We start from the raw sequence: 1153433 nt of genomic DNA, 5'->3' as shown, positions 1-1153433 counted from the left end.
AGCAAGACGACCCACTACAATCACTACCAGTCAATCAGATTACAGGCAGTTCTTCAATTGCAGCGACAGTCGAGGCTGGTGAAGCAAGTAAGTGGGATCTCCTCACCAGCGCAAGTCAGACAGACCCTAGCATGGGTAATGGAGCATAGCTTTTTCTTTTCTGCCTGGGATGCCCTCTGTGTAACAAAGAGTGCCCAAGCTGTAGGTAGCACACACCTCCTTCGCCTGATTTTCCTGCTCCTCTTATGCTGCCTGGCCCCCTGTGTTCATTCAGCTCCACACCTTGTTATCTCAGACTCCAGCTTCAGCAGTTCCTACCACCTCCTCTCCTGAGTTTCCTTTCAGGCTGCCAGAATAATAATTGACCATTTGAGAGACTCAATCGCTCCGAGGTGCGCCAGCAATCAGAACCCTGCCCCCGGCTCCAAGCTGCTGGTAATACTCCAGTGAAGGCATGTAGTTTAAAGGCTCACAAATGCCGTTTCCTGTCTGATTCTATGCGTGATGTCTCTGATTGTGTTTTTGGGATCCTTAAGGGGGAGGGGGAGCAGCCCCAATTCGTGGTCCACATTGGCACCAATAACATAGGTAGGAAGAGAGATGGGGATTTAAGGCAGAAATTCAGGGAGCTAGGATGGAAGCTGAGAGCTAGGACGAACAGAGTTGTTGTCTCTGGTTTGTTGCCCGTGCCACGTGCTAGTGAGGCGAGGAATAGGGAGAAAGAGGAGTTGAACACGTGGCTACAGGGATGGTGCAGGAGGGAGGGTTTTGGATTCTTGGATAATTGGGGCTCTTTATGGGGTAGTTGGGACCTCTACAAGCAGGATGGTCTTCACCTGAACCAGAGGGGTACCGATATCCTGGGGGGGAAATTTGCTAAGGCTATTCGGGTGGGTTTAAACTAATTCAACAGGGGGATGGGAACCAAAATTGTAGTTAGAGTACAGAAAAGGTTGAGAGTAGGGTGGTCCAAAATAAAGTTAGAGGGACGCAAGATGGCACCGGCAAGCAAGAAGTTGGTTTGAAGTGTGTCTACTTCAATGCCAGGAGAGTCCGGAATAAGGTGGGTGAACTCGCAGCATGGGTTAGTACCTGGGACTTCGATGTTGTGGCCATTTCGGAGACCTGGATAGAGCAGGGACAAGAACGGTTGCTGCGGGTTCCAGGATTTAGATGTTTCAGTAAGAACAGAGAAGATGGTAAAAGGGGGGGAGGTGTGGCACTGTTGGTCAAGGACAGTATTACAGTTGCAGAAAGGATGTTTGGGGACTCGTCAACTGAGGTAGTATGGGCTGAGGTTAGAAACAGGAAAGGAGAGGTCACCCTGTTGGGAGTTTTCTATAGGCCTTCGAATAGTTCCAGAGATGTAGAGGAAAGGATAGCAAAGATGATTCTCGATAGGAGTGAGAGAGACAGGGTAGTTGTCATGGGGGACTTCAACTTTCCAAATATTGACTGGGAACACCATAGTTTGAGTAATATAGATGGGTCAGTTTTTGTCCAGTGTGTCCAGGAGGGCTTCCTGACACAGTATGTAGATAGACCAACAAGGGGTGAAGCCAAATTAGATTTGGTACTGGGTAATGAGCCTGGCCAGGTGTTAGATTTGGAAGTAGGTGAGCACTTTGGTGATAGCGATCACAATTCTGTTGTTTACTTTAGTGATGGGAAGGGATAGGTGTATACCACTGGACAAGAGTTATAGCTGGGGGAAAGGCAATTACGATGAGATTAGGCAAGATTTAGGGAGCAAAGGATGGGGAAGGAAACTGCAGGGGATGGGCACATTAGAAATGTAGAGCTTATTCAAGGAAAAGCTCCTGTGTGTCCTAGATAAGTATGTACCTGTCAGGCAGGGAGGAAGTTGTAGAGTGCGGGAGCTGTGGTTTACTAAGGAGGTGGAATCTCTGGTCAAGAGGAAGAAGGCGGCTTATGTTAGGATGAGATGTGAAGGCTCAGTTAGGGCACTTGAGGGCTACGAGGTAGCCAGGAAAGACCTAAAGAGAGAGCTCAGAAGAGCCAGGAGACATGAGAAGTTGTTGGCGGATAGGATCAGGGTAAATCCTAGGGCTTTCTATAGGTATTTAAGGAATAAAAGAATGACGAAAGTAAGATTAGGCCCAATCAAGGATAGTAGTGGTAAGTTGTGTGTGGAGTCAGATGAGATGGGGAAGCGCTAAATGAATATTTTTCAACAGTATTCACTCTAGAAAATGACAATGTTGTTGAGGAGAATACTGAGATACAGGCTATTAGACTAGGTGGGATTGAGGTTCACACGGAAGAGGTATTAGAAATCCTACAGAGGGTAAAGATAGATAAGACCCCTGGGCCGGATGGGATTTATCCTAGGATCCTCTGGGAAGTCAGGGAGGAGATTGCCGAGCCTTTGGCATTGATCTTTAACTCGTCATTGTCTACAGGAATAGTGCCAGATGACTGGAAGATAGCAAATGTGGTTCCCCTGTTCAAGAAGGGGAGTAGAGACAACCCTGGTAATTATCGACCAGTGAGCCTTACTTCAGTTCTTGGTAAAATGTTGAAAAAGGTTATAAGGGACAGGATTTATAATCATCTAGAAAAGAATAAATTGATGAGGGATAGTCAGCACGGTTTTGTGAAGGGAAGGTCGTGCCTCACAAGCCTTATTGAGTTCTTTGAGAAGGTGACCAAACAGGTAGATGAGAGTAAACTGGTTGATGTGGTGTATATGGATTTCAGGAAGGCGTTCGATAAGGTTCCCCACAATAGGCTATTGTACAAAATGCGGAGGAATGGAATTGCAGGAGATATAGCAGTTTGGACAGAAATTGGCTTGCTGAAAGAAGACAGAGGGTGGTAGTTGATGGGAAATGTTCATCCTGGAGACCAGTTACTAGTGGTGTCCCACAAGGGTCGGTGTTGGGTCCACTGCTGTTTGTCATTTTTATAAATGACCTGGATGAGGGCGTAGAAGGATGGGTTAGTAAATTTGCAGACGACACTAAGGTCGGTGAAGTTGTGGGTAGTGACGAAGGATGCTGTAGGTTGCAGAGAGACATAGATAAGCTGCAGAGCTGGGCTGAGAGGTGGCAAATGGAGTTTATTGCAGACAAGTGTGAGGTGATGCACTTGGTAGGAGTAACCAGAAGGCAAAGTACAGGGCTAATGGTAAGATTCTTAGTTGTGTAGATGAGCAGAGAGATCTCGGTGTCCATGTACACAGATCCTTGAAAGTTGCCACCCAGGTTGACAGGGCTGTTAAGAAGGCATACAGTGTTTTAGCTTTTATTACTAGAGGGATTGAGTTCCGGAACCAAGAGGTTATGGTGAAGCTGTACAAAACTCTCGTGCGGCTGCACTTGGAATATTGTGTACAGTTCTGGTCACTGCATTATAAGAAGGATGTGGAAGCTTTGGAAAGGGTGCAGAGGAGATTTACTAGGATGTTGCCTGGTATGGAGGGAAGGTCTTACGAGGAAAGGCTGAGGGACTTGAGGCTGTTTTCGTTAGAGAGAAGAAGGTTGAGAGGTGACTTAATTGAAACGTATAAAATAATCAGAGGGTTAGATAGGGTGGATGGAGAGAGCCTTTTTCCTAGGATGGTGATGGCGAGCACGAGGCGGCATAGCTTTAAATTGAGGGGTGAAAGATATAGGACAGATGTCAGAGGTGGTTTCTTTACTCAGAGAGTAGTAAGGGAACGGAACGCTTTGCCTGCAACAGTAGTAGATTTGCCAACTTTAGGTACATTTAATTCGTCATTGGACAAGCATATGGACGTACGTGGAATAGTGTTGGTTAGATGGGCTTGAGATCGGTATGACAGGTCGGCACAACATCGAGGGCCGAAGGGCCTGTACTGTGCTGTAATGTTCTATGTTCTATGTTCTTGTTTGCCTGCATGCATGCAGGCTGCTCACAGACTGTAGAATGGGAGCTATAGTAGGTTTGCATGTGCTGTGGGGGGTGGGACGGCGGGGGGGGGGGTGCATGTAAAATTCTGGCGATGTTTCAAAAATGTGACTAATCTGACTTGAACATAGTAATGTACTAACTTTTACACTTGGCTGTACACTTGCCCATAGCAAATTTCTTAGATGACAGCGAAATCTTGTTAAATAAAGGCTCTGGCATTAACTTGCATTGTACTTGCTCAACACAACCTTAGAAAATTGGATGCTAACTTGTCAATTGTGATTTTGTTTTAAGATTTGCCTTAATGTATATGGCCTTAAGTTTGATTAGCAACCATTTGATAATTCAAAATGATTCAGTGTTCAAAATAAGGACTTACATTCAGGTGGTTACAAAAAAATTCAGAGTTCCAATATCCAAATGCCATAGCTAATTCCAGTAAAGAAATTCCAGTATTCCATCCATTTTAGGGTAGCAGAGAACAGGCTATCACAGTTCATGCCTTGAAAAATGCCAGGAACTTAAAGTTAGTTGCCATGCCTACTAAACTATTAACAGGAGTGGGGCCCAGGGTTCATTTTGCTAAGGCCATAGGAAGTTCCTTGTGACCTTTTCCATGCATCCAAGCTGTTTAAAAATCGAGCTTTGACAACTTTGAACTCTTGTTTGTCAATGTAGTTTAAAAAGAACGAAGTATTAGTTTTTTGATTGATATCTTGCAAATAATAAAATAAATTACGTTCGATTTTAATTCAAATACGCAAAATATTCTTTGACTGGAGCTTGTCTTTATACATCAATTTACAATTGCACATCCAGATTGCATACAGCATGAATTTCCAGTCATACGCCTCTGATAAAATGGAAAGATGTTTAAAGTGAGAGATAAGTTATGTCCAGACTGCATTTGTAAAACTGAGATATTTCTTGCACATCTGACCTGGGGAAAAAGTGACTTTGAAATTGAGGTTTTTGTTCCAAGGTGGCCAAGTTCTATGGGGGTGATTCAGACATTCCAAAATGACTGCAGAAGTTATGAGGTATGGGGGCAGACTCGGTGGAGACAGTGCATCTATACTCCAGCACTATTTCCAATTTTTACAGAATACAGGAAGAAACAAAACTCCTTTTCCACCCTCTCCTCTCACTTATCCTCAACATGGACACATTCCTCAGTTCCCATCAATTTGTGGACGACAAAAATCTGAAATAAAGAGAAAAAGTACATTAAAAAAATTCAACAGTTTTGGCAGTGTCAATGGAAAGAGTGTTAAAGTTTCAAGTCAAATATGACTTCTTCAGAATTGAGCCTCAAAGCAGAATTACATCAGATTCAAAATGTTCACTCTACAACTCTCCCAACAAATGCTGCCAGGCATGCTGAATTTCTCCAGCACTTACATTTTAATACCACCTCATGCCTCCCCACGAAGCCAAATAATCCCTCATATTCTCCATGTTAATTTTTGATTATACACATTCACACCCAGTATCATCCATCACCTCCAAGCCAACTTATGTTTCTGCACCCACCATCCATTACTGCTCATAATCTCTATGATCGTTTATGTCCAACTATCATCATTATTGGCAATCTCTTGCAAAAGGGGATGATTCTTCCACTCTCAGGATGAGTCCATAGGTGGTTGTACAAACTGATGTGGCTTCTGCTGGGTCTGTTATTGTTGGGGCAGAAAATGGTCGTGGGAAGGGGCAGGCGGGACTTTGGTGTAGCAGTGCGCTCTGTTTTCTGTTTTCGCCTGGCTTCTGCTATTTCCCGACAGCACGTCTCGAGATACTCAGTGCCTTACCAGATGCTCCTCCTCCACTTTAGACAGTCTTGGGCCAGCGATTCCCAGATATCGGTGGGAGTGCTGCATTTCACCAATGAGGCTTCAAAGGCTATCACTTAAGTGCTTTCTCTGTTCACCTGCGGCTTGCCTGTCATTTTGAAGTTGGGAGTAGAGCACCCACTAGGGGAGCTTCATATTAGTTATGTTGACAATGTGTTCATATCTAACATCTGCACCATAACCCCTCATATTGTCTGTGCCAGCCTGTGCCCCACCAACCCAAATAACCCTTTATTGCCTCCATTCTAACTTAGTTCCAACATGCACAAGCCCATGCCTTTCACTCATCATCCATTACCCTTACACATACTATGCCAATATTGCCCAGCAAGGCCTGACCTTAGAATGCACACAGATATTAAATAAAATAAAGCTATACTGCAAAAAAAACACTGTATTTCATGAAAATTTTAAAAAAATTCACTTCCTTCCACTACATAATCCATTATAAATGCAAGCATTGGAATTCATATTTCCACTTGAAAGAGGCTACATTTACTTGAAGCTGTGAATCAAATTGTAAAATAGAAGACATCCTACTGTGATAATGGAGGATTGTGAAAACAGTCATAAAGCACTAATTCAGTAATGGTAATTCACAGGCCTACGGCAACATACAGAGTGAAATTGCAAGGTATGACTTCTTTTAGCATTCCAGACATTTCTTTCAAATATTGAAGTCAGTTGCTTTAAACTCTTTCAATCTTTAACAATTAATTTTGAAAGCTTCTTTTGACTCTTTTCACAGTTGTTTTCGACAGATTTGTTGTTAATTCTAATAAACTTAACCATTAATGCAGCTGTATACTTTTTATGCACATTTACAATTCCAAAAGTCAGCATACCAGTCCCAAAACTGACACAACCAAAATGCCACTTCACCTCTGCAAAAGTGTATTCAAACTATCCAAACAAATGCACAAATTTCAGATCTGCTGCTGCCAAGTCTACTTTGTACATGTCACATTTCATACAGCCACATCACCAAAATCAGAAATGCCTTAGACAGCTGTTATTTTATGCAGTCATTTGTCTAGCAAATTGCACCTGAGTGAAACGCAACCCACATTGCAAATGCAACCTGGCTTACACAAAAATGAGTACCACGCTCATAGGTGAAACTTTCAATTTTCAGCCTTTATCTCCATTTTTTAGCAATAGGGAGATTTCTTGTTGTTGAAAAAATATAGTGTGTAGTTTCTGGCTTTGTCACTGTATTATGAATGATGACACTACCTCGTAAAATTTGTCTAATGAAATTTTCAGTAAATCTAGTCTGTAAGTCAAATAGGAAGCTGAGGGGATGAATTTCCTTCAATTTCACTCCACAACAAATTACTCCTGCAATTTCCACAGTTCCACCCAAAAATGAGTTCCATTATAACATCACAGCAGCAGAGCAAGATGAGTTTAGAGGAAATTTATTTCGGAAGTCTATCAAAGAGAACTCAGTTAATCTCACTTGCAAAATCCATAGATAACAATTATCTCATGTATCATATCATGAAGTTTCAACCAGAGATGAGGTTTTCACAGAGCAGCATTTTCACAATACATAACGGGTTCAGATATCATTGAAGTGATCATAATAGGAAAAAGCTTTAATTTAAAAATTACTTACAAAAAGTATTAAAATGTTGGAAATTCTTTATTGGATCTCTTACAAAATAGAGCCAAATAGGGAAATACTTATTCCTGATGGGATTAATGAAGATCAATTTCATGAGTTATGCTCCGTACATTAAGAGTTCCAGAAATACATCAGATTCTGTCTTCCAATTCCCTGGCCCCCAACACCTCATTTTCACCATGGTTGTCCAGTCCCTATACACCTGTATTCCGCAAGCAGATGGCCTCAAGGCCCTCCGCTTCTTCCTGTCCCGCAGGCCCGACCAGTCCCCCTCCACCGACACCCTCATCCGCCTAGCCGAACTCGTCCTCACCCTCAACAACTTCTCTTTCAATTCCTCCCACCTCCTACAGACAAAGGGGGTGGCCATGGGCACCCGCATGGGCCCCAGCTATGCCTGCCTCTTTGTAGGTTACGTGGAACAGTCCCTCTTCCGCACCTACACAGGCCCCAAACCCCACCTCTTCCTCCGTTACATTGATGACTGTATCAGCGCCGCCTCTTCCTCCCCAGAGGAGCTCGAACAGTTCATCCACTTCACCAACACCTTCCACCCCAACCTTCAGTTCACCTGGGCCATCTCCAACACATCCCTCACCTTCCTGGAACTCTCAGTCTCCATCTCAGGCAACCAGCTTGTAACTGATGTCCATTTCAAGCCCACCGACTCCCACAGCTACCAAGAATACACCTCCTCCCACCCACCCTCCTGCAAAAATTCCATCCACATTCCCAATTCCTCCGCCTCCGCTGCCTCTGCTCTCACGATGAGGCATTCCACTCCCGCACATCCCAGATGTCCAAGTTCTTCAAGGACCGCAACTTTCCCCCCACAGTGGTCGAGAACGCCCTTGACCGCAATTCCCGCATTTCCTGCAACACATCCCTCACACGCCGCCCCCGCCACAGCCGCCCAAAGAGGATCCCCCTCATTCTCACACACCACCCTACCAACCTCCAGATACAACGCATCATCCTCCGACACTTCCGCCATTTACAATCCGACCCCACCACCCAAGACTTTTTTCCATCCCCTCCCCTGTCTGCTTTCTGGAGAGACCACTCTCTCCGTGACTCCCTTGTTCGCTCCACACTGCCCTCCAACCCCATCACGCCCGGCACCTTCCCCTGCAACCGCAGGAAATGCTACACTTGCCCCCACAGCTCCTCCCTCACCCCTATCCCAGGCCCCAAGATGACTTTCCATACTAAGCAGAGGTTCACCTGCACATCTGCCAATGTGGTATACTGCATCCATCGTACCCGATTTGGCTTCCTCTACATTGGGGAAACCAAGCGGAGGCTTGGGGACCGCTTTCCAGAACACTGCCGCTCAGTTCGCAATAAACAACTGCACCTCCCAGTCGCAAACCATTTCCACTCCCCCTCCCATTCTTTAGATGACATGTCCATCATGGGCCTCCTGCAGTGCCACAATGATGCCACCCGAAGGTTGCAGGAACAGCAACTCATATTCCGCTTGGGAACCCTGCAGCCCAATGGTGTCAATGTGGGCTTCACGAGCTTCAAAATCTCCCCTTCCCCCACCGCATCCCAAAACCTGCCCAGATCGTCCCCTCCCCCCACTGCACCACACAACCAGACCAGCTCTTCCCCTCCACCCACTGCATCCCAAAACCAGTCCAACCTGTCTCTGCCTCCCTAACCTGTTCTTCCTCTCACCCATCCCTTCCTCCCACCCCAAGCCGCACCTCCATCTCCTACCTACTAACCTCATCCCACCTCCTTGACCTGTCCGTCTTCCCTGGACTGACCTATCCTCTCCCTACCTCCCCACCTATACTCTCCTCTCCACCTATCTTCTTTTCTCTCCATCTTCAGTCCGCCTCCCCCTCTCGCTATTTATTCCAGAATCCTCACCCCATCCCCCTCTCTGATGAAGGTTCTAGGCCCGAAACATCAGCTTTTGTGCTCCTGAGATGCTGCTGGGCCTGCTGTGTTCGCCCAGCCTCACATTTTATTATCTTGGATTCTCCAGCATCTGCAGCTCCCATTATCACAGATTCTGTATTGGATTGGGCAATTTGTTAGGCATTTTTGGCATAAGCCTACAACAGGAGTGATGTACCACATATATGTTAATGAAGATGTCTAACAGATTTTAGGAGCTGTAACCTGAAATTGAGCTTTCCTGAGTAGAACAGCCAGTGACCCTGCTCTAGAACTCTTTCTAAGCAAGCGGCTGTGAATATAACATACATCACTACTGGGGGCTGCTTCCAATTATGACAGAACTCCTTTTCATTGTCCCCTCAATGACTTTCCCCCCTACCCAGGAATATCTGAGGACTGCGGTCAACACTGCAGTGCGTCTAATGTGACCTCTGATTCACCAGTGAGTTACCAGGGAGATGTTGATCGCTTACCAGAGCTTTTCAAGTGAGGGGCAAGGAGCAGTACCAATCGGGCAATCTCAGGAAGAAATCTACCTTATAGAATTTAACAGCACACAAGGAAGTTATTCTGTCCATCATGCCTGGATCATTTTTCTGAATGAGATATTTGGTTACTAAATGCATTCCCCAATTTTTTTCTATTTACGAACAACACAATTAATTAACGATTACAGCTTACATTTTCTATTTTTAACAACATAACATTATTTTCTAAACTTTTTGCCTGTTTTTTTGTAAATGGCCACCAACTAAAATATCAATGATATTCCTGAACTGATATTTTGGAATCATTTGAATTGACATGTATTAATGTTTTAATTTCAATAGCAAAAAGAGAAATTCCACCAAAAAGCACAAAAGAATATCTGCTTCTTATTAATGGCCACTTTCCATATTTTGTATAGGAAAAACCTGTCATCATTGTAAAGATACTATGAATGAACTCATGAGTTCAATGCAGCTGATTTTAATAGTGTGGTCTATGTTTTAGAAGCATAGCTAAAGGTTACCAGCTGAAGTACATCAGTGTAAAGGACACTTTTACTACACATAAACAATTGCTTGAGAAAATGATGGGAGTGAGTTTCTTTGGTTATTTTCCTGCTAGTGTCCTGCAGCTTTTACAGAAGAAGATCGAAAAAATTGCTTTTCAGCGATTCTGCAATACTTTTGCTGACGGTGTGGTGAAATAAAACAGAGAATCCCACGGAAATTCACCCACTATGCGCTGGTGTTTCACCAAAGCTTTTTACTTCAATTCAATTTTGAGAGATCAAAATGGCATCGAATGATTTGTCCTGACATATCATAAATAAGGGAGGAAGATCAAATCTGTGAACTAATAATCCAATTTGTAGAGCAGAAACTTTGTTTGTAAAAATTTGTAGGCCCACCTCACCCACCTAATTCTTTGAAAATTTCCATTTGGAAGAGATCACAAAAGAGAATATTCATACGGATATCCTTACTTCAGAAGGGAATAAAATAAGGAAAAAAACAATCTTTGTTTTAAATTTTGTTGATCAAATGAACCTGCATTGTTTAAAATTTTTTAACTTAGTAGCATTTTTGATTTAGAAATCAGTTTTATTGTTACGTGCACTCATGTACGGGGCACAAGAGTACAGTGAGGAGCATGCAATGACACCATACAATCTTAGGTACAAAATACCTAGGGACAAAAACTTAGATGCAAAAGTAGAAAAATAAAGATATAAGTGAAAACATTCAACATTTCACTCTTCTTAATATAAAAGTTAAAAAGCCAAACATTACAGTTCTTTCTTAAGCCATGGGTCTGCAGACACCCATTTCCACAATAATTCAATGTATTGATACAGCAGCATATCACACATGCATAGTTCTGCTTCTTTGCTCCTTAGTTCTGATTTTTCCATCCCAGCCAAATAATGGTCAGACTCCCAACAAAACCTTCCATTTTACATATTATCGCATGTATATCATTTCACATTGTATTGTGACAAATCAAAGACTGTAACACTTTTGTCATATGGTCTGAAAATAACATATTAAAATGGACATCGTCTTCCTTGCTCCGATTTTACAATGGGCAGTATAGAAATGGATAGTTTTTGGAAATAAGCGATGTTGCTTGAAATCTAAATTGGTCAGTATTTGGAAGTTCCACCTTAGCTGTAAACCATGTACTAGAAGAAAGAAAAAGGTGGAAAAGATGAGGGGAAAGGGCAAGGAAATCGGATTAAGTGAACAGTCACCAGTGCAATAGATGAAATGGCCCCCTTCTGTGTTGTAAGATAATATAATACAAAATGCCTTACATCTTAGATAAATAGAGTATATACAAACACCTGGCCATCAGTCATCTGTGGAGTTGTATGCTCCTTTTTGCCCCTTTTCCTGGTTGTTTAATAGCCAATTCGTGAAAGACCATTGATCTTAAAATAAATCAGCGATTTCTCTTGATTTATTTGTTCCTACCTCGAGGTTGAAACTCCATGGCCTGATTAACGCTATCATTCATGTGTCAATTTATATTGGACATTCTACTTGCAGTTCATGAAGCTATGACCAAATACATTATGAAATAGGTGAATTACCTACCTGTGGAATGGATATTATTGTACTTTAAGCTAATTGTTGTGCCTAACTACTTCAAGGTAAGCAGTTACCTGTCCGTCCATCCAAAAATGTATTTAGCGGTAAACAGTTATTTAATTCTGGTTAGTGAATATGTTTCATGAGTTGGCTGCACATGTGCAAGTTTAGTCTCAGAAACATCAGATATTGGGCATCTTATATTGTAAAATTATTTTTCTTTTTTCCTCCTTACACTAGGTGCAATCAAATCCAGTGCTCAGTCTCAAGATGTATCTTCAGTATGTTTGTTCTAAGATAAAATACCAAATGTTGTTTTGAAAATGACATAAAGCCAGGTATTTACTTTTTAGTCCATTATGTGTTTTCTTGCTATTATGAGTTACCAGTGCCTTATAAACACCAACATATGAAATACATTAGAAAATAAGCAGCAAATCAGTGCAAACTGCTAAATACGATGAATGTGCCAACTTTGTATTTTAGAGTGCTACTTTTATGCACATCTAAGCACAAAAAATTGATTTGTATCTCTACAAGCATGATAATGTTAGAAGAAAGTTATGTTGGATTGTAAATTATATACTATACCAAAAATTTCTGCATATGTAAACCATCATTAATGATTTATGAAATTTTATTTGTTAACATAATATTTTGTGCTATATATGAAGGTGCAAATTATTGAGCCTGCTTCATATTTACTAGTAAAACTCAAAAAAACACACATGCCCTCCAAATGATAGAAGAATAAATTAAGCAAAAACTGGAAAGGTATTTTTAAATAAGTAAATTGAAAAAAGATGGGGTATCCAAAAAAAGCATCGTCCTAATAGCAACTCAAAAATCTTTCAGATGGAATTTGTAAAAAATATTATTGAAGCTTCTCATGATGCACAGGAATGCAGAAGTTTCGATGGGTCTATGACAAAAACACCAAATCACCCAAAAATCTTCTTTTACTGTGAAGCTGACTAATTAAACTGCTTAAGTGTGGTGCCTTTTCCTAATTAAAAAACCAGAAGAATTGCAGATGACGTAAATCAGGAACAAAAACAAAGTTGCTGGAAAAGCTCAGCAGTTCTGGCATCATCTATGAAGGGAAAAGCAGAGTTAATGTTTCGGGTCCACTGACCATTCCTCAGAACTGAGCAGTTCTGAGGAAGGGTAACCAGACCCAAAACGATAACTCTGTTTTTTCCTTCATAGATACTGCCAGACCTGCTGAGATTTTCCAACAACTTTGTTTTTTTGTGCCATTTCCTACAGCTGTTCTGGACTAGATCTAATTCTATTTTGCCCAGTTAATAACATTTGTAAATTTGCTGTTGCACATTTTTTGAATCACTTGAGATTCAACTTGGTTTAATGCTAAAAGACACATAGGTTTCACTGCTAATTTCCCATTACTGCATGTGGCACTACAGCCATAGAAAGAACCCATGTTGTAAGGAAGCAAATGTGGAATCCCATGCTCTCCTCCCTGACAATATTGGTGGTGAAGAAATATTTAATCAGGGAGAATAATTGTGTGTAGTGACCCTGCCATCTTCCCATCGACCGCAATTAAATCTGGAAGTAGTCCATTACTGCCAATTGTGCTTTATGGACAGCTTGTCCAGTGGGGAACATGACTAACAAACTATAGATTGATCATAGGTTCCCCATAAGTCATGCCTTATTCAAAGGCACTCAGTACTTGGTCAACAGATCTGGCATCAGGAAAAGTCTGTCCAGTGAAAACCATACCCCAGCCTGTGATGTCGACTCTCATCCATAACCCCTTCTTGCAATCACTTGCCTCAGCAACAGTCCTAGCAGTTTCAAATTTTGGAGGTAAGATACAAGCTGCAGAAGCACCAAGAGGGGAGGTTGGCAAGATGAATGGTAGGTGAGTAGGAGGTCAGAACAAACCAGGGGTTGGCAAAAGGAAAATTGTCAGGCATTCTGCTCCACACCTCCCCCCCACCCGAAACCTTGCACTCTCATCCATCAGCTGATGTGGTAGCAGTATTCCATGTGAAACACCGCTGGAAGAAAGCACTGAGGATGACAAGAATGTATTTCAGGTGGGGGACTTCAAAATCAGTTCTTTAATGGTTCATTAGCATCACTAATGACTGAGCTGGCCAAGTCCAAAACAACGAAATTATTAGACTGGGTCTGCGATGGGAGTAAAAGGAACCAAGAGAGGGAAAAATCAACTCGATATTATCATCACCAATCTGCACGTCGCAGATACATTCGTTGATGACAGTATCGGTACTGTGTTGTTTACCACCACTGCTATGCTAAATGCGACAAACTTTGAGCCGATCTCCAACTTCAATCTGGACATACATGAGGCACTGTGGATCAACAGCAGAAATTGGGGAGTTGTATTCAATGACAATTTGTATCCTCATAACTTAGCTCAAGACCCACTCTGTCTTTACCATCCAGCCAAGCAATCAACATGGCTCAATGAAAAGCCCAAGACGGGATGCCAGGAACAGCAACAAGCTTGCTGTAACGTAGGACTATTTTCATGACAAACAACAGAGTTGCATGTTAAGGTAATTCCACAATCAGTGGACCAGGTCTGAGTTCTGCAATCATCCTGCATTGACTTATGAATAGTGATGGGTAACCAACAGGAGGTGGAGGCTGCACAAATATTTTCATCTTCAATGGTGAGGTAGCCTAACACATCAGTGCAAAATATGTTAAAATGTGAGGCTGGATGAACACAGCAGGCCCAGCAGCATCTCAGGAGCACAAAAGCTGACGTTTCGGGCCTAGACCCTTCATCAGAGAGGGGGATGGGGTGAGGGTTCTGGAATAAATAGGGAGAGAGGGGGAGGCGGACCGAAGATGGAGAGAAAAGAAGATAGGTGGAGAGGAGAGTATAGGTGGGGAGGTGGGGAGGGGATAGGTCAGTTCAGGGAAGACGGACAGGTCAAGGAGGTGGGATGAGGTTAGTAGGTAGGGGATGGAGGTGTGGCTTGGGGTGGGAGGAAGGGATGGGTGAGAGGAAGAACAGGTTAGGGGGGCAGAGACAGGTTGGACTAGTTTTGGGATGCAGTGGGTGGAGGGGAAGAGCTGGTCTGGTTGTGTGGTGCAGTGGGGGGAGGGGACGAACTGGGCTGGTTTTGGGATGCGGTGGGGGAAGGGGAGATTTTGAAGCTGGTGAAGTCCACATTGATACCATTGGGCTGCAGGGTTCCCAAGCGGAATATGAGTTGCTGTTCTTGCAACCTTCGGGTGGCATCATTGTGGCACTGCAGGAGGCCCATGATGGACATGTCATCTAAAGAATGGGAGGGGGAGTGGAAATGGTTTGCGACTGGGAGGTGCAGTTGTTTATTGCGAACCAAGTGGAGGTGTTCTGCAAAGCGGTCCCCAAGCCTCCGCTTGGTTTCCCCAATGTGGAGGAAGCCACACCGGGTACAGTGGATGCAGTATACCACATTGGCAGATGTGCAGGTGACCCTCTGCTTAATAATGGAAAGTGCATATTAAGCAGAGGTTCACCTGCACATCTGCCAATGTGGTATACTGCATCCACTGTACCCGGTGTGGCTTCCTCTACATTGGGGAAACCAAGCGGAGGCTTGGGGGCCGCTTTGCAGAACACCTCCGCTCTCCCTATTTATTCCAGAACCCTCACCCCATCCCCCTCTCTGATGAAGGGTCTAGGCCCGAAACGTCAGCTTTTGTGCTCCTGAGATGCTGCTTGGCCTGCTGTGTTCATCCAGCCTCACATTTTATTATCTTGAATTCTCCAGCATCTGCAGTTCCCATTATCACAGTGCAAAAGATGTGCTGAAGTACTTGCATCTATCTTTAACCAGAAGTATCAAATAGATGACTTACTTCAGCGTTTTCCTGAGGTCCCCAGCATCACAGATGCCAGTCTACAACCAATTTGATTCACTCCACATGAAGTCAACACTCAGCTGCAGACCCTGGATTATTGCAAAGGCTATCAGCTGTGACAACATTCCAGCAATAGCTCTGAAGGTTTGTACTCAGAATATAGCCACACACCTAGCCTAGTTGTTCCAATACAGATGCAACAATTGTATATCCCTGACAATAGGGAAAATTGACCAAGTATGTCCTGTGCACAAACAGCCAAATTCTACATAACGTGTTACCTTCCCATCAAGATATTCTTAGTCATCAGCAAAGTAATGGAAGGGTTGTCTACTGTCAAATGGTACTTAAAATAAAAAAACCTGTTGACTGATGCACGGTTTGGGATCCCCCAGGGCCACCTGACTCCTTATCTCATTAAAGCCTTGGTCCAAACATGGACAGAAGAGCTGGACTCCAAAGTAAAGTGAAAGTGGCCGCTCTTAATGTCAAGGATGTATTTATCTGAGTTTGGCGTTAAAGAGCCCCAGCAAAACTGGAGTCAACGGCAGTCAAGGAAAAACTCTCTGCTGGTTGAAGTCATACCTGGCACAAAAGAAGTTCTTTGTGTTTTTTGGATATCGGTTATCTCAATTTCAGGAGATTTCTGCAAACTTTTCTCAGGGTAGTGATTTTCTAATCAAACTATCAGAGGTGTCATGACACAGACCTCCTAGCCCAGAGGTAGAGACACCATCCCACTGCACCACAAGAGCCCTTGTTCCATCTTCAGCTGCTTCATTAACGACCTTCCCTCCATGATAAGGTCAGAGGTAGGGATATTTGTGAGGATTGCACAATTTTCAGCAACATTCACAACTTCTCAGATGTAGCAAAACCTAAACCGTATCCAGGTTTGGATTGATAAATTACAGATTACATTTGCACCAGGCAATGACAATCTCTCATGGGGGAGAATCTAATGATGATCCTTTGATATTCAAAGATATTACCATTGCTGATTCCCACACAGTCAACAGCCTGGGGAATACCATTGACTCGAAACTGAACTGTGTTTTTTATTCGTTCACGGGATAAGGGCAGGATTGGCTGGGCAACATTTATTGCCCATCCCTAATTGCCCAGAGGGCATATTGCTGTGGGTCTGGAGTCACATATAGGGCAGACCAGGTAAGAATGGCAGTTTCCTTCCCTAAAGGACATTAGTGAACCAGATGGGTTTCTGACAATCAGCAATAGATTCATGGTCATCAGTAGACTCTTAATTCCAGGTATTTATTGAATTCAAATTCCACCATCTGACAAGGCGGGATTTGAACCCAGGTCCCAAGAACATTATCTGGATCTCTGAATTAACAGCCCAGTGATAATACCACTCGGCCATCACCTCCCCATGAGGTCATGTAAATACTATGGCTGCAGGAGAAGGTCAGAGGCTGGGAATTCTGCAGCAAATCACCTCCTGATGCCTCATAGCCAGTCTACCATCAACAAAGTTCAACTGAGGTTTATGATGGTATACTCTCCACTGCCTGGGTCAGTACATCTCTAATAACACTCAGGAAACTTGATTTCATCCACCATTCATTAATGAATTTGAATGGCAGTCCCATCTACCATTTTTGTTACCCTCACCAGTAATGCAGCATGGAAGCAATGTGCATCATTGGCAAACACACTCACCAAGGCACCTTCAATAGCATCTTCCAAACCTGAGACTTCATTTGCCTGGAAGGACCTGGGCAGCAAAGGTTTGGAAACATCACCAACTTCAAGCTGCACACCATCCTCACTTGGAGCTATATTGCTTTTGCTTCACTATCATTCATTCAAAATCCAGGGACTCCTTCTAACAGCACTATGGCTTCTATACCCCAAAGCCTGCAGCTCTTCAAGAAACAAGCTCACCAACACCTTCTTAAGGACGATTAGGGGTGGGCAATATATGGTGGCCCAGCCAGTGATGCTCAAGTACCATGAATTAATAGACAAGACAGGGTCAGCAAGGACCAAAAGAGACAGCAAGAGGGAAAGTCAGCAGTGACCAAAGGGTCAGCAAACAAGAAGCTTCACAGTGACTGGCAGGGTCAGTGCAAGAGAGAGTCCGCAGGGACAACAGGATGGATGATTGCTGAATGGAGTGGATTGCTGCGGCTTGTTGAGGGTCAGGTCAAAGTGAACCAGACTGTCAAGGAGACAGAAGGTTAGCAAGAACTAGGAGGATTGATGTGGTGGAAATTTAAAATTGAGTGGTAAAGCAACAGTGACCAACACCTTAGAGGATGATAGCTGTTTCTGCACATCACTGAGAGTTTTGCCTTGGCAATGTGACCATTTTGAAGGCTGACCCTTTTTTAGGAGTTGATGCAAAGGTGCCAGGATGGATTAATTTACTAGCCAAAGAAATGACCTATGTTCAGACATTGGAGCCAGCGTACCTCTGATTATCTTCAGTATTTCTTCCAACCGGTTTAATCCATTCTTGTCGACACTGTAGCCCAAGTAGTTCAGTTGGGGTGGGCGGGACACACATTTTCCCCTTATTAGACGTATACTTGCCTCAGAAAAAAACATCTAATACATTCTGTAAGTGCTCCTTTTTGGTCTCCCTTGTTATTAGCATGTTTTCCAAATAAATGGTGAACCGAGGTAGACCTTGCAAAACGTTCTCCATCGTCCGCTGAAAAATTTACCTGGCTGACAATACCCCAAATAGCAGTCTCACATATTGGTACAAACCCTTATGGGTATTAATTGGAGCATACTACTAGGAACCTTCATCTAAGAGTATTTGCAAGTAAATGTAGCTCATATCCAGCTTCATGAAAGACAGCACACCTTGTACCTAAGTCCTCTATGCAAGGGATTGTGCATTTATCCAGCTGTGAAAAGCAGTTTACTGTTCGTTTAAAATCCCCCCATAGGCAAACTGGCCCATCTGGCTTCAAAATCAATATGACGTGTGATACCCATTCTGCAAATTGGACTGATTTGATGGTTCTTTCACTTTCTTTTACTGATTCCTGGCTCTGCTTTTGTCCGTACAGCAAATGGCACTGGGGTGGGCCTTTCAGAACCATGAAATTACATCCTGGCCAACATGCAAGATAGCCTTGGCTCTTCTGATAGTCCTGAGACCTTCCTAGAACACCTCTGGGTATTAAATTAGGACTTCAATTAGACAGAAATTTTCTAATTGTCAATCGAGGCGAATCTCTCTCAACCAATTTCGCCTCATCACGATTGGACCCAAGATTTTTACTACAAACAGTGGTAACCAAACCAGCTGCTTCTCATAAGAGACCAGGGCCAAAGTTGTGCCCTTAACCTGTAAAGGTTTGTCAGTATAGGTTCTCAGTCTAACCAAAGTCTTACGCAAAATTATGGATTGGAGCCCAGAGCGAATTTTGTTACAAACTGGTTCTGTGATCACTGATATATCAGTGCGGGTATTGATTTCCATTAGAACTAGCTGATCATGTAACCTGATGTTTATTTTGATTGTTTCTGATATGGATATTGCTAAGCAATTTAACGGTTCTAACTCAGATGGGGGTAGCAATATCAGGGTACACACTCTCCTGGACACCAGCCTAAGAATTATCTTACCCAATTTAAATCTAGTAGAACTCCTTTGCTGTCTTGAGTCTGCAAACCGGCAGCAACTACAATAACTTGCCAGCCTGGATCCTAAAAAAAATTCACCATGTGACCAAGGCTTGGCTTTGCTTTGGGATTTTTGCTGTCAGCTCACCTAGAGTCCCTCTGTTCAGGATTTGTCCTGTGAGGTTATGCGATTGCTTTCACTCAAGTGGTGTTTCCCACGCTTAGTCAGATTGGTGAAGGTGTCCACTTCCATCAGAATGCTCTACAACTCGTGTACTCTAATTGCCACATCTTCTAATGATAAAGTCAGTTGTAGCACCTGAAGCAAGGGCTATGGGAATAAAGCAAGATTTGAAGATTATAGGATCAGATCTCATTGAATGATGGAGTAAATTCAATGAGCTGAATGACAAACTTCTGCTGTTACAATTTATTGTTCTTAGCGTAAATCAATGAGTGATACTGAGTTGTTGACTGCAGTGCCAAGCTCAGAGCTCACTATTGAGCCAATGGCCTCTCTTAGCTTTACATGGTTGAACAGCCGAACAAGCAGCTGAGAATAACCTGCTCATGCTATGGAGGAGGATCATCAATTATTTATTAGTTGGTTGTAGGCTAATTTCATCAGGCTGATTTTATGATATTACAAGTGTTTGCTGCTTTTTATAGTTGTTTCAAGTTGTTCATGCTTTTTGAGAGTAGTACTGTGGATGTTGAACAGGTGTTCGGTAACTTCAAGCAGTTCAAGCAATTTGTTTTCAGATACTATTTTTCAGAATGCTTTCAAGGGATGTGGACTCAATTGGCACAGCCAGCATTTCCAACCCATCCCTAATTGACCTGGAACTGAGTGGCTCTCCAGGCCATTGCGGAGAGCTGTTCAATATCAACCACCGTGTTGTGGGTCATATTCGTCCAGACCAGATGATGATGGTGGATTTCCTTGTTTACAGGACAATTATGAACCTGATGGATTTTTATAAAATTAACTACAATTTCATCAAACAAAAGATGCTGGAAATATGAAACCAAAACAGAAATTGCTGGAGAATGTCAGCAGGTCTGACAACATCTGTGGAGACAAGGCAGAGTCAATGTTTCAGGCCCAGTGAGCTTTCTTCGGTTCTGAAGCAATTTCTGTTTTCAAACTATAGTTCCATGGTTACTGTTACTCAAGCTAGTTTTCAAATATCACCAGCTGCCTTGTTAAGATCAGTATCCATGCCTTAGCTTAGATCTCTGGATTAACATTTCAATGATATTTACCATTATATAACGACCTCTCAGTAACAGACATGCCTTTAAAGCTTGACATGGCTGAGAGAATGTTTATGCAATGCATGACAAGCTGCTTGGCAGTAGGATGGCTCTCACAGAAGGTGGTCATATTTGCACAAGGAATGCTCTTCTGTCTGAATCACAGTCAGGAGCAATGTGTGAGACATCTATACTTCAGTCAAAACATGGTCATTGAAATCTACTTCATGTTGCAGCACAAACAGCATATTACAAGACTGTTGTGACATTCTGTAAATTCTTTGGCACACTGCATTCTACAATTAGGATGGCTGCAGTCTGCTCTACTGTTGTATATCAACAACTTGTACTACAGTGGAATTTCCAGACCTCAGCTAACAGATGCTGCATTTTGAGCATGTAAGATTGTGACAGGAGCTTGCCACACCGTCCATGCTTGAAAGAAAGCGTTCCAAACTCTTGTGCAAAACCCTATGCCAAGTTTGAGCTGCATTCCACCATCCTCCTTGAAATTGACAGTAGATGAAATAGAATATAGCAAGCATTCATTGCGCATAATTGCAAACTTTCTTCTGCTTGCGACTACATCCACGCACTTATCTGATGAGTCCTCTGCAATGACAATTACGTGTGCCCTTGCCCTCCATTTCACCAATTCATCAGTGTCAGCACTGTTTCATGATGGGCAAATCATGCTTGACAAACCTGCTGGACTTCTTTGAGGATGTAACCAGCAAGGTAGATTAAGGGAATCCAGTGGATGTGGTATATGTAGACTCAAAGTTTTTGAGAAGATTTGTAGCTTCAGTTGTGGATGAGGTTGTAGACATGCTTCCTGAGCCAGTGTGTTCATCACCCTGCTAGGTAACATTGTCAGTGCACCAATTCAACTGGGACGACACATCCATAATAGCACAAGCCAAACTGAGAGATGCCAGGGAATTCCTGGAGGCCTGGCATTCCTACCAGAACTCCATCAACAAACACATTGAACTGGATCCAGTATACAAACTTTGAAAAACAAACCAGAATTGATGCCAACTACTGCAGCCAACTGAGGCATATAAATAACAAGCGGGACAGAATACCAATGCTTCACCAGAGGCACGATGACAATGTTACTAAGCAGGGCGACAAAATGTCTGCAACCAAACACACCGGCTCAACAAGCAAGTCAACAATAACATCTTGACTTCCAGAAGGCATTTGACAAGGTGCCGCATAAAAGACTAATCCAGAACATTAGCCCTCAAAGGGTTAAGCCTTGAGTGTTAGCTTGATGAGAGGACTCACTGGCTGATAGAAAGCAGATGATTGGAATAAATGGGTCCTACTCTGGATGGTGAAATTTCATTTCTCAGGCCTCAACTTTTTATAGTTTATAGAAATTATCTGCAAGCAGGGATAGGGCGTAATGTAGCAGATTTCATGGATGATACTGGGAAAGCAGGCAGTGATGAGGAGTTTACAGATTCATATTTATAGGCTTGGAAGATGGGCCAGAATCTGGCGGATAGAGTTTAATGTGGATACATGTGAGGTTGTCCATTTTGGTTGGAGAAACAAAAGGGCAAACTATTATTTAAATGGGAAGCAGATTCAAAATATGTCAATGCAGAGGGATCTGTGTTTTTGTACATAAATCACAGAAAATGGGTATGCAGATGCAGCATATAATAAGAAAGCAAATTGAATCCTGGAAATTATTGCAAAACCTTTGGATTACAGACGTAAAAGAAGTGTTGTTACAATTATATAAGGCATTAGTGAAACCACATGTGGAATATTGTGTCCAGTTCTGGTCTCCTTACTTGAGGAAATACGCGATGGCACTGGAAGCAGGTCAGAGAATGTTCACAGGATCAAAGGTTTGTTGAACAAGGAGTGGTTGAATAACTTGGCCTTGTACTTGCTGGAATTCTGAAGAAAGAGAGGGGATGTTAAATGCTAAAGGGGATTGATACGGTGGCTGTTGAACAGATAATCCCGCTTGTGGGAAAGTCCAGAGCAAGAGGTTACAGAGTGAGGCGGTACATTCAAAACTGAGATGAGGAGAAACTGCTTCTCTTAGAATGTTGTGAATCTGTGCAGATCGCTTCAAGGAAGAAATAGATATGCTTCTGATGAAAAGCAGGTTAAAGGGCTATGGAGAGCAAGTAGGAAATTGGAGTTGAAACCAGGTTAAGATTAGAATTAGATTACAGACCAGTTAGTCTTACTTCAGTGGTGGGCAAATTATTGGAAAGAGCTCTGACAGATAAGATTTATGATCACTTGAATAGGCACAGTTTGATTTGTGATAGTCAGCATGGATTTGTGAGTTTATAGATCATGCCTCACAAACCTTATTGAATTCTTTGAAGAGGTGACCATACACGTAGATGAACATAGAGCCATGGATGTGGTATACATGGTTTTAAGAAAGGCATTTGATAAGGTTTCCCATGTTAGGCCCATGCAGAAGGTAAGGAGGCATGGGATAGGGGGAAATGTGGCAGATTGTATTCAAAATTGGCTGACTCTCAGAAGACAAAGGGTGGTAGTGGACGGAAAATATTCTACATGGTGCTCAGTTACGAGTGGCGTACCACAAGTTTCAGTTCTGGGTCCTCTTCTATTTGTTATTTTTGTGAATGATTTGGATGAAGGAATGGAAGAGTGCATTAGTAAGTTTGCGGACGATACAAAGGTGGGTCAAGTTGTGGATAGTGTGGGGGGCTGTTCTAGGTTACAAAGGGACATTTATAGGATGCAGAGCTGGGCTGAGAAGTATCAAATGGAGCTTAACCCTGAAAAGTGAGAGGTTATTCATTTTAGAAGGACAGACTTGAAAGCAGAATACAGGGTTAATGGAAAGATTCTTGGCAGTGTGGAGGAGCAGAGGAATCTTGGGGTTCATGTCCACAGTTCCCTGAAAGCTGCCACCCAGGTGGATAAAGTTGTTAAGAAGGCATAAGGTGTGTTAGCTTTCATTAATAGAGGGATTGAGTTCAAGAGCCGTGAAGCTATGCTCCAGCTATACAAAAGCCTGGTTCGGCCACATCTGGAGTACTCTGTCCAGTTCTGGACACCTTCAGTGCAGAAAGATGTGGAAGCATTGGAAAAGGTGCAGAGGAGGTTTACCAGGATGTTGCCTGGAATGGAGGGAAGGTCTTACAAGGAAAGGTTGAGAGGTCTAAGGATTTTCTCTTTAGAATGATGAAGGACGAGAGATGACTTGATGGAAGTGTACAAAACGATCAGAAGTATCAATAGAGTGGACAGCCAGACATTTTCCTAGGGTGGAGGTAGCTATTATGAGGGGGCATAGTTTTAAAGCAAGTGGAGGTCGATATAGGAGAGACATCAGAGGTAGGCTCTTTACTCAGAGAGTCGTAGGGGTGTGGAATGCATTGCCAGAGAGGGTAGTGGAGTCGGGACATTTAAGCGGCTATTAGATAGGCATTTGGATGATTGTATAAGGTAAGGGTGGAGGTTAGATAGACCTTAGGTTTAGGGTAAAAGTTCAGCACAAATTCGTGGGCTGAAGTGCCTGTACTGTGCTGTACTGTTCTATGTTCTACGTTCTATGTCCTGAGATTAGCATAATCATGTTGAATGGCAGAGTGGGCACAAAGGCCTGACTTAACAACTCCTGCACCTAATTCTAAATTCCTATGTTCTATTGAGCTCGTACCCGTGTAGCCCTTTCCCCAGCTGGACTGCAGCTCTTTCATACAGATGTCTCACCACATGAAGATTATACCTCTAAGCTATCCTCTTTGGTATACACAGTGTCAGTGTATGAGTTGGTGGTCATGATTGTAATATCAAACTGAGGTGCTGTGTCTTCATCTTCACGGTATTCTTGTTATTCCTACATTGCCTGGACAGATTACTGTTCTTGGGTATGCAAAAGTGAAAAGGCAAAGGTTAAAATTGTGGAGAGAGGCTCTGGCCACTGGTTTAGTAATGATTTTCCAAATAATGGCCAGCACAGCCTCCTTCATAGGAGTAAGACATCATGCCAGTTGTCCTGTGGTTACATTCCGCTGTTTCCCATTGCCTATCAGTTTGTCCTCCGAGAGAGCGATATGTATCAATAAGTGCTGGGGAATCTATTGCTTGATGTGGCTATCATGGTGGAGTAACTACTAGTGTGTACAGTTTGCAATACATGGATGTGAGACTTGCCACAATGTGAAATGTGTGATGATGATGTGAAACATATGGATGTTAGGTATGAGCTTAATTTGTGGAGATTGTTGGTGGGTGAGTGACAGAGTTATGGTGATTTGAGCAGTGACTGAGGCACCAGATGGTAGGATATATTTTTGAAGATACATTCATTGAGTATGATCACTCATGTGAAGTCATTGAATTCATTTCAGTATTGAATCCAAATTCTTAGGCTTATCTCTGGGATTTGACCACCATTACTATCTGTCTTTGACAGTGTGACTGGAGGGTTTCCTTTCCATTCAAACTTCCACCCCCTAAAGCATGGACATCTGTCATTTCCATCTTTTCAACCAAGTTCTTCAGTACAGTGTTGATAAACCTTGAAGCCTATTTTCCCACCTGTTATGCTATAACTCAGTCTTTTTCAAGTCAGATTATCTTCAACTACAACTTCCAACATCTGCTCAAGATACAATGCACCTTTCCTTTGAAAGGTGCGGAGTACTTTTAAACAGAACAGGTTAGCTTTAAGTGACATTTGTCAAGTATGATACCAGTCCTTTGCAGATGAGTTCATTCAATGAAGAAGTGCAGTCAACAATGGACTGGACTGAGACAATGTTCAAGTGTACAAGTAGCACGAAGTTGGTGTGTTGCCTGCATTGCAATTGACGGCTTAGTTTAAGTGTGCATTGCGATACTTGTGTCAGTTACTGGAAACAATCCAGTGTATTTCCCCTTTGTTATGAAAAGTGTTATACAAATGGTAGACTTTTCTTCTCTCTTTGACCTCAGCATCCAAGATGGCATCACACAAAAAAAATTAATCGACTGGTTTATTGATCACAAAGTGTTACACTAAATCTAACAGGATCAAAATTTCAGATTACTAATTGCATTGAAGACTTTAAAAATGTTTATATATTATCTGCTTACATGATACAATTTACTCAATTAATTGAAGTACTGAAGGTTTGAAGTGTTGTAAGGCCATGATCACATGAAAGAACTGTATGTTGCCACCCTGCAGGAAGACAAAGAACTTGCAGCATCTAAGGAGTTAATTGAAAGCCTGTTGAGCTGCATTATAGGTGACAGTCAGCTGTCGTTCATTGTTTATTGCCCTGATGGCTGCAGCTATTCAACCATCACTTGCTTGCTTATTTGGGCGGTGGTGTCCTGAGTGGGGGAGGGGTGTGTGGTTTGGGGGCAGGGGGATGGGCGAGCATCTGAGAAGTTTCAGGGCTGAATAGACTTTTGTCTTGCTCTTTCTTTTCCTTCTGACTGTGTCAAATGTACTGTGTCTCTAATGCAGTTGTGTTCTTTAGAGGATCCCAGTCTGCTGAAGTTAGTTAGTATGCAAAAACAAGCCGAAGCAAATGGAAGTCTTGCCTTTTGCTTGCTGAGACTGCAAATAAGTGATCTGTCTGGAAAAAAAACAAAGGTTGCAGAGCCGAAAAGGAACTCTTACCAGCTGAGCCTACCCCTTGAGTGGCTTTTTGCACATACATGAGTTCTCTTCTCTCACTATCGCACAGAAAAAAAGCAAAACTTCCTTTCCCTTAATAAAGGAGATGCAGCACTTTGCGGTTTTGCTGAACTTATCATACTCTTTCTTGCAGTTTGTACCGATGTGTAAATTGTGGGGATGATTTGACCGATTTATTCATTGGTATAGAAGTATGCACAAATTTGAAACAGTACATCTGCTGCAAAAAAAATGTTCAGCAAACTGGTAAAATATTTCGCCTTGAGGAATACAATATTATGATTTTTTGGAGTAAGAATGTCTATTGAGTTACTCTAGTGCCGTTCCAATGTGCCAAATTCCAGTATTCAGTGCAATAGTTTCATTCAGTTCAGTGGTTTAGTTCTGTATTGTGGCCAACTTTTAACACTTTATCTATTAATTCAGTCCCAAATTCTCAAGTCTCAACTTACCATATTGATTTGGACCATTTACCTGAGATCAATAAACTTACTGGTGATGTTGTGACTAAAATGGTCCAATATTATCAAATCAACAATGTTTTAATAATGATGTGTTCTTCTAATTATTCACTTAGATCAATCGAATTATGTATAGAATTAATGCAGTTTATTGCTATATCACACTCTCTTCCCCCACCTGCACTGTTACCTCCAGAAACCACCAAGGATCTCTCCTTGGCTCTCTCCTGTTTCCCTGCATGCAACCTCATGTTAGTAGCAAGCAGAATGTCATGTTATTTTTGGCAGAGTCAGATTTAGTTGAGAAGGTTTTTTGAGGCATTCTCACCATGAGGGCTAGCGAGGTCTCTTGCTGTATTTTACCGAACTCACCATTAATTACCTGCTCTGTCATACACCATTCCTGAAACAACTCACTACTCAGCAGCTATCTGCTGGAAGACCAGCATCCCTGATGCGTGTGATATTTAAAAGACCACCATCCACCTGAATGAGCAACGGCATTCTAAAGCTGCCCTTCTTAGTGATGGATGTTCGGTAAGCTGTTGGAGGAAGGGAAATTGTGCACAGACTCTCCCACAGGGACCTGTCCTCGTGCTGCATGGGGTGGGCCAGAGAAGGGCTGTTCTCTTCCTGGAGAACCGGCAGAGGATGCCAGAGCCTGGTAGCTTGGTCATGACTAAGATTAATTCTGTCTCCATGGTTTGGAGGAGCTGCCAGTGATCGTCAATGATTTTCTCTGCTCACCACACACTTATCTCTACTGCCCCATGCTTACTCTGTCTCTGTTACAGCATCCAGCTCCCACCAAGGTACGCGGTCTGCCTGTCTCACTATTTTTTGCAATATCTTTCTTTATTTGTTCTCACTCCTCCTTATCCTCCCACTTCATTACCTCTGCACTGCCTACTTACTAGCTTCTGATACCCTCTGACTACATACATCAGGACTAATAGCAGTGCCATCTACTTTCATCACACTCAATTCCTTTCTCTGTAATTTCAAGAAAAGACAGCCCACTACAGGGTAGAAAGCACCTGGATGGGTGAAGCGGTACCCGAGACCAGGTTTCCTACCCACTACAAGGACAGAGTCTTAGTCCTTGCAGGAGATGACTGGCATTACTCCTGTAGGGATGCCTAGACATCCATAACCATTTATCATTTCAGTGCAACTCTCACATTAACCTTGCTGTCAGTATCATTTATTGCATGCCACTTCTAAACAGTGGTCCCGTTGCCTTATGTCACTGTGCCTTGCAGGTACCAACAGGGTGCCACTTTGGTGGGAATGTCATTCTTGAGCATGAATATCCTTCTTTTTTGCTTGGCTTCTTTGTACAAATGTTGCTGTGAATAAAGTGGTCAGAGGTGTCGGTACAGGGAGCTGAATAGCATAATGCATTAGGATCGCCAAGGATTAGGGGCCTGCAGGTCTGTATCCTTGCCCTTTAGAAGACCTCAAATCATTAGATTTGAAGACCCCTCATTCATAGGTCAAGACTCATAGACCACCCACCCCAGCATTGGTGGCAGCAATGTTCTGCTTCCCCATTGTGCACATTTGATTTCCAGTACAATGAAAAGTAACAGTGGTGTTCCTCGGCCATAGGGATTCCAGTTTCTGCCTCTGTGTTGGTGAGACTGTGAAAATTACTAACCCTTCCTAAGTATCTTTCCCATAAATCCCGTAGACTTCATACCTCCGCAAATCCCACCCAGCCAATGTAAGTAAGCCTGCTTCTGCCAACCTCACCCCTCCACAGTTGTCTCCAACCATGACCCCTTAACCTTATGTCCCTAATCCCCATGAACAGATTTCCACGTCTCTTCCCACAATAGCAGCAATTGTTGTCACACTCCAACCCCTTTCCATTCAGTTTCTCTGGATAGAGTTGAGAAACTGACTGTTGAGTATGGCCTTGTGGAACCTCAGCAGACAGCCTGGATGAGAATTGCACAAGCCCTGACTGATACCTGTCCATCTTCCTGACTGCATTTACCCTTCTGCCCATTATGAGGCCACAGGATAGATTATGACCTGATACCAGCCTGCAGAGGTACAGAGCCCCGACTGAAAACATCAAACCAGACATCTGACCATGACCTCCAATCTCCTCGACTGTTATGAGAGACTGCCCTTGACTTACAGTGCCAGGAGCCTCTTAGTGGTGGGTGCCTCCATTGACTTTGGTGAGAATGGCTTTGAGAATGTGGCCATTTGCTTGCTGCATGTGCACTGTGTTTGCCTGTAAGCTGCTGACACATGGTGCAGGTCTAAGATTGACATTACACACTGCCATACTACACAAAGTACTCCTGCTTGGCTGAGGCACTGCTGACCTGTAAGACAAGTGACCACGCTGTGTGATTGTGTAAATTGGCACAGCAAAAGAAGCCAATGATCTGGGATCATGTAGGAAGGTGCTCTGGCCAGCAGAAGTGAGATGGAAAATTTGTTCATTGCATGAACTGGGTGCCCTCCTTCTGAGTATAAAGGGTTCTTGCAGCAGCCTTTCAATAGCAGTTACTGGTGCACCCTGCAATGCAAGTCTGTGTTTCCTAAGAGTTCTGCAGATGATTAAAGGGGTGGCACGAGGATCATGAGAGATTGGCAGATATCAGATGACAACATATGCAGATAGGGACTGGCTGCTGAAGCCCTTATGTACTGAACTCCTGTTTTGTGTTGACGAGCTGTAGTCAGCAAGTACCAGCTCTGACCCCTGTACGAGAATTCTTGGCTTCTAGTTTGCCCAGTTCGATGAGATAGGAAGCTGCATATTAATTAGCTGAAATGTGCAATTTAAAAACTGGTTAGCAAACAATAATCCCCCTTGAGAGACCAATTGAAAGCTCCCTTGTGAGAATTTCACCTTGATGCCAAGAACCTAGCAACAAAGATGTGGCAAATTGCTCCCGTCATCAAATTAGGCCTCACTAGACTCTGCAGGTGATTCTGCCACATATCTCATGAATGCTTACATCATTTAAGCTCCAGCCATAGATTCTACCCATAGTCTGAATCACAACAACAGATTCTGTATAGCCATAGAGTCACACAGCAATGAAACACACCCTTCAGTCCAACACATCCGCACCAACCAGATATCCTAAACTGTCTAGTCCCATTTGCCAACATTTGGCCCATATCCCTCAAAAGCCTTCATATTCATTTATGCTTACAGATACATTTTAAATGTTGTAATTGTATATAAACTGATCATGTCCAGCTTTACCTCATTGCTTCATCTGTCTTCCCCAACACTGGTCTGATTTGCCAAATTGTTTACCCAACATTGAGTATCATGTGGACAGAAATTTCTTAGTTAAATATTGGGAAGAATAATATTACTGTTTTCAGTCCCTGCCACCAATGCTATTGTCTTGCTGTCTCCATCTGTCACCCCTTTGGCTGCTGTTCAAAGCTGAAGCAGTTTGTTTGCAAACGTGGATTTGACCCTGAGCTGAGATTTCAACCAGAAATCTGTGCTGTCACCAACGGTGCCTGTTTTACATGGTCGGGTCCCAATCAAAATGACTGCATTTACATTTATTGTTGAGCTTCTTGAATGTTGTTGGAGGTGCACACATACAGGCAAGTGGACAGCATTCAATCCCATTCTGACTTGCGCCCCTATGTGCCAGGTTCAACACCAAGTAGCAGAGAGTTTTCTCCCTGATTCCCATTGATTCATGTTTTGCTAGGACTCCATGATGCCAAACTCAGTCAAATGCTGCCTTGATGTCATTGGCAGTCACTTTCACTTCACATATGGAATTCAGCTCTTTTTGCCTCTGCCTAGACCAAGACTGTCATGAGATCAGGAGTTGAGTGGCCCTGGCAGAACCCAAACCAGCCATCAGTGAGTTGGTTTTACTGATTAAGTGCAGCTTGATAGCACCGTCAATTAACCTTTCCATCACTTTGCTCCTGATTGACAGATGGGGCAGTTGGATTCAACAGATTTTATTTATCTTGTTTTTCGTGGACAGGGCAGACCTGGATAATATTCCACATTGGCAGTTAGATACTAGTGTTATTGTTGCACTACATTGTACAGCACGGCCAAGGAGGCAACATGTTCTGGAGCACAAATCTTCAGGACTATTGCTGAAATCTGGTCAGGGCCCATAGCCATCACAGTATCCAATGCCTTCAGCCTTTCCTTGATATCATTTGGAGAGAATTAACTTGGCTTGATACTGGTACCTATGATGCCGGGGACCTCAGGGGGAGGCTGAAATGAATCAGCAACTTGTTCTTTCTACCTGAAGATTGCTAAATCTGCTTTAGCTTAGACATGAAATTCCAGGGTCCTCATTATTTTTGTCTATCCTGATCTTATTTGCTGGTGCACTCATATGTTTATACAGTGTGTCCCTTCCTGCACTTTCTGATTATCATTGTTCACAATTCCACCCCGGGTAATTGCCTTGTCCTTTCTCATTAACTTTCCAAACCTCTACTCATGGAAACCCTCCCACATCAGCCCCACAAAACTATTTAATTTAAAATTCTCTCTAGTGCCCGAGTTACGAAACTTACCAAACCTCTGGTCCCTGCGTGGGCCAGGTAAAGACTGCTCCCCATTTCCCCACGACTGGTGATATCATGTCATGAGATAATACATGAGTGAATATGAAGAGAAGGTGGTTCATAGTTGTCTACCATTCCATCACGAAACAGTTGCTGTGCAGCCGTGCCTGCAAACTATGATATTGTCAAATGCCAAATGTGCCAGTATCAGTCACCATACCACCATCCTGGGCAATTTGCTTTTCCTGCTGGCTTTGTGTTCCAAGCAAGCAGGAGTACTTTGTGTAGTATGGCAGTGTGTAATGTCAATCTCAGACCTGCACCATGTGTCAGCAGCTTACAGGCAAACACAGTGCACATGCAGCAAGCAAATGACCACATTCTCAAAGCCATTCTGTTGCAAACATCCCTGGTTCTGACCTTGAGAAAGAGGGAAGATTATTGATGAAGGTGCTGAAGATAATTGGGCCATTTCAGATGAATCTTCACAGACTCTTTACAGACCATGTGCATTTCTCCCCAGTGTGGATGCTGCTTTACACACCTGGCTCACTGCCCCCAGCCACCATCTCACCAGGGCCATATTGACAAAAGCCTCATAGCCAACAGCAACATTGTGGAGCTAACCATAAACATGACCAAACAATGGTTCCTGGACCACTTGAGGATGGTCCTGTAGCACTCACCAGAGCATGTTTCTAAATGGTTATCTATTCATTGCTCCACAACTTCACAATCATGAGCCTGCAGCCCTTACCACGAGGCATTCAGCAAGATTAAGCTAGGAGAAAGCAGCCTGGCTGCCTTCACTTTCTGGCTTGTTCGAGAGTGCCTGCATCGACTTGGCTTCCATTATAAAAAATTTTTCATCTGCGGGATTTCACCATCTCCTGCCCCATCTCAGTGTTCCTTTGACCAAAGTCCTACAATGAAAGCAAATGGCAATAACATTTGTAACATCATTTCTATTCAAAAAGATATCTATTTCTACAAACAAAAATTAACTATTCATCCTTGGACATTCCCTGAGCTCTCGTTTCATGGCATGTTTGCATGTCTTAACATTCCTACACAGTGCTATTGCAATGTTTTAGAATATGACCGCTGGTGGACTCACAGTAGAGGTGATTGCAGCTGGCCTTCGAGGATGCCAGTCCTGGAGCTAAACAATCCAGCTTTGGACTTCACCACTTAGAACATAGAACATTGAATAGTATAGCTCAGGGCAGTCCCTTCGGCCCACAATATTGTGGCACCCTACTTTCTTACCAAGATCAATCTACCCTACATATCCAGCATTTTACGGTCCTCCATGTGCCTATCCAAGAGTAGCTTAAAAGTCTCTAAAGTATCTGACTCCATTAACCACTGCCAGCAGCGCATTCCACACGCCCAACACTGTCTGTGTGAAGAACCTACCACTGATATCTCCCCTATACCTTCGTCCAATCACCTTAAAATTATGCCCCCTCATAATTGTCATTTCTGCCCTGGGAAAAAATCTCTGACTATCCACTCTATCTATGCCTCATCATCTTGAACACCTCTATCAAGTCACCTATCATCCTTCTTTGCTCCAATGAAAAAAGCCCTAGCTCCCCCAATCTTTCCTCATCAGACCTGCCCTCCAGTTCAGGCAGCATCCTGGTAAATCTCCTCTGCACCTTCTCTAAAGCTTTCTCATCCTTCCTGTAATGAGGTGACCAGAAGTGAACACATTATTCCAAGTGTGGTCTAACCAGAGTTTTATAGAGCTGCAGCATAACCTCACAGCTCTTAAACTCAATTCTCTGTCAATGAAAGCCAACACACCATACACCTTCTACCCTATCAACTTGGGTAGCAACTTTGAGGGATCAATGGATGTGGACCCCAAGACACCTCTGTTCCTCCACACATGTTTTGCAGTAGCCAAGGCAGCCTGGCTGAGAGACAAAAGTTACCGCATTAGTGGAGTGGTAGTAGTGGGAGCATGTGTTCTGTAAAACAGAGTGAAGACAGCAGGTTTGTGGCCTAACTTGGTCAGTACCACTCTTCAAGTCAGCAAGGAACAAATTTTAGTCATCAATCAGAACAGAATTCTGGTGTACTGACAACAAGCATGGTTTTCCTGACCTCAGGCTGAACTTCCACATCAACAGTGAGATGTTCCATAGCTTCTGGTCTGTGAGAGAGGAAGCCAAAGCTTTAGCCTCTGAATATTTCATCCTGGCTGGATGTACTCTTATGGAGGTGTTCACCACTTCAGTGATGAAATTTCATTTTGCTAGCTAGTAGGTAGATACGTGAAACCTTTTCTACGAATGGTTGAACAATCGAACATTTGGTGAATCCTGCTTCACACTGATGGGATCAGCCAACATTGATGGATCAAAATGTGGCATGACTATGAATATTTGGCTGCCGTGAGGCAGTTATCCTTGTGGTAACGTTTATGCTGCCTCCTGCTAAAAGCCCAAAAATTCAGAAAAACGATGAGACCCTACTTTCATGATTTACGTACATAATGAAAATCAAGATCAAGCAAGGTTTGCCTAACTGCACAGCAAGGAATTTCGACCCTCCCTGAGTTTGCCTTAGAATACCAGAATTATACTATTCCAAGTATACCATTACAGCAAAACTCCCCACCTGCCATTGTTCCATCACAGGTTGGGCCTCGCCATCTGCGCTCTTCTGCCAGGAGTGAGAGCTCCTTGGGGACTCACCTCTCTGCCTCCGCAGGTAAGTGAGAGAGCAATAAGAACATTTGAGATGGAGGAGTAATAAGGTCATGAACTGGCAAGTGAGTGGTTCAGGCTAATATTCTGGGGATATAGGTTCAAATCCCACTATAACAGTTGGTACATTTCCACTTAGATGGAAAAAATCTGGAATATAAAGGTAATGTCAGTGACAATAGTTATCACTTTTGTTAGAAATCCCTCTAATTCACTAATGTCCTTTGTGGGGGGTGGAAATCTGCCATTCTTATCTGATCTAGTCTATATGTGACTCCAGACTCACAACAGTATGTTTGGCCTTAAACTGCTCTCTGAGATGGCCTCATAAGTCATTCAGTTCAAAGGCAATTAAGGATGTACAACAAACTCTGCAAGTGAAACCCAACACTCATGAAATAACAGAACAAATGTTCTGAGAGACTTTTGAAGCTCCTAACATCTTTGCATGCATGTTCATTAGTTCAACTGCTCTATATCTCCCCATCAACCTCCTCATCTGGGTTCCCTGTAGCAGATCCAATGCGTAACCAAAAACTTTTAGTGAGCTTGAACATAAGCTATTGTTTCCTTAAGCCAGGTTGCAGCCCACTCTTGCCAAGTGAATCGGCACATGCAGATCTCAACTCTACTCTTTAAAGCATATGCAGTGGCACATGGAAGTGAGTGTGCTTATTCATAGGCCAGGGAAAGCTGTCATCTTTCATCCTCCAGCTGCTGTGGCTGGCCAGATAGCACATCTTTAGTTATTTAAAATTAGGAAATCAAAGGTTTGGATTTGGGAGAGAAAAGGTAGGTTGGGTTTCGACAAGAATATTAAGGCAAAAACATATTCTCAAAAATGTCAGATACAATGGGTTCTGCTGAAACTGACCCCATGGTGCAAAACACCACCTTCATTCTCAGATTTAAGCAATGCCTGTGTCTCTGCTGCTTTTCCTTAGCGCTCTTCTGTTGTGTGCCACATTCTGTAAGACAGAAGAAAGAATTTCGGTACAGGTCTGTACTTGGTTTGTGTGCCTACCATAACTGAACGTTTCTGGAGGTTGTGAAGTTGCATTCATTGGAAGGGCAATGTGGAGAATCTGAAGATTAGAGCTTAATCTGAACTGCTAGGGTCTGCTGATTGGTAAATATATGGGGATGTGATGCTTTTAAGAGCATCAAAGGCACTTCATGCAGTGTGCCTGGAATGTCACATCAAAATACAGTCATCGACTTTTACCAACGAATGAAAACTTTAAACTTCTGACACTGCTGCTAAGTCCTTGGGAACAGATTGCAGGAAATGATCTTCCTGGCCACCGGTTCTATTTCCTTTTCTGAGGTTTCCTTGTGAATCTCCTGGCTCCCATGCCAACATTGTTTCTCCCCTCTAGTTTACCTCTCTGACACTAAAGCTTCCAGCACCATTTTTGTGAACCCAACAGTTGTCTTTCTGCCCTGATGCCTCATTTATTACATCTTGTAGTCAATTAAAGTACTCAGTCAGGGCAGCTCTCCTTTAAAAGGGCTAGAACTGAAGGCTGAAGGCTGGCTGGAACACATGAAAGTGTCACATGCTGGGCCATGCTCAGCTATATCCTACAATCAGGAAAATGAGAAAACAGTCCAAAGTTTCCAGGACTATTTATGTCAATGGGCCAGACATAAGTAGAACATACATTCTGATTCCTATTTGCCCGAAAATGGCTTCAAATGGATTTTTGAATCATTGAATTTCTGTCTTTAAGCCCCAACGCCACTCAGTTCTTCTATATATGTAAGATTATCTACTCCTATTTCAGTGTTTCCAGGATATGTTACTTACCACTGATCATCTACTCTGCGTTAAGGCCACTCATCAGCTGAGAGGCAAATTACAGATATTTGTTCTCAAATTCTCCACCAAATGGCAGCACCAGTATCTTATAACCAGCCACAGTGTAATTCCCTTTTGTGATCAGACTCAACCTCAGAATTCCTTCAGTGACCACTGTCTGTACCAGTCTACAGTCAGTGCTAGTTGCCAAGTCACAGCTTCTCTAAGATTCAACACAGGCAAGGTGTAATTAATAACAAATGGAAGTTATAGATTAAATTGAATGTCGATGGATTTCCTCTAAAATGTGAATGTACAATTTTCTGTTCCTCAGGGATTCTTCTGTAGGAGGATAAACATTTAAGTTATTTCTGTATAAAATAAGAAGTAATGCAAACAATGCCAAATATGCACTGGCAAAATAAGAATGGATTGATTCATTTGTGTTAGGCATTGAGCAGACATTTTCTGAATTTTTGTTCATTTATTTATATTGCAAATCAAGCAGGGATAATGGTGATTTTTGTTCGTCATAACTGCTAATGGACAATATTTTCAAAGTGCTTTTGGTTAGGCTGAAGAAATTTTTTTTAAAAACTGACACATGAATCAAAACATCCATTGGCCTCAACATTATAGAAACTTTGAAATGCAATAAAATATTCTCTTAAGAACAACAAAGAAGCACATATAAATTATTTGGTTGCTGCACTTATCAAAACTGATTAATTGAGGAAATAATGTAGACATACTAAAACATAACCAATATTAATGCTGCCTGCCTTGGGAAACTGGGTAGTCCCAGGGCTGGATGTTAGGAATTCTCGGCATTGATCCCCTGTGGGTTCTGATTTTAACCTACATTTCAAGCAAGTGACATAAACACCCACTGCAGCTGGCAGAATTCCTTTTAACAATGCAACTAAGGTCTGATAGAAACATAGAAGCTAGGAACAGAAATCTGTCATTTGGCCCTTCAAGCCTTTCTGCCATTCAATATGCTCATGACTGATCTCAATGCCATATTCATGCTTTTTCCCCATACCGCTTGATGCCTGTAATTTTTTTTAAAAAATCTCTTCCTTGAATATATTCAATGACTTGGTCTCCACAACCTTCTGAATGACAGAACTCAATAGGTTCACTACCCACTACCCTTTCGAGTGAAGATATTTTTCCCTATCTCAGTCCCCTAAATGGTCTACTTGAGCCTGTGACAGCCTGTGCCCCAGCGGTGGAGTTAAACAGGTCAAACACTTTGGCTGGCTGGTTTGAGACAAAGGTTTGGTCTCACAAAGACCCCATATAACTGCAGACATCCCTACTTCTGAGCCCAAACCCTCTTGCAATGAAGGCCAATGGACCATTTTCCTTCCTAATTGCTTGCTAAAATTGTTTGTCTATTTTTATTGAATGGTATACAAGGATACCGTTTGTATTTCTACACTTCCCAATATATTACCATTAAAATAATACCCTTCTGTTCTGTTTTTCATGCAAAAATATATAACTTCATATTCTGCTATATTGTATGCCCACTCGCTTAAATTGTCTGAAGACAGTGTTGGTCTCTGTAAACCACATTGACTAAATTCTGTCTGGACCCTGGCTGGGTAAAGATTAATCTCTTTCATTCTGCTTCAACTAAGATCAATGAAAGGAGTCCTCATAGGCTAGTGAGCAATCAAAACAGAAAGGTAACTTATAGCTTATATTGCATTCCTGAGGAAATAGTGCGAAGTCAAGTACATGGCCCATAAACCTGGGTGTTTCTGAGGAAACGATGAAGGCACTAAGCAAGTTTCTTTCTCAATTATTCCGTAAGTGATCCTTGACCAAGGACTGTTCCATTACAATTGAATGTTACAAGTATGTTCACAAAATGCAAAAGGAATTAGACAGCAAAAATCATCCAGTTCGGGCTATGCCAGTTTTAACGCAGGCTAAAAAAGATTGTAAGGGATTTTCAATGTGACGCTGCTCATTACATCTTCAAACAAGTTGGGCTGAATTTGACCAAGGTGCAACTAAGAGTCAACTTTGGATAGTTTCAGGAGGTTGCTTCTCTCCGTGAGCTCTAGCGAGTTATCTCATACAATTCTTTGCTGCTTACCTTATTATGTATGCATCATGTCTCTACTTCAAAACACTCGTGTCATTGTACACTCACCATCAGCAAGAATATTATCCATTGCTGGGACTTTCTGGGATTTTTGCTGCCACAGACATTTATAAAACCCAAATGTAACTGGGTCAGTCGTGGCTAACCACAAATACCCCTACACAGTCAAGTTAGCAAAAGGAGAATTAAAAGTAAGAGGTTCTGAGAGCTCATAACTGGCACATGTGATAATTCAATATAAGTAGAAACTCACGTTTATAAATGCATTGCTATTCTATGCCAGCACCTGTCTCATCGACAGACATAGTAACTAAAGCTACTGGAGTTAAGCTGTACAGACTACCTATACTTAGCACCAAACCCCTGTCTAAGGGAGTGTTAGTCTTTTTGTAATGCTTAGCAGAACAAAATATGTTGCCTTTGTTCAATGTGGGAGCAGCAAACACTAGAAAGCCTTCAAACAGTTCAAAACATTAACTTTTGTGAACGACAGCAACATTGATGAAAAGAAACAAAAAATCTGTATTTGCTTCTGGGATTAAAAATGATCCATTTGTCTTTCAAGCAATAAATTTACAGTCAATGAATGATCACTTCACCCAATGTACATTGATTGGAACCAAATGTCAATTCAGTCTTATCTGGTTTGTTGTACTCTATACTACATTGTTTTATCAAGCTGAAGGTGATGGTCTTCCTGCTCAATATTTTCATGTTCCTGCTTGGAAGACTGGCACAAGTCTCCCAGATGTTCAGAGTCCATTTCATCCACTCTTTGCATGGTCTAGTTGCGCAGCACACAGCTTCATGAATTTAGTGGCACACATGATCTGTACTCTATTGCAAAGCCCCCAATTAATTGATCTGAGCTTTAGGACTTCCACCTTCAGGGGCTCAATTACCTGCTCCACAATGGCCTTGGTGGAAGAATGAGTAGCTTTAGCTTCAGTCAATGATTGGCATAATGGAGTCTCAGCCATGGATGCCAAGGGTGGCTCATGTCTCCTAGTAACAATCATTGTAAATCTCCAGCCCTTGATTTGGAAGTCATTCAGGCTGATAAAGGAGGGGCACCAGGTAAGCATCCAAAGACTGTTTTGAGGAAGGACAGAAAGTGGAAACTCACAGAATGCCTACGTGAGTCCAGGGTACAGACATAGAAATATAATCCTACAGTCCAGCTAGGAGTAGTGCGTGTCTACATTAATGCAATGGACCTCACAGGGATTTGTTACCTGGTGCAATCCAATCACAGGTCACACATATTTTTAGAGATAATGGGAACTGCAGATGCTGGAGAATTCCAAGATAATAAAATGTGAGGCTGGATGAACACAGCAGGCCAAGCAGCATCTCAGGAGCACAAAAACTGACGTTTCGGGCCTGGACCCTTCATCAGAGAGGGGGATGGGGAGAGGGAGCTGGAATAAATAGGGAGAGAGGGGGAGGCGGACCGAAGATGGAGAGTAAAGAAGATAGGTGGAGAGAGTATAGGTGGGGAGGTAGGGAGGGGATAGGTCAGTCCAGGGAAGGCGGACAGGTCAAGGAGGTGGGATGAGGTTAGTAGGTAGCTGGGGGTGCGGCTTGGGGTGGGAGGAAGGGATGGGTGAGAGGAAGATCCGGTTAGGGAGGCAGAGACAGGTTGGACTGGTATTGGGATGCAGTGGGTGGGGGGGAAGAGCTGGGCTGGTTATGTGGTGCAGTGGGGGGAGGGGACGAACTGGGCTGGTTTTGGGATGCAGTAGGGGAAGGGGAGATTTTGAAACTGGTGAAGTCCACATTGATACCATTAGGCTGCAGGGTTCCCAGGCGGAATATGAGTTGCTGTTCCTGCAACCTTCGGGTGGCATCATTGTGGCAGTGCAGGAGGCCCATGATGGACATGTCATCTAGAGAATGGGAGGGGGAGTGGAAATGGTTTGCGACTGGGAGGTGCAGTTGTTTGTTGCGAACTGAGCGGAGGTGTTCTGCAAAGCGGTCTTCAAGCCTCCGCTTGGTTTCCCCAATGTAGAGGAAGCGGAGGCTTGAAGACCGCTTTGCAGAACACCTCCGCTCAGTTCGCAACAAACAACTGCACCTCCCAGTCGCAAACCATTTCCACTCCCCCTCCCATTCTCTAGATGACATGTCCATCATGGGCCTCCTGCACTGCCACAATGATGCCACCCGAAGGTTGCAGGAACAGCAACTCATATTCCGCCTGGGAACCCTGCAGCCTAATGGTATCAATGTGGACTTCACCAGTTTCAAAATCTCCCCTTCTCCTACTGCATCCCTAAACCAGCCCAGTTCGTCCCCTCCCCCCACTGCACCACACAACCAGCCCAGCTCTTCCCCCCACCCACTGCATCCCAATACCAGTCCAACCTGTCTCTGCCTCCCTAACCGGTTCTTCCTCTCACCCATCCCTTCCTCCCACCCCAAGCCGCACCCCCAGCTACCTACTAACCTCATCCCACCTCCTTGACCTGTCCGTCTTCCCTGGACTGACCTATCCCCTCCCTACCTCCCCACCTATACTCTCTCCACCTATCTTCTTTACTCTCCATCTTCAGTCCGCCTCCCCCTCTCTCCCTATTTATTCCAGTTCCCTCTCCCCATCCCCCTCTCTGATGAAGGGTCCAGGCCCGAAACGTCAGCTTTTGTGCTCCTGAGATGCTGCTTGGCCTGCTGTGTTCATCCAGCCTCACATTTTATTATCACACATATTTTTGTTTGTTTCTCTAATAGTAGTCCTAAATGTATTCTCTTCAGTCATTGCAAGATACAAATAACAATCTGTCATATTAATCATTAATTCTTACATAAAATAGGTGACAAATGCACTGTTTACCAAAATCATTCACTTAATCTCGTTCCTGACAGCAGAGTCTTCAAGGTAAAAAGGAAGGACTATGGGCTCACTGAAGAGAACAGATGTGTACACTGTAGTATCAATAAAACATATAATGTTTAATACTGTAATGCTATGAAAAAGTAAAGTCGCTATACTCCAAAGGGCCTTAGGGCTGCTGTCTCATTAGCGAGAGAGAGAGAGAGGTGACAGGTGGTGAGTTTAACATGAGAGTCATCACACCTCAGGCAAGGTTAAAATTGAGAAAGCAAAACTTTCACGGTGACCGCAGCCCGTGTCAGAATTGAGGCCCATATTGTTGACATCAATCTGCCGGCCATCCAGCTAACTGAAGCCTTTGTTTGAACAATTAATGTCCATTAAAATGCATTAGGGAGGCAGTAGCCTCAGGTAATGTCACTAGTCTGATATTCCAGAACCCAAGGATAATATACTAGGGGCAGCAGGTCAAATCCCACCCTGGCACATGAAATTTGAGTTTACTAAAAATTAATAACAATCTGAATTTAAAAAAAACCTAGCCTTAATGGAGACGACATGGCTACTGTCTAACAATGTAAAAACCCATCTAGTTCGCTTATACTCTTTAAGGAAGTAAATCTACCATCCTTACTGGGTCTGGCCTACAAATGACCTCAGATCCACAACAATGTGATAGATCCCTAGCTGGCTTCTGAGTAAATTAACAATGGGCAATAAATGCTGGCCCAGCTTGTGATGCCTATGGGTCATGAATGAATAAAAACAAATTGAGTGACTCATTTGGCTGCTTATGGCATAGTCCCTCTGGTGGGGGATGACCATGTCATCCAAGAAACCCAACAGCCTTAGTTATTGGCCAATTGGAGGCACCGCCATCCCCTGCAATATCATCCTCCTCTACTTTAACTTTAGCCTCAAACCCCAGCCTCTTGAGCCACTCCACCAAAGCCTCACACTTGGACTCCCAACGCTGGATTAAACTAGGCTTCTGGAGTACTGGGACTACCAGCAAACCCTGCAATTGCAATTGTGTTCACTGGCGGGGCCACAGAACTGTCAGGCAATAAGATTGACTAGCTGCCCTTTAAGGCAGGACAGCTTCCTGAGTTAACGGAGAAGCCTTCCCTGGTGTCAGAGCTAAATTTCTATGAGGCAGCTGTTAGAATCATGGTTGACTCACCATTCATTTTAGCCAAACAGGTCAGGGGCATGGCACCTTTTGAAATCCAACATAATGTCTCGAGGTTGTAGGGTGCCAGTTTCACAGCTCATCCATGCTGCATCACTGACACCAACTCGACAAATTGGAAAATTGCCCAAGTACGTCCTGTACACAAAAAAGGCAGGACAAATCCTGCCCAGACAATTACTGTTTTTAGGGCAACTTAGTGGTCATTGCTGCCTCACAGCCCAGGCAACTGAGTTCAATTCCACTCTCAGGCGACTGTCTGTGTGGAGTTTGCACATTCTCCCCGTGTCTGCGTGGGTTTCCTCTGGGTGCTCTGGTTTCCTCCCACAGTCCAAAGATGTGCAGGCTAGGTGGATTGGCTGTGTTCAAGGATGTGTAGCTTAAGTGGATAAAGGGGATGGGTCTGGGTGAGAAGCTCCAAGGGTTGGTGTGGAGTTGTTGGGCTGGAGGACCTGTTTCCATGCTGTAGGGATTCTATGATCTTTGATCTAGTTTGCTCTTCATCATTAGTAAAGTGATGGAAGGTGTCATCAACAGTGCCATCAAGCAGCACCTGCTCAGCAATAACCTGCTCAGTGATGTCCACTTTGGGTTCCAACAAGACCACTCTACCCCTAACCTCATTATAGCCTGCTTTCAAACATGGACAAAACAGCTGATTTCCAGAGATGAGGTGAGAGTAACAATCCTTGACATCGAGGCTATATTCAATCAAATACCATGAGAACACTGCCATTTGTAATTTTCCTTCAAGCCACTCACTATCCTGACTTGGAGATATATCACAATTCCTTCAGTGTCACTACAGATTGAATGATTTGGGTAGTTCCATGTGATCAGATAAAAATTGGTAAGATAGCCAAGGCCATGGTGGCATGTTTTCCCCGTCTCAGCGTTTGCTGCTGCTCTGACCCACTCTCTGCCAAATATATCCACAGCATCACTAATGCTGCCATATCTTGAAGAGGTGCAGTGCTTCTTGCAATGAAGTCCTCTTTTTAGCTCAACATGTGATAAGAGGAAAGGGAATTTATCGCTCATCCAGGTGGTTGTGAATAAGTGTGAATGAAGCTAGAATCAGTTTGTATGCGGCAATGAAGAAGCCAGTCATTGGAATGTTATGCCCTTTCCCGTGGTAAATTTGGTGACCAGATATTTAATCAGACGGAAGAGTTCTGGATGGGAAGCCTACCACTTTGCCGTCTCAACAATGAATAAGAATGTGACATGAAGGACCCAATTTGAGACTCATGAAGGGGATGGTGATGCTCTCTTAAAAAGTTAATCTTGCCACCCACTAGCATTAGCCCCATAGAATGTGGGAAGAGGTGCACATTCTCCATAGTGCACCACCAATAAACCCTATAGAGGCTGCTTGCAAGCTCCTGGGGTGAGAGTCACTTGTTCAAAGGCACTCAGTTCCTGTTGGACCTAGGGTGGTGAAGTTGTGGGGCTTTGAGGTTAAGCAGAATATCTGCAGAGAGCTGCCACCCCCATCTTTGATTTGATTAGTCGGCAGCTCTCAGAGGGCAGGACTTGTGAGACCAATGTCCATTATCCAGGGGCAGACTTACTGTTGGTGTGTCAAGTGCTGAAGTGGAGCAAGATGCAGTGGAGCCTTCACAGAAAGCAATGGGTGTATATTTCGCCAGGTCTAATGCTGGCAGCCAAAATGTCATGCCAATCTCACGCTGGCTCCACAGATTCCATCTGTGGTGCACGAGCTTGCACTTCAAATATCACCTCTTTGTTTTATCATTCTCTCAAAGGTCATGAGTAAAGTTCAAAATTTAGGATAATGAACCGAAAGGGGCTTTCAAAAGTTGCTTTCACAGCCAATCAAAAATCTACATTTAGAGAAACAGGAAATAGCAACATAATGAGCAAACTCACCAGCAACTGGAGGATTAGTCGTACATATGGAGGCGGAAAGGATAATCTTGCTAATTCCATATGGCGAAATTTTCAGTCATTAGTAGCTTCAAATCTATAACACATTTTCAAGTACAAGGCTATGAAGGATATTGTAATAGCATAGAAATATTAATGCACCCTTATGTACTTTAAACAATTCCTCAGAACACCGGCTCATATAGACATTTAGCCCATTAGCTGCTCAGTGTGCAAGGGAAATTTTTTAATGTTTCAATTATTTTATGCTTAAATTTTAATGTTAGGTTCCTTGTTTATGTTTGGCTATAACTTTTTGAAGTTTTTTTTAAAGCGTCTGGTTTCAATGTGCTTCATTTATTTCATTCCAATTGTACAAAAAGGTTATTGCTCACGCAAGAGCCATTATGACGTCTTGCTTGTGAGTTCAAAAGTGAATGCAATCAATCACTCCTGTATTTACTGTGTGGAAAACCTTCTTTAATCAACAAAATATGCTGTATTTGTGCTAGTCTGTTAAAAAAAAACCTGTATGATGTAGTCATAGTTTCAATAGTGTGCATACTGTGGAATGTGCATTGTCCCCCTCTCCATAATGCAGACAGGGCAGCAATTTGTATATTTAATAGTAAATGGAATGATCTACAAATTCAATACAAAGATTTTCATATTTCTCCTCCAACAAGTTGTCAAATTGAACTCCGATGGATTGTTGATTTAATCGGTTACCGTTCTCAAAAGTGGCACACTTGTTTCCAGTATTGTCCCCTGCTGCAAATACAATACAAGTACCATGAGGGATTGTTGTAGTAAATGCTCATGGGCTGGTTCAAAAGCCTGCAACAGCAAAGCATTGGCAATCCTGGAGGAGCTGAAATTTATATGATTTCAGTGTTTTGCGTTAAGCCTACTGGGATTATGTATTTTCAAAGAGACATCAGCTGTAAAGAGAGATTTTGATAACACAGACCAGGATGACTTTATTAGATGTGGTTGTTAGATATTGCTGTTGAGCTCACTGTGCACTCAAAAAATTTATATGATTAGTTAACAGGAAATTCATTAGAGTACCTAAGAGTTAAAACTTAAATTATAGCATAGATGTTGTTGAGGTTGTGCGTTAATGCATTGACTTCAGTTTCTCGTCAGGTTTTTATTGGTGAGGCGTAAAATGTTTCAAAGTGAGATATTCATTCTTATAATAGAGTTAAAGAGCTGGCTTGTCATCGTCTGTGTTTGAGATGCCTTTATCTTGGTGCTATCTTCATGCACGTTTGCAAAGAAGGAATTCTTTGGGCCCTCAGCCATGTCTGCTCTGAGGTTATTGGGTGTCCGATGTCAGGGCTCAGACCAGATCTGTCAGGGACAAAAGAATGCACAGAAATGATGAATAACTCCACAGCCAAAAGCAAAAGCTTCACTGTAATGCCCACAGCCTCTGTGAGCAATCCTTACTCATAGCTCTCAAGGTCAACAGACGTTCCTACATGTGCAAACAAAGCATCACATTGACCTACGAGCATTAAATAAAAGATTAGACAGTTAAGCTGTGTTTGAAATTTTAATTGCATAACTGTGTAATTGCTTTGTGTACCATATTACAAAAACTATTGCTTTCCTCTGCTTGCCATCCAGTAAAGTTTTAAACCCCAGTGACAGGAATATTAATGTGCTCACAGTGTCATATCTGTTTCAGCTCATGCATATTCAGTGGCCTCTCTCTCAAAGATTTATGTCAGACTTTGCTGAAGTGTAGTTTTCACCCATTTTAGATAATAGCGTGCAAAATTGATGTTATCAGCTATATTCAACACTCAACAGCAAATGAAACACAGAGAAGATACTCTTAACATGCCCGAATTCTCAGAATCAGAGGATTCGCTCTTGTGTTTGAAGTAAAAGCCTTTCAGGGGGAAAATCATATATTTTGGAAACAGATTTTCGTCGATCTCATGGATTATCTTTTAATTAAGAATGGTTGATTTGAGCCCACTCTACTGCAACAAACGCCTGGCTGCTAATGAAGTTTAAACAGACTTACTTTATTTAATTACAGCTAATCACTAGGGTAAAATGTGAAATTGTCTTTGATCCACATGGAGAATTGTAATCTTTGTGGCAGATAACATCTCCTATTCCCTCAGATGCCTTTCAGAGTCTCCAGGAGGTCCAAGATTAACGAAGGGTTAATTGAGACTGCTGAACAATATGATTGATGTATTTTTGCCCTGTGAAGCCATCACCCCTTTTGAAAACCTGGGGTTTCCATGTGCTTGTTTACATCAGTCACCTTAAGGGCATGTAATGCAGTGCAGGCCTCGCCATTTGAGGTAAGGGACTTGAAGGGTCCAAAAAGCCTTACAGAATCAGTGAGAGGGGGCACTGCAAGGGGACCAACAGGGATTAGCAGAGGGCAGCAGAGAGCAGCTCAAAGCAGACAAGGGCATAAAGAAATTGACCTGGCTTAATGGTACTATAAGGCCTGCAGAGCACTGAGATACTTTCTTGAATGGCAGTTAATATTTGAAACTGTCTATCAATATACAGAGGTCACCTGGTGGCAAGGGCAAATGGTTTACATAGGATTTTATGTTGCCTTCAGCAATGACCTTCAACAAATTCAAAATTGAAAAAGTTCACGTTTGAAGCAATGGTATGGTTGGGACTAATATTTCCCGACTCCATATGTCAGTTTTGTAACAATTAGATTATGCAAGGAAATTTATTTTAAAAATGCCCAGAGATGTAGTTCCATGATAATATGTTTAACATCTGCAATTTTGTCTCTGTTGGGAGGTAAAGCTTTAGGGAACCACTGTTTGATAACATCTGTACGGTTTTTTCCACTTTTCCCCCTCATTCATCCATATTTTCAGCTGATGAGATATTTTCCATGTCCCCAGCCTTCCGCTCCAATGAACCATTAAAACATTTTATTTTTAAGACTTCTATTAACAAAGGTCTGACAATTAAATGGCAGAGTCCATGCAATGAAAGATAGAAAGAGCTGGACAGAGAGCTAATTCTGATTTTTTTTTCCTCGTCTCCCTGCAGCAGCTCTATGTACTTCAGGAAAAAGGCAGCAAGTCCAACAGCTTGTTTAACAGCATGTTACACTGAACGTGCTGATTATTGTAAAGGTCAGGTATTGACAAGCACTGAGCTGCTTATGTTTCGTTAATGACACTAATTACACCGTTACCCAGTAAGCGGTCAATAAACAAAAATTAACATATGTAGAAAAACTGTTTATTTTAAATTTCCAAGACAATTGCTGATCCCGTGGTTGTCCTCCTTATGCTGAGCTTGACGATGAGCTGTGATTGATGAGGTGATCAAGACAACTGGATGTTAGAGACCAGGCTTTTGCTGAAAAACCTCAACCTCCTTGCAAGCTAATTCACTTGAAGCAGACAATAAAGATTTTTAAGTTAGGTCATACGTTTGAACAATGAGCTTTCTTCTACATGCCAAATTTCTAACAAAGTCAGTTTTCTTTGTTTCCATGAACCTTTGATAATTTAATGATCTGTTCCTAATTAAGCTGCTAGCATTTTGATAATAAAAAAATAAAAACAGGTCAGTGCAATTAAACCTAATTAGATTGTGTGAAGATTTGAACCAGAAAATTACTTTTACTCGAACATCTGAATCAAGTTATTTCATTTCCGAATGCAGTTATGTGCATTTGATGCTGGTTTTCTTTTTATGTGGTTCATTTTTTCTATAGCATTAAGTGAGTAAAAAATATAGACCATTTAAAAGAGGGGCAATTATTGAAAAATTTCCAAAGTTCCATACATTATGTCATTTAATGATTACCCTCTGCTATAAATTATCATCAAATGAATAACTACGTCACAGCAGAATGTTTACAAATCTTTCAGAAGGATGAATTTGATCAGCCTTCAATCAGCTGGAGGTAAAGTAACATGTACTCCTATGGGAAGAGCATACAAGACCTAGGTCAGATAATGCAGGCATACTGCAAATCTTACAGGTCACTATCACAGAAGTTCCACTTTACATCATCCATACGTACTCTCATACAGCAACACACTAAAATGTTGCCATCCTGTCCTAAGAATAGATTTCAGTTGAAACAAGAAAAATTTTGTAAACTGTGGGCCAAAACCAGGCAAAGTTCATCATGTTCACACAAAACATTACACCGCAGTACCATCCAATGTTTATCCATCTTTACGCTGATTAACAACTTATTATCAGCAGGGTGGTGCCAAAGTCCCAACAGTTGTCAAATAGCTGACTCTTATTAGTGCTAACTATAACATTTGGAGATTGCATATTATTCTTAAAGATAGTTCTCAGGCTGCAAGTGGCATTGTTCAACCTTATTTTCTGAACAATATCATAGGTATTCCTACATCTATGTAATTTGCTAATAGCACAAAACCACATTTACCCTCCATTGTAAAGTACAGTCTTTAAAGCTAGCATTGATTTATAAAGGACTAAAGTGGTCATTTTTGACTTGAATTGTATGTAAAAAGTAATATTAACTACAACTGTTTTTAAATACTTGAGGATTCTATTTAGCAGTAAATTTATGAAGTAAACTATGCACAAGACCAGGTTTGCGTAAACAGTTAATAGAAGAATTCATAAGAATACCAATGTAAAGAAAACATTACATTTATACCAAATAAGACAAAATTGTTAATTAGTTGGTAAATGGACCCCAATGGGTAGAGGCAGAGTAATGGAAAACGCATCAATTTGATGATGACTCACTACTAATAACCAAACTTTGTTTAAATTTTAAACTAGGAAAGCTGAGTCTTTGGTCAAGACATTGCCATGAAGAATGAACCAGAGAATGGCCCCTATTTTGTTAAGTTGAAATTGAGCAATCTGTGTCCATATTCCTTCTGTCAGCAAAGAACAGGCCCCTGTGTATTAATAAATGTAGTTTCCAATATGTGCAAGTACTGTTGCTCGTGGCGACTGACAATCCTGAATTGGTTATCAGCTTAATGTTTTCCACATTCAAAATAAAATTCAACAATGTCCAACATTAGAGATAATGGGAACTGCAGATGCTGGAGAATTCCAAGATAATAAAATGTGAGGCTGGATGAACACAGCAGGCCAAGCAGCATCTCAGGAGCATTGCTGCTTGGCCTGCTGTGTTCATCCAGCCTCACATTTTAATATCTTGGAATGTCCAACATTAGTTGTGATTCCACAACTGGGTAACATTTTCTGAATCGTCCTGACTATAAGAGCTTTGACAAATGTATGTTTTGTCAGCAGTACTCAAATTTTGCACTGCCAAATGACTATTTGTTAGAGTTAATGAATAAAATGTTCAAAAGATTAGCCTCACGACATTTTACAACTTAAAAATAACCAATAATAAATGAATAGAATTTCTTCAAAGGATTAAGATTACAAAGTAAACATCATGTATTCAATTTGATAGTACAGATAACATACAAATAAACTGCAAAGCTTATTTAAGAAGCAACACCAGTATACATTAGTTGTGGCCCTTATAGGGTAATGCTGTAGATACTGACTAAAAACACAAAATTGTTGTATACTTTTTACTCCTGAGTCCAGGGTGAGTACACACTGAGTATTCTGCCCAAAAAATTAAACAACAGCTTTTTATGCCAATTTAGCCATGACTATAATTCTAAAAGTATGCCAATCAAATTGTTAAAATTGCATTCTTTATATTCAGCACTTACTACCTTGAATTGTTTGTTTCTTTTTTTACATAATGAGATTAATGCATGTGTTGCTTAATCCTATTTCAAATCTAGTTTTGTTAGGACATTAAGAGAGCATGGAGTAATGAGTTCACCATCTGTGGAAAGTGGTGCTTGCTGAACTGTGTGGCCTTTGAGCAGTTCTGTAATTTGTGAAAGAGTAGGGGGTGGCAAATTTAGCCATCACATTACCCAGGTGGCCGCCATAAGAGCACTAGGGTATGAAGGTCATGCACAAAGTCATGCTCTACTGTGCATTTATTTGTAAAATCCTCTCTAGTTACAATACATGACCATGTACCGCTGGGGTGCCATGCAACTCACAATGTCATTGAAACACCAATTTCATTAAGGTAGTTGAATCTTATCAGGTTACGTCTGAAGTAGTGACCAGCTCATTTAAAACAAAGACAATTTGACCTCTCCCTCTATCTAAGAACATGGAACAGATGGGCCTCAACTGACTCACTTCCAACCACTGACAAAATTCTTAAATATTTTTATTGCAATTCTGCAGATAAACATCACATTCATACTATAAAGATTATCCTATGTCACCAAAACATGTCTCTAAAAGTTTTAGAAGTTTTATGCTAGCTTATTATTTTAGTTGTTGTAAATTTTGCTTTCATCCCTTTAACCCACAATATAAGAATAATCTCCTTTCAGCAACTAAGTCTGACAAGGTTAAAATTTTGTAGTTTATTCTACAAATACTATTAACCTTCTGGGGTTTCAATACCATTTCTTTAGCATTACATTTCCATACGTGTCAAGGTTATCTAAATTAAGTCCATTCACACCACTATTATTTATTCACATGAATAATATCTGTACATTACAACTATATTTTCAAATTATAGATTCATTAATGTTGGTTTCTTTAGTCACTTCTTATGGATAAAAGTATCAAAAACATTTCACTTTAAAGCAAGACTGAAAAGTGAATGTTTAGCGCAGAGGCAAGCTGTAATCACCAAACATAATGTAAAGCACTACAATATTCCAGACTGTACAATTTCCCCTCTTTATTTCCCTGCAAGCTGCAACACATGCTGGGATATGCTTCCATAGATGATGGCAATCTATGAGTATCTTTCCCATTCTTCACGTGTGGGCCTGGAGAGTGAATGTCAGCAAACCGTTTGGCAGTGGAAAAGAAATGATAGTGTCACTCAGTCACAATTTTAGCTGATGTCACACATGCATTTTCCAACAGTAGCTACTGGGCAGTCAGAAATGAGAATCTTGGGCAATCTAATTTGTCTCCTCATTCTTCATAATCTACAGTCAGACAACCGTACTGACCAAATTACACAAAATTGTTAGGAATCACAACAGTAAAACAGTTCCTCTTGATGTCTTGAAATGGCATTAACTGTTCATTTAAAAATGTAAATTGGCCCATTTCAATGCAGGTTACTGTAGTAATTATACTGAGGTCAGCGGGGTGGACATCATAGAAAAAGGTTCTCTCATTAAGGCTACTAATCTGGTCTAATCAGGGAGTCTTGGCTGACAGATAAAGAGGAGCATCAGACAGCCTGACAGCTGGTTCTGAGGGAGCTGGATCAGTGTCAAGGACTTTCTGCATATAAGTAAAGGGTGACTTGGTAGCAGGATACCAGCCTCTGGAGTTATTTCAGTTACCCAATACTGCTGTTGCTGCTGATATAATTGTGGTAGGAGACAGTGGGCAGGTAACATACCAAACTTAGTGACCACCCCAAACACTGCCTTCAAACCCACTGACAAGCTACATAAACTCTTGCATTATGTTCTGCAGCAATCTGAGTGACAGTGACGGGCTTGGCCTAGTTCGGCAATCAAGCCTGGAACTATGGTCTGCACAGTTGATGTTACATGATGCAGTGCACACATAGCCCATTTGTGAATTGATTTTACATTACAGAATCAGTGTGATAGGCTCATCAATTATTTATACTATGTTACAGATTCACCGAAATTTGGGACAGAATCTTATTTTATTTCTCAAGTCGAGTTGAGTGTTTTCTTGCAGGGTTTTTCACTGAGGGGTTGCAAATTCCCTCATTGTATCTGACCAAACTCATTGTATTAATTAGTTCTCCTGCCTCATGTCTGATTCTGACTTCAGCTTAACACATGCTGTTCCCTGAGCAATTCACCAGTCAGCAGATATTGTGGTATCCGCAAGCTTCCTTTATGTCCATGCCGCCTTTAAGCCCACTGTGCACTCAGACAAGCACTGTCAGTCCAGAGCTGTCCTGACACATGCTCAGCAATGGCAGTCTGGGATAATTGGTATCTTGCTTTGCAGTCAGGGACCTGGACGTCCTGTTCAATGGGTTGGTGCAAATATGGATCTTTCTCTTTCCTGAATACTAGGAATGTTGGCCAAGACACCAGACCATGCTGTGTGGCTATGTAGGATGGAAGTCAGTTTCCACTCCACCAGCCTACATAGCACTGTGTTTTCTCTGACACCTCAAACTCACCCTATCTCCACTGCTGCACCCATTTCCCATGAACGTTCATGCTCTGCCACTGTCCCTAATGCTCACAACATCTGCTGTCACATTATGACCCCACTCAAGCCCCATGTGCTCTCTCCAATACCTCATCACTTGCTCGGGGCATCGCCCCACTTGCAGCAAAAGTAACAGCTGTGCCACCCATTTTCATATCCTTTAATAGCTGCCGCTCTCTTGTTTCAAGAGGAGAACTTTCTATAATAATATGGTGACGGACTGTACAACATTTGGCTCCTTCTCGCTTATGTGGAGCCCATCCTGACTCTGATCACCCTGAGTGACTGACAGATCATTTCAAGCCTCTGGTCTGATATCAGAGGCTGCCCTTGACTTGCTGTGCTAGGATTCCCAGGTGAAGACTATCCCTCTTGACATGACCGAGGCTTGCTGACTATCAATGACAAGCTTCATGGTTTGGTGACTGTGCTAAATAACATGACAAGCCCGAAGTAATGAGTCTGGAACCTTTGGCTGATGGGGAGAAGTGCAAAAGGGCAAGGTAAGGTAGGAATACTGTGAATATCCAGGTCAACTCAGAATGAGTGAGTATGATGACAGCAAGCAAAGACCTTGGAGAAGCAGAGATAATGGGAATTGCAGATGCTGAATAATCCGAGATAACAAAATGTGGAGCTGGATGAACACAGCAGGCCAAGCAGCATCTTAGGAGCACAAAAGCTGACGTTTTCAGCCCAGACCCTTCACTGGAAAAACTATTTAGGATTGATCTGTGCTCCTAAGATGCTGTTTGGCCTGCTGTGTTCATCCAGCTCCACACTTTGTTACCTTAGAGAAGCAGCTTGGTCCAGACCATGAACTTACCACATGTCCTTCAGCACACAGTGGCCTTGCTGCAATATTACAATAACTGTTGCCAGTGCAACCCAAGGTGAAGTGCAGAAGCATCCTGTAAGTAGAGTGGAGATATGTCATGAGGATTATTGGCTGCTGGTATGTATCTGATGCCAACATTTGTGGACTTGGGGTGCACGTGACTGGTGCCGATAATGTGTGACCTGAGAATTTAGTGCTCATCGTCCAACATAGATGTAATTTGGAGCGAGTGGTGAGCTGAACCCCCCAGATGCTACAATTTTTTTACTGTTCACATGAAAACTTGCATGTGAAAAGTTCAGGAGAATCAGAACTTACCACAATTAACTTTCCAACAGGCCAACTTCCTGTCCAAAATTAAACATGCACTTTTCATACTCAACTGATCATTATTTTCCAGTGATGGAATTAAGAGTCAGTTTTTTGGGTTGTGCAGTCACTTACTTATACTATCAATTTATTCTAAACCATATTTGTTGAAAACAAATTGTGGTTTCTGAATTAAGGAAGTATTCTTAGAGTAAATTTAGATTTTTCTGTTCTTTCTTGGCACGTAAGCATGCCAAACTCAGCCTACTTTTACTGGCCACCCTCAACTCTCCTTGAGAAGGTGGTCATGAGCTGCCTTCTTGAATATCTGGAGTCCTTGTGGTGTGGGTAGTCCCTACAGCACTCGGAGGGCAATTTGCAGGTAGTCGTATTCCCGTGTATCTGTTGCCTTTATTCTTTTTAGGTGATGGAGGTTCTGGGTTCGTAAATTGGAAGACTTTTTTTAAACTAAAGTGTAACTGGTTGAAATTAGTGAAAGAAAAAATTCAGAAATGAAAAATCAATGGGTGGACTTTAGTTTTGTAAATCAAAAGAGTTCTGTCTGCTCAGTGGAAGAACAATTGAGTTTAACTAAATTATGATACATGAATAATATCATGAAACAATGAAGGAAGACTTCCTGTGCACTACATGTAGCAACATTTTAAACTGGCTCATTATGAACATGCTTACACCAAGCACACAGAAGAAATCTAATTGCAATACATCTGGAGCAGATATTAAATATAATTTTAACTAAATGTGCTGGATAGTAGATCAGTCACAAAATAACTATTTCAGATTAACTAACATAATGAATTGTTAGGAAACTTATTCCTGAAAAAAAAATACAGCATTTTCTGCTTTACAGTGTAAAACCTGAATTCAGAAATGTAAATAACATCCTACCTGCTGTGGGTGGATACACTTTGAGCACATTAACAGGTCCAGCTGCAAATTGTACCTTTGGCATCTCAGGGTAACTGAAGCTGACCACCCACCATGTCTCCCCTTCCACATCTCCTCTTCCATCCACCACATCCTAATTCCAATTTTCTACTGCCAGTTGCCTGTTTTTACAATGGTGGTAACGAAAGTCATCTCAAGAGTAACCTTACACAGACTATGAAAGGTAATAGTTCTGATGCCAATTACCCCACTATGACTACATATGCTTGTGAAAGGAGATTATTGCACAGAAAGCATTGTGACAACCAGAATTTGTTTGTGTCACAAGTTCAGATATGCACAGATGGCAAGCATTATTTTACACATGTACAGATTCAGGCCAAAGAACACTTCTCAATTGACTAAGCAGTTACCAAGCAGGATTTTTTCTTTGATGTTTTGACACCTGTTGACTATGGTATATTTGAAATTTAAGACACTAGGTGATACAAATTTGGTTCTGGAGCTGGATCAATGATCATTTAGTTTCACTGAGCTGAACTGTAAATCAAGCAATTTTGCTATACTTTGTAAGGTGTGCTTTCTATTTTTAAAAAAAAGACATTAATGGACTCCACATATTGGATGGAATTTTTTTAGCCCAGCATGGACTCTGGCCATAGGCAGATAGGGCTATGTGGGGTCACTCATTTATCTGATTAGGAGGACCCATTGCCCAGACCTGGAGAGCACATAGGGATGCCAATATGGTTTACTGGGTGGTCTCCCCATGGGGCCTAGGACCCAATTTTAGTTGGTAAAGTAGCAGGACAGTGGGAAGGTGATCCTTCCCTTGTAATTTTATGGGTACAGCACCCTGCCCCTTAGCCCAGCCCTGGACAGCCAGCAAAATCCAGCACACTGCTTCAAATTTTCATAAACAATCTTTTAAGAGGGAAGGCCTCATAGTTTCACATGACTGGAAAAAAAACTTAAGATCTCCCAGGCACTGCAAACACTAGTCTTCCAACGATATGAAAGAGTATTGGCTCCATACGCTAATCCACAGTGATAGTTCTTTTAGAGTGCCACATTTGCAGTTCGAGTTTAAGACCGTTCTATTGTGTAGGCAGTGTAATGATCATTCACATGTAATTCCCCAATATCAAACGATGGTAAAGTACTCTAGAACAGTGTATTACAATTTAGATCAAGACAAATAAGATCAGGTAATCACAATGCCATCTGAAATGCTATGAAACAGACCAGTGAAGCGAATAGTCACCTCAAACGCTCTGATATCCATATTTATAAAATATCCTGGGTGTCCCACAAAGTTTCAATTGCAATTATTTCATTTTAAATTATTTTTAAAGCTTTTTCTTTCAAAACCATATGTAAAGCATTCAAGAGTATTTTGACTCAAATCAAGTTTGATTTCATTCAGTTTGAATTGGTTTGAGCAAATCAATCACAAGCTCACAAATCAAATTGTACATCAAGCAAATTTAGGGTCTCTAACTAACGAACCAGGAGCTTAAAATCAGCATTCAAATATATACCTTGCCACACACATTCCTACTTTATAACAGAGACTGTCCTTCAAAGGGTTTACCACTAGCTGTAAAATGTTTTGTGACATCCGGTGATTATGAAAGGCACCAATGTGAATACAAATCTTCCTTTTTACATAGACTCGATTCTGATAATAACATGTGTTTCTTCAACGCGAATTTTTTTTACGCGATTGAAGAATTGTAGAACGCGAACTTTCCCTACCTGTATTGGCTATAATGTGATTTTGTTCCCATCACTTTAAATGTCGCGGTTATTGCGCGATTTTCTTATAATGTAGGATTGCCCAAGGACGGCTCTAACGTTTATATCAGAACCGACTGTATCTTGTATACACAAACACATACATGTATAGCCATCAGCTGTGGCTTTTATGTCTGTCATGGCTCATTCCCTCTCCTCTGAATCACATTCTGGATTTAGGTCTGACTCCAGGACTTGAGAACAAAAATCAAAGCTGACGTTCCAGTGCAGCGCTGAATGAGTACAGAATTGTCAGCAGTGTCGCTTCTTAGATGAAAAAGATAAGCCGAAGCCTGCTTTATCTGTTCAGGTAGGTAGCAATATTTTGGAAAGGACCAGGGGAGTTGATCGTCTTATACTGACTAATGTTTTACCCTCAATGATCACAAAAGTACAAATTACTGGTCATTATCTCATTGATGTTTGTGGCAATTTGCAATGTGCTTGTTGGTTGTTGCAGTTCCGGCGATATTATAGTGATTAAATATAAAGACTGAGAGTCCAATGCTCATGAAACTCATCATACGAATGCAAGTCTAATTTTATTTCTTTTGAATACTTTCAAATATACAAACACATTAGACATATTTACCCTCATCTGTGGCTCAAATAAGTGAAAAAAAACTCAAACCTTCAAGAGCTTCAAAACAAACCCAGAGAAAGAGCAAAAATGGCATCTTTAGTCATTCATTCAAGCTATTTCTTCAGCAACTCAATAGAATTCCTGGAGTCCAGCTGAATACCTTGCAGTAATTCACAAGTATGGTTAGAGTGATGAGCATAATGTTCGAAAGTTTGTTCGTCATATATTATTTTCTGCATAGTGTATTAAAAGCAGTCCCATAGCTGATTAATTATGTTCTCCAAAAATCTAAGCTTTAAAATTAGGAATTCATTTCAACAGTAAATATCTGATTAAAAATAAATAAATTTATACAGTATAAAGCACTTCCCAGCGCAAGACAGTAATTTCTCCTTCACTACAGCTTCAAATGTGCACTAGACATTTTCCATTCAACTGCCTCCCAGTTCTATGCTTCACTGGAAACTTCCTTGGCAATAAGTGACCATGCCACCTCTCCCCATATCTACACTTGGCAATTTTCCCACATGCCAGTGCTGAAATTCATAACTCTTTTTGCAGGAAGTAAAAGATTTGGCATGCTACAACTTCAATATTTCACAAATCTGTCTGAGCAATTCCACTTTTTGTTGGAACAATGCAAAATAATACACTCTTCCAACTATAAAAAATTAAGTTGAGTAATGTTAAGGTTATTTTTGAAGCTGTCATCAAGTTTTTTTCTTTCACTGTAAGCTGGAGACAGGATTCTTTACAGTGAGGGTGTCAAGTGCTATGCTTAACTTTGTTTCTGTTTTGTTCTGATAATATCAGCATGAGAAAATTGCAAATGGGAGGTCCATACTGAGATGTTTATTTCTTTTGGTGATTACAAATACATGTCAAAGGTGAGAAAGAGAACCTAGGAAGCATGTCCAGAATCTCTAATAGAAACTGGAATGTATGTTATTACTGCACAGTAAAATAAAACATTACAAACATACAGCCACTGTTATTTGCCCAAACATTCGCCAATCCACACATTAGAGTTTGTTTGTACTGCTCGTTGTTATTCTGCAGCTACAATTTGGTGGATGTTCCTGTGCTGTGAGGGCACTCCATGCGCTTTGCTGTGCATGAAAAAAATCATGTAGAATTATAGTACATCTCCTGTTAAAATGGGCCCCGAGGGCAATAGATTCATATCTGAACAATGTTAGCAAGTAAAATGGCGATTGCAATTCTATTCAAAACTATGGCTAAATATTCCCTGCAGCCCTGTGCATCCAATTTGATCACACTGCTAATTTTTTTCCCTCAGCCCTTTTTTTTGACATTGTACATGAAGTTGTAGTTTAGAGCTTTGTATCCATGAGAATTATCAAAAAGCTAAATATAGAATACTTATTCTTTCATTTGCAGTTTTGTTAACAAATTATTATTGAGGGTGTCTTTCCATAAAGCTTTGTTAAGAACAAATAATAAAGATGGTAACCTTTCACCAGTCAGACATTGCATTCAGGTTTTAACCAAATGCCTTCTCTCCAGTACAACATACATATCAGCCTGCATGACAGTCACCTCCTTTTAACTGCTAAATGAAATGCTGCATATGTGACATTTACAAATGAAATAGACAATCAAATCCTAACATAACTGCCATGGTAAGAGCTTTTCAATAAACACAATGGGTTGGTGATAGCATTAAAAAAAAGTGCATTGCTTTCTGGATATTGCAAAAGAGCATGGTACCATCTCACAAAATAGCAATCTGAACACTTACAATGGGATCAAGCATTTGACAAAAAGTTGACTTATGATTTTACATTTCTCTTAAAGTCCTTCACAATTATACTTAATCAAGAAGAAATTGAACTGGTTGATCAAAGGCATAAAATAGTTTGAAATCATAATAAAAACTCAGCACTAACTAACATCTATGAAAGGTATAGATATCTGAATGAAAAGGTTTTAGGATAGGAAATTGTTGTAAGTGAAGAAATTGAAGGAAGAGAGAGACTCAAGAAAGTTACAATTTCCAGGGAAGTGGTACTAACCAAATTCTCAGAGCTATGAGCTGATGAGCGCCATGGTCTTCATCCTAGGGTCTGAAAGGAAGTGGCTAATGTGATAGTCAATGCGGTGGTGATAATTTTACAAAGTTCCCTACATTTCAAGAACGTTCCCTTGGATTTGAAAATAGTGAAAGCAACTCCATCATTCTGTTATAATGCCAGATGATGATAATACTGGACTAGTCTGATCACCAAGTAAAACATTGCTTGAAAGTTTTATCTTTGTCATTTTGTTAATGTAATGCTTAGTCACTGAGAATATTCACACAAGGCCGCCGATGTTCTTTCAGCCAAAAGCCACAAGTTTATTACACAAAAGTTTAAAAAAATCAAAGCCACATATATATGATAATTTGGAAAGATCTCAAAATAAATAACAAAAATTGATTCAACCTTTTACCTCGCAATAACCTTAATAGTTACTCAATCCAGTTCAGTATCATGCTGATCATAACTCTTTAATATCTTACAAAAATGACTTTTTCAGCCTTTCTCGTTGGACTAATGAAGCAACTTAAGATTTATTTTAACCTCTGAGAACATCTTTCCAGCTCTAATGACCGAGATACTACTCTCGAGTTCTGACATCCTTTAGATATCTATCAACTTTCACAGCCTGGACCTTTAAAAACCAAAATCTCAGTCTGGAGATTTCGATAGACTCAAAAATTTGTTCTTCTGCTTGGATAACTTGTCTTCTACTGAAATCAGACTGCTTATTTGGCACCCCATTAAACACCATTAAGCATTCATTGCTTCCACAAACAGTGTTCAGTGTCAAAAGTGTATACCATCTAGAAGAAACATTGCAATAAGTTGTGACATTCCTTCTAATAGTATCTTTTAATACACAACCTCTACCACTGAGGAACATAGAACATAGAACAATACAGCACAGAACAGGCCCTTTGGCCCTTGATGTTGTGCCAACCTGTGAACCAATCTAAGCTCATCCTCCTACACGATCCCATCATCATCCATATGCTTATCTAAGGACTGTTTAAACGCCTCTAATGTGGCTGAGTTAACTACATTGGCAGGCAGGGCGTTCCATGCCCTTACCACTTTTTGACTAAAGAACTTGCCTCTGACACCTGTCTTAAATCTATCACCCCTGAATTTGAAGCTATGCTCCCTTGTACAAGCTGAAGTCATCATCCCCAGAAAAAGATACTCACTGTCCACCCTTTCTAATATTCTGATCATCTTGTATGTCTCTACTAAATCCCCTCTTAGCCTCCTTCTGTCCAATGAGAGCAGACCCAAGTCCTTCAGCCTTTCTTCATAGGGCCTGTGCTCCAGACCAGGCAACATCCCGGTAAATCTCCTCTACACCTTTTCCAATGCTTCCACATCCTTCCTGTAATGGGGCGACCAGAACTGCACACAATATTCCAAATGAGGCCGCACTAGCATTTTGTACAGTTGCAGCATGACATCACAGCTCTGGAACTCAATCCCTCTACCAATAAAACCTAACACGCCGTAAGCCTTCTGAACAGCACTATCAACCTGGGTGGCAACTTTCAGGGATCTATGTACATGGACACCAAGATCCCTCTGCACATCCACACTACGAAGAATCTTTCATTGACCCAGTATTCTGCCTTCCTATTATTCTTCCCAAAGTGAATTACCTCACATTTATCTGCATTGAATTCCATTTGCCACCTTTCAGCCCAGTTCTGCAGTTTATCCAAGTCTCCCTGCAACCTGCAACATTCGTCCACACTGTCCACCGCTCCACCGACTTTAGTGTCATCTGCAAACTTACTAACCCATCCACCTATGCCTGCGTCCAAGTCATTTATAAAAATGACAAACAGCAGTGGTCCCAAAACAGATCGTTGAGGCACAGCACTAGTGATCTGGCTCCAGGCTGAATATTTTCCATCAACCACCACTTGTTGCTTTCTTACAGAAAACCAGTTTCTAATCCAAACTGCTAAATTTCCCTCAATCCCATGCCTCTGTATTTTCTCCAATAGTGGAACCTTATCAAAGGCTTTACTGGAGTCCATGTAACCACGTCAACTGCCCTTCCCTCATCCACATGCTTAGTCACCTTCTCAAAAAACTCAATGAGGTTTGTGAGACATGACCTGCGTTTGATGAATCCATGCTGACTATCTCTTATAATCCTTTCCAAACTTTTCCTACAACAGACGTAAGGCTCACAGGTGTGCAATTACCTGGGTCATCCCTACTGCCCTTCTTGAATGAAGTCAACTTGCATTGTGAGCACAACTAACTCAATTTTCCAAATAGTTACGTACAATACTGAATCACACAGGCTTAAAAAAGCAGACACAATAACATTTTGATAGGTATAAACCCCACAGAATGCTTGCAACAGGTTGAGAAATACTTTGGCAGGATGTTTTGCTGATGTGTTACTGCTTCTAATGATAGCACAGACAACTTTGATTTTCCAGTGGCAGGCAATTTCAGTGGTCACTAGCTACTAAGCTTGCACCCTGTTCCTCAATGGAGACTTCCAATTGAGCCAATAAAGGGTCTACTTCAATGCTGTACATCTCTATGACTCTATGGCTCTAAATGGTATCTCATGGTTCTGCTTGTCCTCAGGGAATGGATGGAATTATAGGTAGTGTCACAATGAATAACAATAAAGAATGTTACAAAAGTGGTGTGAGCATATTTCCCACCCTTTAAGTTCAGTATTTAAAATAGTTAATGTTAATCAGTTGAGTAAACAATAGCTAGATTTTCAATTTGATGATGGGGGATTAACTGGCGCTGAACATTATAGGAATCATCAAATTTACATTTCTTGGGTGGCAGGTTGGAAATCCAACCCTGCATTCCTTTGCAGATCATTGAATCCTGATAAATACGTAGCTGCTTAATGAGATAAATCTGTAAATTGCAAATGAAACAAGCAATTTGCAATCTGTATATGACAGTTTATTTAATCATTCATTCAGCTATGTAATGCAGCACAGAAGACATTTAACGAAAACATAAAATTATTAGATTTCGAAAACGCACTGCTGTTACTAGATGATAGCATATTGACCATATTTACTGTGTTGAGAATCTCAAACATAAAACAGGCATGTTAGGAGCAGGAATAAATCATTCTGCCCCCAGACCTGGTTCAACTCATACTTACAAAATATGCTTTTCAAAAGAGGGCTGATGCAGTCAACAGTGGCAGAGGATGACAACTGACTGGTCTATCTGGAGTGAGACCCATGGAATATCATATCCACAGATGAGAAGGGAACATCAAAAAACAGCCTTTCAAAGGCAGAAAGGAGCAAGTCAAACCAGACTGGACAGTGATCTCTTGTAACTACAAAGATAATGGGAGACTGATGACCCCATTTCTCAACTGCAAACCATCCCCCTGAAGATTATCTTGAACTCCAGAAACACTTTGAAGAATACTCAAGTAAAGGGATTTAAAAGCCTGTTTTAACACTGCTGGAGTGTGCTGGTGAGGCTGAATACTCCTGTGTGTACACTTATAGGTTTGAGTGTTAGCATACTTTGACAGTCACATTTGAAGGACAAACCCTAGTTAAAAGTACATAGCAGGTCAAGACATTCTCCTCCTCCAAATATTGACAAGTCAAGGAAATAATACAGCAAAAAAAATCTATCACCCTGAATACTGGAATTTAATCTCAGTTGAAAGAAATTAGAGCTATAGAATCTCAACCAATCTATACAACAAAGGATAGTGAAATTAATTGTTCAACATCTAACATCGATGCTACGTTCAATTACATGTTTTTCACAATTTTATAGAATGATCCGTGTATTTTTTTTCACACCACGTCATTTTGGTCTCCCCTCTTACTACGAATCCCTGTGTTGTATTAACATTTCTTCACGTGTAGCAATTAAGAGACTGTCTTTTTGTTTGCTTAAACCAATTCCTTTTAAAACATAAGTTCATCTGGGTCCAGGAAGAAGATAAAGGAAGCAATCTTCTTGTAAATTAACATGTTTGCAATCAGCTGAAGAGGCTGGTGAATAAAGGAGGGGAGCTAATTTATCCTTCCCCACCAAGGAACTTAACAGTTTGGGGTATCTCATCTGGAAGTATAACAAAATAGGAAAACTCATCTGAGTCTGATTGTAACATATTTGATAATATGATAACTTGATAACTGATCTAATTGCAGCCTCTGTTACCCATTCTCCCCTTGACTCCCTTGTTAGTCAAGATCCTGTCTATTGCTGCTTAAAAATTTAATCATCCTGCTTATACGACTGCAAGAAAAGATTTCTCCTCACCTTAGTGTTCAGTGGGTCCCAAGTCTCCCACAATTAGAAATATTCTTTCAGTATCCACCCTTCCAAGTCCCGGCAGGATCTTATAAGTTTCAATAACACGTCATTCTTCTAAACTTCAATAGATATAGTTCAAAGCTTTCCAAACTTTCATTATAAGAATTTTAGAGCTTTAGACCTTAACAGCAGGAGCAACCAACCATACAGCTAGTTGATCGTTCAACCTAAATGGAGGTTACAGATATAAAGAGTGGAGAGACCATAGAGAAATTTGAAAACAAGATGAGAATTTTAAAATCAATGTGTTGTTTAACTAAGAGCCAATGCCAGTCAGTGAGCAGCAAGATGAAAGGTAAATGGGAATTGGTGTGGGTAAGGATTTGGACAACAGAATTCCAAATGTGCTTAACTATATCTAGGATGGTAGATGGGAGAAGTATTTTGAAATGTTTGCCTAGAGATAACAAATTGATTGTTCGGAGCTTTAGTCACCACTAAGCTGAGGGAGGGAAGTAATAGGCACAATTGAAAAAATGGAAATAGATTTACTGATGGTGCAGATATATGTTCGGATGCCTCTCTTAGGGACAAATGCAGCGCTTAGATTTTGAGCAATTGAAACAGTTTCATTGTTGCCAAGAAGAGGAATGAGTTGGTGACTAGACAGCTGAGGCAAGACCCAGTACCCAAGCTTCAGGTTGACTCCACAGTGCTGATTCTAGGAGTCTGAATGCATCATTGTAGGAGAAGGATTCCTCAATCAATTCAACAGGTGCCACTGTAAATGTTGCACTCAGGTGTTATGCCTTTAGCTTATAGTATGCAATCCACTGAGGCTGCCTTTTGTAGTGTGGTGGTGGCATCCCTGTCTTGAAGCTAGGAGGTCTAGGTTCAGGTCCCAACTGCTCCAGATGGACGTAATGACAGCTCTGATCAGATTATTTAGAAATATCAACAATTTAGTTTGGCTAGCATCCAATCACAAATGCCTAGAACAGGAAAGTTGGCGCATCTTTCAATTTTATACTGCATTTTTCCTTTTAATGTTGAAGAAATGACCACGTGACAATTTTCAATAAATGTTAAAAAAAATTAGTTGTAACATAGAACTGGCAAAATAAAAGGCCGAATCTTACCAAAACTTAGCTAAGCGTCATAATTGGCACTTTGATGGAAGATTTTTCTCTATAAGGCTTAATGAGCTTTCTTGCACCTTCTTCCTAAACTTACTTCATTATCTGTGCACTGTAAGTCCATGATGTTCTGGCCATTATATTCTCCTGCTTCTCACTGTGGACAAATTGGCCTCTGCTGAGATTTCTCATAATGCCTAGTGCTTGCATCATTTTTAAAGCCAATAGGTGTACCTGGTCAAAGGCTGACAATCTGCAAATGTCCTATACTGTTCTTTTTGTTTGTTCCAAACATGTTGCACAGACGGTAATTAGTGGACAGCTTCACCCATGGAGATGGGGCAATATTGCTGGTGTAGTGTGTATGGTCACTGCCACTGCCCATGGAGCATGCCTTGATCTTGGTCACTAATGGAGGACTAGAAGTGCAAGCAGTGAACTGGAGTTACCAGGTAACCACTGTGACTTTAATGTTTCGAATTGCCAGTATTTTTAGCTAGGCAGTGGGAAAAATACAAATCCCATTTAAACAAGGTGAGCTGACATAATTCTGATGTTAATGGATGGTAATAGGTCTCTTACTACTCACTGGTGAGAATCTCATCTCGTCATTCATTCATCATGGTTGAAAAATCCGACGTTTTGCTTCCAATGGCAAACAGCTCCTCATTGCTAATCTCATGTGATTTTCCTAACTTTCTCATCAATGCCATTCATTGCTTGGGAACTTTCTGCCCAAAGTTTTATACCAGACGTGGTGAAGCAGTAAGAGCTTCTAATTATCAGGATAATAGTGTATCTAATCTGCATCACTTTCCTGCCTTCACTGAAATTAGATTTAAGGCAAGATGATCCATATTTGACTTGCCTACCCCAGTACCAATTGGGGCATTTAATTTACCCAACAAGGACCATATACGCTGTCTTGAATGAGGATTTTATTTCATTCATTCATGTGTTGTGTGCGTCACCAACTATGTCAACTTTTATTGCCTATTTCTGGAGAAGGTGGTGATGAACTACTTTCTTGAACCATTTGGGGTGGAAGGACACCCATGTGATGTTACGGGGATTCTTTCTGGATTTTGACCCAGCAACAAAGAAGGAAAAGCAATATACTTGCAAGTCAGGATGATGTGTGACTTGGAGAGGACTTGCAGGTGATGGTGTCCCCAAATGTCTGCTGTCCTTGTACGTGGTATACAGGCTGTGGGTTTGGAGGGTGCTGTCAGAGGAACATTGATAAGCTACTGCAAAGCATCTGGCAGATAGTACACACTACTACCACTATGTATCAGTGGTGGAGGTTGTGAATGCTGAAGGCAGTGGATGTGATGCCTGGCATGGGGCTGCTTTAACCTGGACGGCATTAAACATTGTTAGTGTTGTTCGACCTGCACTCATCCAGGCAAGTTGAGAGTATTCTATTATATTGCTGATTTGAGTCTTGTAGTTGATGTATAGCCATTGGATGTCAGGGAGTGAATTGCTCACCTCATGGTTCCTAGCCCCTGGTTTGCTCTTATAGCCGCAATATTTATATGGTTAGTCCAGTGCAGTTTCTGTGTAATGGTAACTTCCACGATGTTGATAGAGGGGATTTGGTATTTGCAATGCATGAGGGAATGTTGAGGAGTAATGGTCACATTTCCTACTGCTCTCTTTATTGCCTGACACTTTTAGGGTATGAATATTACTTGCCAATTCTCAGTCTCAGCTTGGGTGTTTCCAGATTTGCTGCATACGGAATGGACTGTTTCAATATCTAAAGAGTCACAAGTACTGCTCAGCAGCATGCAAGCATCAGTAAATATCCCTACTTCTGAAACAGATATTGACCCCACGTGTCACTTCTGTAAGAAAAATAAAGGGTAGGCTGCTACTCAGCTGAAGGTACTTTGATTAAAGAAACTTAAAGCCTAATCAAAGCACATGGGCAAAGGTGTGCCAGTTGTTTTCAACCCCTTCTCTCCCCATTGACGCCTTGCCATTATCCCCAATCCCTGGAAGCAATTCCCTCCTTTTATCCCTTATTGATCACTTACCTTGCTCCTGGATCCTTGGATTTCAGCATTTTTCTTCCAGCTGCTGCTATAGTTTTCTTTGTAGAACTGCCATACTCTGACTGACAACTTATGTCAGGCAGGACTTCTGTTCGGGGGCCTAATTCCTCAGAATTGTCACTGAAAGTCTGATGATCCCACGAAGCAACTGAACAAGCGTTCCCAGATTTAAGAACATCTGACTTACTTATGCTCCAATTTATGAACACAATCCTCTGAATAGTTCTAAAAATTTAAAATTAAATATTTATAGACCTGAAAAGATAGCATGACCTAGCAGTATTATCACTAGACTACTAATCGAGAGACTCAGTTAATGTTCTGGGGACTCAGGTTTGAACCCCATCACAACAAATGATGCAATTTGCAATCAATTTTAAAAAATCAGCTGGAATTAAGGATCTACTGATGACCATGAAGCCATTGCCAATTATTAGGAAAAACCCATCTGCCCCATTAATGTCCTTCAGGGAAGCAAACTGACATCCTCAACTGGTCTGGCCTACTTGTGACTCCAGACCCATAGCAATGTAGTTGAATCCCCAAACTGCCCTCTGAAATGGCCTGATAAGCCACTCAATTCAAGGTCAGCTAGGGACAGGCAATAAATACTAGCTAACCAGTGGTGCCCACATCCTACGAGAGAATTAAAAAAAAACACATTCTGTACTTACGAATGCTTGTGTTCCAATTTGCAAACGGACTCCAGAACAGAGCCCATTCACGACCCAAGGTTCCTCGTATTGTCTCCAGGCAGCAGGCACGACCCACAGCCTCTACAGGAAATTCAATGCATGATTTGTACAATCAGGCTACCTGTTGCAACAGGTCATATTCTTATTTAAGCCTTACTCTATGCCTGTCACTAACCCTAGCTTTAGCAATGTTATTGCAATCTTAAAAGAATTCAGTACTTTCACAGTCTGCCTATTCCTGAGGCACCAGAAGCAAATATAAATGTTGACGACCACCATTTTCTCTGACTCTGGACAGGCTGAATTTGCAATGAGCTTGTAAAAGTCAGTAGTGGGAATTCCTAGTTGTTGGCCTGTGCAGATGTCAGGGAAATTTTGCTTTCAGAAATTAGAGTCATGATATGCAATTTTCAAACATGTATGTAAGTAAGTGTGCAGTATTTCTGTCTTGTAGCTGGCTGGTATTCTGCAATGTATTGTGCAATAAAAAAAGGCAGATTCCAATACAGGAAGAGCTCCAGCAAATCTAAAGGATACTATTGCAATCTTCTGTCGCAATTCTAGATTACACAGCTCTTTTAAAAAATGTGATGATAAGGTGAAGGTGTTTGCAAGTTGTTTTCTGATAATGGTGTTTGAAAGTTGTTTCATGCTAAATTCGTTCTTCCAATGTAACATTTATTCAAAAACCAACAAAATCACCCAGGAAGCAGATCCTGCAGCAGTAGTTGTACCCCAGGCAAAATAGAAAAGGACGACAGCAAAGACCAATTCATTACTCTTGCCTGTATATTCAAGGAGATTCTGAAATATGATTGGCCAATTCATAAATCAATCAGATAAAAATCAGCTCCATGGTGAAAAGACACATTAGTCACGGTTTTGGAATGTATTTTGTTTTAGTTAGTGATTATTGATGAACAAATCCCACTGGTGCATGCACACATTAACTTGATGGTTTGATGTAGCAACAGTAAACCAACCAAAAACACTCCGTCCCATAATGGGGAAGTTTCAGAATTCTAAATATTTAAAGGTGGTGCTTAAAAGTAAGCAATAACATTAGGTAGAATCAATTATTTGAAAAAAATCATATTAAGGCAAAAGCATGAGGCAGTGAATACCTCCTTTGGCATGTTGATTAAAAATATTTATATTAGCTAATACTTCTTTGAAAGACGGTGAGATTCAGTTGAGTAGATCCCTGATGTCCTATGGAACATGTTGATAGCTGTCTTTGTTAGCTTGTTTTAGTTAAAGCAGCAGAGATGTTTTCAAAGATAATGGGAACTGCAGATGCTGGAGATTCCAAGATAATAAAATGTGAGGCTGGATGAACACAGCAGGCCAAGCAGCATCTCAGGAGCACAAAAGCTGACGTTTCGGGCCTAGACCCTTCATCAGAGAGGGGGATGGGGGAGGGAACTGGAATAAATGTGGAATGTCTGCTTTCCGGAGAGACCACTCTCTCCGTGACTCCCTTGTTCGCTCCACACTGCCCTCCAACCCCACCACACCCGGCACCTTCCCCTGCAACCGCAGGAAATGCAGTTGATTTTTTTCTTGTGCTTCAAAATATGACAAATATAGTTCTTAGCATGTGCTGACCTTATGATGCATAGGAGGAGCAAGACTTTTTCTTTCTTTAACACCTACACACTGAGACCATACCCTTATGTCTCTCAATACTTTGGGCCCCAGTCCTAAAATGGAATGTGAATCATAACCTGATTTGAAAACATCTCTAAGATAATAAAATGTGTCCCCACACCTCCTCCCTCACCCCCATCCCAGGCCCCAAGATGACATCCCACATTAAGCAGAGGTTCACCTGCACATCTGCCAATGTGGTATACTGCATCCACTGTACCCGGTGCGGCTTCCTCTACATTGGGGAAACCAAGCGGAGGCTTGGGGACCGCTTTGCAGAACACCTCCGCTCAGTTCGCAACAAACAACTGCACCTCTCAGTCGCAAACCATTTCCACTCCCCCTCCCATTCTCTTGATGACATGTCCATCATGGGCCTCCTGCACTGCCACAATGATGCCACCCGAAGGTTGCAGGAACAGCAACTCATATTCCGCCTGGGAACCCTGCAGCCATACGGTATCAATGTGGACTTCACCAGTTTCAAAATCTCCCCTTCCCCCACTGCATCCCTAAACCAGCCCAGTTCATCCCCTCCCCCCACTGCACCACACAACCAGCCCAGCTCTTCCCCCCCACCCACTGCATCCCAATACCAGTCCAACCTGTCTCTGCCTCCCTAACCGGTTCTTCCTCTCACCCATCCCTTCCTCCCACCCCAAGCCTCACCCCCAGCTACCTACTAACCTCATCCCACCTCCTTGACCTGTCCGTCTTCCCTGGACTGACCTATCCCCTCCCTACCTCCCCACCTACACTCTCTCCACCTATTTTCTTTACTCTCCATCTTCGGTCCGCCTCCCCCTCTCTCCCTATTTATTCCAGTTCCCTCCCCCCATCCCCCTCTCTGATGAAGGGTCTAGGCCTGAAACGTCAGCTTTTGTGCTCCTGAGATGCTGCTTGGCCTGCTGTGTTCATCCAGCCTCACATTTTATTATCTTAGAGATGTTTTCAAATCAGGTTATGATTCACATTCCATTTTAGGACTGGGGCCCAAAGTATTGAGAGACATAAGGGTATGGTCTCAGTGTGTAGGTGTTAAAGAAAGAAAAAGTCTTGCTCCTCCTATGCATCATAAGGTCAGCACATGCTAAGAACTATATTTGTCATATTTTGAAGCACAAGAAAAAAATCATTTTAGTTTTCTTGGAATTATTCTCCCCTAAACCTTACCTTTACCAAAAAATGGTTTTTGACATCCTGCTCAGTGCAAAATGTATTTTTTGACGTATCAAAATATACTGTTTATCAACTATTTAGAAATTTGCTGAGATATCACTAAGATTTGATGTGGTATCAAAAAAAATCTTTATTTTATTAAAGCTGAATTAAATTCTGTAATTTTTGATCACACCTATAATTTGTGAAAGAAAGATCTGGAAATTTCTATTATCATCCTGGAACCACCCGCCACCCATCCCCCACTCACACCACCACCACCATTTTTCCCTCTGCACTACACTTAAATGATAGTTAGAGGCCAAATGAAAAATAAATACATCCCTGTGCACAACCTGTACCTGACTTCAGACTGGCAAGATAGCCTTGATCTGTCCATTGCTACCCAACCTGCTGATGAAAGTTTCACCCATCTGAGGTTATGTCAATGCTTGCGTCACACTACATGGGAGATGTTCACAACATGTGTCAATGCAAATTCAAATGACCCGACTCTTAGATTAGTTCCAACCATGGGAATAAAGTGTCCTCTCCAGGATGCTGCTCTGTACAAAATACTCCCACAGATTTCTAGGGCTGTCATTAATTGTTTAGACCAAATGATCTTGCACATATTTTGATTTTAAATCAATGTAATCCTGCAAAGTATTAGAGGATATGAGTTTCAGCATATCCCTTGAGCTTTAGATTTTGAATTAATAAATCACATCTATATGGGGAAAAAGATTGCATGAGACAGAAGAAGAAACCTGGGAATTATAGGCCAGTCATTCTACAGTCAGTCATGGGCCAACTCTTCAAATCCATAATCTGTGATAAAATACTGATCCTACAAAGCAGCATAGTATCCTCCAGGAGAGTCAGCTTGGATTTGCTGTAGACAGGGTCATTTTGAAAAGATCAGTTGAATTGTAATTTTTAACTAGTCATAATCACACAGATAAAGGACATGCAGTTGTGTGGATAGGTATTTTCAGGAAGATTCAATAAAATGTTTGGGCTGGATTTTCATCTCCAAAGAAAGTTGCAGAAAACAGAAAAGTTCCCAGTTTGGCCCACTTACCTTAGGAGAAACGACCTGCCCAAACAGACTTTCCACACCAGGGATGGGTACCAGTTGTATTCAAGCCAAACAACCAGGGAAAGAGCTCAGAGGCAGCCACAGTGGTTCTGGGTGCAAAAGAAGTAGTTTATGGACTTCACACCAATTATAATAATAAGTGTAAGCCCTCTTTACTAAGCACCCACAGCCCACTATTTCACTGCCCAGATGCTGCCTATGTCCCATCCGCACCAGCTCATTCCCTTATTATACCAATATTGCCTGTCAGACCCCCTGTGCTAAGTCATGCCACCACTCACACCCTATGGCCTCTCGTACCTTTCATGCAAAGAAAATTTTGAGGTATTGACTGGTCTATGTTTACCATTGTCATTTCTGGTGCCTGAATTTACCTATTCAGTTTCATTCCTTCCTTTGGATATTGTAGCAGTTTGCTACAACTAAGTGGATTGCAAAGCCACTTCTGTGTGTATTTAAGAGTCAACCACGTTGCTGTCAGTCTGGAGTCACAAGTCCAGGTGAGAAGTGCAGATTTTCTTCCGTAAAAAGCATTAGTAAATGAACTGAATTCGCTGGCACCAGATACAGTGTAGATGTCGGAAGGAACCATTGAGTTAAAAAGGACACATTGCCCCAGAATATGAGTAAGGATTTAAATAGCTGAAGTTATAATTGCAGTGATGTCTCAGAAACATTTTTAAATGATTGCCATCAAATTCTTTTGGCTGTTTATCTATGAAAGTCAATATATCATAATCAGTGTTGATGCAATGAAAAGCTTTGTGTTCATATTTTGACTAATCTTCGCTCAGCTATTCACAAACAATTGAGCCCAAACAGAAATGTTTTCGATACATTGTTAAAAATATGAGGAACTTTCTTGTTTGTGCAAAGAAGGATAAAAGAAGGCCTGAACATTTTAAAATTGTGAATAGATCATTTATTTCTATGGAGACAACTTAATTTTGGACAATACTGAAGACAATATTTTAGTATTAACATTCTAAAATTAATGTTCTGCATTTCACTTTACATTTCGCAAGTATTATGGTCTTTCAGATATAAATGGCACAGTTTAGCAAAGCTATACAAATTCAGGATTGTCTCATTCGTTACATTATTCCAAAATAAACAACTTCTCAGCTGACAAAATCATGAGGTTGAGAGAAAATCATAAAACTCAAATCAAAGGCATGTTTTTAAACCATTTCATGCATTACCCCATCTCTTTTAAAGGTGAAACATATTTCCGTATTGATTATGATATTTTGACTCACATATATGGATGATTTCAGACTAATGTCATCCTAGGATGACTAGTAAGAATCTCCAACATCCAAGCAAACTGCAGCAAATACATCTGGTGCAAAATAACCAGTGGCAGATGAAACGGTTGCTACTTATGTTATCTTGCTATGCAGTTTCAACAATCATATATTTTGCCATGAGATCTATTGCACAGGACTAAATTCTGACAACTATGCAACTGGCAGAAAAAAATTATTCTTTTTTTTGAAGTGACAAATGCATACTGAAAGTGTTTTTCTTTTGGCATAAGTTGTTGATGAGGCATCATCCCAGGAATCTGAGCAGAGCAAGCCTGATCCCAAAAGAGGCATTTGATCCCTCTCAGAATAAGCCTATTTAAAGCAGTCTTTCTGTATCTCTAAAAACTGACCCAAACCAATTACAGATCAAATGTTTTTCAGACTCTCTTTAACCTGAAACTGATAACAGTTACTTACAACGTGCGTTAATGATCATTTATATCACCTCATGAAAAATCCACATCAGAATAATGAAATGCTTGTTGGGCTTTGGTCAATGAACACACAATCACGGGAAGTTGACTTTCACACCAAAGATTGATATCTATCCCAATACCCTTTGAAAAGCAACCTGCAGTACTGCCACCTTTCTCAGGTAGAAGGATTTTTCTACATGAAAACCAGAAGTCACAGCATTTGTTGCTGGTGATGAAGCCATCTGAGACTTTAAGGAATAATGAAATATGCAAATAGACTCCTTTCAGGGATCACTTATCAGTGCTCGCTATATAGCTGCACTTGATCACTATTCAAGGTTAACTATCAAGACTGTCTCGCTAACTAACAGAAAGGGAGTAGGTACCAATCACTGCATGACAACCACAGGCTATTGCTCACAGGCGAGTGAACAAGGATCAGTGACAGATGCTCTGCTTAATTTTAAATCACCCTTTTCATATTGTTTTCCGCTTTTGGTTTCATGTTCAATGATCCCTTATAGCTGTTAAGCCAAATAGATTGTTTAATCACATAAATGGTTTAAATATGAAAACCCTTCCCCATGGTTTTTTTGCAAAATTTACAAGAGTTGAAAAGCGAACGGCTCACACATGTATCCATGAAAAATGTGAAATATCACAGCAAAATGATACAAAATAACACCCTTTACACAGCATGCTAAACTGCAAACGGAAGAAAATGATGCTTCTAATATTGATGGCAGTGAAACCTCTGGATTAGGGAAGGTGTACATCAATGGGAACAGAATTGTTGACAGAGCAATGTTATGTCACTGAGGTGCTCAAGCTTATGTTCTGTTCGGCTTCAGAGCATGCTGAAGAAGCAACAATATCCTGGTATTCTGGCAGGATACCATAACCATGTGGCTCAGAGGCTACAGAATTCCCAAATGAGTCATGTCTGACACAACAAACCAAACAACCACAAAAAACTACAGCAATTTAAGAAAAGCAGACTTTACATCAACAATTCAGGAGATTAATTTCAAGTATTTAATTGACTTGTCGCCACGTACATTCTTTGTTACCGGCCTGGACTCCTGGCAGCGGTAGGCCCAGAGATTGTACTCCTGGCAGTGGCAGTGCCTGTAGCGAGCACTCCACATGGAGATAGGCTCAGAATGTCGACTCTTGGGAGTGGCTGTGCCCAAAGTGGGGAGTCCTGGTGGTGGTAGGCCCAAAGCCTGGACTCTTGGCGGTATCAGCAAGACAGTAGCAGCAGAGACAAGCTCACCTGGGGTATTAGTGATATTGTTGCTGTTCCTGGAGTAGGACGCCTTGAGGACTGGAACAGACACCTTGCAGATGCATAGAAGCCATGCTTGAGACCTTAGTATGAACAGAAAATAAACTTTTACTTAAGTTATTACCTTTTATCTTTATTGTACCTCAAAAAGGTGCCGAATTATGATGAAAAAACGCTTTTCACTGTATTTTCAAGATATATGTGACAATAAAGAAATCATTCACCATTCATTCAACTTTTCCCTACCTTATTATAACATGTGTACCAGTGGAGAACCTAGACCCTAAGATGGAACTGGCTGCTGCAGAATATGAGTTCAATTTCAGCTCTATTTTATCCTAGACTCACAGTGTCATAGAGCTGTACAACACGGAAATAGACCCTTTGGTCCAACTCATCCATCCTGGCCAGGTATCTCAAGTTAATCTTGTCCCATCTGCCAGCATTCAGCCTCTAAACCTTTCCTATTCATATACCCCTCCATATGCCTTTTAAATGTTGTAATTGTACCAGCTTTCACTGCTCCCACTGGCAGCTCAGTCCAAAAAAGTACAATTCTATGTGTGAAGATGTTGCCCCTCAGGTCCATTTTAAATCTTCTCCCTCTCACTTTAAACCTATGCTCTCTAGTTTTGAAGGGAAAAGACCTTGGCTATTTACCCCATCCTTGCCATTCATGATTTTACAAATCTCAGGAAAGTCATCCCTCAGCCTTTGATGTTCCAGGGGAAGTACCCTCAGCCTATAGCTCAAACTCTTCAAGCATGAACCTTTTCTGCACCCTTTCAAGTTTCACGACATCTGTTCTACCGCAGGGAAACCAGAATTGATGGCAGTAGTTCCAAAGTGGCCTAACCAATGTACTGTACGGCCGCAACGTAACATTCCAACTGCTGTACTCAATGTACTGACCTATAAAGGCAACAATACTAAATGCCTTTTTCACTGTACTGTCACCTGTGATTCCACCTTCAAGGGAGGTGGACATCTTAATCACACACTTTGTGGACCTTTTGAAAGGAAAGTGGTAGCTGGTGAAGAGATTGAGGAATAAATGAAAATATTCAATTTTTAAAAAGATGTACAAACTCAAGACTTCTATGAAGTCACAGAGATGCATAAAGATCAGACCAGACCTGAACTAATTATTGTGTTTGCTTCTTTATTATGTGTTATTAAATATCAGATGTTAACATACAGTTCCCAAATAGCTTGGCATTCCCTGACATTGTGGGCTATGCTGCCCTGAAGAAGGGATACATGGTATTAATTGTCTGTTATAGTCTCCAGGTCCCTTGCTCACAATGAGGCAGGATTAGTGGAATGGATGGTACCAATAATAGCCATTCAAGGATAGAAACCTAGGATGAGAGATAACAAAGTGTAGAGCTAGATTAACATAGCAGGCCAAGCAGCATCAGACTAGCAGGAAAGCTGACGTTTCAGGCTTAGACCCTTCTTCAGAAAATCTCCCTCATTTCTGAAGAAGGGTCTAGGCCTAAAATGTCAGCTTTCCTGCTCCTCTGATGCTGTTTGGCCTGCTGTGTTCATCCACCTCTACACCTTGTTATCTCAGATTCTCCAGCATCTGCAATTCCTACTATCTCAGAAACTTAGGATGACTTGTTTTGTGCAAGCATGCATAATGGGTTGTGAGACAGCTGTCGTGATTATTGGCAAATTTCTGAGGTAAAAAGTATGGAAGCCATAGGTAAAAAGACGCATGTGGTATTAACCATCATTAACACATAGCTTACAGAGTGGATTGGAGAGGTAGCTCTGCATTGTAGAGCAAGAAACAATGAATTATTTGGAACATGGTGGGAAGGAAATCATTGGGGTGGAAATCAGGTCAGCTGACAAATTCAGCAACATCTTACTTTTGCTTGCGCAGTAATTCCAAGTATAGAACTCAGAATTACTTTTACTGCTTTTTAAGGTGGATTATACCTGCACTCCTGCAATCCATACCCTTACAACAGGTGTATCTAAAGAATTTTACAGTAATGAAGGAAGTATTTCAGCACACCATATTTATGCTGGACCTTTGGAAGAACTATTCATTCATTCTCATTCTTTTTAAAAACTTTGTGTTAAATATTAACCAAGCTCCCTTTAATCTTCTTACATCCATACTCCCATCACTGTATTTGATGAGGCTCTCTGTCTTAGAACAATCTTCTGCACAATAAAGACAAAACTCCTAATCTCTTTCTTCATTCAACTAAAGGCAAAATATTTTGTATGCTGGAAAACTGAAACAAGCACTGAGAATGCTGGAGAAGCTCAGCAAGTCTGCCTGTGTTTGTTAATGTTTTGAGTTCAATGTGACGTCTTCAGTACTGAACAGATGCTTTCAGATCTTCTGAGTTTCTCAGCATTCTCTGTGCTTGTCTCTCTCTCTCTTCACTCCTTAGCTGATGGTCAGAAACTTATGCATTCCAATTACTTTATAAATGTTTTCCCCTACTAACAGCTCATCATACAGAAGATCTACATTGGCTTGCCTCAGTGTTGCTGTAATGCTTCGACTAGACATTGACCATGCAACAATTGTATAAATTTGGAAAATTACAAATAGTTGCTGCACAATTTTACCCACAACTGGTTTCAACCTTTGATCCTTTGGAGCTCATCACATTTTAAGTACTTTTTCCTTGCTTTACCTGAAGAGACATGCTATTTCAATAGCATTATTCCGGAATAAGCCCATCCCAACTGCCTAAAGCAAAGGGTTCTTGTCTTTCAGTGTAGATGCTGCAGAAGCTAATTTATACATTCTGCTCATGGTACTTAAATCAATCATTTCACCAATAACGTTTAGAGTGCACAGTAATGTAGGAGATGTATCTTTAAGTTTAGTTAGGATGTAAAAGCAAGATGATTGCTAATGATTTGAGTATAGAGCAAGTGGAATCATTTTGTTATCATGCTGATGGACAACCGTATGAGAGAACACAAAGGCACACTTTATAATTGGCTGCTCCTTTGGGAATCCTGCCACTCATTAAAAATTGCAAGCCTCTCTCATAGCGTTGAAATGTCACCTTAGGAATAAACAGAGCAGAGTGAGAATCTTACTTCCCATATCTACCAACACATTGATTTGATTCCCTACAGTGTGGAAACAGGCCCTTCGTCCCAACAAGTCCACACTGCCCCTTGAAGCATCCCACCCAGACCCAAACCCCTATAACCCACATACCCCTGAACACTACAGGCAATTTAGCATGGCCGATCCACCTAGTCTGCACATCTTTGGACGGTGGGACGAAACCGGAGCACCCGGAGAAAACCCTCGCAGGCACGGGGAGAACATGTAAACTCCACACAGACAGTCATCTGAGGCTGGAATTGAAACCGGGTGCCTGGTGTTGTGAGGCTGCAGTGCTAACCACTGAGCCACCGTGCTGCCCTAAAATGATAATCTTATTTTTTTAAGATTTATATTTGGCACATCAGAATGCTTCTGAAGCACAACTTATTAAAGGTGAAGTTAGTACGAAGTCAACACGCAATGTATGTTGAAGGGCTAGACTACAGTTGATGACAGTGCAATTACAACATTTAGTATAAATCTGTAACTCCACTCGTGGCAAGTTATCTTATCTGTAGGTGCTACTTCTTTGACAAATGCAGGTGTCTTTATCCTAATATAAATATTGCCAAGGCTGCTGCAGTCATGTCTGCGCTGGAGAGGTTGAATGTAAACCGATAGCAAACAAAAGCCAAAAATGGAAACCTTGCTGTTTATGAGGATTGTGTTTTCATCATCATCATTTGCGGTCGTAAGGCCCGATCAAATTATGCTAGCCAAGTAGCAGGTGAACAGTTTCATCTCTGCTTCCTGGACAAATCTTGGCTATGTCTTGGTCAGACAAAGCACCAGGTATGGATATACCAGCATGGTTCCTTATTTGAATGATTCATTTGGTGGTAACATATGAGTTGAATGGATGATAGATTTCCAAGTCAGGATGGTGAGTGGTTTGCAGAGGAACTTGCAGGTGGTGTATTACCGTGAATTTGGTATTCCCGTCCTTCTAGATGGTAGTGATTGTGGGTTTGGAAAGTGCTTCCGCAGGAGCTTTGATGCATTTCTGCAGTGCATCTTGCAGATGTTACAGACTGCTATTACTGAGTGTCGGTGGTGGAGGGAGTAAATTTTTGTGGATATGGTGCCAACCATGTGAGCTGCTTTACCCTGGATGGTGTCAAGTTTCTTGAGTGTTGTGGGAGCTGCAGTAAAAAGTAAACCAGGAGTATTCCATCATTGTCCTGACTTGTGCCTTGCAGATGATGGTGGACAAGCTTTGGGGTCTCAGTGCATGAATCACTCACAGCAAGGTCCTAAGCCTCTGGCATGCTCTTGTCTTCTAGCCACTGTATTTATATGGCTAGTCCTGCCAGTTTCTGGTCGATTGTAGATCCCAGGATGTCAACCAGAGCACTGGGCAACAAGCAAATCAGAATGCAAATGAAACAAATAAAAGAGAAAAGAAATGACCAAATGCAGAAAGATAGCCCTTTGGAAGGAAAACACTAACAAACTCAGGACAACACTATTCATCTGTGCCATTTGCTGAAGAGACTGCCGCTTATGAATGAGCAACTACAGACACCATAAACGAGACAGATAAATGTCAGGAAGCATCAATAGATATGACAATGGAGAGCGCAATAACTGCGGATTCTGGAGTCAGAGACAACACAGTTGGAACTGGAGGAACACAGCAGGTCAGGCAGCATCAGAGGAGGAGGAAAGTTGACACTTCAGGTCAGGACTCTTCTTTGGAAGGATTCTGACACAAAACATCAACTTTCCTGCTCGTTTGATGCTGCCTTACCTACTGTGTTACTGTAGCTCCAACTGTGTTATCTATAGATATGACAACATCAGTAGGAAATGTAGAGTGCTTCTGGTTATCCTTTGCTGTCTTGTTTTTCATCTAGAAAGCTTAACGACAGAGAGATTCAAGTGGAAAAACCCAATATCATTCTCTTGGACTTGTTGAGAAAGCAGCAGCACAACCATTCAAACAAAAGCTCACTTGATTATGCACTTATCTGGTAAATTTTCTAATTGAAAACAGAGAGACAGACAACTAAAATGGTCAAGAAATGAGCTGACAAATTGTACGATGTCCTTACAGGAGTACTTTATTCAGTTCAATGCTACCTGTAAAGAAAGCAGTAACAGAAATGATGGGAAATTGAATTCTTTCTGCTAAAACATTTTAGCTGCATTACACACATCGATCTACAAAATAGCAAGTGTTTCCTTTATCCTTTACAATTTGCTTCACTAAGTCAAATGGCCGCAAAAAGGTGAAGAACCAGCTTAACATACGTCCAACTGAATTTTGATCAGTAATACCCATTTTACACCTGATTGATGATTAGAAAACATGCAGATAATAAGTAGATATTTATGTATACTTTTTTTGCAAACTATCACGTAGTTGTGAATGGAAAACATCTTTAGCAAAATAATTGTCAAATCCATACCTATGACAGTATAAGAGAAATGTTAAAAAGATTGTTTGTTACAATATTAACATTGGTATTCTCTTTGTTTTAAACTCACAATTAATGTAGTTTACTGCAGTTCAACCATTTTTATGACGGGATAGTAAATAAACAAAATATATATATCATGTTTATATCTATATATGTCAAACACTCCATAGGTCTGCTTTTCTGTATGAACAAAACGAGGATGGTATTTTGAAGATTTATAATCAGTAGCCAGTCTGGTTGACTTTTTTTCATGCATGTGGGCTGACATAAAATGTGAAGCAATGTCGGTGAAGCCTATCAATTCCAAGTTATTGTGTTTACTGTTCAGTTCTATCATAGACTTTAAAACAGTTACTGAATAAAATAGGTGTCAATTAACATAAAGTGTAAACAATCATCAATCGCAAAGTGCCAGCAGCTTTACAAATATATCGAAGTAGATAAGGTACAGTGTCAATACCTAAAACAGAATGTCAATAGCTGTTAAAATACTCTTTAAAGTGAGTTAGGTTTTGTCAATGGCTGTATTTAAGTGACAATAACTGTAAATAGATATCGATATTTGTTTAAATGCTCTTCAGATTGAGTTATTCAGAATGACAGCTGCTGAAGAAAAATATCAGGAGCTTTTAAAATCAAAACTGTTCAAAATTAGATTCTGAGATACATTTGTGTGACCCTATCGTAATGTAATTCTCAATGTGTGAGTCCTGAAATTCAATAAAGTGATATTCAAAATGATAGGGAATTCATTGTCAATATATATTCAATTAATGGCATAGCTGAAATATGAACACAGTGATGAGGGATATACTTATTCAAAGTTGTTATTGGGGAGGGAACAGCTTAGTGGCATTATCAGTGGACTATTGATCCAGAGCTCCAGGTAACATTCTGGGCACCTGGGTTCAAATCCTGGCATAGCAGATGGTGGAATTTCAATTTAATAAAAATTTGGACTCACATGAAACTATTGCTGAGTGTCAGGGGAAAAACCCATCTGATTCACTACTATCCTTTCAGGAAGGAAACTGTCATCCTTAACTGATCTGCTCATATGTGACTCCTGATCCATAGCAATGTCTTTGAATCTGAACTGCCCATTCGGATGGACAATAAAATGCTGGCCCAGCCAGTGATGCCCTCATTCTGGTGTGCAATTGCCAATTTTAAATTCACACTGAAGTTGGAAATTAGTTGCTCTGTAAAATACAAGTACATAAGTGGTGTTAAGACAACCATAAGAAATGCATTACATCGTTGAAGCATTTGAAAATTATTAAAACAATCTAATTGAATGTGTTTTTTATTTTAATTATATCTTTCAGTATTATCAACCCAAGGCTTTATATGATAGTTATGTTTTAAAAAGTTTTTTTTATATACAAGGTAAAATATCACAATGAAAAGGGGTTGTTGGCCTGCTATTAATTCTACCTGTGTGGCTTTGTTGCCATGACAACGGGGCGTCCAAGTCAACTGCCAAATTTAATACTTTAACACAAAGTGCAGGGAAAATGGTTTTGCTATGAATAGGCTTACAGTTGTCAGACACTTCAGATTTTTGAAAAGTCCTGTATAGAATAAGAAAGAAAATAGACAGACTGGAAAACACCAGCCTAAGGAAGCAGCAGGTACCCACTGTTCTTTGCTGGCTACTGGGCAGAATGCTTGTGGGAGCTGGTCCTCTGGTCAAAAAGGATTGAGCCTACAGTGATTTAAGGACAAAAAGATTTATCTTGGCAAGGCCAGAAAATTAATCATATGGAGAAATTCCTTGCTTCAGGAAGTTAGTTCAGGGACTTCTCAGAAGACTAAAGGAAATAACCCTTGTTTTGTAACTTGGACAAGTGAGGAAAAATTAGCACAGCGGAAAGCTGGAAGTAACTTTGGACTAGTACATATAAAAATGTTGGCTGCAAGTTTCCCTTCCTCAGACAACATGGAGGCTAAGACATCACCCCAGCCCCTCCATTGCTGAGAGAACACATCATGTATCAGTCAGCTTATTTAATCCTGACTTTGGCTAATTTCTCAGCCTACCAAAGCCTTCACACTGGTATTCAATACTGCCAGAAACTGGCAGCCAATCAAATAGCAGCAGCTTCAGGGCCCTGAAGACCATTCATCAGTGCCTATCCCTCAGGAAATCTAATGGTAAAAAGGTAATTTTTTATTTTGTCTCTGGTTGGGAGACACAGTGGGTTCATGAGTCAAGGGCAGTGAAGCAGTTTTCAAAGGCCACCCTTTTACTGTCCAACTGTGTCACCACTTTCGTGCAAATTGACAACCTTTCCTCAGCAGTCAGGAAGGTAGCTGTTTGGGGAATGGTGAGATGAGGCTCTAAGGTAGCCATTAACTAACGACTTACGGACCTTGGTGGATTGAGTGGGTTTACAATGGTCCTCCATGCCCAGAACTCAATTGATAAGGGGTCAAGAAGGCATTTGCTATCTCTCCAGGGCTAACTCACTCAATTACTTCTCTTTTTCACCACCTTCAAACAGGGTAAACTCATCTCTAAATATATTAACATGCTGTGAGGTTATCAGTAGTGTTAATAAACAAACATGGGAACTTTATTTTCTGTAGTTAAGAGTCTTAGTTGCTTCATTAGTAGCATTTGGCCAGTGTTTACTTTGGTTTTATCTGGTTAAAGCCTTAAAACTCAAAAGTCTTGTTGCCGGTTCTTTTATACCGTAAACTGGAATTCAAGTCACTTTTTAACAATTGTTGGTCTTTATAACGATTCTAACACATATATATACAAGGAATTTCTGTATCATATTAACATGATGCGGAATACTGATACAACATAGTGACCTTCACCATGAATTCCCACATGGTGAGTTCCTGATTTCTTCCAACTTAGTTGGGGAGGGGAAATTTTAGTCAATTTTCAAAAAGGAAAATGAGAGCATTAGAATACTTCTGCACAATCCAGCAACTGAGTTAAATAAGAAGTCTTGAGAAAATAATTTGCATAATTGTGAGAAGGTGAACATCTGGTTTTGATCAGAATTGCCCTGCATGGTCAGGTAAATAAAGCTAAAATGTCAGACTGTAGCACCAGAGATCTCCTTGGAGTTAGGAAATGTAGAGTTTCCAAATGGAGTTCAAATGTTTTTAATGGCATATTATCACTTTTAATTTATGTTATAGTATGTGTTCACAGTCTCTCATGAAGTCCATTAACAATTATATCAAAGTAATTGTGTCAAAAAGCGGCTTTATGTCAACTCTATGTACCTCCGAAAGACAAAGTTTCATTTTATTTAAAGGTTTCCTGCCTTAATACACAAAATAGCATTTACCTTCTGCAGAGGGGATCCCTAATCATCTGTCAAAGTTATAGAGGAAATATTATTGGAAATTCTACCCTGATATTCCTGACCAAAGGCAAACAGATTTATCATCTTATGCCTGTTTATGGATCTCACTGCTTTAAATATGACTGCCATATTTGTTTCCATAACAGTAATCATTGCTGCAAAAATGATTGAGGTTTTCTCCCCAGGGGGCATGATCAAGATGCAAGAACTTTGCCACATCTTCCAGATTGACAATCCTTCTGAAATCATTGGTCTTTCACCTCTAGTCTCTTCTACTTTTCATTACTCTGTCATTGGCAGCGGAGTCTTCAGAGTCTAGGCTCTGGAATTCACTCCCTAAGTCTACTCTCATCTTTGCCTCTCACCAGTCCTTTGAGGTGCTCCTTAAGAACAATCTCATTGATCATAGTCCTGTCCTATCTCTCGTTGTACAGTTCAGCGTCAAATTTTGTTTCACAATTGTCCTGAAAAGCACGTTTTAATAACTTGAAATACTATAAATGTAATAGGTGTAAATTAAGAGAAAAAGAAGTGGGTGTTAAACGAAAAAGATGGAAAAATTATGCTAAGGTCAAAAACAAACAAATTTAAGTGAAAAACAAATCGGTGTTGCAGGGTATACCCAGGTAGTAATTGGATACGTTAAGGAAAAATGAATGATTTCACTTCTCAATCTTCTATGTTCTAAAAAATATACAGCAACTTATTTAGCCACTCAACACAGGATAATACTGTGATGCAAGGAACTAATTGATTAATTTTTGTCATACTACCTCCAATGCAAAATACCAATACCTTTTAATAATTGAATGTCTTAGTGGTGTTGTCAATTCTGGCTGGACATATTCTAGGAAATGTTATCACATGACCACCTTCCCTACAGTTGTGAATCAAAGTTTCAATGGTCATTTTGTCTGCCCAGATCCAGCATTAAATATATCTCCCTGCAGCTGGAGAAAGCTTGGAAATTGACTACAAAGAATAAGGGAAGTTATATGCTAATACAGCAAGCATAGAAAGACTAACAGCATGTTGACCTTTATTGCAAGGAGATTGAAATACAAAATTAAAAATGTCTTGCTACTATTGTACAAGATTTCATAAGCCCACAGCTGGAATACCACACACAGTTTTCGTCTCTGTATCTACAGAAAGACATTTCGCATTGGAGGTTGTATGAAAAAGATTCATTGATTAGTTCCTTGCACTAGAGAATTATCCTGTGATGTGTAGCTAAGTAGATTGCTCTATATTCTTTAGAATGTAGAAGAATGAGAAGTGATCTCATTTAAAATAGACATGATTCTGAAGGGGCTTACCAAAGTCAAATCAGAGACATTGGGGAAATTAAAATACAGGGCACAGTCTCAGCATAAGGGGTTAATCACTTAGAACTGAGGACAAATTTCTTTACTCCGAGGATTATGAATCTTTAAAATTTCCTGCCCAGAGGGTTGTGCATGTTCCAACATTGAGTATATGCAAGACTGAGTTAGAAATAGATTTGGCCTGGAATTTTCTCATCTTTGATTGGATGGGATGGGAGGTGGGATAACAGACATATGGCCTCCAAGCAACTTGACTGAAATCCTGCCTCCTTTCCCATTGAGTGCCATTTTCCTTAGGAATTATGCACGAGTTGGAGGGGCAGGGTCGTGCTCCAAACATTCTGGAACCGAATAGTGAATACATCATGAGAAAGCCTGTCTCCAGAAACTTTTGAGGTTTTCATCAAGGTACTCAGTGTCCACCAATAGTTGGGATTTACACAGCCACCATAGACCATGTACTAGAGGCAGAAAGAATTTTAAAAGGTAAGTAAAATAGTTTTTGTCTCCTTCACAGTGCATTAGGAACTTATGAGTACTGTAACATGATTTGTATTTGTGTTCATTAAGGTGAGTTATGAAAATACTGTGAATGGAAGATTTAACTATTCATTACAAGGCATTACACTTTCACACATGTCGTAGGAACTATTAGCTTCATATGTGAAGAGGAAAGCAACGAAGAAAGGCCAATCACAGATGCTGGATGGCTGCAGAGCAACACCAAGTCAGTTGATTGTACCTGATGAAGAAATACGAATAGCAACATTTTTCACCTATAAAATGGGGGAGATTTTCTCATAAAAGTGAAAATTAAACCAGGTTCTTGCTGCCAATTATTCTGAATTCTAGCAAGCTGACAGGATCAACATTTTAAATGTGGGAATGGGTATCTCACGCAATTGACCAAATGATTGCCAATTACAAGATACCTTTTCTCCTTACAAGTTTGGTGTGCAGCTTTGCACCATGATTATGTTTGCTGAAGTTTGACACCTGTGACCCTGAACAGTAACTGAGTTTCTACCCGAGTATAGGCCCTTTAACCTACCCATCACAGTGTGGACCAGCCCATGTTCCTGTCCCGGCTCTGCCCTTTTTAAGTAAAGTGCTGTATCAAATGAAATCTATTGTTCTGATCTTTCATGTTCCATTGTGACTTTTCTCACACTATCTTCATGCATAATAATGCAACTTATCATTACAGCGGCCATCTTGTGGATACAGAAGCAGTTGCCACTGCCAGGTCCTGGCAACATGTGTGCTAATGCTGCCATGTTCAAACCCCAGCTCCAAAGCATGACAGATGTGGCAAGCCAAGAGCTGCCTTCACACTGTGGTGCTGCACTGCTGTCTTCATGGAAATGGCTAAAGGATACAATCTAGCTCTTTAATTCGCTGACAGGGACCTGAAAGAGCTGGTGAATGGAGCGGTTTCAAGAACAGCAGCTTAGTTTCCTATCACAGGCAACGGAGCCACCTTTCAGACACAGCCAACCTTATTCAAGATAGTGGATCCAGAAAGTGAAGTGTCCTGGGTGAAACAGAAGAAGGTGAATTATCTTTGGCACCGCCCGAGGGTAAATGTCACTATATTCTCTCTGCTACCTCATACTTAAACTCTGCCACTGTACACACATCTCACCAAGGCTCAATACATCTCTGTTGCATGTATTGAGTCCATTCAATGTTTTTTGATCACCTCATCCTCCCAAACTACTCACCCTTCCTGCCCTCTGCCTTTTCTACTCAGTCATTGGGGATTCCTCACTAGATGTCCTGCCTCTTTTATCACCACTAACTGCTCTTCCATCCGATTCTATTATACTCAGGCTCTCACATTATTTCACTGTAGGAAAAATTGACTCACCTCCTAAACGGATGTTTTCACTGCACTGCCAGTGGACTACCTATAAACCCTGAACTATGTGTATTTGACCTGCAGGACACACCACAGCCCCAATCCCTGCATTGCAAAATCCTGGCTCCCTGGACTCTTGTGGGACCAAACACCTGACTGACCATGGTCAACCCACTGGACTGGACTAAAATCAGTTCCTTGACGGGTTGTTGGATGTGAATTTGCTCGCTGAGCTGGAAGGTTAGTTTTCAGACGTTTCGTCACCATTCTAGGTAACACCATCAGTGAGCCTCCAATGAAGCGCTGGTGTTATGTCCCGCTTTCTATTTATAAATAAATAAATAAATAGAAAGCGGGACATAACACCAGCGCTTCGTCGGAGGCTCACTGATGATGTTACCTAGAATGGTGAGGAAACGTCTGAAAACTAACCTTCCAGCTCAGCGAGCAAACTCACATCCAGAACCTCAACCTGAGCTACAAATCTTCTCAAAACTCGCTTGACCAGTTGTGGCAATACCCCGTGAATGACCGTCTGCTCGCATGACCATATCATGGAATGATCCCCTTTGACGTTCAGACATGGATATTTCATTGAATCATTTATAGTGTGTTTTCTGCAATAGAATTTCTTCCTGCTTCTCTTTTCAATCACTTCTTAATGTGTACCTTTTATTTGCCCTATCTCCATATGTGGTTCAGTGTCAATTTTTATTCTCATGATGCTTCTGTGAAGAATTTTGAAATGTTTCTTCATCTTAGAAGTCACTGTGTTAATACAAAGTTTTGTCACTGTGTAATCGAAAATCATTGTTTTTAAATCAATTGGTCACTTGAAACTGCAAGATTTCTCATTAACGTCACTTTTATAACTAGTGATGAACATTTGCTTTGGAAGGATGAACTTATCTTTGCTTCAAATAACATTGATGTCCACAGTTTCAATAGTTGTGTTTTGGAAATGTAGAAAAGAATTGTGCGTAGAAAAAGTCATAATTTCCACCGATTGCGAATCGATCTATAATAAGGTGACACTGGTATTATCTCTATAATTTTGGTTGGCCATCTCTTGAAAATAATCTCCTGTGCCCAGTAGAAGATTCCATGAAGAGGTCTTGGTAGTGAGGCACCATTTTCTTCAAATGCAGATAAATATGCATCTTAACAAAACTGAAATAATCTAACAGAAAAACTATAAATTTGAGAATTTGCTAGGCCCAAATTCACTGATCATAGTAATAAATATGTTGTCATCTCATTTTTATGCTACCATTCAAGAAGAAACAAATGTTACTGCACACTTTAAGTGCTTTCAAATGCAAATGGAAAGTGAGTTATGCTGGATTCCTTGACTTACAAAGAAATGTCAAATGATGCTGTCTGTCTATGAAACTTTGATTAATTACCTAAATGGCCTTTGTTCTAACTTGTTAGGTGTTCTACAAGTGATGCATTCATTCTCATTTTGAGCAGCTAAAGGTCCAATGGATTAAAGGTTTGGTTAGGCCTTTGAAAGTGAAAAAAAAAAATCCCCTAATGAAACATAATACAACAAGAATTGCATGAAGAACGATTCCTAGGCTTTCAGCTGAGTGGCCTCTCTGACAGCCAGGCTGAGTATAAGCAGATGTTGTTGTTATATAAACAATGTAGGCCTCTGTCCATGTAGGCCTCAAGAGCTTAGAGTCTAATGGACCAGGGATGGCCTTTATTTACACAAATCCATGAATGTGGTTGAAATGCCTTTTTTTATAACAACACAGATAATAATCTACTGACAGTTAAGCATTACTGATCACTTTATTGGCTGCAACGCAATAAGAATTTTCTGGTCTGGGATCAGAGTCTTTCTCAAGGCTTTCCCCCCCACCCCCAACATGTGTATATTTTACTACAAATGCACTATAGCTGTCATCTTGATATTTTCTATTTTCCTTACATGTCTTATTATGCAGTTTGAAGGGAAATCTTTCAAATGTTCATTACAACTACCCTTAAATTATTTTATAATAATTTTAATATGCCTGGTGGTTATTTTGATTTTTAATGCATTTAACACCTCAATATTTGAATAGTTTGCTGCAGGCTGTTGGGTGATAGTCACCCTGGTGTGTCCTTGTCAATCAATAAAACTAAAAGGTTTGACCTGCTGCCTTGTTCTTGTTCACTGTTTATAATTTGAGAAACAGGAATAGGGGCTTTGGTCTCATTCTCCCATCTCCTAAATCAACGTCTTTCAGCAGTGATGATCCATATTAAGTGGTGTTACAAACAGACCTCTTGTGGTAGCCTCAAAAAGTTATTACTTAACATAGACAAATGGTGGTCCAATTTCTCTTTCTTCAAAGAATGTTACACTAAAGGATAATTAGATGGATATTTCAGAAAACATAATGGTTGCATAAAATAAAAGAACGCAGAGGTCAGACTAAAATATCAATTTGTCATTTGAGTAAAGTGCAATGTTATCATGATTTACTTGAAACATTGGCAAATATAATTTAAAGCCCACTGCAATATAATACTTACTTCAGTCCCAAGGCAACTCAAATACAATCTATGCGTGCTTTAAAACAATATTATAAAATGATTAGTGAAAAAGTTTTCGATACTAAGGTTTATTCCTGAGCTTCACAAATAGTATTTAACATTTTAGGGAGGGATTTTGTCTGCACTGATATGTTTTCTCATAAATTCAGGTTTTCAAAAGCCAGCATGTGACCAGCTTTAGATTGGCAGGTTTTTTTTAGTGGCGTTTTCCTTGGCTGCTGCAATCCGTCCTGTTGTCAGGATACTTCCCAATGAGATATTACACAAAACAACTATTCCACAGAACAGTTCTGTAACCAGTCACAATTGTGAGGGATTATTTCTAGCCCATACAACTGCGAGTGCTGGACTGAACAAATTCATTCAAAGCAGGACTTAACACATATGCTTGCTGCAACTCACCAGAGCTTGTTGAGGAAGCTTGAATGAAATTACATTAAATGTTAAAATTAAGGAAATATTTTTTGTAAAGTAAAAGAACACATAATGAATTATATGAAAAGTTTTTATTCTAGTTTTGCAGCGAACCCTAAATCTTGCAGCATTTTGAGTGTGCATTGATTTAGACCCATGGCTGGGTTTTAACAAAGATCTGTTGCTTGAATTGTGGTTGGAGTTGTTGGTTAGTTTGCCGAGCTGACTGGTTTTTGTGCAAATGTTTCGTCTCCCTTCAAGGTGATACATTCAGTGCTGTCTAGCCTCTGTTGAAGTGCTGTTGTTCTGTCCCACTGTGAAATTGTTTGATCTAGTCTGTCATGGTGGGTAGTCTTGTTTCTGGTTTTGTACCATTATGGTATGTAGGTGGGGTCTATTTCAACTTGTTTGTTAATTGCATCAATGGCTGAAAATCTGGCCTCCAGGAATTCTCTGCATGATTTTGTTTTGCTTGTCCTAGAACTGTAACTTTGTCCCAGCTAAACTGATACCCTTCTATGTTGGAGTGTGTTGAAATGAGGTCTTGTCTCCTATGACCTCTTGGAATAGGGATAGTACCCAAACCATCAGCCATGCTTCACCAGTTACTCTCAAAGACAAAAGACCCCATACCCACAATGAGCAGGACAAATGTGATACACAAAGTACCATGCAGCAACCGCGATAAACACAACATAGTACAGACAGGAAGGAGACTCACCGCCATGGTAAATGAACACCAACTCGCAGCAAAACAGCATGACCATCTCTCCCACATTTCAATACACTCTGACATAGAAGGGCATCAGTTTAACTGGGACAAAGTTTCAGTACTAGGACAAGCAAAATAAAGACAAGTTTGAAAATTCTTGCAGGCCTCTCTATCAACCACCAATGCAATTAATAGACATGTTGAAACAGACTCCATCTACATACCACTATGATACAAAACCAGAATCGAGACCACCCACCATGACAGACTGGACCATATAAATTCAGAGTGGAAAAGAACAACAGCGCTTCAGCCAAGGCAAGACAGCATTGAAGATGTCACCTAGGAAGGGAGATGAAATGTTTGTACAAAAACCTGTCAGCTCAGTAAATCAACCAACAACTCCAGTTAAAAATCATTTTCAGGAAATTCTGGTGATGTCTTTTGTCATATAAACTATATGATGACATAGTTTGAACACATAAAAGCAAGCATGCCTGCAATCCAACTCTTGCTATAATTGCTGAAACAGATTACTGACAGCAAGGTGACAATGTTCATTTGGCAATAATTTTGAAGGCCAGCCTTAAAAGATTATAGTCAACAACTGAAGTTGCAAATTAACTATGCAGATCATATTTCTCTTCTCGTGCATTTCTCCCCACCCCCAAAAAAGATGACTAACACGATTTACTGTCTTCATAAATATTTAGTTCTTTGATTGTTCCACTTTTGCAGAGAAATCAAAAAAACCTCTGTTAAAATTTTGTTTCTGTTATTGTAGTAGCATGAATTCAATAAATTAGGGGCACAAAGTTTGACAGTGCCAATTCACCGTTTCATGGAAGAATGGAAGGTGATTTCTTTTTCATTGAGTTCCCACTCCAGCCATGATGGAATGAGGCAGTGCAGAGGAAGATTGTGTGGGACAGCAATTCAAGATACGTCCATCACCACTGGTAGAAAGTGTGAACGAATAGCTGAGCAGTGAGGAATTGTATGGGGTCACTACTGAAGAATGAAATCAGAGAATAATAACTGTCTTAGCAACATAGAAGTGGATTTCCAACTTGATGCCTGCTAATAAAATTGGCATGCTTTTTTGTGTTCTTTAATGGGATTATGAGTGTCACTAGCAAGGTTGCTCATCACTAATTGTCATTGAACTCAAGGCGTACTAGGCAATTTCGAAGTAAAGCCCATGTGTGGGATGTGGAATCACATGTAGGCCAGGCCAGGAAAGGATGGTGGATTTCTTTCCCTAAAGGGCCACAGTGGGTCAGATGCCCTGTATAACAATCGCTGAGAGATTCATAATCATTAACTTGCAATTCTAGATTTTATGAACTGAATTTAAGATTGTAGACCTGCTCGCTGAGCCAGTGGGTTTGGTTGGAAACATTTCATCACCCTGCTAGATAACATTGTCAGTGCTTCACTGGAGGCGCACTGATGATATTGTCTGGCAGGGTGGTGAAAAGGTTGCAACCAAACTCACTGGCTCAGTGAGCAAGTCTACAACCTCAGTCACACCCTGACCAAAACTTCATGAAAAGTTTACCTGAATTTAAGTTCTAACAGCTGCCACCTTAAATCAGGTCACCAAAATATTAGCTTAGCTGTTTGAATTATTATTCCAGTGATATTACTAGTTCAAAAGCAAAAAGCTTTATTCACCAGATATGTGAAGTTAGCAGGGATTATTTTAGAGTCCAAGAATTTTTCTTATGTAGTTAAACACACTCCCAGTGCCTGATTGAAAGTCACCTTTGAAATATCTTGTTCAACAATGGGTAGCTGGTTACATCAATCAGCAAGGTCAAGTTGGTAGAAATATTTTGTACCTTTGAGAACTTGCAGTGCTTCCTCAATCCTAACTAAAGGGTTAACATCCTTGTGAGTCTTTACATTGGGTGCATGGAAATTGACACAGATCCTCAAGTTTCCTCCTGCCTTTCTTCCTCACAAGGAGTGTGAGGATGTTGTATGGGCATGGTGATTCTTGGGAGATACTTCACCTTAGAGACTTCTGCAGATAATCCTGGACTTGCTTCTAGTGATGGGCTGGTATTCAGTAGCAGGGAATCTTTACTGAAGTGTCATCTTTAGCCTTAGTCCTGTGGTTTAGCAGGTAACAATACCCAATGTCATTGTCGTAATATTAACTGATACTTGTTCCATGTTTGATGAGAGCAGAAACAAGCTGCTTCCTTTTGCTCTTCTCCAAGTTGTGAATGTCTAATTTTGAAATGAGATTAGTGACTTCTCCTCCAGTCAACCAACTTTCCACTACAATGGTGGCAGAAATGGATAATATGGGAGGTAAACATCTTTGGTATTGAAATCAATAACCTGCATAGATACTGCCCTTTACTCCCACCAGTGACAAGAATAGTTCCCAGAGATACACCATGCAGGAGCTCTGCTACATGTGACACATGAGGCTCTCAAAAGATCTGATATCGATCAGTTGGAGACAGCTAGCAGGAATCTTCAGGAGCACTCATAGTACCAGCAAGTAACAGAACAGAATGATTCCCTCCGACTCAAACAGTCCATGGGTCCCACAGAGGGTGATGATCCTTGAGTACAAGGAGCAAGGTCAGGAACCCTGGTGTTCCATCTGTTGACCTTCAAATGTGCTGCCCACAGAAGCCACTATGCGCATTTTCGAACATGCCTGGATATCTGTTGCCACATGGACTTTAACACTATGGCTATCTTCAACCAGTGGATGTGGAGCCGAACACCACTGAGGAGTGTCCAACATTATCAGCAATGCAACAGCATACAGGGGACACCAAGGAGCATAAGATGGCTCCTTCACATCAGTTTTTCATGAAAATCTTTTCTGGGCCTTTGTATTGGTACCGTCCTGACAGGGGGTGCTACATGATCTTCAGAATCTCTGCCACAGGATGCACGATGGCAGTAGGATAGACAATATTTATCCATGAGAGCTATAGCATTGTGTCAAGTAAAAACATGAGTGAAGAAACAACAACAACTTCAGCATCCTGAAGCTCAGCAGTGTTGACTAAAGTAACAGAGTTAACTCCTCTTTGTGAACCTCATTCAATAAAACTGAGCTACGTGAAACCATCTCACTGTATATCTTTGTTTTGATGCTACTGATGACAACATCCTTGTATAGTCCCTTTGTTCTATCTATGCTGTTTGTGTTGTTTAATGAAAGTTAAGTTTACAAATGGATGGAAGTCCTCACAACATCTGATGCTCCCTCATTCAATCCTGACCAAGTTTCATATTAGATTGTGCAATTTGGAAAGGATTGCTATCACTCTAAAGTATTGAAACATTCTGAGGACCCTTTCATTCTTGTAGTTTCAACTAAAAAGCTTACAGTGCTGATGATGAAAAGTGGGCATGTATTTTCAAATGTGGCAATGTAATTTCAATGAAGTAAGCACCACCCCCCCCCCCCCCCACCATACCACCTATGAGTTTTCATAAAATTCTCTTTCACTGCCATTATGACTTGGTGCAAGTCTAGTGTCTGCAGCTTAGGTGGGATAAGCCTGCCCTATAATGGAAATGTTCACCTTGGAGTTTCGGATGGGCAATCCCAGGGGTATATTGTTAGAAGACCTAGAAATCCTGAAGACATGCAGGTTCTCTTCTCCTCCTCAGATTAGACTTCCAGAGTTTTGGGCATTGCAGGCAGGGTGCAGGTGGATGGCAAAAGCATCCCTAAGTGTCCTGAGAGTAAACCTCTGGGGGAACTGTATCTGGTTCCTCCTCCAGCTGTGATGAGGTGGAAAAAATTCTATCTCCTTGTGAGGAAGAGTCACCAGGAGTGAAATCAGGGTCCATGTGCCTCTGTTGCCTTGCTGCATGCCAGTGACCGAAGTAATGGAGTGCAGGTCTGTGCAAGCTTCCAGTGAACAGTGAGTGGGCTAAACCTGGTTGTCCATTGACCGATCCACTAAGCTAGCCGGATGCTCACAAACAAGACCCAGCATGGTACTGCTAGCATGAGTGGAGTCCTCCAACTTTTGAGTCAGTTTGCCAAGTGCCTCCAAATAGCCTGTCTGCTAATCCTGAGTCTGCTTGTGCAGTGGATGAAGTTATACATGGCTGACAACATGGGGTCCTCTTCTTCCTGAGGCTAAGCAGGTGCGTGGTATCCTGCAGCCCAGTGGGCTTGGGCATTTCTTTCTCAACCAGTTATGGAGACGTGGCAGAGATGTGCTTACCAGAATGTGCTACTGTTGGTACTTTAGCTAGTATACCATCAAGGTATCAGTGTGTGAGCTGGTGGAGATTGCAGGAGGCATCCATGCAGGCACATCCTCTAATGGACCTGTAGCTTCTTATTCAGAGGCAGATGAGAAAGTGATGTTTTCTGAGACTGCTTTCCTGATAATGGAGATTATGCAGGTGCCACAAATGCCTGCAGGAGACAAAAAAGCAAATGAGTTGCAAAATAGGGGTAGATATTTGGGAATGTTAACAAGGAATTCACGGGGTGGTAATGGGAGAGCATAATTTGACAATATATCTTAGCTGATTGCTGAGATATGGGTGAGGTCACAGGATCACCACATGAATGGTCCATATCCTTTCCCACTAAGATGAAGATGTTATCTTCATTGGGAATGAGGAGATGTATGTCAGACTACTCAGCTGAGCTCTATCTATCCTATTGCAGGCTGTTTTCTCCTGGAAATAATCAAAGGTGGTTTTGTGTGAGATGAAACTTGGTTGCATAGCTGTCACTGCTGGTGAAAGGGAGACAAGGTGGTGGGGTGTCTTAGCTGAGTAAAGAGCACTGCAAAGGGTATGCATGATTATGGTCTGGGGGGTTGCAGTTGGATTGAATGAGTGAGGGAAGGTAGATTCAGACAGCACGAAAGTAGACCCTTCAGCCCAACATGTCCAGGCCAACTGAGTTTCCCAGGCCAGACTAGTTCCATTTGTCTCCATTTCACTCATATCCTTCTCAACCTTTCCTTAACTATGTAACTGTCCAAATGTCTTCCTCTGGAAGTGCATTCCACACATGAACCACCCTCTCTGTGAAAACTTTGCCCCTCAGGTCTCTTTTCAATCTTTCTCCTCTCAAATTCAAAACATATCCTCTGGGTTTGAGCTCCCCTACCCTGGGAAAAAGACCTCTGATTCACCCTATCCATGCCCCTGATGATTTTATAAACCTCTATAAAATCACCCCTCAGCCTTCTACAGTCCAATCATAGAACTATACAGCATCGAAACAGACCCTTTTGTCCAACCAGTCCATGCCAAACATAATCCCAAACTAAGCTGGTCCCACCTGCCTGAACCTGGCCCGTTCCTCCAGACTGCAGACACTGCACTGACCCAGGCAGCAACTTCAGTCCAGGTTGGCAGGCTCTAGTGCCATGGTTTCCTCTGGCAGTCCTGAAGAAAGAGGAAAGCTGTTGTTTGCACTATCCCATCCACCAGGGTGTCCAGATTACTGTTGACAAAGCAGGGAATTAATTTAAAATAAAACAAAGAACTGCGGATGCTGGAAATCTGAAACAGAAACAGAAATTATGGGAGAAACTCATCAGATGCGGCAGCATCTGTGGAGAGAAAGCAGAGTTATTGTTTTGAGTACAGTAACTTTCTAGTTAATTGGCCTCTGTTGGTCATTTGCAAGGCAATACTTTCCAACACTGCAATCATGAGAAACAACTCCTAGCTGGTAAAGCTTAACCTAGTGCATGGCTGTGGTTTAAAAATGGCACCAGGAATCTCAAGGCATCCCAACAGTGCCAAGGGCTTCATGTTATACTGGCATGATAATGCGAGCAGGGCCCCATAGAGGTATGGCGCATAGTTGTTGAGGCAAGCTGCAGAGAATTGGGTCAAAAAATGCAGGAGAGCTCATGGACCCCCATGAAACTCCAGCAAATTGACACTTAGCCAACTTTTGGTAAAATTCAGCCCTTTGTATATTTTAATTAGACACTGATAGATTTCTGATTACTCTTGGCATAAAAGGCCATGGGGATAATGTGGGCAAATGGCAATGAAATATTCGATCTGTTATGATCATATCAAATACTGGAGCAGAGTCAACAGGCTGAACAACCTACTCCTGTTCCAATGTTCCTATAGTTTCTTCCCTTGGGCCGGCATTCAAATTCCCTCTTCCTACCTGTCCCAAACATTTTCAATATTCCTTTTTGTCAAGCAACTGTAATTTCACATTTGCATGGACCCTTACTGTTGCAAAAAATGATATTTATTGAAGACTTCAGTATTTTCCAGAAGACCTTATAATAAGGAGCTGGACATGAACCTCACATAGAAGGACGAACAATTCTTGAAGATGAGATCTTTGCAGGTTCCAGATTGAGCAAAATTGCAAATCTTAAACGTGAGGTTAAGCATGTGAACCGAATTTTTTGTTCAGTGGTCACAGAAAGCAAGAACAATTCAACAAATTTAGCAAATGTTGCATGAAATGAAATAGAGTAGGTTAAAATACAGATGTGACAGATGTAGATTTTCAGAAGTATGTGGGGTTTGCATCATATTTCACTTTAATTCCCACTTAGAGCACGTCTCTGTGTTAGTTGTTTGTTTTGTATCTCATGACCAAGTTTCCAGACAAAACAAGGTCAAACCCTAAATAGCCATACCAGATCTGTTAGAGCAAAGGTCAATGGTTTCTAATGCTTGGCGTTAAAGGTTATAGGTCATTGTTCACTCATGTCAGTTATAAGTCAAGTTAGGAAAATAATAATAAAAACAGTTAGCTTTAAAAATAGGAAGTATTCAGTAGACTAGAAATGAACATTTTCATCCATAAGTTGAGTTTTCACAGTCAAATGTAGAAAAAAAATGTCTGGACAAAACATTTACTGCAAAAAGCAAGTAATACCATAGCAACAGACCCTTGACGTCAGAATCACAGCAGACGTACAAAGGTCATTAGTCTCATCCCAAGGGAATGTGTGTACTTAGTTCTAATTAGACCGGGTGTGAGTTTGCTAGAAATTAAATTACTTTTAAATAAAGTTAGGAGATGCACTCAGCAATATTCTTCCGATGCCTTATATCAGGCAGGATTCCCGTGAGAACAGAAAGTGGGTAAAGAGAGCTTAGATGGACAGTCAAACATATTTACCCCTGGGTGGAAGGTACAAATTAAATTAGCCTGGCACAAAAGGGAGATGTTTTCTCCTTCTGTTGAGATGTCATGGTAGTGAGGAAACATAGTCTGGGGCCAAGTAAAATGGCACAAATGCATTCATCTTAGCTACCATTCATCGTCCTCCAAGATCTAAACTCGGTGCATAAAGGAGCAGCACTTTGAAACTCTCCTATTGCCCTAGTTACAGTGTAGACCATGCAAAAGAGACTAGTAGCATTTAGCTGGCAATGAGCTGTGCATGAAGTGTCAACATACTGTAGTCAGTTAGGAGACTGATTCTTTAATTCTAATCACTCATTCAGGCATCTACTTTCCTTAGAACAAATCTATCAGTTCATGAATTGGTATCCTATTGTGGGTTATGGCCATTTTGAAACAGTGCTGTAGTTACAAGGCTTGGATATTATAAAAATGGGAACTGCTGTAATTTACAACAGAAGCAGTAAACTAATGTGTATCATTATTTCCAAAATACAGTGTGTTTTTTGTAAGGAGAGTAAACTTCTTGTTTTTTTCTTAAATTAATCACTGGGCCACAAGAACTTTCCATTTCAGTTATCCCACCTAATAATACATTCCTCTTTTCTGAACAGTTTGACAGCATCACGATTGACTGAAATAGCCAGCGAGTATCTGTAATTACAGAGATAAATGTCAGTGTTCAAAATAATGTAGATTTTGTTTAATATTATTCCACATTAAAGTGTACACTAAAGGGTATCATTAAAACCACTATGTCAAAAACAGAAGAAGGTAAATCATCATAAAACAAGGGGCTGGATTTAGTGCAGTCTGCAACAGTGAGGTCCACTGGTAGTCAGGTTCATTTAATCACAGCGTAACATCAGTTGCCCAGCAGCAGCTAAACCAATCCCAACTGGAGGGAAAGATGGAAGGAGCAGACCCAGGATTCCCAGACAGATGTCAGTTAGGCTCATTAATGGATCAACTGACACCCATTAAACACTGAGCTCAGAACAATACAGAACACTCGGAACAATGGCGGCCTCCAGGTTTTCTGGCAGGTTTGCTAGCACCTCCAGGCATCATGAAAGGCATGGCACAAGAAATCACCCTCTGCTCCCCCTTTCATAAACCGTATTGTGTGATCCCATCCCTCACTTTTGGTTGTGGTCCCCCAGTGATCCTGGGCCTCAAGTGGGTGTTTCACTGGCAGTTACCATCAGTCCTAATAGTGTTAGTTGGCTGCAAGAGATTGGTTCTTACACTGCTGGAGATCCCGAGTCCGGTGGAAGGTCCAACAATGGCTATTTAACTGCTTGAAGCACCCTGAATGCCACCAAGCCACAGTTAGAATTGGGAGGGGTTCTGGTTTCCAACCTGTGGATGAGGCCCTGTCAGGCATACTGCGTCCAACTTAAGGTGTCAAAGATGGAACCTGTTGGAAGGGTCAAGTATGGGTTGGGAAGACTGGAAATGTGGGATATTGCCTTTGGGGCAAAATGCCAAAGGGCATTAGATGTACAAACTGGATCTTACAGTTTCTGCTCAGCTTGCACAATCAGTCTTCTCAAATTAGGTGCCATGACTCTTCCACCTATCCTCTTTGTGTTTCATTACCAAATTATGAACTACTATGTATTTAACTTTCAAAGGTTTTTGAGGGGAGCTTTCTCAGGTATATCTGGGAAATCTGCCGACCATCTCAGATGATATTTTTACTGGGCTGACTTCTTCACTTAAACAGGGCCTTGAGCCCAGTATGTCAGATGCCTAGATGTCAGCCCAGTTTTGTCCCACCTCATCAGTTGGAGACTTCTGTTGCACTTTATCCTGTCCTGAATATTGACCTGCCCCCATTTGTCTGATCACATAGCAGACAGACCTTGCATTGGCAAGGCATAGTGGTGTATCCTTTGTCACTTAGTCAATTATTTTCTTACATAGGTTTTCAATATATTTAGCTCTGCAAAGAGCAGACATATGTTCCTCAGACAGATATTAGGCAGTTAAAATACATGGGCTGAATTTTACCAGAAATTGCCTAATATCAATTTAAGGGAGTTTCATGGAAGTTTCTCTCTCTGAGTTCAACAAAGTTTTCTCACACTATCTCCACAGCTTGTCTCATTAACAATACACCATTCCCAATGACACCCACTCAATGATTTCTGGGATTACTACCAGAGGTGCCATATGTAAAATGTAGCTGTGAAGCAGGTCGAGTACAGTAAGCCTGGGGTTGCTCTGTGGAGTATTTGTGTGTAAAGAATTGGCCCAGAAATAGCTAAGAAAGGAAAGCTAGTATCCTATTTCACAAAGAGGGATGTGGAGCTCCTCATTGATGGGACAGTATGGAGGAGCTTTAAGACAGAGATCTGGAGTTCTTGGTGACTTAGGTGGTGCAGTGGAGAACTATTGTCTTCAGGAATACCACAGCACCACAAGTTGATCTCAAGGTACTACCCAGATAAGTGGAATGATCATGGTATGGGTGAACACTCAGCAATGTTGCGAAAAAATGAATGACTTTTTCTACATTCTGTGAGGCTAAGTTCCATCAACTTCTCTCTGTTAACCCACCCTCATTCTAGGTCTACTGCTGCATCTGCCTCCAATCAAGTCTAATAGGCTTGTTATTGTGAACTGTACCTTAGATCATGCACTCCCACTGCCTCTAATGCCCCTGAAAATACAACCCTGCATAATCTCTGCACTGCCCACACACTCTCTCAGGACACCTCACCACACTTTCCTCACCTGCACCAGCACCAATAGCTGTACAACCCACTTTCATTTCACTGAATCATTGACAAATGCTGTGCTGCTTTCCCATTCCTAACATACTCAAACTTGTGTACCTTTTTCATACCTCACTCTCTCTCTCGTCTCTTGCAGATACCAGTTGTACCTGCATAGTGTGTCTCCTTAAGACTGCAGCCTGGTGTCATCTCTTCTTCCACCTCTGAGGAAGAAGCCACAGATCCCTCAGAGAATACACCAGAAAGGCTGCTTCTGCATCCTCCGTCGGCTCAAATACTGGCACCTCAATGGGTATGTTGCCTAATTTAGAGCCAGGAGCCCATTCTGGTGAGGACACTACTGCCATGTATCTGCAGCTGGTTGAGGAAGAAATGCCCAAATTGTTGGCACTGAGAGAACTGCCAGGGACAAGGCATCTTCCCAGCCCAAGATCGGCGCAAGGTCCAAAAACACAGGCAGCTGAGTTAGTGTGTGCACTGTGGAAAGGATAGTTATGTAGACAGGATTGGGATATTTTTGTGACTCTAAAGATAGTTGGTTTCTCTCCCTTAATTTTTGTTGTTGCAGTTAGAATGATAAAAAATGAATACTACATTTACAAATGTGATTATGTATTTACAATAAAATGTCCCAATACCACCTACATCAGCCTTTCCCGCCCATCTATGTCTAAGTGCAGTCTGCAAATCTGTAGCTGGGTAGAGAGAGCCTGCCCTATGGTAGAGCTTGTTGACCGTTGAATTTTGAATAAGTGACCCAGGGGCAATTGTGCCTTGAGACCCTAGACATGCTAAGTGAGTATTTCCCAGATGCAGGTTTATGCTCCTCAGCTTGAACTCTCACAGAGATGAGGGTGGTACACATGGTGGAGGTCCTTGGTACCTCTGACGTATCCTGAGAGGAGACTTGTTGGGGTCTGTATGTATTTCCTTCTCCAGCTAGGTGTCTTTTGGCACTGCCCTGTCTTCCTGAGAGGAAGGGACATCTGGAATGTGGTCAAGGTCCCTCGTTGTTCAGTTGCCTTACTATTGGTGCTGAGCATGCTGGGAGGAGCATGGTAGACATATTTTTTGCGGGGCAGGTCTCCCGCAAGTCAGTTTGCCCAGTACCTCCGATGAGCCTGCCGGCTGGCCCTTATTGGTCCTAGTGGGAGACGATGTAGCAGCATCACTTGGCATTCTGACCTTTACCATTGGTGATAGCACAGCATGCTTGTTCATAGCTCATCTGTGCAGAATTCATTGACTGACAAGTGACTGTGGATTTCATGTGTGTTTGTCACATTATGAGGGCACCTGTCACTGGAAGAGCTGATGTAGTGATCTGGTCCACGTCTGCTGAAGTCTGATATTAGCCTTGAGATTGCAGATGCGTGTGTTTCTGAACCAATTGTTTGGTAGCCCTTAATGCAGTGGCCACAATAGCGACCACACTTTCCATGGCTAGCTCTACTGGGGTTCCAAGGAGCAAATGTGGCTCCTATCAGAAGAATTGAAACTGTACAGCAATGTGATCATTCAAGAGCACACTCAAGCAGAATTTTAACAGTGTCTTCCAAACACTGGAACATGTAAGTCCCTGGTGTGGGAGCCAGTGTGATGTCATCTTGTGGACACCGCACATAGTCGCCTTGATTTGGATGTTTGTTGCTCAAAATGTTTGGCATATATGCATTCACAAATTGCACATGCTCGGCAAAAATGACAACCAGTCCTCTCACCCTCGTCCCTCGAGTGCCCAAGAAAGGCAGCCTTTCATTAAAGATAAGGGTGTGGATGTTTTATGGTTCAAGGTGTAAAGTGAGCAGCTCCCAAACCATGTGCAGGCCATGGAACAATGAAATGTGTTATTACTTTGACAATTAGAGTCAATGTTTTCAGCCCACAAGGCATACCACGTTACACTTTGAGCACCAAGTACGTAGTGTAGCCATGTCAAATCTAATGATGTTAGCAGCCTTTCCATAGCAGCGAGCCGTGTAAATGGAGTCCATGGATGGAAGGTTGCCTTCCGTGATGGTCTGGGCTGTGCACACCACCTTCTGTAGTTTCTCATGGTTCTTGGCAGAGCAGTTTCCAAACTAGGTCATAATGCACCCAGACAGTATGCTTTCAATGGTACATGTGTCGAAGTTGGTGAAGGTCCTTATGGACATGCCAGATTTTCTGAGCTGCCTGAGGAAGAAGAAGCATTGTTACACCATCTTGACTGTTGCATCTACACGAGAAGACCAGGACAGGTTGTCGGCCATCGTAGCTCTGAGCAACTTGACACATTCAACCCTCTCAACCACCATTCTATTGATGTAACTGGGGGCATCACAGTCATGGATGTACATGGAGTACGGTAGGGAGCTGAAGACACATCCCTGGGTGGCTCCTGTGTGAAGTGTTACTGTGGAGGAGGTGCACTTACATATCCTCACTGATTGTGCTCTTTGGGTCAGAAAGCTATGGTTCCAGTTTCAGATGGTGGAGTCAAGGCCCAGGTCAGGCAGCTTTGAGATCAGTCTGGAGGGGATAATGGTGTTGAAGGCAGAGCCATAATCAATGAGCAGGAGTCTGATGTAGGTGTCTTTGCTGTCCAGATGTTCCAGGGATGAGTGCAAGGCTAGAGATACGGCATCCGCTGCGGACCTGTTACATCGGTAGTTAAATTGTACAGGATCAAGGCAGGTGGAAGACTGGAGTTGATGTGGACCATGACCAGCCTCTCAAAGCACTTCATGGTTATTAAGGTAAGAGTCACTGGGCTTTACTCATTAAGGCATGTTGCATGTGCTTTCTTAGATACGGGGATGATGGTTGTCTTCTTGAAGCAGGTGGGGACTTCGGCTTGTAGGAGGGAAAGGTTGAAGACATCGGTGAATACCTCCAGTGATAATGGGAACTGCAGATGCTGGAGAATTCAAGATAACAAAGTGTGGAGCTGGATGAACACAGCAGGTCAAGCAGCATCTCAGGAGCACAAAAGCTGACGTTTCGGGCCTAGACCCTTCATCAGAGAGGGGGATGGGGAGAGGGAACGGGAATAAATAGGGAGAGAGGGGGAGGCGGACCAAAGATGGAGAGAAAACAAGGTAGGTAGACAGGAGAGTATAGGTGGGGAGGTAGGGAGGGTATAGGTCAGTCCAGGGAAGATGGACAGGTCAAGGAGGCAGGATGAGGTGGTAGGTAGGAAATGGAGGTGCGGCTTGAGGTGGGAGGAAGGGATGGGTGAGAGGCAGAACAGGTTAGGGAAGCAGAGACAGGCTGGTCTGGTTTTGGGATGCAGTGGGGGGAGGGGAAGAGCTGGGCTGGTTGTGTGATGCAGTGGGGGGAGGGGAAGAACTGGGCTGGTTTTGGGATGCAGTAGGGGAAGGGGAGATTTTGAAGCTGGTGAAGTCCATGTTGATACCATTGGGGTGCAGGGTTCCCAAGCGGAATATGAGTTGCTGTTCCAGCAACCTACGGGTGGCATCATTGTGGCACTGCAGGCAGCCCATGTCATCTGAGGAGTGGGAGGGGGAGTTGAAATGGTTCGCGACTGGGAGGTGCAGTTGTTTGTTGCAAACCGAGCGGAGGTCCCCAAGCCTCCGCTTGGTTTCCCCAATGTAGAGGAAGCCACACCGGGTGCAATGGATACAATATATCACATTGGCAGATGTGCAGGTGAACATCTTTTTGATATGGAAGGTCATCCTGGGGCCTGGGATTGGGGTGAGGGAGGAGGTGTGGGGGCAAGTGTAGCACTTCCTGCAGTTTCAGGGGAAGGTGCCCGGTGTGGTGGGGTTGGGGGGCAGTGTGGAGTGGACAAGGGAGTCGCAGAGAGAGTGGTCTCTCCAGAAGGCAGACAATGGTGGGGATGGAAAAATGGCTTGGGTGGTGGGGTCGGATTGTAGATGGCGGAAGTGTTGGAGGAATACTTCCGCCAGTTGGTCCTCTCAGGATCTGATTGCTCAGATGGGGACACCATCCGGGCTCGTCGCTTTCCTTGGGTTAACTCCCAGGAAGACTGCTCTGACTTCTGCAGCAGTGACAGAGGGAGCAAGTGTGGCCAGGGCTGTAGGGGCAGATGTCACTGTGCCACTGGCATTCTGCTCAAACTGAGAAAATTCTGAGCATGCTGCCTCATTACCACAATTGAGTTCTCCAGCATCCCTAGCACAGCAGCGGGTCCTGATAACACCCTTCGGCGTTCAATCGGCAGACCTCAAGCACTGACCATGTTGCACCCCATGACAGATTTTGAGACGTAGCCCTGACTGGTGAATTAACAGACCCCGGACTGATATTTGTGAAGGCCCCTGACTGGGTGCATGTGTTAAATCAGGCTAGTTGACTTGGTCCAGTAGGACTGATGTGGCCCAATCCCCTGACTGTAAAGGTACACTTGATACCTAGATGCCCCCAGATAGGTGACTCACTGTGTCCAAGAATGGACTGTAATCAGATGCTACCCTTACCTTTCTATGTCATGACCCTTGGCTGAAACCTATCTCCCTTAACCTGGCCAAGGAGTACTCCCTTTAGACTTTGAGGCATGGCCACTTAGTTGAAACAGATAAAATGTGTTTACCACATATGTTGCTGGTACATGGCTCTCTTGTAACGTTGGTACGGCATGGTGTTGTACAGCAACATGTTCATCCCTCAGACTGATCACTGCTGGTAACCAAGCTGCCTTGCTTTGTTTCAGTATTAAACAGCAAGGTGTGGCAGAAGTACTGTGGGCCTTAAAGTTCTAAATGAAGCAGCAAAACACAAAAAGGAAAGGCAATGCAGAAATACTGTGAGCATCAAATCGACCATACAATCATAAGACATAGGAGCAGAAGTAGGTCATTCAGTGAGGTCATATTTGATCTGACTCTCAAATCATTTTCTAACCTTATCACCATAACCTTTGATTCCCTTACTGATTAAACATAAGTCTATCTGACCTTGAATATAATCAACAACCGAGTACATCCACCCAGCTCATGCCCTATCATCATTTCTGACTTATTTGGACAACACTGACGTTGAGACAATTCCATCTGGCTCTAGACTGTCAAACAGGGAGAAACAATCTTTCCACCTCTACCCTGTCAATCACCTGAAAACACTTACGTGTTTCAATAAGATTTCCTTTCCTTCTTCTAAATACCAAGAACAACTCCAGCCCACTCAATCTCTCCTCATAAGACAGTCCCTCCAATGCTTGAATCAGCCTAGTGATCCTTCTCTGAAATGCCTTCAATGCCAATCTAACATTCCTTCTAAAAGTAGATCAAACTTTCCACAGTGTCAGATGTGGTATGACAAGTATCTTGTATAGGTCTAGCAAAACCTCTCAATTTTTATACTTCATGCACCTTGAAGTAAAAGCAAATCTTGCATTTGCTTTTCCTGTTACTTGCTGAACTGGTATATTGGCTTTCTAAAAAAAACCCAAATCCCTCTGTGCAACCTTTCCCTATTTAACCAATTATTATTTCTCCAGTTTCCTTGTATAAAGGACGTTCAAGCTGGCCTCTTTCTTCCTTTTTACACATTTAAAGAAGCTGGGTCAGTTAGCTTAGTTGGCTAGGTGGCGGGTTTGCAGAGTACAGTCACACTAACAGTATGGGTTCTATTCTGGCAGATGTTACTGTGAAGGACTCTCTTGTTCAACCTTTCTATTGCGTGAGGTGTGGTGATCCTAAAGTTAAATCACCAGTTGTTTTTCTCTAATCAGGGAGTAAGACTGGTGACTATCTTTTTTTCATAAAAACCTTTAAAGAAGCTTTCTCTGTCCATTTACATATTATTGCTTATGTGTCCTATTTTATTTTCTAACTTGTCTTTTGTTTTGGTCATCTTCTGTTGACTTTTAAAACTTTCCCAATTCTCTTGGCTTTCCGCTAATATTTGCCACGTAATAGATTTTATTCTTCTTACAATGTATACAATCCTCAACTTCCTTGGTTTGTCATAGTTGTTTTATGCCCTTCCTAGAAGCTTACCTCATCGCCGGGATGTATTTTTGCTATGAGTCATGAACTATTTTCTGAAATGCCTGCTATTGTTCCTCAACCAAACTCTCAGGTAAACTCCTTTTCCCAGTCCACGCAGCCAACTTCCTATGTAATTCCCTTTAATTAATTTTAGCACAGTTGTTTCCAACCCAGGCTTCTCACTCTTAATTCTACCATGTTATGGTCACTGTTTCTTAGGGAATCTTTTACTCAGAGGTCATTTATTAAATCTGCCTCATTATGCATTTTTGATCCAAAATAGCCTGATTCTTGCATCCAAACCTATTGTTCTGGGAAACTGTCCCAAATACACTCTATGAATTCTTCCTCTTGGTTACCTTTAACAATTTGATTTTTCCAATCTACATGAAGAATAGGTGTAAAACGAGTGAGCACTGAAAGGGCAAGTGAGGATCCTGACCCACACTGATCCAATGTGAGATGAATATTTGTCCCTGCACACAAAGTGTTCTGATGCCAATGCCCATGGGCGATAGTTTAAGACGTTGGTGACTGCTGTCCAATATGAATGCCAGTAAGAGCAAAAAGCAAATTGGATCCTCCAGGTGCGTGCTCTGACTTCCATGTTGGGAATTGGTGTTGTCTAATTTCTATCCAATGCACAGGAGGATTGAAAAACATGAAAATGAAGTTAGATTGGGCACTAATAGGCTGTTCAAAAACTGATTGCAGAATCAACCCCTTTGTTTTCTACTTTAAGAATCTCATTTCTTCTGATCTCACCATATTTTCCCACTGACCCTCTATTGTCCATGTCACTCGGGGTATTGGAAGATTCTACCTTATATTTCTTTCCCCGAATATTTTGTCACAGGAGTCATGACTAAACAAATTTTCACAGATGAAACTTTTAGTAACACTGTCATTGGTACAGCGAATGATTAAACAACATTAAATGAGGGAAGTTGCATAATATACATAATGTTGATGTGAACTGACATCACACATTGCTTCTTTGTGAAATGCAAATACCCTTGTTCAAGTAACTTTCCATGACTCATAAGAGGGCTTAGTGTGAAGAATGCATTTTTAGTTATAATGTCATTGCAGATTCGGTCCTTTCCCATCTTTGGACTTGCATAGAAGAAGTTTCTTCTCAGTAATGGGACATATTATGTCCTTTTGTCTATTCAACTCATCACATCCCTGTCAGCGCCAATAAAAGTGCTTACCTGAATTATGCAAATTAGCTTTTTGTTGAGTCCAGCTCCTGGTATTGTTCATCTCCACTATGGCTGAAATTTGTAGTTATCCTCTCACTTATACTGTCTGATCTTAGCACTCCTGAGGTCATGACCTTTCAACCTCAGGGCTTGACTTATGCCACATCCATTTGACAAATCACCCAGGCCTGCACAAAGGCTGGTTGAGCTCCAAAGTGACTGTTCACCATACATCACTGTTTCAGTGTTTTGACATTTCCTTCTCACTTTTCCTCTCAGTAATTGGACAAAGGGAACGAAAGACATTTGTGTCCAAAGAATGCTTTCATTTGGGACGATGATAAATGGCTGCCCTTTCCAAGAATCTACAATCCCACTGCCTGCTAAAAGTTTCTTCACAAGAGGCCTTTTGAGTGGGAGCTGCTCACCAATTCGCTCTTTGTATTGCTTCAGTCTACTCTTAACTTCAGTTCCCTCACTTTAATCAAGTAACCGACAATAGAAGATTGAAGTTAGCAATGTGGTTTCTCAAACATGTTTTACATGAGCTAAGTGCCTCACAGGGAAATTTCCATCACTAACATTTGTGTGTGAGAGAATTTCTGGAGCTGGCAACAGGAATTGCAATGTGGTCAGTTACATAAACGCAAAAGACTTTACTTAAAAATCATCCTAAACTTCTCCTTTACACTGAATCAAGGGGAAGCTAATGCTTTAAAAACTTCCACCTGAAATGGTGAATTACACAGGATGAAGTTTTTTTTAAAATCAGCTTCAAACATAACTAATAGTGAAAGTAAACAAAAATATTCAAGAGAAGTATACCTGCAATTTATAATGATGTGTTTTATGTATTTGCTGTACAAAAAGAGTCCTCAGCTCTTTCACGATTCCAGAAAAATATTAAAAATTCAACTTTGAGTTTATTTAAGCAATACTGTACATGACTTTGTCTTCACATATGGCATTTTTAAATATTGTTTTGCTTTATCCTTAAGTGTTTTTAAAAAATGATCTTCCATACTCAAAGTAAAATGGCATAATTTTAAATACTGAAATATATTTACTTCATGCTTTAATGTTTGCTAATCCTTTTAGGTATTCATAATGGGAGTAATAACAAACAAAACATTGCAAAAAGATTTTGATGTCAAAATGGTTGACTACTGTAGGGCAAAGGGATTAAGCAGCTCATGCATGCAGAATGATATGTTGTATCAAACTGCAATTGTTTGTCAGGCTACTAATAGCAGATGAGGAGAATTGCAGCTTTGAAATCAGGTCAAAATGTGTGTTTTTACAAATTACTGTAATTTGAAGTCACACCTGGATGTAAATCCATAGAAACATAAATATTTTCATTCACTATTTTCATCAGATTAGTGGCCTTTGTCATTTAATTAGACCGATAATATTACTCATAGGAAATGCCATTACATACAGCTGTCATGCTCAACAAACACTTTGAGACAGATTTTGTTTTTCTCAAAATTTGATTGATCTTGTACAAAGATAATACAAAGAACAAAGAAAATTTCAGCACAGGAACAGGCCCTTCAGCTCTCCAAGCCTGCACCGATCCAGATCCTCTATCTAAACCTGTCACCTATTTTCCAAGGATCTATATCACTCTGCTCCCTGCCCATTCATGTATCTGTCTAGATACATCTTAAATGATGCTATCGTGCCTGCATCTACCACCTCCACTGGCAATGCATTCCAGGCACTCACCACCCTCTGTGTAGAGAACTTTCCACGCATATCTCCCTTAAAAACTTTTCCCCTCTCACCTTGAAATCATGACCCCTAGTAATTGAGTCCCCCATTCTGGGAAAGAGCTTCTTGCTATCCACTCTGTCTATACCCCTCATGATTTTGTAGACTTCAACCAGGTCCCCACTCAAACTCTGTCTTTTTAATGTAAATAATCCTAATCTACTCAACTTCTCTTCATAGCTACTGCCCTCCATACCAGGCAACATCCTGGTGGACCTCCTCTGCACCCTCTTCAAAGCATCCACACCTTTTTGGTAACGTGGCGACCAGAACTGTACACAGTATTTGATATATCGTTTAGTTTTCAAACACTAATTGTCATTTTTGTTTCATGGATTTCTTGGTAGGTTACTTAGAATATGTGCTAATGATAACAATAAATTGTGCAATGCTGTGAGGTTTGTCATTTGTTACATGTGGTGTAGGAATTGAACATTTAAAGCTGATTTTTTTCTCAAAAAGCACCATGACAATCATGCAAGGCAGGTAATTTTTTTTTTCCTTTTTGGCATTTTAATTGGGCATGGATCAATAATAAAATGTATTCATAAAATAAATTAACAAAAAGATTCTGTGAAAACATTTTATGGATACCCTTCGTGTTATTCTTGCTATATGCCCTGAAAATAGGATCATGAATGCATTAAATATGATGTAATTATATTTAAATTGTACCTTAATCCTAATTTTTTCCTCTTTCCATCCAGTCAGTGACTTCTGCTGGTGCACATTTTTCTGAGTACTACACCATTCACCATCCCAGCAAATGAAACATTATTCAAATGTTTAGCTGGTCAATGAGTGTCGGTGGGTTATTTGCTCACACAGGGCTCCAAGTACTTCCACACAAGAATATTTCCACTTGAGTCATGGATGAACAGGAGCGCTGACTGAATTTTCCTTTCACTGGTCAAGGAGTGCTATGACCAATTGTAGGTATCAACCATTCCTTTTGCTGTTTCAGCATAACCGAGGGATCAATTCTAATACTTTGAGATTGGTACAGTCCAGTCTTGCGCTTGATGTTTACCTTCAAAGCTACTTGGATAGCTTTCTTTCAATGAGTCAATGATAACTGCAGTGCTAAATAGTGTCAATTTTTAATTCTGTGTGTGTAATTTCATGTCAGATTTGTCAGTTGACATGAATCTTAATTATTACACTGCTTTCTTAGGATGTAAAAGAATAGAATTTCAGGATATTTTCTTTCAAATAAGGCATATTTTCCTATTTCATTAAAATCCAAAACAATTTTATCTGATTTTCAGACATATTCTAAACAAGAAGATGTCTCATTCACAGAAGACGTTACAAATAGTTAAAAACATTGTTAGACCATAAGAAACAGAACAAGAGTAGGCTGTTTGGTCCCTTGAGCCTGCTCCACCGATCAATAGGGTCATGGCTGTTCGTACACTCCTCATGTCTACTTTCCAGTCCTATTAACCCTTGATTCTCCTACTGATCAAGAATCTGTCTGTCTTAAATATACACAAGGACTTCTGACTCAGTAGTTCTCTGTGGCAAGGAGTTTCAAAGATGCACAACTGACCAAGAAAAGAAATTCCTCCTAATCTCAGTCTTAAATCGGCACCCCTTTTTTTAAAGACTATGTTCTCTTTTCCTAGGCTTTCCCATGAGGGAAAACATCCACTTAGCATTTACTCTGTCGAATTCCTTCAGAAAATTAGATACTTCTTGATGTACACCTATTAGAGAATTTCTCAAATGATTGCAACAAATTTGTAAAGCTATTTGGTGCAAAGATGCTTTGCAGACAGTAAATTAGGTTAACATTTCATACAAGATTTGTTACAATTTAATGTTGTGTGAAGCGAAATAAAAATGTGAGATTTTTATGATTTGTCCTATGACAGGAAATATATGTCAGGGCAAGGTGAGGCAAGTTTCTACTGGGCTTTCAAAGGACAACACACTATGCTTTTAGAACTGACAATTGGAACTGTTTGAGTAAGTGAAAAAATACTCTTATGCATCTGTTTTTTTTGTTCAAATACTTCTTATTGTAGTTCCATCCATTATCAGACTACATTCAAATGTGACTAGGAAACATTAATAGGGGCAAAATGCATCAAAATTTTCCCATGGAGAAGCAACAGAACACGTGTGTTGATGAACTGAAAAATCATGGCCTGAGGCTAATGCCCGGATGTGTTCCACTTCATAGTTTCTCATTCAGTGCATGTGAATGCTCTGAGAGCTGGGAAACCATGGGAATTTAGTTAACAGGATTTCAGCCAAAATTGTTTTCATTTAAACTGTCTTTTTACAGAACACCCACAAATAGGCTGTAATCTCTCTCTTTCGTCCTTCCAAAAGCCTTTCAATCCTACTTTATGACAGTTACTGATCAACTGAGAATATGTATTGTGTGACTTTTTGAAGACAGCCACCCTTTTATCATTTTATTATACTTAACAGGATTACACTTTTAAGGGTACAGATGTGCTTTATCCACTAATTATGGAATACTTATTGCAATTAAATAATAGCATGATTTTTAGATTTGTGGGGAATGTGCAAATGACTTAATTCAGTGGGCGGCCTCTTTGAATCTTTTTGCACTGGCACAATAATTTATAAATCTGGCTCATGTACAGCCTCAATGGCAACTTTCAGGTTATGCGCATGTTAGAGGGAATATTGCTGACGACTCTTGCTTTTGGAACTCATTCCCAGATTATTCATTGTCTGGAACCCTGTCTGCTAAGAATTTAAGGCTGGCTGGAGCTAAGCAACATTTGAGGATGAGAATTGTACATAGATCACAGTGCATGAGGTCTGTGACTTCCTTCTTGCTGTCTTCAGTTCAAATTTTGAAGTTGACTGTACTCTTAGCAACCTTTGAGGCTATCTTCAAACACATGATGCATTCAATCATAATAGAAAAGGGAATAAAATGGCTGTTACCAAATATAATTGATAGCTATCCTAAGGGTTAACACAAAATTAAATTATTTACATTGGATTAATGCCAACACAACCTTGTTCATTTGGAGAAACATACACTGTGCCAAGTAAAAAACAGTGGAGTAAGAAGAAATACAACATGGGAAACAACATTTCATTGTGAAGGAAATAGAAGAACAGTTTTTTTTCCCCCATTTTCTCACCTGAGTAAGTCTAAAGAACAGCATAGCTACTTGTCAGTGCAATAAATGACCAAAATAATTTTTAAAATATCACTCATTCTGAAAATATAAGCATAATAAATTTTAGATTTGGAGGATCCATTAAGCAGGAGCCAAATTTTCAATTTAAAGACAAAGATGTTGATATGAGAATGAATATCGCTGTTCTGATTCACGGAGGTTTTCATACAATTACTTTTAGGTCTGCAGGGGCACTTTTCAACTTTCACCAAAATTTCATACTGTAGCTCCAGCCCAGAAGCAATAGGTACATTAAATGAAAAAGCAACCAATCCATCTAAAACAAAGCAAACCTACAGTCAAAATAGTTATGAAACCAATCTAACATCAACTGGAAAAGACTTTTAAATTTATAGCTCGAAACAACCGTGGACACATTGCCAGATTAAATCTTAACATGTTTGAATACCATTTTGCTCTTTGTCATCTGAATGAAGGTATCAACTCATTTATTTTAAGTAGAGGAATATCAAAAAATGTTAAAATCAGCAGCATTAATTTTACCATACATTTATGCATTTGCTAGGTGATATAGAACTTGACTGCTGCTGTAAAAAGAAACAAGCTGTCCAAGTAGTTTATTTTCCATTCATCAGGACAGATGCAAAAAAAAAATCAAATTTCAAAGGTTGCAACTATTTAGGCTGCATGAGGCAAGGGTGCTGACTGATTGGCAAGTCAACGCTGATTAGTGAAGCACAGTGCTTTCCAATTGCACCTTACTAAAATTCAACCTGTTGTTTAAATATTTGAGATAACTGCAAAAGGAAAGAGGAACAATTCCAGGCGTTGCACCCCTTTTTTGAATTAAACAAAAAAATGGAGGTAATAGCTCCCTGGCTATTCTCCACGCCAGTGTCTCAGTCAGAGTATTTGCACCCTTTCCTCAAGCAGTATAATTTGTTGCCCTCTTTGAAGTTTGGTGTTTTTATGCCTTTTCTGACAAGCGCAAGTTGAAAACCTTTAACAATATGTCTCTTTATTCTGCAGTATTTATTAATTTGTTTTTATTATATATATTGTTAACTTTTTCTATCATAATTTTGGAGGTGATCTTCAGAGCTCCAAATTAGTGTCTGTGGTACATGTACACAAAATTAGGCTGATTTACACAATATTGATGCAGACATCCGGATCATTATGTCAATTAGTGTGCAATATTGATCTGATGCCAACAGTACCATTTTGGAGGTCCACGTTCCAGCCAACTCTATCCCTTAACCTTGCTTTCAGCAGTAGAAAGAACATGCCACTGGCTCTATTTTTTTAAAAAAATCTTTAACTACCAACAAAATATTTGTTCTGGCTGCTCAATGAATCTACAAATGTTCAGATCTGTAAAAAGTTTAGGTTTCTGAAAGTATACAGGGACTGGTGTGGCAGGTATTCCCTAACTTCAAAGTATTTGTGCGTGTCAGTTGTTCTCAGGAATGGGTACACTGGTATGCAATGTAATTGAAAGAATTATTAGAGTACAGGAAGTTGATGAAATGAGAAGAAAAGGGCTCTTAACAGGAAACTATATCAATCTAAGATATTTAGAAACATTTCTCCCACCTGAGCCTTTGAAAAGAACAATATATAAAACATCGGTGTTTCAAGAAAGACATCCATCCCCACAAAAATCTGCCACTTGCCACTGCTGTGTCTAACTTCAGAGCAGGGTAAGAACCACATTACCAGCGGCTGCGAACGTGACCAAGTCAATGAACCTTTATGCATCTGGCTTCTTTCAAGCTGGAGGTGGAAATATTTGCAAATACTCAGTTTGTCAACAACTGTTGTTTAAGGGAATCATTAACACTCTCAATGCAATGAGAGCTAATTACATTTCATCCCATTTAGCCAGAGAGAAAAACAGGTGGAGCAAGTCATGCAGGGCAGATTTGACCTCCACCTATACAGAAGTAGTTGATGGACAGACACATGAGGAAGAGACAAGGTACTTGCCTAGACACTCCATGAAGAATGCATCCAAGTGGGATATTAGCAATTACAGTCCCAATTCTCTTTTTATTGATGGTCCCTTATCTTACCTTCACTTCATCACTGACCACCACATTGGCTGGGTGGCCTCAAGGCAAATGTAAAAGTCATCACAAAAAAACTCACAAACCAATTTGGAAATTACATTATGCCACGTTGTAAAAAAAGATGTCAACTAATCACTCTTTTACATTTTTTTAGTGTCTGCCTTCATTGAACCTTGGCCTGCCTTTGTTCTCAGAAGCAGAATAACTCTAGTGACGAAAGTTTGGCTGATAGAAAGCTGCTGACTCAATGAAGGAAACTATGAAATAACTCGGAGGATGACCTCACACAGCTCTGGCTACAGAATACCAGGCTGTGCATTGCACCATTACAGCCTGGGCGTCAGCAGTCTGGGCTGACTGGATAATTAGCAATAGCAAGGAAACTGGCAGAGCAGCAGTGGTGGGAGATCGAAATTCTTCCTAAGACAGCACAGATCATTGTTGCTATTTGGAGCTGCTGACATTCCTCCAATGAGTGGCCTCAACAATTTGATGAGAGACAAATTGCTGGACTGCTGTAATGCCCACAACCCATTTTGCACACGGTACTTTGCAGCCATCGTGCCAGTAGTCTGAGCTTCCATTGTAGATTTAAGATACTGGGTGAAAACTGATTATGTTGCAATGCAAGCTTTCTTTAATCCATAAGCGTCCATCAGAATTGGCGACAACTTCCATACTGGAGGGAATGATCTTCAAGCTCTGGCAGGCTTCCCAAGGCACTAAGCATCATAAAAATCCTCAACAAAGACCCCTGCAGCTGAACTGTTGTGGAACTTAATCTTCTGGCAAGCTGGCACTTGTGCTATCCTTGCCTGCCTTGGCTACAGTAGATTTGTGTCGAGTGTCTCATAACCCCGTTCTGCAATTATCAGGCATGGGGAGCGTACAATTTATGCACTTGTTTGTGAAGCTGTTCACATGATTTGGATATATCTTGTCTTTGTTTCTCTATGGCCTAAAATACTTCTGTGACAGCTGTCCGGCAAAGCATTATTGAAGATTGATGTTACTTACATGAGAAAGAATGGTTCCAGCTCAGCATATATTGATGAAATGGAACTTTGTTGAAAAACAGGCCCTTACTTTAATATACATTTACTACTTGTCACAAGAACACTTCATCTCATCCAGAACTGGAACGGGTATCAATGCTGCACATTTACAGCTTCAAAGCTTCCAATCTGTCTTGAAATGTTTGTTTCCCTCCACTGGCATTGTTATTATAATGTTCCATCCAAAGTTGTCATCTAAAAATCACAATTCTTTCACACCCAATGCACAAAGACTAATTCTAAATGGCAGTACTTGAACAAATATATTATGGTAATTCTTACTTCCATTTAAAAAAATGATAATACTCCAATGCAAGCAAATGCCTTTAATTTTAGGGTGAACTATGTCCTTTTGTTTAACGGCTAATCACGAGACTGAGACCATGTTTAAATATATAGACGGTGTTTAATCACCATATTCAAGGTCAGGGTTTCCAGCTGTCAGTTTACATTTGCAAGTAATCTTCCATACATGCTCCCAGTTTTCTTTCTCGTCTCCTCCCATTTGTGTCTCTGTCTTATTACTTTCGCCATGAGCAACCCCCAATACACACACACACCACAAACCATCCTTCCTGACCCCCTTCATTTTTAATGAATTGCCATTTGCTCTACATCTGCTGTCTGGGCCACCTCATTGCTCTGTAAAAATCATTCTACTTTATTTCTTGCTTTTGGTAGGTTTTTTTGTCGTTTGGTACAACCAGCGACATCAAATGCAGCAGGTTGCAGAGTTCAAGTGCTCCGAAACGTGAAGCGAAACAGCTGCCCTTAATCACTTGCACAAGTGAAGTTTCAGGCTTCGATTTCACCTCTCATCTGCTTGGAATCCTGCATTTCCTGCCTGTGGATCAAATGGCAGACATTGTCATTCAGGACTATGATGTATAGAAAAGCACTTTGGATGCTACACATTATATTTCACATTAATAGCCTGCTTCAATTTTATACAAATTTCGACACTTTAATTGACATTCTAACACCAATAAAAAGGCAATCTTTACAAATACAGGGTATTTTTATACCTCTCATTTCAATTCACTCTTGCCATTATATATTTTTCATAGATTCAGAGGCACAAATCTAAACTCATTAAAACATTGTTACTTTGTTGAAATTGTTGGTGAGCTGTTGTGGTAGGTTTGTGTTGTTTTAAAAAAGACAAGTATCTATTACTTTTTTAATGAAAAACTTAAAAGTCATTTAGAAACACAATCTTGCCTTTTCTACTCTCTCTTTTCTCAGTGATGACTCTTGTTGATGTATAATTCCAAGGCTGTACATAAATTTGCATAACTGTTTCAAGTAGTAAATCATTCTTTGTACTTTGTTCAGATTTTCACACCTGAGATGGTATACATGATGCAGAGAGTTTTTGGCTCACCACACCCACTTCAGGAAAAGTGCCTCAAGTAATAAGATCTTTGTTTACAGGGCAGGGGCAGATGCATGCTGGAATCATGCCACCCTCAGATATGAATAAAGCTCAGCAGGTCTCGCAGGACCTGTGAAGAAAAATCAGAGTTAACGTTTCAGGTCCAGTGACCTTTCCTCAGAACAATTCCTCTGACTTTTCTTCACAGATGCTACCAGACCTACTGAGCTTTTCCAGCAATTTCTGCTTTTGTTCCTGATTTACAGCATCTGCAATTCTTTCGATCTTTTTTTAGTCACCCTCAGGTATGGTTTGGAGGTGGCCGTAGGTGCTGCCTAGTGCCAAGGTGAGCTGGGTAACAGGTCTACGTTGGTATTCTGGGACTTGATCTCAGTTGTGTGTTTGAAAATAAGGCTCTTGAAACCACACAGCCCCTAATCTGTTAACTTATTCTCCATTTCTCAGTCATGTCAACTCATACCAAATCATGACCCCATTTAGCCACTCAGCTACTCTTCTCCTCCCGGCCAACTAATGCCTTCCACATTATATCACCATGTTCACTTAAAGAATTATGATAGCAAAGTGCTAGCACACATCCCCCATTGAACATCACGGCTCGTTTTAGCCCCATGTCAACTAGAGGTCAACTCCTGCCAACCAAAGTTCTTCAATGACCATTTTGTTCCCTTGTATTCTCCATTCCAACTAACCCAGTATCGACAATGGATAGAGGCCAGAAGCCCAGGTCAGATGAAATCAAATGCATTTCTAAGCATGTAAATATTATAGGTTTCACTCTTTACAAACCTGACCGAGAACTATTTGTCTGCATTTGGCCCATTCGCCTTCCTACTCATATGCCCATCCAAATGCCTTTTAAATGTAATTGTACCTACCTGCACCACTTCCTCTGGCAGCTCGTTCCGTACATGCATAACCCCCTGTGTGAAAAAGTTAGACCTCAGGTCCTATTTAAAGCTTTCCCCTCTCACTTTAAACCAGTAGGCTTTAGTTTTGGGCTCCCCCACTCTAAGAAATTGATCTTGGCTATTCACCCTATGACCCTCATGATTTTAGAAACCTCATTAAGGTTACACATCAGCCTCCGATGCTTCAGGGAGAGAAAACCAGCAGGCTATTCACCCTCTCCCTATAACTCAAATCCTCCGGTCCTGGCAACACCCTTGTAAATATTTTCTGCACCCTCTCTCAAGTTTGACAGCATCCTTCCTATTGAAGAGCAACCAGAATTGTATGCAGTGTTCTCAAGAGGCCGCATCAATGTCCTGAACAGTCGTTACATGATGCCCCAACTCCTTTACTCAATATTGTAGCAATGAAGGCAAGTGTGCCAAACATCACCTTCACCACCCCGTCTACCTGGAAGATGGACAGGTTGTATCAGGTCAAAGGAGTGGGGATGAGAGAGAGGCTTTGGCATGGGATGAAGCTGGATGTAGGGAAATTTTAAAACTGTTGAATTCTATGTTCAGGCCATCAGGCTGTAGGCTCCCAAGGCAGTCGTTGAGGGCTGAATGGCCTGTCTGTACTGTTTTTTTTTGTTCTTTGTTTCCTTTACCTGGGTGTACAGCACAGTCCACAGCAGCAAAGAGATGAAGATTTAAGAACCCGACAGAAGAAACATCCATGGCAGTAATCAAAAGTAGGTACAAACCAGTGATTGGTAAAAGCATTTCAGACCTGGTAAGAGACATGTTTCTTTTTTACTCAAGGCATCACTGGCTGGCCAGAGTTCATTGCCTGTCCCGAGGTGCCCTTGAGAAGGTGTGATGAGCTGCCTTCTTGAACCATTGCAGTCTATATGCTGTAGGTTGATCCACAATGCAGTTAGGGAAGGAATTCGAGAATTTTGACCCAGTGACAGTGAAGGAGTGGTGATATATTTCCAAATCAGGATGGTGAGTCAGTCAGGATGCTGCAACAGCAAAGTTAGAAACTCCCTGAAGAAGGAGAATTAGTAACTCCAAACATGGCACAAGCTACATCATGAGGTAGTAGACTGTGGGACCAGTCCCAAATCAAACTTCGGTCATGAACAAACAGACATTGGAATATCCACAAGCACTATTTAGAATTCCTGGAGGGACAAGCAAGACTTTAAAAATAACACAGTAATCCAGACTGATAAAGGGAGAAGTTTAAAAAAATACCCATAGCTCAGATTCAGCATTAGTGTCATAGTAAGCATGCGTGATAAGGCAGAAAAACAGAATTAAAGGGACATGAAAGAAATGTTAATCTGATGTCATAGACCTGGGGAACAATGCAAAGGCAATAATTAAATGATAACTTTAGGCAGATTAAACCTAATCAGACTTGGATGATCAAGGATAGAAAGTTTTGGGATATTTCATTCAGACCCCATAAAAGGTGTGAGATACTTCTTAAAAGCTGTGATGAAGACAGAATTCATTTAGTAAAACCTCAAGGAACAGACATTATTCAGCAAAACCATTAATAAAGCAGACATTATTTATTCATACTCAATTACTAGGGCTCATATTGCAAAACTTTGAAAACAATGGAATTTCAAAATGTTACAGATTTCCCCTCTTGCAATACTAACATAGTAAGCTGCCAATCCAACATACCACATGTGCAGTTTCAGAAGCAGCCAATGGGCATTGATGTGAATGATATTTCTACACCACTGGAAAAGTCTTCACCAATGACAGGAATGTCAAATTTGAAAACAATGAACACACAGCTCCCACATGCCCGTCAGTGAAAATACAGAGAGTGTACTTTGCTATCATTGGTGCTTTATCTGTTGGCTCCAGACACTAGTTTTTCAAACGGGAAAGCATATCTTAAAGTGGCACAAAAACAAAGTTGATGGAAAAGCTCAGCAGGTCTGGCAGGATCTGTGAAGTTGAAAACAGAGTTAATGTTTCAGATCCGGTGACCCCAAGAGTCTTTGTTTTTATTTCTGATTTACAGCATCCGCAGTTCTTTTGGCTTTTTAAAAAAAGTGGCATGTTCATTTGCAGGGCAATACTCAGGGTAAAGCATGACAAGCAAATACATTAAACATTTTCAGAATCATGCTGCAAACTCAGCAAAATTAATTCATTTCTAATAAACACTGTGGTCCTTAATTCTTCCCATCCTTAGAAAATTCAAGTTTTTGACTTTGTTGAGATCCCCATGTAGAAGGTTCCTGCAGCACAAAAGTTGAAGGTAACAATGACCTTCATGCTTGTGATAATATTTGGAAAGTGGTTAATTGTTTGTAGAGGTCTTCATGGATCAGATAGCATAATTCAGACACAGCTGCCTGGCTGAATTTAACCTTCCTTATAAAATGCCTGCCTGTCATGCCAGATAGAGGAGAAGAGGAGTTCACGATTATATAATGCTTTTCACGACATCAGGAAGTCCATTGCATTTCGTAGACAATTAAGTGCTTTTGAAATGTAGGCAATGCTTAAAAAAAAGGGAAATATGGCAGACAATCTGCTCACAGTAAGGTCCCACAAGCAGCAATGAGATGACCAAATAATTTGTTTTAATGGTGTAAGCTGAAGATAAATATTTACAAAAATACTGGGAGAAATCTCTGACGTAGTGCCACATGATCTTCTACAGTCTCCTCAGTTGGAAGCCAGCTCCTCAGTTTCATGCCTTATACAAAAAATAAGCACCTCCAACAATACTGTTCTCACTCAGTTCTGCACTGAATTGACAGTGTAGATTGTGAGCTCAGGTCTCAACGGGGTTTGAAACCACAACTTTTGATTCAAAATTAATCAGAGTCAGTTAGGACTTAAGTGCCTGATTATTTTGCAATGCACACTTCATTTCCAAATAACACTAGTGCCCAATTATCATTTTGAAAGAAGCTACATGGAATTTCCAGTGATAGATGTCTGTACCATTTTGCATCTTTCAATTTTACTGTCACAGTGGTATCTTGCCTCTGTCATGGAATCTAGCCAGTTCTTGTTCCATTGCGAAATATCAGACATATTAAAGGAGATAATTTACAATAAAACTTTATTGTAAGTTTTATTATGTTACACAATGCGTAACATAATAAAAAGTATTGTCTTTTAATTTTAAAGACATTAAAATGCACCGGGATCACTTCTTTGCAACTAAGAAGCTCATATGGGAAACAAAACCATGCTTGGCATTAGTCTTTGCATGCTCACTGTTGCCTTGAATTGCCAAAGTGACATTCATATCATTTCTGATTAACCATAAGCCATAATATGTTTCTGAGTAGATAGATTCTATCTGTGTATCTATTTTATCTTATTTTCCCAACTATGAATGGTTTTAAGATTGTTATCTGAAGTATTGTTATCTCGATGGATTTGAAAGCTGTGTATCCTAATGAATTAGAAAACGAAGATGAGAAATAGTTAGGTACAGGATTTCTGTATTGCCGCTCACTCATCAACATAATTGAAAATTATGATTCCTTAAAGGCACATTAAAATGACTGCTGTTTTAATACTCTCGCAAGAGACAGAGTTGTAAGATATTTTATATTTTAATTCATGTTTAAACTCTCTTTGTTATAACTGAATTACTATTACTGTTACATTTTTGTTGGTCTGATTATTTTACCTTTATTTCTCTCCCACCCTAATGACAGTGATTCCTGCAGGGTATGACTTCATCAGGAGGCCTTATCCCACTAGCTACTTTCCAGTAGTGAGCGTTGACAGTGAATATGAATTGTCCACTTGATTTTGTGCACAGCACAAGTTAACTCCTTCTGGTTTGCCTCCAATATCCACAGACATGCACTTTCCAGCCAAGGCCAATTGAAGCACCTTTACAGTTTCTGCTGCTAAAATCTGTTAACAATACACAGCAAGGATCAAAATAGGAACTTCCTGGTCTGTGTAAGCTCAATACCACACTAGGTGGTAAATTTACAACAAAACCATGGCTAAACATAATGGAGTGTGGAGCTGGATGAACACAGCAGGCCAAGCAGCATCTCAGGAGCACAAAAGCTGACATTTCGGGCCTAGACCCTTCATCAGAGAGGGGGATGGGGAGAGGGAACTGGAATAAATAGGGAGAGAGGGGGAGGCAGACCGAAGATGGAGAGAAAACAAGATAGGTAGAGAGGAGAGTATAGGTGAGGAGGTAGGGAGGGGATAGGTCAGTCCAGGGAAGATGGACAGGACAAGCTAAATATAATGGAACTGTTTTGTGCAGTGACTGTTTTCAAACAGTAAAACTTTCAGTGTTCTCATCAACAGTTAATTGAATCAAGAACTCTGCTGTTTATGACAATCTCAGGATGTTGCTGGGGGCAAATTTTTTTAAATTAATTTTTTTCTGTTAAAAAGAGTTCAAGTTACAGACTGGAAAAATATTTTTCTTACATTCTACCATCAATTATCTTTCCTGTCAAACTTCTTCTGTAATATTTGGGAAATAAAATTTCCTCCTTCCTGCTACTGCCTGGTCATTCCAAGTTTGGTGAGATCTGGCACTACATGAACTGCATTTAATATTTTGATCTGTTTAAAGATCTGTTTTACCTTAAGATTTAATTGAGTGTCATCTACAGTTATAGAGTCATAGAGTTGTACAGCACAGAAATAGACTCTTCAATCCAACTTGTCCATGCCACCCAGGTTTCCCAAATTAACCTAATCCCATTTGCCAGCATTTGACACATATCCCTCTAAACACTTCCCATTCATATACCCATCCACATGCCTTTTAAAATGCTGTAATTGTACCAACCTCCACCACTTCGTCTGCCATCACATTCCATACACACACCACCCTCTGTGTGAAAACATTGTCCCTTAAGGCCCTTTCAAGTCTTTTCCTTCTCACCTTAAACTTATGCACTCTAGATTTCAACTCTCATACCCAAGGAAAAAGACCTTGGCTATTCACCCTATCCATGCCCCTCATATTTTATAAACCTCTATTAGGTCAACCCTCAGCCCCTAACAGCCCAGGAAAAATATTATTTTCAGCCTATTTAGCCTCTCCCTATAGCTCAAACTTCCTAGTCCCAGCAACATCCTTTTAAATCTTTTTTTCACTCTTTCAAATTTAACATCTTTCCTAATGCAGTATTCCAAAAGTGATCTACCAAATTCCTATACATTCGCAACATGACATCCGAACTCCTATAATCAAGCACTGACCAAAAAAGGCAGCCAACTACGTGTCTCTTATTTTTAATTTTAATGTGGCTATTTTGAGGCCAGTATATGATCCCAAATTATCAGCTGGTCGTTTTGGAAATCTTCTTCTAGCACTTTAAAAGTCCTTCATTGGTAACTGTTAGCTCAATGGCAGAAGAACCTCATCCTTATATCCCTTTGTATGCTATGGAGAATATTTTTATTCCAGTCCTTCTCAGGTCCCCTTTGAGAACTCATTTGCATACCTCGGAAACCTTGTCTGTGCTACTTCCTGCTCTCATATGGAATTGGAAAATTTCATCACCTTTTCTTTCAATTTTCATCCTTCTCTCATTTCAACCTGGTCTATCTCTAACTCTCTCCTTCTCTTCCCTGAGTTCACGGTTTCCATTTCTGGCTGTCCACCAATATTCATTACAAACCCATTGATTCCTACAGTTAAGTCAACTGCATTCTCTCACATCCTGTTTTCTGCAAGTACTCCATTCCATTCTCCCAGTTAGCCATCTCTGTCATTTGTTCTGATGGGTCTTCTGACAAGAGTTCTCGCAGCATGTCAACTTTTTTCTTCAATTGAGAATTCTCCCTCCACCCTGGTTGACTGGGCCTCATTAATATTTGACCAGCTTCCAAAAATTCTGTCCTGATCTCTTGTCCTCCTTCCCAGAAAAACAATATGATTTTAATTGTTTTCACCTTCTGTCCAGTCCTTGTATTTAGAGTATCATCCTCTGTAATTTCCACAAGCTCCAGCAAGCTGCCTTATCTAGATTAGATTCCCTACAGTGTGGAAACAGGCCCTTCGGTCCAACAAGTCCACACCACCCCTTGGAGCATCCCACCCAGACCTATCCCCCTATAACCCACAAACCCTTGAACACTACGGGCAATTTAGCATAGCCAAGCCACCTAGCCTGCACATCTTTGGACTGTGGGAAGAAACCGGAGCACCGAAAGGAAACCCACACAGACATGGGGAGAATGTGCAAACTCCGCACAAACAGTTACCCGAGGCAGGAATCAAACCCGGGTCCCTGGGGCTGTGAGGCTGCAGTGCTAACCACTAAGACACCGTGCCACCCCCAAACCCTCCCTTTCCTTGTCAGCATTCCGCAGGGACTGTTCTCTCAGGGAATATTCCACAACATTTTTGTCTACTGCTATGTCATTACAAAGACTTTTTCATTTCTGCTCCGAGCCCATCCCATGGCACATTTCAATGCAATTGCACAAGGTGAAACATTTGCATATTTACCTCCTCCTTCCTCACTGGTCAAAACCATAATTCTCGGCATAATTTCCAGCAATTTACTTGTACTTCTTCCAGTCTGGTCTACTTAATTCATTCCTCACATTGCAGTCTTTTTTATATTGTTGCCACCAAACACTGACAGGAGGATTGCTTTATCGAACACTTCCATTTTGTACTTAAGAATAACCTTTACCTTCAAATCACTTGCTCTCATGCTGATGTTTCTGTGCTAAGGCTGCCACTATATTCCAGTGAAGGTACAGGAACACCAAGATGGTCAGCACCATTTGTGACACCTCAGATACTGAAGCAATTCGTGTTCAAACACAACAAATTCTGGACAACATCTAGGCTTGGGCTCAGATGCTAACTCACAATGCCAGGCAATGATCATCTGAAATAAGAGACAATCTAACCATTGTCCCCCACCCCCACCACTCCCATGACATTCAATGATGTTACCATCACTGAATCTCACACTATCAACGTCATGGAGGTTATCATGGATGAGAAACTCAACTGGACTCACCATATAAATGCAGTGGCTGCAAAAGCAGGTCAGAGGCTGGGAATACTGCGATGAGTAACTCACCTCCTGACTCCCTAGAGCCTGTCCACCATCTACAAGGCACAAGTCAGGAGTGTGATGGAATATGCCCCACTTGCCTGGATGGGTGCAGCTCCAACAACACTCAAGAAGCTTGATGCCATCCAGGACAAAGCAGCCTTTGATTGGTACAATATCCACAAACATCCAATCCCTCCACCATGTACACTCAGTAGCAACATTATATACTATCCAAAAGATGCACTGCAGAAATTCGACAAAGACAGCACCTTCTAAACCCACACTCACTTCCACCTGCAAGGTCAAGGACAGCATATATATGAGAACACCATCCTCTGCAAGTTCCCTTCAAATCCACAGAGCAACCTAACATGGAAATGTATGGTCTTTCCTCCAACGTTTCAAAGTCAAAATCCTAGAATTTCCTCCCAAATGGAATTGGGGGCCTACCTACTGCACATGGACTACAGCAGTTCAGGAAGGCAACTCACCACCAGGAATGGGTAACAAATGCAGGACAGCCAGCAACACGTACATACCATGAGTAAATAAAAAGAAAGCATTTCATTTAATTTTGAGCAACTTCACAGACTTATGAACAATAGTCCTTCAGACCATGAACATTGTCCTCCATTTTGATTACACTATCTTCACCCCTCCCCTCAATGTTTTGCTTACATAGGTTTTCTCTCTGCAAACCTACTTTCTGCTACTAATGCCTACATCTAAATTAACATCTATATCTCACCTCTACTACAATTAGTATTCATTTTGCCTTTTCCTCAATGCACCTTGATAATTTGTTCCACTTGCTTTTTGAAAATAGATACCCTATAACACAGAAGCAGGCCATGTAGAGCCATTGAGCCCATACCAACGCTCTGAAAAGCATCCCAACCAGATTCACTCCCATACCCTATACCTGTAACCCTGTATCTCCCATAGCTAATCAACCTAGCTTGCACATCTCTGGACACCATGGACAATTTAGCATGGCCAATCCACCTAAACTGCACATCTTTAGACAGTGGAAGGAAACCAGAGAAAACCCACACAGACACAGGAAGAACGTGCAAACTTCATACAGAGTAACCTATGAGTGGAATCAATCCTGGTTCTCTAGCACTGTAAGGCATTGGTGCAAACCACTGAGCCACCATGCCGCCCTTTCCTCTTTGTCAACAGCATAAAAACCAACATATTTTAGCCGCTTCAGTTCTAAAAGAAAGGGTCATATTGCACTCAAAACATTAACTCTCTCCACAGATGCTGCCAGATTTATCAGTTTCTGTAGCACTTCCTGTTTATGTTATAGAAAATAAATGGTCCTAGTCTCAAGGGCGTGCAGGAACAGAGAGATTTAGGTGTACATGTGTACAATTCATTAATGGTGGCAGGAGCTCTATTAATAAAGTATGCAGTATTTCAGTCTTCATTAGTGAGTCATAGAACACATGAGCAAGGAGGTTATGCTGAACTTATATTGGGCACTAGTTAGATGTATGTACAGCTCTGGGTTCCATACTTCAAAGGGCGTGAATGCTTTGGACAGAGTGCAGAACAGGTTTATGAGAATGGCTTGAGGGATGAGAGACTTAAGTTTTGAGCAAAGTTGAAACTAGTTTCCTTGGATAAGAGACAGTGTTTAATAGAAGTATTCAAAATCGTGAAGAATCCGGAGAGAGTAGATAGGGAGAAACATTTCCCACTCAAGAAGCAGAAGAAGAAACACAAATTTAAAGTGTTTTACAAAGAAGCAAATGCAAGGTGAGAAAAACAAACTTTTCACACAGCATGTGATTAGAGTCTTGAAAAGCATCACTAAGTATAAAAGTGAATATGAAACAACATAATTAAGTAGTTTGCTAGAACTAAGGATGGGAGGGTGTGTGGTGTGTCACAGTCACAGCTCATGAGCATTCCTGGGTGTCACTTTGGTCTAGAGCAAACATGTCTGTGGCAAGTGCTTGAAGTTTGAGCAAGGTTGGCTGAGAGACTATGGTGCCATTTGTGCAGAAAGCCATTCATTATGGGGAAGTAAGGAGGAATGTAATGGTAGTAGGAGACCGTATGTTATTGACACTGACATCATTTTCTCCAGCACAGAGTGCTCGGTTGTCTGCTAAGGGATTGGGGTATATATGTTCAGGGCTAGAGATGAAATTGCAGTGGCAGGGGAGAAGCATCCAGTGGGTCGTACCAAGTAGGTACCGGAGTCATTGGCAGGACAGAGAAGAAGATTCTGCATATGCAGAATGAAACGTTAGACACCAAAATAGGCAGAGCCTCAAAGGTCACAATCTCTGATTTATTACCTGAACTACATACAAATTGGAAAAGGACAAATCAGATTATAGAGATGAATGTGTTGCTTAAAGTCTAGTATGGGAGTAGTGGGTTTTGGTTCATATGACACTGACGCTAGTACTGAGGTATGTGAGATCTGAATCTATGGAATGGTCTCCATCTTTACAAAGCAGAGGCCAGTATTTAATCAACTGCATAACTAGAAAAGTGGAGAGTATTTTCAACTAAGTAGTGTGGGATAGGCATCAAATGTGGGAAGAAGTGGTAATTTAATGTTTAAAATCAAAGCCAAAATGATTAGTATGAATATAGAAAATGATCAATAGGCAAAGGCAGGGAGGGATAGAGAGTACAAATCTAAACATGAACCAACCAACAAAACTAGAATTTACGAGGAGAATAAAAGAGGTGATATTAGAAGTATAATGTTATTTGTTTTGCAACTTAATATATGTGGTATTCAAAATAAAACAGCTGAGCTGAGATCAAAAATAAGAATGATCTCATAGCCATTACAGAGATATGGTTGCAGGATGTCATAGATTGGAACTTGAATTTGGAACAGCCAATTTACCAATGACAAAGTGGAGGTGTGACTTTGTTTATTAATTGTGAAATAAGCCAAATAGAGAGAGTGAGCCAAGTTTAGTAAATAAAGATGTGTAAACAGTTTGGGTAGAAATGAGAAATTAAAGTGGAAAGAAATCACCTGTGCAAGTGATGAGTAGATTAAAATCTCCCATGATTACCACCATGCCTTTCTGACAATCTCTCATTATTTCTTCCTAAATTGTTCCTCTGTTGCATGTAAGATTGTGAATTGTCTTGAAAGGGTTATTGTGCAGAGGATGTTTCCTCTTCAGGGAGAATCTAGAACAAGGAGTCACTATTTGAAAATCAGGTAAAGTGAATTGTTTTCTCTCAGATGGTCACGAACCTCTTGGAACTCTTCTGAAAAGTTCAAGAAAGGAGCATGTAGTGATCGTAATGAGGTCATCCAGGTGGACCTCATAGATTATGAGTTCTCTGATTGGGGCTGTTAATCTGGTCCAATCAGGGAGCCTTGGTTGACAGATACAAACAGGAGTGTCAGACATCCTGTTCACCTCAAGAGCTGGATCAGCAAAGATTTTCTACATGTAAATAAAGGAAGACTTGGTGACAGGATACCGGCCTCTATGGAGTTATTTCAGTTACATTGACAGAAGAGCATGCTCCTGAAGAAACTCACTTGCAACAGTTGTCTTTGAGTTGGGGTAAGCATTTCTGGCATCATGCCATTATTTGGGAAGCTTGATTCATTTGATACTGCCATCAAAGAATTGCCTCAGTATGTGGAAGGAATGTATTTGTTCGGCAAACGACATTGGGGCAGATGAAAAACAATGAGTAATTCTCCTAAAAGTTTGTGGACCCACAGTTTTATTGGTTATTACAGCCTAACTTTCCCTGATTGACCAGATACTAAAACGTTTCCAGAGTTAACAGATTTAGTTAAGGAGTATTACAATCCTAATCCTCTAATTCTGAGATGCCACAGGTTTTACTTGGCATTTCGAGAACCAAGGGAATGTCTGTCAGGATTTTTGGCGAGGTTAAGATGGCTGGCACAGGCATGTAACTTTGGTTTAACCCTTAATGAGATGCTGAGAGACCTTGTTGCATGTGCGATTAATAATGTAACCATGCAAAAACACTTACTAGCTGAAGCCGAACTGGACTTCAAACTGGCGTTATAATTAGAAAATGTGGCAAGTGGAGAATAGGAGCTCCAGGGTATTCTGATGGAAGTGGACACCCTTGCCAGTCTAACTGAGCTTGGTAACACTACTTGTGTCAAAGCAATTGCATAGCCTCACTCAGGACAAGTCCTGAACAGACGGTGTCTTAGTCAGCCCACAGCAAAAATCCCAAAACAAAGCCAAGCCTCGGCCAAACAGTTAAAACTTTCTTCAGGTTCTGGGCAGGTAAGCCATTGTAATTGCTGCCAGTATGTGAACTCCAGACAGTAAAAGAATCACACTAGGTCTAAAGTGAATAAGAGAACTCTCAGTCTGGTATCCACTGCATGCCCTGGAAAGCCCACCTACATCTAGTTTGGAACAGTTTTCAATGGCTCCGCAACATCCAAATTAGAACCAATCAAAATAAATATCTGTTTAAATGGGCATCCAGTTCAAATGGAGGTTGATTTGGGCACAGCAATTTAGGTGATCACAGAACCAGTCTACCAATATACTCTCTGGACTCCACAATCTTAAGTTTGCACAACAGATTGGTTAGATTGAGAACCTTCACAAGACACTATTACAGATTAAAGGTACACCTTCAGTTCCAGTCTCTTATGAGAAGCAGCTGGTTCAGTTACCACTGATTGTAGTAAAAGGCTCGGGTTTGATGGGGCAAAATTGATTGAGAAAGATTCACCTGAATTGGCTCAATATTTTTCGACGAGAAAATGGCTGAGTGATGTCCTAATTAAACACCTGGAATCTTCTTAGTGAGGTCTAGTGACTATCCAAGGAGCCAAGGTCATGTTCAGTGATTATGTAAGGCCCGCCCATTGCCATTTGCTTTACAGGCAAAAATAGGGGCAGATATCAGGTGGCTGGAATGCAAAGGAGTTACTAAACCAGTCCAATTTGCTGAATGGGCAACACCAGTCATACCAACCCTAAGCCCAGCAGTTCGGCTCATTTTTGTGGAGATTTTAAACAAATGGTTATCCGCTTTTCGCAGCTGGCCAAAACCCAATCTCTTGCGTAGAGGGTTTATCCACAAAGCTGGCGGGGGGTGCTATCATTCACAAAGGTGGACATAAATCATGTGTACTTGCAATTCTGGTTAAATGAGGATTCCCAGAATATGCCACAATTTATTTGTGCCAATGTATAGGAATGCATATAATAATGTACAAGTGCCAATGCATCATCAGCCTGTGAAGTTTTTCAGTGGACGATGGAGGGCATTTTACAATCTCTGCCCCAGGTCGCCATTTCTCTGGATGACATGCCCATAATGGGGAAGACCAAAAACAATGCTTAGAGAACTTTTACATAATCCTTAGACATTTCTCCAAGGCACACATATGCCTTAGAAGGGAAAAATTGTGTGATCCAGGCATCCTAAGTGAACTACTTGAGCTACAGAGTCGACAAGACTGGGCCACACCAGTGGAAGATAAAGTGAGGAAGATCAAATTGCTCCAGTTCCCACGTCTGTACTCAAGCTTAGGTCTTTCATTGGGCTGGTGAATTATTACAGAAAGTTCATACCAAACTTGGCCTCCACCCTGACACCTTCGCATCAACTTGAAAAAAAGGACCAACCTTTGAAATGGTCGCATAGCCAAGCCATAATTTTCAAGGAAGTGAAGAAGCTGCTATCATCCTCTAAAGCAATCCCAAGCAAGATTTGGTATTGACATGTGATGCCTCACCGTATGGCATTTGGATACTATTAGCTCATAGGTCACCCAATAGAGAAGAATGCCCAATCATGAATGCATCCAGGACTTTGGCTAATGCAGAGGGTAAATACTCGCAGATAGAGAAGGAAGGTTTGGTGGTCATTTTTGGAGTCACAGACATGTAAATTTATAATATAATAACAGACTACGAATCCCTTCTAGGGCTACTTGAAGAGGACAAGGACATGCTGCCCATAATTTCAGACTAACTTCAGCAATGGCACCTAATACTAAGTCTGTATAATTACAAGATAGAACACCATCCAGGAGGTCAAGGAGCAAATGTGGGCGCATTGAGCCTCATCCCACTGGGAGCTATATCCTCAGTAGTAAAACCACTGGAAGAGTCCATAATGGTTTTAAATTTTCTGCACACACTTCAGTCACAGCTGACAACATCAATCTTTGGATGCAGAAAGATCTGGTCCTCTAAAAACTGAAACAGCTGGTATTAATGGTGGAAATCAAAGGGCTGTTATAACCAGAACTGAAACCTTTTTGGACTCAGAGGGACCAGAATTTTATTATGAGGAGCCAAAAATGATTGTCCTGAGCAAAGGTTGCTGCAAGGTATTGGCTGAACTCCACCAGGGCCATCCAAAGATTTCAAAATGAAGATGTTGGCGAAAAGTTATGTCTGGTGACCAGGACTGAAAGCAGATATCATCATGTTGGTGGGGCAGTGCCCAGAGTGCCAACAAAAATAAAAATTACGGCCAGCAGCTCTCTCTCATTTCTGGGAATGACCGGGTAACTCCTGGACTCAGTTACCCTTCGACTATGCAGGTTCTTTCATGGACTCAATGTTCTTGGTCATTGTGGATGCCCATTCAGAGTGGCTGGGCATGCATAGAGTTTATTCTTTAAACAGGGGGACAACAATAGAAAAATGAACTCATCTTTCACACTACAAGACTCATGGAAGTGCTGGCCACAGATAATGGGCCATAGTTTACCAGCAGGGAGTTTAAGTAATTCCTAAAGTCTAAGGTATTCTTCATTCCATACTATTCCTAATCCCATGTTCTGGTGGAAAGAACCGTCCAATGGCAGTCCAAACTTTGAAGGCAGGCTTAAAGAAACAGCCTCCAGCTGTGGGTTTTCCTTTCTGTCAAGTGTTGAAGATACCTCAGAATCTGAGATGGACACAGCAGATGTTACCAACACCTTTGCTGCCAGAAGAGGAGAATTAATTTTGTCCGTGATACTCCAGGTGCAAGAAGTGAGTTACTGTGCATTACATACCATGCGTATCAGAGGCAGAGATGGAGGAGCCTGGCCTGCTGCTAAAACACCCCAAGGGGAGCTTGAAAAAAAAAGAACCACACTGTGCTAAGTCTCAGAGGTGGAGGAATGTAGTGATTATAACGAGGTCAACCATATGTCGAGTACATGTTCCCTGATTGGACCAGATTAACCGCTCCAATCAGGAAGCCCTGACTGACAGCTGTAAATATGAGTGTCAGAGCTTCTGTTCACTTTGAGAGCTAGCTCTGAGGAAACTGGATCTGTGTCAAGGACTCTCCACATGTCAACAAAGTGTGAGTTGGAAATGGGGTACCAGCCTCAGTGCAGTTATTTCACAGAGGTTTGAATGTTTTTAAGATAGATGTGGATACATTCTCATTAAGCAGGGGTGTGAAATAATATCGGGATAGGCAGGAATGCAGATATGAGGTCACAACCAAATCAGTCATGATCTTATTGGATGGTAGAACAGGATCATGGGACCACATGACCTACTTGTGCTCCTAATTCATGTACCCATACGTATATTTCTAGATAAATTTGAACCATCACTTAATGCCCCTTTGTACACGGCTTCATAATGAACAAACGCTGGCTTGAATGGTTCTGTGGAAACTGAAGATGGCAGGTTAGGATCATAATCCAATGCACATGCTATTTCTCAGCAGGATCAGCAGCATGGGTTAAGAGGATATTCTTTTTTCCAAAGGGCTAGCCACACAAACAGCTGGAATTTGACCTGGTGTGACAATGTAAACAGACTAAAGCAGGTGGGCAGCCACATTTCTCTCAGACGGTATTTATATTGTAAGGGGTAAAATATCCTTGCTCATGTCAAAGGCCAACTAGTTGCAAGTCTAACACTCAATGCAGGTGAGGAAAAAAATGATTTAGGAGCTTTTAGTAACTCCACTAATTTCTTTTGTAAGTTTCTTCAGGCTGCAGGCTCCAAAGGAAAGAATTTCCATTCAGATGATACTGGCAACAGGAATACTTCTTTTAACTCATCTTTAATTACCAATGGTGCAATGGGAGCACAAATCATGGGATTTGGGGACTTCAATGCCATTGGCGCTGATTTTAATTTATGGTAATGAGCTCCCAGTAGCATCAGTGAGTGCGTACATAGAGGGCCTCAGATTGGGTCAAGAATGCAACACAGCAATTACAGCTAGAAAACTCGGTAGAAATCCAGAATGCACTACGATTGACAGTACACTGAATTAATGCTAGATAATCATCAACATGTTTCTGAGAAACCCAAAGACACAATAAACATGATGGCTTTATCAGAGAGTTGCCTTGCTATGAGGGCAACATATAAATATTGAGGACAACCCAACAACACTGAGGAAAATTGAGTACAACAAAATGTGTTTCAACACACCCTAAATAAAACAACAACAAACAAAACGTGCTTTCACCCATTGTTTGTTCTCCTTGTACAATCCATATCTCTTGGATCCCAATGTGCAAATTATGACGGGTGAAACTGGTAGTACAGGCAAGACTTTGCCTGACGTCATTAAATATTGGGCCAGTGGGATTTCAACATTAAAGTAACCGTGTATTTGGCACTGTGGTCTTATTCCCAAGTCCACAGCAAATGCCATTTCTCTAGCCCTACACTTATTCCTAGAATATCTGGACAACAAAGACATCTATGTCACTCTCCTACTAGTTTACTACAACTCCACTTTTAATGCCATAGTCCCGACTGGACTAATTCCAAAATTCTTTTTCCTAGGTCTTGGCTCCACCCTCTGCAACTTGATCCTCAGCTTCCTGACACACACCACAATCAATAAAAAGAGACAACAGTACCTCCTTCAAGACAATTGTCAAAACTGGCCTCCCACAAGGATGCCTACTGAGCCCCTTACTCTACTCCCTGTACACTGACGACTGTGTAGCCAAATTCCATATGAACGCCATCTACAAGTTTGCCGACCACAGCGCTGTTGTAGGCTGATCTCAAACAATGATCAGTCAGAATACAGGAAGGCAATACAGTGCTTGGTGTCATGGTGCAATGATTACAATCTGTTTCTCAACATCAGCAAAAGAAAATTGATTTTCATCTTCAGGAAGAAAGAAGGAGGATACGTCCCAATAGACATCAATGGAGCTGAATTGGAAAGGGTCAAGACCGTCAACTTTTTTTTAGAATCTCTACAGTGTGGAAACAGGCCCTCTGGCCCAACAAGTCCACACCAACCTTCAGAGCATCCCACCCAGACCCATCCCCCTATAACCCACCTAATCTACACATCCGTGAACACTATGAGCAATTCAGCATGACCAATCCATCTAGCCTGCATATCTTTGGACTGTGGGAGGAAACCCACGCAGACACAGGGAGAATGTGCAAACTCCACACAGACAGGCGCCCGAGTGTGGAATTGAACCTGAGTCCCTGGCGCTGTGAGGCAGCAGTGCTAACCACTGAGCCACCATGTACCCATAAAAGCTTGGATCCTCCCCAGCAGGAAATTGAACGCCAGTCTTCTGCGTGAAAGAACGGGATACTGACCATTATATTACAGAAGACCACTTCTTACGAGTGATGATAACCAACACTCTGTCCTGGGTTTCCGTGGAGGGCAAGAAGGCCTCTTCTTTTTCAGGATGCTTAGGAAATTCATCACACCTACAAGGATCCTCACCCATGTTTGTGGATGCACCACAACAGACGGATACAGATCCTTGGAAAATAGGTGACAGTTTTAGATAGACGATCTGCATCAGCGCAGGCATGGAGGGCTGAAGGACCTGTTCCTGTGCTGTAATTTTCTTTGTTCTTTGTTAGAAAGCATTCCATGTGGGTGCTTAACAGATTGGTATGGCAACTGCTCTGCCACTCTAAGAAACTACAGAAAGTTGTGTTAACAGCCCAGACCATCACACAAGCCAAATTCCCATCTATGGATGCCATCTACAGTTCTCATTGCAGTGGAAAGGCTGCCAATGTCATCAAAGACACCTCTTGCCCTGGTAATGCTCTCTTCCAACCTCTTCTGTGGGCCAGAAGACACAGAAGCCTGAACACACGCACCAACAGGTTCAAGAACAGCTTCTTCCCTGCTGTTAACAGACTGCTGAATGGACCTCTCTAATTTCAAATCTCATGTTGACCTTGCTTTTGTGCACCTCCTGTGCGGTTGTAACCTTGTATGCCTCATTCTATTAAAACACACTATGATTATATGCTGTTGTTTGCTATGATCTACCTGTATTACTCACAAAACAAAATTTTTCACTGTACTTAGATAACTGTGACAACAATAAATCAAATCAAATTATGGCACCCATTGAAAGGCCAAGGAAACAAGTCGTCAAGGTCAACCAGTAAATTTTCTAAACCAAACCCACTGAGAGCTGGATCTTGCAAAATCTACCCTGATATCATGGAAAAGAAGATTTCAATAATTTATTTGCTTAACTAAAGCTTGTTATTACATTTGAATCATTTTGATTTTGGAATATCTCAACTATGCCATATTGAAGTTGTATGATGGCATTAAAATGTCAGTAGTGCAAATATACAGAGGCATAATTTAAAATTAATTGCTAACAATTCAAAAGATTGGACACATTAAGTCAGATTGATTTTTAATGGAGATGATTAAAAGCATAAATTTTAGAAATGGTGGATAAGTATCAATTAATCAAATATCTGTGGTGACAATCATTCATAACTTGGTCATTTGATAGTATAGATTTTGAATATTGGTGAAAAGAGACACAGAGCTGGTCATTGACTTCAGGAAGCACCAATGGTGCTGAGGTGCACAGTATCAATTTCCTGGGAGTGACAATCATCAACAATCTGTTCTAGTTCATCTGCATCCATGACGCGATGATCAAGAAAGCACAAAAATGTCTCTACTCCTCAGGAGGCTAAGGAAACTCAGCATGTCCAAAAAGACTATTACCAATTTTTATAGATGAGCCATAGAAGGTATCCTATCTGGATGTATCGTACGGCAACAGCTATTCCCAAGACCGCAAGAAATTACAGAGGATTCCATACACAGCCTAGTCCATCATGCAAACCAGCCTTCTATCCATACTTCCCACTGCCTTGGGAAAACAGCAAATATAATCAAAAATCTCCCACCCTGGTTATACTCTCTAACCCCCCTCTTTCATTGGGCAGAAGATATAAAGGTTTTAATACATGTATGTACAGATTCAAGAGCAGTTTCTTCCCCACTGATATCAGACTTTTGAATGATCCTCTCAAATGTTAATATTGATCTCTCTCGCTGCATCTTCTCTGCAGCTGTAACACTGTTTTCTACACTTTGTTCTGCTGCCGTGATACACTTTGTGTGTCTGTAGAAGACGCAAAACATCACTTTTCACTGTATGTCACTACATGTGACAACAATAAATCAAGTCCAAGTTTGTCAAAGTTTTAATCTTGCGCTCATTCAAGACATTCACAAGCGTGATTTGTCCTTCATAAATCCATGTTAAATCCAATCAATTATTTTCTCATCTTCAGTCATCATATCCTTTATAATAGATTCTAGAATTTTCCATTCTACCAATTTTAGGCTAACAGGTTTGTAGTTGCTAATTTTCTCTCTCCTTTTCTTAAACTGTAGGATTACGTTTGCAACCTTCCAATCTGCAGGCACCATTGCGGAATTAATAACAAATTAAAACACGATAATTAAAGCATCCAAAATCTCTGCAGCTATCTGTAGCTACAGGAGAAATGCAAAGAAAAGAACCTACCTTTGCATATGGCCCACTTTGACCTTACAAAGGCCTTTGATACCATCAATTAAGAAACATTATGGAGTTTTGGTTACACCATGAAATTTATCACCAATCTTTTTGCCTGCTCCATGATGACATTGAAATTATTGTAATGAAAATTGGCATTCCCCTCACTCAGACAGGTGTCAAGCAGGGCTGATTCATTGCTCCAACACTGTTTTTGATCTACTTTGCTGCAATGTTTTACCTCACTACCAACAAGCTCCCCGCTGGTGTGGAGCTAGCTTGCAGAACCTGAGAGAAGTTATTGAACCTCTGCCACCTTCAAGCCAAAACCAAAGTCACCCCAACCAGGGTCATTGAGCTGCAGTATGCAGATTATGCTTGTGTGTGTGCAATCTCAGAGAATGTACTCCAGACCATCGTCACCACGTTTACGGAGGCATATGAGAGCATAGGTCTCTCTCTGAGCCTCTTGAAGACAAAGGTCATCCACCAAACTGGCCTGGCATTGTGGAGAAAATCCTCAATCATCAATGTCCACAGGGAGGCCTTAGACAATGTTGACCACTCCCAACACCTTGGGAGTGTCCTGTTGGCCAAAGCAGTTATTGATGAAGACATCCAGCACCACCTCCAGCGTGCTCGCATAGCCTTCGGCCACCTGGTGCTCGAGGATTGCAACAATAGATCTGACACCAAGATCTTGGTTTAGAGAGCCGTGGTGGTTCCCACCCTTCTATAGGGATCTGAGATGTGGACTGTATTCAGTAGACATCTCAAGGCACTGGAGCAATACCACCAACGTTGCCTGTGTAAGATCCTGCAGATCCACTGGGAAGAAAATTGGCAAGTTCATAAGCCTCCTCCTTTGATTCAATACTATTTTCTACCTGTCTTGTTAAGCACTGCTCTCTTGGTTATTTTTGCCTTTGTAGGACTGTATGTTTTGTTTTGTGAAAACTAAGCACAGATTCTTTAAATGTTAACCATTGCCTATCTGCCAAACTTTTTAATGTGTATTTTCCAATCCATCATATTTTCCCAACTCCCCTGTAAATGTTGATATTTGCCCAACAATGAGGCATGTCAGTACATTTCACTCTGAGTGACCTAATGTGTACAATTAACGATATCACACTTATGAAATTTTTTTTAAAAGTTTTAAAAATATCTACACCATATTGTCATGTACACCAATGTTGTAAAAGAATGGTCACTTTAAGGACATGCTCAACAGAACATGGAGACTCGCTGATGGTCACTAAAGCACACATTTAAAAGTTGGTTTACACCAGTAAACAGTGTTGATTAGGATGTGGAAAAGAGGAGAGTGATGTTTGTATAGAACAAAGAAATTCAAATGAACAGCTGAAGATGATAGGCAGGCTCCCTCTCCCACTCCTGTAAATGGGGGAGTTGCAGTAAAGCAATACAATTGGGCAGAAAAGTCATAGCCATGTTGCAAATACTCTCTCTTTGACCAGAAAAGTATTTTAAGAGGGCACCAGTAAAGGCACCAAGTGCCAGGTTTCACCAATGAGAAACTTCCCCAGTGAGTAAATGTTATTTTCTACTGAAGTCACGGGGATGTGGATGTCACTGTCTGTGCCAGCACTTATTGTCCATTCCCAGTTGCCCTTGAGAAGTTGACGGCGAGTGTGTTTTTCATGTATGCCTCTGGCACTTAGAATTTTAATTATAACCACATAGGAAAAGACAAAAATAGAGAAAACAGAAGCAGTGCTGAGTTCTGGTTGATATGTTCGGAATGACATGCTGTTGACAAAATCCTGGATAATAATTTCCCTACAGCACAAATTGTCCTTTATACGTATCATATTAAACAACCATTTGATAAACAATTCAAAAGGCAGCTTCACAAAAAAGAAAATGCTGGCAACACTTTGAAAGACAAGTGGAAACGAGAGTTAATATTTCAAGTATAGTGTTCTGAGGAGGCTTTCTGGGCTCAAAACATTAACTCTGTTTTCCTGCCACAGATCCTGCCAGAATTTCTCCAGCAATTTCTGTTATTGTTTGTTAACTGTAGCTGAGCTGGTAATAGTCTTGCTTCTCCGTTGGAAGGTTTTGGCTTAAAGTCCCACTGAAGCACTTAACACTAGTCAAGATAATTTTTTCAGAGAAAAGTAGGGGAGTTATCCCCACTTTCTTGGCAAAATATTCATTCTTCAGTCAGCACTATAAAAAATACGCAGTCACTACCATGTTGATGTTTGTGAGAGCTTGCGGTGTCAAAACTAACTGCTTCGACTCCTCACAGTGATGGCAGTTTCAATAAGTACTTCATTGACTAAAATGCTTTGCTAAGTCCTGTGGTCATGAAAGGTTTTATATCAATGGAAGTCTTTGTCTCTTCGGTCATTCTTTTAGATTTCATAAGCTCCTACTGAATTTTTTCAACATATTCTGAATTTATTTCATATTTGCAGCTTCGGTGTTTCATTTTGCGTTACATTACATAAGACTGTTTACATCGAAAGAAAGCTGCTAAGCATCACTTTGAAGAATATTATCTAATTTATGTTAAAACAAGGGATTTAGCTCAAGTTCTTTACACTATTTCCAAAAATGTGAAATTATGCAAATTCACCTAATCCTTCAAAGCTATACGCTGTAAATTGGAAGATAAGTGTATAAATGCTTATTAGAATACAGATTACATGACATCTGTAGCACTGTTAAGCACCTTTACAATATATCCTTAAAGAAGCAACATTGCTTTCTCTTGCTGCTGTTCCTTGGTCCATGTACTTCCTGCAGATGCAAAGAAAAAAGAGCACTCTAATATTTATATTGAAAAAGGATATATTAGTAAGGTATTAACAGAATATTGACTGAAATGCAACTATTATGCCAGTTCACTTTAATTTTTATTGTAATGCTTTGTTTGATTTTAAAATGCAAGTAACAAAGTGGAATGGGAATGCATTAAATCCTTAGATGATTTGTTTATGGATATGAATTATAGTTATAATGTAAACTTGTTGTAACAATTCAGATACAAATACTACCCTACTCTTTTGTACCAATATTGTTAAATTTTGGGGTGAGATGTTATAAAGGTGTTATAATCTGTCCAGAAGATGCAGGCAAGGTGCGATCTTTGATGTATTGTTAAACCTCATCATCTTCCAGCATCATTGTAAGTTTATGTATTTGTCTTATGGTTTATTAAGATAGCGAAAATTTGCACTGGTTACACTAATTTGTTTAACCAAATATTTCATGAGTTTGAAATACTGTGTGTATAAAGATTAAACAGTTAGTGTAGAAATAATAATCAAATATGTGGTCCAGTAACAGTAATAATGTTAATGTGTTGAAATAAAGTGGATAATATATTTTCATGAAATTCTTTGTGTCACTAGTTAATCAAACGTGTGAACTTCTTTAATTTAAATGAGTTGATGTCCTTCAGCAAGATGAAGAATTTCACAGAAGCATATTCACAGAATGATGTAATTTCACCTCAAGTAACTCCAGGATATATTGCATTGCAAAACAAAGTCAGTATCAATATTCAGTTTTCAGGGTTCATTTGGTGAAATCATGTACGCACAAGGCTAACACTGTGTAGTAAAGTCCTGCATTACATTAACCTACATTTCTTTTTGCAATGTTGTCACCTTTCAATTATGTAAACAAGAACATTTCGCAAAGCTGTGACACAAATCTTTGAAACAGAGGCTATTCATTAAAATTGTGTAAATGTCAAATTGCAGCAAAGCAACATTTCTGCCAATTGCATGTTGGCCAGACCCCATCATGTTCCAATAAGAGTTTACTTGCATCAAGGCAATGAACATATGAAGTGATCAATCTTATCAATGAGAACTATTTTATTTATTAGCACAAAGAAATTCATAACAAGAAACTTTTCAATCAAATTTTTAAACATCATGAAGGAAATTTTAACTCTCAAATGAAAAACCAACCAAGCTAAAGCCCAGTCCATCCAGGAGTGACAGCAATAAGTTCAGTTCATGTTTGGGCTTTATAACGTATGGTGAGCATCTTCCCGAGCAAAACAACCTTGAAGTATGGGGGAAGGGGTTACCATAAAAATTCAGCCATATTGAAAGCTAAGCCAAGATCATGGTGAATGAAGAGAAGGTGTGGCAAGGAAAGGAGTGCAGAACAGTCAGTGGTTTCAAAGGGAGTGGAGTTCTGGGCATCGGGTTTTTGACATTCCTTGTGGAGACCAGAGTGCCCTGGCCACACAGGTTAAGGCGTCTTTTCCCAACTATCCTTCTCTCCAAAGTTATAGTGTGTTGGCTTAAAACAATCATTGGGGAAAACATGTTGGGAAAACAACTAAACCTAAAGCCTGACACATCCTCAGAGCCAGATGGTATCCTTGGATTTTAAGGGGAGTGCTTGCTAAATTCATAGATGCAAAGTTTATAATCTTCTACAATTCCTCAGGTTTTAGAAGGTTCCTTCTGTAATTTTTTTTGTTTATCCCATTTTTTAAAATCAGCTTGTACATAGATGTTATTACACACATCTGGAGCAGGTGGCACTTGAACCCAGGCATCCCAGTCCAGGGGTAGGGATACTTCCACTGTGCACAAGAGAGCCCTTTTCGGAAGTGTTCAGGCCCTGGTTAGAGGCCAGCAGTATTGGCCAGTATGGGAACTAAACCTATTAGCCCTGTGCTCTAACCGTCTAGGGTAACTGGCCTTTGGCTGGTTTCCAGTGGACTTGAAAATAGTTAACATGTAATACCTTTCTTCAAGAAAGGAAACAATAAAAACCAGGCAACTACAGGCCAATTAGCCCAACATTGATCATTGAGAAATTCTAGAATTGACTATTAAAGAGGTTATAGCAGGATACTTAGAAAATTATAGTGATCAAGTAGATACACCTGGCATTGTGAATGGAAAATCATGCTTAAATAATTTATTAGAATATCTGACAACGTAACAAATAAGGAAGTTAAAAGGGAACTTGTAGATGTGGTATACTTGGATTTGCAAAAGACACCAGATAACGTCTCATGTCAAGTAAAAGATAGAATAGGGACCATAAGGAACAAGCAATGTAGGCTGCTCACTGAAGGAAAGGATGTGGCAGAGATATTATATGAGGTACTATTGGTTTCTGTCTTTACCAACTTAGAAAATGGTGACAAAGGCCTTATTGAAAATGTGAGTGTTGACTACTGCAGTATAGAGATAAAGAAGAAGTGCTAAAAGTGTTGGCAGCACTCCAGGTAAAGAAGTTATTAGACCCAAATGGAACAAATCCTAGATTGCTGAGAGAGATATAGAGCAAATTGTGGAGGTGTAGGCAGAAATTTTCCAGGCCTCTCTGAACACAAGACTAGTCGCAAGGGATGGGAGTATTGTAAATGTGATACTATTGTTTATGAAAGAGACAAAGGAAAACCCAGGAAATTACGCACATGTCCGCATTGCATCAATGGTGGGAAAACTGATGGAGGCAATAATATAGGATAAGGTAAATATTCACATTAAGAAAAATACATTTATACTAGACAGTTAACATTGGTTTGCCAAAGGCAGGTCATGTCTGACAAATTCAATCGAGTTCTTTGGCAAGGTCACACAGGCAGTGAATGAGTACAGTGCTGTGGATGTTGTATACTTGTACCTTCGGAAGGCTTTTGATGTGGTGCCATGTGAACAGGTTAGTTAACAAATTTGAAATGTTTTGGATTGATAGATCTTTAGCATGGATTAGAAGTTTGCTAAAAGATAGGAAACACAGGTTTGGGATGGATGGGAGATGAGGTGAAAGTGGTATTGCCAAGGCATTGGTGTTGTGAGCCTTGCTTTTTCTGATTTATATAAATGACTTGGAGAAGGGTGTTGAGGGCAGAATCTCTAAATTTGCAGATGATACCAAGCTATGATAAATTGTGAGGATGTAGCTGGGAAAATTCAGAGAGATGTTGACAAGTTGGCCCAATAGGCAGACATGTGGCATGTAAATATCAATGCAGAAAATTGAGAAGTAATGCATTTTGGTGGAAGATACATGAAGAAATGATACAAGTTCAATGGTATAACTTGGAGGGAGTACAGGAGCAAAGGCACCTCAGGGTTCATGTAGATCACTCTCTAAAGATCACCAGGCAAGTTGAAACTGTTGTTAAGAAGCCTCATAGGATCCTTGGGCCTATAAAGACAGACATTATGTAAAAGCAAGAAGGTAATGCTACATCTCTTGAAATCATTGGTCAGACCACATTGGAGTACAAGGCTATTTCTGGGCACTTACTTTTAGAATGAAAGAATCCCTACAGTGTAGAAGCAGTCCATTCAGCCCAGCTAGTCAATACTGACCCTTTGAAGAGCACAACAGCCAAACCTACCCTAAATCTGTAACCCTGCATTTTCTATGGCACATCCTTGGTCACAACAGGCAATTCAGCGTGGCCAATCCACCTAACCAACACATCTTTGGACTGTGGGAGGAAACCAGAGCAGCCGGAGGAAACTCCACACAAACATGGGGAGAATATGCAAACTCCACATAGACAGTTGCGCAAGGCTAGAATCAAACCTGAGTCCCTCGCACTGTGAGGCAGCAGTACTAACCACTGAATCACCATGCTGCCCCTTTTTTTAAGGAAACAAAATTTAAGGAAGGATGTTAAAGCCCTGGAGAGAGTGCAAAGACTATTTACTAGAATAATACCAGGAATGAGGGATTTTAGATAGAAGGAAAGATAGAGAAATTGGACTTATTCTCCTTGGAGCAGAGAAGATTAAGAGGTGACCTTATTGAAATGTTCAAAATCATGAACAATTTTGACAGGGTAAAGAAGGATATGCTGCTTCCAACAGTCTGTACATCAGTTAAGGAGGTTTGTAATTTCAAGATTGTCAGCAAGAGAGCCAGGAATGTAATGAGGAGATGAGGGCAAACTTCTTTGGTAGTACTGTATGGGCTGGGGGAACAGTGGAGGTGACTTCCATGTGAGATTTCAAAAGAGAGCTGGTGTATATTTTAAAGTGACAAATTAGAAGGTTACAGAGGTAGGGCCAGAGAATGGGACTAGTTGGGTGGCTCTTTCAGGAGCTGGTACAGACCTACTGGGTTGAAAGACCTCCTTCTGTCCTGTAAAATTCTATGATTCCATAAATGTTACTGCACATGGTGCAGGTGATAGCATATTTGCATGGATAGTTGGTTAGCAAACAGAAAACAAGGAAGGGATCAATGAGTCATATTCATGTTAGCAAGCCGTAACAAGGGTGTTTCTTAGTCATTACTGCTGGGGTCTCAACTATTTACAATCTCAAATAGTGATTGGGATGAAAGGGCCAAATATATGGCAATTAAATTTGATGACACCGAGGTAGTTAGAAATGTAAGTTGTCAAAAGGAGGTGGCGTTGTCAAAAAGAATGCTGCAAAGAGGTATAGCGGGTGATGAGTGGGAAAATGTGGATAGATGGAGTATACTGTGGGAAGAAGTTAATTTGTCCACTTGGGATGGTAAGGATACAAGAGTAGTGCATTACTTAACTGAAAACAGATTGCAGAACTTGGTAGTAACGAGGGACTTGGTACATAAATCCCAAAAGCTTACCGAGAAGGTACAGCAAATTATTCTGAAGACAAATAGAATGTTGGTGTTTATCGTAAGGAGAATGAAATATTAAGGTAGTGAAGTTTTACTGTGGCTGCCCAGGGCCTTGGTGAGACCACATCTGGAATACTGTGAACAGTTTTGATCTATTTACTTTGAAAAAAATATAATTTCAGGAGAAGCAGTTCAAAGAAGGTTCACTTGACAAAATTTTGCAACGAAGTGCTTAACTTGTATAAGTTGGAGTTTAGAATGAAGAATGAAAGTTGACCTTAATGAAAGATGTAAGGTCCTGAAGGATTTTGATAGGGCAGAAACCTGAAAGACATTTCCTTTGATGGGGAAGACTGTGTATGGAGGATCCAGTTGAAAATTATAAAGTTTCCCCATTAAGATGAAGATGAGAGTTCTTTTTTCGCAGTCTGTCATTAGTTTGTGAAATTTTCTTCCTAAGAAAGCAGTAGAGACTGGGTCATAGAGTCATAGATTCGCACAGCACAGAAAAGGCCCTTTGGCCTGTCCAGTCTGCCCCAACATAACTACCCCTAAAGGTGTGCTAATTCCAATTGCCTGTACTTGTCTCATATTCTTGAACATTACAATATCTCAAGTGTTCATCCAAATATTTTTTAAAGATTGTAAGATTTCCAGCTTCCATTACCTTCCCAGGCAGCACATTCCAGATTCTCGCCACTCTCTGAGTGAAAAAAGATGCAAAATCCCCTCTGAATCTTCTTCCCCTTACCCAGAAACTGTACTCTTGCATGGTCGACCCCTCAACCATGGGAAACAGTTGTTCTCTATTCACCCAATCCATACCTCTGAGAATTTCACATACCTCAATAATGTCCTTTATTAGACTTTGCTTCTCTAAAAAAAATCCAAGCCCATCTAGTCTCTTCTTAGCTCAATTTCATCGCAGGCAACATCCAGGTGAACCTCGTCTGTACCCCCTCGAGTGCTATCATATCCTTCCTGTAGTGAAGTGACCTGAACAGCAGCTATGGCCTGACTAATACTCTGTACAATTCCAGCATTACCTCCTTGCTCTTATATTCTATGCCATGACTAATGAAAGCAAGTGTCCCATTTGTTTTGTTAATGATCCTCTTCATGTGCTCTGCTGCCTTCAGGGATCTGTGAATAATTGCCCCAAGATCCCTTTGTTCCTCTAAGCTACCTGGTGTCCTGCCATTCATTACATACTCCCTTATTGTGTGGTTTCTTCCGAAGTGTTTCACTTCATACTTATCAGGGTGAAATGCCAAATGCGACAGCTCTGCCCATCTGACGAACCCATCCATATCTTCCTGCAATCTACAACCATCTTCTTCACTATTAACCCCACCAAAAATCTCTGTATCATCTGCAGATGTGCTCAACATTCCCCCTGCATTTTCATCTGTATCATTTATGTGTATAACAAACAGGAAGGGCTGTACTGTGGTACACTGATGGACACCAATCTTCAGTCACCCAAACAGCCTTCTACCACTACCCTTTGTGTCCTATTACTAAGCCAGTTTCTGAGCTATTATGCCAAGACTCCCTGAATTCCATGTGCTTTAACTTTCTTGATCAGTTTCATGCTGGACCTTGTCAAAAGCTTTGCTAAAATCCATATAAACAACATCGAATGAACTTCCCTCATCCACACTTTGTTATTGAATTTATTCAAGGTACAATTAGATAAATCTTTGATAGGCAAGGAAATCAACGGTTATTGGAAGGCAGACCAGAAAATGGAGTTGAAACAACAAACAGATCAGCCCTGATCTCAATGAATGGAACAGCAGGATCAAAGGGTCAAATGCCCTACTGCTGCTCCTAAGTTCTATGTTTCTACATTTCTTTGCACCTATTGTTTAAAATTGCAGTCAGCTGGACTAGATTGGAAAGTTGCAAGTTTACTGCACCATTTTAGCTGTTAGCTTCTACTGGATAAAGAAGTTAACATTCAACCACACTCAAAGTGTAATTCAGACAACAAAACAATCACCACAAAGATGATAATATGTGTAAATATAAAAGGAATATTGACTCACTTGATTTATTTACTTCAAAACGCTCAACTCAGTATCCAGCCAGCAAGACTTTTGTATCTTTGATGTTACAATGTTGTTAACAGAATCAATAGTGTATTGACAACAGAATATTGGGATTTTCACCAGATGGAATTCGGCATCATTGATGGGAAACAGCAACTTAATTGACAAGACTAAGAGACAATAATGGAGAATGAACTTGAATGACAAATTCCAGATGTGATGTCACAGCCTCAGAAAATACAGATCAAGCCTAACAGTAATGACAGTGGATTTGAAAAAAAGTCCAGGATTTAACAGAACAGTGATATTGCTATTTACAGGCCAGAAATTCAGGTGCAATCCCGCCTCAACTAGTCACAGTTGCCCTGGCTAGAATTTACAGTTCTCAGGCAATAATCTCTCCAGTCAGGATTTGCATTCATTAAAGGAAGTCCACTCTCAAAAGTTGACAGCCAATTAGAGAGGGGGCCAGTAGCTCATTTGTCCGAGCATCATCACGTAGAGAGGGAGCGGTGGTCACTACTAGCATTGTAGCAGACCTAGAGCAACCACACCAAAATTGCTGTGATTGTGAGGCTCACCAGACCCAGCTAGACAAGTTCCACTGAGGACGTATAGGGGATGGTGGCTGATCATAAGGCGACGTCACATTTTCTTTCAGTGCGGGTGCATATGTGCACAGAACACAAAAGCTGGCAGGACAAGAGGAGAACAACAAATATGGGGGCATAGAATACAAGGGCAATCGGATAATGCTGAAATTGTGCAAGATCCTTGTCAAACCTCAGTTGGAGTAATATTTTAAGTTCTGGTTTACATTATATGAAGGATTTGAAGGCATTGGAGAGAGTGTAGAAGCAATTTATAAGATTGGTTCAAGGGATGAGAAACTTCCAGGAAGAAGACAGATTGGAGAGGTTGAGACTGTTTACCTTGGAAAGAAGTTTGAGCAAAGATCTGAAAGATGTTTCCACAATCAAGAACAAGTTGGAAATTGTAAAGGAGAAACTGTTCCAGCTTGTAAGACAAAGAAGAGCAAGAGGGCAGAGATTTAAAGTGATTTGCAAAAGGACCATGGCTGATATGAGAAGAAATATTTTCACTCAGTGAGCAGTTAGGGAGTGGAATGCAATGCAATGCTTGGAAGTGTTGTGCAGCCAGGTTCAATTAAGGTACTTAACAGGACATTGATAATTATTTGGTTAAAAATGCTTTGCAAGGTTATGGGGAAAGAAGGAGGTAATTAGCACTAGATAATGATCCTCTTTTGAAGAGACAGCACAGGCATGATGGGCCAAGAATAGCATTCTTCTGCACCATGAAAATTCTATAATTCTGTGGGTGACCAGGCAGCCCTCCACAAGGTTTGTAATCAGGAGGATCCCTTTCTCAAAATAACAGGGAGGCTTTCAGGGTATTACTATGGCAAATTGCCCATGCTCTGTTCGTTAAAGATCAATGGCACAGGAAGTTGACAAGCATGCAACAGACCCCCTCATCCAATTTTGTACAACTGCAGCTTCCCAACCCATTCCCTGGGCCCCCAACTGCATGATGGTAAAAGTGCGTACACAATTACATTTTAGATATTGCAACTTCAAACCCTTACTCTGAGAAGTAAATCAATGGACATTTGATCTACTTTCATGAATCCCTGAAATGCTCAATTAGGATTTCACACTATCAATAAATTAAAACCAAGGTAGGAATATTCTCTGTGAAATATTGCAGCTTACAGAATGTGTTAGGTACTGTAACAAGCTTGTTACAAATAGTGGTGACAAAATCCAGTATCAATGATAGGAGGTATAAACCAGGAAAAAAATCTAAAGGGCTTGAAATTGATCACTGCAGATAACCCAAAACTGTCTGATGGGGAATGAGCAGACAACTTTTCTATCTTCAACAGTATAAAACATTCTTTATCCGTACTTGAAATGGTACTCGGCCTTTCCACCAGTAAATAAGTGCCCGAATGCCTGTTTGAGGCATCTATTCCAAAGTTAACTTCCCCTGAGGATACTTGAGCTGTCATGGACTGCAGTCAGGGAAACTATCACTGGTTCACTTGCTGTAACTAGATAATCCAATATTTGATCTTGTGAGGAGCAGGGTAACTTACTTTCTTCACTGCTGCAGGAACAGTAATAATTCCCATATTTTGAACAACTCTTCATCGATGGGCACTAATGTATCATTAGTTTCATTTCAATGAGACTCAGACCTACTATCTTTGGTGTTTCAGTCCTTACCATGCTGACACAGGGAATAAAACTTCCACCCTACCCCAAGGATGGGCATTCCTGCTTGCATCTACAATTAAAGAAATTCATGGAATAGTTTTATAGGTTGTAATAGCATCTCAGTTTTGATAACATCATAATTTGCTTCCACTGGCTATGTTATCCTATCAAAACAATGAGAGGTTGGTATAATGTTACACACAAAATAAGTCATATTATTGATTTTCATCAGTCAAATGTTCGAATAACTAAGCTCATCTTGTATAACAGTTCTGAAAACACCACCAAGACACAGACTGGCTCCATTCATATTATACAGGAATCAATGTTTGCTATTTGTAAGCACTTCTCTTTTCAAGGTGAAATCTTACTTGATTAATGCGCAGTAAAATATTTCTGGTTATGTCTCTGGGACATGTAAACCATCCAGCGGATTTTCTATAAACACAGTTTATACATGTTCTATATTTAATGCTTTGAAAAGCCTACTTGTCAGCCAATCTAATGACACTTCCATTTAAATGGTTTTCCTGCATTGAGAGGCAAAGATATATCAACTTCAAAGTAAAGTCAACATATCCCAACCATGCACATTTGGTATATGACAATTGTCTGACTTCTGAAAAATTGATACTATGTTAAATTTTAGATATTACAGATTCAGAGCTTTACTCTTGACAAGTAAATCAATGGATTCCACCCTCCTCCATTTTCATTAATCTTTGTAAGGCTAAAGTATCATTTTACTCTACATCAATAAATTAAAAGCAAGATTACAAATGTTCTTTGTTCAATGTTGTAACTTATAAAATGACATATGCATTATAACAAGCTTCATTAATGAAGACAATTAAAATAATTATCTCCAACCTGCTTTTCAACGTGTTCCCTTTCTTCTGAAGATGCTAATTTGTTCTGAGCGCAGGTAACCCATTGCACAACATCTAAAACGACCATGACTCATGTACTAGCACTAACAGCATATGTCAGATTTTCAACTTCCCAGTTGAACATAAAACTGGGCGTTGGGGTTGTCATCCATCGTACTCCTCCCATAACAGGTATCTTTTAAACCTGGCTGCTAAGTTTAAAATCTACCTCTAAGTGTCAGCGGGTTACTGTATCATGAGAGACATCATGGACACGCTCCATCCTACTCTCACACTATATGTTTTCAGCAGGAAATTGTCTGAACATTTATGATATTGTTGAAGCTGTAACTTGCTATGATAAAAGCAAGTAACCCAGTAAGAATGAATTGTGCTGAATTTTAATGCACTGCACAAAATTGTAAACTTTTTTGAATACAAGTAACTTAGTTTACTGAAATTATTTTGTTTAATTTACTCAGATAGGATATTTCAGCTTCAGCGGAATTTAAACTGCGATAAATTGGCCTATATGTTTGTGTGTGAAAGTGAACTCATCACACTTGGATGCTGGAAATATATAATCTGAATTTGCATGGTAAATCACTTCAAGACATAGCCACAAGAGATTTCAGAGAGGGCAATTGCAATTTATTTTCAGGATAGATTATGACCCAGTGAAGAAGGGGCACTGCGGTATGTTTTAAGGTCTCCTTAACCTGTCTGTCCAAATTGCATAAATCACAGCTATAAAGTGTGCTTATTCACCATACTGGGGTTGAAGTGCTGTGACCAGATTTTGACCTTTTTCTGGGCTCCAAATGACCTGAACTTCGAAGTTCAAGCAGTCAATTGCAGGTCATAGAGGCCAATTACAGAATTTTATTAATTCAGACCAAATAGTTTAAAAATGCATGAAGCTGCAGACTTTCACTCCATGTTGCACCTGCTAGATTTGTGAGTTATATTGATATATTACAAAACATGCCTGCGCTCTGCATAGGAAACTTTTAGGCCCACTTAAGCCCCATCCACTTATGGTTACACCCACGAGTTGTTTATCGGTATAATAGGAGAATATAGATAAGTCTAAACAGCTGCCAAACATTCTTTTAAGAGCAATTAGTTTTTCTGCTCATATGTATCTGTTTTGTACATTTACCGAGTTCCTCACTTGTCATTAAACAGGTTCTGCTAAGCCAAGGAGAAGTCTGATAAGTTTGCAGAGAGCTAGAAGCTCCAAGAGTTCAACTGGGTCATGTAGAAGATTTATGGAGCCTAAAACACAATTATCTGATAGAAATTGTGAGTCTTGGAGAAAGCTAACACCCACACACAAAGTCCAACAAATCTGCCCTTTACATTCTTTATTATTATTTCCTGCCAGAAAGCCAGAGAAATTGATGACTTACACAGATACCGAACCGGACATTGAGGAAAAGAGATGGACACAAACCAGCAAAGTGGCATGCTTAAAAAGGTTAAAACAACACAGGAAAGTTATTTATGTTAGCTTCAAGGACAGTGAGTTTGTCAACGTTTTCCCAAAGTTGAACTCTGATCACTGTCTTTCTTTCCATTAGTTCATTGATAATAAGTTTGTGTTCAGATTGTTTGCTTTGATAAGTAGTGAAAAACATTGAATACAACTGACCTATTTTCAAGAAATCAAACTTTTCCTTTGCCTTTACTTTACATTTTAAAGTTCATAAAGGTCAAGCACACAGCCTCTATTTATCTAAATCTGGTTAAGAATTCATCTTCTCAAACAAATGCAAAGATAATGAAATGGATTGTTGAACATGTTCCAACAACCAAAAACTGTGGGGCGACTTTAACTGCTCCCTTGCACGTGTAAAATGGACAGTCTTTTTCAGCTCTCTGCCAGGCCCAAGTCACGTTGCTTACAATCTCTACAAACAGGGCAAGGGGGCAAGTCCTGAATTCAGTCGTGGAACAAGATTCAAATGTTGTATTGCTGGCGCTAATCTGATCCACTGAGGCAAATGAGTTAACCTTGTGTAAGGTTTGCTCACAAGAACCATAGAGACGATCAACTTGTATTTACATACTGAGGTGACCTGAATAGAGGCTAATAAGTTAAAACTATCTATAACATTACATTATACTAATCTATTCCAAGTGGAGATTGGTTACAGCAGTTTCTCTTTTATGCATTAAGTCATGTACAACTGCCTTGTGAATAATTAGCAACTCTTGTTATTAGGGCAAAGATCTGGGCAAGGACTTTCTTTCAACACACCTGGGCCCTATCAGTTAAATGAAACTGAGCGCTTTCACAAAACAAAATAGTCTATTGATATTTGGTTTCTGGTGAGTCACATTAATTGGTATTTTACTGATGGAACTTCATCCATTTTGAAGGGAATTCTAGATGGTGTTATAACTGAGATTAGAAGAGAGTTCTGTCTTTCCCTAATCCCGCTACTCCATTGGTGGCAATTTAAATGTAATTGTTTCACCCACTTCCCAAATGGCTAACTGCATGTTTCCTCCATATTAAACTTAGGTTTCTTTAATAAACACAAAAATTTTTTTTTTAAGAAGTAAAACTTATTTCACAAAAAGCAGAATTGGTTAATACAGACAGTTTGTAATATGAAAATATATATAGGGTTTAACCCTCAAAATACTCCATATACTCACACAAATTTGTACATATTCACACACTAAAAAGAAGAACTAACAGATTTCTCTCTGAAGAGATTCATTTTGAGAAAAGTACTTCGGCCAACCAGGCCTGGTTCATGAGGGTGAAAAAGACAAGGTTTAGAAAGTTCAAATGGCTTTCATTCTGACAAATGTAGACAGATGTCCCCAAATATAAGTTTGTTGCCTCTGGGCTTTTGGCAGTCATAGCATACTCAGAAAACAAAGTATTGAGATGTCTTCTAGTCACATTTTAAGAAGACAATCAGGTTTTACAATGGATTCATCACAAAGGCACTGCAGAAACAGGGGAGTTGAGGCGAGCAGCCTCTTCTTTTTTCAGCAAGCTTTTCCACTTGAAAATTCATAATTATCTCCAAGAATGCAAAAATCTATTCAAATTAAACAGCTATAAAAACAAGTTGTAAAAACAGTCAGGTGTTTTCCTTTAAGTGAGTCAAGCATCCAAGGTCAGCAATCTTTTGGAACTAAGGATCTTCCAAGAAATACATTGTTTAAAAAATGGATCCAAGGTTTCGTTCATGTTTTAATAAATCCCAATTTGGTATCTCCTCAATCATTCAAACTCAAGGCAATACAATTATTATGAATTTATGCTAAGAACGACATCCCTTTTTTACTTAAATCTTGTTGCAAGGAAATTTAAGTCAATATCTTCCTTTCTTGAATCTGATAGTCAAGTTGCCATAACCCCATAGGGCTATTTTCTCATTAGAAAGAGGTGATTGGTGGTGAGATTAACCCCAGCACACCAAGGTTGAAGGTGGAAACTTCATGAAAACCTCAACCGTTATGGGAATCGAACCTTTTTGTTGGCATCACTCTGCATTGCTTCAGATATTCTTAGCATTTTTGAACTCAACACTTCAATTATGGTCATTTCCAAGATACTATCCCCTCCACTGGGCTTAATATTAAGGCATGCCTATCTCCTGCCATTTGACTTTCATTCCTTCGTTTAAGAGCAATCAAGCCTTGCAAGAAAAAGGATGTAATATCAGTGATTGTATCGTACTGTTTATAGCTGATATGCCTTTTATAGTTGAACACCAGGAGGCAGGGGCAGGAACAGAAATCACAGGCTGCTCCAGCCCCAGGCCCTTGTCTACCCTGTCCCGAGCACAGTAAACACCCTGGAGTCCAGGTCCCTGGCTCCTGGACCTGGAGTTCCTGACCGAAAATTGGTATGATAATCAGATTCACCATTTGCATCACCCACTTGCATCCATTCCCCCCGTTACATTGGTACTATTTCTCCCCCTTCCATTGATTTCATTTCAGTTATCATTCACTCACAACCTATGGAGCAGGGAAGTGTCCTGCTCTTTGCTATCAATAATAGCACTCTTTACCTTGCACCAAAACTTTCCCAAGTTGTCAGAGACCAATATTTAGGGTTGAAACCGTGAGCAGATGTGTGTGATTAGTTAAGAGGTCAAATGGATCTTGGGTCCTCTGAACCTTATTTGTTTGAGGTGGGGAAAAAACAATGTGCCCTCTTCAGCACTCCTCATTATGATCACTGTCTCCCTTCTTTCTGCCCTTTCACTTCTTTCTCTTACTTTTCCACCCTACTTATTCTATCAGCTACCTCTGTCTTTCTGATTTTCACTTTCACACATTAAGCAAGCATCCGAGGAGCTCATTGTATGTTGTACCTCAGCAGCCTACAGTACAATAATCTCTGACCCTGAGAAAATTTAATCATTGTCATAAAAATAATGCCTCTCCTCTGATTGAGAACCATTGAAAAACTATTTTCACTTGAAAATCCATTGAGGACAAATGCAAAGTTCTTCTCTAGCCAAAGAAACTCTCAAATATTAACTGAGTAACCTCCAAACTTGCAAGGATTTGGCAGGCTGCTGTCAGAATCTGCACCTCCTGTTAAAAATATGAAGCCAGTTCTGTGTATCTACGTGCTTGCATCATGGTACTATTTAACATTTTATTTAGCCATACAACTAGTCTACACCAGTCCCAGGCCTTGCTGTACATGGTGGAATTAATGGGACACAGAGTCAATTCCAGTGAATCAGCGAGAGTGAACACAGAACTCAACTCAAAATATCATTAAACAGAAAGAAAATCCTCATTACACAGACTCCCCTAGACAAACAATGCACTGACATGAGTATGCTCTGTTGACTTTATTGGAAGAGACAAGAAGCAAGCATAGCAAAAAAAACCTGCAAGACATAAGTTAACCATTTTCTCCCCAGCAAATTGATGCTGTTTCTTTTCAACAAATAATTAATAGCATGGAGTTGCATATCTCATTCAGGCAAACTACAAAACTAAATCAATGAAATCACAAATAAAAATCACAAAGAATAGGATGGGACTTTGCAGCTTCAGACTCTGTCTTCCCACCGCCCCCCCTCCTACATCCTGCTTTCTCCCCTATTGATACATAAATGCTTCAAAATTGAAAATATCCACAAGCATGAATCTATGTTTAGAAACCAACCATGAGCTGGCAAAACTCTAGAATGTAGAGTTTGTTCAGATAGTGAGCCAAATATTCAAATCATCAAATATAAAGTGACCTTTATTACAAAAGGCTCTTTTCCCAACACTGAAAAATAAGTAGCAGTGTTTACAGTGTAAGCAGCACAAGATTACTTGTAAGCAGTGTTCAACCGCTCCAAGAAATCCGCTTGATACGCCTTTTTAACATCCTTCCTGGCACTGCTTTGGATTTACAGTCCACGTATTTTGAGGCCAAATGAGTGGGAGGCTACCTGGTTTCAAGGGTTTTGCTTCCCTGCAAACACAGATCATGCCCTGAGTCCATATTTACACAACAGTTTCAGTATCAGTGCAATGTGGTTTCTCTTCAACTTAATGCTAAACTTATGTAAGGACCAAAAAAGTTGATTGTGTCAGAGTGGTTGCTGTGACACTCTTGGGCACTGTTGTTTGCCCTGGGATCCCAATTTAAATGCAAAATGGCCCAAAGACTTTCACTAACTCTGTGTAAGTATATTCCCATAAGGAAGGTGATTGCACGAACATCAGGATTTAATTTATAGCCCAGGGAGCTGTGTGCCTCGGTACCTTCACTGCAGCAAGTCAGCAGAACTCGTTAAAGTGCCACTAATTTGTGCATTGCCTTCTATCAGTCCTGCATTACCATTGATCACCTCCCAGTCGAGAAATGCTAATTGTTAAAGAGAAACAGTTGCATTCTTTTAGGCACCTCCACACCTTTCCCTTAGATTTCTACTTAATTGCTCTTACTGTGTTAATATATAGAGAACTGTGGTTACTGAATAAACAAAGTGTAACATATCAAGGGCTTAACAATTAATTTGTAAGTGGGGAGAAACATAAACGCACATTAAGTATCTGATGAAACTCTGGTACTGGTGGTATCTGGCATTGTGCCAGTGACAGATAAATAGAGAGTGAACAGAAGAGCGTACTTGTCTTTACTGTTGTCTTGGCAGTTTTCCCATTTGAATTCCACTGATAGGAGTTTAATCTGCTTATCACTCTTGGGATGTTGATCAGTCTAAAGTGCCTGACATAATGCAGGGGCCATCAGTCCACGGCCACTTTAAAGTTTGAGGTGAAATAGTGGGACTTAGATAATCTAATTTGTTTATGTAAACTGTGTGGAGAGAGGCTGGGGCCCATCACACTGTCATCAAATTCACCTGATAAAACTTATGGATTAAGCATGCTTTATATTTCTGATCAAGACCATCTTGTCTGAGTTGAAATATTTATTTTACAACTATTTGCTTCTGTTGACAGCACTTTTGCTCTCCTCTAATGAAAAGGTCATGATTTTCATTCCTATTTTGGACTTCAGCACATAAACTAGGCTGATGATTCACTATAACACAGTGGGAGTGCTACCCTGTTAGAGCTGCCACTTATTTCAGTTGAAATGCTAATTTGAGATTCTGCTGCATATTCAAATTGCGTGAAAGGCCCCATGATAGCATTATTTAAAGAGTAGAAAGTTCTGCCAGTATTTGGGCCAACATTTCTGCTTTAATTAATACCATCAGAAACACATTATGATAACTCGTTGATTTGTACTCATGGAACCATGATAACTGCAGATTGGCATTTTTCTATTTGCCAGATAACAATGTGGCTGTTCTTTGAACATAATCAATTGGCTGTAAAGTGTTTTTGAGGATTTGATAAGGTGTTCCACTCACAATATTTTCTAAAATTTTTTGATGCCAGGATGAATGTAGCTGAGAAACAAATTATTTGGACATCTCTAAGGTGTTTGGAAGATCTTTTAAGTATGAATGATAATTTATACAACAGAAAGAAAAGCTGGCCAGAGAAAAGAATTGTCAACACTGAATAGATCATACTTCACATATTTATCATTTGAAAATTCACAAAATATATATTATTTTGGTACTGAATAATGGAGAAGATGAACTGCTGAAACTTCAATGATTCTGAATTATGGATAGTGAAGACAAGTGTTCAGCCACATTTCTATTTCAATTGATCCTAGATGCTGCACTTTTGGAATCAGAAACGCTTCCAACTGGTCCAAGTCTCTCTTCACAAAGATGCAGCATTACAACCTCAATACTTCATCAGCTAAGTGGAAAAATGATTTTTAGCCTCCATTAAAGTTACCATCTGCTTAGCATTCTCTGTATGCCACAGAATTAACTTTACAATGATACATGTGATGTTACTGTCCAATCTACACTTTAGGAAATTTACTTGTATCCCCACTAACTGCGTTAATTTTCAATGGAGCCAATATACCTGGTGTGAAGTAAATGTTTTCCTTCAAAACAGAACACCAGATGAACTGTTCTCCTTGCCTGGTACCTGAAGATAATTGTTAAAGAGATCAGTAAGAAATCAGAAAAATCTTCAGAATCTAAAGCTTTAATTAGAAAAAATTGAACCATGTTTGGTCTGAATTCTAGGGACTCAAAACCATTATGGAAACCATGCCTCGTGCACCTCAGCAAAGCCAGAGGAATGTGTTATTGTCTGCTTTCTATTCAGACTGAATTTACTCACCGTTAACTTCAATGATAGACCCAAAGCCACCCGACAAATTAGGTTACAGTCAGCTTAGATTACTACCTCCCAACCCAAATGTCAATAAACTACAAAAAATTAGCAACAGAATAGCATGAACTGCCATTAATCCAGCAGGGAGCCCAATAATTTGCAGATGAACTTCTTGTGATTTCAAGAAGAAAATAGAGCCCATCAACAGGATAAAACACTCAGCTGACTGTTAATTTATTACCTAATTAATTGCCTTTACTCTATTCCAGCAGATATCCTACACATTCAGACACCAAGATGCATCTGTGTGCACAACTGCCAACTGCCAAACATATGATAAAAAAAAGCATTACTTTATCTGGCACCCATCCTGCCTCTTAGAAATATATCAAATTACTTCAAGTGAATTACTGCGAAATGCAGTGTCTGTTAATGTCTGCTTAACTGTGCAGTTTTATGGACTGAGGGAAAAATATTGCCAGAGCATCAAGGAAGCATCCTCTAATACGACGGAGTCTTTACCATTGATTCCAATCACCCAGAATTCTGTTTAACAATTCACTTGATGACAGCGCTGCGGACAATGAGGTACACCCTCAGTTAGGTTCATGCGTTCAAAAAAATTTTTTAAAAATGCAAAGTGAGAACTCAAATTTATTGAATCCAGAAGTGATGAGTTTGGTAACAGTTTCTTATATTTAATAAAATGGGGTACAGATTAGCAAGATTTAAAGCTCAGTTCTTGGACCAAAGCCACAGCCCTTTCAATAATGCATCCTGCCTCTTTGGGTGTTGCAGCAACATCTTGTTTTATGAATGGACTACAGATACACTGCTGTTTGCTAATGAAGATCTCACCAGTAGTATACACAGATAGCAATTGGTCCTATGCTTTCGGCCTGATACCTCCCTCTGTAGATTGGCAAACATTTTTTGTTTAAATTATACCTCTGTGAAACACCTTAGGCTGTTTCATCTACATTAAAGGTGCTATATAACTTAAAGTTATTGTTATTGCATCTTGTTTTATTCAATCTAATTGCTTTCCTTAGCAAGGAATTTCCATAGTCAGGACAATTAAACAGCAATAATATTCCATACAGCATTCAATCATCCCTACCCAGACATAAACTTGTCATCCCAGTTAAACACTTCTACTTTGTTATGAAGATGCTTTATATTTAATATTTCTTGGAGGACTTAAATCCATTTTCCATAATCCTTCAAAAATTATTTCAAGTTTTATAAAAAGTACCTGGCATGTTTTTATTTAAGAAAGGTTATTGATAGTTTGCTGCGGACATTTTCAATTAACTGAAGCTTCCTGTAAATTACATAATTAGTAATAATTGTTCATTTTGCTGTAGACCCCAGCTGGGGTTGTTTTGAACAGTGATTGGTTTGGAAAGATGTTTATTTTATCAGATTCAGCTACAGCAAAGCCCGTTAAAACAAAACTTCCTGAGTACAAGTAAGAATCACAGAATCCCTACAGAGTGGAAGCAGGCCATTTGGCCCATTGAGTATCACCAACACTCTGAAGAGCATCCCACCAAAACCCTACTCCTTGTTCCCATTAGCCTGCATTTATATCATGGCTAACACACTGAAACTACACATCCATGGCTAAACCACCTAACCTTCATATCTTTGGACTTTACAATTTCTGAGAAAAGTTTGAAACCTATTCGTTTGTTTGAAAGTGTGATTGAGTAAACATCTTGAGATCAATTTCCTCAGTAAACTCTGTCTGCAATACTTCAGAGACAATTGTGTGTGATTAGTGCCCTGACCACATCAGCTAACCAATCAGAGCAACAGATTCCAGAACAGTTTATGCTTTATCCTTCTATCTTCAAGAACAAAACATTGGCCAAGTGCCTTTCTTTTCAAAAAGCTAATCCTTGGGGAAAAATCTATTTCTCTTCTCACTTCCCTGATGAGTACATGTGTGTGTGGGATGTTTAGAGGAATAACTAGTTTTACTTCCATAAAGGGAATTTGGTTGGCATGGATATGTTGGACCAAAGTGTCTGTTTCCATGCTGTATAACTCTATTATTTATTGTGTATGTGAGTCATTATTAAATATCTTTATTGAATAAGTTTTATTTTAATAGTAAGCAAATAATTCTGTTTATCAAGAAACCTGGCTGACTAGTTACTTAAGACGTGATATAGAAAAGGGATTTTATCTGGTCATCTTGGTAGCTGGAACAAGTATTTTTATTCTTATGACATGATTTGTTGAATAGTAAGACTAGACCAACAGTGCATTCCTCCAAACTCAGTCATAACAACTTGCACATCTACTTATGGCTATGACTATGTGCAACTCATTTACGGCATACTAATGAGGCCTCCATCCCTGAACCATATTTGACCACTTCATGCCGCTGTTGGCAAATCTCACTGCTGGATATCATCTTCTTCCGTATCCTTTCCTTCCTCCTTTCTGACCTGGTGTACCTCCACTGAGCTGTCTTGCCGGAGGCCCTCACTATCCTGAAGGTCCATACCTGTCTGGGAGCTATCTGATGCAAACCAGAGCAGACAACAGTGACTGAGAGACCCTTGTGTATTAGGGGCTTATTAGAATAGAAAAATACAAAAGCACTTTATCTGAAGCCCAATGGCCTGCGCAATGATTTTCCTAGTGAGTAGGTGACACCGGTTGTATCAGCTCTGTGCCTCCATTTGGAACTTCCTTCGAAGAGTCATTAGCCATTTCTTCAAGAGATATCTCTTGTCCTCTAAGATCCATCGATACATTTCTGAGTGTTGGAGCAATAACCTGATGGAGTGTGGACTACTGAGTGATGAAAGAGACAGAGCAGCTGCCAGGAAGGTGAAAACACATGGTGGGGGGAGGGTGGGTGAGGTGGAGGTTACAAGGTGGACATTGAGGGAGAGAGAGAAAGCTCTTTCTGTTGAAGAATTTTACTGACTCTCAGTCAGTACCTGAAATGACTACATGAGTGTAATGGATGATCCCTTGCAGCTAGGGAATGTAATGATACTGGAAAACCCGCACTGGTCTCTCCTGCATGTGTCTTGAAATAAACGTACTGTGCAACTCTAGCACAGAGACCATTAGTGGGATGCTGTGTTCTAAAATCATTTCTGGAGATGTCTCTGATGTCTGCAGCTGACCGTTGAAATGAGCCAAAAGTGAAAATATTTCTGTCCACGGCGACGTTGACAGCCACAGGCTGGGCATAGCAGCCAGTCCTGTACAATGCAAAGATTTCAGTGATGAGGGCACAACATCTGTGATCATTGTCCGAAAGATTCATAATCATCTGTGGCACTGGATCTTGGCCATCTCCAGATGTGACTTCTGCTACAATTTTGCAACGTTTCTTTAGCGCTTCTCATGCAGTCTTCGCTTCCTGCAGTCTGTCCCTCGTTGTCATCAAGCGCAAAATCCAAAAACCATTCCACCATTTCCAGCAGCAGCCTTCCTGTTAGATAGGTTACCATCCTATAGGGGCTGGCAGTCTTGTGCTCTGCTTTCCTACCCCTTGATGTATAGGGGTGACAAACCCTTTCAGTGCCCAGCGTTAGCTATCCATTTTCCCCAACACCTATTCAATTCCAAAGGCTTTTCTTCCCAAATCTCTCAGCTGTAATTCCCTGTTGCCAACCAAGACTGGCTCCTAGCTCTGCGCATGCCTCCCTTCAGCTGATCAGGCCCTGACAGGGTGGGTAACCAATGTATCCTGCTAAAAATTTCAACCTCCACTTTGACAAACTCATAATAAGCTCTTCAGCAAGCTGAAATAGCCTGAATTGGGGTCACTTTCCTGCCCTTTCACCATCCTGCTGAACAATGTCAACACGGAGAACATCTCAAGAGTGACATGCCAGCCAGTGCTGATATTTTCTGCCCATACCCCACCTTGCCTTGCTTCATAACTCACTCGGGTGTTAGCATTTAGCCCATAGTGGGAGATTTGTCAGACAACTCTTTCAAAAAGCCAGCAGAGAAGAACAGGCTAAATGGTTTTGGCATAACACAGTGGCTCAGTGGTAGGCAAAGCTGCCTCATAGCACCCGGTTTTGATTCAACCCTCAGGTGAGTGTGTTTGTATGCTCTTCCTGTGTCTGCATGGACTTGCCGCAGGTGCTGTGGTTTCATCCCACAGTCCAAAGACGTGCAGGTTAGATAGGTGGGTTAGCTATGAGAAACTTGGGGTTACGCGGGTGGGAGGAGGTTGTTCAGAGGATTGGTACAGACTTGATGGGATGAATAGCCTCTGTTTGCACAGTCAGGACTCTATAAATGCCTCCTTTTGCTTTGTAAGATCTAAATCATAAATCATAATTGGAGAAAATGGCCAGGAAAAACTTTAGAATTATTTTCTCCTGCTAATGCTGCAACATGACTAATTCTAGTTTCTTTTCTGTATCAATCCATAAACTACTTGATTTTTAAAAATCACACATTCTACCATGCTGATTGATTAGTCACCATTTAAGTTACCCATTCAGCACTGTAAATAGAAGAGAAGCCACATGGTGTTGAGATTTGTTATTAATTTTTTAACAAGGTTAAAATTTTATGGTTAAAATTTTAAAAGGATCTATCACTGGACAACAAAAGTGCCTCCTTGCTTCAGATGGCCTGGGGTTTGGTTTACTATTTGAGGTTGACACTGGTCAAATTATGCTCAATGGATACTCTTTCATTTTATGATCAATTTTAACATACTTGAGTGGCAAAGTGAAATTTGTCCTTTTTCATTCTGTGCCTAATCGTGGCACAAAGGCAGGGTGAGAAATGGATAGAGAGCCAATAAAAGCTGAAATACTACTCAGAACAGCTTTTACCTGCTGTTATCAAATTTATGAACAGACCTCTCACATATTAGAGTTGATCTTTCTCTGCATCTTCTCTTTAGCTGTAACACTACATTCTCGAACAGCTCATCCACTTCACCAGCACATTCCACTACTACCTTAAGTTCACCTGGACCATCTCTGATACCGCTCTCTCCTTCCTGGATCTCTCTGTTTCCATCACTGGCAACCACCTGGAAACCGATATCCATTTCAAGCCAACCGACTCCTACAGCTACCTAGAATACACGTCCTCCCACCCACCTTCCTGCAAAAATGTCATCCCCTATTCCCAATTCGTTCACCTCCGCCGCATCTGCTCCCAGGATGAGGCATTCCACTCCTGAACATCTCAGATGTCCTCGTTTTTCAAGGACCGCAACTTCCCCACATAAGTGGTCGAGAATGCCCTTGATCGTGTCTCCCGCATTTCCCGCAACTCATCCCTCACACACCCTCCCCGCAATAACAACCAAAACAGCATCCCCCTCGTCCTCACGTACCATCCCAGCAACCTCCAGATCCAGCACATCATCATCTGACACTTCAGACATCTGCAATCTGACCCCACCACCAAAGACAGTTTTCCCTCCCCACCCTTATCTGCTTTCCGGAGGGACGACTCTCTCCGTGACTCCCTTGTCCGCCCCACACTCCCCTCCAACCCCACCATACCCGGCACTTATCCCTGCGACCGCATGAAGTGCTAAATCTGCCCCTATACCTCCTCCCTCACCCCCATCCCAGGCCCCATGAAGACCTTCCACATCAAGCAGTTGTTCACCTGCACAGCTGCTAATGTGGTATACTGTATCCACTGTTCCAGATGTGGCCTCCTGTACATGAGGGAAACCAAGCAGAGGTTTGGGGACTGCTTTGTGGAAAACCTATGCTCGGTTCACAACAAGCAATTGCACCTCCCAGTCGCGAACCATTTCAACTCCTCATCCCACTCCTTAGACGACATGTCCATCCTGAGCCTCCTGCAGTGCCACAACGATGCCACCCAATGGTTACAGGAACAACACCTCATTTTTCGCTTGGGAACCCTGCAGCCCTGTCATGATGTAAACTTCACAAGCTTCAAAATCTCCCCTCCCCCTACTGCATCCTAAAACCAGCCCGGCTCGTCCCCGCCTCTCTAACCTGTCCTTCCTCCCACCGATCCCCTCCTCCCACCTCAAGCTCCACCCCCATCTCCTACCTACTAACCTTTATCCCACCCCTTTAACCTGTCTATCCTCCCTGGACTGACCTATCCCCTCCCTATCTCCCCATCTACACTCACCACTACCAGCTCCACCTCTGCCTCTCTGACCTGTCTGTCTCCTCTCCACCTATCTTCTCCTTTATCCATCTTCTATCCGCCTCCCCCTCTCTCTCTATTTCAGAATCCCCTTCCCCTCCCCCATTTCTGTAGGAAGAGTCAAGTCCTGAAATGCCAGCTTTCCTGCTCCTCTGATGCTGTTTGGCCTGCTGTGTTCATCTACCTCTACAATTTGTTACCACTACACTATATTCTGTATTCGTTCTACTACCCTGATGTACTTAAGTAAGGTATGATTTATCAGGTTAGCATGCAAAACATTACTTTTCACTCGTACATGTGACAATAATAATTCAAACCAAATCAAATCAGACTGTTAGAACTGGCTGGATTTAAACCAGAAAGTCAGTAAGATTAGTTTTGACTTTATAGCTCTCAAGTGGCAAAGAGTGCCACTTCCACTCTCCTGTGATTTTGAGGCCTTGATCTCATTTGCATATATCTAGTGAGTTGTAAGATACTAAAACTGGAATCCCAATGTATCTTGCTGACTGAGTAAAGCAAGGGAATTACAGGTTTGGGGAGGACAATGGGTAATAATTCATCTGGGTGTGGGTGTGGGAATGCAATGGGTTATGTATAGGAGTTTGAAGGATTTGTCTGGGTTGGGGTTGACAGGTGTAGGTGTGTCAGAATTACCAATTCTGAATGTGTTGTCTCACTGGCCTGTGGAGCTAACCTAAACTATCACTACACATATTCCAACTATTTTCATGCTAAAGTAACATTCAGAACCTGAGGGCCCCAATTTATATATTCAAAGATATGTACCAACTGAAATAGGCACTTCTCATAGAATCACAGAAACCTTTCAGCGCAGAAGTAGGCCGTTCAGCCCATCGAGTTTACACTGACTCTCCAAAGAGTATCCCGCCCAGACTCACCAGCCTACAATGTAATTTCCATGGCTAATCCAACTAGCCTGCACATCTTTTGACTATGGGAGGAAATCAGAGCACCAGGAGGAAACCCAGACAGACACAGAGAATGTGCAGACTCTACACAGATAGTTGCCAGTGGTAGGTTTGTCAAAATGGTGCTTGTTCCATTATCAAATGCAACAAGTTAATAAGGATACTGGCTCTAATTTGAAGTAATTAAAACTTCATGAATGCAGTTTAAAATAGGTTAAAATCACCACAGCTTGTCAAAACCTGTCAGTGACATAGATTATGGAAGTAATTGTTTCAAAACTTGCAGCTGTTTGACTTTGTATTTATGCTTCCTTTTCTCTGATACATTCTTATTAAACAATGCAAATTCTATCAGTGCCCTGTTTGTTAACAAATGACAGCCTGTCACATTTAATATTTTCTGCACCCAACAATGTCTTCATTAGCCAGCATTTCTCCACATAAATACAAAGAGCTGCCTTCCTAATCACAACTGTATTGAGCTAAAACTTCTTATAAAATAGCATATCTTCTGACATTTTAATTCAATTCATTTCAAAACACTAACTAATATTGTTTCATACCAGCAGCCAGTATTTATTTTGGGGCAATCACTATTCCACTAACTTCGGCTCTGATATATTCACTACAATATCTGTGTAAACAAACTCAATCCATCACTAACACTGGTCCAGATTATCCTCCGCACAGTAAATGTGAGCATAGAATTTGGGAGCAATTCTATCATGTGTTTCAGCAGAAAAGGTTCATTAACTCAGTGGTAACAAACCATTAAATAGACAGTACTGTTATGTAATGGAATAGCTCTGTAAATGCAATAATCTTGGATGAATTTAGTTGCACACATTAAAAAGAAAAATAGCATAATATGTTGGTTAAATTGCACAAAACAAGAATAGAATTTTGATTTCAACAAAGAAAATACATAAAACAAATAACATGAAGAATGAGCTGGTTAGGATTGGGATTTTTCCAGGTGGGTTATTTAAATAGTAATGTGGAAGCTGGTGTGTGAGTTAATGCCCTTATGGGTTGGTACTGTCATCTTTCTTTGACATCTTCAGCCTTTGCCAGGCACTTCAACTGACTGGCAGAGAACATTATATGAAGGCATCCCTTCCAAAGATCCCTGTTCCACCACTGGCCTGTTCCATGCTACACAATATTTCATGTATCCTGTGGAATCTTTTATGCATGGTGTCAGGTAACTCCAACAGTTGGGAGCACATATACTACTGCTGTTCTGTGTTCAATGGTCTTTCCAAATATTCCTGATGTCCTGCACCACCTATGTTCACCCGTTCTCCATCCTCCAAAAGAGGAACAGGTGCAGTTACCTCAGCCTCAAGTGTCTCCTTTAACCTACTTGTGGTATGGTCATCACCCTATGCTATTCTGCCTCCAAGCATTTGGGGATGGACAGAGGTGAGAGTATCTGTTTTGATGGACTATGCGCTTGGTAGGTATGACAGTAAGTCTTCATCTCCTTCTTGCTGATCTGAACCCACAGAAAGAGGGGGCAAGCTGCTGTGAGTTTAACAACTGCACCTGAGGGAGGCTCAAGAAGAAATGAGAGCTAGCTAAGGGGATTAGAAATTGTTGTACTGCTGACACAATTAATGTTGTCAATGTGCAACACGCTACTGGACAGGATGGAGTGCTCTGCATCCCCTTACTGATGACCTTACTCTCTGAAACAGCCACTTTCACCAATAGCTCCTATTCACCCACATCTAACTGCGTCCTCTGCCACTATCCTAGCAATCTTCATTGTCATGTGTTCCATAGGTGGGATGCAATGGAAGAAATAAACCCCTCCTCCCATCAGTACCCTCTTCTAGACAGTGTGTGTCCCTTTCTCCTGCAAGGACGAAGAAAGTGAGGTAAGGTCCTGGTGTCCTCTGTGGCCAATATAATCTGCCCCTATCTATTAGAAGCTGCACATTTCATTTTTGGCAGGTCTCATTTGAATTACAACTGGCAGCCATTTTGAATGTTCAGTAAGTGCCAAGGGCATGGTCTTGCCATGTTCAGAAACAGTATAAGACCTGGGACCCCTCAGCTGGTTCTGATGCCAATCAATTAGACAGTAAAACATATCTGACCTCATCCTCACCAATCTGCCTGCTACATATATGTCTGTCTGTAACAGTATTACTAAGAATGACCACTGCACAGTATTTGTGGAGACAAGGTCCCATTTTAACACTGAGAATATCCCCCATCATGTCATTTTACTAAATGGGATAGACTTCAAATTGATCTCACGACAAAAGACTGAACATCTATGAGGTGCTATAGGAAGTAGCAGGATTGTACACCAACACAATCTGCAACCTCATGGTAATAAAGTGTGAAGCTGGATGAAAACAGCAGGCCAAGCAGTATTTTAGGAGCACAAAGGCTGATGTTTCGGGCCTAGTTCACAATTTTTGCCTCACTGCGAAGCCTGTTCCCGGATGCCTAACCTGAAGAAGTTACCCTTCTCTCTCCAGAGCTCTCTGGTGAGGGATCTAGGCCCGAAACGTCAGCTTTTGTGCTCCTAAGATGCTGCTTGGCCTGTTGTGTTCATCCAGCTTCATACTTTGTTATCTTGGATTTTCCAGCATCATTATGTCTGCAACCTCATTGCCCTGAATATCCCCCACACCACCATTACCATTTAGATTGGGGATCAACATTGGTTTAATGAAAAGTGTAGGAGGCAATGTCAGCAGCAATCCCAGGCACACTTAAAACTGATCTCAACCTGGTGAAGCTGTAAAACATGACAACTTGAATGCCAAACAGCATAAGCAGCAAGTGATAGACAGAGCTAAGCAATTCTACAACTAACAGATCAGTTTTAAGCTTTAAAATCCTGCCACATCTTGTCATAATGGTCTTGGACAATTAAAGAACTCAGTGAAGGAGGAAGCTCTACTGATATCTCCAGCCTAAATAAAGGGGAAGCCAAGTATAACAGTGCAAAAGATAAGGATAATGCATTTGCAACAATATTCAGCCAGAAGTACAAAATGGATGATCCATCTGAGTCTCTTGCAGTGGTTCCAAGCATCATAGATGCCAGTCTTCAGCCAATTCAATTCACTCCACCTGATATCAAGTGTGTGTGTGTGATAGACCCTGACAGAATTCTGATAATATTTCTGAAAACATGCTCCAGGTTTAGTTGTGCCCTTAGTCAGGCTTATCCAGCACAGCTACAGCTCTGACATCCATCCACAAATGTGGAAAATTTCTCAGGTCTGTCCTGTGCACAGAAAGTAAGACAAATCAAACCCTACCAAATATTACTCTCAATCAGCAGTAAAATGATACAAAGAGTCAACAACAGTGCTATCAAGCACCATTTCCTCAACAATAATCTGCTCACTGAAACCCAGCTTCAGTTCCACCAAGACCACCCAGACCCTGACTTTGGGATAGATTTAATTCAAATATGAACAAAAGAGATGAATTCAAATGATGAGGTAAGAGACAGCCCTTGACATCAAAGCTGTATTTATTTAAATTAATTATTTAATAGGATGAGGTCATCACTGGCTCAGTCAGCATTTATTGCTCATTCCCAATTGCCCAGAGGGCAGTCGAGAGTCAACCACATTGCTGTGGGTCTGAGTCATATGTAGGCCAGACCAGATAAAGATGGCAGTTTCCTTCCCCAAAGGACATTAGTGAACCAGATGGGTTTTAATCATTCAATCAGCAATCAATTCACAGTCATAATCTTAATTCAAATTTTAATTCAATTCAAATTCCATCATCTGTGGTGTTATGATTTGAATCTGAGTTCCCTGAGCATTACCTGGATCACTAGATTGATAGTCAAGTGATAATACCAATAGGCAATTGTCTCCCCTATCTGACAGGGTGTGGCATCATGTAGTCCAAGAAAAACTGGAGTCAATAGGTCAACTTCCTTTCTAAGAGCATTGGTTTTACTGACAGCAAATCAACTGCAGTGGTTCAAAAAGGGACCACTATCTTCCCAAGGGCAATTCGGGACAGGCAATAAATGCTGGCCTAGCCAGTGATGTTCGCATCCTATGAGAGAATGAAAGTAATTGTGTGAAAACAATCAGTATGCAGGGCTACGCAGAGAAAGCGGCGAGTGATGCAATGTAAATTACTCCTTTAGTGATTAAATGTAGACATAACAGGTTGTACTGTAATCATTCTGTGATTCCAATAAATAACATTCTTTAAAGAGCAAGGGGGAAGTAGACATTGGCTGTAATGCTAGAGACATGTAATTTCCTCAATTGCAAATCAATAAACTAATGAAAATTTAGGCACTATATATAATAAGGGGAAGGGCAGAACTGTAAATGTTAAATATTGTACACTATGATGAAGAATTGAGAGAATGTACAAATTCTGCAAAGATGGCCAGTCTGTGTGGATTTGTAGGGAGGGTAAGAGAATCAGCAGATTACAGTATAATTACTTCACAGTAGAGCAATTCTTCTTCATTGGTGAACTTAGACTCTATGGCAGGTGAAATTCAGTCTAATAAAAAGGGGATGAACTTCTTAATCAGTCATATGAAATGGGCAATCATGAATTAGAAGCTTTACATCAGCCATGTTGAAATTTGGACTGGCAGGGAGTAAAACAGGCTTGTTTGTGTGATTTTGCCCCCTCTCCCTTTCCCTACCTCATCATCACTTTAGAACAGAATAGAATATCCTTTATTGTCACGTGTACTCCAGTCCAGAAGTATGGTGAAGTGTTTTTTTTAAACAATCGTTCCCTTCTAATGGCACCATCTTAGGAACAAGTACCTAGGTACAAATCTTGGATACAAAAGAGGACTGAAAGGAAAAGTAGTAGCATTACTTAAGTACCTAAGTAAAAATGAGCCAGTTATACCAAAAAGCATTACAGACCAGAAAAGAATTTCAAAGTGACATTATATTGCAGCAGCGCATGGCCTGACTGCCTGTGCCAGGCCTAGTCCAAGCCTCCCTTCTGCTCTGCACTGGCAGTCAGATGCACCAAAGTAAGTTTTACTGCTCAGGGACATGGGCTTCCCCTCGCATTGCTCAGGGATGTCTGAAAAGAGAGAAAAGAAGAAAAGAAAACAAACAAGTAGATCAGAGGAGCGCTGGGTGGAGTATCTTGTTTTGCTGGTTTGCATTGCCCTTTAAAGACTTTACATGTGAATTAGCAATTGGAAAATGCAGTGATTTACTAGTGGTAGTTAATGGATGGAAAAAAATACCATGGGTGATTTGGTGACTGGAATAAATAACCAGTCAGTTGTCAGTAAGAGCAGTTCTGGATAATAAAAATAGGCTTTTGATTTGACATCAAACACTTTGTGCCACTTTTACTTCTAAAATATGCTTGCTAAATCTATCCCTGCTAATTTTCATGACAAACTAATGTAACTGTTTTGAAAAAGCAACACAAAGCTCTTGATATTCAGCAAATGAGTCAATCTTCTAATGCAACCAGTTACATTGGCCAGAATATTATGGAGCTCACCCACCCACCCTCCCCAAGAGGTGGGATAGTTGCTGGAAAGGGACCACATAAAATAGAGAGCCATTGCCATGGTGCAGTACCTGATACCGACACATTTCAACTTTACCAGTAGCAGGGGAGGTTTCAGTTTAAACTTAGCTGATTAAAAATTGAGAACCTTAAGTGGTCTATTAATGACACTAATGGGCCTCCTCCCACTACTGCAGGGATTTTTTCTGAAGTGGGAGAGACTAGAATGGAATATCTAGCCTGCCTGGTGAGACCAATCAAACAGGGGGCTGGCCAAGGAAGAGATGCAGTTTTTTTTTGAGGCCACTGGGCTCATTGGAGTATCTGGCACTAACCCTTCCACCAAACTATTTTTCTTGCTACCTTCCCCACACCAGGGCTTGTCACTCTGTCCCTGATGAAGACTCTAATCTTTTATTTTCACCAAGGATCCATCACAGAACGCCTTCCTCAGGACATTTGCTGTCCCAGCAGTGCCTGCCACCTGGTGCTGCTGCTGGGACAAAAGAGCAGGCAACCATTTGAATATGTATTCATTCACAACTCTTCAATAAATTACAACCTGTTATTGTTATAAAATTAGATACACTTCAATTTCTAGAATTGAAAAGAAAATATGCAAATGCTGAAATCTTAAATGAAAAGCTCAAATGCTTAAGTGTTGCACTGGGTTAAATGATATTCTGTAGAGAACTGATGTTTAATCGTGCTGGCTGAATCCATCATAGCTTCACAAGAAGTTGGTTGCCAAGCAAATTTGCTTTGAAAACAGTGTTCATTTGAGTAGTTTTTCAGTATTACAGCAAAACAGCTGTTAAGATACTTCCCCTCTGTTCTTATTTTCTACACTACCAAAGCTGTATTCCCAGCACATTACCTGGACCTGTCCTTCCAAGAGGGAATAACTGGTCTAATTGTATTATCTAATAAATCGGATGTTGTGGTTTAAATACTTTAATTATATAAAGCTGTGGTTAACTGTTTTTTAGCTGGAGCTGAGGGGCCCAGTGATTGCAGGATTAGAATCTGCTGAGCAATGCAGATAGCATCAAAATGTTTCAGTTTTTGTTACATTTGTATGGAGAATGTTGTAAGTGAGAGAAAAATAAAACTGAATGAGAGGGATGAATGTTGTCTGTAAGAGAAATCTATCTTCTCTTACCTCGGATTTTTTTTTGTAGCCTTGAGATCACTATTAGACAGCAAAGAGAGCAATTTTACTGGTTGACAAATAAAAGCTTTTGAATCATTTGACAGTCCTGGTGTCAGAGCAGTGAGTGATTGTCAAACAATACTGCCTCACTCACACCCACTTCATGCTTATATGACCCTCCAGTTTTGAGGTTGGAATCAGACTTCACCCTTTTTTGCTGGTTATTTAAAGTGAAATTCAACTTTATTAACGGCCAAAATAAAAGTTGTTTACAGGAAGAGACTTTTGCTGCCGGACCAGGTTATATTCTTCTTGTGTAAAGCTGCATGAGGCATGAGTAAGTCTGTTACATATTACATTGAATGCATAGAATCCCTGCCGTGTAGAAACAGACCAAATGACCCATTAAGTCCACACCGACTGTCCGAAGAGCATCCCACCCTGATCCACCACATTCCTGCAATTCCCATGGCTAACCCACCTAGCCCACATATCCCTGGACACTGTGGGTTGTTTAGCATAGCCAATCCACCTAACTTGTACATCTTTGGACCGCAAAAGGAAACTGGAGCAGCTGGATGAAACCCATGCAGACACGGGGAGAATATGCAAACTCTACACTGACGGTCACCCAGAAGTGAAAGCAAACCTGGGTCACTGGCGCTGGGGAAAAGGCTGCAATGTGTTGGCATCAGGAACTGAACCATGGCGAAGGCTCTCTATTCTGCATGCCCTCAAGGCCGTGCATCTATTAGGCAGTGCCAACCATTGAGCCATGTGCTGTCCAAATCAGATGGGCAAGTGTCTTGTGAATTCCATGATAGTTCACATGAAAATGGCTCACAATGGAAAAAGTGTAATCAGTCCACCAGTTGGATTTTAACACTTGTTCCAAAGTCTAAATTAGGCTGGGCAAAGTGCATTAAAATCCTTCCACTAATATGCCTGTTCTCTTCACAGATGCTTACTTAAAGGCAAAAAATGTTTCCATCATTTTCTGTGTTTCCACTTGATGAGTACTTAAGAAGTGAAGTAGCTTTCAATAATCAATCAATGGCCCAACAAAGACTACATCTTGGATTTTCACATCATGTAATGTATCGACAGTAGACTGGCGGAGTGGATCATTATCCTGACCTAGAATTCGATAGATTTTCATTCACTGAAATCAAGGGAATGATAATTGTTTGTCCTACCATAGGAGGACAAAACTCCACCAGATAATGTCCCATTCCAATGAAGGCAAAATATACTGCTATTTTTTCCAATGACTTTATAAACAATTTTCATATTTAATGCAAAGGTGAATCACCAGTCAAATAAATCCTTTACATTAGTTTACATTAGTTACTGTAGCTCTCTGTCTGTGGTGTTACCTCTTTCCTCTTGTACTAAAGATAAAAATGAGTCATACACCAAGTTCATAAACCACAAACCAGAGTTGCACATAAATGCCTTATATTTAATGTTCTTCTCAGGCTTTCAAGTTGGAATCCTCAGATTATGTAGAATCTCGGGGGACAGTGAATCATTCTGACTTCCATTAATCTGTTATTACATCTTTATATTAATTGGCTTCACAGCATTTATTAGTCCAGTTGCTATAAGCCAGTATAAAACAATCTTTGTTACATGACATTCCTAGGGGTTGCTTGTGCAGTTTTCGGAAATTAAGACAGGAGCCTAGAAATCTGTGAATATTTACAGGAATGTACCACACTGAAAAGTTTAAAGGCAAGAATTACATTAAACAAAAAAAGTACAGGAATAGAGAATATTTTCCATGAAATGGAAGACTGAGGGGTAATCTAATAAAGGTAAATAACATGATGACATGGTTTAAATAGAGCAGTCACTTATGACCTGGCCCCAGTGGTAATGCCAAATTTGTCACCATTCCTGAAAGGATATTTCAAACTGTGAAGCTCCTTGGTGGGGAGGGATGAACCAACTATCTCTAGTTACACTTCCACTCCCTTAGTTAATTGCAACATGGTTCATTTTTCGATCCTTTTTTTGTGGAGACGTTTCTCTCAGAATAAAATCAGCCTGTGTTTTAAAAGGAGCCAATTTAATTAGGATTCCTTGAATGAATGAAGGGTGCATCGAATAATTACTGAACATGAAAAGAATTAGTAACACAACACAGGATGGCATGGTGGCACAGTGGTTAGCACTGCTGCCTCACAGCGCCAGGGACCCAGGTTTGATTCCACCCTTGGGTGACTCAGTGTGGAGCTTGCACATTTGCCCTGTGTCTGTGTGGATTTCTGCCAGGCACTCCAGTTTCCTCCTACAGTCGAAAAATGTGCAAATTAGGTGGATTGGCCATGCTAAATTGCTCATAGTGTTCAGGGATGTGCAGGTTAGGTGCATTAGCCATGGGAAATGCGGGGTTACAGGGTGGGATGATCTTCGGAGGGTTGTTTTGGGCTTGTTGGGCTAAACGGTCTGTTTCTCCACTGTAGGGATTCTAAGGACAACACACATGTAAGCAGATTAGGGGAAAAAAAACTGGTGAGTCAAAACAGATAAACGTTGAAAATAAATGGATCAATCTCCAAATTGTTCTTGAAGATCTGATAGCTGAATGTTGCAGTGGTAGCAGTGAACTTTACTAGTAATGATGGCATTGATGTTTGAACTGCCAATTTCGAGACTCTTGGCTTAGTAGTTTGATTGAAACCCTTGTCTTCCGATTTCCTTTGGCAATGGCTGACCAACGAGCAGAGTGAGAGAGAATATTTTCTATCTTTCCTTTGCTTATGGTGCAGGAATGTTTAAATGGTTGTTCTCAGAGTAGTGATGCTCATTGCAGGCTAGACCACACACTAGGATTTCATGCACGAACACACACAACAACTCATGTTGCTGTCAGCTTTTAAATTTTCATGTTACATATTCCTGCAAAGGCAAAACCTGAATGTTCTGCAAAAGGTGGTTTTCTGCAGAAAGAGAGTGATAGTCAATCAACTCATATATTTTCCTTTAGCTTTCCTCAATCTGAACTTTCCTTGACACCTCACTGGTGCAGCATTCCATGGCCCACCCATAGGGCGTTGTCAGGCAGCAACAGAATTTATGTCTGCAGCAGACTTTTTTACAAATACATTTGGAGGAAAAAGTTGACAATGTCCATGTTTCTTCAAGCTTCTGATATATCTTCAGAACAACATGGAAAAGATATTCATACTCATAGGTATGACAAAATCTAAAGTTTAAACATAATACAGTCAAGTTATAAAATCAAATTCAAAATTTAGGAGAAACCTCTTTCACCAGACAGTGGTGAGAATATGGAATTTGTGATCATATGAAATAATTGGGGTGAATGAGTGACGATGGATGCCTTTGAGGGGTAGGGGATAAGTTCATGAAAGAGAAAGGAATGTTGATTGTATCTGATGAAAAGAATGGGCTTATAATTTTGTGGAGTATAAATGCCCAAACACTTTGGACAACATTGCCTATTTCTGTGCTGTAGCTTTCATTTAATCTTGTCATTTGAAAAGATGAGGATTATTTCATACAGTATTACATGCCACGAGAGAGAATGGAAAGTCAATTTTGATTGGGCAAACAGAATCAGAGAGGAGATTAAGGATCCCCGAACCAAGCTGATGTAATGGTGAGGTGATGGTACATCAACTGTGTTTAAAAACAGTGAAATCTTTTGCAAATTCACAGGGAACCAAGAATCATGCAAATACCATTTTCACACTATTTTCCTAGGACCAAGTTCAGAAGTGCACTGTCAGTTCCAAAATATGGCGCTCCCACTCATTAGAATACATAAATAAACAAACATGCTAGCTGTGTATTTAAGGGTGGCTTTGTCCTCCTGCATGGAAACAGTCCAATATGCATGTGGTTGTCAGTTCAAATTAAAAGGGAGTGCACACTTAAAATGAGGTATAGATGAGACAAATGTTTAATTCTACAAAGCTTTAGAATCTATTTCATATTTTGTAAGTTGGATTGAAAGAAAAGAAATATCAAGCGTAAATAAAGTGAAAGGTACAAAACTGATTCTGTGAGCAGCTACAATTATCATATAGAAAATGGTAACACTGTGGTTATGTTACTGGAACATAATCTCGAGGTAGAGATTAATGATCTGGAATTAAGAGTTCAATGCCTACTTTGGCAGAAATAAATAAATCTGAAAAAAAACTCGGTAATGGTAAATATGAAACTACAAGAATTTCATAAAAATCCATCTAGCTTACTATGTATGTTAAATAAAGAAATCTTTCCTTAGCCAGCTGGCCTATTTTTATGACTCCAGAATCAGGGCATTATGGTTGACTGAAATGCTGCAGCAAGTCATTCAAATAAAACTCATATTTGATTTCAATCATTAACTATGATTCTTTCTTCATAGATATTACCAAAGTTGCTGAGTTTCTCCAGGATTTTCTGCTTCTTTTTAATTATAGCAAGTCATTCAATTGTATTAAAGAAAATGTTAGCTCTCTCATGGCCCTTAAATCAATTTTAAAAGGTGACTTCTTTCCTGATTCAGGAATAAATAAATGGATAGATGGGTACATGAGATAAATCCCAAGTGAGTTCCTGATTTTGCATTCCAGGAACAACACATGGGAACCATGTGTGAAGGCAGGTGTCAGGTAAGTTAAGGTATCTCAGGTCTAGGTTGCGATGTATTTGGTGGATAGTCCTGAAGGTGCTGATGCAAAGTGTTGCCTTTTCCACAGTTTTTATTCTCCCGTGCCATGCTCTCACATAAATCTATAGCTTATTCTTTGCCATTCAGACATTTCAATGCCACACCTTCAAGATTCAATGTGGAATCAAATGTTTTATCCCAGTCACATTTTAAAAGTACCTCAGGAACAAACTCATTGTGGAAGTCTAGCTGCTTTATGCGTAGTTGCTAGCATCTGGATCAGTCTGAATATTGTTTCCATATCTGTCATTGTTTACATTCTCATCCAATCACCAACCCTTTGAGACTACTTTTATATGGGGGAAGTCTGATTGCTCTTTAGATATTTCATCATCGACCCTCCTGTGACATGTCCAAGAAGATCTAGTCAGATCTGAGACTGGTTTATATGGGTAGTGATGGGCCTCTGCCATCTCAGGTGCAGCCTGACTGCAAGTATCTGTAAGTTGAATCCTCTGGAAATTCTTCTTGTCCAGCTTCCAGAGAAGATAAATGAAAAAATAATGACCTTATTAATGGCAGGGGCTTGGCCCATGTTCGCAAAACACCTTAGAATTGGAAGACTGATCAAGTAAAGATTAAAAAATCAATGCTACAAAATTAACCTAACTTAAGGCTGTTACAAGTGAACACGAAGTCCCAAAAATCTAGTTTACCGTTTCAAAAGTGGTACTGCTTTAAGAAGTGCAGAAAAGCATTTCCTGTGTCTACATACTGAAGTCTGTTTTCTACTCCCATTTTCTTTTCAACGTGCTTGACTGAAATCACTACACTGCTAACAATAATTTAGAGGAGACAAGCAAGATGTTCAAAAGTATATATGACTGTCAAATCATGCTATCAGATGGACTAAAGCCTGAGTTCAAAAGCAGGAATAAAATGTATATTTGGATATATGCTCCTGTTGAGGATTTCCAATCATGTGCTGTAACTTGAGCAGAAGATGCTGCAGAGCAAGGGAAATGGGGCAAATGGTGTTCTTTATATCCTTAAGATGTCCTTGGCTCCTTTAGCAAAGTTTGATCAGATGACTTGGGGAATACCCAAAGAAATTCAATCACTTGGTTGGAGGGGCCATTGAACAACAATCCTCTAGCTAGCCTAGAAGTAATTTTCTTGGCAAAATGTCAACATTCCCTGAGACTATTCAGTTAAGAGAGCTCCTCCTCATTTGTTTGGTGTTAAACAGGCAGATTCTACATATAATTCAAATAGCATAACTCACTATTCACTCCACACATGTAAGCCAAATGACATTTTTTCCCTGAGGTTCTGTGATCTGGATTGCCAGTTGATAAAAAACACTGACTTTTGTAGATCTGGGGCTTTCTTCCTGGAATAAGCTGGTTAATTGATGTTCTTATAGAAATATCAACAAATGCTTTGTTCTCAACTAAATGCTGACTGAGTAAATTAAGAACATTGTATGAACATAAAATATGTAAAATTTATACAAGTGCATAAATCATATTGAGATACATTTATTCACACTGCAATATACAAATATGCATATTCACGCAGGCAACAATGCCTCCCAGTAATTTAAATTACAGATGAACAATAGCAGAATTCTAATGTTATTCCTTTCAGTCTTTGCTATACAACTACTTCAGATTGATCCAGAAGAAAAAGTAGAACAATTGAAATTCAGATGAAAACTCAGCTTTGAACAGTAACTTTGAGAACCAGGATTTGAATTATCCCATATGTTTCATTACTGCAAAAACATATCACTGACTGCATTTCTCTGCTTTATGTCCAGGAGCCTGATATGCCTATCTTCATCCAATCAAATAAATGCTGCCAGTTTCTTACTCACCTGTTGGTTTCATTAGAAGTCACATAAAAAAGAACCTCCAACCATACGAGTTTTTTTTTCCCCCGATGAAGGGTCAAGACCCGAAATGCTAGCTTTCCTGTTCATCTATGCTGGCTGGCCTGATGTATTCGTCCAGCTCTACACCTTGTTATCTCCAACAATATGGATTGAAGTCTCATCTTTAAAATTGCATATATTAAGCATTGCCATTTTCAGAAGAAAAAATTGGCTGGAAAAGATCAAACACTTGCATAATTTTACCTCATTTTAGTGGAAAGAAATTTAGACTGGGTCTGTTACAGTTTTGTGATCCATCCCCTCCAGGGTCAAAAGGGTAGATACAGAGGAGGAATGTCCTCCTCCCCGACACTGCAGAGAAGACCACATCAGGATGCCCTGCTGGCCCAGCACGAGGTTGCTACCCATGTCAGTGTAATCTCCACAGTTTGAAGGAACACCGAAAAATGCCCGAAAATGAGTTGCTTCTCAACTGAACCACATTAATTGCCAATGTCGTCTCTCTGTTATCCCACATTTAGCCTATCCCAGTTATTACACCTACCTCCAACCAAGGCTTATAATCTACCAGGCTCACTGTTGCATGCAACAATGTTCATCACTTGCTGACACACATCTACCCTACTAACACTGCATGGCCTCTGCACTGACTCCTCCATTGTTTGGGAGGCATCACAGCACATCTCCTAGCTACACCAACACCAGAAGCATAGAATCAGCATCCCTACAGTATGAAGCGGACCATTCGGTCCATCAAGTCTGCACCAACCTCTGCAGAACATCACACCCAGACCAAAGCAGGGATACAATGAGCGTGAAGGAATGTGTTAAGTGACTGAGCAGAAAGAAAGTCAGCAAGCAGTTCTGAGACACAGCCTGGTCCAACCAATGAGCCGGATGCATGATCCTGCACGCACAGTCTTCCTGCTGCAACCTTTTAATGACTGTTGCAACATACTCCAAAGTGGAGTACTAAAGTACAACGGCATTGTGCAAGTCAGAGAGGTGCCCTGGTCACATTGAGAGGGTGGCATGTGTCAGGTGCCAGGGTCGGATGATGCAGGGTGTGTGCAGCTGCTACATATGAGCAAACCTTGTAACGTTGGAGGCAGATATCCAAGATGGCATTATAGAGTGGCAAGTGGAATTGCCAGGAAGCTGCTGTGATGCTCATGTTGAGAAATCTCAGCATCTAGGTTCCTTGCTGCTGGTGGCAAAATGGAGGCTGCATATTAATGAAGAAAGTTGAGATGTTAATGGTGCTGACAATAGCAATAATCCCCCTTAATACACACCTCACCGCTGCCTGCGAGAATCTCACCTCAATGCCCAGAAATCTGTTGGCAAATGCAGCTAGTAGCTCCTTGCACTGAGGAAAAGCCTCAAGAAAATTCTCTCCTGATTTTCTCAGATTTCTCCTCTTGTTCCACATTGTTCAGGGCTTGTTAAGATTCTGCCTTTAGATTTATTTTAAATTAGATTTTAAATCCCTCTTTTTAATTTGATTCTGCTTCTACCTGCCTTGCACAACATTTGAAAAAAAAATGAGTTTGCATGTGCTAGTTAAGAATTTCTTTGATTTTACATCTGGTTTGTGGAGGATAACACAAAATCAAAAACTTGTTTAAGGTGCAATAACATACTACACTTAGTCATACCTCTGAAAGGCAATTTCACACATTCAGAAAATAAAATGAGACAGCAAAGTTCCAAAGTATAAATGTGCCTATTTTTAACTTTTTTTTGCACAACATTTTTATTTTGCTTGGTAATCTGACAGGTTGTCAGTAAACAGTATCTTTGCCTCAAACTAGATTTTTACAGGAAAAGTTCCCAGAGGCATAAAAACACTTTCTAGACCACAGTTTGTTATATTTAAATTTGGATTTCTCTCCCTGACTACTATCAGAAAAAAAAGTTGCAACATCATGCTTTAAACATGAAACTTTTTAGAAGTTTCTGAGCTTGGAACAAACTGCTTCTGTGCAGTGCAGAACTGGGCAGTTCACTAAATTATGTTACACTAAAATATAGCAGCATTGTTTATCAATAATATCTTGCTGGTAATCACATACCTGTGAGAAATGTTTATTTTACTCTGTCAATCAGCAATCTTTCATGTTTGCCATATCAGGAATTGATCAGATTGTGCCTGTGCTCATTCTCCTAGGGCTTGCTTTTAACTCACCAAACAAAGTTTGGAATAGTGGGAGACAAGAATTGGAATCAAAGCGAAAAAGGATTTACAAGTTAGGTTTTAAAAACAAAATTGAAAATACAAAATTTAGGTAAAAACATGTAAAATTACAGTTGTAAAGGGTCCATAGAAAAGTAAGAGTGGGCAAAAAGAAAATACAAGAACATTTAGAATTTTCAATTTGTGGTGCATTTTCAAATATTTTGTTTCCATAGTTTTGGATGTTAGAGAAAAGATTTGCACAACTATTTGTTGTGAATTGAAATGTGAAAGGGTGGCGCAAGCAGATTCAATAATAACTTTCAAAAGGAAACTAAATAAATGAAGCGAAGATATTTTTAAAAAGGGGAAGGCTACAGGGAAAGAGCAGGGAGTGGGGCTTATTGAAAAACTGCTCTAAAGAAACTGCAAAGGCATAGTGGCTCACATGACCTTATATGAATTTATCTGATCACTACTTGTCTTGTTTGATGTCCTTTATTTAAATTTGCTAGAAACCATTACAGCTTCATTTTATACAAATTAAAAACTTAGAAAGTCAACCACCCCACTTTGGAGATAACAAGGTGTACAGGTGGAGGAACACAGCAGGACAAGCGGCATCAGAGGAGCAGGAATGCTGAAGTTTCAGGCCCAGACCCTTCCTCAGAAGTGGGTTCTGAAGTAAATAGGGAGAGAGGGGGAGGTGGATAGAAGATGGATAGAGGAGAAGATAGCTGGAGAGGAGACAACATCAGCCTTCCTGCTCCTCTGAAGCTGCTTGGCCTGCGGTGTTCATCCAGCTCTACACCTTGTTATCTCAGATTCTCCAGCACCTGCAGTTCCTACTATCTCTAAAACAAATTTCACCCCACTTTGGAGTTGCCTTAATGGTAGTCAGTTTGAAGGTAAAGTGCTCACCACAATTATCTCAAGGATAAATGCATCATATAGATCTCCAGACATCACAGGGTACAAGGCGTTTGACTCCTTATTTGTAATAAATCAGCTGATCCCAACTGGAACTGTTCAAATGAACATTAGACTCTCTCAGTAAACTCTATCTTTGAGAATTCCCTTTATTGGTCATTGTCCTGTAATGGAAAGAGTTTCTACCTGCACATTGAGTGAAAGTTTCCTCGCTGTCACAGCATAATTGATCAATCTATTGATCAGACATCATCCAATTTTAAAAATTATCCATCAGCGAGATTTATCAGAAGCAGGCCATTGCATTGTATGTGCATTAAATATGTTGCCATTAATTCTTAGAGAGAATGAAAGGTGAAAAGGTAAGGTATTGAATAACATTGCTAAACCTGCAGTGGATTTTCATAATTTTAATGTTTCAGTGTGGATTTAATCTCATATCAATGATCTAAAAACCCATAATAGCTGCTGTCAGCAAGAATACCCAGAATTAAATAAAATCACCCCATTGCCTTCATGGAACTTAGTGAAATAAGATATATACATGGGAGCGATTAAGGTAGTAATTTCATCTTGGGGTACAGATGCTCCTTACAAGCAATTCAGCTTTTTCTTCAACAGATTATGACATCATCTGCAATGTGTGTGTACTACCTTATAATTATTTCCAGGTACCCACTGCTCTCTACTCAGTTATCCATTTGTTGAATACAGAAATGGCAATGTCAATTCTTATTGATTTTTGTACCTCACTGAATATTATTTATTAATTCACCACTAATGAGGTACTTGTTTTTTACAAGAGCATCAACATTTTAAGCTATTCTGTGAACAAACTTTCTTCAAGGACTCTTTGTATCATAGATTTTCTTTAAAAAAAACCATAATTTTCAATCTATGGGTTTCTAAATACATTTTTTTTTAAAATGGAAAAAGTAGAAATTAGATGACATCCAACTTCTTTACTAAAAAGTGCTACAACAAGACTTACTCATTTAAAGATTCAATTTAAATAATCATACAAGTTCAAATTCAGAACTACCTTTAAATATGATTAATGATAGTTTCATAATTCAGATTTTGTTTCAGAATTCTACCACCTACATTTACTGTCCAAGCTTTGTTTGAAATGCCTTTTTTTAAAAGATTCAGGATCTCTGATAATTTAGAATACATTGTAAATTATAAACATAAGAAATTTGAAAGGCGATAGGGTAAGATGATGAAGCTGTATCCTCCCCTTTCATTTTCTACCACATTTTGCCCCTTACTCTCTCTCTCCACCCTGCTCCCCACTGCCTTCTTATTCCTATCATCTGCATTGTCAATTCATTTGCTGCTCCGTCATTTCTTGCAGTCTTGTCTTTCTCTCAACAATCTCTTCTATCACTGCCATTCATCTGTCCTTGCTACCCAAGAACACCATCGCCCTACCACAATTATAGTTGGCAATTTGTTTCCATGGTATCTTTGAAGACTACAAGTGGATTATATACTATGAACATTTCGAAAAACTCACAATACTGCTGGTTAATCTATGTAATATTAGCCAGGATTCCATACAGCGTAACTTCAACATCTGTCTGATATTTGACATTACAATAAGACCTAGTGAGAAGAACATATAAGACAATATGGCATTGCTGGGTTTCCCAAAGGACCAGATATAGGCAGTACCTACAAACTTCTAAAACTTACTTCCTCCACATACTGATTGAGAAACACTATTGCTTGCTCAATGTCCTGATTTTTATGCCAATATGCAACAAACTCTCTGCATGAGATTTGCTGGAAGTTGCCATGGTGTATTCACCCTCAGCAATTCTACAATCCTTTTAAGGAACATAACCATGTCAATGGATGGCACCATGGATATTGACCACTGTCAAAACATAACTGTCGAAAAGCTACAACAGAGTTCATGATTCCACAAAAATAATAGAGGTCTTTAAAGAATAATTTTATTGTCTTAAATTATCAGGACAGACCGAGCAGCGTGGTTTGATTGAACGCTGCCCATTTCTAACACTTATTTTGCCATTTGCTACACTTTGCCATTGCAAATGAGCATGGTCATTCTCAGAGGGGTATGCAGCTATTTTACAGGCAGGAGAATATGTAGGTAAAGGTCAGGATGGCAGTCACTCAGAATCCAGCTCAAAGGGCTTATCAAAAAAAAGAGTTCTCATCTGGTTAACATCATCAATCTTTGTCACAACTGTCAAACCGACTTCTGCCCCATCTTCAAATAAACAACAGTAAATCCAGTAACTGACCTAAAATGTCACATCAAACTTCTTTGGCTCTACAAGATTAGGCAGGTTTTAATCGTCTGATTGAATGAGTCAGCAGGAAATAAATGCACTCTGTCATGCATGACTCTGATCTCCAACAAGAACAAAGCATGACTAATGCTTCCTCTTTAGATGCATTGAAGTTGAATGTCATCATTGGCTTCCTTCACTCCAAAGATGATGTCTACCATGGGTTTCTGCCGTGGATCTTCTTTTGATTAAACAGACTAATTCTCAATCAAAACAGATCTTTGAGCACATGAAACAGGATGTCCCACAGAATAGTGGGATCCAGAGTGCAGGATTGACACTAATTACCCCCATGAAGGCCTCAACTGGTGGCAGGTCAGGAAGGATATCATGTGCATTGGGTTTAATTTGGCTAGATTTAAGAGACAATAGAGTCCCTATTCAGCACCCACTTATCAAATTAAATGATCATCTCACAGCCTTCCTTCAGGGAAGAGAACTGAGGTCCAGACAAAGGTGAAAGTCTTCTGTTCTGAGTCTATTAAATCTATTTTCAAACTATTAATGCCTTGAATTTTAAGATGGGAATCACAGTCAGTCAACGCACTCCACAACAGATGCAACAGATGTTCGACAGACTCCAGGCTTCAATCCTAAATACTTCATTTCTAGCTCTGAAGTCAATTGAGTCTGGCTCCACAGGTTCATCAAACTGACTGCCAGAATGCCTGCTTCATACTGCCATTGCCCCTTTGAACACCAACAAGTTTTAGAGATGTGAAGCAGGTGGAACTTGAGCCCAGGCCTTTTGGCACAGGGCTATGGACATGACCACTGTGCCACACGAGCCCCTCAACGATTCTCAGTCAAATTGTTAGTTTTTGAGGTTGGTTGGCTTGTTGAGCTGGTTTGTTCTTCCGCAGGTGTATCGTTACTGTGCTTGGTGACATTCACTGCAAAACTGCATCCACTCCAAAAACTTTGAAATTGTTGAGTTATTTCATGACTCTTCTGAGGCAGATGTGACTTGAATACATTCCTTCTGACCTAGGGATGATGACACTACCACACTGGCAGAAAGGCTGTAAGAAATTGTATGTGAGAGAGACAGTAGGAACAGCCGATGCTGGAGAATCTGAGATAACAAGACGTAGAGCTGGATGAAAAAACAACATCAGAGGAGCAGGAAAGCTGACATTTCAGGCCTAGACCATTCCCAAAATGTCAGCTTTCCTGCCCCTCTGAGGCTGCTTGGCCTGCTGTGTTCATCCAGCTCAACACCTTGTTATCTAAGAAATTGTATGTTACATGTATTCAAGTCTTTGCATGTCTCCCAAATATCTTTTATTATCTAATTCCCATCTCTTTCAAAACCCCACCATTCCATTCATCTCCAACTCATTACAGGCTCCATTTAGATAGTAAGCATTACTATTTGCATTTTTACATCAATTAATTCTACAATTTGCATTGGTTGAGACAATTACCTTAAGGCTATTACAGAATTCCTCTGCTGGGCTGTGAACTAAAGCAAGTTGTTGAAACGAAGGCCAAAAAAGTTGAAGTAAATATCAATTTCAACATAACAAAGCACATAGACCAGTACAGCACAGAAGAAGGGCCTTTGGCCTATCATGTCTGCACTGATAACTTTAAACTGATCCCATCTGCCCGAACATAGTCCTTATCCCTCTACTGCCTGCCTGTTCATGTGCCTGCCTTGATGCATTGTAAATATTGCTATCATATCTGCTTCTACCACACCCCTAGCACTGCGTTCCAGGCACTTACGACATGCTATGTAAAAGGACTTGCCTCTCACAATTTTATATACTTCAATCAAGTTGTCCTCAACCTCTAACAGTGTAGTGAAAACAATCCAAGTTTGTCTAACCTCTTCTGATAGCTAATATACTCTAATCCAGGCAACATCCTGGTAAACCTCTTTTGTAGATGGGGCCAACATAGGAAAACTTCTTGCGAGCTCGTTGTGCAGATCTTATTCTCACATTGCTTATAATCTTTTTGCACTTTGAAAACTCAATTCTAAGCCTGTAAAAATTACCAACAACATTCTCTTAAATCTATTTGCATGTCTGAAGATTTTATGAAAACCTAGACCTGGGTTTATGCTAATCTTGCTTTTAGTGTACCATCTCTGTAGCCATAAATTTGTAATCTTCGCTCGGTTCAATCACCCTATGATCTTTGTATGTTATGATGTGCCTGTGTTGCATGCATTACAAACTTTTCACTGTACTTACATTCATATGACAATAATAAATCAAATCAAATCAAACCAAAGTCTCTGAATGTGGCCTAAGTTTTATACACTTGCACCGTGACTTACCAAATTTCAAACTCAATGCCCCAACCAATGAAGGCAAACACCCTGTACACTTTCTTTGTACTATATCCACTTGTGTTGCTATTTTCAGGGAGCTATGGACTTGCAGCCCAAGATCCCTCCGTATATCAATATTCTTAAGGGTCCTGGTATTTACTACGTTCTTTCCTCTTGCATTTGACCTCCTAAAATGCATCACCTCACACTTGTCCAGATTAAAATCCATCTGCTGTTTCTTCAACTTTTCAACTGATTTATATCCTGCCATATCCTTTGAGAATCAACATTATCCACAACTTCACCAATTTCCATGTTATCTGTAAATGTACTAATCAGGCCATCTACATTTTCATCCAAATCATTTTTTTTACATACATGCATAATTACAAACAAGAGAGACTCCAGCACTAATCCTTGCAGAACACCAGTGGTACAGAATTCCAGTCAGAAAAACACCTGTCCACAACTACCTTCCGTCATCTATGACCAAACCAATTCTGTATTCAACTTACCAATGCACCATGGATCCCATTTTCTGGATCCCAATGAGGGACCTTGTCAACTGCTTTAGTAAAGTCTATGTAGACAACATTCATTGACCCACCCTCTTCAATTATGCAAAAAGTTCGATCAAATTTGAGAGACATGACCTACCCCGCACAGGTCCATTCTGACTAGCCTGAATAAGTCCATTCTTTTCCAAATGCAAGTGAATTCACCAGGAGGCTTTCCCTTCTACTAAACTTCAGTGAAATTGTAATGAAAAATTGTTACTTGAGAGGTCAACGAGTCAAATGTGATGAAACTTGGATTATTGCCATAATTGGTATTACTTAGCTAATTTTCTGACATTTCTTCCGCATTATCTAATGTAATTTGCATTGAGACTCACATTCAGCATAGGCATCCATGTTTTTGGTTAAAGCAAAAAGAATCAGTAAACCTTTTACTGATTACTTCTCCAGCTCTGTCACTGATGTGATTGCCCAGAGTAGTTGAAAGGTTAAACAAAGTACCACAACTGTCAAAACTGACTGAAACCAACTGGTAATCAGTGGTAATAGGTACATAATGATGAACACTGGCTCTACTTGAACATAGATAGATGAATCACAGCAGACATAATACAGCCTAGGTTACAAACTAATTTATGGAAATGTAAGATACTCCATTCAAACCGTGGTTGAAGAACAATTGGCAAACTAATGTCAGATTAAAGCATTTGTATTTATTTTTCTGAAGAACCAATAAGCCATGAACACCGTACAGTTTAATCAAGTTAGTTAGAGTAATGATGTGGATATAAACAAGTGAGCTTCAGTTCAGGCCAAATTGCAGAGCTGGAAATTTTGCTTAAATCTACAAGTGTCTTGCTTTGATCCTGTAAGATCAGTTAACAGTTGAAAATCCAGGGTTTAAGCCCCACAGACCTGAAGGCGTTGCAGAGCATGTCCAAACAGGTTTTTTTTTAAATCCCAAGTTTCTGCAAGAAATGTTTTTTTCACACAAAATGGTCTTCAGAATTTAGAGATTTCAATTGTAGTCTATTCCATGCATTCTAGTGATTTTATGGAAATTCTAGAAAATACCCAATATTATCTGCATCAGAGAATATTGAGTTTTATGAGTGAGTTCCTCAAAGTATATAACCAGACTTGTGTGTTTGCTTAATACAGTATCAACAACCATGCCCAGAGAAGGATTGACCTATTCTCAAATCATGAAACTGAAGGCTAGACTATTTCATCAATAGAAGTGGATCAGGGTAAGACTTTTTGAAAGTGTGCAGAAACTTTCTGACCCCAAACTCACTCATAATTCAGGACTCTCTATGGACGAAGGGCAGGTTCCCACCAGCACTTCCTGATAGGTGAGGGTCCATTACTGCAAAGGAGTAAAACTCATGTCACTGCACATCCAAAAAGAGTTGAAGTCTACATTGGAGGCAGCAGAACCTCATGGTTCTATTTATTTTGAAATATGGGAGAGGAGTATTCACAGAATGGTCAGCTTGACAACATTGAAAGGCCATTATTTAGTCCCTAATTACAACAGGTTTTCTTACTGCCATTTAATTCACAGTACTAGCAAGCTATTTTTGCTCATTATAGGTCAATGGTTACTCTGTTTCAAGGGAGGATCGTTGAGCTGTTGAAATGAATGCTATCCATTGTGGAGATAAAATATTTAAAATATTATTTAAACTAATTAAGTGGTTGTGAAACCTGAATAATCATCAGTAATTAAGAATTACTCAGATATCCAACATTGACATCATTGCAAATAGAAAACAGGGGTTTCTAATATAGGAGGATATTAGCATTCATTAATGCAAAGATAGGTATTTGAACAAGCAAAAAGGTAAAAGTGGCAAGGATATTTAATTGAGTTCACTTCACCCAAGTAAAGGAATGAACAGTAATTCATTTAGTTAGAGTGAAGAATACATTGCCTTTTGGTATAATGCTTTTGGCAGATTCACCCACAGTTTTCAAAAAGGGAATTGGATAAGCAGATGAAGGGAAAACATTTACGTTGCTAAGGAGAAAGACAAGAGAGTAGGGAAAGCTGAACGACTCTTGCAGAAAGTCAGCATCGGCCTGGTAGGCCAAATAGCCTCTGTCTGTGTTCTTTCCGTTCTATGGTTCTGTCTGACTTATACACACTCACGTAACATAAAGAACACTCACTCTTTAATGTGATGGAGCTTATTAACAAATTGAAATTCTTCTTTGATCAAATTTTCTTAAAACTGTGATTGTTGTAATAATTTGATTTCAATTCCAACCGAGATCAGCAAAGTATATTGTTGTACCATTTTGTTGATCCTGAAGCCCGATGGGAAGCTGGTGACCACCAGCAGCCTACCTGGTAGTTTGAGTTGGAATTTAACTACCATTCAGCTGCTCGCCTACTTCAGTTGGAAAGAAAATGATGTCTGTGAGGAGGAGGATGTTGGAAGTGTGTCGAGGCTACCCACAAGTTTCAGAAAAGGCTGCCAGCAACAAGGTAAGTCAGGGATTTCTGTAGTGCTGCTGTGATCAGAGGAGATGGGAGACGAAGCAAATAGTGCTCCAGACACTTCTTGAGAGGTGCAGAAAAGTTCATGATCTAATATGGTTAATCAACATACCCTCAGTGTACTTTTTGGATAACTGACTGCTTCACTGAGCTGAGCAGTCAGCACAAAACTCAGCAGGAAATAGACAAATACATATGACTTTGTGAATACTATTGTAAATCTGTTGTTTGACTAATCTGTGGGAAAACTCCCCAGTTTGGTGTGAGACATCCCAGGGTTGAAGGGCTTGTCATATAAGGAGTGGTTGAGGACTCTGGGTCTATACTTCATGGCGTTTGGAAGGATGGGAGGGATGGGGGTGTGTTGTGGGGAATCTAATTGAATCTTATATAATTCTCAGAGGTCTAAATAGAGTGGATGTTTCCACTGATAGGAGAGACCAGAACCTGGAAGCACAGCCTCAGAGTGAAGGGATGACCCTTTAGAACTGAGATGAAGAGGAATTTCTTCAGCCAGAGAGTGGTGACTCTGTAGAACTCAATGCTACATCAGGCTGTGAAGGCCAAGTAATTAAATATATTTAAAATAGATCACTTATTTTCATTTATATTGAAATGCAAGATTAGTTTTCTGCTCATAATTATTTCTTTACTCCCTTCATATTGCAGCAAAGGACAGTACCAATTTGAATTATGTACAGCAAGCTATTTAAAGTAATTAGCAGGACACCTCTAGTTAACAACAACCATTCATTATACATGCTATTTTATGGTTACTCTTATTCCACAATTTGAAATTTTTCTTCAATTCAGCCATTCTTTTGGATACTGTCTCTAGCTTCTATGGGCACTTCATTCTTATCACTTTGTAACTGAATCAAGGAACATAAGGTTCAGAAGCAGAAGTGGGCTGTTCATTCACTTGGTCCAATCTTCAGTTCTGTAAGAGCATGGTTGATCAGATCATGGCCTTAACACCACTTTGCTGCTTATTCAAACATAACCCTCGACTCTCTTGCCAATCAAAAAACCGTCAAATTCAGTCTCCACAGCTTGCTGTGGAGAAATCCAAACACGAATGACACTTTGGGAGATGGAATTCTATGTCATCTCCATCTCAAATTGGAGACCTCTTTTTTGTAACTTTGCCCCAGTTTAAAGATCTCCTTGAGGAGAAACATCCTCTTGGCATCTAACTTGTCAGGCTATCTTTGTTTTTCAATAGATCACCTCACATTCCTTTAAATTTCAATGAATATAGACACAATTTGCTGAACATTTTCTTGTAAGACAAATCTTTCATCCTAGGATCAGCCAAGTGAACATTCTCTGACCTAATTCCAATCCAAATGGAGGTTCCTCCAACATCTTCAGCAATGGTGAGAGCAGGGGAGATCAAGCCAGGTAAGGAAAGCTTGCCAAAGCAGGGAAGATTGAGCCCTTGTAGGAAGAATGACCAGCATTACTAACCAGTAAAGAAAGACTGCAATGTTTGAACTTTTGGCTTTATTCCTTTATTTTTTGACTTAATACTAAGAAGGACTGTAATGTTTAATTTTTATCTTAGTTCCTCATTTTTTTCTACCTTGTTAAGTTTTTGTACCTAACGTGGCACTGTGTGGGACGTCTTGGAAAATTTCATTGTACTCCAGTACTTGAGTACACATGACATTAAAGTCTAAACCTAAATCTTAACATGTGTTTCCCTAAATAAAGAGAACAAAACTGTATATGACTATATCAGGGCTAGCTAATATGGATCCCTTCCAGGCTGGTTAAAAGGCAAGAAGGAAGGGAGAGCGGAATTATGCCCCTTGCACATGGGGTGGCCCTTGCCCTCCCAACAATATCCCAAGATGATAAATCTCCATTTGTCACTTCCCACCTGACCAAGAGACTCATTTTCCATTACCCCCCCCACCCCCGCCGACTCCACTCATATTGCCACCATCTCTAAGCTCCTAGTCCTTTGCCTGTCTCTGGACACTGTGACAGTTTTCTACCTGAGGTCTAGTTGCTGTCCCAGCAGCATTAATGAGTTTTGATGATTCTGAGGCTACACAAACTGTGAGCCAATCAGATTGGTTGACAGCATTTGAGGGTAGGGTATCCTCCCAGTGAGAGGCACAACTCTCACTCTCACTGCCTTAAGGTCACCCAAAGTGTGTTATTGCTGCGTGGCAACCTTGCTTAATGTGGAATAGTTAGCATCTGTCATTTCTTCTTGGGAGGACAAACAGTGTGCTTCATTCATAAAATTCTACTAGGAGCAGTCATACTGATGTTTTGCACTGGTTTGTTACACTAAGTCTTCCGAATTCTTTTTACTCCAAACCCCCGCAATGAAGGTACATATTCCACTTGCTTTCAAATACTTGTTCCACCTGTGTGCAAGCTTCTTTTGTGATTCATGTGCAATTTACCACAGAATTCTGCAGTCTCTCTGTCTGAAAATTATTCTGGAACTTAAGAAAAAAGGATGCCAATTTCAAAAAACAAAGCAAAGTTGATTTTTTTAATTGGTCATTTAAAAGACATTTTTAGTCTTTTTATTTTCTTTCTATCTGCCAAAATGCCAAAAGTTTTCCAAATATCACACCTTCTCCAAATTTTTGCCCACTCACTAAACTGTCTGCATCCATTTTGCTGACACTTGGCATTGCCTTCAAGTTTATGTTAGTTTGTAGAGGTGGCTACAGTACATTTAGTCCCTTCAGCCTAGTCATTACTATAGAACATAAATTGTTGAGACCTCAGTGTTGATCCTTGTTGCATACCACTAATTACAATTAGCCCTCCTAAATCTTATCTTGTCTCTGAGTTTCCATTTAGGTGGTCCTTTGCCTATTCTATTCTAATGTACAACCCAAATACCATAAGATAACAAGCTTTTATCTAGTAAACATTTATGTTCCACCTTATCGTGTGTCTTTTATTTCCAAATACATTATGTCTACTGATTCCTCTTTATCCACCCTTCTTGTTCCATCTTAAACTTTAAGGCCAGAAGACATACGAACAGAAATTAGGCCATTCGGCCCATCGAGTCTTCTCCGCCATCCAAGCATGGCTGGTAAGTTTCTCAACCCCATTCTCCCACTTTCTCCCCATAATCCTTGAACACTTGATAATCAAAAACCTATCTATCTTCATCTTAAATATATTCAATGATTTGGCCTCTATTGCCTTCTGTGGCAGTGAATTCCATAGCTTCACCACACTCTGGCTGAGAAAGTTTCTCCTCATCTCCAATCTAAAAGATCTTCCCATTACTCTAAGGCTGTGCCCTTGGGTCCTAGCATCTCCTACCAATGGAAACATCTTCCTAACATTTACTCTATCCAGGCCATTCAGTATTCTGTAAGTTTCAATTAGATCCACCCACATCCTTCTAAACTCCAATGAGTATAGTCCCAGAGTCCTCAAACGTTCCTCATATGTTAAGCTTTTCATTCCTGGGACAATTCTGCTGAACATCCCCTGAACCCGCTCCAAAACCAGTACCTCGTTCCTGAGATATGGGGCCCAAAACTGTGCACAATACTCCAAATGTGGCCTGACCAGAGCCTTTTAGAGTCTCAGAAGTACATCTCCGCTTTTATATTCAAGTCTTCCCAAAATAAATGCCATTTACCTTCCTAACTACTGACTCAACCTGCAAGTTTACCTTGAGAGGATCCTGGACTAGAACTCTTCAAAGAAATTTGGTCAATGGTGAACTGTCAGATTTGCTTGGGTCATCTGATCACAGGCAGTGTGACCTCCAGTAAAAGAGAAGTTCAACCTGAGTGTTACTACATTTCAGGTAAGAGGAGAGGTCAAGTTGGGACTTTCATAGTGACCTCAGCTGGTGTAGGAATTAAACCTGTGCTGTTGGCATTACATTACATTGCAAACCAGCTGTGCAGCCAACTGAGAAAACTGACTCCCAGCTTTTGGATTAGTTAAATAGTTATTGAATTACCTTTACAATTCATGATGTATCTGATCTTTGTATTGAGTAAAGTTCTATGATTTTGCAAGTACACTCAGTAAAAACTAAAAATGAATTCCCAGGTGATGTATTATCTGTTTACCAAAAGGAACTTGAACATTATGAAGGTCTCCTAGGAAGGTCCTTAGCAAAATGCTAATAAGAGCCTCTGCTATAAAAGAATAATTAAAATGCAAAGGTTATCTGGACACTAGAGCTGTTTTGAAAATCTATGATTTATCTCATTGAATCTTTTTGGTTTCTTTTGATTTGGAAATACTTTTTTTTTCTTAGCCTCCCTGTGAAGTGTCTATTGAATAAGAAACAAGCCTATAAAATTTATTAACAATGGGTGATATCTACTTGGATAGTAAAATATACAAAAAAGATTTATAACATTAAACAATCATGATTGGAAAGCTGAGGTTTAATATTAATCCATATCTGTTTTCTTCATCAAAAATAAAATGATTAAAATCCCTGCCTGTGCTGTATCTCAAACTTACTTCCCTGGATTCCAGCTCTACTATCAGAAATACTGTCCTTGTAGCTTTACTGTATTTCTTTAAAGAACTGACTTCTCTCCCAGCCAAAATATGGACTCACCATCTCGGCATTTATTGTCCCATCATCAGTGGTAGTCATTGGCTGCCTCTCAATTTGAGGATGACATCTACTCAGGGGTACCGATTTTCTGCTACAAGACTTCATCGAATCATGCAGTAGAGAAGTGGCCCTTTGGTTTATCAAGACTGTCCAAAATTCTCCAATTCCACACAAACGTTTTACGTAAGAAATACACCAACATCTGTTTGATGGTCTTCTCATCAAATTTGGAGGATATGGTATAGGGTTCGCTGGTAGAATTTTTCCAGCATATTTATGACATACACTCAAAGTCTGACTGTAGTACAGAAGTGTGGTGATGTCAACAATACTGTAAACTAGGACTTTTTGCTGACAAACACTCACTACTGTAGTCCATTGAATGTTGAGCTGGCACAGTTGATATGGTGTCAGATATTTCCATCTGTGACCTTTTGAGAGAGGTGGCTGCCAATGTGTCGGATGTATTCAACATATTCCTGAGTCTCCTCTTCATTATATGGAAGATGGAATATGTGGTTGACTAGGGATGGGTTTTGGTAAGTTTGTGAATCTGATGTAAAGTAGACACTGACACTGCAGTTGTCTGTAAACTGTTGATCCGTGGTGGTCTGTTTAGGTTTGAAACAGAGATGGCTAAGGTTATCCAGGCACTGATAAGTGGACAGAATAGTGTAGAAGGTGTTTGGCACACTTGCCTTCATTGGTCAGCACATTGAGTATACAATATAGGATGTCGTGTTGTGGCTGTACAGGACATTTGTGAGGCCACTTTTAGGGTATCGCATACAATTCTGGTCATCTTCTATAGGAACGATGTTGTTAAACTTGAGGGTGCAGAAAAGATGTACATAGATCATGGTAATAAAATGTGAGGCTGGATGAACACAGCAGGCCAAGCAGCATCTCAGGAGCACAAAAGCTGACGTTTCGGGCCTAGACCCTTCATCAGAGAGGGGGATGGGGAGAGGGAACTGGAATAAATAGGGAGAGAGGGGGAGGCGGACTGAAGATGGAGAGTAAAGAAGATAGGTGGAGAGAGTATAGGTAGGGAGGGGATAGGTCAGTCCAGGGAAGACGGACAGGTCAAGGAGGTGGGATGAGGTTAGTAGGTAGATGGGGGTGCGGCTTGGGGTGGGAGGAAGGGATGGGTGAGGGGAAGAACCGGTTAGGGAGGCAGAGACAGGTTGGACTGGTTTTGGGATGCAGTGGGTGGAGGGGAAGAGCTGGGCTGGTTGTGTGGTGCAGTGGGGGGAGGGGACGAACTGGGCTGGTTTAGGGATGCAGTAGGGGAAGGGGAGATTTTGAAACTGGTGAAGTCCACATTGATACCATTAGGCTGCAGGGTTGCCAGGCGGAATATGCGTTGCTGTTCCTGCAACCTTCGGGTGGCATCATTGTGGCAGTGCAGGAGGCCCATGATGGACATGTCATCTAGAGAATGGGAGGGGGAGTGGAAATGGTTTGCGACTGGGAGGTGCAGATGTTTGTTGCGAACTGAGCGGAGGTGTTGTGCAAAGCGGTCTCCAAGCCTCCGCTTGGTTTCCCCAATGTAGAGGAAGCCACACCGGGTACAGTGGATGCAGTATACCACATTGGCAGATGTGCAGGTGAACCTCTGCTTAATGTGGAATGTCATCTTGAGGCCTGGGATAGGGGTGAGGGAGGAGGTGTGGGGGCAAGTGTAGCATTTCCTGCGGTTGCAGGGGAAGGTGCCGGGTGTGGTGGGGTTGGAGGGCAGTGTGGAGCGAACAAGGGAGTCGCGGAGAGAGTGGTCTCTCCGGAAAGCAGACAGGGGTGGGGATGGAAAAATGTCTTGGGTGGTGGGGTCGGATTGTAAATGGCGGAAGTGTCGGAGGATGATGCGTTGTATCTGGAGGTTGGTAGGGTGGTGTGTGAGAACGAGGGGGATCCTCTTTGGGCGGTTGTGGCGGGGGCGGGGTGTGAGGGATGTGTTGCGGGAAATACGGGAGACGCGGTCAAGGGCGTTCTCGATCACTGTGGGGGGAAAGTTGCGGTCCTTGAAGAACTTGGACATCTGGGATGTGCGGGACTGGAATGTCTTATCGTGGGAGCAGATGCGGCGGAGGCGGAGGAATTGGGAATAGGGGATGGAATTTTTGCAGGAGGGTGGGTGGGAGGAGGTGTATTCTAGGTAGCTGTGGGAGTCGGTGGGCTTGAAATGGACATCAGTTACAAGCTGGTTGCCTGAGAGGTCCAGGAAGGTGAGGGATGTGCTGGAGATGGCCCAGGTGAACTGAAGGTTGGGGTGGAAGGTGTTGGTGAAGTGGATGAACTGTTCGAGCTCCTCTGGGGAGCAAGAGGCGGCGCCGATACAGTCATCAATGTACCGGAGGAAGAGGTGGGGTTTGGGGCCTGTGTAGGTGCGGAAGAGGGACTGTACATAGATCATGCCAGGACTGGAGGGTTTGAGTTATAGGGAAGAGGCTGAATAGGCTGCTTTTCATCCTGGAGCTTTGGAGGCTGAGGGTGACTAATAGAGCTTTATAAAATCATGAGAGAAATCATGAGAGCATAAAGTGAATAGCCAAAGTATGTTTCCTAGGGTGGGGAATCCAAAACTAGAGGGCATAGTTTTAAGGTGAGGGGGGGGGAAAAGATTTAAAAAGGGCCTGAGTGGTATCTTTTTCACTCAGAGGGTGGTGCGTGTATGAAACAAGTTGCCAGAGGAAGTGGTGGAAGTGCATACAATTTCAGCATTTAAAAGGCAGCTGGATGGATACATGGATAGGAAGAGTTTCGAGGGATATGGGCCAAGTGCTGGGAAATGGAACTAGGCCAGATTGGAATGTTTGTTTGTCGCACCAGGGTTGGACTGAAGGGTATGTTTCTGTGCTGTAGGACCCTATAAATGCATACCAGACTGCAGCTGATTTTTGATAATTTGAATAGCCACTCTCAGGCTCATTGTAAGTAATATTTGGGGCTATTACATAGCCTTGCTTGACATCAGTCTGCATTTTGAAGGTCCCTGATATGAAACCCCACTCATGACTAGTGCTGTCACATCTTCAGGAAGTAGTGGCAGGGTTGTGAAATGTACTGGAGATCCTTTGGCTGCTCCTCCTAAGGAAGCATGTCTCACTGAGGGTGGCAATGATGATCTGGAATCTTGATATTTCACTTCATAAAAGTTCAGTTCTTCTTTCTGGATGATCATTCTTGAATCATCCATGAGTGCTGCAACATTCCAAGTTGTATGTCTTTTCTTTCTTTGATCACACAGAGTTATGATTCTACATGGTGTAGTTCCCCAGCCAAGAGAATATCTGACAGCCTACAACATATTTCCGAGCCACATGTGGGGTGAGCAGAGAGTATTGGGAAGAGGATGTTGTTACCAAGGCCACCACTTACTAAAAACACAGATATGAATGGCATTAAATACATCTGTCACGCGCATGCAGGTTCTTGACTGGGAATATACAGGTTTACAGCCCTGCTCACATCTCCAATCATCAATAACACCAGGACTTCCCAAATGGATCCTGGCAGAAGCCTGCATGTGACTTTGTTTGACATGAGGATCTTGGAGTACCCTGAGTATCTACATGACATGGATGGACTGATGATGAGTAGATTTTGGTGATATGTCAAACCATGATCATTCTCACTTGCCTTTGCAGCTTCCGTCCTCTTTTACAGCTGTTGAGACATACAGTCTTCTTTCATCTGTATGGCCAACCTTTTTATGACTGCATTTTTTCAACCTCATCTCCATGGTTGGCCCTACTGGGAAAGAAAGCTCTTCTAATGGTTTTAATTAATGGATCATCAGAGCTCATAAGCCCCTCAACCTCATCAAGGTGGGGATCCACAATGTACATGGTATGGCACACTGGCAGATTAAGGTTTCCCTGCTCAGCTACCTTCCCTTTATGTCATGAAAAGTCCTATGATCTGAAATACCAGGAAATGAAGGATCCATATTGTTTTTTTTATGAGCCTTACCCCTTGACTTCTAAAGCTATTCAAAGAGCTCTCTTTGATTCATCTAAATTACAAATGTTTAGTGAACCAGCAGAGATTTTCCAACACTAAATTCATCTTAAAATGTAGACATGATTTCCACCCACAAGGTAAAGACATTCACAAAAGTTACTTAAAGAAAAACATAGTTACGCTGTAATGCTAAAATATAAAATAGCCAAGGAAATAATTTTAAAAATCCGATTTGTGGTGCATACATAACTTCCCTCCCTGTGGGGGAGCAGAAAGGTCAAAAGCTCATGAGTTGTGCAGTGCAGCTGCACTTTTTAACATTGCTTTCAAATAATTTACATTGTCAGGAATGAATGTGTTTGTTAATCCAACCTTTTAATTACATGATTGGGGAGGGGGTTGTTATGGGGGGTAGTTTGCATTCAAGACAGTTTTAAAGAGACAGAGTTTTTTGTTTAAATGGGATGAACTCTTTAAAAAAAACTCAAATAATTCAACCAGTATTCTGTTTCAAATCAGTTTTAGCATTATCATAAAGCAAAGGTTATTTTACTGAAGATGACTTTAATAGTATGCAGCATGACCTCCCAACTTTGTAAATCTTCAATCTTGTTTCAATTAAAACTTCATGTAGAAAAGTTTACTTGCATGCTGTCTTCTTCGGGATTAGCTATCTCAAAGCATATCATGAACAGTTGTTTTTATTGGCAAATGAGATGGACACTGAAACATGTAAAAGAATATTTTGTGCCCAGCAAAATAGTCAAGATTCATTACAGGATGTTAAAGAATGACAACTGCACATCTTCTCCACATATAAAAATAGGTAAGTTTGCACAATAACTAGAGGCATTTTAGGGTACAATAGAAGGCATTAAAACTGCAGTAGTGTAAAAATAGAATATTGTTTTTGTTTCAAAGTTCTTAAGCTTCCTTGAAAGTATCAAGTAAATATCTGCTCCAGACATAATTCAGAGTTTATGTCAAATCTCTTATTGTCAGTTGGAGTGCTGATTAAAACCCTGGGTTTGCATGCACACCTTACCTGTCTATGCTTGTGTGAGTTTACAGCATAAGACCTCAATCTTTTCTTTATGTTAGACATTGTAATACAAAGAAAATGATTCATAGAGCTCTTTCATGATTAAAAGAAGATTGAGTAATTGACAATCTTCAAAATATCTTCCATAACCTGATATCCATAGAGATAGATTATTGTTCCATATGAAATGGAGATGTTAGTAAAGCAGACAAGAAACTCAAAGACATCAATCTTCTTGTATTTGGTTGATTATTGTTCAAATATTCTTTTATTATGCAAAAGGTTATGAAATATTCCAATAAACCCCTGTCCTCATCAACTTAAGGGCTAAATTATGTTAGCTCACTGCTGCATTCTATTCCTGTTCACTTAAGTGAGATGATTGTTTCTTAACGTTATATTTAATTTCCTATACTTTGTCAATGCTAAATATGAACAGACTGAAGAACAATATTAATTTTCACTAAAAGTCATTATAAACTTTAAGGATAATCTGGAAACTTTATTGATTGTTAATTTTTACAGAAAGAAAGTTTAAAGAGATTTCAATTAAATTTAATCAACATAGTTAATAATAATAATGCAAGGAAATCACTGTTCAACTGTGACCTAGTAGCAAGAGGTAAAAAACATTTGCTTCCCAAGCAGATGGTCGAAGGGTTGAAATCAGAGGGCAGCCTGTCACTTCAATCCGCCTGCCACTGCTCAGATGAGGTTCAGCAGCTCTTGTCTGGCGAAGTGAAACATCTCATGACATAAGGGGAGGACCTAGCATTGTCAAGACTACGGGCTAAAGGACCTCCTGCGCTCTATAAGGATTTATCACAAGAACAATGTCACCATTAATGTGGTGCCTGACAGTGGACAGAGTTTTGTTAGATCACTTAAGCCTTCACAAAGTCTTATTTACGTTCCATCCATACGTTAGATTTTCTGCATTATTTAACTCAGTTCTCGGCTATTCCTTACATTGGTGCTTATTGTTTCACTAGTACCAAATCCCAACGTGGCAAGGTGTAAAAAGGAATTGACTATGATAATGGCTAAAGTAACACCAAAAAATGACTTTGAAAATCACCAGAATGTCATTAAAACCCGAGATGATGATCCTTTGGGAAAGGGAACCAAGCCCGACATTCCTTTCTGGCCTATACAAGACACGAATCTCTGACTAAATGATTGACTCTGATTGCTCTCGTGGTAACTAGAGATGGGTAATAGGTAGTCCTTGCTAGTATTGTCGACATGATAAAAATAACTAAAAGATATAAAAATCCTTAGGACCCTTGTCTTAAAGGACATATATTGTGAAACAAAAAGCAGTCTATATTTTGTATATATTCAGGAAACAATTTTTTAGTGAAATCTGGCAAACTGCTGCCATTTCAGATATGAAATTTTTAGCACTTTAGAAAGAGGTAATCCTGCTCTCCAATGCAGAATCCATGACAACATACTACTGTTTTAATAATTCAGTAGTTTGCATGTAGCCCTGCTGTGCTCACTTAACTGTTACTTCACCACAAAACACGAGCTCTGCACATTTGGTACAACAGATACCAAGGAACATTTACAAGCTTCTACTTGAGACAGCTACAGCCTTGGCATCACAGCTCTAATGTAACTGAGTCAGAGCTAATGCCTCGAGCAGAAAGGAATACCTCAAGATGTTTTTACTGCACGCTACTGGAGATACAATATCGCTGGAGAGAATGCAGATGGATGTCTTGCATTCCACCATTTATGTTGTTAGACTTAGGCAGGGAACTCAGTCCTCTAATACAGAGTAACAATGAAATTCATTGCTGCTCTCTACAGAAGTGTAAAAATGTGTCTGAAAAACTATTATTTGAGGAGGAGGAAGAATCATATCATTCATGTTATAGTCATGCATTTCAAAAGCAATTTTCTTACTTCTGAACAAAAATGCATCTTTGCATAAAACAGCGCCCTTTTAAAATAACATTCAACTTTTTTTTTCTCACAATTGTGTACTTTTTTTGTGAGTGTATTGCAGTGCGTTTCAAGATTCCATATGCATTTTCCACAGGTAGAAAGTTATTCCAGCACAAAACAGCCTTCAGATTTTTTTATGTTCAAAAGGAGAATATCTGATATGCAAAAGAAATTGTAGATTTCAATTTCAGAATAATTTAATCCTAAGCATTTTAAGGTAGAAGCAATAGCAAAAGAACTAAAAATCACAACCAATAAAACTGTAACCTTGAAAGGGTGCCCCTTGGCATAAATTGTAGTGCACTGATCCACTACACTGCAGAGTGATCACACACATGGGTACTCCCCCGTGATTAACCACATGCAGAGTTCCCAGTCTCCACTGGGATTTTGAAGGAGGTCATAACAAAGGTGCAGTCCCCTGCCAGAAAACACGACAGAAGAGGAGGGTGTGAAAAAGGAATACATTGAGTAATGCCATGCCACCCTGGTTCCGCTCATCCGAGAGTGGCGTAAACAAGGAAAAAGCCCAGAAACTAGTCACCTGTCTGTTCTATTGCTATGTACCACAAGATGACCTAAATAATTGACGGAGACAATATACAAAATAGAGAAAATAAAATATCATTAATGAAAATTTCTTTCAGCTTCAAATGGATCCTTAAGGGTTAAACTTGTTTCATAAAAAATAACTGTGCCACATTAAATTTGTACAATCAGAATAAGACGACAAATACACAAGTCATTTTATGACAGGTTTCTTTGTATGCCACCTCCCTTCAAGTTAACTGTTCAGGGTAGAGAGGAAAATAATTAGATGTATTGCCTACAAATTCTCATCTACAAAAACCTTAGTGAATGAGTTTTTTTTTAAATTATTGACACAACATTCCAAGCATTATGTCAGAAGCAGCACAGGAAAATATACAAAACATAATGCCTTTATTTTCAGTTGTCTATTTGAAAATTTCACACAGAATTTAATACATCTTGTTTTGATATTGTGCCAGAATGCACCAAGCCTACCCTTGGTTTAGTTTAATAGGGTCAAAATATTTCCACACTGGGAACATGCACATTAATCATATGTCCAGTGGATTTTCAAAATTGAAAGAGACAAGGCCAAGCAAAATTTTAAATTAATTGGGCCTACCCCAGCCTTCAGGGTCACCTTGTGTCAGTTGTCCCACATTTTCCAGGTCATGGAGTTCCCATTTACCGTACAGCTGGCACGAAGAGAGATAGACGCTTTGGGCAAAGAAAGGTGAAAGAACTCCACTCCAAAAGTGTGAATTTTCCTACAGGCAGTAACAACAATTGCTGCTGCAGATTGTCGCCAGACACCAACCACTTAAATAATGCATGCTCTGCTGAGGACTCAGTTTGGTGCACGTTCTAACAGAGTAGTCAGGCAATTTTGTAAACACCCTGTCGTTTACCATAAATTCACTGGGCTGGTTCTGACTTTCGAGTAATTAGTGCAGCTGCTGCTCACAATTATTAATGCTAGGTGAGAAACTGCCCCCAAAATAACCTTTACTTTAATGTGGAAAGTCCTGTGAAATTTACACAGTTTAGCCATCACTTTAATCAAAAATGCAATACATTAAATTATCTCTGAAGAATTTGCTTATGTTTACATTTTTCTGCCATGAATACACTACATTTTCATCGCAAAGGCAGCTATTTGAAATGAAGATCTTGTGTGGAGAGCAAAAGGTTAATGTAAATTCAAAGTTTGTCGCTTAGATCTTAAATGATTTCTGCAATTCCCATGAGCAAGACTGAACAGTCCTTTGTATTACTTTAAATTTACTGAACTTGAAAACCCAACAACGAAATAATATAATTCTTGCCAAAATTTAAAGAACATGTTCACTGGTGCTAAAAAGGATGATCACTCTTATATGGTTGACCTTTACTCTATACTAATGTAATGGTTAAATCTAGTCAGACAGATTGAGCTGAATAACTGTCAGGATAATCCAACTTGTCTTTAGCTACATACCTCAGCTGCAAAAGGACAAAGTATTTCGCCACTAGGATCATTACCCTCACCTGCCCTCCACCAATAGAAGAAACATGTTGACTGTTGGTATTCTTAATCTACCTATTCAGACATGTTATAACACACTGCTGGAGCAAGTAGGACTTGACCCCAGGCCTTTTAGCCCAAAGGTAAAGACATTACCACTCTGCCAACTGTAAACTGATGGTCAGCCACAATTCACCAGAAAAGCTATTTTGTAATACTTGAACGTGCAAATAAAAATAGACAGATTTAGAATCCACCTGAACACTCCTGCTTAATCGCAACGAGGCTCTTTACATTCATATCTGCTTTTGTTTAGATCATATGAAACTGCACCATTTTCATTTATTAATGGCCACAAGCGAGATGAATACAACGATAACCAAATGCTGTGCACTCTCAGGTGGAAGGCCCAACTATTTGGGGATGCTTCAAGGCCCTATAATTCCAGAATTTCCCTCTCTAAACCTACCAATCCCGCTCTCTCATGTAAGATAAAAATGAAAAGCCACCTCTTTAACCAAACATTTAATTACTTCTGATTCTAATTTTGTTGATAACATTCCTGTGGAATGCTCTAAGTTTTAATGCAATAAAAGGCACCATCTAAATACAAGTTAGTGCTATTAAACTTTGAACTTTAAACTGATCAGAACACAAAATAGGAAATTGCTTCTCACAAGAAATTTCATTTTTCTTTGTTCTGGTATCAGGTCAAACTTTGGCTTCACAGGGAGGCTGTATTCACAAAACTGATTTATTACAGATCAATAACAAGGTTAAAAGATACAAAAAATACATACCCTTTTCAAGGCACTCTTGCTATAAGTCTGGTAGAAGTATGCCAGAAGATCAGTATAATAAAAGGTCAAAAATTTGAGGCCTGAAATACATGACTTTTCATGAGCTATTATATTTCCCCAACCGTGGCAAGCATGGTGCCTTCCAACAGTCTGGGTATGATAGTGTAGAGAACTCCCAGGCTCAGAATTTCCTCAGCTTGGAAGCTATGAATTATGTGATGTATTTGGAGAAATGTATTTATACATGGCATTCTGATACCTTGCTGCAGTTATGTCACCTATATCTTCACAGTAAATAATTTCATCTTGGTTTGTTGCAGTTACTAAATGATTATTGTATCATAGGGAAATTACACATTCAGCAGAAATATCATATCAGAAGAAGTGTGAAGCTCATATTGAGTCAATGTTCAGTTTTGTAAGAGAGCCAACTATTGTTATAAAAAAAGGAATCAGTTAAACCGCTGTCTGCAACTTTGAATTACTGGGTGAGTCAGAATGGCTATGAACTTTTCCACTATCAATGAAAAGTCTATGAGAATTGAACACAAGTACCAAGCAAATAAGAGTGAGGATTACAAACAAATGATTTTGAAGGCATTGTAAACATGCTATTGATGTCAGCTTTGAATGCTGTATGCTCAACAATAGATTTCGGTAGAAAAGTGCAATGTTATTGATTATATGTGGCACTGACACATCCATGGGATTCCTGTTAGCTTGAAGATCATCTTTTAGTTACATCAACGATAGGGTTGTCTTCAATATAAGTGACCCTGCCATGACAGCACAGCTGCTGAGAAAAGGGAACACTACTGCCAGGAAAGCTATTGACATGTACAAAAGTTCTGATGCTGTCAATCATCAGATGAAGGGTATTAATGGAAAAACAGACAAGGCTTTGCATTATGTTGAGAGACATTCCAAACTAAATGTGCACAACGTATTAGAAGAAATATTTGTGTGAGAATCAACAGAAAGGTCAAGACCAGTAAGCTGTATGCAATTATTGAAGACGGCATTATGTGAAAACAGATCCAAGCCAGTCAGGAAGACAGAAACTAAGATACCCTTCCTTAGAGTGGTATACTGCATCCATTGTACCCGGTGTGGCTTCCTCTACATTGGGGAAACCAAGCGGAGGCTTGGGGACCGCTTTGCAGAACACCTCCACTTGGTTCGCAATAAACAACTGCACCTCCCAGTCGCAAACCATTTCCACTCCTCCTCCCATTTTTAGACGACATGTCCATCATGGGCCTCCTGCACTGCCACAATGATGCCACCTGAAGGTTGCAGGAACAGCAACTCATATTCCGCTTGGGATCCCTGCAGCCCAATGGTATCAATGTGGACTTCACCAGCTTCAAAATCTCCCCTTCCCCCACTGCATCCCAAAACCAGCCCAGTTCGTCCCCTCCCCCCACTGCACCACACAACCAGCCCAGCTCTTCCCCTCCACCCACTGCATCCCAAAACCAGTCCAACCTGTCTCTGCCTCGCTAACCTGTTCTTCCTCTACCCATCCATTCCTCCCACACCAAGCCGCACCTCCATCTCCTACCTACTAACCTCATCCCACCTCCTTGACCTGTCCGTCTTCCCCGGACTGACTATCCCCTCCCTACCTCCCCAGCTATACTCTCCTCTCCACCTATCTTCTTTTCTCTCCATCTTCGGTCCGCCTCCCCCTCTCTCCCTATTTATTCCAGAACCCTCACCCCATCCCCCTCTCTGATGAAGGGTCTAGGCCCAAAACGTCAGCTTTTGTGCTCCTGAGATGCTGCTTGGCCTGCTGTGTTCATCCAGCCTCACATTTTATTACCCTTCCTTAGATATCCTTTAGTACATTGTATAGAAACAGCTTGTACAAGAAACAATGTTTCAATACAAATGGTATTTTTAAAGTACCAATTTCATTTTTTTACTTCCGAACAGCATCTAATATTCTTTGCCCCATAAGAATATCTTAAACTCGACCACACTCAAATAACCACCTGGAAGATCAACATGGGAAAAGTGTAGGTTTATGATATATTATTATCTTTATTTATAAACATGCTTTCTAAAGGGTACAGACCATGTTAGGCTTTAAGTTTAATTTTTAATTCTATATTGTATGGGTTAAGGAGAAAAGGACATAGTTAATGTTTCATTTGAAAGTCATCTGAGTGTTACTAGGCTACCTGAAAATACATTTACATGCATCTAGAGGTAAATAGTTTCAGTGCTTTAGAAAACAAGGGTAGAAGAGAGGAAATTTTTGGCTAGCAATCAGTTGTTTACTGGTGTGGGAGACTGAAGTAGGAACAAGTTTCTCCTTAGGAAGAGAAACAGAAGCATTCAGAAGTATGCAGGTTCTTTCGAGAAAGAAGTCAGTCATTGAAGGAAAAATGCATGTAACATTAGCAGTACAGTTTGCAGGTGCCAAAGCAGTAAGAACAGAAGAAAAGAAGTTCTGAGTGACTTTGACATTAATAAGAAAGAAACTCAAAATTCAGAAGGCTTTACGATGTTGAAGAGGAAAACAGTCGATAAAATTTGAATGCATGAGTTTTAAGCAACAAATGTTGAAGAGTAAATGAGATGGGTTAAAGTTTGTTTAAGGGCTTCAGGAAGAAACATTGACTAAAGAATTTTTATTTGTTAGTTAAATATACATTTGTTGAGAAGAAACTGATTACAGCTGTGCCCAGTGAACAGGGAAATTTAAAATGCAAACAAGGTGTCAGTCAATTCACTGAGATTTGAGTATCTGCATGCTTGAGAAAGCTTACAGTTGTGTGTAAAGGGCTGAATTTTCATTTCTGTTATTTATAAACAAAAATCATTTCAAAAGTTCTTACATTGTAGATAATAACTTCAAGTTTCTTTTGTTAAAAGTATATTGGCACCATCTTGTGAATATATTGCGTGACTAACCACTACAGTAAACAAATTTCAAAAATAAAACTCAAAGTCTACCAAACCAGGTTTTACTCTGACATCTACTTGGCCAGTATTATCATAAATTGGGATCATGACATATTTTTTGAAAATTCAATTTCTTTAGTCTCTACTTTCTCTTCAGATTTCCTCAAGTTGGACGTGTTTCATCACAGTACTCAATGCTAATATGTCAGAATTGGCGTTAGGCCTAATCATTTTGACTGTCCAGTTAAACTTCTTAACTGGTAGGTACCTTCCCTGGATGTAAAGTTATCTCTCTCTCTCTCTGTCTCTCTCTCTCACTCTCACTCTCTCTGTCTGAAAGCCTGGTCTGACCTGGATGTGATTAACGTTTTCTAAACAAGGCCTTTGATCCAATTTCACTCCTGACTTGATGTCTAACCTGATATATTTAAAGACTCCCACCTACTCATACAGCCACAAGCTTGACTTACAGTCTTAAATTCCCTTTTATTCTTTGAGTGGTTTCAAAACTACTTTCCTAAGAAACTTGTCACCCTGCAAATACAGCTTTTATGTTGACTGATTTACATTCCCAAGGAGTATATTGACAAAAGAGCTAAATGGTTCTTCAAGATCACTTTTCCTGCAGTCAGGGAATCTATACTTACATCTTGATCACCAGGTTTCTCTTCAAAACCCCATGAAAGTAGCTTGGCTTCCAATCAATCACATTGTTCTTCATTCCTGTCTTGTCGGTAAACTCCACAGTTTGAACATTTGCTTGTATGTCCTAAAACAATCAAATCAATAGTATAATCAAGTAGAATAGTTGTTTAGAATGCTGTTCTGAAAATGTTTAAAAACACACCTGAGAAAATCACATTATATGTTAATGCTGCCATTCAACAAATTTCCCCGGTAAGTTTTACACCAAACTTAAAAAAAAGCTCCTTGCTTAGTTGGGTCATTTTTACATGGCGTAGAGTTTGACAGCATCATGAGAAATAGACAAACAAAATACTGCAGTTGCTGGAAATCTGAAAAATAAAAAAAGAAAGTGCTGCAGACATCCAACATATCAGGAAATATCTATGAAGAAGGGAACAGAATTGATGTTTCAGGTTAAGGTCCTTTCAAGACCTGGATTAATAATTGAAAACATACAAATATATGAACAAAACAGAAGAATAGGTCTCCTGACCCTTTGAGCATGCTCCACCATTCAATAAAGGCCATGGCTGATCTGATTTTAACCACAACTTTACTTTCTTGCATATCCCTGATAATCTTTCATTCCACTGGTATTCAAGAATCTATCTAGCTCTATGTTAAAATTACTTAAGCATTCTGTATTCACTGCCTTTTAATCTTTTGAGAGAGAGAAAAAAGTTTCCTCATCTCTGTCTTAAATGGATAACACCTTATCTTTAAACTATGACCCCTAGTTTTGGTTTATCTCACAAGAGGACTTACACTTTCACAATCCACTAGATCAAGTGTCATCAGGATTTTGTACACTTAGTTATGGTACAGGCTAAATGTATCTAGCTGCTCCTCATAAAGCAATCCAATCACTGCTGGTATGAGTCTGGTGGACTTTCTCTGCAATACTTCCAAAGCATTAAAATCCACCATAATTACAGTGACCATTAGTGTAAATTATACTTTAAAAGTTTCACCATTGCCTTGTATAACCAAAGCAGAACCTCCTTATTCTTGCATTCAATTCCTTCACAAAAAAACATTAAATCTTATTAGAGATAATGGGAACTGCAGATGTTGGAGTCAGTGATAACATAATGCGTGGTTGGAGGAACACAGCAGCCCAGGCAGCATCGGAGGAGCAGGAAAGTTGACATTGAGAGAAACATCAACTTTCCTGTTCCTCTGATGCTGCCTGGCTTGCTGTGTTCCTCCAGCTCCATGCCATGAAATTTCCTCAGCTTTCCTAATAACATGGTGTACTAGCATACTAACCTTCTGTGATTCACACATTAAAACACCCAAATCTCTCAGCAAATCAGAGTTCTGCTAGCTCTCACTATTTAAATAATATGCTTCAATTTTTATTCTTTCTGCCAAAATGAATAATTTCTTACCTTTCCCACATTATACTCCACTTGCTCACTCATTTAACCTATCTATATCCATTTATAGGCTCGTTATGCCTGCTTCACAATTCACTTTCTTACCTGTTTATGTGTCATTAGCAAATTTAGCTGCCATCAGCTTTGATCCCGTCAGCTGAATCGTTTTTATAAATTGTCAACAATTGAGGTCCCAGCATTGACCCCTGTGGCATACCACTTATAACATCCTGCCAGGCTGAAAAAGACGCATTTATTTTGATACTGTTCTTCCTGCTAGATAGCCAGTCTTTTACCCATGACAATGTGTTTCCCCAAAACCATGGGCTTTTATTTCCTACAATAACATTTGTTGTGACCGTTTATTAAAAGAATTGAATTGAACTAGGTTTATTGACACGTGTACTCAATGAGTACAGTGAAAAGTTTCCAAATTGTCACTTACAGTGTCATACAAAGGTGCCTAAGTACAGAGCCTTGGTACAAAGCAGAAAAGTGAAGAAAACCAAGTTAAAAAGTTAAACATTACAGTCTTTCTAACTAAAATTAGAAGAACAAAGAAACACATTTAACAGTTCAGTGTCACAGTCCATAAGCACTTGGCCATGCTGGGCTCACACATCTTCCAAGGGCTTGACATCCCAACACCCCACCCCGCCACACACAACACCCCCAACCCCACACACATCACCATCCACCACCTCCCCTCCACCAGCGCCCCCCCAGCAAAAGGCTGCCTGCTCTCGGCACCTTGCAGCCTGTTCCTTCGCCCACTTTTGCCACCAGCTGCCCTTGGCTGCCTGTAAGTCAAGAGCAGCTGCCGCCCGCATCGAGCTGCCTAATTCCATTCTTGCCACCAGCCACCTCAGGCTGCCTCCAAGTCTGGAGCAGATGGCTGCTCTCATCACCAGTCTGGAAGACTCTACCTGACATGCTGACCAATTCCAGCATTTTCTATTTTTATATCATTTGAAATAATGTTGAAGCCACAGACATGGAATTATAGAATCCCCACAGTGTGGAAACAGGCTATTTAGTCCACTAAGTCCACACCAATTCTCCAAAGAGCACCCCAATGAGACCCATCCCCATAATTCAATGGACTATGGGCAATTTAGCACAGCCAATCCACCTCAGTAGCACATCTTTGGATTGTAGGATGTAATTGGAGCCCCCAGAGGAAAGCCTGACAGAAACATTACAGAATTTCTAAGGTGTAGAAACAGGCCCTTCAACCTAACAAGTCCACACCGACCCTCAGAGCATCTCGGCCAGACCCATCACCCTATAACACACCTAACCTACATATCCCTGGACAATATGGGCAACTTAACATGACCAATCCACCTAACCTGCACCTCTGGACTATGGGAGGAAACTGGAGCACCCGGAGGAAACCCACACAGACATGGGGAGAAACGTGCAAACTTCACACAGTCACCTGAGGGTGGAATCGAACCTCAGTCTCTGGTATTGTAAGGTAGCAGCGCTAATCACTGAGCCACCATGCCACGCACTGAGCCACTGTGCTGCCCACAATACAAATAGTAAAGCAAACCTCATGCGAATAGTAAAAATTGTTTAAAATGGAGATAATGTTGAATTTTAGATGCCGCTGAACAAACACAAATTAATATCAAAACTAAATGTGAAAAACATACTACGTTGATACAGAAAACAAGAATCAAGGAATATAACTGGGAAAGGATTAATTTTGTAAGTTAGTGCATAGGCGTTACATGCTTCTTCCCACTATATTCTACCAAATGCACTGTAACAGCTAATCAGGTTTCAAATCAGTGAAGTCAGTAATGGAGAACGAGTATTTTGTCTTGGTCACAAAATGCTACAAAACTGTTTTGAAATATTTAAGATTTCATGCAACATTTTTGCTAAGAATCTGTTGCTCCAGTATTATTAAATAATATCCATTCTGATTGATTAGAAGCACAGTGCTTCTGAAAAAGAAAACAAGAGTTGTGGAGTTCACTATCAAATCTAGACTGGTATCCAAATCCACTTTTGATAATTCAGGTAATTCATGATGTAAACACTTATAGTGGGTTCAAATACCTGCAAAGTTTTGAGGTTTAATCTCTTAGGTGAATTTCCAAGGCTGCCTGTTGAATTTAGAAGGGCAGGCAGGGAAACTTAATTGACCAAGAGGCAAAATTTCAGTTTCCTGGTGTCAGGATAAACGCTTGCTACTAAAATACTCAGAACTTTTCAGGTGGGTCATTTTCACATCCAACATAGGCAGCAATCTGTTTTTCATTCATTAGCATGTCATAAATATTCATTAACATCCCATACCACTAGAATTATTTTCAGGGTCACAAAGGATTAGCTAAAACTACAAAATATGCCTATTCACAAAGGTCACTACAGAGATGAGGCATGAATCTGGCAGGGTAGATATCTTGGGTGGTACGGTGGCTCAGTGGTTAACACTGCTGCCTCACAGCACCAGGGACCCGGGCCGAGGTTTGATTCCACCTTTAGGTCACTGCCTGAGTTGAATTTGCACATTCTCCTCATGGCCCCGTGGGTTTCCTCCCAGTGCTCCGGTTTCCTCCCACAGTCCAAAGATTTACAGGTTGGGTGGATTGGCCATGCTTAAATTGCCCATACTATTCAGGGAGGTGTAGATTATGTGGGTTAGAGGGGGTTCGGTCTGGGTGGGATTCTCTGAGGGTTGGTGTGGACTTGTTGGGCCAAAGGGCCTGTTTCCACACTGTTGGGATTCTATGAAAATCTTCCTTTAAGATATACTGAGTATAACACTGAACAAAAAAAACAAAAGAACTGCAGATGCTGGAAATCAATAACAAAAACAGAAACAACTGCGAAAAACTCAGCACGTCTGGTAGCATCTGTGCAGAGAAAACAGAGTAACGTTTTAGGTCCAGTGACTCTTGATCCAGTGAGTTCCGATTGAGGAAGCTTATTGTCCACCATTTGAACATTTCACTTTGTGGCTTGCTTGCTCCCTAAGCAGCAAAGTGGCACATAAGGGAGGAAGGAATTGGACATTCCAGTCCAAAACAACAAGAAAAGGGGCTTACACCAATTCAAATTGCTCTCAAAGACACAATTAAAATAGGAAACTTGTTGTCTCTGATATGAAGAAGGATTGCATTCAGAATGCCTTCACTAAATTGGTACCTTTGGAAAATGGCTGCTCTTTGCACAAAACTTTACAGTATTAGCGTTGAAGCCTCTCAAGTTGGTCAGCTCAAGAGAAATATCAGTTGTCTGCAGCTATGTTGTTGTTAAACGATTACAGTATTAGTGTTGAAACTTATCTGGGCCAATAAGCCTGCGTAAGTGAGAAAGCACTTGCTGACACAGTGAACCTGATTGGGACAATGAAGCAAGGCTGAACTCTAAGTGGGGCTTACTTCAAAAGGCCCTCTTTTTCAGTCATGCCTTTAGCCCATGCAAGCTTTTGATGAGAGTAAAGTTAGGTCACATGGCATTCAGGCCAATTGGATACGCAACTGGCTTAACAGCAGGGGACAGAGAGTGGTGGTGGAGGGTTGCCTTTTGGATTGGAAGCCTGTCACCGGTAGTGTTCTACAGAAATCAGTTCTGGGTCCTCTTTTTTTTGTCGTTTATATAAATGATTTGGATTAGAATATAAAAAGCATGGTTAGTAAGTTTGCAGATGACACCAAAAGTGGTGGCATAGTAGACAGTGAAAGAAGATTTTCTAAGATTACAAAGAGACCATGATCAAGTGGGCCAATGGTCTGAAAAATGGCAGATCAAGTTCAATCAGGATAAATGCAAGGTATTGCATTTTGGTACAACAGGGGTGAGGCTTCTACAATTAATCGTAGGGCCTTGGGTAGTGTTGTAGAACAGAGGGACCTCGGGGTGCAGGTACATAATTCTTTGAAGTTTGTGCCCAATATAGTCAGGGTCATTAGAATATGTTTGGCACACTTGCCTTCATTGCTCAGTCCTTTGACTATAGGAGTTGAGAAGTCATGTTGAAGTTGTACAGAATATCGAAAAGGCCACTTCTGGAATATTGTGTCTAGTTCTAGTCACCCAGTTGTAGGAAGGATATTATTAAGCTGGAGAAGGTTCAGAAGAGATTTAGCAGGATGTTGCTGGGTATGGAGAGTTTGAATTAAAAGGAAAGGCTGGATAGACTGGGACTATTTTCACTGGAAAATAGGAGGTTGATAGATCACCTAACAAAAGTTTATAAAACAATGAGGGGCAGAGATAGAGTTAATGATAGTTGTCTTTTCCCTAGGATGGAGGATTTCAGGACTAAGGGACACATTTTTAAGGTGAGAGGAGAGAGATTTAAAAAGACATGAGGGGCAGTTTCTTTACACTGAGGGTGGTTTGTCAGTTGAATGAACTTCCTGAGAAAGTGATGGGTGTGGGTACATTTACAAGATTTAAAAGATGTTTAGATAAATACATGGACAGGAATGGTTTAGAGGGATATGGGCCATGAGCAGGCAGGCAGGAGGGATTAGTTTCGTTTGGGATTATGGTCGGCATGGACTCATTGGACCGGAGGGTCTTTTTTCTTGCTGTATGATATATTCTCCTTGTTTTGATGAAAGGAAAGTGATCTGATGGTGTGAGAGCTGCTAACCTTTTCAGTTCCATTTATATTTCAAGTGTAAACCCTGGAAGATGAATGGGAGCCCGTACTACTGTGGTGCCAATAGTGCTACTTTGGCAGGTGCAATTAAGTGACAAACATTGAATGCATATGGAACATTTTTAGCACCTAATCTTGTATGTGACAGTCTTCTGCAGTGGTAACCTTACAATGCTAACTCACACAGAACAAGAAGCCCTGAGTAAACAATAGTACATACCATGGCAAGGAGCAGCTGATTATTCATCCTCTTGTAGCTCTGGATCCAGGGTCTCCAGAGCTGTCCACATACAGTATAACTCTTTCCTTATTTGAACTATATTTGCTACCTTTTGATCTTACTAGTACTTCCAGCAAGTAGATGGAAATTGGCAATTGTTCCTGGTAAAGAGAACACCTTATGCTGACATGGTTTGACATTAGTTAATCCATGCTTGACAGCAATCTGATTAAATCTTAATCAACAAAGATAGCATTACAGTCCTCAGAATTTCATGAGGTGATTTATACTATAAAGGCCATTCATTAACTATGGTGATAGCTATTTGATAGACAAACTCAAGTAACTAATTTGGCAGTTCTGAAGCCAAGGGTCACTGGACCAAAAACACTAGGTCTGCTTTCTCTATGCAGATGCTGCCAAATCTATTGAGATTTCCCAGTGTTTTCTGTTTTTGCTTCTGATTTCCAGCATCTGCAGGTCTTTATATATTTTTAAAACTATTTTAGTATATAGTTTAAATGGACCAGACCAAAGTGCCTCAGAATATATTAAGAAAGCAGCCAGACTCTAACTATTTTTTATTTTAAAGATAAATGTAAGGTGCTGTATCCCAGATGCAATTTGATTAGCCAAACTAGTCAACATTAAGCAATTAAATAAATAATTTATCTAAACACAAACAAAATACAACAAAACAAAGAGCAACTTGGAATAACGTAACACTATTGGAAAATTTAGTAGAATAACTGATACATTAACGATCACTGATTAACTGTTCCAATAAAGTCATATTGCATAAACACACCCTTGACAAAAGGTAAATTCAGAGCACAGATTGTCTCACATGCAAACCTATCAGTAAGTAAGAGATACGTGCAACAGCTCCCCAGAGAGGCAGATTTTTTTCTTTCCAAAATCTCAGTTCACACCCACTAACCAATTAAAGCAAAATCCTAGGTCTGTTTCTGTCTCCAACCACTCATGCTTCTACTGTTCCAACTTTAAAACAAAACACTCCAAGCTTCACAAGTTATTTATCTTCTCATAGTCTGCTCAGTACCTGGCTCCGGAAACACTGTCTTAACAAAAATGGACAAAATAACTTCTTAAAGCCAAACTATCAGTACAACAGCAAGCTCCCACAGACATAAAAGAAGACTAGAAGGCAGTGGCTAAAAGAGAGTAACCAAAGTTGCCGCACTTTGTGCTCTTCTTTAAATAATGTTTTTGGAGAGCCCAACAGGCAAATAACCTTTTGTTTTACATTTCATGACACAAATCGTCTGACAGAGTAGTATTCCATTAATATTCCCATCACTGTGTTTTAACTTTATTGATTAATTTGTGGTCAGATCATGACCAACTGTACCTAACTTACAATGAATGGAGATATTTCTCTTCAAATGAACTTAATTTTGGAGAACTATTAAAACAGATTTGACCTTTTGCTTTGCGCCCCGTTCCAATACTCAAGGATAGGAAGGATATCAGGAATGCAATAATTTAGTGCAAAAGGAAGTGGCAGAAGGATATTGTATGATCAGAGCCCCCAGCCAGTTTTAATATGTATTACCAGCGGCTTTCAAAGCATAGACATAGTTATTTTTGTTTTAACAAATGTATTAATTGTTTTTTCCCCAGATGTTCATTAACACCACAAACAGACATTCTTGAAAGACATAATTCATCAAGGAGCTGATATGTACTGCTAAAACAATTTTGTTCAAAGCTTCTCACAGTGCTTGGTGAGTAAATTTATGTGTTTACTGTGTGTACTTTAGCATCAGAATTGCTCGGGTTCTTTGGAATGCTGCATGCCTGTTTCATTTACAATCCAGTGAGGCAGCTACTGTCATTAAAAGCTGTGGATGAAAATGTATTCACACAGCATTGGTACAGTGTGTTTCAAAACATTAACTGTACAGTACTTTACTGCCGCCTTACCACACCAAGTACTCCATGTCACATTTCTACACAGAAGATGGAGATAAGAGAAAAGTGCAAAACACTGATGAGGGCAAGGTTACTGTTGTGGCGTACATGGACTTCCAAAAGCTGTTTGATACAGTGCAATACGACAAACTTGTGAGGAAAGTGATAGGTCATGGAATAAAAGGGATAGCTGCAACATGGATACAATATTGGCTGAGTGACAGCAAACAGATAGAAATGGTTAATGAGTATTTTGCAGATCGGTGGAAGGTTTGCAGTGGAGTTCCTCAAGGGTCAACATTATGGCCTTAAACGTTTCCTCATATATATATAAATGTTGCTGTACAGGAGACAATTTCAAGGTTTTCAGATGATTTGAAACTTGGAGTTATTATAGACTGTGAGGAGAACTGTGGAGAACTTCAAAAAGACATAGACAAATTGATGGAGAAGACAGATAGATGACAGATGATGTTCAATGTGGAAACATGAGAGGTAGTATACGTTGGTAGAAAGAATGTGAAGAAACAGTAGAAAATGAAGGATGCAGTTGTAAAGGAAATACAGGAACAGAGAGACCTTGTATGTATGTGCATGTTGTTAAAAGGTGGCAGGACTGGTAGAGATTTGTAATTAAATCTAAGTGGCATGGAATACAAGAACATGGAGGTTTGCCGAACCTAAACAGGAGAATTTTTAGACCTTAGCTGGAGTGTGTGTACAGTTCTGGACACCATGCTTTGGGGAAGATTTGGATGCATTGCAAGGAATGCAGAAGAGATTTTCAAGATTGGTTCTAGGGATGAAAAATCATAGTCTAAAGATAGTTTGGAGAAGGTGGAACTGTTATTCATGGAGAGAATGCAACTGATGGGAGATTCAATGTAAATTTTCAAAATCATGAGGAATCTAATAGACAGGAAGAAACTATTACAGTTTCTAAAAAGGATCAAAAACCAGATAGCATAGTTTTGAAGTGTGCACAGAAGAAACAAATGCAATGCGAGAAAACAAAAACCTTTCCATTGTTTAAAAATGTGGTGGAGGTAAATTCATTTGTGGCATTGGATGATGATTTAAATGGAAATAAGGTGCAGGGTTATAAAGAAAAGGTAGGAGTTTAGCACTAATTCAGAATGCTCAGAAAATTGGTGCAGACAAAATGAGCCATATGACCTGCACTATAACACACCTGCGATTCTACATCATCTTAGGAGCAGTCATATCACAGCATCTTATAATACCAACAGAATGATTAAAATAACAGTTCAGCATAGCTCTGACTTGTTTTGTGTGTCAATTTCTTCAATTTATTGGGAGAAACTGATACATGTTTCTGGAAATCATAAGTCCTACAAAATCAGTTAATTTGGAGTAATGGCAATTCAATATTTTCTTCTCCCCACCACACAACAAAATACCCTGGCACTTGCACAAAAACATATTAAATTTATTAGGAATGTATGCCATTGAACAAAGTGGATTTTTGGCTGCAAAATAATTTTATAATCAGCTTTGCTGCTAATATTTACTCAAGTAAAATCCAGCCCTTGTGTGTTTTCATGGAAAAAAGTGGTTATTACTAGTTGGTATAGTTCGTCAACTGCTCATAATTCTCAATCTCTTTCTTATAAGTTGGCTGTTAAGCTTTAACAAATTTTATGGTGTTAGCTTGATTCAGCCACACTGAAGCTTCAGAACTATGCTAATGCAATGGTAGGGTGTTGGATTTGCCAGCGTGATTATCCATGAACTTACCTTGCCATTAATCATATGCCAAAGAGACACTCAAGGTACAGGTCAGCTATTTTTTATTGGGAGAATATTTCAATAAGACATCACAGCAGGATGCAACTTGGATTTCTTGAATGCTTTTAGTGCATAAATGGAAATCTCAGGAGTGGTCAACAGGCCGGTGCTCAATGAGCATCATTCTACAGCTGTAAAATTGGAAGAAGTGCAGTTTAACAGAAGCTAAAGCACAGTCTGAGGGAAGACGTCTTTATGAGCCTATCAAAAGTCGCAGAGCAGGAGAGAAGGCAGAAATATTGAGTGTGATAGCTAAAGTCTAGGGAGGAGCTATTATAGAACATAGAACATTACAGCACAGTACAGGCCCTTCGGCCCTCGATGTTGTGCCGAGCTGTCATGCCGATCTCAAGCCCATCTAACCTACGCTATTCCACGTATGCCCATATGCTTATCCAATGACGACTTAAATGTAGCTAAAGTTGGTGAATCTACTACCGTTGCAGGCAAAGCGTTCCATTCCCTTACTACTGTCTGAGTAAAGAAACTACCTCTGACATCGGTCCTATACCTTTCACCCCTCAAATTAAAGCTATGCCCCCTCGTGCTCGCCGTCACCATCCTAGGAAAAAGGCTCTCTATCCACCCTATCTAACCCTCTGATTATTTTATATGTATTAGAAAGAAACACAAAATGGAAGGACTAAGCAACAAGACGGAACTGATGGGCGATGGGCTGAGAGAGCAGGCAGGAACATGTGACTGCACATAAGACAAAGGCACACACATTTGCAAAGGAATTTGCAGTTAAGGCTGAGAATCCTTAAGTAAATTCTCTAGGGCATGGTTTCAGAAATGAGGATGAGAAGTATCAGCCTAACTGTCAAAATGAGCTGCCGTGTTCTGGATAACTTGTAGGTCATAAAGAGCAAAGTGAGCCAACTAGTAAGAGCATTGAAGAAACGTAGCCTTGCGTATTAAAAATGTGGATTAACATTTTAAATAATGAATGTAATGCTGGTATGTTAGTGAAAAAAATCTGCACTTCACAAAATTTCTACACCTCAATACAAAGGAGGTAGCTGGGAAGTCTGATGGAGTCAAGGCAAATGATTTAAAAATGTCCAAAAGGGACTAAAATAGAGCCATGAAAGAAAAGTGAAATGTATTTTCCTTTCCCAAATTCTTCATTATAGTCTAAATTTCTGGCATTATTGATATAAAATCACACTGCAACACTCTTTGGACTGAGCGATAGGAGCTTTCAGCTGAGAAGGAAATGTTTTGATATGTGTGCCAGAGCCCCACTTAAGTAATCCAAAATGAATTGCAGTTGCCTGATATCTTCCCCATAGCCCCGCAGTTTCTCCTGTTCCAATATTTATCGCTTTCCCCCTAAAGGATTCAGTAGCTTTTGTCTTAACTGCTTTGATTTGACAGAATCAGAAAATATTAAGAACTTTTGAAGCCAGAAACAAATTCAAAAAGTTTACAAAAAAAATGGACAGTGAATTCTTCAGCAGTTAACACATTTCTGTTCTGGTCTGTTTTCTTTGAATACATGCGCAGAAGAATTAGAGACTGAAATGAGCAGAGACACACTCATTTTGTTTTAAGAAGTCTTGGTTTAACTGTGCACTTTTGTCACATTATTTTGGTTGGTTCTGAAAGGTGGTTAAATATGTTGAGTTAGTTTTGAAGCAATCTTATGCCCCTCTGTTACTGAAAAGTGCACTATAATTTGACAGAAAACTGAATCCCTGATCTGTAGTATGTGGTTTATTTAGCTCCAAGCATCTGTGTTTGGATTTGAGAATACTGATTGGGTCCCTGCCAGGGGCATGGAAAGGTCAAGTCGTTCTTTTACAAGAATTTTTTTTTCCCTGAGAGTTCAGGCCATTAATCAGGGTGAGAAAGAGTGTCTCGTAATCATTTGGTTTCTTTTGAGGGATCTTTTTAAGCAAGGATTGTAGCTTAGTGTTAGAGTTTCAGTAAGTGTTTATTAGGATCACACTGTCATGGTAATGACAGGTGACTTGATACTCCTTAAACTGACATTAGTTGTTATGGAGATGGATAGCTTAGTAGCCTTGACAAGTGTTTTGATGACATTTTAATTTTTCATCCTTCCATCAGAAAATAAGACAAACTTGTTGAAAAATTCTTGCCATATGCTTCAGGAGAAATCATGGTTGCTGCAGCTGACTGGTTTATCATTGCTGCAAAAAGATCACAAACAGCAATGAGAAAAGACGATACCTTTGCCAGTTTGAAATAATTATTTTTCAACACAGAGTGGTTTGTGTTTACAAATATGACTAGGCTTTTTCATGGAAAAAGGCATGCTTGCAGATGGGCCAGATAAAGCAGACAATTACCTGATGGTAAGTTAGCTATTTTTAGCTGGGGAATTGCATTTGGGGCCAAAATTTCAATGCAGGATTGGAAGACCAACATTAGAATTAATTCCTGCCCCTAAACTGCCTCACACTTATGATGCAATGTTTAAATGTATGGGTCCTAATTGGCTGGGAGTTGAGCCCAGCACTCACATAGAGGTGCTGAGCCCTTTCAGTTGACACTGTCTACCTGCCTGGAGCAGATAGTAGGGCAGGCTGTAGTCATGACTGAGGCTGTTGCTGCCTTGGTGATTACAACAGGCAGCTTTGTCGGGGCAATGTAGGTGGAATGAGGTGTACTTGGCTTTGCACAATAAAAAAATGACCAACTCCCATGCCCATGCTGGTTCGGCCCAGAGATTTGGTTCCAATATAACTGCAGAAAAATTTATTTGGACTCCACTGCAAATCCAACAGCTGTGCACTGTGCACAAAACTGTTTGAACTTGGCAAGAAACCAATGCAAATGCATTCAGGAAAATATAGGACCCTTAACAAGTTCCTTAAGGACCTTAAGTGACCATTAATTGGCAGAAAGCACATACCCGGCTCTTACTCCTCCCTTTCAAAATTTGAAGGTATCCCAGAGGCATCAGGGTCATGTTCAAACTCCAGAATCATGGTTTTCAAACCCTCTTGGACTGGGCCTAACCCTGTGTTCCTTTGAAAATCCCAGCATGGTCTCAGTGTCCCATGCTATGGATCAGCATAAAAATCCACCAGCATTGCTGTTATAAAATGTGCATGCAAATGGTCGTTATTTGAGGTTAGGATTAGGCTGAATTGTAATGCTCTTATGGCCAAATGGCTTACCAACTCATTTTCTAATATAATTGCACAAAAACAATGATTAGATGGGTGTGGTATTGACGCATATCCAGTAAAAGAGGATGCACCTCAGTGTGCAAGCATTTCTTCCTAGACTGAGGTCCTCGACAAGTCTCATCACTCACTGATATATAAGCTACTTCTGTATCCATCACATGGTATCAGGGGTGAGCTGGCAAGATGGATACAGAACTGGCTTAGTCATATAAGACAGTAGCAGTGGAAGAACGCTTTTCAGAATGAAGCTTTGTGACTCGTGGTGTTCCATAGGGACCTGTGCTAGGACCTCTGCTGTTCATGCTTTACATAAATGATTTGGAAGAAACATAGCTGGTTGAATTAGTAAGTTTGCAGATGATACAATAGTTGGTGGAGTTGGGGATAATGAGGAGGATTGAGAGAGGATACAGCAGATTATAGATTAGTTGAAGGCATGGGCAGAGAAATGGCAAATGGAATTTAGTTCAGACAATTGTGAGGAGATGTGTTTTGGAAGGTCGAGTACAGATGTAAATTATACAGTGGATGGCAGAATCCTTAAGAGAATTGATATGCAGAGGGATCTGAGTGCAGGTCAACAGATCACTAAAGGTGGTAATGCAGTTAGAGCAGGTTGTAAAAAGGGCTTATGGCATGCTTGCCTTCATTGGAAGGGGCATTGAGTATAAGGATAGACAAGTTATGTTGCAGATTTATAGACCATTAGTTAGGCCATACTTGGAATATTGTATACAGTTCTGGTCAGCACACTACTAGAAGGATGTGGATGCTTTGGACATGGTTCAGAAAAGGTTTACCAGAGGAGGTGGTCGAAGCAGGCACAACAGCAGCAATCAAGAAACACTTGAGTAGGAAGGGAATGGAGGGATATGGATCCTGTAAATAAATATAATTTTACTATGGAAGAGCAAAATGTGCTGGGGCAGCTTTGGAGGGCTGAAGGGCCTGTTCCTGTGCTATATTGTTCTTTGTTCCTCTGATAATCTAATGGTACTGTGATCGGCAGTCATGGTTCAGCTCACAGTCAACTCACTTAGAGAGAAAATGCTTGACCTTAGTATGATTTCAAAGGAAGCAAAACAAAAGATAATCAAACAAGTAAAGACATGGTGTTTAATATTATGAAATAATTTAATAATGCAGACTAAATGTAGTCTTGTGGAATTTGCAAATGATGATTATGTTACTCTGATATCAACAGGGCAGAGAATAGAGCAGAAGAGAGAAGAGTATTCAAGAAAGGGACATAGAGGCAACACTATAGAGCGGATCAGTATTCTGTAAATATATAAATGAGACTAAAAGTGTTTTAATACTGACAAAAGTGAGGAAACCTAACAGTAGGCTAAGTACAAAACGAGGTTCTGGAGATCAGGAAGAATGATAACCAAGAGAAAAGAGTGTGTATGTGAAGACACCTAATGCCCAAAATCACTGAAAAACTGACAAGACCTCTGGGAGTGAAATGTGATTAAAGCATAACATTAAGCAGGAGAGAGAAGATGCTTGGACATGTAGATTGAGTTAGAACTTCGAGTCATTAATATTAGATAGTTACCATTAAATCTATTGAGAAACTCAACAGAAATGTCTTTATTCAGAGACTGGCTGAGAATGTGGAACCCACTATAACCAGGAGTAGTTGGAAAAAATATCATAGATACATTTAAGAGACAGTTAAATAAACACATGAATGAGAAATTAAAAGAATTACAAATTGTTGGCATTAGATAAAGAAAGTTGGTCAGAAACTTGTTTGGAACATGAACACTGGTATGAACCAAACAGTCTTTAAATTTCCATGTATCCTGGTTCTGATTTTCATCTTTACTTGCTTTTTCACCTGCCACGCATTCTGAGCTTATCTTGTCCTGTTCCCACGACCCCATTTCCATTCAACTACTGACCATTCAACTTCCCCTGGTTCCCATGTAAACTGATGTTGTGAACCATTCTCTCCCTTCAAGTGTTGATTCGCCTCTCCCTTAAATCAACCATTATGAAAAAAATCACTGACTCCACTACCTTTACAAACCATCACACCTCCTCCAATCTCCTTTCCAACTCCAAAACATCTTCCCACCTTCCAAACCATGACACATTGGAATATGGAATTCTGGGAACAATCAGATTTCTGCTCCTACCACGGTACTAAAATGAATCTCAAAGAAATAATACCGTATGTGACAGTGACAAATATAAACTATTTCCCATCATCATACTTCTCCCGCCTGTAGCCTTCAGTGCAGTTGACTACACCATCCTCCTTCAAAGCCTCTCTACGTCATCCAACTGGATGGGACTGCCCTCGCCTGATTCCATTTTTCTCTACAGCCTTGCAAGTATCACTTGCAATGCAACCAGTTCCTACATGCTTCCCTCAAGGATGTAGAGCTTTTTCCTTTCCTATTTTTCACTTAGATGCTTCCCGTCAGTGAGATCATCTGGTAACATAATGTATTTTCAAGTGTGTACTGGTTCAGCCAGTTCTATCTCATCACAATGCCAATTTTCTCTTCCATTAGTGCTAGATTGTTGGACAGATTACCCAATGCCAAGTATTAGTTGAACAGAAATTTCTTCTGGTTTAATATTGGGCAGACTGAAATCATTGGTTGTGGTCCCAGGTTCAATCTCATTTCTCTTGGCACCACCTTCTCCTCCTGCCCTCACAACACTCTGAGATTAAGCCAATCAATCCACAAGCTTGATGTCATATTTGATTCAAGATTAACTTTGCTCCATTCCAACACTTCCAAACTCATCAGGACAGAGCATAAATGACTCATTAAATACTAGCTTTAAAAAGCATACATATTTTAACTTTTATATTGTGGAAAGAAGTGATTATGTCTTGTAATCAGATCTTTCAGAACAGTCACCGTCCTGTGTGTGATAATAACGGAGTTAGCTACAGTTCACATTTAAAACAGAACTGTAGATTCGCTCCTTTTCAGAAAAATAGTATCAAGATTCAGACAACTTTACTTTCACCCCAACAGAATTTTAAATTTACAGGTTCCATTTTCAGTGAATACCTAGAAATTTCTCTAAAACAAATTTGATTCCAAGTATATTGATTTTTGAAGAGGCTGATTTTCTAATTTCCTCCGTAGCTTATGGTGTGAAGGCATGAAATAAGAGGAATTTCAATTCACTTCAATCAGAGAGGTGACCTGAAGGAAGTTTATAAAAGAATGACAGGTATAGACAGAGTTAATGGAAGTTGTCTTTTTCCTAGAATGGTGTATTTCAAGACTAAGGTGAGAGGATAGAGATTTAAAAAAGACATGAGAAGCAATTTCTTTTTACATGGAGAGTGGTTTGAGTGTGGAACTTCCTGAGGAAGTGGTGGATGTGGGTACAATTATAACATTCAAAAGACGTTCGGTTAAAACATGAATAGGAGAGGTTTGGAGGGATATGGGCCCTGAGCAGGCAGGTGGGAATAGTTTAGTTTCGGATTATGTTTGGCATGTTATGGTTAGACCGAAAAGTCTGTTTCTGTGCTGTATGACTTGATAATTAGAAAAGTTAACATCTAAACATGATTCCACACTTGATGTCCATCTGTGTGGCTACAAATCTAGTTTGGGATTTCCACAAAATGCCAAGAATGGGTTCGATATTAAAATAAGGTTTTGGATGATGCCTGTGATCTCTAAAATAAATATATTGGGATGCACTATATCTTTGTTATTTAGTGGCATGATGGTGACAGAATTACTTGATTAAAAAGTTGAAGGCACTTATGATATGGGGCTGTATCATAAACTTTTATTCCCCAATCATGTTAGAAAATCAGTACTGATAGGGTAAGTGGACCCAGTAATGTAACAGCATTGAATGTTTTATGTTTGAACTCAGGCATGCTTCCCATTTTGGTAAGTATGAAATCAAAGGTTTTCCTCAACTCTACATTTAGTAATGCTCATAGCACTTTTAAATCATATAAACTAAAAATGAAAATAAATGCTAAAAATTGTATATGGATGCAATGTGACAACTGCACTAACGTGATGATAAGTGATGGCAGACATGTTTTCTTTTGCCTGAGGAATTTCAATGAATTTCTACAAACATATAAAGGAGCTAAATGTCTCTGAAATAACATACCGGGCATCTGGCTCATTTTCTTTTCAGTGTATGAATAGTAAATTTCTACTTGCAACAATCCTATAAAAAGAGGGAGAATAAATGGAAAGTAAGGCCCCAGAGGGAGTTTTGACAGACACCGAGAAATACGGGAGTTTAGAGTTTCCTCAACTCTATAAATAAGTTCTACCTCTATTCCTAGGTAATGGTGAAGAAGTTGAGTTATTGTGGATAATATGGTACTAAATAACAAAGGAAAATACAAAACCTAAAAAGGGAAACTGTTAAAGACAAAAGAGCTGGATATTTGATTTTGCCACTTGAGCAAAAAGCGTTGCCTGGTGATATATGTAGAGGACACGGGTACAAGGATTGACAACTTATGCTCCAGTTATACAAAACCTGGCTAGACCCCACTTGGAATACTGAAAGCAGATCTAGACAGTACCTCTTAGAAAGGATATATTGGTCTTGGAGGGAATACAATGTAGGTTTATAAGAATGATACCTGGATTTCAGGGGTTAAGGTATGAGAAGAGATTATACAAATTAGGCCGTATTTTGTCTCAAACTTAGTCGGTTAAAGAAAGATCTTATTAAAGTATTCAAGCTATTAACAGGAAGACAAGTGGTAGATAAAGATAAACTATTTCCACTGGTTGGGAATTCTAAAACCAAGGAGCACAGGTCAATTTTAAGACCAGATTGTTCAGGAGAGACGTTAGGAAGCACTTCCTCACAAAAAAAATTGAACTCTCTTCCATAAATGACAGCGGATGCAGTATCAGTTTTTAATTTTAGATCTGAGATACATTTTTGCTAAGCAGAGGTATTATGGGATATGGGTCAAAGGCAGGTACATGGACTTAGGCCATGGATCAACCATTACCTCACTGAATAGTAGAACAGCCTTGTTGGGCTGAATGGCTTAATCCTGTTCCCAAGTTCTTATATTTCCAAGACATACTGAGAGGTGGATTTGAATGGGTTTGGCAGTTAAAGGTTTACGAGAGGATTTCAAGCCCATAGCAGATTGCCTGATTTTCCTTTTATTTATTGAAAAAAAAATCAAGCAACCTCCAACATAGCAGCGTAATCTTTGTTTGATTTTCCTTAGTGCTCTCTGTCCTCTATTACAGGTAAACCTCAGTTACAATAGAACTGTTAGGCTTTCCACACACACCAACAAGATCATTTTATCATATCTTCCTATATTATAATCGTGATTCCCAATTGTAATATAGCAAAGTTATGATAAAATGCCTTAAAACCAAAAAATTCACAGTATCCAAAGTGCCATGAAAGTGATTTGTCATACTCAGTTGATAAATCAGTGTTCTTATGTGCCAATGTAATAGCATTTAATTATATCGTGGTCGAATATCATTATGGCAGTTCACTGGCTGTTGTTCAAAACAAAACATGATAGGGCTTAAGAACCACTGACAATAATGATATAATATGGACATATAAATATTACACATTATATATTGTATATATTTTACTCCTCCATATACTCTGAGTAATGATGTTTATCATATCAATGTAATGTGCAACTCATTGTTAATAAGTAACAAGTTACTTATTGTACAATATAAGAGCATCTTCTACTTCGGCCAATAAATGTTTTTACACTACTACACTAGACCAAGTAATGTTCTGACACTTAAGGAGGATGGTGGCAACAAACCCACCACAATGATAAGTATAGACTCAATCTGTGCATACAACAGTTCTGAAGCATATTGATATGGCAGTAGGACATGATAAAGTGTGATATCAATGCACATTCTTTCTTTACTATATGAAGCTAACCAGAAGCATAATTAAATCAGTAGTTAAGTATGATGGCAACAGATCATTTTCTCAAAATATGTACAGACATATTGAACTTTCAAAAGAAACAGGATGTTTATATCTTTAAAAAGAGACATACAAACTAGAGATAATGGGAACTGCAGATGCTGGAGAATTCCAAGATAATAAAATGTGAGGCTGGATGAACACAGCAGGCCAAGCAGCATCTCAGGAGCACAAAAGCTGACGTTTCGGGCCTAGACCCTTCATCAGAGAGGGGGATGGGGAAAGGGAACTGGAATAAATAGGGAGAGAGGGGGAGGCGGACCGAAGATGGAGAGTAAAGAAGATAGGTGGAGAGGAGAGTATAGGTGGGGAGGTAGGGAGGGGATAGGTCAGTCCAGGGAAGACGGACAGGTCAAGGAGGTGGGATGAGGTTAGTAGGTAGATGGGGGTGCGGCTTTGGGTGGGAGGAAGGGATGGGTGAGAGGAAGAACCGGTTAGGGAGGCAGAGACAGGTTGGACTGGTATTGGGATGCAGTGGGTGGGGGGGAAGAGCTGGGCTGGTTGTGTGGTGCACTAAGGGGAGGGGACGAACTGGGCTGGTTTAGGGATGCAGTAGGGGAAGGGGAGATTTTGAAACTGGTGAGGTCCACATTGATACCATTAGGCTGCAGGGTTCCCAGGCGGAATATGAGTTGCTGTTCCTGCAACCTTCGGGTGGCATCATTGTGGCAGTGCAGGAGGCCCATGATGGACGTGTCATCTAGAGAATGGGAGGGGGAGTGGAAATGGTTTGCGACTGGGAGGTGCAGTTGTTTGTTGCGAACTGAGCGGAGGTGTTCTGCAAAGCGGTCCCCAAGCCTCCGCTTGGTTTCCCCAATGTAGAGGAAGCCGCACCGGGTACAGTGAATGCAGTATACCACATTGGCAGAAGTGCAGGTGAACCTCTGCTTAATGTGGAATGTCGTTCTCTTCACGTTCTCTTCCACGTTCCTCTTCCGAACCTACACAGGCCCCAAACCCCACCTCTTCCTCCGGTACATTGATGACTGTATCGGCGCCGCCTCTTGCTCCCCAGAGGAGCTCGAACAGTTCATCCACTTCACCAACACCTTCCACCCCAAACTTCAGTTCACCTGGGCCATCTCCAGCACATCCCTCACCTTCCTGGACCTCTCAGTCTCCATCTCAGGCAACCAGCTTGTAACTGATGTCCATTTCAAGCCCACCGACTCCCACAGCTACCTAGAATACACCTCCACCCACCCACCCTCCTGCAAAAATTCCATCCCCTATTCCCAATTCCTCCGCCTCTGCCGCATCTGCTCCCACGATAAGACATTCCACTCCCGCACATTCAAGATGTCCAAGTTCTTTAAGGACCGCAACTTCCCCCCACAGTGATCAAGAACGCCCTTGACCGCGTCTCCCGTATTTTCCGCAACACATTCCTCACACCCCGCCCCCGCCACAACCGCCCTAAGAGGATCCCCCTCATTCTCACACACCACCCTACCTACCTCCGGATACAACGCATCATCCTCCGACACTTCCGCCATTTACAATCCGACCCCACCACCCAAGACATTTTTCCATCCCCACCCCTGTCTGCTTTCCGGAGAGACCACTCTCTCAGTGACTCCCTTGTTCGCTCCACACTGCCTTCCAACCCCACCACACCCGGCACCTTCCCCTGCAACCGCAGGAAATGCTACACTTGCCCCCACACCTCCTCCCTCACCCCTATCCCAGGCCCCAAGATGACATTCCACATTAAGCAGACGTTCACCTGCACATCTGCCAATGTGGTATACTGCATCCACTGTACCCGGTGCGGCTTCCTCTACATTGGGGAAACCAAGCGGAGGCTTGGGGACCGCTTTGCAGAACACCTCCGCTCAGTTCGCAACAAACAACTGCACCTCCCAGTCGCAAACCATTTCCACTCCCCCTCCCATTCTCTAGATGACATGTCCATCATGGGCCTCCTGCACTGCCACAATGATGCCACCCGAAGGTTGCAGGAACAGCAACTCATATTCCGCCTGGGAACCCTGCAGCCATATGGTATCAATGTGGACTTCACCAGTTTCAAAATCTCCCCTTCCCCTACTGCATCCCTAAACCAGCCCAGTTCGTCCCCTCCCCCCACTGCACCACACAACCAGCCCAGCTCTTCCCCCCCACACACTGCATCCCAAAACCAGTCCAACCTGTCTCTGCCTCCCTAACCGGTTCTTCCTCTCACCCATCCCTTCCTCCCACACCAAGCCGCACCCCCAGCTACCTACTAACCTCATCCCACCTCCTTGACCTGTCCGTCTTCCCTGGACTGACCTATCCCCTCCCTACCTCCCCACCTATACTCTCCTCTCCACCGATCTTCTTTTCTCTCCATCTTCGGTCCGCCTCCCCCTCTCTCCTTATTTATTCCAGAACCCTCACCCCATCCCCCTCTCTGATGAAGGGTCTAGGCCCGAAACGTCAGCTTTTGTGCTCCTGAGATGCTGCTTGGCCTGCTGTGTTCATCCAGCCTCACATTTTATTATCATACAAACTAGAGTTGTTTAAGAATACAGTTTAATGACTGCCTGAAAATATCATCTGTAGGTTACACCCACCCTCCAGTGAGACCATGGAATGTTACACCTGGAAGTGTGCCAAAGAATTTCAGAGAAACACTTCAAAGTAAGCATTCTAATGTGCTACTTTGGTGTTTTTGTGCTACTGAGCAAGTGTGCGCTAAGGAGATTAGAGTTGACAACACCCAATAGATACCTCATGCAAGTGAAAAAGAGAGAAAAAGAGGGAAATTCTCTCTGTTTGCTGGAAATAAGTCATCAGTCAAAAACCTCAGCCCCCATGGAAACCAGACAACTCTTCTCAGTGTGTCTGAAAAATCCAGAATCTCCAGATCAACTTCTCAACTGCCAAAGTCAATACATCTAGAATCACCAAGCTTTGTGGCTATAACATTTCACTATTTATGTTGCATTGACAAACCAAAGACTGATTTGGATATCTTTTAAAATTGTTGGATTTTTACTCACTTCTCATTTCTAATCTATATGTAATGTAGAATTTTATTTATCCTAGATGTTTTAGTAACTAATAAACTCACTTTTCCATTAACTGAAGAAAGCATAATTAAACTGGCTCCTTTTAAAACATGAGTGCATAAGAAACCAGAAAAGCATCCAACAAGGGGAAGAATCCTTTGTTCTAACCTTGTTAACCTTGTTGTAACCAGCTTGGGGTGGGTTGTTTTTGAATAAAGAAGGCAAGGCAGTTCCTCTTTCCTCACTCGGGATCATAACAAATTGGGGGCCCTTACCACACGACCACTCATGTGGTGTGTCTAATTACAACATTTACAATTCTGAGAATCTTATATCCTGTTAAAGATATTTTTACATGAGCTGATTTTTATATAAGCACATGCCTATCTGTTCAGAAAGTCTTGTTGCAGTGATTTGTATGAGGAAAATTATTACTATATATGCATCTGTTATTTTTTGTAATGTAAAGAAACCTCCAAGAAAATAGGCATATCAAACTAACATCAAATAGACAGAACTTATCGTAAATGTGGCCCCATTTTGTGACCACCAGGCATCAACTAAGTTAACAGAAATGTTAACAGCATATATCCACCTACTAACCCTGCAAACTCCTCCTTATTAATATCTTGGGGTGTGTGCCAAACTGGAAGAGCTGTCCAACAGATTAGTCAAGAAACACAGTCACTGTCACTGAATCATACCAACAAGAAAGACTCAGCTGAGATAGCAATGCAGGATGTACAATCAGGTGTGGCTCTGGGAACCCACAACATTGACTATGGATCACATGATGTCTCCTGGAATCAAACCAAATATGAACAAGGAAAACCCCTGCTGGCTACTATTTACTGCAGCAACCTTAGCTGATGAATCAATGCTCCATCATGTTGAACATTACGTTTAGAATCACTAAGTGGCAAAGGCAAAGAATGTGCTCTCGACAAGGGATTTCTGGGTTCATCACTGAGACTGGCTCAGTAACATAAACGCTGAATGAACTGTCCAAGTCTTAAAAGACATGGTTACTAGACTGGGTCTGTGGCAGGTTGTGAGGGAACCAACAGAGAGAAAATATTTGACCTCATCCTCACTAAATAAGCTATAGTAGATGGATCTATCCATGGGCGTATTGGTAGGAGTAACCAGTGCACAGTCCTTATGTAAATTAAATTCCATCTTCACATTGAAGATATGCTCCATTGTGTTATAGGGTGCTCCCAATATGCCAAGTGGGGTAGTTCTTAAACAAACCTCCTAACTCAAGGCTGGTCATCCATGAGGTGCTTTGGCCTATCCCTGATAGCAGAATTGGAGTCAAACACAAACTGTGCTGTCACAATTAGGCATTTCTGCTGCTTTCCAATTACCACCAAATGGGAGAACAACCCAATGAACCCAGTTCGATGAAGAGTGCAGGAGGGCACACCAGGAGCAGTACCAGGCAAACACAAAAATGAGATGTTAACCTGGTAAAACTACAACATGGGAGTGCTTGAATATTAAGCAGTTTATTTAGCATGCAATAGGCGGAGCTAATCAATCCCATAACCAATGCTTTAGATCTAAGCTTTGCAGCCTACCACATCAAATTGTGTATGATTGTGGTCAATGAAGCAACTCATAGGAGGGTAAGCTCCACAAATATCCTTATTCTCAATCATGGGGGAGACTTGAACATCAATACAGAAGGCAGCACTGAAACATTTGCCTTAATCTTCGACCAGAAGTGCCAGTGGAAGATTTATCGTTTGGTCCTCCTGAAATCCCCAGCATCACAGATGTCAGTCTTCAACCAGTTTGATTAATTCCACGTGATATCAAGAAATGGTAGGAGAGTAGGACTAGCCAAGTTGCTTTTGCAGAGGGCTGTCACAAACGTGATAGCTGAATGGCTTTCTCTGTACCAAAATCATGTTATGATTCTAAATCAGTTTATATCATGAAATTCAAAATTCTAACAGTGCGCAATAAACTGGTATGATCTTCAACTGGCTTAGCTGACCTATTTACACAATGAATAATTGTTTGACTGACAATCCTTACTTACCAGCAGTGGCAAATCTCCATTTGGACTAAAAATAGCACCGCCATCAGCCCGAAATAATGTTTATAAATCTGATCTAAAACCTGGTCGCATTTACATCATGCTAGGCCTGACCCCACTCTTTATAGAGAACACAGCACTGCAGTAATCAAATGTTTTAATTAAAAAATGATGACTTTCACAGTGCCTTTGCCACTAGTCCCTTACAGGGAAATCTTTGTGGTAGGTATTCCCTTTTTTCTTGGGTTGTCATGTCTGTGATTGAAAGGACAGTTTGGGCTATGGATTTCTTACATACAATGTGCTGAATAGTCACACTGTAATCACAAAGGTTCAGCATGTGATCTTATGTGATGCATAGATAAAGATAAAGCAATTGCTTTTAATTTAGAAGTTCAGTAGATTCTGTAAAGTGTTCAGGATGGATGCATGGGTGCTACCTGAATGTTTGATACAGCAGTACTTACCTGCTTATATATCTCACTGTAATTAGCTTCAACAAATTGGCAACTTCAAAGAATCATAATCAGTCAAAAGCTGCTCTACAGAGCTTGTGGGAGAAATGGAACTAAACACATGCCCTTGAAGTCAGGAAGGGGATGCTTATGATAAAAGATGAAAAGGAAAACTTTGAATGTTGAAAACCTGAAATAAGACAGAAAATACTGGAAGCACGCAGCAGGTTAATCAACATCTAACAGATGAATGTAGGTTAGTGTTCTGACTATCATCCTTCATTAGAAGTTTAACTCCTACTAGATTTCCCTAGTTGGACCTGCTGTGCACATCCAGCAATTTTGATTTCAGGTGTCAATGAGTGTCAGATAGTTTGTTAAGAAACAGTCAGGATTGCATTGCACACTTTAAAACAGCCAGGCTGAGCTTTACTCTGTTTTGATATGATGCTTCTTTCTAACGGAATGATTCAAATACAAGAGTCCAGATCCTATTTCACAACAGTTTTGGGCCCCACGCCTGAGGAAGGACATACTGGCACTGGAGCGTGTCCAGCGGAGATTCACACGGATGATCCCTGGAATGGTAGGTTTAACATACGATGAACGGCTGAGGATCCTGGGATTATATTCATTAGAGCTTAGAAGGTTGAGGGGAGATCTAATAGAAACCTACAAGATAATGCATGGCTTAGAAAGGGTGGACGCTGGGAAGTTATTTCCTTTAGGCGGGGAGAGTAGGACCCGTGGGCACAGCCTTAGAGCTAGAGGGGGTAAACTTAAAACGGAAATGAGGAGACATTTCTTCAGCCAGAGAGTGGTGGGCCTGTGGAATTCATTGCCATGGAGCGCCGTGGAGGCCAGGATGTAAAATGTTTTCAAGGCGGAGATTGATAAATTCTTGATCCCACAAGGAATCAAGGGCTATGGGGAGAGTGCAGGGAAGTGGAGTTGAAATGCCCATCAGCCATGATTAAATGGCGGAGTGGACTCGATGGGCCGAATGGCCTTAGTTCCACTCCTATGTCTTATGTTCTTATGGTCTTATTATCCAAGTAATGAACATTTTCTGTGTAGCACTGCTATGAAGAGATGCTTTACAAAGGCATTTTTAGTCTCAGATTTTCTGTTCATGTTTTGACCAAGGCTTTGGTGAAATCTGAGGCTGACTGGTGCTGTTAAAATCCAAACTGTACACTGGTGAACAGGCTATTTCTGAGCAAGTGTCTCTTGCCAGCATTGTCATTGACACCCTACTTCACTTTGCTGATGAATGCAAGAACACTGTTGTGTCAGTAATATGCTGGTTTGAATTCATCCTGCATTTTGTGGACAAAGTATACCTTGATCGTTTTCAACTTTGCTAGTTTGAAGCCAGTGTTGGAACTGCACTGCACTGGAACAGGCTAGAGAAACAACTAATTCTGGATCACATGTTTTCAGAGTTCAGCTTTTTCAGTATGTAGCGTACCAAGCCATTTTTTGATACCATGTGGTGGAATCATGTAAGTTGAATACTGGCACATGTGATGGTAGGGGTCACAAAAGGAAGCCAAGACTGATCATCCACTTAGTACATCAGGCTGCAAGTGAGTCAGCCTTGTCTTTTGTACACACGCATATACTGGGTCTGCAAACACTGAGAATGGAGCTGTGTTCATGGAACCTCCTTCTCTCGTTTGTTGTTAAATCTCCACAATTACTTACAACTGGACCTGTGGATCAGGGCTGCAGTGCTTTGATCTGATATGTTGATTGAGGAACTACTTAGCTCTGTCAAAATATGTTGCTTCCATTATCTGGCATGTGTACAACCCTATCAAGGGTTCATTAGATTGGCAATACATTCTGGTTATGCATGCTGTTGCTTCTGGCAGGTCTCATCAACACTCTTTGTTGAAACAGGATTGATGTTAACAGAGAATTGACCTACACTCCCATCTCAAGTGGAATATTTCTCTCCATAGAAGTGGCAGTGAGAGGTAGAGCAGATAATCAAGTGGATTGGCCCATCCCTTTTCCCATCACTTCAGCAAATTATGTTATAGACAGGAATGTGCATGGTCAATCTTCTAGGCCCACAAGCAATTAAGGCCCTTAAGCGGTTCAGCTGATGATCACTGAATATCAACACACCACTGGCAACCCACACCCCTCCCCCCACTATGTTGGAGTCGGGGTGGGAGAAGTTAATGCCCATTTTGGGAAAACATGACACCCAGTATTGTAATCTGCACATGTCCCCCCCACCCCTCAACCTGAAACAAATCTTACAAAATACGGTTCCAAATTCCATCTTCAGGCAGGCAGAAATTTTCAGTCACAGACCCAAAAGGTCAAGATGTTGACTGGTTAGCAGTTAACAGCCCTATCTGGCTGGTCATTTTGCTAATGGAGGTGTCAAAAGTTCAGTAATATAAAATCATCAGAAATAGGAACAGAAGGAGGCCATTCAGCCCCAAAGCCTACTCTGCCATTCAAGAGGATCATGGCTGATGCAACATTCCTCACGTTGACCTTCCTGCATCTTTGCTATAACTCTCAATTCCCCTTCATTTTGTGCATCTTCATTTTCCCACACTTCACTTTCTGACCCCATGACATTTGGCTATTTCCAAAATACAGACATCAAATTCTAATCCAACCCACTGTTTGCCATAGAATGGAAGACAAACAGATTTCCTACAGAGCTTCATTAGCCTACCAACATAAATGGAAAATAAATTTGTACCCTTACGTTGAGCTGCCAGGGATTGGATCCCTCGTTAGACCAGCAGCTAATTAAAAGCACTTAATTGAATTAAATTAAAAAATAGACTACAGAAAACACCTTTGTTGCTGTGGCTCCATCAGTAGGCAGCAGCTGATTAGCCACAGTCCACCATGGTAATAAAGAAGTTTTCAGTGTTTTGAGGCTGTCATTTTATTAAAAGTGACAGGTCAATGTGTCGAGATAGGAACTGGGAAAAATGGTTGGCACATTGTGCTTTGACTTATCCTCCTGGAACTTGGGTTTGAATCCTATGTACAGCGAAGATAGATTTTGTCTATGAGATGTGACATTAGTTTAGGCAAATGTCTCTATTCCTCATGGACATGGTCCCCAGCAGAAAAGTGGTCATATTTCAGATGACTCACAGTAAGTATGCCATGGGAATGAACAGTATGGGATTTCAGGAGTAGTAAGACTGACACAATTTCAATATCAGGTGCTATGCTCAGATTGGATCTATGTTAATATATCCTAGCAAAATATAACAACTTAGATTCTGCATTCTGTAATGCCTGGTCTGACGGCAGGCACTGAAAGCAAAACAGTTGTTTTACTCCCCAAAATAAATATGTGCCCATGTGAGCCATAAAAATGAATGGAAACTTTGAAATGTTTAACTTTAGACAAAAAGCATTTATGGAGTTATTCAAAGTAGGCCAACTGAACGTGCTGTTAACATTTGCTGTTCTTTGATTTTTCAAATATAAGTATGGACATTAAAAATATTTTAAAATTATTATGTTTTGTCCTTTTAAACAGAAAGTGCAGTGTAAATGAACGTTTCCCTGTAATTTAGGGAAAGCATTTGTGAGATATTATTGGTGCAACCTTACACCGGAAACCAGCTCAATGCAGCTCACAGGCATCAGTGAACTCAGTTACCCACAAAAGTTTTCATGCAACAAATGTGCGTCAGTGTCCTTGTTGGCTCTGAATGCTGTTTTGGAAGCATATGGGATGTAAACATCAGTGCACGTCAAGGACTTCTTTGGTATCATCAAAGGATGATTCCAGGCATGACTTAACTCAGAGTTCTAATGAGAGGGGTAATAAAGTAACCCACTTTATCATTGAGTCAGGCATTTTGCCCTTTCCTTTAGGTAATGTATCATCACGTTGCTGGCTCAAACACCAGCAAAATGCCAGAAGAGTTGCCATTTCTAAACTTCAGTATTTTGCACCACAAATCATGGTCCTCAGCATCAGCAAGTAGCTTTACTATTGACCAATTGTCTATTATCAGATGAAAGTTCAAACATCATATATGCATGTTGATGCCTGATATATCCACATTTCTGCAATATTTTAGATATCTTGGCAGTCTGGAAAGATAGAGCAACAGGTTGGGACCGTCAAGAAGGAGACAGAAAAGATGACAAAGCAGCACAGGATAATTATGGAGCAGACTGGGAGGATTGTGAAGCAATTTGGGTTCATTGTGAAACAGATTCAGGATGATTGCACAGCTGATCATAACCAGCATGATGCAGACTGGGAGGATTGAGAAGCAGGCCAGGATCACTGTTATGCGGAAAGGGAGGGGTATTTAACAGCATGGATCACTGTCAAACAGGCTAGGAGGTGAGCTGAACAGGTTGGAATCACTGTGAAGCAGAATGGAAGCACTGCCATCCAAGTTGGAAATGCTTAACACATCATATCCACCATAATGCAAACTGCTATATAAGCAATCCACACCAGCGAGTACCCTGTGAGATATTGCTATCCAAGTGTTAGATTTACTGCCGCAGTCCTGTTTTAGAGTAGGGATTGACAGGGCTCTCCCAGTATGGTGTGGTAGAGAAATAGAAAAGGGTCTTGTATTAAACAAGACTTAATTGTTAACATGTTAAAAAATAAGTAAGTACCAAGTCACAATGATATGACATACACTGCTACAGAGACTATGAGGAAGACTGAGATGGTAGGTCTTAATTCTTCAGAATGCTAAGCCACTCTCCTACTGAGTCTGTACAATGTCAAAATGGGTTATGCTTAAGGCACTCCTCAGCATTAACCATTTCAGACCATTTGACCTTATACAAAGACCAGACAGAGTGTGAAGCAGCTTGGATCACTGTGAAGCGGATAAGAAGAAGGAGTGTGCAATAGGTTGGAATCGCTGTGAAGCAGACCAGGAAGCATGTGTAGTTGGTCAGGATCACTGAATGAAGACAGAAAAGTCACACAGTAAAACTTTGGCTGATGAGTAATGATGCTTCATTTCCACTTTCTTCAAAATTAGGTAGCTTGTCTAAAGAGCTGGGAAATTAAATAATTTAATGCTGTTATTGCTAATAAGAATTTGACTTTACATTGTCCCTCCCTGAAGTAACAGCAGAAGAAAAATAAGGAGCTAGGATGTCTTCATTTTTAAATATTAAGCACTAATCGAGAAAGAAATGTCAGAGCACATTGAACACCTGGGGTGCTCATCTTGATGGGGAGGAGCCCGTATGAGCCAGATGGGTTACACCAAAACAGAGCTATGATTAATTTCCTAGTGAACTGGACTGAACAACAGACTTTGATTCTGGAGAACACTTGGGGTCACCAGCCTAGTCATAGCCAGCACTACTGTTACTAGGTCTATAGAACTCTGGCCAGTCTGATTAGTAGGCAGAGGTAGAACATAGTCCCAAGTGAAGGGCAGAGGTCATGCCTCCAGCCAATTAATGCTCCTTCGAGTGTTAAATGACTCTGGGGCAGCCAGTGTTAGAGGGGATTTGTTCCCTGCAGATTCTACAGATGGCAGGCAGGAATGTCTGTCATAACTTCAGTAATGTCTTTACTAAGATTGGCCAAGCAGCAGCCAATAGATAGGTTGAAGTGATCCCACAATTAACAAATCAAAGATCTAAGTCCTGTCATATCCATTCATAAATACAGTGGGCAATTAAATAATTCACCAATGGAAGAGGCTCCGCAAATATTTGCATCGACAATGGAGGGGGTAACTAGCATATCACTGCAAAAGAAAAGGATGAAGCATTTGCTTCTACCCTCAGACAAAAGTGCTGTGTGGATAACTTATCTTGGTCTCCTTCTTCGGTTCCCAACATCACAGATATTGGTCTCAAACCAATGTGATTCACTCCACATTATATCAATAATTGTCTGGAAGCAATGAATTCTGAAAAGGCTATAGACACTTAAAACATACCAGCCATAACACTGAAGACATGGGCTGGAGAAATTGTTGCCAAGCTGTTCTAGTATAGATACAAAGCTAGTATTTATGTAGCAATATGGAAAATAGCTTAACTATGTCTTGCATAGAAAAGGACAAATCCAGCCTAAGCAATTACTGTGTCATCAGTCCACTCCCGATCATCATGTCTTCAAGTAGCACTGCCATTCAAGTTGGCAACAATAGCCTGCTCATTGATGCACAGTACAGGGTCCTCAGGTCCACTCTGCTCCCGACCTCATATCTAGCCTTGGTCCAGAATTATTATGGTGCAAATGAAGGTCATTTAGCCCATAGTGCCTGCACTGGCTTTGTTACCTAGTGCCATCCCCTGCCTTTTTGGCTCCTAGAAGAACAGTCCCAACATTTCCATTCAGTCCTCATAACTGAAGTTTCTCGTATCTGGAACCATTCTTGTAAATCCCTTCCGCACTCTCTCCAGTGCAGTCACATTTTTCTTATAATAGGGCACACACACCTGCATACAATACACCAGCAAAGGCCTAACAAGTGACTTGTACAAGTTCAACCTCACTCCCTGTTCTTGTACTCTATTGATCCAAATATGGACAAAAGAGCTGAACATGAGACAGGAAGTAAGGTTGACTGCCCTTGACATCAAGATAGTATTTGAACAAGTATGGCTTTAAAGGAAGTGTAGCAAAGATGGAATCAATAGAAATCAGAAGAAAATTGTTCATTGTTTGAAATTATAAAATAATATGGATATGGATGACATTGTTGGAAGCTACGGCAGTTCTTCGGGGTAGTATCCTGGGCCTAATCATCTTCAGCTGCTTCATCAGTGACCTTTCTTCCATCATTAGGTCAAAGATGGACATATTTGTTGGGGTTTACACAATATACAGCAGCACCCATCATTTCTCAGATACTGAAGCAGTCTGTATGAAAATGCAGCAAGACTTGGGCAGCAGCAGGACCTGGGCTGACAAGTTGCAAGTAGCATTTGTGCCACACAAGTGCCAGGCAATGACCACTTTGAAAAACAGAGAATCCAACTGTTGCTCTTTGATATCCAATGCCTTTACTGTTATTGAATCCTCCACTAGCAGCATGCTACAGGTTACCAATGATCAAAAACTGAACTGAACCAGCTACAGCAATAACAAAAACAGGAATAGCTGGAGAAACTCGGTAGGTCTGGCAGCAACCGTGCAGAGAAAACAGAGTTAACATTTTGAGTCTAGTGAAGGGTTTGAGGTGACTGAAGAAGGACCACTAAATTTGGAGTGTTAACTCTGCTTTTTGTGTTTTGGATTTCTAGCATTTACAATTCCTAGTTTTACTTCAGCATCTAAATACATTGACTATTAAAGCAGATCAGAAGTTCTGCACCCCTTGACAGCTCAAAGCCTGCCTACCATCTACAAGACACATGTCAGGATTGTGATGGAATACTCTCCAATTGTCAAAAACACTCAAGAAACTGAACATCATCCAGGACTAAGCAGCCTGCCTGATTGGCACCCTGTTAACATCTTCAACATTTAATAACTGTTGACACACAGTTAAAGCAGTGCATACCACCTACAAGATCCACTGCAACAACTCACCATCTCCTTAGACTGTACCTTCGAAACCTGAAACCTCTACCAACTTGAAGAACGAGGGAATCATATGCATGATTCTACCTCCACATCCCCCTCCAAACCACACACCCTCTTGTTTTAGATATTACAGTTTCTTCACTGCAGCTGGGTCATTGCCTTGTATCCCAAATTGCACTGTGGGTATCTTTACACCCCAAAGGTTGTAGTGATTTAAAAAGATAGCTTATTGCTGCCTTCTCAAGGGAAATTAGAGATTGGCAAGAAGAAACTAGCCTAGTCAGTGATGCCCACATTCTACCCAAGAATTTTTTAAAAAAGTACTATTCTTGGAGAAAGTTGAGAGGAATTTGAGAGAGGCATTCCACATCATGAGGGCTGTGGACAAAACTGCCTTCCTTTGATGAAGAATACAGATTAAAGGTAATAAAATGTGAGGCTGGATGAACACAGCAGGCCAAGCAGCATCTCAGGAGCACAAAAGCTGACGTTTCGGGCCTAGACCCTTCATCATAGAGGGGGATGGGGAGAGGGAACTGGAATAAACAGGGTGAGAGGGGGAGGCGGACCGAAGATGGAGAGTAAAGAAGATAGGTGGAGAGAGTGTAGGTGGGGAGGTAGGGAGGGGATAGGTCAATCCAGGGAAGACGGGCAGGTCAAGGAGGTGGGATGAGGTTAGTAGGTAGATGGGGGTGCGGCTTAGGGTGGGAGGAAGGGATGGGTGAGAGGAAGAACCGGTTAGGGAGGCAGAGACAGGTTGGACTGGTTTTGGGATGCAGTGGGTGGGGGGGAAGAGCTGGGCTGGTTGTGTGGTGCAGTGGGGGGAGGGGACGAACTGGGCTGGTTTAGGGATGCAGTAGGGGAAAGGGAGATTTTGAAACTGGTGAAGTCCACATTGATACCATATGGCTGCAGGGTTCCCAGGCGGAATATGAGTTGCTGTTCCTGCAACCTTCGGGTGGCATCATTGTGGCAGTGCAGGAGGCCCATGATGGACATGTCATCTAGAGAATGGGAGGGGGAGTGGAAATGGTTTGCGACTGGGAGGTGCAGCTGTTTTCCACATTAAGCAGAGGTTCACCTGCACATCTGCCAATGTGGTATACTGCATCCACTGTACCCGGTGCGGCTTCCTCTACATTGGGGAAACCAAGCGGAGGCTTGGGGACCGCTTTGCAGAACACCTCCGCTCAGTTCGCAACAAACAACTGCACCTCCCAGTCGCAAACCATTTCCACTCCCCCTCCCATTCTCTAGATGACATGTCCATCATGGGCCTCCTGCACTGCCACAATGATGCCACCCGAAGGTTGCAGGAACAGCAACTCATATTCCGCCTGGGAACCCTGCAGCCATATGGTATCAATGTGGACTTCACCAGTTTCAAAATCTCCCCTTCCCCTACTGCATCCCTAAACCAGCCCAGTTCGTCCCCTCCCCCCACTGCACCACACAACCAGCCCAGCTCTTCCCCCCCCACCCACTGCATCCCAAAACCAGTCCAACCTGTCTCTGCCTCCCTAACCGGTTCTTCCTCTCAACCATCCCTTCCTCCCACCCCAAGCCGCACCCCCAGCTACCTACTAAACTCATCCCACCTCCTTGACCTGTCCGTCTTCCCTGGACTGTCCTATCCCCTCCCTACCTCCCCACCTACACTCTCTCCACCTATCTTCTTTACTCTCCATCTTCGGTCCGCCTCCCCCTCTCTCCCTGTTTATTCCAGTTCCCTCTCCCCATCCCCCTCTCTGATGAAGGGTCTAGGCCCGAAACGTCAGCTTTTGTGCTCCTGAGATGCTGCTTGGCCTGCTGTGTTCATCCAGCCTCACATTTTATTATCTTGGAATTCTCCAGCATCTGCAGTTCCCATTATCACAGATTAAAGGTAATTGTCATTAGAAATCATGACAGCACTAGTTGCAATGAGTAGTCAGGATTGATAAAGTATTGCCTGACGTTATGGTGGAGGTAGGGCCAACTGAGCCTTTCAAAAAGGATTTGGATAATTATCTGAAAGTCAAAACTTTGCAGGGTTATATGGAAAAGGCAGGGCAGCGGCACAAGGTGAACATCTCCTTTAGAGCGCCATAACAGATACAACAAGCCAAATAACCTTTTCCTTTGCTGTAACCATTCTTTGCATTTTTTTTAGTCTATAAATCCCTATGTATCTTGTATCCTTCAGCAATCTGCTACACTATCACTTCCTTTCTGCAGCTGTTTTTGAGTTTATACACTTTAATGTCAATCTCTGTTTTACAGGGTGGGGAAATAATGAGGACAATTCTGAAAACATATCTAGGAGGAAATGTGACTCGAGCTAACTGTTTCCAGATTCAGATCCATTCAGCTTCTGCTTTCAGACACATCACAACAGTAAGAAGTTGCAACATTTCAATTTTGAAATTACAATACAAATTGCGATAATGTGAAAGAAATTTGAACCAAGTCTTAATTCTGTATAGAATTGGTTCACGTGTATGATCAGAAGACTGGTCTGTAATGTTCGAGTGAAAACTGCTGCTGATAACGTCATCATTTGATAGCATAAGGCATTTAGATGACCATAGAGTGCAATCTGGAAAGAAACAAAAGTAAAGTTGCTTCTGATTATTATGTAACCTAAAGAAATGTCGCATAGCCTCAACTCACTCAGCACAAATAATGTTTGTAAAATTTACTTGGATAATATTTTAAGAAGAATTCCTTTTTCTATTGTACTGTATTTTTCCAGTTTAGATTCACATCCACAATGTTAAGAACCCCTTTCATCAACAAAACAAGCAGGTAATTTGCTTAAAGCATAACCTGGTCACCACAGAGTAGTCATTTCCCCGTCATTTTGTTTTTCTTCAATTTATCTCAAGTGGATTGGAAACCTGTGTGTTAAGGAAATTTGTCACAGCAATTGTATGAATTCAGGGTGCAATATTCTTAGCAGGAGCATTTTTAATTATGAATTACATAATTATTTTCTGATCTGAAGTGCATCGTTTGTTGCCGGTATAGTAATAGACAATAATATAGCTCAGAGCATTGGAAACTGCAAAAGACATACAACGGCTTCTTGACCTTGTTTAGTCAATTGATTATTTTGTGTGTTTTTATGCTCCCAGCTGTCCTACATTTACCTGTTAGTTTTACATGCCCTAGTCAAAGTTGACCAGGACAAGTTGGATGAATAGTAATTCAGTACTTTTGGGAAATGTTGCAAGTGTATCAATTAGTTATTCAATTATTATTATGCCCAGCAAATGATTTTAGACTTTTGAGGTTCTACTGCTTTCTCTTTATCTCAAAACACAATATTTTAATTCATTAGTGTTCATAGTAAAACTGAGAGCACGTTGACATGCAGAAAACATAATTATATTCTTGAATTTTTGAGCATGATAAGCTAATTAAAAGCTGTGCATCTTGTTCTAGCTGTACTTTCCTCTTGAATGCCACTTCAGTAGATTACTTGAAACCTTCTGGCTTTAACCAATGAGCTTCTGAAATGTTTACCTGAATGTATTGCTGTATTTTTCCAGCAATTCTCAGAACAATCTATACTTTTACCATTTTTAAAAATTACAGCCTTCTCACTGGCATGATCTCCCAAGTGACACTGCAAGATGACATGATTAACAGTTAGATATTTTTAAATCAACATGTTCAGACATATGTCTGGAGCAGGTGGGATTTGAACCCAGATTACCTATTTTAAATGTAGGGAAATTACTACTATACCACAAGAGTCCATTATTTACGCTCATAACATTTAGGAAATAACAAAGATATTTTTCATATGCAATTAAACAATTTGCGAGATTAGGTGATAACTATGCTCAGTTCAGGAACAATCAACCCTGCAAAAAGCAGAAAGAAGCCTATGACAACTACTTGGCTGCTACGTGACTTTAGAAAAACTGGTAGACAGTGTTGTTAAGAATGCTTTTAGCATGCTTGCCTTCATAGTTCAGATCTTTGAGCATAGGAGGTGGGGCCTCATGTTGAGGTTGTACAGGACATTGGTGAGGCCTCTTCCTGAGAACTGAGTCTAGTTCTGGTCTATTACTAAATTCCAGAGGATTCAGAAAAGATTTACCTGGATATTGCCAGGAATGGAAGGTATGAGTTATGGAAGTAGGCTAGGTAAGCTAAGACTTTTTATATTGGAGCACAAGAGGTTGAGGGGTTGAGGGGTCACATAAACCTTGAGAGGTTTATAAAATCATGAGGAGCATAGATAAGGTGAATAGCAAGTGTATTTTCCGTATGATGTGGGAGTTCAAACTAGGGGGCATATTTTTAAAGGTGAGAGGAGAAATTTTTAAAAAGGACGCGAGGGGCATTTTTTTTAACATAGAGTGGTTCATGTGTGGGATGAACTTCCAGAGGAAATAGTAGATCTGGGTACAGTTACAACATTTAAAAGGCATTTAGATAATATGTAAAGATTCAACTTCAACCAGTCTTTGTGGAAGAGTTTCAAAGACTTATGGCCTTCTGTAAGACAATGCTTCTCCTGATCTCTGTCTGAAATGCATGACCCCATATTTTTGAGTCGGGGCCCTAATTCTATATTGTCTCGCAAGTGTAACTATCTTTTCCATTTGGTCTCTATCAAAATCCCTCAGCACATTATATATTTCAGTCAAGTCAGCTTTTACTCTCCTAAACTCCAGCTGATACATACTAGTTTGTCCAACCTTTCCTCCTAAGCCAAACCACCGATTCGAGGTATTAGTCTGGTAAACCTTCTCTGAACTGCTTTCAACTCATTTAATTCCTTCCTTAAATAAAATGACAAATACTGTACAATTTACACAAGATGAGGTCTTACCACTGCCCTTCATCACTGAAGCATTATCTCCTTATTTCCTTTGTATTCAATTTTCCTCACAATAAACAATAAAATTCTGTTAGACTTCCTCCAAAAGCAGAGCATTCTAAAACTATTACTTGTTTAGTATTATTTTGGCTATGTGACAGTTGGGAAAATTGATATAAACATTTCCACTTGAGTTAATAACTCAACAAATGCCTCTCATATCTTATGAAACTTGGGTGGTATATTCATTGTGCTAATAGGGATAACATAGGAAGCAAATTAGGACAATTAGATCTAATTTACGTATGTAAAGTAGGTTAGTCCACAAATAGCTTTTCCCCTGAAGTCAAACATCCGTGTCTTTTATATTTATGAAATGTAGAAGCTATATTTATTCAGCTAAAAAGAAGAATAAATTAAATATTCCAAATTAAATCTTGTATACAACTGATGCCTGTAAATTGGGGCAACCCATTGGGAATTTGTAAATGCTGATTAGTTTCATGACTAAATAGACTTACGTCAGTACTTGAAATGCAGCAAAAATTGTTGCGTTTGCTTTAATGTGTAACATGTAAACTGGATGTGAATGATAAGTCCTCACTGGCATTCCACATCAGCGGCAGTTGGAAATAACATCCATCTAGGATGAAACCTTCTTTTCTTACGTACAAATCTATTCTCATAAACATACACCACTGACAGATTTTGTTGAAGTATAAGTCTTTTTTCTTCAAGCATTTTACACAAAGCAGCATAATGTTCCGGCTGCAAACAGCTGTAATCTATCCAACACCTGCTCTCAATCACTATTTTACAAGCCACCCCGCCTGTGTTGTGTTTTCAAAAACCACAAACACATTACACTCCTAGTGGTAAATGAAATGAACAAATATATTTTATACCAAAGAGAAAGGCCCATTAGAATGGGGTGAATCTTTTAAAATTAGATTTTAAATCTTTATTGTCATCATCAAATGTCTATTGCACATGACAAGTCTGCAACAAAATCTGAATAAATATCACATCTGTGAATACATTAAGCTTTAATTAATGCTACATTAAATTACAGTGGCAATTAAGAGCCAATGATCTTAATGTTCTCTGCACTAACCACTAAAATAATTGATAGGTTAGAATAAGTTACGAACCCACAGAGAGATGAATATCTACCGAGACTGTAAAGCACTGTCAAGCTCTGCTGCTTAAGTCGCAAACTCTAGAATTTTCTCCCGAAACCTCTCTCCTTTCTACCATTCTTTATAAGCTGTTAAAGCACATTGCAGACTGCAGATCTGAAAAATATTCAAAATGTTCAGCATGTCAGACAGCCTCAATGAAGAGAGAAACAGAATTAATATTTTAGGGCTGATGGCCTTCTAGCCTGAAGGAACATATACTGTGAAACCTTCGGAAATAATTATTGAAAGTAATACAAAAGACAGTTTGTTTTGTGCAGCAGTAATGTTCACAGCTGTTGGTTCATACCTTTCTCCTGCAAAACACTGTCTAAATTTATAAGTGGGACTTGATTTTCAAGAGTAACATGAATCAGTGACCTTTGTTCATTGGTTTCTCATTAAGGTCACCCTATCTGACTTTTTCTGTCGCTGTCAGCAACATTCTGTTATGTTATTGCCACAAACAATTAGGAGAAAGGCAAAACTCACAAAATATCTAGTTCACAGCAAGCAGACCCGAAGAATAATATAATTAACATCGTAAGTAAGAACCTGGATCAGAATATTAAGCTACCTTTTTCTTTTAAATACTGATTGCCAATGATTTTCCTACTTTTTCTTACATTGTGAGCACACATTACAGAGTGCGTTAAGGAACAATTGCACATAAACGGTTAAGCTGATGCCACAAACTGGGCAAATAAAGTTTGAGTAGATTTTCAATATCACTTTATTTTAGTTAGCATAGCTGCTCCAAAGTGTGTTAAATCTTCAAAATATTTTTGAAAATAAAAATGTTGCAAAATTCAGTGACACGGTGGGGTTGGTCTCTAATTAGTGAGAGTTCAGAGATTAAAAATGTGGCGGGCGAGGTGGGGGCTGGCTGCTATTTCGAACAATTTCCAGTGCAGCCAGCAATGATTGCCAAGTTGAGAAAGACAATAAGACAAGCATCCAATGCATACTTAAGCTGGCTGGTAACAGCCACAACATTAATTTGTCATCTTGCTTCTGTTTTGGACCCTGTAATGTTAATACCCTATCTTAAGCTGACAAGTTAAGTACACCTTCAGTTCCATGGTAAAGTCCTCACAGCCATCATTCGAAACAACGCTCCAGCCCCATCATCACAAGCATTAAAGGCATCATCCTGTAACTTTAACTGAGATGATTTCTTTTGCTGCTGCGCTGTTACTATTCAAGCTAGATATGATATTATTGATGAGGTACACGCAGATTCTTTCAGAGGAGAGTTATATGAGAAGTTTGGACATTTGAAAAGGTTTCAAGGGAGGCATAGGGACAATAGTTGCAGTTTCATTTGGGTTACAGCCTGAGGTTCAATGGCTTTAGCATAACTGAACCTTCCACTGTAATAATTGTATCTTATTATACTGAAAGAGAAATGGAAAAGAAATGGCAGAGAGGAAAAGTTTTTCACAGAGGCAGGAGAAGATGGACTCTCAACAAAGGGCAATTTCCAGATTTTTTAGGAAGTATTCCTCCTACTGTCTGCAGTAATTACCTTACTCTAAGAAGGTTCTCCATGAAATGTAAACTTTCAGTAGGGTTGGCTGAGGATGCTCTTGCAGTATAGCTCTAAGCTCTGAAGTTCCAGTTTTAGACTATACCAGTTCAATATGGGTGACAACAGAGGGACCTAGCTCACTGACAGACGATAGCAAAGGTAATGTTGGTAGGGCAATGGTGGAAGCGCTATAAGCTACCATCCTGCAGGAGCACAGATTGTTAGATTGCTGTGAGACTGAGCAAGCCCCTTTCAGTAATGATATCTACAGCCACAACCAGAGCCTTGATATTGAATTTGATGGTTATCTCCTCTCATTCTCTTCCATATGCATGTCTGGTAGACTTTCTGGCCCTGTGTAGAAATATGACTCACCGATTTGTTTCCATGTCCTGCATAAGTACTGCATCTGGAAAACTGCTGGGACCCCTTCCTCACGTGCCTTCTGCCCAGTTGCTTTTGTTTCTTTCTTTTGAGAAATGCTCTCAGAGAATCTTCAAGTGGTTGCTGCAGCTGGAATATACCATTCATTTAAGAAGTTCAGATTTGCTTTAATTGATGCTACTCTCCAAAGGAAATGCATCTGTTCAGCAGCACAAACCCTGCCCCAATCATGAAGGTGAGCAGGTACCACAAAGTTAGCATGTTGCCTGCGTCAATCCCATTGAGTGCATCTGACCATAAATCAGAACATCAATGAACTACTTAACTGTTTACATTCTTAACTTTTAATTTCAAAATGTGTAATCTAAAATACTGTGACATAAATTCAATGCTGCTTTATCTATAGAGCCATATAAGTACCATGGCTACTGCTTGTTGGACTGTCAATCAAGTCTTGTCCTGAACGGTATTGGATATTGCTGGAGTTGTACTAAGCCAGAAAAATTGAGACTTTTCATTCCCACTCCTGACCTGTGCCCTGTAGAGGTTTGACAAGCTTTGAGAAGTTAGGAGGTGCAGAATTTCTAGCATTGACCAGTTATTATTGGCACAGTATTTAAATAGCTGGTACATTTCAGTTTCTGGTCAATGGGAAACCCCAGGATGTTGATAGTGGAGGATTCAGCTATAATAATGCTATGGAATGTCAAGGGTGGTAGCTAGATTCTCTCCTGCTGGAGATGGTCATTGCCTGGTACTTATGTTGTGTGAATGTTACTTGCTACATATCAGTCCAAGGCTGAATATTGTCCAGCTCTTGTTGCAATTGGAAACAAACTGATTCAATGTCTGGAAGTTGCAGTTGATGCTGAACATTGTGCAATCATTTGTGAATATCTCCATCTCTGACTCGGTAATGGAGGAAATGTCACTGATGAAGCAGTGGAAGATGGTCAGGTCGAGGATACTATCCTGAAGAAATCCTGCAGTGATGTGCTGGGGCAGACATGAGTATTTTTTAACAATCATCTTTCATTTTGTTAGGTATGATTTCAACCAGTGGTGAGTTTTACCCTTGATTCCCATTGATTGTCACAAATCTCTATCCAGTTTACTGAAGTCCTTGCAGGAAGCAAAATCTGCTAGCCTTATCTGTTTTACACACAACAATGTGGTTGGCTTTAATTGCACTTTGAAGCGGATCCACAAACTGTTCATTTCAAGAACACTGGGAACAGGCAATAAATAACAGCAATACCTACTTCCATGGAACAAATGGCTATTAAGGGTCTTGTGCTGGCTTGTGGTCTTCTGTTATGGAGTAGCATAGATGCAGTAAAATCCGTGTTATGGGTGAGACCCTTGAGGTGCTAAGTGACAGCAAAGTGCAACAAAATGTTGGAGATATTTCACAAAACTTTAAGGAGCCTGGCAGTACAAGGCTGATCTCTACAAAGAAATAGAATCAAACATGCTACAAAATGTATGAGTTGAAAAAGATCACCCTGCACAACGTTTGGAGAAGGCATCTGAAAGGAACACTTTGATTTAAGTGTAATGATGAGTCTATTAGCAACCCAGACAGTCACATTTTAGAAATATTATTTAATGAAATAGGAGAAGCAAGCCAGGGTGATCAGGGTTCCTTGATAATGAAGGAGAAGCAGAGGGGATGATAATTAGGAAGACAGTTGACAGGAAATGTAAGTCCAATTTTAAAATTGAGTCGCTTCAGAATACAAGACAACAAAATGTGAGGCTGGATGAACACAGCAGGCCAAGCAGCATCTCAGGAGCACAAAAGCTGACGTTTCGAAGGGTCTAGGCCCGAAACGTCAGCTTTTGTGCTCCTGAGATGCTGCTTGGCCTGCTGTGTTCATCCAGCCTCACATTTTGTTGTCTTAGATTCTCCAGCATCTGCAGTTCCCATTATCTCTGCTTCAGAATACATTTGCTTGGTTTGTTGGAACACATGAACTGTGTTCAGAGGACACTTGGCTCCATCTATAAAACAATGCAAGGGATGGACAGTTATTAGTTTGCATGGCAAATTACCAGTAATATTTCTATCTTACTGAAAGCAGCAGTTCTAGAAAAGCAGACTCAACAGTTGGAACATCTCTCACAATGCTCCCAGTGCCTCTGTCAATGTTTTAACGTTGTCCAAGAAGTAACAAAGACCAGCTTTGAATTATCTGAACAATACTGACATTCAGGAAACATTTCAAAAGCTTTGCGGAGCCCCTGAATTCCACAATCTAATTGAGCTTTAAACCTTTTAACAGATAGCCTTCTCAAGTTATATGCGAAGCCATGCAGGAACAGTGAAGTGTCAACAATATCAGCATCGTACCTGAGCAAAAGGTTGAAAGCCCAGTTTCATAAGGCAATAAGTTTTAAACACTTTATGGTCCACTCATGGCATTGTTACAGATAGATTAGTGTTTGTCCTAGATGCAGGTAATCGGCCTCCTAAATCTGCAGCAGCTTGCCAATTGGCTAAGCAATCAACCACAGCTGTTGGGCACATGAAAAGCAATTGCATGATGTTTACTATTCACAAATAAAACCCTGAAGATTCACAATGCACACATGCTAACACATTTCCACCGTAGCGCCAGCCATACTTAATTACCAAATAAAATTGTCATTTATAATACATATCTGCGTCATTTGAGCTTTCAAGAAATACTTCCAATATTTGGAAGAGTCAGGGAGGAACAGAATGTCACATAATTTGCCTCCTCAATGTGGGCAAAATTTGATGAATATTTCAAGACACTGCACAGATCTTTTTACTTTCTATCCCTCTCTCCAGGATCCTTTCAGCTGCCTCAGTGAATTTCTTCTTTCAATATGGTAAATGGTATTTGCTGCTCACAATGTGGTCTCCTCTACATTGAGAAACCAAGCCCCATAGAATTAGATGAATATTTTACAGAACACCACTGTTCAATTGACAATCATAACTCCAAATTCCAGTTGTCCGTGATTTCAATTGTCTATCTCAATTTCATTCTGTGCTCAGCCTCCTACTATCCCAATGGAACTCCATGCAAGCACAATAAATGGCCCCTCACATTTCAATTGGACACTGTAGTCCTCTAATCTTTACAGGGAGATGGTGTTATAATGGCACTAGATATTGATCGCCAATCCCCAATTGTCCAGAGATAAACTGAGAGCGAACCACATTATTAGGGGTTTGGAGTCATATGAAGACCAGAGCAGGTAAGGATGGCAGATTTCCTACCCTAATGGACATTAGTGAATCAGATGAAATTTTGCAACAACTGGCAGTGATGATCACCATGAGGCTAGCATTCAATTCAAGATTTTTCTTGCATTCAAATTTCACTACAGTGTGATTTAAACCTATGTCCTGATTATGCTACTATCATCCTACAGTGACAATGGATGGAATTTAAATTCAATTAAATCAGTTATAATTCATTAATAAAATCTGGAATTGAAAGCTATTCACCATGATTTGAATTCCCAATTATGAACTAGGAGAATAAAATCACAATCTACTTAAAACAAGTAGAAGAAAATGTATGAGTTAACAAGCAAACAGTCAAAACAATTTATCTTTTATTCCAAAATTCAGAATTAACATGAGGTAAACCTGAATTAATAGACATCATTAATTAATTTAATAATTAACAGTCACTACAAACTGTACATTAAATGGCAGATATTGCCAAGGATTATATCACGAACTTCCTCAGGAACTCACTGGGCTTCAATGGATCTCAGAAATTCTTCGATGTATATTTTCCTCACAAGGAATTTTAACTTCATCCTCCCAAAAGCTAGTCTCATCCCCACCCAGCACCTCTACTCAAAGAGACATTCACATATAAAGTTACAAAAATGGCACAATATTTCAAATACCTGTTAGATCTGCTTCCAGGTCTAACTTTCTTGGTCTTCCTTTCCAGCTGAGATGGCCTGCTACTTATATTGCATTATGAACCACCACTTCGCCCCTCATCATGGGTCCACACTCCCCTCTAAGCCCACCGCATCCGGCACTTTCCCCTTCAACCGCGGGAAGTGCTACACCTGCCCCGACACCTCCTCCCTCACCCCATCCCAGGCCCCAAGATGACTTTCCTCACCTGCACATCTGCCAATGTGGTATACTGCATCCGCTGTACACGGTGTGGCTTCCTCTACATTGGGGAAACCAAGCGGAGGCTTGGGGACCGCTTTGCAGAATACCTACGCTCGATTCACAGTAGACAACTGCTCCTCCCAATTCCGAACCATTTCAACTCCCCCCTCCCATTCCTTAGACGATGTGTCCCTCCTGGGCCTCCTGCAGTGCCATAATGATGCCACCCGTAGGTTGCCGGAACAGCAACTCATATTCTGCTTGGGAAACCTACAGCCCAATGGTATCAATGTGGATTTCACCAGCTTCAAAATCTCCCCTCCCCCCACTGCATCCCAAAACCAGGCCAGCTCGTCTCCACCTGCCTAACCCGTTCTTCCTCTCACCTACCCCCTCCTCCCACCTCAAGCCACATCTCCATTTCCTGCCTACTAACCTCATCCCGCCCCTTTGACCTGTCCGTCCTCTCCGGACTGACCTATCCCCTCCCTACCTCCCCACTCATACTCTCCTCTCCACCTATCTCCTCCTCTATCCATCTTCAGTCCACCTTCCTCTCTCTCCCTATTTATTTCAGAATCGTCTCCCCATCCCTCTTTTCTGATGAAGGGTCTAGGCCCGAAATGTCAGCTTTGTGCTCCTAAGATCCTGCTTGGCTTGCTGTGTTCATCCAGCCCCACACTTTGTTATCTTAGGTTACAATGTCTCATGTCTACACACAGTCATGGTCCCAGCATCTCAGTCACACTGTTGCCAACACTGCTTCTGGGCTTTGCCAAGACTCAGCTTTCCATGCTGCAGCAAGTAAGTACTGTTACAGGGTTCCCAAGTCTCACATTTTAACAGCGAAGAACCACCAATGCTTCCCAGAGCCCCTTAACGACACACAATCAATGACAATGCTCTCACAGGAAACCAACTGTCCTCTTTGAAGGCTGCTGTTAACTTAATTACCCTCTGAACCCTCACTTCTGCTAATTTGAAAAAGGCCAGTTTCTTTGGAAGTCCCAAATTAAAGCTGTTACATATCACCTTATGAATTAATTCAATCATCTACATTTACAAATTCTTCCCTTATTTTAGGTTGTGGTCTTCCAAGTTAGACCATACCCCAATAGAACACAATTTATGTATTTCTTCACCATCATCATTTCCCTGAAGCTGTCAAATACATCTGATAAGCAAAATTCACATATGAACTAATGAATTAGGCGCAGGAACAGTTCATTGAGCCCCCTTGAACTTACTACTATTCAATTGGATGATGGCTAATGTAATTGTGGCCTCAACTTGACTTCCCTGAATAACTGTCCTGTATTTTGATTCTCTCATTAGTCAAGAATCTCCCTAACACAACCTTTATAATATTCAATGAAACTGCCTCCACTGCTTTCTAGGGAAGATAATTCCACAGGCATGTATCTGTCTAAGATAAAATATTCTCACTAATTTTGTCTTAAATAGTAATTGCCTTATTTTTATGCTGTGTACACTAGTTCCAGATCTTGTTTCAATATCACAAAATAACCTCTCATCATCCATCCTGTCAAGTGTCCTCAGAATACTATTTGCATCTGTCAGTTCACTTTTCCTTGAGGAACTCCTCCTGGGAACAAACCCAACTTTTGCTCAAATTAAAGTTCCTACCATCACCACCACTTCCTCCCAATCCTCCACGCCACCCACCATTTCAACCTGCTGAATGAACTTCCTCTGAACTATTTCCAATACAATTATTTCCTTTCATAAAAAGGGGGATCAAAACTGAACACAGTGCACTAATAATGGTCTCACTAATGCCCTGTAAAACTGTAGCAAGCCTTTCCTACACTTATATTCTATCCCTCTTAGAATAAATACAACATCCCATTTGCTTTTTGGAACAACTGACTGCCTGCATGTTAATTTTTTTGTGAATTATCTATCACGGCATTGAAATCCCTTGAAGAATTCTGCAATTTCTCCCATTTAGCTTATATACTGCTTTTCTATTCTTCCTGCCAAAGCAGACAAGTTCACATTTTCCCATATTATGTTCTATCTGCCAAATTAATCCCCATTCACTTAAGCTACCTATATTCCTTTGCAGACTCTTTACTTGCTCATCATAACTTGTTCTCCTATAATGAAAACAAAAACACATTGTTGAAGAAATTCTGCAGTTCTGGCAGCATCTGGGGTGGGAAAACAGAGTTAAGTTTTCGAGTTGTAACTATCTTTCTGTCATCAAAAAAATTAACAACTGCACATTTACACCCACAGCCAAGTAATTTCCTCAGTAAAATCTATATAGGTATTCTAGTTCTGTTTTTCAAAACATAGAGGCATAGAAAATAGGAATAGGAGTAGGTCATTTGGTCCTTTGGCCCTACTCCACCATTCAATTTGATCATGGCTGAATATCCCACTTTTCCCCATATCCTTTGTCCAAAGATGTGCAGGCTAGGTGGATTGGCCATGCTAAATTGCCCGTAGTGTTCAGGGATGCGTAGATTAGGAAGGTTATCGGCAGATGGGTCCAGGTGAGAAACTCTGAGGGTCAGTGTGGACTTGTTGGGTCAAAGGACCTGTTTCCATACTGTAGCGATTCTATGATACTATGATTCTTTAGCCCCAAGTGCAATGTTCAACTTCTTGAAATCATACAATGTTTTGACCTCGACTACTTTTTGTCATAGCCAATTCCACAGGTTCACTGCTCTCTGGGTGAAGAAATTTCTCCTCAATGCAATCTTAAACAGTTTACTCCATATCCTGAGCATGTGAGCTCTGGCTCTGAACTCCCCTGCCCTTGGTCACATCCTTCCAGCATCTAGCCCTGTTAGAGTTTTATAGATTTCTAAGAGATTCACCCCTTATTCTTCTGAACTCCAGCAAATACAATTACAATCAGTTCAACTCTTCTCATGCATCAAGTCCTGCCAGGAATCAGTCTGGTAAACCTTCGCTGCGTTCTTCCTATAGCAAAAACATACTTCCTCAAATAAGGACACCAAAGCTGCACACAATATTTCAAATGGTCTCACCGAGGCCCTGTATAATAGCAGCAAGATATTTTGTTCCTGTACTTGAACACTCTCACTATGAAGACCACATACCATTTACCTTACTTACTGCCTGCTACACCTACATGTCTACCTTCAGTAACTGGTGCACAAGGACTGCCGGGTCTCCTTGTACATTCTCCCTTCTCAATTTACAGCCATTCAGACAATAGCACAAAAATAGGATGGCAGATTAAAGTGGATAACCTCACATTCACCCATATTATACTGCATCTGATGAAGGGTCTAGGCCCGAAACGTCAGCTTTTGTGCTCCTGAGATGCTGCTTGGCCTGCTGTGTTCATCTAGTTTCATGCTTTGTTATCTTGGATTCTCCAGCATCTGCAGTTCCCATTATCTCTTATACCGCATCTACCATGCATTTGCCCACTCAAAAGGCTTATCCAAACTATACTGAAGCATCTCTGCATCCTTCAGAGCTCACCTTCCCACATAACTCTGTGTTTTCCTTGTCATCAAATGTGGAAATATTTGCTTTATAGTTCCTTCACCTAAACTGTTAATAAATGTTGTGACTAGCTGGGGTCCCAGCACAGATCTCTGTGGTATCTTACTATTCACAGCCTACCACTCAGAAGACCTGTTCATTCCTATTCTGTTTCCTGTCTGTCAAGCAGTTTTCTATTCATCTTAGTATATTTGCACCAATCTCATACGCGAACCTATTATGTGGGACTTTTTGAGAGCTTTCTGAAAGTCTCTAAAAACCACATCCACTGGCTCTTCCTCATCAACTCTACTAGTTATGTTCTTAAAGAATTCCAATAGATTTGTCAAGAATGGCTTACCTTCTGTAATGCATGTTGAATATGTAATCCTGCCACTGTCTTCCAAGTGTAAATTTCTAAACTTTAGCCTGTAGGTCACAGGAATAAATTAATAAGTATTGAGTTCTGGATGTGAGTTTGCTCGCTGAGCTGGAAGGTTCGTTTTCAGACGTTTCATCACCATTCTAGGTAACATCATCAGTGAGCCTCCGACAAAGCGCTGGTGTTATGTCCTGCTTTCTATTTATCTGGTTAGGTTTCCTTGGGTTGGTGATGCCATTTCCTGCGTTGGTGATGTCATTTCCTGTTCTTTTTCTCAGGGGATGGTAGATTGGTTCCAAATCAATGTGTTTGTTGATGGAGTTCCGGTTGGAATGCCATGCTTCTAGGAATTCTCGTGTGTGTCTCTGTTTGGCTTCTCCTAGGATGGATGTGTTGTCCCAATCAAAGTGGTGTCCTTCCTCATCTGTATGTAAGGATACGAGTGATAGTGGGTCATATCGTTTTGTGGCTAGTTGATGTTCACGTATCCTGGTGGCTAGCTTTTGTATTGAGTGCAGTGGACATGACATAGAATCATAGAATCTCTACAGTGCAGATAGAGGCCATTCAGCCCACTGAATTTGTGCTAACCCTCTAAAGAGCATGCAACCAGACCCAATACCCCACTCTATTCCCACATTTCCCATGACCAATCCAACTGCCCTGCGGACCTTTGAATAGTGAGACAACACTGGTGAAGCACCACTCGTGAGAACCTGACGGAAACCCACACACGCACAGGGAGAATGTTCAAACTCCACACAGATTGGCACCCAAAGTTGGAATTGAACCTGGGTCCCTGGCATTGTGAGACACCACTGTGCCACCTTGCCACCTTTGGAAGTACATAAGAGCTTTGTTGAATGAATTGAGCACAACTCCAAACTCTTCGCTGTCAAGCTATTTAGTGGGAGTATAGCCCATTGTGCTTTCAGATAATCAGATATGAAGCAATTTTCTCAAAGTTTGCAAAGTCTCTATATCTCAACTCCCTCACAAGATGCTGGTACAAATTGACGAATTTCTGCCAAATCAAACCTAAACGTAGTTCTTTCTGAGTCAGCTTCACATTTCATCAACTCAATCTTCTGAACTCAGATTTCACCCGCCCCCACCCCGCACGCCCACACAACCCCCACCTCCCACCCCGGTCAAGACTTTTCGTTGTTTCTCTTTCTCAGCCTCTTCCTTATCATTAATTTCTCTCTAAGCAAATTTTCAAAGTTATATTTTTCATCAATTCTAGTGAGTTGTCTTTGTTAACTAACGGAAATATTCGTTTATTTCTAGAGCCCAATACCAAATCAATTCTTCAAGGATTCACTTCCTCTTAGTTCAGGATGTTATGTTAGTACCCATATGCTCTGCTGCAGTCTGTTGTCTTTTGCAACTGTTTCAAGTTTCTGACAGTTAGATTGTCTCTTTCTACAGAAGTCTAAGTTTTAAATGTACTCATGTTAATTTCTCAGTAAATTTCTCAGAAAAGTGAATATGAAATCTTATTTGTTTATATGCTGGAAAATTCTAGTGAATACATTTCACAGTGTTCAGATGAATTTTGGAATTGAACCTTCAATTTTGAGAGTTTCTCAACAGAAAAGCTATTACTCAAAAATAACCAAATTTTCCTGTATGACTTTAAAATGAAGAAACTGCTGAGAAAATTCCACTTTTTGTCATTTTTAGGTTAAATTTTCATCTATGCCTGTTTAAATTTTTTAGAAAGCTATTAATACATTGAATAAGAAGGTGAATTTTAATTAGCTAGTACAACAAAGATACATCTTACTCAACAACAAATATTCCCAGTTCCACAAAATATTTATTATTCATGCAGAGGATCCTATTCAACAGCAGCTTTCATTCAAGCTCAATTCTCATCAACACGGCACACTTCTATGAACCCTTTCACCCTCAGGTCATTACAGTTCTGATGCTGTAGCTCTCTAGATTTCCTTTTCAGCCGACTATTGAATGACTCCCCAGTGTGATGAATTCTGGTGAAAACCCCAGCTCTTCAGCATCTCTAATCAAAATTTTTGCAGTTTTAGCCATTTCGTGCAATATCTCCAAGTGTGTATCTCTCCTCTTTGGCCAAACAGAAAGAAAACAACTTCTTCCTGAGAGGGATCAATGTCTTCTCCGCACGAGAATTATGGGTCTTCCTCATTTCTCTATCTGTTTACTTTCTTTTCATGTCTACATCTGTCTGCTGATCATCTCCAGCCTTCAGCTCTCCTTTTGCTTCTCAAGCTCCTTTCTGTTTGACCACACATCTTTGTTAATCCGCCATTTACAATCCGACCCCACCACCCAAGACATTTTTCCATCCCCACCCCTGTCTGCTTTCCGGAGAGACCACTCTCTCCGTGACTCCCTTGTTCGCTCCACACTGCCTTCCAACCCCACCACACCCGGCACCTTCCCCTGCAACCGCAGGAAATGCTACACTTGTCCCCACACCTCCTCCCTCACCCCCATCCCAGGCCCCAAGATGACATTCCACATTAAGCAGAGGTTCACCTGCACATCTGCCAATGTGGTATACTGCATCCACTGTACCCGGTGCGGCTTTCTCTACATTGGGGAAACCAAGCGGAGGCTTGGGGACCGCTTTGCAGAACACCTCCGCTCAGTTCGCAACAAACAACTGCACCTCCCAGTCGCAAACCATTTCCACTCCCCCTCCCATTCTCTAGATGACATGTCCATCATGGGCCTCCTGCACTGCCACAATGATGCCACCCGAAGGTTGCAGGAACAGCAACTCATATTCCGCCTGGGAACCCTGCAGCCATATGGTATCAATGTGGACTTCACCAGTTTCAAAATCTCCCCTTCCCCCACTGCATCCCTAAACCAGCCCAGTTCATCCCCTCCCCCCACTGCACCACACAACCAGCCCAGCTCTTCCCCCCCACCCACTGCATCCCAAAACCAGTCCAACCTGTCTCTGCCTCCCTAACCGGTTCTTCCTCTCACCCATCCCTTCCTCCCACCCCAAGCCGCACCCCCAGCTACCTACTAACCTCATCCCACCTCCTTGACCTGTCCGTCTTCCCTGGACTGACCTATCCCCTCCCTACCTCCCCACCTACACCCTCTCCACCTATCTTCTTTACTCTCCATCTTCGGTCCGCCTCCCCCTCTCTCCCTATTTATTCCAGTTCCCTCCCCCCATCCCCCTCTCTGATGAAGGGTCTAGGCCCGAAACGTCAGCTTTTGTGCTCCTGAGATGCTGCTTGGCCTGCTGTGTTCATCCAGCCCCACATTTTATTGTCTTGGAGTCTCCAGCATCTGCAGTTCCCATTATCTTTGTTAATTCCCTTCCTGATGGCACTGCTTCCAGACTAAATGTTACCAAGACACAAGGTCTAGAATTTCTTAGCATCCAAGAAAATTACACTGATTCCTTTACACTGATGCAAATTCTTAAAACATCTTTATAATCATTATTTAAAATATATGTACATTCACCAGAAATTGCTAATTTTTCACTCTGTATTATTTTGCCTCAAATATAGTTGGAAAACAATATTTCAGTGGCAATGCTGAAGAATTGTGCAACAGATTAAATATCCCTATACAGTCCGTTCTGATATAATGTATTTTCTTCAATGCAAATTTGTTTTAACGCAATTGAAGAATTATAGAACACTGTTTATAGAACACTAACTTTTCCTGTCTGTACTAGCTACAAAGTGAGTCCGTCTCCTTAACTACAAATGTCGTTGCTATTGTGCAATGTTTTTATAACACAAGATTGCACAAGAATGGAACTATCGTGTTATATCAGAACCAGCTATACCACTTTACACAAATTACATCTGGCGCAGTTATGAAATTAATGCCTATCTTCTCTCTGGAGATATGATTTACCCTCAAAACAGGATACATTTTAACTCTTCTGTAGCAATTACAAATAAACTGTAGATTGATGTTTGATGTTCATGCCCTGGCAGATTCATTCATTTTTGGACCTTATGACAATTTTGATTCAGATATACATACCAAAAATGAATACCAGAAAAGTGGCGAGACTGATGGCCAGATTTATCACCCAGGTTGAGCCACAGAGTTGTAAGAATTCCTGGGTTTAAAAACCTGACCCTTAGAAATGGCTGCCAGCAAGTTGTATTTCTGATCCAAGAAGTGGGCCAGATTAGACGCTGGGGTGGCCAATACCAGAAGAACTGAACAGGCCACTGGCAGCTGGACAGGGAGATCGGGCACGAAGGCTTGCCTTGGGGATCCCAAACTTTGTTCAAAATGGAACATACATCTAGTCCTCATCCAGTACACAGACCTCATTCCTCACATTTCCTTCATGTCCCATCTACACCAACAAATTCCACCCCTCGCCCCATTCCCACAGCCCCACGTACTCATGATGTCAACCCATTCCCACTGCCTACCACCCTTACCTTCTTTAGCTGTCATGCCAATGCTGGTAATATTTACCATGGGCAAAAAATGAATTGAAACAAAGCAAAGTTTTATGGAATTAAGTTTTGATTGCCATTAGCTGACTTCACTGTATTGATAAAAATGAGCCATAAGTAAATCAACTACATTTCCAGTCTTTCAAAAAATTAAGGCTTTACATCAACAAGCATTTAATTCAAGTGCCCAATCCTTTTCAATAATAAGCATTGGAATTCATAATCCCATATCAAAGAGCCTATAAACATGTAGCTGTCAATCTAACTGCTAAATGGCAGGTACCCTACTGCGATAATGGATGGTTGTGAAATTGAACCTCCATCTTTAATCCAGAGTGGAAACCTTCAAAGTAATGTCAACCAACAGCAAGGAACAATTTTATTAACACACTGGACCCCACCACCCAAGCTATTTTTCCATCCCCACCCTTGTCTGCCTTCCAGAGAGACCGCTCTCTCCATGACTCCCTTGTCCACTCCACACTCCCCTCCAACCCCACCACACCCGGCACCTTCCCCTGCAACCGCAGGAAGTGCTACACTTGCCCCCACACCTCCTCCCTCACCCCTATCCCAGGCCCCAAGATGACCTTCCATATCAAGCAGATGTTCACCGGCACATCTGCCAATGTGGTATATTGTATCCATTGCACCCGGTGTGGCTTCCTCTACATTGGGGAAACCAAGCAGAGGCTTGGGGACCGCTTTGCAGAACACCTCCACTCGGTTCACAACAAACAACTGCACCTCCCAGTCGCGAACCATTTCCGCTCCCCCTCCCATTCCTCAGACGACATGTCCATCATGGGCCTCCTGCAGTGCCACAATGATGCCACCCGAAGGTTGCAGGAACAGCAACTCATATTTCACTTGGGAACCCTGTAGCCCAACGGTATCAATGTGGACTTCACAAGCTTCAAAATCTCCCCTTCCCCCACTGCATCCCAAAACCAGCCCAGCTCGTCCCCTCCCCCCACTGCATCCCAAAACCAGCCCAGCCTGTCTCTGCTTCCCTAACCTGTTCTTCCTTTCACCCATCCCTTCCTCCCACCTCAAGCCGCACCTCCATTTCCTACCTACCACCTCATCCCGCCTCCTTGACCTGTCCATCTTCCCTGGACTGACCTATCGCCTCCCTATCTCCTCACCTATACTCTCCTCTCTCCCTATCTTGTTTTCTCTCCATCTTCGGTCCGCCCCCCCCCCTCCCTATTTATTCCAGTTCCCTCTTCCCATCCCCCTCTCTGATGAAGGGTCTAGGCCCGAAACATCAGCTTTTGTCCTCCTGAGATCCTGCTTGGCCTGCTGTGTTCATCCAGCTCCAAACTTTTGTTATCTTGGATTCTCCAGCATCTGCAGTTCCCATTATCAATGAAACACACCATGTCCAGCAACACTATGATTTTCTGCCATTTTAACACAACAAAGAGGCTCTCTGTCAGAATAAAAACTGACCTGAATTTGTCACCAAGGAATCGGAACTAAAATAAGAGCTTTAGGACGAAAGTTAAAAATCTGAGTGGTCAGGCTCATACTTAACGCATGAGAATCAAGCTAAAATTTTTCTCGGTCCCTAGTCACTGTCCTAGTTCCTCAGGAGAGTGTGCCATTAATCCAAGAATCTACAGCTCCTTGCTCAACGATATTCCCTCAATTTCCCTCAATTATAATGCCATAGATTTGCTGATGGCCACACTAAGTTCAGGTCTGTTTGCAACTCTTCCAAGAATTAAGTTACCCCAACTGCAGAACTTGGGCAACACCTTGGTTAAGATAGAAAATGGCAGAATAACGCATGTCATATATTATCAGATAATGACCATCTTTTTGGCATATTTTTCTTTTTGCTGTTGTCATGTTGCTTCGGGTTATCTGCAGAGGATGCCAGCTTGGATCCCAGAATTAATGAAAAGCTAAAGTAAAATCAAAAACTGCGGATGCTGGAAGTCTGAAACAAAAACAGAGATTGTTGGAGCAACTCAACAGATGTGGCAGTATTAGCGGAGAGAAAGTATTGCCAATGTTTTGTATCCAGTGATCCTCTTTAGAACTCATGAAAAACTGTTCAGCCTTGTTTGCATGAGATCCAAGACAAAAGTATGCCAAGCCTTCATCAGAGATTTGTTTGACATTGATTCTGTCACACCAACATTCCATACCTAGGAACACATTCTGCAATAAATAGAAGCTCACATCTATGTAGAATTTTGTTGCATGATCAACATCAGGAAGCTATGTGCCATGGTCCAAGATGTTGCCACACAGCACGAGATCAACTTTACAATATACTGGAAATTGTTGATAAATTCACATATCTGCACTATACGATCACAAACCATCTATCAATGGATACTGAATTGAACATATACTTGCAAAAGCTGCAGCTGTTACATAAAGGATATGTAAGAATGTAGGAGAGCAGCAACATGACTGAGAAAACCAAACTGAGAGTCTACCAAGCCTACATTCTCTATGCACTCCTTTACAGTGATGAGGCATGAACAACATATGCTTGGCAGAAGAAAGATGATGAAAATTTTGCATTATGTGTTTAGCTGCACTGAACATTTAGGCCACAGACTTTCATCAAAGAAACTACAGTTCCTTTTATTGTGTATATGGAGTCAACATGACTACATTATTGATCATTGTTTTCAAACTATTTACCCAAGGACACAAATATAAATATTATTTTGATTCAGCAATACAGATTTATCAGACTTAAAATGGTTTTTGTGTAAATCAGCTACAGAGTAAAAATAAAATTAGGCAGCTTTGTTTTAAATTGACAGCTTTTAGCCATTTTAAATATTACGATTATACTTTACATTGCATCTGTGAGCTGCAGCAAGATATATTTTTGACTGTTAACATAAATTGTACTTTCTAAAAGTGATATAATGAAATTGACGTAAAAGTGTTACAAAGATATTGATGAAGAATGGGTTACGATGGACTTTTTTGGATTGATGGCACTCTCTAAATACCTTTAAAATATGCTTGGCTTGTCATTTTAGTGATGTGGTGAATAAATGCTCCAGTAGGCCTTCCAAGGTTAATGCCTGTCCTTGGAGTTGCTGTGAAATCTGGTGCCAGAATGCTATTCATCTGGCTTAGCTATAAAAGTAGCTGAAATTGCTTAGGTGTTACTAGCTGTTACTTGTATCAGTTCATTTATCAAGCTAAAATGAATTATTCTTCTAATCGCAACAAGGAAATGACCACGATATATGGTGTCTTCCAGCTTTGAAAGCTGTATTCTTCAAATTACAAGATGTTCAGTTAACTAATATACAATGCCACAAATTAATACATAAATCCATTTGGTGGACAGTTTAGAATGGTTGCTCAATTTTTGTCAAGGGCTTCAATTCCAAGCAGTGTTTTGCTTGAGGGGCATTCTGAAAAAGCTTCAAATTGTCACACTACAGAGTAATCACATCCACAGTTCCTCATACAGTGGAACTGCAATTTTAATCGTGATGAAGTATGGAGTGGCTATCTGTCTATTTCACTGATGCTAATGGCTGCTGGGATAGACTTTCTTCCTAAATTGATTCTTCTGTTTTCATTGAAGTACAAGACTTTCAACTCTGACAACATCCAAATGCTAAAAGCATATGAACAAAAAAAAACACAGACAGTAAGTGCATCTAAGGCAAAGGGTGAGGAGGAGGTGAGCTCCTGATTACTTCCATATTATGAGTGCTATAAGTTTAGAGACACGTACTGAAGCATGATAGGAACATTAAAACAACTTCTGAGAGACTGTGATCCATCCATTTCTGGTTAACAAGGATAGACTTTCTTGCGTGATACAAGAATGCATATGAACATACAGGTTAAGGACAGACATAGGCCCAGTTGCTTCCCAAGCCTGCTTCACCATACAATATAAGCACAGCTGATCTAATGACTACACAATCTTGCATAATCCAAAAAGCATTCATCTCCTTAACTTGTCAAGAATCTATCCACCACCACCTTAAAAGAATCAAAGCCACTGCTTCCATTAACTTTTGAGAGAGTTTCAAAGTTTCACAACCACCAGTGAGAAAAAGAAATCCCCTTCTCCCCATTTTAAATGGACAATCCTTGATTTTTAAACAGTGGTATCTAGTTACAGATTCTCCAATAAGAACAAACATCCTCTCGACATCTACCCTGACAAGATCCTTACAATCTTATGATTTAATCAATCCACCTCTTACTCTTCTGAACGTCAGTGGGCACACACCTAGCCTGTTAAAACTTTTCTCATGAGACAACACTCCCATTCCAAGTATAAATCTAGTAATGAACTGTTTTAGATGCATTTATATACTTCTTGAAATTAGGAGACCAATGCTACACCAGTCTGTTAACGCCATTGGCCTGTTTAAATGAAGCACAACTTCTACACTTTTGTATTCAACCCCACTCTTTGTAAATGGTAACATTTAACTGCTTTTCTAATTACTGCTGTATCTGCGTAATGTCATTCGATCACAGTTAAATTTCTCTGTATCTCAGAGCTCTGTAATCACTTACCATTTAAATAATATATTTATCCTTTATTCTTCCTGCAAAAATGGACAATTCAAATCCTCCCACATTGTACATCATTGATAGCTCTTTGCCAACTCAGTTAACATATCTGTATCCCTTTGCAACCCCACGTCATCCTCACAACTTATTTTCCCACCTAGCTTTGCATCTTTGACAAATTTATCAACCATATCTTTAGTCTGTTCATCCAAGTCATTTATTTAAAAATTGTAGAGGTTTGAGACTTCAGCATTGATCCCTATAGCACACTGCTTGTTACATGCTACCAACCAGAAAAAGATCCATTAGTGCCTAGTTTCTACTTCCTAATATCCTATTTCATGCCAATGTGTTACCATCTATACCATGAGATTTGATTTTCCCAAAATAACCTTTGATGTGGCATCCTATCAAATGCCTTTTAGAAATCTAAGTACAGTGCATTCATTAGTTCCTACCATCCACAGCACGTTATATCCTTAAATAATTCCAACAAATTTGTTGTTTGTAACTTCCCTTTCACAGGGCCACATTGACTCTGCCTGATTACCTTTTTTTTACAAGCCTGTGTTTTTTTCATCAGCTTTTATAACAGCTTCAAAATCTTCCCTATGACAGATGTGAAGGCAACTGGCATTATAGGCCCGAAACATCAGCTTTTGTGCTCCTAGGATGCTGCTTGGCCTGCTGTGTTCTTCCAGCTCCACACTTTGTTATCTCGGATTCTACAGCATCTGCAGTTCCCATTATCTCTGATTGAATCTCTTGTCTTCTATCTCCCTCCCTTTTGAATAAAGGAGTTACATTCACTATGTCCCAATCTAATGGAAACTTCACCAAGTTTGAGGAATATTGGAAAATTAAAATCAATGCGTCAACTATGTCAATAATTTTGGTTTACAGCTCCTAGCATTTAGCTCAGTATCGGCTCTCTGGCAATTGAAATTTTTGAGTTCCTCCTTCCTTTTCAGCTTCTGATTTACATCTGTTTCTAGAATGTTATGTTTCACAAAACCGATGCAAAACACTGTTCAATTCATCTGCCATCTCCTTATTTTCAATTATTATGCACCCTGACTCTTCGTATCTCACAAGTGTCCTGTTAACTTTATACATTTAAAAAATATTTATAGAAACTCCAAGTAGCCATTTCTTTATTTCTAGCTAACATATTCATATACACAAGGTTTTTGTTCCTTATTAATCTTTTAGTCCCTTTTTTAATAAGCTGCACAACCTTCTGATCGTCCCCCATTTTTGAACATTTATAAAATTTCCCTCGAAGCTTGATGTGACTTTGAACTTTGTTGGTTAACCATAGATGGTGGGTCCTCCCGTTGGATTTTTTTCTTTCTGATTGGAATGTATCAATTTTGCATGTTCTGATATATGTCTTAAGCTGCATCTCTATTGATCTATTCCTTAACCCAAAATGCCAGTTCACTTTGGCTAATACTGGTTTCAAGCCCTCATAACTATCCTCACTCAAATTTTAATTATTAATTCTTGGATTCATCCTTCTCTCCTTTAAACTGAATATAATATTCATTATTATTATGACCACTACTAAGAGGTGCTTTCACCATGGGATCATTACCTAATCCTATCTCATTTTGCAATGCGAGGCCCAGTGTAATCTGATCACTGGTTGGTTCCAGAATGTGTTTTTGGGATAGTTTCTTCAAACAACATTCTATACACTCTTTATCCAAGCCTTCTTTTGTTCATCTGATTTTTCCAGTCTTATGTAGATTAAAATTCATGGTGATTATCATGATACCTTTCTGGCAAGTTCTCATTATTTCTTCTTTAATATTCTATCTACCATGTGAGTATTATTAGGGGTACCGTAAACCATTTCCACTAGCAACTTCTTGCTTTTATCATGTCTCATCTCTCCCCAAGTTACTCCTACATCCTGCTTTACTGAACTTAGGTCAACATCTTTATTGTGCTAATATTATAATTAATTAGCAGAAATATTCTTCATTCTCCCTCGCTTCCTATCCTTAAGAAATGTATCCTTCAATGTTAAGGACCCAATCTACATTATTCCATAGCCATGTTTCTGGAGGGGTGACAATGATACCCTTGGTATCATTGCTTTCAGATAGAATGATGCATTAACTTGCTAAATAAAATGTGTCATTTTGTGTCACCATCTAAACAAATTAGAGGCCTCAGTGTGTCTGTACAAATCAGCCAAATTGCAGCTGCAAACACAACCCAAGTCAACCACTGAACAAATGATTATTCAGCATTTTAGCATATATGGAAATGTGTGTTCTGGAGACTTCTAAGACACTACTTTGCTGTCTTGGTTTTATTTCCTTACCAGGCTTGGTGTACTTCTGTTCTGTGATCGGTGTAGGTCAGGCTCAGCAATGTCCATTGTGTGACCAGACTGTCCTAGAACCCAAACAGCAGCATAAGCCCAAGCTTGCTTTGCGTATCTCAATATAAAGTTAACTTAAGAAAATTTATGCTCTCAGCTCAAGTCTCATTCACTGAGGAATTGCGTAATCCCACAATTTTCCTCTCGTTAAATTCAATGGCTTGGAAATCTTTGGGGACTTTGCGTGTAAAATCCTGAGTTTAAACTTTGGAGTAAAAATTTGTAAAGTTATTCCTTATGCTCAATTATCAATGAGATAGAAATGCCATATGGGCTTAGTACGCAACGCAAAAGAAATTATTGAAATGTATAAAATTTTTACGAATTGCACCAACTGTCTTGACATCTTTATATGTACACGTTTTGCACTAAATGATAAACTGATTATTGTCCAGTAAACAGGAAATGACTTTTATTATTTAAATCTGGTGATTTTGTCCATATTTCCATGTTTTACTATTGACATCTGCTGTGAATAAAAGTTGTAGACTGTAGGTGGATATTGTCTGACAAAAATGCAGATTTACTGCTGTTGCTGTTTTGTGCTGAAACATGCAGAATGTTGTGAAACCAAAACCAGGGTTTAATTGAGGCAACACAAAAAAGTGGTGGAATTCAAGAAAATGTAATTTGTAAATGTAGATTTTTCACATGACAGAAAAGAAGCTTCAATTAGGTAACAGCTGCAGCCACACAGAGCAGATACTTTTCAGTAACTGAACTTCGGAAACAAACCAGAAAAATAGAAAAATATGGGACAAATAAATCAACTACACATTCAATTTCAAATTGAAGTATGTAGGATAAAGTGCAGCTTACAAGTGGAAATGATCAGAAAAGTAAACACCCACAAACCTTTAGACAACGAATCAAAAGCCTGATGGGAGCTCACAAGAAGTTTGCAAGTCTGCATCTTTGGCCACAACTGATGTATGACTCAGCAATGAATGATGAGTTGGATGAAAAACAATCTTGTTTCAAATGCATCCAGACCACACATTCCCACCAAGGAATGAATGATCAAAAATTGATTTCATAGCATTTATCACCTTGATCAGAATACAAAATTCATTCTCATCAAACTGCAAACAAAACATTAAACTTCTCAATTTGTGGAACCCCCAAGGTAAGGGCAGCAATATTATTGCTACGAGTATGGAGAAGAGCGGTATTTACTTTACACCCAAAAAATGTAGTAAGATTCGCATTGAACTCAAGGCATTCAAGCAAACTATCTTCAGGTTCACAGCTGGCCAGGCAGCATAAGAGGAGCAGAAAAGCTGATGTTTCGGGTCAGGACCCTTCTTCAGAAGGGGTGAAGGGGAAGTGAGCTTGTTTCCAGGAAACACCAAATCCCCTGCTCAGCTGATGCTGCCTGGCCTGCTCCGTTCCTCCAGCTCCACACTGTTATCTCTGATTCCAGCATCGGCAGTTCTTACTATCTCTATGTTCAGATTCAATTCTGCTTTAAATTTTAACAGTGAGTTGAATGCCAAACAGGACAGCTAAACGTCTGTAATTCTCAAGATGGAGTTAGAATCAGAGAATCCTGACAGTGTGGAAGCAGGCCACTTGGTCCTTCGAGTCCACATTGACATCCTGAAGAGCATTCCACCCAGGCCAAAAGCCCTGTCCTATCCTGGTAACCCTGCACTTCTCATATCTATTCCACCCAGCCTACACATCCCTGGATACAATGGCCAATTTAGCATGGCCAATCCACCTAATCTGCACATCTTTGGAGGTCATAAATTAGTTTGTGAATCTCAGATTGTCAACTGTTATTCTGATAAACAATACCTTAGACACTCCCACAGAGCTACATCTTTACAAACATATAAACAACCAGAGTTGGCCACTTTACCCTCTGAGTATGTTCTACCTTTCAATAAAAGCACAGCTGATCTGATTTTAACCTCAACTCTATATTCCCAGAAACCCTGATGATCTTCAATTACCTTGCGAATCTTATATGGGCCTGACTGACTTTGGCCGGGGTAAGATGAGTGACACGCTCAAATAACAAGCTAGGTAAGGCTCATCTCAACCTCGAGATCATCTCACACTATTATTTCTGCTTTTCACAAGTGGGGTGGTAAGATTTTCACTACACAGCATCAAGATACCAATCGATGCCTAATATTGCTTGATAAATGCCTTGCTAATGCCACAAGTCTCCTCATTGATACACAGACTCCTATCTTCAAAACTCACTAAGCAAGACAGGCATTAGCCAAATTCAATGAGGAAACAAGCTTGCTGCTGGCTCTGAACCAACTCCATGTTGTAAAGTGGCCAACACTATCTCAGAGCACGATCCTTGGGCACCAACAAAACACACTCTCTTTTCGAGACTTTGGCATTTTCTGTCTGCCAATTGTCATGACCATTCTGGAAATTCTACTATTTCCTGGCAAATCACTCTGGAAACACAGACTTTCATTGCAGGATGCAACACAACCTTGTATCAAAGATAATAGGAACTGCAGATGCTGGAGAATCTGAGATAACAAGGTGTAGAGCTGAATGAACACAGCAGGCCAAGCAGCATCATAGGAGCAGAAAGGCAGATGATGAATTTCTGATGAAGGGTCTAGGCCCGAAACGTCAGCCTTCGTGCTCCTGTGATGAAGCTTGGCCTGCTGTGTTCATCCAGCTCTACACATTATAATCTTGGATTTTCTAGCATCTGCAGTTCCTATTATCTCTGAAGAATCTAACTATCTATCTATATCAATCTTATTCACAGACTTTTGAAAAAAGGTGTTCCATTATCACCTAACCTTCAGAGAATTTATTTTTCCCTCATCTGTCTTAAATGGATGATCCATTATTATCAATCTCTGACCCTTGTTCTAGGTTCCCCCACAAGCAGAAATATGTTTTTGTCATCCACTTGATCAAGACCCCTCAGGACATTATAAAGTTTCAATTAAGTCACTTCGGACTCTTCATGAACTCCGGAGGATAGTCTGTCTAGATTTTCCTCAAAAGACATTTAGTCATTCTAGGTACTAATCTAATAAGGCGTCTCTGGACTGCTTGCAATGTATTAATATGTTTTGTAAGTTCCATGACCAGTTCTGTACACTGTTCTCCAGATGTGGTCTCACTAATGCCCTGTGTAATTGAAGCATAACCTCCTCACTCTTGCATTTTAATGCCCCTCACAATAAAACATAACTCTCTAGGCCCGAAACATCAGCTTTTGTGCTCCTAAAATGCGCTTGGCCTGCTGTGTTCATCCAGCTCACTGGTAGAGAAGTCAAGCAGAAAAGAAAGGCAACATGTCCTTAAGAAAAATAAAGAGGAAAAGGGTCCAAACAAGCAATCTACTGTGGTGATGTCATACAAACCGTGTAGTTACATCTTAAATCAAGAGTAGCACGATCAGGATTTCAGTTCCCGTGTTGTATCACATGGTTATCACAACATGCTGAGGGTATTGCTTTAGGTTGGAGAGAGAACATATTCACGGAGAGGCCATGGGTACCTGAATAGGCCCAAGCTATGCCTGCCCCTTTGTAGGATATGTGGAACAATCCCTCTTCCGAAGCTCCACTGGCCCTATCCCCCACTGCTTCCTCCGTTATATCAATGACTGTATCAACGCCGCCTTGTGCTTCCATGAGGAGCTTGATCAGTTCATCCACTTCACCAACATCTTCCACCCCAACCTTAATTCACCTGGACCATCTCCGATACCTCCCTCTCCTTCCTGGACCTCTCTGTTTCCATCTCTGGCAACCATCGAGAATCCAATATCCATTTCAAGCCTATCAACTCCCACAGCTACCTAGAATACATCTCCTCTCACCCAGCTTCCTGCAAAAATGCAATCCCTATTCCCAATTCCTTCGCCTCCATCGCATCTGCTCCTGAGTTGAGACATTCCACTCCCAGACATCCCAGATGTCCTTGTTTTTCAAGGACCACAACTTCCCCTCCACAATGGTCGAAAACACACTTGACTGTGTCTCCCGCATTTCCCGCAACTCATCCCTCACACCCCCTCCCTGCAATAACAATCAAAACAGAATCCCCCTCATCCTCACATATCACCCCACCAAACTCCAGATCCAACGCATCATTCTCTGGCACTTCCGCCATCTGTAATCTGACCGCAATAGCAAAGACAGTATTCCCTCTCCACTCATGTCTGCCTTCCGGAGGGACCACTCGCTCCATGACTCCCTTGTCCCCTCCACACTCCCTACCAGTCCCACCACCTCTGGCACATTTCCCTGCAACCACAGGAAGTGCTAAACCTGCCCCTACACCTTCCCTCTCACCCCCATCCCAGGCCCCAAGGAGACCTTCCACATCAAACAGATGTTCATCTGCACATCTGCTAATGTAGTATGCTGTATCCACTGTTCCCCTTGTGGCCTCCTCTACATTGGGGAAATCAAGCAGAGGCTTGGAGATTGCTTTATGGAACACCAACACTCAGTTTGCAACAAACGACTGCACCTTCCAGTCGCGAACCATTTCAACTCTCCCATGCACTCCTTGGATGACATATCCATCCTGGGCCTCCTCCAGTGCCATGACAACGCCACCCGAAGGTTGCTGAAACAATACCTCATATTTCACTTGGGAAACCTGCAGCCTAATGGTATCAATGTTGGCCTCACAATCTTCAAAATCTCCCCTCCTCTGAACGCATCCCAAAACCATCCCAGCTCGTCTCCACCTCCCAAACCTGTCAGTTCTCCCAACTATTCACTCCACGCACCTCAAGCCCCACTCCCACCTCCTACCGACCAGACTCAACCCACCTCCTTGACTTGTCCATCCTCCCTGGTCTGACCTATCCCCACCCTAATTCCCCACCTACACACACTTTTACTGGCTCCACCCCTGCCTCTTTGACCTGTCTGTCTCCTTTCCACCTATCAGCTCCTTTATCCATCTTTTATCCACCTCCCCTCTCTCTCTATTTATTTCAGAATCCCCTACCCCCATTTCTGAAGAAAGATCCAGACACAAAACGTCAGCTTTCCTGCTCTTCTGATGCTGCTTGGCCTGTTGTCTTCATCCAGCTCTACACCTTGTTCTTTCAGTCTCATACTAATGCTTTTGGTCCAATATATTATGTCACAATTTTCAACACACGATAGCCCAGATTTAAACTATATCAATTGAATAATTCCCATATTCCTTTTATGTTTTCAAATTCCCTTAGTTCCAATTTTTCTCTTTTCCTTCTTTGTAGGCCTCATTATTATAAATTTTCGTTCAACTGTCAGTGTCATCGTATGAATTGGAAATAGCCAATGTAATCACTCTCAGTCAAAGTCAGACACCAACATACAATGTCATTCCATCCTGACCATTTCTCTGTCCAAGATAGAAACCTTCTATTGTGTTTGCCATTTTAACACCAGAAATGTATAAGTCATTTGCATGGTTTAAGCACAAATTTGTACTGGGGAGAGAAGCTGTCAGCTATCTTTTTGGTAGTGTTACAGACTTCTTTTATTTGTGGCACCCATAATATGTCCTCTCGTAACAATAGTAATTACTTCAATTTCAGAAAATATGAACTGAGAGTATTCGGACATACACACACACACACACACACACACACACACAGTTGCATTAACTGTAACTATGAGATATAATTTAGCTTTCACAAACCAGGCAGACAAAGAGAAACTGACTTAAACAGTAAGTTCCAATGCACACGACTTCCACTAAACTTCTATCAGTATGCTCAATAGCAACAGTCGATCAAATGAATTCAGTTCAGATATTGATTCTGAGCTATCCTGGTTGCTTCAGCCATCTGAACCTCTTTCTATGACCAGCTACTCTCAAAATTGTTTACCCACAGATTCTTTAGTCAACTTCTTGGTCTATGTGCCTCAATATACAGGATCATGAAAAGCCTTAGTCATTTCCATTCTTGAATTATGCACAAACGATCAAAGTTAAATTTATTTGACATTCTGAATGTGTTGTTTCTTATCTAATCCATGTTTTTAGTTTTATGTTTTGATGTAATAAATTCAAATCCAAAAGTCAAGTGATAGTGTCCTCATTTGCTGAGATTAAAATGATTCATCTACCACTTGGTCTATACGGTGGTAACCCCTCAGTAATATGCGCCATTCATTGTGTCTTGTCACGAGTGCATAAAAGATTTGTACTGAGGCCTCAATACAGAGGTAGGTTGTGCAGGGGCTCTGGCCTGTCCTGAACCTATTTGACAAGGACTACTCATTCCTTGGTAGTTTAAAGCCTACCATTTGACAGATGTGGTTTATCACAAACAACTTGCTAGTGACTTCTGGTTTTCTCATTCTTTCATTGTTAAGTACTTATTGTAACATACTTATTCTATCATGCATATTAGTTATGGCCTAGCGATAATTTTCTTGCCTCTGATTCAAAAGGTTTAGAGTCCCAGTTAAGGACATGATCACAAAAGTTAAAGCTGGCACTCCTGTAGTTACCTTCAGGGTGTGCTGCACTGTTGCAGATGCTGTCTTTCAGATGAAATGTTGAACCATCTTCCTCCTCTGGTAGATGTAAAGGATCCCATAGAACTATTTCAAAGAAGAGCAGGGCAGTTGTTACTGGTGTCCATGGTCAAGCCTCTCCCTCATTTGGTGTCACATAAAATAGATTATCTGTTCATTATTATAATCCTACTTGTGTGCAAAATTGACTGCTGCATTTCCTACATTGCAAGAATGACTACCCTTTCAATCTACTTAATAAGCTGTGATGTTCTATAAGATGCCCAGTGATTATAAAAAGTAGTTTTGAGATACAAGCTTTTCTTCCATCCCTAATTACTTCCCTCCTTGATACTCCTGGTAATCCTTCTCGACCAACTATGTCAACTATTAATAATAGCCAACAACCTTTTTTCATGTTCTAGTATTTAAAGTCTTTTATTAATACGGGGATAACTGCCACTTTGAATTCCCTTCACCTTTCTTTCGACTGAAATATCTTTCTCCTTCCATGTCCTACTTAATCTCAAAAGATAGCAGAAGTCTGGAATTTGAAAATTGCAAATTTATTGAAGGCTAATATCACTGAGTGCATTGATGTATCTGCAGAAAAATGTTGTTCATGGTATGGTGCTGAACCCTACACAGAAGTCCTCAAATGTAATCAATGGTCTGATTTTGACTTTACCAACATTATTTAGGGTGCTAACAGCAGCAAAATACATCAAATGCCATTGAATGTTGTTGGCTTCAGGATCCCCAGGATCAGAAGGGAAACAATTAGTTGCTGATCACATGTGGATACAACTGAGAGCAGATCAACTTGTAACTTGAAGTGAAATAATTAAGCGATAAAGAAACATGACTAAGACTGCAGTTAATTTCCACAGGACCACATATGTGCGAAAAGATGAAAAAGATTGTATCTAAGTTGAACTACGTTACATTTCTAAATTCCTATGTTGATAAACAAAGCAAGTTTAAACACAAAAAAAGTTATTTGCTACTTACTATAAATACCCTTTTCTCACAAATAATCACAATTTTTATTCATTCACAGGATAAGGGTGTCACTGGCTACACCAGCATCTATTGCCTATTGCTAATTGCCCAGAGGGCAGTTAAGAGTCAACCACATTGCTGTTGGTCTGGAGTTACATGTAGACCTGTCTGCAAAGGTACTCAGTTTCCTTCCCTAAAGGACATTAGTGAGCCAGAAGGGTTTGTCCTGACAATGGATTCATGGTCATTACTAGACTCTTAATTCCAGATTTGTATTGGATTTTCATTCCGCCATCTGCCAACATGGGATTTGAACCCAGGCCTCTGGGACATTATGTTGGTCTCTGGATTAACTGTCCAGTGATAATACCATTAGGCCTTTGCCTCCCCAAATCAGATGTCTCTCTCCCTATACTTCTGGTCACTGCAGGCCCTTCCCATTCCTTGACTGTCCAAGTTTCAATCTCTTTCCCATTCCCTGGCCTGCAAACTTTACAATATTTCCATTATTTTTCCTTAATTTCTCTTCACATTGAGTTATTGAAGCCACAGCTCTTCTCTGCCATCAGACCTCACACGTCCATAACACCAGAGATACAGCTTAGGATTGACTCTTGACTGTGAATGGGAACACAGATCTAAAGGAGGGAAGTAGTGAATGGGTGAGCCAGGAACGGGGGAAGGAGGCTGAAACTCAATGGTCCGGGAGGAGGAAAGGCTACGTGTCAGAGATTGAGACTAGCAGACGTCATGTCGGAAACAGTGTCAAAAGAAAACTTGCTCAATGAGTTTATTATAATTGATCAATATTGAAGCAACTCAGCGTTAATCTAGACTGAAATGTATCTTGCTGATGTACAGTGCATGCAGAAATTCTCATGAAAGTAGGAGTTTCTGTCTATCACGAGCAGCAACTTAATCCCTGTTAGCGGTTACAACACTCAGTTGGAAGAGAGAGAAAAGAAATGGCATTGAAGGGATGCATGAGAATGATTGACAATGAAGGTGATAAGTAAGGGAGATCCTGGTGACCACGAAGGATTACAGGGAGCTAAACTAACCTGGCAATCAATGTTTTAAGCAGAATAGGAAAAGCCATTATGAAACAATTTGTCTGGTTAGCACCCATAGATGGCTGTGATTAAGAATAAACACTGAAATGACGATGAAAACCACTTTTGAAGAAAACTAAATACAGATATTGATGTGAAATGAAGTATTCTTAAAATCAATAAAAATGTTTTATTTTGTCATTTTTTTTCTTCTGAACAGATTACCTACCACATGCTGGGTCCTAGTTCAAATTCTAGTGAAACTGGTTTGTAGTCTGGGAATCACATCATATGAAAAAATTAATTCAATTCACTTCTGAAACAATGTGGTAAAACTGTCATTTAGAGCAGTCAACAGCATGTAGGAGGGTCCCGAACTAAAAAGTCAGCTTTCCTGCTCCTCTGATGCTGCCTGGCCTGCTGTGTTCATCCAACTCCACACTGTGTTGTCAACAGCATGTACAAGCTATACACATATATGCATACCAACTTGTATTTCATTCAAGTCACATGCTTTCAGCAGTCAGACCCAGGTTGCTTAATCATTGAGGTTTGATTCAGAATGTACAACCAAATCTGTTACTGGCTTGATAAAATCAAAGCATTTTAATTAATAGATGATGGAATTCACCTCCTGAAGATGGGAAATTGACTAATTGAGATCAATATGTGCCTAATTACTATTTTTAGAAAAAACATGAGAAAATATATTTTGAAGTTGGCAATTGTCAAAGCTGAATTGAATTACAAAGTAATGATGATTGTAACAGTAGGTTCTTGCAAACAAAATAATTATAAGATGAAATTTTACAATTCCATCTGCACAACTAATACCCTACAGAAATTTTTGGTAACATGTTCTCAAATATGTATTTTCAAAGTCCAATCATACTAGTATAATCACTAAATATACTTTTTCTTCATTCTGACAATTCCATGTTGTCCATATTAGAGATAGTATGAGATTTATGGCCTGCTTTACAAAATGTTAATAGAAATATTTCTTCTCACCTGTCCTTCACATGTATATGTTTCCTGATTTAAGGATTTGGAGAAGACAAAGTGCTAAATGTTGATTCAAATTCCATAACTCATTCAGAAAAACATCTGAGGGCAAGGAAAGTGCAATGACTTAAACCACTTATCCACAGTGGAATTTGCTAAGTAATAGGATTAATGTCTGAAAAGGAGACAGGTGGAGAGAGAATACTAAAATATCATCCAGTTGTATTCTTATTAAAATGCGTGTGAAAAAAATTGATTATCTCTAATGATCATCTCTTGACAATTCAGTCCTTTTCTCTATTGCATTCAAGAAGAAAGATTTTGGTGTAGAATTATGATTTTGTCTGTTTTATGAAATCAACCCTATTCATGAAACAAATTTGAATATTTTCTTAACACTACTTCTGCACACTGTTTTGATAAATGGGTTAAAGTCTTACCGAAAACTGGCGAGTGTAAACTTGACTAGATTTATGGAAGGGGTCTCTCTGGAAATCCAAGTATATTATCTCATGCTCGCTTCCTAAAGTTTTCTCATTATTTATGCACCATGCTCTAATGCATCATATTCTCCCACACATCACAGATGTAAACATTGGCCACTGCCAGGAACCTCTAGGTTTCTGAGCATTGTCACCATCCTTTAAGTCAGGCATCCAATCAAGTGCTGGCAGCCTGCAGCTGACTTGCATGGTTCCTGTCATCTGCCCAGAGCATGTCAAACAGAGGATAATTGACATCCTACTTTGCCAGCGGAGATTAGAATAGATGGTTTGATAACTAGTGCAGATAAATAGGCCAAAAGGCTTATTACCATGCTGTAAAAACTATCTGCCTCCATGACCTGAAGGTCCTACTTGGTACGGGGATAGGAGTTGGTGGAGTGCAGAGGTGGAGCAAATTCACCAACTGACTTGCACACCACAAGATCTTGTACAGAACAATGAAATAAATGATCAGTTAATCTGTGCCTGATGAATTAATAAGCGTTGTTCAGGACAGCAAGACATCCTTCCAGTTTGTAAGAAAACACATTTGGATCTTTTGCATTCTTATGAGCAAATAGATGAACTCTATCATCTATTAATTCAAATGTTTTGATTTCATCAAACCAGTAACATACCTCTAAGGTGCCATATCTAAGATCATAGGGTCTCCTCATCAGTGTTGGGGTCTTGGATATTAAATATATGAACATGTAAATTAGAAGTAGGAGTAGCCCAAATTGTCAATAAGATCGTGTCTGATTAGATTACATTCCCAACTAGTCCCAATAAACATTCACCCCAATGTTTGACAAGAATCCATTTACCTCTGCCTTCAGAATATTCAAAAACACTGCTTCCACGAACTTTCAAGAAAGTTAGATTTAAAGACTTCAACCAAGCTGCCTGTTACCGACACCTTAGTAGATGCAAGCTCAATCTGTTCAATCTTTCCTCAGAAGTTAGATCCTCATCTCCAGGTATTAGCCTAGTAAATCATTTCTGAACTGCTTTTGATGTACTAATATACCTTCTGATATCAGAAAAACAAAACAGTGCACACTTATCCAGATGTGGTATCCTGCTTAACTGAAGTATAACCACCCTACTATTATATACCACTCTCCTCACAATAAACTGCAATATTCAAATACCTCACAGTGCCATATCTGCAAATCAAACCTGGGACATCAGGATCCCTTTACATCTCGGATCTCCTCAGTCTCTAACCACTTGGCTAATTTTTTTTCCCCTTCTTTCTGCCAAAATGGACAATGTCTTTTTTGACTCATTATAGGCATTTGGCAAATTTTTGCCCACCAATGTAGCCTACCTGTACCCATTTCTAACTTCCATATGGCTTCCTCTCATCCTACTATTTTTTGTCTGGATTCATTGGAGTTTAGGAAGTTGAGAGTAGATTTGATTGAAATGTATAAAAACTCTAACAGAGCTGGACAGACTAGATGCAGAGAGGATGATTTTCTTACCTAGGGAATTTAGATCCAGGGTACAAAGTCTCAGGATATGGGATAGACCATTTTAGGAATAAGATGAGGAAAAATTCCTTCACTCAAAAGGGAATTCAACCTGGTGAATTTTCTAACACAGAAGGTTATAGAGGCCCAGCCCCTGAATATATTTTTAAAAAGAGAGAGATTGAAAGGTATTTAAGAGTACCGGGGGAAAAGTGTGATTATAACATTGAAATAGAGGATCAGACATGATCATGTTGAATTGCAGACCTGGCACAAAGGGTGGAATGACCTATTCCTGCTCTAGTTTCTATGTTTATGATCCTTGTGTCATCAATAAATTAAACAACTGTAGCTTTGGTCCCTTGATCCAAGTCTTCCACAGAAATTGTAAAAAGTCATGATCCCTGTGGCCCATTATTTGATGCATTTTTCCAACCTGAAAATGATAGTTTACCTACCCCATCTCCTTTCTATGCCAATATATTACCCTGTACAACATGAACTTTTATTTTCCAATATAACTTTTAACATGGCACCTTGTCAAATATCTTTTGGAAACATAAGTACCTCCACTAGCTGTCCTTTATCCATACATTGTTACTTCATCCAAGAATAACTTGAATACATTGAATCGGCACATTTCTGTGAAAGGAAAACTAATTGCCTCTGTCAGATTATAACATGGAGGTGTCAGTGTTGGCCTGGGGTGGTCAAGGTCAAAAATCACATGACACCAGGTTATGATCCACCCAGGACATTTTTCCATCCCCGCCCCTGTCTGCTTTCCGGAGAGACCACTCTCTCCACGACTCCTTTGTTCGCTCCACACTGCCCTCCAACCCCACCACACCCGGCACCTTCCCCTGCAACCGCAGGAAATGCTACACTTGCCCCCACACTTCCTCCCTCACCCCTATCCCAGGCCCCAAGATGACTTTCCACATTAAGCAGAGGTTCACCTGCACATCTGCCAATGTGGTATACTGCATCCACTGTACCCGGTGTGGCTTCCTCTACATTGGGGAAACCAAGCGGAGGCTTGGCGACCGCTTTGCAGAACACCTCCGCTCGGTTCGCAATAAACAACTGCACCTCCCAGTCGCAAACCATTTCCACTCCCCCTCCCATTCTTTAGATGACATGTCCATCATGGGCCTCCTGCAGTGCCACAATGATGCCACCCGAAGGTTGCAGGAACAGCAACTCATATTCCGCTTGGGAACCCTGCAGCCCAATGGTATCAATGTTGACTTCACCAGTTTCAAAATCTCCCCTTCCCCCACCGCATCCCTAAACCAGCCCAGTTCGTCCCCTCCCCCCACTGCACCACACAACCAGCCCAGCTCTTACCCTCCACCCACTGCATCCCAAAACCAGTCCAACCTGTCTCTGCCTCCCTAACCTGTTCTTCCTCTCACCCATCCCTTCCTCCCACCCCAAGCCGCACCTCCAACTCCTACCTACTAACCTCATCCCACCTCCTTGACCTGTCCGTCTTCCCTGGTCTGACCTATCCCCTCCCTACCTCCCCACCTCCCCAGCTATACTCTCCTCTCCACCTATCTTCTTTTCTCTCCATCTTCGGTCCACCTCCCCCTCTCTCCCTATTTATTCCAGAACCCTCACCCCATCCCCCTCTCTGATGAAGGGTCTAGGCCCGAAACGTCAGCTTTTGTGCACCTAAGATGCTGCTGGGCCTGCTGTGTTCATCCAGCCTCACATTTTATTATCTATGATCCAACTGGTTTATTTGAAGACACTAGCTTTTAGAGTTCTTGAAAGCTTGTGTTTTCAAATAAACCTGTTAGACTATAACCTGGTGTCTTGTGATTTTTGATTCTGTCTGATTACTTTGAGCTTTTTTTGAAAGCCCCACTAAAACATTTATTTCACGAAAGCTTCTAGCATCTTCCTTGCTACAGATGTCAAGCTAACTGGCCTATGATTTCCAGTTTTCTGTCTCCTTTCCTTTAGAATAAACAAGTTACATTCAGACTTTTCCATTTTAATGGATTGTTTACTAAATCAAGGAAATTTTGGAAAATTAATATGTGAGGTATGTCACTAGCCAATTTTTAAGCCGCTAGGACAAAGGCATCATCCTATGGCTACAACAATTTTCACAGTACCACTTCTCTGGAGAGTACAATTTTCTTGAGCTTCTCCCTTTCTTCCATTTCCTGAATTGCAACTATGTTTGATTTTTTTTTTGTATGCTGTATAGTGAGACCCAATGCAAAATACTTGTCTAATTCATCAGCCTTCTCCTTATTTTCTATCACTAGTTCTCTGGACTCACTTTCTATAGGACCAAATGTTGACTTCATTGACTCTTTTACCCTTCCAAATAGGTATAAGAAATCCATCTAGTCATTATTCTATTTCCAGCTAGCTTTCACTCATACTCCAGTCTTTTACTTATACTTTGTTTTTTTTTAATATTCTGTTTAATCTTCTGACCTGACGAATTTTCCACAATTGTATGCCTTCACTTTAACATTTTGAATTAACCATGGATGGTGAATTGTCCCCTTGGATTTTCTCTTTCTCATTTGAACATATCTATATTGTGTACTCTAAGATCTGCTCTTTAACACCTGCCAATGCATCTCTATTGACCTGTTAACCTAATTTGCCAGTTCACTTTAGCAACTGAATCAGGGGTGAGAGTCCACCAGTTATGCAGACTTAATTGCTTTTTTTAAATTGAAAAAGCACAAAGTTTTCTCATTAAATACAAAAAGAAAAGGTGCGTTGGACTTTTATTGTTAGCACAATGATTAAAGCACCTGTACAAAATTTCCATTTGTACAATTTTAACAAAATTATTCACCCATTTATTTCAAACAGTTTAATTACTGTTGCAATATTACACAGAGAATCTTTTCTGAATCAAATTAATCAGTGTGCCAAAACGAATGCTCAAAGGAATTTCCACTCCCATAAACATAAATAGTACATGCACACACACATTTTATATATATTATACATACACACACATATATATACACACACATACCCACACACAATTTTTTTAAACATTAAACTATTTATTTAGACAGAATTGCACATTTGGATACCTTACATTGGTGAATCATTATCTGGAATGTTGAGGGAGTTCCTTCCTATTACAAACAGATCCAGTGACCAAGGAAATTTGAGAATTATGGGAAAGGGGGAAGTGCTCGAAACATCAATGAGAAGAGCAAATGGGACATCTGTGAAAAGGTGGAAGGCTGAAGAGATTAAATGATGTCCATGATGATGAGGCAAGACAAAAAGGAGCTGGTAAAGAAATAACAAACAAGGAATGGATGTCCACTATTACTCAGATATGTTATTTGGATCCCACAGCTCACTGTCACATTTGATATTAAAGAGAGATATGTGTATTTATTTTTATCTAGAGCCTTATGTCAAGCTTATTAGGACCATTTAGGTGAAGTTAAGTCTCATATAGAAGCATGTTTTCATCAAATTTAAAAACAGACCATTCCACTTCATAAGTGGGTTATAGAGGGATGGGTCTGGGTGGGATGCTCCAAGGGGCGGTGTGGACTTGTTGGGCTGAAGGGCCTGTTTCCACACCATAGGGAATCTAATCTAATCTAATAAATAGTTATAAGTTCCTCAAGACCGAGACCCACATTAAACTTGATTACCCTCTAAACACAACTGTAGCAAACAAAGTGGAAATAATTTTCTAAGGGAGGGATTGAGACTTTAGCCCAGCTTGGTTAATTTTAAGTATGGCATTTAATTGTTAGACTACATCTGTGGAATTAAAAAGAGACGGCAACAGTGTGTACAGGAAATTAGCTTAGGATAGTAAACAGCAGCCATACTGCTTTTTACCATTGCTCTGAGAAAGTTACACAGTGGTATACCGCAGGTTTTGGTATTGAGACTATTGTTCTTTTTTAGTATGCATGAATGCCTTGGACTTCAGTGTACATGACATTGTTTCAATGCTTGTAAATTGAATGGAAATGCAGTAAACTAGGAGGAGGATAACAACTGACTATAAGTGAACAGACTTATGAAATGGACAGCGCAAGCCAGATGAAATTTAACACAACGTGTGAAATGATACATTAGCCTAACCTGCATCAGATTTTCTAATTCCAAACAACATCAGCCCAAAGGTTACCACCTTATCTTCTCAGGACTTTTCTTCCAATGCAGAATCCATCACAACAGATGCATTCCAGCAAACAAGCAGACATTATTGAAGTGTATCATTGCAGAAACTGTGGCAAGAGATGTCCACAACTGGCACTAGATGTGATAAGTTCTCCTGTGGATAGATATGCTGCCACCAGCCTTCTTGTAATACTAATTTATACACCTTGTGAGTATTAAAAAGTGCAAGATTAACCACTAATAAGCCTTTAGCAGAAGAAGCAAAGACATAAGTGACAAGAAGGTGATTACATAATGTTAAGATAATAGGTTACATTGGCTTAAGATTGGTAAACTACATTAACACTAGGGAAGAGACATTTCTCTTAATGATAACCAGTTATTACAATTGCACCCAAAGTTGTTTGGGGAATATAAACAATTATAGTACTTTTTGGAGGATACCAGATGCTGACGAATTGCCATTGGATATTTAAGCTTCCTGGAGAGCTAGAGTTGTGTGTTAAAGTTCTAACTGCTGGTAGAAATGTGGTTGGCTTCAAGAACTGTTACCTATCCACTTGATGCTAAGTTTGTGGGTGCATTGAATGAGCAATGAAACATGATAAATCATTATTAAGACTTAGCAAGAAGCACGTGGCTTACGGAGCAATATGTCAGTTATTGCATGAAAACAGTGGGTATATTACATTATCTAGTTAAGGACCATTAGAAAGGCAAATGCAATCAGGTACAAATGACGATATATCTGTCTCTATAGAGTCCTCACATTAGACTTTTCCATCCAAAGCCTGTATGAAATCATCAGATTGGTTGAAGCTCAATTGGTTTCTACAATATCTTCCCCAAGCTATATTCCCATACTTGAAATTTGTATATTGGGTTGTATAACTAGTTTTACATTTACTTCGACTCTTTCTCCACTAAGGTCTCTGACTTCAGAAACTCAAGTAGTGTGGAGGTTTATCATAATTTTACTAGAACACATTTTCTTCAGAAATGGATGATTGTCAAGTCTTTGGCGTGAGAACTGTTGATTTTGAATTTAAGTCATTTCTCCACTAGACGATCTTATCTCTCAGGTGTCCTTCAGCGAGAATATTGGTCTCATTGATTGCCATACTTGTTCCATTATCTTGGAGGATGATAATCGTATAAATTCTCTTTGCAGAGAAATTCTTCCCTATTTACTGAGATAGTTGCCCCATAATATCATCAGGGAGACTTTTAGTTTCATAAATCTCTACCATGAGAAATGCTCTTTTGAAACAAATTCCTTTTTTGCTATATCCTGGAGTTTCAGCATAGGTAATACATTCTTCTTAGAAGTCTGAGTTGTCGACTACACAGTTTCTTGCTTTGACCATGCCCCAAGGCTGCACATCAGTTTTTCTCCCATGGAGTTATATGCAGCTCATTTATATTTTGTTTAACTAAATGTTTACTCTCAATCTGCCAATGCTTCTGTGCTGAAGTGCTCAAGCTGTTTATTTCAATTTGTTGGGAAAGTTGGACATCTTTACTTTCCCTTTGTAGATTTCATCTTAATCAACTGCAACTTAACATCTCCATAAAACTGGAGGACAACTACTCAGAATTTTCTCCGTCAATGCCATTAATAATTTTTTGAAAGACAAAGGATCAAACTGTTGCTCTTGAGTTGAGGCCGCTAGTCATCCTGCAAAGTTAACTCTTCATCTGAGGAGCAGGGAAGACAATGTTTCAGGCTGGAACCCTTCACCAAGAGTCCTGATGAAGGGTTTCAGCCCAAAACTCTGACTTCCCTGCTCCTCAGATGGTGTCTGACCCACTATGCTTTTCCAGCTCCACATTTATTGACTGTAGCTTCAGCATCTGCAGTCCCTTCTGTCTCCAAAGTTAAACCCACCGTTTTGCATTGTTTGGCTATGTGAATATCCTTGCTAATAGATTTGTTAATGAGATCAAGTAGACAACAGAGTCTTAGAGTCATAGAGCTGCACAGCATGGAAACAGATTTTTAGATCCAACTCATTCATGATGATCAGATACCCTGAATTTAATCTAGTCCCATTTGTCAGCATTTAGCCCATATCCCTCTAAACCCTTCCTGTTCATGTACCTGACCAGATACCTTTTAAATTTTGGAACTGTACCTGCCTCCACCACTTCCTCTGGTAGTTTATTCCATACACACAGAACCCTCTGTGTGAAAACCTTGCCCCTTATGTCGCTTTTAAATCTTTCCCCTCTTAGCTTAAACCTATGTCTTCTAGTTTTGAACTCCAGCAAACCAGGAAAAAGACCTTGCATATTCACACTATCCATACCCATCATGATTTTATAAACTTTCATACAGTCACCCTTCAGCCTCCAATGCTCCATGGATAATAGCCTCCCCTATTCAGACTTTCCATACAGCTTAAACACTCCAACTCTGGCAATGTCCTTGTAAACCTTTTCATAACATCCTTCCTATAGCAGGGAAAACAGAATTCAATGCAGTATTCCAAAAGTGGCCTAACCAAAATCCTGAATAGCTGCAACATGACCTCCCAACTCTTATACTCAATGCATTGACTAATAAAGGCAAGCATACCTAAATATCTTCTTCACTACTCCTCAGTCCTTTCCTAGTACTTGCTTTTTTCTGGAAAAACTTGCTGGTTCTTACCTTCTAAAAGTTTTTCAGAGATTATAGAAATGGGAAATATTTCCACAATCCCTGTAAAGTCTGCAATTTCCTTTTTTTTGACAGTGTGAAACAATTCTCTTAAGCCAACAGAGGTAATCTCAATAGATTCCTTCTTCTTCTTGGGTTCTGCTATAAGTTGGGGAAGCCCAATGATTTTTCTCTAGTTGCCACTCAACCAATTAGTCGACAATGCCTTCATTCTGAACCATTTGAACGTCTTCTGCTACTGAAAGGGTTTTGAAGTCAAGGCATGCATGCAAGCTCAAAAGTAGAAAGGAGAAACATTGATTGTGAAATGCATGCATGTTTTAGAACATAAAACATAGAACATAGAACAATACAGCACAGAACAGGCCATTCAGCCCTCACTGTTGCACCTGTGAACTAATCTAAACCCATCTCCCTACATTATCCCATCATCATCCAACCTCTTAAACCTTTTGTTGCAGTGTTGTTTGCAGCAAAACTTTGCTTTTTAAAGTTATTGCATCTGGATTATGCAGCTACATCTCTCTAGGCTGTAACTTTTGCCTCTTCAACTGTGATATATGATCTGATAGGACAGTGACAATGGTTTCTATAGCAAACTGAAAATTAATGGGATGCCTATTGGCATGATAGGTTCTGTCAAATGTGATTTGTATTTCCCATGGAATGTCTCTAGTATCTTTATCAGTGATGATTGTACCACTCTATTGAACACTTTGTGTAACCCCTCATTACTTTTGCCACTCTGAAACTGAGCCCTATTTCAGCACATCTTGCAGAAGCAGCATATCTTACAAAAGCAGCATTCTTTTGCCATAGCTGAACAATGCTTGTGCCTGTGAAGTATTTTTGACCTACTGCTCTGACGGAGTCTTTGTATCTGTTGATTTACCTCCTCTTCATGTTAGCTTATCAAGTGTAGCTGTGGAGGGTTTTCACATTATAAAGTTAGGTAGGTTTTGATAATTTCGCATTAGATAAGATTGCACTCCTCTCAGGGTCTGTTGATGTCTCTTCCTGGGTAAAACTGTCTGTTCAGAGTTTGCACATTTTCCCTGTGTCTGTGTGGGTTTCCTTAGGCTGTACCAGTTTCCTTCCAGAGTCTAAAGATGTGCAGGTCAAGTGGATTAGCCACGGGAAATTCAGCATTACAGGGATAGGGTAAGTATGGATTCAATGGACCAAATGGCCTACTTCCACACTGTAGTAATTCAATGACTAAATTTGTAACGTCAATGTTCTACTTACCCCAAATGTTCAATAACTTTGGAATATACAAATTTGGCTTTACATGTTTCAATATTAAACTAAGACAATACTGTTTTAATTCTCTCAACTTTTCAACTCGAATATATTCTCTCTTCAAATAAAGTTTTGAATTCTGTTTAGTTGCCCTACTGTAGTGTGTTATTTCTTTTAAAGTATCACATTCTGCTAAGTAGCGATATTATATCTCTCTGTTTGCTGAGGGTTTGCTGCTTTTAAATGATTAAATGGTTGATTTCCCTCCTTCAGGAGGCTTCCCCATCTTCTGTAGCCAAGATGTTCCCAATCTTTCACAGTCTAAAACACAATGCACGCCCCCTCTCCACAATTTTAAAATAAACTTTGGTGAATGTAGGCTTAATAAAGTCTTCCTGCTGAGATTGCAATCTTATAAGAACTCGGACATGAATAGGCAATTCAGCCTCATGAGTTTGCTACTGCATTTAACACAATTGTGGCTGATCTCTTCTTGACCTCAAATCCACTTTCTTGCCCATTGTCTATAACCTTTCAACCCATTACTAATTGACCTGAGGAAATTTAAGGAGGAGATAGACATTGTTCTGACGTCTACTGCACTTCAGGGTCATGAACACCACAGATTCATAACCTTTAGACAGAAATAATTTCTTCTCATCTGCTTCAAATCTGCTGCCCTGTATTGGGGTCAGTTAGCTCATTTGGTTGGTCAGTTGGTTTGGCATGCAGAGTGATGCCAGCAGAGTGACTTCAAATCCTGCACTGGCTGAGATATGGATGAGGGATTCTCTTTCTCAATTTCTCCCTACCCAAGGTGTAGTGACTGTCAGGTTAAATCGCCACCTGTTCTCTCTCACTAATAAGAGAGCTGCCCTGTGTTTTGGTAGGACTATAATAATTTGACCTTTACCCCATATCCTGAAATTTTAACTATCATCTTCTTTTAGTTTTTGCTCAAAATCTGTCAAATGTCCCTTTGTCACCTGAAATATATTCTGTATCTTTTTCCATACTGTGGCCTCAATATAAATTAATGTTTTTATTTATTCACAGCATGTAGGCATCACTGCCAGGCCACATTTATTGCCCATCCCTAATTGCCCAGAGGGCAGTTAAGTTAACCATGTTGCTGTAGGCCTGGAGTCACATGTAGTCCTGACCAGGTAAGGATGGCAGTTTCATTCCCTGAAGGACATGAGTGAACTAGATGAGATTTTAACCAACCATCAACAGTGGATTTGAATTCGGGCTCCCAGAACATTACCAGGATCTCCGGATTAATAACCTAACAATAATACCACCAGGACATTGCTTCCTTAATTTGCTGGCCCAGGTTCAGTCTCCTGTCGCCATTGCTCAAGGAGATTGTTCACAATGATGACAATGCTCTTTTTGAAGTGAGAACTTCTATACAGTTCCATCCTTCCAGTTTGATCCTTTGTACCATTATTTTAAAGCTTTACCCCTCTGCTCACAATGGTTCCTAATGCTCCTCATGAAGCTACAAACTACACTCAGATATCCAGTAAAGACTCTACCACTAGCACGACTCGCTTTTGTGCTGTTCTTAGTTCAAGCTGTTTTCCTGTACTTCTTGCCAGCTAAGAAGGGAAGATATTCTTCTGGTGTGCTGTTTTGCTTTGCTGCTGCTTCCATCTGTGTTGTTGAATGCTTGATTTCAGCTACCATCTCTGACTTCTCAAAGCGATTATATTTTTAAAGTGGTGAACTGACCTTCCTTCTGAATTGGTTTATTTTCTCCTGCTTCAAATAGATTTTATTCACTGCAGTTACTGTCAGATATTTATGCAACAATCCCTCTGCTGATCACCATGTCATCTGCCAACCACTGGTAGCTTGGTGATTTACGTACAGTATTGCCATCCAATCCTCCTTTCTACTCTTTTAAACAAAACTGTAATGAAATTAAACAGCTTCTATGCTAAGTCCAAGGGCCTACCTATTTAGCAATGGTAGAGGATAAACCATAACTGGATATTTAGTAGATGTGTTTGTCTTACACAACAAGATGCAGATCATTGCATGATATTAATAGGTACGTTACATTAACTAGTTAGGCATAACTACAAAAAAGACGAGCAGAACCCAGAAATGACTTGTCTGTACCCACCAGGAGATTATGCTAGATTGCCTCTTCTCCAGCCAAAGATTCTGTGTAACATCATTAGATTGATTGGAGTTCAATGCATCTCTAACACTAACCCTTTCAAAACCATTCTGCTGCATAACAGTCATGCTTTGGGACTTCAGAGTTTCCAAAACTCAGTTTTCAGAGTGTATATGGTGTCTAACTATCAGAAAGCAGAAGATGTTGACCTGTAAAGAATAAGACAACTTAACAAAAATTAAACTTTAAAGATATAGCAGGAACATTGGGAACTGAGAATGAATGTACGCAAACCTTTGGATATTGTAAGTCAAATTCAAAAGGTTAAGAATTGTATGGGATCTTTGACATTATTAGTACAGGTAAAAAATCCAACAGCAAGGGATTATGCTAATCTTTTGTGAAACATTCATCAGCCTAAATTGGAGTATTCTGTTCTATGAAAATTGAAATAGGTCATGCCAGGAGGAGCATCTGACATTTCTAAAAGTGAGCTATCGAATCTGTGAGACAACAATTTAGACTGATTCCATAATCAATGGATCGGATCTACGTTCTGCCACATCCGTTTGTGAATGGTGGTAGACAATTGAACAACCAACACAGATGGAATCTCCACAAGTATTCCAAACCTCAATGTGGAGGAAGCAAGCACATCAGTGCAAAAGATAAGGCATTTGCATTTGAAGTATAAAGTAAATAATACATCTCAGGCTCCTCCTGAGGTTTCTAGCATCACAGAAGCCAGGCTTCAACTAATTCAATTCACTCTATGATATCAAAAACTACAGATGGTACTGAATACTGAAAAGGCTATGAATGACAATATTCCTGTAATATGACTGAAGGCTTGCTCCATAACAAGATATACCTTTGCCAAGCTCTTCTAGTGAAATTGCAACACCTAGATCTGCATGATATTGTGGAAATTTTTCCCAAACAAGTCCTCTGCACAAAGAGCAGGAAATGTCCATATGGTCAATTACTGCTCTACCTGTCTATACCCAATCATCAGTAAATTGATGGAAGGTATCATCAAAAGTGTTATCAAGCAACGCTTGTAAATGAATAATTTGCTTTGTGTGGTTTCTGCATTGACTTTTTTCTAGCCTCAGTGCAAATATGAACAGAAGAGCTGAATTTCAGATGTTAGTTAAGAATGACTGCCCTTAACATGAAGACAACATTTCACTGAGTCTGGCATCAAGGAGCCCGATCAAAATTGGACACAATAAGAACTGAGGCAAAAATTCTCCGCTGCTTGGGCTCATACTAAGCACTAAGGAAGACAGTTCTCATTGCTGAGAGTCATCCTTTCACTTGTTATTCTGCTGTTGACACTTTACACACACCATTTGATATTTTCTTGGTCATCTGCAGAGACTTGTCATTCAACAGTTCATTCACACCAGTTGTATGATCTTAAGATCTCTCTGCCCTTGATCTCGCTACCTATAAATTCTGTGACTGTGTGCCCTTCTCTCTCAGTTCACCTGAAGAGGGAATTGTGCTTCAAATGCTTGTGATTTCAAATAAACCTGTTGGACTGTCACCTGGAGTCATGTGACTTCTTCCTTTTGTATTTGGACAATGTTTGCTTCAGTACCTGAGGAATGGCAAATGATGTTGAACATTGATGATTGCACAATGAACATCACCACTTCTGACCTTATAATGGAGAAAGTTATTGATGAAGAAACTTAAGATCACCAGGTCACTACCCTGAGGAATCCAGGAGAAGCATCCAACCTACGTCCACCCTGTCATGCTCTATAAGTTAACAAAGTGTGAAGCTGGATGAACACAGCAGGCCAAGCAGCATCTTAGGAGCACAGATGCCGCTTGGCCTGCTGTGTTCATCCAGCTCCACACTTTGTTATCTCGGATTCTCCAGCATTTGCAGTTCCCATTATCTCTCATGCTCTATAAGATGTTTGCTAGTGCCAATGACATCATCTTTCATTTGTCAAAGATAAACTTTCAGTTTCCTCAATCTGTCTGCATAAAGACAATCCTTCTACCACATGTATAAGTCTGATGAATCTCCACCACACACTTCCTATGCCAAGTATTGGCCTCCTTAGATAAAGAGTTCAAAACTATATACAACATTCACCAAGGCTCCAGACAATTAAACGACATTTTTTACCTCTGTTTCTAACTCCCTTGTATTAGAAAGCAATATAACCACATGTTTTCAAGTCACCGAAAATAGAAAAGAAGTAGGTAGATTACTAGACAGTCAAAGACATCAAAGGGTATGGGAAGAGAGCAGTGTTAGGTTTTATCGGTAGAGGGATTGAGTTTCGGAGGCATGAGGTCATTTTGCAGCTGTGCAAAACTCTAGTGCAGCTGCACTTGGAGTTCTGCGTGCAGTTCTGGTCGCCACATTATAAGAAGGATGTGGAAGCATTGGAAAGGGTGCAGAGGAGATCTACCAGGATGTTTCCTGTTATGGAGGGAAGATCTTATGAGGAAAGGCTGAGGGACTTGAGGCTGTTTTCATTACAGAGAAGAAGGTTAAGAGGTGACTTAATAGTGACATACAAGATGATCAGAGAATTAGATAGGGTGGAGAGTGAGAGCCCTTTTCCTCGGATGGTGATGGCTAGCACGAGGGGACATAGCTTTAAATTGAGGGGTGAAAGATATAGGTCTGATGTCAGAGGTCAGATCTTTACTCAGAGAGTAGTAAGGGCGTGGAATGCCCTGCCTGCAACAGCAGTAGACTCGCCAACTTTAAGGGCATTTAAATGGTCATTGGATAAACATATGGATGATAATGGAATAGTGTAGGTTAGATGGGCTTCAGATTGGTTTCACATATTGGTGCAACATTGAGGGCCGAAGGGCCCATACTGCAATGTTATGTTCTATGTTTTATGTTCCATGTTCCATGTTCCATGTTCCATGTTCCATGTTCTATTGCATTGAGGTAGAGGTTCCTGTTCCTACTTTCAATGTTTCAGTTTACTTTTTGATTGTTGCACTTGCACGATAACTTTTAGTGACTCATGAACAAGGTGATTTTGGACACCAACGCGTTCCAACCTATCACCATTTAAGAAATCTTCTGTTTTTCTACAAAAAATGGAGAATTTTGCTTGAAGTCTTCTTTCATCTTCCTCACAATTTATATTTTGACAAAGTAAAAGGTAAAATCGCAGTAGTCCTATCGGATCATAGAACAGTTCGCTCATTAGAAAGATACAACTGGTGTTGGGTTAACCTGAGGGTGACCATGTCTCAAACAAGGGAAAGAGGTTGAGAAGGCAAGTCCTGTGTGGTAAGCTGTGTGGAAAATGAATCCATGCTGCTAGTATCACTTTACTTTGCAAACCAACCATCCAGCCAATTGAGTTAATTGACACCATTACTTAGTTTTGTGGCATCAGTTAAATTCCCTTTATTGAATCAAAGGTATGGGATGTGTTTAATGGGGAAGAAGGAAATTAGAGAAATTCTTTACAGCTTTCAGTATTTCTGAAGTAGGTTTTAAAATGGTGGTTAGTGATGTGCTAGGAGCAGCAGATGAATTGGTGTATTTTATTCATGTGGAAAGGATTGTTACACAGCTCATTCATTACCTGCCAGTGTAAAAATAGTCAGTAGCAGAAAACAAATTCAGGGCTCGGAGATCACATCTTAGCATCATTGCTTTAATTAGCTTGGAATAATTGACTTTGGGATATTTGTCTCCATACATAAATTATTGTCAAATATTTTGCATAGTGTTATTTCAACTGAAGAAAGCCGATTCAGTAAAGTATGATTCTCTAATGCTGTTACTTATAAATCTCATCGAGCAAATCTATGCAGCCATTCAGGTGTTAATTATTCATGTGGATGTGGAGTACGGATGTGTGCTGTGCCATTCTTCACTGAATCGCTTTCATTTTGCAAGAAACATTCAGATAATTAAATCATTGAAGAATTATGGATAGCTAGATATGATTATAAAATAATAACTTCTTCAAGAAGTTCAGAAAATATCGTGATCCTAGATGAGACCACAGCCTAAAAATTACTCCCATGGTATCTCATCGACTAATAGACAGTGAACATAATTACACTGTTTGTATTTCGTTATCAAGCCTTTATAGTAATCATTGACGATCAGTGTGCCTTAACTGTATTAATAAACAGTTCTCTATTGGATTAAACAGATAAAGCATTTGTTAATATTGTACTGCTATCTAATATTTTAAAAGAAGGGACATGTATTGTGGCACAGCAGGTACTCTCACAGTCTCTGAGTCAAGTCCTCTGAGTTTAGCCACAGCCCAGAACTATTGGCCAAGTAAAATGCATTCATAATGTAGCCAAGCAGATTGATTTTCAACCTGCAAATTCTTCCAAAACGTGCCAGCACCAGCTGATAACAGCGAGAGAAATTTTGGGTCAGCTATGTGATGGAAAGAAAGTTAAAGCCTTGAACTTCACTATCCATAGCCCCAGACTACAACATTCCTGCAACAATACACTTCCACAGCAATGTGGACTCATGAATAATCTGCACACACCACTACCTATGTTATACAAACAGACAATATGCCAAAAATAGTGGATCACGTGATATGAGATTGTGCAGTATCTGTGGGGTTTTTGTAATACGTGGTTATTTTGAAGTTGGGCAGTCAGCCTAGGTTACAGGACAATTAAATGTTCAGTGGATTACAAAGGAAAGATTTTTGTCCACTTGGGCCCTGTTGAAATGGTGAGGCCGTTTGTGGGTGGAAACCAATTTTGATGATAGAACGGCTTTGACATAGCGCAACAGAATTGGCATTCCAGCTCCAGGCTCCATGATCAATTAGAAGGCACAGGGGAATGCATATCCAACTGTCTAATGAGTATTTCCAATTAAAGAGACTGTAAAACAAGTTAAAGTGTCTCCTCAGCACTTGGAATTTTACAGTAAATACATGAATGGAGAAGAAGCCCACAGCAGCTGCTGCAGGATTCCATGCTGTGGAATCTGACAGAATGGACTGAGGTGAATTTCCCAAAGGACAAAAGGACCAGGACAACTCTTCAACCAAGTTGGCCGAGGTGGAAGTGACCAAGAAACACAGTACGTCACCCCTAACTTGGAAACAATGCACCAAGAGGTTCTAGGACTTTAGGCAGGCTAAAAAGGCAAGAGGCACAATACTTTCAAAATTAACCCCCACTCTGATGTTTCCACATCACTCTTCAGGCTCACATACATTGCAACATCAATCATTCCTTTCTCTGCAGGACTTCAGATTCCCATTTAGAAAGTCAACACATGGAGCTGCAGCTTTCAATGCTCACTTGTACCTTTTACAACTGACGCCCTTCCCTCTTTTCTACACAAACCATTAGGAACACTTACATTTCTGTTTTCTCTCCTTTATAGGAGAAGATTGCACCTTATTTATTTAAGGGAAGTGTTCCATGGTGGGGGAGTGTACCTTCAGTATCAAGCATATTATTGGCCATCAACATTCTACGCCCACTTGCTTCTCTGGGAAGGCAGATGTGATCCACGAAGCTACAGATGTAACCTGTGAACTCCAGTATGAGCCTGAGGTGCTGGTGCTCAGACATGTTGAGCGTAACAAGGTCAGTGTCAAGGAATTCTGCAGTGAGTTTCTCACTTCTGACTGACCAAAGCCTGTCCACCATGTACAAGGCACATGCCAGGAGCATGATGGAATATTTCACATTTGCCTGAATGAATGCAACTCCAACAACATTCAAGAAGCTTGACAGTATTCAGGATAAAGCAGCCCACCGATTACCACCACATCCACAAACATTCATTCTGTCCTCCACCAACGTTCAGTAGCTGCAGTGTTTACCTTCTACAAGACAGACTGCAGAAATTCACCAAGACTCCTTAGCATCCTTCTAAGGCAAAATCACTATCTTCTAGAAAGATAAGGATATCAGATAAATAGGAACATCACCACCTGCAAGTTCCCTCCAAGATAATCGCCAACCTGATTTGGAAATATATCACCTTCCCTTAACTATTATAGAGTCAAAATTCTAGGACTCCCTCCCTAACAACTGCATTGTGGGTTGACCTACACATACCAAACTGCAGCAGTTCAAGAAGGCAGCTCACCACCACCAGCACCTTCTCAAAGACAATGAGGAATGTGCAATAAATGTTGGCCAGCCAGCAACAGCCACATACTATGAATGAATAAACAATATCTCAAATATGAGTGTTGAGAATTTTCCTGTTCTTTTACAATTTTGCAGATTTACTTTTACCTACAAATATTGCAAAAATAAACCTCATCATTCTTTGAGCTTCAAAGATTCCAATTTGGAGTCACAGGCGTTAGAACTAGAGATGTGCAAAATCATTCTTCAATCAAATTGATTGAAACTTCATGGCAGTCTAGCTTGTAATTATTCCCCTGTAACAGCCTCTTCCTATTAGGGACCATTGTAAGAGTTACCCAAGCAGTTCTGTCACTCAGAAGTGAATTGATGGAATGCACTCTCAGTGTGGAGGTAAATAATCCTGGTGCCATTATGAATGCAAATCTTAAATCAAATTGTGCAGCAAATTGATCATTGAGCAGGGATTTTTAAACAAACACCTCTCATTTAATGAACAATTTACTGAGCAAACTGAACAAGCAATTTTACTGTTCAGAAAGCTGGATGATCTTTGTATCTGTAATAAAGCAATGGTCTGTTTTGTGTCTGAAAAGAATTTGTAACAGAGTACCAAGACAGGGTCATAGCTAAAATTTCCACACGTATTTATGATTTATTCATTGTTTATTTGAATAAAGTAAATTGCAACCTTGACTTTCAAACATGGTGATAATAAATTATGTTAAATACACCAGCTTAAAAAAAACTAGCAATAAGCAGCTTATGAGACTTAAGAAAGTACTATATATTTAATTGACCTTGTAACTTACCTTAACAGTCCCCAGATATTACTTTTGGGAACCAGTCCAGATTAATATCACTGTTAGAAATTGAAGCTTGTCACAGGAACAAAGCAAAGCAGTCTGTGGTTGAGAGCATGCAGTACAAGCCTTTCCCACTGATTGAATGTTAATTCAAGTCAACCACAGCACTTCTGATTGGTCACTGGTATTGCAATCTCTTAGGATCAGCATCCCATGGTCATGCATGGCAAGCTGTAAATTATAGAGCCCAGGCCATATTTTCAGTTCTATCATTAATGTTAATTAGTTGTAAAGATTTGGTATTATTAATCTTGCACAAGTACTGAACTTAAATTATCACAGCTTTTTCACCTTGGGATGGAGTTGCACCAAAGTTGAAGTCCTCATAAAACTTCTTTTAATAGGCTACTACATAGATTTAAGCTGCTCAAGAAATGTTGCAAAATTATCGTACATGTTATTATAACTTTTACAGAAGCCCAATATGCAAAACACAGGCACATCACTTTTGATTCTTTACTGCATAAATGATAACGTTTTTGTCTACCCTGCAGTTAAGCTGCAATGTGAGATGATGCTTGTGGCCAACAGGTAATGCTTCATCCTTACAGTCATGCAACACCTTCATGCAGTGTTATGTAAAGCATGACATGCTGTGTTTGGAAAGCTTGAGAAGAACTTTCCACCAAAATGGCTAGGGGCGCTTTCACATCTCACAAAAATCCACAGGCAGGTCTGCCAACACCGCCATCATTGAAATATGAGCTTTACTAATAATGTCTAGCAAAGTGCCAAAACAGAATGGACGGGAGAATCCACAGTAACCTCAGGCAGCCTGACTGATCACGTTTCTTTCTACTTATCCTCTTTTCCTTGAGAAACGTTCGCACAATGACAATAAACCACATTGTGACAATACTTGGAATTTGAAGAAAATTAAATAAATTATGCATTTGCAGTAAATCTCTTGAAAACTAAAATGCCAACTAGAAACAAAGAATACTCAAAAGGTCTCCATAAGGATTAATATCTTAATTACTTACAGGCGCAGTTTCTGGAAAGTGTACGTGATACTCGTCCTGCACACCTCCTCCTCCAGGTTTCACTGGCATATGGATGTTGGCATGTCTATGGGTGCCAAAAATGAAATGGAACCCATCGTCCATCCCTTTTTAGTGCATTGATGAAGCTCCCGCCTTAATCCAGTAGGACTTTAAGACACCCGATGTGACCAACTCAAGTATCAAACAAAATCATTATGGAGTGGGATTTTGATGTAACCTCCATTCTGCCATATTTCAGTTCTTCATTAGGAGCGTAGAAACAGGTGATCATTCAGCCTGTTCAACCTGTCCTAACATTCAATATGATCATGACCAATCTAGCACTTCAATGCTCTTTACCCACCTCATCCCTATATATGTGCTTGCACTATTCTGCCCCGTCTTCAACCCCCAACCCCCTAATCAATTTCTTATGAGATGATCATGTCAGGTTGCTCATACACCACCACGACTCCTGAAGCCAGGGTGTTGCTTATTGTGGATGGACCCACCTCTTCCACATGACCCCACTGTTATCCAAACTTTAATGCAAACCATCTTTACATGCACCATAGCTCCACTTTGCAATTGTCATTCCCTTGTCCACCGGGCTGCAGTCCCCAGTGCCCACAAACGGGTTCACTAATCTCCTTCCTGCAGTAGCAGCTCCTTTTCTCTCCATCCCTTTTCCCCCTTGCCATAATTGGACAGTCTCCATAACATGTAGCACAATGGCAGCCTCAGAAGAGAAATGCCCATACTCCTGACTAATACCTGTACATCTCCCTACATTAGCACTAATCCCAGTAGGGATGCAGAGATGAGTGTGAGCTGCTTACCGAGTGCAGGGGCACAGACTTCCTGTCTGAGAGCAGTATGCTAGACCGTGCCAAGCCCCTGTACTGGTACTAGAGAATTTCCTTGATCTACTGACCTAAAGGTGCCTCTATTCACTTTAATGAGGGCTACATCCCATTAACCTTGAAACACAACTATTTATTGAACCACATGCAGTGTATTTGTCATGTAACGCATTGATATCACAATGAACCATTTAGAAAGATGTCTGCCCACTTGACCAAGGGCAGCTGACCAGCGAAACAAACCAACTCTCTTGGTGACTGCACTATGAGGCAAGGCAAGGATGCTGTAAATATATAGGTCGGCACTGAGTGAGTGAGGTTTAAGAGAGCAAGCAAGCAGCCCACAGACTGAATTGATTTGAATTGAAATAGCTTCATTGTCACGTGTATTCAAATTAGTGCAGTGAAAATTTTACAATCGCCACTAAGGCACCATCTTAGGTACAAGGTACCTCAGTACAGATTCTTCAGTTCAAGTTCTCAGGAAAAAAAATTGAAAAATATGGAAAGAAAAAGCCCAGAGTTGCAGATCATAGGAATACATGAGAAAATAGAGCAGTAAAAAGTCCAGTATGGTCCTTCTAACCCACTCCATGCTGGCACCAAGCCTTCAGTCCACAAGGGGCCTTGACTCGAAACTACAGCGGGCTTAGGTTTGAGGCTAGCAAACACTTCGAAGTCTATGCTGGGACCATGCTGAGCTAAAAGACCACCATGGGCTGCCAAAAGACTTTGAATGAGAAAGACACGTCAGAATAATTTCCAAGTTGTGAGAGGGCATGAACTGTGAAGGAGCGAAAGATTTAGACGTCCGCAAACACAAATCACAAGTACAAAACTAATTCCAATCTTTACCTGTAGGATTCAGGCAGCATCTAAGGAGGGAGATACAGTGTTAACATTTCAGGCTAAAATGGTACTACTGTTTCCCTCTCATTGATTTTGCCTGAAATGCAGAATGTTTCCAACATTTACTATTTGTTTTTACTTCAGAGTTTGAGTTCATAGTATTTTGAAGTTGTTTATTTCAAAGGCATGGGAATTCGTAATTGGTAAAATCATGCTTTAGTTACATGGTGTTTTGGTCAGACCTCATGTGGAGTATTGTGTTAAACTTTAGGAACTGTACCTTAAAAAAGAACACTAGGCTTGGAAACTACAATGCAGATTCAGCAGAATGATTTCAGGATCTAGAATAATAAATTATGAAGTAAAATTACTTAAATTTACTCATTTTTATTCTTTTGAATTTAGTAGGTTAAGGAGTGCTCCAAACAAAGACTATAAATGATATGGCATTCAACAGTTTTTCTAAATTAATTCCATTTCCTCTGGTCAAAGAATCCAAAACAAGAGAACCACATTTTAAACGTAGAGTTAAGCTATTTAGTAATACAATCAGGTAGCATTTTTAATGCAGAGAGTAGCTGAAATCTGGAACTCCCCCGGAGAAGGCTGTAGTTGCATGGTCATTTCAAATTGTCAAGACAGCAATCAATTTTTTTTTGTGGAGCAAGGTATTAAGAGAAAGGGGACAAAGGCAAGTAAACAGAGTTGATGTACAGATTAATTAATGTATAATTATTGAAGCTATGATGGAACTGAATGATGGCATAGACTTCAGAGGCCTAATACCCTCCTCCTGTTCCTGTGTTAACTGTTAATTCTTGGGTCATGCAGCACTGTAGAAACAGATTACATTTGAAGTACAGCATCTGCAGCATAGGGGACAAGGTTCATTTCAGGGAACTGCTGTGAAGCTGTTTTGAAAGAAAACAGTTCTATACCATTGATGAAATGCAAAAGAAAATGCCATTTTTGTTGTATGCCTCTGCAGTTTGAATAGTCTCTGGTGTCTGTATTGTGAGCCAAAAATCTCAGAATGCATATCAGGAGAAATAATATTACAGCAAATACAGCAACACAGTTCAAGTCTGTTTATAGCTGGGTTAAAAAAAACCAAGCGTTAGCAAGTCAGGCAGTAGAGCCCATGAAAAATGTCAAATAAGTGTGAAATGAGGTGAAATTACTAGGGAGAAATTTCTCCTCAGCTTTAAAGTGGAAAACGGAGAAATCACTGCTGACACTCCACTAAGCTGCACTTCTAATTTTAAGCCAAATTCATCTCTGACATGCAGTAGCCTATGTGAAGGTAGAACCAAGCAGCTTTCCACTTTTTTTTCTGCCAGTCAAATTATGTCATCAGTGAAGGATCACTGGTTTTTAATGATATGGCAGCCTCCGACCTAAGTTGTAGGTCCCAAGCAGAGCGTTACATGCCAGCAATAAACTGCCCATCACCAAATTACAATTGACATCTAACATCACTAAATCTGAAATGTAATTCTTTATGACAGGACTGGTTATATTGGAAGAAAATAATTTACTTCAAGACTAGGGCTTTGCAGTGTATACCTGAAACATTCTTATCCACATACGAGTCATGTCAAATTTACTGTAGTTGAAATCGACATATATATAGATCAACCATAATTTATCCAAATTATACAGGTAATAGATATCATTGCACTGCATATAATTAACACCATTGATTGCTCAAGCTATCTAGCATTTCAGATACACACTACTGTTCACTATGTTGCAGTTTTAATGACTTGTTTATTGTCTGTGACACTCAAGTTATGGCTGTGTTGTGTAAAACAGCCATTTGTTATTTAAGAAGCCAATGAAGAAGGTATCACTGAAAAATACAAGTATGGTAATAGTTTGATTTAAATATGATTCCAAGGTAACAAGGTCAATTTTCATTCCTCCATCAACAACAGTTGATGTTACATTTTATACAATGCACAGGATGCTGCAGTAAAAAAAACTCAGGCTGCATAAATTTCTCTGTCGGCAATGTCTTTCTTTGGCACCTTGTAAACCTATCCCTGTTTTTATTTCAGATTTCCAGCCTCTGTGGTACTTTACTTTTCATTGCTTTCAAAACTGAAAAGCATTTAGACTATCTAATTACACTCTAAAATTCTGCAGGCAGTGGTAATTCAAGATTAAAAGTTATTTAGCAGTTACTTCTTATACAGATAAGTCCAATAATTAAAACCAGCAAATCTGGTTTCAATCAGCACTAAGTATAGAATATGAAGGGTTTGCTTGTCTGCAATAATTCATGAAATATCCATGGGTTATGTTTCATTTATTTTACAAAGGGATTTTTTTTCAGAATTAGCTTATAGATTCTTAAAAAGAGCTAATTATTCTTAAACCAGGTTCTCATATGATTTGCTATACATAATTGTAATTTAAATAAATCAGCATAAAGATCACAGATTTGCTTTACTTTCCCAAACACAGCACTAAATGCCATCATTGTTTGCTTGACTGAAATCATTTTAAATATGGATGCAAATTACAGTCTTCTGATATAGAAATGTCAAAGCTATGGATTAAAAGGTAATCTCAAAGTTGAGCAATGGTGATTTTCAGAATGGCAACTGAGTGTTTTTGGCTGCACTTTCATAGTTAAGGCTTACATTTCGTTGTTTACTATTATTCAACAATTGGACACAGTGTCTGATATGGAGTCAGAGGTGTTAGATTACGAGACTAATTCCAAACTAGCCGACATTGGTGGTTAGCATTTTTGCACCTCAGCTAACAGCATGACAAATTCGAATTGTAACTGCAAATAATCACTGAGGAAGATTTTAAACTTTATTCATCTCAAAGGTTTTATGATTTTATGAATGTCACAAAAGTGCAACTGGAAGGTAATCAGCAAGAGGTGACATTCCAGTCCTGTATAGGGGAATTTAGAAATCAAACAGCTTAGCTTCCTTGAGCCTGTGGATTGTAGTCTTGCTAATCACAGTGCTAAGAGTGAATTGGTGACAGCTAATACATGCACACGTTCCAGCCTGCATATTAGAGGACACTTAATACTGACATGTTCTAATAAGTCTTGCAGGTAAGTAGCATTCCCTACGAGTCTGCGAATCGATGAGAAATTATAAAGCTGACTACAAGCAATGAGAATTTTTTGAATAATGCAACTCCATATTGGTCCCTTATTTATGTTTCATTATCTATAAAATAAAGAATGTATTTGTTTGATTAAGAACTCTGGCTATAAATGATTTTGCCTGATATTTTTGCATGATAACAGCTCTGGGTTGATTATTTTGCAACTGGTAAACCTTTTTTTATAATGCAAAACAGACTATGGATTGCAATTACACAAAATGAAGATTTTGGCTTGTTTTATACATTACCTAAATACTTGTGTTTTTCTTTAATTCTACTAATTTGAGTCACAGATAGGTATGAACTGAGCAGGCCTACAAATTCTTGAAGCTTTGTAATACACAACATTTACAAATTAATTATTTGTTGATTTTTCAAACCTTGATTTTTGAACAAGGAAGGCAAATGATTGTCCTTTTACCAAGGGAAAAGAAGTCAGCATTTAAAGATTAAAGAGATCAGTACAAATGAGTATTACGTACCATTCACAGAATATTTGCTCTCTAAACAAATTCCACCATTTGGTGGATTGAATATGGCTGCTTGTGACTGTAAACATAACAGACAAATTCTTTATCAGTATGAGAAAATTGCTTCGGCTTTCTAATTTAGTAAGGAAATTGTTGAGCTAAGAGTTATAATACATAAGTACTGTCAGTTGCTAGTCTCTGAATTTTATTGGTTTATCAAAGATTGGCATTTAAAGTATTGCGCTATGCCAATCTTAGAGTCAGCCACTCCAAACCTACAGAAGGAGCCACCAACAGTACTTATAAACATATATAACTGTGACAGAGCTAAAAGTGCAAAGTCTTTAAGGAGCTGCGCTCTTCAGAATTATGTGGTTTGACTGCCTTGTGAAATGGGACTGCAAAAAATTCATTTCAACTTTGTCTGCAGGCAATTCACCTTTGGCCTACAGATGATATGAGTCTCTTTGCTGATGGGTAAAGTATAATAAGTCAGGTCAGGCAGTCTGTGGATGGCGAAGGCCTATTTATTAGTTGAATGAGGCAGGTGTAGTATTCAGCGTGAGATTAGCTCATCTCAGCATGATAATTACCTTACAGGAAGCCCTGAAGGTTACATATCAGATAGCACCAATCCAGCTGAACCACAGAGCCCATTCCCGAAAATGGAGTCTGTAATATAATCATATTTTCCAACTCAAAACTGACAAAATACTCCAGGAAATAATCAGTGTTCCGATTTGGACTGCTAATGCAGTGTTAAATAGCAATTGTTCTGTAATTTTTTTTTAAACAGCTCGGAATGGAACACTCTAGATGTAAAAAGAATAGCTTTATTCATTGACAAAGATTTGCTGCTAAGCATGTCACCTTAACTAAGAATCAGAAAAGCAAAGTATATTATAATGCATGAAATTTATTTTTTATATTGCTGCTTCAAAAAATTCTTTCAAAATAAGTGCAGTTGCTGCAATGTGGCAGTCTTTTGTGATTGAAAGGAAGATTATTTTGACTTTTTGCTACCAAATGTGATTTTAAAATGTAAATGGAATCTAACTGTTCCATTTTGTTGCAATGATTGTGTAGTGTGTTATCAAAGTGTGCAGGGAAACTGCCAAAAGCCATCTTGTACAAGTTTAAGTAAATACTTAAAAACCCCAGCGCTTTAATCTACAAAGGAACTACCTGAGTTATGTTGCATCACATTAATTTTCACTGCTTCTTCAGACTATTATGTCGTTTTATCAATTTTACTGTTGAACAGAAAGCAACTTCTGGCAATCTATTGTCTAATGAAGACATTCACCTGTGAAGATGGTAAATGCTTCAGAATTTATTTGTTTAAAATCATAATCTACAGATTTTCATGCAAAGACACCAGATAGGAAACATTGCAGTTTATGCCAACACACTTGGCACTAAAACTACTTATCTTGATCTAATTCACTGGCTTTTTCAATAATTATATCATTATTTAAATTTTTTTACAGCTAAAGCAGTTTTTGGACGTGGCTTTAACAAATTGAAGGTTGCCGGAGTGAAATGTTTTCTGTATAACTAATTTGGCTCTTTTGTAAGGAAGCTGGCAGAATTATTGAAGCCTGGGGAACATTGCCAAAGCATGTTGCAGCCCCTTACCATGTATGGCAAAATCTTTTTTGCATTTGTTCTGGATTTGCCCCTGCACTTACTTTGCAACAGCTTAGACCTGGAGATAAATGTCCAAAACTCTTTATTTGGGTTTGCCTTTCAGTTACATTTTACTCTATAATTGACTTAACCCCTCACCCCAAACCCTCTGCTCACTTCATCCCAGACTAAAATATCTTTGGCCCATATGAAACCAGAAGTTCCTACAGTTTATGAAAATAATTTCCTGTGAATTTTTAATCTTGATTATTTCAAATTAAATTAAATAAATATGTCAAAATAATGTTTATTTGTAATAAAGGGTTAATATATTTCTACACATTTTGAACAAACTAATCATTTTTTGTTATAATGCTACAAAATAATCAAAAATGAGGAAACATTAACTTGCAAATTACTATTAGTGAAATCAGGGGATTAACATTTAGTGTGTTTGCAAATATTCCTCTGACCATTATCTTGATACAAACGTTGGTCCGTTTATTTTAAAGGAGTGAAACCTTTTGCCAAGACAGCAGACTGAGGAATGTGATACACATTACACATTTAGCCACAAATGTCATCTATTGTAATTTGTTTGTTGTTAAGTCAATGTTTAGAAATTGCAGATTGAGAAAACCTATTAAATCACTCAAACTTTTCTCATATGGTAATTGTAGTAGACAATTACATTTTTTTAAAAATTGCATGTTATCATTAAAATAATATTTGCTCAATTAATTTAAGTTTTCACTTTGCAGCCCAACAAGCTGACATTGTATTATAATACAGAATCTGCATCAGTTTTACATAATATTTGAACAAGGTATCCCAAAACAATTTGAAGTTCACATTATCATTTAAGTAGTATGGCACCACTTTTGGATTTAAAAATTTCCAGTTTAATCAAATTTATATGAAAATAATTTTACTTCAAATGAATTCTTTCATTTTTTTAACACAACTGGACTAAACATTTTACATTTCACGAGATACTTCAATTTCCTAACTTATACAGACCTAAAAAAAGCAGTACATTTTAGTGAATGTTTTGGCAGAGTTTTATTTGGAGCCAGTAAGAAACTTCCCGTTTTGAAATATCTCCGCATATAAACTGGCAGTTGTTACAGATTTTTATCAAACTCTTCAGAATTTGCCACTGTTAAATCATATGAATTGGATAGTATGGTGCATCATGAATGCAGGGATTATCATTTTTTTGTACTTTTTTGAACAATCACAGCCTATTAGCTAGTTCAGATCGCAGGCATAGCAAGAACAGTGGTACTACATGACTGTTGTTCCTTAACCGGCTCCAAGGAATATTAAAACAAAATATTCCATGAGCACAACTTGTTTTGTTCAAAGCTTTAAGTGATATGGTCGATGTTTTCAAGTCCATAGATGGCAGCAGCATTTCAGGTAACTACAATGTTTAGACACCATTTTAACTGATACAGGAATCAATATATGGATGAAGTAGAACTTATTCCAGTGCAGAATGTAGTTGTAAATTCATGCAAGTATTGCTAATATTAAACTCTTAAGTACTTAGGTTTCTCACTATTGAGTTTTCAATGTGCCTTCATGAAGACTTAACCGATCCAATGCAGTTCCATACCAGCTCTGGAGAAATAAATTGAGTTTCCATATCTAGTCATGTATTTCCCAAATATAAAATTAAAATTACGACATAACAGTAGATCATGCAAATAGAAAGTAAAATCTTCTACCTTTGATCATTGCAAAATGACCCGTAATGTTGGGACATTAAAGCATAGGCATTATTATTACTTACAATGTAAAAACTGGCAGTACTGTATTCTGTTAACAAATCAGGTAAGGGGTTAAGTTCTGAATTCACAAACCTTTACATATATTATTGTAGAGAACTAGTTGTTTGCATTATGGAGCTGAATTGATTGGATTAAAAACAAAACTATTCTTGCTACTGTAAGTACAAGTCAGATATTATGTATACTGAAGCTTGTGCACTGATAAAATCTGGTGTAGCTCCAGGTTCATGAAAGCTCAAAGAGTTTGTGTTAGATGTTCAGTTATTCATTCAAAGAATCAGAACTGATATTAAATCCATGCACTCAGACATTTGCATTGTTAACTGTAGTACAAAACAAGCTGTGTTCTCTTCAGGTGGTAAGATGGTTTTATTAGAGATGACTGTGGATCTGGGCCAAAGAATGAAGGTAATCTGCATTTGACTGGTTCAATCAACTCGGACAAAATTGAATTCTGCTGAGAGAGCCTCAAATTATTGTTATTATTTTTTAAATGATATCTCTTTGCAAACTGGGCAGCAATTTGCTGTTCCCTCAAGCAAGCCATTGAAAGAACACTGTAACGGGCTCTGTATTTTAATCAGGTGGCCTCAGCTTGTAACATGTACGAGGTCACATGATAGAGATGACATCATCATTTGGAGTTTTGCCCTTGATAGAGACAGCACTGTGTATCGTGCTTTGTGCAATTACAATAATGATTCAAAATGACCTCTGATCCAACTTTGAAACATCGTTTTACACGTTTTAGATCAGTAGTTAATGCCAAATAGCAGAAGTTGAGCAGATCAATCAAAGTAATAAAAAATGGTGGTGATGCTAACTCATAAGTGTTGATTTGCTCAAAACCATTCAGCAAGCTCATTTTGAAATGAACTCTGCATGAACATTTAGCTTTGTGCATAATTTTGTGGCCACAAATCAACAGCCAGTGTGTCTATCAGTAGACATAGTAGACGCTGAATTGGTTTCACTGTTCAGTGAAGGTCATAAGCATGCCAACTGCTTTCAGAATGAAAAGATGATGCCAACACATGATCCGATGAAGGAATGATTACAAGATGCATATCTGTTTTTTTCTCAGACACAATGCAGGAAAGCAACATATTCTTTGACAAAACTTTGTAAATTCAGTGGCTGTTTAGTATAAGCTAGGGTCTATTTTAAGGATGTGACAAGTAGCAGGCATGGTAAGCAATTTACTTAGATCTAACTATGGCCTTTAATAACCTACACTTTTATTTTCATCCTTATCACCTTGTAATAAATACGATTGGAGCCCAGAACAGGAAACATTGTTTGGTAGGTTTCTTGCCAATCCCTTCCAGATAGTTTCCTAACCAACTTGTTTAGAAATGTTACTGGACACCTCTAGAACAGCTAGGACTTGAATTTAGGTCTCTTGCTCTAGAGGTATGGTCACTACCGCTACACATCCAGAGACCGCCAACAACCCCACCACCATTGATTTCCTTCCTTTCAACACTACGGAAGAAAGACAAATTGGTATTTTGTAATCATGTGATCTACATCATGAGTGTTTCATTGTTGTACCAGTAACAAGGGAACCTAACATCTGTAGGGATAAAGGAACAAGAGTAGGCCATTCAACGATCAACTCCATTCCACTATCTTGTTTAGTCACAGCTGATCTGTGGCTGTACCTCACTCTCATTTGTCTGTTCTTTTTTCTCTGTTCCTTGATGCCAAAACTGAACACAAAACTATCAATCTCAGTCTTGAAACTTTAAATTGACCAGATAATGCATGGCTTCAGGTAGTGAAGCTGGTATTTCTACCAGCCTGTGTGTGAAGAAATGCTTCTCAATTTCATCTGTGAAGCTCTAATTTTAAAACTTGCCTCCTTGTTATGGATTTCAGGGTTTTAGACATGTTGATTATACTCAACAGAATGTTGCTCACCCAGAACCATGCTGTGAGGCAGAGAAATTCATATAATCGGCTGGAAGATGTGGGGTAGAGATCCCAGCAGCTACCTATAAGGATGTGGTCAACCTCAACATCTTTAAGGTCCTATGAGAAAAGGATGTGGTTGATCCTGTTGGAAGGTTCCCTGAGCAGAATATCAAAATCAATTTGACAGAATGTTTCATCACCAGAACTTTCAAATAAACACCAAGATGTAACTTGGTAGATGGTGAGAAGGGCACTCCACAACAAATAGTTCAAACACACTCAGGACTTTCTGCACTATCACATGTTGTGCTCGAGGCGCCCGCTGTGATGAAGAGAGTGCCACACTACCTTTTCTGAACGTCTATGAAGGTCCAGTGGAAGATGCAGTGACTTTTATTTATTGAACTTCATCCTGAGCAACCTCATGACACAGCAGCCTGCATACTATGAGCTATTACCAGGGAAGCACACTGAGACAAATATCAAAAGTGCCAAGACAACAAATAACTCTGCAAAAGATGCTGTTAGTCTGCCCAAAACTTATTGGTTTTCCAGTGCACAGAGTTGTCCTTAACACTGAATGTGTTTAGTAGCTGTCACAAATATTACAACTGAATTGAGGAACCAAAGAATGCATCATGCTGAAATTGTATTTTCCTTACAATGCCCAATTCAGAATGCTCGGGATGCACTTTTAATTGATATGTTATGAATAAATTCTATTCTTTGCAAGGAAAGCCACCTTCCCACCTGACAGGAAAGAGCCTCAAGGGCGTTTTTCTGCCCAAAAGCCAACTGAAGCCATTAAGTAACAGCACAAAGCCCACTTTAGGTTCTGAATAAGTTGTCACTGGTATTTAGTGCCAGGAATCAGAATTATCAGTCAGGTAGACCGCTGGCTTTCTGTGGGTGTCCTTATAATTTGGGTAGCCGTTGCCAAATGGAAATAGCCAGGTGGGCCACCAATAAATGAAAATCCCTGTTTGCCCTCTCTTTCCTACCCCTCTTGAGGGCATCCCCACCTAATCCCATGAACCTGCCCAACTACCAAGACATCGTGATCCGACAACAACCCTGCAAACATTTTCTCTAAATTGTCAAACTGCTTATCCAATATCTAGTATGTATGGAATAAGAAGAAATATCCTCCAATTAAATATTGTGAAGGCTGAAGCCATTGTTATCAGGCTCCAATCCATAGCCACCAGTGCCATTCCTCAACTTGTCAACAGTGGGAGATTAAACATTAATGTATAAGTGAGAAAGGGACAGACTTTGTGTAATATTTCTAATGCAGCAATTGCATTTGGGGGATGTGGATTTGGACTGTTTTGCAATCTCCCATAAGTTACTGCTAATGGTAGTCATGCCTATAGAATGCAGAAAGTACAAAGATGATAACAGGACTGCAGCAATTTGCAGCAGTAATATTTAGGATATGTGTGGCTAGTTATCCTTAGGTTTGGATATACAAAATTTCAGCTCATTTATAATTTGATACATTGAATTACTATCAGTATTAAATTAGAAATGTGTAATTGGATAATTGCTAGCAGGTAAATGGACATGTTTGCAGCTCCCATTTAGCATAACGGGCACCGTAAAGTCTGCTCAGCGGAGAAAAAAAATAATGTTAGTAGTTCAGCTTCTGTGCTTTTGGATAGTTTACATTGAAATCGAAATCTGAATAAAGTCTCTTCAGCCATTTCTGAGGCTTGTATCTTTTTGACACCTCAATTCCCCTCTGTGCATGAATGTACCTTTTCAAAATCACATGATTTGTGGAGAAACTGAGGTAAATCTTCAAAGTATTCTTTAACCATTAAACGAAACTGATTTCCTGTTCTGGGTCACCATCACAGTGAATTGTAAAAGCTGTATTACTCTCAGTACAGTAACAGGAGTAAAATCAAATGCAGTTTTCCTTGCCAAACAAGCCTTTATTTGGAGAAAATATCTATTTAGGAAACTTGGAAACAAGGTAGCAGGCACACAGGATTATGGTACTACTTGAGCATTCGCTTACGAGTGGATAAATAAACATGAGGGATTTGAGGGATAAAAGACTAAGTCAACATTCCACTGCTTAGAGGACTCATTCTAAAACTCTGCTACAGCACTGAGTTCCAGTTTAATATTGAGATGGCAAATAAGAAGCACTAAAGCTTTTCTATTGTCATCTGAATTGTGCATGTTTCACTTTCAAAATACTGCAAAATTGTGAAATTTGATTTACACCCTAGGTAGCAAAGTATCAGTCCACACTAAAAGACACTGTTACAGATAGCAGGTAACTGAACATGACTATTTCAAAGGTCTCTGACAAAATAGTTGGCTTCTCTCATGCTAATAAAATGAAGTTGAATAAAAAAAAAGTAGGCCTCTAAAACTGTGGTCAAGAATGTACAATAGAAAATGACGGTAAGATTGCAAGGAATATAAGATATGGTCTGAAAGGCTGAAATATTGAGAAAGCATGAAACTGCTGTCCTGTTTTTCAATAAAGCATCCAAAAGTAAGGCCTGAATTTTGTAGGGCCTGAATGACATGGCTATGATAGGAAACGTGGCAGAATCAAATGTGAAATCCAATGCAAGATTCTCACTCAGCAGCGGCAAATTGCCTATAGAGGGAATTATTGCTTGTTAATGACTTTATCAACTGCAGATCTCACCTCATTGATACCCAGCTCCCTAACCATCACTCACCACAAGCAAACAGGACAGTGAGCATTCTCAACATAAAAGTCAGAGCAGGACCATAAAAGTGAAAAAGCAGAAAGATAATTCTTGCACAGGACTGCTCTTGGGTGACATTTCTGTCATGACTGAACTTTGGAGATATACTCGGGCGGATAAAGGTGAGCGAGAAGCAGCATTGCTAGGTGCATGAGAGTCATTGGAGTACTTGGATGATGGAGTGTGAAGTACCAGAGAGTGCTGGGGGTTGAGTGGTGGACCCATTGTACATTGAAGACCATAACTAAAGCAAATGTGTTCCGCACAGAGGAAGACGATAGTGCATTTAAAAAGAAGTAGCATGATACCCTCTCAGCTACATGTTACAATCATGAAGTTGGGGGGGGTTACAATTTGCGTGCTGCTCACTTTGATCAGGACGAGTGTGAGGAGTATATAAGTCACAGCTCTCAAGCTCAAAAAAGGGACATATGAATTCTGTACATATTCTATTATCTTCCTCAGAAGAATAGATTCAAAAAGTAAACATTAGACCATAAAGGATAATAATCTGAGAGGTTGTAGATTTAAGCCCTAAGAAAATGTTCTCCCTTGAATAAAGATGCCATCCCTTGGGAAGGCAGCACAGGCTGCTGGACATTTTGGTTATTTCCTCAGTTCACCACACAAGTGGCATTTAATCCTCAAGATCAGGCTGGCCCAGCAGAAACTCCAGAGATGCAGCCAGTAATACATAGAACATTACAGCACAGTACAGGCCCTTCGGCCCTCGATGTTGTGCCGACCTGTCATACCGATCTCAAGCCCATCTAACCTACACTATTCCATGTACATCCATATGCTTGTCCAATGACGACTTAAATGTACCTAAAGTTGGCGAATCTACAACCGTTGCAGGCAAAGCGTTCCATTCCCTTACTACTCTCTGAGTAAAGAAACTACCTCTGACATCTGTCCTATACCTTTCACCCCTCAATTTAAAGCTACGCCCCCTCGTGCTCGCCGTCACCATCCTAGGAAAAAGGCTCTCCCTATCCACCCTATCTAACCCTCTGATTATTTTATATGTTTCAATTAAGTCACCTCTCAACCTTCTTCTCTCTAATGAAAACAGCCTCAAGTCCCTCAGCCTTTCCTCGTAAGACCTTCCCTCCATACCAGGCAACATCCTAGTAAATCTCCTCTGCACCCTTTCCAAAGCTTCCACATCCTTCTTATAATGCGGTGAGCAGAACTGTACACAATACTCCAAGTGCGGCCGCACCAGAGTTTTGCACAGCTTCGCCATAACCTCTTGGTTCCGGAACTCGATCCCTCTATTAATAAAAGTTAAAACACTGTGCGCCTTCTTAACAGCCCTGTCAACCTGGGTGGCAACTTTCAAGGATCTGTGTACATGGACACCGAGATCTCTCAGCTCATCTACACTGCTAAGAATCTTATCATTAGCCCTGTACTTTCGGTTACTCCTACCAAAGTGCATCACCTCACACTTCTCTACATTAAACTCCATTTGCCACCTCTCAGCCCAGCTCTGCAGCTTATCTATGTCTCTCTGCAACCTACAGCGCCCTTCGTCACTATCCACAACTCCACTGACCTTAGTGTCGTCTGCAAGTTTACTAACCCATCCTTCTACGCCCTCATCCAGGTCTTTTATAAAAATGACAAACAGCAGTGGACCCAACACCGACCCTTGCGGTACACCACTAGTAACTGGTCTCCAGGATAAACATTTCCCATCAACTACCACCATCTGTCTTCTTTCAGCAAGCCAACTGCTATATCTCCCGCAATTCCATTCCTCCGCATTTTGTACAATAGCCTATTGTGGGGAACCTTATCGAACGCCTTGCTGAAATCCATATACACCACATCAACCAGTTTACTCTCATCTACCTGTTTGGTCACCTTCTCAAAGAACTCAATAAGGTTTGTGAGGCACGGCCTTCCCTTCACAAAACCATGCTGATTATCCCTAATCAATTTATTCTTTTCTAGATGATTATAAATCCTATCCCTTATAACCTTTTCCAACACTTTACCAACAACTGAGGTAAGGCTCACTGGTCTATAATTACCAGGGTTGTCTCTACTCCCCTTCTTGAACAGAGGAACCACATTTGCTATCCTCCAGTCATCTGGCACTATTCCTGTAGACAATGACGAGTTAAAGATCAATGCCAAAGGCTCAGCAATGTCCTCCCTGGCTTCCCAGAGGATCCTAGGATAAATCCCCTCTGGCCCAGGGACTTATCTATCTCCACCTTCTGAAGGAATTCTAATACTCTTCCGTGTGAACCTCAATCCCACCTAGTATAGTAGCCTGTATCTCAGTATTCTCCTCGACAACATTGTCGTTTTCTAGAGTAAATACTGTTGAAAAAATACGTTTTCTTCAGGGTCAAGAAAGGAGTTGTAAGAAAAGAGATACTTTTGTCCTAGGAGCTTTTGCACCACAACAGTAATCACCTTGTGAAACTGATTCTCAGGATGCAACAAGGTATTAATATAAGAAGAAGAAAGGTTCTTTAGTTACCTAAGGGAAGCGTGGAGATGAAGTAGTAGTAGAATAGATATAGGTAATTTATTTTCTGTAGTCATAATAAAAAGTCCCTTCACTTAATTTGTGCTCAATTATACATGATGTGTGTTAGGAATTGTATGGTCTAGTAAGGTTTAATGTTATAGAACATAGAACAATACAGCACAGAACAGGCCCTTTGGCCCTCGATGTTGTGCCGACCTGTGAACGAATCTAAGCCCATCCCTCCACACGATCCCATCATTATCCATATGCTTATCCAAGGACTGTTTAAATGCCCCTAATGTGGCTGAGTTAACTACATTGGCAGGCAGGACATTCCATGCCCTTACCACTCTCTGAGTAAAGAACCTGCCTCTGACATCTGTCTTAAATCTATCACCCTTCAATTTGCAGCTATGCCCCTTCTTACAAGGCGACGTCATCATCCCACGAAAAAGACTCTCACTGTCCACCCTACCTAATCCTCTGATGATCTTGTACGTCTCTATTAAGTCCCCTCTTAGCCTTCTTCTCTCCAATGAGAACAGACCCAAATCCCTCAGCATTTCCTCATAAGATCCTCGCTCCAGGCCTGGCAACATCCTGATAAATCTCCTCTGCACCTTTTCCAATGCTTCCTCATCCTTCCTACAATGGGGTGACCAGAACTGAAAACAATATTCCAAGTGAGGCCGCACTGGCATTTTGTACAGTTGTAGCATGACATCACGACTCCGAAACTCAATTCCTCTACCAATAAAACCTAACACACCATAAGCTTCTTAACAGCACTATCAACCTGGGTGGCAACTTTCAGGGATCTATGTACATGGACACCAAGATCCCTCTGCACATCCACACTACCAAGAATCTTTCCATTGACCCAGTATTCTGCCTTCTTATTATTCTTCCCAAAGTGACTCACCTCACTTTTATCTGCATTGAACTCCATTTGCCACCTTTCTATGTGAGCTTTCAAAATGCACTTTGAATACATAGATTTGTATTAAGTAGAAGTGGAGATACTGGAATATTATCAGTGATATTAAAGCAAACCATTCAATCATTGTTTAATTAATAATTGTTAATTAATTATTTGAGATGTGTGATTGCTGCGATTACTGAGCTTTCCTTTAAATGATGTCATCCTGATGTTCCTCGTAATGCTTCAATGACTCCAAAACTAACTTTGACCACATCGCTAGGCATCCTCACGTGCAAACTATTTTGAAAGATTACACTTCAGTGCATAATAGCCATTCCAGGAAGTGAAAATATCATTTTAACATTAGATACAGGTTTCTCATCTGCAATTCTTGCATAAGTATTTTTGAGGTGGTGTCACAGGTCACACTGAGAGTTCAAATTATTGCGGCAACCTGCACATCTTTAGGTGCGTGTTGCAACCTGAAATTATTGATCATGATCGTAGAGTCTTCAGATTTCCTTGGGCATCAAGTCTTGGGATGGTCAATAAGCTCAGGGCATTTGGATCAGAGGCAGGAATGCTACCACTCCTACACAAGACCAGTACAAACATGTATCTTGTGTCAATGCTCCTTGGGTGCTTCATCTATCAAGCTTGTTAGAGAATTATGATCTGTGGTGGCAAATTGCTCATGAGCCACCTAATTACATGAAATTCATCCTGCAAAACAGTCCATTGAGCGGATTTCTCAAAGACAATAATGTCATGGCAACCCCCAGCAAACTTGCCATAGTCATGCAGAATTCTTCATACTTCATCATAAAGAGCCTGTGCATTAAATCAGTAGAAGACCTTTCTGTTGAGAAATTTGAACAGGTTTTGTTATAGGAGACAGATTGTGACCTGAGATAACAAGGTGTAGAGCTGGATGAACACAGCGGGCCAAGCAGCATCATAGGAGCAGGAAAGCTAACGTTTTGGGCCTAGACCCTTCTTCAGAAATGGACCTGAGTATTTTTTTAATCTATGCTGGCCAAGTCAACAACTCGATATACTTGGATGATTCTATCAAACTGATTCATATCAAACTGCATGATTTCCCATTTCCAATAACTGACAAGTCAACACACTGAAATCACCCAGATGATATCAAGATGATATTAGGTCCCCGTAGCTGCTTAAAATAAACCAGTGGCATAAAAATACTATGTTAAGGTGGTGATATATGCAGGTCTTCACCCAGGAGGTGCCACTGCTATCTCTATCCTTCTTGAAAAAGTGCATTCTTCCAACTTCTGAGGTATCTCATTCACATAGATACATGAAACGCAGAAGGAGGCCATTCACCCTATCATGCCTACACGAGTCAACAAAAATCTGAATACACTAATTACCTGACAACTCAAGTGAATACTTAGGTACTGCTTAAATGTTACAAGTATTTCAGGCAGTGAGTTCTAGACCCCCATCACCTTGAGTGAAAAGCATTTATCCTCATCTCTCCTTTTATCCTTCTATCTCTTCCCTTGTATATGTGCCCCCAAGTTATTGAACCATATACAGGTGGGAGAAGTGCCTTCCTACTATATCTATATCTTTTGTAATCATAGACATCTCTATCAAGCCCCCATCAACCATTGTTGCTCCAAGGAAAACAATCTCTGCCTCCCATTCTTCCCTCATTACTCAGAACACTCCAATCCAGGCACCATCAAACCCGCAGACAAGGGTGGCGCAGTGGTAGTATGGCGCACTGACCTCCACATCGCCGAGGCCAGACGGCAACACTCCGACACCACCTCCTACCGCCCCCTCGATCATGACCCCACACCCGAGCACCAAACCATCATCTCCAACACCATTCATGACCTCATCACCTCAGGGGACCTCCCACCCACAGCCTCCAACCTCATTGTTCCCCAACCCCGCACGGCCCGTTTCTATCTCCTTCCCAAAACCCACAAACCTGCCTGCCCTGGTCGACCCATCGTCTCAGCCTGCTCCTGCCCCACCGAACTCATCTCCACCTATCTGGACTCCATTTTCTCCCCTTTGGTCCAGGAACTCCCTACCTACGTCCGTGACACCACCCACGCCCTCCACCTCCTCCAGGACTTCCAATTCCCTGACCCCCAACACCTCATTTTCACCATGGACGTCCAGTCCCTATACACCTGCATTCCGCATGCAGATGGCCTCAAGGCCCTCCACTTCTTCCTGTCCCGCAGGCCCGACAAGTCCCCCTCCACCGACACCCTCATCTGCCTAGCCGAACTCGTCCTCACCCTCAACAACTTCTCTTTCGACTCCTCCCACTTCCTACAGACTAAGGGGGTGGCCATGGGCACCCGCATGGGCCCCAGCTATGCCTGCCTCTTTGTAGGTTACGTGGAACAGTCCCTCTTCCGCACCTACACAGGCCCCAAACCCAACTCTTCCTCCGTTATATTGATGACTGTATCGGCGCCGCCTCTTGCTCCCCAGAGGAGCTCGAACAGTTCATCCACTTCACCAACACCTTCCACCCCAACCTTCAGTTCACCTGGGCCATCTCCAGCACATCCCTCACCTTCCTGAACCTCTCAGTCTCCATCTCAGGCAATCAGCTTGTAACTGATGTCCATTTCAAGCCCACTGACTCCCACAGCTACCTAGAATACACCTCCTCCCACCCACCCTCCTGCAAAAATTCCATCCCCTATTCCCAATACCTCCGCCTCCGCCGCATCTGCTCCCACAATAAGACATTCCACTCCCGCACATCCCAGATGTCCAAGTTCTTCAAGGACCGCAACTTTCCCCCCACAGTGATCGAGAATGCCCTTGACCGCGTCTCCCGCATTTCCTGCAACACAACCCTCACACCCCGCCCCCGCCACAACCAGCCCAAGAGGATTCCCCTCGTTCTCACACACCATCCCACCAACCTCCAGATACAACGCATCATCCTCCGACACTTCCGCCATCTACAATCGGACCCCACCACCCAAGACATTTTTCCATCCCCACCACTGTCTGCTTTCCAGAGAGACCACTCTCTCCGTGACTCCCTTGTTCGCTCCACACTGCCCTCCAACTTCACCACACCCGGCACCTTCCCCTGCAACCGCAGGAAATGCTACACTTGCCCCCACACCTCCTCCCTCACTCCTATCCCAGGCCCCAAGATGACATTCCACATTAAGCAGAGGTTCACCTGCACACCTGCCAATGTGGTATACTGCATCCACTGTACCCGGTATGGCTTCCTCTACATTGGGAAAACCAAGCGGAGGCTTGGGGACTGCTTTGCAGAACACCTTAGCTCTGTTTGCAACAACCAACTGCACCTCCCAGTCGCAAACCATTTCCACTCCCCCTCCCATTCTTTAGATGACATGTCCATCATGGGCCTCCTGCAGTGCCACAATGATGCCACCCGAAGGTTGCAGGAACAGCAACTCATATTCCGCCTGAAAACCCTGCAGCCTAATGGTATCAATGTGGACTTCTCGAGCTTCAAAATCTCCCGTTCCCCCACCGCATCCCTAAACCAGCCCAGCTCTTCCCCTCTACCCACTGCATCCCCAAACCAGTCCAACCTGTCTCTGCCTCCCTAACCTGTTCTTCCTCCCACCCAAAGCCGCACCCCCATCTCCTACCTACTAACCTCATCCCACCTCCTTGACCTGTCCATCTTCCCTGGACTGACCTATCCCCTCCCCAACTCCCCACCTGTACTCTCTCCACCTATCTTCTTTTCTCTCCATCTTCGGTCCGCCTCCCCCTCTCTCCCTATTTATTCCAGAACCCTCACCCCATCCCCCTCTCTGATGAAGGGTCTAGGCCCGAAACGTCAGCTTTTGTGCTCCTGAGATGCTGCTTGGCCTGCTGTGTTCATCCAGCCTCACATTTTATTATCTAGCATCCTGGTAAATCTCTTCTGCACCATCTCTAAAACTAGGACATGCAGGCACTGATGTTATCATCAGAACTGCAGACAGGATTCTCAGTTGTGGCCTAACCAACATTTTATTTAATTTTAGCAATAAGACCATAAGACACAGGAGTAGAAATTATGCCATTAGACCCATCAAGTCTGTTCCACCATTCAATCATGGCTGATAAGTTCCTCAAACCCATTCTCCTGCTTTCTCCCCATAAGCCTTGATCCCCTTCATAATAAAGAACCAATCTATCTTGGTCTTAAAATATTCAATGACCTGGCCTCCTCAGACTTCTCTGGTAATTAATTCCATAGATTCACCACTCTCTGGCTGAACAATTTTCTCCTTATCTCCGTTCTAAAATGTCTCCCCTTTACTTTAATGCTGTGCCTTCGGGTCCTAGTCTCTCCTACCAATGGAAGCATCTTCCCAACATCATGTTATCTCGGCCATTCAATATTCTGAAAGTTTCAATTAGATCCATCCACCACCCTACATCCTTCTAAACTCCAAAAAGTATAGGCCCAGAGTCCTCAAACTTTCCTCATATGTTAAGCTTTCCATTCCTGGGACCATTCTCGTGAACCTCCTCTGAGCCTGCTCCAGGGCCAGTACATCCTTCATGAGATATGGGACCCAAAACTGCACACAGTACTCCAAATGTGGCCTGACCGGAATCTTATAAAGCCTCAGTGGTACATGCCTGCTTTTATATTCAAGTCCTCTCAAAATAAATGCCAACATTGCATTTGCTTTCCTGACTACTGACTCAACCTGCAAGTTTAGCTTGAGAGAATCCTGGACTAGAATGCTAAAGTCTCTTTGTACTTCAGATTTCTCAACTTTCTCCCCATTCAGAAAATAGTCCATGCTCTTATTCTTCTTCCCAAAGTGCATGACCTGACATTTTCCCACGTTGTACTCTGTCTGCCACTTCTTTGCCCACTCTCCTAACCTCTCCAAATCCTTCTGAAGCCTTGCCACCTCCTCAATACTACCTTTCTCTCCACCTACTTTTGTATCATCTGCAAACTTAGCTAGAATTCCATAGTTACTTCTTCAAGATCATTAATGTACAAAGTGAAAAGTTGTGGTCCCAGCACTGACCCTTGCGGGACATCACTTCTCACCTGCTGCCATTCTGAGAAAGACCTATTTATCCCCACTCTCTGCTTTCTGCCAGACAGCCAATCTTCTATCCATGCTAGTACCTTGCCTCTAACACCATGGGGGCCCTTATCTTACTCAGCAGCTTCTTGTGCGGCTCCTTGTCAAAGGCCTTCTTGAAGCCGGATAGATCACACCCATTGGCTGTCCTTGGTCTGACCTGCTCGTTATTTCCACAAAGAGTTCTAGCAGATTTGTCAGGCATGACCGCCCATTTATGAAGCCATGCTGACTTTGCTCCATTTTACTATACATTTCCAAATATTCAGAAATTTCATCCTTTACAATGGACTCCAAAATCTTACCTACGAGTGAGGTTAGGCTAATCAGCCTGTAATTTTCCATCTTTTGTCCTACTCCCTTTTTAAAGAGGGGCGTCATGTTCACAATTTTCTAGTCCTCCGGGAGTCTCCCTTACTCTAGCAATTCCTGAAAGATCACCACTAATTCCTCCACTATCTCTTCAGCTATCTCCTTTAGACTCTGAGGTATTGTCCATCTGGTCCAGGTTATTTGTCCACCTTTAGGCCAATCAGTTTTACTAGCACCTTTTCCTTGGTGATGGCCACCATACTCATCTCTGCCCCCTGACTGTTTTGAATCTTTGGGATTTTACTCATGTCTTCCACTGTGAAGACTGACATGAAGTCATTATTCAGTTCCTTAGCTACTTCCTTGTTCCCTACTACTATCTCTCCATCGTCATTTTCCAGTGGCCCAATGTCCACTTTCACCTCTCTTTTGCCCTTTATATACCTTAAGAAGCTCTTACAGCCTTCATTTATATTACTGGCTATCTTACCCTATATTTAATCTTCTCCCTCCTTATTTCTTTTTTTGTTGCCCTCTTTTGGTCTTTCTAAGCTTCCCAATCCTCTGGTTTTCCAGTACCCTTCGCCACATTATATGCTTTCTCTTTTGTTTTTATGCTATGCCTGACTTCCCTAGGCAGCCATGATTGCCTCATTCTCTCTGTACCATGCTTCTTTTTCCTAGGGATGAATTTTTGCTGCGTCTCCTGAATTACTCCCAGAAACGCCTGCTATTGCTGTTCTACTGTCTTTTCTGCTAGGCTCCTCTCCGAGTCAATTCTGCCCAGTTCCTCGCTCATACCTCTGTAGTCACCTTTAATTCAGTTGTAATACCTTTACCTCTGATTCTATCTTCTCCCTCGCAAATTGCAGAGCAAATTAATTATAGTATGATCACTGCCTTTTAAGGGTCCCTTTACCTTAAGCTCCCTTATCAAGTCTGCAAACATCTATACTCTTTGATTTTATGGCCCAACTAATAAAAGCAAGAATTCCATATTGTTTCCAAACCATTTTATTGTCTCCAGTTTTTCCTCCTTATTTGCGGAAGGATGTGGTGGCACTGGAGGCAGTTCAGAAGGGGTTCACCAGATTGATTCCAGCAACAATGGGCTCCACTGCAGAACAGGCTCACTCCATCCAGTTATGAGGCAGGGAATATTCTAAGATATAGCGGGAGGGAGAGGGTAAAAGTAAAATTATTAACAGCACTTTGATAGCACAGATGACAATGTATTATACCCTGTTTGGTGCATTTTTACAAATGACACAGCTTTGACCTTACATCTTATTGTTTATCTCCGTATAGTAACTGTAACCTGAATGTAACTGTTCCAGCATGAGTTATAACTTCACGGCCAAACAGGATATACAATAGGTCAATGTTTGTGTTGACAGTCTGCTGCAGCATCTGGAAGCAAGAGTAACAATATGCAGATAGGGCAATGGATACCACTCACACTATTGTCCCAGGTCACCGTCAATACTATTCTTTCCCTGGTCTCTTCGTCAAAACATGTCAGTGGTAATGAGTTGGCCAGCTAGAGAGCTGCATCACAAACAAGGGAAGAATGCATTGGGATAACAAGGTGTGGAGCTGGATGAGCACAGCAGGCCAAACAGCATCAGAGGAGCAGGAAAGCTGATGCTTCGGGCCTAATCCCCTGAAACATCAGCCTTCCTGCTCCTCTGATGCTGCTTGGCCTGCTGTGCTCATCCAGCTCCACACCTTGTTATCTCAGATTCTCCAGAATCTGCAGTTCCTACTATCTCAGGAATGTATTGGGATGGTCAGCAGTGAGGGACTTTGCAGGTCAAGCTCCTGTGAAGTGCCTGGTCGATTTTTAATGTTATTTCCCTTTAATGCTTTTGTGCCATTGAGTTTTGCATTTCACTTCCTCATAAGCTGAGTCAGTTGCCCCACACATGCAGAATGTGGTCACAGCAATTTTCTATCCTATTGAAAACTTTTGTTTTCCACCTTGATGGAAGGTGACAGTGAATACTCCTCAGTCATTGCTTCAAGAAAACACCCGTACTAGCTCCCAGGTATCAGAAACCCCTTCCCAATAGCTCTTTATATAAATCCCATCAACTTCACACCTCCCTAGATCCCCACCCAAACTGTCTACAGGAGTTCATACCTGCCCAAACATCCACCACAACTCCAGGCATGAGGTGATCATGCCAAGTGTTGGTCATATATTGTCCTCCCTTTGAAACCTGACCATGGAGCGAACACGCCTCTCACATGACTCTCTTCTCATTCATGCTTTACTGTATCCTCACTTTGCAGATACTGTTGCCCTCCTTCTCAAATGTCATCCTCCCTTCTAACATGTCTGGAGACCCCTGTTCCAAAAACTAAATGTGGTTCTAGACTTGCTGGCCATTGGAAACATCCTTCCTGCATTTACTTTGTCTAGCCTTGTTTGAAATTCATATGAGATTTGCCCCACCTCATTCTTCTAAACTTCAGTGAATATAATCTCAACAGATCCAGTCTTTCTTCATACATCAGTTGTAACATCTCTGAAATCAGACTGTTACGCTTGCATCGCACTCCCTCCACAGCCAATACATCCTTTCTCAGATAAGGAGGCACAAACAGCACACAATATTCTAGGAGTGGTCTCACCAAGGTGCTATATAATTGCAGCAAGATATCCCTGTTTTGTGCTCAAAACCCCTCGCTATGAAGTCTCTTTGCCTTCTGCATCGCTTGCTCCACCTGCATGATTACCTTCAGTGATTGATGCATAAGAATACCCAGATCTCACTGCACTTCCCCTTTCCCAAACTATTAATATTCAAATAGAAATCTGCTGCATTCATTGTTTGTCATGCATTTGCCCATTCACTCAAATTATTCAAATTCCACTAAAGCATCTCTGCATCTTTTTCAAAGCTCCCCTCTCACCCAGCTTTGTAGTATTTCTAAATTTTCAATGCCCTCAGCTATATCATTAACCTGTATTATGAATAGCTGGGGTCTAAGCACTCATCTCTGCATTACCCACTGGTCACTACCAACCATACAGAAAGAAAAAGTTTATTTCTTCTTTTTGTTTCCTTTCTGCCAACCAGTTCTCAATCCACGTCTATCCCATGCACTTTAATTTATTGTGTGAGGTGTTATCAAAAGCTTTTTGAATGTCCAAGTAAGCCATATCCACTAGTACCCCATTATCAGCTCTTCAGTTTACATCTTAAAAAGACTCTTGTAGATGTGTCAAACATGATTTCCCTTTTGTAAATCCATGTTGATTCGATCTGATCCCAACACTGTTTCCAAGTGCTCTGCTATTCAATCTTTTTCATTGGAACAAGGAGTGGTGAGATTATGGAACTTGCTACTGCAAGGAGTGGTTGAAGTGACTAAAACGGATGAATTCACATGAACAATAAAACACACATATGAGGGCTAAGGGAACAGAGGTTACAATTATAAACTTAAATGTGTGAAAGTGGAAGAATATTCAAATGAAGCACAAACACTGGCCTGAGAAAGTTTGGACAAATGGCCTTTTTCTGTGCTGTGTATCCAGAATTATCCTTTGTGGTTTTCTGCCATATAACCATCATTAATCTTTATGTATAAAATGGGTACATATACTGGTAGGAACTGGATATTTATTTCAACTTGACATGATTATATTTCTTCATACTGATGTTTGAAATTTGTCAATTTTCTTTTACATATTCATATTGTGCTTCCATACAGCCTAAAGGCAATGTTTACATAGGTTAACATAAAACTGCACCTGCTGCGTTAATACAAACAGCACCATCCTGGAGTTCCACTTGAAGAGGTCCTGACTTGATTGCTGGGGAGGAATGACAGCCTGAACAGCTGTATATCATTGTCATTGTGATGACATTACAAACAGACAGCACATTTTGCACAGTGCATTGTGATGCAAATTGTATCATCTCAACACAGGATTTGGTGAGCGCGAGAAAAAGACTTGCCAACTATGTTTCGATAAAAATCAGAGTGCTGATGTTTAATAAAAAGCTGCTAATTTTAGTGAAAATGATTTGTTTAGAATAACATGTTGGGGGATAACATGAAATGAATTAATATACAAGATTTTTGTTTGTTGCAAAAGTAGAAATGTGTTCATAAAATTCAATTATTTGGATTGAATCTACTGAATTTATACACTTACGAATTTATCCTATTATTTTCATAGCTCTTATTTCATATTCTGAATGTAACACCCGAAAACGTGATTACTTTACAGTGGGATTAGCTTGTGAAATTTACTTGTTCGAAACCTGTGTACACTTGAAGTCTACATTTAAAAATTTCCTTCATTAAAGTTTGATTGTTTATATAATACATAGTAATACAAAATTAGCTACACAGAAACCAAAGTTCAAGATTATCTTAGTGAAAATTTGTGTTGTGGTTTCTCTTTTGTATTTGATAGAGATCGGGAAAACAGGATTTAAACCTTGAAAAACATATTGTAAATTGCCTAATCACTGTTTTGAAAGCACAATATTAACTTTTTTTCCTCTTTATGAATACTTGCAGTTAACCTTACAATTACACTGGGGCTGATAAAGGCAGTTAGATGACAGCAGGTGGAACCCAATCTGTAGGCCTCAATGTGCTGCCGGTCAGGTCACGTCAGCTTTACTTACTCACCTAGATGGGCTTGACAAAAGCACATAACCTTATTGCATTATTATCTACCTCATTTGATTTTTTTTTAAAAGCACAGTTCAAAGTCACCGTACCACAACATTGGATATAAGAAGCCCTCACCCAACAGCAGCAACACCAGAAATTATTGTCCTATTGGTTATGTGATTTCAGGTTTATTTTTATCAAATTTTATCTTGTCTGTACGTTTGTGTGTAATTATCACGGCAATGTTCCTGTCACCAAAGGACTAGGAAATTTCAGGTGTGATGTTATTAACATGAAGACTGTAAGATTTATCCTGCCCTTTGTCAGTAAAACTTTTCATTACTACAGTGGCTCAGGTTTTATTGTCACGGAGGTAAGTCCTGACTATTTGATCCCTGGCCTGATTTCAGTGTGTTTTTGTGCAGAAAATTTAAACCCTTGATTATTGCAATTACTGTTTGTTCACATTTTCTCACCTTGAAGTATAAGGGCCAAAGGCAATTCCCAGATCATATTACAGGCTTTAAGAAGGAACATGCATATGGGAAAAAAAATCTTATTCACCTAAATTAGCAGCTTTCAGGGATGTGGAGTTCTTTTGAATAATCGGTTATCCTGCCTTTTATTGTGCTCTGATATCCTCCATGTAAAATAACTTTTAAATTATTAGCAAGGTAAAACCTTTCAGGGCACTTTGCAGTAATGCTGTCAAATAAAATTTACATACAAACATAAGAATTAGGTGGAGAATAGGCTGTACAGCCCCTTGAGCCTGTTCCTCCATCCAATAAGAGCATGGCTGATTCGCTTTGTGCTTTGATTCCATCTGTTCCTGATAATGTTAAGATCCCTTGCCTGACAAGAATTTATTTAATACAATCCGTCATAAAAATATGCAATGACCCTACACCCACCACTTCTGATGCAGAGTTCTAAGAATGTATTACAGTCAGGAAAGAAATTCTCATCTTTGTACAAACAGGATGACCCTTAATTTTTACAATAATATCTTAGTTCTGGGCTCGCTGACACAAGGAAATATCCTTTCCACTTCTATAGTGTCAGGACTGTTCAGAATCATATGTACTTCAATGAAATCTCTCCTCATTTTAAAGTACAATGGAAGTAAACCTAGTCCGCCCAAACTTTCCTCACATGACTACCGGCTCATTCTAGGGGTCAACCTAATAAAATTCATCTGAATAACTTTCCAGTGCATTTACACCTTTCCTTTACTAACGAGACCACAAGTGCACACAGGATTTGAGAGTATCATAAGTGCCCTGACATTTGAAGCATAATTTCCTAATTTTAATGATTAATTCCTCTTTCAATTAAGGATAGAATTCTATTAGCCTTCTTACTCATGTGCTGTGAACATTCATTGAACAAGGTAAGTTTTAAGAAGTATCTTGCCTGGATTGGGGTTGTGGTTGGATGGTAGAAGAGAGAAGTAAAAAGACAAATGGTTTAAAATAGTTAATGTTGGAGAGTACCTCAAGCACTGTTGATGTCTTGTGGGCTTGGTGGGAGAACAGCTAAGGATCTTGAAGATTAAGACCCACCATCTGAGCCTTCTTCATAAACATTTTTACAGAAATTATCATGTCAGTGTAACTTTTACATTTATGGTATCATGCAATAAACTACATTTTGTTTCAGCCAAGAGCTTATTCTCATTGAACTACAAAATGATTTTCCTCTACCAGTCAGCCACCCTGAAAGACAATGGTGGAACAAATCTACCTTATCGTGAGCAATAGTGCAAAGAGTTTGTACAACATGATGAGCTCCAGAACACATTTCTCATACACCACCAATAGCAAGGGACAACTGATTTGGAAAGAAAGTTGTATGAAATCTAGTCAAATTTGTCCATAGTATTTCTGTTAAAGATTTCTCTTGCTGAATTTTTAATGCACAATTAGGAAGACATATATTGTAACATATTCATTGTCAAGTTAGTAAGTTTGTGTACTAGATTATTAAAAAAAAGGACAGAATGTAACCAGATGTTTTCTTGAAAAAATATTGAAAAAGGATTTTATCTGCAACAAAAGAGGATACAGTAAATGGCAGTGGTAACGGAAACACAGACTGGGCGACTGCATTGCGGAACACCTACATTCTGAACACAAAACTTACCCAGAGCTTCCATTGCCTGCCACCGCATCACACATCATGTTCCCTGGTCAATATCTATGTCTCAGGCTCACTGCAGTGCTCCAGCAAGGGTCAACATGAACTAGAAGAACAACATCTCATTTTCTGGTTGGGGACCCTGCAGCCTTCTGGACTCAGTATCAAGTTCAATAGTTTTAGGACCTAAACACCTCCTTCAATTCTGTAGAGTCTAAACACCTCCTTTCACTTTGTCTGACCTTATACCTCTGTCCCTCTCATATATGGACTGTTCCATCAGAGCCATCCCATTTTCATCTATTAATGATCTCTGCTATAGAGTTTCATTGTCTTTGGCTCACCATTATTCATCCTTTTGTCTGCCTAACTGCTGTTTTCTCTCTCTCTCTCTCTCTCTCTCTCTCTCTGAGTTTCATCTCCATCTATTATTGAACACTTCAGCATGAAAGTAAGCTTATCTATTTACAGTTACTCGTCCAAGATCAGTTCTGAAATATACAATTAGTCCTGAAACAGATTGTTAGAAGACAGTAACATTTTGCTGTACTGACCCATGCTTATTCTCAATGGAAAAAGCAGGGTTACTGAGTTCCAGAACAATTGAAAATTACCCAGACTGCCAAGATCTTTTGTACCAATAGTACATTAAAGTGAAGCAAGCCAGTCAAATAAGATAATGTGCAATAAATTTTTTAAAAATGTTCAAAGATTGACCATGAAAAACTATGACCCTGTGACAAAGATTCAGGTTCTCATGTAAGCAGTTGATATGTTATCTCAATTAGGTAAATAAAAGGCCTTGCAGAACATCACTGCCCACAAGAGAATCAAAGTTAAAAACCCACTAACTCAGAAAAACAGCATTTCTTCTACTTATCAATCCAGGTTCACAGAAACTGAAGTAATTTTAAAGCTTTGTCAACAGAACCAGTCACTTTGTTGTTGATTGCCACTTATCTCCCAGACAAATAGACTGTGAACTGCAATGGTTTCATCCGTCATTTTCTCCAGCGTACCTAGCTATCTTTTGTTTATGCTAATTAGTTAGACCTTGGGGTACAGGGCACAATTTCAAAATTTATTTGTGATATGAAACTGAGAAGCATCAAAAGCCAAGAAGATGTAGTATGGAGAAGTGGACTGATACATGACCAATAAGGTTGAATGCAGAGAAATGCAAGTTGCTACATTTTGGTAGCAAGACCATGTAGAATCATGATAAAATAAATGGTACGACTAGTACGTGAGTGCAGGAGCAGAAGGATCTGGGTGTATACATGTACAAGTCTTTAAACTCAGTAGGGCATGTTGAGAACACTTTTAATAAGGGACACACTATCCAAGGCTTAATTAGAATGGGGGTGGAGCACAAGAGCAAGGAGATTATAATGAACTCATGTAAGATACTAGCTTGGCCTCAACCAGACTATTGTGTCTCATTCTGGGCACAACACTTCAGCAAGCCATTGGTGAGAGTTTAAAAAGAGTTTTATGAGAACAGTTCCAGGGATCAGGAAATTCTATTTTGAAGATAAATTGGTGAAGCTGAGACAGTTCTCCTTGGAGATGAGCAAACTGGGAGGAGAATCATGAGATAGTAAAATGTGAGGCTGGATGAACACAGCAGACCAAGCAGCATTTCAGGAGCACAAAAGCTGACGTTTCGGGCCTAGACCCTCTGATGAAGGGTCTAGGCCCGAAACATCAGCTTTTGTGCTCCTGAGATGCTGCTTGGCCTGCTGTGTTCATCCAGCCTCACATTTTACTATCTTGGATTCTCCAGCATCTGCAGTTCCCATTATCTCTGGAGAATCATGAGATGTCTGGACAGAGTCAATTGGGAGAAAATATTCACATTCCTGACATGATTGAGAACAAGGGGTCAGATATTGAAATAAACAGCAATAGAAGAAAAAAGTGACATGAGGGGAAATCTTTTTCAGGCAGTGAGTAGTTATGGTATGGACTACTGCACTGACAGTGTGGTAGATGCAGGTTCAATCAAGACATTTGAAAGGGAATTTCATGGTTATTTGAAAAGGAAGCATGGGCACAGTTACAGGAAGAAGGTGGAAGAATGGTACCTAGTGAGATGTCAAGAGGAGAGCTGGAATAGACATGATGGGCTGAATGGCTTCCTTCTGTAGCATAACAATTCCATGATTCTGCGACTAAGCATGAAGAAATCTGCCAAAGTTTGGTTTCTCACCCACTCCAAGATTGTGACTGGTACAGTACCTAAAGAATTACAAGCACTAAATATAAGCTTAAATCTGTTTAAACTCTATAAATCTGTAAGAAAGCTGACAATCTCACTGGTATCCATATACAATGGCATTTCACCTCATTTTTATGTTCATTTTTGATATAAATGCATTTCTTTTTCTTAGTTGTCATCTTAGCCTTTAACTGGCTAAATAAGCAGTAAATAAATGAATCAATTTTTCAAATGGACTTGATTATAACACTGATTGGGTGTTTACATGATTAGCTCACTGTAATATAATGCTAGAGGTATTGGTTGTAAAATCAGTACAGAACAGAAACTTGTTCATATTGAAAAATTCTAGAAAGAAAATTGAATTATTCATTCAGATCTATTGACAGAAAAGGCCTTGTCCATCACATTGAACTTGACAAGTAAATTAATTAACTAAATTTGTTTGAAGCTGGTATTATACATGAAGTTTTCTGGCTTTGTATCAAGAAATTCTAGAACTACCTGTTCTTTCTGTAACTTTGACAATCTGTTAATAGTAAAGCAAGTTAAACAGTTTGTTGCTCGACCATGCTGGAGTAACAACTAGATCCAACCTAAGAACAAATAGTATCATACAAGCAACCATATGGCAAAATGAGACATGAATAGAAGCTTTCCTTGATGTTACTGTCCATACTATTTAGCATTATTGCATGTATACCAATGGAGTCAAATAGTATCATACAATAGTAACTTAGAAATAAAGATGTTTCACAGGTTAACAGATTCAATAAAGTAGACAGCACATGTTTGTCATTGAAGTGCATTAATGTTTTCATATACCAATGTTACATTTCAAAATTTCACTCAACAAGAGAAAACTGTCAATTTTCCATCTTGCCAGTGCTATTCTTGATTTGTTATTTTAAGTATGAATGTTAACAAATGGAAAACAATCTTGTACTTTTGGCTCTATGTGTCAGTATTATGTGATCTGTGTTCACATGCAACAATAGTTGGATAAAAATTAAAATCACCCTCTTCAGGAATCATGGATTCTCGGAATTGTTACAGCGCAGAAGGAGGCCATTCAGCACATTGTGCCTCAAACTGCATATGACATAGTGATAATCTCTAGCCTTTTCCACATATCCCTGCACACCATTTCTAGTCAAATAATATTTAATTGAGGCACTCAAAAGGATCTTGTTTCCACCACAGTTCCAGGTAGTGCAGTCCTAACTGTATGAGCAAGTTTTTTTTCCTCACGTTACCCTTGTTTCTTTTGTATAGTACTTTAACTCAATGCCCTCTCATTCTTTTTTCTTCTTTTACGAGCAGGAACATTTTCCACTCTTTCAGCCCACTCATAATTTTGAAAACCTCTATCAAATCTCCTCTCGGCCTTCTTTTCTCCAAAGAGAACACTCCAACTTCTTCTTTACTACATCAGAAGTTGCTCAATTCTTGGAACTACACTTATAAATTGCTTCTGCACTCTCTCCAATGCATTCAAATCTTTCCTACAATGTGGCACCCACAACTGTACACAGTACTCGAGCTGAGGTCTAAAAAGTGTCTTGTACAAGTTTAACATCATCTCCTTGCTCCTGTACCCTCTGTCTCTCTTAATAAAGCCAAGGAGACTGTATGGCTTATTAACTACTCTTGCACCTATTCTACCACGTTCAGTGATCTGTGCACATTCACACCCAGGTCCTTCTGCGTCTGCACCCCTTAAAGAATGGTATCCTTAATTTATATTGTCTTTCAACATTCTTTCTACCAGAGTGCATTGTTTCACACTTCTCTGCATTAAACCTTATCTACAATCAATCTGACAACTCCAACTTTTCCACGTCTTTTTGGAGCTCCAATATCCTCCTCACAGTTTATAATTTTTCTAAACTTAGTGTCATCTATAAATTTTCAAATTGTACCCTACACACTTCGCTACATTTGCTTGTATTGCGCTTGCCTGCGACAGTACTAGAAATTAATCCCAATTTGAAAAATTGCTAATTTGTATTTTTCCATTTCCTAGTTTTAGCTCCTTTCTAAATAAGACTTCCAAATTATAGTTTTCACTGGTGTAAGCTTATGCCTTTATGTTTAGGCTGATCAAACATGATTCATGTGGGTGCTGGATAGCCAGAGAGAACAACGTGTGTTAATTTCAAATTGAGAAGTGAATGGGTAGCGTGCTAAACTACTGTACCATTCATTCTCCTTTTCACTGTTAATCTGTAGCCTACATTCTGTTGAGCAAGTGAACAGTACAATAAAAATTAATCACAGGTGAAGAATTATAGGTAACAGGATTGACAAAAATGTCAGGCAACTTTAATGATTAAAGGAGAAAGAATGGTGATGAATAGCAGAAAGGGTAGAAGACAGCAGATGATGTTAAAAAGGTATCAAAGCAAAGCTTACGACATTAAAGGTTGCAGTAAGAGATTTGTTTAAGAATGACAAGAGGATAATAACTGAAGGGTGGATGCCATGGTAAAACAAAAGGAGGAAAGAAAAGTTTAACGCTTGTACAGAGAATGCCAAATGTGACGACAGATGGCTGGACGAGATGACTGACTAGGGTGAAATAAAACCATGGAGGAATTCGTAAGTGAGTGCAAACACCTATTGCTGTAAGCCATGTTTTCCTCTATTAAATTCACATTCTGAGTTTCTTTCCAAATCCCATTTTCAATTGCCTATGTTGGGGTGTGCAGGGGGCAATGTTGTCATTGTGGTTGCACTTTTAAAATAGTATTTTTGAATGGACTTTCATTCTTTACACTTTCAGGGTGTGCTGCAAGTTTCAAAGTGAGGAAGGGGGATGGTTGAGGTACTGGCAAGCAACATGCCTCCCATTAAGTAGCTGTTAGCTAATTGAAGAGCTTATTAACATGATGGGGAGGTACAGGGTCAAATTTTCAAAGGTAAGAACAGGAAGAGTGAATGGGCTGAGGTATATTTTTGCATAGATGTCCAGACCACAGCATGGAGACATTAGCAATTGTTGCTTCTGCTATCTAGAATTAAAAAGTAGTGAGTGAAACTGAGGCATTCCAAGTGATGGCCATAGCGTCCAATCCTTGAGCAGAATAGATTAAGCACCTGATGAGTGAGCATTTAGGCACACGTTTCGACTGTGAAACAGTTAGGCCCAATCGTCTCCTGCTGCACCATTATGTAAGGCGATGGGAAACCCAGCCATGGCTGCTGTTTGCTTTTGAGAATCACTCTCCAGAGCCATTTCCCAGCTCTATTCAGTGCCTGATGCCACTAATGGGGTACCAAACTTGTCTCTGGTCTAATTAGGCCTTTGTGTAACCCAGCTAAGGTCAAAAGCCAGACATGATCCAGACAGTGGGTTCCTGATCCCGCATTGAAAGTCGCCAAAGTGTCTTCATCTCATTTTTTAAAAAAGAAATCCTCCTTAGATACCACTTATTTGACCAATATTCCAATTGTCCCTCCTAATCTCACCTTTGACTTTTTGCCTGTGCTTTTTGTGCTCTTTGTCTGCAGGCCATAACATTGTATTCTCCATTCAATGCTATTACTCTAATGCACTTTGTATGGTATGAAATGCCTGTACTCTATACAAGCAGAACTTTTCCCTGTACCTTGGTACATGTGACAACAATAAATCAAATCAAATCAGATCAACCTGGAATTTGCTTCCAATCTACCTTACTAATGTTTGTACATGACTAACATAAGAGACAGTTTATGTGAACGCAGGAAGATGGGAAACAACAGCAGAAAGCGATGATCCTTGCTGTCCTATTTTCCCTGATGTTATTGCTAGTACCCCAACCAATTTAGGGAAATGAATGTAGATTAAAACCCCAGCTCATAATCTTAAGAAATCTCATCCTATTCTGGTCTTATGTCAGGTTAAAAAGGAATCTTTCTACAGAAATCATAGAAAAAGAATTTCCAGGCTCAACTTGTGTTTCACTCAGAGGCCAGGATTTTCTGTTTGAAAAAAGATGAAATGAATGTCAGAGACACTCACTACAAACAATGATTGCAGTCAGGCATACCATCTGGCCAAGTGGAAAGTTAATATCTTGCATCCCAGCCTACCTCTAAAGACATAGTGAAAATGCACTTTTTATGAAAAAGCTTTTGGTACACTACTTTTCTTTTTGGCAGAAAGAAGATTTACAGGTTATCGCATTTACAATATCGTTCTGCAGAAGTGAAATAGAATTGACTAGTTTTAAATCATGCATGTTTGAGAGTTCATGTAAATGGCTATTCCAATCATATTTCCATGAAGATAACATCGCTTTAAATCGAAACTATTCCCGATTCCTGCAGAACCCATAACAAAGAAATTCTAGTGTGAGGGCTGCATTCACAATTTGGGATTATTTTTGACAAGGCCTTCATTGAAACAGTTATGGAACGTGCAATCATTTGCCATAGAGTTTTGAGATAATGGGGAAGGAAAACTTAGGGAATAAAAAGGAATATGATTTTCAGTGAGATCAAGAGCGCTTGAAACATTAATGTAGAGCTCCACAAGTTTGAGCTCTTGGTGTGTTCACAGCACAGCGTGTGAATATACACATTCCACGGGAACTCCGACATGGCAGAGAGACAGGTGGCTCAATTAGAGGAAGCTTATCTGCCTGGGTGGGCAGATCATTATTTTAAACTTACTTTTATCGAACTTATCTGTCATAAGTATGTAATAATCATTTCCATTACATCATATCACTCCAGTCTGGTGTCAGAGTGTGCATATTGCTGCTCCTGTGGTCTTGCTATTTGGGGGAGGGGAGATTGTTTGAAATCCTTCCTCTAACCCTCAAGTAGCTAAAGGCTTGCCTTCATTCTCAGCTTGAATGTTTAGAAACCATCGCTGTTAAATACCTCACTGCACTACTTAAACACCAACAACAGCATTAAGGGGCCTTGCCAACCTTAAACACGTCTTTGTGTTGTGAATATTGTATTCTGCCACAATTCTGTAGTGCAGCCCAGGCTCACTTACTGCATCAGCTTTCTCTTCTCCTTCTCTTGGTCTCCTTTTTTTTAACGTTTACTGAATTGAATCAAGTCTCTTTTTGTTTTTTTGTCTTCACTTCACCCCTGAGTGGCCGATGCAGCCATTCTTCCAGCGGAGCGTGTTTAAAAGCAACCAGAAAAGAAAACCAAAAGGTGCAGCTTAGGCCCATAATTAGCCTTGATCCTTGGAGTCTAAAATATTTTAATGCCAGGTTTCTGATTGCACTAGGATTTAGGAATGCAGCAAGTAATTAGGTCTGTGCATTGAAGTGTGGAGAGCTTTTAAAAATGAATGGGTAGTTACTACATTCTTTTCAGACTTTTTTTTATCTTTCATGCTTTGCTGTTGTTGTATGTGATGGGTTTATTGCAGTTTTCACACTTCGGAGGTGCACACGACATTATTTCTAAAAGTTAGCTCTTGCCAGTTTATTCAATTGGAAAGCCAAGTATGCTGACAGAGAAGGAGCTTTTACAACAATAGTAGAAAGAACACACTAACTTTGATCATTATAGATTTTTTTAAATTTAAGGAACCCCTATTTTAAATTGCAACTTTTCTTTTACCATGATATTCCCAGGTTCCCCTCAACAATTCTCAGCCTCGAGCAATTGCAGGTGCTCCTCCACAAGTGTCAGTCTTGTACATGCAACTAAAATGTATGGAAGAGCGAACTTAGCTGTGTTTGCCCACTGAGATGTGCTTTGTCTCACTTGGAAATCCAACCCTACTGGGAACTGCTGTGTGGGAACAGCAATCAATAATCTGTGTATTTGTAATGCCTTAAAACAACTGACAGGGTAGGGGCTGGTAGTTCGGTAAAAGTCATTTTCAACTGTAACACAGATGGGCAACAGTGCATTAGCACCCTATTTTACAATCCACCCAACCATTTTATTTTTTAACTTTAATGGAAAACAATATTGATGAGTGTAAATCAGGCAGCTGATGCATTGTCACTTGTTTTCCATTACTGTCTGTCACTAGCAACTACCCAGTTTTCTTTTCTTAACATTTTTTTACATCCAATTACATAACTGGTGTGGTGTGCCTGGAGGGTAAAATGTAAGGGGTCAGGCAGGTTCTGCAGCCCTGAGAAACATGTATCACACAGGTGGACTCTAGCCATTACCCTTCTATTGAGGCCATACATTATACTACTCAACAATGAAGCAAAACAGGCCTTGTGAAACTCTCCCATCAACAATGGATTTGCTGCATGTTCATCATCACACATGGATGGAAGGATGCTGAAGATGGATTTCTGCAGAATAGCTGGACTAAAGGCATCTTTCTTTCTGTCTTCACAGGTACTGCCAGACATGCTGAATATCTCCAGCATTTCCTGTTTTTATTTCAGATAACCAGCATACACAGCATTTTGCTTTTATATGATGAAGACTTAGCTGTGCAGACATCAAGATGGTGAAATGTGTGCTCACAGTAAGCAAGAAAATAAAGTATCCAGTGCATTGGCTTACTTTCCTTATGATGTAATTTTACCTTTAGAGTACTGCTCAGTAATTTACAGAGTGAGGGAATTATAATTCTGCCCTGCACCATATCTTGATAAGTGGCATAGTTCACATTTACGAGTCTGTTATTCTGTCCATTACTTTCCTCAAATATTGCTTGGAAGCCTGAAGCCAAGAGATTCTGATTTTGAGTCCATTTCTTGTTTGAAAATGCTGCCTTCTTGATCCAAATGTTAATTCCATAAACATAATGCTGGAAATGTATGGTAAAACGACTGATGATGAATGCAGTTAAATAAACAGACAGTCACATGAAAGAACTGAGAACTGTTCCTTATTTACAGCATTTTCCTTTGTACTGCTGTATTGGTTAGGATGAACCATCTTTTTAAATACTGCACTGTAGTGTCCATGTACTATAATGGCTCCGACCCATTTTACAGAGGACTGGCTGAGACAGCATGCCAGGTGTGGTGGGGTTGGAGGGGAGTGTGGAGTGGACAAGGGAGTCGCAGAGACAATAACCGCCCCAAGAGAATCCCCCTCGTCCCCACCCCACCAACCTCCGGATACAACGCATCATCCTTCAACGCTTCCGCCAACTACAATCCAACCCCAACACCCAAGACATTTTTCCATCCCCACCCTTGTCTGCCTTCCGGAGAGACCACTCTCTATGCGACTCCCTTGTTCGCCCCACACTCCCCTCCAACCCCACCACACCCTGCACCTTCCCGTGCAACCACAGGAAGTGCTACACTTGCCCCCACACCTCCTCCCTCACCCCCATCCCAGGCTCTAAGATGATTTTCCATATCAAGCAGATGTTCACCTGCACATCTGCCAATGTAGTATACTGTATCCACCGTACCCGGTGTGGCTTCCTCTACGTTGGGGAAACCAAGCGGAGGCTTGGGGTCCACTTTGCAGAACACCTCAGCTCGTTTCGCAATAAACAACTACACCTCCCTGTCGCGAACCATTTCCACTCCCCCTCCCATTCCTTAGATGACATGTCCATCATGGGCCTCCTGCAGTGCCACAATGATGCCACCCGAAGGTTGCAGGAACAGTAACTCATATTCCACTTGGGAACCCTGCAGCCCAATGGTATCAATGTGGACTTCACAAGCTTCAAAATCTCCCCCTCCCCCACTGCACCCCAAAACCAGCCCAGCTCGTCCCTTCCCCCCACTGCATCACAAAACCAGCCCAGCTCGTCCCCGCTTCCCTAACCTGTTCGTCCTTTCACCTATCCCTTCCTCCCACCTCAAGCCACAGCTCCATTTCCCACCTACCAACCTCATCCCACCTCCTTGACCTGTCCGTTCTCCCCTGACTGACCTATCCCCTCCCCACCTCCCCACCTATACTCTCCTCTCCACCTATCTTCTCCTCTATCCATCTTTGGTCCGCCACCCCTTCTCTCCCTATTTATTTCAGAACCCCCTCCCCATCCCCCTCTCTGATGAAGGGTCTAGGCCCGAAACATCAGCTTTTGTGTTCCTGAGATGCTGCTTGGCCTGCTGTGTTCATCCAGCTTCACACTTTGTTATCTTATAGCTCGGTGTAGAGCTGGATGAATGCAGCATCAGAGGAGCAGGAATGCTGACATTTTGGGCCGAGAACCTTTTTCAGAAAATCTGAAGAAGGTTCTAGGCCCAAAAAGTCAGCCTTCGTGCTGTGTTCATCCAGCTCTACACCTTGTTATCTTTAGTTCACTGATGTCCTTTAGGGAAGGAAACTGCCATCCATACCTGATCTGGCCTACATGTGACTCCAGACCCTCAGCAATGTGGTTGACTCTTAAATGCCCGCTGGGCAATTAGGGATGCACAATAAATCCTGCCTGACCAGTGGCACCCTCACCCTGTGAATGAATAAAGGAAAAAATAAGGGTGGTCAGTGTTTGGAAGTTTCTTCTACAAATAAAGTGATTATAGGATCAGTTGTTAGTTTTAAATCTGAGATATATATATTTCTATTAAACAAAGGTATTAAGGGATATGAGACAAAGGCAGGTATATGGAATCAGGCCAAAGATCAGCCATGATATCAGTGAATGTGCAGCAGGCTTGAAAGGCTGAATGGCCTACTCCTATTGTGATGTAACATGTAGGATCAGCAAGCAATCAGGAAGGATAATGGAATGGCAGCCCTTATTGCAAGAGAATTTTAGCAGAGTAGTAGTGAAGTCTGGCTTCAAATGCATAGGTGTTATAGTTAGATAATATCTGGAGTACCATCTGCAGTTATGGTCTCCTTATCTCAGGTAAGATATTATTCCCTTTCAGTGACTGCAATGAATGTTCACTACACTGGCTGTCAGGATGGCAAGATTGTCATGTGAAGAGAGATTGGGCAAACTGAGCCTGTATTCTCTAAAGTTGTGGATGAAGTTGTTGACTTGCTCACTGAACTGGCTTGTTTTTGTTCAGCCGTTTCATCACCATGTTGTTATCTTAGAATATTTTAGATTAAGGAATATCTTGGTATCTTAAATTGCATGATGAACTCTCCTTAATATCTGTACATTGAGACAATGACGGCCATCAGTTTACCTGGGACAAAGTAACCGTAGTAGCCCAAGCCAAACGTAGACACACAAGGGAATTCCTAGAGGCATGGTTCTCTACCCATACTTTAATCAATAAGCATATAGAATTGGATCCCATATATAAACTCATACAGACCAAAACTGGAAATGACAGTACTCACCATAGCGGACTGGACAGTACAAATTCCAAGTGAGTAGAATATCATCACTTCATCGGAGGCTCCACTGATGATGTCACTTAGCATGGTGATGAAATGTCTGAACAAAGACAAGCCAGTTCGGCAAACAAGTCAACCATCTCATTTGGAATACCCTTCCACAAATAGCAGTTGATGCAAGATCAGTTATTCGTTTTAAACCTAAGATCGATAAGATTTGGTTAAGCACAGGTATTGAAGGATATAGGCCAAAGGCAGGTACGTGGAGTTAACACACAGATCAGCCATGATCTGACTAAATGATAGAACAGGCTTGAGAGACTGAATGGCCTATACCTCTTTCAATTTAAGATCATTCTTCTGTTTAATGAGATTACTAGCAGGAGACGCAATTCAAAAACGAGGGGGATGGCATTGAGGTTCAAGATAATGGAGAAATCTCTTTACTTAACAGAGTTGCTCAACCACACACTACCCTCCCCAAACCTCTCCCACCCCCAGAGTATAATTAAACTCGAGATAAGTCAATTTTTTTTATTTCTACCTGTGCACAGGATTACAGAGATGGAGTGGGTAAAAGGTATTGAAGTGTTTGATCAACCTTCATCATAATGAATGACGGGGCAGGTTCAATGGGCTGAATGGTCTACCCATGTTCCCATGTTCATTGACAATTCATTTTCATTTTCTCGCTTTTTCAAGAAACTATGAAAAAATATCTGAAATTGACTTTTTAAAATAATTGTTTAATAAGTGAGGAAAAACATACTGCCAAAAATGTCAGTTAATAGAATAAACCCGAACAAAATTATCATTATAGAGTCTCAATTCGCTATGGGCCATTTCCTTTGCATGTTATTTTTAACAAAATTATAAGCACATTTATAAAAAGTAGCTTTGTGATTCTGTTACAAATGGCATGGAGGAAAACATCCCCCAATGTTTGTATTGTGCATCTTCAGAGTTTCGATTTTGCAAACAAACCAGGCAAAAAAGTATTCAATGCTCCGTTAATTAGATTGTGGAATCATAGAAACACAGGTCTATGAAGCAAGATTAGCTAATCATTTCTTCAAGCCAGCTTTGTCATTTAATATGTTCCTGATTGATCCAGTTTCCATTACTTGCTGTGGATGAGAGTTCCACATCCTAAACACCCTCAGAGAGAAAAAATAATTCTCATCTCTGTCTTAAAAAGGAGAAATTGTATTCTTAAACAATGTCCCGAGTTCCAAATTCCCCATTACAGGAAACCTCATCTAGGTATTCACCTTGTCAAGTCCCCTTCGGATCTGAAATGTTTCAATAAGATCACTTCTCCTTAAAAACTGCATAGGATAAAGGACCTACCTATTCAATCTTTTTCCATAAAACGATCCAGGAATGGGTTGAGTGAATCTTCTCTGAACTTCTTCAAATGCAGTAATTTTTTTTCAACTGAGTGATTGAAATTGTACAAATTGGTACAATCTCCAAATTGGTTTAATCACGGCCCTGTACAATTCCTGAAATCCTTTCCTACATTTACATTCAATTGTCCCCAGAATGATATCATTCAATTTGCCTTCTTAATCACTTGCTGAAAGCATTCTAACTTTGTGTGATTTGTGGACTTAGATGCCTCTGTATCTCAGTACACTGCTTTTCTGTTCTTCCTTCCAAAGTGGAAAAGTTCACATTTACACATTTTACCACGTTTTGGGTAATCAATTAACCTGTTATATCTCATTGCAGAATCTTTACCTTCCCTTTACAAGTTGCTTTCCTACCTATCTTGATGTCATTAGCAAATGTAGCTACCATACTCAAAACACAATGGCACTGCACTGCTTGAGGAACTTCTCAGTATTTTTTTATTCATTCATGGGATAAGGGTGTCACTGGTTAAGCTAGCATTTGGTGCCACCATCACTAATTAAGAGCCGACCAAATTGCTGTGAGTCTGGAGTAACAAGTAGGCTATAATGTCCTTCCCTTAAGGACATTAGTGAACCAGATGGATTTTTCTAACAATCAACAAGGGATTCATGGTCATCATTAGACTTTTAATTCCAGATTCTTTTCATTAAATCAAAATTACATCATCTGTCATGGCAGGATTCAAACCCAGGTGCCCAAAGCAATACCTGGGTCACTGGACTAACAGTCCCAAGAAAATACTATTGAGCTGTCACCTCCCCTGAAAGGCACAAGTAAAATATAACGTGTAAAATACAGTAGAATTACAGACTTTTTCTGAGTTGGTTGGAAACTGTAGGAGCAATGAAATATATCTTCATTACTCCTTAAAACATTTTACTTGCTTCAACTTCTTAATCAACAATTCTAAATAGTTCAATTTTATTTAAAGTAGTTTAGTAGTTTAATTAATAATTCATTCAAAGTAAATGCAAACATCTCCATGGAAAGTTGATCATGTACTGTGATTTCTTAATGAGATTTGACATTTTGTTGACTTAAACCTTGATTGACTATTTAAATATAATTTCTCAAGCTAGGAATTCTGCTCATGAATCCCATTGCTGTTTCTTGTGGCACTCATGCTAATCCTATGATAATCTGTGTCATTTTGAACTTTTCACTTTTATTCCTCCTACGAATATATATTTTTTCACACTTTTCTTTCTCCTTGTATCTCAACTGTGTAGAAATCAAAGCTTATGGTCTCCTGTGCTAATTATTGTTTCCCAAAAACTGAAATTGTGAAAAGCCTTAACTCCATCATCTTTTAAAATCTTCAGTCTATTAAAACCCAACCTTTTGTTAACTAATCACAACTTCCAGATTGCGATCTGAACAGTAACAAGAACAGAAACAAAAACAAAAACAACAACATGTGTTTATATTTACTTCAGTTCCAATCTCCACAGAGACTGAAATTTAAACTTTCAGTTAATAGCTCAAAGTGTGCCCCATTATGATATTATGTTTTAAAACTTTTCATGTAAGAAATGATCAAAAGTACAATTGACAAAATTTTTTGCAGGTAACTAATTGTTCAGCTTACAGAAAGTGATATTCACCTGCCATACTTTCTCAAAATTACAGCCCTTCTAAAAAAAAAGTACACATTTGCTCCTTGCTTCCATTGAGTTTCTTTATCTCCATTTTGCTGAATAGTAACTTCTGGATGCAATCTCCAGGCACTTTCCTTAGTTTTCAGGAAGTTCTTTAAATTCACCAGCAGCAATAAAGCCTACTTCAACTACTTCCCCACCCCCCCACCCCAAGCTATGCCAGAATAATGCGTAAAGGCTGCAAGATACGTCTCTTGTCTAGGAACTGTTGACCTTATGCAGACAATTATAATAGCACAACAAGTCAAGTCACCTTTTCTTTCCGCCAGCCACAGGGAAGCTCTGTTGTTCTTTTGTGGTGTTCATGTATAATGACGCTTAGGTGCAAGCCCAAAATCCTATAAAAGGATTAATTTTTTTGACTTGATTGCTAAGATTGAAAATTTCTCTTGTTTGATAGTATGTGCTATAATGATAAATTACTTATTCAGTGATCTCTGTTATCATAGCCTCAATGTTTATCTGCACGAGCTAAAGAGGTATCAACTGCTTATAATTTCTTTTATTGATATTTTAAAGGTGGATTGCTTGACACTTTTAAATGGTTGTAGCAACAGAAATTCTTTTTAAAGAAAATAAGGAGTGTTTTTAAGATGTTCCGTACGTATCATGTTTGTTATATTGTCCATTGTTTCTGTACACAGTATACACTTGATGAATGGGCACAGAAGATGAAGGATATGATGGGCTGTTTGAGATAGGTGATGGATAAGGAGTTGTTATGGAGGATGTGAGGGCTGTTGGAAGTATGTAGGGGTATGAGTTGACATGACCAGCATATTTATTCATTGGTGTGGATGGAGAACTTGAATTTGCATAGAGGATATGAAGGGCATGAAGATCTGAAGTGTTAGAGAGCCTAAAATATAAATCAGGAAGGACCTGTAAGCATTCGGACTCACTCAGTAACTACAGTGGCCACCTCCAGATCAGTTTCAAGGGCGTTGGTTCCAATTCAAACCCATTCCACAACCCCCAATCCTCACCCCACACTCCGCAGTCTATATACTTTATACTGAGACAGGTCTGTCCAGTTGGACATTTTCCCAACTCAGACCATTTGCCTTGACAGTGAAAATCCAGCCCACGTTCATGCTGGTCTGACCATCTCTAAGTTATATTTTGTGACTTCTTTATCCTTCAGGAAATCACTACCTTCATAAACTTAATGCTGAAGTCTGCTGGCAAGCACAGGCAGACTTCTTAAATGCAATTACTTCCCTCCCCCCATCCCCCTCTCTGATGAAGGGTCTAGGCCCGAAACGTCAGCTTTTGTGCTCCTGAGATGCTGCTTGGCCTGCTGTGTTCGTCCAACCTCACATTTTATTATCTTGGAATCTCCAGCATCTGCAGTTCCCATCATCTCTGATAATATAAAGTAAATTTAGTTGTAGTGTGAAACACAGTCAGACTAGCCCCTGAAGTTAAAATTGTGTTCTCACCACACTCCCCTTAATAACTGAGTAACATCCAAACTGAAGAACGGTCTAGACCCGAAACATCAGCCTTCCTTCTCCTCTGATGCTGCTTGGCCTGTTGTGTTCATTCAGCTCTACACCTTGTTATCTCTGTACTCAACCCATACCCAGTATCATTACCCCAACTACAGTGGGCCTATCTTATCAGAGGAAGATTAATGGTCCAGAGTCAAGTATCTTAAAATCTAAGCTGTCAAGTGAAGAGTTACCATTTGAGCATAATATATCGCTACTCCACAGCAGAGACAGTAATTAAGTTTGAAGTTATATTTTCTCAGAAGGTATTCACAGGCATCAGTGTCTGCAGAGGTTTCAACGTCTTCACTTCAGAATGTTCAAAATTCTAGCAAATGAAAATGTAAAAGGAATTCATAAACATTACCTAAGACTTCTTGAACTTTCTTTTTTGCCACATGGCCCATGTTTTTTCCCTTCTTCATACTTGGAATAAAATTTTGCCTTCTTGAAAATGCCAAAATACATCTTCAGTTTGCTGAATAGAACAATTACCTCTTAGGACACGCCACAAATTGACTTTTTGAGTATACACAATCATCATGTCAAGTTTAGATGGAGCTTGTCATAGAAGGTATTTGTTTCTGCGTTCTCATGGAAAAATTATGAATCCATGCAAACCAGATGGAAATGGTGGCCACCCAGTGAAAAGTTTTTTGTGCAGGAAGCTGAACTCTACTGTGCCACACTTCTGTATGTCGTTCAGCAATTGCAAAGCAATGGTATTCGAAGAGCACCCTAATATCAACCAAAATAGTTCCTAATAGGAGTGCAATGATAACATATTTTTATTATGCTTTTCCCTTATGATTGATATTTGAACTAGCAAAACATTAAGGAAGCTCATGTTTTCCAGTACATTCCCTGCTCGTAGTGGTTGATAAATGTGGAAATGTTCATATTTTATTTAAGTCATAATATTTACATTAAAGGAGACCCTTAAATATTAGACCATCCAGAATGTCACTTACTTCGACATTATATATGTGATGACATCTTCCTTTATTAATTTTCTCAGAGCACATCATACAAGACATATTCCAGAAGGAATTTCTGAAAGCTAATCTATGTTGACATTATTTAACACCTATGTACTAACAGAATGCAAAGGCATTTCTTCTTGTTGTCTCAGTGGATAGAGGCACTATTATACTGAAGAAGGTCTCAAGCTCATTCTTTACTCTTAGTTTCTTTGACAGTCTCTCGTAAACCTAGAGGAACAAAGCTGTTAGATGCATGGGAACACCATCACTTTCAAATGACTTTCCAATTTGTACATCATTTTAATTTGGACATGTATTCTATTGAATTCATTATTGCATCAAAATGTGTTCTGTTAATCTGCTTTTAATCCACATCACTTGTCAACTTTAAATAACAAAAGTCGATTTAGACCATAAGACATAGGAGAGGAAATAAGGCCATTCGACCCATCAAGACCACTCCGTCATTTAAATCATGGCTGATGGGCATTTCAACTCCACTTCCCTGCACTCTCCCTGTAGCCCTTGATTCCTTCTGAGATCAAGAATTTGCCAATGTCTGCCTTGAAGGCATCCACTGCACTCCGTGGCAATGAATTCCACAAGCCCACCACTCTCTGGCTGAAGAAATGTCGTCTCATTTCAGTTTTAAATTTAGCCCCGCTAATTTTAAGGCTGTGCCCACGGGTCCTAGTCTCCCCGCTTAACGGAAACAACTTCCTAGCATCCACCCCTTCTAAACCATACATTATCTTGTAAGTTTCTATTAGATCTCCCCTCAACCTTCTAAACTCTAATGAGTACAATCCCAGGATCCTTAGCTGTTCATCATACATTAAACCTACCATTCCAGGGACATCAGTGTGAATCTCCACTGGACATGCTCCAGGGCTAGTATGTCCTTCCTGAGGTGTGGGGCCCAAAATTGGACACAGTATTCTAAATGGGGCCTAACTAGAACTTTATAAAGCCTCAGAAGCACATCGCTGCTTTTATATTCCAACCCTCTTGAGATAAACGACAACATTACATTCGCTTTCTTAATTACAGACTCTACCTGCAAGTTAACCTTGAGAGAATCCTGGACCAACACTCCCAGATCCCTTTGCACTTCTGCTTTGCGAATTTTCTCACCATTTAGAAAATAGTCCATGCCTGTATTCTTTTTTTCCAAAGTGCAAAACCTCACATTTACTCACATTGAATTTCATCAGCCATTTTCTGGACCACTCTCCTAAACTGTCTAAATCTTTCTGCATAATAATAAAATGTGAGGCTGGATGAACACAGCAGGCCCAGCAGCATCTCTTTCTGCAGCTTCCCCACCTCTTCAGTACTACCTGCCTGTCCACCTATCTTTGTATCATTGGCAAACTTCACCAGAATGCCCCCAGTCCCTTCATCCAGATCATTAATGTATAAGGTGAACAGCTGTGGCCCCAACACTGAACCCTGCGGGACACTACTCGTCACCGGTTGCCATTCCGAAAAAGAGCCTTTTATCCCAACTCTCTGCCTTCTGTCAGACAGCCAATCCTCAATCCAGGCCAGTAGCTCACCTCAAACACCATGGGCCCTCACCTTGCTCAGCTGCCTCCCGTGAGGCACCGTATCAAAGGCCTTTTGGAAGTCTAGATAGATAACATCTACTGGGCTTCCCTAGTCTAACATACTTGCTACCTCTTCAAAGAATTCTAACAGGTTTCTCAGGCATGACCTCCCCTTACAAAATCCATGCTGACTTGTTCTAATCTGGCCCTGCACTTCCAGGAATTTAGAAATCTCATCCTTGACAATGGATTCTAGAATTTTACCAACTACCGAGGTTAGGCTAATTGGCCTATAATTTTCCATCTTTTGCCTTGATCCTTTCTTAAACAAGGGGGTTACAACAGCAATTTTCCAATCATCTGGGATTTCCCTGACTCCACTGACTTTTGAAAGATCATGACCAAAGCCTCCGCTATTTCCTCAGCCACCTCCCTCAGAACTCTAGGATGTAGCCCCTCGGGGCCAGGAGATTTATCAATTTTTAGACCTTTTAGCTTTTCTAGCACTTTCTCTTTTGTAATGCCTACCATACTCAACTATGTCCCCTGGATCTCCTCAATTGTTGGCATACTACTCACATCTTCCACTGTGAAGACTGATGCAAAGTACTTATTAAGTTCTTCAGCTATATCCTTATCTCCCATCAATAGCCATCCAGCATCAATTTGGAACGGCCCAATATCTACTTTTGCCTCTCGTTTGTTTCTTATGTATTGAAAGAAACTTTTACTATCATTTCTAATATTACTAGCTAGCCTACCTTCACATTTGATCCTCTCCTTCCTTATTGCTCTCTTTGTTATCCTCTGTTTGTTTTTGTAGCCTTCCCAATCTTCTGATTTCCCAGTTCTCTTGGCCACTTTAGAGGCTGTCTCTTTTTCTTTGATATATTTCCTGACTTCCTTTGTCAGCCATGGCTGTCTAATCCCAACCCGGATAATCTTTCTTTTCTTTGGGATGAACCTCTGTACTGTGTCCTCAATTACACCCAGAAACTCCTGCCATTGTTGGTCTACTGTCTTCCCCGCTAGGTTCTGCTTCCGGTCGATTTTTATCAATTCCTCTCTCATGCCCCTGTAATTACCTTTATTTAACTGTAACACCATTACATCCGATTTTGCCTTCTCTCTTGCAAACTGCAGGCTGAACTCTACCTTATTATGATCACTGCCTCCTAAGTGGTCCCTTACTTTAAGGTCTTTTATAAAATCTGGCTCATTACATAGCACTAAGTCCAGAAAAGCCTGCTCCCTTGTGGGCTCCATCACAAGCTGTTCCAAAAAGCCATCCTGCAAACATTCCATGAATTCCTTTTCTTTGGATCCACCGGCAACATTATTCACCCAATCCACCTGCATATTGAAGTCCCCCATGATCACCGTGACCTTGCCTTTCTGACATGACCTATCTATTTCTCGGTGCATCTTGCGCCCCTGGTCCTGATCACTGTTAGGAGGTCTGTACATAAATTCCATTATAGTTTTTTTGCCTTTGTGGTTCCTCAATTCCACCCACACAGACTCCACATCTTCTGACCCTATGTCATTCAGTGCGGTAGATTTAATTTCATTCTTATCTAACAAGGCAACCCCACCCCTTCTGCCCACCTCCCTGTCTTTTCGATATGTTTTGAATCCTTGGATGTTTAACTGCCAGTCCTGAACTCCCTGCAACCATGTATCTGTGAAGCCTACCACATCATAATCATTCAAGAGGATTTGTGCTGTTAATTCATCTACTTTGTTGCAAATACTACGAGCATTTAGATAAAGTGCCTTAATGCTAACTTTCTATTTCACTCAATCCTAAAAATTTTATTCTTTTCCAGCAACCATAGCCTTTGGAGAAGAGCAATCTAAATGTCTACTAACTTTTCTATGAAAAAGTATTTCTTCAATTTCATGATCTAGTGTTAAACACCAACACAAGCAAATACATTCTTTTTATTTATCATATCAATTGGAATTCCTTGTCATTTCAATGGCTTAATTAGATCACTCTTTACTTTCTAAATATACAAAAATAAAAATTAGTTTGTAAAATCCATTGTCATCATGGAATCCTTTAAGACCTATTATCATTCTCATCAATTTGCTCATAACCACTCCAAGCCTCGTATATCTGTCCTGAGGCTCAGGGTTCAAAACTGAATGCTTTAGTCCTGATGGAGTCTGACCAAGCCTCTGTACAATTGAAGCATCAGTTCCTCCCTATTGTAAAATGAACAAAGCATTCGCTTTTCATTCATTGATTTCAGGTGAATGAAAATCAGGTGGGTTTTACTGTTCAACTGATCTGGTCTGACAGTTTACCACACAAGCAGTGAAGGTGAAAATTAAGATTCATTGTCCACAGTTTTCTGATGCAAAGAGTGGGCCAGCATCATAGACAGATGAACCATTGCATTATCTGACTCCTAGATCTCAATACAAATCCTTAAAATTATGTCAAAAAATTTATTTTTAATGTAATCGTGAAACACGTAAAAATAAATGTTTATTTGTGTTGCGATCATAAACAGTCCAATGTGAATAGTGATGTATTTTTCTTAAAGTACCAATGTCCACTGCATTCTAGACCGCAATTATGCATTTGTAATAAAATAAACAAGCCTATTTTCAGAATGCCTTGGATCCACAATTAAACTGATCTTCAGATACTTTTCATAAGTTAGGGAATGTCAGGCTTGCAATCAACTTTACCTCTTACTTTTCATGTAATGTTGGATTGTCCTCCCATCCCCAACATGCTAACATGGGATCGTTGAATGTTTTGGTTTTTTGGCGTCATGCTCTAATGGAGTGTACTTTGTTGCCAAGAGCTAAATGCATTAAGATTATCAGCTCAAAAATTGTACAGATACAGATTCCTGCACAGTCGAAGGAATCATCCTTTGGAACATTTATAGTGAAACAAATGCTTGGGCAAACAAAGCCTGCAAAAATATTCCACTTGGCAGCTGAGGAGAGATGTGAACTGCCCTGGGGCAGCTCCAGTGTAAAATTACAAGCAACTCAGCCTATCTTCTGTTTATTCAGAAAGCCTTTTTTCTCTCAGAGATAGTCTTACAACAATCTCAAGTGTTTACCTCATAATAACAAAATAGACAAGATAAAAATTTCATGTATGCATACATGAGGATCCTAAACTCTCACCTGGCATGACAATCGGGATCTTTACCAGATAAATCACACGCAACTTTGCACATCAGATGGAGATAGTGTTGCCTGATATAACAATTATCATCATCAATGAACATCCAATAGCTGCTAATTCCAAAAAAGAATGTCTAAACTACAACTTTAGTGACAGAAGATATGTTAAAGAAACATTTTTACCAAGAAATGTAGAAATTCTAGTTATCTAATTTCTTTTGAATTTCTCTGAAAGCTCACAGTTGGCAAGGCCTGATATTCAGTTACATCAAAGTGCACTGCCTTTCAGATACCTATACATAGTTCTTTAGAACAAAAAGTTGTGATTAGTTGGTATGTGTTGCAAGCCAAATGCATGCATAAGATGTCTTTTTTTTTCCAAATGGAGACCAAAACTAAAAGGCAAAGATGGAAAGAAATATGATTGCCAACATCTGTAAGCAAAGATTCCAGAAGCAAGTGTAGCAAACTATCACCATCCCATTTATCATTTCTTCACTATCTTTATCATAAATCAAAGGAAAGCAAAGAACAATAAAAGATATAGAAAAGAATAAAATGATATGTACTAAGCGGGAAGTGTTACTGCAGATTACATTCCACATGGCATTAGGTTTATACTAGCTATTTGTCAATGTCTGTTCTGTATGTGGGTATCACAAACCTATGTTTGTATTCCTCTTTCCATGTCTATACTGTGGCTTTGTCTGCAGTCTCTTGAATTGGAGTGATTGTGTGCTGTGTTAATGTTTCATTCTGTTTGTCATTCTCTCTTTGTCTCTCTCTCTCTCTCTCTCTCTCGCTGTCTCACACACACACACACACACATGCGCTGTCTGTGAAAATACCCATATGATCTACGTACTCTCTTTTATCTGATTAATTTACTTACTAGGACAATCTTCTGAATATAAATGTACATTTTTGACTTTATGATCCAATTTTACACCTGAACCTTAGGCTCCCCTGAATTTAACCTTGCATCTCATTTCACTCTTATTGCCAGTCTGCAGGAATTGGCATCCTCAGAGAAAACTCGCTGATTTGAAAATTTTGCAAACAAGCCAACTGCCTCGTCAGCAATGGTTTTATCAAAATTGTTTTTAAAATCCAAAATGCATGACATCTGCCAGATCTCCCTGATCTACCACACCAATGGCCGCTTCAAAAACTTGTTCTTGTCAATCACGCTCACTGGTTTTCTGCAGCATATTTGTACTCCCTATATTAGCCCTAGCATTCTAATTGATTATGAATGGAATCCTTGATGATGTTTTCTACTTGTGTTTGCATTGCCAAGGTTGCTGGTAGATATTCACATTTCAAAGAAAATGGACAATACAGGGCAGTGAACAAACAGGTAGGGAGAGATGGAGTAAATAGCAGCATGGCAGTAAATTAGCCTTCGATATTAGCAAGGACCTTAGATTGTAAATGTTTTAAAATTAACAGGCAGTGACACGGCATTGGTGAAGACAAGGCACAGTACTGAGTAGAAACACAAGCAAGGAGTAGCAAGGCTCACAGGAAACAAATCTTTGAGCAGCAGAATGTGTAAATTTAAATCTAAGTTAAATAAACTTCAAATATAAATGACCTTCAATGGCTTGCAGTATTTTCCTAATGACCGCTGCTGGTACTTGTGGTATTTACCATTTCAGCTAGTGTGTGGTGAGGGTTGTTTGACATAGTTAACTGACTCCAGTCCTCCTTTGTCGTTGCTTTATCTTTGGCCTATCTAGGGATTAGTGGCAGATGATACACTGAAGTAGAAAATCTGCAGAAGAAGCCCTATTCTTAGATTAAAAAAAAGTTTGTTGCATGAGAGCGAGCACAACTGCATGTAGTCAAATGTAATTAGTAGGACCTGAGAGAACTGCTACAGATGTATCTGTTTTCTCTGAAAGCTAATGCAGAACTCCTGTGGTTGACATCTGTAAGATGTGTGGAGTCTTTGTAAAACAAACATTAACCCTTTCAAAACCATTACACTCTACAATAATAATAAGAGGGAACAGAACAAGACAAACTAAGGGTCTAGGCCCGAAACGTCAGCTTTTGTGCTCCTGAGATGCTGCTTGGCCGGCTGTGTTCATCCAGCTTCACACTTTGTTATCTAAAAACCAACTGCCTCTCTTTTAATATCCAAAACAGATCTGAGAGATAGAATTCAAAAGAATTGCAGTGTTGCCTATAGCTGGAAGGACTGAAAGTTAAATACAATTGTAGGTATGATTATGATTATTATCAGTTATGATACAATAAATCGAAAACTTTAGTTTGGTTCGATAATTTCACATAAATACTAACTTATGCCACTTACAAATGCAAGGAAGGAATAGACCTTTGTACAACCCTATCCTAAGCTGCCCCTAGGATAGCATCAAGTTATAAACATAGGAACTACAATGAACCATTCAGTCCATCAAGCCTGCTATGCCAGATAACATCAGCATAGCTGATCAAACACTTGAATGCCTTGTTACCACAACATTCCCATAATCTTTTATGTCACTGGTAATCAGAAATCTATCAGTCTTTGCCTAAGATATACTCAAAGACTGAGTTTCCACAACTGACTAGGATAGAGAATTCAAAGACAACAATCCTCGGAGTTGAATGATTCTTCCTTATATCAGAGCAAAGTTGCGTCCCCCTATTTTTAAATAGTTTTAGACACCCTAATCAAGGAAACAGCTTGCCTATATCAATTCTCTCTATCTTTTAAGCATTTTAGAAGTTTCAACAAGCATGAGAAAATGGATTATTCTTACATAAGCAGGCTATGATATTTGGGATACCATAGGTAGCAGTATTTCAGCCCCAGTTGTTCACAATATACAACATATTGATTTGGATGTTTGGACCAAAGTGAATATTTCCAAACTTATGAATGATACAAAGCAAAGCAGGAATCTGTTTTGTGACCAAAATGTAAAGCATTTTCAGGAGGATTTGGATGGGCTTAGGGAGTGAACAAGAACATGGCAGAATATAATGTAGAAAAATGTGAAGTTATTCACTTTGATAGGAGGAACAGATGTGTGGAGCATTTTTAAATGTTAAGAGTTCGAAAGTGTGGAAGTACAAAGGGCCCTACGTGGCCTTGTAAATAAGGCTAACATGCTGCTGCAGCAAGCTATTAGGCAGGAAAATTGAATACATGCCTTTATTGCATGACAATTGTGTATATGAATACACAGGTAGCTTGAGTTGTTTAAGAGATTGGTTAGACCATACCTGGAGTACTATGTGAAGTTATAATTTCCTTACCTCAGGAAGGATATTATTGTCATTCAGGAAATGCAGCAAAAGCTCACCAGACTTGTTCCAAGGATGTCAGGACTGTTGTTTGAAGAGAGATTGGACAAATTGGGCCTGTATTCTTAGGAATTTTGAAGAATGAAAGGTGATCTCCGTGTGAATCTCCGCTGGACTCGCTCCAGTGCCAGTATGTCCTTCCTGAGGTGTGGGGCCCAAAACTGGACACAGTATTCTAAATGGGGCCCAACTAGAGCCTTATAAAGTCTCAGAAGCACATCATTTCCTTTTCTAATAGTAGGGTGATCCTCCAATCAGTTGAAATCATTCCAGGTTTTTGGAAGATGGTCACCAATGCATCTCTCATCTCTGTAGCAAGTTCCTTCAACACTCTAACATTTGGAATGTTAGAGTAGATTACCTACAGTGTAGAAACAGGCCATTCAGCCCAACAAATCCACATTGCCCCTTGGAGCATCCCACCCTGACCCATCCCCCTATAACCCACACACTCCTGAACACTATGGGCAATTTAGCACAGCTGATCCACCCAGCCTGCACATCTTTGGACTGTGGGAGAAAACCCACACTGACATGGGGAGACTGTGCAAACTCCGCACAGATAGTTACCGAGGCTGGAATCAAACCTGGGTCCCTGGTGCTGTGAGGCTGCAGTGTTAACCACTGAGCCACTGTGCTACCCCAAAGGTGCCCACATGCCTGGGATATTAGCTTCTGCCCCATTAATTTCTCCAGTACAATCTTCTTACTCCTTCAACTCCTCATTCTCCCTCGTCACTTGGTTCTCTCATTCTGGGAGAAATTTTTGTAGGAGAATATGTAGGATTGGCTGCATTCTGCTTACACTTGCAACCTAAAACAATAGCTTACATCCTTTTTTTTACTGTTTCATAAAATACAAGCATTCAGTTATGTTTTGCAGTCTGTCAATGACAGTTGAACAAGGCACGGTGGATCAGTAGTTAGCATTGCTGCCTGACAGTGCAAGGGACCTGAGTTTGATTCTCGCCCCTGAGTGACTGTCTGCGTGGAGTTTACATGTTCTCCCTGCATCTGCATATGTTTCCATTGGATGCACTGGTTTCCTCACACAGTCCACAAGATGTACAGGCTCGGTGGAGTGGCCATGCTCAGTTATCCACGCTAGATCACCTATGGAGTTTGGTGACCAGCTAAGTGGATTAGCCACGATAAATGCAGGTCTGTGGGGATAGGTTAGGGGTCTGGGTCAGTGCAGACTCGATGGGCGAATGGTACCTTTCTGCTCTGAAGTGATTCTAAATTTTGTTAAAATACTCAGAAACCTAAACTTTTTTTAGAAAGCTATCTTTATAGATACAGCACAGAAATCTTGAGAAGCTGCAAAAATTCTAAAAATTCTAGGGTCAATTTCACACAGCCATCAGCAAATTGGGAAGCCACCAACTCCATGGAAGTCACCTCCAAGGGCTATCAGATTGAAGTCTGCACTTGCCAAGGATGAAGCCAGGAAAGAAAAGACGTGCATTTTGGTCTCAAAATCAATTAGAAAGGTTTCCTCTCTGATCTGATGAACTAAAAGCCTTCCCCTGTTTAAAACAACTGTGTTACTATTCTTAAATGTCTCCATTTTAAGGGGCACTCACATTCTCAAATCTGCTTCAGCAGCTTCAAGTTCTCTCAGTGGAAATACTGAGGGTCTAGAACTGCCATTACTGTGAGTGGACTGTAGTATTAGGAACATACTTTCTGTAAGTAATAGCACAATAAGCATGTAGGTAGGATTATGTTTGTGATTCACTACCGTAAATATGGTATACAGAGGGCAAACTTGAACAGGGAATACTTTATTGTCGGTCTGTCAGTTCCACAACTGGTTTTAGATTGCCATCCCTAGCTCTTGCCTCTGGGTCACCTGACTCACTCTCCTCAAGGGGCAGTACACAGCCAATTACATACACATAACACTCCTACCCCTTTATTTCACTGCTCACATCAACAACATATATACATAAGAATTAAAGCTATTATACAAGCAGTGTGGCTAACATATGTACCTTGCCAGGAATAGTTCCAAAAATGAAAAACCTTGACAAAAAAATACGACTTTTCCATAATAACCAAAAGTACTGCAGATGCTGTAAATCAGGAACAAAAACATGGTTGCTGGAAAAGCTAAGGCGGTCTGGCAGCACCTGTGAAGGAGAAAACAGAGTTAACGTTTCAGGTCTGGTGACCCTTTCACAGAATAGACTTTTCCATAGTCTACTTGACATAATCGGTCTGTTGGTAGGATAACGATACCCAGAAAACCCTTTACTTGTCTCAGGAACCTTTTCCAGTGCGATCACCTGGGCTTCCTGAAGCTCCTGTTATTCTGCAGGTATGTCCCTCTCTGACTGGCTGCTGTTGCCCCCTGATGCTGCTGTTGTCTCCTCCCTGTCTATGACCAACTCTGCCTCAGAGACACATGACTTAGTCGAGATCAATGGACCCATCTGGACCAGCTCAGTATTCTGAGGGACATCCTCCCATTGGCGAGGTGTGGTGAGCAGCTGGTCCACATATCTCCTCCAGACCAGTTCATCCCTAGGCTGTACTGTATGTTACAGCGGTCATATTTGAGCCACCACCACTGCTGGGATGGATTTTTTCCCCAGAGGTATAATCCTGGGCCAACAAACTCTCTCCTCTTTGGAATACCCTCCACTTTGAGATTCCCAAGCTTTTGACTATTTATTGTTATTGCTTTCACTCTCTTCTGGGTGCAGTCAAACATGGTTCTCAGCTGTCGCTTGAACATTAAGGACGCCAGCAAGCAATGGGTCATCTTGTGTCGTGGTAGCCTTGACGTAGCTTCTGCATTGTTATGCTTCTCTGCCTGTTGCTATTTAATTTCACATGAGTAGGCTGACAGAGCCAGTACCTATCTCTGCAGGTGTACTGCTGCCAAAGTATCCCTGTATTCAGACCAAAAATGGATGTTAACAGCCTGTGGTCTGTCAGCAACATGAAGATCCTGCCATAAAGGAAATGGGTAAACTTCTTAACACTGAACACAATGTCCCAAGCCTTCTTTTTCCACTTGGGCATACTTCTCCTCTGTCTTCATTAGTGATCACAGTGTGAAGACAATGGCCTTTCCTCTCTATTTGGTAAGATGTGCAACAGTATATGCCAGCTCCATAAAATGAAGTATTGCAGGCCAACCAACAGTGGTATCTTGAGGACAAAATAAGTTAACACTTCTGACCTTTTCTGGGCTTCCTTCATCTCTTGGCAAGCCTTCTAGCATTCTTGGTTCCATTTCCATGACCACCCATTTCCCAGAAACCTATACAGGGGTTTTAACATGGTTGCCAGATCGGACACAAACTTGTCATAGTAATTTGGAAGTCTCAAGAATGATCTCAAATGAGATACACTCTCTAGCCTTGGGGCCTCCATGACAGCCTCCATCTTCTTGGGCATCTTGTGTAGTCCCTCACCCATTGATTACATAGCCAAAGTACTTAGAGTCACAGAATCATTGAACTGTACAGCATAGAACTAAACCCTTCAATCCAACACATTTATACCAACCAGTTATCTGAAAAAATCTGTCCCATTTGCTAGTATTTGGCCCATAACCCTCTAAACCCTTCCTATTTCTACACACATCCAAGTCCAAATATAATTCTGCCATCCTCCAATTCTTCCTCTGCCAGTTCATTTCATACAAGCGCTACCCACTGCATGAAAACGTTGCCCCTTAGGTCTCTTTTTAAATATTGGCTCTCTCACCTAAACCTATACCTTCCAGTTTTGGACTCCGCTACCCTGGGAAAAAAGACTTTAATGGAATCTTTTAAAAACTTGCATTTTTCCTTCTTTACCTATATGCCATGTTCCTGCAACTTTTTTCGTGCTTCTTCTAGGTTTTTCAAATGCACCTCTTCAGAGGATCCTGTAAACAAAATCTTGTATAACACTGGACACCTGGCAATTCACTCAATATTTGATCTGGAACATCATGCTGATGTGATGCCAAAAGGAAATTGCTTAAATTAGAACAGTCTCTTGTGTGTCACTGTCGACAGTGGAAGCTGGGACTCCTTCACGAACCCTATTGCAAACGGCCTGCAACAGATCCATTTTTGAGAATTTGTCTCCCCCAGCCAGTTCACTGAACAGGTCCTCAATGAGTGGAAGTGAGTATTGATCCACACACAGGGCTGAGTTGACTGTGGCCTTAAAGTCACCACAAATCCTCACAGTGCTATCTGCTTTTATTGTTTGGAGTGGCCCATTCACTAGTGATTAATAGTTCCAACACTCCTAGATTCACTAGCCATTCAAGTTCCACCTCCACTTTAGGCTGTGTAGTGTACAGGTATTGAACACATGTTCATATTCCCTGGACAAGCCTTCCGTTTCAACCAAAGTTTAATTTCTACTCCTTTCATTTCCCCAGGATTTGCTTGAAGGTATCTTTATACCTGTCCAAAATCTCTTACACAATCATTTTTAAATCCACCAGCCTATTAACTATGCCCAAACTTAATGTTAATTTCACTATGCTTGGAAGTAGTTTGGCACAATGGTCCTTTAGCAGTACTTTTGCCAGGACACAGACTTTCAGTGGCACGATTTGCCCCATGTATTCCCATAGGCTTCAATGTCAGGCTTCAATAGCCCTACATATTGATGCAGGAATTAGGAACATTGCTGGACTCATATCCACTTTCATCTTTACTGTCTTCTCTAATTTGGGAAGAACCCAGAAACGAACTTCACCCCCTACCAACAGAATGTTTGATCAAAAATCTGCTGACTCTGGAGCTTCTCTGCTTTTTACAGACATAGCTACCTCCTGATCTACTAAATGGCTGGCAGCATATGCCTCATTTCTTGTCCTCTGAATTGTCTCCTTTAGACATCTCTTCTCATGCTTGAATTGTACTCGGCAATTATGGGCAACATGACTCAAATCCTCACTTCCTTACTTGCAACACTGAGCTTCTTGAGTCCAGCACATTGACTCCTTGTGACAACTCTTGCCATATCAACAGCTTCTATTGTTGGTAACACACTCTGCTGAGAATCTGCTACTATCAAACTGGGTATTGTCACTCAACTATGTCGCTTTGCTGGTGGTCAATAGCATCAAGGTAGCAATTTCAAAAGCTGCCTTGAAATCCAGGTCTCTCTTTGTTAAATGTTTCCATTGGATGGCTTCATGTTGGAGTCACAAACTAAATGGTCCCACAAGGCATCTTGGAGGAACCTTCTGAATTCACAATATACTACTAACCTGTTTAAGGCAGCCCACAAATTGAGCAATGGATTCTTCTTCGTGCTGTACCCATTTATAAAAACATAAGCATTCTAAGATAATCAGTGGCTTTGGTGCAAAACAACTTCCCAACATTTTGTATAGTTCTTAGAATGTCTCCTCGGTGGGTTTCTCTGGTCATACCTTAGAATCACAAAGTTCTTACTATCAATGGTACTCAAAAAAACCAGCATCATTATGTCTTCAGCCACTTTGTTTGCTTTTAAGTATACATTAAAACACTCAGTGTGCAGAATCTAATTTTCTGTCTTTTCATTGAACAGTCCCACCACTCCAAATTGGTCTGCCATTTTGTTTTCCCACTGGTGGGAGCTTTTTCTGCCACTGGACCTTAGTAGGCACTCACAGCCTGAGTCCCCTCAGTGAGTGTTCTCTGCGTCAACCACTTCCTCAACAATTGTGTCAGAGCACTCTTCTTCTCTGGTGTCAATGGCAGGCTAATCCCCCTCCCTACTGGAACTGTTAACATTACCTCCACAATCCTGCACTGTTTTCAAAGTTCCAGGCAATGTTCTTCCTACAGACAAAAAAAAATGATGTTTACACACAATGTGTGGCTGGATCCCACTCTCGTTACCAGTTATTAGGTTTTTAGTTCAATGGAACCATAAATAGATGATGTGGTAGACGGAGGGTAATCTTGAAAACAGAATGTTTTAATGTTGATGGCTCAGCACCACAGTTTGTCTTAGACTGCCTCCCCTAGCCCCTACCTCTGGATAACCTAACCTACTCTCTCAAAGGGATAACACACACCCAACAGGTGGCAATTGAGAGATCACTGAAATACCTCCACAGAGACCAGTACCCTGTCACTAGATCATCCTTTACTTACATATGGAGAGTCCTAGATAGTGATCCAGCTGCCTCAGAACTAGCACTCAGGGTGGACAAGATTTCTGACACTCCTGTTCTTACCTGTCAGCCACGGCTCCCTGATTGGACCAGATTAACAACCCCAGTCAGGGAGCTCGTATTCTATGCAGTCCACCTAGCTGACCTCATTGTATTTGCTCCAGCCACTACCAAAAAGATTGCACTGCTGATCTGTTCTCAGCCAGCACATGCTTGGGATGCCATTTTGATTCTGATGAACATGTTCATATATCCTTGGGAAATGCATGTCTAATGTCCTGGTTATAATGTTAAAATAATAGGAAAGTATGTGTACAGCTATATGAATGAGTAAAAAAAAACAGTGTCAATGCCATAAGTCACAAAGTGTAATTAGGTCACCAAGATGCATACAGACTACAGAGTAGGACAAAACAAGGTACAGAGAAAGTTACACTGATCAAATAAAATCTGACTTAGAGGAGGAGTAAAAAAAAAGTCACATAGAAATACTCAACAGGTGAAATTACATCCTCTTTAGTCCTATAATTCCTTGAATGTCTTTGTCTGTTCATTGTCCATGAATGGCTTTACTCTCGGAAAGTCTAGGAACAGTTCCCGTACTAAAGACCATTTACACATTGGGATGGACACTCAAGAAATGCAATGTGTTTTCACATGTATCTATCCACAGCAAACTGTTAAATGAGAAAGCTAACGCATTCTTCAAGGCTGGAGTCTCTGCCAAAAAAGCTATTTCCAAACAAGCCCTGTTAGAGCATGCTGGGAAATATCCTTCATTTGTAAAAAATATTGCCAAGTGCTCCAATAAACAAAACAATGTAAGATTGCATTGGATTTATTCAAGCATTTAGCATACCCTATTTTCCCCTATTCAGTGAATGAATGTAGATGATGGCCCAACAAGTCCCGTGGCTAACTGAAGAAAGAAATAGTGAGGTAGAACCACAGTAGAGAAGGAAACAACTTCCATTAAATAGCACATTACTGCGCTGCTACATTTTTGAGTTTTTATGCTCAATTAATCCTTGGCTTCAGTCACTCCAAGGTTGACTTATAACCTCTACAATCTTAGGTCGACCTATTTATAAGTAAATGATAACAAATTCAACAGACAGGCTATAATCTGTGCAACATATACTAGAATGTGTCATGTGCCACAGCATGATCTTCCAATCTCGGAGAACAGACCAAATATTACTCTGACAAAACCGAAACTCAGACTCCAAATCATTTGGCTTCATTTACATATGGCAGGTGAATTAACATTAAATAGTACAACATAGTGAATCGCAAATTTCTCTCTTCCGTACATTGAGAAACAAAAATTCCATCACCTTCTGTCTAAGCATTGACAATTAAACATCAACTCCTTCCTTAAGCTATGAAATAAATTAACAAGTGAAACCAGCTAATCTTTTCCAAATCAAGAATAAAAACTATCAGATGCTTTCAAAGCTGACATTTGCTCGCCATCCCGAGTTGCCCTTGAACTGATTGGCATTCTAGGCCATTTCAGAGGGCAGACCGTATTTGAAGTGAAAACATGATAAGGGAGGGGCAGTGGTGAGGGAGAGGGAAAAGGTGGGAGAAATTGAGAAATATGTGTTTCAACACGTATAGCTTGTATGTTAAGAAAGAAGTGGAATAAAAGGAGGGAAATTAAGTATACGCTTATCATTGATACCTCTAGACCTGGCAGTGGCCACAGATTGTATCTATTCTCCTGATGGCTAAAACATCTATTTCCACAGGGTTTAATGGGCAATGATGGATTTGTCCGTCCTTGCCTACTGCCTCCTGCTATCTTGCCTTGTTTTCCTCTTAGAAAAAGAGATATGCATCAATGGGTATCCTGCAAAATGTTCAGGTGATCTAGTTGTCATTGTTGAATAGTTGTTAGTTCATGTGAGTTGTGGGTGGAGGCAAGTAGATATAGTTAAAGATTGAAAACTGATTACAGATTTGTATCAGGGGTGTAGGGAATTGACAGCAAATATTGGTAGCGAAACAAGGGAAGGATATGACATTTTTTCATTGAACACATCACCTTAACACCCTGTAACAGATTTATAAACTTCTTCCTGCACCACTCCCATGTTCTTGGCGTTATCATAAGCTTCTAGATCTTCACTGTTCCCCCAAGCTTATGGGGCCCATCCCCCACTGGAGGAACAGAATGAGCTGAATTTTCCCATTTTTCAGTTTACAAATTTTGATGTGTGAGATTTATGGCATACAGATCACCATGGAGAAACTTTGGGGGTCACACAATCTTCTACACTTTACCTCATAAGCACCCGTCCCATGGAATCACGCAGCAGTAGAGGTGGACATACTAATTACTGCTGGAAATTTGCAGCAGTCACCCCAGTATGTGCGGACTTAGCAGCGTAGCAGTAACATCACTGGATTAGTAATCCTGAGCCCCTAATGTTCTGGGGACATGGATTCAAAAACTTACATGGCAAATGGTGAAATTTGAATTCAATAAAGCTTTGAACCAAACAAAAGGTTGTTTACTGTTGATTGTCATAAATATCCATATTTTTGCTAATGTCCTTTAGGAAAGGAAATCTGCCATACTGACCTGGTCTAGCATATATATGACTCCAGCCCCACAGCAAAATGACGCCACCCAGAAACTGGAGGAGCAGTACCCCATATTTCACCTTGGAAGTCTACAACCCAGTGGCCTAAACATGGACTTTACTAGTTTCAAAATCTTCCCATCCCCAGCCTCATCCCATGATCAACCCTCTCTCTCATCCCCGTCTCCTTGACCTGACACAATCTGTCCATCTTCTCTCCCACTTATCTGCCCCTCCCATCTCACTGACCAATCCCGACCACTGCCTACCTGCACTCACCTATCACCATCCCACCTACCTTCCCTAGCTCCACTCCTCCTCTCTTTGTTTATTTCTGAGTTTGCCTTCCCTTCCCCAATTTTAAAGAAGGGTCCCAACCTGAAAGGTCAGCTTTCCTGTTCCTCTGAAGCAGCCAGGCCTGCTGTGTTCCTCCACCTCCACACTTTGTTATAATGTCTTCAATCTGTTTGAAGAGAAAATGCTCAGTTTGTTTGGAGAACAACCACCCAATTGAAAATCGAGACACCTCAATGACCTTTATAGAGAGAAAATGATACACGCAGGACTCCCTAAATGTTCTTCTTAGGATTATACAGATTTTCCCAACCCCTTCAACTCCCCCTGCCTTTTATGCCAAAACCTCAAGTTCAAGTGGACGAGGATGAGCCTGTTTTTGGGCAAGATACTGTCAGCAGGACTGGGCTCTCTAGATCCAAAGAGCCCTAGGAATGGCTCCTAAGTCTTCCAAACAAACTGGGCCTTGATCGGGTTCCACCACCTCAGCCGTGGAAAGTGGACCTGCATGTAGGCATTGTGAGAGAGAGAAAGAGAAAAATCTACTAAGAGTGCATAGATAGCACATATAACACATAGTATTAAAAAATCCTGCACTTTAGCAAATGTGTACTCACTGACACTCTTAAAATGATTGTTCTGATAATATTTTTACTGTTGCACCTGCAAGTTGCACCATGTGAGAGAATGAGCAGCCTCTTCAGACATCCCAAGGATGAACAAAGTTGTAACACCCAAGCGTTGCTCATCTCTCACAAACAATTAACTTCTTGGCCTCAGACAGCCTCAGATGTCATGGATCCATGAAATGTCACAACCGCCAAGATGTTGTTGTTTAGTGCGGATAACACTGAGGGTAAATAGAGTGTGCAGGGATTATGCTAAGGCCAAGCCTGTACATGTAATTTCACGGTTATATCGTTGTGAATGAAACAGTAGAATCAGTTGTGATTCTACACAACACAGAGTTTAGGAGCTGTTCAAGGACATGCACTGCCATTCAAGACTAAGAGAAATACAATGATCAGCTCATATAACCACCCTCCCTCATGAACAGCAGACTGTCAAGAAAAGTTTGTCAAAGCTTTGCTTCTCACAGCTTCAACATTATCCTACAGGTTGGAGGGTGATTGATAATGAAAGGGTCAAAAGGGAATTCTTCAGGGATCCTGTCAACCTGGTGCCTATGAACAGAGATTTCCCAGCAAACCACTTTGACATTGATATCCTGAGGGCAGTTTTTGCATCTACATGACCTTAGCTCCAAGCAATGTTAATTCTGATCTCACTGACTGCTGTTTCTTTCCAACTAGCTAGAAATACTTAGGTTACTCACTGTGTTATGAAAAAATCTTACACAATTAAATGAAGTCCAAACCCAGCTCATTCTTCCTAAAGTTAGCTTCACCAAGGTTTTCACTGGCTTCTTGCTCCTGATTATCCATTTGTCTGCTTTGCTGCATTGGATGGGCCTCTTCGTTAATGTCTTGACCCTTACTCTCTGAAGGTTGCTACTGAGCACCATTTCTTTTGCATCCAGGATATCACATTCGGTTCTCTTCAGTTGTGAAGGACATGGTATGCCACAGTGTTGCAGCACACTCTTTCTGGGACATACTGTTGAGGCATAAGGACACAGGTAACGAAGCCTCATCCTAAGGAGAACTATGGTCTGTTCCACAAAGGCTATGGTGGAGAGCATGAATCCTCATTCTGAGGATTTAACAAAGGTGTCATCAGTCTTCTCTCCCAGCACTCATCTCTTACATGGCACAAAGACTTGGAAGAGGCAGGAACCAGTGAGTTCTCTGGTATGTAAGAATCATAAGACCATCAGAAATAAGAACAGGAATAGGCTGTTGATCCTCTCAAACCTGCTCCACCATTCAATAGGATCATCTCTGATATGATATTCTTCACATCCACTTTCCCACATTTTCCCCATGCCCTTTGATTTCCCCTGATGTTGTAGAACTTTTCTCAGCTTTAAATAAACTCTAAAACTTTGCTACATGAACTCTCTTTGGCAAGCAGCTCCAAAGAATTTCAACCCTCAGAGAAGAAATTCCTCCACATCTCACTGATAAATTGGCACCTCTTTATTCGAAGACTATGCCCTCTGGTCCTAGACACTCTCATGAGGAGAAATAGACTGTCAGCATTTACCCTGCCAAGCCCCTTAAGAATCCTGTACATTTCAATAGTCATCATAATGAACCTTCTCTGAACTGCTTTCAATGAAATAATATATTTTCTAAATAAGGGAACCAAAACTGCTCACAGTACACCAGATGTGATCTCACAGTAGCTTGTACAGTCACAGTAAAATTTCCCTACTCGTATACTCTGACCTCCTTGAAGTAATAGGCAATATTCCATTAGCCTTTCTGATGCACCTATACACAAGCTTTCCACATTCACTGCAAATCCCTTTATGTTACAGCTTTCTGTAGCTTTTCTCCATTTAAATACTGTTCTGTTCTTTTGTTCTCCCTTTGAACAACTTTGCATTTGCCCACATTATACTCCATTTGCCAACTTTATTTTGCCCATTTAGTTAATCTAGTGATATCTCTCTCTGTAACTGTTTGTGCCCCTCTCACAACTGACATTTTTGTTTATTTTTGTTTTGTCTACAAATTTAGCTAAAGTACATTCTCTTCCTTCCTCATAGTAAACAGTTGTGGTCCCAGTAGTAATCCATGTGGAACCTCACTGGTCACAGGATCCCAACCTGAAAAAAGGCGCTGAGCCCCACCCACTGTTTCCTTCCCAATCGCCATTTCTTGATCCATGCCAATATAATCCCTCTAAAAGTTCGAGCCTTTATTTTATGGCTTAACTTTTTGTGAGATACATTGTTGAATGACAGGTCCCAGGATATCTGGTGCAGACTTTAATGATTTGACATTGACAGTGTGGTGATGAACACTTGCAGGTCAGTGAAAGGATGCTCTCAAAGCAACATGGGCGCACCTGGGAGAAGACAGCAATCGTGGAAAGACCCATAACTCAAGCTACTTGACTCCTGTCTTCATGGGAGAAGAATATACGCTAGTGTAATCTGAAAAAGAATGGCTTCTGTGCCACCTTAGATGCATTCTTGATTGTGAATTGGGAGATGCCACACTGGTAATGTTTCTTGAAATGAGTCACTAGCATAGAAAATCAGTGCAGCTATGACGTTGAAAGTGACCAGAATTCAAATGCAACACTGTGCTTCTGACTGCAAGTTGTGTACCAGAAAATGATACCGTTTAGTATCATAAAATAAGAAAAGGTATAGGAGTGGGTAAGGATAGCCTTAATCAATGTCTGTACAGTCTTTCAGATAGTTGAAAATGACAGTGAGTTCTCAGCCTCATCTTTCTCTAACTCCTTTGTAGATCATCGCCTGCTGCTTCTCATCCAGGATGCTGTGTGCCAGCTGCTGGAGGTTACTGTTCCTGGTAGGCTTTCTGATGAAGAAGAAACTACTTTCCCCTTCTACACAGTTTTGTTTTTAGAATTGAAGCACAGCTAGAAGGATTCCAGCCATATCTGGAAGTTAACTCAATTTTGTTGATGGAACTCCTGACTTCTCACATCCATCACACTGAAGCCTCATGTTATGACCTCGTAGAGTGTGGCATGAGAGAATTCCCAAGGAGGCACATGCCAGTTCTCCACAAGGATCTCTAATGTACATCACTTTATCCAACTGTATGCTGCGCAACCAAAGTTTTCACACTGAGTTGGGCAAATAGAATTCTGCCAGGAAGCCAATAGGACAGCCACTCACAGCTTTGGAGGCCATCTCCTTAGGGATAAGGCTGGAATACTTCACTTTGAAGACCAGTTCCTGACTTGCAGTGCCTGAAATGAAGCTATGTTTAAACGCAGGACAAGCAGTCATGACGTCCCAGCAGTGGCAGATATGATTTAACAATTTCTTGCAAAATTGTAACAAGATTTCCTTATTCTTGTACTCCAACCATATTGCCAGTGATTATTGACTTTTATAAATTTGGCTCCTATCATAGTAGAACTGGAGATAATTTCAGAATCTCACTGCCTGAAATGGCATTCATTCATTCTCTATGTAGATGAAAGTAGCATTCAATCCACTGTTGGTGATGTTGACTGGGCTAAGAATATTACTCAGGATAATACTTCATATGCATAAGACAGCTTTCTAAAAAGGTAAGAGTTTAACATTTCATCTAATGTACAGATCTTCAACAGTGAAGTATTGAAGTCTTTGTTGAAATTAAGTATTCAAACAGATATTGAAACCACAATCTTCTAATCCATAGGCAATCATCCAAGTAATTGAGCCACATGGAATCTTGTGTACAAAGTCAATATATAACACTACTCAGATGTAGGAGTTTACCACTTTAATATGCCAACTAAGAAAATGAACAAAATTGGCTGGATCAAAAATTAAAATAGTACATTATTAAATATAAGAAATTAAAAATCGAAGAAAGTTCAGATCAAGAAACTTGGATGGAGAAGTCTCATTAACCTTATATTTAAATTAGATGATTTAATGAATTGGAGAAGCGACTTTGTGGTTTTTCACCTAGTAGATAATTGTTTTAATCCCTTCTCCCTTTTAATTTGGCTTTCCTTTTCAATCAGCACACTGAACCTATGCTCAGTGCTTTCCATTCGAACTGAACAAATATGTTTAGGACTGTCTGGGATAGCTTTGGGTGATAAATTTGTTGATTGGTTTTACTAATAAATTTATTTGGTAATTTTCAAAAGTCATAGCCTCCACAAAGACTCTGAACTGGTCCGACTTTCGGTCTTTAAGCATCCACAGGGGCTTTGGCTCCACTTACACATTCAATGACAATGAGCTGAATCTCACAATATTTTGATCATTTTCTTCAGGTTTCATGGACGTTTTCTCTCAATGAGGCCTCATGAGTTTTTATCATGCGATTGTCCCAAATCTGCCTCATTAACTACCTACCACACCCCTAAGGTGTACTTCTCATCCAATGCTGGCTCAATTCCACCAATAACAATATTCAGAAGAACACACCACTGCTTGGGTTTCCCATCATATGCTGGCATCCCAGGTGTTAGCTACATATTTAAAATGCCACTGTGTACCTAGTTGATTACTGGTAGCCCAGAGCAGCCCTACATGGTCCCACATACCTTTTGTGGACATAAAAGACAAAGGAAAAATTGGCAGTGCAAAAGTGGATCAAATATGGTGTGGAGGAGCTAGTATGTGGCAGGTGCTAACATCTGTGAACATGAGATTCATGTGATCACTACCTATGGAACATACCCTGAGGCGTTAGTGTCGAGAGTTCAAGCTGAAAGTCTGGAGTGCAAGTGCAGAATACCTGCTCTGGCTCTCATGTTGAGAATTCTCAGTGTCTAATTCATATTGAGCAAGTGGTAGCATATGAGCCTGCAAATCAATGAGACAAGGTTTGGGAGTAATGAGGGTGATAATGAATGATAATGCCTGTTATTAGGCCAGTTGCCATTCACATGTGAGAATTCCATCTTGAAGCCGGAAACTCTATTGGAAGATACAACTTGTTGCTCCCAACATCGAGAAAGGCCTTGCTTGAACTCTCAGGCAATTGTCCCACATTTCTCACCATAAACCACATCATTCAACAGCTTGGAAACTTCCACCCGAAGTGACCTGTTCCACTGGAGCTCACATCTTGAGCAATTTAGCGTGGCCAACCACCTAGCTTGAAGGAAACCCACACAGACACGGGGAGAATGTGCAAATCCCACACAGACAGTTGCCCAAAGGTGGAATCAAACCCGGGTCCCTGGCGCTGTGAGGCAGCAGTGCTAACCACTGAGCCACTGTGCCACTGTAATCCAAAATGTTAGATGGTATGAATAAAGTGTCAACAGCTGATTAACAAGCGAACGGATATCCTGTAATATGATTAAATGATAAACCTGGATCAGTATCTCTGCCTCCCCCATCATGCTTCTGAAACATAAAACCTCAGTTTTTGATTTGTCCTCAAAGCCATTTGGTCATTAAGCACTGATCACACAGAAAATTGAGGAAAGAAATCCAAGGTAAGTGCTTCAGAATTCAGTATATGACTGTAAACTCAATACCTTCTTACCTTAGTTTTAAAAGAAGTGAATGCTTTGTTAAATCTGATATGAGTCAACCCGGCTAAAAGTTCGTTGGACATGATCCCAGAAATTTCAGTCACAGCACATCTGCAAATAGTGATTGAGCCTTGGGTAAGTGATGGTGCCTCATTTGCTTAAGGTTTTACCTCTACAGTCATTATGATGATAGCTGCTTGCCCGACACTGCTAGCTCTCATAGCCACTAGCTGCCCCTTCTATCTCCCTTTCTACCATCTCAACTCTCTATCTTTCTATTGATAACCAAACTGTTGAAAATAAAGATTGACCGGTTTAAAAAGCTCAAGTGAATTCTGTTGCCTGTCCTCCACCCGCTCCCAGCGTGACAATGTTGACCTGCTTTGTTTACATTTGTGATGGCTTAGTAAGGCAGATGTCTGTTGTTCTTCCTACCTTCTGAAGATAGGAGCTTGAGAATTTTGACCCAGTGAGACTAAAGTATTTGTGAAGTCAGGGTTGTGTATGTCTTGGAGGGCTTCTTGAAAGTGATGTAGTTCCCTGGAGTGTTTGACTCTTCAGCTGCTTTTTGTTTGATTTTTTTTGTGTCTGTTGACTGCGTTCTATGTATGATTGGTTAAGTCTAGATGAGATCACTTGGGGGCATGCACTGGGAAAAACTGCTGCAAGCAGACATTTTGGAGCATGGTAAATACAGCTTCTCCATGCATGGTCCACCTTCTCTGAAGCACAAACATCATCAGATGTAGGCATTGCTGGCCAGGCCATCATTTATTCCCCCTCCCAAATTGCCCAGTAAGGAATTGATCCTATTCTTGTGGATTCAGAGCCATAAGTAGGCCATAACAAGTAAGGATGTCTTTGACTAAAGAATATTAGTAAGCTAGATGGGTTTTTACGACAATCAACTGTGGTTACATTGTCATCATTGGCTAGCTATTTGCTATTCTAGTTTTTATTGAGTTCAGATTTAATTAGCTGTTATGGTAAAGTTCAAACCCATGCTCCTGGACATGGGGTTGCTAGTCCAGTGGCATTACCTTTATATCACTGCCTCCTCCACGCTTGGACTCCTAAGTAGTAGAGGTCATGAGTTTAGAAGGCACTGTTGGTTGTGCTGCTACTTTCTGTTGGTGGTGAAGAAAGTACACATTGAAGATGGTGAATGGAGGTTTAATCAATGAAGCTGTATTTACCTGGATGGTCTTGAACTTATCGCGTGTTGTCAGAGCTGCACTCATCCAGGAAAGTGAAAAGTATCCCATCACATTCCTGACTTATGCTTTGTATGTGGTGAATAGGTTTTGAGGAGGCAGCAGTTATTTGCTGCAGGTTTCCTTCCTCTGACCTGTTCTTGCAGCTGTAGTATTTGTACAGCTGACCCAGTTCGGTTTCTGATCCCCCACACCTCAGGACCACCAGTGAGGTGAATTAGAACTCCTCCAGAGGTCCTTAGAATCACAGATGCCAAGCTTCAGCCAATTTGATTCACTCTACGTTGTTAACAAGAAGTAGATAAGGTACTGGATACCACAAGGTTATAGACTCTGTCAAGAATTCAGCAACAAAGCTTATGTTCCAGGAATTGCAAGGCCCTGGCCAAGGTGTCTCTGTACAATGACAATGCTCACATGTAATTTGATAATATGGAAAATTTCCCAGGTGTGTTCTACACGTAAAAAGCAGGGCAAATTCAATCTCACCTATTACTGCCCCTTCAGGCTATTCTCAATCATCAACAGTGCTGTCATGCAGCGCTTGCTTAGCAATAACCTGTTCTCTGGTGATAAGAGCAGCTCCATCTGAGCCACTCAGTACAAGCTTAGCTCCAATACAGACAAAAGAGTTGAATTTCTTGGGTGACGGGAGAGTGGCTGCCCTTGACATCAAGGTTGCAGTTGACCAGTGTGGCATCAAGAAGCCAATGATTATACAATGTTCAAAGTCAGAAGTCAGATGACACCAGGTTATCTTCCAACAGATTTATTTGAAAACACAAGCTTTCAGAGCCTCAGTCCTTCTTCAGGTGTTAGGGATACCACCTCTCTCATTAATACCCCAGTCCAACACCAGCACCTCCACATCATGGTTATACAATGTGCAGCACCATTTGTTACTCCTCAGATGCTAAAGCAGTTCATGTTCAAATCCAGCAATATCTGGATAACACCAAGAAATGGGCCAAAAGGTGGTTAGTAAAGCTCATACCAAACAAATGCCAGGAAATCCATCACCAATAAGAGAAAACTTTACCACTGTCTCTTGACATTCAATTGTATTTTATTGTATTACATCACTGAATGTTCCACTATCAACTTTATGATGTTATTATTGACCAGAAACTGAACTGGACCAGTCATAAATATACACTGCCTACCAGAGCAAATCAGAACCTAGGACTGTTGAAGTGAGTAATTCACCTCCGAATAAATATTCCCGCTAACTTTGGTACCACTGCATGACTTCTGACATCCGTGCAACACATTGGCTTCTGAAACTGGAAGCCAATGCATCAGAATGCAAATCGGTGAAACTTCCCAGCAGCTGCATGGCTGTGCAGTTTAGAGGGAACATTTCTCCTGACTCTCCGAAGTCCGTCCACCACGTACAAGTTATAAGTTCAATTGAAGAGTGTGATGGAATACTCCAAACTTGATTAGATGAATGCAGCTATTAGCACACAGTAGCAGTAGTGTGCCCCATTTACAAGAGGCAATGAGTCTTATTCAACAGAACCTTCCAAATTCATGTTCATTTCCTTTGGAATGGTAAGGGCATGGAAGCACCACCACCAGCAAGTTTTCTCCAAGCCACTTATCATCCTGACTTGAAAATATACTGCCGTTCCTCCAGTGTTGTTGAGTCAAACTCCCAGAACTCCCTTCCTAATGGTATTGTGGCTCTATCTCTAATGGACTGCTGCAGTTCAAGATTGCAGGTCACCAACACCTTTTCAGGGGAAGTTAGGGATAGACAATTAGTGCTGGGCCAGCCAACAACACCCAAATCTTAGGAATGAAAAAAAAATCAAGCGAAGGTAAAGTCGTTGAATGTTAAGCAGCTGATGATTAGTTTCTCGCTTGATGGAAATGGGCACCCCATGCAGCACATATTATACTTCTCACTCATCCGCCAAGCCTGAATATTGTCTCAATCTTATTGCACGTGGATGCAGATTGACTTGTATCTGACTTAGCATTGTGTCATCTAACTCGGTGTGATATTTTCAGCTTTATGCTGAAACCTTTATGCCCCGGAGAAGTGAAAATCCTCAAAAAGGAGAATGCCACTGCATTCCCTTTCAGACATTGTCGGTTTCAAATGGGATAAGGTCTTACAATCAAATGAAAAAAATTGAAATGAGGTTTGGCTGACCATATCCAAGTCTTTTGAACAAATTGCCAGAACTACTGCAGGGCACCAGCAGAATTCAGGAAGAAGGACCTGTCTGGCTGAAGTGATTTAGTTACGTTATGGTAGGGAAAAAAAAAGTTATGTAATTTTAAATTTTTTAGGATCTAAATAGTATAGCCTATAGAACTAAATCAGTGCTTTGTGACCCCCAGTTGTGATTTAGAAAAGATTGATGGACAACAAAGCCAGTCTAAAGAGAATAGAACAGGGGAATTAAATCCCAAAGAGTCTTAGAACTGTTTGAGCTCATAGACTTGCTTGCTGAGCTGGTGTGTTCAGTTGTAGATATTTTGTCACCCAGCTAGGTAACATCATCAACGCACCTCTGGTGAAAGTAATGTGTCTGGCCTTGTTTTGTCTTCTTGTCGTGGTCTGAGCAGAGGGAACGGCAGATTGTATGTTTTTGGGTATCCCTTTCTTTTAAAAACTTTGTATATGTGCTTCTGTTCTGATCTGCACAACAAGAAAACACAACGGGGCCAGACACACTAGTCATCTTACCATAAATCAGAGACATATCAGAGATGGCCACAAGACTACTCAGACCCATAGGTATCAGGGTAACCAACAGCCACCTGCGACAGCTACTGATGAACGTAAAGGATCCCATACCCACAACCAACAAAACTGACACAATGTACAAAATAGCATGCAATGACTGTAAAAATCATTACAAAGGCTAAACCAGAAGAAAACTGACAATAAGGATACATGAATACCAACTAGCCATCAAGAGACACGACCAATTCTCACTGGTCTCAGTACACACAGACAAAGAAGGACATGTATTTGACAGGGACAACACATTGATAATAGGGCAAGTCAGACAGAGACACGCCAGGAAATTCCTGGAGGTCTGGCATCCAACCGGAACTCCATCAACAAACAGATTGAACTGGGCCCGATGTACAAACCACTGAGAAACAGAAACAGAAGTGATACCAACCACTGCAGCTAACCGAGGTATATGAATAGCAAGCGGGGCAGAACAGCAATGCTTCACCAGATGTGGACTGACGATGTTACCTAGCAGAGTGACTAAATGTATGCAAACAAACACACCAGCTCAGGGAGCAAGCAAGCCTACAACCTCATCCACAGTCTTAGCTGCAAATCTTCTCAAAAACTTTAGTCAGCAGATCTGGTAGCCTCTGTGGAGACAGAGTAGAATTAACATTCCAGGTCCGGTGACTCTTCTTCACTTGTCCAGCAATTTCTGGTTTTCTTTCAGACTTCCAGCATCTGCAGATATTTAGTTTTGTTAGAATTAGTTTGTTACCTCAATTTCACTCAAGCTTTCTTCAAGTTAGCCTGTGAAATAAAATATATTTTATCTGCAAGTCTAGTTTTACTTTGTTCAAATGTTTTTGGTTAATGATACACTATTAATTTTAAATGTGGGAAGGAGGAAATTGCCCTGATGGATAAACTGGTTCATTTTCTTCCACATTTTTATCTTCATTGCCTGAATTACTTAATGAAATTCAGCCAGGTTAAGTAGTGCTTCTGAGGAAGCGGTTAAGAGTGACTGACCCATTCATTAACACTTTGGAACTTTATTCAGCAAGAAGACATGTATGACATCCTGGTGGAGTGCAGTTTATCCTCAACACTTCTATAAGCCACTCCATCATCGAGTGAACAAGTTGCCTCTGGTACCTTCACACACATTTCTGTGAACGATTATTTGTCCATAACAATGTTTCCAAGTGAAATAAAACGAAGAGCTACGGATCTCGAAAATCTGAAACAAAGACAGAAAATGTTGTAGAAACTCAGCAAGACTGGCAGCACTCTCTCTACCGATTTGTGTTTTTGTTTCAATATCTCCAAGTATTTGTTTCCAAACTCAGAAAATAAGTGTTTCAATGCAGCAAAGTGTTATGTATTTAGTGATTTTAATCAGATGCTACTTGATGAACTGAAGGCTCATGAGGCTGTGTACTTTTACTGATTTTGTTTAATTGCATTTTTATTTGTTACATGCTGCTTGATATAGCTTTGTTATTTGACAATTTCAGTGTAATGGGGTTTGAGGTAGAGGGAAATTCTTTGGAAAGTTTATCTTGATTTTCTACATGGGCCTTAAAGTCTCTTGGAAAAATTCCACTTTGATCATAGAATCCTTACAGTGTGGAAACAGGCCCTTTCGCCCAACAAGTCCACACTGACCCTTGGAGCATCCCACCCAGACCCATTCTCCTATAACCCACCTAATCTACACATCCCTGAATGCTATGGGCAACATAGCATGGCCACCCCACCTAACTTCAACACCTTTAGGCTGTGGTAAGAAACTGGAGCACCCAGAGGAAACCCACACAGACACAGGGAGAATGTGCCAACTCCACACAGATAGGCACCTGAGGGTGGAATTGAACCCCAAGTCCCTGTTGCTGCAAGGCAACAGTGTTAACCACTGAGCCACCATACCACCCCACAATTTCACAATTTTTAAAAATTCTTTCACAAGATGTGGGCCAGCATTCATTCTTCATTACTAACTGCCCAAGATAATATGCTAGTGAGCAGCCTCCTTAAACTGTTGCAAACCTTGGGATGTAGGTACTCTCTCACAATGCTGTGAGGGATGGAGTTCCAAGATTTTCATCTAGTGAGATGGAAGGAACAGCAAAATAGTTCCAATTAAAGTGGTGAATGACTTGGAGGGGAAGTTACAGTTGGTAACGTTCTTGTGCTGCCTTTGTCCTTCTAGCTGGAACGGGTTCTGTTTTTTGAAGTGCTGTCTAATGTGCCTTACTGAATTTTTGTAGCACATCTGCTGCTACTGAGTGATGGTGGTAGAGGGATTGAATACTTGTGGGTGCAATGCCAATTACATGGGCTGCTTTATCCCAGATGGTGTCAAGCTTCTTGGGTGTTTTTAAAGCTGTATTCATCCAAGCAAGTGAGAAATATTTGATCACACTCCTGAATTGTGCCTTGTAGAGATTGTACAAGCTTTGGGGAGTCAGGAGGTGAGTTATTTGCTGCAGGATGCCGAGTCACTGACCTGCTCTTGTATTAATAGTGGGTAAATGGCTAATCCCATTCACTTTAAGCTCAACGATTATCCCAAGATGTTGACAGTGGGGTATTGAGCAATGTTATTAAATTGAATGTCAAGGACGATGGTTAGATTCTCCCTAACTGGAGAGAATTAAGATGGTTATTGCCTGATGTTTGTGTGACACCAATATTATTTGTCACTTGTCAGCCAAAACCTGAATATTGTTCAGGTCTCGTTGCATTTCAACATGGACTGCTTCAGCACTTGAGAAGTCACAAATTTGTCTGAGCATTGTGCAATCATCAATAAACAGGACAAATTCTGACCTTATGACATAGGGATGGTCATTAATGCATTTACTGAAGATGGTTGGACCAAGGACACAAAACAAATATCCTTCCTAAACCAAATTATTTTCCAAATTAAGTTATAGTTTCACGCTGTATTGCCAACTGAAATTGATAAGGATAAAATTCAGAAAGGTGAAAATAGTTTGTGAATAAATGATCCCAGATAATAATGGGGGCAATTTTCATTTTATACTTGGCACAATTGGAGCGATAGCAGGATGGGAATCACACTAAATATAGTCACTGTTATACTACCAGAAAACCTTTTGTAACTTCAAATCATTTCAGTTCAGGCAACCAACAATTTCTCCTGAAGTCACTGGAGACATAAAAAATGTTAAAGTAAGAGTACTATATCATTATTCATACCGTAGTACTTGTTTTATGTGAATCAGCAATTTTGCTGCTGCTTCCTTAACCTGCTTACAAATTATGGAAAGTACAGTGAGGCAGCCATTTGCAGTCTTAGTTAGAGGCATGATAACGTGCAGTTAGGGAAGCTTTAAGTGAGCCTAGCAATGATTTTTTTCTTCATTAGCTTTGGAGCTTAAGTTCAGCCTTAGCTCAGCAGTAGCCTTCTCAGCTCAAAGTCAGAAGGTCACAAGTTCAAGCCTCACTTCAGGAGTTTAAGTACATAATCTGGGCTGACAGTCCAGTGCTGTCTTAGGGGAGTTTTGCCCCTTTGGGTGGGGGTTGCTATTTTTCAGATGTCAAATCTGCCCTTTCAGGTAGATGTAAATGATTTCAAAGAAGATTAGAGAAGCTTGCTCAGTTTACCGACCAATATTTATCCCTCAACCAATGAATTGTCCATGGCTATTATCTCATTGTTATTTGTGGGACCTGGTTGTGTGAAATTTAACTCCTGCATTGATGAAAACGACTACCATTAAAGTGTGATTCAATGGCAGAAATTCTTTGAGTTAAGCTGAGATTGTGAAATTAACTAAATAAACTCATGATCTTTGATTTTCTTTTATTTTTAACCCTTTAAGATGCCCTTATGGTAAATTCCTTGTTGTTTAGTTTGTATTTTATGTTTCATTGTCAAATAAATCACCCACAAGCTGGTGTTTACAACTCTCTCCTTAAAGTGCTGAAGCAGGCCCATGTATTCTCGACCAGATTTCAGACATTCCACCACCAACCCAAATGGTGAGCTGTCTGAACACTCTAAATTATCTGTGGCCTGATTACAAAATATACTAGAACTCCAATCGTGGTGCTAAGATGAACAGGGTAGGTTCATTATGTATCATTGCCTGGTTAGGGAATGAGGACAACTCCATTGTGTCCCAACTGTGCAGTAATAAGCTGTGAGAGAAATAGTACTTTTCTGCAAGTGCTAAACATTGTTATTGTACTGATTTGCTTAAAATTAATTTGATCCTTTGTGTGACACAGTCAGCTCCTACATCCATGTGAATCTTTGCCACAGCATCATCCTTAAGTCTATCCAATCAGGTTTTTGCCTCGCAAAAGTAATCTGTTTGTAACTTTGGTACAAACCCTTTATCATCCTTCTTGACCTCTTTTCAACCTTTGATAGGGTCAACAATGTCAATTTCTTCCAACATTTCCTCCATTGTCTATCTCAATGGGTCTGGCAAACCTCTATTCCAACCTTACCTATCCCTTATAACCAGATCTTTTGCATAAATTGCTTCTCCTCTTTCCCCACACATTCAAATCCTCCAAGGTTCGATTATTGGCTCACTCTTCTTCTTAAGTTACATGCTTCCCTCTTTGTTGACATCTTCCAAAGCCTTCAGCTCCAACTTGTACACTAACAACATCCAACTCCACCGCCTGTCTCAAATATTTGCATCTCTGTTGTCAGGCTGACTGTCCAAAATCTAGCCCTTAAAGAGCTACAGTTTATATATTAGGAAATCCAAAATTATTATTTTCATTCCCTGCTGCAAACTGCATACATTCCCCGGGGATTGATCTCCCTGCCGGTAATTGTCACTGTTAAAAACACTTTTTGCAAGATTTGATGCCATATTTGCCTTCAAGGTGAGCATTCAAACTTATGTACTATTCTTCACAAAGATCAACAACTTCAACTTCCATTTTTACCTTCATGTGAGATGTCTTGAGAGACTTTACATGATAAAAACATTATTAATTTCAGGTTGTTACTTTTGTTGTTGGTCAACAATCTGCCCCAAAATCTACAATATGACTGCAATAAAAAAATTCGAACAAGAAATGTTCAACTTGGTTCGACCAAACAATTCTACTTTAAATACCTCAGCTTCCGAAAGCAGAAATTTAAATGGCTGAATAAATATGAGTATAACCAAAAGCTTCTAATTCTGCATTCAAAGGGTAACAGATGTGGTTCAGTGTTCCTAAGAACAGCAAAGGCCCAAAACACTGGGGGAACCCCATATATGGAAGAAGCTGGTATTATCTCGATTCAAAATGAGTGTTTTCTTAAAAATTGGCCTTCTCCCCAATAATTTGTAGAATAACAGAATTCCTACAGTGTGGAAGCAGGCAAATCAGCCCCTATAGTCGACACCAACCTTCTGAAAAGCATTCCAGCCAGACCCACTTCCCTACCCGATCCCTGTAACCCTGCATTTTCCCATGGCTAATCAACCTAATCTGAACATCCCTGAACACTATGGGCAATTAAGTGTAACCAATCCACCTAACCTTCATAGCTTTGGATTGTGGGAGGAAACCAGAGCATCTGAAGGAGACCCATGCAGACACAGGGAAACTGTGCATTTTATACCTTATTAATGTGCTATTAATCAGAAATGCTGCATTGGTTCAAAGAGTTCCTACGTTTCACACAATTATATTGTACTTGCTACAAATAATGCAATGGGGTTATAAAAGTAAACGTCCAAGTAGTGAAACTCCAGAAAGTCACAAAGATGAGAGCGCATGTTGTTGAAGGAGAGTTGGTGCAGATCCAGCAGAGTCTGGTTTACATCCTTCTGCACCTGCAAATCTCTCTGCATTGCATCCAGACCATCGCTTCACTCTTCCTCCTCTACAATATCACCCTTATAAACCATCCTCTCAATTTATCTATCACTTGTACAAATACATGGAATTCGAAACATGATGTAAAATCATACCATCATGAATACATGCAACACACAGAAACTAGTTTCAGAGATAATGGGAACTGCAGATGCTGGAGATTCCAAGATAATAAAATGTGAGGCTGGATGAACACAGCAGGCCAAGCAGCATCTCAGGAGCACAAAAGCTGACGTTTCGGGCCTAGACCCTTCATCAGAGAGGGGGATGGGGGGAGGGAACTGGAATAAATAGGGAGAGAGGGGGAGGCGGACCGAAGATGGAGAGTAAAGAAGATAGGTGGAGAGGGTGTAGGTGGGGAGGTAGGGAGGGGATAGGTCAGTCCAGGGAAGACGGACAGGTCAAGGAGGTGGGATGAGGTTAGTAGGTAGCTGGGGGTGCGGCTTGGGGTGGGAGGAAGGGATGGGTGAGAGGAAGAACCGGTTAGGGAGGCAGAGACAGGTTGGACTGGTTTTGGGATGCAGTGGGTGGGGGGGAAGAGCTGGGCTGGTTGTGTGGTGCAGTGGGGGGAGGGGATGAACTGGGCTGGTTTAGGGATGCAGTGGGGGAAGGGGAGATTTTGAAACTGGTGAAGTCCACATTGATACCATATGGCTGCAGGGTTCCCAGGCGGAATATGAGTTGCTGTTCCTGCAACCTTCGGGTGGCATCATTGTGGCAGTGCAGGAGGCCCATGGTGGACATGTCATCAAGAGAATGGGAGGGGGAGTGGAAATGGTTTGCGACTGGGAGGTGCAGTTGTTTGTTGCGAACTGAGCGGAGGTGTTCTGCAAAGCGGTCCCCAAGCCTCCGCTTGGTTTCCCCAATGTAGAGAAAGCCGCACCGGGTACAGTGGATGCAGTATACCACATTGGCAGATGTGCAGGTGAACCTCTGCTTAATGTGGAATGTCATCTTGGGGCCTGGGATGGGGGTGAGGGAGGAGGTGTGGGGACAAGTGTAGCATTTCCTGCGGTTGCAGGGGAAGGTGCCGGGTGTGGTGGGGTTGGAGGGCAGTGTGGAGCGAACAAGGGAGTCACGGAGAGAGTGGTCTCTCCGGAAAGCAGACAGGGGTGGGGATGGAAAAATGTCTTGGGTGGTGGGGTCGGATTGTAAATGGCGGAAGTGTCGGAGGATAATGCGTTGTATCCGGAGGTTGGTAGGGTGGTGTGTGAGAACGAGGGGGATCCTCTTGGGGCGGTTGTGGCGGGGGCGGGGTGTGAGGGATGTGTCGCGGGAAATGCGGGAGACGCGGTCAAGGGCGTTCTCAATCACCGTGGGGGGGAAGTTGCGGTCCTTAAAGAACTTGGACATCTGGGATGTGCGGGAGTGGAATGTCTTATCGTGGGAGCAGATGCGGCGGAGGCGGAGGAATTGGGAATAGGGGATGGAATTTTTGCAGGAGGGTGGGTGGGAGGAGGTGTATTCTAGGTAGCTGTGGGAGTCGGTGGGCTTGAAATGGACATCAGTTACAAGCTGGTTGCCTGAGATGGAGACTGAGAGGTCCAGGAAGGTGAGGGATGTGCTGGAGATGGCCCAGGTGAACTGAAGGTTGGGGTGGAAGGTGTTGGTGAAGTGGATGAACTGTTCGAGCTCCTCTGGGGAGCAAGAGGCGGCGCCGATACAGTCATCAATGTACCGGAGGAAGAGGTGGGGTTTGGGGCCTGTGTAGGTGCGGAAGATGGACTGTTCCACATAACCTACAAAGAGGCAGGCATAGCTGGGGCCCATGCGGGTGCCCATGGCCACCCCCTTAGTCTGTAGGAAGTGGGAGGAGTCAAAAGAGAAGTTGTTGAGTGTGAGGACGAGTTCCGCTAGGCGGATGAGAGTGTCGGTGGAGGGGGCCTGGTCGGGCCTGCGGGACAGGAAGAAGCGGAGGGCCTTGAGGCCACACAGAAACTAGTTAAGGTCTTTTGTGATATATCTATTATGGGAGTGCCTCGCAAGGCTATTTTACTCTGGCTAATCTGCTTTGACCATTCATGATCACTATTTCTGGGCATCCACTAAATCTCGCTTCCTGTACTAGTTACGGTAGGTTTATATACTTACAATAGAAATGTCTATTTTAGCATTTCTGAAGTCATTAAACAATATGACACAAACTTAAAACTTTACAATCCTGAAATCTGCTGAAAGTTTCTCACAACTGCAATGTGGGTACTTTGTTCTCTTTTTGTATAACTGATTCATGATCGTTTTATATGAAGCTCATAAGAGACAATCAAGATTTGATATACAATGTTGATATACAATATGTTGTGTGGATTCAGTGCTAGTAATGTCAGGTATAGAGACCATACATCCCAAAGACCACATCAATCAGTGTATCCGTTTAGCTGTTTCGAAACATGTAAGATACTGACTTACCCAACCAGGCTGTGCTTGACATACTTGCAACACAGTAGCCAACATTCAGTGTAGTTTTGCAATTGGGATGACATTTGTTGGATAATCCTGAATGTGCAAAGAATTATGCTGTCAACCAAATTAAGGTTGTCAATCAGGTTTGCAGTATGGTATATTTGCATTTACTGGAAGTTACATGTATTAATATGTTCTGTACTGTACTTTGCAGACAGAAAGAAAATGTAAACATATTGCTCCTGATTCAATTCAGCAAAATTAATGAGACATTTGTTGATCCATTTTTTGGGGTAATGGCCTTACTAATTAGAGTCAAGCTACTTTGATTAAAATTTAAATATGTCTGATTGTTAAACATCAATCATCATTAACTGGTACATTCTCCATGGCAAAGCCTCAACCAAACAGAGTACATTGTCCAAGCAATGAACACTCATCTCACACTCAGTATAGCTGTTTGGTTTTTCTCTTGTCTAGACACTAGATGTTCACAGAATTGAGATTTTTACACATTGAAAATTTCAGAGACTTAACTAAACAATTACCAATTTTTCAGTTCATTGGAAGTTTTGGGGAATTTCAGAAAGAAGTTAAAATAGTTTCTGAAAATATACACACCACACTTCACAATAATAGAAGAGGATCAGCAGAAGTGAGAGGCTCGATGATCTGCCATATGCATAAACTGTTCCCATTGTGGAGAGATCAAAAACCGGAGAGAACTGATTTTAATTGATTGGCAAAAGAACCAATGGTGGCTCAAGAAAGAAAACAAATTGACACATCAAATGGTTAGTATCTAGTCAGCACTAGCCGAAAGAAGAATGAGGCAGATTCAGCTGTGTCTTTCAAAGTGCAATCAGGAAACACCTAATGGGAAAACATTTGTAGGCTAACGAAGAAAGGGCTGAAAACTGGAAAATAGAGTTACTATTTGACACATCCATTATAAACACAACAGACCAACTTCAATGTAACAACTCAATGGCACAATGACATTTGGAATTCCATTGTTAAAGGCATAAAACAAAAGTATTAGGTTGTGATATTTTGTCATTCATTGAACACATCAAGTCAATGTGAAGCTGTTACTTTCAAGGCTAATCAAAATTTGAATATAATTTGTAAAACCAGCTTTTAAATGTCAAGTTATGTTGCTGAAAGATCATATTTGGTGGATACAACATGCCTTTGAAAATAAACACTGAATATAACTAGTGGAAACCACCAAAGATTACTCTAGAAGTGTACTTACTTGAATTATGAGAGGAATATCATGTATTTTTTCTTAAGCTTCAATTATGCAATCAGTGGTTTATCATAAAGTAGCAATAATTGGGGAAGTGGGAGGTTTGATTCAGGCTACAGAAAAGGAGGATTGATTCAGCAAAATAGAAATCAGTGGAAAAAGTGTTTGGTGGATTAAGTGGAGGACTCAATGTTTCCTTTATTATTAATGTAGATATGCTTTACTCTGGGTTTTATATGAACTATAGTATGTATGAAAGACCAAAGTATTTTCCATATTAATGCCTTAAATTCTACCCTCCAGACTTGATTAGTCTATGTGCAACAGTAATATCAAACTCACAGGACTTGAATGGATTATGGTGACATTCTGTTTAACATGCAAAAGCATAGATGAGTAAATCAATAAACTCAGGATGCAAGAAAGAATGAACTGGATAGCAGAGTGAGTGAACATATAGAGTCAGTAATAGGTATACAGTTGTAGCTGCCATTGGCAAACTCAATCACTGTTACCTGATTATTATGACAGAGTGGAAGTGAAACATCTCATGGTCACCAGCAGTAACAGCATGTTTATGAGGCACAACATCAAAAGCACCAAGAAAATTTGGCTTTTACTTACTTGCCTTGTGCCATTAGTACACTAAACATTATGTTTCTCAACCTTTTTAACACTGTCAATGTCAGACCTGTCAAAATCCCTCAGCAGTGATGTGTGTTGTTTCAGTATAGGTTAACACACTCACATACAAATACACACACACAGGTAGGAATAGATTTGACCCTGAGAAGAAATTCTTCACTCAGACAGTGGTGAGCCGATAGAATTTTCTGCCCCAAAAAAACAGTTGAAGCCAAATCATTGAGTGAAGTCAAGAAGGAGATAGGTATAGTTCTTATGACTAAATGAATCACAGGGTTTGAGGCGAAAGCAGGAGCAGGGTAGCTTGTAAGATGATCAACCATAATCATATTGAATGGTGGAGCCGGATCAAAGGACTGAATGGCCCACTTTTGTTCCTGTTTTGTCTAGGTTTCTATGACCCCCTCAAGATTATGGAACTGTAAATTATTTGGTTCAGGTCAATGGTGAGCAGGGTATGGGCAAGCCACGCATCATATTTTATCATACTATCAAGCAAAACTGTGAGCAACAGGGAACAGTAGATTCAAGATCATGGAATCTTGTAGCCATTTGGGTATCATACCAATGTCAAGTCTTTGAAAAAGCTTTCTACTCTCCTGTTCTACCCCATGCGTCTATGACTTCTCCTCTTCCAGGATTTATCTTATTCTTTTGTGAATGTTGGTTTGAATCTGTTTCAAAATCTTTTCAGTTTTGTATTCGAGATCATAATTTTTCATTATGTTAAGAAAAAGTCTCATCTCATTGAGGTTCCTTTGCCTTAGTTTGTTTAAATTTGTGTCCTTTGGTTATTGACACCCATGTTATTGAAAACTATTTCTTTCTTCTGATCCTATCAAAATCCTTCATCATTTTGCACCTCCTTTAACCTTCATTAATCCGAACAGAACAATCCCCAATTCTCAATTCTCACCATGTAAGAGGTTTTCCTCCTTCCTGTTATCATTTTTGTGAACCTTCTCTGTACGCTTCCCCAAAACTTATTCATTTAATTCTTACATACCTTTATCATTTACACTTTTAATACCCAACTTGTCACATAGCCTAAATAAATTATGAGATTATGGAATATCACGCATAACTCTCCCTGGATACTGACCGGAGCTTTAATATTTGATATTCTCAAGACATTCTCAAGACAACCATCTTTCCATAGACTGCATAACTCCTTGGTAGATATTAAATACTGTATATGAAATGAAAACTATAGCCGTTAAATTACAATGAGTTAAAATAAGTAGTGATTTTCTGTTATAGAAATGAAATTGTAATACATTTACATCTGGAAGACCTGTACAGTAATTCTGTTACATGAAATATAAAAGTTAAAATGTTGTGATAGACATTAATCATATCTAGAATAAAACATTTATAATTTAAAAGTTTAGAAAAGGTATATTAGACGTATTTAAAGTAAAAATAATTACTGTTAGAATACGTAGCAGCTGAGTATAGACATACCACTTACAATACGATTTTTTTCTTTAGCCTATTACGTGACAGCCTCTAAGTACCAGTTAAAGACCTTTGATTTGTGTTTGATAATGTGTCTTAATGCCACTAAGTATTCAGAATATAGTATCTCATTTTAGGAATTTCATGCTGCCTTGGTTCACATGCTTTACCCTAAAATATTTACTTGACAGTCAATTTGAGTTTAAGTAAACTTCTGGCTGTCAGAGAAACATAATGTGCTCCATAACCTGAGTTTGTCATATCTGGGGAAAGATTTACATGAAATCATTGACATAATTTATGTTTTGGTGTTGACCCCAGAGTTGCAAAGCAGCAGGTATGAGTCATTCAATATTTGTCTGCGTGTGGTGAAAAAGAGGGTAAGATGTGATCACAGAATGCTTTTCGTTTCCTTGTTGATGTCCCATTTGACCTTACGAAGTGTGTGAAACCAAATCCTTGGTTCAAATTTGTTCTGAGCTTAAAAATCTTTAACAAGATCAGTTACAGGTCAGTAAAAGGGAAGCATTTTTCTTGTCCTGTTTGTTAAAGAAAATATAGTTTACAGCTAGTTCAAGCAGGCAAATTATTTTTTGTTGAGCATTTTTAATAAACTATGCTAAGTTGTCTGAGTGGTAATGAAAAGCCGAACAGGAAACAGAAGCACTCTGCTAAGACATTGCAACCTTAACTGAGAGGAGGAAAAAGAACACTTGGATGGAAAATATTCAAATATGTTGTTATCCATCACATTCTAGAATTAAGAGCATTTTAGAATGTATACTTGGAAAGCAAATCTAATAATTGTTATTTGCACAGAAACAATAATTTAGCCATTGAACACGTATTGTATGTGAGATTTTCTGTTAATCAGCTGTGGATTGATTAAAATGGATTATAAGTTGTTCATCAATCATATCACCACCAATCATTAGTAGCACTTAAAGTTAACTGAGAAACCACTATAGTTATGCTTTATATTTTACACCATTACAAGAATCCAATCATTTCTAGATATTGCATAATTGAGTGGTAGGGAATTCAGTCCTCAAACAACTAGTGAAAGGAAGAGAAAGGGTTTGATACGCATTTCCAATAGGAAAGGAGAAATCATTGGAGAAATCTGTCCGACACATGGAATCCCCTTAAATAGAGTGACTGTTCAGTATGTTATCTATATGCATTTATTAAAGTAATCATTGCAAATCACTCCAGCTGAACTTACTTTCATTTTAACTGTAATAAAACTGTATAGTAACATAGCTCAGAATATGCTTTTATTAATCAGACTGTGCATATAAGATGTACAAAAATAAATCTTCCTTTACTGTGACATTAGCTCAAAATGTTCATTACGTTTAAAAGCTGAGCTGGCTCACAGAAAGTAACTGACTACTTGAACAATGTTTTGCAATCTACATATTTTATGATTCATAAAGTTTGGAAAAACAATTGAATTTTCTTAGCAATGGTTGACTTGAATAATTAAAATAGCAACAGCCACTCAAATGATGATAATATTTAGCATGCTAACAGAAAATATTTATTTCTTAATTTAAATAATTTCAAATAGATGCTAGATTTTTTCAGCTCCTCTGTCTCCCATTTCAGCAGCTTTTTCCTTTACTTATTTGCACATTATTTTCCTTGGCTGTGATCTTTTTTTCCATTATGACGTGTTTGTGTTTCAAACAATCCCTGCTTCCTACTTGTCACAGTAGGCTCATTGACATTTCCGATCCCAGCACCCTCTGCCCTCTCTATACCCTGAGTATTCTTCATTTAATTAGCAATACCCTGAACTTCAGAACTCACTATTTTTCAGAATTAAGGAATTTCCTATCTCATTTCCCTTCACTGAAGACATTTTTGGACAGACTCTTGAAAAAAATTTTTAGCATTAAATTGTGCCCAGTCCAGCATAGAGTTCCAACTGGGCACAGGTCCAGCTGTGTTTCATCAATCCAGCCTTTCTGCCTGTGCTAGAGGAGTACAGTTGGCTTTGTAAATCATGTTCATTACTCACTTAACATTCGTATCGGGCCAGGGCAGTGATGACATAGTTGGTGGTGCTTGTCCCCCGTGGCGACAGCTCTGAGCTTCATGTTTTCAAACATGTTGTGAGAGGTTGCAGTGCTCTGAAGTGAAACTTAGAACATCCCCTAAATTACAAGTCAAAAAGGCTGCACTGGCGTCAAGAAGAAAGTGCTGTGACTCAGCATGCTTTCTGCCAGCAAGGTCAAACTTTTCAGCCGTTTTGAAGTCTTACCTTCCAATTTCCTAATGCCCTCTTACTTCCATTTTCCAACAGGTTTGGTTGAAATAAGCAATATGATCTCATCTGATATTGAGTGTTGTGGTACTAGCAGACTCCTGTGAGATTTTGTGCTTTGTTTAATAAGGGCAAAACAAATATTGTACATGATGAACATTTTGATCAACCATTGTCAGAGTTGGGGTTCTTAACCCATTAATACCACCATGTGACCAGCATTATGAAAGAAAATTATTGTTAAACCATTTATAATAATGTTAGTTGCTGCAGCAAACAACATTATGTGAGGAGTTTGACTGTAACCGGATCCAGCTCATTGCATTTTATTTACTGGCATTTTAATGAAATAAAGAAAGCACAGAGTTCAAGTTCAGTTACAGTAAATGGTCAGCTTAACATGACATTACTGCATTCTTGGCAGTAATTCAAAGAATGATTCAATGAATGTTATTCAAAGAAACTGCAGCATTCTCTTTTTCAACTTTTCAATCTGCCCCTGAAACTAGTTAGATATTTCATTAAACTGTTAGCAATTTTGAAACTGACGATTTCCCCGTCACTTACCCATCACCTTTCTTTGTGCTGTTATAAACTATGAAAACTCTAATTTCTTTCACATCTGATAGAAGGTCATTGATTTGAAACATTAACTGATTCTCTCTCCATTGGCTCTACCTGGCTGCTGAGTGTTTTGAAAATGTTCGGGTTTGAATGACTGCTTTACACCAGCAAATTAAAAGCATGCATTAATTATATACTTTCTAATGATGTACAATTATTATTCAGTAACTCACTATAAGTGGTGATAATTCTATAATAATAGGAGTATCATGTGCTGATTTTACTCATTTATTTACATGCCTTCAGGGGTTGTGGGTATTTATTGTTATACACAAAAATTAACAATATAAAAAATAATAAGAGAAGTTGCTAGAGATATTTGGCAGGGGAGCTAAAATTTGTGGAGAGAGAGGGCATGCTGGTGGCAGTGGTCCTCTGCATTTGGTGGAAATTTTAGGCAATACCTCCATGTCCATTGTGTACATTTCCAACCCTATTTAGTGTCAGTACTAACCAGTTAATTTGTGGGTCCTCATTCAAGTCAAAGTGCATATCTCACCTCCAAGAGCTGACAGCCAATCAGAGATTACCAGCTCTACAATACCAGCAGCCCCACCTGAAGTTGGCACTGTAAAGGGCCAAAGCTGTGGGATCTTCTGACTCACCAAAGCCAGAAGGCAACTTCCAATGATGGTGGGAGGGGAATAATGTTAAAAGGGAAGCAGGAGCCTTCACTCGTGGGAGATGGGCATGGCATGCCCAAGTAAGAGAACACACTCATGAGGTGACAGGCATATCACCAGAGTTTAGAAAGATAGGAGCATGAGTAGGCCATTCACCCCATGGAAACTGCCCAGCCATTCTAGATCACGAGTCATCATTAGCTCAGTGTCAATTTGCTGCAATATCTCTATATCCTTTAGTAGCATTTTTGTTCAGAAGCTGACCAATTTCTGTCTTGAACCTGCTCAATGAGTAATCTTCCATAGCTCTCTGAAGTTGAGAATTCTAAAATTTACCAGACAGGTTGCTCACCTTATGTGGCACCCATTTCTAATTGGTTAATGACCAGCAGCAGTGGCATGAGGCATATAATTGATCCTTAATAACCTCATGTAGAGCTGAAGGAATACAGGCGGCCAGGAAACATAAGAGGAGCAGGAATGCTGATGTTTCGGGTTGGGAATGGGTCCCAACTTGAAACATCAGTTTTCCTGCACCTCTGATGCTACCTGGCCTGCTGTGTTCCTCTAGACCCACACCGTGGTATGTCTGACTCCAGCATCAGCAGTTCTTACCATCTGTAATAATCTCAGTTGGCTTTCACAAGGGAAGGCCACCATCAATCCTTCACGTACTGGGCTCAAAAAAGGGAAGGTTGGAAACCAACAGGGTTGTCATCCAATCTTTCCTGTTCACTTATATAGGCCCTTCTGCTTAACAATTCTCCTCTCGGGGAGAATTAAGTTCTCTCCAGAAGTAACATTTCAACTCACTGAATTTTCATTGGTATTTCCCATATTTTCTGTTTTTATTCTGTATTTCAGGTCAGATGAAGAGAGCAGTTTATAAAGCATACCATATCCTGAGATTTATTAATAGGGGCATAGAGTATGAGAGCAAAGAGGTGACATTGAACTTGTACATTAGATCTCACCTGGATAATTATGAACAGTTTTGGGTGCTAAACTTTAGACCATAGACCTTGAGACATAGGAATGAATTAGGCCATTCAACCAACCAATTCTTCCCCACGATTTGATCATGACTGGTATATTTCTCAATCCCATTCTCTTGCCTTCTCATCATAGCTTTTGATTCCCTTACAATCAAGATCCTATTTATCGCTGTCTTAAATATATTCAATGACTTGGCCTTTACAGCCCTCTGTGCAACAAGCTCTACAGATTAGCCACCTACTGCCTGAAGAAATTCATCCTCACCTCAGTTCTAAATGGTTGTCCCTTCACTCTAAGACTATGCCCTCAGGTCCTAGTCTCTCCCAGTTTCTGAGTGAAAACATCTTCTCCATGTCCACTCTATCCAGGCCTTTCAGCATTCTGAAAATTTCAATCAGATCACCCTGCCCCCACTTAACTAAACTCCATCAACTACAGAGCCAGAGTCTTCATCTGCTTCTCATATGACAAGCCCTTCATCCCCAGGATCATTCTTGTAAACCTCGTCTGAACCTGCTCCAATGCCAGCAGATCCTTCCTTAGATAAAGGACCCAAAATTGCTCACAATATTCCAAATAAGGTCTGACCAGAGCCTTATACAGCCTCGGCAGTTCATGTCTGCTCTTGTATTCTAACTCTTGAAATGAATGCTAATATTGCATTTGCCTTCCCCACTTCCAACCAAACCTACATGTTAACCTTAAGTCTCTTTGTGCTTCAGATTTTGAAAGTCTTTCCTCATTTAAAAAAGGTCTATATCTCTACTCTTCCTACCTTACACTTTCCCACATTATATTCCATCTGCCACTTCTTTGTCCACTCTCCTAACCTGTCCAAATCTTTCTGCATAGTGCCCATCTTCTCAATTCTGCCAGTCCTTCCACCTACTTTTGTGTCATCTGCAAACTTAGCAACCACACCCTCAGTTCCTTCATCCAGATTGTTAATGTCTAATATAAATAGTTGTGACCTCAACACGGACCCCTGCAAAATTCTACTAGTCACTAGCTGCCATCCTATAAAAATCCTTTCATTCCACTGTTTGCCTTCTGCCAGTAACAGAATCTGTGCTAGAGCCTCAATTATTCACATATTTATTAATGACTTGAATAAGGGAATAGAAAGTCATTTGTCTAAATTTGCTGATGATGGAAATTTGGTTAGCATTGTAGACAGTGTAGATGATAGCCTAACAAGTAAATAGGCAAAACTGTGGAAGATAGAGTTCAGTATAAGCAAATGTGAGGTTATCCAATTTGAACAGAAAAAGATTAGAGTAGGGTACTTTAGATGATATGAAGTTAAATGCCAAGTGACTTGGGGGTTCAGACACATAGCCTGAATATTTACAGGATAATAATCAAAAAAGCTAATGGAATGCTGGCCTTTGTATCTAGAGGACTGGGGTACAAGTATGCAGTAGTTATGTTCCTGTCATTCAAAGCCCTGGTTAGATCACCATCTGGAGTACTATGAGCAGATATAGGCACTACGCATTAGGAAGGATATGTTGGCCTTAGGGCGAGGACAATGTCAATTTATAACAATGATTCCTGGACTTCAGAGGTTATTTTATGAGGAAAAGTTATACAAATTAGGTCTGTTTACTATAGAGTTTAGAAGGTTAAGCGATGATCTAATCACAATCTTCAACACATTAACAGAAAAAGACAGACTAATTAAAGGTAAGCTATTTCCAGATGTTGAGGATTCTAGAATAAGGGGGCATAATGTGAAAATTAGGGCCAGACTATTCAGGGGAGATGTTTGGAAGCACCTCTACAAACAAACGGTGGTAGATTTTTGGAACTCTCTTCCAAAAATGACAACAGATGTTCCATAAGTTGATAATTTTAAATGAGATAGATACATTCTTGTTAAGCAAAGATATTAATGGATATGGGACAAAAGCAGATAAATGGAATTAGGCTACAGATCAGCCATGTTCTCATTACATAGTGGAACAGGCTCAATGGGCTGAATGGCCTACTCCTATTCCTGTGTTCCTGTGCTCCTACGAATGGCAGTAAGCTATGATGCTCATTGGAGAGTTAGTACAGATGTGATGGACCAAATAGCCTTTTCTGTGTTGAAACACTTCTGATAATCTAGCAACTGCAGTTGTTTTTGTATTAGAATAATATAAGAAGTTGGTAATATCAATTTTTTTTGATATTTTGTTTATAAAATAACAAGGTAAATATTGTATTATGATCCATAAAAGATTTAGTAGCTGCTTGTATAATGCTTATTCTAGACAGTTAACATGTGTAGTTTGAGATTGAACGAGAATTTGCCTCTATTCCTTTAGATAACTGAAATAATTGCATCTTAAATATTAGTGAATGGAAGCAGAAAGATGCATCAAAATGCATCTATGAGATAGGTCTTAAGTTCACAATCAGAGGCCAGATATTTGCCACAGGAAGGAAATTTGTATTCCTCCACTCATGTAAATCTCTTTGTGATCTACTTGACAGCAATATTGATGATACCCTGAATGCATGTCACCGTCCATTTCATTATTTCAGTGCATAAAGAAATACTGCCAGACCTGTTGAGTTTCTCCAGCACCTTCTGTTTTATTCAAATCTCCAGCATCAAGAGTTCTTTGTTTTCCTTTATTCAAACATATGGCCCTCTGATTGTGAAGTTCTTCAGCTGGGCTCACTACATGAACATTGGAATGATAGAATAACCTATAATTTTCTAACCTTTTTTCTAGGGTGACAAGTACACCAAACCACAGTTGATGCAATTAATTTAGGATTAAGGAATAAAACTACTCTGCTTGTCAAAGTGTTGTATAATAATTATAGTATACAATACCACATTCAACATATTTTTAATGAAACAAACCTGCGTCTGCACCAATAAACATGAAGGCATGGTACAATAGGTTATGTCTCACCATGTTCTTATTCTATTTGCTGTTAAGAAACAAGGGTTTTCCTGTTTTGAACAGTATGCAACAAGATTAACATTTGACTTTGAGTTTAAACAAAGGATCTAGCACCATTATGTTCTGCCATTTATTATTCTGCGATTCACGTTACCTGGTTTCATGTGAATGTGAAGACATCATATGCTGGACTTTTAGTCAAATTCTTACAAAACTAGTCGCAAACAATCCCTTAAAATGGTTGTTTCAGATCATGTGACCTGTGGAGCTATGCAGACTACTAATTCAGAAGCAAATGCCTAACTAAATATGGACATTCACAACCACCTGGGGAATTCATACATTTTGTTTAAGGGTAGTTCAACACAGAAAAAAAATGTTAAGTCCCCAGTGAGAATGTATTTTGTGGGACAGATATGGCATAAGTCAGATGGCTACCCCACAAGCTTCCCACAGCCCCCCGAGCTTACCTGTATAATGCAAAAGGTAGCCAGGTGAGGAAATTGGTAGCCATCACACCATAGACTAAGAAGTAATTAAGGTTCAATTGAGCTTAGTTAACAATATTCAATTCCCCACCCCATGAAATGGTCGTGTGGGCTAGTGGATGGAAGTGAAATTCTTTTCTTTTGAAAGATGTTTAAAACAGTGGGAAGGAGGGAAGCACCACCTTTTGGAAGGAAAGCCTTTTGCCTCTCAGGGACACTGTCTCTGAAAAGATAGTAGCCCCTTCCTTCCGACCAGCACAAACTTTAAAACCCACCCCGTAAGCTCCATCCATAAATTGCAAATTAAACCCCACTCAAACCCCTAACCTTGCACTGGAACGATCAAAGATAACAAAGTGTGCGTTTCGGAAACGTCAGCTTTTGTGCTCCTAAGATGCTGCTTGGCCTGCTGTGTTCATCCAGCTCCACACTTTGTTGTCTCGGATTCTCCAGCACCTGCAGTTCCCATTATCACTGGATCGATCAGGCATCCTTCAAGGGCCTGCCTGCAGTTCTAGCAGTACCCACTACAGAGGTCTGGCGCTGCTGAGACTGCTAGTTGGCAGTGCCAGAGAGAGAAGCTTTATCCAACTGACGGACTGAAGTCTCACTATCCTTTAATTTCACCTTCCATGGTTGTGCAGACTTTCTCTGTTAGCCTACCAGCTTGTCGTTTCTCCTAGAGGGTGAGTTGCCCACTCCTGTTAATTTCTGCCCTGTAGATTATGCAAACTGCCAGACTCCTTGCTTCACGTTTGAAAACAATGGGAATGCTGAAACACAATTCGCAACAGAGAAAAGTAAATGGACACTATCAACATTCCATTGATTTATGATAGACTTCCTCGAGTGTGAGTGAATGTCAAAAGTGTGAATTTGCAGAACAAACTGGAGATTAAACAGAGATAGACAAAATGTGGAGCTGGATGAACACAGCAAGCCAAGCAGCATCTGAGGAGAACAAAAACTGACGTTTCGGGCCTACGCCTTCATCTGATGAAGGGTCTAGGCCTGAAACATCAGCTTTTGTGCTCCTAAGATGCTGCTTGACCTGCTGTGTTCATCCAACTCCATGCTTTGTTATCTCGGATTCTCCAGCATTTACAGTTCCCATTATCTCTGGAGATTAAACATGACCACCCAGTGCCTTTATATGGAAAGGACCCTATATCTATTAAAAGCCACATATTTTTTGTTGGTTTAAAATACAACTAAGAGTCATTTACATACAGAAGCACTGAAACTGTCGAGACCATCAGTTCCATCGTTCCGTGACTCGGATTTAAAAACAAGATCTTCTAGAAATTCAACTATAATGAACCTCACAGACTGCTGAGAACCTCTCACTTCAGGAGATCATCATTTCAATTTTAAAGTGTCATCTTCACTTAAGCAACCAGGCCTGCTGCAGAAAAAACCAAAGATCATAAATCAGGACAAAGTTACATAATTTGTAAAAGTGTTTTACTTTTATCAGTAACCAGTCCACGTGTGTATATCTATGTGATCAAGTTGATACTGTTGCATAATTTTCAGCATAGGTAAGTAAGAATAAATAACCATCTTTTTTTAAAAGCACCCTATGAAAGCTTGCTGCAGATTGAAATGTAACGAGGCCACACACTCCAAGGGTAAAAGCACATACATCTCTTTCACAGGATGTGGGAGAAGGTATTAAGTCTGCCCGTGATGTTTATTTCATTTGTTAAAACCAATTGCATTTCTAACATTGCCCCATTCTGACCTAAAGGGCAATTATTTCTCTCTGCATGATTGGTGCTTGATCCATTGTATATTTCCAGAATGTTCTGTTCTCATTTCAAATTTCAGCATCCACAGTATATGTGGTTTTTACATGTATTTGCTGTCCTGTTGAAGTGTATCTGTTAATCGTTAGAGAGGCCTAGAGTAAATTCTTTTCCAGAATACATATTTGTGGGAATATAATGCTTATTCATCCGGGCTGCACAGTATATAGTCACATTTTAGTAACGTTGGCTGGCCTGTTGAAGAAAATTTCACCATGCACTACAGGAATTTTGAGAGCTCCCCAATTGTAACAGATTTAATTACTGTAGTAACATTGTGAACTGTTTTTAGCTAATGATAGCATGTTGTTTAGCCACAAGAACGGCATAGTGCTTTTAAATCACAGAGCAAGTAAATAATTATAGCAACCAAAATCGTTCCAAAAATTTAATTTTGTCTAATATTTACAAAGCATTCCTGTAATTGGACTGGTGTGTACAGTTTGACTGCACTGGAAATAAAGAACACATGAATAATCATTTTCAGTTTATGCATTTGTAATAACCAAGTAACTTGGTTAATAGTTTATTTAAAACTCACACACACCCTAGTGAATGATGTTCTTGCTTCACACTGTGATTTATGTGGCTAGTGCAATGCTTAGTAATGTGCCAAAACAATTATTTGACAGATTAATCGTATAGATCCTAGAGGTGAACCATTTGCTGTTGTGCCAAATAACCTTTTTTAAAAAAGGATTGTAGATGCCAAAACTCTTACTGCTAGCAAGTTTTGAGAAGATTTGTAGCTCAGGTTGAGGTTCTGGATGTGAGTTTGCTCGCTGAGCTAGAAGGTTAGTTCTCAGACGTTTCGACACCATTCTAGGTAACATCATCAGTGAGCCTCCGACGAAGCGCTGGTGTTATGTCCCGCTTTCTATTTATCTGGTTAGGTTTCCTTGGGTTGGTGATGTCATTTCCTGTTCTTTTTCTCAGGGGATGGTAGATTGGCTGCAAGTCAATGTGTTTGTTGATGGAATTCCGGTTGGAATGCCATGCTTCTAGGAATTCTAGTGCATGTCTCTGTTTGGCTTGTCCCAGGATGGATGTGTTGTCCCAATCAAAGTGGTGTCCTTCCTTATCTGTATGTAAGGATACGAGTGATAGTGGGTCATGTCATTTTGTGGCTAGTTGATGTTCATGTATCCTGGTGGCTAGCTTCCTGCCAGTTTGTCCAATGTAGTGTTTGTCACAGTTCTTGCAAGGTATTTTGTAGAAGAACTGTGACAAACACTACATTGGACAAACTGGCAGGAAGCTAGCCACCAGGATACATGAACATCAACTAGCCACAAAACGACATGACCCACTATCACTCGTATCCTTACTTACAGATAAGGAAGGACACCACTTTGATTGGGACAACACATCCATCCTGGGACAAGCCAAACAGAGACATGCACTAGAATTCCTAGAAGCATGGCATTACAACCGGAACTCCATCAACAAACACATTGACTTGGAGCCAATCTACCACCACCTGAGAAAAAGAACAGGAAATGACATCACCAACCCAAGGAAATCTAACCAGATAAATAGAAAGCGGGACATAACACCAGCGCTTCGTCGGAGGCTCACTGATGATGTTACCTAGAATGGTGACGAAACGTCTGAAAACTAACCTTCCAGCTCAGCGAGCAAACTCACATCCAGAACTCTTACTGTATTGGTGAACAGAAATGTTACAGCCTATATAATCCATTCCTGTATTTATTATATATTTTGTGGCTTAAATTTGTTATCTATGGCACAATAAATAGATGTAGTTGACCATGCCTTCTCCCACAAAGCCACAGGCTCCTTTGTCAAACTTACCCCATTAATTACTTGGTAATGTAACTCCAATCAGTCAGCATCTGTAAAGCACTCTTCTATGAAGCTAAGAACATAATGTGGGACTATTGAGCACAGTGAACGAATCCACAGCCGATGTGCTTGCCCTCATGAGTCGATAGTAAACAAAAGGTTTTTGTTTGATAAACATGTTCTACATGTTAATTTGGGGTCTACCCAATAATGCAGATGAATTTCCTTTGTGATACTCCAAATGCCCTCATTTAACTTCAGACAATGTAGCATTATGAGGAAAAACCATAAGAACTGAGGTTGCTATAAATCAGAAACATTCACAGAAGTTTCCGGAAATGCTCAGCAGGCCTGGTAGCATCTGTGAAGAGAAATCAGTATTAATGTTTTGGGTCCAGTACCCCTTCCTCAGAAGTGATGGTAGCTAAGAAAATGTTGGCTTATCTGCAGAAGATATATGTAGAATATATATGTAGAATGCACATATTCTCCTCCCCTCCCTTGCCTACCTTCCGTTGGAACCATTCCCTCTGTGACACTTTAGTCTACGCTTCCTTCAATTCCAACACCTCACCACAGTCCCATGACATGCTTTTCTGCAACTGCCAAAGAAATAACACCCACTCATTTACCTCCTCCCTCCTCAGTATCCAATGGCCCAAACATATCTTCCAAGTGAAGCAGCACTTTAACTGCACCTCACACAATTGAATCAACTACATTCGCAATGTGGTCTTTTCTACTTTGGGGAAACCAAGCATAAACTGTGTGTCTGCTTTGCAAACCATCTATGTTCTGCCTGCAAAAAAGACCCTGAGCTTCCAGTTGCCTGCCACTTTTCCACACCGCCCTTCTCCCTGGCCAATATCTCTATCTCAAGCTTGCTGCAGTGTTTCAGCAAAGATCAAAGTTTCAGCAAGCTGGAAGAACAACACCTCATTTTCCACTTGGGGACTCTTCAGCCCTCTGGAATCAATAGTGAGTTCAATAATTTTAGAGCCTGAACTCTCCAATGTCCTAGCTCCCTACCCCACACACCAGGCTGCATTATCACATGGTCTGTCATTACACACTACCTGTTGATAGCTACTAACAGTCTCCTTTAACAGCTATTCTCTCTCCTGGCCAGATCATTACCTACTCCTTTGACTGTCTAACTGTTCTTGCCTCTCTTTGGGCACTATCCCCACCTATCATCCCCATACCCTACCTTCTGCATATAAACCAACATTTTCGTAGTATTGTGAATGATACTTTCCGTTGTACTCCTGCCATCCTTCAGAATTGCAACTGTCGTAGCCTAGATTTCAAAAGGGCATTCATCAAAAAGGTGTTCCACTCCTAGCCTGTTGTTTTCTCAACAATAATGGTGGTATTGTAGGTATAACCAGCAGGCCTTCCCTGGCTACTAAAATGTTACGATGTAGCTCCCAACTGCATGGTGCTCCAAATGAATCATGTGCTATCCCAAGTCTCAGAAGTGCAACATTGCACTTAGAAATGATGATCTTGTATTATTGTATGAGGTCAATAATGCAAGCATAGGCTGCTGAATAAGATCAGATGAGACAGAGTGGTCAACAATGCCTCATTGTAAGTTCATAGTTATCACCTAACTCTCAGATTTGGTTCAATGGTAGCCCTCTCATCTCTGAGCCAGATAGTTGTAATTTCAAACCTTACACAAGAGACCTGAGTACACAATTATGGTGGCAATTCAGCGTACTTCTTCAGGAATTTTACATGATTTCTGGTCCTGATGAGACATTAAATCAAGGCCCTGCATGCCCTTTCAGATGCATATAAGAAGATCATACAGCACTATTTTAAGAACAATCAGAAAGTTCTCCAGTCTTGTGGCTAATATCTATCCTTTAATCACAAACACAAACAATTTTTCTGGTCTTTGTTTCATTGTTCTTGCGGTCCTTTCTTTACGTAGTTGGCTTCCTAATTTCCTCCATTAAAACAATTACAACACACAAAAAGCACTTTTCTGAAGAAGATTCCAGACCCGAAATGTCTGCTTTCCTGCTCCTCTGATGCTGCTTGGCCTGCTGTGTTCATCCAGCTCTACACCTTGCTGTCTCATTTGGCATGAACTGTTCTGAGGTGCTCTAAGACCATACAAAGTCCTGCATAAATTCAATTCTACTTCCTTTAAATGTTACTGTTAACAGTGATGTATTGTATTCTATTTTAAGAATGTATCATGTATCTGCTATTACCACAATATTTACTGAACTATAGAATATGTCTATTAAAAATGAAGTAATGGTAGAATAAAATGATGATTCACCTGCATACTATGACCATTTATTTGAGCCTTACTGATTATTATGTGATTGCATTGTTCTTGTATATACAGAGAATTCACTTATGCTACATTAAATTGTGTCCTCCTTATAAACATGGGAACGAAATATTGATGTTACCTATTTCAATCAACATTTTGATTCCCAAAAATATGTCACATAATCTCAATGATTTTTTTGACAGCCATTTTATTGATGGGTTGAGTGGTATAAACCGCAAGCATGGTACCGAAGCAGTTCATAACTGTCATCTAAACTACGAAATGAGATAAGATTACAGCCTTGTGATCTCACTAGAGTATCAATTTTTTGATGGGATGCATTGTGAAGAATACAGGACATGTTTAATGCTGTTTTGGACTACAATTTTGAATGACGTCAGGTGCTAATTATGAAATCACCTTGTGCCAATTCCTTGAGTGAGATGCACAAAAGACGAGTGAGTGACCCCTGTGATACAATTTACTGCAAATTATGAGAAACATTAGATGCCTAGAAACAATGAGGTCAAAATACAATAAGAATTGTTACTGATGCCATGAATATTATGAATGTTCTGCACTCATCTTATCATCGCAGGCTGACTTTCAACTTAGAGCCCACTTCTGTTCTTATTTGAAAATGTAGAAGGTGTATTTTGTACTTTGCGGCAGGATACAGTAATGGCACCCATTGGCCCTACTTTGATGTGAAAGATGCTCCAAAATCTAGTTCAAAACTCTTTTATCCTGAATATTGTCGAGTTCAAGTCTGATCTCTCTGAGGGAGTTGACCAATTTTGACCTGCAGAGTGTGTGGTAAACAACAGCAGAACACCTGCTTGACACTGATCATACCAAGTGTTGGGGAAGAGTGCTGCTGCCAATTCAAATCCCTCTGATGTCTAAGCGCTTGACTGATGAGTTGTGGTGGAGAACAAGCTGCTATTGTTTCTTAACAAGAAGTACTTGCATTACACAACAGGGGACAACTTACTGCATGATAGCATTTGCCAAATTATGTTGACCCATTAGGATCTTTTATATCTTGATTTCCTTCTTGGGGCTGTTATTCCCACTAAACCGAATAATTCATCCATTATCTTTTCCGGAGGATCTTTAGTCCCTGAAATAGCATCCCTGGTGAACTCTTCCTGCTAAGTCCAGAGCATCACCTGTGAGAGATATAATCTTATAAATGCCCATCATGAAAGGTAGCTGCTCTGTCGAAACAAATCCTTTTTTCTTTACAGTACCCCTGATTTTCAGACTATGTAATTTCTTCTTTTTGACTACATCCTGAATTTGTGAACATTGGTCTGGTTTATGTGAAGTTACCTGCCACTTATCTGTGTTCTTCAAGGAAATCTGTACTAGTCATCTGCTGATGCATTGTGTTGAAGCATGTAAGCTTTTACTTTGACATGTTGAGTAGTTTGGACATACTCATTTGACCTCTGTAGATGTCTTCCCAATGGGCTAGAAATTTTCATACCTCCACTTGTGTTACTGGAGTATTGCTGCTTACTTAGCATTGCCATAATATTATATCTCCATAGTGGCTAATGTGGGTTTTCCTACTTTTTGACAATCTGAATGGTGGTATAGGACCTTCGGCAAGCAAAATAAGAACATTGGCACATAAATTACTTTCCAACATAAAACTCCATCTGCCAAATGTTTGTCCACTTGCAGATTTCTTATGTCCTTGTTACAATATGTCCTCCTACATACTATTGATTCATTAACAAATTTAGATGTATTACATCCCAACCCTCCTCTAAGTCACTAATATATATTAAAAAAAACTGCAACCACAAGGACTGATTCTTTCAGTACTCCACTAGTTGTGTCTTTCCTACTTGAAAAACCCTCCAATCCCAAACCTCTGTCTTCCATGTGTTAACCATTTTTCAATTCATGGTAACCCTCAATTCCATGACTTCGAACTAGTGCAATACTTTCTGTGTGGCACTTTATCAAATGTCATCTGAAAAGCCAAATACACAATATCTACCAGTTCTTCTTTATCCATTCTGTTTGCTATATCCTCAAAGAGTTCTAGAAAATTTGTCAAATATGATTTAGCCTTCACAGACCCATGTTGATTCTTCCATTCGGAGGAGTCGTCACCTGTCCCGAAATATTGACTCTGATTTTTTTCTTCACAGACGCTGATTGTCCTGCTGAGCTTTTCCAGCAACTTCTATTTGTGTTCCTGATTTACAGCATCTGCAGTTCTTTCTGGTTTTATTAATCATGTTGATTCCGTTTGATTGCATTAAACATTTCTAAATGTTCTGCCATTTCTTCTTTACTATAGGAGATTTGTCCCACATTTTTATAGTCTAAGTAGATCTTTCTCATTTCTTCATTAGCAAAATTGAATAATTTCTGCATTTCAAGGCTTGATAGATAATGAATGTTCCTTTGAACAATTTGTTTGAAGTAAATATCTAGCGCTGTGACCTTGTTAAGTTTTCTTAATGAAATCACGGTTCTAGTTCTGAGTTTCGTTGTTTTATGAGAGGCTATATTTATTTTGGCTTCTTCTGTTTAACTCTGTATTCAAAATATTGTAAGTTGTCCTTTGGTTGCCCTAAGTATACTTTGCAACTTTTCCAAAACCCCAGTTTCAGTTCAAATTGGTTCTCTGTCCTTTCTTCTGTCTATGGAAGCCTTGTCTCATGGAGCTTGCTACGATGAGAATGACACTCACTTTGAAGGGTTACCACCCCTTTTTACTTCTATCCTTGACAGCCTGATCTTTTGAAACCTTATTTTGAAGATTATTGACGTACCCATGGAGATTTCTAATTTTACTCAAGAAGATCCAAACTGCTCCTACAAATCCTTTTTCCGTAAGGGCTCTACCACTTCCCAGTGTGACGTTTTCTGACTCTCTTTCTAGCCTGCACTATTAACAATATGTCTTACCAGCTCTGAGGTGAAAGTATTCTTCTGGAGCACTGTCTCACTTTGTTGCTACTTTCATGAGTGTTGCTGCCTGCTTGGCCATTTACATTATTTCAGTTGCTAACTAACGATCTTCTTAAAACAATAATGTTCATGTAATGATAACTCATTTGTCTTCTAAAACTTTTTCTTGTGGGAAAAATTAACTTTTCACAATTTTCACTTCAGAATATATTTATGCAGCCATCCCACCACTGATCACCATGTCTATTGTTGTGGTACCAGCCACTGGTGGCTTGTGATTTTGGTAGAGTGCTGCCACCAAACCTATCTTCTCAGCTGAATCTAAGGTACTATGCAATTCACAGTGGGGGAAGATAAACCACTATTGAGTCTTAACAAGAAGAGGTACGTGTTTCACTTAACAATTTGCAGTTTATTGAATGTTAGCAACAGGTTAAAGCAACATTGATTCATTAGACACAATTATAAAGACTGTCTGGAGCCAGAGATAACACATTTGTCTCCATCAAAACCTTATTCCAGAATGCTTCTTCTTCAATCAAAAATTGTATGACATCATCAGAATTGGCAAAGCACTAACATTTTTACACCCTCACTTCATACAACAGGCATTGCCATCTCACTGCCAACACCCAAATAAGATTCAAACCTATGGAATGTACAGATCTCTCACTTTTCGCTTTTGGTGAATGGACTGGCCATACCAATGAATTAATGTTCATTTTGGGCCCATGTTTAAATTAATCTTTCCTAAAATGTGTAAATATATGCATATGTGGTTATTTTGCAACTCTGGTGCAAAACACACGTGCACAATGATATTTTTCCCGGCCCATATTTGTTATTAAAATAGGTATTACTTCTTACTCCCATTCCTAGTTCTTATTTTACTTGTTTTAAATGCAATGCGTTGAATCTGTTACTAGAAATATTGGCTCACAAAAATTCTTGTTCCTACTCAGAAACCAAATATATAAATAAATCTGAATTCTATAGATGATTTATCGTCAATTTCCTCTTATATTTATCATTCTCCGGATTAATGAGTGAGGAAAAAGTTACGTTGGTTTCCTAATATCAACCAGTGTGTTTTTACATTCCATGCGCTTTGAGAAATTAGTTAAAACGGTAACAAGTATACTAAAAGTAGAATAAACACAGCCACTTTAATAAAGTAAATTCAGGGCCTGGACTTTACTCATATTTGGTTTATGTATAGATAGCTGTTGGGGGGCTGGAGGCCACTCAGGAAGAGAGTTTACTTTACAGACTAAAGCCCAGGAAAGCAAATTGTCTTTGAAGAATAAGAAAGATGGTAAGAGGGATGACCTTCCTAATTGCAGGTCTGTGGTGCAGACTGTGGAAGACGAATCTCCATTGACAAGAGTTTAGGGAATAAGGATGTTGGTGAGTATCACATTGTGCTCTGGGCATGCCCTGCATCCAAGATGAGGTGGCCCTTGCAAATCATACACCCTGACATTGACTGACCATGAATGCATGCAGTCTCAATAATAATATCCTCATGACCAACCAACTTTCTGCTAACTAATTGGTTTCTTGCCCTTGTCTCATCTTTTTTTTATAGCAGAGATGCTCTGGTTGTTTCCTCACTTCTAGCAATTTAACCTCTGACCTTCACCCCATTGATATTTGAGAGTAGAAATTCAACCCTGTATCTCCCAGTAAAAAAATTATAACTGTGAGCTTGAATTGATTTCTTCTTGTATTTGGTACTCATGAATTAGCTTAGAGAGAAAAGTTCAAGCAGATTAGTCAAAGAACAAAGAAGACTCAGGCACCTAGTCAACAAGCCACCCCAATCCATCCAATTAGCCCAAGAATTCCTCAACTCCATCAAAGACATAAAGATGGAGAGACCATGATATTGTTTGATGTCACTGCCCTATTCATATCAATAGACATACCACTAGCAAGGGAAACAATGACAAGATTACTTGAACAAGAGGATGACTCCCAAGAATTCCTCAACTCCATCAAAGACATACAGATAGAGGATGAAGAGACCATGATATTGTTTGATGTCACTGCCACATTACTTGAACAAGAGGATGACTCTCATGAAACTATCTCCAAAGACAACATACTCAAACTATTGGACCTATACCTGACCACCCACTTCACTTTCAATGGCCAAATATGTGAGCAAATCAACGGGACAGCCAAGGGATCACCTATCTCTGGACTCATAGCAGAAGCAGTGATGCAAAGACTGGAAAGGAGTGCCCTTCCGCAAATCCAAACAAAACTGTGGATACGTGACGGAGACAACACATTTGTCATCATTAAGAAGACTAAATTAGAAGAGACTCACAAATTTCTAAACAATACCCTCACCAGAATAAAATTCACCAGAGAGGAGGAGAAGAACAAACAGCTCCCATTCCTGGATGTCATGGTCGAGCGCAAGACAAATGGGGAACAGCAAATGAAAGTATACTGAAAAACCATGCACACAGACCAGGTACTGAACTTCAATAGTAACCATCCCAGCACACACAAACGAAGCTGTGTGCGAACACTATTTAAAAGGGCAACAACACACTGCAGCAGCATGGAACTACACCAAGAGGAAGAAGAATACCTATTCCAGGCTTTCAAGGATAATGGATATCCAAAGAATTGGGTCAGAAGATGCCTACACGAAGAGCATCAGAAAGAGACTACACACCCTGATACACTCATCACACTATCCTATATCAGAAACACTTCGGAACTCACCACACGACTCCTACAACCACTGGACATCAGAGTAGCAGAGAAGCCCATGTCAACCCCACGACAACTGCTTATCCGAACTAAAGACGCATTCCCTGCCATGGACAGGACCAATGTCATCTACAAGATCGCCTGCAGAGACTGTGAGAAACACTACATCTGACAAACAGGAAGGAAGCTAACAACAAGAGTACTTGAACACCAACTGGCTACAAAAAGTCTCAACCAAGACTCACTCATCTCAATCCACATGGGCAAGGAGAACCATCACTTCGACTGGGACAACACCAAGATCCTGGGACAGGCTAGGCAGAGGCAGGCATGAGAATTCCTAGAAGCATGGCACAGCACGAAGCATGCTATTAATAAACACATTGAACTCAACCCCATATATATTCCACTATGAAGAAAACCCGGAAGTGAGGCAATCCATCGCGACAGATCCCAGAGTTTAAAAACCAGGTGGGAAAACACACTAACGCTTCATTGGAGGCCACACTGAGGATGTTACCAAGCAGGGTACTGAAACATCTGTGAAACAAGAAAACAGCTTGGCAAGCCAACCAACTTCAACAACCTCAACACCCACAACCCAAACTATAAATCTACTCCAAAACCTTCAAGCATTTTAGTTTATTCAGAAAATATAATTTTCTTTCTTGTAAAGGCTATGAAGAAACCATTCTATTAGTCCTAAGTGCAGAATTGAGAAATGTTTTGAAGACATTGTTGCATCTAATACTGTTTCGGTGGAGTAAGACTCAAATCCATTTAATCGCAATGAGTTGCTACAATCACAAAAGTTGCTGGAAAAGCTCAGCAGGCCTGGCAGCATCTGTGAAGAGAAATCAGAGGTAATGTTTCAGAATGGGTTCTGGGGAAAGCTCACTGGATCCAAAACATTAATTCTGATTTCTGTTCACAGATGCTGCCAGAACTGCTGAGCTTTTCCAGTAATTTCTGTGTTTGTTTCTGATTTACAGCATCCGCAGTTCTTTTGGTTTTTACTCAGTGACTTGACATTTGACTCAGAAAGCCCAATCAACATGCACAAATATGAATTTGGATTAGAATATGAAGGTTTGCACCACTCACAGTTGAACTTGTAGTTGATGTTTGGAGTTCCAGTACAAACACATGCCTCATATAAAGTAGCTTCTGTAACAATGCAAGATGATTTCTGCTCTTTTTTCCTTTCATCTAACAGTTTTAAAAGAAGCATTTAATGTATATCCATGACTCATTAAAACAGAGTATAATTCTATGCAAACAAAAGATATTGTAATATCTAAGTGCAGAAGTACGTCATTCAGCCCATTGAGTCTTCTCTGCCATCCAATTAAATCATGGCTGATCTGATAATCCTCAACTCCACTTCTCAGACTTTTACCCATAAGTCTTGATTTCCTTGCTGATTAGGAATCTACCCACCTCAGCTTTGAATATTTTAAAGAACCAGACTTTACAGTTCTTTGTCCTAAGAATTCCACAGATTCCTTTTGAGAGAAGAAATTCCTCTTCACTTCTGTCCTCACTTAGCATCCTCTTATTCTGAGATTATGCTGCCTCGTCCTAGACTCTTCTACAAAGGGGTAACAACCTCAACACTTAACCTATTAAGCCCCCATATGTTTCAATAAAGTTACCTATCATTGTTCAAAACTCCAATGAGAACAGACTCAACCTACTCAACATCTCCTCATAAGAAAACCTCTTCATACCTGGCATCAACCATGTCTAGACTGCTTTCTCTTTCCTTAAAGAAGTGTATCAAAACTCATTCAAAATATTCTAGCTGTAGTCTAATTCCTACCTTGTATAGTTTTTTGGAAGACTTCCCTATATTTATACTCTATCCCTTTGAAATAAAAGTTAATAGATACCCTGATCTGCAATGCAGCAGTGTGTTTGGCTCTTGATTAGTGAAACTAACATGAAATTAACAAGGAGCTCATTGGCTAAGGAACTACACAGCTTTAAGCTAACTAATTGGCATGTTGTTAATGACAACATTAAAGAGAACCTATGTGCTATTTCCATGACAATTAGAAGATTGGAAACAAATATGGAAGCTTCAATTTGCATTTCCAAAAATATTTTGATTAATCATTGATTAAAACATTACATTTTTTTTCTGTCAATGATTAGATTTGTTCCTAAATCCCCAATGCAATGAAATTCTGATGGATATCATGAAAAATGTATTCTACTGTGCTTAACATAGCTTCGCGATCATTTTATATTTTTGTGCAAAATACTCATATTTCAATTTTTTAAAATGTTTTTTCAATAACTCGAATGAATATGTGTTCCTCCTTTTTTATGATAAAGAAACGTGGCTTGGTTTTCTATGAGATTACACAATCTGTTTCATTCCAACCTGCATTTCTGGGTCACTGGAGACATTTAAACTGCAGATATAATTAACAGCTATTTTTAAACAGCGAAAAATGGAGCACTGGTGAGGTACAAAAGCATTAGAATTGCCCCAGATTCACTATTCAATAGGACACATCAGAGCAATATGCTGTAAGATCAAAGTCTGCACAGAAAAAAGAGACAGGCCGATCAGTGGGGATAAATTGTTCCCATTATAATGGTGTAAGAATAGAGTTCTTTCAATTGAAACAATTTAATAACTGCATTCATTATTGTGGTGTCCATTCGTTTTCTGAGCGGTTTTGCATAACTGTGGAGCAGGTTCAATTGAGCTTATTCTCTTGAAATTAAGATGTGCAGTCTTTGACATTCAAAAATTAACTAGTAATAGGAAGCAATGTCATCGTCTTCAGAGCCCCTTGGAAGCAGTTTGGTTTTCATGTTGCTAATTATATTAGATGCAAACGTTGTTCCTTCTTTGCAAAAAAAATCTTATAGCTTAGATATTTTGAGCACAAGATTCATACTGCTCATACGTTTTATCAAGAAAAATGATTTGAAGTGTTTTTTAAAAATATTACATATACAATTGAACCTCAGGCAATTTGAATTAAGTATTTGATTGGTCTACTAAAAGAGGGTAACATCACTGATAATTCTGTGTGTACGTTCACAGGGGAAAATGTGTAGTTAAACTGTGTGAAATGCTCTTGTTTTAAATTTATTTTGGAACTACACTTCAATCTTATTTAGCTATCCCTCACAGGCGTTCCCCAACTGAAATTTTCAACATACCCCTACTTTGTGGGGATACCAATGGGACTTTGCAGCTCGCCGTTAGGAGGTGCACAAGAGCACCACTGCTAGTCTGGATGTAGGATTTCTTTCTCAGAACATTTTCTTCCCTTTTGGTTAATAACCCTTCACTTGGTCATTTTTCACAACCATCAATTGTAACGATGGGTGAAAATAGTTTTGTTCCATGTGATTTTGTGCAACAGAAGTCTGGTGAATCATGGCACATTAATGCTCCCTTCACACTTCTTAAACAGCTAACGAGCCACTTAACTTGTTTAAGTATCAAAATTCTCATCCTTCAAACTGGGGAGTGTGTAAAACTTTTCAGTAATGCTTCAATGACAATGTTAAAAAGGACTGTGTGAGTGACCATACCATAGATGCAGCCTTCAGAGACAGGATGACCTTTTTGCTCCTGTGGCCACGTCTGTGACTACAATGTCATAGATGGTTTCAACTTGCCAGGAGAATGACAACCATGAAGGACACCCCACTGATGCCTAGTACTTCATGCTCACACAAATCAGTAGACCTCATGAGGACATGCTCCTTTGCAGTGACATACACTAAGAACCATAGGCTACTATTGATGTTAGTGGCAGTTCTGTACCATCAAACAGATTTGCATGAGCGAGTGCAAATTCTGATTTTAAAGGTAGTGAGCCTATAGTGACCTCAGCAAAGAGAAATGTGATGCTAATGTCAATGTACCAGGGTTCATTACACATACAGGTTGTCAGTCTTGTGTATCCTGTGCACTTCCTAGTTGGCTGAGCAGGCATCCAACACTGCAGCTTCTTTCAGCTTAGGGAGTGTTGAGACAAACATGTTGAAATAACTCCACAGAGGCCAGTCTCCCATCACAATTTATTTACACATGCGTAGTGGTTGACACTGGTCCACTTTTCCCAGAGCCAGTTCTCAGGGTGAACGGAGTCTCTGACACTGTTATTTATATCCAGGCTCCCTGATTGGACAAGGTTTACAGCCCAAATCAGAGAACTCATATTCCATGAGGTCCATCTGGCTGACCTCCTTAGAATCACTATATCCCCCCCCAAGTCCGGGGATGTAGGCCTGTCCTTTCTCTTGTAGTCTTTCCTAGGGTGCTTTTGCACCAGGTCTGGTTCTTCCAACTCAGCCTCGGTCACGCCTCTTGCACCGAGCATCTCGGAAGAAATTTATCCTCTCCTTCAGGCAGTAAAGGCATCAAATCTGCAAGATTCACTGTGTTGATCTTAGGCTACGAGACTTCTTCAACGCTAGATGCAGAGGGAGAAACATGGGTTCTGACAGCCTTTCAGGCTGTCCTGAGGGCCGGTATGTTTTACTCTTACCCCAATTTATGAGTTTGAAATTTTCATGTGGCCTACATACTTGTTTAAGACTGTCACACCTACCCAAACTTGATACCTCACGGGACCTGACCTCATGTCAGCCATGCCTCTTACCCATTCAGAACCATTTCCAAGGCCTTGGCACCAAACTTTGTCTCCTGTTGTAAGCTGTCTCTCTCGCTTAGCGGTGTCTTGTGTGCACCATTGGTATTGCTGATGCCATTTCCCCCACCCCCCAAGGCCCAGGAAGATCAGATTTAGCCTTGTGCAGAGTCTTCTCCCCATTAGCAGCTTTCCCTGTAGTTGCATGAGAGGTGGTCCTGTAATCAAACAGAAATTGGGACAGTTTAGAATTGAGTGAAGCTGTAGGCTATTTCTTTAAGTCTGTCTTCAAATTTTGGACAGCTTTTTCCACCAGACCATTGGACAATGGATGGTATGAAGCTGTTCTGATTTTAAGAAAGACTCAAAGAACCTGTTGGTAAATGATGGTCCATTGCCTGTGACCATTACTTCCAGGAGCCCATGCATATCAAAAGATGTTCGCAGCTTTTCAATCGTCATCCCCATGTTTGATGATTGAACTCTATGTATATCCACTCACTCTGAGTGAGTGTCTACAATGACCAAGAACACTGAATCCACGAAAGAGCTGACATAGTCGAGTCCAGGTTACAAGCCCATTCCTGCTAATATTGGGGAACTGTTTGCTGTAATTTTTGTCTTGATTGGCACTCTAGACATTGCCTCACCAACTCAGCTATGTCTGCATCTAACCCTGGCCACCAGACATAAATTCTCACCAATATCTTCATTTTGGGAGTCCCTGGATCACCCTGGTGGGATTCAGCCAGTATCTTGCAGCGACCTTGGCTCAGAACAACCACTGTTGCTCCCCACAATAAAATACCATCTTCTATGGTGATCTGGCCTTGTTGGATGCAGAAAGGATTCAATTCTGGTTGTGATGACTCTTTTGTCTCCTCCATCAACATCAGCTGTTTTAGTTTTGCCAAGAAAAGATCTTTTTGTGTCCACACTCTGATATTGTCAGCAGTGATCAGCACAGTGTCGAGAAAGTGTGAAGCCAGAAGGAATACTTCCAGTGGTGGCACCGTCAGTGATGTACCTGCCTGCAGGAGGTGGCTCACGGCATCTACATTTGCTACTTGGCCTCCTGAACAGTGTTCCAACATATAGTTGTGCACACTTAGAATGAGAGACCACTGCTGAATTCGACCTGAAGCTATAGGCAGCACAGGTTTGTCCTCATGGATTAGCCCTAGTCCGTAACTACTACAAATTATAAAGGTATTGGTGGAACTGGCGCACACCAAAGATGACCACAGAAACTTCCTTCGCTACCTGGGCATATTTGCACTCTGCAACATCCACAGTCCAGGAAACATATGCTATTGGCTGTTCCTCTCTATTGGGCCACCCATGAGCTAAGATTACCCTGACGCCATACTGAGAGACATCGCATGTCAGCAGCAGATCTCGTTGAGGATCACAATGTGCCAATACCTTAGACAATGACTGCTGCTTCTTCACATCTCTAAAGGCCATGTCTTGGCTATGAGACAATTTCTAAGGTTGACACTTTCTCAATCACATATGTCAGAGTGCCAGGATGGAGGCCAGGTTATGCATGAACTTCCTATAATAATTCACCAAACCAAGGAAAGACCTCAACTCCAGTACAGATGTGGGAACTGAGGCATCATTCATTCCCCTCACTTTATCTTCCACTGGGGGTATAACCAGGTCTTCGTGACTGTGTAGCCCAACTTGATCACTTGAATGCCTGGAACACACATTTTTCCCTTCAAAGGCATTTGCCTGCCTTGGAGGAATGTCTAAAGATTATGTCCAAGTTCTCTAAGTGCTCTTTAGTGGTCTTGCCTGCTATTAGCACGTTATCCGCTGAAAAATGGCAAAGCTGACAATATCCCAAATGGCAGTCTCATATATTGGTACAAATCCTGATGGGTATTAATGGTAGCATACTTCTGAGAATCATCATCTATACACAATTGCAGGTTCGCATGGCTCGTATCCACTTTTTTGATGGACAGAACCCCAGTAGCTTTGCAAATAAGTCCGGCATGAGAGGGAGTGGGTCTTTATCCAGCTATGAGATATGGCTTACCATTTGTTTAAAATCCCCACAAAGGCGAACAGACCCATCAGGATTCAAAATTCGTTATGACTGCTGCCCATTCTACAAACTGTACTGGTTTGATTTTTCCTTCGCTTTCTAGCCTCCTGATCTCTGCTTCTAATTTTGCACGTAAGGCAAATGGCACTGGGCGGAACTTGCAAAATCGCAAAATTGCTTCCTGGTCAACATGCAAGGTGGCCTTGGCTCCTTTGATAGTACCTAGACCTTCCTGAAAATCATCTGGTATTTAATTAGGACTTCACTCAGGCAGCCATTCCCTTGTCGAAAAATGTTGAGCCCATCTAGGTGAATCTTTCTCAAACAGTTTCACCCCACCAACCTTGGGCCCAAGACTTTTACTAAAATCAGTGGCAACTGAACCAGCTGCTTCTCTTACGAGACCTGAATGAGGTAGTACCCCTAATCTGTAAAGATTCTCTGGTATAGGTTCTCAGTCTAGTCAAGTTCTTACACAGACTAAAGGAATGGAGTCCAGAGCAAATTTTGTTTCATACTCAATACAGTGTGGAGCTGGAGGAACACAGCAGGTCAGGTAGTATCAGAGGAGCAGGAAAGCCATGTTTTGGCTCTACACCCTTCATCGGGACTGGGGACGAGGAAGGGAGCTGGGAAATAAATTGACGGAGGAGGTTTGGGCGTGGGTGAAAGTAGATGGGCTGGTGATAGGTGGATGCAGTTTGGGGTAGTGGAATAGGTCGGTGGGAAGGGTGGGACGGATAGGTGGGGAAAGAATGGACAATTTGTGTCCAGTCAGGGAGGCAGGGAGGAGAGGATGTGTTGAAAATGGGGTGAGATCAGGAGTGAGGAGATTTTGAAACTGGCAAATTCTATATTCAGGCTATCGGCTGTAGAATCCTGAGGTGGAATATGAGGTGTTGTCCCTCTAGTTTACGTGTGGCAACATTGTGGCACTGGAGAAGGCCCAGGATGGACATGTTACCAAGGGATTAGGAAGTAGGGTTAAAATGGTTGGCAACAGGGAGGTATTGCTGAGTATAGCACATTAGGTACAAATGTCCACAAAACAGTCCCTGAGTCTGCACTTGGTCTCACCAATGTAGAGAAGGCCCCATTAAGAGCAACGGATACAGCTATCCAGGCTGGAGAATGTACAGGTGAAATACGGACAGATATGGAAAGTTTGCCTTGGGCCTTGAATGGAGGTGAGTGGGGAGTTAGGTGTAGCACTTCCTGTGGTTGCAGAGAGCAGATGATGGAGTCGCAGAGTGAGCAGTCCCTATGAAAGGCAGATGGGGTGGGGAGGGAACTATCTCTTTTGTGGGGGGAGTCAGATTGTAGGTGGAGGAAATGGCGGATTGTGGAGGTTGATGGGGTGATATGTCACATACACCCCACCAACCTTCGTGTCCGGCAAATCATCCCCCGCCACCAACAATCTAACATCCCCCCACCAGAAATATTCCCTCCCCACCCCATTTGCCTTTCATAGGGACTGCTCACTCCGCGGCTCCCTCATCTGCTCCATACTCCCCACCAAGCCCCTCAAATCCGGCACGTTTCCCTGCAACCACAGGAAGTGCTACACCTGCTCCTACTCCTCCCCTTAACTCCATACAAGGCCCAAGACAAACTTTCCATATCTGACCATATTTCACCTGTACATTCTCCAGCCTGGTCTGCTGTATCCGTTGCTCCTGATGTGGCCTCCTCTACATCGGTGAGACCAAGTGCACACTCGGGGACTATTTCGTCAAGCACCTGTGCTGTGTACGCTATAATCAACAACACCTTCTGGTTGCTAACCATTTTAACTTTCCCTCCCACTCCCTTGGTGACATATCCATCTTGGGCCTCTACCAGCGCCACAATGATGCCAGACGCAAACTAAAGGAATAACATATTCTGCCTTGGGAGCTGACAGCCAATGACCTGAACATAAAATTCACCCGTTTCAAAATCTCCCTAATCCCAGCCTCAACCCTCACTCTCATCCCCACCTCCTTGACCTGACACTACTTGACCATCTTCTTCTCCATCTATCCGTCCCACCCTTCCCACTGGCCAATCCTCATTACCCCTACCTATATCCACCCATCGCCACCTCACCCACCTAACCACAGCTCCACACCTCCTCTCTCTATTTATTTCCCAGCTCCCAACACCCTCCACAGTCCTGATGAAGGATCCTGACCCGAAACATGAGTCTCCTCCTCCGCTAATGCTGCCTGACCTGCTGTGTTCCTCTAGCTCCACACTGTATTGACTCTGACTCCAGCATCTGCAGTTCTTGCTACATCCTTTGTTAAAGATTAATTCTGTAATCACTGATACAGCCAATCTCATATCAATCTCCATTAGAAACAGGTAACAATTTGACCAGACATGTATTTTGATTGGCTCTGATTTGGATGTTGTTAAGGAATTTAATTGTTCCAAGCCAGATGTAGTTGGGCTTTCAAGGATATACACTCTCCTGGGTACCAGCCTAACATTGTCGTCCTCAAGGTGGGCCTGGTGGGATTCTTTTGCTGTTTCAAGACTACATACCGGCAGCAATGACAACGATTTTCTGGCCCAGATCCTGAAGGAAATGTTAACAGTTTGTCTGAGGCTTGGCTTTGTTTTGGGTTTTTCTATTGCGCTGACCTAGAGACCCTCTTTTCAGGATATGATGTGAGTGAGGCTATGAAGTTGCCTTCATTCAATTGGTGTCCCAGTTGTCCTGGCGAGGATGTCCACTTCCATTTGCATACCCTGTAACTCATATGCTCCACTTGCCTCATCTTCTAATAACAAAGCCAGTTGTCATGCAGGTTTGAAGCCCAATCGGTGCTTCAGCTAGTAGATATCTTTCCATGGTTACATTGTTAATCCCACATAGCAAACAGTCTCTCAGCATCTCTTGAAGAGTTAAATCAAAGCCACATGCCTCTGCCAGTCATTTTAACCTTGTCAAATCCTGAAACAGATTCCCTTGGTTCTCGAACCACCAAGTAAAACCAATAGCATCTCAGAATTGGAGAATGCTTAGGCTGATAACATTCCTCAATTAAATCCATCACATCTTGAAAGGTTTTAGTATCTGGTGCCTCAGGAAGCATTCTTAATGACGTCTTCTCAGCACAGTAGGTAGCATGTCAGTCTTACTAATCTTGTATGCCTCTGTCTGTCTGAGCATTCTATGATCTGGATGTCCCTGTTTGCTATAATCTGCTTGCACTGCTCATAAAACAGAGCTTTTCACTGTACTTAAATACATGTAACTACAACCAATCAAATCAAATTGAATCAAAGACTCGCAATAATCAAAAAAGCTGCAGGTCCATACGTTGTCTGGAGAATTACTCGTAGCTTTTCATCTGTCCTAATGTCATCTACCCATAAAAAATAACACGTCCTTTGCACATACTGGGCCCAGTCTTCGAAAGCAGGATCAAATGAGCCAAGCTTCCCAAATAACGGCACGATTCCAGAAATGCTTAACCAAACTCAAAGAAGACCCTTCTGAGCAAATTTCTTCAGGAGCTCAATTTTTGCCTCTTGTTGACTGAAATAACTCCACAAAGGCTGGTGTCCAGTCAACAAGTCACCTTTTATTGATTTTTTGAGTGGCAGGGTTTCCTTCCCCACCATGCAAAGGATCACCGGGGATGATAGCAGCAGACTTATAGCTATTTAACATTCTGAGAATTAGGAGTGTATGATGTGGAATGGGGTTCCGGATGGAAGTATCCCACTTTGACTCATGGGGTCTGAACAGGATGAGTCATCTGGCCCTGAACCCCTCTAGCCAGCCTCAAAAATGACACATTTCTGTAGGTTGAGAGTGACATGCAGGTTAGATCAAATAAGGACCTCAGATTTCTTTCCTCTGAGGACATTAGCAAGCCAGATGAGCTGCATTGGTGCAACGTTAATTTTGTTATAATTACCAAGGCTCGTTTTCAATTCCAGATTTTGTTGAATTCAAATCCCATCAGTTACTGTGACAGGATTTGAACCCAAAACATTAGTCTGGGCTATTGGATTAGTCGTCCACTGACGTTACCAATATGTCACCATTTCTCCCTCAATGTGCAAAATTATAGGTTTGAAATCACATACCAAAGTATTGCAATTATTGCTATCTACATATTATTCTCACTTTAAGGCCTAATTTCTAATAAGACTATTTTGAAGTCTGGCCTAAAACTCTGCCCTCCAAATTGTGTCACTGCAAAAAAAATGCATAATATAGGTCATTATTTCAGGGTGACACTCCTTGCATGCGTGTAAATCACAACACACACCCACTCTAAAAACTGAAGACAGCCGCATTGCCTCCTATTACTAGTTAATTTTCGAATGTCAAATTCTGTTAATGTGCTGACAACATTGGCATTTAAAACTGTTCAAATTGAGCTGTTGAACCAAAAGCTCAGCTCTGCTTAATCGACAAGATGTAAATGAGTCATTTCAAAGAACCCTGGCAGTTTTACTTGCATTTGAAAATTGTACATGGGAAGATGTTGCACATCAGCTATCTTAAGCTGGTACATTTCATTCAATTATTACATAGACAAATTTAATACAGCTGAACATGATTTTGAATCAGGTCCAGCATGTCTGAGTGATACTACACTTAATTATATTGTATTAGCAAGATTATTTTCAACCTATAATTATAACGTTTAACCATTTAATAACCATAAATCTACAAGCCTCGCTTAGCAGACTTGAACACACAATCTAGGCTAACACTTCAATGCAATATTGAAAGCTTGGTGTACTGCCAGAGCTGCTGTCTTTGGTTGATTCATTAAAATCAGGCATTTTCCATCCTCTCAGATGCATACTAAAGATGCCACAAGATCATTTGAAAGAGAGCAGGGGAGTTTTGCCAGTGTTGTGGCCAAAATTCCTCAAACAATATCCAAAGTAGGTAATCTTGTCATTTCATCAATTGCATTTTATGAAGCTTTTCAGTGTGCAAATAGATGCCACATTGTTTAAATCACACCTGTCCCCGCAATTCAAAAATACTTGATTGTCCTAAGATCACCAAATATGCTGAAAAAAACGTTCATTTTACTTCAACAGAGCCAACTTTTCTTTATGATTGAGGGTAGCTCACTGATACAGATGGGATTTGGAAACTCTTTAGTATTACGTAAATTTGATTTTTAATTCATTATTACTCCAAGGCCGCTAACAAGTATATTTTATTTTGCAAAGCCCTTTTTGGTTATTACATATATTAATGTTAAAAATATCTAACAATTCAACTATCTTGATGGAAACTAATACATTAATGTTGTAATTGAATTCTTTTATTGCTTGAGATGTCATGATGCAGCCAAGCCAATATTAAGATACTTCAGTCATTGAAAATCCAGCTTTTGGAATTTGTTCCCACATCCAAAGTTGACAGTGGGAGTCACAGAGGGAAAACAATTTTAAAAATTCAAAAAATGTTTTAAATGGATTAAGGAAGGTAAGCAAATCACATTATTTTCCTTAAAAATGGTCAAAGTTGACATAATAGGGAATAAAAGAGCTGAAGAAATAAATAGTGAGCATTTTCACAATTTATTTTGAATTAAAAGTTATTGTTGCATATTTTTGTGGTTTAGGGTTAATCATGTATAATGTTTTGTATATATTATTGAGTGTAACATTAGCTTTTTAAAATTCAAAGTGTACCATTGGGGACTTTTTATCAGTCAGAAGTCTAAGAGTTAAAATTAATACAATCTGTAGTTTACCACATTAAAATAAAAACTGCAGTTGTTGAAACACATTTTTGAATGGTAAAGATCCTCCTTGCCCTATCTCAAAAAAAACTGGGAAAAAAATTGAAAAATTGCTGTGGGACGTATCAGAGAAATAAAGTCATCTTTAAGTGATCTCAGTTAAAATAACCATCTGTAGTTGTCATTTTTTTCACTTAAGTATAAAAAGCATGATTTTAGCTTTTTACTCTGTACTCATGTGAAAAGATGACAATTATAGATAAGCCTAGAGGGTCATTCATAATTGCCAGTATCATTATGCTGACATAAAATCACCTGAGGTGCAAAAGGAAGTAATGTACAAAATTTTGTACAGCTTGTCACAGTAAAGGTCACAAGATTTTGAGTCCCCAGCTCATTTTGGAATTCCAACTTATTTTTTCTGACCAAAGCACTGTATTTATGACGAACTTGACAACCGAGTGGATTTGTGCCAGTTCAGTATCTCAATGCTAACAAGATATGCACAAAAATATGGTATGGAAGATGGAAAAATAAATAATACAAAAATAAGAGAACACATGAAGAAATATGAGAGTATGAGAAATATTGAGAGTACAAAAGAAAGCAGAAAAGCTTCAATAGTAGTTCATTCATCTGAATATTCATGTGAAATATCTGGAAAACAATTTACGCTAGCCATGCTGGATTCTCATAAATTCTGGCACATCCAGCGACATCTAGATATAATTATCAGCAGCATTCTCCCAGAGACCACCAGTCATACCTTAATTGGCTCAATTTGTAATGCCATTGCAGAAATTGTTGTCAATATTCTCTCATAAGTACCTTACAAAGATATTCATGTTTGTCTCCACGACTAACCTTTATCTTTACCATCCTAAAACCGGTCAATTGTCCCTAACAAATTACCCTTTGCAAAGATTTTTATTGCCACCCTCCCAGAACCAGTAATGTTCATCACTTGAAAGCATTTCATATAATGCTGGTGACTAAATAAAACAGGGCTGCAAGAGTTAACTTGCAAACTTTGATAATTAGCGCTGTCACTTTTAGAGATAATTATTTCATTCTCTATATGGATTTGTCTGATTTATCCAGGAGAATTTCCCCATGACTAATGTGGTGAGATTATCAAGTCATAGCTATAATTACAAATGTATTACAGTAGTTTTTTTTCCTTTGGAGCACATCAGCCTTTAAACCGTTTTCAGATCACATAGCAGCATGAAAGTCTGCTCAGAATTCCCTCGTTATGGCCTCTGACCACACATTGTAAAATAAGAACATGTCACTTTCAAGGCTTTAAAGAAAGATTGTACTAATGAGATACAACTAAAATAAGGGTCATTGACATTAGAGTTGGGAATTTAACCCCTTTGGGGCACAGCTCCAGGCCTTTGGCTCCTATGCTTACTTTCTGTTGATTTGAAGTTATGCCATTATTCTCTGCCAGAAAATCTCGAAAACTGTGCATTTTCTCAGACATGGATTTATTGTTTTAAAACCTACTTTATGAAAATAATTATCAGCTCCAGCATTGATTTTTGAAATGTGGGTTGTTCATAGATTAGCAACTCATTGCATTTTCCACCATGATTATGCATTGCACTGAAACAAGAGCTTTTGATATTTCAATGTCTATCTCTCACTTTCTCCTTCCCCCTCGTTAACAATATCTGGAACACCCTGTATCTAAAACCAATAATAAATTCTATCAGTTTAATTACCTTATAAGTGCAAATCGTCATTTTATGAGTGAATGACGTGTCATCAATGGCAATCACTTGCAATGAGTATGTTGATCCACCGAAGGAATTCCACGTCACTGGGCATGAGTGTGCGGGTCCTTGTGCAACTAATGAGACCAATCTTAGATCCACATTTCCCACCACAAATCTGGCAGGTGTTTCCTTGGCCTTGAAATTGCTGGCATTCCTTTCTCTGGTTTGTTTTCCATACTTCTTCTTGCTGGTATTCGCAAAGAGTTATGTCCCTTCATGAAGGAGTTCCCTTCAAGTCAGTTTCTTCTGAAAAAGGGTCTCCCGCATGTTGACATCTATGTTGCATTTCTTGAGGGAAGACCATTCAACTGGATCTAAATTAATACAGGGCAACAGATGATTTGTCTTTTTCCAATTCTATTTTAATTGAGCAAGACTTGCTCTTTTTCTTCTCATGATATGGGTAATAATGTTATCACTGCATTTATCATTCATTCCCATTTACTTTTAGGAAGTGCTGGTGGACTGTCTCTCCTTAATCATCAGAAGCTTATAGCGATGACATTAAAGAAGGAATTCTATGATCTATATCCACTGCTGAAGGAGGTATGAAGATATATGTTCACGTCGGGATTGTGAGCGATCTGTAAATGATGATTCTCCGATGATGTTGTTACTGACCTTCTCAGTGGTAGAACTTTAGGATTCAAGGATGCTATTGAAATAACATTGACAAGCTGAACCCATTAAATGCATCCTAAAGATAGGTCATGCTGCTGCCAAAATGCACCATTCACGGATAATGTGTTCGGTGACAAGGGCATCCTGCATAATGTTATGTTTCTGGACTATTATTATGAACATTCAGACAATCATTCATCACACTTGATTTAAATCATGTTGATGTGACACGGGAATGACACTGAGATGTCAAGAATACCCAGCTGCTGCTTATGTCGTCACGGTGTTTAAATTGCTGGTGCTTTCAAGTTTCTGATCAGTACTGGCAAAAAGATGACAGAGTTGAAGTTTGGTGTTCATTATTAATGGTGTCTTTGAATATCTTGGGTAGGTAAATATGTGGTTATTCACCGGTACATATGGGGTGCAAATGTTACCTGCTAATTTTCAGTCCAAACTTAGATGCCGTCCAGCTTATTCTGAAGGCTGCCACTACCTGCACCATTTTCAGAGTTCTTGGGCCAATCACTATTAATTTATCAGCAAAAAACCACACTCCTGATGTTAGAGGGGCAGTATTAATCAAACAGGTTTAGATGATTGGGAGAAATATGTAGCCATGGAGAATTCTAGCAGTGATATGCTAGGATTGTAAATGAATGGCATTCAAACTGTATCACCATCTTCATATGTTCCAGGCTTTTCATCCTCTGATGACTTTTCTGGTGACCTTATTGAAGATCCAGGTTCATAATATAAAGTGAGTTAAACTGGTAGTCACATTGACACTGAAGAAATATGAAGCCGTTACTATTTATAATATATATTTTCTAAGGATGAAATGTTGATAGATGAGCAATTTTATTTAAGGAGGGTAGTAAACTACAAGGGAGTTGTGTGAGTGCCCTTATAGTGGTTTATGAAGTCATGATGGGCATGGATAGGGTGAATAACTAAAGTCTGTTTCCTATGGTGGCGGAATCCAAAACTAAAAGGCATTGGTTTAAGGTGAGAGGGAAATGATTTTAAGAAGAACCTTGGGGGTAACTTTTTCATGCAGAGAATGGTGAATGTGTGGAACAAGCTGCCAGAAGAAATGTTGGAGATGGGTATAATTTCAACATTTAAAAGGCATCTGGATGGGTATATGAATGGGAAGGGTTTAGGGGGATAATGGCAAAATACTGGAAAATGATACAAGGTCAGATTGGGATGTCTGGTCAGTGTGGGTGAGTTAGACCAAAGGGCCTGTTTCCGTGCTGTCTGACTCTAGGACTATGACTTTGTTTGTATAACAATATAAACAAATGACAAAGCTTTGAGGAAGGGTCACTGGGCTCAAGCATTAACTCTGCTTTCTCTCCACACATCCTGCACAACTCATTGAGTTTCTCTATCAATTCTGATTTTTTTATGACAATGTTTGGATAGTTTGGGCTGATACTTAACATTTTGGATTAGATTAAGAGGATAAATTTTATTGTGAGATGTCTATTTTTATGTAGAATATTTATAAGTTTGTAAATGTTATTGAAAATGCTTTTCTTTATTTTTGGAGCTGCATTTCTAATGTGAAGGTGAAAGCCATGTCATGATAAAATACAAGGAGCAATTTTGCTACTGTTACTTGTATTAGATTTCTTATAAACAGCATAGAGGTATGTTAATCTTACGAAGGAGTAGCAATGAATGCTTCTCATCACTAAGTGACATTCTTCTAACTATACGCAAATTTTTACTTTTTAATATTTCTAACAGAGCCAATTTATAAGTTGAGATTCTTATTTTCTGTTGGCAAATGTCATGTAAAAACTGAGTGTTAAAATGGAATAAAGGTATTGTAATGTTGTGGTCCACCAGTGCCAGCATATTGTAACTGTAGTTCCTGTCAGAACCACCTGGAATATGTTCAGCAGATTCACCACCAAAAGCTGACCTTGCTGATGTTAACTGGTTACATGCTGGTAAGGATGACTATGTAATGCTGTGTACAGAAAACAGGCTCTAATTTGATATGATTAAACAAAAAAAGTTATTGCTTATTACTTAGCAGCTAGATATATTACATCTAACACATGATTGTCTTTTTTGAGATATCAGCTCAATGTAAGAGTAAATATACAATTCTATTTTATCTAAATGCTATTAACACTGAGGACAATCACTTGAGAACCCTCTGCAACTCTGGTGAACACATGGAGAACTGTAAGAGGACCTACAGAGATCTGGTTAGGTCCCCTCAGGAACAATCTTAAACATCCTAAAAGACAGAGCTTATCTTGTGAATTTTGTTGATCCATCATGTATTAACTGTCTTATACAGTATTGCCCCTCTAACATAAGAACATAAGAACTAAGAACAGGAGTAGGCAATTCAGCCGCTTGAACCTGCTTTGCCATTCAGTACCATCACGGTAGCACAATGGTTTAGTGTTTAGCACTGCTGCCTCATAGCAGCAGGGACGTGGTTTTGACTCCACCCTTGGATGACTTGTCTGTGTAGAGTTTGCACATTCTCTCCGTTTCTGCATGAGTTTGTCTGCGTGCTCTGGTTTTCTCACATAATCCAAAGATGTGCAAGTTAGGTGGATTAACTGTGCTAAAATGCCCATAGGTCCAAGAATGTGTAGGATGGATGGATTAACAGGTTAGGTGGATGAACCATGGTAAATGAGGTTATGGGTCTGGGAAGGATTCTCTCTAGAGGGGCAGTGTTGACATGATGGGCCAAATGGCCCTCTTTCACAGTGTGGAGATTCTTTGATTCTGGATGCTGATCTCACCTCAGCCTCAACTCCAATTTCCCGCCCACTTGCCATAACCCTTCAATCCATGATTAATTAAAAATCTGTCTCCAGAAAGACCATGCACATGTACTTTGCCTGTTTGAAGTCGTTTACTGTTCATTTTTCATGGCAATGCCTTGATGAATCATTGCTATGTTGCCTGGTTTCAAATTTGAGCAAAGCCTCACAGCCTCACAGTTAACTATCAATCAGCATTCATGGGTGCATTCTCAATAGCAACAAGTCTACCAATCAGAATTCAGTTCCAACCAATCAGCACTCTCTTATGCAATGTAAATGTTAGCTTTCCCCGTAGATTGATATTTTTGCAAATTGTTCTCATGATTGCAAGACGAAAAGCTTTAAGAAAAATGTGTCTTTTACCAGTCATACTACAAGACTGTTAAATATATGAGTCCAGTTAAGTGCCCAGCTATAATCAGTTCAATGAATGAATTTAACACTTTCCCCACGGCAGATGTCAAGCCACCTGGCCTATAATTTCCTGTCTTTCACGTCCCTCCCTCTTTGATTAGAATAGTTATGTTTGTTACTTTACAGTGTGCTGGAAATTTTCCTGCATTTCGGGAATTTTGGAAAATTTACACCAATGCATCTACTCCCTAATTAACATCCTCTTTTCAGGCACTAGGAGGTAGTCCGTCTGGAAGACGAAACCCTGAAACTTGTCAGCCCTCAGCACTATTGTTTGCTCAGTACTGCTTCCCTTGCAGTTCTAATTTCACTAACCTTTACTCTCCCTTCCACCTCCCAATTAACCATTATTACTGGAAAGTTTTTACGTATCCTGTGTAGGATAGACAGAAGTTTATATTTCTTCATTTCATCTGCCACTTCCTTATTATTGAGTACTAACTCCCTGTTCTCGCTCCTTAGAACACTGAAACTCATTTTACTTACCCTCTGCCATTTTAAATACCTGTTGAAACTCTTGCTATGCACTTTTATATTCCTTGTTAACTTTCTTTCATAATTTAATATCCTCCTCCTGATTAACCTTTTAGTCATTCTCTGCCATTCTTCATATTCTGGCCAATCATCTTAACTACCACTTCTCATTAGCTTGGACCATAACATTAGATGATGGAAACATGATATCTACAACTTAATCAGTCTGTGTAAGAGAGGATGTGGATTTGGAGGTGGTTTAGAATGGACAAAGTAAGAGATTACACAACACCAGGTTATGATCTGAGGAAGGGTCACCAAACCCAAAACGATAACTCTGATTTTCTCTTCATAGATGCTGTCAGACCTGCTGATCTTTTCCAACAGCTCCTTTTTTTGTTCCAGGTTATTATCCTACCAAGTTATTTGAAATCACAAGTTTTCACACTGATTCTCTTCAACTGAGAAGTAGTAGATTCGCCAACTTTAGGTACATTTAAGTCATCATTTGACAAGCATATGGACGTACATGGAATAGTGTAGGTTAGATGGGCTTGAGATCGGTATGGCAGGTCGGCACAACATCGAGGGCCAAAGGGCCTGTACTGTGCTGTAATATTCTATGTTCTATGTTCTATGACAAAGGAGCAGAGCTCCAAAAGCTTGTGACTTCAAATAAACCTGTTGGACTATAACCTGGTGTCCTGTAACTTCCAACATTATGTAAGGCATGTCTAGGGTGATGGATTTTTTTAGTGGAGACATGTATGTCAGTCATTTTGAACATAAAAATTCTTACTGACTATTGCTTTGCATCACGTTAAAATCAAGTGGTGTTGAGGAAATTAGTACTTTCCTCGTGTATTGTCACATTAAGTTTAATGGAGGCTTGATAAGACACTCCATAAATCAATTCAAACGTACAAGATTTTAAAACTGAGTTTACAATGCACTTTGCAAACAGAAAAATAGAGCACACAAACCCGTATGAAAGAATTTGATCCCATTGTGGCTATGGTTTACAGTTCTTGGCACCAAATGAACAGAATTGTTTTATGGGGGTTCAGAAGTGATTTCCTAGAACACCTCCAGGGATAAGGCATTACAGAGACAATAAAGTTGTCCAAAGATTTAAGAAGCCTCGCAGTTTCATTGGAGGCATATAAAATTACAAAGGGTTTAGGTGGAATAAATAGGACATGTTTTCAATGGCTGTAGAATTGATAATCGAGGATCCCAGATTTAGCTTCCTTAAAACTAAAAAAAAACAAGTTTAACACAAGAAAAAAACCTTGACACAAATAGTAGATAGGAATTGGAATGCACGCTTTCCCAGATATTGAGGTGAACAGATATTCAAATTGGATTTCAAAAGGAAATTGGATATATACTTGGAAACATAGATTCAGGAAATGCCATGTTTAAGAAAGGCAATGATAGGATTGACTGGATCTCTTTTCAAGAGAAATGGCAGAGACTTGATGGGCTGAATGTCCTCCTTCCATGCTGCTTTATTCTATTAAACACAAAATGCTTCACAAAGGCATAGGAGCTATCATAGGTTACAAGCTGGTGGGGAAAAGAGATAAGGGCATATTAACAGACAAAGCACCAGGGACCATGATTTTGTTTTCTCTGGCCTTAGTGATCACTAGTGCTCAATTTTTAAACCTACGTCTCCTAAGTTAGGTTTTAGAGACTTGTTAAGTTTTAGATCCAGTTGATTTCCTAACGCTTTTTCCCTGGCGATGTTGTTTGTTTCAAGTTTATCCCTCTCTGTCATTTCCTGATTTGCATTTGTCTTTGGGAAGTTTTCTAAGTGAAGACAGGTACAAAAAAGTCTTATTCAAGATTTTTGTTATTGCTTTGCTTTCCATGATCAATTCCACAGATTCACTCTCTAGAGGACGCACACGAGCTTCAGTTATTCTTTTCTTATTCAAATACTTATAGAAATATTACAGTCTGTTTTTATATTACCAGTTAGTTTTATCTCATACTTTGTTTTCTGCCTCATTATTTTCTTTTTAGTCATTCTTTGCTGTGTGTTAAAGTCTGTCCGATCCTCAGACCTACCACTTGGCTTTGCAGATTTATATGGTGTTTCTTTCAATTTAAACCTATGTTTAACATCCTTATTTAACCACAAGTAATGCATCTTTCTCATAAAAAGCCTTTCTTTCTCACTGAAATGATTCTTTGCTGAGGGCCACTAAATATTTCCTTGAAAATCTGTCAATGCAACTCCACTGAAACTTCCTTTTAACCTAATTCCCAAGTCCACCTTAGCCAGCTTAACCTCATGCCCTCATAGCTACCTTTTTATGGTTTAAAACACTAATCATGAACTCACACTCCTTTACAAACATGTTATGGTCGCAGTCACTTTGAGTCTGCTTTACCTGGTGGATATGATTAATTTTGCCTGATTGGTCAGCAATTGGTCTGGAATTACTTGTGCCCTGGTAGGCTGGAGAAAATATTCCCGTATGATTTGTTCTGAAGGCAAATTTTCCAGGATATATGGTTATGAACCAGTTAAAACACCCTCCAAATATATTAAGAAAATCGCCTAAACCCAACAGTTTCTTATTTTTATAAGCAAGTGTGAGGTGTTCCAAATGCAATTCAACTGGTCAAACTACCAGGCTTGAAACAAACACACTTTATTCTTTCAATGCAGTTAAAATACAAACAACAGATGAATAAACAAAAAGCTTAACTGTAAATCTATTGAAATATCTAACCACAATATATGTTGGTTTACTATTACTGATTAGCTGTTCCAAGATAGTAATATCCCATAAATACATTCTCGGCAGAGACAAATTCAAGAAGATAGGCGGTCTCACATGCAATATTTCTCCAGTCCAGGAGGAAAGAATATCAAGACAAAACTGTGAGAGAGAGAGAGCTCAAGCATTTTGCTATAGCAGCTTTCAAACCCAACCAGCTACTGAGAGCTAAACTAAAATCCTGGTTCTGTAGGAGCTTGATCCCGACTACTCATGCTTATTTTTTACCTGCTTATAAAACAAAAGCTACATTGCCAGGATCAGAGCAGTCAGCTTGGCTCAAGTTTACAACAGTTGCTTTCAAATGAAAAAGGACAGACCAAATCCTCCTTAAAGGCATATCTCACAGCATTATTTGTCAATCTGCTTCTCCCAATCTACATATAGATTAAAGCTACCCACAATTACTTTGGTATATTTATGTCATGCTGTGTTTATTTGTTCCTCTGTGCTTTGCCCTTCATTGCAACTGCTGTTAGGATGCCAATAAACAAGAAGTCACCTAATACATCTACTATTTCTTATCTCTACCCAAACTGATTCTGCGCTTTGATATTCTAAGTTATGATCATCTCTCAACTGAACTAATGCCATTCCTAATTAACAATGCTAAGCCACCATTTTATCCTCGCTTTCTGTAATTTTCGTATGTCAAATGCCCTTCAACATTCAGCTCCCAGTCTTGGCCACCTTTCAACAATGTCCCTGAAATTCCTATCAAGTAATACATGTTCATCTTTATCTATGCTTACGATTCATATCTGTTGTGAGAAATGTAGTGTGTATTGAGAATTAGAGCCTTAAGTTGTATTTCTTTCATATTTTTACAATCTCAGGCCTTATCTGCCGATGCACTCATGCTTGTGTATTCCGTCCCTTCTTGCCACGCCCTAGTAAACATCACCCAAAGTGCTGCCCTGCTCTATTACTTTGTTGTTACCTTTCACAATATTTCCACCAACTAGCTTCATTTCGTTCAAAGTCCTCTCTATCACCCGAGTTAGAAAATTCACTAGAATACTGTTCACAGCATGCTTCAGGTGTGTGCCACACATTCAATAAAGGTCCCTTTTTTTACTTATCTATGGGATGTGGGTTTCAATGGCTAAGCCAGCTTTTATTGTCCATCCCTAATTGCTCATGTAGGCCAGGCTGGATGATGCCAGCAGATTTCCTTCCCTAAACGACATCGGAGAATAGATGAGTTTTTATGATAATTAGCAGTAATTATGTAGTCATCATTGGTGATATTTAACAAACAAGATGAGATAATGGAGGAGTAAGATGTTGTCTTAAGGGAAACTAAAGGCTCTAAGGATCTTTTCTAAATGGTTAAAGTAATCATCAGAATGTTCAATATTCCTTTACTGTTTAGTGTTTAAAGATGGTATCAGCATTGGTTGAACTATAATGAAATTTAACTTCTGTATTATAAAGAATCAAAACAACTGTGGCAAAAACAAAATAAAAAATTATTATTTTAAGGAATAGGGCATGTACAGGGTTGGTATCAGACAGAATGAATGATTCCCAAGAAAAAAAAAATTTTGTTTGCAATTGGCAATAAAGTTTTGTCAATATTTAGGGATAGGGTAACAAATAATGGGATGTATAAACTAAATGGGAATGAGTGAGTGAGGATAGGAGATATATATAAAGAAAACATGTGATTATGAACTGGGATTGAAAATTATGGGAATATCTTATATCAAAGTAAGTTTAGAGAGAATCAGGAAATGTTTATGAAATACTGTGAGCAGTTTTGGCATCCTTATCAAAGGAAAGACGTGCTGGATTTGGAAGAGGTCCAGAGAAGGTTCACAAGAATGTCACAAGAATGAAAGGATGTTCAAAGAACTGAACTGTAATTGACATACTGACCATCCCAGGGCATTGCAGCTATGAAAGGGGAGGTAAGCAACCGAGTATAACCAAATAGCAGTAACCTATGGAATTTTCTACCTCCAGAAGTAATCAAGGCCAAATCATTTCAAGAAGTAGTTCAGTATCAAACTTGGAGTTAAATGAGTCAAGGTATATCAGGGAAAAGCAGGAACAGGCTATTGAATTGGATAATCTGCTGTGATCAGAATGAATGGCAGAACAGAAACTAAGGGCCAAATGGCCTAATGCTGCTCCTCTCGCACCAAAAACATGCGAAAGGAGCAATACTTGAGTATACAACTTGACGTTTTCTGTAAAATCTGTCAAAACATACTTGTAGTTAAACCCGTCTTGTAACTAATCAGAGTTAACGTTTCATGTTTGGTGAAATGTTAAATCTGATTTTTTCTTCACAGATGCTGCCAGACCTGCTGAGCTTTTCCAGCAACTTTGTTTCTGTTCCTGATTTACAGCATCCGCAGTTCTTTCAGTTTTTATTTTGTAACTAGTCAAGACTATTTCAGTTTCACTTCAGTTATTCTGGGTATTGGTGAGACCTACATTTTTAATGTTGTGTTCACTTACGGTCTCTTATTTAAGGAAGAATGCAAGTATCTTGATGACAGTTCAGAAGAGGTTTTCTAGAAAAAATGAACAGGTTGTCTAATGAGGATGGGTAGAATGGTCTAGGTTTGTATTGTGCAGAAAATGGCCCTTTCTGAAGAAAGGCCTGAAACGTCAGCTTTCCTCCGCCTATGATGCTGCTTGGCCTGCTGTGTTCATCCAGCTCTACACCTTGTTATCATAGTGTGGGTGTTTTCCCTGGTAAGTGAGTGCAGAATTAAAAGACATTAAAATTATTGGAAGGAGATTACCCTGGAATTCTATTTTTGAATTTGGAGCTTTATACATTTGATTGGGAGAATATGGTGAATCACACAGTATTTCTAGGATTATGTGAGGATCAAACATGAAGGTATTTTTCAAACTCACCCTTTTAGGCTAGTGAAGTGAAAAAGTTTTTCTCTCAGATGGTTGTACAATTTTGGAACTTTCTGCCTCAGAAGGCAAAGGAAGCGGGGCCATTTGAATATTTTGAAAGCATAGGTAGATGGATTATTGTTAAGCAGAATATCAAAAGTTGCCAGTGATACATGGGAATGTAGAATTCAAAATGTGAACATTCAGCTGTCAGCTGAACTGGCTTGAGGGGCCAAACTACTTCTGTTCCTATTTCACATGGCATATGTTCATAATTCCAGACAATGTCAGGACTGGGACCTGAGACCAAAATTCATCTCATTCATTTTAGTTGCCACTACAATTTCGTTCTGTAGTCCACCGAGTGCATTTCGTCCCTGGCTCAAGCTAAATGAGACTGCTCACAGCTTTGGTCTCATATTTACTTCTGAGATAAGACTCTGACCAGTTGCCTGCCTTATCGCTACGACTGCTGCATCCCACCTTGGAAAGCCACCTCACTTTTCATGCTTCTCTCAGATGTTGCTGAAATTTTCATGCAAGCTTTCGTTAACTCCAGACATGACTACTCAAGTGTCATCTGGGCTACTCCAACATTCTATCCTCTGAGGCCTCGAATTCATCCAAAATTCTGTGCTGGTGTTCTAACTGACCAAGTCCCATTCCCCTATTATCCATGTGTTCACTAGTTTGCATCAACTGCTGGTTAAACAGTACTTAATTTAAAAACAACATCTTTGTTTTCCTTAGGATCTGTAATCTCTTCCAGTTGCATAACCCCCAAAAGATATTTATGCTCCCCTAATTCTGTCTTCTTGAGTATTCCAATTTTGAGCGCTCCATCATTGAGGTCTGTACCTTCAGTTGCCAAGGCCATAAACTTTGAGATAGCCTCCCTGACGTTTTACCATTCTCTTCACTTTACAATTGTCCTTAAAACCTACCTTCTTGAATAGTGTGTTGATCATCTGCTCCTTGTGTGACTTGTCACCATACGTTGCTTTATGTTGTTACTGTTTTATTACTGGGTGCTACAAAAAGGCAAAGAGTTGTTGGTGTTTCAGTTAATAAAATTTAACTATCCAAAAAAATACTACACTGGCTCATTCCTCCTTCCTACCACCTGGGTAAAATCTGCACTCCCAGTGCCTTGCCTCATAATCCAGGTCATAATGTCAATCCATTTCCTGAATCCACTAAATTATAAGCATCCACAGAAATAAGCAGCAAACCCATGTAACTGAAGAATGTTTCTTTCATTGAATAACAAAATTCAACAAAATTTTCTAAAATCATGTAGTTTTTCTGCAACTTTGTTTTACTTCGAAGCAGCTAAGAAGGAAGAAGAAGAAACTGCTGTTTAAATATAACTTTTTACAATCTTGGGATATGTCAAAGCACTTCATACTCGAATAAATAATTTTGAAGTGTAGTTACTCTTGCAGGGCAACACAGCAAACCCATGTTCATAGAGCAAATTTCCAAACAGGAATGTGGTAAATAACTGCATTATTTGCTATTGGTGACACTGGTTGAGGCATAAATATTTCCACAATTACAAGGAATTTTTCTCTGCTCCCCTTGAACACTGCGATTGAATCTTTAACATCATCCTGAGAGAGTAGACAAGACCTCGGTTTATTGTGTGATCTGAATGATGGCTTTTTCTCAGCACTCCAGTGGAGTCACAGTCCAGATTTGTCCTCCAGGCCCCAGAGTAGGGCTTGGATCCAAGGTATTTTGACTCAGACTCAAAAACAAGGCTGAAGCTTAAGAACACAATTGCTGACATTTTATTGCATTCAAGAACTTGAAACATCCGTGGAATATTCTAGCAGAGAGTCAGGAAATGGTACTGAAAAAATAGGTAGAATCTAAAGTCAGAAAGGTACAGGATCCCAATCGCATATATTTTTTAAAACACAGAGTGAAAAAGGTGAGAGGAATAGTTGATCTTTATGATTCTAAAATTCGCAGCATGCTAATCCATTAGTGTTCTGATACTTTGAAAATTAAAAGTGGATCATGGATCTACTGCAAAAGTTGCAATTTTTGTGCTCAGCATATAATATGGTTAAATGGTCACTTCATCTTCATATCAGTAAGTTAAGTGTAGCAGAACAATGTTGTGATCCCAGAATATTAGCTGAAATTTTATGCCCCTCCTTAACCAGATGCTCCCACTTCTCAAGGGTAGGCTGTCAGGTGGGACAGGGGAGTCTTTAAATTGGCTGACATGTTAGGGAGGCTCCATCATCATCATCAATTCTCCTTGATTGGCATTATACCAGCGGTGGAGGGGGCGTTGATCAATGTGTCAACTCTGCTCTAAATAAGGCACATAAGTGGCCAATTAATGCCCTCTTAAGTGTCTCTTCCTGCCAGCAGCAGCATTGTCCATATCATGTGGTGAGGCTGCTAGATGAACTTTGATGGATTATTGAGGGCTGGGGCTGTCCCTTCTGTTCTCAGATTTTGTGCGGAATGGAAGCCCAAGCCGATGGTACTCTCCATACCGAGGTATTAGCCCCACCCTCACAAACGTGCCTCTCCAGTATTACTGGAAGCTGCCAGAATGGCACCACGAAAACCGTCAGAGAGTCCTTGTTACCTGAATCCAATGTTGACCCTTCACAGAAGGCCCAGCACTGGCCACAATTCCTGGTGGTGCTGCTGGGACTTGAAGAGTTGTTGCAAATGATATTGATCTACAACCGTCAAAGCTGGATTTGTTCTCAGACAAGGGTCAGGATCAAGCCTCTGCCTGAGCTAGTTAGTAATTGATATGCAGAGTTATACCATTTCAACAATTCTCATGATTTTTCTTTTGTTTTATGAACAGTTTTTTTTGTTAGAAATACATTGGTAGCCCCTTATAAATAAATATATTCAGTTGCTGACTTCATGGCAAACAAAAAAAAACAGAAAAATTAAGTTCTAAAGAGCCCTAGAGAAATTAATAAGACTTAGAGTGGGTGAATCCCTTGGAGATGATCATTTACATCCCAGAACATTGTAAGAGGTGTTACAGAGATACTCAATGCATTGGTTGTCATCTTGGTGATCAGCCTCTTGAACTACAGTTGTCTTTTTGGTTTCATTGGACCCACAATGCCAATGGGGAATGAGATCCAAGATTTTGACCCAGTGACACTGAAGGATTGGCAATATATTTTCAAGTCAAGATGCTGAGTGGCTTGGAGGAAAACATACTGGTGATAGTGTTCCCATGTATCTGATGCCCTTGTCCTTCTACACGGTAATTGTCAAGGGTTTAAAACAAGCCATCCAAAGTGCCTTGGAGAATTTCTGCTTTGCATCTTATAGATGGTGCACACTGTTTCCTCTATTGGCTCTGTTAGACTGCTTGGCAGCTCTGTCTTAAAACCTCTCTTCAAAATATTCCAGGATAAAATAACCTCATCAAACCATAGTATCGTCACATTATCTTATGTTGTCAAGGGTTCCAGAGTGATAATGTTCTCTGTCTACCATGCTGAAGTCCTCATTCTCATCAGCACTCAATGCTTTGCCTAATAACAACTCTTTAAACTCATGAACTACTTTCCCTAGTTAATATGAAAACATAAGAACTGGGAGCAGAATTAGGCAGTTGAGCCCATTAAGGCTGTAGCAACATTCAACAAGATCATAGCTGATCTTTTCCTTCAACAGAATTTTCCTGCACTATCCCCATATCCCTCAATCTTTTTATTGTGTAGATTAGATTAGATTCCCTACAGTGTGGAAACAGGCCTTTTATAGCCCAACAAGTCCACACTGCCCCTTGCAGCATCCCACCCAGACCCATCCCCCTAAAACCCACACACCCCTGAACACTACAGGCAATTTAGCATAGCCAATCCACCTAACCTGCACATCTTTGGACTGTGGGAGGAAACAAGAGCACCCAGAGGAAACCCATGCAGACACAGGGAGAATGTGCAAACTCTGCACAGACAGTCGCCTGAGGCTGGAATTGAACCAGGGTCCCTGGTGCCGTGACGCTGCAGTGCTAACCACTGAGCCACCGTGCCACCCCATAGGAACATTATCAACCTCAGCCTGTAACATGCCAAGCCTCCACAACCCTCTGGGGCAGAGAATTCAAATAATCACCACATTCTGAGTGAAGAGATTTCTCTTGTTCTCAGACTTAACTGTCTGTCATTATTCTGAGATTATATCCCTTGGTTCAAGACCATCTCACTCATGCCCCCCACAAGCTCAAGGGAGACATCCTTCCTGCATCCACCCCGTCAATCATGTGAGAATCTACTAGGTTCAAACGAAATCAGCTCTCATTGTTTTTTAAATTCCAGGGATAGAGGCCCAATCTGTTTAACTTTTCCTGGTAGAACAATCCATCCATCACATGGATTATTTGGTGAACTTTGGTTGCACACACACTATGACCAGTATATCTTTTTGTAGGTTAAGAGATCAAACTGCATGCAGTACCCCAAATGTGATCACACCAAAGCTTTACAAAATTTCAGTAAGCTATCTTTGCTCCTATTCTCAAATCCTCTCCGTATAAAGGTCAACACGCCATTTGGTACAATTGCATGTTAACTTTTAGTGAGAAGAAGAAGGATACCATGTCTCTTTGAGATTTAACATTTCCCAGACTCTCACAATTTATGAAGTACTCAATATTTTCCAACCAAAGTGGATACCTCATATTTCTCCACATTGTATTAAATCTGCCAAGTTTTTTTCCCACTGATTTAACTTCTCCAAATCTCATTGAAGTATTTTGCACAAGCCATACTCCCACCCAATTTTGTGAACCCTAAAAACTTGGAAGTAGTAAATTTAATACCCACATCCAAATTTTTGACATGGATTGTAAATATTTGGAGCCCAAGAACTGATCCTTTCATTCCACCAGAAACATTCAAGAGTTTATAAAATTTGGAAAGACGACAATTAATTCATTGAGAACCTCTGTAACACCTCTTCTAATGCTCTGGGATGTAGATTATCATCCCCAGGGGAATTCTTCCACTGTTAGCACTATTAATCATTCGAGATCTAGCTTTTTTTAACTAGTATTAATATTTTGCATTTCCTCAATATCACCAGTTTTTAGATTCTCCATTATTTCTTAGAGTATTTTTATATTTGCTTTTATGAAGACAGATACTTTAAGTAGTTGAAACAAAAACAGAGAGTGCTGGAGAAACACAGCAAGTGTGAGAATATCTGTGGAGGGAAAACAGAATTAATATTTTAAGCCCAGTGATCCCTTTCATTTTACTCTAAGTAATTTTTTGTTTGCTCTGTTGGTTATTAATTCCCCATTATTATAAACTGCGCTGTATCTGCGTATAATGGGCATACATTTGTTTCAAGAATTATTTAATTTTTATATACTTTCAGAAGCTTTTACACTCTATTTTTAAGTTTCTCACTAGTTTTCTCTCATATTCTGTTTGCCACAGCTTAATCATTTTCTTGGTACTTCTCTAAAATCTTCCCAATCTTCAGACGTTTCATTTTATCAGCAATTTTATTGTCCTTTCCTTTTGATCTAATACAATCCTTGACTTATTTTGTTAGCTGCAATCAAAATTATTTCTTTGTCATTTTTCTTTCCATTATAAGAATATATATTCATTGAAAAGCTAAGTATTAGTTAGTTCCTGCTATTCATTGCCTGTGTATCATCATACTTTTTAATATAATTTTCAATTCAACATAGCCAATTTGCCCCTCATATCTTCATCATTTCCTTTGCCATCTCCACAATATTAGTATTAGATTTACCCTGTTCTATATGTAGGTTGAAATCCCTCTGCTTACTACAATACCCTTGTTACAAATACCTTGTATTTCCTGATTTATAATAACAATTTATGTTATCCCTGTTTTTTGGTGGCCTATAAAGAAGCCCCACAAAATCTTCTGTCCTGCTGTTATGTGGTTGCGCCTAAACTGATTCTACATCTCTCCTTGCAGTAATGATGGCTTATTTAAAGAACAGAGCTGCCCCACCACCTATTTCCAACTTCCTGCCTTTTGCTAAATGTCACAAACCCTCGGATATTCAGATCTCAGTTTTAGTTTTCTTGTACCAATGCCTTTGTAGTGGCTAATAGGTCATACATATGAGTTTTTATTTGAGATAACAATTCATAATTTTATTTTAGCTAATGCTGCAGACATTTATATACACAGCCCTTAACTCAGATTTTTTTTTACTGTTTTAGCAAGTTCTGTCCCTAATTACCGGCATGCTGTTAAGTTTGCAATCATTGTTACTTCCTGCCATTTTCTGATTATCTTATTGCTACCTTGAGCTACTGCCTTGCAAAATCCCTTCGATTTACTCAATCTTACCCTTCATGGCCCCTATTACCTACTATTTAATTTAAATTCTTCATTACTTCCCTCATGAGTCAACTCACTAGAACATCAATTCCAGCATAGCTCAAGTGAAGTCCACTGCAATGGTACAGCTCCCACTTTCTTGGTGCCAAATTGGTATTAGCTTCCTCACTCTAGTCTTTGAACTATGGAATCATCAATCTAATCTTCTTTACCCTTTACTCATTTGCATGAGGTTCAGTAATAGTCCAGGGATTGTTACCTTTGAGGCTCTTTTTTTATTCAGGGCCTAACTTTGTATATTGTCTATTCAAAGCTCATTCCAAGCCTTAGCCATGCCCCGTTGCCTCACCGTAACTGAATCATTCTCCTGATTCCAGTTTTCTTGGGGAAATAACACAGCCTTCTGAATTCTCAGTCTTTGCTGCAGAGAAAGTTATTCTAACTATATTATCCTCCAATAATATGACCATTTTTTTCAATTCCCCTGAATTACAATGTTGTCATAGTTAGTCACCTCACAAACTGCAGTCCTCATTCTCACAAGCTGAAAGAACATTGAGTCTGTTGGACTCTACTCTTATCTTTATGATTCCCCTACTTTAATAACTGATAGCTACATTTTCCTGCCCCTGTCCACTCAGCACACTTCAAGATAACAGCTTCCGTCCCTAAAGGATATTAGTGAACCAGATAGTTTTTTTTTATTTCTGACAATTGAAAATGGATTCATGGTAATGGCTAGAAACCTTATTTCCAGATTCTAATCGATTTCAAATATCACGATCTGTCAAGGCAGGATTTGAAGTCAGGTTCTTAGGACATTACCTGGCTCTCTGGATTGATAGTCCAGCAATAATACCACTACGTCATTGCCTCCCCATATCAGGAAGTTTCCGCTTCCTGATCTGTCACTCCTGATAGGTCTTCACTCAGCTTCCAGCTCAAAAACTTTGGGTACAATTTTCAGCTCCATGGAATTGGTGAGGAAAATGGCATAAAGGGTAAATAATTGGGTGGGTTAGCTTGGGATAAAGACTTGAACACTTCCCATGAGCTCACCAATTAAGTCCTACATGGGAAGATTCATGGGCAATCTTTTCAACAAGCCACCAACTAAGGCCTTTAGTTGATCAAGCAATGGCCTCTGAAGGGCTTCAAACCACCACCACCACTAATAACTGCCTTTCTGCAAGCGAGATAAGTGGCTGTTTTCCTGATAAGGAAACCAGGGTGACCTGCTTGCTGGTGGGCTAAGTTATTGAACCGTTGCGGTCCATCTGGAAATGATGGAGTTAGTGAGGATGATAAAAGGCTTAGGGATCCCAATGACTCTCTCTGTTACTATCAGTGAACAATTCCTTCTTCCAAGAAAAGGAGGCCAGAAAATTTTTTCTCTTCAGATTCTCATCCAAAAACATTTTCAAAAGCACAAAGGTTTGACAAGCTGTCTAATAACCACTCACATGACACCACAGCCTCGAAGTAACACAGACTTTTCAAGCAATGTGAAGGCTACCATTGACCAGAAACTGCACTGGACTAAACTGTACTAAATACTGTGGTTCCGAGAACAGATCAGAGCCTACGAATTTTGCAGAATGTAACTCATTTCCCATGCTCCCAAAGTGTGTCCACAACCTACAAGGCACAAGTCAGGAGTTTAGTAGAATATTTCCCATTTGCCGGATAGGTGCAACTCCAACAACACTCAAGGAGCTTGCCACCACATAGGACAAAGTAGTGTGCTTGATTGTCACTTCATCCACAAACATCAACATTGATTCTCTTCACTACTGACACAAACACAGCAATGTGTACCATCTACAAGAGGAACTGCAGAAATTTGGCATTGGTCTTCCAACAACAACTTCCTAACCCAAGTTCTCTGTCACCAAAAAAGGACAAGGGCAACAAATACATGGAAATAGCACAGTCTGCATATTCCCCTCTGAGATGCCTGATTTGGAATTGTATGGTGGTTACTTTGCTGTTGCTGGGTCAATGTCATGGAATTCCCTTCCTAACAACATTGTTTGAGACTCTATACCTAAGTACTACCACTGTTCAAGAAAGCTGCTCACCACTGCATTCTCCAGAGCAATTAGGAGTTGGGATCTAAATTCTGTCCCAGCCAACAATGTGAAAAGTGACACATGTATGTCCTGTACATGAAAAATAGGAGAAATCCTATTTACCTAAAATTGCTCCATCAGTGTGCTCTCAATCATCAGCAAAATGATGGAAAGTATCATCAACAGTGCTGTCAAGCTGCATTTGCTGAGCAATAGCCTGCTCACTGATACACGGTTTGGATTCCAACAGAGCCACGCAGTTACTGGCATTATTACATCCTTTGCTCAATCATGGAAAAGCATGAGTTGAAATCAAGAGAGGAGCAGAGAATGACTGCCTTGATATTTGACTAAGTGATACCAAGAAGCCCTAGCTAAACTAGAGTCAATATGAATCAGGGAAAACTCTTTGCTAGTTGAAGTCATATCTAATGCAAAGGGGAGTGGTCAGAGATAATGGGAACTGCAGGTGCTGGAGAATCTGAGATAACAATGTGTGGAGCTGGATGAACACAGCAGGCCAAGCAGCATCTTAAGAGCACAAAAGCTGATGTTTTGGGACTAGATCTTTCATCAGAGAGGGGAATGGGGAGAGGGTTCTGAAATAAATAGGGAGAGAGGGGGAGGCAGACCGAAGATGGATAGAGGAGAAGATAGGTGGAGAGGAGAGTGTAGGTGGGGATAGGTCAGTGTGGGGAGGACGGACAGGTCAACGAGGTGGGATGAGGTTAGTAGGTGGGAAATGGAGGTGCGGCTTGAGGTGGGAGGAGGGGATGGGTGAGAGGAAGAACAGGTTAGGGAAGCGGGGACGAGCTGGGCTAGTTTTGGGATGCAGTGGGGGAAGGGGAGATTTTGAAGCTTGTGAAGTCCACATTGATACCATTGGGCTGCAGGGTTCCCAAGCAGAGTATGAGTTGCTGTTCCTGCCACCTTCGGGTGGCATCATTTGGCACTGCAGGAGGCCCAGGATGGATATGTGGACTAAGGAATGGGAGGGGGAGTTAAAATGGTTCGTGACTGGGAGGTGCAGTTGTTTAATGCAAACCGAGCGGAAGTGTTCTGCAAAGCCTGGGATGGGGGTGAGGGAGGAGGTGTGGGGGCAAGTGTAGCACTTCCTGCGGTTGCAGGGGAAAGTGCCGGGTGTGGTGGGGTTGGAGGGGAGTGTGGGGTGGACAAGGGAGTTCCGGAGAGAGTGGTCTCTCCGGAAGGCAGACAAGGGTGGGGATGGATAAATGTCTTGGGTGGTGGGGTCGGATTGTAGATGGCAAAGGAAAGTGGTCATGGTTATTGGAGGTCAGTTACATCAGTTCCAGGTGATCTCTACAGAAGTTTCTTATAGACATGCTTAGGCCCAACCATTATGACCTGCCCTCCTTTTAGCTTCTTATCTACCACCCTTTTAAGGTTTGCTTATAATTGCACATGTACAGCACTATTTGTGACCCATCAGTTACTGAAACAGTCCATGCTCAAATGCAGCGAACCAGGGCAATGTAAACATTTGGGCAGACAAGCCCAAGTAATGTTTACACTACACAAGTGCCAGGCAATGACCATCTTGAAGAAGAGAGAACCTAACCATCACCTGTTGCCATTCAATGCAATGCCATCTTTGAATTCCTAACTTTCATCATTGTTGACAGAAACTGAAATGAACTAATCATATACAAATAAAGGTAGTAGATGCAAGAGCAGGTCAGAGTTCATGCATCTTGCAGTGTGTAACTCACCTTTTTATCCCTGAAAACCTGGCCACCATCTTCAGGGCTTAATACAGAAGTGTTATAGAATATTCCCCACTTGCCTGGATGGGTGCACCTCCAACAACACTTAAGGAGCTTTACACCATCCAAGCCAAAGCAGCCCACATGGATGGCATCACATTGACAAATATTCAGTCCTTAATGATGCTCAGTAGCTTCAGTGTGTACCAGGTGCAAGTTGCACCAAGGCTACTTAGTCAGTGCCATACAAACCCACGAATCACAACCATCCAGAAGGACAAGGACAGCAGATACGTAGAAACACAATCATCTGCAAGTTTCATTTAGATAAATGTGAGGTGTTGCATTTTGGTAAGGCAAACCAGAGCAGGACTTATTGAGTAAATGGTAAGGCCCTGGGGGAGCATTGCCAAACAAAGAGATATTGTGGTGCATGTGATCTTTGAAAGTGGAGTCGGAGGTAGACAGGGTAAAGGTAAAGAAGGATTTTGGCATGCTTGCCTTCATTTGTCAGTGCATTGAATATAAGAGTTGGGACATCATTTTGTGGTTGTACAGGACATTGGTGAGGACATTTTTGGGATACTGCCTTCAATTCTTGTCTTCCTGCTATAGGAAAGATGTCAAAATTGAAAGGGTGCAGAAAAGATTTACAAGAATGTTGCTAAGAACGGAGGGTTTGACCTACAGGGAGAGTCTCAATAGGCTGGGAGCTTTTCTCCCTGGAACATTGGAGGCTGAGGGGTGACCTTGTGGAGGTTTATAAAATCATGAAAAGCATGGATGGGGTGAATAGTCACAGTGTTTTCCCCAGGTTAGAGGAGTCCAAAACTAGAGAGCCGAGGTTTAAGGTGAGAGGGAAAAGATTTAAAAGGGAAAGGGTGATGCATGGGTGGAATGAGCTGCCAGAGGAAGTAGTGGAGACAGGTACAAATACAACACTTAAAAGGCATCTGGATGGGTATTTGAATAAGAGAGCTTTAGAGGGTTATGGGCCAAATGGTGGCAATTGGGATTAGATTAATTTAGGAAATCTAGTCAGTGCAAACAAGTTGACCTGTTTCCATGCTATATAACTCTATGACTGATTGACCATCCGGCATTGGAAATATATCACTACTCCTTCAGCATTGTTGGGTCAAAATCCTTGAATTCCTTCCTTAACAGATTTGAGTGTATCACATGGACTGGAGTGGGTCAACAAGGTGGCTCATCATCATTTTTACAAAGTCAACAAGCATGGGCAGTAAGTGTTGATCCTACCTCTGATGCCCAAATCTCATTAATGAATAAAAAGGGATGGCATCTGCTTCCCATGCATGAATTTAAATAAAAACACTGAGTTAATCTGGTTCATCTGAAGAATTAGATTCCAAAATGAATACCATTTCTTTCTCGCATCACCTCAGCAGATTTTCTATGGCATTTCTCAACTAAAAGTGGGATCCAACTAAGTCAGCAAATAATAACAAATATAAATTACATGCTACAGTTTTAACAAATCTTGACTAGATTAAAGGTATGTCAAGCAGATTTTGTCTTTCAAAATGAACGGAACAATGTGATCGTCCGACATTTTGAAAGTAACTCAGGATAAATTATTGTTTTTTAAATGTTACTAACAAAAGTTAGCCATTGGTTAAATTGAACCAAAATAAATGTTCCTTGCTTAAAGGGGAAGACTAAATTTAATTTTAGAGCTTCTAATATAAACAAGAATGAACGTAAGGTTGTTTACTATCTTCCTAGTGAATATGCAAATTTTCACTTTATTAACTCATGGCAAAGACATTCTAGCAGCTGCTAAGCCCAAGAGAAGAACAAAGCTATATTCTCAAACTTTTACCTCTTCTCCAATTCCTAACATTAACATTACAAGTTTCTTGCTGCTCACACGTACCATACCATGAACCAAACAATGCGGAACTAGAGAAACTCCTAATTGAAAAAAATGTTAAATATTGGATAATCATAGCACATCTGGTAATTGTTGCACAGTATAATTATTTGTGCTCATAAGGCTGTTAAGTAATTAAATGGCTTGAATTGCAGCAGTCATTAAAAAGTTGAGATTAGCCACAGCATAGTAAGATAATGTCATTCCTGTTGGACATATAAATCACTCACCCTGGCTTTGAGCAGGATGAAGAAATAGAAACTGTTTACTTATGTAATTATTGAAGTAATGTGAGTTTACACAAGCACTTCCAATCAGTTCATCAAATATTTAACAGACCATCTAAACTAGTTCATGTATTATTTTAATTATCATCTTTGGTCTAAAAGAAATTTCCAGCATTTGATTAACACAGATGCAAAAATGATGATATGCCTAATTGTATAATGTTCATCAATCAGAACAAGAGGATATGAACATCTCCAATTCTGAATATTGCCTCCACTTTAATACTTTGCGCAATCATAAATTCTTCATCTGTATATCCAGCACTGAACAGCACACAATTGTTGGGGTGGTGGGAGGAGATTGAGGCCATGGCAAGCAAGCTGAAACATAATTTGAGCAACGTCCATGTGAGCACTTTGCTGTAAGATGCATGATATAGTTATTTGGAACAGAATTCACACTCAATTTTCCCTTAGCTTCATAGCTCGGAAACATTAAAATCAATTGTGGCTACTACACTCACGAAGCATAAGTGTGCATAACCTTGGTTTTTGTTTGCCCTTGATCTGAACTTCAAACCCTATCACCATGACTACATTTCATTGCAGCAATATCAGCTACTTCTGTGCTTACCACCTTCGCCATTACTGAAACATTTTTGCTTCCTTACCTATAGATTCACATTTCCCAATATGCATGTTGATGACCTCTCACACCACCAACACAGATGTCAAATATCCCAGAAGTCTACTACACATGTCTTATCCCAAGTTAACCACCATTGAGCTATTTAACCATCATTGAGTTATCATCCCGGTTATAAGCAAAGCAACCTCTCTCTTCTCATGTATCATTTTCAAAAGATTTTACAAATGTTTTTATGGCTTCGTTCAATTATCTAATGATAACCTTCACCAATGTTTATCCTCTGCTCTCTTGAGTTTGAACATAACTACCCACTCTTCATTTGTAACCCCATTAGTGAAAAAAAAGTCAGCTACCATAGCCTTATGCTTTGAAAAAACTCTCCTGAATCCCAAATTAATTCATTTTGTTTCATCTTCACAAATCACTTCAATAATTTAAAAATTTGAGTTCAGCTTCCCTTTGCCACCTTCCTTTTGTCCTGATTTATGCTTGAAACTGATTATTACATGGTCTTGTGAAACACTTTGAGATAGTTTGTAAGTTGAGACATCCAGGTTAGTTCAGGCTGAACAGCTAGCATGTAGCTTGGAATAATGCCAACAGCATAACGTTCACCCATAATTCTGGGTAAGGTAGATTTGGAGCATGTCGCATAGTAAAATCATGACATTGTTTGGCAATCTTCAAATGAACAATAGTGACACCTGGAAAAGAATGAAACAAAACTAAAACATAAAAATTCAATACATAATATTTGTGGAAAGAAAAACAGAATTAAGGTGAGTAATTTTAACACCCAACAAATAGATGGGTTTAGGTGAGGTTCTAACATTTTAAAAATTTCAAGCCAACCAGAAACGCCTGCCAAACCATCAAAGGTGAAAAGGGAAGTAAGAAATAAACCAGTGGTGGAAGGTTGTGAAAAGGTGTGTTAGTTATGGTATAATAATGAGGCAGAGTTTCTCATAGTTAATCTCTCTTTCAGGCACTGCTTGCAGGCCAAGAGGAGCTGGAGCAATTTCCAAAATTGCTTGCCATCTCATCAAACTTGCTTGCTTCAAATTAGACGTTCCAAGATCAGAAATTTGGTTACCCATGGAAAGATGCTCCTGGATTTTCTCTAGCCATTCTGATAAAAACACTACTGTATTTTATCATCGAACTTGCAATGTTTTATTTTGTTTTTCTTTTATTACCATTGTTCAGTAGATAGTAAGGCTATACCTCAGTCTTGCATGCTGTTGATCATAGGAGTCAAGTGAATGATGCTAGTATTTTATTGAGTCACTGAAGTGGTTTCATAGGCAGAATGTTTAGAAAATAAGTACCTTTAGAAAATCAAATATAAAAATATTTTGTCTGACTTGTATTGCATCTAAAGCAAAAAAAGTAAATTACGGATTTTGACTTTAACCAAAAATTTATCCTTCAATGTAAACAAAGCTTAGTTATTAATACATTCCCTCATATTTAAGGGCATACATGTAACATGCTTTAAGTGAAAACATTGTAGAAATTATTTTTTCCAAAAGTTTCTTAACAAGACTGACCTCATCACTGTAGCTGAATATGCGTTCCGTCCCATCTGTTTATGATACATCTTTCACAGTGTGGCCAGAATGTATAAAATTCAAAAAAATGTTAAACTGTCAGGAAATGTCAGAATTTCTTTTCACAAGTGCACAGTAGGACAATTCTTTTAGAATTTTCCATGGTCATATAAGTCTTTTGTCCAATGCTTGCTTGTAAACATTTTTCAGATATATGTAAATAAAGTAACTGCACTTAATCGAACAAATGTAAATTTAATATTAATATTTATAAAGATTGGTGGCAAAATATTAGGCGGGCAGCGTTCTAAGCATCATGTAAGTAACAGATATATTTTCTTAAAACATCATTGAAGATGAGAACCCATACAGATTTAATAATCAGATTGATACCTCTTTTACATCACATAAGGTAAGGTGGTGCCTTGTTGTATTATCACAAGACTTTAATCCAGGTAATGATTTGCGATCCCGTGTTCAATAAAAACCTGGAATTAAGAGTCTTGTGATGATCATGAAACCATTGCTGACTTTTTTCAAAAGACCCATTCAGTTCACTACTGTCCTTCAGGGAAGAAAGCTGTTACCTGATCTGGCCTACATGAGACTCCAGATCCACAGCAATGTGGTTGACTCTTAAAAGACTTCTGGGCAATAAATACTGGCCTAGCCCGTGACACCCACATTTTGTGAGTGAAAGAAAACACATTGCTAATATTCGAAGTCCAAAATGAAAAGCCAGGCTTTCTGCTGGGTTTTTTTTCTGATAACTATTGTTCCTGAGACTGGAGATTACTCTTGTGTTTATTCTCTGCAATACTTCTAGATTCTTATTCAAGAAGATGTCTGACTAGAGCCTTTATGGTTTGTCAATTACTTCCTGGAAGTGGTATTCTCTTGCTTTGGATATGTTCAACATCCTTTTGATATTTTTGATCAATGCTATCTGTGAGTTGAACACCTTTGATGTAGAGTCCATTAGGATTTCTGGGTTTCCATCAACTTCATGCATAGATATTTGCAGTAATCGGCATGTAGTGCGTGCATTTTTTTTTCCTTTGCAGAACTTTACATTCATCTTTAGTGCCCTGGAAAAGTGTTCAACTCATTTTTGAAGAAACCTCTTTAATTTATGAACCCTGCCTAATCTGCTTTCATCTATGAAAGTGATCCCTGTGAAGTGGGTTTGTGACTTTTGCTCATTTATGTAAATTAGAAACAGTGGTGGTCACAAAATTTAACCCCAAGGCACCTTGCTCAGACATGGCTCATTTAACAAATAGGCAGCATCTTCTACCTTAAAAATGTTTTTATTTTAATTAATTCTTACCATGTGGCAAGGTCAAAATATAATTCCCATCCCTAACTGTCGTTGAGAAGTGGATGTTGAGCTAAATTCTTGAATGCAACTGTATGTTTTGTTGGACAAGCTCGGATGGCAGTTAAGAGACAATCACATTGCTGTGGGTCTGGAGTCAAACTAGGGAAGACTATATACTGATAGCAAATTTCCCTGAAGGACATTAGAAAACTTCGTACATTATTTGAGCAAATCATTTTCTGGTCACTATTACTGAGGAAAACATTTTGTTTTTGTAATTCCAACTGAATTATTGATTAAATTGAAACATCAAATCCTGCCAAGATTGGATTTGCAGACATGTTTCTGGAGCATTAAAATTGAAACACAATCTCTATGCTACCATTTGATGATTAATAGATTATACAATAAGATTGTGCTAAACAATACTACAGTTAATTGGTTTCATCATTTTCTATGAAGTGCTATAAGACCAATGGAACTGGAAATGGCTGGTGCAGTTTTGTCCCCAAGAACCCAGCTGTTTCCCAAATATCCTTTATAGGGACAGTCAATACTTCACAAATCTCTTCAGCAGTATCTTTCAACACCTTAAGATAAATATATCTATTCCCATAAATTTACTAATTTTATGCTTGGTTACCTCTAGTATTTCTATTTAATTTAAAACAAAGTCAAATTTATGTGTTTCTTTTTGGAAAAGGCATATTGCTCATGCATTTAAAGGAAGTATTCTTTTGGAATATTTACTATTTCATGCTTATCCTCAGTTTCAGCTTCATTTACATCTTTATGGTTTTCACCTTTTCTCTGACTCTCGCTGATAAAACATTTCACTGTTCCAGTTATTCGCAATGAAAATGCTTTTGAGCAGGTGTTCTTTTTCTCCCTTTAATTGCTTAAGTGTTTACAACACATAAACAAGCCACTGCACCTAATTGACCTATGCTAGTGTTTATAATCCATCGAAGTTCCCTCCTATTCTAATTGGTCTTCCATCTCGTAATAATGGTTTATGGTGTAGTTGTCAACTGTTGGGCTCAAGGAGCTCAGCTCTGGCACGGCAATCATAGAAATATAACATGGAAAATAGGAGCAGAAGTTGGCCATTTGGCTCTTCAAGGCTGTTCTCTGATTTAGTATGATCCAACTCAGTACTGTGTTCCCAATTGCTCCACATACCTTTTGATTCCTTTTATCTGAATAATTATATCAGACCTCTCCTTGAAAACGTTCAATATTTGGGCCTCCGTTGCTTTTTGTGACAAAGAATTCCACAGGCTCACCACACTCTGGATGAAGAAATTTTTCCTCACATCAATCCTTATAAACTACCCCGTATCCTGAAACTGTAACTTCTGGTTCTGGACGTCCCATTCATCAGGAACATCCTTCTTGCATTCACCCTGTTTAGTCCTGTTAGAATTTTGTAGGTTTCGATGATATCTTTCGTCATTCTTAATGAATAAGGCAGAAGATGCTTACTGAGGTAACAAGGTGTAGAGCTGGATGAACACAGCAGGGTCTAGGTCTGAAATGTCAGCTTTCCTGTTCCTCTGATGCTGCTTGGCTGTTGTGTTCATCCAGCTCTACACCTTGTTACCCCAGAAGATGATTACTATTTGTTTTTTGAGTCATGTCTGAGTGGAGTGCCTTGGGGTTTAATAAGACCATAAGGCCATAAGACATAGGGGTGGAAGTAAGGCCATTTGGCCCATCTAGTCCGCTCCACCATTTAATCATGGATGATGGGCATTTCAACTCCACTTACCCGCACACTCCCCATAGCCCTTAATTCATTGTGAGATTGAATATTGAGACCATGACTGTTTCTAATTTACGTAAATAACTGAAATTCATAAACTCAATTCAAAAGGGCGGAGTCAAGCAGCCTCTGCCATCTTTGCTGTGGAGGAAGGCAATGGTTTGAAAATGTTTACAATTAAATGGTTTTGTTCTCTGGACCCTCTTCTTGATCAGCTGAACTTTCTTCTGCTAATCCTTTTAAAGATCCCTCCAGACAGTAAGTCTCCAGCTTCATCCTCCAATGGTGATCAGTGAATATATCGCAGTTGCCAGTGACAGCGTCTGCCATCTGTGTATTTCACTTTCAAGTACTTGCTGGCAAAGCCATGGACAGCCAGATAATCATGACCCTTAAGCAAATTCACTCTATGGAAGGTCTTGGGAAATACGGCCATTAACTATCTGATGAAATGGCCATACTTTGCAGTCATCATTGGAATAATAGTAAACATATGCTGACGGAATTGATTACCTTATCCTGATAAGTGAAGCTAAAGGATCTGAGGCTGTGCAATTAGAAACTTTTCAGCCTTTTTCCAGCCTAGCACATGTTGTTCAGCTTTCACCACTGTGGAAGAATGGATGTGATTTTCTCATATTGTTTTGAAGCATGGGAGTGATTGAGTTAGGTGGCGCGACACACTGCCTCCACCAGTGAGTACACACATTTGATCATTCATTAAGAGCTGTCACCTGAGCAATAGCATGCAACTCACCCTAGCACAGATATAAACACCGATGCCCAGGTCACCAGGAGCTGCTGGCCATTGGGCAATTAGTAGTTTCTAGGTCCTAAAGCCAGTTGATTCCTAACCCAGCTACAAAATGGTAGGATGTTTTTCTTCTTCTCAAAGGTTAAAGGTCATTGGAAAAGGGGACTTGGTGGATCAGAGGCAGGGGTAAAGATGTAGCTTTCAGAGGCCACCTGTTTGCCCATCATCTGTGCCTCCAATTGACTTTTGACTGGGGCAATTGTAAGGTCCTCCCTGTAACTTGAAAGACAGGTTGCTGTGGTTTCCTAATCAGGAAAAGAGCTACCCTATTACCTTCAGGAGAGGCAAGTGATCAGGAAGGTAGTCAGTTAGGGTTTTTGAGTGGCCAAGAAAGGGCCTTATGTCCAGAAAAGTCAAGGAAGTTTTCTATGGAGATTTTCACCCAGCACTTAAAGGTAAAGATGTAAAGAGCGGCTGAGTTTCTCTCCAGGGAAACTATTTTTTCCCTATCCTGCTACCTCTCTCGCCACCTCCACTGAGGGGGACATCTGTCTATAGTGCTGAGGCCACAGGCTTTGTAGATTCACAGTTTGACAGCCTCAGCCAGGTTGCTGATGTTTCATAGTTTCTTACTTAGCTTGAATGTAACAGCTGCAGCATTTGCAATGTTTGCGTTGAGTTCAACATCAAGTGACAGATTGTGTTTGTGGAGCCTGTATATGGAAAACTCGCAATAATCCCCAATGTCAAATTGCCAATGCCGATAGAAGACGCATAGCAACATCCCGTACATGGACGTACATGGAATAGTGTAGGTTAGATGGACTTCAGATTGGTATGACAGGTCGGCACAACATCGAGGGCCGAAGGGCCTGTACTGTGCTGTAATGTTCTATGTTCTATGTTCTATCCCAGAAAATAACATCCTGATGTTGATGGTCTGTGACAGGGCAAAAGGCAGGAGGGATTGTACAACAGAAGGTTTGGTCTTCCAGGATCAAAGGAAATCGTGACGAGGCAATAAAAGAAACAAAGAAATGAAAGATGTGTCTAGAGAAAGTGCGTTGCTGAGAAAGACCAATACAATCGGAGAAAAAAACAAAATCCGTAAAAGAGAGAAGGGGCAAAGATTATGATCTGAAATTTCTGAACTCATGATTAAGTCCAGAAGGCTTTTAATTACCTAATTGAAAGATAAGGTGCTGTTCTTCAAACTTATTTTGAGCTTCATTGACAGAGTGCAACAGGCTGTTTTCAGAGATATCAGCATGATAGCAGGATAAAGAATTAAATTGACAGGACAGTGGAACACAAGGCCATGCTTCTGGACTGAACAGAAGTGTTCTGTCATTCACTTGTTGAATTTGTCTTTAGTTTCCCGAATGAAAGAAAAACGAGGAGCCACTGAGAACAGTAAGTACAATAGATAACATTGAAAGAAGTACACGTGAATCATTGCTTCAGCTGGAAGAATTATTTGGGCACTGAACAGTGAAAAGACATGAAGTAAAACAGTAATTATTACATCCCCTATGTTCTCATAGAAAGGTGCATTGGAAGGGGTCAAGGTGTTGGAGATAAGTAAGAAATGGATCAAAGTAACACAGAATGAATGGTCTCATTGGAATGTTGACAAGGGATGCAAAATATGGTTGGTGAAGGCTCACTATGGCAGAAGTGGTAGAAAATGATCCATTACCCACTTAATCTGGTAGAGTGCAAGTTTAGCATGATGGAAAAAGCATTGTGGCTGTGGGAGGGAAGGCAAGGGATGAAATGTAGGTAATGTGATAGACACTGGTGTAGGCTCTGTCAACATAATAAGGTGAAAATATGTCGTTTCAAAAGCACTGTAGAAATGTCCTGGAACTGAAATAACTGACCTCCAAGAAGAAAAATCCTCCTTTTTCATATCAGGTATGACAAACTAGCGGGGAGCTTACCCCCTTGTTCCCATTGACTCTAGTTTTATTGGGGCTCCTTGGCGCCATACTCTGGCAAATGTTGCCTTGATGTCAAGGGCCTTCATTCTCACCTTATCCTTGGATTTCAGCTATTTGAGGACTTTCCCCCTCCTTTTAACTGCATTATTTTCCACCAGTAATTACAATGGGATGTGGTATGACTGCATATTTTAGATCTGATCCATTAGTTATGGGATTGTTTAAACCTGTCTATTACATACTATTTCTGCTGTTTAACATGCAAGTAGTTCTCATATTTGAATATGCTCAGTGCTACCACTGGCGTGCTCTCCCACACTCTTCACTGAACCAGACTTGATCTCCCAACAAGATAGTAATCAAAGAGTGGGGAGAATGTCAGCACAAGAAGTTACAGAATATGCTTGAATACAATTCTGCTGTTCTGATGACACGCACTAGCACATGGATGCCTAGTTGTGAGTCACTAGGTCTGTTCGAGCGTGTTCCATTGAGGGCAGTGATAGAACCACATAACATGATAGAGGGTATCCTCAATGTGAAGATTGGACTTTGTTTCCACAAGAACTGTGCAATACTTACTCTTACTGATACTGTCGTGGATGAATGTATGTGCAGCAAGTAGCCTGGTGAAGACAAAATGAATTAAGTTATTTTCCCTCTTGATGGGGTTACTGATTTGTTCACTGAACTGGTAAGGTTTTTTTAGACATGTTGTCACTGTACTAGGTAACATCTTCAGTGCGCCTCCAATAAAGTGTTGTTGGCCTGTCCCACTTATTATTTACGCGGTCCAGTTTGATGTGGTCGTTGGCCTCATTTCCAGTTCTACTTCGTAGTGGTTGGTATATGGTGTCTATTTCCACATGTTTGTTGATGGAGTTGAGTACCAGGCCTCCAGGAATTCCCAAGCATGTCTTTGGTTGGCTTGTCCTAGGATGGTTAAGGTGTCCCAGTTGAATTGGTGGCCTTCTTTGTCTGAGTGTATGGAAACATGTGGAAACAGACCCCATCTACCAATCACCACGAAGCAGAACCAGAAATGAGGCCAACCACCACATCAAACCTGACCACATAAATAACAAGTGGGACAGATAAACAATTCTTCATCAGAGGCACACTGATGATGTTACCTAGAATGGTGACAAGCCAAACTATCAGCTCAGCGAACAAATCAACAATCCCACCCACAATCCAAGTTACAAGTATTCCCTCTTGACGGTTCCATTACCATTTCATGCAGACCCAATCTACTATCTATAGGGATAATGGGAACTGCAGATGCTGGAGAATCCAAGATAACAAAGTGTGTAGCTGGATGAACACAGCAGGCCAAGCAGCATCCCAGGAGCACTCCTGAAATGCTGCTTGGCCTGCTGTGTTCATCCAGCTGCACACTTTGTTATCTACCATCTGTAGGACTTGATCAGCTATTGTGCTGCCAAGCTACTCTTGATATTGGACATTGAAGTCCCTCAACAAGAATACGTTTTATGCCATTTCCACACTCAGTGGTTGTCAATATGAATACGTATTCATTCATTGGCCAAAGGGGAACACTAAGTGGTAATCAGCAGGCGATTTCTTTGCCCATGTTTGACCCCACTTCATTGGGTTGGAGTCAATGATGAGGACTCTCAGTATCCCAACTCTATACCATTTACATACTTTACATATTCCAAGCTGAAAAACAACCATTCATTATTCTGTTTGCTGCCACTCATGCATCCAAACATTTTTGCCATTGTCCCTTTTAAACTGATTTATCACCAATAATTTGGTGATATGTGACACCCTTATCAAATGCCTTTTTTCTATCTTGACAACTGGACAAAACTCCAATCCTCTCTGTTTCCTCACCAAAACACTCAATCAAACTAGTTACACTTAATTTTCCCTTAGCAAATCTATGTTTGCTCTCCTTAATTCATCAACATTTGTCTGAACATTGGTAATTTTATCCCAAATTATCGTTTCTGAAAGCTTGCACATCACTGAGGTTAAAATGATGGGCCTGCAGTTGCTGGACTTAACCTTAATCCATTTCCAATTATAAGTTGCAAAGGTCCAGACACAAATGTTTGAAAAGCACTGGCTAATGTGTGTACAATGTTTGTCAAAAAGAAGAGAAATGGACTGTGTGTGTCCTCATATAGTTGGAGAAAGGTAATCTTATTTAAATCAAATACATTGATTTGTTGCTGAATGAATCATCGAAGGCTGAGGGGTGACATTAAAGAAGTTTATAAAATCATGAGGGGCATGGGTAGGGTGAATAGCCAAGGCCTTCTTCCTAGGGTGGGTGAGTCCAAACCTAGAGGGCATAGGTTTAAGGTGAGAGGGGTAAGGTTTAAAAGGGACCTGAAGAGTAGCTTTCATTTGCAGAGGGTGGTGCATGTATGGAATGAGCTGCCAGAGGTAATGGTGGAGGCTGGAACAATTATATTATTTAAAAGGCAATTGGATGGACATATGAATTGGAAGAGTTTAGAGGTGTATTTTCCAGATATCCTGGTGAATGGGACTAAGTCAGATTGCAAAGTATGTTCAGGGCAGACAAGTTGGACCAAAACATCTGATTCCAGACTGTGTGATTTTATGACCCTATGAATTACTTATTAATTAAACAAGGGACAGAATCATCCCAGTCTCTGAACAACATGGGTCTTGATGAAAAAGTTGGAAAGGTAGTGTAAGATAGCAAGCAAGGAGCTTCTCAATATCATAACAAAAAATCCCATTTTCCAATCATATATTGAAGAGCAAGACAGGTTTCTCACTAGTAAGCAGGTAGAGGCCTATTTGCATGGATCTGCATGCATTAACAACTTATTCTTACCCATTCTCACCTCATTAATATGTAGTTTCCCATTTTCCGAGCCATTGGATAGAAACTAGATAGAAACAATTACAGGCATGAAATTCAGTGCTGTTGCCTGTTGATTGCAGTGCATCACCTGTTCCTCCAACCTCAACCTTGAATGCCAGGTACCACTTAGGAGTGACAAAAGGCACTTCCATCAACAACTGTAATCTGTATCTATAACATTGTGAATGTGAAATACATGCAGTATCTAACTATGTAGAGTGCACATGCTGGTCGCAAGCACTCTTGGCCATGTTATTGGTCATTGCAAATTGATGATAATTATATCTAGGAAAAAAAGTAATCACAGACCACCTTAAGGGCTGCACACGAGGGCCACAAAGTGTAGCATTACATAAGGTGCAGTGGGTCATGGTACTGATTTCCTCTTACTTCGAACTTTAAGTACTCTGCAACATGCTCTTATGTGAAATGATGCCTTTCTTGGTGCTTGGACGGCAAGGTCTCAGTCCTAATGCAGCAGCTAAATCTCCTGCAATCTCTGTAACTTGGCCAGTGCTGGGTTGTTGGATTAAAGTCCAGTGTCAAAGTGTCACACCAAGGGGATTCTATGGCCATCCTTCTTGGAGTACATCATGTCCCATTGCACAGAGGATTATGTTAAACCACCATTTGTGAGTGATACAAATGCTGACGCACACTTTACTAAGAATCTGCTCTGTTTCTTGAGATCCCCCCACACAGGTTCATTGTAAATGATATTAATGAATCCAGCCAAAGCAGGGTTATCATCACAGTTGCTGTTGTGTAACAAAGCTGCAGAGAAAGGAAGGAGGAACACAAGATTTGTCAGCTATCCCAGAACCAGTAGCTTCTGGGCAGCTTCCACATGAAAAGGTCACAACTGTAAGTCCCCTCAGTCTGCAAAGGAGGTACAGAGGGCCAGAGATTTTCATCTTCAATGCCAGTCTTTCTGGATATCTGAGGCACAATATCAGTGCAGTCTGAGGATGTCCTGGGACACTGTCACAGAACTGTGCCAACTGGTGGAGCAGGTCCTGTGACCTGAAGGAGTAGGTGGCCATCCTATCCCAGTGGTCATCAACCTAACAGATGTGGTAAACTTTTATGTAATTGGTTCCTTCTAAGGGGTCCCTCGATTATCCACCTATATGTGGGATCCCTCAAACATCCACCCACAAATTTATTAAGGCTGTTACCTATGTCAGATCATGCTGTTTCATCTAATTCCCATGTGAAAGGTCAGTACTGCATCCAGAACAATAGGCTTTGCAAAGATAGTGGGCTTTCCTTTGATGCAGGACATTATAGACTGGGCACATTACACTGAGAGACTAATGTCATAATGTCGCTGAGTTCATCAACAGGAGGGGTTTCCATTCCATCAGTGTGCAAGTATTCAGCAATCATTAGTAGCACATCTTAGAAGTCTGCACCATATTCCAGCTGCCATGATGCTTATCTCTTTGAGAATTCTCATGTTCCTACTTTCCAGGGGCCAGATGTCTTGCAAGATGGTTATTGGGGCACCAGGGCTACCCACTGCAATGACAGTTGATGACTCTCCTATGTAAACACCTGACTAAAGTGGAGCATAGATACAATGCAATCCATTCTTCGACAAGGTTCATGGTGGAGGGAACAAAAGGCTACTGAAGATCAGGTTCTGCTGCTTGGATGGGTCTGGGTCTTTACAGAACAGTCCAGCAAAAAAGTGTGCCAAATAATATAAGAATCTTTGCACAACCAGGACTGGAAAAGAAAGAATATGATTGAAGCTGATGAGCTGGGAGAGTAGGATCAGACTTCCAAAGAGAAAAAAGAAAAAGATAAGGCCACTGAGCAGGAGGGACATCAACTTCTGCATGGTAGAGAGCAATAGTGTTGGTGATATAAGCCTAGCAGGATTTAATTGACACCCACTTCCAATGGATAAGAGCTGGTTGCAGTGATCACATAGAACATAGAACATTGAACGTACAACAGTACAGCACAGTACAGGCCCTTCGGCCCACAATGTTATGCCAAACATTTACCCCAATTCTGAGGTCTATCTAACCTCCAACCCTAACTTATATTATTATCCATATACCTATCTAATAGCTGCTTAAATGTCCCTAATGAGGCTGACTCTACTACCCGCTCTGGCAATGCATTCCACGCCCTGACCACTCTCTGAGTAAGGAACCTACCTCGGACGTCTCCCTGATAGCTACCTACACTCACTTTAAAATTATGCCCCCTCATAAATAAAAAGTCTCTGGCCGTCTACCCTACCTATACCTCTGATCATTTTGTACACCTCTATCAAGTCACCTCTCATCCTTCATCGTTCTAAAGAGAAAAGCCCTAGCTCTCTCAACCTTACTTCATTATACCTTCCCTCCATTCCAGGCAACATCCTGGTAAATCTCCTCTGCACCTTTTCCAACGGTCTCATATCTTTCCTGTAATGAAGCGACCAGAACTGGACACAATATTCCAAATGTGGCCAAAACAGGCTTTTGTATAGCTGGAGCATAACTTCATGGCTCTTGAACTCAATCCCTCTATTAATGAAAGCTAACACACCGTACACCTTCCTTACAACTCTATCCACCTGGGTGTCAGCTTTCAGGAAACTGTGGACATGAACCCCAAGACCCCTGTCCTCCTCCACACTTCCAAAAATTTTTCTGTTAACCCTATATTCTGCTTTCAAGTTTTTCCTTGCAGAATGAATCATCCCACACTTTTCAGGGTTAAACTCCATCTGCCACTTCTCGGCCCAGCTCTGCATCCGATCAATGTCCCTTGTAACTCAGAAGACCTCTCCACACTTTCCACAACACAACCCACCTTTGTTTCATCCATGAACTTACTAATCCACCCTTCCACTCCTTCATCCAAATCATGTTGACTCTAAAAAGCAGTCTGCTTTTGCTGTTGGTATTTATTTTGAAGAATTTAAAAGCTTTCCCATATGTGATAGCTCCACATCCAACAAGGATAAGATGCTCGGCTATAGTGGGCATTGAGGAGGCAGTAGCAGACACAGGGTTGTCAGGTGGGGTGTGATTCATGACATAAGCTATCTAACATGACAAAGAATTTTCCCAAATTCAGAATATTTCTGGTACATTCGACATATCTGGCCAAATTAACCCAAGTATTGAAAATATTTTCACAATAAGAAACCTAATCTGCTCATAGAAAATGAGTAAATAACTAAAGGTTGATGAATATTTAGGACTGCATGATATCTGAAAGGTTATTTCAGTGACCATTTTGAAATAATCTGCAAATGGATGGAGTTCTGAAATGGCTTGCAGCTGAACTATTGGTTTAACCATAAGTTAATCACTTCAGTCACAGCCTCTTCAGTAAATGGCAGTTATTTCTTAGAAGTATGTGCTTTGCAGTGGAGAAAACAATCAATTTCACAAGAATTTATGAATTAATAGTCAAATAATATGCTACAGTGTCATTGAACAAGACCCCTACTTATTAAAAAGGGTAAAAAGATTGCTATAATTTTGTTCAACCCTCAATGAATTTCCACAATTTGTAAAACATTTCTATTGAATAATTATTGTTCTAATAATTCCTGCAAGTGCTCTCAAGAGTGCTTTAAAACGAGCATCACAGCAGAGGCTCTGATTATTTTTTTTTTGTAGCCCCTTTAAATGGCAGTGAACCATTTTCTTATTCCACTTGAATAATCTTTGTTCAATGGATTTTGGGTGCATAGTATCTTCCTAGCAGTGAAGTATGTAAAATAGTTTCTCCTGATAGAAAGTGTTGTAAACATTACCATAGCTAATTTCAAATGTGAACCTCATGAAAAATAACTTGTATGTGCTGGGGAAGAGCTAGAAACTAAATTCAGGTATTCTGTGGCCCCATAACGCTGGCCAAAGCCCACATCCTTAAGAAGTTGAACCTGAGAGAAACTGCTTCAAACTGAAAGATAGATACATATTTCTCTTTTTTTGGACAATAAAGATATTGCTGAATTATTTACAGGGGTGCTGATTAACATGGCCAATAGGCCAAGGTCCTACTGGCAACTGTTATAGTCTTACCAAAGCCAAAAAGCACAATGTACCTCCTTATAGCACTTTTGGGCTATACATCTGTGTGTGAAATGTGAACATTTTGACATTCCTTTATTACTCAGTTGCTGAGGCCTTTGTTAGGTATAAACTGTTTTCCAGGCTCGCAGTCAACCTTTATGAGGAACAGTATAAAGCAAAGCAGGAAAGCTGTCAGTACATTTTGCTACTTTCTAGAACAATGATGAAGTAAGGGTTTTCTCTATTGTATAAAATTCATACAGTCAGGTGGTTTGAATTACTAAGTTAAGTTTGGTTGCAAAAAATACAATAATTTGTATTTACATAGCTCCTGAAATATGATAAAATGTAATAAAACTATTAAAAAAGAATGAGCAGTCTTTATGAATATGTTTGCAACATTGTATGAAGCCATGCCTTATAAATAAAAACTTGGATTTACTCGCTGAAAACCCCTGAAAGTGTTTAAAAGACTAAAAGCCGTAACCCAGCAACTTATGATCCACAGTCAAAGTTGGGTGAACATTTGCAACGCTGTACTTTTTAATTCAAATCACATTCAAATAGAGACAACCTGTCTTCAAAACGTCACAAAAAATTATCTCATAGCAGTATGAAGGGGGACCATCTCCTACACTACTGGCAAAACATCAGGGTAAACACCTGAATGCTCAATTGAGGGGAGTCAGATAATTAAGCATAATTGTTTGGACAATGGGGCAAATGAATGTGCTTAGACATGATTTTAACATGTTGGCAAACTGAAATACGTTAGCATATTTGTGTTGTTAACCAGTTGGAGAGGGAAAGTCATGTGACAAACAATAGTGATGCCAAAGGAGTAAGACCCAACATGATTTTTTTCTCTTTATCTCTGTTACGCCCTCTCTCACACACTCTCACTCTTTCTTGCTTTCTCTCTCTCTCTCTCTCTCTCTCTCTGTCCAGACAATGAGATATTTCTGAATCTTATCTGCTAATTTAGTCTTCCAGGTAACACAAGCAATTTGTTTATATCATACAGAAGAACAGATAAGTCATCCAACTACATCTTTAAAACACTTCAAAACTAAAGGTTGAAGGCCTCTAAAGTTCAGCATGAAGCAAGCCAAATCATCAAACTTCAAGACCCATATGTATCTTTACTTCGACTGGATGCCTGTATCAGTTAACCTCTTCTGCACCTCTTTAAACTATTTTTCTGAGTGTGATCTTCAAGTATGCACCTGTGTGAAAGTCTGAATACTGGTTATAACATTTTACTTAAATTGGGTTAAGTACAATAAAATTACTCTTTTTTTGTAAAAATTAAAGAACATCTGTCATGCTTTTTTCTTATGATCATAGCATTTAAGCAGTTAAATACTCATTGAATTATCCTGTTCTCAATAAAACTGTTGCAGTCAAAATGAGGTGTGGAAAAGAGCTGAGACTGCCAGCCCTTTCTCACATGATCATAATAAAAACTGAATATTTAGATAGTGCATTTAATGAAATAAGACACTTCTTAGAAGCATTATAAAACATAATATGTATTTGACATGTCTGCCTCCTGTGATTTCCACCCTTCTTCTAAGCTGGAACAGAAGGTTTGCTCTTATAGATACTCCTAGATCCTCCCAACCTTATCACATAAAGACCATTTACAAAGCAAACAGCTTACAGTGCAGTCCAGTAAGACTCAGAAATTCATTACTTTTCCATCGGGCACAAAATATAGAGTAACAGTGAACCAAAAACAACTGAGCAAAAATCTATGCATCTTTAGAAAAGAAAAACCCAGCTAAAAGCAAGAAGTGATCCATACAGTTTGCATCTATTATGAAAACTGAGATTAGAGAACCGTTGAGGTACTTTAAGTGTATCATAATCACCTTGTCTAATTTACATTAAATTGACAACTCTAATGAGCCTACCAAGCATCAGGCATGCTGGTGCCAGATTCCTCAAGCGCTTGTGGATTAAGTTATTATGAAATCTGTGTTTGGATACTTGGGCCTTAGGTCTTATAGTCAATAATACATAGACAGCAAGTGGCATGCAATATATGCACATTTTCCATTGTTCTGTCTTTTATTAAGTTCAAGACAGATTAGATAGATATGGCGATAGCACAAGAATAAGGTACGTATGAGTGTTCAGTCATGATATAGAACGGTGGAGCAGCCTCAAGGGGATGAATGGCCTCCGCCAGTTCCTATATTCCTGGGAAAAACAAATAACTATAAGCAAGTATCATCATGCCCATAATGTCAATAAAAGCAGAAAATAAATTATTTCTGCCAACAAGCCCACCGTAGTCTTCTCTGTAAATCAGTAGCTTATGCTGAATCAGCTTTAAAAGTTTAACACGCAGCAGAAGCAATTTTTCAGATTCTAAAATGAACATTTGTTATATAATGCACCATCAACCAGCAAGCCTGATCATGAATATGATAACGTCTTTCTGCTCAAATCTCTTTATTAAACTTCCCAAAGTACCTCAAAGTCTTCTAATATGTAACAGTCCTTTAAAAAAGTACTTTTCTCCTGTATTAATTGTCAACACATTCCTTTTGAAAATCCAACAGGCTCAAAAAAAATTTAAAAAGTCAAACTTTGAGAATGGTAAAATCTAATCGTCATGGAGTAGTATTGTAGAAATTAACTTTATGGCAGCTTCATGGATATTAACACTGGGCCTATAATCCTCTCTATGAAATGATACTCCTGAAGGCTTTTTCATTTTCTTTTCCCTGAGGCATTTGTCAGCTCTTGTACATTTAAGAACTAGACTAGCATTTAGTATTGTTTTTATACACTTAGACAGTGTTTTAGGCGTCCACTTTCATTGCACTCGATTGCCTTTCCAGGCAGTTTAATCCTGTGAGAACTGTGTATTACAGCTTACAGCAAAACATAGGGTTCTCATTAGGAAACAGTTGCCAACAAACACACCTGGCTACTTTTATTGTACTGCACAAGTACTTTAGCATAGCCAGTTATTGAAATAGTTTAATCCTTTTTATCGTGATGGTTATGTGGCAATGCACATTTAAACTCGCCCTCTTGGTGGGACATCATAGTTCTTACTGTCAACCTACAAATGAAATTTGTTATATTCTTCTGGCAACAGAACAAGAAACATTTTGGCCATCGTAGGTGATGTCTTCATGCTGAGGCATGTAGAAACACTAACCAGCTCTGGTAAAATACGTTCTCTATTGCAACAAATGATTGTATGTAAATTGTGCAACGAAAATATTTTGATAAAGGATAGAAATTGCTAATCTACTAGCAAACTATTTCTGTCAGTCTTAACAGATTCTATGGACTACAGGGAAATTCTGCTCAGCATATAATAATGACAAAAATGTAGGAATTGTAGAATAGATGACCTGACCTTCTCACCTAAAAGGATTCTGACTGTTATTTAAGTCAGAGCAGGCTCTGCCAGTGACTTTCATGTTATTTGATTCTACCAGCTGGCAAGTTATTCACAATGCATGCCTGATTAGTCTGGTGAAACAGAACAAGATTTTTAAAAATGTCCACAAGTTCTCTTCAAAACTAGGCAATTTGGCAGAATTCTGTAGTTCATCCAAAATATTTGGGGCAGATTTTTTTTTTCAAATGCAGTTTCTCTCATACAGCATTTTGTACATTGCCCTTTTGAGACTTTGAGCATGACAAACTCAAGGGGGCTTTATAATGCCTGCAGTTGAGTCAATATTCCTGAATTCATTTATCAAGTGAAAGAATTGCTGTATTTGTCAATGTGAGTTCTGATCTACATTGACAAATTAATTGACAAGAGCCTATTTAAAGTGACTGTTAGCGTGTCTTTCCACCAGAGTTCCAAAGGACTGCAAACAAACAGATCAGTTTCCCTGATGCAACACAAATAATCCATTAATTACTTCCTGTTAAGGAAAAATATGTTGAGAATTATTTTTGTTAAATGAACTTCTTAGTCAGGTGAGTTTACTTAGATTTAAAGACATTATAAGCCAGACCAAACCCCCTCAAAATATTCTGAAGATAATCCAGACGCTTACTTTTTCTTATTTTAAAGTGTTTGCATCATAGATGCAATTTGATTAGTCAAACTATTTGATTTAAAACAAAACACACTTTACTCATGAACTGTAGTTAAAATACAATGAAAGAAAGGAATTGGAATAGCACCTCCATTGGAAAACTTAATAGAATAATAAATACAGTAACTATATGGTAACATGCCAAAAACATATCCTTGGGCAAAAGGCAAATTCATTGAACAGATTGTCTCACATGCAACTCCAGTAGCAGGAAGAGAACGTCCAGCTTTTGGCTGAAACAAAGAGGGAAAAAGTAGCTTTCACTTGCGGGTTTTGAGGAGCTTTCACTTCTTCAAGACCCCAACAGCAACTGTTAAAGTTAAAGCCAAAAATCGTGGTTTTGTGAGAGCTTGACCACATCCATTCAGGCTGCTTCTATTGTTCTAACTTAAAAACAAAATCCCCAAGGCCTCACAAGCTGTTTGCTCTGGTGGCTCTGACAGGCTGCTTGATACCTCTGCCTTAAAACCTTTCTTTTAAAAAAAAGGATAAAATAGACATCTTAAAGCCATAGCATCATCTCAAAAATTCATATTTCAAATTGCTTGAGTGGATTTATCTTGACATTTCCCATTTTTTTCATCTATATTTGCGATAATAGAGCCCAAGATATAGCAGCTGAGTACTTGAACAGTATTCATCCAATTTGTGCATGAATTGGACCAGCCACTAAATTTAAGAGGTTCTTTATTAGATGTCCTGGTGGAAACTGAGGTTTAACATGCCACTAAGATGGAGACATCACTACCAGAGCCCCAACACTTTATTTATATAATCCCTACCTAAACATTATTTATCTTAGTATTGCAGTAACAGGTTTTAGATGGTATGGCAATCTATAACATCCAGCTGCCTCTCATGAAGGATGTAATTTAAATGACAGTTATTTCTTCCTTTAACCGCTACTCTGGCAGTAGAAGTGTGGGCTAGTGCATCATGGCTTCTTCCAATAAAGTAAGGCTGTTTCTGTTGGCCCACTACAGCAACAGATTTTGATGAGAAGTACCAGCCTTGTTGGATTTACTGTCAGGCTCCTGCCAAATTCCCACCCACTCACCTATCACTAGTGCCACTAGACAGCTGAACACTTTCCTTCAAATTCTTTACACACAAGCATTGATGTGTGAGGCAGATCTCTCCTGCCAAAATGCATGATTGCACATAATAATAAAAACAAGCATTAACAACTGGTGGAGTTTTCAGAATAGATTTCCGAGAAATGCCAGTTGACGATAATTTTTCCTGCAAATCAAAGGCAAAAAGTAGAAATAATGCATGCTACAGATTCAAGAGGTGCCATTGGGAGTATTGTAATGATCATGTGTTTCACAAGAGTGCTTAGAATCATCATTTACTGACTTCCACAAACATACACCAAATTTACTAAGTAATTAAATTGGTACAAATGTCCAAGTATATAAGAGTGCCCAGGTGGAACTGATTCCTTACAGTGAAAAGTGTTTATCTGTTAGATCTTTAGATCTGCTCCATATTTTCTGTTTTAAAATGTCTGCTGCCTTCCCTAGAGAATTTATTTAGTGTTGGTGAGTCTGCATTTTGTTTCTGAGTCGCTGGAATGATGGCTTTGTGGAGGAGGATTGCCAAGGATCTGTACCTCTGTGTTAATGCTGACTGGAGGCTGTTCCTTGCCTTGCAGCATTTTGTATCAGTTTTACTCTTGGTTTCACTGACAGAACAGCGTCTGGCATAGCTTTAAAAAGCCACAGAGCCTGAAGCTTACATGAATTGGCATATATTTTATACTGCGTTTGGACCTACTTTAAAAAAAACTCATTCCCAGTCCCCATGTATTCTCTACATTCTTGTCAAAAATGTTGATAATTATGAAGCACCAAACATGCAGTCCATTCCCCTGCCGACAATAGCTTGTCATGCAATACCACCTCCTAATTGGATTACTGGCATAAAAAGAATTTGTGAAATAAATGTTTTTGGTACATACAGTAGACAGACATTTGATGTGCTTTTAGTTCTCACATGAAGATTTATAAACTAAAAACTGCAGATACGCAACTTGGAGCAAACTATTATTTGTTTATTTTAAGCCCTGCTCTTTCAGAAAACAAATATAGTTTCCTTCTATAGATCCTTCCCCGACTTAACACAAAATTATTCAGATGATGGAAGCAAAAGGGCAAGTGACCTACTCCAGCCTTCTGCCAATTTCACCACAAACCTATTATGACCATGTTTCCTTTGTCAAAGCCAAAACTCCATTCTAGGCACCAAGAAAGCTTTAACAGCAAAAGAATGGGTTCTCCTAATAAAATAGTCATTGTATTACTTGCCATGAGTCTATAATGATGAGAATTGATTAACTGTACTTTTTATAGCTCAGTGTATTTTAATAATCAAAGGAAAGTACTGCAGCAACTGTCTAGGACCCTTATAGAATCGCTCACCATTTCCATGAAATAATCACGACAAAGTTTCTTTGGGTGTGATCCCAAATGATGACTGTAACTTCAGTAGAAGTTAAACAGAAACCTGAATAATCTGCATAAACCGGGTTCTACAATCTACAGCTGAAATTGCTGTGGATCAGCTGACATCCCCCCCATGGAAATACCTGACATATGTCCATATGAACTCAGAATATCTTCCTCCTGTGCTGTATCTGCTCTATGATCATTATTTGATCAAATTATTTTGTGCCAAAGCTGAAAAGGCCCAGTCACCTTTTGTATTATGGGTATTGCCGTGATTTTGATAATATATTGTAGGTTTCTGAATAAACCTAATGGCCTAGCAATTTGATAATACCACATCGGTTTCACAAGATCTAAACAGAATCCTTCAACTCTCAAAATGGTAGCGAGGAAATGCATGTTTACTGCAAACCAGAAGTGCAACTTCTAACATATTGGAATGTACAAAAAAGGTGCTCTTTCAGACTTCTTGTATAACCATAGATTCTTTTCTTACTTTCTCGACTTTTCTCTCTAACTTCAGCAATTGAAACCATGAATTCCATAACATTATTTGTTCTCTTGCAAATTCTACACATGCCTAATTAAGTTTATTTCTTATACTCCTACTCTTTAATTAATAAGGTTTCGAGACAAGCTCATAAGCAGTTTCACTGTCTTCTCATTGTTCCTGTCACAAATTGGCATACACAGTCATTGCTCAACCTGTATCAAAACATCGTAACATTAAGGCCCAAATAAATATCCTCTGGCCACTCCATGTTTTGAGTTATCTTTAAAAATGAAGTGAAATATCTTTCCATTCCAACCTCTGTAAATTTGGCCACTAAATGTAAATTTCTAGTTAAATCAAATCTCTCACTGAAATCAGAATAATCCTGTAGTCTACTACCCCTTCTTGTCTCCTTTATTCTAATATTTTCCACTCTCTAAGTAATATTGTCTGATATTCCTCTCTTTGAAATTCAAATTTCATAAATTCAAGATAATAAGGTGTAGAGCTGGATGCACACAGTGGGCCAAGCAGCATCAGATGAGCAGGAAAACTGACATTTCGGGTCTGGACCCTTCTTCAGAAATGACGTCATCCAGCCCTACACCTGGTTATCTCAAATTCTCCAAGATCAACAGTTCCTACTATCTCTATTCATAAATTCAATATTGTTCGTTGCTGTCATTGTCTTTTTTCAATTCAATTTTTTTCCATTTCTCAATGAATGTCAGCTATTTCTTGTGATGACATCCCTATTTCAGCTTTTCCTCCCCTTAATTTGGAATAATGGGTAATTACTTCAAGTATCTCATCCTTATGACATCATGCATCTATGTCTACCTTCAACTAATCTCTTAATTCACTCTGCACAGCCTTAGTCAAATATTTCAAAAAATACACTGTTATGTCTTCTATTCCCAGAAACTCTGATCAATGCACAACCATTTTGAAAGCACAAACTGTGCAATATACTTCACAGCAACAGGCCTGTTTTATGTACAGCATCTCGATGTTCTTGCTCCTTTAAAACCAAATGTGGATCCCTCTTATATTCCATGAATTCGTATCCTGCCAAGAGGCTCCACTTCATTACAAACTCAACTGATGGTAATACTGGACAAGTTAGATCCCAGAGTGAAACCTGGCTTGATGGATCATGAGATTAATTTTTGCAGCTAAGTAGAATGGTGACTAATCACTGAATGCATTCACATTGAGTTGCCAATGTTCTTTAAAACAAGAAGTTTATATTACAAAAGAAAAACAAAAGCAAAACTATAAAGAGGACAGTTTAAAATATTCTTATTGCATTCAGCAAAATAAAGTTTCAAACTTTTTCTCAGCAATATCCTTCAAAGATATATAAACCCAGAAAACAATATCACTTCTAACAAGTTTTTAATTTCTTATAATAATGGATTCTTCCCAGTTTTCCTTCATGGGCTGCTGAGACCATCTTATAACTTCTTCTGGTTCATTTGGCCTGAACCTCTTTCCAGTTCTAACTGACATACTAAGAGAGGACATCTTGAAGGACTCACCCATCAAGACAATATTGGTAGACCTAAGGAAATAAAAACCAAAAGAACTGCGGATGCTGTAAATCAGGGACAAAAACAAAGTTGCTGGAAAAGCTCAGCAGGTCTGGCAGCATCTGTGGACGAGAAAACAGGGTTAACGCTTTGCATCTGGTCATCCTTCCTCAGAAGGTACTGAGTTCTGAGGAAGGGTCACCAGACCCGAAACGTTAACTCTGTTTTCTCCTCCACAGATGCTGCCAGACCTGCTGAGCTTTTCCAGCAACTTTGTTTCTGCTCCTAAAGAAAGAAGTTGCAATAACTATGATGAGGTTACACTATAGAACTTTCAATAGCCAGTGGGAATGAAGATACAGAAATGTAAGTGATTCACAGAAAAATATAAAAACAGGATGTAGTAGTGGGTGATTTTAATTTCCCCAATATTCATTGTGGATTCTCCTGGCCCCAGGGAATTATATGAGTCAGAATTTGATAGGCAATCCAGGAGGGATTCTTGGAACAATATGTAGATAGTCTAACTAGGGAAGATGATTGAAGTTTCAGTGAAAGGGTATTTTGGGAACAGTGATCATAATTACATACGTTTTAAGATGGTTATGGAATAGGATAAAACAGGACCTCAGCTGCAAATGCTTAACTGGGGGAATGCCAGTTACAAAGATATTAGGCAAGAACTGCAAAAATCAAACTGGTGGCAACTGTTTGATGTTAAATCCACATCTGACATGTGGGAGTCATTTAACACCCAGCTGATTCGAGTTCAGGACCCGAATGTTCCTGTTCGGATGAAAGATAAGGATGGCAAGATTCAGTAACCCTGGATGATGAGAGATGTTTTATGATTAATTAACAAGAAAAAGGAACTATATATAAGGTTTAGGAAACAGAAATCAAAAAGGATTTTGAGAAATATTAAAAAAGCAGAAATGAGCTTGAAAAATAAATTAAAAGGTCCAGAAATATCCTTGGCAAGTAAGATTCAGGAGATTCCCAAGTCATTTTAAATGTAGAGATAGCAAGGTGTAGAGCTGGATGAACACAGGAGGCCAAGCAGCATCATAGGAACAGGAAAGCTGACGTTTCTAGCCTAGACCCTTCTTAAATGTATAATAGGAGCAGGACAGTAACTCGGGAAAGCATAGTACCATGCAAGGACAAAGAACGGAATTTATACACGAAGCCAGGGTAAGTGAATGAGGTCCTTAATGAGTATTTTCATCAATATTCACCAATGATAAAGACATGGATGATGCTAAGTTTAGAAAGTGCTTTTGATACTCTAAGGCATGTTGATGTTAAGAAGGAGGAGGTGTTGGGTGTCTTGAACCGCATTAAGGTAGATATGTCCCCAAAGCATGATGGGATCTATTCCAATATAGTGAAGGAGGCAAGGGAGGTGATTGCAGAGCATTGACATACATCTTTTGCATCTTCTTTAGCCACAGGTAAAGTCCCAAAAGACTGGAAAATAGCCAGTGTTGTTCCTTTGTTCAAGAAGGGCAACAGGGATAATCAGGTAATTATAGGCTGGTGAGCCTTATATCAGTGGTATGGAAATTATTGGAGAATATTCTTAGGAACAGGGTATACTTGAATTTGGAGAAGAATGAACTTATTAGGGATTGTCAACATGGCTTTATGCAAGGGAGGTCTTGTCTCACAAACTTGATTGAGTTTTTTGAGGAAGTGACAAAGATGGTCAATGAGGGTAAGGCAGTAGATGTTGTCCACATGGGCTTGAGCAAGGCCTTTGACAAGATCCTTCATGGTAGGCTTGTCCAGAAGACCAAATCACATGGAACCCATGGTGAATTAACAAGTTGTATACAAAATTGGCTTGGCCAAAGAAGACAGGGGTTATTGTGGACTGGTGTTTTTCTGACTGAAGACCTATCACCAGTGGTGTTCCACAAGGATCAGTGCCAGGACCTCTGTTGTTTGGAATACATAAAAATGATTTGGACGAAAATGTCGGTGGTCTGATTAAAAAAATTTGCACATGACACGAAAATTGGTGGAGTTGTGGATAGTGTGGAAGGATGTCAAAAGATGAAACAGGATACAGATTAACTGGAACGTTTGCCAAAGAAATGTGAGCCGATGCATTTTGGGGGATTAAATGGAATGGCAAAGTACACTGTAAATGGATGGAGCCTGAGGAGCATTGATATATAGATGAACTTGAGGTTTAAGTCGTAGCTCCCTGAAAATGGCAACGAAATTGAATAAGGTGATAATGAAGACATACAGCATGCTTGCCTTCCTCAATTAGGGCCTTGAGTATAAAAGTTGGAAAATCATATTGCAACTATATAACACTTTGGGCAGTCCACATTTGGAGTGTTGTGTGCAGTTCTGCTTGCTGCACTATAGGAAGGACATGGAAGCTTTGGAGAGAGAGCAGAAGAGGCTTGCCAGGATGTTGGATTGGAGTGTATTAGCTATGAGGAGAGGTTGGACAAACTTGGATTGTTTTCGCCAGAGCATTCTAGGCTGAGGGGCGACGTGATAGAAGTGTATAAAAACATGAGGGGCTTAGATGGGTGGACAATCAGGGGCTCTTTCCCAGCATGGAAATGTCAAATACTAGGGAGCATAAATTTAAGGTGAGAGTGGGAACAAGTTAAAGGGATGTGACAGTCAGTTTTTTACACAAAGTGTAGCACTGATCTGGAATAAGCTGCTGGGGAGGTGGTAGAAGCACAATAGCAAAGTTTAAGAGCCATTTAGACAGGCACATGAACAGGTAGAGATTAGAGGGATACAGACCAAATGCAGGTAGATGGAATTAGGTTAGAATAGCATCGTGGTCAGCCCACAGGGCCTGTTCCTGTGCTGTATTGTTCTGTGTTCTACGTCTAGCAACTTGAAAACTTCTACACAAACTCTCACAGCCTGAAGACTTTATAATCTAAAACACATCTTCTGGGAGATTGCTCTTCTGAAAAGAAAATTTGATCTTTCTGCCAAAAAGAAGTTTTTCTCCTGAACTGATGCCCTGATTATCATGAACTGAGGTCAGAACGAAACAAGTGTCCCTGGTATGTTTTCTCTGTCTATTCTAAACTGAATGGCATAAATGTGCAATTATTTAAAATAATATTTATCCTGTTAGGCACATAACCAAATTATATACTTTCTTAAAAATGATATAAACAGAAGCCACCTGCTAAGAATTGAAACCAAAATCCGTTTGTAACTATTTTAAGAATCAAAATGACAATTATATTTTCAGAAGTACCTATATCACACAGCACATATTTCTAAGCTTTGTCACTAGTGAGCACCCAAGGCCGAGTTGCTGTCTACAGCTCATTGGTCACATTTAATTAAAATCTGAGGAACAATTGTTCAACCATGTTCCAGTCGAGGCAGCAAGGCAACTTATATGGACTCAGTCTGGGGGACCATGCCATGATCCTGTCACAAATGCTGCTGGAACTTTTAATAGTAGTTTTTAATCCGCCACCGGTGAACAGAGAGGCCCTGAGACTCAGCATAGCAAAGAGGATTGATGGCAGCTTTCCACCCCAACCACAAACCAAAAAGGATTCACACCACAACATAAGACAGCAATTAGTCTAACTGTCACACTCAAATAGATAGATACACTCTCAAGAAAAAATTGTGGTTACATTAAAAACAAGCATTGAGATCTGAGAATTTTAAGTGCCTTCTGTTATACTTGTCTTTCCCTGGATTGCAGACTTTGCATGATACAGGTCTGTGATTGTTTCATGCACTGAAGATAAAAGGCTGGTGCTTTAGAAAATGGTTTTGATATTATTTATGTTCGCAGTAGAAGATTTCTGCTCTTTCATTGCTATCAAGGTGCAATTTTATTTAATTGCAGACCTTGTGATATAAACATTAGTTTGAATCACCCAAACTGTAAATTGGAAAACTTCCCTTTTCAAACAAACAGTTAGCAGACATGCCCTTTTGGAGCCAAATGCAGGTTCCTTTGATGACTGCTAAGCACATACATTGGGTGGACTAACATGATCCCAGTGTGGAATTCATGTGTTGATTCAAATGAAGTTATAGCTTGACACACAGTCTGACTAGTTGGGATGCCTATACCCAGCAGTCCTCGGTAAGTACTCTTCACAGCTTGTGGTCAGTTAACTAGCCTATGGGAACCCTGCAGCCCAATGGCATCAATGTGGATTTCACAAGCTTCAAAATTGCCCCTCCCCCACCGCATCCCAAAACAAGCTCAACTCATCCCCGCCTCCCTAACATGTTCTTCCTCTCACCTATCCCCTCCTCCCACCTCAAGCCGTACCCCTATTTCCTTCCTACTAACCTCATCCTGCCCCTTTGCCTGTCCGTCCTCCCCAGACTGACCTATCCCCTCCCTACCTTCCCACCTACACTCACCTCTACTGGCTCCATCCCCTCCTCTTTAACTGGTCTGTCTCTTCTCTACCTATCTTCGCCTCTATCCATCTTCGATCCGCCTCCCCCTCTCTCCCTATTTATTTCAGAACCCTCTCCCCCTCCCCCTTTTCTGATGAAGGGATAAGGCCCGAAGCGTCAGCTTTTGTGCTCCTAAGATGCTGCTTGACCTGCTGTGTTCGTCCAGCTCCACACTTTGTTCACTACCCTATGCATTGCTTCATCCGTGGGCATCCTGTAAAACTGAAGTGACTAACTTTCAAGACTTTTACTCCCTTTTGGTAAGGATCAGCTCTTTCAACTGGGCTGGCTGGTAGCATATTAATTAAGAAACCATTGTGTCCACTCATTCAGTGGTAATATGCAATAAAAAACTGTCCAGCCTGTCATTGTTCTACTACAAAGCAGTGAGAGGCAATATGTTGGAAAGTAATCAAGAGATTACAGCCTATGGCATTTTTTCAGAACATCATAATATTTACCATGACAAAAAAAGCATGGAAATGGTGCAGTAAGTATTGGCACAATGTTTTTATACCTTCTGGTTTGGATCAAGTATTTAAGGTAAACAGTTTGTGAGCAACATCTTGTTCAATAATATCAAGAAATTTCACCATCTCAGAATTCACAGTTTTGTAATGATATGAGTGAAACATTTTAATGTATCAGGAGCAGAAACATTGGGCTGAATTTAACACATCATCTGCAGGAAGGAGAGCAGGAGGGTATCATTTGAGGCAGTGTGTCATTAACAGTATCAGTCCCATATCATTTCCCCAACCCTGGCCCTGCCATAGATTTATAGGCCTTAATGTCCAGCTAAAGGCCTCATCCTGCCATTGTTCTGATGTAACAAGTGGTAGGAGAGGCCAACATGAAGTCCTGTAAGTTTAATTTTACAGGGTGCTGGCCAGTGACTCCATTCCAGGCCTCGGGAGCCGATTGGAAGCTCTCACCAAACAGTGAAAACAACATGCACCCAGAGAAAGTCAGCATGATCCAGAGGAGTAGGTGAAAGCAAACACCAGAAATGGTCAAAGTGTGCAGCTAGATGAACACAGCAGGCCAAGCAGCATCTCAGGAGCACGAAAGCTGACGTTTCGGGCCTAGAACCTTCAGGCCCGAAACATCAGCTTTTGGTCTCCTGAGATGCTGCTTGGCCTGCTGTGTTCATCCAGCTCCACACTTTGTTATCTTGGATTCTCCAGCATCTGCAGTTCCCATTATCTCTGACCAGAAATGGTCAGATCATTAAGAATAATGAATGAAGGGAGCAGCCAGAGACAGTCAGCATCATTTAGAATATGTGGAAACAAAACATAATACCATTGTATAAAGTCACTGGGTAGCTAATGAAAATTAAAGATTGGCAGAGTAGGTGATACATCATAACTTCAGCATGTGGGAACAGCTGGATACGATTTTTATCCAGGAAAAATGTGTCTGCGATAAGTGTTTGAAATTCAAGCAGCTTCAGCTTAGAGTTTATGAACTGGAGGCTGAAATAGAGACATAGCAACACATCACACCTCATTTGAACTATGAGGCACAAACCACTTACGATAGGGTCTTCAATTTTGTCAGAGTTTCATGACTGCAAGTGAAGCAGGAAAGAGGGCTGAGAGTAGGAGTGCCTTTTACCCTTAACCTTTATGATTGTCCGACAAATTTGAAGTCCTTTTCACTTGACAGCAACAGCTATCATAGAATCAGAAGAATCCTTACAGAATGGGAGCAGGTCATTCAGCCCATTGAGTCCACACTGCCTGTCGGAAGAGCACGCCACCCAGACTGACACCCTACCCTATCCCTGTCACCCTGCATTTCCCATGCCTAATCTATCTAGCCTACACATCTCTGGATACTATGGACAATTTAGTATGGCCAATCTGCACGTCTTTGGACTGTGGGAGGAAACTGAATCACCTGGAGGAAACCCATGCAGGCACAAGGAGAGCGTGCAAACTGCACACAGACAGTCACCTAAAAGTTGGAATTGAACTCAAGTCCCTGGTGCTGTGAGGCAGCAGTACTAACCACTGAGCCACCATGCTATTGTGTGTTAACTGGCTGTGGCACCATGGTGCACGGAGCTATTCAAATGACAAGAGTGAAAAGGTAAGTGCAGGGATAGCAGGATGTGGTATGTCAGAGAGATTGTCACTATTCTCTATAGCAAAGACTGTGGCGCCGGCCAGTTACTTTACCTGTTCAGTGCTAGAGCTCTTGGATTCCTAACAGGGCTGAGGAAACAGTACAATGGGAAAAGGAGGATCTATGCAGGCAACATAAGCAGGATAAAGAAAGGAGGTCCTGAAAACCAGAGAAATTATTATGAAGCAGAACTTCAACAATCATAAACAATTGCCAATTGGTGGAGATTGTTGCTTGTTAACTGTCTTGTTAATGGACCAACTCATTAAAGTTTATCCTCCCATCTTACCAAATTGGCCAAACAAACTTGAAGTTGAGAAAATTTGACAAGAAAACCAGAACGGGGTACCTGGCAGATTCAGCTCTGGGTGACCTGCATACTGGACGTTGAGCAAAAACATCTTAGAGCACTGTACACAGATACTGGCCATAATCCACCTTTGTCCATGAACATTAGCATTCAGTGGCTGCCAACCCATCACAACAGTCATGGCACTTCTCAAACATACTGTCGGGGCAACGTAACAAAGTGTGAAGTTGGATGAACACAGCAGGCCAAGCAGCATCTCAGGAGCACAAAAGCTGACGTTTCGGGCCTAGACCCTTCATCAGAGTGGGGGATGGGGGGAGGGAACTGGAATAAATAGGGAGAGAGGGGGAGGCGGACCGAAAATGGATAGAGGAGATGATAGGTGGAGAGGAGAGTATGGGTGGGGAGGAGGGGAGGGGATAGGTCAGTCCGGGGAGGACGGACAGGTCAAGGAGGCGGGATGAGGTTGGTAGGTGGGAAATGGAGGTGCAGCTTGAGGTGGGAGGAGGGGATAGGTGAGAGGAAGAACAGGTTAGGGAGGTGGGGACGAGCTGGGCTGGTTTTGGGATGCAGTGGGGGGGGAGCCCAGGCCCCAAGATGACTTTCTATATTAAGCAGATGTTCACCTGCACATCTGCCAATGTGGTAGACTGTATCCACTGTACCCGGTGTGGCTTTCTCTACATTGGGGAAACCAAGCGGAGGCTTGGGGACCACTTTGCAGAACACCTCCACCCGGTTCGCAATAAACAACTACACCTCCCAGTCGTGAACTATTTTAACTCCCCCTCCCATTCCTTAGATGACATGTCCATCATGGGCCTCCTGCAGTGTCACAATGATGCCACCCGAAGGTTGCAGGAACAGCAACTCATATTCCGCTTTGGAACCCTGCAGCCCAATGGTATCAATGTGGACTTGACAAGCTTCAAAATCTCCCCCTCCCCCACTGCATCCCAAAACCAGCCCAGCTCGTCCCCGCCTCCCTAACCTGTTCTTCCTCTCACCTATCCCCTCCTCCCACCTCAAGCCACACCTCCATTTGGGAGTGAGGGGATGTGGTGTTGGTGGAGGCACTGTTGGTCAGGGGTCCCTGTGCTAGGCACTGTGCGCACACAGTCTAGAAGCTTCAATGCGGTCAGTCATCCACTTGAGATGCTCACAGTCAGGGGATCAATCCTAATATAGTCCAGGGAGACTTCAATGGTCAATCCTGCAATGCCAGCACAAGCAGTCAGGGGGATCATGTACTGTCAGCCATGGAGTTGTCAAGACAATGATTAGGGTTCTGATTAATAAAGTATAGGGGCTTTTTGCCAAAATTGCTCAAGGGTCCATGGTGTATTCAGTCCATCCATTGAGTCTTTCAGCATTCAGTTGTGGTGCAGGGAGTCTGTCAGGGCAGCGGGGGGCTTACTGCCAGAAGGGGATCATTCTGGGTCGGGGTGAAATAGGGGTAAGGACAGCGATAGAGGGAAACTCAAGGTAGATGGGAGATTGAAGTACAGCATCTGAGTTCATGGTAGGTTATAGGGAGGAGTGTTATTGACTGTGACCACTCCTGCGCCCTGAATAGGGGAGTAGAGTGAGCATCATTAAGGTATAACGCCAGGGTTCAGGGGCAGGAAGAATAGTAGTAGCCGAAGTTCAATATGGTCAGTCTCCCTACTGGGGGAATGTTGGCAAAGAGCTGTTAGTGCTCATCAACGTGAAATGGGACATGGAACATCAGAGGTGAAGGAACTACTTAATGATTAGGCAGGCCCAGCAGTGATGGTGTCCACACCCAGCTACCATTTTCCCTTCATTAGAGGCAAATTACTACAAGAAAATGTCTGGAACAATGGCCAGGATGGGGGGGATATGCTTCAGTTTGATGGGTGGATGCATTAGATCCACATTTTTGAAACACCACAATGTAGGATACCTGCTTTTATTGGTGAAGACATTGAATATAAGAACAAGGAAATTTTGACAAAGCAATATATAATGTTAGTTAGGCCTAGGAAGGATGCAATTGGATGAGAGAGTGGGCAGCGGAGATTCATCAAGATGTTATCTGGGCTGGAGCAATTCAGCTATGAAGCAAGACTATAATGGCAGAGATTATTTTCCTTCAAGTAGAAATGGCTAAGGGGGTATCTGACTCAGGTGTACATGTTCAGAGGGACACAGAACGGATAGGTTAGGAGAAAAATTTCCATTAATGGACAGTCAATAACCAAGAGAACACTTTAAGGAAAGGAGCAGAAGGTTTCCAGAAAACCTTTTTCAATCAGAAAGCTGTGGCTATCTGAAAGTTGCTGCTTTAAAATCCCTCAAGACATTTAAAGCTGTTTAGATGAACACGTGAAACAAAGCTATGGGACAAGTGCTGGAAATTGAGATTAGAATAAATAGATATTTGTTGACTGGCATGTACATTATGGGCTGCCTGTAAAAACTCTATCACTCTAACATCAAACACATGAAGCAGTGGCTACTGTCAATTTGTGATCATTTCGTTTCCCTCTTGCTTTGCATGCAGAGTGAGAGTTCTTTACTAAGGTTCCTAAGATAGCACCTTTCAAAACCATGACCATTTCTTTCAAGAAGGGCAGTAGCAGCAGATACTTTGGAACACAACCACCCGCAAGTTCCCCTTCAAGCATATATTCCCTATATATGTGTTTATATGGGAAAACATATAATACAAGAGAAAGCTTGCCATAAATATAAAAACCGACAGTAAGAGTTTCCGTAAATGTTTTAGAAAGAAATTAGTTTACCATCGAGGTGTTTGTTCTATAGAAAGTGAATGTAAAGAATTGTTAATGGAAAATAAAGCAATGACAGATGAATTGACCAGGTATTTTGTATCAGTCTTCAGTATAGACGATATTTGGATCATCCCAGAAGCAGAAAATAATCAGGAAATGGCTGGGAGCCCAAGTTCCATGATGTGCACCTCACCCTGGAAAAATGGTCACAAGTCATACTTCATGCTAGTCAAAGAGTTGTCATTCAAAAATGCGATGAACCAGCTAAGTGGAGGAAAGGTCATCTCTAAAATGTACACGAGAGTGCAGAAGCAGTCTTCTTCAGGAAAAAAAACACAGCCTATTAAAAAACACATCTGTTTTAAAACTACATTTTATTGATCTGTCTAGTGGCAGTTCTCTAAACAGTGGCCCTTTCAAAAATTTAATAGAGAAGCATTACCCTGGCAAAGTGGTTGGAAGATGTTTCCTTCTGATTGCTGTAACCAACATGGTGTTTTGTAAATAGGAACTTATGTTTCTTGCACTGGAGTAGTGACTACAGAAATGATCCTGCTTTTTTAGGTTTTCTATATAGAAAAAAAAATGTTAATTATTTTATTTCCTTAAACACCAACCTCCCACTTTTCCCCATATAACTTATTGACAGATCTAAATAGCTCAGCCTCTGAAAACATTAAGTATGCATCAGACAGAACTGCTAATCAACATTGGTTTTTCTCCCTCGATAAATTTCAGTTTACCAATATAAAAAGTAGGTGTTAATGGCTTGTCTGCCCATTATATACCAGTTTAAATGTTCCGTTCTGTTGAATTTGATAGAAAGAAACGTTAGGTTTATAAGGGGTGAGTGACCCGTTACTTACTGTTTTACACTCTATCAAAGCTGAATTTCAGTCTCAGTTAATTTAGATTGCCAGGATCATCTTTACTATATGTGCAGTTCTGCAGCATAGAAACAGGCTCTTCAGCCCTCCATGTCTGTGCCAACCATGATGCCATTCTAAACTAATCCCATCTGTCAACATATGGTCAGTATCCATCCATTCCCTGTTTGTTCATATGCCTGTCTAAATCCCTCTTAAACATTGTTATCATAACTTTAGCATTATATACATTGCATCTGTACTGAAAAATGGTGCAAATTTAAGGTTCAAAACCCAAACAATGTAAACTGTGCAATTAGAAATGAATATCAAAATGTCACATGATGTGGAGTACACTTGCTTTTATTTTCTGCTGAACTATTTGATATAAATAGTATGGTCCATTTACTTAAACTTATGAAATTGCCACATATTTGCACTGTTTCGACAGTGAAATACCTGGATTTTGAAGTCATAATATCAGCAAAATTAACAGAGAATTTCCTTAATTACACCTCTGAAATTGACAACAACTTTTGGAGCCTGCACATGCATAGTGAATGTGGAAAATCAGATATTATTGTCAATGATTCTACTCTTATCCATAGCATGCATTGTTGATATTCCTCATGCTGCAAGATCATTATACTGAACGAAGTTTCTCTCCTACTTTCTTAATCTAGCTGTGTTAATCTTAATCTAAATATTTCTAGCCTGTTGCCTGGCTGTATACTTAATCGCTGTTTACTTGCTTCATGATGTCACTTTCACTGGATGGCTAAAGATCTCATTGAGTAGGTAGCAGGTTTAAATGAATATCAGGAAAGAGGACATTTTCCCCACAGAGGATGTGCAATCTTTGTGGTGAGCTTTATTAAAGGCTATCTGTAAATTGTACAAATATTCCCAATTTTGAGTATGGTGCTGTACATTTTTATACAAAGAATTGATTGGTTGGAATAGATTGATGTTTCGAATATGACTGTTTTTGATTAGATTTGATTTTAAAACAGCTGTGATGTGAAAGAACAAAATTATTCATCCAGAAAACAGACAAATTTGCCAAGATTCTAATTGTTTTGCAGAGATCTGCAAGCCTTTAAAAATGTCAGGCAGGATTAGATCTGGAAATGCCACCACAATTTCCAACTGGTGTTATTGTTCTTGGGAGTAGGGGATAGTGGTGAATCGGCACAGGACATGGCTCACATATGAAGGAAAGTTATGGTTAACAGGGCTATTTTAAATGAGCACTGAGAAAAAAATTCTTCCTGGTAGAGGGCGGAAGAGATCAGTGGAAATGTCAAGCTTCCAGCTTATATAACTAACCTTTAGAAATTGGGGAAATGGGGTGGGTGAAGAAAACTGCCTCCCTGTGTCTTTAAGTTGAATACAATCTGTTCTAATAGTTTCAGTAGTTGTCTGTTGAATAGCACTAACAGTTCTGCAAAGGATGTGAGATTATAAATTTAAATGCTTGTTATGCTCAGGCATTAAACACTTGATGATGTTTAACTGTATTGAATAGGCTTTTGTAAATGAGAAATTTTTAAATAATGCAAGCTATAATCAATATTTAGAAGTTTATCTTGTTTCACTTCAGCATGGTTCCTGAGGTTTGAATATACGTATTTTGTAAAAAGATGGTGGGTGGAGCTGTAGGCTTGCATTTTGTTAGCATATGGGCTACCAGTGAACCCTGCAGTAGGTGGAGGCATGACTTGGAATGAATTGGCTCTAAGTTGGTAGATGGGGCTATAAGGAGCCACTGGAGGTGGATGGGGAGGCATATGTTGGCATGTGGGTGTGAGGAGGTGAACGTATATGAGGCCTGGAATGCCTAATGTTTTAGCAAAGAAACCGGGACAAAGTCCCAGAGAACTGAGGTGCTTCTTTTTAAATAGGTCACCTTGGCTTTCAGCTGTTCCTATGGCCTGACTCCTTCCCACACTCAGATCCAGAATGATAGCAAAAGAATACACTTCATTGGAGTTATCTCTTTTTGACACTTTTATTCTTGATATTCTATATAATTCCTGGTGACATAAAACTATCTGGTGAACAATTAGCTCTCGAGCAATTAATACTCAATGCCTGGAATACTACCAACCCTTTGAAGATGGAATGGGAGACAGGAAGGCAAATAAAATAGCAGCGAAAGTTGACAGTAAGGAACATAGATAAAGTGTATTGCCCTGAACTACATATTACATTTTCACAAGAAAGAATGAGTTTAGAATAGAATAACTTCCATGAAGTTTATCATTTGTCCAGGGAAGAAAATATTTTCTTCTTTAAAAGAACCTGCATGTATGTAGCAACTTTTTTGGACATAGCCAATGAAATAGTTTTGAAGTATAGTCATAACTGGAATGTAGGGCATGGTGTGATCAATTTACCCACAGTAAGGTCTCCCAAACCGTAATATGATTATGACCAGAAAGGCTGTCTTTGTGATTTAATGCAAGAATAAATATTGATCCATATCAAGATGTAACACCTTTTCTCTTCTTCAATAAAGCACAATTTATAGACATGATCTGCATTTAATTTTTTGTCTGAAAGATGGCGCATCTAATCGTGTAGCACTCCCTAAATAATGCCTTGGAATGTCAGCCTCAAATTTTACTCTAAAGTCCTGAAGTAGGACTTGAACCCAGAAGCTTGCGACTCAGAGGTGAGAATGTATTAATAGTTGACAGTAGTGGATAATATTCCAAAATAATTGGAACAATAACTACAAAAGCTCAAATATTGACAGAAAATGTTTTTATTTGTTTTCATATCATCATGACACACATTAGAAGGGGAATAACAGGACTTTAATTTGATATGCTTTCCCAGCAGTCTATGGTAATTTGTTTCAAAAACACAAATGTATACCAATTAAACATCGTCTCACTGGATGTGTTGAAAATTCAGGATAGCGAAGGATTCTGAATTATTCAGTAGCTTGTTATATCACCAGGTCTGATTGGTTCGTTCTAAGATATTTCCCATAAAAATAAATTCCCATGGTAGCTAAGGAGCTGGGGTTTTTATGACGTCCATAAAATGGAAGAGCAGGGCTTTACTTGAACTAATAATATCATGGTTGCGTCGAGTGATTGATGATCTTTAAAAAGGGTTGGATTGGTTTCATCTTTCTTCACATTTTATCACTGACTTGTTTCCAGTCATGTGCAATCACAAAGGCCAAGAGAGGTAACAAGTGTTTGATGTATGATACTTGAGACACTTTTGTCAGAACTGCATTTATTTTAAACTAGACTCATGTTTGATATTTAACTTCAACACATATAGATTGTTTCGCTTTTATTTCAACCAATGGGAATATGTACTGTTGCAGGGCAGGTCATTGGGTGAGTTAAGCTCACCACTGAGTTATACCAAGAAAGTAAAAATTTGGAGACAAATAAAAGGAGCAGACACATTTTTAAAGGTGAAGTTTTCTTTTCGATGTGTTACAGAATAGATTTTTAATGTTTGCATGAAATCACTGCAAATTAGCTCTAAATTGAGTTGGGAAGATAGAAAATAGGGTGTTTTGTCAAAACAGAATGGAAACAAATGAGGAGACACTGAGAGTTAGTTTTGAGTAACCTTGCTGGAATCAGTCCTATTCAAAAAAACGACAATAAACCAACAGCTGGGCTGGTGGATGCTTTGTGTCGCCCTTCACATTAACTGCCTTCATGTGGTTTTATTTGCCTCCACTCCAGCCCACAAAAATGTTAATATATCTTTCTATTTTGACATTTGAAGCACTGTCGCAATGTTGTTTAACAAAAACAACTGGGGCGCCTGCAATTAATTTCTGCAGCGGACTGGCATTCTTGGACTGGCGACTCCCTTTGGAAGGGGAGTCACGCCGGAAAAGATTTTGATTGAAAGAGAGACAATTCATTATACAATTCAGCAGCAACTAAAAGTGGCTCAGGGTGTCAGCCCTAGCTCCACCGCTTCAATGCTAATGAGAGTCATTGCATATTCATAACCCTAAGTACAGTCAGCTTCTTGTAAAAACTTTTGTCACCCAGGCTTCACGGCGTGAGCAAAGCAGCACACTGTTCATGTTGTGGCACTTCCGCCATCCGAGCACAAGAACAAGATTGATTGTGTTTCAACGCAGTTTGACAGGGAGCTAAGAGATGCTGCCCCAGGGATATGGAAGCTGAGCTTAGTTTGATTAAGAGGCTCTCTATAATCAAAAAGAGAGGAACAAAAAGGAAAGAAAATCTCTTTGGTAAGGTAAAGCAATGTCTAAAAGATGAGGTGTGATTTCTCCACACAGTGCCAAGGGTAATTAGCTTAGAGCAGTGCAACTTACTTATTGTCAAGTTAACTGTGGAAAAAGGTATGTTAAAGATGGAAGTTGTGTCAGTTGTGGAAAACTGTTCTTCCAATTTCACTTGGTATTAACTTGTAAACCTTTGAATAACTTTGGCAGAAAATATATTAATGTCTTGTAAAGTTGGTAAGGTTTCATCCATGAAGAGGCAATGTAATTTGAGGGAAGAGAAAGAACAATTAGAAGCACAACAGAAGATGTTTCAACATTATAGATATCTACTAATTCTACAAATCCATTTCGGAAAACTCCAGCAGCATAATTAATACCCGCTTGCAGTCATTATCTTTTGCAAGCAAATCTTAAATGTCAATGTTTGAACTTGGAGTGCATCTGCTCCTTTGACCTGCTGATCAGTTTTCCCCTTCAATGATCTTTAATTTGACTTATTTCTGCAGGAGGATGCAAACAGAAACAACAATGCCTCATAAAATGACATGGTTAATTGGAATTACAGCCTTTCAAATTTTTTCACAATGTTCAATTTGTAACTCTAAATATACAAAGGAAATTTGCACAACCTTTTAATCATGAAGAGAAGTTTGAAACTCCATGAAGTCAGAAAATATTTTGTTTTGTCACAGTGTGGACAGTTAGTTCTCCAAAATGACTGCACATTCATTTTTTGGTAAGATTTTCACTGATGTGTACAGTTAGAGTGTACTAAATGACAGTGGAACTGTTGGTCATTTTTCTGCAAAAAGCATTGTATTAAATAATGGATATCATAGACTTGTACCTTGTAAAAAATACATTATATAATGAATACAGGAACATTATACTTCTGTTGAGTGTATTACTGTACAATTTCTACATAGTGGTGTGAAAATACTGTTACTCTATACATTCAACTTCGATGACATTTATTGTGATATGCACTGAACTGCAGTGAACCTTTTAACTCTACTTGTACTGGGCTCCCAACAACCTTAGACCAGATGCTATGTACTATTAAAATTGTCATTTACTTAACTATTTAGCATGTTCCAGTACAAGCTATCACTTAACTGTTCAAGCACTAATATTTGTGAAAGTGCTGTACCTACTTAAGTCTTACTGTTTACATTAGATATAAGTAAAATTTAATGTATTTTTCTGGACACAGACATGTTTAATATGTCACTTTTGTTGGTTGCCACAGCTGCCTTCTTGTCTCCAGGCTCTGAACTCCCACATTGTACTCATTCTTTGTTTAAGAGATCACTTTCTCAGAAGTTTTCTTCATTGTACCATCTTCATCCAACGATGACTTGAATCCAAAATTCTGAGGGAGAGGTCAATTCCATATACATTTTGGAAACCATCACCCCTTTATTTCCTGACTCCATTTGTTCCCAATGTCCTAACACATAAACCATAAGCTTATTCATCTTGATTTCAAATCTATTTCCGGCTTTGTTCCACCCTAATTTGTAAATTGGATACATTGTGGCTCAGCAAGCAGCAACATTGTCTCTCAAGCCAGAAACCCCAGATTCTGGTCTCACTCCAATGTTGTTGGCAACAGAAGTGTCCTTGACCATTAGGTCATAAGACGTGGCTGCAGAATTACGCCATTTGACCCAATGAATCTGCTCCACCATTCTATGATGGCTAATATGACATCATACAGACAGATTAATAATCAACCTACAACCCTTCCAACACTTTGCTACTATTCCCCAAAAAAGATTGTGTGCGAAGATGCAATCAAATTTGAAAAGGATAGGGTAGTAAGACTTTTTCCACATGAAGACATATGGAATACATTCTTGTGAGTGACTGTTAAACTGCTTCAATTTCTGGGCTGCATTTTCTGAGGAGTCACAATCTCATGCCGATTGGCATTTCATTCCTCCCTTTACAAAACAACAGAGCTCCTCATTTCTAACAGAAGCTCCTTCAGAAATGCAGAGCCATATTTCCATTTTGACGTGTCCCTCATGGTATTCAACAGTTGGGAGAAGACAGGTTGGGACAGGGCATTGGGCAATTCTGGCTCTGGCGGGGAGAGCAGAATGGGTTGGTGTCAAATCTTGGGGGCATCAGATCCTTGTGTGTATAAGGTTCCTCAGGGTCGAGGGCTGTCAGATCTGAGAACAAAGCATCAGACTTGAGGGCATTAGCCAGCTGTGGGGTTCAGGTCTGACAGCAGGAGAAGTGGGCATTGGTCTGGAGCAGAAGAAGGAGGGGTTGAGTTCAGCGGTGGGTTAAGTGGTGTCAGAATTAGCAGTGTGGCTATAGTTTCAGTTCAAGGGAATGAGGTTTGTCAGGTTCCAGAGATAAAGGGGGTGTCTGGACAGGGTCACGGGTTTGTTGAGAATTTATGGGAGATATAATTTAGGGCAGGAACAGTAAATTGAGAGTCGGTTGTATAGTTGTTTGGGATCAGCATAGGTATTTACTAATCTAACTTTATCTGTGTAACTATTCAGTGAAACCTTCCCAATTCTGTGATTTAAGTGGATACTTTTAAATATTTCAAATGTGGGGATATTGCCAAATAGAAAATTCAATTTCTTTGGAGCCTGCTGTAATGGAGATTCTGGATCCTGTTGAATCCCCATAATGGTGAGGAGGCCAGAAGGCAATGTTAAAGAAATCTTCACGGAAAATTTTTAAAGCTGTAAGCAATGGGAAAGGTAACAAAGTGTGGAGCTGGATGAACACAGCAGGTCAAGCAGCATCTTAGGAGCACAGAAGCTGATGTTTCAGGCCTAGACCCTTCATCAGAGAGGGGGATGGGGAGAGGGTTCTGAAATAAATAGGGAGAGAGGGGGAGGCGGACCGAAGATGGATAGAGAGAAGATAGCCGGAGAAGAGAGTATAGATGGAGAGGTAAGGAGGGGATAGGCTGGTCCAGGGGGGACGGACAGGTCAAGGAGGCAGGATGAGGTTAGTAGGTGGGAAATTGAGGTGCGGCTTGAGGTGGGAGGAGGGGATAGGTGAGAGGAAGAACAGGCCAGGGAGGTGGATGAGCTGGGCTGGTTTTGGATGCAGTGGGGAAAGGGGAGATCTTGAAGCTTGTGAAGTCCACATTGATACCATTGAGCTGCAGGGTTCCCAAGCGGAATATGAGTTGCTGTTCCTGCAACCTTCGGGTGGCACCATTGTGGCACTGCAGGAGGCCCAGGATGGGCATGTCGTCTAAGGAATGGGAGGGGGAGTTGAAATGGTTCGCAATGGGAGGTGCAGTTGTTTATTGCGAACCAAGCGGAGGTGTTCTGCAAGTGGTCCCCAAGCCTCCGCTTGGTTGCCTCAATGTAGAGAAAGCCACAATGGGTTCAGTGGATACAGTATACCACATTGGTAGATGTGCAGGTCAACATCTGCTTGATATAGAAAGTCAAATGAGGTGTTGGGGGCCAGGGAATTGGAAGTTCTGGAGGAGGGCGTGGGTAGTGTCCCGGACATAGGTGGGGAGTTCCTGGACCAAGGGGGGTGGGTGCCTGGACCAAGGTCCCCAACACCTCATTTTCACCATGGACGTCCAGTTCCTGTACACCTGCATTCCTCATGCAGATGGCCTCAAGGCCCTCTGCTTCTTCCTGTCCCGCAGGCCCAACTAGTCCCCCTCCACCGACACCCTCATCCGCCTCGCCCTCACCCTCAACAACTTCTCTTTCAATTCCTCCCACTTCCTACAGACAAAGGGGGTGGCCATGGGTACCCGCATGGGCCCAAGCTATGCCTGCCTCTTTGTAGGGTATGTGGAACAGCCCCTCTTCCGTGCCTACACTGGCCCCAAACTCCAACTCTTCCTCCATTACATTGATGACTGTATCGGCACCGCCTCTTGCACCCAAGAGGAGCTCAAACAGTTCATCCACTTCGCCAGCACCTTCCACCCCAACCTTAAGTTCACCTGGGCCATCTCCAACATATCCCTCACCTTCCTGGACCTCTCTGTCTCCATCTTAGGCAACCAGCTAGAAACTGATGTCTATTTCAAGCCCACTGACTCCCACAGCTACCTAGACTACACCTCCTCCCACCCACCCTCCTGCAAAAATTCCATCCCCTGTTCCCAATTCCTTCGCCTCCACCGCACCTGCTCCCAGGATGAGGCATTCCACTCCCGCACATCCCAGATGTCCACGTTCTTCAAGGACTGCAACATCCCCCCTCCCCCCCCCCCCCGCTGCAGTGGTCGAGAACGCCCTCAACCGTGTCTCCCGCATTTCCTGCAACACATCCCTCATACCCCACCCCTCCAATACTGGCCAAAAGAGAATCCCCCTCGTTCTCACACACCACCCCATCAACCTCAGGATACAACGCATCATCCTCCGACACTTACGACATCTACACTCCGACCCCACCACCCAAGACATTTTTCCATCCCCACCCTCGTCCGCTTTCTGGAGAGACCAGTCTCTCTGGGACACCCTTGTCTGCTCCACACTCCCCTCCAACCACACCACACCCGGCACCTTCCTCTGCAACCGCAGGAAGTGCTACACTTGCTCCCACACCTCCTCCCTCACCCCCATCCCAGGCCCCAAGATGACTTTCCATATTCGGCAGATGTTCACCTGCACATCTACCAATATGGTATACAGTACCCACTGTACCCACTGTGGCTTCCTCTACATTGGGGAAACCAAGCAGAGGCTTGGGAACCGCTTTGCAGAACACCTCCGCTCGGATCGCAATAAACAACTGCACCTCCCAGTCACAAACCATTTCAACTCCCCCTCCCATTCCTTAGACGACATGCCCATCCTGGGCCTCCTGCAGTGCCACAATGATGCCACCCGAAGTTTGCAGGAACAGCAACTCATATTCCGCTTGGGAACCGTGCAGCCCAATGGTGTCAATGTTGGCTTCACAAGCTTCAAAATCTCCCCTCCCCCCACTGCATCCCAAAACCAGCCCAGCTTATCCCCACCTCCCTAACCTGTTCTTCCTCTCACCTATCCCCTCCTCCCACCTCAAGCCGCACCTCCATTTCCCACCTACTAACCTCATCCCGCCTCCTTGACCTGTCTGTCCTCCCCGGACTGACTTATCCCCTCCCCACCTCCCCACCTATACTCTCCTCTCCACCTATCTTCTCCTCTATCCATCTTCGGTTCGCCTCCCCCTCTCTCCCTATTTATTTCAGAACCTTCTCCCCATCCCCCTCTCTGATGAAGGGTCTAGGCCCGAAACATCAGCTTTTGTGCTCCTAAGATGCTGCTTGGCCTGCTGTATTCATCCAGCTCCACACTTTGTTATCTTGGATTCTCCAGCATCTGCAGTTCCCATTATCTCTGACAGCAATGGGAAAGGTAATTCGGTTTAGGCAAGAATACGCTCAATATCAAACCGTATGACAAATAAAATCACTTCCTTCTGAACTGAGCTCTCTGTGGTACCATAATGGCAGGGAGATGAGAGGTGAGTAGGCAAAAATGAATCCCAATCACACATGAAAGTGTTGCAAGTGTAGGGGCAAGGTGGAGAGTGGGGAGGATGCTTCTCAGCATCATTCAATGACACAGAATTCTCAACATCAGCTCAAGCAGGGTGAAAATTCCTTTTAAAAGGATAAAAGGGTTAAAGGGTTTTTTTGGGTAAAATTTCCGCACTACATCTTGGGCCAAAGGGCCTGTACTGTTCTACGTTCTATGCCCTATAAAGCCATACTCCACCCTCACTTGACACTACATCACTGTTCCTTCATTATTGCTGAATCGAAATCATGGAACTCAATTCCTTTCAGCATTCACACGAGATGGAATACTCACAACCACCAAGGGCAACTGGTTGGCAAATGTTGGCCTTGGCAATGAAGCCCCACAAGAAAGATTTTTTTAAAGAGCTCAAAACAAATCTACATCAAGCCTTTAGCAATAGTGTGTGCAGGCAGTTAAAGATTAGGAGCAGTTGTACAGCTCATAACTAGTCCTAAAGTTGCATCATTCTCTTGCAACAATTGATGGCTCAGGTTTAGCACTGTTCTAATCCATGGGAGCTGACATCAGACCAGAGCCGATAATAAATGTCAATAAAAAGTTTAAAGAACTTTAAAAGCAAAGTTAAAGGTTGAAGTAATTATGACTATCTATTGCTCACTGATTTCGGTGAACTCATTTTCTATTCATTTACTGCCTGCTTTGCTGTCTCTCACTTGCTTAGTGATATTATGTGGTACCCTAAAGCTTATATGAATCTTGCCCGTTAAGTTGTTCCAATAAAAAGTATTATATATTGCACTTGGAGAATATGTACCTATAAAATCTCCTTTAAATGGAATCCTGTAACTTTAAATAAGAGCATGGTGAGATTTTATATAGTTTATTTACCTGTGCTGTGTTGTGGGAAGTTGCAGCTGTTCCTATGTGCACTTTTCAATCCCTTCTTAAAAAAACGTATTGACAATGTCAACTGCTGCTTTATTCTGTGGGCATCGTATGTACTGAAATCACAAATCCTTTGATAAAGAATAGGTGTACAATTCAGGAGCAGACGTACCATATAAACAAAATACTCCCCAGGCTTCCACTTGTCCTTTATCACTAAACTCAGTCACAACATATTGGCTTACACCACAGGTGTTTTTGCAGGCATAGTGTCAACTCTTTAGCTCAGTGCAACTGGAAGTTCATTGGAAGGTAGGTTCAACCTGAGTGATAAAATTCAGAGCTAATACATCCAGAGATAGTGTAAAGGAATAACCTAGTATTAATTAATACAAAAATCACTGTTCAGATTTTCCCCTTTCTGCCCTGAGTATAGATAGCTCCTGGCAACTCAGAACCCAAATTGACATTCAACCCAAACATTCCCTGTCTGAATGATTCAGCACCCAGATAAGTGAAGAAAAATCATTATTCCTGAATGGTATGTTTAATATTATAATAATGAACATATTAATAATGTTAAAACTAAATATTTGTATTTAGACATGTGACATATCCTACTCTCTAATCAGATTGAAAGAAAATAACCCGAAGGCTCAGTTGGTAGACACCATGAGGATAATAGAAGGCTCCTGAAATGTCTGGTCATAGTAGAGGGTTTCATAATGGCCTTAACAACTCTGAACTGGGGAAGGGAAGGTCAGGTAGGTTTTATCATTCTAAATTATATCAAGTAATTCCTAAAGGACTATGTATATGCATGTCCACAAGTCTGTGTCACATTCTGACATTGTCCTTGCCCATTATAAACTGCCAGCATCTGGAAAAATCATAAATGTGCAAACTAATAGCCTAGCAAGACTCAATGTTTTCAGGACAGGAAGAGAAAAGGGAAATAAAAGTAAACACCAAAACTCAAAATTTTAATCTTTAATCTGTTTAATTTTCCTTGTCCATTACTCTTCTGGTGCTTTTTTTTCTCATTCAGAAAGTTAAGCATGTTCTAGCCCATAAACATTAAGTTTGGATCCAGTCAACTCACCTCAATCCACAATTATATTCGTGTATAAGAAAGCCTCAAACTGAACTTTTCCAAAAATTGGCTAAGCATCAATTTTGAAGAGTTTCATTGATGGTTTCCATTTGTCAGCCCTTGTATTTTTTCTCATGCAATTTTGCGCTACCACCTCATTAAGTGCGCACCACCCCTCTACAACACCACCCTCGCACTATTTTGCTTTCTGTAGCAGCAAAATGCACACCCATGCCAAGACCTACCAGGATCAGACCACAGGTGCCATATTTAAACCCCCGTTGTGCACTGAGTCGAAGTCTATCAGCTTGGCCTGAAGTAGACACCCAGGTCAGTGTAGTGTCCACAATCATGAGTAATATGCAATACTTTTGCAAAAAAGTCAAGGCACTATTGTGTTCTGCAACAGTCCCATCTTCTCTTTGCTTCCTCCCACTCACTCTACTCCACTGTACACACCTCCCACCAAGGCTCACCGCTCCCCACCCCCAGTACCCCAAACCATTTCAAAATTCCTAGTTAGTGTACTTCTCTTCTTAGAACAGCCTGTTGAAGACTTGAAAAACATATCTGATTTGGGTAACCCAATGTAATGTTTTCATTCTCTAACTTTACTAAAATAACCTATAGAAATGAAATTTAGAATGGTCTGATGTGCTGAAACTATATTTAATCAATTATAAAATAGACTGAACAGAAAGCAGAAAAAATATTACTTGTGAAAAAGGGGAGAAATTCAACAGTAGCTAAGTCGGTGAGATTCATACACAATTCTATTCATTACAAGCTGGTGTTGAATTGTAAATTGCCCAAATATATATGATTTCCATTTTTAAAACAGGTGTATTGAATCTGCATATTTCTTTATTCACAATGGTATGTGATCTGCCACAATAAGTGGCGTGGTAACAGTTTTCATCTCAAATTGCCACTACTTTACTCACTCAAAAGATGATCTTAGTAAAGCCATATTCAATGAAATATCCTGACCTAATTTTGTTTTTACATATATAATGCACAGCAGGGATGATTTGTCTTCAGAGCATTCTTTTTAAAATGAAGGCACAATACTGCAGATGCTGCAAGTCAGAATCAAACACAAAAAATAATAGCAAGTACTCAAGGAGATCTGGCAGTATCTATGAAGAGATTCCAGAAGCCAATGTGCAGGTATTTTGTTAAGCCTGGACGATAGCATCAATATCTATTGGCGTGACTAATGGATCACAATCCTAAATAAAAACTGAAAGATCTGCGGATGCTGTATATCAGAAACAAAAGCAGAAATTGCTGGAAAAACTGAGAAGATCTGGCAGCTTCTGTGGAGAGAAATTAGAATTAACATTTTTTTGTCCGAACGCTGAGGAAGCATCACCAGACCCAAAACAATAATTCTGATTTTTCTTCATGGATCACAACCCTAGATCACTATGAACACACTACACTCTAAATTACAGCATACAATTTTTGATAAAAGGGAGACACAGCTAAGAGATAACTATAGTTTCAGCGGTTGTTTGGAAAGAAAACCTGGAGTCAATGAGAATGAGGAGGAATAATTTTTGCTGTTTGGATTCATAATTAGCTAAAAAGAAGATGATTGTGATTGTTGCGTCAGTCACCTCAGCTTCAGGACATCTCAGCAGGAGTTCCTGGGAAATTATTTGTGACTCCTCAGATTTTATGCCAAAATGCAGCAATGCCTGCACAACCTGTGGTTGTATGTTAGCAGCTTGACGTCTGAATGTGTAGACTCGTGTGCTGTGAAAGTCACAGATTGGAGACAGCCATTAACCACCCCTATACGGCAGGTAAAAATGAGAGAACATTTCATAATTTGAGTGCTACCAGCTTGTCATTGTCAAAAGGAACCAAGGCAAGAATTTCAGTCAATCTACACATAAGCCCAGAATTTCAAAATTGACTGTCCGACTACAAACATCAATACTACTGGTAACGGCATATGTATAAGAAGCAATATTGTAGTATCTATTCTTCAGGAACGACTAAGACACTATTCTGTATTTTTAAAAAAACTTTCCGTTTCAGACTAATTCCTAATCGGTTTATATCTGTGTTATGTTACAATTTATTTGTGGAGTTAGTAACTACTAATCTCATTCATTGCTAACTTAATGGGGCCTGTTTAAGTTGGCTCCTTAAAATCCTAATTTATTTTGGTCTGGGAGTGAAATAATCCACAAGGGAAAGGATCCAGCTTAAATTAATCTTGTTGTGACCAGACAGGGGGCCAAATGAATAAAGAAGGGGAGCCAGTTCATCCCTCCACACTCAGGTGCTCAACAACTTGGGGTATCCCATCTGGAACAATATCAAATCAGGAACCTTGACTAATGACTGTAACACTATCAGTTTTTTTTTTCATCTCTTTTCTCCATGGAAACTTCCTGATTTGAAATCTGCACTGTTTTTGATTATTCTTGCAAAATGGAATGGAAGTTTTTTCAAAAGCTTGCTTGGATCTGACCATTCTTCCACAGCACATGAAACCAAGAGTAACTGTGGTGTACAAGTGAAAACAAGTATAGATTAAGGTTTACTCAGATAAATGCAGTATAGAATGCAGGACGCCATCAAAAAGACATGCCTCCAATGGCCATCAAAATTTGGCCATTGTGTTAATGAAATGGTATTCTTCTTTTCTCATTGTCCTAAACTCCTCAAGAGTATTAAGGAACAAATTGACAAAATGTTTTAAAGAGTTCATCTAAGTTAACCTTTTAAGTATTGTGTAATCTTTCAAAATGTAGAAATACATCTCAAATTTTATACATTGTCCGCTGGAGTGAATTTCTGCTTGTGGCTGAATGTTATGAACACCTGAAAACAAGTTCAATGTACAGTTCATAATGAAAAGAAAAATCAGAAGCAAAATTTTAAATATCTGAGTTTGCTTTTGCTTTTTCAACAGTTGCTAGATGTGCTGTCTCAGTCCTCAAAGGGTTAGAACTTCCAGAAAGAGAAATAAGGCAGAGAAAAGCAGGTGGGTGGGCAGAAGGAGAGAAAGAAGACAGTGGAAAAGGCTCTTGTATATGAATAATTGCAGAGTATGTGTAAAATAGAAAGCCATCAAACAGAAGGAAGGAAAGCTTCTATAAGTCTGTTTTGCATCTTTATGACCTGTTAGTGGTTAGCCAGGTGGTGCAGGGGAGTCATTTGGATAAATGTGTGGACAAAATCCTCTCCCATACATCTGTCATTATGCAGGCTTCTTCTATTAAGTGGAGACGAAATAATTTCCTGTATGGTGCTGCATGTTACAAACAAAGGGAGAGGGAGAATACTTTAAATGCTTCCTGATATTATAGGTTTTAAATAGCCTGAAGCAGAAGTCTATATTTGGATGATTTATTATGGTTATTTTAATTTCTGGTAGATTATTAAACTGTTGTGACATTAAATTTTCAGCTACATCAGCTCTATTGAAGTAGAAAGGTTAAAAACAATGACTGTTTTGTGGTTAGAGAAATTTACTTCTCCCTACATGACAATTATTGCAGTAGAAGTCAGGCACTTTGCCAACAGTTGTGATTCAACCAAATACAAACATAATTTCTACTGTGTCTTTACAGTTGCAACATTGATTAGTTTTAATTGTCCCATGTTGAAACATTTTGTGCAGCACTCAATATCATTTCTGTGTACACAGAGAATATAGAATACCTGAATGCATGCACATTTATATAAATTTGCATGTTAGTATAAACCAGCTAATAACAAGCTACATTCAGAACATCATTTAATAGTGAGGAATCTCAACTCATCTACAGGGCTCCAATTATAGCAATTCTGATTTTAGGTATTCATAGTGTTCCCTTAAAGGTGTTACAAGCTCTGCCTCTCTTTTGTTTACAAGAACATCTGGGACAGTGTCCAAGAATAAAGTTCCTTACAAAACCATATTGTGCATCCATTCAGTAACTGTGCTCAACAGATAGCAGTTGGAGGTTGCTAGAATTTTGCGCTTTCTGGCATGTTACAGTGTAATTTTTAGGATATTAGCACTTTATCTCCTACAGACGATAACAAATAACCATGATTTAAGATTGTCTAATATTCAGATATCAAACTTTATGCATAGAGTTTTGTTTAAAAACTCCTTCAATATTTCAGCGAATTGTATTTGAGAAGCAATCCCAAGAAATACAAGCTTTTTATATTCAAACCTAAGTTTCCTCTATACAGTTATTGGCCTTTCCATGCCACTTCTCAAATATTAAAATTTATCCAGATCAGAATGAAAGTGTTGAATGCTGAATCTTAACGACTGCATTTTAGCAGAGCCAGCAATATTTTGTTTTATAATATCCTGTTGTTTTAACAAACCATCTAGATCCAATATCTTCTCAACTATTATGGTATATCCTGTGGTGCTGAATGAATTGCTGCCGGGGCAAGTGCTGTGATGCACTGCCTGCAATCCTACAACATCCCCATTATCGTCTTCCCACCCACATGTCCAACACTACAATACCAGTTCATTGTGTCAATATTATTGACAGCATAATTAAAATCTCTCATTCCATTGTAAAACATATTGAAACTGCTCTCAGCTGGCTCTACACTTTACAATCTGACAAAACTGAACATCTCCCAACAGTATTTTGCAGGGTATTGTAACATGTGGTTATTTTACTGGGATAGTAATTTAGGATCATGAGTTCATGTCCCCGTTAGAAACTGTAGAATTCAAGTATGATTTATTAAATGTCAATTAAAAAACTATAATCAATAATATTGACCATGTAAACTAACATGAAATCATTTTTAAAAATCACATGAATCACTCACATTTAAGAAAGGAAATCTGCCAACATTACCTTGTCTGGCCTATTTATGAATGTCTTTGCACTGACTCTTAACTGCCTTCTGTAGTGAACTCAAAAGCTACGCAGTCGTAACAAACTGCCATATTAAAGCATAATCACTATTAGGGCTGCAAGTTTTAAAAAAGTGTCCGATCACATTCTCAATGACTATGAGAATGGATAATAAATGCTTATATTGCCAATGATTACTGCATCTGATAATTAAATCAATGTTTTTTAAAAAGACACTTCCAAGAACATTACTACTGGAGTTCTTCAAGGAACTATAATTGGCTTCCCCCTTTTTCTCATTCACATGGTGCACATTTGGTGACATCTTTAACAAATATTACATTTAATTCTACATATACATCCAGCTCTCTCTCTCCACTGTCCCTGTATTTCTCCACCCAAACTCCTCTAGTTAAACAATGGGATAACAAAACCAACATGTTCAGCAACAAGAAACCGTGTCTCCATACCATTGATTTTGTTCCCTTCTCTAGTAACTACTTTATGTTGAATCAAATGATTCACAGTGATAGTAACCTGTTTACTGCCAAATTGAACAGCTGATCACTTATCCTCTCCATCACTACCTCTAACTCTATAAAATTATCCACCTTCAGGCAATCTGCCACTGAACCTTTTATCAATGCTTTTGTCACATCTAGTTAACTATTCCAATGTTCCCCCAGCCACCATTCCATCTGCCATCGTCTGTAAACTTCAACTTATCCAAGTCTCATTCCTGTATTTTTCTATAGCAGGTCCTATTCATACAATATCTAGCCCCACGAATTTACTTCTAACAAGATTGGTTGTACTGCAGTGGCACAGTGAGTAAAGATTTATCTATTGTTTTCTATAATATGGCTAATGCCCAGTTTTGGAGTGTACACCTTACTCTGCCAGAATCAGCTCTTCATTTCTCACATTAGTCTGTTTCATTTCTGTTTTCAGCAGCAGGAAGAGCAGGGGCATGGACCAGCGGCCTGTCAGGAAAGGGTGAGTCAGTGATTTAATCTTTAAAAGCTTACCTCGAGCATCAGAGCACTCCATTTCTGTTTTCAGCAGCAGGAAGAGCAGGAGCTTGGACCAGGGACCTGTCGGGAAAGGGTGAGTCAGTGATTTAAATCTTTAAGCAGCAGCAGCACCTCGGAGAGCAGAGGTTTCTGGGAAAGGAGGGGCTTTTTCTCCCCCTCAGCTATATAAGTGACTGTTTTCCCACTCATCCAGCTCCTCTAACCTTATACACCAGGGACAAATCAGGTAAGCTTCTCTTTTTTTTAACTTTCTGATCGGGGACTAGCAGGAATGGCAGTGCAGGGAGAGGAATGTTCCTCCTGCATAATGTTTGAGGTGAGGGACGCCATTAGTGTCCCATCCAAGTACATCTGCAGGAAGTGCACCCAACTCTTGCTCCTCCAAGACCGCGTTGGGGAACTGGAATGGGAGCTGGATGAACTTCGGATCATTCAGAAGGCAGAGTCTGTGATAGATAAGAGTTACAGGGAAGTACTTACTCCTCAGCACGAAGAAAGCTGGGTAACTGTTAGAAGGGGGAGAAAACAGTCAGTGCAGGGATCCCCTGTGGCCATTCCCCAGAAAAACAATTATACCGTTTTGGATACTGTTGAGGGGAAGGACTTACCAGGGGCATGCACTGGGATGCAGGTCTCTGGCACAGAGTCTGTCCCTCTTGCGCAGAAGGGAAGGGGGGATAGGAGGACAGTGTTAGTCATCGGAAACTCAACAGTTAGAGGGACAGATAGAAGGTTTGTGGGGAACAAAAGAGACTCACGGTTGGTGTGTTGCCTCCCAGGTGCCAGGGTCCATGATGTCTCAGATCGTGTCTTTGGGGTTCTGAAGGGAGAGGGTGATCAACCCCAAGTCATGGTCTACATAGGCACCAATGGCATCGGTAGAAAGAGGGATAGGAATGTCCGGCAGGATTTCAGGGAGCTAGGGTGGAAGTTGAGATCTCGAACAAACAGCGTGGTTATCTCTGGTTTGTTACCCTTGGCACGTGATGGCGAGGCAAAGAACAGGGAGAGATTTCAGCTGAACATCCGGCTGCAGAGATGGTGCAGGACGGAGGGTTTCAGGTACATGGATAATTGGGGCTCATTCTGGGAAAGTTGGGACATCTACAAACAGGTCAGTCTCCACTTGATCCAGAGAGGTACTAATATCCTAGGCTGGAAACTGGCTAGTGCTATTCAGGTGGATTGAAAGTAGCTCAGCAGGGGGATGGGAGACTGTAGTGTAGTTCCAGTACACAGGAGGATGAGAGTAGGGAGGACATGGACAGGATTTCACTGTCAGAGGAGTGCGCTGGCAGACAGGAAGCTGGTTTGAAGTGTGTTTACTTCAATGCCAGGAGTATCCGGAATAAGGTAGGTGAGCTTGCAGCATGGATAGGTACCTGGGACTTCGATGTTGTGGCCATTTTGAAGACATGGATAGAACAGGGTCAGGAATGGATGTTGCAGGTTCCAGGGTTTAGGTCTTTCATTAAGATCAGGGAATGTGGCAAAAGAGGTGGAGGTGTGGCTTTGTTAGTCAAGGGCAGTATAACGGTAGCTGAAAGAACTTTTGATGAGGACTCGTCTACTGAAGTGGTATGGGCTGAGGTCAGAAACAGGAGAGGGGAGGTCACACTGCTGGGAGGTTTTTATAGGCCTCCGCAAAGTTCCAGGGATGTGGAGGAGAGGATTGGCAAAACGATTCTGGGCAGACGTGAAAGGAATAGGGTGATCATGACCGGAGATTTTAACTTCCCCAACATAGACTGGAAATGCTATAACTCTAGTACGTCGGATGGATCAGTTTTTATCCAATGTGTGCCGGAGGGTTTCCTGATACAGTATGTCGAAGGGCCAACAAGAGGGGAGGCCACACTGGATCTGGTACTTGGTAATGAACCAGGCCAGGTGTTTGATTTAGTGGTAGGTGAGCACTTTGGAGAGAGTGACCATAATTCAGTTACATTTAGTTTAGCAATGGAAAGGGATAGGAACATGCCACAGGGAAAGAGTTATAGATGGGGGAAGGGCAAATATAATGTGATTAGGCAAGACTTAGGAGGCATAGAATGGGGTAGCAAAATTTGGGGGATGGGGACAATCAAACTGTGGAGCTGTTTAACGTACAGATATTGCGTGTCCATAAGACCATAAGACATAGGAGTGGAAATAAGGCCAGTCGGCCCATCAAGTCCACTCCGCCATTTAAATCATGGCTGATGGGCATTTCAACACCACTTCCCTGCCCTCTCCCTGTAGCCCTTGATTCCTTTTGAGATCAAGAATTTGTCGATCTCTGCCTTGAAGGCATCCAACGTCCCAGCCTCCACTGCACTCTGCGGCAATGAATTCCACAGGCCCACCACTCTCTGGCTGAAGAAATGTCATCTCATTTCAGTTTTAAATTTATCCCCTCTAATTTTAAGGCTGTGCCCACGGGTCCTAGTCTCCCTGCCTAATCGAAACAACTTCCTAGCGTCCACCCCTTCTAAACCATAGGTATGTCCCTGTCAGGCAGGGAGGAAGTGAAGTGATAAGGTATGGAAACCGTGGTTTACTAAAGAAATTGTATCTCTTGTTAAGTGGAAGAGGGAGGCTTATGTGACGTTGAGATGAGATGGTTCAGATGAGGTGATGGAGAGTTACAGATTAGCTAGGAAGGATTTAAAGAGAGAGTTACGAAGAGCGAGGAGGGGACATGAGCAGACATTAGCAGGTAGAGTAAAGGAGAACCCTAAAGCTTTCTATAGATATGTGAGGAATAAGAGGATGACTAGAGTAGAAATACAGCCAGTCAAAGACAGAAGTGGGAAGTTGTGTGTGGATCCTTAGAGATCGGAAGGGTGCTAAATGATTATTTCTCATCTGTTTTCACTTAGGAAAAGGAAAGTATTGTAGAGGAGAAGACTGAGTTACGGGTTATTAGAATTGAAAGGATTGAGGTTAGTAAGGAGGAGCTGCTATCAATTCTAGAAGGTGTGAATGTAGATAAATCCCCTGGGCCAGATGGGGTTTTTCCGAGGATTCTCTGGGAAGCTAGGGAGGAGATGGCGGAGCCTTTGGCCTTGATCTTTGAGTCCTCATTGACTACAGGTTTCGTACCGGAGGACTGGAGATTTGCAAATGTTGTGCCCTTGTTCAAGAAGGGCAGTAGGGATGACCCTATAGGTAATTATAGACCTATTGACCCTTACAATTGTTGTAGGAAAAATTTTGGAAAGGATTATAAGAGAAAGGATTTATAATCATCTAGCAAGCAACAATTTGATTGGAGATAGTCAACATGGATTCGTCAAGGGCAGGTCATGTCTCACTAACCTCATTGAGTTTTTTGGAAAGGTGACCAAGCATGTGGATGAAGGTAGGGCAGGTGACATGGTGTACATGGATTTCAGTAAAGCCTTTGATAAGGTTCCACATGGTAGGCTATTGAAGAAAATGCAGACGCATGGGATTGAGGGACATTTAGCAGTTTGGATTAGAAACTGGCTTTCTGTAAGAAGGCAACAATTGGTGGTTGATGGAAAATATTCAGCCTGGAGTCTGGTTACTAGTGATGTGCCTCAAGGATCTGTTTTGGGAGTGCTGCTGTTTTTCATTTTTATAAATGACTTGGACGCAGGCATAGGTGGTTGGGTTAGTAAGTTTGCAGATGACACTAAAGTCGGTAGAGTGGTGGACAGTGTGGAAGAGTTTTGCAGATTGCTGTGAGGCTTGGACAAACTGCAGAACTGGGCTGAAAGGTGGCAAATGGAGTTCAATGCAGATAAATGTGAGGTGATTCACTTTGGGAAGAATAATACAAAAGCAGAATACTGGGTCAATGGAAAGATTCTTGGTAGTGTGGATGTACAGAGGGATCTTGGTGTCCATGTATATAGATCCCTGAAAGTTGCCACCAGGTTGATAGTGCTGTTAAGAAGGCATACGTTGTGTTAGGTTTTATTGGTAGAGGGATTGAGTTCCGTAGCCGTGATGTCACGCTGCAACTGTTCAAAACTCTAGTGTGGCCTCACTTGGAATATAGTATGCAGTTCTGGTCACCCCATTACAGGAAGGATGTGGAAGCATTGGAAAAGGTGCAGAGGAGATTTACCAGAATGTTTCCTGGTCTGGAGCGAAGGTCTTATGAAGAAAGGCTGAGGGACTTGGGTCTGTTCTCCTTGGAGATAAGAAGGCTAAGAGGTGATTTAATAGATGCATACAAGATTATCAGAGGATTAGATAGGGTCGACAGTGACAGTCTTTTTCCTAGGATGATGACGCCGGCTTGTATGAGGGGGCATAGCTGCAAATTGGGGGGTGATAGATTTAAGACAGATGTCAGAGGCAGGTTCTTTACTCAGAGAGTGGTAAGGGCGTGGAATACCCTACCTGCTAATGTAATTAACTCAGCCACATTAGGGACATTTAAGCAGTCCTTGGATAAGCATATGGATGATGATGGGATAGTGTCGGGGAATGGGCTTAGATTAGTTCACAGGTCGGCGCAACATCGAGAGCCAAAGGGCCTGCTCTGCACTACATTGTTCTATGTTCTATCTTCTATAGTCATCTGTATGGTCACTCATACTGAGGCCATGGACTTAATGGTAATTTGTTCTGAGTTCTGAATTTTGTTCTCTGGACTCACATACATTAGGAGTTGAGTGGAAGCAGGTTGAACCTGTTTCACATAAAATCTTTATAGCTAACAGGAAGAAGAAACTTTCACTCCATCAGTCAATGCTGGATTTGACCTCTGCTTCCAGGGGTGAAAGGGTAGAGTGCTAATGCACTCCATTACTTGACCTCTTTGCTCTTTGAAACTTTGAGACCATACTAATCCTGTGTTTTATTGTGCAAAATATATTTGTTTTTTTTTTAGTTTTCTCTCCAGTGTTCAGTTATTCAACTCTTTAGTACTTACCCTGGATCATTCGCCATCCTTCATTCTGTAGCACAGAGTAGGATTGCTTTACTGGTTTTAGACTATTTGATTTCGATCCAAAACATTTACACAATTTCTGTTTAGTGTGATGGTAAAGATTTGTCTTACTCATTTTCTCCTTTCCTCTTTCCCGAAGCAACTAACTCCCTTTCAGAGACATGGTTCCGCAGATGACGTTGAGCTTTATGATCAAAACATGATTTATTCATTTGTGAGACAAGTTATTCAGCTACACTGTCAAGCTACAACTCAGCCCAAAGCTCTTCTCACCTTGACCAACATTCATGCACACATACCATGAGCAGGTGTTGCTGGAAATGACAAGAGAAGGAGCCTGCCTAATTTCCCCTTGTCTAACCTGGAGCAGTGAAGTCAATTGAAGCAATCTGGCTGCTCCTATAATTGATATCAACCAACTCAAACACACCAGTGCTTGAACCTTTTTGGCAAAGTATCGAATAAACTTTGATGACAAAGGTTTCGGAAAGAGATTTCCTCTGCAAGCTTTATGTAGAAACTGTAAACAGCCAGTAAAATACAAATTTATGATTTTGCAGAAAAGAAAAAGAGGAAATATTCTTCCTTAAAATTTATTAGTGATAGAAAAGGGTATGAGAAGTCCCATTGAGATGCAAGCCATTTTTATTGAACAAGAGTGAGACAAACTCTAATAAAAAAAAGAATCCTCTAAATTAGCATATTTGAATCAGAATAATTAACAGTTCTGTGAGACAATTGACATTAAGATTACACTTTTTGCAGTGATTTATAAGTCAATTCTAACAACTTCACTCATCTACATTGCAAATAATTATTGAATTTGTTCTGTCATCTTATCTCTGTGAATGAAATTATAATTTACAGAATAGCTGCCACCATATTGCTGTTATATACTGCAAAGGCACCAATTTAAGGAGTATTTTATTTATTTATTTTGAAGCTAATGCAAGTTATTTACGAGAAAAAGAAATTTCCACATGATTGATGCAAACCAATCACCATCTCTTAAATTCTGGTGATCACAGAAACTTGATCTTAGTGTCCAGGATGTCTACAGCATTATTGTGGTGTTGGCATGCCGCAGCCTCCAAAGGATATCCTGCTAGTAAGTGACAATTTGTCTCAGATCACTTCATATAAACCAAACTAATGATTTAGGCAGCAAATAATTTACAGAAAAGTTCAGCTGTGAAGATATTATGTTTCTCGGCTTATTTTTCTTTGTAATCTAGAGTATCTTGAGTTTGACAAATATTGATTGTGCCACTTTTTTCCGTGAGACGGAATGAAAGCTGGATGGGAATTCCAACACATAATGGGTCAGTACATTACATCTGTTCGGATATGTTTAGTGAATTTGTATTCCAACATGAAGCTTTTCTCATGAGAATGCATAGTGGGAATTTGGGCACAATGGTGAATGAGTCAGCAGGAATTTCCATCCATTAAATTTCCTCAGTTCCCAAATACTAGATATGAACTCCAGACAAATGATGCACCCTGGTACAGAGATAAATTCATAAACATATTCCCAAAGGCCCAGGTGTGTATCTCCTGTAACTGAAGCCAATCATCTTAGCATAACATCTGCATAATTCTACTGACCAAAAATAAATATGCACATGATAAAGCAGAGGTTGGAGTGATTTATTTGCTTACATCATTCCATGGTGTAGTATCTAAATAAAAGTGTTCCAAATATTTTTGAATACACATATAGCAGCTTGCTGTGCCAAAAAAAACTTTTTTTGTCTTACTCAATGACTGCCAGCCAGAATAGACGATCATCACAATTTTGCTTGTATCAATTTTATCCAGCACAACCTCAAAACTAAGAACAAAATTAAATAACAATGAATTATCTGCAATAATGTTATTTTCACTCTTCTAAAAGTGTTAAATTGGAACGTATCCTGAATAAATAACAAATATATTGTATTTAATATAGTTGTGGGGATCACAAAGTTTATTATGCAATTGTGCAGTAAAACTTTTGGATAGTCCATTCCTTCTTGGCGTGGCCCAGTTCCTGGTAGTTGGTTGTCTATCTGCCGTCTTATCCTCATTTGTGAAAATTGAGCTCTGGAATTTCCATTGGATTGGTTCATTCCAACAAGTAAAGTCCTGCAGTGGCTTGCTAGTGCATGACAGCTGATCAGGAAACTGTCTCACTCTTACCACCTTCCATCAGGCATATTCAAAATACTTACAGGCTGATAATCAACTGTTTGACCATATCATGAACACAGCTTCTATGGACAGCAGGTCTTAGTATGAGACTTGAATCAAGAGCTTCTGGCTAAGTGGAGAGGTTACCATCATTCCACAAGATCTCCATGTGATAATCTTTCAGTTGTAAATTTTCTCATTTCACCATGTGCCTTTTCATTTATCTTATTTATGTCTTTGCTGAAGTAGTAGAATGACTCATAACTTATAAGTCATAAGGGACAAGGTGAATTTTGCGTTATTAATTCGACTCTGGTCAGGTTCATTCAGCACTACCATTTTCAAAGTCATGTTCTCTCAGACTAGAACTGTCAATAAAATTTTAATCAGATTCATTCCAGGCTGGGAGTAGTATGAAAAGCTTTGAAATGCCAGCAAGGAGTTGAGATACAGCAGCATCCCTGACCCATCTTCTCCCATTACTGTTAGCAAAATGTACAGCTTTATTGATGTATCCACATTTTGAGCTTCTTTCAAAAGGCCAGACATTTTAATTTAGAACTTAATTTTATTTCAATTATCTCTGTTCCTCCTCATCTGACATGATATGATATTATCATGTTTGGTCATCAACTAGGCCTTCAGAGCTTTCAACCATCTCTTAACGAGGCACTTATATTTCTTTTTTCTTTAATTGACTCTATGCTTTTTAATGACAGTCGTGACAGGGACATTTTGATTCTTTTCAACTCACTATATGTCCTGATTATCAATTTACTCATGTTCATCCAAGGAAAGACATAGTCCACAAAGCAAAGCTATACATTGTATGCTAGCTATTTGTCTATTATGCATGACAGATAGAGTAGGATATTCTTTCCCTTTGTGCGTCCCTTGTTTGCACAGTACTTTGATTCCTGGTGTGGTATTATAAAGATCAGAGGGAATAGTTGATGGTCCCTTCATTTTCTGAAAAGTGCTCTATAACTAAAGAACATATTTTCACAGAAACAGAATGACATCTAATCATTACTGATTTGCAAATCCATGACCTTACAAAACTAGCGTTACCAGGCTGCAGAATTCTGAAGGAATTCATGTTTCAAGATGGTAGGGACTGAAAAAGTGCAATAATGCAGAATTCAACTCACTTATGTTCATTATAGCCATTGATAAGATAAAGTTGTTCATTGCTTCTCTCCGTTTTCAGTGTGGATCTGGATTTCATAGAGACATCACCAATTTCATCCTTAACATTTTATCATCAAGATTTTAGAAGTTTTAATTAATAACAGAAAATAAACAGAATTTATCTTTTTCTTTGGAAAGCTAATTGGTGCCCAGGCAGCATCAAAATTAAATCAGTACTTTGTCTTAAATGAATATTTACAGACTTTTCCTCTATATTTTTTGCTTTTATCTCCTTTTTCCATGTCATGCATTATATCCAAGGGAAAACAGCTGATAACCAATCTGCTCCTCCACTATCCGTCAATACTATTCCAAAAAAACTAGCAAAGGAAGAACATAAGAAAGATACCTAATTGCCCTCCATCATTATATGGAAGTATCATGTAATTGTGCCTGCCCTCGTATCCCATCAATGAATGACACCATCATAATCAAGCAGTATTTACAATTCTTTTATACAAATCCAGTAAAGTATGACGCACCAGCTACACCAAATGTTTAGGAAATGAATCTTTAGGGTTGTAGGAGCTCCCATTATACAACAAAACAATTTGTTCAAAGGCCTATTTTACTTCTTTCTGGTAACAGCTTGCCTCTGAACTTCAGTCACCAAAATGCACGACATGCTTTCCTTGCATAATTTAGAAATCTTAGTTAGAGTTGTTTATTTTACACTGCCTTCTTTTGGTTATTACTCTGTTTAAGTAAAGCACGCATGTAAACAGTAATATTTCATAGTGAGATTTGTTGCTTCCTATTTATAAACATACTTAACTTATACTTAATAATGTTTACGGTTGCACCATTCTCTTACAATTCTCTTCAGTACAGACAATTAGCAATTGGTGGTTAATGGATTACCTTGCAAGGCTCCACAGACTCAGGTCAGGAAACATAATGCCTACAATGATACAGTTTACAGAACAAATTTAATGCTAAAACAATTGTTTTCAATTTTATGCTCTTGGCACAAGAGTGTAAGGCTTAAACATTTTTTGAATATTCCAATTAAAGAGATCGCCACTAAAGCCCATTTACTGATCCATGTACATTACTTAATTGTACAGCATTTATCCTATGAGTGGCACATGTTATTGGAATATATCCACATGATTCGACCATTTGGGCCATTCTTAGGACATATGTCATACATTTACGTATAATCTCCATCAAAAATTGTAAAATCTCAGCAGAAATGAACTGAAACTAACTATAACAATACACTAGGTTTATAACAGATCTAATCACATTGAGAGTAGCAGGAAGGAATGCATTGTCTCTAATGATCATATTAGCATACATCACAGCAAAATTGATATACAATCAAAGAACAAGTGTAGGCCATTTGGCCCTTCAAGCCTGCTCCACCATTCAATAGGATCGTGGTTGATCTGATTTTAACCTCTACTATACTTTCCTGCATGCCCCCAATTACCTTTGTCAATCAAGAATCTAGAATCTCTAGCATCTCTCCAAGCCACTCAGAATCCTGACTGGAAAATATATCACAATTCCTCAAATCTGGAACTCTCTCTCATTGAGCTGTACCTACCGCAAACGGATTGCAGCAGTTCAAACAGATCGTCACCATCTTTTCAAGGTACGTTGGGATGAGTAATTAATGCTGACCCAGCCAATGAATCCCACATCCCATGAAAAAATAAAAAGTATAAGAATAAAATGCATTTTTGGCATTCAATACAAATTGGATGAGTACATACAGTTTTAAAAACATTCCCTGAGCGCATATTTATTTCCAAACTAAACTTGCCCTTTAAAGACATCTGTACATTTAGAAGTAAATTGCATACCCATGCAGCAGTCAATGACTGCAAGTGATGAACCATTGCTGTGTAATTCTTCCCACCATGTTTACAGTGCCAGGCATTTGGACTTTGTCCCAAGCAAATAAACCACTGCCCCCTTTGCTGACACTTTATCCCATGGGCACTAGTAACATCGAGTGACTAAGATCTCTCAGCCCCCAGTAGCGTCCTTTGCAGAGGGATGGGTTGAGAAAAATGCTGATCCGCATCAATGAAATCAAGCTTTGCCGGAGTTTTCCCATAGGTGGGATGCAAAGTGCATAGGCTGCCCATTGGAGGTGGAAGTGGAATGGGAGCAGACAATTTATATTCTTAATGACCTATTTAGGGACAGTTTGTGGCTATGTACAGCACTTAGCCAATGGTAGAACAAGCCTATTGCATACAGAGGCTTCAGTTCAATAGAGACAATCACCTTTCAACATGTCAGGATCTCATCAGAATTGAAGGCTCCATATCTCAGTGATGGGGCCACTGGTAGGAGCAGCAACAACTAGCCCAGAAAATAATCAAGCCTTTGTTTCCAGTCTGCTCTCAGGTGCTCAATAGTTTTGAAACTGGGTCACTTTTCTTATAGGGTCATTTCCAAGGGTTCATGATAATTTACCCTCTTGGTGCCATGATCTGCCATCATAGATACATGTCTCCCAGTAGAGCTGCCATGGATCCAGAATTGCCATGGTTCTAAATATGCCTGTGGCATCTACATACTGGGAGTTACTTACAGAAAGATTGTAAGGCTAATTCTGTTGCTGGCAGTGTTGCACTTAGAACCTTCATTTGGTCCAAACATTGTGGTTCCAAAACCAATGGTAAAATCCAGCCCTTGCAGATTTAAACGGCTAACCTAATGACCTTAAGCGTTTGAATGGCTATCCAACATAGTCATGAACAACATCTTGAATTAATTTATCTCAAGAAGATCATTTTAATGTGATCTTAGATAGAACTTGAAGCAGTATGTGGATTCTAGACATAACTGACAAGAGTGGTGGAGCCTTTGGTTTATTTTCTGCTCAAGTCTCACCTCCTAATCACAAACTGATATTGATACAAGTTACTAGTTATGGGTAAATAGACTGCATGGGGATGGTCACAGTTTTGATCTTTAACCTAAAAGTATGCCAATTAAATATTTGCCTGATTGAATATTAACTGGTCACCACACTATCAGATAACCCCATGACAGCAACTAAATGATAAAAAGAAATCAAGTTGGCTTTTCCAATGAGACTTCACAGGATTTTGAGTTAAAGTAGAAAAAAAGGAATTCTTGAATATGCACCAGATGTTTCCACAGTCATATATTCACAACCAAATATTTAGGGGTTGAAAAGAAACTGAATGATCTTAAAACAGCAGGGAAGTGTGACAGCTGTAATCTAACACCAGTACACACAGTTATGTTGCCAAGCAAATTCCTGGGATTTGAATGATAGCGCACGGTGATTGTTAAAGTTCATTTTTATTTGTTAGTCTATAATGCACAAAAAAATCAATATGGAATTGAATTAATTCATCGCCCATTTGTTATTTGCATGAATTTGTTTACCATGCTCTCTGTTAGCAGCTATTTCTGGTCATAAGTAAATTTAATTGTCCATTTTAACTTTTTGAATATAGGATCTCACTGAATAATGATTGCCTGCAGCAGCCGGGAAATATAGCAGGAAACGACTTGGATTGCACTATAGGAATGATTTTCTGTTTGTTTGAATCACTATGTGAAAGTTGAGCCTTCCCAGGCCTATCATCACCACTTTTGTGATTAAAACCTTGCAGGCCTAGTACTGAGAGTCCCTGTGTGTGAGGTGAACACACTTCACTTATCTGTCAATCTCCCTACCCACTGGCTTTTCAGGCTATGGAGAGGAAACATGCGTTCATCTCCTGATAAGGTAGACGCTGCTGAAGTAACATGCTTCAGTAAATATAGGATTTAATGGAAAATCAAACCTAGTACTCTAGATAGGGGAGGTCACTGATTCAACAAGTTGCAAATTAGTTACAAAAGAACTTGCAGAATATTGCCCTTCAGCAGCACAGTGGCAGATGTAGTTATTTGGTTTTTGGTGCTTTGATATCAAAGCTCTGCAGTTAGATCTGAGTTCCCCAAACAAGATATTTCTCACAGTAATGGCTATTGATCGAATGTAAGTAGTAGGAATCCACCGATAGTTATAGGTCTTGAGAACTGGTGTACTGTTCAGGTTGTTTGGTAAATAAGCTCTTGTGGAGTCCAGAGACATCTCTTCATTCAGCTCCCTGGGGAAAATCAGTTTCAACAGCCTTAAAAGGGGCTCTCTGAAGCACTTCACAATCTCTTTTCAAACTATAAAAGCAGTCTAAACATTTCAATTATAATTAAAAACTACTGCAGCAGTTCTTGTGCAGTTCGGCTTAATGCATTCTACATTTTGAGGGATAGAATTCAAAAGACTTCAAGCGCACATAAAATTTTTACTTTTACTTGGTTGGATTTCAGCATAATCTAGTTTAGTTGCAATGAAGAAGTGCTTCTTTCTCCAATCAAATATCAGAAACCAACAATGGCTATAGATTCTTAAATACCTTTAATCAATGATTGTTGCAATATTCTTGATATTCTCTCTGACGATACAGCTTTATATTTTTTTCTTCTTTTCCATTACCTCCCCTAGGGATGACACGCATCTCTAGAACATCATAGCCTGGTAAAAACTACCACAAAAATCAAACTTTCAAATTTACATTTAAATCTTCCCAAAATATAATATGAAAGGATATCATCTGGCTTAATTTTACAGCATGCTTATTGCTTCAATCTCATGTGTAATGCATGTTATTTGTAGGATAATATGGAGTTGCCCAATTTTGGTTTTACTGACAACAAAGACAAATATAATGCAAAAACATACAGTGAATTTAATCTTTCTTGCATTGTCAAAAATGAGTTAGACTTTTACTTGTGAAAACTGAATGATAATGGTTCAGCAGCATGTTTTATGTCTTACTCTCTCTCTCTCTGCCTATTTCCATTTCCAGACTTGTATTCTTTGTAAAAATGCACCCCTAGCAAAGTTTGTCAGTCTAGAAGAGATTAATGTTGGTGGAGTGTGCTATAACCTAATCTCTCACACTAGGCTTTCTACAAATAGAACTTTGGTAAATAACTGAAAAAACAAACAGATCATAAAATTTTGATTGAATATTCAAAACAAATAAACCTAAGTGTATGTAAGAAGTCACATTTAGTTATTTGGCGAACAATTCAATGGTACTATGGCAAAAAAACCGTGTTTTAATATTTTCCTCCATGTTTTACATTTATTTAAATTATTTTACATTTATTTTACATTATTTACATTTATTTAAATATTATTTATGCTGTTGCTTACTCTGTAGACATTTGCTGATTTTCTTTGCTACTGCAATAAATATTTTACAAGGGAAATTAGTTTAATTATTTCTTAATATGATAGAATGTTTAAGAGAAAATGGACACCATTTGCCTTTAAAATTTGGTCGTGTCATAGATGACTCAGTTTGCTAAACACTATCTAAATGTCATATTTGGCAATAAGGTGCTGAAATGCTACTTTAAGAGGAAGAGGATACACTTCTGTGTTGTTTTTTCCAAACTCTTTAAAGTGCTATACAGCTGTTGACAGTTGTTTGTACTGGCATTGCAGAGTGGCACCATGGGAATAAGGAATCTGGTTTCAGTGAAACTGGAGAAGGCTTCAAAGGGGACAACCACTATTCCAAACTGATGGAACGTTCACAGGAAGAAGAAAGGGATGTGGGATAGGGAGCTGTATAGAAATAGCACTATCTGTCATTATGTCTTGATAATCCTTTCCAAGTTCCATTCCCACCCAAATATGAAACTACAGAATCCTCAAATTAACTTTCAGCTTGACTTGAACATACTTTTTGACTCAATTCAGACATTAAATTTGTATGTGGAATGGGAATTGTTAAATGGACTCTGGTGTATTTGATTTAACATTAGGGGAGAGGTATAATGGGAAAGGAAGAGAATTTGGCTAGAGTAAGATCGGTAAATGGTTTCCACACATGCACGCACGCGCGCGCGTGCACACACACACACACACACACACACACACACACACACACACACACATACACACACACACACACACACACACACACACACTGACAGCTTCTGCCCAATCAGGTGCCCAGCTGCTCTCTAGTCCCAGCAGCATCGCCGGTAAATGAGCCAACAATAAAAAAAATTCAGTAACATCTGAATTTTAAACATTGCTGGAGGGCAGACGTAAAGATAAATAAGGTTGCCTCACTTGGGCCAGCCAGATTGACTGGATCTGATGAGAGAGGTGAGGTGTCCAGTGATCGGGAGGCTGGAATGGAACAGTTCAAGCAGAGACAGTCCTTTCTGGGGAGCACCTCCAGCAGTGAGCACATCCCCCAGCATGGGCACAACTGGCAGCTTCATCAATTTGGCTTGGGCACTTCTTGTTGTTTGCAATTTCTTAAAACCAACCTGCTGACAAACAGGAGTTGTAATTTGTTAACAGATATAGCTATCGAATGTGTCTGGAAAACTTGTGAAAAAGCAGAAGTGGAAGAAGAAGCATACCAGTCAAGAGAGAGGAATTGCAGGTTATCTGTTATGGCACTGTAGGAATTAGTTCAGGACATGCAAAGAAGGAGTGATGCCTATTTCCACAGACAGCCAAGTGGCTGCAAGATACCTGCAAGTGAATTGGAGTCAGCCGGTCAGGAAGGTCAATTCATAACTTTGCCTACAGCAGCAAAATAGAATCCAGAAATGATGATTAGATGCTAGACTCTTAATCCACAAATGCAGCTAATATTCTGGGGACCAGGATTCAAATCCTGCCATTGCAAATTTTGGAAGTTGAATCCAATTTTTTTTTAAATCTGGAGCTAAGAATCTACTGATGTCAATGGAACCATTGTTAATTGTCAGAAAAGCCCATCTGGCTCACTAATGTCCTTCAGAGAGGGAAATCTCCCCCTGGTCTGGCCACACATGACTCCAGACCCACAACAATGTGGTTGACTCTCAATCATCCTCTGAAATGGCCGAGCAAGCCACTCAGTTGCATCAATGTTATGAAGTCTCAACAAAGGAACAAGACCAGATAGACCACCTGGCATTGATCCAGACACTGGAAAAGACAAACAAAAATACATCCAGCAGATGGCAGCACAGTGGTATACAGTCGGGAGGTACTCGCCCTGGGAGTTCTCGTCATTGACTCCGGAATCTACAATTCCCATGGAATCAAGTTAAACATGGGAAAGGAAACCTCCTGATGATTATCATATACCGTACTCCCTCAGCTGTTGCATCAGTACTCTCCTTGTTGAACAACACTTGGAGGAAGCACTGATGATGGCAAGATACAATCTGTACTCTGGGTGGGGTGATTTGTCCACCACCAACTGTGGCTCAACAGCAGCGCTGCTGATTGAGCTGGTCAGGTCCTAAATGTCATAGCTATTAGACTGGGCTTGCGGTAGATGGTTAGGAAACCAATAAGAGGGAAAAACATACTTGACCTCATCCTTACTAATCACTAGTTGTATCTGTTCATAACAGTTTAGAACATAGAGAACATAGAAAAGTACAGCACAGTACAGGCCCTTAGGTCCATGATGTTGTGCCGTGGAATAATCCTAATCCAAAAATAAAATAACCTAACCTACATTCCCCTCAATTCACTGCTGTCCATGTGCATGTTCAGCAGTCGCTTAAATGTCTCTAATGACTCTACTTCCACGACTACCACTGGCAAACTATTCCATGCGCTCACAACTCTCTGGGTGAAGAACCTCCCTCCGACGTCTCCTCTATACCTTCCTCCTAACAGCTTAAAACTATGACCCCTCGTGGCAGTCAATCCTACCCTGGGGAAAAGTCTGTGGCTATCAACTCTATCCATGCCTCTCATTACCTTGTAGACCTAAGTTTCAGTGAGAGTGTTTGCCACACAAGCCTTGTGGCCATCCTTCCTTTTTAGAAAACCCTCCATTGTGTTGTATGGCACAATCACTGTGCTAAATGCGAAAGATTTCAAACAGATTTAGGAACTCAAGATTGGGCATCCATGACATGCCTGAGGACACCAGCAGCAGCAGAATTGTACTCCAGTACGTTCTGCAGATTTAAGGCATGGAATATCCCCCACTCAACCATTACCAATAAACCAAGGGGTCAACACTGGTTCAAAGGAGAGTGCAGGAGGGCATGCCAGGAACAGCACTAGGCAAATGTAAGAATTGAGATATCAAGCTGTTGCAGCCACCAACCAGGACTACTCGGATGTCAAAAAGTGTGAGCAACAAGTGATTGGCAGCTGAGTAATCCCACAAAATTTGGATTAGATCTAAGCACTGCAATCCTATGTCCAGTCTTGAATTTTTTGGTGGACAATTAAATTACTCATTAGAGGAGAGGTTCTTCAAAATATCCCCATCCTCAATGATAGAAGAGCCCATCACATCTGTTTAAAGATAAAGCTGAAGCTTTTGCAGCAATCTTCATCCAGAAGTGCCATGTGGATGATCCATCTCAGATTTCCCCAATGGTCCCCAGCATTAAAGATACCATCTTCAGACAGCTTGATTCATTCCTGTGACACCAAGAAACAGTTGGAGGCACTAGATGCTGCAAAAGCTATGGACCTTGAGGGCATCCTGGCAATAGCACTGAAGACTTTGAGACAGAACTTGCTGCACCCCTAATCACACTGCTCCAGTATAGTTATAACATTGGCATCTACCTGACAATGTGGAAAATTGCCTAGGAATGTCCTGTACTAAAAAAAGGACAAACTCAACCCAACAATTACCACTCTATCAGTCTACTATCAATCATCTATAAATTTATGGAAGATGTCATCGACAGTGTGCTATCAAGCAGTATTTACTCAGTAATAACCTGCTCAGTGATGCCAATTTTGGGTTCTGCCAGGGCCACTCAGCTCCTAAAATCATTACAACCTTGATTCAAACGTAGACAAAAATGCAGAATTCCAGGGGTATGTGAGAGTGACTGCCTCAAATCAGGGCCACATTTCACCACGTGTGACATCAGGGAACCCTTGCAAAACTGGAATAACTGTGAATCGGGGTCAAATTCTGTGCCAGTTGGAGTCATACCTCACACATAGGAAGATGGTTGTGATTGTTGGAGGTCAGTCAGCTCAGCTCGAGGCTATCTCTGCAGGAGTTCTACCGGGTAGTATCCTAGGCCCAACTATTTTAAGGGGCTTCATCAATGGCCTTCACTTCATCATTAGATCAGATGTGGGGCTGTTTGTCGATAATTGCAAAATTTTGTCCTTCAGATACTGAAGCAGTCAATGTTCAAATGAAACAAGATCTGGACAATATCCAGGCTTGGGCTGATAATTGCCTCGTAACATTCGTGCCATTTAATTGCCAGGCAATGACATTTTCCAACAAACAATAATCTAACCACCACCCCTTGACAGTCAATGGTGTTACCATCACTGAATCTGCATTATCAACATTCTTGGGGTTATCGTTGACCAGAAATCAATTTGACTCACCACATAAACAAAGCGGCAGTACGAGCAGGTCAGAGGCTAGGAATACAGTGGTGAGTAACTCACCTCCTGACTCCCCAAACCCTGTTCACCATCTAAAAAGGCACAAGCCAGGGATGTGATGCAATACTCACCACTTGCCCAGTTAAATGCATCTGCAACAACACTCAAGAAGCTTAATATCTGGAGAGGCGAGGGCCTAGTGGTATTATCACTGGACTGTTAATCCAGAGACCCAGATAACGTTATGGGGACCCGGGTTCAAATCCTGTCATGGTAGATGTTGGAATGAGAAACAGAGTAGATAATGTCGAAGACCTCATACCTGGCACAAAGGCCATGGTCTACAGGGCAGCAGTATTACTTTCAGTTCTGAGGAAGGGTCACTGGACTCAAAACATTAACTCTGTTTTTTTCCCTTCACAGATGCCTCCAAACCTGCTGAGCTTTTCCAGCAACTTTGTTTTTGCTCTTGATTTACAGCATCTGCAGTTCTTTCAGTTTTTATTTCCCCATTTGTAAATTTCAGAGATACAGATACTGCACTTTGGACATTTTAACCTCCTTGAGAAATATCTCTGGTGGTGGGTTCATGAAACCTTACAAATCCACTGTCAGGATAGGCTGGCCGATATCAGCCTCCTCTTTCAGGTCAACATTCCAGTATTGAAGCACTACATAGTGTCAATCTGCTGTGCTGGTTAGGCCATATCATTGTATGCCTGACATAAGACTTCCAAAGTAAACTCTTCATTCCAAGCTTCATCATGACAAGCAGCTACCAACTAAGGTGGTGAGGTGGTGGTGAAGGAGTAACATTACTGGACCAGTAATCCAGAGTCCTAGGCTAATGTTCTAGGAACATAGGTTTGAATCTCACCATGGTAGCAGATGAAATTTGAATTTAATAAAATTGTAACCATTGCCAATTGCTGTAAAAGTCTATCTGGTTCAATAATGCCCCATAGGAAAGGAAATCTGCCATCCTTACTTGGTCGGGTCTACCTATGACTCTAACCTGCAAAAATGTGATTGACTATTAACTGACTTCTGGGTATGTAGCAATGGGCAAAAAATGCAGCCTCATGAGGGGCAGCATATCCCATGAATGAATCTTTAGAAAATGCTACGTCCCTACTGATTTGTGGGAACCCCTAGCTCAAGACTGCCGAATCAGGAAGAGAAACATGCGTGGAGGTGATGGCTATTTAGACCGTCTCCAGCAGGCCCAGGTGTAGGCCACCTGGAAGATGTGTGTGAAAACCTGAGCATTCCACCCACAGTATGTCATCCATCTCTGGCAAGATGAATGGATCTAGTGTTGGAATTTTCAGTCACCACAGGACCAACAATACAAGAGTGAATAAAAAGTCCCCATTGATTCTAAGGGGAAGCCTAAGAAGAATGGTGAGCAGGACTGGGGAAGCCTGGGGGTGGAATATTACAGACCTGATAAATCAGACATTTCACAGGGAAGCTTAAGTTCTGGCTTCCAATCACCCACCATTATTTTCCTTCCTCTATCTTTCCTGAAAACGTAGAAACTGGAAATATTAAATGCCGGATCTTCCTCTTGTTTGAGAGAGATCACTGTCATCCCATAACATCATCACCCATATGGCTATGTCTGCATCACCAACTTTATTTGCCATGCCGTATATGTTTATGCATGTATGTTCTAAATATGTCTCACATTAGTTACGTGGAACTTGCAAAAATACAGTACAGCACAGCAAGTGTAATTGCAATGTTGTCATTCAACTTGCTAATAGTCAAATATTTTAATTGTTCTGATACTGGCCGTGTTTTATGATTTTGCTGATAGAGAGCAAATTACTGTATGACAACTGCATGCTGTTAGCAATCTGTGTAATGAATTCAACACACAAAGGGAATACATCAAAATCATTTTTCAAATTATTTTCCCAAAGTATTACATGAAAACATCTGAGTGCATAATTGATGTTATTTTTTGAGCTATCCAAAATTTTGCATTTTGTTAGCAATGTTGACATTAGGGTAATTTGATTTAATAAAATATGACCTAGAGTCATTTGAACCTGCACTACCTTTTCTCATCTATGACAGTCTTCACATTATCATGAACAGTAAACTCTGTGATGCATGATCTACTGATGTCATAGGTAATATATAGGTGACTGTTGACCTTCTTAACACAGGCGAGGTGAATGCTCTGGGCCCTGAATTCAAATCCTGCCATGGCAGATGGTGGAATTTGCATTCAATAAAAATATGGAATTAAGAGTCTAACGATGAACATGAAACCATATTGATGATGTTCTGAAAAAAAACATCTGGTTCACTAATGTAATTTAGAATATCCTTACTAGGTCTGGTTTACATGTGACTCTGAACCCACAGTAATGTGGTTGACTCTCAACTGCCCTCTAGACAATGAGAGACAGGCAATAAATGCTGACTAAACCAGCGATGCTCTCATCCCAAGAATGAATTGAAAATAGCCTCCCAGGTCAGATGTTAGGAGCATCCCAGCAAATTGGAGATTGCCTCTATGATGCCATCCACAGGGAAATAAGTTCTTCCAAGCCATTGCTGGTGTCCTAATTTTGATGATTGGCCTGAGTGTTCAGCCAAAGACCTCAAAACCAGACTAAATGTGGCAAGAAAGGAGGAGCCATATTTGCTCCCTTCATACGTAGTCAATAATTGTCAACTTATTTAACCCTTACAGTAGGATTTCATTCAATTTTCAATTTTCAGCATTCAACATAGTCAACAAATTTTCTTGTTTTGTTTTGTCTTTCTGTGTCAGATATTGACACAATCATGTTCAGAGTGCAACACTACAGCCATTTCATATCAAAATTAGAACCTGAAATTATGGTGAGAACTGCAAAAACTTAACTCATTTAAATGTCAGATTAAACTACAATGCCAAGCTAAACTCTGTGAGAATTTCAAAACAGATTAAACTCATTCCCCTACTGTGTCAGTTTTTTCTTTGAGAGACATATGTGCTGAAAAGATCTGCCCCCTCGATCATGACCCCACACCCGAGCACCAAACCATCATCTCCAACACCATTCATGACCTCATCACCTCAGGGGACCTCCCACCCACAGCCTCCAACCTCATTGTTCCCCAACCCCGCACGGCCCGTTTCTATCTCCTTCCCAAAATCCACAAACCTGCCTGCCCTGGTCGACCCATTGTCTCAGCCTGCTCCTGCCCCATCGAACTCATCTCCACCTACCTGGACTCCATTTTCTCCCCTTTGGTCCAGGAACTCCCTACCTACATCCGTGACACCACCCACGCCCTCCACATCCTCCAGGACTTCCAATTCCCTGGCCCCCAACACCTCATCTTCACCATGGACGTCCAGTCCCTATACACCTGCATTCCGCATGCAGATGGCCTCAAGGCCCTCCGTTTCTTCCTGTCCCGCAGGCCCGACCAGTCCCCCTCCCCGTGACCCTCATCCGCCTAGCCGAACTCATCCTCACCCTCAACAACTTCTCTTTTGACTCCTCCCACTTCCTACAGACTAAGGGGGTGTCCATGGGCACCCGCATGGGCCCCAGCTATGCCTGCCTCTTTGTAGGTTACGTGGAACAGTCCCTCTTCCGCACCTACACAGGCCCCAAACCCCACCTCTTCCTCCGGTACATTGATGACTGTATCGGCGCCGCCTCTTGCTACCCAGAGGAGCTCGAACAGTTCATCCACTTCACCAACACCTTCCACCCCAGCCTTCAGTTCACCTGGGCCATCTCCAGCACATCCCTCACCTTCCTGGACCTCTCAGTCTCCATCTCAGGCAACCAGCTTGTAACTGATGTCCATTTCAAGCCCACCGACTCCCACAGCTACCTAGAATACACCTCCTCCCACCCACCCTCCTGCAAAAATTCCATCCCCTATTCCCAATTCCTCCACCTCCGCCGCATCTGATCCCACGATAAGACATTCCACTCCCGCACATCCCAGATGTCCAAGTTCTTCAAGGACCGCAACTTTCCCCCCACAGTGATCGAGAACGCCCTTGACCACGTCTCCTGCATTTCCCGCAACACATCCCTCACACCCCGCCCCCGCCACAACCGCCCAAAGAGGATCCCCCTCGTTCTCACACACCACCCCACCAACCTCCGGATACAACGCATCATCCTCCGACACTTCCGCCATCTACAATCCGACCCCACCACCCAAGACATTTTTCCATCCCCACCCCTGTCTGCTTTCCGGAGAGACCACTCTCTCCGTGACTCCCTTGTTCGCTCCACACTGCCCTCCAACCGCACCACACCCGGCACCTTCCCCTGCAACCGCAGGAAATGCTACACTTGCCCCCACACCTCCTCCCTCACCCCTATCCCAGGCCCCAAGATGACATTCCACATTAAGCAGAGGTTCACCTGCACATCTGCCAATGTGGTATACTGCATCCACTGTACCCGGTGTGGCTTCCTCTACATTGGGGAAACCAAGCGGAGGCTTGGGGACTGCTTTGCAGAACACCTCCGCTCAGTTCGCAACAAACAACTGCACCTCCCAGTCGCAAACCATTTCCACTCCCCCTCCCATTCTTTAGATGACATGTCCATCATGGGCCTCCTGCAGTACCACAATGATGCCACCCGAAGGTTGCAGGAGCAGCAACTCATATTCCGCCTGGGAACCCTGCAGCCTAATGGTATCAATGTGGACTTCACTAGTTTCAAAATCTCCCCTTCCCCCACTGCATCCTTAAACCAGCCCAGTTCGTCCCCTCCCCCCACTGCACCACACAACCAGCCCAGCTCTTCCCCTCCACCCACTGCATCCCCAAACCAGTCCAACCTGTCTCTGCCTCCCTAACCTGTTCTTCCTCTCACCCATCCCTTCCTCCCACCCCAAGCCGCACCCCCATCTACCTACTAACCTCATCCCACCTCCTTGACCTGTCCGTCTTCCCTGGACTGACCTATCCCCTCCCTACCTCCCCACCTATACTCTCCTCTCCACCGATCTTCTTTTCTCTCCATCTTCGGTCCGCCTCCCCCTCTCTCCTTATTTATTCCAGAACCCTCACCCCATCCCCCTCTCTGATGAAGGGTCTAGGCCCGAAACGTCAGCTTTTGTGCTCCTGAGATGCTGCTTGGCCTGCTGTGTTCATCCAGCCTCACATTTTATTATCTTGTGCTGAAATGAAGCCTTCTTCAGAATTTCAGAGTTCAGGGTGCAGTCCAGTTTGTATAATGTAGGGTCATGGGAAAGTCTTTTCCTGGTAATTTTGCTTCATTTTTCATTTCAAGGTCCTGTATGCAAAAAGTTGATGCTCCATGAATCAAGCGTGTGGGTCATCAAGATTTCCCATCCTTTACCCAGAATCAGTGATCACCTACATTGCTGATGGGTCGCTGAAAAGGAAAATGCTTTCACTATATTTATGCTGAACTTTGCATAACAGTGGCTGTTAGCAAGGACCCTGAACACCTGGTGATTTTAATTGTATCTATTGTTCTGATGGAATATGTTGTGCAATTTAATAAAGACATTATTTGTATTTTCACGGCACTAGGATTATAGGAACTGGACTGAGCCATTCAGAATTGCGTATTGTCATGAAAGTCCTTCTGGTATTGGCATTTTTGAGGACTTTTGTCTTAAGGATTGCGAAAAGTGATTCAGTTGCAATGCTGAGGAGATACCTGGAGCTGTGTGTGTTTTTTTCTCACCAAGGTCGCTGAAGAGACACCTTTAAAAAATACGCTTAATGGAATTCATATATCTTCTGCTAACTGGTTGGACTTACTAAAAGTCATGTACCTGAGTCTATGGCTGTCAGAAATGTGACTATTTTTAGATTTTGTTTTACAATTCAGTTGGAATGTAGCCTGGGTAAAGATAACAACTTTTCAGCCTCACTGAGAAACCATTTTGAGTATCCCATGCAACAGCTGAAAAGTCAAAACAGATATTCTCCTGAGGAGCTTCCAAATGGATTTCTATCAATATCCTGAATGAACTGTGCCTGAAGAGATCCCAGAGTGCAGTTTCTAGTTATAATAGGCTGCATTTAGTGACATATCTGCATGTACAAAGACACTATATTGAATGTAATCTACAGCATTTCAAATCTTATCCCAATATTCTCTGAGAATGAATAACAATTTTTGGCTGAAGTATTTTTCCAAAGTTAATCTTTGCAGAGAAAGTTTCCTTATTTTACTTTAATGTGTGTGTGTGTACATATGTGTTGGGATTTTTTAGAAAGATAAATGCTAATATATGTACATATTTCAAACTGCATGTAAATCAGCTTTGCATTAGTCAAACAGGTCTTGTTATAACAAATTAACAATTTTGTTGTTTATTCAAGAAACAATATTGATTAATCATTTTATTCTGAACTTAATGTAGATATAATTTGCCTTGCGGCAATTCATTAAAATATTCAAATATATTTTGTGACAGCGGAATTGTATGACAACAAAGAGAATGTGCACGCCTCCAACCTCAGTCGTAATAACACCCATAGCCGTTTGAAAATCACATTCCTTATTTTTACTAACCCTTGTGTGAATATTGCATCTCAATTCATGCTTCCTGATTTCCCAACTGAATAGCCAAACCCATATTTTAAGATTATGTTCCCATGTTCTTGACTGATCCACTAGAAAAAATAGTTTCTGTATTTTTCATAGTAGCAGGAAATCTCAGAATTCTTCGCAGGTGTTTTGAAGTGTACTCACTGTTGTTACATAAGCAACCCTGGGATCCAATTTGTACACAAAACAGGACCATGCGAGGCCGAAACACAGAAAGGACTTTCCTGATCTTCTATAAATCGTACCATAGAATCTTTTACATTTACCTAAAGCCTAGGTTAAAATATTATCCAAAATAAAGCACCTCTAATCATTCAGATCTTCCCCAATGATGCACTGAAATGTTAACCTTGGCTATGTGCTTGACTCCCTGGACTGGGTTTGAGTTAACAGCTTGCTGATTAAATTATGAGAATGATACCGCTCTGAAAGCTGCAACTCCATCCTTTTGGTGTTGTGTAGACCAAAGTTCCATCCACCTGCTAACATAGACACAGCAATCCCATGTCAATATTTGTAGGCAAATAGTATTGTCTCTACAAATGTTAAAGCCCTCAATCAATATCATGTAAAAGCGATTGTATCATCATCCATGCAGTCTTTTTTCAAATAGAACCTAGAATGTAGAACATTACAGCGCAGTACAGGGCCTTCGGCTGTTGATGTTGCGCTGACCTGTGAAACCAATCTGAAACCCATCTAACCTACACAATTCCATTATCATCCATATGTTTATCCAACGACCATTTAAATGTCCTTAAAGTTGTCGAGTCTACTATTACTACTGTTGCAGGCAGGTCATTCCACGCCCTTACTACTCTGAGTAAAGAACCTATCTCTGATGTCTGTCCTATATCTATCACCCCTCAATTTAAACCTATGCCCCCTCGTGCTAGCCATCACCATCCAAGGAAAAAGGCTCTCACTGTCCAACCTACCTAATCCTCTGTTCGTCTTGTATGTCTCTATTAAGTCACCTCTTAACCTTCTTCTCTCTAACGAAAACAGCCTCAAGTCCCACAGCCTTTCCTCATAAGACCTTCCCGCCAGACCAGGCAACATCCTGGTAAATATCCTCTGCACCTTTTCCAATGCTTCCACATCCTTCCTATAATGCGGTGACCAGAACTGGAAGCAATACCCCAAGTGGGGCCGCACCAGCATTTTGTACAGCTGCAACATGACCTCATGGCTCCAAAACTCAATCCCTCAACCAATAAAACCTAACACACCGTACGCCTTCTTAACAACCCTATCAACCTAGGGGGCAACTTTCAGGGATCTGTGCACATGGACAGCGAGATACCTCCACTCGTCAACACTACCGAGAATCTTACCATTAGCCCAGTAGTCTGTATTCCTGTTACTCCTTCCAAAGTGAATCACCTCACACTTTTCCACATTAAACTCCATTTGCCACCTCTCAGCCCAGCTCTGCAGCTTATCTATGTCCCTCTGTAACCTGCAACATTCTTCCGTGCTATCTATAACTCCACCGACTTTAGTGTCATCCGCAAATTTACTAACCCATCCTTCTACACCGTCATCCAGGTCATTTATAAGAATGACAAACAGCAGTGGCCCCAAAACAGATCCTTGCAGTACACCATTAGTAACTGAACTCCAGGATGAACATTTCCCATCAATCACCACCCTCTGTCTTCTTCCAATTTCTGATCCAAACAATTAAGCCACCCTCAATCCAATGCGTCCAAATTTTCTGCAACAGCCTACCATGGGGGAACAGTTTGTAAGCAAATTAACAGTCCTCTCAACGTGGCTACTGTCTGCCTTTGCCCCTGGCATCAGGCAAGTTGCTTCACCCTCTTGGAGGTTATCAACACCTCATATTAAACACTGAGCTCACTTCCAGCGCCATGCTACATTTCAAAGTAGTGTCACAAGAATGAAGCTTCTTAGGTTTGGAGTTAGGACCCAAAATTCATCCAGGTGTCAGGATCCTCACTCACATTGAAAATGAAAACATGGACAGACAATATAAAATGAAATGCACAATTCTGAAGAGAGTGGTGCAATTGATGATCTTTGATGAGCATGTGTATAATTCTTTAAAGGTGACCAGATAGATTGTAAGAACAGTTAATGTGGTGTATAATATCTTTAGATCTGTTATTGGGTAGACAAAGAAGCATAGGCCGGTTATTTTGAACTTGCATAAAGTACTGATTCAGTCCTAACACAGTTTTCTACCCGGTTCTGGATGCAGCATTTTAAGAAGGATGCAAAGGCATTGAAGAGGGTACAGAAAATATTTGCGAAAATCATTCTAGAGATGAGGAACTTTCATATTGAAAATAGATTAGGGATGCCACAACTGTTTTCCTTCGAGAAAATAAAGCTAAAAGGAATTTTGGTAGAGGTATTCAAAATCATAAGGTGTCTAGACAAAGTAAATGAGGAGAAACTATTCCCAGTCATGAAAGGATCAAGAATGAGAGGACATAGATTGATTATAATTGTCAAAAGAAACAAAAGAGACAAAAAATCCTTTTCACATGGACAAAGCAAAAGTCTGGAATGCACTGCCTGAGAAAATGTTGCGGTGGATTTAACTGAAATATTCAAAAGGGAATTAGACCGCATCTGAAATGGAGGAAAACCAATGGGGAGATGTCAAGAGAATGGAGCTAAGAGCTCATTTGAAGCACTGCTGTAAATGGCCTCCTTTTGTACAATAAAAATTCTTTGATTCTATAAAAATCCAGTCCCAGGATTAAACCTTGAGGGAATAACTTCTCTGGCCTGGGCTCTTCCTTTAATGTGGAACCCTCTATTATCCTTCCACTGTTCAGAACACTTCATTTCACAAAAAGTAGGTTTTCGACTCGGGCCAGTACAGCAACAAAAGATCAGGAGTCTCTGACTGCCAGCCTACCAGACACCACATTCTGCCTGGAAGCCATGGAAATTTGGTCCTCAATTTGTCTGCTGTTATCTTTGTTACAGAAGACAAATACCTGATACTCGTAGCTCCTCCATCCTTACAGGAATTCTGAGCATTGATAAACAATGAGCCTGTGAAGTTCCACTATTTATGGGGAAGTGTTCACATAGTGTTTCGATGCATTACTTATTGCATCCTTCTAAAAGTCTACACCAAGGTAGATATTAACAATGCTGTAAAAATTTCTTGATCATCATCAAGATGAAGACAATGATGTTCTTCATGTGGTGCTGGGTAGGATTCTGGTGGGTACATATGTGACTATTAAAGTCGATCTGCATCCGGAAGATTCTGCTGCTAAACAGAGAGGATATACAAATGTATTTTGAATGAGCTGCTGGATTGGGATTTTCTATCTTTCTATTTCCTCTCCGTGTCAGATTTGCTCTTGCTTTCTAAGGAAGCTGAACTGTTTTCATTTTGTTATATCACATTCACTAACCTAGGGTGAGTTTCTCCTCAGACTTGAGGTCAGAAATAGGGTGTCCTTACAACATTTCCTTTAACTGCCAGGAGATTGCATCTCCAACTCATGGTCCCAATGAAATATTTTGCCTATGGTGACAGCCTAACCTGTTGTCACTGTCTCAATATAATGTGAGCACTTGTCATGCCATTTCAGTTGTATCCTTCAGTCTCTTTTTTTTCTTTCTGCTATTTGATATTTAGATGCTTATAGAGGCAGCTCAAGTGAAAGCTTCAAGCTTTTTGGCATTATGCCCATATATAATCCAAGTCTCACATACCCAGGGCTGTGCAGGATTACTTCTGTATATCTTTTCTGTAGATGTAAAAAGATTAATTCAGGAGAGTTTATCTTCATCCAAAGTACAACAGAGTTATTTGAACAAACTATCTGCAAACTAATTGGAACACTTCAAGGTGTCTAAAATGTTTGAGTTGTAGAAAGAAGATACAATAATCTATAGCAAACAAGCTGATTCAATCTGAGTCATTTACTTATGGAATAGAGAATCATTGAGTCATGGAGTCCTACAACACAGAGACAGGCCCTTTGACCCAGTCTGGTCCATGCTGACCAAAATATCCATCTACGCTAAGCCCATTTCCCTGCACTTGGCCCATATCCTTTTAAATATTTCCTATCCATGCATTTGTTCAAATGTCTTTTAAATCTTGTTAATGTATCCACCTCAACCACTTCTTTTGACAGCCCATTCAAAATGCGTACCACCCACTGTGTAAAAAAGTTACCCCGTAAGATCCCATGTATTCTTTTCCCTCTTACATTAAACTGATGCCTTCTCATCCTTGATTCCCCAGCCCTAGGAAAAAGACTGAGTGCATTCACCCTATCCATGCGTCTCAGGATTTTATACCTACTATAAGATCTCCCCTCAGTCTCCTACACTCTAATGAAAAAGTCCTAGCTTGTCCAACGTCTTCCTACAACTCAATCCCTTGAGTCCTGGCAACATCCTTGTAAATTTCTTCAGCACTCTTTCCAGTTTGATAACATCTTTCCTATAGCAAGGTAACTAAAACTGAATATAATACTCTAAGTGCAGCCTCACCAACATCATGTACAACTGTGTCATAACTTCGCAACTTCTGTATGCAGTACTCCAATTGATGAAGGCCAGTTTGTCAAAAAGCCTTCTTCAGTGCTCTGTCTACTTGTGACTCAATTTTCAGTGAACCATGCACCTGAACTGCAAGTCCCCTGTCTTCCATTACTCTCCTTAAAGCCCTATCATTCACCATGAAACTCCTACCTGGGTTTGAACCTGGATTTTCAAAATGCAACACCATACAGTTATCTATATTAAACTCCATTTGTCATTCTTGGTCTACTTCCCCAGCTGATCAAGATCCTGCTGCAATTTCTGGTAACATTCCTCACTGTCCACGATACCACGTATTTTCAAATCCTACAAAAAAAACTGCAGTTGAAAAGTTATATAAAAGAAATGAAAAAAGCCTCACACCCCGCCCCCGCCACAACCGCCCAAAAAGGATCCCCCTCGTTCTCACACACCACCCCACCAACTTCCGGATACAATGCATCATCCTCCGACACTTCCGCCATCTACAATCCAACCCCACCACCTAAGACATTTTTCCATCCTCACCCCTGTCTGCTTTCCGGAGAGACCACTCTCTCCGTGACTCCCTTGTTCGCTCCACACTGCCCTCCAACCCCACCACACCCGGCACCTTCCCTTGCAACCGCAGGAAATGCTACACTTGCCCCCACACCTCCTCCCTCACCCCTATCCCAGGCCCCAAGGTGACATTCCACATAAAGCAGAGGTTCACCTGCACATCTGCCAATGTGGTATACTGCATCCACTGTACCCGGTGTGGCTTCCTCTACATTGGGGAAACCAAGCGGAGGCTTGGAGACCGCTTTGCAGAACGCCTCCGCTCAGTTCGCAACAAACAACTGCACCTCCCAGTCGCGAACCATTTCCACTCCCCCTCCCATTCTTTAGATGACATGTCCATCATGGGCCTCCTGCAGTGCCACAATGATGCCACCCGAAGGTTGCAGGAGCAGCAACTCATATTCCGCCTGGGAACCCTGCAGCCTAATGGTATCAATGTGGACTTCACCAGTTTCAAAATCTCCCCTTCCCCAACTGCATCCCTAAACCAGCCCAGTTCGTCCCCTCCCCCCACTGCACCACACAACCAACCCAGCTCTTCCCCTCCACCCACTGCATCCCAAAACCAGTCCAACCTGTCTCTGCAACTCTCTTGTAATCTCTTCGGCCTTGAAACTGCTCGACCATGTCCTGAAGCAAACCAGGTACCACAGCCACATCACCTTCCTCAGCACCTGCCTACAGAAACGGATCATCCCCAAGGGACTACAGTCTACATCTCAGCCTTCCCAATTTGGCCCCAACCGTGACCACCTCTTCTCCACTCCACCCACTGCATCCCAAAACCAGTCCAACCTGTCTCTGCCTCCCTAACCTGTTCTTCCTCTCACCCATCCCTTCCTCCCATCCCAAGCCGCACCCCCATCTACCTACTAACCTCATCCCACCTCCTTGACCTGTCCGTCTTCCCTGGACTGACCTATCCCCTCCCTACCTCCCCACCTATACTCTCTCCACCTATCTTCTTTTCTCTCCATCTTCAGTCCGCCTCCCCCTCTCTCCCTATTTATTCCAGAACCCTCACCCCATCCCCCTCTCTGATGAAGGGTCTAGGCCCGAAACGTCAGCTTTTGTGCTCCTGAGATGCTGCTTGGCCTGCTGTGTTCGTCCAGCCTCACATTTTATTATCTTGGCAAGTTAAGTAACCTCTTTAAAGCAGATTTTCAACGCTATAAGCTTCAATTTCTGCAATTGGAGCTTGAAACTCATCAGCATAAATGGGGTTACAGATACAAATCAGGCATTCCTGATATATTGCCTTCAGATAGATCTTGGGAAAGAGGAGGAGAAAGAAATGGAGGAGAACAGTGACTTTCAGGATCAAAATCCTGGAACTCACAACCTGATAGCAATGTGGGATAGCAATTTGCTGAAAACTTGCTTTGTGCTCCAGATATCTGATGAAGGGTCTATGCCCAAAACGTCAGCTTTTGTGCTTCTAAGATGCTGCTCAGCCTGCTGTGTTCATCCAGCTCCACACTCTATTAAAGAACTTAATCCTCCTTGTTTTGAACAATGCTTCTGTGAAAACGTATACCGTTTTCCATGGTCAAACTTACTAATGCCCTCTTTAACATCTCTCCCTATATGTCACAAACTTATGGAGATTTACTAGATGAAATTTAAGTATGCTAACGTAGCTTTTAAACAATCCAGCAATAGCTAAGCTCTGCAAAATCCTCAACTGGTAATGTTTGAATCCTGTCCATCTTTTGAAATTAATTACTATTTCCTTTGTTCTTCTTGTTTTCCCTAGACTATCCTATTATGAACAAAATTGGTGACAAGCCAATTGCTCTTGTTTCTCTCCCAGTGCCATGAGACATGTAAAAGTAACTGGGCTGAGTTTCCTTCCTCCACGAAGGGAACTATGTTGTCACTTCTTACTGCTTATCCTTTAGTAATCAGGAACTCATCTAATAGGGCTTATGAAAACAGGACCATATCTACCAGTCCATGAAGCCACATCTTCGAGGAATAAACCTCACTTTTTTTTAACAGCAGTTTGTATTCAGAGGTCAGCACATTTCAAATTGCAAGAATTTTTAATTTTTTGTGAAATCTGTTGGTTTTATAGACAAAAAGGTTGTCTGGATTTGGGGTGGGTTTTTGCAGACATGGAAAACTTTATATTTTATGAAATACAATTAATAAACATAACAAAAATATTGTTTCAGTTGTTTCCTGAAACTTTGATACAGTTTATGTCTCTATTCTTTTTGAAGCACAGCCAATATATCTTGTTCAATCCTGGTTCTATTGCATCCAGTCTGTGACAATAAAAATCGGAAATGCATATTAGTTGAGAGTAAACAACTGTATTCTTGCTTTGTCTCATGATATTCAAAAGACAGGCTTGAGTAACTGCATTTATTACTTCATAAATAACTATGATATCTCTTTAAAAAAGACATGAGTGTCTACTTTCAAATGTGAAATAATAAAAACATGAAATATATTTGCTCTATCCAAGTGGAATTTACAACATTTGCATAAAAACTGCAAATAATTATTTAGAATTTCACCTCCCATCTTTGTGGGCATTAAAAATTTACAATTCTGTCAACTCATTCAGCCCATCACGCTGAGAGGTAAAACTTGTTCATCACTGAAATTTTGGAATTCTTAAATGGGTAAAATATCTTAACTTCAATTTACACTGCAAAATAAATGCATTTATATACAATGGTTGCAGATTCTGCAACTCTAAAAAACAATGTATCAACCTCATCTGGTTGATCTCTGGGGCAGATAGCCCTTGAACCCAGAATGTTATGGGCTTATAGTAGAGAGAATACCACTTACTGCTATTCTAACACATTTTGAAGAGTGAATTAAAAGCTATAATCTAATTTTTGAAATCCCAAGAACCGTGAATGCTGGAAATCAGAAGGATAAACAGAAATTGCTGGAAAAACCCGGCAGATCCAGCAGCATCTATAGAGAGAAAGCTGAGTGTCTTCAAAATTGTTCTGAAGACCCAAAATTTAACATTGCTTTCTCTCCATTGATGCTCCCAGACTTGCTGAGTTTTCCAACAATTTTTGTTTTTGTGCCTACAATCCAATATCAGACTCTGGTGCAGTGATATACCAATCATTTAAATTGACTCAATCAGATCACAACTATGATCAAAAATCTGGATGAAACCATAGAACATGGATGCTGGTAAAATAAACTCCAAAACCCTTGTAATTAAGTGAAAAAGTTAACATTTACAGTCACCATAAACTGATGGGTATAATTAGAAACGAACAGATTCACAGGATATAATCCTCAAACCATTAATTTTAAAAATCATAAAATCACACGTGATAAAAACTTATTGAGTCGCTTTAAGGCAGTTAGTGGTCTTGATTATATCACTGCTGCTTACTCCATGGTGTCCATTACTCTGTAGTGGTAGCTTTACAAATGTGTGCTGCCAGCAGGAAGTTTTGCCTGCCAGCAACACATATGGGAATTCATGACCGACTTTCTGGTAATACAACACAAGCAACATTTTTGTTTAGGTCAAAACATGTTGGCATTTAAAACAAAATAGTAAATACATTGTGACATTTTTTTTGCTTGTATGCTAAAGATATGGAAAATATTTTTTAACTGTCCCAAAAGAAGCTCAAATGGGTCTCTGGCCATCTTTTCCAATGTGTTACTTCATACTAGAGCTGGCAGAGGTTGTCAGTACGCAGTAAGCAAATCCAGAGTGCAACTCATAAAGTATAAAAAGGAGGATCTAGGCCAACCTCTCACCCCTCACCTTTGACCTGTGATTTATCTTGAATTTGAAAGCAACAGCAAGGATAGCTAGCAACCCGGATTGCAAACTAGCATTCATTCTTCAGATACAGATTAGAAAGCTGTCTCTAAGTTGTCTGATGTTGTTTGTCACAAAAATACCTAAAATCCTGAACTCATCTCGCAGTTATGCGGCAACTAGGCGATAGCATATACATAACACTTGACTTCAGAAATGCTGAATTTTAATGTTATTGAAAATGTTGCCTCTTTCATCTTTTATAAACTTTGGATCACCAAGATCTCAATTAGTCAAAAATAATAGAAATTTCTGTTTGATACATTTTAGATTTCAGCCATTCATTGATGGTTTAGAAAATGCTGGGAACTACAAATTTTATGATGTACTTTTACTATTGATAGTGGAAGTCTTCCTCAAATAACCCTTTGAACATTTAGCATTGCCTCTTCTGAACTAGCTTGCTTTTATTTAATGAAGGCCATACATAGGCTTAGTTCAAATGCTTGGGATGTTACAGATATGACCAGTTAACAGTATTGCATATGGATATACATGCTGGATGCTGTCTAAAATCACATTTGGAATCTCCAGCATAACAAAAACTGGCTTCAAAGTCAGAGTTTTAATAGAACTTCATTGATGTAGACTGGAGTCAACCCTTAGTTGTAAAATGATTTTACCTGGTGTTTTTCTAGTATCTGCAAAACAGTGAAGTTGATGCAACTGATTTTGGACCACTGGAGCCAAGGAAACAAGGTATCGTTGAAAGCAATCGAAATTCCTGAAATTCTGTGCAGTTACAGGAATAAAATGAAATTCTTCTTCTCTATTCACTTCTCATTGTGCAATGGAAGCAAAATTTACAGCAATCATGGATGAAGATTACAACACTTCCTTTTCATAAATATCAAATTCCTCCATTTTAGGAGATAGCATATTGCATTAAGATAGACGGGTTTAAAACTATCTTTTTAAGATAGATAATTAAACATTATGCAAATTTTAATAAGTCAGGTGTGCCAAAATTGATTGAATTCTACAAGTGCTTTATTTAATGGAAACCCAGAGTGTTAGTCAATCAGTGCAAGGGGTTCACTGTGCAGCAATCAAGAGAAAAAGTGAATAAAGACGAGAAATAACCAAATATAGAGATATGTTGTACCTAATCTTTCTTCTTTGGCAAAGAAATAAACTATTTTAATTAAACATTTTTATGCTTAAATGTGTATATATTGAGCAAACCAAGGCCTTAATTATTATTTATTCTGCTATAAATAGTTCTTTAACATACAACTATTGTGAAGAATTACAACATGATCTGACAATTGTGAGATGAAACAAACCTGTTCTGTAATTCACTTTGCAGATGTCTAGTTAGTCAATCAAGTGATCTGTAATCACAAACCCTGTCAGAAAATGAATGAATAATGGGCTGTGATAAAATGGTGGGATTTTCTGGTGTGCTTGTTCCATGTGGTGCATGCCATCTGTAATTGTCAGGTCCTGTTGGCTTTGTTCTTTACTTGAGGATGGAAATTAAACCATGTACTGTTGTCTTCATCTGAGGAAGCTGTAAGCAAGGAGAGTTGGAAATGTTGGAACGGGATTAGAGTGGGACAGAGAGAGGTCTAACAAAAGAGATGGAGAGGTTTTTGAACGAATATTTCAGGATAAATTCTTCTTCACTGCATGGAAATCACTCTGGCAATGCAGATTGCCCACCCATTGCAAAATCCATTTTGTCTACAGATTACGTCACTATCCATGTGGTACAGATCTAAGTTTGCCCTAAGTATTTTAACACTTTTAGCTAAAATGCTTAGATTGAATCAAGTTTGAAACACACTTGTCCCAAAAATTTAATGATTGATCACAATGGAATGGCAGGTGCATCTTGACATTATCTTGCCTACCACCGCAAACATCCACCACTTATCTGCTGATGACCAAAGTTTTATACAAAATGTCTGCAATTGCAGATAGTTGAATTAGTATGTATCATAATGCTTTGTTGCGTGATGCAGGTTTCTGTATACACCAACTAACCCCTGTTGACATAATTACTGAAGTGCTAAACATAACAGTTAAATGTCATGTGTACAGCAAAGCACACTTTATCTTAATGTATTTTGTTGGTTTAAGAACAAGGCTAATTCACAAAACAAATATGCTTTTTAATGCCAACTAGTTATTATTCAGTACCTGTTCAGCAAGACTTTCTGGGAAAAAAGAATTTGCATTTTCAAAGCTCCTTTCGCAACTTCATTGTTTTAAATTAAGGCATTCTGAAGCTTCAAGCATTTGCAGCCAATATTCCTGTTAATTTTCTCAATATAGAAATGATTGCAGTGTGCATTTTATTAATTTTATAAACATCAAATTATCTATCACCTAAATACAAAATGATACTACCTTGATTTTCCTGCACATGTAACTGTTTGCCAGTTTCATACTTGAACTCCAGATCCCCAAGAACATATGGCCAATTTGATATGACATCATACAATGTCAGTCCACAGCAAGAACTTGAATCATGGAGTTACAGACTTAGAGAGCATGGAATCAGACCCTTCAGTCCAACTCATTGTCACCAACTAGTCTGATCAATTCCCATTTGCTAGTATTTTAGGCCCACATCCCTCTCAGCCCTTCCTATTCATACGCTCACTCAGGCGCCATATAATTGTTGTAATTGTACCCGCCTACACCACTTCCTCTGGAAGCTCAGTCCATACAACCACCACTGTCAGCATGAAAAAGCTACCCATTCAGGTCCCTTTTCACTCTTTCCCCTCTCACCCTAAACCTATGCCCTCTAGCTTTAGACTCCCCACTCCTAGGAAAAAGATTTTGGTTATTCACCCAACCCATGCCCCTCATGATTTTATACAGACCTCTATAAGGTCACCTCTCAGCCTCCTATGACCTGGGGAGAAAACCCCAGCCTATTCAGTATCTCCCAATAGTTCAAACCCTGCAGGCCTGGCAACATCCTTGTAAATCTTTTCAGCACTTTCTCAAGCTTAACAACACAATTCCTATGCAAGGTCATCAGAATTATATACAATGTTCAAAAAGTGGTCTCGCCATTATCCTGTACAGCCTCAACATGACATCTGAAAACCTATGCTCTATGTTCTGCTCAATGAAGGCAAGCATGCTATATGCCTTCTTCACTACCCTGTCGACTTGTGACTTCACTTTCAAGGAACTACGTACCAGAATCCCTAGGTCTCTTTGTTCGCCATCACTCCCCAGGGCCCTACCATTAACTGTATATGTCCTGCCTTGATTTGCCTTCTCAAAATGCAACATTCACATTTATCTAAATTAGTAAGATGGAGTCAGACAGAGAGACAGAGTAAGAGAGACAATGAGAGACTCAGAGAGAGAGAGACAGTGAGAGATAGCGTTAGAGAGACAGAGACAGAGAGACAGAGAGAAACAGTAAGAGTGACATAGAGAGACAGAGGAAAGTGATGGAAGAAGAGAAAGAGGAGACAGACAGACAGACAGAGAGAGATAGAGACAGAGTAAGGAAAAAGTGATTGAGAGTGAGAGGAGGAAACACAGGGAGACAGAAAGAGAGAGGGGGGGTCAGGGAGAAGAAAAGTGGGCTCGTGGAAAGGAGTGGTCCGGCTGTAGAAGTGAAATTATTGTCGGGATTTTTGAGACTCCAGCACAGCGTCAGCTCAAAGCATTACCTCATGGTGCAGGAAATTCTCTCAATGCGAGTCTTCTGTTTCTGCTCTGAAATGATGATAGTGTAACCAAAAATATGTAAAACAAGATAAGAATACAACTCGATTAGTGAAACATGATCTGTAACGTGAAACAGTCATACTCGGTTTATGACAATAGTATCCTTTCCCATTCTTATTTTTTAATGTTTTTACATACATGTTATTTAATTCTCTTCCTTCTCTTGGTTTCTCACACACTTTAATGCCTTTCTTTAAACAGAAGTGCAAGGAAAGTGTTAAATGCCTTAGCCTCTGATCATCATTCTTCTGAGCTGACCACCAGGGAGGTAGCTCCAATTGCCCTCTGATTTTCTTTTTGCCTTTTGTTGTGGGAAATTGACAAATCAAATAGCCAGTGTCTTCCCTTCAGAGCAAACTTGATGATATGTTTATGAAGAATTAGACAGACAAGAAGCAGTCTTACTGCTCTGCAAAATGTTGCATTGGAGGGCTACACCTTTCTGCCTGACCTGGAAAAGCAAGATTTATCAGAAGTCAGAGATAATGGGAACTGCAGACGCTGGAGAATCCAAGATAATAAAGTGTGAAGCTGGATGAACACAGCAGGCCAAGCAGCATCTCAGGAGCTCAAAAGCTGATGTTTCGGGCCTAGACCCTTCATCAGAGAGGGGGATGGGGTGAGGGTTCTGGAACAAATAGGGAGAGAGGGGGAGGTGGACCGAAGATGGAGAGAAAAGTAGATAGGTGGAGAGGAGAGTATAGGTGGGGAAGTAGGGACGTGATAGGTCAGTCCAGGGAAGACGGACAGGTCCAGGAGGTGGGATGAGGTTAGTAGGTAGGAAATGGAGGTGCGGCTTAGGGTGGGAGGAAGGGATGGGTGAGAGGAAGAACAGGTTAGGGAGGCAGAGACAGGCTGGGCTGGTTTTGGAATGCAGTGGGGGGAGGGGAAGAGCTGGGCTGGTTGTGTGATGCAGTGGGGGGAGGGGAAGAGCTGGGCTGGTTGTGTGATGCAGTGGGGGGAGGAGACGAACTGGGCTGGTTTTGGGATGTGGTGGGGGAACGGGAGATATTGAAGCTGGTGAAGCCCACATACGTCCCTACTCTCCCACCTATACTCTCTCCACCTACCTTCTTTTCTCTCCATCTTCAGTCCGCTTCCCCCTCTCTCCCTATTTATTCCAGAACCCTCACCCCATCCCCCTCTCTGATGAAGGGTCTAGGCCCGAAACGTCAGCTTTTGTGCTCCTGAAATGCTGCTTGGCCTGTTGTGTTCATCCAGCTTCACACTTTATCAGAAGTCACATTTTTATTCGTACAACCTATGAAATCTAAATTTGTGAGGACTTTTCAATGTAATAATTTTGAATAAAATAATGTAGCTGTTCTGTGTGCTTTTCCCCTCTGTTTGTGATCACGGAAAATAAATGCATTCTCCAAATGGGAATACATTTATGAAAAGCAAACTCAAAATATTAAATACTGAAATGGATGTCATAAGTATAAATCATAATTTCACATCAACCTTTTTCTTTAACTGTCAATGAAAATAAAAATATGTCTTTAACGTTCTTGAGTATATGTTTTTATTGGTTTCATATGATAACCTTTTTGGAGAGTGCATAAGAATTTATTGCACATCTGTTCAGTATTTTATTTTTTATTAGGAAAGAAGGGATGAAACAAGGTTCCACCCACCTACTCTCACCATCACCACCAATGCCTTCTCTTCCCAGTACAGATGCATCAAACATTATTATAGGTGGAGCATACATGCGAAGGATTTATTGATTATTTCATAAACTATACTGAAAAGGCTTTGGTCGGGAAAATAAGTTAAACATAGAGGTCCAAAGGTGTAAGAGAAAATGAAAAGTTCATGCCAATGTTGAAGTCATGCAGTGCAGTTTGCAATAACTTAAAGGACAAAGTCCACATCTTTAATTCAGTAGGGACTAGTAAATAAGTGGAATGAAAATCAAACCACTCTGCCTTATTGGTTCACACGTGTGGAATTGTAGATCAGTTGGCTTTTATTTTCTGGGAATGGGTCAGCCACTCTTTTGTAAATGTCTTCCTCATCCTATAATTAACTGCTGCCCCCTCCCCCACAATCAGGAGCCCATTGTTTCGCTGAAGACTTGATTGTATAATCTGGCTGTAGTCCATGGTCAGAGTCAAGTATAGCAGGGTGCCTTGTACTTTGATATTTCTGAAATTGTCTGTTGTGATGAAGTGGCTAGCACCTGCTAATTTTCTCTATAGACAGCATAGCAAGCAATGGGAACATGTATTGTTAGTAGTTGCAGTTACAGAGGTACAAGGAAAGAGTTGCCTAAAGTGAGCTGGGAAAATAGACTAAGGGGGAATGGGTGGTGAGCAGAGACAGACATTTAAGCGGGTATTTCACAAATCTAGGCATAAATTTATCCCATCAAAAAGGACTCAATGAAAAAGATGAGCCACTTATAGTTAACAAAGGCAGTCAAGGAGAGTATCTAATCAAGCCTTTAAGACATAAGAAGCAGTGAAAGCTAATGGTGGGCCAGAGGGCTAAGTTTTTTTTAGGAACCAGCAGCCAATGACTAAAATGTTAATAAATAGAAAAAAAACAATGGAAGTAAATTGACAAGAAATATGAAAGTAAACAGCAAGCGCTGCTATGAGTATCTCAAGAAAAGAAGATGGATAACATGTGTGGGAGACTTGAAGAACACAATTGGGGATTTCATAGTGGGGAACTGAGAAATGACAGGTAAGATATGACAGATATTGGTCATCATGATGAAGCACACTATAAACACCCCAAAGCTAATAGAGAAGCAAGGTGCTAATGGGAGGAAGGATTTTTTAACAGTCTCTATCAGCAGTGACAAACTAATTAACAAATTAATAGGACTGAAAGCAGAAAATATGTCAGGACCTAATGACTCACATTGAGTGGTTTTAAAGGAGGGTTGCAGAGATAGCGGAGACATTGATCAAAATACCGCAGAAATCACTGCATTCCGGGAGGGTTCCAGCAGATTGGGAAACTGTTCATGTGATTCATTTATTCAAGAAGGAAGGGAGACAGCAAGTAGGAAACTGTAGGTTAGTTAGCCCAGCATATGTCATTGGAAAATATGCTACAGGCCATTGTTAAGAAACTTTGGAAAGTTCAATTCAAACAAAGTCAACATAGTTTTGTGAAGGAGAAATAAAGTTTGACAAATTTGCAAGAGTTCTCTGAGGATAAAACAAGCAAAGTTGACAAAAGATAGTTGGATTTTCAGAAGGCATTCAATAAGGCGCCACAAAAAAGGTTACTGCATAAGATAGGGGCGCACAGTATTCAGGGTAACATATTAGCATAGATTAAAAATTGATTAACACAGAGAAGATTATGATTTGGGATTAATGGATTTTTTTAAATTGGAAGGATGTAACTAGCAGCGTGACACAGCATCACTCCTAGCCCCTCAATTACTTATTACCTATGTAAATGACTCAAAGATGGAGGCAGTATATAATGTATTGAAGTGTGCTGATAATACAAAATCAGGTAGAACCGCATGTTGTGATAAGGGCACAAGGAATCTACAAGAGGGTACAGATAGTTTCAGAAAGTTGGCAAAAAAATGGCAGATGGAATGTAATATAAGAAAGTGTAAGGTCATACACTTGGTAGGAAGAATCAAAAGATTGACTATTATTCAAATTGTGAGCCACCAAGAATTGCAGTGCAGAGGGATCTAGATATTCTTGTGCATGAAACAAAAAAAAAGCATATGGATGCAGCATGCAATTAAGGAGACAAATGGAATTTTAGCATTTCTCATTAAGAGTTAGAGTTTAAAGATATGGATGTCTTGTCACAACTCAACAGGATTCTGGCGAGGCTGTAACTGGAGTATTCTTTTCAGTTTGGATCCATTTTTAAGAATGGATGTCTTGGTATTGGAAGCAGTTCAAAATAGATTCACAAAGCTAATTCTTAAGATGAGGAGTTAATGTATTAAGAGCAGCTAAACAGCTTAGGGCTTAATACATCACAGTTTAGAAGAATGATGGAGTATCTTATTGAAACATGCAAGGTACTGAGGAGGTTTAACAGTGTAGATGTGAGGAAGATGTTTCCAATAGTGAAGAAATTAGAACTTGAGCTAAGGGGCATAGTTACAGAATAAGGAAACAGTTATTTAAAACTGAGATGCCAAGGAATCTCTTTATCCAAAAGGTAGTGGATGTCTGGAATTCTTTACCCAAGTGAGTTGTGGATGCTTGAATAAATTTTTTTTAAAGATATTTAAAGAGGTAATGGACAGATTATTGGAATATCAGGAACAAAAACTAAACAGACAACAAATCTCTCTTGATCTATCTCTTTAAAACAAAATGAAAGAACTGTAGATGCTGGAAATCAGGAACAAAAACAGAAATTGCTGGAAAATCTCAGCAGGTCTGGCAGCATCTGTGGTGAGAAATCAGAGATAATGTTTCGGGTCCAGTGACCCTTCTTCAGAACTGATGTTAGCTAAGAAAATGTTGTTTTTTATGCAGAAAGTAGGGTTTGGGGAAGGGTTCAGAAGTAAACGATAGGTGGAGATAGAGCCCAAAGTGAGAGGAGGACAGTTGGACAGACAAAGGAATAGAAAACAGTGAGCCTAGGAGAACGAATGCCTACTACTGGGGACTATTAGTGGCTAACAATGGATAGTGTGTAATAGCAGATCATGTGATAACAAAGCCTGGTGTGGGGCTGTTGCGCTAAGGACATGGAAGAAGGTGACTAAAGTCCTACAATTGTTGAATTCGATATTGTGTCAAGAAGGCTGTCGAGCTCCCAAGTGGAGAATGAGGTAATATTCTTCCAGTTTGCACTGAACTTTGCTGGAACACTGAGGCAAGCCTGAGATAGAGACGTTGGCCAGGTAACAAGGTGATGGGTTGAAATGGTAGACAACTGGAAGCTCCGGGTCTTTTTTGCGGTCAGAACATAGGTGTTTTGCAAAGTAATCACCCAGTGTACACTTCATTTCCCTAATGAAGAGGAGACTATGTTGTGGGCAGTGAGTGCAATTAGATTAGATTAATTGAAGTGCAGGTAAAGCGCTGCTTCATCTGGGCAATGTTGTTGGGCACTTGAATACGGAGTAGGGAAGAAGTAAACTGGCAGCTGTTATACCTTCTGTGGTTTCAGGGGAAGGTTTCAATGGGACTGTTGGGATGTTGGGCGTGAAAGAGCAGGGCATCCCAAAGGAATCAGTCCTTGCAGAGGGCTGACAAGGGAGAGGAGGAGAACATTTGTCTGCTGATGGCATCCCACTGGAGGTGACAGAAATGGTGGTTAATGATCTTTTGGATATGGATGCTGGCGGGTTGACAGGTGAAAGCAAGGGCGACCCTATTGCTGTTGTGAGAGAGAACGGAGGAAGTGAGGGCTGAAATGCAGGAGATAGGTTGGAGTCTGCTGAGGGCCGAGTCAACAGTGGTGCTGGGAAATCCTTGGTTAAGCAAGAAGGCAGATGCTTCAGAGGCACCACTGTGGAAGTTGGCATCATCAGAACGGATGCGATAGAAACAGAGAAACTTGGAGAATGGAATAGAGTCTTTCCAGGAAGCAGACTGTGAGGATGTGTATTCAATGCAATTCTGGCAGTCGGTTTGTAGTGGACATTGGTGAGTAACCTATCTCCGGAAATGGAGAAAGAGATGTCAAGGAGGGGAAGGGAAGAGTCAGAAATGGACCGGGTGAAGGTGAGAACAGGGTGGAAATCGATAGTGAAATTGATAATCTTCCAATTCTGGACAAGAGAGGATAACAGCATTGCTGATATCATCAAAATACCAGAGAGAGAGAGTTGTTTGTGGATGCCAGAATAGGACTGAAACCTGGAATGTTCCACTTACCCCACAAAGCAGCAAGCATAAACTGTCACCATGTGAGTACTCATAGTCACACCTTTGAACTTGAAAATTCTTCTTTTCCTGTCAGGCATCAAGAAATACAAGATGCAAGAACTCAGAGATACCCATGGCCCTCCAGAATCTTCTTCCCCTCCCCATCCCTTCTCTCTGATATCATCCCCTCTCCTAACCCAACCTCCTGTCATGTATTTACTATCCCTTCTGACTGTTAGCAGCAAAGAAAGAGCCAAACAACAAATCCATTCAACACTCACATTTCCAAAGGCTTTTAGTGGTTTCTTAAATGGGATATTGTCAAAGGCTCTCCAGTACAACTAAATCACTTCATTGGACGTTCGACTACCTTGTTTATTTGTAACATCTTCAAAGAAGTGAAGAGAGTTTTTCTCATCTATTCGTGGAACAACTATTTGTGCAGCAATCACAGCTTCTGTGGCTGGATCATTAGGATCAGTTCCAATGAGCCTGTGTGGGCAATATCAGAAACAAAATAGCTCCTCAGCAACATGATCACTCAGCAGTCGCAACACACAAAACAAAAATTTCAACAGCATCCAGCAAAAATTGGGAGATGGTGAGATGTCTCTACATGAACACTGTACATTGTTTTTCTAATTAAGATGTCTGCTGCTCGAGCTTCTTGGTGCACACACCATAGCAGATCATACATGTAACAGCAATAATGAGAACCTCTTTCCCCAACTCCAGTCTCCATGCTACCCAGGAAAACGAGTTTTTCAAATTGGATAAAGATGTGGACATTTTATAGTCCAAGGTGTGAAGTGAGAAACTTTTGCACTTTGTGCAGGTTATGGAATATAGGTTTGTGATTGTTACATTGTCGATCAGCATCGATCTTTACAGCACACATGACATTACTTGCTCCTCTCAGGCATTAATAGGATTCATTTGTAATGTTGAATAATCAAGATGACACAATTGATCAAGGCGTAAGAAATGTTTTTCATTGGTACCGTATGGATGTCTGTCTGATGCTTTCGCCCTTTACTTGCCCTCATGTTACACAAAAGTGGAGGCCTCCATCGCAGAGCAGAAAAATACTAACTCTGGGCATGTGGCAGCTATTTCCATTTCAATGGCTTACTTGTGAAATGGTTCACAGAATGATACAGGGGCTCAACTTCTCAGTCTATGTGCCAGCCAAATCTTCATATTACTTCCTGCCTTCCACTCCCTGTCAACGCTGGTGGCTTTGATCTTTCCCACATTCCCACCAAATCAATTTACTTAACTGCTCATCTCCATATTTTAATCCCTGCAACTCAGGCGCACAGTTTAGCTATGCCAAAGTCATGCACTGACCTCCATCGAAGCCAGGATGGTGGTGATTATTGATGACTTCCTTTCTGCAGTACCCCTTACCCTCCCATGCCATATACTTCCAGCTCTTGTATGTTGAGCTCCCTCCCTTCACAGTTGTTACCTCTCTGCATCCCAGCATTCCTGCCAACTCCCAACAACTGACTTCCCCAACACCCCCAGCTCAGAGGAGTCCTGATAACCTTCCTTGATTTTCAGTGAACACATCCCCTGTACTGACATAACCCACCTCTCTGACTGACTTGTAAAGACATCCATAACTGATGAGTGATCAAATCCCTGAATGATCTTTGTGCAGCTCCCATTATCTCTGGCCCAATTGATTTGGACCTGCAGGACTGACTAGGCCTCACTCTCCAGACTGTAATGATATCGACCCACTGACTATGGATGCCCGAAGTAGACAATTATTTAGGTCCAAGCCCAAGGAGTGAGCTCAGACTATGTCTTTTACTTATTGTGCCAGTATCTCTTGACTGAAGACAGTACCTATACTCTTAACTGAGGACTACTACACTTGTACTCTGAGAGAAGGGTATTTGGTTGAAGCACACACAGTGTATTTGCCTTGAAAGCTGCTGGAACATGCCAGTGGTATAACATTAATATAGTGCGATGCTGTTCAGTAATAGGTCCACACCCTTGGCTAATAACAATATCGAGCAAGGCACTCTAGAGATGTTGTGAGCATCCAGGTAAGTGCAAAGTGAGTGAACACTAAGACAGCAGGCTAAGAGTGTTGAGATTCATCCTGCCCCAATCCATGAAGTGGGTGCCAGTCCTATTGTGTAAAATGACTTGGAATCAGCATTGCCATGTCAGGCATTGATGGACTCCAAATTTCAATTGAGACATGAAGAACTGGGTCAAACGTATGTCATGATTTTGTGATGAGGCTGGTGCATGTCTGATGCCAAACTTTTTGGATGGTGTTGCAGGCAATCACGCCCATGGATTGTCCTCTGAGATGTTGAAAAACACTGGCCAAGATGGAGGCCTAGGGAAGCAAGTGGCGAGTTGGAGCTGCCCATTATCCACTCTGGCTTTCATGTCGGGAATTGTCACCATCTAGTTTCTATCTGCATTGAGAATATAAAATAGCACATAAATGAGGTGAAGTACTGTACTAATGAGATCTAAAGGCATGTAAATAGGCCTCCTACCACTCACTAGCAAGATTCTCATTTTGCTGTTCAAATCTTGAGTGAAAAGTCAGTTCTTTTTCTTGATGCCAAGAATCTCACTTTTCCAATCTCACTTTGTCCAGTTTTATTTCAAAATTCCAACATCCACCTTTCCTTTATCATCATTTTCTTATTTAGAAACTCTACTTGTTCACAAATTGAATACTTACATATACGAGAACATTCAAGTTACAAGTGTTGCTGTTGCTGTTGATATGCATTTCATATTGTTGAATAGCATGAAACTACATTTAGACTTCTACTAGTATAGCTTTTGCCCCTCAGAAAAGTGAGCAATATGTGGCCCATCTATAGGAATCAACGAGCAATGAGCAGCTGTAGCTGCAGCTCAGCCAAGACTTTAAAAAATTAAGAGAAACTGCATCGGTCATGCAACAAACAAAAGCAAGTGTTGGAATATGATTTCACCACAAACTGATCTAAACACCATTTTCAGAGTGTCTCAATAAATGTAGCAACCCAGTGAAGTGGTTAAGTGTAATTTTAGACACTTACAACAAAGCAACAAGGATGATTATAATCTGCCTCTACCAATGTTGGAGTGAACTGAAGAAGCTAATAAGTGTAATAATATTGAACAGTGACCAACAATCATGAAATTACACTGTGCACACATAATCTTCTCAGTAGCACTCCAGCATGATTCCTTGCATGTATAATAGTTATTCATACTGATTCAATAACTGCCAGTGAGTCTACGTGGGCATTATAAAAACTGAAGAGGTAAAGTCAAAAATCAATGGAGTTTTGTTGAAGCTTTTCATTCATAGCTGCAAAGTACAGGCTGTGATAAAAACCGAAAGAACTGCAGATGCTGTATATCAGGAACAAAAAATGGAAGAAGCTGGAAAAGAGTTAGTATTTTGGGTCCAGTGACCCTTCCTCAGAACATTAACTCTAATTTTTCCTTCACAGATGCTGCTAGACCTGTTCAGCTTTTCCAGCAACTTCCATTTTTTGTTCCTGATTTACAGCATCCACAGTTCTTTCAGTTTCTATTTGGTATTTAACTCTCTGCCACATCTCTTCTATGCATACCTACTTTGAACAACTTCTGCTCCTCTCTCCATCGGGATTTCTGTTCCAATCTTCCTTCTTGTCCACCGGCATTAATTTCACTGTCACTCCAATTCTTCATTCACAGAAGCTGCCAGATCTGCTGAGTTTTTCCAGTGGCTTCTGTTTTTGTTACAGGTTATGGTAAACTTCTTTCAAGCACTCTTCATGTTCTTCAGCACACTTATGCTGCTCTTCTATTCAGCACTACTAAGTTATCATTCATGTTAATATCCAAAAATGCTTTAGTTTGGTAGCTGAATGGAAGTAAACTTCATTCTTTAATATTTAGAGAAAGATTCTTAGAATAGAAGAATGTTTCTGAGTGCTGAATGAGCTCATGACCATTTCATGCACACGTCGCTTCTTTATAGTTTAAAGAAACTCTAACTGGAGCCTATTAAGAACATCCTTCATTTGTGAAATCTTATGGCACAACAAAGTTTGATTACACTGCTGTAATCTAGCATCAGATGCATTCAGCATTCAGTTCAACAAGTCACCGATAGCAGTCAGCTCACCTGGCAACCCTCTCAATTAAGAAGAGAAGTACACAGTAGAATGCAATGAGGCAAAATACAGAGTAACCATAAAGTTCTAGAAACTTAATTATACATAAGGCAAAATGCCAGCAGATTCATGGATGGCCTGTTGCAAAATGGGGTGGATTTTGATTACCCTTGGATCTTATGCTAATCCCTTATGTTCTCAGTGGAGCTCTGACTAGCTCAAAGGCCCAGGAACTCTACAGCCAAAGGCAATTGATCCCAGATGGGATTGATTACCTTGTTTATCTCAGCAAATGACTTCTTTCAGAGTTAAAAATGTATTTTGTTGTTTTCTTCATCCTTGGAGGGCCTCAGGGACCTTATGGTGAAGAGACTGAGCACAGTTTTGCTTACTCCCATCGATTGGAGTAAACAGCATTGAAGTGCTCTTATTGGCAGCTCCCCTGACCATGTAAATAAGCCCATCCCTGAAATTTCAGCTCCCTTACATTTTACTGGGCAGGAAGGTCAAGGTTCTGCTCCACACCATTTTCAGCAGCAAGCAAGTCCAAGCAGGAATCCTGGATCTCTGAAAGCATTTGGATTATTATCATTGAATTGACATAAAAACATTATTGTATACAGCTTAAAGAAGGATGTAGTCATGCTGTAAAGTTAGCTGCTGAGTGCATTCGGGCCAAATGCAACAAGATCAAACAGCTTTATGAACATTTTCCAATGTTTCAAAGAATAAGCGACTGCTTTCCTAACATTGGGAATGAGGGAATAGCACTATTCATGTATCCAAACTGTGATATGTAGAATGCTTCACTGAAGGAAAAAACAGAGTTAACATTTTGGGTGCGGTGACTCTTCCTCAAAACTGGAGTTGCAGTTCTGAGAAAGGGTCTCAGACCCAAAACGTTAACACTGTTTTCTCCTTCACAGATGCTGCCAGACCTGCTGAGCTTTTCCAGCAGTAGATAATAGGAACTGCAGATGCTGGAGAATCTGAGATAGCAAGGTGTAGAGCTGAATGAACACAGCAGGATAAGCAGCAGGCATTTCTGAAGAAGGGTCTATGCCTGAAACGTCAGCTTTCCTTCTCCTCTGATGCCACTTAGCCTGCTGTGTTCATCCAACTCTACACCTTATTATCTCAGATTCTCCAGAAACTTTGTTTTTGCTCCTGATTTACAGCATCCGCAGCTCTTTCGGTTTTTATATGCAGAATGCTTTACTTATAAACTCAATGCAAGGTTCAACTGACAGAATAATTCAGTCAACCTCAGTCTAAAAATGCTGGTGTCAAGCTAATATGCATTGTGTAAGCAGAGCACCAAATTCCTTTTCCTGTACTCCATGAAGAATCCAGTTGCGTCTGTGCCGGTGCCTTTAAGAGCGATTGTGCACAGCTAACAACAGCAAGTTAGACATGTGGAGCTGCAAATCTAGACCCATATATTTTTACTCAAAATGCAGAGCTGTATCATCTTGCTACACTTTGGAAGGGATAAAACTGAAATTGTTACAAATAAAGCATAGAAATCTCAGAACTTCAAATGGCAATATCAATGTCAATTTCCAGAAAACAGAAGATTGTGGGTGACCTGATAGATGTCTCCAAGATTGTGAAAGCTGAAGAAAAATGTTCCCAATTGTGGAATATTCTAAACTAGAAGGTACGTATATAAAGTGGTAAAATAATAACTCCAATCACAAATTCAGAGAAACTTCTTTACTCAGGCAGTGGTCAGAATCAGGAAATCAAGGCCATGTAGGGGTAGCTGAAGGAAACACCTTCACTGGAGCGGCAGTGGTGAGAAAAGAGTGACTGCACTTGACATCAGGGTTGCATTTGACTAATTGTGGCATCGAGAAGCCTAGGCAAAATTAGATTTAATAGAAATCAGAGAGAAAATTATCCACTGATTGGAGTCAAACTTAGTGCAAACGTTGCTAAGGCTGTTGGAATCAATCATCTCACCCACAGGGCATCTCTGTAGGAGTTCCTCTAGATAGTGTCCAAGTACCAACTATCTTCTGCTGCTTCATTATTGATCTTCCCTCCACATGAAGTCAAAAGTGGGTTGTTCTCTGATGATCGTGTAATATTTAGCACTGTTCACAACTCCTCAAATGCAGAAGCAGCCCATGGCCAAAGGCAGCAAGACCTGGATAATACCCAAGCTTGGGATGCTAAAAGTGACAAGTATTGCCTCATAAGTTCTGGGCAATGACTATCTTCGCAAGATAGAATCTAACCATCACCTGTTGTCATTCAGTTAGTGTCCCTGCATTCCCCTCCTTTATTAACTTGAGGGCTACTATTGACCAAAACCAAAACCAAAACTGGACCAAACATGTAAGTATAACAGCAAGTCAGAGGCTAGGAATTCTGTGGTGAATAGTTTTGAACCCATAACCTCTTAACACCCATTACCCCAAAACCTCAATTCCCCCAACTCCCCAAAGTCTGTCTGCCATCTTCTAGCCACAAGTCTGGAGTGTGATGGAATACTCACCTTACCGGGATGAGTGCACCTCTAACAACAATCAAAAAGTTCAACACTATCAAAAACAAAGAAGCCTGCTTGATTGGCACCCCATTTACCATTTTCAATATTCACTCCTTTCACCACTAACACATAGTGCAGCAGAGGCAACTCTCCATGCCTCCTTTGACAGCACTTTCTAAACCCATGATCCCTACCATCTAGAAAGCCAAGAGCAGCAAATGCAAGAGAACGTTACTACTTGTAAGTTTCCCTCCAAGCCACGCATCAACCTGACTTGGAACCAGCCCAGCTCATCCCCTCCCCCCACTGCACCACACAACCAGCCCAGCTCTTCCCCTCCAGCCACTGCATCCCAAAACCAGCCCGGCCTGTCTCTGCCTCCCTAACTTGTTCTTCCTCTCACCCATCCCTTCCTCCCACCCCAAGCCGCACCTCCATTTCCTACCTACTAACCTCATCCCACCTCCTTGACCTGTCCGTCTTCCCTGGACTGACCTATCCCCTCCCTAACTCCCCACCTATATTCTACTCTCCACCTATCTTCTTTTCTCTCCATCTTCGGTCCGCCTCCCCCCCTCCCTATTTATTCCAGAACCCTCACCCCATCCCCCTCTCTGATGAAGGGTCTAGGCCCGAAATGTCAGCTTTTGTGCTCCTGAGATGCTGCTTGGCCTGCTGTGTTCATCCAGCTTCACACTTTATTATCTTGGATACTCCAGCATCTGCAGTTCCCATTATCACTAATTCAATATTCTTTCACTGTTACTAAGTCAAAATCCTGATCACCCTTTCTAACAGCACTGAAGAAGCTCATATACACCAAAGATTACAATGATACAAGATGGCTACTTGCGATTACCTACTCCAGGTCAATTACGCATGGGCAATAAGTGTTGGTTGAGTCAGCAACAGCCATATCCCGTAAATAAATTAAAGAGAAATATTGTTATCATTGATTATTCAATGAATCTGACTTGTAGTTTTACAGCATGCCATTGTCTGAACCTATGGATAGTATTGGTAGAGATTCCAATCTTCTTTTCATTATAGGGCTGACTAGGAACTGTTCTGGTCTTAGACTTCGGCATGTTTTGAAAGGATTTACATACGGACCATCACCCTATTTTGCCACATTATGAATGCACCTTCCATTACTATTAAATCCTGGGGTGAGCCTCAAATCTGGAGCTTTTGACTCAAATCCAAGGATACTATCCATTATATCACATATTTTCATTTTTATAATGCTAAGGAAAAGCTGAATAATCACAGGAAGAAGAAGGAATAGAAAGTTATCTTGATTGGATTAGATGAGGAGGCTTTTGTGGAGCATAAACAATGGTAAGGATCCATAGTGCCAAATGACACATTCTGTGCTGAACATTCTATGTAATTTCTTATAAGGATGAATGTTTCTGATCGGTATGTGGAGAGAGGTGCAGAACAGCTGTACCATACTAGGAAGAATATCTTCAAGGTATGTTAGATGCATGGTTAATTTTAATTTTGACATCAGTTGCAAATCTAAATCTATAGCTGTTAAGAATAGTGGCATGTTGGCAATCCATAATTATCACTAAGAGATCTAAAGTCCTACTAAGGGTTTGCCTGTTATCATTGTGCAAGTACACATGATGCTTTACTGTCAAAAGACACATTGTTTGTAAGCAGGAGAACCTCAGCAAACATGGTGGAAAAAAAGTAAAGGTCAACAGAAGAGGTATGTAGATCCTATTAAATACGCTGGAGTGAAATACAAAAGAGTTGTTTCTGTTGGGATGATTTCATAAAAACGAATTTTGACAATAGGCAAACACTGAGCACTGCATCTTGTTCCATCAAAGGAAAAAATATAATTACGTTTAGATGAAGTATACTCTGGAAATTCATCGACTGGGCCCTGTCTTCTTGAACTACTGCACTTGTGTATCCACAGTACTGAAGGGTGCAAGTTCCAGGTATTTGACTCAGCTCCAGGGAAATAAATAACAGCGATGAACTTCCAAATCAGAATAGTGACTGCCTTGTGGATAGTGGTGTTTCTTTGTATCTTGCATCTTTGCCCTTTTTAATGATAGTGATCATAGGTTTAGAAGCTACAATCTGAGGTACTTTGATGTATTCAAATGCATCTTGCAGTAGATACACGTTGCTGCTATCATGCATTGGTAGTGAATAGAGTGAATGTTGAACATTGTTGTGTCATTCAAGAGGGCTGTTTTACCCTAGACGATGTTGAGCATCTTGAATGTTATTGAAGCTGAACTCACCTTGCATTCACTCTTGATTTATGCCTTGTTGATGGCAGACAGCTGTTGAGGTGGGGTGGGGTGGGGGAGAAGGTGATAAACACATTGTAAAATTCCTGCCCTCTGATTGCTCTTGTAGCTGTCGTACTTGTATGGCTGGGTTCAGTTCAGTGTCTGGAGAATGGTGACACCAAGAACATTAGTGGTGGAGGATTCAGCAATTGTACCGCTGTTGAACACCAAGGGGAAATGTTTAGATTCTCTCTTGTTGGAGCTGGTCATTTTCTAGCACTTGTGTGAACTTGTTATTGGAGATAATTGGAACTGCAGATGCTGGAGAATCTAAGATAACAAAGTGTGGAGCTGGATGAACACAGCAGGCCAAGCAATGTCGTAGGAGCATCTTTTGTGCTCCTAAGATGCTACTTGGACTTGTTATTTGCCCACTTATCAGACAAAACCGGATGTTAATCAGGCCCTGCTGCATTTGGGCTTATATTTCTTCAGTTTCTGAGGAGTCACAAATGTCCAGAATTGACTCTGAACTGGGCATGTTAAAAAGTACTGTGGAAATCATCATTCATGCAATTCTATCATTCTTCAGGCTTATCTTTTGCCTGAATGTACTGGAATCCTCCATCATTGAAGATGCGGATATTTGTGGACCCTCTTCTTCTAGTAAAGAATTTAATTGTCCAATACCAATCCAAACGGGATGTGACAGGGCTAGAGTGCTGAGATCTGATCCATTCGTTGGGAGGTCATTTAACTCTCAGTGTCACATGCTGTTTCTACTGCTTAACGTGCAAGTCTACCGGAGCTGCAACTTCACCATGTTGTCACTTCACTTTTAGGTAGTCTTGATGCTGCTCCTGTAATGGCCTCTGACACTCCTCAGAAAGCCAGGGGTGATCCTTTGGCTCAACAGTGTCATGACCATGCATCAGGAGTCCAAAGTACTGTGGACAATTTTAACTTTAAAACAAAAACACAATTTGGAATTACAAGAGAGTTGTTATAGCCAGAAATTGTTGTAGATGTAAATCAAGTGACAGTCTGGAAAAAGAGAGACACAGGGAAAGACATACTAGAAAAACAAGAAGGGTGCTTCAAACAAAAATATTTCAAAGAGAAAAGCAACAAGCCAAAACAGACTGAACTGTGATATTTTATGACTGAGAAAGGAATGAGAGGCTGTTGATCCCTGGCTCAACAGCAAGCAATCCCTTGTAGATTGCATCCCAAACATTAGGCACATTTTCTGTTTTCCCCTCAGAAAAATACACAAGGACAGAAGCTTAAAGGCCAGTTTCAGCTTCACTGGAATGTGCTTGTTGGACTGAACATTCTCCACTGCTAACACCAGTATGTTAAGGTGCCTCTGTAGACTCATCTGTGTTTGAGTGTTTGCATACTATGTAGGTCACAATCAAAGAACTATCACCTAAAAGTATTCTCACTCTGAGTGCTAGCAACCAGTTAGCTAGTAAGCCCCACAAAAGGAAACAGGACAACAAAACAACATTCTCAACCTGAATATTAGAATTAGAATTAGAATTAGAATTCAGTCACTATCAAAAGGAATCAGAACAACAGAATCTCAAGCAACCTGCAAAATGAAGCATCTTTAAATCAACTCAGAGTTAAAATCAACCATTCAACTACCAACACTAATGTTACTGATAATCTCCACTGCAATGGTTACAAAGTTCTGCTATTCTCTCTTTGCGAACAATTCAGAGAGTGATCTGTGTTATTTTTTACTATTATCTTTCTGAAATTACCTTTCCTTTCTAACCTATGTGTATGTGTGCTGTATTGTTAATCCCTCTCGCATTTAGTTACTGATTATCCTCACCGAGGAACAGAGCAATCTTGGGGTGCATGTCTACAGATCCCTGAAGGCAGCAAGACAGGTTAATAGGGCATTTAAGAGGGCACATGGGACACTTGCCTTCATCAGTCATGGCATAGATTATAAAAACAGGGAGGTTAATTTGGTGCAGTACAAAACTGTGTTTAGACCCCAGCTGGAGTGCTGTGTGCTGTTCTGGTTGCCTCACTATTGGATGGTGTGCTACATTGGAGAGGGAACAGAAGAGAATCATCAGGGTGTTACCTGGCTTGAAACATTTTAGCTAGGAAGAGAAGCTGGATAGGCTCAGGGTGTTTTCTTTCAAGCAGAGAAAGCTGAGGGCAGGACCTGATTGAGGGGTATTAGATTATGAGGAGCATGAGTACATTAGACATGAAGCACTTGACCCCCTTTCTTGAAGGGTCAATGATGAGGAAGCATAATTTTAAGGTGAAAGGCAGGAGGGTTAGAGGGATTTTGAGCAAAAAGGTTTCTCATACAGAGCGTGGAATCCATTGCCTATGAGGATAATGCAGGTAATGGAGTACATGGATGAATACTTGAAATGTCATCGCATTCAAGGCAATGGGACAAGTACTCAAACGTAGTATCAGTCTCGATAAGATGGCATAGACTCAATGGGCCAAAGGGCTTCTTCTATGTTGTGTAACTCTCTGACTCCATGACTGTGATTTTGTTAATGTAAGACAGCCTGGTCAAATTGGCTCATTTTAAAACATACATTCTTTGTTTTAAGAAGAAAAGTATCCACAAGGGTGCAGATCAGTGTTCAAGTGCAACTTCTTGTGATTCACATAGGAGACACGAGAATAATGGAGAGCTAGTTGATTGAGCTCAGTAACTTGGGGCATATTATCTAGAAGTGTAACAATTGGGGAATGACACCCAGAGTCTGCATATACCAAAGGTAATGGTTGAGTAGGGTATATGCCAAGCCCTTAGGTGACTGATTGTGGTTGAATACAACTGCTGCTGTTGATGGGCCACAGTGCCTCATGGATGCCCAGTTTTGAGTTCCCAGATATATTCAAAGTCTGTTCCATTTAGCACTGTGATAGTGCCACAAATGGAGAGTGTGTTCAATGTAATGATTGGGCTTCACCACTTCAAGGACTGTGCAGCTGTTACTCAGGCTAGTACTGTCACAGACAGACACATCTGTAACGGATAGAATGCTTCGGACAGAATTAAGTTAGTTTTTCCTTCTTGCTCGTTCCTTCATCACCTGCCCTGGGCCTTAAGGACTCAGCAAGCTCAGTCAGTTATGGTGCTATAGATGCATTCTTGGAGATTGAAGCCCACACCCATCCCCACCTTGCCACTTTCAGTGTTTCCTTCAACTGGTGTTCGACATGGAAGAGTACTGATTCATCAAATTAGTGGCTGGGAGGTGGTGTGTGTTTATGTAGTAATCCATGATTGAATTAATGCAAAGGGATTCCAGAGGGTCTGAAGTCAATGTTGAGGGCTTTCACAGCAGCTCCCTCCCATACACCAACGTGGGACAGGATGAGGTATGAAGATGGTGGCATTTGAGGCATTGTCTGTAAGGTATGATTGCACGAGTATGGCTATATGAGGTCATTGCATGACTAATCAGTGTGTCAGGTCTCCCAATTTTAGCACAAACCTCCAGATATTAGTGAGGAATAATTTGCAGAATCAACAGGCTATGTGCGCTATCATGATTTCATGCACTACTGTCTTTGTTGCAGTAATTAATGCAATTGAGTGGCTGTTAGGCAGTCAATAACATTGCATTGGGTCTGAAGTCACATATAAATCAAGGGTCTAGGCCCAAAACGTCAGCTTTTCTGCTCCTCTGATGCTGCTTGGCCTGCTCTGTTCATCTAGCTCTATACCTTGTTATCTCAGATTCTCCAGCATCTGCAGTTCCTACTATCTCCATAAATCAAATCAGGTCAGGATGGCAGAATTAGTTCCTCAACGGATTCTAGATTGATTTCTTTTGGCAATCAATCATGCTTTTGTGGTCACGATTACCGGGAAAAACTTTATTTAAAACTTCTTCATATAATATCTTTTTTCAAGGATATTTTCTAATCAACCCATTCAGAGATATTATTATTCACCACTGGACTTGAACCCAGGCATCTACAGCCCAGAAGTGGGGATACTACAATTGTGCCACAAGGGCCCTCAATAGCTTTTATAACTCCAGATTTATTAATTGAATTCAGCTGCCAGATGCCAACACACGTCCTCAAAGTTTTAGCCTTTAAGTCTGAATTGTTCCTCCAGTGATATTATCAGTATGCTGCCTCCCTAGGTCAGGCAGCATCTGTGTATGAAAAAACAGAGCTAACATTCCAGGGCAATGATCTCTTGTCAAAACTGGAAGAAAACCACAAGGTATCAGATTTTAACCAAGTACATTGGTGGGGAAAAGGAAAAGAGAAGCACAGAACAGAAGGGAGAGTTCTGACAGGCAGAAGAAAGCAGGCTTGATTTGACAGTGAAAGGTATGATGGTGCAAGGAGGTGGTTATGAGATAAAGAAAGAAAATGTGGACCGAGAGAAAATGTAAACGGGAACCAGCAGAATTATCACTGACATAGCTTATAAATTAAGTTCACATATTGAGGAGTATCAAGTAAAGCAGCCAACATTTGGACACCATATGTTTCTTAATATGAGGTTTAATTGTCACTTATGAGCCAATTTGCAATGGTTTAGAGTGTGCACTGATGACAAAATAGCAGCATAACATCAAACTCGGTCCTCTGATTGTACAATTGACTTTGATTGTGTAATAGGGTTGCCCCTTGGGGATGCTGCCTCACACACTTGGACTCAACATCATAGGAAGTAGAGCTTAAGTGTGGTATGAAATTGAGTCTAAGAAGAGTTTAGATGGTCTAACTGGATATTCCCAACCATCTAATGAAACTGTTACTTGCCAGGAAATTAAATTCTACTGCTGTCTGCCTTGCACATAGACAGGGCTATCACCTGACAGCCAGAGTGAGATTTGCAGAACCACATTTTAGTTTTGAAAGTTAACACTGTACATAATTGCAAACTTAGTATTGACCCTAGTGTTCTTATGCTTATAAATTATTCTTATAAATCCTGTGCTAAATTTGCATCAGTAAGTCTTAAGCAGATCAGATCACATGTGAGCAAGTGTGTATGTGTGTGTCAAAATAGCTGGTAATTCACAATAGAGACATGATAGTTACTAAATTTGTATATTTGGTTTTAATCAATAATGTCAAACTGATTATTTTAACAGTGAGGGCTCAAAATATAATTGAAATGGGACAAAAAAGATAGTTTCTAATTCAGCTTCTGATGAAGAATTCTTATATTTAAAATCTTCCCTGTAATATCACATTGTAATATTGTGTAATTCTAGTACATTTGTATTATGTGATGGTATCCACCAATCAAAGTTCAAGATTAGTTCAAACTAATCATATAACAGCAGAAGTGTTGGGACACTCTAGACATTTTCCATTTATTTTACATTCCATCTTTCCTTAATCATTCACACTACGTATTTTGCCCACTCTGCCTAATTTTTTTTGTCCCAGGCTCATCTACCTGCAGGCTTTGAAGCACCATTCTCACAGGTTTAACATCCACTGGTCTCCCTTCCACCAAGTATCAACCATGTGATAGAGTCCTCACTTCTAGTCTGAAGTTCTAATTCCCTAGATTTGAGGCAAAACTCCTCCTATTAGAATCTGATAGTATCTCTAACAGTGTTATTTCATGCTCCTGCCACCCATTGCAAGTCCCCCTCCCCCAACTCGCAAATTCCTTCCTGTTTGGACCATCAACAAGACCACAGTAAATCTCCTAATAAAAATAAAGCATATCTTGTGACCGTTTAGATTTAGTGCAAAAATGTTACTGCACTTCTCAGAGAGTTAAACAAATAATGCAGCCCTTGAAGAGTTAATATGCAAGAACTGCCCCAGTCTATGATAAACTGGTAGGAACAGTGATAACTGCACTTCAGTATATACCAACTGGGTGATACTCTCCATAAGTTTTTTTTTCGCAGACTGAGAATGAGGCCCGATACAAACCATCTGCCTTAAGGCAAGGAGTGAATGATAGTGCCTGCAACGCATCGGTCCTGTCTCAGTTAATGACTACTCCAGAAACAAAGCAAGTCACTGTTGAGGCAAGCAGCTCAGACCATAATGCCTCATCATCTAATCCATTTACAGGGAGAACAGCCCTTTGACAGCAACCAGCACACACAACATCCAGCCAGACGAATGGTTGAAATATAACAGAAGAAATTAAGCAATCAGTATGGAAGAAAACAGTCAAAGTAAGGATATCTTGAGATCCTTCCTCTTTCATTGACCAATATTGATGATTATTGTATGTCCTTGTGCTGTGGTTAAGTGTCAGTTTACAAGCATAATTCGAACCTGAGCCAAGTATCTGTTTTGAGACACTTACATAAAGGTCAGCTCCACTTCCATCTCCCTTTGCAGCTCGAGGTGAACAGCTTCACCTTTCCTCTCAACAGACACTGAGAGTCAGTGGTTTTTGCACTTCTTTCTGCACAGATGCTCCAGAAGATACACCTAAAAATATTTTTTACATGTTATTATTGTGTTATGAATATGTCAGATAACAGTACGATAATAGAGTTACATTAAGTCTACAAATACTAAAAGAAATTCTTAAGCAGCACCTAGCCAGATATAACATGGATATTGGTTCAGAGGCTTGCATGTTATCCATTTGGCAGATAAAATTGTGAAAATGGAGCATGAAATCACTAAGTGTTTGATTTTTATAATATATGGATTTGGGGGTAAGGAAAATTTATTAAATCTTACAATTAAACAGAGATTATCTTCATTAAAAGACTATTGCAAAGAAGTAACACATTTCTATGATAGGAACTTTCCTCTCAGTCCAATCTATTTTCCAGAACCTAAAAATTCAATTTGGCCCATTGGTGGTGCAGTGAACACCCTGCTGACTGACTGGGAGCCCAGATGCATGTCCGCCTCTCACAGATTGCAGCTGGAGTGCATCTCTCCAAGAGTAGGTGCACTCAGGCTGCAGCATAGCATAAGAACATGAGTAGTAGGAGGTCATTTGGCCCTTGAGCCTGCTCCGCTGTTTGATTTGAAAGGTTGTACTAATTCTTTTTTTCTAGCTTCTATGTCTTATTAACAACATACTTTGTAAAGAACATTCATGAAAGACTTTATTTTGAGGAGGTTTTGTCAAGTTGAATTTGGCAATAGCCAGCTTAAATGATTTACCCAGAAGCTGCATTTAATAACACAGAAAAATAAATTAGGAGGATATTCTGTGTGATTTTGCATTTCAACTAGGCACTCTTATACGTGCTGTAAAATCAGGAAGCCAAGAAGGACACATAATGTTCAAACTCACAAAAAAAACAGTAACCACGGATATGTCTGAGGACTCTATTTTAAGACAGAAATTAACAAATATCTTCAGAAATTATTCCATTTGCACAACAGAAACATAATTGCACAATATCAAGGTTTAAGCACAGGAGTTGTACTCACCACAATCTCACTGTCAAGCAAAAAGTACGACTGAATGAAAATAATAATGGAACAGCATGAGAAAATGAAAGTTAAAGTGCAGCAATTTGGTTGAAGGATGATAGCTACGCCACATAAGATTTTACGGAAAATACATAACTGAATAACTACAGGGTCACTGTATATGGTGGTATTTCTATGTCCTGCAGTTCATGAAAAATATCCCACAGAGTAACACCAAACCTTATGACATAAACACCACAGGTGTGTGATCATAGAGTGAAAACAATGATACTTCCCCGGGTCAGATTTAAAAGGCCATGTGTAGAGTGCAGATTGTCCATTTTTCAAACAGGAGTAAGCGTCACTTCTGACCTATGAAAGTGATATGACTGTATGCTACATTCAGGTTCATTGTTGAAATAATTAAACAGGTGATCAATCAAATTTTATTCATAAAAATTTGGGGATCAAATTTCAAATGATAACTTGCTATTGTTGTTCTAGATAAAGCAAATTGGCTTCAGACTACAAACTTATCTTCTTCCTTACAGATAGAGACCATAATATGCCTGAATTTGTGGTAAACTGAAATTTGTAATGGAAAGGCTAACAGCACTCATCACTATTCACATTTAATTTGGACAGCAGCTTCTAGTGGTTGCACATAAGCTGTTAAATTTAGTAACCAGGAAGTTCCTGTCCAGGGTGCCCTGCTCTTCTAGAAACTGCACCATAACAGGTTTTCAACGAGAGCCTCATGACTTAAATGCATGAAATGGTTTGTAGATGCTGTACTAACTTAATGTATATGAGCTCAATTCACCATAAAACTTTAAATCTTAACTAATTCCAAATAATCTCTCAGAAAATTAATTCTATTGACATGGAGCCTTATTCCTTTAGATGCTGATAATAGTACAGATTTATTAAAATTCAAAAAGCCGCTTCCCCTTTCTTTCTGTTTATTTTTATTTCTTATTTATTCCAATCTTTCTTTACATTTTTAAAAAATAATTTGCATCCCTAACAGATGGGGTTGTTGAGAAGGTGTTTTGCATCCTTCCCTTCATTGCTCAGTCCTTTGAGTATAGAAGTTGGGATGCTATGTCTAAGTTGTACCGACATTGATGAGGCCTTTTTTGGAGTACTGTTTCCAGGTCTGGTTGCCCTGTTATAAGAAGGATATTATTAAGCTGGAGAGAGTTCAGAACAGATTTACCAGAATGTCACCAGAATTTGCCAGGAATGGGGGTTTTGAATTATAAAAATAGGCTAAATAGGCTGGGACTCATTTTCACTGGAGCATGGAAGGTTGAGACATAACCTTAGAGCGGTTTATAAAATCATGAGGGGTATAAATAAGATGAATGGCAGGTGGCTTTTCTCTAGAGTAGAGAATTCCAAATCTAGAGGACAGATTTTAAGGTGAGAGAAGAAAGATTTACAAAAGACATGGGGACAATTTTTTTTTACATGGAGTGTGGTTCATGTGTGAAATGAACTTCCAGGGGAAGTGGTGGATGCAGGTACAGTTACAACATTTAAAAGGCACTTAGATAAGTACAAGAGTAAGAAATGATTGGAGAGATATGGGCCAAGGGCTGACAGGTGGGATGAATTTGGTTTGGGATTATGGTCAGCATGGCCTGGTTGGACTGAAGGGTCTGTTTCCATGCTGTATGACTGACTCTAAGTTTCTAATTCCCTATCTGTCTTGAATTCACATTGAATTCTATATTTTAAATGACACTTCCTTGTTCAGAGTCTGTTGTAGCCATTAATGATCCTTCAATCTAATTCACTATGAAAATACAATTGTTTCAGAAAGGTTCCAGATGCTCTATGAAGGTGACATCCTTTTCTAAATAGTTGGCTAATGAGGCATTTTTGTTGCAAGAATTCATTGAAAGTCCATGAGCAACTATCAGTGAAATGTACACCTCGTATCATTTGTTCAACATTGACCTCAAAATCTGACATATTAGACTTGAGACAGAGATGGGTCAGTTAGAAATCAATGTTTAAGTTCAAGCAAGGTAAAATTTGAAGAAATAGAATTGTAATTAGGTAAAGTAAATTGCTCAGATTTTACTGGATAAATTTACAGAACAGTGTGAAGTATTCAAGAATTATTTGGTGCAATAGAAAACCAATACATGGCCTAATACGCAAAGGCTTCAATTGCGTAGTTAAGTGCATTGTCAATTCATATGGGAAGAACCAGGATTAAATCAAGAAGAGACTTACACAACTACAAAGAAAAGCTGAAATCCAAAGGGGTCAGTTTGCAAAAACAATGCAGGAATACAAAGAAAATAAGAACTGCGCAAAGGAAAATGAATAAAGTGCTGAAAAGGATATTAAGATAAGAGAAAATTCTTTTAGAAGCATGTTACGAGAGCAAGAGTTGCAGACAGAAACATGGCCCCATCAAGCATAGAAACACAGAAGATAGGAGTGGGAGGAGGCTATTCAGCCCTTCAAATCTACTCCGCCATTCTTCACAATCATGGCTGATCATCCAACTCAATAGCCTAATCCTGCTTTCTCCCATACCTTTGATCCCATTCACCCTAAGTGCTATATCTGGCCACCTCTTGAATGCATTCAATGTTTTGGCATCAACTACTTCTTACGATAATGAATTCCACAGTCTCACCACTCTTTTGGTGAAGAAATGTCTCTCATCCTAAATCGTCCACCCTGAATCCTCATACTGTGACCCCTGGTTCTGGACACACCCACCATCAGGGACATCCTCACTGTATCTACCCTGCCCAATCCTGTTAGAATTTTATAAGTATCTGTTAGATCCCCCTTCATTCATCTGGACTCTAGTGAAAACAATCCCAACCTAGTCAATCTCTCCTCACACGTCAGGCCCGCCATCCCTGGAATCAGCAGATGCACAGGATACAATTATGGATAAAAGGGAAATTATGTCCTGGCTATTTAATACTTTATATACCCACTTCCACAACAAAATGCTGTCATATATAGGAACCTAAAGTTAACACATGGAGCAGAAATTAGTTCAGCTAAATACTTATTAGACATCTCCAAGGGATTAGATCGAGTCATATTGGAAAAGATTAAAAATAAGCTAATTGGTTGTGTTCTTGGTTGTGACATGAGATACCTTTTTGTTTAAATTATAGACAAAAATACAACAGAAGTCTTGTATCTTTAACACATCCAATCTTTTGTTGATCTTCTCAATCAAACTTCTGTTTCTGACTCAACAGATGGTCAATGATTTTTAATTATTTTAAGAGCTACCTTTAGCTAGTGGTCAGAGGCCACATTCAATCAATAAGAGCACCTTATTAATGAACAAAATATGATAATACAAAAAGCTTTAAAAAGTTGCTGCCAACATCTAGCCGGAATGTAAGCTCAATTTCTTTATTCACAAATAAAATCTCCTATCACATTTCCTGATTTGTGTGCTGTTCTATCGTTGAGAAATTCAGTTTGTAGCGCTTTCTTTTCACCAGCAGGAGATGTGATTCCTTCTACTTCCTGCAAAATGTTTGGCCAGGATACCATCATTGCTAAAAATATGTACTTTCTAACTGTGCTAGAATAGCTTGTAATAGAATTTCGTCTCTTCAGTGAAGTTGATATTTAAACTTTCTCATGCTTCAAAATTCAGTGACACTCTGAGAAATATTACAATGGTCCCTGATGTAAAGGAGAATTTTGATAAAGAATTTGTAAAAGTGAGACGGCACCTTGCTGCAAATGAGTCATGCGAGAGGAAGGAAAGCACAGAACAAGTCACCTTGGGCTGCTCATGAGTACCACCCAGATGTTTGGTCATTAGGGAAATCTGGGGAACAGGTTGGTTGTCATTTACCACAACGAGGAAGTTTTTTTCTTATTAAAAGATGTGTAATATAACCCAAATTAGCCAACATGAAACAATGCTACTCTATAGCTATTGACAGCCACTAATAGTCTGAAATGTCATATATTTTTAGATATCAGCCTTTTTTTATTTAAATCTTTGCAAAGTTGAATTTAGAGAGCAAGTCCCACTGTCAAACTCTTCATTTAAAAATAAGACTAAGGCCTTTCAGTGAAAACAATCCAAAAACTGAAGGGAAGTCCAAACAGCAAATTTCCTTCCATTTTCACAAAAGTATGTAGTTCAACATAAATGCATTAAAACATTTTAAATAGAAAGAAAAACATCCTTTTTACCCTGTAAGCCAGAGGAAAGGCCAAGAAGGAGGGAAAATCTTACAAAATAAATGAATGTGCTAACACCTGAATATGGGATACAATGTGATTTTAATACTTTCCTTTTTTCCTTAAAATAGAGTGGTGAAGAATATTTTACTGCTTTACTTGGTCTGTCTGTTGTTTGTTTCTTATGAAAGATGGTCTGAAATATTGCATTCATGATATGTGCAGGATGGATACAACACATCACTTTAAATATAACTGCACTGCCAAATTTCATATATACAGCATTACAAATTTCAATACACATCTACAAAAAAATCATGTTTGCCCTGAATATCATTAATGGGATAAAAATGTCTTGGCTATCAAACTCTCCTGACAACATCAATAGTTATGATCAAACCCTATTTCAATTACTCTTTCATTACACTGAAATAAATTGTTGTTGCTTCTTCAAATCTTAAGGATTTTATGGTTTCAGGTTTTATCAAATGACAGTTTTATTGATATTAGTTAATATATTATCTAATTTTGATATATGGTTAAACCTACAGTAATGATCAATGTATTGATAAAATAATATATTTCCCAGCACAGAAAAATTGGCCTATCTTGGTCTGCATATTTAGTTTTTCTTCTTCTGGTGATGTGTGAAAGAAATATTTTAAAAAGGGAGCAATTCTAAGGAATAAAATTCTAAGCAATAATTTAAAGAAACAATAAAATTATCTAAAATTTATTACATATAAGGATATATCAGCATTGTACATTTTATGTAAATATATGTATATGTGACTGAACAACAAGTAAAATCCTACAGTTACTCTTAAATTTAACAATAACAACATAGAAACACTCTTATTTGTATGATTGTTGATGAATCAGTGACACAGCAAACTTCAAACTTAAAGGTTGATTTGGAAAAGCTAAGAATGAATGTGATGTGGACAAAGCAGTGACTGAGAGGTACTATAGTTCTACCACAACTGGGAAATTTGTCCAATTTGTTTGCAAGCTATTAGTGGGTTTATAGCATCTGTTTTCATTTATCTATACAGAGGAAGTTCTGAATATTTTTCATTTGGTTCAAAGTCACTGAAGAATTGTGACTGTTTATTCAGGTTCAGTGTTGGCAGTTTTGGAGTGCTCCTAATGGTTAATTTATTCAAAATGGACGGACTTTTACTGTTATCTGTGTAATTTGACATGCAAGTAAAATATTTTCATTGACTTTAAAAAATGACTGAACAAAAAGTAATCAAATATTTCTAGTCTAAAAATAATTTTAAGTTAGACTTTGAATAAAATCGGGAATTGAGAAATTTAAATAAATTAACTCTTGGATGATTTTGGACAGTTTCAGTTGCAAATGTTCATATAACTTTTAGTGATATGAGAGCCATTTTGTTGCTTAATGAATTAATTCAAATGTTATTATTGCATTAGTAAAATCTCCAGAGAAAACAGTTATAGGTAATATTGCTTCCATATACATAAATGTTTCTATCATAATCAGGTTACATTACTGTTTGTCTAATCATGTGTTTCAAATAGGAGAAACTGACAAATGATGTTTGATGCTTAATCTGAGTTTTTAAGTCTTGCAGCATAATTCAAAGAGATATGCAGACTGAAACTTTCACTCATATGATTAACATAATTTCAAAACAGATTAAATTATGTTGTATTATGTCATACTTGAATGTATAAGTGAGGGACATTTTGTGAGTATGTATGTATACATTAACCATTGTTAAACAAAATATTCCCAAAACATTGCAACCTGCAGTTACAACTGACCATAAATGCACTAGAGGTTATTTTATCCGTCTCTTAACATACACAGTAACACAGAATAGTTATTTGTTTTCCAGTGGTTACTGCAGTTGTTTATAGAGGTATTATCCTGTACATTATTTATTTTACTATTCAAATGTTATTTCCACATTGACATAATATTCGTCAATATGTTATCCATATGCGACAGTTTTGAACGGAATTGTTCAAGTCTAGTGGTTCGTTTCAAATAGTTTAACTTTCCAAAGCTTTTTTTTAAGACAATAGCTAAGCTGTTCAATAAAGGTTGGTCATCTCATTTTGTTTTTGATGCATATAAGCCAAAGAACCTTGACAATACCTGTACCAAAAAGCTTATTTATTGGTGTCCTTGGAATGGGTGGAAAAGGTGCATCCTTTCAGTCAACTAGAGGATTTAAGCTTTGTGGTTCTATTTTTACAAGAATAGGCTGATTTGTCTTAGGCTATTACCGTCTATTACTGCTGGAAGTATCCTGTAAAGGTGGGAAGCAGCGAATCCTGGCATTCTGCCTAAAGAGAAATCAATGAAACAAATTAATCCTTCGCAGGCTGCAATGACACAGTAATCCATCATTCAGAGCTGCTTTTATACATGAAATCAGGGAGCAGGCAGGGAGAAAGAGCCTTGGGGGATACCATAGATACTGACTCACAACATACAGCAAAAAACCTGGGGAATCATTTCATTTGGCGGCACTACATTTTAAGTTGATTGTCCGATGGTAATAATTTCATTGGGTCAAACGCTGATCCCAAACTATGCACCCAAGGCTAACTGGACATTTGTTGCGAGGTGCAAAATTACCGGGAATTACACTTAATTGAATGGACAAACAAATAAGAACTTGACCCTGATGCGATGTAATGAATATGGGGCTGTTTCAAAGTAAATAGTTAGGAATGGAATGTCCGAGAAAAGTCCACTTGAGCGACCATTTGCCTTGCCAAACACAACTGAGCTAAAAGAATGCGCCAGGATAATAACGCCTGATCTGTAGTAGTTTGAGTCCACATATGTACATCTGAGCTGACCCAACCATCATCCACAATTACCCTTTAAAATATTGATTGTTATATTAGGATGTACGGCCCGCGCACGCCTGCCGACGCTGAGCTTCCACTCACAAAAGATCTGTCTTACATCTTATTCTGTTAAAGTAGATATTGCAGCCACACTTCAAAGGCCACACAAGATATCTTCATGAATTTAAACTTAAACTACGAAAATATGTCATGAAGCGATTCCCGAATCAGGTTTTGTAACAGATCCCGCATAAGTCTCGGTTGTTTCCTCCCAGCCCACTTTACAGATCCTTGCCATATATTGCGCATCAATTAGATAGAAACAGAAAAAGAAAGCACTCATATTGGTAACAGAATGTGAATAAAGTAAACCGTTGTGTGCATTTTGCTTTGAAGTTGCTTCTGGTCAGTTCACCGAAAGGCTGACAGCAATATAGCAATCATTGAGTGATATAGATACCTTATTGTACTGTATTAGAACCCTCACAATACATGGGCCTTATTAAGATGAGTTGCAAACAATGCTTCAAACCAATATTGGGAATGTTTCTCGTGGGTATTCTGCTTCATAAGTGTTGCTAAGATCGGACAGAAATTAAGATAGAAACTAACCAGGAAATAATTATTTATGGCCCAACTGAATGGTAAGTGGAATTTATGACTGTGCGTACATTCCTTATAAATATAATAGAAAATATTAGTTGGATAGTGTAACATTGGGCATAATGATACCAGGTTAGCGTAAATGAACAGTAGACTTCTTTGGAGTTTGCCTGTTATATACTATATATATTAAATATGAAATATTTAATGTTCAATGATGCGGGATAGTGAGGAAAGATGACTTTGGCGAGATCACAACATTGTCTGACTTCAATAATATAAGAAATGAAAATTTTGTTTCAGCCAACAATAGTTCTAAAACGTTGAAAATGTGTTAATATATTCATAAATGCCATAGATTTCGAAAAGATAGTTTGTAACTCCAGAAATTGACATTTCGGAAAGTTTTATAACTAAACGAAAAGTATTATTGGGTTATGTCACTAACAAACGCAACTATTTTGCAAATTCTCGTTTTCAGAAAACTGCTAACCACTGACAAAGTGTAACCTGGTCCTGAATGTTGCACCTTTTTTTAGAGTAAATGTTGCTACGGAATCGTGTTAAGATTCTAATTGTCTTCTGATAGTTATAGTGTCTGGTGGGACTTCCGTATTTTCTTCTCATAATTTGATTCTCTTTTTAACAAAAGTATAATAAGATTCTCTGAAATAACAAACTGTATTGCAGATGGCGGGAAATCTGTGGTCAATTACATGCACTTAGGAACAAGAGACCACGGAAATATTGGACAGAACAAAAGACTTGAAGTGTAAATTCGTTGGGGCAGTTTAATAAATTAAACTATTAATATATCTTAGATTACTGTAATATTTTGAAGATATAACGCTTTTCTATAGAAAACATAACTTTTTTAATGGAAAAGACTTTTAAACATCCTGTCGTGCTTTAATAAAGCAGTAAACCTCTTTTGCTCACTGCAGTTACCTGCTTTGATTGATAAGATATCTGAAAATGTATCACTCTCAAGCGACGAGAGCTGAATTCGGAGTGCCACTTGGTGTTGGTGACCAACACCTTGCTTTTCACTGCTAACTTGAAGTGCTTAGTAACAAGATCTTTAAAATTTCTCCGCCTCTCTTATTTTAATAAGGCATGGTCCAATTTCCATCAGTTTGAGTAAAACGATTAAAGCACATTTTCTCCCTTCTCCTGTCAGTTGCGTGGGAGAAGCTCAGAGGAGGAGCTGTGCAAACACCTGAGCTGTGAGCTGTGAGGGCAATAAAAGCCAGTAATGGAACAATTTCACTCTCTGTTTCCAGAGGGAGCTCAAAACTGAACGAGATCACCGTCCATTCTTCTCTGTAATATTCATCTTCCGCACACAGCATATGGAGGTCTTTCGACCTTTTCTATACTTCCCAAGGATCTTATTTCTCAATCTATTATTCTCAATCAAATTAATGAAAGCACCATTTATATATTTAATATGAACAGAATTTGTCTTAGAATAAATATGTCACCCAATGGAATGTGATTTTACTATAATCAACTATCATTTTTCTGCATTCAAATTCTTACAGATTAAGTCTTTCACTGAATTATTTCTACGAAATTTCTGACTTTCCTGTTTGAGTCTCATACAAGGAAACATAAGCTAGGATCTAGTGGCATGCACATAACTGTTAATGCATATCCCTCTCTTGGCTTCCCGCATGCCAGACGTTTCCCTTCCCCCATTCTCACGTAGACACAGAGAAGGGTGCATGTGTTTGACATTTTACATAGGAAAGAAAGCATTTAATTTAAATTATTTAAAAGGCTGTCGATCCATTTGATCAACAATATCACTTGCAAGGACAATATTGAGCATGATGATCGTTTAATCTGGAGTTAACTGTACAAATTATTATTTTGTCAGAAATGTGTACAAATCGTGATAGAATATATTTTATGAGATGAGATGGTTTCTCAAAGCAAAGGGGGGAAAGATCACTCATATTGATTCAAATACTGTCCACTCTTCGACAGATTAGAAATCACGTGATCAAAATCAGTAGTCACGTACCTATTGGAACAAAAATGTAATGTAGCTGGAATTATAGATTAAAGATTACTTTCAACCACGTTTCTTTTTGATCAGGCTTTAATCTATATATGAATTGAGCTGTGGGAACGTTAATAATGATATTAGCTAGGAGTCCATACAAATAATGTTAAATGCATATTTGAGTTACAGACTGAGATAATATGGTTCTAGTCACTCTTGCACGACTGAAAATTCAATTAAATTATTAACACTTTCCTTCCGGGTCCTTAAATTTTAGAAGAACTGGCCCTTCTCATGAATTCACTGAATATACGTATTTTTTTTCAAGATTCGACTCCGAAATGCCATTTGTCCAACCAGAGGGTTATTAGTTCCTCTAATTGGCCCTCAATAGCTAGGATGTAGCTTCCACAATTAAAGCGGTTTGCCTTCGGGAGAGAAACCGAATAATATTCCAATAAATATCCCGCTTTCCACATTCCATAACAGGCAAATATTTAGAACGTATAATGATTCTTGATATTTGGGACAGGGAGTAGGAGTAAGAGCTGTTATTAAATATATATTCTGGCTATGTTGTACACTTTGGTTTGCATCGTTTTCCGTTTAATTCAAAAGAACTGGCTCCTTCTTAATGAGATGCGCATGTCTCGTTGTATCGGAGCTAATGGACACCTCAATAAGTCAACGCCGACTTCAAGAGTTGGATTTAAGCGGTTGATATTGGCCGTGAAAGACTGTTAAGTCCCAATGAACTATCATTTCGTGTGGAATTGTTTGCTCTCTGTCCGGACACGATACCTTGTTATATCAGTTCCCTGCCCAGATTGTGCAGCCCCCAACAAACTCAGTTGTACTCACTGGTCCGTGGAGTTCGAATGAGTCTGGTTTTAGTTCATGAGCCTTCTTTTTAGAAAGGGGGGACCATGATTAATTCATTATTAATTTAATCAAATAACACGGCCGTGAGATAAAACAACAATGATTATATGACTAGCAGACAAAAGTGTTGATTTTTCATCAAAGCACTATCCTCCTTAAGTTTCTGAATTAACCGCAAATAATAAAAGTTGGTAGGGAAATACAAAAACAAGAGCATAAAGAAACAAGAAATGTAAAAGGTAGAGTTAACGGATGTAAAAAAGGTACAATCCAACCCAGTAGAAGACGGCTAGCAAAGAAATTTCAACAGTTCTAACAGCAAGCCGGCATAACCAAGTTCAAAACAGGATTAAAATCAAACTTATTAATGTCAGAAAAGTTTGACCATCCTTGCAAAACTAAAGGCCGCTTGAACATAGCATGGAATGAAAAGCTAAGATTATTCCTATTACCGTGTTGGAAAAAGTTAAAAGCTTTAATCATTGAGCAATTGAAATTATCTGGCATCAGAATTCACTTTACACAGAACAGTTTGAAGTCTCTCTACGAGTACCAGGGAAAAGTGGTGGGATAAATCTGGGATTGAGGGGGAGTTTGATCGTATATATTTCGAGTTTCTATGCCTGAATAGACCACATTTCTACAGGATTTGCGTTTACTAAATGGTGGGATATTAAGTTGTTCATAGAAGTCCCAAATAATATATACGTAATTCTATGGGGTCCTTAGTTAAACTTTCGATTTGTTTAGGGCTAATAGATGTATGATATCTGCTTGTATGCCCATCCACAATAATTAGCACGTATGTTCTAAAGACGAGCCCGTTTTGTAAGCAATAAGGCAATTATCCATTGCTTGAGCTGACAATCCCTTCCAAGAAGATCCAACCACCGTCTAATTGTAAAAGTAATCTAAACATTGTTGTTTGCAATTAGTCTTGCTAAATAATCAGCTCCAAAGTAATAACTGTTTTGAAGAGACAATGCTGAACAATCCAAACAAGTGATTTGCATTGGCGTTTGCAAAGCTTTAAAGTTTTAATAGCGATCTGTTTTTTTTCACGACCTAATGTCTAGAATAAAGTGTTCCGCACTTCTAGATCCCCCAGCGAGGCTATTTTGCGAATTCATATCTTGGTTCAGATGTGCATTTCATTTATCTGGTTCAGAATGTCTCCTGGTATTGTTCGTCTTTTTACTGTTTTTTTCTTGTTGCTAGTTCACTTCACACAATGAGCTTCCATTTCCTATTTCATCTGCATCAAGCGTGTTCCAATTTGAAAAGGTGCATCCTTCCTAATTAAGGATGTTGAACAGTTTATGATCTTATATGTGACGCTAACGTGGATTTAAATAGGAGCAGACTGGAAGCTTTAGACATTTTAGTTTCAGATGTGATCTTTAAATCTGCTGTTCAAATTACACGCCTAATGACCGTAATAAATTTATGTTATATACAGCATTAAAGTTCCAGATAAGCGCGTGCAATATAGTCTGGAAATGTTGTCTGGTGTAGCTGAAGATTTCTCCTACCTCGCTTGTAATATGTACCATGTTACTGTTAGTGAAAAGAAAATCAGATATTCAAATAAACTCCCTTTAGGCCCAAACTAGCACCAATGCGTGAATGGAATGCTTCATCCATTCTGATTAGGAAATGTATTGAATTTTTTTGGTGGAACAAGGTCGCAGGTATTAACAACGTATGAGGCATGCAAGGAATTGATTGCAACAAACTTTTTTGAAAAAGTTTTAACACTAAATTGTGTTGTCATCTACAATGGTATTATATAAATCCAGCACATTCATTCAAAGCTTGCTCCATTGGAGTATCCCAGACATGTCAACCAGAGAGGATTGAGTTAAAATGTGGGTTCATTACAAGCCAATTATAAGGCTTCCAAAAATTCCGAAGGCTCTCGATTTGTTTTGAGATTACATTAAAGCAAAGGGCGAAGCAATTAGCTGCGTGGCTTCTAACGGTAAATGCAGGTAAAGGCGGGTTTTCGCTTTCTCGCCAAGTTTCCATTAAGTGCGATTAGATGTGTCTATTCAGACCCGATGATCCACAGAGAGAACGCCAGTAGATAAAAGGCGATGTCAAGTGACCTTCTCGTCCCTTTCACACCAAATTCACCCCCAGAATAGCCAGGGATGAATTCGGACAAAGAACCCCTCCTCTTCTGTTTGACGCTTCAAGAGACTTAAAGAACGAGAGTTAGCTTCAAAAATGCTTCGTATATATGTTTTATGTGTTTTAAACATCTGTGTTATTAACACATGTAAGATGTAATCCAAAAGTTCTCCTTGGCTGTTTACAATTGAATAAAACTACCCAGAAATCCGGTATTGCTTATGTAAACAGCGAAAGTTATCTGCATCTGTCACTAGCATACCACCTTACGGATGGCTGTGGATAAAACATAACGTAGGCCAAGGCACAGGAATCAAACACCAAAGTCTACAAAATTCAATCTTTCTCAGCTATGCCAATGGAAGTAACCTCTTGATGCGATCATTTCAGTCAATTAACGTCTTTATTTATTACAGATTACATCAAGGGAGGTTTAGCAGCACGGGCTAAAATCAAGATTTTTATATGATGAACAAAAAAATGCATGCCGTATTTCTGTTTTATCTATCACAAATAAGGGCCCTTGCGAGTTGGGGTGGCAAAGGGCGATCTCCATAAACCAGGCCAATGTTCACTTGGGTAACTTTGTATCTGTGAAGCAGAGTGGAGGCACAGATAAAATGCTACAGTAAACTGGGAAGCCAGAGAATGTGTTCTCTTTGAGGCTATCTCTTAGCTTCTCTTGTCTGTGCATTCCAGTCGTCTTTCGGTTCCCCGCGCAAGCATTTCGAAAGGATTCACGGCTCACGTATGTATTTGAACGTTGGAACTGCAAGAAAATGTCTACAGCAAAAAAAAAGGTTTTCCACCGTGGCTGACTCGATACAGCTGGAAAAGTTAAAATTCTCTCTCTCTCCCTTTGCCCTCGGGAACTCAGTAAAAAAAAACCTTGGGTAATGGGACAGGTCAGCGGCCCTAACTGGGGGGAGGAGATCTAACTAAAAGACCAGCCATTTTTTTTTCTCCTAAGATTTACAGAAGTCTACTAACCAGATGCTCTTGGTGGGTGGGTTGGATGGAAAAACCAGGGACCAAGATACTTTAATTCTGACCGGAAAATATTAACTGTGACTGTATTGAAACTAGTATTATCATTAATGATGTTTATTTCAACTTTACAAGGTTGTGTTTTGAAATAGCGAAATGAGTCTGCAGCAAGTTGGTATAAAATCAAGGCTATTCAAATAACATCTGCAACCTGCAAAAACTATATCAACTTTTTTTCAGCTAGGAGACAATTTACAGAACGGAGTAATGGTCCTTTTTTATATAAAATTTAAATGCTTATAATTATTTTTAAAATTCTAAGAACGTAAAACTACAGAAACAGTGCTCATTCTTCAGGGTGGGAACTGAATGTGTTAAACGTTTTGGGAGTAGCTTGAAAATCAGCTTTTAAAACTCAGAATCTAAACAAGACAAAAACGAGAAAATAATTCAGCTGAACTGAGTGACATTGACATTACTGAACAACACAGGTACATTAATTAATTCCAAAAGACTTCGATGAAAGTAAAGATTGGAGCTGCCGACCCTGTGTCATTTTTGTCCCTGCTACTCCCTATCGCAGGCCCGGCCTCAAAAACGATTCGACCTCCTGCTGAAAACAAATAACCATCTTCTCTAAGCTTCACCTAAATCCAATATTTATTTTAAACTCAGTGCCGAATTGCTAATTTCTTCTAACTACTTTTGCATTAGCCTCAATCAAAACACTAGGGTATTTATTGAAGAGGAGAAGAAGCACTGAGAGAGAGAGAGAGGACTGAGTGTCTGAGGGCTCGAGCGGGTGGCAGCAGTGCATTGTGTGTCTGTATTCCGGGTCCAGTCGATCATTTTGCTGTTTCTTTATCTGTTGACACTATCGCTTAGCCAAACATTGGACAATCGATCGTTTCATTAGGTGATCAAACAACAAATAGAGCAGGTGAGAAGCCGACTTTCTGAAACTTGGAAGTTAGCCGTACCTTGGTTTCACGCCGCTCTGGATTTTTTTTTAAAACAAGAGCATAGCAATTGAAGCGTAGAGAGAGGATTCCAATCTCATGTACTCCATGCTACATACATCTAATGCCTGTAATTTAGTAGCGTTAATACTAGAGACCGCAGTAATCAGACAATACCACCATTACCCCTTGTTTTGGACATAAGCACTAGAATAGCTGTGAAACGACATTGCTGTGACAGTAGAGAAAATACTCAGTCGGTAACAGTCTGGTTATTGCTATCCGCTTTTTATGATATACGCTATTAATTATTTCCATTGCATTGGCAGACACAAAATACGAATAGTCTTCGGAGGCAGATTCTGTCAGCTCTACTTTTAAAGAACTATAGTGTTCCGGGGAGCCACGGACTATTTTTAAACTGGTTAACAAAAATCGAAGAGTGATACAGAGATTGAAAGTAAAGTTGTTACTTGCCTGCTGGTTTGCTTTGACGATTTGCGCTCCGCTCGGTTACAGGTGCCTGTGTAAGCTCTTTACACTTCACAGAAGCAAATTGCCAGGAGAGAGGCAGCCTCCTTCCCAATGTCCACTCTGCCCCAGTCTAAGGAGGAAAGCACTGGTGATACACTTACAGAATTTTCTCTTTGTTCTCTTTAATCTTATTCGTTTCACCTTTTCACTGATCAAAACACATGGCTGAGACTTTATTTAAGGAGCAAGTGAGGGAGAGAGGGAGAGTCGAGATCCACTGTTGCATGATAACGGCGCTTCATCAATGCATATACAAAAGGGGTGGTTAGGATGGAATCCGATTCAAAACTAAGGCAGCATATAAAAATCGAATTCACTTCATTAAACTTAAACTAGCTGATCAAATTTGGGTGCATGTGTGTACGTTGAATGATGCAAAATACCGTTGATGTTGCTTCTTTAAAGGTATCTAACCAATTATGGAGGTTGAAGCCGGGTTTACGCTTCATCAATGAACAAAGCAAATGCAGAAGTAAGGACTGGATGCAGTGCATTTATTAATCTTAAAGACAATTCTGTTTGTTACTGTGCATCTATTGTTTTTACCAGGGATAGCTTCTTTACTTTGGCTATTTTAGAGAAAATGGGTGATAATACTGCAGATTGAAGTTTCAGACTTTGCTCCACTACGTGTGGAGCAGTAACCCAGAATTTTGTGAAACGAATAAAAATCTGGGTTGATTGAATCGTGGTTTTCATTTGTTCCACTAATATGATGATTAATTCTGAAATGTTAGGGTTAATAACATTTGGATTAATAGTTTAAAATACTTACTTTAAAAATTCAATAAATTATTCGCATTAAACAAATCCCTCAATAAAAGCCCATCTGGTGGGTTATCCAGCTGGGTGGGTGCATTATATTTGATAATTGTCTACTGTACGCTAGATGGCAGCCGGATACAGCTGTTCTGAGATTTAATTTACGTAAAATACAAGGCACGTTAACAGCCTCCGCACTTTCTGCTGGACTTATCCTACAGTTACAAGCATAGCTCCCCAGTCTACAACACAATGGCAACTTTCTGTCCTTTGCAAATCACAATTGAAATCTCACCGGCATTGTGGCGAGGCATCAAAGGATAATTTAAAACAGAATAAAAATGAAATATGTAAAAAAATTGCTCACCGAATTAATTTTGCGACAGTAATAACAACGTTTTTTCTCTTTTGACACAAAAGGGATGAGATGCCCGTTTTATTTATTTATTTTCAAACAATGATCCATTAAATTTCGAAAAGAAAGTTTGATTGTCAACTAACTTTTTTCCCCATAATCTGAAATTTCGAGGCTGCTTGCTGCATTGTTATATTACAAGCACAGGGTCCTCGTGTTGCTTTTTTGTGGTGACCACAGGCGACCCATACTAATAAGGTCTCAAAGTAAATACCAGCGCAGGAGATCTAATGTAAATTTTGCTTGTCAGAGCGTCGTAGGTAATAAATAAGACGGCTAACCAATAGTGTGCAGGAGGCTGGCTAACCTTAGCCTCCCCAGCCCCAATTGAGGGCTATGACCAGTCGCCTTTGATTATCAGTTGCCAACAGCCCCTCTCTTGGCTCCTTGACATGAGCTCCATATAAGGCAGCGATCTCCATAGAAACGTGTCAGTTTCAATAGTAGTGTCAAAGTTCACTATATACAGACATTCGCGCAGATCCCCCTTTCGGAAAAATTGCTCCGCTAGTCTTCCCGTTTAAACGCATTCATTTTGTCTCCCCCTTGCATATTCTATTAGTTGTTTTTTCTTTCCTCTCTTTCTCTCTCCACTCCGCATGAGAGGTGAAAATAGGGCGCTTTAACGTCGACCGTCCTTTTTTTTGTCCTGGTGAGTTTTTTTTCCTGACAATTCCGATCTTCTATTTTCTGTTCCTCTCCGGAGAAGAAGGGATTTAACACTCGCCATACTTTACTTCGAATCGCATGGTTATTTTTCTGTGTGTCTGTGTGTCTGTTCCTTCGTATTTAGATCGTCTCATTTTCTCCCCAACTCTCCATAATCTTTAACCCCTCGCTCCCTCCTATACTGGTTTCCTGAATGGCTGACTGCGTGTTGCCCTGGATCTGGCCTCCCGACACTTGCGTACCCTGATCGGGATCTTCTTTTATTCTTTTTTTTTGGCCCCCATTTGTTTCGGTTCCTGTTGATCAACACTCACTCATTCATTCACTGCTCCTTATGTGTGTGTGTCTGTCTGCGTTGCTTTGATCGCAGTTTTATTCCTTTCTCTCTCTCCTTTTTATTTCCATTTTCTGTTACCACCATCCAACTCTGCTCCCTACCAACAGGACAAAAAAAAATAATCCGTGCGATCAACTTGTTTTCCCGCACTTTTTGGGCCCGAGATATGGCAATGGTAGTTAGCAGTTGGCGAGATCCTCAGGACGACGTGGCCGGAGCTCAGGGCGGTCAGTCTGCACAAACGCAGCCGAGCCAGCAGCAACCACAGCAGCAGCAGGCGGCGTCGGCTGCTCCCCATACTCCGCAGACCCCGGGCCAGCCCGGGCCGCCCTCCACCCCGCTCGGAGCCAGCAGTCACAGCGTCCAGCCTGGCGGCGAGAAGCAGCAGCCCTGCCAGCAGCAACAGCAGCACATCGAGTGTGTGGTGTGCGGGGATAAATCCAGCGGAAAACACTACGGCCAGTTCACTTGCGAGGGCTGCAAAAGTTTCTTCAAGAGAAGTGTTCGGAGAAACTTAACGTACACATGTCGTGCCAACCGGAATTGTCCTATAGACCAACACCACCGCAATCAGTGTCAGTACTGCCGCCTGAAGAAATGCCTCAAAGTTGGGATGAGGCGGGAAGGTGAATATTTTATTAAGCATCACTGTAAATCTGAAGAGATCTGGGCTGCAAATCTCTCAATGCGCGAGTTTGCTTCGATCTGAGCAAATGCTGTGATAGGGAAGTCTAAGCTGTTAATTGTAACCCTTTCTAACAATAAGATATGCGTTAGCTGCCCAATCCACGCTCTTAAAATACGTTTTGTAGGCAAAAATTGCCTAACCTCAAAGAAAAACGAATTCACAGTTTCAAAGTTGAGAGAGTTTAACAATTACAAGCATGGCTGCATATTTTTTTTGTGGATTCAAATGGTTAATACATCGGTCTTTTCCCCCCTGTAATTGTAAGTTAATCGTTTGCATTCATGCATTAGATGTTTGGAGAATTTTCCAATTGTGACTGTGGGTGGGTGTTGCAGTTTGGGGGAGTTTTCGCAATCCAGCAATTCTTTCTGCAATGTTGTGATTTGGATTTTTTAAAAAACAGCCACAATGTGGAGTGCTCTGACGGGTAAAGCTTTATTTGCTATTTACAATTTTATGTATTTTTTAAATGTCGCATATTGTATCTTTACATGGAAAATGGCACTGATTGTTTGTGAACTTATAAAAAAACTGAAATAATGGTTAAAAAAAGATGTGTTTCTGAAGCTTCGGGCGGGTTGTATTGCGCTTTGTGGATGTACATTTCCTCTCCTTTTTTCTCTTTCTGTCAGCGGTTCAGCGAGGAAGAATGCCTCCAACTCAACCAAACCCAGGCCAGTACGCGTTGACGAATGGGGACCCTTTGAACGGCCATTGCTATCTGTCTGGATACATCTCCTTACTACTGCGGGCCGAGCCTTACCCAACCTCTCGGTATGGGAGTCAATGTATGCAACCCAACAACATCATGGGCATCGAGAACATTTGTGAACTGGCTGCACGATTGCTATTCAGCGCCGTGGAATGGGCCAGGAATATCCCTTTTTTCCCAGATCTGCAGATCACAGATCAGGTGGCTCTGCTTAGGCTGACTTGGAGTGAGTTGTTTGTTCTGAACGCTGCCCAGTGCTCGATGCCGTTGCATGTGGCTCCTCTGCTGGCCGCTGCCGGGCTCCATGCCTCGCCAATGTCTGCAGACAGGGTGGTTGCTTTCATGGATCACATAAGGATCTTCCAGGAACAAGTCGAAAAACTGAAAGCCCTCCACGTCGATTCGGCAGAGTACAGCTGTCTGAAAGCTATTGTGCTATTCACATCAGGTGAGTGGCTCGGGTGTAGGCGGTTGGGGGTTGGGGGGAGAGGACGGGACAGAAAGTTCAGCAAATCGGATCTAAATCAATAAGGTTCCTCACTCGGATGCAGTAAGAACACAGGAGAAAGTAAATATGAATGGCTCGGGCGGCTTATTTATACATGGGATGATATTAGTCAAGCGGTATAACGATGATTTATTTTAACCAGGAGGGTTTTATTAAATAACATAATCTGATGTAAATCAATTGGAAATTGATCAGTAAAAATACAAATTAATCATCTTTTCAACAGCTCCCAAATCTTGATAAATTATTCCTTAATAGGGGAACTGTTGGTAAATAGAACAATCACAGTATGAGAAAGACACAAAAAGATAAACTTATGAATATTACAGAAAGACAGATTATAGATGTCTGTTCAACCGCTTGACATCGCACCCTTACCTCCCCACCCCCACCTCTCCAGTTTTGACCAAACTTGTTTTGATTGTTAGCCAGAGGGGAATTCATGGGAAGCCTTTCTCAAAGCTGTCCAAGTTTTCCAAAGCAGAGAGCGTATTGATGATCGAGAGGGTGTTTTGCTTGCCATTTTCTTTCTCGCTGGCCTGTTTGAGAGGGCCGCTTGAAGTTACTGAAGCTTACAGGAGGCATGTTGTGGTTTTACCTTAGGTTTCCGGATAGTATTTTCAACCTCTCATTCTGGATGCTTTCCAAGTGCTGGGTCGTGACCCAAACTTCCTATTTTACTTTATTAATTCATTCGCTAAAATATGGTTTCCAAGTATATAAATTAAAGCGTTCGCAAATCGTCCAGCAGCTTTTCTTGAAGGAAAGCGCAATTTCTCTCAGACAAAATGTTCCCAGCTCGATTGTGTGCAGCCAGTGTATATATAGGCATAAAATAGTGTTTTTATTTCAAATTCTGTAGGTGCTATTTTGAAGAAAAATAAAAGCAGAGCTCTAACGTCCAGCAACTGAATGAATGCTGTGTTTATTAGAATGCATTACATATATATTGAAATTGTTGCTGACAATACAGTCAGGATATTTTACGCAGTTGTATCTCTAAACTGTTAGTACAAAGGAGAGATTTCAAGCATACTCTGGTAATCCTGCATTATTGGGGTTGGTATTTATTCCAAGTCTTCTTGCTCATCACATTTACAAAGGAAAAGTGCCCGATTACACCGTACATAATATTGAATTAAAGAAAGGGCTGCATTGCCGTAGACTGCACGAGAAACAATGTGTAACACATGCTGCAAAGGACTGGAACAATAACTCGTACCAGTATCTATCACACAATGTTCCCAGACACTGGTGTCTCTGGCTTGGTTCTCTGCGGGAAATGGCGTACATCTGTACATATTATTTAAGAGTTTCTTTGTTGCTTATAATACAAGCTTAGGAGAGCTATTTCTTTTGGCACCAGAGACTCCATTAGCCGCAATATTTACAGCAACAAAAAAAATTTGAGACGTTATCAGATAGCTTGTCCGCCTCCAACATGCAGGGAGTGTGAATGTGTATATCTGTCGGTGAAAGAGAGAGAGAGAAAGGGAGAGAGTGTGTGTGTGTGTGGATTGATATCAAAACAATAAATGAGGATTAAAATAAAACAAAAGGTCGTCTGATAGCGGCACTAATTCTGTTTTTCTTTGGCTGTCAAGACGCCTGTGGCCTGTCGGATGCTGCCCACATAGAAAGCCTGCAGGAAAAATCTCAGTGCGCTCTGGAAGAATATGTGAGGAGCCAGTACCCGAACCAGCCGAGCCGTTTTGGCAAGCTCCTACTGCGATTGCCTTCTCTCCGCACCGTCTCCTCCTCGGTCATCGAACAGCTCTTCTTCGTCCGTTTGGTAGGTAAAACCCCAATTGAAACCCTCATCAGAGATATGTTACTGTCGGGGAGCAGCTTCAACTGGCCTTATATGTCCATTCAATGATGAGAGAAGGACACCCCTCCCCACACAAAACAAAACAAAAACACAAGCATTTTAGGAGAGTCTGCCTCTCCATTCAAGAACTTGCAAGTTCCTATAGGATGATATCTGTGAAAATAAAAGGACCTTCCAAGAGGCCAAACTGTTGACTGTGGGATTTATTCTGTGAAAAGGAACTGAACTGCACCATATGTAGGACAACACTTACCACGAGCATCGCTTATCATTTTGTAAAATATTAGTCTTTATTTTCTTTTTTTGTAAAATTTAAAAACATCGTATGCGCATTTTAAAAACAAAAGAATCAGAAATTAGGGGGAAAATAACATTTTCCAAATAATTATAAAAATGTCCTGTGTCTATGTATCTATATCTGTTTTGTATTTTTTTCTGGTTCCAAACCAGGTTTCCTGTGATTCTATACTAATAATTTTTGATATAACCTTTTTGCTTCTTATAATGAGTGCGATTTATGTCGTCAAAGCTATGTTCTCCAAGAATTAAAATCGAAATCAGAATTAAACAAATAAATAAAAAAGAATTTAGCACAACATTTTAAAAGTAAAGAAACTTTTCGTCGCTTTAAGCGTACCCACTAGCCTGCAGTATTGACGAAGATGACGTCTTTTTTTTAAAAAAAGTGATCAAATTGTAAAAGAGCACTGCTAAAGGATAATAGACAAAATGTGTTTTTAGAACCATCACACAGTGGACCCTCTGAAGAACACTTGCGTTCTATGTCAGTCCCCCTTACCTGTATAGAAATAAAAGTTCTGTTCTGAGACACTGATTTTTTTAGAGAAAAATATCGGAGAACTTCGAATTAGGTTGATTGAAGTTCTTGATTTGCATCCAGGACTGATCTTGATTAAAATTTTGTTTTGTTACGAAAACGAGTTGCTCACTCCCCACCTCCCACACCTCCACACGCCACCCCCCCCCCCCCCGCCCCACAACCACCACCCAATCTTGGCCCCCACACCTCTCTCCAAAACCTCAATTGTCTCTCACGTTCCACGAGGAAGCAAAAATATTTTATATTACGTTTGTTCCCCCAACACCTTCCAAACACCCCTCTCCAATTTTTAATCATGCAACCGAACTTTCCTATCACTACTGCCAAGCCTGTTTACCTGTAGATTTGAAAAAAAAACACAACGTCTAGAGAAAAAAAAAGTACAAGCATTGTACCCTGGCAGAAGCGTTGTCCTGTGGGTTTGTTCTGTGGGTATGATGGAATATTCTTGTAAAAAAAACCGTTGTTACGCTGGAACAGTTACAAAAGTGATATAAAAGAGATCTATCGCATCTGTGTGTCTGTTATCTGTTTACTGGTGGTGTGGTTCTCTGCTCCAGGATCGACAATGTAGATTTTAAGGGTTTTCCATCCCACTGATGCGCGGATAATCACCGGAGCTTTAATAATTTTATGTATGTATATGTATATATATTATGTGTGTATATTATATGTACATATGTATACGTTTTTCATCAAGTTCTAAATGATATAATTAAGGTGTAGTTATATGCTGGCTATATTGGATAAATAATTCGGAAGAAGATGTGAAAAAGCTACCGTTTCCAGACAGTGAAGATGTAAAAACGGCAGTGCCTTGCCTAGAGAAGACTGTTGTAGATTTCAGTTGCTGTTTCCTTAGTGTTTTTAAAATCCGGGCCAAAGCTCTAGCACACGCTGTCTTGGGAGAGCTTTCTTTAAGAACTGTGCATCGAAATTGAACATAACGGCCAGTCCAGAGTAAAGCAGCAAGGGGTACGTTGTGAAACCGAGAGAGTGGCTGAAAGTATGTACGTGTGCGTGTCTGTGATAGGGTGAGGGAGTGAGTGTATGTTGTGTGAATCTGTGAGAGACAGAGAGAAATGTACATCTGTTTATATCTGTGTGGGTCTGTGTGTTGTAAGTTTTCTCTTTATCTTCTCAAGCTTCTGGGCACTTAGCGTGATCCTGCTATTTGGTCGCTTGGGGTTTTTAACATTCTTGTCGCAAAGCTGCACGATTCACAAGGAGATAGCTATAGACACTTTTAGATGGAACAATCAACGTGCAATTGTCTCTGTATGTTCCAATACACATGAATATATCCATCCACAGCAACAGTATACCTTAATAATACGTATAGATGCCTATATACCCACGAAGGTGGAAAACCAACAAAGGATGAACGGAGGCATTGCTGTGCATACGCTGGTTGGACTTAAAATTATGGATATTTCCCTTTTTTAAATCAATGCTGTTCCAAAGGATTTGACTACGACTTATTGTCAGTTGTTGCTATGAGTGTTGCCCCTAGGCCCCCATTTCCTTCAACCCCGACTTTTGCACTATACTTTTATGGCCGCCCATGGACATCAAAGTCTTAATAGATAATGATTTTTCATCGTTTCACCGTTAAATCCAATTAAAATACTGTTTAAACTTGTTAGCACAGAGAGTGACAGGGCGTCCTGTGGTATTTCATAACATGTCAGGAACTGTGGAGGATAGTCGTTGTGTTCCAAAGTACTTTTTTCACTATACTGAAGCACTACTTCCAATTAATTGTTTGAATTCACTAACAGAAACAAATCTAAGATACTTCACAGCTATTAGTGAGACCTAAATCCAGATTTCTGCATGATACGCGACGACTCAATATATTTAATACCGCGCGATTCCATTCTACAGAAATTATTAGTCTTGATACAACCTATGATAGCAAAAGCACGCGGTTCTGATACTATGTAAATACTGCACTCCATTTTCCCTTTGGTAAACACATATTTGTACATTGCCTTCAGGTTGTTTAATAACCGATGGATTTTTTTGAACTGCCACCTGCTTTTAACCTGTGTAGACATTTGTGACGCTGAACCTATCTGAACCATATATCCTTTCTAGGTTCTTTGCTGATAATTATCTTTGTTTGTTATTATTAATTTGAATTTACCTTTTAAGAAGTTCAACTGAGAAGCTTGTTCGGAAATGTCCCTCACCCCATCTCCCCCAGGAATGTATTTAATTGAAATCTTCAAATATTATTAATCCTCCTGAAAACCAAAGAATACTGGTGTAGAATATTGATGTTTAACCTGAAAATTGATACTGATTTAAACTTTCGACGCCTGAAATTTACACTTTGGTGATGCACTTGGTTCTTTGTGTCATGATCTAATTGTAGTAATGACCACGAAATTTATTACTAAGGTCATACTTTCTTCTAGGAGACATTGCAAGCCAGTCCAGCACTTTAATAATATGTGCTGCCAGGCTCATTTAAAGCAGATGGTAGCAAACAAATATGGCGGCTTTTGAAGACTTTTGGATACTTTATTTTGTAATTTGCTTTCCGCCGCCCAGTTTCAGTCCATTTTTGTGAAACAGAAGGCTCTTGGTCTATTGCTCAACTTCTGGAACCATAATTCATTAAATAAATCTGAAAACTTCAGTGTGTGGTCAAATATTATTAATCTAAATAATACATGGATTACATATACAAAAAGCTGTCTTTTCGTTATTGATACGTGAATTATTTATTTGTTGTATAGTACAATGAGTTTAACACCAAAATTATAACATTTTGGTGTATTCAACCACATTTTCTACGCATTACACTTTCTACATTTAAATGCTACTTCTCTGTTTCACGTAAATCCCTCTGCAAATGTGTCTGTTCCTATTTTAGTTAAGTTGCCTTAATTTATTTCTTAATAAATTCTTCCAACTGTTGGAAAAAATTCAAATTATTTTACTGCAAAGAATGCAATTTGCTGTATTATTGTGACTTTCACCTATTGACTTTACAGCTTGGCTAAAATGAAAGGGAGAAATGATGTTACGCCTCAGGAGCAAGCCCCGAATAAAAAATAGCCCAACAATTAGGTAAAGGCAGTTGCGTATTATTAGTATATTTCCAGTGTTCTCACATTAAAACATTTCATACGTAACAAAGAAATTTTGAAACAGTTAAAGTATTCCGGGCTTTACAGCTCAGCAATAGAAAATGAAAAGTTGACCTATTGATGGGTATGTGTGGGGGTTGGGAGGCAGTGTAAGAATGGAGAGGTGATGGGGAGAGACTTATATCGCTGTCAATGCATAAATTAATCTGAAAATGAGCACTGGTAATTAAGAGCAGGAAAGAGTGCTGTTTTTAACTATGATGTTAATGTACTTTTAATAAATGGTGAAACCAGATGTATATTGTTCTTGTAGTAAATCAGGTGCAAGTTTCAAATTATGTTTTATTATTCCTCATGAACCGTTATAGTTCTCATTTTAAAATTGAACAAGGACAGCTTTGAGCTCTTAGGCGCAGATTTCATGTGTTTTCCTAGTCAGTCCTTTGTCCTGAATTATCTCAGGCATAATTCTTCAATCTCTCAACCCGCCGGCTGGTCTTTTTTTCTTGGTTTGTGTTTGTTTTTCCTTTGACTCGAGGTTTGGAGTCTATTTTCTCCATCTTTGCTTTCTTCCCGTTTACCCGAATTGTCATGGAACATATTGCATTCTTCTCTTGTTTTGTCTGATTCTTCCCTCAAGCACTGTTGTCTCGTCCTTTTCATTGCTTTTCCTGGTTTGTCGTATTCATCTCCCTATTCCTCCTCTAATTCTGAAAGAAACCTTCAGACATTTTCCAGATTTTATTTGATTTTGGGGTTGTCCCGAAACTACACATTTTCCTCTCGCTGCTTTTGTCTGATGTTTCTGTTTTGTTGTTAAACGCGTCACCTGGGCTGTTTTGCAACCCTCAACACCCCAAACCCCACCTTTATTTTTAGCCTGACTTTTGTTTCTCAAACAGGTTGTCCATTCTTCTTTCATAGGTGGATTTTCTGTTGCTGTAACCACAACGTTTGTTTAAAAAATAAGAAAGGGACTCCCGTAGGGATCTAACTATGCAAAGGCTGAACCACTGTCTGCCTGTCGATCGAAACATTTCTTTTATACAATTGTTTATTACAGTTCCAGTTGAGTGAAATGAATTTATTTTCATTCCATCTGTCCATCTTCACCGCTTAACTCTGTCACTTTTTCTTTCGAAGTTCGAGCACGTTTTAAAAATAACAAATTAAAAAGATATTTGATCGGTCTCCTTTTAAGCTGCAAACGAACCCGTTGGTGTTATATTCAGTATGGTTTTGGAGAAGGCGAGGGTTTGAGATTAATCCTGAAAAGTAGTTTGTTTTAAAAACACTCTACTTAGAGTGAACACCGCCCCCACCCTACCGCGTTTGTCTAAAAGGCTGGTTTTATTTTACAAGCAGATGTCATTTGCCAAATACGAGAAGTATGTTTACCTTCTAATACATTCCTATTTAGCTTCTCGCATTTCTAAACCTCAAGTATTTTCACAAAACAAATCTATTAATCTTCATAGGTGATGTGAAGTTAGAGCCTGTTCAGATTTTGCACTGATGGGTTGGTGACCATTGTAATTGACTGACGTTTGAATTTAATGGTAAAAACATGGGTGAAGGAGTGGAAACTAATAAAACTCTTTTTTTAAAAACAGCTATTGCTCTGGGTACATGGCGTCTCAGTGTCTTTCACTGAGAGAGCCAAGAGTTTTATTCCTAAATGAGTTAAAGACCCATTTACCGATGTCGTGTTCTATTCATCAACCTACAAGACGAGATTCTTACATGAAACTATTTGTTTGCTTACACAACCAGCTGGGTGCAATTTCACGTCTGAGATATCCATCTGAAAGCGACTCTCATTTATTATACCCACTTGTCAGGGAATACGTTTCAAACCCTGGACCGAAGAATCTGAATTCCAGCTTCCATCCACCTAGCAAAAAAAAAGTCGTTCTTCAAAAAGTTGAGGTCAGGTATTTTCCTATTTGTCCAAAGGAGTGCACAAGTGCACAGGCTCGAGTCTTGTCATGTCAATTATTGGCGATTCCATTACAATCTTCTCCAGCGTATTCTCTGATTGAAGATAACCAGGCTCGTTGTACATTTAATTGTAACACTTAGAAATAAGTTCACGGATTTTAAGACATACGAAGTTTATGCCAGTTCTCATACAAATGTAAAAAATACTATGATTTCCTGAATATTTAATGATTCGAAATATTGTGTTAGCTTGACATCGCGACCAGTTATTGGTATAATCAATCATTGCCCATTCCATGATGTCTTATATGAAATACACAACATCGCTTGCTTGGCATCATACCCTTTACATCCCCTAAAAACATGAACCAACTGTATTAACACTGTGGGCAAAAGTGAAGTGGGGTGAGCGTGTTGCAGGCCTTGTTAAACTGTATGTGAGACTGCAATGTCACAAAAAAGGAAAGATTTCTGAAAATGCTCAGCTATGAAATGTACTTTCTGATGTGTTACTAATAAAAGAAGTGATCTAAACATCGTTCACATTGTTGACAAATTAATTTAAATAAAAGTATTGTACTGCAAAATAAAGCAACAGACTATGTGGGTTTATTTTCTTTCGTCGCTCAGTAGACCAAACACGATCGCGCTATCACGGACAAGACTGTTAACAGGCAAGATGATGGCTGTTTATATCTTCTGTCTATGGAGTATTAGATCAAGCAGAGGCAATGGATCAAATAAGAGCTACGGAATATAAAATATACAGCCATGAAGGGCTTTTTTTTTCTAAAGAGGTTAGTGGGATGACTGCTATAAGTGAACTGTTTGTGTTGATTTAGGAAGATGTTTGCTGTGTATAACATTCAAGGTTGATAATATCATTGCTCGGCCAGATAAAACATTGCCCAAACCATTGGGTCAGCTATCGATCCTTGTGCGCACACACACACATACAGACACACACAGACACACACACACACACACACACACACACAGACACACACACACACACACACACACACACAGCTCCAGTCTTCTCTGCAAAGCCTCATTAGCATTCTCGGCCCATGGACCTGCATTGACAACTAACAGAGATATCTATGTCCTCACTGTTTGTTCTCTCATTTCGTCTTCATTTTTTTCCTGCGGGGGCTCGAATTTCCACACGTCACAAATAGTGTTTTGTGGTAGAAATAATAATCTATGAAGTTCGGAGGAGAACACTGCAGTGTTGTTGGGGTGTACAGAACACTTGACTATGTGGCCAACATGATGTTTTGCCCGAATCTGTCGTTTCTAGTGTCTAGGCTGATAATCACATGTTAAATGAATGAAATGAATAAAGCAATCAGGGCTTTTTTTGGCACCAGGCATTAAATTGTGGTTTCACACGCTGTGTGACGCTGCCCATTTCTTCAGCTATCACTGTTTCGTCTGAGTTTCCCTTCATTTGATTTCTCATTAATAACCGCACTTGTTACGTAACGACAGGATTAGTATAAACTAAGTCAGCAGCATTATGCAGCGACTGGGAAGGTGCTTCATATTGTGCTGAAACACATAGTCAGCCCAACCGTGTACTTGTAAACATTTTATTTTGTCCTGTCCTTCCGTCACGCAAACTGTTGTTGGTCCTAATAGTAAGTAATATCTTTGGGTGAATAAAACAATCGTCCTGTCATCGAGGCAGAATTCTACCAACTGTGCTGTGCACGTTACTTTGGGTCCTCGAAAAGAAAAGTAATTACTGGATAGAATTTTCGAAACAGAGATTCTTATCGCTCAGAAATTTCTCTTCCAAGTTTTCTCCCCCTTTTTCTCTAAGCCTTGCTCCTCGTTTGCTTTGTTGTTTTAAAATATGCATGTCGCTCAGGAATGCAAGTCACGAGTCCAAACTTTGTGTCCAACCTCCCACATGAAATGATCCTTTTATAAGGAACCCGATATGTCTCAATCTGCACTTAACTGAGAGCCTTTGGGTAAGGGGAGCGTAGACTCGTCTTAAAAAAAACAGCACCAAGATTCCATCCAAAACCCCAGGCTTTTTTTTTATTTCACAGGGAAGAAATCTAGCACACATAATTAAAGGAAGCAGCGGCCAGAGGGGAATGTCTGCAAAAAGTAAGAGTTTTGTTTCTTTTGAGTTTGGATTTGGGCTATCATTAAGTATAAATGTATCAACACGTGGCATTTGCATCTCAATGATATTATATGTTTGTGTACGTGTGTGAGAGAGAGGTGGAAATTGCAAAAAGTGAAGAACAAATGATTTTGTTTAGCTGCATCGTCATATAACAGCTACTAAGTGAATTCAGAAGAATATATATATTTTCTTTAGAAGTATAAATTAATGTTGTAAACGGTTCTAGTACTCCAAAGAGTTTTATTTAATGAGAGAAGTCAAGAGGAGGGAGATGGAGGAATGCGTGTGCTGTTTTTAAGACCTGGCTTAGAGAATAGTAAAATAAATGAGAAGGAGAAAATGGGATAAGGGGAAAATGGGGAAGATTCACTTGAAGATCTGAGGGCCAAAGGAGATGGCCTCGACTGGAGTTTCTCTGTAGTCTTACTACAGCGAGTGTAAACAGAATGAAACCTTTAACAGTCAGTGGAAATGTCAGGAGATTCCTCCTTCTATACAGTCTGATCACCAACAGTGACGTCAACACATTTTTAAAGACATCCTCTACGGAGTGATGCATGTGGACATATCCATTTCAATAAATATGTAGAAGATTTCCTTCTTGCATACTCCACTCTGGGTCGGTAAGCAGAGATGTGGTTTGGGCCATGGTGTGATTGATGCGACCTTTTGTTTCATCTTCTCTCCCTTCACATGTGGAAAACTTAACCTGAGTATAGGATTTAATGTTGTCAGGGAGAGGTGGTGGGGGGAAAATCCTAACACCTGGGTTTTCTTCAATGGTGCCGGAGCAATTCAAGTACACAGCAGCCAGTCTATGTCTCTGGCTCCATGACCAACTCTCTCTTTAAATGTTATTTGAAAACATTCTGTTGCAATTATGCACCATGCTGAGCTCAATTTTATTAGTGGCTTATTTTAATGCAGTCGCATTGCTAAGTCAACAGCGCTTGTATTTAATAACGGTCTCTCGCTCCCTCTATAGATTAATACATATACACAACTAACTCTGACTCTGATCTGTCACCATCCAATCACTGACAGTGAATTAAAATATCAACCTGTTCACATTTTTTTCCAAGAAAGTACTTTCTTTTAATCCAACACTTTTTTCATTGCATTGTTTGCAATGATTACATATTGGGCTATGTCTAAATCTTGAAAAATAACACGTGATAGCGTTTCCATTGAGGAATCTATTTGAGCGCTGTAATAATTTCTCCCGAGGTAAAAGTGATAGTTCTGATTTACTTGCCAGTTCCTCTAAAGTTTCCTGTTTTTGCAGCGGCAATCGTTTAGTAAACAGTTTGCGCTGAGTGAAACATTTCCGACGCCAAACCGTAGGCACTGTGTAACCAGTCAAAGTATGATACGTGAAAAAAAAAATCAGCTTTCCTGCAATGACATGCGAGAGGTAGGTCTATTGTAAATGTGGAATCGCTTTAAAGGGAAGAGGAATTGATGAACTGGCACACGTAACGCTTAGTACATTCAGGACAGTTTTATGACATAAAGCTGGGACTCCTCATATCATTCTTTCGATTAAATATTGCGCGGAGCCCAGTCTTACTATATTGAAGCCATAACTAAGATAAGAGAGGACGAGAGGGAATTTTACATGTGTGAACTGCACCACAAGCGACAAATGTTCAAATGTGAATTTGTTTTAATTTAATTGCACAGGAGAACAGACAGGCGTGGAGCTGTGTGAATGATGTTGTGGCTAATATTCTTCTAATTTAGAATTTATTTACCTAATTTCCCAGCATGGCTCCTATTTTTCTTCATAATGGATGGCTAGATTGTTTTGTTAGATTTTTTTTCGCCTTCTCGTTTTAGCTGCAGTGTTACAGATTGAACGTGTAGCCAGCAATACATCATGATATAATCAGGCCCCCTCCCCCTTGCAAAAGGGGGACGCCGACTCTTACTAATTCCCCAATATGTCTACAATAAAAGCCGTACAGCCTTTGGTGAATTAGTAGCCTCAATGTTTCGCAGATGTGCCACTTAGACCAGAACTTGACCCTCTGATTCCCTCGTAAATAACCCACTATTAAATGTTCCCTTCAACATATATTTTCCTGCATATCCAAGCAAGTCCGTAAAAAATACAGAAAGAATGAAAAACAAACAGAAAATACCTTCAGCAGCTTGCTGGAAGCGAGACTGTTTAATATAATTGCACCAGGTAAGGATTCTTTGCCGGCCACATCCCACACTTTAATATATTTGGTTTATTGCTGATATTGAGTCAGCCATTTTTAATTTTAATTCATAGGGAGACTTGCTATGAAGCGAAGCAGCGACAGTCGATAAAAAATCCTGCAAGCCTGAGACTTGAACGCTCCAGGGAGGACATCACTAGCTTTTGGTAGCACTTTGTGGCCTACATACCGTTGCTATGATTACAAAAGCACCTCGTCTTCTTGTAAAAAGCCAAATCTTTAATCTGTGTAGCATGTTGCCTTAAAGCCAGCCCGGACTGAGGATTGCTTAGAGCGAGAATCAGTGAGCACTGTGCTTATGGGGAAGCTGGCAGGGTGGTGGTGGTGGCTGGGGGCGGGGGGGAGTGGGGCGAGGGGGAGAGGGAAGGAATAGCCCTTTTCTGAGTGACATGACCTCTCTGTTCAAAGGCCAAGCAAGAAATAAACGCTCCTAATCTGAATGGGGCGAATTTTTTTGCAGGTTTCAAACCCTTTCTTTTGAAATGGGATAAATTTAGAGTCAAGGAGCAATCTTTCTTACTCAACATCGCGGCATTTAAAGAGGTTCTAAGAACGTACTTGCAAAGGACGTTGTCTGTTTTGCATTTTTATGAAAATTAATTCTGTGTACGTTGACAAAATCATTAAAATTATGTTAGCAGACATCACGTGGGGTGTTCTAAGATCAGACTGGACACATGGTGGACAGAGACAGCAGGGGCATGCACGCTTTAAGACAGGGGGTCTTTATTAAGTTGGAGCATTTAGAGAAAGAAAAACGAATATCTTACAAAGCTCTCACTATACTACTGACAACAAAACCTGTCAGATCTTCGCTCTCTGTTACTAGAAAGGAGACAGTGTCCTCATGTGAACACCTTTCAAGGCATTATTTAGAAGCGTCTTTGTGAATACTCACTTTCTGAAAGGGAATCTTAAGTACAAAGGCGAGCTACGAAAATTCGCTCAAACTAAAGTTTATAAGAAAGTTTTATTCTCAGTTTAACCAGCCTTTGTGTTATCTCGGTTATTTAACTCCAGATCGCCACTTCCGAGTGTTCTTCCCATGTTTGGTAACGATTCCAATGCTGCACATATTTCAAATATTCTCCCTGTGGAGAACGAGGCAAAAAAAGGAGATAAAAAACATCCTGACGTTTCGCTGGTTATTCTTTCCTATTCATTCAGACAGTTGAGCTCGGTTTACTAATTGTTGCTCTGCGGATTATACATTAATGTCCCTTCGAACTTTGCACGTGATTGCTGTGTGAAAATTTAACTCACGCTTTCCATAACATTATAAAGACAGAACAAGGAAGGACAAAGGACAGTTTAATAAGCTATCACTGGACAGAAGGAATGTGGTGGCTTTTATAAGAAACAAGAGGAGGAGGGGGAGAAAACATTCAGGTGAAGATCAGTTTTTTTATGAACCACATCAAAGTAAGTTTGAAATCCCCTGCGTTCATCTCCACATAGATTTCGCAGGTGGGTATGTTTGATATATAGATGAGTGTTAAGGTAAGGCGTGCTGTCAGAATACACTCTTGCTTAAAGTGCAATAAGACACTGCAAAAATGGTCAACAGAGGCTAGCGTGCACCTTCAATTTAAGCTGCAATTTTTTATTCATCTCCTGTAGAATATTTAATTTGCAGACAGCCTAATATGGAAGTGCAAATATTACAGCACCGGCAGCACCAAGTTAACATCTTTTACTAAAAGGAACATTTCGACAGACGTTAAAGCAGTGTCTTTATATTGTTTGCAATTGAGCTCGCCTGTGTTGCCTTAACTTCTTTCTGTAGCACTCTACATTCATTTACCAACAATACTGAAACACTAATAAAACTGAAGGAGAAATCAAACAATTTCTGTAAAATAATTATTGACAGCTGTATTGCCACGTAATTATTCAGAGAACACTTTATAACATTCTGCAGGAATAAAGTTTAATGCCGCTGGCACCACGGCTCCTAACGTTTAATGCTACCAACTGATGTTGCTCCACAATCTGCATTCACTGTCTTATATAATATTGGTGTATGGTTATAGTGATATTGTCCATTGGCTGTTAGTCTGCTTCGAAATCTATGTGTATTTTGTGCATAAGACGTGACTTTTTTACAGTTCAGTTTGGATTTTTTTTAAAAAGTAATGCTTTAGATGAAGATTATTGTCATTGTCGCTATAAAATTGCCACAATTTTCAAAGTATTCTACTCAGCAAAACGTTGAGTCACATTCTCTCTGTGCTGTGACTTTGATGTGAGAAGAATCTAAGTAGATAGTTTAAAAGTGCTTGCTTCCATTGGATTCACACTTGGGATTTATCACGGGTGTTTGGTCACAATAATGTTACAATACGAATATACCCTTCCCGTAAATACCTGGAGGAAGCAAACAAAGATAATTGCCGTGGAACTGCGGTAATCAATGTTAAAACGAAGCTTTACGTAGACAGTATTTCTGAATTTTCTTTCGTTCTTTTGTTCGGTCGCCTTTTGCACATTTGAGAAATAAAAATTCAAGAAATGCACTCTTGACGGAGTTTGACGACTATTTAAATAAATTTAAATAGTTTGCTGGACATTATAGCGTCACATTTTTCACTGTGCAACTTTCGTGGAAATATTATTCCCACTAAATTAGACAAAAGTGGAAATCATTAACTCGTGCAAGTTATGGTCCCGTTTGTGTAAAATGTCTACTTTTTAAAAAATGAGCTGGAATAAACCATTGCATCTCTGTATAGTACAGAACAGAAGTGGGGCTCTAAGGGAATCTCGGATACATTGCTTCAGCTATGTCACTGTGCTGCTAACAACTTCAAGGTGAAATAATTATAATCCTCAAGCAAATAAAGCAGACAACGTTTGCAACGTTTTATGAACCGATGAGCTGTAATTCAGAGGAAATAGTCCTTTTTACAGATCACTGTTTCGTGAAAAGGTAATTTTGGAAATAAAACGTTTTACGTTTCTAGAGATACTTTAGTGTCAGTTAACTTTGTCTGAAGAGGACAGTGAGACAACGGAGAAAACAAAACGTTAGCAGGCTCGCGTTTCTTTATTTCAAATTGCATGCTACAAGACCAAAATCAACCATTTCGATTCGACTTTACCCCTACAAGCCAGAGGATTTCACGAAAAATAAATGTAAAAAGAAAAACAAAATGCGCATTAATTTCTGATTAGCCGGAAGAATAATTACTCTTTTTAAAATGAAAGCAAAATGTAAATGCTCTAAGTTTAAGATATGAATCATTTTCTCCATAGACTTTGTGTGCTACTTTAGTTCGGCTTACTACAACATTTGGCAAAAGATGATATAGCCACCTAACGGTTTTCTCCGTATGGTTTCATGAAAAGCTAGATCTAAATACTTGGAGTTGTTTTAGAACAATTTGGTTATATCCTCTCAGGCCATTGATGCGAGCAAAGATACAATTGCAAAATAATTGAATTACTATATTACAGAGAACAGTTACAAAGTACTTCTATTTAATAGGATACCAATCAGACTATCTCCGTGGACTTATGTTCAGTGTCGACATTTCATATCATTGCACGATATATTTTTAAGGATGTAAATTCTATTAATCACAGATCTCAGCAAAACATTCATTCAGCTTTCTAGTTAGTAGCATTAGATAGCAATGTGTAGCTCTTGCTCAAAATGTATTTCAACTTGAAAAAAATCACCTCATCGTAATTTGCATGTTTCAAAACATTATTCAAAATAAACTCATCAGCTGAATAAAAGTATTGATTCATTTTCTATATCAACCCTTAATATATCGTATACTGTTCATACCGATGATAGATAGAGAGATAGATAGAATAATAGATAGATACCAGGTTGGGCGCCTTAACATCGAAGTGTGTTACATAGTTAGATATTCATGGTTGATTCTTTGAAATATATTTATTTAAACATTTTATAAGAATGTTTGTCCTTGTGCATCCACTGATGATTCTTCGTGTCGTATTTCCATGGTTGTAGAGTGTTTGTCTAAATGTGCTTGCCCTGCTGTGATCTTCAGGGATTGTTCCCGCGGCCCCGGCGTTGCGATGTAGTTTCGGATCGTGTGGGCTAGATGGCGCTGTAATTCGCAAGCACAGCATTAGCCGCAGGAGTAGATGGAATCACTGTCTCACGCTTTAAGATTTATTTTAAACACTCATGCACACGTTCAACTATCCAGGTGTTTTCGATTTTAATACAATCACACAGCCCAGTTCATTACATCGCGTTTGCCCTCCCCGTCCCACCCTCAAACAAATTCACAGTTGATGTAGATCAGAACGTATTAGTGTTGTGGCCCAATTTTTCTTTAGCAGTATTAGATGTTGTACTGAAGAAAATCCGCGGCTGTAGGCATTTGAAACATTATTGGCCCACCTGCCTCACATTGGTTAAAACTATCTTAAACAATAAACACACTTACATATAAATCATGAGCATAGAATGCTATTGAAATAATACGGCTATATATAATACAGATCATTTTCACCTTCTGAACGTTTACCGGTCCAACTGTCCAATTCGTATCTCAAGCAACCGGCAACTTACTAGATAGCAACATTGTGGCAAAAGCCTGTGTGAGATCTGCGTGTTTGTTTATTGAGCGTTTAACCATGAGCTCAGTATATTTTTAAATGTACTAGAACTTTTTCGACTAAAAGTCAACTAACGCTGCCCAATCGAGCGCTAAATACAATATTTGCCTGCAATTGATAAACATGGAAGTAGCTTCCCGTACAGAAATGCATCAGATTTTGGCAAAAGTGATTTGCCAGGGGGTTTGCAGGAACTAATTGTGTTTATCGATCTGGCAGGAAAATTCGATTTGTAATATCAAACGAAGCTTTGAATAAAGATCGCAGAATTAGTCTTTTCGCGTCGGATGTTCACTTCAATATAAAAAGGGGTAAGCAAATAAATGGGAACGAGACTTAGTTTGAAGTAAATTTAAATCATATTCGAGGGTCCAAAAAAAGACCAACATCCACGTTAGCTGCTATTAACCAATGGTTTGAATATATAAGCAGTGGAGGGAGAAACTGTTTCATTTTTGCACACATTCAATCAAAGACATTGTTATTAAAACAGATTAGTCAGAATTTTGAAGTAAAAGTTCAATAAAGGTATGCTACTGTTTGTATCCTTTTGTATGGTTGATCCTTGTTTGTATCATTTGTAATTCAGTTGCGGCAGAAACGGGCGGCTTATACTGTTTCAATGAATTAGCAATCAATCTAACTTTCAAACTGTTTCGATCAATCTGTTTCATTGTGCTTGATAATTTAAATAGGTATTTTGTGCGAAATAATCGAATCCATTTGTCAAATATCATGTTTAAATTCAAAAGGTATCACCCGTTAGTTTGTACAAACATTTATGATTGGCAACCGAATATGTTAATACCACATTCTTTAAGCGAGCTGTTTTTTTTTGTGTGTGGCAATTTTGAGTTCCATTTCGAATTCTGCCCCTTGTTTGATACCGGGAACCGAAAACAACATAGAACGGCCGCAGTTGCGTTGTAACTAGATGGCACTGAAATCCGCAGTAAAGTGCGGGCAGAGCCGTCAGAGTAGTGGAATCGTGTTTGCAAATGTCACGGCTCGGCAGCCACGAAATGCAGCCTAAACTACGGTCAGTGCACACCTGCACACCAGGCCTTCCTCTCACAGAAACTGCCAACTGTCTGGTCAGCAAAGCAAACACAGGGTTAATTCGATTTGTTGGACGGTGAAATATCCTGTCAAGAACGCGAAGCGCTAAAATTATTGTTGGTTATAATTTTTGTATGTAACACATATCAGATACCCTAATTAATATTAGCAAAAAAAATTGACGAGACCCATTAATTCAATATAGATTTCTAATCCAACGTGGGAGTGAATGACAATCTCCTTTATTTGTTTTGCCAGTGCGAACGATGTGAACACAATTATTATCCTTAAATAAATGCATCCAATCTTCATTTTAAAAATTTAACGATGTAAATATATTATTTCTGTTACTTGCTTTCTCCCGCGCAAAATTAATTGACAATATGTCAATTGTTAAACTATTGATTTGATGAGATATGTCCAAAACTAAACGGCTCGTTCTGTTGATCACTGCGCAGAACTGAACTAAGTAGACGTGGGGTATTTTGTAAAAGTACTGAGCCGGAAAAGCGTTCGTAAGAAGTTTGGAAAAACTTCTGTTCAGACCGAATTATTCAGAATTTATGTAGTATAAAATCATAACAAAATTAACAACGAATGTTTGCGGTGAGTTCTAAAGTCATCCGAATGCAGCGGCGTTTGGTCAAATCTTACAATTATAATCAGAGGTTAAATTAGGTAAAGTTGCAATTAATAGGCATTATTAAGTTAACCGCTATAAAAATAATGTTATTCCGGGCAGCATCAGGAACGCCAAAATTAGTGTTCTGTTTATGAGGAGAATTTGCCTTCTAATTTAAACGTGGATTTTCTGTTTGAGATCAAACTATAATTTAAGATTGATGTTATCAGTTATTGAAATCCAGCCTGTTCCAATGCTTTATTGAAATCAGAGAATAGATAACAACCGTTGTGAAACATGATTATTAGACAACAACATGTTGGTAACTATTTCGGCCTATTCCATGCTAGATACGTACTTTACTGACGAGATAATATTAGCATGAAAATAAAACATAGTGTGTTTTTTTATAGCTGTAGAGAAGTGCGAGGTAAATTAATTATTTAGTTACTATATTTGTGAAGCTTTCAGTTTGATCAATTTAGAAATCACAATTCATTTATTAAGTATTGTTTTTCATAATTTCATTGGCTTTGAACGCGGGTCATATGCTTGGTAAAGATTTGAGATATGGTATTGATTTTCACGAAAGTATCACGGAAGCTTCTCTTTGTATAGCATCACCATATACTGGGTAGTTTGCTTTCACTAAATAGAAGCAAGTCCATCTTTGACGTTGACAAATGGTCTACTCAGAACTAAAGCTATTTAGGGATGACTTTGAAGGGTTGCAAGAGGAAAAGTGGCCAGGTGAAAAGGGTTTAACCAGGTTCAGTGGGCAGATGACAAGGCTGTCTCTAGTCAGAGTCCGTAAAGCAAAGTCTGAAGCTAATAGAAGAAAGGAACTTTGGTATTTGAAGTAGCTAATCACCGAGGAAATAAACAGAACTAACGTAGATGTTGAAAAATTAAATAAAAATCAATGCTTAAAACTCCTAAAGCCGGTGAAATGTTATCTCAGTGCTCAGGGTTTAACGTTTGTGGGATCAGGAGTAAAATACTGATGTGTTCACTGTGTAAGATGTAAATGTTTCAAACATTTTGACCAATTTCCAGTTTAAATAATGAATTCACTTCAAGACTGATATGAAATTATAGCAAACGCAATTCAACAGGTCACTATATAACATACACACCTGTATTATTGAAAATTAAGGTGGGATGCTATGCAATATGTTAGCATCTTCAATTTGTATGATTTAAAACATAGGCGAGGATAATTATGAGCATTTCATTTTTCGGGAAAGCAAAGCGCATTAACATGTTTGCATTTTACGTTTGAAAGCAAGTTACTGACGCTCCGGAAATGAAAGAAAACAACCAGAAGAGGCTGAAGATTGCCAAATTTTCTACGTAGGTTTTAAGTGATGGAGGAATTTGGGCAGTTTTGAAGAATCTAGGTAGCAATTGGAACGTAAGAGGAGAAACAGGCAAAGGGGAACACATTAGATATTTTCTATTTTATTTTTATTTTGTGAATGAATCTTGTTGGGTTGCTGTCAAGATGTGGATATTTAGCATGGGCTTGATACGGACGGTGACTCCAGAGGCTTATCTCCAGGGGGCTTTAATTAACAAGCTGTCGGGGCGCTGAAACTCCCATCAAACATTCCCTGCCCAAAAGCAAATCTGCTCACATCTTCCAGGTGTGATTCATTTCTGAATGAAGCAAGTTCACTGGCAGCAAAGTTTTATTTTAAAACTTTGTATAATAATTTCCAATAATACTCTCGCAGTCGTGATACATATTTTCAGTTCAAAGACTTTGATGGTATCTGAATGGGAGAAGTTGCCAACAGCAATAAAGCGCTTGGTTGCGATGGTTTTGGAAAATATAGTGAAGACTGAACGCCCAAGAAAGGAAATGAAAGCAGAAAATAAGAAATGTACCACCACGCAGACGATATAGAGTAGTCCAGGGAAGTAAAATACAGTGGACTGCAATAATGAAGGAGAAAAACGGAGAGAATTGAAACAAAGGCGTCAGGCGATAAGGATGGATGAGAAGTGAGATATGTCGCAGAATCAGACGACTTAAAACAAATAAAATGAACAGAATAAAAGAAACAGAAATGGTAGTAAAACTAAGGCTAAAACTCGTGAGAGCTACAAATTCAAGCAAGGCAAAGGGGCAGATTGTGGCGAAATACCCTGTTCAAGTATGAATGTATGTGAAGAACATGTAAATTATGCTGTACAGTACATATTAAACTTTAGGCAATTAATAAAGTTTAGGAATTGAAAATATTACTTGCTTCGGTCCCTCATTATCAGGCAAGGATGTGAAGACCTTGTTCCCATTTCCTCTCCCCCCCTCTCTTATTTGCCAAGAAATCTGCGAAAACTGCCGAATTCATGCAATGCGCTGTCCATGGTGCTACTCGTCCAACACACTGCCTGAGATCGCAATGACTGAATATTGTTTGACGAACATTCACCACTAATTCAAAACATGCACATCTCGATTTGTACTTGTTAATATTTCCACGCTCCAGCACCCCAAGGTTTTCTGTTTTCGAGAACTAATACAGATTAAAAAAAATACCGCCATTTACTTTTTAGATGGACGCAAACTGCTTGTGATGGCAATTTCTGCTCAAATAATACATTGCATCAGCGTTCTCAGTTGTGTTTTAGAATTTGACTTCCAAATCCCCTTCTTTTCACATTCGTTCATTTGTATGTGAAGATGTATTAACGTGTTAACTTTGATTTAAACCAGACTAATTACTTGTAGCAACACATTGCGGTTTGCACATTTTTACGAATGCAATACGATTTATATTTCACAGGTTACGTTCTATATAAATTCTGTAATATAACAGACAAAAAAAATACGAATGCAATGGATGGAACAAATAGAAAATAGCGCAGCTAATATTAATACAGATAACATACCAATTTCTGCACTACAGAAATTGATTTACTTCAACTTGTCTATTGAAAACAACAAAAAGTTGGCGCACGAAAAGTCCATGCGAAGCAAGATACCCTAGAACTAGAGATCGCTCTCACATATAATAATTGAACCACTTCGTGTAATTTCAGCACATATAGATGTAGAGAGTGCAATTTGGTGCTTTACTCGCCTATAGCATCAGTATGTTGTCTAATGTTAAATGTTTGAAGGTATTTTTCTTAAATCATTACTTGATACCTTGATCATCGCTCTAAATATGTGAGGAAATGCACTCATTGTGGAATGTCTCTATAAGCTGATGTTGGCTGTATAATTAAAACAATGCACATAAGCAGAGGTGACAATCATAAGGGAAAACTTAAAATTACATTCATTTGTGTTTCTACAAGTAATGTCCACTTCAAATGCACTAGAGCTTAGTAAAGTAAATCCAGTGATTAATAATATGGATGCAAGTAACCGGAGTTCATGAACAATGAAGTACAAGAGTCGAATGAAACCTTATTGAACTACGTAGCTCTGAATCTTCATCGCCTTCCATTGTTTTCGCATTAAATTTCCAAGGGTCATAACGACTACAAAAATACTCAGAGGTCTTTTTGTGCAGTCGTTGTGTACTTCTGATAAAGTTGCTTTACAAAATAAAAAAAAATCCCCAGTGGCTGAGTTTCAAGATTAGTTCTTTGAGGACAATAGCACCTGTGCACCAAAATTATATGGACTCGTGGGTGTTAAACTTATGTTTTATTCAGGGACATTGTGAGTTGAACAAGACGTCGATTTATTTAATTCTAGTTTGAAAGTTCAGGCCCAGTGGTCCGCAGGAAATCAATGAGTAGATCCAGAACTATTTCACGGAAGTTGGAATGAGTTGAGTTGCCATCAACCTTGACCCTGGAGGAGACGAGCGTTGGCTCATTTTCATTGTATTTGTAAGTTTGGTGTGAAATACTCTAAAGATAAGAGCAAATGCAACTTATTTTGCGAGAATTCAGCAAGATACCAGGTTGGAAAACGCTCGAGATTAAAACCATCATGACTGGCATGTGTGATACTTCGAAATCTACTTTAACGATTTGTTAATGTTTCGATCTATTTAATGGAATTAACAAGTTCGTGCAGAGCAAATCAAATACCTCGTGGAACTTTAACTCTGCTTTCAGCGTGCGGGAAAAACGACCTGAAAACAGAGCTAGTACAGTCGTAACAAACTAGAAGCTGTGCGGATATGTCTACGTACTGGCACCGAGACAAAAACTTCTCACCCAGATGGGAGCTGAGCCGGCTTATTGGGAAGAAAGAAGGTAGCAGTGGTGTCATGAAGCAAGTCTGGCCTTCAGTCGTGCAAAAGAAGAGCAAACACCTGAATTCTAGGAAAGATAAGACGGGATTTGGGCGGAGGAGAGGACAGAGAACGCTACTTTGCAGAAAACGTTTTTTTAAGGGACAGGTGACATGCTAGGACATTTTTTTCAATCCATCTGCACAGCAGCAAGTAACCAACAGATGTCCTTTGGCTGATACTGCAATGTTATATTCTATAATGCTCAAGATTTCCTCAGAACCAAAGAAATACATCACAGGAACATTTCTATCCAACATTGCGCAGTATCCTGTGTACGAATGTGAGTTTTCCCAATATAGATGTTAGCAATATCAAGGTTCTAAACAGATATGCTCCATTAAAGTAGGGCAATCAACCGTTTTTTAAAAATAGTTTCATATTGACAATATATTTCCTGTACAAGCGAGTATTTTGATACAGTACAGTACATCTTAGGATCTTTTCCATTTACAACATACAACAAGCGTAGCTCTTTTAAAAACGAACCTAAATTGGCCTGCTGCTGATATATGAATAAGACTGAGGGCAGCTGTTGATCAAATATTCACCGCGCATCAGTCAGGAATAAGGTGGATCAGGGTGGCCAAAATGGAAAGAGGGCATTTGAGCTGTTGATCAATTTCAGGACAAATATCCTGCTGAGTTATTCTGAAATATCGCCAAAATGTAAAATTTGAGCTCAGATACAAATTAAGTTTGCTATAAATGGGAGTTAAAAATACAGAAGTTCAGTGACACCTCAAAACCGTGTACACAGCTACTAGTCGTGGATGTAAAGAAAGACTATCAATAAACTGATACCAAACCAGAAGTAACGTACACGAACACTGGCAAACGATTTGAAAGTGTCAACATAAAGAAAGTCAGTGCTCTTGATACGTAGTTATAATAGTTTTATTTTAACAACTAATAGCGATAATTTTAGATATGGGGTGGGGAACAAAGTTTGGCAAATTCATAATTATTACGAATAATGTTTTGTACTTTACTTTTGTAATGCCACATCTTATTAATTTGAGAAGCCACAACATACATTTTCAGTCGTGGACCAGAAACAAGCAAGTTTAAAAATTGATAGAGACGTTTTATTTTAAGAAAAATTGCATATCTAAAATGGTATGTTTTAACATTTTCTCTATTTCAAAAGATAATTCTTTCAGAGTTGTAACAGAAAACAATAGGAACGATTGTGGTTTGTTGTACTCAATAGGGAGCATATGGAAAGAAAATATTCATTTGAAATTGAGACATTAGGCGAAGTATATAGTCAATATCAATTAATAATTTCGTAGTTTTATAAATAGTTAAACATGGTAGTAAACGAATATACTGTTAAAATTGCTATATAAATAACATTCTGAGATTGATTCGAAAATAAATATGGACATGAGCCTGGTGTATTAATTTACAGCTATTTTATTATAAAGTGCATATGCAGTTAAGATTAACCATCACATTGGCTTGTACGAAATGATACATGTAAAGAGATTGCATCTGGTTAGACCTGCTATTTTATTCTACGAATCGTATTTTACGGAACTACTTTGAAGTAATAGCAAAAGAACTGAAATCCCCACGTACATTTTAATCTCTATTATTACCGACTAATAGATTTCAGTTACTAAGAAGCGATGTAAAGGTTTCTACATCTCTTGAAGAGACACACATATTCTTTTTTTCTCTCCGAGAGACAGAAAAAAAACAAATCCCCAAGAAACTTTATAGAGCTTCTTAGATTTTCCTTAGCATACGTGATAAAACATTGATTGTTGCAGCTTGGTGACCCATGAAATTTGGAGGTTAGTTTTCACTTCAGACTATAGCATATAATTATGCAAATAAAGAGCTGTCACTGATCTAGTGAATAAACTCACAAACATGAAGAGTGCTAGCATCCAAAAAGGTTGAATCTTAAAGGTGAAGCTTTTGCCTCTAAACCTATGTTAAAATCGCAAGTTAATGTTAGTAGCAGTTAGACGTATTGGTATTGGAAGAACTATCAGAACTTCTAGTGTGCGCTTCAGTAGCGCCTGTCAATCAATTCGTTGAGCATTAAACTATATTTTTGTGTGTTTTAACTGTTCCGATTGTTTATTGGAGCGGATTCATCAGTGTTCTTCCAAAAAGAAAGCTCCATCTACAATCTGTTCACCATGTAATAATAATAACCTTGATAATATTTACGTCGGGGATTTTTCACCGGCACAAGACATGAGCGCGACCATCTTTTATTATCCTTCTTATTAAGGTAGCACAGAACTAACACAAATTCATTTTGAATTTTCCTCAACGATCATAAAGAAACTTTCAAGCCTTAACGACTTTCAGCAAGTGATATGGACATATGCATCATAACTTATTGGTGTTCAGAGTAACGAATGACATACAATTTATTACTCGAACATTATTCATAAACTAAACGCTGTATATGGATATCATCTGAATTTCAAGGTGTGCTGCACAATTTGTTAATCCGATATCATTCAAGAAGTTCATTTATATTAGCCATTAATTATTTGTTTTGCTTTGTTAGTACAGGGATAAAGATTTCAAAGAGGACGTTTCTTTCTGTGTCAATTTTTCGGTCACAATGTGTTTTATCTGGGTCTTTTTTGCGGCAAAGAAATGAACACCTGAGAACAGTTCAGCAGATGTCTACAGTAGAGCAACAGAACGAACTGCGACCTGTCCTTTGCAGATTTAGCTAGCATATTTATTATTTAGAACATTTTTAGAAAAAATGTTATCATTCATTATTGACAGTAATTTTACTCTAACAGGGCGGACATGATGCCTACCAGATTTGACCAGGCTGCTCATGCATCATGACAGGATGAGTTAAGATTATTACACAATGGAATTTCATAGTAGTATTGACTGGAAATACAAGCTTTTCAGAACATTTTTAGAGGGGCAGACCACTCATGCACGTATTCCAAATCATACATAAAGTAATGTGGAAAATATAGCTAAAAACTGTTAGCTATAAATTAATTCATATTCATATAGGTGATTGAACTCTGACATACTGCTTCAGGCCCATAGGTCATTGCATATTGATAAGGGTCAAAGCTTCTCCAATCTTGAAGCATGTTATACTGTTAGAGATCTGTGGGCGATGGAATTAATCCTAAACTGTTTCCTGCAATAATCAGTGCTTAATTTCGGCTATAGAGAAAGTAACATGGACATCTTTTATAGACCCATTAAAAACGTCAAGACTTATTTTTGCTCTCGATGGATGCTCCCATTTCTCACTAAGTCTTGCAGGACTGCGTCAAAAACTGACCCCCTGCTTAAATCCAAATGTTTAAGCATTTGTGTACAGTATATTTTCTTTATTTTCACCCTCATCAATTAAAAGCTTGTAATATTTGTGAGATTATGTCATTAAACAAAGCTTGTTAAAATAATTCTGGAATTTGACTCAGGTTGACGTGTGGGTAACCCAGGTTTCCTTGGGCGTGTCAAGTCCAGAAAAGCGAAAAAGCTCATCCATTTCATCTGACCCGTTATGGTGGTAGGAAATAAGTGGGCAAGATACTCGAGTGTATTTCAAAATTGAAAGTTTATGCTATTTATAGGTTATTAGAACATTACTTGCATTTAAGGCAAAACCAGGAATTCTGGACAAAAACACGACCCTTAAATACTGACCACAAAAAGCAACTAGCTCTCCCCAGTGTTGAATACGAGATAGTGATTTTATCATCTTTCATCGATGGACACATTAAGAATTCCTTCAAAGTACCACTATCGAAGAATATGAAACCTAAAATCTAATACACTTCGAAGTAAAAATTAACTTTGGCTCAATTTCCAATGGTTCAACTTTAATATTTCATGGAAACGAAGGAAACATTTCTTGCACTGCAAAATATAAAGGGAACTAACATGATATTTTCCTCTTTTTCCAGGGTAAAACGAAGAAATGACTCCAAGTCATTGCTCCCAGTGGCAACAAAAAAGACGAGGGATTACAAGTTTTGAAAACTAAAACAATCCAGACGCTGGGCGTTAAGAAATAATTGAGAGAAATGAACTTCCGTTTCAATAATCCCATCTGATGACGCTCTGTAAAAGTGCCAAACCCCTTTCATCCTGAGCCCAGATAACTGAATGTCCAGGTGATCTTACTGCTGCTTCCATCTTCCAGACTCATTCTCCATCCATGTGAAGTATGCCATACGATGGGCTGGTTAGTTTACTGGCTGTCACAAAGACTCGAAAGGTAACTAATTGGAAGGCAAAATTAAGAAGCCGCTCTTTTTAACACTTGTGTGAATATTGGCATCCTGTCTGCTACCCATGATGACAAACTTTGCTCAGGCCCAGGAAATAACCTGACAGTATGAATTATCCCAACCAACTCACCAAACCAAGGTTCAACAAATGTCTCTACTCCGAAGACCTACTCACTTTCTTAAACCACTTTCCTAGTTGTTCCAATTGAGGATTAAGGAAAATCACACCTTATCATTGTTAAAATGTTTCGGGATTTTGTTGGAAGGATTATGATTTCAAGCACACTTTGAATTTCAGAGTATATCTTGGTTAGAAACGAAAATTATTATTATTCTGCAGTGATCCTAACCACTTGAAGTGGTTATATACAGTGTTCACTCTCACTTGTTATCTTAGAAGTAATTATCTTAGTTTCCATGTTATCTTAGTTTCCATGATTTCGAATGTTCTATTCAAGAATTGAGCCATGTCTCACATCAACCAATTACTCAGTTTTCTGATCGAAAGTTTTTTTTTAAACTACATGGACATCACTGACATCAAAGACACTGAAACTAAAGGGAGAATAAACCTTTATTAGGACATTGTCATTGGAAAGTAAAATGCTTTAAAATCTGTGTCATCGATACAGCTTGATAAAATGCAGAGTTTGAGTTTTGCGACGAAGAATGCAACTTTTCATTTCAGTGCCTCAGTTTCATAAGATGGATTTCAAAACTATCACAAATAAAAATCACAGCTCCGCTTTAAAGCTTTTTGGTTTGAAAATTCATTTTCCTTTACATTTCCCCCCATTGCCCTGGTTCACAATTGCATGGAAAGCTCCTATTCACTTAGAGCTGTCAGTCATCCTCAGCCTTCAGCGTGTCGAGGTGATTTCTTTCCTTTATGATAGTTTTCAAAAGTAAGCCTGTAATATTTCAAAATCTGACTAATTACATTTGCGATTACAAATAGAAGCGCAACGTTTGGCGCTCACTATGAAAGGGGCCCGACAGTGAAACGGATTTTTAAAATGTAACTATTACATTCTTCATTGCTTTAAAAAAAATCAAGTCTTACAAGTATTTGGCTAAAAATTATATTACAGGTTACAATTTTCTCTCAGTTTTGCCTTGATGATTAGAATGCAAATCAATTGAAATCTAAAAATTTTATTGACCATTCCTGCATTTCCAGGACGAATATATAAGAAGCTTTTTTTGTTATATTTGGAGATATATTGATGAGTCAACACTGTCAATTAAAATGCTCGATTTGGGGTTAGCATAGTTCATTTTGCAATTTTCACACTTAAACTCTATGCACATCTAAAGAATGGCGTGATAAAGCACACGTTCTGCAGGGACCAGTGTCATTTTGCAGAAAGTGCTGGAAATGTCAAATGACTTTAAACTCCAATCAAACCTCCAGCTGGAAACCACCTATCCTGCTTCTATGGGACTGAGCTGTACATGCGCAAAAGGAGCGAGCACAAGCATCCCCTGGGCCCTTTTGCATATTCACATAACCTAATCGAGCTTTCCAGCCATTCTGAGTACTGGTAGCATTATAAACTCGAACAAATCACTTGAATTAATCATTTAGTATGCTGCTTTGCACAAATTCGTATTTTTCAAACTTTATATTGGTAAATATTTAATCAAAGGCGCAGGTCTTAATTCTTGTGTAGTATTTTAGTGGTCCTTCTGATTTACATTTACGCAATAACAGGAATTTGAATATTCTAAATACTCTACTCTGTTTTGTATTAGGTCATGTTCTAAAGCATGACGAAAGTCCCAATTTACTAATGATTAAACAATATAATGAGTAATTACTCCAAGGATTTTTGAAAGCATGTCCTAAAACATACTTCACATTACTCAAGCTATACCATTCTTGCGTCCTAGATTTTAGCAGAATCCCTGAGCTATTCCATAGCCAACGAATCACTTCTCTTGAGTAATAACAAGCTAACTGTAAATCTGTAAAACGAACTTCCACATAGGATGATCGAGCAGGACCTAACTAATGTTAACATTAACATTTTTCTCGTATTTTGCAATTTGAAGTATCACTTCCTTTCATTGTATTTTCACAATTATTGTGATATTTGAGGAATTAAAATTGCTTTCTAATTGTTACAAAAGTGGGAATTATTTAAAATGGACAATGAAATATTATTTAAAACAAGGATAACAATGCACATTTCATATGAATTCAAGGAACTAATATGTATTTTGAATTAAAAAGCTTAAGTGCTTTTAAAATAAATTGTTTAGAAACTAACTAAAATCAAGACATTATAAAGGTTCAAACATTATAGAAAGAAAATATTTTCAAGGATCTTTCAACTATTTGTTATGTGTTTTTAAATGCTTTAAGAAAACAATGTCATGATTGCACTGTAATTGTACTGCCCAATCTTCAATCTGGTTTTAAAAACTCAGCTGGTCATTTCTGGGGATTAGCACACATATATTGATCATATCACATTTTGGGTACATACCTTCTGATTAATGTCTTTATTTAATTTTGTTTTTAAAAAAGATGGCTATGGTTTGTTGGCCAACAGACACAAATTTACAATGAATCAAATTTACTCAACATATCTTTAAACATCCTCCAGCTTTAAAAAATACTGTCGGTTTATCTTGTAAAACAAACATATAATACAATAATACAAAGCTATTTTTTAAGCAGTTACAAAAAGTGACAGCTGGTATCACCAAAAACAACTGTCATCTTTAGCGACTTAAATGCATTTGAAGTCCCTTGAAAATTATGACAAGACTTGAGTATGTGAAAGGAAATTGTTGACTGACTGTGATTCTCGCCTATTTTAAAAGCTGCTGTATATAGGGCGACAAAAGAAAGGCTGTCTTTTTAATGAAGAATAGTTGGCAGGCGTTAGGACATAGGGGAAGCCAGTAGCCCCATGGCATTAGCTTAACGCAGGGCTGTGTCAGGGCAATTAGAGCCGCTCTGTGTTGCACTGTGCAGAACTGCTGTCACTCTTGATCTGCACACCGATCGGTGGCACCAAATCTGAGCTCGGGACCACAGGAAACACAACCGGCAGACCCATATTGCTTTGACAGTTGCGCTCATCTAGAAATAATGCAAAATGCTATTCAGATGTATACACCATGACCCTTTGCTCCAAGAAGAAAACAATCTAATGAGGGACTGAGGTACTGCTAGCGCAGAAATAAAACAGAAATATGACATTTTGCTTCATAATTCTTCACTTTTCTTTCGATGGGAGCTTCTTGTTGTCACCGTTGACTTAGATTTTGCTTCAGTGTTCTGTGCCTCTAAAGCTTGAGTAAAATACTTGAAAATAGAGTTAAAACTCTTCCAAGAAGTTAGTTCATGTCGTTCTGTACCTAGAAAGGGTATAAAAAAATTACAATTAACAGTCGTAGCATGTGTGTAATGCCAAAAGTTCATAGAGAAAATCTCTTTCCAATTAAATGGTTACTTTTGGTGTTTTGAATATGAATCAACCCATCCATGAGGCCATAATATTAACAGATTGATAACATACATGTGACTAGCAGTGACTTTTTAATAAAAAGAATATCTTTACTTGTAGCTTATCTAAAATATACATTTTTAGTAAAAGACAGCAAATCTAAAAACCTGAAATTCTGTTTAGTGAGAAATATTCGTATTTAAATATGTTGGTACTCAGATAAACACATTTCTAAAATTAGTTCGACATTAGTAATGTGAAAACCCAAAAGCTATTGAAAAATAGGACAACAAAGTTCCCAAAATTGAAATGGCCTTGAAAGATGGCATAACCATAAGGCTAATTCAGGATATACAAAATGGAGGAGCTTTTGGTCACAAGGACTGAACACAAGCTAATCCAAACTGTAACAACTTACTTCATGAACAGTGTCATTGTATAATATCAAATTGCTCCTGTGGCATTCGTAGAGCTGAAATTCTGCAAGGGTATATAGAATGTTGTGGAGAGAGAGGGACCACTGAAATCCACACAATTTCAGTCCACCTGTCTCACAAGATCACACAGATCATTTGATACAGGAACCTTTTGTATGAATAATTTATTTTACAGTTGACTCCAAGTACATTATTTAAGCAGAACTGCATCATAAGTAAAGAATTCCAATTTGACAAACCACATCCTATTCAGTCTCATTGTGTTGAATTCTTGATCCAAGAATAGTTGTGAATTACAAAATCCTGATCCGAGCGTACAATGTCCTGTAATTATCTGCTTTTAATGCGCTTCACATGAAATTTGGCCAATCCATTGTCAAGTTTCGTCCAGAGACAGAAGCACATTCTCAAAGTCTAATTACTTTTGTGTAAAACAAAAGATTTTGTTAACTGTTTTCTGTTTTGTTTATGGTGAATTACCAAATGAATACTTAAATGGGTTGTGGCACAAAGATTAGCAAATTGACTACTTTTATCTGTGGTTTACAGAAATCCTGATCCAAGCATAATCCTGATGCAAGTGTAATATATACAGGCAAACTAGTTATGTGGTTATATGGATTCAACTGCAATTTTAAAAACAAATCAGTCTGTGCATTAATTTTACAGCGCAGGAAGAGCCCGGGCACTCCTAGAGGAAAAGGTGCAACTTCATGTAATTAAAAAGAGAATGGTAAAAAAAAACATAAATCTTTATTTAAAAGGAAGTGCAATTTTAGAAAGTTTAAAGACTATAGCTGAGATCAGAAAGTAGATTATCATTTTGCCCAGTAGCAAACGGAGAGTGCTACTTTTTCTCAACTGAAATGTTTACATGCAGGTGAGGCAAAGCAGGCTGGTAGAGACAGACACCGCTATAAACTATCACTGTTCATACATCAGTACTCACAAGAAGGCAGGTCTCAATCTGTTACTGTATTCGCATAATTTTGAAATAAAAAAAGGTCATTTTTAAATTTGGTCCCACTGTAGTCTTCAACCATTTAATAGATAGACAGCAAAAATGCTGAAATAGAGCCATACCACTCTTTTAAAGGATGACTAGCTGTCACCTGAATGGTAACAATTCAGATTCATAGGAACAGTCTTCATTTGTGATTAACTATTCCAGATAATGAAATGCCTTTCTCACTCAAATAAACCGCTTGATGTAAAATAGTTTTCAGTCTTAAGGTCAACCATCTGTAAGCTGTAACAGTGACTGACATGCCAGGCTTGGTTCGTAACAAAGTATGCTATTCTATCAATTAAGGCCATTCATGACTAGGCCAAAGCTGTGTGATGTGGGTCAGTTCTTTTGAACATAATCTGGACTAACATTTCAGGACTGGCTTGGAAAAATGCAGCACAACTGTCAGTTAATAGCAGCAAGTGATTTTATCTATCGCTTACAGGTGTGACACAAGATGCACATGTGTGGGACTCTGCTTGAAGAATCAAAGCAAGATTCTCATGTAATTCAGTCTCCATTATCAGTTTACTAGTCTGTTCTAGGTTTATTCAATAGTTTGCTGAACCAAACACAGACCACATGTCACTGGTAATTATGAAACAAAAATGTGCATGTCACATCAAGGAAGAAAGAACAGGAAAGATGTAGTTTAAAGCTGGCAAGCATATGATATTTAAAGGCGATTTCAATGGCACACGTGACAATTACACAAATCTTAGTACAATAGAAGTGTCAGAGATCACTGCAACAATAATTCACTGAAGTTAACTAGCAAGGCACAAGCAATACATCTGGACACATTTAAGCAATACCACCATGACAAGTCTGTGAATCGAAGTGGTATGGTCATGTAACACTTGGAGTATCAACATACAGTACAATATAGTCACTAATAACAATCTGAATCCTCAATTTACTGAGCTTCCAACCTCAACCTCATTTATGTGAAGAATGGACAATCAGAGGCTGTGTAGTGCCCACCCAGCAATGAGAAACAGGGAAATTAGAAGCAAAAGCCCTTGGTCATTTTCACAGGCTATTTTGTGGCCAGCTCAAGTGACACGTGCAGGGGTTTATGGACCCTGCTAGACTTTTGGCTGCATTGACGTGTGGCCCAGGAAACCCCAAAAGAAGAGAAGCCGGAAAATATTTTTAAAATACGTGGAAATTTAATGTCAGAAGCAAGCGAAGATTGATTCATTTGTTGAACGTGCATAAATCTCTCATATAAGGAAGTGCATTACAAAAAATAAACTAGGTGCTGAGTTACTGCCATACTAAATTAAGATAATATTTAGAGAAGCGGAAAAAAGGCAGCTGTATTGGTTGGCTAAGTATGCTGAAAGATAAACAATTCAATACCAGACTTTTAATTCTGTTCATAGATCACTGTATGTGCAGTAGTAAATAAAATACAACAGACCTATTAGTTTTGGATCATTAATGCTTTTGATGAACATATCACATACATTACAATAAAATATCATTGTAATCAACTGCACCCGATCACTCCATCGATTTAAGGTAATGATGTCAAAATCATTAATTCTTCATTGTGAATCCTAATGCATCAATAACGGAGAACACACAGAGCTGGCATCCGGACAGAAAGCCTGATGTAAAACTGATTGAACCCATCACATATTTCGAAACATATTGATCTTAGACATAACATTTTCAAAAAACAAATCCAGGAGAAATTTCATGACAATTTATCTCATACGAAATTCGGATGATCATAGAAAAGCATTTTATAATATATTTGTGTTTTCAGTAACATGTAAAACTCAGATTAGATTAGTTCCTGCTATTTTCTACATTTTTTCACAAAAACCTCTGTTTTCTCACAGGTTGAGAGAGTTAACAAAATACACACCAGCTCTTAATTTTAGCTACTAAAATCAGAAAAATAATTACCTTAAAACATTGACATAGATGACAATGATTAAGTTTTTATTCCAAATTCAAAGCCATTTTGATTTGAAACAGATTTCAAATCTAACCATGTGACAGTGCAACGATATTCATGTATTTTCCAGTGCTTCAGCTCTCTTACAGTTTTTTCAAATATTTCATTAATTTTCAATAATATGCACTATCCTCTTAAAATCCTTCTGTGCATTTCTAATGTTGACTATTTGAAGACACTAAAACAAATGTCTTGTACCACAGAACATTTCCTTTTTATCATATATTTATTGAATATATTTGCATGTTGTTATCTTGTTATATTTTATCCAGTGTAAAAATGTAACTGAAGCCCTTGAAAGGTTGATCACTAAAATCTGAAATCATTACCATCTGTCCAGAAAAATTTAATGTAACAAGAGTTTACTACTTTCTAGTAGTTCCCCTTATGCTTCTGGAGATCGCTGTGGTAGACTAATAGAAGTTACCAGACTGTGAAAATAAATTAGACAATATTTTTGCTAGACATGATGAAACATGATGGCTTAAAATAAGAATTTACACTTTAACGGTAGTCACCATTAAAAAGAGTGATCAATAACAAGTTTAAGTTTAGTTGTGTTAAGGTTGCTCACCTAATTACGACAGTATTATTTCAGTTCTCATTTCAACAAAAATTAGTTTAGCTCATTCATTTTAAACAATACCAGTCTGAAAACTTTATAATTTATTAGAACATAAAAATACACATTATTGTTGTAAACAACTCATAGTAGGTGATGTTTCATTTTAAAAGTTAATTCTAATGTATTACATTGTTGTGGTATTTTCTTGTGGAAGGATAGAATTGGCTGAAACAATTTCTGTGATACCGACTGTGTGGGTTCAATCGGCACAGAAAGAAACCTTTGTTTGCTATAAATTTTCCCCTTTTCAAGTCACCCACCCTCAGGGTTACATTTTTTTTATGACTTTATTGCTCTACAAACGTCTATACACTGATGGTGCATGTGTTGACCTTCTGTTTATTAGATTGACCTCTTGCTAGCCTGTATTAATGAATAATACTGATAGAAAATAAAAAGAGGGAAAACCAACAAGCGCTCTAGGATTTACGGACACTAGTGGTCACTGCCTTCAGTCAACTTCATAGAATCAAAATCTTCCAATTAATACCCCCAATCTAATATCTCTTACCCCTTCTAATCTTAGAACAATAAACATTCTATAACTTACATATCTCAGATAAGTTATTTATAATTTATAATCCAATTTGAAGCTTTTTTCGATTTTTTTGCAGGGCAGTGTAATCGATGGTTTCTCCAGCCTTCACAAGTCTGCAGTGGCGTGGTACTCCAAACCATCACACAGTTTCAAGTAGAGCAAGACACAACCACATGCAGCAGAGTTGCAAATTAATAAAGTCTGCCAACAGGTCTGGAGTATGCTAGGTACACTCACATAAATTAAATGGACTCACTTGCTTTAAAAACAATGATGTGCAGAATGTATTTGGTTGGATCAGTATCGTGTAAAATTTGAAAATAACAAAATAAGATTCCTCAGTGTGAAGATAATTTCTGCTTATAGCTGATTTAATAAAAAATATATCACTTACTTTGTTGATGTTGGGTATTTGTGAATATTATGTTTCTAATTATTCTTATTGAATTGTTAATAGCATCTTTAATGATGAAAGATTCTGCCTAATTTGAGTTTTATCCAAATCATTGACACATTCATTTTTATATTTAGTTATCAAGGCAAGACTTCCATAATTCCATCAGCAAATGTCAAACAATCACCTACTCATCCTACTAATATGCATTTTATCACCAGAAGAACAAAAGTAATTTCACAAAAAAGAACAATTTGTGCTTTTCTGGGCGACAGATTCTAATTATGCTTCATCTTCATTTATTTACATATGAGTGCAGTTTATAGTAAGGGAGAAACACTCCTAGCCTGGGGCCACATCTTTTCCAACAAAATGCAAGTGATTCAAAACATTATCACAAATATTTTGACACTAAACTACTGACTATGTTGCAAAACAATTTGCTAAAACGCTTTAAACATTAAAATGTAAGTAATTTAATTGTGTACCCACAGCAAATGTCAATCCCAAAATCATAAATGTAAATTGCTAAAAAATTGAAATACTTACACAGTATTTTGTTCAAAATTAAAATAGAGACATTCACTCATTTGAAACAAATGAAAAATACTGCATTAAAATGCTGGGTAGAGGAATTTCATAGGGATACATTGAATAATGTTAACTTAACAGAAACTTGTGGACTTCAATTGTAGTATTGCCACAGGTATGAGTATAGAGTTCTGAGAAGAGTGACAGCTTATTATGGCAATTTGGATTGTCTAAAACAATAGCTTGTAGCAAACTGTCCATAAGCTTAAATATGTGATAAATGGGAACTGCAGATGCTGGAGAATCCAAGATAATAAAGTGTGAGGCTGAATGAACACAGCAGGCCCAGCAGCATCTCAGGAGCACAAAAACTGACATTTCCGGCCTAGACCCTTCATCAGAGAGCATCCTCTCTGATGAAGGGTCTAGGCCCGAAATGTCAGCTTTTGTGCTCCTGAGATGCTGCTGGGCCTGCTGTGTTCATCCAGCCTCACAGTTTATTATAAGCTTAAATATGTTGAGTGCAACTATGGCATGATCAATGTTAGCCTGTTATCAGCTACTGTTCTAAATTCAGATCTGCTGAAAGAGAATGGCCCTTCTGGCTAAAGACATAGGATTAATCTGAATGGGAGCAATGGCTACTGCTGGGATTGCAACGAACCTCCTAAAGAAAAGGAGGCAACAGCTCAGAGGAAGGTAATTCCAGAACTAAAATATATTTGAAGGTATTTCTGTTGAAAGAAAGGTCTTGGAATACAGCGAGAAGGGAAATAATTTGGGATGGGTTCTGAAAAAAAAGTATGCTTGCTGGATGCAATGAATTCTCACTGTTCCTAAAACATGAAAATGGGTCATTTTAGGCTGATTATCCACATGCAAACAATGGAAAGATGTGTAATATGCCAGTTATACATTCCTGAACTTGTGGGTGCTGTGCTGTGTTTTGCACTGATTAATTTCCTTGTTGTTTTAATGCCCATGACACACACAGTTGGTGGGTGAAATACTTTGTCAGCAATGCGCATTTATAGAGTTGGCAATTGATACTGAATTCAATTCTAAATAAATTGTTTATTTTCTGAGTATCAGAAAAATACAACGATTTTGATTTATTCATGGATATGTCAGTCATTTTAGGTTCAGGAAGAGGACAAATGAAGGTGCCTGAAGTGACTGACAATTTCTATTCATGTCTTCCACTGCAAACACCTTTATATAACCTTTCTGATCTTGCATTGTCGTTATTGCCGCAATTCATTTAGAATGGATCTGTGGCTGACTGTTTGCAATGGAGAAGATGTTGCTATGCAAAACTGAAATCAATGCATGGCAGCAGAAGGTAACTTCGGGTGAGATAAGGAAGATTATACCAAAGGGAGAAATCATCGTTCCCTCCACAGACCTTTTGTGAAAAATGACATGTTGCAAGAGAATGTTGATTTGGAACTTCCGTCGGTAGCATATTAATTTTGGTTGTGAGAAGTAAACTGAAGGCTTGATTTTCTGGCCTTTGTTGAAGCTAATGAATTCAGCTGGGTCTGATAGAATACAGAACATAGAACAGTACAGCACAGTACAGGCCCTTCAGTCCACGATGTTGTGCTGAACTTTTACCCTAATCCTAAAGTCTATCTAATTTCCACCCCTACCTTATACTATCATCCATATGCCTATCTAATAGCCGCTTAAATGCCCCTAATGAGGTCGACTCCACTGCTCTTTCCGGCAATGCATTCCACGTCCCGACCTCAATAAAGAACCTACCTCTGACGTCTCCCCTATATCTACCTCCACTCACGTTAAAACTATGCCTCCTTGTAATAGCTACCTCCACCCTAGGAAAAAGTCTCTGGCTATCCACTCTATCTATATCGCTGATCATTTTGTACACCTCTATCAAGTCACCTCTTATCCTTTGTCATTCTAAAGAGAAAAGCCCTAGCTCTCTCAACCTTTCCTCGTAAGACCTTCCCTCCATTCCAGGCAACATCCTGGTAAATCTCCTCTGCACCTCTTCTAACGCTTCCACATCTTTTCTGTAATGAGGCGACCAGAACTGGGCACAAGACTCCAGATGTGGCCGAAGCAGGCTTTTGTATAGCTGGAGCACAACTTCACGGCTCTTGGACTCAATCCCTCTATTACTGATAGCTAACAACCCATATGCCTTCTTAACAATTCTTTCCACCTGGGTGGCAGCTTTCAGGGAACTGTGGACATGAACCCCAAGATCCCTCCGCTCCTCCACACTGCCAAGAATCTTTCCATTAACCTTGTATTCTGCTTTCAAGTTTGTCCTTCCAAAATGAATCACCTCCCACTTTTCAGGGTTGAATTTCATCTGCCTCTTCTTAGCCCATGTCTGCATCCTATCAATGTCCCTTTGTAACCTAGAAAAGCCCTTCGCACTGTCCACAACTTGACCCAACTTCGTATCGTCCGTGAACTTACTAATCCACCCTTTCACTCCTTCATCCAAATCATTTCCAAAAATCACAAATAGAAGAGGACCCAGAATAGATCCTTGTGGTACTCCACTCCTAACTGAGCACCATGTTGAATATTTTCCGTCCACTACAACCCTTTGTCTTCTAAGGGTCAGCCAATTCTGAATCCAATCTGCCACATTTCCCCCTATCCCATGCCTCCTTGTCTTCTGCATGATCCTACCATGGGAAACCTTACCAAACATCTTACTTAAATCCATGTATACCACATCCATTGCTCTACCTTCATCCACGTGTTTGGTCACCTCTTCAAAGAATTCAATAAGGTTTGTGAGGCATAATCTACCCCTCACAAATCCATGCTATCATGAATCAAACTGTGCCTTTCCAAGTGATCATAACTCCTATCTTTCAGAGCCCTTTCCAATAATTTTCCCACCACTGACGTAAGACTAACTGGCCTGTAATTTCCGGGGTTATCCCTATTCGCTTTGTTGAACAAGGGAATGACGTTTGCCTCTCTCCAATCTTCTGGCGCTATACTGTGGACAGTGAGGATGAAAAGATCATCGCCAGAGGCCCAGTGATGTCTTCTCTTGCTTCCTAAAGAGCCCTTGGATAAATCCCAACAGGCCCAGAGGACTTATCTAAGTTCCTCAAAATTCCTAGGACATCCTCCTTACTAACATCAAATTCCTCTAGTCTACCAGCCTGTTTCACATTGTTCTCCTCTACAACGAGGTCCCTTTCAGTTGTGAATACCGAAGAAAAGTATTCATTAAGGACCTGTCCTATCTCTTTAGGTTCCACGCACAAATTTCCTTTACAATCATTGATCGGTCCCATCCTTTCTCTGGTCATCTCTTATTCCTCACGTATATGTAAAAAGCCTTGGAGCTTTTCTTGATTCTATATGTCAAGGTTTTCTCATGTCCACTTATAGCTCACCTAAGCCTTTTCTTCAGTTCCCTCCTGGATAACTTGTATCCCTCTGGAGCCTTTTCTGTTCCTTATTTCCTAAACCTTATACAAGAATCCTTCATCATTTGACCTCTCTTGAGAACCAGGTCCCCCTCAGTTAACCGCATCTTCCCTGTCTGCTAGGGACAAACACAATGAGCACACATAGTATGCATTCCTTAAACAATCTCCACATTTCAATAGTGCTCTTCCCTGACAGCATCTGTTCCCATTTTATGTCACCCAGTTCTGGCCAAACAGACTTGTAATTACCCTTCCCACAATTATAAACCTTACCCTGCTGTATGCACCTGTCCTTTTCCATGATGATTGTAAAAGCAACAGAGTTATGATGCTACCGCCAAAATGCTCTCCTACCAAGAGATCTAACACTTGGCCCGGTTCATTGCGAAACACAAATCCAAAGTGGCCTCTCCTTGTGTTGTTCTATCTACGTACTGTGTCAGGAATCCTTCCTGAACACACTGGACAAAATCCATTCCATCTAAACTGTTACAACTAAAAAGTTTCCAAGCAATATTTGGAAAGTTGAAGTCACCCATGACTACAACCCTGTGACTTCTGCACCTTTCCACTATCTGCCTCCCAATCCGCTCCTCCGCTTCTCTGCAACTGTTAGGGGGTCTGTAAAAATACCCCAACAAAGTGACTGCTCCTTTCTTGTTCTTGACCACAACCCAAACTGACTCTGTAGACATATCGTTCTCAAATTGCCTTTCAGTAGCTGCTATACTAGCCCTGACAAGCAATGCCACTCCCCCGCCTTTTTTCCACTCTCTCTATTTCTTTTAAAGCATCTAAATCCCAGAACTTCCAACAACCATTCCTGTCCCTGAGTTACCCAAGTTTCTGTAATGGCCACATCATCGTAGTTCCAAGTACTGACCCATGCTCTAAGTTCATCCGTTTTATTTCTGACACTTCTAGCATTGAGGTATCCACACCTCAAATCATCTCTGTGTCCACAATTACGCTCCATTGACCGCATTTCTTTATTAACAACACTCTCTGTTGTGTCCGTTGGAAGGCTGAATACCTCATCCTCTGAATTACAAATACGGTTCCCCAACCCCTGCCAATCATCCCTCAAGCAAACCTCCATCGCAGGATATTTGTCCCCTTCCGGTTCAGGTGTAACCCGTCCTTACTGTACAGGTCCCACCTTCCCCAGGATGTGCTCCAAATATCCACATAATGGAAGCGCTCCCTCCTACACCAGCCCTGATGTCCTGTTTTCTTTTCCCTCATCTTCTGCATGGGTTCTCCTGAAGGATTTTAGGAATAAACTCACAATTTGCCCCATCGGATGCTTTTCTGGCAGGTTTACTTGACTGCTGATGCTAGTGAAGCTTTATACCAAACATGAAGAGACCATTTGGATTCAAGATGTGATGTGATTGTGCCTGCCCATGACTTCAGGCAACATTCGATGGAGTATGGCATCAAAGGCTACAAGCAAATTAGTAGTCAATGGAAATCAAGGCAAAACACTCCAGTAGTTAGAATCATATCTAGTACAAAGGAATATTGCTTGAGTCTTCGATGGTCATCATCTTACCCCAAGGTCAGCACTGCAGGTTTTCTGCCTGATAGTGCAGCAAACCTTTTATTAACCGGCTCCTATGGGACCAGGAGTCTGCTGGTTGATCAAATACTCTGGATAATCAAGAGATATGCGTAGGTGGCAAGGTGGCTCAGTGGTTAGCACCACTGCCTCACAGCACCAGGCGCCTGGGTTTGATTCCACTCTCAGGCAACTGTCTGTGTGGAGTTTGCATACTATCCCTGTGTCTGTGCATTTCTCCAGCATCTGCAGTTGCCATTATCTCTGAAACAATTTCTTCTGGGTGGTCCGGTTTCCTCCCATAGTTCAAAGATGTGCAGGATAGATGGATTAGCCATGCTAAATTGCCCTTTGTGTTCAGGGACGCGTAGATTAGGTGGGTTGGGGAATGGTTCTGGGTGGGATGCTCTGAAGATTGGTGTGGACTTGTTGGGCTGAAAGGCTTGTTTCCACACTATAGGGTTTCCATGAAATGCAGTAAACACTGCCTAAGCGAAGCTTCAAGGCATCAACATCCCTCAAAAAAATCTACTTAAAAACATCAACACACCTCCTAAAATCAATTAAAAACACACAATAAGTAATAGAAACGATAATGCAGGGTATACACATCATTGTTATACCTGTCACAAACCTCTCAGTGCCTGTACACTCAGTAAGGGAAACCTCAAGCTGGTCAGAGATGGAAGCAGTCACACCCTCCCCACTCCATCCCACAGACACATGCAAACTGAACGTAGCACCAAAAGGATCTTGCATGCAGCTTACTCAGTCAGTTATGAGCAGTGCACCCTGCATTGTGACTTCCCACACTCACCCAGCCTAGTGGTATGGCCATTTCTCCTCCATGACAGAGAATGCCCTCAGGTACTGCCACTTGGTGTGGCTGCAGGGATTATCTCCTTCACCTCCTTGTCATCTGGACAGCAATCTGCTAATATGGCTACTGTCTGGCTGTCTTGGTCCTCAGTCTCATCGGTTTTCTCAGTCAGTACATCTTTCTCCTGCTGCTCGGCTGAGACTTCCTTCTCCACTGCCTCTGTGCTGTTGGTGACATTGGCCATACTTACATTCTCAACTTTCTCCTGCAGGTTTGGTGTTCCAATTCACATCTGGTTTTAATCTTTCAAACTACACTCCTTCACTGAAGTAACTTATTTCTTAACAGTGCCAAACTGTTTCCTATCTTCAGGAGAAACTATATTATTCATCCAGCTTCAAACAGGACTTCTGTGAACCTGAATCCAAAAAGGTTTTCCAAGCTATGAGTGTTTCTCCTGAGCCAAAAAAATCCAAAACATTGTAGCTCAAGCCTAATGATTACATTGTTTATTTTGTTCTCTTGTGAATTAACTTTCCCAATGTAAACAAATTCACATTCCTTCGAGAATTCTACCTCTCCTGCTGTTTTTATTCTAAATAAACTGTGGCTTGAAAAAACCTTATTAGTTAGTCATTAAATTTCTTCATATACATAGACCAAAAGCTAAAAAATATTAAAGAAGACAAAAATCACACACTGTACATCACAATATCCCAACACTCAATTATTACCATCAAGCCATGGGGTCTAATCTTTCTTTATTCATTCATGGAAAATGGGTGTCACTGGCTGGCCCGACCTTTATTATTCAAACCTAATTGTTCTTGAGATGGCAATAGTGTGCTGTCTTCTTGAAATTTTGCAATGCATTTGATGTAGGTAGACCCATAGTGTTGTGAGAGAAGGAATTCCAGGATTTCGACCCCACAACACTGAAGGAATACAGATATATTTACAAGCTAGAATGGTGTGCGGCTTAGAGATGATTTTTTTTTCAGTTCAATTCAAATTCCTCAAATAATGAAGCATTCTAGGCCTGCACTCAGAAAGACTTGGAGGACATTCAATCTTGGGCTGTTACGAGGCAAGAAACATTTGTATTGCAGAAATGCCAGGCAGTAACTACCTCAACAAGAGTGATTCTAATCACTTACCCTGACATTCTAAAGGATTACAATCATTGAATTCTCTCAGTATTAATATGCAGGATTCATCATTGACCAGAAATGTAACTGCACTAGCCATGCAAATACTGTAACTCACAGAAATGGACACAGTTTGCATATTATGTGGTGAATGGGTCACTTGCTGACTTTCTGAAGCCTTACCATCATCTAAATCAACATGGAATATCAGCCCACAGGCTGTCAACCCACAGTAGGCATTCACTTTTTTGGGGTGTGAGTTTCATCGTGTGGTCAGGTGACCCATGACCTCCAGGATTGTGACAGGATTATTCACTTTTTTTTATGAGCATGGATTAAAAACTCAAAATGGGCAAGCCACATTTAGACCCAACTGGACACTGCAATTTGCAAACTGTAGAGCTGGAACAAACAGCATTCAAGTAGCTAGGCTTTGGGCAATAAAATTCTTGTCAAAACCAGATACTAATAGCTGCATTGTTTCAGAACTAACCTTTGCTTACACCTTCAGTGAACCTGTTTTGTTAGAAGAATGTTACGCACACTTGGTGGCATCCAGCTCAGTAAGAGACTTGAGATATTGCATGACAAGGACAGCACTTGACAGCTGAAGGTTCAAAACCACATCTTGCAACCTTCAAGTATGCGATGTAATCACTTCATTGGATCTGCTTGTCCCACCTGATGCTGGTACTGGACACAGGACACAGAATTTTCAAGAAAGATGTGAAGAGGGGCATAATAGGGAGCCTGGAGCCCCAGGTACTCTACCTTTGCATCTTCATCAATGACATCTTCAGAGAACATATTTGACCAGCAGCCGAGCTACACAGCAACTCTAACTTCTTGTATCTCATGTCAAGCATCTTCAGACAGGCAGACCCAAAAGACGACCTTGGTGAGATGATCTGATGACCAGATTCACCCTCAGACATGACCAAAATATTGACTGCAGATCCTGAAACATCAGCCAACCCTCAAAGACTGAGGAACAGCCTGACCCAGCCTTATTGAATGGGTACTACTAGTTCTTCCAGACAAACAGTTCAAATACAATGTTAGGGGCCTATGGATAGGGTGTAATGAATCCATGGATGTGCATGTCAGAAGTAGATAGCTGGTATAGATTTGAAACTGTTTACTTACAAATTTAAGACTATTTAGTGAAGAGTCCTGTGGGGAGATTGATAGACTTTGATAGGGTTTAATTAAAGTACAAAAATAAAGTCTGATAAATATTGCTTTCTCTTGATAAAGAGTTCACTAAAATTGTACTGGACTTTCTCCTGGCTTTCATTCCCTTTGCCTACCTCACTGCATAATGTGTCTGAATCGAAAAGGGTTATTGCAAACCGGTCAAAGTTAATAGGTTACATTTATCAGCCTTTCACCTTACAACAATAGACAATAATTATTTTTCAGGCCCACGTTCATTTGGTTATTATTCACATAAAAGTCCTCACATTAAGTGGTAAATGGCTATTTGATTACAAGACCTTGCTGTATATACCTTCAGCAGGAGCTGAAATTTTGACTGGATTTTCCTCTTGGAGATGCAAACTTAGATAAACTATAGCATTCCTCTCAAAACACCAGCTCAGATTAGTTAACTTGGCCCAAGCAGGAAATCACACCAAAAACCTCAAATCAATTGTACGAAGGAGATCACATCCTTAACACATTGTTGTGATGAGGAGATAGTAAGAGCTGCCAATGCTGGAGTCAGAGATAACACAGTGTGGAGCTGGAGGAACACAGTAGGCCAGGCAGCATCAGAAGAGCAGGAAAGTTGATGTTTTGGGTTGGGACCCATTTTTCCTGCTCCTCTGATGTTGCCTGGGTTGTGTTTAGGAGATGGCTGCGCACAATTTGGCTGTTTCATTTTCAACGGCAACTGCAATTAAAAAGTATCTCATTTACTGTACAGCACTTTATGGCATCCTGATTCTGCAAAAATTGCTATATGAATGAGGGTTTATTTTCAATTTTCTTAACTTATTGGATCAGAACAAAGGTGTAAACAGAACAACAGCTGTATGATGAGAATCAGGACATGGACTTTTTCTCCTTATAATGTTGGAAGGATGTTTTCCCTGTTACAGGAGTCTAGGCTCAGGGGACAGTTTCAGAATAAGGGTTGGGCTATTTAGAACTGAGATAGGGAGGAACTTCTTCACTGAGAGATGGTGAATCTTTAGAATTCTCTTTGGAAGCTCAGGTGTTGAGTACCTTCAAAACAGACATTGATAGATTCCTACATACTAAAATCACCAAGGGGTATGGGGATAATGCAGGAAAACAGTATTGAAGCAGAATACTAGCCATAATTTCATTAAGTGCCAAGACAAGCTTGTTAGGTTGAATAACACTGCCCTGTTAATAAAATGTGAGGCTGGATGAACACAGCAGGCCAAGCAGCATCTCAGGAGCACAAAAAAAGATGCTGCTTGGCCTGCTGTGTTCATCCAGCCTCACATTTTATTATCTTGGAATTCTCCAGCATCTGCAGTTCCCATTATCTCTAACACTGCCCTGTTCCTGCTTTGGTTTGCATCATTTTTCTAGCATTCCTAACAGAATTCGCAAGTTACGGATAAAAGAAAAAATACAGCTATCTATCTTTTAAGTTAACACCTTCTATTTATATATTCCCTTTAATTGAAGAGATTACATAAAGTTGGCCATTAAAGCAAAGCTAGTGAGAACAGTGATGATATACATCAGCAACCCACTACTCAACAATGGTGGAGGAGTTAAATAGTGCTTTAGTTAATGACTGAAAATCAATTTCTATTTGGCTATTTTACATAAGGATAAGCAATGGTTACCTAATGGGTTATATTTCAATTTTAAGAAGTGTTTGTTTTCACAGAACCTGGTAATTCCAAAAGCATACGAAGAGAACATGATCATCAAACAAAGTAATGAATCATTGTGGCACGATGTAGGCTAGTAAAAAATGTAAAAATGAGCACCAGTTTTATAAATAACTAACCTTTTCCAGATAATAACCTAATGTTGTCCAATTAAAGTTCCATTTAATAAACAAAACAATCTGTAGCCAAGCTTGAAACTGGCTTTTTTTGATCAGTTTGTCATAGTTCTGGTTAAAGCATGCATAATTTTGGTTAGCAACGGCCCTCTAACCTGTCAAAGACTGTCAACTCACGATGTTAACACAACTCAGGCTTATTCAGAACATACAGTAGTTCTCACTACAAAATTGATCAAAGTTCAATTTACTGATTGGTCAGTGTGATTACATGTTAGTCACTGGATGTGTTTTTTGATTGTCATTAAAAAAACTGGATTAAGAGGCTGAAAAGTAATATTTCCAAACAACAAAGCTGACAAACACCAACACAGATAAATAATTCAACTGCATTAGTAACTACTGCTGCAGAAAATGAATCGCTGAAGTAATATGTCAAATTTACACAACAGTTAATGAAATGCATGGTTGCAATGTCAGTTGGATGAACTAAAAATCATCTGTAAACATCAGACTGTCAACACTTGAACCTTAAAAAAATTGAAGCATTTTATTCCAATGACAAAATCTTCTAATAATGTCATTATTTCCAAGACATGTTTCAAACAAAGCCTGGGTGAATAATTTGGGAGAACTGTCATGTTTCAAACAATTCACAATCAAGTCGATAATCATTTGGAAAGTTCCAGGTAACATACTTGTGTCAAATTTCCAGCATTTACATTATTTTGCTTTGCTGTCCTGGTATTACTTTTTTTCCAATGTAAGTTCCATCTATGCCTGTTAGACAAGAAAGTCATTTATTTTCCAATTATTCACTAGCCTCCTAACCCATAGGATTCCCCTATATCCTGTTGAACAGCATGTTACAATTAGAGGCCAAATAATTGTGCCAGCTGTCCATTATAAAGACTTTTTATGGAATTCTACACAAGAATTTACTGTAAATGGAGAGCTGCAAAAGAGCAATACTCTCTAAAGAAGATCTGTGAACAAGACCAACAACTATGCCTCAACTAATCAAACTGAAGAATTGTTAATGAGCAGTGCAGAATGTTAATCAAGAAAAGTGAGAATACTTAATTCCTAGCAAAATAATGCAAACAAACAAAATAAAGGAAGGATAAGAAAGATGGAGCTAAGAGAGACTAGACAAACATAAAATATATATTTTATTGAAACTTTTATTATTTAAATTTCTATAAAAATTACATATTTGTGAAAGTTAATTTTCAGGGCAAGAAGGTTGTTTGACAGTAATATAGATCTTTTTAACAGTGTTAAAAATGTCCTATCGCTGGAATAAACAAGCCCTAACCTTTACTGGTGGGGTTAGTGGGCATTTGTAACATTTGCAAAGAAATTTAAAACCTTGTAGCATGTTTCAATGCCAAACCTCTTGGTAAGATATTGCTACACGGAAGATTTTGCTGGGGCAGGTCAAATTGGAAGAAACTTCCTGATTTGTCTGTTTACTCTGCAAACAAAGTAATTGTCCAATATGCACTTTACTGATGGGTAATATTGTTAGCGTCCATCACTTCAACAGCAAATAGCAATGTTGGGTGAATATGTTTTGGCAATTTTCAACTTAATAGAAGAACCAGTAGGCAGCATGTGGTGCTTCACAAAGTAGTAGGTTAAGAAAAGAACACATTTCCCACATACTGGGTTACTAACTCAGCACTGTTATTGTAGTGATAAAGAGAGTGTCTTCCTTCAAAGAGGGAAGGAAAATTAATAGGACAGTCATTCTGTGCACTTCCTGAATATTTCTTCGGCTGAGATACTGATTGAAAGTCATCCATCTAAGTCTATTAGAGTAGAATGGTGTATGACATGGGAAAAAAGAACAGAAAGGATAGTGAAATGTATATTTCTACACAATTTTGGAAAGGGCAGAATGAATGGAGATTTCCAAACCTCTCAACTTGGAAGCTGGCTGGGCGATTTAGGAACCCAAGCTACAATGTAGACTTCCTACCAAGAGCATCAGACGACAATCATCCTTGAGAGTTTCTCATGAAAAGTTTAAAAAATAGTTACAGATTCCTGTCAAACTAGCTACAAAAGTAATGACAAAGGTTTTCAATTTCCAAGTAATAAACTTCATTCAAAACTGATAAGTTTGCAACCAACAGAATAGAAGCCATTTAAAGAAATTATTTAGAGGGAGCATGAATGAACCTGCCCAACCAGTTTAACTGAGATAACAAGGTGTAGAGCTGGGTGAACACAGAAGGCCAAGCAGCATCAGTGGAGCAGGAAAGCTGACGTTTCGGGTCTGGGCCCTTCCAGTTTAACTGATGTCTTGATCTGGCATTAGAAGGAATAATGGAGAGAAAACAATATCTCTAGTCAGATGGATTCTATCTTAGAGCAAATATTTACACATGTTAACTTTGTTTGACAACATCAAACCTTACAATTATAACACACAATTTATTACAACAGAAGTTTGTACTTATATAGCAAAATGTCTCAAGGGCCTTAGTTTGCAGACATATAATCAAAAAAATCTGCCAGTAAGCAAACATTTGGAGGACTAATCAAATGCTTCGTCAAGACGATAAGTCCAAAGAATGGTTTTAGAGCTTACAGATTCACTTCATCTCCATGGAGGTTTCCAAATCTGTGCACTGACTACTTCATATTCCATGCTAACTCCATCATGTTTGCTGCATTCTACCACATGATCTCAGACACTGGGCTCCCTTCATATTATCATTTCCTTATTTTTGTTTATCATCAGGTATGCCTCACCTTATCAACACTATGCAAATGTAACTTGGGTCCCTATCCATTCATGTGTTTGCACTTTTGGCAGCCACTGTGAACCCTAGTTCGCAAATTCTTTCCCTCTCCCCTCCTCCTTTGTCTGCTATCCTATCTTTTATGTATCTGATCACACAGTCACACTAACCTCCATTTCTCAACTCTTGGCTACTTTGTTGCAACCTCACACCTCATATGTGCCAGATCACATGATCACTACATGTCACTTTTCCTATTCTCCTACTGCCATTTCAGCAATGAATCTGTGTTGCATAAACTCATAGAATATCTCTCTTTCTGTTGACATTTTGACAAAGGCTTATCAATACATCCACTATATCCTCCCTAATAGTAGCAGTGAAATAACAGTTCATTTCTTCTCTGTTGTTGAACCCTCATGCTCCACTGGCTCCAAATTAAAGTAACTGAAAAAAACATTTTTTTCTGTAGAGATCTCGTCAGCAATCTTCAAAAGGATCACTGATCAAGCAGCTGGACTCAGAAGCCTGAATCACAAGTCCTTCACTCACTTTTTTCTGAATTTTTATGCAAAGTAATTAAACATATTATCCATAGTGAAATCAAATGGCACTTGATCAGCAATAACTTGCTCACTAATGTCCTTGTTGACCTTCTGGGTCCAAAAAAATTCTGATCCTTATGTCTAAGTACCTTTATTGCATCACCCCTCCCTATCTCTATAACATCTACTATCTCTAAAATCACCCAGAACTCCTCTCTCCCTGACACTTATGCATACTCCTCTGCCCTCTTGACCCTATTATTGCCAGTTCGGCCTTCAGTTGTATAGGTCTTCTGGATGATCCTCTTTTGAGTGCGACTGCCTCTCCATCTCCTTCTAAAGAACAAAACATCTTGTTTTTATCATAACTTTCTTGTAGAAAATGATCACAAAATGCTCCACAGAAGCATAATCTGACAAAAATGAACACAAGCCGAAGAAGCTGACATTATCCAGCTCAGGAAGACTGCAGTCATTCCATTCTTATCTATTTGATGAAGTAAGTTCAAATGTTTGCTTTTATATCAAAATTATTTTTGTTTTGATCATAAAAATAGAACTCCATTGAAGGAACTTTTAGAATGTCTATCAGTTACGTCAAAATTTAAAACATGGTATACTCTATGACAAATGATGACATTTAAAACTAAATAATGTGATTTCTTTCATTCTTGAAGAAGAGGCTTTAAACATACTTTTGACTCTATAACCTTTAAGACTAAGCCTGAATTACAAAGGGAAGGAGCAGTGCTTGTGGTGAGGTGTATTCTCATGAACTTGTGCATTTTTCAGTGGTTTTGTCAATCTCCTGCCAGACTTACACATCTAGCTGTTCCTGGATGGAAGGGTGGGTAGTGACTTTTGGCAACTGGTTTTGCTCATGTGAGAAATAAACAAAGTATTTATGCAGAGATAGTAGGAACTGCAGATGCTGGAGAATCTGAGACAATGAAGTGTAGAGCTGGATGAACACAGCAGGCCAAGCAGCATCATAGGAGCAAGAAAGCTGACGTTTCGGGCCGAGACCCTTCTTCAGAATTGGGGGAGGGCTTGGAGATTCTGAAATAAATAGGGAGAGACGGAGAGGCAGATGGAAGATGGATAGAGGAGAAGATAGGTGGAGAGGAGACAGACAGGTAAAAGAGGTGGGGATGGAGCCTGTGAAGGTGAGTATAGGTGGGGTGGTAGGGAGGAGATAGGTCAGTCCAGGGAGGATGAACAGGTCAACGGGGCGGGATGAGGTTAGTAGGTAGTTGATGGGGGTGGTGCTTGAGGTGGGAGGAGGGGATAGGTGGAAGGACAGGTTAGGGAGGTGGGGACGAGCTGAGCTGGTTTTGGGATGTGGTGGGGGAGAGAAGATTTTGAAGCTTGTGAAGTCCACATTGATGACTGTATTGGCACCGCCTCATGCTCCCACGAGGAGCTCGAACAGTTCATCCACTTTACCAACACCTTCCACCCCAAACCTAAGTTCACCTGGACCATCTTTAATACCTCTCTCTCCTTCCTGGATCTCTCTATCTCCATCTCCGGCAACCACCTAGAAACCGATATCCATTTCAAGCCCACCTACTCTCACAGCTACTTAGAATTCACCTCTTCCCACCCACCTTCCTGCAAAAATGCAATCCCCTATTCCCAATTCCTTCACCTCTGCCACATCTGCTCCCAGGATGAGGCACTCCATTCCTGTTCTTCTCAGATGTCCTCGTTTCTCATGGACCGCAAACTCCCATCCTCAGTAGTCAAAAATGCCCTCGACTGTGTCTCCCGCATTTCCTGCAACTCATCCCTCACAGCCCCTCCCCGCAATAATTAAAAAAAAAGAGAATCCCCCTCATCTTCATGTACCTCCCCACCAACCTCCGGATCCAACACCTCATCCTCTGACATATCCGCCATCTGCAATCTGACCCCACTACCAAAGACATTTTTCCCTCCCCACCCTTATCTGCCTTCCGGAGGGGCCACTCTCTCCGTAACTCCCTTGTCCGCTCCACACACCACTCCAGAGCAACCACACCCAGCACTTTTCCCTGCAACCGCAGTAAGTGCTACTCCTGCCCCTATACCTCCCCCCTCACTCCCATCCCAGGCCCCAAGATGACTTTCCACATCAAGCAGATGTTCATCTGCACATCTGCTAATGTGATATACTGCATCCGCTGTTCCCTTTGCAGCCTCCTCTACATCGGGGAAATCAAGCAGAGGCTTGGGGACCGCTTTGCAGAACACCTCCGCTTGATTCGCACTAAACAACTGCACCTCCCAGTTGTGAACCATTTCAGCCCCCCCTCTCATTCCGCAGACGACATGTCCATCCTGGGCCTCCTGCAGTGCCACAACGATGCTACTCGAAGGTTGCAGGAACAGCAACTCATATTCCGCTTGGGAACCCTGCAGCCTAATGGCATCAATGTGGACATCACAAACTCCCCTCCCCCTACTGCATCCCAAAACCAGCCCAGCTTGTCCCTGCTTCTGTAGTCTGTTTTTCCACTCATCCCCTCCTCTCCCCTCAAGCTCCAACCCACCCCCTTGACCTGTCCATCCTTCCTGGACTGACCTATCTCCTCCCTACCTCCCCACCCACACTCACCTTCACTGGCTCCATCCCCACCTCTTTGACTGGTCTGTCTCCTCTCCACCTATGCAGATGACACTAAAGTTGGTGGAGTGGTGGACAGTGTGGAAGAATGTTGTAGATTGCAGGGAAAGTTGGATAAACTGCAGAATTGGGCTGAAAGGTGGCAAATGGAGTTCAATGCGGATAAATGTGAGGTGATTCACTTTGGGAAGAATGATAGGAAGGCAGAATAGGGTCAATGGAAAGATTCTTGGTAGTGTGGATGTGCAGAGGAATCTTGGTGTCCATGTACATAGATCCCTGAAAGTTGCCACCCAAGTTGATAGTGCTGTTAAGAAGGCTTACGTTGTGTTAGGTTTTATTGGTAGAGGGATTGAGTTCCGGAGCCGTGATGTCATGCTGTAACTGTACAAAACGCTAGTGCGGCCTCACTTGGAATACTGCATGCAGTTCTGGTCACCCCATTACAAGAAGGATGTGGAAGCATTGGAAAAGGTGCAGAGGAGATTTACCAGGATGTTGCCCGGTCTGGAGCAAAGGCCTTATGAAGAAAGGCTGAGGGACTTTGGTCTGTTCTCATTGGAGAGAAGAAGGCTAAGAGGGGATTTAATAGAGACATACAAGATGCTTAGAGGGCTAGATAGGGTGGACAGTGAGAGTCATTTTCCGAGGATGATGACGTCAGCTTGTACGAGGGGGCATAGCTACAAATTGAGGGGTGATCGATTTAAGACATATGTCAGAGGCAGGTTCTTTACTCAGAGAGTGGTAAGGGCATGGAACAGCCTGCCTGCCAATGTAGTTAACTCAGTCACATTAGGGGCATTTAAACAGTCCTTGGATAAGCATATGGATGATGATGGGATAGAGTAGGGGGAGGGGTTTAGATTAGTTCACAGGTTGGCGCAACATCGAGGGCTGAAGGGCCTGTTCTATGCTGTATTGTTCTATGTTCTATCTTCTCCTCTATCCATCTTCTATCTGCCTTCCCCTCTCTCCCTACTTATTTCAGAGCCTCCTGTCCCTCCCCCATTTCTGAAGAAGGGTCTCGACCCGAAACGTCAGCTTTCCTGCTCCTATGATGCTGCTTGGCCTGCTGTGTTCATCCAGCTTTACAGTTTATTATCTAGGTATTTATGCATATTTCTATGTTGTTTTGCTTTTCATATGAAAAGAACAACTTTGTCTTTACACGATATAGTAAACGTGGACTATTTTGTAGTTTTTAACTGAAAGACTTTGCATAGAAAGTTGAAGGAATGCTGATAGAACAAGCGTGCCATTCAGTTTCTCACCACAAGTAGCCAATGACAAACCAAAACTGATGTCTGCATTCTGCAGCCAAGATATTACGGTACTAAGCACCAGCGGGAATAGAAGTTTGTAATGAGACAGAATTCCCTAGAAGCAATCAGTTGTCAAGCCAGGGGAAAGAAGTTTAAAAAACGTCATTCCAATACGCAATAATATTCCACTTTATTGTTAGGGTACTAAATATGCAGTATCTTTGGCTCAGTTATTTCTACAAAGATATTGTTTTGAAAAAGAATCTAACACCAAGTACATAATGATGAGGTCTTCCAGTCTCTGTGATAATCTTTGACAACAATGCTAACACTGTCATTCTGGCCACAAGAGAAACATGCATCTACTAAGCTCTGACCCTCTGAGCCTTTTATCTGTGTGTGTACTCTCCACAGGCTGAACAAATAAAGGCTAACTGATAATTTACACATGAATCAACTTTTTTGAAGAGTAGGCACCAGAGACAGTCCTTTTCTCTGTAGCTGGGAGAATGGCAGTCAGGTCTAAGATTGTCTCCGCAGCAATCATTCAAGTAAACAGCAATAGATTAGAAAATGGTAGATCAGCAAAGGGAGGCAGTGCAGTGAGATAGATAAACATGACAGTAACAAAGGATGAGATGAATGCAGACTTCATGGAGAGTTCTACTACATCCAACTATAACACTGATGCTCTTTTTACCTTAAAGCAAAGGGCAGGTAATGTGTTTTACACATTTAAAAATGCTACCACAGTAATAGGCTGCAGGAAAATATCCAATAGCAAGTGAAAGCTTATACATCGTGAAAAAGAAAAATAGTGAACTTCACATACTTCGGCCTCACACACAACCAGTAAAAGACAGAAAATGTTGGATCTGTTCACCACGATTATCCAAGATACACTGCCAACCTGTGAAACGTTGCCAAATGTTATAGAATTTAATTTCTTGAAGCTGATGGTGATTCCCCCATGTAGTTTTGATATCAAAAAGTTATTCTAAGATGCATGATATGGCAGGCAAATCATGTTGTCAGTATCAATTACCTACATAATGCTACAGATGTAGGGCAACAAATTAGAAGAAACATATTATAATTTATATTTAACATATTTGGTCATCTTGCTGAATTTAGTTGTCTACAGATTTGTTTGGATTTTGTGCTGATGCTATAGAATTAGATTCTCACTTATTCACTCCATTAAGTTTCTGAGGGAACGGTCTCAACGCATACTTCCTGATTCCTAAAATGCAAAAAGGCAGAATATATATTCATACGCATTCTTATATTATTTTATACAGTCCTCCTACCATCTCTGAAACAAAACTGTAGTCTATGGAGTTTTTGAATCTTTTCAGATTGTACATATCCTACAACCTGCAGTCTTATCTCTAACCAGATAGTACTGTAATCCAAATCCTTCCTGAAGATGTATATGAACACAGGCAGCCTTAACTATGTTTCTGAACTCACTACTTTATGGGGAAGTAAGCTCCTTCTGGTTCCTGATCTTACCTCTAGGTGGTTAATTTTGAATATATATCATCCAGCTACAGTGCACAGAATCTAGATTAAACAGTCATTTTGTGCTTGCAGACATATCTTCCCTCAAGCTTCCTTTTCCTGAACTTAGAACCACACAAACTGATATAATTTCATCGAACCTTCTAATCAAGAATCAATTATCTTTTAAAAACAAAATAACTAAATCAGCATTCAGAATTCACAATGGATTTGCTCTCATATTGTGATCTACCAAAAAGTTGTTCTTAATTTGATGAGGAGAATACTGTCTGGCCACTAACTGATCAATGCTGAAAACTTCAATTTCAAGTTGCTGTTTCTGATATGGTGCAAGTTTAGAACCCGCATTTGATGCCAATATTCCAAAATGGAAAATCGTTCTTGATTACTGATGCGTCTAGAGTATATGAATTTAGTTCTGCTTTTTTTGTTTCTTTATGTATTTAATTTCTCAGCATGCCTCTTTATTCACTCAAGCTTCAACCATTTAATTGTCATGTATTTTCTAATTAAACACTTCCATGGTGTTTCTTCTAATTTTTTGCCTGTCCTGCACACTATTCTTGCAGCATCCTCTCCATTGTTAATCCTGCTCACAAAGCATTTGGTAGAAATCTGCCTGTTTTCTCCATAGATGCAGCACAGAGTTGGAACATTGCATAAAAAAAACATTGTGATATAGTGCAGAAGGTGAGAAGGATAATGAAAAGGGGAAATAAGGTGATTTTGCCCGGGAGAGAAACCAACAGACCTCTCTGCTGGGCCCCAACTACTTCTGCATTAAAAGCTGGATGAGAAGGCCCATCAGTGACTTTCTCGACTCACCAAAAAATAGGCCATTAAGTGGTCAATTAATGTCCCTAATGAACAAACAAGATGGCTACTTTCCCAGCTGGGGTGTTGTCACTTAATGATTTCTAAAACCCCTCGTCCCTTGCTTCCAATCCTGCTCAGCCCCTCTTCCCTATGATCTGGACACAATGGCGAGAAAGATTTTAAAAAAACTTACTTTCTCGCTATTGGACAATGTCTAGGCCTTGGCTAGTGGGTGTCAGGACCAAAGGCTGCTGGTGTCAGATTAGCTGGTATCTTCTCATGACCCAGGGAACCAACACTGAGGTGCCTGATAGGGTGAAATAATTGACATCACTCTCCTCTCAGCTCTTCATGAGCTGATCGTTAGGTTGATCTGATGAGTTTGCTTGCTGGTGGCGTTGGCATGTTATTTGCTGGTTAACATGCCCACCTTTATACTTAGAAGAAAGGGAAAATCCCAACCTAAGTTTTAAACAACGTTGTTGAAATGATCAATTGACATGAATAGAATTATAACTTGGCAATGATTTAATAAAAGTACATATTCAATCAGTTAAGATTGAAACAGATGACTTATGAATGACTAAAAATACAAGGTGAACTTTCAACTCTGTGGTTTAAAATGGGTGAGATCAGTTCGATCGGCTGTTATAATTTTCCATGCAATTTTTCTCTTTATTGAAAGTAAAGTTGGGCAGGGTGGCATAACAGACATTACAACATTGCTGAGCTTAGAGTCCCGCAAAATGTGAAAGCTTTGGTATTAGTACATTGCTCTGAAAAGTGGTTCTACACCCCCAAATTGTCAGTAATAAACAAGTGAAGCCTCTTGTTAAGGACATAAGATTGACTATACAAATGCTGTTTCCATCACTTGACCAAAGACTAGCCAAGCTCAAAATCACCTCATTTATTTACAGACAGCATCAAAAAACATCAGATATGCAGATCAGTATGTTTATTTACTTTCCTTTGATCAAAAATAAATTGTTTTGTCAACTAAAACACGCAAATGCTGTAATCACAATATATATGACTGAAAAGCAATTTGTTTCTTTTTCTAACTTCCGGTTCCAATTTACAAACTGCTATATGATAGGGATCTCCTTCATTTAAACTACCTAAAGGCAGGTCCTTATTGATTATTTACTGAATCAGATCAAAGTGCTGTGCTTTTTACTTGATGTAGGGTGAAAAGGTAAGCTCCAAATTTATGCAGCCAAAATTGAAATCAAATCCCATGTTTTTGGTACGAATCTGATCCACATTCTAGCTATCTTGCCAACTGAGCTAACTATCCAGAGTAGGGATATGTAATATCAGTTTGAAAATTCATTCACTGGATGCACGCATCACTAGCTGAGTCAGCATTTATTACCCTTCCAGAGATGACCTTCAGAAGGTGGTGTGAGCTGCTTTCTGGAACCACAACCCCTGATGTCAGCGACAGTGAAGAAACAGTGATATACTTTCCAGCATGGATTGTGAGTGCTTGAAGAAAAATATAACTTCTGAAGAACAGTCACACCGACTCGAAATGTTCATTCTGTTTGTCTCTCCATGGATGCTGCTGGACCGATGAGTTTCTTCATTATCTTCTGTGTTTGTTTGTTTTTAATGTATGCTTGATGCTGTGCTGGCAGGCCCTCCTGCACTCTTCATTGGACCGTGTTTGATTCCCTCATTTGACAGTAATGTTAAAGTGGGGAATATGCCAGGCCATGAGGTTATAGATTGTGTTGGAGTATGATTGTGCTGCTGCTGACGGTCCACAACGTTTCATGGATGTCCAGTGCTGAGTTGCTAGATCTTTATGAGGTTTATCCCCTTTAGCAAGGCTTTAGTGCCACATAACATGATGAAGGGTACCAGAATGAAAGACATTGACATCATAAGTGGAACATTCTATTACCTTGAAAACGTAACCAGCTTCAATGCCTACCCACTATCCTTAACTTTAACTCATTTTAACGCATAAAAGATATGCTAATAATAATGCTTCAAATGTACTTTCAGCATTTCAAGTGATTTTACCTTCCATCTAACCAGGGTGATCTGAACAGAAAACAGTTAAAATAAAATGACAACGACAACAACAAATCAAGTGCAGAGAAATAGTTATCCTGTAATATGCAAGTTAAAATTCCACTAGGTTATTGTGCTGCTAAGGTGAATAACACTGCACACATGCTTTAAGATTATAGTTCAGTCCTTAAGCTATAACATCACTATAAAAGTCATTGCTTGCTTAATTTACTGTGTAAAGTCTGATGTAAGCTTAAAGTAAATCAGTATCATTACACCACATATTTATATTATAGCTAAGCACAAACATTGCATAGTTTGAATATGCCATTCTAGAGAATTGTTTCTGAAAGAAACAGCAACTTAAAATGTTTGCTCCAGAAACAGAAAATGTAAATATAATACAAAGACATTATGTGCGAAGCATAAATCAAGGATTTTTTCATGCTTGGAATCATTTAGAAGGAGAAAAGACAGTCATCTAATTGAATCATTGCAGATTCAGCTCAAGTATTTAAAAGGGAATAGCAAGAATAACGCATTTTCTGGAAATGCAGGTGCCTGAGTTTGTGCGGCAAAGAATAAAGAATGCTATATTCAATCTAGTCTCCAGTTGTGCTGAACATTTAATGGCATTGGAATTCCAAGATTAACATCCAAGACTAGAATGAGATCATTTCCCTTCAATATGTAAAAACCATCAATGGCAGGTGCGCTACAAGTCTTTCAAATCATAGGTCGCCACACTGTAGCCAGGATTTGCAGGCTTCGGAGAAGGGGCAGAGGAGGTTTGCCAGGATATTGCCTGGACTGAAGTGTATTAGCTATGAAGACAGTTTGGACAAACTTGGATTGTTTTTGCTTGGGAGTTGGAGGCTGAGAGACGATCTGATAGCACATAAAATTGTGAGGGGTGTGGATATCAGGGTATCTTTCCCAGAGGTCATATCAAATATTAAGGGGCACTAAGATGAGAGGGGGCAAGTTTAAAGGATATGTGTAAAATTTTTTACACTAATAGTAGCAGGGGATTTGAACACTCTGTCAGAGGAGGTGATAGAAGCAGATATGATAGTAGTTTAACAGGCATTTAGACACACATGAATAGGTAAAGAATAGAGGGATACGGGCCATGTGCAGGCAGACAGAATATCATTATGGTTGGCACAGACATGGTGGGCTGAAAGGCTTGTTCCATTGTTGTACTCTGTTATGTTAAATGTTCTAAACTGACTTACTATCATTATTTTCATCCTCTGTGTCAACATAAGAATGTATACGGTACTGATTTAAACAAATGTATGAACAATGTCTTGAGTAGGTTTAAATGTACATACCATACATTACAATGATGCTATATTTATTTAACAAGTAAACCCAACTTCATTATCCGCTTACTTAAAACATTGTAATAGGTATAATGTAGGGATCATGTTGTGTCTTCTTCATTTATATATTTGTAAAATAAATTTATAGAAATAAATATTAGCATTTTGACAGTATGTAGATTATCAGGACAGGAAATAATGTTCATCAACAATTGTTCACACAATAAACGTAGGCTCCATTTTAGAAGCCTTATACGACCAAATATCTGCATAAATTTAGTAATGATTTATTTTCACTGGGTCACCAAGGAAGACATATACATATGTGATTAAAATATAAATGATTACATAACTGCATTCTAGATAAATTTTAAAGGGGAGAAGTCATTAGTCATCAATTTGTCATAAACTCTTATCTGCATCTTTCAGATAAGTACTTGTCGCCCATAGCAATTATAATATCAAATAGTTTGATCTACATTTGTCTCTGTCTATAAAACCTCTGCTCAAAATACAGGTAGGAGCCATTATTCCTTATCTGGTGCAGGCTGCATTTAAATATTTAAGAACTGATTGCAATTTTGCCCAAGCATACATGTGTTAATGACACTAAAAATTCCTGGAACTATTTGGATGAACATTCACAAATTTTTGGCGGAAATAGGGTGAAATGTTAGAAACAGATCAACATTGGAAGATGTACCTTGTATGCAAGCAAGATTTAAAGAGATGGGCACAATTAAAAAGGAATATCATTATAACGAACACAAATCTGAAAGACCTTTTCCTTGATAGGGTTAAGCTTCTTGATTGTTGTTGGAACTGCATTCATCCAGGCGAGAGTGGAGTATTCCCTCACTACTTACTTGTGTCCTGTAGACTGTAGCTGGATTTTGGTGAGTAAGAAGGTGGGTTAATGCAAGGTTCCTAGCCTCTATCCTGGTTTTGTAGCTGCTGTGTTTATATGGCAGGTTCAGTTCAGTTTCTGGTCAATGGTAACACCCAGGTCCTGATGCTGAATGTCAAAAGACTATGAGTAGGTTCCCTCTTGTTGGAGATTACCATTTATATAGCTCAAATTTCACTAGCCACATTTCAACCCCACCCTGGATACTGGCCGGGCCTTTCTGCATTTGGACACAGACTGCTTCAATATCTGGGCAGTTGCAAACAGTTCTGAACAATGTGCAATCATCGACAAATATCCCCACTTTCTGACTTCATGAGGATGGGAGGTCATTGATGAAGTAGCTGAAGATGGTTGGGCCTCGAATGCTACCCTGAGAAACTCCTGTTACGGGCATTCTCTGGCTGAGACGACTGACCTCCAACAATCACAAAGATCTTACTTTTTGCCAGATATGAATCCAACCAGTTTTCCCACTTATACCCTTAACTCCAAATTTGCTCAGGTTCCTGGGGGCCACACTTGGACCAAAGTTGCCATGATGTCTTGCCTCACCTCTGGAATTCAAACTTTTATCTATACTTGAACCAAGGTTGCAATTAGGTTAGAAGTTGAGTGGCTCTGGCAGAACCCAAACTGGGCATCAATGAGCAGGTTATTGTGGAGCAGACCCTGCTTGATAGCACTGATGATGACACTTTCAGTCTGCGTTTAGGTCCTGAGAGATTCCTTTCCTCTGGTTTGCTAAAATAGCTGCTTAAGTTTCAGACTGATACTTTTTTTTTATTTTGTAAGACAAAATATTACAGTAAAATGTAAAAAGCATGAAATCTAGCATTGAGCTTATAAATGAAATCAAACACGATAGAGGAAATTCATCAGAACATTGTATATTTTCTTTGAAGCACAGAAAACTGAGGGAGAACCTGACTGAGGTGTAGAAAATTACAAGGGGCACAGATGGGATGGATATGAAGCAGCTGTTCCATTTTAGCTGAAGGATCAGTAATTTGGGGACCTATTTTTAATATGAAGGGCAAGGGGTTTGGAGGGAATTTGAGAGAAAATATTTTCACACAGAGGATGATGGGAATCTGGAATGCACTGCCTGGGAGCATGGTAGAGGCAGGAAATTTCACAATTATTAAAAAATATGTGGATGAGCACTTGAAATGTCATAATATTCAAGGTTTGAAAGAATACTGGAAAGTGGAACTAGAGTGGATAGGTTAGTGCAGAATTGATGGGCCAAAGGATCTCTTCTGCATTGCATGACTCTTTGATGGTGGCACAGGTGAGGTGTTACTGCCAGTCCCCAGTGTGATCCAGAGCGAACACATTTATGGCGCTTGAAGAACTTCAGATCTGAGCTGGAATGTGTGCTGCAGATATTAACACATCAGGGGAGGGAAAGTTACCTCGACACTTTGCTCCAGAGAATGGTCGCACCCCTCAAACTAGGTAATTCAAAATTGGTCTGTGATCAGGGACAGGAGGGTGTGATTGTAGTTGAGGCAGATATGAGGACCCGGGGTTGCAATTGAGGACCTGCGACCTGTGCAACTGTCCAACAGTTTTGAAGTTCTTGTAAACTGTGTGGATGAGAATGCAGACTGCAGGGAGGATGAGTGAACTGACCATAGCACTTTGGTATGGGGTGTTATTCAAGGGAGGGACGAGGAATATATCGGTTGTGGGGCAAGTATAATTGGGGGGATAGCTACTATTCTCTGCAGTTGTGAATAGGAGTCCTGAAGGCTGTGTACTCTGCCTACTGCCAGGATTAAGGACATCTCCTCATAGTTGGAGAAGGACATGGTTGAGGTGGGAAGAATCAGTTGTCATCATACCAACAACACAGAACAGCGAATCTGCAGAGGGCTTTAGAGGCTCGGCTATTAAGTATATTCAAGGCTAAGACAGACAAGCATACTGATTTTTAATCCATAATCAAGGGTTATGGGGGTCAAGCAGGAAAGTGGAATTGAAGATAATCGGATTAATCATGATTTCATTGACTGACAAAGCAGATTTGATGGGGCTGAATGGCGCAATCCTGCTCCTATGTCCGACATTCTTAGTATCTTATTACATTGCTTATGATTCCACAAATGACTCACATCCAACGGTTAAATATATATACTGAGATAAAACAACATGATAGCACTAATGGAGCCATGGCCAATTGCCTGAAGCAAGAACTTTTGCCAGGAATAGAGTCATGGATTGTTTGATGGCCACTTGAACAGACAGATGGAACATGTCATCCCATAGGCAACACCTTCAACAAAGGTTGAAACCACAACCTCCAACCCAGAGGCAGGAGTGCTATCATCTGGTTCAATTATATGACGTACCAGATAAATGTCAATAGCTACCAAACTGGAATATAATTGAGTTGCAGACTCAGAAAAGAATAATAATTGCATACAAAAAAAGGGTCAGATTTGGAATGCAATAAATATTTGAAGCAACTTTGTGATGCATAATCAAAAGCACAATTGACTGTCTCATTGGTATACAACAACAACGTGTGCATTAGAAAAAATGAATCAACACGAGCCGCACAAGACACTTTGTAGATTAGGTTATGAACTGATTCACTTCCTTGTTGAGGCAAATGTATCTTGAAACAAACTTAATGAGATCTGCTCGTAATTGAATTGAGTACTTCTTAGCCCAATTAATTTGGGCCCATTTTCTGAACCTACTTCATCAGCTTTATACAATACAGATCCAGTGCTACTACAGTGCTTCAAATTTTGTGAAATCACCTCAATTTGGATATAAAATGTAACATAATTTGAATTTCTCTGCTCAATTAAATGCATTTGAACCCAGCTTCATGATTCTGAACATCCAAACACTTGATTTTAACACCTATTTCAACACTTTAGCTGCTTCACAACTAGGGCAGAATTACAGTTCTGACATTTGATGTGTTTATCCAGAGATAATAAATTCTGTCCACAAAGTTTGAATGGTGTTATAGTATCTTCAAGATTGCAGATGCTTTTTTTTCTGTCTAAATAAGAAGTAGCAGCTGCCAGCTAGTCTTGCACTTGTAACTATTGATACAATGAACATTTGTTAAGTGGGAGAGTGGAACTACGAAGTAATTCTAGTGCTGCTCTTGTACAGTAAATCACCTCAGTTAGAAGCATCTCCAATCCAACGCTGCTGTATTAAGTACTATGAGAAATATTTTAAATTAATAGTTTTTTTATTTGTTGTAAGGTGTAAGTACAAACATAGATTTTTTTTCATTGAAGGTAGGTATAGGCCATACATGTTGTCCATAAAGACGAGAACACCTCTTACAAAAAATATTTTTACTTCATTTATAATTGTGGCTTTCCCCATATCATTGCAAGTGGGAGTGTTCTGTGATAGATCATGTGTTCACCTCTACTTAGTAGTCTTTTTCACAACGATATCCAGGTCAAAGTCAGTTCAGGAGTGTGATTCTTTATCTGAAACTCAAAGGAAGATATCCTAAGAAATCAGGGACTGAGGTTTCTGAGGAGTGGCAATCTCACAGAGAGTATGCTGTGCCCTTCATTTTTGTGAAAGGAGTTCTGCTTTACTGACAGGATGTTCCTATCAGGGCTTCTTCAGAAAGGTGGAGCCATACTTTCGTTCTGACAGTTCTCTTGAATTGCAGAGCTGTCGGAGGAAGGCAAATCACCCACTTTTCACAGCAGCCAGCTGCCATATTCTGAAATTAAATGGTTCAGAATTACAGACAGCCTCTTTGATGGCTGCTGTCAAACAGTATGTACGTAGATATGAAACCACGGTGCCAGGAGGTTATGGTGCCAACTGGGTAGGGTGTCAGGAGGTAGGGTGAGAGGTGAGAGGAAGTTGCGTCTGGAGTTGGTGAAGGGGTGCGGTCAGTTCGCTGGGGTGGTTGAGGCTTTAGAAACAGGTCAGATCTGATGCGGGTGAAGGTGGCGTGGTTAGATCCTGAGTGGAATGGGGTGTTGGGACCCAGGGGCAGCATGTCAGCATCTGCGGGTTGTAAAGGGTCTGGAAGGTATGGTTGGGGGTATATGAGTTATGTATGATGTCAGTAGAATAATTACTCAGAGATTAGACCATGTATTTAATTGTTCAATTTTTCCTGAATAACTATTTGCTTAATTTCATCTGAACCTTCCAAATTATCTGATTTAAATGGAGGCTTTCAAGGTTTCCAGGCATAGGGGAATTACCCAAGATAACAAAGTGTGAAGCTGGATGAACACAGCAGGCCAAGCAGCATCTCAGGAGCACAAAACCAGCAGCTTCTTTAATTTCCCAAGCAATTCCTTGGAATCTACGGTAATGGAAATTCCTTGGGGATTCCATGTGCAATTCTTATCTATGCTGGAACAATGACCAGCCTTTGGAAAATCCTGGCCCATGTGCTGTGCACAATGCTTTCCAGCAAATGCAATCCCTCAATGAAGAACTAAATTATCATTAGGTAGTTAGAGTTCTAGTAAACAATTTGAAGTCATTTTGATTGTCAAGCAAAATGAACATTGATTTTGCAGTTTACATCATTCAGTCCATCAGTCAATACATGAGAACAGGATTCCTAAACCAGAAGATATGAAGAGTGATCTTGAAGGGAGATTATGGAGTGCAAATTGGAAAGCACAGCTGGAGTGCACAGAACAGCAAAAACCTGTTGGCCTACTACAGAACAAGAAGATCCTACATTCATTCTCAGCAATGGAGTCCAGAGATTCGGATTTTTGGGACCATCTCATAAAAGATTATTGTGCTGTGTGCAACGTCATATTAGGAAGTAATTTTACTCTGTACAAAGTACATATTGTAAGAACGTAAAGAACTAGAAGCAGGAGTTGGCAACTCAGCCCCTCCAGCCTGCTCAGCCATTTAATAAAGCAAGGCTGATCCTCACCTTGACCTCAACTCCACTTTTCTGCCCAGTCTTCATAACTTCACAACCCAGTACAAATTAAAAATCCGACTCCTCCTCAAATTTACTCAATGGCTTGTCATCCATAGCACTCTGGGTTAGTGAATTCCACAGATTCAAGACGCTGTGAGAGAGGTAATTTACTCTTATCTCTGTTTTAATCTGCTACCCTTTTTCCTAAAGCTTTGACCTCTCACTCTAGATTGCCCCAAATCTCTCTACATCTATCCTGTCAATCCCCTTTATATACCTCAATTAGCTCACCTCTCATTTTTCTAAACTCTGGAGACTATAGGCCTAAACTGCTCAATCTCTCTTCATAAGACAAACGTTTCATCTCTGGAATCATTTGAATAAACCCCCTCTGAACTAACTCCAATGTAATTACATCCGTCCTCAGGTACTGGGCCCAAAGAGTTGCAGAACGCTCTCTACTTTTACACGCTATTGCTTTAGCAATAAAAGTCAAAATTCCTCTTGCCTTCCTTATTACCACTGTACACACATGGTAGTTTTCTGAGATTGATGCACGAAGACTCCCAGATCCATCCATACCAAAACCGTCTGAAGTTTCTCTGCATTTATTGTCTTTGTATTCTTCTAACCAAAATGGATAGCCTCATGGCAATCCATGTTAAATTCCATCTGTCACAATTTGGCCCATTCACCCAACCGATTCATATCTATTTGTAAATTTCTTACTTCTTTATTACAACTTTCTGACCTGTTTTAGTGTCATCTGCAAATTTGGTTACAGTACTTTCCACCCCTTTATTTAAGTCACAAATTCATCAATAAATTGTGTTTAGCTATGATAGCCATAAAACAGATTTTTTTTTCTTTTTGGGTGCTGTTACATGTTATTTGACTTAGCAAGTAAAGTCCCTCGAGCCAAGTAATTGCCTCTGCAATTGCTCAATTTAAGGTGATTGGTCTCACTTAATTTGTAGAGGAGACACTACTTGATAACTGACATTCATTGCTTGTGTCTTTCCCTAAGGGGTTTGTACTGAGGCCTCAGCGGTGGAGGTGGACTCTGCAGGGTCCTGTCTTGACCTGAGCGTGCTTAGCAAGGACACTTTCACCTTGGTAGTTCTGATCATAGGAAGATGGGGTTTGTTACAAGGTACCTGTTAGTGACTTCCTGTGTTTCTCATTTCTTGATCCAAAGGATGTCTGCAAGTAGATCTGGTTCAGGAAGACTTCTTCATATACAGCACAAATATGTGAGTCAGGCAGTAAGTGCATTGAACCCGTCATAACAGAGTGGTAAGTGAAGTACAACAGGATGGTTTCAACTAGCTTGTGGGTTTTTGTCAATTGAGATATGTGCGGCAATGGTGTTTATGAGGACAGGAAGCTTGGTGTGGTGTTGACGGGAGGGTTCCAGTTCTGCTGGTGCATTCTTACATTTGACCGTAAATGAGATGTGCATGTGGTCACCTACCCCAAACAGGCATACAGTACTCTGCTTCAGAATATGATAAAGCAAGTGATGGGGCCTGGGGTTCTATGGCAGCAGCACCTTACTTAAGTCGGCAAATTTGGATAATAGTTGATTCTGGATTTTACCTTTGCTTCCTTCAGATTTCCCTGGAAGAGAAAGTCCTAGCTACAGAAATTCCCAAGTGTACTGGTTTTGGACTGTGATTTAGCCTCTGACCATCCATGAAGCTATGGAATTTATTTTTTGCACTGGCACTGTGGAAGTGGAATATTCTAGGTAAGGTTTCAGAGGAATTAAATATGCAATGGCATGTGCTGTAGTCCATCAATTTCACAATACCTAGATTAAGGGTGTAGACCAAAAGACAGAAGCATGGAGCTTGGGTAGCACAACAGATGTCATGCTGTATGATAACTGCTGTTGTTAGATTCTATCATACAGCATGAAAAACGTGGAACATAACTGCATGTAAGTAATCCATGCACAGTTGAAGTGTTTATGAAAATCAATGGTGTGTGTTTATATACTGAACAGTGCCACGAAGAAAGGGAGGGAGAAGGATGATTTCTAGACAGGAAACCAAAGAGATGGGTTTTCCACACTGATTGTCATATTCCAGTACAGGGTGTGCTTTAAATTTTGTATTCAGGCTTACCACAGATAGCAAGATAACAAAGTGTGGAGCTGGATGTACACAGCAGGCCAAGCAGCATCTCAGGAGCACAAAAGCTGACGTTTCGGGCCTACGCCCTTCATCAGAGAGGGGGATAGGGATAGGGAACTGGAATAAATAGGGAGAGAGGGGGAGGCGGACCGAAGATGGAGAGAAAACAAGATAGGTAGAGAGGAGAGCATAGGTGGGGAGGTAGGGAGGGGATAGGTCAGTCCAGGGAAGATGGACAGGTCAAGGAGGTGGGATGAGGTGGTAGATAGGAAATGGAGGTGCGGCTTGAGGTGGGTGGAAGGGATGGGTGAGAGGAAGAACAGGTTAGGGAAGCGGAGACAGGCTGGGCTGGTTTTGGGATGCAGTGGGGGGAGGGGACGAGCTGGGCTGGTTTTGTGATGCAGTGGGGGTAGGGGAGATTTTGAAGCTTGTGAAGTCCACATTGATACCATTGGGCTGCAGGGTTCCCAAGCGGAATATGAGTTGCTGTTCTTGCAACCTTCGGGTGGCATCATTGTAGCACTGCAAGAGGCCCATGATGGATATGTCGTCTGAGGAATGGGAGGGGGAGTTGAAAAGGTTCACGACTGGGAGGTGCAGTTGTTTGTTGCGAACCGAGCAGAGGTGTTCTGCAAAGTGGTCCCCAAGCCTCTGCTGGGTTTCCCCAATGTAGAGGAAGCCACACCGGGTGCAATGGATACAATATGCCACATTGGCAGATGTGCAGGTGAACATCTGCTTGATATGGAAGGTCGTCTTGGGGCCTGGGATGGGGGTGAGGGAGGAAGTGTGGGGGCAAGTGTAGCACTTCCTGCGGTTGCAGGGGAAGGTGCCGGGTGTGGTGGGATTGGAGGGGAGTAGAGAGCGGACAAGGGAGTCGTGGAGAGAGTGGTCTCTCCGGAAGGCAGACAAGGGTGGGGATGGAAAAATGGCTTGGGTGGTGGGGTCGGATTGTAGATGGCGGAAGTATCTTGTTTTCTCTCCATCTTCGGTCTGCCTCCCCCTCTCTTCCTATTTATTCCAGTTCCCTCTCCCCATCCCCCTCTCTGATGAAGGGTCTAGGCCCAAAACGTCAGTTTTTGTGGTCCTGAGATGCTGCTTGGCCTGCTGTGTTCATTCAGCTCCACACTTTGTTACCTTGGCTTCTCCAGCATCTGCAGTTCCCATTATCACTTACCACAGATAGCTGCCTGTTTAACATATTGTCTGTTGGGCAACTGCAAAAGCCTGCAGCTGAGGAGCCATAATGGTAAAAATGTAGAGGTAAAAATGGTGGCGGGTGAGAGGTCACTAGGGTGGGGGAATGAAGTCATGGGGCATGAGCTTTTGTTTGCAGCAGGTGCAATGTAGTTGGGGGCAGGGTGAGTTTGCAGATAGTGGTGGAGATCAATGCTAGAAAGACTGTCAGGAGGGATTGCAAGTCAGGGGCTGTGGAGGTGACACTGGTGTGGCATTGGGCAGATTGGAGTGGAATTGACGGTAAAGCTTGTTGGGTCTAAAGGAAATATTTCTGCTCCCTCAAGGTTGAAAGTAGTCCTATCAGGTATTTACCTTATGGTTCCATCCCTTTTTGCCTGCTTTATCTTTAGCTTTCTCAAGGGCCAAGGCAAACCTGATGAAAGTTAAAAGTTAAATCTTGCAAAATGAAAGTTTGCAACCATTTAAAAACTTGTTCCTATTCGTCTCTTTTGAAGTCAAAAAGTGGGTCAGTTCATGGTGTTTTCAGTTGGATTTTAACTTCCCACCTGACTCAAATCCACTCCTTTATGGGTTTGAAATTGCTGTTTACATGACTGCACTTTATTATTCAGCTATTGGCAAGTTATTATAAGTGATATCTGAATGATGTGCTCTGTTCCTCATTAAAAAGATAAAGCTTTTGCCCTTTAGTTTACTTACTCCCAAGTAGGTTACAATTTTGCAAAACATAAAAAAATGTACTTTAAAGAAATCTTGAAAAGCATAAATAAGCATTGTAAGGTTTCTGGGTGTAATTGAAACATTTAAGAATCATCTCAGCTTCAAAAATATACCATCAATGATTAATTTCTTCTTTATTTGTGGTGCATATTTTTCCTCTTTTAGAAAAATTAACTGTCATAATTTAGTTTGGCTTTGAACATTCAAGGTTTTTGTCAGTTAAAGGTGATCATAGAAGATGACAGAAATTCTGAAATGAGAGCATCACATTTCGTAAAGCATTTCCTAGCAACCAGAGGGTGCAGTCAGCTCATCTGATGTACTTCATTCTTTTTTGTATGTCTCCCCTCGGCAATGAAGGATGCTAAATAACAACTGTTTGACTTCACAATCTTTGCTTTCATCTCTGTCAGCTGTTTGAAAGTTCTAGGACTGTTCTTACAAGTAAAATTATAGCTGCTGTTTTTTTTTCAAATCAGAATGCTGTTTCCTTGAATACATGGAAAGCAATGGCCCTGATATGTGTGAGGATGAATGGAGTGATTTCGGGGTAATGTCAACTATTGGGAAACTCAGAATTAGTGATAGTGCTGTAGTTCTGACAAATCTAACAATGCAGCAACACAAGAATTTCCTATCCGGTAGCTGACCAGACCGAGAGGCTGGCTGGCTGCGGGCAAGGAGTATTTGTGACACAGGCAGCAGCAAGGAACAGCTGGAGACATTCTCCAGCAACTGAAACAATCGGGATAGGTGGAGGGGATTCAGAGAATGGCAGAAAGGGAGGTAGGTATCACAGGAGGTCAAGAAAGGAAATATTGGAAGCAAGGCTTCAAAATACCACCGAAGTGATGTGGGAGAGAGATCATGTGGGAACAGGTAAGAACCTGAGAGATGGGGTTGGCTCATCGCATGTTGGGTCGCTTGAATATTGCTTGAGAATCCGAGGAAAAAATATTCTGGCTCTCCCTGCCCCACAAACAGTGCTGGAAAAAGGTTGTGGGTGCAGGAGATCAGCCATCTTAGCTTCAAGACAATTTTGCAAGAGTTCCTCAGGGTAGTGTCCTTGGCCCAGCAATTTTCAGCTGATTCAACAATGACCTTTCCTTCATCATATGGTCAGAAGTGAGGATGTTCACTGAAGCTGCACAATGTTCAGCACCATTTACATATACTTAAATACTGAAGCAGTCTATTTCCAAACGCAACAAATTTCTAAGGAATAGCCACGTTTGAGTGAGCAAGTGCAAGTAACATTAATGTCACACAAATAGACATAATGCCCATTTCCAACAAGAGGGAATCTAACCATCAGCCTTTGATATTCAATGATATCATCATCACAGGCTTACCCACCATCAACATCCTGGGGTTTATCATAACTAGAAATTGAACTGGACTACCCATATAAGTACTGTGGTTACAAGCGCAGGTCAAAGGCTAGGAATCTTGTAGCAAGTAACTTGTCTCCTCACTCTCCAAAGCCTTAAAACAAGGCATAAGTCTGGAATGTAATAGAAAACTCTTTACTTTCATTGATCAGTGCAGTTCTAATAACCCTCAAGAAGCCTGACACTATCTAGTATTAAGCAGCCTGCTTGATTGGCATCATATCGACAAACACTCATTCCCTCCACTACCAACAATCAATGGCAGTGGTCTGTACCATTTACTAAGTGAACTTCAGAAGTTCTCCAAGGCTCCGTAACAACACCTTCCAAACCCATGTCCACTTCTATCCAGAAGGACAATGGCAGCAAAAACCCGTCCTGTAAATGTTCGCCTCCAAAGCGCACATTATTCTGACTTGGAAATATATCGCTTTACCTTGAGTATTGCTGGAAAAAAATCATGGATCTCCCTCCCTAACGTCATTAGGTGTCTGTCTACAACAAATAGGCTGCACTGGTTGAAGAAGGCAGCCCATCACTACAATAAAAGCACTCACCTGCCAGATTCAGCAGCTATCATTTCCTTTCATTTAAATAACAAGGTGTAGAGCGGGATGAGCACAGCAGGCCAAGCAGCATCAGAAGAGCAGGAAGGCTGATGTTTCGGGCATGGACCCTTCATTAGTAATCATGATTTCTGAAGAAGGGTCTAGGCCCGAAACGTCAGCCTTCCTGCTCCTCTGATGCTGCTTGGCCTGTGTTCATCCATATCTACACCTTGTTATCTCAGATTCTCCAGCATTTGCAGTTTTGACTATCTGTGAAAAAATTTCCTTTCATCTGCCAGGTGCCCTGAATCCTGAGAAATCATACTTGCAGTTGTGAAATTCAGTTGCCTGTAGAATCTGAGCATGAAGCCATATTAAAATGTTAAACAACTGACCTGCCTCTCAGGAGCAAGTTACTCATCTGATGCTAAACCTATAATGAATAGAAGAACTCCCATTGTGGCTGGGAATCATGCTTCCCATTTTTAACAACTCATCCCCCACTTATCTAGGAGTTGGAGGAGGATGCTAAAAATACCTCAAAATATTTGTCATTGCTTCCTGAGAAGCAGCATCACCAACTATACAAGGCTACTCTCTCACTGGCCTTCCCTTCCAATAGGCCAGTTGTGGGCTGATCTTACCAAACTCCGCCCTGTGCAGCTCATTGTCCCATTGCTATTCACTGACCTTTCTCTGTCGCAGATGTCATAGCTTTCTACGTTTCTTCATTCTGATAGTCCATTCACTAAAAACACAACCTTTGTAATGCACGAGCCTATTGTAGATGATTCCATTGACGCAGTGGCCTTGATAGCAATCTGGCTGAAGGGTGATGACATCTATCTCTTACTGGAGCCTCCCCTCCTTTCATAATTAGCCTAACCCAAACCGTCACAGTAGTGTAAATGCACTCAGAACCAAATCTCACCTTGGTCTACTGCTCTCACCTCTCATTTGAAAATCCTGGCACTTTATTGTTCGACTAAGTACCTTGTTAATTTTCCAAATGAGCCGTCGTTCTAATTTTCCTCCCTTTGTGACTGCACAAAGCAGGTTCCCAACTAAGGTGATTTTATTCTCCAACTCAATTCTTCAAGTTTTCTCTATTTCGAATTCACTGTTCTCCTATCCTTCCTGTCTCAGTCCATATAAACTCCCATACCCAAAACTCACTGTCATCAACCTGAACATGCTATTGCACATAACTAAATATCTCCACTGTCAATCAAACTGTCTATTTCCGAATCCAAAAAATATTGCCTGCTTCCACCTTTGTTCCAACTCTTGTGCTGCTGAAGCCCTCAACTATTTTTTGTTACCACGCATCCCCATAAACATGACTGTTCTGAAGGACTCCTGGCTGATCTCTATAAACCTTGAGGTCATTTAAAACTCCACTTGCTGTATCCTAGCTTGCACCAAATTCCACCCAGCTTTAAGATCTGTATTCAGTGACCTGAATTGGTTCTGGGTTAAACAACATTTCAATTTTGAAATCTTCAACCTCCTTCTGTTCTCTTGAGCATCCCCATTCTAATTGTTCTATTATTGTTGAATGTGCCTTCACTTTCCTGAGTCCTCACCTTTACAACTGCCTCCCCAAATTTCCATATCTTTGCTTTTCTCCCTTAAGATATTTAGCATTTTCCCCCTTTGATCAAGTCTGTTCTAATATTTCTTTCTGTGACATATTTTGTTTGATAATGTCTCTATAAAGCATTTTTTTTTACGTTAAAGGTACTCCATGAACGTAAGATTTGTTATATTGAATGCCACTTTCAGGAATTTGGCAAGATAGTGCAGGGTATTCTATTATGGAATGACAAGGTTCTTCAAGGCCGAATCCCATTAAATGTGAACCTATTCCACTGTAATGTCTTGCTGCTACCAAGCCATCAAATAAACAGACAGATCTTCAACTGTATCACACGTCTACCCATTTCAGCTTGGTTGACATTTAAGGAGCAACGCGTGACTCAATGCCATGCACATTCAAACTTTCCAAATGCGTCACACCTTAAGTCAGTCTCCATATGACAGCTATGGAACATCAAAAGACATTGTTTCAGACATTGTTAGAAAAATAGCAAGGGCCTTTCATTGTGAGTTTAATTTATAGAGCATTGTCTCCACATTTGATAGAAGCACAGAACTGATGCAGGAGGCCATTTGGCCTGCAGAGAGTGTGTGGGCTCTCTGTAAGAAGGAAGTTCCGCTCCCTTGCCTTTCTTCCGTAACACTGCAAATGTTTTCTCTTCAGGTTTAAATTGACTCTTCTTGTTCTTCCTAACAAAACTATCACCTCACGTTTCTCTTCAAGAAATTTCATCTGTCAACTGATTACCCATTCCACCATCTAATCTATATCCTCTTGAAAGACTCTCATGAACCTCTTCACAGTTCACAGTGTTTCCAGGTTTTGTGCTATCTGCAAATCTTTGTAGCACATTTCCTGGCAAGAGTGCCTATAAGAAGCAAAGGCAGCAGTAAATGTTGAAACTCTTGACATGCACACTCAAGCCATACACATAAATAATTTGGGCATGAATATAGGAGATATGGTTCATAAGTTTGCATGTGACACCATGTGGACCATGAAGAAGATTATCTCAGGGTGCATCGGGATCTTGATCAGATGGGCCAATGGGCTGAGGAATGAGTTTAATGTAAATAAAGGCAAGGTGTTGTATTTTTGGTAAGGCAGACCAGGGCAGGACATCTACAGTTAATGGTAGGACCCTGGGGAGTGCTGCCAAATAAAGAGGCCTTGGAGTGAAGCTCCTTGAAAGTGGAGTCACAGGTAGACAGGGTGGTGAAGAAGGTGTTTGGCCTGCTTGCCTTCATAGATCATAACACTGAGTATAGAAGTTCGGGTGTCATATTTGACATATTTGAATAATGCCATATTCATATTGTTGAGGCCACTTTTGGAATAAAGCATATGTAACTGGTAGCCCCTCTATAAGAAGTGTTGTTAAACTTGAGTAGGTGCACGAAAGAGTAACAAGAATGTTGCTGGACTGGACAGTTTGAGCTATAGGGAGAGGCTGAATAGCCTAGGGCTTTTGTCGCTGGAGCATCAGAGATTGAGCAGTGACCCTATAGAAGTTTATAAAATCATGCGCAGCATAGATACGGTGCATAGCTAAGGTCTTTTTTCTCCGGTGGGAGAGTTCAAAACTAGAGGTCACAGATTTAAGGTGAGAAGCGATTTCAAAAGGACCTGAGAGTAACTGGTAGAGTGTGGTGTGTTTGGAATGAGGAAGTAGTGGAGGTGAGTGCAATTCAACATTTAAAAGGCATTTGGATGGTTTTATGAATAGGAAGGGTTTTAGAGGGTTATGGGCCAAAAGTTGGCAAGTGGGACTATGTCAGATTGGGATGTCTGATCAGTGCGGGTGAGTTAGACTGAAGGGTCTGTTTCCGTGCTAAATGATGCACCAACTCCATAAGTTTAGGTCATTCATTAATCCATATGGATAGGAAAGGTTTAGAGGGATGTGGACCAAATGAAGGAAATGGGATTGTTCAGTTTAGAAAACCTGGTCAGCATGGACGGCGTATTTCTGTGTTGTATGACGCTATATCAAGAAAAACAGTGGTCCCAGTACCTTGTATCCATGTGACCTCACTGCACACATTTCTCCTCTTCAGAAAACAATTGCTCTATTACTGAGAACAAGAAATGCTAGAAATCACAGCAGATCAGGCAGCATCCATGGAAAGATGCTAGCTTGCTCACTCTCCTCAGTTGCTGCCTGACCTGCTGTTATTTCCAGCATTTTCTATTTTCAGCACAGATTCTAGCATCTTAAGTAATTTGCTCAAAAATTGCTCATTATTACTCTGTTTCCTATTACTCAATCAATTTTGCATTCATGCTGCCATTGTTCCTTTTATTCTATGATTATCAACTTTGCTGTGAAACCTGTTTCGGGGCATTTTATTTGAAAGTCCATGTACACCACATTAACATCTCTGCTACTTCACCAAAAAACTTAACCAAGTTGATTAACATGTTTGACCTTAAAAAAAAATCCATGTTGGCTTTCCTATTTGGTCCACACATTCATTTTCTGAAGAAAGATCCAGGCCCGAAATGTCAGCTCTCCTGCTCCTCTAATGCTGCTTGGCCTGCTGTGTTCATCCAGCTCTACAACTTGTTATCTCAGATTCTCCAGCATCTGCAGTTACCACTAGCTCTATCTAACTGACTGTTCATTTTGCCCGATATATTCATTTCTAAGAACATTCCTATCACCCATGTTATAGTGACAGTCCTGCAGTTGCTATTTCTACCTGTACATCTTTTTTAAAAAAAAGTTATTCTTCATTCTTCTGGCACCAGGTTGCATCTAAAGAGGGCTGTAAAATCATAGCCGGTGCCTCAGCAATGTTCTCCCTTCAATTCCCTCACTAAACCTGAATACATCCAATCTGAGGACCTCGTGACTTATGAAGATTACGTATAGCTAACCTTTCTAATATAGCCTTTATCAATTTTTGACAAATCCAGCGTCTCAACAGGTTTCTCTTCCATCATGATATTTCAGCCTCATCTTCCTTGGTATATACAGATGCAAGATATGTACTTAGTACCTGACCTATGCTCTCTATGAGCATGTATAAACCCAGAAGATCAGCTGCTGAAGGTACCTCAACAGTTTTTGAGGACCGAATTAAGCTTTCTGATCCATTATCCAGATGACATTCACCTGATGCAGAGTAAGTTCTACTCTCGGGATACATTTCTCCAATCTAAATTCAGGCACCAAAGACGTACAATGCTATTAAAGTGAACCTGATTTGGAAGTCCGAATTTAGCACAAAAATTGGGTCCTTATTGTTTGTTATGGCAATTTAAGCTAACATGCTATAAAACAAGCAATCTGCAAACAAAACACACGCACTAATTTAGCAATTTGTTGTAGATATAAGGTGCAGAAGAACATAATACAAAACAAAAAGCTTCCTCTATGATTCTGAGGAAGAAAAGTGAGGTGATATAGTTAATGCACCATCAGTGACTCATACCATTACCTAAAATGCTTCATTGTTGCATGTCTATTATTCGTTTAGGGGATGTGGGCATTTCTGGCTCGGCCAGCATTTATCATCCTCCCCTGATCAGCCCCAAGAAGCTGTTGGTGAACTGCCTTCTTGAACCACTACAGTCCTCAGAGTGTAAACATGTCCACAGTGTTGCTAGGAAGGGAGTACCATGATGTTGATGTAGCAAATGAGAAGGATTAGCAATATAGTTTTAGGTCAGGATGGTGTGTGTCTTGGTGGGGAACTTGCAGGTTGAAGTGTTCCTATCCATCTAGTGCCCTTGTCCTTCGAGATGGCAGAGGTCATGTGTTTGGAACGTGCTGTTGAAACTACCCTGGGGATTAATGCAGTGCATTTTTTGGCTTTACACATTGTTACCACTACTTGTCAGTGATGATTGTTGAAGGTGGTGGATAGAGTGCCAATCAAGCAGCTGCTTATCTTGGATACAGGTGAGATTCTAGAGTTTTGTTGGAGCTGCATCCATCTGAGTAAGTGGAGAGCATTTCATCACGCTCCTGATTTGTGACTTGTAGATGGTAGACAGGAAGTGAGTTTCCCACTATAGAATTCTCAGCCTCTGACCGACTCTTGTAGCTGCAGTGTTTATATGTTTGCTTAGCTCAATTTCTGATCAATTGTAGCCACCAAGATGTTGATAGTGGGGTATTCAGCAATAGTTATGCTATCAAAAGTCAAGATAGATTGTTGAAGATGGCCATTGTCTGGGTCCTGTGTATCACTCATCAGCCCAAACCTAAATGTTGGCCAGGTCTTGTTTGATTTGGATATAGGTTTATTCGGCCTAAGGAGTTGCAAATGTTACTGGACATTGTCCATATTGATTGCACAGCTCCACTTAAGAACATATTAACTTAGGAACAGGAGTAAGCCATTCACCCTGCTTTTTGAAGGGTCATTCGGACCTTTCAAACCTGGTCCACCATTCAACATGATTATAATTGAATATTTCAGTGCTTTTTACCCACACTTTCCCAACAACTCTTTACATCATTGGTAAAAAAAAATCGGTCTTTACTTTCTATATATTCAAAGGTTAAGCTTATACATCCTCTGGGACAGACTATTCGAGAGTTTCATCACCCTTTGAGTACTCTTTATTTTTGTCCTAAATGGCATCCTCCTTATTTTAAACTGTGTCCATGGTTCTAGACTCCCTAACAGTGAAACATCTCACCTTTGTTGACGCTGTCTATCCCTTTGAGTATTTTGTTGGTTTTAATGAGATCAGCACTCATTCTTTGAAACTCGAGAGGATGCAGCCCAGTTTGCATAATTTCTCTTCATACAACAGTCCCACCATCTGAGGAACAAGTCTGGTGAATCATTTTTGCACTCCCTATATTATAATGATATTTTTCATAACATAAGGAGATCGAAACTGCATGTAGTACTCCAGATATGGTATTATCATGCTCCAATACAACTGAAGGAAGACTTCACCACTCGTGAATTCAAACCCTCTTATGTGTTAAAGGCTTCCTAATAGCTTGCTGCACCTGCGTGTTAGTCTTTAATTACTGACAAGGACCAGCAAGTCCTTTCGCACACCTACACTTGCCAACCTCTTATCATTTAAGAAATGCACTTCCTACCAAAGCGGATAACTTCACATTTTTTCACATTATATGTTATCCACCATGCTCCTGATGATGCGCTAAGCCTGTCCTAATCCTCCTGAAAAAAATTTACATGTTTCTCACTCCTGCTTAGCTTGGTATCATCTGCAAATTTGGAAACGTTACATTTGGTCATTGGGTCCAAATTATTGATATATGTTATGAACAGCTGGTGCCTAAGTACTGATCCTTGCCATACTGTACTGGTCAGTGTGTTCCACACAAATTCTATCTGTTAGCCAATCATTAATCTATGCTAGTACATTACCTCCTCTACCATGTACTTAAATTTTGCCAACCAACTTCCTGCGGAGGACTTTATCAAAAGCCTTCTGAAAAATCATATATACCATGTCCATAAAATCTCCTTTATCAAATTTATTAGTAACATCTTCAATATGACTCTATGACACCACAACTCCAGCAAGTTTGTCAACACACAATTTTCCATTCACAAATTCAAGCTGACTATGCCCAACCAGATTAGTTTTATTCAAGTGTCCTTTATGACAGATTCCAACATCCTCCCTACTGCTGATACCAGTGTTGTCTGACTTGCCTGGGTTTTCTCTTGCTCTTTTCTTAAAAGACAGGGTGACATTTGGAAGTTTCCAATCTGCAGGAATCATTCAAATTTCAGCCCCATTAAATTCTTCAGTGAAAGTTTCTTTCTTATACTAATTCATTTCAACTCCTCATTCTTCATGGTAACTTTGATTTCTAATTTTGAGAGATTATTTGTAACTTGCTCAGTGAAAACAGATGCAAAGTTATAATTTTGTTTGTATGCCATTTCTCTGTTCTCCATTATAAATTCTCCTGAATTTGCTTTTAATGGTCCCTCAATTTTCTTGGCCAAATGTCTCCTTTTAACATTGAGCTCTTACAATCCACTTCCATGTTTTTGCTGAATTTCATTCATATTCTATTCTTCCTTTTGCAATCAGTTCCTTGGTCCTTCTTTGCCGTTTCCTATAAACTTCCTAATCCTCAGATACAAAACCATTTTTAGCCATATTATAAGTTTTTCACTTTAATCTTACATAATCCACGACTTCCTTTGTCAACATGGTTAACTGACGTTTTTGAGGTTTTGTGCCTTGACAAACTCTACAGTTGCTGCCACGGGATAGCTCTTTAAAGACTGTCCATTGCCTATGTACAGTCATGCCTTTTAATTTATTTTCCAAATCTAGCTCAGCCAACTTGTGCTTCATGTCTTCATAATTTCCCTTAATCAAATTTTAACATCCTTGCTTCAGATTAAACTATTTCACTTTCAGACATATAAGAAATCATATTGTCATTGCTTACCTCAAAAGGTTCTTTTACAACAAGATTATTAATTAACTCTTTTTCATTATGTAGGAGTAAATCTAAAATAACCTGTTCCAATGATGGTTCACTTCAAATGCCACTTTAGCAGATCATAATTCCTGGCTGATTTCACTCCCTAGAAGGATATCCTGCAGCGGCATTTTATGTTGCAGTAATGCTTCTCTAATTCCCTGACTAAGGAATTCCTTATCATTACTGCTCTTCCATTTTCTTTCTCCACTCCTGCACCACTGAGATGCATTTGGTTCTATTGACTTGCTTCTGGATACACTCTCCTGAGGAACCAACGCCTTCTCTAGATTCCAAAACAGAATATTGATTGGCAAGCACAGGAGTCTCAGGGACTCCTGCACGACTTGCCTGGTTTTCTCAGACTGCTTGGTAGCTAATCATCCTTCTCTGCCTATACATTTCTAATCTGTGGAGCGACCATTTCCCTATATGTGTTCTCGAACATCTGCCTTGCAGATGCACAAAAATGATTCCAGCTGCTACTTAAGTTCCGAAACCCAGCACTCAAGCTTGTGCAGCTGGTGACACCCACTTCCAGCCTGGATCATTTGGTTTGTGTATGACTTCGCACCTGACAGCAGGACATACATTCTAATTGTGCAGGTTTCCCATAACTCTGAAAATTATTTGTTAGAACAAATATAAATGTACTGCCATCTTGGCTATCCACTTGATGCACCTCATGGAGGGAAGGCTGTTGCTAATGCAAATGAAGATGGTTAGGCCTAGAATGCTATCCTGAAGCACCCTGTGATGATGTTTGGGAATCGAGACCACCTACAACCACATACATCTTCCTTTGTATTTGGTATGACTCCAATAAGTGAACAGCTCCCATCCCGTATTTTGATTAACTTCAGTTTTCTGCTAGTGCTCCTTGATTCCGTACTCAGTTAACTGTTCCCTTGAAGTCAAGGGTAACCACTTTCACCTCACCTCTGGAATTTATCCCCCTTATTCATGATGGCACCGAGGTTGAAATGAGGCCAGGAGCTGAGTGTCCCTAGCAGAACTAAGGAGAAGTAGACATTAGTGGACAGTTTATTTCTAAGCAAGTGCTGCTTGATAGCACTGTTGTTCCGCCTTCCATCACCTTGCTGATGATCAGGAATAGACGATGGAGAGGTAATTGACTGGTTCAATTCTGCTTTCTGTGCACAGGACATACTTGGGAAACTTTGCTGAGTAGATATTAATGTTGTAGCCATACTGGAATACCTTACCTCGGGCTGCAGCTGGTTCAGGAACGTGATTCTCCAGTCCTATTGTTAAAATGTTGACAAGGCTCATAGTCTTTGTAATATCCAGGGCCTGCAGCTGTTTCTTTATATCAAATTGGCTTAAGACTAGTATCCATGATGCTGGAGATCTCAGAAGGAGGCCAAGGTGGGTCATCCATTTGGTATTCCTATTTGAAGCGTATGAAAGGTTCAGTCTTGTCTTTCTGCCTAATATGCTGGGTTTTCTCATAATTGAGGATGGGTCTATTTGTGGAGCCTCTACCTCTTGTTAGTTGTTTAATTGTCCAATACCATTTAGAAATGAATCTGGCAAGAGTTCAGATCATAAATTTGATCTGATGGCTGTGGGATTGCTTCGCCCTGCAGCTTCCGCTGTTTGGCATGCAAGTAGATTGACACCTTATTTTTAGGTATGCCTGGTGCTTTTCCTGGTATGCCCTCCTGCGCTCTTCAATAAACCAGGGTTAATCTCTTGGCTTGATGGTAATGGAGGGATCTGCTGGAGATTAATTGTGATTGAATATAATTCTGCTGCTGGTCATTAATTTCATCATCAACATTTACCGTTTATTTTATGTCCCTAGAGCACTAGCCTGCATCTCTGGATTTCTAGGCATGACATGATTATGCTACTGCCTTATGATTCATTTAGGTTCTATCAGTCAACATATCTAGCAATCATATGCAAAAGCCATTTTGCCCAGCAACCTCCAGTGGCATGAACAGAAAGCAGTCCTCCAGGCAACCAAGCTGCCCTTGTCACAATAACCCATTGTTCAGCTACATCTGATGTCTTTGAAAGGGTGACTTACTCATCTAGAAACAAGAATGAGCAATGCAGGAGGAAAATAATGCAAAACAACAATTATGTGGCTTAATTAGGAACCAAAAATCTAACTGTCTAACAGTGTGCAAGATACACATGTGCCATTACAAATCTTCACTCTTCCCACTCTGTACACTCTACATGACACACGCCCTGTGACTTCAGCAGAGGCTGAGGAAAACTGCTCAGATTCTTGCTAAGATATACATGGCAAGCAATCTCTAAATTTTGGTGTCATTTAAGGCTTTGCCGAAGACTAATCCATCTGACTTTGTACAGGGACAGAATCAGGTGTCAAAACAAAATGTATATTGTGGGAGATAATGGGAATGCAGATTCTGGAGAATCCAAGATAATAAAGTGTGAAGCTGGATGAACACAGCAGGCCAAGCAGCATCTCAGGAGCACAAAAGTTGACGTTTCGGGCCTAGACCCTCCAACAGGGAGAGTGATGAAGGGTCTAGGCCCGAAACATCAGCTTTTGTGCTCCTGAGATGCTGTTTGGCCTGCTGTGTTCGTCTGGCTTCACACTTTATTATCTTGTATTATGTGGGATACTGGCTGGGGATCGGATGGTAGTCTGTTAGAAATGGAGGCATTTTGAGCTGAGTCCAAACTTTCATATCACCATGCTCACAGATGTAATTGGATGCAAAAGTGTGAATTAAATGATTTTGAGCTGGTTCAGTTAAAAAGCCACTAACTAAAGCCACTTCTGGGTTACTCATGTCCATCCATCACTTGCACTATCAGATTCAAGTCAGATTATGCCTCAAAACTCAGTCTGACATTTCAACATCTATTTTCACCACCCTTTTTGATAATGAAGCGTGCGCCAGTGTTGGCTTGTACAGTGCTAATGTGATTTATGTACTCCTTGCTCAACAGCACTAGTAGTCTAAGTCCTAGCTCTGCGTACTGTCTGCATGGTTGTTTGAACTCTGCAATATGCCATGGCTGTCACTGTGCAGCCAGCATTAAGGATCCAGGGAACCTTTAATGGATGCATATGTAACACTTCTTCAAGTCCTAAGAAATATTTGCTTAATATGATCTAAGTGTTTATACAATGCTCCTGGCACAACATCAGTTTGGAAAGTTTGCTAATGAAGAAGTCCCAATACAACTGATTTTTACATGTCCTTTCCAATGCCCCCTTCATTGTTAGCACAGCTTTCTCTACTTATCTGGCAAGCCTGCCCCTACTACCTCTGGATCCTTACCCCGCACCTTTGACTGATTGCTGGCAGCTGATTCATTGGTCCCCACTCCAAGCACGTCATAAGTGACATACCTAGAACACCAGAAAAAGAGTGAGATGAGCTGGCTTTGGTTAATCCATCATGACAGTTACATACTGTTTAAAAGATGCTTGCATGGATTTTTCTTCTGATTTGTCTCCCTCCAGATGGCTTCATTGAGATCTGGAACTTATAAATGCAAACTGAAAGGGAGAACCCGCATCTTACTACCTTTATAACACATACTGCACGATAAACAACTACATTATAAAGTTCTTAAATGAATGTGTTTCATCCTACAATAATCTTTACATGTTAAGTACACTTTCCATATAAAAAATCTGAAAAACAAAGCTGAAGTGCTTTGCTTTGGATAGCATCTTAATACTCTATGTAGTGTTTCAGAAAAAACAATGGTTTTACATCAGCTTGTTGCTGTGTACTGTAGTTCTGTAAAGGAAGATGTTGTTTCAGTAATATTAAACTAACTCTTTACACAGGTACACTCAACTTCTGTTGCATAATTGTTTATTAATACACAGATTCTGCGGCTTTTCTCAACAATTTTAATGGTCTTATGACAGTTAATTTAGATGTTGGCAATTTGAAAGCCAAACTGATTTGTTTTAGGAGCACTCTAATCACTGCACAGTCGTCCCCAAAAGCACCATTACTTATATAATTCCATTCCAGGACTAGTCCTACAGTCACATCATTACTAAACCAATTCATCTGCTAATTATCAGACACATCCTACTTTGCATCAAAAGTCTCTAATTTTGTCTGATGTAGCAGAAAGTCAATTATCCAAATGTCAATTATTTGCACCACACAGTCATTTGAACTTCCTAAAGTGCTTTATTCATGTCTATGTTCCTGAAAAATACATTACATTGGGTCACATATGCACCAACATTATTCTTTTTACTCATTGTGCAGCAATACAATGCCTGTAGTTAAATGCCACAACCCTGTACACCCCCAAATAATTTCTGCAAGTCTGTTTCCTAAAATTGAGGCATTCACTAATTTTTGGACAACGTAAAAATCTTAGAACTGACTGGAGGACAGTCTTGTTGTCTGGCAGTTTCAAATGTTTGCCTTGCAGTTTGTCCTTTGTTGTTTTACAAGGAAAGTATTTCTGTTAAATGCATGTGTATGTCTACTTAACAGAACAAGTTGATATGAAGAGAGATTTAGGTTACTTTTGCTGCATTATTATCAAATAAGTGTCTTTGATGAAGCAACAGCATAAGTGTGGTAGATCAAATGTTTCATAGGAACCTTAGAAATAAGAGCAGGACTACGCAATTCAGCACTTTCAGCCTGCTCTGCCATTTAACATGATCATGGCTGACTTATCTTGATCTCAACTCCACTTTCCTGCCTGCTCGCCATGGCCCTTTCTCTTGCCTTTCATCAGTAACATATCTATATATGTCTTGAATCTGTTGATTGATTCTGACTCCACTGCACTCTGTGGTAGTGAGTTCCACAGATTTACAACCCTCTAAGAGAAGTAGTTTCTCCTCATCTCAATTTTGAATCTATCTCCTCTCACTCTATATCTGTACCCTCTTGTTTGAGACTGTCCCTCAAGAGAGAACATCTATTCAATATCCACATTATCACACTCCTTTAGCATTTTATACACCCCAGTCAGATCCCCCCTCTTTCTTCTGAGCTCCAGCAAATATAAGCGCAAGCTATTTAACTGCTTCTCGTATAAAGCCCTTTCATCCCTGGAATCAACCTTGTGAACCTCCTCCAAACTGCTGCTAGTGCCACCACACCCTTTCTCAGTAAGGAAACCAAAGCCTCACATTTTATTATCTTGGAATTCTCCAGCATCTGCAGTTCCCATTATCTCTGACAATATTCCAGATGTTGTCTCACAAATGCCTTGTATAACTGTGACAACATTACTTTAATAATCCAGCCTTTTTGCAATAAAAGCATAATTCCACTTGCCTTTCTTATTATATGCTGCGTCTGCACACCCACTTCCTGTGATTCATGCACAAAGATAACTAGATCCCTCTGCAGTGATGCACATTGAATCTATGTCCTATTTAATTTAAACAATCCCTTTTAGTTTTCTGGCCAAAAAGGACAATCTCACGCTTATCCACATTAAACTCCATCCACCAGATTCTGGTTCATTCTCCTTGCCTATCAATATCTATCTGTAAACTTTTTATCTTCTAATCACTGCCTGCTTTCCCACCTATTTCAGTGTCACATAAGTTTGCCTACTTTATACAGCAGGATTTTGGTACTGGGTTATGCCAAGATTTATTAATTCTATCCTGTGATTTTCTTAGATACATAGTAGTTAAATTCAACCTGATTTTAAAAAAATTCAGTCTGTTCGTTGACTTTATAACTGTACTAAACAATTTAACATAATTTTAAATAATCATAGAATCCCTGCAGTGTGGAGATCCTTCAGCCCAACAAGTCTACATCCTTGAATAAATGTTCCTTGAATCTGTCTGCAACAAATGGAAGCATGAGCCACAAGTAAATTAAACAGTCCAGCTTTTCAGTTCCACGTAAGAGCACAGCTCTTTTCCTTCAGTTAAGCAAAAGGTATTTTGGAGCAAGAGTAAAACTGCCTTGATGCAAGCATGTTTTTTTCTCTAAAATGTTTGGCACGTGTAGGTTGAATACCTTTGAATTTAAATTTGTAACCATTTTGAATTAATTTTCACTTCATTAATATTTTTGCTCTTCCTTTTAGATGAAGCTTCTGCCAAGGAAGAAGTAACATTAGTGACCTAGTTTATACAGGAAAACACATTATCATGTCTTAGACACCGTTTTTTTGTAATAGATGATAAGACTGATCTGAATAGAGTTGTCATAGTATGGGAGAGGGATGCTAGATTGGCAAGAACAATACAGCATCTGGATCAAACACTAGCTGACTCTCTAATATTTTTCTTATGCTAACAGTCTTTAAATAAAAATAATCACCCCTGAAAATTAACTGATGGTATTATAGTTAATTTGCTCATTGTCATATGGATAACTATGGTGCATTCCCCTAGTCTCTTCAATGATTATATAGGTTTTTCTCCCTAATCAGTATTTGTTTTTAGGTATTAACATTTTGCGAAGTATAGCGTATGAATATCAGTTAAGAATTTGGCTTTTACCAGTGTGTACCTTCATCCTGTTATGTGTAATCATAAGTTAGTTTGAAATAGTATTGAAAATTTTCTGCTATAGTACTCATGAAATAGAATTATGTCCACTGGGAGCATGCAACAAAAAAGTCATGTATCTGCAGCTCACAATTTTATGACACATCTCACAGAATGCAAAGTACACTTTGCAAGGAAAACTAATGAGGGCAATAAATGCTGATCAGCAATGCTCATATGTCAAGAATGAATAACATCATGAGTAACACCAAACTTCCAGGTACAGAACCTGCATTCTACATTCTCATATGTCAGTAGGACCTACATTGACCCCCAACAGCTTTTTCTCTCTTAATAGCTCTTTTCTCCTATCCACTGAATCATGTCTTTTCCCCTGGCAGCCAAGCAAATATCAACATTTAGGATACTCCATAACTGAAATCCAGCTGTCTTTCATTCTCATTATGGAATCTCCAGCGGCTAATGCATGAGTAGACAATTCTATTGTTCATTGGTAGTGCCTTGCTGCACAGTGTCATGAAGTTCACCTTGTTTCCCTCTATTGTGCCTTTATCTTAATTATCATTGGTGACAATAATGTAACATGTTAATGATGAAAGGTGTTCCTGTTATTTCTCTTGAGTTAAAATGTTCATCGTTCACATAATGTATCTAAAGCTATTTCTGAACTGTGATGAAAAAGACTACATATGGTCTGAAACTCAAACCAAAGCACAAATTAGGATTATGATAACACACATTAAAGTAAAAATAAAATCATGTTGACTTAAAGATTCTCCTCCAGTTGAAACTAAATGCAATATTAGTGCTAAATGTTTAACAGCAATTATTAATTATAATATGCAGGATTTTACAAGACAATGATAAAGAAAAAATGGAAATTGCATTGGAGTTAGCCCATTTCTGCAGTAATCAGACAGTCATTTACACAATTTCTAACACAGACATTTTCATCTTCTGTGTCTTCAAAGATAAATAGATGAAACTTACTGCGTTTTTCAGAAACCTCTGCACAAAAATCCACAAGTGAAAGAGATTTAATCTACTCTGGTGCAAGCATTTCTCAAACACAAAGAAGAGGAGGTGAAAGAATAAAGATTTATTATTTTTATGCTCCTGCTAAATGCATCCACTAATTTGCAGCACAGCTTCTACTGGGACAAGGCATACTGTTCTCTGCAGATTTTAAGACACATAGACCATGGAATTAAAGCAGAAGTCACATTCGGAGAAAATATAATGAAGTCTAAATCACGGTACATTTCATCCATATATGTTCATGCAAAAAATACTGCTGGTGCTGGAATTCTGAAACAAAAACAGAAAGGATTGAAGAATTCTAACAGGTCTGGCAGTATCTGTAAACAGAAATACAGAGCTAACATTTTGAGTCCAGTATGAAGTTCTGAAGAAGTGTCATTTATACTGGACTCCAAATGTTAATTTGTTTTTTCTCTCCACAGATACAGAAGATGTTTCAGAGGGTCAACACCCTCACTTTTCTCGACTTTTTCACTGCTGCAAAATTATTGGATTATTTACCCAGCTTTTTAGTCCATACTTCAGACTCTATTCCCTAACTCCTGGCTCCATCCCTTTCCCTAAAGACTTTCTGATATGAAGCTGGTCTGAATGCAACTTTGGTATTACGTTTGATCCTGAGATGTGCTTCTACCCTTAAATTTTTTACCTACCAACCACCTGTTTGTACCTCTACTCCATCTCTTCGCTTCTGCCTCAGCTCATCTTCTGGCCCATGCCTTATCATGTCTAGAGTTGAACTCCAATAGAGTCCTGGATGGTACACCCATTCTGCCCTCCATAAACCTTTGACATCATTTAGCACTCTGCTGGCTATCTCTAATTTGCAATAAGCCCTGTTTCCCCTCTCATTACTGTGCTTGTTGAATTACACCGGTACTTGGTGAAGAAAGGTCATAATTTAAAATTTTCATCTTTGTTTTCAAATGTATTCTAACATTCCTTTTGTGGTTCAGAGTCACACTTTGTTTCATAATATCTTTTAAAGCACCCTCACCCTGACATGTTAGAAAAACCATATGAATATTAGTTGTTAATGTTGTTAAATTATTTTGTTTTGATACTATCGTCCCTGCAAGGATCTGAAAAGGGCATCTTTTCTAAATAATCATTGTCATGAAATATATTTCAGTGCTGGTTTATGAGAACATTGTCACAGAATCATAATATCACTACAGTATGGAAGCAGGCCATTTGGCCTATCAAGTCCACACCAATGAGCATTCCACCCAATTCCTGTTACCCTGCATTCCCAAGGCTAACCCACCAAACCTGAACATCTCTAGATACTATGGGCAATTTAGCATGGCCAATCCATCTAACCTGCACATCTTCGGACTGTGGGAGGAAACTGGAGCACCCAGAAGAAATCCACACAGACATGGGAGAATTCCACACCAAGAATCACCTGAGGATGGAACTGAACCCAGGTCCCTGCCACTGTGAGGCAGTAGTGCTAGCCACTCAGCAACCATGCCACCCCATGTTGTGCGATGTGTGGAAATGAAATACTTTAAGGATTTATATAGCTTGAATTCTTTATTCAACAAACAATATTCATGCAACTATGATTTAAAAAGTACATGAAATTAAAACTTTTGAGTTGTTCTAAAACCACTGTGAATTAAAGAATGTTTAACAGTTTATATACTTACCATATGCAATATTTAAGAGAACATTAAAATAATTCAGAAATGCTCCATGAGGAAACTATGCACAGGTTTAAACCTTAAAAGGAAACAATCTTATAAGGTTGATCTTTCTTGCAAACATAAACATTTTATTGGGCTTGATAAAAATGTTTTCTGATTAGTATCATACATAGTAATAAGTAGCATGGTGTTATTTGTAGGACTTTATTGAAAATAATGTGTCTCTGACTAAATTTAACTGCCTATTTCTCCATATTAAAAGATATAGGCATAGAGAAGCTACTGCACGCCTTTAGGAGATTAAAATAAATACTCAGAGTTACAAAGGCATTCGGTTTATTTCTAAGTTTATTTCTATTCTTTTACCAAGACAAAGTCCCAAATGGAAGGTCAGCCCTTCCTGTGGATAAACACCACAGTCACCTCGAGTGTAGCTGTTATCTTTTTCAACAAGGGGAGACATGTGGCACAGCCTAAAGCCAGGGCATGAACCCTGACTAAGCTTAAGACATTTATCTAACAACATCAACTAACACTTCACAAACAGATTCACTAGTTGTGACCCTGCAGCATTTGTGATTAATCAAAAAAGTATCTTGGATTTGAAGGATGAAATACAAGAAGCGAACAAAAAGGGATACACTCTCAATCTTGCTCATCGACTGGCAAGGTGTGTTGAACTCAGACACAGCAAATAGAATAAAATGATCAATATGTTTTCACTTGTCAGTTGGGAAAAAAAAACAAACTTTAACCCCAAAGCAACTCACATCGATCACGTAACATTTTAAAGCTGTCTTCAGATGATAACCATAATCTCTGTAAAGGGTCATTGTTTGACTTTAAGAATTGGGAAAGAAGTGAAACAGTGAAACTTTAAATCTGGGGTAGCAATTGCACAAGGTACTTGTTTTAGCATTGTTGTTAATAATAATAAGCATAATAAAGTGAGGACCTCTTATTAGTATATTTGCATCATTTCTGTGACTTAAACATAACTCATTTTTAAACAATCTCTGTTCTGAAGTGGCGCATACACAAAACAATTTAACGGAACATGATCTTAATGAAGACTAAAAGAACACACATCATTAATGACTTGAAAAAGTTATTGTAAGTGCACTACCATGGGTAGATATTTTTGAAATACTCTTAAATTATCCCCAGATGCTACAATTACAGACACATTTCACTTCTAAATTTAGAACTGTTATTTAGAACTGAATTTCTCAATGATATACAAAACACTGCATGTTATTCAGAAGACAATATTAAAGACCATTCATCAGTTCTGTGAGGCTAATCTTGAACTACAGTAACACTCATGGCAGGAGAACTTAAATGGAATTTCAGGCCCCTAATATTTAACACCAGATAATTCACTGGATAATTCAGTGTCATCTAATACTTCCAAGACTCTGTAAAGTTAGCATAAGTACCTTTCTAGTGCGTAACTAACCTGGATGGTCTAATCTTGATTTGTGGTGGTGGTGGTGAGGTGGGTGATGCAGGAGTTGGGCCTACTTCCCCTGGAAACAGTGTAGTGGCAGCTGTCAGGGCTGTCAGATACTGTGTGAAAGATCCGCTTTGATCAAGATAACTGCCACGCCTATTTTAAAAATGAGTAGAAAGCTCTCCTGCCCTCACAGCTAACACCACCTTCAATAATTTCCCTATATGCTCTCCATGCCCACGCATGCATCACATGTCCCACCAGTATGGGCCATTGATACACTGTATTCCAAACCAGATCTCTCTAGTCACTCACATGACGTCTCATATGCTACATCCCAATTCATACCTCTTTGTCTATCCTTCATACTCCATCATACTCTCCATGTCAACCTTTGCACCTCTACCTACATATATAGCCCCTATCGTCCATTTGCTCCCAACTCATGCCAACCAATGTTCTATCCTCCATCTATTCCCCTTACAGCCTCTATGCAAACTCACTAGGGACAGACCAATGTACCATGCTGAAATGAAATAACATAAATTTCTGAATGTCTGTTGATGATTTCACTGCATTAAATAAAACACTGTCTTTGATAAAAAAAATTACAGTTACATTACTTCAACAACTTAATCACTTATAAAAAAAACAAGAATTCACATTTATATCTCTAAATCAAAGATCCTTTAATAATTTATAGCTATCAAACTCTGAACTAAAGACACCCTACTGTGTAAATTGTTGGTTATGAAATACATAAGTCAGCACAATTCTCCTTTGATAGTCCCCAGGATTTGTCAACACAGAATGAAATAGTAACCAGTTTTTTTTAAGAGGGAGAATGGTTATTATATGACAGAAGTTCACATTCTATGTAAGTCACTTAAACTTAAATAATGGCAATAATAATGGTACTACGCTAGTGTTGACGCAAGTGGTTTTGGAAAATACGTTGAAAGTTAAGACAGTGTTGAAATAGTGACTTATTTTTGAGAAGATATTTCAGAACTTTCAACAAAGACACAATATGTTAGTTGTTGAGAACAGCTGAAAGAGATACATATTGTTGAAGCCCTTTGTTGTTTATTCATCAGGACAATTTAGAAGAATATCAATTCAAGGGGAAAACCAACATTTCTACTGCATGAGATTGGTTAACAAGTGAACTCTGATGGGTAGAGGTGCTGCTATGCAGAATGCAACAATGAATGATGATCGATAGTTAACTGCCAGACTTGCTTTAAATTCTAAACTAAGCAAGTCAGCTCTGATTTTCTGGGGCATTGTCCTGGGAAATTCACCAGTGAATGGCTGTCACTTATTTTATTGGATTGAAATAGGCACACAAAGTATACATGCTCTTTCAATCTGCAAATAACAGTGCCCTGTGTATTCGTACATTGTTTCCAATACATGTAAGCACACCTAACTGCAGGTTCAACTGACAATCCCAAATGAGCCGTCAGTATAATTCTTTGCACACATGATTATCCAGAAAATATTTACTAACTGCAGAATCACATCTAATATTAGACACTGTGCTATGAGCTTGCAAGCTTGGGGTAGTGGGTCAAAGTCAGTACCCTACTTGTTACAAATTGCTGAAGAGTTATGCTTTAAAACACTGGTACTGCAATTCATATACCATAATTTTCCTTTGTGTAATAGGTAGAAGGTCATTTTTGCCTTGACATTAGTATCCTGTTCTTGGCAATTCACATTGCCACTTAATAATAGGGTGGCGGTAGCTTAGTGGCAAAGGTGCTGGACTGGTAATCAAGATCCCAGGTTAATGTCTGGGTATGTGGGTTGGCAATATTAGACAGGGTGGTGAAGAAGGAATTTGGCATGCTTGTCTTCTTTAGTCCAAACACTGAGTACAGGAATTGGGATGTCATATTGCAGCTGTACAGTTACTGTTACAATTCTGGTTGTCCTTCTATGGAAAGCATGTTGTTAAACTTGAGAAGTGTAGAAGAGATATACAAGGATGTTGCTGGGCCTGGAGAGTTTGAGTCATAGGGAGAAGCTGAATAGGCTACAGCTTTTTTCCCGGGTACATTGGAGGCTGAGGAATGACCTTATAGAGGTTTATAAAACCATGAAGGGCATGAACAGGAAAAATAGCTGAGGCATTTTTGTCCTATGGTGGGGAGTCCAAAACTAGAGAATCTGCGCAGACAAGTGGGACTGAAGGGTCTGTTTTTGAGCTATATGACTCTCTGACAATAAATCCCAAAGTGGCAGCTGATGAAATTTGAATTCAATGAAAATCAGGAAGAAGAGGTTGCTCACTGGTGATCAATAGTAAAATATGTCTGGTTCATTAGGGTTAAAAAAGGGAGATAATAGAATAATAATCAGTGGAGTAGAAGTACAAGGAAATTTAGTTGGACTAAAGGCTGAAAAATCCTCTGAACCTAACGGCTTGCATCCTAATGTCTTTAAAAAAGCAGCTCCAGAGATAGTTGAAGTTTGGATATTTTCAGTTTTCAGTCCAGCAACTACTCAAAATTGCATTGGTATTTGCATAGCAGAGTCATGTACCTATCTTTGGCAGCCAGATGGGAGTAATGATTGCAAGAGATCTTATTAATCAAATGTCCCACAGATAAAATTGAACAGATTGCTATAGCGCTGCTCTGTCAGCAGAACAAGGAAACCTATTCTCTGAAAAAAGGAGTTCAAACTGTACTATATAGTTAACCAAATAGAAGGCCAAATTAATTGTTCCTCATTTGTGCATTTTTAAGGGCCTAAGTAGAGGGCCCGGAATGACTTATAATGTGGGAAAAGCCTGGTGACGAGGCCGATTATTGGCCAATGTATCACAGTGCCAAAGCACCATAAGCTGGTAGTTATTTAACTTGTCTAATAATTTTAAAAATTCAAACATTTGTTTACAGAAGCACTGGCTTTTGGACATCGCTGGTTTTTGCTGCTTAGATCTGAAGTACTGTACCGAGACAATCAGAGTCAACTAGGTTTTGTGAAAAGGAAATTTTGTTTAACCAATTTATTAGAGTTAGAACATAGAACAATACAGCACAGAACAGGCCCTTCGGCCCTCGATGTTGTGCCAGTCTGTGAACTAATCTAAGCCCCTCCCCCACACTATCATTATCCATATGCTTATCCAAGGACTGTTGACCCTAGACCTTCTTGAAAGATATTCAGATATTCAATTAAGAGTTCACTCAGGCAGCCATTTTCTAATCAAAAACCAATCTAGGTAATTCTGTCTCAGCCAATTTCACCCATCAAGCTTGGGTCTGAGCTTTTTACTACAATCACTGTAACTGAACCAGCTGCTTCTCATAAGTGAATGGAACTGAAGTTGTACCCTAAATATGTAAAGGTTCCCTGGTACAGGTTCTCAGTCTAGCCGAGGTCGTGCACAAACTTTAGGGTTGGAGACCAGAGCAAATTTTGTCAAACTGGTTTTGCAATCACTGAAATGGTCAGGCAACTACTGACCTCCATTCAAACCAGAAGACCCTTTAACCAGAGATTTATTTTGATTGGTTCTGATTAGGATGTTGCTGAAAAATTTAACAGATCCGAACCAGACATAGTGGACTTTCTAGGGAGTGGACTCTCCTGCTTACTGGCCTATGAGTACTCTTACTTAGTTTTGGTTTAGTAGGACTCCTTTGCTGTCTTGAGCCTGCATACTGGTAGCAACCACAACGGCTTACTTGCCTGGATCCTTAAGAAAATTTTTACAGTTTGGCTGAGGCTTGGCTTTGTTTTGGGGTTTTGCTTTTGCTGACCTAGAGTCCCTCTGTTCATGATATGTCCTGAGTGTGACTATGCAATTGCCTCCATTCAAAAATTTTTACAGTTTGGCTGAGGCTTGGCTTTGTTTTGGGGTTTTGCTTTTGCTGACCTAGAGTCCCTCTGTTCATGATATGTCCTGAGTGTGACTATGCAATTGCCTCCATTCAAACGGTGGTCCCCTAGCTCAGTCAGACTGGCGAGCCTGTCCACTTCTGTTGGTGTACTCTGCAATTCATATGCTTCATTTGCTGCATTTTCCAATGATAAAATCATCTGTAGTGCCTGTTTGAAGTCCAGTTGGACTTCAGCTAGTAGGCACTATTACATGGTTACATCATTTATCACACACTCTCAGCACCTCATTAAGGGTTACACCAAAGTCACATGCTTCTGCCAGTCATCTCAAAACAATAGTGTCTCAGAATTAGAGGAGGTTCGGCATTGTAATATTTCCTAGCTAAATCTGTAAACTCTCAAAAGGTTTTAGTATCTGGTGCCTCAGGGAAAGTTAGGCTCCTCATAACCAAAGAAGCTACAAGTCCACAAGCTGTCAGGACAATTACTCATGGCTTTTCATCTGCCCAGAAAAAAAAATACATTCTTTCCACATTCTGGGCGCTGTCTTCGATTTCAGGGTCAAATGAGTCAAGATTGACAGTGGTCCAGCTCTCAGTGTCAGAATGTCAGACACCTTCTTTTTAACCTGTCAGCCAGGGATCCCAGATTGGGTTAGATTAACAGCACCCATCAGGGAACTCGTATTCTGATGCCACTTCGTTACAATCACTATACCTACCTATGTGAGGTGATCAAGTCTGAACAAGGCCTGGGAGACGGACGTGCAATGAGTGCAAGACATCAATTTTTGCGGCTTATGGGTGCCTAGTATTGTTATCATTATTATTCTTCTCATTCTTGTTTAGCTTGAGTGGTGAGAGCTGGTCTGGGGCTATGTGCGGCACATGTGCTTATCAGTCATCCCTGCTCTTATTTTTTAACGGTTACAGTGAAAGATAACACAAGTCCACAGGTTAAGGTGCTAAACTGGAGCAGGGTCAATTAAGCAGGATCCAGCTTTGGTCAACTGGACAAGTCTGTTTGAAGGAAAAGGAATGACTTGCAAATGGAAGGCTTTTAAAAGTGTGATTTCAAGAGTCCAGGAACAGTATGTCCCTGTTAGGGCGAACGGAAAACCTGGCAGGTTTAGGGATCCCTAGCTGCTGAGGGAAAAGAACGCATATGCAAGATGAACGAGTTAAACCGGTAGATACAGTGTATATTTTTCCAAAAGACATTCAAAAAGGTGCCATACAAAATGTTAATTTGAGATTTCACAAACAATAATTTAATGACTGAGAGGTAACTATGTTTGATATCATTTGGTGTGGAAGTAACATTGACCAAGCCCAGGAGAGATCCCTCCTCTTTCCGAAATAGTATTTCAGAATATTTCACATCTCTTTGAACCACAAGGACAAACAGATGTAGGTTCTGCTAAGATCATATTAGTAAGATGGAAATTTCCAGCAATCTCTTATTACTGAGTAGAACTTTAGACCCCATTATGTGCTCAAGTTATAGGAGATGGTCTGAATGCACAATTTTCCATTTAAGAGTTGAGAGATCTATTAACTGATGATGACTGAGTAAATGGGATAATTAAAATTACATGTCTTGAACATTAACATGAACAATGACTTTTCAGGAACAGGTCAGAGTTATATATCTACTTCAGGCTCCAGAATATCCTTGAATAAGCACACAGTGGATTCACTATTATAATTATTAATAACAAAACTAAATGTTCAAAAACGTCATGCTTGCTTTTGGAAGTCTATTGGAATCCCATAATTCAAATGACAGTGATAAGTTGAACCTCATTCTCACAGTTTATGATACTGTTCTGTCTCCTTGATTACTGTGCTATATTCACTACATTTACCATGTAGCACCTGTAGTTCATGTATTTCTTTAATACCACCAAACATATAGGTAGATTTATCTAAACATTTGGTCGGTCTCAAAATCTACCAAGAAAGCTTTTAGTTCAATTTTCTTCTTGAAGCATTGTCACTAGATAATTGTGAAATCAGTATCATCATTTTGAATGACTTTCACTGAGTTGTAAGTCTCTTGTTATATTCATTACAAACAGATCAGACTCCTTGAACTCAGTTTTTGCCTTGGAAGTGAGAAGCAGGAGCCAGCTACATTTAGGTCAGAAACCCATCCCCGGTGGGAAAACATTTAAAGTTAAGATTTTCACATGAGGTGAGCCTTTAATTGGCATTTTCTTTGATGGATTTCTTGGGCAATTAGAATCAGCAGGGGCAGGAATGGAGAAATATCAGAGGAAATCAGACTTCCTATTGCACCATTACTGAGACAACTAATCATTTTAAAGGAGAAATCTCTTGATTGTGCCACAATCAAGAGGTATACTGGTGGCCAGGCACACAGTGCCAGGGTTGTCTCTCAGCTTTGTTACGGCTATTGGGATAGCCCATTGTAAATCAAGTTCCACTATTCTTAGAATTGTCACAAATGTACTCAAAAGTAAAAGTACTCAGTTTACCTATGTGATCAACTCAGGTTAATAGAACATAGAACATTACAGCACAGTACAGGCCCTTCGGCCCTCGATGTTGTGCCGACCTGTCATACCGATCTGAAGCCCACCTAACCTACACTATTCCATGTACATCCATATGCTTATCCAATGACGACTTAAATGTACCTAAAGTTGGCGAATCTACTACCGTTGCAGGCAAAGCGTTTCATTCCCTTACTACTCTCTGAGTAAAGAAACTACCTCTGACATCTGTCCTATATCTTTCACCCCTCAATTTAAAGCTGTGCCCCCTCGTGCTCGCCGTCACCATCCTAGGAAAAAGGCTCTCCCTATCCACCCTATCTAACCCTCTGATTATTTTATATGTTTCAAATAAGTCACCTCTCAACCTTCTTCTCTCTAATGTAAACAGCCTCAAGTCCCTCAGCCTTTCTTCATCAGACCTTCCCTCCATACCAGGCAACATCCTAGTAAATCTCCTCTGCACCCTTTCCAAAGCTTCCACATCCTTCTTATAATGCGGTGACCAGAACTGTACATAATACTCCAAGTGCGGCCCCACCAGAGTTTTGTACAGCTTCACCATAACCTCTAGGTTCCGGAAATCGATACCTCTGTTAATAAAAGCTAAAACACTGTATGCCTTCTTAACAGCCCTGTCAACCTGGGTGGCAACTTTCAAAGATCTGTGTACATGACACCGAGATCTCTTTGCTCATCTACACTGCTAAGAATCTTACCATTAGCCCTGTACTTTGCCTTACGGTTACTCCTACCAAAGTGCATCACCTCACACTTGTCTGCATTCCATTTGCCACCTCTCAGCCCAGCTTTGCAGCTTATCTATGTCTCTCTGCAACCTACAGCATCCTTCGTCACTGTCCACAACTCCACCGACCTTAGTGTCGTCTGCAAATTTACTAACCCATCCTTCTATGCCCTCATCCAGGTCATTTATAAAAATGACAAACAGCAGTGGACCCAACATCGACTCTTGCGGTACACCACTAGTTAACAGAAAGGATAATCTAGGTGTCTACAGTTAACAAGAAGTTATTACAAATAAATGGATCCTAACAACAGGTAAACAACAATAAACTGGCAGTGTTTAGTTATCTACCTGTTAAAACTCTAAAGGTCTTCTTAAATTGCACAACCTCAATCCCTTTCCTCGACACATACAGGCAGGCACAAGCAGGCAAAAAAAAAATTGGTATTATGGGTGCAGGGGAAAAATACCCAGTTAAACAGTTCAAATAGTAGCAGACCTCAGAATTTGATGGGGTGTTTATTTCATTTCCCCAGAATCTTCAGTTCTCTGATCTTTTCCCTCAGGTTCTTTTTTTCGCAGATGGTGGAAAGTGGCAAATTATCAAGTCTTTTCATTTATTGGTTAAAAGCACCAGCTTACAGTAATTGATGGGGAAAAAAGCTGGATTTGTTCAGCTTCAGGTATTTTTACCAGGGGGAGAGAATGCACCTCCTCACTTCCAGAGTTCTGAAAACTTCTCACCGTATCCTTCACACCCACAAATTGTTCAGCTATCCAGGAAACAATGACACAGTTGTCATCAGGCTATTGACCTTTGACATCCATGATTGGTTGGGGCTAATGTCAGCTACTTGTTTCAGTTGTTACTTTGTACACTGACACTGGTGCCATGCTACTCATTCCCAACTGCTTGCGAAGCAACAGTGTACATGACTTACAATGAGTCTTAATCTCTCGTTTTTGGTAAGTACATGAACACCTTCCACAGTCCTTTGATGTAAACCAGTTCTTTTCACAATTCAGTCCACAATAACAAATATACTGAAGTTAAAAAAAATGTAGTTTTTTGGTTTCACTGATACATCAGCGTGTGTTCTTATTGTTTTCTTATATTTGCATTCTGTAAATGATGAAACCTTTAAGCCAAAAACCTGGGACACTCTTTTGTACTGTGACAGAAAATGTGGTGAGATGGGGAAAGAGATAACAGGATCCTTCAGATAAGGGAAAAGTCTTTCAAAAGTTGTATTTCTTTCATTTTCAGTACTTGATCTGAGGTTGCAAACTGTGTCTTCCATGCAGTTATATGTGCAGGTATCTCAGATTCCCTCCCATTCCATGAATCTCATTTGACATTTGGAAACCTTGAGCATTTTTCATTCCCAGCTAGGGTCAATCACCTGGTTTTGCAGCCAGGTCACCACTCTGTTCAGTGTCATTTCTGTCTCACTCTGCCTCCACTTCCCCCTCATTCTCTCCCTTGCCTCTCCTCTTTCTCTGATGAGCTGTTACCTTCTAGGGCCTTATTGTCCTGGCAGGCTTTAGGACAGAGACAAGTGGTATGCTGGTAAATGTGAAAATAGGGGAGTAGCACTCAAAGGTTGCAGCCATCTACTTCAGTACTGCCTTCTCCACATCAAAATAAAAGTCCCATAAGTCCCTTTATTGCTTTGGAGGGCTTTGTTATGCAGGACTCAGAGACAACCAGAATGAATGACACCCTTAATGGAGGGTGCTGGAGTGCACCAAATGACTAGTCCAGACATCAAAGGCTAGTCACAGAAACTCAATGGCCTACTCCATGGTGTGATTTAATGAGCAGTCACTATTTGTTGTGTAATGCCTGGGTGTTTGTCTGGGGTCTCAATGGAAAGGCAATTCGCCATATCTCCAATTGATGTCCTGTCTAGCTATGGCAAAGAAGGCATCAGAGATCAGTTAAATACCTGTCATTTGTGAGATGGCACTACGATCCGGAACTGATCCTTGCAAAGAACCAGTGTAGAGAAGTTCGAGACTACAATGATGTTGATGGCTACTGGCAGGATGTACTGGCCTGTGCCATGAGGTGCAATGTCTTTGGCGACATATTCATAGATGTTTGTGGCTACCTGTTCTGAGAGGTATAGTGATGTGTGACATCAGATATCTGTCATTTATATTTCTCCAGCATTAGATCCTACATAGAATTATACCTGTCCTGCCTTTCTGCCCTTCCTTCCCCTCCCATATCTTCTTATTGCTTGGGATTGTGCCTCCTACATAGATGGTGCTGCCTGAATTCCCATTGGGTCCAAAATCTGTCCACATTGCCAGATGGAAACCTCATACAGTGCTGAGTGCTGTGCCCATTCTGTCCATCACCTGCACAGCAATAAGAGCACCTCCTTTTGCTTTGCCTCAGTGACTCTTATATAGGATTGTGGTAATGCCCTGGTGCAACTATAACCAGCTCCCCATCTGTACTCACTTTTTCTCAGCTGATCAAAAACTGATAGCTGTTGAAATCCAAGTGCTATCTTCAAAATTCCACCTCCCACCTGTAAACCAAACAAGATCTTGATGAGCATGTTAACTACATTAATTGATCTCAGTAAAGAATTGAGAAAGATCTCAATCTTGTTTATCTTCTCTGCTGCACCAATGAACATTGCCAGCATTAGAAATAGTGTCTTGGAAGTAAGTGTTGGCTGCAGCCAGCACTTTTGGTCCCCTGATCCTAGGGAAGGGGTCTTGGTGGACAGAACTCAATTCCATAACTTATTCTTTCATTCTCATTCATTTAAATATTCTTCCCAATGCGTACGTAGCTACAACTCTGTTGGCACTGGTGTTCCAAAAGTGAGGCTCATGTGCCATTGACAACTTAACATAAAAAAGAAAATGTGAAAATAGGGGAGTGGTACTCAAAGGTTGTAGCCTTCTACTTCAATTGTGCTTTCTCCACATCAATATAAAAGTGCCATAACGTTCATTTATGATTAAAATGCTATCTATAGTTATCAAATGTCATCTGTTATGGTATCAAACACACCAAATGAGCGAATCTGCTTCTCTGGTAGGGTATTATGGTGTTAATTAACTTGAAAATATGGCTGTGCTGGAAATTACATAACTAGCTGTTTTTGTAATGAAGCTAAAAGCTAGCCAATCGCTGGAATGGTAAGGCATATATGTGCCTCACAAGTGTCTAAGTGGGAAACACCTCACTGATGTTGTTGGTGGTATGTAAGTAAATTGGTGACTAAATTGTAATAATGCTTTGTGCACCATCTGACATCCAACTGACTGTAAAAGTATTACTAAATGTGCTGTCACAGATGTGCATAACATTCTTTACTTGATTTTTATGCCATCAGTCAACCATTTGTTGTGATCCTGTAAAACCTGTACGTAAGGATTAAAACATCAGCCTACCACATTCTGAATGATACGATGAATGTGTGATCAAAGTGTAAATGACTGACATTGTGAATGGCCAACTACTGACAACCGTGACAGCTCATGGTGACAAACAGGTCATTCTCTACAAAGGAGCTAAAGTCCTCGAGCTTTCTTGTTAAAATGGCAAAATGCTCCAACAGACAATTTTTTTTTTAGTTTTCAATCTTTTCCTGATGGAGTAGTTGGTTCATTGTTTTACAGTCTTAATATGCTTACAGAATGTTAAAACAAAAAAAAGGTTTGTTGCAATTGGTTAAGAGAGAGTGTAAAACACTATCAAAAAGAGGCACCACATTACCATGTTATTTTGCATTAAATTTTATGAGAAAAATATTAATTCTTTTCTGGACAGCAAATATGGGCTATAACTTACAGCATTAATAAGTGAACTAAAAAATGGAATTTGCGTTCACAATGATGGCTACCAGTGCCATTTGCATCTGCACAGACGGAACCAGATGATGTTGGTATCACGTGCTGGTAATCTCAGTGGCCAGTATGCATCTGTGCAGGTGCTGAAGGCATCATCCACAATTAAGAATGAGCTAAGATTCTAAGTTAATGTTCACTGTCAAATAGGAGATTTGGGGGCCATAAAATAACCTACTGAAACCCCAATCCCCAGTGTCCACTGGCAGAATCCTTTCAATTTCTGGTTTAATCCTAAATAAATAAATCAACACTCCATCCTGGTAATAATCAAACCATTAATTCTGCGTTCTCTCTGCACGTATTGGAGACTGAGTTCTTACAGCAATTTCTGATTTTTGAAAGGAATTGCTGGTGGTTCTTCTTTATCAGTCTTCCAGTTCTGCTGCTTCTTGCTGTTACACCTATCTGGCCAAGTTGCATTTCTTGAGTGGTAAAAGAGAAGGTAAACTTCTAGCAAGGACAATGACGGGGGAATGTAAGAGGCGCATATTTACTCTGTTTATAGAATTCACCTTGGAAGAGATTGTGTAATGAAGAAGAAGTACAACTTGAAAAAATATATTTGGGTATGGGCATACATGCCATCAACTGTTACTGTTCTATCTTTGGACATAGCCTCAGCAACAGCCTTTCTATTGAGTTTGAACGTCTGCCTATTGTTATGGGTCACCTTGTCTTGCAGGAGGGTAAGGTATCTTGGTGCAATTAATAAAGTGTCTGGTATGTTAGGTAACTTGTGGTAACTGTGTGATATGGCGTTAGACTTGTAACAACTCTAAGTCAGTGAGAATGAGATAGAGTTACAATGTCAATCAAGATTGATAGAGATTTTTAGTAGGTGTTGGGAGTGTTGTGCATTGAGCAGTGTTTCAGGATAGTAGGTTGAATCTGAAGATGCACTCAGGTTAAAGCAAAATACTGCAGATGCTGGAGATCTAAAATATAAACACAAAGTGCCAGAGAAACTCAGCAGGTCCAGCAGTGTTTGTGGGAAGAGGAACAAAGTTAATGTTTTAGTCCCATGACTCTTTGTAATGGGAGTTAATAGAAGACATAGGACTCAAGACGTTAACTCTGCCCCATTCTCCAAGGGAGTTTCTCAGCACTTTCTCTTTATTATTAGCAGGTGCAGTCACTGCCTTTGACCACGAATGCAGAGTCAATAAATTTCTTGCAACATTGTATTTATGTCCTTAGGACTAAAGTCCTGGCATTTACTAAATAGTTATTTGGCCCCAGTGACCTCACAACATTTCCTTTTAGAGGCTCACTCACTCTGGATAGGTTGTATCTGTTCTTCTCTTCGATTTCTGCACATGGGCCTCCAATTAAATGTTAGACATTATTCTGTCATTATCGAGTGTTCCCTATGTCAATATCACTTTTAGAATGACTTCCTGCACCTGTACTACCCACGGTGGACTTCACTTTTAAGATGCGCTGAAGAAGCACAAGTTAGTTTTAACTTGTGCCTGCACCTCAAATTTTTTCGCTCTTGTTCAGGAATGCTGTCACACAATAATGTGCTTAGCATGGGCGAAACACTAAAATTATTCACATTTGCAGGCACAACAAGTTTCTACTGGCTCCATCAAAAGAAACAGATATGGGTATTCTCCACCTGACCAATTCCATAGCCAAAGATTATCCTTGTATCATTTTTATTTTCTTTTCAGAAATAATACTTTGTAATTTAGTATCGGTAATATATACAGATATAAACCAATCTTATTAAATTTTTAAGGTGGCAGGGAGTAAGACGTGGTAATGCAGTAAATGCATTTTGTCTGGATTTTAAAAAGTCTTCAAAAAGGTATCCCGGATTGAATGTTCCTGAATGACTTGGATATTGGTGAGAATGTTGAGAAATCAAGAGAGATGGGCACTAAGGAAATTCCTTATATCAAGAGCAAAGTGTCCCATTTTCCAATGGCAAAATGAGATTCTCACTAGCGAGAAGCAAGAGGCTTATTTGCATGTATTAGCATGCATTAAGATCCTCATTATTAATTAGTCTCATCTCATTGATAAGCAGTTTCCTATTCTCCCATCTGTCTGGTAGAAACTAGATGGTGACAATTCCTGACATGAAAGCACAATATGGGTGTCTCTAGTTCATCACTTGCTCTTTCAGCCTTCCATCTTGGACACGAGTCACAAATATTTCACCGATCGTAGGAACTGCCGATGCTGGAGAATCTGAGATAACAAGGTGTGGAGCTGGTTGAACACAGCAGGCCAAGCAGCATCAGAGGAATAGGAATGCTGACATTTTGGGTCGGGACCATTCTTCAGAAAATAAGAAGTGTCCAGACTCGAAATGTCAGCTTTCCTGCTCCTCTGATGCTGTTTGGTCTGCTAAGTTCATTCAGCTCTCCTTAAATATTTCAGGCTACATTCCATTGCCTGTGACTGCATGCATCCCCTGTTCATCAGGGCCTTTCAGTACATTTTAGTAAAGCATGGTCCAACTTCCCTCCACTGCACAGTACAGATGCATCTAAAGGGAAACTAGATAAACATATGAGGAAGAAGGAAGTCAAAGGTTCTCTTAATAGATCTAGATAAAGAAGAGGAGGAGATTGGGAGCACAGATGCTCACACAGACAGATTGGGCCAAACGATTGGTTTCTGTGTCTTAGTTAATGTAATTCTGTGTAATAGTAGTACTTAACTTCTGTCTTGTGCAAAATGACTTATTTGTACACATAGTCTGATTGTCAAAATGCTCTGTGGTCCTAAAATGATGCGTCTGAATGCTCATGTTCAAATAATTGACATGTTCCTCTGACATGTCCTTTACTTCTATTTAAATAAATATGCATTTTAGAAAGATTGTCTGCTCACCAGAGAATGTATTTTAAAATAAGCACATCAAAAGTTTCTATAATAATTTCAGTACATGTGGATTACACTCAGAAAAGGGTGTTGTGGCTTGTTATGTCATTGTTGTAGCTGCATCAAGAAATGGTATCAAGTTATCATTTGGAATTGGTGTATTAAGTTTAATTTTAAATGTTCATGTCATTGCCAGAAACATAAGCTTTCATAATAGACTTAGAAATGACAAATTGCTTAAACAGGTTATTGAATAATCCAAACCATGAGATTGTCTAGTAAGGGCTTTAATGTCAACAGCTATGAGGTATCCAGAATCTTACCTGGGTTTTAGTCTCCTGTAGATACTTTCATTTGTGTAAGAATTCACCATGAGCGACTGTTGGCCTGTCATGCGTGCAGTAATGGGTCATACACATGTGTGGTAATGTGTGAAAGTAGCCCCAACACTGTTGTGGATATACAAACCTGCAAATATCTTTAACACTTAAAACAAAATATTTGGGCAGGATCATTGCTGCTTCTTTGTATTTCAATGTTACACTTTTAAACCTATGACCCCTTCCATCTAGAAGAACAAGGGCAGCTACTGGATGAGAACACCACAACCTACTAGTTTCCGTCTAAGCGACTCGCCATCCTGGCATAGAAATACAATACATCACCATTCCTCTTCTATAATTGGGTCAAAAGACTGGAATTTCCACCCTAATGGCACTGTGGGTCTACCTACAGTGCATAGCTTGCAGTGGTTCAAGACAGCAGCTCACCACTACCTTCTCAAGGACGGCAATGAATAGGCAATGAATGCTGGCCCAGCCATACCCTATTAGCGAATAAAAAACATAAAAAATAAAATCTATAATAAAAAGAATCACAGATGAAAGTGTTACATTGATTTTCATTTCACTCATGAGAAAGATGTATATAGCTCTCTCATGAGGCCAAAAATCTATATCACACTTTCTATATTATGTTCATCTTTGTTTCTTTCTGTGATATCAATGAAGCTGATTTTCTCCACAATGATTGCGCCCAAAAAAAGTGCATACTCAGATACATGTATTACTAAACCTTCAATAATGCATACATTTGAAAAAAAATCCTGGTGTTACCAATCTATAATGTACTGCAGTGCTGAAGTACATCACCTCCGAATGAAAGTCAGATATGAACTTTTAGGAAACTACTCAAAATTCATTGCATCAGCTAAGGTAAAATAACTGTTAATGCCCTAATATCCTTTGTGGTGTCAAAAACCAAAGAACTATCTGTGCTTAGTATCCTGTGTAGAATGTCTTCAGGCCTTCTCTGGTCCATTCATGTCCCCATTCCCTCCCATGAAGAATATTCATGGCTGGCAGTGGGTCAGTGTACCAGTCACTGAAGGATCGAGCTGAGGCAGTAATGATCAGAAAAATAAATGTTATGCCCTGCAGCCACTGCTGCAATGCGTCATCTGCAGCAGGTAGGAAATACAGTTGCATACTGTGGCCAATAAACCCATTGAGAACTGTCATGGTTTCCACAAAAGAACTATAATTTAAAATAGTTACAAATAAAATGTTTTTTCTCCATTATATTTTAGAAAGATATTTTCTTTGCCCATTTTAAAAAATATTCTTTCATCATTTGTCAGGCAATAAAATGTGGATAAAAATGATTTCTGTAGATTCTACATGATTGTGGATATTTTGAACATTAGAAAGAGCATTTGGTTTTACAAGTTTAACTTATATTTATTAATAACTATCCACAGTCAACATCAAGAATCTATTAGTCTTATTTTTGCTTCATATGAAATGATTATTGGTCAGCATTTAATTGCCAAGTAAAATAAATATAGATACTTTGTTCAGTGAAAATCTCTGCTTTAGCTATTAACTGCTCTGGAAGTTCGTTTTCCAAGGGTGCGTGCTCACAAACCATGTACCAATAGCCAACTACTAAGACTGTACGTTTAGGGAGAGAGAAAAAGATTGTTATATTTTCATTACTTATGAGGAAAAGGAATTGCAAGCGACTATTTGCCTGTATGGTAAATAGATTTATTTGTGATTAAATTAAGGTTAATGTAATTCTAGTGTGTATTATTTATCACCACTGCACACCTTTTCCATCATTAACTGTACCAAAAAAAGTGTCTCTGGACACCACTAATGTAGACAGGTTTTCATCACGGGTCGGCTTGTCAGTAGTCCAGACCCAGAGGGACAGTATTCCCCACAACAAAAAAAAATTCTAGCTAACCTTGGCTCTTCAGCAACAGGAAAATTATTAATTGCTTATTCCTTTATGTATTTTGTCAGCTGCATAGTGAGGATCATTAATGTCTATTCCAATAAGAACACTTAATACTATAATCAACTGTATTTTGTCATAGCCTCATATTTTCCGATTCAATTTCTCTAAGAGAACCTTCTTTCATTGCAAAACAACACTCTTGAGGGTATCATAAATACTAAAATTGTGTTTTAACTACATCAGCCTACGACAAAATTCTTGTTTGGATATTTTTCTTTAGCATATTAATAGATGATTGGCTCTATTTATAAAACTTGAGCACATTTGACTTTTTAATTCATTTTTGCCGAAGAAATGATAACAACACCCTGAATCTTATGATTTAATATCGATGAGCATTTTCAATATTACTAATGTGCCTAAAATACCTTGTTCCACAGATGAGTAGCTTGGCACCTGCTGCATGAAAAATAGCCAATTACTGCTCAGTGTCTCTAATTTTCTGATTCAATTAGTATGCTCCAGAGCTTTCCACTTTAATAGCAAACTACTTCACAGTTAGCTTTCTGATTAATCATTGCCCATCTGCAAACCGTCGAAAAGCTTGGTGGAACAAATTTGTGTACCTTAGAATGCTGTGAGCTTAGCAAATCAAACCTGTTTTGCTATATGCAGTGTCACTTCCATTTACACTTCGTCTGCTACCAGCAACCAGTAACCAACATTGCGTTAATGATAAGGAAAAGCCTTTGCTATAAAAATCTGATATCATTATGCAAAGAGAAATTTGCATATTGGAAATATCACTTGAAGAAGCTGGTCAAAGCCTAAATTGTTTTATCCTCAATTTTGGTTTAATTTGAAAGGAACAACTTTTTAAAAAATACTTTTTGCAGATAGTGTTTCCTCTTAAATACAAATTTACAATGTTCAGAACTATTAGCAATGATTAAACATATAATATTAAGATGAAATTTTAAAAATGATAATTTAAAATAGCAATCTATCCAAGATCAAAAATGAAAAACAAAAATCAAAGCAAATATTTAAATCTCATAACTACTTTGTAATTGTTCCTTAGCTGAAGGGGAAGTTTTATTTATTTGAAATACAGTCATACAGCACAGAACCAGACCCTTTGGTCCAACTCGAAGAAGCATGTCAGTATTAAAGAATACTTCTAGCACCCAGAGCCACCTTCAAATCAGACAGGGAAAATCAGAGGTTGTGCAAAATTTCTGCTTGTTATAGAATCCATCCGATTTTCATTCCTATTGATTCACACCCAAGTGTTGAGGATGACTATCACCCTACTTAATTTGAGACTTTGACAGTAAGCGAGATAGGTTAAACTTAAATGCAGTGCATTATCCTTGTTATTTTGGTGCTGAAAAATATGTTCTTTGATGCCATTATAAATTAGAAAGAAATCACTGTTCCGATGATTTTGTAAACACTAATTCTCATTGCACTACCTATTTAATGGACTGATCTCTAATGTGGTCCATTTTCTTGCCTATGGAGAAAACTGTTGGGGAGAAAATTTGAGGGGTCGAATTTTGACTGAAGAGGTGTTATTTGAGAGGTGGATTTATTTCTGGGTCATGAATCTGCAACGTGACAGCAAACAGACAGTTTTCAATTTTGGTGTAGCTGAGGGATTAATTGGTGAAAAATCAGGGTGGCCAATTAATCACTGGGCAAGACAGGCATAGAGGTGGGATACCAAGTAAGCAGGCACATATTGTGGCTTGACTCAACAGCCATTGCTGCCTATGCATAGTTCAAGAAAATGAAACCATTTGAATCTTCAAATTGGCTAAGGCAGATGGAGTCTTGGAACGTGGAATAGGTAGGGAAAGTTTCATGTTATTAAATTTCACTGCTGTAAAATAGATTTGGTTTAAAGCTTGCACTTTTGCAATTAAATAAAACATAGAATCTGCTCCCAAAAGGCTGCAGCTGTTCAGCTCTACGTAGCTTCCATTGGCCATCATCAAGGCTTTTGGGATCTCAGATCACTCTTAAGGCACTGCTTAATTATCTAAACGTGACTAATTAACCATAGGCAATTTCACTTTCACACCATCCGCTGCTCTCTTCCCATCTCCACAAAAAATTTCAAGGTTTGAAATGGAGACAGAACATCATGACAAATGATTTCAAAGCTTTTTTTTCCAACTCTATCCCTAACCCATTGTTCACCTCCATTCCAATCTGATTCTATCAATGAAAATTTGACTCGAGGTACCTGAACTTCAAATGAATAGTAATAAATGATGCAAAATCATTGTTGCCCCCTTACAACTGCATTTAGAATCTACAAATATAAGATTGTTTTCTATTTATTTCTTAACCTCATTCAACTTTAAATCATGTTTAGGTTCATTTCATTTTCAGTTTTTTAATTAATCAATATTATTGTCTTAATGCATTTATTATGGTGTTATATCAATATCCCTATTATTACAATTTCTGTTCAGATGTGGACATTGATTACATCTTTGAAAATATAGTATGATTTTGATTACAAGTGTGACAAATGCTTCAGAAGTTTTTTTTAATTTCTTTCAAAAGCTGTGTATTTTATAGATTTGTTTTCGCTTCATTTCCATGTGTACCTTTCACTCCTTCCCAAGTTCTTGAGATTTTAATTTTTGGTTTATAGTTTATTATTTTACTTTCTTAAGATATCAGACTGTTTCATCTGTGTTAACGATACACATAAGGTACATTATGACCATAAGATAAAATGTGTTGTGTTCCCATGCTACAGGGGAACAAAACTGTAGCAATTTTCTTTTCTTAATTTGCCAACGGATGGAATTTACAGGGGCTTACGAGATGTGGGCTCGAGTGAGAAATGTGGCAAAATTGCATGAGAAGTCCAGAGAGGTCTGCCTTAACATCAGGAGCAACCTGCTGCATCTTTTAACAAAGTCCCGGGCATTGAAGTGAGATTCTAGTTGGGGAGTGGTGAGCTGCCTACTAAAGAGGGAACTACACAGAACATAGAACATTACAGCCCAGTACAGGCACTTCGGCCCTCGATGTTGATCCGACCTGTCATATCGATCTGAAGCCCATCTAACCTACACTATTCCATGCACGTCCATATGCTTATCCAATGACGACTTAAATGTATCTAAAGTTGGCGAATCTACTACCGTTGCAGGCAAAGCGTTCCATTCCCGTACTACTCTCTGAGTAAAGAAACTACCTCTGACATCAGTCCTATATCTTTCACCCCTCAATTTAAAGCTATGCCCCCTCGTGCTTGCCATCACCATCCTAGGAAAAAGGCTCTGCCTATCCACCCTATCTAACCCTCTGATTATTTATATGTTTCAATTAAGTCACCTCTCAACCTTTTTCTCTCTAACGAAAACAGCCTCAAGTCCCTCAGTCTTTCCTCGTAAGACCTTCCCTCCATACCAGGCAACATCCTAGTAAATCTCCTCTGCACCCTTTCCAAAGCTTCCACATCCTTCTTATAATGCAGTGACCAGAACTGTACACAATACTCCAAGTGCGGCCGCACCAGAGTTTTGTACGGCTTCACCATAACCTCTTGGTTCCAGAACTCGATCCCTCTATTAATAAAAGCTAAAACACTGTACGCCTTCTTAACAGCCCTGTCAACCTGGGCGGCAACTTTCAAGGATCTGTGTACATGGACACCGAGATCTCTCTGCTCATCTACACTACTAAGAATCTTACCATTAGCCCTGTACTTTGCCTTCCGGTTACTCCTACCAAAGTGCATCACCTCACACTTGTCTGCATTAAACTCCATTTGCCACCTCTCAGCCCAGCTATGCAGCTTATCTATGTCTCTCTGCAACTGACAGCATCCTTCGTCACTATCCACAACTCCACTGACCTTAGTGTTATGTGCAAATTTACTAACCCATCCTTCTATGCTCTCATCCAGGTCATTTATGAAAATGACAAACAGCAGTGGACCCAACACTGACCCTTGCGGTACACCACTAGTAACTGGTCTCCAGGAACATTTCCCATCAACTACCACACTCTGCCCTCTTTCAGCAAGCCAATTTCCGAACCAAACTGCTATATCTCCCATAATTCCATTCCTCCGCATTTTGTACAATAGCCTACTGTGGGGAACCTTATCGAACGCCTTCCTGAAATCCATATACACCACATCAACCAGTTTACTCTCATCTACCTGTTTGGTCATCTTCTCAAAAAATTCAATAAGGTCTGTGAGGCACGACCTACCCTTCACAAAACCGTGTTGACTATCCCTAATCAATTTATTCTTTTCTAGATGATTATAAATCCTATCCCTTATAACCTTTTCCAACACTTTACCAACAACTGAGGTAAGGCTCACTGGTCTACAATTACCAGGGTTGTCTCTACTTCCCTTCTTGAACAGGGGAACCACATTTGCTATCCTCCAGTCATGTGGCACTATTCCTGCAGACAATGACGAATTAAAGATCAATGCCAAAGGCTCGGCAATCTCCTCCTTGGCTTCCCAGAGGATCCTAGGATAAATCCCATCCGGCCCAGGGGACTTATCTATCTTCACCCTCTGTAGGATTTCTAATACCTCTTCCTTGTGAACCTCAATCCCACTTAGTCCAGTAGGCTGCATCTCAGTATTCTCCTCGACAACATTATCGTTTTCTATTGTGAATCCTGTTCAAAAATATTCATTTAGTGCTTCCCCTATCTCCTCTGACTCCACATACAACTTACCACTATTATCCTTGATTGGCCCTAATCTTACTTTCGTCATTCTTTTATTCCTTAAATACCTATAGAAAGCCTTAGGGTTTACCCTGATCCTATCAGCCAACAACTTCTCATGTCTCCTCCTGGCTCTTCTGAGCTCTCTCTTTAGGTCTTCCCTGGCTACCTCGTAGCCCTCAAGTGCCCTAACTGAGCCTTCACATCTCATCCTAACATTAGCCTTCTTCTTCCTCTTGACCAGAGATTCCACCTCCTTAGTAAACCACGGCTCCCGTGTTCTACAGGTTCCTCCCTGCCTGACAGGTACATACTTATCTAGGACACACAGGAGCTTTTTCTTGAATAAGCTCTACATTTCTAATGTGCCCATCCCCTGCAGTTTCCTTCCCCATCCTATGCTCCCTAAATCTTGCCTGATCTCATCGTAATTGCCTTTCCCCCAGCTATAACTCTTGCCCAAGACACCTATCCCTTTCCATCACTAAAGTAAACATAACAGAATTGTGATCGCTATCACCAAAGTGCTCATCTACTTCCAAATCTAACACCTGGCCAGGCTCATTACCCAGTACCAAATCTAATGTTGCTTCGCTCCTTGTTGACCTATCTACATACTGTGCCAGGAAGCCCTCCTGCACACACTGGACAAAAACTGACCCATTTATAGTACTCGAACTACAGTATTCCCAGTCAATATTTGGAAAGTTGAAGTCCCCCTTGACAACTATCCTGTCTCTCTCACTCCTATCGAGAATCATCTTTGCTATCCTTTCCTCAACATCTCTAGAACTATTCGGAGGCCTATAGAAAACTCCTAACAGGGTGACTTCTCCTTTCCTGTTTCTAACCTCAGCCCATACTACCTCAGTTGACGAGTCCCCAAACGTCCTTTCTGCAACTGCAATACTGTCCTTGACCAACAATGCCACACATCCCCCGCTTTTACCATCTTCTCTGTTCTTACTGAAACATCTAAATCCCAGAACCCGCAACAACCATTCCTGTCCCTGCTCTATCCATGTTTCCGAAATGGCCACAAGATCGAAGTCCCAGGTACTAACCCATGCTGCAAGTTCACCCACCTTATTCCGGACACTCCTGGCATTGAAGTAGACACACTTCAAACCAACTTCTTGCTTGCCGGTGCCGTCTTGTTAATGACCTGATTAACTGCATTTTCTGCCTCATTATTATACAGCTTCCCATCCTACCACCCCCCAACAAGCAAACTAAATGACAAGAGCCCTTGCCATGATGGTAAATGCATGTACATGGCAACTTCAGCTCACCATTATTTGTCCCCACACAACAGTATTTCAGGGCATCATCTATCCGTACCAGCCACATATGCCCCTTTGTCCATTAAAATTGGCATCCAGTATATGCAAACCCTTCAGGATCCTCATGACACCTCTCTAATCCACTCGCAGGACACATATGAAGCACTGACCTGCATCGCAGGGTCTGCATTCAGCTTATGAATCGGAAACAGCTGGTTGACAGTCTTCAGACATGGAGGTGTACATTATGCTGCACAATGGCATGTTATATCAATCTCACAGCATCATGTTCCAGCGGCTTTCTTGGTAAACGAACTGCATAAGCAGCTAGCAAAACAGCCATGTCTTAAAGTCTCAGGGGATTTGTCCTCACCAAAGTCCAGGCAGGCACCTGTCCTTCAGGGTGTCCCTGCATAATAAATCATGGGTGGCCTTTGACAACAGTCTAGGGGATCCTCTATTGTCAGGCATCCTGTTCAAGAAGGGGAGTAGAGACAACCCTGGTAATTATAGACCAGTGAGCCTTACCTCAGTTGTTGGTAAAGTGTTGGAAAAGGTTATAAGGGATAGGATTTATAATCATCTAGAAAAGAATAAATTGATTAGGGATAGTCAGCACGGTTTTGTGAAGGGAAGGTCGTGCCTCACAAACCTTACTGAGTTCTTTGAGAATTCCAAGATAATAAAATGTGAGGCTGGATGAACACAGCAGGCCAAGCAGCATCTCAGGAGCACGAAAGCTGACGTTTCGGGCCTAGACCCTTCATCAGAGACTGATGAAGGGTCTAGGCCCGAAACGTCAGCTTTCGTGCTCCTGAGATGCTGCTTGGCCTGCTGTGTTCATCCAGCCTCACATTTTATTATCTTGGAATTCTCCAGCATCTGCAGTTCCCATTATCTCTGAGTTCTTTGAGAAGTTGACCAAACAGGTAGATGAGAGTAAACTGGTTGATGTGGTGTATATGGATTTCAGGAAGGCGTTCAATAAGGTTCCCCACAGTAGGCTATTGTACAAAATGCAGAGGAATGAAATTGTGGGAGATATAGCAGTTTGGATCGGAAATTGGCTTGCTGAAAGAAGACAGAGGGTGGTAGTTGATGGGAAATGTTCATCCTGGAGACCAGTTACTAGTGGTGTACCGCAAGGGTCGGTGTTCGGTCCACTGCTGTTTGTGTATCCATGTACACAGATCCTTGAAAGTTGCCACCCAGGTTGACAGGGCTGTTAAGAAGGCATACAGTGTTTTAGCTTTTATTAATAGAGGGATCAAGTTCTGGAACCAAGAGGTTATGATGAAGCTGTACAAAACTCTGGTGCGGCCGCACTTGGAGTATTGTGTACAGTTCTGGTCACCGCATTATAAGAAGGATGTGGAAGCTTTCGAAAGGGTGCAGAGGAGATTTACTAGGATGTTGCCTGGTATGGAGGGAAGGTCTGATGAAGAAAGGCTGAGGGACTTGAGGCTGTTTACATTAGAGAGAAGAAGGTTGAGAGGTGACTTATTTGAAACATACAAAATAATCAGAGGGTTAGATAGGGTGGATAGGGAGAGCCTTTTTCCTAGGATGGTGACGGCGAGCACGAGGGGGCACAGCTTTAAATTGAGGGGTGAAAGATATAGGACAGATGTCAGAGGTAGTTTCTTTATTCAGAGAGTAGTAAGGGAATGGAATGCTTTGCCTGCAACGGTAGTAGATTTGCCAACTTTAGGTACATTTAAGTCGTCATTGGACAAGCATATGGACGTACGTGGAATAGTATCGGTTAGATGGGCTTCAGATTGGTATGACAGGTCCGCACAACATCGAGGGCCGAAGGGCCTGTACTGTGCTGTAATGTTCTATGTTCTAAATAACAGTATCGGTGCTTTCGCAGTCTGGGAAGTGGGTCATCGTCGGCCCCATCGTTCCACATTAACCAGTTCACGGACTTGGCCAAATCAGGTCGGGGATACATACAAGCAACAGTCAGGGGGTTGGCCTGGTCTGGTACAGATAGAGTGACATTGACGTTGAAGAAATCAGAAAATGGCATTTAATCTGGCAGAGCAGAGAAGGTTATTGATTATTGAAGGTTAATCAAGGATATTACCCAACACCAATGGCCATTCCTCTACACCATGGAAACATTACTGACCTGGGTGGTTACCAGGCTGCTGGAATTTGGTGTAATGGCCTCCTCTGCTGGTCCTCTGGGACAATGACATTTTCCTCTGCATTATCACATCCATGAGGACCTCTAGTTCCTTCTTGAAGAATCATGGCACGATTTTCCCTTCTCCAGCATCTTTGATTGGATGTTCACCATCAAGCAGGGAAGTTTTGGAACGTTAGTGCCTGTCTGGGTACATGTCAGTCTTGTAAATATGGTGTAGGCGCCAGGGATCCTGTTGGTGGATATCTGGTGAGTGCTAAGTCTTTCCTAGAATTGTCACTGGTTAAGGTGGGGCTTGAATTGGGTGACAGGGGCATCATGGGAGTGGGCTGAGTAGTTAATGAGATGAGTTTGGTAAGATAAGGCAAGTAATCTTGCTCGGTCTTTGGTGAGAAACTCCAAGAAATCTGACAAAACAGACGCTTAGCTGGAAAAACGTAAGATTCAGCTCTATATATTACAATATATTAAATGTATTCAACTATTTTGAATTTTCTCTACAAACATATTTGAGCTTCTACTGATGCAATAATTATTTAGTAGGTGGCTAACAATTTATTACAGCACCTTATTTTACTATTGCATACACAATGTATAAGTATTTTTAATGCCTGTATTCCATAAACATAGTTAATTAATGCACTGGTAAATCTGGTTCCTGGCATTGAATCCTAATGAGGGGGATTTGGAGGAGGTGTGTTGAATGGGTTTCTACCAGAGAGCAGAAGTACAACTTCTTGGTGCAGTGAAGGTTGACTTTATTTGGCTTCAGAATGACATAGAGATTTGACAGGCTCAATGTCTTTTCAGAGCAAGCAAGGAGAAGGGCAACTAGGAAAAGTTCTCCTTTATGTGCTGGTGGAGCATAACAGGCCCTTGTGGCTACTGCATAGTGTTAGGGCAGATAAAGATATGCAAGAAGGCAGATATGCTTTGCAGTGGCCAATGGAGCCAAACAATCATTTCCCCATGCTTATGACGGGTGCTAGAAGATGGTAGCAATACTTCTCATGTGATCGTGGCGCTGTTTGGGATGTGGGGGTGCACTGGGGGGACTTGTGCAGAAAATGTAAATTGGCTTCTAGCAGGTAATGGGAAAGCAGTTTAGAATATAAGTAACTCTAACAGAGAAGAGTGATATTTCTTTGTAGAGGGTGGAGAGGTTAGTGTGCTAGGAGAATGCAAATAAAGGCTTACAAGATAAGGGGATATGGTAGAATGACAGGACAGCAATTTAGATAATGATACCCAGAGTGGGACAGGAAGAGACATTTTATATTAAAATGGAAAAACAGATGTAAATACTGTCAAAAGTGGAAATTATGGTAAAAAGACAAAACTAGTGGCTCATTACTTGAATGCTTGTTATTTGCAATAAAATCAATGATTGAACCCATGGGAATGATCTTATAGCCAATACAGAATCATGGTTACAAGGTGGTCAAAACTTGGAACTAAATATTCAGAGATATGTGACTTCTCCAAAAGCAGGAAGGAAAGGGTGGAGGGGTAGCATTGTTGGTATGGGTCAGGATAAGTATGTTAGCAAGAAATGATTTTGGATCAGATGTAGAATCCAAATTGGTGGAGATCAAAAAAAAAATTGAAATAGAAGGAAGGCTCTAGTAGGAGTAGTCAATAGACCCCCTAATAGTGGCTACATGATACTCAGAATAAATCAAGAGGTAATGACAGCAATAACAAAAGCAGTACATTAATCATGGGTGACTTTAAACATCATGAGGATTGGGTTAGTCAGGTTGGCAGAGAAAGCCTTGAAGAAGAATTCAAAGAGAGTATTTGGGACGGTTTCCTAGAGCAATTTGTTACAGATCCAGCCAGACATTAGGCTTCTTTTGATTTAATAAATCTAATAGGTTTAATAAATTATGTTAGAGTAAAAGATCCCCTGAGAAACAGTGACTGTAACGTGGTAGAATTTAGCATTTAAGATTTAGAGAGAGGAACTTGGGTCAGAAACAACCGTGTTAAGCTTAAATTAAGGTGATCGCAAAGGAATGAGGGTAAAGTTGGCTGAAGTGGACTAGAGAAGGAGTTTAGCAGAAGAATGGTTGAGGAACATTGGTAAACTTCTAATAAAATAGTTCATGCTACTTGTGTGGTGCAAATGTTACTTACCAAATAAAATCCCAAGCTGAAATTTTGCCCAACAACAATTGAGCACAGATGTCTTCAGTAACTAGGGCATTATGAACACAGACTTCACAGAAGACGTCATAGTGTCCCTACAGCATGGAAACAGGCCATTCAGTCCACTGGGTCCACACTGACCATCTGAAAAACATTCCTCCTAGACCCACCCCTTAGCCTATCATTGCATTTCCAATCCTAGACACGACAGGCAATTTAGCATGGCCAATCCACCTAACCTGCACATCTTTGGACTGTGGGAGGGAACTGGAATACCTAGAGGAAGTCCACAATGACACAGGGAGAAAGTGTAGACTCCGCATAGACAGTCGCCTGAGGCTGGAATTAAATCCGGGTCCCTGGCTCTGTGAGGCAGCAGTGATAACCACTGTGCCACCGTACCGCCCCAAGCACAGTCTGCTAGAACTTATTCAACATCTGCCCTTACAATGGGTGGAAGGGCATTTACAGAGCAGTTGATGGTAGTTAGATTCAGGACACTGTCCTGAGGAAGCCTACAGCAATGTCTGGAGCTGAGATGTTTGCTTTTTAACAACCAAATCTATTTCTTCCCAAAATATTTTTTCTGAATTTTTCTGAAGAAGGGTCTGGGCCCAAAACGTCAGCCTTCCTCCTCCTCTGATGCTGCTTAGCCTGCTGTGGTCATCCAGATAAACACCTTGTTATCTCTATTTCTTTCTACTTTGTTGGGTTGATGCCAATGATGAGGGTGTGGAGACGGTGTAGTGGTAATGTCACCAGATTAGTAACTCCAGACATGGCTTCAAATCCTACCATGGCAGATGTTATAACTGATTTAATTAAAGATCTGGAATTAAAAGTAGCTGGCCTAATAGAGACCAGTCAGTCGCCGGTGAATCTGATGAAAACCTATTTAGTTCACCAATATCCTTTAGGGAAGGAAGTCTGCCATCCTTCCCTGGTCTGGCCTACATATGACTCAAGATTGGCAGTAATATGGTTGACTCTTAACTGGCCTCTGGGCCTAGCTAGCAACATCCACATCCTATGAACAAACGGACCAAGTGGCACACTAGATGAACTAGTAATATGGAAACTAAAGTAATGTTCTGGGGACCTGGGTCCAAATCTCACTTCAGCAGATAGCGGAATTTGAATTGAATTAAAAGGCTCATAGTGACTTAATGTAAAAACCCATCTGATTTACTAGATGTGATAATGGGAAGTGCAGATGCTGGAGAATCCAAGATAACAAAGTGTGGAGCTGGATGAACACAGCAGGCCAAGCAGCATGTCAGGAGCACAAAAGCTGACGTTTCGGGCCCAGGCCCTTCATCAGAGCTGAGAGAGATTCCCTGAGGTTGGTCCGGAGGGAGGAGGGTAACTTCTTCAGGTTAGGCATCCCTGGAAGAGGCTTTGCAGTGGGGTTGAAATTGTATCAGTGATGAAGGGTCTGGGCCCGAAAGGTCAGCTTTTGTGCTCCTGAGATGCTGCTTGGCCTGCTGCATTCATCCAGCTCCACACTTTGTTATCTTGATTTACTAGATGGCCCCCTTTAGGGAAAGAAACTGTTATCCTCATCTGGTCTGGCCTACATGTGACTCCGGACCCACAGAAATATGGCTGACTCTTAACTGACTTGTGCTGAGCAAGCCACTCAGTTGTTTCAACCACTAGAAAGGAAAAAGAGCAACTGAGCTGGACCGACAAACTGGTATCAGAAATGACGATGGCAAATGGAGCCATGTCAACCTCTTTAAGAATACCTGGGGCGAGTGTCAAAGTTGGGAGAGCTGTCTCACAGACTAATCAAGCAACAGTCTAATATAGTCTTTCTCCAAAACTCTTGACATTCTTAAAAAGAGGGGACCCCAGCATTACAATGCAAAAGATAATGGCTAATCTATCCTGGCCTCCTCCAAAGGTCCCAGCATCGTAGATGTCAGTCTTTGACCAATTCGATTAACTCCACCTGATAGCAAGAAACAGTTGGAGGCACTGGATACTGCAAAGGTTATGAGTGCTGACAACATTCCAACAATAGTACTGAAGACTTGTGCTCCAAAACATGCTGTTCCCTAGCCAAGCTGTTCAAGGGCAGTTATAACACTGGCGTCTACCTGATCATGTAGAAAATTGTCATTGTATGTTCTGTACACAAAAACAGAACAAATTCATAACAGCCAAATAATGCCACATCAGTCTACACTTGATCACTGCTAAAGTGATGAAAGGAGTCATCAACAGTGCTATCAAGCAGTACTTGCGTAGCAATAACCTGCTCACTAATACTCAGTTTGGGTCTAGCCAGAGCTTCTCAGCTCTTGATCTCATTGTTTAGACTGAACATGAATAGAACAGCTGAACTCTAGATATGAGATTAGAGCGACTGCCCTTGACATCAAGGCTGCATTTTATAGAGTGTGGCTTCAAGGAGTTCAACCAAAATTGCAATCAGTGGGAATGGGGGCAAAACTCTCTGCTGGACTCGTGACTGACACAAGGGAAGATGTCAGTCACCTCAGCTCCAAACCATCTGTGCAAGAGGGTCTCAGGGTACATCTTGCTTCATCAATGAATTTACTTACATCATAAGGTGAGAAGTGGGGTGTTTGCCAATGACTGCACAATGTTTAGCCCCGTTCAAGAATCCTCAGATACTGAAGGAGTCCATGTCCAAATGTAACAAAATCCAGACAATATCCAAGCTTGGGCTGATGAGCAGCATGTAACATTCAAGCAATGAACACCTTCAACAAGAAAGTATCTAATTATCGCTCCCTTATATCCAGTATCATCACCATAATTGAATCCTCCACCATCAAAATCCTGGCTGTTACCATTGACCAGAAATGAGCTGAACTGGTCATATAAGTACTGTGGCCACAAAGCAGATTATTGGCTGTGAGTAACTTGCCTCTTGATCCTCCAATGAGTAACTTGCCTCCTGATTCTTCAAAGTCTGTCAACAATCAACAAGGCATAAGTCAGGGATGTGATGGAAGACTCCCACTTGCTTGGATGTGTGCAGTTCCAGCCGTACTCAAGAAACTTGACACCATGTGGGGCAAAACAGCCTGCTTTATTGATAACACATCTACAAACATTCAGGCCCTTGATCACTTCCTTAGATGGCATCTTCAAACCTCATGACCACCACCATCTAGAAGGACAAGCAAGCAGATATGTGGGAATGCTAGCGCCCATAAGTTGCACTCCACGCTAGTCACCATTGAGTCTTAGAAATCTATTGTCATTCTTTCAGTGTCCCCAAACTTCCTCTCTAATGACTTTGTGGGTGTGTCTACACCAAATCAACTGCAGTGGATCAAGAAGGTGGCTCATTACTAAAACCTTCTTAAAGGCAACTGGGTTCAGCAATGAATGCTTGTCCAGCCAGCGATGCCCACATCCCATGAATTAATTTAAAATAAAACAAAACAGTACTGGAACAGTTCAGCTAAAGATATGCTAGTTCTGAAGCAAAAAATCTTTAGATTATAGGTGGAATTTTCTCAGCATCCAGAGCTCTCGTGGTAACCAGCATTCTCCATCATTTTTTTTAATGTCACATGGAGTAAATTTATTTGACAGGAGACTGGCTATGGAGCTTGTAGGGACTTCAGGAGGAGGCTAAGATGGATCATTCACTCAGTAATTGTGGCTGGATGTGAAAACTTCAAAATTATCTTTTGCATTGGTGTGTTGAGCTGCCCAGTCAAGTATTGGGAATTTTATCAGCATTCTCTATTCTCAGATCTAAATGATCCATTACCACACATGATGGAATATAAAAGTACTGCATTGTTTGTTCTGATCCATTGGGTGGGGAATCACTTAGATTTGTCTACTGCATGCTGCTTCTGCTGGTTATGTTAATAGTTAATTAATTAATTGTTAATTGTTAATGTCATGGTCCTGTGCCATAACTTCACAAGATCAGCACTTCACTTTTAGGTAAGCCTGGTGCTGCTATTGGCATTCTCTTAGACTATCCCAATCAAATTGGTTGTCTGGTTCAATGGTAATTGAAATAGTAAAGTGAATCTAATGTTTGTGATGGAATACAATTCTGCTGCTGCTAGCCTACACTGCCTTTCAAGCTGTTTGATCTCCTCTGTATCTATATAATTTAACAGGTTGCAATGCCAAATAGCAAAATAGAAGATGTACTCAGTACAAAAATGACATTTCACTGCCACAAAAATGCACAGTGATCCCACCTATCATTACTATCACAGATAAATGCTTCTGCGACAGATAGATTGGTAAGGATGCGGTTGAATACATCTGAACATATGAATTAGGAGCAGAAGTAGGTCACTTCGTTCTTCGAGCCTGCTCTCCCATTCAATAAGGCCATGACTGATCTGATTATTCCACATACCCACCTACACCCAACATTCTTACACCCTCTGCTTATCAGAAATTTATCATCCTCTGCATTAAAAATATTCATACATCCACTATCTTTTGTGGACAAAGGTTGCAAAGACTTTGGATTCTCTGTGTAACAAAAAAAGTCTACTTATCTCCATCTTAACTGGGTGACCCTTTATTTTTAAATGGTGACCTATAGTTTACATTGCCACACATATGAAAAATCATTTCCAAATGCATCCTATCAGGATCTTTTATACTTCAATAAATCACCTTCCTCTGAACTTCACCACAATCAGGCCTAGTGTACCCAATTCTTCCTCATAAGACAATATGTCCATTTCAGGAATTAGTCTATCCCTTTTCTGTGCTGGTTCTGATGCATTTACATTCTTCCTTAAACAAGAAGACCAATGTTGTGTACAGTATTCTTGATGTGATGTCACTCATGCCCTGTGCAACAAAGCCTCTCTACTTTCGTATTTAATTAAGTTTACTTGCTATATCTGCATACAAAATTTTTGTAAATCATGCACCACGACACCCGAATTCCTTTGTGGCTCCAAGTTCTGCAAGCTCTCGCCATTTAGAAATTCTTCATTTTTATTCTACTTGCCAAAATGGACAATTTCATATTTTCTCACCCAATACTGAATTTGCCAGATGACGGTCCATTCACTTAACATCCTTATATCCCTTTCCAGCCTCCTTATACTTTCCTCACAACTTACACTTCTATCTATCATTGTGTCATCAGCAAATTTATCAACTATACCTTTGGCCCATTCTTCCAAGTAATTTAAGTTGTTGAGGCCTCGGCACTGATCTCTGTGGCTCACCACTGGTTACATCTTGTCTACCAGAAAATGATCTATTCATATGTGCATTCAAGCTTCTTTATCTTCCACACAGAAGAGGGTGGAAAGAGGATATAACCAGGGTGGGAGGGGTCTTTGATTATGTTGGTTGCTTTCCCCAGGCAGCAGGAAAAACAGACGAAGTCAATCGATGGAAGGCTGGTTTGCGTAGTGAATTGGGCTGTGTTCAGATTCTCTGTAGTTTCTTGCAATCTTGGAAACAGCAGTTGTCAAACCACACTGTGATGCATCCAGATAGGATGCTGAGGCAGAGCAGTATGCAATATATTTCTTTTCTCCTGACTGACCTGGTAGCTTGAGACCTCATGAGTCCTGACTTCTAAGTCACTTCCTTCCTATGTATACCACTGTAATGATTGTAATGAGGTCAGCCAGGTGGACCTCACAGAATATGAGTTCACTGACTGGGGTTGTTAATCTGGTCCAATCAGAGAGACCTGGCTGACAAACAAGAATGGGGGTGTGAGACACCCTGTTCACTCTGACAGCTAGTACTGAGGGAGCTGGATCAGTGTCAAAGAGTTTGCGTATGTAAATAAAGGATGTCTTGGTGACAGGATACCAGCTTCTGTGGAGTTATTTCAACCACCATCTCCAGTGTTGAAGAAGAGTATACCCAGGGATGATGATGGCAGCGTCAGTGATGTTGGCCATGAGGTATGATTTTGAAAGCATTACCGTGCCAAGTTGTTGTTTCACTTGTACTTGGATCAGGTTTCCCAATTTTAGGCAAAGTCCACAGATATTAATGGAGAATATTTTGCAGATTGAGCATAGATTGATGCCAGGTGATTCATTGGGTTTGTTTTATTCTTCTTTTCTGTAGCAATTTGATACAACCAAGTAGACTGGTTGCTAGATCATTTCAGAAGGCAAATGAACATTAACCTTCTTATCATAGGTCTGGGCTAACATAGACACCATACTGGGTAAGGATAGCATATTTCCTTCCCTAAATATTATTGAACCAGATGTGTTTTTACACTAGTCCACTTTAATCATCACCACATATTACATTTATTTTCCCATTTCAGGTTTATTTCACTAAACACATTTAAACTCTCTATTTGATAACAGTGTGCAGCTGGATGAACACTGCAGGCTAATCAGCATCTCAGGAGCACAAAAGCTGACGTTTCGGGCCTAGACCCTTCATCAGAGTGGGGGATGGGGAGAGGGTTCTGAAATAAATAGGGAGAGAGGGGGAGGCGGACCAAAGATGGATAGAGGAGAAGATAGGTGGGGAGGGGATAGGTCAGTCCGGGGAGGATGGACAGGTCAAGGAGGCGGGATGAGGTTGGTAGGTGGGAAATGGAGGTGCAACTTGAGGTGGGAGGAGGGGATAGATGAGAGGAAGAACAGGTTAGGGAGGCGGGGATGAGCTGGACTGGTTTTGTGATGCAGTGGGGGGAGGGGACGAGCAGTTAGGATGAGCTTTTGTGCTCCTGAGATGCTGCTTGGCCTGCTGTGTTCATCCAGCTACACACTTTGTTATCTTGGATTCTCCAGCATCTAGAGTTCCCATTATCTCTAAACTTCCTATTTGAGAAGGTGAGATTTGAGTTAAGAGTTCCAATCATTAGACAAGGTCTCGGGATTACTAATCCAGTAATTTACAATTTTACTTGGCCAAGGGATGGAGGAACTGGCGTGGGTGTCAGTACCTGTGATGGATTCAAAATTTTAAGGTGGAAGGGAATTGTGGCAATGAGAATGTACTAATTTTATCGTTTGGATTTTGTCACCATTTCATAGACCGTAATCTGATGAACAAAATCTCACATATTTTTCATTTCCATTTCACTGAAAAGCAGAAGTTGGGTAAAGTACATAACGGAGTGGTGATTTGCTCCACTAGTTTATGCCTTATCCAGTAAGATGAAAATGTACACACCCACTTCTCCAAATTGCTTGGATAACAAATTATATATTATTTTAACACTTGATAGTGCTATTATTTTTCAGAGAACTTTAAATAAAATCTCTTTAAAATTAAAGCCTGCACCTAAGAACCCATTAATAGAGACTACTAGAGTACAGTGTAATGGCTATGTTCGTGTTATACTCAGCCAGCCAAATTGTACTTAATAGATCGTATTATATGAGCCTCTCAATGCCACCTAGTGGTATTGTACTGATGGAATGTTGCAGCTGATCAATTGTTTTGAATATCTTTTAGATATATGATTACTGTTTTGTAATAATGCACTGACCATTATAAATATTCATAGAATTGAAACACAACATGATGAAGTAAAGCTTTTCTGTATGACAATATTAATTATTGCATTAATTAAATTATACTGTTTATTAACGGTTAGCTTACTCTAGTTTCGTAAATCTACCTTATTATTTGTCTGAACACTGCCATTCTTGGTTTTTTTTTAATTTCATCCACTGCTTTTTGACTACTGGAGGAACATTTTAGTACAGCTTTGGAACTAGTTTAAAGGTGTTTTATAGAATCGCACAGCACAGAACACCAGTTAGGATGAGAAACACTAGTATAGGAAATATAAAAAATTGAATACAAAACATGTATATTAATACATTACAAGGTTTCCTACAGTGTTGAGTGATTTAACACATCTGGAGAAATTGAGAAGGCAATAAATAGTGGTTATTCTGGGCAAATAAGCAAATCAGAATGTGTACACTATGAGCAATTTGTATGGCTTTCACCATATGGAACATAATGAGATGAGGACGGCAGGTTGGAATAAGTGTTCTTCACTGGAAATAGTCATACTATCAAAACAATTCAGTCTACTCCTCTTGTATGAATATTGTTTTCTTCCTCTATCCATTCTCCCCTTCACATATATACCTGTGGCTCTGTTACCACATTGACTATCCCTGCATGCATAAACTTACGTGGACTGTGTACTTAAACTCCAGATTGGCATGAACATTTCCCACATTAGTTCCCTCCCTCTCAATCCCCCAGCCCTTACCTCTCTATTCTTTACTCCCTCATGATGAATCAAACTTTCCATTAAATGCATTGACAGTGCCAGCTTCAATGATATCATGTGGCAGGCAGGTTCCCATCATGTTGGTAATTTTGAACAAGATGGCAGAAGGAATATAATGTAGACAAGTGTGAAATTATTCATTTTGGTCGCAGGAAGTGAAAAGCAGAATAGTGTTTTAATAGGTGCAAAACCTGTCAAAGTTGATATTTAGAGACATTGGGTGTGCTTGAATAAGGAATGCAGAATGTCAACATGCAAATACAGCAAGCAGTTAGGAAGTAAATGGCATGTGAATCTTTATTGCAAGGCGTTTGGAGCATATATTTAAGGGAGGATATACTTTGACTGAAAGAAGGTTTGCTAAATTGGTTACAGGGTTTACAGGATGGGTCCTATGATAACATGCTGTGTAGATTATATCTATGTTCTCAGGAGTTTAGAAGATTGAAGGAGTCTTCACTGAAGCATACGTGGTTTTGAAGGGGTTTAGCAAGGTAGATACCAAGAGATTGTTTCTGCTGGGTCTTGTGGAAGGGTTTGCAGCAGGGTGGTGTGGGGCAATCTGTATCAGAATTGCAGGCTAATCAAACAGTACCGAATCATTTGCACCAACCTGCAGCCAGACTTGATAATCGGACAAACCATCTTGGCCTCCTTCATGGGTACCTAGTATTACAGATGCCAATTTGTTTAGCTCTACATGATAGCAAGAATTAGCTAAAGGCATTGGACACTGATAAGGCTTTGGGCCTTATTCCAGCAACAGGGCTGAAGGCTTGTGCACTAGGACTTGGGGCATCCCTAGCCAAGCAGTCCCAACACATCTATAATACAGGCATCTACCTGACAATGTGGAAAATTGCCCAGCTACTTCTTCAATGACCTTCCTGCTATCATAAAGTCAGAAGTGAGAATGCTTGTCAGTGATTGCAGTGTGTTCAGCACCATTGTGATTCCTCAGATAATGAAGTCCATGTCAAAATGCATTAAGATCTGGACAATATCCAAGTTTGGGCTGTCAAGTGGCAAGTAAAATTCTTACCTTGTAAGTGCCTGATAATGATCACCTCCAACAAGACAGAATCTAATATCATCAATTAATATTCAAGGCGTGTCCATTAATGGACACTACCGCACCCCCCTGACCCCCAACCACCACCAGCATGGTGGCACAATAGGATGCTCCTGTCAGAGCTCCTTTGCTCCACCTGTTCTTTTTCCTCTGTTTTTTCCTTCTTCTCTCCCCTCAGCATTGGACCTAGCAGCAAGCCCTCGTGCCCTGGGACAGTGTGAGCAGCAAGTCCTGCAGCAGCCCGTGGACTGTGAGCCCAGGAGCAGCATATGGGAAAGAGCGCCGCAGCAACATGTTGGGAAGCAGCATCTTGCAGGCTGCGAGCGCGAGCCAGTAGCATGAGTGGGATTGAAGGGTGCCTGAAACAAGCAACAGTGAGTGTGGGAGCAGGCAGCCTAAGACGGCAACGGAAGAGCCGCATCCTGGGAGTGACAGAAGGACCAAAGGTCACTCTCAGCGGCATGGCGTTGACTGGGAAGCCTGGAGCGAGACACTCTTGCTGGCACAGTGTGGGCTGGGAAGCCTGGAGCAGGATTCTGGCAGCAGCATGGTGTGGCAGTAGAGAAGGAAAGTTTGGACTCTCTTTAAGTTATTCTTTTTTCAACTACTTTGTTCTAAATTAATGTGATTGGCACTCATGCACAGTGACAGTACACCCTTCTCACTGTATTTTATATTGAATACATTTGCCAGTAAAGGAAGTTCAAATTCTATGTCCTGGGCATTATCACTGAGCAGAAATTCCATACCAGTCACGTTTGGACATTGAGCAGTTTTTCTGCCGCCTTTGCCTCCACGCTTACTTCTTTAACCGGGAGCCTAACCCACCCTCCACTGACCCCTTCACCCGCCTCCAACACGTCCTCCTCCAGGACACCACCCCCAAGCCTCCTACCCTCCCTTGACCTCTTCATCTCCAACTGCCGTCGAGACATCAACCGCCTCAACCTCTCCACATCTCTCACCCACTTCAACCTCTCCCTTGCAGAACGGGCAGCCCTGAACTCCAACCCCAACCTCACCATCAAACCTGCAGACAAGGGTGGCACAGTGGTAGTATGGCGCACTGACCTCTACATCGCCGAGACCAAACACCAACTCTCTGACACCACCTCCTACCGCCCCCTCGATCATGACCCCACTCCCGAGCACCAAACCATCATCTCCAAGACCATCCATGACCTCATCACCTCAGGGGATCTCCCACCCACAGCCTCCAACCTCATTGTTCCCCAAACCCGCGCGGCCCGTTTCTATCTCCTTCCCAAAATCCACAAACCTGCCTGCCCTGGTCGACCCATGTCTCAGCCTGTTCCTGACCCACTGAACTCATCTCCACCTATCTGGACTCCATTTTTTCCCCTTTGGTCCAGGAACTCCCTACGTACATCCGTGACACCACCCACTCCCTACACCTCCTCCAGGACTTCCAATTGCCTGGCCCCCAACACCTCATTTTCACCATGGACGTCCAGTCTCCATACAACTGTATTCCTCATGCAGATGGCCTCAAGGCCCTCCGCTTCTTCCTGTTCCGTAGGCCCGACCTATCCCCCTCCACCGACACCCTCATCCGCCTAGCCGAACTCGTCCTCACCCTCAACAACTTCTCTTTTGATTCCTCCCAATTCCTACAGACAAAGGGGGTGGCCATGGGTACCCGCATGGGCCCAAGCTATGCCTGCCACTTTGTAGGTTATGTGGAACAGTCCATCTTCTGCACCTACACAGGCCCCAAACCCCCCACCTCTTCCTCCGTTACATTGATGACTGTATCGGCGCTGCCTCTTGCTCCCCAGAGAAGCTCGAACAGTTCATCCACTTCACCAACACCTTCCACCCCAATCTCAAGTTCACCTGGGCCATCTCCAACACATCCCTCACCTTCCTGGACCTCTCAGGTAACCAACTAGAAACTGATGTCCATTTCAAGCCCACTGACTCCCACAGCTCCCTAGAAAGCACCTCCTCCCACCCACCCTCCCGCAAAAATTCCATCCCCTATTCCCAATTCCTCCGCCGCATCTGCTCCCAGGATGAGGCATTCCACTCCCGCACATCCCTGATGTCCACATTCTTCAAGGACCGCAACTTTCCCCCGGCAGTGGTCGACAACGCCCTTGACCGTGTCTCCCGCATTTCCTGCAACACATGGCTCACACCCCGTCCCCGTCACAACTGCCCCCAGAGGATCCCCCTCGTTCTCACATACCACCTCACCAACCTCCGTATACAACGCATCATCCTCCGACACTTCTGCCATCTACAGTCCGACCCCACCACCCAAGCTATTTTTCCATCCCCACCCTTGTCTGCCTTCCTGAGAGACCACTCTCTCCGCGACTCCCTTGTCCGCTCCACACTCCCAGCACCTTCCCCTGCAACCGCAGGAAGTGCTACACTTGCCCCCACACCTCCTCCCTCACCCCCATCCCAGGCCCAAGATGACCTTCCATATCAAGCAGATGTTCACCTGCACATCTGCAAATGTGGTATATTGTATCCATTGTACCCGGTGTGGCTTCCTCTACATTAGGGAAACCAAGCGGAGGCTTGGGGACCGCTTTGCAGAACACCTCCGCTCGGTTCGCAACAAACAACTACACCTCCAAGTCGTGAACCATTTTAACTCCCGCTCCCATTCCTTAGACGACATGTCCATCATGGGCCTCCTGCAGTGCCACAATGATGCCACCCGAAGGTTGCAAGAACAGCAACTCATATTCTGCTTGGGAACCCTGCAGCCCAATGGTATCAATGTGGACTTCACAAGCTTCAAAATCTCCCCTTCCCCCACTGCATCCCAAAACCAGCCCAGTTCTTCCCCTCCCCCCACTGCATCACAAAACCAGCCCAGCCTGTCTCCGCTTCCCTAATCTGTTCTTGCTCTCACCCATCCCTTCCACCCACTTTCAAGCCGCACCTCCATTTCCTACCTACCACCTCACCCCGCCTCCTTGACCTGTCCATCTTCCCTGGACTGACCTATCCCCTCCCTACCTCCTCACCTATACTCTCCTCTCTACCTATCTTCTTTTCTCTCCATCTTCGGTCTATCTCCCCCTCTCTCTCCCTATTTATTCCAGTTCCCTCTCCCCACCCCCTCTTTGATGAAGTGTCGAGGACTGAAACATCAGCTTTTGTGCTGCTGAAATGCTGCTTGGCCTGCTGTGTTCATCCAGCTCCACACTTTGTTATCTTATATCAGAAATTGAAATGAACTGGCCATACAATTACTGCAGCTGTAAGTAAAAGCAAAATACTGAGGATGTTGAAAATCTGAAAAACCCCAAATAGACAATCAACCATCACCTCACCTCAAATTGACTACCCACTGCCTTCACCCCCCACATACTTGACTACAATCAGCTTAATCCAATCTCTGTCCACCACCCCACAGTCACCTGACTTCCATCCTGACATGATTATAATCTTCCAACCATCTAATGACTCCTCTATCACCTGAACAACACTGATCTGATTACCCTTCTGATCATCTGACTGTTAATTCTGTACCCTCTTGTCCTAAACCTGACCACTCCCATCTGAACCAACGGCCACCCAACTTACCCAAACCACCCTCCTGATAGATGTGTCAAAGGCCATCACACTAAGTCATACATAATCTGACTATTAGCTGAAACCTGACCTTACTACCCCCCAGCTAACCATCTGACAATCCTTCCAACCAATTCTAACCAATACCACTATCCCCACCTGAACCATGCGACAAACCACCTCTCACCCTTATTCCCCCGCCAACCGGGCCTGATTACCTTCCTCCCTCTGGCCGTCACAAATCTCCTAACCATTTATCTAATCACTGATCCGATCCAATCACCACCATGACTGAATAACTTGACTACCCTTCTAACTATCCAACTACCCCCTCCTCCAACCTAACTACCTGACCTGACCAAATCCCAATATCCACCTGGCCTGACTAACCTTCCTGATTGCCTGACTATTCTCCAGTCCCCACAACCTGACCATGCTCTCAACACTAAAGCTTACCCTCACTGTCTTCACTAACCCCACTGCTCAAGACTCATTCCAACTAAGCCTCATTCTAATCTCAGACACCAATCCAATAAAGGCTCTTGTGATGCAGTGCTGGTGCCAAGAGGCATTAAGTCCCACCTGCTCCAGAGATGCTAGAAAACATCTGTGAGCAGGTTGTGAAATTACTGACATGCAATCCTGATTAATCTCCCATTTCACTCACTCACGCACTTGCCCACTTACCCACAAACTGTCATTATTAATTTATAGATCTTACAGAAAGGAAAAGCCAGGAAACTACAGATTGGTGAGCCTAACATCAATAGGGGGTAAGTTGTTGCAGGGGATTCTGAGAGACAGGAACTATATGGAAAGGCAAGGACTGACCAACTGTCATGCTTTGTGATTGGGAAATTACACAAATTTGAGTTTTTTGAACAAGTGACTAAGAAAATAAACAAAGTTAGAGGATTAGACTTTGGCTCCATGAACTTTAGCAAGGCCATTGACAAGGATCAGCATGGTAAACTGGTTAGTGAGGTTCGATCAAATGGGATCTAGGGAGACTTAGCCAGTTGGATACAAAATTCGCTTGAACATAGAAGATATAGAATGGTGGCAGAAGGTCATTGTTCAGACTGGAGGCCTGTGACCAGTGGCATGTTGTAAGGATCGGTGCTGGGTCCACTGTTCATCATTATGTAAATGATTTGGATGAGAATATAGAAGGCATGATTAGTAAGTTTACAGATGACACCAACATTGGTGGCAGAGTGGACAGTGAAGATGGTTTTCCAAGTGTGACAATACTATGGCTTTAAGAGGTTTATTTTGTCCTTTTGTTTTGAAGAAAGGTTGAGACTGAGATGATGAGTGGTCTGCCCAAAGCCAGTAGAAACAGCCTGAATAGGTAGGGTCAAGCTCCCACATAACCAGGAGTTTTAGTTTTAGCTTTCTGCAGTTGCTGAGGTCTTGATGCTGGATGTGGAAACTGTTATACCATGCTTTGTTACAGCTAAAATCTAGGGATCTATTCCTGCTGTTAGAATTGCATGTGAGACAATCTATTTTACCGACTTTGCCTTTACCAAGGGTGTCTTTATGCAATGTTACCATAATGGAACAGTTAATCAGTAATTGTTAATATATTTTATATATATAATTTTTAAGCATTTCAATAGTTATAGTTAGGCCGATTCTTTTCTTTTTATTTTGTGTGTATTTTAATTGTTGTATAATAATAATGTGCTTTACTTAAAGTCGACTAGTTTGACCAATTGAGTTGCATCTGGAAAGCAATGCCTCACGCTTACTTTCAAAATAAGAAACGTTATGGTCGAGGCTATCTTTTAAATATATTTTGAGAGGGATTGGTCTGGTCCAATTAGATAAGGGTACAATGGGATCTTGATCAACTAAGCCAGGAAGTTAAGGAATGGCAGATGGAGTTTAATTCACATAAACGCGAAGTAAGACCAACAAGGCAGGACTTACACAGTTAACGGTAGACCCCTAGGGAGTGTAATCTAACAAAGAAACCGAGAAGTGCTGGTCCGTAGTTCCTTGAAAGCAGTGTCATGTGAAGAAGGTATCTGGCATGCTTGACTTCATCAGTCAGAGCACTGAGAACAGGAGTTAAGATATCATGTTACAGCTGTACATGACATTTTTAAAGCCACATTTGAAATACTGTGTGCAATTCTGGTTGCCCTGCTATAGGAAGGATGTTATTAAACTGGAAGGGTGCAAAAAAGATTCACAAAGATATGACCAAGACTGGAAGGTTTGAGTTATCAAGAGAAGCTGGATAGGCTAGGGTTTTTTTCTCCCCTACAGCATAGGAGACTGAGTGGTGACCTTATAGAGATTTGTAAAGTTATGAGGGGAATTGATAAGGTGGATAACTAAGGCCTTTTCCCCAGGATAGGGGAAACTAGACAGCATAGGCTTAAGTTGAAAGGGGCAAGATTTAAAAGGGCCCTAAGTCAACTTTTTTTAAACAAAGGGTAGTGCATTAATGGAATGAGTTGCCAGAAGAAATGGTATAAATTACAACATTTAGAAGGCATCTGACAGGAGTAGGAAAGGTTTAGATGGATATGGGCCAAATTCAGGCAAATGGGACTAGTCCAGTTTATGAAACTTGGTCGGCATGGACAAGGTAGGCTGAAGGAACTGTTTCCATGCTGTATGACTCTAGAGTCTATGACCTCATCAACCTAACCACTCATACACCTACCGATTCATTCACTTGCCCATTCACTAATTTTCAAAGACTGCATCTTCAAGATTACCACGTAGATGCTAGTGCTGGAAAACGAGTGTGTCCAGTCTTGCTCTCACCCTAGTCCAATCTGATGGAGATGCCCAAGGGATGATGCTCTCTACATTTGTGTGAAAGTTGGTACCAGATGTTCCTGGAAGTAATCCCAGTGTTGACCTGGGAGAATTTGCAGGTGTAGTCCCAACCCACCTGTCGTTGCCACTGCTTGTCTTGGATGTGTCATTATTTCCTCCAGCAAAACATTGGAAGGACCAAAGCTAACATCTCTGACCTTACCACAAATTTTGATTCTGTTACTGATTCCAATCTTTTTCTGGACACTCCATTGGACTGAATGATACCATTCATAGTATTTGAACTTTATGCCTGATACCCCCATAAAGTTTGTATACTCCTTTCTTCATGGTATGATCTACTTTGTTTCCTATTTCAAAACCATTGATGTTCTCATTAATGACTTTTCCACCTTCAACTGGATCATAATAGTTTTCAGCCTCCCCTATATAACTGAATTAAAAATCTACTGCCCATATTCTACTTCAGCGAAGGCAGCACCGTAGTGTGAATATCACTGAATTACTAACCCTGATTCCAAAATCTGAGGGACGTGGGTCCAAATCCCACCATGGCAGATGGTGAAGTTTGAGTTCCAGAAATTTTTGAGTTAAACAACTAACCAATAGTGGCCATGTCAATTTTTTTTTTCAGTGGAACATAGGAGGTTAAGAGGTGACCTTATAAAGATTTATAAAATCATGAGGGGTATAGGTTAAGTGAATGGAAGATGTGTTTTCCCTTGGGTGGGGGATTCCAAGACTAGGAGGTATATTTTTAAAATGACAGAAGAAAGATTTTAAAAAGCCACAAGTAGTAATGTTTTTTACAGTCATTCATATGTGGAATGGCCTTCTACAGGAAGTGGTACATGCAGGTATAGTTACAATATTTACAAGATATTTAGATAAGTATGCGAATAAGAAATGTTTGGAGAGATATGGACCAGACACAGGCAGGTGGGACTAGTTTATTTTGGAATTATGGTTGTAAACACGTGCTGGTTGGACCAAAGGGTCTGTTTCTGTGCTGTATGACTCTAATTGTTGTGAAAAAAACAAAAATTGATTCATTAATGTCCTTTAGGGAAGGATATCTGCCATCCTTACTGGTCTGGCTTACTCAGGAGCCACAACAAGAGAAATGACTCCCAATTTTCGTTGGACAACGAGGGATGGGATATAAATGCTATAGGCCTAGTCTGCAATATCTACATTCTATGAATGAATAACAATAGTTCTACAAATCAGGCTCACCATTTACATCTTACCAAATATCCTCAAATATCTCAAACTGGTTGTTCATCTTTGTATTTAAAATTTTCCATGTCTTTTTCTGTTTACAACTCCTCCAGCCTGAAACCTCCTCTATACTTGCCATTCTCTCCCTCCAGCCACTTGTATAAACCTCCTCCCTTCATTATACCTCATAGCTTCATTCTTAATCAATAGATGTGTTTTCAACCACCAGCCACTGTGAAATTATCCCAAAGACTCCTGCCTTCTCGTTAACACCCTCTTTAAACTCCACCACAGTGACTAAGTCTTAATCATTTCTTGTAATTTTTTTTCTCTTTGCCTCATAGTCCATTTTCTCAACCTTTCTTAAAAACTAGGAAAAAGATGCTGTTTAAGTGCAAGGGGCTGTTTGGATTTGCAATTGGACAGCCAACTTATTAAGTTTAACTAAACATATTCCTACATTAAATGTTTTAAAACCCAGGAACTTTTTTATTTGGCTGACATATAAAAAGGCTTGATCTGGAATTTTAAAAAAATTCTACCAGTACTCCTGACTCTGCAACTGCGTTTCCTGAATTATCAGCAGCGCAAAGCTTTCAGCGAACAGCAATTTTGTACTGGAGATAGAAAAACTGAAAAATAAAAGCAACACAGGATTGGATAATTTGAAGAGGATGAGAAAGCTAAACTCTGAAGCAGTGAGTAAACTAAATCAGAAAGCAAATAGAAATTGGTAAGTTGAATACAGCTAAATGGCACAAAGAACCAGTAAGTCGAAAGTATAAAATTAGTGTGATATGGAATTAAGACAAAAAAGGGAACAGAGAGCACCTATAGTGGAGATCAGAGCACAATAGAAGGGCTGGTTGCCATTCAGTTTAAGAGATTAAAACTTGTTAAGAAATGAAATAAACAACATTTTGTATTTTTATTTCTGAGTTGTCTAATGGTTTCATGAGGCTGTGTCCTAAAATGCTTATCCAGCATGCCTTCATGCATAATTTCTTGTTGCTGTGAATGTTAGATTACTATTCAAAATCATTTCCTTTTTTTGACTGTTTATTGTATTTTTCAAAGAAATAGATACTCAGTGAAGCATAACACATGGAGGTCTTGTTAATAAATGTATGACATACTAGTTTGAAGGTTAATACAGTATGATTTATATGATGTCTGAAAACAAAGTAAATTACATCAGGCTGCAGTAAAGCTAATGGTCATAAAAAGACAGAGTGACCATGCACATTGGGCAGTCTCCTCAACCAACAGAGCTAAATGATGCAGATACTAGAGATCAATCTAGATCATGGATGAATATAAATCTACACAGGCAATACTGAAATTTAGTTTAGGGTGCAAAACTGTTATTTTACAAGACCAAAGACTGCATAAGCATTAAGACAAGTGTAATGAAAATGAAAAGGGGAAATGGAGTTCATAATATTGAAAATGCTTCTGCCATCCAAAAAATATCTTTTGTATTGCATAAATACGCTACGTCTGCTCATCTGCTTTGTTTAGTTGTGGTAATGTTATTTCTTAAATTTCCACATATATTATTTTTGGTCAAGATTTGCATTGTTTTAATAGGTTATTGACAGATTGTTATGTGTATGGACTAAGGCATTATTTTATAATGACTAAGTGTAACAAGTTTATTGCAATGCCCCCAAGGTTCACTCACCTCCAGCAGTTCAGTCAATAACCAATTTTTCTACTCCCCCTCCCAAGTCCAAACCAATGCTCTCTGACTTTTTTAATTATTACAATATCTTACAAACATTTTCATGGAAATCAATACATGTGTGATCTATTAACCAAAACTGAGCAGCTTCACTCCACAAATTTATTAAAAATATTGATCAGATGCAATACTAGTATATCCATTGACTTCACTGTTTGAGCAACAAAAGTGTATTCAAATAGTAGTATTTCATAAGTATATAAAGAAATTCTAAATGTAGTTCCAATCATGCACTGAAAATGAGAAATAAATCCTATAGTATAAACTGCTTGATTACTAGGTAAATTACAGTTAATGAATTTCTACCTTTGTTGCCAAACCAGTAACTTTTTATATAAGTCATTGAGTACACATTCATGAAAAATAAGAATATAAATAAGAAACAAAATGTTGGAAATGGGAATTCATGAGCAAGTGTTGAAAACACCAATGGTGGAGTGGACAAGTCTATACTTCATCATATGTTCACTAATCTTGGGATGTGACACTAGCAAGGTTGCATTTATTGTTCATCTGTAATTGACCTGAGAACTAGGTTACTACAATCTTTATGTTTGTAGGGAGCTCAACAATCGTAATAAATGGATACTTAAAAATGTATGTGACTTGGAGTTAATGCTATCTTTTCTATTATGGTCCTTCTCCGTCAAAGTGTTGTCCAAGTAACTTTGGTTCTTATGTATCCTGTAGATCGCATGTACTACATAATGCAATTTAATAACCTGATCACAAAGAAATTCCATTGTCCATTTTGAAAGTAGTTTTTGGCACTCCTCTCTTCTACATTTTCATGACATTGGGTTGAATTTTCCCATTTACGTTGGAGTGTTTTGTAGAGGGAGTTCCATGGCATTTGTTCTGCCATGGTCCAGAGCAACTTCTCAAAGATTTTTCACTCTTCACCTCATTACTTATATAACATGGCTGCTAGGGGCCTTTCTCAGGGAATTTTGTGATTGGACAGGAAGAAATGCTTGTCACTAACAAGACATTCTGGTGTACACACCAACAGCACCAAGTTTAAAGCTCAGCTGCACAACATTTCAAACATTACAGGCTAGGAACTGATGCTCATACTGTAGTGCTTGACCATTAATATTTAAGGCATGGCCGACAAGAAAGGCAAGCTAATAGACTTCATCACAGACAGGTCCGGGTTATGTGGGTGGAGACGGTATTGTACAGCAGGGCAGTCCATTGCCCAGTGGACTATCACTGTAATCCCCCAGAGACAGACATCCTGGACACAGACTGCAGCTGAGGTCAGCACCTTGAATATGAAAATGGATGTCCAGCCATGTAGAAAGAAGTTCAAAGATTTTCAGTTCTCTTCAAGAGTATGTGCTACCATCTTCTCTCTGAATCTCACACTCACAGGACCAAAATCACTGAACTCTACCACAGCACACATATTTCACCAAGGTTCATGCATGCCAAATCTCAGTATTGCATGAATCATGTCTTTTCACTGTCTCACTTACCCTATCCTCCCACAACCTTAGTATCCTTTATACTTCCTCCTCGCTCACTGGAGACACTTCGCTTGCTCATTTATTGCCACTTACATCCTAGTGAACCTCTCACTGCAGGAAAAGCCGACTCATACAAGGCTGACAGGTCCAAGACCCATCAGTCAATGTCCAATGTCAGAGGAGGTGTGGGACCTGCGCAGCGTGACTGTCTTCAGCTTAGATGTGGCAGACACGGAAACAATGGTGCTAGTGGTGGCAGAAAAGGAGCACATTGCCAGGACCCCAGGCTGATTTCGGACAGCAGCAACTGGGGAAGTAGAGAAGGTGATGTCAACAGAGAGGGGAAGATAGACTTTTGAAGCTGTTTCAGTTTTTGTAACATCTTTTTAATATTAATTTATTCAGTATTCTGTTCTGTAATACAAGATAGTCTGGAATGTGGCAATATTATCCGCTTTTCACTGTATCTAGATACAAGTGACAATATTAAATAAATGTAAATCAAAGAAGTTGGTCGCAGTGTGCCTATGAGGAGCAAATCATAGGTGTGACTCGAAGGTGAGGTTGAAATACATCAATTGGCAACCAAAACAGGAATCTTCATTGTGCTGCGTTGCTCTCTCACTACCACCAATGGTAACTCTCATTCTTAATCTGAACAAGTACTTGTGCAAATTCTATAGCCTTCTACAGGTCTTCTCTTCTCCGATGCAGACACTAGCGATACCCAGCAAAGCTCCACAAAGAGGCAAGCACTGGACACCTTCAATTCCACTTCCAACCCTAAGGAGCAAGCTACTGACCCCATAAAGGATTCACTGGCAATGCTTTCACCTGCACACTAAATCAGCTCAGAGATTTTCATGTTGATAGGCAGACCTTTTGAGATTAGTTGAGTGAAGCCATGTCTCTGCAGCTGGTCAAGGAAGAAACATCTGTGCCTTAGGTCTCTCGAACAGGAGGACTCAATCACAATATTTGTCTCTTACGTTCCCTCTAACTTTTCTTGCCGCTGTGTGGATCTTCAAGATCCATGTGCAGTAGCATGCAGCTTCCAAAAGCAAAAGCTATACTTTGTATGTTAATTGGTCTAAAGTGGAGCTTCCTAGGAGCTTAGAGACAGCATTGATCCTAATAATTGTGATTGTTTCATGCAAAAAAAACTCTGTAACAGTGTTGGAGTACAGTTACTTACTGCATAAGTGTTCATCTTAGAGCACAATGGAGCCTAAGAACTCCTATATTTTCCAGCCATCTCACATCACCTGACCTACAATCCTTATAGCTTTTCTAACTAATTAATTATTTTACTGATTAAATTTTAATTACTGTCTCTAGTCTTGCCTGTGCCTGTATACTTATTATTTCAATAATTGATTTCCAAAAGGCATTCAATAAAGTATGAACACAAGGCCACTTAATGAGATAAGAGCCCGTGGTGTTGAAAGCAGAGAATAGAGGATTGGATAGAGGTTTGGCTTAAAGGGTTCTTGTGGTGCAGTGGTAGCATCTCTACCTCTGAGCCAGGATGCCCAGGTTCAAGTCCCACCTGCTCCAGAGACAGGTAGTAAGACCCCTGAACATGTTTATTAGAAAGTATCCAGAGGACTGGTTAACTAACAGGGGACAGAGATTTGGGAGAAAGCAGCCATTTTCAGGATGGCAACAAATACTAACCTGGTCAGTGAATGAATAAAACAAAAAACCTGCAAATAGTGTAGAATCACAGGGATCAATACTGGGGCTACAATTATTTACAATATACACTAATGACCTGGATGATGGAAGAGAATGTATTGTCATCAAAACTGATGATACAAAAATAGTTGAGAAGGCAAGTAGTGAGCATGACACAAAAATTCTACAGAGAGATTTAGCCAGGTAAAATGAGTGGGCAAAATATTTGGTAAATGTGGGAAAATGTGAGGTTATGCAATTTTTCAGGAAAAATAGAAGAGCTAAATATTATTTAAATGGAGAAGGAGCATAGAAAGCTGCAGCACAGAGGGTTTTGGGGGTCCTGTTGCATGGATCACCAAAAACTAACATAGAACATAGAACGTTACAGCACAGTACAGGCCCTTCGGCCCTCGATGTTGTGCCAACCTGTCATACCGATCTCAAGCCCATCTAACCTACACTATTCCACGTACGTCCATATGCTTATCCAATGACGCCTTAAATGTACCTAAAGTTGGCGAATCTACTACCGTTGCAGGCAAAGCCTTCCATTCCCTTACTACTCTCTGAGTAAAGAAACTACCTCTGACATCTGTCCTATATCTTTCACCCCTCAATTTAAAGCTATGCCCCCTCGTGCTCGCCGTCACCATCCTAGGAAAAAGGCTCTCCCTATCCACCCTATCTAACCCTCTGATTATTTTGTATGTTTCAATTAAGTCACCTCTCAACCTTCTTCTCTCTAATGAAAACAGCCTCAAGTCCCTCAGCCTTTCCTCGTAAGACCTTCCCTCCATACCAGGCAACATCCCAGTAAATTTCCTTTGCACCCTTTCCCAAGCTTCCACATCCTTCTTATAATGTGGTGACCAGAACTGTACACAATACTCCAAGTGCGGCCGCACCAGAGTTTTGTACAGCTTTACCATAACCTCTTGGTTCCGGAACTCGATCCCTCTATTAATAAAAGCTAAAACACTGTATGCCTTCTTAACAGCCCTGTCAACCTGGGTGGCAACTTTCAAGGATCTGTGTACGTGGACACCGAGATCTCTCTGCTCATCTACACTGCTAAGTATCTTACCATTAGCCCTGTACTTTGCCTTCCGGTTACTCCTACCAAAGTGCATCACCTCACACTTGTCTGCATTAAACTCCATTTGCCACCTCTCAGCCCAGCTCTGCAGCTTATCTATGTCTCTCTGCAACCGACAGCATCCTTCATCCACAACTCCACCGACCTTGGTGTCGTCTGCAAATTTACTAACCCATTCTTGTATGCCCTCATCCAGGTCATTTACAAAAATGACAAATAGCAGTGGACCCAACACCAACCCGTGCAGTACACCACTAGTAACTGCTCTCCAGGATGAACATTTCCCCTCAACGACCACCCTCTGTCTTCTTTCAGCAAGCCAAATTCCAATTCAAAATGCTATATCTCCCACAATTCCATTTCTCCGCATCCAATTTAATGGTTATAGGGGAGGCAAATGGAATGCCTGCTTTATTTCAAAGGGAATGGTGTATAAAGATAGGGAGGATTTTATAAGCTACATAAATCATTTCTCAGATCGTAGCTGGAACACTATAAATGGCTTTGGTCCCCTTATCTAAGGAAAGACATACTGGCATTGAAGGCAGTCTAGGAAAAAGTTGTCTAGATTGATTCTGGTGATGGAGGAGAACTGAATATGTTGGGCTTTACTTATTGGAGTTTAGAAGGATGACAGGTGACCTTATTGAAAGACTCTTGGAGTGCTTGACAGTGTAGATGTCGAGAGGCAGTTTCAGTTGTGGTAGAATCGAGGGCCACATAGCATAATCTCAGAATAAGAGATTTAAAGCAGAGATGAGGTAGAACTTCTTTTCCCCTTAGACAGTAGTAAATTTTAGAATTCTTTACCACAGAGGGATGTGGAGGCTGGGTTGTTAAGTAAGTTGAAGACAATGAGAGATAGGAGTAGAAGTAGGCCATTCAGCCTATTGAGTGTGTTCCTGCATTTAATGAGTTTAGGCTGGTCTGGTGGTCCTCAGCTCTACCTTTTTTACATTTTCCCTATAACCTTTGATTCCCTTACTGAATAGAAATCTGTCTATCTCAGCCTTGAATATATTTAATGGTTTAACCTCTACAGCCTTCTGCGGTGAAGAATTCAAGGCTGAGATAGACATATTTCTTCTCATTAAGCAAATCAAGTTGTGGGAATCACTGAAGAGGTAAATCATACTTGGACAATTTCGCTAGAGTTGTTTGAGGATGTAACAATCAATGTGGATAATGGAGATCCTGTAGATATAGTATATCTTGACTTCCAGAACGTATTTGAAAAGATGCTGCACAAAAGCTTAAAACACAAAGGTAACATCACATGAGATTAGAAGTAGTTTATTCTCTTGGATAGAGAACTGGCTACCTAACAGAAAGCAGACAGTCAGGATAAATGGGTCTTTTACTGGTTGGCAAGATGTAATGAATAGAGTACTACAGGGTTTGGTCCTCAGACCCAGAACTATTTATAATCTATATTAATAACTTGGCAATGGGGATAGAAAGTACTACAGCCAAATTTTCAGGTGACAACAAATAGGTGGGAAAGTATGCTGCAATGAAAAAATAAGAAATTTCGAAATGTATATCAATAGGTTAGGTGAGTGGGTCAAAATATGGTTGATGAAGTTTAACATGGATAAGCGTGAAGCTATCTATTTTGGACAGAAGAATAAAAAGGCAATTGATTATCTAAATGCAGAGAAACCTCAAAGTACTTTGGTGCATAGGGATGTGGGTGTCCTCGCACATGAATTGCTGAAAACTATTATGCAGGTATGAAATATAAGACAAACTGAATTTCTGGATTTATTGCAAAAGAAATAGACTATAAAAGTAGGGACGTGTTGATGAAACTATACAAGCATTAATGAGACTGTACCTGGAGTACTGCAAACAATTTTTGGCCCTTTACTTGAAGGATGTAGTTGCTTTAGAGAAGGTTCAGAGAAAATCCACTAGATTAAATCCAGAGATAAGGGAGTTCATCTTATGAAGGGAGTTTGAACTTTTTAGGCTTGCATTAATAAGAAAATAATCAGTGCTTGTTTCGTCTTGTGCTGCAGCTCCATAAAATCCTGGTTAGACCACACTTGGAGTATTGTGTTCAGTTCTGGTCACCTCATTACAGGAAGTATGAGGAAACTTTAGAAAGGGTGCAGGGGAGTTTTACCAGGATGCTGCCCAGACTGGAGGGCAGGTCTTATGAGGAACGGTTGAGGGAGCTAGGACTTTTCCCATTGGAGCAAAGAAGGATGACAGGTGACTTGTTAGAGGTGTACAAGATGATGTGAGGCATAGATAGAGTGGATAGCTGGAGATGTTTTACCAGGGTGGAAATGACTGTTATGAGGGGGCATAATTTTAAGATGATTGGAGGAAGGTATAGAGCAGATGTCAGAGATAGGTCCTTTATACAGAGAATGGTAGGTGCATGGAATCCTCTGCCAGTGGTGGTAGTGGAGTCAGATACATTCGGCACATTTATGCTTGGATAGGCACATGGATAAGACCATAAGACATAGGCGTGGAAGTAAGGTCATTCAGCCCATCGAGTCCACTCTGCCATTTAAATCATGGCTGATGGGCATTTCAACTCCACTTCCCTGCACTCTCCCCATAGCCCTTGATTCCTTGTGAGATTAAGAATTTATCGATCTCTGCCTTGAAGGCATTTAACATCCTGGCCTCCACTGCACTCCGTGGCAATGAATTCCACAGACCCACCACTCTCTGGCTGAAGAAATGTCTCCTCACTTCCATTTTAAATTCACCCCCTCGAATTCTAAGGCTGTGCCCACGGGTCCTAGTCTCGCTGCCTAACGGAAACAACTTCCCAGCGTCTACCCTTTCTAAGCCATACATTATCTTGTAAGTTCCTATTAGATCTCCAATCAACCTTCTAAACACCAATGAACACAATCCCAGGATCTTTAGCCATTCATTGTACGTTAAACCTACCATTCCAGGGGTCATCCGTGTGAATCTCCGCTGGACACGCTCCAGCGCCAGTATGTCCTTCCTGAGGTGTGAGGCCCAAGATTGGACACAGTAGTCTAAATGGGGCCTAACTAGAGCTTTATAAAGTCTCAGAAGCACATCACTGCTTTTATATTCCAACCCTCTTGAAATAAATGACAACATCACATTCGCTTTCTTAATCACGGACTCTACCTGCAAGTTAACTTTTAGAGAATCCTGGACCAACACTCCCAGATCCCTTTGTACTTCTAGTAAATGATAGGATGATAGTAAAATTTAGGGTATGCAGGGTAGTTTGATCTTAGAGTAGGGTATTGTGGGCCAAAGGGCCTGTACTGTGTTGTACTGTTTTAAGTTCTAGTTTAAATCAGTCACTTGTAAATATGCAGATTTATGAAACTTGAACAATATAACTGTTATATTATGGACATCATTTTGATATTTTATGCTTTTAGCCTTATTTACATGCTTATATCTTGTCAATTAGCAAACAGTGATTAATCTACTTTATATGCTTTGCTTTATTATTCTGCATTCTGCTGGTACGGTACTGGCATCTGTATTGTTCCATTGGGATAAATCACAAGGGACAACTTTTCAGATGTCTTGATGTACATAATGTGGACTATCCCATGGGCAAACATTTTATTTGACTGGAAAAAGCACAAGAAGAAATAATGAAAAATTCAATGAACCTACTTGATGCAAGGGCCAGAGGGGATGTCACAGGCTGATGCAAGAAAACTGTCAATTGTTTGAGCCAATTCCTTCAAAACATTAGGATGAAAGTCATCACAGGCAGGACTGTTATCTAACTTGAGCGTCAACAAGCCCCCTGACATGGCTTCACAGGGAGGTTAACTCAACCTCTACAAGAGAATTTAAAAGAATTTTGCAGGGAGAGGGGCAGCAGCATTAGAGAAGTGGAATAAGATGCACAGCAAATTGGAATAGAAAAATACTGTTTTAACATAAAAAAGAGACCAGAGATGGGAAATACAAGGTTGACAAAATTAATCTTAGAATGCTTTTACACAACTTTCAAAGCATGTAAGTTGGGTTGCTGAACTACATGCATATGAAACCAATTGGGATAATGGCACAGTGGAAAATGGAGATCCAGCTCAAACACACCAAAGAAAATGGTTGAAGCCAAAACGTTAAGTGTTTTCAAAAAGGAGGCTGATATAGCTCTTGTGGCTAATGAGGTCAAGGGATAAAGGGGAAGGGTGAGATTAGGATATCGAGCTTGATGATGAATCAGGATCTTTATAAATGGTGGAGCAGCCTTGAGGGATTGAATGGCCTACTCTTGCTCCTATCTTCTATGTTCCTGTGAATGGACATTTAACATTCCTGGCTACAAATACAGGAAAGGCAGGCAAAAAAACAAGGAGTGCTAATGTATCAATATACAAACCAGAATTTTGTGACTCCAGAATGGCAGGTACAAAGGCAGGTAGGAGTTGACAAGGGCCAGTAAATAGTTAGGAGTTATTCCGGGGCAACTGCCGAAAGGGTTCATAAAGTGCACCATGAGGTGGTTCAGCTGCTTGCTCAAAGGAGATTGACATTTGTATTTTTATATTTAAAAACCCTGTTAAAGGCTATTTTGTTTTTGGCAGAGCAGCCAGTCACCATATGGGTAAGGCTGCCAGCTTCTTGTAAGCAGGAAAAACTGTCCCACGACTACAATGGCAAAGGCACAGTGGTTTTCCTGCCATCCCATGGGATGTACCATTGTTAACCCACTGATATTTACATTTTAAATAACTGCTTGGGATCCCTTCATTGTGAAGTGCCCCAAGATCTCCTGTCTGTTTAAGCAGTGCCAAGCTCTTCTGGCAATGGTAAAGCATCAGTGCTGCTGGCTCTCTGATTAGGAGCCTTTGAATTGAATACTGGGTCCAAAGACAGCAAATTAGGAGGCTATCTGCAACTAAATTGTTGAGTGGGTCATATTGCTGGAAAAAATTGATTAGAGACCCACTTATCAGTTCTTCAGGGGTGTCTCATATATCTCATGGTAAATTCAGTTCACATCAGTAGAAAGGGATGATATATTTGAGGGCTTAAAGCCAGAATCTAGTTGGTTAGAAAGAAAAACAATAAAAGAGCTGTTATATTATACAAAGGCCACCAAATAATGGGAAAGTGATGAAGCAAATATTTAGGCACATCGCAGAAAGTCACAGAGACTTTGCAGTAATGTTAATGGATACTTCAATTACTTGAGTGTCATTGAATCTTTGAACGGTAACAACATTGAGGGCTGGTTGGCCTGTCTTGTCTCTGCTGAAGCTTTGTAAAAGCTACTCTGCTAGTCAAACTCCCTATATTTTCCCTGGAGCCCCTCAAATGTTTTCTTCTTAGATCATGATTCCTTTTTGAGACCATGATTGAATATCTCGGTCTTCAGATCCCAAATCCTAAATTCTCCCTGCATAAATGCTTTATCCTCATATCGATTTTGGAAAAGGAATCTATCAATAAAGTGGTGGTTTGGTTCTGTTATTTTTCTTTCTATTCATTTGTGGGATGTGGGCGTCACTAGCTGACCAGTATTTCTTGCCCATCCCGAGTCACCCTTAAGAAGGTGATGATGAGCTGCCTTCTTGAACCACTGTAGTTCTCCTGCTAAAGGTTGGCCAACAATGCTATTAGGAAGGGAATTCCAGGATTTTGACCCAGCGACAGTGAAGGAATAGCAATACATTTCCACATCAGGATGGTGAGTAGCTTAGAGGGGAACTTGGAGTTGGTGATGTTCCCATATGTCTGCTGCCCGTGTCCTTCTATATGGAAGTGGTCGTGGGTTTGGAAGGTTAAAATTGTATCAGAGATAATGGGAACTGCAGATGCTGGAGAATCCAAGACAATAAAGTAGACCCTTCATCAGAGAGGGGGATGGGGTGAGGGTTCCGGAATAAATAGGGAGAGAGGGGGAGGCGGACCGAAGATGGAGAGAAAAGAAGATAGGTGGAGAGGAGAGTATAGGTGGGGAGGTAGGGAGGGGATAGGTCAGTCCAGGGAAGACGGACAGGCCAAGGAGGTGGGATGAGGTTAGTAGGTAGGAAATGGAGGTGCGGCTTGGGGTGGGAGGAGGGGATGGGTGAGAGGAAGAACAGGTTACGGAGGCAGAGACAGGCTGGGCTGGGTTCCCAAGCCCTCCAACCCCACCACACCTGGCACCTTCCCCCTGCAACCGCAGCAAGTGCTACACTTGCCCCCCACACCTCCTCCCTCACCCCTATCCCAGGCCCCAAGATGACTTTCCATATGAAGCAGAGGTTCACCTGCACATCTGCCAATGTGGTATACTGTATCGATTGTACCCGGTGTGGCTTCCTCTACATTGGGGAAACCAAGCGGAGGCTTGGGGACCGTTTTGCAGAACACCTCCGCTCGGCTCACAAACAACTGCACTTCCCAGTCGTGAACCATTTCAACTCCCCCTCCCTTCTTTAGATGATATGTCCATCATGGGCCTCCTGCAGTGCCACAATGATGCCACCCGAAGGTTGCAGGAACAGCAACTCCTATTCCGCTTGGGAACCCTGCAGCCCAATGGTATCAATGTGGACTTCACCAGCTTCAAAAATCTCCCCTTCCCCCACCGCATCCCAAAACCAGCCCAGTTCGTCCCCTCCCCCCACTTCATCACACAACCAGCCCAGCTCTTCCCCTCCCCCCACTGCATCCCAAAACCAGCCCAGCCTGTCTCTGCCTCCCTAACCTGTTCTTCCTCTCACCCATCCCTTCCTCCCACCCCAAGCCGCACCTCCATCTCCTACCTACTAACCTCATCCCACCTCCTTGACCTGTCCGTCTTCCCTGGACTGACCTATCCCCTCCCTACCTCCCCACCTATACTCTACTCTCCACCGATCTTCTTTTCTCTCCATCTTCGGTCCGCCTCCCCGTCTCTCCCTATTTATTCCAGAACACTCACCCCATCCCCCTCTCTGATGAAGGGTCTAGGCCTGAAAAGTCAGCTTTTGTGCTCCTGAGACGCTGCTGGGCCTGCTGTGTTCATCCAGCCTCACATTTTATTATCACACTTTATTATCGTGGGTTTGGAAGGTGCTGTCTGAGGGTTAGCTGTTCCCAATCCACCTAGGCCAGAGTCCTCAAGGTTTTGAACACTGGCAGCAAATCTTGTCTTAACCTTACCTAAAAATGAATAGTCCTGACATTAACAAGAATAAGCAAACATGAAAATTGCAGTGGTGACTAAGTGTGTAAGAAAGAGTTGTAAGCTGGATGAGTTGAGTAAATGAGGGACCACAGCGTAGTGATGGAGGAGGTATTAATCTGACCCTTTACAAAAGTGTGGTGATCCAGGAGAAGAAGTCAGAGACCTGCAGTGGGAAATGAGAGCTGAAATCTGAAAGCATTAATTAAATGGGCAAGGATGCAGTTGGTGAATTTGAAGCATTCAGGGGTAGCCATTTAAACTTGTACAGAGGAAATATAAGAATTGGATTGAATTTATAGTTCAATTAGTTAAAACCGTTTGATGGAACTTCAGATAATCACTGAATAATCACTCAACGATCTAGCTTTTACTGATGTGCCTCTCCATAACAGTATCTGTAGGAGTGATCAGCGCACAAGCTAGCACCCAATATGTTTTGTTGCACTACCACAATGCTAAATGGGGCAGATTTAAAGCAAATCTAGCCAGTCAAAATCAGGCATCCATGAGGAACTGTGGGCTGTCAACAGCAGCAGAATTATCGTCAATTGCAATCTGTAACTTCATTGTCCAATATAACCCCCACTCTACCATTACGATCAAGACTGACAATAAGCTTTGTTTAGAAAGCGTGTAGAAGGGCATGCCAGGACCATCAGCAGGCATACCTAAAAATAAGGTATAAAACTGGTGAAGTTACAAATAGTCCTGTGTTGTATGCTGAACAGTGGAAGCAGAATGTAATAAAAAGGACTAAGTGATTGCATAACCAATAGATCAGATATAGGCTTAGCAGTCCTGCCACATCCATTCATGAATAATAGTGGACAATTAAGTACATAAATATACCCACTGTTAAGTGCTAAAGAAATGCAGTAAGAAATAAAGGCAACTGAAAAACCAAAGCAACAGAATGCAAGTCCCTGGCCTGAATTTTCGTCCTTAAGTTTGGTAATGCAATTAAAAGAATGGGAAATGGTGGTTAGAGGAAATAATGGAAATGTCACTAGATTAGCCAACTAAGTACACAGACTAATGCTCTAGAGAAACTGATTCAAATCCATCCATGGCAGATGGTAGCATTTGATTTCAGTTAACAAGCCTGGATTATAAAAAAAGTTATCAGTGATGCTATTCATGAAATATTGTTAATTGTTGCCAAAACCTATGTGAATCATTCATCTGAAATCTGCCAGCCTTACCTGATCTGCCCTACATGTGAGTCCAGACGCCACTGTCCTCTGAGATGGTCTAGAATGTAATGCGGTTTAAGTGCAGTTCAAGATGGGTAATAAATGTTGGTTGGTATGTCAAATCCCATTAAGGATTAAAAAAGTCAGAAAAATGTCCAACTTTGTGCATATAATTCTAATAGCCTGATGTGGGAGCATGAGATTCTTTGAACTTAAATTATAGCTTCAAGCACAGACAAAATAACTGAACTTCTGAGCATAGATGAGATTAACTGACTTCGATAATCAAGGTATTGACTGACTGTGCATCAGGAGCCCAGATAAAACTGTAGCCATTGAGAATCAGAAAACTCTTCAAAAGTCTTCTCAAGGGCAAAGGAGGATGGCTGTGTTTATTGAAAGTCAGTTAACTCCATCCCAGGATATCATTGCAAGAATTTCTCAGGGTAGTGACCCAGGAATTAACCATCTTCAGTTGCTCCACCAATCAGCTCCCGACTTCATAACATCATTACTAGTAATGCTCGCTGATGACTGTACAACATACACCATTCACACCTCATCCTATACTGAAGCAGACCATGTCCATGTACAGCAAGACCTGAAAAACATTCACTCTCCGTTGATAAGTAGCAAGTAACATTTGTGCCCCACAAATGCCGGGCAATGACCATCTCCACCAAGGTGGAACTTGACCACTCATCTTTATATTCAATTGCATTACCATTGCTGATTCCCTCACTATCAACAACTTGGGGATTCCCATTGGCCAAAAACAGAATTATATAAACAATACAGCAACAACATAGGTTACAGGCTAGAAATCCTGGACTATCTACACTATCTACAATGCTTAAGTCACAAGTGTGATGGAATACTCTCCACTAGCCTGGATGAGTGCAGCTCCAACAGCACTTAAAAGGCTTGACACCATCTAGGCAATAAATGCTAGCCTAGCCAGCAATGTCCTCATACCATAAACAAATAAATAACACAAAAAAGCAGACTATAACTGTTACCAGGAACCACAGCTCTTTGTAAAATACGAAAATTGGACATAATTATTCCCACATTGCAGCCAGCCAAGTTGAGAGTATAGGGCATGGTCTCACAACCCAACCAGTCCATTCCCTTGACAGTCACTAATGAAAATTAGAAACCTTAGGAATAGGGTCTGGAATCCTAGAATCAGAACCTGCCCGAAAATATAGGGCCATGTCTCCAGAATCGTGTAAGGATAACAGCAACGGAAAAATATATCTATATGTAAGACCTAAATATATTAACTATTCTTCTTTCCCCACCATCCCCACATGGTGTCATTCCTCAAGAATACACATTCCCTTCATTGTCAACCCCTTGGATAAATCTTCCCAATCGCATTGTCAACCTAAAATCTTCTCCACTACTGCCAGATCTTAGGTTTCCTCCCTCGTGTTCTTATTAGATCTCAATACTAGAAACCTGTAACCAAGGTTGTCAGGTTAATGGGTTTTGCCCATTCACCAATGAAAATAAAGTCAATGAAGTGTGCTAGTGATGATAATGACACTTCAGAAAGCCAGCACACAGATGAAGCATGTATTCAGGAAGGCTACTGGAATGTTGCAGTTTAAAGAAAGATATTTCATTGGGAACAGTTCAGAGAAGATTCACTAGGATGATTTCTGGTATGGAGGGATTGTCTTTTGACTAAAGATTGAACAGGTTGGGACTCCATTCATTGAAATTTAGTAGAATGAGAAATGTTCTCTTTGAAACATACTGGATTCCTAAGTGGCTTGATAGGGTAAATGCTAGCAGGATGTTTTCCCTCATTGGAGAGTCTAAGGCCAGGGAACATAGTCTCAGAATATGAGATGAGGATGTTTTTTTTCTCTCAGAGGGTTGTGAGTATTTGAAGCTCCTTTTCACAGAGCTGTGGGGACACTGCCCTTGTGTATACTAATGGATGAAATAGATAGATTCCGGATGAGTAGGGATATCTAGGATTAACAGGGTAGGCAAGAGTCAGTAGGCTAAGAAAGTGGACTTGATGAATTTCAGATCAGCCATGATCTTATTGAATGCTGATGCATGTCCAAGAGGTGAACAGCCCACTCCTGTTCCTATTTCTTCTGGTATTAGGGTCTTCAGCTTTTTGTTCAACTGCTACTCGCTGCCCTTATTGTTCTGTTATAACCAGTTCACCGTTAGTCAGAAACAGTAGGTCAAACTTTTAACAGAGCTGGGGAGAAATTGAGGATATGACATCAGATGACACTCTCAGATTGGCTCTAATGAACAGGAAATGGATGAAGACTCAGCCCATGCCCAGCAGACTCTGTAGAGATGTCATCCCTTGGTTAAAAATGCATTGGGTTTCAGTTAAGTCTTATAGGCCCTGCTATGAAAAGAAAGATTTTGATAATATACCAATCTGACACAGACATTAACATAGTTATTCAGCTAGGAATCTAACTGGGTCTCCTTGAATGCACTGGCCTTGGATGCAGTTACATTAGGAAAGTATTTTCCCATTGCAGAGGTGAATGAAGCATGTAACAGCTTCACTGCATTCTGGAACTACCCCCATCTTCATCCAGAAATAGTTTAAAACTGGTGAATACCTCCACATCAGACTGTGACCCTCAGATACACTGAGGTGGAAATGAGTGATACCTTCCATCTTGACTTTAGACACTTCAAACTGGCTTGCAGAGGACAAGCTCTCAGACCTTTCTGAAAACAATGGAAATCATTAGATCTACATTTCCCAAATGAATCTGCATCCAGAATGTGGATGCAATACGAATGTGTTCAACTACAGTTGACCAACATAATGCTGCTGTTTCTCAGGATACTAGTATATGAATTACATGCTAGTCCCACAGTGACCTACTCAAAGTTCACATTGGAGGCTCCGGTTCTCTCTCACTAGATACAGCATTCAGTGGATCCTTCACAAAACTGAGCTATCATGGAAGAAAACGCTACCTCAGATCAAAGAGTCTCACAGCAGAATCACAGCTAACTATTTCTGGCCTTCAGATGGCACAAGGATAGAAAAGTTAAAATAATGTCTTGACACATGAATAGAAACATATTTAGTCAACACTTAAATGTGTATTATCTTGCCTTCAGCTTGATTATGTTGTTCAGTGAGATCATGAAGAGTTATGAGGTCTGATGGGAATGATTAGTTATCTGATTGGGGTCGAAAATACAATTCTGAAGAAGGGTCGCTGGACCAGAAATATTAACTCTGATTTCTCTCAACAGATGCTGCCAGACCTGTTGAATTTTTTCTAGCAATTTCTGTTTTTGTTTTTGTTTCTGATTTCCAGCATCCACGGTTCTTTCCACAAGACAGGTGATTTTGTGCAGAATGATTGGGCTATGTAGTAAGAAAAGATACCAATGGCAACCACTTTCATCCAAGAAAAATATTTTCCTAATGTTCTCCCTGTGAATGTCTTGGCAGCTGACATGGAAGAGACTTAACCAAGTATTATGCTTCCTGATACTGACCTCCAGGTCCCCCACGTCCAGACCCACCTGCCCTTCCATGGCATTCCTGTTGCTTTGTTTGCTGTGAAGAACACAGCAAGCAAGCACAATGCACGAGACACACTTGAGAACATATAGCAATTTCCTTCCTGACCTAGTTGGCTAACAAAACCTTGATTTCTAAACTCTTGTAGTCCTCTGAAGGGTAGATCATGTGCCTTATTGTAGCAGTGTTCTGCTGATGAGTTGGGCATTGAAGTTGGGTCAAGAAACCATGGAAGCAAGGAGTATCCCTTGTCCCTGAGCGCCATTGTGACATTTCACTGTTTTGTCTCAATAGAGCTGGGATGCTGGAGTTTTTCATGACACAAGCATCATGACAGCTCCCTACAGATTTTGGCATTTACATGTAGAATTCATCGTAGCTGGTCACAGATGGTTTGAATGGTGAAGGACTGGAATCCTCTTTATGCAGGAGATTCAATAGCTGCATAATAGGAGCATGCAGTGCAATGTGGGTGCTATCTATTGTTCCCTGAACTCCAGGGAATCCAGCAAATTAAGAGAAATGAATAGCCCTTTCATGGTGCAGTAGAGGAGTCATTCTGAGCAATTTTGGGTGAATTCCGCTAAAGATAATATGCGAATCTCAGACAACACACAGCTTCATGAGACACCAAGTGCTGATGGTAGCTGACTGAATTTCTGATTTCATGCATTCACTTTTCTTTAAAGCTGTGTTTTCCAAGTTAGAAGAATTATTAAAGTTTCAAGATGTTTATTTAATCCAGCAAATCTTTTGTAGTTCCCCTAGCTTCTAGTTAATTTTACTTCATTGTTTGCAGTTTTTAGCCCAAGAGATGTGGTCATTATTAAAGGAGGAAAGAAATTGTTCCCTAAGAACTATGGATTTGTCAGTCAACAGAATATGGTTAAACTACTCAAAAACAGAATGTGTTATGTTACTTATGTTCACTAACAGGCCAGCAGTTTTCAGGGGATGCCAACCTGGCCACAGGAAATGTAATTCTTGCGTTACTAATCTAATGATTTAGAGACCAAGAGAATTACTGCTAGCATTGCCGATAATCTTTTATAGCTTGAATTCCAAACATTCTTAAATGAAATGCTAGGGAGACATTTAGAAAGTAGATGCTCCAGGCCTTTGCTCCAAAAAATGCACTAGGCCACGGTGGAGGCATAGAGACGTGGCACTTCAAGAGTTTTCCTGGAAGGCAGAGCTTGGCCTGCACCAGCAGGAAGATGGCAAGTTCAGAAAAAAAAATACAAAGGAGTGCAATGAAGAGCCAAGCCTGGCCTCAGGTATTTCAGTTATCTGAAAACATTGCAGGAAACAGACTGAATCAATAGGTTCAAGTTGAACTTAGAGTTTTTAAAAATGATCAGGCATTTAATTTGCACGTATTATTTGAGATTTATAGCAGTTGAGAGCCTAGCTGGCACACATTTCAAATGCTTGTGCAACTGCATTTTGAGGATTTATGTGCTTAATCATCTTAGGGTGTTTCAGTATGCTCAAGATGCTATATAAATTCAAGTAGCTGTTATTGTAGCACAGTGTTCTCCAGCTTGTTTGATTATCTGAAAGTGCTGGAATCACTCAGATGTGAAAAGGCTGCAGTTTTTATTTTGCTATGGCTGGACGATATTGTAATGGGAGGAAACTTTTGGAAAGAGAAGAAAAGCAACATGGTGATTTTCTGGAGGCAGTGTAAGGAATGAAGTTCAACGCTGAACAGCAATAATCCAAGGCTGATAGCCTCAAAATTACTCCTTACGCCATGCACTGGGCAGGGTATCTTAGGATAGATACATAGGATTTAGGTCTTTGAGCCTGCTGTGCCACATAAGATGGTTGTTGATCTGATTGTGATTCTGAACTCATTTCCACTTTCTTGTCTGCACTCCACATCCAACCACTGACTGCCATGTCAATCAAAACTTTGTCTAACAAGAGTCTGAATAAATTCAATAATCCAGACTATATTCCTTTCAGGGAAGAAAATTCCAGAGATGACAGAGATTCTTTCTTTGAAAGAGAAAAAAAAATGCTCATCTCTGCGTTAAAAAATATTTCTCTTATTTTTAAACTGTCTCCAAGTTCAAGTTTCCTCATTCTTTTAAACTCTAATTGTAATAGGCCCAACCTTTCCTCATACAATAAGCTCGTCTTCCCAGCAATGAGTCAAATAAACCTCAGTAACATGAGTACGGGAAAGCAGCTGATCGGTTAATCTAATAATTAAAGTAAAAATGAGATCTTTTCTTTGTGCTCTCAGTCTGCAGTCTCTTCACTCACTTTTTCTTTAAAATGTATTGAGAATAATATTAATGCAGGTATAACAGAAGAATCTTTACAGTAAAGAGTAAAGACCAAAAATAGGAAAGTAATTAATTAAATAAATAAATAAACATGACAGTGGCAGGACAGGTAACTGATGCAGCATGTGGGGGCTGCTGAAGACCAAGGTGGTCTTGTGCAAACACATCTGTAATAAGTGTTTGCAGTTTGAGTAACTTCAGATCCAGGTTGAGGAGCTACAGTGTGAGCTACAAACATAGCACCCCATCGAGAAAGGCTAATGGAGTGGTTACATCCCCTCAGATTAGGTCATTCTTACTTAGCCTGCGATTATGAACAGGTGGATGTGTCAGTAGGGAGGCAGGTATATGAATCTAGTGATAGCATTCAAGGGGCCTTGGCCTCGACAGCTGTGTATAGTAGTTACAGGGTTTTGCAAGTTTTGTGCAGGCAAATGGGGACTGCAGGGAGAACGAGTGAACTGACTATAGCACCATGGTACAAGGAGGCATCGAAGTGGTGCAGGGAGTGTCAGACACTTTAGAGACTTTTAAGCAACTCTTGGATAGGCACATGGAGGATAGTAAAACGTAGGGTATGCACGGTAGGTTGATCTCAGTAGGATAATAGGTCAGCACAACATCGTGGGCCAAAGGGCCTGTACTGTGTTATACTGTTCTATGTTCTATTAAGTGAGAAAGAGGCAAGGGGCAGTATAATTAGCAGGACACTGTTGTCTGCAGCCATGGATGAGTCCCAAAAGCTGTTGTTAGCTCCCCAGCACCAGAGTTAATGACATCTCCTCGGGGTTGGAGAGGAACCCATAGTGGGAGGGGAGAAAAAGATGTGTGACTTTGGTAAGTGTGCAGGAAATGCAGAGGACATGCATGGTTAAAACTGGTGGAGAATTTGCAATAGATGGGGAGAGAAAGTGAGGGAAATGTTGCATGCAAAATTGAGAGGGGTGCAGCATGAGCCTTGTGGGATATGGGTGCTGTCGCAGAGGTAGAATGAGTGTGAGGTAATAGAGGGAAAGTAGCGCCACATACCATGGCGGAGTGCAGAAGGGCATTCACCACTTACCTGCAATACTGGACATTCTGTCAGACAATTGAGATCACACTGTGCCAGGTATTGCTATCTTAGTCTGGGTTGGCACAGTCTGGTGTCATGTCTTCCACCGGCAGTCCTGAGGGAAGAGGGGATGGCTCTTCTCTGCATCACCCCATTCACCTGGATGGCTAGATCCCTATCAGTATCAATTTCCCATTATCTGCTACGTCCTTTGGGAGTATATGCAGCCATACATGGCAGCTTTGCAATGCCAGTGCTTGCTCGAGAGCACAATGACATTTTAAAGATTGCTCTGTCACTAAGGAAACCAGTCTATTGTGGGATATCTGGTCAGTAGAGTGTTCTTCTTGCTGGTGACTGGCTTCTGGTCTTAGGGGTGTGTTAGGTAGTTAATGAGGCAATTTTGGGACTATAGCGCAGGGAAACTTGCAAGGATCCAGGGAGAGAAAACTTGACCAAAATGCTCCTATATCAAAATATCGTAAGATTCAGCCCAATATGTTATGAATCCAAAGAGCAATCATGATATTTTGAATTTGGAAATGTATAATGAGGCAGGTTTAATAAATAATTTCAGAGTAAAAGTTTCCTTGTGAAATGGTGATCGTGATATTTTAGAATTTAACATTCAGTGGAGAATGAAAAACATAGCTGGGAAACAACTATGCTATAATTAAACAAGGGTAACCACAAACGAAAGGGGGCAGAAATGAAAACAAAGTGCTGGAGAAACTCAGCAGGTTTGACAACATCTGTGCAGACAGAAACAGAGTTAACATTTCAATTAAGGGACAAACATTAACCTTGATTCTGTCCTCACATATGCTGCCAGCCTTCTGAATTTTTCAGGATTTATTGTTTTACTTCAAGATGACCGGCATCCACAATATTTTACTTTTATTTTAATTAGGGCAGAGCTGGCTTGGGTAGACTAGAAAAGGAATTTAGTGGAAAGACAGTTGATGAACAATGACCAACATTTAAGAAAATAGTTCATGGCTCATAGCAAAGATATATCCCTGAGAGGAGGAAAGATTCCAGGAAGGGAATAAATCAACTGCGTTTAACCTAGGAAGTTGAGGACGTTATCAACTTGAGAGAAAAAAAGACAATGTGGCAAAGATTAATGGTAAACCAGAGGATTCAAAAAAGTTTAAGAAACCAGCAATAGGTTTCTAAAAATATAAAGAGGGAGAAAATAAACTTAGAGAAAAAGCTAGTAAGTAATAAAATAATGGATAAAATAAGACTCTTAAAATATATAAACAGGAAGACTGAGGCCAAAGTGAACATGAGCACCTTGGAGAACGAGGGTGGGAAAATAATGAAGGGGAACCAAGAAATGGCAGAAGAGTTGAATAAATACTTTACATCAGTGTGCACAGTAGAAGACAAATAGCATTCCAAAAACACTAAATAATCAAGATACAAAAGTGGGAGGGGATGTTGAGGCAGTGGGGCAACACGGAAATAAATACAAAACCTATCATTAAAGAAATAGTATTAGGGAAATGAATGAGGCTAAAAGCTAGTTAGTCTCTTGGATCTGATGGAGCTTATCACAGGAGTACCTACAAAGATGCTTGCATGCTTGGTAGTAATCGTTCAAAAACCCTCAGCTTTTGCAAAATCCAAGATGATTGGAAAACCGTTAATGTATTCAGAAAGGAAGGGAGCCAAAATAACAGATCAATTAGTTTAACCTCTGTCATTGGGAAAATGGTAGTCCGTTATACAATAGAGAATTTAGAAACAGTAATATAATCAAGTAGAGTCAAGATGATTTCAGACAGGGGAAATCATGCACGACAAATTTATTAGAAACCTTTGCGATGATAACGAGCAGTACATATGAAGGGGAACCAGTTTTCTGAAAGAGCTCATGGTACTGGCACTAATTTAGAATCCAACTCGTCTATGCAGACCAAGTTTCCCAAACTAAACTGGTCCCGCTTGCATGTGATTGGCCCATGTCCCCCTAAACTTTTTCTATTCATACACCTGTCCAAATGTCTGAAAAATGTTGCAATTATACCTGCTTCTCCCACTTACTCTGCAGCTCATTCCAAATACAAACCGTCTTCTGTGCGAAAAATTGCCCCTTTGTGTCCTTTTTAAATCTTTCTTTTCTCACCTTAAAAATGTGCCCCCTAGTTTTGAATGCCCCCACCATGCTATTCTCCTTACCTGTGCCCCTCATAATTTTATAAATCTCAACCTCCTACACCTCAGTGAAAAAAATCCCAGCCTATCCTTATAACTCAAACCCTCCAGCCCCAGCAACATTTTGGTAAATCTCTTCTGAATTCTCTCCAATATAATGATATAATTCCTACGGCAGGGCTACCAGAACTTTACACAGTACTCCAAAAGTGGCCTCACCAACATCCTGTATAACCTCAACATTATGTCCCAACTCCTGCACTCAATGGTTTCAGCAATGAAGGCAAGCATGCTATATGCCTTCTTAACTATCTTGTGATGCATTTTCAAGATTGCACCCTGTAACTCCGGAATGCGTGTTTGGCATGAATTACAATATATATTAATGACTTGGATGAGCGAAGTGAACATTCTATCAACAACTTTGTAGACACAAAAATAAGTGGCGAAGGTGAAGACGATACAAATAATCTGCAGAGGGATAGAGATAGGTTAAGTAAGTGTATATAAACTTGGGAGACGGGATATAATGTGGAAAAATGTCAGGTTACACACTTTGGCAGAAACAAAGTAGCTGAATATTATTTAAATGGAGAAAGATTGCATAAAGCTGCAGCAAACAGGATCTGGGTTCCTTGTAAATAAATCAGAAAATGTTAGCATACACGTTCAGCAGGAAAATATGGAAGGCAAATGGAATGTCAGCCTTTATTTCAAAGGAATGGAGCACAGAAATAGGAATGGCTTGATAAAAATATACACGGTACTATATAACTATGTGCTGAATACTGAACAGTTTTGCTCATAAGAACATTAGAAATAGGAACAGGAGTGGGTCATTTGGCTCCTCAAGCCTGTTGCCTATTCAGTAGGATCATGGTTGATCCGAAATGCCTCCTGTCTACTGTCTTGCCTATGCCTGAACAGTAATTTCCCTACTGATCAAGAGTCTATCTGTCTCGGCCTTAAAGACACAATGACTGTTGTCTCACTGCTCTCTGTGGCTAGGAGTTCCAATGACAGACATCCCTCTGAAAGAAGAAATTCCTCTTCATCTTAGCCTCATATTGCTGCCCCTTAATTCTGAGACAATGCCCTCTAGTCTTGATTCTCCCATGAAGGGAAATATCCTCTCAGTATTTATCCTGTCAAGCCCCTTAAGAATCTCACATGTTTCAATGAGATCACCTCTCACTGTTCTAAACTCCACAAAACAGAGTCACAAACTGTTTAGCCTTTACTCATAAGACAATCCCTCCACACTGCAAATCATCCAAGTGAATTTTCTCTTAACTGCCTCCAGCAAAATGACGTCTTTCCTTAAATGAGGGGACCAAACTTGCTTACAGTACTCCAGATAAGGTCTCACCAGCACCTTGTTATAGAATCATACAGCACAGACACAGGCTCTTAGGTCCAACACATTCATGCCGACCTTTACTATTCATGTACCTGTCCAAATATATTTTAAATGATGTAATTGTATCTGTCTCTATTACTTTCTCTGGCAGCTCATTCCATATTTGCACCACTGAGTGAAAAAAGTTGCCCCTCAGGTCACTTTAAATCTTTCCTCTCTTAGCTTTAAAACTATGCCCTCAAGCTTTAGACTCCCCTAACCTAGGGAAAAGACCTGGGCTATTCACCTTATGACCCTCATGATTTTATAAACCTCTGAGGTCACCCTTCAGCCTCCTATGCTCCAGGGAAAAGAGTCTCATCCTAACACCCTTTACTTACAACTCAAACCATCCGGTCTTGGTAACATACTTGTAAATCTTTTGTGCATATTTTTAAGTTTAATAGCAACCTTCCATGGCAGGGGGACAAAAATTGTATGCAGTCCTCCAAATGTGGGAGTTACAGTAAGACTTTGGTCTATTTATTCGAGGCCATGATCTATCTATTTATACTGTCATTGGAGGCAATCCAGAGAAGGTTCACAAAGTTGAGCTTGGGCAAGGGGAGTCTTTCTTATGAGAAGAGGTTGAGTAGGTTTAGCCAGTATCTGTTGCAAGTTTAGAAGAATGACAAACAATCTGATTGAAACATACAGATTTCAAGGAGATAGTAGGAACTGCCGATGCTGGAGTCTGAGATAATAACAAGGTGCAGAGCTAGATGAACACAGCAGGCCAGGCAGCACCAGAGGCACAGGAAAGCTGAAACCCTGCAGCCCAATGGTCTCAATGTGGACTTCACAAGCTTCAAAATCACCCCACCCCCAACCTTAATCCACGACCAGCCTATCTTGTCCCTGCCTCCTTGACCTGTTCATCTTTTCTCCCACCCATCTGCTCCTCCCAAATCATAGGCCAACCCCCACCCCAACTTCCTACCCACTAGCCTCATCCCGCCTCCATGATATGTCTGTCTTTTCTCCCACCTACCCGCCCCTCCCTCCTCACTGACCAAGTCCCATCCCAACTCCCTACCTACACTCACCTATACCGGCTCCATCCCCGCCTCCTTGACCTGTCCGTCTTTTCTCCACCTATCTGCTCCTGTATCCAACTTCTATTCATCGCCTCCTGCTCTCTCTCTATTTCAGGGCCCCCTTCCCCTCTCCCATTTCTGAAGCAGAGTCCAGACCCAAAACATCAGCTTTCCTGCTCTTCTGATGCTGCCTGGCCTGCTGTTTATCCAGCTCTACACCTTTATTATCTCAGATTTTTAGAGGGTTTTACACAGCAGGTGTTGAGTGGTTGTTTGCTTTTGTGGGACAGCTTATGGCATGAGGGTGTAATATCAGAGTAAGGGGTCACCCTTAGGTGACAGAGTTGAGCAGGAATTTCTTCTCTTGGACAGTAGTGGATCTGTGGAATCCTTTAACACAGAGGGTCCTGAGACTCTACCATTATGTATATACAAGGCTGAGATAGACAGCTTTTTAATCAGTAAGGGAATCGGGAATTACAGGGACAGAGAGATGGGATTAACTTGAAACAAAGTGTGATACCAGTGTCGTCGTGGGAAAGTTAATCAACCCACTCAGTGATTTGAAGCTAGTATAACAATTTCAGCAAAAGGCAGCAAAGGCTGTCAGGTAAAAATAACTAAGCAAGTTACAGAGTATACTAAGAATTGGATTGTACTGTTATGATTAGGGATTTAACTTGCTGGAAGTCAATCCCTGTCATTCCTTGTTTCATCACAAAAGTTAAGGATTTTTAAATGTGCATGGAATTTCCCAATTTACTTGTCTTTTAGATCTGGAGTGACAAGGTTTTTATCCATAACAAGAATGAATATTCATACAAATAAAGAGATTCTCACTATGGATAAGCAATTATGAACCATCAACATATGTAACTCTACTTGTTAAAGCTGCAACCCCTTTATAAACTTCCTCCAAGACACACATTCAGATGAATACAGACAGGAAAGAAAATGATGTGATAGGCAATGGGAAAGATTGAGAAGGTAGTTTAAATGTCCCTGTTCACAGGGTTCGTGGAGATGGCCGATTGGCTAGTCAGGATGTGCTGCTTCTTGATTCTCTTCTTCCAGATACTTTCACTTGTTTTCAGAAGTTACAGGATAGTTGGTTCACACATAAAGTCTCTGGCTTACTAGATAAGAACCATAGCTTACAGCAACTGCTGGGAGAAAAATAAATTGGCTTTCTTCAGTTCACTGAAATTTTACTGCAGAGAAAGAGACAGCTCCTGCCCTTGTTGAGGCCTGATTACTTCTTTCAAACATTCACGCCCCTAAGCTTTTTAACCATTTGGGAACCAGTCATGTAATTTTTGGCAGACCAGTGTCCTTTGTCATCAATAACTGGTCACTAGCCAACAGACCAATCAGCTACATGTTGCTGTCTAAATCTTCAGTTATATACAGCTCCCCTGGCTTCAGCTTATCTGTAAGCAGACTTCCACTACTGCTTCAAGAAGCTGCATAAATAGCACTTAGTTATTGTCAGAATACAAAAAGTGCAGCAATCCTTCAAATTTCCCTGATCTTTTTGAAACAGTTCTTTTCCCACTCAGTCTACACCCAGAGTACACAAAATTAAAACAATATGATTTTTACAATATTTGATAGAGATGCGTTAATTAAATGAAAGCTGAATGGTTGAAGCAGTACTGAGTCTCTTTGGGATAGAATTTAAGGAGAATAAAAACAGAACAGTTATAATAGTATCATGCTACAGTTTAGAAAATAATCCATGGAGACTAATGACAAATCTTCATGAATTACGCTGGAGCAATTCAAATTTCCTCCCATTGAGTGGAATACAAAATGGAAACAGCATGTTTGTGAACATGAATTTACTGTAATTATGAAAGCTTTGTATGTAAACAAAGGGTGCAAACATGATTTAGTTTAGTCAAATATGACAAGAGATAAAAAGTAAGGTGGATCTTTTATATACAGTTGGCAAATGGAGAAAATGTCAATGTTCATTTTGGAAGGGAGAACCAAAGAACAAAGTATCATTTAAATGGAGAAAAGCTGCAGAAAGCTGCAATGCAAAGGGACTTGTGGACACTTGTATTTATACACACAGAAAGCTAGCACACACTTGCAGGAGGTATTCAGGAAGTCTAATGGAATGTTGGCCCTTAAGAGGGTTGGAGTATAAGAATTGGGAAGTATTATTGCAGCTGTACAAATTACTGTTGAGACCACATCTGGAGTACTGTGATGAATTTTGATTCCCTTATTTAAGGATATTATGTCATTGGAGGCAGTTCAGAGAATGTTCATTGGGATGATCCCAAGTATGCAGGATTGTCTGGTGAGCAAAGGCCAAACTAGGGTGGGGTACTACTCAGTGGAGTTTAGAAGAATGAGAGGTGATCGCATTGAAACAGTTAAGATGAAGGGGCTTGACAGTGTAAATACTGAGAGAATGTTTCCCCTCATGGGAGAGTCCAGGACCAGGGGGCATAGTTTCAGAATAAAGGTGTGCCAGTTTATGACCGGTAGTTAAGACGAATTTCTTCTTTCAGGGATTTGTGAGTCATGGAATTCTTTACCACAGAGAGGTATGGGAACCCTTATCAGTAGAGGAATCAAGGGTAAAAAGCAAAAGAACTGCAGATGCTGTGAATCGGGAACAAAAAGTGAAATTGTTGGAAAAGCTCAGCAGGTCTGGCAGTATCTTTGAAGAAAAAATCAGAGTTAAGGTTCTGGGATGGTGACCCTTCCTCAGAACTGATAGTAGCTAGGAAAATGTTGGTTTATATACAGAAAATAGGAAGGGAAAGGTGTAATGAGTAAATGATAGGATAAAGGATAGAGCCCAGAGAGAGAGAAGTGCAATTGGATAGATAAAGAAGTTGATAATGATCTGGCTAGGAGGCTGAACAGCTGTGAATGGGCACTGTTAGTGACTAACAGTAGATATTATGTAATGGCAGACTGTGATAACAAGGCCTGGTGTGTGGGGTATGGGGCCAGGACATGGGAGAGTTTAAGCCCTAAAATTATTGAACTTGATATTGACTCTGCAGGGCTGCAGGGTCCCCAAGTGGAAACTGAGGTGCTGTTCTCCTAGCTTGCATTGTGCTTCACTGGAACACTGCAGCAAGCCACAGGCAAAGATTTTTGCCAGGGTACGGGGTAGCATGTTAAAGTGGTAGGCAACTGGAAGCTCAGAGTCTTTTCTGTGAGCAGAACATAGATGTTCTGCAAAGCAGTCACCTAGATTACACTTTGTTTCCCCGATGCAGAGGAGACCACATTGTGAGCAGCAAGACCGTAGAATAGATTGTGGGATGTGCAAATAAAGTGTTGCTTCACCTGGAAGGTATGTTTGGGCCCTTGGATACTAGGGAGGGAGGAGGTAAATGGGCAAATGTTGTACCTTCACCAGTTGCAGGGGAAGGTGCCGTGGGGCTGTAGGGGGTGTTTTGGTAGTAAAGAAAGAGTGGACCAGAGTGTCCAGGAGGGAATGGTCCCTGCGGAAGGTGGACAAAGGATGGGGGGGTACTATATGTGTCAGGTAGTGGGATCTCGCTGGAGGTGATGGAAATGGCGTCTAATGATCTTCTGGATGTGGATACTGGTAGGATGGTAGGTAAGGACAAGGGGAACCCTATCGCTGTTGTGGGAGGGAAGAGGGTGGAAGTACAGGAGGTGGGGTGGACCTGGTTGACAGCCCTGTTGACAATGGTGCTGGGGGAATCAAGGGTTACAGGGAAAAGGCATGGAAGTGAACATGAGGAATGTCGGTTCAGCCATGATCTTATTGAATGACACAGCAGGTTCAAGGGGCCAAATGCCCTACTCCTGTTCTTATTTCTTATGGTTTTATAGCCGAAGAGGAGACGAGTTTGAGTGCAAGTAGGAAGATAAATCCACTAAAAGTGTTGGTCAGGATCTTGATATCACCCTGTGCTGTTCAAAATTTCATCTAGTTGAGTTTCAAGGCAAGTGGGGAACTCCAAACAGGTACTGGATTAAAAAAAAGTTATACATTCAAATAGATTATTCTTTCTCAACCAATGAGTTGTGACATAAGAAACAGTGGATCTAACATCTGTCTAGGATCACCAAAACAAGTGCAGAGTTGGGAGTGCTTATTCAATGAAATTGACAGACTGGGAATCCTTTGATCGGTGAAACTGAAGAGTATCCACTATGGTCAGTTGTGAGGTTGCTGCTGACAGCTCACTTTCCCAGTGTACTTGTAGTACTTGACAAAGTGTTACCAATTTCTATGAGGCTAGTTCACCTTCAGCCACACTTTTCTTTTATTGGCCTTCAGCACAGTTTTGGAGCACTTTCTGCATTGTCCTTATTTCTTATTGCATTGCACTGATTGGATGCTCTTAGCTCTTTTAATAGAGTGATAGGGTCATAGAGATATACAGCACAGAAACAGACCCTTTGGTCCAACTTGTCCATGCTGACCAGATATCCTAAACTGATCTAGCCTCTATTTCCAGTATTTGGCCATATCCATCTAAACCATTCCTATTCATATACCCATCCATTTGTCTTTTAAATGTAATTGTACCAACCTCCACCATTTTCTCTGGCAGCTCATTCCGTATGCACACCAACCACTGTGTGAATCATAGATCATAGAATGATGAATCATAAAATCCCTACAGTGTGGAAACAGGCCCTTTGGCCCAACACACCCACACTGACTCTTGGAGCATCCCACCCAGACCCATCCTCCTGTAACCCATCTAATTTACACATCCCTGAACATTATGGACAATTTAGCACAGCCAATCCACCAAACCTGCACATCTCTGGACTGTGGGAGGGATGCCAGAGGAAATCCACGCAGACACGCGGAGAATGTACAAACTCCACATAGTCACCCGAGGGTGGAATCGAACCTCGGTCCCTGGCGCTGTAAGGCAGCAGTGCTAACCACTGACCCACCGTGCCGCCCCTTAGGTACCTTTTAAATCATTCATTTCTCACTTTAAATCTATGCCCATTAGTTTTGGACTCTTCCCACCCTGGGGAAAAGACTTTGGCTATTCAACCCATCCATGCCCATCATGATTTTATAAACCTGTATAAGGTCACCTCTCAGCCTCTGACAATCCAGGGAATATAGCCCCAGCCTATTCAGCCTCTCCCTATGGCTCAAACCCTCCAATCCTTGCAACATCGTTGTAAATCTTTTTTTAACCCTTTCACGTTTCACAACATCCTTCTGACAGCAGAGAGGCCAGAATTGAACAGAGTATTCCAAATTGACCTAACCAATGTCCTGTACAGCTACCACATGACTTCCCAACTCCTATAATCAATATACTGACCAATAAAGGCAAGCATACCAAGCGCCTTCTTCAATATTCTATCTATCTGCGACTCAATTTTCAACTAATTATGAACCTTCGCTCTTTGTTCAGCAAAACTCCTCAGGACTTTACCATTAAGTGTATAAGTCCTGCCCTGATTTGCCTTTTCAAAATGCAACACCTCACATTTGTCTAAATTAAGCTCTATCTGCCACTCTTCAGTGCATTGGCCCATCTGATCAAGGTCCCATTGTATTCCAAGGTAAACTTTTCACTGTCTACAATACCTGCAATTTTGGCGTCATCTGAAAACTTACTATCCATACATCCTAATTTCATATCCATATCATTTATATAAATGATGAAAAGCTGTGGACCCAGCACCGATCCTTGTGGCACGCTGCTGGTCACAGGCCTCCAATCTGAAAAGCAACCCTCCACCACCACCCTTTGACTTCTACCTTCAAGCCAGTTATGTATCCAAATAATTAGTTCTACCTCTACCAAGACATGTGCATATTTCAACTTCATCCATGTTATTTCAACTACAACCCTGCATACACATTATCAATGGCAGTGAAAATTATGTGTATTGTCTGCTTCCCACTTGCAGCACTTTACACTGTTCTACAATAAATTATACCTTCCAATGTTGTTTTCAGTTCCTTTTGTCTAATCTATTTTATAAATTTATTTAGGTTTCTTTAAGTATATTGATTGGTTTTAGTGCTGAGAAATATGACTTGACATCTAATATTGAATCCAATTTGTTTTAAATCTTAACGACATAAAATGAAAAAAAATTGGTGAATCTTAAATATTTTAAAGTATATGGGATGATACAACAAAATGAATGGCTCTAATGTCGAATTACTCAACACACAGCTCTCAAAAAAACATGATTAATTTCAGTTGCATGGACTATCATAACATGAGAACCATAAGGCAAAAAATGTTAGATTTGACTGGTTCACACATCAAGGTTACTGTCTGTGATACTTGTCCTGATTAAAATCAACCTATTCATTTTACAACCATTTTCTTAAATGTGATAATGGGAGATTATCACTATTACTTTTGAATGGTTTAAAGATGCTATTTTTGGCTGATATTGAATTAACGTTAGGACACTTACGAAGGTAGAAAGTTCAATTTGAAATCCACATAAAAATATTTTGACACCTGCTTTTCCGAACAAATAATTGGCAATTTTACTGCACAGTCAGGCACTAGGATATGTGTGTGAAGGAGACCCAGACTGAAGAAGTAAATGAACTTTATGTCTTGATTATTCAGAATAATCTTGTTAACTTTTCTTCCTACATACTAATTCAGTACCACTGCCCTTGCACTTCAGTAAAGCAGATACTGTAATGTAATTAGCCACTGGTAGGCAATGTTTACATTAGTTCTCAGAAGGTTAAGAAGTAGATTATAGCTAAAATTAGATCTGCCTAGGGCTGTGCTGGTTGTATCCTAATCATATTAGACAAGGAGGCCAGTATGCCACCTGACACAGACAAGTGGATCATATTTTTAAAAAAAAGGATTTTTATTAACCCCTCAAGTCTACAAATATACCGTCTAAACCTTAATATTATTATTCACGCAACTGTGATTTGCTTTAGCCTCCTATGTACAATTTCACCATTTATCATGTATGTGATATTTTCATGTTCGGTTAACCAAACAAAATTAGCAAACATCTCGTCAAACAGCCACAGATAACACTTCAGTCCTTTATAGAGTGCCCTAATCCATAATTATCTGAATTTATGGTTTTTACTTGAATCACTTTATGATTAGCTGATGCATATGGCTATGTTCATTTTGCAATCAATATGTTGTCCTCAATTATCCAGGAGGACTCTTGGGGCTCAAATTGCAAGGTACATTCTTACATGTAGTAGAATCATATTCTATGTTAGTAAAACTAATATAAATCTAAGAAATTACAGGTAGTGATTTCTAAAATTCTGGTACTTGATCAAAACTGTCAAATATTTAAAAAATCACTTTCCAACAAGCTCAGTTTGATGGCACAATTTTTACAGTTCATTTAGTCTGACCATGATCTATGAGAGGACTTTTCATTTCGGGGGGTTATCGTGTAAATATGAATTATGAGAAATGCTAAGCTTCATTGTTTGCAGTTTGTAAACCATGTTAATCCAACAATCTAAAGCAAACATGTATGTGATATTTTCATGCAATTACAAAACTGTACACTAAATTTCTATACCATAAAAAATACCAGCTGTTAAACAGTGGAACAGCTGATATTAAATCCTTACAGTATCTCAATGAACCTGAAATAATTGGACAGCCAATCTGAATTATGATTTATAATCACTGCAAATGTTACTTCTGAAATCAAACGAGATCAAAAGCAACACAAATCAACAAAAAATAAAGGCTACGATTTGTCTTCATTTAAAACTCAAGGTCATTGAACAATATAAGAGTAAAAAAAATGTTTACTTCCAAAAATGTTAAGGACCATAACTATCATAGATTCATACAGTGCAGAAGATGTCCTTTGGGCAATCAAGTGTGTACCATCAAAAATGTACCACTACTTATACTAATCTCGTTCCCTGCACTAGGCCCATAATTTCGAATGTTATGACACTTCAAATGCTGCTGTCTGCTACACTCAGTTCCTTTTGTTTCATCTTGGTAGCATAAGAATAAAGATTGTTATCAAACAATTTCATCATTGCTTTATAAGGCACTTTATTAATATACACACTACAACACACACCTGCTCCTAAATCTAACATACCTCAGAGGCTAGTTTTTGGTTAAAAGGAAACGTTTTCCCAGTTTGTGTAGGAGCATGGCTGAACAAAACCTCAGAATTTAATATCATGAGAAATAACACGTTGTGTATGAGAAATGGTCCCTTTACGATGTGCGCATGTGTGAACATATGACCATCTTAAAAGGACTGCAAAGTGCAACAAACAAGCCATGAACAACAAAGGAAAATTAGTGGAAATGCTTACAGGTTATTTTTTTTTGAATAATCTGTAAAACTTATACTATAGTGTATTGAATAGTCAAGTTAAAAATAGAGAATCACTGAATATTTGAACCTATCAGCATCTGTGCCATTAAGACAAGATCATCTAGAAGTAAACTTCATTTTTGTGTTGATTGATCTTAGCAAAGACAGTTATTTTGTTTATTCATTCACGGGATGAGGGCATCACTGTCTAGGCAGCATTTATTGCCTGTCCCTAATTTCCCAGAGGGTAGTTAAAAGTCAACCACATTGCTGTGGGTCTGGAGTCACATGTTGGACAGACCAGGCTGTTTCGTTCCCTCAAGGGCATTAGTGAACCAGATGAGTTTTTTTTTTGACAATCAGCAATGGGTTCTGGTCATCATTAGATTCTTAATTCCAGATATTTTACTGGATTCAAATTCCACCATCTGCCACAGTGGGATTCAAACCTGGGTCCCCAGAATGTTATCTGGTCTCTGGATTAACAGTCAGCAATAATACCACTAGACCATTGCCTCCCTGTATATTTACCTTATCCCATGTTCTTTGAGATCCATTCATAACATTGTCATTAAATCTGTAGACAACTATGATGCTACTTTATCCAGTCAACTGACCTCTATATCTAACAGTGACCAGACACCAACTGTCTGCTCCTTTCTACTATTTCTCTTGGACCATGATCCCGCTGAAATAACTCAGCAAAGGCTGGTATCCTGTCACAAAGTCATCCTTTATTTACATGTTGGATAAGCATATGGATGTACATGGAATAGTGTAGGTTAGATGGGCTTCAGATCGGTGTGACAGGTCGGCACAACATCGAGGGCCGAATGGCCTGTACTGTGCTGTAATGTTCTATGTTCTATGTGGAATGTCCTTGACTCTGGCACAACCTCGTCAGAGTCAGCATCCAGATTGTCACTATCTTGGACACTTCTGTCTATATCTGTCAGCCATGGCTCCCTGATTGGACCAGATTAAAGTCCCACTCAGGGAACTCTTATTCTATGAAGTCCAGCTGGCTGACCACGTTACAATTACTATACCTACTACCAAATACCAAGTAATTTCAGGATTGTCAGTGACTTCATTTCTTCTGGAATCTTTGATAGACGTTTTCAGCCTCATAGCCCCCAACCCCAAACAGCCCACTTCCATTTCTCAAAAATTCTTAAACGGACCTGCCTTAGTAAGCCTCTCATTTCTTAATTTATATCTGTATCAAGTCCATTTTTTCTGGTAAAAAGTCACACACCTGAAACTCATCTCCTGATCTCGTCATCTGCTGTTCATCATGGGTGCCCAATTCCATTTTCCAATGGGATCACCTTAGGGTTCTCTGCTTTTTCCCTGAATGGAGATCCAACAGTTTCAACCCACCATTACAATAAGCTGCCTGGCTGAAAATCATCACATGTTGGTAACGCTTGCTTTAACCCATGTCCCTTCCTCCAAAGAAAAATTGTTTTTATGGGTACCATAAGCTACATTTACTTCATGTGGGATTTGGGAAACAATCCTTGTTTATTCGGATCTTTCCCTTTCTCACAATTCTTTTGCCAGTACATTGATAACTGCCATTGCCATTTCATATTATCGCCCCAAGCTGAAATACTTTAAGTTTTAACGTTCCACTGTTCTCTCATCTTCACTTGGTTGATCTGTGATTCTTCACAATCCTTCCTCAGCCTCATTCCCTATTTCTAGGGAATAGACTATCAATAAGTATTTAATATAAGCAAATGACTCAAACACCTTGACTATGCTTCCGCACAACGCTGTAAGAATTCCATTCTATTCTGCCAGCTTTTCTCATGCTGTTCTGATATTGCGACCTTTCTTATTAGCATATTTGATGTTTTCATAGAATGGTTTCAACACAGAAGGAGGTTATTTGGTCCATTGTGTGTGCACTGGTTCTTTGAGGGAACAATCTGCTCTGTGTCACGAACATGCCTTTTCTCTATAGCCCTGCATTTTTTTACTCTTTCAGATAATGATCCAATTTCCTCTTGAAAGCTTCAACTGACTGTACACGACAGTCTCAGATACTGCATTCTCAATCCTAAATAAACCCAGTTCATGAAAAAGCATTTTCATGTTGTCATTGTTTACTTTGACAATTCCTCAAATCATTACTCTCTGGTTTATGATTCTTCCGGCAATAGGAACAGTCTCACTCCATTTACAGTGTACATCAGTATATACATGTGTACAATTATATATGTGTGCACCGACAGGCATTCCCCTTGGAATGGGGCTTGACATGGAGAATGAAGAAAGGCCACAAAAAACAGGGTAAGCTGCTATGTAAGAATGGAGGAGGAGGAAGGAAGAGAAGGATTCCAAGCAGGCAGAGCCCCTTAATATTGTGGACATTTTAAACTTGTCATTCCAAACTATTTTTAAAAAAAAGGACTGATACAGCCAAAACTGGCCAGATGTAATTGGTTGGCTGTCTAAAGAGATAGAGAGATTGATGGGGTATAACACTTAAAGTGTCAAGGAAACCTCAAGCAACCTCAGACTGTGATTGCTTGTGACTGCAAAGATAATGAGAGGCTGATGCCTCTGTTAATGAGAGGCTCACTCCTGCTCAGTAACAAAATGTTCCTTTTGAGGATTATATTCCAAACTACAGACAGATTTTGAGTTTTCCCTTTGAAGAAAATACTGGACAGAGATTACAAAGCCAGCTTCAACTCTTCTGGAGGGAACCAGGGGAACTGAAAGCTCTTGTGTTCCCTCTAAGTTATGTGGCTACACAAGCTGTTCGAGGTCCCAAGCTGATTGCGACATTGATTTCCAATTTTGGAAGTTGCTGCCGTGTGCAGGCCTCAGAGGTTCTTGCAGTGGTAAGGAAATGAGAGGGAAAGCTGTTTGTGTTTAACATCCTGGGTTCAAGTTTTAAGAAGGTAACCAGTTCATCTCCCCTCAACTGGGAACTTAACAATTTGGGTACCCCATCAGGAGCTGTAGTGGTTTGGGGAACTGTAATGAATTGGAGAACCTCAGCTGGGATCTGGTTGCAACAGTATCTGCAACTTGACATAAAATGTAAGGACTGGTGGCAGCGAATCTGCCATGTTGGCACTGCAACATTATAAGATACACATTCATTCCTGTGGTTATAACAACATTAGGTTCAGATGTCTGTTCTAGCTTTATGGTAAGTGTTTATTACCTTAGATATCTCCCAATTACTACTGGCTTCAAAAGAAGCCTGATTTTAATTACAGCAATACAATTACATTATATGTAAGTAAATGGCTGTTAATTCAAAACAGACAAATGGTTTCATGTACGTTGTAGCAAATACTTTTTACAGTTTGGCTTCAAATTCTATTTTTACAATTACTTTTTATGGAGTGACACCAGCATTAACCACATCAGAACAGGTATGATTGGTTACTCAAAAGACACTGTACTTATCTCTCAAACAGAACAAAAAGCACAATATCCTTGACAATAAAGGATAATTAATTTCAATTTTACAGATAATTATCTAGACAAGACCAGATGATTTTAAGATTTTAATGTGACCTAAAATAATACCATTGCCTTTTAAGTGAACATATGTGCATTCTAATTCATGGAATCAAGATATTATTAATATTATGTTAAGTATGACAGCACAATTTTATTCTTTAAACTTTTCTCCTTTAGTTTACAATGATTTTAGTTTTGCAGTTTTAGAAAAAGGTAGAAAAAGATGACAATGTAACACCACTTTGTATTTATAGAAAGCCTTTAATGTAGTAAAACATCTCACTGTTGAATTTCTGTCCTTTGGAGTGTCCAATGCTACACCAATAAAATTCAAAAGTTACAGCAGCCAGAAATAGGAAAGGAGGAAATAGCTCGGAAAATTACAAAATTAAAGTTTATAGAGATACAGAGAGTCACACCATACTAGAACGTGCAAAACAAAGAGAAGAAATTTATAATCAAGGTGATGCTTAATCAGGAATTAAAATTGGTCAGCAAGCAATGGGTCAAAGGTGAAAGGTATTTGTTGCATATTACATATAACCATATGAGTTAGGAGAAGCTGTAGTCTACTCAGCCTGCTCTACAAATCAGTAAGATCATGCCTGATCTGATTGAGGCCTCAACTTCACAGGCCTGCCTAACCCAGTTATGACCTGGTGTGGAGGGGAGTTTCAGCTCAGTTCTTTTTAACCTCCCTGGTTATTCAAACAAAGGCTTGAGTTCTTTTAAGAACATGAGTATACCTTTCCCTAATTAAAATACAGTTAACTGTTTTTCAATAGAAATTTTAATGAGCCAATTACAAGGTTTCCTTGTGAAAGAAAGATCCTTTCCTTTCTGAGATAACAAGGTGTAGAGCTGGATGAACTCAGCAGGCCAAGCAGCATCAGAGGAGCAGGAAGGCTGATGTTTCGGGCCTAAAACATCAGCCTTCCTGCTCCTCTGATGCTGCTTGGCCTGCTGTGTTCATCCAGCTCTACACCTTGTTATCTCAGATTCTCCAGCATCTGCAGTTCCTACTATCTCTTTTACTTTCTGTTAGCTCTGAGCAAAATAATAAAGTCATGGTGAAATCACAGGGTCCTCATTGCCACACACATCCACAGGTACATCTGCCTTGGCCAGGTAAACATATGGCTATTTTATAGGAGTGACCGTGCTTTCTTTTTAAAGTGATTTCAGACTATGTAAGTTCTAGGTAGCAAATTAAACAATGGAATTCAAAATTCAAGATATCACATATCATAGATAACCTCTGAAAACCTTTGTACCTTGTTAGGATACAGGGAGCCTACTCAAGTTGGCAGAGGGTAGAATGTGGCCAGGAGAGTTTTAGAATTGTATCAGAGATAATAGGAACTGCAGATAATGGAGAATCCGAGATAACAAGGTGTGGAGCTGGATGAACGTAGCAGGCCATGCAGCAACTTAGGAGCAGGAAAGCTGACATTCCAGGCCTACACCCTTTAGAATTGCTGTGTCTATCAGTACTGAAGGCATGGATGAGGGTATCAAATGTTTTATACCAAAATTTCCAAGGAATAGCTATAGTTAATGATGCATTCTATGTCTTGACTGACTTCAAACATAAAATTGATTGAATAATTAATGTATAGAGTGAAGTTTGGAGTTTCTTTGTAATACTGGTTTCCAATATGCCAGTCAAACACCACATAGATTGAGCCAATAAAGTCCCAAGATCAGCTAGTGGCCAATGCCCAAATATGATTGTAGCCATGTAATTTTATTTAAGAAACTAAAATTTCTGCTCAATGATGGCAACTCATAATTTTTATTCATCTTTCAAGATTAAAAATAGGTTATATGTTTAAAATGGAACTTAACATGGAAGTTTTAGCTTGTTCCTAAAAAATAGTCATATTTTGCTTTATAAACTATTGTGCAGAACAAGATTTCTACATGAATAAAACACTTTACTTGAATTCCTATAATGTAGCAAGATTTTAAGAATTTGTATGAAAATTACCATTACATGGTCAAGAAATGGTTCACCTGTTTAAGAAGTATAACTAATATTGAAAATAACTTTTTGTTTGTTCTTTTAATTAGTAAGCTTTTTGAAGACTTTAGTGATGATGGTAGTTTTGAATGGGATTGTGACAGTATCAAGGCCAGTGCAATCGACCTGACACTTTTACTCTGCTTCTCTCCGCAAGTTCACTCAAATTGAGTATTTCCAGCATTTTTAAAATTTATTTTCAGGTTTTCAGCATTCTGGATTAGGATCAGACATGCTCCCCAGATACATTAATGTTCTGAAAGAAAAATAGACACTTTTCATAGACCTAAGCTCATGAATGCTGAGGATGTATCTATTTCAATAACCAGCAGGAACACAAAAGTTCCAAAAATAGTGACTATTGCTCTGAGTTTATGCTGTGGATAATGGGAATCACTCCCTTTTGGTTTCATAGCTTATGATTTGTGATTCCAAGTAACAGCAGATTGTGGGTATGTTGTGAATCAGATGATGTAATAGGCTCTCATGCACAATAATTTCTATGAACCTTGATAAAGAAGGAAATAACTACTTTCATGTCAGTGGTCTTGGGACCATTGGTTTGGTCACAATAAGAACAGGCAGCTTTGAATGAAACATACCAATTGCATGCTTTGTTTAGTAGACAGCAATTTCTGAAGGGGATTTTTATATGGATGCAAAGATGAACAATTTTCTCTTGTATCTTTTCATGCATTACCTACTTGATACAGCACAAATTAGTTATATGATGTATAGTCAATTGTTCAAATATAGAGATGGATAATAGATTGTGTACTGTACATGGTCCTACAATGGTCCTGTTCTCTCATGTTGGGGCTAGACAGTAACCTGATAGCACTAACAGGGCCACAAAGCAAGATATATCCCCACAATCTTGTTTCAGGCTCACCTATCATTGACAAACACTGGCTAAACTACTCATATCCCGGAGGATATTGCTGGTGAAAGAGGCACTGCTGAGTGAGTCAAAGTGAGGATCAACCTGCTGTCTGGATGGCCACAGGGATGCTATCAATTAATCTCTACAATGAGAAAAGCAATGATGCAGTAAAATTGGATGGATGTGTCAGGCTTCTGTCAGTGGGAAAGGAGGTTAAATGCTGGCCAAGTGACCATGACATCAATCAGCTCCTGGATACATTTATGGGCAACACATTGGTTGAGACTGGAGATGATCCCTATGATTTGGCTACCATAGTTCATCGACTATTTCCTTGCAGTATTTATCACGTGGTTTGACTAGGTCCTATAATTTTGCTTGTGGCATATTGGCAGGTACAAATATTTTTGTTCACCTTTTATAACTTCAACCATAAACTAATGTTTGTGTTGCTTTAAAACAAACTTCTTTTTAAAATACTATTGAATTGACCATGCATATAGGACTGTGTAGCTAATAGTTAGAAGTCTTGTTATATTTAGATATACAGTGACAGTTGGTCTTCCAAGCATTGCTTTTTATTATTCCACTTCTTAAGATCTTCCTGGTCTACTGAAATCTTGTAAAAAATTCACAGAATCACCAAGGTTTACAGCACAGAATGAGGCCATTTGGCCCATAATGCCTGCACCAGCTTGTTAAATGAACATCATGTCAATCTCCTGCTTTTGCCCTGTATAGTTGCACATTACTTTTACCCAAATAATCATCCAATGTACTCTAGAATATCTCGATTGAAACTGCCAGCACCACACTCTGACAACATCTATGGAGAGTCTGAAGTCATACTAAATTCAAAATGTTAACTTCTATTTCTCTTTTCATAAATGCCACCAAACCTGCTGAGTCTTTTCAGCATTCTCTGTGTTTGCCCTCTTGTTCTTGCTCCTTTTATGGGCAGGAACAGTTTCTCCCTACCAATTCTATCCAATCTGCTTATGATTTTGAAAATCTTTATCAGATATCCTCTTGACCTTCTTCTCTCTAGGGAGAAGAATAGTCCCAACTTCTTTAATATATCCCCAGCAGTGAAGTTCCTCATCATTTGAACCATTCTTATAAACCCCTTCATCACTCCAATGCATTCACATCCTTCTTCTAATGTGGCACCAAGAGTTGTACATAAACATGTTCAATATCATCTCATTGCTCCCTTAGTCTATGCTCCTATTAACAAAACTGACAATACTGTATGCTTTACTTCCTGCTTTCCTTACCTGTCCTGCCACTTTTAATGATCTGTGCACTTTTACAACCAGGACTGTCTGTTTCTTCACAAGTTCCCCATACCCTAGAATGGTACCCTCGGATTTATACTTTCACTGTTCTTTCTACCAAAATGTATCACCTCACACTTCTCTGCATTGGAACTCATCTGCTACAATCCACCAACTTGTCAGCTCTCGAGTTCTATACTGTCCTCTTCACGGTTTACAATTCTTCAAATTTTGTGTCATCAGCAGACTTTGAAATTGCCCCCTGTGCTTGAACCACAACTAGCCTTTTAAGTAATTTTGCAAACAATATTTAGCAGGCATTATTTTTGCATAAACTTTTCTTATATATTCCAGAAAACAAAAGAGCAGAATAAAAACCCAATGAAAATTTAGGTATATATTTGTATTTGGAGCTTATCCAGGCATTTAAGTGAAACACAATCCCATCCTAAGAGAATGAAAGTTGTGTAAACAGTCATTTCCATTTATTACACTAATTTCATGAAAGAGTTGAGGCTGAAAGGGTTACTTACAGGATTCAGTTAAATGTGCTTGTAGTAAATAAACGTAAGTAAGTGATTGTTCTCATTAAGAATTCAGTATGTGACCTATGGGGTACAGAAGTTGAAAACTTGTGGTTTTTGCAGAGTTCAGTCTGAGAATGTTCACGACTGACTCTCCTTATGTGCACATGATTACATTATTATAACCTGCACCTGAATCTCTTGGTGGCTTGACAAGTTGAATGACAACAATAATGAAGAAGCTAGCTGGAAGATTACATGCATTTGTGAACTGAGCAGCAATCCCCACCACAAGTCAACTTCAAAAGTGCTGCATATTTGACTTTCAGTACAGTACTACAGCAGGGGTAGGCTATTCAGCCTTTCAAGCCTAACCCACCAATTAATAAGACCACAGCAGATTGAGCACTTCAGTGCCTCATACCGACTCCACGCTCATAACTCTGTACACCACCGGTAATCAGAAATTCATCAATCTCTATCTTGAAAGAATTCAAAGAACAAGCCTCCATAGCCCTCTTTGGTGGAGAAATCCAAAGGTTAACAATCTCAGAAAAATAATTTCTCCTCACCTGGAACTGAAATGGCATCCTCTTATTTTTAAATCGCTCAATGGTTTCTTGATTGGGCAATCATCTTACCTATATTTACCTTATCTATCTTTTTATCTCTTTTGTAGGATTCAGTGAGATCACCTCTCATTCTTTGATTCTCTTGACAATACAGGCCCAGTTTGCCCGATCTAGCTTCAAAGGAGTTAATCCCAGGAACAACTCTGGTGAACCTTCTTTGCATTAACTCTATGGCAACAGTATCTTTCTTGAGATAAAAAGACCAAAACAGCATACTGTAGTACAGCTGCAGTCTAACCAAGTTCTTATACAATTAAGGCAAGACTGCATTACTCCAGTACTCTCAAACTCTTGCAATAAAAGCTAACATTCCATTTGCTTTCCCAATAGTTTGCTTCATTCTCACATTAACCTTCAGCGAGTTATCAACAAGGGCACTAAGATGCTTTGTATTTCTACAATGTCCAAACTTATACTACTTAACAAATATTCTGTGCACATGTTCTTCCATTAAAACAGGATAAATCCACCTGAAGCTGCTTTACACCTTCCTCATGACATGCATTCCCACTTAGCTTTGTAACAAACATAACTTTGGAAATATTACATGGAAACATTGGAAATAGGAACAGGACGAGTGCAATAGGTCCTTTGCGCCTCCACTGCCATTCAATATGATCATGACTGATTATCCAACTGTTCCTGCTTTTTCCAATATCCTTTGTACCCGGTTCTCAATCTTCCCTGTATCCTTTGATCACTTTTGCTCTCAGAATTATATCTAATTCCTTGAAACTGTCAATTTTTTACCTCAACCACTTTCTCTGACAGAGAGATTTACACATTCACCACACTGTCTGGGTGATGAAATTTCTCCTCAGTCTGAATGGCATATCCGATATCCTTAAAGAGTAAGCACTGGTTTTGGACTTTCCGATAATTGGGAACATCCTGCATTTACTTTGTCTGGACCCATTAAATTTTGTTTTCTGAGATTCTCCCTGCCATACTTCTAAGTTCCAGTAAACACAGTCCTAACCAATCCAATCTCTCCTCTTAAATCAGTCTTGCTATCCCAGGGTTCATCTGGCAAACCACTGTTTCACTATCTCCATAGTCAGAACATCCTTCTTTGGATAACAGACTGAAACTGCACATAATACTCCAGGTGTGGTCTCACCAAGATTCTGTACAAATGTAGCAAAAAAATCCCCGCTCTTTCTCGAATCCTCTCACAACAAAGGCCAACATACCATTTGCTTTCTTCGTGCCTACTGTACCTACATGTTTATTTTCAGTGACTGGTGTACATGGACACCCAGGTCTTTCCAAATCTATTACTATTCAGATAACTACCTTCTTACCTGTTTTTTGCTACCAAAATGGATAACCTCACATTTATCTATGTTATCTACCATCCATTTGTCCACCCACTCATCTTGTGCAAATCATACTGAAGCATGTCTGTATCCTCCTCATGGCTTAGCCTTCCACCCAGTTTTGTATTGTCTACAAACTTGGAGATATTACATTTTGTTCCATCATCTAAATTATTGAGATACATTGTGAATAGATAGGGTCCAAGACCTGATCCTTGCAGTACCCCACTAGTCACTGCCTGTCACTAAACAAAAGATCTGTTTATTCCTGCTCTTCATTTCCTGTCTGTCAACCAATTCTCTATCCATGACAGTAGACTACCCCTAGTCCGATGCAGTTTCATTTTACATGCTAATCTCTCATGTGACACTTCCCTCAAAGTCTTCTATAAATCCAAGTACAACAGCCCATTGGCTGCCCCTTATCATTTCTATCAGGTACAACATTGAAAATTTCTAGTTGATTTATCAAGCGTGATTTCCCTTTCATATATCCATACCTACTGTGATCGATCCTTTCACTGTTTTCTAAGTGCTCTGCTATTAAATCTTTTATCATGGAACCTTGCATTTTCCCCACTGTTGATGTCAGGCTAACTGGTCTAACATTACATTTTGATCCCTACCTTCAAGTCATTAATATATGTTGTGAACATCTGGGCCCAAGTTCTGATGCTGTAGTAATCACAGCAAGAATGATCAATTTATTCCTAATCTCCATTGTCTGACAGTTCGCCAATCATTAATACAAGCCAGTATATTCTCCCCATCCCATGTGCTTGATTCTTTCTATTCAGCACCATAAGGAGCTTTATCAAAAGCCTTCTGAAAATCTAAGTACATCATGTCCATTGGCCCTCTATCACTTTTGTTTGTAACGTATTCAAAATCTGCAACAGGTTCATCAAACATCGTCTGACCATGCGCAATTAACCAAGTGTTTATTTATCCCACCCCCTTTAATAGATTCTAGTGTTTTCCCTCTTCATGATGTTCTCCTAATTGGTCTGTAGTTCCTTGATTTCTTTCTTGCGCTGTTCTTAAATTGTGGCGTGACATTTGTTACCTTCTAATCCATTGGAATAATTCAAGAATCCACAGAATTTTGGAAGATAATCATTACTGCATCACCTCTTGGTGAAGCGACTTCCTCCATTAAACACATGACCATCGGGTCCTGGGAATTTATCAATTTTCAGCCCATTAATTTCTCCAGAACAATCTTCTTACTAATTACTTCTGCTAACTTCCTTCAACTCCCTATTCTCCCTAGTGACTTCGCTCTCTAATTCTGGGAAATTTCTTGTATTTTCCACAGTAAAAACAGACACAAAGTAATAATTTAACTTCTCTGCCATTTCTACAATTGCCATTTTAAAACCTCCTGATTCTGCCTTAACGGGCCCACACTCATTTTAGCCAAGCATCCTTTTTAAACATTTATAGAAGCTCGTACAGTTCATTTTTATGTTTTTTTTTGCTACATTGCAATCATATGGTCCTTTCTTGGCCATCCTTTGCCAGTTTGCATTAAACTCTCAATCCTCATTTACTGATTTTCTGACAGCTTTATTGGTCTTTTATTTGAGTCTTATGCAACCCTAAACTTCCATTGTTTACCACAGTTGACTGATGTTGTTTTGGGCTTTTGAACCTTGAAGGAATGTATAGTAGAGCTAAGTCAAGCAAATTTTTTGAAGACTATCAATTGCCAATGTGCAGTCAAACCTTGTAAAGTACTTCCCTAACCCACCTCAGCCCATTTGTTTTTTCTACCTTCATTATTTCCTTTACTGAAATTTAACACCCTTACTTCAGAATGACCTACCTCACTTTCAATGTAAATGTATTATAATGTAAAATTCTATCATATTGTGGTCACTAAACCTTTAAGGTTCTTTTACAGCAAGACTGTTAATTAGTCCTTTTCTGTTACATACCACTAGATCTAAAATCATATGTCCTCTCTTTAGCACCTCAACATTTTGCTCCAGCAAACCGTTCTAATTACGTTCCATAAACTTGTCATCCACAACTTTAGTGCTCAATTGGTTTATCCTGTCCATATGTAGATTGAAGTCACCTATGATAACTATGTTGCTCACGTTATATGCTTCCTTCATTGCCTGATTAATACTATGTCCCACACTACCAGGCTTGGTACCTCTTTTCCTCCTTACGATAATAACATTGCAACAACATTGTAGCGTGCAAATGAAAAAACACATGCCCTTTTTATTTACTGTTTTTTATTTCTTCTGTTTCACAAGATCAATTTGTAACGGGAATTTGTACTAGACTTAAAAGCAATTGTGATAACTGAAGGAATTCAATGTAACTAACTAAAAGAAAAGGTGTAAATTCCACTTTCATTGCAATAATCTTTAAGAATAGATGGCTATCTCTTTGCAAAATTTACTTAATGTTTTGAACTGATTTCATTGGGATGAAACTGGACAGGATCTAACAACAACCTCATCTGCCAAATTACTACCAAGGTGGAGAAGGTGGAAATCCATCCATTTGAGGTTATAATTTAATCAGCAATAGTTGAACTAATTAAAATCTTAACTGGTGATTTCTGAAAAATACATCAGCTGAATGGCAATCTGAAATAAATACGTTAAGATACTAGTCTAAAAATACAGATATCAATAGTTTACCCTTGGATGAAACTATCATTGATGCTCTTGTAGCTTAGAAACCTTGAAACTAGAAGTTTTTTGTGATGTTACAAGAACACAACTGACAAAATTTCTTCCAAAGACTGTATGCAGCCTACCATATCAAGGTTCAACCCAATTTCTCAAATTCTGTAAAGAAGTTCTCCAGAATTTCCTATCCTCTGGCATCTGCTAATTCGGGGTGTGGGTGTTTCCCAGGCCACTTTCACTCAATCCTGCCAGCCTTTTTTGGAATGGGCTTAAGAATAGTATATCTTTGGGGTCATTTCTGAATTCCTTGTGCTCTTTACGTGGCATTTTGAGCTCCAGTGCAAACCATGCTGGAAATTGTGGGTTAACTTACTTACTAGTAGTTTAAATTTAAACAGTACAATTGTGTAAAACAAGATGAATACGTGAGTAGGTGCCAAGTAATGTTTTAGATTCTAAATGTCCACAGTATGTGAGAAGAGCAGCAGAAAACCTCAGACAGTTTGGATTTTCTGAAAGATTTCAGCTTAATAGGGAATTCTGTATTCTTACAAAGCACCTGAAAGGGAAACACTATCAGGCCTTTGGAGGCAGATTTGTTGATGGGGAGAGAGCAGAATTGAGAAAAATGCAGGGTGCCAGTTCTCTGGCGTATTCCTGCCTCTTCTCAATTTCCTAAAGGCGGCTTCTGTGCAGCAACAAAAACCTGCCCTGCAGTGGGGGAATCCAATTAAATGTGTTAAATGGGCAATTAATAACAAATCTCTGAGGACAATGCAATTCTGAGAGCATTGTGTAGACCCCACTCTGGAGAAAGAACCTGAGCTATTCAGAGGAGGCGGCTGTACAGTGGGATATTATAGTAACATGAAAACCATTTACTGGAGGAAACTGCAAGCCTGAGGGTATCCATGGGCAAAGGTTTGCTCGTGGAGACTGATCTCACAGACACATCTGGGTGCAAAGATGGCCTCTGGTACCTTCAGAGTTTCAGAGTCATGGGAATGAAGTTTACAGTATTTGAAGGTAAGATGACATATTAACTAATGTCGGTTGTCAGTCTGCAACCTTCCTGCCCATCCCCAATGTGTACAGTGTTAAGACAGCCTGCCTGTTCCAAAGCCAAATAAAATGCTTAAGTGAACAACTGACTGCCACTTATGGGCTTCAATCTATCTCTGCTACAGTTTCGCAGTTTTACTGCACGAGCTTCTGATGGGCAGGAAGGAGGAATTCCTCCTTTCAGAGGGCCCCGAACCCATTGAGGGCATATATTCCTGGATCCTCTGACTCTCCGCAAGGGGTCGCCTGAGCACACCTGTTGAAAATTCCTGACTTACCTGAAGTCTGGGAGATGAGGGGAAGATGGGGTCAGGTGCTGATCCTGCTCAGCTGGAAGAGAAACGGCTTTTGTCATGTGTGCGGCGCCACCTGCATGAAGGGATGTAAATTGAACCCCTGTTCTCTGGGCATTAGCCTGAGCCTCTGAATTACTGGTCCAATCACAATATCATTACACTGCCATCTCACCCTTATCAGAGCTTAAGATCTCCCATTTCTTGGAACTGTATGATTTCTGATCCAAAGCAACTGCAATTTCCACTGACTGCTTCATACCTGCATTTTGTCCCATTCATCTCTGAACACTCTCACTGCAAGACTTAGTGAAAGCTGTGGGCTACTTGTACAACCACCCTCCTCACTCCTCAGGTTGCTTGTTGTCTCTAACTGAACGGTGATTGTAGAGGTGCCCTGTTAATGAGATGCTTTTTGGCAGAGTGTCCATTAGTCGTAGAGTCTTTAAAGAAGTGACCTCATGTGATAGTCAATGCATTGGTTTTAATTCTTCAAAAATCGATAAATTAGATTGGCAAATAGCAAATATAACTTCTTCATATTGATATAGATGAATTCTGAAGAATGCATAGTTCTACAATAGAGATAACAAGGTGTAGAGCTGGATGAACACAGAAAGCCAAGCAACATCAAAGGAGCAGGAAGGCTGCTGTTTTGGGGAAAGGTCTAGGCCAGAAACGTCAGCCTTCCTACTTCTCTGATGCTGCTTGGCCTGCTGTGTTCATCCAGCTCTACACCTTGTTATTTCAGATTCTCCTGCATCTGCAGTTCCTACTATCTCTGAAACGTAGTTCTACAATGCTGTGTTAACTCCATGTTATGAAAATTACATAGCCCTTCCTGCCTGCACCAGTATTCCCTGCCTGACCTGTATGATGCCTGTAACTACAAGGCTGAAAAAAAAATTAAGAGCTTCTATTTCACTGAGAGGGCTTGAGGCCAATCCATTGGCAACAAACCTCTCTGAAAGCCTGCTCACATTTTGACAATATGTGACAAATTCCACAGCAGCTGAGGTAATCCACAACATTGGAAAACAGTCAACAACTTTCTAAATTAAACTATGAACAATGTTCTACAATAAAAATCCTATCTCCCAATTATAATATAAAAGATATCTTTATATGTAATAAAAATTTCCAGGATCTGAATCAGGATGCGGAACCATTTTTGCCATAAATGAATCACTTCTTCCTTAGGTCAGACCCTGGGTCTTTTGTCGAAATCTGTCCAACTGTTTTTGAGATGTGTTGTTTCCAGATATACCAACTAAAAAAAAGGGACAAAAATATTACCTCCGATTGAACAGATTAAGTTTTCATTCTCTGGAATATAGCAGTAATGGGATAATTTGACTAAGGTCTTGAGGATTTTGAAAGGAATTGGCAGGGTATATTTAGAGAAATCTGTTAAGCTGGTAAAGGAGTCATAACATGAAAAGCGAATGTAACTGTTATTTCATACAAAAATTGGATCTCTCTCACACAAAATGCAGCAGATGCTAGATTAACTAATAAATTTTAACTTGAGATTGACTGATTTTCACTAGTTAATGGAGTGCAGGGATATGGAATCAAAGTGGGCAGATAAAAATCAGTATAGAAAAGCTATGATTTGATATATTTATTGCCATGGGGGGTATCTTGTTACAAAATACAGCGAAAAATGTTGTATAATGTTGCCATTCTCCAGTGCCATCTTAGAACACAGAGAAATAAACCAAAACACAGAATATAAAGGCAAAAAATGAAGAAATAAAGGAAGTGTCCAACTTTACAGTTCTTCTTGTTAAGTGCTCCATTATGGGCCATGGGCCTGGTGGCCAGGCATGAGTCTCCTTCGTCACGCCACTGCCACTGAAATGGAAGTTGTCATTCTTTGAAGCCATCTTGCCTTCAACACCCTCACTATGAGTCCTTGCTGGAACTCACTAATGCAGACAAGACTGACGCTGCTGGGTACCTCACCAGCTCAAACTCAACTCCGCCACTGTCATCAATCTGCTTTGGGCCCACCTCACCAATGCAGGCACAGCTGATGCTGCTGGGTCACGTACCGAGCCCAAACTCATCCCTGCCGCTGCCTCCAAGAATCTGCGCTTGGTTTCAGATGCTGCCAGCAATCCAAACTCACTTCCACAGCAGCAGCCAGGAATTAACTCTAGGACAACTTCGATGATGGAGAAGCTGCCGGGAACCCAAACCCACATCCAAAGCTGCTGCTGAAGTCTGTGCTGCTGGGCACATTCGCTGCTGATGCCATGACCGAGCTCTTCACCAACAGATAAGTAAAGGAAAATAAAAGAGGAAAAAAACACAAAAGAGAGAGAAAAAAAACAATAAAAGAAAAGCAGATGGAGCAGATAAGCCCCAGACTCAGAAGCCCTACTCCATTGCCATCTTACGAATATATCTGACCTGAAAAAATAGTGGAAGAAACTCAAGAACATAATATGTTACTACTATTCTTGTGTTCTATCTGTTACATATTTGCATTAATGGATAAATATCAAATCAAGTGCTTTCTGTGTTTGCTTTTCAATATACACTTCACCCAGGCAGTTCAGTGTTTCTTCATGTACCTAGGACAATACCCCCCATGTTTTCTTTTCCCTGATTTGGACCTTTTGTAAGTTTAGAAAGTGTATCTTTAGCACAACTGGCAAGCTTATGGTTAGATCTTAAATCAGAACACTGAACCCTATGCCCACACCTTTATATGAGCCAAAAGTAATAGGAATACTGTGAAATATCGACAGATTACTTCGATGCTTTAAATTATGAATGTGTAAGAAGTGACAATCCTTGTTACATCCAGCATGCGTATGTGCTCTATAGATAATCAATAGGCACTGAAGGGTGATTCTATTCAAAAACAAATATATCAAGCTGTTCCATACATTGAACCAAATGTTTAAAATGCCACCAATGGTATATCTCTTTTAAAATTGCTAGCATGCAAAAGAATGTTAAAAATGAAGATTGCTGCACAGTATGTTCTGCAGTAGGCACAACAATGTGCATTTACACAGCACAGTTAATGCAGAAAATGTCCCAAGGCAATAAGCAGAACAGCAATCTGACAAAATGGACTTAAAGTCAAATAACAATATAATAAGCAAGTTGACCAACAACGAAGTAGAAAGTGGATCTTAAGGAAGACCTTAATAGAAAGTGAGGGGGAATTTAGAAATGAAATTCCAGATAGTGTGGCCAGACAGCTAAAGGCATGACAACCAACGATACAGTGAAAGGAAGAATGGATAAGATGCTATTCAGAGGAATGGAGAATTTCATGTCGGATGGTGGGTGAAGGGGATATATTTAAGCGGGAAGCAAGCACAGAAATTACTGTGAAGTAAATACATAAAACTAAAAAAGTAGTTTGATTAATTCATTGTACTGAATATATATCAGCCATTTTGAATCATCAAAGGTAAACATTTCCTTGTTAATTTGGAAGTATTGCATAAATTGTACTGTAAATGAACTATATTGAGTCTGGATCAGTGTTCCAAACTGCAGCACAATATGTGGTACCTTCAATTTCTTTGTACAGTAGCTGACACAATGTAATTTTTCACATAATTGAAATAGGAACTTCTGTGCATTCAGCAGCAGCTCACAGAACATTTTGGTAATCAGCTAATTAGTTGCAGGGAAATTTAATAACAGGGTAAGTGTATCTTTATTACCAGCTGGCCACACTGGGTTTGAAATACAAAGTGAAGAACGAATCTTTTGCCAAAGTAAGTTTTGATATCCAAACATGGGAAATAATGCATATCTGCTTCCAACTACAGTGGGGTTAACAATTAAAGCGTAAAGCATATGAAAAAGCTTACAGAGGTGGAAACTTGTGAACATTCAAACATGGGATGCAAAGAGACTTACAACAAAGTCTGATTTCAGCGCTTCAAAATCACAATCTAAACCTATTCACATGTATAATTTGCATCTTATACAAATGAGGAGCTTGAGTGTGTCAGGGAACCTTAAGGGGTTTTCAGATTCACCCTGAGAAATACTTCATGAACGTACAAGTTGTTCCTCTAAGCAAGCCGTATGCAGAGACAGCATATACTAAACAATTATATTAATCAACCAGAAGACATCAACCTCTTAATTAATCACATTACTCATCTAACCTTGGAGCCTTGGCAACATTTGAATAATTATCAGTGAGAAAATAAGAATTGCATTGAAAAGAACCTTCTGAAAATTCTTTATGAACAGTAAGAATGATGTTGGACTTTTTAAATTTATAATCTTGATGTATCTTATGTCTAATCTGTCAAAATAAACTTCAGCTTCATTTGACCTGGGTTCATACTTCGGTTAAGCCAGCTGTATTGATTGAATGGTTAATAACACAACATTATATTGAAATAAATTAGCCTTCATATTATATCATCCATTTATAAAGTTCAGAAAAAAAAATTTGTTTGCTTTGCACAAAAATACATGATCAAATCTGTACATGGTGATTTTAATTCTAAGAGTGACAATGAATGGACTGCTGCAAAATTTAGCAGTGAAGGGGGTGGAGGGTAAAACAATGGTGAGATCTTAAATCAGCGGCCAATGATTTTATCAATTAATGAGGTGACTGGGTTGGTTAGTAATACCGATCATAGCACAGCACTTTTCAGAATTACTCATTTTACATTGTTCTTGACCTCTCCATGCATGTTTTATCTTTTGTGCGGAATTTTCCATGCTTTGTATGAACTACAAACATCTCGGCCCTGATTGCTGTTCCTGGGTAGGGGGCAGACTTGAAAGAAGTTCCTAATTCACAAAGTTGATCTTTAAAACTGGCTGTTTGTACTTGGGTTTTCAGCGCTGGAGACAGGTGGATTGGGAATCAGTCAGCCCAGGAAGAGCATAAGAGGCTGTCTGGGCCTGAGTTGGCTGGGCAGAACGTCTGTATTCAAAGGTTAGAGATCAGAGAGAGGTTGAAAAGGAGTGACATCCATGGCAGGAATTGAACCCACATTGTTAGCATTCACTGAGCATTGCAAATCAGTTGTCCACTCAACTGAGCCAAACTTTCTTCGGATCATATCTGCCAGGTAACCTCAATTTACCAAAGGGGCGGCCTAGCTATCTGAAAAAAGAATGGACTGAGAACAGACCTGCTCCTACCTAGTGAAATCTCCAAGCACCAAGGAATTCAATATACCATTTCAGTGAAGGCAGTCAGTCATTTAGATTGTCAGCTGCCTCTGGAAACTGCTTATGTGTAATATACAGTGGGCCACAATCCCATTCTGCAGAAATGAGATGTGGGGTTCAGGAGCAGTACCTGTGTGTCTCAACATCTTTGGCATTTTCATCACTACAGAGCCACACTCTCTATCATGGCAAAAAAATCAAGGCTCTATACTTTGTAGTATTTGAATTTAATAAGATGGTAATTTTCCACTAAGGATCTAATGTCTGCCACTTAGGAACTATAAGCAAAATTAAGCAATACTTCGAGATAATAATTAAGTTAAATTTCAATTCTCATTAAAAAAGGAATGGAGATAACTTTTTGTAGAGTTACTGAAGAGTAATATTTGCCCTTTTCCAGCTTTATATACTTTCATTTCATGCTCTTATATTTGGGTACAGACAGTTTTTCTGCAGATAATACTGAAATGGATTTTCACAAATTTTGTCATTAAGCATTTTCAATACATCAGGATGGGAGTGGCTGAAATCAAAAAGGATTGAAAATTAGTGATCAAAGGCAAAAGGGAATAGAGGTTTTTAGGCGTGGAATCATGTAATCATATTTTTTTAGGATTTGTAATGAATGAAAATGTTTGAGCGAGTTTTGAGAAGATTTGTAGCTCAGGTTGAGGTTCTGGATGTGAGTTTGCTCGCTGAGCTGGAAGGTTAGTTTTCAGACGTTTCGTCACCATTCTAGGTAACATCATCAGTGAGCCTCCGACGAAGCGCTGGTGTTATGTCCCGCTTTCTATTTATCTGTTTAGGTTTCCTTGGGTTGGTGATGTCATTTCCTGTTCTTTTTCTCAGGGGAGAAAAAGAACAGGAAATGACATCACCAACCCAAGGAAACCTAACCAGATAAATAGAAAGCGGGACATAACACCAGCGCTTCGGAGGCTCACTGATGATGTTACCTAGAATGGTGACGAAACGTCTGAAAACTAACCTTCCAGCTCAGCGAGCAAACTCACATCCAGAATGAAAATGTTTCCGGGTTACTTCAAATGAGTGAAATCACTCAATTTCAAATTGATAGAAACGTAAGTTTTCCTGTCGTTTACCTTCCATAACTGCCAAGATTGTGCAGCAACATCAACATTTCAGCATTTATACACATTACAAAGTGCATTACAATTTACAACCAACTTCAGGTGAAAAGACAAATCAGCAAAATCATGGGAAATATTTCTAGCTGACCACAATCCATAGAAGAATAGCTGAGTAGTCATTATAAATACTGATAAGATTTATATAACGACTACAGCAGTTGTTAATGATTTAATACTGGATCTGTTCACCTCTTAATTGTTGTAATCTGAATCTTTGCAAACCTTTGGACATTATTTGACACACCACGAAATGTAAAAGTGCTAGGACAGGAAAGGAGTTGAGATCAATTTTGATCTCTAAATCTAACTGGGACCTGTTTTCGCCGAATACTGACTTTTTAGGTACCTCAGAAGGTAGGAAGAAGGAGTTGGTTAGCTCAGTTGAGTGGACAACTGATTTGCAATGCTCAGTGAATGCTAACAATGTGGGTTCAATTCCTGCCATGGATGTCACTCCTTTTCAACCTCTCCCTGTACTGAGACATGGTGACCCTCAAGTTATATCACTCTCAGTTATCCCTTCCTAATGAGACAGAAATCCTGTGAGGCTATAATAACTTTACCTTTAATTCTGACACAGGAATATAATATGAATCCAATCAAAGTACCAATAAGTAAGTGATGAAAGCAGCCAGCACCTCCTGCATTCAACAGTGACGGGAGCAGATGCTCTTGTTGGGTCAGCAAGGGCCATGGAATACTATCATCGTAAGTTTTTTTTTCATGTCAGTGGTTTTGTGAATACATTGGACTGTAACACTTTTATAGAAATTCATTCACTTGAGACAATGAAGGTTGATCACCAGTTTAACTGACTTCTTACATATGAGCAAACAACAAGGAGCATGACTAGGTCTTTCAGCCCCTGAAATCTCTTCTGCTATTCAATAAGATCATGGCTGATAAAACTGTAACCTCAAGTTTGGATTCCTGCTTACCGCTTTCACACACTTGCTTAACAAGACCATTCAGGACCTTAAATGACACCTTGGCACAATTGTGCTGTTATATTCCTGTGCTGTTCACGGTTGCAATTTTCTGAACTAGAAGCAGTCAGTAACTGTAGTCAGTAACAACACAGAGGAGATGCTTCCCCTTCTTTATCTTGCAGTCCAAATGGGATGACAATGCTTATCATGCCCTGTGGCTCTACAACAAAACTCAATGTTAACACTCAACAAACAGAAATTCACTCATACAACTGAAGCAGGAACTGGGTCTTAACTATGCGGCCATATTGTTCTTTCAATGTCCTAAACAGCCAATCTGGCCCATAGAGCATCCTGACTGACAGGCAACTTGGCTAAAGATTGCTGTTCTTTTGGAAATGCCCATAGCTGCCAATTAGTGGAGGCAATGGCTACAATCAGGCACTGGCAGCAGAAAACCTGTGCTTCATGATATACACGGAAGTTGAAATAATGCCTAGGAGGCCGGATCCTGTCACCAATTCACCATTTAGTTTTGCACTGAAAGTCCTTGACACTGATCCAGCTTTCTCACAGCCAGCTTTCAGAGTGGACAGAGCCTCTGACACTCCTGTTTTTATATGCCAGCCAACACTCCTTGATTGGACCAGACTAACAGCCCCAGTTAGGGAACTCATAATCTATAAGGTCCACATGGTTGACCTCATTATAATCACTACATGCCTCGCCCCTGAGTCCGAGGACATAGGCTGGTTCTTTATTTTGTAGCCTCTCCTGGGGCATTTAAGCACTGGGTCAGGTTCTTCCAACTCTGCCTCTGATATGGGTGGCATGTAATGCACAGTAGCTCATCAATTGCACCTGAGCATCTTGTAAGAAATTAATTCTACCCTTCAGATGGCAAAGGCATCAACATCCACCATGTCCATCTCAAATTCAGGGGTATCTTCTCACTTGATGGAGAGGAAGAACCATGGGTTCTAGAACAGTTGGAAAGGCTGTCGAGGAGCTGGGTACATTTCATTCCCAAGCTGTTTGTGAGTTTGCAGCTTTCATACGGTCCACGTGTTTGTTCAGGACCTATCTGAACTTTATATATCCGTCGATCTGACCTTGTGTCCAAAATATGTCTTACCCAAGCAGAACCATTCCTGTGGCTGCTACACCAAACTTTGTCTTATGAAGTAAACTGTCTCTTTTGCTTAGCAGAGTCTTGTGTCTGGCACTGGCATTGTTGATTCTGTTTAACCCTCTCCCAAGGTCCCAGAAGATGAGATTTAACCTGATCCAGAGTCTTCTCCTGATTAGCAACTCTGCTGGAACTATCCCTGTTATTGCATGAGGAGTGGTCCTATAATCAAACAGGAACCAGGGCAGGTTGGTGTCTAATGAAGCTATAGGCTATTTCTTTAAACTTTCCTTTAAAGTTTGGACTGTACATTCTACCAGACCATTGGACAATAGATGGTATAGAGCTGTTCTTATATGATGAATGCCATTCAACTTTAGAAAAATTTCAAATTCCCTGCTGTGACCAACACCTCCAGGAGTCCATGTATTACAAAAGGTGCTCGCAGTTTTTCTATTGTTGTCCCTATATTTGACGAACCAACTCTATGCATCCAGCCATTTTGACAAAGAACATTGAGCCAAACGAAGGACCTATATAGTCAATGTGTAACTGAGCCCAGGGTTTACCTGGCCATTCCCATAAATATGGGGGAGCTGCTGGTAGTAATTTTTGTCCTTGTTGGCACTCTGGGCACTGCCCTACCAATGCAACTATGTCTGTATCCACTTCTGGTCACCAGGCATAACTTCTCACCTAAATCTTCATTTTGGAAACCCCTGGATGACCCTGATGGAGTTCAGCTAGTGTCTGGCGGCGACCTTTGCTTGGAACAATCACTCTTGCTCCCCTTAATAATATGCTATCCACTACCGTGATCTGGTCTCTCCAGTTTCAAAAAGGGTGACATGGTGGCTCAGTAGTTAGCACTGCTGCCTCACAATGCCAGGGACCCAAGTTCAATTCTAGCCTTGGGTGACTCTCTGTGTGGAGTCTGCAAATACTCCCAGTGCCTGTGTGTGTTTCCTCTGAGTGTTCCAGTTTCCTCCCACAGACCAAAGATGGATTTTTGGACAGAGCTAGTTTGATAATTTCCTCGTTGTGCAGTTTTCTGATTTCTGCCTCTACGTTTGCCCGTATTGTAAATGGCATTGGGTGGGCCTTGCAGAATTGTGGAATTGCTTCCTGGTCAATGTGCAAGGTGGCCTTGGCTCCTTTGATAATTGCTAGATCTTCCTGAAAAACCTCTAGGTATTTCATTAAGGCTTCACCCTTCACTCTGACAGCCATTTTCTAATCAAGAAATGTTAAGCCAATCTGGGTGAATCTTTCTCAACCAATTTTGCCCTATCAAACTTGAGCCTGAGCCTTTTACGACAATCAGTGGTAACTGAACCAGCTACTTCTCATAAGAAACCAGAAGCGAAGTTGTGCCCTTAATCTGTAAGGATTCCCTGGTGTAGGTTCTCAGTCGAGCCTGAGGTTTTGCACAAACTTAAAGAGTTGGAGTCCACATCCAATTTTGTTAAAGAATAGTTCTGAGCTACTGAAACGGTTGTGCCAGTGTCGATCTCTATTAGAATTGGGTGACCATTTAATCTGATGCTTATTTTGATTGGTTCTGATTTAGATGTTGCTCTGTATTTTAAATGTTCCAAACAAGATGCACATTGATTTTTCAGGGTGCGCACTCTCCTGGTTACTTGCCTATGAGTTCTCTCACTCAGTTTAGGTCTAATAGGACTGTTTGTCACAAGTCCGCATACCGGCAGCAACTACAAAGGCTTGCCAGCCTGAATCCTGAAGAAAATTTTAACCGTTTGGCTGAGGCTTGGTTTCGTTCAGGGTTTTGCTGTGAACTGACCTGGAGTACCTCTGTTCAGGGTATGTCCTGAGTGAGGCTAGGCAATTGCCTTCACTCAAGTGGTGTTACCCACACTCGGCAGACTGTCGAGTCTGTCCACTTCCATTGGAATGCTCTGCATCTTGTGTTCCACTTATCACATTTTCCAATCACAGAGCCAGTTGTAGTGCCTGTTTGATGTCCAATTGGGCTTGAGCTAGCAAGCACTTGTACATGGTTACATCATTAATCACACATACAAAATGGTCTCTCAGCATCTCATTAAGGGTTAAATCAATGTCACGTGCCTCTGCCAGTCGTCTTAACATAGTCAAAACTCTGATTCAGATTTCACAAGTTCTCAAATTGCCGAGTAAAACCAATAGCATCTCAGAATAAGAGGAGGCTTTGAGTCATAACATTCCTTAACTAAATCTGTTAACTCTTGAAAGGTTTTAGCATCTGGTGCCTCAGGGAAACTTTGGATCCTAATAACCGAAAAAGGTGCTGGTCCAAGAAGATGTCAAGAGAATTACTCATTGCTTTTCTTGTGCCCCAATGTCATTTGCCCAGAAGAAATAACACATTCTTTCCACATACTGGGCCCAGTCTTCAATGGCAGGATCAAATAACTCAAGCTTCTGAAATAATGGCATGATTCCAGAAATGCTTACCCCAACTCAAAGACTACTGTTGTAAGTTAATTTTTTCAAGAGTGAGATTTTCTTTTGTTGCCACTGAAATAACGCCACAGAGGAGTTATTTACCCTTATATACTCTTTATTTACCCTTGGAGAGCCCTTGACACTGATCCAGCTCCGTCAGAGACAGCTCTCAGAGTGAACAGAACCTCTGATACTCCTGTTCATCTACGTCAATCAGGCCTCCCTAACTGGACCAGATTAACAGCCCCAACCAGTGATCTCATATTCTCTGAGGTCCACTTAGCTGACCTTGTTACAGTCACGAGAGAAGCGAAGCAATGGATTGAGGAAAGGAAATGGTGAAGATTGGAAAACGTTTTAAACAGTAGAAATGCATAATCTAGAAGTTAGAAATCTGCCATTTGTTTGAAATTACTCCGATTGAACAGGCACACACCATCAAAATCCAGCACTTCCTTAGCACTACAATAAAGTGTCAGCTTACATTATGCACTTACATTTTGGAGTAAGGCTTGCAACTGGAAACCTGCAGACTTTGAACTCAATGCTACCAATGGAATCAATCAGTTATGAATTACTTAAAGATAAGTTTTAAATGTCAGGGTATTTTAAAATCAATGAAGTAGGATGAACATTATTTTCTTGGCTAATTATCTAACTCTTTAAATGAGCAGCCATTTTTTACGTATCTAACTAAAAGCTGTTATTCCCAAATTGCACTCCTGCATATCTAATCGAATACCCTGGTCCAATAAAAAAAACTTGTGAGAAAGCCAACAATTTCTGATTTTTAGAATATTCTTATTTTCTGCCAGCTGACAAGAGCAATACTGGTGCTGGGGGAAGCGTGATGATAAGCTTCAGCGGCATTAAAATTCTTGGAGGTCTGTTCCAATTGTCTGGATTAACTTTGACAACGGACGATTCGCAGAAAAACCAAGGAAATGAAACCAGTTACTTTTGTCCCTTCATTGACATGTTAACTAATCATTTAAAGTAAAGTACAACCGACTGAATTGCCATTTTTTAATACACTACTATACCACATACAAATTACTAGCATAAGCTTTGCAATGTCCCGATGCTCCAATGTAGTGACATTATGAATAATTGAGTGTCACAACCCATTAATGCAATTAATGAAGCACATTTCAGGACGATAAAGTGGAGGGATCCCACAGAAGATCTAGTCACCTAGTTACAATTATTCAGTGGTCTAAAGTAATATAATGATGAAATGCAATTGAAATCATTCGAACGTCTAATGAAATATCTCCTTTCCAACATGTAAAAATTGCAGCTGAATACAACTTCTCTCAAGGAAAAAAAAGTGAGCACACTGTCTGAAAAGAATTATTGAAATACCTGCAGAGACTCGTGGGCAATCTGGTAGCATGAATTCCACTGGTGTGTCCAATGGTTCAGAGCTTGACACCCAGTTGCGGCAGTGCTGGAATACAAAATAAAATAGCATGCTTAGGCCATGCAGGTGTATTCCAACAACAAATTCGAACATTTCTTTCCATCTAAAATTCAGCACAGGTTTTGGGCTAATTTAGGAACTACGTTAATCAAACTTTAGGTAATGACAAGCCATTTATAGCACATATGAATACAAACTGAACAGTTCTAGAGACATGAATACATTTATGACTGTGACAACTCTCTTCGAGGAGTCAATGTGAAAATGCCTACGATATCCACCATATCTGAGTATTTAACATGCATGATGTATACACTGAATATCAAAGACAAACCAAATTTAATCCAGAATAGAGTCATAAATATCAGTGGGATAGGTAAGTAAGTCTAACTAATTCAGATATCTTATACATTGAAATTATTAGTTTAGCTTAAAGAAACTGTGGAGCATCTGTAGATTGTTGCTGTGGGAATGTCTGACTGATTATGATGGCTCTCTTGTGGACTATGCATCTTGCCAGTTTTCAATGGGCAGGCTCCCCATGTAGTAGCAGCAATCTTTATCTTGAACAAATTGTTTGTGGAGGTGAGATGCGAACTTTAACAGGGCCACTTCAGTGGTTCAATTGGGCTGCTGGTATGTGGTCCATTTGTCAGTTTACCCACTGCTGACAAGATAATATGGCAGCAAGAAGATATCAAACGTGCCTATGCCTTTCTGTGCCTTTTTGCTAACCTTCCCATTTCTCAACTAATTCCATGATGGCTGATACATTTCCGATTTATATAATATGAAGAGACTAATTGCAAAATCTGGCTGTAAGATATTCTACATGAAAATGCTACGCATGCAGGAAGGCACTTATTTGTCCTCAGTTAAAGAGTTTTTTACACAGTTAAATGGGAGTATGTCCAGTGTTGTGCAAAGTGAGGGAGAGATTGTCTGGTTATAGAGTGATCAATTAGCCACAAGGTACTGTCCGCGCAATCAGAAGTAATGTGAAAGATAGCTTTGAAACTGTCAAAAACAGTGGTATTTCTCTCTCGTATTCAGTTACAGGTTGACTGGTTCTGCACCTAAGATTGTAGATACAATGCAACCACTGTTGCTCCTCTTCATCTGACTGAGGATTGGGGTGAAATCTACTCTGGATGACTGCTCAGATATTGGTACCAAATTGAACCAACCTGCATTACGATTACTTAGGGAATGCTACCTTTGTTCCAATCAGGTGTCATTCTGTGGCTTTGCAGTGATGTAGTAGTTTAAATTTGTGTATCTACAACACATGCACACTTAGTCGTGCCACTTAGCGGAGACACTGAAAATAAATGCAGACAAAATAGTAACAATTGGGATAAGCTGTGACTGAAAGTGTGCGGAATGAACTACTTTCCCAAATTAGAAAACAAAATTCAAAATAAGTAAACAAATACAGGTATTGCTCCTATGACACGATAGTTGTGTTCTTGTGTGACTTGGCTATAGAAAATCATCATAGGAAATCATGCAATGGGGAAATCGCTTTTAAAAATCACTACTGTACAGTAGAAAGTTCTTCTTAGACAAACAGTGTCCATTATTTAACAACTGCATTATGGCCAATTTGCATTAATGAAGCACTCATTATAGCAGAAATACCCGTACTCTTTTAAAGATTAAATGATTTTGGCTCATAAGATTGCCATGGACAAGCAATTTTAAAAATTCTTACTTGGGGTGACGGTGTAATTGGAAAGGCATTTCTGCCCATCTGTAGTTACCCTTGTACTGAGTGGTATGCTAGGCTATTTTAAAGAGCTGACTGTACTTAATTAGATCATTTTATTTCATCCTTCATAATAAATTCTAGCAATTTCCCTCCTTTTAAAGTAAGGCCAGCAGGTCTTCAGTTCCCTGTTTTCTCTCTGGCTCCCTTCTAAATAGTGGGCTGACTTCTCCTACCTTCCAATCCACAGGAATCATTTCAGAATCTACAGAAATTTGGAAGGTAATCACCAATGCATCAATTATTTCCTTCAACACTCTGCAAAGAGGGTTTTGGGGACTTATCAACTTTTGGCCCATGAATTTCTATACTACAATCTTCTAACTAATACTAATTTCCTTAAACTCCTCATTTATCTTAGTCACTTGGATCTCTATTTCTGGGAAAATTCATATATCTTCCTCAGTGAAAGAAGACATAAAGTAATCATTTAACTTCTCTCCCATTTCCCAATTATAAATTTTGCTGACATTGTTATAATGGACACATTTGTTTTAGCTAAATGGTTCCTTTTTAAGTACATATAGACGCTTTCACAGGCTTCTTTTTCTGCTAGATTGCATTCAAATTTAAGTTCACCCTTTCTTATCGGTTTCTTAGTTCTCCTTTGTTGAGAATCTATAAGTTTGCTAATCCTCAGACCTGGTAAAGATGATGTATTTCAATTCCCGGAAAAAAAATAGTGAACAGATGAGTTTTTACGACAATTAACAATAGTTGCAAGGCATTAGATTAGGTTCTTTTTTTAAATTCTAGATTTTAAAAAATTGATTTCAAATGTTACCAATATCCTAGATCCTAGAGCATTCATCTAGGTCTTTGGATTACTTGTACAGTGCCATCACCGCTGTCATTGCCTCCCCAAATAGGTTTAAATTATTTCAGTGATGTTAATTTTCCAAAAAGGTATGATAATTTATAACAAACAATCATCTTTGAAAGACTTTTTTCTCACATGGTAATTGCTAAAACCATACAGAATACACTGACAATCTTCAGTCCTGTATGAATTGTGAGTTCCAAAGGAATAACTGTTTAAGGCAGTAAATAGTAAGCATTCAGAATAATTTTTCTACCATCCAGACACAAACATTTACTAATTTAATGTGTTATCATTGTTTTTAAAACAGCATGGTCAAGTATCACACACAAATGAAAGTTTTGTGTAATATACCAAATATCACTGTTTGGATTACCTGCAAATTTCACAGAATTTAAATATCCAAACAAATTTCATAGCTTGGTATTTATTCCAAACAATCAAATCTTAAAATGAGTAAGTATTAGTAGCATGAAGTCTATATATTTACCATGTGATGTAACTGTGTGAGATTTATATATTTTTTAATATAATTTATTTTTGAGTTTGGAATTTGAATTTCAGCTAGTGGCATGTGCTTTTCTTCTATGTGTCTAAAGAGGTTCAATGATTAACTTGCAAATATTTCTGTAGCCATGGTAGTGTATTTTAAAAAGCAGTCTGAGAGATACTTTGGAGGCAAGGAGGAATTTGTTTACATTGGAGAGTTTATGAGTGATCAAAGAAAACAGTGTAGTGCATTATGCTTTCAGATAGAAGATTTTGGAATTTCTCTTGACCTTGGGTGAGACAACTCGGATACAAACTTAATTTTTTCAGTTTCAGTTTGGGGGAGTACCACAGTCATCGTATATGAAACTGAATGTGTAAAACAGGTGCTCATGAGAAAGGGAGAGGATAGTTTAGAATTGTTAAAAAAAAATTGCCTTACTGGAAGGAATTCAGTTTGAACATTCCAGACTGGATATGTTTGATTAATACCCTGAAGCGGTTATTTGAAACTGAGAAAATTTTATCACCATTATAGGATAAATCAACCAGCAATTAAAGAAACAGCTAAGTCTAACTCTGCGGAATAGAGAAGGAAATTCTGTCCCGTATTTGAGTGTTGTAATGAGGTTATTGAGATTGCACTTTTACTGTGTATTTCAAAATCTTTAAACATATGTGAGATATAAATAGTTTGCTTTATTCTTTTATCTTTATTCCTTTTGCATAATAAATCGAGTGTTTGTTTAAACTGAATATGCACTATTGCATGTTATGTTTCAGTGAAAGGCCTCCTTGTTCAAAACAAAAAGAAAATGGTCTATCAAACCAGATTTTAGTCTGGGGTCTGACTTATCCAGTAATAACATCAGCTGGGATTATAACATTATTTTCATATATTTAGTGTCTAAGCTTATCCATAGCAGAGAAGAAAATGGTAACCACCATCACTACAAGTTAGAACTCAATAACTTAATATGTATTCTTCAACACTACATTAGCAGCTATTATTTTGTGAGTGATTCTTTTCCTTCAAATGCAGCACTGATTAAAACAAATGTTTGCATTTATTCTTTATCATTCCTTCAAATAAATGAAATTATTCCTCCTTAACTATTTACATAGAACATTACAGCACAGTACAGGCCCTTCGGCCCTCAATGTTGCGCCGACCTGTGAAACCAATCTGAAGCCCATCTAACCTACACTATTCCATTATCATCCATATATTTATCCAATGACCATTCAAATACCCTTAAACTTGGCAAGTCTATTACTGTTGCAGGCAGGACATTCCACACCCTTACTACTCTGAGTAAAGAACCTAACTCTGACTTCTGTCCTATATCACCCCTCAATTTAAAGCTATGTCCCCCGCTTGCTAGCCATCATCATACAAGGAAAAAAGTTCTCACTGTCCACTCTATCTAATCCTCTGATCATCTTGATCAAGTCCCTAGGCTTTATCTACCCGTATATGTTTTAAGACCTTCCACACTTGCTTTGAACAAGTCTTGTCTGCAGGCAGAACAGATTGGTTGAAAATGGGGCTTCTGCCCTTCAGTGGGAGCAAGTCCCATTTTCGAGAGCTGCTGGCCATAAGTCCTGATTCTACTAAAGCTTTGTGGACATTGGTAATATTGCAACCAGTTCTAGGTTAAAGGCTCCAGTGGATCCCTGGGCTCCAACAAGTAAGATGGATTAGGTGGGGAGTGTTTGCTGATCTCAGGGACAGTGGCAAGGAGGGAGTGGATGAGTTTTGTTTTATAAAATGGAAGGAAGGGAGCCTATCTTTAGGGGTGATGTACCATCCTTGTTCCTGTACTTTAACTGTGGGAAAAAAATACACAGGCAGCCCACTCCTCCCTGCCAGCCAATGCAATCCATTTTATGACCTGGCAGGGCATTACTGGCATCATTTGAACTTTTTTAGCTTATTGACTCAATTACTTACATTCGTGTGCAGGCTGCTAACTTTGGCACCCACCCATTTCCTCCATTGGGATGAGCTTCGGAGTGGATGGGAAGATGGTAAACTGGGCACCATCTCTGTTTTACATGCTCCCTGATTCCCCAACTGAAACCAAACCTGTTGGGGGCATCTAATATCCACACCCACGGTGGGGTGGGGGGAGGGTGTTGAAGACGTGATGTCCGGTCGTATTGGAAGTGATGGGGGCAAGGGGGGGCATCTAGTCAGGGTCTGGGTAGTTTAAGTGGTCTACGGGTAGTGTAGTTAGGGTTGTCTGAGATAAGTATGGAGTCTGTTTAAAAAGGCTGCTCAGGAATTAGACCGGCATTTACTAGTCTTGTATTTTTTTTGAGTAAACATCTGAATTCTCCAGAATTTATGGAGGCTTTCATTGCATTCCAGGCATAGCGGAATTGTCCAGTGGAAAATTCAGTTTCTGTTATGTTTCACGGTACCTCGGTAGCTACGGACTGTACGCGGACGATTAGGCGCAAGCTGATGCAAACGGTGACACTAGATGATAGCGGACAAGCCCCAGTCCTCAGCTAGAGTCGCACCCCAAACTTACTGACGCAGGAAGAGAGGATACGAGGCCTTTAGAAAAAGAGCTTTTAATGTCTCAGTCCGAAGGCACAAAATGGACACAACTTGTCTGTATTTATACATTAGGAATGACCTCGACCAATCAAATGCGGAGTAGCGTACTTAAGTGTCCATCAGCCAATGAGAAGCGAGCTTATTTATAGGTGGTCTTTTCGGCTGGGAAAGCAACATGGCGGAAACGGCGTGAAAAACTCGAAACTCAAACCTTAGAAAAAGCAAACCATCTACAGTGAGTAAACGACACAGATCTTGGGGATGGAAACATCCCCAATAGTTTCCCAGGCAATTCGTTAGAGTCTCCATCTCCAACCCCAATCTATACTGGAATTATGACTGTCTAGCCAGTGGCAAGATCAGCTTCAATATTGATGCATATGAACAGTTATCACTAAAGTCGGACTTTTATGATGTACTCAATTTAAACCTCTTTAATCTCTTTTTTTAACAGCAGAGAGCGCAGGAGCTGGGTGGAAGTGAGGTCGGAGCAGAGAGGCTATTGGGAAGGTAAGTGATTGCTATTTAAGGAGGCGTCAGTATCGCAGTCGAACAAAGGGAACTATGGAGCTATGAGGGAGGAGGTGGCCAAAGTTCAGTGGTACAATACCCTAGCAGGGATGGCAGTGGAACAACAATGGCAGGTATTTCTGGATATAATGCAGAAGGTGCAGGATCAGTTCATACCAAAGAGGAAGATAGATCCTAAGGGGAGGTAGGGGCGGCCTTGGCTGACGAGGGAAGTTAAGGACTGTTTACGGATGAAAGAGGAGTATTACATAGCAAAGATGAGCGGAAAGTTGGAGGACTGGGAAACTTTTAAAGAGCAACAGAAGATAACTAAAAAGCAATACACGGAGAAAAAAAATATGAGGTACAAAGGCTAACTGGCCAAAAATATAAAGCTTTTTTAGGTATGTGAAAAGAAAAAAAATGGTTAAGACTAAAATTGGGCTCTTGAAGACAGAAACGGGTGAATTCATTATGGGGAACAAGGAAATGGCAGAAGAGTTGAATAGGTACTTTGGATCTGTCCAAAGACAGGGAAGACGCAAACAATATCCCAGATGTAATAGTGACTGAAGGACCTAGGATAATGGATGGACTGAAGGGAATTTATATTAGGCAGGAAATGGTGTTGGATAGACTGTTAGGTCTGAAGGCTGATAAGTCGCCAGGACCTGATGGTCTGCATCCCAGGGTACTTAAGGAGGTGCCTCTAGAAATCGTGGACGCATTGGTAATCATTTTCCAATGTTCTATAGATTCAGGATCAGTTCCTGCGGTTTGGAGGGTGGCTAATGTTGTCCCACGTTTCAAGAAAGGAGGGAGAGAGAAAACAGGGAATTTTAGACCGGTTAGCCTGACGTCAATAGTGGGAAAGATGCTGGAGTCAATTACAAAAGATGAAATTACGACTCATTTGGATAGCAGTAACAGGATAGGTCAGAGTCAGCATGGATTTACGAAGGGGAAATCATGCTTGACTAATCTTCTGGAATTTTTTGAGGATGTAACTATGAAGATGGACAAGGGAGAGCCAGTGTTTGAGAATGACTACCCTCAAATTGTATTTTGAATATTCCGCAGGGATATAATCCCAGCTAGATGAAACAGCTTGAAATCTTTATCAAATTGACATGACAAAGGCTGGCCCCACTATAGTTTCCAGAGTCAACTTAATTTGAATAGGCATTCTCCAGGTGTTAAAAATGTCTCTCATTAGGAAATGTGCGGTAAAGGGAAATACTGTGCAGCAGATTAACATAAACAATAACAAAATATTATTTTGAATAAACAAGAACATTTCTGTAATAATGCTACATGGAACAAAGTTAACTACTTTGTGGATGCCAACGTTGAAAGGAAGTTTGATTGACTATATGGTCTGCAATGAAGAGCACACTCCAAGGAGCTATGAAGCACTTAAGTAGAACTGTAGACAGGGCAGTCAGTTCAGATTTATACATCCAATGCATACAATAACTTTAGTAGCTTTTCCAGAGCATGTACAGTAGGAAGGCCCAGCCATAGCTTTCAAGAGTGTACAACCAGGCATGACTGCCCCTTACAACATACCTTCCCCTTCATTGTAATTTTTTAGTTGAATAGCTTACTATTAATGTAAATGAGATGCCTTTGCAACCTCATCATTTATCTGACAAGGTTCTTTCACTCAAATTGTTATATACATTAACCGGTACACTTATCTTAATGTAGAACTGAGGGGAGTGGCTCCACAACACCTCAAAGATGACTGTCAGCTCATGTTTGACACCCTCCAAATTTTTTACATATCCCTATCCTCACCTAGAACTAGCTGGGTGTTGATTCATATCAGGATGGCATTTCAGGATTCTGGTTCTGAGGAAGGGTCACTGGATGTGAAACGTTATCTCTGTCTTTTCATTCACAGATGCTGCCCGACCTGCTTATCTTTTCAAGCAACTTTGTTTTATTTCAGGATCCAATATTGACATATTCTTTCCCAGCCAGCTGCCAGTTTAACTGCTATTGTGGCATATGGAACAATAATGCGTCTAATTGCTAACCAATCCATACTTCAAATCTACTCACACTTTTACTTCTGTACCTCTATAGTGGCAAAAATCATAGCTAGGTGAAATATGAATAACAATGTCAGGAAAATGAGACAGTGAGGTCAGTCGATAACACGACAGCAGATTCTAATCAAGGTCCCTTGCCTTCTTGTTTGAAAATATGATAATACAATATGGAATCTCTAGTCCGAATTTCCATTAAAAACCATTCCTTGGTTGCCATCAGTTGTTAAATGAATGGGAATTTGGAATGGGCAATAAATGCTGAGCTTGCCAGCAGTGCCCACATCCCATGAAATAATCAACAAAAATAGAACAATAACACTTGTCAAGGAAGAGGTGCTTACGGGAGAGACTAGAAACATTTCAACAAGGAAGAAGACAGAGAAACCTAAGCCAAGGCTTCCTGGATGACAAGGAAATAGAGTTAAAATAAGACAAAAGCGTGTGATGTATATCAGAGCAATTCTCCAAGAGACCAAACATAGTAATTTGAGAAGAGAAGAGGAAGAATGTAAGGTTTGCATAAGAGAAAAATATGAGAATAGAATGACGCCTAACATCTAAAGGAACCTAAAATCTTTTACTGGCATATAAATAGGTGTCATATAATGCTGGCATATAAGTAGGTAGTGAGAGTTAAGGTGAAGCCTTTTCTTTAAAAAAAAGGTGATTTTTGCTTAGACGAGTAGGAAAAGGCCTGAATACTTGAGTACTTTGTATAAATGTTCAGTAAAGATAGGAATGCTGATAAACTGTCAGTTGAAGTGAAGGTAAAGTTAACAAATGTATGAAATTTGAGAGGAAGGATGTAGTAGAAAGGTTGATCATGCTTAGAATGGATAAGTTAACTGGTCTAGATGGCTTGCATGCCAGGTTGCTGAAGAAAATTGGGCTGGGAGTAGCAGAAAAGTATTAAGAGTAAGAGTACTAATTCTCCCTAGTGATGGTGTAATGTGCCATATGCGTCATCATAGTTCAAAGAAAAGAAGAAACACATTCCAACCAATTAAATGTCAGAGGCAGATAAAATTGTAGAAACAATAATCCGGGAAAAATATTAACAGGCACTTGGTGAGGTACTAGTAAAGGAGAACTAGTACGGATTTGTAAAAGATAGATTGGTTGACTAATCTAACTTTTGTTTCAAAAAGTAACAGAGAGGATGGATGAAGGCAATGCAGAGTTGATCTTGATACAGAATTTATGAAAGCATTTGACGAAGTATCATTTAGAATCTGGTGAACGCAACTAAGACTCACAGAGGATCAGTGTCACTTCGATTTTAAAATTGGCTTAATTTGAAAGGTAGCTTTTAGACAGAAGAACATAGAACATAGAACAGTACAGCACAGAACAGGCCCTTCAGCCCACAATGTTGTGCCGACCATTGATCCTCATGGATGCACCCTCAAATTTCTGTGACCATATGCATGTCCAGCAGTCTCTTAAATGACCCCAATGACCTTGCTTCCACAACTGCTGCTGGCAACGCATTCCATGCTCTCACAACTCTCTGCGTAAAGAACCTGCCTCTGACATCCCCTCTATACTTTCCACCAACCAGCTTAAAACTATGACCCCTCGTGCTAGCCATTTCTGCCCTGGGAAATAGTCTCTGGCTATCGACTCTATCTATGCCTCTCATTATCTTGTATACCTCAATTAGGTCCCCTCTCCTCCTCCTTTTCTCCAATGAAAAGAGACCGAGCTCAGTCAACCTCTCTTCATAAGATAAGCCCTCCAGTCCAGGCAGCATCCTGGTAAACCTCCTCTGAACCCTCTCCAAAGCATCCACATCTTTCCTATAATAGGGCGCCCAGAACTGGACGCAGTATTCCAAGTGCGGTCTAACCAAAGTTTTATAGAGCTGCAACAAGATCTCACGACTCTTAAACTCAATCCCCCTGTTAATGAAAGCCAAAACACCATATGCTTTCTTAACAACCCTGTCCACTTGGGTGGCCATTTTAAGGGATCTATGTATCTGCACACCAAGATCCCTCTGTTCCTCCACGCTGCCAAGAATCCTATCCTTAATCCTGTACTCAGCTTTCAAATTCGACCTTCCAAAATGCATCACCTCGCATTTATCCAGGTTGAACTCCATCTGCCACCTCTCAGCCCATCTCTGCATCCTGTCAATGTCCCGCTGCAGCCTACAACAGCCCTCTACACTGTCAACGACACCTCCGACCTTTGTGTCGTCTGCAAACTTGCTGACCCATCCTTCAATTCCCTCGTCCAAGTCATTAATAAAAATTACAAACAGTAGAGGCCCAAGGACAGAGCCCTGTGGAACCCCACTCACCACTGACTTCCAGGCAGAATATTTTCCTTCTACTACCACACGCTGTCTTCTGTTGGCCAGCCAATTCTGTATCCAAGCAGCTAAGTTCCCCTGAAAGTCAGCCAGGTTGGTGTTAATTTTAGCAAAAATAGACAATTGTGTTTTTCAAAGATCAGTGCCAAAATCTTCCCACGTCCTACCTTTTCAACATACCTAAAAGATCTGGAGTTATGACACAGAGGCAGAACAGCTAAATCAAATCAGCCCCCATTCATAGCACAGTATATTTAAATACTCAATGACCCTCAAAATTGACTTCAATGGTTTTTAACTAGACCTATTGAATAACCAGAACTACTTTTTATGACTAACCAATACCAGCACCAGTTAAACATATAGTTTGAACAGCAGATTTAACAGCCTAAACTGCTAGCAATCGACTGGTAAATTAATTCTTTATAAATAGCTTTTAGCTTTTTGAAAGCTGCCTAGCACTTTGTTGTCCATACTGTTTTGTTTGTTTTTATGGCAAATTTTCCAAAAATTAGGCATGCACTTTCAATAAAATCCTCACATTCCCAAAAACCTGATTATAATTTATTTTGTGTTAGGGGTGGGGAAGTCAATTAAAGCTTTTATTTTTCCCATTCTGGGTGACACCCGTCCTTGCCCAAAAACATGCCCCTAATACATCACATCGGTTTTACAAATTCATTTTTTGCTAAAATTAACACCAACCTGGCTGACTTTCAGGTTTATTTTTATAACTGTTTTATGTGTTCCTTTCATGTAGCATTGTATAGTACAATGTTCCAAGTAAATTACACAAGTAGGTACTTCAGCTACAACTCTAATAACTAATCATTGAAATGCGGCTACAGCTTTCGTAAATCCAAATGGCATATCCATTGAGTACGATAAATGTAGACATTTCCTTAGTCCTTGTTGTGAATGGTACTTGCCAATATCCTTTTAACAAATTAATTTTAGATTACAGTAACACATTACCAATTCTACCAAAGATAGTAGGAACTGTAGATACTGGAGAATCTGAGATAACAAGGTGTAGAGCTGGATGAACACAGCAGGCTAAGCAGCATTCCTGAAGAAGGGTCTAGGCCCAAAATGTCAGCTTTCCTGCTCCTCTGATGCTGCTTAGCCTGCTATGTTCATCCAGCTCTACACCTTGTTATCACCAATTCTATCAATGCAGTTTTCTGGTCTGGGAACAGGGTATGAATCTGCCTTTATGACCACTATCCCTTTCCTGCTGTCTACACATAATCTAATTGAACAGTCTGGTTTAGGAACAAATACTATGGGAGAACTCCAAACACTTTGGCTTGGTTCAATCAATTGATTCCTCAATACAGATTGAATTTCCTTCATTAATTCTGCCTTTTTCTCTGGATTTAATTGATATGGGTTTTGCTTCATTGGATTTGAATTACGTGTATCAACGTCGTGTTCAATTAATATGGTACACCCAAGTGCATCATTGCAAACCTTTCTGTATTTTCTCTTGTTGTTGACCTTTCTGCACATACAAAAATAGTGCCTAAGTTTTGTAATATCTCTCAATTTGTTAATCAAATAGTAAAAGAAGCATGGACATAGAGTTAAGGCGTGCGGCAAGAACTACAGATGGGATCTGAAACAGAAATGTAAATGCAGTGATAATACAGTCATAATGACCTGGAATTGGCTGCCATTTAAAGTGGTGAAAGAAGAGAAGATTTTTGCTTTTAAAGGAAATTGCATATGCAGCTGAGGGAAATAATCATACAGGTTATTGGGATAAAGCCAGGGAATGATTGTGACTAGATTATTGTATAGTGAATAGTCATGGATTTGGTGAGCTGAATGGTCCCCTTCTTTGCCATAGGCCATCTGCACAGACCAAGTTTTACTGGATCTCTGGGTAGCTTGCTGGGAGGTGAAAGATCCTTTAAAATAAAGGGGTGCTGCTTTATGATGGTTCTCCCATACAGACTCACTGCTGGGAGATTTTCCCAGTGGTGAGACCAGCCTTGATGCTGGTCACTTTGACAGCACTGTAAAAATCCATCATCTGACTGTATGACATTTAGCATCTATGTGGACTTTCGGACTGCTTTTACACAGAAATATAGAAATATTTATGGCACAAGGAAGGCAACTTGGCTCATATTGCTATTAACGTTTGACAGAGACTTTTCAACAAGATCTCATTACAGCCTTCCTTCAAACATGGACAAAAGTGCTGAATTTCAGAGGTGAAGGGAGAGTGACAGCCTTTGACATCAAGGCTGCATTCAGTCAAGTTTGGCATCAAGGTGCCATAACAAAACTGGGAACAATGGGTATTGGGGCAAACTCTGAGCTGGTTGGAATCATATCTGGCACATACAAACATGGTTGTGGTTGTTGTAGGTCAGTCATTTCAGCTCCAGGATATCTCTGCAGGATTTTCTCAGGATAATGTCCTAGGTCCAACTATCTTCAGCTGCTTCACCAATAACCTGCCCTCTAATACAATGTTAGAAGAGAGGATGTTCACTGATGATTGCACAATGTTCAGCAGCATTCGTAACTCCTCAGATACTGAAGCAGTCCATGTTCAAACGAAACAAGATCTGGACAATATCCAAGTTTGGGTTCACAAGTGGCAAGTAACATTTGTGCCACAAATGCCAGGCAATGACCATCTCCAAAAGAGTAGAGGGTGGCATTGGTCTAGTGGTATTATTGCTGGACTGTTAATACAGAGATCCAGGTAATGTTCTGGAGACTAGCATTTGAATCTCGGCAGGTGGTAAAATTTGAATTCAATAAAAAGAAACCTGCAATTAAGAGTTGAATGGTGACCATGAATCCATTGTCAATTGTTGGAGAAACCCATCTGGTTCACCAATGCCTTTTAGGAAAGGAAAATGCCATCCTTACCTACATGTGATTCAGACCCACACGCCAAAGTGGTTGAATCTTAACCGCCCTCTGGGCAATTAGGAACAGACAATTAATGCTGGTCTGGCAAGTGACATCTTCATCCCATGAAAGAATAAAACTAAAAGAGGCAATCTAACCACTTCATCTTGACATTCAATGCTGTTGCCATCACTGAATCCTCATAATCAATATCCTGGGGGTTACTAGAAACTCAACTAGACTTGCTACGTAAACACAGTGGCCACAAGAGCATGTCAGAGCTGAAGAATTCAGCAGCGAGTAACTCACCTCCTAAGTCTCCCACGCCATTAGTACATTGCAACAAGTTCTTTCCCACCCATGATCCTTTTTGATAATGTCTCACTGTCTTTTCACAAGCCTGCCTTGGGCACTCACCCACAGCTGTGGCTGCTGAGGATAAGCAGGCCTGATTCCATGCCACACCTCAGTCCCCGCAGCAAAATGTGGATCCACTGCATCGGGTAAATTCCTGACTTGGACTGCCTACCTCAGTCGTGAAATCAGGCCCATAGTTTGCATGAATTCATGCCATTCTGCCTATTAAGTCTTGTCTTCTTGAATACTTTCCTGGAGAATCTTATCCCAACAACTACCAACACAATAAATCCAACTAACTCCCTGTTCATCTTTCCTTCCTTGAATAAATAGGCAGTGAATATTAATATTCTCTCTTAGTTTGCAATACATAACTATTTGGCTTCTTTCAAAGGTGCCAATTATCCTTGGATGAGATATTCAGGCTGCATCTTTGGATCTCATGGGCTAAATGAGTATTTTTTATCATCTCTGAAAATGTGAGTTTTAGCTTTGGCTTAGGATGTAGTGATGGACAGTACACATTTAACAAAAAATCATGGGGAACTTTTCTTTTTATCCAAGGAGAGTTAGAATATAGTAATAAGAACAGAAAGTGCCTCAGTTCTGAAGAAAAGTCACATCAAACTCAGAATGTTAATTTGCAGACGACACTGAGGTCGGTGGAGTTGTGGATAGTGACGAAGGATGCTGTAGGTTGCAGAGAGACATAGATAAGCTGCAGAGTTCGGCTGAGAGGTGGCAAATGGAGTTTAATGCAGACAAGTGTGAGGTGATGCACTTTGGTAGGAGTAACCAGAAGGCAAAGTACAGGGCTAATGGTAAGATTCTTAGTTGTGTAGATGAGCAGAGAGATCTCGGTGTCCATGTACACAGATCCTTGAAAGTTGCCACCCAGTTTGTCAGGGCTGTTAAGAAGGCATACAGTGTTTTAGCTTTTATTAATAGAGGGAGCGAGTTCCAGAACCAAGAGGTTATGCTACAGCTGTACAAAACTCTGGTGTGGCCGCACTTGGAGTATTGTGTACAGTTCTGGTCACCACATTATAAGAAGGATGTGGAAGCTTTGTAAAGGGTGCAGAGGAGATTTACTAGGATGTTGCCTGGTATGGAGGGAAGTTCTCATGAGGAAAGGCTGAGGGACTTGAGGCTGTTTTCATTAAAGAGAAGGTTGAGAGGTGACTTAATTGAAACATATAAAATAATCAGAGGGTTAGATAGGGTGGAGAGGGAGAGCATTTTTCCTAGGATGGTGACGGCGAGCACGAGGGGGCATAGCTTTAAATTGAGGGGTGAAAGATATGGGACAGATGTCAGAGGTAGTTTCTTTACTCAGAGAGTAGTAAGGGAATGGAATGCTTTGCCTGCAACGGTAGTAGATTCGCCAACTTTAGGTACATTTAAGTCGTCATTGGATAAGCATATGGATGTACATGGAATAGTGTAGGTTAGATGGGCTTGAGATCAGTATGACAGGTCAGCACAACATCGAGGGCCGAAGGGACTGTACTGTGCTGTAATGTTCTATTTACAAGGTTCAAGACAAGAATGTGATGGAATAGCTCTCATTTTCCTAAATGGGTGCAGCTTCAGCAACACTCCAGATGTTTGACACCATCCACGACAAAGCAACTCACTTGACTGGTATCACATCCACAAGAATCCACTACCTCCACCATTGATACTCAGTAGCAGCAGTGTGTACAAACTACAAGATGCACTGCAGAAATTCACCAAAGATCCTGAAACAGCTCCTTCCAAATGCACGACCACTTCCATCTAGAAGGACAAGGGCACCAGGTACTGGGAACACCACCACCTGAAAGTCCCTCTCCATGTTAGTCACCATCCTGATTTGGAAATAAACTGCCATTCCTTCAATATTGCTCGGTCAAAATCCTGGAATTCCATTCCTCAGGACATTGTAGGTCAACCTACAGCATGTGAACTACAGCGGTTCAAGAAGGCAGCTCACCGACACCTTCTCTAGAGCATCTAGGGACAGGCAATAAATGCTGGCCAGCCAGTGATGCTCACATCTCACACGTGAATGAAGATAAAATTGAGGAATTACTGCCGTAGACCAAATATCTCAATTAAATACATTAGGGAAGACTAGTATGTAAGCATTGTGTAAGGGTAATGTAAAATTAGATGCTTGATGCTTCTTTTCCCAAAGAACAGAGGAAACATGCAATAGATTGCCAACTCATGCCATAACTGTTGATCAGTTGGATTTTTCAAAGCAGAAGTTGGACCTGCCTGCGGCTGGCGCAGAAATTATGTTCTACAAGAAAAAGTTACTTACCATGTTCCACAGGGCTCTGTCCTTGGGCCTCTACTGTTTGTAATTTTTATTAATGACTTGGATGAGGGGATTAAAGGATGGGTTAGCAAGTTTGCAGACGACACAAAGGTCGGAGGTGTCGTTGACAGTGTAGAGGGCTGTTGCAGGCTGCAGCGGGACATTGACAGGATGCAGAGATGGGCTGAGAGGTGGCAGATGGAGTTGAACCTGGATAAATGCGAGGTGATGCATTTTGGAAGGTCGAATTTGAAAGCTGAGTACAGGATTAACGATAGGATTCTTGGCCGCGTGGAGGAACAGAGGGATCTTGGTGTGCAGATACATAGATCCCTTAAAATGGCCACCCAAGTGGACAGGGTTGTTAAGAAAGCATATGGTGTTTTGGCTTTCATTAACAGGGGGATTGAGTTTAAGAGTCGTGAGATCTTGTTGCAGCTCTATAAAACTTTGGTTAGACCGCACTTGGAATACTGCGTCCAGTTCTGGGCGCCCTATTATAGGAAAGATGTGGATGCTTTGGAGAGGGTTCAGAGGAGGTTTACCAGGATGCTGCCTGGACTGGAGGGCTTATCTTATGAAGAGAGGTTGACTGAGCTCGGTCTCTTTTCATTGGAGAAAAGGAGGAGGAGAGGGGACCTAATTGAGGTATACAAGATAATGAGAGGCATAGATAGAGATGATAGCCAGAGACTATTTCCCAGGGCAGAAATGGCTAGCACGAGGGGTCATAGTTTTAAGCTGGTTGGTGGAAAGTATAGAGGGGATGTCAGAGGCAGGTTCTTTACGCAGAGAGTTGTGAGAGCATGGAATGCGTTGCCAGCAGCAGTTGTGGAAGCAAGGTCATTGGGGTCATTTAAGAGACTGCTGGACATGTATATGGTCACAGAAATTTGAGGGTGCATACATGAGGATCAATGGTCGGCACAACATTGTGGGCTGAAGGGCCTGTTCTGTGCTGTACTGTTCTATGTTCTATGTTCTATGTTCTATGTTCTATGTAAAAGGACCAGTGAGATCTCCTGGGCTAGATTCTGTCCTCTAAAAGATCCAGAGAAATTTTTCATTTCTGATTTTTCTGTCTAGGTAATGTTACAGAAGGAGTCAAATTTGTATGGAGCAGGCTACATAAAGCTAATAGGTCTATTTCTGCATGTTAGTTTTATTTTTGCATTTCTCAATTGGATACTGTTTTTAAGAATTCAGACAGTTCCACAACTATTGCTTCCTTATTCAAAAAGACATTTTTTAACCTTCTGTAGAAATAACATTAACTGTTAACTACAAACTGCTAACTACCCTAGAGAATGAAACACTTTTTTTTTCAAGTTCCGCTCCAGTGCACTATCAATTTATTTAAATGAACGTTTAACCTGAATACATAAATTGCAAGATCTAGAACATTCTCCATAGTAACATGAGTGCAAACTTGTAATTTCCAAAGAATTACAGTCATTAGGTTATTTCTATTATCCCTGTGTTGTAAATAACCAAAGCATAACAGCAGAATTTCAGGAAAACCTTAATTTTCTTTTATTTTGTGAATTTCTGCAATTGAGATTATTGCACTCTACCCTCAAGCAGGAGAGATTTTATAAGCATATTTTAAAAAAAACAAGTATTGGTCCAATTCAGGTTTGCATTGTGAAAGTGATTGCATAAACTACATAATTTATTGTAATAAAGCTACAATTCAACTACAATTTCCTAGAATTCACATTTTAGCTTCCTAAATTAATTACACTTATCAAAGACTAGCATAGTGAACCAGGCCGAATATAGAAGGTTCAGCAGGGAAATGATAAAATAAATAAGGGAAGCAAACAGGGTTTATGCAACAGACATGTGGTTACCACAGAAGGGAATTCCAAAGTTTTCTATATGCACATAAATAGTAAAGGATGGTCGGGGGTGCAGTGCGGCTGATTAGGGTCCAAAAAGGAGACTTGCATATGATGTGTGACTGATGGCACGACTGAAATATTAAACAAATGCTTTGTGTCTGTTTTTGCTAATGTAGCAGATCCAGGTTAAAGTGAAAGTGAATGAATTTCCCTTGTTGAAGGATTTGAAATTGATAAGAAGAGGTTTATGTTGGATACCAGTATTTAAAAGGCACCAGGACAAGCTAATATACATCCAAGGATAAACAGCAAAGTGAGAATGGAAGTTGTGAAGATATTGGCAATAACTTTTCAGTCTTCCTTAGGCTTAAAGGTAGTGCTGGGGACTGGAGAAATGCAATACTTATGCCGTTGTTTAAATAACGGTTTAAGGAGAAGCCGAAAAATGACAGATTGGTTAGTTTGATGTCAGTGGTAGAAAATGTCGAGAAACAATAACTCAAAACAAAAATAATAGTCATGCGGGCAAATGTGAGTTAATTGAGGAGAAGAAGCATGCATTTGTGAAGGAAACATAATGTTTCACTAATTTGCTGCAGTTTTGTGAACAGATAATAGAAAGGGTGGATGAGGAGATTGCTGTTGATGGATTTTTAAAAAGGCATTTGATACAGGACTGTACAACAGGTTTGGGAGCTCAATTACAGCTCATTGAATAAAAGGGGCAGTATCAATATTGATATAAAATTGCTTTAATGGTTGACTTTTTGAATTGGAGAAAGATTTGGGAGATCCAGGTAATGTTCTGGAGACCACCAGTGTGAGACTTTCTCCTGACATATTGTAATAATTTAAACCTTCACTTACAAAATATACTTCCAAATTCTGAGGATGGTGCAAAATTTAGAAGCATTGTAAACTATGTGGAGGATAACGTAGAACTTCAAAAGGGCAAAGACATGTTGATTGAATATTTATACAGGTTACCGAATTATGTTCAGTTGGAAAAGTGTGAGGTGATACATGTTAGGAGAATGGAGAGGTTGAGGCCAACAACATAAGGGATACAACTCTTAAAAGGCATGCAGGTGCACTTGGATATATGCACTAGTCAGTAAAGGTACAGGATAGATTGAGGAAGAAGTTAATAAAGCATACAATATTGTAAGGTTTATCAACAAGGGGCACAGCATACAAGAGCATAGGAATATGTTGAATATGTACAAGATACTAGTTCAGTCCCAATTGGAGTATGGTGTCCAGTCTGAGTGCTGCACTTCAGGAAGGATATGAAGAAATTGAAGAGATCACAAGAGGCTTTACATGAATGGTTCCAGAATTGGGGAATTTTGGCGATGAAAACAGGTTGGAGGAATTCAATCTGTGGATCTGTTTCCTTGAAGAAAAGTAAGTTGAAAGGAGTTCTGGTAATAAGTATTCAAAATGAGGGGTCTGATCAGAGTAAATAGGGAAAAAATGTTCTCACTTGAGAAAGGATCAAGAACACAAGGCCACAGATTGAAAATAATCAAAGAAGCAAAAATGATATGGCATGAAATGTTGTTCAAGTCATTTGGGTCTGGAATGCACTGCCAGTGAGTGCAACAAAGCTAGATTAAATCAAGGCATTCAAAAATGAATTATAAAGGTTATTTAAAAAGTAACAATGTAGAAGGTTGAGCTGAGGAAGTTGAAGAATGGCTGCTGATTTAGTGAGTTGGCACATATAGGATGCTCTGGATGGCCTCTTTCTGCACTGAAACAATTTAGTGATTCTGTGAAGGAAGTATTTTACTTACTAACAAGTTTGATTTGTTGCAAATATTTAGTTCATGGTGCATATGTTTTAGTCTATAACATTTAGTTTTAAGAATGAAAGTTCAGCTGTAGAAAATGAGAGAAATGCAACTGAAGCATATGGAAGTCTACTGCATTTTAATATTTAGGATCACATTGCTTTAAGAGGTTAACAGCTAAGGATTAGAATCAGCAGGAGAATTTTCTATGCTGGAGATTACGCTGTTTGTAGTAATGACAGTTCAGAGCACCAGCAGAATCTTAAAGAAGTCTAAGCAACATGGGCTATGGTGAAATGTGGCAGAATGGGGAGAGAGGTGTGCAAGGCCCATCTCAACATTGAGATCATCTCCCTCCATCTTTTATGGTTTTCACAAATGTCGTAATGAGATTCTTGCAGGGCAGCAGTGAGATGCCAATTGACTGGGATTAATACTTGTTAACAGCACAGTTCAACTCATTAATGTCCAGCCTCCCAACTTACCAAAACAGTTTAGATGTTTTGAAAACCTGACAAACGAAACCAGAGCATACACCTGGCAAAACTAGCTTGTCGCTTGCCCTGATCGAACTCCATGTTGGACACCGGGCGCCAATATTTGAGGGCACGTTCCATAGGCATTGGTTGCATGCAACCTACATCCATAGATACTGGCATCCTACATGTGCAAGCCTCTAAGGACTCTTCTAATACATCTTTGATCCACTTATGCTTCTGCATTTCAAAGCTGCACTGCAACCATCATTATAATGCTGCACAAGGGCACTGTGGGCATAGCATGAGGCATTCAAATCAAGGATGAAACCAGGCTGATTGTCCAGACATTTTACTTGTTTTCATAGTGCTCACTCACTCTGAGCCTAAGTGGATGCTCACAGGAGACCTGTTTTGCACTGCCTTGCCTTGCATTTTGCACTTTGTCTTCTCAACATGAGATACCAGACTCATAAAACTGCCATCCTGTTGTGCTGTTTAGTGCTCACACAAAGCAAGAAGCTTGTCATAGATCTCACTAAGTCTCAGTCAAATCAGAAGGGATAGTCTTTGCTAAGAGACTTTTTAAAAATTCATTTACGAGATGAGGGTGTTACTGAATGGATCAGCATTTATTGCCTGTCCCTAATTGCCCAGAGGACAGTCAAGAGTTAATCACATTGCTGTGGATCTGCAGTCTCACGTAGGCCAGACGAGGTAAGGATGAAAGTTTCTTTCCCGAAAGGCACCGGTGAACCAGATGTGTGTTTCCAACATCACTAGGTTTTTAATTCCAGGTTTTCACTGCATTAAAATTCCACCATCTGTCAATTTGAAACCGGAACCCCTGAATATAACCTGGGTCTCTGGATTAAAAATCCAGCAACAATACCACTAGGCCATCACTTTACCTGCATGGCACACTATGTAAGGATCTTATTATCATAAAGAGTGAGGAGCTGAATGGCATACATCTGGACTCTTTCTGCCATATCCTAATGGAATGAGAAAGGCAGATATTATGGGAGATGAAAGTAGGGCTCAGCTATTAATGTTGGTGCAGCTGGGGCGATGTCTCGTGTGAATAAGCCGGCAGCACAGAGGGCATGTGAGGTTAGTAGTGTTCGGGGCTGGGGTGGGTGGCAGCAAGTGAGAAAGATGTTCAGGCTATAGTGAGAGGGATAGGGCATAAGCCTTTGTGAGAGCTAGGTACAGTGGCAGAGACAGTTAGTCTGAGGTTTGGAGAGAAGGTGGTGGTATTTACACTGGTGAAGTGGACATTGACTTTCTTCTTACATTGCTGGGCATTCCTCCTGACAATTGAGACCATTTTAAGGTACATGGCAACATTAGGCCAGGATGGCATAGTTTGGTGTTGTGACCTTTCCTGCTCGCCCTAGGCCAGAAAGAGGTCCCACAAGGCATCACCTTACCCAAAAGAACTCCAGAACCCTACCCACAAAATAGGGCACTGATTCTCCCCCTCTGCCATATATAAAGCAAATGTCAGGAATGGTGGAGGGCAACTCCAAACCGACAGTGCTTATCTGGGTGCACAATGGATTTTAATGATGGTGTGGGTGCAAGGGATGTTGCTCAATTTTAGAATATCTGCTAAAAGGCAAGTTGTTCCAGGAATTGCGTATGGTAGAAAAAACTGGACATGACAGACACCATAGGAACATGGCTGATAATTAATGAAGCAAGTTTAGTATGATACGGTGAGAGAACTCACTACACCTTGCAGCAAACAAACCCCGCCCCCCCTAAAATTTTGATGCAAATTAGACAAAGTAAAAAAGACATAATATTCAGTATTTGGAGTTAAGATTAAATTTGTAAAAAACATTCTATGAACTCTGAATGGCCATAAAACTCATTTACTTCATCATATCAAAGAAGAAATTGTATGAGGGATATTTAATATAAAAGTTAGGTGAAGGAAAACTTGGAAAAGGTTACATGGAAATGGATGGTTAAGATTGTTCTCTGATTTCAACTTATCTGTCAGTTTGCTTGAATAGAAGTCAGTCATAATTTGGTGATGGCAAAGTGCTGAATTAGAAGAAGTGGGTCCAAGCAGCAAATGCTGATGGTACTGACTCCAGGCAGTTAGGTCTCAGGAAACATTCCAGCAAGTGGTGTTCTGTGCCAAGGAAATTGTTAGGGCTAAAATTAAGCCTTAGGAACCACTTTGCTGCTCATTCAGTACAGCTGAATGTAGGATGAAAGATGACAACATGCACATGCTTGATGTAGCTGAGAAAGATTAGAGCTCAGAGAAATTTAGCAACCATTCAATGACGCTCAATGAAGTTCAAAAAATGCTGAAACTGTGTTGGTAATCAGACATTTTGCAGCAGTCTTTGGAATCAATGGGAACTCAATCTCAGGGAAATAGGTTGACCTACCAAACATGAACAGTCATTGAGGCAGTTCAAATCAGAGAAGCTTTTGCAGGTATTCTGAAGCCAGATCTTTGAAAATAAAGAATTGGAACAATTTAGAAAGCTGACAATGTTTTTTAGAGTTTATGGATGGCACATTGTGTCACTCACATTTGGGAGTGATCTATCTTGACTGCATCAGCCACTTTATGTGCTGTCAGTGGCTTGTTCAATGACAGTGGTCTTTTAATTCATATTTAATCCTGAATGTTAGAGTCTCATTAGCGTTTATGTTTTAGAGGCATTATCTTACCTCTTAACTATACTCATTAGTCTTTCTTGCTTAGGTTTGTTTTGTTTAAGTTTGTATTATAAAGATGATTGGTTTTCACATTTCAATTCATCCTTCACTACACCTGATGAAGGAGCATCACTCCAAAAGCTTGTGATTTCAAATAAATTAACTGCACTATAACCTGGTGTTGTGTGACTTCTGACTTTTTCTACCCCAGTCCAACACTGGCACCTCCATATCATTTCAACCTTCAATCTCTGCCGCTTATTTGTTTATTTTCCATGCATTCTACAGCTCAAATCATAACAATATGGTGGTCTTGTAACAGATTGTTTAAGGAACTTTGCACTAAGGTATGAGTTCAAGTTTGGGACATGTACTGCTGAGCCTTTATTTGGCTTTTTTAACATTTGGTGTTAACAACAAAGTCCTCCAATATGTTATCGGGCATAAAATAATTAGTTAAGATAAATGTAAATCTCATAGTCAGAAAAAGGGGAAGTTATAATGGGGAAAAAACAGATGTCAGAACAATTAAATACATATTATGGTTTTACCTTCACAAAGAATGACAAAAATAATGTTCCAAAAATGCTGGGGCATGCAGGGTTTAGTGAGTGGAAGGCTCCAAAGGAAATCACTATAAGAAGGGGAATTGTGTTGGGGAAATTGATTACATTAAAGGGTGATAAATTCCCAGGGCCCGATACTTTATATAACTTAAGGAAATGGCCCAAGAAATAGTGGATGTCTTGGTAGTCATCTTTCAAGAACCAATAGACTCTGGAACAGTTCCAATGGGTTGGAGGGTAGTTAATGTAATCCCAACATTTAAAAAGGAGATAGAGAGAAAACAGGGAATCACAGATGGATTATCTTGACATCGGCAGTGGGGAGAATTCTACAGTCTATTATAAAAGACTTAATAGCAGAGCACTTGGTAAACAGTGACAGAATTGGGCAGTATCAGCAAGGATTTATGGAAAGAAAATCATGCTTGACCAATCGACTGGAATGTTTTGAGGATTTAACTAGTAGTATGATAACAGGAAAGTAAAGAATGCTGTTTGCTCAGATTTTCAGAAGGCTTTTGATAAGGTCTTGCTTAAGAGGTTAGGTGTAAAATTTAAGCATATGGGATTGGGGATACTCACTCCTGACCTGAGAAGGACAACTGTCTCCAGTTGCTGCTGCTGAAGTTAATTGTTTCAAGCCTGGTCAGAAACGGGAACAGAACTGTGTATGGGATTCAGAGATGGGTCTGAGTTACTGATGTCTTGTGCGTCTATGTGTGTTTTGAAATTGTGATTGTGTTTATTCTACTGAGCTTTCACTTGCTTCATCAAAGGAAGGTGTGCCATGAGAACTGCTTCAGCAACAGCCACCTCTGCCTCAATGCCTAGGCATTGTTTGAGGTTTGAGTCCTTCTCCTTGTAGGGAGCATTTCACTGACACCTAGCGTCGGCCTCCCTCCTTGATCTTGGAGGATGGCGGCAACAGTAGCTTCAAGTTGTTGGAAAGCAGAAAGTACTGACATGCTTTGGATGAAGTCAGTTCATCTGCAACGAGAAAAATACCAACAGAGGCAAAATATTAATGTGAATACTCAGCAATCTATTTTTTAAAGTCAGAAATTCATTCTCAATGTTTCAGAGGCGATGACTCCTACACACAGGGTCAGGTCAGGCAAGGTTGGCTTGAGGCAAATCTTCAGCAACATAAGTCTCCGAACCCCACCAGGCCAGCCTCCCCAGCTCACTTCATGCCATTTGACTTGATTCTTATCCAGTTGCTGTAGGAGCTCAGGCCGGGGACACTGCCTCCGGCCTGGATGCTCTTCAAAAACACACACATGCTGCTGAGCCCGATCATGATGGGGTTCGTCTCTTACTCCACCGTGGCAGAAAATGGTAATGGTTAGTGGAAGATGAGTGTTTGTTAGCTCCCTTTCCTACTGTAAAGCCTGGTCTCCAATCATCTTGGATTTTCCCTGCCACTAGATAAAGATCTCATTCCGTTGGGACCATGTGGTAGTTGGCATGCAACGACCAAGTCATGTTAAAGGAATCCCTATACAGCCACTCCAAACCATTCCCGCACACCCAAATGAATTTCATGTCCTGGAATATCAGGATCCTTGTGGACACCCCAACAATAACAGACAAGAATGTTGCAGTGTCGCTCTTGTCCTGAAACTCCGGCACTACAATAGTATCATGGCCACTTGGAGCAAAACATGACTGCAAGGAGAAGGCCAGCTTCAAAAGCAAGATAGTGTTACACCTACACTTGCCCCACACCTCCTCCCTCACCCCTATCCCAGGCCCCAAAATGACTTTGCATATTAAGCAGAGGTTCACCTGCACATCTGCCAATGTGGAATACTGCATCCATTGTACCCGGTGTGGCTTCCTCTACATTGGGGAAACCAAGCGGAGGCTTGGGGACCGCTTTGCAGAACATCTTGGCTCAGTTCGCAATAAACAACTGCACCTCCCAGTTGCAAACCATTTCCACTCCCCCTCCCATTCTTTAGATGACATGTCCATCATGGGCCTCCTGCAGTGCCACAATGATGCCACCCGAAGGTTGCAGGAACAGCAACTCATATTCCGCTTGGGAACCCTGCAGCCCAATGGTATCAACGTGGACTTCACCAGCTTCAAAATCTCCTCTTCCCCCACTGCATCCCAAAACCAGCCCAGTTTGTCCCCTCCCCCCACTGCGCCACACAACCAGCCCAGCTCTTCCCCTCCACCCACTGCATCCCAAAACCAGTCCAACCTGTCTCTGCCTCCCTAACTGGTTCTTCCTTTCACCCATCCCTTCCTCCCACCCCAAGCCGCACCTCCATCTCCTACCTACTAACCTCATCCCACCTCTTTGACCTGTCCATCTTCCCTGGACTGACCTATCCCCTCCCTACCTCCCCACCTATACTCTCCTCTCCACCTATCTTCTTTTCTCTCCTCTTTGGTCCGCCTCCCCCTCTCTCCCTATTTATTCCAGAACCCTCACCCCATCCCCCTCTCTGATGAAGGGTCTAGGCCCGAAACGTCAGCGTTTGTGCTCCTGAGATGCTGCTGGGCCTGCTGTGTTCATCCAGCCTCACATTTTATTATCTTGGATTCTCCAGCATCTGCAGTTCCCATTATCACTGGTGTTACATCTACTTCTGGAAAAGCAAACCAGGAGAAACATGGCCATTGCCTTTACAAGTCCTGCATTCCATAAGAAACAAACTATTCGGATAACTCAATGAATTCCCCTGTGGGTAAGTGAGTGCCGTACAAAGCCTGCCTAGAAGCAGTATATCATAGTTATCTGTGCTTACGCCTTGATTCTAAACACAATGGATGAGACAAAAAAGCATTATACACCGACATTAACCAACTGCTGTCCCACATTCCCAAAACAGAAAAGTTGATTCTCCTCAGTGACTTCAATTTTAGAGTCAAAATGAGCACAAACCTTTGGAAAAGCATTTCAGACAAGGGAAGAGTGGGCAAATCAAACTCTATCAGAGCCCTCCTCCTGACTAAGTGCCTAGAACATGACCTTGCATTGATAAACACCCTGTCCTGCCAGAGGGACAACCACTAAAACCGCCTGGCAATACACCTGCTCCAAATACTGTTACCTAATAGGTTACATTGTCCCTTGAGCAAAGGACTGCAAAGATTTGTGCTTCTTCAGCACCATGACCACAACCGATGAATGCAGGACAAGCTACTAACTAATTCACTCTACCATTTCCATCAATCGGGCAGATGCAGAAAGAATTTTGCCACAGGAGACTCAGTATTGCTGAACTCAAAGACCCTGAGAAGAAAAGCCCACCTTGCATCATAGCTTACCTGGCAACAATTAATGTGTCAGAGCCAGAGATTGCCCACAGAGCCTGGTGCACCACAAAGTCAGCACCTACGTGGAGATGTTCAGCCTCTTGACCAAGGAACAAGAAGACTGGATTTACAGGAATAACCAAAAGATCCCAGATTTCCTGAACTGACAGCTGCACCAAAACCCGAGTGAGGGCAAACAGGCTATAGGCAACAGAAGGCCAAGGTGCAACTGAAAATCCATGACCTAAAGAATTGATGGTGGGTGGAAAGAGCACAGGAAACACAACAACTCGCTGACAACCACAACATGTGCAGATTCTTCCATGTGATCAAAGCCATCTACAGTCTGAGTACCCAGGGACCTACACAAAGAGCCAAAAAGTCAATAGCCACTGGATAGAGGACTTTGAGCACTTCCTTAAACAAGAAGCAGCCTTCAATGCAAGTGCTCTTAACACCATCCCATAACTACTTGTCACCATCTCAGTGCACCTCCAACATGCCATGAGGTTAAAAAAAAGCCAGCCAACAGCTGAAAAACAACAAGGTTTCTGTCAGAGATGGAATCCCAACTGATGTACTAAAGCACATGGTGAGGTACTATTAACAAAATCCACAACCTCATCACCTTTGTCTGAAAGGAAGACAGCATACCAGGAGAAGCTATAATTGTATTCATCTTCAGGAAAGGAGACAGGTCGGACATGTGGAAATTACAGAGGTCTCCCCTTATTATCTACCATGGGAAAAGCCATCATAAGAATCCTCCTCAATCGCCTGCTCCGAGTTGCTGAAGAGCTCATCCGAAGTCTCAATGCGGCTTCCGCTTGTTAAGAGGCACACGTGACTTTGAGCAACAAGCCCAAGAAAAGGACAGGAAATAGCACCAACCTCTGTACAAGGCCTTTTTCAATCTCAAAAAGGCCCTCAACTCTATCAACCATGAGGGATAACAGAACATACCCCTCAAATTCAGCTTCCCAAAGAAATGCATCACCATTTTCCACCTGCTTCACAATATTATACTTTGGTGTAAATGCAATCCAGGAAATTCTGAGTCCTTCCATGCATTTTAATGTTAACTACTTGTCTTTGTGAGGCTTTATAGTTTTTCTATCATACACAACAACATTGAGCTTTAACTGTCTAAATTTCATATCGTCATGTGCTTGTTTGAGTGTTCACAACTTGGCACCTTAAAGGATTACCCTGCAAATTAACATGATATTTTACACATTAATCATATTTAGCGTAAACTATAGTTCTATTACCCATGTTGCAGATCTGCTGATTCTCTGTGTACCTTTTAAAAATTACATGTAATCTGTCTCTTTTCTTCAAACTGTGCCAAGACAATACTTGGGACACAATAAAATGATCTCTTTTTTGCTTTAACCTCTTCTAAAACAACTTAATTCCTACTTGTTTGATAACAAGCTCATACTCGAGATTTTTGAATTCTTACTGCTCTCCTTCTGCAACATGGAACCCATTGCCAGTGTAGAAAGATCCTTTACTGGTAGATCAAATGTCTTATTGTAATTCCTTAATTCATTCCGTCTAGAAGAAGATGTCAGCTGTGGTGCAGTAAGTAGATGAATTTCAAAGGCTCCAATCATCACCAATAAAGGCTGGGGAATGGCTTTTGAATAGATTTGTCAAGGCAACCCTACTGTTCTGGGACTAAGGAGAGCAGGAAAAACATAAAGGCAGGGTGGCTGCATGGGATTAGAAAGTGAAGTTCACAAAGCATGCGGATTTTAGTGAGAAACAGTAGATCAATGAAACTGTTGAACCGTGTGCAATAATGTGAAAACAAACAGTGTATCCTGCAGTGTTCTGAATGCCAGTAATTTTTTGGATAATAATTAGACAGTTGATACCGATTTTTGCATATTTTATAAATGTTGGCATATTTTAAAAAAAACATTTACAAAGAATTGTCATGTACAATACTAAGCTTATATCCACGTAATATACTCAATAATTACCGATGCAAAGTCTTATTGACAGATGGATTTAGAAAAGTGAAGCGCTTTAAATGAAGATAGCACAGCTTGGAATCTGAATTATTAGATATTATTAGAAATGGCTTCTATTTGAAATAAAGGCAGTATTTATTTTAGAAGTGATAAAGTATTTTCTCATGGAAACTAATAGATGGCATTAGATTACTCCATATTTAAGAAGGCTTTCCCATCAAGTAGTTTAATTGTCTACAACTTCTACGCATTCTTGAACATGGTGTCAATATATGGAAATGGCTGACTTAATATCTTATCGTTCATCACAGCTACAGCAGGATGCAATAAAAGCATCCCTTCTTGGGCTTCTAAAAATAGGCTACCTGTGATAAATGAAAGATATTGTTCACCCAAGATACAAGAATATATATGTGAATAGGTCCCAGGACAATGGGAGCAATTAGTGAGTACCAGGGGCAATTTATGATTGGAATCTGTATGTATAAAATAAGTGCATTCTTTCACGCACAATACTGATACAGTTTAAATTAAACTGCATTTAATTCACATTTCACAGTTACCGGTCATATCTTCTAGCCTCACTGTGATTTTCCATCAAAAAATCATATAACATTGTAAAATTTATGATTTATTTGAATGCAAAAACATACATGAAATTAAATTGAGCTTACAAGCTGATTTTTGTTGAAGTGTAAGAATAAATATATATCTATGGACAGTTTGGTAACCTTTGAAAATCAAATATACATTTTAAAATGCTGTCAGGAACTAATATCCCAAAATGAACACAAAAATTATCAGCTGCTTTAAGTCAATAACAAGAAATCCCACAGTTTCATCAAAAGGAGAGATTGTTCTGATCATATGGCGAATATACTGGATTGCCAGATGTACTGAGTGCAAAGAAAAGTGCTAGTTGTAATGGAGTATGCTTGGTTTTCCACTTAGTAACTTAAATGGGGGGAATATCAATAGGCTTTCTTTCAAAGTTTATACAATCCAAATATTTCGTAGTCATTGATTAACCGATGAATGAATGGATGGATGGATAGACTAACACTTTAATCATATACCTAACAAAATGCTTAAGATTTTCAATTGTTTATTTTGTAAAATAACTTGTTTCAGAGCATTATATTAAAGATGAATTGTTTCAATGCTTCCCCAGGTTTATTCCACTTTGACCGCATTTTGAGGCTTGAAACGTATCATGACTCTGTGCTGTGAACTGAGAGAGACGGCTCATTAAAAGAGGGACTGTGGCTGCTGTAACTTGATTGGAGCCAACTGTGGTCATTACTGCCTTGGATTCCATGACCCCAAAATTCCACCTTACGACTTCACTTGGCATCCTAAACCACACACCTTTTGGAAGGCTAGATGTGGATTAAGAGGATTTTAATTCCAATTCTGAAGCATATTGTCAGAATATAAGAATATGGTTACTTTCCTATAGTATCTGTTATGATTAATTGATGACCTCAGGTGGACTGTATATTCCAGTCTGAACAATGACCAACAATGGAAAATGAGAAGTACCAGCAATTCTGAAGGAGTGATATTGGACTTGACATGTTAACTCTGTTTCTGTCACCAGAGATGTTGCCAGACGTGCTGAGTTTCTCACACTCTGTGCTTGTTTCAGACTTCCAGCATTCAGTACTTTGCCTTTAATACAGAAGCTGTTACCTTGGACTAATATTTTTAGTTTCACAGAACATATATTCACCAGCCTTCAGCAGGAAATGGTAAAGGAATAATTCAATAAGTAATTTCAACTTAAGATAGGCTGAAGTAGCTCAATCAAGGAAGATAATCAAGGGTAAGGCATATGAATAAGGCTGCAAAATGTGTGCTTTTTGAAAACTTTGAATGTAATGTTCCTGCAGTAGCAGGAAGGAGAGACCCCACCACATTCCCACCCTTACCCTGCTCAACACTATGGCAAGAAGGCTTCTGGATTGCCTTCTTGGAACACTACCAATTAAAGCTCTTCAGTGGGCAATCAGTGTCAGTAATAGGGGTCACTTAGTCAAAGGCAGTCAGTCCTGATTGATGGGAGAGCCAGCCCTCTTAGCTTGCTGCCAACCACTTTCCATCCCTTCACAAACAACCTCGCTCCTTCCAACACTCACTTGTGGTCTGAGATTCAAGCACCAAGCTGACAGCAACCACTGCTTCTCCACTGGTCCTGTCATTCAATCGAGCTGTTAGTCGCTGATGAACAATGGCTCGAGTAGCTGGAAGTCTGTTCATGTTGTTCTTAACCCCAAGAAAGGCCTACTGATCTCCACGAAGGACCTTCCCAAAGAGAGGATAAACTGGCTAGATGCGATGTCTGTTACCCAAATTCAAGATGCTGCGGTATATCTTTAAGAGGCATATCTAAAACTGCTAGACATTATCATATGACACATATACTCATGTAATCATCAGGTGGAAGATAGGAACAGTCCTACAGATCAGACATGTTAACTTACTTCCCAGACATTGCTGTATACAGTTTCATCTGTCAACATAAAATAACCGACTTAATTCAGTTAAAAATTTGCTGTGCGGTTGAAGTTTGTGTAAGGTAGAAAACACAATATGGTGACAACAGTGCACATGAACTGAAGATATTGCAAAGCCTGCAACACTGGACATCTCTTCCAAAAGCACATAGGTCCAGTGTGTGGTTGCAAGAAGATCTAACAAGAACTTACAGCAGGATGCACAAGAGAGTTTGTAATACTATAGGTGCACAGTATGGAGCAGTTCTACATGGTTGAACTTAAACTGGCAGGTGTAGTTCCATGTGTAAGTTGGGGTCCAACTGATGCAACAACCCACGCAGCAACAATCAGCAAAACAACTTCACGAGGTGTAGCACTGGACAGGGCTTCTATAATGGAAGTAACAATTTCTTGAGCAGGGCACTTGATCAGAAGTTCTGCATAGAGAAAAAATCTTCATGACAGGTGTCGGCAAAAGTGTGTGTTGAGCAGAACCCTCAAAATGTTTACTGATCACTACAAAAGACTTTCTTCACCATTAAATCATTTTTTCAGCATTGTTATGTGTTTATGCCAACACAGTTTTATGATTGGAGCATAATGAGAACATGGGACAGCAGCAACAGCATAAACAGTCTTGAGTTTAACAAAAGGGCATGGTCAACCAAGAAACCAGTAGCAAACAGAGCAATGGAATTTGCTTTCTGAATTCCTGTCCAAGCTTTAATCCTTGTTCCTGCCTCAATAATCACTGAAATTCCTAGCAATGCTGACAAGGTGATGACAAAATTTCCATTGCTGAAAGGGAATTTGAATATTTTGAGGAAGTAACAAAGAGGTTTGATGAGAGTAATGCAATAGATATTGACTACATGGATTTTAGTAACATATTTTACAAGGTCCCACATGACAGACTGGGTAGAAAAGTTTGAAGTCTATGGGACACGGGGAATATGGCAAGTTGCAGCCAAAATTGATTCAGTAACAAGAAACAAAGAGTAATGGCTGCAGTTGTAGTATGACAAACTGGCCTTTGCATCGCCGACACCAAACGCCAGTTCTCTGACACCTCCTCTGCTCGCCTCCTTGATCATGACCTGACCTCCGACCACCAAAACATCACATCCCAAACTGTCCGCAACCTCGTCACTTCAGATGACCTCCCACCCACAGCCTTGAACCTCATTGTTCTCCAACCCCGCACCGCCTGTTGCTACCTCCTTCCCAAAATCCACGAACCTGACTGCCCTGGACGACTCATTGTCTCCACCTGCTCCTGCCCCACTGAACTTATCTCCACCTATCTCAACTCCATTTCCTCCCCCTTTGTCCAGCAACTCCCCAGTTATGTCAGTGACACCACCCACGCCCTCCACCGTCTCCGAAACGTCCGATTTCCTGGTCCCCAACACCATGGACGTCCAGTTCCTATACACTTACATTCCCCATGCAGATGGCCTAAAGGCCCTCTGCTTCCACCTGTCCCACAGGCTTGACCAGTCCCCGTCCACTGACACCTTCATCTGCATAAGCTGAACTCGTCCTCACTCTTAACAACTTCTCCTTCAATTCTTCGCACCTCCTACAGGCAAAGGGGGTGGCCATGGGTATCTGCATGGGCCCAAGCAATGCCTGCCTCTTTGTAGGATACGTGGAACAATCCCACTTCTAAAGCTACACTGGCCCTATGCCCCACTTCTTCCTCCGTTACATCGATGACTGTGTCGGCACCACCTCGTGCTCCCACGAGGAGCTCGAACAGTTCATCCACTTCACCTTTCACCCCAACCTTAAGTTCACCCGGACCATCTCTGAAACCTCTCTCTCCTTCCTGGACTTCTCCGTCTCTATCTCTGGCATCCATTTGGAAACTGATATCCATTTCAAGCCTACTGACTCCCACAGCTACCTAGAATACACCTACCTTCCTGCAAAAATGCCATCCCCATTTCCAATTCCTTTGCCTTCGTCTCATCTGCTCCCGAGATGAGGCATTCCACTCCCAACATCCCAGATGTCCTAATTTTTCAAGAACCACAACCTCTCCTCCAAAGTGGTCAAAAGCACCCTCGACCGTGTCTCCTGCATTTCCCGCAACTCACCCCTCAGACCCCCTTCCCGCAATAACAACCAGAACAGAAACCCCCTCATCCTCATGTACCACCCCACCAACTTCTGGATCCAACGCATCATCCTCCGACAATTCCACCATCTGCAATCCGACCCCACTACCATAGACATTTTTCCCTCCCACCCTTATATGCTTTCCAGAGGGACCACACTCTCCATGGCTCACTTGTCTGCTCCACACTTTCCACCAGTCCCACCACCCCCGGCACTTTATCCATGCAACCGATGCAAGTGCTACACCTGCCCCTACACCTCCCCCCTCACTCCCATCCCAGACCTTAAGAAGACCTTCCACATCAAACAGATGTTCATCTCCACATCTGCTAATGTGATATACTGTATCTGCTACATCAGGGAAACCAAGCGGAGGCTTGGGGACCACTTTGTGGAACACCTTCTCGGTTTGCAACAAACAACTACACCTCCTAGTCGTGAACCATTTCAAATCCCCCTCCCACTCCTTGAACGACATGTCCATCCTGGGCCTCCTGCATTGCCACAATGATGCCACCCGAAGGCTGCAGGAACAGCATCTCATATTTCGCGTGGGAACCCTGCAGCCCAAAGGTATCAATGTGGACTTCATAAGCTTCAAAATCTCCCCTCCCCTGACTATATCCAAAAACCAGCCCAGCTCCTCCCCACCTCCTTAACCATTCAGCCCACCTCAAGCCCCAACCCCATCTCCTACCCACTAGCCTCATCCTGCCTCCTTGGCCTGTCTGTCCTCCCTAGGCTGACCTAGGCCCTCCCTAACTCCCCACCTATATTCACCTTTACTGGCTCCAACCCTGCCTCTTTGACCTATCTGTCTCCTCTCCACCTATCTTCTCCTTCATCCATCTTCTATCCACCTCCCCCTCTGTCCCTATTTATTTCAGAATCCCCTTCCCCTCCCCCATTTCTGAAGAAGGGTCTTGACCCAAAACGTCAACTTTCCTGCTCCTCTGATGCTGCTTGGCCTGCAGTATTCATCCAGCTCTACAACGTGTTATCTCAGCTTCTCCAGCATCAGCAGTTCCTAATATCTCTGTAATGATTGATGGATGTTTTTGCAAATGGAAACTGACTTCCAAGTGCGTCCTACTTTGCTATACTTTGGGTGTGTTGCTTGCTGTGGTATACTTATTAACGATTTAGACTGAAATTCAGGAAGCATGGTTGGGAAATATGTAGACAACACACCAATTGTCTAGATAATTGAAGTAAAGAGGATGGATGGATGTTGACTGTAGGAAGATATCAATAACTGAGTTCATTGGGTGGAAAAGTGGCAAATTGAATTAAACCCACAGAAGTGTAAGATTATGTTTTTGCGGCAGGTAAACAAAGCAAAGAAATGTACAATAAACGGAAGGAAGCTGAGAGGGGTAGAAAAAGTGAGATACCTTGGAGTGCACACCCCCAGGCCCCTGAAGGTAGCTGGATAGGGAGATAAGGCAGAAAAGAAGGCATTTGGGATATTTTCCTCATTGGAGACGTATTGGGCACAACAGCAGTGTGTAATGTTGAAAATATATCAGTCACTGGTTAGGCTACAGCCAGAGATTTGTATACAGGAAGGATATACCTACGTTTAAAAGGGTATAGAGGAGGTATACACAAATGTTAAAAGCGTTTGAAATCAGCAAGTGTGAGGAAAAGTTGCACAGGCTAAGTTTGTTTTCCTTAGAACATAGGAGGCTGAGGAATAACTTAATCAAGGTGTACAAAATAATTAGGAGCTTGGATTGAGTAGACAAAGTAGACCTGTTTCCCATGAAGAGATGTCAATTAATAGAGGGTACAGATTTGAGGACATTAATCAAAGGATTAAACAGGGCATGCAGTACGTTTTTACCCAGAATATGGACTTCAAATTTTTCTGCCCAGTCTGCCATTTGGGACCTGATCAAATATATCACTAAAATCCAGGTAGTCAACGTCTACTGCAGTATCCTCATCAAACCTCTTTGTTACTTCTTCAAATTATTCAAATCCCATTTCAGGGATGGAAATTTTCTAGTCACCTTGTGAACATTGATAGGAATTTCAGTGATTGCTGAGACAGGAACAACAATTCCAGAATCTGGAATTAGAATGGATGGCTTTGCTCAGTTGGCATAGACACAATGAACTGAATGCTTTGTTCTGTGTCATTGAGTCATACAGTCCTACAGCATGGAGACAGGCCCTTAGGCCCAAACTAGTCCATGCTGAACAAATTGTCTATCCGTGCTAACCCCAATTTCCCTGCACTTGGCCCATAACCTTCTAAACCTTTCCTATCCATGTATTCGTCCAAACGTCCTTTTAATGTTGTTAATGTACCCGCATTGACCACTTCTGCTGGCACCTCATTCCATATGTGTACCACCTTCTATGTAAAAAAGCTGCTCCTCAGGTTCCTAAGTATTCTTTCCCCATTTACCTTAAACTGATGCCCTCTTGTCCTCGATTCCCCAATCCTGGGAAAAAGACTGAATGCATTCACCCTTTCCATATGATCTTATACATTTCTTTAAGATATCCTCTCAGTCTCCTATGCTCTGGACAAAAATGTCCTAGATTGTCCAACCTCTCTCTATAACTCAGCCCCTTGAGTCCTGGCAACATTCTTGTTAATTTCCTCTGTACTTTTTCCAGTTTAATAACATCCTTCCAATAGCAAGGTGACCAAAACTGAACACAATACTCCAATGCAGCCTCACCAACATCCTGTACAACTGTAACGTAACTTGCCAACTTCTATACTCAATGACCTGACTGATCAAGGCCAGTGTGCCAAAAACCTTCTTCATCGCCCTGTCTACCTGTGACTTCACTTTCAGAGATCCATGCACCTGAACTCCAAGGTCCCTTTGTTCCACTACACTCCTTAAGGCCCTACCATTCACCATGAAACTCCTACCTTGATTTGACTTTCCAAAACGCAACAGCTCACACTTATCTATATTAAACTCCACTTGCCATTTCTTGGCCCACTTCCCCAGCTGATCAAGATCCTGCTGCAATTTCTGATAACGTTCCTCACTGTCCATGATACCGCCTATTTTAGTTTCATCCGCAAACTTAGTAATCACCCATTGTACATTCTCATCCAAATCATTGATATAGATGACAAACAGCAATGGGCCCAGCACTGACCCCTGAGGCACACCACTAGTCACAGACCTCCAGTCTGACAAGTATCCTTCCACTATTACTCTCTGCCTCCTGCCATTAAGTCAATTGTGTATCCAATTTGCCAGCACTCCCTGGATTCCATGCAACTTAACCTTCCAGAGCAGCCTACCATGAAGAAACTTGTTAAAGGCCTCACTGAAATCCATGTAGATTATATCTACCACCCTTCCACATCAACCTTCCTGGTCACTTCATCAAAGGACTCTAACAAATTTGTGAGGCATGATCTCCCACACATAAAGCCATGCTGACTATCACTAAGCAAAACACTGTCTTTTCAAATGCATGTATATCTTATCCCTCAGAATCTTCTCAAGTAACTGTGCTGTAATTTTTCTGTCATTCTATGAAAGATAGCAATCGTCCTTACTGAGTTCAAATTGAACTTGACAGAGAAACCAACAAAGTTAAAATAGCCACAGGAAACAAAGGTCTCCATAAACTGATCACATCACAGATGGTGGAGACGACTGTAAAGGTCCAAACAAAATTTGGCCTAGTGTGGAATTAAAGTTGAGTTAAGCTTCATTTTCTTATAGTCGACCTGAAATTTATATTTTACAGATAGTGACTTGAGGGGATGATGGATCAGGTTGTGAGCAGCTGAACGTATGGATCTCGAATGTGACTTTTCAAAAGCAGAAACAGTTGACAGAGACATTGAGATGTGGTTGTCGCTACCCCAGTAGAAGCATATCAAAAAGAAAGTTATGAATTGGACAGACTGCTAAAAAGTAGAAAGAAGTATGAAACAATACTTGTGACATAAACAGTGTTTAAGGCACTGTAATTGCCAGCCAATTCAAATGAAGTTGGTAAATCATGTGGACAGTGCAGTCTGATAATATAGAGGCAGAAATTATCCAGCTTTCCATAACATACACATGGCATGTAGCACTAAAGATGCTTGAAACAACTGTGCAGGAAGCCAGATGGCATAACATCCATGACAAGATGCAGATGGCAAAACAGGTACAGCATACCAACACATGAAGGAGTCATGTCAAATATCACAAGCAGCAAATCCACAAAATGACCAGTCAGTGGCAAGGCTGGATGATTAGTACGACCAGGGAATTCACACACAATGCCCAGACATTCCATGCAGTCAACATCACACAATGTACTGGTGCCTTAGTATCACCCATAATCTTTGACATTATTCATATTGAATATCCATACGAGTGTGAGAATCACAATCTGTATGAGGATAAGCATTTCAGTGACAGTGGGGCAGAATAAGAAATATGTGTGGTAGCAGTGGAAATACTACAGAATTGGAAACACAGGGTGAATGATTTGACACTCAGTTCAGTTAAACAAGATAATATTCAAGAGCAGACATAGTTTATTTGTGTCAAGCTGATGGGAGCTGGGCTGGGGGAAGTTGGAAATCATGGGGTTGTGAATGTCCTACTGAATTTAACATTTAACACATCCTTATTCTTTACATTCCTCACTTGCCAGGTGGCTAAATTAACAGTTATTGGATGTTAAACTACATTTAAAAATGCTTTGTCATATAAATTCAGCTCCTGACTCTCAAAACCAGTTCACCATTGACAAGACACAATTCAGGACCATGATGGAATACTCTCTATTTGCTTGGATGACTGCACCAACAATACTCAAGGAGCTTTACATTATTCAGGATAATGTAGCCTGCTTGAATAGTACCCTATCCACTACCTTAAACATCCGATCTCTTCATTACTGATGCCCAGTGGCAGTATTTACCATCTACAAGATGCATTGCAGTCGCTCACCACATTTGACAAGGATTTTATTAACCTATCACTATGACAAAATCTTTCAATCTGAAAAAAAACTCTACTACCTAGAAGGACAAGGACAGCAGATGCATGGGAAAAAGTTCTCCCCCAAGTTACTCACTATGCAGATGGAATTGCATCACCATTCCTTCATTCACATTGGATCAAAATCCTGGAACTCCCTTCCTAATAACACTGGGTGTTCTACCCGCCATGGATTGTAGATGTTTCAGAAGGCAACTCTTAAGGGTAAGGCAGAATGGCAGTAGATTCCAGTCTTGTCAGTGATGCCAACATCGTGTGAACAAATAAATGTAAAGATACCATGGAAATAAGGAAAGCATTCAACAGCTGATTAGTAAAGCAAGAATAAAAAGAGGAAGTCATTAGATAAGAGAATACTTGTAAAGTTTAGGATAAAACGTTAAAGTATTTGCAGGCACATTTGGAATGGTTTAACTAGCTAAGTAAAAGTGAAAGCCCATTTCGTGCGGTCTTTCATCACAAAAATGAAGGACGGAAGCCACCAAGAACTTGCCATATTGAAAGTTGAGGTAGAAATCATCTTTTATCCATGTTGGAGAACCTCAAAGAAATATATTTTAAAATACATTTTAAATGTTGTACATTTGGAAAATAACATTATCTTCAGGCAGTTGCTTGGAAAATATCAAAATGGGGACAATGAACCCATAAAAAGTTCAAAATATATTCCACATTGCCATCTGGTGGCCAGATTGTGTAATCAGCCTATGTTAGGTTTTATCAGTAGTTTTCGACGAGATGGCTTTTGTACTGGCAAGGTTGTAAAACACAGCAATGTTTGGTGACAGCACATTTTGACAAAACAATACTGGAAATGTAGTACCTTGACATCAAAATTATGAAGCAGATGAAATCAGGGTGCCGACATGAATAATACGAAATAGTGTCATTTAAATGACAGGCATCCACTAAACAGGTCAGATGAAGCTAGAGTTTTCCATTCACTTGCAAGTGAATACTTAAAAACAGGATAAATTTTAATTACTACCAAACTACTTCTTTGCCACTGAAAATTAACTTTTACTGGTGTGGAAATACAGTCTTCAAGTTTTACAGTCCTTCAGGCTTTAATGATTCCTTTTCTTTCTAATCCTTTTAATCTCTTCTTTTCCTTTCCCTGTTTCTGTACGGTGTGATTTGGCATTGCATCAATTAATCCATTTCTTGGATCAGAAAACCCAACTCAATAAGATTTATCATTCTGATTAAAGAGATTTATATATGTTCCATTCTCACACATTCCAATCTTATGTCTGTGTCATGTGACAGTCACATTCAAGACAAACACACTGCACATGTTTCAAGCAGACAGCCACATGTCAAAGTCTAAGTGGTCCCAATGATATCCAGGGAGACATTCTTCAGACAAGGGTGTCTCCAGTCAAATGGAGATTTTGGGTTTGAGAGATGTCTGTACAAAAGCCTATAGAAAATCTTTTATCAAGTATAATATAATAAACAGCTAGTGCCAATATCTTGCTGTTGATTGCAAATCTGTATTGTTATATATGTAACCATAGGACATAAAGAATTCCAATACGTACAACATATTGTTCCATACTTTGTAACAAGAGGGAAAATTCACATCGTGTGAAAAAGGTGACTTGCCTTCATCATTAGTCTGATTCCATTTGCATTCCAGCAGTTTCAACTCTCCACCATTAAGTTTCCCTGCCTCTCTCCCACAGCACCAGGCCCCTGAAAATTCCCTCCCTCACTAGTGTTTAGTCAATGGACACCTTGGACTAATTGTGACCCACCCTCTTGAGAATCTTAGTCGGACATCCCTGAACCATGAGTGACAAGACACTCCTCAACATATATCTGTGCAGGTTCTGGACTGTGATTGCTCAACTTCCTGGGCTGACTCAACAGGACCCTCAGGGTTTACCATGACTCAGGTTCTGGACTGTAGAGATATAGGGTTTCCTGACTGGGGGAGCCCTGATAGGATGTTTGACCATGCCAAGCCTCCAGACTGATGTTGGAGCTACCCTTGATTTATGGTGTAGGGACACCCTTGTCTGAAGAATGTCTCCCTGGATATCATTGGGACCACTTAGACTTTGACATGTGGCTGTCTGCTTGAAACATGTGCAGTGTGTTTGTCTTGAATGTGGCTGTCACATGACACAGACATAAGATTGATGTAGCAATAATGCATACAGCAAAATAGTCACTCACTTGACTGATGACTTCTAACAACCATAGCAAGCTGCCTGATTTTGTTCAGCATCAAAGTCATATAGCAGTACTATGAGTACTTCAGCTCTGGTTGAGGTGCTAACCTGCTGAAAGACATAGTGTGGCAAGGCGGCTGTCAGCATTGATGCTGAGTAGATACTGAGCAAGTAAGCATAAAGACAGCAAAAGAACAGCTCTGACATATGACCCTAGCCCAGTTTGTGTGCTGGGACCCTATGCAAACACACAAAGTGCCTTTGCAGCAACATATCAATGATAGTTGTTAGTGCATTCGAAAGTAGAGAAGTCATAGATGTTTACAGCATAGAAAAAGGGCCTTCAGCCCATTACGTGTGTATTATTCTAATCCCATTTTCTAGCACCTGGATCATATCTATGTGTGCTATGGCACTGTTAGCTGCAAATCTGTTATATGAGTTTCTGCCTGTACCACCCTTTCAGGCAGTGAGATTCAGATTCCCACCTTCTGGTTGAAAGTTTATTTCCTTACATATCCTTTCAACTCCTGCCCCTCACCTTAAATCTATGGCCTTACCAAGGGGAAAAGTCTCTTTCTATCTATCCTATTTATGCACCTCTCCCCACCATTATTTTATACCTCTCAATCACGTTGTCCTCTCAATCTCCTCTGTTTCAAGGAAAACAACCCCAGTCTGTCCAATCTTTCTACAGATCAGGCAACATCCTGGTAAATCAACTCTGCACCCTCTTCAGTATTCTTCCTTTCATGTGGATTCCAGAACTGCACAGAATACTCTATCTGTGGCCAAACCAACATTTTATACATTCCAAGCATAACTTCCCTGCTCTTAAATTCTATGCCTCAACTAATAAACACATGCATCCCATATGCCTTGTTAAATACTTTATCGACCTGTCCCATAAACTTAAGGGACCTTTTAATGTGCACACCATGGTCCATCTGATACTTAGTGTTTCCCAGGGTCCTACTGTTCATGTATTCCCTTGCCTTGTTTGTCCTGCTCAAGCGCACTATCTCATCTTTATCTGGATTAAATTCCATTTGCCACTAATTGATTTCCGACCAGTCTGTCTATATTCTCCTGTAATCTAAGGCTACCTTACTCACAATTATCAACCCACCAATTCTCATATCATCCACTGACTTAGTAATTAAGCCTCCCACATTCTGGGAGGCAAACAGCAGCAGTTTGAAGCTGCATATTAATGAGGTGAGATTTGGTGCTAATGAGGGTGATAACAAGCAATAATTCCATACCTTGCTGGTTCTCAGCAGATATCTTATCTCAATGTCTGGAATTCTGTTGGAAAATGTGACAAGATGTCAAGATTGGCCTTGATGGGCTTCTAATTTGATTCTTGGAGATTTCTCACCATAGAAAACTTTGTTCAGGACCCTATGGGATTCCTCCCATAGCCTTTTGTATAATCTTGAGGCAGTAAATACTTAGAATATTGTACACTGTTTGCACTTACTGCAAGCTGTGTAAACAAACATTTCCGCAAACACACTCATTCCACCATCGATGTTCAGTAGTAACAGTGTGTACCACTTACAGGGTGCACTGCAGAAGTTCACCCAGGGGCTCTTGAATAGCACCAACCAGATTCCCAATCATTAGCATCTAGAAAGGCAAGGACAGCAGATACATGGGAACACCAGCATCTGCACGGTCCCCTCCAAGGCATTGCCATCCTGACTTGACTTATATTGTCGTCCGTTCACTGCCGCCGAGTAAAATCCTGAAACTCCCTCCTTCACAGTATTGTGGGTCTACCAAAAGCAAATGGACTGTAGGGGTTCAAAAAAGCATTTCACCACCACCTTCTCAAGGGCAAGTAGGGATGGCCAAGCCAGCAATACCCACATCCCGTGAATGAAGAAAACAAAACAAACAAATGTGAAAAGATTAACAGATACTAATATGCAAATAGATATAAGATCTGCCAATAATAAAGAACTAAGATGCTTAAACCAGATATTCCCTCAGCTGGAGGAAGGCAGCCTTGGGATCTTATCAGGAGAAGCAGCGTTGTAGATTTAAACAGCGTGCAAGATGTTATCAAGAATCAAGCAGCAGGTATAGGATAAACAAAGGACAACAGCTGAAAAAGTGGCAGCAATGTTACCTGAATGTGAAGCAGTACCATTAAGTTACAGGTAAATAGTCTGTTGGATTATGCTTCCAATGCTTAAGGTTTAACATTCAGTTGGGTGTTAGCTGAACAGCTAGCCTGAAGGCTAACAAGAATCTTGAAATAAATTTATCCATAAAATGTCTCGGCCAAGACACAGCTGACAAGTTTATGCATCCAGACTGCATTGTGTGGGAGTCTGTAGCCAGTCCTACGCATTTGAGTCTGATATTCAAATATCTGGTTAGATCACATCTAGAGTATTATCTTAAGTTCTATGGGACAAAACCTGAGGAAGGATATACAGCACTGACCTTGGAGCAAGAGCCATATATATTTCCTAAACTGACCCTAAATTACATGGAGAGATTACACAAATTAATATTACACATTGTAAAATTTAGAAGATTAAGGGATAATTTAATTAATAGGTATTGAAAGTGTAGGTTCAAGCCCAGGAACAGGAGTAGGTCATTTAGCCTGTCAAGCCTGCTCCACTATTTAATAAGATCATGTCTGATTTAACATGACAATGCTTTTCTGGCATAGAAATCAATTCAGCCAGTTGGTCAGTCCAGCACTAGGGGATGTAGCATCAAAATTAGAGCTGGACATTTGCAAGAACTAAGTTATGAAGTACTTCCACTCATAAATGATAGTGGATCTTATGAACTTTCTTCCACAATGGCAGTGCATGCCAGGTTAATCATCTTTGAAACTGAAACTATGAGACTTCTTTTAAACAAATGTGTCAAGGAAAGGGATGGGGGTAAGAAAATGCATTAAGAAGTATGGGTCTATATAATTCTGTCACAGGTAAGCCACAATCTCATGAAAATTGAGAAACATATGGAAGAAGCTAAATTGCCTACTGCCATCTTATGTTTCTCCAAATGCCATTTGGCCATCATTCATCTAGAAAATGCCCAGTGCCTCCCCACTGTAGCATCTAATTGTTTTGAAAATGATTCTAACTCTTTTCCTCTATCTGAAAGTCCTTTTCATTCATTCATAATTTGTTACATGAAAAGGAATGACATGACATCAGCTCTAAATTTACTTTCTACTATTGTGAATTGATGTCCATTTTTATTGGTTACATAATTTAAAGGGTAGCCAAATTTAGTTTTCCAGTCCTTTAAGTGTCTTATAAGGTTGTCTTTCTAATATTTCCTTTCCAATGCAAAAAGTTCCAAGCTTCTCAAGTATTTCCTTTGATCACAGTGAAAGTCCACCAAAATGTTTTCTAATGTTTTCTTCTGAAAAGCAGTGCATTCGGTGAACATCAAAATTTGAATGCATTAAGACATCCAATGCCAAATTTCAAATGCAAAGATTAAAAGAATGTGGTTGAAATGTTCAATATCATTTAGGATTGACACAGAATGTTTTAACAAGCATATCAAACATTGCTCCTTTCTTGTAAGAGAATTTTTGATCTTGGGGGAAAAAAAAGTTTTGTTATCTTCTTTAATGTTCATTCTTTTTGTTTCTTATGTGAAGTAAACCACAATAGGTACTTTAAATAATCATGCTTGATCCAGAATAATAATGTGTCAGAAACTCTGTTTAGGAACTGGCTTAAAAGTAGAAATGAATGAACATCTGGAGGTATAAATTCATTTGTAAGCAGATGGGTGCTCATCTGCATGAACAGACATGGCACCACAGGCAGTGATGTTGTTATTACCATAACATAGATGCATTCAATACAAAAATCAAAGCAACAGTATATTAACAGTTAAAAGACTGTTGGAAAGTCTCAAGTCAGCTTCAGATATTCACAATGGCTTGTGAGTCTTGAATTATATTACTAATAGGATGGTTATTGCGTCTCTTCGGAGTGCATAGATGGTAACCCAGGATGGGCCTGATGAACAAAGTCTTGCCAAAAAAAGTTATTCACATTAATATGAATACTTTTGGTAGGAAATGTGAGTTGCAAATTAATCCAGGCAAATTTTCCACATGTGAAAAGCACAGGAACAAAGAAATGTCACTATTTTTACATGCTAAAAATGCTATATTACTGCAATTTGTTGTTATTGGACTGCCAAAACAACGTTAGAATCAATATGAGAGGGTAAATTTCTTAAAAAGGAGCATATCCTACAAACTGGAGTATATTTTTGGCATGATATCACTAAAACTTATGAATTCAAATAAAGAACAGTGCCTAATTCTTCATCATAATAGCAGTCAGTAACTTATTGTGCAAATATTAAATAATTTAAAATCATTTAACATTATTACATTTTAAAGCATTTTTCCACCTTCAACTCATTTAAATAGTAAAAGCTGGGTGATAAAAGGAATTATATTATCAGCTGTAATTTCTGAGTTTATTGGTGTTATGAAAATCTTTTGTGGAGTTTATAAAGTCTCGAGCTTTGCAAAACTTGAAAGAAATGGAATATCCTTAGTATACATTCAGTAGCAGTTGTAAATGAAAAGGGCTGTTTTACACTATAAATGGCCAAAGTGGTTGGTTAGCTTAGTTGGCTGCCTGGCTGGTTTGCAATGCAGAAATATACCAACATGTGTCTTCTTTTCAACCTCTGCCCTTGTTAGAGGTGTTGTGAACCTCAGGATAAAACAAGTTGTCTCTCTGGGACTATGGTGACTTTACTTTTCACTAGGAACTGAACTGAAATTGTTCATATGTAATTTTCTTAAAAGCCATTAGAGAGAATAGAGTTTTATTCCATCTCACTAGGCTAGATCCCAGCCTATGCCACAGTGATATTAAAATAAAAGCACAATATTGCAGAAAAGAGCAAAAGCAAATGCTGGAAATCTGGAATAAAATATAAAGTGATGGCAAAACTGAACAGGTCGGGCAGCAACTATAGAGATAGAAACAGAGTTAGCACATCAAATTCAAGATGATTCTTCTTCAGGACTAAAGTGAGGAAACATATGATGTTAATTCTCATTTTGAAAACAAGAGGGAGCATCACTTTGAATAAACGGTAAAATCTGGGATAAACTCAAAGGTTAGATCGATTAAAAGTCAAAGATGTCATGGAATAAAAGGCAAAGGCAGTGGTAATGATTGAAGTAATGAAACAAAACATTGGACCAAAGGAAGTGTCTATGGCACTTTTGCATAAAAGCAAATGCAACAAAACAAGACACAGACTGCCAATTGACAAAAAGACAATGGACGACAAAGTTCATGGACTTGATTACCTATCCAATCCAAACTGACTTCCAGCCAATCTAACTATTTTCACAAACCCACAAAGGACTACTTTACCTATCTTTTGCTCACCTATCCACTCACCAACAGTTTTGAGACCATTAAAACTTCTCTAAATAAGACCGTTAATGTCAGAAAAATGTGGCATGCTCTCTCATTGACCATTTCCTCATATACTTCAGATATTGTTTGGCATTGATTGCATTGATCCATCACCACTGCAACCAGGATCAGAAATCCCAGTTAAATTAATGAAATCTGGTTGGGACATAGAAATTTTTGTGAGCAGCAATGCAATGCACGCAATCAATAATACTAATAGAAAGAAAACAGAAATTGCTAGAAAAAAGATCTGTGGAGAGACAGCAGAGTTAACATTTCAGATCTGGTGTTCAGACGAAGGGTTAGTAAAACTGAAAGCAGACTTAACCGTCAGGTTCACTAACCCTTCCTCAGAACACCAGATCTGAAATGTTAACTCAGCTTTCTGTCTTAAGATGCAACCAGACCTGCTGAGTTCCTCCAGCAATTTCTGTTTTTGTTTCAGGCTTCCAGCACCTGCAGTCCTTTATTTTTGTTTCCCCAATACCAACAGGAAGACATGGGCCATGGCATATGTAAGTAAAAATGTGGCATTGCTGGCAAGGCCAGCATTTATTGCTCATCCTCAATAGCTGTTGGACTAAGAGCTGGCTGGGCCATTTCAGACAGAAGCTAAGATTCAGCTACATTGCTGGGGTTCTAGTATCACACGTAGGGTAGCCAGCTTCTGTTTAGAAGTGAAAGTTTGTTTCACTTCTACCTCTTTCAGTTTACATGGGAGTTTGAATTTAGTGTAAAAATTACTGCTCTGGTTTCTCTCTAAATTTCTGTTTCTTCGTTTTCAGATAACAGTAATCCAGTATTCTGTTAGTCACACTAACCCGAGACTCCTTGTTTCTTATGTTCAAGTACCACTTCATTTGGTCTTGCACCATGAGACTTCTAGTAATTTAATTTCTCCTGCACTCAATACTATTAGAAACCTTCCCTTTTGATCTTCTTTCATACACATCTTTCAGTTGTTCAAAACATTTGTATTTCCAATATTACCTGATTCTGATGTAAGGTCATGGATGCAAAATGTTGGTTAGAATTTTATAAAGGACCCAGTGATACGGACTATCGTACAATTTTTGGTAGAACTGGTTAAGAAATCCAGTAAGGCCAACCTCAATTTTGGAAGCATCTCACTCCACCCTTTATGTTTTTCATTAGTGGCAGAGCGAGTTCCTCACTAGGGAACTCTGAGTTGCCAATTAAGGGGGAATTTGGTTGTTAAATGTTTTGTTAATGACCCAACTCACCATGTTAGTACTGGCTGTCCCCAGGTTGGGGTGTGATGGCCTAGTGGTATTAATCCAGAGACCCAGATAATGCTCTAGGCCTGAAACATCAGCTTTTATGCTCCTAAAATGCTGCTTGGCCCGCTGTGTTCATCCAGATCCACACTTTGTTAAGCCCGATAATGTTCTGGGGTCCCAGGTTCGAATCCCACCACAACAGTTGGTGGGATTTGAATTCAATAAATATCTGGAATTAAGAATCTAATGATGACTGTGAATCCATTGCAATTGTCCAGAAAAACCCATCTGGTTCACTAATGTCCTTTAAGGAAGGAGACATCCATCCTTACCTGGTCTGGCTTACATGTGACCCCAGACCTACAGCAATGTGGTTGACTCTTAACTGCCTTCTGGCTACTTATGGATGGGCAATAAATGCTGCCGGGCCCAGTGACGCCCTCATGCGGTGAATGAGTAAAGAAAAAGAGGGTTCCATCCTTGAGTCAGTTCGCAAGTCAATTTGTATGCGAGTTGGAACAGAACTATATAAAATAGCCATTTGTAAGAACAGGAAATGTTTGCTTGCCAGATCTTTAAAATTACACCCTGGCATAAAATCACTTTCCTAATGTGAGCATTTGTAGACCAGGGACACCCTATATTGCTTTTAATATTACCAAACATACTAGAGCTCAACAAAATGGCACTTACAAATCAGAGCAGATACATGGTGAATGCAGCTTACCATTTGTTCTAAAGGACCTCTATTTTCCGTGTGACCAAACTGCATCCCAGGGCATGATCCATGGGCACCAATCATATGCACCCGTTGTCCATGGTCATTGCTTCTCTCTACAGATGTTACCTGAGATTCTCTGGCAGAATTTTTTTTTGGCTCAGTGCTTGTGCCTGATTTGGCAGGATATGGATGTTTCAGCATCCTCATAGGATACGGTTCTAGTTCTTTCTGTGGGCCAGGATCTTGTATGGGGTCAGCAGCCTAATATCAGACATACTTCCACTGTTACAGGTTCTCTCTTCCCTGGTTTGGATCAGGCTGCCAGGGAATAAGGGCTTGGCTTGGAACAGCACTCCCATCCTTCGCACCACTCTGTCTACCTGGATCTCCAGCACCCTGTCAGTCAATCACAGAGCCATACTGCCATTCTCTGACATCTTCAGCATATGTCCTTGATTGAGCAGGGCAGCTTCGGAGTACCAATGCTCATCCTGGTGCCCAATGGTCTTTAAAAGATGGCACGGCTGCAAGAGGTACCAATCTTTCGGCAAATATCTGCTCATTGGCTAGTTGTATTGGGGAGGGCATGTGGTTGGATGGGGCTGGAATTAGATGTGATGAACACCATAGGGATGGGGCAGGTGGTTAATGAGGGGTGTTTGATAAGAAAATCCAAAAGGCCTCGTGGTGGAAATCCCTCCAAAAAACTCAACACAACTTGGACTTAGCCGAAGAAATGTAGGATTCAGTCAGTTTACTCTATATATCACCCTACCTACTCAGCATTTCCAGCATTTTCTATTTTTATTGCTATTATCAATGCTTGGCTTGTAGTCCTGGAATTCTAGTATATTCTAAAGTGAGTAGTAAAGGCCGGACTATGTCTGTTATGTGTAAGGAACTTCCAGTTACACAAATTCCATTCTTCTCAGTTGTTGCTGGCTACCACTACCTATGAGTCATTCATTTCAAATTACAAATAGACTTGGTGCATTGAAGGCTATCTGAAGATTTTTTAAAGTGTGAATATCCAGTTTCTAGACACAACTCTTTCGGTTACTTTTGGTTGTCCACTTCATTAAATATCATCCCTGATCTGCATTTCAGCTTCAAATACTCACCTTTGCTTACTATCCCTTGATAGCTGACAAATAACTTGTAACTTATCTAAATTAGGGATAGAGCCTCAAGTCCATTATGAATGCCAGCCACTTATCATATGCTTGAAGCTGTCCAAAAATAATTTTCTCATAAAGTAGGAGTGAACATGACTACGTTTCAATGATTTCTGAGATCTTTGAAATTGAAACTTGACTACACTAGTCAGGATAATAAAATGTGAGGCTGGATGAACACAGCAGGCCAAGCAGCATCTCAGGAGCACAAAAGCTGACGTTTCGGGCCTAGACCCTTCATCAGAGAGGGGGATGGGGGGAGGGAACTGGAATAAATAGGGAGAGAGGGGGAGGCGGACCGAAGATGGAGAGTAAAGAAGATAGGTGGAGAGGGTGTAGGTGGGGAGGTAGGGAGGGGATAGGTCAGTCCAGGGAAGACGGACAGGTCAAGGAGGTGGGATGAGGTTAGTAGGTAGCTGGGGGTGCGGCTTGGGGTGGGAGGAAGGGATGGGTGAGAGGAAGAACCGGTTAGGGAGGCAGAGACAGGTTGGACTGGTTTTGGGATGCAGTGGGTGGGGGGGAAGAGCTGGGCTGGTTGTGTGGTGCAGTGGGGGGAGGGGATGCACTGGGCTGGTTTAGGGATGCAGTAGGGGAAGGGGAGATTTTGAAACTGGTGAAGTCCACATTGATACCATATGGCTGCAGGGGTCCCAGGCGGAATATGAGTTGCTGCTACCTACTAACCTCATCCCACCTCCTTGACCTGTCCGTCTTCCCTGGACTGACCTATCCCCTCCCTACCTCCCCACCTACACCCTCTCCACCTATCTTCTTTACTCTCCATCTTCGGTCCGCCTCCCCCTCTCTCCCTATTTATTCCAGTTCCCTCCCCCCATCCCCCTCTCTGATGAAGGGTCTAGGCCCGAAACGTCAGCTTTTGTGCTCCTGAGATGCTGCTTGGCCTGCTGTGTTCATCCAGCCTCACATTTTATTATCTTGGAATCTCCAGCATCTGCAGTTCCCATTATCTCTGATACAGTAGTCAGGGATTTCTTGATTATAATTAATATGGTTATAATATCTCGTAAGTTCCTGTAAATGGTCCAGTCTTAACTGCATGGATCCTACCTCCTGCATCCAGTCCAGTACAGATTTTCCAGCATCTTGGTGCCACACATTATGGACAGAATCTGTCAATGCCACAGAGATCACTTTGCTCTTCACTTCTGCTTCCCGATGAATCATCTGCATTATAGAAAACACGTTAAATGAGACCAAGTGCAATTGCAATAACTTCACACTTTCAATGATTGTTACCCACCTACAGAGCAAAGAAAATCTCCTACAATACAAAAGAATCACTGCTAATAAATTAAAAGCAATTGAAGAAGGAACTGTGCAATGAACAACGATAACATTTCATTATTACAGGAGATAATAATTGAGCAAGATTAGTTGTTAAAATACAGTCTCAGTAATATACTCTCAGATGAGATTTTTAATGTTTCTCATTGTTAGTGTAAATTCTTTTTTGCATGTTTTGGAATTGAATAATCAAATCTAACCATCCAACCTACATTACTGTAAACTGCTCTTTAAAGATTGGCTTCACATGGATTAGGACACTAGTTATTAGAATTTATGCTTCCAACATAGAAATTAATATTTCAAAGATTTTTAACATTCCTGCGTTATAATACATATGCTTTTATAACATGGTCTTTGTGACATTCAAACACCATGGGAAAATTTTAACATCCTGTTTGTCCAGAGCTATTGGATTATATTTACTACTCTGGTTTGGTTTACTCTCCATTAAATTGGAGAAATATTGAGATGTAAAACTGATACTCCATCCAAGTTTGTGAGCTGTTCTCTTGGTAGGTTGGATTTAATTACTAACTTGACAGCTCACAGTAACTTATCAAAAATGAATAAGGAGCTTCAAGTTTACTGTGAATTCAGGCCATTTATTGTGTGCTTGAACCTGGCCATATTTTTAATATTATATATTTATTTATTTATTTATTTTTTTATATTGATACCTTTATACTTTTACAAACATCAAGTCAGAACTGTTTCTATGGTTGGTTTTAGCATTCAATATTCAAAAGGAAATGAGCAAGGTTATTCTTCAGTTATCTCAAAATGCAGTCTTCTTCCCAAGGAATTTTCTATACAAAGAGAGGAGGTGGAATACCTATGCTTTTTTTTATCTCTTCTCTCCTCACTTTCTAAGGCCCCAAACACTCCTTCCAGGTAAATGATTTACACGTACTTATTTCAATAATTTGCTTCTCATAATGTGGTCTTCTTCACTTTGAGAGAATCAAATGTGGATCTGGTAACCTCTGTTCAGTCCACAAGCATGGCTCCAAGCATAAAATGATAGGCCTGTCGTTCTGATTCTCCACCTTGCCCTCATACTGACATTCCTGTCTTCAAGTTGACTGTATTATTGAAGCTTAATGTAAGCCTGAAGAACAGCACCTCATCTTTTAATTAAATAACATACAGTCTTTCTGACTCAATACCAAGTTGAACAATTTCAGAACATAATATCTGCTCCCATTTTGTTTCCTTGGCATGTTTTTCCCTTTTTTTTGCTTTCAGAGATGCACACGTGCTCTTGTTATACCTTTCATCTGTTTCTTTTATTGACCCATTACCACTCCCTGTACTAGAAGACTATTATTTCTGTTTTCAACCTCTGCAATCTTTCACCCTGGCACAGACATTCCTTCTGCCCTTGTCCCACCCACCCTGTGCTTAAATTCTAACATATCTTTAACTTCTCCCAGTACTGATGCAAATCAGACCTAAAATTATTTCTCTCACCATGGATGCTGTCATATCCTACTGAGCTTTTCCAGAAATTTCTGTCTTAATTTTGCTCAGGAAAATAGAGGAAAAACAGGCACCAAAACTTCCAAGGTAGGAAGGTCAAGACAGAAGTAGGTTATTTAATTCCTTGAATATTTTCCGATATTCAGTGAGGTCATGCCTATTGTGCAAGCTAACTTCCTATACACACCTTTGTCACGCATCTTCGATACCTTCAGTTAGCAAAATCACAGGTTTAACTAATTTCTAGAAGAGTTCCAAACTTGTAAATACTACTAGTAGAAAGATGACAAAATTGAAAAATATGATAATTTATTTCAGTCATAATCTCCCCATTTAGTTACACAAAGCACCCTGGCAGACAATTACTAATTACAGATGACGGTAACCTATAGCATTCAGCTTTCTATTTCATAGTTGAAATACTCTGCCTGCTTTTTCTAGAATTTTGACATTTCCCGTGAGCAGTTTGACTTGCTGACAGTGAGGATTGATGATGAAACAATGACTTGTGCTCAGAGAATGTTTTCAATGTAGCATCTCTTCTAATCCTGAGATCTACATATGGAGCATATTCTACTTTCTGATTAAGTAGAAGTGTCTTGCATCTTCTTGAGTTTGCATTCTGTGGATATTTTGGTAACTATTGTGAAAGTCTGTCACTGAGACAAAGCCCCAAAGATGGTAATTGAGTAAGGCTCATACAGCCTGGAAACAGACCCTTTGATCCAAATGGTCCATGCCAACCATGTACCCAAACTAAGCTAGTCCTACCATTTGGCACATGTCCCTACAAATCTTTCCTAATCATGTACTTAGCCAAATGTCGTTTAAATGTTGTAACTGTATCTACATCCAACACTTCCTTTGGCAATTCATTCTACACATGAACCACTCTGTGTAAAAATGTTGCCTCTCATAAACTTTTTAAATCTTTCTCCTCTCACCTTAGAAATATGCCTCTAATTTTGAATAATTTACCTTAGAGAAAAGACTTTTGCTATTCAACTTATCACCTTTTGTGATGTTATAAACCTTTATAATGTCACCCCTCAACTTCCTAAGCTCCACTGAAAAAAGTCCCAGGCTTTCCAGCCTATTTTTATAACTTAAACCCTCAACTCCTGGCAACATCCTGGAAAATCTTCTCTGAACCCTCTCCAGTTTAATACTATCTTTCCTATAGCAGAGTGGCCAGAACTGCAAACAGTACTCCAAAAGAAGCCTCACCAATGTTCTGTGTAACCTCAACATGACATCCCCACTCCTACATTCTTAAAGGTCTCAGCAATGAAGGCAAGCGCACTAAACACATTCTTAACCAGCCTGTCTCCCTGTGACACAAATTTCGAAGAATTATGTAATTGTAACCCTTGGTCTCTCTGTTCCACAACACTACCAGGGTCTAACCATTAATTGTATAAATCTTGCCCTTTGTTTGTTTTACCAAAATGTGATACTTTACATTTATCCAAATTAAACTGCATCTGCCACTCCTCAGCCTATTGACCCAATTGATCAAGGTCTCTTTGCAATCTTAGGTAACCTTCTTCATTGTCCATTTTACTGCCAATTTTGCTGTCATCCACACACTTACTGACCATGCCTCCTATATTCTCATCCAAATCATTTATATAAAAGACAAACAAAAGTGGGCCCAGTACCGAACCTTGTGGAACACCGCTGGTTACAGGCCTTCAGTTCAAAAAAACAACCTTTTACCTCCACACTCTGTCTTTACTACAAAACCAATTTTGGATCCAATTTGCAAGCTCACCTTGAATCCCATCTGATCTAACTTTACTAATTAATCTACTATGCAGAACCTAATCGAAGGTTTTACTAAAGTACATGTAAACAACACCTATAGCTCTGCCCTGATCAATCTTTTTGGCTACTTCCTCAATCAAGTTTGTGAGACATGATTTGGTTACGTCCTCAATCAAGTTTGTGAGACATGCGGCATTTTCAGTGTTGGAGCTGGTTTCCTCAAATACTAGGAGCAGTAATTACTGTTTTATAAACTATTGTGTTGTTTTGGAATTTTGATGAAAAAATATCAAAACAACGGCATTTTAAAAAGGAGGAAGAGAGATAAAAGTAGTGACCACATGGAAAGGGAATCAAACGGAGAAATAAACCTGCACTGCTGTTTGACCCAATAGTGAATCTGCACAGCTGACTGCCTCTGCTGTTTGATTTCAAGTGTCTCAGTTCATGCTTGGAAAATTAAAATTCCCTACTATTACAACCCAATTTTTCTTACATATATTTGAGATCTTTCCACTTCAAGGTGATACTCCCTTTCTTATTTCTAATTTCAACCCATATATTTTCTCTGACTGATCCTTCAGAAGCATCCTCTCTAATTACAGTGGAATTGCTTTTTTAAAATTAAAAACAGCACTCCCTCTTCTCTGAGAGATAGTTGGAACTGCAGATGCTGGAGAATCTGATAACAAGGTTTAGAACTGCTCCTGCTCCTCTGATGCTGCTTGGCCTACTGTGTTCATCCAGCTCTACTCCTTCTTCTCTCTTGCCTCCCTTTCTATCCTTCCTACACCATCTAAAACTTGGAACTTTGATCTGTTGCTCCTGTCCTTCCCTCAAGCTAATTTCTGTAATAGCTACGATATCCCAATCCTATTTTCCGATACATGCACTGAATTCATCAGACTTACTTGTAAGACCTCTGGCATTGAAATAAATGCAGTTGAATTCTTCATAGTTACCTTGTTCTCTGGCTCGGTCTTGTCTGTCTTTTTCAATTAACTTGTTCTTTTCTCATTCAGAGCCATTTTCATCTGTCGTTCTATTTTCATTGCTAATCAGAAATCCTTCAATCGACTCTCTTAAGTTTACAGGCTCCTGAAACAGAACTAACAAATCTCCCCACCGGGATATTGGTCTTTTTCCAGTTCAGGTGAAACCCTTCCCTTTTGAAAAGGCCTTTTCTATCCCAGAAGAGATCCCAATGATCAAAGAATCTTAATCTCTGTGCATTGCACCATCTCTTCAGCCAATCATTTATCTGCTCTAATCTTTTATTCCTTCCATCATTAGAACTTGGCACTGGGAGTAAACCACAGATGATTACTTTTGAGTTTCTGTTCTTTAACCTTCTACTTAACCTCTTATATTCAATCTGCAAAGCCATAACCCTTTCTCTAATAACATTACTCCTATGAATGTGTACAACAACTTCTGGCTTCTCACCCTCCTCTTTGACAATATGCTTAAAACATTTTGAGACGACCTTAATTCTGGCATCAGGAAAGCAAAATACTACCCTAGATTCACATTCACTGCCACACAATCTCCTATCTGTGTGCCTGACAGGAGAGTCCCCCACAGCTATTATCCTTTTCAATTTTGACAAATCCAACTCAACAATAATATTCAGAGATAGTTGGAACTGCAAAGACTGGAGAATCTGAGATAACAAGGTGTAGAATTGGATGAACACAGCAGGTCCAGCAGCATCAGAGGAGCAGGAAGGCTGACATTTGGGGCCTAGAAAAAGGGCCTAGGCCTGAAACTTCAGCCTTCCTGGTCCTCTGATGCTGCTTGGCCTGCTATGTTGATCCAGCTCTACACCTTGTTATCTCAGCATTGTATTCATTAGTAATGTTTCTCCTCCAGTAATATTTCGAAAATCTCATTGTTTTCATTAAACAAATGATAATGCTTATAGAAGGTATGGCCAAGGACGTCTACAGGAACATTCCTGGACATAGTAAGGGCATTCTTACTCATTAAGAATTGTTCTTCTGCCAAGATAGCAAAGTTCTGTATGATTATGTAAGCTCATAATGGAAAAGAGAAGTTGAGACATATTGGAAATCTGCCGACTCGTCTTACTAATAGTCACAAAACTAGATTGGTCTACAAAATATTAGCATACACGTGACTGCAGTCATACTTGAAGGCAATTTGCAAAGATTTCCCTTGGACTTGCATAAGAATGGTGCATCTGGTGATATATTGATAGGATTCATCCTGATAGCTCACTGCATCCATGCAAGCACAGGCTGCCCAAGACATCACAAAAACAATATCACTTGGCATCCTATTAACCTCTAAATGATTCTGGATAATATGCATAGGCTGCATGGTTTAGAAGGTTGCAACAACTAGTTTTAAACAAGTCTTACATATATACTGTGAAGGAATTCTTCATTTTTGGAAAGGCCAAAGAAGACCTACATATTGAGAGCAGTACCCTGCCCATGTGCCATTTTGATATTGCTAGCTGGTCCACCAAAGTACTGCTCAAGGAAGCCAATGACAGTTGCAATAGGTTACTAAATAATGGTAATCTTGATGTGTATGAATATGTTTATTTGAAACTCACAAACTTAGCAACTCAAAGCTGAGTTCAGTTCCTGTAAGTTCAATTTTGATGACAGTACGTACACCCAAATCAATGGTGTTGCAATGGGATCTCCCAGAGTTGTTAACATGTTAATCAGTTACCATGAGAAGTATGCTTTTGACGGGATACAAATCTCCTTAGTATAATTCCAAGATATAACTGACATATTTGCATCGTATGAATCGACAGCTGCATCAGAAATATCTTTACATAGCTTAATAAACTCCATCCTGCACTCAAATTTACCACTGAAATGAGGCTATCAAAGGAGGTCCCTTTCCTCGATGTATTTGTGGAAAGATCAATCTTATCAGCAACATTGTGAATAGAACCCCAGCCATCTGCTTGCTTTGTACATTTGATGCTGAGATCAGGCGTATCAAAAATATCCTGCCTGATAATGCCTACCTTGATCACTTACCATGTATAGCACAAACTCAGAAAATAATTCCAGCAGGGCAATTTCAACCCTGAAAGGATTCCAGTCTATCACATATTAGCCTGCAAACAGAAGATGTCTCAAATGCTTGATAAACAAGTAAAGCTGGTTATCCAAATTAATATTTTGTATTAAACATATGAATGGTATTCTCCATTAATAGCTTTTTGCTCTTAAGTCAAAAAAATGTCATGCCTGCTACGCAAATGGCTAATGTGGTGTATACATTTTAGTGGTGTGATTTCAGGTATATAATCCCAATGACTGACCAAACGTATCAAACAACACATCTCTTTTACTTTCTACAGCATGCTAGCCAGACTCAGACAGCAGATGGAAATCACAAAACACTGTCTAACATTAGATGTGATCCTGCTATTGAGCAACATTTACTGCATAATCCTAACTGTGCTAAGAACTATACCAGAAACTAATATAGCAGTAGCTCTTGTCGTGTGATGCATTTCTCTGTGTACACAGAGGACCCTTTATTGAGACAGAGGACCCTGTTCTTTGTAGACAAAAGGAATATGTTTACAGATTTCATCTTTTTCGATACGGAAATCGTTACTGAGACAACAAATTGTCATTACCAATCAAACCCTACCTACCTGGTCTATGTTTGTTCAGCTAAACAAGATCAACAGTTCATAATTCCTGCTGTACCTCCATGCCAATCATGGTGTAAATAATGAGCCCCCTTTTCTCATGGTGTACTCAGAGAAGAGTAAAACACAGCAAATAAGTCTTTATCAGCAAATAGAGACAAAATGTAATTCTCTTTGTGTAGCATTTTCTTCATGATTATTACTGGTAAATTAAGTTACCTCCTATAATATATCTGCTATAGTTTATAAATATATTTCATTTAGTTTATTTTGTTAACCTTTTCCGCACTACTGTATGACATAAAAATTGATTGCTTTCTTGGAAGTTTGTTCTGTCCAGAAGACATAATAGTCTGAGCTTTGGCATCTTTCAGAATAGTTAGTATCTAGCAGTCGATACCTAAAATGCCGATTTTTAATAAAATATTATTTTGGATGTTTTCAATCTCACTTTAAAACATGTCTTCTAAAAATGGCTGTCTCCATCTAACAAATATTGAATCAATGTATCAAACTGATGTGGTCACTAGAGACCAGAAATTTTAAAAAATGCAATAAAGCATATAATATTAAGAAAAGTATATCATTTAATGAGCATTTTTGTTTTCTAATATTATTTTTCAATAAACAGCAGTAACCACTCATAATTATTAATTGCCTTGAGTGAGCACCAATGACCAGAAGCTGAGTGTGATGTCCGTGTTTGTGAAACACAAAAATTCATCAAACAGAGTAGGTCTGAAGTAAAAACAATATAAATTAAATATAAGTAGGGAACACACTGGAATGATATCATAACCTGATCTCCAGTTTCAGAAATAGCTATAAACTGCAAGGGTCTCACCCTCTTCATAAACATTTGAGTCTTTGATTAGTTCCCACATTGTGATCGCTTCCAAGTCCCTGTTACCTTCAATATATCACTCCATCAGGAAAGACAAAACACCAAGTGCCCCCTGTATTCTGATAAAAGCTCACTGACCTGAATATTGGCCCAAAAGTTCTGATGACTAGATATTTAGCGCAGCAATGTAGACTAGAGTTAAATGCTGGGACCATGAGGAATCCTGGCTCAGCTCATTCCAAATGAATTGCCCGGGAAACTTAAAATACTGATAGGCATTTCCTGAGCCTGGAAGCCAGTCAGAAAACCGCTTCAGGTTCTATAATTCAATGGGTTCCTATTCATTTGAGTTTAATAGAAATAATGGAATGTTAAAGGGTCAAAAACGCGATGTAAATCCTGGGTAACTTTTAAACTGCAGCCCTGACTCACCACTGACTCCACCAATTGAAATATCCCAAGATAACACCACACCAGACCTGACATCCTGACATTTCTTTGACCCCATTAGATTAGATTAGATTAGATTCCCTACAGTGTGGAAACAGGCCCTTTGGCCCAACAAGTCCACACCGCCCTTTGAAGCATCCCACACAGACCCATAGACAGGGCAACCTTTCCCCTTGGTCTACTGAAACCTGGTCCAACCCCAACAATCATCCCCTCGTGACCTGGCACCCACACCTCACCTAACAGTCCTGGACCCACCATGAATATACTTCCCAAACATACCCTAAGCACTCAACCATTTACCTGGGTCCATTTGCCTCACTACTTGACACTACCATCTCACTCGCATGCACTATACACCTTCACTCATACTGTACCAGATTCCCTCACCACTCGCACCCTAAGCCCTCAACTACTCCCACCCTACCATTTCACTTATTTACATAATTACCTTTTTACAATAGCTTTCAACGTGACTGTTAGAACATAACATTCAACACTGTAAAACAAGACATGATTTCAATGATGATCTTCTCCACTACTGGCTGAAAATGCTAGAGTCCATGATAAAAGATTTAACAGCAGAACACTGGGAAAAGTGTGTCAGGATTGGATTGAGTCAGCATGAATTTATGAAATGGAAATCATGCCTAACACATCTACTGGAGCTCTTCAAGGATGTAACTAGTAGAGTTGATAATGGAGATGTGGTCTACTTTGGGCTTGCATTAAGCTTTTGACAAGGTCCCACATTAGAGGTTAGCATTTAAAATGACTGGGGCTTGTATACTGAGAGACAGCAAACTTAATGGCAGGCAGAAGACAAAATGCAGAAATAAATGAGTCTTTTTCCAAGTGGCAGGCAGTAACTAGTGGGTAACAGAGATCAGTGCTTGGAAGCCAGCTATTCACTGTATAGCAATTATTTAGATGAGGGACCAAAATGCAATATCTCCACATTTGCAGAAGAGATAAAGCTGGGGTTAAGGGTGAGCTGTGAGAAGGAGACAGGGATGTTTCAATGTGATTTGGTTAAGTTGATTGAGTGGGTAAGCACATGGCAGAGTAAATGTGATATGCGTAAATGTGAAGTTATCTACTTTGGTAGGAAAAACAAGAAGGCAGATTACTATCTGAATGATGATAGATTAATGGGTCAGTGGGGGAGTGGTGGAATCTCACAGAAAACTATTATATTCTAACAGAACTAGACAAGGTAAATGCAGAAAGAATGTTTCCAATGACTGGGGAGTCCAGAGCCAGGAATCACAGTTTAAAGATGTAGGTTGGCCATTTAAGATGCGATGAGATGAAATTTCTTCACTCAGAGAGTGGTGAGCTCATGGAATTCTCTGTCACAGAAAGTTTTCAGACCAAAACATTTCAAGAAGGCAGTAAATATAGCTTTTAGGGCTAAAGAGACCAAAGAGTATGGGTAGAAAGTGGGAAGAGATAATGAGTTAGATGATCAGTTATGATCATACTGAATGGGGAATAGGCTCCAAGGGCCAAATAGCCTATAGAAAAAAGTAGAATATCCTTTATTGTCATGTATACCAAATAAGAAAGTACAGGACTACTGGAAATAGTTTACAGTGTAGGCCCCTGTTCCTATTTTCTGTGTTTCTATCTTTTTCTATGTTTGGATTTGAGGATTTCTGGGCCAGTTTGTAACACAAGGAACTTCAAGTGCAGAAGTAATGAAAAGATAAATGGACATTTCATAATTGAATCAGGGTCAGAAATGGATGGTGCTGAAACAGACTTAAGGTTTCTCACTACCTTCGAGGAGAAAATGCTCAATTTTGCCACAGAAAATAACAACTGCTCAATGTGGTGTTGGCGAGACCTCAATGGCCAATCAACCCAATCAACTTAATTATACCTGGCTTCACTGTGCTTTGCTGAGCTGCTCTCCTATAAATGCCAATGCTACCTCATTTTTAATCGACATTAAACTTTCATTGTTCTTATACAATTAATTCCTATGCTGGAGACAGTCAGCCTCACCTCTACCTTGACCAGAAATGCTTGACTCACACCCTAGGTTTCAAGTTTGGAGCACAATCTGGTCAGCACATTGCAGATAGGTGTCTGCAGCTGATTGAAGAAAAAGGCCGCATATCTCTGTCATTCAGAGGACACTTAACACTAGGATCTTGCTCAGTTCCAGGCAGAAGATAATCTCATGGTGTCAAATATTTATGACTTCATCAAAATGCATATACATTACACATACACAGGCAACTTTATCGGAAGCAGTTAGTAGACTGGGTCGAATCTTACCAACATTGTCAGTGCCATGCCAGCCTGGCACATGTGCAACTGGCAGACTCCATGGAGATCCAGGTCTAGGTCACTCAGTATCTAAGGGATATGCACACAGACCTACACTCTGTTAATGTGGCTACGTGCATAGACTTATACTTCATCGGTTTAGCTGTATGCCCAGCACCTATAGCAAGGAGAGTAGGGGTGGCATGAGCAGGCATCCACAGGAAGACAAAGCCACACTGAGACCCCATGAAGCTTCTTCTCAGGATACCATTGAAATGCCTCGCCCCATCATGTTCCAAATTCATACAATGTAAAAGCATTATAGCCCCTCATTCAAAGGGGGGGAGGGGGGGAAACGATAAACAGGCAACTGTTGACCAGTTAGCTTAATGTCTGTAATTGGGAACATGTTACAATCTATTATAATGGATGCAATAACTATATGCAGTACACCCAACGCAATACACCACATGAACAGGCAGAGACAGCATGGATACATGAAGAGGAAGTCATGCATTACAGATTTATTAACAATTCTTTGTAACAAGCAGGATAGACTAAGGGGAATTAGTACCTATATCTGGAATACCATAATGCATTTGTCAAGGTGTCACAAACAAAGCTACTTATAAGCATGTTGGGGGCAATATACAAATGGCAGATGAGCTAACTAATAGAAAACAGAGGGACATTTCAGGTTGGAAACTTGAAACCAGTGGAGTGCCACAGGGATCAGAACTGGGACCACAATCATTCAAGTTACAGTATACAAGGCATTTAAGTTCAGCAGGTAATATGGAAGGCAAATGAAATGTTAACCTTTGTTTCAAAGGGAATGGAGTATAAAAATAGGGAATAAAGGCAAAATGGAAATCTGAAACAAATGCCGGAAATGCTGAAGAACTCATGTAGAGAGAGAAAAATTGAGTTAATATTTCAAGTCTGGTATGACTTTTCTTTCGAACAAGAATCATACCAGACTCAAAACGTTAATTCAGTTTTCCTTGGCTAGACCTGTTGAGCTTCTCGAGTACTCACTGTGATAAAAATCAGTTGGCTTTGCTCAAACTATATCAGGCAAGAATCAGGCCAAATCTCGAATACTGTGAACTGTTTAGGTCCCCTTATTCTAAGGAGCAATATACTGTATTGGAGACAGTCCAGAGTAAATTCACCAGGTTGATCCCATGTATAGAGAGATTTCTTATGATGAGAGGTTGAGTAATTTCGGCTTGTACTCATTGCAGTTTAGATGAATGAGATTTTACTGAAACATACATAATTCTTAGGATGCCTTACAGGGTATGCAGAGATGTTGTGGGAGAGTACAGGACCAGAGAGATAATCTAGAATAAGGGGTTGCCCCATTAAAGTGAGGATGAGGAGGAATTATTTTTCTTAGAGGGCAGCTAATTTATGGAATCCTTTACATATGAGGGTTGTAGAGGCTGTGTCGTTCAGTATCTTCAAGGCTGAGATAGACAGATTGTTCATCAGCAAAGGAATCAATGATTATGGGGATAAGGCAGGAAAGTGAAGGTGAAAGTTATCAAATCAACTATAATCTCATTGAACAATGGAGCAGACTTGATGGACCGAATGGCCCACTTCTATATCTTATCGCCCAACATACACACACCAGTTCACACTTACATGAACATCGTGAGTAAAAGTCAGAGTACTGATCTGTAATGATTCCACACTTTTCTGCAGGAAAAAGTTTCATTCTATCCAACAGTTTTAGAAGGGAGTTGTAAGTGAGCTTTTCATACATCCATTCTCCTGCATTGTACGCAAACCTAGCGATAAAAACTGTACACACAAAGTGCTGACTCTTACAGGTTTAATGCTGTCCTACAAGATGCTCAAGAGCTACAGGGCAACTTCTCAGTTTACATGCACTCTGAATATTGAAGGATTACCACTGGTGTAAGGGTCAAAAGGAGGTCCCAGAGTTCTCTGAGAATTCTTCTCAATCTTTTGGCTTTTGCAAGGAAACTCACCGCACAACATTTATATTTGATATGCTCAGAGAATCCTTAAAAGCTACTTAACCTTCGTGACATGGGCTGTTTCTTCACCTTGTCACTGATGGCAGCTTTTCCCCATTAATTGGGTATGTAATGTGTAGATATTTAAAGTGAGATCATTCAAAGATATTAAACATACAGTCACAATGATAATGAAACATTTATGCAACAACAGAAAAGGACAAACACTGTAACAATAAAATGGTCCACATGTCCTTTGAAAAAACTAGGGCTGCTTCGCAAATTAATAACAGAATCTTCAACAACCAGTCAAAATCAAACTGATTTATTCTAAAAGCTGGTTGCAGAGACTTCTCTCTGAGTTCTCACTTTCAATGATGCTTTGCTCTGTCATACTGTCTTGGATGTCCTTCCTTCTCAATATATTGACTACAATCATCATCTTCATAGAATCGTAGAGATATACAGTGCAGAACGCTGACTGACGTACCTGTAATCCCTTGAAAGGGTGCACTTGAACCACAACCGATTGTGGCCCAATCTCCAAGCAGCAGGGATAAAGATCTTTGGACTCATCTGAGACTAAACACCTGACTGACCCTGAACAGGAATTATTCAGTCCCTTGACTAAGGGTGGCTGTACCCTTTGAGCACAGTTGCTCTTGATCCCACGAAAGGAATGCTTCCCTTTGACTTTCAGACATAGAGTTATACAGAATGGAATCAGGTCCTATGGCACAACTCATCCATGGCGACCAGGTTTCCTAAACTGAACTAGTTCCATTTGCCTGCATTTGGCCCATATCTGTCTAAACGTTTCCTATCCATGTAGCTGTCAAAATGTTGTTTAAGTGCTGTAATTTACTTGCCTCTACCGCTTCCTCTGAAATATCCATTTGCTTGAAGCAGATGTAGTGTAATGCACGTAACTTGCTGACACATTCTCCAGGTCTGATGTTGATGTAGCCTGATGCTGTACAGTGATATGTCCCCACCATGAGCAGCTACCTGTCTCCCTCTGTGACAAATGCAGTGCAGACATAGAGGTTGGCAGGCTGTAACTTAGCATTGAAGAGCCTGTGGCAAAAACAAACAATTCAAACCCAGCGTCTAGAAGTCTCCATGTAAGCACAAAGCAAGTGAGAAAGAAGGACTGTGTTACGAGCCATAAGATGCATCCTAAGCAGATGCACAAGGAACATGTGTATCACTGTGCACAAAGCAAACATGCAAGTCGTAAGTGTTCCTCAGCTCCAAATGATTGAAAGGTTGTAGTAATATGAATGTAGGTCTGAGCACAGCCTTAATAATATGGTGAGATTGGTGGTTTGCCAAGGGTCTTGAAGAGTCAAGGAGGATGGTTGCCATGGACTGTACAGGATGGTTGTGTTATATACACTGTCTGGTGTTGCCCAAAGCATCTCTTATTTTCACACTTGGAATTTGTGCACTCTCAGAGAAGGAGAGAAGAACTGGAAATGGAATAGAAATTAACAAGTTGGTGAGCTGCAAATGCATGAAACTACGGTGATTGTAACCCAACAGGGAGATTATGAAGTTGCCATTACCACTCCTAGATGCCCTTGGATATAACTGAATAGCTTGCTAAACCACTTCAGAGGGCAGTTAAAACTTAACCACATTGTTATACGTCTGAACTCACTGAACTGTACGGCAGACCAGGTAAGCATGGCAGTTTCTTTTCCTGTCCGGAGTGATAATTGACAATGGTTTCATGATCACTGGTATGGGGGAGTTTAGCTATGAATAAAGGTTGGAGACACTGTGTTTGTTTTCACTGAAATGAAGGAGGTTGAGGGGTGACCTGAAAGAAGTTTATAAGATTGTGAATAGCATGGATAGAGTAGTAAGTATGAGGCTTTTTCCCAGTTAGGAGGGCTCATTAATAGGGGGCACAGGTTCTAGGTATGAGGAGATAAGTTTAAAAGAGATGTGCGAGGCACATTTTTCACACAAAGGAGGGTGAGTGCTGGAATCCGCTGACAGAGGTGGTATTGGGAAGCAGACACAGTAGCAGCAATCAAGAAACACCTGGTTGAAACGTGACTAGGAAGAGACTAAAGGATACGGATCCTATAAGTGAAGGCAGTTTTAATAAGGAAGGGCAAAATGTTTCCACGCAGGCTTGGAGGGCCAAAGTGCATGATCCTGTGCTGTTTTGTTCTTTGTTCTTTGATTATCATTAGATTTTAAATCCAGATTTTTATTGAATTCAAGTTCCATTAAGTTCTGCTGCGATGGGGTTCAAATCCAGTTCCCCAGAACATTACCTAGATCTCACGATTTTTAATCAAACAACAATATCACGTGGCCATCACCTCCCTCAGAAAACAGCAAAACTTTTCTTTGATGTCACAATTCTGTTTTTTCAATCATGCAGTAATTTCCAACTCTTCCCATTATCCACAACACATCAAGATGAGGAAAATTCCACATCACAGTCTTTAAGCATAAACTTGGTAAGAACTTTTATTCACAATTTTTTGGTATGACTAACCGTCTATTGAACAACTCTCTATGATGGATCACCAGGTGGAAGAGGTATAAAAATTGCTGAGTCTTGATGCTAGTGTACTTCTTCTTCTGTTTGATTAATGACATTGAGCAAAGACAATCACTGAAGCAAGTCCCTTCCAGCCTGACTGGCAGGTGCTTGAATGTAATTCTGAGTGAGCATCTCAGTCTGGAATAGCACTTGACCTCTGGATAACAATTCCCATCGACATAATGACCAAACAAAAAAAAAGCACGAAAATTGAAGGACAAAATATGAAATTAATTATTCTGTTCTGAGGAATTGTCACCAGATCTTTAATTCACAGATGCTGCCAGACCGACTGAGCTTGTCCAGCAACTTCTGTTTTTCTTCATTAATTATATTGTTTTGTGCACATTGCAGTTCGTACAACCGACAAGTGTAAACTTCAATTACATGTAACTTTCATTGAGAAACTCTGTTAAGGTAAATCATTTAACGTATTTTAACAAGAAACAGACATGATTTTAACAGGACTATGTAAACTGTGAGTGCGACCACAAATTAGATAATCGTAGAGTCATACAGCATGGAAATAACCATTCAGTCCAACCAGACCATATCAAACATAATCACAAACTGAAGTAGTCCCACCTGCCTGCTCCTGGCCTGTATACCTCCAAACCTTTCCTATTCATATGTCCATCCAAATGTCTTCCAAATGTTGCAATTGTACCCGCAATCACAACTTCATCAGGAAGTTCATTCCACATGTGAACCACCCTCTGTGTAAAAACATTGCCTGTTAAGTCTTTTTTAAATCTCTCTCCTCTCACCTTAAAAATGTGCCCCCAGCCTTGAAATTCCCCATCTGAGTGAACAGTCAACTACAATCAACTCCATCTATACTTCTCATTATTTTATAAATTTCAATCAGGTTAGCTCTCAACCTCCTATACTCCAGTGAATAATATCCCAGCCTATCCAGCCTTTCCTTGTAACTCAAAACTTCCATACCCGGCAACATCCTGGTAAATCGCTTTGAGCCATTGAAACACCTGATACACCTTGAAACGAGAATGGTGTCAAGGTCTTAAGATGTGAGGCTGGATGAACACAGCAGGCCAAGCAACATGTCAAGGTCTGTTTGATTACAATCTCTGGTCCCCAATTGTCAAATGGATCAGCTCACTGCCTCAGTGGTACGCCAGCAATCCACAACAATTTTCAAAAAGATGCACAGATGAAGTTAAAGGGAGACTGCATTTACTACTGGCAGAGAGTGTTCCAGGGAAGCACTAGTGATTTTGGATTGGCTTAAGAGAGGAACTGTGACTCCCAAAATCTGACACCTCCCTGCAGGTGCAATTATCCTCCTTGAAGACCTAGAGAAAAGTCCTGTATTTCAGCAGTAAGAAAAACCTAAGCACTCTTCTGAAAACAGCATGGCGCAAATTGTGAGAAGGAGAATCATCACAGGACCTGAATTCAACGTCGGAAAATATTTAACAAGATCACTAGGTAAGGACAGGTGAGTACAGCTCATCCTCTACCATTTCTTATAGTGCACTTGATCATTGTAAATTTCCACCCTCCTCCACTATTCAGACTAATGTAATTTTGCATGAAATGCTTTTATAAGTCACTTACTCACTTGCTTTGATCTCATTATTCCGCTTGAAACAGACTGTTGCAAATAGTTAAGTGTCAAGATTAAGTGTCTTGGACACAATTAAAGCAAAGGTATAAAACAGAGGAGAGGAGAAAATTTGGTTAACATTTACCAATATGTGTTCTAAATATTGGAACCAATGTGTTAGGTGGTAATGAACATGCCACTCCCACTGGCCACATAACTCACCTGACTGCAAACCATCAGGTATCCTATCACTTCAAGACTGGTAGCCTGAATTTCATTCAGCAACAGTTTGATCAGAAGCTGGCAGATTCTGAGTTTTAAAGTCCACTGGTCGATGTCTACTTGTTGGGAGATCCAGCATTAGGAAGGTAAATTTTCTTTTTCTCTTCTTAAAGGACGGACGTGGAGGACCCAGAGACAAGAGAAGTGGAATAGCTTTCAGAGGTCACCATCTTGCGCTAGCTCCATGCCTCCAACCGCACGTGGATTGAAACAACTGGCACCACCCCACACCCAACTTGACAGGCAGGTTGCCATGGTTTCCCAATCAGGAAACTCCCCAAGATGGCAGGTGATTAGGGAAGTGACAAGATAAGAACCCATTAATTGTGAGCGCAAAGGATGTAATCATTGATGCATCACGAAAGTAACCCACAGATTTCCTCGCCTAGCATGTAATTGCTATGGTAATGAGAAAGGAGTGATCTTCTCTTAGTGGCCAGCTAGCCCCATTGTTTCCATTTCTTACCACCATTTTTGCTACATTAGAAGGGGGAAACACACATCTTTCTTCTCAAAGAGATTTCTGATGATGTGAAAGTCACTTCGAGGGTGAGTTGCTGACGGAGACCTATGACAACATTTAATTCTAAACTGGATTGGTGCATTTAAAAATAACAGAGGTTGAAGAGCTATCGAAAAGGTGAGTTAATGTAACAAGAACTAATTTCTCACAGTATGGTAAATGTTAATACGGCTGGTTGGGCAGAATGACCTCTCAGTCTATGATGAGATGACAAATATTTTCAGACGTGTATTGGTTCTTCACCCAATCATATTTCTTACTTCAGTCTAATGGTATATTGGAAGAAAACCTTTATTATTTAAGGTGGTATATGAAGTAATTATCTAATTTAAAACAATGGCTTTAGAAACTGGAGTACTGTGTTGTTATGTTAATGTTAAACAATCATCCTTTTCAAATTGTATTATTACAGTATTATTTCTCAATCTGGTGAGAACCATCAAACTTTTATGTATGTTAGCATCTTCTGTAAATACCAGATCTTCCTGGAGCTATCTCTTTGAAGATTCTGTCAGTCACTGCTGTACCCTGCTTCATCTTGCTTAAAATAATTACCAACTGCTGTTTCATTGTGCTATGACTTGTGACATTCTTTACCATACTTATACCTAACAAATGGCTTGAAAATTAATGTACAGAGATATGTATTAGAAATTAGCTTTTAAAGCCAAAGGCAATATCTTGCGAGGAAGGGAAAAATCCATTACAACAGTTCTAGCGTCTGATTGCTCTTGGAAGATTTGTACCAGCAAATAATATTAGCACAACAACATGCCAAATGGAGCAAATTCAAGTTATAAAAATTAATCAATGTACCTATACTGATTGATAAGGATATGCAGCCCAATTGATACCAAAGTAAATGTCAATGACTTTAAACAGCCTTACGAAGAAAAATATTATTACAAATGATTAAATACGGTATCTCAGCATTAGTAACCATTTTGGGGACGGTTACTATTCTTACACCTTTGCAAAATCAAACATATAAAATAATGACAATTTGTTTCATTTATATATTTTGTTATTGATTGTTGCTTTGATAAATTACCAATTGATAGTAAGTCAGAAACAGTAAGAACTGCAGAAGGGTCCCGACCCGAAACGTCAACTTTCTTGCACCCCGATGCTGCCTGGCCTGCTGTGTTCCTCCAGCTCCAAAGTGTTATGATTGATAGTAAGTGTTCTGTTTGAGCCTAACTACATAGTCCCTTTTAAATTGTATGTTCATTATCCTTTGTTGCTGAGTTGCAAACGTAAACCAAAAAATGGTATGCTACTCATCAATCAGAAAATTCTGAATCAATGTCATAACCAATTGGTGAACAATATACTTATGCAATTATTTCATGTATAGACAATGTGGAAAAGTTTAAAATTCAGATGACATCTCTTAGCCATCTCTTGTAGAGAAATATTAAACAAAAAGAAAATCTGCAAAATATTTCCTGAAATAAAATACCATAGATGGCTGAAATTAGTAAATGAACATTTATTTTTCGAAATGTCACATTTCTTCCGTGAAATGTTGGCAGTCTAACTGGGCAACACTTCGGCTTCAGAATTCCACAGTTTAAAGGGTCTTACAACAGTATTACTCCACACTTTGTATTTAGTATGTACAGAGGATTCATTTCCCGCAGTGTAACAGTAACTGTAATTTTTAAAGAAGTTCATTGCTTTGTCCTGAAGTTTTAATGGGTGTGATATAATTGTAAGTCTTCCCTTTCATTAGAAATGCTTATGGTGTCATTTGAATAATGAATCATTGAAGAAATGTTTGACTGGTTTCGCAGTTCAATATCATACAGGAAGTCCTTGGTATTTTCAAATATTATAACAAAGACAGCAAAAACATTGTTCTACCGGTGTTCCTGGGTTTTAGCATCTCATGCTGTATTCAATGTGGTTGTAGTCTATGACTGGAATTTTATTAATCTGGTTAGTCCTCTGAAATCTGGGGATAGCCCCACCTCAGATACTTGTGGGATCCTGGCCACAGTTTTTGGCTCTCGTCAGCTAACTTAATACAATGAGCATCCCTAAAGGAATTCTTTAAAGGACAGGAGGTGATCAGGCAGCCTCAACAGGCAGAAGTCCCATTCAGACTGACTGGCTGTTTTATAGTCCCAGCAGCACCAGTGGCAGCACTACATGGACTGTGAATTGTCACCAAACTCTAAGTTTTGGAATCCAGGACCAGGTAATAACAGGATATAAAGAATAGCAATGTACAGGCGGGATGCCCAAAACAGATGCAGTATGTTCGGTGGATGTAGGGATGTCCTGATGAAGGGGCAGTAATTGTTGTAGTGGTTAGAGAGGAGCGGGAAGAACACCTAAGGGCAGCAAAACCTTGGGAAATGGATGTGCCTTTTGTGGAAAGTGCCTTCAGGCCTGATGCTAGAGTAAAAAGAAAAACAAATTGCCCAGTTCTTACATTATGATGAATGGAAGATCATTGATATTGCAGCTGAAAATGATGGAACTAGGACACTTTCCTGAAGAACACCTGCAGCTTTGACTGAGATGACTCAGCTCTAACACACACAAATGTCTTACTTTGTGCCAGGTATGACACTAACTGCAATGTTTGGGGCAGTTAAAGCTGGTTAAGATGCACTGGTGCTTTTATATGATATTTTAAGTATTCAACTTCTTATGATGTGATTTCACTAATATTGTAGAATGAGACATTATTCAACTTGTTTTTGTTTACTTCCCAGTCTTTTCCAACATAATTTCCTCCAAATCCTCCATTTTAATCTCAGTTCATAAGAATTACACTGGTCGCAAAGTGCTCTTTGTTAAATGGCTCACCATGTTCTCTGGATAAAAACACAACTGGCATGGGAGCTGAATTTCATCAAAGACCACTCTGAACCTAGCCGTCTCTGCCAAGAATGCGAGAACAATAAAAATACCAGCCAATACAATGAAGGGAGGATCATGTTTGCAGTGGTGAAAATGGTTTTTTCCATTAGACAAATACCAAATGCTCACATTAGGTCAGAAACAAAATAATGAGCAGGTTAAATAGCACAGGAGATTTTTGCTTGGATCTCTATTATTAATAAGATTGGAGTTAAAGAAATCTACCCAAAATAATTTCACAACAAGGATAGGCAGTGTCCCCTAGTGTTTTCATATGTAGATGATGAAACATGCAACAAAAATAGACTGGTGTCCCTCATAAGAAATATATCCTGACAAAGCTCAACAATTCCACATCAGAGTAACAGGCCATACGTGAGAGTACAGACAGTATGGACTGCAGCTGCTGGAAGCTACAGTCAGTAGACGTGAAGCTGGAACAGCACAGCAGGTCAGACAGCATCTGACGTGTAGGAAAGACGATGTTTTGGGCCACAACCCTTCAACATGACTGGGGAGGGACAGCACAATGACCTCAATATTGACTTCACCAGCTTCAAAATTCCTCCACCCCATCCTTATCCGAAGTCCAGCCCCCACCTCCTCCTCGCCTCCCTGACCTGACCTAACCTGTCCATCTTCCTACTCACCTATTTGCTCCACCTGTCCCACTGACCAACCACAAAAATCCCCTGCCTGCATCTACCTATCACCGACCAACCTACCCTTCCCACAGACCACCTCCCTCTCTCTACTTACTTCTGAGCTCTCCTCTCCCTCTCCTGTCCTGGTGTTGGGTTTTGGCCCAAAATGTTGGCTTTCCTGCTCCTCGGATGCTGTCTGATCTGATGTGCTTTTCCAGATTCACGTCCATTGACTCATGCATAACAGTGGATGTCAGAAAGAGCAGGGAACATCATTCACTGTAAACCATCTCTTAAGTGTAGATGAATGCATAACCAAGACCTCGTGTGAATGCCTAAATTGGTGCAAAATCCTAGCATCATATTTGATTCAACTGCGCAAATAAAATAATAGTGAGACAGAAGTTCAACTCACAGGTGAACAACTTTCACATATAAATCAGCATTTGGCCTCTGAATTTTGTTTTGTGATCTACCATACCCAAATTGCATTGGAAGTGTGCATAATACATTTTCAGGAAGCTTTTCAACCTCCTGAAACAAATAGATAAAGGAATAACAAAAGCAGTTATTCTCCTGGGGCACAGTTGAGACCACCCACCAAAACGATCCCTCCCATCAACTACCAGACATCAGCTGTCTGTCATCAGCTGCTATGATAACATGCGAGCTGCAGAATTCACTGGGGGATTCTGACAGGCAGTTTTCTTGTGGCATGTAAACCCTACGAGGCCAGAAGTTGAACTTGGCCCAGACCTCAGCAAAGCACATATCAACATGTACAGCAACTTCTGCAATGGCGCTTTGCCCATTTTGGGCATGAGTTAATTTCCATGCTAGTCACAGAAATTCAAAATAACTTTGTGACAAGTATAGTAGTTGTTCATGACTTGATAATTCCGGCTGTTAGCAAATAAGTTAATCTGATGAATGAGTTACAAATTTCAACTGGACATACCAATCAAAAGAGCTTTGTAACCCTAATCAAGACAAAAATATCATACATAACACAGAAGTCAGTGGCACTGGAAACATGCAGGAATATCATTTTATTTGAATAGAATGTCATTCAGGTTTTATATGATCTCCTAGACTTGTCATTTAAATTGCTAGAAAAGTGGATAATTATATATGATGAATGGCTGCCAAACTACTGGAACCTGATTCATAGGAGAAATTCTTAGATGGCAATACAAGGAGGGTAATCTTCATTTTTATAATTTTTTGGTTAAAATCTTTTGCAGACTTTATCTTCAATAGTTTTTAATTATGAATTAATAAAATTGAATCTATCCTACTCAAGGAGTGAAAGTGACAGGTACGTGATTTTCATAAGTAGCACCAGATATGCTTAAACAGTTTCATCAATTCTTTTGTAATTTCAAAAACCAATTATATAGCAAGTTTGACTATACACACAGCAGAATGCAGTGTTATATTTAATAAAACGAAGTATTTATTTTTAGCCCAGATATGTTTCTTGGTGATATTAATACTGGCTGTCTAGGACTGACCAACACGGATTTCATGGAAACAAATTGGGAAATTGTATGATGGGACACAGTTAAACAGAATAGCCAGGCTTCTCCACATTTGGTAACTCTTTAAAAATCATTTGAAGAAGCCTGGTGATGACTTACCTAGCCCTAGCCACAGCAATTATCTCAGCATTTCTGTGTGAAAGAAAAACTCAATCAATCAATAAACTTGCAGGTATCTTGTACAAATATTTGCTGTTCCAGATCACACAGGAGTTACCCAAACAGGAAAAGTTATGAGAAATCTCAAAATAACTCCACAGTGGTATAAACACCTTTTCTGCACAGGGAAAGTATTTCTGACTGTAAAGTTAACACAAACTGTTTGTGTTATCATATTGGTTATTAAATGTATACCAGCACCCTATCAGTTATTTCTGGTGTCACAGTCATACTGTCTGAGACCTGAAATATTGAAATATTTTGAAACATCAAGACTTATTTTCTAATTCCATGAAAGATGCAATTTGGTCTCCATGATCAAGATAAATAATTCCAAGGATTATTCTACCATTTACAACATTTTAATCTATTTGACCTTTACCAAAGGATTCTTTCAAAGATCGGAATGATGCATTGAACGGTCTATTCAACCAATCACATCAGGAGGTCAGAAGTAACTAACACTTTAACCAATGAGCTAATCATGGTCCATTGAACACGTGCTAATAAATCAATTGTTTTTGCCAAAGTGTCTTCCACAAGTGCTGAGCAACACCATTTCAAACATACCATGTTTTTACAATGCTCCAAACCCCCACTGGTAAATATATATGTATATAAAAGGCTGCCTTTACTTGCCTTATATCTAATTTCAGTAGAAAAATAGCTTCACAATCTAAGCATTGATCTAAACAGTTGTGATGATGTTTGCTGCACAGCTGTGAAGCTCATTACCCTGGTATTCCCATTCCATGAGATACAGGATTCCAATTGAACTAACTTGCAGATTTATTTTTCTAAGGGCTTATATGTTAAAAAAAGTAAGCATCAAAACAAAATAAAATGTATTTAGAAGAAAGTGTGCCTTAATAGGAAACTGTCCTGTCACTGCATTTTACCAATTTGCTTGGCTAATTTCTGTCTGTCAAATAGAAGTTTGCTTAAAGTCAGTTCGTTGTTACAACTTGATGAGTAGCGAGTTGGAAATGGAGCCCCACCACTCCTGGAGTAATCTAAAAAGTTAAATATTTTATGAAGTGCACAGAATTCTCTAAAGTTCCTGATGTTCAGACCCAGGTTGATAAAAAATGTGGACTGGGTATCTGTATTGAACAAGAATCTTTATTTATTAAGAGTAGTTAGATTCTAGCTACAGGTAAACAGTTATAATCTTTCAGCAGATAAGACTACTAATTGAAACTCTCACCCCTTAACAACTCCTACTTACACACACTGACAAACAGACAGTGTAAATTGGTTCTGAATAGAAAGGGAGAACTGGAAGGGCAGTTCAGTAGTCATTACTCCTTGGTGCTATTATTGAGATGATCCAAATGACCTTTCTGCTGGCCCCAGCACTTTGCTACAGTCATCTTTCTCAGGATCCTCCTTCTGGTTGGTAAGAGACACAAGATGGCTGGTTCTCTCATAAATACTCTTTGACTTATCAATTAAAAGTCACAACATACAACAACTGTTGCAGGCAACATAAACAGCTTTTCTTTGTATTTACAGTGAGATTTGACTGCAAAGTACAGAAAGGCTGTTCCTGAACTAAGGAAGAACTAACCACTTTCGCTGTATCTTGTTCATTGCTTCAAGCTTTTCAGTTACCTGAGAGCCAAAAATGTAGTTACTGGAAGGCAAAATGGACTCTGCCATTTGATAATTAGTCCCTAATCCATTGGGAAGGCCTCAGGATAGATTTTTTGTAGCCCCCATTTTTCAAATCTGCTGGTGGGTGACCATAAAATTCAGTCCATTCAGCCAGAATGGCACAGAGAAGGTCTTTCAGCCCATGATGTCCATGCTGAATGTCTGTGCTGCTATCCAGTGAGTCTTATCCATTCACTCTTATTCCCTTAGTCTTGTAAATTAATTTCCACCAATTGCCCATCCAAATTCCATTTGAAATCATTGATTATCTCTGCTTCTGTAAATTCCTTGACATTACCAGGTCACTGTGTAAGAATAGTTCTTCCTCACATCCCTTATTTCAAAACCTTATAACTGTATCCCCTAGTACTTATGCCAATGGCTCATAGAAACAGCATTCCTTTGTCTTTCTTATATAAAACCCATTCACCTCTATGAAATCCCAGCTCAATCACTTTTGTTCCAAGGAGTGATTCTGCTATCAAGTTATTCTCAATCTTATCCCATTGGTCTGTAAATAATTTTTTCTCTTCAAGATTTTATCTATCCTTTTTTGAAAGTTACTACTGATTCTGCTTCCACTTCCCTTTCAGGCAATCCATTCCAAATCACAGTAGCTCAATGCGTCATAAAAATGTTTCCTTGTGTAATCTCAAGTTCTTTTGTCATTCATCTGAAATGTTGATGCTGTAGTGCCTAATACGCTTGTGCCACTGGGCAGTTTCTCCCTATTTCATCCACTTATGATGATGAATCTATCAAATCTGATCACAACCTTATCAGCAATCAGTAGAACAACAACAGCATCAACTTCTCTAGATAAGTAAAGCCTTTTTCTACAAGTATCAGTCTAAGTAAATAGTTTCTACAATTTCTTTAAAGATCGTGAAGTCCTTCACTCAGAATGGGTCCTACTATTGGACACAACATTCCACTTGAGTACTAACCATTATTTTATAAAGGCTTGACATAACTTCTGTTGCTTTTATACACAATGAAGTCAAGGATCCCACACTCTTTTCAACAGACTTCTCAGTTTGTTCAGCCACCTTCAAAGATTTGTGTTCATGTGTCCCCAGATTTCTTTGTTCTGGCATCTTTTAAAATACTTCAAACTTGCTTCATGTAACCTCTCTGTTTTCCTATCAAAACACATCAACTCACACTACTATGTTAAATTTAATCTACTATAGTACTATCTTTCTCACTTGTTCTTGTATTTCTGAGTTTTGTATGATATCCATACTTTGAAATGAAACATCTATACTAAAATCCACGCAATTAATATTTATCGCAAAGATGTGTGATAGCAATAGCAATACAGCACTGTATATTATTCTTCCAATAATAAACAATCGTTCACCAATACTTGATAACAAGGTGTAGAGCTGAATGAACACAGCAGGCCAAGCAGCATCATTTGCGCAGGAAGGCTATGTTATCTTGGATTCTCCAGCATCTGCAGTTCCTATTATCTCTGCTCACCAATACTTTCTGTTCTCTATCCATCAACCTGTCCTGTATCCATGTTACCACTGCTCCTTTAAATCTCATGAGATTTGAGTTTTCTAGCAAGTCTGTTATTTGGTATTTTACCAAATGCTCTTGGAAACTCTGCAGACACATTACCAACTGTGCTACCACTCTCAACTCTGGTACTCCATTAAGTAATTCAACAAAGTTAACTTATCACAACATTCCTTTACAAAATTTGGTTTGACTTTCATTTATTACTCCATATTTTTCCAAATGTCAATTAATTTTATTCCATATCATTGTCTACAAAGGTTTCTCTGCCACTGATGTTATGTTGACTCTCCCGACGTTGCAGGATTTAACTATCACCTTTTTTTGCCAAAAACATTTGCAATCCTCCAGTGTTTTCTGATAATATTCCAATATCAAAGAAGGTTTCAAAAATTGTGAATGAAAACTGAGAGAACTGCGGATGCTGAAAATCAGTAACAAAAACAGAAGTTGCTGGAAAAGCTCAGCAGGTCTGGCAGCATCAGTCAAGAACAAAACCAGAATTAACATTTTGGGTCTGGTGACCCTTCCTCATTTGCTCCTTCGTTAGTGTTCCGGACCTGAAACATTAACTCTGACTTTTCCTCGACAGATGCTGCCAGATCTGCTGAGATTTTTCAGCAACTTCTGTTTTTGTTCAAAAATTGTAGGCGGAGCTTCTAAACTTACCTTTCCTGATCAACCTAAAAGATATCTCACTGGATTGGATGAATTTTCCCATTTGAGAACTGTCGATGTTTTAAATGCAGCCTCTTTAATTTTATCCTATCCAATATTGTTACTGACTCTTCCTTTACAGCTATCATTAGTATCACTCCAGACTCAGTGAAAACAGATGCAAGATACATTTAGCTTCTCGACCATGCCTTGGATTCCAAAATGAAATTTTTTTTGGATTCAGTTGTTTCGATCCTTCCCTTAACTAATTGTTCATTCCTTATGTGTTAATGAAAAACTTTTTGGTTCTGTTTTATGCTAGCTGTTAATCTATTCAATAATTTCTCTTTACTTTTACTCATGTTTTTTTAATGTCTCAACTTTCAATATTTGTTTTGCTAAACTTTTGGGCATGGATCATATAAATTAATGATTCAAGTGTTAAACTTTCTTTGTTCGAAGTACACTAAAACATTAATTCATCTGGTCTCTCCAGAGATCTGCCTGACTTGGTCAGTGTAATCATCATTTTTGTCCTTTTTCCCCAAGTTTATAGAATCAACAGATTTTGTTTTTGACTTACATCAAAAACAACTTTTTATATCAAATTCCATTTGCCCCTTCATTAGCTGGGAATATGCAAGACTGTCAAATCATGAGTTTGTTGCTGACAGGACTGCTGAAGGTGTCACACTTAACAGTAATTCCTCTAGAAATATTGTTGCAAAAGAGTCATCATTTGGTGGCACCTGAAGTTACTGAGGCAGATTTCATTGTCAGGGATGCTGGGATGAACTACGGAGGCCACTATAATTAGTACTTGATTTTATCACTAAACTACTCACAGCATTTATTCATTAGCAATAAACATTCCTAATATGTAAAAGAGCTTTTGATACTTATTCATGGCATATGGGTGAGGTGTTGGTAGATCCAACATGTACTGCCCATTTCTAATTGCCTTGAGAAGATTGTGGTTGAGTTGCCTTTTTCAATCACTGCAGTCAATGTACTGCAAAGTGCTGTCAGGAAGTACCAGAATTTTGACACAGCAACAGTGAAGGAACTGCAGTATATTTTCAAATTAGCATGTTACTTGATTTGGAGGGGAAGCTGCCAGTATTCCCATGTGCCTGATGCCCTTTTTCTTCTGGGTGATAGAAATTACAGATTTTACTGTTAAAGTAACATCGGCAAATTGCTGCAATGCATCTGACGGTACATACAGCCGCCACAGTCAGCCTGTGGTGAAGAGAGTAAATATTTAACGTCATGCCTGTAATACAGATCAAGGTGACCATTTTCTCTGAAATTATATTGACTTTACTTTTTTTGGATATGTACCCATCTAGGCATATGAAGAGTATTTCCTCAGTTCCTAACTTGTGGTTGGTGGAAAAGATTTTAAAAAGTTGTGGGTGTGTAGAAAGCAAGAGGTATATAATCAATATATTGACACAGAAACATCAAAAATAAGAGCAGTAGGCCATTCGACTTATTGAGTCTGATCTGCCATTCAATATGAACATGGTTGATCATCCAACTCAGTGCCCTGTTCTCACATTCTCCCCATACCCGTCGATCTCTTTGGCTCAAATAACCATATCTAACTCTTACTCAAAAACAAATCAATGTTCTGGCCTCAAGTGGCAGAGAATTCCAGAGGTTTACCACTGTCTAGGTGAAGAAATTTCTCCATGTCAGGTCTAAATGGCCTACATTGTATCCCTAAACTATGACCCCTAGCTCTGGACTTCCCGGTCATTGAGAGCATCCTTACTGCATTTACAATGTCTAATCCTGTTAGAATTTTACAGGTATATGTGAGATACCCCACCTCCACCTCTCTTTCTTCTAAATTCTGTGAGTGTAGTCCTAACCAATTTAGTTTTTCTTCAGTGATAATGGGAACTGCAGATGCTGCAGAATCCAAGATAAAAAATAGTGTGAAGCTGGATGAACACAGCAGGCCAAGCAGCATCTCAGGAGCACAAAAGCTGACGTTTCGGGCCTAGGCCCTTCATCAGAGAGGGGGAAGGGGAGAGGGTTCTGGAATAAATAGGGAGAGAGGGGAAGGCGGACCGAAGATGGAGAGAAAGGAAGTTAGGTGGAGAGGAGAGTATAGGTGGGGAGGTAGGGAGGGGATAGGCCTGTCCAAGGAAGACGGACAGGTCAAGGAGGCGGGATGAGGTAGGCCCCCACCACAACCGCCCCAAGAGCCGCAACACATCCCTCACACCCCACCCTCGCCACAACCGCCCAAGAGGATCCCCCTCATTCTCACATACCACCCCACCAACCTCCAGATACAATGCATCACCCTCTGACACTTCCGCCATCTACAATCTGACCCCACCACCCAAGCCATTTTTTCAACCCCACCCTTGTCTGCCTTCCGGAAAGACCACTCTCTCCGTGACTCCCTTGTCCGCGCCACACTCCCCTCCAACCCCACTACACCTGGCACCTTCCCCTGCAACCGCAGGAAGTGCTACACTTGCCCCAACACCTCCTCCCTCACCCCCATCCCAGGCCCCAAGATGACTTTCCATATTAAGCAGATGTTCACCTGCACATCTGCCAATGTGTATACTGTATCCATTGTACCCGATGTGGCTTCCTCTACATTGGGGAAAGCAAGCGGAGGTTTGGGGACCGCTTTGCAGAACACTTCTGCTCGGTTCGCAACAAACAACTACACCTCTCAGTTGCGAGCCATTTTAACTCCCCCTCCCATTCCTCAGACGACATGTCCACCATGGGCCTCCTGCAGTGCCACAAAGATGCCACCCGAAGGTTGCAGGAACAGCAACTCATATTCCGCTTGGAAACCCTGCAGCCCAATGGTATCAATGTGGACTTCACAAGCTTCAAAATCTCCCTTTCCCCTACTGCATTCCAAAACCAGCCCAGTTCTTCCCCTCCCCCCACTGCATCACAAAACCAGCCCAGCTCAACCCCTCCCCCCACTGCATCCCAAAACCAGCCCAGTCTGTCTCCGCCTCCCTAACCTGTTCTTCCTCTCACCCATCCCTTCCTTCCACCTCGAGCTGCGCCTCCATTTCCTACCTACTACCTCATCCCGCCTCATTGACCTGTCCGTCTTCCCTGGACTGACCTATCCCCTCCCTACCTCCCCACCTATACTCTCCTCTCCACCTATCTTCTTTTCTCTCCATCTTCGGTCCGCCTCCCCCCTCTCCCTATTTATTCCAGTTCCCTCTCCCCATCCCCCTCTCTGATGAAGGGTCTGAGCCCGAAATGTCAGCTTTTGTGCTCCTGAGATGCTGCTTGGCCTGCTGTGTTCATCCAGCTTCACACTTTGTTATCTTAGTTTTTCTTCCTGTGTCAGTCCTGCCATCACAAGAATCAGTCTGGTAAACTTTTGAGTACTCCCACCACAGCCAGAATAATCTTCCTCAGATAAGGAGTCCAAGACTGACAACAAAACTGCAGGCCTAATCTCACATAGGCCATAACTTCAGTGACACACCCCTTCTCCTGTACTCAAATCTTTTGCTATGAAGGCCAAAGTACTAGTTGCCTTCTTCACCACCTGCTGCATCTGAATGCCTACTTTTAAGAACTGGTGCACAAGGACACTCAGGTCTCATTACACCTCCCCTTTTCCCAATCTATCACCATTCAGATAATAACCTGCCTGTCTGCTTTTCCTACCAAATTGGGTGACCTCACATTTATCAACATTATATATGCCACGCATTTGCCCACTCATTCAACTTGAACACTGACATCGCTGCATCCTCCTCACAGTTCGCCCTCCCACACAGCGTTGTGTCCTCTGCAAACCTGGTGATATTACATTTAATTCCCTCATTGAGATTATTTATAGTGAGCACTGATCCCTTTGGTACTCTACTACTCACTGCCGGCCACTTGACAAATGACCTGTTTATTCCTACTCTTTGTTTCTTACTGCCAACCACTTCTCTAATGAAGTCACTAAGCTGTCCCAAATCCCACGTGCTTTCATTTTACAGAATAATCTCTCATATAGGACTTTATTGGAAGTATTTTGAAAGTCTAAGTAGACTATTTCCATTGGCTTGTACAAAATGAGGTATATGTCCAAGTGCTGCAAAGATTGTGGAAGCTATAGTCAAAATATGCCAGAATTTGCTGGATCCTGGAAGGGTTTCAATGGATTGGAAAGCCACTATTGTGACACCCTGTACAAAAAAGGAAGGAACCAGAAAGCAGAAAACCATAAGCCAGCTGGCCTGATAGTTGTCATTGGGGCAAATGCTGGAATCCATTATTTAGGAAGAAAAACCAGAACATTTAGAGTTGTTTAACCTAATCAGAGTTACTGTGGTTGTGAAACGGACATCATATTTGACAAATTTGCTAGAGTTTTTGATGTTATAACAAACAGAGTTGATAAAGGAGAACTTGTAGAGGCTGTAAATTTGGACTTACAGAATACATTTAATAAAATGTCACAAAAAAGGATATTGTGCAAGTTAGGAGCTCAAGGTATTGGGAGTAAAAGATTCTAGGCTAATAAACACACTGATGACAGACTGGATTATAGTGATAGGAATGCCACAAGGATTTGAGAAACTCAACTCGTTACATTTTATGTTAATAACTTGGAGGAGGGATAAAATGTAATATACCATAGTCTGCTGACAATACAAAAACAGGTGGAAGGGCATGTTGCAAAGAAAACACAGGAATCTGCAAGGGGATTATAGAGAAATTGAGTAAGTGGGCAACCAGATCCAGCAACATCCTCACTATGCTTTGCAGCTGCAGTTTTCTATTCTAGAAGGTGGCTTGATGTCATGATCATCTCCTTAGTGAAGTTTCATGCCTCAGGAACAGTTCCTGGCTGAGATGAACATAGGAGAAGTACTCTCTGAAGATCCTAATGGCTATGTCCTCCTCATCTTCCAACTGTTGCAAATTTTTCCGTTGCCTGTGTTCTATTAATATACATGTGGCAGCCCAGAATATGGACAGCTGTTCATACTTAAGACAGGGTGTTAATGAGACTGAAATTCAAAATTCAACAAAACACGGAGACTGGCTTCATAATCTGCCCAAGCTGTGTACCCCTCTCAATGAATGCCTGTACAGTCTCTCTGCCCAACATGGGAATCACTTGATCCATGATAGAAGTTGTCAGGAGCAAACCCTCCCAACATTTTTTGACTTATCTAAGTTTCCACAGCTACAGTGCTATGAGCAATATCTCTAAGTTTAATCTCTTTGAAAAGTTTTAGCAGCCTCCTAGAAAAACCATAGTAGCACATTGAGCTAGTATTCACATTTGGAATTGGAAATAAATTATCTGAAATGAAATTGCAGTAATCAAAATATTAAACTTTTGAGCTATAACATGTGCTTTTCTTGCCTCGATGAAATCACATTTTATTGTTTATTTTAATGGGAGCAATTTAATATCTTGCATCAATACGCAACAATGCAAACAATATATGGTTAGATATTACACTGTTACTGTTACTCTACAGGCTGTCTAGAGGGAAAGTAGGGAAGTACAGGTGAGTTATCTTGAAAGCAGTAATCTGGAAAATGCACAAATCTTTTGTGAAGGATGACTTAACAACTTACATAGCAAGTCGTAATGTCAGGCAAAGTCAACGTGATGTTACGTAAAAGAAATAGTGTTTGACAAACTTTATAAATTTTTTTAAGGATGTAAGTAATGAGATAGATAAAGGAGAACCAGTAGATAGAAAATTGTATGTCTTGGGTTGCCCAACAAGATTCAACAAAGTGGCACACAAGACATTAATACACAAGTTAAGGGGCATATAGTTGGAAAGTAATGGACAGGAGCCAATTATTAGGGCAAAAAAGCCCATTTTCAAATTGATTGGCCATGACTAAGGAATGGCTCCATAATTCAGGAAGACTATACCTACATTGGGGATGGTGGTAACAATTTACTTGATTAGTTCCTGGGGTGAAAGAGTTATCCTATGATGAGATTCTGAGTGAATTGAGACTCTCTGCAGCACTCAAAAGAATCAGAGCTGATCCCTTTGAAAAATTCGAGATTCTGACAGAGCTCAATGGACTAAAAATTGATGGGTTGTTTATCTGTTTGGGCAATTAAGAACAAGGGAACAAAAACAGAGGTTGCTGGAAAAGCTCAGCAGGTTCTGAATAAGGGTCACTTGACCCGAAATGTTAACTCTGGTTTTTCTTCACAGATGCTGCCAGACTTGCTGAGCTTTTCCAGCAAATTTGTTTTTGTTTCTGATTTACAGCATCTTCAGTTCTTTTGGATTTTATCTAGAACAAGAGAACACAGTCTCAGGGTAAGAGATTGATCATTTTAGAGTAAAATAAGGAGAATTTTATTGACTCAAAGGATTGTGAATATTTGTAATTCTCTACCCTAATAGATGAGGGATGCACCACTCCATTTAGCTAGTTCCTCCGTCTCTGTGACATCTGTTCTGATGATGCCAACGTTGATAAGGGGGCCTCTGAAATATCCACATTTCTCCTTAACTGATGATTCCACAGCACAGGCCCCTCAGCCAGCTACAATCCATCTCCCGCATTTCAACCCTCACCCCTTCTCTTCCCTGCCGCAACAGCAATAGGGTTCCCCTTATCCTCACCTACAAATTCCACTAGCATCCACTATGACAGGACTATTAGCCACCAGTTCCACTACCTCCAGGAGGACACAGTCCCATCCCCTCCCCTGTCAGCCTTCCGCAAGAACCATTCTTTCTAGGACACCCTAGTCCACTTCTCCTTAATTCCCAACGCCCCTCCAGAATCCAATGCCACCTTTCCCTGCAACCACAGGGGTACAATACCTACCCGATTACTTTCTCCTTCCTCAGTATCCAAGGGCCCAAGTAGCACGTTACCTGCACTTCACTAAATCTAGTCTACTACATTCACGAGTCACAAAGGGGTCTCTTCTACTCTGGTGAAAAGAAGCCTGGACTGGATGACCATTTCGCAGAATTATGTTCTATCTGCAAAAAAGATCCTGAGCTTCCAGCTGCCTGCCACTTCAACACACCACCTTGTTCCCTGACCAATGTTTCTGTCTCAGGCTCGGTCCAATGCTCCAGCAAAGCTCACCGCAAGCTGGAAAAACAGCACCTCATTTTCCACTTGGGAACCCTACAGTCTTCTGGACTCAATATTGATTTCAACAATTTTAGGGCTTGAGGCACTTTCTCCCATGTCCTTACCTCAAACATCACCCACCAGGTCTTGATATCACATGGTCTACTATTACACACAACACATTGTTAGCCACTAATTGTCACCATTATTGGCCATTCATTCTCCTAGGCTGACCGTTAACCATTCCTTTGTCTGTCCAACTGTTGTTGTCTCTCTTTGGGCTCTATTTCCACCTATCATTTATACTTTATCCCTCCCCCAACCTATCTTCTGCATAAAAACCAACTTCTTCCTAGCCACTAAGAGTTCTGAAGAAGGGTCACTGGATCTGAAACATTAACTCTGATTTCTTTCCACAGGGCTGACAGCCCTGCCAGAGCTTTTCCAGCAATTTCTGATTCTCTAGTCATAGCGTAATGTCTAGTTGGATTTGGAGGGGGAATGAGATGCAGTCCGGTCACATTGATGGTATAGTCATGGGTCAGGTTTGTAACTGATGGGGAGGGGTTAGTGATAGGGTGGAGGAGAAGGGGTGTGGTGGTCAGATATATACTTAATGCATGTGTTAAACTAAATTTTGCTCTACTAATATTTCCATAATACTATTCAGGTCAGGAAGCTGGGGAGGCAATGGCTTAGTGGTATTACCACTGGACAGTTAATTGAAATACTCAGGTAATGTTTTGGGGAACCTGGGTTCAAATCCCACCATGACAGATGGTGAAATTTGAATTCAATAAATATCTGGAATTAAGAGTCTAATGATGATCACGAATCCCTTGCCGACTGTCATAAAAAACCCACCTGGTTCACTAATGTCATTTAGGGAAGGAAGCTGCCATGCTTACCTGGTCAGGTCGACATGCGACTCCAGACCCACAGCAATGTGGTTAACTCTAACTGTCCTGTGGACAACTAGGGATGGGCAATAATTTTTTTAACATTAATTCATGGGATGAGGACATCACTGGCTATGCAGCATTTATTGCCCTTTTACTGATGGTTTCAAGTTTTTTCTGCCAATCTCACTGCATCAAAACTGTTTAGTTAAATTCCTATTTTAACATTTAATTACAGTTTCTTATATTAAAAAAAATCTGCATTCATAAGTTTTAGCTTTTATTTTGTTGCAGTATTCTTTATCACAGTGTTTTTCACACCAAAAAATGCAAGAAATACCAACCATACTGATACGAAATAAAAGCAAAATATTGCAAATGTTGAAATAAAAACTGAAATGACCGGAGAACTCAACAGTGCTGGCAGCATCTATGAAGAGAGAAACAAAATTATTTAAAGTTTTTATTCTGCCATGGCTCTTCAGAACTCAGCTGGATTTGACTCTGTAGATGAGCCACATAAATATTCAAAAAATACACTCTTCTGAGAGTTTAATAGGAAAACAGATACATTCCAATTTTTTGTAACTTTCACCATGGAATTCGCTGATGGCTGAAGGCAAATTAGATTTCAGAATAATCATTATTTATATCTGGACTGTTCGGAACAATACCTCCTTATTGAAGTCCAATGGTGCAGGTGTCCAATGGTGAAAATACACAAATATCTATATATATGAGAGTCCTGGTAAATATGTGGCCAGGGTCAGTATAAAACTCTGGTCAGGTTACAAATAGAATATTATGTCTGTTCTGCTCACAATATCTTAAGAAAGATGTGAAGGCCCTTAAGAAGGCACAGAGATGATTTACCGATGTTAACCCAGGAATACGGGTTGTGAGATGCAAGATAAGTTTGTAGCATTGATGAAAGGATCAAAATGTTTATTCTGTTTCTCTGTCCACAGATGTTGCCAGATCTGCTGTACATATCCAGCAGTTTTTCTATTTATTTAAGATTTATTCCAGATATTCGCAGAATTTTTCTTAAATTGGAAAAACTGTGATCATTATCTTTGCAGCAAAGGAGATTGAGGGGAGATTTGAGAGACATGCACAAGTTTAAACTAATTAAACAAAGTAAAGCTTTACCCATGATAACAAAGTGAGGAGCTGGATAAACACAGCAGGCCAAGCAGTATCTCACAAAAGCTTTTGTGCTCCTGAGATGCTGCTTGGCCTGCTGTGTTCATCCAGCTCCACACTTTGTTATCTTGGATTCTCCAGCATCTGCAGTTCCCATTATCTCTGATAAAGCTTTACCCATTACCTGTTTGCATAAGGACAAGGTGTCACAGATTTAACTGGAAAAAATGGACAAAAAGTGGAGTAGAAGTGTGAGGGAGAATATTTCAATGTGGCAACTGTAAAGCCTACAACTCAGTACCTTTGATGATGAAGGAAGCAGAGGCAATCAATTATTTCAAAAGGAAAATGGATAGGAAATTGAGCAAAATAAATTTGTGGGACTTCAGGGATACAGTGGAAGAATGGGAATGTTTTGAATGCTGTACAGAGAGCTGAGATGACCAGTTGCAGAGGACAGCCTCCTACTGTTGCTTAATTATACTATTACTGTTCTAGTTCTGAGTTAAAGAATTTTCCTTTTAACTATCACTGTTACATTACCTTTGCATGGTCTACCTTTTACTCCCTCTCCCTTCCCTGACTTCTCTATCTTTGACTCCCACAGCCACTCCAATCCTATTGACTCTCATTTGCACTTCTTCCAACGTTTCCTGTATATATACCATTCCCATCTTTCAGTTGCTTTGTCTCTTTAGCATTTCCTTACCAAAACTTACGAAAACATTCCACCATTGTTCACACTTGTTCCCATTTCCCTGCACCTCCCGTGCAAGCACAGTCTACTGTATTTATCTTGATGCAGCCTCCTCTACAAAATTAGATTAATTGCAAGCTCAGTGATTACTGGGGTATGGCACATGGCAGGCAAAGACACCCCAGACAGGAAGGGAATAGGTGATCACCATCCAGCACAACATGATTCAGCAGGCAGTGCAGGAGTCTCCTACGGCTATCCCTTGCAAAACAGATATACTGCTTTGGATAGTATCGATGGGACTAGCCTCACAGGGAAAGCATCAACAGCCAAATTCATTGTACCATTCTTGGCTATGTTGCACAGGGGAGGAATAAAAAGTATGGCAATACAATTGTTACAGGTGTTAAAACTGTGAGGGAAATAGCCAGGCATTTCTTTGCTGCAAAATAAGACTCCAGGATGGTATTGTTTTCCTGGTCTGAGGGTCAAAATGTTGCAGGCCAGCTATAGGAGATTCTGGATGATGAAGGTGTATATCCAGAGACTGTGGTACATATTGGTGTAAACAACATGTGTAATAAAAAGAGATGAGGTGCTAAAAGCAGACTACAGGGTGTTTGGAAGTTAGTTAAGAAGTAGGACCTCAAAGGTAGGATTTCAGGATTATTACCAGTGCAACATGCTAGTCAGAACAGAAATAGTAGATGAATACATGGCTGAAGAGGAGGTGCATGGGGAAGAGTTTCAGATTTCTGGGGGATTGAGATCTGTTTTGGTGAAGGTAGGACCAGTACAAACTGGAAGGTTTATATGTGGGCAGGATTGGGACTGACGTCCTTATTTGCTAAAGTGGTTAGAGAAGTTAAACTAAAGTGGCAGAGGGAAGTGAACCTATGCAAGGAGTCAGAGGAAGGGGAAACAAGAATAAGTACAAAGGACAGAAAGGGGAATAGGAAAAGTGAAAGGCAGAGAGATAAAGGGCCAGAACCCTGCAACACCATTGTGAAAAACAAAGGGAACAGGACAAGAAATGCTAAAAAGACAAGCCTTAATGTTTTGTATCATAATCTGTGCAACATTTGCAATAAAATTGAAGAATTAATCGTGCAAATAGGTGAAAACATATAGTTGGCATTATAGTGACACAGCTGCCACCACCAGACGCATACTCCCCTTTCCTATTGTGTCAGAGTTCTGCAAGGACTATTCCCTTCGGGATATCATGGTCCACTCCACTCCCAACATCACCAACACTGCTAGCATCAACAGAACTGCTTTAACATATTTGTTTCAATAAAGTAGGTCTAGAGGCCTACACTAAAGTAGGGTGGAGGTAGCTATTACGAGGGGGTATAGTTTTAAAGTGAGTGGAGGTAGATATAGGGAAGACGTCAGAGGTAAGTTCTTTACTCAAAGTGGTAGCAGCGTGGAATCCATTGCCAGAGATGGTAGCGGAGTCAGCCTCATTCGGGGTATTTAAGCGGCTATTAGACAGGCATATGGATGATAGTATAAGGTCAGAGTGGAGGTTAGATAGACGTTAGGTTTAGGGTAAAAGTTTGGCACAACATCATGGGCCAAAGGGCTGGACTGTGCTGTACTGTTCTATGTTCTAGAATAAGTTAAATCAACAATAATTGATTGCACTTGGTCATTACAGAAAGACATTATTGATTTTAAAAAAACGAGCAATTGCTAAACCTGCTGGATTTGTTGCACATTCAGATTCAAACAGATTGTAGCTTTTGCTGTGTTGGAGTTAAGGACTACATTAAAACACCCTTAAGTACGGAGTGCTTTAAAGGCAAATAAAACCATAATGGAGTCAAATCTACAGAAATGCAGACTAAGGTCCCCATCCTTAGGTGCACCAAAAAACATGAAGTTCATCATTTTTAGCAATGTTCCCATTCTAAATTTCCCAATGCCTACTGTAGTGAGATAATTGAAAATGGTAAATGTGGTCTTGTAGCTAGGGATACAAGAAAATAAAATGGGTTGTTAAAAGTGGATGAACTGAATTGCTGTATCTTATGGTGGCAGTGGATATGGGAACCCATTTGCAAAGTATGAGTGAGAAAATGTTATGGATTGATCAGGTTCCCTTGAAACAAATGTTGGAAAGAAATTCTCTAAAGTTAAATTGGAGGGTGGAACTAATCGACTGTCGAATAGTTCTACAAAAAAGAAATGCACATATGAAGGAATCATTTTGTGTCATAGTGGAAGGGTGTTCTATATTGTAAGCCTTTTTTTTAACAGAATATGGAGTTAAAAATAATTTTGGAGCAGGAGTGCTCTTTGAATCCATTTCTTCCCTCTGCAGAGCAATCCAAATCAATGACATTTTTGTTTTGTCTTTATCTCCATTCCACTGCAACTTACTTTCCTTTAATGCTTCTCGATTCTTTGATTTGTTTTGAAATTTTGATTGTACATATAAACACTAACCTATACTTAAAGAGGGAAACAAACTTGTAATTATATCTTAATTTTATTTGTTGTTATGAAGGTAGTGGCATTTATAGGGACTTTAGTTATGCCCCTATAATTAGGAGCAGATGAAAATTATAGTTGTTGGGCTAGGAGGTGCATTTTGCATTGTCGATCTCTGAAAATACACACTCTGTAAAAGGTGGCTCCAGTTCTAGCCTCCATGTTCTAGGCTCCAGTTCTAGACTTTTAGATATATCACTGGTGGGGGGAGAATACTACTTTAAAAACTAAAAGTAAAATTACTTCCTCTTTGAAGATCCAAGCCAACCTCAAAGCCTGTACCAAGGTAATGCACCAGAATAGCTAAAGAAGCTTGACCCTTTATCACCTATTATAACTTGAGAAAAGATAAAACTAAGTAGGCAAACAACTTATTGTTTTAGAAAAATCTTGGCATTCCCTCTCTTTGACACAATGCCTATCAGATACAATGCAGTTCTAATATTGCTTAATGAACATTTAAGTTAATTACAGACTTTTACAGGCTCAGGTACAATCTATAATTTCCAAATAACGTGCTACGTTTAGTTCAAGCACAGAGACTAAAATGCATTTGGAAAGTTTCTAAAAACATTTCGGTCCTGAAATTGAGGGTCTGTCTCTTCAGATTTATGCCAGTTGACTGGAACCTTCAATTGTTTTACATGCAAGTTGCTACCTAATTTCAGCAATAGCCCCCTAACCTTACCTAACCTCTCCCCTAAACATGTCTTTATTTTTTCAAGTCCTTCGTTCTCATTGGAGCTATTCTATTGAAGGTCTACTGCTTTCAGTAGCATTTAAAAGGATTTAAGTCATGTTTCAATTGACATGAAAGCTGCAGAGGCTATAAATGGATTTATAAAGGGAAATTTCCTCGAGCAACTCAGGAACAGATATTTGCAGGAGGTGGAGCACTGACAGGCAGAAGATAGTCTTAAAGAGATGATATTCAAATATCTTCGATAGCTATTCATTACATTCTGCAACATTGCTGGACACATGGATGAATTTTCCTCCTGGAACACAATGCACCATTTTTCCTTTAGCAGCCGATATACTCTGTCAAGTTCTCGCCCAGAAGATGAAAACTTAATTTTTGTTTCTTAACAAGCACTTAACTATGGGTACACAGTAAATTTTGTTGCTCAAAGATATGCTTTAATTACTAACAATGTAGAATTTTGCCAGCTAGCTAAAACAAACAGAATACACAAAATTAGTAATTCATTGGATCTAGTAACAAGTTAATCATAAAGATCTGACATAAAGGCTGTGAAATGCGGATAGAACATAGAACATAGAACACTACAGCGCAGGACAGGCCAGGCCCTTCGACCCTCAATGTTGCGCCGACCTGTGAAACCAAACTGAAGCCCATATAACCTACACTATGCCATTATTATCCGTATGTTTATCCAATGACCATTTAAATGCTCTTAAAGTTGGTGAGTCTACTACTGATGCATGCAGGCCATTCCACACCCTTACTACTCTGAGTAAAGAATCTACCTCTGACATCTATCCGATATCTATCACCCCTCAATTTAAACTTATGTCCCCTCGTGCTAGCCATCACCATCCGAGGAAAAAGGCTCGCACTGTCCACCCTATCAAATCCTCTGATCATCTTGTATGTCTCAAGTCACCTCCTAACCTTTTTCTCTCTAACAAAAACAGCCTCAAGTCCCTCAGCCCTTCCTCATAAGACCTTCCCTCCATACCAGGCAACTTCCTGGTAAATCTCCTCTGTACCCTTACCAATGTTTCCACATCCTTCGTATAATACGGCGACCAGAGCTAGACGCAATACTCCAAGTGCGGCTGTGCCAGAGTTTTGTCCAGCTGCAACATGACCTCATGGCTCCGAAACTCAATCCCCCTACCAGTAAAACCTAACACACTGTATGCCTTCTTAACAACCCTACCAACCTGGGTGGCAACTTTCAGGCATCTATGTACATGGACACAGATCTCTCTGTTCATCCGCACTACCAAGAATCTTACCATTAGCCCAGTACTCTGTATTCCTGTTACTCCTTCCAAAGTGAATCACCTCACACTTTTCCGCATTAAACTCCATTTGCCACCTGCTCTGCAGCTTATCTATGTCCCTCTGTAACCTGCAACATCCTTCCGCATTATCCACAACTCCACCGAGTTTCATCCGCAAATTTACTAACACATCCTTCTATGCCCTCATCCAGGTCATTTATAAAAATGGCAAACATCAATGGCCCCAAAACAGACCCTTGCGGTACGCCACTAGTAACTGAACTCAAGGATGAACACTTCCCATCAACCAGCACCCTCTGTCTTCTTCCAACTCACCAATTTCTAACCCAAACCACACTAAATCACCTTCAATCCCATGCCTCTGTATTTTATGCAATAGCCTACCACGTCTCTTTCGGCATTGCAAATGTCTTTTTGTTTCAAAAATGGTATCTGGCCACCACCGTAACACTTCTGATTGGGGATGGGCCAGACATCATTTTAAGTAAATTAGCACTGACATGAGGAATCTACAGCATAGTATACTGAAAAGGCTGATTGTGATGTCAGTTAGTATGTAGATTTCACTCTCATAGTGCATTCTTGATCTCAACTTCCAGCTATTGTTGCTGTTATTTGATGGTTTAAACTGATATTTATAAAGACTGTGGCTTCTACAGGGAGTGGTGTGGCATGTGGTGAATACCTCATTCTGGTAAAACACTTGCTTTCAGTATTGGAAGCCACCATTTCAATCCCTTTTGCCCAAGAGAATGACAGGAAGAATATGTAGAAGTGATGCAGAGAATGGCAGACTGCTAAAGAGAGAGGAATGGGTGAATAGCTATTGACATGTAGATTTTGGGGGCAATTCACCCACCTCAAACCTGAGCTGGGAATAGAAAAGCAGATGCTTCAATTTCAATAAGGAGTTACTCACTGAAATCTGCCAGTACAACAAGACAGGCCTTTAGCCTCACAGCTGGGCCAGAACAGCATTAGTCCATGCCATAAAGATGAACACAGTAATGAATGTTTTTACCCGTCTTTCATTTCCATATTTCTCCAACTGCCTACTACAGTTGAAAAAGGGAGGTGACCTGATGGATTATACGCAAAGAAGAATACATCTCCTTCTCTCTTTCCAAACAGAAGCAAGCACAGTCTGTACGTAACTTTGCCAGGATAGCCAACTTCCTTATGGTGCAGATGGCTAGTTGATGCACATAACACTGCTTTGCAAGCGCTGCATCTAATTTCAGGGATATAATGAAACAATAAATGCTTCCAAGTCCTTAAACATGCAACTGGTATGTGCTCATACTTCACAAATCATACAAATAAATGCCTGTTATGTGGCAGAGAACAGAGCGTGGTTATTGGCTAACAAGGGTTATCTGCTGACCAGTTAGCTCATGACTCTGGTGTTCAAATGATGCTTCCACTGCTTGGATTACTCTAAAGCAGCCCTGCAATACACTGTCAAGTTTGGTCAGTCAGCTGGATCTACTGGACTATTAGAGGGCTGGCAAACAGATCTCACTGGAGGACATAGTGCTGTTGTTCTGAGAGAAGACACAGATATTTTCTCTGCAGAACCTTTGTGACTCCCCAGGAATCGCCTCATCAAATTTTAATAATGTCACAGAGTCATAGAGCTGTAAAGCATGGAAACAGACCCGTTGGTTCAACTCATCCATGCCGACCAGACATTCTAAATTAATCTAGTCCCATTGCCAGCATTCGTCCTGAATCCCTCCAAACCCCTTCTCATCATATACCCACACAGATGTCTTTTAAGTGTTGTAATTGTACCAGTCTCCACCACTTTGTCTGATAATTCACTCATTCACATACCACCCTCTGCTTGAAAAAGTTGCCCCTTAGGTCCCTTTTAAATCTTCCCCTTCTTAACTTAAACCTATGCCTTCTACCCAGGGGAAAAGACTTTGGCTATTCACTCTAACCATGCCCCTGATGATTCTATAAAGGAAAATCTAATGGACTGCATGGGGTCTTGTAGGACCCTTTATGATATGTGTCATTGCAGCAAACTGAGCTTCATTAACTCAAGATTGGCAAGTCGCCAGGCCCGGATCAGATTTGTCCTCGGCTGCTTTGGGAAGCGAGAAATGCAATTGCTTCGCCACTTGCGAAGATCTTTGCATCCTCGCTCTCCACTGGAGTCGTACCTGAGGACTGGAGAGAGGCAAACGTAATTCCTCTCTTCAAGAAAGGAAATAGGGAAATCCCCGGCAATTATAGACCAGTAAGTCTCACGTCTGTCGTCTGCAAGGTGTTAGAAAGGATTCTGAGGGATAAGATTTATGACCATCTGGAACAGCATGGCTTGATCAAATACAGTCAACACGGCTTTGTGAGGGGTAGGTCATGCCTTACAAACCTTATCGAGTTTTTTGAGGATGTGACTAGAAAAGTTGATGAGGGTCAAGCTGTGGATGTGGTGTATATGGACTTCAGTAAGGCATTTGATAAGGTTCCCCATGGTAGGCTCATTCAGAAGGTCAGGAGGAATGGGATACAGGGGAACTTAGCTGCTTGGATACAGAATTGGCTGGCCAACAGAAGACAGCGAGTGGTAGTAGAAGGAAAATATTCTGCCTGGAAGTCAGTGGTGAGTGGAGTTCCACAGGGCTCTGTCCTTGGGCCTCTACTGTTTGTAATTTTTATTAATGACTTGGACGAGGGGATTGAAGGATGGGTCAGCAAGTTTGCAGACGACACAAAGGTCGGAGGTGTCGTTGACAGTGTAGAGGGCTGTTGTAGGCTGCAGCGGGACATTGACAGGATGCAGAGATGGGCTGAGAGGTGGCAGATGGAGTTGAACCTGGATAAATGCGAGGTGATGCATTTTGGAAGGTCGAATTTGAAAGCTGAGTACAGGATTAACGATAGGATTCTTGGCCGCGTGGAGGAACAGAGGGATCTTGGTGTGCAGATACATAGATCCCTTAAAATGGCCACCCAAGTGGACAGGGTTGTTAAGAAAGCATATGGTGTTTTGGCTTTCATTAACAGGGGGATTAAGTTTAAGAGTCGTGAGATCTTGTTGCAGCTCTATAAAACTTTGGTTAGACCGCACTTGGAATACTGCGTCCAGTTCTGGGTGCCCTATTATAGGAAAGATGTGGATGCTTTGGAGAGGGTTCAGAGGAGGTTTACCAGGATGCTGCCTGGACTGGAGGGCTTATCTTATGAAGAGAGGTTGACTGAGCTCGGTCTCTTTTCATTGGAGAAAAGGAGGAGGAGAGGGGACCTAATTGAGGTATACAAGATAATGAGAGGCATAGATAGAGTTGATAGCCAGAGACTATTTCCCAGGGCAGAAATGGCTAGCACGAGGGGTCATAGTTTTAAGCTGGTTGGTGGAAAGTATAGAGGGGATGTCAGAGGCAGGTTCTTTACGCAGAGAGTTGTGAGAGCATGGAATGCGTTGCCAGCAGCAGTTGTGGAAGCAAGGTCATTGGGGTCATTTAAGAGACTGCTGGGCATGTATATGGTCACAGAAATTTGAGGGTGCATACATGAGGATCAATGGTCGGCACAACATTGTGGGCTGAAGGGCCTGTTCTGTGCTGTACTGTTCTAACTGCAGTCTGATCTTCCACTGTAGGACTTAGGGTTTGGGTCACTTCTGCTCTTGCTATAATGAAAGCTTGTGTCATTTGTCATCAGATGCTGCATGATGGTTGGGTCCACAACTGTTCTAATGGAGTTAGGTATCACATTCATGGGAGGAAGGATACGCTCCATGTTTGGTGTAAAGACATATGGAAGGTTGGTGTCAGACGTATTACATTAAAAGATAAACATTTAGGGAAAAAAATAATACAGATTGCTCATTGGGGTATTGAACAGTAGCATTAGATTAAAAGTAGAAGTTTACAATGTTGTGCAGAATAGCAGCAAGCCAAAAATTGGCCGTGTTTCAGAAATCAGCAAAGGCGAACAAAGATTTCATGAAATGAGAAAGAAAACAGTTTGTGAGTTAACTAGCCAAGAATATAAGAACTGGTACTAAGAGCTTTTGTAAGCATGAGAAAAAAAACAGTAGATAAAGTAAACACTGGTCTCACAGAGGCAGCGAGTTTATAAATTATTGTGGAAAACCAAGGAAATGGCAGAGGTGCTGAAGAAATATATTATGTTTGCTTTCCAGTAAAGGACATAAGTTACATGCCAGAAATAGAGAGTATTCAAGAAAAGGAATGAGAAACTTAAAGTATTAATACCTGTAGAGAAAATCTAAGTGCCAGATGAATCAGTGCTGGATCTCAGCTGTTTTATAAACTATATTAACGCCTAGATAAAAAGATCAAATATAACATTTCCAAGTCGATTTGAAATGTAAACTGTGATGTAGATACAGGTGGATCATAGATATGAGGAGTAAAATAATGTGGTTGATGGAGCATACTAAGAAAATGTCAGAGGATACAGTGATGCAGGAGTGATGTTACTGAACTAGTAATCTCAGGCTAATGCTCAGGAAACATGGGCTCAAATCTTGCCATGGCAAGAGATGGAATTCAAATTCAATTAAATAATAAATCTGGATTTGAATGTTTCCTCAGTAATGGTGCCCATGTTCTCATTAATGGTTGTTTGGTTCACTAATGACCTTCGGAGAAAAAATTTGCTATCTTGATCTGGTCTGACCTACACATGACTCCAGATCCACAGCAATGTTCTTGGCCCTAAACTGCTCCCTGAAGTGGTTCAGCAAGCCATTCAAATGCATTTAGGAATGGACAACAAATCCCAGCCTTTGCGAGCAATACCTGTATCCCTTGAAAGAATAAAACAAATTAGCTCACTTTGGTATGACAATTCGAAAAGAGAATATTATTTTAAAAAGTATGAATAGGTGTTGCTCTGTAAGTCTCGGGTGCACCCAAGGAACAAATTGAAAATGTTACCATGCAGGTAAAGCAAGCAATTAAGAAGGAAAATTGTGCTTTGACCTTCCTTGTAAATGGATTGATGCAAAAGAATAAGCAAGACTTTCTATAGCCTTTTAGGCCTTTTTTGAGATACTATGCACAATTTCTGTCTCTGTACCTTGGGAAGGATGTACTTCTGTTAGAGGTGGTATAGTGATGGTTCATCAAATTGGTTCCGCAGATTATAAGATTGTACTATGATAACAGGCTGAATAAATTGGGCCTATACTTCTCGACTTGAGAAGAATGAGAGATAAGCTCACTGAGCCATGCAAGGTTCTGCACCATCTAGAAACTGAGATTGCTTTCTCTAGTTGACAAATCAAGACAACTGGACACAATTTCAGAATAATTTAGCTTGGAGAAGGAATTATTTCATTCAGAATGTTGTCAATCATTAGAATTGCCCAAGCAAGGATTAATGGATGCTCCACAGATGAGTATAACTTAGGCTTTGATTGATTTCTGGCCTTAAGAAACCAATGGGTATGGAAATCAGAGCATCTGACCTAAGATCACTACTTGCTCTGAAGGATCCCCATATTGCAAAGGAGCAAACAGTATCTCAGGGCACAATGCTCATGCACCAGCTGCTTGCATCCCTCATCCATGGACATCAGCATCTGGCATTTGTCAACCTCTCACCACCATCATGGCACCTCCACAATTTGCTTGCAGGCTGCACAGGAAGCATCGACTTGCATTACAGAGTGCATTGGCAACTGGTATTGAAAGGCAGCAGCAGGGACACTTTGCACACACAGACAGGCAACCAACTCATGGACTGGACCAGGCTGTATCTCAGGGCTGTTCACTTGCTCTCTTAGTGTTTGTTCAGTTATCTGCATGCTCACACCATCCATGCCCTGCCTTGGCCAAGTTCCTTATGCAGCTGGTTGCTTTCATGCCTTGCCCTGCCTATTTGTGATGATCACCTGTAGTGAATGTCATTCTCTGCTTTCAATCCTAAGATGAATGCTTGGGAAACAGAGTGTAGGTGGGTTCACCTCACCAGCGTGCTGGGTCTGGCTCTCCACGGCAGCTGCCAACCTATCCATGGAAGCAGCAAGATGATCACATGACTGGCTGCACTGTTGCAGCTTCTAGGTTATAAAGACCACTGCATTCCAAATGTGTGTCTGTTACTCCTGTTCCTACCTGATTGCCAATGCAACAGGGACCTCTCCTGACTGGGGCTGAGCAGGTTTTCTGCTCCTCAGCAACCCTCCAAGTTTGAGTAGCCTGCAGCATTTCTTCCTCAGTCAGCTGCACAGCTGTTACAATGATATGTTCACTAAATTGTGTTCCCACATTTTCTAAGCCTTACATTCCACTGAGGTGACAGTACCTGAGCTGGTGGTGAGTACAGGAGGCAGCTTTGCAGAGGTCATTATCCTCTTGCCTTGAGAGGTCAAGGAAGTGGCTCCTCTGAGGAAGGTTAGAGTGTGTGTGTAGTTGCTGGTGGTTAAAAGTGTGTGACTGAATGTGTCGTAGGCAACTGAACGGCAGAGCAGGACTTCAGGTGGGAGATGGGTATGGTAGTAGAGGTAGAGTGAAGTGGCAGATGGAAGAGTATGACACTTACCCTGATGCAGTGGAGAAGGGCATTTGCACTACCATCTCCACCAGGACCTTCAGGTCCCTGTAGGAGAATGGTAAAATCAGATTCCCTTCCTTGACATCTTCAGAAAATGCCCTTGAGCGAGCAGTGCAGCTTCAGAATGTAAGTGTTCCTCCAGGTCCATGGCAGTTTTTTAAAGATGGCACAGATGCCAGGGATGCCTATGTTTTGGCAGATATACAGTGAGTTGTTCTGGGAATAATACATGGTAGGATCCAGATAAAATTGGATGTGAGGGGCTCCAGAAGGACTGGTGGGTAATTAATGAGACACAGTGGTAAGGTACAAGAAATCTAATCAGTCCTCTTGGCTAGAATGCCTCCAAAAAATGCAACATAACTGCACTTAGCCAAAAAAGGCAAGATTCAGGAATCTCAGTGTGAGACTTCTGGAACTAACCTTCACAACTATCTGCTGCCATTGCCTTTTGAGCATGTCTGGTCAGTCCTATCTGACCTTTCAATTGCTCCATCAAACTCTTGGAGACAGCAACTGAAAATCTTGAAGCCCACTCTCTACCACGTTGGGCCAGTCTTCTGACTTTCATTAGAATCAGTTGTCGAACAACTTGTAGAATCTGCACCATCTGCAATGCACCTTGATTTTAGAGACACAGACTGGCTGAAAAATGTAAACATTGGCATTAACTGGTGCTAAACTTAGTGCTAATCTCTTATGAGTTTGAAACTCCTGTTGAAGTGTGTATTGTCTCAACAGTGCAGCTCGTGCTGGATGTAACCTTCAGTGCAAAGCTGGCAACATATTTGTATCAAATTTAGCCTGTACAAGTCTTCATCAGAATCCTTGTGCACTTTTGCGATGTATTAAATTTAGCCCCTTTATGTTTAATGGTTTTTTTCTGCCTGAAGTAGCTTTTGAAACAAAATAATCATTAATAACTTACTGTGCTATATTTAAAATGTTTATAAAGTCCCACATATTTTCTGCACTGCAATTTTCCAAACTTTTACAAAATAAATAGAAAGACTTCATGTCAAATAGATGTGAAGGCATCGTCCCAACAAACTAAATGTCAACAGACATCAACAAACAGAATGTTACATGTTTCTAATGGTCTTGAAAATTCAGCTAAAACTGTAATGACACAATTAGGCATTACACCAAATGTGTTACCATTACTAACCTTTAAGAAATTTATAGTAATACCTGTTTAAAAATATAAAGTATTTCAAATTTGTATAATGTAAATATTTATTTATAGTTTAAATATTTAATATGTTTAAATTATACATGAAACATATTGTTGTAATAGTTCAACATGTTGATTTTCATCAATTAATTGGTTTGTGACAAAGTAGAATGCAAAATTTCATTTACAGGTACCTGAAAGTTTGTAGTTATTTAACAAAATAATCTGAGTTAGAGTGTGTACTGAAGGAATGAGACACAGTCTCCTAAAATGATTAATTGCAGCACCCATTAATTTGAAGACATAATGATACATCAATGTCACCTCTTTTTTAAAGTTCTAGTTTCTTTGTGACAGATATTAGATGTGCCTGTGGATGCATTATGTGATGCCATTCATGCATTCAGCCACTGCACTGCAAGAAGTCTTGAGAACTTATTCCTCTCACTATCCTCCTTTCCTGAAAAAAGACTTTATAACTTCTCATTTACTTGTTACTTCCTGAACCAAGACCAGAATGCCTTGTGGAAAACTTTAGCCCAGCCTGGGATAAATTCACAGGCTAAGGGGCATCTTCACCCTGTAGCCCTGAGGTCAGATGTCAAGCCTAGCTCTGAGACATCTGGATGCATTATAATGAAGAACAAAAGTGGAAAAAATATCCACCAGTGTGATGAGAGACATACAAATAAAGAATGTCACACTGGTCATCCACTGCCCTTCATTTCAGTCTATAGGTGGCAAGACTTTGCAATTGTTAATCTGAGGACAAACATAATTTACCATATCTATAGGCAACACCAATAGTTCAATGAATAAAGGTCAATCATCTCATGTTAGCATTTGAAAACTGCAATATGTTTTTAATTCAGTTTCTAGGATTTAAAAAAAATTATGAGTAAATCCAAAAACCATAAATTTGATTTTTAACTAAACATATATTGAAATAAATTGATAAAACATGTTTAAATTTGTGAATTCATATTCATTTATATTTAATTTCAAATCATTGCAAACCGGCCTTTAAGTGCTCTGTTTTGACAAAGGAACTGAATAAAAATCCCATCAATTTTGCCTTTAATTCCTGTCTTCCATGTGTTTGTAGCACATGTGAAACTTTTCCTTTGCCTACGCAAATTGCCTATTCAATGTAGTAATGACCCCAAAGTTAGTATTAATATAAAAGAAACTTTATTTTAATCTGAAATAAAAGCAGAAGATATTTATAGTTTATATTTATCATTTAACAGTTTGTTTATAATGTTAAGTTCCACCAAGTTTTCAGAGCTTCTCTTAGTATCACTGAAGGAAAATCTCTGAACTATTGTACTTGGTTGGAAATATATTTTTATTTCATCTTTAATAAAACAAAATATTAAAACAAAAACAATATTCCTCATTTCAGCACATTTATTCCATAAGTAGCTGAACCACAAAGATATAAAAATTCCCAGTTTGTCTGAGTGAGTTAACTGATAGCAATAGTTCAAGCAATAGTTGAGCATTCCTTGTTCAAATAAGAGAAAAATTAAGCCAGTGTGATTACTATCTGGATTACTATTCACTAATCATCTTGAAAATGTGCATCACAGACATGGCCTACTATTTCTTTCATGGTAGAATAGTTTGTAGAGTATCACTGTCAAGTTCATACATACGTAAGTATATGGCCTGCTTATTCTCCTTAACAAAACACAGAGTATCACTGTCAAGTTCATACATACGTAATGCTACCATTAGGCATATAACAACTTACATAAAGTCTACAATTTCATAACAGATCATTCTGCCTAGATGGTCTTTGCTGATGTTTATGCTACACACAAGCCTCCTACCAATTTTCTTCTTTCAATTCAATTAGAATATTCGTCCATGTGTGCTTCTCTAGCTTCCCTTTAAATACATGAATATTATAATTCATCCTACCAGCAGCATATTCTGAATTCTTTGAGCAAAGAAATTTCTCCTGAATTACTTATAGAATTCACTAGTGACTGTCTTTTACTTATGATCCTCCAATTTTGGACTGCTGTACAAGTGTAAACATTTTTTCCATCTATCTTGTTAATTCCTTTCGTAAGTTTCAACAACTGTATCTTGTCATTTTCAAGAGAAAACATTTCCAGCACTTTCAGCTTTTGTCAACCTCAGGTACTGGTATCATATTTATGAATTTTGTGGCACTTTCTCCAGTGTCTGTACATCAATTTAAAATGCTGAGACCAGAACGTGCACAGTGTGACCCAATCAAGATTCTATGCAACTGTCACAGAACTTCTCTATTTTTATTTCTACATTAATGTCCTTTAGGGAAGGGAATCTGTCATCCTTACCAGGTCTGGCCTACATGTGACACCAAACTCATAGCAATGTGGTTCACTCTTAACTGCCCTATAGGCAATGAGGGATGGGCAATAAATGCTAGTCTAGCCAGCGACATCCACCCCCCCATGAATAAATAAAACAAAATTTATGGAAATAAAATTTGGTACTCTTGTGACATTTTAATGACAATATTACAGAGAACAGTACAGCATAGTAAGTGCCTTCAGCCCACGATGTTGGGCTGACCTATTATCCTACTAAGATCAAACTACGCTGCTTGATCTAGACTATCAACCTGCTTTTCTACTTTTTGGAATTTGTGTAGCTAAAACCTTAGATTCCTTTTTGTTTCTACTCATTTGGACTCATTATCAAAGAAGTATATGGCCTGCTTATTCTCCTTAACAAAACACAGAACTTCATCTACACTGAAATTCATTGACCAATTGCTTGTGACAATAAGAAAAGCACTGCTGGCAGTAGGGGTCAGAATTTTGGCAGACAACCCAAATAAATAGGAAAAAGAAAAACCACAACTCTGTCAAAACCTTAGCAGAATCTTTCTAAAGGATACATTACCTAAAGAAATGACAAATACAGGTTTTCTCCAAATAAACTATTTTCAAAATGTCCACTTTTTGTTTAGGAACAGAGGGTTGGACAACTTTGCTCTCAATAGTGCTGATTATTAAACAAAATAATCTTTGTTTTAATTAAGGAAGTTTTTTATGCTAAACAGTCTGAAAACTAATAGTAAGGAACATTAATACCACATTCATTTACCGGACCTGTTCTACACCTATCATAATATACCTCTTATTCACTTATTTTGGCATTATGGATTATACTGGAAATAAAAACACATAAATATATTTGGCAATATCACATATTTTGGTGATTAAAAGATTATGTTTACATTACTTCATTGAGTTAGAAATGCCTAAAACTTGGGATATCTGAAGTCTGAAATAAAGAAAAGAACAAGCATCAGATTTGGCTGAAACAAAATACTTACTAACTCCACAAACACCAGGCCACCATAACTGTGGGCAACAAATACTACATTCTTGGCAGAAGATCTAGAAATGAAGTGATCCCAGACATAGAGTGTATGTTCTTCTGGAGTACTGTTATCCTGTGAAAGGAATGAAAATAAAAATTAAAAATGCAAATCCAATTTGAAGATTTAAGCTACTCAATAAATATTGAGTAATCATTTTGATAAAATAATTTTGTTGATGTTATTTTAAAATACATGAAATAGATTTTAGGCCAGTTTACAGGCATCCTGTAAAAGACGTTGCAAATAAAAAGGCTATAAATGTATCACACCTTTCAGTACAGAAAGAGTCTATTCATTCCACCATTAGAGTGCCAGCTCTATGAAAGTACCATACTTTCTGTTCTAAGATAACAAAGCGTGGAGCTGGATGAACAAAGCAGGCCAAGCAGCATCTTAGGAGCACAAAAGCTGATGTTTCGGGCCAAGACCTGTTCTACTCTCTTGACCTCATGTCATTTTTTAAAAATCAATTTATTGTAAAAAGATATTAGTGCATGTTGTTTCCAGAATTAACAAATTCCTGTTTAACAAAATATTCTTTTGATGATAATCTGTAAACATTGGGTATTTAACCGACTGGTGCTTTAATTCATGCATTTCAGTGTTGAGAATTACCTGGGGTCCTTATGACACTGTAGCAGTGTCCCCACCTGTGATCCAAGGAGGCCCAAGTTCAAGTCCTACCAACAGCAAAGGTTTGTCATAACATCCCTGGATAGGTTGATTTAAAAGGGGGGAAATAATTAAGGATTACCTGGGCATAATTGACATCGGAAAGTTGGATGAATGAGCCAGTAACTCAATGTGCAGAATTCCTACTTGTCTGTTCTTTCCTATTTGTATCACCACCAACAGGGTGGCACAGTGTCTCAGTGGTTAGCGTTGCAGCCTCACAGTGCCAGGGACCTGATTTTGATTCTAGCCTCGGGCAACTGTGTGGAGTTTGCACATTGTCCCTGTGTCTGCATGGGTTTCCTCCAGGTGCTCTGGTTTCCTCCCACAATCCAACGATGTACAGGGTAGGTGGTTCAGCCATGCTAAACTGCCTGTAGTGTTCAGGAGTGTGTGGGTTATAGTGGATGGGTCTAGGTGCGATGCTTCAAGGGGTGGTGTGGACTTGTTGGGTCAAAGGGCCTGTTTCCACACTGTAGGGACTTATTCACATCCAAGGAAAAAGTATGCCCTCTTAGCTGCAATAGTCCTATCTATCTTCAGAGCACTTACTGAACATAGAATAATGAGGTACTTATATCAAAAAAATGTTTTAAAACAAGATCATAAGAATGTTGGTTCCATTCTATAGGCACCACTTTTGTTTCTTTTTTTCTTCCATTATCATCTCGTTTTTCTTGCTCCCATTTATTTTTATTATTTGATCGTTTCTATCACCCAACTACTGATTCTCCCCTCGTGATTGTTCATTCCTTTTAATATTTCAGTACTTAATTAAAATTGGTTATATCTCTTATCCTTCTTCCAAGTTGTCATATGCTCAACAATTTGAAACAATTCTTCTCTCTTCACAGGTACTATCTGACATGCTGAATAGTTCCATTATTTTGTCTTTATTTTAGTTTTCCATCATCCACAAAATTTAGCTTTTCTGTTGAAAAATACTGGCTGATTGTCTTTCTACATCAATGCTTACAAGTAGTCTTTTACATCTTTAAAGCTACAAAAAGCTATAAACTCACTGTAGTGAGGTGCTAAGGAAGGTCCAAGGTCTGAAGATGGATAAATGAACATGGACCAGATGGGCTACACTTCAGATTTCTGAAGGAGATAGTGGAGGAGATTGTAGGAGTACTGGTGGTGATCTTTCAGGAATCATTGGAGTCTGGGAGGATCCCAGATGACCGAAAAATGGCTAATGTAACACCCATGTTTAAGAAGGGAGGGAGGCAGAAGATAGGAAACTATAGACTGGTTAGCTTGACCTTGGTCATTGATAAAATTTTACAGTCCATTATTGAGAGTGAGATTGCGAATTAGTGGAAAGTGCATGGTAAAATAGGGCTGAGTCAGGACAGCTCCATCAAGAGGAGGTCATGCCTGATAAACCTGTTAGAATTCTTTGAGGATGTAAAAAAAACAAGTTTGACAAAGGAGAGCCAGTGGATGTGATCTATTTGAACTTCCAGAAGTGCTTTGATAAGGTGCCACACAGAAGGCTGCTAAGAGCCCATAGTGTTAGGGGCAAATTAGTGGCATGGGTAGAGGATTGGCTGACCAACAGAAGGCAGACAGTAAAGCTAAAGGGGATCTTTTTCAGGGTGGTAGGCGTGACGAGTGGAGTTGCACAGGGGTCCGTGTTGGGGCCATGTCAATTCATGTTGTTCATCTGGATAAAGGAACTGAGGGCATTGTTGCTAAGTTTGTAGATGACACAAAGATAGGTGGAGGGACAGATACTGTTGAGGAAGTGGGGAAATTCAGAGGGACTTGGACAAGCTAGGAGAGTGGGCAAAGAAGTGGCAGATGGGATGCAATATGGGAAAGTGTGAGGTCATGCAGATTAGAAGGAAGAGTAAAGGCATAGACTATTTTCAAAATGGGGAAAGGCTTTGGAAACCTGAAGCACACTTGGAAGTCTTACTTCAGGATTCTCTAAGGTTACAGGGCTAATGGTAAGATTCTTAGCAGTGTAGATGAGCAGAGAGATCTCTGTGTCCATGTACACAGATCCTTGAAAGTTGCCACCCAGGTTGACAGGGCTGTTAAGAAGGCATACAGTGTTTTAGCTTTTATTAATAGAGGGATCGAGTTCTGGAACCAAGAGGTTATGGTGAAGCTGTACAAAACTCTGGTGCGGCCGCACTTGGAGCATTGTGTACAGTTTTGGTCACCGCATTATAAGAAGGATGTGGAAGCTTTGAAAAGGGTGCAGAGGAGATTTACTAGGATGTTGCCTGGTATGGAGGGAAGGTCTTACGAGGAAAGGCTGAGGGACTTGAGGCTGTTTTCATTAGAGAGAAGAAGGTTGAGAGGTGACTTAATTGAAACATATAAAATAATTAGAGAGTTAGATAGGGTGGATAGGGAGAGCCTTTTTCCTAGGATGGTGACTGTGAGCACGAGGGGGCATAGCTTTAAATTGAGGGGTGAAAGATATAGGACAGATGTCAGAGGTAGTTTCTTTACTCAGAGAGTAGTAAGGGAATGGAAGGCTTTGCCTGCAACGGTAGTAGATTCGCCAACTTTAGGTACATGTAGGTCGTCATTGGGCAAGCATATGGACGTACATGGAATAGTGTAGGTTAGATGGGCTTGAGATCGGTATGACAGGTTGGCACAACATCGAGGGCCGAAGGGCCTGTACTGTGCTGTAATGTTCTACGTTCTATGTACTTTCAATTGGCAATTAGGAAAGCATTAGGAGGAGTGATCTTGTGGAAGATGGGTCTGAACTATCTCCTGCACTTCTGCCCTCACCCCTTCTTTTCCCTCGCACAACAGCGATAGGGTTCCCCTTATCCTCACCTACCATCCCACCAGCATCCACATCCAGAAGATCATCAGACGCCATTTCCACCACCTCCAGCAAGATGCCACCACCAGACACATATTCTCCTCCCCTTCCTTGTCCGCCTTCCGCGGGGACCGTTCCCTTTGGGACACCCTGGTCCATACTTCCTTCATGCCCAACACTTCCCCACAACTCTACGGCATCTTCCCCTGTAAACGGGCAAGGTGCAACACCTGTGCATTTACCTCCTCTCTCCCCAGTATCCAAGGATCCAAACATACCTTCCAGGGGAAGCAACACTTCACCTGCACTTCCAAGAATCTAGTCTACTGCATTCGCTGCTCACAATGTGGTCTCCTCTACATTGGGGAAATGAAGCCTAGACTTGGCGACCACTTTGCAGAACATCCACGTTCTGCACACAAAAAAAGACCCTGAACTACCTGCTGCCTGCCACTTCAATGCACCACCTTGCTCCCTGACCAAGATCTCTGTCTCTGGTTTGCTACAGTGTTCCAATGAAGCCCAGCGCAAGCTAGAGGGACAATACCTCATTTTCCGCTTGGGGACCCTACAGCCCTTCGGATTCAATATTGAGTTCAATAATTTTAGGGCCTAAACTCTCCCATGTCCCAGCTCCCCACCCCACACACCAGGCCTTGTTACCAGATAGCCTGCCATTACACACCCCCTGATGTTAGTCACTAACAGTCCCCATTAACCCAGCCTGATCGTTAGCAACTCCTTTTGTCTGTCTAACTGTCTTTCTCTCTCTTCGAGCTCGATCCTATCATTTACCCCCTACCCCACTCACCTCCCTATTTTCTGAATATAAACTGAAGTTTTCCCTGCCACCATCAGTTCTTTGGAAGGGTTATCAGACCTGCAACGTTAACTGTGTTTTCTCCTCCACAGATGCTGCTAGATCTGCTGAGCTTTTCCAGCAACTTTGCTGTTGTATCTATGAATTACATGGCTTGTCTAGTCCCCTTTTTCACAATTCCAACTTGAAAATAAAACTTGAAAGCAAAACATTGCTTTGTTGTACAACAGTACCGAAAGATTACTAAGTAAAAACATGATTTGGTTATTACAAAAATATAGATACAATGATTATGGAAGTATGCACAAATGGGGTAGATATAGATAATAGATCCTTATAAAGGTGAAAGTCAGATGAGTCCATTACCATTGCAGACCTGGCTTGTTTACAGAACTGGCTTTCTTGAAAATTTCTCTTTCCAAGGGTGAAGTGATTAAAACCTGAAGTCAGAATTTAGCAGGTATAATAGCTTCTACAGTTGAATAATCAGAGTTTGCTCATTCAGGTAAACTCATTAAATTCCGATGAAGAGTCATACCAGACTCAAAGCCTGTCTCTGTTTCTCTCTCCATTGACCTGCTGAATTTCAACAGCATTCTCTGTTTTTTTCAGATTTCCAGCATCGCAGCATTTTGCTTTTGTTTAACTCAGCAAGTAGAGCAGGCTTTGAGAGTACAAGTGAGTGAGAAAAAGAGACAAAGACAGAAAGAGAGTGAGACAGAAAATGTTCCTTGTTCCTCAGTAATTCTGCAGCAATGACACTTGCACATTGCCTGGAATCTTTCAGCAGAACTGTGATTTATTTCTGCAAAATGTTTGCCTTTAGCTAATTGCTCTCATGCCTCAAGATGCTGTCTCTCAGAGATCTTGTGGGTGGTTCTGGTTTATAACTGAGTTTCACAACTTTGTACATATCAAATCTGGGATGGTGACTATGTTAACTATTGTTTATTATTGTCCCACAAAGAAAAGTCAATTAAGCTAGAATTCCCTGTTGGAGTTTGATCCAGCTTCTTGCTTATTTCCAAAGATTTAAAATTTTCACTTCTGCAAAGATCCATCATAATCTCCAAAGGGCTATCTGAATTCCAATGGTTGCCTTTGTGTTTATTACTAGGCAACATATCAGCCTCCCTGATGTTTGGATAGCTGAAGTGAACCAGCAAGAATCGTCCATATAACTTCTGATAGCCACTTTGTTTTATGTGCTGTGTCGGTTCTGCTATTTAAAGTCAAATTAACTTTCTTTATGTAATATATAATATTATAGTTATACATTCATGACAGTTTCTTGTGTGTGTTTCACATTTATTTTCTACTACATTATCATATCATGCGTATTCTATCATGCTACTTCAATTCTGCTTTTCTGTAATGTTAAATTGACACATTTTATGTAACTCATACTTTGTCATCAAAACTGAGTTTCCTGCGTTTACATTTGGCACTATTCAGCACTGTTGACCCGTACCTCAATGCTAACTGCTTCAATCTTGCCACTGTCCTCACATTGCTGTTGATTCTTCCTAATATTCCATTTTCATTACTTCAATATAAACTGTGTCAGCCTTGCACCATACAGTAAGCTCTCTCATTAGTTTGGCTTCATTTTCACTTATCTAGCATATGTATCATATCTGATGCTCCACAGGTTCCCTACTTACATCCCAATCTTTAGTCCTAAGTGCACGCTTCCACTGTACTGATTTAAACAGTTAATCTATGGCTCTCCTGTAAATCCTACATGCTTTGACCATTATTACATTTCTGCTGTCACAGTGTCAACTCTTTTGAAGTAAGAGAGGAATACATCAGTACTGAAGAGGATATATGAACCAAAAGGACAAGTTATCAGGGCAAAACCGTAAAGGGCTTAAAAATGAATCTTAAATCTCAAAGAATGCCCCAATAAAGGTAAAGAATAATCATCCAAGCATTCAAAATTCCTTCCTGAAAAATGCTGTCTTACCTTTTTTTCTCACTCATTAAATTTCCAATATCCATGATAATGGTCATACGTAACAAGGATTACAGGTTTTGCAGCACAGTTAAATTTATCAATTGAATTGGTGCTTGGGTCTTATTACCTTTGTTGAAATTTTTAACTTCTTGCTCTGTCACTAAAGCAAAGAATTTGGCTGAATACTAAACACAAAACAAAACTCTCTGCACTCAAGATATAATGAGCACATGTTTAGATTCCCTGGTCTCATATGGTGAACTTTATTACAACCAGACAGTTTCAAATTTCTGCTACTTTGATCCTACCATAAAGTTGCAACTAGTTAATGCCTGGCTCTTCTATTAATTCCTCTATTCAAACATTGCTTCATGTTTCTAACTGCCAACTTTATATGGGTACAATGGTATCCTTTCTCCCTTACCATTGCATATATATTCAAAGTATATTCCACTAAATCAGATCAAGGAAGAAAAATAAATATTATTTGCTGTATGAAAGTTAAATATCAATGTTACATTTCCAAGTTACGTATCTAGGCTATCACCTTTGATTAATCAAAGAGTAAATTGGTTGCCGAACTCAAAATAGCATTCCCAAAATAATTCACCAGTTCGGCAAGACTCCCAATATTGTTTTGAGAGAAGCCCAGCACATATATTGGGATGACAAAGTGTGGAGATGGAGGAACACAGCAGGCCGGGTAGCATCAGAGCAGAAAAGTTGACATTTCGAGTCAGGACCCTTCTTCATTATTTGGGATGTCTCCTAGTCTATTCCTGTTGCCATCCAGGGCTTACAAAAAAATCAACCAAGTTTCAACCCATTCATGAACTCTGAAGTTATAATCTCATATAGAATTCAAATAAGGTTTCTCAACTCCTCTCAGCAAGAAATCCAAAATGTGTCTTCCCTACCAATGAAATCTCTCTTTTTTTGTTAATTGAAGGGTTATATTAGATACCCTCCAATTCATACAAATTATTCCAGAGGCTCTAGAACCTTGAAAAATGACCACCAATGCAGGACCATTTCCTTAAGTACTCTGAGATGTGGGTTATTGGGCCCTGGGGATTTATTGGCCATTTCATCTACCAATTTATCCATTATCATTTCCCTGTTAATACTGACTTCCTTCAGTTCTTCCCTCTTAGAAGACACTGTGTTCTGCAATAGTTTTGTGATGTTATTTGTGTTGGGTGCTACATTTGTCATCAATAATCTTTCTCTCTTCACATACCTATAAAAATTTTTACAATGTGTATGTATGTTTTCTATATATTACTTTCATAATCTATTTTCCCCTGTTAATTCCTTGTCCTCCTTTGCTGAAACTTAAACCATTCCCAAACATCAGGTTTGCTCTTCTTTATAGCCAATTTCTATGCCTCTTCCTTGAATCTGATACCATCCCTAATTTCCCTCATTAACAACAGTCAAGCCACTTTTCCTGTTTCATTTTTGGGCTAGACAGAAATGAACAATTGTTGCAGTTCCTCCATGCATACTTTAAATGTTTTCCATTACTTATCCATAGCCATCCCTTTGAGTAATGTTCTAAAATTATCATAGCCGGTTCACACCTCGTACCATTGAAATTTCCTTTATTTAGATTCAGGACTCTAGTCTCAGAATCAAGTACATCACCATCCATCATAGTGAAGAGTTCTATTATTTTTCTCTCAGAGGTCTTGAAGACCAAAATGCCAATAATTCCTTTGTCATTACACAATATTCACCCCAGGATGGCCTGTTTTCTAGTTGGTTCTTCAACATATTGATTCAGAATACTCTCCAGGAATTCTTTGACATTGGTACTGAATTGATTTGCGCATTAAACATGCAGATTAAAGACATCCATAATTACAGCTGTACCCTTATTTCTTGAGTGTCCAATTTTCTGTTATTGCTTTCCCCAACAGTACCCCTACAGTTTGGAAGTCTGTACACAACCCCCACAATTGTTTTCTGTACCGTGGTGTTTGCAAGGTCAACCCATAGAGGTTCGGCATGATAGACTAATTTATAAAGGGAGATAACATAGGATTCAAGATGAGTTCGCCACCTAGATACAAAATTGGCTTAACAGCAGGAGACAGAGAGTGAAGGTGGAGAATTGTTTTTCGGACTGGAGACCAGTGGTGTTCCACAGGGTCCTCCAGTTCTGAAACTCTGGCTTCCTACAGTTGCAACTGGAGACACTCCTGTACATATTCTGGTCCTCGGCACTGGAACAGTGCCTGTCTTCCAACATAGAAGAGAAGGATTATACCATGGCCTTGAGCTTATCTCTCATGTCTTACCCATTTGAGTTAAACCAATAGACTGTCCTAAAAATCAAATCAAGTTCATGACTCTAGGACCTTTCTTCCCCAGATCTCTGCACTCTTGCCTTTACAAACTATCAACCCAAAATAAAAACCTCACAAAGTATAAGTGGAAAAAATAATCTAAATAGTTACCCCACTGTTCTCACCTAATTGGCCGTTTCCTCTCATACCATGTCACATTTGACACTCTTCTTAAACTGCTTCACAGCGATGCCGACTGTGGTACAACCTTCCCAGGCCTCAACCACACACTCTACAATTAACACATCTCTAACAGGGCCGTTGGCAAATTTATTGGATGATGTGGGAGTGGCAGGTAGGATGCCTTGAGTATGTTTAATTCCCAGTCAAGTGGGTGAACTGATGTGAGGCACTGTGGAGAAAGATCATCATCTGAGCTCTTTCTGCCAAAGAACAATGCAAGGCCATTCAGTTATTGGATCCTCCTGGTGCCTCAAATCAATGTAAATATAGTCTTGTATGAATAAAAAAAAATGCCTTGGGTTTGTTTGTTCTCCATTTGTAACGACTGTGCAGAATGTAAGTGCTCTAGTGTATGTATGTAAAAATGTTTTAATGAATAAAGTATATTTTTGAAATAAAAAAGAAGCTGACAGTCATTCCTAATATTCTTGCTTCTGACACCTGTCTCTTTGTGACCCCTGTCTCCACCAAACATATCATTTATCTTGTTCCTTGATCCTCTGTAATCCTGTGCATCTTTCTAGCAGCAGCTCCAGAATTTCTACGATGCTGTGAAGTGTGAAACTCCTGGAGTCTGATTGACTAGCACCTCTTGCTGAGTGGGACATGCCACCCACCACCCACCTTCCCGAGTCTTAATTCCAAGTAAAGGCCTGCTTGCTGGCCCCGCTAATGCCTGATTGGCATTAGTTTTGATGGGTCTTGTCCGGAAGAGATAGGTGTGGGCCTCTTTCTGGCTTTTCTACTGCCCAAGAAGCCTCTTGCCACCTCAAACAAGATTCCGTTCGAGATCTTTCCCCTGCTGTTTACACTTGCCCAAATGAGAGAGTCAAAAAATTTGCTAAATTAAAATGGGCACCAATTTTGGTGAAAATATTTAAACAGTTGTCAGATTTTCCTAATTTTTCTTGATTAATTCCTTCTCCTGGAGAAGGAATGATCTAAATTAACCAGTTTGTTTTGCTTACACGAAAATGAGAACACCATTTATCACGGTCTTTTTAGACTTCCAAAGAAAATGCATGTAATATGTTAAAAATTATGGAACACAAACATACTTCCCCACTTTTGTGTCATATCTTCCCTATTATATATTTGAAATTCCCAAACTTAAACTTATAACAGAAAAATAACCCTCTTTAAACTTGTTAAAAGATCATACAGTCTACAGTGGCATTGTATTACCTTGGTTTTGAACATCTGAGCTAATCAATTTATACTGCAATCTTAATTCAAAGCTCCAACTAACCACTATCCCAATGCTCTTTTTGTTGAATTCCCTAACTACCATTAAAGCTTTCTAAAATAACGTGAATTACATTGCCTATTCTTTAAGTTTACTTCACCTAAACACTAACCTAGATTGCTCATCCAATGTCACAGGATGTTACTCCTGTTTTAAAAGATTACAGTACAATGTCGCTTCTTTTCATAACTTAGCTATAATATAATTCATCTGATTAGAGTGGCTGAGAGATCTGAATGGGGCTAGGAGGCATGACACAGAATCTGGAGGGAAGGCAGGTTGAGGGAAGGGGAGCAGTTCACCCTCATTTTCCAACTCCCTGTAATTCAGTAAGGGACAGGGAAGTCAATGATGACTTGCCTATCAGTTGCCTGATGGAGGCTTATAAGTGGTCAGTTACAGGCTGCCTTTATGCCAAATAAACAGGCTGGGCTATAAATCCTGAGGTTCCTTGAGGCTTGGCAGCAGAGGGTCCTGATTGAATTCAAATGTAGGCTGGGGGCTCCCCCAATTCCCTCTGACAAGGGCTGCCCCTGCCCTTAACAATGACACTCTGCTGATCCTAGTAAACCAAAGCTGCTACCTGTAAAAAGTATCTTCTGGGAGCCTAAGAAAGTTCCAGAAAACACTATGTTTAACTTCCTCTTGAACTATGAAAACTGAACAATTACATTCATTGAAAGACCTCAGTTTAACTGACTCCCATATGTTCTGGTCTAACTTGAAGATCTCATTGATTCTACAACTGTTTGCATTGCACTCTCAATGACAGGAAATCAACTTGACCATTAAGGGTCAAATAATCCTTCAAATCAATTATTGAACTTTTATTAGCAGCAAGTGCCTGAGCTGACATTACAAAGTTAAAGTTCGATGTTCTCTGCAAGGACTGTAGAAATAGTGATTGAGAAATGTGGTTTTATACCTCAGGCCTGAGAGGGAGAATTGGACAAAGTTAGTGCAGCTTTATGGCCACATATTGCTTCACTCCCCAGAATCATGTGGTACTCTAGGCAAGAGGTAGTTTTAAACAGGCAATACCATTATGCCGTGATAATCTCAGGTATGACTGACTAAATCATGTTGGCAGAATCTATATAACAGGCATGAATCTGCTTGATGTTGTGCTGCTGGACATATACCAAGTTCAAACTAAGAAAGAAAAGCTAAAGTCATAATAGATATCAACACTTCCAACTATTTAAGAAATACCCTGCCTTTCTGTTTTTTAACTAAGTGGATAACTTCACATTTATACACATATTTCATGTGCCATGTTTTTGACAATTCACTTAGCCTGTCCAAATCCCCCTGAAGCTATTATAACTGAGGCTTGAGGAGTGCACTACTGCTCTAGTGCCACAACTCCAAAGGTTACAATTAAAACAAAAATGTATTTCCTAAATGCTGAGATGACCATTAAATTCCTTATCTATACCAGGTTTTAAATAAAAGATCTATCAATCAGGTTTATTTAATAAATATAAATATTGGTTTATTATCAGAACAAAACTTATTCTATGATGATGCAATAACCGGTTAACATACACAATCAAAAATATTGAAGGATAAATATCAGAAATATTGAAGGATAGATATCAGTCTCTCCAAATAATGACACACAAACACTTAAGGAACAAAAGAAATGGATTTCTCTCTACAGACATTCACTTTAAAATAAATCCTTCTGGCCTTTGCGGTTATTCTTGAAGTCAAAAAAGGTTTAGACATAAAATGCTCCGCAGTCTGTCATTCTGATATTCAGGCACACGTGGTGAAGTCACCAATCACATTTGAACAGACAGATTGGTCAGGAAAAACAATACTGAGATGTTCTTTCAGTCTCTCCTCCAGAGGAATTAACATCTTTCATTCTGAGCTCAACAAGACTTCAGAAAATACAAAAGGTAATTATGCAGTCCTTTCCCCCCCAACAAATTCCTGATACCAAAACATTCTTCATCCAGTCACTGTTCAAATAACCACAGCAGGGATCAACAACAAGGCAGCCAGTTATCACGAGTCACATGATTTCTTAGAAATCCTGGTTAAAAAAAAATTTCAAAGTTTACAGTAACCTTTCATTAATTTTCTTTAAAGAAATTGTAGCTAATGTCTCCATAAAACCTGAAATAAATCAATTTCTTTACAGTCTTCCAAGGCTTAAGTCCTCCAATAAATATTTCATTAGAAGCACCTTTGTTTCAAAGCCTCTGTCTAGTGTCCTCAAAACTTATTTCCATCTCAGTTTTATTAACATTAAATGTGGAAATATTACTTTGGTCCTCACATGTAATATATAGATTCTGAACAGGTATAGCCCAGGCATTGGCACGAAACCTTCAGAAAATACAAATGCACCATATCAAATGGTTCTCCTGTGATACAACTAACATTCTCAAAATTCTCTAAAAGGTTTATCAAATATGATTTCTTTCTCATAAATCGATATTGGCTTTGCCCAATTATATGATTATTTTCAAAGCTGGGAAGCTAGGAATGAGATTGCAGAGATTTTGGCTTTGATCTTTATGTTGTCATTGTCTACAGGAATAGTGCCAGAAGACTGGAGGATAGCAAATGTTGTCCCCTTGTTCAAGAAGGGGAGTAGAGACAACCCTGGTAATTACAGACCAGTAAGCCTTACTTCGGTTGTGGGTAAAGTGTTGGAAAGGATTATAAGAGATAGGATTTATAATCATCTAGAAAGGAATAATTTGATTAGGGATAGTTAACATGGTTTTGTGAAGAGTAGGTCATGCCTCACAAACCTTATTGAGTTCTTTGAGAAGGTGACCAAACAGGTAGATGAGGGTAAAGCGGTTGATGTGGCGTATATGGATTTCAGTAAAGTGTTTGATAAGTTCTCCATGGTGGGCTATTGCAGAAAATACGGAGGCATGGGATTGAGGGTGATTTAGCAGTTTGGATCAGAAATTGGCCAGCTGTAAGACGACAGAGGGCGGTGGTTGATGGGAAATGTTCATCCTGGAGTTCAGTTACTAGTGGTGTACCACAAGAATCTATTTCGGGGCCGCTGCTGGTTGTCATTTTTATAAATGACCTGGATGAGGGTGTAGAAGGATGGGTTAGTAAATTTGCGGATGACACTAAAGTCGGTGAAGTTGTGGATAGTGTGGATGGATGTTGCAGGTTACAGAGGGACATAGATAAGCTGCAGAGCTGGGCTGAGAGGTGGCAAATGGAGTTTAATGAGGAAAAGTGTGGGGTGATTCACTTTGGAAGGAGTAACAGGAATACAGATTACTGGGCTAATGGTAAGATGCTTGGTTGTGTGGATGAGCAGAGAGATCTCGGTGTCCATGTGCATAGATCTCTGAAAGTTGCCACCCAGATTGATAGGGTTGTTGGGAAGGCATACGGTGTGTTAGGTTTTATTGGCAGAGGGATTGAGTTTCGGAGCCATGAGATCATGTTGCAGCTGTACAAAACACTTGGAGTATTGTGTACAGTTCTGGTCACCGCATTATAAGAAGGATGCAGAAGCATCGGAAAGGGTGCAGAGGAGATTTACCAGGATGTTGCACGGTATGGAGGGAAGGTCTTATGAGGAAAGGCTGAGGGTCTTGAGGCTGTTTTCATTAGAGAGAAGGTTAAGAGGTGACTTAATAGAGACATACAAGACGAACAGAGGATTACATAGGTTGCACAGTGAGAGCCTTTTTCCTCATATAATGTCTAGCATGAGGGGACATAGCTTTAATAGATATAGGACAGATGTCAGAGGTAGGTTCTTTACCCAGGGAGTAGTAAGGGGCGTGGAATGCCCTGCCTGCAACAGTAGTAGACTCGCCAATTTTAAGGGCATTTAAATGGTCATTGGATAAACATATGGACGTACATGGAATAGTGTGGGTTAGATGGGCTTCAGGTTGGTTTCACAGATCGGTGTAACATCGAGGGCTGAAGGGCCCATACTGCGCTGTAATGTTCTATGTTCTATATAGTTATCCAATCCTTTATAATTGATTCTAACATTTATAGAACACAGAACACAGAACACTACAGCACAGTACAGGCCCTTCGGCCCTCGATGTTGTGCCGACCTGTCATGCCAATCTGAAGCCCATCTAACCTACACTATTCCATGTACGTCCATATGCTTGTCCATTTACCTACTATTTTTGATATCAAACTAACAGATTGGTAGTTCTTTGTATCTTCTGTCCCTCACTTCTTAAACAGTGTGGCTACATTTGCTCCTTCCCAGTATACAGGAACCTTTCCAGAATATACAGAATTTAAAACTATAAATACCAATATAGCCACTATCCCTACTGCCACTCCTTTAATACTCTGGGATGTAGTTCACCTAGTCCTGTGGTTTATCTAATTAGTTTTTTGAACACTACCTTCTTATTAATACAACTCCTTTTAGTTTCTCGTTTTCACAAATCCACCAGTTCCCTTATATCTGCAGTAGATTTTCGCTACCTTCCTCCATGTAGACATTCATAAAGTAAATGACTAGTTTCTCCACTGTTTCTTTCTTCTCCTGCTTGTCAGTAATTGACTCATATTTGTCCTTTATAATCTTTTCCTTTTCACTTACCTGAAGAAGCTTTTATTATCTAACTTTGTACTACCCAATACGCTGTATTCATATTTTGCTTTCCCTTTCTTTATCACATTCTTGGTCATCCTTTGATTGATTCTAAATTGGTCGCAATCCTCAGACTTAACAAAAGTCATCTCTTGGTTTACCTTCTTTTGTTAGCTACAGTCAATTTACCTTTCCTGTTGTGTGTTTACATCTATGAGAAATGGATATTTTGTTGTAGAATATGTAATGTTGCTTTAAATACTAGTATTTGCCTGTCTACTCTCAAATTCATTAAGGTATTTTCTCATTCTATCATAGCCACTTGCTTGTCATATTTTCACAATTTCCTTTGTTCAGATGTGGGGCCCAAATTTCAGACTGAACTGCATTACTTCTAAACTTAACATAATATTTTATAATATTATGGTCTCTAATTTGTAATGGACCCTTTACAGCAAGATTGTTAATCAGTTCTTTCCTAATAGGTAATACTAAATCTAAAGTAACTTGCTCCCTCTGTGGTTCCTCAACACACGCCTTCAGAAATCCAGTCACACACAATCAAAGAATTCATTCTCCACAACATTTGTACCAATCAGATTTACTAATTCAATACGTAAATAGGAGTCACACACTTACTACATTACCCATGTTACACTCCAGTCCAATTTCTTGATTTATACCCTGGCCACACTGGTGTGGCTAGTTTGAAGCCCAGAAACAATTCTCACCAAGGTTTCTACCATTTCCATTTTTTAGCTTTACCCAAACAATTCATCATCTTAATCCCGTAATCTAAGATGCTCTCTCATTAATTTACTGAACTTGTTACTTATTAACAGCACCATCAAAGAGGTGAGAGCTTGATTGTCGTGCTGGTGTCTCACAGGAGTTATTAGTCACATTTTCAGGTACAACACTCATCACTCAAGATCCATCCATCAACCTCAGCTGTAAGTTCTGGGAGCCATGAGTTGTGCAAAAGATATGAATCGTGTTGGCTCCCTGGAAACAACTATCAACTTCTAAAATATTTATTCAGGGGAACATACAGTTCACTGGATGGGACATTGTTTATTGCCTATCTTAACTGCCCTTGAGAAGTTCTTGGCAAGTCACTTCACTAACTGCCACAGTCAATTTTGTGCACCCTCCTAGGGATCTTCTCCTGTGGTCACACACCAGTGTACATTCAAGGAATGAAACTGTTTTGGATTCACAAATGCTGTTCCCAGAGACCTCTAATGGCAGACAAAAGCAGCCATAGCCACTTACACTCAAGAAAACAAGCAAGGGCAGTGAACGCAGCAAATGTCAACTTCAGTTATTTCGTGGTCGACGAGAGAAAAGCATACTTCTGAAGTTGTGTCTGTGCATTTCTGACAACATGCCACTATTTGGAAAGCTTGACTTATTTAATCCTACCTTTGAAACTTGGTCCAGTATGTGGAAGCAATGCGTTATTTTTTCCAGACAAATTGGGGCAGATGAAAAGCAATGAGTAATTCTCCTGACAGCTTGTGGATCCACAACCTTTTCAGTTATTCGGTGCCTAACTATCCCTGACATATCAGATGCTAAAACATTTAAAAAGTTAATGAATTCAGTGAAGGAATATTATGCCCCCAAGCCTCCTCTAATTCTGAGATGTTACCAGTTTTACTTGGAACTCGAGAACCAGGGGAAGGCGTATCAAGATTGTGACTAGGTTATGATGACTGGCAAAGGCATTTGACTTTGCTTTAACCCTTAACAAGATGCTGAGGGACTGTCTGGTATTCAGGATTTATGATGTAAATGTGCAAAAACACCCACTACCTGAAGCCCAATGGGCTTCAAACAGGCACTTTAACTGCTTTTATCAGCAAGTGGATCATATGAGTTAAGGGTATTCGATGGAAATGGATGCCCTTGCCAGTTCAAGATAACAAAGTGTGGAGCTGGATGAACACAGCAGGCCAAGCAGCATCTTAGGAGCACAAAAGCTGACGTTTCGAGCCTGGAGCCTTCATCAGAAAAGGGGGATGAGGAGAGGATTCTGAAATAAACAAGGAGAGAGGTGGAGGCGAATCGAAGATGGACAGAGAAGATAGGTGGTGAGGAGAGTACAGATGGAGAGATAGGGAGGGGATAGGTCAGTCCGGGGAGGACGGACAAGTCAAGGGGGCGGGATGAGGTTAATAGGTAGGAAATGCAGGTGCGGCTTAAGGTAGGAGGAAGGGATAGGTGAGAGGAAGAACAAGTTAAGGAGGCAGGGACAAGCTGGGCTCGTTTTGGAATGCAGTGGGGGAAGGGGAGATTTTGAAGCTGGTGAAGTCCACATTGATACCATTGGGCTGCAGGATTCCCGAGTGGAATATGAGTTGATGTTCCTGCAACCTTCCGGTGGCATCACTGTGGCACTGTAGGAGGCCGAGGATGGGCATGTCATCAAAGGAGTGGGAGAGGGCGTTGAAATGGTTTGTGACTGGGAAGTGCAGCTGTTTATTGCAAACCGAGCGTAAGTGTTCTGCAAAGCGGTCCCCAAGCCTCCGTTTGGTTTCCCCAATGTAGAGCAGTGTACCACATTGGCAGATGTGCAGGTGAACATATGCTTGATGTGGAAAGTCATCTTGAGGCCTGGGATGGGGGTGAAGGAGGTGGTGTGAGGGCAAGTGTAGCACTTTATTGCGAACAGAGCGTAGGTGTTCTGCAAAGCGGTCCCCAAGCCTCTGTTTGGTTTCCCCAATGTAGAGGAAGCCAGAACGGGTACAGCCTGCAGCCCAATGGTATCAATGTGGATTTCACCAGCTTCAAAATCGCTCCTTCCCCCACTGCCTTCCAAAACCAGCCTAGCTCGTCCCCGCCTCCCTAACCTGTTCTTCCTCTCACCTATCCCCTCCCCCCAGCTCAAGCCGCTCCTCCATTTCCTAACTACTAACCTCATCCCGCCCCCTTGACTTGTCCGTCCTCCACGGACTGACCTATCTCCTCCCTATCTCCCCACCTGTACTCTCCTCTCCACCTATCTTCTCTATCCATCTTCGACCCGCCTCCCCGTCTCTTCCTATTTATTTCAGAACCCTCTCCCCATCCCCCCTTTCTGATGAAGGGTCCAGGCCTGAAATATCAGCTTTTGTGCTCCTAAGATGCTGCTTGGCCTGCTGTGTTCATCTAGCCCCACACTTTGTTATCTCGGATTTTCCAGCATCTGCAATTCCCATTACCTCTGATCACAATTTCAACCCTTGCCAGTTCAACTTGAGTTTGAAAAGCACAACTTGAGTGAAAACAATTGCATAGTCTCACTCAGGACATATCCTGAACAGAGGGACTCAAGATCAGCCCAAAGCAAAACTAAGGCTCAGCCAAATGGTCAAAAATTTCTTCAGGATCCAGGCAGCAAGTCAGTGTAGTTGCTGCCTGTATGCAAACTCAAGATAGCAAAAGAGTCCTACTGGATCGAAATTGAGTAACAGAACTCTTAGGCCTGTATCCACAAAACTGCACACCCTGGAAAGTCCACCTACATCTTGTTTGGAACAGTGAAATTGCTTAGCAACATCCAAATCAGAACCAAACAAAATAAATATGTAAAGTTTTTGAGAAGATTTGTAGCTTCGGTTGTGGATGAGGTTACAGGCTTGCTCGCTGAGCCGGTGTGTTTGGTTGTAGATGGTTTGTCACCCGGCTAAGTAACATCGTCAGTGCACCTCCAGTGAAGCGTTGGTGTTCTCTCCCACTTGTTATTTATATGCTAATAAAATGTGAGGCTGGATGAACACAGCAGGCCAAGCAGCATCTCAGGAGCACAAAAGCTGACGTTTCGGGCCTAGACCCTTCATCAGAGAGGGGGATGGGGAGAGGGAACTGGAATAAATAGGGAGAGAGGGGGAGGCGGACCGAAGATGGAGAGTAAAGAAGATAGGTGGAGAGAGTATAGGTGGGGAGGTAGGGAGGGGATAGGTCAGTCCAGGGAAGACGGACAGGTCAAGGAGGTGGGATGAGGTTGGTAGGTAGATGGGGGTGCGGCTTGGGGTGGGAGGAAGGGATGGGTGAGAGGAAGAACCGGTTAGGGAGGCAGAGACAGGTTGGACTGGTTTTGGGATGCAGTGGGTGGGGGGGAAGAGCTGGGCTGGTTGTGTGAACCTCCTCACAGTCCTTGCGCGCTATTTTGTATATTTTGTATAGTACATTAATTTTATTGATGCTGGGTACGGGGTGTTGCTGGGTGATTGTTGGTTTGTGGTCAGAGTAGTCTTGAGGTCATCTCTACGCCCCTGATGTACAGTAGGGTGACTAGTGTGTCTGGCCGTGTTGTGTCTTCTTGCTGTGGTCTGTCGCAGAGGTATTGGCAGATTGTGCTTTTTGGGTATCCATTCTTTTTAAAATCTCTAGCATCTGCAGTTCCCATTACCCCTATATAAGTGCTCCTGTTCTGCTTTGCACAATTCCAGGTTGCTGCAGGGTGGTGTGGCTATTTGAATGATGTCCTGATACAGCTCCGTTGCAATACACAGTCTCTTGGAAGTGTCAGTCACAAATAATGGGCCATTGTTTACTGGCAGAAAATTTGCCTATTTTCTAAAATTGAATGGTATTTGACATATAAGTACAGCTCCATACTATCCATTATCCAATGGTCTGGCAGAAAGAGCAATCCAAACTTTGAAGGCAAGTTTAAAGAAACAGCCTACAGCTTCAACAGATAGCAAACTGCCCCAGTTCCTATCTGATTTTCGGGCCACCCCTGATGCAACCACAGAGATAGCTCCAGCAGAGTTGCTAATGGGTAGAAGACTGTATCAGGTCAAATTTGATCTTCCTGGAGCTGGCAGGGGGTGGGGTGGAGAGAAGGTGGGGCAGTGGTGGTGGTGGTGACACAGCATCAATGTGGATCACAAGACTCTGGAAGGAGAGAGAGAGACAGTCTACTTCAGGGACAAAGAGTGGTGTGAGAACCACAAACCAGCATGGGTAAGAGGCACAGTCAATGTGAGGTCAGGTCCAGTTCGGGTAGTTGTGACGGTCTTGATCAAGCACACAGCCCGTATGAAAGCTGCTAACTCCCCAACAGTGCAGGAACATAACGGGCCCGCCTCCTTGAAAGCTTTTCCAACTGCCCTGGAACCTGTGGGTTCTCCCTCTCCATCAAGCACTGTAGATATCTTGGAATCTGAGATGGACACGGTGAATGTCATTGCTTGGATGCCTTTGCCACCTAAAGAAGAGAATGAGTTTCTTCTGAGACATTCCAGGCACAAGAGGCGAACAACTGTATGTTACATGCCTGGATCACAGACAGAATTGGAGGAACCTAACACGGTGCTAAAACACCCTAGGGGGAACTACAAAAGAAAGATCCGGCCTGTGTCTTTAGACTCAGAGGGGAAGACAATGCAGTGATTGTAACGAGGTCAGCCAGGTGGACCTCATCAAACATGAGTTCCCTGACTGGCCTGGTCAATTTGGTACAATCTGGATCCTTGATTGACAGATAAGAACAGGAACATGAGACATCCCGCTCACTCTGAGAGCTGGCTCTGACGAAGCTAGCTCAGTGTCAAGGACTCTCCCTATGTGTAAATAAAGGGTGACTTGGTGATGGGATACTGGCCTATGTGGGGATATTTCAGACTTCAAACTCAGTTGGGTGCCAAAAATATTGTTAAGTCAGATAAAAGTACAGAATAGGGTAAGTTACACTCCATGACTCCTGCAACCACACTGCTAAAATGAAAGTCACAGCATGATCAGGATACATATAGTAGACAGCAAAATTCTCTGCCATCTCCCCAGTATCACTTCAAAACTGAGAGGAATAAAAAAGAAAAATGCATTAATAACATCAGGTATTTTCTTAAAGGGAAAAACAGATATTGCAGATTTGAAGGAAGAACAGTTGAGAAGTTAAAGTTAGAGATATGCAGTCAAGAGGTACAAAACTGACAGAAAATATCTTTTGGAGGTAGATGACAAAGAAGATCAACCAAAACAAGCCATATTCAATAAGAACACTGAAATTAAGTATAACAAAATGTCCAAGTGAAGTAAAATTGAAAGGAGACACCAGACTTAAATATATTCAAAATTGAACCTGGGATTCCAACACATAAAATGAAAGGGCCAACCTGAGAAATATAACACAAAAGGGAACTAGCTCAGAGAAATACACCTAATATGGAGATCATGACATATGTTGGCTGTGGGAGAAATGATATCAGCATCGGAAATCAAAAGGTATAATCAGTCTGGGTAGATATAAGTAGCAAGGCAAGGAACTCTTTGGTGGAGTAATCTGTAAAACCCAAGACAGTAGTTCAACAATGGGGCACATTATAAACCAGGAAATACTGGCAGCTTACAAGAAAGATAGAGCAATAGTTATGGGTGATTTAAATGTGCATATAGACCGAATTAATCAAATTGGCAAACTAAGCCTTGAAGGATTGAGTTCATTGACTATATTAGATGTGGTTTCTTGGAGCAATATGTTGTGGAACCAACCAGAAAGCAGGCTAATCTGAATTTGTTACTATGTAATGAGTTGGGCTTACTTAATGATCTTATGGTAAAGGACCATCTAGGGAAGGGTGATCATAGTATGCTAGAATTTCAAATTCAATTAGAGGGTGAGTAACTGGAGTTCTACACCGCATTCTGGGGTTAAACAAAGGAAATTACATATCCATCAGGACAAATTTGGCCAACGTGGACTGGGCAGGAAGATGACATGTTAGGTCAGTTGAGGAGCAGCAGCAGATGCTTAAAGAGATACTCAATTGCATCTAACTATTCCAGAAAGAAAGGAAGATTATAAGAGGAAGTAAAAATCAACCAAAGTTAAACAAGAAAGTTAAAAATAATAAACAGACAAAAAACAAAGCTTACCATGCTGTAAAGGTGGTAGGCTGAAAGATTGGGAAACCTTAAGAATTAGCATAGAAGTAATAAAAAGACCAGAAGTAAATTATGAAAGAAAATGAGGTTAAAATGTAAAAATGGATGAGTAGTTGAATTGAATGTTGGTCACTTGGAAGATGAAATTGGGGGTTTAATAGTGGAGAACAGAAAAAGGGAACAGTTGTTAAATCAATATTTTGTGCCAGTTTTCATAGTGGAGGACAGTAGTACCATCCCATAAGACCATAAGACATACGACTGGAAGTAAGGCCATTCGGCCCATCGAGACCAATCCGCCATGTAGTCATGGCTGATGGGCATTTCAACTCCACTTCCCTGCACTCTCCCCATAGCCCTTGATTCCTTGAGAGATCAACAATTTATCGATCTCTGCCTTTAAGATATTTAACGTACCGGCCTCCACTGCACTCCGTGGCAATGAATTTCACAGGCCCACCACTCTCTGGCTGAAGAAATGTCTCCTCATTTCCGTTCTAAATTTACCCCCTCTAATTCTAAGGCTGTGCCCACGGGTCCTAGTCTCCCCGCCTAACGGAAACAACTTCCCAGCGTCCACCCTTTCTAAGCCATACATTATCTTGTAAGCTTCTATTAGATCTCCCCTCAACCTTCTAAACTCTAATGAACACAATCCCAGGATCCTCAGCCATTCATCGTACGTTAAACCTATCATACCAGCAATCATCCGTGTGAATCTCCACTGGGCATGCTCCAGTGCCAGTATGTCCTTCCTGAGGTGTGGGGCCCAAAATTGGTATTCTAAATGGGGCCTAATTAGAGCTTTATAAAGTCTCAGAAGCACATCACTGCTTTTATATTCCAACTCTCTTGAGATAAACAACAACATTACATTCGCTTTCTTAATCACAGACTCTACCTGCAAGTTAACCTTTAGAGAATCCTGGACCAACACTCCCAGATCCCTTTGTACTTCTGCTTTACGAATTTTCTCACCGTTTAGAAAATAGTCCATGCCTGTATTCTTTTTTTCCAAAGTGCAAAACCTCGCATTTGCTCACGTTGAATTTCATCAGCCATTTCCTGGACCACTCTCCTCAACTGTCTAAACCTTTCTGCAGCATCCCCACCTCCTCAGTACTACCTGCCTGTTCACCTATCTTCGTATCATCAGCAAACTTCGCCAGAATGTCCCCAGTCCCTTCATCCAGATCATTAATATATAGTGAACAGCTGCGGCCCCAACACTGAACCCTGTGGGACACCACTTGTCACTGGCTGCCATTCCGAAAAAGAGCCTTTTATCCCAACTCTCTGCCTTCTGGCAGACAGCCAATCCTCAATCCAAGCCAGTAGCTCATCTCGAACACCACGGGCCCTCACCTTACTCAGCAGCCTCCCGTGAGGCACCTTATGCCAACAGAAGGCAGACTAGTCCTCAGGGCCTGATGGCCTACATCCTATGGTTTTAAGGAAGTGCCAGCTAAGATTGTGAATCCGTTGATTATAATAGTCCAAAATTCCCTGGAAGCAGGAAAGATTCCAGGAGATTAGAAAAATTCTAATTTAACGCCCTTATCTAAAAATTAGAATTAGCATGTTTGTCACATGAATACAATGAAAAATTTAGAAGTCACTACATATGGCACCGTCTTAGGTATAAAGGTACAGAGTTTTAGGTGCAAAGCAGAAAAATAAAGAAACAAGGTTAACAGGTTTAGCGTTATAGTCCTTCTTACCAGCAAGTAGGAAAATAAAGAACCACAGTTAAAAGTTCAACACCACAGTTTATAAGCACCTGGCCATGCTGGTGTCACACTCCAGCATTCCAAGAGCTCAACCTCCCCAGCTCTGGGCTTGACCTCATCCTCATCCCTGCCCCGGGCTGCCTACTCCCACCACCTTGTAGCCTGCTCCTGCTCCCGCTGCTGCCTTGGGCTTCCTGCTCCCACTCTTGCCACCGGCCATCCAGGGCTGCCTCATCCCGTTCTTGCCAGGCTGCCTTGGGCTTTCGCCAAATCAGGAGCAGCTGCCTGCTCTTACCGCTGGCTGCCTCAGGTTGCATATTCCTGCTCTCACCATTGCTCGGATGACTGTCATTGATGTTGGGGATCTCTCTCACCACCATGTTGGGCTTACCTTCCCCATGCTGGCCTGATCTCCTCTGCTACAATCTCTTCTGTGCTGCACAAACTCGCATCTCTCATAAGGCAAGTAGTTTAAACTAAGCAAAAAAAAGCAATGAATGAAGGAAAAAAATGTAAAAGCAGACGGAGCAGATGAGCTCTGAGCAGGAGCCTCTACTGCTACTCTGCCGCCATCTTGAGGATTAAAAGAGAGGGAGGCAGCAAGTGGAAAATATTAGACCAATTAGGTTAACATGTGTTGTTGTAAAATAGTTAAAATTCACCATTAAGAACGTAATAACAGGTCATTCAAGATTACCACCAGTGCATACACTATCTCTGTAGCTACTTCTTCAGATATCCTAGGATGCATGCCATCATGACCAAGAGAGTTTAGAAAGATGAGAGGGCATCTGATTGAAACATGTAAAGTTCTAACAGGGCTGGATAGACCAGATAAAGGGAAGACGTTTCCCAGTTTGGGGAGACTAGAACCAGAGGCCACAATCTCAGAATATGGGGTAGACAATTTAGGGCTGAGATGAGGAAAGGTTTGTTCACTCAAAGGGTCCTGAATCTGTGAAATTCTCTAAGTAAAGGCTGTGGAGGCTAAATTGCAGAATATATTCAAATAAGAGACAGATATAGTTTTAGATTTTAAAGGATTCAAAGTATATGGGGAGAAAGCATGTATATGGCATGGAGATTGACGATCAGCGACAATCATACTGAATGGCACAGTTGGATTGATGACCAAATAATCTAATCCTCCTGTTTCAATGAGACCAAAATCGTACAGTACAAAATGCATGCTCTAACCAATGATCTGTATGACTAAAGCAAAACATGCCTACTTCTATATTCCATTTCCCTTGCAATAAACAATTTTTTGCCTTCCCAACCACTTGCCATATTTGTATACAAAACATTTTGCAGTTCAAATGCCAGGACACCAATTCTCCTGATCCTCCGAGATCTGCAATCTCTCTTAATTTAAATTATTTTCATGCTCTTCCTGTCAAAGACATGTTCACATATTACAATATTATAACTCAACCAAGGCATTTTTGCCCACTCACTTGAACGATCTATAGTCCATTGCAGATTGCTTTTTCCTATTTAGAAGTGTCTTCACCAAGTTTAGTGACAGTAAATTTGGTTTATTCCCCAAGCCATGAATAAAAATTGTAAGTAGTTGAGGTTCCAGCTTTAATTCTTATGACCCTCCACTAATCATACTTTCCCAACCTGAAAATAACCAATTTTTGCCTATTCAAGTCAACATTGGTTGGTTGAACTGTTTCCTTGGAGAAAACAACAGGGGTCTTTCAGTTCCCCAAAGTCTTAGATAAATCAAAAAAAAAGTGCAAGGCTTGAACATATTCCTTCTGTTTGCAAGGAACAGGTTACTACATGTGAATATATGTCACTTTTAGACAGCAGTAAAGAATAGCCATTCTGTCAACTTTACAACTGATCAACATTATCAATGATTTTTTTTCTTGCCATAATGCTCGTACATTAGCCCTAAATCCAAATTATTTGCTGATTGGATTAAACAATGTGTTTCTTCAGTTACTGTCAATAGCATGCAAAACCCAAAATAAACATTTACTGTGACATAGCAGCATTTGCCAAACTGTAACAAGGTTCATACTGGAGGGAGATGGGTGGGTGATATCACAAGATTTGAAGTGGCAAGTGTGACAGCTTTATTCAAGGAAAAGTGTAAGAGCAGTTTAAGTAAGTATAAACCATTCACTTTATTATCAATGGTGGAGAAGGAGTAGAAACAATAGTGTGCAAAAAAGATGGACAGTCACTTGGACAAGTGCTTGAATGATCTTACTGAATTGCTTTATAAAGGATCAGAACAGGTTGAAGCATTTAAGTTTTAAGAAAGCATTTGATAAATAAAAAAGACTGGTTACAAAAAGAGCAGTCAGTGTTAGCTTGGATTAAAAGAAAAGACTTAAGGACAGAAAACAGAGTAAAGGAAAATGTTTATTTTTTAGATTGGAGGATGGCAAATGGTGATATTCCCCAAGAGCTATTGCTAAGACCACAATATTTTCTGGTACATATATAAATTACTTAAATATTGGAATATGAAATAACATTTCAAAATTTGTAATGATACTAAATCCATAACACCTTCTGTCTAGAAGTACAAGGGCAGCAGATATGTCAGAACACCACCATCAGCAAGTTCTCTTCCATGCCATACACCATCCTGACTTGGAAGTATATCACCATTCCTTACTGACACTGGGTTAAAAGCCTGTAATTCCTTCCCTACCCCACATGTACTGCACATCACCTTCGCAAGGACAACTACACAGAGAATAAATGCTGGCCAGCTAGCGACATCCATGCTTAATGCCTGAACAAATCCAAAATTTGGAGGGTGATGGACAGTGAGAATGATACCACTACTACAGCATATAGATATGTTAGCAGTACAGGCAGTTAAGTGGTAAACTAATACTGGGAAGGGTGATATGATGCATTTTATCAGAAAGGATTGAGAGTGAGGCAATACAGAATCAATAGCTAAAGACTATTTTGGGATGGAGGGACACAGAAGTTCATATGCATAAATCTTTGAGGGTGGCAAGGTATAGTGAGAGTAGATGGCAAAGCATATGAGATCTTTGAATTAATAAATCGAGATACTGAGTGAAAAATGGTGTCTTAGGATGTAGTATGTCTCAACTTTCTCAACTTCACTTTACTCAGCTTGCTATGTGTTAAACAATATTGAGAACATTCAAGAAAACTTCAGGGACTGAATAGGAAATAGGCCAAAGTGTAAGTAAAAATGAGCATTCATTAGAGGAAGGGTAAGGCAGTAGAACAAATTTCATTTACCACTGTTCTTCTATTTATGTATATTTTGAATTTCACTTTATTATTTGAGGTCCCTTTTCCAAATCCATTGCTGCTCTTTGTTTGATGCCAACTGTTAATCGGACCTATTGGTCATAAATTTCTGAATCAAGGTTAATCATGTAAATTAGAAACAATAATATTCCCAGTAACAGACCTAAGTCTGTACCTAGAAAAAAAAACTGAGGTGCTTCATACATGGTTTTGAAATAACTAACTATGCAGCTGAAAGAAACTTTAGACGCTGAGTACAGTCAGCACTCAAATTGACCAATGAATATAGGCCGGCAATCAATAAAGACAATAGAAGGCAGAAATACAACGCTACAACAATAAAAGATAAATCATAGAAGATAATGATTAACCATTAGAGCAATCTGGTCAGATGGCATCTTTAAAGCTGCTTTCAGTTCTGCTAACGACGAAGCATTCAAGTACTGAAGCTACAGTGGAAAGCCACAATATTGACCTCCATCATCCGAGGTCTGAGGTAGGGAGTAAGACTGGAGAATTCTGCGCTTTAGCCAAGAAATAAACAACCTGTGAGGATAACTTATAATGGAATCCAAATTTTACAGGATTCAGAAAAAGTTAATTCAGAATATTACTTTAACTTAAAATTTATATGTGGAACGAGGGCATGTGAGTTTGAACTAGACTTATGCCACCACTCAAATAAGCGAGTGAAAATATTTTGCTTTGAGTTTGGATTTTGATTAGAAAATCTCAGTCCAAAGTTCTGCTTCTAATCACAGAATCACACAATTGTCATAGCACAGAAGGCCACTTGGCTCAAAATGTGTGCACTGGCTCTGCGAATGAGTAATACACTTAGTGCCATTCTCTCAGCATCACTCAGTGATCCTAAACATCTCTCAGTCTTAAATGAAAACGTTTCATTCCTTTTTGAATATTTCAATTGAACCTGTCTGCTTGTCAGAACTTAACCAATCATCGCAATTTTTTTCTCGTCTCATTTTTGCTTTCTTTACCAATTATTTTAAATCTGTGCCTTCTTGATCAGGGCCCTGTCACGCGTTTGAGGTTTCTCTTCATCCACTCTATTCAGGCCCCTCACAATTTTGAGTACACTGATCAAATATACTGTCAGCTTTATTAGTCCAAGAAAAACTATCCTAACTTCACCAACCTATCTTCGTAACTCTAGGTCCTCATTACTGGAAGCAACGTCACAAAATTTTTCTGCACTCACTATAATATCTTCACATCCTTATTAATCTGCAGTGACCAGAAATAGATTCAATACTCCAGTTGATGCTGAACTAGCGTGTTAAACAAATTCAACATAACCACCTTACTTTGTATCCTATGTCCTTATTAACAAAGCCAATGATGATGTATGTTTTATTAATGCACTCTCAAACTGTCCTGCCATCTTCGTTAACTTATGCATATATACATCTAGATCTTCCTTCTCCTTCTCCCTTTAGGCTTGCTCCTTTTATTTTTTACAGCCTTTCCATGCTCTTCCTGCTGAAATCTAAAATGTATGATTTATACATACATATATAATTATTTACTTCAGAGTTTGGATTTTGAACTAATGGAGTGAATTTTGGCCTATTTGTGTAAGGGGATTCAATGATTAACTTCTTAGTATTTCTGGAGCCTAATTTTATAAACCAAATGTGAGTGGGGGCATCCTGGAATAATAATTGGGACTGGTCTGCATTGGGAAAATTTTATGAATGGATAGTGTAAACACTGAGGATTATTTGCTTACTTCAAGCCTAGAAGGATTAGTGTGTGTTTATTGTGAATGGGGAGAACCCAAAGTTTGGAAAGTTTTTATTTTCAGTTTGTAAGGATCTTGGTGGAAGTTAGATATATGAAATAGTTTCTCCCGAAGAAAGAAGTTTTGAACTGTCAGATCCTAGACTTAAGATAACGAAGTGTGGAGCTGGATGAACACAGCAGGCCAAGCAGCATCTCAGGAGCACAAAAGCTAACGTTTCGGGCCCAGAAGGGTCTAGGCCCGAAACGTCAGCTTTTGTGCTCCTGAGATGCTGCTTGGCCTGCTGTGTTCATCCAGCTCCACACTTTGTTATCTTGGATTCTCCAGTATCTGCAGTTTCCATTAGCTCAGATCCTAGACTTAAATCTGGTTTCATAGATCATATATTTTTTAATGAGAAGGGCTTTCATGAAACACAAGCATGCAATGCTGCAGATATGGTTTCAACAATAAAACTGTATTTAAAGCAAACAATTTATACGGAACACAGTTTGAACATTTTTGAGACACACAGTAAAAGTACAATTCCATTTACTCCAATATCATTATGTTACTGTACTCCAGCACCAGAGAGAATCTCATCTCTGTCGCTTATATAGGTTTGGTTTAATTCTTTCTTGCAATTTTCAGTCTTGAGTGTTTGCTAGTCTCTTCCTTGATTTGGAAGATTAAGATTAGCTCAGGGTTTTAGTGTAGAAGTTTCTTTCTTGCAATTTTCAGTCTTGAGTGTTTGGTAGTCTCTTCCTTGATTTGGAAGATTAAGATTAGCTCAGGGTTTTAGTGTAGAAGTTCCAGACCAGAGGTTTCTGGATAGAACCTGGAAGGGGTTACTTTTATCTGAAAAATTCTATGCTCAGTTATGTCAAAACGTAAGACTGGATGCTGCTATCTTGCCAAAAGTGAAAATTATGGTAGGTAGGTTGTAACAATTACAGGTTGAGTCATACATCTGCTCTGGCCTACATGTGACTCCAGACCCACAGCAATGTGGTTGATTCTGAACGATTCAGAATGGGCAATAAATGTTGCCTGGTCAGTGATGCCCTCACCCTGTTAATGAATTTTAAAAAGTGCTGTTTGATAGCACTGTTGATGGTATCTTCCATCATTTTGCTGATGATCAAGAGTAGACTGACGTATTGGTATTTGGCTCGGTTGGCTTTATCCTGCTTTTTGTTTACAGGATACCCCTGGGTAATTTGCCACATTGTTTGGAGTAAGTGATCCTGTTTTGTATCCTCACTAGGTTGACACCTCATTTTTAGGTGTGTCTGGTGCTGCTCCTGACATTCCCTCCTGCATTCTCAGGGTTGATCCCCTGGCTGGAGGGTAATGGTTGCGTGGGGGATATTCTGGGCATTGAACTTGCAGATTGTGTTCGAGTAGAATTCTGCTACTATTGATGGCCCACAGCACCTCATGGATGCACGGTCTGGAGTTGCTTGATCTGTTCAAAGTCTGTCCCTGTTACCACTGTGGTATTATGACACAACATAATGGAGGGTATTCTAAAATAAGAAGGCAGGACTTTATCTTCACAAAGACTCCACAGCTAGCTGCTTCTACAGTCAGCAGGTTGGTGAAGATGAGGCCAAATGTGCCTTTCCCTCTTGTTTGATTGCCAATCACCTGCTACAGACCCAGCTTAGCAGCTCTGTATTTTAGGACCCAACAGCTCAGCCAGTAGTGCTGCTACCAAACCACTCTTGGTGGTGGACATTGAGATACCTCAACTACATTTTTCACCCTTGCCACCCTGTGTGTTTCCTCCAAGTATTGTTTGAGATAGACAACTACTGGTTCATTAGCCAAGGGAGGGCAAGACATGGTAATCAGCAAGAGGTTTCCTTGCCCATGTTTAATCTGGTGTTCTGGGATTTCATGTGGTCCAAAGTCAATGTTGATGATTTCTAGGGCAAGCCCCTCCTGACTGCATACCATTGTGCCACCACCTCTGCTGCTGGACCAGACATATCCAGGGGTGGTGATGGTCTAGTTTGTAAGATATGATTCCATGAGTATGACAATGTCAGGCTACTGCTTGACTAGTCTGTGCAATTGCTCTCATACTTTTGGCACTAGACTCAGATGTGAGTAAGGAGAACTTTGCAGTGTCAACAGGGTTATTTGTGCCATTGTTGTTTCTGGTGACTAAGATGATGCCATTTGATTGGCCAGAATCATTTCTTTGTTGAGATTTTGTACTGATTGATAAGATTGATAAGATGATTGAGCTCAAAAAATACAGCTATCTTCCTTTGTATTAGAATTTCACCAGCCAAAAGGAAGTTTTCTCCATGATTCCCAGTTTCCATTTTTGCAAGGGCTTAATGTCATACTTAATTGAATGCTACTAGGAATGTCAAGGGCAGTCACTTTCACCTGACCTCTGGAGTTGTGCTCTTTGAGGCTTAAACAGTAAGACAACTGTGAAAGAAGGAGCAGGGCCAGTCAGAGGCTAAAAAGGCGGCAGGTGTATTGACTGAGATGTTAAATGAATACTTTGCATCTGTCTTTACAGAAAAGAAGGATGCTGCAGAAGAAGAAATTCTGTCACGAGATAGGTTCAAATTAATAAGGTAGAAGTCTTGGATAGACTGTACTTGACATGGCACTGGGATCTGATGAAGTGCATCCAGGCATTTTGAAGACATTGAGGGGCACTGCCCATCATCTTTCAGTCTTCCTTGGACTCATGGGAATATCAGAGGACAACAGAATTGCAGGCATTACAGCTTTGTTCAAGGATAATTCCAGCAATTACAGATGAGTTTATTTAACTGTGGTGATGGGGAAATTTATAAAAATAATCATTTGGGTTTGAATTAGTAATCACATGAAAATATGTGGGATGATTAGGAAGGGTCAGCATGGGCTTCAAGAGAAGCCTCGTGTTCAACTGAGTTTTTCGGAAGTCAAAGAAAAAGTTGATGAAGTAACACTATTAATGGGATATTAATGGATTTCCAGAAGGTGTGTGATACAGTGCCACACAAGAAACTTGTATTTGTAGGTCTTGAAACAAAAGGACAGTGGCAACATGGATATAAAATTGGCTGTGTGATAGGATGCAGAGAATAATGGGCAATGGATATTTTTTGGGCTGAAGGAAGGTGATGTTCCCCAGGGGTTGTTGTTGAGAATATTAATGGTCTCGATTTTAGTGCGTAGGGCTCAATTTCAAAGTTTGCAGAAGATACTAAACTTGAAGTAGTGTAAACTATCACAAGGACGGTGTGCTGTGCAACTCCAAAAGGACATTGACAAGTTGAGAAATTGAGACTGTTGTCTTTAAAGAAGACTGAGAGACTTGATACAGGTTTTCAAGATCATGAGTGGTTTGGATAGAGTAAATAGGGACAAACTGTTGCCGCTTGTAAAAGAAAGAACAAGAAGGCAGAGACTTGAAGTGATGCGGAACAAAAGCAAGGTTATTTGAGAAAAAATGCATCCACGCAGCCAGCATTTAGGATATGGAATGCACCATAACAATTCTATGATGCAATCATACTTGGACAAAGTTGCCAAGATGTGGCGGTGTCAGCTTTGGACTGTGGTGGCCTGACAAAGGAGGAGTGCTTTGACAGCTTGTGATTTCAAACAAACCTGTTGCACAATAACCTGCTGTCGTGTGACTTCTAACTTTGGACAAATGAAGTCAAGAACTAAATGGCCCTGGCAGAAAACAAACTGCTATCACTGGTTAACTTATTGTTTTGTAATTCTCACTTGACAGTAGTATCTATCTACTCTTTCTATCATTTACTCATAACAGAGAGAAGCCTCATAGTGTGGTATTTAGCCAGGATGGATTTGTCCAGCTTTTTGTGCACAAGGCACTGTGGGCAAGTTTCATATTTTTGGGTAGATGCCAGTGTTTTATCTGGACTTGAGCAGCTTAGCTAGCGTTTAATCTAGTTCTGGAGCATTCAGTATTATTGTTGCAATGTCATCACGCTCATACCCTTTGCATGAGCCTTTAGTCATTTTTAGATAACGTGGAGTGAGTTGCGTCATTTGAAGATTGGTATTTGAGATGCTGGGAACCTCAGAAGGAGGCAGATATAGATCACCTTATTGGCGCCTCTGGCCGAAGGTGGATGAAATTACATCACTATAGTTTTTTGAACTGATGTGCTTCCACATCATTGGAGATGTTGACGTTTCTGAAGTCTCCACCTCTCTTCGTTGTCCTGTTGAACACCAGCATGCACAACTGGATGAATCACAGCATTCATGAAGAAAACTGCATTTTGGAAGAGTAATATAATGATGATGAACAGCGACTACTCCCTGCAACTTTCTAAGCTTCAGTGCTGACTGGTCATCTCAGCTGCCTGGAAGCACACTTCACATCCCTTTTCCCAGCTTTTAATGTAAAAAAGATTGATTGTGGACAGAATTTCTTTCAATGTCAGCCGTACAATTTGAATTTGCCTGCAGCTAAAATTGATGAAATTATTGAAATTTCACGTGATCGCCTTTTTGAAAAACACTAATTCCTGAATGTCTGTGTCTGAATTCTGATTCAAGTTAAAAACTACCGATCCTGACATTACGGTATGCACATTTAAAGAGATAGCTTCTTTTGACAACAGGGTTTTTTATGTGAAATTGGGTTCAGTACACTTTTCTGCATCAAATCTCAATAGCAATCAATCCTGGATGTCACATCAGAGATTAGATTTGCAGTATAAACCACATGCCTCACTCGTCCGGTAAAGAGTACAATCTTTGCAAAGAATTGAATTTTCATATGCACATCATGCATTACGTGTTTATCTTTAATATGCAAACTTCAATAATGAAATGTTGAATGGTACAATGCTGTTTTGGTTTGGTGATATCTGGAGTTCTACTAATTTTTAAGCATTAAAACAGAGTCATTGGAAAATCATTTGGAAAACACTGGATAAAGAGCTGCCAAGTCCTCAGCACCCTGGCGGCCTGCACCATAACACCTTAACAGAGGTAGCTGCAGAGATGATGAATTCATAGCTTGTAATCTTCCAAACTTCCCTGAGTTCTAGAAAGTTCCCAGTATATTGGAAAATGTAAATGCAGCTCTTTTATTCAAACAAGGAGAGATATGGAAAGCAGGAAACAAAAGGATGCTTTTAGTTTTAAGCGGTAGAACCATCTATTGTTTTAAGTATGACCTTAGTTTGTATTAAAAAAAAAGCATTCTGTGCCCCAGCATTCACTAAAAACAGCACATTTCGACTTACAAATTAGCTTGTAGCCAATCATGTCATTACTTTCATGGTCACAACTTACCACTAAATATTAACAGGCATCAGCAATCCCCACTGCAGACCACCATGACGCATGAGGCTGCTGCTCACTGTGAGGTAGATTTGCTGACACCATCCTGTTTAAGGATAGGGATCTACAGGGCATGCTTGGTCTAGTGTGGTCTGGAAAACTTGCTTGTCCAACAATAAGTGGTCCTTGCCTTAAATAACATTTATCTTATTGCATGTTTGCAATGATATACAAGTTACACAGGCAGGCATTGTTACAAAGAACATGAGAATCATCTGAATGGTTGATCTTATTCCTTCGAGATCCTAAACTGTTCTCCCTCCGGATCTGTATGACATTGTGGGTGGTGCTTTAGGGATTCCTCAGCATTAGCCCTTACATGTTTCTAAGAATATACAAACATACCAATTCTGAGCAGAAGTAGGCACTCTGACCTCTCAAGCCTAGTCCATTATTCAAAAAGATCACAGTTGATCTGTCAGTGTTTCAAATTTCATCTGCAGGTAATTGTTGTTTTCCTTGCCGAACAAAAATCCAACTCTGCCTTTTAAATATTCAGGGGGCTTACATCTCCTGCCTTCTCAGACAAAGAATTATAAAGTTGTTCAAACATAGGAGAGAAAAAAATGACCTCTTCTAAACGGGCAACCCTTAAGTCTAAAACAGTGCCCCCTGCTTCTAGCCGTATCCCCAAGGGGAAAAATAATTTTCACACTCACTTTGCCAAGAATGTTTAGGATATCCTTGCTGCCAACATGAATGTATTCACATTAGATGTTTTCTGCTAGGTTTTGTCCATTCATTCAACTTTTCTACATTGCTCTGCAAATGCCTTATGTCCTCTTCACAACATGCTTTCCTAGCTTGGTGTCATTGGCAAATTAAGATACCATGCCTTCACTCTCCTTATCTAAGTCATTGATATGAAACTATAAAATGTTGACACCCCCAGCTCAGTTAAGGTGATAGGACAAGTGGAGAGAGGAGTTAGTAAAACATTCAATGTTTGCAGCTTTGTTAATAAGGGCATAAAGTTTAGTAAAATCTTGTCTGGCTAATTTACTAGAGTTTTTTCAAATGAATTAAGGAGAACCAGTAGACTTGTTGTACTTCGACTTCCAGAACATGTTTGAATGCCCAGCACACATCCATATAAGATAATCACTGTATCCTGCCAATCAGAACAGAGCTCATTGATGCTCACTTGCTTTTTTTCTGCAATCCAGCCAATTTCCTGTCAATACAAGTCATCGACCTCTACACCATGTGCCTATAATTTGCACAGCAAATTTTTATGTGGCACCTTGTTAAATGCCTTCTGGAAATCCACATGCAGCACGTCACCAGGCTCACCATTGTCTCCAACTCATGTTATTCCTCCAGAGAACGCCGATAAATTTATTTGACATGATTTCCCTTTCATGAAACCATGCTGACTTTTCCCACTTATCTTGAGATTTTCTAAGTGCCCAGCTATAAACTCCTTAAGGATCAATTCCACCAACCTTCTAAGGCAGGTGGCCAGGCTAACTGGCCTATAGTTTTCTGCTTTCTGCCTCCCTTCTTTAAAATAGTGGTATTATATTGCCATTTGCCAGTCTGGTTAAACCTTTCAAGAATCTAGTGCTTTTGGAAAATGAACACCAACATCTCTATGACCTCATTATCCTCTTATGACCACAAAATGAAATACAACCAGGCCTGAGAACTTATGCTGGTTCTAATTTCACCAAGGTTGTCTTTTCCTTCCATCCCTTGATTTACCACTGTAACTGGAATAATTTCTGTATTCTATATAATGAAGACAGAAACATAATGATTGTTCATTCCATCCACCATTCCTTATTATCCACTATTAATTCCCTTATTCTCACTTTTTAGATTAGATTTGGTTACTTTATTCACTCTTTTCCTTTTTAGACAACTGTAGAATCTTTTGTTATCTGTTCTAATATTTCCAAGTAGCTTGTTATCACACTCTAATTATTTTCCAATTAACCTTTAAATGATTCTCTATTGTTAATTACATTCTCACCAATCATCTAACCTGCCATTCACCTTTATGCAATGAGCTGTTTTTTCCTCAACAAACACTGGAGCAACTCAGCAGGTCTGCCAGTGTCTGTAGAGACAGAAACACAGGTAATGTTTTGAGTCCTTTATGACTCTTCTTCAGAACCTTTAGATAGCCACAGATAGTGAGTCCTCCCTTTGGAATTTTTCTTTAGCATAGGAATATTCCCACTCAAGAGTATTCAGGAATTTCCCCTATATGTCTGCCACTTCTACACATCCATCTCCTATCCTGGCATCCAAGTTAACTTCATAACTAGGCCCGAAATGTCAGCCTTCCTGCTCCTCTGTTGCTGTTTGGCTTGCTGTGGTCATTCAGCTCTACATTTTGTTATTTCATAACTAGCTCTGGATAGCAAAACAAGAAGGTCTGATTGGCCTACTCCTTCCCACATTTTCTATGTTCCGAAAGAGGCCCTCCAGTCAATCATGTCCATGGCAGTCATCAAGCACTGGTCTACTCTAATCCCATTTGATGGTATGGAAAATAACAAAGAGGAAAGCCTTATTCAGAATGATATAGATGGGCTGGTCAGTAGGGATGAACAAAGCTGAGTTTCCCCAGCATTTTCCACTTTTGAGCTCAGAAATACAGCTGGTTCGTTGGTCAAGCCCATTCCAGATGTGTCTTATGATTTTCCCTGCAATGTAAGGGGCCAAAACTGTTGTGCAGGAGCAGATAAGCATTCTTGCTCTTTTTGGCCCTGTAACGACTAGCTTTTTTAGACCTCTTCGCCTCAATCTTCTTTTTCTAATTTGGCTTGAAGGGAAACTTGCAGCAGCTTTCCATCAATTCAGTGAGATAAAGTGAAAGAAATGACCCTGCTAGCTTTATCCTTACCATCTGTGCTTAAAAATGGCACATACATTGACAACATCTCCAGATGGGTAAATAAACAGGGTGTTTTCAAATGCCCAGCCAAACAGTTTCCCACAAGCAGACAGAGTTAAATATCTCCCTAAAAAGCTGTCCTCTTACAGGGAACATAGGCACCTATGCTGAATAAATCCAGTCAGTATTTGATATTTGTTTGAAGTCTTCTGTATTCTTGTACACAATTAGCAAATTGTTCCAGGTATTTTCTATGGTCAGTTGATTTATCGTACATACTCTAAAATGAACAAAATGGAGGCAGAGTTGGGAGAGAAATAAATCCACAGAGCCATCTACAGCCTAGAACATGCAGTGACAGGGGGCATAACTAAACCGCTCGGAATATGCGGGCATGGAATTTTGGAAAAAGGCTATGACCAAATAAAGTTTTGTGTATGCATTTTTTATATAAGAATAAATTGCATGTCCTATGCAATTTTAAACATTAATTTATTTGTCATCCTCACAGAACCTGCAAAGTACAGTTTACTAAGCATCAAACAGAATTTCAAGTCCAGGTGTTCAGCAGCCCAATTACATTTACTCAAGAGGTTATACAGAGATTTTATAAAATTTGTCAGGTCAGGATACCAAAATATAAAAAGGAATAGGAAACAACAAACTGGTCATGAAGCTTGTTCTTTTCTGACATGATATGTTAACTTGCTGCTCAGTTATCAGTAATACAGGACGACAGTCGCTGTACAAAATGCACTCTCTGCCTTTTAGTTGAGTGACATTACCAACAGTCTGAAGGAACTGCCACAGAAAACTCACGTAACAGCTTAAAATAAGATTTTAAAACAGTTGTATCACTAGAAAAAGGACAAATTTAGTCAATGACTGCATATAAACCTTACATCTGAGTGCTAGCTAATGTGCCAAGCAACATCTGGCTTAGGGTCAGTTTGGTTCCATAGAGGAGCAATCAGAATTTCAACCTACACCCAGCACTGATGAGCAAGATATATCTGAGAACTCACAGCTCGCTGGCTTTAAATGGATGAGCCTGATCCTCAAAATGGCTCAAAGCTGCCAGCAAGCATTTCAAAAGTATCTTTTCCACCATCAACCAAGCTGAAAATTACCTGGTAATCTGATATCAATCTCAAATCACCAAGTGGTTACTGAGGCCATACATGCAACTGGGCATGAAAAGTACTTGATGGTAACAGATGCAAGGCTGAGTAGGGCAGAAGAACACTAATGATGCACATTTGTATAAAATCATGTATTTCAAAATATTTCAACTATGTTAAATATACTTTTCAAAATTTGAGTCCTAAGCAAAATGGCTGCAGTTCAACAAATAGCACAGAATGAGTGTGTAATTAGTCTGCAATTACCTACTATTTTGTTTTTAGCAAGTTGAAGAGTTTACACCCATTTGCTGTATAAGCCTCAATAGGCTCCAGATTTACTGTAATCTGGACATTTAAGGGAATGCAAAATTAAAATTATCACTGTGGACCAGAATCTAAAGCACCATAATATACTAAAGGAATCGCAAGACATGATAAGATGCAGGCAGATCAGGTGAATCCAGACCATTCTGCTGATCTTGATGGAGCTACTGGCCATACAAATAGCTTAGCTAGAACTGCAATATCAACTACCATGCCGTCAACCTACACACCTAAAAGGTGTCTGAAGAATTAGTCAACATTGCCAGTATTTTCCATTACTTTCCTACTGAATATTATGAAGAGTTAGTTGTACAGTTGTAGAGATCTACAGTGCAGAAAAGGCTTTTTTTGGACTATCGCACAAATTCCAATCAAAAACTACAACCTAACTATTCTACTCCCATTTTTCAGCACTTGGCCCCTAGTGTAGTATGTCTTGGCATCACAAGTACACTTCTTTCCCATCCTTTTCTCCCTTGCTAACCTTTGTCTCACATTTCAGTCTCTCTCTCTCTCTCACTGTGTTCTACATCCTCTTTCCCTTTTTCCTCACACCACTCCATTGCCTTCATTCTTTCCTACTCCCATTCATTTATTTTTCATTCTTTCTTCATCTCATTGATTTCCTTCCCCTCCCTTGCCATGATTATGTTCTGCACCACCTTGTATGCCTGCTGGTTTGTTCAGGATGTGACTGTCCAGCATTATTCTAGCAATAAATTCTGGTTTCCCACTGTCACCACATGTACAGGAGGAGAAGTGATTCACAACCTGGTGCCATAGTCGGCATTAGAGTCATTTTTAACAACACTATGGAGCCCTATCTTCTAAAACTCCCTTTCCCTCATCAGCTAAAGAGCACAGCACTGATTCCTGGTAATCTCTGCAGCCAGACTAACTAAGACTGGTGGGCAGCAAGACACTGAAGCCAAGAACATAATCATTGGTGTGGCATTGGAAACTGCTGGATTGAGGTGGGATCCAGGAGACAGACAGATGAGAAGTAAACAGAGGGCAAGTCTTTATGTTCTCATTTCCCTTACTTCTCTCCAAGTTGCTCAGTTCACCACAGTTTGTCTTTTTACTTTCCCTTCTCATTCTGTTTGCCTCCACACAGTACAGAGCAGCATTAAAATACTAGCCTGAATTAAATAAGACCACAAGATGCAGAGACAGACGAAGGCCATTCAGCCCACAGAGTCTGATCCACCATTCAACGAGGTCATGGCTGATTTGATAAATCCTCCACTCCACTTTTCCACCTTTATCCCAGAATCCTTGCTTGACTCCCTGATTGTTCGAAAGTTTGTCTATCTCAGCCCTGAAGACGTTCAAAGCGAAATAACCTGTACAACACTCTGTGGCAAAGCATTCCACAGATTCACTATCCTCTGACAGAAGAAATTCCTCATCTCTGTTTTAAATTAGTGAAGGCATGGTAACAAGTTTGAAGACAACAAAAAATAGATAAGAATTATGAATTTATGTTTTAGATATATATCTGATATCTCCATATTGTCACAAGTACAGATTGCTATCTTATGGCCAATCTTGGAAACATACGATTCAAGGTTAGTTGGAAGAAAGTTAGTTGTATCAATATGGGGAGCTAGTATTTCAGTTGTAGTGCGAGTTTTATGGAGTCTGGTTAACTGAACTAAAGCTGTCACGAGAAATGAAATCATCTACATATATATTGCAGGCAACAGTACAAAAGGAGAACTGTCACATAGAAATGAGGACAAAACTGCTTTAGATTAATTTGAAAATCTACGTGAACTTGAAATTTACAATAATAGAATGAACCCCAAAAATGCTCAGAATGTAGTTAACTGATGTTTCAGGTATGATTCAAACTATCATTACACAATGAACTGTCCTGAAAGCTATAATAAAGTATTTGAAAGTAAATATGATACAGAAGATTTGGAAAAAAGAGATGGAGATTCAGATCAAAGAGAGGGCATTGTGTTGGTCACAACAAACTTCAGCTCAGTGATGAATATGTTGGTGGCAAACTCTTTCAGTCATGCAGGATTAGGCAGTGGATGCTCATCCACAATGTGGAGCAAACTGATAATATGCCACCTCGACTCTCTCAGTAATAAGGATTGGGACAAAGTTAAAGAATTCAAAATTTCCAACAAGTGGGATGATCACACACTGACGGCTTTGAAAAGAGTGGTCACTTCTTGTAAAATAGCCAGAATCAATGATTTTATTAGCACGGATGTAGTATCTGGTGAAATGCTGATGTTATTACGTAGGTCATTGATGAAAGAAGCGCAAACGAAAACAGATATGGAAAATGACAGAAAATGGAAAATGGAAAATCTGCAAACTTGCAATTTACATAATCAGGACACTATTGTATTCCTTTACTGGAACATGGCTCTCTACTAAAGAAATTAAAGAAGTATTATTGATGTTGGGAGAAGAAACTTAGAATATTCATGATGACAATCAGACGAATTCTGATTGTCAAAGGTAAACTGGGTATTAAATTCAAATATTAACCAGAAGGGATTAGTCAATGGAGAAATGCTACGATTATAAATAAATCAGAGAAGGCCACTGCAAAATATAAAAGTTGAAGGATTATATAGATTCAGGGCCCTGAGAATATGAAAGGCAAAGAATACCACCAGGAACAAAAGCCCATGAGAACTGGAAATCTTGGTGTCCATGAACAAATCACAAGACAAGTTCATAAAAGATGTCAAACAACAAGGGCTACAAAGTTGGAAAGAATTTCAGGTTTACACAGAGGTCTCAGACAGGAATCAATTACTCCCATCACACAGATAAATTTGCATGGAAAAGGTGTCTCCTGATGGGATATACAAGCCTAATGGCAAAGCAAATGGCATGAGATTTGAAGAAAGAAACTGGGGGAACAAGTTACAAGAGCAGATTCATCGTTGGCTAGAACAACAATTTTGAAAATTTTCTTGGCTTTGTTAGCAGGAAATGTTTGCAAGCATCATCAGTTGAAACTAAAGATGCACTTTTACAATTAGATCAGTTCAGGTGGAAAGTATTTCTTCATCCTGCAAAAGAGGCTCAAAAGCACCACTTTGGAAAACAAGTAAATATATATGTGCCCTAAATGATGTCCATTGAGTTTAGTACTTCTCAGCAATACCTGTTTTATTGAAAGAGGGCTACCTTCAATTGAAAACAGACACTGCCATGTAGCAGCTTTTGAGGAACTTTCTGAAGCTTGTAGGTGATTTATTTTGCTTCCTTCCTTAAAGGAGATTAGTGAACTGGATGGGTTTTCCCCCAACAATTGACACTGGATTGATAATTATCATTAGACTATAATTCCATATATTTGCTGAATTCAAATTCCACAATTTGCTGAGGCGGGATTCAAACCTGGGTCTCCATAACATTATCTCGGTCTGGATCTCTTGGTTAACAATCCAGTGCCAATACCATTCGGCCATCACCTCCCCCACAGACAGTGAAGGAATGGCAATATATTTCTAAGTCAGGATAGTGAGTTGCTTGGATGAGAACTTGTAGATAGTGGTGTTTCCATGTATCTGCTTTGTCCTTCCCCAAGATTGAAGTGTTTATTAGTTTGGAAGGTGCTGTCCAAGGATCTTTGGTGAATTTCTGCAATGCATCTTGTAAATAGTACACACTACTGCTGCTGAGTATCAGTGGTGGAGGAAGAGGATGGTTATGGATGTGGTGCCAATTAAATGTGCTGCCTTGTCCTCATGGTGTCAAGCTTCTTACATACTGTTGATGCTGCACCCATCCATGCAGGTGGGGAGTATTCCTTGTATGCCTTGTGCATGATGGATAGGCATTGACTAATCAGGAGGTGAGCTACTCACATCAGTATTCCTAGCATCTGTCCTGCTCTTATAGCCACTGTGTTCATGTGGCAAGTCCGGCTGAGTTTCAGGACAACTGTTGCCCAGTAGGTAACATGGGTTTCATGGATAAGGCATTAATCTTAGGCCTCATTTACCTACTTGAGTAAAAGATCCCACAGCACTATTTTAAACAGCCGTGAGTTATCTGATATCTCCTAGTGAATACTTACTTTTTCATAGACATAACTAAAAACAGATTATCTGGATATTATCATACATTTGTTCGTGGGTGTGTATTGGGCTTAAATTGTCTGGACAATAAACGCTGGCCAGCTAAGGACATCCATGTCCAACGAGTGCATAGAAGAGGTTTCCTACATCAACTCAAGTTAAAGTAATTCATTGACAGTAAATTTCTACTGAGAAATTCACTACTAATGAAAAATGTAATATAAATCCAAATCTTTCTTCTTATTCTATAATATCAACCAACTTCACCTCTAACACACTTCATAAGCAACCAAATTTTTTATCCATCCCTTTAATATATCTATACTTAAAAATTCCAAAGTGTTTCTGGCTGATCTCCTACACTGGTGTCTCCATGAATGGAAGTAACCCAAAGCTGCATTGTCCAAAGCTTTACCTACACTGAGTCCTGTTCACGCGAGAAATCTGTGTAGCCAAACAGCATTGACCCTCAGTTAATTAATAATACTGTTTTGAAACTCTAAACCTCATTTTCAAAATATTCCATGGCCTTGCCCCTTCCTATCTCTGTGATTTTCTCCAGCCCCAAAGAAGTCCAAATATCTACACTTCACTAGTTCTGGCCTTTTAGTCACTCCATTAACAGTTGACTTGGCTTCTCCTACCCTCAGATCCAAGCTCCAAAATATCTTTCCAATACCTCTCTAGAAATAGAATTAGGTTTTATTGTCATGTATACTCAAGTACATGTGCACAGTTAAAAGTGTACAAAGTCGCAATTTCTGGCACCATCTTAGGTACAAAAGTGCCTAGGTACAAAATCTTAGGTATAAATTAGAAAAATAAAGAGATAAAACTAAAAATTCTGCATTACAGACTTTCCAAAGCAGAGAAAAAGAAAAAAAATTATAAAAGCAGACAGCGGATAAGTCCACATTTGGCTTCAACTTGAGGCCAGGAGTCCTCAAGTCCATGCTGGGCTTCACGTCAAGGCCGGGAGTCTGTGCTGGGCTGAACCACTGGTCCACACTGAGCTTCTCCTCAAGGTCGGGAGTCTGTGCTGGGCTTCACCTCGAGGCCAGGAGTCTGTGCTGGGCTTCAACTCGAGGCCGGGAGTCCCTCAGATCTATGCTGGGCCTCACTTCCAGTCCAACACATCACCACCGATGTCAACCAAGGATGGAAGGTAAGTAGAAAGTGAAATAAGAACATGAAAAGAGAAGAAAAGAAATAGACAGAGATGGCGCAGGAGCCCTCCTCTGTCACCATCTTGGTCTAATAAGCTTCACCTTCATCAGTCAGGAAATTCCACAAAATCTAACAGGTAAACTTCAAATTCAGGGTCATTTTCCTTGGGACATGGACTTGCTCCCATAATATACGAAGAAAGCTTCCTACTTTTTTTTCATAAATTTACCACTGAACGGACAAAGGGGTGGTTTTGGCCCATTTGTAGTTGGTTTTTGGATGTGTATACCAGGACTCAGGAGCATTGGCTTCAGGTGAAATTTTATCTTGAGCACCATCAGTATTTGGTGGCATGGATTTTATTTATGCATCCAGAAGGCTTGCAGATTTGGTCAGAATGAGCTAGGAGAAGGGATCAGGTAGGTATCAGCCGTTTGCACGGATTAAGAGCATCTCAGAGCATAAACATAATCCAAGTTCAAAAGATGCTGTCGTAGCTCTGAAAATTTGAAATTCTTGACTCAATCTTATGCTTGAAACAAGGGCAAAAGAGTCCAACGTTTCTGTCAATATCTTAAACTGCATTTACAAACTGGTAAATTTAACGGTGCTATTTATTAAAAAAAAATCAGAATTCATTGTGCTCCTTGGATACCTGAACAAGATGTTTACAATAAATACCTCATTAAAGAGGCATGTATAATATAAAGATTATCTGGGACAGGCTGTCAGTACACAACCTGCTGGCGTCAAACTAATCTCAGAATATTTGGTAATGCATTGTTTCCAATCAATAACTAATTAACTAAGTACAATAGAACTTGCAATGATTCCTAGGTACCTTGTTAAAAAATGGCTTTTGGCTGCACATGACCAGAAAGGTCGCCTTCGCAACATCTCTGCAAGTCTTTCAACATCCTGCCTCTGTCAGATTAAATTACTTTTAGGAATTAATTAACCTAAGTCAAATCAGTACTAAGATAGTTACAGCAGGTTGTCATAACAACATTGTGGCAAGTTGTTTTGATATGAATTTCTTCTCCTGACCTTTCATCATATCTTAATTTTTTTTGGTTGACCTGACTGGAAAATTGGGAGAGTACTTCTGCTTGAACTTCAGAGGTCTTGTCTCAGAAAGCACTTTGAGCATTTGTTATTGCATTATGGGTAATTGAAAAGGATACGTTTGAACTGGTATCCATATCCTGGCAATGTTCAGTTAAAAGAAAAAAAACTTTGTTCAATTAATCTTTAGTTGCCGTTCGGATAGATGGATAGAAAGAAAACAAGCAGCTGTAGCTGCTAAAATCTGGAAAAGTACAAATGGATTGCTTGCTGTAATCTATTTAGCATTCAAGCAGATACACATTACATTACATCTAATAATATTGGAATACAACTCTTTAACATACTTTTAGAAATTAATTATAATCCCCTGTCTTTTGAGCACTTCATTTCTTAGTCAACAAGGTTAAACCCAGTACAGTAACAACTTTTCTTGGTATGTTATAATACCAGCTGATGATAATACTGGACAGATCAGATTTCAGAATTGATAATAAGTTTTATTTTGTAATTTGGTTACTGTAGTGGCCAATCATGTACATATGCACAAGAGGCTGCCAATATATTTTTGGTACATGTGACAACAATAAATCAAACCAAATCAAATCAAATCAAATCCAATCAAAGGAAATAAAAACAACCTAATACATTATACAAGAACTAGTTTAAACGATCTTAGAGATCCACAAACCTCAGTGAAAAGTCACTCTGTTTCAACTTTCAAGTTCCTTCTTGAGTTGCCTGGACACACTTGGTTTCTTTGTAGCAAAATTCTTGCATTAACTTGATGTGATTTTTTTAGTCAATATCTCTTCGGAAACCCTTAAACAAACCACTAACACAGCTCAATTATTTGTTACATGGATTCCCAAAGGTCCTCTTCCCAGCCCTCTGTTTCTGGAGCTTCACAGGACTTCTTTCTCCTGCTTTGACTGTTTTGGAAACTGTAAGACTGCACAGCTGCTAGAATAGACCTTTCTCTCTCTGAAAGAAGCCTGCACAGGCACACACTGAAAAAAACTTTTAAACTCATTGAGCTTTGGATGATTTTCTTGCTCTGAAGGGAAACTTTCTGTTTCTGTCTCCCTGTGCAATAGGAAAGCTTGTCACTAGGCAACAACATTTTTATTATTTCTTCTATTCTCGGTGCTGGGGCACTGAACTTCAGAAGGGTTTTAAAGGGCTCATTTAAATATATGTAAACAAAACTTCAGACACCCTGGTGCTACTAACGGTAAGTAAAGGTAAAGTCACTATTGTCCCAATGGATCATAGGGCTGCTCTCCCATTACAGAGAGACAATGTGTTAGCTTAACCTGAGGATCACCACACCTCAAATGAGGAGAGATATTGAGAAGACAGGATCTTCATGGTGACTTCAGTTAGTGTGGGAATTAAACTGCACTATTGGTGTCATTCTGCGTTGCAAATCAGCCATCCAGCCAACTGAACTAACAGGCCTTCACTACTGACAGAATTCAAAAAAATGAAACTAAAATTAGGTCCTTCCTTTCTTAACCCACACAATCAAACACAAATTCAAAGCAAACCAAACTGAAAAGCCATTTGTGGTTCTATCCACTCTAGAACACTATTTTCCAAATAACGACAATACATTAGAAATCTTCATTAAAGTTTCTAAAGCCATTAATATATTATGAAGAGAGAGATAATGGGAACTGTAGATGCTGGAGATTCCAAGATAATAAAATGTGAGGCTGGATGAACACAGCAGGCCAAGCAGCATCTCAGGAGCACAAAATATTATTATGAAGGCTTTCCTTCACTGGATTTGGATTAGTACTGAAATTTCACAACAAAATCAGCTCCTAAATTTCAATGTAACAAGTTATAGGCACTGTCCCATGTTTATATTTAATTTTACTTGTGGTATGAGCATTACTAACAAGGCCAGCATTTGTTGCCCTTCACTAATTGGCCTTGAGATAATGATGATGAGCTATGTCCATGAGGTTCTGTTAGGAAGGTACATTCAGATTTTTCTTTCAGCAATAATTTGCAGGGGTCTGCTGCCTTTATTAAAAGTCTGAGGTCATGAGTTTGGGGATGCTGTTGAAGGAGGCACAGTGACACAGTGATTAGCAGTGCGGCCTCACAGTACCAGGGACGCATGTTCAATCCACCTCTGGGCGACTGTCTAAGGGGAGTTTGCACATTCTGTCCATCTTTGCATTGGTTTCCTTGGGTGCTCCAGTTTCCTCCCACAGTCCAAAGATGTTTAAATTAGGTGAAGTGCCCATGCTAAATTACCCTGCAGTGTCCAGGGATGTGTAGGTTAGGTGCGTCAGCCCTGAGAAATGCAAGGTTACAGGGATAGGGTAGGTAGATGGGCCTGGGTGGGATGCTCTTTGGAGACTCAATGTGGACTTGTTGAGCCAAATAGCCTGTTTCCACACTGTAGGGATTCTTAAAAAAAAAGTTCTTTCAGTGCATTTTAGAGATGTTTCCACTTCCACTGGTGGTGGTGACAGTGAATGTCTAATGTGGCCAATGGGCTGTCAAGGAAATGGCCTGCTTTATCCCAAATATTATCCAGCTACATAAACATTGTTGGAGTTGCATGTATTCAGGCAAGTAACACAGACCATTAGATTGTGAACTGCTCTAGAGGACCATGCCTGAAATACTCACTGCAGGATTTCTAACCTCCGACTTGCACATACAGTAATTTATGTAGCTGGTCCAGTTAGGTTTTTTGGTTAATGGTCACCTCAGAATGTTGATGTTACAGAAGTTGGCAATAATAATGTCATTGATTGCCAAGGGGAGACAGTTAAGATTATCTGTTGTTGGCAATAGTCTGTCAGAAAATATTGGTTCACTGTATTCATTTTGAATTGCTTTTCCCAGCCATTTGAAAAAAATACTTATCACTGGTTAATTGTCTTAATCCGTGTGAACAGTATGAGAACTGAATTTTTTTCAATGCTTGAGGGCAAAGATTTTGGAAGATTAAAAATTGACACATCAGCAGTCAGTAAGTGTACCTCACAAATATCCTTATGAAGTAACGGGATAATTTACTGTCAACATTGTTTCATTGACAGTCACAAAGGTAAAGCCTGGTTTCTCAGCATAGAGAACTTCATAGCTGAATAAAATGTCACAGTTATCTCTTCAGAGTGGCTTTCTTTGATGTTCAAACACTCCTTTTTGTCTTGATTGTCCTTAAAGGCAAAGATGACCATGTTCATGAACTGGAGTACTTCACAGATTTCCAGCAGTGGGAAATCAAAACTCCTAAGAAAGGATTCAGTGTGTTCTTGTAACACTTTCTTGAACTGTCATGAATGTGCACCTCATACTGAAGAAGACTTCCTTGAGTGAAAGAGCGCCAGACATTCTGGGTACACAGTCAGACAAACTCGAGTTGTGACTATATCAATACGGTGTGGATGCTTGGCATGCCAGCTCAAGTGAGCATCTCAATACCCAGTATTTGATGCTACTACCTGATTTTCAGAAATTTCTGAAGACAGTACAAAACGTAAGTGGTCAAAACATTTTTGGAATGATGTTGGCACAAAGTCTACATCCTGGAAGCGTAAATAGAATGGTTTGACAGGCAGGCTTACTCCTCTGTGTTCCACAATGATGTCTGAAATCTTCCAAAGGGTAAAATGATCAATTCCTAACTATATTACATTAGTTTTCTGGGTGTATTGGAAATCAAGTCCATGTTATTGTCCAACGAGCCGGGGCAGGTATCAGATCTTGTGGTGGGAGAGCATTTTGGTGATAGTGACCATAACTGCCTCACATTCTACATAGCTATGGAGAAGGAGAGGATTAGGCAAAATGGGAGGATATTTAATTGGAGAAGAGGAAACTATGATGCGATTACACATGAGTTAGGAAGCATGGACTGGGAGCAATTGTTCCATGGTAAAGGCACTATAGACATGTGGAGACTGTTTAAGGAACAGTTGTTGCGAGTGATGAATAAATATGTCCCTCTGAGACAGGCAAGAAGGGGTAAGATAAAGGAACCTTGGATGACGAGAGCGGTGGAGCTTCTCGTCAAAAGGAAGAAGGTAGCTTACATAAGGTGGAGGAAGCTAGGGTAAAGCTCAGCTCTAGAGGATTACAGGCAGGCGAGGAAAGAGCTCAAAAATGGTCTGAGGAGAGCTGGGGGGGCACGAGAAAGGCTTGGCAGAACGGATTAGGGAGAACACAAAGGCATTTTACACTTATGTGAGGAATAAGAGAATGGTCAAAGAAAGAGTAGGGCCGATCAGGGATAGCATATGGAACTTGTGTGTGGAGTCTGAGGAGGTAGGGGAAGCCCTAAATGAGTTTTTTGCTTCTGTCTTTACGAAAGAAACGAACTTTGTAGTGAATGAAACCTTTGAAGAGCAGGTGTGCATGCTGGAATGGATAGAGGTACAGGAAGCTGATGTGCTGAAAATTTTGTGAAACATTAAGATTGACAAGTCACCAGGCCCGGACCAGATTTGTCCTCGGCTGCTTTGGGAAACGAGAAATGCAACTGTTTCGCCACTCGCGAAGATCTTTGCATCCTCGCTTTCCACTGGAGTCGTACCTGAGGACTGGAGAGAGGCAAATGTAATTCCTCTCTTCAAGAAAGGAAATAGGGAAATCCCCGGCAATTACAGACCAGTACACCTCACGTCTGTTGTCTGCAAGGTGTTAGAAAGGATTCTGAGGGATAGGATTTATGACCATCTGGAACAGCATGGCTTGATCAAATGCAGTCAACATGGCTTTGTGAGGGGCAGGTCATGCCTCACAAACCTTATCGAGTTCTTTGAGGATATGACTAGAAAAGTTGATGAGGGTCAAGCTGTGGATGTGGTGTATATGGACTTCAGCAAGGCATTTGATAAGGTTCCCCATGGTAGGCTCATTCAGAAGGTCAGGAGGAATGGGATACAGGGGAACTTAGCTGCTTGGATACAGAATTGGCTGGCCAACAGAAGACAGCGAGTGGTAGTAGAAGGAAAATATTCTGCCTGGAAGTCAGTGGTGAGTGGAGTTCCACAGGGCTCTGTCCTTGGGCCTCTACTGTTTGTAATTTTTATTAATGACTTGGACGAGGGGATTGAAGGATGGGTCAGCAAGTTTGCAGACGACACAAAGGTCGGAGGTGTCGTTGACAGTGTAGAGGGCTGTTGTAGGCTGCAGCGGGACATTGACAGGATGCAGAGATGGGCTGAGAGGTGGCAGATGGAGTTCAACCTGGATAAATGCGAGGTGATGCATTTTGGAAGGTCGAATTTGAAAGCTGAGTACAGGATTAACGATAGGATTCTTGGCCGCGTGGAGGAACAGAGGGATCTTGGTGTGCAGATACATAGATCCCTTAAAATGGCCACCCAAGTGGACAGGGTTGTTAAGAAAGCATATGGTGTTTTGGCTTTCATTAACAGGGGGATTAAGTTTAAGAGTCGTGAGATCTTGTTGCAGCTCTATAAAACTTTGGTTAGACCGCACTTGGAATACTGCGTCCAGTTCTGGGCGCCCTATTATAGGAAAGATGTGGATGCTTTGGAGAGGGTTCAGAGGAGGTTTACCAGGATGCTGCCTGGACTGGAGGGCTTATCTTACGAAGAGAGGTTGACTGAGCTCGGACTTTTTTCACTGGAGAAAAGGAGGAGGAGAGGGGACCTAATTGAGGTATACAAGATAATGAGAGGCATAGATAGAGTTGATAGCCAGAGACTATTTCCCAGGGCAGAAAAGGCTAACACGAGGGGTCATAGTTTTAAGCTGGTTGGAGGAAAGTTTGGAGGGGATGTCAGAGGCGGGTTCTTTACACAGAGAGTTGTGAGAGCATGGAATGTGTTGCCAGCAGCAGTTGTGGAAGCAAGGTCATTGGGGACATTTAAGAGACTGCTGGACATGCATATGGTGACAGAAATTTGAGGGTGCATACATGAGGATCAATGGTCGGCACAACATCATGGGCTGAAGGGCCTGTTCTGTGCTGTACTGTTCTATGTTCTATGTTCTAACTCTGTCGCTAGGGTACACTTATCAGCAAACAGAAAATTTTGAAGTATGTCCGTGCCCAACAAGATATTTGCCTGATCATCTAAAACTGAGCAGCTTCCCCGTCCATGCAATATCTAATTCTGTTGCCTGGATCACCATCTTGGATGGCATCAGAAAACATAAGGGCTCTCGTTCATGTATAGTCTATTTAACTTATTAACTTGGAATTGTTTTTATTGCACTCTTGGGACACACTTAATGCCAGTCCTTGTTGCCTTTGAGTAGGTGATGATGAGCTGCCTTCTTGAACAGCTGAAGCGCATGTACTATAGGTTGATCCAGAATGCCCTCATACAGGGGATACCAGGATTTTGCCCCCACAACAGTGAAGGAATGGCAATACATTCCCAAATCAGGAAGATAACTGGTTTGGAGAGGAAATTGCAGGTTGCGGTGTTTCCATGTATCTGCTGCTCTTTTCTATTTGGATGAAAGTGGTCATGGGTTTGGAGGTGCTGTCTAAGGACCTTTTGTGAATTTCTGCAGAGCATCTTGTCAATAGTACACGCTGATGCTAGTGAGGATCAGTCGTGAAGGGGATGGATGCTTGCTAATGTGGTGCCAAGATGGGTCCGAAGATGCAATATCATCCAGGACACAGTCAAGCATGTTATCACAAAACTGTTGAACAATTGCCATAAATTATGCAGGGCAATTTCTTCATTACATTATTTCAAGGCTGACTGTGTCAATGACGCAGTGATCACATCAATAAATATGGTGGAGAAGTCTTGTTGTTTGGTATTTTGGTATTTCAAGGTCTTGGAACATTGGATAATATAAACAATGTAGGCCATTTAGCACCTCCAGTCTTACACAATGTAACATAATTTGCCAAATATTTAATATTCACATATTAGAAATATATTTCAAAGACTATAAGTGATGCAAAGACTAGATGTGTAATTATTGAGTTTTCTTATATTCAAACTAGTGTGGATGCTCCTGATGTCAATATACCTGTGACTTTAGTTGCTCAGTTAAAAACAAACTTGGCCAGTCTAATATTAGTTTAGCTCACTTCCCTGTCAATAGCCTCTCACAATACCTCTCTATCTATGGCCTAGTTGTATGTACAAATCAATGCATAAATAAAATGAAATTTAATATTGCCTTGTGAACCCCCTGCTAGGCAATAATACCAAAAGATCGAACTGCATCCAAAGACACTAAATTCACATGCTATGTGGGTTTGAAAAGACCATCTTGGTGCCAATGGGCAAACGCATTGTATTTTAAGTGGATCTTCAGGGTAGACCCATTTTGGAAGTTAACAAAGTGCACAGAGTTTTAACCATATTAAATTGTACTGCAGAAAGGATGTTTGGGGACTCGTCAACTGAGGTAGTATGGGCTGAGGTTAGAAACAGGAAAGGAGAGGTCACCCTATTAGGAGTTTTCTATAGGCCTCCGAATAGTTCCAGAGATGTAGAGGAAAGGATAGCAAAGATGATTCTCGATTGGAGTGAGAGAGACAGGGTAGTTGTCATGGGGGACTTCAACTTTCCAAATATTGACTGGGAACACTATAGTTCGAGTATTATAGATGGGTCAGTTTTTGTCCAGTGTGTGCAGGAGGGCTTCCTGACACAGTATGTAGATAGGCCAGCAAGGGGTGAAGCCACATTAGATTTGGTACTGGGTAATAAGCCCAGCCAGGTGTTAGATTTGGAAGTAGGTGAACACTTTGGTGATGGTGATCACAATTCTGTTATGTTTACTTTAGTGATGGAGAGGGATAGGTGTATACCACTGGGAAAGAGTTATAGTTGGGAGAAAGGCAATTACGATGAGATCAGGCAAGATTTAGGGAGCATAGAATGGGGAAGGAAACTGCAGGGGATGGGCACATTAGAAATGTGGAGCTTATTCAAGGAAAAGCTCCTGTGTGTCCTAGATAAATATGTAACTGTCAGGCAGGGAGGAAGCTGTAGAGTGCGGGAGCCGTGGTTTACGAAGGAGGTGGAATCTCGGGTCAAGAGGAAGAAGAAGGTTTATGTTAGGATGAGATGTGAAGGCTCAGTTAGGGCACTTGAGGGCTATGAGGTAGCCAGGGAAGACCGAAAGAGAGAGCTCAGAAGAGCCAGGAGGAGACATGAGAAGTTGTTGGCAGATAGGATCAGGGTAAACCCTAAGGCTTTCTATAGGTATTTAAGGAATAAAAGAATGACGAAAGTAAGATTAGGCCCAATCAAAGATAGTAGTGGTAAGTTGTGTGTAGAGTCAGATGAGATAGGGGAAGCGTTAAATGAATATTTTTCAACAGTATTCACTCTAGAAAACGACAATGTTGTCGAGGAGAATACTGAGATACAGGCTACTAGACTAGGTGGGATTGAGGTTCACACGGAAGAGGTATCAGAAATCCTTCAGAAGGTGAAGATAGATAAGTCAGGGAGGAGATTGCCGAGCCTTTGGCATTGATCTTTAACTCGTCATTATCTACAGGAATACTGCCAGATGACTGGAGGATAGCAAATGTGGTTCCCCTGTTCAAGAAGGGGAGTAGAGACAACCCTGGTAATTATAGACCAGGGGGCCTTACCTCAGTTGTTGGAAAAGGTTCTAAGGGATAGGATTTATAATCATCTAGAAAAGAATAAATTGATTAGGGATAGTCAGCACGGTTTTGTGAAGGGAAGGTCGTGCCTCACAAACCTTACTGAGTTCTTTGAGAAGGTGACCAAACAGGTAGATGAGAGTAAACCTGTTGATGTGGTGTATATGGATTTCAGCAAAGCGTTCGATAAGGTTTCCCACAATAGGCTATTGTACAAAATGCGGAGGAATGGAATTGTGGGAGATATAGCAGTTTGGATCGGAATTGGCCTGCTGAAAGAAGACAGAGGGTGGTAGTTGATGGGAAATGTTCATCCTGGAGACCAGTTACTAGTGGTGTACCGCAAGGGTCGGTGTTGGGTCCACTGCTGTTTGTCATTTTTATAAATGACCTGGATGAGGGCATAGAAGGATGGGTTAGTAAATTTGCACATGACACTAAGGTCGGTGGAGTTGTGGATAGTGATGAAGGATGCTGTAGGTTGCAGAGAGACATAGATATGCTGCAGAGTTGGGCTGAGAGGTGGCAAATGGAGTTTAATGCAGACAAGTGTGAGGTGATGCACTTTGGTAGGAGTAATCAGAAGGCAAAGTACTGGGCTAACGGTAAGATTCTTAGCAGTGTAGATGAGCAGAGAGATCTCGGTATCCATGTACACAGATCCTTGAAAGTTGCCACCCAGGTTGACAGGGCTGTTAAGAAGGCATACAGTGTTTTAGCTTTTATTAATAGAGGGATCGAGTTCTGGAACCAAGAGGTTATGGTGAAGCTGTACAAAACTCTGGTGCGGCCGCACTTGGAGTATTGTGTACAGTTCTGGTCACCGCATTATAAGAAGGATGTGGAAGCTTTGAAAAGGGTGCAGAGGAGATTTACTAGGATGTTGCCTGGTATGGACGGAAGGTCTTACAAGGAAAGGCTGAGGGACTTGAGGCTGTTTTCATTAGAGAGAAGAAAGTTGAGAGGTGACTTAATTGAAACATATAAAATAATCAGAGGGTTAGATAGGGTGGATAGGGAGAGCCTTTTTCCTAAGATGGTGACGGCAAGCACGAGGGGGCATAGCTTTAAATTGAGGCGTGAAAGATATAGGACAGATGTCAGAGTAGTTTCTTTACTCAGAGAGTAGTCAGGGAATGGAACGCTTTGCCTGCAACGGTAGTAGATTCGCCTACTTTAGGTACATTTAAGTCGTCATTGGACAAGCATATAGACGTACACGGAATAGTGTAGGTTAGATGGGCTTGAGATCAGTATGACAGGTCGGCACAACATCGAGGGCCGAAGGGCCTGTACTGTGCTGTAATGTTCTATGTTCCACGTGATTTTAATTCTATGACTCTAAACTTAAATTTCGTACATACCCAAATGTATTTGTTCTTGAATTTAACTAAATTTTCCCTTCAGAATAATAGCTTTAAAAATGTGGATACAAAATTAAGATTATGGAATAATTATGACATGTCATTAGCTACTGTCAAATAAAATATGTTACCGTGCTGTAAGATACTGACATTTCCCTCACGGCCGAACAATCTTCATTTCTAAGATCATTTTAATACATGAAAGAACTGAATTGATATTTTAAACGTGTTTTAACACAAACAACATATACAGCAACCACAGACTTAGTATTAAGAATTCAATCAACTTTTAAGATTATGTGGAAAATTTCACAGGTGCAATGTGAATTCTGAGCTCTAATAAACAACTTTTGGTATTAAATCAACCTGGAACCAATGTATAATGCATTGTATAGATGCTCGGCACCAACCAACCAATGTCAAAGTCTGAATAATATTGTCTCTGCCCCCTGCAGAAATGGACAACTGTGGGCAGCACTGTTATAACGATCTCATGCTGTTAGCTTTACAAAGTGTAAGGGTGCACTGAATAAGTGATGCAGTAGACCAAGGAGTAGCACTTGCTCATTATGTTCCACCACTACTATCCTACCATAAATATTTATCGAGATATTAATAATTTTCCCTTTGTTGTACAGTGGTTTTACTACTGAACTTCTGTTAGAATTGCTGTACAACAGGTTTGTTGGCTTGTGCAAAACCAGGCCCATGCAAGTGAGCTACACTTTATTATTTCTCATTTAATGGATAATGTTCATTTGCAAAATAAATCTATTGTACAAATGACACTTATAAAAATAAGTGTTCAGAAAGACAAAATAGTTTAAATCTATTCAGGTTATTGCATGCTGAATTTCTGAACTTATGTGCTTTCAATAGATAAATTTTAAACTTCAATTGTATATTGAAATACTTACAATATATTTTCAAGATTTTATGTTTAAATTTATATTATCTCTGATTCAGCCTGTGATTTATCAAATTGGTAATTGTTAAACTATGCTGAACTTCGTAAATGCACACAAACACTCAATAGCTGGTAAACGATATCAGGTTGCTCCAACAATTTACCATTATTGAAAAGTACTAAATACTAACCCTAATGGGAATGTGCTTTGTCTCTTTCTCTTTTTGAGGATTCCGATACTTCTCATAAAAATCACGCCGTTTGATTGTCTCTTTCTGGCTGTCATCTTTCTTCTTCTTTTCTGCCGGCTCATCTGTGTCACTTGCTGGTGGTTGCACTTGTTTCTTTGACTTCTCCACTTCTACATAGTTTTCATTGGTGTTTAGAACTATCACTCCATATCCCTCCTGTTGTAAAATTACACAAAGAAGCACATATTGACATTTTACAGAATTGAACTCGGTCATTTCAAAAGAGAAAATAAAACAAACAGTATTTTTTTAAACTCAATATTACAAGGATTTTAACCACACAGCTGTCATAAATAGAAGTGCAATCATGAAAATAACAAAACAATGCTAACATTTTAAGATGCATGTTACAATTGCAGTGGCTATAGAAATGCAATGTCTGCAACATAAGGCATCTTCTTCAACATGTTCATTGTTAATTTAATTGGTAGGTATCCTGAAATGTTTACACTTGGTCAAGCCAAGGATTTTTTTTTCAGAAGTAAAAAGAATTGAAATGAACACTCAATGAACTTGATTCCGAAATAAAATCAACTTTCATAGCCTTTTGGTCCAGAAACATTTAGTGGAAGTCCATCTAGGTAAGCATTGCAAAGTGGTTGAAGTAACATTTCAAATGCTCTATCAACCTGAAGGAAAATGTACTGTATTGGGGTTGCAATTTAACACATTACCAGAAAACTTTGTTAATAATTGAATTACTTTGTAACACAAAACATAGGAACCTAGCAGTTCAATCATGCAGTTCAGTCTGGCAAGATGACAGTTCTTAATGTTCTCAAAGTGTTAAATGACATTCTATGATGCCATACATTTTTTCAGTTTTTGCTCCTTTAATACTAAGTTTTCCAGATGTTAAACACAGTAGCAAATGTCAATTTCATGACAGCTGCAAAATGTTACCTAACATAGAAGAACATAAAAATTCTTGTGAACTCAATTTTTGAGGTGAAACTGCTTCGACATTTATCATATAATTTTTGTCATATGAATAACGAACAATTTTCAATTTTGATTGTTTTACTAATTAAAATGCCATGAGCTACAAACAATTATTTATTTAGCTTGTATCCATTAATGCTAAGTAGAAATCCTTGCAGATAATTCAAAACTGTGGCCTTTTTCTGTAAGTCACAAGAAGTACAATCCCTCTTATGGTGGTAAATATTTAATTTATTTGTTAGGCTTTATCTTTGAAAGGAGTCTTGCACAGATAGAGAAAAAGATTATATGACACTACAGTTGAGAAATAAATAATTTGCCGGATTTCTTTAGGATCCAATTGTCTAACGAACTTTATGTGCAATGTGATCACACACTCACCCAGGACCTATTGCAACTTTTCATGATCTTGCAAGATGTCTTTCAGAATCCTGTTATACCTGCCCCTCCCATCACAGCAGAGTGAAAAGACTAAGTCGCAGTCTACTGAACAGTTTGAAATGGCAGCTTTCAGTCCGGTGCTCTTTGTATAAGAAAACGGTCAGAAAGGTCATGACAGGCCATGAAGAAAATTATCTTGATACAAAGTGTTCTGCCATGGGTAAGTGCTCTTTTGTCAGCATGTCTCACATCCACCCACCCTGTGAGTAAATCTGAGTACTTTTAATGTAATGTTTTGGAATGTAGCCAGCACATTTTATCATCCTTAACACAGGAAACATACATGGATAATTTAACAGTAGATTCAATTCTCAATACCTATAATAATCTACATACAAATGGCAATTAAATTTGGTTACATAAACCTTATGTTTGACATTTAAGAATCTGTCATAAACATGAACTGAATGCTTAATGTTCTTGCACATTCATAACTGTTAAACAATTTCATCATTCCATGTCTCATTAGGATGGTGGTGTTTGGACAAAACCAACTTTGTCCTGGAAAGGATTTCCTTCCTAAGTCTGAAGGCTAAGAATTTGATCATATAGAGTCACAATTCCCCAGGGCAGACAGTATCACAAGTTAATACCTAAACAGCCCACTTGGGCTTCTTTAATTTCTTCTCTAAAGGACCTTCACAGATATTGGCTCATGGTATTTTCAGCCCCAGGGAGTTGAGGTAACTCATGAAACACTACAATGAAATGCAATTAAGCACAGAAATATTTAAGCTTGAATACCGGTACCTAAAGGGTTTAAATCCAGAAAATGGCATAAAAAAGTGATGTGGAAGTGAAGAATATTCCAGAAAACTTCCAGACACCTGATCACAATTAGTACTGCACAACTGTTAACTAGTGCCCTTGGAAGATTCTTAAAACCCTAGCAGTCTAGCTGGTTATACTGCATTTATTTGAACAATTCATAAAACTTACAGAAAATATTCTAACAAATTGATATATAGTACACAAATTAATATTTGGTAGGTTGAGATTGATACCTCTCACAGTCAAAACCAAGACTTAGCAAACTATGATATACTGCAGATACTGGAAATACAAAGAAGAAAATGCTGGAGGAACTGCATGGGTCAAGCAGCATCTGCGGAGAGAAAAACAGAGTAAATGCTTTGAGTCCAAAAACATTTCTTCAGAACTGAAATGGGCTCCAAATGAAAACTTTTATGTATTTCACAAATGGAGAGAAGGAGCGAATGGAATAAATGTTGAGGGCGTCCTGAGCAAAAGGCAAAATCTGTGCTGATGGTGGTAAAGAAGATATAAAAATGTAAAATAATTGTCATTATGGGGTATGAATAGGTGAAAATACATCAGCTCTGCTGAAAACAAAGCCATCAAGACACAAAGTACCTTGAGGGAAAAACTAGTGAAAATAAAGCTTGGAAATGAACATACTGTAGTACTGTTCTGCAGTATACAAATCAAGTCAGGCTAGTTTGAAACAAATGAAAGCAGAAAGCAGCAATGATGTTGAAATCCAGGTACCAGAGAAAGAATTGAAGCAGGAAAACAACCCAAAGGTATGAAACACTTGGTACTGTTGCGTCCTTAGAGAATCAGTAGACTCAGGAAAACTGCTAAAAGTCGGCTTTTGTTGCCCATCCCAAATTACCTTTGAACTGAGTGCCTTACTAGGTGTACATCTATGCCAGAAAGAGAGTCATAATTGAGACTCACACAGGCACCCTTAGCAATACATGTGATGCGGAGAAAATGAAATGAGCTAAAGAGGAATTTTTTAACGAGAGGAGAAGCTTAGTCAGGTTCAGTAGGTTGGTGATGGATGGGGACTGCTAACATCTCTTTTCAAAGAAGAAGCAGAGAAATCATACCATCCCGAACGGGATTGGATGTGTAGAGAGATAGCACAGCCATGGTAAGGTAGAAGCAGCTAGAGCTAGGAAACTGGAAATTGTGGACCTGACATAAAGCATCGAAAGAATCACAAATGTTAAGTGGGAAGAGATGGAACAAAAGGAGAAATAATCTGGTCCAGATTAGAAGAAATAAATTCAGTGGGTCAGGAATAGCTGAAATGATAGGTCTCCCAGACAATCCTGTTTGTGCATTTTGGGAAGAAGGCAGAAGTGGTTGTGGGGATTGGGGGCATTGTGGTCAATGAGGTGGGAAGCTGTGGATTGGAGATCTCTAGAGGTGATGGGGTAACGTCAATGCCAGAAACAACAGCTTTATGTTCGTTGGTTGGGTCACAATCCGAGGAATGTTAGGAAGACATATCCGAGAGTTAATGCCCAGCCTTAATAAGGAAATACAAGTACAACTCTTATCAGCAGCTTTGATAAATAAAGTCAGGGTTAGACACAACACAGAAAAGTGCAACTACTTCAGAGGAAGATCTGTTAGAGTGGGTGAGAGGCGTAGAGAAATTAAAGGGCTGCTATCATCTCAACAGTACTGGAAGAAGACAACAAGAGCAGGCAAAACACCACAGTGAGAGATCCAGATAGATGGCAAGATCATAAGAAGGATTCCTGGATTCCCGTCCAAAAAAGTGGGCAGTTAAAAAGGCTCTAGAAGAAGTTTGATGCCATGTCATGCACACTGTTGAATGATTTTTTCTTAATATTAAAAAGGTGGAAGAGAGACAAGAAGACCCTCACTTTTATGAAATATTGACTACTCTTCGCAGATACCTGGAATATAATTGTTTTCTTGGATTGTGGGGCATATTGATAAAGAAGTTTTTATGGGCTATCTCTCATTACCTTGAGGACATGCAGAATTCCTCAGGTTAGAGTCCTAGGCCCAATCATCTTCAACTGCTCCATCAATCATTCCATCATTAAATTAGACTGGGTATATTTCCTGATGATTGTGCAACATTCAAAAGAAGAAATACAGCTGAAAAAACTACACTGACAGGTCCCAGAAGATGCCTCTGATGATATAATGTTGCTTGTGAAGATATAGTGTTAGTGCCTACGAACTTGGAGAGATTTTTATTTGCCATTTAAAGGATGAGATACAAGAAGCTGCAAAGCAAAGTCTCTAATATGAAATCCAGGCTTTGCAGACACATATGTGAGACCTTTCAATAAATGTTATCTGATCTTAAAGTATGGCTCCATTCAAATTGCAGAAATATCACCTTTAAACCTGATGGCCACTGAGCATTTGATTCTCATCAGTTATATTTCACTCAATTGAATGATTTAACTTCGCAAGTTGAATGCTTAATGCAGGCTGCTTTAGGAAATTGTCATTTTTTTAAAAAGTTATTGTTTTTGTCCATATTATTGGGCTGCTTTTATATGAAGCTGCAGGACAAAAATCTTATTTGATGGTAAAAGTTCACTGCTCTTCAGATACTGAAGCAGCCTGTGACCATATGTAGCCAAGACTTGGATAACAGAGATAACGGGAACTGCAGATGCTGGAGAATTCCAAGATAATAAAATGTGAGGCTGGATGAACACAGCAGGCCAAGCAGCATCTCAGGAGCACAAAAGCTGACGTTTCGGGCCTAGACCCTTCATCAGAGAGGGGGATGGGGAGAGGGAACTGGAATAAATAGGGAGAGAGGGGGAGGCGGACCGAAGATGGAGAGTAAAGAAGATAGGTGGAGAGAGTATAGGTGGGGAGGTAGGGAGGGGATAGGTCAGTCCAGGGAAGACGGACAGGTCAAGGAGGTGGGATGAGGTTAGTAGGTAGCTGGGGGTGCGGCTTGGGGTGGGAGGAAGGGATGGGTGAGAGGAAGAACCGGTTAGGGAGGCAGAGACAGGTTGGACTGGTTTTGGGATGCAGTGGGTGGAGGGGAAGAGCTGGGCTGGTTGTGTGGTGCAGTGGGGGGAGGGGACGAACTAGGCTGGTTTAGGGATGCAGTAGGGGAAGGGGAGATTTTGAAACTGGTGAAGTCCACATTGATACCATATGGCTGCAGGGTTCCCAGGCGGAATATGAGTTGCTGTTCCTGCAACCTTCGGGTGGCATCATTGTGGAAGTGCAGGAGGCCCATGATGGACATGTCATCTAGAGAATGGGAGGGGGAGTGGAAATGGTTTGCAACTGGGAGGTGCAGTTGTTTGTTGCGAACTGAGCGGAGGTGTTCTGCAAAGCGGTCCCCAAGCCTCCGCTTGGTTTCCCCAATGTAGAGGAAGCTGCACCGGGTACAGTGGATGCAGTGTACCACATTGGCAGATGTGCAGGTGAACCTCTGCTTAATGTGGAATGTCATCTTGGGGCCTGGGATAGGGGTGAGGGAGGAGGTGTGGGGACAAGTGTAGCATTTCCTGCGGTTGCAGGGGAAGGTGCCGGGTGTGGTGGGGTTGGAGGGCAGTGTGGAGCGAACAAGGGAGTCACTGAGAGAGTGGTCTCTCCGGAAAGCAGACAGGGGAGGGGATGGAAAAATGTCTTGGGTGGTGGGGTCGGATTGTAAATGGCGGAAGTGTCGGAGGATGATGCGTTGTATCCGGAGGTTGGTAGGGTGGTGTGTGAGAACGAGGGGGATCCTCTTAGGGCGGTTGTGGCGGGGGCGGGGTGTGAGGGATGTGTTGCGGGAAATACGGGAGACGCGGTCAAGGGCGTTCTCGATCACTGTGGGGGGAAAGTTGCGGTCCTTGAAGAACTTGGACATCTGGGATGTGCGGGAGTGGAATGTCTTATCGTGGGAGCAGATGCGGCGGAGGCGGAGGAATTGGGAATAGGGGATGGAATTTTTGCAGGAGGGTGGGTGGGAGGAGGTGTATTCTAGGTAGCTGTGAGAGTCGGTGGGCTTGAAATGGACATCAGTTACAAGCTGGTTGCCTGAGATGGAGACTGAGAGGTCCAGGAAGGTGAGGGATGTGCTGGAGATGGCCCAGGTGAACTGAAGGTTGGGGTGGAAGGTGTTGGTGAAGTGGATGAACTGTTCGAGCTCCTCTGGGGAGCAAGAGGCGGCGCCGATACAGTCATCAATGTACCGGAGGAAGAGGTGGGGTTTGGGGCCTGTGTAGGTGCGGAAGAGGGACTGTTCCACGTAACCTACAAAGAGGCAGGCATAGCTGGGGCCCATGCGGGTGCCCATGGCCACCCCCTTAGTCTGTAGGAAGTGGGAGGAGTCAAAAGAGAAGTTGTTGAGTGTGAGGACGAGTTCAGCTAGGCGGATGAGAGTGTCGGTGGAGGGGGACTGGTCGGGCCTGCGGGACAGGAAGAAGCGGAGGGCCTTGAGGCCATCTCCATGCGGAATGCAGGTGTACAGGGACTGGATGTCCATGGTGAATATGAGGTGTTGGGGACCAGGGAATTGGAAGTCCTGGAGGAGGTGGAGGGCGTGGGTGGTGTCACGGACGTAGGTGGGGAGTTCCTGGACCAAAGGGGAGAAAATGGAGTCCAGATAGGTGGAGATGAGTTCGGTGGGGCAGGAGCAGGCTGAGACGATGGGTCGACCAGGGCAGGCAGGTTTGTGGATTTTGGGAAGGAGATAGAAACGGGCCGTGCGGGGTTGGGGAACAATGAGGTTGGAGGCTGTGGGTGGGAGGTCCCCTGAGGTGATGAGGTCGTGAATGGTGTTGTAGATGATGGTTTGGTGCTCGGGTGTGGGGTCATGATCGAGGAGGCGGTAGGAGGTGGTGTCGGAGAGTTGGCGTCTGGCCTCGGCGATGTAGAGGTCAGTGCGCTATACTACCACTGCGCCACCCTTGTCTGCGGGTTTGATGGTGAGGTTGGGGTTGGAGCGGAGGGCTGCCCATTCTGCGGGGGAGAGGTTGGAGTGGGTGAGAGGGGTGGAGAGGTTGAGGCGGTTAATGTCTCGACGGCAGTTGGAGATGAAGAGGTCGAGGGAGGGTAGGAGGCCTGGGGGTGGTGTCCAGGAGGAGGACTTGTGTTGGAAGCGGGTGAAGGGGTCAGTGGAAGGAGGGTTAGGTTCCCGGTTGAAGAAGTAGGCATGGAGGCGAAGACGGCGGAAAAACTGCTGTATGTCCAACCGTGACTGGTATTCGTTGATGTGTGATTGTAGGGGGACAAAGGTGAGCCCCTTGCTAAGGACTGACCGTTCGTCCTCAGTCAGTGGGAGGTCTGGGGGGATGGTGAAGATGCGGCAGGGCTCAGTGTGGCTGTCTCCTCTGGGGTTGCTGGCTGTGGAGGTTGTGGGCGGAGCGATGAGGTCGTCGGCCGTGGGCGGGGTTCCGTCGGCCGTGGGCGGGGTTCCGTCAGCGTCGGCCGTGGGTGGGGTTTCACCGGCGTCGGCCATGGGCGGGGTTCCGTCGGTCGTGGGCGGGGTTCCGTCGGCCGTGGGCGGGGTTCCATCGGCGTCGGCCATGGGCGGGGTTCCGTCGGCGGTTGGAGTATCGGGGTGGGCGGCAGCAGCTGCGGTGAGGGTGGTGTGTGGGGTGTTGTACCTGGACGTGGAGATGGTGACTGCAGCAGCGGTTCCGGAAGTTCTGTGGCCGGCGGAGGCGGATGTGACGTCATCGGTGGGGTCTCCGGCCGTGTCCTCATGGTCAATGGCGGCGGGTGCATGGGGGGGGGGGGGGGGGGGGGGGGGCAGGGACAGAGTCGGGATTTGGGAGGCGCAGGAATCCTCTTGTGGGTGGCAGGGGCCCGTGAGTTGGTTGTACTTACGATTTTTGGTGTCCAGTAAAGCTGAGTGGAACTGGGTGTTCAGTCTGTGGATCCTGCGGAGGATGAAAAACAGCAGAGGTCCTTTGCAGGTCTGGGAGAGGGAGGCTCTGAGCTGGGGCAGGCTGGATTGCAGTGCCTGGAGGTGCCGGCGCATGGCTGCAAGTGTCTGTGTCAGGACTTCACCAGTTTCAAAATCTCCCCTTCCCCCACTGCATCCCTAAACCAGCCTAGTTCATCCCCTCCCCCCACTGCACCACACAACCAGCCCAGCTCTTCCCCCCCACACACTGCATCCCAAAACCAGTCCAACCTGTCTCTGCCTCCCTAACCGGTTCTTCCTCTCACCCATCCCTTCCTCCCACCCCAAGCTGCACCCCCAGCTACCTACTAACCTCATCCCACCTCCTTGACCTGTCCGTCTTCCCTGGACTGACCTATCCCCTCCCTACCTCCCCACCTATACTCTCTCCACCTATCTTCTTTACTCTCCATCTTCGGTCCGCCTCCCCCTCTCTCCCTATTTATTCCAGTTCCCTCTCCCCATCCCCCTCTCTGATGAAGGGTCTAGGCCCAAAACGTCAGCTTTTGTGCTCCTGAGATGCTGCTTGGCCTGCTGTGTTCATCCAGCCTCACATTTATTATCTAAGACTTGGATAACATCCAGGTTTAGGCTTCTAAGTGGCAACTAACATTTGAACTGCACAAGTGCTAGGCAATAATTAAGTCCAGCAAGACAGAATCTAATTGTATTTTCTTGACAATCAATGGCATTACCATCACTGAATCTACCACTGTGAACATTCTAGAGGTTATCATTGTCCACAAACTGAAATTGGACTAGACAGATAAATAATGTGGCTGAAAGAACAGATCTGAACTTAAGAATTGAGTGTTGAATTCACTCCCCTCCTAACATTGTGAAACCTGTCCACTAGCTCCAAGGCACAAGTCAAGAATGTAATGCAATACTCTCCATTTGCCTGGATGGGTGAAGCTAAAAAACTCAACAACTGGACACATCCAGGATAAAGCTGCACACTCAATTGATGTTGCATCCAACAGCCATTAAATTTCTCTCCTCCTACCACCAATGCATCATACACCACCTGCAAAATGCACTGCAGCAACTCACCAAAACTTAGGCATTACCTTTATAACCTATGAACTCTACAACCGAGGAGGACAAGGACAACAAATGACTGCTATTCATCTCCAAGCCATGCAGTATTCTGACATGAAAGTATACTGTTGCTCCTTTACTGATAATACCCTGGAACTTCATTCTTAATAACACTCAAGATGTAACTACACCCCAGTATGGTTTTTAGCAAAGGACTCACAAATTGGCTGCCAGAAAGCACCAAATATATGTGTAGATTAAGCATTTCATAAACTTATCAATTATCTGGTGATGATACACCATCAAGTATCTAGTTGAAGTGTGTAGGTTTGGCAGTGAACTTAATACAACTTGTTTGTCCAATGAAATCACGTCACAGAGAGAAACTGCATTTCAAAATTGACGATGGCAGATGAATTTGTCTCCATCTCCATACCTGTTCAACTTCTGCTACTTCTGTGTATTCCATTATTTATTCTCCAGTCTCAATTTCAACAGGACAACATTCACATTGTTAATTTTTTTTAAGATACGTAGAGAAACTCTAAACATCAGTTTTTATATTTCTGGAAATTGGAGGTGCGTGCAACAAGGGTTATATACACAAGGAATTTCAATCTACATACACAATGGGTAAATGTGATGGAGGACAAATTCTTGGAATGTATGTGAGATGGTTCTTTAGAATAGTATTTTAAAGAATCGACTAGAGAATTGACTATTCAAATACCGAATTGTGCAATGTAAAAAGACTAAGTAATGATTCTATTGGAAATGAGGTTTTAGGAAAGAGTGATCAAATGTTGGCATTGTTACAGTTTAATCAGAAATTCAGTTCTTAAATCTAAACAAAGGAAGTTATGAAGGCATGAAATTGTAAATTGGCTATGGTAGAGTAGGAAATAATATGAGAGGCAATTGCTAATGTAAAAAAACTAATTGTTTACAAAAAAATGCATTACAGTAATGCACAAAGATCCAGGAAGGAAAATGTTCCAACCTTGGTTAATGAAATAAATCAAGAACTGTATTAATGGATACATTAAAGTCATCAAAAAAAGGTAAGCTTGAGGATTGGCAGCATTTTAGAATTCTGCAAAGGAGGACCAATCTAAAAGATTTAACAAAGGGAGCATATGAAAAAAGTAAACTGGCGAAAATGGACTGTCTTATAACATTTAAGAAGAAAAAGATCAGTAAAAATAAATATGAGGCCATTACAAGCAGTCAGGAGAATTTAAAACAAAGATCAGACATTTTTTTATCTCTCAGAGACTTATGAGACTTTGAAATTCTCCTCCTGAAAATATAGTGAAGCAGAGTTCTTGAATATTTTTAAGATAGAGTTTGATAGATTCTTGTGAAGCAAGCAAGCAGGAGAAAGGCTATCAAGATAAACAGGAATGCAGATTTGAAGTTACAATCAGATCAGCCATGATCTTATTGAATGGCAGAGAAGGATTCAGGGTTCAGTGGCCTATTCTTGCCCCTCATTGAAACATGCACAAAGGTGTGTAATTGCACATCTTGAAACAAAGTATGGCTCTGAGGCTCAAAGGGAAATATTAGGTCAATTGATCAAAAGCATGATAAAAGAGAATTACGGTGTGTCTTACAGGAAGAAAGTCAAGAGCAGAGAAAGAGTGGTGTAGAGAGGGCCACGCAGGGCTTGGGGCCAACAGCGACTGATGGCGTAACCTGAATGGAAAAACTTATTTATCCTTCTTGGATTATAAACTAATGACAGTCAGACACTGCTAGATAGCTAAAGTATCAGCAGTTTTGCAACTTAAAGCAAAGTGGGACTATGGTGGTGTACTGCCAATTGAAATTCAACCAAATCAAAGTTCTCACATGGAATAAAAACAGAAGTCGCTTGAAAAGTTCAGCAGGTCTGGCAACATCTGTGAAGAAAATGATCAGAGTTAACGTTTCAGGTCCGGTGACCCTTCTTGAGAACTGATGGTAGATGGGAAAACATTGGTTTATATGCAGAAAATGGGGAGGAGAAGGGGTAGGGAGTAAATGATAGGATAAAGAATAGAACACAAAGAGAGAGAAGGGCAATTGGATAGACAAAGGAGTTGACAATGATCTGGCTGAGGAAGTGAAGAGTAGATAATGGGATTGTTAGTGATTAACATTGGGTAATGTGAAGTGGCAGGCTATGTAATAACAAGGTCTGGTGTATGAGGTAGGGGGCTAGGATATGCGAGAGTTTAGGCCCTAAAATTATTGAGCTCTATATTAAGTTTGCAGGGCTGCAGGGTGGCAAAACGGAAAATGAGGTGGTGTTCTTCCAGCTTGGCTTCAACTTTGCTGGGACACTGCAGTGAGCAGGGGAGGCAATGGCCAAGTGGTATTATCATTGGACTGTTAATCCAGAGACCCACGTAATATTTTGGGAATCCGGGTTCAAATTCCGCTACGGCAGGTGGTGGAGGTTAAGTTCAATAAATATCTGGAATTAACAGTCTAATGATGCCCATGAATCTATTGTTGATTGTCAGGAACAACCCATCTGGTTCACTAATATCCTTTAGGGAAGGAAACTACCATCCTTACCTAGTCTGGCGTACATGTGACTCCAGACCCAGAGCAATGATGGGCAATAAATCTTCCCTAGCTATCAACACCCTCATCCCATGAATGAATAAAGAAAGCCAGAGACAGAGATGTTGGCAGGGAACAGGGTGGTGTGTTAAAGTGGCAGGAAACTGGAAGCTCAGGGTCTTTTCTGTGAGCAGGCATCAAGGTTCTAACATTATTGTCCAAAATTTTAAAGACATAATAAGCAATTTGGGTATGGAACAGTTGATGCGCACCACCCATCATCCATAAATACTGACAGCTTTGGACAACAAATATCAGACTCTCAAAATAATGGTGAAGACATATTGTCATGAATAGGCAGAGGATTGGGATAAAGTTTTAGGTTTTTTACTGTTTCCTACCAGAGATACCCTAAATAAGCCTACCGGAATTAACTGACTGATTGGTTGTGATGAGATCCATTCAAATTAAAAATTTTTTTCAGACAAAAAGACAAATCATCGATATTAGATTACATATCCTTGTTTCTTGAAAGAATCACCTGAGCATGCAAATTAGTACGGGGTACTTAAAACATTTCAGACATAGATAAACGAATGTTCAGACAAGCATGCTACTACTGGAGCATTTTAGGCAGTTGACAAAGTGTGTTTTTTGACTTTTACAAGTTAAGCCTCTGAAAGCCAGATTCAATGTTTCTTGCAAAATAGTTAGAAGGTTCAATACTGTGATCTATTTGTAGACACTTCTCAATGCAAGTAACATCAGTTATCTCATATAAATATATTAAAATGACATAATCATTGGGAGGAAGATTAAAAAAAAGCAAATATATCAGGTGGTAAATATAATGGAGGAAGACAGGGACAGTGAAAATAGGTGGAAGCAAAGATACATAGTTCATACAAAACAAACCTCCTACAATCCTTGAACTAAGTGCTATGTTAGCCAAACAAGACGTGAATATCAGGGAATCAGAGCTGATAAAGCAACATCTTATTGGTTAAACTCAGAAAAACAAAACAGGTGGAAGCAGAGATTCAATGCATGTTAGAAAATCTGAGGAAGGGTCACCAGATCCAAAACGTTAACTCTTGTTTTTTTCCTTCACAGAAGCTGCCAAACCTGCTAAGCTTTTCCAGCAACTTTGTTTTTGTTCCTGATTCACAGCAACCACAGTTCTTTCAGTTTTTGTTCATTTTAGAAAGTCACCTGATTGAATCCAGTCAAAGAAATCAAAGTTCACCAGTGGTGTTAATTTCTAAACTAGATGGGTCATCTAGATTCTGCTTAGATTACAAAAATAAATGCAGTAACAAAAACAGATTCATACTCAATTTTTTGGTTAGAAGCTTAATGCTAGAAAAGAATGATGCACTGCAATCCTAAGGCTGACTGAAAGAAGCTATCCTAGCAAATAACATTAACAGCAAAAGTTAGTGACGTCAACCATTGTTTCATCAAGTGGGTTATACCAACGTTGAGTGACACAATTTTAAACATCCCAGTTACATCTAAAAAACTTATGAATCAAGTCACTGTTAAAGTGCTTAACTGTATTTTTGTTTCTACGCCATCATAAATACTGAAATAGCTATGAAAAACATGTAATGAGAAGACTTGTTCAAGAAGTAACAATTAGCTAGCTTACTAATAAATAATGGCAAAAGTGAATTCACAAATGTGAAGTTAACCTACCCAGAACACATCACAGGGCAAATGCACATGTTGCCAAGAACAGCGAAAATGAAGGCTCTGATAGAATTCCCACTTATAAAACTAAACAATAAATTACAGCACTGCTGGGAGCGTGTGAGTTTTTCACAACTTTGTGCCTATCTTTAGCACAATAGTTATACCTTTCACAGATATGTTGTGAAAACAGGCAAGGGTGGTAGGTCAGTAGAATGCCAAGCAATTTTTTCGAAGGCAATCATAATGAATCAATTGGAATTGGCTCCAGTGACTTAACAAAGCTTTTTAAAAAATGACAACTGATGTCAGTGACTTGAGGATAAGTATGGTTTTATAGCAAGATAATAAATCGAAGATAGAGAAAGGTCCTTTTCCAAGCCATTATACCAATACCACAGGAAGTAATCTACCGTGTAAAAGGAGACTTTGGGACTATTATTGGCTCTTCAACATTTTGAAGACCTCTACGTCAGTAACAGTTGCAAAATAACAACAGAAATAACCAATACCCTTAATCCTTTAGAAGCTGTACAGAAACTTAAGCCATTAAAGTGAAATTGTTTCCTTGAAGCTTATTAATTCAACCATTAAACATAATAATTCAAATGCTAGAAAGGATAATGTAACGCTTGATGAATCATCAAGAATGTTATTGTTGTGGAATAGGTGAAAAATTTGAGAAAGAAAATAACAAGGGTTTGTTTACATCTTGCATAAGGAATGAATGAGGGTGAATGAATGTTATTTTCTTGTCTTTTTTACATGAATATTATGTTTAGTCGGCAATGAAACATGTTTAAAAATGATGCTTCACTTCTTTAAAGGTAAACACTTGTAAGGGACAACATATATTTCCTTTGTGGACTATAAACTGCAATATAAGTCAAGCACTGCTATAAAACTGAAATATCAAGAGAGTTTTGAAACTTAAAAATGACAAATAGGATTGTGTAGTGTTTTTTTTTAGTTGTTGGAGCAGTGAGGCCATTACATTATTGTGACACAGGAGCACCTGGAATCTGAGTTAAGGAAAAAACTGCCTGATGATAATTCTCAGTTTGGTCCATTTGTAGTTTACGATAAATCTGTGAGGGCAGGATAGCCAGAAACATGCAGAGCTAGCAAATAGGAAACAGCTCTCTTTCCCCTTTTTCTCTGCGTGAGTGCAAAGACAAAAAAAAACCAAAGACTCGCCAGAAATAAACTTTACACAAAAAAAATTTGGATCCGTCCAATAAGCAATCTAATCAAAGAATGACCATCGTTCTGCAGATATTTTGTCATCATTGCTAAAACCAAAGGGAGATGGACTTTTAATTTATAAAACTTACTTTCCCTGTCAATATTTTTCCATCTGAAATATTTGATTCAAACAATATGTCTTTTGTTTCATTTATTTGTGAATGCATGTATATATGCTTTGAGTTTTAAAAGGGTACAGTTTTAAAAAAATGTCGGGCAACTAAATTTCCTTTTTTTCTCTCCCAATTGGTATAGAATGGTTTCCTTACAATAAACCGAGTTAATTTCCCGTGTTTGTTGAAGGCTGGTGTGAATTGCTTTTGTCCAAAAAGCAGTCAGTCAAGCAAACTGATGATCCTAATGGTTTAATTGGGTACTTCACATCTGTGACAGCTTGTGAACTAGTTGGGCTCGATTGTCAGCACGTTCTGCCCAAATAAGTCGTAATAATTAAAATCTGCAGTGCACTAAATACCTGATTAGAGGCATGCAGCTAATTCAAAGGTCCAAGGGGTTGAAAGGAAATAAGAAGGAGGACGCAATCTGGTATGAGAGGTCCAAAACTAGATGATTGAGAGTCAATGCAAGCAGAGAGATGATGAGGGCTGTCTGTAAGTTACCAAGTAACAGTCTTCAGCCAATTCAATTCACTCTATGTATTATCAAGAAGCAGTTGGAGACACTGGATACTGCAAAGGCTATGCGCCCTGACAACATTCTGGCAATAGTATTGAAAACAGTAGTGATCCAAAACTTGCTGCTCCCCGAGACAAGCTCTTCTGGTAAAGTTACAACACTGGCATTTACCCAACAATGTGAAACGTTGACCAGTATGTTCTATACACAAAAAGCAAATGAATCCAACCCAGCCAGTTATCACCCATCAGTCCACACTTGATCAGTAAAGTGATGGAAGTTGTCATCAATAGTGGCATCAAGCAGCACCTGCTAAGCAATAACCTGCTCAATGATGCTCACTTTCAGTTCCATGAGGACCACTCAGCTCTTGACCTCGTATACCTTTGGACAAACATGGACAGAGAGCTGAATTCCAGAGGTGATGTGAGATGACAACCCTTGACATCAAGATATTTTACCAAATATGGCATTAATGAGCCCTAGCAAAACTGGAATCAATGGGTCTCAGATGGCAAAGTCTATTTTGGTTGAAGCAAGCAAACGTGGGTCTAGACCCGAAACGTCAGCTTTCCTGCTCCTCTGATGTTGCTTGGCCTGCTGTGTTCATCTAGCTCTACACCTTGTTAACACAGGAAGATGGCTGTGGTTATTGGAAGTCAGTCATCTCGGCTCCAGGACATCTCTGCCTAAGTTCCTAAGGATAGTATCATAAGGCAACATCTTTAGTTGCCTTATCAAAAACCTTCCCTCCAGCATAAGGTCAGAAGTGGGGATGTTTGCCAGTGACTGCACAATGTTCAGTATCTTTCGCAACTTCTCAGACACTGAAGGAGTCCATTTTAAATGCAACAAGATCTGGACAATATCCAGGCTTCAGCTGCTAAGTGGCAAGTAAATTCATGCAATACAAATACCAGACAATTACCATCTCTGATAAGAAATAATCTAAACACAGTCCCTTGACATTCAACGGTATCATTATCATAAAGATGTGCGGGCTAGGTGGATTGGCCATACTAAATTGCCCAGAGTGTTCAGGGGTGTGTGGGTTACAGGGGGATGTGCCTAGGTGGGATTCTTCTAGGGGCGGTGTGGACTTGTTGGGCCGAAGGGCCTGTTTCCACACTGTAGGTAATCTAATAAAAAATCTAATTTAATAATCCTCCACTATCAACATCTTGGAGACTACCAGAGACCAGAAACTGGACTTGCCACAATAACACAGTGGGTACAAGATAAGTTCAAAGGCTAGGAATACTTCAACAAGGAGTTCACCTCCTGACTCCCCAAAGTCTGTCCATCATCTGAAAGACAGAAGTCAGGAGTTTGATGGCAAAATCCCCACTTGCCTGTATGGTGCAGCTTCACTAACACTCAAGAAGCTTGGCACTACCCCAGTCAAAGCAGCCAACTGATTGGCACCACATCACAAACTTTCACTTCCTCCACCACTGACAATCAGTCACAGCAGTGTGTACTATCTACAAAATGCATGGCAAAAATTCATCCAAGATCCTTAACAACACCTTCTAAACCCACAAACACCTCCATCTAGAAGGACAAGACAGCTGATACAGCACAGCACCACTACCTGCAAGCTCCTGCCCAGGCCAGTCATCACCCTGACATGGAAATATATTACCATTCCTTCATTGTCATTGGGTCAAAATTGTGGAATTTCTTCCCTAAAGTGCATGATGTGTCAACCTACAGCACATTGACTACAGGAGTTCAAGAAGGCAGCTCACCACCTTCTTTGCAAGGCCAAGTAGGGACAGGCAATAAATGCTGGCCAACCAGCAACACCCAGATCCCATGAGGGAATGAATAGAAAAATGTTAGGCAGCAGAGTTTTGGATAGCCCTAAGTTTACAAAAGATAGAATGTGGTGGAAAAGGCAAAGCTAAAAGTACAAAGATATAAGGATACCAGAAACAAATAAACTAACAATGGTAAACTTAATCATTTTAAAAAGGTAGAAATGGGCTGTTTTAGAGATGGCGCAAATATGAATTTGGAAACTCACCTCAGAATGTGATACCAAGTTTGCAAACAGGCTGGGTTATGTTCAAATTGTTGCCAGGGAGAGGAATGATGGCAGTAGGTGGGAAACTGAGTGAAGACAGGGGTCTGGAAACAAAGGCTTCAACTTCCCCAACATTTAGCTAAAGGAAATTTCTGCACATTCACTACTGGATGTCAAATAATCTGCCTTATAATTTAGCAACAGTGCAGGAGTTGGCAGAGATAGAGTTATATGTCATCAGTATACATGTAAAAACTAGTGTCTTGCCTTTGGGCGGCGTCACCAACGGATAGCATGTAGGATCGGCCAGGAATAAATCCAGAAGCAATGGTGCAAGAGTAGGAAAAGAAGTCACAGTAAGTGATTATCAATCCATACTTAGTCAAGGAAGACTGGAACTATGTGAAAACAGTCCCACACAGTTGGACAAAGTAGAGAAGTGGTGCAGGAGGATGTTGTGGTAATTCATGTCAAAGCTGCAGGGAGGTCAAGAAAGTCAAGGAGAATAGATTTATCTTCTGTCATTTCCACTTGGATTAATTGTAAGAAAATGATGATTGTGTATCACATGGGGCTGAGGAATGGGAACTGGAGGCAGATGTGAGGGTAAATTTGAGTCTGTCAACATGCTCCCACCTCTGGTGCGAAGGCTATTCTGTGGCGACCAATTAGGTTATTTAATGTGCCTATTGAGGGCGATCATCAAACACTGCCTGGAGGTTTCCCATTTAGGCTTACACCCATGGGATGGAGAAATGCCTTATTTAATTTCCTCCTCATTTAGACACTACAGTAATGACTGCAGCAGGCCATTATGGACAGCATCTACCTCTCCCACAGAGATGCAGTCACCAAAATCTTGGGGGGGAAGGAGACAATTGCATCTCTTTGCTATGAAATTCAGCCACCATGATTTTACTGGACTGGGCATCAGAGGTAGCCTCTTAATTGATAACATTTAAAAATGTTCTTCCCGAGTGCTTCACCACTGGCATTCAGCTTCCTGACCTGCGTATCATCCAAATGGCTGGATTTGGATCCAGATATCCAAGCCAGTCCATATTGTACATGATATGATTACAATTACTTTCCTTTTCAAAAGCAATAGCAAGATTGAAATTTTAACATTTAAGTAATTTAACTTTAGATAAGAGGAGCAAAGCAAATGTCATCATCCTATCATTTCAGAAGGTACGATATATTATAAAATATTTGCAGCCCCTTATTATTAAAATAGATTCTGTAAATCAATAGCACCTTCTTAAAGACAAATGATGTGTTACGGAATGGTCAAATATATTTTTCAGAAATGAAAATACAGTTACAATATGTAATAATCTGAAATAACTACATTCGTGATCATTGTTAAATACTATTCACCAGACTCCCTTCATGAAAACCCAGGTGAAGGAGCAAACAATATGGCCATTCTGCAGTATGGGTTACTGCAGAGAAAAACAGAATTAACAGAAAGACAAAGTATATCAAGTATTAATTAAATAAAACTAAGCTTGATTTTGAAAAAAATATGAATATTGTATAAAACATGAAGTTCCACAATCTTAAGACTGTGAGAACGAATAAGTAGAGTTGAAGCTACTGAAAGGAAACTTGACTTCAATAAAAAATTGTGGAGAGTAAAGAGCACATGAGACAGCATCAGTATTTCCCGTAAGATTGTTGCCTAGATCATCCAGTGAAGTTATGCTATCTTCCACCATTTAACTGAAAAAGAACATACAAATACCTGGCATTCCGTACCTTGGCTAAGTTTGTTGAGCACATGTACTAAGGCACCCTCTCAAATAAAAACTTCTGTTTACTTTGCAACCAGCTTTCAAGTCTCTAGGCACATTGAGCTGCGGCTGGTAGAACCATGTCTGGTGAAGCTATTCACCCCAACTATTAGATAGAGGAACTGACCCTGTCGGGATTAAATGGCACAACTAAAAATACTATAACAAAATACCACAACTAAAATGTCACAAGGCAGAAAATCCTGGTAAAGTTGTCTTGACCAGCGAAATATTTGAACACCAAAACAATATTTAGAGCAGATAAATTAATTCACCATGAGGAAACAAAATACATATCTCTTACTGCTCTGGTCCATCCAGCAGATAATCTTTTGGACCACTTTTCCTTCTTCTTTTATAATGCACTTCATTTGAAAGCAAGATCTTCAATTTAAAAAAATATGCCAACTATTAATCCTTCAGCAAGCTTTTGTTTTTAAATTGCAAATTTTAGAAGTCAGACCCTAGCTCTTCAAAAAAGAGGAACCATGCACCAGCACTAAGCACATGGATATTGGTTCTAAGGGCTTTCATCAAGAGAGTGAATTGTGCAACTCCCATGAATCCAATATCCAATAGTATAAAAGTGGCAAATCATGATCTGGAATAACTACAACAATGTAAACTCTTTCTGAGATTCTGATGCTGATTCTGAACTCTCCAACAAGATGTACTAATGCGCAATCCTAGCCAGAAATGGGAAAAATCAGAAATTAGAAAAATTGTAGTGTCAATCAACACCAATCTAGATTTAGAACACTGATTTCACCAAAATAGCAATGGTATTTTTCCTGTCTCCACTGATATCAATAGTTTACTCTGGCTTTCTGGATTCAACAAGAATATATGTGCATACCTTCTTCAGTACAGATAAAAACATTCAAAGAAACTTCACCGAAAGGGAACGAAAGAGGCATCAATGCCCTAATATGAGTTCATGTCCATCAATAGGTTATTTTGAGGTCAGGAAACTGAAAAGGTTTCCCTCAGACCCTGCTAATGTCAGGAACTTTACATTTTTTTGTCTCAGTTTCCCAACAGACGTGAAATCTAGTTGCAGACGAGCTGGAGTCAACAAGTGTATAGATGATTGGAGATTTGTTTGGCAACAAATAGCTGATTAGTTTCAGGAATCGTGGCCAGTTTTAATCTCCTGCCTGTCACGAACAATGTGGCTGGCTCCCAGGTAGCTGTGGGTATGTATGTTTGGGTTCAAAAGCCATCAGGAGTCTGGAAAGGAAGAAGCTGCCCTCCTCTCTGAAAAGGAAGTACCTCAAACATGAATGAAGCCAATTTATTTCCCCAAATCAGCTGATATCAGATGCGGGTCTTAACCATAAGTTAGATACTTCCAAAATGTAAAACAGTAGCTTTGTACATTCTGCATTTAATTGAAAGTACCTAAGGAAGGAAGATCAAGAAGGAGCAAGTCCTGACAAACAAAAAATGGTCAACTCAATGAAGCCTGCGGGCAAAGACCATTGAACTGCATTCCTAGATCTCCACCCATAATACTCAGTTTATTTTTGTGTCTTTCTGTGTCTGTGTGTGTGTGTGTGTGTGTGTGTGTGTGTGTGTGTAAGTATACAATGTGTAGAGCGCGGATCCATGGTTTATAATGGCTTATCTATAGCTGGAATCTACTTATTTGCAATGGACAGTATTTCTTATGAAGAACAGAAACCTGGCTGTGCAAAACAAAGGTAAAAGCATAATGTGGTAAAATCTTTAATCTTTGTGACACCTCTGGGATTAGTAGGGCTTGGTTTTTAAAGTGCTACTCATTGAGACATAACGACAAATAAGTAGAGATAAGGTTATCATAGAATTTAAGCATATACAAAATTTGAGAAATTCAAGCCTTTTGCTCTACTTAATATCGCCATGGCCGCTCCTACTTCAATTCTGTCTTTGCATACTATGCTCATCTTCCTTAATACACTTAGTATCCAAAAATTCATGAATCTCTGATGTTCATCAGTTTAATAAATAGGCACATAAATAAGTACACTTCTAGAGTACAACAGTCCAAAAGTCACAATAATTCCTCCTTATTCCATTGATAAGTGCAGTTCCTAGTTCTAGACTCTCAAACAGATGAAACATCATTCTACAACCTACCTGATTAAGTCCTTTAATAGCTTATATGTTTTAATGAAATCCCCTCTCATTCTTGTCAATTCCAGGGAATCAGTCACAGTTTATTCAATCTCTGAATTACAAATCACCTTATACCAGGATTCAGTCTAGTGAAGCTAAGTATAGCATTCCTTCAGTAAGAAGACTGAACTAAAAAGGGCTGAACTTAACCAAAAATTGACTGAAGTGTTAATTTTCAGGAGTTTCATGGGGGGGGTGGTGTTCTAGCCATGAGCTCTACCAAATTATCTCATGCAATTATCTGATGCTCACCTTACTATGTATGCACAAAGCATCAATGGATCTCTCTTGTACTATCTCGCATTCAGGAACTTCCAGGGTTCATGCCACTGGCCATACTAAAAAGTCCAGAAGCGCGCTAGGCCTGCCAGAAGTAGCCCTATACAGTAAACACAGTGACAGGGAAATGAAATAAAATCTTCTGAGGGGACATAGCAGGCAGAGGCAACACTTCATTGAAGACATTTCATCATAGAATTGTTATGGTGCAGAAGGAGGCTATTTGGCCCATCCTGAGTGCATTGGGTCTTCAAACTAGCATCTTTACCAAGCGCCAATCTTTTGCTTATTCCCCATATCTTTGTATACTATTTCTATTCAAGCAATCAATTAATGATCTCTTGAATGCCTTAATTGAACATGTCTCCACCATACTTCCAGGCAATACATTCCATACCCTATCCAATCGCTGACAGAAAAATACTTTTTTCACATCATCCTTGCTTTATTGTTATCGCACATCACTTTAAATTTACGCCCTAATGTCCTTGTTCATTTACAAAGCAGGAACAACTTTTCGCCATCTAATCCATCCAGTCTGCTCATGATTTTGAAAACCTCTATCAAATCTCCTCTCAGCTTTCTTCTCTCCAAGGAGAACAGTCCCGACTGCTTCAATCTATCTCTTATTGCAAACAGAACCTTACATGCATAAGTCTATTGCTAGTTTACATAATCTGTCTGATTGACCTTCAATGTAACAATAGCTACAAGAACAAAGTTAGACAGTCTACCCATCCTTAAAGTTGTACCATATTAGAATGTTGTAATATTTCTCATTCCCTAACGTCCACCATAGCATGGCATTTTGTCATTGTTAAACGTAGGAGCATCACATGTTGGAAACCATTCAAGCAGTTGAAAATATTAATTTTTGTTCAACGACAAGAAAAGCAAACAGAAATAGCTGCATTTGGTTCTGAGAATAAAGTGGAGTTGCTTGCCTTTCAAACAGCGACAAATTTACAAACAACAAGTGAACACTTGGTGTAACTCACACCTAATGGAACTAGATATTAAGTAAATTTTGTCTGGTTTGTTGTACCCGACACTGCAATGCTCTACCATAAAGAAGGTGATCTTTCTCCTCAATGTCCTCACCATTCTCTTTGGAAGACTACTTCCCATCTCTCAGTTTTTCAGCATTCATTGCATCCCTATCTTGCTTGCTCTAGCTGTGGATGAATAACATGCAACGGTTATGCAGATCATTCTGAACTCTACTTCAAGACACCTTCTAGACTGATCCAAATATTGGAACATCATCTTCAAGAGGCCTATCATCTGCTCTATGATAGCCTTCGGAGAAGAATGCACGTTATATTGTATATATGCTGTCTCCAGTCAAGAGGTTGCATACTGGAGTTATCAGCCATTAATACAGAGGATAATCTCCCAGCAGCCATCCTTGTAAGATATCTGGCCCTCAAAATGAAGTATGAACATGAACATTCTCAAGCATATAGACATCACAGCAGCTTCCAGGCTACCTGGCAGAAACCTCAGCCAGCATCACCATCACACATTTATAGTTGTGCAGTACAGTCCTCAATACAGTGAGAATTGTGGAATATAAAAGGAGAGCTGTGGAATAGCTCTACATGCACCTTTCATATTGTGGATCTTATTCTTATATGTAGAGCACATGTTATGTGAACTAAATACAATAGGAGCTTTTAAGTGCAATAGGATTATTGAAACGTTGACCACCCCACCCCCTAATCTCCTGCATCACGCAAGAAAGGCATCAGAGCACATAACAGCATGTTGGCAAATGCAGTTCAAAGTGAAAGGGAATCAGCTCTGAGCCATATGTAGATTACAGATATCTTAAACCTGTATATGGAAGTGCATAATTAATGTAACTACATTTTGAAAGGGCCTCACATAACTCACAAGTGGAACTGCATTTTCAGACAGAAACAAACAAACAAGCACTTACAATATCCACGCCGGATGTAGTAGCATTTTTCAATTACATTATACATTTGTGATTTGGATGAGGATGGAAGGCAACACAGGTCAGACTTTGAAGAGTGAGCTAGAGCCTCGATTTGTTAATCCAAATGACCCCACAAACATTTATGTTTGCCTTTATTATTATGCCTTTCTTGATCTCATTAGACTTCACTTCTACATGTTCCCATCCAACCCATTCTTTAATTCTTTGTCTCCCAACTACAGCTTATTGAATCAGAGTCAGGCAGCACAGAAACAAACCCTTCAATCCAAATCATCGGCACCAACCAGACATCCCAACCTGGCATCGTCCCATTTGCAAGCATATGCCATATCCCTCCAAACCCTCCCTATTCATATACACATCCAGATGCATTTCAAACGTTGCAATTGCACCCACCTTCACCACTACCTGTGATAGTTCATTCCATACACACACCACAGTCTGCATGAAAAAGTTACCCCTCAAGTCCTTTTGAAATCCTTCTCCTCTTGCTTAAACATATATCCTTTAGTTTTGGACTTTGCCACCCTAGGAAAAAGACCTTGGCTGTTCATCTTATCCATATCCCTCATAATTTTATAGACCTCTAGAAAGTCACTCCTCAGCCTCTGACATTCCAGGGAAAAAAGCCCCAGCCTATTCAGCATCTCCCTGTAGCTTAAACACTCCAGTCCCACAACATTCTTATAATTTTTTTTGCACCCTCAAATTTTACAACCCTATAGAAGGGTGAGCAGAATTGCACTCAGTATTCCTGTGACCAACTAATTTCCTGTACAGCCGCAAAACGACATCCCGACTCCCATACTCAATGCTCCAGACAAATTAAGATATGTGTGCCAAATGCCTCCTTCACCATCCTGTCTACCTGCAACTCCACTTTCATGGATCTATGCACCTGCACCCCATAGTTTCTTTGTTCAGCAACACTGCCCAGAGCCTTAACATCAACTGAATAAATCCTGCCGTAGTTTGCCTTAAAAATACGCAACATCTCATATTTATCTGAATTAAACTTTATCTGCCACTCCTCAGACCATTGACCCATCTAATCAAGGTCCATTGTACTCTGAAATAATCTTCTTCACTGTCAACTACACCACCTATTTTGGTATCATCTACGAAGTTATTAACCATACCTATTTAAATATCCATATCATTAAAACAAATCATGAAAAGCAGTGGATCCAGCACCGATCCTTGTCACATGCCACCAGTTCAAACAACGACACTGCACCACCACCCTCTGTCTCCTACTTTCAAGCCAATTTTGTATTGAATTGGCTCACTCCCTCTGGATCCCATGTGATCTAACCTTACTAACCAGTCCACCTGCAGAACCTTGTCACACATTTTATCCAAGAACATATAGATAAGGTCTACCTCTAGGCCTTCACCAATCTCCTTGTCATTTTCTCAAAAAACTTAATTATCTTAATGAGTCATGATTTGATACACACAAAGCCATGTTGACTAATCCTAATCAGTCTTTCCCTTTCCAAATGCATAGAAATCCCATCCCTCAGAATCCACTCCAACAACTTACCCACCACTGACATAAGGCTCTCTCGTTTACTGTTCCCTGGCTTTTCCTTAAAGCCTTTCTTCAATAACAGCACTATATTAGCCAACCTCCCTCTTCTGGCACCTCATCAGTTGGTATCGATGATACAAATACCTCAGTAAGGGGCACAGCAATCTCTTCCCTAGCATCTCCCGAAGTTCTGGGAAACACCGGATCAGATCCCAGGGATTTATTCTACCTTAACATATTTCAAGACTTCTAGCACCTCCTCTTCAGTAGTATGAGCTCTTTACAAGGCAATTCTTAGTCTTGCCAACTATCATAAGACACTGTCTCCCATAAAGCCATAGTGGTGGTCTCCATTGATGATTCCCCTTCCCCATAGTTACCCATGTCCTCCAATGCACTATTGTTTCTCACACTCATACATTTTGTTGCCCTAACCCGTCACAATTAATGACCTCTGTGCACTGCAGCATGCTGTCTCCAATTCCCATAACTGACTCTCACTTTTGACAACTGTCTCTGACACTGTTTCCCATCGCAGCTTGTTGTTTGTAGGACATCTGAATCACAGAATCGTAGAATCCTTACAGCGCAGAAAGAGGCCTATTGGTTCAATAAGTCTGCACCAACCCTCCAAAGACTATCCCACCAAGATCCAGCCCCCTACACTTTCCCTGTAACCCCACATTTGCCATGCACATCCCTCAACACAAAGGACAATTGAGCAAGGCCAATTCACCAAACCTATATATCTTTATACTGTAGGAGGAAACCAGTGGACTCAGTGGAAACCAACGTAGACACGGAGAGAACTCCACACAGTCACCAAAGGTTGGAATTGAGCCCAGGTCCCCTAGTACTGTGAGGCAGCAGTGTTAACCACTGATCTAACCACTAACATACTACCTCATAAGCTGCAAGCACAAGGTGTCTTACATGCCTACTTCCTTGCCTTATTACAGATGGCAAATTGAGAAGCTGTCCAGCTTTGTATCTGTACTAAAAGGCAAGGCAAGACAGAAGAAATGTGAAGCTGCAAGTTCTAAGCGAGGCAACAAAGTGCAAAATAAGGCAAAAACACTTCGAGGCATGAAGCGACTGAGCACTAAGAAAACAGAGTCCTGACATGTACTCTGCTCCAATGCATGATTTAGGTTTCTGATCTTTTGCACAAGCAGCCTGGCAGAAACATTATAAAGAAAGGTGTTTGTGAGCTCCAAAGTCCAGTACTGAAATGGTGAACGGTATTGCATGCGTGCCATGATGATGTGGTGAGTTTGGTGCATATCTGATGCGAACTGTGCCAAGGTGGAACCCTGGTGGAGCACGTATTGAGCTGGAACTATCAGGTATCTGCTCTGACTTTCATGTCAGGAATCGTTGCCATCTGGTTTCACTTCACCACAGGGGAGGAAAGCAAGTAGCATATAAATGAGACAAAAAAAATATGTAAATGCATGCAAATAGGCTTTTTACTTCTTACTAATGAGATTCTTGACTTGCCACTAAAACATTTGGTGGAAAATTGGACTTTCGTTCTCGATGTTGAAATATCAAATTTTTCTGATCTCACCCTAATTTCCCAATAGACTCACAATTGGCCACGTGATTCAGAGTCTATGAAGATTATGTCCAAGGTACTCCAGGTATATCTCATCAAGACGGCATCTGATGGCAGTACTCACAGGGCTGGATGTTACCATCCAGACCTGGCAGCTCGTAAGCAGATGAGCAGAAGGGCACCAAAATGCTATAGAAGAATAACTGCATGAAGACTACCTATCTGCCCTGCCATAACATTGCCAGTGGCAGGGGAGAGGTTAAGCAATCCACCTACTCACAGACCAACCAAAGTTATTAAGTTATTAAGTAGTCACTTAAGTAGGTTAGGCCACTTCTGGGCCTAATCCTGCAGCAAATGAGACCTAACCAGCAGTAATACATGTACCAAGTATCCAGCCCAGAAGCCCTGATTGCATTGTGTATGGAAAGAGTGGTCTGCCTCCTTAGAGGTATCCTGGGACTACTGGATGACAATCCCCTCCCGGGAAAGGACAGGTTTAAAATGTTAATGTATTAATTAGTGGGGAGGAATTTAGTACTGAGTTGATAATATTGTCAACAAAGATTTTCAAGGGTGTAGTGTCACAGACAAACTTGATTTTCTGAAGGTCACCTGTATCTCAGTTGGAAGCAGTTTTCTCTGAACCACAAGATTTTGGGTCCAAGTTCCACTATCGAGTTTGGGCACTAAAATCAAAGCTGTCTCTTCAGCAGAGTATTGATGGAACACTGTATTATTCTAAGTGCTGTCTCTTAGATGAGATGTTAAACTGAGGCCCTGCACTTACCTGGGCGTGTATAAAAAATCTAACGGAACTACTTCAAAGAAGAACAGGGAATTTTTACCTGGTATCCAGACAATATTTACCTACAACACTTAAAACAGGTTGTCTTGTATTATTGCTATCACATTGCTAATTGTGGGTTACACTACATGCAAATTTTCTTCAGATTTCCAACATTACAACAGTGATCACACTTCAAAAGTACTTCAATTGGCTGTAAAATGCTTTCAGGCATGCAGTGGCCATGAGAAGTGGTCAGTTAATATATGTTTTTCATTTTACCTTTAAAACTCTGGGCATTGTGATGAGTCACAGATTAGATATATATTGTTTAAGATAATGGTTTTGAAAGAAATAATGTTAAAAAATGTATTTAAGGTGTATCCAATCTGATGGTGCATTAAGGGAAACCAAGAACATCTTAGGATCCCACTTCCTACAGACAAAGGGGGTGGCCATGGGTACCCGCATGGGCCCAAGCTATGCCTGCCTCTTTGTAGGTTACGTGGATCCCACTTCCTACAGAAAATGGGGGTGGCCATGGGTACCCGCATGGGCCCAAGCTATGCCTGCCTCTTTGTAGGTTACGTGGAACAGTCTCTCTTCCGCACCTACACAGGCCCCAAACCCCACCTCTTCCTCCGGTACATTGATGACTGTATCAGCGCCGCCTCTTGCTCCCCAGAGGAGCTCGAACAGTTCATCCTCTTCACCAACACCTTCCACCCCAATCTCAAGTTCACCTGGGCCATCTCCAACACATCCCTCACCTTCCTGGACCTCTCAGTCTCCATCTCAGGCAACCAGCTAGAAACTGATATCCATTTCAAGCCCACTGACTCCCACAGCTATATACACCTCCTCCCACCCACCCTCCTGCAAAAATTCCATCCCCTATTCCCAATTCCTCCGCCTCCACCGCATCTGCTCCTAGGATGAGGCATTCCACTCCCAAACATCCCAGATGTCCACGTTCTTCCAGGACCGCAACTTTCCCCCACAGTGGTCAAGAACGCCCTTGACTGCGTCCCCCGCATTTCCCGCAACACATCCCTCACACCCCGCCCCCGCCACAACCGCCCCCAGAGGATCCCCCTTGTTCTCACATACCACCCCACCAACCTCCGGATACAACGCATCATCCTCCGACAGTTCCGCCATCTACAATCCGACCCCACCACCCAAGACATTTTTCCATCCCCACCCCTGTCGGCTTTCCGGAGAGACCACTCTCTCCGTGACTCCCTTGTTCGCTCCACACTGCCCTCCAACCCCACCACACCCGGCACCTTCCCCTGCAACTGCAGGAAATGCTACACTTGCCCCCACACCTCCTCCCTCACCCCTATCCCAGGCCCCAAGATGACATTCCACATTAAGCAGAGGTTCACCTGCACATCCGCCAATGTGGTATACTGCATCCACAGTACCCGGTGTGGCTACCTCTACATTGGGGAAACCAAGCGGAGGCTTGGGGACCGTTTTGCAGAACACCTCCACCCGGTTCACAACAAACAACTGCACCTCCCGGTCACGAACCATTTTAACTCCCACTCCCATTCCTCAGACGACGTCTCACATGGGCCTCCTGCAGTGCCACAATGATGACACCCGAAGGTTGCAAGAACAGCAACTCATATTCCGCTTGGGAACCCTGCAGCCCAATGGTATCTATGTGGGCTTCACAAGCTTCAAAATCTCCCCTTCCCCCACTGTGTCCCGAAACCAGCCCAGTTCTTCCTCTCCCCCCACTGCATCACAAAACCAGCCCAGCTCGACCCCTCCCTCCACTGCATCCCAAAACCAGTCCAACCTGTCTCCGCTTCCCTAACCTGTTCTTCCTCTCACCCATCCCTTCCTCCCACCCCAAGCCGCACCTCCATTTCCTACCCACCACCTCATCCTGCCTCCTTGACCTGTCCGTCTTCCTTGGACTGACCAATCCCCTCCCTACCTCCTCACCTATACTCTTCTCTCTACCTATCTTCTTTTCTCTCCATCTTCGGTCCACCTCCCCCTCTCTCCCTATTTATTCCAGTTCCCTCTCCCCATCCCCCTCTCTGATGAAGGGTCTAGGCCCGAAACGTCAGCTTTTGTGCTCCTGAGATGCTGCTTGGCCTGCTGTGTTCATCCAGCTCCACACTTTGACATCTTGGGAACTTGTAAGGTGAAGACCTATATCTATACATCTTCAAAACTCTTAGTAACATGTCTTACTAATGTAACAAGTAGCTAATTACTATCATGCCTTAATTGATATGCAGTTTATTGTGAGGGCTTCTCCTCATTTAGACTCACTAATGGCTTTTCACTACCACTGTAGACCGAGTACGCCCTTAGAAACGGTGAAAAAGGGAGATGATGGTGGCATTGCAGCACATACAATAGTCTAAATCCATGGCTGTCTATCCTTTACAGAATAGAATCCATTCTTCTTCTTACGGCACAGTTGTAAACACCAGGGACAACAACTTTAAACCCATTTGGAAACTACCCAGTTCTAGGAATCTATTGGTGAAAGGAGGAAGATCTGACCCAAAGGATCTTTGTGCAGCTTGAAATATCAAATCATTGTATTAGGTACACTACTTCATCATGCACTTGAGAAATTAAACTAAATGTTGCACTCTCTAACAAAAGCTAACATTCAACATTTTTCTAAATATCTTTTTACATGATTAAGGACGCATTTTAAAATAGGAATGCATATTTATTCCAATGCTTCACAATAAAATTAGCATTACAGGGAGAATATTGAATTGTCCTCCAATGTAAGTCAGTTTTTACAGACTTCCATTTCCAAGATTTGTCACAATTCATATGGAAATGAAATGCTTGTTGACATAAAGGTCTTACTTCCCAAATATGAAAGTGAAGAAATCTAACTTTAAATCCCACAATCAATTATATATTTTGGTAATGAAAATTAGAATCAAGATCAAGGTAGAAAAAGAGCTCAGCTGATATGCAGAGCAATATACCATTCGAAACAGGTTCTACAGATATACCATGTATTCCTGTGCATCATGTATCATCTATAAAGATACATTGCAACAACTTATCAAGGCTCCTTAGGCAGCATCTTCCAAATATGAGAACTCCATCACCTAGGTGGGCAAAGGCAGCAGATACATGGGAACACTCCTACCTGCAAATTCACCTCTGAACATCCATCATCCTGAACTTGGCACCATATTGTCATTCTCTCACAATCACTGGGTTATAATATTAAAACTCTCTCCCTAACAACAATGTGAATGTAGCAACATCCACACGGACTGTAGAAATTCAAGTTGGCAGCTTACTATTGCCTTCTCAAGAGCAAGGAACAGCAGACAATACAGCAGCATCCACATTCTGTGAATGTATGTTAAAAAGATAAAAATGTCCATAATACATGCGAAGATTTTCTTCAAGAATTCACAATCCTGGCTTAAATGTTTATATAAAACATGAAAGCCAATGAACAATTGAAAATTTTGTGAGGTATAACTTGCACAAAATAGAAAGCACAACAAATTAAATGTACTGATGTCTAGAAACAGGTACTGCACTCAGTGCATTGCCATAATAATGTTTCGCTGTACATCATGTTTCAAATTATGACAATTTGGGTTATGCTGGCAAGTAGATATGAAGGTGAACATTACTGAAAGCAATTCCAATAAATTTCTGATAACTTCAGATATTCAGTAATTTTCCTCAAAATTTGAATGAGCTTATCTCAAATTCTTTTCTCTAGTATTTTTGTAGAATCATTGATCCACTTATTTCACACCTTAATTAAAATAACAAATAGAAATTTATTGGAAACACATTAAATATTCAGATAGTACCAAACATTAAAACTGCAGTTTAATGATGACATTTCAAGCTAAATTTTAATGGTATGGTGATACCTCAACGCATTTTTATGAAATTCTCATATGGCTATCTTCAACGAAAGATTGCTGCACTTCTAAGACAAGTTCAATACAACACGATACAAGAAATTTCTTCGGGCCCTGAAACCGCTTGAGCTCCTAAAGGAAAAATTTTTTCTTTGGTCCTGGAACTGCTCAACCAAGTCCTAAAGCAAAAAATCCCACTCCTCGGACATATCCATCCTGGGCCACCTGCACTGCCACTATGATGCCACCCAAAAGAATCAGGAACAGCATCTCATATGTTGCTTGGGAATGCTGCAGCCCAAGGGTATCAATGTGGACTTCACAGGCTTCAAAATCTCCCCTCCCCTGACCACATCCCAAAACCAACCCAGCTAGTCGCTGTCTCCCTAGCCGTTCCTCCCACCTCAAGCCCCACCCACATCTCCTACCCACTAACCTCAGCCTGCCTCCTTGACCTGTCTGTCCTCCCTGGACCGACCTATCCCCTCCCTAACTCCTCACCTACATTCACCTTCACTGGCTCTAACCCCGCCTCTTTGACCTGTCTGTCTCTTCTCACCATATCTTCTCCATTATCCATCTTCTAGCCGCCTCCCCCTCACTCCCTATTTATTTCAGAATCCCTTTCCCCCTCCCCCATTTCTGAAGAAGGGTCTCGACCCAAAACGTTAACATTCCTGCTCCTCTGATGCTGCTTGGCCTGCTGTGTTCATCCAGCTTCACACTGTGTTATCTTTATTACAACAAAGTCCATTTTCTATGATAAACACAAGTCTGTGAAAACACAACTTATTAGTGATCAAATCGGCTGAATAGTTGACTATCTCCAATTTTCATTAAAATTACTTCATATTAATCAATATATTACCACAGTAAATGTAAAATATCTAATCTGAATACTATTTAAAAAAGATTCACATATGACTGATACAAATTGAGAAGAAATTCAACTCAACTGTCATGTAGTACAAGCAAGATAACTTGATAGGGAGTACAACTTCTGTGTACTCTGGAGCAGTCACTGTGACTGGACACAAGCTTTACTGGTCCCAGCTGCAGCAACAGCTTGGATGTGGTGCTGCCTGAACTTCAATGAGTGCTATGAAAGAGACAAAATATGATCCTGCAGTGGGGTATGTTGGGAGATTAGGCAGGGAAGGTTTGGTCACCTGTGGTACGCAGGGAGCTGGGGAGAAATGAGTTTTGGAGATGAGGTGAGTTGGAAGGAAGGATGGATATTATCTTTGGGAGGCGCGATCCAGTGTGTAAAGGAAACAATCTACCCTTTGAAATGAGACCTGTTTTCTTTTGAAAATATTCTTAAAGGAAGGGAAAGCGGGCAGTTCTATCTTCAAGGAGCTGTACTGTCTTCCAGGCAGAGCTGCCACCAATGCACAAAGGACACACCTCTTCATATCCTTTTAAAATCTTTTACGAAAATCAGGTGTTCCACTCCCACTGCTCATGCCAATCATATTGTGGTTTGGGCAGCATACTAGCCAGGTCAATGAGTTTATTAACAAGTCTAACTGACCTTTAATTATTCATTTAAATGTGACAGACAAGTTGCTAATTTTGGCACACAATTTATTATAGGTGTGAGTCTGCAGATCATTGTGTAAGTATTGGGGTATTTATTTGAACTATGTAACATGATCCCAAGCCTGAAAACACACAGTGTACATGTGATAAATACAGAGAAAAGATAGAAAGACTGAATTCAGTCTTTTACATTCTGAGATTCTGGTATGTCTATTATGAATATATAAACTTATGGGATAAAATATCAGGGTTCTCTTCGTACTCATTTCACAGAATCTTACAGTTTGTGTAATTAATTTATCATTGACGCTAAAGATGAAACCAGTAAATTAAATCAAATAGTTTTCTGATCGCATTCAATGAACTCTTTCAGTCAGACAAATAGCTTTCATACCATAGGAGGAAGGTAAAAATCATAGACCATAATGTTGAGACGCTCTCAAAACAACAAAATCTTTACTTGATGAATGATCAGCATTAGCACATGGCTGGAATTGTATCTACTGGTTTGCTATCAATTTCGAAAACAAAATTTCAAACGGATGAATAAATGTTGACATTGCCTGCACTGCTAACATCCCATGAATGCAGTGTAAAAAGGAAGATAATTGTCGTTGTTGGAGGTCAACCATCTAAGCCTTAGGACATTGCTGCAGGAGTTATTCAGGGTACTCTTCTCGACACAACCACCTCAGTTTGCTTCATCAATCAATTTTCCTCTATCTTCAAGTCAAGTGTGGGGATGCTTGAATTCTAACAATTCACCATTCTTGAGTGAAGAAATTACTCCACATCTCAGACTTATACAGCCTATCCTTTATTCTGAGATTATGTCATCTGGTTCTAGACTCAGCAACCAGGAGAAACATCTTATTTACAACAACCTTGTACGAATTTTGTAAGCTGCAACACAATTGCTTCTCATCTTGAAACTCTAGAAATGTAGACTAAATTTCCTCAATCTCTCCTTATAAGACAATCGCACCAGCCTAGTGAAGTTCTACTGCACTGTCTTGATGGAAAATATACCCTTCATTAGATAATAAGGCCAAAACTGGAAGCACTACTCCAGATGACCAAGTGTTAGAATCCAGCTGACATTAGTCTTGGTCAAGTCAAAGCCAAGACTGATATCTGGCTTGACAGAAATCATGATAGATAGGGTAGGGCAAGGGAGCCAGGTAAGCATACTGTCAGCTGGCTAGCGCAACAGTGTTCAGTTAAGTTCAAGCTGGGTATGATGCCATGTAAGTAGGGTGCAAAGTTTGTTACGTGACAAGTAAATAGGGTGTCAGCTGGGTAGGAGGAAGGTACCTTTATAGCTTGCCAGATGCAAAGTGTCAAGTTAATTGATGCAGTGTCTAGGTAGGTCAGGATGGATGGGAGAAAATACATCCTGCAGAGTGGGAGAGGGTGGGTATCTGGAGGGGGTCATCGGCAGTGTGCATGAATGGGGACGCCAGGTCCTGCATGTTGGGGAGGGGTATGCAGGCAGATCAGATCTGGAATGGGGAAAGAGAAGGTAAGGAGAATGAGTCCAGAGTGATGAAAGGGGAGAATGGTTGAAGGGGTATGGTCTTTCTTCATCTGGGGGATGGAGGTAGGAGTCAGGATCGGAACAGGAATGAGTGTGGGGTGAAGGACAGGAATAGTCAAGACAGAGTGGGGAAAAGGGGCATCGGGTCCAGAGCGGGAGAACGAGGTTGGGTATGGAATGGGATGGAGGGAGGGGCATTCAATCAAAGCGGATGAAAGAGAACAGGGTCTACAGTGGGATAGGGGAATCAAGTCCAGAGCGAGGAAAAGGGAAACTGGATCAGGAACAAAGGAAGCTGGGCTTGAGTCCAGAGTGGGTGAAGATGGATTAGGTCCTAGGGACATCAGGTCAGGGTCTGGGGTGGGTGTCGAATGAGCACTGGGTCTGTTGAGTAATACTCAGGGGGTAATCTCTGCATTTAATAGTCTTATCTCTTCTGGGCAAGTATTTACCTAACTTCATCAGAGCTTTCCAATTTCAATTTAAATGGAGACATTCAGAGTTCCAGGTGTTGACAAATACCCAGCGGAATCGTCAATTCCCTATGCAATTCCTTCAGTGTGTGCACTGCTGGATTTCACAGGGTTCCCATGTGCAACTACTATCTATGTTGGAACAACAACTGTCTGGCAAGTGGAAAGTCAGTGCCAATATTTCTAAATCTAGTGAGTTTAGTTAGATTTTGAAAACACATGCTAAGAGTTGTATCTGCAATCAAATCTTGGGTATGGTCAGCCAATATAAGGTAAGTAGAAATCTGAAATACTTGTTGTGATTGGACTGTTTTAAAAATGTTCTTGATTCTGTGAATGAATAATCAGCAGAAAGTATCTAACTCTGGATATTCATCTACCAGTGTGTTATGCCCATGTGACCAAAAGGTCAGAGGCTAAACAGGAATCCCCTTTTGTTCTGTGAGTTTATATTAACAACATATCATTTTCTGGAACCTTTTTAAATCAATCTTCTTACCCAAATTCAGCATTCTGTTTAGATTGTTCCTGACAAAATAATGGTGAATCCCTGAAGAAGAGTGCATTAAAATGTTGAGACAGCGAAAAGTATACAGGTTGGACTCTTGAGATTGTCCACTTAGCCTTTTATTGATATACTGTAAATATTCCAACTTCCTTTGCCAAGAGATATGTTTAAATATTGTGACCCCCTCAATGTAATGATAAATTAAGACTACTGAAACCAATTATAAGTCAGCAATGAAGTATTAAATAGCTGTTAGAAATGCAGCTTAGCTTAAAAAACCCTCTCCTTTATTTGAGCAATTATCTCAAGACGTGACCTGAGACATGAAAGGTCTGAAATGTTAGTTGTCTCTCTTTTGTACTGTGCCTGAGTATGCATTTTGGCAACTGCACCCTGCCAACACTTTGTGAAATCCTCTTCTCGGCTGTGCACTAGTTATGGCCATCTGAATACCAATGTAATGTCCAAATGTGTACAAATGTTCCCTTGCTGCCTCATTCACACTGTTTCGATGTGTTTGCAAGATTCCTACTTTGACTATCTCATCAAGCAGGGTAGGAAAAGAAAAACATGCCTGCAAAAGTTTCTGGTGGACCACCTGTTGTCCATTATTTTAACATACCGGTTACTCATAAATCATAACATAGGGTAATTAATCAAGCTGTCAAACAGAAGGTCAAAGGCTATGTAGTGGGGTCAATGGGTCAGGCCTGGGCTGATAGAGGTCAGGGTCACACTGCATTCCTCATTATCAAGTTGGGATGAGAGAAGGCTCAAACAAACAAAAGAGAAAGCAGATGGAGAGGAGGGTGGATAAAAAGAAAATTTAACAAACAAAGAAAAGCGAAAGAAACTGTCAGCTGCGTGCAAATGAAGATGGGGAAGAAGTGCAGAGAAAATTCGAGACCCCCTTGCTGCAAATGATGACTATGAAGGAAACAAAAGGAACCTGAACAAATCTGAATAAAACATTGAATGTCTGTCCCTAGCAACGAAAATATGTTCACTGTTTTGCTACATATATTATGAAATTATGTTAAATCCTTATTCCAACAACATTTTGTTCTTGCTGAGGCATAATAAAGTATGATTTACTGTCTATTCGGTGGAAATAGTCTCATTATCAACATACACCATGTTAACATAATCCAATCCAATAGTTACTTCATAACACTGACATTTTTTTAACGATAAATTTAAAAGTAATAGAAACTATTTTAGAAATAACATAAGCCATAGTACTATGTAAAAGCAACCACATTATGTGTAATGTTAATAATTCTAGATTACAATGTGAGGTTAAAATCTACTTAATTATTTAAAACAATTCAAAAATGTCTCACATGTAATAAAGCAACATCCTATGCAATGTCAATAAGTTGAAAAGTTACCAGATTTCAATACTAAAATAAAAAAAGAATCTTCTCTGCCAGACACAAGATATCTGAAACATGATCAGTCTAAAATTCTATCATTACACTACACTGAATTAGAAGCAGACTACTGTGCAAAATTAGCTGTCACCCTTTCCTCAAAATCTTTGTTAATCTCATTTCCAGTGTTTGCAGCTTTATCAACACATGAATCAATGTCAGCTCCTTGGTAACTGAACCGCTGTACTTGAAAGAAGATATAATTAAAATGTTTTGGCACAGAAAAGGTGAATTTTTTGTCTCTCTGTGTTCCCCTGAGATTTCTGTAAAACATGTACCATGTAATGACAAACAAAACCCTTGTCTACAGCCCTGACATCTTGGGTCAGATAACTGCTCTTTATTTAATAACTTTGTACTTACTTATACTATCACCTGCTGTGTCTGAAACTTAAAATGTTTTTTTCAAATAAATGATTCTGAAACATTGGATTAGACTAATTTAAAAATGTACCGAACAGTCCCTTTTTTCAAAGATACTATATTCCATGCATTTAACACACCGAAGTTTATATTTTACAACAATAGTACTCACGCTATTTCTTGTTTACCAATTATGTGATTGTTCAACGTCACTGCTTTTATTCTTCTGTGTTTGCTGTTGATTTGTTGCTGAATTTTTGTTCATATATAACTTGGAAATTTTAGATACATTTTCTTCAAATTTGCATTTTCATACCAAATGGTGATACACTATTTTTACACTGTTCATTCTACATGGCCTCAACTATATTTAATGAACAATCATATTCTGGTGCATGTTACACATTTTATTGAAAGTAAAAAGTGAGCAATAAATTGGAACTAGATCACTTTGCCTGACAATCTTGCTCTTGCATGACCTAAATTAATAAAAAATTTACTGTTTGCTCTCTGAAGGAGCTGTATATTCTGACAGTAAATATTCTGATTGCAATACTAGAAATGTTATACGTGAAACTTACTTGATGTTAAAAGAATTAAGAAGTGGATTACAAGTCTCAAAACTGAATATCCAGCACAAAAAAAGAAACACAGAAAATGTAAACCGCAGTAGGCTATGCAGCCCTTTGAGTCTGCTCTCCCATTTAATATGATTATGCTGTTCATCCAACTCAGTGTCTTATTTCTTCTTTGCTCCATACTTTTTGATCCCTTTAGCCCTAAAAATTTTATCTATTTCCTTCTTCAACTCCAGGTACAATCTCACCAAAGCCCTGTAGAACTGCAGCAAGATATTCCTGCTCCTGTCCTCAAATCCTATCGCTATGAAGACCAATGTATAGATTGACTTCTTCAACACCTGCTGCAGCTGAATGCTCATTTTCAGCAAGCGATACATGAGGATAAACAGGTATCATAGATTTCCAAATTTATCATCAGTTGGATAATAATGTGCATGCTGTTTTTGTTTTCAAAGTGGATAATCTCAAGATTTAATCACATTTAATTACTTCATGTGCCATACCTTTGCTGTCTCACTCAACTTTTCCAAACCACACTGAAGCATTTTCTTCAAAGTTCATGCACTCAGCTTTGTGTTATTTGCAAACTTGGAAATATTAAAATGTAATACGCTGATCTAAATTATTAATATATATTGTGAGTAGCTGAGGTCTAAGCACTGATTCCCGAGGTCCCCAATGATCACTGACTGGCACTCAGAAAATAATCTGTTTATTCTTAGTCTGTGTTTCTGTCAGTCAGGCAGTTCTCTATCCATGACAATAGTCTAGCTCAGGTGCCATGCACTCTAATTTTACATGCTAATTTCTTTATATGATGCCTAATTGAACGCTTTCTGAAGATCCAAGTAAATCACATCCACTAGTTCCCCCTCATTTTTCAAAAATTCTAATAGATTTGTCAACCTGATTTCCCTTTCCTAAATCAACAAAACATAACAATACCATACAGTATTCAATATCCTTTTATTGTTACAAATCTCAACAAACACACAATAAGTAGTTTTGAGAATCCTGTCAAAATGTAAATAAAAATAGTAAAACTATTAAAAGTGTTTCAGCAAAAATTAAGTGTTGTATCACCCATTTTTTACACACAAAATAAGGATCTATTGAATAAGTAAATTCAGTTTTCATGTTTGGTATGTGGGTCGTATTAAGTTCTCTAGAATTTAAAATCCTGGGGTGCACTAGAAAGTGTTCAAATTTATAACTAACTTGCAGGTGAAGATAGAAGAACCAATTGTACTATGCCTATAATCAAGTAAAGCCCAACTCCATTGCCAATGCACCTTTTAGCTCTCTCACAATTGCTGTATCACTCTCTGCAGGGTTACCCTTGATTCTTTCTTTTCCCTCACATCCACAAATCATTTGGTAGGAATTTCACCCCAGAGTCAGAGGCTTACACATTTAAGTTCCACTGCAGTGATGTGAGAAAAAAAATCTAGGTTGACTATCCAATGTTGCACTGATGGAATACTATACCATTAGCGGTACAATCTTTCAGGGGAATTGGGTTCCCTATCAGGTGGATGTAAAGCGAAAAAGCTCTCTCTAGTTCCCAAATAGAATCTATTCCTCAAATATCATCACTAAAATAAATTTTGTAATTATCACATTTCTATTTGTGGGACGTTAGTGTGTGCAAAATAGCTGGCACATTTTCTGCAACAGTGACTGCACTTAAAATACCTCAACAGCTGTAAACAGTTTTAGATATCTTAAGATTTTTTTGGTTGAATTATTTTTTGGCTCTCCCTTCAGATCATTTACCGCTGTCCCAAGCTACCGATTAACCCATCACTCCCTATCAGTTTCCCCTCTCATGTTGACCCATGAGCCCCCATTCACCTACACTGCTCCCAGGCAGCCAATCGTTCCTCTGAACATATAATTCAAAGGTTGAGTGCTGCTGTCACCCACTTATTCCTTGTCTATAACAGCTATTTCTGCTTGGTTCTCACCTAGGGAGGAAGGATTTGGAAGGTAGCAACAAAGTAGCTGTCAGATTTCTAAAGAAACAAAACTGAAGGCTGACGAGAAACCAGCAAAGCTGCCCGAATTTTGTAAGCAGCATTTCTCTCTCACACAGTTTCTATTACAATCTTCCTATTGGTTTTTATATTGTATTGGCATTTTCTAAAAAAAAACTCTATTACCAATTAATTAGATATGCCTTTTCAACGTTTTTCTACAATCTCTAAAATAACAAACTTCTGTCGGTGATCTCATGCTGATGTGGTTGTTGAGGTCTTGTCACAGGTGTGAAGTTAGCAGGGAACTTGGTCCTATAACAGGAGGCTCAAACTGAGCCAAAGAAACGGCGTGGGTGAGTAATTCACTTTAGGAAGTTAATTGTGTTTGTTCACTGAGGGAAGCGAGTACTCTTGTAATAACCTTGTCCCCAACAACAGCAGTAGTTATGACATCTTTGGTCAATCATCACCACTAACCCTCTCACCAATCATGCAAGAATTTATGCATGCATTCCTATGGGATGTCAACATATTTCCAACAACAATTTACTCAAAAAAATCTGCAAATTAGCAATTATTCACCATTGCATCTTTCTTCAGGACCTTTTTCATTGTGTTCAGTCCAAAACCATTTTTGCATAACAGCTATAGATACTTAATAATAATTGTTGTGATTTGTTGTATGCGGGTACAGTTACAACTTTTAAAAGACATTCGTATAAATACATGAATAGAAAACATTTGGATGGATATGGGCCAAAAGCAGGCAAGTGGGACTCGTTTGGTTTGGAACATGGTTGGCATGGTCTAGTTGGGTCAAAGCATTTGTTTCCATACTGTATGACTCCAAGACTCTAATGACCTGGTAGCAGGGGTAGAGCTAGAATTTATTCATTTGTATAAAACATCAATTCAACTTTTTATCCAAACATCTTTGAAATAAACAATATTAGAACATAGAACATAGAACAGTACAGCACAGAACAGGCCCTTCAGCCCACAATGTTGTGCCGACCATTGATCCTCATGTATGCACCCTCAAATTTCTGTCGCCATATGCATGTCCAGCAGTCTCTTAAATGACCCCAATGACCTTGCTTCCACAACTGCTGCTGGCAACGCATTCCATGCTATCACAACTCTCTGTGTAAAGAACCCGCTTCTGACATCCCCTCTATAATTTCCACCAACCAGCTTAAAACTATGACCCCTCGTGCTAGCCATTTCTGCCCTGGGAAATAGTCTCTGGCTATCAACTCTATCTATGCCTCTCATTATCTTGTATACCTCAATTAGGTCCCCTCTCCTCCTCCTTTTCTCCAATGAAAAGAGACCGAGCTCAGTCAACCTCTCTTCATAAGATAAGCCCTCCAGTCCAGGCAGCATCCTGGTAAACCTCCTCTGAACCCTCTCCAAAGCATCCACATCTTTCCTATAATAGGGCGACCAGAACTGGACGCAGTATTCCAAGTGCGGTCTAACCAAAGTTTTATAGAGCTGCAACAAGATCTCACGACTCTTAAACTCAATCCCCCTGTTAATGAAAGCCATAACACCATATGCTTTCTTAACAACCCTGTCCACTTGGGTGGCCATTTTAAGGGATCTATGTATCTGCACACCAAGATCCCTCTGTTCCTCCACATTGCCAAGAATCCTATCCTTAATCCTGTACTCAGCTTTCAAATTCGACCTTCCAAAATGCATCACCTCGCATTTATCCAGGTTGAACTCCATCTGCCACCTCTCAGCCCATCTCTGCATCCTGTCAATGTCCCGCTGCAGCCTACAACAGCCCTCTATACTGTCAACGACACCTCCAACCTTTGTGTCGTCTGCAAACTTGCTGACCCATCCTTCAATCCCCTCATCCAAGTCATTAATAAAAATTACAAACAGTAGAGGCCCAAGGACAGAGCCCTGTGGAACCCCACTCACCACTGACTTCCAGGCAGAATATTTTCCTTCTACTGCCACTCGCTGTCTTCTGTTGACCAGCCAATTCTGTATCCAAGCAGCTAAGTTCCCCTGTATCCTATTCCTCCTGACCTGAATGAGCCTACCATGGGGAACCTTATCAAATGCCTTACTGAAGTCCATATACACCACATCCACAGCTCGACCCTCATCAACTTTTCTAGTCACCTTTATTTTTTCATGGGATATGGGAATCACTGGCAATACCATCATTTTCTGCCTATCCGTAATTTCCAGGAATACTTGAATAGAAAGGGTTTAGAGGGATATGGGCCGAATGTGGGCAAATGGAAATAAGGTCAGATTGGTATGTCTAGTTAGTACAGACTAGTTGGACTGAAGGGTCTGTTTCCATGCTGTATGATTCTATGACTCTAAACTGCAACCATTCACAAATGAACTGTAAGGGAATCTCATGCAACAAACAAAAAATAAAACACTCCAAGGAGATACAAAAAACTTCCCATCAAAAATCAGTATTTAGTAAGCTGCAACCAAAGAAGCAACAAACGAAATGGGAAAATAATCAAAGTACTTTTGAAAAAAACATGCAGCAGTAACCTACTGCTGAATAAAGGAGAAGAATTTTCAACTCCATCTCATACAGTAATAGAGTTATACAGCATAGAAACAGATCCTTCGGTCCAACTGGTCTATGCCAACCATAATCCTAAACTAACCATTCCCATCTGCCTGTGTTTGGCCCATATCCCACCAAACATCTGTTATCTAAATGTCTTTTAAAGGATGTAACTGTGCTCACACACTACCTCCTCTGGAAGTTCATCCTACACATGTGTAAAATAACAGCCCCTCATGTCTTTTTAAGTCTTTCATCTCTCACCTTAGGGGAAAGACACCTGCCATTCACCTTATCAATACTCCTCATGATTTTATAAAGATTGATAAGATCACCCCTCTACCTCCCACACTCCAGTGAAAAAAGTCCCAGCCTGTCCAGCTTCTCCTTATAGAGCTGTTCATTCTCGGCAATATTCTAGTAAAGATAACAAAGTGTGAAGCTGGATGAACACAGCAGGCCAAGGAGCATCTCAGGAGCACAAAAGCTGACATTTCGGGCCTAGACCCTTCATCAGAAGCCCGAAACGTCAGCTTTTGTGATCCTGGGATGCTGCTTGGCCTGCTGTGTTCATCCAGCTTCACACTTTGTTATCTTGGATTCTCCAGTATCTGCAGTTCCCATTATCTCTGATCACAATATTCTAGTAAATCTCTTCTGAGCCCTCTCCAGCTTAATAATATCTTTCCTATAGCAGCGTCACTAGAACTGGACACAAAACTTCAGAAGAGGCCTCACCAACGTCTTTGTACAACATCAACATAACATCCTAACCCCTATAGTCAAAGACCTGAGCAATGACAACAAGTATGCTAAACACCTTTTTAACCACCCTGCCTGTATGTGATAAGAACTTCAAAGAACTGTGTACCTGAAAATCTCTAGGTCTCTCTATTCTACAACACTACCCAAGGTCCTACTTTTAACTGTAAAAGTACTGCTCTTGTTTGTTTTATTAAATTGCATTACCTCACATTTATCCAAATTAAACTCCATTTGCCACTCTTCAGTCCATTGTCCCAATTGATCAAGATCTCTTTGTAATTTCTTCATTGTCCCCTGTAGCACCAATTCTGGTGTTGTTCACAAACTTACTAAACATGCCTTCCGTATCTTGTCTAAATCATTCATATAAGTGACAAACAAAACTGGACCCGGCACCAGTCCCCTGTGGAACTGGTCATAAGCCTCCAGTTCAAAAAACAGCACTTCACCATCACTCTCTCCTATCACCAGTTTCGAGGATGTTGACTCCACCCGCAGCTGTGAGTCTGAGATTACTGAAGACATCAGTAGTAACATTCGCAGGATGATTTTGGACACCTGTGGTCTGCTGTCAACATGTACACAGGAACCAGGACACCCACAGCTTGCAGCTCTATCTTCTCTTGAGATGACAATGAGTTTGTGAAGGTGCCCTCCGAATATCTTCAACAAATATTCTGTGAGACTGATGAACTTCTGTTTGAAGAGATGAAATGTTCTTGTGTGCAGAAGTTGGAGAAGGAGTGTCAGGAATGGAAATACAACTTCCCACATTTTAAAATTTTGGATAAACAAGTAGTCCCTCCTGTTGATGAAGTTTATTGTGTGATCTTAGTCCAGAACACGTTGCTACTCCATTGTCAACTTCAATTCAGCTTCTGATGCAGATGTGACTGAACTTTGTGATCTTGGTTAAAAACAGTGACCATTTTGGATCTTAACTCAGTGCAAAGATGGTAAATTTATGCAGAAGACTGCCGCTTTTTGTGGGATGATGAAGAGGCACAGAACAGTGTGATTGTTGCTGAAGACATCATTGAGGAATATCTAGTATCTGATCGCAGAGAGTTGGGAGATGACAACTGTGAGAAGAAGTTGGGTCCTATGCTGCAATACGGAAAGCAGACTGGGGCTACCTCCAGTCACCACAAGTCACTGCAACAGAAATATAATTATGGCAGAATTTTTTGACAAGGTGTGTCTGGAAGCCCTGAATTGCATGGAGGAGCTGATCCAGAAGTACTGGAAGTGCACTGCCACAGATGAAAGCACAGAAGTCAAGCCAAAAATTTGTTCTTGCCTCTTGAACTGCAGTTACCGCAAGGTTGACTTCCAGATTTGAGAGCTATTCAACAAAATCTCAGCATACATCCAATGTTAGGCACCGAACAGAGGAGCAGTGAAGGGTAACAAGAAGAAGAGGGAAAGATGAACTCTATTGCAGTAAAATCTTGTATTACATTCAGTGTTTTAAGATGTTGCCAGAGCATGGCGACACATTATTCCTGACTTTCAATCCCTTTGCAATAAAGTCCAACATGCCGGTTACTGTCCTAAAATGTTTCACAACTTTCAAGCAATTCCAGTTTTCTATTCTTACACCAAAGTGACTAATCTCACAGATATCTACATTACCACACAATCACAGAACTATTACAACGCAGGAGAGAATCCAGTTTGCTGTCTCTGTGCTGAGTCTTTGTAGGGGCAATTTACACAATGCCAGTCCCTCTCTCCCCAGTATTCTCACCATATCTCTGCATATTCTTCCTTTGCAGATGATAATCCAATTCACTTTTAAATGCCTCGACTAAACTTACCTTCACCATGCACTCAGGATCACTTCAGATCCTAACCGATCGTTGTATTAAAGAGCTTTCCCTCACGTTGCTATTGTTTCTTTTGCTAATTATTGTTTACAGACTGCATTTTTCAGACAAAAACAAGAACCACTTCACACTTCCCTGCATGGAACTTAATCTTCCGACTGTCTGTCTACTCAACTAAATTGTCCATGTCCTTTTGAAATTCTGCACAATCTTCCTCACAGATCACAACGCTGTCAGGTTTTGTACTATCCACAGAATTTAAAATTGTACCTTGCACACCAATGTCTTAGTCAATAATACATATCAAGAAGAGCAAGAAACTCCACATCAAACCCTGGATACTTTGTTGCAATCCTCCCTCCAATCCAAAAAATACCCATTTGTTTCCTGTCACTCATGCCGATTCCATATCCATGTTGCTGCCATACTGCTTATTTCATGAGCTGTAACTTTGCCCATATGTCTATTTACAACACTTTAACAAATGCCTTCTGAACACTGCCATAACTCAATGTTCCAGGAAAAAAAAGATTCTGTTCTCGGAAAAATGCAATATTGCATGGAACTCCTAACGAGCTCCAGGAAACATGGGTTTTAACGCTTCCGTCATCTCTTTGCACAGTCTCCTTTGTTTAAAACACTACCTTCTTTTCGTCAATCTACAGTCCAAAAACAAAGGCAACTAAAAACAGAAGTTCTATTTATAAAATCCATGCACACAACATGAACAGTGTTGTCTTTGTCAACCTCATCTGGTATCTCTGCAAAATCTCCAGCAAGTTAATAAACTTTCTATGTCCCACCTTGTTCGTGGTTGTACTGTCCACCCAATATCTGTCAGAAGCATACATTTTCATGTCTTCTGCCATCCAGGGAATGACGGATTTAATGTGCCAGCCATTCACCTTCAGGGGAATATGTTTTTATTGCATCCAAACTACCTTTACTCAGATTCTATTTTGTATGTGAACTTTGCCAAATACATTCTCACCCTTTTGAATTCTTTCTGCCCAGTTAATTACGCCTATTCCAGGTTGTTATTTACCCGTAGCCAACGAAAACATGGTATAGTCGTAGTCATCCCCTAAATGTTACCCAACTGACATTTGATTCAGTTGGGCCCTTCCAAAATATAAGACTTGGCAGGGTTGACAGGGCTTGGTTTTGCTTTGATATACTTGATGCTTAGGTTGACTTCTGGCAGCCTATGCGGCTTCATTCCCATGCTTATATTTTGTAGTGGTTTCTGACACAACTTAGCGGCTTGCTAGGCAATTTCAGGGGCCATTTAAAAGTTGACCACATCTTTTTGTGGGTTTGGAGTCATTTGTAGACCAAACTTGGTAAGCATTGTAGGTTTCCTTCTCTAAATAGGGTTATATGACAAGTGACAATTTGAACAGTCTCCTTTGGTCAACATTAGGCGAGCCTTTTAAATTCCAGGCATTACTGAAGTTGAAATTCTGTCACAAAAAGGTTCAAGTCCATCTCCCTAGAGCATTAGCTAGTCCTCTGGATTACTAATTGAGTGATATTACTACTATGTCATCTCCTCGCCTGTATAAGATGCATCTAAGCAAAGACAGCGTTTTGAGTGGCCATCACACAGTAGTTGTGGTCAGCAAGTCGTCACATTGAGGGTACCCTCCATTGTGTTTTATGGCACTACCACCATGCTCTAAGCAGGGCAGACTTCAAATAAGTCTTGCAATGGGCATCTAAGAGACGCTGTGGCCCATCAGTCGCAGCACAATTGGATTCAGCCATGGTCTATGATCTGGCTTAGCATATCTCCCACATTCTAAGCATGATCAAGGCAGAAGATCACACCTACTCAATGAATAGTGAAGGAGGCCATTTCAGCAGCGGCACCAGACAGACCGAAAACTGAGGTGTCAAGCTGGTGAAGCTATGCATGTTACGTTGTGGAAACAGCGTGTGATAGACAGGGCTACTCAATCCCACAATTAATGGATCAGATCCCAGCTCTGCAGTCTTGCCACAGCCAGTTGAGGGTGATGGTGGGTAATTAAGCAATAAACAATAGGTGAGGATTCCACAAATATCCCCATCCTCATTGATGGGTGTGACCAGCGCATAAGTGCAAAAGGCAAAGCAGATTCACTTGTATCGGTCTTCAGCCAGAAGTGCCAACTGGATGATCCATTTTAGCCACCATCTGAGGAACCCTGCATTACAGTCATCAACTATGTCGATTCACTCCATGTGATATCATGAAACACCTGAAAGTGTTGAATATTACAAACACTGTAGGCTCTGACAATATTCCTGACAGAGGTTTGAAGATTTGTGCTCCAGAACTAATTGCACCACTATCCAGTACAATTATAACACTGGCATCTATCCAACAATGCAGAAAACTGCCTAGCCATGCTCTGTCCACAGAAGCAGGACAAATCTAGTCCAGCCAATTACACCTAATCAGTCTTCTCTCATTCATCAGCAAGATGACAGAAATGGTCATTGACAGTGCTAATAAACTTCATTTGCTAAGTAATAACCTGCCCAAAGGTTCTGCCAATGTAATTTGGCTCCTGGCCTCATTACAGAGTTGGTCCAAAAAAGAAATAAAGAGTAGAAATCCAGAGATGAAGTGATAGTGATCACCCTGGACATCATGGTAGTACTTGACTGAAAATGGCATCAAGGAGCCTTAGCAAAACTGGATTAATTGAAATTCAGGAGTAAACTCTCTGCTAGTTGAAGTCTATCTACCTCCAAGGAGATAGCTGTGGTTACTGATGATTAATCATCTCAGTCCATGCACATCATTGCAGGAGTTCCTCAGACTGGTTTCCTTGGGCAAACAATCTCCAGCTGCTTCATTTATAACTTTCATTCAGTATGAGCTAAGAAATTGGTATGTCCACAGAACCATATGCAACTCCTCAGATACTGAAGCAGCTAGTGTTCACTTGCAGCAAGACCTAGATATTATCCAGGTTTAAGATGATAAGTAAGGTGTAACATTTGTGCCACATTTGTCAGGCTATGACCTTCTCCAACAAGAGACAATCTAAACATCACCCCTTGATAATCAATGACATTTGCTGAAACCGCTGCTATTAACATTCTTATGGCTATCACTGACACTGGATTGAACATATAAATTTTGTGGCTACAAGAAGTCAGAGGCTAGGAATTCAACGATGAATACTTCACCTTCTGACTCTCCAATCCCTGTCTAATATGTAGAAGGCAGAATTATGATAGAATATACTCCACTTGCCTACATAGGTACAGCTCCAACAATACTCCAGAAACTTGACATTATCCAGGTCAAGGCAAGTGACTTGACTGGAATCTCATCCACCACCTTCTACCTTCAATCCTTTCTCCACTGACACACAGTGGCAGCAGTGACATCTACAAAATACACTGCTACAACTCACCAAGGCTATGCTAACAGCACATTCCAAACCCACGGCCTCTACCACCGAGAAAGACAAGTACAGCAATTGCATTGGAACAGCACCACCTGTGAGATCCATTCCAAGACAAACAACATCTTAACTTGGATCTGAAATACTGTTCCTTCTCCACCCCTGGGTCAAGTTCCGGGAACTCCCTTGCTAACGGCACATTGGGTGTACGCCCCATAGTCTACAGCAGTTCATAAATGTGGCTCACCACCATCCTCAGAGACGCAATTAGGGACGGGCAATAAATGTTGACTTAGACAGCAACAGCAACATCTCATGAATGAATACAGAAATGTACGTTACACTCTATTTGCCATTATGTTCATTTGCTTAACATATCAATATTGCTCTGCAGCTGCTGTGTCCTCCTCACACCTTATATATCCAGTTAAATCTTACTGTCAGTAAACATAATTACTTGCTGTCTCATCTAAATCAGTATTATAGATTGCAAATAGCAAAGATCATAGCACTGATTCATGCTTCACAGCATTAGTCATAGACTGTCAACTTGAAAATGCTCTGCTTATGCCTACAACATGCTTCCTGTCTATCAGCCAATTGTCTATTCATCCTGATAATATACCCCATGACACTTGAAGCACTGGAGTAGGTCACTGGCATGACTGCTACCCATAACTGTGCACTGCTTTCATTTCTAAGAACTATGTAAAGTATGAAGAAAGGGACTGGTCAAATGTGCTTCCTTATTTGACAGTAAGAAAGTAAATTATACAGATAGGTTTTCAACAGCTGTGATAGTAGAAACAACTCAGAGTGAGTTCCATGCTATAACCTACATCACGCGTGAGAGGGGCTAGTCACATCGTTCTTTAAATAAAATACCTCTGATATCATAGCTTTCTGACAAGATCTCGCACTACATGTTGCGTTCAACCATTTCCTTATGCAGCCAAAGAATATCATTATACAGCATCCTCTTCCTCAGATTCCTCTTGCATTCTCCTATCCCATCTTCCTCCTCTAATGAGCTGTCTTGTTCCAGGGCGTTACTCTGCTCAAGGTTCACATTTTCTTTAGAAGTCCAAGGTATGGAGACCTTGACATTCGACCACCATAATGAGCAAAGCCCTTACAGATTGAGTTGGATGTTGACACCAAAATTGCCATCAGACTAAGGCACTAAAGACTCATTTTCAGAAGCCTCCTGGCATGCACAATGATTGTCCCAGTGAGTGGGTAGCATTGGTTACAACATCTGCATTCCTTTGCCTGGAGCTCTGGTGAAATTGTGTGTGGCTACTTCTTAAGGGATACCTTATCCTGTCGGATCTTTCTGCAATTTTTGAGTGGTGGAATGAAGAGCAGTGTCGGTCAGGGCTGCATACAAGCATTGTAGTAGCTGTCAGGAAAGGAGGAAACTCTTGTAGTTGTCGGCTTATTGAACGGGTGAGAGAGCGCATATCCTTCTCCTGATGAATCTCAAAAGGCACCTTGATGGCCACATGGGTGCAATAAATGAAATCCTACACATGGGAGGAGTATAACAATACTGAAAAGAAAACAACTGCCCTCTGTGCTGTGACGCTGTATCTAATATTCACGAAAGGTACTATCCAGTGCTGGCAAATCAAGCATTAGTAACCAGCACTGAAGCTGCTGCTCTTGAAATGCCACCAGGGTGCCTAAGTGATCCTTGGGAGGAGCTAGAAGTGAAAGGGTTTAAGGACACTCTGACTGTTGAGACTTTTGCTCATGGTAGAAGATCTTCAGCTATGGGATCATAAATTTCTGAAACAAACCACCGAGGAGAGGTGCAGCTTTCTGCAACATTCTCAGTAATCTCCTGAGGAGAGAATCTAGAACAGGAGAGACCAATCTGAGGGTAAGGGCTGACAAAATACAATCAGAGCAGTGTAAATTCTTTCATTCAAAAGGTTGTGAAACTTAAGAAATCTCTGCCGAGGGGGTTACGGATACTCCACTGTTGAATATATTTTAAAAAAACAGTGAAGAACAGATCTTTGGTGTCCCAGGAAATCAAAGGATATGGAGAGCAAGTGGTGATGTGAAGTTGAAGCCAAAAGTCAGTCATGATCACACAGAATGGCAGAGCAGTTTAAGCTATACGGTTGTACAAAGTTAAATTTTGGTCAGTAGATTCAACGGTGAGTGCATGACTCCTGCGATCTTCCTGCTCCTCATTTCTCACCCCTACCCTCATGGTGCCTGAGATGCTACCATTTTATTGCCATCGGAGTCCGAACCTGATAGTTCTGCTTCCATTGCCAGCTGATGCCTTGAAATATCATAATTATATTTGAGTACCATTATAAGCACTCAGATGCAATCTATGCCAAGATAGCAGCAGAGTTGTACTCGATCTAAAATGTTACAGAACTTCAGTGATACGAACCATTAGGCTCTAGCCAAGAAGAGTGAGGGTAGGAGGTACTGATTCTGCCAAGCCTACCCACCATACGTTCAATAGTGGAGGGAAGAAGGACTCAAATCCCGCATTCCTATAAATGACAAACAATTTTGCAAGACAGGGTTGGCAAAGTAGTATTTCAACCACTTTTTCTATCTTTCTTGTCTATTCTACACATTCAAGAAACTCCAACATCTAAAGTAACAATGTAAAGTACCAACTTATTATGTTGAAGTCTAGTGAGGGGTGCTTCCAAGTCCCTATGCTTTGCAATTTCCTTTTCACAAGACTAAAAAAATCTTGTCCCCACCATATTACCAAAATATCACCACCACTTTCTCCTCATGTCCCATGCCACTTGGCAAAGATTCCTGAATGCCTGGATTATCCTTATTTATTTCGTTGTTTATCAGATAATTTGAAATGCCACCAAGACACATCATTAGTTTGTGCACTTTCCTTTTAAAATCTCACAGTCCCTGGCAGGACAGGCTGGGCAGGTTAGAGGAATTCACCGAGTTACTGTGGTGGCAGACAGCAAGATTGACAACATCTTGTCAATGCCCAGGTAATAATTAAGCATCTACATAGTCCTCCTGGCAGATCCCTGAAGTACCACACAGCTACAACCTTGCATTTTCTTTAATTCTTACTTGACTCATGAGTGGTCTTGCTCACACATTCTGGCCTTCTGCCATTCTTTCATGCAAATTAACCATAGCAAAAGAGTATTTGGAGGAACAGGATGATAATCATAAGTAGAAGGCTGACTATGGAAGCTCTTTTATCCTCATTACACCTCATAACACACAATTCAGAGTGTCAATAAATTTCCCACCAGTAGTGCTTCAAACTGACTGAATCGTCCTCTGTCTCAATCTCTTGCTGTTGCACTTGATTCTTTTGTCCTAGGTACCAACTCAGAGACTTTAGAGTGGAATAGTTAGGGGCAATGAGGAATCAGCACAGGTGATCAAATAAGCTTGTGAAACAGATATTTTGGAAACCTCAATCATATTCCCAGAAGAAAAATAGAATAAAGTTAATTCTGACTTTTAAGTTATACCAGGAGGCAGCAAACATAAAACGCAGTCTCAAGCAAATCTGTACAAAACGAGGAGGCTCACCTATTCACAAAATCCTAACTCTTAAACGGTAATAGACTAGGGGATAGATAGACACTACAAGGCATCAAAAGGAAGCACTGTGTTAGTAAGGATTTCAATAACTGTTACATCTGTACATTATAGCAATGATAACTAGAATAATAGTAATAATTTTTTTAAAATTTATGTTTGCAGTTTGAAGGTTGGACTACAGTATAACTGACTTGCATTGAAAACTTGTGTATAGGTCAAGTAATTAAAAAATGTGCAACAATGTAAAAATCATACAATAACAAAAATAAATTCAGCAGCTCAAAAGAGGTGTTCACTATATTTAATTACTTCACTGAGGACTTAAACTATATATAAGAAATAGGGCTACATCAGTATTTTTCCACCCTGTGTCTAATGCAGTTGAAATTAATCAAACTTCTGATTTGCCTTGATTTTTCATGGATGTTGGGAGTAACCAACTCAGACATTGGGCAGACTGCTTGAGGGCTTTTCCAAATTTAGAATAATATTAACACTGCTTGTCTGTAGAGTTTCAAGCTTTGCGACATGAACAGCATTGTCATACACCACTGATTTTGAGGGCCTAAGATTAATCTCAGTGCACACATCTGTACTCTTTTGATGTAGAAATTGATGTAGGCAGTGTAGATCAACAACACTCGAATAAAAGGGAAGTCAGTGGCATAGTGCTAATAATCTAAAGACAAACTAATGCTCTGGGGTGAAAGAGAACTGAAAGAACTGCAGATGCTGGAAATCAGAAACAAAAGCAGAAATTGCTGGAAAAGCTCAGCAGGTCTGGCAGCTTCTGTGAAAAGACTTCAGAGTTAATGTTACGGGTCCAGTGCCCCTTCCTCAGAACTGATGATAGCTAGGAAAATATCAGTTTTTATGTAGACGATAGGGTGGGGGGAGGAAGTAAGGAGTAAATGCTAAGTGGAGATTGAGCCCAAATAAAAAGAAGGACAGTTGAACAGACAAAGGAGTGGATAATGGTCAGGCTAGGAGGATGAATAGTTAATAATGGGGACTGTTAATGTCTAACAATGGGTTGTGTGTAATAGCAGACTACGTGATAACAAGGTCCAGAGTGTGGGAGTCAGAGTAAGGACATTTGGAGAAGTTCAACCTCTGTAGTTGCTGAACTCGATACTGAGTCCAGAAGGGTGTAGAGTTTGAAAACGGAAAATGAGGTGCTGTCTTTCCAGTTTGCACTGAGCTTTGCTGGAGCACTGCAGCAAGCCTGGCCAGGGAACAAGGTGGTGCTCTGCGGACATGGGTTCAAAATCACACGAGTAGCAAATTACATTTATATTCAATAAAATACCAAGAATTATGATCTTGACAACTATCACCTAGTTTACTAATGGCCCGAGAAGAAAATCTACTGCTGCTGTCACCTGATATGGCCTACATATGCCTTCAAATCCACAGAAATGTGTTTAATTCTGAACCACTTCCTGAAATAGCTGAGAAAGTCATTTAGTTCAAGAATAATTTGTGATGGCCAAATGCTGACCTTTCTTGTGAGGGCCACGTTCCATGAAAGAATAAAAACAAAAACTAAATTAGAGGAGAATTTTTGCTTTCTTATTCACAAAGATTGCAGAGATATGAAAGTGCTGACTCATTTGACGCTACCTTACTCACAAGATGAGAACTAACAAAATCCTGATGGGATAATGAAGCATGAAATGTGGTTCTGTGGTAGGTCCTGCAGCAGAACCATTGGTTCAAGAGCCACTTTCATTTGCATGTGGGGAAAAATGGATTAGGAATTAGACATAGAAGATAGCTAAGACTACCTGCCCTCATTGCCATCGTGCAACTATGATGCATCCAAATTAATTATGAACTGGTACCAATTTTATATATGCACTGATAGTGCTCCACCTAGCAGTGACATCGATCAAAAATGCAACTATTGGTGTAAAGATCGTGATGAATTTTTAAGACATGCAAACCACAAATACATAAATATCTGAGGTACTTCTCAAATACGGTTAACTTGATATCCAGCACAGTTAAAAGCAGCAGGACAAAACGGACTGCACTCAAAAGGAAATTACAGCTGCTGATTACAAGTTTGAAAGCAATATTTTGATTCTGTGCATTCTCATAGTTCCCCACAGGATACTGGCCACAACCATTTTTGTCAAAATTCACTTGTTAGACATGGGCTTCACAGGCTGGCCAGCATTTATTTCCTGTCCCTAGTTGCCCTCGAGAAGGTGGCAGTGAGCTGCCTTCTTGAACTGCTGCAGTCCATGTGAATCTTGCAGGTAGTGATGTACCCATGTATCTGCTGCCCATGTCTTTCTAGAGGGAAGTGGTTATGAATTTGGATGGTGTTGAATATGGATCTTTAGTAAATTTCCAGAATGTATTTTGTAGATAGTACCCACTCCTGGCACTGAGCACTGCTTGTGTAGGGAATGGATGTAGTGCCAATCAATCAGGCTGCTTTGTCCCGGATGGTGTGAAGCTTCTTGAGTATTTTTGGAGCTGTACTCATCCAGGCTAGTGAGCAGTACTCTATTACTCTCCTGACTTATGCCCTGTAGATAGTGGACAGAATTTTGGGCATTCAGTAGGTAAGTTACTTGTTGCAGTATTCATAGCCTGTGACTTACTCTTACAGCCACTGCATTTATGTGCTAAGTCCAGTTGAATTTCTGGTCAATGGTAGCCCCCAGCATGTTGATAGTGGGGGAATTCAGTGATGGCAATGCCAATGAATATCAAGGGGCGGTGGTTAGATTCTGTCTTCCTGGAGATTGCCATTGCCTGACATTTGTGTGACATGAATGTTACTTGCCACTTTTCAGCCAAAGTCTGGATATTGTCCAGGTCTTGTTGCATTTGAACACAGACTGCCTCAGTATCCGAGGTATTGCAAATGGTGCTGAACATCGTCTGATACTTTAATTCCTGAAGTTCAGAATCTTTAAGAGTTGCTCCTTCTTCAGCCGCTTCCAAAGTTCTGAATGACACAGCCGGTGAAATCTCCAGAACATCATTCCTAGCTATCTAGACAGCTCTTTCAGTGCTCTTTTGGTACTCCTTTGCTCAAATTGGCAGCTATGCATGGCTGTTCAGGCATTAAGCTTCAGAATATTTTCTTAAACCTGTCTTTCCATTGTATCCCTGTCTTTTACGTACATTGTTAACACTTCAAAGGCAATCTGCAGTACTATATGAAGCTTTTAATAACAGAATCACAAAGTTGTAAAATGATCGCACAGAAAATGCCATTCAGTCTGGCATGTCAGTGCAGGCCCTCTGAAGGAGCAATTCACCTGATGCTACATTTTTGCCTTTTCCCCAGAGCCCTGAAAATCTTTCATTTGCAGATAATTATCTAAATACTCTTTGTAAGCCTCAGTTAGACTCTGCCTTCACCATAGGCTCAGACAATACATTACAATATTTCTTCAATCGAACACTGCCTTCTTTTCCCAATTATCTTAAAATTATAGCCTTTGGTTCATAATCCTTCGATAATTTTCTCTTCATCTAAACTTTCCAATGAACCACACAAGTGTTACGGTGCAGAAGGAGGCTATTCAGTCAATCATGTCTACACTAGTTCTATTGTCAAGTGCCAATCTCCTGCCTTTCCCCCCATGTCTCCGAACACCATTTCTATTCAAATAATTATCCAATGCCCTCTTGAATGCCTCAATTAAACCTGCATCCACAACATTTTCAGGCAGCGCATTCCATACCTTAACTACACATTGTGTAAAAAAGTTTGTTCTCACGTCACCATTGCTTCAATTGCACATTATTTTAAAGCAATGCCCACTCATTTCTTTTCCTTTACAAGCAGAAACAATTTCATCCTATCTACTCTACCAAGCCAACTCATGATTTTGAAAACATTTATCAAATCTCCTCTCAGCCTTCTCCTCTTCAAGAAGAACAGCCCCACTTTTGTAAATATGTCCTTTTGCCTAAAGTGTCTCATTCTTGGAACCATTCTGGTAAATCACCTCTGCACTCTTTCTAATGCATTCACACCTTCCTTACAACGTGGTTGGTGCCCACAACTATACACAATACTCCAGGTGAGGTTGAAACAAGTCTTGTACTAGTTCAACATCACTTCCTTGCTCTTGTACTCTAGTCCCCTATTAATAAAGCCAAAGAGACTGCATTTTTTATTAAATGGTCTCTCTACCCATCCTGCCACCTTTGATGATCTGTGCACATGCACAACACAGTGTCTCTGCTCCTTCACCAATTTCGCACAGGTACCCACTTTTATATTGTCTTTCAATGTTTTTCCAAATAAAGTTCATAGCCTCACACTTTTTGGTATTGAACTTCATTGGCCACTTATCCATGTACTCTGTTAACCTGTTAATGTCCTTTTGGAGTTCTACACTGACTTCTTCATAGTTTGTGTCTGAATTTAGTGTCATCTGCAAACTTTGAAGGTGTTGCCTGCACACCACATTAATATATACTGCAAACTTTTTTTAACCAGCATCTTATGAACTGGCACTCTTGATAAATTGACAACAATTGTATACCTGGAAGGTTACTACATTAGTGCAATTTCTGCGATGTCCAGGTAGTCAGTTAAGGGTGCGAGTTAGAAGATTCTTGACTGGTAAGTTTTATTTAAGGCAAAGTTGCATTATTGTTTAAGCAATTTATGCTGTAAATAAGGTATAACAGTGACGTGTATACTCCCAGCATTACTTTCCTATTACTTATTGTGGGCTTTTACATTGATTATGTGAACTTCTTGATCAACCAGAATATTTGGTCAAACTGGCACACGGTTCTATATGCACTGGTTTATAAAACATTTGCTGTATCAGGAAAAGCAAAGGTCGCAATACCAACCTCTGGGGAACTCCACTATAAACTTCCTCCAGCCTGAAAAATATTCATTGATCATTGCTCTCTGTTTCCTATTACTCAGCTAAGTTTGTGTCCATGTTGCTCACCATCCCCTTTATACAATGACTTATAATTTTCCTCAAGTCTGTTGTGTGGGATAGATTGCTTATGATTTTGAATATGTCTATCGAACTTCATCTCAACCTTCTCTTCCAGAGGAGAGCAGTTCTAACTTCTCCAATTTATCTGCACAATCAAAATTCTCATGACCAGAACTGTTTCGGTTACTCCTTCTGCACCCTATCAAAAGGGATACAAATTTAATAGATTTTACTAGTAAAAATACCTTGTGGGTCATCCTAGTTACTGAAGACAAATTGTCGGGGTGAAGTCTCAGTTTGTGTCGCAATGTCAACTATAACAGTTCTGAAATTTAAAAAAAAACAGCATATCCGAGACAATCAAGCAATACAAGGGCATACAGATTCACGTGTGTTGAATTTTGGGTTTAATTATCTTGATATAAGAATGCACAAACCACTGGCTCTCCAAACAGCCTCCATGGTTTTTGCTGACAAGATTGTTCTACTTGTGATGGTATGGCACAGATATGTTTTCATAATTTAAATCCTCTATAGTGCCTTGAACGATACAGATATAAGTTTATTGCATTTTTTAAAAAATCATTGCAATGAATATGGTATTACATCACTGTAAAGTAAAAGTATATTTTAGTTACACATGAAATGAATATTCATTAAAACCCAAACTATGACTGTAACACCAAAGAAGAATTAAACAGGAAATTTCAAACTTTAATTTCCCAGGCAATGATAATTGTGCAAACATTTCAAAAATTAAAGACAACAAAAAACTCTGGTATATGGAGAAATAATCCAAGCATCTTCAAATACCTAACAATATGTTACTCATTTTGTCTGAAAAAGTGAAAGCTATGTTAATATTAAAGTGGGCATGTACAGAATGATCACACAGATGACAACATTTTACAAACTGATGTAGACATCAAAATTGCATCATCACTTGCTCACTGGCAAAGTAAATGAAGTAAATGTTACATAGTTCTTGGACGGGCTTGAAATTTCCAACTTTCATAACACATTAGGACATATATAAACTCCACTAGAAATGTCAAGAATCTGAAGAGGCAGCTTTAGTAGAAAGGACACAACTTTAAGTGCATAATGCTAGCTTACACTGGTTCATTTTTCCCTCTTCATTAGTGAGAAAATGGACTCTTGTAAATGCTTGTTAAAATCTCAACCTACATTTCTCTAGTTAATGTGAGTGATCCATTTGTGTTCATTTCTGCCTGACAACGCATATGGGAAGATTAATTGTCCCATGTCAAACTGTAGTCACCCTTGTTCCCTACTCATTTCCTTTTTTCTATGGTGGTGCAGTAATAATGATTCTAGATTCTTGTTTCATCCCTTGGATTGGAAGAATATATGAATTTCACCAACCAACAATGAGTTTAGCTGTCCAACTACAAACATGAGACTTTTTAGATGAGGGCAACTGATTATTGTTTTTTGAATGAACAAATGATACCTTATTGAAATAACTTGCTCATATAATGACTAGCCTTATCTTGTGTTTTACTGCAGTTTCAATGTTTTTCAATTGCATCAGGTCAATTTGTTCTAATTTCTTCACAACAATAAACTTAGTAACAAATTTTTGTCCTATTAAAGGAAAGTTTTCTGGAGCTAAAAAGACTTCTTTTAAAATGCTGTTGTAAATGATTTTCATTAAATGCTGGGCTTAGTTTATGATCGTGCGATCTATAATTTATTTTAGATAAATAATCTCTTGCAATGTTAATAACTCACATAAAAAAATCAAACTATTTGCATTTTACCTCATAAAACATGCACAAAGCACTTTATAACATGAATAATGAGCAAAAATTAATCTTTTAGTTGTCCATTTGTCTTTATTGGTCCTTCTACAGGCTTATGTTATACTCATTGCAATTAATCATACAAAGGATTTTTAACTGATGGGGCATTTTGGAACTGTGGCTGTAGTGGCTAAATTATATTACAGGAATGGCCAGATGTCACAAAGGGTGATATGCATGCGCTCATTTCATCTGCAGCTTTGTCCTGGACCTGTCTATTTACAGCACTACAGCTAAGCACTCTGAAGGCCTATTCACACATGAATCCTTTCAGAAAGTGCTGAAGCACCCCTTAAGCCCACTTAACTACCATTTTCACACACTCTCCCAGCTCTCCTTTTTGTCCTTGCTTCCATTACATCAAACACAGGAACAAAGAAAGAGAACAGAAACTCGGAGGCAGAGAATAGACCCATCACAAATATTAATTTGAAAAGGTGTTGAAGTGCAGAATCTGCTTTTATTCACAAGGACAACTTGCATTTTTTTGTGTGAAATTCTCTTAGCTGCAATAAGCTTGGTTTTCAGGGAACGACGAGCAGAGGCTCAAAGTGCAATTATACACAGCGAACTGCTTCAAATCAAACACAGCACCGAAATGCTTTAGATCTATAGTGATACAGATTTAATGGAACTTCTATATGAAATGTCTAATTCACAGTATTTATTAAAGGGAATACAACAAAACTAAGATACTGTGGGAGTGCCTTCCTCATAAAAGGATTTGATTGGAAACTGAACTCCAGAATTTCCTCAAATAAAATGTTAACAAAGAATATATCAGCATGTAAGATTAAGCTAATGCTATTATAAATGTAATGTTAATAATTAATTTTACGATTATTATTTTTAAATTAAAGTAGACCGATAATTTTGTGTATAGAGAACATATTGCAGGATGCATAGATTCTAATAAATCAAATAACATTTCGGTCTAACTTCCATGCTTAGGAAATAACAAATAAGGAAACTTACAAAGTGTTGCCTTTAAGTCATTTTTAAAATTGTCAAAAATTATGAACAAGCTGTTTTTAAGCTAACAAGTGCAAATCCAAGTATTTTTACATTACACAGTGTTTTGCAAAATGTATATTGTTTCTTCATTTTACCAGTATGTTTAGCAGATCCCAAAAAGCAAATCTAATTTAATCCAGAACCAAATTTACAGAAATGCATAAAATTCCAGAATAGTTGTAGATAAACTAATAATGCACAAAATTACTTTTTTAGTCAATTACATGTATTTATATTCTGTAACTATTGCTTCAGATATGAGTCTGGTAGATTATGTTCCCAAAGTTGACAGCTGGCAACTACAAAATGAAGGCCAATTAGTCAAATCTATTATTGCACTCCCCGCACCAGCCCCACCCCACAAAAAATCTAGAGGTTTAATAAATCAGTTACAGATAGTTAGACGATGGTCACAGAAGTAATGCATAAATTACTTTGCTATGGACGCTTAAATAAAATATTAGTTGCCGGCTGTTGTCAATCAAAACTGCATGCACTATTGAGCCTCAAGTACAATAAGCATGCACATCGTTTTTTATATGAGTACAATGTCACCTGCTAGCATATTGCCAAGCATCTGCAGTTTAATGTAATTTGTACAGACTCGTTCTATGAATTTTACATAGTTAAAATATGGTTTTGGTCTGTGCATCATTTGACACAAATCAATCTGGTTCCTATTATTGACAGAATGGTCTTGATTAAATTGAAATATGGTTCAACTTTCTCCACTCAAATACACATCTCTTTTTATCACCACCCTCTGTTTGATTAAAAAGTCCAGAGAAACCTAATTTTAATTTAAATTCAGGCTGATTTGCAGGTGTTCCTGGGGGTTACAAATTTATCAGGAACATAACTACCACTGCTGAGATCAAAACATTACACAGCATGCCAGCAACTTCATGGGCCACAGCCACTCAATGGGTACTGGCCTCCTCATAGGCTTTATGATGAAATACAAAACAGCCAGCAGGAATCTATATCTTATTCAGACCTGAAGAAAATGTTGCCCTATTCCCTCCCCCAAAATGCACACACATACAATTACTGATAATCTGCTTACATAGGCAGACTTTGGTGGGTTTGCTAACATTAACTGCAAACAGTCTTTAGACAGAAAATAGAGGCAACCACCAGGTGTCCTGTAATGTTTAAATTAATGCTGCATATTATCCATTTGCTAGAAATTGAAAGAGAAACAAATTGCACTGACTAATTTCTTTCTTGCTAGTCATAAAAACTACAGCATTATTAGAAAAGCATGTTTTGTGCTTCATTTATACCTTGGTTATAGGTTTGAGTAACTACTGTTCTGACTCCACAGATAAATGTTGATCCAGAAAATGTTGTTTAAGGCAATGTTTAATAAATGCTAAATGAATGATTATAATTACACTAACATTTACAATTCAAATTGCAGAAATATTGTGGATCTATATTTATTTAAACATAATTTCAATACATTAACCTAATAAGAACTGTATAAATTAACAAAAGACGACTTGAACTTATGTGTTACTTACATAAAAGCTATCACAGGTGATCATGAAATAGAAAATGGTATTCCTTTATCTACTCACGCAACGCCACTTGCAATGTCAAATTATTTCATTCTTGTGAGTCCTAACTGAACTGCACCATTTCCAAGGACTTCATTACAATATGCTTTCAGTTATTCTGTTAAGGTTGAATTGCTGATTGAATGTAAAGCAGGCACAGGCATATTTCTTTCTATCAGCTCTGTACAATTTGTGATCTCTTCAAACCCTCAAAATCTTTCCTTGATCTTTGCAAACATGGCAGAGCACAGTGTTATTTATGCATTCATTTATCTTCTCATCAAGGTCGGCTTATGTGGTCTTTAGCGTCTTCGAATTCTCATAATCAACTCAGATCAGCATCTGCATTGTGTGTACTTGTAACATGGATAATGGATCTCACTTACAATACCTACAAACTCAGCTGAGAGCAATACAAAGCAAACGGGCGTAAGATGCATCATCCTAGCTTGGGTCCTGATGAATAAAAATGAAGATCTTGTCAAATGATGAAGTGACAGGTTAATTTACAGAAAGGGATAGTGTGAACAGACAGCAGCTCAACTGCTTCAGTCTGTACATAGGTTGCCATCTATCTGCAGGAAGGGTAATTACAGAATGTTGACTAATTCATGTGATGTTGCAGTTAAGTGAAATCAGAGAAAGTGAATTTATGATAAAGGGTACTGTATGATTAGACATAGGGGCTCACTCACCAAAAAACATGATTTTTAACAAAGGGCATCATATCAAACAGTGATACAAAGCCCGAAGCAGTTGTCTGTGCTCTTGCCATTTTTCTTTCCTTTAATTTTGCTGCCCTGTGGTTTTCAGTTCCGACATGATGATCTGCACTGCCACCAAGGATAATTATTCTATCCTTTAGGCCATCAGACAGTTATTTTTGATCATGTATGTATAAAAGATGTTTTTGCTTCTCAGAACTGCTTAGTCGATATCAGTGATGCTAACAATTTCAAAAAAGATCAGTCTGCAGAAGGGCTATAAATGCTTTGAGAAAAATATAGGAGAAAACCAATTTTATTAATTACATTGAACCTCTGACATGTGAATTTAAAAACTGCTCAATTTTGCTAACAGTGATTCCTTTCTCATATCTATTTTTAAGAGATGTCCTAATATGGTATTGTCCATCAAAAAAAGCCTCTAAAACATCTTAGTTCTTCAAACCAACAAGTTTCCAACTTCCATCAATATAATTGCATAGGCGCCTTAAATATCTTGTTAGTAATAAATATCATAATAACTAATTGGTAGAGTTGTCAGGTGCTAACTGTCATTGGCATTTTAACACAGTAAGCTAAGAAATTCTCAAACAGTAGTTCTAAAGCAGTTTCTGCCAAGTAAGCCAATGGATGGCATCAAAAGCTAGGCAAAGCAAAGACATAGTCTTCCTTGGCCACCAACATGAAAAATGACTTACTTAATAGTAAATAAAATGTCACAGAGTTATTTCTTTTCATTTAAATTAGAAATATATTGATAAGTGAAAATGTTAAAAAATCCCAGCCAACTACTAATTTATACTCTAAGATCAGTTTAGCATATCCCCAAATACAGATGAAGGCTAAGGAAGGGTTAAGAGTTAAGACCTGAGTGTTTCAAGCATAGTTATCTGAATACATACCTGCAACACCACAGGTACCACATTCTGAAGAGGAAAGACTACCAGAGAAAGTAAACTGTCAACAATGCCCAACCACAAATAACCAGCAGGAGAGTAATAAACGGGATTCTTTTATTCCTTCATTTCACATGAATCCAAGAAAATAAGAACAATCAAAGAACCTTATGACTTGACTCCAATTCATTCTCAAAGTATACCACTCTAATCAAACCAAGAAACTCTAATACATCAAGTAATACTCCCTTATATACTCAAATGTATAGAAACTTGACATAAATTATATATATGAGCATAAAGTCACAAGAAAGAAGACTTAGTGATGGAAGAGGTCATCACATCAGTACATAAGACAAGGATAGAGCAGCCACAGCCATTTGTAACTAGCCAAAAGTACAACGTGGATGACGAACACTTCAGCCTCTCCCTGAGGGTTCCCACCACTACAGGTACCAGTCTTCAACTCCAATTCAATTAATTCCATGTGATACCAAGAAATGGCTGAATTTAACACAGCAAAAATTTATATTCACGAGTTTTGGGGCTGATCTGAAGTAACTTGATTAGGTGCACAGTTAGTTCTGGAGCAGTACTGAAGGCGTGCTTCAGTACTGCTCCAGAAGTAGCTGTGTACCTAATCAAGGTGCATCAAATCAGCCCCAACACTGGTGAAACTGGGCAACATGGAAACTTATCCAGGTATGTTGTATACACAAAAAGTAAGGCAAATGCAATCCAGCCAATCATCACCCTACATTCAATTAGCAGCAAAATGCTGGAAGCTGTTGTCAACAGTGCAAAAGTAACACACACTGTGATTCAGTTTGAGTTTTGTCAGCTCTGAATCTCATTATACCTGTAGCCAAATACAGATGAAAGGAGTTGAATTCCCATGATATGAGGAGAGCATGGCAACCCTTGGCATCAAGACAATACTTAACCAAGAGTTGCATCAAAAAACTTCACCAATATTTAAGTCAATGGGCCTCAGAGGAAGATCTGTGTTGAAACATGATGATATTGATTGCTGTAGGCAAGGCATCTCAGCTGCAGTGTTTCTTCAGAAGTTTCTAATAGTAGATATTTTCAAATCAACCTGCTAGAGATGTTATGGTACACCTCTGGAGAGGGTGAGGCTGACCCCAGGCATCCTGGCTGAGATGTTTCTCATAGTAGAAGAATTTCTTTTTAAATCACACCTCCAGAGCATGTGGAGCTTGAAACTGGGCTTATACTGTGCCACATGAGGGCTGTTGTTTCTCACGGTATTTCTTTTTCCCGAATCAACCTACTCAGAGATGTTTCTATACACTTATGGAGTTCTGCTGGGTCTCAACAGGGTGGAAGTAGAACGGCAGTTTCTTCTTGTCGGAGAATCTAAAACTACGTGTAACTGTTTAAAGATAAGGGTTACTATTTAAGACAGAGATAAAGGGATCTTTTTTGACTGAAAATAATAAGCTATTGGAACTATCTTCCTCAAAAGGTGATGGAAACAGCGTCTTTGAATATTTTTAAAGCAGAGGTAGATAGATTTGTGGTAAGCAAAGTGGTGAAAGGCTATCAGGCCCAGACCCAGAAAGTGGAGAAAGATCAGCTGTGATTTGACAAAATGGTGATGCAGACTCAAAGGCCAAATGGCCTACATTTGTTTACAATTTGTAAACAAAAAAAAAAATCAGCTGGTGGAGTTCACACTACACAAGTGTCAGGCAATTATCATCACCAACAAGAGAGCTTCTGACCATTTCCCCATCATGTTCAAATAGTGTTGACATGACTGAATCACACAGCATCAACAACTTGGGGAGGGTCACCATTATCTACAAACTTAAATAATGTGGTGACAAAAATAGGTCAGAGGCTAAAGATTCTGTAGTTAAACAAATCCTTGGAAATGAAAAAGATTAACAGAAATTGAGGAAGGTTGGCATGCTCAAACATATAATATGCTGCAGTACAAATGAGGAAGTAACAATTCGCCATATAGAGTGTAACATTTTTCATTCTGGCTAGAGGTATCCTATAATTCTATTTCAGTATTTTTAGGAAATGGGCACAGTTAGAAGGTGATGATATATTTTAACACATTAAGGACTGTCAGAACAGTGAATGTAAAGAGGAGTTGATGAGCTAAGGAAATTGATTCACTAACAGTATCAGCTGACATGGGGGAATCAAAGAAGAAACTGGAAATGCAAATTGTGGGTTTAATGGTGACGATGAGCTGGACAGGGGTATAGAGAGGGCTGGACAGCAACTGCAATCGATAAGAATCCTGGGCTACAGCAGGTAGAAGATCAAAAGAAGGTTGGGTATATGATCAAAAGAAGGGAGTGTTAGAGTCAGCTACGTGTCTCAGCCCTGATGACGAAAATTTTCAGTTGTAATTCAGATTTAATCCTTCAGATACAGCTGAGATACACTGACATAGAATGGTGCAATCGTATAAAAAAAGCTGTTGCCTAAATATCAAATTAATCTTTTCATCTCAATAAAATAGGTGCAATTTTATTTCAGCTGAAATGAAAGCCAATATTTACAAAGAAATCATAATAACTGTATTGATCAGTAAGAGGTCTTCTGATATTATCCCCTGTACCCATCAAAATGAGGGACATACACATTAGCCAGGTAGCAAGAACTGTGACATCAGCCACAATTATCCAACATGTATTAAAGCAATGTGACTGCAAAAATAATAAAAATAAATTAGAATAGCAGTGTGAAATCCTTGATTTTAATTACAATCTAATGGTTTCAGAATGGCCTTAATTTAATAAAGAATATTATTTATCACCTTAGGTCTGTCTCAGTACTCAGTTCTTCTCAAACTATTCTGGGTGGTCGCCTATCAGAATCTGGTGATCTATCTCTCTCCATTTGTTGCCTTCCAGGGATTCAATCATCTGTGCTCTCACATAGATCTGACAACTTTATTAGCCCACTCAAAGGATATTCCTATGCTTACCATGCCATATATACCTTTCTTAAACAACTTCACCTTTTGGTTGACTCAGAACAAATAATTATATAAACACTTCAGCAGCCACTCTCTGTAATAAAGTCCAAATGAAGAGAAAATTCACATTACATGTAAGTCAGAGCTAGGTTTTCATGTTCACGCTCAGAAAATCAATTTTGGATTGATTTTTGTGTATATATCTTTATTGTCAGAGGATTAATTGATGAATTTTTCATTTGATGAGTCAGGTGGAATAGGCTCTAAGGCAAAGAGTGAGCAGAATTCTAATGTTATCTCTCAAATCTTGGCAATGTTTTATCCCTGAATTCTGATACCACCTTTGTCAATTTTTAACTCATAATGGCTTACCATTTCGACTTGCAGCAAAAAGTATACAAATCATCACAAAGCAGAACGAAACTCCTATTACAGAAAAGAATTCAGTCACAGAAAATTGCACAAAAAAAATTAAAATGAAGTAGTCTTTAATCCTGCTGATCGACTCTTTGTTATCAAAATGTAATTTACATCTTCAAAATGTTTTCTAACTAACACTGCACAATTAGTTGTTTGTCTAAAATGTCACTACGATTATTCCATAATTCATGCAATCAAAAGCCAAAGTGATAGGCAAAATAATTTGACTTCTAAGGACATATACTTCGTTGCACAATGTAATGACAATATTTATTCTCAATCAACTGTTGGTGGAGGGAGCAATTACGAATTATTTTTTATCACTGTTTACAATGTTACTCTTCTTCAGCAGCATACAGTGATACAGCTTGATGAGTTTCAGTTCCAGTAACAGACAGAACAAAGTCCCTAAACTTTATACAGTCAGTCTCATTTAGTTCTCATTTAGCTAACTTGGTCTAATGTAAAATGTCCATCTCTTGATAAAATTAATTGCATCTTGTATATTGTATAATTTATCTGGTCATAAATGACTACCATTGGTTATTAATTACACAGATTGACTGACAGGTGCACAAAGTGACCATTCACAAGGTTGGTAAGAATTGCTGACAGCATAAGCACATTGGATATCCCTTCTCATCTTTCACTTCATCATTTGCCCACCCATCAGCCTTCCCCGGCCACCTCCAATGAGCTTCTGGAATCCCAGCCATTGCAATAAAGGGGTGAGAGATAATGGGAACTGCAGATGCTGGAGATTCCAAGATAATAAAATGTGAGGCTGGATGAACACAGCAGGCCAAGCAGCATCTCAGGAGCACAAAAGCTGACGTTTCGGGCCTAGACCCTTCATCAGAGAGGGGGATGGGGGGAGGGAACTGGAATAAATAGGGAGAGAGGGGGAGGCGGACCGAAGATGGAGAGTAAAGAAGATAGGTGGAGAGGGTGTAGGTGGGGAGGTAGGGAGGGGATAGGTCAGTCCACGGAAGACGGACAGGTCAAGGAGGTGGGATGAGGTTAGTAGGTAGCTGGGGGTGCGGCTTGGGGTGGGAGGAAGGGATGGGTGAGAGGAAGAACCGGTTAGGGAGGCAGAGACAGGTTGGACTGGTTTTGGGATGCAGTGGGTGGGGGGGAAGAGCTGGGCTGGTTGTGTGGTGCAGTGGGGGGAGGGGATGAACTGGGCTGGTTTAGGGATGCAGTGGGGGAAGGGGAGATTTTGAAACTGGTGAAGTCCACATTGATACCATATGGCTGCAGGGTTCCCAGGCGGAATATGAGTTGCTGTTCCTGCAACCTTCGGGTGGCATCATTGTGGCAGTGCAGGAGGCCCATGATGGACATGTCATCAAGAGAATGGGAGGGGGAGTGGAAATGGTTTGCGACTGGGAGGTGCAGTTGTTTGTTGCGAACTGAGCGGAGGTGTTCTGCAAAGCGGTCCCCAAGCCTCCGCTTGGTTTCCCCAATGTAGAGAAAGCCGCACCGGGTACAGTGGATGCAGTATACCACACTGGCAGATGTGCAGGTGAACCTCTGCTTAATGTGGAATGTCATCTTGGGGCCTGGGATGGGGGTGAGGGAGGAGGTGTGGGGACAAGTGTAGCATTTCCTGCGGTTGCAGGGGAAGGTGCCGAGTGTGGTGGGGTTGGAGGGCAGTGTGGAGCGAACAAGGGAGTCACTGAGAGAGTGGTCTCTCCGGAAAGCAGACAGGGGTGGGGATGGAAAAATGTCTTGGGTGGTGGGGTCGGATTGTAAATGGCGGAAGTGACGGAGGATAATGCGTTGTATCCGGAGGTTGGTAGGGTGGTGTGTGAGAACGAGGGGGATCCTCTTGGGGCGGTTGTGGAGGGGGCGGGGTGTGAGGGATGTGTCACGGGAAATGCGGGAGACGCGGTCAAGGGCGTTCTCAATCACCGTGGGGGGAAGTTGCGGTCCTTAAAGAACTTGGACATCTGGGATGTGCGGGAGTGGAATGTCTTATCGTGGGAGCAGATGCGGCGGAGGCGGAGGAATTGGGAATAGGGGATGGAATTTTTGCAGGAGGGTGGGTGGGAGGAGGTGTATTCTAGGTAGCTGTGGGAGTCGGTGGGCTTGAAATGGACATCAGTTACAAGCTGGTTGCCTGAGATGGAGACTGAGAGGTCCAGGAAGGTGAGGGATGTGCTGGAGATGGCCCAGGTGAACTGAAGGTTGGGGTGGAAGGTGTTGGTGAAGTGGATGAACTGTTCGAGCTCCTCTGGGGAGCAAGAGGCGGCGCCGATGCAGTCATCAATGTACCGGAGGAAGAGGTGGGGTTTGGGGCCTGTGTAGGTGCGGAAGATGGACTGTTCCACGTAACCTACAAAGAGGCAGGCATAGCTGGGGCCCATGCGGGTGCCCATGGCCACCCCCTTGGTCTGTAGGAAGTGGGAGGAGTCAAGAGAGAAGTTGTTGAGTGTGAGGACGAGTTCCGCTAGGCGGATGAGAGTGTCGGTGGAGGGGGCCTGGTCGGGCCTGCGGGACAGGAAGAAGTGTGAGGACGAGTTCCGCTAGGCGGATGAGAGTGTCGGTGGAGGGGGCCTGGTCGGGCCTGCGGGACAGGAAGAAGCGGAGGGCCTTGAGGCCATCTCCATGCGGAATGCAGGTGTACAGGGACTGGACGTCCATGGTGAATATGAGGTGTTGGGGGCCAGGGAATTGGAAGTCCTGGAGGAGGTGGAGGGCGTGGGTGGTGTCACGGACATAGGTGGGGAGTTCCTGGACCAAAGGGGAGAAAATGGAGTCCAGATAGGTGGAGATGAGTTCGGTGGGGCAGGAGCAGGCTGAGACGATGGGTCGACCAGGGCAGGCAGGTTTGTGGATTTTGGGAAGGAGATAGAAACGGGCCGTGCGAGGTTGGGGAACAATGAGGTTGGAGGCTGTGGGTGGGAGGTCCCCTGAGGTGATGAGGTCGTGAATGGTGTTGGAGATGATGGTTTGGTGCTCGGGTGTGGGGTCATGATCGAGGAGGCGGTAGGAGGTGGTGTCGGAGAGTTGGCGTCTGGCCTCGGCGATGTAGAGGTCAGTACGCCATACTACCACTGCGCCACCCTTGTCTGCGGGTTTGATGGAGAGGTTGGGGTTGGAGCGGAGGGAGCGGAGGGCTGCCCGTTCTGCGGGGGAGAGGTTGGAGTGGGTGAGAGGGGTGGAGAGGTTGAGGCGGTTGATGTCTCGACGGCAGTTGGAGATGAAGAGGTCGAGGGAGGGTAGGAGGCCTGGGGGTGGTGTCCAGGAGGAGGACTTGTGTTGGAAGCGGGTGAAGGGGTCAGTGGAAGGAGGGTTGGGTTCCCGGTTGAAGAAGTAAGCGTGGAGGCGAAGACGGCGGAAAAACTGCTCTATGTCCAACCGTGACTGGTATTCGTTGATGTGTGGTTGTAGGGGGATAAAGGTGAGCCCCTTGCTCAGGGGCTCAGTTCGTCCTCAGTCAGTGGGAGGTCTGGGGGGATGGTGAAGATTCGGCAGGGCTCAGTGTGGCTGTCTCCTCTGGGGTTGCAGGCTGTGGAGGTTGTGGGCGGAGCGATGATGTCGTCGGCCGTGGGCGGGGTTCCGTCGGCCGTGGGCGGGGTTCCGTCGGCCGTGGGCGGGGTTCCATTGGCGTCGACCGTGGGCGGGGTTCCGTCGGCGGTGGGAGGATCGGGGTGGGCGGTAGCAGCTGAGGTGAGGGTGGTGTGTGGGCTGTAGTACCTGGACGTGGAGGTGGTGACTGCAGCAGCGGTTCCGGAAGTTCTGTGGCCGGCGGAGGCGGATGTGACGTCATCGGTGGGGTCTCCGGCCGTGTCCTCATGGTCAATGGCGGCGGGTGCATGGTGGGGGAGGGGCAGGGACAGAGTCGGGATTTGGGAGGCGCAGGAATCCTCTTGTGGGTGGCAGGGGCCAGTGAGTTGGTTGTACTTACGATTTTTGGTGTCCAGTAAAGCTGAGTGGAACTGGGTGTTCAGTCTGTGGATCCTGCGGAGGATAAAAAACAGCAGGGGTCCTTTGCAGGTCTGGGAGAGGGAGGCTCTGAGCTGGGGCAGGCTGGATTGCAGTGCCTGGAGGTGCCGGCGCATGGCTGCGAGTGTCTGTTTCAGGACTCGCAGGGAGAACCGCTTCTGAAGGGTCTGAATATTCTGGGTGTAGAGGTGGTCACGGTTGGGGCCAAATTGGGAAGGCTGAAATGTGGACTGTAGTCCCTTGGGGATGATCTGGTTCCGTAGGCAGGTGCTGAGAAAGGTGATGTGGCTGTGGTACCTGGTTTGCTTCAGGACATGGTCGAGCAGTTTCAAGGCCGAAGAGATTGCAAGAGAGTTGCAATGGGAGAGAGATTCCCTGAGGTTGGTCCGGAGGGAGGAGGGTAACTTCTTCAGGTTAGGCATCCCTGGAAGAGGCTTCGCAGTGAGGTTAAAATAGTATCAGAGATAATGGGAACTGCAGATGCTGGAGATTCCAAGATAATAAAATGTGAGGCTGGATGAACACAGCAGGCCAAGCAGCATCTCAGGAGCACAAAAGCTGACGTTTCGGGCCTAGACCCTTCATCAGAGAGGGGGATGGGGGGAGGGAACTGGAATAAATAGGGAGAGAGGGGGAGGCGGACCGAAGATGGAGAGTAAAGAAGATAGGTGGAGAGGGTGTAGGTGGGGAGGTAGGGAGGGGATAGGTCAGTCCACGGAAGACGGACAGGTCAAGGAGGTGGGATGAGGTTAGTAGGTAGCTGGGGGTGCGGCTTGGGGTGGGAGGAAGGGATGGGTGAGAGGAAGAACCGGTTAGGGAGGCAGAGACAGGTTGGACTGGTTTTGGGATGCAGTGGGTGGGGGGGAAGAGCTGGGCTGGTTGTGTGGTGCAGTGGGGGGAGGGGATGAACTGGGCTGGTTTAGGGATGCAGTGGGGGAAGGGGAGATTTTGAAACTGGTGAAGTCCACATTGATACCATATGGCTGCAGGGTTCCCAGGCGGAATATGAGTTGCTGTTCCTGCAACCTTCGGGTGGCATCATTGTGGCAGTGCAGGAGGCCCATGATGGACATGTCATCAAGAGAATGGGAGGGGGAGTGGAAATGGTTTGCGACTGGGAGGTGCAGTTGTTTGTTGCGAACTGAGCGGAGGTGTTCTGCAAAGCGGTCCCCAAGCCTCCGCTTGGTTTCCCCAATGTAGAGAAAGCCGCACCGGGTACAGTGGATGCAGTATACCACATTGGCAGATGTGCAGGTGAACCTCTGCTTAATGTGGAATGTCATCTTGGGGCCTGGGATGGGGGTGAGGGAGGAGGTGTGGGGACAAGTGTAGCATTTCCTGCGGTTGCAGGGGAAGGTGCCGGGTGTGGTGGGGTTGGAGGGCAGTGTGGAGCGAACAAGGGAGTCACGGAGAGAGTGGTCTCTCCGGAAAGCAGACAGGGGTGGGGATGGAAAAATGTCTTGGGTGGTGGGGTCTCACCCATCCCTTCCTCCCACCCCAAGCCGCACCCCCAGCTACCTACTAACCTCATCCCACCTCCTTGACCTGTCCGTCTTCCCTGGACTGACCTATCCCCTCCCTACCTCCCCACCTGCACCCTCTCCACCTATCTTCTTTACTCTCCATCTTCGGTCCGCCTCCCCCTCTCTCCCTATTTATTCCAGTTCCCTCCCCCCATCCCCCTCTCTGATGAAGGGTCTAGGCCCGAAACGTCAGCTTTTGTGCTCCTGAGATGCTGCTTGGCCTGCTGTGTTCATCCAGCCTCACATTTTATTATCATTGCAATAAAGGCTCTGGTATAAATGTTATTTTATAGCAGATACATTTAAGAAAATAATTAATGACTCACCACAAAGATATTTCCCAGTGAGGAAGAAGGATTCTAGGAAGAAGGCAAACTAATCATGATTAAACAAGGAAATTAGGGATAATATCAAATTGAAAGATAAAACATTCAATATGGCAAAGATTAGCAGCAAAAAAACGATTAGGAAAGTTTTAAGAGCCACAAAAGATAACCTAAGAAGGAGAAATTAATCTAAGAAGGTAAAATAGTAAGTAATAGAGAAATGGACAGTTAAGGCTTATTTAAATATAAAGAGGAGAGGCCAAAATGCACATCGGCAGTTTAGAAAATGAGGCTGGGACAATAATAATGGGGAATCAGGAAATTGCCAAGGAGTTGAATAAATGCTTTGCTTTAGCCTTCACAATTCAGGACAATAATAGAGTTGCAAATATACAAAATAATCAAGGAGAAATAAATACATATCACTGTGTGCTGCTCAAGAAGAATAACATTGTAAACAGTGATAAGAAGTAATTCATAATTGCTCCCTTCCCAAACAGTTGATTGAGATTAAATATTGTCATTACATTGTGCAACAAAGTATATGTCCTTAGAAGGCAGATTATTTTGCCTATCATTTTGGTTTTTGCTTGTATTAATTATGGAATAATCATAGTGTCATAATAGAAAAAATTAATTGCGCAGCATTATTTTTAAAACATTTTGAAAACGTAAATTGCAGTTTGATAATAAAGAACAGATTAATAGAAATAAAATCTACTTCATTTTCATTATATAATGTTTTGTTCAATTTCCTGTAACTGAATTATTTTCTACAATAAACTTTTATTTCTGCTTTTGATAATTTGTATACATTTTGCTGCAAATTGATATGAAAAGCATTAAGAGTGAAAATTAAAAAGATTGCGTATTTATCACTAGAGATTAAGTCCTAGGGAAACTAACGGGACTAAAGGCTAATAAGGCCCCTGATTCTGATGGGTTTCATCCTAGGATATTAAATAAAGTGACTATGAGATAATGGATGCACTGGCTGTAATCTTCCAAAAATACTTAAGACATCGTAAGTATCCCAGAGGTTTGAAAATGCCATTTAACATCCTTATTCAATAAGGGAGACAAATAAACAAGAAATTATGAGCCCGTTAGCTTAACATCTGTTATTAGGAAAATGTTAGAGTCTATTATAAAAGATGTACTAGCAGAGCATTTAGAGATATATCATATAAACAAGCAGAAGGAGCATAGCATAATGAAAGGGAAATCATATCTGATAAAGTTATTAGAATACTTTGAGGAGGTAACAAGATGGGTAGATAAAGTAGAACCAGTGGATATAATGTAATTAGATTCCCAAAAAAAATAAAGAACTATAGATGCTGGAAATCAGAAACAAAAATAGCAACTGCTGTAAAAAGTCAGCAAGTTTGGCAGCATTTGTGGAAAGAAATCAGGGTGAAAGTTTTGGGTCCATTCCGCAGAACTGGATTTCCAAAAGACATTTGATAACATGGCACACATAAGGCTAGGAAATAAACTAAGAATCCATGGTATAGGGATAATATATTAGCATGGATAGAGGATTAGCAATCGAATAGAAGATAAACTTCATTTTCAGGATGACAACCCCTAACTTGTAGAATGCCACAGGGATCAGTGCTAGAGCCACAGTTGTTTATAACAAACATTAACAATTGGTGAAATGAATTCACCAACTTGCAGATGCCATGAGTAAATGAGGAGTTAAGTAGTGAGAATGAAACAAAAGGTCTACAGAACAATATAAACAGGTTAAGTGCATGGGCAAAAACTTGGCAAAGGGAATATCATGTGGGAAAATCTAAGGTTGTGCACGTTGGCAGGAAGAATAGAGGAGGTAAATAGTACATTGATGCACAGGGAGTTGGGGTTCCACTTGCATAAATCACAGAAAGTTTGCAAACAAATTCAGCAGGTAATTGGAAAGGCAAATGAAATGTTAGCTCAAGGAGTATAAGAATAGGGAGATTGCACTAAAATCAGACAACCCCTGGAATACTGTAAACAGTTTTGGTCTTCTTACCTAGGCAAAGACATTCTGGCATTGGAAGCAGTACAGAGAGGGTTCATTAAGTTCATTAAGTTCATTTTGGTTTAGAGGGATCTGCTTATGAGGAGAAGTTAAGCAAGTCAGGCTTGTACTCACTGGATTTTAGGAGAATGTGAGGAGAACTATTGAAACATACAAGCTTTTAGGGGGCTTTCAGGGTAAATGCAGAAGATTGTTTCCCCTTGTGGGAGAGCCTAGGATCAGACAGCATAATGGGGTTAACAAGGTAAGACAGAGATGAGGAGGAATTTCTTCTTTCAAAGGGTAATTAATATGTGGAATTCTTTACTGCAGAGAGTTATTGAGGCTGGATCATTGATTATATTCATGACTGAGACAGATTTTTAATCAGTAAGGAAATCGAGGGATAAGGCAGGAAAGTGGAGTTTAGGATTATTAGATTAGGCATGACCTCATTGAATGGTGGATCAGTTTACTGGGCCAAGTGGCCTACTTCTGCCCCTATGTTGTATGCTGGTTTCTGGTAATTAAATGGCAGGCTTCCAATTACTGGTAACATTGCCAATGCTTGCAATGGACCTAAGCAATGTGTTTTATCCCATGGCGTTAAAATTCTGATGAGTTATTCATATTTTCACTTGAATTGAATGGGCAGAAACTATAAAGGTGGAAATATGGCATGAAGTACAAATTGTTTCATATAATATACAAGACTCTGACCTAAGCAACAATGTCAAAACAATTATCATCTAAACTGAGACTGAATTGCTGTCTCTAAATTCCATTCCACATTCTATTATGTCCTAAGTCTCTTCAGGCATTATGTATGGATATCAAGGACCAAAACCACAAATTTGAATTTTACCACAGTCCGACTTGTGTCAAAACAGCAGTTCAGTCATTGCTGAAATATGGCAAATTCACTGAAGCAACATTTAGCATTGCGAATACCTTAAGAATATTGAAACAATCTGGGCATCATAGAATCAATTTTTTCTTTACCGTTTACATACAGCTTTGCAAAATTTTCTTTTGATGAAATAGCTCTCTTCAGTCTTCCCTGCCTAGAATGTATTTTTCGTAATTAGATTCCACATTTTTTCCTCTGGGTCACATGGTGGATTCACAATATTTGTTTTGGATACAATTACATTCCCTTAGTCTTCCCTCTTGCTGTGGTGTCGTCTGATGTGATACAACACCAGGGACAATTTTCTGTCTTAAGCATTCCATAATCCGCTCGTTAAACAGTATATAATGAACATTGCAAGATTATTTATTTTTTACTACTGACATGTAAATTAAGCATTGAAAAAAGCTTTTAAAGCAAAAACATAGTATTGGTTGTTTGTATTATGCTATTCATTGGGCTGCAAACTGGACCAACTCAGTTTGAGCTCAGCATCAAAATGCGTCAAAAACTCTACAGTGTCAAAAAGGGTGTAAACTACAATTCCCATGATATATTTCCTCTTCCGCATACATGTACAGAATTTTCAACTAGAACTGAAAATCCTCAACACTCAAGAATGAAATTCGATGTTCAATACTGGTAATGATGCAGTGGTCATGTCCCACAGATGAAGGCTGATTGTGCAGAGAAAGCTTCACAGTATTTGCACACTAAATTCAGGGCAGATTTTCAGATTTTTTAAAAAATAGAATTGTTATGCAAATATTAATATACATTCTACACTACAGATTTTACTTATGGTGTGAGAAATGAGATGAGAGGAATGCAAGACAACAAGGTGTGGAGCTGGAAGAACACAGCAAACCAGGCAGCAACAGAAGAACAGGAAAGCTGACGTTTCGAGTCTGGACCCTTCTTCAGAAATGAGGGAGGGGAAGGGGGCTCTTAAATAAATAGAGGAGGGGCAGTGATAGAAGGTGGATAGTGGAGCAGATAGGTGGAGAGAAGATGCATGGGTCAAGGAGGCGGTGATGAAATTAGTAAGGCTGAGTGTAGATAGGAAGATGGGATGGGTGCTGGTCAGTGAAGACGGAGGGGCTGGTAGTTGGGAGGGAAGATGGACAGGTCAAGGAGACAGGGATGAGGCTCATTAAGGTGAGTGTAGGAGACCATTTTGTGGAGTACCAGACCAAGTGGAGGCTCGGAGACCGCTTTGTGGAGCACCTACGCTCGGTTCGTGACAAACGACAATACCTCCCAGTCGCGAACCACTTCAACTCCCCCTCCCACTCCCTGGAGGACATGACTATCCTGGGCCTAATCCAGTGTCACAATGATGCCACCCAAAAACTGGAGGAACAGCACCTCATATTCTGCGTTGGAACCCTACAACCAAATGGTCTCAATGTGGACTTTATGAGCTTCAAAATCTCCCCAACCCTGACCTCATCCCAAGACCAGAACCCCATCTCATCCCCGCCTCCTTGATCTCTCCGTCTTCTCTCCCACATATCCGCTCCTCCCACCTCACTGACCAACCCCATCCCCACTTCCTACATACACTCACCTCTACTAGTTTCATCCCCACCTCCTTGACCTGTCCATCTTCCCTCCCAAGTATCCACCCCTCCCTCCTCACTGACCAACACCCATCCCAACTTCCTATCTACACTCACTTTCACTAATTTCACTTCGTGAAATTGGCCTCCTCTTGGTCTGGTACTCCACAAAGCAGTCTCCAACACTCACCTCTACTAGCTTCATCCCTGCCTCCTTGATCTGTCCGTCTTCTCTCCACCTATCTGTTCTACTATCCACCTTCTATCATCGAGGCCTCCCCTCTTTATTTATTTCAGAGCCCCCTTCCCCTCCCCCATTTCTGAAGAAGGGTCCAGACCCAAAACGTCAGCTTTCCTGCTCTTCTGATACTGCCTGGACTGCTGTGTTCCTCCAGCTCCACGCCTTGTTATCTCAGACTCCAGCATCTGCAGTTCCTACTATCTACCAGACGAATGCTCTGTCTTTCCCTGGTTTTTCTACTCCAAAGGTCACAACATCAATTGGCTTTTCAATATTAGACTGAAACTTAAAAAAAAAATCAAACTGCCTTCTTTAATGAGCACAAAATTACTGATTTATTATGAAACAAGACTTAGTCAATGAAAATACAAAAATGGTTGACATATTAGTATCTATTATGAAACGATAAAAGTTTATTACTCTAAATAACCTAAAACACACACAGACAAACACATCGGGCAAAGGGGAAATAAATGGATCTCTCTCTGCAAAGATTTATTGGTGGTGGGAGGGGAATACTTTGGGCCATTAAGTTTTGTTCTTGAGGGTGAAAAGAATAAAGCTTGAGCTCTGCATATTGCTGTCAGTCTAATATTCTGGTACATTTTGAAAGATGTCAACAATCAAGCAGTTATTTCTCGGATCTTGGCAGACAGAGCTTACTCAGGAAACTTAATACTGTAATTCTTCAACTTACTCTTCTAAAGGACGATCAGCATTAACAAAAAGAGGTATTTTCACAAACAGCAGAGCTGAACTGGGAGATCTTTACTTTTAGCAGGCCTGCCATCAACCACACTAAAAATATCCAAAGCAAAAACTACAAAGTCACAGAGTTTCAAAACTTGTACAGTACAGAAAGAGACCATTTGGTTCATCATACCTGCATCAGCTCCCTGAATAAGCATTATAACTTAGTGTCATTCTCCAACCATCATCCTGTACATTCTTTCTATTGAAATAAACAAAAAGCAGCTTGAATGCCTCTACTGAACATATCTTGAAAACAGTTCCAGCTGCGCATTCCATACCCAAGCAATTAGCTGTGTAAAAAGTTTATCCTCGCTCTGTATGTGCTTCCTTTTGCAAATTGTTTGTACCCTCTTATTCTCAATTATTAAACACGTCCATCTTCAGATGTGCTATCCAGAACTGTATGCAATACTCTACCTGAGGCGCTAGGGGAGGTGAGCCTTGGTGGTATTATAGGCACTGTAGACTGTTGATCCAGATAACATTCTGGAGACCCAGGTTCAAATTGTGCCACAGCAGATGGTGGAATTTGAATTCAATAAATATCTGGAAATAAGAATCTAGTGAGAAACAAGAATCCCTTGGGGATGTCGGGAAGAACCATATAGTCTATTAATTTCCTTCAGGGGAAGAAACTGCTGTCCTTACTTGGTGTACATGTGACTGCAGACCCACAGCAATGTAGTTCACTCTTAATTGCCCTCTGGGCAATGAGGGAGGGGCAATAAATGCTGCCTAGCCAGTGATGCCCTCATCCCGTGAATGAATAAGGGAAAAAAATGCTCTGATGAATTTCTCTCTTCTTGTACTCGATGCCACTTTACTTGAAAACCACTCTCTCCACATGTCCTGCCACCCTTAATGATTAAAGCAGATATCCACGCCAGGTCTATCTGTTCCTGCATACCATTTAGAGCAATACGCTTCAATTGATATCTGTCTGCTAAAATGTATTCCGCTACACTCTTCCCTTTGAACTTCTCTACCATTTATTTGCACATTCCACTAACTTTGAAGTTCTACACTTCATACACATACGCAGGAATTAGGAGCAAAAATTGGCCAATCAGCCTATAAAGGCTGCTCCACTATGCAACAATAACAGGGCTGGTCTGAGATAATGGGAACTGCAGATGCTGGAGAATCCGAGACCGCAACGTCAGCTTTTGTGCTCCTAAGATGCTGCTTGGCCTGCTGTGTTCATCCAGCTCCACACTTTGTTGTCATGGCTGGTCTGTTTGTGTTTCAACTTCCATATTCCCATTCAATAAGAGCTGGCCAGCCAGCAAAGTCCGCGTCCCACAAATGAGTTTAGGAAAATGCTTACTTCCCTTATCTAACAAGAATCGTTGTACCTCCACCTTAAAAGTATTCAACGGCCATGCATCCATTGCATTTTGAGGCAGCGCTCCAAAGTCTCTAAACCCACTGACAGAATAAGAATTCCCTAGTCTTCGTCCTCAATGGGCAAACCCTAAGTTTAAAACAGTGACTTACTCAAAAGGGTAAATATCCTTTCCACAGCAACCTCATCAACACAAATCAGGATATTAGAAATTTAAATCAAATCATTCATTGCTCTTCCAAATTCTACTGAAAACAAGCCCAGCCTGTCCAATCTTTCCTCATAACACAAGTCATTCATTCTAAGTATGCATTAGTTATTATTCTCCATTTCAATGAGCAATTTTGGATTCATGTTGCCACTGTCCCTTTTATTCGATGACCTATGACATTACTCAACAGTCTGGTGTCTGATATTGAATCAAACATCTTTTGAAAGTCCATGTTCACCATGTCAACAACATTAGCCTTATCAACTCTCTCTGTTACCTTGTCAAAGAATTACAGCAAGTTAGTTAAACATTACTTTCCCTTCTGAAATTATTTTTCCTGATTAACACACATTTATCCATGTGACTGTTAATTCTATCTCAAATTAATGTTTCTCAAAGTTTCCCCATGGCTGAGGCTAAATTGATTGCTGTTAATTGCCGGGCTTACTCTGACAAAATTGTTTAAACAGTCTTAAATGTTTACAATTTTCCAGTCCTCTAGCTCCACCCCAAGTCTAAAAAATTTGAAAATTTCTGGCCTGTACCTCTGAAATTCCCATTTTCACTTCTATCAATATCATTGGAAGCACCTCATCTAGTCCCACTACCTAATTAACTTGAAATGCATTCTATTCAATACTCTCTGTATGAATTCTGAACTGTTCTAATGATCAAGTTTTCATCCCTGTTACCATGCCTTGGTGACATTTGTTTCCTTGACAGAATTATGGATGCGTTATAACACAGAAGGCCATTCTGCCCATCATAACTGTAGTTAGATGCAAAAGATTCATTTAATTCCTTGGCCACACCTCTTTCTCCTATGTGGAAATCTCCTTTTAGGTCCCTGATCACCACCACGACTCCTTTTTCTAGCTTTTTACTACTTATACGCCTACAGAGGATTCTAGAATACCATTTTATGTTGGATGTGGTCAACCATTTTTGTATTTTCATTCACTAAGTCTTGTTTTATAATAAACATGTCATAGGTACCCTTTTTATGAGTTCTATTTATTTTTTCCTGCAAACTGCTCTGCATTTATAAGCCCCATCCTTCCCTTTTGATGGAATATGCCTTGACAGTGTCTGAACATTCTCTTTTTTGAAAGTAGCCCATTGTTCATTGAGAGATATTTCATCCAACCTTTGGTTAACGACCCCATTATTGCCCCCGTTGAAGTTGGCGGTTTCCCTCAGATAATTATTCATTCTTTGGATTCCCATTGTCCTTTTCCACCATCATCATAAACCTTATGACAAAAGATCACTGTCCCCCAAAACAAAAGATTCCCCCTCTGTCACTAGGTCTACTCGGCCTACCTTATCTCTGAGAACTAGGTCGAGCAGTATTTCTTTTCTTGATGGACTGGCCACATTCTGCTGTAGAAAATCCTACTTAACACAGACTAAGAATTTGTTTTTCTCTACGCTTAACATTACCACTATCCCAGTCTATATTTAACTGATTAGAGTCCCCATTATAACATCTCTATAGTACCCATGCCTCTTTGTAATTTCTTTGCAGATTCATTATTTTGTGTCTTTCCCATGAGTTGGTGGTCTATGGAAGACATCAAGTATCATAACTGCACAATGCTAACTCCTTCGTTCTACCCAAATCAGAGACATCCTCTTTCAAAAGTAATGCACCATACTCCTGAACGAAATCCACCATCCAGGATTACGATAGTGGAGTGATTGCCCTGTCATAGCTCTTCATTGGGACTCACATGGCATGGGACTGTAGGTTTAAGTGCTCAAAATATACAGCAGAGGATGGCACACTTGCACTTTTAAGCACCAAAACTAGGCTAGAAAAATCACTTGCGTGGGGCCAATCAAAGGAAGGTCACTCTGGAAGACAGAACTTTCATGATCTGCAAGGAGGAAGAGAACAGGATGAGATTCTGAGAAAAGAATATAGCAAGTTAGGGAGGAATTTAAAAAGGTGGTCCCCAAGGGTAGTAATATCTGGACTACTCCCAGTTCCATGAGCTAGTGACAGTAGGAACAGAAGGATGGAACAGATGAATGCGTGGCTAAGGAGATAGTCCAGAGACAGTATGTTCCTTTCAGGGACAAGGGCAAATCTGGCAGGTATAGGGAATGCTGGATGACCACAGTGGTTGAGATTTTGGTCAAGAGAAACAAAAAAGCATTTGTCAGGTAGAGATAGCAAAAATCGAGTGAATCCTTAGAAGAGTGCAAAGGCAATAGGAGTATACTTAAGAGGGAAATCAGGAGGGCAAAAATAAAACATGAGACAGCCTTGGCAAATAGGGTTAAGGAAAATCCAAAGGGATATTATAAATACATTAGGGACAAAAAGGTAACTAGGGAGACAATAGGGCCCCTTAAAGGTCAGCAAAGCCACTTATGCATGGAAATGCAGGAGACTGGGGGGGCTACTAAATGAATATTTTTCATCAGTGTTTACTGTGGAGAAGGATTTGGAAGATACAGAATGTGACATCTTGAAAAATACCAATAATATAGAGGAGGTGGCTCTAAAATGTCTTAAAAACATAAAGGTGGATAAATCGCAGGAAATGATCAGGTGTACTGTAGAACTCTGTGGGAAGGTAGGGAAGTGATTGCTGGGTCCCTTGCTGAGATATTTGTACCAGCAATGGCCACAAGTGAGGTGCCAAAAAACTGGAGTTTGGCAAATGTAGTGCCACTATTGAAAGAGGTGGTGAGGAAAAGCCAGGGAACAATAGACTGGAAAGTCTGATATATGGTGGGCAAATTGTTGGATGGAATTCTGAGGTACAGGATTTACATGTGTATGGAAAGGCATGGACTAATTAGAGACAGTCAACATGGCTGTGTGTGTGGGAAATCGTGTCTCCCTAGCTTGATTGAATTTTGTGAAGAAGTAATGAAGAGAGTTGATGAGGGCAGAGTAGTGGACACGATCTATATGGACTTCAGTCAGGTGTTCGACAAGGTTCCTCATGGTAAACTTGTAGGCAAGGTTAGATCACACGGAATACAGGAAGAACTAGCATTTGGATACAGAACTGGCTCAAAGGTAGAAGGCAGAGGGTGGTGGCGGAGGGTTGCTTTGCGGACTAGAGGCCTGTAACCAGCAGTGTGCCAAAAGGATCAGTGCTGGGTCTACTGCTTTTTGCCATTTATATCAATGAGTTAGATGTGAACGTAGGAGGTCTGGTTAGTAGGTTTGCAGATGACTCCAAAATTGGAGGTGTAGTGGACAGCAAAGAATGTAATAGTACAACGGGTTCTTGATCAGAGGGCCAATATGCAGAGGAGTGGCAGATGGAGCTTAAGTTAGATAAATGTGAAGTGGTGCATTTTGGAAACGCAGGTCAGGGCAGGATTTATATACTTAATGGTAAGATCCTGAAAGCATTGCTGAGCAAAGAGACCTTGGAGTGCAGGTTCAGAATTCCTTGAAAGTGGGGTTGCAGGTAGATAGACAGAGAAGAAGGCATTTGGATTGCTTACCTTTATTGGACATGAAATTGAGCATTGGCATTGGGAGGTCATGTTGCGGCTCTGCAGGACATTGGTTAGGCCACTTTTGGAGTGTTGTGTTCAATTCTGGTTATGCTGCTAGTGGAAGGATATGGTGAAACTTAAAGAGTTCAGAAAAGATTTACAAGAAAGTTGCCAGGGTTGGAGAGTTTAAACTATAGGGAGAGGCCAAAAATGCTGAGGCTATTTTCCTTGGAATGTCGAAGGCTGAGCAGTAACCATGTAGGGGTTTATAAAATCATGAGGGTCAGGAGTAGGGTATACAGACACGGTCTTTTCCACAGAGTGGGGGAGCCAAAAAGAGAGGGCATAGGTTTAAGATAACAAGGTGTGGAGCTGGATGAACAAAGCAGGCCAAGCAGCATCTTAGGAGCACAAAAGCTGCTGTTTCGGCCTAGACCCTTCATCAGAAAAGGGGGAGGGGGAGGGGGACAGGGTTCTGAAATAAATAGGCGGGGGAGGCAGATTGAAGATGGATAGAGGAGTAGCTAGGTGGAGAGGAAACAGACAAGTTAAAGGGGCGGGGACGAAGCCAGTAGAGGTGAGTGTAGGTGGGGAGGCAGGGAAGGGATAGGTAAGTCTGGGGAGGACAGACAGGTCAAGGGGGCAGGGTGAGGTTAGGAGGTAGGAAATGGAGGTGCAGCTTGAGGTGGGAAGCGGGTATAGGTGAGAGGAAGAACTGGTTAGGGAGGCAGGGACGAGCTCGGCTGGTTTTGAGATGCAGTAGGGTGAGGGGAGAATTTGAAGTTTGTGAAATCCACATTGATGCCATTAGGCTGCAGGGTTCCCAAGCGGAATACGAGTTGCTGTTCCTGCAGCCTTCGGGTGGTATCTTTATGGCACTGCAGGAGGCCCAGGATGGACATGTCTTCCAAGGAATGGGAGGGGGAGTTGAAATGGTTTAAGACTGGGAGGTGCAGTTGTTTATTGCAAATCCAGTGTAGGTGTTCTGCGAAGCGGTCCCCAAGCCTGCGCTTGGTTTCCCAATGTAGAGGAGACCACAACAGGTACAGCAGATGCAGGATACCACATTGGCAGATGTGCAGGTGAACATCTGTTTGATGTGGAAAGTCTTCTTGGTGCCTGGGATGGGGGTGAGGGAGGTGCTGTGGAGGCAAGTGTAACACTTCCTGCGGTTGCAGGGGAAGGTGCCAGGTGTGGTGGGGTTGGAGGGGAATGTGAGCGGACAAGGGAGTCACAGAGAGAGTGGTCCCTCCGGAAAGCAGACAAGGGTGGGGATAGAAAAATGTCTTTGGTGGTGGGTTCGGATTGCAGATGGCAGAAGTGTCGGAGGATGATGCATTGGATCCAGAGGTTGCTGGGGTGGTATGTGAGGACGAGGGAGATTCTCTTTTGACGGTTATTGCAGGGACGGGGTGTCAGGGATGAGTGGCGAAAAATGTGGGAGACACACTCCAGGGAGTTCTCGGCCACTGCAGCGGGGGATGTTGTGTTCCTTGAAAAACAAGGGCATCTGAGGTGTATGGGAGTGGAATGCCTCATCCTGGGAGCAGACGCAACGGAAGCGAAGGAATTGGGAATAGGGGATGGAAATTTTGCAGAAAGGTGGGTGGGAGAAGGTGTATTCGAGGTATCTGTGGGAGTCGGTGGGCTTGAAATGAATATCGGTTTCGAGGTGGTTGCCTGAGATGGAGACAGAGAGTTCCAGGAGGGTGAGGGATGTGGTTGGAGATGGGCCAGGTGAACTTGAGTTTGGGGTGGAAACTGTTAGTGAAGTGGATGAACTGTTCATGCTCCTCTTGGGAGCACGAGGCGGCGCTGATACAGTCATCAATGTAACGGAAGAAGTGGTGGGGTTTAGGGGCAGCGTAGGTTTGGAAGACGGATTGTTCCACGTCACCTACATAGCTTGGGCCCATGCGGGTGCCCATGGCCACCCCTTTTTTCTGTAGCAAGTGGAGGAATCGAGAGAGAAGTTGTTGAGGGTGAGGATGAGTTCGGCTAGGCGGATCGTGGTGTTGGTGGAGGGGGACTGGACGGGCCTGTGGGACAGGAAGAAGTGGAAGGCCTTTAGACCATCTGCATGGGGAATGCAGGTGAATAGGAACTGGACGTCCATGGTGAAAATGAGGTGATGGGGACCTGGGAATTAGAAGTACTGGAGGCAGTGGAGGGCGTGGGTGTTGTCAGTGACGTAGGTAGGGAGTTCCTGGACCAAGGGGCAGAAAATGGAGTCCAGATAGGTGGAGATGAGTTCAGTGGGGCAGGAGCCAGCAGAGACAATGGATTTTGGTGAGAGAGGAAGAATTTGCAAGGGACCTAAGGAGCAACTTTTAAACGCAGAGGAGCGGTGCATGTATAGAATGAGCTGCCAGAGGAGTTGGTGGAGACTGGTACAATGACAACATTTAAAAAGTGTCTAGAATGGTATTTGAATAGGAAGATTTTAGAGGGATACGAACGAAATGTTGGCAAAAGGGAATAGATTTATCTAAGGTATCTGGTTGGCAATGAAAATTATCGCATATTTTGTTTCTGAACTTTTAGAAAAAAAACGTCATTTGAAGAAGGTTTATTTCCCGGTAAGTTAAACTTCTGAAATATTGTAAACATCTGTTCATGCACATTTACTCAGTTGCCGTTTGTAGAGAAATTTAATGTTATTGTATTCATGAAATTTTGGAAATTTAAATGTCATTTAAAAGGATGTTAGATGCTTAGAGAAAAAGGGCTGTTGAAGAGTTTGAAGTCATGGCAATTTGACTGAATTATTGGGTAATAAATGCTGGCCTAGCCAGTGCTGCCCACATCCTGTGAATGAATTGAAGTAGTAACCCCAAGGATCAGGCTAATGCTCGGGGAATCCCACCAATTGCATATAGCGAAATTTGAATAAGTCTGGAAATCTAATGCAATCTACTATTGACACTAGAATCATCAATCGCTGTAAAATCCCTTCTGGTTCCCTAAGGTCCTTTTTGGGAAGGGAATCTGCCATTGTTGCTTGATTTAACCTACATGTGACTCCAGACCTACAGCACTGTGATTGAGTGAACTGTTTTCTGAAAGAGCCTAGCCAGCCATTCAATTGTATTAAACTGCTATAAAGTCTAAGTAAAGGAATGAATTGGACAGACCACCTGCATTGATCTAGGCACTGAAGATTACAATGGTAAAAAGCCCTGACCACTCTGCAAAGTCCCCCTTACTGGTGTTTGTGCCAAAATTGGGATATTATCCCACAGTCTAATCAAGCAACAGCCAGATATTTGTTACACTGTGACTAATCTGTAACTGAAGAAACTGTACCTAGGTATCTTTGTACCTAAGATGGCACTGCAAATGATGACTTATAAACTTTTTGCTATGCTTATTGCGTACGCGACAATGAAACTAGTTCAATTCATGTAAAGCGTGATTCCATGTGTATGGTGTTGTCCATCATATAGAAAAATAGAAAATAGGAGTAGGAGTAGGTCATTTGGTATCCAGCCTTTTCTGCCATTCATTATGATCATGGTTGGTCATGTAGCTTAATAACCTGTTTGTGTTTTACACACATCCTTTGAGCCCATTACCCATCAAGTATTTCTTGAAATTATACAATGTTTTGGCTTCAACTGCTGCCTGTGGTGATGGGTTATGCAAGTTCTTGAGACACCATTCTGAGAGGTCTCTGCATTAACTTCAGACCCACGCAGTTTCATGGCATCAGATGCGGGAATCTTCTGCTGTTTATCACCTACAGGACTTCGCTCACCTGATTAGTTAGTACTCTTTCATCTTGAACGCAAGTTAGAAAGAAATATTGAAGATGACAAGGGGTCAGGTGTAATCTGGGTGAGGAAGCTCTCTGCCTTTTGCCAGTATTTAACTCAATAACACCCTGAGTGACTGAGCTGGCTTAGTCCAAAAGGTCGTAGCTGCCAGACTGGGTCTTTGGAAGGTGACGAGGGAGCCAATGAGAGAAAAATGTTACCATCCAACCTATCATACCTCTCCATGACAGCACTGGGAGGTGTGACCACCACACTGCACCTGTGGACACGGGTCCCACTGAAGGTGCCCTCCACTATCTGTGGCACTGCCACCATGCTGATAAAAAAAGAGTCCAAATAGATTTGGCATCTCAAAACTGAGCATCTCTGAGGTGCAATCAGCCAACAACAGCAGCAGTATTTATTACATTCCCAGTCTAACCTCATAATTTGGCATATTCCCCACTCTATAATTGCCACTTAACTGTAAGATCAGACCTGGTTCAGTGAAGAGTGCATGCTTGGGGCAGCAGCATTCACATGTAAATGTGAGTTGTCAACCTTGTGAAGCTACTACATCCGTCAAACAACATAAGCTGTGGGCAGCAAACAGGGCTAAGTGAACTCACAGTCAACACATCACGCCTAGGTTCTGCAGTCCCGACATATCCAGTGGTGAATGATGATGGACAGTGAATTAATGAGGCAGAAATTCTTCAAATATTCACATCTTCAATGATTGATAAGCCAACCCATCAGTGCAAAAGTCAAGGCTGAAGCACTTCCAACAATCTTTACCCGGAAGTGCTGAGTGTATAATCCATGTCAACATTCTCCCAAGGTCTGCACCTTTACAGATGCCAGGCTTCAGCCAATTCAAGTCACTCCACATGAAAGTACGAAATGGCTGAAGGCGTTGGATACTGCAAAGGTTACGTGCTGTGACAATCCCAGCACAGGACAGAGGACCTGTGGTCCATAACTAGCTCTCCTCACTAACCTACTCCAGTCCAACTAAAACACTGGAATCATCTGATTTAATGTGAAAATTTGCTCACATACATCCTGGCCACAAAAATCAGGACATATCCAACGTGCTAAATTATTGCTGTGTTGATCTATTTGCAATTGTTAGCAAAGTGATAAAATTGTCAGTCAACTTCACTATCAAGGAGCATTTGACTGAGTGTGGCATCAAGCAGATCTGGCGAAATACGAGTCACTGGGAATCTGGGAGAAAGCTCACTTCAAGTTGATCATGCCAAACACAAAGAAAGGTCGGAGATTAATTGTCTCGGCCCCAGCATTGTTCATGACTCCTCAAATGAAATTTGAGGGGGAGGTAAATGGCCTAATGGTATTATCAGTGGACTGTTAATCCAAAGTCCCTGATAATGTTCTGGGGACCAGGGTTCGAATCCCGCCATGGCAGATGGCGGAATTTGGATTCAATAAATATCTGGAATCAAAAATCTAATCATGATGGTGAATCCGTTGTCAAGTGTCAGGACAAACCTTTCTGGCTCACTAATGTCCTTTTAGGGAACATTCCACACACATCAGGCAATGCTCATCTCCAACAAGTGCAAATCCAATCACTTCCTCTTGACATTCAATGGCATTATCATCACTGAATCTACTAATATAAACATCCTGGGAGTTGTCATTCGCCAATGAATGAACTGGGTTAGCCATATAAATCATATAGTTACAAGGACAGGTCAGTGGCTAGGAATTCTGTACATGCAATTCATTTCAGGTCTTTCTGTGCATACATTTTGAGCACTTATAGTCTGTCAACTGCTTTAATCATTTGAAGAAGTCTGATTAGATCACTGTTCAAATTCTGAACTCGAACGAACACAAGATTTTGCAGCTTATCTATCTAACGTTTAAACGCTGAAATCACTCTGGAGAATCTGTGCAGTATCTATATCAAGTACAATGTGTCTTTCCTGGGATCTGTTGTCCAAAACCCAATTTGAAATTCATGTCCTGAAACCAGACTTCCTCTGGTTCCAAACATAAGATCTTAAATAATAATTCTTGAACTTTCAAGTACATTTGTTGACAGTGGAAGTTTTTTTTTAATGACAGTACAGTTAAGAATTGTTAGTGGTTGTTTTTCCAACTTAAGGAAGTATGTCAGGGAGTCACTTTCCTTCATACATATTGTTAATACATATGAATGCAAAGGGGCATAATTTAAATATTTGGGAAAGACTCAAAACTTGAAAGTACTGTGAACTATGAGGAGGATAGTGATGATAAGTTTCAAAAAGACACGGTGGAATGGACAGACAAATGGCATTTCAAAATTAAGAAAGTGTGACGTGATTTGCTTTGGTCGGGAGAAAGAGAAAGGACAATATGAAACAAAGGGGCTGTAGAAGAAAAGGGATGGATCTGGATGTGCGCACATATCACAAAATCATATTGTCATACGCCAGGTTTGACAGATCGGTTAATAAAATATACAGGAAAGTGGGCTTATAAGTGGGGCCATAGAGTACGATAGCAAGGCATGATTAACCTGTATACAACATTTGTTTAACTTCTTCTGGAATAGTATGTTTATTTCTCAGAACTCTATCTAAAGGCTTAGAGAGATTGCATAAAAACGTTATGAGGATAGTGGCTTAGTGGTTAGCGCTGCTGCCTGACAGCACCAGGGGCCTGGATTCGATTACACCCGCAGGCAACTGTCTGTGTGGAATTTGCATGTTCTCTCTGTGTCTGTGTGGGTTTCCTCCTGGTGCTGTAGTTTCCTTCCAAAGATGCGCAGGTTGGCTTGGCCATGCTAAATTGCCCATAGTGTGCAGGGATATGTAAATTAGGTGGGTTATTAGTGGTTAGCTCTGTGTGGGATGCTCTGAACCCTGGTGTGGACTTGTTGGGCCAAAGGGCTTGTTTCCACACTGTAGGGATTGTAAGACGATCTTAGATCCTAAGACAAGTTGGGCCAAAGGGTCTGTTTCCATGCTGTACATCTCAATGACTCTACGCTGTTTGCTCAGTCAGAGGCTGCTTGTCTGCAATGCTCGCTGCTGATAAGCTCAGAATGTAACCGTCAGCAGCAAACACGGAAGACCTGTCTCGGGAAACATGGTGATAGGGAGATGGTGAGTAGCATTGATGGGCTAGTATGCCACAGGCTAGAGCTGAAGCCAAAGTAACAGCAGCAGAAGCTGAAGAAGGGAGGCCACATCTGAGAAGAGGAATGGCATGCCCAAACTAGAAGGCTCAATGTGATTCACCGTGGAGGCTTGAACCCCTGTAGGAATATTGCCTTTTCTTTATTTCCGATCTTTCCTTAATAACCCTGAATATTTAGAACTGATATTGTTCCTCTTTGAGCCAAGTTTGTGTTACAGTCATAATGGCACAATTTCATAAGGAAATCTGCACTTTTAACTTATCAATCTTATTTATTCTACTCTATGCATTCACACATGAACGCACTGTTACACTGGTTTAGAAAATTTTATCATCTCCCTTATTCCAAATCCATCTATAATCTATTATGCTATTATCTATTCTACTGAAAACTCTCTCTCACAATATGTTAGAAACCCTGGTATTCCTCTTTGATATTCTCTCCTCATTCCCAAACCTCTCTTCTCACTAGCACAAGGTCTTGGGAATAAAGCTGAGATTACAATGTTTGAGGCAATGTTTGTTAATTTTCAACCTAGCTCCATAAATCTGACTGCAGCACTGCATCCTGGTTTCTGCCTACATCTTTGGTAGCAACATGGTCAATGACCTCTGCAGAACAACTTCCCTTGGAAGAATGTCTTGCTGCCACTCTGTGACATCCTTGATCCTGGCACCAGGGAGACAAAATATCATTATGGAGCCAAGTCTATAGCCTCAGAAATGCCTAATATCATTAGTGTTTTGCATTCTTGTACAGCTGATCCACTCATGGTGCATGCAAGCTTAGTGCTTGTTAAACTTTTCCGAGGAACCAGTGCATCACCATTATACAGAATGGAAAACTAATTCTTGATTGGGGTGTCAGGGAACTTCGGTACTAACTACCTAATTCTTAAGAACTGTTTGGCCGTCACCCATTCCCTGTTTGCCTACATGCCCTAACCTGCTGTCTGACCACTTCTGTGAACCTGTTATCCATATAACACAGTGCCATGAATACCGCACAGTGATTTCAGCCATCACTTGAGTTCAGAAACATGGAGCTCAGGATTTTTACAGACAGTGACACTCCTGCATTAGGTCATTAAGGTTATGTGAAATGCTCACAATTTCCCACAGCCCGCAGGATGGGCACTGAGAATTGGCAAGCTGCCCTGCCATAACCTCAGATAACTTTTGCATTGTTTGCAATAAACTGAAGATTAGAGATTTATGAATTTATAATTGTCTCGTGATATCACTTCTCGATTTTCTTTTCAAACTCATTCCTTTTATGAAACTTTGCAACTCCTGGTCTCTTGAGGCTGACAAAGATAGAAAAAGACAAAGGAAACAAAGAATCTCCCTCCTCATGTAACTTCCACGGTGAAAATCTAGTTAGGTGGTCATCAGTAAACAAGCGCTTATTCCAAAATATGTAACAAACAAGAAATCCCACACTAAGAAAAAGATTCTCTGTTTTTTTCATTGACCACTTTATCCACAAACCTTCAAACCTGAGTGTATAAACCTTAATAAAATGAAGACATCGTAATAGTTGTTCTTTGAAAACTGAAACACATTTTCAAACACAGTTCATCACAAAGTGCCAATTCTAACAATTAAGACATATTTCACATGCATCGTAAACCATTCTTTTCCCTATAACTTACATCCTAATCTTAGATGCCGTTTGCTAATAAGATAATTCAAATTAAATTTAATTATCGCAAAGCATTAGCAATCACATTACTCTTGCCCACAGTAAGAACAACTTTAAGTGACAAGGCTGTAATAGCAAACTCCGCTGTAATTTAGAATGCCTTGCATCAAAAAGCCTCCGGGATAGTGTGAACAAGGAGAAGTGTAAGAGAGTGAAGAGATCTTTCCTCATCTTAGATCTAAATGATTGCCCCCTTATCATTAGACAATGTTCCCATGTTCTAAGTTCACCATCAGAAAAAATAATACCTCAGTTTATATCCTGTCTAGATTTACAGTACATCCTTTATTAAACACAGAGATGCACTTTCTCCATAGTATTCCAGGGTATGTGATCTCATCAAAGCCCCATACAAGTATAATAAGATTTTCTTGAGCTTGCGTTCCAATCCTCTTGCAACAAAAGCCAATATGCAGTTTGCCTTCCTCACCGCTTGATATACCAATGACCTACTTTCATCTGTTCCTTGTATCAGAAAGCTAGGTTACTTTGTACATTAACATTTACTCTTTTCACGCTTTTTGATCTTACAGTCAAAATAGAACATGTCAATTTCCACAACCTATTTAGAGGCAGACAGAAAGCTAAAGGCCACTTATCTTGACATCTGTCATCAAGAAGATGGTAGAAGCTAATATTAAAGACATTATCATTGGGTACTCAAGGTACTCAAGGTAATCAAGCAGTCACAGAATCAAAAAATTGTCACGGTGCAGAAAGGGGTAATTCAGCCCATCATGACTGCACTGGTTCTTCGAACAAGCATCAATACCTATTGTCAAACTCCGGCTTTCCCCCCATACCCTTACAGATTATTTCTATCCAAATAATCATTCAATATCCTCTTGTATTCCCCTGTTGAACCTGCATTCACTACATTTTCAGGCAGTGGATTCCATACCCCAATTACTCGTTCTCTTGTATCATTCCTGCTTCTTTGGCATTATGACTTAAAATCTATACCCTCCTGTTGCCTCACCAGCCTAGTTCGTCCCCTCCCCCCACTGCACCACACAACCAGCCCAGCTCTTCCCCCCCACCCACTGCATCCCAAAACCAGTCCAACCTGTCTCTGCCTCCCTAACCGGTTCTTCCTCTCACCCATCCCTTCCTCCCACACCAAGCCGCACCCCCAGCTACCTACTAACCTCATCCCACCTCCTTGACCTGTCCGTCTTCCCTGGACTGACCTATCCCCTCCCTACCTCCCCACCTATACTCTCTCCACCTATCTTCTTTACTCTCCATCTTCGGTCCGCCTCCCCCTCTCTCCCTATTTATTCCAGCTCCCTCTCCCCATCCCCCTCTCTGATGAAGGGTCTAGGCCCGAAACGTCAGCTTTTGTGCTCCTGAGATGCTGCTTGGCCTGCTGTGTTCATCCAGCCTCACATTTGATTATCTTGGAACCCTCCTGTTCTGTGTTCACTTTACAATCAGGAACAGCTTCTTCCTATCTATGATATCCAGCCCGGACATGTAGTTGAAAACTTCTATCAAATCTCTTCTCAGCCCTCTTCTTTCCAAAGAAAACAACTTCTTCAATCTATCCTCATAACTGAAGTTTCTCATTCTCAGAACCATTCTTGTAAATTGTTTTTGCACTCATTCCCATGCATTCATGATTTTATTACAATGTAGTGCCCACAACTCTACACAGTACTCCACTTGAGGTCTATCAAGTATCTTTCAAAATTCAATATAACTTCCTTGCTGTTATAATCTATGTCCTTATTAATAAAGCTGAGGACACAGTATACTTTATTAATAGTAACGGTTTTGTAAACTTGAAATGATCTTCGTGATGGAATTTTGACCATACCTTTGCACCAGTTATCCTACTAATTCATGAGTTCAACATTTGTGTAGTTGACTATGAAATTGCTTAGCATGTTAGTGACTTTGCTGTATATCCCTAAATATATGGCATATGGATGGGATCCCCCCCCCCGCCGAATTACTGTTCTTGCCTTCCTGACTTGATTTGTTTTTTTTTCTGTTCATGCCTTCACCCTCTCTAAAGCATAGAAAATTACTGGAGATTCAAAAGATGGCAATGTTCAGATGGATAAAGGCTCCTATCTTCTGGCTAAATTGCCATTTAAAGACTTCAGTCTAGAATTGCATGCATTTTTTTTCACTTCATGTCTCCGTGTATGTAACCTTGCTACAGTTGCTGTACTTAACATTATATATACCTTGGGTGGGGATGATCTCTCATAGCTTACAGTGGTCCCAGTAGGCAGCTCCTCCTTCTGTGCCTCATCAGGAGAATTTCCTCACTTCTTCACCACCTCCCGTCCCTACAAAATACCAGGCCTTACATGCCTATTTCACAAATTGATTTCTAAAACCCAGATCACACCGGCAATTGTCCTTGTTAGTGGACCAAAGTTTAACTATAATGTCAATTTTGCATTTAGTATGTAGAGTTAATTGCAAAGTGTGAGTAATTCATAAATCGCCAAGGTCTTTTTCCTAATGTGACCTTTGTTGAAGGTGAGAGAGAAAAAGATGCAAAAGGACCTGAGGGGTATGTTTTTCATGCAGAGGGTGGCACATTTACGTAAGAAGCTGCCAGAGGAAGCGATGGAGGCTAGTACAATTACAACATTTAAAAGGCATCATGAACAGTAAAGGTTCAGAGGATGAGGACCAAATCTGGCAAACAGGACTAAGTCAGTTTGGTATGTCTGGTTGGCACAGATGAGTTGAATCGAAGGGTATGTTTCTGTGCTGTATTACTCTATGATTACTCTCTCCAACTGTCCTAACAGCTTTAATGATCTGTGCACATGTACAACCAGGTACCTCTACTCTTGCAGCCCCTTTAGAATTCTACTTCCTATTTTGTATTGTCTTCCAATGTTCTTCCAACCTCCCACTTCTTTGCATAATCCTCATTTGCAAATCTATCAACTATTCAACCAGCATATGAATGTCCTTTAGCAGTACCACACTGTATCCCTGACAGTTTACAATTCTTACAAGTTTTTTGTCAACTTCAAACTTTGAAACTGTCCTCAGCACACCATGATCCAAGTCATTAATATACATCAGGAAAACTATCAACCCCTGGTGAACTCCATTAAAAATGTTTCTCCAACCCAAAAAATGTCCATTGACCATTACTTGCTTTTTCTTATCACTCAGCCAATTTTGTAATTACGTTGTTGCTGTCTCTTTTATACCATGACCATAAGTTTCCTGTTGTTGGCACTATGTCAAAGTCTTTTGGAAAACTATGTGTACACATCAACAGCAGAACCCTTTTCAAGTGCTTCGATTACTTCTTCAAGAAACTCCTGCAAGTTTATTAAACACAATTTCTCCTTTAGAGACTTATGCTGACTCTTCCTTATCAATCCACCCATTTCCAAGTGACTACTAATAATATTTCAAATAATTGTTTCTAGACATTTCCCCATCACCACAGTTAAAATAACTTGTGTGAAATTGCTAGGATTATCCATGCAACCTTACTTGAATAATACCGAAACGTTCACAATTCTTCACTCTCAGGCACCTCCTCGAAATCCAGGGAAGATCAGAAGGCTATGGCCAGAGACCCTGCAATTTCTACCCTCATCCTTCAATATCCTTGAATTCAGCTCACCCAGTCCCAGTGCCTTGTAACCTTAGAATGTCAACAGTTTAATCAAAATCTGTTTCTCACTAATTTTGAACCCAATTAATGACAGGAGTTTCCTCCTCTGTCTTCATGATCTGGGCAGCACTGTCCTCTTTTGTAAAGCTAGAGTATTCACTTAACACCTCAGTCATAACACCTGCCTCCATGTGTAAATTTCCTTTTTGGTTTCTAATCAGTCAAACTCCCTGTTAACTATTAATTATTTATACACTGATAGAAGATTTTGGGATAGACCTCTATAAGAACATAAAACCATAAGGCCTAGGAGCAGGAAGAGTAATTAAAAAATGGGCTTCCATTACCAAAACATAGACTGGGATACTACTGGTTTAGGAAGCAGTGACGGGCAAGTGCTCCTGGATTCTGTTCAAGAGAGTTTTCTGATGTAGTATGTGTTCAGTCCAACAAGAAAGCACCTGGTCCTTGAAAATATGGTGGGTCAAGTAGATCACATATCAGTGGGGGAGCATTGTGCAAGGGTTCAAAGGTCCATATATGCCATCTTATAGCTCATTCACTCATGTATCGATCTCTTTTTACAGCTCTTTGTATCTTACTTACATCTTTCACACCCACCTAACTTTATAACATCAGCAAGCTTGGATAAATTACTCTTGGTTTCTTCATATGAGTCATTTTTATCGATTACAAGTCATTGAGGCCTCACTAGCTATCGTTTCAACTCACTTCAGTCTACCAACTTGAGATTTTCCCAACTATCCCTATTCTTTGCTTACTTCTATTAACCAATACTCTATCCGTGTTAAAGTAATAAAGTGCCCATTTCTTGCCTATTAATGAATTTTTATATTACCTATTAAGATTTAGCAAGGCACCTTATTACATACCCATATAAACCAGTTCCCCTTTAATAACCTATTATTCACATAGTCAAAAAACTAAAAGAAATTGCCATATGCTACTTATCTTTCATAAACCCATGATGACTTGCACTAGTCACACTCCGCCTTTCACTTGTGTCTTGACTTTGTGATTATGGTACATAGTTTGTAAAGAAAGTTGATGGGGGTGGGGTGATGGCCAAGTGCTGTAATCTGTAGACTATTAATCCAGAAACCCAGCTACTGTTCTGGGGACATGGGTTTGAATCCTGCCTCAGCAGATAATGGAATTTGAATACAATGAAAAATACCAGGGATTAAGAAACCATTGTCGATTGTCAACAATTATTTGTAGAAAATCCCATCTGATTTACTAAGGTTGTTCAGAGAAGGAAATTTGCCACCCTCATTTGGTCTGGCCCACACGCGACTCCGGGCCTGCAGTATTGTGGAAAACTCTCAAATGCCCTCAGAAATACTATTAAGTCTCAATAAAGAAATGATAAGTGGTTGACCACCTGGCCTCGACCTAGGCATCAGAAAAGATAATTGCACAAACAGCCCTGTTGGCCCTGCAACGTCCTCCTTACTAACATCTGGGGGGTAGTGCCCAAACTGGGAGAGCTGTCTTGCAGACTAGTCAAGCAACAGCCTAACAAAGTCATGTTCATCATACCTGACAGGCAAAGTCCAGGGAACCACCATCACCATCTCCAGATATGTCCTGTCTCACCTGCAGTACAGATCCAGCAGAGGAGGCTGCATAGTTGGGATGGAGTTGCTCTGGAAGTCCTCAACATAGCCTCTGGACTCCATGAAGTATAATGGCATCAGGATAAACATGGGCAAGGAAGCCTCCTGCTGATTACCATATAACATCCTCCCTCAGCTGCTAAACTAATACTCTTCTATGTGGAACAACAATTTGAGGAAGCACTGAGGATGGCATAGGCACAAATTGTACACTGGTTTGGGGATTTCAATGTCCACCGCCACGAGTGGTTCAGCAATTATCTTTTCTGATGCCTAGGTCGAGGCTAGGTGGTCAAACCCTTATCATTTCTTTATTGAGACTTAATAGTATTTCTGAGGGCATTTGAGAGTTTTCCACAATACTGCAGGCCTGGAGGTGCGTGTGGGCCAGACCAAATGAGGGTGGCAAATTTCCTTCTCTGAATAACCTTAGTAAATCAGATGGGTTTTTCTACAAATAATTGTTGACAATCGACAATGGTTTTTTAATACAACAAGATCTGGACAAAATTCAGGCTTGGGCTAACCAGTGGCAAGTAACATTCATGCCACACAAATGCCAGGTAATGGCTATCCCCAATAAGAGTGAATCTACTCACTGCCCCTTGATATCCAACAGTGTTAACTTTACTGAATCCTCCATTGTTAACATCCCGAATATACCATTGACCAGAAACTCAGCTGGACTCACTACATTAACACAGTGGCTACAAGAGCAGGTTAGAGGCTAGGAATACTGTGGTGAGTAAAAACTCACCTCCTGACCTCCCAAGACCCGCTACTGATCAAGCTGGTTGGGTCCTAAAGGGCATTGCTGCTAGACTGGATCTGTGGCAGGTGGTGAGAGATCCAACAAGAGGGAAAAACATACTTGACCTCATCCTAGGTAATCTGCACTTGCATCTGTCAATGACAGAATTGGTAAAAGTGACCACAGCTTAGAAATTGTAGATACAAGGTCCTGCCTTCACATCAAGAAAATCCTTCATCATGCTGTGTGACACTATGTTAAATGGAATAGACCTGAAACAGGTCTAGCAACTCAACACTAGGCATCCATGAAACACCATGGGCCATCAATTGCATCAGAATTGTGCTCCTGAATGGAGCATCCTCATAGCCTGGCTAACTGCCACTCAACCATTACCACCAAGCCAGGGAATCAACACTGGTTCAATGGAGAGTTTAGTAGGCCATGCAGAAGCAGTACCGGTCATACCTGAAAAGGTGTCAAATTTAAGAAGCTACCAATCCGGGCTACTTGCGTGCTAATCAACATAAGTAACAAGTGATAAAGCTAAGCAATTCCACAATCACTGGATCAGACCTAAGCTCTGCAGTCCAACCACATCCAGTCAAAATGGTGGTGGGCAATTAAACAACTCACTGGAAGAGAAGGTTCCACAAATATCCCTGTCCTTAATGGTGGAAGGGTCCAACACATCAATGCAAAAGATAAGGCTAAAGCATTCATAGAAATCTTCAGCCAGCAGTGCCAATTGGATGATCCATCTCGGCCTCCTCCAGTGGTCCCAGGCATTACAGATAGCTACAACACTGGCACCAGGAAGGTGATGGCCCAGCGGTTTTATCATTGGACTGTTAATCCAGAGAACCAGAGAACATTCTGGGGACCAGGATTGAATCCCGCCACGGCAGATGGTGGAATCTGACTTCAATAAATATAAAGAATCTAATGATGACAGTGAATCCATTGTTGATTGTTTGAAAACCCATCTGGTTCACTAATGTTCTTTGGGGAAGGAAACTGCCATTCTTAACTAGTTTGGATTACTTGTGACTCTAGAACTGCAGCAATGTGGCTGACTCTTAACTGCCCTTTGCACAATTAGGGATGAGCAATAAATGCTGCCTAGCCATTGACGCACTCATCCACTGAATGAATAAAGAAAATGTCCACATGAAAATGTAGAATGTTGCTCAGGTATGTCCAATATACAAAAAGCAGGGCAAATCCAACTTGGCCAACTACCACCCCATCGGTTCACTCTTCATCATCAATAAAGAGATGGAAGGTGTCATCAACAGTGGCTATGAAGAAGCACTGCTCAGTGATACCCAGTTTTTGTTCTACCAGGGGCACTCAGTTCCTCATCAAATTAGCATTTGTTCAAACATGGACAGAAGAGCTGAATTCTACAAGTGTGGTGATAGTCACAGTCTCAACAACAAAGCTGCATTCAACTGAGCGTAGCATCAAGCAGCCCTAGCAAAACTGGAATCAAAGAGTGGCAGGAGGCAAACTCTCTGCTGCTTGGAATCATACCTGCGCCTAGGAAGATTGTTGTTGAAAGTCAGTTGTCTCAGCTCCAGGACATCTGCAGAAGCTTCTGATGGTAGTGTCCTAAGCCCAACCATCTCCAGCTGCTTCATCAATGACCTTCCCTCCATCATGAGGTCAGACGTGGGGATGTTTGCCGATGATTGCACCATGTTCAACACCATTTGTGACTCCTCAGATACTGAAGCAGACTGTGTTCAAATGCAACAAGATCTGGACAAAATTCAGGCTTGGGCTAACCAGTGGCAAGTAACATTCATGCCACACAAATGCCAGGTAATGGCTATCCCCAATAAGAGTGAATCTACTCACTGCCCCTTGATATTCAATGGTGTTACCTTTACTGAATTCTCCATTGTTAACATCTCGAATATACCACTGACCAGAAACTCAGCTGGACTCACTACATTAACACAGTGGCTACAAGGGCAGGTTAGAGGCTAGGAATACTGTGGTGAGTAAAAACTCACCTCCTGACCGCCAAAGACCTCTCCACCATCCACAAGCACAAGTCAGGAGTGTGACAGAATACTCCCTACTTGCCTGGATGGGTGCAACTCCAACAACACTCAAGAAACTTGACGCCATTCAGGGCAAAGCAGCCACTTGATGAGCACCAAATGCACAAGCATCCACTATTTCTACAACCAACACTCAGTAGCAACATTGCGTATTATCCACAAGATGCACTGCAGAAATTTATCAAACTTAGACAGCTCCTTTGAAACCCACAACTGCGACCATCTAGAAAGATAATGGCAGCAGATACATGGGATCACCCAACACCCACAGGATTCCCTCCAATCCACTCTCCATTGAAATATATTGCCATTCCTTCACTATCGCTGGGTCAAAAACCCAGAGTTCCCTCCCTAAGTGCATTTCAGGTCGACCTACAACGTTTCGACTGCGGTGGTTGATAAAGGCAGCTCACCACCATCTTCTCAAAAGCAAATTACAGTCAAACTCAGATGCCAGCAAAGCCCACATCCCACGAATGAATAACTAAAAATCTCTCTTTAAAATGAAATATCGACTTACAAAATGGTTCCCAAAGTCAACCAACAACCCTCCTGTATTTCAAGAGACTGTACATACCTGAGGTATAAATGCATAAAGCCCCAATGAGACCACTAAAATAACCAATTTGACCAAATGACTGCTACTCACGACAAAAGCAACTCCTGCCAGGTTTCTTTAGTGACAATAAAGAATAATTCAATTTATTGAAACCCATTTAATTTTAACAAGACGGGCAGAAAGCAAACTGTTTACTACATGGAAAATGGCAGGAAAAGGAAAATATAAATAGGTAAAAATTCTGAAGATCAAAATCTGACAGCTTACAATGGAAACTTATATTCCTCATAATCTTTTTGATTTTTGCAATTATGATATAATGCTGTCAGTAGGGTGCTGGCCATTCTTTGATTCAATTGTTGATTAGGCGAACGTATATCTTGGCAACTTCTTTCTTTTAAACTTTCTTGAGAGGGAGAGATGAAAACTTTTGTCTGCAGACTCTAGATGTATTTTTTCCATGCTGCTGTTCTTGGCACAAAACACTTTTAAACACTCTGCAGCTCAATCAATCAGATAGCTGTTGTCAGGCAGAATTTTCTTCACCTGAAGGATTTTCGGTGTCGTTCAGTCTCAGATTCTACCTCATACTGCTTCTAAACGGTAATCCTGCACAGCACAGCTCAACAATGTGCAACATTTGATTTCTAAGTTGTAAACCCACCTAGTTTTTCAGTCATAGCAGTCAAATTTCTACTGCAGTTTATTTTCCCAAGAATGAAAAACATGTGATATCATACACTCATGAAGAGAGCACAACATTTATATAGCATGTCCAGTCAAGCTTCTGGTCAGTACTCACCCCCAGAACGTTAAGTTTCTGGTCAGTACTCACCCACAGAACATCAAGAGGACAAGAATGGAGAGAAGAAAAAAATCTCTTAGCGGAGATGGTCACTGCCTCAAACTTATGTGGGTGAATATTACTTCTTGCTACTCAAAAGTCTGAACATTGTCCAGATATTGATGAAAGTGGACTGGAACTGCCCAGGGAACTGAGGAGTTGTGAATGTTAGTGAACAATGCATTCATTAACTAACATCTCCATCTCTGTCCTCATCTGCAGGGATGGTCATTGATGAAGCACCTTAAAATGACTAAGCTTAGATTAAGCTATTACTTCATTAGGCTTCTCTGAGAAAATTCTGCAGTGATGCCCTGGGATTAAAATGATTGGCATCCAGCAACCACAACCATTTCTTTTCTGCTAAGTAGCACTCCAACAAGTGGACACGCTGTCCCTAATCCTTGTTGACTTTAAATTTCTATTATAGAAACACTTTTTGGGTTCTTATAGTAGAATTTTAAATAGGTTTTCTGACAAAAGGCAACGGTTTCATGGCCATCAGTAGATTGTTAATTCCAGAATTAATCTTTGCTGAATTCAAATTTAATCATCTGCTGTGTGGGATTCAAACATTAGCTGAATTTATGGATTGATAGTCATGATAACACCATTAGACCATCACCTCCTCTTTCAAATCAAGGTGGTGATTGGTGAGTGGGTAAGGTGAGGGAGTGAATGGATGAACAGGGGAGCTTGCAGGTTGCAGTGTTCTGATGCATCTGCTGCCCTTTGTCCATGTAGATGGTAACGATTTGGAAGGTATTGTCCAAAGGAGCCTTGTTCAGTGGCGTATCATGTGGATTATATACACTGCTACAACAGACTATCAGTGATGAATGTGTGTACGTGGTGCCAATCAAGAGAGCTGATGCCCTTGATGGTGTCAAGCTACTTGATGTTTTTAAGTGGCACAAATGTTACAAGCCACTTCTTAAACCAAATGGATATTGTCCAAGTCTAGCTGCATTTGGACATAATCTGCTTTAGTATTTGAGGAGCCATGAATGGTGCTGAACATTGTGTACAATCATCGACGACCATTTCCATTTCCTTTCCCACTTCGGAACTCAACAGTCTTCTGCACTCAACACAGCATTCAACAATTTTAGGGGTTGAGGCACCTTTTCCCTTGTCCTTATCCCAACCCCCATATACCTGGCCTTGTTATCACATGGTCTGCTATTACACACGACCCATTGTGAGCCACTAATAGTCCCCATTTGCAGCTGTTCATTCTCCTAGGTTGAACATTATTTAATCCATAGTCTGTCCAGCTGCTCTTCTTTTTGGGTTCGATCTCTATATACCCTTTGTTCCTTAACCCGTTCCCCCATCCCATCTGCTGCATAAAGAACATTTTCTGAGCTACTATCAGTTGTGAAGAAAAGTCACTGGACTTGAAACATTAACCCTGATTTCTCTCTGCAGATGCTGCCAAACCTGCTGAGATTTTCCAGAAATTTCTGTTTTTGTTTCTGATTTTGAGCATCTGCGGTTCTTTTGATTTTTATTTAGTATCTGAATATGCTGGGCTAAGGTCACAATCCTAAGGAATTCTAGCAGAGGAATCGGAAGCTGAGATGATTAGCCCGTAACAACCACAACTTTATTCTTTTGTGCCAAGGTTATGACTCCAACTAGCAGAGGAATTTTCCTGATTTACATTGATTCTATTCTACTAGGAATCCTTGCTGTCACACATGAACAAATGCAATCAATGGCAGTCACTCTCAGGTCAGAATTTGAATGGCCTTAGCTCAACACAAGCTGAACATCAGTGACAAGTTAACTTATTGAGGATGGGGATATTGGTGGATTTCCTCCACCAGCGGTTCGTTTAATTGTTGTCCACCATTCCTGACTAGACGTAGCTGGACTGCAGAGTTTACACCTGATCCATTCATTCTGCAATTGCTTAGCATTATCAGTTATTGCTTATGGGGTGTGGCATGAGCAGTGCAATGAGACGTGGCTGTCGACACCATTCCCTGAAAGTAAGCATGCAGGTGTAGCAGATTGTGAAGAAAACAAAAACAATAGCATGTTGACCTTCATAGTGAAAGGATTTGTGTACAAGAGCAGGGATATCATGCTGCAATTGTACAAAGCCTTGGTGAGATCACAACTGGAGTGATGTGTGCTGTTTTGGTCTCATTATTTGAGGAAGGATGTACTGGATATGGAGAAAGTGCAGTGAATGTTTACCATACTGATTCCTGGGTAGACAGGACTGATGCAAAAAGAGAGACTGATCAGTTATGACCATAATAACTGGAGTTTTAAAGAATGGGAGTGGAGGAGTTCTCTGTGAGATGACATTCTCAAAGAACTAGAGAGGATAAATATAGGATGAATAAAGGGATCGACGGTTACGGAAGAAAGTGGGAAGGAGTACAGAGTTGAACGATCAGTCTTAACCATATTGAATGGCAAACTTGTGGGGGGCATTATGGTACACTCTTTCTCCTATTTTCTGTTTTTAATATTTGTATCCTAAAACCGGCCATTGTTATTGAATCACACAAGGAAAGGTATCTTCTCAACATCCACCCTACCAATCCAACTCAAAATCTTCTAAATTTCATAAAACTCATATGGTTCTGAAGGAAACTACTTGATCCACTGAACCTGCAATCTAATGAGCATTATGTCTGAGTGGTGCTCTGCTTTCTCCCCTGCACAATGTTTCTAACTAGGATCCAATGCCTCTTGAATACTTCAACCGAATCAGCTCCACCATCGATCTAGGCAGAGTATTCTGGACCTTAACTACTCACTGTGTGAAAAGATTTTCCTCATCTTGCATTTGTTTCCTTTATAGAACATTTTAAATTCATACCCTCTCTTCTTGATTCTTTTGAGTGTGGAAATACCCTGTCCAATCTTTGCGTAATTTTGAAAACTTCTGTCAAATCTCCTCTAGGCCTCCTCCTCTCCTAGAAAATAGAAGTCCCAACTTCCCCAATCTATCTTCATAGCTGAAGTTTTCATCCCTGGAACCATTCTTGGAAATTTCTTTTGCAGTCTCACCAATGTATTCTCATCCCACTAATAGTGAGGCACCCAGAACTGTACAATATTCCTGCTGGGGTCCAACTATTGTCCTACAAAAACAATTCGCAGGACCTCGTTGCTCATAAATGCTATGCCCCAATTAATGAAGCGTTATAAACTCTTCTCTCTACTCGTCCTCTCACCCTTGATCTTGATGCACAAATACACTCAGGTCTCTCTTTTCCTGCACATACTTCAGATTAATGCTCTTTATTTTGCATGGTGTTTCCATGCTCTTTCTCCCAAAGTGCATCACCTCACACATTCTTATTGACATCATTTGTCATGTTTCTGTCCACTCCACTCATTTGTAAACATCCTTTTGAAGTTCTAAACGGTCCTCCTCACAGTTTACAATGTTCAAGGACGAGGAGTTCCTTTCTTAATCTACCATTTTCAATCCCTTCTAGTTGTCTCTTACCTGGAACAGGAAAGAAGCAAGTTTCATATCATTCACAAACTTTGAACCTGTGTCCTGTACACTAGATTTAGATCATTAATATATCAAGAAAGTTTTTTCCTAAATCCCAGCTTTCCTCTAATTTAGCAATTAACTAACCATTACATTAAGTGAGGGTACATTTTATTGAAGCCTTAATTAGTGTTATTCTAGCTCTGAAGGACGCTGTGGCAAGTTAATTAGTATCTGGATAACAAAGTGTGAAGCTGGATGAACACAGCAGGCCAAGCAGAGTTCATCCAGCTTCACACTTTGTTATCTTGGATTCTCCAGCATCTGCAGTTCCCATTATCACTAATTAGTATCTGGCTTCATCCAGTCATTTTTAAGCTGGGATCAATTCCTTTCAGGGAGTATAAATGGAGGTCTCACTTGGCACTATGCTGTGATGGGAGGACAGAGCGTACAGATAGTGGTTTTGTGAGTTAGACAAGATACAGGGGAGGGAGTAGAATGTATCTGCTGTGGTACATATGAAATAATGGATGCACTATGAGTTGTAGATGATTACAACTGTACAAACTGTTGCCAGGTGGACATGCTTTAGCCCAAGCATTCTTTGAGTAGTGGTTACATCCATTACTTTAGAGGCCAATGACTATGTGGATAGTATGTTTCAAGAGGTGTTTACATTAAGTGCTCAGTCAGGGAGAGAAAACGGTAGTCTAATAGAACCTGGAGGCTGAAATAATCTGCCTTGTTGATCGGTATTCTATTTTGGATACTTGTGAGGGTGATGGTGCCTCAGGCTAATATGGCCAGATCTAAACTAATGCACCCCAGGCTTCTCAGCTATATAGGGTGGGGTAGTAGAAGAATGGAAGAGCAATAATGATAGCTGAAAGATCAAGCAGGCACTTCTATGTGAACATCAATGTAACCCCTTTACAGTATGATGTCTCCCAGAGTCAAAAGGGTGGCCAGCCAGAGCTGTGGCTAATGTCACTACCAATGACTTGGGTAGAAAAAGGAGCTAGGTAGGAGTTTGAAAGGTAGAACTAAAAAAGTAATCTCAGAAAATCTCCCAATCCCATATGCTAGTAAACAAAGAAATATGAAAATTGAGCAAGTGAACATATGGTTGCAAAGCTTGTGTGGTATGGTGAATATCAGATTTCATCAGCATTAGGACCACCTCTGGGAAAGGCAGAACTGTACAAGGTGGCTGGTCTACATCTGAGCAGGAGCAGGAGAACTATTTTTGCACAGAAATCTGCTAGTGCTGCTGAGGGTGTGGACTAAATTGGAATAGGGACGAACACCTGATGGCATATTATGAGCAATGACATAGAGAGACCTGGTGAGTAACTCTGAAAGACAGAGGTAGCAGAGGTCAAAAACTGTATAGCACACAGAATTGGCAGCACTAAAAGGTATATATGTAAATTTGGATGAGCCAAGGGCACAAGGCATGACAGAAAGAGAGGCAGGTTAGAGAAGGAAATGAAAAAAGCAGGATGAAGCATTGTTGGTTAAAGAATCAAACAGGTGTGAGGAGAGATTATGTACGCAATGAAGCATTAAATAAGGCCTTAAGTAGCTATAAGGTTTAGGTGTGTTCTTTAGACCTCCAAATACTGGGGAAAAAAAAGTCAGAGAAGCAAACAGAGGTAACTGGGAGTGCAAAAATAATAATGCAATAACAGTTAGGGACTTCACTACCTAAATATCAATCGAGGATACAAATAGTGAATGTGGTGGTTTTCTCCCACCAGTCCAAGATGTGCAGATTAGGTGAACTGGCCATGGGAAATGCAGGGTTATAGGCATAGTGTCGGGCTGGGATGCTCTTCGTGCAGAACTCAGCAGGAGGCATTCAAAAATATGATTCTGTCGGCATCAATGTAATAACGTCTCCACGAAGAAAGTGGTTGATACTGTTAAATCTAGAGTCCCCTGCTTATTGGTAAGAATACATGCATTATATTATAGAAAATGGAGCTAATGACAATCTCATAAAAGTAATAATTAGAAAATTTAGAGAAATATAGAAGATACAAGGATAAAGTAAAAAAGGAAATTAGGGAATCAATGAAAGAATACAAAAAACAATTAGTCAAAACAATTAAGGAAAATCCAAATACATAGTTTATCATTATATTAAGCACAAAGGGATGATTAAGGGAAGAGTAGGGCCTATCAGAGGTGTACATGATAGGCTGTGTGGATATAGATGGAAGAAGAGTCTCAATGAAAAAAATGTCTTCACAAAGAGGGGAATGAAAGACATTTTAGTTAAAAAGGGGCCTTTTTAAAAAAAAATATTCAGGGATGTGAACCTTGCTAGCTGTTGTGCTATTTATTGCGTATCCCTATCGCGTTGAGAAGGCAATGATGAGCTGCCTTCTAGAACCACTTCAGTTCAATTGGTGCATCTACACCCACAATGCTGCTGAGTGTGGAATTCTGCCATATTGACACTGAATAAATAGCAATATAATTCCAAATTACAACAGTAAAGGCATTAGAAAGTAACTTGCAGGTGGTAGCAAGGTGTAGAGCTAGGTGAACACAGCAGGCCAAGCAGCATCAAAAGGAGCAGGAAAGCTGACGTTTCGGGTCTGGACCCTTCTTCAGAACATTTTCTGAAGGATCCAGACCCAAAACGTCAACTTTCCTGCTCCTCTGATGCTGCTTGGCCTGCTGTGTTCATCCAGCCCTACACCTTGTTATCTCAGATTCTCCAACATAGTCAGTTCGCACTCTCTCTGAATCAACTTGCAGGTGGTGGTGTTACCATATATACCTGCTGCCCTTGCTGTTTTAAATTATAGCGTATGTATCTTTTAAAAGTGATGTCCAAAAATGCTTGAATTTCTGCAGGGTATTTTTAAAAATTCTCTCTTGGGAAATGGGCATCACTAACTATGCCAACATTTCATGCCCATCCATAATTGTCTGGAGGATAGTTAAGAGTCAACCACTTGATGTGGGTCTGACATCAGACCAGGTATGGACTATAAATTTCCTTTCCTATAGGACATTAGCGAACCAGATGGGTCTTTAAGGCAATCAACAATAGTTACATCAGACAAAACGTTTATTCCAGGCATATTAAATTCAAATTTCACCATTTGTCATGACAGGATTCAAACCCATAGCATCAGAACTATCACCTGAGGTTCTGGATTACTAGCTCAGTGACACCATCAGCATGCCAACACCTTCCAGATCTTCTTCTGCAACTGCGACTGCAACTACTACTATTGTGTGTCAGTGGTAGAGGGAATGAATGGTTGTGGATATAGTGCCAATCAAGTAGGTTGTTTTGTGCTGAATGCTATCAAGCTTCTTCAGTGTTGTTGGATCTACACTCAACCAGCCGAGGGTCAGTAGTCTATTATGACCCTGATATGAAGTAGATACTAGAAATCAAGTCTCACTGTTCAACATCACAAATGTGAAAGACAACTAATTGAATCACTCGGATGGTTAATACCTGACTGCAACCACAATCTACAATAAAAAAATCAGAGCAGCTTTTATTAACAGACAAGAAACAAAGACTTTTAGTACAACAAACTTATTCTCTAACATGTAGTTAAAAACAGATTATTAGTTACTGGAATGCAAACTTAAACTATATCCCCTTTAATTCCAATCTCTTTCTCATTCATTCACAAATATACCAAGACAGATGAGATGAATTTTCAGGAATAGAAAACAGAAGTAAAAAGAAACAAAAGTCCGTGGATCTATAATTCAAATCCAAAGTAGTGAAGAGGTGGCTCTCAGTTCTCTGATGAAGGGTCTAGGCCCGAAACGTCAGCTTTTGTGCTCCTGAGATGCTGCTTGGCCTGCTGTGTTCATCCAGCCTCACATTTTATTATCTTGGAATCTCCAGCATCTGCAGTTCCCATTATCTCTGGCTCTCAGTTCTTTTGGTTTTGTAAATGATAACATCTTGTTGTCAACTGTAGCGATTTTCAATTGATAAGCAAGTCATTTGGACCTTGGACTTGGCTTCAGTTACATACATTCTTTCTTTGCAGAGTTCTTTCATTTCCACTCAAGAAGAGAGCTAGCAATTTGGCTTGCTTGCAGGTTCTTGGAAATTTCAGTCTCAACTGATCCCTCTTCAATTTAGTGCCAAACTGTGACTTTGAACTAATCCAAAAGCTACTGTGGAGCCATTTAAAAAAAAACCAAGAGTATGAAATCCAGGTGCACCCAAAATTACATGCTCATGTAATCACTGAGTAAACACCACACATTTCCACTTTTGCTTTCAGGTGTGTGATTTAAAGCATCTTAACTTTTATTTTCCAGTATATATTACCAAATAAAATGTGGAGACTCCTTACATGCCTACAACCTTGGTGTAATGAAATACCATTTTTAAAATAATAAAATGTGAGGCTGGATGAACACAGCAGGCCAAGCAGCATCTCAGGAGCACAAAAGCTGACGTTTCGGGCCTAGACCCTTCATCAGAGAGGGGAATGGGGGGAGGGAACTGGAATAAATAGGGAGAGAGGGGGAGGCGGGCCGAAGATGGAGAGTAAAGAAGATAGGTGGAGAGGGGGTAGGTGGGGAGGTAGGGAGGGGATAGGTCAGTCCAGGGAAGACGGACAGGGCAAGGAGGTGGGATGAGGTTAGTAGGTAGCTGGGGGTGCGGCTTGGGGTGGGAGGAAGGGATGGGTGAGAGGAACAGGTTAGGGAGGCAGAGACAGGTTGGACTGGTTTTGGGATGCAGTGGATGGAGGGGAAGAGCTGGGCTGGTTGTGTGGTGCTGTGGGGGGAGGGGACGAACTGGGCTGGTTTAGGGATGCGGTGGGGGAAGGGGAGATTTTGAAACTGGTGAAGTCCACATTGACACCATATGGCTGCAGGGTTCCCAAGTGGAATATGAGTTGCTGTTCCTGCAACCTTCGGGTGGCATCATTGTGGCACTGCAGGAGGCCCATGATGGACATGTCATCTAAAGAATGGGAGGGGGAGTGGAAATGGTTTGCGACTGGGAGGTGCAGTTGTTTGTTGCGAACTGAGCGGAGGTGTTCTGCAAAGCGGTCCCAAAGCCTCCGCTTGGTTTCCCCAACGTAGAGGAAGCCACACCGGGTACAGTGGATGCAGTATACCACATTGGCAGATGTGCAGGTGAACCTCTGCTTAATGTGGAATGTCATCTTGGGGCCTGGGATAGGGATGAGGGAGGAGGTGTGGGGGCAAGTGTAGCATTTCCTGCGGTTGCAGGGGAAGGTGCCGGGTGTGGTGGGGTTGGAGGGCAGTGTGGAGCGGACAAGGGAGTCACGGAGAGAGTGGTCTCTCCGGAAAGCAGACAGGGGTGGGGATGGAAAAACGTCTTGGGTGGTGGGGTTGGATTGTAGATGGCCGAAGTGTCGGAGGATGATACGTTGTATCTGGAGGTTGGTGGGGTGGTGTGTGAGAACGAGGGGGATCCTCTTTGGGCGGTTGTGGAGGGGGCGGGGTGTGAGGGATGTGTTGCGGGAAATACGGGAGACGCGGTCAAGGGCGTTCTCGATCACTGTGGGGGGGGAAGTTGCGGTCCTTGAAGAACTTGGACATCTGGGATGTGCGGGAGTGGAATGTCTTATCGTGGGAGCAGATGCGGCGGAGGCGGAGGAATTGGGAATAGGGGATGGAATTTTTGCAGGAGGGTGGGTGGGAGGAGTTGTATTCTAGGTAGCTGTGGGAGTCGGTGGGCTTGAAATGGACATCAGTTACAAGCAGGTTGCCTGAGATGGAGACTGAGAGGTCCAGGAAGGTGAGGGACGTGCTGGAGATGGCCCAGGTGAACTGAAGGTTGGGTGGAAGGTGTTGGTGAAGTGGATGAACTGTTCGAGCTCCTCTGGGGAGCAAGAGGCGGCGCCGATTCAGTCATCAATGTACCGGAGGAAGAGGTGGGGTTTGGGGCCTGTGTAGGTGCGGAAGAGGGACTGTTCCACGTAGGTTGCAGGAACAGCAACTCATATTCCGCTTGGGAACCCTGCAGCCTAATGGTATCAATGTGGACTTCACCAGTTTCAAAATCTCCCCTTCCCCCACCGCATCCCTAAACCAGCCCAGTTCATCCCCTCCCCCCACTGCACCACACAACCAGCCCAGCTCTTCCCCTCCACCCACTGCATCCCAAAACCAGTCCAACCTGTCTCTGCCTCCCTAACCTGTTCTTCCTCTCACCCATCCCTTCCTCCCACCCCAAGCCGCACCCCCATCTACCTACTAACCTCATCCTACCTCCTTGACCTGTCCGTCTTCCCTGGACTGACCTATCCCCTCCCTACCTCCCCACCTATCTTCTTTTCTCTCCATCTTCGGTCCGCCTCCCCCTCTCTCCCTATTTATTCCAGCACAATCCCAGAGGGTCTCCTTTCGCACTGCAGATTACATTGTCTAATACTCATTTAATGTCGAAGAACACCCCCTCCCCCCACAACTTCCTCTATTCCTAATACATTATCATGCAATAAGACCTCATCCACTCTGTTTCACTCACATCAATTGCCATTTTTAAAAATGTTTAGTAGAATCAGGGCAACCAACACTGGTTCATTCATTAGATTGCTTTCAACTTCTCAACCTGTTTTGCATTTTTCTGAACATATTACTTTTGCCTATTTTTGTAATAATCTGTTAGTTGATCAGGTTCAATCAAGTGATTTTCCAGCATGTTGTGAATCTCCGTTCCACCTGCACTTGTTTTTCTCATCTTAAATAATGACATTGTTTTCTTGCTACCTATTTCCTCTATATTCATGCATACTTTGTCCGTCATTCCCCGCTACACTTACCACCTGACATACTTGCTCCTTCTGATTTTCCACTCCGCAATTGTGTTGCTTTAATGCATTTGTGTGGCATAACAAGTTCTTCTTTCTATGATCTGGAGTATCTACCAGGTAAGTCAGTTGAATAACATTCCTTACTAGATTGTATAGATCACTGAATTTCAGAGCTTCATCTCGTAAACATAGCAACGCTAAAGCTTTGGCTGCTATTTGAAATGTTCTAGTTGTAGGATATTCATCTGCCCATGCTTTCACTTTTGCCTGTGAAGTTATTAAATGCTCCCATGGCACACTGCACAATTTCCTTTAAATTAATTATAAACTTTTCTTTGAACAAGTTTAAATGGAACTCTTATTTTTTGATCCATTACAATGGACTAAACTCAATCAATTGATTTTAAGGCATCTCTGGTAGTAAACAACAAAAAAAAAAACACCTAATCCTCTGTCTCAATTCTGTGAGTATTTGTGACAACATACCTTAATCATTGTCTTAATGTCTGACAGCATCTCTTCAAAGCTCCCTGTGTTTGCAGATAATAGATAGTGGACTTCAACTGTTATATACATATTACTTATAATGTCCTGGAAAGGTTTACATAAGTTTTAAACATGATTTGATTCCATTTCCAGTTATAGTCCATAACAAATAAAGCTAGCTAATCTTTCCTCCATTACTGTGGCTGTCATTCCTCAAATGAATAGGTTCTAGAAACCTGGTGATCAGATCCATAAGTGTAACGATATACTGATGTACTGCTTTTGTTTTTGTTAACAGTCCTATGTAGCTTACTTATGTACTACTGAATGTTTTTTTTTAAATTAATTTGGGTATTAAAAGGTGCCTGTCTGATTAAATGTTGACTATTTCCCATTATCTGACATGTTTGACATGATTTACAGAACTGCATCAAGTCCTTATGAAATCTTGGCAAAAGAAAACACCCATTTATCAATGCTCAAGCTTTCCATTTTCATAAACGTCTAGCCATAGGAATTTCACATGCGCTTGGAATAACTTCTGACAAAGACTGAGTGCTACTATTATGTGATGAATAGTCATCCATCCCTCTTTTGCAGATGTGAGGATACCTCCACTTCATCATTAAGCTCTATTTTTAAACAGAATAACATTCTGGAAAGCCTTCAGTCTCAACTTCAATGACAGCTGATTATGGTAACTTGCTTAAGCACATATCTGCATTCTGAGCCTCAATTAAAAACATATTAAGCTCTTTTGAATTAACCTAATCCTTAAAGTTTTTGTTACTTTAGTGTCCTTGTTGCATTACTTTAACCAGTGATGATGAACATGGTTTAGCTGTTGCTCCGGCCGTCATTCAGGATAGAAAGATAACAAACTTGCTCCATCTCCTTAACCTCACTCAAGATTTAAGTGATTATAAGCAAAGACATAACTTTTGTTCCAGTCAAAACATTACAAGACAGTAAGTCAATTCTGTTTTTGGGTAATCTCTTAACAATAACTGCTCTTGGCCTTAAATCATACTCGAAGTGTATTTCTTTTAAAATGAAAGAATGGACATATACTTGCCATTTACTTGTAACACTTTGTTTTGTCCTCGAGACAGTGCATTGAAACCCATTGTCCTTCTCCAGCAAAAGAGCTTGTGCAGCTCCTGAATTCTTTAAAATTTAGCTATGGGTTTAGCTGTAGCATTTGAAGTAAAAAAAAACTTTCAATAAAATTGTTGTATGTCTCATTTACCTTATTCGACTCTTTGCTGTCTCAGCAGTATTTACCTTCTGGTTTCATAACTGTAGTTCAATGTACGATTTGACTTACGGAATTTAAATTCTGAGTTGCTTATCAGACTCTATTATGAATTCCAGTTAAGTCCCATGGGCTTTCCATGCAACTTCTAGCATTTTGAACAAAAGTGTTTCACTTCCTTATAATAGAAACATTTGGGTCTACAATTCTCACTTCCATCTTCAGCAATATTTTGTCCGGTCTGAGTAGGAAATCTCAAGCATTTGTTGCTGTCTCTATTTTACTCTAGCTACTTGCTTTCACTTGACTCTCTCATCTTCTTCCTTTTTTGGGTTTATGGAAATGATGGAAAAAGGTTTTCTTCTATAAATCAGCACACAAATGTTCCAGCCATTCCAGCTGCCTATCTCTCAGCTGCAGTTCTTTGGTCTTCAACAAGTTTTCTATTTAATAAAGACTGTGAGTAGAGTGAAAAGTGTATAATGTCACCACAAAAAGATAGATCAGTTAGATAAAGAATCTTAAGAACAAGGAAGAAAGAAAGAAAAATGTTCAAAATTAAACTTTGCAGTAATTATAGCACTGTGACACCTTCTTAGTTTTAAGTAGAAAATAAAGTAATAAAGCTGAAAGTTCAAACATTACAACCTTTCCTAAATCCTTAGCCATGGTGGGAGCGCACTTTGAGGAATCAACTTGACTGGAAGTTCATGTTAAGCCAAGAAACTATTACAACAGGCCGTGCTATTACCTTAAAGTTGCAAAACTTCTGTCTATATAACATTAGGAACCATTTCATACGCAACCAGAATATCTATTTCGTTTATAGCACGATAACCTATAGAAACGTGCTCGAACAGTGAAGCACAGATAACATGTTCTCTACCTGTTAACATGCTCTGCATGCGCACTGTCCTGCTTTCCTCAGCTATTTCACATGCTTTGCTACCTTTTCAAAGATTGACTCCAAAACCTTTTCCTTAAATTTGGTAGGATCTGTACAAATTTAAACATTTCTTTCAGTCAACGTTAGACTATGGCTAAGATTTTTATAATTAGAGGTTTTTTCTACATGAGGCCTTTCTCGAAACTGCAACATTCCAACCCAGTGTTCTTTATCTTTCTCAACTATCTGTCCACTTTATCTTTTCAAAGTAAGTTTCAGCTTCTTATATTCTCTCTTTACTTATCTTTTCTATCAGAAGTTCAAGTCTTTTCATCTCCACCTCCATCTAATTTAATTCCAACATTCTTATCAAGCTGCTTCATTCATTTTTCATCTTCAAGCTGTTTTGATTGTAGCTCAATCATAACTACATCCAACAAATCACTACTTGCAGTACTTAGTCCTCCCATCAAACTCAAATGCTCGATTATTCTTTGAATAATCGCTGCCTTTTGCAGGAAATTCCATCTTTAACTCCTTTAGCAATTCTATGGCCTTTCCCTTCGTTAAATCTTGTAAAACAGACAGGGATATCTCCTCCATAAGCAGGATAGTTTCTTCTTTCACAGTGACTTAGAGACAGTAAGGACTGCAGATGCTGGAGCCAGAGCCAGTAGATGTGAAACTGGAAAAGTACACCAGGTCAGGCAGCATCCAACGAGCAGAAAAGTCAACATTTTGGGCTGAAACCCTTTGGCAAGACTGAGGAGGGCAGGGGAGCCCTGAAGTAAATACAGGGAGGGGCCTGGGGAAAGGGTGCGTGGGATGGTGATAAGTGCATGCAGGTAGGGGCATTTTGTGATTGGTTAGTGGGAAGCATGGAGCGTCTAGGTGAGTAGAAAGATGGACAGGTTGGGTTAGGCCAGGTCAGGAGGCAAGGAGGAAGGGAGGGCTGGATAGGGGAGAAGGCTTGGGTGGAGGGATTTTGAAGCTGGTGAAATCAATATTGAGACCATTGGGCTGCAACTCCCAACGCAAAATGTCAGGTATTGTTCTTCCACTTCATGCGTGGCTTCATTCTGACAGTGGACAAGGCCTAAGATGGACACGTCGCCAGGGGAGTGGGAGGGTCATTAAAATGGATGGCAACTGGAAGGCTGGGCTGGTTGATGCAAGCAGAGCGCAGATGCTCTGCAAACCGGTCCCAGTGTCTACGCCTGGTCTCCCAGATATAGAGGAGACCACATTGGGAGCAACAGATTCAACAGATCAGGTTGGATGAAGTGCAGGTGAATTTCTGCTGGATCTGGAAGGATAGTTTGGGGACTTAGATGGGGGTAAGGGGAGAGGTGTTGCATCTCTTGCATTTGCAGGGAAACGTATTGGGTGTGGTGGTGAAGTTGGTGTGGAATGTACAGCTGACAAGGGAGTCAGAGTGAACAGTCTCTGCAGAAAGCCGACAGGGATGGGAAAGGAAATATCTTTTTAGTGGTGGGGTCTAATTATAAGTGGCGTAAATGTCAGAGGATGATGCTTTGGATTCAGAGGTTGATGCGATGGTACTTGAGGGCTAAGGAGACTCTATCCTTCATGTTGTTGGGGGGAGGGGTTTTGAGGGCAGAAGTGTGGGAATGGAAGAAATGTGGTTGAGGTCATCCTTAAATACAGGGGAGGAGAAACGAAGGCCCTAAATTAGGAGGATGTCCTGAAGTAGAACGCCTCATCCTGGGACCAGATGCAGCGGAGGTATGGGAATTGAGACCATGGGACAGCGTTTTTGCAGGAGGGTGGCTGAGAGCAGGTCCAGGCAAGATAGTCAGTGGGTTGGAAATGGAGGTCAGTGCTGAGTCAGTTTGCGGAGATGGAGGCAGAGGTATCCAGGAAGGGAAGGGAGCTGTTAGAAATGGTCCAGGTGAACTTAAGGGTAGGGTGGAAGGTGTTGGCAAAGTTGGGGAATTGCTCAAGCTCCTCACAGGAGTACAAGGCAGCAACGATGCAGTCACATATATAGCAGAAAAACAAGTAAGGGATGGTGCCGGTGTAGTCATGAAAGAGGGACCTCGCCACAAATCCTACAAAGAGGCAGGCATAGTTCTACCTTTACAGATTTGTTCTTTTAAGCATTGGAGCAGATTTCGGCCATTCATAAAATGAAGTTCACTAGCATCAGATCTTTACATTAAGAAAAGGAATGACACAGGATAAATCATCTCAAACTGACTCCAGCATTGCACAATAACAAACCCAGCTCTGTTAACCCTGCAAAGCCATTCTTACTAACATCTGGAGATCTGTATCAAAATTGGAAAGGCTGTCTTTCAGGCTGGTCACGCAACAACCTGACAGAACATGTAATGTCTAATCGCAGACCATGTCCCTGACCGTATCATCACCACAGGTATGTCTTGTTCCACTGGCAGGTCAGACCCACCAGAAGTGGCACCATCATGGGTTGTGGGCACAAGGGCATCTGTTTGTAGTCTATCTGTAGTTCCAGTCTATAATTTAAATATAAAACATAACCTTACATGAACTATAATATGGATAAATGTGAAGTTATACACTTTGTTAGCAAAAACAGGAAGACAGATTATCGGAATGGTGAAAGATTGCGAAGGGGTAGGTGCAACTAGATCTGGGTGTCAATTTGCACCAGTAAACTGAAAACAAGCATAAATGTTCAGCAGACAATGAAGAAGGCAAATGGTACGTTGGTACAAATTGAGTACAAGAGCAGGAATGTCTTGTACAAGACCTTAGTAAGGCCACATCTGGGATACTGTCTGCAGTTTTGGTCTCACATCTGAGGAAGGTTTGCCAGACTGATTCCTCGTATGACAGGAATGATGAATGAAGACAGACTGGATTGATTAGAGCTACATTCACAGGAATTTAGAAGAAAAAAAGAGGAATCTCATAGAAACCTATAACATTCCAAAAGCACCAGACAGGGTAAATGTAGAAAGAACAACTGGGGAGTCCAGAACCAGAGATTAGATTCAAAGGTTGAGGGGTAGGCCATTTAGGGCTGAGATGTGAAGAAATTTCTTCATGCAGAGAGTGGTAGAATTCTCTGGCACAGAAAGAGTTTGAGGCTAAAGCTTTCAATGTTTTCAACAAGAAAAAAATAGAGTCCTTTGAGTTAAAGGGGTTAGAGAATATGGGGACAAAGTGGGAACAGGGTGCTGTTGGATGATCAGCCATGGTCATACTGAATGGCGGAGCATGCTCCAAATAGCCAAATGGCCTATTCCTGCTTCTATGTTCTGTATTTCGAAAAGTTAAATCCACAAATGATTCAAACTGGCAAAGGTGCCAGAGACAGGAATTCCGGCGTGAAAACTTTACAGGGTGTGTTTTTTGGGTACATGCAAAAGCATTTTTTTCCGCCCGATTTATAAAGGAGTGTTTTGGATTAATGAGATTATACACTTACTGGGTGTTTAAAAATCTTTGAATGCGTGTTAGAAGTAGATAGTTTACTCTATTTTATTATCTTTTCTTTTATTGTTAAGGCAAAATCTGCAGCATGTGTTCGTATGTTTCGGTGACAGACCATTTTGTTCAAACCAAAACAAATCAAAATAATCTATTAAATCAGGTTTGAATCTGGGATCTGACTTGTTCAGCATTAGCATCAACTAGGATTATAATACTTACCAATCAGCTACCTATCCATCCATTTAATGCCCAACACCTCAGTTCTCACTGGTTTCTCGCTCCCTCCCTTGCACTGTTCCTCATCTTGTAAAGCATCAAACACAGTGTCTGAAATGGCAGACATTTAAGGTAAGAAGGGAAAGTTCAAAGAAGATGTGAGGGAGAAGTTTTCTTTTTTTTACACAGAGTATTAGATGCCTGGAACGTGCTGTCAGAGGTAGTAGTCGATGTAGGTACGATAGAGGCACTTAAGGGGCTTTTGGATAGGCACATGAATAAGCAAGGAATGAGGGGGATATGGACCATGGGCAGGCAGAAGGGATTGGTTTAACTTGGCGTCATGTTCTGCACAACATTATAAGCTATTCTATGTTCCTCCACTGTTCAAAACTTCTTCACTCACCAAATTCCCAAGTTTAGAACTCTGGTGAAGCTATACTCCATCAAACTGATCTCTGTGCTATTTAGAAAGAAGATACAAACATATGATAAAACAGCAGAGATAGGCAAATTGGCCTCTTGAGGCTGAATCATGATTCAATATAATCGGTTTGTGTTTAAATTCCATTGTGTCCCATCTACCTACTGTAAACAATCGTCAGACTTGACTTTACTTATTGAGCGTGCATAAATGGAGGTTGTGCGTGATGGGGTTAAGCTGTGAGATGACCAAATTGCACCTTAATGATGCAGAATTAAATTTTCCCTCAGAGATTGGCAAGTATGGTTGGGCAACAGTTAAATTAATATGTCAGGGGAGGGAAGTAGAAAACAGCAGATAGAAAAAATGAGATCAAATTACAGTGAGGTATAAACAGCAATAAAATTAGTAATATCATTAAAAACTGCAGGGATAAGATTGAGAAAAATAGCAGAAGTGACAAGAGCTATTAAAAAATACAGTAGTAAATGTGTAAAATGTGAGGCCGGATGAACACAGCAGGCCCAGCAGCATCTCAGGAGCACAAAAGCTGATGTTTCGGGCCTAGACCCTTCATCAGAGAGGGGGATGGGGTGAGGGTTCTGGAATAAATAGGGAGAGAGGGGGAGGCGGACCAAAGATGGAGAGAAAAGAAGATAGGTGGAGAGGAGAGTATAGGTGGGGAGGTAGGGAGGGGATAGGTCAGTCCAGGGAAGACGGACAGGTCAAGGAGGTGGGATGAGGTTAGTACGTAGGAGATAGTGGTGCGGCTTGGGGTGGGAGGAAGGGATGGGTGAGAGGAAGAACAGGTTAGGGAGGCAGAGACAGGCTGGACTGGTTTTGGGATGCAATGGGTGGAGGGGAAGAGCTGGGCTGGTTGTGTGGTGCATTGGGGGGAGGGGACGAACTGGGCTGGTTTTGGGATGCGGTGGGGGAAGGGGAGATTTTGAAGCTGGTGAAGTCCATCTCCAACACCATTCATGACCTCATTACCTCAAGGGACCTCCCACCCACAGCCTCCAACCTCACTGTTCCCCAACCCCACACGGCCCGTTTCTATCTCCTTCCCAAAATCCGCAAACCTGCCTGCCCTGGTCGACCCATTGTCTCATCCTGTTCCTGCCCCACCGTACTCATCTCCACCTCTCTGGACTCTATTTTCTCCCCTTTGGTCCAGGAACTCCCTACCTATGTCCGTGACACCACCCACGCCCTCCACCTCCTCCAGGACTTCCAATTGCCTGGCCCCCAACACCGCATTTTCACCATGGACATCCAGTCCCTATACACCTGTATTCCGCATGCAGATGGCCTCAAGGCCCTCCGTTTCTTCCTGTCCCGCAGGCCCGACCAGTCCCCTTCCACAGGCACCCTCATCCGCCTAGCCGAACTCGTCCTCACCCTCAACAACTTCTCTTTCGATTCCTCCCACTTCCTACAAAGGGGGTGACCATGGGCACCCGCATGGGCCCCAGCTATGCCTGCCTCTTTGTAGGTTACGTGGAACAGTCCCTCTTCCACACCTACACAGGCCCCAATCCCCACCTCTTCCTCCGTTACATTGATGACTGTATCGGCGCCGCCTCTTGCTCCCCAGAGGAGCTCGAACAGCTCATCCACTTCACCAACACCTTCCACCCCAACCTTCAGTTCACCTGAGCCATCTCCAGCACATCCCTCACCTTCCTGGACCTCTCAGTCTCCATCTCAGGCAACCAGCTTGTAACTGATGTCCATTTCAAGCCCACCGACTCCCACAGCTACCTAGAATACACCTCCTCCCACCCACCCTCCTGCAAAAATTCCATCCCCTACTCCTCCGCCTCCACCACATCTGCTCCCATGAAGAGGCATTCCACTCCCGCACATCCCAGATGTCCAAGTTCTTCAAGGACCGCAACTTTCCCCCCACAGTAGTCGAGAACGCACTTGACCGCGTCTCCCGCATTTCCCGCAACACATCCCTCACACCCCGCCCCCGCCACAAGCACCCAAAGAGGATCCCCCTCATTCTCACACACCACCCCACCAACCTCCGGATACAACGAATCATCCTCCGACACTTCCGCCATCTACAATCCGACCCCACCATCCAAGACATTTTTCCATCCCCACCCTTGTCTGCTTTCCGGAGAGACCGCTCTCTCCGTGACTCCTTGGTTCACTCCACACTGCCCTCCAACCCTACCACACCCGGCACCTTCCCCTGCAACCGCAGGAAATGCTACACTTGACCCCACGCCACCTCCCTCACCCCTATCCCAGGCCCCAAGATGACTTTCCATATTAAGCAGAGGTTCACCTGCACATCTGCCAATGTGGTACACACTATCCATTGTACCCGGTGTGGCTTCCTCTACGTTGGGGAAACCAAGCGGAGGCTTGGGGGACCGCTTTGCATAACACCTCCGCTCGGTTCGCAACAAACAACTGCACTTCCCAGTCGCGAACCATTTCCACTCCCCCTCCCATTCTTTAGATGATATGTCCATCATGGGCCTCCTGCAGTGCCACAATGATGCCACCCGAAGGTTGCAGGAACAGCAACTCATATTCCGCTTTGGAACCCTGCAGCCCAATGGTATCAATGTGGACTTCACCAGTTTCAAAATCTCCCCTTCCCCCACCGCATCCCAAAACCAGCCCAGTTCGTCCCCTCCCCCCAATGCACCACACAACCAGCCCAGCTCTTCCCCTCCACCCACTGCATCCCAAAACCAGTCCAGCCTGTCCCTGCCTCCCTAACCTGTTCTTCCTCTCACCCATCCCTTCCTCCCACCCCAAGCCGCACCTCCATCTCCTACCTACTAACCTCATCCCACCTCCTTGACCTGTCCGTCTTCCCTGGACTGACCTATCCCCTCCCTACCTCCCCACCTATACTCTCCTCTCCACCCATCTTCTTTTCTCTCCATCTTCGGTCCGCCTCCCCCTCTCTCCCTATTTGTTCCAGAACCCTCACCCCATCCCCCTCTCTGATGAAGGGTCTAGGCCCGAAACGTCAACTTTTGTGCTCCTGAGATGCTGCTGGGCCTGCTGTGTTCATCCAGCCTCACATTTTATTATCTTGGATTCTCCAGCATCTGCAGTTCCCATTATCACAGTAGTAAGTGTGTAGAGTTTAAATAACATGGTCAGTGGCTAGCACATAAACAAGTGATTATGACAGCAAATGTGAGTTAATTAAGGCATGAATTTAGGCTCATAATACTTCTGCTGACTAGTACTCAGGGGAAAACCTGGTCGGCATGTGGCACTATTGTTAACGCTAGTGTTATATTTCTACATAGAAATAATATACTAGAAAATCAAGGGATTGAAGGAATTTAAGATTGAGTTAAGGAACAAAAGAGCTATTACACTCCTGGCAGCCTTGTTAAACAAAACTCCAGTGTCAAAGAGATAGATGAACAATTTTATTAGCTAGTTTCAAAACTAGGCAATCAAACTACAGTAACATTAGAAGACTTAAATTTCCTATTACAAAAGTGGGGAAAATATTTAGTGTAAGGGCAGAAATACAGAAAAACAAAAAGGAGTAGGTCTTTCAGTCCATCAAGCTTGCTCTGCCATTCAATATGACCATGTCCGATAACCCAGCTCAACACCATACTCCCACTCTCTCCTCATATTCCTTGATGCCTTCTCTGTCTGGAAACTTATCGATTTCTGTCTGAAATCTCAGTGACTAGACTTATGCCACACTGTGATTGATAATTCCATCAGCTGAGTGAAGAAATTTTGCCTCACCTCAGTCCTCAATGGTCTACACCGTTTCCTGAGGCAGTGACCTTTTGTTCTTGCTAGGAGCAACATCATCCCTGCATCTGAAATAAAGCAAAGAACTGAGGATGCTGGAGACCTGAAACAAACAAAAACAGAAATCGCTAGAGAAACTCAACAGCTCCAGTAGCATCTGTGGAGAGAAAGCAAAGTTAACATTGATCCTGTTTTTTTTCCACAGGTGTAACAAGACCTGATGAGCTTCTCCACCAATTTCTGGTTTTGTTTATCCCTATAAATGGTCTGTCCAGACCTGTCACAAGTTTAAATGTTTCATTGATACCCCATCTCATTCTTTTAACCTGCAATCAATAGAGGCCTCGGCGACAAAAAAATTTGTTCCGCCAACCTGCCATCCAAGAATCAGAGATAGCAAGAACTGCAAATGCTGGAGTCAGAGATAACACAGTGTGGAGGGGGAAGAACACAGCAGGCCAGGCAGCATCAGAGGTGTAGGAAAGGTTGACATTTCAGGTCGGGACCCTTCATCAGAAATGTTTTTTCTTTCCAGAGGGAGGAGGACAACTTCTTCAAGGTGGGCATACTTGGAAGAGGCTTCACAGTCAGGTTATAACAACTCATTCAGAGACAGGCAAGAACTGCAGTTGCTGCAGATACAGACAACCCAGCATGGTACTGGAGGAACGTAGCCGGCCAGGTAGCGTCAGAGGACCAGGAAAGTTGATGTTTTGGGTCAGGACCCTTCTTCAGAAACATCAACATTCATGCTTCTCTGGTGCTGCCTGGCCTGCTGTATTCCTCCAGCTCTATACTGTGTTATCCCAAGAATCAGTCTGGTAAAGTTTCACTGTACTCTATGACAAGTATTTTCTTATGACGAAAACTGCATTCAGTGTTCCAAGTGGGGTCTCACCTAAGCCTGTGCAGTTTCAGCAAGACACTCTTGTTCCTGAATTCTCATCCTCTTGCACTAAAGGCCAACATGTAATTTGCCTTCCTAAACCAAATGCTGAATCTGCAGGCTTGCTATGAGTGATCGGTATACAAGGACTCCCACGGCCCTCCGCATTTCACCATTCTGAAAATATACTTAATAGGGAAGAAATCTCGGATAGATTGCTGACACTTAATGTTGACTAGACCGGATAAGATGCACACAAGGATTCTGAAGGAAGCAAGGGGTGGAATTGCGGAGGCACTGACCATAATTTGGTGGTGGGGATATTTCTAGAAACAATTATCCAGGACAGAATTAATAATGACCTGGAAAGAGTGGGTGGATTAGTAACAGTCAGCATATGTTTCTAAAGAAAAAACATAGTATTTAACAGACTCGCTGAAGTTTTTTCTAAAGTGGTAAAAAGGTCAATAAGGATGACGCTGTTGACACCATGTACATCAAGGCACTTGAAACCATGCCATTCAACAGACTTGTAGTAAATTATAGGTCAAGGTATTAAAGGCACAGTAGCAATATGAATACAAAATTGGCTGAGTGATAGGAAACATAACGATAACAGTAAAAGGATATTTTTCAGGTTGCTGGGAGGTTTGTGGTTGAGTCCAGCAGAGAGCATTGGGACTTTGCCTTTCCTGATATAGATTGATGATGTAAATCTTGGTGAGCAGGGAATGATTTCAAATTTTTAAGATGACACTAAACTTGAGATAGTTGTAAACAGTGCGGAGGACAGTTTGGAACTTCAAAATGACATTGACAAATTGGTGGAGTAGGCAGTTAAGTGTCAGATGAAGTTCAATGCAGAGAAGTGAGGTGTGATGCACTTTGGTTGAAAGATCATTGAAAGATAACAGAAAATGGTGGGTACAATTCTAAAGGAGGTGAAGGAGCAGACGGACCTTGGTGTATGAGTGCACAGATCATTGAAGGTGGCAGGACAAGTGGATGTTGCCTGGAATGAAGGGAAGGTCTTACGAGGAAAGGTTGAGAGAGCTAGGGCATTTCTCTTTAGAACAATGAAGGAGAGGCGATTTGATAGAGGTTTACAAAATGATCAGAGGTACAAATAGAGTAGACAGCCAGAGACATCTTCCTAAGGTGGAGGTAGCTTTTACAAAGGGACATAGTTTTAAAGTGAGTGGAGGTAGATTCTTTACTCAGAGTGGTAGGGGCGTGGAATGCATTGCTGGAGAGTGTAGTGGAGTCGGCCTCATTAGGGACATTTAAGCAGCTATTCAATAGGCATATGGATGACAGTAAAAGGCAGCAGTGGCGGACAGATAGACCTTAGGTTTCAAGTAAAAGTTCGGCACAACATTGTGGGCAGAAGGGCCTGTACTGTGCTGTGCTGTTCTATGTTCTAAGTGGAGAGAGCAGTTAATAAAGCATACAATGTTCTCGGCATTATTAATAAGGACATAGAGTTGTCAGAAGAAGACAGAATTAAAGTGCTTGTTTAATTGTACTGTCATTCCCTATTCTCAATTCTCGTTTTTCAGACTGTGATGGACTTTCAGTTTTGCTTTAAAACATACAAAAGGATGAAATAGGGAAGGGGAGAAGTGTCAAACACATGCTGAGGGGATCAATAAAGTTTTAATACATGTTAGGAAACACCGTCAGAACTTGTTCAAAAACTGAAACAGAGGAAATCAAGTGTGTTACAATAAAAGATTATTTAGCTGAGTAGATTATTTAGCTAAGGCTAACTACAAGAGAATTCAGTTTAAGAGTAATTATGGAAGGATCTAGACAAATTCAAGGGTAAAATCTGGTCAAATGGTTAAAAGTTCATTTCAGAGATTTGTGAAGAAACCTCAAACAAAAAACTGAAAAAGGCATTTGCACAGGCAACTGGGCAGTATTCAAGTAGGCACTTGGTGAAAATGTATTTTACCTGTTTGTTTTTAAAAATATCATTAATGTACTATTAATAGTGCAGTAGCTGCAGGGAAGGAAGAGAGACTCAGGAAAGGTCTCTCATTCCTACCTGGAACTCTTGTTGTGGGATCTGAGAGGCCTCCATAGACAACAGCAAAAAGACCAGCCACTCAAACCAAACTAGCATGCATGGAAGAGGCCAAGAAAACTGTCATCATTAACAAATATTATTCATTAATTCTATTCAAAAAACCCAACTTCAAACATTCAATGATGGGATTTCTTTCCTTGCATTAGAGAAGGCAAAGATAAAGACTAGGCAAGCAGGTCAGGTGTTTGGGGGTCATTGTGGTAAAGAGGGACATGCAATGACAGCTAATTTGACAATCTGTCATCTGACCAACTGGGAAAGAGGCGTTGTTCCAATTGGGTGTAGGTGTCAGTAGACATCTGCTTTGAAAGTTGAATTTTGGAATTCTCTCAAGTTGAAAAGTATTCATCATCTCCTTGTGGTTTGCATGTTGAGAGTCTCAGCTCCTTACTGCTAGATTTTTGTATGCATTTGTTCTACCCCATGGAATGGTACAAGTTAGAAGGAATCTAGCACTGCTGGTATCATTACTCATTATGGTCCTCAGGTATACGTGGTAGATCTGCATTTTGGTGAAGGCTGATAGCGGCTACAGGTGAGTGAAATACAAAATAACAGAGGAAATAACTTCCAAGAAGTTGATAACCACATCTCAAGTCGTGAAAGAACACATTCTGAAGTATTGTGAGCATGAAACTCACTATCAGCTCGGTCTTCAGTTTTACTGAACGAGCACTTGTCACTGTACATTTGGATGTTTGACCCTGCAAAGTTAAAATAATGTGACAAAAAAGCTTGCAAAATAGCTGTATTGCATGTTAAAGCCAAAAAATATTTAGTTAGAACAGAAATAACCAAACAGCCTTTGACCCTGCAAAGTCGTCCATACAAACCTCTGGGGCCTAGTGCTAAAATTGGGAGTGCTGCCTCAGGGACCAGTCAAGCAACAGGTCAATGTTCACACCTCAAAGTCCATCACAAAGCACGGCTTAACAACGCCACTACTCTGAGCTGATTGAACTCTAATGTTTTACCTGATAGCTCCTAATATTCCCTGCTCACCTGCAAGCATGTCCAGATGAAACACAAAGCTCAGGGAAGTAACGGTCCAGGCCTGGCATCTGTTTTATGGGGTTTAACACCCTGCAGACCACTGGCCAGTACGTTTCTCGCCGACTAAAATTACCAACCATTGTTTCCATCTTTGCAGTATTTAATTGGGAGGCAATTTCTGTTTATGCACTACTAGACATCAGGATTCTTACAATTTTTACCTCTGCGGCCTCCCACAGACCCACTCACATACCTGCCTGCAGCTGTGGCCAGAAGCATCCCTCCAGAGTGGTGGCCATTCTTTACTTTTAAACTTATTAAAGTTTTCAGAGCATAATGCAAGGTGAATACTACTTCTCTATCCCTTACATGTAAAGGCAAACTGTGGCTCCTTCCACGCTGTAGGCCCTCTTAATAAGGGTTGCAGTGCAAGAACCCACCCACTGAATGCTGAGAAAACCCCTGCTCACACTTCGACAATTCAAGCAAAATCACTGTCAGACACCTGCTCCAGATCAGCCCATTTGACCCCAGCAAGAGTCCTGATGCAAATCAAAACACGGCCCTGAATTTTTCAATGGTGCTGCCAAAGAGTAGCATGTAGATGTGAAATTCAAGGGACAAATAGTTCTGGTACAAACATGACATTTTTCTTTGGGGGGAGACAGTAGAACATTTGAATTTAATACGCTCATTATGGCAAAATAAACTAAACAGAAAAGGCGGCTACTAACAACTGTTAGAGTAAAAATCATGTAGGATACAAAGCAAGCACTAAGTGAAGATTATCTTGCAACTTTAGACTGAACTTCAAAATATATTTAGAAAAAAGATATATTAGGTGTTCAAGATTAGTAGAAAAACATTGGGCACCTTAACAAACCAAAGGGAAATGATTCTGTAGAACCACTCACTACAAACCAAAAATATTGAAGGAGATGGTGAGAGATAACAGAGCATATACAAAAGAACTATTTTTCCTACTAAGTAGGTCAGAAACCAGACATAATAGATTTAAAATAACTTGCAAAATATCTAGGAGGCTTATGAGGACTGTTTCCATTTAGACTGCTGTCAAACTCTATCAAGCTCTTCTTGGGATGGTTGTAGAAAACGACTCTAAATAATTTTAACAGGAATTTGGACAAATACTTGAAGATAAATCTTATCAGTAAGTTAGCATGGGACGAAGTAATGACACTCCTTTCAATAGATCAATATGGACATGTTGAGCTGAATGGCTTCTTTCTGTCCTGTAAGTTTCTACCATTTTATCCCCGTAATAAATTGGTGAAATAATGAAACATATGGCAGATAAAATTTAAGACAAAGGAGTGTGACATGCTCTATTCATGTAAGATTAATCAAGAAAGGCCATGCGTCACAATCCATGTTGGTACTCTTGACACTGCCAGAACTAGAAAGGAAGTTCTCTGGAAAGATTTTGAACAATGAGGAGTTATATTTAAAAAGCAAAAAAAAAAAAAAATCACAGGATTATACACATATCTGCTGGCTTTTGTCCTTCTACATGGTAAATGTTGTTTGGAAAGTGTTGTTGAACGACCCAAGATAAGTTGCTATAATACATCTTATAGATGGTTCATACTATGGCCATGATGAAATGGCGGTGGTGGTAGTGAAGGGAGCAAATGATGAAGCTGTTAATCAAATGCTATTGTTTTGTCCTCCATAGCATCAAGCACAGGTATAAACAGCTGCATGGTTTCTTCTATGCTATATTATTCTATAATGGAGGAAATTACATGGATGCTAAAAATTATACCGCTGATTTTAATTGAGTGCGGATTTGTGCCAGAGGATAAGTAGCCTATGTAGCAACCATTTAAAAAAAGACAGAACTCATCTGCATCTTTTTAAATGGGCTAATTAACTTAACATCTGTGATGATGAATTTAATTTTATTTTAATTGTATTTAGTTTATTTTAACTAAGGAGGAAACTACCTAGGTAAACAGTAAATAGAAAAAAAAAAGCACGGATATCAAGAGGTGCAATTATGCTTAGCAAACCTCTGAATTCTTTGAGGAAATTATAAATCCCGTATATCAGGAAAATGTAGTGGATGGAGCACAATGGGCTTTAGAAAAGGCTTTATGGTATCACATGAAGGCTACTAGAGTTGATTAAAATATAAATAATTAAGCAGTGAATTAAAAATACTGGAATAACAATAGCAAAGTAAGAGTTATAAGCAATAAACAGTGCGGTTAGAAATGGATTGCCAGGCTCCTCAGGATTCAGCTCTGAGGCTACTTTGGCTCATTGCCCATTGTAATGATTGAGATATAGGGTAATATAATCAGGCAATGTCCTGGTGGTATTATTGCTGAACTAGTTCAGAAACACAGGTCTGCAATCAAATTCTGCCTTAACAGATGATGGACTTTGAATTCAATAAAAATCTTGAAGAACCTAACGATCACCAAGTCAACTACTGGAAAAACCTGATTCACTAACCCCTTTAAGGAAGGAAAATGGTAGCCTTATCTGCTCTGACCTAATGTGACTCCAGACCCATAGCTACGTAGTTCACTCTTAACAGTCTTCTGGGCAATTAGGAAATGGGAAACCTAACCAGTTTCAACCACATCTCGTAGATGAAATAAAAGAAAATTCACAACTGAAACTAAAACATCTTGTATAGTTAAATCTTCACTATGTCAAAGGAAGTCAATATTGATAACATTCAGGACTGAACTAAAATGTTACAGATGAAACTCAATACTAGTAAGAATTAAGTGATGCATTTTGAATTTTTTTTGATTTTAGACACAGCTAAGGTATAACGCTGAGTTATATAAAATCTTATCAACGTGTCAATGTGAACATTTTGTGCTATATTAAGCAATTTTGGGGCCAATCTTTGGGATGACGAATATATGCCACTTTCCTCCAGAAAACTTGAACCACAAAGTTATGGAGTTTCCAGCCTCCATGCCCTTAAGGTACTACTTTTGTTCCATGATTTCTGTCTGCAGCCCTTCCACAAATGCAGGTAAAAAAAATTAGTTCCCTTGCTATGATACAATATTTAGTGCTTTAAAAAGGATTTACCAGGACACCCTCCCTCCCAAAAACAAGCAAGTTAAGGACTTTTTTAACGTCTAAGTAAACCAGTGTGATTAATCGGAGGTTCTAATAGGGAATATGAGCATTATTGACAATTACACACTGGCAGGAATGAAGACCACCCACAATATTGGGAAATTATGTAGTCAGTTTGTGGGTTAAACTTTGCATTAGGGATTCCAATCTCAACACTGTACTTTGTATCAATTTTACTTAATTTTCTAGTTTGTGTTTGTAACAAAATATTTATTGGCAGAATTCTTCATAGTATTGAAGCAGGCGTAGTTTTATACCCTTAATCTATGCTGTACACACGTGGGCGGGCGCACACACAATGTATTAAAACATGTATTCAGATGACAAATAAAGAGGATTTTTGTTTTCCAAAAACTGAACAATGTACAACTGATGACATTTTAACTTCAATTACGTAAGCGATTTATTTCATGGAAGTAGAAGGAAAAACAAGCTTTGTGGATAGATTAACAATAATCAACTGTCATGTTATTCATGGCCAAATACAATTCTACACTTCAGTTATAAGACCATAAGACAGAGGAGTGGAATTAAGGCCATTCGGCCCATCAGGACCACTCCGCCATTTAAATCATGGCTGATGGGCATTTCAACACCACTTCCCTGCACTCTTCCCATAGCCCTTGATTCCTTTTGAGATCAAGACTTTGACAATCTCTGCCTTGAAGGCATCCAACGTCCCGGCCTCCACTGCACTCTGCGGCAATGAATTCCACAAGCCCACCACTCTCTGGCTGAAGAAATGTCGTCTCATTTCAGTTTTAAATTTACCCCCTCTAATTTTAAGGCTGTGCCCACGGGTCCTAGTTTCCCCGCCTAACAGAAACAACTTCTTAGCATCCACCCCTTCTAAACCATACATTATCTTGTAAGTTTCTATTAGATCTCCCCTCAACCTTCTAAACTCTAATGAATACAATCCCAGGATCCTCAGCCGTTCATCATACGTTAAACCTACCATTCCAGGGATCATCCGTGTGAATCTCCGCTGGACACGCTCCAGGGCTAGTATGTCCTTCCTGAAGTATGGAGCCCAAAATTGGACACAGTATTCTAAATGGGGCCTAACTAGAGCTTTATAAAGCCTCAGAAGCACATCGCTGCTTTTATATTCCAACCCTCTTGAGATAAACGACAACATTACATTCACTTTCTTAATTACGGACTCTACCTGCAAGTTAACCTTTAGAGAATCCTGGACCAACACTCCCAGGTCCCTTTGCACTTCTGATTTGCGAATTTTCTCACCGTTTAGAAAATAGACCATGCCTGTATTCTTTTTTCCAAAGTGCAAAACCTCACATTTACTCACATTGAATTTCATCAGCCATTTCCTGGACCACTCTCCTAAACTGTCTAAATCTTTCTGCAGCTTCCCCACCTCCTCAGTACTACCTGCCTGTCCACCTATCTTCGTATCATCGGCAAACTTCGCCAGAATGCCCCCAGTCTCTTCATCCAGATCATTAATATATAAGGTGAATAGCTGTGGCCCCAACACTGAACCCTGCGGGACACCACTCGTCACCGGTTGCCATTCCAAAAAACAGCCTTTTATCCCAACTCTCTGCCTTCTGTCAGACAGCCAATCCTCAATCTAAGATGATCACTAAATGGGGCGGACAAACATGATGAGTAATTATTTGTACACAGAGCAAAGCCCATGTTATAGAAGTAAAATCTGAAACTAAAAGAATTACAAGCAATAAGCTTATCAACAATTAACTTTCAAGGGCTAGAAAAAAGTTTTGGTAATGCCAAGGAAAAATTACATGTTGCAATTTGGACCATATCAGAAAATTCTGCAGTAGGAGAGAACTAAATAAGTTCTAAAAAATTAAACTACATTGCCAAGTTTTAATATTTCACTGTTAAAGTTAAAATATTTCAGTCTAGGAATAAAAACCCATAAGTGACAATTGTGGTCAAAGTATTCAGTTTTATGATACGTTTTATACAGTATTTTACAAGCTCCCAAAAGGGAACCTCAAATAAACTATAAAAGATGGGTGATAATGAAAAAGAACACCATTTATTAATTTTGCATAGGCTATCTACAGCCTCAGACATTTCTCCGAAGAGAAGAACAAGCCTAGCTTTCACCACACAACGCCACAGGCAGAATACAACAGAAACTAAATAAGTGCTTCCCGAAGGAGGAGAAACTGCCTGCAGCATCAAATGACCTACGAGAAACCCTTCAGTCATTATTTTTGACATTGTAATTTGTTAAAGCCAGTAAAGTAATTTTTTTGTTTTAGTGGAATCTTTTGAATAAGAGATTACAAACATTTTTTTCCTCTAAGTAATTGTATACAGAATACATCATTGGATTTCTTCTTGATCTTCAACAATTAGGAGCTGTAAGAGATCAAAATATATTTCTTTCCAATTTGAAACATATTTTACGGAAAATTTAGGGAAAGTTAAATATTTACAAAACAAGGTCTTAAAAATCAATTGAGAAATCTTTTATTTAAAAAAGCCACAGGATAGGAACATCAATGTCAAATTTTCAAAGTCAAGAAAAAAAACTAAAGGAAAAACAAATTGTTGGTTTAATAAGTAAAAAAGTTTGAAACTTTTAAAATTTTTAAACACGCAAAAAACACATTTATATTCTATACTAATATCACAAAAGGCAAAGTAAAAACCAAAATGACAAAACCACCAAAAGACTAGGTCCCAACTAAAAATAGTCAACGAATTATTAAAGCACGGCAACTCTGTAGCAGATATTTTGGTAAAGTGTCAAATTCTCTTTTGACAAATAGGGAAAAAAATAAATCAGAGAAGTGCAGGAGCGTTGTACCGGCTCTGCAAAATCTGCCAAAGCTTTCTTTTTTTTGCAATACACACTAAAGAATCCTCCACTAATTATTGCATTTTATTGACAGCAGCAATCCCTCGGGAAGTCATTTAAAAAGTTTAACCCCCTAAGCAAGTCGTGGCTTCTCTTGCCTTTGAAAGTGTCAAGTGCATTGATTACAACTGCATGAAGTACCACCTTCTACTGAGAGTATCTCACACTGCACATTCTAAAGCACTGCTTCTCCCCCCTTTGGCTTTGATTCTGTGATTCAGACCACTTCAGCCAATCTTCAAGACAAAAGCGATACATTGTGTGTTGTCTTTCCCCATTCTCAAACGGTATAAAAAAAAACACAACAAATAGCACAAAAAAATAGAGAAATGCTAGTTAAAAAACATAACCATGATATGGACTTAAACAAAACTGACAATTAACATGAGGAACTTGATTAATCTTGCATGCATCTAAACAATTTTTAACTAGCATTGGAATTCTGGTCAGCTATAAAGCCCAAGGCTTTTGACACAGTTTCACAAACTCACACCCCCTCCTTTTTTCCTACCAAGTCTCCAGAGCAGTTGCTACCTACCAAGCATGGGCTGCAAACAGTACCTGAATAGTCTATTCTAACCATAATCTTTAATTCATTATTCCATGAACATAAAAAAAGGTTATAAGCATTAAATGCTGACTTCAGTATTTTACCTAGGCTGAGGAAAAATCCTTACAGAAAATTGCAAAAGACTGGAGTTGCTGTACATCTTTTCGCTGTCAAACAAATACTCATATTTCCCTGACACCACTGGGAAAAAGAGATCTCAAACTGCCGCAATTCTCATCCTTTCTGCTCACGTACATTGCAGAAGCTCTGTTATATTTTGGCTGGGTCAATGTCAAAGTAGCAGCAAGCTAAAGCAAGATGTATTATGATAGCAACCAATTCAAGAAGAGAAAAGAATCTAAGTGAGTACTTAATAGCTCATTATAAATTCATCCAAATTTTGTCTTATAAAACTATACAATTTGGGAACATACATTCATTAGACCTAAAGGCTCATTAACTTTAAAGAGTCAAACAATACCTAAAATCCCTTAAGGTAATTGGATTCCCTGTACAGCAACTTTGATTTTTTTTATATATTCATTCCTGACAGGGCCAGGAGGTAATGATACAGCTGCCATGATGCAACAAGCAGACCTGTCTTCTGTCAAGAGTTGAAATCATGAAGGAATAAGCTGTCGTTAACAACCTCTCTCCAAACACTGGAGCTGTCATCTTATTGTTTCCCTTCGCTAGCACAGGAGTTGGTGTGGGCTCAAAAAACCTGTCAACCAAGGCTGGCACAACATTTTAAATTTTCCCGAATTAATACTTCTATCAAGCAGTCTGCCAATAGCACCTCTGGGAGTGGACGACTGATCTAATAATAGTAATAAGGAACAGACTAGATTTTTATAAACAGCATTTCAATGGCCACAAGAAGATCCCTTTGAAATTTACAGAATTCCTCCTAATTTTATGTTTGTGCAAATATCTTCCACACATGTTGCATAACTAATATACTGTAGTACAAAGTGTGCCTGATTATACAGAAAATAGTTACTATATGCCTATGAACACAGTTATCTCAAATAAAAACAAATCTTCAATTTCAAATAAAGATCAATTCCTGAACTTTCATGGTGGCTTAGTAAACACATCCATCAAGTAACTAAGCAAAAAAGACCTTGATGGTGTGAAGTTCAATAACTGACCCAAAAGATCTCAGTATTGAGTAATAATAAGATTGCTTAGAAACTGATCACTATTTGTTCCATGTGCAGGGTTAGATTAAGTATGAGACTTCCAAGTTCAAATAGCAATGCAAAACACAAATTAACCAGCTGGATATAGTTTTGGAAGACTTCCAGCACATCAGCATGGATGCTGATGGGGAGAGTGGGGGAGAAAATGACTGAGAGGAGAAATGAAATTACTTACAATAATACAAGTTAGGCACTGTGCAATTTTTTTTTGAAAGAAAGACCTTTCACACTGCTTCAAAACACAAATTACACTAATAAAGGCTTATTCATTTTTGCATTTTTTAAACATCTAATAAGATCAAAGAAATTTTGGCCCTAAAATCCAGATTAACAATCAGATTACAGTAAATTGATGAACATATCTCAGAATAAAGAGCAAATGAATATTCCATTTGGCCTAACTAGTGCATGCTGGTATTTATAATCTCTACAAGTCTCTTCCCTTCCCATCTACCTTGCCTCAGATTTTCATGTTTATAACAAAGTGTGGGACTGAATGAACACAGCTGGCCAAGCAGCATCTCAGGAGCACAAAAGCTGACGTTTTGGGCCTAGACCCTTCATCAGAAAAGGGGGACGGGGAGAGGGTTCTGAAATAAATAGGGAGAGAGGGGGAAGTGGACCGAAGATGGATAGAGGAGAAGATAGGTGGAGAGGAGAATATAGGTGGGGAGGGGATAGGTCAGTCTGGGGAGGACGGACAGGTCAAGGAGGCGGGATGAGGTTAGTAGGTTGGAAATGAAGGTGCGGCCTGAGGTGGGAGTAGGGGATAGGTGAGAGGAAGAACAGGTTAGGGAGGCGGGGACGAGCTGGGCTGGTTTTGGGATGCAGTGGGGGAGGGGGAGATTTTGAAGCTTGTGAAGTCCACATTGATACCATTAGGTTGCAGGGTTCCAAAGTGGAATATGAGTTGCTGTTCCCATTATCTCATTTCATGTTTATATTCCTGTTTCCCCCATATAAAACTTGTCTAACATCCTTTTGAAAGCACTTAAGCTATGTAAGACAGGTGGTTTCTGTGATAATTACATATTCTAAGCCCAATGAACAAAAATATTCTCACCTCCCTACTGGATTTATTAGTAGCTATCTTGCATGGCCCATAGTTTTGGATTCTTTCATTAGAGGAAAAAAAAACTGTATACACATCTACCCTGCCCATCCATTAACAATTTTAACAGATCTCTGTCAATCTAAGTTTTTGCTTTTTTTTTTCCTGAAAAAAGCCTTAGTTGGATCATTGTTTCTTTATATCCATAATCTCTCCATTCTAGGGCTGCTTTGCAATGATTTTCCTTTTCCTTCAGTGCTCCAAAGATCTTTTAAAGAGAACGGAGATGAGGGCCAAATTCCCAGATCCCAAGCAAGGGAAGGGGGTGAAAACAAAAATGCTTGCCTTGGCCAGTAGGCAAATGCCATTTGTGCCACCAGTGTGTTCACCAGACTGGAGAGATGATAACATTTATATCATGTTCAATCTGTTTATGGTGCAAATTAAATTTGTTGGCGCATTCTTCTAGGGACTTGTTCTGATTTTGACAGGACATGTATGGTACACTCTGGGATTCTTGTGGTCACAGGTGGCGAGAATAGTGGACTGTGACAATTGCAAAAGGCTCCCAGAATGTTTACCACAAGAAATGCTACATAGACATCAAAGCCTGGGAGACCCTTGCTCAGAAAAAAAAAGTCAGAAGAACATCCTGTCTTCAAGTACACCCATTAACAAGAGGAGGTACGAGAAAAAGGAGCCTAAGAAAGGAATGCCAGCAATCTTGAGTCCAAGGACCAATTTCACTGGAAACATTTGCCAAATGTGGCTCTGGATTTGGGATCAGTCAGAGGAGGACACCTAGAACTCATGGCCAGTGTCATGGAAATTCCTAGGTAGACTAGTTGCAGAGTCAAATTGTACTGCTATCAGGTCAGAAACCATGAACAAAAACTCAGGAGAACTGAGCAAGGGTCACTGGGCCTGAAACGTTAACTGTAATTTTTTTCTTCACAGATGCTGCCATACCTGCTGAGCTTTTCCAGCAATTTTGCTTTTGTTTCTGACTTACAGCATCCGCAGCTCTTTCGGTTTTTATTTGGGAGAGAAACAATGGTGGACTCTGAAAAGGTATCTGTCTGGAATGTCCACCCAAGAAGAAAATCTGCAATCCAAAACAGAGGAAACCTCCGATAGGATAAAGAAAAAGGGCACAGAACAGCAGAATCCTCAGTTAGGGCAAGATCTTTGTTCGTTGCTTCCAATAAGTAAACACAAACTCTACTGATTCGCACATGAAATTGTTCTCATTCTGGACTATAATCTATGGCTAAACTGCTGACCTTTGTATAAGAGATAATGGGAACTGCAGATGCTGGAGAATCAGAGATAACAAAGTGTGGAGCTGGATTAGCACAGCAGGCCAAGCAGCATCTCAGGAGCACAAAAGCTGACATTTCGGGCCTCGACCCTTCATCAGAAAGGGGGAAATAGGATAATATTGCTTAAAGGCATTTACTACTAGGATGTATTTATAATACTTACGGTTTACCATCATTGGTCAGCGTGGTATGCATGGGCTTTTGTATGTCTTCCAAAAGAGAGGTAACGAAAGGAACAAAGGAAGCTTATAAATGATGGTAAACCATAAGCATTATAAAGACATTCTAGTAATAAATGCCTTTAAGCAATACTATCCTATTTCCCAATGATTCACGTGACCCCGTATGGTAGGGTAGTTTTATACAAAGGTCAGCAGCTTCAGCCATAGATTATAGTATAGAATGAGAACAATTTCACATGCGCGAATCAGAGTAGAGTTTGTGTTGACTTATTGGAAGCAATGAACAAAGATCTTGCCCTAACTGAGGATTCTGCTGTTCTCTGCCTTTTTCTTTATTCTGTCAGAGGTTTCCTCTGTTTTGGATTACAGATTTTCTTCTTGGTGGACATTCCAGACAGATAGCTTTTCAGAGTCAGCCATTGCTTCTGTCCTAAATAATTATCACCAAGGAGGCAGTGCTGGGCAAGCTAACGGGGCTAAAGGTAGACAAGTCTCCAGGCCCTGATGAAATGAATCCCAGGGTACTAAAAAAGGTGATGGGGGAAAATAGCAAATGCACTGGTAATTATTTACCAAAATTCACTGGACTCTGGGGTGGTACAGCCAATGTGACGCCACTATTTAAAAAAGGAAGTAAACAAAAAACAGGTAACTATAGGCCAGTTAGCTTAACTTCGGAAGTGGGGAAAATGCTTGAATCTATCATTAAGGAAGAAATAGCATAGACATCTGGATATAATTTGTCCCACTGGGAACACCCAGCATGGGTTCATGAAGGGTAGGTCATGTTTAACTAATCTGGTGGAATTCTTTGAGGACATTACTTGCATGGTGGACAATGGGGAACTTGTGGATGTGGTGTATTTGGATTTCGAGAAGGCATTTGACAATGTGCCACACCAAAGGCTGCTACATGAGATAAAGTTGCACGGTATTACAGGTAATGTATTGGCATGGATAGAGGATTGGTTGACCAGTAGAGAGCAAAGAATAGGGGTAAATGGGTGTTTTCCTGGTTGGCGGTCAGTGGCTAGTGGTGTGCCTCAGGGATCAGTGTTGAGACCACAATTGTTTATAATTTAAATAGATGATTTGGAGTTGGGGACTAAGTGTGGTGTGTCAAAATTTGCAGATGACACGAAGGTAAGTGGTAGAGCAAAGTGTGCAGAAGACACAAAGTCTGCAGAGGTATATAGATAGTCTAACTGAGTGGGCAAAGGTCTGGTAGATGGAGTAATGTTGATAAGTGTGAGGTCATCCATTTTGATAGGAATAACAGCAAAATGGACTATGTTTTAAAGGGTAAAAAAACTGCAGCACGCTGCTGTGCAGAGGGACTTGGGTGTCCTTGTGCATGAATCACTAAAAGCAGGATTGTGGGTGCAGCAGTTAATTAAAAAAGGCAAATGAAATTTTGTCTGCCATTGCTCAAGGGATGGAGTTTAAAAACAGGGAGGCTAGGCTGCCGGTGTATAGGGTCCTGGTGAGGCCACACCTGGAGTACTGTGTGCAGTTTTAGTTTCCTTACTTGAGAAGGGATATACTACCACTGGAGGGGGTGCAGAGGAGATTCACTCAGTTGATTCCAGAGTTGTGAGGTTTGGAGTATGATGAGAGACTGAGTCGGCTGGGATTATATTTATTGGAATTCAGAAGAATGAGGGGAGATCTTATAGAAACATATAAGATTATGAAGGGAATAGATGTGGTGGAAGCAGGGCGGTTGTTTCCGAGAGCAGGTGAAACCAGGGCTAGAGGGCATTGCCTCAAATTAAAGGGAAGCAGATGTAGGACTGAGGTCAGGAGGAACTTCTTTGAATCTGTGGAATTCCCTGCCCAGTGAAGCAGTTGAAGCTGCCTCGCTAAATGTTTTTAAAGCAAGGCTAGATAAATTTTTGAACAATGAAGGAATTAATGGTTATGTTGAGTGGGCGGGTAAGTGGAGCTGAGTCTCAAAAAGATCAGCGACAATCTTATTAAATGGCAGGGCAGGCTCAAGGGGGCAGATGGCCTACTCTTGATCCTTGTTCTTATGTTCTTATACCTTCTGGAGGTAAGTTAAGACTGACAATGGCTCTTGTATCCACGGAGCTGGTTTCACAATACAGAATAGGATTTTGGGTACTGCCAGAACTCTCCCATTCCACAAAAAGAACAATGATAATATCACACCCACAGCTCATCTGCAATTAAGAGACCACAGTCTTTAGCGTTTATGCCTTAAGTCTTGATATACAGAAAATAAGGCAGAAATAAGTGACAACCTGGAAAAAAATCAAGCAGTCTTCAGTGCCTGGCAGAATAATTCAAGGTTGCAAGAAAAAAGACAACATTTCAACAGTTCAAAGCTGATACTCAAAGACAAATCCAGGACATAAAAGACAAATGGTGAGAAGAGAAAGGACGAGAAATCCAAGAGTTTGATGTGCATCATGACATGGGAAGTTTTTCTGAAGTCACCAAGCTATCCATAGACCAAACAGATAAAACCCCTTTCATATCCCTTTGTCTATTTTCAGCAAACAAGGTACTGACCATACCCATCGAACCTGTGACTGAAAGACACACAATACTGTAACCTCACATGTGATTCTGCAATTGGACAACATTTACTGGAAAATCCTGTGTGAGAGTAGAATTATGCTGATAACCTATTTAAGATTACCAGTGAGACTCGCAGGCAGGGAGATTTTGCGTGCACTGTAAACTACTATTATTAGTACATGGGGCCCTATTCTTTGTTGACAGAAATAAAACATGCACAAGGCACTGTTCTAATTCGACAAAATAAGTGCCAGCCATTCACTGGCTCATTTCTCAGGACAATGCATTGTCCAATCAGACTCAACCCGCTCGTTTAAAATTTTGAACAAAATTTGGCTGTTAACTGTGAATTAAAGCTAATGGGTACATTGGGAGATAGCAAGAAGTGCAGATACTGGAGTCAGACTCCTGATGGAGAGAGTGTAAACCCAAAACGTCGACTTTCCTCCTCCTCTGATATTGCCCGACTTGATGTGTTCCTCCAGCTCCACACTGTATTGATTAATAGGTAATTCTTTATGGCAACGTCCCTATCAGAGGCCACTTGCCAACAAATCAGTAGTTTCCTTTCCCTTCCCATGCAATAAAAAATTTGTTTTCCCCTTGAATTGGAACCATCATAAAATGATCTGAGGAGTGAAAGATGAAAAGCTTTGTAAAATTAGCCTTTTTTCAGCAATCACTATCTTCAAGATGGGAGATAAATAATGCTATAGAAACTATCAACGCCTTTTGCTCTTGTCCATAGCAGGGAAAATCCTAACACGTTCTCACAAATTGCCTACTTCCTATGGTTGAAGAAATCTTGTCGTCAAGGTCAGTCTGGCTTTACTCCCAGAGAGAAATCAGGCACGGTGTTTGATCTCAGTCAAATCCAAAAAACAGTTGTGAACAGTGCCAGGAACTTTTTACTGAATTAACTGACATGACCCGACCCGAAACACCAACTTTCCTGCTCCTCGGATGCTGCTTAGCTTTCTGTGTTCCTCCAGCTCCTCACTGTGTCATTTCTGACTCCAGCATCTGCAGTCCTTGTTATCTCAGACCAAAACATTTTACATAATCACAGAAATGATATAGCACAAGAGGTTATTCAGCCCATTGTGCTTACACTGACTCTTCAAATGAGCGTCATTACCTGATTTTCCACATTCTCTTGCACACAACTTATCTCCAGCATGATTTGAACACTTGATTGAGAAAACCCACAAGGCTCCATATATTGCTCTCCAGAGATTTAGACATCTAAGGAATATCAATATAGCCTGCAAGTGCTTCATAACATTACTGCAAAGCTGAGGTGGAGTTCTGAAACAGACACCTTCAATCCAGATTGGTGTCAAGCAAGGCTCGATGATAGCGTCCATACTATTTACAATCATCCTGAAGTGTCTGTTTACCTTATCAAGCACCTAAACTGTCTAGATGGAGAGTTCTTTAACCTCAGTCACCTCCATAGTTCAAACTAAACTGACCACCACAGACGCGATTTACTGTACATGGAGAAGTACTATCTCTTTGATCATTCTGAACTAGATTTGCAAGCCACTCTCAATTTCTTTAATTCTGTACAGTGGCTTGGCCTGTCCTTGAATAACGCGAGAAAAAAGCTCATGTCAACACAGACTTTATCAGTCAAATATTTCACTTCATATGTACATTGAAGGATAGACTCTGGAATACATATTTTCCAATCAACCAGGTCAGAGATGTTATTACACATGTCTGGGGCAGGTGGAATCCATTCCTAGGCCTTCTGGCTCAGACATAAAGAAACTGACAATCTGAAGTACATTGAACATTTCTCATACCCTGGGCAGCCAATTTTCTCAAGAGGCCACCATTGAGAAAGAGGTCCAATACCTGATCAACTGTGCCACTGTTCCATAAATTGAAAGGGGAAAACAGGCACTATAAGCAATAGGAGGGGCTGATAAGGAGGAGAAATAAACAATAACAAATACATGTTAAAAAGTATCAGATGTGCATATGTAATAATATCATTGGGTCATTTGGTCAAGTGCTAGTTTGAACATGATGGGCTAATATAGTCATGTATACTAACTTGGAATATGAATTGTGCAACCATGGTTGGGTAGAGACAGGAGTGAGTCTGTAAAAAATAGTACTATGTGTCAGTGTCACATAAAAGCGCTAGAAACGTTCCACCAGCTCTGTATTCTCTGGATTCAATGGGAAGACCATAAACACTGTCTCGTCCTTGAAGTCAGCTTCAGGTGAAACACGTGAAAAATGATCTACAATGAACTGGATAATATCCGGGTGCCTGAAAAGCACTGCCTCCACCAGGTCCTTGTTTCTCAACTCTTAAACGGTCAGCAATCCAAGGGAGGACAAAAAAAGTGTTACTAAGACACTCTAACGCTCTTCCTGAAGCACAGAAGTATTGACATTAATGACTAGAAGGAGCTTTCTGCCTACTGTTTAAAATAGTGGCACATCTATCAATAAGCTGTACATTGCTTTTTTTTGTCAAATGCCTTGATATTGAGTCAGAGCTGCAGAAGAGATGGAAAGAAAGGAAACACAAATTTTACACTCAAAATCCCACTATCCTGTGGGCCATCATGCCCATGCACCCAAGACCTGTGGGTCATGTCACAATTCAGTCACAATTAGATCCATATCAGAAACCAACAACCAAGAGTACAGGTCATCCTTCAATCATGGCACAGCCACCGATGTTGATAATGACTCGTGGAATGCTACAGCAAGAAAAGTTATAGTAAATCTGACTACAGCACTGAATTAATGTGTCACTTGTAGGCCAGATGAAGCAGGTACTTATTAATAGAACATTAGAAAAATGTCTAAATGACAGTTAATGTTAAGTCTGACAATTTTTGATTGGATTTAGGTCAGCACCACAATTACTGGCAATTTGTAAACTAGTTTACAATTTCAAATGAAAGCATGTTAATAAACAAATAGCAAAGTCACAGTGCCCAATTCACATGCACTATACGCTACAGAAAACTGTAGCTGAAAATTTACAAATCACTTTTCACATCCAACGTTTGGAAGTAGGGATAAAATTTACAGATTACTCAGCTCGGAGGCTGTTGCAAACAATCACACACAGATTAATCAGACGCTGATGGGATTTGGACAAATCCATAGATTTCAGGAAGTCAGGTTAAGAAATAGCAAATTGCATTCAATATGATTATATGTTAAATTAAGAGATTAGCAAAGGAAATAAACTATAAGTGGTCTTGCCCACAGGACACAAACTGAATGGATTTGGGGATTCTACCGGACAGATTGTTGAAACCATCTAGACAGCATACTACAGTGATAAATAGTAAGGCAAGTTTGATCTGACTAATACAAGACTTAACTGTGGGCTATCCAAAGCATAAAGATTTGACCCAAGTGGGAGGATAACATGGAAATTCATGCCACATATTAAGAGAACCTTATGGCACTGGAATGGGTGTACAATAGGGCTGCTTGCCAAGAGACATCTAACTCAGCAGGAACATATAAAATTCAAGCTAGTTTGCACAGCAAAAATTATATTAGGATATTAATGGAGATACTCAAAGTTCGTATGGGTTTTCATATGTTAAACCTTGAAACAATGCTTACCATAACACTGAGAATTACATGGTGGCATGGAATGTAGCTCTCAAAGGAAAGAGGAATAGATCAAAAAGAACTGTTTAATTAAGAAGGCAATAAACATTTAAGAATAGAGGTGAGTGAGGTTTGATGGTGGTTTAACTTTGAATGTTGGCAGTGTAATGGGAAAGATGGCAGAGGGACCAGAAAAAGGAGTGACCAAGAGCCAGTACAAAGTGTTGAGAGACAACATTGAGGGTCATCACCAAACCAGCCATTCACTGCCTGCCTCATGCAGATAGTGTCAAATGCATCTCTGGCTTGGACTACAAGAGGATCTGCAGAGAGTCAAAGCCGTTCATAGAGAGCAGCATGAATAAATTAATCACTCACACTGAAAATGCCAAGTGCATAACAGATACTGCTATGTACGCAGCATTTGCTTTGAAATGCCAGAAGAATCCCCCTACCATATAGTGCCAAAACTCTATGTGTCTAATGACAATAGTAATTTTATGGGGTAATTGATTTGGTTTTTAAAAGAAAAATCAATTACTGAAGAAATGTAATGAACTGTATTTCCTGCTTTTTGACACAAGAGCTAGCTAGATGGACGCCAATTGTTTTTCTTTCTTTTATACGTTGATATATTCCATTACATTAGTGCTTTTCTGTCATTTCCAAGTATTGCAGCAAAATTAAATGATTAAAAGATATTAAAATAAGTTCAGAAAAAAAGTTTCTGAAAATGAGCCTTACATTCATAGCCCTTTTAATGAACGGTATCTGAGTGCCACTGTCAAGGTCTTCATTGATTATCAATCGTCTGGCCCACTGTCCAACCCGAACGACCCCGCTACCGTGAATCAGAACCATCAATTTGTTGGGGTTTGTAATGGCATCTTCGCTCATAAAGATGAAGCTCTTTGGTTCATCTTCTGTAGCATCCACCTGAAATAAAGATAAAAGCAGAGAAGTTTTTAAAAATCATACTGAAGTATATATTATTATAAAAATATACAGAATCAGAGAATGGTTACAGCATAGAAAGAGGCTAATCAGTTCATTGTACTGATACAATCTCTAACCTACAAATGCTGACTTCCCCAGCAACTTTCACCTGTACCATGCCAACTGTTCTCTTCAGATAATTTATCCAATTATCTTTTCAAGGCTACCATTAAATCTGCATCCTGGATTTCAGATCTGAACTACGTGCTATCTAAAAATATTTATCTTCACATTGCTGCTGCTTCTTTTCAGATGACCTTAAATTGTACACTCTGGTTTTCAATACTTCAACCAACGATAACAGTGTTTCTCCATTTATCCTCTCCAGACTCATGGTTTTGAACAGCTCCACTGAATTTCCTCTCAAACTTCTCAAAAGAAAATACCCAAGATTCTTCAATCAATCTCAGAATCCCTTCAGTGTGGAAACAAGCCCTTTGGCCCAACAACTCCACACTGGCCGTCAGAGCATCCCACCCAGACCCATCCACCGGTAACACACCTAATTTACATATCCCTGAACACCATGGGCAATTTAGCACAGCCAATCCTCCCAACCTGCGCATCTTTGGACTGTGGAGGGAAACCTCAGCACCAGGAGGAAACCCACAGACACAGAGAGAACATGCAAATTCCACACAGACAGTTGCCTGCGGGTGTAATCGAATCCAGGCCCCTGGTGCTGTCAGGCAGCAGCGCTAACCACTAAGCCACTATCCTCATAATGTTTTTATGCAATCTCTCTAAGCCTTTAGATAGAGTTCTGAGAAATAAACATACTATTCCAGAAGAAGTTAAACAACTGTTGTATACAGGTTAATCATGCCTTGCTATCGTACTCTATGGCCCCACTTATAAGCCCACTTTCCTGTATATTTTATTAACCGATCTGTCAAACCTGGCATATGGCAGCATGATTTTGTGATATGTGCGCACATCCAGATCCATCCCTTTTCTTCTACAGCCCCTTTGTTTCATATTGTCCTTTCTCTTTCTCCCAACCAAAACAAATGATGTCACACTTTGTTAATTTTGAAATGCCATTTGTCTGTCCATTCCACCGTGTCTTTTTGAAACTTATCATCACTATCCTCCTCATAGTTCACAATACTTTCAAGTTGAGAGTCGCTGGCAAATATTAAAATTGTGCCCCTTTGCATTCATATGTATTAGCAATATGTATGAAGGAAAGTGACTCCCTGACATACTTCCTTAAGTTGGAAAAACAACCACCAACAATTCTTAACTGTACCGTCATAAAAAAAACTTCCACTGTCAACAAATGTACTTGAAAGTTCAAGAATTATTATTTAAGACCTTATGTTTGGAACCAGAGGAAGTGAGGTTTCAGAACATGAATTTCAAATTGAGGTTTGGACAACAGATCCCAGGAAAGACACACTGTACTTGAGTTAGATACAACACAGATTCTCCAGAATGATTTCAGCGTTTAAAAGTTAGATAGGTAAGCTGCAACATCTTGACTTGTGTTCGTTTGAGTTCAGAATTTGAACAGTGATCTAATCAGGCTTCCTCAAATGATTAAAGCAGTTGACAGACTATAAGTGCTCAAAATGTACGCACAGAAATTATTTCCTGCAAACGAATCCAGCACAGGAGGACTCCGTCTCAAAATTAGAGCTTCATCATTTATATGAGAGTTGGGAAGCACTTCTTTTTCACATAAGGTTAGTGTAAATACAGCATTTAGTTTCACAAAAGATGTAGGCTCTGGTTCAAATGAAATGTTCAAAACGGAGAATGTAATTTATTTTGGGTTAAGGGTGTCAAGGGATAAAAACCGATAAACTGAGGTACAAATCAGCATTTAAATGACTCAAAGGGCTGAATGGCTCCTGGTTCTAAATTGTTTTGGACTCTAAAGCCTGTATTTGATAAGATCATAACTGAACTAATTGTGGCCTCAACATTATGTGACCAAGGAGTCAATCTCTCTCAGTTTTAAAAATATTCATTCACCCTAGCTTCCAAAGCTGGACAAGGTGCCCACAGACAAATAACCCACAAAGAAAAGGTTTCTCTTCGTATTAGCTCCCACAAGAAAATAATTTTATCTGTACCATGTAGTGGTGCTTGGGATACATGCCGAAATTTGCATTTGTGGTTCTATTTTAATGTGCTAGAACATTACAGCATAGATGGAGACCCATTAAGCTGTTTTCCACAATATCACAATCTCCTGCTTTCATTCATGAAACGTGGCAAAGGGTGTAAACTTGGAAGGTTTGTTGAGGAGCCTAGGTGAATTGCTGGAAAGCTTGTTGTACACGGTACACTCCTACCGAACATTGATAATGATGGATATGATCACTGAAGGTGGTGGATGGGTGCCAGTTAAGTCAGCTGTTTTGTCTGGATGGCATTGAGATTCATGAGTATTATTGGGACTGCCCATATCCCAGCAAGTGGAGAATATTCCATCATTCTCCTTATTTATATCTTGGAGATGTTGGACATGCAGAAGGAAGACCTGAAATGAGTTACATGTACAGAATTCCTAGCCACTGACCTGTCCTTGTAGTTATATGATTTATATGGCTAACCCAGTTCATTCATTGGTGAATGACAACTCCCAGAATGTTTATATTAGAAGATTCAGTGATGATAATGCCATTGAATGTCAAGAGGTGGTGATTGGATTTGCACTTGTTGGGCATAGCCTGATGTGTGTGGAATGTTCCTTAAAAGGACATTAGTGAGCCAGAAAGGTTTGTCCTGATACTCGACAACGAATTCACCATCAGAATTAGATTTTTGATTCCAGATATTTATTGAATGCAAATTCCGCCATCTGCCATAATGGGATTCGAACCCTGGTCCCCAGAACATTATCAGGGACTTTGGATTAACAGTCCACTGATAATACCATTAGGCCATTACCTCCCCCTCAAAATTCATTCGAGGAGTCATGAACAATGCTGGGGCGGAGACGATTAATCTCCGACCTTTCTTTGTGTTTGGCATGATCAACTTGAAGCGAGCTTTCTCCCAGATTCCCAGTGACTCGTATTTCGCCAGATCTGCTTGATGCCACACTCAGTCAAATGCTCCTTGATAGTGAAGTTGACTGACAATTTTATCACTTTGCTAACAATTGCAAATAGATCAACACAGCAATAATTTAGCAGGCTGGATATGTCCTGATTTTTGTGGCCAGGATGTATGTGAGCAAATTTTCACATTAAAATCAGATAGTTCCGGAGTTTTAGTTGGACTGGAGTAGGTTAGCGAGGAGAGCTAGTTATGGAACACGAGTCTTCTGTGCTGTGCTGGGATTGTCATAGCACATAACCTTCCCAGTATCCAATGGCTTCCACCATTTCTTACTTTCATGTGGAGTGACTTGAATTGGCTGAAGCCTGGCATCTGTGAAGCTGCAGACCTTGGGAGAATGTTGACATGGTTTATATACTCAGCACTTCCGGGTAAAGATTGTTGGAAGTGCTTCAGCCTTGACTTTTGCACTGATGGGTTGGCTTATCCATCAATGAAGATGTGAATATTTGAAGAATTTCTGCCTCATTAATTCACTGTCCATCATCATTCACCACTGGATATAATCGGGACTGCAGAATCCAGGCATGATGTGTTGACTGTGGGTTCACTTAGGCCTGTTTGCTGCCCGCTGCTTATGTTGTTTGGCATGCACATAGACCGATGTGGTAGCTTGACAAGGTTGACACCTCACATTTACATGTGCATGATACTGCCCCAAGCATTCTCCAGAATAATTTCAGAGTTTTAAAGTTTTATTAGATAAACTGCAAAATCTTGACTTGTCTTCGAGTTCAGAATTTGGACAGTGAACTAATCAGGCTTCTTCAAACGATTAAAGCAGTTGACAGACTACAAGTGCTCAAAATGTACGCACAGAAATTATTTCCTGCAATGGAATCCAGAACAGCAGGGCACAGTCTCAAAATTAGAGCGTCATCATTTATGAGAGTTGGGAAGTACTTCTTTTTCACATAAGGTTAGAGTAAATATAGCATTTAGTCTCACAAAAGGTGTAGATTCAGGTTCAAATGAAATGTTCAAGACTGAGATTCCAGAGTGCTCCAATGCACTCTTCACTGAACCAGGTTTGATCTTACAGTTAAGTGGCAAATGCAGATGGGGAATATGTAAAGTTATGAGGTTAGACTGGGACCTTAATTTCTACTACAGTCGGTGACTCATTGCACCTCGCAGATGCTCAGTTTTGAGATGCCAAATCTATTTGGACTTTTTTTTTTATCTGCATGGTGGCAGTGCCACAGATAGTGGAGGGCAACTTCAATGGGACCCCGTGTCCAGAGGTACAGTGTGGTGGTCACTCCTCCCAGTGCTGTCATGGAGAGATATGATAGGTTGGTTGGTAACATTTTTCTCTCGTGGGCTCCCTCGTCACCTTCCAAAGACCCAGTCTGGCTGTTACGACCTTTAGGACTAAGCCAGCTCAGTCACTCAGGGTGTTATTGAGTTAAATATTGGCAAAAGACAGAGAGCTCCCTCACCCAGATTACACCTGACCCCTTGTCATCTTCAATATTTCTTTCTGACTTGCATTCAAAATGAAAGAGTACTAATTAATCAGGTGAGCGAAGTCCTGTAGGTGATAAACAGCAGAAGATTCCTGCATCTGATGCCATGAAACTGTGTGGGTCTGAAGTTAATACAGAGGCCTCTCAGAATGGTGTCTCAAGAACTTGCAGAACCCATCACCACAGGCAGCAGTTGAAGCCAAAACATTGTATAATTTCAAGAAATCACTTGATGGCTAATGGGCTCAAAGGAAGGATGTGTATAAAGCACAAACAGGTTATTGAGTTACATGACCAACCATGATCATAATGAATGGCAGAATAGGCTGGATGGACCGAATGACCTACTCCTGCTCCTATTTTCTATTTTTCTATATGTGGGACAACACTACACATGGAATCACGCTTGACATGCAATACTGAATTGAACTAGTTTCATTGTCACGTACGCAATAAGCATAGCAAAAAGTTTATAAGTCATCATTTGCAGTGCCATCTTTGGTACAAAGATACCTAGATACAGCTTCTTCAGTTACAGATTAGTCACAATGTAACAAATATCTGGCTGTTGCTTGATTAGTCTGTGGGATAATCTCCCAATTTTGGCACAAACACCAGAAAGGAGGACTTTGCAGAGTGGTCAGGGCTTTATACCATTGTAATCTTCAGTGCCTAGATCAATGCAGGTGGTCTGTCCAATTCATTCTTTTACTTAGACTTTATAGCAGTTTAATACAATTGAATGGGTGGCTAGGCTCTTTCAGAAAATAGTTCACTCAATCACAATGCTGTAGGTCTGGAGTCACATGTAGGTCAAATCAAGCAGCAATGGCAGATTCCCTTCCCAAAAAAGGACCTTAGGGAACCAGAAGGGATTTTACAGCGATTGATGATTCTAGTGTCAATAGTAGATTGCATTAGATTTCCAGATTTATTCAAATTTCGCCATATGCAATTGGTGGGATTCCCAGAGCATTAGCCTGATCCTTGGGGTTACTACTTCAATTCATTCACAGGATGTGGGCAGCACTGGCTAGGCCAGCATTTATTAGCAATTTGACTAAATTATTGGGTAAGACTTCAAACCCTTCAACAGCCCTTTTTCTCCAAGCATCTAACATCCTTTTAAATGACATTTAAATTTCCAGAATTTCATGAATACAATAACATTAAATTTCTCTGCAAATGGCAACTGAGTAAATGTGCATGAACAGATGTTTGCAATATTTCAGAAGTTTAACTTACCGGGAGATAAACCTTCTTCAAATGACATTCTTTTTCTAAAAGTTCATAAACAAAGTGTGTGATAATCTGTAAAGACACAATTTCATTGAAGCATTATACAGTATAGAGTGTCAATATTCAAAATGTATTGCTTAAGGTGAAATCTGATTATCTATTGCGTGCCTCATTCTTGCTTTTGGTCAGAGATAAAAACACTTACCTTCACTGTCCTGATTCTGTTGGAAAGATCAGCTGATCTGCTCAAATCAATGTTCTCAACGTGTCCTGCATTCCGACTGTTAGGAATCCAAGACTTTTGACTAAGAATACTCCCTTAAGGTGTCTCATGACATAGAATGGAGCACTAAAGGCAGCACACACTTATCTTTTGCAATCCCATCGACAGCTACCAGCAAAATCAATACCAAGCCGAGGTTTTTCAGCAAGCCTCAATGATAGCGAACAGGGTATACATTATATTTGACGCTCTGCTCACTGGCACAGGTAAACATTTAAAAAGACAGGATCTATATCAATTTTAAGTCTCTGGTTCGACAACACTGATCTCAGCTGAGGTTACCAAGATCACTGGAGATGAACACATGCAGTCTTTGGCATTTATCTTGCTAAATAGGATAGGTTTTCTGGCTTCAGAGGAATATTTTTGGCTGGCTCTCAGCTCTGAGGTGGAGCTGACAGTTTAGGTTGTGAGCACATGCACAAGTACACTTGAGCTGGCAAATCAGTTGCACCAGCATGAGTTGATCTTACAGGCAGTAGCAGAAGAGAGGGATGAAAAGCTTACAAGAACCAAGGAGACCCGAAATAAAAAAGAATATGCTCGAAGTGAGTGAAGCAACAATCAGCTTTCATTTATCCACCAATTTCTATCATCTGCTAGGATTCCTTTCCCTTACATGGATAACTGAGATTACACTGTATGATATTTTTAAATATAGGTATAGAATCATGGTTTCTTGTTACTGTTTTTTTAAAATCACTTATACCACACACATTATCGGTATGCATTGAATGCAATAAAGAAATCCACTCCATCTTGCTAGAATCTTTTTGCTGGGCTACTTCCATTCAAAACAACCATTTAAATTGATGAGAATTGCTTTATTGCTAAACTTACTATTTAAACTGAAGTTGTCAACGTCTGATAACCAAATTGGAGAATATTAAACAGAATACTCAGCGCATGTCAAGCTGTCCTACTATTCTGGCAACAAGCTGGGAATTTAGAAGCTATTTTTGCCTCTGCGAAGTAACTAATGTCGTCAGAGTCCAAGCTACTTCACAGAAACAAAAATGGATGCTGAGCGGTATTAAATGAAAAGAACAAACGGAGCAAAAATAGGCTAAAGGAGGTTTTTTTTAAACTTGCAAGGCTTTAGAAAGGTTCAAAGTGAAATAGAATACCACTGGGATCTAAAGAAAGAATGAAAGTAAAGCAATTTTTGCCGCTCAAACGAAAAAAGTTACAAAAATCAAATAAAATAAACAACTGCAAACACTGGAGATCTGAAACAAAAACAGATTTTGCTGGTGAACCTTAGCATCTGTGGGCAGAAAGCAGAGCTAACCATTTGAGTCCAGTGGCTCTTCATTAGAGCTGCTGGTTAGCAATGAAGAAAATGCTGAAGATGAAATTGTGGGGGAGGCGAAAGGAAGAGAAGAGTGGGCAGGTGGAAATGGAGCCCAGAGAGACAGATAGATATAGGAAATGGGTCAGTAAACAAGGAGATTATGGGTAATAGGTCAAGACTGAAGAAAAACTGAGTAAGTGATTACAAGAGCTAAGACTAGGAGAGAATGGGTGAGCTGTACTGAAAGCAACCCACATAATGTGATAATAGACCTAGGAGTGTGTGAGAATGGACTGTGTTAAAAGCAAACCATGCCTTAACAGGACCAGAAAAAAAAACATGGATAGATGTAATCAGGCTCTGAACTAATTTAATTGCGTGTTGAATCCTGTGTTGGGTCCCTAAATGGAAAATGAGACATTCTTCTTCGAGCTTATGCTGAGGCTTAATGGAATACTGCAACAGGCCTGCAATAGAAATGTTGAGGTGGAAATATGGTGGTAAGTTGAAGTGGCAGGCAACTAAACACTTGGGGTAACTTTTCCTGACAGAACATACACGCTCTGCAAAGCAGTCACCCAGTGTGCATTTCATCTCTCTGGTGTAGAGGAGTTCACATTGTGAACAGCAAATACAGGATACTAGATCAAATGAAGTAAGGGTAAATCATTGCTTCATCTAGAAGGTATGTCTAGGGCCTTGGATGATGAGGGAGGAGGAAAACAAGCAGGTGTTAAACCTCTGCAATTGCACTGGATGGTGCCATGAGGATATGAGGCGATGTTGGGAGGAGAGGAAGAGTGGATGAGTGTGTCCCAGAGGGAATGGTCCCTGCAGATTATTAACAAGCAAGGAAACAGGAGGGGTACATATGGCTAGTTGTGGTATTCCATTGGATATGAGAAAAATCGTGGATTATCCTTTGGAAACAGAGGCTGGTAGAGTGGTAACTAAGGGCTGGGGGAAGAGAAGCAATGAGGGAAAAAGTATGGAGATGGGTTGAACCTGTGAAGGCCCTGTCGACCACGGTAGCAGAAAAAGCTAGACATTTGTGAGGCACCCGTGTGGAAGGTAGTATCATCAGAACAGATGCGAGAAAGACAGAGAAACTGGGAAAAGAGATGGAGTCCTTACAAGTAGCAGGTGTGAATATGTATAATGCAGATAACTGTGAGAGTGTTAGTGGGTTTGAAACAGATATCAGTGGACAGCCTATCCTCAGAAATGGACACAGCGATGTTGAAGAGAAGGGAGGAGTTGGAGATAGAAGGTGTGGTCAGGATGGAAACTGGAAGCAAAACTGACACATTTTTCTCTTTCAGAATCAGACAGACAGTGAAGCAGCACTAATGGTGTCATTGACGTACCAAAGAAAGAGTTGTCAGGAGGGACCCAAGTAGGATTGGAACAAGGAACGTTCCACATAACCAACAAAGAAACAGACAAAACTGGGGCCCATGCAGATACCCAAGCCGGTACCTCTGGCCTGAAGAAAGTGACAGGAGTTAAAGGAAAGGTTGTTAAAAGTGAGGACAAGCACGGCCAGGTGGAGGAGGATGGTGGTGGAGAGGGACGGTTTATGCCTTCTTTCCAGGAAGGAATGGAGAGCCCTGTGATCATCCTGATAAGCTGTGTAAACAGATTGCATGTGCCTGATGAAGAGGAGGCAGGAGGAGCCCACAAAATGGAAATTCAGAAACCAACATACATTCACAATTCACTGACAATTTAAGTCAGGAGGGTCTGCACATGGAAAGAAAACAGAGTCAAGGTCAGAAAAATAAGTTCTATGGGGCAGGACATGCAGAACACAAAAAATGATCTGCCAGGGCAGTCCTGTTTGTTGATTCCAAGGGGAAGGTAGAAGCAGGCTGTATGCAGTTGGGAGACTTTCAGTTAGGTGGTTATTGCAGAGAAATGTAAAAATGAGATGAATTGGCAATAGGAGTGCACACAATGGCCTGATGATCAATGGTGGGGTCATGGTCCAGGAGTAGTAAGGAGAAGATGTCCAAGAGCTGGCTCTCAGCTCCACAATGTCAATGACAGTACACGTGTCAACAACAGTACTACCCTTGATGGCAGGCTTGATGAGAAAGACAGGATTGGATCTGAGAGCATGGAGTATAGCCGGTTAAGGCGGAGATAGGTTCAAATGGGTAAGACGGTGGTAAGGGGGTGGTAGAGCAATTAACACAACCAATGTCACATCAACAGTTCTCAATGAACAGGTTGACTGCAGGTAAAAAGGCCAGAGGGAAAGGCCTCTTTCCTGGTGGAACGGTTATATTGGTGGTGGATGAAGGCATCAATGGTAAGGGGAGAGGACTCCCGTGTAAGGAAATGGGCAAGGAAGTCGAGATGAAGAAGAAGAGTTCAATATCATGTCTAATCCAGAAATTTACTGAGGTAGGGGTGCAGAGGAACGAATCTAAGATACTCATTGAGCGTAGAACATTCAGCACAGGCTGTAAGGTCAGAAGGAATAGTAAATACCTGCTAAGTGGTGGGGCTTGGACAAAGGTGAGGAGAGGAGGAACATTCAGAGGGGTGTGGGTGTCTTGGAGTTGTTTTAGCTTGCGTTCCTTAATGCCTGAAAGGAAGCAAAACTGTTTTTTGGTAGAACATTGAATGAGCTGGACACTGAAGTGGAACGCCCATGTATTGTCTGACCTCAGGTGGCTATTTGCCTGCCACTTCAACAGACTGCGTGCCCACCCCAACATTTCTGTTATAGGCTGCTGGAATGTTCAAGTGAGCCTTCTTGCAAGCTTGAATAATAACATCTTATTTTCCACTCGGGGACCTTGCAGTTTCAGGAACTCAACAACTTTAGAGCCTGATTCCATCCTTCATTGTTTTTACTCAAACCATGTCTGTTTTGACATGGCTCATACAGCTCCTCCTAGGCCTATTATCACACTACTTGGGTTGCTTTCAGTGCAACTTGCCCATTTTCTCCATATTTTAGCTCTAATTAATCACTTAATCAGTTTTCCTTCTATCTTGACTTGCTATCCATAATCTCCTTGCTTACTTACCCCTTTTTAAATCTCTATTTCCCAGGGCTCCATCTCCACCTATCTGCTCACCTCTCCTTTTCACCTCCTCCCGACTTTGTCGTCAGCATAAATACCACATTTTTCTTGCTGCTAACAAACAGTTCCGTTGAAGAGTCACCAGGCTCAAAATGTTAACTCTGCTTTCCTCACACAAAAGCTGTCAGACCTGCTGAGTTTCACCAGCAATATCTGCCTTTGTTACAAAAAGCGGGTTTATGTCATATAATCAAAATAGAAAAGCTTTGAGTTTATTATTAAATCATACTGACAAGGAGAATAAACTCCATTCAGAATTTCCCTGCGGCTCATCCTATATTAGCACAGTAACATCAGCAAATATTTAATCGAAATCTCAATTATATGCAGATACAACATCTGAACTTTAGTCTTAAGGTGAGGACCATTTCTGGGTCTCAACTCTACAAGTTAAAGCCTGACAACCACACAATTTTCAAAAAAAAAAATCATCATCAGTTAGTGGCCTGATTCAAATTGGTTTGGAAGTTGTTGTGGTTCAAGACAGGTCCAGTTTAAAACAGTAAACATCATTGGTTTCTTCCTTGCCAATACATACGCTTTTCAGAAGCGGTGCTGACAGCCTCTTGTTTCTTAAACCTATGTCTCAAAAGGGAGAAATATAACACATTGGACAGTGAAAGACAAAATATTAAAAGGTAATTAGCATATCTGAAAATGGATAAATCACCAGGCTGAAATTAAACTGTATTTCAGGCCACTAAGGACCGCAAAGGGAAAATATAACAGAAGCTAGAACCAAAGTTTCCCAATCTCTCTTGCTTCAGGCATGGTACCAGAGAACTAGAAGATTGTTAAAGCCGTACTTTTGCTTAAAAAGGGAGAAGGGGATAGCACTATTAAACACAGATCAGCCACACTAACATCAAAGACAGTTAAATTATTGAAATTTTCCAAAGAGATTGTATAAACTATTACTTTAGATTAAAGACTCAACAAGGACTTTCAGCATAGATTTCTTAAGGTTGTGTTTGACTGACATAATTTAATTTTTCATAAACAAGAAACAAGGGTCATATGAACAAGTGAAATAGGAGCAGAGGTATAGCATTTTGCCCCTCAAGCCTGACTCACCACTCAACAAAATCATGTGAGATTTGGTTGTGCTTCAAATTTCAATTTCTCTATCTAACCTTCATAATCCTCGATTCCCTTCCCTAATAAGAAGCTATCAGCGTCGCCTTAAAAATATATAATGACCACACTTCCAGCACCTTCTGAGGCAGAGTTCCAAAGGCACTTCTAAAAGAGACAGATTCTTCTCTGTCCTGAAACAGCAAATCCTGAACTTTAAAAGTTTAAAATTAAAATTTAATTCCAGACTGACTCAAACAAGGAAATATCCTTTATATATCCAACTTGTCATGACTATTCAGGATCTATACACCTTATTCAAGTCATTCCTCACTCTTCTAAACTACAGCTAAACAAAGCAAGCCCTGCCAAAGTTATCTTCATAAGATAACCCACTCATTCCAAATACCAATTGAGTAAATGTGCTCTTAGCCATCTCCAGTGCACTTACATCCTTCCATAAATAAGGAGACCAAAGCTGCACATGAGAAGGTAAAAGGTAATAGCCAATAGGTGTTTTTGTGATTCAAAGACAGGTCCTAATGGGGTCAGGAAAGTGTCGGTAATGGGTACTTTGCTGTATGTGACACAAGTAAATATACAAATGATTTAGACTTAAAAGTAGGGGAGTTAAAGAAAATGTTTTCAGATGATATGAAAATTGATTGTATGATTGATAGTGAGGCAGATAGCTTCAGATGCCAGAGAATTATCAATGGACTGGTCAAGTGTGCGTAACAGTGGCAAATGGAGTATTCAATCCAGAGAAGTGTGAAGCAATCCATTTCTGGGGTTCACACAAGGTAAGGTGGTACACAATAAATGGTACAAAGTGCAAGGCACATAGGAACTGACTGGCCTTGGTGTGAACATCTACAAATTCCCAACTGTAGATGGATGGTTGTTGCAATTACCTAATTCATGTGCTTTAGCGTAGGAGTGTTTAAGAACTAAAGTTTAATAGTAGAAACGGGGTTAAATACGATTAAAGAATGTTTGGAGTCTATCCCAATTGAAAGGTCAGGTCCATGCTGCCTTAGGTGAATAACAGCTAGAAAGGTTAGATCAAACAACAAGCGGGCTTAGCTAAACAGGTGGAGACATGATGTCTGCAATGCTTGCAAACAAAGTCCTGAGAGATTATGCTAGAAATTACAGCTAAAAGGTTAGTTTAAAACCTTTCAATAAACTGTGAGACATTGATCTAATTAAGTAAATTACGGATAAAATAAAGAAGAAATTGTAAATGAGGGACAGTCAATCTAAACGGAGGATAGCCCATTACAAGCTGAAAAATCATGGGGACTCAAAGATTGCCACAGTGAATGAGGATATGGAGACCTGTTGTGTAAGGAGACCAACAAACTCCATCACTGACCATGCAATTGCATTCAGTTTAAATTTTCCAAAAGGAACAGTGTGGAAGATTTACTCGTTTCAAACTGGGCAAAGGACCTTCAGTAGTCCTGCACAGTCACTTGTGGCAAAGGAAGTATCCAGCAAATTAGCTTGGAGGAGCTGAAAATTAACCATAACAAGGAACTGAGTCAAGAGGCGATAAATGAAAATTTGACCTCAGGACAGCTGGAGCTGAGGATTATGACACACATATATTCATTCCCCATAAAAATAAATAACCTTTAAGATATTGCACTGTCCACGAAAATTCTTGGTGGCAGCAAGGAGTAAATTTAGGAGCTTTGCATATAAGTTGCTTTTGTTAATTGGTTCTACGTACAATAAAGTTTGTGTTCTTTTTGTAAGAAGTAAATCTTCTGGCATAGTTCCAATGGTTAAAATGCACAGTTCAGATTTCTCTTTAAAATGTTAATGGATCATAATGTAGTCATGGTGGCATACAGAATATTTTCCTTTGGGCAAGATGCAGAGTATCTGAGCAAGTACGTTATAGTAGAACTGTATGAAACACAAGATAGGCCACTGCGAGAAGAAGGCATAGTTCTGGTCACCACATCACCAAACAGTTGTGATCACACTAGAAAGTTTGCTGAAGAGATTTACGAACATTTTCCAAAATGAAGAATGTAATTATGCTAAAAGATATGATAGGCAGGGCATACGTTTTCTGGAATAGAATAGGCAGAGGGAAGAATAATTAGGCCATATAAATTATGAGGGGACTAAATGGAATAGAAAGGATATGCACTCTTCTGTTAGTTGGAAGATCAATAATCAGAAGGCAATAAAATAAATTGATGGAAGAATTAGAGATTGATAGATGTACCATTCTTTCATTCGACAGGATGGAGCTCATTTCTGTAAAAGGTGGTGTCCTGAAAGGATAGTAGAGGCAAAAGGCAAACACTCATGTTTAGAAAACAAATCTGATATCCACTTGAAGTACTGAAAAAGAGAAAATAAAAGTCACCATAGTGCCATAAACTGCTCTATAATGAGAGAGATGACCGGTACTGAATTCAACTTGAATGTCACCATGACTCTGGGCAGGGGAGAGATTGAGAAGATAAGTGGTAACCTCAGTCAGCTTGGGAACTGAACCAACACATCACAAACCAGCTGTCCAGCTGACTGAGCAAACCAAATTCCAGCTAAAATAGTGGAACCCAGAGGGCTAATGGGCCAAGAACCAGAAGGAGCAATTAGACTGGACTGATTAAGCCAGTGGTGATATATTAGACTGAATGGCCTTGTTCTGTACCCAATTTTTTACTAAATTTCCATAATTTTGATGTCAGAGTGTCAAATACATATTTCTTCAATTGCAGGTGTACATCAGCATTCTTTGTTAAAGTAAATAACTTGTTAAAATCCATTCGACAAAGTTCAAATATTGTAAATTGATCATCATGGTCTTGTCCCTTGGACCATATTGAATTCAAAAGACATCAAAAGGTATCTTGAATATTTATCAATTATTGTCATAAATATTTGTGATGGGGAAAATTAGCAAAATGCATACTTTGCTTATCCATAAGAAAGATAAGTAACATTTTATTCACAAACTACAAAGTTGTAGATGCAACAGGAGCTTCGTGGATTTCAGCAAGAATATAGATTTGTAAATGTCAAAATGACAGGGTAAAGACTGAACATTTCTACAAAACATTAAACTTTCCTCCATACTTCAAAAGCAAATATTATAATGATCGGAATAAAACAATTCCATTTGAATGTGATTAACTATGAAAAGCAAGAGCTGTTGTAATAATGTTTTAGAGTTAAGGCTAGATAATGTATTGAAGGTGGGCCCTCTAAATACCAGTTTAAAACATGAGTGGTGTGCTTACTTCCACTCAGATGCCCACTTTAATTTTTCAGGGTGATGGTCCTTTAATTAGTATGAAATGGTACATCGATCAATCTCTAAAAAGACAACCCACCTCATACAGCTGCCAACCAATACCAGCTGGAAAGGTGACAAAGGTAACAGCTGCTGGTAGGCCAAGGAGATAACACACACAGATGGATCCAGACACTGTAGGGCCTGGCTGACAGGCCCTGTGCGGCAGGGGACATGATGGTCAGAGTACAGGGGTAGAAAAGCAAAGCTAACCTCCAACTGGAACTGTTTGTTAAAGGCACTCTACGTATCAACTAGGCAGCAGCCTGCAAGGTTAACTGTGTCAGGTTGCACGCTGGTCTCAGTCTTCTCTTCCTGATTCCAAGCACCAAGAGATTTAACTGACTCTTAAAGGCCTCAAATTGGGTGATGGTGGGTAACTCACCCAACACCTTCTCAACTGTTCATAAAGTCAAGGAAGAGGTAGGAGCTGACAGGAGCCATGCAGATAGCACAATGATCTCAATTTACTGGTGTACCCTGCACACACATGGCCCATAGCCATTTATGGATTGAAGGAGGTTCTCTGTAAAGCAATTCAGCCAAGCCCATTTCCTTAATTTAGTTTAACCACTTTGCCTTGCAAGTTTATTTCCTTTAAGGGCCCATTCAGTTTATTTCCAAAATTGTTGATCGCCTTCACTTTGACCAACCTGGCTGACAAAAAGTCCCAGGTCATTACCAGTATATAAAAAGGCTTTACTCCCACAATCATGTATTTGTTACTCCAAATCTTAAATTTACATCCATAATTTTAAAAGAATGGGTTAATGGTGAATGTTTTTTCCTAGTCTGCCTTTTCCAAGCCTGTCAGAATCTGAGGAGAACAAACAAAGTCTGTCCAAACTAACCTCATTGCTAAAATCCTTTGTCCCTGGATAAAGTCTAGTAAATCCCTTCTTTGCTATCATAAGTAATATGACATCCTACAGTTACAGTGGCCGGAACCAGATGCAATACTCTGTCCAAGCCTATACCTAAAACATCTCCACCTTTAAAAAAGGTATCCATTATCTTGTTACAGGTTTTCTTGTCAGTCTTCAGTTCCATTTTAAACTGTGTAGATTCCTTCCAAATCCATTGATGTTTGCCCTCTTAAATCAATCCTCGCTCCTCTCCTTTACTCATTTCATCCTTATGATATAATGATTGCTTTTATCAAAGTACTTCAGAGACACTGGGTCCACTTGGCTCAGCTTAGTGCCAAACTATATTCAGCAATGTTCCTTGCTAGGGACGTGAAAATACACTGGCCACCAATGTTCTCATGAATATACTTCATAAATTCCTCACCAATCAAACCTGTCAGTCTAATACTATTCCAATTGATACTTGAGTGATTATGAAACCAACATCATGACATTATAGTTTTTACACAGCTTCATGAAGATTTCCTCTTCTGTCTCTCACTATTTGGAGACTTCTAGGGTACCTGGATAACATGAGCATGTGTTTTTGAAAAATTCTTGCAAGCTCCGAGTGTTCAATGACCAGCAAAAATAATCAACGTGGTTAGCAGAGGTAAAAAGAAACAAGTTTTCACATAACTACCATTACGTTTGCAATACTAGCTTCTAGGGAATTGTTTACATTTACTAATAGTGAATGCAAATCGTAGCCGGAAGCAATAACTTTTATGCAAGACAAGTTTTGCTCCACAGAATTTAGGAATAGACACACACACACACACACACACACACACACACACACACACAGACTTTTTTTGGTCACGGGGCACAGGACAAATCTACTTAGCTTGTACGTTTTTAAACACGAGCACAAATCACAAATACTTTTCACAAAACTCACTCATCTCTGCTCATGTCTATTAGGGGTATGAAACTCACTTTTCCACCATCAAAATAAATAGATAATTGAATTAATTATTTTCATGATACAGTCATTTATACTAGCATGTGACATTGATGAATGTTTGAAATCATGTGGCAACAACTGCAACAAGTTATTTACCTCACAACTCTCTAACACGCATCAACAATCTACAAAGCACCCTATTCACCACTTGAATATTCACTCCCTCCATTATTTACGCATTGTGGCTGTTGCTTACACCATCTCCAAGACAGACTACAGCAACTCGCTGAGGTTTTCTCAGACACAACTCTCAATCCTTAACCTCAAACATTGAGAAGAAAAATCAAAGCAGTGTCACACAGAATACTGTAATTGACAAAGCTGTCTCCAAGTCATGCATGGTTTAGAACTTCATGGCCATTTCATCATCACTAGGTCAAAATCCTGTAACTCCCTAATTAACATCAAATGTAGAACTATTTCAATGCTCAGATTAGAAATGAATGGCTGCTCTTGCCAAAGATACCGATATTTCATGAAATAAGAAACAAAGAAAGACACCATGATATTACAGGAGGAAAAATTTTCATTGCTCAGTATCAGAACATTGAAAATAAATTCAAATGCGTAATTTTCATTGTTAAGAATTGTTAAAAACAGAATAAATACATTACTTAATGTGAGTTGATTCTTTAAAATTAATGAAAATCCAGAAGTCTTGTGGTGCACAACCTCCCACTCACTGGATGGCCACTGAAGGTGAATTCATAACATGGCCAGACAGGCTAGTATGTCAACTGCAAATCTTCCCAATAGGCCTATGGCTAATATTAAGAACAAAAGAGTCTCCTGGTCAGCCATGCTCAATAAGTAGTAGTTCCTTTCAAGCGAAAGCTTTTGGTGACAGGCCAGCAACCTTTTCCACGATGAAGGCAACTATGAAATCAGGTGTAAAAAGCACATGCTTTGTTTCCCTAACCATGGAAAAAACTGAGAGAAAAAGAAACCAAGGTACACTGATTTTAGATTATAATGTCCTTGCGCTAAAAAGGACATCAATGAGTCTCACAACAAATATCCACTTCAGGTGATTATCTCTTCACTCCTGTCGAAATAGTAGGCCATACCAGAGAAGATCAGAGATAGCTCTCACAATTAGCAAACATTTTCTCAGTTATGCACAAATATTACTGCAGCAATTTTTGTTAAGGATGTCCCCTAAAATTAGGATTTTGAGATTCAAATATACAGTGTAAATTCAACACCAGGGTTTAACAATGCTAATGGCAAACTTGATATTTTAAAAGATGGACAACAGCTGTCCTACAGCAAACACCCAAACAGAACTGACTAGGGTACAACAGACATCAACTTAAATTAGAAAAGAAAGAATTATTGCACAGATTCTTTTGATGTACACATTCATTAACCAATGAAATAGCCACAGTCTGCACATAAGCCTCTAGAAGACAACAGGGGGCAAATGCTGTCTGATGTCAAAGCATTAGCCCCAATTTTTTGCTAAGGCCTGTCTTAAATTGGAAACTATGCCACGTCTTTAAAAGATGTAAAACATGTATGGTAAACATTAAACATTAAAACAGAAAAATCTTTTGACTGCTGTGTAACACTAGTCTGGTTTTTAAACATTCATTCACTGGGGTGAGCCTTTTTAAGTTGGCCAGCATTTGCTGACCATCCCAAACCGTGCACAAGAAGATGGCAATGAACTTAACTCCCAGAAAAGAGAAATTCAAAAATTGATGATTTGGACAACAAATGCAGTTAGAGCAAAGGCTATCGTCGCAACGGAGTTAGCCAACAGAAGCAAAATCACATGTTGTTAAATGTAAGGTGAAATCAGGGCAAAACAAATCTGCACTGTGACTCAAGCAGATCTTACTAATGGAATCCATTACCGGTACGTGCCAGCCAGAAAAAAAACAACTTTTTTTGAAGAAGGGTCTAGACCCAAAACGTCAGCTTTCCTGCTCCTCTGATGTTGCTTGGCCTTCTGTGTTCATCCAACTCTACACCTTGTTATCACAAGCTCATAGAAGCTTTTTTCTATGAAATTATAGGAATTGAATTTTACCACAGGTGACAAGATATTGGGTTGGGACCATATAGTTGTACCGAACTCAAATTTACAGGGTCCCAGGCCAGGAAAGTTATTTTCCCAGAGTGGACTCCTTACTGACCACCTCTCCCTTCACTGTTCAATTAATGACAATGAATAAGATTCTGTTGCTACTCGTCCAAAACAGAGGTGGTCAGCTATAAAGCAGCAGCACAGGTGGATTCAGCTTTAGCAGGTCAGGAATCAAGCATCACATTAAAAATGAACAAAGAAGTCAATTTGAAAGACATAATTATCTGATCAGAATTTGGCTCCTTTGGAAAGCTATCGTCCAGATTTTTTTGCGGGGGGGGGGGGGAGGGAGGAGGAGGGGTGGGTTGGTGCATGTTTCTTGCTCATGCACCCTCTTTCTATTTCCAATAACTCTCATGAAGCTTTCCCTGTGGGGCAGGGGATTGAGTAATCAGCAAAACCCTGGCAAGTCTGGAAAATCACCCACAATCAGGGTCTTAAAGACTTCAACTGGTGTCACCTTCATTGAATTGGCAGCCAAGTTGTCTGTGATCCTGCCTTTGCAAAATTTCCATAGTGGCGAGAATGTATCCCAGCACTCAGTCCATTTCAGTGAATGTAACATGACACACCAAAACAGCAACTTAAGCAAAATACGCTGCTCTATCCAAGCATGGTTCTTCACCACCATCTAGCATCAAAGAAACCCTGGAGTCTGAGATGGGCATGGCGGATGTCACTGCCAAACCTTTACCGCCAGAGAGGAGATGAATATCGTTCGAGATGCTCCAGGGGCAAGGGGTGGGCTACGGTCTAGTATGCGTGACCCGTATCCAAGTCTGAGTCGGATGAACTGGACGTGGTGTGAACACGTCCCAGAACAGCCTACAAAAGAAAACAGGCCTACATCCCCAGACTCAGCAGGGAGGGATAAAGTGATTGTAACAAGGTCAACCAGGTCAACAGAATGAGTTCCCTGATTGGGGATGTATATGTAGTTCAATCAGGGAGCCCTAACTGACATAACTTCTATTCACCACAGCCACAGATGTAAATTAAGGGTGGCTTGCTAACAGGATAGTGACTTCTGTGGAGTTATTTCAAAACCAAATTTGAGGCAAATGATACTGGGTTTCTTGTTGAAGCGCAATGAGAATGCTTTTTGGAGTGCTGCAGGTAAGAATTGAGTTTTGCACCAATAGAAGCAGTAGTCATTCAGGACAGAAACAGACTCTTTGGTCCAACCCATCCACGCTGACCACCTTTTACCCCCCAAACTAAACTACTCCTTCCATTAGCCTGTGTTTGGCCTATATCCCTCTAAAACCCTTCCTACTCACATATCTTTCCAAATGTCTTTTAAATGTTGTAACTGTATATGCATCTACCACTTCTTCTGGCAATTCAGTCCACACATGAACCAACTGTGTGGAAAAGTTGCCCCTCAGGTCCCCTTTTAATCTTTCCCCTCTCACCATAAAAATATGTCCCCAAGTCTTGAATTTACCCACCGTAGGGAAAAGACCTTTGCAATTCACCTTATTTCTGCCCATCATTGTGTTACAACCCTCTAGAAGGTCATTCCTCATCCTTCTATGCTCCAGGGAAAAAATTCCCAGCCTGTCCTTATAACTCAAACCATCCACTCCTGGTAACATCCTGGTAATTAGTTACTGAAAGATCTCCAATTTAATAATATCCTTTACATAGCAGGGCAACCAGAACTGTACACAGACTCCAAAAGTGGCCTCATCAATGTCCTGTGCAACCCAATGGCCTAGTAGTATTATCATTGGACAATTAATCCAGACACCAAGAAAACATTCTGGGTTTAAATCCCGCCATGGTAGATGGTGAAATTTGAATTCAATAAATATGTGGAACTAAGAATCTAGTGATAACCATGAATCTATTGTCGATTGTCAAAAAAACCCATCTGGCTCACCAATGTCCATTAGGGAAAGAAACTGCATCTTTACCTGGTCTGGTCTATATGTGACTCCAGACACAGCAATGTGGTTGACTTTCAACTGCCCTCTAAGCAATTAGGGATGGGCAATAAATGCTGCCTAAAAGTGACACCCCCATCCTGTGAATTAATAAAGAAAACTCCTGTACCCAACGGTCTAGGCAATGAACTCTGGCCCTGTTTTCTACGTTTCTATGAGGCCTTCTACCACTGAAAAAGCACCAAGTGCCTTTTCAGATAAGATTGAGAGACCCCCTGTCTAACATTTTAAAATATTCAGTAATAAACTAATCTAAATTGTGGAGGGATATGCTCCTCACATGGCAGCTTGCAGCTAAGAGCTGATGAAGGCTGGGATGGACAGCCTTAAAGCCTCACTGGGCCCTAGGTCTGTCACCTTCAAGCAGTTAGTCTATTGCCCAAAGCTCCAGTCAGCCTGTGAAAGTAGGCTTTCATGTGTCTGAGTGGTGTCAGCGAAACAACCCCCTGTAGTAGATTGTGTGCTGCAGCCTTCACTCCCCTGCATTCTGATTCTGGCCAAGTGTGGTGGGCATTAGCCGTGATTCCAGTGCGACCTGCACATCTACAGTGTCTCACAGTTCTTCCCCCAGATCAGCAAATCTCAGCTGGACAATGTACACTGCTCTTTTTATTTTTGTACAAAGCAACTTAGATTCAGGGGAAAAGGAATTTAAAACAATCTCTCCACTTTTCTGCCAAAAACAAATTGTTAGAAGGTTTTTATCCTGAATTCATTGGGGAAATATGGGTTGTAATACACAGATACAAACAAAATAAAACAACATAGTACAAACAAGCTTAAAACAGGATGTATTTTAAGGGCAATGTAATCGTAATTCTGTTTAAACAGAAATGGATGGTATTTTCAAAGAGGAGTGGTCCTTCCTCATTCAAGGCCCCTAGCCTCGGGCAATTCCAGTCTCAGGGTAATTTCTATAAATAAGGATGAACTCCCTGGATTCCAGTTTGAAGGAGGCTGGAAAATGGCTGAGGGGCCACTGGAATCCATGTCAAAATCACACTCTGAGTTCACGATGCTGGATTGCTCATTTGATCTACATTTCTTTAATTATTTTTATACTTTCTGCAAGTATTGGAAGTGCTCAGGAAGCATGGAGGCATCCATGCAAACAGAGATAGACATCAGTGTCCCTTTGGCAAAACTAGTACAGATTTTGGACCTGAAGCATTGACTGTTTCTTTATCTGGGCTTGTGGCCCACGATGTATTGCCAAGATCTTTTACTAATGTAGGGCTGACCTTTACCTGTCCATGTAAGGTGGCCTGTTCCTGAACACACTAAGCAGCCCATGCCGGATTACGAGATAGTAGACAGAAGCTAACCAAAACTAAGCAGCCTGCTCACACAGTGAAATACAACGGCACTTTTGATCAGAACTGCTAGGTCAATAAAAGAACGCTGCATGTTCTCATCTGAGACAGTTCGGATGAAAGGATGCCTTAGGACAGATAAATGACCAACCCCAACTTTATTAATGAAAGACAATTGTCCCAATAAATGAATAACATCAGTCGCTAGATTAAGTCCTCTAGCAGCTGCAAAGGTAAGAGCTAAAGTTATTTCATAGTAAATAGTTGCTTCTTTGAAGTTACCTACAACATTAAATAGTTTCCAGTTAAAAATGCTTTAAATCACAGAAGTTGGTTGAAAATATATAACCAGAATACCAGCATTGAAAAAAACTTAAACCTAGATGAGAAAGTTAACTAGTGTAGGAGATGCCTTCTCTTGTGCCCTGAAAATAGATTGTTCACAAACCATAAATGACAAAATGCTAACAGTAGAAGCAGCTGTATAATATTACCCGTTATAACAAAAATTAATCTTATAGCTATTAATTAAAACCATCTGACTTTTTATTTTAACATTATGTAATTGGTTAACTGCGAAATATTAGAGGAATGGCTGAATTTGATCAAATAAAACACAGTGCATCGAATAATCGAATTCACACTGTCCTTAGAGATAAGAAGCCTGAGAAAGATCCGAAGGAGCGCAGCCAGTAAGCTTTTGGAACACGAATGAATAGGATACATAGAAAGATCCCAAGGCTTGGAGATTACAAGAGCCATAAGACCTCGGGAATCTGGGTTTGTCCAAGGGAATGCCCATCATTGATTAGGTGCACCATAGGACTGGACGCATGGATTAACAGTGAAGTACACTGACTACATTGATCAAATACAATGTTACAAAGAGTGTATAAAATGCTGTATCTTCACCAGAAAAATAAAAGTGTGTCATTGATTTCCCTTCTAATTTGAGGAAGATTATTTGGCCCCCTCTTTACATCAATTGGTTTCTGCTTGAACAAACATCTTCCATGCCAGAATCTTGCCTGCCTCCTGAGTTTTTGTCCCCAGTCGGTGAGGTACTCTCCTACAATTAATACTACAGGTTTGCATCAGCTGCAATACTTTTCTGTCTCATTATATACTTTATGTTGGGCACGTTTAAAATTGGCTCAATTCAATTTTAAAATGAGAAAATATTTATCACTTTTCTTTTCTGTTAACACCAGAGGATGCCTAGATTTTGCATTTTCAAATAAGTGCAGATTCATTTTAATCACTCATTGGGCAAGGGTGTCAGTGGCAGGCCAGCATTTTTTGCCTGTTCCTAGTTACCCTGGAATAGGAGGTGGTGAGCTGCTGTGCTGAATCAGTCCAGGCCATATGCTGTAGGTAGACCCACAATGCTGTTCCAGAATCAATTCCAGGATTTTGAGCCAATGGTAGTGAAGGAAAGTCAGGATAATGAGCTTGAATACATCTGCATTATATGGACAACCAATTTGTATGTAATTGTCAGGCAAAGCATTAGGCTCTTTTACTGTTGTATGGGACTTGGGCATTTGTTGCTCATCCTTAGTTGCCTTTGCTATAATTGGCTGTCTAGTCCATTTCAGAGGGCAGGTAACAGTTAACTATATTGGATCTGCAGTTACACATAGGCCAGACTGGGCAAGCACATTACTTTCCTTAAAAGGCAGGAGTGAACCAGATGGATCTTAGCAACAATTGGTAATGGTTGAAGGGTTGAAATTAATTCTAGACTTTTACTGAATTCAAATTTCACCAACTGAATTGAAGCTATCTCCCCAGGACATTAGCCTGGAGCTCTTGATTACTAGTCCAGCGACATTAGGACTAAATCATTGCCTTCCTGGTTGTGAAGTGTATCAAACGGAATCCTCAGCTTTTGGTGGGCTTCGTAAATAGAGGAATATGGTTGGTTTGCAATGCAGATTGATGCCAACATCATAGGTTCAATTTCTGTACCAGCTGAGGTTACCAACTTCCTTCTCAACTTCTCCCTTTTCTTCAGATGTGGCGAGCATCAGGTTAAACCACTACCAGTCACCTCTCTATAATGAAAGGACAACACAATGGTGTGACAGGAAAAGAAAAACTTAATCTTTAGAATATGGAAATCAAGACATTTTGATGAACTTCTACAGAAAATTTCCCAACTCACTGTGACTATGGTTCCAATTCCGGGCACCAGAAGGGTGCAAAGGAAAGGGAATAAGAGGCTCAGAAACTGCAATAGCACCGGGGTCCAGGATTTTTCTCCTTGGCCGTAGTCACAATAAACATAAGGGCAGAAATCTAAAAGGTGTGCAGCAATACATGAAGCTGAATGTATCGTGTTTACAGATTTCAGGGCAGCTTGACAGAGCTTAACAAAGCATAGAGTATTCTAGAGTTTATCACTGGGGCATGGAGTACAAGAGCAAGGAGGTTATGTTGAACATGTTAAGTCACTAGTGTGGAATCAGCTGCAGTACTGTCTAGTTCTGGGCACAGCTACTTACGAAGCATGTGAATGCATTGAAGACAGTACAAAAGAGGTCTACAAAAGTAGTACGAGGCATGAGAAATTTCAGTTCTGCAAATAGACTGGAAGAGTTAGGACTGTTTTCTTTGGAAAGACAACACTGAGAATAGTATCTGTCAGATGTATTCAAGTTCAAAAATCTGGAGACAGTAAAAAAAGGGGGGAAATATTCCCATTCATGAAAGGATTGAGGACATGTGTACACAGATTCAAAGTAATGAGTAAAAGAAGCAAAAAGAAAATCACGAGTTGAGAAAAATGTTTTTATACAACAGATGGCTCAGGTTCGAAAGCACTACTAGATATGGTAGAAGGTTCATTTGGGGCATTTAAAAGATTCTAGACAGTCACTTGAAAAGAAACAATGCATCTAATTATGGGAGAATGGTACTAAGTGAGATCATCAGCACAGATACAGCAGGTTAAATTATCTCCATCTGTATTAATAACGATATTATTCTTTTTGTTATTTGTTGGTTTAGGTCTGGAGTATTGTGAAAAACAACATTTTGTTGAAGCTTTTTTGTCTTGCACTCAAAACAATTTGCAAGAATACCAACAAGGGCAAAAACCATCATTCACACTGCATGAGAGGACAGAAGAGAATGATTGTTTGACTCGGATTGGTAGATCTTGCAGCAAATGAAACTGCAGGAACCTCAAGTAGTTACCATAGGTTTACAGGATATAGTAATAAAGAACTTACAGCTAAATATCCAAGAAAGCAAGATCATTTGATTCTGTGTCAAGAAATTTAAAACAGCTACAGATTCAAATATCATAGACATATTATTTACATATTGGAAGTGTATAAGAGGGAAGAGGGTAGCTGTACTCTCATCCAAGACACACTTCTCAAGATAATAAATAGGGCCAATGTCTTTGTTGGTAGATGGATCTAAATAAAGTGATGGTTAAGTGAGCTGTGATAACCATTTTCAGCTGTGTTTTTCATAAACTGTGAAGGAATTCTTCACTTCGGAAAAGGCCATGACATTATTTGAAGAAGTGTAGTTTACAATGTTGAGATAAGAATTAAAAATGGCATGATAGTCAGTAATCTGCAATTAAGGCCTTAACTCACTCCATTTCTCAGACTTGTGGTGTTTGTGAAAGGCTATTTGCTCATACAAATGGGTTTTGATAGTTGGTAGAATTGAGCTACTTACCAACAAGACCACTACAGTTTCTTTCTAAATTTGCTGGATAAATATGGCATCATACCTCAACTTGTAATCAAAATTGAGGACACTAACTACTTCTATGAAAGTGAGAAATAAAGCCAGATTCGACCATAGCTTTTTTGAATTTCAAGTCACATACACATAACCGCAAACCAACCAAAAGTTCAGCAACTAATTTATAGTTTTATTTAAATAGTGGCAGGTTTAAAAAAAAAACATGGTCACCTGGATAGTTTTGATAGTAGGTTTTCTTATCCAGCTGTCATAATATGTTAATAGAATTTCACAGGTTTGCATAGTTAACAGCAAAAGCAAACTTTATTCCAAAAATGTTATTTCTTACATTGAATTCATCTGGTCCGGTGTTAAAAATAAAAATTACAGAATAATAGGACAATGAAGGGCAGTTTTGAATTTATGGTGATTAATGGGAAATTGTGTCTGACTAATTTATTAGCGTTTTCTGAGAAAGTCTCAGCCAGAGTGGGGAGAGTACTGAATTTGGACAAACACAGGGCATTCGACAAGGTACTCACGAAAGGTTGAGTCATTGGATAACAACCGACGGTGTTGGAGCTAAAATGCTTGAAATTGGCTAATGGATAGGAAACAGCGAGTGAAGATAAAAGGATTCTTTTACAGGTTGGCGACCTCGGACCAGCGAGGTTTCACAGGGAACCACAGCTATTCCCAATTAATGACTTGGAGGAAGCAAGTAAATGTACTGAAGACAAGTTTGCAGACAGCATAAAAGTAGCTGGAAAGGCAGGTTATGAGAAGGATATTGACAGTATATGGAGAGATATTGATAGATTAAGTCAATGAGCAAAAAGTTGGCAAATTAAATATAACATGGGAAAATGTGTAGTTGTTCATTTTAGAAGGGAAGACAAAAGAACAGTACCATTTAAGTAGGAAAAAATCTGCAGAAAGTGGCAACACACAGGAACTCGGGGGTAGTTGCCACCCAGGTTGATAGTGCTGTTAAGGCGTCTTATGGTGTGTTAGGTTTTATTGGTAGAGGGATTGAGTTCTAAAGCCGTGATGTCATGCTGCAACTGTACAAAACGCTAGTGCGGCCCCATTTGGAATACTGCATGCAGTTCTGGTCGCCCCATTACAGGAAGGATGTGGAAGCATTGGAAAAGGTGCAGAGGAGATTTACCAGGATGTTGCCTGGTCTGGAGCGCAGGCCCTATGAAGAAAGGCTGAGGGACTTGGCTCTGTTCTCATTGGAGAGAAGGAGGCTAAGAGGGGATTTAATAGAGACATACAAGATGATCAGAGGATTAGATAGGGTGGACAGTGAGAGTCTTTTTCCGAGGATGATGACTTCAGCTTGTATAAGGGGCATAGCTCCAAATGGAGGGGTGATAGATTTAAGACAGATGTCAGAGGCAGGTTCTTTACTCAGAGAGTGGTAAGGGCGTGGAATGCCCTGCATGCCAATGTAGTTAACTCAGCCACATTAGGGGCATTTAAACAGTCTTTGGATAAGCATATGGATAATGATGGGATAGTGTAGGGGAGGGGCTCAGATTAGTTCACAGGTCGGCGCAACATCGAGGGCCAAAGGGCCTGTTCTGCGCTGTATTGTTCTACGTTCTATTACACAGTATCTGAACTATCTCCAAACTCCAAGTTTCGCAAGATGTGGGAAAAGCAAATTTCTCAAATTTCTCTTAGTGATGCCACAAAAATAGTGGATGGACAAAAACTGCTGCACAGAGAAAAGAATTCCAAGAAAAAAAATATGTATCAGATATAATAGGAACTGCAGATGCTACAGAATCTGAGATAACAAACAGTACAGCTGGATAAACACAGCAGGCCAAGCAGCATCTCGTGCTTCTAAGATGCTGCTGGGCCTGCTGTGCTCATCAGCGCTACACTTTGTTATCCAAGAAAAAATGTCCTGCCTTAAGAAACCACAAATGAGAGTTTATCATTTTCACTGCGCCATTTTTACATGATATACATTGTACACTAAGAACTCAAAATGGAAACTATTAAACTGCAATGCAATACTCTTGAAAGAACCATGCTAGTCTACGTTTATATATTTCAATCTTCATAATTAGCCTACAACCAAACAGTCAGTTATTGGACAAGGCCCATCATATGAAATTGATTTGATGCCTCTGTCTGAACTACAAATCAACTCTGGAAGAACTTTACAAGCAACACAAATACACAGTAATAAAAGACAGAATTAAGTACCAATTAAGTTGAGTGGTATGGTGACTTAGTAGTTTGCACAGCTGGCTCACAGTACCAGGGACCTGGGCTTGATTCCAACCTCAGTTGGCTGTGCAGAGTTTGCACATTCTCCCCATGGCTATGTGGATTTCCTCCCACAGATCAAAGATGTGCAGGTTAGGCAGACTGGCCATGCTAAATTGCCCATTGTGTCCAGGGATGCACAGACTATGTGGATTAACCATAGGAAATGCAGTGTTACAGGAATATGGTAGGGGGCTGTGTTTTGGTGGGATGCTCCTCAAAGGGTCAGTCTGGATTCAATGGGCTAAATGGCCTGCTTCCAAATTGTAGAGCTACGATGAAATATAACTTGAAAAAAAGTTAACAAAAAAGATTACATTCAATAAAAGTTGGTCCTTCCTTCAAGATTAGGAATTTTGACTATCCCAAAGATTTCAAGTTCTCAGTTTAAAATTCACAAGGGTAAAGCTTATTATCCCAAAGACCTCATAACTTAGGTGATAGGGAAATTCAAAGTTCAGCCACCCTGCAAAATTATCAAAGATGCCAAGCAGAATGCTGAAGTACCAACAAACAACTTGGATTGTCAATCTGGGCATAAAGGATGAGAAATGGTACAATGTTGATTCACAAAACATTCATTTTTGTTTGTTATGAAAAAAAGACAAAATGATTAAACCTCTGCCCCCCTCGTAACAGAACCTTGTCTCGATCGTCAAGGCACGTCTACATTTTTTCCAATTTGTTTTTCTTTGAGAAAGATGATGCTCATAATTTTACAGGAACTGGTAGTCCAATCCAGATACGGCAAGTCAAGTTTACAGTTTTACAAAAGACATGTTACATGGCTTCATCGAGTCATAAAGCACAGAAACAATCCACGTTTCCCAAACTAGTCCCACTTACCTGCATTTTGCCCATAACACTCTAAAACCTTTCCTAATCACAGAGCTGTCCAAATATCTTTTGAACATTGTAACTATACCTGAATCTACTACTTCCTCTGGCAGTTCATTCCATAAATGCACCACCCTCTGGGTGAAAAAGTTGCCCCTAACCCTAAGGTCCCATAGAAATCTTTCCCCACTCACCTTAAACCTATGCCCACTAGTTTTGAACTCTCCCAACCGAGGGTAGAGACCTTTGGTATCCAACTTATCTATGGCCATCATGATTTTATAAAACTCTATAAAGGTCTCCCCTCAGCCTCCTACACTCCAGAGAAAAAAGTCCCAGACTATCCAGCCTCTCCACATAACTCAAAACTTCTAGTGCTGGTAACAACCTGGTTAATGTTTTCTGAACCCTCTTCAATTTAATAATATCCTTCCTCAAGCAGGGCAACCAGAATGTAGTCCAAAAGTGGCCTTACCAGCGTCTTGTACAAGCTCAAGATGACATCCCAATGACAAAACTCAATGGTCTCTGCAATGAAGGCACACATGTTAAATGCCTTCTTAACTCACCTGGTCTTCCTGGATGCAACTTTCAATGAACTATGTACCCGAGTCCGTAAGTCTCTCTGTTCGACAACACTAGCCTGGGTCCTACCATTTACTGTACAAGTCCTGCCCTTGTTCATCTTGCCAAGATGCAATACCTCACATTTATGCAAATTAAACTCCATCTGGCACTCAGCCCATTGGCACAGTTGATCAAGGTCCTTTTGTAATCTTTAGATCCTCACTGTTATTAGACCACCAATTTGTGCATCATCTACAAACTTACTTAGCATTCCTCCGAAATTCTTACCATTTAAATAAATGACAAACAACAACGGATCCAGCACCAATTCCTGCAGGAACACCACAGGTCACCAATCCAAAAAGTAACCCTCCACCACCATCTTCTGTCTGCTACCATCAAGCCAATTTTGTATCCAATTAACAAACTCTCCCTGAATCCTGTGTGATCTAACTCTACTAATCAGTCTACCATGCATAACCTTGTCAAAGATTTTACTAAAGTATTTAAAAGATATGTCTTTTACATCAGAAATCAGAATGAGTATTGCATTGTCGTCATTCACCAATAATTTGTAAATACAAAACAGGATTTAAGGTAATTCTGGGGGAAAACAATGGCATAGTGACAATATCACAGAACTAGTAATCAGGCAAATGCTCTGGTGATATTGGCTTGATTCCTACCATGACAAATGATGAAATGTGATTCAGTGAAAATCTGGATTATAAACCACCCTAATGCCAACCATTACCGATGGCGGTAAAAACTCATCTGCTTCACCAATACCTTTAGGGAAGAAGAGTGGTCATCCTCTTTTGTCTGGCCTACACGAATCCAGATTCACAAAAAAAAATTGTTGTTAACACTGTACGAGACCTAGCAAGCCAACGTGGTCATGCCGCAATTAGAGCTAGGCAATAAATGATGATCCAGCCAGCAATGCCCACATCAAGAATGAATAACCAAAATATATGCTTATTTTAGAATTAATTTTCTAAACTATAAATTTCTGTCATGATTGGATACGGATTCTAAATATGTAGATGGACAATTACAGTCTCATTTTGAGTAAGAGACTGAAATACTTAAGAGTCAGAAAATAGAGAATATTAAATACACATTAAACTGAAGTCAATGTGTGCCATTTCTCAACATGTTAGATCCTTTTGATGCAGACACTTTGCATTGTCTCTTGAGCAAACGCTGTTCTTCAAAAGCAAGCCACTGCATGCCAATGTAAGTTGGCAAAAGCCAATTGCCAAACTTTAACTTCATTATCTTGGTTTTGTTATTTCAGAGTGATACAAGGTACATTTATCAATAACTCAAAATACTTCTACCTAGATTACATCAAATACATGTGACAAGAAATATTGCCAAGAGCAATTACTAAATCACCTCAGAACTCTAAATTCTGGCAGGTTGCTTTGATAGACCAACTCCCACTTGCAGAAGCTCAGAAACTCAGATTCATTCATGCATATCAGACACTATTTCTCTTCGGGCTGAGTAAAACTGAAGACACTGAGACATGTAACATTGTTCTACGTACTTAAAACAGCAGTAATTGATGGCAACCTTTGAACAGTATAAACAGTTAGCAAATAACAATGCTACATTTTAAAATAAAAACCTGTTAAACATAAATAACTTGCACTTGTACTTCACAACTTTCTTTGAAATACAATTGTGTGTATGTGAAGGGCCACATACCAGAGCTACACAAATTCAAGAGTATGCTGGTTTTCTACAACAGATTGGAGTTGCACGCTGTGCAGGAACCTTACAATGGACACTGCCGATATTACTTGAAAAGTGACATTAAAATGCCCTTTCATGTAATATGTAATTTGGAAAGTTAATTACTACTTTAAATTATTGGTTCTGTTATTTATGAAAATTATTTCGAAATAATACTAAAAACTTACAGAAACAGAGCTGTAAAAATTACTCCTTGCAATTTCTAACTGATATTTTTATCCATTTTCATCAATTTTCCATTTAAAGGATGCAGCTTATTATTAAGAAAACATTCACTATTCTGGTATATGCTTGTAGCTTTAAAATGTATGCCTGGAATTATCAAGATGCATGGATATTGATGTAGCGATCACCAAGCACAAGACAGGCATTTCTGCTGCTTCTGAAACATTTGCCCACCTCTAAACCACATCTCCACCATATTTCGTCCCAAACATATAGGAGAGGATAGGGTTTGCAAACTGTACAGCAGGAAGAGTGTGACGTAAGCTGGTTAAACAGCCCACCTTGGTTTTGGGAATAGCATCCCAATATTACCATGCCCACGAAATCTCATTCCCCCACACAATATGCACCACCCCACTGCCATCCCCCAACATTTATAAAAATCTGAAGTATATGGTGACATATATAAGTTAAACATAACAGTAAGAGAGAGCGGATAGCAATAAAAAACAGCACTTTTTGTTCATTGGTAGGATACATGTATTGATGGCTAAAATACCCATCTCTAATTGCTCAAGATAATACCAACGAGCTGCCTTCTGAAACTGTCTTCTTCCTTGTGGACTATAGCAAAGACAAAGACAAAGACAAAGACAATCGTTAGGCCAATAGAATAGGAGGATGTTATTCAATACCCGTGGATTAAAAAAAAATTTTCAATCTCAAATTTTAAAAATGCAACTGATCTAGCCGCAATTGTAATTTATGGAAGAGTTCCAAACTACTAAAACTCTCTAGGTTTATCCATGTTAAGGATCCTCAATCCTGAAGATGGATGCCACTTTAACATTTAAACTGTAATCCTAGACTGCCCGCACCAACCAACAAAAATATTTGTGACCTACTCTACAAATTCTCCTTACTATGTTGACAACTTCAGTCAAATTAATCTGCTAAATGCCACGCAATGCAACCATAGTTTGCAAACTCTTGCCTTGTACCATACTAAAAATTGCACTAGGACTAACATAACTTTCCCTAAGGCGTGGTGTTCAGAACTGCTTAGCGCTCCTGGTGTTTCATAGAACTTCCCTTTTCTTGGCACGATAAAGATCTGATGATTGTGGTTTGAAAATGCAGGTGTCATGTTATCTTTAAATGACTGAGTCCTCAGCTGTAGAAAAACTAACTTGAATAAAGCATGTGTAACCTGTCACATTGTTGCCATGTTCACAGCATGCACTGAAACTCTCAGGCCTGCCAGGAATTAGAATCCAGAGTCTCTATCCAGAGCGACAGAGGCTGCTATCCGGATAACAAGTCACCCTTTATTTTGGCACGCACAGTACACTGGCTTCAGCCTGCCAACTCAGAGTTGGCCCTTGAACTGAGGAGATGCTGAATCCCCTGTTTATATTGGTTAGCGATGGTTTCCGGATTAGCCTGGGTTAACACCAATCAAGAATCTCAGTCAATGAGAGCTACCTAGATCCAATCACTACAATCCTCCCACACCCCAAATCCAGGGATATAGGCCTGGTATTTCTCTTGTAGCTTTTTCTGCAATGTTTATGCCCTAGGCCTGTTTCCTTTGGTTTAGACTCTGACACAGGCAGAATGTACTTAACCGTAGCCTGTCTCGTGTCCACAGAGTTTCAGGAGAATTTCCTCAACACGAAATGGAGAGGTAGAACTCACTATTTCAGACTAGCCTTCCAGCTATTCCTAGCTGACAGGTATGTTTTGCTCTTGAACAAAGACAAAGTTGCTGGAAAAACTAGGCAGGTCCGGCAGAAAGGATGCTGGACCTGAAGCGTTAACTCTGTTTTTAACCTTCACAAATGCTGCCAGACAGTTCACTAGACATTACTGCTTACTAACATCTTCATCTTGGAAACCCCTGGAGGACTTTGGTGAAGATCAGCCAAAATCTGGCAGTGACTTCTGTTTGGGACAAATCAATCACTCTTGCATCCCATAAAAGTATACCATTCTCTGCAGTGATCTGGTCTTGCCAGGTCCAGAAAGGCTTTAAATCTTGGTTTTGCTAGCCCAGCTGTTTTCCCCGTTACCAACAGCTGTTTTAGTTTAGCTAGGCCAGGATCTTTTTGAATCCACTTCCAGCCCTGTGGCTCCCACACTTCACTTGCCACATTTTCTAATGACAAAGCCAGGTGTACTGCCTGTTTGAAATCTAGTTGGGTTGCAGCCAGTGGGCATTTTTGTATGGTTACGTCATTAACGTCACACACCAAATGGTCTCTCAGCGTCTCATTCAGGGCAAACTCAAAATCACATGCCTGGCAGATTTCCCTGGTTCTCGAATAGCTGAATAAAGCTGACAGCACCTGAGCATTTAGAGGAAGTTTGGGGTTAAAATATTCCTTAACCAAATCTGTCAACTCTTGGAAGGTTTTAGCGTCCGGTGCCTCTAGGAAAGTTAAGACCCTTATAACTAAAAATGCTGCGGGTACGCAAGCAGTCAGAATGATTACTCATTGGGGCTGAGGAAAAACAATGTCATATGCACAATAAAAATATCTCATTATTCCCATATACAGGGCCCAGTCTTCAATATCAAGATCAAACGAGTCAAGGTTCCAAAATAAAGACATGACACCAGAAGTGCTTACCCCAACTCAAAGATGACTTGCAAGCAAATGTTGTTCAGGCACATTACTGTTTTCTCCTGTTGCCATTGAAATAACTGCAGAGAGGCTAGAATCCCCTAACAGGAGACTCTGAATCCTCAGTTTATATTGATCAGCCACAGCTTCCTGATTGGAGTTGTTAACCTGGGCCAAACAAGGATCTTATGGTCGACAAGATCGACCTCATTATAAGCACTACACACAGTTCAAGTTTCATAACAATTTAAAAATATATTAAATTAGAGAAATGTTCAACAATGGTCAGGTTTTAAACTAAATCTACGACAAATAAAGAAAAACTATATGTGGATGCTGGAAATCTGAAACAATCAGAAAATGTCAAGAACTCAGAAGGTCTCGCAGCATCAGTGGAGACAGAAACAGTTAACATGGACATGGATTTGACTCTTCTTCAGAACTGAAAGGGGTTGGAAAATAGGGGCTTTGAAAAAAAATATCGGTCCTATTGCTCATTAATAAACCTAATATGCCTGCTTCCTTTTGGGTTCTTTTATACCACTACAGAAGAATATCCTGAACACACAGGAAATTCATTAGCCTTCTGGCAACGTATTGTCTGCTTGTCCCAATCTATATCAACGTTACGATTCTCATTGAAACCACTTTGCAACATCCATTGGGACAGTCTACAATAATGCAATCTGCCACTTCACAACTGCTACTGGGGCCGATATAGCACTGCCACTACAATGTCAAATTATTTTCTATTTCTTAATTCTCCACTGCCTGCTTACCTCTCATTAGATCCTGACATCCTGAATCTAAGATTACACCTTCTAACACTTTCCCTATCCTACATGTAAACCTAATAACCTGGTATATTTAGTTCCCAGTTTTGGCCATCATTCAGTAACCTTATCCCAACCCTTCACACTGACTTTACATCTTTAAATCATTCAGTATGCTTATTACTGTCCACACACAATAACTTGCCCTTAAACATATTACTCACATTTCTTATTTCTCACTGATTATTTAATCACATCACATTGTAAGTTCTCTTCATCTATTATGTTTGAAGAGCAAATTCTGACTTCAACTCTATTCTCCTTTTCAAAAACAGAAGTTTCTGCAAAGCTCAGCAGGTTTGGCAGCATCTGTGAAGAAAACATCAGAGTTAACGTTTCGGGTCCAGTGACCCTTCTTCAGGCCCTTCCTCTATTCTCCTTTTGATCGTTCAAAAGCAACCATTAAAACATCCTTTTCAACTAAAGCCCTCTCTCATTTACAAGTTTAAAGTCCTTTGTGACACTAGCTCTGATACAGAAGGAGCTCATCCTAATGGTACAGCTCCCTCATAGCACAAAACTGACGTCAGTGTCCCAGAAAGAGAAGCTCTTTCCACATCACCACTTCAAAAACTTTTGATATACCTGTTCTGCTTATTCCTGTGCTATTTGTACAAATCTCAGATAATAACTGTGAACTTAAAATCCTTGCAGTGGCACTCTTTAACACAGGGTTCTAGGTACTTCCAAATGCAACTACATCTCCCTGGTTGCGGTCCTAACTTAGACAGGCAGAAAACTGATGTGTTCTCCCCTTCTTCAGGATTCCTTAGCCCGCTTGACAGCCTCTCACAAGCCAGTGACACTTATATCCCATGAATGAAAAAATAATTCTTCCAATAAAGAGCAGTCTAAATTCTCTGCCTGCACAGATACATCCCTCAGATTCAAAATATGTAGCATTTAATCTCCCACTTACAATGTTATGTGCTTAATTCAGAGGATTTTTCTTCCACAATTTTTAAAAAAAAATTTGGAATTCTTCATTTTGCTGAGGAGGGCAATATTATCACCTAGATTTGTTTATAATTAGCTTGATCTCAGAGAAGCTAATGGTGTCATTTGGGTTAACACACAAACATTTTAATGTATTACAGCTGCATTATTCCATAAGCGTGCAGTCAGCAACAATTGCACTGAGAGCTTTTTGACATTAAATTTAGCTTTAAGCCCAAAATTGGGCCTGCATCTGTGAACCAGCTGCACAGGCATCCTGTACCTCAGAACAATGCACGGCGGGTAAATTCTAATGATTTTGGGATGTCATTTTCTTTAATGCTCCAAACTCTAGCCTCCTCTTTAATGGTGCCAAATTCTTCATGTGGTGCCACCCTAGGGTAAGGATATTTGATCAGCAAGAACACATCACACAGTATACCAAGTCTCAGAACCCTTCCCTCCATTCAAAACTCATCCCATAATGATTTTCCACTCTACTGCTCGTCAGTACTCTCGACAGAAGATCACTTTCCCATTTTCCCAGAATCCTCTGCACTTCACACTAACTCAAGGAAAAGATGGAAGGAGAAAATAGTTCAATGGTATAAGCTCTCAGGATTCAAAGGAGGGGGTCCTTTAATTGTTAAATCGTTTAGTTCTTTGAACATTTCTTGAGAGTAGTTTCACTTCATGAGGCATAGAGCAACTAGTTCACAAATCAGGAAACTTCTCCATTCTCAGTTAAAAACAGCAGCTGACAGCAGCTGGTGGGGGAGTTGGGGGGGGGCGGGGAGAAGAGGTTTGGCTTTCCTTGCCTTCAAGTATTTAGCACATACTCAAAGCTAGGAAGCTGTCATTTTGTTAGTAGAACTCAATCAAGTCAACCAAAACGGTCTTCATGGAGAGGATCCCAGCATAGTGAATCAAAGGCAGCTTCTGATACCAGACCAGACCATGCTGGGGTAGACAGATCCTCATCTCATAAGGGCTGAGAAGTCAACTGACAGGCAACACATCATATTTGACTCTTCTTACCCTATTGTGAGCTGGTTTTCTCATCAAATTAGAGACACAGGCATTAATGGAAATGAAAGTAGAGGCACAGCTATTATTGTTGGTGCAGGTAGGGAGGTATCTCAGGTAAGACAGGTGAGTAGCAGGCGCAAAAAGCACACAAGGGTAATGGTGTCAAGAGTTGAGGCGGGTAGAGTGTGATGGAAGTGCTGGGGCAACAGTGGAAGTGATAGAGAATAAACCTCGGTAGTAGCAGAGACAGAACGAGCGAGAGGTATCGGAGAGAGGATGGTGATATTTACCCTGCTGAAGTGGCAAAGGTGACCAACATTTCTTCTAACAGTGTTGAGCACTCCACTAAATGACTAAGATTACTCTACCACACGGGCAAACTCTCGCATAGCCTCTACTGCTGATCCTCACGGAGAAAGACATCCACGTTGTCATCACCCCATCCTGCAGGACCACCAAGGCCTTACCAGTAAAGTGGGGTGCCAATTTTACACCATGTGCTCTGCAGGGGCAAAATGTCTAAAAACATGCAGGGTCACTCTGCACTGACAATGCTTTTCTGGGTACACAATGGGCTGATAAAGATCCACCTTATTAGTAGAATGATACATTGTGTGCCCTGTCATTGGTAGAGTGAAATCAACTACTTCCTGGACTCAGAGCATTTCTTTTTAACCATTAAACTTTTGTTGCCAATTAAAGAATTTTTAAACCACATAACACATTTCAAAAAAAAACTTTTTCAGAGAATAGTAATTTTGCTGTCCAGACCCATTTATCCTACCCATTGTGGCCCTTGAGAAGGTATGGTGAGCTGCCTTCTTGAACTGTTGCAGTCCATTTGGTGTAGGTACACCCATAGTACCGTTGAGTAGAGTGTTTCAGACTTTCAACAAAATAACAATGAAACAACAGTGATATAGTTCCAAGTCAGGATGATGTGTGGTTTTGAAGGAAACTTGCAAGTGGTGGTGCTCCCATGTATCTGCTGTCCATGACCTAATAGGTGGTAACAGTCACGAGTTTGGAGGGTTCTGTTTAAGGACCCTTGGTGAATTTCTGCAGTATAATTTTCTAGATGGTACACATACGCACAGTAGCAGCAGTTATAGAACAAGTAAATGTTGATGGTAGTAGGTGGGCTGCTTGTTCCTGGATAGTGTCAAAATCCTGGAGACTTGTTGGAGCTCCACTCTTCCAACAAGAGGAATATATCCCATCAAACTCCTGATTTGTCCTGCAGATGGTGGAGAAACTTTGTGGAGTTAGGAGGTTGTCTGCTCACTCCGACCTGCTCTTGAAACCAAATATTTACACGGCTAATTTTATTTTTAAAATTTGTTCATGGCTATCAGCATTGCTGGTTGGTCCAGCATTTTTTGCTAATCCCCAATTGCCCGGAGAAACAGGATGGCAGACTGCCTTCCCTAAAACACAATAGTGAACCAAATAGCTTTTTAGAACAAATCCGTAATGGTGATACGATTACCATTAGACTCGGTTTTTATTCAAGACTTTTACTGAATTCAGATTTTACTGTCTGCTATATTGGGATTTGAGCTCAATGTCCCAGACCATTAACCTGGGGTTCTGGATTACCAGTCCAGAGACTATACTCCTAAACCACCATCTCCGTGACGTTCTGAACTAATATAGTTCAGTTCCTGGTCAATGGCAAACCTCAGGATGCATACTGTGGGAGATTTATGCATGGTAATATATCTTTTTTTCCTATTCATGCGATGTGGGTCTCACTGGCCAGTCAGCACTTGTTGCCTGTCCCTAATTGCCCTGGAGAAGGTGGCGGTGAGCTACATTTTTGAACCACTGCAGTCCACCTGCTGTAGGTTGATCTACAACACCATTAGGGAAGGAATTCTAGGATCAGGACCCAGTGACAGTGAAGTAACAGCTATATATTTAAGTCAGGATGGTGAGTGGTTTAGAGGGGAACTTGAAGGTGGTGGCGTTCCCATATGTCTGTTGCTAATGTTCTTGAGTAGATTTTTAGCTCGGGTTGTGGATGCTATGGTCAGGGCATACTGTATCTTCCTCTTGTTGTTTGTGTGACAGGCATTGTTTGACCCAGCTGTTCAGGTATCCGTAGTCTCTTAGAGACAATGCCCTGACGCACTTGTCACATTACCATACATCAAGGACACATCTGAATTGATCTCAAGACTCCCACTGCCACTGGGCATCAGAGTGGCACACATACCTACATCAACCCCACGCCAACTGCTAACAAGAACCAAAGACCCCTTACCCACTATGGGCAGAACCAATCTTATATACAAGATTCCATGCAAGGACTGCGACAAACAGGAAGAAAACTGGCTATGAGAATACACAAACAAACTAGCAACAAAAAGACACGAGCAATACACACTTGTCTCCATACATACAGACAAGGAGAACGACCAGTTTGACTGGGACATCAGGATCCTAGGACAAGCCAGAGACAAGCACAAGAATTTCTTGAGAGCCAGGCCTCTACCAAAAAGGCAATCAATAAACACAAAGAAATAGACCCTATATGCACACATGACAGCAAAGAAAAACTGGAAGTGAGGCAATCAACTCCAACAGACCCCAGAATTTAAACAGCGAGTAGGAAAATACAATAATGCTTCACCAGAGGCTGCACTGATAATGTTACTCAGCAGGTAACGAAACATCTGCAAACTACTGAACCAGCTCAGCGAGTAAACCAACCACCGCATATCTGCTGCCATTGTCCTGCTAGATGGAAGTGATTGTGGATTTGCAAGGTGCTGTCGGAGGTTCGTTGATGAATTTTGCAGTGCATTCTGTACACAGAAGTGAATGGTGGTGGTGGAGGGAGTGGATGCTTGTGGATACAATGTCAATCAAGTGGGCTGATTAGTCCTGGATGGTGTCAAGCTTCTTGAGTGTTATTGGGACTGCACTCATCCAGGCAAGTGGGGAGTATTCCATCATACTCCTGGCTTGTGCCTTGTAAACGGTGGACAGGTTTGCGGAAGTCAAGAGGTATGTTACTCACTCTAATCATTCCTATCCTCTGACCTGCTCTTGCAGCCAGTGTGTTTATGTGGTGAGTAAAGTTGAGATTCTGATCAATAATGCCCAGGATTTTGATAGTGGGGAATTCAATTCTTTTTTCTTTGAGAAAGTAACCAAACAGGTAGATGAGAGTAAACCGGTTGATGTGGTGTATATGGATTTCAGCAAGGCATTCGATAAGGTTCCCCACAGTAGGCTATTGCACAAAATCCGGAAGAATGGAATTGTGGGAGATACAGCAGTTTGGATCGGAAATTGGCTTGCTGAAAGAAGACAGAGGGTGGTAGTTGATGGGAAATGTTCATCCTGGAGACCAGTTACTAGTGGTGTACCGCAAGGGTCGGTGTTGGGTCCACTGCTGTTTGTCATTTTTATAAATGACCTGGATGAGGGTGTAGAAGGATGGGTTAGTAAATTTGCAGACGACACTAAGGTCGGTGGACTTGTGGATAGTGACGAAGGATGCTGTCGGTTGCAGAGAGACATAGATAAGCTGCAGAGCTGGGCTGAGAGGTGGCAAATGGAGTTTAATGCAGACAAATGTGAGGTGATGCACTTTGGTAGGAGTAACCGTAAGGCAAAGTACAGGGCTAATGGTAAGATTCTTAGCAGTGTAGATGAGCAGAAAGATCTCAGTGTCCATGTACACAGATCCTTGAAAGTTGCCACCCAGGTTGATAGGGCTGTTAAGAAGGCGTACAGTGTTTTAGCTTTTATTAATAGAGGGATTGAGTTCTGGAACCAAGAGGTTATGGTGAAGCTGTACAAAACTCTGGTGCGACTGCGCTTGGAGTATTGTGTACAGTTCTGGTCGCTGTATTATAAAGAAGGATGCAGAAGCTTTGGAAAGGGTGCAGAGGAGATTTATTAGAATGTTGCCTGGTATGGAGGGAAGGTCTTACGAGGAAAGGCTGAGGGACTTGAGGCTGTTTTCCTTAGAGAGAAGAAGGTTGAGAGGTGACTTAATTGAAACATACAAAATAATCAGGAGGGTTAGATAGGGTGGATCTTTTTCCTAGGATGGTGACAGCGAGCACGAGGGGGCATAGCTTTAAATTGAGGGGTGAAAGATATAGGACAGATGTCAGAGGTAGTTTCTTTACTCCGAGAATGGTAAGGGAATGGAACGCTTTGCCTGCAACGGTAGTAGATTCGTCAACTTTAGGTATATTTAAGTCGTCATTGGACAAGCATATGGACGTACATGGAATAGTGTAGGTTAGATGGGCTTGAGATCGGTATGACAGGTCGGCACAACATCAAGAGCCTGTACTGTGCTGTAATGTTCTATGTTCTATGTTCAACGATGGTAACACCATTGAATGTCAAGGGGTGGTGTTTAGATTGTCTCTTCAGAATAAGGCTCAGCTCGGCATTTGTGTGATGTGAATGTTAATTGGTACAGATCACCCCAAGACTGGATATTGTCCAGATCTTGTCGCATTGGACACGGGCTGCTTCAGTATCTGGAGGAGTCACAAATCTGCAATCATCCCACATATTCCCATTGGAAGGAAGGTCATTGGTGAAGCAGTTAAAGATGGTTGGACCTAGGACACTACCCTGGGGAACTGAGATGCTTGATCTCCAACAACCACAATCATCATCATCTTATGTGTCAGCTATGACTTTAACCACCGGAGCTTTTGCCCTCTGATACCTTTAGATTCTAGTTTTGCTAGGGCTCCTTGATATCACCCTTGGTCAAATGCAGCCTTGATGTCAAGGCCACCACGCTCACCTCACTTCAGGAATTCAGCGCTTTTGTCCAATGTTTGGTCTAAGTCTGTAACAAAGTCAGGAGCTGAGTGGCCCTGGCTGAACCCAAACTGGGCATCAATGCACAAGTGCTGCTTTATAGTACTGTTGATGACACCTTCTATCACTTTACTGATGATCAACAGTAGACTGATGGGGCAGTAACTGGTTGGGTTGGATTTGTCCAGATTTTTTACATACAGGAAATACTTGGGCAATTTTCCACATTGTCGGGTAGATACCAGTGTTGTAACCATACTGGAGCAGCAAGTTCTGGAGCACAACTCTTCAGTACAATTGTTAGAAGCTGTAACGTTGCAGTATCCAGTGCCACCAACTGTTTCTTGATATCACATGGAGTTGCTCAAGCTGACTGAAGACTGGTATCTGTGATGCTGGGGACCACTAGAAGAGGCCAAGATGGATCATCCACTCGCCACTTCTGGCTGAAGATTGCTGCAAAAGCTTCAGTCTTATCTTTTGTATTGATGTGCAGGGTTCTTCTATCATTGAGGATGTCCATATTTGGGGAGGCTCCTCCTCCAGCGAGTTGTTTAATTGTCCACCATCATTCATGACTACACGTGGCAGGACTGCAGAGCTTAGATCTGATCCGTTGGTTGTACAGTGACTGAGCTCTGACTATTATTCTGCATATGCTGATTGGCGTACAAGTAGTTCTGTTTGGTGGCTTCACCTGGTTCACACCATACCTTCAGGTCTGCCTGGTACTGCTCTTAGCATGCCTTCCTCCACTCTCCATTGAACCAGGATTGATCCCTTGGCTTGACAGCCACAGCTGAGTAGAGAATATGTAGGCCGTGAGGTGATATATAATGCTGGAGTACAATTCTGCTGCTGTTAACCACCCACAGTGCCAGTTAGATGCCCAGTCTCGAGTGCTAGATTTGTTTGAAGTCTGTCCCATTTAGCACAGTGATAGTGCCACACAACACAATGGAGGTTATTTTCAATGTGAAGCCAGGACTTTGTCTCCACAAACAACATCCCTTGGTCACTCCTACCATTACTATCATGGGCAGATGTATCTACAGCTGGTGAATTGGCAAGTGTGCAGTCAAGTAGGTGTTGCCCTCATGATGGTTCCCTCACCACCTGCCACAGATCCAGTCTAGCACCAATGTCCTTTAGGACCCATCCAGCTCAATCAGTAGTACTACTGCCGAGCCACTCCTGATGATGGATACTGAAATTCCCCACCTACAGTACATTTTATGCCCTTGCCATCCTCAGTGCTTCCTCCAAGTGTTGGTCAACATGGAAGAGTAACAATTCATCAGCTGAGGGAGGACGGTATGTGGTAATCAGCAGGAAGTTTCCTTGCCCATGTCTAACCTGAAGCCATGAGGCTTCACGGGGTCTGGAGTCAATGTTGAGGACTCCTAAAGCAACATCCTTCCGCCTGTATACCACTGTGCCACCATCTCTGCTGGGTCTGCCAGTGAGACAGGACATATCCAGGGATGGTGATGGCGGTGTCTGCGACATTGTAAGGTATGATTCCATGGATATGACTATGTCAGACTGTTGCTTGACTGGTCTGTGAGCCAACTCTCCAAATTTTGGCACTAGCCAGATGTTAGTGAGGAGGTCTTTGCAGGTTGACATAGCTGTTTCTGCAGTTGTCTTTTCCGATGCCTTGGTCAATGCCAAGTGATTTGTCCGGTTTCATTCCTTTGAGACTTTGTAGCAATTGGTATAACGGAATGGCTTGCTAGGCCATTTCAGAGGGCAACTGAGGGACAACCACATTGCTCTGGGTCTGGAGTCACACACAGACCAGACCAGGTGAGGAAGGCAGATTTTCTTCCCTGAAGGACATTCGTGAATGTCAAAGGACGATTGTTGGATTCTCTCATGCTGGAGATGTTATTGCTTGGCACTTGTGCAGTGTGAATGCATGGATACTGTCCGCATCTTGCGGAACTTAGACGTGAACTGCTTCAGTATCGGAATAATCATGCTAAGCATTGTGCAATCATCAGCATAAATTCCTACACGAGTTCACAATGGAGCGAAGGTCATTGACGAAGTAACTGAAGATGGTTGCGCATAGGACACTATCCTGAAGAATTCCTGCAGAGATATCCTGGAGCTTGAGATGATTGATTAGGGCTAGGTGTAATTTGGATTTGATACAAATATGACTTTCTGGACTCTCTTCAGTAATGTCATTCAATGGGCATTGAAGGATATGCTATTTCATAATGACAGGAAAACTTAACATAAATACAGGGGCAAAAAAAGGCACTGGATATGGACCATTTCACATAATATTTGAAATAAATAGTTAACAGAATTTTCTAGTCCTACCTTTGCTGCCTCTAGAATTTAAAGCTAATTATCTGTTTTAGGACTAATTCCCCAAACTTGTGCAACAAGCTCACAGCTCTCATTTCTGAAAATTACAGGCTCTTTACTCACTGGCTTAGTGCATATTTATTGACAGAATATTGGCAAGAATACAAATACCTGCATTTTCCCAACACATATTCCCTATTATGTGCTGCACGTAGGGAAGCCTTTGTACCATAAGGACAATTTCACAAATCAGCATGCATCTTCTTATAATTATCAGTCACCACATGTATGTATAGATCATCCAATCAAAGTTATTAACAGTAAAAAAAAGAACTTACCTCTCCAAGAGCTTCATAACGTTTCTGATTCCATCTGTGTAAGTCCTCATGATAATTAAATACATATGGTTCCCCAGTTTTTATATGTCTTAACTGTCCCTCTAGACACAAAGAATAAATTTCATTCATTTGCGTGTAACTTTAACGAAATCTTCTCCGTCAGAAAGGAAAACAAAGTACGGCATTTCTTAAATCTCGTAATGTTAATTAATACATTCTGTTTTATTTTTGTTTCATTAAATGGACTCATCCATCATGTGAAGCAAAACCACAGCTGATAATCAAAAAATGCTGTTCCGCAGGCAGTAAGTTGCTCAGCTCAATCACAGCATCGAAGAATCAAGCACAGTTGCAAAATCCAACTGACTGTGAAGGAAACTAAATTTCCTGATTTTCACTTCCAACTGGATAATCATAGGACAGCACAGGTGTGGGCAGTAACAATAGTACAAAAGAGCAACCTACTGCATTTTAACCCCTAAATTACATGTCACAGCACTGCAATAAACCGAATTCCAGTATGTTGCGTTGAACAAATTCAGACACAAAAAGAGAGATAACGTATTTTTGCAGAACTTCCCACATTCCTTTCATAAAATATTATCCAAATATTTGGAAATGCATCAGACTCAAAACAATTTGGAAACAGTGTTGAAAGACAGTTTGCATTTAGCTAATCTCTCCTGTCTGTGCTGCCACAGAAATGGTCGGAACAGGCAAGGGATGCAGGGAGGGTTTTGGAGCAGAGGGTTAGGTTGGGAAGTGGTCACAGTGAGGGAGGTGGTCAGAGCTGGGAAGGGGTGCAGGGAGGCAGTCAGAGAGGGGGAGGAACGCACAGTGGTGTTCAAAGTAGCAGTTAGGCAGAGAAGTGATCACAAAGGGGCAGGTTGCATGGAGGTGGTCAGAGGAGGACAGTGGAGTGAAAGGATAGTGTTGGGGCAGGGGAGTCGCCGCAGGGGGAGCACCAAGCAATGGATATTTAGAGTTGAGGTACTAAAGTGAAGTGATATAAGGGGAGGGTTGGTTGGATAAAGGCATGCAAGAAAGGCGGTTGAGGTTTTGGAAACAGGGGTGATGGGGCACACAACAACGACAGGGGCTAGCGCAGAACAGAAAATCCTTCTATCAGGTCTTGCCACTTGACATGTGGCTACACCACAGGTGCAACAGATTGGACTGGGAAAATGGCAGCATGTATAGACAGGCAAAACTATTTTGGAGGATTTCCGCTTTCAGCCATGTTTATAATCAAAGCCATGTTTAGATTTCCTACAGTGTGGAAACAGGCCCTTTGGCCCAACAAGTCCACACTGCCCCTTGGAGCATCCCACCCAGACCCATCCCCCTATAACACTCACACCCCTGAACACTACGGGCAGTTTAGCATGGCCAATCCACCTAGCCTGCACATCTTTGGATTGTGGGAGGAAATCCATGCAGACACAGGGAGAATGTGCAAACTCCGCACAGACAGTTACCGAGGCTGGAATCAAACCTGGGTCCCTGGTGTTGTGAGGCTACAGTGCTAAGTACTGAGCCACCATGCCGCCCCCAAATCATTCATAACATTAAGATAAGCGACAAGTGAAGCGCCACTGAAATTTTATACATTGTGAAATGTGTACAGAGCAACAATGTTAACTGAACTGAAAGCTGAGTCCACTGGATCAATGTTGAGGGAGGCAAGTCAAATAGGATAAGTGCTGGGAAGGGGTACACATGGGAAAGGAAGTTGGCAAAAATGGCCCCTAGCAATACTTCTTTTTTCAGCAGATTTCTGCAAAAATCAGGAAAATGCTGGAAGTAACCAAAAGGTAGATAAAACAACTGAAGGAACAGCCTACAGTACAGCAGAAAACAGAAGACATTAAAATGATAAGCACTGGTGGGCAGAGCCAAAAGGGAGTAGCAACGTGACAAGCATTGAAACAAATACGTACGTCAGAGAGGTTATCAAGAGCCGAGGAATAAAAGCTGCTGGAGAGAAAAGGCAAAGCAATACTGACTGACACCAGCAAAGAAGCAGCAAAATGAGAGGTCTAAATTACATTCCAAAATTTTTGATGTCAATTCTGGGTCCAGGAAGGTGTAAATTGCTGAATCTAAAATGTGTGTTGTTCCTCAAGCTTATGTTGAGTTTCAATGAAATGCCACACTGAAATGAGCTGAAAGAAGTCATAACGGAAGCAAGGTAAGGAATAAAAAAAATTGAAGGACAGCAGAACCTCAGGGTCATGGAGGAGTTCTGTAACAAGGTCAACAAACCAGTATTTAGTCTGTCCAGAGTATCATAGATGTACTGACCCTCTGCCATTTCCACCTCTTTCAGCAACCACCAAAAGCATCTTTACCTACGCATTCAGAATTCCGAAGGAATTGTTCTGACCGTAACACTCTGATCCACTCTTCAAATCATATCAAAACCACATATCCTTCCCACTAAACCCTCATACAAGAGTTCCAATGTCTACTCAACACAGTCTCTCTCGTCACCATCTAAAGCCTAACTCTCTTCAGGCGAATCAGTACTCTTATGTACTTTTCAATTTTGTGTATTCACATTCATTATTTACAGTGTGGTCTACTCTTCAATAGAGAGAATGAATGCGGATTGGGTGACTGCTTTGCTGAATACAAGCGTTACACAGACTTTTTCTAGCCTGTCTTTTCGAATTCTCCACCTTGTTTTCATGTCAACATCTGTCCTTCATGGACTACAGTTTTTCCAACAATACAAGTTCAAGCAACAAAACCACATCTTTCAAAAATCCACATTATAGCCTGTTGGATATTAAGTTCAACAATTTCAGTCTGCAATCTTTGCGCTTCTTCCCACACCCACACCCCCTGCCATTTTGTTGCTTCTCTCTTTGCATGTTTAAGTTTTGGTATCAGCATCCCTATTTAGCATTTGGGCAGCAACTGTTCATTATTCAGCCACTCAACCTTTCTGGGCACATCCTTTATTTCTTTACTTACTATATCACTAATGTTTGAGAGTGTCCCAACAAGTTCTTTGTCATTAAGGTCTCCTGTTTTCTGCCCTGCTACTAACTTTACTTTTTGTTTTGTCTCCAACACCTCACCCACCATATGACCTGATTAAAAACTAGTACATTTCTCTTTTTCAGTTCTGACGCAAATCATTGATCTGAAATATTTACTCAGCTTCTCTTTCTACATTCTGTCAGACTGGTTTAGAAATTCCTCCATTTTCTGCTTTTCTTTGAGATTTGCTAGATCTGCAACATTTTTCTTTTATACTTAATTTCTCGCCAATCTCTGTTGTAGCCTCTCTACTACTTCATTCCTTTCCAATACTGCAGAATCCAAAAGTGCATCAGAAATAGAAAGTTACTTAGTTAATAATGAAAAGGACATGGGAAATAGTGTGGGAATGAGATATGTCAACTTTGGTCACACCAAACGGCAGAGCAGGTGCAGGTTTAGAAGACTAAGAGGCCTGAACCCTCTCCTACATAAGATGTAGGAGCAGAAATGTGGCCATTTAGCCCATCAAATCAGCTCTGCTGTTCAATCATCATTGTTAAGTCTCTCCCACATTTTCCCCTTATTCCCCTTGACAATCAAGAACCTATCTATCTCTGTATTAAATATACTCAATGACATGGTTTTCACAGCCTTCTATGGCAATAAGTTCCATAGATTCACTTTGGCTGAAGATATTTCTCCTTTTCTCCATTCTAAAAGGGTCGTCCCTTTACTCTATGGCTGTGCTCTCAGATCCTAGTTTCTCCTGCAATGGAAACATCTTCCCAACATCCACTCTGTCCAGGTCGTTCAGTACTCTAAGTTTCAATTAAATCCCCACATCATCCTTATAAATGCCATTAAGTATAGACCCAGAGTCGTCAAACATTCCTCATAAGTTAAGCCTTTCATTCCTAGGATCATTCTCGTCCACTGGACTCCCTCCAAGGCCAGTACATCCTTCCTGAGGTATGGGGCCCAAAATAGCTCACAATACTCTAAATGTAGTCTGACCAGAGCCTTATGAAGCCTCAGATGTACATGTCGGCTTTTATATTCTTGTTCTCTCAAAATAAATCCTTCCATTGTATTTGCCTTCCTAACTACTGATTCAACCTGCAAAGTTACCTAAAGAGAATCCTGGGCGAGGACTCTCAAATCCCTTTGCACTTCAGATTTCTGAATCTTCTCCCCATTTAGAAAATAATCTATGCTTCTATTCTTCCTACCAAAGTGCATGACGTCAACACTTTCCTATGTTGCATCTGCTACTTCTTTGTCAACTGTGCTAACCTGTCTAAATCCTTCTGTAACCTTGCCACCTCCCCAATACTACTTGTCCCTCCACCTATCTTTGCATCATCCACAAACTTATCCAGAATGTCCTCAGTTCTTTCATCTAGATCAATGATATATAAGGTGAAATGTTGTGGCCCCAACACTGACCCTTGTGGAACACCACTTGTCTGCCATCCTGAGCAGGACCACTTTATTTCCACTCTTTGGTTGTCTGCCAGACACCTAATCTTCTATCCATGCTAGTTCCTTGCCCCTAACACCACGGGCCCCTAACTTACTCAGCAGCCTCCTGTGCAACACTTTGACAAAGGCCTTCTGGAAATTCAGGTAGATAACATCCTTTGGCTCTCCTTGGTCTAACCTGCTCATTATCTCCTCAAAAAATTCTAACAGATTTGTCAGGCATGACACCCCCTTGACAAAACCATGTTGACTTTGCCCTATTTTACTGTACAATTCCAAGCATTCAGAAATCTCATCCTTCACAATGAACTCAAAAATCTTATCCATGACCAAGTCGGGTTAACAGGCCTGTAATTTTCAGTCTTTTGCCTTACTCCCTTCTTAAACTGGGTTGGGGGGGGGGGGGGTGGGAAGAGAAGAGAGAAGGGAGAAGAGGGTGTCACATTAGCTATTTTTCATTGCTCCAGAACCCTCCATGACTCCAGCGATTCCTGAAAGATCACCAATAACACCTCCACTATCTCCTTCAGAACTCTGGGGTATAGTCCATCTGGTCCAGGTGACATTTCCACCTCCAGGCCATTCAGTTTTTCTAGCATCTTCTCCTTGGTGATGGCCACCATACTCACCTGTGCCCCTGACTCTCTTGAATTTTGGTATATTACTCGTGTTTTCCAGCGTGAAGACTGACACAAAGAACTTAGTCAGTTCCTCAGCCATTTCTTTGTTCCCCCTTACTACTTCTCCAGTGTCATTTTCAAGTGGCCTAATGTCCACATTTTCCTCTGTTTTGCCCTTTATATGTCTAAAGAAACTCTTACAATGCTCTTTAATATTACTGGCTAGCTTATCTTCATACTTAATCTTCGCCGCCCTTATTTCCTTTCTCATTGTTTTCTGTTGGTCTTTGTAGTCTTCCCACTGCCCTTCATCACATTTTATATTTTTTCTTTTGCTTCTATGCTGTCCCTGACTTCCCTAGTCAGCTATGATTGCCTCATCTTCCCTTTAGCATGCTTCTTTTTCCTGCATCTCCCAAATTACTATTAGAAATTCCTGCTTTTGCTGTTCCTCTGTCTTTCCTGCTAGGCTCCTCTCCCAGTCAATTCTGGCCAGCTCTGTAGCTACCCTTATTTAACACCCGTTATATCTAATTCCACACACTCACTCTCAAACTGCAGAGTAAGTTCTATCATATTATGGTCACTGCCTTAGGGTTCCTTGACCTTAAGCTCCTTTATCAGGTCTGCCTCATTGCATGAGACTGAAACCAGAACTGTCTGTTCCCTAGTGGGTTCCACCACAAGCTGATCCAAAAAGCTATCTTGTAGACATTTCACAAATTCCTTTTCTTGTGCTCCACTGCCAAATTGACTTTCCTAGTCCATCATCACTTAACCTTGCCTTTCCAACACAGCTTTTCTATCTCCTGTTGTTCCTTGTGCACCATATCCTACCCACTGTTTGAAGGCCTATACACAACTCCTACCATGGCTTTTTAACCTTTGCGGTTCCTCAACTCTACCCACACAGATTCTACACCATCTGCCCCTACTTTGTTTCTTGTTATTGACTAACCTCACCTCTTCTGTCACATGTCTGTCTTTTCAATAGAATGTATATGCTTGGATATTTGTCTCCCCGTCCTGAACCCCTTATAGCCACGTCTCCGTGCTGCCCAGCACATCATACCTCCTAATTTCGATCTGCACCACTTACCTTCTTCACATACTGCATGCATTCAGATACAACACCTTTCGTCTGTATTTACCATCCCTCTTTTCGTTGTCATTGGTTTACCCAGTATGCTTGAAGATGGATTCCTAATCCTTTCCAAATACTGTCCTATTTTGTGTGCTGGCAACTTTAATAGTCTCTGCTGAGCTCTCCTTTCTTTTCAAATTTTACCATGCGGTTGAATCCACCCCTACAGATGTTAGCCTGCTTTGTTTCCCATTGGTCATTATAATTCTTGGAGTTTTATCCTTCACTTCCGCCAACTTTCCAGTTTAGAGTCCTGTTAACCACCCTTTTAATTTTTTTTGCTGGAACATTAGTCCCAGGTCAGTTCAGGTGGAGACTGTGCCAGCGGTACAGATCCTTCCTGCTCCAATACTAATTCCAGTGCCCCATGAAAAGGAACCCCTCTTTCCCACACCACTCTTTTAGCCACATGTTTACTCCCCATACTAATGCGCTCTTTTGCCAATATGCATGCGGCTCGAGCAGTAATCTGGAGATTATAACCCTCAAGGACCTGATCTTTAATTTAGTTCACGGTTACTGATAATCATTAAAACAGGTCCCTTTCCTAGTCTTGCTTATGTTGTTTGTCCTGAAGTGGACCAGATTCTCTTTGGATTCTCCCCTTCCCCTTCCAATATCCTTTCAAGCTGGTCAGAAATGTCTGTCATCCTGGCACTAAGCAGGCAACGTACCATTCAGGACTCTATCCCCCTACAAAGAATGTAATCTATTCCCCTAATTACAGTATCCCCTACAACTACCACTTGTCTTTTTACTCCCCTCTCTTGAATGGTCCCCCGGGCCACAGTATCATTGTCAGCTGGATCATCCTCCCTACAATTGTTCCTCATCCACACAGGGAGCAAGTACATTGTACATGTTCGGCAAGGTCAAGAACTGAGATTCCTCTGTTTACGAAGCAGGATCCCTCTACCTGCCTCACTTACAGTCACACCCTGCTGTCTCTGCCCACTGACAGAATTTGTGATACTTACTCTACCTCCTGAAACACAGCGTCCAGGTAATTCTCCCCCTCCCAGATGTGCCACAGTGTCCAAAGCTCAGACTCCAGCTCATTAATTCTGAGCTGAAGTTTCTTCAACAAACAACACTTGCTGCAGATATGGTCATTGCAGTTCACAATGGGATCAGCCATCTCCAATGTCATACAGCTGCAGCCCATATATCTGACGTAAACAATGCTCCAACTGTGTTCAAAGATTTTAGTTAGATTAATGATTGCATCTAAACTTGTATTTTCTATACCTCTTTCCATAAAGCAATTTTGCTAGCATTTAGCATATTAGGTGATTGTTTTTAATGATGAGAGTCTAAAGCCTTCACCATGTAAACCAGCCCACCCTACAAACACCGCAAAAAAAATTAAGATTGAATAGGGTTAACGTGGGTTTATTAAAAGGAAATCTTGCTTACCAAATGGTTCGAGGATGCAGTCTGAATTTTTATAGGAAACCGAAATGAGAAAAGAATTAAGAGGCAAGGATTCTTGGAAGATTGTATCATGTTTTGAAAGCAAGTTACCTGTCACTCATTATTAACACTGTTTACATAGCTGTTGATTTCAGCAGTAGTTGAAGTGTAATTTGCAGATGAACTGGATCCACTTTGCCCAAATGCACTAGATCCCATAGGCTCATACTTCCTTGACCAGTCTGCCATGTGAAATCTAGTCAAAAGCCTTGCCAAAGTCCACGTTGACTAGATCTACTGCACAATGCTTATCCATATGCCGAGTCACCTGTTTGAAAAACCTCAATCAAACCTGTCAAAAGCGATCTCCCCCTGACAAAGCCATGCTGACTATCCAAGATTAATCCTTGCCTCTCAAAATGCAGATTAATTCTTTCCCTCAGAACTTTTTTCAATAGTTTGCCTATCACAGATATTAGACTCACTGATGGATTATTCCCTGGTTTATTCCAATCACCTTTCTTGAATAATTCTATCACATGTCCTCCGGCAACTCTGAGTCCAGAAAGGAACTGAAAATTGTTCAGAGTTCCTGCAATCTCCTCCCTTGCCACCCACAGCAGCCTGGGATAAAACTCATCTGAACCTGGGGACTTATCTAATTTTAAGTCTGCTAAAACCACAAATACCTTCCCCATCTCAGCACATCATAAACATGTAAAATCATAGGGAAATGGGGAAATAGGGGAAAGAACAAAGAAAAAGCAAGACCTATGGTGGGTTAGGGTTAGGCAGGAATATGGGTTAGGTGTGCAAGACAGGATTGACTAAATGACAAACAAAAGGGTGATGAGGCATAGCAAACTGAAATGGTAATGAGACAAAAAAAAGGGTCTGGAGAAACTATAAAAAAGCAATCACGAAATCATCATAACTCTATTTCAACATAACACTGGGGAGAGGCATTGGGACATTTATTTGAAATTGATCTGTTGGATCTAAAAGAGAATAAAGTGCCTAAGTGAAAATGGGAAGTGCTACTCATCAAGCATGCATTGAATAAAAAGGTCAGAGTGGGAGTGGAATGGAGAAACAAATCTTCAAGCAATCAGAAACTTAGGGTCTAGATGCAGACTAGACAAAGATGGTATGTTGTTATCCAAATTTTATTCTCCTCAGTTTAGTACACACAGTGTTGTAACTATAGAATACAATTTATTGAAAGAAAATCACTGTTGCATTTAGAAGTGCATTTGGGATCCATGGAATGTACAAAGGAAGAAAGAGGCATGTTGCATCGCCTGTGCTTGCAAGGGATCATGAGCATGGGGTGATATAGGAGTGGACAAAGTACCATAGGCAGAGCAGAATCATCAGAATGCTAAATAGGATGAGAAGGAATAAAATGTTTTCTGGTGGCAGCTATGGTGGAGGATGATCATTAAGTGTAGGGGGCTGTCAAGGTGGAAGATGAAGACAGGCAGAACTCATTAGGCTGGAAGAGGAAGCATTATAAGCAGAAGAATGCAAATTCAAACAGATATGGAAACAATTGAAATCAATGATTTCAAATTACAACCACTCCACTGATTCCTTTTTTTAAGATGGCAACTATTGGTTCTAATTCTGTTCTCGGTCATAGTATGTGTCATTTAAATTTCTCTCATCTTCCACCCTATCAAAGATATTCTCCTTGAATAATCGCCAAGTATCTGCCTCCTAATTTTTTGCTGCCAAAGAACTTGCTTAAAGTATGCAATTTGTAACGTTTCCCAGTTTAGATGAGCCATTACAGACCCGAAACATTCATGCTGTCTGTCTCCATTGGTTGTTCATGGAATGAGAGTGCCACTGGCTATGCCAGCATTTATTGCCCATCGTTAAAAGAGCCAACCACGTTGCTGTGGGTCCAGAGTCACAAGGACGCCAGACCAGGAAAGAATGGCACATTTGCTTACCTAAACAAAAATCAGTGAATGGACAATGGCTACCAATTGCTTTGTATTCCAGATTTTTTTTATACAAATTTCATTGTCTACCATGGTGGGAACTAAACCCAAACCCTCGGAACATTAGCCAGGAGTACTGGAATACTGATCCGGTGACATTATGGTTGCAACACCGCCTCCCCCATCTAAACCCAGCTTTTCTGCTCTCAGCAATGCAAGTATCATCTTCTGTTCAAAGAACAAAAATGTTGGCAGTTCAAGGTGATAGAACATTCAAATAATATAATTATATTTATTGCTATTCTAAAGTTCAAGTTAGCATCTCACCATTCTTGGCTAGTAAACAACATAAGTTGATTTAAGGAATGTTTTGGAAGCAGGGACAAAAGTCACACTGATAATGTCTTCAACATAAAGTGACTGAAGATAGAGCTATTCAATGTGGAATAAGGATAAACAATTCAGGAGAAGTCACCCAGAGTTAGGAGAACACACACATGCTGCAAGGATGGGTTATTTAAATCTTAACAGAAGTATTAGGTCCTCAAAAAAACTCACGGGTCAGGTGAAATTTTAAAATGAATTCTTGTGACATAAGTTAGGTCAGCATTTGTTGTTCTTCTCTAGCTGTTCTTGAGAAACCCATCTTCTGAACTAATGTAAATTAACTGAAGTAACTGCTAAGACCCAGCAACAATTAACAGAGAGAGCGCGAAACCCAGTGCACACAAAAAAAAACTGAAAATAAACCTCAATAAGACAAAAAGTTATAGCTTAGGATCTCAGTCATGAGGTAGAAGGAATTAGAGAATCATCTACATGTTCTGAGGTTATCAAATAGTCCTGCTCAGCTCAAAAGTGCACACGACGACAACTTTTGGATTAGGTGACAGATAATACAAAAATGTTGACAGCAATCAGTGGAGTTTGGAACAATGAGGGGAGGACTGCATGGAAATTTATAGAATTTTAATCGGACTAGATAGGGTTCATGCAGAAAGACTGCTCCTGTCTGGGGAGTCCAAGGGTTACAGTCCAAGGATATGGTATGGGACATGTGGGACTGAAATGAAGAGAAGCTTCTTCATCAAGGGAATGGTCAGCCTGTGGAATTCTCCACCTTAGAAGCAAGATTACAAGGATTCAAGAGAATTTAAAACAGATTAAGGGGAGGCCACAGCCCATAGCACATTTGGAAAATCATAATCTAATCAAGCAGAGTCAGCATGGCTTCATGAAGAGGGAACTCATGACTGACTAATTTATTAGTCTTTCGAGGAATTCTCAACCGGAGTGGATGTGGTGTACGTGGAATTCCAGAAGGTGTTAACTTCTTGAGAGATACCTTGTTTAAGTCTAAGATAAGAGCCTGTAATGTTGAGGTAGTATATTGGCATGAATAAAGATTTGGCTAGTAGACAAGAAACAGCGAGTGGAGATAAGGGGTTCTTTTTCAGACTGACAAACTGTAAACAGTGGGATTCCATAGAGGTCAGTGCTGGACTGCAACTGTTTGCAAAACATATATTTTAGTGCAGTCAAATTTGCAGACAACACAAAGATAGATGGAAAGGCAAATTACAAAGATATTAATATGTTAATTAAGTGGGCAAAACAATATCAAACGAAGTGTAATATGGGAAAAATATAAAGACGTTAATTTTAAAATGGAGAGCAAAAGAACAGAATATTATTCAAATGGTGAAAAACTGTAGAAAAATGTAACAGAAAGGGATTTGTCTATGCAATTAAGTACAACTATCTTAGGAATTCCTTGTGGTGCTGCAACAAAGTCTGAGATAAACTATATACAAGAATTTCACATAATTCAGAATTTTACACTACAACGTTTTCTCTCAACCGTAGTTTGTGGGAGATAAAATCTCCACATGTTCTTTAAAAATAAGTGAATGGTAACTTCACATTCCATCCAATTACAAGGATGCATAGCGTCTTACCAACAAATATAATAATCTCCTAATTTTTATTTCAGGAACATCTGTTTACAGATCATAGCACAGAAAGAGGCCATAGGCCTATCAAGTCTGCACTCTGAAGTGCATCCTACTAAATCCCCGTAGGGATAGCAAGGTGGCTCAGTGGTTAGCACTGCTGCCTCACAGCACCTAGGACCCGAGCATTCCAGCCTCTATCCCTGAGGATTCCACCCTCAGGCGACTATGTGTAAAGCTTACATATTCTTTCAGCATCTACGTGGGTTTAATCCAGGTGCTGTGGTTTCCTTCCACAGTCCAAAGATATGCAGGTTAGGTCGACTAGCCATGCTAAATTGCCCATCATGTCCAGCGGTGGGCAGGCTCAATGGATTAGCCATGGGAAATGCAGGGTTACAGTGACAGGATAAGGCGATGGATCTGGGAGGAATGCTCCTCAGAGACAGTCATTGTGGATTTGATGGGTCACATGGCCTGCTTCCACATTGTACGGATTCTATGATTCTATGTCTGCTTTCCCTTTCTGCTAAATATTGATTTCTATAGTAATATGCAGAAAATGTAGCACTTGAATGATATATTTATTACCTGCAGACTCAATTTCTGACTTACTTTCATTAAATGCATATTCAAATTCATCAAGTGTTTGAGGAAACTTAAGAGGTGGCTCATCTTTCTTCATAAGTTCTTCCAAGTCTATCCTAGACAATAAATCTGGAAAAAAGGATAATAAAACAAACTAAAAAATCTTTAACAATACTGTGCTATATGAAACTGGCATAAACCTTTTGACTGTACTTGACAATGTTTTAATGGGGATTGGAACAGCCAGATACCCTTCAAATACACAGTTGTAAATACATACTGACAAAGGGAAATGTATGTATGGAGCAAGTTTGGATGCAGTAAAACATCTCCCAATCCAGAGAAGGTTCACTGGGCTGATTGTAAGACAGTTCCTTCATACTTGCGAAGAGAAATTGAATAGATCGGTCTTGTACTCACTAGAATTTACAAGAATAACAAGCAACTGTATTCAAACATAGAAGATTCGTAGGGGACATGATGCAGTAGATTTGAAGAGGTTGTTTCTCCTCATGGGAGAGTTGATGACCAGGTGGCATTATCTCCGAATAAGGGATTGCATATTTGAAATGCATGAGGAGGACTTCCTTCTCTCAGAAGGTAGTGAATCTGTATGAGTCTTTAGCACACAGGGCTTGAGAGTCTGGGCCATTAAGCATATTCAAAGAGGAGACAGACAGACTTTTAATCAGTAAGGGATTAGACAGTTGCAGGGAAAAGATAGGAATGTAGAGGTGAGGGTTTTCAGATCACTATGATCCCATTGAATGGCAAAGCAGATTTGATAGGCTGAATAGCCTACTTCTTCTCCTATGTCCTATGGTGTTAAATGAATCAGCTGATTATTCAAGATTTTGTGAATACGGCTCCACTCAGCAAAAAAGTCAAAGGGGTAATATTCTCATTACCTACTTAGGTAAAGTTGAGGGGGAAAAGATCATTGCCAAAGTATTGAGCTACATACAACTCAAAGCAGTCTCACAAAGCTTCTCCATGACACAATCCAGCATGACATTTTGACATTCAGTTTCACAATTAATTAGAGAATCATGTGCAGATGGCAAGTCAAAAGTTACATGCCCACATATTTAATATTGGAACATTCACAGTTAGCTGCTTACATAACACTGTCCAATGAAAATCTTTATTTCAGTATTTTTCAATGTACAATTAAATTACTCACCATGTTCGAGAAAGAATGAGCAAGATTTCCCTCCTCTGCCTTGACAAGGTATTTCTTTACAATAATCATACCAAGTGAAGAAATTCTTCCACATAAGTTCATTTTCTTAACAGGTTACATCTATGCCTGTTATACATACCGACATGGCTCACTCTGAAAGAATGATCTAGGATTTGTGTTTCTTATATAGTTTAGTATTTAGAAGAAGTTCTTTCTGAATGTTTTTGAGGCATACCTTATTTAAAAGATCATCTGAGAAAGGAAATGGATCAATTGTGGAACATAGTTGTACATATTTACTCAGTGTTGACAGTTCTGTCATCAGTGGGTGATAAAAGCCCTGTCAAAATCATTTATTCTTTTGTAGTTTACTGAATGCAAACTAAACATTTTGATTTAGAGAGGTTTTTTTCCCACATAACGTACAATGAGCAAGGAATACAGGACTGTGGTTATATTGGAGATTAGTGGATTCCTTTGAGGCAAACTTCAGAAGTCTATCAAGTCTAAAATCAAACTTGCCCAACTGAACAAAGTACACCGGATATCAAACTATTTTGCCAACAACATAATAAGCAGTATTCTCACTAATTTTAGGCTCACCCACAAATTAAAATCCTGGAGAGACCATGTGGGAAGGATTACAGAACAAAAGCATGCAAGCCCAAGTGGACAGCTGTTAGCAACCTATGAAGTGAGTCCACATGATTGACAGAGAGGTCCCACACATCGACTCTGCAATGGATTTATATTTGAAAATAAAAATTAGGTAAATAAAAGCAAAAGACAGCAGATGATGGAAATCTGAATTAAATACAGAAAATGTTGCAGAAATTCAGTTGGTCTGTGAGCATCTATGAGAGTGAGAAAAACAGTTAATGTTTCAAGCCCAATATGACCTGCCTTCAGCAACAAGAGACTTGAAATATTAAGTTTGGACAGATGATGGCCTTGTAGTATTATCACCAGATGATTAAACCAGAGGCACAGATAATTTTCTGGTTTCAATTCAAACAAAAATCTGGGATTAGGAGTCTAACATTGACCATGAAATTGTTGCCTATTAACAGAAAACACCTTCTGCTTCACTAATGTCCCTTCAGGAAGGAAATCGAACATCCTTACCTAATCTGGTCTCCATGTGACTCCAGACTCACTTCCCAAGAGTCCAACGGAGACTAAATGATTGTGGTTAGTGACCCTACAATTTCTAATTGACTCTCAGCTACCTTCAGAGCAATGTGACAATGCTGTCACTTTAAGAGTTTTGTCCTGGCTTTCTTTGAAGAGAGGTTGTATGGGAGAGGTAACAAGCTGGCTAATGATGACCATTTGAGTAAACAGTTTGGGAAGGCCTTGGGAATTTTTTAATGCAGCCCAAAAGGATGTGGCCACCTCGGACATATTAGAATTTCTGGAATAACAGTGTGGAGCTAGAGGAAAACATCAGGCCAGGTAGCATCAGAGGAGCAGGAAAATTGATGTTTTGGGTCAGGACTCTTCTTCAGAATTTCTGGGTTTTGGTTTTTCAGTAGCATCAGAAGCTACTGGGGTCTCAACAGAGTTGAAAGCTTCAGTGAATGTCTCATGGCTGCTATGCTCTGAATTTTCTAAATTTTTTTACCCTCCTAGCCTTGAGAACTGCATGCAAGAATCAGTGTCTGAATTTTCCCTTTTTACCAAGGTGCGTGTTTATGGGATGTTACTAAACTAGAACAGCTAATTAGTAATAGTTACTGTATCTTGTATTCTATTAAGTTTCCAACTGAGTTATTATTCTAAATTCCTTTATCTTTGGTTGTATTTTTACTACACACTATTTAAATGTGTTCTGTCTAATGTTGAGTAGTTTGACCAATTGCATTACATCTGGAGGGGATACTTCATATTTGCTTTTAAAGATAAAAAAAACTTAGGGTCTACACTACCTTCATAACATATTTTGAGGTAATCTGGTCTGCTCCATAACAGCAATTAGAGAAGGGCAATAAATACTGGCCTGGCCCATGACATCCAAATCCTGTGAATAAATAATAAAAAGAATGGTGCCAGACTTGCTGAGTTTCTCCAGCATGTCGTATTTGTTGAAGAAAATTAGTATCTGGGTGGCAACTGCAGCATACTGAAAACATGCAGACTTTGGGGGAGGAAATAAACAAATGCAGACAGCTAACTGGTTAATGCAAGATTCCAGAATCAGAAAGAAACACAATGCTGTATCCTGCATTCATCTAGCATTTTCTACTCAGTTCGCTGAATTTAATGAATATATACAAGGCAGGGAAAGACAGATTTTTGGACTCTCGGGGAATCAAGAAATTTGGAGAATGAGTGGAAAAGTGAAAATGAAGTCCAAGTTCAGCTATGGCTGAATGGCAAAGCATATTAGATGAGCTCAACGATCATCTCTTATTTCCATGTTTTGTGTCCCTTTTTAATGCATCCCTATGAAAACATTTCTTCTTCTGATTTAACAAAATGAGTCAAGTTAAATAAAATCACCAAAGTAATTAGCTTTCTAATCAAAATGAAGTAGCCTGCACCATTTTAATATAGGACTGATGCTCCCTACAAAGCTCTAAGATTCACCCCTATACCTGCATCATTTAAATGCCCTCTGATCAGTTAATCACAAAGCCAGACATTTTCTAAAATCCAAGAAAATGGGATCAGTGGGTTCTCCAAAGTCACCAAAGCTCCTCAGCCAGTTGACTAGATACCTCAATAAAGCATAAAAAAAAGGTGTTTTCAAAAACATACCATTGCTCTATTTCTCATCTAAAATGAATTATTGTTTCTAGATCAACTTGAAGTTCTTCAATATTCTCGTTGATTCATTTTTCACATTCTGGAATTTGTAATTTTATTGCAAAGGTAATAAAACTACAATGAAATGCTAAGAAATACTCTATGATCTCTTAACTACTGTTTTATCTCTCTGTGATTAATTTAAGAGTCTAGTAATTATACAAATAGACTGGGAAGATGAACATAAACTGCTCCAAAATCCAGAAATTGTCAAGAAAACCTTAAATGCAATTTCCCTCCTAGAAGTCACAAGAAAAAAAAACTACCCTGTAACTATCATATTCCATGAAATAGACTGGCTATCCCAACAGTTCTAAAGGATATAGTAAAAGTGCTCCATCAACATCTATCATTCCAAAAAAAAAGTGGTAACAGCTGCACGCTTAGGTTCAATTTTATATTAACATCTAGGAATGTATTAAATTGATTGCTAACCTTGTTATTTTCAAGTGCTAGGATGTCCATAAACCACTAATCCAATTGTTAGAAACTTGTATTCTCGATCAATATGCGGGTAGGTTGCTGACCTATTACCATGTTTATAATAACACTAGCTTGTCGCAGTTAACAGCCTTTCGGCTGGAATAGTGGGATATTCAACTTTACGACAGCTAAAACGGCTGTGTTTCAATTTACGCTGTTATTTACTTCTCCCGTCTTCCAAAAGAGAGTTTACACCCAGCATAAGACTGTACTGATCAAATTATGTTCTGAATATTGATTATGAAACTGGACACAATTGTAGCAAAATATGTGAGGTCATTCATGTGTATCAATACTGAATAAAGTTTGAAAATAGATCTTTTGGGGAGTGAAACTTATCTTAGGTGGTATTACAAAGCTGACAGTAATGAATCAGAAGCTTGCTCATAGTTCACCATTTCACAGCGGGTATATGATGCACTCACTTTTAATCTGGCATGAATGCAAAATGTATAATTAAGTAATTGTATTAAGTATACTCAATGGCCAATTCTGGTAGGGTTAGTGGCACAAAAGGATGGTCAATGAGCTTAACAAACAGTTGAATTGTTTGATTTCTTTGAAGTTTATTCCATTTAGCACAATGATAGCACCACATAACACAATTTAATGTGGAAATGAAGTTCTGTCTTCACAAGGACTGTGAGTGGTCTCTTTTACCAAAACAGTCATGGACAGATGTATCTAGTCAAATTGGTGAGGATGAGGTAGAGTACATTTTTCTCTCATGTTGCAAACCCAATCTAGCAGCAATTTCCTTTGACCTGGTCAGGTCCAAATCAGCAGTGCTGCTGCCGAGCCACTCTCGATGGCGTTCACTGAAATCCCCATCCGGAGTACATTCTGCACAATGCCACCCTTAGTGCTTCTTTCAAGTCCTGTTTAATACTGAGGAGCACCAGATCATCTGCCATCTGCAGGTTTCCTAGCCCACATTTGATGCGGTGGAGTGAGAATTCATGGTGCCCGCAGTCAATGTGGTAAACTCCAGGCAACTTCCTCACAACTGCATTCCCCACTCCTATCTTCACCACATCGCAACTGCCTCCGTAAGACCAAAAAATAAAGGAGAATTAGGCCATTTGGTGCAGAGTCTGGTCCACCATCTGATCATAGCGGATATATTTATCAACCCCTTTCTCCTGCATTCTACTCAACCTTTGATTCCCTAACTATTCAAGAACCTAAACATTTGTATTAAGTATACTCAATGACCTGGCCTCCACAACCTTCTGCAGCAATGAGTGCTTCAGATTCACCATCTTCTCACTGAAAAAATTCTTCCTCATTTCAGTTCTAAAGGGTCGTTCCTTCACTCTGAGGCTGTGCCCTTCAGTCCGAGTCTCGCCTACTAGTGGAAACATCTTCATGTCCAGTCTATCCAAGCATCTGTGTTCTCTACGTTTCAATTGGATCTCCCTTCTAAACTGCATCAAGTACAAGTCTAGAGTCCTCAACTACTCCTCATGTGACAAGTAGTTCACTTTATGGATCATTCTTGTAAACCTCTTTTGGACCCTCCAATGTTAACACGTTCTTCTTTAGATCAGGGAACCAAACTGTTCAAAATGTTCCAAATGCGGTTGGACCAGAGTGTTATACAGCCTCAGCATACATTTCTGCTCATTTTCTAGCTCTCATGAAATGAATGCTACCATTTCATTTGCCTTCTGAATGGCCAACTGAACCTGCATGTTCAGTTTGAGAATCCTGAACGAGGACTCCCAAGTTCCTTTGTGCTTCAGATTTCTGAAGTTTTTTTCCTATTTAGAAAATAGTCTACATCTCTATTCTTCATGTCAAAAGTATATAATTTCACACACTCACATTGTATTCCATCTGCCAATTCTTTGCCGAATCTCCTAGCCTGTCCATGTCCTTCTGTTGCCTTCCCGTCTCCTCAAAACTATCTGTCTCTCCACCTCTTATGTCAGCTGTAAAGTTAATAACAATGCTCTCAGTTCCTTCACGAAGATCATTAATGTACAACATGAATAGCTGTAGTCTCAATACTGATCCCTGTGGAATTCCACCAGTCACCAACTACCATCCTGAAAAATACTGCTTTTCTCCTTACTCTTTGCCTTCAGCCAGTCAGCTAATCCTCTATCCATGTCAGCATCCTGCTCCTAACGTCATGACACTTATCTTCTTTAGCAGCTCCTGTGCAGCACCTTGACAAAGGCCTCCTGGAAAACCAAATACATCACATCCACTGGCTCTTCTTTGTATAACTTGCTCATTGCCTCCTCAAACATTTCTAACAGATTTGTCAGGCATGTCCTCCCCTTGACAAAACCATGCTGGCTCAGCTTTATTTTGCTATTCACTTTCAGGTACTCAGCAATCCCAACCTTAATAAAGGGCGGTAACATCTCACCAGCGACTGAGGTCAGGCTAACCAGCCTATAATTTCCCATCTTCTGCCTCCCTCCCTTCTTAAACAGAAGCATATCACATTATCCATTTTCCAGTCCCCTGGGACCCTCTCTGACTCCCAGCGAATCTGGAAGATCGCCACCGACGCCCCTACAACCTCCTCAGCTATCTCCTTCAGAAACCTGAGATATAGTCCATTCAGTTCAGGTGATTTATCCATCTTCAGACTTTTCTACTTCCCTAACAGCTTCTCTTCAGTTATGCTGACTACACTCACCTTTGTGACAGACTCTCGAAATTCTAGTGTGCTACTAGCACCTTCCACCATGAAGACTGATGCAAAGGGTTATTCATTTCCTCTGCTATCTCTTTGTTCCTGTTACTACTTCTCCATTATTACTACTACTACTTGATTCGGAAGAAGGGTCAATGGATCTGAGAAATTAGCTCTGCTTTGTCTCCACAGATGTTGCCAGACCTGTTGAGTTTTGCAAGCAATTTCTGATTTTGTTTTTGATTTCCAGCATCCGTCATTCTTTGGTTTTGTTTAATGTTTAACTCACTGCCACATCTCTTCCAAGTATTCCGACCTTGAAGTTCTGCTTCTCTCTCCCCAACAGGATTTTCTTTCTCACCTTGTTCATTGTCATTACTTCCATTGTCACTCCTGGTGCTTAACAACGTATTTGCAAAAATACGTTTCTACAGCCAAAACTCATTGTCAGTCTCTGCCTTTTGCTGACTCACCTCACATGAGTTTCATCTTTCATGTCTTGAATCCACCCAGGATCACAGGTATCTCTGTGAGCTGTTCTCACCGCATCACAAGATCCACATTCATTACCATGCATCACCGTATGCTTCACCACATGTACACTCTCAACTCCTCTCTCCATCAGCATTGCCTCATGCTGGCTCAAAGCAGCATGACTTCCTAGTTTCATTCATTATCTGGCTCATTCAACATTCAATAAGATACTGTGTCTTTGCCTTTCAGGTATTAATTAACACAAGATGTAACTTTGGGATACCTACACCTTTCCAGAACCTTCCTAACCACTCCCAACCCCACCTCCTGTTGTGTATTTACTGTCCTTTCTGACTTTCCACTCTCTGACGCTGAATGTTCTAGCTTTAGTTTTATCTATGTGCGCACCCACCTTAATAAATTCCAGGCACGCAATCTCACTGAACTCTTCACTACCTTCACATCCAACCCAATTCTTTGGACAAGAGTTTTTTCCCCCATCCGAAAGATCCCTTCATTTGCCTCCAGCAATTTCTCTCCACCTGGACCCTTTCCTTTGGCCTTTTACACGCACTTGAACTGTTTGTTGAGGACTGTTGATAAGACATTGGACACCTCAATTTCTCTACCCTCTCACCCATTCCAACCTACCTCCTGCTAAACTGACTGCACTCTGTACAAAAAAATTAAAAAAGGGTTCTGAAGAAGGGTCACTGGAGCTAAAACGTTAACTCTATTCTCTCTCCACCAATGCTGTCAGACATGCTGAGTTTTTCTAGCAATTTCTGATTTTATTACTACTTTTCCAGCCTCATTTTCCAGGAGCCCGAAGTCCACTCTTTCCTTTCTTACAATTGCAACATAAATGGTCACTTATATTACTAACTCGCTTGCCCCCAAATTTCATTTTCTCCCCCTGTTTTGATTTTTAGTCATCCTACGCTTACTTTTATAGCATTCCCAATACTCTGGCTTCATACTAATCTTCAACACATAGTACGCTTTTTCTTTTGCTTTTATGTTATCCCTGACTTCTCTTGCTAGCCGTGATTGCCTTGTATGATTTTTCCTTGGGACGAATTTTTGCTGTGCCTCCTGAATTAGCCCCAGAAAATCCTACTACTGCTTGTTAGGATCCCCTTGCAATCAACTATGGCCAGCTCCTCTCATGTTTTTACAGTTTCTTTTACTCAACTGCAACGCCTTACATCTGATTCCAGCTTCAACTTCTCAAACTGTAAGATGAATTCTTTCATATTATGGTCACTGTCTCCTAGGCATTCTTTCACCTTAAGCTCCCAAATCAAATTTCCCTTATTACACATCATCAAATCCAGAATTGCCTGTTCCTAAATGGGCTGTACCACAAACTGCTCCAGACATGCAACAAATTTCTTTTCTTGGGATCTACTACCAACTGATTTTCCCAGATCCCTACATTACGACGTCTCCCATAATTACTGTTAATAGTACAGCTTAAACGCCTTTTCTATTTCCTGGTTTATTTTCTGCCCCACATTCTGACTACTGTAGGAGGCCTGTACATGACTCCCATCAGGGTATTTGTTTTTAATATATGCAGTTCTTCAACACTACCCACAGATTCCACAACTTCCAATCCTATCTTGGTATTTTCCACTGCGATAATTTAATTTCTTACTCATAAGGCAACCCTATGCCCATCCTTTTGAACCCGTACCCTTGGATATTTAGTTCCTAGCCCTCATCGCCTTGCAGCCGTGTCATTTGAAATTTACAACATTGTGCTGTCAATTTCAATCTGTGACAAGCTCATTTACCTTGTTTTGTGTACTGTGCATTTAAGTACAACACCCTCAGTCCTATGTTGACCTCCCCCTTTCTCACTGATGACCCCTTATCTATGTCTGAATATAGATTGCTGACCCTTTCTAAACTCTGTCCTCCTCCTGCCACAGGCTCCTCATCCACCTTCCACCTCCAGCTGGTCCTCTTCTACCCACCACATTCCAGCCACACCCTCCTCCACCTCCATCATCCACCAACTCTTTCTTTCTCCCTTCACCACCTCAGAGCATCCATTTCCACTTTATCCTCCACCTCCCTACACATTGCAGCTTCTTCCTCCTCTGCCGCCCCTACAATACATCCTGCTCCCTCCCTAATACAGTACAGCTGCCTTTACCCCCTCCCTCCATCACATCACAGTATCCCCTGCTCCCCTATCATATCTCAACCTCCTGTTTGTGCTTAATGGGATCACCAACTCCAACTTTTGGACAGCACAAGGCACGTGACACTATGCTTGTCAGATGGCGGTGCAGTAAGGAAGAAGTGCCCAATCTCCATCGTCACTAAGTACACCCAGGTGGTGACAACTGTCACCACTGCATTTCCTCCAAACAATTTACTTCGGACCCAGAAGGAGTCTAAACCTGCAGCCAATGCTATCACGGTTCCCTGTTGTGGGACAGCTTCCACGCAGAGGAGGACAAAACAACTGGAGGCATCTGACACCATAGACAGATCTATTGAGAAAACCTCTTGGAACACAGTCTGGAATCAGTATGTCAAGACAGTCGTCTCTACTTTTCTCTCTCTCTCTCTCTCTCTCTCTCTCTCTCACACACACACACACACACAATTCGGAAATCACCTCCTTTAAAATTGAAATTTCATGTGTTCAATGCAAGAGTGGAACAAGGAATGGAACTTACTTCAATTGTAACAGATTTGTGTGCTCAAGATCCTTCACAGTAATTACTATAAGCTATCTACAGTGTTAGTTTCATTAGTTTGAATTCAACAGACAAAATCTGTTCGTGTTGCTAACCTTTTAATGCTGTTGAAGCTTTGTCCTTTTCCTCTGGCCCTCCAGGCTGGTTTTGTGCCATAGCAATCCACACAGTTGAAATGATAGAAACGACCAGATAAACACGCATCCAATCAGTCTCACTTGATCAAGTTAGGTAGGACTAAAATGATACCGAACAGAAATAAACATTAGCTATCAGACAATCAATCAGTAAATATGAATACCATGAAACTGAAATGTTTAGAAAATACAATGTTGCCTTCTTCAAAATAAATAGAGCTAGTAATAGCATGCAAAGTTAACCTGTATTTTAGAAATAAAATCCACAACTAGTAAATTTGATTCTTTAAAAATTAAATGGGGAAATTTATTGAGATTGATGTGATTAACATTAATCAAATAACAATGTACAACTCTTCACAAATTTAAAAATGAACTTTTAACATGTAGGAATTAGGTTGGACACAAATTAATCTTTACTTGAAATTTTATTTGTCTTATTCAAATCTGTAATTCAATCTCAAAATCAAGTGGAGAGAATTAATTTAAACATTTATCCTGCATTTTCTATCGCTTAAAAAGCATTTTTTTTAAGGTGACGTTCATTCCCTTAGCACTACAGTTACATCGGGCATTGTGAACCCAGTTTCAGAATAATAATCTTGCATAATCAAAGCTTTGGTTTCAAACTTCACAAAACAAGTCGCAACATTACATGTCCTGACTCAATTATCTACTGAACAATAACTTTTCACTTCCCCTCCCCGAACACTTTATTTTAATCTGAAAAGTGAAAATGCTTCACATTTAATTTTTCCGTAATTTAAAATATAACGACTGTTAACTCTCGTGATCCCATTCTTGGCCACGCCCTTAGTATTAACGAAACCATTAGGGAATGCAAATCAAGATTGTATGCTTCACTAGAGTGCACCATATGACAGGAAACGAGGCAAGGGGTTCTACGATCTGACATTTTAATACGAGGCCTATTTATGTGCTTTGGAGAGCTCGGCATAACAGCTGAGAGAGCACGGGGGTGTAAATTGGTGTTTGTGTTTCTATGTTTGCAGTGACACACTGTGCTGGAGCTCAGACCTGAGGCCTATGGGTTGCCATGTGTCAGTTGGCCCGATCATCCTGATGAACGGGGCGGGAAGTCAGTTTCATCGCACCATATCGCCTGTCATTCTTTCTCTCACCCGCACTATCTATCTATCTGCCTGCCTGTCTGACACACATAAGCACACACCGGCACGTACACGCGCGCCCGATTAACCGCGGCCCCAACGCTAGTAGAAAAACGCCGCACTGTACGACAAGAGACAGCTCTCCTCCGATACACACAAGGACCACATCCCAACCGTCCAAAAACAAATAATTCTTTTTTAAAAACCCACTGAAAAAGCGACAAAACACACACACACCCCAATTCCGAGCGTACAACACCACAACATGAGACTAACCACAGCGGAACCGGAAACTCAGACATCACCATGGCAACCACTTCGACAAAGCGTTAGCTCAACGGTAGCTGTGGACAGCTCGAATTTGAAGGATGTTTGAAAACCTGTAATGAAGCACGAGGAGCGCAGTCCTTTGTTGAAGGCAGAACTCCAGTTTCTATTCTTTTAGAGACACGGTTAAGGTCACTTTTCTTGCTGAGAAATTCCTATCCCCTTTTAAGGTTTGATGATGCGAGAGAGTCGCCACGTGATCTCTGCCTGCAGCCAGCACTTGTCACCTGTAACATTAGGGCGCTTTCTACTCACTGTAGGTTTGGAACAATTGGTCGTTTTCCGTTCTTTTCCACTTATTTCTGCGCTATTCTCAGATGTTTATTCGTATCTGGCGTGTTCAGCTGAGAGCTTTAAGTTGTGCTCTGTGATTGCGTCTGCAAACGAATAGGAATGATAGCACATCTGGAGATTGCAGAGCCAAGGGAGTGGATGTTTTCGCTGTACGTAAGAAGGGCTCTTGTGTGCAGTTTTAGTGTCCCTCTGAGCTAGGGTTGAAATCTCACCCGCACCAGAGGAACGTCATAACACATCTGGATAGGTTGCTTTTTAAAGCAACTGCAAAAGATGAGGGTACAAAGTTAGATTGCATCCCCGAACATTGAGACTTTACGTGAATAGACATTCCAGTTGTGTGAATTTGGCTAGGAACCAATGTCAAAGCCAGACTTAGGTATCAAAAGACAATTCTGCCCATATAAACTAATGCACCAGTTTACATACTGTGCAATACGATGAAATCCCACCTGAAATAACAAATACCATATAAATTCGACGTGAGACAACACTTTCTGAAACTCTCAGAAGCAGTCCCTCCAGGGCTTGTTGATGACATAGGTCCACCTGATGGAGTTGAGATGATTGATAAATCCAATACATAGGTTACAAAATCTGCCACACGATAACAGATGTTTCTTGGAAGGTTAGTGTCTCTCTGTGCTGGTGGCCACATAAATTAATCCATTTTAGTGGAGACGGCTTTCATTGATAGAACTTAATATTGGGCACCTTGGCTTGAAGGTAGGCTTGGCTGTTGGACCACCTTTTTTGTCACTATCTTTTGAGGATGTTTGAAAATACAGTTTTTTTTTTAATTGAACGTGAATGCAACAGTGATGTAGAATCATAGAAACCCTACAGTTCAGAAAGAGGCCATTCAGCCCATCGAGTCGGCACTGGCCCTCCGAAGAGCATTTACCATGACTAATCCACCTGGCCTACGCATTCCTAGACACTATGGATAATTTAGCACAGCCAATCCACCTAACCTGCACATCTCTGGACTGTGAGAGGAAACCTATGCAGACATTGGGAGAACGTATAAACTCCACACAGATAGTCACCCAAGGATGGAATTATTTTTTATTCATTTGTGGGATGTGGATATCACTGGCTGGCCAGTATTTCTTGCCCAGCCCTAGCTGCCCTTGAGAATGTAGATGAGAAGGTGGTGGTGAGCTGCCTTCTTAAACCAAAGCAGTCCACCTGCTGTATGTTGACCCACAATGCCATTAGGGAGGGATTTCCACCATTTTGACCCAGCAACAGTAAATGAATGGTGATATATTTCCAAGTCAGGATGGTGAGTGGCTTGGAGGGGAACTTGAAGGTGGTGGTGTTTCTGTTCTGCTGCCCTTGTCCTTCTACAGGGAAGTGATCGTGGGTTTGGAAGATGCTGTCTGAGGGTGTTTGTTGAATTTCTGCAGTGCATCTTGTAGATAGTGCACCTTACTGCTATTAAGTATCAGTGGTGGAGGGAGCGGATGCTTGCACCTGTAGTGCCAATCAAGAGGGCTGCTTTGTCCTGGATCGTGTCAAGCTTCTTGAGTGTTTTTGGGGCTGCAGTCATCCAGGCAAGTGGGGAGTATTCCATCACACTCCTGACTTGTGCCGTGTAGATGGTGGACAGGTTTTGAGGAGTCAGGAGGTAAGTTATTCGCCGCAGTATTCCTGGCTTCTAATCTGCTCTTGTAGCCACTGTGTTAATGTGGTGAGTCCACATGAGTTTCTGGTCAATGATAACCCCCAGGATGTTGATAGTAGGGGATTCAGTGATGCTAACACCATTGAATGTCAAGGGATGGTTGTTAGATTGTCTCTTATAGCCTAGCATTTATGTGGCGTGAATGTCACTTGCCACCTGTCAACCCAAGCCTGGATGTTGTCCGATCTTGTTGCATTTGAACACGGACTGTTTCAGTATCTCAGGAGTCGCGAATCGTGCTGTGAACATTGTGCAATTATCAGTGAACATCCCCACTTCTGTCCTTATGATGGAGGGAAGGTCATTGATAAAGCAGTTGAAGATGTTTGGGCCTAGGACACTACCCTGAGGAATTCCTGCAGAGATGTCATGGATACAGAGATGACCATCTTCTAATGTGTCCGGTACAACTCCAACCACTGGAGAGTTTTCCCCCTAATACGCATTGATTCTAGTTTTGCTAGGGCTCCTTGATGTCACATTGAGTTGAATGCAGTCTTGATGTCAGAGCTGTCACCCCCACCACACCTCTGGAATTCAGCTCTTTCGTTCTTGTTTGAGCCAGGCTGTAATGAGGTCAGGAACTGAATGGCCCTGGTAAAAACCCAAACTGGTCATCACTGAGCAGATGCTACTTGATAACTCTGTTGATGACACCCTCCATCACTTTACAGATGATTGAGAGTGGACTGATAAGTGATAATTGGCTGTGTTGGATTTGTCTTGCTTTTTGTGTACAGGACATACTTGGAAAACTTTCCAGGCCACTGGGTAGATACCAGTGTTATAACTGCACTGGAGCAGTTTGGCCAGGGGAGCAGCAAGTTCTGGAGCCCAAGTCTTCAGTACTATTGCTGGAATGTTGTCAGGGCTCGTAGCCTTTGCAGTATCCAGTGTCTCCAACCATTTCTTGATATTACATGAACGGAATTGAATTGGCTGAAGACTGGTATCTGTAATGCTGGGGACCACTGAAGAAAGCCAAGATGGATCATCCACTTGACACTTCTGGCTGAAGATTGCTGTAAATGCATTGATGTGCTGGGCTCTCCCATCATTGAGGGATATTTAGGGACCTCTTCCTTCAGTAAGTCATTTAATTGTCCGCCACCATTCCACGACTGGATGTGGCAGGACTGCAGAGCTTAGGTCTGATCCTATAGTTGTGGGATCACAGAGCTCTGTTTATCACTTGCTGTTGTTTGGCATGCAAGTGATCCTGTTTGGTGGCTTCATGAGGTTGACAGCTCATCTTCTGGCATGCCCTCCTGGACTCTCCACCAAACCAGGGTTGATCCCCTGGCATGATGTTAGTGGTTAAGTGGGGGATATGCTGGGCCATGCAGTTATAAATTGTGCTGGAGTACAGTTCTGCTGTTGATGGCTCACAGCGCCATCAGTGAATCACACCCAGGTTCCTGGTGCTAACCATGAGCCACCATGCATCCTGAATAATTTTTGAATCCAATGACCATTTATCGATCTTTTCCACTGTCAAATGGTCCATTTACTTTCACTTCTTTGTTAAGGCTTCATAACAATTGATACCACTCAGTAGCTTGCCAGGTCATTTGAGAGTCAACCACATTGCTGTGGATCTGGAGCCACATGTTGGCTGGACCAGGTGAGGATGGCAAATTTCCTTCCATGAAGGGACTTGTGAGCTGAATGAGGTTTTCCCAACAAACAATTCATGGTTATCAGTAGATTCTTAACTCCAGATGTTTTAATTGAGTTCACAGTTCCACCATGTGTGTTCCACCACAGATTCAAACCTGTGTCCCCAGAACATTAGATGAGTTTCTGGATTAATTGTGCAGTGATAATACCACGAGGCCATAAAAATTAAGGACGTGACCTGGTGTAGTTAATGAATTGAAGGACCAGGATCACCAACAGCCTTGAAAAATGTATCCAAGTACAACATGGGATTTGAACACAGCCAGTCGAAAGATCTTGAAACAGGAATTCAGGTAATTACGGACAGAATGGGAAATTATGGATAAACTAGGATCTGTTTACAGAAAGTATAGGAAATGACCACGTAAGTTACATTGTGCTGCAGAATTCTTTTGACTGCCTGCTCTCCCACATTTTGTCACCTGTTGGTGTAGATCCCAGAGAGCTGCTTAGCTTGCTAGCTCAGTGTCCTCCATCATCCTGCTGTAGGAATAATGTTGTGAAATTTGAAAGGGTTGAGAAAAGATTTACAATGATGTTGCCAGAGTTGGAGAGTTTGAGATCTCGGGAGAGACTGAATTGGTTTGAGCTATTTTCTCTGGAACGTCAGGGGCTGAGGGGTGACCTTATAGAAGTTTATAAAGTCATGAGGGCATGGATAAAGTAAATAGACAAGGTCTTTTTCCCAGGGTGGGATGAGTCCAAAACCAGAGGGCATAGATTTAAATTGAGAGGGGAAAGATTTTAAAGGGAGCTAAGGGGCAACGTTTTCACACAGAGGGTGGTGCCTGTGTAGAATGAGCTGCCAGAGTACATGGTGGAGGCTGGTACAATTACAACATCTAAAAGGCATCTGGATAGGAAGGCTTTAGAAGGATATGGGCCAAGTACTAACAAATGGGACTAGATTTGTCTAGGGTATCTGGTCAGCATGGATGAGTTGGACTGAAGGCTCTGTTTCCATGCTGTACATCTCTATGACCATCACCATTTGCTGCTCGAGATCCTTTCACAAAAGGACTGTTGGACAGTTCTGTTTTGCCTTTCTTGGTACACTGCTTGTAACAGTAATTATTGACCTTCGGTTCACTCTAGCACTATGCTGTCTTTGGATGATTTTCTGTGAGGATATCCATCATCTCGTTCATGAGTTAAAAACTATTACTTGTTTCTCAGTCAAAACTTGAGTTCAATATGGTATTTCAATGTGATTTTCCTCTTCAGTTCATTGATTTTCAAGATTTGTAGGCCATTTCATGTTTATAGGACTCAAAAAATTCCACCAAGTCAGCTTCATCAAAGCCAACCTCCCTTGCCAAGGTCATGGTTTGATGCTGAATTTTTGAGGCAATGATATGAAATTCTTACTTAGCCACAGTCTGGCCTGATTTCTGCCACCCATCATTCAGGTATCTTGATATGACTTCACCCCTTAAATCAGCAATATTGCTAGTGAGGATCTTGTAACTATGCTAAAGTTCCATGACTGATGGTGCATCCTTGCCTCATTGCATCAAGAAGCTAGGAGACAGTACAGCAGAGGTAGCTACCTTGAATGTTACTTTTACTCCCTGGTCCATGGGCTGTAGCAATTAAGTTATATTAGGTATGGGGAAAAATATCTTCAAATTTTCAGACTTAAATAAGACTAATGGAATGACTTGAGCAATTATCCAAAAGAGCCATTTTTTTTCTGATTCAACTTGTCAAGAGAGAAGATCCTGTCATGCAGACTTCCTTATTTGATTGCCAAATGAAATGCAGGTGGTCATTGGTGCAGCCCTTCAATGCCCATTGTGCCTCAAACTGGTATACCATCAAATGTAACATCTACAGAATTCCCACCACATAAAATAATCAGAAGTCATATTGAACTTGAAATGTTCATCTGATTCTCTCTTCACACATTCTGCCAGACCTACTCAGTTTATCCAAAACTTTCATTTTATTTCAGATTTCCAGCGTTCAAAAGTTTTCAAAAAATCAGGCTATCTTTGCCAAATTTGATTCCTGGCACTTTCTTCTCTGATGGAATGTAAGTTCACTGAAGCCAGGTTTAAAAAAAATCAATTTCATCAACATTCCAAACTTGTTGTGCTAGATAGCTACCTCTTCAATTATTCTCTTCAAACGGGCAGTCATTCTTCTATCAGCACTAGATGTCTCCTCATGTTTTAATGCTGTGCACAGGCACTCCTTGAAACAATTGAACAGTTAACAAGCATTGAAATTCTGAGTATGACCTCTGACCCTGCTTAGTCTATAAGATCTCAGATAGGCTTCCGGCTTTTTTTTCTTGGATCATCATCAAACTAAGAGGCACCTGCCACTGGCTTTGGACTTCAATTCAAACCATCTAGAATTTTGCATGTTTTTTATATCTCTGCTTCTAAACTGACTCATCTTGTCAGCACTTAAAGATGTAACACCTTGGCCAATAAATATTTGATTTGTTTTTCAGCATTATCACAAATTATTCTCATTGTCATAGGAGCTAGCTCGAGTACTCTGGCCATTTCAACTGCTCATTCCCCCATTAAGGCACTTAAACATGCCTTAATTCATGCAGTTTTACAGCAAGCCGAATGTAATTTTCTAGATCTCTTTGCAGTCACAAGCTCACTAACGCTACTTGCTTGGTAATTCTGCCTCATGTTGAAAAGGGACTGCAGCACAAAGTAAAGACTAGGGATATATGGGGCTTTTTCTTGAGCGAAGAGTCAGGATGAATAGCTGTTTTTCTGATTGACAAGATGTACTATGTGGGGTACCAATAGGCCCAGTCCTCAGTTCCCAACTATTAACAGTCTATATTAATGACTTGGATACGGGAATGGAAGTTATGATAGCTAAATTTGCAGATGATGTAGTTGGGAAATAAGTTCCAATGAAGAAGTGAAAAATTTTCAAGTGGATTTGGATAAGTTGGTTGAATAGGTCAATATTTGGCGAATGAAGTTTATGTGTGAGGTCTGAAGAATAGAAAGGTAACTTATTATCTAAATAGAAAGAAATTTCAGAGTACTTCAGCGCAGAGGTGTCCCTCTGCATGAATCACTGATAACTAGTTGGCGGGTACTACAGGTAATAAGGAAAGCAAATGGAATTTTGGCACTAATTGCTGAAGCAATAATGTATAAAATTAGTGAAGTGTTGCCGCAACCATTAGTGGACCATACCTGGAGTATTACATACAGTTTTCTTACCATTAGCATTACTTGTAATTGGATGTGGTTGCATTCAGATTGATTCCAGAATGAGGGATTTGTCTTATGAAGAGAGATTTAGGCCTTTAGGCTGTAGAGTTCAGAAGAATGAGAGGTGATCTAATTGAGGGTATATAGATGTCAGTGGGTTAACAAAAAAGATGTTGAGCAGATGCCTCCCCTTGTAGAAAAATCTAGAATGATTTTTAGTTTTAGGATAAGAGGTAGCACATATAAAACAAAGACAAGGAGGAATTACCTCTCTCAAACAGTTGTGAATCATTGAAATTCACAATCCCATACTGCTATGGATGCTGGGACACTGAATAAAGTTAAGGAGGAGATGGGCAAATTTCTAATTACTAAAGGGTTGAAGTGTTATGGAGAGAAGGAAGGAATGTGGGTTGAAACAAGATGAAATCAACTATGAGATTAACTCCTTCAAGGTAGGCATCCCTAGAAGACGAAAATCAACCATGATGGTTTGGATGATGCACAGGCTCAAGGGGCTGAATTGATTACTCCTACTCCTTCTTCTTATGTTTTTACAAGTCTGGAAGAAAGGACTTTAAAATTGACTTCAGCCTTAACTGTTCTCCCACTGATTTAAAATGGCTCCTCATCCACGTGCAATTGAAAAAACAGCCAACCAGTAAAATCAGCTTTAAATTCTGTACAGTTTATGTACAGTTTATTTTTGCTATAGTAAATTCCGTGCAGTACCTTTTCTACAGAAGAAGGAACTCCTTAAAATTAAAATCCTTTAATTCAGAGTAGCAGTATAGAATCATAGAGTCAAACCCTTCAGTCCAACCAGCGTACTCTGACCGAGTTCCTAAACTAAATTAGTGCCACCTGCCTGCCCTTGGCCCATATCCCTCCAAATCTTTCCTATTCATAAACTTATTCAAATGTCTTTTAAACAGTTTACTGCATCCATCACTTTCTCTGGCAGTTCAATCTTGTTACATCTTTCTCCTCTCACCTTAAAAATACCCCCCTAGTTTTGAACTCGCCCACCCTAGGGAAAAGACCCTTGTTGTTCGACTTATCTATGCCCCTCTTGCCTTCATAAACCTCAATAAGGTCAACCCTCAATCTCCAACACTCCAGTGAAAAAATTTCCAGTCTATATCTCAAACCTCCGCGTAAATCTTTTCTGAACCCAGCCCATTTAATAATATCTTTGCTATAACAGGGCAATCAGAACTGCACACAGCACTCCAAAAGAGGCCTCACCAGCATCCTTTACAAGGTCAACACAATGTCCCAACTCCAATTCTCTAAGGTCTGAACAATGAAGGTCTTTCATGATGTTCACTGGGACAGCTGCCTGAAGTTCTGTACAGTACTGCAAAGAAAGTAAGCATTCAAGGTTTTGCTGCAGAAAGTTCTGTACAGCATCAGTAAGAACCAGCCTAAATAGCAACCTTAAATTAAATTTAAGTTCATACTCTATCACACACATCACCATACTTGTAGTCCACAATATTCCCTCAAACTGGAGAAATATCATCAGTCATGAGGACCAATGCATCTAAAACTGAGGCTTCAAATTGCAGAAACCCAAAAGTGCTTTAAAGGCCCTTCAAACTTTTTAACCAGGGATCACGGTTGTTAAAGAGGAAATAAAATGGATAAAATGTAAAAACTTTAAATGGAGCAACTTTGAACATAAAGTACCTCTGATGATAAATGATTCGATAGGGGAATAGGAGGAGATTTTTATGGCAGCAACTTTGAGTCCAGGATGGTGTACTGCCTACTTATGTTTGGGCTAAGGATGTCACTGAGCAATTGAAGAACACCCTGAGTGGTGATGGTGAACAGTCAGCAGCCAGTAAGAAAAATCAATTGGTGCAGATCTAAAATATAAAATGTGAGGCTGGATGAACACAGCAGGCCCAGCAGAATCTCAGGAGCACAAAAGCTGACGTTTTGGGCCTAGACCCTTCATCAGAGAGGGGGATGGGGAGAGGGAACTGGAATAAATAAGGAGAGAGGGGGAGGCGGACCGAAGATGGAGAGTAAAGAAGATAGGTGGAGAGAGTATAGGTGGGGAGGTAGGGAGGGGATAGGTCAGTCCAGGGAAGACGGACAGGTCAAGGAGGTGGGATGAGGTTAGTAGGTAGCTGGGGGTGCGGCTTGGGGTGGGAGGAAGGGATGGGTGAGAGGAAGAACCGGTTAGGGAGGCAGAGACAGGTTGGACTGGTTTTGGGATGCAGTGGGTGGGGGGGAAGAGCTGAGCTGGTTGTGTGGTGCGGTGGGGGGAGGGGACGAACTGGGCTGGTTCATCTGTAAGTAAGTATAATTCACATTTTTTTCACACTTTGTCATTAGATAAAAAAATGGTCTGATCTCACTCACATACAAACTTTGGTAATCTTTTATGTTCTGTTTGCATTCCCTGTAAATACATCAAATAGGATTGGTTTGTCACATTTAACTCACTGATACAGCATTTTTGGAAAAAAATATACCAGGTGCACTTATAAATAACCACAGTTTAACATTTAATTTCAAGAAATCTGCTTTTATGTGCCTTATCTTATGACAAAAGAAACATATTGGTCCCTTGAATCATACTTACCATCCTGATTGTTTTCTTCACTGTTCTGAGAAGTAGCTCTCTTTTCATTTCTGCGATTCTCTTCATGTTATTTAGAGCTGTCTTCATTATAACTTTCTTGTCTCTTTGGTTTCTTTGTGTGCTTGCAAACAAAGTTTTGCTGGCAACTCTGTGTTTGTGGGATAGCTTACAGCCATCATTCATAACCACATTTTTTCAGTTTACAGTTTTCAGGGTGGGACCTTATTCCAAAAGGTGCACTATTCCTAAATTCTTCCATTAACAATGTATCTCTAAAGTTCTTAATTTTTTTCACCAACTTCATAATGCTATGCCAATCTGTCAAATACATATTATTTTTTCTTGATTCTACATAAGTCTGAATTTGTTTTTTCATCACAATTCTAAACATTTGTCTGTAAGATTTTAGAATTAATTTGAATGGACTAAGTAGTCTTAACTGTACCACAATCTGTAACTTGTTCATTGAAAAAGTTAAATAGACCATAAACATTTTTTTCCATTGAAGTACTTTGTAATGGCATTGTCCATTCTTCCTTTTCTATAAGTTAATAGCAATTTCCTGAAATGAGAGAAACTCCCTTCCTCACTGAAATTAGACATTCAGTGAGTATTCCTTGTCAAATCAAAACCATACAAATCTGACTCATCTCCTGAAAGACTGTATCAATGTCACTTTCTCTTCTTGTTCCGAATTGGAAAGCTCAATCAATTTTGGTCTCAATTTCTACCTATCTCTCACCTTTACCTTGTCCACCTCTGACACATTATACCCTTCCTTGATTTCTTTGTCTCTATTTCTGGGGATAGATTATCTTCTAATATTCATTATAAACCCACCGAGTCTCATAGCTATTGGTGACACTTTCTTATACTTTGATTCCTGGAAGATCTTCATTCCATTTTCTAGTTTCTCCATCCCTGTCAGATCTGTTCTGAAGCCTTTAGCTTTCACAAAGTTATTTCTGGCACATCTTCTTTTGTTGTCTGCAAAGAACAACCACCCCCCCCCCCAACTCACCACCAACCCACTCACTGTGGTTGACAAAATCTTCAACTCTGTCTGATCAATTTCTGCACATCTGCTATTACCCCTTTGCTTTCCTCCCTGAATCACAGTAAAGTTCCACTTATCCTCACTTTCTGCCCAATGTTCAAACAATCAGCTTCCTGCATTTCTAACACATTGAGCCAGAAATAAACATTTCTTTCCCTTCCCTCCACTTTCACCACTCTAAAAAGACCATTGCCTCAGAAACCCCTTGGTCACTCTTGCATCACCCTCCAGGAGAGCTTCCCATTTAGTTACAGGAGGTGTAGCACTTGCTGTTTTATGGACCTACTGCCCAATGAATACTGGATGAGTGCTTTGTGAAATACCTGTACTTAGTGAGCAAGCATAACCCCAACTTTTTCAGAGGTCAGTGTCATAAACCCAAGCCAAGGATCTGCATTCTGATTTTATCAGATTATTGTCATTGTCCTTGAAGTCTATCATGAGCCTTGACTGCCATCCTCAAATGCCAGTTTTATGTTTCACTGGGTCATAAGAACAACTTTAGGTACAACTGTTGCTGATACTATGAGACAATAAAAGATGTCCTACTGGAAAACTATCATTGCCTTCTGATATGGAAAGATGTTCCTCTCCTTTCACTTTAGCCAATGATATCAGCACTTAGCAGATCAATGAGATGATGGCAAGTTGTACAACATTGCAAATAAACATATATTTACAGAAATGCAGAGTACACTGGCAGACAGTGGCATATAAGTAACGTCTCTGGACCAGTAATTCAAAGCATCAACGAAAGAGTTTGAATGCTAACAAGATAAGCAACGACTCATGGAGTCCTCAACTTCAGCTCTGGACCCCATGAAGTCTACATCATCAGGCAAACATTGACAAGGAAGCCTCCAGTTGATAACCACTTCTCGAGCTCGGTCAGACCTACTCAGTTACTGCCCTTATTATATAACCTTGGTCGAAACATGAAGAAAAAAGGTGAAGTCCATAGTGAGTTGGAAATGATGACCATTGAAATCAAGGCCACATTTAACTGAGTATGGCATCAAGGAGCACGAGCAAAACTGGAGTCATTAGGAATTGGGGAAAGCTAGAAACTGGTTTGAGTCATACCTAGCACAAAGTGTTATAAGGCAGAAGTTGACTATTCCCTGCCAAAAACTAAAACTGAAACACCCAAAGAGGAACATCTTGCCCTATAATCTGTAAAAGGAGTGTGAAAAGTGCTGTAACCTGCCTTTCAGCAACTTCTAGTGGTTAAATGAAACAAGTCTCTGACACTCAGTTTAAAATCAACAACTAACAATTTATTTATCTAACTCTAACTGTGAACAAATTCATTAAACTATTAACAACAGAGTAAATCACTTCCAACTACTATTTCCGTATAAAGCAAGATTCTAATGGTATGCTGTTCCAAGTCCCACTTATATATAAAAAAAATTCAGCATTTCATAATTGCAGCCAAGTTCCATGCCTTCCGGAATGTTCTGTATCTTCTCTGTTGATTCTTACTAAGAATATTAACTAGTAACTTCATTAGGACCACTGTTATTTGGATGGTGCTTTCTCGAAGACATAGAGGAGGCTGTGAGAGCCAGTGATTCTGTCTTGAGAGCTGAAGGCCAGTAGTTCCGGCGAATGGCAGCCAGCTCTGGGGTTTTGTCCAACTGCTCCCATCTTTTTACACCCTTGATGACATATCAATATTTCTATTTCTTACAATAGGATTGGTCCAATGTTGCAAAATGATCAGATTTAAATTTAATAGGTTTTTGGTATCTAAGTGCCTGGTTCAAATTAGCTAAACTCAAAAACTTGTTGACTTGATTAAAACTGCTGGTTACCTTGTTAACTATACAGATTTTCAATATAAATGTTTCAATTTGGGACCTTTCTGTATACTTGCAAACTTTCAAGCTGCCACCCACAGGCATCCATTTTAAATCGGGGTAGGTGGGTGGGTCTAGGTGGGATGCTGTTTCAAGGGTCCTTGTGAGTTTGATGGGCCAAATGGCCTGCTTCCACACTGTTGGGGTTCTATGATGAAAGACTAAGAATTCTGCAGAGTGTAACTCACTTCCTGATTTTCCAATGTCTGTGCATTAAGTACAAGGCACAAGTCATGGATGTGATGAAATAATTTACATTGCTTAGATGGATGCAGGTACATTAACACGCAAGATGTAGAGTATATGTTGACCATTTCTGAGCAAGGGATCAATATTCACAATTTGCCAGTCCTCTAGAACACCTCTGACTGAAGTCTAGAGGCAGTTCTTCTAAAATTTCCATGTTCACTTTCAGTATCCTTGAATGCATCCTACTCTGGTATCTTATCAACTTTAAGAACAGGGAGCCTATTTAATGCCTCATTCTTATCTATTGCAAGCCATCATGTGATTGAATTATCTTCTATCTCACCATGACCTGGGCAACATTGTTTCTTTGATAAAGACAGTTGAAAGTATTCATTTAGTTCCAAAATCATGTCCTCTGCCTCCATGCATAAATCCCTTTTTGGTTTCTAATTGGTCTAACTCATACTTTACCACCTTTTTACAATTCATATGCCGATAGAAAACTCAGGATTTCCTTTTGTGATTAAAAACCAAAAGAATTGCCGATGCTGGAAATCAGGAACAAAAACAAAGTTGCTGGAAAAGACTAAGAATTCTGCAGAGTGTAACTCACTTCCTGACTTTCCAATGTCTGCCCATTAAGTACATGACACGGGTCATGGATGTGATAGAATTATTTCCATTGCTTAAATGGACACAGCTACAACAACACTCAAGAAGCCTGATATTGTCCAGGATAAAGCAGCCAATTTGGTTGGCATCCTATCAACACCTTTAAAATTCATTGTCTTCACCTCTAATGCATGGTGGCAGAAGTATGTATAAATCAGAAAATTAGAGGAGTGCAAGAGATCATTGATTCTCAGTCATGGTTGGAAAGGTGTTCCAGGATTTTGATTCTGTAACGGTGAAGAAACGACAATATTGTTCCAAGTCAGAAACAGAATGGAAATTGCTGGAGAAACTCGACAGATATGGCAACACCAGTGGAGAGATACGGCTTGCAGTTGATGGTGTTCCCAAGCATCTTCCTAACTGACATGCATTCATTTTGCGCTGAATTATTATTTTGAAAGCCTTGTCACCATTAAAGTCAAAGGCTGCAGTTGCTGAGTTTATATGTAGACGATTTCTGAGCAAGGGGTCAACATTCACAATTTGCCAGTCCTCTAGAACACCTCTAAAGGAAGCCTAGAAATTTACAGTCAGTTCTTCTAAAATTTCCATGTTTACTTTCAGTATTCTTGGATGCATTGCATGCTATTCTGGTGTCTTATCAGCTTTAAGAACAGGGAGCCTATTTAATGCCTCATCTTATCTATTGCAAGCCATCATGTGACTGAATTATCTTCTGTCTCACCATGACCTGGGCAGCCTCGTTTTCTTTGACAAAGACACTTGAAAGTATTCATTTAGTTCCAAAATCATGTCCTGTGCCTTCATGCCTAAATCCTTTTTTGGTTTCTCCTTGGTCTAACTTATACTTTACTATGTTTTTACAATTCATATGCCTATAGAAAACTCAGGATTTCCTTTTATGTTAAAAACTAAAGAATGGCAGATGCTGTAAATCAGGAACAAAAACAAAGTTGCTGGAAAAGCTCAGCACTACTGGCAGCATCTGTGAAGAAGAAAACAGAGTTAACATTTCGGGGCCAGTGACCCTTCCTCAGACCCTTTCCTTTTATGTTGCCTGCTATAATATGGTCTCTCTTAGCTTATTTGCATTTTCACTTCTGCTCTGAGCCATTTATATTCTGCTTAGATCTATGAATTACATTATCCACTTGCCAGAAGCAATGTTTCTTCTTTATCTTAATTTCCACCTCTTTTGTCATCTAATGAGCACTGGCTTTGCTTGCCCTGCTGTAATAACTCAGGAAGGCTGACCTCAGCAGAATATCATTTCTTGCTGCACCCCAAAGTAGAGCCAATACTCATGGTATATGTAGTCTAGACCCAGCCCAGGACAGATATTTCAGCAGACCCATTCCTGGGCCTGCTTTTTTTTTCTTTTGTTTTACTCAGAACAGCTATCATGAGCAACTCAGCGACTTTCCCATCACCAAGGTCACAGTAACTTTTGTTGTGTTTTAATTTTTTTTAACTATGAACCACCACCAGTAATCACCTATGTAGCTGATTAAATATCTAAAAACACAGCCCATTATGGGCAAAATAAATTATCAAAAGTGAGGGGGATGGGTCTGCTTTATTATTTTTACTCCGAAATATTAACACACACAAATGAGTGGCTTTCCTACCACAAAAATCATTGTGACTGTTTTCATTTTATTTTCCCTTTTAACTGCCACCAGTAATGGGTCTGCTTTCTAAAATATACTCTGAAGTGCTATTATGCACAACTGAGTGACTTTCTCATCACCAAAATCACCATGACTGAGTCTGCCTAATTTTATTTTAGCATGGTCAATCTGTCTAAACTACACATTTTTGGACTGTGGAAGGAAACCAGAAACAGACAGAATGTGCAAACATGGCACAGTTGTCCATTTGGATTTGCTTTTATCTTTTCTTCTCTACTGAGAAATATCATCACATACAACTGACGGACCTTCCCATAATCAAAATTACCATTTTTAAATTTAATATATTTGCTTTTTATTTCCTTTCTAACTTCCACCAGTAATAGGTCTACTTTATTTTAATACTTGAAGTTCACAGATGATACGAAAATTGGTGGCACGATAAATAATGAGGAGGACAGTTTTAGATTATAGGAGGACAGATGGGCTAGTCAGACGGGCTGATCAATGGGACCTTGGTGTGCATGCCCAGTGGTCCCTTAATGAAGCAGGACAGGTAGATAAAGTGGTTAAGATAGCATACGGGATACTTCTATTAGCTGAGGCAGAGAATTTTAGAGCAGAGAGTTGATAGTGGAACTTTATAAAATGTTGGTAAGGCCACAGCTGAAGTTTTGTGTGCAGCTCAAGAATCAACATTATAGGATGGAAGTGATTACACTGGAGAAGGTGCAGAGGAAATTTATTAGGCTGATGCCTGGAATGGAGAGTTTTAGTTATGAAGCGATAGTCTGGGGTTGTTTGCCTTTGAGCAGACGAGACTGAAGGTGGGGTGGCACATCATTTAGATGTATAAATTTATCAGGGATATAGATAGGTATCAATGATCCGGGGCTTAGATTTAAGGTAAAGGGCAGGAGGTTTGGAAGGTATGTGAGGAAACTTTTTTTTACCAACAAGTGGTGGTAATCTGGAACTCACTGCCTAAAAAAGTGTTAGAAGAAGAAATTCTCATAACAGTTAAGAAGTATTTAGATATGCACTTGCATACAAGGCTCTGCAGTAAGTGCTACAAAGTGGAATTAGAATAGCTAGGTGTTTGTTTTTTAATTGGTGAGGATTTGATGGGCCAAAAGGCCTTCTTCTGTACTGAAGACATTTATGGCTCTATGACAGCATTCCAACTCATTCCCAACGTGCTTTCTAAACATTGGGAAAGTTTCAGAGAATTAAGAGATGAATTACTCACTTCAGAATTCCTAGCCTCTGACTTGCTCTTATGACTAAAGTAATTACATATCCAATGGAGGTGGTTGGATTCTTTATTTTTAAGAAGTGTCAAATGCCTGGTGCTTGTGTGGTGTGATAATTACTTTGCCATTAATAATCTCAAGTCCAAAACTTGTCCAGCTCTTTCTGCACATAGATATAAATTACTTGCGTGTCTGAGGAGTTGTGAATGGTGCTGAATTTTGTGCAATTGTTAGTGAACTGGCCACTGGCTGCTTTTGATGGAGGGAAAGTCATTGATGATTCAGTTGATGATGGTTGAGCCTTGGACACTACCCCGAGGAACTCCTGCAGAGATGACCTGAGGGTAAGATAATCATCCCCTACAATTTCAACCACTCTCCTTTGCCTGAAGTATGACTCCAATTAACAAAGATTCCCTCAATTCCCATTGAGTCTAGTTTTGCTCAGGATCCTTGAAGGTGCACTCAGTTAAATGTTGTTTTCATGTCAGTAATGGTCAATCTCGCCTCACTGCTAGAGTTCAGCTCTTTTGTCCATGTTTTGAAAAAGGCTGTGTGTGGTCAGGAGCTGAGTGATCCCGGCTGAACATGATCTGATTATTAGCAGATTATTACTGAGCAGTGGCTGAGCTGAGCATTAATGTCCTTCAGGGAGGGCAATCTGCTATCTGGTCTGGCCTACACATACTACAGATTTACCATAATGTGGATGACTCTTAACTACCTCTGGGAAATTAGGGATGGATAATAAACACCGGCCTAGTCAGCAATGCTGTCAATTCATGAAGTAATTTTTAAAATGTAGAATGTGAGATTTTCATCCGACAGTTTTTAAAGGGGTGACTGATGATGTAGGAGATGCATCAGTGTTAATTTTGCAAAATTTCCTAGATTCAGGAAATGTTCCATTATACTGACAAGGAGCAGATAAAACTTCCCTCTTCAAGAATAGTTAAATGCAGAAAACATCAAACCGTAAGCCAGTAAGCTGCTCTGAGGAAGGGTCACCGGACCCAAAACGTTTACTCTGCCTTCTCTTCATTGATATTTCTTTGTCTGATTGGCAGGATGTGACAAGTGTAATCCTGCAGGAGTATGCACGAAAGTGTCAACATTTTAAAATTTACATAAGTGACTTAGACGAGGGGAGCAAAGTCATTGTAGTTAAATTTGCAGATCATACCAAAGTAAAGTCATCATTGTGCTACTGAACCATACGGCTGTTCTCACATTAGAGAGAAATAATTGGTGGTGGTTTAAGTTGATTGTTATTATGCCTCAATGACGGGAGAGTCGTTTACAATGGCTGGTGTAGGAATTGAACCTTTGATATTGGCATCATAAATCAGCCATCCAACCTAACCAACTCTCTCACATCTGAATAGGTAAGAAGGGATGTTGTGAAGACAAAAGGAGTTTACAGAAAACTAAAAAAGTTGAGTGAGTGGGCAAAAATCTGGCAGATAAAATGCAATGTGGGAAAATATAAAGTTGTTCATTTTGGTGGGAAGAATGAAAAAGCAGTGTATTACTTAAACAGAGAACGAATTGGGAAATCTGAGGTGCAGTGGGTATTTTGGTGTTCTGATGCATTGGTCACAAAATGTTGGTTTGCATGTACAGCTTGTAAACAAGAAGTTTATGGAATTATACTCTATTATGCGATGGTACGTAAAAGTAAGGATGCTCTAATTCGATTATGCAGTGCACTGGTGAGACAAGTTCAGTGTGGGTTGCCATGTTGGGTAGATTGGGCTTGTTTCAACTGGAGTTTATAAGAGAGAGGGGTGACTTCATTGAAGTGTATAAGATCCTAAATGTTATCGACAAGGGATTGTGCAGCAACTGGGAAGCTCATGCCAATTGGAGTTGATAAAAATTTTGTTTTTCTCAGCAGATTGAATGACTTTGAAACTCACTGCCTCAGATGACAGTCATTAAGTGTATTTAAGACAGATAAGTTCTTGATTAGTAAGGTGATCAAGGTTTGCAAGGAGAAGGCAAGGAAATGTGGTTGAGAAACATGTTAGCCATGATCAAATGATGACACAGATGATAACAGAATGGCTTAATTCTGTCCCTATATCCTACAGTCTTATGGTGGTAGTGTCAGTGAATTTTTTTATGACACATGTAGTTGGATTCATGTTAGACAAGGGTATCAAAGGTTACCAGGGATGATTGGGAAGTATGGAAGTCTAAACTCAAACAGGGCAGGTATGTTCTTATTAAATGGTGGTACAGGCTTGTGGGACAAACAGTTTACTCTTGCTCCTATTTTGTATATTCACACAAGATCCATTCAATGGCCTCAGTAAAAGAAAGCTTGGCAAAGCTCATCAAGGGTGTGCTTTTAACAAATTGGAAGCTAACAATGGAGATTGGCAACAGCCTCAAATGAAGAATTCAGTGGCTAACTGTATTTCTAACACCATTTGGATACTGAGATAGTCGGAACTGCCGATGCTGGAGAATCTGAGATAACATGGCATGAAGCTGGATAAACACAGTTGGACAAGCAGCATCAGAGGAGCAGGAAAGTTTGATGTTTCGGTTCGAGATCCTTCTTCAGAAAATCTGAAGAAGGGTCTCAACCCGAAACGTCAAACTTTCCTGCTCCTCTGATGCTGCTTGGCCTGCTGTGTTCATCCAGCTTCACACCATTTGGATACTATTGTTTTAACAGTTTACCCTTTCAGAGATTGTGTTCACTGTACAAATATTTTAGAGAATAATGTCCACCAGATTAGAAGGAATTGATGGTGTCAGTTACCTCATGGATGACATATTAATAAATGGATCCACAAAAGGAACATGACCAAAGGGTAAGAACAGTCTTGACAGTCCTTTGGAATGCATGCCTAACTCTCAATGAAAATTGTGAGTTTACCAACCCAAGATAAAATTTCTTGAAAACATTGTTAAAATCACTGAGATCCAGTTTATCTGTGAATAAAAGCACAAAGCTCTAAGAGCATTTATGTCACCTAGGAATGCACTAAAATGATTCCGTGGAATGGAGGATACCTACTAAATTTGGACTGGGAACTGCATTCTTTCAAGCACACAAACATGGCAAGTGCAGACCAGTTTAATATGCTTCTTGATCATTAACAGCTAGAGAAAGAAGCTTTAGCAGTAATGTGATTTTTTAAAAATAGATTATGTATTTGTATTTATTATATGTATTTTACAGTTCAAAATCAAGAAACATAAATGATTAGCCACTCTTCTGAACATGGAAGGCATCATCAAGATGCTGCCCAGAATTCTGTAGTTCAGGATAGGTCGCATGAGGTATCAGTCAATCACTGAATATGAACAGGGAAAATACGAAGTAAAACACACACTCTCAAAGGGACACAGTTGTCTGTATTACTAAGTCACTGAAGGTAATGTGCAGGTGCAGCAAGCTATCAGGAAGGCGAATGGAATGCTGACTTTTATTGCGATAGGATTTGAATAGAGCAGTAGTAATAGGAGCTTGGTGAGTCTGCATCTGGACTACTGTGTGCGGTTTTGAGCTCTGTATCTCATAAGAGGTGTGGGGATTGTTTAGCTCACTTGGCTGAATGTGTTATTCTGCATTTAAATCAGCCATTCCATGTGGGTTCAATCCCTTGCCTGGCTGAAGTCTCTATGAAGGCCCTGCCTTCTCAAACTTGCCCTTTGCCTGGCTAATCATGACCATCAGGTTAAATCACCACCTGTCACCTTAAACGAGAGACTGAGAGACCGGTCCTCTGGGACTATGGTGATTTTACTTTAATATTGCTATAGACGGAGTGCAATAAAGGTTCACTGGACTAGTTCCTGGGATAAAGGTACTGAAGAGAGTTTGGGCAAACAGGGCTTGTATTCTTTAGGGCTTTGAATAATGAAAAGTAATCTCATTGAAGTCTACAATTTACTTAAAGGTATAGAGAGGGAAGCTGCAGGTAAAATGTTTCCTGGTTGGGGAGTCTATAACTAGGGAGTACAATTTAAAAATAATTAGGACCAATATATGATTTTTTTTCAATCAGTGGGCAGTTAATCCGGAATTTTCTGGGGGCTCGGTTTTTGAATATATTCAAAGTAGAGATTGATAAATGTCTGACTATCATTGATAAAAAGGGTTAGAGGCATAATGTGAGTAAAAGAGATTGAAGTCAATCAACAATTATCATATTAAGTGGAGGAGCAAGCTCGACAGGCTGAATGGCCTATTCCTTTGTTTCTATGCTGAAGGATAACATCAATTGGAACTGATCAAGAAGATTCTTTCATCAAGGTTGAAGCCTGTACATTCTAAATCACTCAGTTAGTGAAAAGTAATACGAAAAGAATCTGCAAGCTACAAGAGATGAAGCAAGGCCAAGAATAGTCTGAAGAATGTATTGAAATCTGGAAGTATTGTATGGAAGGATGGCAAGTTAATGTATCCAACAATCTAATATAATACCCGTATTTTGAATAGCACAAGCATTTCACTCCCATTGATAACTCACTAACACTCAGTGCAACATACATTGTACTGAGAACACTTCAGCTTGATCTTCCACAAAAAATCCAGCAAAGATATTTGGAGATTACCATATGTCCTATGAGGCCACAGCAATCATTATGTCAGTGATGTCTCACTCAGTCTACAGAAAAAAAAAATTGCTACCTGTAAAGAGCCAAGAACAAAAATAACCTTTATTACTTTAGTCTTTTCTATCTAGACTGTGGCAGCAATTGAGAATGAATTTGTTTAAATTCAAGTGAAAAATCTTCCTTATTATTATTGCTTATTATTCAAGATGTATTGATATTAACCATCAGCAGAGATCAGAACAGATATATTCATCATATATTTATGCCACACATGACATTCTGATGTAGTTTCAGATAATAGACCACGATTTGCAAATGAATAAGTTCAAATTTTTTCATGGGAATATGACTTCACTCATGTTACAGTGAACTTCATTATCCTCAAGAAAATGGAAAAGCTGGAAAAGGGCTATGAATGATTAAATCTTCAGGCCTCCACCTTTGGTCCACAATATCACAGATGCTAATCATTGTGCCAATTTCCCCAAGATATCAAGAATTATCTGAAGGCAGTAGATCCTGAAAAGGCTATGGGCATTGACAAAGGTTCAGCAGACTTGTACTCCAGAACTAATTACTCTCCTAGCCAGAGATAGTAGGAACTGTAGATGCTGGAGAATCTGAGATAACAAGGTGTAGAGCTGGATGAACACAGCAAGCCAAGCAGTGTCAGAGGAGAAGGAAGGCTGACGTTTCGGGCTTAGACCCTTCTTCAGAAAAAAAAATTCTGAAGAAGGGTCTAGGCCCGAAACATCAGCCTCCCCGCTCCTCTGATGCTGCTTGGCCTGTTGCGTTCATCCAGCTCTACACCTTCTTATCTCTACCCTCCGAGCCAAGCTGCTTCAGTGTGGCTACAATGCTGGTATTTGCCTGACAATATAAAAAACTACCCTGGTCAGTACGGTCCACAAAATGCAATACAAATCCAACCCAGTCATTTACCACCTTATCAGTCAACTCTCAATTGTAGGTAAAGTGGTGAATAGGGTCATCGACAGTGCTATCAAGTGGTACATGCTCAGCAATAACATACTCAGTGACACTTACATTGGGTTATATCAGGGCCACTTAGCTCCTCACCTTTTGACAGCCTTCATTTAAACGCGAAGGAAAGAGCTCACCCAAAGAAGTGAGGTGACAGTAACTGCCATGTATGCTGTCAAGAAGCCCAAGTGTCACTGGAGTCAGTAGGAATCATGGTAAAATTCTCTATTTCAACTCCATTTTGGAATCATACGTAGCACAAAGGAAGATGGTTGTGTTTGACGGAGGTCAATCATCTCAGTTCCAGGGCATCGCTGCAAGATTCCTCACTGTAGTGTCTCCAGCAACTTCACCGATAACCTTGTCACCATCATACTGTCATAAATGTGGATAGCTGACAATGACTACACAATATGCAGCACCATTTGTGACTTCTTTAGATATTGAAGCAGACTGTGTCCATCTTCAATAAGACCTGCACAACATCCGAGCTTGGCTTGATAAGTGGTAAACAATATTAACACCACACAAATGCCAGACCACGACAATGTCCTACATGGAGAATTTGGCCATCTCCTTTTGATATTCAATAGCATTTTCAATGCTGTATCCTTCACCATCAACATCTGGAGAGTTACCATTTATCAAAATATGAACTGGAAATGCTATATAAATACTGTGTCTACAACTGTAGCTTAGAGATTAGGAATTCTGCAGTGAGTTACTCAACATTTGTCTTCTCAAATCCATTTTACTATCTGCAAGAAAGAATGTATTGATTTACACTCCATTTATGTGGATGGATATAGCTCCAACACTCAAAAAGCTTGACACCATCCAGGACAAAGCACCCCATTCAATTTGGGACCCTATCCACCACATTGAACATTGATAGCCTCCATTATCGAGACACATTGGCAGCACTGTGCATGATTCATAACTGATTGATTGATTGATTTTGTCATGTGTACCGAAATACAGTGAAAAGTTTTGCTTATGTGTGGTACCTGAAGATCACAGCAAGCAAAGGATGTACAGATCAAAAAGACTTAGAGGCATACAGGTTATATTGCACATTACATTATTTGAGACTTCAGTTCATTCAACAGTCTGATAACAGCCGGAAAGAAGCTGTTCCAGAACCTGCTTGAACGTGTGTTCAGGCTTCTGTAACTTTTGCCTGATGGAAGAGGTTGTAGGAGGTCATTACCAGGGTGCGATTTATATAGCAGTTCTATTATAGCAACTCACCAAGCATAGTTCAGCCACACCTTGCTAATCCAAAAACCGTCTCACCTAAATGACAAGGGCAACAGATGCATCGAACATCACCAAGTATAAGTTCCCCTTCAAGCCACACAACATGGTTGGAGTAGGAACTATATCATCGTACCTCCAATATTACAAAGTCAAAAATCCTGAAAATCACCCCCTGACATCACTAGATGTATCTACACCAAGGACAACAGCAGTTCAGTAAGGCAGCTCACTAACAAGTATGATTAAGGTTAAGCAATAAATGCTGTCCTTGCTACCAATCCCCATAGTCCATCAATAAATAAAAATATGCTAAAAATAAAGATTTCAAACTTGGTCTATTAAGGTATTGATCTTCCGCACTACAGAATGAGTTATCACCATTGGAGTTACTGATGAGTCGACGATTGAGAACGCAGCTTCCATCTCTGTCACAACGAATTAAAACTAACGTTACAAAGAACTACCACAAATGAATACAGTAGCAAGAGGAAGGGCAAAGAGACCATGAAGCATAATACTTCTAAACAGGCACAAAGTATGATAATTACCAGATCTGAAGTCTAGGGAAAGTATTATGGTCAGAGACTAACTAAAAAATGTTTAATTATTGAAAAGACATCAAATTAAAATATTTTCATTTCCATAGTATCATAAGCAGAAAGCATAATGCCTTAATAACATTAACTAAAAAAAAGACAGTTGGACAGAAGAAGAGGAAGAAGAAGAATAATAATTCAGGATGCAAAAGCAATATAACAGAAAATACAGAACATACTCAATTTCAGAATTAGACCAGAACCAGGGAGATTGATCAAAGTACCAGGGACTAATCCTGTGATGTTTAAGGCTTGTGGGCGACTTGTTTGAATGCAAGTTGGATAGGCACAAAAACTTATGTAGTCGGGTTAGGGGCAGAATGCAGTCCAATAGCATTAACATTAGAGACAAACATAATTAGAATGTAATGATGATGTCAGACTCACATCAGAAGATAGATCTGGAAGAAGGGGTAGTTAGCCCAACATTTCTTGTCCAACCCTAATTGCCATTGAGATCTAGATCCAAATAGAGTTTTGATTTGACTTTGATTTGACTGCTACAAACATACAGTTGTGCAGTGAAAAGTGTATAACATCACTACACAAGACATCATCATAGGTACAACTACCTTACATTCAGAATCTTAAGAACAAGGTAGAAAGAAAGAACAAAGTTAAAAATTAAACATTGCAGTAATTATAGAATAGCACCAAGCATATGTAGTAAGGTTACAAGTTACATAGTGCATACCATCTTAGTTTTAAATAGAAAATAAAGAAATTAAGCTTAAAGTTCAAACATTACAGTCTTTCATAAGTGCTCAGCCACAGTGGGATCACACTTTGAGAAATCACCTCGAGACCGCAAGTCCACCATGCCGAAAGACTGGGATACTGGGCCACTGACAGATTGCGATGCCAGGGCAAAAGTCTGCTATGCTGAGCTGGGAGGTCACCATGCTGGGTCTGCACAGAGCCTGAGGCCTAGAAAAGAAAGAAGAGAGAAGGAAAAAAAATACAAAAGAGAAGAAAACAAAAGAGAGAAAAAAAAGGGAATGGACAGAGTTCATGAACTTTGCCTGAAACATCCAACTTCACCACCATCTTTTATTACATAAAAAGAATTTATTTAAGTAGCATACTTTTAGGAAACAAAACAGTCATTAATCTACTATTTTTGAAGAATACCTAGTAATTAGATAATGTTTGAAGACTGAATTCAGGATAGAAGTCATACTTTGGCTACATAAGGGCCTGGTTAGACAACCCTGGAGTACTGTGTGAGCAACTCTGAGTGTTATACCTTAGGAAGAATAAGGTGATCTTGGTAACGGCGCAGTGGAGGTTTACCAAAATGGAATCTGGACTCTAGAGGTTAAATTATGAAGAGAAATTACAAACATTGTTTCTTTTGAGGTTAGAAATGTAAGGATTGATCTTATAAATTCAGAAAGTGATAAAGAGGACAAACACGGTAGGAAAAACTACTTCTGTTGGCCCAGGAACCCAGGACTTTGGAGACATTATTTAAAGATTAGAGCCATACATTTCAGGAATTAATTTAGGAAACATTTCTTTACAAGTAAAAGTGTTGACAGCATGAACGAGGTGTTTCGACCTTCCTATACCTTTGGATTCTTGTGGCTGTGTTGCTGAAAACATGGATGTCAATTTTGAGGTGAATCCGTCCCTTATTGAAAAAGGTAAAGAAGATGTAAAGTTGTCTATTTTGTTTCACAGAACTGACCAATGAGATGCAAAAACACAAACCACAGCCACAGTTGGATGGAAAATTTCCTCACAGAAGAAATGGTTAGTTCAACACTGGGAAGCAACAACTAAATCTTTAAATGGTTCAATCTCAAAAGAAAGCAAATGGAGGTTCGAAAATATCTACAGCCAATAAAGTAACAACAGAATCAAGAGTTCCAGGATTATTGAGTTAGAAAAAAATCTTCTCACAGGAAAGAGGTTTTAGTGGTTCAATACAAATTCATAAACATTGGGCTTCAGGCAGGGTGAATTATGGCTATCATGCTGGCAGAAGCCAATTTTATACATATAGCACATCTTGGCAATTTTGCAGAGAGAACATCAAAATGAGCTAGACATATTTTGAGAAAAACTTTAATCCTTGGGTACAGTCCATCAGGAGGGAATGTAACAGCAACAATTAGCTAATTAAATGCGATCCAGAAGAAAGGAGATATTTAAATCCAAATTGGATATGGTCAGTTTTCAACATTGAGAAAGCATCGATCTACACAAATGGTAGCTAGAGGCTGCACAAGAAACACATCAGCAAGCCATGGATATGCTGAAAAGCTTTTCCAGCCGAAACCTTGACCAAACTACTGAGCTTCTAGACATACTGAATGCCCCTTGACAAAGCTTAGAACATCAGAATGAGCTAGAAACAAGAATTAGCACTGTCTAAATGAATCAGATGACTGAATTAAAAGTCAAGCTGTCACCAGTCAAACAACATAATTAAATCCAAACAGCACAAAACAAAAAGCTTGTGGAATATTTACAGAAATCTTGGCACATGCAACAAGTGTTCCACAGAATTGATTCAACAGGAATATTGTTTGAGGAAAAATCCTCTCTTGCAGAAATAGTCAGAATTCCAAGATCACTGCGAATGATTAGATGAAAAAAAAACTTTCTGCTCTTGTCAATGAGGCAACTGGGACAGAACCTGAAATTGTTCTTCCCTTGTTAATAACATAGATCACCTGCACAGTGAGGTTGAGCTTTCAAGTCAGCAGGTCAAAATGCTACACAGAAATTTCCAATTGATCCCGTTCCAACAGTTTATTATGTTGTCAGTTATGTTGCAGTTCTACGTTCTCAGGAGTTTCTGAGATATCACGATTGCAACCTTAAAGTCAGAAATTATAAAAGTGCGATCACCATCTTCATAAATAGAAATTTGTATCCAATAAGTAGTGGACAAATCCTCACAGATACTGTAGCCAATGAACAAGCCATTGTAGAGCTGTCTTTCCTTTCCAGCAATGTACTAGTATTCCAAGGAAAAAGAACACGTGTACTGGAAGCAATAATGTTGTTGATTATTCCTTTAAGCAAAAGGGACGTGTTGGTGAGGGTCGGGGGGGTGCATGTAAGAATTCATGGTCAGATTAATAGTTAACAAAAATCTACTATAAATGAACTTGGGAGGTGAGATGTAGGGTAAAGGTATAATTTCCTTTTTAAAGCTTTACTCAAGTGCTGAGCAAGAGTGAAAGCAACAGTGCTATAGTGACGTCAGATCACATGGAGTTGTGCTTGTTGGGTTCCAGATGAGATGCTCTCTCTTCTCATCTCTCATAAATAGTTTTATCCAATGTAGCTTGTTAGTGTTCATTCAAATAAGGCTGAATCTCATCTGACTACAACCTATACTGCTTATTTGTATTTTTGTAGCTCTTCGGCAGAAATTATGGTGGGAAGATAGTGGCAACACTTGTGGAAATTCAATGGCATTGTGCAGAAAAGTACAAAATACACAAAATTAAAATGAACTGTGGCTATCTCCTGTGATCTTTTCAGTGGCTACCTGAGATTGTTTGTAACATAAAAATTGAGGACTTTTGAGACTTCTAACGCAATTGGTAGTTATCCATGTTTGGGAAGCTGATTGTGTAGACAGAGAGTGTAATCTTGAATATCACTTCCTGCGATCTGTGTGCTCCATATGTTCTCTTTGATCCTATTCCAAAAATTGGTGAAGCTGCAGAAAGTGAGAAAGGTTGTCAAAGGCTATAACAGGATATAGATCAGGTGGAAAGTTGGGTGGAGAAATGACAGATGGACTTCAATCTGGATAAATGTGAGGTGATGCATTTTGGGAGGTGATGCATTTTGGGAGGTCAAATGCAAGAGGAAAGTATACAGTAAAATGGGAAGATTGATATACAGAGAAATCTTTGGGTGCAAGTTCATATCTCCCTGAAAGTGGCAATACAAGTGAATAAAGTAGAAAAGAAGGTGTATGGCCTGCTTGCCTTCATCAGTAAGGACATTAAGTATAAAAGTAGGCAAGTTATGTGGTAACTGTATAAAACTTTAGTCAGGGCATATTTGGAGAATTGTGTGCAGTTTTGTGCCACATTGTGACAAGGATGTGGAGGCTTTGGACAGGGTGCAAAAGAGATTTACCAGGATGTTGCCTAGAACAGACTATATTAACTGTAAGGAAAGGTGGGGCAAACTTGGATTGTCTTCTCCAGAGTAGCAAAGGCAGAGGGGCAATCCGATAGAAGGATATAAAATTATGATAGGTGCAGATGCGGTAAGTAGTCAAAGTCTTTTTTGCCAGGGTGGAACTGTCAAATAATAGGGAGGATATAG

At 40.3% G+C, this 1153433-nt stretch overlaps 2 protein-coding genes and 2 long non-coding RNA genes across 25 annotated transcripts; 2 read left to right on the top strand and 2 right to left on the bottom strand.

Moving 5' to 3' along the window:
- Positions 1 to 517390: 517390 nt before the first annotated feature.
- Positions 517391 to 562969, bottom strand: LOC125450704 (uncharacterized). 9 transcript variants are annotated; one of them, XR_007247131.2, is made up of 7 exons: positions 561259 to 562969; positions 560069 to 560199; positions 543913 to 551503; positions 528990 to 529200; positions 522829 to 522874; positions 519805 to 520694; positions 517391 to 517634 (listed from the first exon to the last, which is right to left on the bottom strand). It is a non-coding gene; the product is annotated as an uncharacterized LOC125450704 (long non-coding RNA). The 9 variants fall into 9 exon arrangements; XR_007247130.2 differs by having other exon boundaries at positions 520468 to 520694; XR_007247129.2 differs by lacking the exon at positions 517391 to 517634 and adding an exon at positions 528718 to 528795 and having other exon boundaries at positions 519331 to 520694.
- nr2f1a (nuclear receptor subfamily 2, group F, member 1a) lies at positions 560526 to 572479 on the top strand. 5 transcript variants are annotated; one of them, XM_059644753.1, is made up of 5 exons: positions 560526 to 560601; positions 562420 to 562938; positions 563633 to 564160; positions 565825 to 566012; positions 571767 to 572477. In XM_059644753.1, the coding sequence occupies exons 2-5, from the start codon at positions 562479 to 562481 to the stop codon at positions 572073 to 572075; spliced, it is 1485 nt and encodes a 494-aa protein (XP_059500736.1). In that variant the 5' UTR covers positions 560526 to 560601; positions 562420 to 562478; the 3' UTR covers positions 572076 to 572477. The 5 variants fall into 5 exon arrangements, with proteins under 5 accessions (XP_059500736.1, XP_059500737.1, XP_048382721.1 ...); XM_059644754.1 differs by lacking the exon at positions 571767 to 572477 and adding an exon at positions 571607 to 571747 and having other exon boundaries at positions 560537 to 560601; XM_048526767.2 differs by lacking the exon at positions 560526 to 560601 and adding an exon at positions 561266 to 561958.
- A 1408-nt stretch (positions 572480 to 573887) lies between these two features.
- On the top strand, positions 573888 to 599539 carry LOC125450771 (uncharacterized). 3 transcript variants are annotated; one of them, XR_007247146.1, is made up of 3 exons: positions 573888 to 574058; positions 590771 to 591084; positions 599216 to 599539. It is a non-coding gene; the product is annotated as an uncharacterized LOC125450771 (long non-coding RNA). The 3 variants fall into 3 exon arrangements; XR_007247148.2 differs by lacking the exon at positions 573888 to 574058 and adding an exon at positions 577477 to 577775; XR_007247147.2 differs by lacking the exon at positions 573888 to 574058 and adding an exon at positions 577482 to 577697.
- On the bottom strand, positions 591653 to 1125835 carry fam172a (family with sequence similarity 172 member A). 8 transcript variants are annotated; one of them, XM_048526910.2, is made up of 12 exons: positions 1125536 to 1125623; positions 1124127 to 1124268; positions 1113741 to 1113842; positions 1101575 to 1101675; positions 1063063 to 1063128; positions 1057022 to 1057213; positions 914594 to 914809; positions 859349 to 859468; positions 807274 to 807390; positions 757083 to 757167; positions 646026 to 646096; positions 594330 to 594469 (listed from the first exon to the last, which is right to left on the bottom strand). In XM_048526910.2, the coding sequence occupies exons 2-12, from the start codon at positions 1124233 to 1124235 to the stop codon at positions 594449 to 594451; spliced, it is 1200 nt and encodes a 399-aa protein (XP_048382867.1). In that variant the 5' UTR covers positions 1124236 to 1124268; positions 1125536 to 1125623; the 3' UTR covers positions 594330 to 594448. The 8 variants fall into 8 exon arrangements, with proteins under 8 accessions (XP_048382863.1, XP_048382862.1, XP_048382866.1 ...); XM_048526911.2 differs by lacking the exon at positions 646026 to 646096 and adding an exon at positions 662957 to 663026 and having other exon boundaries at positions 594376 to 594469; XM_048526906.2 differs by lacking the exon at positions 646026 to 646096 and having other exon boundaries at positions 591653 to 594469; positions 1125575 to 1125835.
- Positions 1125836 to 1153433: the final 27598 nt, after the last annotated feature.

This window comes from Stegostoma tigrinum, chromosome 3 (assembly GCF_030684315.1).
Source record: "Stegostoma tigrinum isolate sSteTig4 chromosome 3, sSteTig4.hap1, whole genome shotgun sequence".
Taxonomy (NCBI): Eukaryota; Metazoa; Chordata; class Chondrichthyes; order Orectolobiformes; family Stegostomatidae; genus Stegostoma; species Stegostoma tigrinum.
Note: the sequence above shows the minus strand (reverse complement) of the source record. Positions and strands in the feature narration are given on the sequence as shown.

Coding starts and splice junctions, on each gene's coding strand:
- nr2f1a (XM_059644753.1), top strand. CDS start 562,479: ATGGCAATGGTAGTTAGCAGTTGGCGAGATCCTCAGGACGACGTGGCC. Junction 564,161..565,824: donor TATTGTGCTATTCACATCAG/GTGAGTGGCTCG, acceptor TTGGCTGTCAAG/ACGCCTGTGGCCTGTCGGAT. Junction 566,013..571,766: donor AGCTCTTCTTCGTCCGTTTG/GTAGGTAAAACC, acceptor TTACACAACCAG/CTGGGTGCAATTTCACGTCT.
- fam172a (XM_048526906.2), bottom strand. CDS start 1,124,235: ATGCGTGTTTATCTGGTCGTTTCTATCATTTCAACTGTGTGGATTGCT. Junction 1,101,676..1,113,740: donor TGAATATGCATTTAATGAAA/GTAAGTCAGAAA, acceptor CTTTGTGTCTAG/AGGGACAGTTAAGACATATA. Junction 594,470..757,082: donor TTGCCCACGAGTCTCTGCAG/GTATTTCAATAA, acceptor TACCCTTTCTAG/GTACAGAACGACATGAACTA.